Source organism: Lathamus discolor, chromosome 6 (assembly GCF_037157495.1).
Source record: "Lathamus discolor isolate bLatDis1 chromosome 6, bLatDis1.hap1, whole genome shotgun sequence".
NCBI classification, from domain to species: Eukaryota; Metazoa; Chordata; class Aves; order Psittaciformes; family Psittacidae; genus Lathamus; species Lathamus discolor.
In genome coordinates this window covers 51,128,930-52,281,940 of record NC_088889.1, presented here as the reverse complement: position 1 = coordinate 52,281,940, position 1,153,011 = coordinate 51,128,930, and the positions used below count along the sequence as shown (strand labels likewise).

General features: G+C 41.4%; 11 protein-coding genes across 33 annotated transcripts; 3 read left to right on the top strand and 8 right to left on the bottom strand.

Annotated features, from left to right (window-relative positions):
- Positions 1–9,756: 9,756 nt before the first annotated feature.
- On the bottom strand, positions 9,757–61,000 carry LOC136017482 (mucin-5AC-like). Its single transcript, XM_065685796.1, has 50 exons — positions 60,918–61,000; positions 59,053–59,124; positions 57,364–57,435; positions 56,158–56,419; positions 55,027–55,141; positions 54,341–54,431; positions 53,838–53,950; positions 53,128–53,344; positions 52,625–52,750; positions 51,456–51,573; positions 50,279–50,417; positions 48,544–48,654; positions 48,057–48,126; positions 47,197–47,334; positions 46,948–47,112; positions 46,105–46,199; positions 45,034–45,160; positions 44,222–44,477; positions 43,559–43,608; positions 42,832–42,932; positions 42,553–42,704; positions 41,885–42,023; positions 41,668–41,781; positions 41,160–41,339; positions 40,427–40,666; positions 39,747–39,903; positions 39,026–39,154; positions 38,537–38,678; positions 37,294–37,337; positions 36,988–37,194; positions 28,618–35,783; positions 23,643–28,092; positions 23,204–23,427; positions 22,166–22,340; positions 21,743–21,993; positions 19,808–19,991; positions 19,261–19,459; positions 18,121–18,299; positions 17,828–17,897; positions 17,425–17,525; positions 17,040–17,071; positions 15,466–15,643; positions 14,668–14,772; positions 14,443–14,477; positions 13,958–14,080; positions 13,751–13,846; positions 12,971–13,099; positions 12,154–12,211; positions 11,488–11,593; positions 9,757–10,968 (listed from the first exon to the last, which is right to left on the bottom strand). Exons 1-50 carry the CDS (start codon positions 60,988–60,990, stop codon positions 10,743–10,745), a joined length of 18,102 nt encoding a protein of 6,033 aa, XP_065541868.1. The 5' UTR covers positions 60,991–61,000; the 3' UTR covers positions 9,757–10,742.
- A 77,893-nt stretch (positions 61,001–138,893) lies between these two features.
- On the bottom strand, positions 138,894–188,023 carry LOC136016070 (mucin-5B). Of its 2 annotated transcripts, XM_065682698.1 has the most exons (48): positions 187,782–188,023; positions 184,912–185,174; positions 182,965–183,220; positions 181,402–181,516; positions 179,972–180,059; positions 177,847–177,980; positions 177,225–177,450; positions 176,299–176,424; positions 175,449–175,566; positions 173,828–173,966; positions 172,859–172,960; positions 171,795–171,864; positions 171,407–171,544; positions 170,558–170,722; positions 169,623–169,717; positions 168,002–168,128; positions 164,707–164,959; positions 163,652–163,704; positions 163,180–163,280; positions 162,728–162,879; positions 160,854–160,992; positions 160,034–160,144; positions 159,133–159,312; positions 158,495–158,731; positions 157,425–157,581; positions 157,107–157,235; positions 156,598–156,682; positions 156,354–156,391; positions 155,102–155,257; positions 153,861–153,953; positions 152,980–153,221; positions 152,307–152,484; positions 151,756–152,003; positions 150,711–150,894; positions 148,373–148,565; positions 147,518–147,696; positions 146,919–146,988; positions 146,644–146,765; positions 146,186–146,217; positions 145,645–145,822; positions 144,544–144,648; positions 143,884–143,924; positions 143,206–143,328; positions 142,206–142,301; positions 141,167–141,295; positions 140,314–140,353; positions 139,822–139,945; positions 138,894–139,267 (listed from the first exon to the last, which is right to left on the bottom strand). In XM_065682698.1, exons 2-48 carry the CDS (start codon positions 185,129–185,131, stop codon positions 139,093–139,095), a joined length of 6,462 nt encoding a protein of 2,153 aa, XP_065538770.1. In that variant the 5' UTR covers positions 185,132–185,174; positions 187,782–188,023; the 3' UTR covers positions 138,894–139,092. The 2 variants fall into 2 exon arrangements, with proteins under 2 accessions (XP_065538770.1, XP_065538771.1); XM_065682699.1 differs by lacking the exons at positions 177,225–177,450; positions 177,847–177,980; positions 179,972–180,059; ... (2 more) ...; positions 184,912–185,174; positions 187,782–188,023 and adding an exon at positions 175,043–175,101 and having other exon boundaries at positions 176,299–176,386.
- Positions 188,024–194,840: 6,817 nt separating this feature from the next.
- Positions 194,841–248,939, bottom strand: MUC2 (mucin 2, oligomeric mucus/gel-forming). The gene is made up of 54 exons (XM_065685795.1): positions 248,870–248,939; positions 245,647–245,911; positions 243,105–243,219; positions 242,323–242,413; positions 241,826–241,935; positions 241,376–241,592; positions 240,764–240,889; positions 238,747–238,864; positions 238,286–238,424; positions 237,580–237,690; positions 236,513–236,582; positions 234,975–235,112; positions 234,236–234,400; positions 233,578–233,672; positions 232,770–232,900; positions 231,832–232,083; positions 230,874–230,926; positions 230,490–230,599; positions 229,975–230,126; positions 229,374–229,512; positions 228,688–228,798; positions 228,195–228,374; positions 226,835–227,074; positions 225,540–225,696; positions 225,166–225,294; positions 223,046–223,193; positions 222,135–222,178; positions 221,371–221,568; positions 220,970–220,999; positions 220,100–220,582; positions 219,005–219,220; positions 217,314–217,904; positions 215,668–216,219; positions 215,172–215,547; positions 214,389–215,123; positions 208,908–214,220; positions 207,878–208,859; positions 206,573–206,747; positions 205,420–205,667; positions 204,274–204,457; positions 203,938–204,142; positions 202,507–202,685; positions 201,731–201,800; positions 201,309–201,409; positions 201,113–201,144; positions 200,761–200,938; positions 200,074–200,178; positions 199,416–199,456; positions 198,631–198,753; positions 198,069–198,167; positions 197,254–197,382; positions 196,668–196,707; positions 196,256–196,385; positions 194,841–195,324 (listed from the first exon to the last, which is right to left on the bottom strand). Exons 1-54 carry the CDS (start codon positions 248,937–248,939, stop codon positions 195,069–195,071), a joined length of 15,447 nt encoding a protein of 5,148 aa, XP_065541867.1. The 3' UTR covers positions 194,841–195,068.
- Positions 248,940–288,219: 39,280 nt separating this feature from the next.
- MUC6 (mucin 6, oligomeric mucus/gel-forming) lies at positions 288,220–352,415 on the top strand. Its single transcript, XM_065682675.1, has 43 exons — positions 288,220–288,287; positions 306,005–306,067; positions 308,171–308,224; positions 309,138–309,378; positions 311,021–311,147; positions 312,316–312,403; positions 313,552–313,661; positions 315,450–315,657; positions 316,817–316,939; positions 317,908–318,028; positions 318,903–319,041; positions 319,205–319,309; positions 319,655–319,727; positions 319,995–320,132; positions 320,907–321,068; positions 322,012–322,106; positions 322,717–322,849; positions 323,746–323,995; positions 325,100–325,152; positions 325,258–325,367; positions 326,118–326,269; positions 327,004–327,145; positions 327,594–327,704; positions 328,706–328,891; positions 329,348–329,587; positions 330,520–330,676; positions 331,398–331,541; positions 332,048–332,110; positions 333,106–333,153; positions 335,274–335,456; positions 336,629–336,898; positions 337,967–338,209; positions 338,937–338,984; positions 339,442–339,876; positions 340,885–341,337; positions 342,008–342,448; positions 343,001–343,441; positions 343,987–344,415; positions 345,315–345,755; positions 346,297–346,734; positions 347,199–347,780; positions 348,967–349,069; positions 350,396–352,415. Exons 3-43 carry the CDS (start codon positions 308,197–308,199, stop codon positions 350,571–350,573), a joined length of 8,232 nt encoding a protein of 2,743 aa, XP_065538747.1. The 5' UTR covers positions 288,220–288,287; positions 306,005–306,067; positions 308,171–308,196; the 3' UTR covers positions 350,574–352,415.
- Positions 352,416–354,447: 2,032 nt separating this feature from the next.
- Positions 354,448–399,828, bottom strand: AP2A2 (adaptor related protein complex 2 subunit alpha 2). Of its 2 annotated transcripts, none has more exons than XM_065682677.1 (22): positions 399,632–399,828; positions 385,726–385,794; positions 376,247–376,389; positions 375,542–375,735; positions 372,957–373,086; positions 371,983–372,084; positions 371,115–371,223; positions 370,477–370,627; positions 369,864–370,032; positions 368,587–368,724; positions 367,239–367,421; positions 366,005–366,102; positions 365,598–365,829; positions 364,655–364,828; positions 362,539–362,702; positions 359,764–359,846; positions 358,898–358,987; positions 357,994–358,117; positions 357,091–357,207; positions 356,822–356,891; positions 355,421–355,555; positions 354,448–354,600 (listed from the first exon to the last, which is right to left on the bottom strand). In XM_065682677.1, the coding sequence occupies exons 1-22, from the start codon at positions 399,696–399,698 to the stop codon at positions 354,523–354,525; spliced, it is 2,820 nt and encodes a 939-aa protein (XP_065538749.1). In that variant the 5' UTR covers positions 399,699–399,828; the 3' UTR covers positions 354,448–354,522. The 2 variants fall into 2 exon arrangements, with proteins under 2 accessions (XP_065538749.1, XP_065538750.1); XM_065682678.1 differs by having other exon boundaries at positions 370,477–370,624.
- Positions 399,829–404,759: 4,931 nt separating this feature from the next.
- Positions 404,760–551,719, top strand: CHID1 (chitinase domain containing 1). Of its 3 annotated transcripts, none has more exons than XM_065682681.1 (17): positions 404,760–404,837; positions 408,906–409,048; positions 411,391–411,540; positions 412,391–412,523; positions 413,501–413,545; positions 414,860–414,966; positions 416,336–416,397; positions 427,791–427,883; positions 451,167–451,268; positions 453,642–453,797; positions 518,429–518,509; positions 524,060–524,102; positions 526,720–527,208; positions 542,047–542,328; positions 542,640–542,719; positions 546,147–548,243; positions 550,340–551,719. In XM_065682681.1, the coding sequence occupies exons 2-13, from the start codon at positions 408,923–408,925 to the stop codon at positions 526,816–526,818; spliced, it is 1,197 nt and encodes a 398-aa protein (XP_065538753.1). In that variant the 5' UTR covers positions 404,760–404,837; positions 408,906–408,922; the 3' UTR covers positions 526,819–527,208; positions 542,047–542,328; positions 542,640–542,719; positions 546,147–548,243; positions 550,340–551,719. The 3 variants fall into 3 exon arrangements, with proteins under 3 accessions (XP_065538753.1, XP_065538751.1, XP_065538752.1); XM_065682679.1 differs by lacking the exon at positions 404,760–404,837 and adding an exon at positions 405,430–405,565; XM_065682680.1 differs by lacking the exon at positions 404,760–404,837 and adding an exon at positions 405,623–405,731.
- On the bottom strand, positions 542,253–1,013,166 carry TSPAN4 (tetraspanin 4). Of its 11 annotated transcripts, none has more exons than XM_065682684.1 (11): positions 1,012,562–1,012,794; positions 938,141–938,232; positions 846,730–846,811; positions 841,580–841,655; positions 759,225–759,304; positions 628,387–628,578; positions 608,184–608,258; positions 563,901–564,002; positions 555,487–555,618; positions 553,640–553,723; positions 542,253–550,788 (listed from the first exon to the last, which is right to left on the bottom strand). In XM_065682684.1, the coding sequence occupies exons 5-11, from the start codon at positions 759,285–759,287 to the stop codon at positions 550,720–550,722; spliced, it is 717 nt and encodes a 238-aa protein (XP_065538756.1). In that variant the 5' UTR covers positions 759,288–759,304; positions 841,580–841,655; positions 846,730–846,811; positions 938,141–938,232; positions 1,012,562–1,012,794; the 3' UTR covers positions 542,253–550,719. The 11 variants fall into 11 exon arrangements, 10 of the variants coding, with proteins under 10 accessions (XP_065538756.1, XP_065538758.1, XP_065538759.1 ...); XM_065682686.1 differs by lacking the exon at positions 841,580–841,655 and adding an exon at positions 994,002–994,120 and having other exon boundaries at positions 1,012,562–1,012,793; XM_065682687.1 differs by lacking the exon at positions 841,580–841,655 and adding an exon at positions 865,258–865,335 and having other exon boundaries at positions 1,012,562–1,012,793.
- On the top strand, positions 1,012,900–1,017,985 carry POLR2L (RNA polymerase II, I and III subunit L). 4 transcript variants are annotated; one of them, XM_065682696.1, is made up of 3 exons: positions 1,012,900–1,012,984; positions 1,013,414–1,013,521; positions 1,017,491–1,017,985. In XM_065682696.1, exons 2-3 carry the CDS (start codon positions 1,013,427–1,013,429, stop codon positions 1,017,597–1,017,599), a joined length of 204 nt encoding a protein of 67 aa, XP_065538768.1. In that variant the 5' UTR covers positions 1,012,900–1,012,984; positions 1,013,414–1,013,426; the 3' UTR covers positions 1,017,600–1,017,985. The 4 variants fall into 4 exon arrangements, with proteins under 4 accessions (XP_065538768.1, XP_065538767.1, XP_065538766.1 ...); XM_065682695.1 differs by lacking the exon at positions 1,012,900–1,012,984 and adding an exon at positions 1,012,991–1,013,148; XM_065682694.1 differs by lacking the exon at positions 1,012,900–1,012,984 and adding an exon at positions 1,013,155–1,013,256.
- A 17,530-nt stretch (positions 1,017,986–1,035,515) lies between these two features.
- CD151 (CD151 molecule (Raph blood group)) lies at positions 1,035,516–1,066,526 on the bottom strand. The gene is made up of 9 exons (XM_065682674.1): positions 1,066,395–1,066,526; positions 1,052,919–1,053,038; positions 1,047,818–1,047,921; positions 1,047,243–1,047,434; positions 1,042,535–1,042,609; positions 1,039,996–1,040,100; positions 1,038,947–1,039,102; positions 1,036,656–1,036,742; positions 1,035,516–1,035,873 (listed from the first exon to the last, which is right to left on the bottom strand). The coding sequence occupies exons 3-9, from the start codon at positions 1,047,899–1,047,901 to the stop codon at positions 1,035,814–1,035,816; spliced, it is 759 nt and encodes a 252-aa protein (XP_065538746.1). The 5' UTR covers positions 1,047,902–1,047,921; positions 1,052,919–1,053,038; positions 1,066,395–1,066,526; the 3' UTR covers positions 1,035,516–1,035,813.
- A 2,977-nt stretch (positions 1,066,527–1,069,503) lies between these two features.
- On the bottom strand, positions 1,069,504–1,116,860 carry CRACR2B (calcium release activated channel regulator 2B). Of its 6 annotated transcripts, XM_065686855.1 has the most exons (19): positions 1,116,771–1,116,816; positions 1,105,168–1,105,250; positions 1,097,369–1,097,624; positions 1,095,798–1,095,909; positions 1,093,482–1,093,653; positions 1,091,200–1,091,346; positions 1,090,806–1,090,896; positions 1,090,582–1,090,674; positions 1,087,523–1,087,710; positions 1,086,789–1,086,860; positions 1,086,328–1,086,382; positions 1,082,299–1,082,378; positions 1,079,318–1,079,612; positions 1,078,997–1,079,138; positions 1,078,687–1,078,768; positions 1,076,074–1,076,188; positions 1,073,738–1,073,845; positions 1,072,931–1,073,007; positions 1,069,504–1,071,955 (listed from the first exon to the last, which is right to left on the bottom strand). In XM_065686855.1, exons 3-19 carry the CDS (start codon positions 1,097,579–1,097,581, stop codon positions 1,071,871–1,071,873), a joined length of 2,127 nt encoding a protein of 708 aa, XP_065542927.1. In that variant the 5' UTR covers positions 1,097,582–1,097,624; positions 1,105,168–1,105,250; positions 1,116,771–1,116,816; the 3' UTR covers positions 1,069,504–1,071,870. The 6 variants fall into 6 exon arrangements, with proteins under 6 accessions (XP_065542927.1, XP_065542926.1, XP_065542928.1 ...); XM_065686854.1 differs by lacking the exon at positions 1,105,168–1,105,250 and having other exon boundaries at positions 1,116,771–1,116,854; XM_065686856.1 differs by lacking the exons at positions 1,105,168–1,105,250; positions 1,116,771–1,116,816 and adding an exon at positions 1,109,529–1,109,587.
- A 967-nt stretch (positions 1,116,861–1,117,827) lies between these two features.
- Positions 1,117,828–1,147,714, bottom strand: PNPLA2 (patatin like phospholipase domain containing 2). Its single transcript, XM_065686861.1, has 9 exons — positions 1,147,330–1,147,714; positions 1,131,271–1,131,503; positions 1,131,006–1,131,071; positions 1,127,692–1,127,901; positions 1,126,720–1,126,780; positions 1,125,653–1,125,820; positions 1,125,071–1,125,203; positions 1,124,114–1,124,236; positions 1,117,828–1,123,284 (listed from the first exon to the last, which is right to left on the bottom strand). The coding sequence occupies exons 1-9, from the start codon at positions 1,147,514–1,147,516 to the stop codon at positions 1,123,020–1,123,022; spliced, it is 1,446 nt and encodes a 481-aa protein (XP_065542933.1). The 5' UTR covers positions 1,147,517–1,147,714; the 3' UTR covers positions 1,117,828–1,123,019.
- Between the last annotated feature and the right edge of the window lie 5,297 nt (positions 1,147,715–1,153,011).

Sequence of the window (1,153,011 nt, the reverse complement as noted above, 5' to 3'; positions counted from 1 at the left end):
ACTGGAAGACTTCTCTGCCAAAAAGCTTGCCTAATTTTTCTAATTATGCCAGCTGAGCCAATAAAACATCTCTGCCTATAAACCTTATATTACCTATGATCTTCATTTGAGAGAAAGGATGGACAGACTTCAGAGAAGTAATGGTTCAAGTAGCTCCAGATTGATTAAACTGGAAATAAGAGGAAAAAAATGGTTGAAATAGCAAACAACAATAGATCATAAATCTGCACTTTCCCTGTAGATCCCTTCCGCTTTGGGATCCTTGTGCACTAACCACAGAAAGTAACTCTTAGCGTGACAGTTCATGCATATATCAACACAGATTATCTAACACAGCTGGAATATCTGAGTCACATCTTATATGACACACAGCTTTTTGGGAGAAAGGACCAAAATAGTCTGTTGCTTCAAGTGAAACATTCTGTTTGCTATTGTACTGTATAAAAGTTTAAGTTTGACAAGGTAGACCGATGATCTTTTATGCAACTGCTGATAGGTGAATAAATCAAATGCATAACTGTGAAACTTGCGTGATTCTGAAAGCAGCCAGCTATATTTCCTGAAGACTAATTATGTAGTTTCTTCAGAAAACTGAAAAGGTTTCATTTAAAATATAAGCACACATTATTTTATTTTTTTTAAGTAATAAGCAAAAAATACGTATTTTAAAACTTTAACAAAACACACACATCAGTAAACAGAATGAAACAGTAGCCTATATCATGTAACAGAAGAAATGCAGTATAATCATCAGTACAAATAACATTAAGCTGCATGATACAATGGATATTAAGAATTGAACAAAGAATAAATAACAAGACAGACATAGCCTCAAGAAATATAAGCAAGGATAGAATTACTCTTTTAGCAAGGTGGCAAACAGGCTGTCCTTGCGTACATTCTGCTGTTTCCTTGTAAACAGCCTGTTTGATCTTGATAATCATTACTTTTGCAGTCAGGATATGCGAGTTCATTGGTATGACACATCAGATTCTCAGTAGTGCCAGAACACAGTTTGGCACACCTTATGGAGGGAGATATGTGAAGCTTTGAGCCTTTCCTATATTGTCCTGATTTAGCCCATTGTCTAAAGTTAACAGAATCCTCAGCCTTGCCTGTGAACAGAGAAGAAATGTGCACCAGGCAGAGACAGGAGAGCATCTGCTAAGGCATACAGGTAGCTGTAAAATGCAGTTACCTATGCAATTATACTGGGCCAGGCAACCATGATCAACCAGCAAAACTTGCTAATAAGAACAAAGCGGTTGGATAAAGGACAAATTTAAAAAAAAGAGCTGGAGACATTTTTCTTTCTCTTCTCTTTTAACCTTTAAAGAAGTTAAATCCACACCAAATCCCAGTGACGTTAGAAACTGGACTTTACAGAGAATGGTGGAGTACCTTGCTTTGTTCTGTATATAATTACTGTGTATTTATATCACCTGTATAAATACTGTGTGGTGTGTGCTTTACCACAGTGGATATAGGAGAGGCCAAGGGAGGCTGGCTCTGTCCAGAAGGGACAGGGCATCCCTACTAGGGCCTGTGGAGTGTTGGGGGACAGTTTGCCACCAGTATTTTTCCACCCTTTATATGTAATCTTAAGTATGACTTAACAGGTTACCTTCCTGAGGTGGCTTATCTTGTACCTTACTAAGTTGTTTCAGGGTGGAAAGCCTGTGATTTTGTTTGTGGTGCCTGCTTGAATGAGGGGACTGGGCTGCTGCATCCCAGATTCCTGTCAGGGGGAAATAAAAAAAGGAACAATTAAAAGAAACAGGAGAAAAGTCTCCCAGGCCTTTCAGACACAGTTGTCTGCTCCCTGGAGCAGAAATGCAGCAAACTTGCCATGTCCTATCAGCATAGGTTTCCCAAAGAAGTAGGAGTACTGTGCTGCGGGTACGTACCTCATTGCCTTTCTCCTGAAGAAGTGGTGATGGTGATGAATTGCCATACCTGGAGCTGCAGGTGCCTTGTGTGCGTGTCGTTCAGGGTGCTGCCTGGGTGGTGCCAGTCACCCCTCCGTGCCCCATGTCCTGCAATGGCCCTGTAGGTTTAAGATGGTATATCTGAAGGTCGTCTAGGGAAGGGGGTCCTCTCTCTGTTGTATTTCTCAATATTTTTTGGGAGGATGCTCCTGGAGCTCAGTGAATTTTGGTTCAGGCCCTGGGAAGGACACAACCTCTGCATTCCTGGCCCCTCACAGTTTCTGTGCTGCCGCCTTTTTGTAGCATTATCTTCTATTATCTGTGACAACTGTGGTGGTGTTTTGAGTGGGATAAGGTAGTGGGCAGTGGTTCTCATTCCTCACTCCCCAAATGCCCTTTCATCATGGATGAACAGGTTGTGGCTCATTCAGATAAATTTGTTTCATCCCATACTGTTTTCTCTGAGCTCTTGTAAAAGGAGTTTTCAAAGAGCCATGTGGGGCATAATGTGGCTCATTTCTTTAGTATTTAATGGCATTTGTGACTAAATTATGTGTAAGAAATTATTTTTAATTCATTTCATTAATTCTACCTTTGATATAAGCTTTTAAAAAACACAGTCGCCAGGACTGAAACAATTTGCTACTTGACAGCTTTATTATGGGCAGTTTCCGAATGCTTAGCTTGGCCATGTCACCAGATCAAATTAATCTCAAATCGCTTGAAGTGAATTGACAACTTGAATAAAATAAACCCACCTTTGGAAAAATGGCTCCTTCTTTCTTGTTGCATAAGTGCAAAAAAAAGATCATAATCCTAATCCTCTGCTTTTTGTTTTTCATTCCCAGCATATGAAGCCCTCATGATCCTGTCATGTGTGCTAGAAAAATAATGGAATAACACCAGTGAGACCAGACAAGAATGAGTGAACCAAGACAGGAGAAAAATCTGTCTCTCTGGTAACTTTTGTCTAGTTATTTCTAATCCTTGTATGTTGCTCAAATGTGCTCCTCAGTTGAGTAAGTGAGCCCCCATCAGGGGTGGATGAACTGTAAAAAAAAGCCTCCAAACCATTTTCCTTGTTCCTGAAAGTCTCAGAGATTAGTCATAACGTATATTTATATTTTCCTGTGAGGTAAATTGAGATCCCACTAATATCATGTCCACTGTAGTTAAATCAGTGCAATGCTGACAGATTTTTCTGTGTCTCTTGGAGCACAGGCTAGCTTTCATGGCCTTGTGGCTTAGGATTGATGTTTTGTGTGAATTTCCGCTTCGGGGGTGCAAAAATGTGTTTTTTGATGCTGAGGCAGAAAAGCTCATGAGCTTTGTGAGGTTCACAGAAGTAGAGCATACTTGAACTGGTATTTTGGCCTGTCCCTCTGGTATACTCTGAGCCTGGAGAGCTGAGAAGCGTTAGTGTAGAATAGATCATGTGGTCTTTTAATCAGGTTAAGCCTTCCTTGTGCCAATAAGTGACTGATGATTTAAATCAACTTTATAACACAGTTGTGTCACATGAGAACTTGTAGGAGTTTAAGTATAAACAAAAGTTTGCCCAGATTTTTGCACAAATAAATCTCTGTATTTAATATATAAAGACAATCTGTAAGATCAAACATTCCCATGAGGTACACTTTTTTACTGTGTTCCCCCTGCTGCCTGGCTTTTTTTGTGATCTCACAGAAGGCTCTTTTCCATGCTGTGATTCAGCAGTGACTGCTGGCCTTATGTAGATACAACTGAGGCCTTGGTCACCCACCCACTGCTATTGGAAGGGCTTCCTTTCATGGGTGAGTTCTTGCACTGGTGGAAAGGCACATGTGAATCCATGTGGTCTGATGACTAAGTGAAGTTCATATGCTTTTTGGTGGGATTCCTCCTTTTCCCTGGAGCAGAGTTTTTCTCTTGCAAGTGACATAGAGGAATTCTTTCAGGATAGAATTTAAGAGAATTTAAGATTTATTAAATTAAATAAATCAATGATAAGCTAACAGGGTAAGGGGCTATTCTTTGTTTATGTTAAAATCCAGATTTTGTGAATTTTCTGCTAGATGTATTCTACTGGAAAGCTTGCTTCAGAGGTGCCTTTTCTTCAGGACCTTCTGCTTGCTAGGTTGAAACAAAATGTCAGGCTACTTTGTTATTTCTGGTTAGTAATTGCTCTGAGTGAAGGGAGCTGTGTGTGTGAAACCTCTGGGGCTAACCATTTCAGACTGAGGATAAAAAATAAATGGGTGGTAAAATTGTTGATGAGTTTGTCCTATATATACCCTTGCTGGTCTTTACACACACACACATAATTAAATATAGAATCTGTACCAACATAATATACATTTACAGTAACTAACAAACTTTTATTTTTCTAATGGCCCAGAATATATTGGAAATCTGAGGATGGTTTAGATAGAAAAATTACTTCTGAGAAATCTCAACTGAGCTTAGAAGATTTTGTTGAAATACTGGTTAATAAAATCCTGTCTAGGATTACTGAGGGATGAATTATATTGATCTCTGTTAAAGGTAAAGGCTTTTTACATGTCTGTTGGGTCAAATGTACTGTGACAATTTCTCTATTATGAATTCTATGCAACTGCACTTTGACATGAGACGTGATTCAATACTGTTTTGAATTATCTTCAGTCAACACAAATTCAGTGCAATTATAATGCTCATTTCCTGTAAAATAGCAGATATCTGAATAATGGACCAAGATTTCCATTAGAAGGAGGTCATAAAGCACAAAAGCATTAGTAGCAGAGCAAGTGATAGAGCTGTATCAGGTAGAATAATCTCATTCTCTGAAATACAGAGCAACTACCAAGTAATATGAATCATAGAATCATAGAATAGTTGGGGTTGGAAAGGACCTCAAGATCATCTAGTTTCAACCCCCCTGCCATGGACAGGGGCACCTCACACTAAACCATCCCACACAAGGCTTCATCCAACCTGGCCTTGAACACCGCCAGGGATGGAGCACACACAACCTCCCTGGGCAACCCATTCCAGTGTCTCACCACCCTAACAGGAAAGAATTTCCTCCTTATATCCAATTTAAACTTCCCTTGTTTAAGTTTGAACCCGTTACCCCTTCTCCTGTCACTACAGTCCCTGTCAAAGAGTCCCTCCCCAGCATACCTATAGGCCCCCTTCAGATACTGGAAGGCTGCTATTAGGTCCCCACGCAGCCTTCTCTTCTCCAGGCTGAACAGCCCCAACTTTCTCAGCCTGTCTTCATACGGGAGGTGCTCCAGTCCCCTGATCATCCTCGTGGCCCTCCTCTGGACTTGTTCCAGCAGTTCCATGTCCTTTTTATGTTGAGGACACCAGATATGAATAAGAAAGTTCTGCTGTGGCAGGAGGTCATTCCATGATGGTGTTTATTGCCTTTTCTGCAGATTCTCTATCAACTACTGTCATATTTTAGCTGCCAGTTCTCATATCGTGCCTGTGTTGCAGTTCACAGGCATGTGCCTCAGTAAGTGTGACATTAAGCAATGTGATAAAAACCTCCCTAGAGATCAGCTAAAGTGGAGTTTTGACTGTCTCATTGCTGAGTGAGAGAATAGAGTTCACATCTGGTGTTTTCCAAAACTTAAGCTAGTTTCAAATTTGCCTTAGAATCAGGCTCCCCTGGCGGGGTTGTTTTGTAGTCGGTGAAAGCCAGTAACAGCCACAGGAATATCCTTGCAGTTAAGACCGGGGCAAGTGCAGAAGGAATGATTGATTTCAGGATTGGCTTCTAGACTCATGCAGCTGTCTGCAGCATTTTATGTGACTTAGTGTATGAGATATCTATCATTGGTCACATTTAGTGGCTCCATTTTTGGCTGCCTGGACAGCCTTTGCTTTTTTAAAATGGAAGCAAAAGTGGGATTTTATTTGCATGCACAGCTGCAACAGCATAACAGCAGGAGAGGAGGAGTTAGCAGACAGAATAATTTCTGCCTATTTAAAAGATTTTAACTATGTGATTAGTAACAACAATTACTGCAAAGTACAAACATTCACTGGTTCCTTACAACCACATTGTAGTTATAAGTAAGAGTTATAATGAATGCTGAGAAGACTGAAGAGGAAGATACTTTTTGAAACAGGAAGGAGCAAAAGAAAATTCACAATCATGAGCACTACATCATTTGCAAAAATGTATTTTCTGTACATTTTTAATTGGTTTATTATAACATTAATAATGGTAAAATAGAACTAGTCTCCTGTTCTGTTCTAAAACCCTGTTTTAATTTGTTTGGTTACAACAGAGCTGCCCTTTTTTGCAATGGTAGAACAAAACCAACTGAAGAGGAAGAAAGCTTCCTCCTTTTGAGTTGGGATTTGTTATTATCAAGAGGAGTTTCCATTCTGGAATGGTCGTTTGTCAGCCCTGCTGCTCCATTGTCCCAGGTCTTTCTATAGCTGTTTTAGAATGTGATGGGACTTAAAAACTGTCTGTCATACTTTAACAGTCAAATGAATTACTTCAAGTGGACTCCTAGGCTGTAAATCTGAAATAATTTCAGCTTATACATTATACATTACTGATGATTACAAAACAGAGTTGAAGAGTGATTATTAGTGATTTCTTATTTACACCGTAGAATTTTGAAGTGCTGTATGAAAAAGGGAAAAACATAAGCTGCTCATGCAGTAGTTAGGCTACGTAACAGGAATCCTGAGTGGGGAGCAAGTGTAGAAATGCCCAAGGAAGGACTGCTGACAGCCAATATTGAAATAAGACCAAAAACCTATGAATAATTTTTGTACAGCTGGAATAAATTCTGTCCGAATGAATGATTTCTCTACTACAATTTATCTGTGTTCCAAAGATGAGATAAAGAAAAAATAAAGTGACATATAAACAAGTCTTGGTATGTTATGTGGTATGGATGCCTGTAGAATCAAGAATAAATTAAGAGCAAAGTTTATCTAAATTATTTGGAAGTTATTATGTGGTTCATCGAATTTCCTTGAAAGAAACCCTTTTGGCAGAAACCCCTTTCACACAGGCTTAAGTGGGAGCCTAGCGTCCTCTAGTGTTAGCGTTAGTGTACTAGACATTGGTTATCTGCGCTGGTCAGGTCAGCTTGACCTGCGCAGTGTTCCGACCAGTGTCGATAAAGAGCTACCAAGGCAATTACTTTCTTCCAGCTAATTGTTTATTGACTTTATTATTTATCTACAGTTTAAAAAATTGGTGATTTATTTTAGGAGATATAGCTGATACCATTCAGCCCAGTTTTCAGAAAGCTTTACTTTGGGGCCGTTACCCAGTCTGCATCAGCAGTAAGATGGGTCCTATGTAAAGGAAAATTTAGGAAGCCTGTAAGGCTTGTCTACTACATCCACTGCAGTTGTCTGTTTTTCCATTTACTCTGTGCCTTGTTTCAGGGAGTCCCTGCAAGTCCTTCCACTAGCTCTTTCATGCCCAAAGCATGTTGTCCCTTTATCTTTTGAATTGTGGATTTCTATTTGCTCTTTCCCAGCACTGGGGCTGTATCTGTGGTACAGATCCTTCCTTCCCCAGGGCAGCATCTCCAGTGCAGCATCAGCTACAGGTTCTGTGTACCTCCATGGTTTGCCTTGGCTTATATTTCCCTTCCTTGTTTCTCTGTCTCCCCATGCCAGGACCAAAGTCTGCCTATTCATTTGCTTCTCCTCCTTCTTATGCCGCCAAACTCTAGGCTGGTTTTGGCCTCTGCTGTCGCTGTCATTATCACCTCTCAGTCTTCCCATGTGCCACATATTACGTGTCTGTTATTCCCTGCTTCCCCATCATATTATTTTTTCTTCTTTCAGAGAGTTATATGAAGTGACTGCTGCCACAAACTTAATATGTGTGGAGTTTTCCAAGGAAGAGGGTTGCTGCTGGGATACAGAGATACAGGCTTTACATAGAAAAACAGCTAATGATCTCAAAGCAACAGGGAGGGAATCTGTTATTTCAGTGGGATTTGTCAGAAAATAAACCCCTTGTGTTCCAGCCAGTCCTCAGAGATCAGAGGGGCTGGGTGCAGCTGGGCTTAATTTCTGATTGTAACCAATTCGATATTATACATCCAGTCATGTTCAGTAAGAACTTTCATGATTATGGATTCATGAATAGTGCTGTTCATTGAAGCAACAAGAATACAGATTCAGAATTGTCATTGGCAAATTCACTTACTGCGTTGTCACTAAAATCCAAAGCTAGCAAGCGTTTACTTGAGCTCATATAGAAAAAACAGTTGATAATTCATAAAGCTTAGTCCCACCTGAGTATCATCCGAGGTAGTCAGAGGCAGAAACCTTGCCAAAGGGGAATCCCTGCTTTGGGGAGGAGAGAGGAGCAGGCACATCAACTTGCCTGTAAAGTGGAGTCATACTCTCATCCTCTACTAGAGAGGGGTTCAAATGCCAAATTCATCCTTTTGAGAGAAGTGGAGATGAGACTGTAGTCAAATTACCTGCTGCTGCTGTCACAGGTGATGGGGGGGCAGACACTTTTTCACTGTGATGCATTTTTTGTATGTAAATGAGGGATAGTTTCAATTGCCTGTGGTCAGGCTGCGCAAGGGCCCTGGGTCTTGGGCAAGGGCAGAACAGAATGGTGAATCACATCTCTCCCTCTTCCACCCGGCTGAGGTGGGAGCATTAGGAGCCCTCAGGCCTCCACCTGATTGCCTAATCACCCGCATCAGGATGTTGAAATGACCAAGTTTTGTTAATTCCTTCACCATGGTATCTCACAACCTCAGGCTTCATTCCTACGCTAGCATGCCTGGGAAGGCCAGAGAATCTGTCACTCACGAACCAGTCGTGAATTCAGTAGTAGTGCTGCACTGGGAAGCCTAGAGGAACAGAGCAGTATGCTTTCTACCTGGGACCTCATTTGGAAGCAGAAGAGCCTACCAACAGGAAAAAGCAGACAGTGAAGTATTAACTCCTTAGGGAGAACACTGCTCACCTCTGAGTGGGGAGGTATAGGGGTTGTTTTTGTTCTGTGAAAGAAAAGCAGGTGAGAAAGCAGCCTAAACTGCTGCTGGGCACTTGCAGAAAGCCTGTGTTGTTACCCTGTTATTTGTTGTACTGAGCTGTCCATCCTGTTATTCCCTATACTGAGCTGTCCAAACTGTAGACTAGGAGAAGGGTCATCACCTTTAACTTTCTATTCTTCTCCCTACTGATTTGTAAATTTGTCAGAATTTGTCATTTGTAAATGTTATTTGTAAATTATGCAGAGCATGTTGCTTGGTGTTATACAATCTACAGTCAGATCTGTGGTGGCTAGTTCAAAGTATAGTGTAAATAAAGCTGGTTAGTAACCTGTCAAAACTTGTAGATGTATGACTGTGCAATTTCAGATTTGAGATTTGATGAATTTGAGATTTATGTATGTTGCAATGGGCTCTAAAATATGAGACTAACTGGTCTGGGATACTTTGGATAGTTTCTGTGTGTCAGGTAAAGAACTTTCAGAGCTACAATATATGTACAGACTCAGTGATGTGCTTGCTTACTGAAATCTCACTAATTGATAGCATCTGAAGTGATGTGCTTGGAACACTTTTCAGTATTTGCTTTTAAGTGCCTCTCATTACAAGCAGTATCAAAGCTCTGTAGAGGGTGAGGTACTACAGTCTAGATTGACTTTTAACCTGGAGATGTTGAGAAATGGCTGTAGTAGGATGGAAAGCAAATGTTTGATGGGGCCAGCAACTCTCATGGGAGGGATTCAGCGAAAAGTCAAAGAAGGCATTTTGTAAAATGCTTAAAATTTATTAATCATCATTACTTTTTCATAAGGAAAAAAATATTTCAAAAAAAAAAAAAACAAGACAAAAATATGCCACACCCAGATAACATGACTAAGACTAAGAAATGGGATATTATTAATTCTGAAAGTAATGACCCAATAAATCAATTTTCCAAAAACAAAATAAATAGCAATGGTTCAACTTTTAAAAGCTTCTTAGGAAAGAATTTACAATTATTATTATTATTATTATTATTATTATTATTATTATTTGTTTACAAAAATCCTTCATATGCCCTCTTGGCAAAAATATATATATATATGTATACTTCTGTAAACAGTTAATCACAAACAAAAAAATTCCATATTTTCATACAGTTACCATGATGATGGTGTTATGTAAACAAAGTGTAGTGTGCAGCAGCTTCTCATGATAAGAGTTCTTTTTCTTATGAGAATATATAAGGAAATATGCCCTTATAAATTTTTCAAAATGTTAAAGTTTATAGTTTTGGGAAGATATAGCTTTCTGCAGTCTAAGTTTTCCTTAATGCAAAAAAAATACTACAGAAACAGAGAGGTACAGTTTTCCCTGGTTTTGTTTGTTTTCTGGACTTTAGCTTTTGATTTGTGTCAATGAACTGGAATGAAAGTGTTATTAAAAAGGTCAGCCTACAGTAACGGACATATTAGATATTGTCAAGTGTCCGTGTTATGCCATCACAGGCAAGCTTCAAGCCAAAAAAGAATGCTGTTCTCATAACAGACTCGTGCAAGTGTAAATCTAGCTTTCAGTCTTAACAGTACAGCACTTCTCAGAAGACAAACAAACTAGCAGGAAATGTCAAAATGACTTTATGCTGTACCTCTCAAGGCGTAAAAGAAAACACATGAAAAACAATAGGAGATAAATTAGCAACGAAAACTGAAATAATGTAGACAGTCATATTGAGTTTATATGCAGAAAATATCGTATGTTCATCCAAAATTTTAGCTGCTTTTGACACTTTTGTGTTTTTTCAGTTTTTCTTTTTTAGTCTTACATTCAACCCTTGTTTGATGACTTTTCTCTAGTTCTAATTTTAGACATTTGCTTGTTCCTGAGAGGTCTTCATCTGGTTTGTTGCCTGTTGGGTGCTGACTTGGGAAATGCACTCAGTGCTCACACAGCTGCATTTATCCACATAGGTGTATGAGTGATCAAGGTAGGTTCCGTCACTGCACATGAGAGTCACTTTTCTTTGGCTGGTCTTGATTTCTTGACAGCATGAGCATTTATGTTCCATCATATTTGCCTCTGGAGAATATCTGATTGCAAAACCAGCAAAAGAGAAAGAATCAGAAATTATGTTAGAAATACCACTGCCCCTCTCACCCATTATTAAATATAACCAGAAGTTGTGTGGAACTATTGCTCAATATTACCATTCTTACAGTATTGTGGTGAAATAAAAGTTGCTCCTCACTGTAAAAATGTATGGATTTAGCTCTTCCTTAAGGCCCAGAAAAAGTAAATTAATTAATCCAGATTACACAGTAAAATAGTACAAAATGAGAGAATAGTGAGAAACAAATAACCTCACTTTTACATGAGGAAAATCAAAACTCAGGTCTCTTCACTATGACACTGAAGAAGCTGTTCAAACATTGTAAGTCTTGAGGTAATTAAGCTAGTACAACGTCAAGTCTGTTAAAAATTCTTATTAGAACAATGGAAACAGCTGATGACTGGGTAGATGTTGAACCTAACTACCTGTGGTTTTCTTTATGTAACTAGTGTAAAGAGTAGAAAACAAGAGACCACAATTATCTTTTTATACCACTTACCGTGAGTAAGCATCACAGCTCCCTTCACAGTATGCCATCTCAACTGGTGCAGGAGATACACATCCATGATATTTGATTACCGTAGTAGTATTGTGCTTCATACAACCTGAGGTTGTCACAAACCAAGGTAAAATAGGTTAAAGTACATGTGCTTATAAATAGTTATTTGTGTATGACAGACAGCTTTTAGCAGAAAACTGAGGTGGATGGAGCTAAAATAGGAAATAAGATCACAGTGCAGTCCTTAATGACTTGCTGATTGTATTATCAATGAATGAAAAATTCCTTTTTTCTTATGCAGCTTTGATGCAAGATGCAGAAACAAAGAGCAGCACTATGGCAACTGCTCAATGCACACACACCTCCCAGGACTGGCTTTTCATTCTTCCTTAAAGAGAATGTACCTATGAAAGGTGGAGAATAGTTACAGTCCTCTTGTTCCAATGAAAAGGCTAACACTTGACAGTAGGGGATGGGATAGTTCACCACAACCATGTTTTTCAAGGCCCTAAAGTGAATGCTGGATTCCTTTTTTTTTTTTCTTTCTCCCCTCAGTGTGAGGCTGTGGTCCCAAACTAGGTCTGTTCACCTCTTCATGCAAGATGGACTAATATACCTAATAAGGCACATATTAACATTACTTTTAACAGAAGGGTCATTACTTACTCTTTAGTTTTACTTGGCATTCTTTACAGCAGCCATCATCAGATAGTTTAATGTCATCCTTGAGTAGGAAAACAGAAAAAGATGCTCAAGTTTCATATCTATATACTAAAGCAGAGACTTCTCTTGGTTCCTAAGTTTCTCTGGCACCAGAATTTTTTTTGTACTCACATGGAATCTAATTTCAACAAGGCTAAATATTAAGGGCACATAATTACTTCAATATTAATAAGAGTTCTTTGAAAGCTGACATTGAGGGGAGCCAGAACTGCTTTGCTGTTGTCAGAGTTGGGTTGTTGAGTAGTAGAATTTCAGAAATGCAAGTTGTAACACATGTGGGATATTTGAGTGATCCAAATCATACAGATGATTATGTCAGACAGGGTAATGCAATTAATGAAATAACTGATTCCCCAGATGTGTGGGGCTGGTTTTAATCTGTCAAATGATGTTGTGAACTGAAAGGGTTTATTTTCCTTCACCTTTGCTCTCAGTAAATGAATTCTAAGAAATAATTTATAATTGTAAATAATTTAGGAATAAAAATCTCATCATTTTTCAATAAGATTGTTGCTTCTAGGTCACCTGACACATTTAGGAATCCAAGACACTATGCTGTACCTAGTCCTTGGTAAGGATTGATATATATTACCCATTGTAATTTTAATTTGCTTTTCTGAAATGAAATTTAATGGGGACCAGATTCAGAGTGATTGAAATCATACTATGTGATGCATCTGCTAGGTATTTTCCTTGGACATCATGATGCTTCTATCACTACAACCTTTTCAAACATGAGAACTAGTAGAAGACAACTTACTGGATCACAGTCATCAGGGTTAAAGGGAGGACAGCTTTTCTGTAAGACAACTTGAATGAACTGGTCATCATTTTTTTCACATGTGTAAGTTGTACAGTTATCAGTAGGTGGGTTCCAGAGTTCTCCAACCTGAAAGTAGTTAAAAATTAGTGAATAATCAATTTCAGTTGACAGCTACTTGTCATATACTACTCTGAGTTTTTTTCATTAACCAGGTGAAAAGGACGTATTTTTATGTGTATATGGACATGCTTTTTGTGTGAATAGGATAAATATGTGGACTCATTTGGAAAGAACAACTTGTGTGTCAGTGGTTTTGTCATCAGAATTTATGGGTATGTTCATTCAGATACATGGCAGAATTTCTGCTGACTTCACTGACTCCTCCTGTCCTAAATCTCTAAGCTATTTTGAGATTGACTGTCTGGAGCAGAATACTGTCTGCCCACATAAAATTATCCTTTGAGCAAAATGGATGCTGTATTTTCAGAGATGAAGGCGAATAAAGGCCCACTGCTTTCACCCATATATTTTTCCGTGTTGATTTCTGAAAGCCATCGTTAAATATCACAGTTGCTTCCAGAAGTCTGAGTTAGAACTGGAGTTACATGGCTCAGGGTACTTGTTCAAGCTGTGTGAGGTAGTCTGTTCCTTGCCTGAATAAGCATTTGTCTAACATGAGGAAAGATTCAGTAAATAAATGTGACTAAAAGACAAGGAGAGGAAAGAGTGAAAGACTACCAGAGTTCACCAAAATTGAACTAAACTGGGGGTAGTTACCTGGAGCACGCGTGTAATGTCTCCTACAGTCAATATACAAGCCGCTGCCTTGCATGTGCCACAGCACTCTCCAGGTTTCTTTGTATACTTATAACCCTGTTTTGAAAGAAATAGAAAGGAAATGGCATAGGGTGAGGGCACTGACCTTAACTGGTGGATATTTGAGCTGAGTGGGGTAGGAATTGCTGACAGCAAAAGAGCACTCACCACTGGGCAGTATGTGTCACAGATAACTGGCTTGCACTTGACAATAGGCTGGTGGGGGCTTGAGTGAGAGGATTCAGAGCAGGTGCATTCTTCACAGGAGCCTGATGGAATGACAGCTCCAGGCTGGGGGAAGTTAGAAAAACAGTTATTTTTAGTCAGTAAAAACAAGTAACTTTGTGTATGTACATCACAGACAATACAAAGCTGAACTTATCGTTAAACACAATTTGTTTAATTTATTTAAGCAGAGTTTCTGTTGTTAGCAATACCAATTTTGGAATTAAATTCTGCTAATGTAGAAAGGAGAGCAAAAAAGGCTTTTGCTTATAGGGAGGGTGTTGATATCCTGACCTTGATTAAATTATTAATGATGTTTTATCTCAGGCCTTTCTGCAAAATATGGTTCATGGTAAGAGTCTTAAAAACATTGCATTGTGAACCTGTGTGAAAATGTATTCATGTACTGAGTTACTCTGTGTACTTACTGCGTAGTAGGTTTCATTGACTACACAGCCATGTCCTGTAAAGAAGGAAGAAAGATGGTGTCATAGAGGTGTAAGTTTTAGGAAAAGAAGTATGTGAAAAACCTGCTGCTTTGTTGGCCCAATATGAAAACACAGATAATTTGCATATTTTTCAATTTTCTTGTATTCATCAACTTAGAAAAATTTAGCTGTGAATAGCACATGAAGAAGGTGCATAGTACTTACTGCATTCAAAGGTAGGACAGCATTTTCCAGGCTGCATTGTTGTGACTACTTCCTGTCCTTCTAAGCACTGGTGTGTGACCTCAGGGCAGAGGCTAGTGTTGCAGTCTGTATAATGAAAGACAATACAGAAAATAATGAACTCAGAATTTTTAAACAAAAGTAATCTTGTTTTGCATGAACTTCAGAATTTGTCCTATGGAGCAAATACGGTGTGTTTACACAAGCTAGTTTAATGACTAAGTCAGTATATTTGCCCAGCTATTTTAAGTTGAATGGGCATTTGCATAACATTTGTAAAGCAAAGTGTTGTTTGACAATGATAAAGTGGTGATTCCTAGGAAGAGGTATTTCCAAAGAGAAATTTTTTTCAGTTGGGAAATCTGATGACTCTCAAATATTAAGGAACTTTCTTGAGCAATTTTTAAATGTTCAAGACTTTTTATTTATTTTTTTTTTTAACTGGTCTTTGCAGAAAATGCTTTAAATAGCTTTTGAATATTTTTTTTTAGGTGGTAGCAGCTTTAAAAGTTTCCAGTGTTGAATAATAGAAGATTTCCAGATACTTTTCTGTGTCTAACTATGGACAATCTTTTCATCTTTGAATTTGTCCTCTTCAAGCATCTAGTAAATGCTCTGCAAGAAGGTACTTAAGGTACTTACAAATGGGATGAGGGAGAAAAGCAGCATGAAATCAGTAGAGGGTATTAAAAAAATGAGAAATTATTGCTGTAGTTGCCCAAAATTATATTACCCATGCCTAAAAAATATATTCCCCACGATAAAGATCTAAGCACTTACAGCACTCAGTCCTCGTACAACATGGGTCTTCTGGTATCTGTGTTTGAACAGGCATATAACCTGGTTCATCACAAAATACTTGCTGTGTCAAGGAACACTTGTGTTTTTTGCAGTGCACTTTAAGAGTATATTTGTCACAGACACATTCCTGACAATCTTTCATCCATTTTTCTCCTGGCTATATAAAAAAGGAAAAAAAAAAAAAAAAAAAAAAGAAGAAAGAAAAAGTTATCTAAAAATTTAAACCAAAATTTTGCTTCTTGTTAACGTATTCATGGGTACAGTGATACCTGATTGCATCAACCTTTTCATCTTCCTAATATTTTTAGATTCTGTAGAAAACCTTCAAACTAAAGCTAAGGAGGGAATTACTGGAAGCCACTGAAGGTTTTGAGTATGTTTACATATCTGTCACTTTATATTTATTAGTAGTGTTAGTATGGGGGATATAAAAGGTCTAAAGGAGAAGTGATTGAGCTTTGTATGCATTTTTGAATAAGAAATTATCATATGACATACTCATTTACATATTAGGTTACAGAGGGAAATTTCTGTAACTTGTGTGCAGCTGAGGAATTTAGAATACAGACTATCAACGTTATCAATCAACAGGTAAACTTTGCTATATATCTGTCCATTCATACCTAGTAACTGTAGGGAGCCAAACTTGTAGAAACAAAAGCAGCGCATATGCCAAAGTTCCACTACTACCATCTAGTGGTTTGGGGGTTTTTTTCTCTTTGTCTTTTTTTAAATTATTTATTTTTTAATTATGTGAGGTGGATTATTGAAAGAATATCACCTAATTTACTGTTAGTTTTTCTAAGGGAATAATGTGGTTTCTGCTCTGGCACCCTGTCCTGGTTTTGGCTGGGATAGAGTTAATTTTCTTCCTACTAGCTGGTGCTGTGCTGTGTTTTGGCTTTAGTCTTGAGAACAATGCTGATAACACACCCATGTTTTAGTTGTTGCTAAGTAGCACCTACCCTGAGCAAGGACTTTTCTGTTTCTTGTGCTCTGCCAGTGAGGAGGGCCATGAAAAGCCGTGAGGGAGCAGAGACAGGACATCTGACCCAAACTAGCCACAGCAGTATTCTGTACCACAGTATGTCATGCCCAGTATATAAACTGGGAGAGATACCATGCTCTGGTCAGGCTGGGTATTGCTCGGCGGGTGGTGAGCAATTGTATTGTGCATCACTTGTGTTTATTCTTTTCCTTTCTCCTTTTGGTTTTATATTCTCTCCCCTTGTGATTTCCCTCATCATTATTTTTATTATTAGTAGTAGTATATTGTACTTGAGTTATTAAACTGTTCTTATCTCAGCCCGTGGGGTCTACATTCTTTTTATTCTCCTCCCCATCCCAACAGGGGTGTGAGCAAGTGGCTGTGTGGTACTTAGCTGCCAGCTGGGTTTAAACCACGACACACTCCCAGTTAAGACTAAATGGGAATGAACATTTGAACAAACCCTAAAAATTTTCCCCAGCATAAGCAAAACTTCATGAAATGCTAAATATACTTTTGCTTTATTTGTCTGTGCTTTATAAACCACACTGATTGTGACACTTACCCATCTGGATACTCCATTTGGTTCCCTGCAAGCTGGAGGAAAAAAAAAAAAAAAAAGGAATAAAGATTTACATCACTGAAAACTGACATAAAAGAGTAAATCTGTGCAGTTTCAAATAGAAATACTGTGAAGATAAAACTAACAAGAAAATGAATACGCAGACTTGTTCTTCTGAAATGTAGAACTCTACCATCTTGATAAGCCTCATGTAAAGAAGGAAGATAAAAAGAGTAATATTATCATTCAATTTTTAGATGAGGAGGATAAAGAAGCTTCAAGTAGTTGATTGACCCATGATCTGACCATGTAGAAGATGGCAGTAGAACACAGACCTCCTGGCTATCGATCTGGATGTCTATTCCCCAGACTAGCTACAGATACTTACAGCATTCAGAGACACAGATGTTGCTATCTTTACTCATGAGTGTCTTTCCTTCAGGACAGAAACATCCTTCAGTTACTCCATAGCCAGGAAGCTCAACAAAGCTAGAATGTGAGGAATGTGTATATTTGAGTACAACATTTTTGCACTGAAGCAGGATAGAGAGCAGCACATGTAAAAGGTTGACATGTCAGATAAAAGGGAGACAAAAACTTTATATTTTCTGCAGTTCAACAAGAAGTGCATATTCATAGAGCTAACATATTTTTAAATCTTGGAAAAATGTCAAAAAGTCACAAGACATTTCATTATGAAGTAACTAAATTTTCTAAGGAAAGTAGTTGTATAAAAATAGGGGAAAAAAATGCCCAGAACAACCTTAAACAATTTTTTTGTCTTTCCGTACCTTGGATCACAGGTAGCAGGATTAATGGGTCCACATGGCTTGTATACCAAGCTTGATGGACAGTTGTATGCTGTATGGAAAAGGAAGAAAAAAGATCAAAAATTGACAGTGCATGCATTTTTAAAGCAAAAATGATTACAGCTTTGCCTTCTTCATATGCAGCTTCTGTGAGTAAGGATGTTGCTGTATGTTTTTAGGCAGTAGTCAAGTGTTAGATGTAAGATGTGTTTACTGAAAACACTAAGTACTGCCATTTCTCACACACACATGTTTTTGAGTTCTGCAATACTTACAGCATGTATTGTTGGTCTTTCCTCTCCAGTCAATGCAGATACCTCTAGCAGCACACTCTGTAGCATATATCTCCAAACTAGAGCACTGCATGGATTCATCAGCTATACGACATCCATCAAAGACACATCCTTTGAAAAATGGTTCTGGTGGTATTACAGCATGGCATTCTGCAAAAATCCTGCAGACAGAAAAGAAACCAACCCCCTTATATAAAATATATATAAAATCTGCTGTCAGAAAGCACTTTCCAGATGTAATAGCACATGACTTTCTACTTCAAGGAGTGTATTGCAAGAAACAAGACCCTAAGAATGGCAGTAATCTGGGAGATAGATAGATTCAGGACATGAAAGGTTTGGAAATTTGAAGCTCCATTTTTTGGTTTTTTCCTAAAGAGGCTAATGGTCATAGTGTTTCTATGTGTGTATGGATCTTTTCATCAGTCTGACATCAGAAATTTTGTGAAAATGCAACTGCATCATATTGAGGAAAAATGGATGATAAAAGTAGCTGAGAGAAAAAACTGACAAAAATAACTTGAAACTTAGACACTACAGCAAGCATCTATAAAAGGGCCTACATAAGTGACCCAGCCGAAAAAAAAAAGCTTTCTTCAGAGCTCGCATAAGAAATAGGGTAGGGAGTAACCCTTTGTGCTTTTGGGGCTCCATGTTTTACATTAAATGTACAAATAATGATGGAAGTTTTTTGGCTGGGATATTTCTGTCTGCTCTGTTAACTTGAATGGTAACCAGATTCTTTACGGATTGTACTGAAGGCCCACTTCAAATTTACTTAATAGTATAACTAGAGTGAGTGAACATAACCTGGAGAGCAGGGGGGGAGGAAGGAAGGAAGGAAGATAGCATATATCTGTGTAATTGCAACTCAGGAAGTATGGATTTAGTGCTTGCTGCATCCCTGAATTTCTGACTTTACCTCTCCTTGCTCAGTTATCTTTGTCATGGAAGTCATCAAAGGAGAGGAGTTTCTTTGCAAAGGCCTTTTACTATACATATCCTGTAATTTAGCTGACATTTTCAGCTTTTTTTCACATACTAGGGCTATAGTTCTTACTCTTCCTGTAAGATACTGAATTTTATCTAGAAAGAGTGAATTCAGTCAGGTTTTTTTCTTACTTGCTCCAGATAAGCTTGCAAAGAGAAGGTGTTCCACAGTGAGGCTTTGGTGGAGGTGTAGTTACAACTGGTGGTATTGGTACTCCATGGCATGACTTGTTGTTATCAACAATCCAGTGATGAGCCATTTGGGGACAGGAAGAAATGATCTTACCATTTGGTAAGCGGCATTCATCTGCTTTATTGTTTGTACATGTTCCTGTAAGACATAAGATATGTAAGTCTCATAAACAACATCAAACATGCACAGTGCATTATTGCGCTGATACCACGTTTAGAAATATGTTCATGAAGTGTATAAGGTGCCTTGCTTTGTAGGGATTGCTTTCTTTACAGTTATATCAGTTATATGAGCTTTAATTTAGGTTAGGGAAAACCAAACAAACCTAAAACCCGAGCCCCAAAGAAAAAGAAAATAGGTTGCTGAAATATTGAACTTTTGATCCTACAGAAGTAGAAGACTTTTTATTTCCATTTTACTTCCATACTTCTGCCAATTATGAGGGTGGGGAAATAGTTCCACCTTAAGTTAGCGCATCTGTCTTACCACACTGTCCTTCGGTGTTGTTGCCAAATTTGCTGTAGGGGAGTTTCACAGAGAAAATCAGCCCACTAAAGGTGATGGTTGCACCAATCTCTGGTATTTCAACAATCATGTTGATGCCAAGTGTTGAGAAAGAAATACCATCTTTTTTGAAGCCTGGTTTGACAATCTTGTGGTTGAAGTACATCTGAATGCAGGGTTAAAAAAACAACACAACACAACTTCAGAGTAAGCACTGCTTCTGCCTGATTGTTTTAACTAATGTATTTTCTAACCTTCATCTTCATACATAACTCCATATTGTTGTGCATCCCATCCAATGCCCATTGCCATCACAATAATAGCATATATATGCATTGATATGTCAGCTTGTATTGTTGTATACCTAGAGTATGGTAATAATCTAAGTGGCCTCTGTGTACTGTGTTTGTGTAGATTGTGTGCTAATGCACACATTCTAAATCCAAGTACTTTGTATCTCTCATAGTTTTGTGTACTATAAACATTTTTCATTTGAAAATGAGTGGTAGTTTTCTTTAACTACATAAATATTTCTGCCATTATTTTAGAATAACTTTGCTGCAGAATCACACTGTCCCTATACTACCTGTTGTTAGGCACTGGAAAAGTTGTCTGAATTCAAAATTAAGTAGTATGTCTCTGGTGTCAGTTTTATGTAGTAGTTATATTTATTTGTTAATATAAGCTGTTTCATTTGCAGCCTGTATCTTATATGAGCTGATGGACATGGATATATTTGCCTGATAACTTTTTGTCAGGAGTTATTCTGCAATTTTTTCTCATTGAATTGGGATAAAGTAAGAGTTAAAATTGCTGGTTACTTTTTCTTTCACAAGGAATCACTGGACTAGTTGTTTCAGCATGCCTTTCTGACTGTAGGTAAGGAAAATGTGGCATGGCTTTGTAGAGGAAGAGTGCATACTGAGACAGACTTTCCCTCCCACCTCTTTGTGTTTCCTGATTGATTAGTAAATTCCCCAGTATAGGAGTGAGACTGACTTTTCATTTTCAATGACTTGCCAGAACTACTTTAGAATCATGAAGGTGAAGTGACACTCCTGGTCACCTCTTTACTTCAGCTACACTTCTCTTCCCAGCAGGGAATTGGAAGGGGAATCATATCATGGCTCTGATGTCTGAAGTTCCCTATAGAGAGGAAACAGTCCCTAGTCATCCCACTGATAAGGGATGCAAACCTGTCTTCAGCATGAGAGGAAAATCACACTTGTGACTTGTTTTGCATTCATGTTTCTTAATAATATGTTTGTTTATATAAGTCAATGCCACAATATGCTGGTTTTCATTAAACACAAATCAAGCACCTGTATAAGCATTCTTCCTGACTTCTCTGTCAGCTGTATTAGTCTGTTTCCTAGTGTTACTTATGTGTACATGTAAATGCACATAAAAAATTCATATCTGGGTAGTGCTAAGTTGTTTCTGATATTTTTTCCTTAGGAACTTCTTTTTCTTAATACCTACAAAAAAAAAAATCTAGAGAGGGACTTTTACAAGGGCATGTAGTGTCATGACAAATGGAAAAGGTATTAAGCTGACAGAGGGTAGATTTAGATTAGATATTAAGAAAACATTCTTCACTATGAGGGTGGAGAGACACTGGAACAGGTTGCCCAGAGAAGCTGTGGATGCCCCATACCTGGCAGTGTTCAAGGCCAGTTTGAATGGCACTTTGGGCAACCGGGTCTGGTGAAAGGTCTCCCTACCCATGGCAGGGGAGTTGGAACTAAATGATCTTTAAGGTCCCTAAAACCCAGACTATTCTATGATACCCTCTACCCTCATCACCTCCATGATGCAGTATTCTAACAGACCGTATTTCAAATTAGAATCAGCAAGGCCTGTGGACCTTATTTCTTTTTTGCAAAAGGTAGAGAAATTAAAAAGTGTATATTTTACCACATTGGTCATCACACCATTCATGAGTTTACGGGTCAGCAGCACTTCTGCAGATTTATAGAAAATAATAATGGATTTAGGACAGGAAAGTCCATCTTCTGAATCGCAGTAATAATTGTCAATGTAAACACGGAAGTTGTCGTATTTAGGCACAATCTGTTTCACCAGGACGTAAGTACAGTTTTCAAGGAAAGTATAGTAGGTTCCATCAAAAGTAATATAATGAGGATCACCCCATCCACTACACACACCTGGTAGAGAGAAAACATTTAGAAGATTAACATGAAAATTAATGTAGAAGAAAGAATTTAGAAACTGAACTGAATATACTACAATTTAAGAGGAACCCTAAGAAGACAAAATGCCCATATAATCTGTTTGTTTTTTTAAAAACATATTTTTCCTTTATCTACTGGTGCTTACATTGACATTCATAATGATAACAGCAGCCATTTTCATCAGGTACCAGTATCGCTGGATATTTGTTTGCACAGGTAATTTCCTTTACAGGTGGGCAGTGCGTTGGAATTACTTCTACCTTGTTGTCTCCCTTACAGATGAGTTCTGTACAGTTGGATAATTTGTATCTTTGTCCAGGCTGCAAAATGACCAAAAATTGCTGTTAGGAATTTGCAAACATATATGAACTCTACTCATATTTTTAATTTAGTGGTATATTGTTTCCAGTAACGGTGGTGTTGGAAAGGAAGACAATATGTGTTATTTTTCTTAAATTTGTGATGCTAATGATTTGTAATGTTTACCAGAGGTATTCTTAATTATGACCATGATACAGAGGATCAGAAGGTGTTCTGGTTTCAAAATCTGAAGGAAAGACTAAAATTAAAATATTCACTGATATTACGAGTTCGTCAATATTCTACACAATTTAATTATTTTAAAGCTAAAGGAGATAGGAAAACTAATTCCACATGGAGACCTCTTCTGAAGTCTAGGGAGATAGGTCATAAGTTAAGGGAATTGATGTCCCTGATGTTAACTGATATTAGCTATGTAATTGTACTTCAGTATCAGCACAGACCATCACTATAAAAAAAAATGTGTGTGAAGAAATAGAGGCGATAAGGCAGAAGAGAAATTCATACAAGCCTCCACAGTAGCTTACATTATCCTATTTAGTGAAGAAACAAAATGTACAAGAAAACTCCCTCTATTATTTCAGAAAGAAGACTTCTTATTTATGCAACACAGTGCATCAGAAAGTGTTTTACTACTACAAAAGTAATTATAAAAGATAAATGTAGCTTGATTTCTCAGTGTGAAAAAAAATAATAAAGAAGGCACATGGAATTTTATGTCATTTATATCGCTCACAATGAGAAATGCTTATACTGGTAACCTGCACATTTAAAACTTAAAAACTACAAAATGTTACTTTCTGGTATCAACTTATCATTGATTTTAATTCAGCAATCATAACATAACACAGAAAAGACATACTTGAAGGGGAGGGTAAGTAGCAGAAATGCAACCAGGAAAAGGAAGTCTTCCAGAAGTTGTAGGCACAGGAACTGTTGTTGTTATGGTAGACCATTCAGGAGAAGTAGTAGTTACAGGAGTAGGAACGTTACAATCCACAATGTGTCTTTTAACAGTACATGTTGCACTACAGATGGCATAAAATCTACATCCGTCACTATCCGTGCGGTTGTAAATCACTTCACCTGAATAAAAAATAAGCAAATGAAGTTAAGAAACAAAAAAAAACCCCACAGACATTTAAAGAAAGTTCCAAAACTGAGGAACAAAGCAAAAAAAAAAAAAAAAAAACACCTTCCAATTTCTGACTATACTAAAATAAAAAATTTCCTTGTAATTAAATAAAAAACCAAATAAATAAATAATATATATACTGAATGATAACAAATTATGAACTAACCAGGTGAAAAAATACCACTGCCAGTTTTGCAGAAACATGGTGTTGCTATAGGGGTAGAAGAAGATTCAGATGTGGCACTACTGGTAGTGAGACTGATGGTTGGCAAGGAGGTGCTGCTTGGGCAGTTGTAGTTCGGGGTGCAGCAGAGGACGCGGATCCTGTAGTTGAGGCACATCTTAGATTTGCCAGTCTGGTCTTCGTTCTTGCACACCAGTCCAAAGTGGACGTCGCACTGCACGACCTGTCCCACCTCCTGGATGGAGACCTCGGGGTAGTCCTCCGCCCGGCACTCGATATCCTTTGGATGTTGACAGACTTCCTTCCCGGCGGCATGGATGCGCTGGTAGGTTTCGAAGTCTCCCTGGTTGGGCCCCGAGGAGGGGAAGTCGACGTCGAACCATTCGCTCCACGAGCACACCTCGGGCTCACAGGCGGTGGTGGAGGAGGTCACGCTGGGGTAGTAAATGGTGGGTGTCGGTGTGGGGCTGCTGGTGCTGGTGTAGGTTTGTGATATGATTTCTGACGAGGTGGGCTGCGTGGTAAAGGAGTGGTACGTGGAGGTGGAGGTCGTGACACTGGAGGATGTTGGGACGGTGCGGGTGATGGTGCTGGTAGGGCTGGTGGTTGGCAAGGAGGTGCTGCTTGGGCAGTTGTAGTTCGGGGTGCAGCAGAGGACGCGGATCCTGTAGTTGAGGCACATCTTAGACTTGCCAGTCTGGTCTTCGTTCTTGCACACCAGTCCAAAGTGGACGTCGCACTGCACGACCTGTCCCACCTGCTGGATGGAGACCTCGGGGTAGTCCTCCGCCCGGCACTCGATATCCTTTGGATGTTGACAGACTTCCTTCCCGGCGGCGCGGATGCGCTGGTAGGTTTCGAAGTCTCCCTGGTTGGGCCCCGAGGAGGGGAAGTCGACGTCGAACCATTCGCTCCACGAGCACACCTCGGGCTCACAGGCGGTGGTGGAGGAGGTCACGCTGGGGTAGTAAATGGTGGGTGTCGGTGTGGGGCTGCTGGTGCTGGTGTAGGTTTGCGATATGATTTCTGACGAGGTGGGCTGCGTGGTAGAGGAGTGGTACGTGGAGGTGGAGGTCGTGACACTGGAGGATGTTGGGACGGTGCGGGTGATGGTGCTGGTAGGGCTGGTGGTTGGCAAGGAGGTGCTGCTTGGGCAGTTGTAGTTCGGGGTGCAGCAGAGGACGCGGATCCTGTAGTTGAGGCACATCTTAGATTTGCCAGTCTGGTCTTCGTTCTTGCACACCAGTCCAAAGTGGACGTCGCACTGCACGACCTGTCCCACCTCCTGGATGGAGACCTCGGGGTAGTCCTCCGCCCGGCACTCGATATCCTTTGGATGTTGACAGACTTCCTTCCCGGCGGCATGGATGCGCTGGTAGGTTTCGAAGTCTCCCTGGTTGGGCCCCGAGGAGGGGAAGTCGACGTCGAACCATTCGCTCCACGAGCACACCTCGGGCTCACAGGCGGTGGTGGAGGAGGTCACGCTGGGGTAGTAAATGGTGGGTGTCGGTGTGGGGCTGCTGGTGCTGGTGTAGGTTTGTGATATGATTTCTGACGAGGTGGGCTGCGTGGTAAAGGAGTGGTACGTGGAGGTGGAGGTCGTGACACTGGAGGATGTTGGGACGGTGCGGGTGATGGTGCTGGTAGGGCTGGTGGTTGGCAAGGAGGTGCTGCTTGGGCAGTTGTAGTTCGGGGTGCAGCAGAGGACGCGGATCCTGTAGTTGAGGCACATCTTAGACTTGCCAGTCTGGTCTTCGTTCTTGCACACCAGTCCAAAGTGGACGTCGCACTGCACGACCTGTCCCACCTGCTGGATGGAGACCTCGGGGTAGTCCTCCGCCCGGCACTCGATATCCTTTGGATGTTGACAGACTTCCTTCCCGGCGGCGCGGATGCGCTGGTAGGTTTCGAAGTCTCCCTGGTTGGGCCCCGAGGAGGGGAAGTCGACGTCGAACCATTCGCTCCACGAGCACACCTCGGGCTCACAGGCGGTGGTGGAGGAGGTCACGCTGGGGTAGTAAATGGTGGGTGTCGGTGTGGGGCTGCTGGTGCTGGTGTAGGTTTGCGATATGATTTCTGACGAGGTGGGCTGCGTGGTAGAGGAGTGGTACGTGGAGGTGGAGGTCGTGACACTGGAGGATGTTGGGACGGTGCGGGTGATGGTGCTGGTAGGGGTGGTGGTTGGCAAGGAGGTGCTGCTTGGGCAGTTGTAGTTCGGGGTGCAGCAGAGGACGCGGATCCTGTAGTTGAGGCACATCTTAGACTTGCCAGTCTGGTCTTCGTTCTTGCACACCAGTCCAAAGTGGACGTCGCACTGCACGACCTGTCCCACCTGCTGGATGGAGACCTCGGGGTAGTCCTCCGCCCGGCACTCGATATCCTTTGGATGTTGACAGACTTCCTTCCCGGCGGCGCGGATGCGCTGGTAGGTTTCGAAGTCTCCCTGGTTGGGCCCCGAGGAGGGGAAGTCGACGTCGAACCATTCGCTCCACGAGCACACCTCGGGCTCACAGGCGGTGGTGGAGGAGGTCACGCTGGGGTAGTAAATGGTGGGTGTCGGTGTGGGGCTGCTGGTGCTGGTGTAGGTTTGCGATATGATTTCTGACGAGGTGGGCTGCGTGGTAGAGGAGTGGTACGTGGAGGTGGAGGTCGTGACACTGGAGGATGTTGGGACGGTGCGGGTGATGGTGCTGGTAGGGCTGGTGGTTGGCAAGGAGGTGCTGCTTGGGCAGTTGTAGTTCGGGGTGCAGCAGAGGACGCGGATCCTGTAGTTGAGGCACATCTTAGACTTGCCAGTCTGGTCTTCGTTCTTGCACACCAGTCCAAAGTGGACGTCGCACTGCACGACCTGTCCCACCTGCTGGATGGAGACCTCGGGGTAGTCCTCCGCCCGGCACTCGATATCCTTTGGATGTTGACAGACTTCCTTCCCGGCGGCGCGGATGCGCTGGTAGGTTTCGAAGTCTCCCTGGTTGGGCCCCGAGGAGGGGAAGTCGACGTCGAACCATTCGCTCCACGAGCACACCTCGGGCTCACAGGCGGTGGTGGAGGAGGTCACGCTGGGGTAGTAAATGGTGGGTGTCGGTGTGGGGCTGCTGGTGCTGGTGTAGGTTTGCGATATGATTTCTGACGAGGTGGGCTGCGTGGTAGAGGAGTGGTACGTGGAGGTGGAGGTCGTGACACTGGAGGATGTTGGGACGGTGCGGGTGATGGTGCTGGTAGGGCTGGTGGTTGGCAAGGAGGTGCTGCTTGGGCAGTTGTAGTTCGGGGTGCAGCAGAGGACGCGGATCCTGTAGTTGAGGCACATCTTAGACTTGCCAGTCTGGTCTTCGTTCTTGCACACCAGTCCAAAGTGGACGTCGCACTGCACGACCTGTCCCACCTGCTGGATGGAGACCTCGGGGTAGTCCTCCGCCCGGCACTCGATATCCTTTGGATGTTGACAGACTTCCTTCCCGGCGGCGCGGATGCGCTGGTAGGTTTCGAAGTCTCCCTGGTTGGGCCCCGAGGAGGGGAAGTCGACGTCGAACCATTCGCTCCACGAGCACACCTCGGGCTCACAGGCGGTGGTGGAGGAGGTCACGCTGGGGTAGTAAATGGTGGGTGTCGGTGTGGGGCTGCTGGTGCTGGTGTAGGTTTGCGATATGATTTCTGACGAGGTGGGCTGCGTGGTAGAGGAGTGGTACGTGGAGGTGGAGGTCGTGACACTGGAGGATGTTGGGACGGTGCGGGTGATGGTGCTGGTAGGGCTGGTGGTTGGCAAGGAGGTGCTGCTTGGGCAGTTGTAGTTCGGGGTGCAGCAGAGGACGCGGATCCTGTAGTTGAGGCACATCTTAGACTTGCCAGTCTGGTCTTCGTTCTTGCACACCAGTCCAAAGTGGACGTCGCACTGCACGACCTGTCCCACCTGCTGGATGGAGACCTCGGGGTAGTCCTCCGCCCGGCACTCGATATCCTTTGGATGTTGACAGACTTCCTTCCCGGCGGCGCGGATGCGCTGGTAGGTTTCGAAGTCTCCCTGGTTGGGCCCCGAGGAGGGGAAGTCAACGTCGAACCATTCGCTCCACGAGCACACCTCGGGCTCACAGGCGGTGGTGGAGGAGGTCACGCTGGGGTAGTAAATGGTGGGTGTCAGTGTGGGGCTGCTGGTGCTGGTGTAGGTTTGCGATATGATTTCTGACGAGGTGGGCTGTGTGGTAGAGGAGTGGTACGTGGAGGTGGAGGTCGTGACACTGGAGGATGTTGGGACGGTGCGGGTGATGGTGCTGGTAGGGCTGGTGGTTGGCAAGGAGGTGCTGCTTGGGCAGTTGTAGTTCGGGGTGCAGCAGAGGACGCGGATCCTGTAGTTGAGGCACATCTTAGACTTGCCAGTCTGGTCTTCGTTCTTGCACACCAGTCCAAAGTGGACGTCGCACTGCACGACCTGTCCCACCTCCTGGATGGAGACCTCGGGGTAGTCCTCCGCCCGGCACTCGATATCCTTTGGATGTTGACAGACTTCCTTCCCGGCAGCGCGGATGCGCTGGTAGGTTTCGAAGTCTCCCTGGTTGGGCCCCGAGGAGGGGAAGTCGACGTCGAACCATTCGCTCCACGAGCACACCTCGGGCTCACAGGCGGTGGTGGAGGAGGTCACGCTGGGGTAGTAAATGGTGGGTGTCGGTGTTGGGCTGCTGGTGCTGGTGTAGGTTTGTGATATGATTTCTGACGAGGTGGGCTGCGTGGTAAAGGAGTGGTATGTGGAGGTGGAGGTCGTGACACTGGAGGATGTTGGGACGGTGCGGGTGATGGTGCTGGCAGGGCTGGTGGTTGGCAAGGAGGTGCTGCTTGGGCAGTTGTAGTTCGGGGTGCAGCAGAGGACGCGGATCCTGTAGTTGAGGCACATCTTAGACTTGCCTGTCTGGTCTTCGTTCTTGCACACCAGTCCAAAGTGGACGTCGCACTGCACGACCTGTCCCACCTGCTGGATGGAGACCTCGGGGTAGTCCTCCGCCCGGCACTCGATATCCTTTGGATGTTGACAGACTTCCTTCCCGGCGGCACGGATGCGCTGGTAGGTTTCGAAGTCTCCCTGGTTGGGCCCCGAGGAGGGGATGTCGACGTCGAACCATTCGCTCCACGAGCACACCTCGGGCTCACAGGCGGTGGTGGAGGAGGTCACGCTGGGGTAGTAAATGGTGGGTGTCAGTGTGGGGCTGCTGGTGCTGGTGTAGGTTTGCGATATGATTTCTGACGAGGTGGGCTGCGTGGTAGAGGAGTGGTACGTGGAGGTGGAGGTCGTGACACTGGAGGATGTTGGGACGGTGCGGGTGATGGTGCTGGTAGGGGTGGTGGTTGGCAAGGAGGTGCTGCTTGGGCAGTTGTAGTTCGGGGTGCAGCAGAGGACGCGGATCCTGTAGTTGAGGCACATCTTAGACTTGCCAGTCTGGTCTTCGTTCTTGCACACCAGTCCAAAGTGGACGTCGCACTGCACGACCTGTCCCACCTGCTGGATGGAGACCTCGGGGTAGTCCTCCGCCCGGCACTCGATATCCTTTGGATGTTGACAGACTTCCTTCCCGGCGGCGCGGATGCGCTGGTAGGTTTCGAAGTCTCCCTGGTTGGGCCCCGAGGAGGGGAAGTCGACGTCGAACCATTCGCTCCACGAGCACACCTCGGGCTCACAGGCGGTGGTGGAGGAGGTCACGCTGGGGTAGTAAATGGTGGGTGTCGGTGTGGGGCTGCTGGTGCTGGTGTAGGTTTGCGATATGATTTCTGACGAGGTGGGCTGCGTGGTAGAGGAGTGGTACGTGGAGGTGGAGGTCGTGACACTGGAGGATGTTGGGACGGTGCGGGTGATGGTGCTGGTAGGGCTGGTGGTTGGCAAGGAGGTGCTGCTTGGGCAGTTGTAGTTCGGGGTGCAGCAGAGGACGCGGATCCTGTAGTTGAGGCACATCTTAGACTTGCCAGTCTGGTCTTCGTTCTTGCACACCAGTCCAAAGTGGACGTCGCACTGCACGACCTGTCCCACCTGCTGGATGGAGACCTCGGGGTAGTCCTCCGCCCGGCACTCGATATCCTTTGGATGTTGACAGACTTCCTTCCCGGCGGCGCGGATGCGCTGGTAGGTTTCGAAGTCTCCCTGGTTGGGCCCCGAGGAGGGGAAGTCGACGTCGAACCATTCGCTCCACGAGCACACCTCGGGCTCACAGGCGGTGGTGGAGGAGGTCACGCTGGGGTAGTAAATGGTGGGTGTCAGTGTGGGGCTGCTGGTGCTGGTGTAGGTTTGCGATATGATTTCTGACGAGGTGGGCTGCGTGGTAGAGGAGTGGTACGTGGAGGTGGAGGTCGTGACACTGGAGGATGTTGGGACGGTGCGGGTGATGGTGCTGGTAGGGGTGGTGGTTGGCAAGGAGGTGCTGCTTGGGCAGTTGTAGTTCGGGGTGCAGCAGAGGACGCGGATCCTGTAGTTGAGGCACATCTTAGACTTGCCAGTCTGGTCTTCGTTCTTGCACACCAGTCCAAAGTGGACGTCGCACTGCACGACCTGTCCCACCTGCTGGATGGAGACCTCGGGGTAGTCCTCCGCCCGGCACTCGATATCCTTTGGATGTTGACAGACTTCCTTCCCGGCGGCGCGGATGCGCTGGTAGGTTTCGAAGTCTCCCTGGTTGGGCCCCGAGGAGGGGAAGTCGACGTCGAACCATTCGCTCCACGAGCACACCTCGGGCTCACAGGCGGTGGTGGAGGAGGTCACGCTGGGGTAGTAAATGGTGGGTGTCGGTGTGGGGCTGCTGGTGCTGGTGTAGGTTTGCGATATGATTTCTGACGAGGTGGGCTGCGTGGTAGAGGAGTGGTACGTGGAGGTGGAGGTCGTGACACTGGAGGATGTTGGGACGGTGCGGGTGATGGTGCTGGTAGGGCTGGTGGTTGGCAAGGAGGTGCTGCTTGGGCAGTTGTAGTTCGGGGTGCAGCAGAGGACGCGGATCCTGTAGTTGAGGCACATCTTAGACTTGCCAGTCTGATCTTCGTTCTTGCACACCAGTCCAAAGTGGACGTCGCACTGCACGACCTGTCCCACCTCCTGGATGGAGACCTCGGGGTAGTCCTCCGCCCGGCACTCGATATCCTTTGGATGTTGACAGACTTCCTTCCCGGCGGCGCGGATGCGCTGGTAGGTTTCGAAGTCTCCCTGGTTGGGCCCCGAGGAGGGGAAGTCGACGTCGAACCATTCGCTCCACGAGCACACCTCGGGCTCACAGGCGGTGGTGGAGGAGGTCACGCTGGGGTAGTAAATGGTGGGTGTCGGTGTGGGGCTGCTGGTGCTGGTGTAGGTTTGCGATATGATTTCTGACGAGGTGGGCTGCGTGGTAGAGGAGTGGTACGTGGAGGTGGAGGTCGTGACACTGGAGGATGTTGGGACGGTGCGGGTGATGGTGCTGGTAGGGCTGGTGGTTGGCAAGGAGGTGCTGCTTGGGCAGTTGTAGTTCGGGGTGCAGCAGAGGACGCGGATCCTGTAGTTGAGGCACATCTTAGACTTGCCAGTCTGGTCTTCGTTCTTGCACACCAGTCCAAAGTGGACGTCGCACTGCACGACCTGTCCGACCTGCTGTATGGAGACCTCGGGGTAGTCCTCCGCCCGGCACTCGATATCCTTTGGATGTTGACAGACTTCCTTCCCGGCGGCACGGATGCGCTGGTAGGTTTCGAAGTCTCCCTGGTTGGGCCCCGAGGAGGGGATGTCGACGTCGAACCATTCGCTCCACGAGCACACCTCGGGCTCACAGGCGGTGGTGGAGGAGGTCACGCTGGGGTAGTAAATGGTGGGTGTCAGTGTGGGGCTGCTGGTGCTGCTGTAGGTTTGCGATATGATTTCTGACGAGGTGGGCTGCGTGGTAGAGGAGTGGTACGTGGAGGTGGAGGTCGTGACACTGGAGGATGTTGGGACGGTGCGGGTGATGGTGCTGGTAGGGCTGGTGGTTGGCAAGGAGGTGCTGCTTGGGCAGTTGTAGTTCGGGGTGCAGCAGAGGACGCGGATCCTGTAGTTGAGGCACATCTTAGACTTGCCAGTCTGGTCTTCGTTCTTGCACACCAGTCCAAAGTGGACGTCGCACTGCACGACCTGTCCCACCTGCTGGATGGAGACCTCGGGGTAGTCCTCCGCCCGGCACTCGATATCCTTTGGATGTTGACAGACTTCCTTCCCGGCGGCACGGATGCGCTGGTAGGTTTCGAAGTCTCCCTGGTTGGGCCCCGAGGAGGGGAAGTCGACGTCGAACCATTCGCTCCACGAGCACACCTCGGGCTCACAGGCGGTGGTGGAGGAGGTCACGCTGGGGTAGTAAATGGTGGGTGTCGGTGTGGGGCTGCTGGTGCTGGTGTAGGTTTGCGATATGATTTCTGACGAGGTGGGCTGCGTGGTAGAGGAGTGGTACGTGGAGGTGGAGGTCGTGACACTGGAGGATGTTGGGACGGTGCGGGTGATGGTGCTGGTAGGGCTGGTGGTTGGCAAGGAGGTGCTGCTTGGGCAGTTGTAGTTCGGGGTGCAGCAGAGGACGCGGATCCTGTAGTTGAGGCACATCTTAGACTTGCCAGTCTGGTCTTCGTTCTTGCACACCAGTCCAAAGTGGACGTCGCACTGCACGACCTGTCCCACCTCCTGGATGGAGACCTCGGGGTAGTCCTCCGCCCGGCACTCGATATCCTTTGGATGTTGACAGACTTCCTTCCCGGCGGCACGGATGCGCTGGTAGGTTTCGAAGTCTCCCTGGTTGGGCCCCGAGGAGGGGAAGTCGACGTCGAACCATTCGCTCCACGAGCACACCTCGGGCTCACAGGCTGTGGTGGAGGAGGTCACGCTGGGGTAGTAAATGGTGGGTGTCGGTGTGGGGCTGCTGGTGCTGGTGTAGGTTTGCGATATGATTTCTGACGAGGTGGGCTGCGTGGTAGAGGAGTGGTACGTGGAGGTGGAGGTCGTGACACTGGAGGATGTTGGGACGGTGCGGGTGATGGTGCTGGTAGGGCTGGTGGTTGGCAAGGAGGTGCTGCTTGGGCAGTTGTAGTTCGGGGTGCAGCAGAGGACGCGGATCCTGTAGTTGAGGCACATCTTAGACTTGCCAGTCTGGTCTTCGTTCTTGCACACCAGTCCAAAGTGGACGTCGCACTGCACGACCTGTCCCACCTGCTGGATGGAGACCTCGGGGTAGTCCTCCGCCCGGCACTCGATATCCTTTGGATGTTGACAGACTTCCTTCCCGGCGGCACGGATGCGCTGGTAGGTTTCGAAGTCTCCCTGGTTGGGCCCCGAGGAGGGGATGTCGACGTCGAACCATTCGCTCCACGAGCACACCTCGGGCTCACAGGCGGTGGTGGAGGAGGTCACGCTGGGGTAGTAAATGGTGGGTGTCAGTGTGGGGCTGCTGGTGCTGGTGTAGGTTTGCGATATGATTTCTGACGAGGTGGGCTGCGTGGTAGAGGAGTGGTACGTGGAGGTGGAGGTCGTGACACTGGAGGATGTTGGGACGGTGCGGGTGATGGTGCTGGTAGGGCTGGTGGTTGGCAAGGAGGTGCTGCTTGGGCAGTTGTAGTTCGGGGTGCAGCAGAGGACGCGGATCCTGTAGTTGAGGCACATCTTAGACTTGCCAGTCTGGTCTTCGTTCTTGCACACCAGTCCAAAGTGGACGTCGCACTGCACGACCTGTCCCACCTGCTGGATGGAGACCTCGGGGTAGTCCTCCGCCCGGCACTCGATATCCTTTGGATGTTGACAGACTTCCTTCCCGGCGGCACGGATGCGCTGGTAGGTTTCGAAGTCTCCCTGGTTGGGCCCCGAGGAGGGGATGTCGACGTCGAACCATTCGCTCCACGAGCACACCTCGGGCTCACAGGCGGTGGTGGAGGAGGTCACGCTGGGGTAGTAAATGGTGGGTGTCGGTGTGGGGCTGCTGGTGCTGGTGTAGGTTTGCGATATGATTTCTGACGAGGTGGGCTGCGTGGTAGAGGAGTGGTACGTGGAGGTGGAGGTCGTGACACTGGAGGATGTTGGGACGGTGCGGGTGATGGTGCTGGTAGGGCTGGTGGTTGGCAAGGAGGTGCTGCTTGGGCAGTTGTAGTTCGGGGTGCAGCAGAGGACGCGGATCCTGTAGTTGAGGCACATCTTAGACTTGCCAGTCTGGTCTTCGTTCTTGCACACCAGTCCAAAGTGGACGTCGCACTGCACGACCTGTCCCACCTCCTGGATGGAGACCTCGGGGTAGTCCTCCGCCCGGCACTCGATATCCTTTGGATGTTGACAGACTTCCTTCCCGGCGGCACGGATGCGCTGGTAGGTTTCGAAGTCTCCCTGGTTGGGCCCCGAGGAGGGGAAGTCGACGTCGAACCATTCGCTCCACGAGCACACCTCGGGCTCACAGGCTGTGGTGGAGGAGGTCACGCTGGGGTAGTAAATGGTGGGTGTCGGTGTGGGGCTGCTGGTGCTGGTGTAGGTTTGCGATATGATTTCTGACGAGGTGGGCTGCGTGGTAGAGGAGTGGTACGTGGAGGTGGAGGTCGTGACACTGGAGGATGTTGGGACGGTGCGGGTGATGGTGCTGGTAGGGGTGGTGGTTGGCAAGGAGGTGCTGCTTGGGCAGTTGTAGTTCGGGGTGCAGCAGAGGACGCGGATCCTGTAGTTGAGGCACATCTTAGACTTGCCAGTCTGGTCTTCGTTCTTGCACACCAGTCCAAAGTGGACGTCGCACTGCACGACCTGTCCCACCTGCTGGATGGAGACCTCGGGGTAGTCCTCCGCCCGGCACTCGATATCCTTTGGATGTTGACAGACTTCCTTCCCGGCGGCGCGGATGCGCTGGTAGGTTTCGAAGTCTCCCTGGTTGGGCCCCGAGGAGGGGAAGTCGACGTCGAACCATTCGCTCCACGAGCACACCTCGGGCTCACAGGCGGTGGTGGAGGAGGTCACGCTGGGGTAGTAAATGGTGGGTGTCGGTGTGGGGCTGCTGGTGCTGGTGTAGGTTTGCGATGTGATTTCTGAGGACGTTGTCTGCTTTGTTGAGTAGTAGGTTGTGGGGATTGATGCCTTTGTGGCCTGTGTTTGTCTTTGGTATTGTGTTGTTGGTTGTGATGTAATTCTTGTATGAATATATCCTGTTTCTGGTGGAGCTGTTGATATTGGCGTTTCCTTATGTTTTGTTTGCATATATGGTGTTGTTGATACTTCTGTGGATGATGTAATTAGAGTTGTTGAAAAAATTGGAGTAGTTTCAGATGTCTGTGTAGTTCTTTGGGGTGCTCTAGTTGTCTGACATGATACTGTCTTATTTTTGCAGCATTTAAATCTTAGTTTATAATTATAGCAGATTGGTGGTAGTTGGTCTTTATTGTAGCATTTCAACCCTTCTTCTGTGCTACATGTTATGTGTTGCTCCAGGAGTGGATATGGTGTATTAGGGAACCTTACTGCTCTGCATTCAACTTCCTTTCTGTTATCACAGACTTTGTAACCCTTCTTTTCTATGTTCTGAATTGTGTCAAAATCTCCATCTTCATATCCAGACCCTGGATAACTGACATCATACCACATTGACCAGTAGCATTCTTCTTTGATACAAATTGTGGCTGAAGGAGAAGTGGTGACAAGTGTTGTCATTTCACCTGTGAGTGTGGTTGTTTCTCTAGTAGCTGAAGGTGCAAACGTCGTGCTTTCAGAAGTTAGAGTAACTGGTGATAAAGTGGTTGAAAATGGTGTTGTTTCTTCAGTTGGACTTGATGTTTCTGTGCTCTTAGCTGGTGGTGTGTTTGGTGTTGACATGCTGAAATGTGTTGTGGAAGAGCATGGTACAAATTGACAGCATAAGATTCTGATTTCATAATTGTCACACATTGTTGAAATTTGATCTTTGTTGTAACATATAAGCCCAACTGTTGTACTACATTCTACTTTTTGGCCAAGGTCTTTCAGTGGTATATTGGGGAATTTCTCTGCTCTGCATTGAACAGCCCGTGGAGTCTTACAGACTTCATAACCTTTAGCTCTCAAATCATCAAATGTTTCAAAATCTCCACCATCATAGCCAGGGGTTTGCAGACTCCCATCATACCATTCTGACCAATCACAGACTTCATGAACACATACTGATGTAGTTGGAGACACTGTGAAAGAGATAAAGAAGAGACTTCAAAACTTAAATTCCTGCATATATTCTCTTTTTCATTATGTGAAATAGGCTGAAAATTTTCTTCAGGTGATTTGTTTGCATTGCGAACCTGTAGTGTATCAAGTTAGTGTACTTATAATTTTATATGAAGTAGAATAGAAAATCCATCACCCAGTGATTTAATGTGCTAATGTGCTTGGAACTGTCACTTCCTAAGAGATTGTTAATTATGTTTTACAAAACATGTTGAAGTAACTCCCATGAAGAATTTATTTACATTGGGGAAAAAAATAAAAATCTAACTTTTCTTTTCCATTTGATTCAGCATAATTGCTTCGTTTGCTCTCTAGAATGTTGAAGCCCCATTCAAGTCCAGCAGAAACAATAACATTTACTCTATGCATCAAGATTAATAGGCACTTTTTTCTTCCAACTAAGGTGACTCCTCATGCAATATACTGCATTGTCTTTGCTCCTCCATTTGAAGGAACAGGTTTCTAAGCATTATTATCTTAAGTAAACATTTATTGGTTTAGAGAGCAGTCCATAAGCTTTTGCAGGTGAATTCTCATTGTGAAATGGCTGTAAAATGGCTAATGAATTCCAGCAGTGCTGATAGTTTCTGAGTGCTTTCAAAACTTCTAAGTTGTATACTGAATACTTATTTAATTAAACAACATATGCCCATAGTAATTAGAGATTGCCAACTTGAAAAATGCTCAACAGGAATTCTAAATACAAAAATTTCAGTATCTCAATGCCAATATCTGAGCAATCCACTTAGTACTGTAATTATAAATACCATTAACCCTACCATGAATTTTAGGGAAAGTAATAATTCCATAATTTAATAGAAAAATAATGAATTACTCATTCAGTAACAATTATTCCAGGTATAGAAATAGTTACAATTACAAGTAATGTCTTTTTATTGTTCATGATGAAGATAAGGAAAATTATAGTATGAAGCCAGTGTGCAGTGCTGTTTCAGGAGTGGTTTTATTTTCTAAGTTTATTTCCATCTATTAACTTTGTTACAAAATACTGACTGAAACTAAATGTGAATAACAAATAAGACTTAATGTTATTTATTTTGAAGTTGTACTAATCAATTTATGCTGTGAGTGTGAGCATGGTTTTGTAACTTGATTTTACTCACTATTAATAGAATGTATTCTTATGGGCTATAAAGGATGTACCTGTGGAAGTAATGGCAGGTGGCGTAGTGCTGAAATGAAATATTGTTGCCATTGTGGGTGATGTTGAGGTTGGACATTCATAGACAGTCCTTTGAAGTGTTCCATTGGGACCACAGGTTGCGACAATACACCCTCCTGTGCCATCTGTAGTATTGTAAATCACATCTTTATAGTTGTACTTCTGTCCCTCATAAACACAGACACATTCTGTAAATCAAAAGACAATGTTATTCCTTGGTATCTGAAAAACAAAGCAGATTACCTCAAATGCATCCTATATAGATAAAATCAACTTTGTCAACATACCATCTTCATCATACTTGCATTTTTTGCCACGATCTGTGCATTCACTGGAAAAGAGAAAAGGGAGGTGATAAATGTAAATATATTGGTTCATGACATAATTTTATTGTTTCAAATTTTTCCTTTGATATTCATTGTATTTATATGTAGAAAGACTGTATCTTCTCTGAGTTAGATTTTGAGTTCTGATGTACAAATTCAGGTTAGGTAGGATTACTCAGTTTTCTGGCAAGAAAGGCAGCTCTTTCATGCAGCATACTAAAAATCCAGTATTCTTACTGGTGCTTCGAGGGGTGGGTGAAGATGTGGGGAGGGGTGATTTGAAATGTTCTTATCTCCCTGATAGGTATACTTATTTTTTGGAAAGGAAAGTGCAGTAAATGTATCATCTGAGAGAGGATCATCATGGATGTTGAGGTTATATATGCAGTGACTTCCAGAAGATGCAAGAATGTATTCTGTTTTTCAGGGGAATTTATCTATTAAGAACTAAATCTTGATATGTCTATTTATAGTGACTATGGGCATATGTACACTGGATAAACTTAAGTAAATATGGGTATGTATTTATCAGGTTAGGTTCAGTGCTGTTAATGATACTGACAGTGCAGACAAAGCTGTCTATGAACTACAAAACGTGCCACGAAATTTGGGTTAGCTCAGATGGGCTTCATGCTAAGCTCTGTTATTCTGACTGGACTGCTTACAGTGTTACGGTGTAGCTATTTTAAAGCTGTCTTTAGACCAGGTGTTAACTGATTCTGCTAACTTTGTGTTATTTGATAGAAGGCTTAGCAGCATTTGTCCCAGCATGTCAACAATTCTGACAGAATGTGTGGGAATACTTGCTGACTGTTACTAACATGTAAGTACCAGTGAAATAACAGAAACAAGCTCAAAATAATGAAGATTAGTTGCCTTCTAAATAATTTCACATAATGATTTTACAGATATTTTAATAGAAATGTCCAGACTATTGCCATAACTATTGTTACTTGAATTTGGTTGAAGTTAATTTAATAATTATAATACTAATTTAAAAGTACTTTAATAAGAATACAGAATAATTAGTAAACTAACTTTTCTATAGTAAAATATTTCAGCATGTCATCAATTAAAAAAAAGAAAATTAGACATTATTCAGCAGCCTATGACTGTCCTACTTCCTGTTGGTAAACAAAAAAGTGCATGATATATTATGTTGTGAAACTTTCAACTAAATGTTTAAAATCTTCACTAATCCTACCATAAATGACAATTCTGCTTTGAAGGCATCTGTATTCCTGGTTTGTAATTTTTTCCATTTTCGTAACAACCACAATTAGAAACACAGGTCATGGTTTCTTCATCAAAATATGGCTTATTATTTGGACAGTGTGGATAGCAGCCTGCAATAAAAAAAAAAAAAGATATTTACGTTGACACTAGACCTTTCACAAGTAGAAGTAACTCTATATTTCGCTTATATCTGTTTTTCCCAAATTATTCCATATGGTAATGGAATTTCAGACTTTGTTACTGCTATTCCTTTCATTGAACATTAAGCTTTGGAGTATTTTGTCCTCTTTTTCACTCCAAACAAGTTCATGATCCATTAGGCAGTAAGATACTAATTATAATATCTCTTCATATAATTTCTAATATAAACGTCATATATTGAGTAACATGAATTTTATTAATCTGATTGCCTTTTAGCCTCTTATAAGTAGGATGGTATATGCATAATTATGTTTACCTTCCAGGCCTCTCAACTCATGAAGGCAATTCCCGCTTGGGTTATTGCAGGTTTTCATACAAGGGGCTCCACATGGCTTGTAGTGCCACTCACATTCCCCTTGCGGATTGTAGTAATCGCAGAACAGAGCTGGAGGAAGGAGAAATGACAGAAGAACTTTGAACCTTTTGTTCTACAATCTGTCTGTTTTGCTGGGTAAAAATCCCGTGTGATCCGCATAATCACATAGGTGGTGAACAGTATAGCACCTTACTTCTAATTTAATACAATTGTTACACTTCAACCACCTTTTGACACCAGTAGTTACAAAGCATAGAACAGAGTTACACATTAATCCTGAAAAATCAACTGTTTGAATCATTGATATTAGCTAGTATGCAATAATAGTGATTTACACTAAGCCTTATGTAGACAGGTGGAACTGTAGTAGAATATTATAGTTCACCAGTTGTGTATCATGATTGACAAGTAAATCAGACACTAGTGACACCGCTGGTAAAGCTACTATCAGTGGTTTCATTTTAAGAAAATAGATAAGCTTCCAGTGATTTACCAAATGTCCTTTGTAGGGTTTTTTTTGGTGCTTTTTTAGAATACAACAGTGCTTCTTACAAATACAATTTTATCCTTCTTTCTTTATTTATTCTACTTGTATTTCTTTTTTACTTCTCTGTTTTCTTTCCCTCTAGACCCCTCCAAAAAGTAGTAGGGTGAAACTCACGACAAATGGATGGGGTTCTCCATGAAATGCAGATGTCCAGCTCATTGCACGCTTGAGCATAGGCAGCTACTGCTGTACAGAAACATTCACAGTCTCCTCCAGTATCACAGGCACAAGCATCATCTACGCATGCTTCGTAATATTCATTTGGTTCAACCTGTTGGAGAAAACATTTGAGTTTTCATGAGTTTCCACTTGTCCTCTTTGGAAAGGCATTCACCGATCTAAAAAAGGTGAATAAAATATCTGAAACTAATGACTCTGTATGTGTGAGAAAGATAGGAAAGGAAGAAACCATGAGAATGTTTTGGAAAAGTAAGAGGAAAATAGAATAAAACTATTACTAATACGTCATAATGAAAAGAGCTATTTGATGCTGAAGATACATTTGCAGAAATAATACTGTTACGTTACTACAAACTAGGACACAGTCATATATATCAGGTGGCTGGTATTTACGGTACTAGAAAACGATGCCATTTGAAAGTAAACATATCCTGAGATTCATCTGTGGTTGTCCCTTCTATTAAAAAAACAAGTATCAATTTCTTTAGTGTACTAATTCAAGACAAGTTGTCAAGCATGACAGAGTGTATTTTAATGTATTTCTCAGCTATACCACACAAAAATTACTGTAAACTCTTGCTCAGGAGTATTTAAGACTCAAGTTTTAGTCATACCTGTGAGTGACACTTTGCAAACACTTCACTGGTAATGATACTGCATTGCTTCTGTGCCCAGGCTTTCCTGTATGGGTTTGCAGTGCATGGGTCCTTGGTACGATTGGCATTTGGGCAACTAGAAGATACTTTCCAGCTGTTGGCAAACTCCAGCACATTTCCTACCACAGACTGACTGCGAGTAGTGAAGTCATTATTTCCATTGCCATCATAGTTTCCACAAAGTCCACAGACATGTCCCTGCATGGGGATAAACAAAAATTATAAAGATCAGTAAGGTACAGTACCCGCAAGTAACAGACCTCAGGATGAATCTTACCTAAGTTTATCTAGGCCTTTTCAGTAGCACTGTTGGACATTTTATTGAAATATCTTTCATGAACAGATGTTTCTAACTTCTTGTTAGGATAAGAACAGGAAGCAGACTTACAGTTTTTGTTCTTAACACTGAGGTAGCTAGTTTAATCCTGAATATGCCTCTTCAGTGAAGGCTTTACATGAAGAAAGCTACTTTTGCAGTTGCTGTTATGCCATTGCTGAATAATGTAATTTAAGGAAAATGTGTAGTCAATCTAAGTCAATCTAAGTCAACACTACAGGGTCAGTAATATGCTGTTTCTGCTCTTTCAGTCTTCCAGTTACAGCCTAAATTTACATTTTTTTTTTTCTTCAAGAGATAACATGAATATGTTCTAGAAATAATTTTATCCAGGTTTTGGATTTTAAAATGTACCTCAAAGCTGGGACTAAGTTTGATGAATATACTGGTTTTTCTGTCCCACATGAGTATCAGACCGACAGTAGTGTCAACCACCAGGTAGATGCCCATGGAACGGATTTGGAATGGCATTTTTCCTCCAGGTGTCCTCTGGATAACATCAGAGTGTCCATCACTGAGTATCAGCTCATAGTTCTATAACAGGAAAAAATAGAGGCCAATTAAAGAAGTGACCTATTAGGTTATATATGTTTATATATTGCCAGTAACTGTTCTTGAAATAATAACTCTATTATCATCAAAATTCTTCTATTCAACAACCTCACATTAAGCAATCCTTCTATAGAATTCCCTCCTTTGCTGTCTCTAGCAGAAAGCAGAACTGTTAGCAGTGAGCAAGGAAGTGTAGTAACATTTTCACTGTCTTGTAGGACACTTCTATGGTGCAGTTTGTCTGGGACAGCTTGTTCTATCCTTCTGGCTCATTGGGCCTGTTGTACAACTTATTAAAGAAAATGCTTACCCCCAGGAAAACTTTAATAGACTTGGAGCAGGTGGTTCCAGTAGTACCACATGGAATGTTCTCAGTGATGACTCTGAAGGTTCCCTGATTCATACCTTGTTGACCACAATAGTTCTGAAAACAGGGGAATTATATTCAGTGTGTAACAATGCTACATGGTCATACGTAAAACACAAGGTACTTTGATAGTGCAAAAATCTGGGAAGGACTCTGTTACCTGGACCAGAACATATTCACAGTCTCCTTCAAAATCAAAGCGTTTGCCATCAAAGGTGGTGTAATGCCCATCTCCATAAACAGAACAGGTTTCCAGGCAAGGTTCCTCAGAGCAGTGCCATTTTCTGTTTCTACATGTGCTACATAAGACAGAAGGCACTCCAAATGTAAAAATCAAACATAGATAAAATATTGCTTTTATGTACATTCCTGCAAGTACATCAATCTCATCTTAAAATGTGTTAAGCCCATAATGAAAAAACAAGGTTTGCTCATTCTCAGAAATGCAGCACAGCTCAAGAGCCTTTGGAATTTATCCAAAGGCTGTGTTACTTCATAATGTCATGAATATTTTGGGTTAAAAAATACTTTAAATATTGTTGCATGTATTGAAATGTAAAGATTGCCTGTGAGGAATAGGGCTTTATTGACTTGAATCAATATGACAACATCCAAACCGTACTGTTCTTCTGACCACTTGGAACTTACGTACTGTGTGCCATTGTGAAAAACAGAGCTTGCTTTTTAGGTACTAAGTGGATCATCTTATGCAGGATTCCTTCGTGATATCAAGCAGATTTTGATACTGCTAGAGTAAAATGTTGTAATTCACCTACACTTTAAACTATTCTCAGATGCTTAAAAAATTATTTTTCAGTATGCTCTTACCAGTTGTTACAGCCAACTCTGATTGATTCGCCTGGAGTGTAGGAATTCCCATTGTGAACACATGGACAGTCCTCTGGAGCTATACAGCCACCTTTGCCATCTAACACTTGATTATGAGGACATACACAGCCAGAGACACAGTGTGTTTTGTACTGTAAGGATCATATAGAAAACACGACTTGAAACATTTCCTGTTGGAAGAGTCTCATTGTAGCTGGTAATCGTAGAAGAAATCTAGTTTAATATGCTTTCAACCACGTACAAATAGTCTATACTTACACATTCCATATCTAGAGTCTGACAGCTCTTCTGGCATCCTGCTCCTGCCACATCTGCAGTGGCATTGCCACAGTCAATATAGACCATGGGAGGTATGCAGACTGAAAAAGACAAAAACCATGAGAAATGTGAGATCAAGCATGTACTTATATCTTCATAGTGCTTTAATGTGGACTGAAGAAAAAAATAAAAAGGACTCCTTTGAGATGCATGTATCTTAAAATAATGCATTTGACCAGAAAGAGAAACTGAATATTGTTTTGAAGTCACGCCCATCTGGTTTTGTGCTTATGCTTGGACTACTCACAGAAGTCAATGCTTAGTTTGTGAAACACTTGTTTTCAGAAAAGTAAATAAATACCAACCAAAAGCAACCCCAAAACAAAACAAAAACCACAAGAAAACAAAGATGTTGGTTTACTTTTTGTTTGGGGGGGAAGCTTTATATTTTTATTTTATTTTATCTTATCTTATTTAAAATATGGATGGGTTTCACATTCAGTAAGGCGACTGAGTATTCTTTTCCACTGGGTACCCAAGGGGTTAAACTTGTTTCAGGCATCTAAAAGGTATTTTGGGAATATCCTCTACATTATAGAAGTGAACAGTTCATTTCCTTGATTGATTTCAGACTTGTACAGTTTGCATCATTATGACAAAAAAGAGAGAAATGGAAATGGTGAAGGTGGAAAGGGAGAATTAAAAGAAGTCTTAAGTGATATGTTACCTGGTTCAGGTTTCTCACCAATACAGCTCAGCTTTCCATAGGTGCAAGTGCTATTAAAAAAAAAAAATAAAATGCATATATTTTTGCTTTTCCTTGTTAAGTTTCCACTTGTTTCCTAATGAATCTGAAATGAAAAATTACTGTGTGATAAAGAGGAGAAAATTTGTCCTTTATCAGAATAGTTTCTACTATTCAAAGATATTTTATATTAGAGAGGGCCAAAATACAAGTACATTCTATAGAAAGACAGGCCTGCTCTTTCCATTTGCTTTGTTAAGAGCTGTCCAGAATAGTTCAGATTCCATTCATAATGAGAGTAATCTGTAAGGAGATTCTCAAGCATCTTTCACCATGGAACAAGTCGTTTAAAGTCATGGATAAGAAATGTGTGGTGGGGAGTGAGTATGTGAGTGACTGACTGGGTAGGAGTTTGGCTGTTAGACAGGAACAACCCACCACAGCATGGTTTGTTGATTTCCTGTAGCAGTCTTAAGTATAGTCTTCCAAACATGAATAGCCCTAGCAGTTTTTAAGGATCTGTGATTTTATTTTTTTAATTGAAACTTTTAGGGTCAGAAATGCATTTGATTTGGATAGATAGCGTAATGTATAGTTTCATGACTGCCTATATCCAATCTCATTCTTTTGTTTAAAATCTCTTACCAGACAACACCATTGTCATGAATAACTTCTCCAGTTGACAGAGGCATTCCTTTGTAGTAACAAGGACAGCTAGAAGTAGGCACACATTTGCCACTTTCATCCATGTAGGTTCCATTTACACAGGTGCAGCCATCAACTGGGATAAACTTGATGTTGCATGTCACATCAGGCTCACTCAGAGACCGGCAGGTGGGTTGACAGGAATCGACTTTGTAAGTGTACTCCAAGGATTTCGGACACAAGGTGGTGTATTTTGCTTGAGAGTAAAAAAGTGAGTTACATTTGTTGTTCATTTAAGAATCAGTGTAGGTATAAATGCAATATTTGAGGTAAAGTATATATGATAAACATGGCAATGTATCTACATGTGCTTTACTGATATCCTCAGAAGTGTAATTTTGGTTTTTTCTGCTAAAGCAGAATTTCCCCCTATAAATGTGTCACAAATACAAATATTTTGTCCAGGTCAAAAAACCAAAAATCTCAATTATATTAATGCATATAGCATTTTTATTTCTTTGTTATTTTTATCTTTTTGTCAAAGTAAATTAAAAACACCCTACCTATGCCTATTGCAAGGGTATTGAGGTCCATGTTGCTTTCGCTTGTTCTGAGCAAGTAATGTAACAAAGCCTCTTTTTAATCTTGCTTACTGCTTGTCTTTTATTGCATTCCCTTCTTCCTTAAATTCTTGAAAGTAAATGCTATACTGAAAACACAGTTTAACACAATTTACTGTGGGAATCCCTGAGAGCTCCTGTGTGGGACTTTCTGGACAACCATTTTCAAGAAGAAAGGAAAGCAGAACTTACTGCAGGCTTTGCTCCTCCATCCAGTGAGGAGAACTCCTTTAGCAGCACAGGCCCTCACATAGCTGGAAAGGGCAGCACACATGCAGTCCTCACTCTTCTCACAGTTACATGTGTCAAACATGCAGTTCTAGGGACAGAGGATGATGTATGATCATCAGATTGTCGTATCAAAACCATGGTCCTCTATACTTACTATACTGCCCTGTTTGTTAGAGCTAAAAGTGAGTGTAAGTCGTATGCATAAGTAAACATATGCCTATTTTTCATTTGGAGATTTCATTGAGAACTTTAAAAAGAGATTCTTTGCAAGGAGAAAGTAACTAGAGGTCCACAAATTTAAACTGTTTTTTCTTTTTCTTGTTTTTTTAGAAATTTTTCAGTTGATAGATTTCCCAGCTTTGGGACTTAGGCTTAGGTGCTTGGGCTCTCTGCCTCAGAGGAATGAAGAAAACAGTAAGTCATATAATGTGTTGCTGTGCGGGCAAGGTCACTAAAATATTGCCATTCCAGAGGATGTTTCTTACATATAATCTTGCAGATTACTAATAACAGGGAGATTTTGTAAAGTTCCCAGACCGTTCCAGAGCTTCATCACCTTGAATTCCTTGAACATTTTTGTTCACATCTAAATCTTTTTTCTGCTTCTTGCATGTATTTCTTGCCTTGTCTTGGATATATGCAAAAACTTTCTTAGAGCAGTTTGGAGCAACTAAGCAATGTGCTAGTTAAGATTCTGACTAAAGCTTTCCTTATATCTCAGTAGGGACAGCTTTTAACCTTTGACCTGGTAAGAAGTCCACGAAGTTCAAGGTCATAGATTAGGCATTTAGATTAGCACCTAAAAAAAGGGCAGCAGGAATACGCTTGTTAAGTTTATCCTCCTGGGAATGGAAGGAAAGATACCTTTACAAAGGAGGAATCATTATGATGTTCAGATAAAAACAAACCCTTGGCTTGAAAAGAGTTATCATGAATGCATCTCCTCCAAATTGGCAAGTCATTCTCTCAGGGGTTAATATCAGGAATCTGAGTCTTTTTCTTTTAAATGTGGAAAAGTTAAAGGCCAAGTACCTTCTGGTAAACTTCTGGATTCACTGTTGAGTGACATTCAGCAAAAGGTCCCGTGGTATCAGAGAGCAGTCCACACCAGTGCTGAGCATACTGGTCTGTGAATTGAAAACATGATAAGAATTTCTGTTGCACTTCATTGTCCAAACACTTGTTTCAGTGTAACTATACTTCCTGCAGGCGAATTGCAGAAGCTTAACTTTACAATAGAATTCAGCTCTGCATTTGCTGAGACACAAATAGACTTTCACTCCCTCTATACAGAAATATGAACTCTTTGTAAACTGAATGCTCTTAGTTCGTGGTAGTTGCCATGGAATAAACTAAGACATGGTTAGCTAGAATTTTGCAAAAGAGGTGCACATTGTGAATTAAAAATATGCTAGTTCATCTCAGTAAACAGAAGAGTGGCTTGCAAATTCTCAAAAATTATGTATTTCGTTAGCTGAAATAGGGTCTGAGAGGTACAAAGCTCTGAACTGTAAGTCTGACTCTCAGTTTAACAGTGGAAGAATCATGCTGAGTGCAAACTTCACTGGGGATATGTACAGCTTTATTTCCTATATGACAATCAGTCCTTTCCAGGAATGGATCACGGATACACTGTATGGTTCTGGTTTCTCTTAAGCTGTCAAAACCACCTGCTTTCTTTATCCAAAGGAATATTTTTGAAGATCCAAAATATTATCCTATTTATTAATTGAAAACTTCTAGTGTCAGTTTAGGAAAATAGTGGTCATGTTAATGGTCCACTGTTATTTTGGCTAAGTGCTTGGTGGTTGATCAGCTTGTTCCTTCTTTCCATCTTAGAAGAGAATAGAAAAAGTTTCTTTATAGTGAGCTTACCATTTTGTATGCTGACAGTACATGGGTCCTCAAAGGTATTTTCGACATCAGGACAATTGGCCCGTGTTTTCCAGGTATTGCCAAAGACAGCTGAAGTACCCTCTATCACACCACTGGTGATTTTGAAATCATCTGTCTGCATGTCATTGAAGTTACCACAGAGACCTAAAAGGAAGCAGATGGGTTGTGAAAGTCTCCTACGGAATTAAGCATACTGATGAAGGCAGTTGTTGCGATAAGATCACTTACCACAGGTCTGCCCTTTATGTGATGGGTCTAAGTCTATGAAAAGTTGCATGAGAGGCACGAGCTGAACCTGTAGCTGAAGACCAAAGGTCGTTTGCAGAATGATGAAGAAAGATGTTGGTCTAAAGATGGTGACATTTGCTAGGGTCATAAGAACATAAAAGTTGAAATTTCGTATGTGATGAACAGTTCAAATAACTATTCATTATGTTGAGAGATTCTATAGGTGTTTGCTAGGATCCTAATATCTGAAGAAATGGGGGGAAATTATCTATACAGAATTTCAAATCCAGCACAAAACCAGGCTGTCTTTACCCTAAACAACAAAGGTATTAAAACCCTCCGCTTTCTGCTAAGTGTTTTAGAATAAGGGGAAGAACACACACTTCTGTTACTACTTAAAAGACTCCAACCATGGTTTGTTTTCTGTTCAGGTGCAGTAGTATCCAAGAAGAACTGACATGGAAGGAACTCTCCAATGATGAATATGCACCAAATAAAGGGACAGAGGGAACACAGGGAACTAAACAACTTCAAATATTAGAGTTATTTTGCATATCAACAGTTTTCCTTCCTCTCTAATGGCAGTACTTGGATCTGGAAGTGTGCAGTGATACTATTTACTTGAATTGAATCTCCATTTAATTAGATACTGCTAAAATTAGTCCAAAATTTTGCTGAAATTGTAAGAGTTGAGTAAAGAAACCCTATTACTGTAAAAAATGAGAGACTGCGCACTATTGGAGTACCTTGAGTTTGCTGCAGTGTAACCAAAGATGAAAATTTGCTTTAGTTTAACTGATGTAATAACATTTTAAAATCAAAACCAAGAAACACTACAGAAGTCTTCCAAAGGAACTTACCTGCAGAGAATGGCAGCTGTGTGTAGATCATGTTTACAAACACACTGCCAGAAGGCTGGATCACAATGTTCTGTCCACAAGAAAAGGCAATGGTTATCAAATATATTTAGGAAAGATAAATGTTTTCTATCTAGCATTGTTCAGGATAAAGTTAAAAGAAACCCCAAACCAGTGGGGGAGACTGTGATGATGTTCTGATTCCTATACTGTTTCTCTGATCTTTATTATTGTGGTCCATTGACTGTCAAAATAAATAATCAAAAGCCCAAAGATAACTAAATGACAGAAAACTACTAGGATCTTGGGTTCCAGTGTACCTACTTTGTTCTTAAATTTTCTTTGAATAATGTACAAATAAGATTTAAAAAAAAAAAAAAATCTGTGCAGATTTCCTGTCTGTGCTCTTCTGTATAATTTTCAAACTACTTGTCTATTAAGCTTTGAAAACATCTCAGCAGAATGTTAGGTGTCTACATTCGCTACTTACAGTTTGTCCTCCACTTAGGCTGACAGTTACACCCTTTAGGCATGTCTCAGTGTCAGTCAGGCCACACTTGTAGATATCTCCCAGAACAGTGAATTCATTGCCATTACAGAGCTAGAAGAAGATAACAAAACATATTGTTTAAATTATTTGCCAAATTAAAATACTGTTATATTAATGAGGTTCACACTTAAATAGTATTCTTAGTAAAGTGAGTCTTCACTTTATGGTTTATATTCCATTTCTTCCTGCTCATGTGTTCTTACATATATGTATACAGTCTCCACATCACTATCCATTACTTCTGACATTCAAAGGCAAGTTAGACATATTAAGCTGAACATTAAACTTTGCTAATGTTTAGGTAATACTAGTTTAATATGCTAGAGAAGAAGGAAGTGTAACTTTCTTGCCCCTTGGTTATGGTGTTTACCTGGGGGAGGAAAGAACTTGTTTCCAGTCCCTTCTGCACTGAATAAATTATCAAAGAACCTGGTAATTTGGACATTATTTTAACAGGTAGGAAATATGAATTTAAATATCCTCTCATAGGAAAAAATTACGCTAAAATCACCATTCACTAAGCTACCGAATAAGGGCAAAAATTCAATTTTTTTCTCTCAGGTCTGATTTTCATGGGACTATGACCTGCAAGCTACATTCAAAGTGTGCCTAACGGCCAAGACATTACAGGGAATCATGCAGAAGGCTGTGATTCTGAACGTCTTACCCCTTTTGTGGTGTAACGAAGATTAAATTGAGAAGAGCCGAGATGCAGAATTACAGCCATCTGGAAATGTAGTGTTAAAATTATGGACTTCTTGACCTTTTGTGTCCAAATTTAGGATTTTTCTGTACCTCTACAGCCTCCGAGAATCTAATTTTACATGTTGGTGCCAAAAGGGGACTTTAATGTGTAAGCCTGATCTATGCTTCTGTTGTGGATTGAGCCCAGAGCTTGTGAATCTCATCAAAAACTTTCATTGCTTTTGTCTAATCTATTTCTAAATTACCTCATTCTAGATAATTTTTTTTAAATTCTTTTTCGTGGTAGCATTTGGTTTGATCTTTCTGAGAACAGATTTTATTTAATATGAAGTCTTTACGAAAATTGTTGACATCACTCATCCAATAAAAACCTAGGGTTCTGAAATATGCAAACCTGTAGTCAGTATTTTAGATATATCTATTCAGAATTCAGTCCCTACTAAACTAAAACCTCCAGTAAATCTTTGGTATTTTTGTAAGTCATCAATTCCTAATTCAGGTTTTAGAATACATGTATGACTTCCTAGCATTTTTGCTTTTAAAAGCTAGGATCTCCTATGTTTGCTGGTAAAGACTGTTCGGAAGGTTGATCATCTTAATAAAATAGCTCTTCTCACATGAATTCTGTATAATAATTCCATTACAAATACCTTTAATGAAATAAGCCTTTGAACTATATTGACTGTGACAAAAAGGACAGTAGCAATGGACATAATAAATGCATTACTCAGAAGTAGTTATAAAACACCAGACAGGGAATATTTAATTAAAAAATTGGTGGGAAGCATGGAGATTGTTTCATGGAACCTAAAAACTCTGAAGTTCTTAAATGATGATTAAAGCATACAAAACTACTACAATATGTTTATTTAGTGATGTGATTGCCAGTTTTAATAAAAAAAAAATTATATATAATAAAAACATTTTCCTTTAGCATATTTCTTTAGCAAGGATTGTGACTCAGTTTTACCTTGGTTAGGACATAACTACAGTCTCCGAAGAAAGAATAATGTTTTTCATCAAATGTTGAGATGTGGGAGCCTCCTTCAATACTGCAAGTTCCATGGCATGACTGGGTGACACAAGACCATTCACCTCCAGCACAGGTACTGAAACGAAGAAGCAATTCAGTAACCTTGCTTAATGCAAGTGTAAGTGAAATAAGAGACTACAACGACAACTGATGCTTTAATAGTCCTCTTGAAGAATTGATCATATTGTGCAATAAACAACATTACTTTGAAATCTCAGAATAAGTATGGGGCAGGCACTATTATATTAGTGATGAGTTTTTTATATATTGCTGTTCATTTCCAGTCTTTGTGCAGAATTCAGTCCTGATGAACCTGGCATCCATTCTGCTGTGTATGAAAGATTGCCCGTCATCACCATTAGCGTGGCTCAAGATTAGACATGTTAAGTATTTCTTGAAATATAATATTCACGTTTGTGGTGCTTGTATTTGTAGATAGGTAAGTAAATGTACCTACACTTGAGCAATAATACTTCAGTAATTATAGTGATATTGAAAAAACGTATCTGTCAAACATGCCTCTCAAATATGATCTCCCACTCTGCCTAATGCAATATATCACTAAATGTCACAGCTTCCATAGTATTTCCATGACCACCCTAGCATTACACTTCAGTGATACAAAGGATATAACACAGTAATTCACATTTTTAAACACCTCTAATATTTGAATTTGATTGTTTCTTTTAATTGATTGGTCTTGAAATTGGAGTGCTTGTATCTAAACTCAAATATTGGCTTCCAAGTGTTGGAGAAAAGAGAGTTGTAAATATCCTCTACAAATGTGTAATCATAGAATCTTAGAACAGCTAGGGTTGGAAAGGACCTGAAGATCATCTAGTTCTAAGCCCCCTGCCACGGGGAGAGATGCCTCACAGTAGACCATGTCGCCTAAGACTCTGTCCAGCCTGGCCTTGGACACTGCCAGGGATGGAGCATTCACAGCTTCCTTGGACAGCTTGTTCCAGTGCCTCACCACCCTCACAGTAAAGAACTTCTTCAGCTGGTAAGTCATTCCTCATTTATTTTTAAAGGGAAATTAGTAATTTTTCCCTGTCTTCAAAAAGTTCAGGTAATGCATCTATAAAAAAGTATAAGAAAGGGCGTATGTTACCATGATCTGCATTTAGACGAGAAGGAGGCACCAGGAGCGTAAGATTCACCTTCATAGGTACAATGACATTCTTTACGGGGAATGCAGCCAGCACCATTTATATCATCAAATACCATTCCTAGGGAAAGAAATGGTCTGTTATGCATTCTGTGCACTTCAGAGCCTGTATCTGTCTGTATGCCTGAAAGCATACATTAAATTTCTTCTGTATTGCACAGAAAAACAAATAGAAAATACTTTAAAATAATAGGATGCAAACTATGTGGGGACTGAAGGGCTATATTCCACTGAAGCTTATCTACAATCTTAGAGTGATCAAAAGAGATCTGGAGGGAAATACCTTTCTGTTATGGGCTTCATTCAAATAGAACTAGGATTAAAATTGCTAGATAATGAGGTGGAATATATAAACCATTCGTAAGATTGCCCATCGACATATGTAACAGTACATGTACTATTTGTACAGTAAGCAGTTCTATATGCAAAGGCAGAGGGTTATCTAAGAGAAGTCGATACAATTATACAAAAAAAGTGATGGTGGATTCTGCAAGACATTATGAAAGATGGGCAGAAGAGCTGCAAGGGGTGAAGATCCTACCATGGAGTCAATCACAACAGCAACAGTTCTCGGTCCCTGAAGTAAATGTCACAAAGAGAGCACATTTGCATTGTTTGTCTCGTACTTATACTCAGTTCTCTTGCGTAACTCTTTGAGGTGCCAGATTTTACACACAGCCCAGTGCTCTCTCAGGTCCTTGTTTAGACATGCAGCACTGGACAGAAAGGGTATGGCAATTTGGGAAACCAGACACAGCTTTTTTAACACCAGGAGTTATTAATGTAGGTAAAATGTGATTACATATTATGTACTTTCTCTGAACTGAATGGGGATGATGAGAATAGAAGACATACCCTTATTGTTAGAGGTGAAGTATCTTATTCTCAGTTCAGTCATTATGTACATGTCTCAGGCATGTTTATCATTTAAAAGGGTAGTTTGAATAATCTGAACAGAAATGGTGCTTGTGTATCAAGGAAGAAAAATAGTTATTAGTTTGATGATAATAACAATGGTGATGTGATGTGAATGACAAAGTAGGAAAGTTGTTAAATGTGTACAGGTGTTATGGTGGTTCTGGTTATGAGAAAAGGGCAGGAAATATGCTTGCCTGGAGGACAGACGCAGCCGTCTGTACAGTGATCTTCACAAAGTGCAGATCGTTCCGGGTTGCTACATGTGTCAGAGCAGGGGGACCCGCACTCCTGATATTGCATGTTGAAAGGACATGATTTGGCTGAAAGTAGAAAGAGTATTATAATGCCAACTTTTCCTTTGAAATGCTGAGAAAACAGTATTTGTAATTCGGGTTGTTTTCTGTCGTGTTATAAAGGGGAATCCTGATCCAAGTGGAGGCTGCAACATTTCAGACTTTCTGATATATATTGAAAAACATTAATAATGCAAAATCCTCTAAACTTCCCTATTTCCAAAGCCTTCAGATTAAAGGTGATTTAACGAAAATTGCATGCATTTCTAAATGGTGGGCTTTTTGTGGGAAAAAAAAACAACAACCCAACCCAAGAAACAAACCCAACATATCTTTGAAAGTTACTAGATATGTGTAGTAAGCACAGGTGAAAGTAGGTGAAAGTCCCTTTCCAAGATACTTACGACATAGTTCTGAGGTTCTCCAGTTCATAGGCTGTCCACCTGCATGAGCACACTGCCGGGAGTATTCAGCAAAGGTGTTGCACATGCAGAAGTCAGCGATAGAGCTATCACAGTGGCATAAGTCTTGTATGCAAGTTTCAATGTAGTCCTGAATGTTCACAAGTGCATTACAGCTTGTAAATGCTGTACTGGTTAATACTGTCTCACAGATAGAAGCCTAGGAGGGAAAATAAAGTAAAACAAGTGTTTAGAAAATAGGGAACTAATTGTTAAGGCATGTAGCAGAACAAACCAAAGGTTCATCTGGTCCAAAACCTGTCCAACAGTAGCTGTAGGCAGATGTTTGAGGAAAAGTCTAATAATAGGGCAAGTACATGTAGAACTCCTTTGATTAACTCCCATATCTTCCCATATCTTGAGTTACTCTCAGCTCAGGTGGTTTCCCAAGCATTTTACAGATTCTTTATATTAAGAGATCCTCAATGAATTTCTCTTTCATGAAAACATCGAGTCTTCTCGAAAGGGTAATGAAACTTCTAAGAATTCATTTTAGCAAAGAATAAAAAATTAAATTCAGAAAACATTTCCGTCTGGACCTGCTGTTGTGTCATTTTCATGTTATATTTTTTCCATTTCCAACAAATTTTCTCCAAAGACAAAGAGAATGTATTTTATACTGAGAAAACAAATTTTGAGAGAGGGGTTCTTACAAATTCAGCTGAGCAGTTTGTTAGAACAGCAGAAGGAACAGGATCAGCACACTGCTCTATGGGTCCATCAATCTTCTGTCTATTCCCAAACTGTATGGGAGTCAGCTTTGTCTCTGTAAAAAGGAGTCCAAATATTAGAATAATATTTACTTTTTTTACTAGCTTTTGCATGGAGATATTTTCATTTGTGACACTACCAGCTATGACATAAACAATGATTACCAAGTAATATCACTATAATATGAAACACAAAAGGGGGTGAATAAGTTATACAAGGAACTGGATCCTAACTACTGAAAACACATAGAAAGTTGCATGTGGCAGGTCTTACAAGATTTAAGTGATGGAAGTGATCTAATACACCTTAAAGTCCTGACATCGTAGAAATACGTAAAGAAGTAGCACTAATTTTGCCATCAATATGATCCAAAACTGTTACAGTATACTGTTGAAAAGAAAGAAAACCAGAACACCAATACTTAATAATGCTTTTTATTACTTACTCTCTGAAATAAATTCATTGATGACTGGAATTCCATTGAAGTCCCCACAAAGTCCACAAGTTTGATTAGCATATTTCTTATCTAGTTCCACCTGAAAGAAATGAGGAAAGAGCTTAAGCTCATGGCAGTGTCAGCCTTGATTTTTAGGAACACAGCTTACATCAATATTGCTTATGTACTCAAAAGTTGGCATATGTATTCTGTGCAGACTATGTTGTGTGGTTGTTGTGTGGTAACAAGGTAGGCACCACTGGCGAGGTCAGTGGCTGCCAAGAAAAGCTCGATCTTATCTTAGCCCTGCGGCTGTAAACATCAGCAAGTTGCCAGCTCTGCGATAGAGGAGTACTTCACTGTGATGTGGAAATGTTACCATCAGAGGTCTATTCACAGAATCAGCTAGGTTGGAAAAGACATTTAAGGTCAAGTCCAACCATTACCCCAGGACTGCCAAGTCTACCACTAAGCCATGCCACTAGGGACCTTGTTTTGATCCTGAGCTGAGCTTGGTGGCACCAAAAAAAAAAAAAAGAAAGAGTAACTGGGAGAAGACTGGAAGACAGAACAATACACTAAAAATGGACACAAATCCCAAAGTAACTGCCTGCCTGGCTGATTAAGACTGCGAAGATGTAAATAGCCTATTTTCAAAATACAGGCTTTCTGCCAAATTTTGGATGTTCTCTTACCAGAAGTGCATCCTCTTCATTCCAAAGAAAGGTCAGTCCTATCTTGGCAGAAACTTTCAGATAGCTGTTACTTCTCTCTATCAAGACTCCCATATGGCTGTATGGCATCTGAACCCTGGGGAAAGATCACTGTAATTCAGCTGAGGTAGGGCCAGAATATCCATTGAATATCCACACTGATATCCTTTGTCATTCTCTTTGAGAAGCTTTGACATGCATAGGTGAGGAAATTAGAGCAGTAACTAGATACAGACAACACAAGTAGTGTTTTGTTTGTTTCCTATACAATTGCTTCACATTGTGCAAATGGATCAGTCTTGCTTTCCTTGCTCCTTTTGGTTATATCTGTTAATGGTGTTTGGCTAGGTAAAATGTTGGCACATCTTTAGTTTTATTGTTCAGAAAACTGCAGGGAGGTTCTGTTTTGCAGGCAGTATGCTTCACAGTATTGCTATTTACTCCTTAAAGCCGGTGATAATAAGGGGATAGACTCTTTAGGCATTCTGTGACATGAGTGCCATTCAAAGGTTTACCGAGATAACCTTTAGACTAGCTCACTGTACGTAGCTGCTATCATACACAACTCACTGTGGGATATCTGCCCAAATATTGACCCAGCCTCTTGGGCAAGTTTCACACCTTGTGCCAAAGTCAGTGTTACCATTGTTATATAGATAGCAAATTTCCAGAGAGGCTCATTTTAAATGAGTGCAGGTACAAGCTGCAGTCACTATTTAACTGCATATTGTTCAGTGCAAGGATGAAAGCCATCAAAAATTCCTCTCAAGGAACCTGTTCTGGTAGAAATAATGTAAAGTAGAAACTAAAGAGTGTAAAAACCTAACACTTTGACTGAATCCAACTTAGAGACTCAATTGTAAACATACATTATTGTAGGAGTGGGACAGCATCTAGGAAATAGCTCATCTGAACAAACTGGACACAGAGATAATCTTCAGAAGTAGCTATTAGCTTAGTCAGGCACTCTCTTTTTTTGTTGATAATTCAGGAAAGACCTGAGCCCTCCAGCCACTTGGGAAAAATGTGAGATAAGAGAAGGGAAAGCAGTGCTCGCTCAAAGAGCCCCCTGGGAGCAAGAACAGTGATGGCAGTTTCAAGTTATGAACATACGGTTTGCCATCAAGAAGGACAGAGCCGCGGGTCAGTTCAATCACTGCTCCTTCCAGCTTCATGAGGACACGAGTGATCATGGTAGCATTTTCCACTGTTGCACGTCTAATCTGGATGTTGAAGTCCTCATAGGGAGATTTGCAGTTGGATGCAAAGATGTAATTGCAGACCCCAGGGAAGTAAAATATGTCCCCGTCAAAGGTCTTGAAGTGGAAGTTACCCCATGTGCTGCACACACGGCCATTGTGAGAGGGGTTGCCAGCTGTGGATTCAAAATAAGCAGTAAGAATTTTCTGTGATTCGCTGCAGAAACCCTCCCTTTAGTTGGTTTTCCCCTCCTATTTCTTCCACTAGCCTCTGTCCAAAAGCCCATCTTTTGTTTTCCTTCTTGTTGAACTCTGTTTATCAATCTGTTATTTATTTAGTTCAGTATAGGGCCTAAGATCAGAAGAGACCTTCTGGCTCACTGTGCCCAGTGCTCTGGTTCTGCTGACAACAATATTCTATAAATCCTTTCCTAAATATATGAAGTTCTAACGTTTCACCATAAAACCAGTTTAAATTTACTTTAAAACTAGATGGTACTCCTACTAGGGAAGGCCACTCATAGCCACACCCTTTAAATGGCTGGAAGACTTTTGCCAGCATCTTCTAAAACATATTCCTGTCTCATGTATACCTGGTTGTTCTTCTGCCAGTATTACCCTTAACCTTGAAGGGGTTCCACCTCACTGCTCCTCCCCCCACTCATTATAGGAGTCACTTATCTCTTTTCAGTCCTTATTTCCTTACAAGCAGGCTCTCCTGTCTTCCTGATTATCCTCACAGTTCTTCTCTGCATCCTCCCAGATTTAGACTCACTCTGCTTCAACATGGCTAGTCAGAATTGTACACTATACCCTAAATTAGGTGTCTCACCAGTCTTTTGAACACTTTAATAGTTCCCTCTCTTTAATAGAAGTACGGTGTGTGATTTATCCAAGTACTATATTTAGATAGATGTAATTTTTAACAGCTGCATCATATTAACAAAATGTAGGCCTGGGTAATGGAATCACATTTAGATTATCCTTGTTACCTGATAAAATGACTAATCTGCATGTTCATTTTTTATTCTATTATGCTGAAGGATCTTACATGATTTATTAATCTCCTAATTCACCCCCCATGATCACCTGTGTGAATATCTGAACCATGACAACTTACCCTTTAATCTCAGTGTGTTTTGAAATGGTGGAATGATTGTCACTTCTTGGGATTTTGAAGCTGGTGGAAAATCTAAGGGAGAAAAAACTGTTAAGTTTAATCTTAATAGAAATACTAAAAAATTAATAGATATTACCAAGTCTCTTTAGTGACTAACATTTCCAAGTACTAGCTACACTACAGGGGCAAGTTTCCACAAAGCTTTAATGATGGTTTTTACATAGTGCTTTGTGTTCTGGCTTTCTGTATATTTCTCTAATAACCAAATGCCAAAGACAATGCTCTTTGGCTGTAGTACTTTCTTCCATCATTTGTCCAAGACTCACATCTGATGTTCTGGCCCTAAAGTTCTGAACTGAAAAGCAGCAATCTGATCCTTAAAGCACAGTGTTCAGCAATGCAGAAGAAGTGGAACTAATGTCTATGTCTGAAACTTTGCTTCTCAGTACACCTAGGAGCAGAAAGTTACTGAAGAATATTAGAAGCTGAGGATGAGAAATAGGAGCTGGTATTTTATGAAGCTTTTATCTTTCTTTGTGCTGAGACATGTATGTTTGCATAACCAGCTCTAAGCAGTTTTTTTTTTTTTAAAGCAGTTTAAATTCTCAGAAACTTTGATGATGTGTTTTTCATGCAAAGACTTCTATTGGTAGGATCCAGCCCTAAATTTTCTGTGTCCAAATCCAATGTTATCTCTCTGGATCCAGAAATGAAAGGGATAAAATACTTAGAAAACCTGCAATGTGATTTTCTTAACATGTGAGTCTGAGGAATTGATGCAGATTCTCCCTTGAAAATATCAAAATCATAGAATTTGATGAGTTCCAAACTGTAGATTATGCAACATCAGTCATTGGCTTCTGTATTTAGAACAAAAAGTAACACTAAGACAAATCTGTACTTTAGAAAGACAATTTAATCTTGGTGTAAGGATTTTAAGGGGCAGTGCAAATATTACCTTCCTTGACAATCTGTTCCAATAATTAAATATACACTCTATTAAATAATTTTTGGTACACTTCCGATTTGGGTTTATCACTATTTTAATTGCCAGCTAGTGACCTCACAAATTACAGATTGCAGAGCAGTCTTAATCATTAATTGTTTCAGTCTGCCACCATTAATACATCAGTTAGCATTGTATACTTCCACCCTTATTTTGCTGTGTATGGTTATGGTGTTTGCTCTGTACAGTTATGTGTCATGCATGACTTTGTAGTGCTGAATTATTCTAATGCTTAAGGTAGTTGCAGATTTCTCATTCTCTCATGAGTAATGCAGTCATTTTGACACAGCATAAAAAAAATGTATCTTTTTTACCTACTATCCAAGTACATTGGTGATATGTATGTATACACACACCTTTTCTGAAAATACACTTTTATATAGAAGGTATGTACTTTTCATTAAGTTAAAGATTAGATAACTGTATCATATCAGTAGCCTAGATCCACTGGGCCATATCTCAGAGGAGGTTCTCCAGTTTAGAGCAGTCAGATTGGGTGGGAATTGGGTATGCTGTGCAGAGAATTCCTCTCCCCCCCTCCTTTTTTTATTGAAGGGAGTTAAGGCAGGGGGAAGAAGGGAAAGTATGTTCTAGCTAGGAATAAGAAGATTCTAGTAATCTTACTATTTCTCAATTGGTTTTGGGACAAAATCTTAGAAGCAGATCAGCATGAAAGTACTTACTTTTTTGTCGCTGCAGGATCAATGGAGAAGCGTAGTTTGATTTTGTTTGTTGCTCATCATCCTGGGCTTGAACTACACCAAGACGAGTGTAAGAGGAAAATGTTAGTGTATCATTTTCTTGAGTTCCCTCATCATTTCTCATTTATATCTGTTTAACCATGTAACAGTCAGTATATCAAAAATTGGCAAAACTATCTTAATGTATGGGAAGTCAGATTTGCATCATGACCTGTCACAATGCCCTGGATGCCCTTATAAGCTTTTCAGAAAAAGGTCTTCATTTTCTTATATTTTATGATCACTGTGTGCTTTAAGAATCAGTAAACCCCTTAGTCTAGCCAGGGGGGCTTTAAAAATAAGTCCCTTTTGTACAGAAAGCATTTATTTTAGAGTTGCAGGACTGATCTCTGTCCTCTCTTACTGAAAGCCAAAGTTACTCTGTATTTTACACTTTCAGGCACTTTCTGTAATAAGCAGCAGTAGAAAAATTAATATAAAAACCACACAGAAAAAGATAGATCTTTCCAATAGGTACATTTGTGACTTTTGGTTTTCATTCTACTGGAATAGAATGAAAAATATTCATTAATATTCATATAATAAATTCCTATCAGAATAGGAATACATACAAAATCTGTAGGGGCCAGAGGGACTTTTAATGCACTGCTTAGTTCATCAGAGGGTGATGCAGGGGAGGCAGTGCTGGCTGGAGAAAATCAACAAGGCAGGCTCACTCTCTGCTGCATCCTACAAGGGCAGTCCGTGGGGAGAACCGCTAGAGGAGCTAATGCTGAAATCAGACCTGCAGAGAGCTCCTTAAGTCCCTTCCTTTTTGCACCACCTGTGGGTCTGCAGCTGGCGTTGGAAGGACGCATTGTGCCGGTTCTTAAACTATGAACTATTCAGTGCTGGGTTTCTCTTGTCCACTGCCTAGCCTCAGAGAACTTTTTGCTTCTCTCTCCACTCACTGTATGGTACCAACACTGCCTCATGCCAATATTCTTTTCAGATACCCATTTCCATTGCACGGTGTGGTAATGCTACAGCTAGTCTTTTGATGGTCTATTTTTCACGCTACCACTTTATGACATAAGTTCATGTGGAACTACCTGAAAGTAGGAAAAACATAAAATAATACAATAGGATCTGTGTCTGATATCAAAATGCACTAAAACCTAATGCTCTTGCCTTAAACTTTAAGGTAAATTAACAGGTGAAATACATGTAAAAAGGTATCCACTCATCTGTGAGTGTTAATGACCTCTTAGAATATTTAAGGCAACCCCATTTGTTTTCACCCAATCAAAAACCAACCCTGTGCTCTGAGCTTTTATGCAACTTCATGTGCACAAATAAATGAACTTTTAAAATCTGTTGTCCAGTGCTTTTCAAGCAAAATCACTCTTTTTTCAATACTGTATCATCAGCTAATAAATAAACAAAATTTATAATAATGCATGCAGACAGACTCCATGGATTTCTTGCCTCCTAAAACTACTTTTGCACCTTTTGGTTTGTGCATTTAGAAATGCTGTACCACCTTGAAGTGGACATCAAAACTAAATGCAAATCTTGATGAATTTTGGTAGGAGTTTAAGTTCTGAGTGAGTTACACTGAACTGAGTGGAGCTATTCATGATTTCAACTGGAGAAAATAGGATGAGAACATGGACTACAATATAAGCTTTCTAGACAGTTATTTTCCTCTTTTTAGGATGGAAAGTATTTGTAATAGAAAAGAAAGCCTTGCATAAAGCTAACAGGTTCATTAGCTTCACAAAGCCCAGAAAAAAAAGTTTCAAACTCCAAAACAGGTTATAAATTCCTTAAAAGAGTAAAAATGCCAAGCAAGTGAATCTTCCTACCTTTGATCTGTATGAAGGCCAGTGCTATTATTGATATCCATAGCGGTATTCGCGTCCCACCACCTGTACTCATCTTCTGGAAGTCCGGTAGAAACTACCGAACAACCTGCCTCTGAGGAAATACCTGTCTGTTCCCGAGTCTTATATAGCGAGAGTAGGTTTTGGCTCAGTTCCCAGATTGTTTCACAAGGTTCTTAAAAGGTGGGGCTTCAGACATTTTAGTTTTCCTTTGCAGGTGCAGAGGTAAATAGAGGATGCTCTGACATTCCCTCAGTATTTGCACTCTAGGAGGAGTCTTCTTTCTGCAGGTCTTTTTGATGAAGTGTCAAGAAGAGAGCAGGAAGAATTTTTGCTCAGACTTAGTCTTCCCAAACTCTTATATATTATGGGATAAATAAAATTTAAGGGATTTTTAAGCAACTTTGTGCATGAACTTATGGTAAATTATGACAATTAACTTCTCAAAAAAACCAAAGAATTTCCATCTGACTAATTGTTTTTAATGAGTTTTGCACCTGTCTATGTAGCTACTATGCCTGTGAAAATGGAGAAATCAAACACCGTCTAAGGTCAGCATTGGTCCACAGGCCAGGCACTACACAGAGCTATGCAGTGAAAACCCTTCAGCATTGATATGGACCTCTCCTTGAGGTATTTGTCTTCTCACATGGGCGGTTTTAATGCTGCTTCAGCTGTTTCCTGGTGTTATTTCACCATAAAAAAATAGATACATTCCATCTATAATGAAAAAAAAAATATTTTCTTGGTCATTGATGTCTCTTGAGACACAAGAAGACTGATTTGCAGGAATGTCCTTTGGAATGTTCCTTATCTTAGGAACAGTTAGTGAACAAATGTTTTATGAATATGGTAATACATTTATTTACAGCTATATTACCTTGGTGAATTAACCTTTTATAGTATGCTACCCTGGCTGCAGAGAAACACAGTCTTTCAGTGGGAGGACAAATCCCATAATTCTCCATGGGATCAAACAGTTCCTGTAAGGATGGCCTCCATATTCTCTGCAAGAGGATGAGACAAAATTAGGTTTAAAATTGGAATGAACTGTAGGTTAGCCATTTGGGAGAAAATTTCTTTTTGCAAATATGGTGAATTATTCATATAGGTTGCCCAAGAAGATTGTCCATCTTAAGAAGAGGTTACAAAAACTACCCGAGAATTGTGTAAGTGCTGTTGATAGTACCCTGGGGCAGGGGAACAGACAGACTAAATGGTCATTTGGGATTCCTTCTCTGAAAAATACTATGTATTCTCCCCATTGTAGTAGTTCTATTTGAGGAAGTAACTTCAACATTGAGAGAAATAAAAGGCATATTTTTCCCCTAAGCAGTAAAGAGAAACCAAAAAAGATGCTGTATTTCCTGAACATTTTTAAAGTAGAATTGGTTATTAAAATTTAAATTAAATTGATGTAACTAAATAAAATTGGAAGGATTGAGGAAGAGAACTGGTCAATTTCAGTCATGAGTTGTACTTCTGGCAACTTTATTGACATATAAGTCTGTAGAATTTCACTTACTATTATTTAATGTTGAAAAAATGACTACAAGATACTTGTATATACAGAAATGCATGCAGTGAAAATTTAAGGGAAAAGTTACCAGCTCTAACAGTTATTATTAAAGTTCCAGGATGAAGACCTGCAAAAGAAAAATTTTAACAGATATAACTCGTGCATAAAGTAATTATAAAATAGTGTATAATAAACTCAGCTGGGTAACACACATAAGCTTATTAAGTGATTCTGTGGTAAGAAGAAAAATATGCTTTATGAATCATTACATTGCTTACCACTGAAAAATCAATTCATATCAACAGTTGCTATGCTGTGGTTTTATATACGCAGGTTAACATTTCCTGCATGTTCAGAGAAGTACTGTGACCTCTCAAAGATCCCATTTTGGTCACTAGTGATGATTCCCTTTGTATGGCCATCACAAATCAGACTGAAACTGGTTTACAGTTGAATGTAACCCCTTTGACTGAGCTTTAAGGCACCATCAGAAGTGATTCCCTGTATCTGCATTTTTGGTTGAAAATCTCAAATCTCTTGTATGCTGTGGATCTCATTATCCTTACGCTCAACCAGGAGTTTGATTACTTCATTGATTAATCCTCTTGATATGTTAACTTCCATTATTGTGTGCTGATTCTTTTCAGAAATTATTGCAAAATGTGTCAAAATGTGAGACTTGCAAAACTGATTTCCATGTATTTATGATAAATCATTTTGGTAGTATTGCTAATTATTCAAAGAAGTAATTCCTCTTCAAATTGTGTTTCACCCTGGTTCACTCAATAGACCTACATGAGTGACTTGGGAGAGTATTTTTTGAAGACTGAAGTAACATGTCCGTATTTGTGTAATTGCTTATGATTAAAACAGTGTACAGTTACCTGCATCATCGTAGCTGTCAATATATTTGAACAATTTATTGATGTATGCATTTTATTTATATTAATTGAAAATATAAATTATTCTGACATTGTATTTTATTTAAAAACCCTGACCCTTCTTTCTACAGCTTCTCTTCCTTTTTTTATGGGATGGTATTCCTTCTATCTGGGTCTGCAATATTGAATTGATGCAAACATTTTAGTAGAAAGTTGTTACCATTTTCAGATCCATTCTTTTCAATCTTACATGGTGTCTCCATGGTGATTATATTATTTATGCAACTTACAGTTTCTGAATCTGGATCTTTATAATAAAAAATGAGACCATCATATCTTCATACATTCGCTGCGTAGAATGCAAATAAAATATCATGGCAAATCTGGTTAACTTTCGGGTGCAGTAATTATTGAAATCAATGTCTCCATTTATATTGCTGAGAGACAGAACGATGGACTCATAGAGACACGCAGAAGGTGTCTAGTCCACCTAGTGCTGTACTGGAGTAGCTTCGTTTTGAGGGAAGGGCAAAAACTTTTGTAATTGATAGAAACTATGTCACTTACTCTTTCCCAGTGCTAAAATGCAAGTTAACAGGTATCTGTTTGCTGGGCTTTTCTTTGGCTGGTCATTTGCCCAATTCTGAAGCCAAGTTTAAGCTCCAGAACTGGTGCTGGGACATTAGGCTTTGCATTTATCTGCTGTACCATTCTAATAGGCCTTAATTTTTGATCTGTGCACATTCAAACCCATGGTCCTTATCTGGAAGTTTCTAGTGAGGAGAATTCTGGTGAAAAATGAGGCAACTGATCATTGTTTACTCAGAAGTCGTTGATTAGCATTATAGGTGTTCTCTTAATTATGTGAAGATGAACTGCTTTTCAAACAGTTGCAGTAGGTATTTATAGTATGATACAATATAGTCTTTGTAAAGCAAAGCTATATTTAAAGACTAAAATAAGAATAAAACTCCTTTATGTCCTTTATTAGGTCTTAGTCAAACGTGGTACTATTGTTCCATTCCTTTACTTCAAAATGCTTAGATAAAACTAATTGAAAATCAAATCACATTAGTACCCAAGATTTGAAACCCTCTTTTATTACCACGAGTAGTTCTCTTGCTGTCTTTTACATTATACATCGTAGAGGACTGAGCTTTGATGGCTATTGCAGCCTCTGTGATTTATTGTAAAGCAGGTAATGTGTAATATGATTAGAATTCGTTTATGGTTTTATTTCCATTATCTGTTAATTTCAAAGGTTGCAGTGTCATTTGGAAGAACCCATCAAAGCATAACTAGTTAAATCAGGCATTAGAATCTGTCTAGCTAAATCATAAGAGGCTAGTTTATGCCAATATGATCAGAAAGTAAAATATATTGAGCATAATATCTCTGATTTTATTCAAATGTTTTACTTTGGGAAGAAATTAAGTCACAGAACATCTTTGAGTCCTGTACTGAGACCTCTTTTTATAAGTATTGCATGTCAAATATACCCATGCCCTTACATTAACCAAGTTCCTTTTCCTGAGAAAGATCTGAAATGTCATGACTGGTGTAGACTGGGTCAAGTGGGCAATAGAATTAGTATTATCACAATAATGTAAGATTACCACAAGTTCTCAGAGTAACCCTGCACTGTTATGAGGGGTTTTCCCTGTAATAAAACATTCAGACATTGAACAGTGTTGTTTTATCCCATACCTTCCTTCATACCTTTTCTTCCACTCCAGTGCCAAATTTCAGAATGTTTTGCATATGGAATCCCAGGATTTTTGCATATGAAATAACCCTTCTCATGACTGGCTGCTTCTGCCATCTGTATCATTACTGCTTATTTGCTTCAGATTTACCTGCAGTCAGTGTTGCTTTGTATTCTTCTCTTCCTCTCCTTCCTTCAGTGTCATTTATCTTCTTCCTGACATACCCAGTTGAGGACAGCTTGGGATCTGTTGGTTTGGGGTTTTCTTCAGAGTATTTGCCATTACATGCAATGCTATATATTCAGAGTATGACTCTCATTGGTTTTGGCAGTAACTGAATGCTCAGCATTTCTGCAGATTCAGTCTCAGTGTTTCAAGCTGATTGTCCAGAAAATGAAGAACGCACAGTTAAAAATCGTTATTATAATTTGATAGAAATCTTTTAACTGGCATCACAAATTAACTTTGTGGCACTCAAGCAGCTTGATGATACTGTCCTTGCTATTTTCAACATCTCCCTCATTAAGTCACTTCAAATTTAAGTTCTGCAACAAACAAATACACAAACCAGGAAATCTTCAAGATAATTTTACCAGAAAGAGCTGTGCAATACTCAGAGTAAGAAACAGTTCTGCAGAAAAAATAATGTGCATCCTTTACCATAAAGAGGATGAACATGGGATCCAGAGAAAGGTTTCTGTTTTGTCTGAACATGTCCGGGATATCTTTGTGTATAAAGGGGATAAACACTTAAGCCTCTTTCTTTATAGCTTGTAAACACAGACACCACAACTGTGCATACTAATATTTGCAAATGGTATTATAGACTAAAAAACCTGATGTGCACACACATAGTCGAGGACATATTTACATTGTGCAGTGGTGTATGTTACAGAGATCCCTCTGCTAGCAACAGCCAAGGTAAATTTATAATAGGAAATAGTGTTACTACATTGATATGAAGTCGCACCTGAGAGAATTTGCCTTTCTCTGAAGCACTGACACTGCAACATTGTGTTTGGGATCAGAGCTGACAATCCTTGCCCAGGGCTATATTGTGCCATATGGTCATAGCAACATTGCCTAAAGCAAGCTGAAAGCTGGACTCTCTTTTGTAGTTCTATAGTGCCCCAAAATCAAAAGCTATTAAGAAGAAACTGTTTTTTGCAGGCTCAGAGAAATAAATAATACAACTAGTAGGAAAATGGGTGAAATGGAGTGCTGAAGTGAGTAGTATATATAAACTCTCTAAGTTAATTAGTGACACACAATCTCAAAAACGTCTATGTTAGAATGCTCTGGTGGACATAACTCTGTTGAATGACACTCATGAACATTTGTAATAGCATAAACAACAGACTGCGTAAGACATGGACATACTACTACCACTAGAGAGTTTTGTCAGAAGTCCTGTTACTAGTGGAAGCTCTACTGTTCTTCCTCCACTGGATCCTTGCAAATATACTCTCAGTTTAAATCTGTAGCTGACTTTCTTTATGCAAAAAGTGCATGGAAGATATAATCAAATGCATGTAAATTAGAGAAACATAGAGGAGGAAACAAAATTCTTTAGTCCACGTATGATTCAAGACTGAGAAATTAAATATATTTATAGCTGTGGTATAAAAGTTAGCAGAGACCTCTTTAGTATTTCAATTCAGATATTGCCATTCATTATAATAATTAAAGTTTCTGTTATATCATGTTCAATTATTTTTAACTATATGTCCTAGCACTTTGTTACCAAGTGTTATTCAAACCTTACTCTGAATATAGACTCAATTCATCACTTTTTTGCAGTGCCCATCACTGAAGTACCTGAGAAGTTCATCCATAGCAACCTATTGCCATTGAAAATATGTTTTGAAATACTTGGGATTTATTATCTTTGTTTTACATGTTGCTAAATGAGGCTTAGAAAAGTTATGGGTATCCAGGAATTTGGGGTGAACAGACTTAACACTCTTAGGATTGATTTTTCAAAGTACTGAGTTTTATTTTGGTAGTATATATGTTTAGAGAGTAGACTGCAGGTAGAACTGTGAACGTCCCACAGCAACCGAGATGTTGAAGTATCCAGCACGGCATCTAAAAGAAAACAAATAAAGGACTGTGTGAATTGCAGTTTAAAAGGATATGCACAACATCAAAAAAGAACTATTCAAATTGAAGGAGAAACTGAATCCATTTCAACGTGGTGATATTTAAGTTCCACATTCATTCCTCAACAGCCAAATTCTTACACTCACAACATGTTCTATTTCAACCTCAAATCCGGGTTCACCTTCCTTACAGCAGGTGCTTGATGTGCACCCAGTGAAATAGAAACCCAGTGGAGAGCAGCAGGACCCAATCATATACTTAGAGATTGTGCAATACTGCATACGCACAAAGATGGCACATTACAACTTCAGTTAGCTCATACTCATTACGTAAATAATGTTTCCTTGTTGAGTCTGAACAGGTAGAGGAGAACTTCTCATGAGAAATTCTCATTTCTCTGAGCTCTGTTGTAAGTTATCATAAAGTGTGGGCTTTAGATATATGTAAGTATATAAGTATGCATCCTGGAGGTTACTAATTGGCCTGCATGGTTTGCTAAGCTGAGCTGTCAGCCTTCTTATCATTTTGGAATGCCAAAGTGTGATATAAAACAAGAATGCTGTCAAACTTGAACAGCTAGATTTGTACTGTATTGAACATTCAATATGTCAGTGGACGAATTGTCTGTTGACCTCTTTTATAGTCAGTTTCGAACTTTATTGATCTGAAAACTATGAAAATCCTTATCTGTTTTCATCAGTTGCTGCAAATAACCGAAAACTGGCGTTGTATGTCCACGTTTAATGCATAAGAACTCTATTACTGAAATTTCTTCCCTTCATCTGAAATGATTGCCAGAGTTATGGATGAGTAGAATATGATTCTGCTCCTTTTTATTGTCATAATCAGGCAAATTATATCAATGGCAGTTCAACTGTCAGTCTTCGGTAGAGAGTATGATGTTCGAAGCTGGTAGTGACTGCTGTAGCCATTCTCTAATTTTGATAGAGTACATTTAACTCTGCAGCTCCTTCCAGTGCTAACAATATTTATGACTGAATGAAGGCAGAGTCTGCAGTATTAATAATAAAGTGAAGAGAGAAAATCCCATATAGACATCAGTTCTGAAGCAGATTTTGGTGAGCTGCTGATTTGGAAAGTAAAACTAAATTATAAACTGTTTATGGTCTCCCTAGAAATCAAAATAATTACATTTATAGATTCCCTGAACAGTGCAAATTCACCTAGGTTTCAAATAAAAATCGTACTTGCTTTCTAGAGGTTAGATTTGACTTTCCATTTGCTTGTATAATTTTTCAAACACTTGATCTCTTTTTTGTATCTCATCTGTCTCTCGATACAGACATCATTGTGGTAAGGTAGAATACATGGAATTTTTTGGTCAAATTTTATCTTCCTGATACGTTTGTCCTACATTATGTTATCTTAAGACTTATTTACTTATCTTGTATGGGGTTAGTTCTGATGCTTGTGGGCTGAAGCCCACATGCTTGTGGGCTGAAGCCTTTATACAGGTACAGAGTAGAAGAGCCATGATTCCTTCTGTACAACACAACAAAGCATATTTATCTGTTGCTTATATTGCCCCACAACTAGCTTTAGGGAAACACTTATCTGTCAGTTCTTTATGTCTTCTTTTTTCCTCCTTTCGACAATTTGGTATCTGATGGAACTTGAGTAATTTGTGCTAGAATGTCTTTTGACTGTTTACTCAAACTAAGACAAACACTTATCCATTCCCCTCAATAAAATAAGAACATTGTTACTGTTTCTGAAAAGTGTTTTGAACACTACAGATAGAAAACACTACATTAGAGCAAGTAAGATATACGGTAATGAATGCATCAAATGCAGATCTGAATTGACAATCTTACAACCTATGCGGTGGACGCTGAAAAGATCTGAAGAAAGTTTGTCCATTGTAGAATTAATAACATGATCATGGAAATGGCTGCAAAACACATTTCTGCAAAAAGCAGACTTTTTTTGAAACTGAAAGTGAAGTGGAGTTTCTTATTGAAGTTTATCTCAGGTTAATATTGACACAAAGGGTTGTCTTCTGTTATTAGCCTTATCAATGCAATAACATTTTTCATAGAGAAAATGTTGCCATTAAACGAGAAGACATTTTTTCTGTCTTTGCAAGAATGAACTATTACTTAGTCTACTGCAATTTTTTGAAAAAAATATAAATATTTGACATGTGTTTCATAGCAGTGTACTCCTAAGCTTTCTGAAACAGCGACAATCCAGAAGGCTGTCCATCTCCATTTTCTGTTTCTGTCCAATAAGAAGAGAAACAGGAAAAGTAAGTTTGCTTTTGTGGTGTGGATCCTGCAGTTTTGGAACTCCTTTGTATGCTCATTTGTTCTCTCTGAATCATTCTTGCAAACAGGTGGGGAGCGCTTTCTTTTCTAACAGGTTTTGGATTGAATTCAAGACTCCGGGAAACTCAAGTCTCTTATGCTGGCGTACTTTCCAAGCAGTTCAGCATAATTCAGTTGAGCTATGTGGAAGTGAGCCTTCATGCAAGTTCAATACTCTTTCAATGATACTCTATGCAACTTTTAGTACCTTCAAGACTCAGAGATTTAAAGCCATCAGAGATCATTGTGATCATTTTTGTTGAGCCAAACCTCCTCTGTAACCCAGATTACACTCCCTTACACTTTTTATCCTGTACTTTTTTCATGTAATTTACTAATTTACATTTGGTTTAAGGTAAACAATGTGGGCAAACATCCCTTCTTGACTCAGAAATTCCAGGTGACAGAGAATTGTCAGTATCTGTTGATAAGCTGTTCTGATTGTTATATAGTCAACATTGCTAAATGACAGTCTTATTTTTCTAAGGGAAGAGTCAAGCGAAGGAAGCATGCATACTTCTGCAGCTGAAACATTGCCCAGCTGAGCACTAAGTCAGTTTGCCAAAAGATTGATATTAAAATAAAAGAGGTCTGACTGCCTTGTTTTTCATGGAGGGTTTCCGATACCAAGAAGTCAGTCCAGTTTTGTCCCACAGCAAGTGAGGATGGATCAGATTGAGACAAAATACTGTCTATAGATGAAGAAAGTGAGAAAAGCCATTCAGTGTGTTAGCAATTGCCTGGGTTGCATGTAACCAGGGATGTTGTGAACATGTTGGAGCTGTACAATGGTCACTTTAGCATACTGAAGTATAGGCTTTGTGGTGTATTTCAACTTTGCTGTAACTGCTGTGTATCAAAAGGCTTAAATGATTTTGTATTTTATCTTACAATATATGTAACACTTGGTAATTACTCAATTATTTATGTGTGTTATGGGTCAAAGCTCCATCAATCTAGATCCCCATTTGAACCAGCTTTACATGGCTCACATGAATTCATTGTATTTACGCTGACCGAGCTAGCTGAGGAAATGCAAGTTATTTTCTTACTGCAATCACTTTCCCCTCTAGTGGTTCCAAGCTGAACTTAGAAGCATTACTAAGAGTTCATAATGCAATTTTTTTACGTATTCTCTCATGCGACACTATAATAGCTTAGATTCTTAGGTAGTAGAAAGAGGTTTCAGTGTATCTAACTGATAAAATCTCCTGATATCCAGTAAAACTTTGCTCACTGAAGGATTTCTTTGAAGTTATCCACAAAATTTACTATGCTGTTCCCAAAGACGAAAGCAAAACCTTTGCTCAGCTTGCCTTCAAGTCTGCAGGAAGTAATGATTATCTGTGTGCTGTGCAATTCACTGAATTCGGTGGTCCTGGGGGATGATCCAGCTTGATAAGCAATCTGTTTTGACAATCTACTTTTCCACTAGAGAAGCTAGGGGAAGATTCCATGGACTTGGAATATAGAATCATAGAATCACAGAACAGCTAGTGTTGGAAAGGACCTTAAAATCATCTAGTTCCAACCCCCCCCCACCCCACCCCCCGCCATGTGCAGGGACATGTCACAATAAACCATGTCACTCAAGGCTCTGTCCAACCTGGCTTTGAACACCGCCAGGGATGGAGCATTCACAACTTCCCTGGGCAACCCATTCCAGTGCCTCACCAAGTTACAGTAAAGAACTTCTTCCTTATATCCAATCTAAACTTCCCCTGTTTAAGTTTTAACCCGTTACCCCCTGGCCTATCACTACAGTCCCTCACAAATAGTCCCTCCCCCGCATCCTTATAGCCCCCCTTCAGATACTGGAAGGCTGCTATGAGGTCTCCATGCAGCCTTCTCTTCTCCAGGCTGAACAGCCCCAACTTCCTCAGTCTGTTTTCATACGGGAGGCGCTCCAGTCCCCTGATCATCCTCGTGGCCCTCCTCTGGACTTGTTCCAACAGTTCCATGTCCTTTTTATGTTGAGGACACCAGAACTGCACACAATACTCCAAACGAGATCTCAATATGAGTCTTTCAAATTTCTAAACTGCAAAACGTGGGCTTTGGGTTTGGGTTTTTTTTTCATGTGTGTGTGTGTGTGTGGTAAGTTAAAATAGATATGCAGTTGTCCTATAGCTTAGAAGTTTAAAAATCAGAGGCATGGAAGGGATGGATTTGCACTGGTTCCCACCTTGTAAATAAAGGGATAGGGTAGAAACTCTGAGAAACCTAGTCAGAGTCAGAATAGTAAATGAATAGGTAAATAAATGTGTCTAAGGACACTTTCCCTGTATAAAGAACAATGACACTTTTACACTGTACAGTTCCAACATATAAGATTAGCCAAGACAAATCCCATTAAAATCTTAAATACACAACAAGCTCAGCCACTGTCTAGGGCAGTGTATAACAAAGCTTAGTATTTAATAACAGGATGGCAGGGTAAGTGCTAAGAAAGGGTGAGGGGCAGAGCTATGGCATTCATGATGATTTTAAGTGCCCACTGTGGCTGCAGAAGTTCAATTGCTATTCCCTTTGCCATCCCCTGAAAACAAGGCGCTTAAAAGTCAGAGCCATATTTCCTAGTATGAAAACAGCATTTGTTGAAATACTGAAAGCCTGAAACAATGCTGTTGTTGGCAGCCTTCTTGACATACACCTATTCAAACCAGGAAGAAATGGTGTGATACACAGAATTGGAGGAACAGCTCCAGATAAATATCTCCTCTACATTGATTTTTCTCTTCATTCCAATAACCACAAAGAATTAAAACTCTGCTTGATGGAAGTGCTGCCACAGGTTGTGCCCTGGCAGGGGTGCAGAGAATTTTCTTATGTCCCTCTCATGGGAATTTTGGGACATAAAGAAAGAGAAGTGGAAGGAATTATAGTTGCTAGTAGTATCCTGCAAAATGGTGATGTTGCATCTTACAGTGGCCACAGCCACTTACAGCACACTTTTTCTCAAAGGCATTGCAACACTGCTTAAGGTGAGCTAGAAGAGCACCTTCTGGAAATGCAATTGAGAGGGCCTGAGCTGAACTGGAGGTGTTGTGACAGACTTCTTCCTTTATGTGTCACTACCACAATCTGCAGTTAACATCTCTGAGCTTCAAGAAGTTTACCCTTACAATGAATGCAGTTATTCAGCTTACTGGCAATTACTCCTCATGTAACACTTTAGGCCTCATTAGTATATCCTTGACTGCTTTATTTGAGGATAACCATAAACCTAATGCTGGTTCCCAACCCTCTACTACTGCTAGCAGGAAATGTAATCATTCTAAGAACCACTGGTAGTTACAGATTGAAGTCTGATTTGAGATTTTTTTCTAATAAGCCTGGCAGTTTCAACCTTATTAGAAATCATCCAGAGCATCCTTGTGCAGCAGTCCTCTGCAAGCATTACAGTTTCAGACTTACTCAATGGTAAACTAAGAATAACTGAATGGAAGTAATATGATGCTATTTTACTAATATGCTAACTGGATATTACAGCAAACTGTATGCCACTTTTCTGGCTGGCTTTGGGCATTGAATTTATGCTGCAATTCCTAAATTACTTTTGCCAACCCAAAATCAACATCTCAAATAGTTGTTTTTTTAAATTTGGGTTATTTTTCCAGTTTATCTGGACAATTTTTATGTCGATCCAAGGTCAGTATCATCAAGAAATCCAATTATCCAAATCATGAAAGAAACTGAATGGAATTATGTCCAGAACAGATACAAATTTACATGTTCATGCAAAGAACTAGAATGATTTGTGGCATTAGTGTAATATATAATAATAATTTGATATGTTAGTTTAATGGATTATTAATTTGTAGAATTCCTGTCTTGGTAATTTCCCATTCTCTTAGTGCAAAATCTGTGATGTTTGAGTATGGCAGTATTTTCTATTAATGAACAGATTCTTACCAAGACAGTATTTTTAACAAAGTATTTAGCAAGTACACAGTCATAGACAATGCACAGCACTACCAGTTACTCCATCTGATGCCAAAATACCAAATGAATAACTTTGAGCCAGGCGTCTGTGAAAAAAAAGACTAGCCTGTTCAAACCATTGTCTAGGAGAACAAGAATAACAGTAGAAAATACCATTTGTTGGTTGGTTTCCATGCAGAAATGTACATTTAATACCAAACTATGCTATGCAGACAGGTATCTGAAAAGAAATTTCTCCTGTTAAGAAAGAACAAAGTACAGAACTTCTATGTAATTTTTATTCCAGATAAATGCCAGGCTGTCTTTTGATAACAATCTGCAGCCCATAACCATACAGCTTACATATTTGAAGTTCTTTTTCAGCCAAAATTTCACATGGCAAGCACTACAAGGTTAAATCTTTTTTCTTCTGCAATGACTGCAAAAACCAAAATTGCAGTTTTACCTGAAGACATCTCCTGATCAATCTAATGTTAATAGACACATCATTTATTCCTTGTGGGTGAGGAGAGTCATGCTTATGCTGTTTGAGAGGGAAGATTCATCAGTAAGATCTAACTTGAAAGAAGCAGAAGACCCCAGCAGAGATTTCCAAAGCAAAATGTGAATTTTCTGGAAGTGCTGCGTCTCTCCACTCAATTAAGGACACAGATGCTGGAGTACTTAATGTTTATTACAAGGCACCTAAGTCTTTTGTTGCATGTGGCAACCAGTAGTGCAAAAGATAGGAAGGAGAGCTCTACTCTCCCAAAACGTGAGACAACAAAAAAGGCAGCTTGAAGGCACATAAGTCATGGAGGTCTCTTGCTGGATGTGAAGAAAATCATCTTGGTCTCAAGATAAGGGGAACACACAGAACCTTGGAGAAGCGCTGCTTTCATATGAAAGCATGGAAATGCATTGCATGGAAATGCAATTTTTCATATGAACTGTGGGATGGAAGTAGAACTTTTTGCAGAACTAAAGGTTTCTAGTTTCATTTGCTGTTTGATTATTGACCCTCAACTAACTGAAGCAAGGAAGGCAGAGTCATGGACCAGCTAACACTGGCTCTCTCAGACCCTTTGTCTTCTCTGTGAAATGGTTTCCTATGACATATGCTGATCTCATTTAATATCGCCTTTGATACCAGCCTTCCGGAGCTATCTGACCACTGCAATAACTCTGCAGCCAGTAAGGCAAGAGACAATAGCCTTGAAAAGCTGCCCTACCTGTGATCATTGCTGAATTTTTACAGAGACTGGAAGCGTTTGACACTGTCCCACACAACATCCTTCTCTCTAAATTGAGAGATATCAATTCGATGGATGAACCACTCGGTGGATAAAGAGATGGCTGCATGGCCGCACACAAAGAGTTGTGGTCAATGGCTCGATGTCCGGCTGGAGACCGGTAACGAGTGGTGTCCCTCAGGGATTGGTGTTGGGACCGGTCTTGTTTAACATCTTTGTTGCTGACATGGACAGCAGGATTGAGTGCACCCTCAGCAAGTTTGCCGATGACACCAAGCTGTGTGGTCCGGTTGATATGCTGGAGGGAAGGGATGCCATCCAGAGGGACCTTGACATGCTTGTAAGGTGGGCTGATACCAACGTTATGAAGTTCAACCATGACAAGTGCAAGGTCCTACACATGGGTCAGAGCAATCGCAGGCACAGCTACAGGTTGGGCAGAGAAAAGATTCAGAGCACCCCTGCGGAGAAGGACTTGGGGGTGTTGCTTGATGAGAAAATGAGCATGAGACAGCAGTGTGCGCTCGCACCCCAGAAAGCCAACCGTATCCTGAGCTGCATCAAAAGGAGTGTGACCAGCAGGTCGAAAGAGGTGTTCCTGCCCCTCTACTCTGCTCTTGTGAGACCTCACCTGGAGTATTGTGTGCAGTTCTGGTGTCCTCAACATAAAAAGGACATGGAACTGTTGGAACAAGTCCAGAGGAGGGCCACGAGGATGATCAGGGGACTGGAGCACCTCCCGTATGAAGACAGGCTGAGAAAGTTGGGGCTGTTCAGCCTGGAGAAGAGAAGGCTGCGTGGAGACCTCATAGCAGCCTTCCAGTACCTGAAGGGGGCCTATGGAGATGCTGGGGAGGGACTCTTCGTCAGGGACTGTAGTGACAGGACAAGGGGTAATGGGTTCAAACTTCAACAGGGGAAGTTTAGATTGGATATAAGGAGGAAATTCTTTCCTGTTAGGGTGGTGAGGCACTGGAATGGGTTGCCCAGGGAAGTTGTGAGTGCTCCATCCCTGGCAGTGTTCAAGGCCAGGTTGGATGAAGCCTTGGGTGGGATGGTTTAGTGTGAGGTGTCCCTGCCTATGGCAGGGGGGTTGGAACTAGATAATCTTGAGGTCCTTTCCAACCCTAACTATTCTATGATTCTATGTTGCAATATTTAACATGTATTTTTAATTGTGTAATAATGTAATACTTAAAAATAAGAGAATTATAACTTAGATGTGTACTCTGGAAAGATTGGGAAAGTCTCTTGTAAAGGAAAAAGTATGAAGTAAGTCAAACTAGGACTTGAGGTAAGCAGTTAAACTTGCAAGATAGACCTGGTGGAGTAACTATTGGCCAGCTCTAATTTTTTGTAAATGGGCATAAATAAATCCACTCACTTGATTTACAAGCACATAAAACTAGGTTTTCATTTGCCTTCTCTATAGAGTGGAATGATTGTTATAGCAGTGTATAGACAATTTTTAACTCAGATGGATAGGGATTCTTTCCTTTATGCCAAATTCAGTGGATGTGAACTTCTATCTATATAAATACCTGTATTTCTAGTCTGTGGTCTCCCTAAACAGGAGATCATATTGATCCTTTAAATGAGGTTTCAGAACAAAGGTTGTGCTACACTTCAGTCTCACACTTGAGCCCCGTAAATATTTAAGTTAAAACAGGATTGTAGTAGGGTGTATATTCTTTGCTGTCTACCCATGAAAATTAAATTTAAGCCAGTGAAAACAGCATGTGATATTCCTATACCTGTGTCAGTCCTGCAGTCTTGTAAATACTGTCCTGGAGCAAATTGTCCCAAAACACCTGAAAAATTTACATTAATTTGAATAAATACACCAAATTTCATAGAAAGCCATTGCTTGAAAGCACCTGACTGGAAAATATCTACTGTATTACCAAAAATTAAGGGAGGTAAATTCCTGGGTACTGTAAACCAGCCCTCTTCTACTTAAATCTAGTTCTCTTCATTTAATTATGAGTCTGGTCCTCTAGCCACTAGAGCTAAACTTTGAGAGATATGCTAAACTAAGTATTGTCTGTTCTCCACTGTGGCAATTCAGATGTATACCCTCACATTAACACTGAGACCATAACTTAACCACTTCTAAAAGGCCAAGAAAGTTTGATTCTGGACCACACTTTTCTCTTACCTCTGGTTACAGACTAGGCTTTGCATATTCCATATTCATGTCAGAAAAATGTTATTTTATATTACATGGTTCAGACCATTATTGAGTAAAAATGAAGTGTTGAGAACTGAGGGAAGATGGCCCAGTACAGGAATAATGCTGAGAAAAATGGAGGAGCTGGGAGTCCTACAGCCAGTCTTGAGTAAGTTGCTAGGGAAGATGGTATGATGTCGTGATGTGTAGTTGCAGAACAAAATATTTCTCTCTGCCACAAAGCTCTTGCAACCAATGAACAAAACAACAGACAGAAGAACAGGCTGTGATGGCATGTAATAGTGTATGGGTAAGTGGTCTTAGTTAAAAACAAGTATAAATGCTAGAAAGTGTGGAAGCAGAGTACAGTGCAGCTGTTCAGTGAAACATGTACAGAGAACAACTTTTTGAGTAAATATCAGCAAGGAATTACTGCAGATGCTTATCCAGGTCCAATGAAAGTGGATGTGTGTGTGAAATCAGCTGATCTGTTCAGGCACTACATACCTGTTCTCTCGGAGGCATTCCTTCAATTGGCAGAAGCAAGTGCAAGACTGAAATGCCAAAGCACCCTGCCAGAGCCCATTCTGCCAGACCCACGGCATTGCATAAGATACTCATAAAAGGAGAAACTCATAAAACTGTATGCAAAATCTAAATACCCTGCAGAAAAAAATGACTGCCCCTCTGAACATTTATCTCCAAGATGTTACAGTTAAGGGTGGGACTAGGTCAAGGAGGGAAATGAGATGCATTTTAAACTTCTTTACCCTCCAGTTATTTGTGTTCAGTCAGTCACCCGCAGCTAATGTTTTGCCTTTTTTTTCCTCTGTCATGACAGACCTGACCTAGACAAGACACGTACCATTTGCAGAAAGAGCTCCTCAGTGAATGAAGGAGATCCACGAGGACTTCCTTCAAGATGGTGCACTGTATCACGGTGCTAATGGCAGAGGCTTCCAATCAATGCTTACACCAATAGCCACTGTTTATTGCTGCTTCAGCACCCAGGTCAAGCAGATTTGACAGTGCTACACAGATCAACAGTTCCCAACAAGTTTGCTGTGCCAATAGGAAAGATGAGATTTAGAGCAGAAAACCACCTCATCATAAACACTTTTGGTCTTCTTAGTGCAGCCTGGGAGGTTTATTCCAGGCTTCCAGGCATTTCCACAGTGGTGAGTTTGCAGAGGTCAGCGGAGCAGAGTGAGTGTTGGGCTGAGGTGAAGATAGCCAGGAGATGAAAAGGAGGGAGGAAGGAGTGACTGGGTTGGAAGGAATAAGAACTAGCTGCTTTTATACTGGGGTGGGAAAAGTGGTGTGATTTGAGGTAACAGAAAAGATGCTAAGGGTTTTTTAAGAGTAGTGGGATTCACTGGTAAGTCTTTAAACATATAGTTAGGAATAGTTAAAAAAGTGATTCAAAAGCTACAATGAAAATGCAAGGTTGTTTAAAGAGTTGTGAACATGTGTTTTACTAGCATGATGCTTTGCATTTGTGGCAAACAAGTGAAAATCTTTTGGAGATGCTCTGAATAAATTGCTGAAAAGCTCTTGGATCTTGCTGGGTGGTAATCTGAAACAGCAACAGAAAGAGGGCAGAGTTCAATTCAGGTAAAAAAGGATAACAGCATGTGGGTTTTTAAAATTATCATTGTAATTTTAAAGACTTGCAGGCTAAAACTCTGTAATGCTGAGTACACACATGTAGAATGAAATTTAGTCCCTCCCTAGTCCAGCTCGCTCTCTGAATAGATATGAATGCTGCAGAAGAGCAATCAAGGTAGCTTGTTCTTTGTCCTCACATAAGTGAGGTGGAATTCTGGACAGACTGCAGATTTCCTTGTGTGGCTACAGCCACTAGTTTGCATAATTTCCCAAAATTCCTGTCCTTATTGATATCCTACTCCATCTTTTCCACACTATAAAGGAGGAGAAGTTCTATTGTTAGGGAGGATTTATGATTAATTTCTAAAGTTTGGTGGATTACTAATACTTAAACAATTACATATCATTAAGTATTTCAAAGTCACATATCTTTGGCTAACAACAAACAATAACGATAAACATTTCTTACGTATTGAGACTAATATTCAGCTAGTCATTCCTGGGCATAAGCCTTTCATTTTATGTCCTTTTTTGGAACCCAGTTGCGCAGCATATTTCTCATTTTTGGAAAAAAAAATAAAAATTGGATATTTGAATATTTCAGAACATAGCCCACAGGAAATTATTTAGAGTTCTCCATATGTGATATATGTCACAATTGTATACATCACGTATTTTTCCTCTCTTCTCCTGGCTTCCTCAATCTCAAGATATCTCCAAACAGGGATTCTCATTTTTCTTCTTTATCCAAAAGTTTTGTGACAGTAACGTCTTACACTAACAGAGTATTAGCACAGGTCACTTTAGTTAAGGCAGTGGTGTATACCATGCTTGCACCAGGATATGAATGCAAATGCCTATTTCCTTTGAAGTCAGGAAAACCCACTATTTACTGTCTGAAAATGGAAGTGAATGCTGAATCACAACCTCAAAGGAACCTAAGCTCTCTCATTGACTAGAAGATTCTTATTTAACGACTCAGTACTAGCTAAGCTCTCTCATTGACTAGAAGATTCTTATTTAACGACTCAATACTAGCTTGGCTTCCATGATGGCTTAGTAAGGTAAAGTGCTACAGGCTGTTTTCCAGGCATGACAGAAAAATGTGTAATCCTCTGTTCACCTCTGTGATACTTTCCCCTTAAAGCTATACTCACTTTATGGTAGGAACCACTGCTGTAAGAAAATTCATACAGTGAATAGAAAGCATGGTGGAACTAGAAGTAGAATTTTTTCCTGATCTGTCTTATTTTATGTTTTTTGATCTTGTGTCTGTCCTAGAGGTGATATTACTGTGAAAAGTTTGTGGTATATCACCAGGGTGAGAAAGGAGCTTAGTTCTTTGAAATGAATGTAGTCAAATTCATGTTACACCCTTTGTGATCTGATAAAAACAAATTTAACATGCAAACCATTGCAGAGACATATACATGCAGTTAATCCACTTACTTGCAGACTTGAACAAATATTGACAGAAGAAGTACCATACCTGTGAGTAATGACCTACCACACTGATGACAGATCATAGCCCTGACTAGAGCTTGTACATGAAAATACTGTATGTACAGGGCTTAGCTCCATTTTCTCTAAACTATAATGTGTTTTTCTTCTTTTGCATTAAAATTTATCAAGTCAAAGGATCCTGGGTCAGGTGTCAGAAGCTGCTTCTGAATGCTGCTTTAGTGGTGTTTGGTATAGAGTGGTCACTTCTGGTGTAGCTATACTATATGTTCCAGTCAGATTTTTCATGGCCTGAATGACCTCATGAGGATGTTTCTCTCCAATGTTAATAGAGAAGTACCAAGAAACTAAGTGCTGATTTTAAGAGACACACTTTAGTGCATTTCACACTCTTCTTCTTCAGCTCTTCTGTGTAATTCCTGAATCCATTTTGGGCAGGATACTATGGACTAAGTGTGAGAAGTTTTGTTAAATCAATGTAAATCAGAATATATGTGGAATCCCTTCTGTAAACTGCTTTTTGTAAAATAACCAATCCGGTTTTATAGATGATAAAGGATTTGATATGCTGTGTATAGTAGAAATAGCCGACATCTTGAAATTACGATTTCCACATTTTTGCTATATAGAGAAGTTTCAAAATGCAGCAGTATTGTTTTTGTAAGAGCAATGGTTTGAAGATATTTGTAAAGGTAAGTTTTGTGGGGAAAGATGAAAAAAGCAGGTGTAAAGATGAAAATTCTTAGGTGGGACAGCACTCTCTTTAGTTAGGAGTAGTTTGGATACTTGCAGGTTCCTAAATTGCTTATACTATCCTCTTGTTTTCTTTCACTTTGGCTTTTCATCCTGGAGCTCCAGACCCCCCACAAAGGATGTTGGGTCTGAGATGGGCTAGTATCATCATAGATGAACAGAGGAAAAGATAAACTTTTAATTTTAGAAGAGAAACTGCCATCCCACATGTTCACCAAATACTCCTTCCTCAGTACATCTTGTATTCCTGCTTGATGGGGAACCACAGGCTTCAGTGTATCTATCTGGCTCTTTTAAAAGTATGCTTTATAGGTGTGATGCCAGTGTACAGCATACCACCTCTCAAAGCACGGGTGTCTCTGAGTCTCCTGCTGAGCATCTCAGTTGGAGTTGCTGGATTCCCATCAATACAAGGGCTGCCACTAGAGGAACTAGTTAGGAGCATTATGTTAGATTTCAGGATAATTTTGTTAGAAAGATCTTTCTATCAACCAGTCTACTCCAGAAATGAAATAACTCTCCTCCTCTTTCACTTTCCCACCCCAAGGCAAAAGAAGCAGCTTCCCATACGCTTTCTTGGAAGGCTTACGTTTGCCTGCAAAGAACCTTAATGTCAAAACCAACAAGAAAAGACATTGCAGGTTGATTCTCTTCCCCATATATTTTTACCTTTTTTTTTTTCCATTCAGATTTGGAGTGATTATTTCCTCCAAGCATGTTATACCTTTTTCTTTTCTTTTTGTAAAATATGGACGATATGTCTGATTTTAATACATCTCTAATTATGTTCCATAGCTTGCTGAAGTGAAGCTAAAATTATGCCTCTTGTGATGATAGTGAATCAACTTTTCTACCTATGTAGGTGAATATGAAGGCTTGTGTCCTCCTGATGCTGTTGACTGAGGACTGCTGAAGGAAGTCTGTAAAGGAAAGTCTTCTCTTATCACCTGGCATTTCTGACTTGCTAATCTGATTTCAAAGAAAAATTGTTTATAGGAGTTCCTGGTTCAGATCCTCTTCCTTGCTAAAGCTGATGTAAAAGCACGTGCAACAGTAACTGGATGAGCAAGTCAAGCTTGCTAAGTTCCAGATATGCTAACAATTTACTGATTTAACAGCTCTCAGATGCCAGTTAATAACCAGAGAAATAGCAATCTATTCAAAGTTACTGAGTCAGACAATCTGACTTCTTCCTGTACTGCTGCCAAAACCCAAGTCTGGGTAATGTTCCAACTCAACAAGTCTCTGTGTCAGTGATTGTATTTATCTGATGCCGCTGGTTAGATGGACTGATAACTGATGCCTGTACTTTCTTCCCTCTACCCCACCTCTCCTTCACTTCTCATAGCTACTTACATGGTTTTATTACCCACAATGTCTGTCTCTTGCAGCATAGTCTGAGACAGTGAAAGAGGAATGCAAGTCAGGCTACATTTTTTGCGTCCATTCAGCCTCTTCCTGGTAGCAAGGGGGGAGTATCAGCAGTAACAGTCTGAACTCAGACACATTGGAGAAAATACCTGCTTAGAGAAATTATTACCTTTCACAGGATCAGATTGTATAGTTAAAGAAGGTGATGAGCCCACCAGACTTCAGACAGAATAGTTAATGTTTTCCAGATGTTTTTCTTGTACTTCAAACCAAGCTTCCAAATTTAAGAATTTGTGTTCCTGACAACATATAAAATGTAATACAGGAAATAGACATCTGTGGCCACAAAAGAATACCCAAACATCTTTGGGATTTTTTTAACCACTATATAAAATGGTCTCCTTAAAGTATTGACTTCAGTTTAAGAGACAGAGGCCTTGGGAAAGTCAATAATAAGACTCTTTCTTATTTATGCTAAAGTAGCAAAGGCTTCACCTTCATGATGCCTTTAGGAACTCTGTCCAAGCAGTCAGTAAGAATCTTGATGTCAATACCCTTGGGCATACCCACCAACAAAAAGTCCCCCTCAGTCAGGGTTAACAGGGAGGTGGAAATCTTTCGGGAGACTACAAAATTCAAGTCTGCATGGCTGGTGTCATCACTCAGAGCCTATGGGGTCAGTCAGTCAGCTTGTCTGCATTCATAGCCAGTGGCAAGCCATATTATGGTAACACTGACTATATATCAGATCCCTGCAAAATAAACAAACAAAAAGACATCACCAGAGGTGGGCCACTTGTATCCTGTTGGCACAGTCTATGTTCATAGTTGTTGTTATTTGGCTCCACTACTTTGAAGAGATGAGGAGCAGCTGTGCAGGAACTAAGTGCTGCCCACACCACCTAATTCTTCCTCCTGTACAAACAAATGGTGAGCTATACAGACTGGTTAAAGGCATGCATGGTAGTGCTGGAATCTGTTCTCATCATGTGTATGGATAGCCACATGACACCAAATGTGAGCTGCCACAACTGGTGGGCAGACTGAAGATGTCCTGTAGCTGGGATCTGACCTCCAGAGCTGCCAATATTGCAGAGCTGAATGACAAACACATACGTTTCTTAAGCAGCAGTCCCACAGAGGGGAAAAAAAAAAGTAGTATAGGCTGCTCTTCTTGACTGAAAACAGAGTTAGCTCCAGTATAAAAAAAAAAAAAAAAAAAAAAGCGGTCATTTTAATTCCATTATAAAAAGTTTGTAAACCGTTTTCCATTAATTATTCTAGAATTACTTACATTTAGGGTTGTTCCTTTATTGATTTTTCTATTTGCCACTTATCAGAATTTTCAAAAAGAAAGTGAAACTCCTTCTGTGCCATGTGAAACTCCTTCTGTGCCACATGAAACTCCACTATGCCAACACAGAGCAAAAATGTAACAGGGTATAAACCCAAAAGTACAAGAGAAAATATGAAAGTAAAAGAACCTCTGTCATTTTATTATTGTATTTGCCCTAAAGAGAAGGGCTTGAAGATGTGGAAAGGAAGGGAAGGAAATCAAAGGAGGAAACAAAAATCTGACCATTTAAAACATTCAGAAGAATATTTTCTAAGTATTCTTCAAGGAATGAAAGTGTGTTGCGCTTCAGTGTAAACCAAATTCAGACATCTAATTTTTTATAAGCTAGTATGTGCATGTGTGTATGTGTGCGTGTTTAAAACTGTAGAGATTAATATATAAAAAAGTCAAGTATTTGGCTTAGAAAATGAAAAGCTAGTATGAGATGCCAGGTTTTAGCTGTTTGATTATTACAGAGGAGAGTGAAATTAGTTTGTAGACATAAACACCATACTATGCCTTCAAAACTAAAGATATCATCCAGACAATCTCTGACTGCCAAGCCTAGTTTCCTCTGGAGCAGACTGGCCACACTCATGTTGCAAAGCTCCTGACATGGATTTCCTCTGGGTGCTATGTAGTGCTTCTGTATCACTAAAATATAGGTATTTTATGTTTGGTTTTGGCCTTTTTCAGTCTAAAGTGCACAAATCAACAAGAAGGAAGGGGAGCATCTTATAGCATGATGTCAAACCTTGGGTCTAGGGGACCCTTGGGTCTTGGGACTAGGACATTTAATGATTTAAGAGCCAGTTGGGTCAGGACTAAATGCTAAATGACCTTGTAGGTCAGAGGGAGCTGGACCTAACATGGGCTTCTCCATTCTGCCTTGGGAAGGAAGTTCCCAAATGCAGGTATCCCTCAAATCCAGGTTTCTGCCTAGGTGGAATTAGTGTGTTTCCAAAAAGAGCCTGGAATTAAACTGGCATAAGCACAAAGTGAGCAAGGAATTGAAACCAGAATGAGTATGAGGATGTAGAAACTCGGATTTCTTGTAAGGGAAGAACTAACATCTGATTTCCCAGGATCATGGCACCAGAGATGGGGAATAATTAGACTTGCCAATATATATTTTGAATTTTTTTTTTCTGTGCTGCGTTGAATTATTTGGCAGACTGCCCACCTGCCAACCTTTGTTGGCTTGCAGAGACAGTCTTTAGGCTGAACTGCAAGTAAGGGCTTTTCAAATCCATGGGTGGATTTCAGCCAGGTGACAAACACACTGAACTGCAGTATCTCTCTAGCTGGAAATGCTCACTTCTTTTTGGTCGAAGTACGAGCAAATATTTGAAGTGACGTGAAAATGGAGTCCTATAGATTCTTACAACAGCTTGTTGCTCTGAATCATTGTTACTAACATACAATGCTTTGATCAAAAGAGGTTGGGTAGTTTTCATTATGAAGTGAATGAGATGTGAGGTAACAAATGGGGAGATACTTTGTAAGATCCGATTTGCTTTACAATGCACATACTTGAATTATTTTTCCAGTGGCTGCAAATGTGGTAAAACATGCCAACTCAATAACACAGCAGTTTTCAAATAAGCAGTTCTCATTCCCATTTACTGTTACTTCTTTAGTGCCTTAGCTTCAGTTTAACTCACATACAAGCTGACCAGACAACAAGAGAAAATTATTTCTTAAATGACAATGTTAATTTTACTACTTCATGTTAATTTCAAGCTTGAGGTATTTGAAAAGTTCATGCCTGGCAGTGAATATCAGGATTTATTTTAGTGATGAAAAGAGTTCGTAGTCAGATCCAGCACCTAATTTATTGAAGATGATATATGCAAATATAGGATAAAAGACCTCACTGAAATGCAGATAGGTTTCTGAAAGCTGGAGCTGCCTATTTTGGTAGAAAATTGCTTGGATTGATCTTGAAACCATTAGATTTCACATAAAGATGGGAATCTTGTCTTTGTTTTGTGTGACAGGCTTTTCTGATGATACAGTAGGTTCTTACTGTTCTAAGAGCAAGTACATTGCTTTGTTATCACATCAGAAGGTGTTGTCACAGAGTGGCTATGCAGACTTTAGGAGTTCTTTTTCCATAAGGAAGAGAATAAGCATGGATAAGGGAAAAATAACAAGCTGGTGAAAAATAAAGTTATAGATCTATAAAAAGTAGTGCTTGTTTCATTCTTCAGGAATGCTGCCTTTTAATCTTTGAAAAACTAGCTAAAGGAAATTATCTCTTGATGTATCTGTTTGATTACTCTGTACCTGTGACTATCGGTAACTTTGGCTTGAAAATTTAGGCTTGAAAACAGGAGCTGGGATTTTCCATGGGCTCTGTTGACAGTGAGTCAGATGAGATTGATCTTGAATAGGTTATGCACCATTTTTATGGTTATGGACAATTCATCACATCATGTTTTTCTTTTACATTTTTGTACATGCTTGTGCCCTCTCTCTTTTCCGAATAGGGCTGAAAGTGGAACCTTGTATCGCTCAAGACAAATACTTTATACATTAGTAAGGAGCTGTTACTTAAGAATGAGAACAAATCTTAGGCCACATAAGTAGGATTCATTTGCCTGAATATAGTGCCAATGGAAAAGTCTTGTGGTGCTTTAAATGGCTCAGAAATACCTGAGAATTCAAGCCTGTGGAATGAGCAGGTGAAAGGGAGATTGGGTTGTTTGCCCCTGTCTTTTTATCCAGAATTCTCTGATAATACAATTACAGATCACCTATGTTAATTGTGAATGCTTTCTTTGCAGCCTGTTGGCTTTAGTAGTGTGGGGGATGGTCGTTTGCAGTTTTTCACATTACTTGAAGCTGAAGCTTCAGGTCATTTTGTAGGGTACACTGGGAGGTTTGTTGTTTTTCTTTCTTGCAAGTTTATAATGAACATAATTGGTTTAAACTTTAAGGTTTACTAATTTCCTGTGTCAGCTGATACTTTCACTTCTTCTGGTCCTTATTGTTGCATTGTTGCCTGCAAGTGTTTCCCTGCTGCCGTTGCTCCTTTTTAAAAACACAAAGTTATTTATCCATTGGACATAATGTTTAATACCATTTCTGGCGTAAGACAAAACATTACACTTGAAAGAAAGAGGCTAAGAAAATTCTAAGGCACTTGTTGTCATGCAGGAGTACAACACCAAAGAGTTAGGTACCTAAGAGTTGTAGAAAACCAAAGCTTGCCAGAAGTCATACGAGCATTCAGGTATGAAACTAGAAGTCATCACAGACAGATCTGGAAGACAGGAAGTCCAATGCTGACTGGCATCAATTCTGAAGATAAAATTTTGGTCAAACAGTGAAGAACTTTGTTCATAATGTTCATTTTTCTTTACCTAATACGAGAGAGTTGGTAGCCAGTTTAACTACACAAAACTCAGTGTTCAGAGAATGCATTCAGCTTAACTAAATCAAAATCACAGGTATGTGGCAATTGAAAATCAGTGGAACTACAGTGGTTTATCAGAAATTAGACCCTGAGTTCAAAATGTCACACAGCATTGGCAGGGCAACAATAGCAAATCATGTTTCACAGAATTACTCTGAACAGTAGCCGTAGCTTAAAATGAGGTTAAAACAGCATTTTTTTGAAGGTTAAAGAGGTACTCACCTCCAAGAACTCACTCACTTGCTTTTAAGTAAACAGCACTTACAATACCTATATCTTTAGACTCTATAATGCATTGCATTGCCTTTGTGATAGATATCCTATTGACTCTGTGTGAGTCATATTTTATGACCTCACCAATGAGGTAACACCCTCATTCGATAAAAGGCTGTATCAATTAAAAAAAGCCCTGCTCTGTGATAACCTGATTAAGAGCTGAGTACTCAGGGTGGTGTTGTCAGACCTTTCATTTCTAATCACTTCTGGTTTGTTGAGCAACTTTATGGAATTATCCAGCCTTTGGCAAACTTTTGTATGATGCTTACTGCACCTAAAGATAAATTATTCTCTATTTGTTCAATTTGCTGCAAGGTGGGGCCCATCTGCTGGTAGGGATCTGTTTTCTAAAGACTTAGTATCAGAAGTTTCATTTTTCATTTGAGTGTTCTTTTAGGGCTTTTGTCATTTTGCCATCTTTAGAAGTCAAAAAAAGGGAAAGAAAAAAAGAAAGAAGTAATGCAGAAAACTGAGTTTTAACATCACACATATACATGCTGGCTTATAAATTCTCTGGCCAGAAATGTCAGCCATTTATATAAAATTTGAGAAGAAAATCTCAAATCCAGAACTGGAAGCAAGGTTTTCCTTGTTTACATAACCAGCGAGTGTAGATCATAAAATACATTCGTTATTCCCGCATCATGGCCAAACCCTTCCCTCTGTGAACATGTTTCGTACGTCACTATCATGAAGTAATGGAAAATGTGATACATATTGTAAGACATACTATTACAGCTTAAGTTCCCTTTTCCAAGGGTGGAAACATGTAGGGGGAAAATGCCATGTACTTTCCTTCATAGTTTGGTTCTCCTTTTGTTGCTCCCCTTTGGATGTCTAATCTTAGGATCAGTGTTGAACTTTTATTAACATGGCCTTTTTTTCTGTTTCAGTTTAAACAAGAAAAACTTCTGATAATACTGATGTAGATTGCAGAAAGGTTTTGCTCCTTGGTAACCAGCACTTAGCAACCAGCAGTGTAATCTGGAGCTGCAGGTGGTTCTGGAAGCCATTGGTGGACCACAGGGGCTTGGGGTAACAATATACCTAACAATGTGGAGGCAAAACAGAAAGCATTGTGCTCCTTTTCTTTTGTTGTTGTTGTTGTTATTAGGGTTTGGTTTTTTGTCTAAGATTCAAGCCCATTTGTTGAGAACCTTTCTGTTAGTGAGCTGGCTTTTGTTGTTAGGTTGATGAGTTTTACTTCATGAGCCTAGACCCAGTTCAGAGAGTGTTTGATAGCAACCTTTCACAGTTATTTTAGAAGCTACTAAACAACATCCTCTCTCTTAGGCAAAGGCTGTTGGATCAAAATTCAGTCCTCCCAGAACCTCCTTATTTCAATCAAAATCCTGTGTCCATTCTCAGATTGAGTATGGATTAGGTCATGTCCTTTTTCTAAAACAGAGACACCTTTTTTACCTCTGGTCCCTTTCATATTTTCAGGTCTCCTAAAGCATACGTCACACTGCCCAAGTAATGTTTAGGTGGAATAGGTACCTGCAGACATCTGACACTAGAATCATCATTTCTTGCACAAAACCTCCCTTAGCTGACTTAGCTGATCAGAAAAGCAGTTGCTAGCAGACAAGCAGCAGTTATAAAAATATATACAATAATATACACAACTATAATCTGTAAATATTCTATGTTCATATATCAGTCATGCTTCAGTGAAACGTTTGGACAGTACGCAATTTTACATCAGTCTGCAGAGTAATTTATGTGAGAGCCTGAAGGTGGAAAAACTGATAGTGCCAGCAGGCTTTGAAAAGAGAGCGCCTAGAAAAGCTCTTGAAGTGTTGAGAGAGCATGATGTCAGATAGAAACTGCAATCTAGGTAGATCAGACAGGGGTTGGATCAAAAGAGCTACTTGCCAGTGTGGATATTATGGTCTAACAAATAGTCTACTTAAAATGTGTGAATAACTGCAAATCACAAGAGATACTTACAGAATATTGTGAAAACAGGGAATGTGTAAGATATATGTGTTCCTCTGAGATATCTTGGCCATACTTTACAATAAGCAGTTTAGAAACTTCCTGGAACATGAAAAACAGCAAAAAAAAAGAATCCATCAGATATTTATACACAGGCTAAGGGGGCTCATTAGCCTTCTTTTCTCCAGGCTAACCAATCCCAGCTGTCTCAGCCTCTCCTCACATGATAGATGCTTCAGTCGCTTAATCATGTCTGTGGCTGTTCGCTGGGCTTGCACCAACAACTCTGTAACTCTCTTATAGGGAGCCCAAAATTGCACACAGCACTCTGGATGTGCCTCACCAGTCCTGAGTAGAGGGGAAAGATCCCTCTCCCTCTCAACCAGCTGGCAACACTCTGCCCAGTGCAGCCCAGGAGGTTGCTAAAACAAATTGTACTGGCAGTACATGGATAGGTGGGGCAATGTAAAGCATTCTGGGACAGTGGGCTAAAGCAGTCGAAAGCTAATGAGGTAGCTCACATTGCCCCTTTGGATGAGAGTACCACCCACTACTAGGCAGCAACACAACAGAAGCTGTATTCAAACTCAGGACATCCATTTAAGACCTAAGGCACAAGTATCATAATGATAGTCCCTGCCCAGAATTGTACCAGGATGCAAGGACATATGGCAAGGGGACAGTCTGGTGAAGTTAGGACCAGGCACCTCTGAGATTATACTAATCGTATCACATCATACCGTATCATATCTAATAGATACAAGTAAATATATACACATATATATACAAGCAAAGGCACGAAGGAATGCACTGAAAAATCTGTAAAGAAGAGGAAGACTTTCGGGATTAGCATGATCACACTGGTAAATTTATGGTCTGGTGGTGGTGAGAAATCCTTCAGGTATACCACCAGTCTGCATGGATCCCAAACTGATTAATAGTGTATTGAAAAGCCATTAGCCCTTGTTGGTAGATATACTATCTGATTTATCCTGGGCAAAATTTCCAGATGGGGTGGTGGCATGGTAAGTTAAACGATCCATTCCTTGCATACCTTTCACTTGGTGTCAGTTGTAGGTGACAAACTGATCCCAGAGTTCAGTGTAAACTGAACCTGGAATATTGTAAAGACAAAGAGCTTCTCTTTTGCAAGAAGTAAATACTGAGGAGGAGTCAGGGTAAGATTTTGTTACCAAGCAAATAAGGGATGACATACATTTATAGTGAGAGCAGCAAATGGAAACCGTAACAAACTGAAATAATAGTTATCGGCTCTGGAATTAAGCAGTAAGGAGATGCTTAATCAAAACCAGAGTGGGATCCAGAACTTCTAGAGATCTTTATACATTATATACACCCCATTCTTGTCCTGTAGTTTTGCTTATGCTGAAAATGCTTTTAGTTGGGGTTTTTTGCCCCCTCTGGAGTAATATGTCAGCTATGCAAATGTTTGACCCTGCAAGCATCCAAAAATTGATTGTGTTTTCTGGCTTTGCCAGACACAAGCCAGTCACTGACTGCAGAAACAGTATTTTCCAGAAGCAGTAGTGAGTACTCACAGACACGTGATCTGCATTACTAGGGGCGCTTTCCAAAGTCAGAAAAAAGAAATATTCCTGGTCAGTCAAATCACTCCAACCTTAACCATCAGGAGATAGTAGAAAAGATCCCCTTTTTAAGTAGCAACCTCTTTTGCAATATGTTTTATACAATAATAATGTGTTCCCTGGTGTAAACATCTGTCTGTTCTCAAGAACATTTCCTGGACCTTTGGCCAGTTGCAATCACATTTTGCAGATAGCTAGATATCTTGAGTTTCTGTAAAGCTAGAGAAATTAGTTATCCAAGTAAAAGAAAGAAACTTCAAGACCTTTCACTGCAGAAGCAGCTTCGGTATTAATTTGCCCCTTATCGCACAGGGAATCAACATAAGAGCTTCAATTCAAAATACTTATATGTTGGAAACAAGGCTTAATTGCCCGACACCTCAAATCTCTGACCTGATAGGTGGATTTTGATGTAAATACTGTCTGTTGATGTAAATACTGACTGAAAGCTGGCACATTCCTAACATTCTTAGCTTGGAAGAATGATGTTAGTGTAGTTCAATTAAAATTCTATTTAGTGTAACTCAGAGTTTCAGTGGACCAAGAAGACAGAACCCTCTAGGAAACCAGACTTTATTAGGTCTGATGCTTGTGGAATTCATGAGGTTTTCCCCTGGAAATAAATTCATCCACTATGGTTGTCCCTCATTGTGTACTGCTGATCTGGGAAAAATGAATGACCTTTAGCTGTAAAAAAAGATGTACTTTTCTATGCAATAGTGTACTTTCCAGTCATGAGTCAAGAAGACATTTTCAGATCTCCTGCCCTTTCTTCCCCACTCTTCCTTCTCTCTGAGACTGAGAGTGTCTTGCTTGTCTGAAGCCCTTGTGCTTTGTTGTTCTATCTGTGCACACCAGGATAATGTTCTTGCTTGTCTGTGACTCATCTTAACTGCTTTCAGGTCTTTGTTTCTGGTATTTTTATTGAACTGCTATTCCTCCTTTATAAATTCAGACTGAACTAGAGTTTTTTCTTTTGTTTGGTAAACCATTGTTCATTCTGAACTCTTAATTTCAAAACTCTTTCTAGAGTATTCGATCAGTTCTTCTGTAGTCTTCTCTTTGGGTCACAATGTTAAAACCAGTGTACGCAAGAGGTTGTTTTGAGAGCTATGAAACTTGAGGAATCTCATGGAAAAACAACAGCAACAACAACAACAAAACACCAAAACAGTTTCAGAACCAGCTTCCTCCACCTGCATTCATGAGCATGGTTACAACCCACACAGTGCATTAGAAATTGCCACTATCAGAAATAAGTCTGCTCTCTTATTGTCTTATTTTCCACTGTCACCCATCACTATAGCTATGTAAAGAAATGCTCCTGAAATCTTTTCTTTCATCCTTATATAGTGCCTTACCACTCCATTTCCCCAATGGAGTAATTTTCTTTTGTTTCCATTCGTTTTTCATTATGCACCTTATTCAGAAAACAGTTTACACCCAAATACCGTCAAATTCAGAGTGTTCTTGAGAGCTGAATAGCGGCATCTGCCCTTCTCAGCTTTTTTGTTTCTTAAGCCATGTGTTGAAAGGTGAATCTCAGAAAATCTCTCAGAAATACCATAGCAGATTCTCGGTACAGCAAGTAAGCAATCATTTGCACAAAATCAGAAGCATGACCTTCCAAGTGTAAAATTGATGAGCCAAAACCAGTTCACTACCATGAGGCTGCAAACTGCAGACCAGTATAGACCCAATTCAGATGTGAGTATGCTCCCTCAGGCCTGTCTGTGAGAGAGCGAGTACCACTTCCTCTCACAGATGTGTGTTGAGACAGGCTGCTCTTCCTCCCAGAAAAGTGCATTGAAAACCTGGTCTAAAGTGTCTTCTCATGGACTTGGAACCTTTGGAGGTAAACTTTGTCTTTGACAACTTTTGATACTTCTGGTAGAGGGGGAAGTGTGGGAACAGCATACAGGTTCTGCAGCCTCTTCTGATCTCCCAGGCGGCTTTTCCCAGGTGAAGTCACTAACATATCTGTGATGACATTCACGCAGACAAAAACCTGCACAACACAGTGCTGTACACAAAGGTTCCTGTCTCCCTGCAAAATGAAGTCTCCCTTCATTGCTGATGTTAGCCATAGACACCTTCTGGACAGTATTTTGGCTTTGTCACATGCTCAAAGCCCAGTCCCATAGATGACTTTCTGCTAGTCCCTAGCTTTGTACAAAAATATTCCCCCTTTTCACATTCTGCTGCCTGAAAGATAAGTCATATTGACCAACATTTCAGGAAACAGGGACTGCTCTGTCACCCCCATAGTGGACAGGAAATGACTTTACACCTCGGAAATTATGTTTGAAAGCTTGTAGTTACAGAGGTACTATTTCTTTAGTCAAATGTTTGATGGAGAGTGGGCAGGCACTTCTCTGTCAGTGTATCAGGTGGAAAAACAGACACACCTTCTCAAATGCACGTATAGCTCCTGGGAAAGCAGGCTGGGGGAATTTTAGGTATCCATGCAACAGTATTTTCATTTGTGTTGTTCCTGGTATGACATCCACATTTTTTCCTTTCCTCTTCTTAATGCACATACAAAGGTGAAATAAAATCTGTTCATAAATGATTTATCAAAGTGCTAAATTGATAGTGAGCTTCAGTGACGTGAGCTTCAGTCCTTCTAGTGGATTTGTCAAGTAATGTGACATACTGTATTACACCACAAGAGTTACTGGTCTTTGTCATGCTTCTGGGGCAGGCGGGCAAGGTGGTGGTGTATGTTGGGTTGTGTTACCAGCAGTGTAGGTTTTACTGTAGATTTTGTGTGACATGGGTATTCAGATTCATTTCCTGGTACACGCATTTGTAAGGGCCTCCTCAGTAAGTCCTTAGCTGCTGAGAAGGAAGTCTTTAGTTGTGTTTCAGTTACAACAAAGTCTTCTGAAAAATACAATGCATTAAATAATACAACTTCTTTGTTTTCATTTGCCTGGGGAGGGATATTTTAACTGCACAACTTCAGTGTGTTCAGCTCCAACTTCCTTCAGTTTGCTTCTCAGCCTCCAGTTAACTTATTAAAGATGTAAAAATTCAGGAGACATTTCCAGATCTAGTGTCCTGATCTTCTTTTTAAAGCAGAGTGCTAGCACTGTCGTGGAGAGTATGGTCTGACAGCCTGTGGCATTAGAAGGTGGGAAGGGGCAAACTGGGAATGAAGAAGAGTTGGTGTTTCTGCCTTAGGAGAAGTAAGGAGCAAAGCATGCTGGAGACCAGGTAACTAAACACAGATGGGACAAATTCAGAGGCAACTTAAAAAATTAAGAAAGCTCTTTCAAAACTGATCTGAGTTGGAAGAAGAGACCAGAACCTGTAGCAAATGGTTTCTCTTGCTAGAGCAGCTTCAAAATCCTGAAGTTTGTCATTTCATAGTGAGGCCCTCTGCATGCACACTTGGCATGGCTTTCGCTGGAAGAGCAGTGTGCAAGAGCTGGACTTAGAATTGACTGTTGTTCCTTCCCTCTTCCTCATATCGTGGCCTGGGTTCGTTGTTGTTTTTTTTTTTTGTGTGACCTATGGCCTTTGCGAGCAAGATTTTTTTCCAGAAAAGGGGCTTGAGAAGGGTAAACAAATGAATTAGAAGTCTGATTTTCCAAAAAAGGACCTTCTGCTTATCAAAAGTAATAGAAACTGCAATAGTGAAATGGGTTTCATTTTGATATAAAATAATGTCTGTCTGTTGCTGATAGGAGGGAAATGATTAATATACTACTTTTCTTCTTAGTGTAATGAAGCCTAAGATTGTATTTACCTTACTGACTTAAATATAGCTGATGCCTCCATGCCCCTGTATTTCATGCAATTCTGACTCATTTACTAAATAATAACCTTACTTATATTATTCCTCTCAAGTTTTTATTTTACCTATGTGTAACTAAGGAGGCAACACATCTTACAAGTTACCAAACAGAAAACAAGTTCAACGGACAAAGACTGCAAAAATTACAAGAAAGAAATAAATGCAAGAAACATAAAGATATGTAAAACAGGAGTCAATCTCCAGCATGCCTAGGTGAACGTAACTCTACAACTCCTATCCAGTTTGTCCTTTGACCGTTTTTTCTGACATAATGAAATAAAATTATATGGCACATGAGAATCCTGGAGATCCTTCCTGGCTTATGTGTCTTCTCTACCTCATTTCTGTCAAAAAAAGTAAGAAAATATGGGAATGGTCTGAACGAGGCAACTAAGCAGGCTCTATCTGCAATTGTTGTCAGCAACCGCAGCTACAGTTTCCCTAGGCTTACCTTGAGTTTATCTAGTGGAGGATCTGGTCTATTAAGTCTCCAGATTTTAATGTTTCATGGTGATATGCTTCATGTCAAAGTTTATCTCCCCACTAAGAAATTTTGTGAGGGTTTACTGCTGATGGAGAAACTATGTAACAGGGAAGTGTAACTTCTTTCCTGGTTCTAGTTTTGTTTGTGTGATTGTTAAGGTAAGTTCCAGCCATGGCTGTAAGATGAAGATATGCATAGTCTCTATTACATATTATATGCATCTTAGAAATTGTATTGACTAAAGAGAAGGTCTGCCATTTACCACTGCGATCAGATGTGCTCACAAGGCACTGCTGACAGACTGAAAAGCATGTTAAAATTCTGCTTTACTATGTCTAGATGGGCAGAAAAAGCATTCCCCAAGAAACAGTAGGGAGGTGGGGTTTAAGGTAAATATAGGGGAAAAAAGGAGAAATATAAATTAGGTTTTCTACTGAAAAAAATACCCCACAACCCAAAACCAAAAAAATTGCAAACAAAAATCATAAAGATTTGAAAAGACTGGGCTTTCTTGTTAGATTAGTTTTTCAAGGTGGGTTTTCATTTTCTTATTAATATTTTTTAAATCTCTGTCTTGATAGATTTGGATCTGTGTAATAAACTGTGCACACAGGCTAAACTTCCAGGGGATATCAGTTTGCATACTACTTTAATTTCAGTCTATGTGCTTTGATTTGCATATTTTTAAGGCAATAAATTGTGGAAAGGAATATTTTTATCTTTTAGCAATCTAAATTAGATATTGCTCAGATTTAAGGAGAACTGCTAGTATTTCAAGGAGAAAGGAACCATAATCTGAATCCAAAGTAATTTTCAGTGCTCACAGAAGGAGATGTCCTCCTTCATAAGCATTCAGTCTTCCACAGGCTGGAACTCCTCTCTCCTACCTATGCCCTGTTCTCCCAGGACCTTTTTCCCTCCCTGCACTGTTCATTTCCTCAGGGTATAAAATAGTCCTTCCTCTCTGAATGAGAGGAATTGGTTCTAGCAGACTACATGTACAGTGCTCTCAAGCGCTGGCAGTCCAAGAAGCCCTTCTGTGATTTCTTGGGAATTGTTTCAAAGCAGTTAAAATAGGAAAACACCAAGCACACTTTTACAGAGCTGCATCAAAGTAATTCCAGCAGCCCAGACTGCAAATCCTGTAAGTTGCCTTTGGAAATGATTGACTAAGTATCGCCTTCCAAAGAAAATACAAGAAACAGGCACTGAAAAGGAATAGCTCACTAGTATAAAGTAAGAGGAATTTACTCCTACTTCTTCTTGGGCAATGGAGCCTGCAGGTTTGTATAGCAGTATCTGCATTACCTGTCTACCACCCAAAGAGACCTGACCACCTCGTGCATGGGGTTAGGGGCTGTGGGGTGAACTAGCAGCTTTGTTTACTGCTGTTGATGTGGATGTAGCAGCCACATAGCTGAGCTATGAAAAAAAATCCTCAGTAATATTGCAAAGAGAGGAAGATAACACTGGTTTGGAGGATATCCAAATGGGCACTAGAGACACAGAAGGTGATGAGCTTGCAGCAAGGGTTGGTAATTCTGGTGGAGCTTGGGGTGACGGATGAGGGAGGATAGATACCCATCATGCTGTGTATAAATCTCTGTATGTAATTCTAATGAACCTGATATTTTACCCTACGGCTTGACTAAGCTAGCTTTGTCTATCTCAGAAATAATTCTGCTATTGTAGGGTAACGAAATCTGGATTGAGACTAATACTCCAGCTGTAAGTAAATATGTTGGGTCAAAAGCACAGATGTGCTACTGTTCACGTAAATGGTGTTTTATCAGTTTGCTTAAGTGCTGACTCTAAGCTTATAAAACACTTGAATTCACCATATAGCTTCAAGAAACTGCTTGTAAATAAACGTTTCTGATGAAGACTGATAAGCCACAGAGCCACAAAACCATTTTTGTTTGCCAGTTAAGATTCAGTGGCCCGAAGAAAAAGTTGATAAGGAAACATATTTGTTCTCTACAAATAGCTTCTTTTTATTTTTGGTAGTTCACCCATGTTTGAGATACACACCAGATAAACAGGGATAGTTTCTAACTCTTTCTGCATAATGCCCAAAGAAGGGAAACTGTGCCTTCAAGATTTTGTGCTGCCTTTTTAACTGTAGCACTTATTTAAGAAAATCTTGCTGATGTTTAGAAACCAGATGATTTTTTTTTTTTAATGAGAGATCTGAGAATTTCAGAAATAACCAAGAAGGTGATAATTTTCATTACACAGTGTCTAGTTTGTTTCATGGCTTTATTTTCACTTGTTCAGATTACTTCAAAGGAGCATTATACATTACTAAACAACTATTGTATAGTATACAGTGCATTCAGGTAATACTTGACAGTGTATACCCAGTGGTACCCAGCCTACGCTCAGCACATTCACTGTCAAGGTTTCAGGGCTCTCAGTCCCTTGCATCAATCACCAAACGAGCTGACATCTGGTTTCCTAAAAGCATGTTTACTCTGCTGTCACTCCAACAGCAGCAAAGTGCAGACTTACCACAAAACCTAGGTAAAATGAACCTAAATTAGCCTGTACTGTTGCAGTTGATTTATAAAAGCATCTCTATTTTTTATGAAAGCTAAAATCTCTAAGGATATATGCTGTCACATTAAGCAGGACTACTTTAATTTAATCTGAGCCATCTGAAGAGATAGGTACCTCTAGAAGATGATTCTTGTCTTTTGGGATGACTAGGATAGGAGAAGTAAGGTGTTTATGTGGTCTTACGTGACCAAACTTCAAATCCTTGAAGTTAAGTGAGAAGGGCCTTCTGCAATGTGGTCACCCTGTTACTGTGCACTCACACATCCCTCCAAATCAGAGCTAAACCAGTTTTTCATGTGACAGAAGAGCCCAATGAGGCTCCTTTTGGTTCCCATTGACAATTCTAACACAGTGGACAATAAAATCTGATGTATTGTTGAGGACTTGCACAAAAAAAATGAGAGCTGAAATTAGCAGCATGTGTCAGGCTTTTTAATACATCAGTATGTGAATGTAGAAGGCAATCAAATGGCCGTTTAGAGGTATTTATTCACTACATTAAAGCTTCTAACTCTAATGGCCATAGAGCTGTGCAAACAGAAACCAGTGAGAGGCCTTGCTAAAAGCTGCACAATTGTTCAGACAGACAAAAGAAGGTATGAGCATTGAACATGAGAGTAAAATAAGAATATTATGGTTTACCTTAGTACAAGAACAGTCACATGGCTCCCTTTCAAGGAATAATAGATGCAATTAATCTTGTAGTGCATTCATGTGGTAAGATTGAAATCTTTATGAATTAAGCAGTAAAGATATTTTAGGATCTAATATACTTTTAAGTCCAGCAGTATTTTTGAGAGATTTACAAAGTTAATATTTGACATTATGTTTCTAATGATATTAATAAAATTAAAGTGATGTAATTTGAATGTTAACCAATAAAATAAGGGGTATAAAATACAAACCAAATGCAAGCCCCATGAGAACAACTAATCAAATAACTCTTCCTATCCAAAATCTGCTATTCTTGGTTCTCTTAAGCAAAAAACTTTGTGAGTATTAGAAGAAAAATGGTTGTGATATGATGTTATTACTAAAAGTTTCTAGAGTATTAGTACTACTTAAAATAGTTCACATTATACTGTAATAAATATTGTTATTGCATTGAAACATTATACTGATTTTAAAATACCCTAACCAGTCATTATTTCACAATGTATACATGTATTTCTATATCACTGACTTTAAATAATTTGATTAGTTTGAAAATGTTATTTAAATGTGTAGCTTTTACTCTACGTTTTCATATGGGTAATCTCTGAGTTTTTTGAAGATGAGTATTCCTGATACTTGCAATATTCACTATGTATTGACACTGAGACCTCTAATATGCACCTTAACAGATGCTTTTGTGGGCTTTCATGACCGCTGTTATTGTGTGTGTGCAGGTAAAATGTTCAACTTGCAAAGTTTGACAAGTACCTCTTCAGTCTGTTTTTTTACAAGCTCGTGATCAAGAATTACAATCCAAAAATAAACTCTGAACCATTTGGGGGTTCGTAGTATAGTGTATTGTTTTCATGTAAACCTGAAAGCCTTTGGAAAGATCCATCAGCGCCAGAGAACTGGCTTGGGAGGCCCTGCTTCTAACAGAGCCCCACTTTTAGAAGCCCGTAAGACACTCAGTGAAAATGGCATTCCTGAATGTCATTTTTACTGAGTAACTGTGTCATTCTGGGAACAGGCTAGTATTTTTGAAATATCGTGTGATAGCTTAAGAGCTTCCATTGCATTTCCTTTTTTTTTTTTTTTTTTCTGTCTGTGTTTTGGGGTTTTTTTTATTTTGATCAGTCTAGTAAAAAATTTTGCCTTCTTCTTTATCAGCATTAATAATTATGTTGCAGTCACCAGACTGATGATGAATTGGGTTTTTTTGCAATATTTAGAGGTATTAAATCTGTAACTAGATATATACAGTAGATAGATGCCAACTTGAAGTATTTATGTTCTGGTGATGGCTGAAGGCCAATTTAATTCAATTTTAAATTATATTTGCTGAAAAGTAGACACAGCGAAGTAGTAAAGCTGTGAACAATAGTATCGTATGTTATTCTATAGAGTACTTGGTACATTCACGTTCAATTAGTCTATACTCTAATCCTTTCCCTGCAGACCTCCTTTTTTGATGTCATTTTTAGACTTGGATCATCAAGAAATAGGCCCATGTTGTTCATGTGGTCATTTTTTGTTTTATTTATTGCTGGATGGAAGTCCAAGCAAAACTTTGTTGTTTCAGCAGTGACCACCAGTTTTCAGTGAGATGCATTCTTAACGTCAGCCAAGTGGCCACTTGTAATGTTCAAAATGTTTTCACAGATACAGAAAAAACAATAAAAGTCACTTGGCCATTGCACAATGATTTATTTATGCCTTAGCAGAAAGGCTGTTATACATTAAGTAGAAAAACTTGTTCCTTTCTTTCTATTAACTGTAATTTAACACCCCAACAATAAATATGTCCTTAGTCAATAGGTGCAGTGCCTGTGCAGATCTTCATCCTTGCGAATTCTTACAATTCTTCTAACTCAAAATCCCAAATCAAGATAACGATAATAGACTTTAAAAACAATTTTCCCACCCCTTCTCTCCTAAAGCTGGCCATTAACAGTCCTTAACAGTTGCATCCCCTTCCTCAGGCAGTTCTAGTATACTGAGGAAATTGCTCATGGAAGGAATGTAAAACCTAATCAAGGTCTTATGGGTTTATATCCCATTTGGATTTAAAAGGGCTCATTCAGCAAGAGCAACTTCAGCATCTTGAAAGCTGCTTCACGTTTTTGCTGTAAAACTGGTATGGGATACATAGGGTTACTTTCTGCCTATTTATTCTATTCTAAATGTACTCTAAAGAAATACGAACCATTGGCAGGATACGCTTGTAACATTGTGGGGGTTTAAACAACCTAAATAGTTCTAATTGATTTGCTATTGAAACAGTCCCAGATGGCAGAGTATGAAGCAGTATCATCTTACAGCTCCACGTGGAAGGTGCTGTCCCTTCTACATTATGGAAGAGAATGAGGAACTGAAGATGTTGAGGATGCTGTGAAGGAAGTGGTGGGCCTGTTTTGTTTCTGTGTCACACAAGACTGAAGGGGCTGCTGGAAGGGAAATGCGGCGTTGAAGAAGATGTATTTTGCTCCATCATATGCCAATTGATCATTCTCAGTGTGAGTCAAGATACTGTATGGAAACAAGGAGAATTTGGAAGAGAGACACTCACATAGTGTGCAAAGCATGCATCACAGAGCTGAATCTGTGGTCATCCCTTGCTGAGGAGCCTCACTCGAAGCTTTCCTTCTCTCTCCAGCAGCATTTTTTTAACCGTTCCTTTGTACTACAAGGCAATTGATCATGGGGAGAAGCTCGGTGTGTGATTTTCAGGTAAAGCAACTCATTGCGTAGCTGAGTGAAATTCATTGCCATGGGGTGTATGTAGAGCTGATGTGGGAGGAAAGCTTGGGCTCCCTTCTTGCACAGACAAAACAACAAACCTTTCATTGCTTTCTTGCTTCACTGCTCCTTAGCCACCTCTAGGCTCCTCTCCCCTGCTGCTCTACATGATGGTCTTAGGCTTGATGAGAAAGCTGTGCATCAGCACTACTCCTCACTGTTCAGCAATGGTTACCCCTTTCTTGGCTCTGCTGTAGGACCTGTCAGAAAACACAGACTGCTGAAAGCCACAGAGCCTTTCTGGAGACTGAGCTGAGCAAAGGACATTAGTGCATCTGTACCTTTAAGGTCTTTTTCTACCCCAGGTTGTGATGCACCATTTCTCTGATGTACTGGACTTGGGAACTGAAGAAGAAACAGAAAACAAGAATATTGGACAAATGTACATCTAAGTGAGTATAAAACCTTGCTGCTTTCATCTGTCTACTGTATTGAATAAAACCTTTCTTTTTGCTTCTTGCTTCAGGTTTCTGTGTGGGAGTTAAGGTTATTCAGTGATGCAGTGTGGGTCTGTCTATTTGTCTGCTGTTCCCAGTCAACACCTCGAGTCAGTGGCTGACTTCAGTGAAATCTGACAGAGATATGTGATCCAAGAGGCCCTAGAGTCTTGCAAGCTCCATGAGTATAGGGGTCAAGCAAAAATGTCCTTATCAAAAGAAAGGCTATTGCTATCTAACAGGGAAGCCATGAATTAATCACCAGTAATGCAGATCTGCATGAAACAAGGACATTTTGTTTCACATTTCTTGCAGCATGTTGGTTTTTTCTTCATAGCTTTGCTTATTTTGCTAAATTTTACACATATCTCTTCAAGCTGACAGTATTTTTTGATTGGTTGCTTTTGCTTCAGATTTTCTTTTTCTATACAGAGAAGTCATACACCTGTACCAGAACAGAAATTGCAGCATGGTTATAATTTTGGTGGTATATATGTAGTGTGTACATAGCGTCAATTTCTGCATTAACCACTTGCAACAGATTGTAATACCTCTGTCCTGTTATAATCATGGTCACACTATAGGCTGTACTGGTGCAGGAATGACAAATCATCCCACAGGAGAATATGGCCCATTAGTTTTCTTAATTGAAGTGTTGGGTATTTAAATGAACTTGCTCACGAGTCAGATGAACTGATGTTTCATGAAAAAGGTGTATGATTTATGAATAATGAATTTTGCAGAGATTGTAGTGCAGTTCACTCAGGCAGTCACTCCTCACTGTCGAACCCTTTAGCTGATACTGGATTTTTATCTTTATTGTGTCTATAATATTTACTTTTTATTGGGGTAACATATTTCTTATTTTCCAAGAAAATCCCAAACATTTGTTCTGCACCCCATCATCAGTGTAATCCATGATTCAGCTTCTATGTGATGAAGTCATATGTGCATTACAGACTTCTGGATATTTGTCAAAAACTCTTCCCGAGTGATTTAATTCTGGGGCTTTACAAATTATTGCGTGCTGTTGCAAAACAGATCAGCCATATTCAGACCTGTTGATCCATTGAACTGGGAGTGTAGATGGGAAATAAACATTTTCCCTTCCTTCTCTGACTGTGCATGATACTTAAATATAGTCACATATAGTGATAATTTTCCCTTTGGTGTAGTATTTACCCCATTGACTCACTAGTATCAACAGATACTGTACCCATGTGTGGAGGAACAAAACCACCAGGCTAAAGTCACATCAAAAAAAGGCAGGTGAATGTGTAGATCTTTATCTTTAGTAACCATAACAAACCTCACTACACTGGATTGCATATTTTTACGTTAGCAGTATTGAATGAAGGTTAATGACGTAAAGGAGCACCTCCCAGCAGATCTGTAACAACTATAATAGACGTATCAGTAAACTACTATTTCTAGAATGTAATTAATTAGACAAAAGGAAAAAGGCATACTTCATCTTATACCCTGATGGATATCTGCAGTGTTTGTATCGGATGCCTATGCCTCCCTTTGCAATGTCTGGGCAAAACCAGGTTCTGTTCTAGTGCTATTCACACAATATAGTTCATAACATATACTGATGAAAGCTGGATGAACTTTATCATAAAAGCTGCAGTCTCAGGGCTCCTGGAAGAGGTTGTGTGAGGCACTACAGTACTGGTAGACCTTATTAAAGACAGTACAGTCTCATTACATTTTTGCCCTGCTTCTGTATAATACAAGAAACTGGAATTAGCTGACAGAGCAGTTAAAGAAACAAACTGGAGATAATTTGTATGCAATTATGTAGTTTGTTCTGATGATAATTTAGTTCTCTTTTTTGACGATTAACAGTCTACAGAAAAAATGTTTTCACAAGAGGCAGACCCAAGCTTCCTCAGTGTTTGTGAACATACTTATATCTGCTTATATCTTTGACTAGTATTAAATCTTTATCATACTTTTGAGATTATCTCCAAAGGAGCTTAAACTTCCATTTCCTCAAACAAATCTGTCAGTAATTTCTCTGGGGCATCAGCCTTCCCTAAACTTGTTTCAGCCTCCTGAATTTCACTTAGGTCTTGAGAAACATTAATTGAAATTGACTAACGTAACTGTCACTGCAGGACTCATTAAATTCAACAAAAAATTGGCTGCTTGAATCCCTTTTCATCTCTCTGATGCACAGCTAGCATGTCAATCTGTGTATGGATGTAGACAAAACACCTGTTAATTCCTTTTGGTTCAGTAACAAGTTAAACACATTTATTAATAAGTAGACGAGTGGCTGTCGTGGTTTAAACCCTGTCAGCCATAAATCAGCCATGCAGTCTCTCTCTCACACCCCAACTCTTTTCTTCCCCCCGCTCCCAGAGGGATGGGAAGGAGAATCGAAAGAATTTAACTCCCACAGGTTGAGATAAGAACAGTTTAATAAATAAGGTATAACACAGATCACTACTGCTACCATCAATAATAATAATGGAAATAACAAGGGAAGACAATATAATACCACCCACCAATTGATAATACCCAGCCCAACCGAGCACCAACCGATACCTAGTCCAACCCCGCAGTGAACTAGCCCTTCCGGGAAACTTCCAGTTTACATCCTGGGCATGACGTGCTGTGGTATGGAATACCTCTTTGGCTAGTTTGGGTCAGGTGTCCTGCCTCGGCTTCCTCCTGGCTTCTGCTCCTCCCTCACAAAGCATGAAACTCAGAAAATACTTGGTCAGAATAAACATTTGAGCAGCAACTAAAAACATCGGTGTTACCAGCACTGTTCCCAGGCTGAAAATCAAAAACACAGCACTGCACCAGCTACTAAGGAGCAGAAAAAAAAATGACTGCTACTGCTGAACCCAGGACAGTGGCTAACAAATGAGCAATGTTCAATAAGTTCACTGAAATCAGATGTAACTGCTTTTGGAGCATGTCCCACATGAGAAAGTAAAGCTGTTTCTCACCCTTGGGCCAACAACAGGCAGGCACCTGGAAGTTTATAGAGAATACAGTTCAATACAGTTAAAAAGGAGGTTTTATCCAGTTAAGGTACTGACAGGTTACTCTGATTTGAGAAAAACAAAGAGTCACACACAAAAAAAAAAAAAAACCAAAATTCAAACAAAACAAAACCCACAAACAGTAAAGGATTTTCCAAATTGTTCAAAACAGTAGTTACTGCATCTGACCATAAAGAAATAAGTAAAACAATTACAGGAGGAATTTGCTGTGGCAAAATAGGAACCGGTTGCTGTAAAAAGTTTCCAAACCAATATTAGATTGCCCTTCTAGATGGAAATCTGATGGGATGTCACTGTAAATCAGAAGCATTCAGAAGTGGACCAAAACCATGGACCAAAACCTGTTAAGCTACTCTTGTACAGTCACGTAACACTTGTTTGCAGTATCTCATCTGTGATTAGATTATGATACATGAATGTTTCTGTGAATCTCGTCTAGGTAAAAACAGTGAACCGACAGCAAAGTCTAAGTAAATACCAATAGAGATTATATGGCACTGTGTCTTGGTCAAAATGAATGCCAGTAGCAGAGATTAAGGAAAGGTCTTCAAAACAAAGTTGTGACCATATTGCTCTTTTTTTCTTCAGGGGGTCTCAAAGGTCTAATAACTAAAGATAGTATAGTAGTATCTGATATCTTGAAGATGATCTCTACATTCCTATGTATACTTTACCAGTAATACTTAAACAATTTGGAACAGTACTCTGAACTTTAGAGTAAGTTGCCATATAGCTGTTTGCTGTGGGTGTTTTTTGTGTGTCTGTTTGTTTGGGTTTTGTTGCGGGTTTTTTTCTACTAAAGGAATAGTTAAAAATACCAGGAGTCCTGACTTTCAAACTATCTGAAATTGCTCAAGGAAGGCAGAAGTGGCCATTGGCTCATATCCCTTGAAAAGTCAGTAATGTACATACAAAATCACATGCTTTCTGATGAGGAAGTGACTAGGTGGAGGGATGATGGTAGAGCGGTAGATGTAGTTTTTCTTGATTTCAGTAAGGCATTTGATACTGTCTCCCACAGCATCCTCATAGATAAGCTAAGGAAGTGTGGGCTTGACGATCAAGTAGTGAGGTGGATCGAGAACTGGTTGAAAGGAAGAAGGCAGAGAGTTGTGGTCAATGGCGCAGAATCTAGCTGGAGGTCTGTGACTAGTGGAGTTCCTCAGGGGTCGGTGCTGGGACCGGTGCTGTTTAATATTTTCATCAATGACCTGGATGAGGGAACTGAGTGCACCCTCAGCAACTTTGCTGATGACACAAAACTGGGAGGAGTGGCTGACACACCAGAGGACTGTGCTGCCATTCAGCGAGACCTGGACAGGCTGGAGAGTTGGGCGGGGAGAAACTTGATGAAATTTAACAAGGGCAAGTGTAGAGTCTTGCATCTGGGGAAGAACAACCCCATGTACCAGTACAGGTTGGGGGTTGACCTGCTGGAAAGTAGCGAAGGGGAAAGGGACCTGGGGGTCCTGGTGGATAGGAGGATGACCATGAGCCAGCAATGTGCTCTTGTGGCCAAGAAGGCAAATGGCATCTTAGGGTGCATTAGAAAGGGAGTGGTTAGTAGGTCAAGAGAGGTTCTCCTCCCCCTCTACTCAGCCTTGGTGAGGCCGCATCTGGAATATTGCGTCCAGTTCTGGGCCCCTCTGTTCAAGAAGGACAGGGAATTGCTTGAAGGAGTCCAGCGCAGAGCCACAAAGATGATTAGGGGAGTGGAACATCTCCCTTATGAGGAGAGGCTGAGGGAGCTGGGTCTCTTTAGCTTGGAGAAGAGGAGACTGAGGGGTGACCTCATCAATGTTTACAAATATGTAAAGGGTAGGTGTCAGGATGATGGAGCTAGGCTTTTTTCAGTGATATCCAGTGATAGGACAAGGGGCAATGGGTGTAAACTGGAACATAGGAGGTTCCACGTTAACATCAGGAAGAACTTCTTTACTGTAAGAGTGACAGAGCACTGGAACAGGTTGCCCAGGGGGGTTGTGGAGTCTCCTACACTGGAGATATTCAAGGCCCGCCTGGACAAGTTCCTGTGTGATGTACTGTAGGTTACCCTGCTCTTGCAGGGGGGTTGGACTAGATGATCTTTTTAGGTCCCTTCCAACCCTTGGGATTCTGTGATTCTGTGATTTGTTTCAATGGAAAATACAGCAAAAGATGTGGTGATCTTAATAAAAATGCCAATAAAATCAATGGAAAGGCTCCAATTGACCTGACTGTGTTTTAGAGCAGAACCACTATGATAATAACTGTTAAAAACACGAGGTTTTTAAAGAAGCTACAAGAACAAACACTTGAGAGATGTTCAGATGTTGATTGTTATGATCAGCCAATAAAAGCTTTGTTTTGGGTATCTTTTTGTTTGTGAGTGTATTTATGAGTTTCCCAGTGTCATGAAGGACATGAAGTTTTAATAAACACATAACTAAAGGAGAAGTAATTACACTTTCAGGAAAGTAAACTCAGAGACCAATTGCATATCTGAATTTAGCAGATTTTTCTGATACATTGTTTCTTTGGTTTTCATTGCCAGTAAGTATGCATGATATCTGCGATCCCTTTTTCTTCCCTGTGTTTACTTTTGCTGGTTACAGTCTTATAACCTCAGCCATTTAGTAGTTGAATAGCACCTCTCAGAGACACTTAATGGGTGGCATAAACAATTCAGTAGGTGACCCATTCATCTTTTATCCCAGCATTAGACCATAGTTTCCCATCCATTGTGCATATAAATATAAGATGATGTTTTGCTGAAAGAACAATTACACAGATAAAAATTGATGATCAAAGGTAAATTCAGGAAAGCGGAAGATACTAATCCCATGGTGGCTTGATTCCAGTTTGGAGGATTTTTTATGGGTAGAAAACTTGCCTTATATTTTCAAACAAACAGTACTATTGTCCTCTATTCTGCGGTATTTCTCTGTGCTCTGCATGGTCTATAAATGGAAATCTCCTATCCACACAATATTCTTAAAACAGCTTGTGAAGCCATAGAAGATGAAAAGCCTTGAATTCATATAAGATAGTGTTATTACTGGGAGTGTGTACATGTATGTTTACTCCAGTGCTTTTCATTCTCATTCTAGTTCTCTTTTGTCATAACTGTCTAGCATTACAAACTAGCAGGGTTAAAGGAAGTGAAAGACCAGAAATTTTTTTTGTCAGCTATGTCAACAGTAGAGATTACCACTTGGGCAAATGTTATTGGAGGAAGCCAACAGCTTGCTGCTCTGCCTAAAGCTTATCTACTGCAGATAGTGGGGTAAGCTAAAAAGTGCATTCAGTGAAGAATCTGTGTACATGTGTTCTCACATGATTTTGCGTAATTCTTCTATGTCTGTAAAGCTGTAGCTGTGAGCAAAATTACATTGTCCTTAATGTTGGCCTTGGGCCTATCTGCCTTTCATCTCAACCCAAAGTTTTTTCCTTGACCCCAAGCAGCAGTGCAGACTGACCGTGGTGGAAGACCTGGTCACCTCCACGTAGCAGACTGACCCAGCTGCTGTTGACTTTCCAGTCAGTATCTGCAGGGTTGGAGTCTACCCATGTGCAGATCTTAATAGAAGAAGATGGACAGGAATTGCACAATTCCTCAATCCTGGCTTCTGACCTGTCAGCATACCATCTCTCACATTCTGCGTGTGCTAGAGTGATGCATGGAGGAAGAAGCAAGCGTCTGCAAAGCTGTACCTCACAGGAACGGAGAGCTCATGGCAAGGTGATGCCCCCTTGGCATCATTTGGCCTTCAGCAGGAATATTGATGATGACTTAAGAAATATACGTAGTTTGTATGGGTTCAGTAAAGGACACAGGACCTGGTGTAAATGGGGCAGGGTGGATGGTAGTTGGTAGAAGGAACAATGCAACTATGAACATCAGCACAGACAGCTTGTTTGGCACCTGCAGTAGGGTATGCTTTGAAGCCAGGTTCTCATCTACTTCCAAAATAAAACTGACCAGTTCTGACACACAGGTTATTTTGAGTCCTGTGTTTATAAATCAATGTACACATCCTTAACATAGTAAAAATTACTCAACTGTTTGGGACAAGTCAGGTATTCTCAAACATGTAGTAGATGCAGCAGCATCCTGTTCTCAGTGGTGCAAAATGAGCAGCAGCTACTAGGGTTGATGGAGATGGGCACTGCTGGAAAATGTGTTTTATTGAGAAAGCAGTGGAAGTATATGGGAAATTTAGAGCTGTAAAAGAAGCCGATGAAGGCAGTGGCAACTCCCTGGTAACGTGATAGGCTTTGAATGAAGATAACCACCAGTTTCTTTCAAGATGTTTCTCTTTTCTTAAAAAGTTAAGGTAGGGTGTGGGGACCCTTACAGCCCGGGCCTGTCTTTTCCAGTATTCCTTTTTTTAACTCCTGGGCTCCCTGAATTCCTATTATTTTAGACTCAAACCTGGCAAGTGACAGCACTAGCTTATGCCCTGCATTTCAAAGGGAATTAGCCAGACTTTTCAAATACTTATTCATATAATTCCTAATACAAAGTTAGAAGTGGTATTTCTAACAAGTAAACATTTACATTGAGACAATAACTTTCATCCAAAATGATTCCCAAGAAGATTTACCCATACATGTATGCCAGAAGCATTATCATTAAAACAGCAAAATGAGGCCGGAGAAATGCATCAGGTAATTTCTCATTCCTTGGGTAGAAATCTGCAAAGATTTAAACTGCACGCCACAGACCTCCCAGGAATTTGCATCTATCTAGAATTTCATATCGGGGAAGATATCGTAAAAGGAAATTACCAAAATCATACGTAGAGGGAAGTAAAAGCTTAAAGGGCATATTGACAGCTCATATCCTCATCAAGCTTAACCATCAGTATTTAACCAGTGTTACTGCTGCAACTTAGTTTGTGCCTTATCAGCTTGACCACAAAGGTTAATTAAACTTCTTTCTGGATCTGATATCTTTCCAAGAACATGTAGCAAACAATTTGTAGAGACTGCAAGTTTGCTACAGGTAATGCTGTTATACACAAGAAAAGACAAATAGGTCAGGTCACAGTGAACCTATTAGAAGTCTGCCAAGAAAACTGGGAGTAGGTTCCACTTGCATAAAATTTCCCCATGTTAGAGAAGCTACATGTTTAAAGTCAGGCTTGGCATCACTCACTACTTTACAACAAGCCTCAGGGTCCTCTCGTGCCTGTCTTAAAGGAAATGTAGCTGATGTTGAGAGGCTGCCTGAAAATCTCAACTTTCGTTTCAGTGCAGTGATAGCTGGATAAAGCTCTAAAGAGCATGGAGCTGCCAATAAAATAAACAGTGCTGAGTAGGCAGAAGACCTCAGATGTCTGCTTGTTGCTATTGCCGCATAAGGGAGATAGCATAAATTTCAAATGTGCCTTACTGTATTTTATTTCCTAAAAACATTTGCCTTGCCTCCTGAATGGATCACATCAAAGCACAATTCCAAAAAACTGCTTTCCTAGAGAAAACTCACCTGGAGGTCATAAATCAGAAAAGCATACACAGAACAGACTAGCCAGAGCTTATAGCTTTAAAGACATCCTATAATGAGGAACAGAGCAAAGGATACAGAAGAAAATGGGATGTTTAGCTGTGTGCATCAACTTTGATGAAGAGAAAAGGAAAAGAAATCCTCCAAACCCAACAACCTCTTCCAATGTACTTCTGTGAGAAAAAACATTCATCTCTGCTCAAGACCCAGTTTAACTGTCTGTGTGCAAATAGGTTATGGAAGCTGAGTGCCCATGGGAGGGGAGTATCACAAGAGCACTGCTGCACCCTCTTAGCTCTACACAATCTTTAGAATCTGAAACACACCAGGAAGCCAAATCATGCATGAAAGAACATGGGGGAAATTATTACTTCCTCCTCTGTCCTTCAACACCCTCTTTTTCCCTGGAGCTACTGTGGAGGAGGATGGGGGCAGGTAATCACAACTGTGAAGTCTATTTCCAGGATTTCTCCTCCAAACTTATCTCATCCCTTCTGTTGCAAGAGTGAAGAGTTTAATCTTTGTCATTTGTTTTCTTAATAGTCTTTTGGAAAACCAAATCTGGTACTTTCAATGGCATGACCAATTTAATCACTGTCTATTTTGCTTACTTTAATTTCCAGTTTGCATTATTCTCTTTACATTGTTTCCCCACTTCAGATTCAAAGCTTTTATGTGTATAGAAAGAAATGTCTTAAAACACCTTTACATGTTTGGTTAAATACTCTACGCTCTTTTAACTTATTTTAATAATCTACTTCATAATCCTTACTGCTTTTGAGCAACAGAGACTCAAAAAAAGAAAGAGATCACATGCTGTAATACATGTGTTCTATAGAAAAAGAGAAAGATTGAGCAGGTTAGAGAAGTGAAGGTTTGAGTGAAAGACATGGGGAAAAAAATGAAGCCATCCAGTTTATATTCACATATGTATATGTGTGAGTGCATTTATGCACAAATTTGTTTTTCTCTTCATATAAACAGAGGTTTTACACAATGAACTGTCTCAATCTCTTCTTATATAGTAAAGCTATGAACATGATGTTTTGATATGACAAGGAATGATCTACATTTATAGTATAGGAAGATACTCAAAAATAACTGCCTATGACTTCATTATGCTTCAGTAGTTTCTGTCCATGCAGGATCAGCTAGTCAAGAAATTTCTCATTTCATGTGTAGTGAGAAAATACCTACATGAGGTAAAACATTTCTTTTTCTTTCTGTACAATGATTTAAAATCAGGAACTTCCCTTATGTCTCCACAGGAATGACATCTGCATCAGCTGACAGCAGTTGGGGATTTGGCTTGTTTTGTTTTGGGGTTTTTTTTAATCCTCTCTTAACCCATGTTGTGACCAGGAGTGTTTGAATCTGGCTTTTGACTCTGCATAGCTTTTGTCTGTTCAAGTGTTTTTGTTCATGGACCCTGTCAGTGAAATAAGCTAAATGAAGCTAAACTCTTCCACTTCCAAATTATTTGAAATCCAGATCTGACTTATTTTATGGCTTGAGCCCTTTCTTATCTTCTTGCAACCAATGTCTGGAGAGTTGGCTCTCTGATGAGACACTGCAGCAGACATTCATAGTGCTTGCTATAGATCTTCTGATTTATCCTCTGGTTTCCATATAATCTGTATAATCCCTATAATCTGTATAATCCCTATAGTGCTTGTTTAGTGATTATACAGTGATCTACATAAACTCCTAATTCTAATTCTCTTCATTGTGTATAGAATAAACCTGAACCAAGATGCCTATTCAACTGTATGCATATAAGAGGATTTAAACAAATTAACACACAATACCAATGTTAACTTTAAAGGTTTGTACTTTCTGGAAAATACATTCAAAGATGATGTCCACACATCAGGAAGCTTCCTTCTAGTCAAGGGAAAGTTACAGAAGGCATTAAGCTTTATTGCTCGCTCTGGTGGACCCTGTACTAGATTCAGGCACATCTGACCATTTCAGAGGACTATCAGAGAACTACTTAGCCATGAATAATGTTGGATAAATGATGATATTATCATGTTAAGTTAAATGAATGCATTTTTAAGGTATAAAGCATCTATTTCTGTACAGAGTCTTGGGTGACATGGTCCAGTGTGAGACATCCCTGCTCACGGCAGGGGGGTGGAACTGGATGATCTTAAGGTCATTTCCAACTCTAGCCACTCTATGATTCTATTTTTCCACAGGGAATCATAATGCACTTCTATTTTTTACCATTTACCATTTCAAAAGATCTAGTGTATTTCTGGAGCAAATATAGTATACGGTATTAGTACGCTATCATTTTAACCCAAACTGCTGGGTAAATACAAAATACTCAAGGCAAAATCACTCAAAGGTCATGAACTGAGCTAAACTGAAAAATGTTACTAAAAATACCATTGAAGCATTTTTGGCCTGGAAAGGAAAATATGGGAAATGTTTTACAAGACCATGTTGAAGAAAATTACTCTTTTAATCAAGAAAAATTGTTTCAACAAGGAAAATTTACCACTTTTGAGCCACTTTTTGTGACTCTAACTTGCTTTAATTTTTGATTTTGCTTTATGCTATGGGGAAATATCAATACAAAATACATAGACTACATGTATTTTTGTATGCTTAAATGTGAGGGCATTTAAAGAAATTGAGACTATAAGATTGTAACAAACTGAAAACTGAGAAAAAATAATTACTTTTTTCCCCTTTTACCACATCCAAGAACTCATTTTAAACCAGCCTTGATGTTGGGTCTCTTGGTTTAGTTGTCCTGTTGAAATCCTAGTAGCTAAGCTTGTCAGCAGTGTTGCTTATAGACTTTCACGATTCAGAAGCTGTTGACAAAAGACAAATTGCTAAAAGAGGGGCTGAAATGAAAATGAAAACTGAGAGATGAAAATACAAGTTTTGTTTATTTAAAACTGTGCCTGCATAGACAGCTGTGTTAGTGATCTGATTTTATGACAAGCAAACAGTGCTTACTAAAAAGGGATTTATTTAGATATGTGGCAGCCTACCTTCTGCTTCCCTGCAATTGTCAACATTGCTAAAGCCTAATATTGTATAGACTTTATTACACTCTTAACTGGCACTTGTCTGATCTTTGTTATTCACGTAATCTGATAAGGTACCATTGAGGCATGTAACATTATAAATGCTCTATCTTTTTATGCTTGTAATCTTGTGCCATGATCAAATAGACTCTAAAACTTACTTATTAGTTCCAAATGAATTTCCTATGTTTGCTGTAATAAAACAGTCTGTGTTTTCCCATTGGAAACAAAACAAAAAGCTTCTTACACAGTTTTCAGGGTTCTAAGAGCCCTGGTGCAAATGCTGTTTTTCCTACATTATTAAGGTCTTCATAATTTTTTGCTAACTCTTTAACGTCTATTTATTGCTTAGATTTTGTCTGTCCTGTTCTCCACTCCAAACACACCCCCTCATCCCCCCCCCCCCCCTCCCCCCAGAGTGGTCTAACCTTTCAGGTAAGCTACACTATCATAAATTCAGTCAAATCAACATCCCCTTCATGTTTTTGACTGAAATCTGCAAAGTACCTCTGATCATATTGAAATTTAACCTGTTAAGATTTGTTCAATTCCGTGCATCTGTAAGACTAGGACGTTCACACGTGGAATTAATCTATTCATTTCACACAGCCTTAGTGTAGCAGCAGTTACTGCAGATTTTGGGGTTATTTTCTTTTAGTCCAAAAGAAAATAATTACTTGCTATTGAGTTCAATAGAAAACTAGATCTGGCCTCTAAAAAAAAAAAAAAAAAAAAAAAAAGAGAGATCCTTTAGATAAAATTTTTGACTCCTCTGAGGTCAGGGGTTTGCTGTTTTACCTTCCCCATGTCTTCGTGGTCCTGCTCTGTAGTGGTGCTATGACAGCTCCAGCACAAATTGAGGCTGGTTTGAGGTAAGAGGAAATTTACACTTTGTGTTAATGATTTCATATAAGTATTTGGAAAAATAATTTGGAATTAAATGGGTAATATTGTCATGAGGAATAAGCACCTCAGTTCTCTTTAACTAACTAATCTGTCACTGCTAAGCCATTGATATCACTGGCTTTCAAAGTTTGAAATGGCTCCCATGACAACTTGCATTTAGCTGAAAACTGGATTGTTTTGAATATGAGGAAGAAAAGCTGTAAACATATAAAATCAATGACTCCTGGCCATTCCAGTGGTGTAACATTTTTGCCAGGAGCCTGTTTGAATCAGATTTTTAAGCACCCTGACAAAAAAAAATGTATGATTTATAGTACCTTAAGCATGAGAGCTGTCACGTAAGAAGTCACTATGAAGCAAATAATATGCTGTGCATTTTAACTACCTAGGCTATGAAGAAGAGTTCCCTGGGGGGGAAAAATTCAACCTGTCAAACCTACAGTGGATCACATTTCCTTCACTTCTGTTTTTTCTGGGACATGTCTGATGGATTTTGGTATAACAGATGACCATTGTCCCTACGCTTATTCATCTCCAGCCCTGGTTACTCTGAAGTCATCCCTGCAGTAGAAGTCAAGGATTTCTTCCTGGCAGAACTGTCCCACAATGAAATCCATATTCCTCTTTGCTGATGCTACTCAAGTCTTTTGAATTCCTTTTGTATCAGTTGGTGGCCTTCTATGATGGGGCTACAGAATTCATGGATAAGGGTAAAGCAGCTGATGTCATCTACCTGGACTTGTGCAAAGCATTTGACACTGTCCCACACGACATCCTTCTCTCTAAATTGGAGAGATATCAATTTGATGGATGGACCACTCGGTGGATAAAGAACTGGCTGGATGGCCGCACACAAAGAGTTGTGGTCAATGGCTCGATGTCCGGCTGGAGACCGGTAACGAGTGGTGTCCCTCAGGGATCGGTGTTGGGACCGGTCTTCTTTAACATCTTCGTCGCTGACATGGACAGTGGGATTGAGTGCGCCCTCAGCAAGTTTGCCGATGACACGAAGCTCTGTGGTCCGGTTGATATGCTGGAGGGAAGGGATGCCATCCAGAGGGACCTTGACACACTTGTGAGGTGGGCTGATGCCAACCTTATGCAGTTCACCCACGACGAGTGCAAGGTCCTACACCTGGGTCAGAGCAATCGCAGGCACAGCTACAGGTTGGGCAGAGAAAAGATTCAGAGCACCCCTGCGGAGAAGGACTTGGGGGTGTTGCTTGATGAGAAAATGAGCATGAGACAGCAGTGTGCGCTCACAGCCCAGAAAGCCAACCGTATCCTGGGCTGCATCAAAAGGAGCGTGACCAGCAGGTCGAAGGAGGTGATCCTGCCCCTCTACTCTGCTCTTGTGAGACCTCACCTGGAGTATTGTGTGCAGTTCTGGTGTCCTCAACATAAAAAGGACATGGAACTGTTGGAACAAGTCCACAGTAGGGCCACAAGGATGATCAGGGGACTGGAGTGCCTCCCGTATGGAGACAGGCTGAGAAAGTTGGGGCTGTTCAGCCTGGAGAACAGAAGGCTACATGGAGACCTCATAGCAGCCTTCCAGTACCTGAAGGGGGCCAACAGGGATGCTGGGGAGGGACTCTTTGTCAGGGACTGTAGTGACAGGACAAGGGGTAATGGGTTCAAACTTAAACAGGGGAAGTTTAAATTGGATATAAGGAAGAAATTCTTTCCTGTTAGGGTGGTGAGACACTGGAATCGGTTGCCCAGGGAGGTTGTGAGTGCTCCATCCCTGGCGGTGTTCAAGGCCAGGTTGGATGAAGCCTTGTGTGGGATGGTTTAGTGTGAGGTGTCCCTGTCCATGGCAGGGGGGTTGGAACTAGATGATCTTGAGGTCCTTTCCAACCCTAACTATTCTATGATTCTATGATTAAAGTTAGTGGGTTAATAATACTGTTTTAGAAGTCAAACAGTGTAACAGTACCCTATACTGTTATTTCCCAGAGTTAATAGTCAAACAATACATGAAGAATGTTTTGGGGTTTTTTTCTGGGTCTTGTAATATTGAATGTCCCTGCTATTTTACGTAAAGTCTGGTTTTGGAAGGTTGCTAAACAGAGGCCAGAAACAGGATAAAAATCCAGCACCTGAATTTAATGGGTGGGTCCTGTATTTTAGAAAAATTTTGGACTTCATTGAATGACACTTCATAGAGTAGGATGAAATATAGCATGACGATCCTCAGGGTCCTGATACACTAGCAAAGTAACCTGGTAAGTGTAAGCTTGCTGTGGTGAGTGGATGAAAAGAGAGAGCTGGGAGGGAAATTCACAATGGAAAGTTCTTCATGGGATACAAAGAAGGTGGATGAACTGATGCCAGTAAAGGGGGACACCCCTGACATTTTGCAAAAATAAATACTCTTGGTAATTCATTTTACCTATGTTGTAGGAAGTTCCTACATTTTTACAGCTTTTACCACTGTTAACCAGCAGTGGATATTAAGTACAGATGTAGAGGCATAAGACCTTTTTCATACTAACGGGTGACTCTGTTGCTGAATTATTCCTGCTGAAGGAGGTCCTTTGATTTCCTCTACCCCCTGCACAGGGCTTCCCTCCTGGCACCCTGTATTATGTGTAGCTATAACCCTGTTTTGGAGTGCTTTTCTTTTGTGTCAGCTCATCACCAGAGGCAGTGAAATGAAGATGACAGATGGGATCCAAACCCACCTGTAATCAGTGAGGATCTTTTGTTTGACTTCTCTGCCCTTGAGATCTGATGATTCATTCAGGATGCTGAAACTATCCCCACATGCTTAAATAAGGGCTAAGAGATGGAATCAGTGACTGCCTTCAGAAATCTCTGTAATTCATAAACTTCAGAAAGTAATATTTAATTTGAAATTTGCTCACAGCATAACTGAACTCTTCTTTTTCTCCAAAGTTATGGAAAATTTCCTTGATCATGGAGCTGTTACCATTTTTATGCTGTCTTTCCAATCTTCATCTCAGGATTTCTTGTGTCTATTACTGTATGATTGAATGTAAATGCAGCTCAGACTGTGAGCTTTGTGGACAACAGGGTTTAGAAGGCATTTAGGTCCTCCAAGGAACACATAGAAGGAGTTGTAAAGCATCTGGACAATAAATCGCAGGATAAAGAATGGAAGGTCAAACCTGGTGCCTGTTGCTGATGGGATCTCTCTCCATATCAAACCACAGCCACTTGATGCATTACAGGTAGAGAGACTAAGAAACATTTCATGCTCATTAAATCAAGGCTGAAATCCTGCTAAGTATCTATAATGATTACTCACAGTAAATTCTAGTTTTAATGGACGCCAAAAGCTTACCCGCCAATAAAATATGAGGGCCCTAAATACACTCAGTCTGATGTGGACATTTAACTGAGGTACTTCACTTAAATTAGGAACTGAGTCAGTGGAGAGTTGTATCTCTGGTTGGCTGAACTGCCTTGGTGGAGTATTGACTTGGTGGGTTTTAACTCACTAATGCATTTAAACAGATGAAATTTGGTCATATAGCCCAAGGAGATATTTAGGGTATTCAGGGACTGACCTATTCTATATATATTAAAATTCAAAGAGAATTATAGGAACCAAAATCTGATTAACCTGACAGTTGGATAATGATGTGAAGTCCCATTGAACTAGGGAAGCAGCCCTAAGGTCTGTAACTGTCCTGACAGCTCAGCTGCTATGAGTTTCTTTCATGCCTAGTGTGAGGTGTCTCACCATGGCAGGGGAGTTGGAACTAGATGATTTTAAGATTCTTTCCAACCCAAACCATTCTATGATTCTGTGATGGCTCTTGTTTCACAGGGCTATGATACAGCACGTGTTTCCATCATCTGCAGTATAGTATGCAGCCATGGTTAGCTGAGCAGGAAATCTCAGGCTTACATGTATGCATTCAGCACACTTCTCCCTTCCCATTGCTACAACTCCCTTCTCAGATGCGATAAATACTACAACTCTGAACGCAAGTGTTAAATCTTCAACAAATGATATATCAGGAGGAAGACTAAACAACTTGGAAAGTTTCAGCTTACCTGGAATTGTTTGGAGTAAATTGCTAAGACGTTTTTTTTCTAAAGGTGTGACCAGACTCTACTAATCCCAACTGCCTATAACAGGAAAAGTTTTGATTTTCCTCTCTGTGTACAAACCATTAATCCAGAAAACAATACCTCAATTCTTAATATCTTTCCCTCCTCTCAAGTTGCCTGTTACCATTTACTCTTCATTAACTCTTCCAGCTCTACAAATAGAGTAATCTTGGGGCTATAACACTGCTGCTGTGAGCATGGGCTATGAGGCCATGTGGTGTTATTACAATTGCATCACAAGTACATGTTATAGGAAAGAATGAGTAGATGAATGAAGATAAGCAGTAGGAAAGGCAACTCAAAAGGAGTTTAGCCTCTGCAAAGCAAAGCCACATCCTTCTATTTTCTTTTTTAGAAGAGCTATGAAACAGGGAAAGGTCCCATATGGAAAATCAAAATGCAGAATTTGACCACCTTGAAGTTTCACCAGTTTTGGTTCTAGGATCTGGTTTGAAAAATACCTGAAGCCTTTCTGGTTTGCTTGAGGGAGAGAACAGGTTTTAGCCTTAGGCATAAGAAACTGTGTGTGTACACATAGGGCCTCTGTTTATTTAGTAACTGAAGATGGTGTTTAGTGAAAGTTATTCTAATTACTCTCACTTAGAACTGCATGAGTTTTAAATCTTCTCCTTCACTTTCCTAGAGAAAAATCCCAGCTGATACAAAGGAAGATTATCTATCTATCTCATTTTGGCCTCCTTATGCTACTGCAAAAATTGAAGTGACCAAAACAACAGCAGGAATGGCCACTGGAGAGCAACAATTGGATGGGCTGGGGCTATGGTGGGTCCTACATCATATACTGGTAACAATTCATGAAATGCATTGGAAAACGCACTGCATCCTGATGAGCCTTTCACTTACGGCGTAGTTTTGAACATCCTTGAACTGGCCTATATACACCAAAGATGAGCAGGTACTAACCAGGGCAGGGCAAATTCAAGAAGCAAATTTTAACATCTGTTTCAATTCAGGCCTAAGTTCCACTGACTTCACATGAAGTTTTGTTCAACTGCAGACCAAAATGCTGATGTTTAAAGCTTTTTTTCCACTCCATTTATATTTCAGTGACTATGCTCTTTTTGCTCTGGTTTTAATTTGAGAAGAATGCTACAGACCAATAGCAACTCTGTTGATTAGCTTTGCTGATGCTGATCTTGGCAATGAATGCAGGGAGACTGGAAAATGATCTTACTGGAATTTCCTCAATACCTTTGGCATTAGACACAATGGAGTGAACACGACTTTGACGTAATAAATTCATTGGAATATTTGTTCAAGACCAACCCTCCCTGACTCGAACATACTTCAATCAAGACGGAAGGGGCTAGAAGCTCAGTAATTAACTTTTTAAAGGAAAAACGTCCTTTTTTTACAGAAATATATGCAGCTTTAGGACCTATCAAGGCAATCGGATGATAAACTAAGGGTTTTTCATTGTTAGGACAGACATGGTCCATGAAACACTCGATACTTCTGATATGGTATCAGCAAAAATGTAATCAACTTCCTGCTACTGTGTGTGTTCTGAAGTCACAGAACCGAATGCTGTGACCCTTTAAGAACCAAATGACTCTGTAAATGTAATATGATTGATTTTTTTATTCTTGGGGTTTTTTATGTCATAAAACTACCTCCTCCTACTACCTCCTGCTTCTTGCACTAAGCAACAAAGAAGTAGGAGCTACAACTCTAGTTTCAAGAGACCTGCGTAAAGAATATGCAATTAGCGACTGGTCCAAGAACAGACTAAACAATGACTAAAATTTAACGGTAACCAGTTTTTGCTTTCTTTCCTGAAAATAGTTAGGAGCAGTAGAATTTTCCCATATCAGAACAAAAACCATGCGATGTGTGTGAGGTCTTGTAATACTGGATGTCTGAGCATAGCAAATGGGGCAAGAGGAAGTAAATTTTGGCCATGCAGAAGCCTGTTTCTGACTACAAACTCAACTAATGTCAAATAAAATCTGTTTGGAGGGCAGTGAATCAGTGATTCAGAGATGAGCTGCAGGCAGAAAAACCTGTACGTGCTGCAGTGGAGAGGCACACCCTCTAGCTCCCCAGGAAGCCAGACTTTGATGACCCATGCAGACCAGGGCCACACAAAGCCCACAGCCTCCCACCACACATAGGCCTTCTCAACTGGAGTAGGGACTTTCTCCCTTTCCACTCCTCCTACCCCTGCCTTTTCATGTTGCCTGACCCTACATCCCCCTAGGGAAGAGGACACCAGTTTATAAAGGGGCAGTCTCTCCAGTTTCCCAGTGGCCAGGAGTCCGACAAGATGTGAGCCAATGTTACAGACAGCAGGTCCATACCTGTGGCTTCTGCTGTTCAGCAGCAATTTCTAAACTCATCACCTAGGCTGGGGGGCATACATACAGAGTACAAAAAAACCTGACAAGGGTGTGTATGGCTCCATGCAGCAGGTGCCTACTGTGAAGCTGGCATCCAGAAGTAATTTGGTGAGGAGTAGAGATGGCCTACGGGACTGCCAGAAGGTCAAAGCTACAGGTAATGGCTTGTATTGCTTGCAGCTGGAGCTGCCAGAAATCAATCCATGGCCTGAAAGAAGGTCCTTGGATAATCTTGAACAGTTTGCAGCTGCCACTTCCTTCTCTCCCACACCACCAGACACTCCTACCACATGCAAACAAGGCAGCTGGAATGTAGGAATTGTTCTCAGAGGGTGCTCCCAGCTGGTGAGGGAAAGTGGATCAGGCAGTCCATAAAGGCTTTTGCAGTATCATTCAGGATGTGCTCCTCACCCACCCCCCGCCACATAGCTTTTTGAGCTATTTAAAGTGCCAACGTGTTAACAAGTTTTAAGTCTGACTGGAGTTGCTGTAAATCCAGAGCATCTATTGGGCTGGAGATCCTGCAGAACAGATGGCAACGCCCGGGGCGGTGATAAAAAAAGCAGCACCAGAGCTCTTTCATTCCTTCTGGGAGAGAGACTGTGCCAAAAACATGTAACTGAGGGACAAAGGGAAAAGCCAGCAGTAAAATTCCCATTTACCTGGGGAAGCGTAGAGCCAAATGGGCTGTGTAGGGCCCACACAGATCAATAAATGCACTTGTTCAAAACACAGGTCTGCTTTTTTTTTTTTTTTTTTTTTTACATGCAGCAAGTTAAAAACAATTAACCTCATGCAGCAATTAGGAAAAAAAAAATTGCCAATACTGGCTTTAAAATACCATAGAACGTGAAATAGAGGGGTTTTCCCCTTGGCTCACATGTGCTATGAGCGTTATGTAACCTTGTTTTGTAAGAAAGAAGTACACTGATCTCCTGGCACTGAAAAAAAATAGATGTTGACTGCAGAAATGGGAAAGCCAGGAATGTATTATACAGGAATGGGTCTTGCCAAAGTAAGCAAAGTCCAAACACCCCACACTTCCCAAATTATCTTTCTTTCCTGCTTAATGTACTGTAAATGAAATTCAGTTGACATTATTGTGGACTGGATTCAATCCCATTTACATGTACATAGATAGGAACTGATAATAAAATGATATTGTTTGAACAAACACCTCACTTCCTTTGAAGTAATTCTTACAATTGTTAACATATTAATAGTTATAATAATGTGTTGCATTTATAATAGCACCTTTCTTCACCAAGAATCTTAATGCTCTTATGAAACGAAGTGATTGTACTGTGTGTGTGCTCTCTTAACGGAAAACATATCTGACATCACAGCTTTGCCTGGAAATCATGTTTTAAAACATGAGGAGATTCACTTTCATACCAATCCATTGCATTTTCAGTGCCTCTTTTATCGCTGAATATGCCGTTGCTCATTCTTCTGCAGAGCTCATAAAATACTCTTCACCAAAATAAATATGTAAATCTGCAGCATTAGACAATCTTGCTAGTGGAACTGTTCATTTGTTTTCAGTGCTGCAGCAATTCCAATTAAGTTTGATTTCCCTTAGTTTTTGAAAACACAAGACAAAATGAGTGGTGGAAAAAAGACTCCTTAATGTACAATATTAGTATTTCAATGGTGCCATTCAGCCATTACTGCTGACGTTCTGGGTGTGCAGGAAACAAGAAGACAAGTCTTGAGTGAAGAGGGAAGGTGCGTGCTGATTTTACCCAAGAAAAGTATGTGAGTTCAACCATGGGGAAAACACTCTTAAAATTATCTCTTGCTGCTCTATGTCATTAGACTATACATCCTGGCGATTTCAGCTAGGTATCTCAATTAAAAATAAACAATTCGTACATCTTTATGTAGATGAACTAACAAAAGTTCCCTTAGTTCTTGACTGAGTAAACACAGACAGGCTTGCAAGGCTCATTATAGTCTTGTTTAGGTCCACAGGGACAGTCACATCAGAAAAAAAACACATGAAGAAGTGTTTAAGTAAGCTGGGTATTTCTTTCTCTCTGAGAGTGCTGAGAAATGATTAATTATTTTTTTTCTCTCTTAGCATCTGTAAGTATATTATTATCATCATTAGCCAATGTGGATAGTAGAAATAGCCAGTACTGGCACTTCTCACAAGGCCAATGTCAAGATTTAATCAATCTCTATTCTTCTTGATGTAGATTTTTATTTGTGATCTTAGAATTAGTATGCTAATTGTACCTAGTGTCTCTTTAAATCATATCTAAAGATCAGAAAATGGGGAAAAGAGAAAGAATAGCCATCACTTATGATGAAAAAAAACGTCGGAGGAAGAAGGCAAACTGCATTTCTGAAAAAGTCTGGGAATTATTTTTCCAGTAAACAAAACAAAACAAAAGCCAAATCTGTTGGTGGTCAAGCGTGGAAAATGCCTGTTCTTAGGTAAATGTTTGAATAGTTAAACAATGAGGGAAAGATGGTGTTAGCAAAAACATTTTGTGATGAGGGATATAACAGGCATTCTTTACCAGACAGATGTAACAACAGTGCAAGCCATAGGAATGCCCTGCCCTGTGAGTCAACAGACTGACAACATGGCTATTATTTATCAGTTTAAAATTAGGAGAAGCAAATGCTTTGTCTACAGAAGCTGAAACTACAGGACTAACACGAATAAGCAAAATAGAAGTATGCATGGGTGTTAACACTTCTACCTCTTTGAAAAATACTATGAATACTGTATTGCCCACCAATATGGAAGAATTGTAAACGTTGTCCAAGATTCCACATAATTCACAGAAGGCATATTGAGACTTAGCAGCAGCAAATACATGCCTTTTGTCTCAACTGTTATCAGCTCTTGTGGGTTATGGAAAAAGTGGCAGGCTCATGCTCTGTATGGCCAATAGCACAGCCATTGTCTTCCAACCCTTCCTGCCTCTGTTGAGCATCTCATGCTAAGACTTACACTAACTCCCTGTGTAACGCTGTTAACCCAGTACTTTGTAGATTAAGATAATTCAGGAAGAAAAAGATTTCTGAAGCTGAAAAGAGTGTCTTACTCTGAATTGGCTGAATTGTGCACAGACTACTCACAATTCACAGATAAGGGCAATCACCCAGGAAACCAATCAGTGACAAGCAGCACAGTTTAAATTCATACACACCCTGAATCCAAATTCACTTCCGTAAGGAGATAAGCTTTCAGTAAGTTCACTAATCAACCAGTATAAGAGGAGAAAGCAGAATGGGAGGTGTGGTTTCACTACTTAGTTTATTTTCCAGGATTTACATTTAATTTAAGCCAAAGGTAAAATGAGAGAAGTGCTCCCACACTAGTTTCCATCAGAAACATTTCTTTTTTAACAAGCCAGCATTTGCTGGTAAATTCAGTTGCAAAAAATAAACTGAGAACTCAGACATGAAAAGGTTACAAGATTATGAACAACCATTGAAAGGGAAGGGGGGAATATAAAGGAAAGAAAAAAAAACAAAAAAAAGAGGAGCCTCAGTAGGCAGCAGCTTTTCCAAAGCCAGTGGTGTCACTGGGAATAGTTTTACTGTATATTCGAACCATTCAGAACGTTTTGTGATGTGCAATATATCTGACAAGCTTAGAAACAAACCTTCCATTAACTATGTTACCATTTGGCTCAGTAGACACTCAGTGTTGGTGGGTCATCAAAAGAAATGGAATTCTTCTAAAAAAAAATAGGAATCTTTGGTAACATCACCAGGAGAAAACATGAATGCAGCTGGTTTTAGCCCATTTCGTTTTGGCAAATAAGTTGCTTCTTTAAGTCTGGATTATTTTTACAGAAGCAGTCCTTCTGTAACAGACATGAGTTTGTCTCATTACTGCTTTATTAGTGTCTCTAACACATTGCAAGCTTTTCGCATCAATATGCAGTGTTGACCCGTGTTATCTTTCACTGTACATGTTCTGAGCAACAGGTCGCAGCATTTGTCTAGACCCTATGTAGATCATCTGCTGCACCCCAGGTAGCTCCTGGCACTTACACTGACAATGCAGGTTTCCTAATTCCTAAATTTGTTCACCTTCAACATGGAGCCCACTGGAACGTGGTGAAAAAGCCTCAAGGCTGGTCATTGATCAGAAGAAAGAAGTCCGTAGCACATCAAAAGCCATTCAAAAGCGCTTGCTGTAATACAGAACATAAAAGTTTTGTCTAGTAGCACTTTGTCCTGTTTTCAGATATGCAATGACTTTAAATTGTAGCTGCTTCCTTGTAATTATCTAAGCACAAAAGCTGAACCCATGGAAATTGTACAGTAAACACTACCACTTACTGGTATATGGGAAAGAACAATGAGAACACAGACTCCCATGCTAAAACCTAAGAACAACATAATATACTGTATTTTGGGGTGATTCCATTGTGCTGGCACTTGATTTAGGGACGAATAGTTGCTTTTGCCAGCAAAGAAACAAATTTCCTCCTGCCATTATGTTTGGGTCCTTTTTCACCTCTCCTGTGTACAGTGTTTGCTGAAGTCTGCCTGGCCAGGTAGGCAGGAGGTTAGCTGTGCTACAGCAGACATGTGGAAAGCAATTAAATGATTTATTACCTCTATTGAACATGGGTTTTGAAAAGCAAACATTGTCCAGTGCAACAACACCACTAGTGACACATAGCAGTTTGCTTCCCCAATGTTTCCCTTTGGAACCTTCCAAAGCATGGCAAAGTACTGGAGTAACACTTGGTCCCACAGGATATGCTATCCTCAAGAGGAAACACGCCTGTGCTGGGACAAAGGAGATACAGTCACCTTTTCTGCAGTATGAACACCCAAGTCTGAATTTGTGGCAGTGAATTTCAAACAACATGTGAACCATGAAGTAGAGTCTTACAAGTCTCCAGACCTCCCTGACAGGGACAGCACAAAAAAGCCAGGTCACTTGATTTTTGAAGTTTTGATTTGGGCATATTCATGGTGAAGAAAGGCCCTCAGATAAGACAAGGTGACATTCAGTGACATTACCACGATTACAACAGAAATTAGAAAGCTAGTTCTAAAAACCCAGTGTGGAAGCTAGCTAAGGAACAGTAGCTCAGGACATAAGCTATGTTAAATGCTCAGTCTGGCAAAGGTCCTGGACATGCCATTGCAGCCATGATTGATGTCAAGTCATGTAATGAAAGCAAGAATATGAAGTTTAACTTGGCTCTCTGGACAGAAATACACCAACGGTCAGGAACATGTTGTTCGAACAGGCAGTATGGACTTTAGTGTGCACTAAAAGCATCAACATGGCCTTCCTGATTTGTGCCCACTAAAACACATGTCTCTGGTCTGCCCATTACATTTACTAAGAACCTCAAAGTGGAAGAGAGTTCTCAGGTCACCAGATTCCCTTCTTGTGTGAAGAAGGAATCCTATCAGGTAATCTCTCATAAATGTATTTGTCTCTACCTTAAACCCAGTGGGATTTTTGCCTCTGCCACTTCCTAAGAAAATGATTATAGGGCCTTTCATGTTTGATGGATCACAAACTATGTCTGATTTCAGATTAAGGAAGAAAAGGTAAATACCTCTGTAAAACCTGTTGATTATTCCACCCTTCTTGTATTGACTTTCTGGGTGCAGATGCTGTGTGCACTAAAATATGCAAATTGGCTCTTTATCCTTCACCTGAAAAAGCTCTGTCAGCATAAGATCTTTCTGGTTCTCAACAAACACTCATATTTACAAGCAGGACTATGGTTTTAAGTAGGAGCTAGGAGAAGTGGAATACGGGATACATGAAATAACAGGATTGGGATACAAATGGATATAGTACTAATAAATAGAATGTTTTACTAAAAAGAATATCTCTCCTCACACCATTTTTTAATTCTCACTGAAATTCTGTTGACTTCAATGAATTTTGTTCTGTACCTAAGTAAAAGCAGTAACATCTGCAATAGCAACATAGAATTATTTCAAATGGGTTTAAAGAGTAACACAATAAGCAGTACTTAATATTTTTTGTATATATGTGTATGTTATGCTAAAACTGATGTAAAGTAATCCATGGCAAGATGTTCCATAACTGATGACATAAACGTATTGAGAGAATGCACTAGACCCTGGTCCAAGCAGAATAAAAGAAAAAAACAGGCTCTCAAAACACATATTAGAAAATCATAAATTATATCTACAAAGATGGAAGACCATTTAAGAATAGTTAAGTATAATCATAAGAATTATTACATAAAATTCTCATAATGCTAAATATTCTGACATTTAATGAAATAGAAAGCCAACAAATAATTTATCTACAGAACTGGTTTAAAAAGAATTTTTCTCTATGTTTTCCTTAAATCCAAAAATAATTTCCAGTAAATCAAGAAAATATTTACCTAGGATTGACACATGGTCAAACTGTGGCTTTTTTCTTCTTAAAATTTCGCCTTTGTGGATGCAGTTTAGTCTAATCCTCTATCAAAACATGAGAAAGGATCTCAGGACTATTAGGTGTAACATGGACTTTTGTTTTTTAATTTGTTCTGTTAATAGTTCATTGTATTGTTCTCTCTAAATATTGCAAAGGAAAGATGAAGGCCTGCCAGAGTGGCACTTTATAAAGTTTAATTTCTGGAATGTCTACAGTACCTCTGGTATAATTTAAAAACCAGAGCATGGATAATATTATGAATATAGTATTATAGTAATCTAACCTAAGTCAAAGAGTTTTTTACAAATTCACTTGTGGATTTTTTTTCAAGTGGGAAGTTTGTCACCTTTTAAAACACTGCAAAAGGTTCAGACCAAGCTTATTTTTTGACACAGATTTGCAAATCGGTGCTCAAAGAAAAACAGGATTTATGTATAAATAGATGCCCTGCTGAGTGTTTGTAGTGAGTCCCAAAGTAACAATGTCACTGAAAGGGGAAGTCAGATTTCCAAGAGATTTCTGTTCCAGTAATGCAACTATGCATGAAATTTTTTAACAGCAGAAATTGCTACAACTTGCAGTTACTTTGCTAAGATTTTTGTGGGACAAAAGCCTGGTGTATGACTCTGCAAAAAGGCTGACACCAGCTGCAAGTTAAACCAGTAGAAAGCCAGACAGTGTGCCCTGGTAGGTTAGAGGCAGAGACACAGAGAAAAAGCAAAGAGGGACTGGAGTGGTTTCCTCTGCCTAAGAGAGATGCAGAGCAGTGGCATGCTTTTCACTGGTCTTTGTGCTTGTTAGAAATAAAAACCCCTGTCCTGGGTTTGGCAGTAGCAGTCGGTTTTCTCCTTCTTAGTAGCTGGTGCAGTGCTGTGTTTGACTTTCTGCACGGGAACAGCGCTTGGTAGCACCAATGTTTTTAGTTGTTGCTCAGAAATGTTTAGTCTGGCCAAGCATTTTCTGAGTCTCATGCTCTGCCAGGGAGGAGGGGAAGCTGGGAGGAAGCAGAGACAGGACACCTGACCCAAACTAATCAAAGAGGTATTCCATACCACAGCACGTCATGCCCAGGATGTAGAACTGGGGGCAGTTACCTGGAAGGGCTACATCAATGCTCAGCTGGCCTGGGTATTGGTCAGCGGGTGGTGAGCAGTTGTATTCTCTTCCCTTGTTATTTCCTTTATCTTTATTATCACTGGTGGTAGCAGCAGTGATTTGTGTTATACCTTAGTTACTGGACTGTTCTTATCTCAGCCCATGGGAGTTACATTCTTTTGATTCTCCTTCCCATCACTCTGGGAGCGGAGGGAGGAAAGGGGGGGGCCGGGGGGGGGGGGGGGGGCGGGGCAGGGTGGGACTGTGTGGCTGACTGGGTTTAAACCATGACAGCTCCAAAAAAAAACATTACTGGTTTTCAGTTTGGTGGAAATAGCTTCTGTCTGTTGCACGTTCTGTTACAGAGTGTGTCTTTGTAGAGAAGAATTAGAATCATAGGTTCACCAAGTGGTTTGGGTTGGAAGGGACCTTCAAAGACCATCTAGTCCAACCTCCCTGCAGGGGCATCTTTCACTACATCTGGTTGCTCAAAGTGCCATCAACCTGACTTCGAACACTGCCAGTGATGGGGCATCTACAACTTCCCTGAGAATCCTGTTCCAGGGTCCTACCACTGTTACTATATAAAAATTCTTCCTTGTATCCAATTTAAAGATACCTTCTTTCAGTTTCAAACTGTTGTCCCTTGTCAATTCACTGTAGGCCCTGTAAAAAGTCTTTACATATCTTTCTTATAAGCCCTCTTTTTTATATTGAAAGGCCCTGTAAGGTCTTCACAGAGCTTCCGATTCTTCCTGATGAACAATGCCAACTCTCAGCCTGTCTTCATAGGAGAGGTGTTTCAGCCCTCTGATCATTTTCTTGTCCCTCCTCTGGATGTAATAGATCCATGTCTTTCTTGTGCTGGGGGGTCCAGAGCTGAACACAATACTCCAGATGGAATCTCACAAGAGTCAAATAGAGGGGCAGAATCACCTCCCTCAACCTGGGCTTGTTTCTTTTAGCACAGCCTGGACTGTGATTGGCTTTGTGGACTACAAGCACACATTGCTAGTTCGTGTCCAGTTTTACACCCATCAGTATTCTCAAGTCCTTCTCTTCAGGGCTGCTCTCAATCAGTCCATCACCCAGCCTGCACTGACACTGGAGATTGCCCAATACTTGTTGCAGCCTGAAGCAGACCCTCTCTAGGAATGGGTGATGACTCCTTTCCTGAGGGTAACTGCACAGACTTAGCTGGGTGAATATTTGGGAGGACAAACACATCAAAATATGGTGTAAAACATACGGAGTGAGCCTGCAACAGGAGTGCAGGCAGGGAGAGAAGGAGCAGGGGCTTTCTCCAACCAAGCGAAGACTCAAAGCCAAACTTGAGAAGTGAGGGAGGGAAAGAGGCTTTCCAGGGACCCTGAAGAGACTGACAACCCAAGTGGTTCTGGCAGGGGCTGGACTGGGGAAAGGACCCACTCTTCATAAACACAGCTGACAGGGGACCTACTTAATAAAACATTTTAAAATCAGATTCACCCAGCAGCTCTGCAGTTTGTCTGCTGAGAGACATCCTGTTGCAGATTATTATTTTGTCATCTAGTAAAATCCAGCTGTAGGAACTGGAAGTACTGGGGTTTGGGTTTTTTGGCAAGAGAGAGACCTTTTACTTTAAAAACATTCCACTTCAGTGAACTGGCTGGCTAGAGATCTTGTCACACCACATTTCTGACACATCATAACACCACTTTCAATGTCAGCTCAGATCAAGTGACAGGTTGAGATTTTCACAGGAAACAATGTATTTTCTCACTTTTAGATTCTGCTGGTATAAGTATATATTTCTTCTAACAGACAGTACTGACCCATCTCATGTCTCCAGCTGTAGCGCAGACTGAACATGCAACTAATTTGTATTTCCTTCAAAGAAAACTGTGCAGGTGAAGCAGGACCTCCTAGCGCAGTCAGAATCCATTAGCAACAAAGATTACATATTTCAATGTTTGTTTCACTGTTGTGACTACAGGAACAAGGAGAAACAGTTCTTAATTACTAATAATCCCTTGCATGCATTATTAACAGTCTATTTTGTTCAAATAGTTGGAGCAGTGTTTTAGGAGCTCCATTACATTACAAAGTATTTATCTTTGCTGATGATAATGGAAAACTTTGTTACTTATTTTTTGTTAGGAGACTCTTTCTCATTCTCAGGCAAGACAGCCCAAGTTATGAGGGAAATAAAAATGTAGGTCAGTTTTAAAGCTATACTGAAAAGCTGTGATTAAAAAAAAAAATATGATTCCTGAATTACTCCAGATTTAGAAACTAGAAACTAGAAGATAATCAGGCCCAAAGCTATCAAACTGGAGAATTCAAAGTGATTCAGTACTAGTGAAACGTAACTAACTTAGGGAATGCCTCAGTATCTACAAGCAAGGATGGTATTAAACAGTGATGTAGAACTGTTTATCAAATAAAATAATAGCTCATTCCTTTAATACTTGTATAGAAAAGACAATTTTTTAACTAGAAGTGCTACACTAACCCAGGACAAATATCAGTCAGGTAGACCTAAGATACAGTGGTAACACTCGTGTCCAGAATTCAAAGAAACTCCTTTTACTGAGTCTAACTCTGCAATGAAAAATTTACAACAAAAGCAAGCACCTTAATTCATTAATAAAAGTTATTAATAAAAACACATCAGTGAAGTTGAGCACACTCTCAAGCATTGCTCTGAAGGCAAAATATGAGATCCCTGGGAAAATTTTGGTTTGGTTTTTTTTAAACTTGGGTTGGGATTTCTTCATAGAATCATAGACTGATTTGGATTGAATGGGTCCTTAAAGATCATCTACTTCCAAACTCCCCTGCTATGGGCAGGGATCTGGGGGTTTGGGTTTATGGCAAGTTGCATATGAATCAACAGTTTGCACAGATAGATACGATGTTTTTCAAGTCATTGAGCTTGAGAGAAAGGTGAATTATTAGGCATAGTTTCTGTTTCTGACAGAAATCTTTGCATGACCAGTAACTGAATACATAATTATCCAATTATGGAAGTGTGGATGCAGGGTGAGAATGTGCTTGAGACTGCTTTTCCTTTTACAAAGGCTATGAAGGTCAGTATTATAATCTCCTCTGAGCAGTACAACATGGGATACAAAATGCCACACAATCAACTACTTGCTGCTGGAAAGGAACAGATTCTTTAAGTCCAGATCAATGTACTTGGTGATGGAGAAGAACAAGCATTCACACTGGTGCCACAGGGGCAATTCTGCTCTCAGTAAACAGCCTCCAGACAGAGACTTCATCATACAGAGCAAGCGTTGCAGGCTATAAAAATTCTTTGAAGGATTTCCCAAACTAGTTATTTAAAAAGGGGTGTGACAAATTGTACCAGTTCCCAAATTTATTTCCTGGGGTAACAGTAAGGAAAGATGGATATATAGCATATATTACATACCCAGGAAATCTCTTCCATTCCTAACCTGAAGTGGCTGTATCTGAAAAAGCCAGAGAACATCAAGAACAGACAGAAAGTGTGAGTGGGTAAGCTAGAAGTGCTAGGGATGTAAAGGTATCTGCTGTGGTCTTTGAAAGAAATGGCCCTGGGGAAAAGCTAATTCCAGGCCATAAAGTGGCAGCTGGTATGGCTACATTGCACTTTGGTAGCCTTCTGTTTATAGATCAATGCTCACTGAGGATCAGATTAAACTCTGGTTCTAAGCCAGGTTTTTATGGCATTACGGGAAATGGATCAGTCAATATAGAAAAATGCCTGGATATGTAAAGTGAAGGAAAGATGCTGTAAAGGAGTGGCAATGGACTTGCCTCATGCTTATCTTTGAGTAGCAGTGTAGTGTGAGGTGGTGACATAGAAAAAACATTTTAGAGTTAGAACGCAAAAGGGTTTATGAATTTCTTAAGTGGCCTTTCAGGAATTCAAGCTGAATTTAACTTACATATAAAACACATAGGAATGGCAGCGAACTCCCTGCCTGCTAAGTTAGCCCAATTTTAAGCTCCTTTTGATTTTCTGGAGTCATGCAAAGAGACTTTGGTATAGGTCAAAATATTACTCTGTGTCAGGGTTGGGAATGAGACCAGTTCCTAAGGACTACATTAAAAAAAGAACAAACACAAAAACCACAAAAACCCAAAAGGGAGTATTGGGAAGACTCATAAGGCCACTACAAAAGCCAGTAAGATGAAGCCTTTGCCAACGAACCTACAAAAATAATGAAACAGTTCTCAGCATCATTCTTATTAGATAATCAGGGTGAAAGAAACTTTCAGTGAAAGTCCTGAGGATGGTTGAGATGTTCAAGGCAGGACATAGGGTTGGCAGAATTTGCGGTAAATATCTGGTGCTCCCAGTGATGCTCAAAACAAAGACTTCTCTGGGCAATGAGTCAGAATTGACAATGAGGAATATCAGGTCCCAGCCCTTGGATGACTACCCAGAAGAAAATGGGCAGTAAAAGGTAATTCTGGCTGGGAGCATCACAACCAGCAACTCAAGCAACCCACTGACTCAAAAGAAGCTTGATTAACATGAGAGGCAAGATGGACTCTTAACCAATAAAGGGTGGAGTACTAATTAATGAACAAATTGTGTAACTCTCAACCAACGGACATTGATTTCTTTGTTTGTCAAAATGTATAAATAGCTTAAACTTACAATCATTGCAGCTCTTGATTTGTGGAGACTTCCATGGAGCACCCTGCACAGAATAAATAATGTCTCTTTTCTAAACTAGATTGTGTGTCTTTGTTTAGAAAGTCCCAAATTGGTAACACCATTACAAATATATAAAATTAGCATTTGGGATCAACTTCTTACACTGCTTTAAAGGATTTAGGTGAGACAGGGCTGTACTTAATTTAGACGGCCTATGAAGCAAAAAGGGGTGAGATGGGGGCATTTCCAGAAGGCAGTTGAGCACTCACAGAAGATGCATAACAATTTCAGTAACTATACAAAAAGATTACAGTGCCTCAGGTCCTACTTTATACACTATTTTGGTAAGTGGGATGAACTAGACCTTACCCATCCAGTCCCCCTGGATTTCTTCACTCAGAACAAGTAGGAGATCTCATTGGAGTGGATCCACTGGAGGATCAGTAGTTAATTGCCTTCTCAACAAGCATGCTATTTCAAAACCAGGCCTTCACAGAGAGCAAGCTTGAGTGAAACAGGGATATCTATAAACAGGTGTCAACCTACAGTTACAGGAAGCCACTGGAGAGATTCTCTTTGAATTAGAGAGATCATTACACTGAAGCCAGCAAGTATCAAATAAACTGTCTCAGAAACTACTGATGAAAAATGGGTCTTCACACCTAGGGAAAAGTGCATAAGAAATGAAAACCTCTCTGCAGCTTCATGATCAAAGCCTGGCCTACTGTTGACACTTGGGCACACCATCGAAGGGGTTGCTTTCCTGAGAGAGGGATTGTGGTTCTCAAAGAATTAAATGGATGTGAGAATGGCCTTGTACAAGGTAAACCGAGACTCCATTGTTGCCCTAAAGATACTGAATAATCAGATCATTTGAAGTGTAAAAACCAGAAAGATTTTCACAACAGATAGCTTTGTCTTGATGTCTTTGGAAAATTGTCACAGTTCTTTCTCCTAAAGGATGTTTAGGATGCCTGACAAAAGCAAGTTCAGGTTTGTGCATTACATACTACTACAAAAAGGCTTTCTGTATTTTAGTGTTACAGTCACATAAGAGAAATAAATGCCTATCTTCATCCTTATCTTAGGTCAGAAAGGAAACATAAAGAAGGCCAAGAACATGTATTTGAGCACATGAATCTGTAGAAGACTCAGTCACTGCTCTCAGACCACCCAATGCTTGGTCTCCCCCATACCTGAAAGATAGTCCATCGAATTTGCCAGATGATTATCTTTTCTGGTTCATTACTAAACATATAATTTTCCTAAGTGATATTTAGACAAATTTTTTCATGTTTACATTGCAACTTTCCAATTGTTAAGACTGTAAGCTGAAACAAAATAGGCGCAGCATTCTGTTAAACAATCCTTTCTGTACTAGAGGGCATTTACAGTTCACAGTCTTTGTTTTCAGCTTGAGATTCTAGATACCAGAATAGATTGATATCAATGCAACACACTGTAGATAACACTAGAGGTCTAATTCCACAGTCAGGGGATCTGCTCAGTGGAAAAATATGTAAGAGAACAGTGCCTCTCCCCAAATAAAAATCCAGCACACACCTTGACTTTTCTTTTCCTCCTTGCAAGCACCAATAATTGGTAACAAAAGCCGAAGAAAAATTTTGCTAAACTACGTCAAAGTAGCGTTGGGAACTGACCTTTCTGAGCCACAAACCAATAGGCACGTCAGAGTTCATCTCATAATGGCAACCCAGACTCAGAGTACAGCAATGGCATGAAAAAGTGGTTTTGGACTTGTTCACCTGACATGAGGCAGTATCTCCAGCAAATATTTATTTTAGCAATATGGGACAGTACTTCCTGGTGTGTTGCCTCAGAACTGTTCAGTGAGTGGGATTACCATCCTTGCATGATAAGAAAAGAATGGCTACAGGCTGAAACCAGCTGAGCCCTGACCCAACTGGCTGAGCTGAGCGCCGGTTCTCCTGGGGTTACCCTATTGAAGTGGATGCTGGTGTAAAGAATTCACGCAAAAGGAAGAAATAGTACTTGGAGAAATGCCACTGATTTTCTTGAGTCATGCCAGGGAAATGTTTGACTTGCAGAGACTAGTCACTAACTGGAAGAGATGCCCTAAGGCTACAGATGAGGGCTTGACTATCCACACACATCAGAAGCAGCTACACAGCAGTGGCAGCAGGATCACAGTCAAGTGCTTACAGGGAAGCTTTTCCTGGAAAAGCTGTCTGTGTTTAACTTTGCCAGTTCTACTGGGGTGATTGTGACAACAGCCTAAAGAAGGAAACACAGACTCTAGCCGCAGCCCAGCTTTCTCAGTGAAAGTGGCAATGCTGCTGCATGCAGAGGCAGAGCCACTTAGCAAGAAGAGTAAGCTTGCAAGTGGGTCATTATATCTATTTGCTTCCAGCCTAATGCATTCCCAAGCAGCCTGAAAGCTACTTGGGATTTTTGTTTCTATGCATTTAAGGGGAGGGGGAGGTAGAGAGAAGATGTTTGACCTGCTGACTGTCTCTGAGCTCAGAAAGCTGAAAGCTCTCATTGAAGAGGCCTTGCCTTGCTGTCTGCATCTCAGCTAAATAGGACACTGTACCTGCAAACATATAACCAATGAATTCATTTTAACATCCGGCCATTGGAGCTGTAAAATAGTATTTCATAGGCCAGTTAGGTCTTGGAATGACTGAATAAATGAAGTGCCAGGTGTAACTGGGAACACAGAAGGAGCATGGGAGGTTTCACATGATTCTCAGTTCAAAAGCACTCTGGAGATCATAGGATCATAGAATAGTTAGGGTTGGAAAGGACCTTAAGATCATAGTTCCAACTATGATAGTTCCAACACCCCTGCCATGGCACTTCACAATACACCATGTCACCCAAGACTCTGTCCAACCTTCCAGCCTGGCCTTGAACACTGCCAGGGATGAAGCATTTATCACTTCTTTGGGCAAGCTGTTTCAATGCACAAGTCCATAGGACCCAATGAAATCCATCCACGGATCCTGAAGGAGCTGGCAAATGAAGTTGCTGAGGCACTGGCCATCATATTTGAAAAATCATGGCAGTCAGGTGAAGTTCGTGACGACAGGAAAAAGGGAAATATAACCCCCATTTTCAAGAAGGGGAAAATGGATGACCCAGGGAATTACAGACCAGTCAGTCTCACCTCTGTGCCTGGTAAAATCTTGGAGCACATTCTCCTGGCCAGCATGCTAAGGCACATGAAAAACAACAAGGTGCTTGGTGACAGCCAGCATGGCTTCACTAAGGGGAAATCCTGCCTGACCAATTTGGTGGCCTTCTATGATGGGGCTACAGAACTGATGGACAGGGCTAGAGCAGTTGATGTCGTCAACCTGGACTTGCGCAAAGCGTTCGACACTGTCCCACACGACATCCTTGTCTCTAAATTGGAGAGATATCAGTTTGATGGATGGACCACTCGGTGGATAAAGAACTGGCTGGATGGCCGCACACAAAGAGTTGTGGTCAATGGCTCGATGTCCAGCTGGAGACCGGTAACGAGTGGTGTCCTTCAGGGATCGGTGTTGGGACCGGTCTTGTTTAACACCTTTGTCAGTGACATGGACAGTGCGATTGAGAGCGTCCTCAGCAAGTTTGCCAACGACACCAAGCTGTGTGGTTCGGTTGATATGCTGGAGGGAATGGATGCCATCCAGAGGGACCTTGACACACTTGTGAGGTGGGCTGATGCCAACCTAATGAATTTCAACCATGTCAAGTGCAAGGTCCTACACCTGGGTCGGAGCAATCCCAGGCACAGCTACAGGTTGGCAGAGAAGAGATTCAGAGCGGCCCTGCAGAGAAGGATTTGGGGGTGCTGGTCGATGAGAAAATGAACATGAGCCGGCTTCAGGGTGCGCTTGCAGCCCAGAAAGCCAACCGTATCCTGGGCTGCATCAAAAGGAGCGTGACCAGCAGGTCGAAAGAGGTGATCCTGCCCCTCTACTCTGCTCTTGTGAGACCTCACCTGGAGTATTGTGTGCAGTTCTGGTGTCCTCAACATAAAAAGGACATGGAACTGCTGGAACAAGTCCAGAGGAGGGCCACGAGGATGATCAGGGGACTGGAGCACCTCCCGTATGAAGACAGGCTGAGGAAGTTGGGGCTGTTCAGCCTGGAGAAGAGAAGGCTGCGTGGAGACCTCATAGCAGCCTTCCAGTACTTGAAGGGGGCCTATAGGGATGCTGGGGAGGGACTCTTCTTCAGGGACTGTAGTGACAGGACAAGGGGTAACGGGTTAAAACTTCAACAGGGGAAGTTTAGATTGGTTATAAGGAGGAAATTCTTTCCTGTTAGGGTGGTGAGGCACTGGAATGGGTTGCCCAAGGAGGTTGTGAATGCTCCGTCCCTGGCAGTGTTCAAGACCAGGTTGGACAGAGCCTTGGGTGAGATGGTTTAGTGTGAGGTGTCCCTGCCCATGGCAGGGGGGTTGGAACTAGATGATCTTAAGGTCGTTTCCAACCCTAACTATTCTATGATTCTTTCTTATATCTATCATATATATATTGGAGATGGGAATATGCTTTTGGTTCCAGAATTTCACTTGCTTGAAAAGCAGAATACATGCCAAAATGAACAGGACGGTACACTTTTAAATCAATGCCATTCCCAGTTTCTGTATACAGTCTCGTCAGCACTAAAACTTGCAGAACAGAAATCTAAGTATACCTGGAAGATTAGATTGTGGTTTATGTCTTTCTCCCACCTGAAGATAATGCAGAAGTGGAAAAGGTTTCTAATTGAGCTCTTGCTAAGCCATCCTGCTGAGAATGACTAATTTGCAGGGTTTACATGAGCGTGTATCTGACTACTTAGAGTCTGTTTACTCTTCAGATGGCAAAAGCATTCAAGAATGACTTCTTCCTCCTCTGGGAAAAGCAAAGGGAAAAGAATGTCCTTTTTTTGCAGTTGTTCTTTGAATTGTAAAAGCATGCATGCACTTGATTTGTATCAGTAAGCACTTTTTCTGGGCTAATATGAAATTTATACATGAACCTCACTATCAAACAATTGCAACACATGCCTTCTAAGTGAGTTGTATTGCTCCAACAGTTAACAAAATTATTCAGAGATTCCTATCATTTATAATCAAGCAAACCAGTCCACTGACTATTGTAAGGATGGGAATGAGAGTTAAATTCAATTCGATGATCCTTTTCGGTCCCTTCCAACGTAAGATATTTTATGATTCTAAGATTCATTACTTCAGCACAAACGTCTTGTTGGATTTCGTTGTTTATGTTACACACCAATACCTGCAGTACAACACTGTGATCATCAGGTACACCCAGCATCTCTTGTATCGTTTAGAAGGAAATAGAATAAAAGCAAGGGATGAAATTTACCTCCTCTGAATTCAGCTAAGCTGGCCACCCTGACTCTCAAAACATCCAGGTCTCAGAAACTGGCGACTTTTCAATAGCTCTTACAGCAGTATTAGGCTGAGACAAATCATGCCAGGAATGAGCTGCAGGACAGGTTAGTTAAAACAATCTGAGCCTGCAGAGCATAATACAGATTGCCCTATTGCATCACAATGATGACCCAATAAGCATGGGACTCTCAGGTAAGAATTGAGAAAAGAATGTACCATTCAACTCCAGTGCCTATTGAAAGTCAAAGATTCCCACAATTTTAAGATCAGTAACATCATAATGGAACAATACATATGAAAGGAACCTGATATCAGCCAAAATTATTATTATGAAAAAGAATTACATTAAAGATTACTTAAGGCTCAATAGCTGCAGCATTCCCCTCAGAACAATTCCCGAAAGCCCCCACAGAGGGCTACACTCAAGAAAGGACTCACAGTCCTCATTTCTCTTTCAAGTCACAAAAGACCAAGCTACTCAAGTAGCAGAAATATCTGCCTTCCCTGTGTATTCTGAAGGCATTGTTGGACAATTTTGATCCCTGTCCACATAAGATGTTGTCACCAGTACCATTGGACATGCTAGCTGGTAGTCAATCATTTATAACACAAATCATAGTCATGTAAACAGTAGTGAGACTGAACATCAGTCTTTCACCTCACACATGCAGCTCAGAGTTTGATGTTGGCAAATAATAAAAACCACTGCTGAGATAAGGACTCACAGTACGGGTGCAAATACAGTAATTTTGTAGTGTATATGTTAACTATGTTTTCATGCTCCTGATGCAGTGCTCACTGTGCAGAAGGAAAACAGCACCTTGCTTTCCTCCAGTGACCCAGAGTCACAGCCAAAGTAGGTTCAGGACCGCTGGGTAGAAGAACACAAATGCGCCTCTGAGCTGAGTCCTGCCTTTCTGACTGAACTGCAGTTGTGTAAATGACTGCTGGTTCCCTTCTAAGGAAAATGAAGTGATGCATGTGTTTATGGGTTTATAATGTGCAGTTTCTTCAGACAGGACTTTTCAAGGGCATCAGCTGTCTCTAGAGTGTCTTGTAATAACCTTGGTTTATACAACATTAGGGGATTAAAGATTAGCCACCTTGCCCCATTAACAGCATCACTGAAACAGGAGAAGATGTTCTCTTTGAAATGCAATTTATTCAAAAAGCATTTAGAGCAAAATCTTTAGCTAATTTCCATAACTGCATATAATACTAAAAGGAAAAAGAACAAGAGAGAATTATGGTCATTTGAAGGTTACTCACAGCTGTTTTATAGGGAAAGCATTTGCTAGGGAAGCATTAAATGGGAGCTGAAATGTTACTTTCAGTTTATGCTCATGTTCTCCTCTTTGGGCATTTTGTTTCCACACATCCACATTCATCTACGTGCATATATGTGAATTGGACTGTCTTATGCTCAGAGCAAACCAGTTCCACCTTCACTTCATGACTCCTTTTTTCATGGCAGCAAATGCATTTGTGTTCCATTTCACTGGCCTCAAAGGAATACCTGTAGAAATAAGATTTGCACATCAGTCTGCTGCCTGCTGTTTTCCCAAACTGATCCATATTTGCTGCTCCAAATGGAAGTACTTCTAAGGAGCAGAGGAACAAAATTACCTATCTATTTTTCTGATTATTCATGGCATATTTTATCAGAATATTAGCCACGCAGGGCCAGATCCTTTGATATCAATGGGGAAAATCCCAGTAACATCAGTGGATTTTGGATCAGGTCCATTCTGTCAAGACAGAAAGGAGCAATTCACGCAGAAATCAAAGAGCAGGAAAAAAATCCAGTAAGCACCAGACCTGTTAAAAACTGTATAAGAATATGTGAAGCAAGTTGAATTTTGTTGATGTTTTTTCAAAGGGATCTATTTTCCTAACTAAGATATGGCATTCAGGTCACACTGAAGACATTGCTAGTGACTGACAGCACACCCAGTTTCTCTATCAGGCCCTTCTAAACAGTAGGAATGGGACAAACAGTGGCAGCCCATTGGCAACAAGAACACAGGAAGATCAGGCATGAGGGCAGGCAGAGAAAGCTTTCCTGCTTACACAGAATAGGTACTGCAGGTCCCTTCACAAAAGGGCACTGGGACTGGAGCAGCTGATTTACAGTTGTTGTGGACGATATACTGCTCTTTCACATTGCGTTTGCATTTATGCGGCAGATCGATACCTGTGCGAGAAAATACTTCTGTTAGACTTCTTCAGACGGGGAAGTATATGTTTTGAAATATATTTGCTAGGAAATCAAGGGCAGATCAACCTGCTAAAACTTTTTTTGCAGTTCGAATGCATAACCAAAGAAGCAAATGAGGGTGCAAAGAGGCATTAACACAGAAAAGGAGATCAAAGAATTTTAGTGTCCCCATTGGAAGAATGAGGCAGATTTTTAGCCTCAGCTGTGAGGTACAAAACCACACTTCTGCTGTAACAGTTGAGTTTGTGGAAACTGCAGACTCTCAGTGCATGCAGAAACATAACTACAAGTGGGGGAGAACCTAATAGTGTTGGAATAGGGAATCGGTGATTTAATGCACTCACATGTCTTACAACAGCCATCTGAAGTCACATCAACTGTCCCCTGTATTGAAAGCAAACATGACCAGAATAGTTCAGAGGCACAAATTTCTAAGCAGCTAGTAGCAACCGTGAGAGTTCAGGCACATTCCCTCATCTCTAACCTACACAGATCCCACATCAGACCTGGTTGTGTATCAATTATATACAAAACCGCTTAAAAAAAAAAAAAATTAGCAAGGAAGGGAGTGAATTTTACAGATGTCCTGTAACACGTGCCTGACCTCATGCAGCTACTACTGAAGCCTGAACAAAACCCCAAGCCCCAGGGAATGACAGCTGATCCTGGAATTGAACAGCCTGACCAAAACCTACCCCAAAGCTAGTTCAGGTCAATGGCTGTCTTTGTCCCAGATTTCGTTTTCAGATCAGCTGTGAAGCCCTATAACAGTTACTTTGTGGGCGTGAATTGCCCACTCATGTACCACTTACTTGCTTAGTGATGCACCAGGTACCAGCAGACATCGGTTTCCTCAGGGGCCCATTGTGAGTTACCTTTTGCTCAACTGCATTTCTTAACACTGGTGTTTCTTAAGTGATGAAAAATCCCACCTTGCTATTGCCCCAGTAATCTTTTCTTTCAAGTTCTAGTGCTTATCCCACAACAGTAAAGTATGTAGGTTGTTTGAAAACAGTTTTTCTTACTTCCATGGGACACTCCATTGAGGGATGAAAAAGGACATTTCCTTCAAACAAGGACAATCAGCTCAGAAAGATCAAGAAATACTGATGTGACTCATACAAAACAGTAAAGAAAACTCCCAGGCCAGCAGGGCTCATGGCAGAAGTCTTCTTTTTCTGGCTGTAAAATACTTACTGGGACACAGTTTGATTCTTCAAATGGTAGGCAGACCTTTACTGTGCTAGTCAAGGAAAACTGGCCCGCTGATTCAGTGCACGTGTACTGAGTACAGTTATCATACGGTGCTTTATAACTCTTTCCAACCTAAACAAAAACAGGAAAAAACAAAACAAAACAAACCCAACCCAATATCGTATAGCAATAAAAATAGAATAATGCAAAAACACTACAGTCAATGAACTGGCAGAAGCACAGGGTTTTTCATATCACTCTGAAAGTGCAGAGATATCTGGAATTATATCTGCAAATCAAGTACTAGATTCACCTACTACTAGCCCATGCAGAATCCCTTCTGTGGCCATGTAGGTGGAAAGAATTATCAGGGAATAAAAGATGAAATGGAAATGGAAAAGATGCAGAATGATATAGCAACCAGAGAAGGGATAGCATGAAAGACAACAGTGACTGGTTGACATAGTGTCATCAACCCTTCACAGGAGGAGCAGGCTGTAACAAAATCAAAGAGCTAGCCTTGAGTCTCAGTCCATGTCTACAAAACACTGTGCTCACAAGACACAATGTATTATTAGCTGGGTGTATTACCAAGTCACTCTACACTATAGCAGCTATGCCACTTCTGATTTCTGCCTCAGCAAATTCAGAACTAGTGGTAGAACAATTATATCAGCTCATTCACACTATTTAACCCTGTGCCTCCAAGACAAGATAATGACACAGTTTCACAACAAAGCAGTATGATGTGAAGCCAGCTTGTGCATCTCTGCAGTGTTACACGGTGCCACCATCCTCTCCAAACTCTTTCTGTTGCATGACAGAAGGAGGTAGGGTAACATGAATTCCATTCCTTCCAGAGACACATAATTTTCAGCGCAGCAGAGAGCAGCTGTATAAACATCTACATTTACTTTGGAAATACAGACATTTTTAAATCTCCCAGAGTTCTTCCTAGCCTCAAAATGTCTGACAGTTGTTCAAAAAATGCTGAGGTCTTTTTGACAATCTAGCCTTGTGTGCAGAGCAGGGAAGTGCTTACCTCAATGGTCACATTGCCAAATGGAAAATTTGCCACACATGCCACTTGCTGGCACTGGCTGCAGCACTGACCGTCCTCTTCCACACTGCGGAAACCCTGGGGGAATAAAGTCTGCATTTAGCCATGTTATCTGACGTCTTGTTCATGAAACACCTTTGGGTCAAAGCCACAATGGAGATGACAGAGGAAATAAATCTACTTTCTGGTTTCATTTCTGTTGTCTTTAGAAACCTGTTGAAACCACTGTAAGTCTGACAATCAAAGCTGATAATTCTTTCTCGTATTGAATGGTGACTTCTGGGTACCTCTGTTATAATCAAGACCTTGTCTTTGGCGTTCTTCTGGCTAAAATAAAAGTCAGGCCAAATAAATTCATTCAGTGTATGATTACTGGCACAACCTACTACCAGTGCTTGGTCTGATATGATTATCCACAAGAACTGCTGCTGTCAGACATGTGAAGATCATGCAACAATTATTCACTCCCCTGTGTTTGAGGTCTCTTGGTGGGTGTGGCTGGCTTCAGGATAAAGGATAATGGTTTTATCCATTTTTAGGATTGACAGTGGTCTGGCCTTATTTGGACAAGAATGGAAGAGAAACCACTCTGCCTATATTCAGTAATAGACTGAACAGATTGTGTGCAAACTCCTAGCTCACGAGTACTGAGAAGTATCTGAAAATTTATAAACTATTGTGCAGCTTCTTTACAATCTTAATTTTTGAGATGACTGTGGGCAACACCAACAGAACTGCATAAATGTTGCCTTTCAGCAGTCAGTTTACCCTTGCTCTCCCTCAGGGCATGTCTCCAAGGATGATCTCTTAAACATGCTAGACCAAAAATAACCAGCATCTTAAAAAGGACTTTACAAAAACATCTAATAGATTATAGCCTTCTGTCTTTCAGTGGGGAAGCAGTTATTCTATGCCAGTTTTAGAGTACAACACCTCAACAACCATTGGTCACGGTTGAGCAGGCTGAGTGTGCAGCACTGACCTGCTGGCAGGTGGTTTGGCATTTCACTGGAACACACCGGATATGATTGGTCTGTGTCACAACATCCTGTTCATCTGTGCACACACAGTCCTCACAAGAGCTTTTAGGGACCGTTGCCCCAGGCTGGAAATATAGACGAGAGAGGAGACAGGCCATGGCAAGAATTCAGTGGGCTCTAGAATAAACATAGCATCCCCAAGACTATCAAAACAGAATGTCACGCTTTTGATTTATTTTTGGAAGAACTTCCTGAAATTAATACCTCCAGACCTCTAAAACCTCACACTGCCAGTATCACAAAATGAACTGAAGGCTGACACTCCCAAGTGCATCAGTGGCGTTAAATAAGTTATTACAGTATCTCATAAATGCCATGCATCAATTTTTATTCATTTTGACCTAGTAGTTAATCTTACAGTATCTAATGAAGTTTAAAATTTGTATTCGATCACAATTCTGACTTACTGACTTTAAATACAGGTAAAATCCCATTTAGTGAGCAAGACACTGGTCTCTAGCATTACCTGCTTAGGAACAGTTACAACAGTACATACTGTCAGGGAAAAATTACAGGCATTCTAATCCTACTTTTTATGTGCCTGTGGACAAGAAAATTTCAGAAAATTCTGACTTAGGCAGCATTAACCTGTGGAAAGAAAAGTCTGGAAGAAAACCTACCTTAAATTCAACTCCTTCGGAAACACATACACCTTTTGGTACTGTAAGAAAAAGGAAAATTAAAACAATGTGCTAGGAATGATGTAAACAGTTACTCTTCTTATCTGGTGAGTGATTTAGAGGAGACATAGAACTGAACTTATTCAGTAGCCTTAATATTCCGCACAAAAGGGGGAAAAAGATAACTAGCACATAGTGCTAATTGTTATTTGGAACCCCATATGTAACATCTGTTCAGATGTTATGCATGAAGTGGGGGATAATTCTATATCCTGGTATCTTCCATATGGGAAAAATCTACTTACCTCATGGGTTTTTACAAATACTTGAAATTAGTTCAGCTTTTCTTTATTGTTAACCACCTTACTGGTAGCAAAGCCAGGAAGCTGTGTCAGGCATGTGAATCTGGAATTATAATTTGTCAGCAGAGCTTCTGGATGGGTTCAATGTAGCTGACATTCAGTATCTGACCAATAACTTGCACTCACCAAACACTAGCTAAAGAGAACCTGCACTAGTTACTCCACCTCCCTCCCCAAAAAAGCACCAGATGTAAAAGCTGGAAGGGGACAAGCTACTGCTTATGATTTTGACTTATTTAGAAAAAAATCCAGTAGTTCAATGAATAAATAAAACCCTTTAAGGAAACACGATACTTACTACAGGAGAAAATAGGACAGCAACCATCCTCAGATATAGCAACCACTGGCTGGAAGCCCAAGTCACATCCTGTTTTGTTGATAATGCAGGTTTTTATATCACATTCTGCAATTGACAACAGAGATAAAGTAAACCAAAGCATTCCATCCAGCAGTATTACTTGCACACAAAGCTTGAACATCTAAGGAATTGGGTAGAAATAGATGATTCTTGAACCACACGTTTTTTGAGTTTGGGACATGTCCAGATGAAGTATCTCTAAGCATGCTTTACTGTAAAGCTCTTCCCTGGACATATACTTCTGGCCTTTGTTCCTGCTTCTCTTCCCCCACCTGGATTCTGGATTTCTGAAAAAATGAAAACCCTCACATCAAAGAAGTTACAGAGAAACAAATTGGGGTAAAGATAAATGAGTCAGAGAGTGATAAAAATGAAGAGGCTGTGGATGAGAACAAAAGATGTAAAGGTTGGGACATGCAAGGCAATGCACACTGACAATGTCCTCTGTTCCCTTCAAGGCAACCAAGAAACCTAATGGACCCCTGCCTGGAAGCATGAAGGGATGAGGAACAGAAAACCATCCCACCACCATTATCAGGATAGCTTGTCCTGCACTCATAGGTGCTGAGAATGGCCAGGGTTAGGGAGAGGTTGATGAGGAGGTCCTGTGCTGTGGTGGGCATTTGGGAGGATGCCAATGGAACGGTGAGGGCAGAGATATACCAAAAACCACCACAGAAAGCCTTGGGGGAGTCTGAAAGATGAGAACGTACACCCTTACTGGATGAATCTGTGCAAGAATCACCCTCTTATCTCATAAGTGAGAAGAGCCAGAGGATACTTTGAAGCACCTGGTCATCCCAATGATCTGTGGGGGATTTTCCAACTTAAGTGTCTGATGGTTCATGGCACTAGTTTAGAATACAAACCAGACCAGAAGCAGTTTCTTCTGATAGCAAGAACTCCTGACATGTAGATGGAAGAAATGACCTCTCCAGCATGTTTATCTGAATTTGGTACCTGTGATTTACCAGATCTCACTTGAGGGTTGCTGATAAAGGCAAATGAGACCACATTATGACATCTGAATTATCTACTCACCGCAGACTGTATCTGTGCAGCATGGATCATCCAGACGTGTTTTAATTTTGTGTACAAAGCCCTCTTTAGTGCAGTTGATAGGTGGCGATTTAGCACAAGGACGGGGGAAGCAAGAGATGTTCAAGGTCTCTTCATCGCAAGTACAGTATTGACAGTCATGCTCCCAAGCCTCTCTAGGCTGTGTAAACAATAGGGATAGCAGTTCAGAGAGAAAAACTAGAAGCGTTATACTAATGAATGTCTGCTTCAAGACAATGTAGGGCTGAATTACCCTAGTTTATATTGTAGGAAAAATGACAGCTCAGATTCCAGAGGGAGAAGAAGGGAACAGTATGAAAAGATGCTATTATCTGACACCTTCTTTTGCAGGTATATATGTTTCCAGAAGGGAAGTCTGGTAGTTCTACCAGGAAACAGTGATTCCCACAAACTGCTATTGCAGTTCGTTGCTTAGGATTAAAAGAAGAAACTTGTGCAGTCATTTTTACAGGTCACATCACCCAGATACAGTATAAAGACAGTATTTTTTCTTTTTTCTTACCTGTTTCACTGACCCGTCTTGTGCAGTGCAACCTATAAAATTGATTACAGATTACTTTTACGGTAACTGAACTGCGGAAAACAACAGAAGCAAGAGGACAGGAATAGAAGGAAGGTCTTGAAATCTGAGAAACAGCCACAGAGAGATCCAGAGTGCAAAGTCATAGAAGGAAGGTCTTGAAATCTGAGAAACAGCCACAAAGAGAGATCCAGAGTTCAAAGTCACAGGTTCTGTGCTCAAAACCATCCAAAGATCCTCCTCTTTCTTCTTCTGAAAGTTGCACTTCCTGCAGAAGAGCAGGAAGCAAATGGTAATCTGAAACAATTTCAGCCTAGATGAGGTCAGTATCATGGTCTTCTCCTATTTCCTCTGTACCCAGAACATCCCCAATAAGGGGGGCAGAACTTCCAGTCAGGCTCTTACCCCTTTCCCATTGCACCATTTACATTATTTCTTACCACAAACAGAAACACAAATGCCATCATGATCATTCAGCAGAATTTTTCCATCAGGACAGTAGCATCCCTCAACAAACACTGGTGTGCTATTTTGGGAGGGAAGGGTTTTTCTAATGACTCCTCTGTAAAATCAGAATATAAACAGGAATGAATGAGAGGTAGAAATGTGTCCCAGGGCAATCAGACACCTAATTCCCAGGGGAATGTGAACTTCCAACCTTCCCCTTCAATTTTCAAGATACAGACTTGGAAAATTGCCTTAGGAAATGACCCACCTGCTGAAGCAAGTGTCTCTTTTTGCTTCTCCACATGGCTTGTATACCTGATCCTGAACGCAGCTGGCCTCTGTGGAGCATTACAACAAATAGGTTAGAAAGCCCAGACCTATGTGTATTCTTCATTGCACAAGGGACGAACTGCACACAGTAACGCAGCCTTCCCCATGGGTCCCCGCAGCCCAGGCTCCTGCCCAGCGAGGGAGTCCCCTTCAGCTTCAGCAAGGGGGGATCGATGTATTCCGCAAGCTACTTGCGACAGTACTAATAGGGCTCACTCCGGCACCGCTGGGTGCCCCTGAGCACGGTAAAGCGCTGAGGGAAAAGCTGTGTGCTGCCATCTAGTGACGGAGGTATAGGTAGCACACAGGGCTCCTCAGCTGAGCTGCTCGGGAGAGAGGCCGTGAGCCTATTTCCCACTTGTTTTGTGCCAATTCTGGACTGGAACAACCGCTTTGACTTGTTCCTGCTTTTTCTCAGGTCCAGAGCAGCTCAGGAAGGATTGAAGCCTGATGATGTGGAGGAACACAAACAGGTGTGTAGGTGAGGAAAGAACAGACCCGGGCTGTTTCACCACCAGCAGCTCTTTCCAGGCTTACCACACTGTCCATTCGCCTGCCTCCTCCAGTCCACACAGACCCCGTGGAGCCCACACAATGCTGCATACGTCTGCATGCTCTGGCACTCGGAGCTGGGGTACTGTTCTGAGCACCCACTGGCCACACACGCCTCGTAGTAGGGCTGTGGGTGGACCACGCTGTGGCACTCGGTCAAGTTCCTTTGCAAAGCAAGGAGACAGACGCGGCATTTCACTTTCTTGGGCTACTTCCAAAGAAGAATTCAACTCAGAACCAAACTTGTCCCACCCCAGAGGCCTCAGGGTAAAGATACAAAACCAAATTTCTCTGATAGGCAGTACATCCACAAAGCTTAATTAAGAGTGAGCTTTGTCTCCCATTTTTTACAACGCTTTGAAAGGAAGCAATTTTATGTTGAACTAGTACTTGCAAAGGGAAGTCTTCTGCACAGCTCACAGCCATTATTCTATATGCTGACATTTTTATGCCAGCATGTTTGACAATCCTGGTTTAAACCACAGATTTATTTAAAGAACAGACACACATTTACTTACTATATTATGACTGAGTTCCTTTTTATCCAAAGCTTTCAGATACGGAATTATAACTAGTTCCTGGTTGGCTTCTCCAGAAATGACAGGCAGGGGGAGTGCCAAGCAGCAGACACTATTGAGAGAGGACTGATTTTGATGATAGAGCTGAAAGTGTCTGCCAAACTCAGGAACATTCACACATAATTTTACTGCTCAGTTTTCCAAGGTATGCTAGACTTCATATTTTCATAATTTTTTATAAGCAGTTCACCTAAGTCAATGTAGTGAAGCACAAAATTATCTTGCGGGCTAATTTTTCTGGCACTTTTGCAAGATGTCTTACCAGATGATTTTACACAGATTGGAAGGCTCACAGTGCTGATGATCTTCAATCTCAGCTGGTTCTGAAACACCTGGATTACAATATCTGTTGGTAGGACCTGGGAATTTCCAATCTAATGCCATCTCTTTGAAGGACTCGATAACTTCACCATTCCTCTTCATAGCATCATCAAATTTCTGGTTGGTACAGGTACCTGGTAGCAATGTAAAAGCAAAGTGAAAGTTCAAGGACAGTTGATGCTGATGAATCTGCTTTTAGAGAAAACCTGGAGGCACAGTTAGAATTAAACTTGGCCAGGGATGTTAAGGATAGCAGAAAGGGATTCTACAGGTATGCAGCAAATGAAAAACAGACTAGGGACAACGTAGGCCCCCTGAAGAAGCTCTCGGGAGAACTGGCTACACAGGATTTGGAGAAGGCTGCGGTCCTGAATGGCTTCTTTGCCTCGGTCTTCACTGGCAAAGGCTCTGACTGCACCACCCAGGTCTTGGAAGGTAGATGCAGGGACTGTGAGAATGAAGACCTTGGGCCCACTATAGGAGAGGATCTGGTTCAACACCATCTTAAAAATCTGATCTTGTACAAGTCCATGGGACCTGATGAAATCCATCTGCGGGTCCTGAAGGAGCTGGCAAATTGAAGGTACTAAGGCACTGGCCATCATATTTGAAAAATCATGGCAGTCAGGTGAAGTTCCCAAAGACTAGTATGTCAACTGCCTGGACTTGTGCAAAGTGTTCTACACTGTTCCACATGACATCCTTGTCTCTAAACTGGAGAGATATCAGTTTGATGGATGGACCACTCGGTGGATAAAGAACTGGCTGGATGGCCTCACACAAAGAGTTGTGGTCAATGGCTCAATGCCCAGCTGGAGACCAGTAACAAGTGGTGTCCTTCAGGGATCGGTGTTGGGACCGGTCTTGTTTAACACCTTTGTCAGTGACATGGACAGTGCGATTGAGAGCGTCCTCAGCAAGTTTGCCAACGACACCAAGCTGTGTGGTTTGGTAGATATGCTGGAGGGAAGGGATGCCATCCAGAGGGACCTCAAGACACTTGTGAGGTGGGCTGATGCCAACCTAATGAAGTTCAGCCATGACAAGTGCAAGGTCCTACACCAGCAATCCCAGGCACAGCTACAGGCTGGGCAGAGAAGAGATTCAGAGCAGCCCTGCTGAGAAGGACTTGGGGGTGTTGGTCGATGAGAAAATGAACATGAGCAGGCTTCAGTGCGCGCTTGCAGCCCAGAAAGCCAACCATATCCTGGGCTGCATCAAAAGGAGCGTGACCAGCAGGTCGAAAGAGGTGATCCTGCCCCTCTACTCTGCTCTTGTGAGACCTCACCTGGAGTATTGTGTGCAGTTCTGGTGTCCTCAACATAAAAAGGACATGGAACTGTTGGAACAAGTCCAGAGGAGGGCCACGAGGATGATCAGGGGACTGGAGCGCCTCCCATATGAAAACAGACTGAGGAAGTTGGGGCTGTTCAGCCTGGAGAAGAGAAGGCTGTGTGGAGACCTCATAGCAGCCTTCCAGTACTTGAAGGGGGCCTATAGGGATGCTGGGGAGGGACTCTTCCTCAGGGACTGTAGTGACAGGACAAGGGGTAACGGGTTAAAACTTCAACAGGGGAAGTTTAGATTGGTTATAAGGAGGAAATTCTTTCCTGTTAGGGTGGTGAGGCACTGGAATAGGTTAACCAGGGAGGTTGTGAATGCTCCATCCCTGGCAGTGCTCAAGGCCAGGTTGGACAGAGCCTTAGGTGAGATGGTTTAGCGTGAGGTGCCCCTGCCCATGTCAGGGGGGTTGGAACTAGATGATCTTGAGGTCGTTTCCAACCCTAACTATTCCATGATTCTATGATTCCAAGTTCTCCTTCTTGTGGGAAGCTAGCAGCATGTGGGGTGCTATCTGAGTTCACAAGAACTGTTTGTGGGAAAGAAGGCTGAAGGAAATAGTTTGCTAGTTACTCATGAAAACCAGAGTTGATGTCTTGGTTGATGCCTTCCTCCTGATGCTACAGCGACTGAGATGTTTTTATCTAGGACAGAACTCTCCAGATTTTGTACATTCCTGTATTAAATAGATATGATCATGAAGAAAGACTTAGAAAGAGCCTATCTCCATCCACCAACAGGCTGTGAACAGAATGAAAGTGACTTAAAACTCTGTCTTTTGACAGTGTCTTTCCACCAAATAGAAATGCATCTATTAAAATTTGGGAGAAATAGAAACCAGTGGATTTGCAAGCATTTAGAGATGTTTACAAGGGCACGAGAGAAAGAAGTAGAAAAACTTATTGCATTCGTTACTGGCAGTTGATGAAGACACTCACCACACAGTCCCATGGTACTGTTATAAAACTTTCTGAAAGGCAGTTTTATGTAAAATGCAAGTCGACTGTAGGAGACATAAACTTCCAATTCAGGAATTTCTACTATGACGTAGAGGCCAGAACTGGTTATCCTGATACCATTCTTGGAAATGTCCGGAACAATTTTCGTATCATTAAACAAAATCTAAAAAGAAGAGAAACAAAAATCTGTATGGACACCCTTCTGTTGAGTAAGGTATGAGGTTTGTGCAGCTGGAAAGTAGAGCAGCACAGGTTCATACTGCAGTTTTTCTCCTCAGTAGCTGGTGCAGTGCTGTGTTTTGACTTTCAGCCTGGGAACAGTGCTGATAACACCGATGTTTTTAGTTGTTGCTCAGAAATATTTACTCTGACCAAGGACTTTCTGATTCTCATGCTTTGCCAGGGAGGAGGGGAAGCCGGGAGGAAGCAGAGACAGGACACCTGACCCAAACTAGCCAAAGAGGTATTCCATACCACAGCATGTCATGCCCAGTATATAAACTGGGGGCAGTTACCCGGAAGGGCTACATCACTGCTTGGGTTGGGCTAGGTATAGGTTGGCGGGTAGTGAGCGGTTGTATTCTCTTCCCTTGTTATTTCCCTTATCATTATTATTATTGGTGGTAGCAGTAGTGATTTTGTGTTAGACCTTAGCTACTGGACTGTTCTTATCTCAACCCATGGGAGTCACATTCTTTCGATTCTCCTCCCCATCACTCCAGGAGCAGTGGGGGAAGAGGGGGCAGTGAGAGAGCGGCTGCATGATTCTGGGTTGCTGGCTGGGCTTAAACCACCACAGTCAGGAAGAAAAACACAACTTTCAGTTATGTGATATTTTCCTAAGTTTCTAGCATATACGAATTTTTCTTGACACCAAGGAAAATATAGAGAAAGCAATGTAATTACATTTCCTACTCATTGCATTTTTACAAGTTCCATCCTTTGCCATGACAGGACATTTGGCAGTACAGTAATATAACTACAGCAAAATAACACTGAGAATTAATTTTTCACAATACTTTACCAAGTTTGTTTCTTTTCCATGTTCCATTGCTTGTGTTAGGACAACAACAGAGTTAGAGTGAAAAATGAGAAGAGACATTGAACAAATTGCTTCATCAATGGCACTGCAGTAATAGTTGTCTATGCGAATCCAGAAGTGAGTGTCAGGATGAGTTGACTGCACAAGCACATAGGTGCAGTTTTCTTTAAAGTTATAATATGTTCCATCAAAAGTCACATAATGCTCATTTCCCCATCCACTGCAAATACCTGAAAGACAGAGTGACAGACTTTAAGCTAGGTTTCTGTTCTTCCTGTAAGTACAAGCTGGTTTTTAACCCTTTTACTTACTTTCAGTGAGAGCTGAAATAACAAGTTTGGTAAAGAAAAATTAGCTTAGCAAGGACACTGTTATCTGTTCTTAAAAGCAAACACATTAAATAGGACTGCTTTTCAATTATATCCTGATGAATTAATATGAACATAATACAGGTACTGACCACACAGACTTCTTTCTTGAGACCAAACTGAACATAACATAAATTTCCAGATTTCTCCTGCTGCAGTACTTACACTGACACTCAAAGACTTCACAGCAACCAGTTTCATCATAGCGTTTTGTGAATGGGAACCCATTGACACAGAGTTTCAGTTGCTGAGGTGGGCAAGTCACGCTGGACAGTTTAATATTGTTTCCTTCTCCCAGGCAAGTCGCAATCTGGCAGTTTCCGAAGTTCCATGTTTCATTAAACTATTGATGGATTGAAAAAGGACGAGGCACATAACAAAGCAATGTAACAAAGTCTTTAAAATCAACACGGTTGATTGTCTGGCATGGCATTATTTGCGGTCATCTACTCTTTCTCTGGAAACCAGGCAATATGAAACATATAGCAATCAACAGAGCTTTGATATCTACTTCTGTTCTACAACATTTTGTATAAGACTGTATTAAGGGCCTGACCTCATTTCTGATGATGGGACACTGACAGATGTGCTTTCCTAGTCTTTGTTCATCTTAGGTAACACTATCTGCTTACGATCACTTAGATGTTTCAGGTGAACAGAATAATCTTCAATTTATTCCCTCAATAATTTGGGGGCTTCCGGTACACTTCTAAATCATATAATTCAGCCACACCTGCAGACCAGCTGTAATGGTGTTACTGTCATCAGAGGAGAACACTAAATTCTGGCTGCAGGCAATATGGTAGCTAAAGAAACACATGTTCTTTCATTCTCTCACCTTTCTGGGGGGAATGAGCCCAAGACAATCGCTCACAGGAGTCCCTATTGCAGCAGGAACTTGGCTTGGTGCACTGGGAGCAGGTGCTAGTGGACAGGCTTCAGAGTTTGGATCACAAGTCTTGAGGGCCTCAGTATGACCAATTTTACACTCTGCCCAAATTAATTCAATCTGACATGATGCATTGCAAATGGAGTAAGCACAGTGACCTGATACATTCACTGGCAGAGAAACATTTTCTCCTGCAAGACCAAAACAAACGTTAGTGTCGGACTGTGCATGAAACTGGTACCTCTCAAGGCCTATGCATCACAGATTAGCCATATATTCAGCTCTACATTTAGCTATCTGGTCTGCCTGTACTCAGTGGCCATGTTCAGATGTGACTGTCTGCAACTCCTTGAATTCAGTGACTGAATCAGAACTCAATTCATCCAAACGGCAAAGGCTGAGGGAGTGCCACAGACAGCTAATCTAAAATTCTGCTCTTAAGTACATCAGTGGGAACTGAAAATGACTACAAGAAGAGAGAATATCAAGTATATCACTGAGTGCATCTGGTCTTCACAAAGACCAGGAGATAGGTGGTTCAGGAGCTACAAAGAGATGAAGAAGAGTCTTCCCTCCTCTGTTTTTGGAATATGACTGTGGATTACGAGCAGTTTGGGATTTAGGGTTTGTGTAAGCTTCCTCATATCAGGGAGATCCAAACCAGGACAAAGTCATAAGATTCCAGGAGAGTTGTTAGTTACAGCTCAAAGACGTAACAAGATATGGTAATGTGTAATTGCAGGAGGTTGAATGAGCACTTGCCGAAGCACTTTTATCTAACAGTACATCTTCCCACATCAGTGGTGCAGAAAAAAATATTGGTTTCTCACCCATTTGTATCAATTGTCCATTGTCATTGCAGAAACAGGGAGTGGCTACCATTGACGATGGAGGTTTAGATGTTACAGGTTGCATTTGTGCTTCTGCAGGAAATGAACACAATATTAAAATCCTTTGCTACTCTACTTTCAAGCCCTATGGCATTTATTACATTCTCTACAAACACAAAAAGGGGAACAAAAAATCATTTTTATACCGCCACCACATTCTCTACATGTACACACTAAGGACATCCTCTCTATATTTATATAGTCTATTTATTACACTGTGTGCTACTAGAATAGTACACACACACATTTCCCCTTGTAGTTAATTTTTTATCTATATAGAATACAACAAACCGCCCTCCTACCATTGCTTATTAATTCCAATTTAGGATTTCTTTGAACTTTCTTGACCTGCAGTACATCACCTGACTTTGGAGAAGTGATTTTGCTTTTTAATGCTTTGTTGCAAAGAATCTTTTTGTTTAAATACAGATAGATCATTTTGACATTCTACTATGCCACCTACACTGCTTTCAATAGCCCTTCCTTTCCTATATTTCCTATACTGCATTATACTTCTTATTCCAGCTGTTAACCCATTTAGTAAATACCAAACACACGTGTGTATGTCTCTAGCTCTTTCGCTTGAGTGGAAAATCTAACTTTCAATTTTCCTTGTTCCCTTTGTATAATTTGCTACCAGGATCATACGTATTTTTTATGCTATAATCATGCAGCAAAATTCTGCCTTTTCTTTATTTCTTTTTACTTCCTATTTTCTGTTCATTCATGTCCCCTTCACCCTGCAACTTCTCTTTTGAGAGGGGAGTAAAACACCAGGCAGCTTTATTTTCTTGCTTCAGAGAGCATTTGAGACTGACTTATTTCAATGCAGAAAACAGTACAATAAGAAATAGTGTGATAAAGAAGGAGTAAAACAAGGTTTAGAAGTAAGAAATATTGAGACTAACAACACCAAAGTGTCAACTGTGGTATGCCACAGGTTATTGTAAAAGCTGTACTGAAAACTGGCTAAATCTCCTTATTCTCTGTTTACCCCATTGACAGTAAGAATCTATAAAAACTACACTTTTGGTCTCCACAAGTTTTGACCCCTCATTCCTTAACTTTCAACTGCCTTGATTCTTTGACATGCAGTAGGAGTGTTTTTCCAAGATGAAGGAATCTTATTACCATTACAGACTTCCATAAAATCACCACCAAACATCTTACAGATCTAGTACCTTGTGCTGGTGTGGATGGTGTTCTGCAAGGGATGAATGTTTTAATGATCTCCCCATCAGGGCCACAGACAGCATCACCACACTTGGACCCGTATGCTTGGCTGTATACAGTTTCATTTAAGGCGTAGGTCTTTCCATTATAGCAGCAAAGGCATTCTGAGGCATCAAAAAGAGCAAATGCTGTGGTAACAGGGGTCACTTGTAATATAAGCACAACTGAAGAGAAAACCAAACTCTGAATTTACTCTTCTGTAGCTAATACCATCAAGCATGAATTAGCTGGCTGAAACAAAAATCTCAATTTTTGCTTGAGAATTTGCACTGGGAGTCTACCTCATTTACTTAAAATAGGTCAGATTTTCATGGTTGCTGGTGTTTCTTGAAGTCAGCCTGCATAGAGGAACTACTGGCTAGTAAAAGCATCAGAACTGACACTATTCTTACCCAGCATGGAACTCAGGTGCATTCCCCCTTGGAAGGGAATGTGATTGGGACTACTGCCCTGCTGAGTGATAAAATACTGGCTCAGAAGATGCTGCACAGCCATATCTATCCACTAATGAGGAATATGTGGTGATAAACAATTTAAATAAATGAGAAACTCCTCAGGTTTTGGAGAATATGCATTCAGGAACCAAAGGGAATATATCTATTAGTGTAACAAAATCAGTAAAACTGAAGATGTGTTGTCTGCTGGCTCACCCTGCATTTTGAGGTGTGATATGGTTTCCCCCAGATATGGGAATGAACTGATAACATACTTTAAGCAAGTGTGTCCTTTAAGCACACAAACATGTCTCTTATGAGGTAGTTGTCTAGGCTTATGAAATTAGTGGACAGGAAATAGCTACAAAGACTTCTACAAGATTTGACCCACCTAAAAATGCTCATTAAAACAGTGACCATAAATGGCCTGCTTCAGACTACTTTCTGTTTGTCTTCACTGCTTACCAAAGAAGTATAAACATGGAGAAGTCGTATTTACCTGGGTGAGATGAATCCCACATTTCACGCCCCTCTCCTTCCTCTCTATTATTATCCTTCAGATAGTTCTTCAAATTAAAGGCTGCATTTTGCTTATTAAAGTGTATCTGTACTACTGTGCATCCACCTACTGAACTAGCTAGCTAGAGTCCTCTTACCAGTACGCCTGCAGTAACATGTGGTGTTGGGTTTTTCCAGTCTTATACTATTCTATACTATTCTTTCCTATACCTACACTCAGTGAATAGTGAGGGTGGTGAAAAGTTACCTTTGGAGTCTTCAGTACACAGTTTCTGTTCAGGATCACTGAAGATAAAGAGGAAAGAAGACTTAGTTTATTGAATTGAATCAATATGTGGAATAACAATGTCTGCAACAGTATCTGGTTTTACATAAAAGCCTGCTCCTGAGGGATTTAATGATAATTGCCACTGCCTATGAACATAAACTAAACATTGCCTAGCTTGTTCTTTTCAGGGCTATTTTTCCTCTCTCACCATCAACTGACCTACCATGAAGTGCAGTTGGGGAGGGAGACACACTCCCTGCTCTCCTCATCAAAATATGGCTTATCAGGACTGCACTCCGGGTAACAGCCTGAAAGGTTAAAGTAAACAAAGTATTCTTAGTCTGCTTTGCATAGATCCAGGGAAAACACATAAATAGCTCTATCAGATGCAGATTTGATCCCCAAATTAATGTAATCCCAGTACAGATGTTCTTTATACTACAATTATTTTTCCACATCTTCTTTTTCCCTTTCTCCCAAAAGTTTTAACTGTTTGTCAACAGATAATTATTCTTTGCAAAATTAGATTGAATGACCTTTTATCTGTCACCAGATTTAAAGGCAACAGACAAATTATGCTACAAATTGCACCATCACATGGGGAATTACCCAGGTAAATGAGTTTCCGGGGCAAATGGGATAGTCTTTCAGCAACCTTGATGCTTAAGGCATTTAAAACCAGACTAATAGCTTCAACTTCCATAAACTTCATGAAAGTAAAATAAGAATTACCTTCCAAACTGTACAGCAAGTTCCCACATTTCCCTTGTGGGTTCCTGCAAGTCTTTAGACAAGGGGCTCCACAGGGTTTATAGAACCATTCATGTTTGTCAGGTGGATTGTAATAATCACAGAACACAGCTGGAATAGACGAATAAAAAATCTGTGAGTCTCAGACACCGGACAGGGGTTATTTTCTTAATCTTGTAAACAAGAGCTTGTTAAGTCATGTGTGGACAGTGATGTCAAACTTCTGCTCTTCTGTATCTCCCATGCGCATGAGTGCACAGAGCACTGCTTTTCTGTGAGCATATTCAGGGCAACACTTACGGCAAATGGCAGGAGTTCTCCAGTTGATACAGACACCAGCTCTGCTACAGCTTCTTGAATAAGCAGCAACTGAGGTACAAAAGCACTCACAGTCTCCCACACTGTCACAGCCACAGAAGTCAGAAATACAAGATTCATAATACGGTATTGGGTTCACCTATCAAAACACCAACACATCTATTACAACAGAGTACCTGCTCCACTGCATTTTAATAAGAGAATTTTCACCATCCACTGGGAGTTTCTTCGGCAGAACCACGCTGTTTGTGACAACCTGAGACCATCATGGAGACATGACATCTTGTACAGATAGTTTTCTATTCTATTCTTCCAATTCAGGTAGAATTGGACCCTAAATCTTCTAATTCTCATGTGTGTAATGCAGGCATTTATGCTTATAATGTCTTTCCAGTGTGATTTCTGGAGGACTGACCTACCTTGCCTTGGCTTAGCACAACTATATAGTGTGTATGCTCTCTAGCTGAGTGATAGTAATTAATTGAATATTAAATATTTCTACTGAACTTCATGTCTCTTGTGTTTTAACCTGTACCAGCATTAACTAACCAAGGAAATAAGTAACCAAGGAAATAAGCCATGTTTGCTTTTAAAATGGCTTATTAAACTGCACTGAAGCTTTGTACAGACATTGTCATTAAGAATTTGTAGCCTTGTTTCTGTTTAGATTGATTCAAGTTGTGTCTAAAATAAACCAAATAATCTCTCTAAGTAATTTGAATAAACTTTCCCAAGGATCCCCATATAAACAGTCCTGTGCTAACATATCTCTAGATTTTACAAACTGATACCTAAGCTTTTACTTCTGATGGCCAACTATTCTTCTCATTGTCTTCAGTTGCTCAAAACAGGCACTGTTGTTTCCTCAATATTGTGCAACAGGATTCAACTGGCATAGCAGTAAAGTAAGGTTTTTAAAGAGATAATCCTTATACACAAGGATGCTGTGTAATAGCCTTTAATAGTAAAAGTTTGTGTGCAAATGTGTTTTATAATAGCAACAAACACCTAGTATTCGTGAACAAATACTAAGGGTGATAGAACAGGATTACCTTACTGTGACAGGCTTCAAAGATGTTACTCTTAATGATGCTGCAGTGCTTTTGTCCCAGAGAAGCCTTGAAAGGCTGATCAGCACACAGGTCCGTCATGTTTACATTTGAGCAGGTGCTTGTTATTTTCCAGCTGTTTCCAAACTCCTGGATACTCATCTCCATGGACTGCCCTCTGGTTGTGAAGTCATTCCTTGAGCGGCCATCAAAGTCCCCACAAAGGCCACAGACTTTTCCCTGGGTAATTTGTGTAGGCACAGTAAATAGTTTGGTTATTTTGTGTTCAGCCCACTGTTTGACAGAAATAAACAACAGAGCAGGCTAAGACAAAATAGCTGCAAATCTCTAAACAGCCATCACAATGAGGCTTAGAAAAAGCTGGACTTCAAATGACAAAATCACTGTGTTAGCCCTCCAATACGGCAAAAAGTCTGTCTCCTAGCTCCAAATATTCTGGAGCTTTTCATACTGACTGAACAACGAAATAAAACAACACACAAGACATAGCCTGATTGATTCTTTTTGACCACAGAACCAAACACTTTTCCAAGCCCTGCTTTTGAAACTGGAGCTTCAGTGCTTTGAGTTCTCCATTCTTTGAGTTTGAAAACATAACTGTCTGTCCATCCCATACCTACCTGGAAAGATGGTGCCACGTGAACAATAACAGTAGTCTTCTGGTCCCACATGAAGTTCATCCCTTGATTTGTTTCAATCACAATATAACCTCCTCTGAGATCCACTTGGTAATTCTTCTCAGCTCCTGGATCAGTGGCTATCTCTTGAATTCTTCCTTCCAAGAGCCTTATTTCGCTGCTCTATAAGGAACAGAGAAATTGCATGGAAGGAAGTCCAATAGAAATCTTTGTGTAACAGCACGGGTATTCTGCCTCCTGTCCTTCATTTTACTTTTCTTTAGCCTTTACATTATATCTTGGTCTATTGCCAGACATGTGAGCCATAAACAAGACCCACTGAGTTCAGTCTTACCTCAATAGGTAAGACTTACCTCACAGCCACAGAAATTGTCCTCATTCTAGATGAAATCTGTTCTGCTGGAACAGCGGCTCCTGAGTGCATGGGTAATGGGGCATGTTAGCACACCCCTTGTCATGCTTCTTTGTTTCACTATTGTCTCACCCCTACTATGGGAGAAATCTCTTTTGTGTACACTTTGGGGAAACACTAAGCCTGAGCTGGATGGAAGAAGAAATTCTTTCCTCTGTAGTTACATCTGCCATGTGCTCAAACCACGGTACAGAAACATGCTTCTCTAAAACCTTTACTATTTCTCCTATACTGATAATGCCACAGATGCAAATACACACACACACACATGCACATACATAGAGCGCAGTTGACTTCCTCCATCTGTCCCCTCACCTGCAGAAGTGTCCAGCCCTGTTAACAGCAAATACCCAAACATTTCCCAGCTTTCCTGCCTCTGCTTTTTGGCTGTTTGACTTCCATAGGGATACTACACTAACTACTACAAAATAAAGACTACAGCTCCTCACTTATAATCAGTTCTAGACAAACCTCAAAAATCAGTGTGATCTTTAGAGAGCAGATGGAGAGTGACTTCCCACAGGCATTGTTCTGAATTACAATTCGGAAGGTGCCAGCATCCTTGTTATTGGGGCAAAAATCCTTAGAAAAATAGATAACTTGTATTAGATCTTTTCACGCAACCAGGCCACTCCTAAGCATTTTCAGGAACTCTAAATGGATGACATTTGAATCTGATTACTGCTATTTTGCCACTTTTTTATTCACAAAAACTCTGGGCATTTTAGAAGAATCTGGTGGCAGCTGAACTGGTGTCGGGTTCATACTTGACCAGGAATTTCAAGAGAAAAACCAAGAAAAAATTGAGCTTTTCATAGCACAAATCCTGCACAATCCAAAAGGTGTTTTATTTTTTCCTTAAAATTAGCAAACTAACTGTAATTTGGGAATGACATAATGTCTCACAGGGTACTGTTTCATTATGTGCGATTGTTATACATGAGGTTCACATATTAACCTCTATGTGTTTCTGTCACAACAAAAGCACTGTCAGTCTTGAATGGCTGAGAGAAGCACTTAGCTTTTCAACTCCACACCAATTTCTTTTCATTACAAGTGCTGGAATTACAACAGGAAAAGGCTGTCCAGTCGAGGAATTAATCGTTTAGGATACCACAGTGCCCTCTTGTGTCACTTCTGAGGGTTAATTGCTTTGCTCTAGGTACAAGAGGACGGGAGTGGGCTCTGCTCATCAGTATTATTTTGCATGGGATAGCCCTTTAATTAATCAGACTGAACCCTACAGTGTAAGCTTTGAAAAGCATGATAGGAAAGTGAAAAAAATTGATACCTGAGCTAGGATATAGTCACAGTCTCCCAAGAAATCAAACTTCTCCCCATCAAAGCTCATGTAATGTCCATTTCCATAGACAGTGCAGGTTCCTTTGCAGGGATTGTCTGTGCAGTTCCACTCCCTTTTGTTGCAGGTGCTGGGAGGTTAAATGCAAAGAATCACCATCTTTGTTTTTTCCTCAACACCCAAAGAGGGGCAGAGTAATTCATAGGTTTGTCAAACAAATAAGTCATCTCTCATTATTCCAGGTTTACCCTCACAGCTGTTTTGAGAGCATGCCATAAGATGGTTTACTAATCAGAAAGTTCATGTTTAGTACCAAGACATGTATGAGCTTTGTTAATTTTTATCTATTTTTTTCCTTCAAGTATCATTAAATAATTAAGTCCTGGCAGCAGACAGTGGGGATTTATGATGTAAGTTCAAGGTGAAGAACTGAATAATCCAGCTATTTCTGAATATTAATCTGTGAGGTTTTATCTGGTCAGTTGTGTTCCTGACTACAGTGGTGTGAACCAGTATTATCCCTGTCTTCCTTTGTGTGTTGTGTCTGTCTGAGATGGAGTTAATTTTCCCCACAGCCACCCTCACAGTGCTGTGCTTTGTACTGGTAGCTAGAAAGGTGCTGATAACACACCACTGTTTTGCCTCCTGCTGAGCAGTGTGCACACAGCATCAAGGCTGTCCCTCCAACATTCCCCCTCACCAGTAGGCTGTGGGGTGGGCAAGATTTGGGAGGGGACATAGCCAGAACAGCTGACCCAAACTGACCAAAGGGATGTTCTGTACCATATGGCATCTTAGCATAAAAGCTAAGAGAAAGGAGGAGCGGGGACATTTATTATTACATTGGTATTCTAGAGCAACCACTTTGTGTACTGAAGCCCTTCCCTGATAAGAAGAAGGGAATAAATCTGAGGGGTTTTTGCTTCCACACAGCCTTTGCTTTTTCTTTATTAAACCACCTTTATTTTGACCCATGATTTTTTTCTATCTTATTTTCTTTCCCCCATCCTGCTGAGGAGGGGAGTGATAGAGCAGCTTGGTAGGCACCTGGCATCCAGCCATCAGACCTTGACAAACTTCCCCTCCAGTTCATGGTGACCACAGACAGAAAATCTTAATTGCTATACCCTTGACACAGAGACTGTGAATTTTTCCCATGTGTGTCCTGTTCTCATAAGAAAACAAAGCCCTAACTGCAAAAAAAACCCTCTTAATAGCCTCTGTGATATCAATAACTGCTTATCAGGGTTTGGCTTCACATGCTAAACTTGATTGCTTGTACCATGGTGATCAGACCAAAATGTTTCTGACACTTATTTTCCATACAGCTTCTTGGCAGGACTATACAGTGTCATCCTCACCAAGTAATGGGTAAGGATTCAAATCATTTTACCCACCATGATCAGTAATAGCAGTGAAGTCTGTGGTAGAGTTATACGAGCAATTGCAGCAACTAGAGCATTCATTTATCTTCTTTGAGAACTCCACACCTGGAAGCACTGCAAGTCATGAGAAGATCATTGCAAGTCCTCCCTCCTCCAAATTCAACTCTTTTTTGGTGTTCAGCTGTGCTCAACAGACACAGACCCCTTACAGAATGACCAGCCACAGACCAACTGGATGAGGCTGGTATTTCTAAAGCTTGTGTGGAAGCAGTTTGCAAAAGGATGGAAATTATTTGACAGGATATTTTAGTACTTGTTCTCCCTAAGTGCAGGCTCATGAAGTGTGTTGCAGAGGGGAAATGGTTCCCCTTTGATTTTAATTAGAAGCCTGACAGCTCTAATGATGAAGATGCAGACTTCAAAATGCACTGATAATTTTAGCAGCTTTGTTATAAAGCATGGTTCCCTGGAGTAACATACCATGTGTTGCAGTCCACTTTGATGGTTTCCCCAGGTTTATAAAACTGTCCTCCATGAACACATGGGCATTGATCTTTGGGAATACATCCTCCACTGCCATCCAATACCAGCCCATCAGGACACATGCAGCCAGAAGCACATTCTGTGACATACTGTGTACATGAAGACATAACACAAGGCAACTTGCTAATGCACAGAAACTACAGGGAACCAGCAGAAGTGCTAGCTCTGGATGCCAATATTTTGTGTATTCTTTTTTAAGCATGTAACTGTAAATTAGTGACAATCAAATTACAAGTATTACAGCTACGTGGGTAGCTATAGCTGCTGTGTTATCGTTAAAGTAGCTGGTCTGTGAACAGCATAACATATTACCAACAGCATTTTTTGAGGACAATCATACGTGCACAGTCATGTTGTCCCTTGTTCCTGCTAGGAAGTGAAGTCCTTACACAATGCATGTCCTGTGTCTTACAACTTTTCTGACACTCTGATCCAGTTGCACCAGGACCTGCAGAGCTGCAGTTGAAGTAATACATAGGAGCAGGGCAATCTATAGGAGGAAGAAACATTTTAGGAAAGCAATTTAGTGAAAACAATAAGGATGCTGTCAGCAATTGTAAAGCGTTTCAGAGGGCAGCATATGTATAGCATTTACAGTTTCTATTAGCTTTTGCTCCTGCCTACCAGCAGTGTGGAGAGAAGAAAGCAGAGAACTAAGCTTTGAGAAATATACCCATCTTTTAAAGATTTCATCAAGTCGGTGACATTTTTACAAAGACAACTACTATCAATAACCAGTACATTTCTGGGAGAAGGCAAAAATGTGTAAAAAGCTAAAATGTTACAGAAAGTGAGATAAACACAGAAAAGCATTATAGGTACCAGCTAATACCATAATGCCATTATTTAACAAAATCTCACCTTTCACCAGGACAGTCTCTCCAATGCAGTCTAATCTTCCTTGAATGCATTTGCTAAAAAGATTCCATAAAATGAAACACATCAGCTCTTTGCATATTTTTCTCTCATTAAAGAGAAAGGCATTACAAAGCTTCACTAGTCACACAAATAACAAATTCCTATCAAAATGAGTATTTGGTACAGCTATCAAGTTCACAGACATAAACTACCATCCCTAGAAGGAAGATTAAGACATACAGCTCTTAAATACATTTCCTTTATCTGCCACTGGTTTACTGTGTGATTTCCCTAAATCAAAATTTTCCTAAGAATGCATTATCCACTCCATGGGATGAGATTAGTACTTTCTTAAAGGAGACCTATTAAATTACAAAATGAACCTGTGTTTACAAAGAAGTATTGAATCCTCAGGGAAAAAAATGTGGGATTTGAGAGAGAAAATGTGTAGCTATCTGAAGATGCAAGTAAATCGTTTGAGTAAAAACAGCCTTCCCCTGCTATTTGCATTGCTGTCCTGAACTGCTTGAAAATGAGAAAAATAATAATTGTTTTTCACTATGGTGCAAATTATTATGTTATTTTTAGTATTTCTCCCCCAGTTTTCTCTTTCTCTTTCTCTCTTCTTAAAAATCTTCATTTAAAAACAGATTTTTCTTTTTCTGGACTATTTTTTTTTTAATAGTCTGCAGGATGTTGTATCGGAGGGTGTTTCTTACATCATGTCTTCATTTCAAAGCCAGAAACTCTACCAAGTCCCCTTACTTCTAGAAAACTTGCTCCCACTGTGTATGGAAGTTTTTTACCCAGCAATGAACTTTGCATAGACATAGGCTGCAGACATTATTCTGCTTAACGTGTTTTCAGGTTCTTGTTTGGTAACAGGGATATAGGTTCTTAACCTTTGCTGTAGCTGCACTTCCTGCCAGAGAAATACTTGCTTTGGTAGAATCTAGGAGAAGTCTGACATTATTCCTTACAGTAAAGAGACACCATTCAGGGATTAGAGCCCTGGCATCCACCAGGTATGCAGCCTTTGCATCATTAGAGCATCTTACCACATCAGTTTGTCCTCTTGGAAAGAGTTGCCAGGCTGAACAATCTTGCCTTTGTAGTAGCAGGGACAGTCATCTGGAGTTACACATTCCTCCTCGTCGTTGAGGTAGGTCCCTTCAGGGCAACCACAGCCCTCCATAGGAGCAATCTGAACTTCACACAGTGGATCAGGTTCATCCAGCGAGCGGCAAGACTGGTTACAGTATTTCACACTATAGTTGTAAACCATAGTCTCAGGACACTCCTCAGAGGGATCTTTGCAAAAGAAATAAAATGGATGTATGGTCCTTTCTGTGCAATCATCACTCATGCTGTTGAAGCAGCATACTGCATATTGGTAGCCACAAATGAGCTTTTTTCAAATTGTAAGTCCTTGCCTCCCAGTGGTCTGAAGGAAGTCTGCCCACTACATAATATTGAATACTGAAATACTCGGCATGGTATATCTTGACTGAATAAAGGAATCATTACAATTTTACAATTGGTACAGTTTACGTTTCTATTTTATACCAAGAACTAAACTAAATAACTTCTGAATTGTAACTGTAGTTAAAAACTAATTTTTTGCAATTTACTACTAATTTCTTTGGCTGGGAATAGCTTAACAAATGAACATATTTTGCAAGGGTAAATTTTGACATTAAATGGACAGTGCCAAGGAACTCTGCTACCAAAGAAAGCGTGTTTGGATTTTCATAGATGTCTTGAAGAAAACTGTCGTCCTCCAGGGAAATCAGAAAGAACAGTGCTTAAGACCTCTGGTGGAACAAACAGTTAAATACCAATATCTAAAGAGGTCAGCTGATCCTGTAAGACAGGGAAAAGCTGGTTAATTTTCCCAGGCTACCAAGAAGCAACATCTTCAGAAATCTACCATAAAATCTGCAGTAGTGATCCATATGGATGACAGCAAATTTTGTCAGGAAATATCACCCACATTAAGGTTGTGGTTTTCAAGAAAGTCTGGCATCCAGATTCCTTTGCAATTCAATAATAAACGGGGATCTACTCATTTTTGGAACTCTTTCTAGATCAAATCCATAGGTTTAACTGCAAAATTGTTTTTCAAATACACACAGATGTACTAGAAGATACAAGGGAGCTGCTCATAGGCAAATGTGCTAATCAGCTTTGCAGCAATGTTATCACCATATCAGAATTGGTTCCATGCCTCAGCAAAGCTCTGTATGGTTTTCCAGTCCATGACCATAGCACACTTTCTTAGATTAGTTAGCACGTTAAGTTTGTGTACACATTCAAAACCACCGCCTTCAAGAACAAAAACCAGTTAGTTTCCTGGTCTTACCTGAGGCAGACACAATATCCTGTGTATAAACCATGCAAGCCATACTCTCCTACTTTATAGGCATACTATAAAGATGCATCAACTGGTATTTGTAAATCAAAATAGGCCAAATAAGAAAGATATTAATAAAGATGTTGAACACAAGTTTAGATCAGATTTACCCGAATAGGTGTCTCAGTTGTTAGCTCTTAAAGCAATAAAATATTGTGCTTCTCACTTTAACTTTTCCATAAAGGAAAAAGATCACTTTTGGTAAAGTGAGATCTGGTAAGAGAAAGGTAATTTGACCTTCGTACTCATTGTCACAGATTTGTAATCTTAGATTGCATGCATCACAGCTGAAGGCATGAGTTCAGAGAACATGATCATATCAAAACCAGCTTCAAGCAAGCTTGCAAAAGAGGCACCAGAAAAGCAGTGCCATGACTGAGCAGAGGCTACTAGCTGTGATGGTCTTCTGGGAAACCAGTAACTCAGGTAATGGTTCCTGCTTCCACTAAAGATTGTGTCACACACATGCATTGTCAGCTGTTAGCTAGTAGGGTTTACTTATTTCATATATACTACTGACTTCAATGTAGACATCCCCTTAAAGTACAACCTGTCTTGGATGCTGCCCACAGCCCAGCACAGCTGGACACAGCTGCAGGAGCCAGAAAGGCCTTTCCATCCCATGCAATGGGACAGATCACTGAGGGTGACTGTTCTGGACCATTTATTCTTTCACTTATGAATAGCACAACCTTCAATCTTATCATAAGCATATTCCTGAAAGATTATTTCTCTTGTAAAGGCCTAAAATGATTGTGCTGATTAAGCCATTAGCATTTTTTTCCCAAGGTTACTGCACTGTTTGAGTCAGTATTATCTACTGTGCCATGAGTCCACAGATTTCAGTCTAACCCATGCTGCAAATCAGTCTTGCTTTGGCATAAAAAAAATGTTAGTAATTCTGTGTTGATAACAAAGCTTTCAGTAAACAGCAACCGTGTCTAGTACATCAAACTGCATGATTCTAGGACAATTTGCTATGGATTACGCTGTGTTCCCTCTGAATTCTTTCAGCACAGGTTTATTAAATTGTTCTTACTGTAATCTTAAATGCCTTCAACAAAGCACCATACATTGTTACATTGTTTGTTTCTACTAAATATCTCAGCTAGCCTCTAAGTCAAGGCAATTAAATAGATGATAGCTGCATGAAAGCTGCATAAAAATAATTGTTGTGGTGTTTTCTATTCAGATATGTCATTAGTCAAGAAACCCACACATCTATTTTCATGTTAATATAGGAAAATGTCACTTGAACTAGCTGGCTGCCAGTGAAAAAATAGAAATGTTGAAGTAAAGCTCAGAAATTGGGACTTGTGAGTTTTATTCTCAGCTCTGATACCATCTCAATAAATCCTGGCAGTGCCATAGGAAAAAAAAAAAAAAAAAGTGGACTCTGAACCATGGATTTAGTGACAATGTATATGTCCACAAAACTTTAATTCAGTTGTTAGACAGTCCTAAGCTGAAAAAGCCCTTAAACACTTCCACAATCTCAGATATCACCAGTATGTATGTATTAAAAACCATTACTATTTTACATGGAAAAATGCAGCTAATGAGAGTGATGCCATTTGTACAGGCGATGTCTGACACACTGAGATGAAGTTCAAAAAAGGTATCAGAATTAAAATACATGGGAAAGCCCATGTGTTCAAAACTAACCTAATTACAACTTCTTGTTATTATGTATACCTTATAGTCTTCCGTTTCTCTGAGTACTGAATTCACCTAATATTTACACAAGGAACATGCACCATAAGAAGATGAAGAGGACATGAACTGATTTTGACAGGCAGTTTTTTACAGAATGTATGCATATTCTTTTTCAAAGACCCCCTAGCTTGATGACTGAGTACAAAAGATGTTAACTGCCACAGGCTGGGATCTCCTGAAGCTCTTCCCCTATATCCCTACCATAGGTATTTTAGGATGCATACCACAGATGCCCTGCCTCCAGCCCTTCAGGGATACGCCTGCTGCAGCACAGTCTCTGGAGTAGGTAGACAGCACACTACACAAAGCAACTTCACTCTTCTCAGAATTACAGGTGTCATACATACATTTCTAGGGGACAGAAAAGGACATGGGTATTATTAAGCCCAGCTCACAGAAGAAACAGGGAAACACAGAACCATGAAGTAATTAGAAAAGTAATGAACCAATATTTTTTTTAAAAAGTACTATTACCAATGAAACTTAATTTGTAATATCTCTAAAAGAAAACATATGCTAATGAAATACTATCCAAACCTGAGAAACAGGAAATCAATTGCAGTTGTTTAACACTATATCTAACACTCACAAATAGATGAATAATAAGAATGATAAGGATATTTACAGTTAATTAAAGCACTAAGAAATGTCTGTACCAGCCTCCTATGAGGCTATACAATCTGTGACATGTCATAATATGTCATCTGAAAATACACAGGACTAAAAATACTGCACAACAATGGCTGCCATTTGTGTATCTACCTAGTATGCAGGTAAGATACATGCAATTAAATGACAGGTACATAACAGAAGATGGTTTAATAGAGAAACATTTGTAATGACATCAAAAGAAACAGCTAGGAAAGTAGAAAGTTGATTTAAAGTTCAAGTTCTTTCAACTGGGTGGCTGGACAGAACAACCCTGATACAGCCAGTCACTCAAGAGCAGTAAGGTCATACTGCATAGATGGTGATATATCCTGCCATTATGGATCTCATGGAAAATGTTTTCACAAATCATGGTTTGAGCAGAAGTAACAGACATATCCATAGGAAATTGGTTATTACTTTTCCTTAATTGAAAATTGCAAATTCCTTAGTTAACATGAATTCTCAAGCAGATACATTTTCTGAGGGAAACCTGGGAGAGGTAAGGCATAAGCCATGTGTTTAAAAGTACCTGAAGACATTAATTTTTAGGGAAAATTTCATGTTCAGGTATTTTCTCAGTAAATTCTATCACACACACACCCTACATGGATCTTCTGCGTTTTACAGAAACCTCTTTACTATTCACATAAATATGGTAACTCTCTAGCTCAGCCAACTTCCCCAACAGCTGTAACGCCAAGAAGACTTATGGGCAGCTTCTCGCATTCTAAATATTAGGAGACTAACACTATACCAAAGTAATAAATGGGATATAAATTGTGCAAATATGAGATATAGCCTCCCCTTAGAGGTGAATTTTAAACAACGCCAGAAGGAACCCATGGGGCTGAAAACCTCTCAGTTCAGTTCCACACAGAAACACTGATTTGGCTTTTCAATGAGTGAACAGTTTTCAAGAACAATAAACCCATTTTTTCCTATTTTCCTTCTGAATCACACAACAGAACTGTCAGCGATGGCAGTCACTTAATATTTTCAAGGCTTCTTTCAAGGTCATAAAGGCCCATTGTGTCTTACGTAAACTCTTATTTTGTAATTTTTCTCATCAGCATAAGTGAACTTTTTTGCAAACAGGCATTAACGTAATCTATTTCACTCCCCTAGGCCAGACTGCCTTCATGGCAGATCAGTCTCTGGGCTAGATTAAACCACCCATTTAGACCAATGCCTTACCTTGATGTATACTGAAGGCTCTACAACAGAATGGCAGGCAGCAAATACACTGCTTGTATTAGACAGAAGAGAACACCACTGTTGGGCAAATTTTTCTGAAGTGGGAAAAAAACACCATTATCTATAGTCACTTAAACCACATTACTATTTGATTCAATGTTCTTATCAGGTTTCACACAGAACTAGAATGTCCTGAAATGTTCAGACAATGCTGTAAAGAAATATGGGGAATTAAAATATCAAGGCAACAAGCACAGTTGGATGGTGACCAGCCATCTCCCTAAAAAAAAGGTTTCACCTTCCGAGTATTAACATTATTACCATTGCTGGGTTAGCAGAACATCTGCAAAACCTCCCCATTTTCATCATTTTCCATCAAACTTTGCTAATTCTTTACATTCAGGCAATTTTTTATAGTCAAGCAACAACACCAAGTATGTAATGACCAGTGAGCTGTATGCCTATGAGCTGCAGCTTTAATCACATGTGGCAATAGTAGGACAGTACAAACCGAATACTGTATGTAGCCAAACCCAGTCAAAGTGAGAAACCAGACGTCACCTAGTAAAGTACAATGCTTGCTGAAGTCAATACTGCTGATAACTCATTCATTTTGACTTCAGCACAGCTGTAACAACCTAGATTGGATTAAGATCTTGCCCTAATATTGATAACCAAGTATGCTCTGCCTTAAACCTGTATTGTTCTTATTGATGCTGTGTGTGCTTTTCGAGTCATCAGTGCTGGCCCTTTCTCCAGCAGCGCAGTCGTTTTGTTTCAAAAGCAAAGCTGTCACCTCAAAGACCAATGTGTTCTCTATTAATATACTCAAAGGCAGTGGCTTTTGGTGTTTATGGGATTTCTAAAGCTTTTCTGGTTATCTGCCATAAGAAAATTATTTAGCACTGATAATCCAGGCATGAAAAACCTGCTACCTTTATCCACGCTGTTTGAACAAGGATCTTCAAAGCTGTCCTCAACATCAAAACAGCTGGCTCTAGTTTTCCATGAGTTACCAAAAGCAGAAGCTGAATCTTCCACAGCTCCAGTGACTGTTCTGAAGTCGTCAGTCTGGATGTTATTGAAATTGCCACAAAGACCTCGTGTGGGTGATGGTGGGAAAGAAAAAAAAAAGGCAAAGGGAAAAAAATCACTAGTGGAAAAAGGAATGGCACCTGTCAGAACGCTCTTAGCCCTTCTCCTGAGAGAAGTTGATTTTCCTTCACAGGTTTCCTGATGGTCCCACAAATCAGACAGCACCCTGTCTTTAGAGTGTAATTATTATTTTTCTGCATTACATTTGCACTTAGTGTTAACACAAAGATTGGAAGCTGCTTAAATGTGCTTCCGTAAACTGACAAAGTACCTTCATCAAAGGGTTACAAGATGAGGAAATCACAAAAGTAAAACAAAACAGGTAAGAGAGATAGGATGCAATCCCATTACAGAGATAGGAAACAGAAGCACAGAAAGCTTAAATGATGTAAACAGGAGACTAGTGGCAAAACCAAGTACACAGTCTGCATCTCAAGTTTCTGAGACAGGTCTTGTTTACATATTGGGTCTAAAACACCTGCACACAATAAACATCACAGAGTTATCTAATTTTCTTCAGTAAATTGAAGGGGTTAGCCAACACTTTTTTGCAGGAAGGCTAAAGGTTTACCTGGGGGTTCTAACATATCAAAATCAATATAAAATCAAATCATTTGTCCACCTCAAGTGATAGACAAGCAGCTATATCTCAGTTTAAGAGCTAACTGGAAGAGCATGATCTTTCCTACCAGATGTGCGATTCTGATAAGAATGATTGACTGTTATGGAGAGCTGCATTACAGGTTTCATTTGCACTTGAATCTGTACTCCAGTTGAGCTCAAGATTTTGATGAAAAATGTAGAAGGTCTGAAGATGATGATGCCATCTATAGAGGAGAAAAAAGAAAGAGAAATACGTGCAATTGCAAATCTTTATGAAGCTGAGTCAACAGGAACTGCTATTTACCAGTGCATCCAGTGTAACACAGGAATTCCCAGGGAGTCCCAGACCTAGTAGCCACCCAGGTTAAATGACCTAACAATGAGCAGGATCATATTATTTTCAGAAAAAGGAGGAGGAATCCCTCTGTAAATAAATGTAGGCTATCCTGGGGGAGGTGTGAGAAGGACATTTACCTTTGCTTACTGGCAGCTTCACAATGAAATTGTTCATGTAGATATTTCCACAGGAACATATTTTTATTGTCTTCAGGGAAAAAGAAAAAAGAAAAAGCCCACAATAGTGAATGAATGAATATGACATGAGAAGACAACAGCAACCTGACAAGCTTCATTAAGCATTAAGAAGTAGCGTTTTTAAAACATGGTCCTCTCTGGGGTAAATGTAACACAGTGTCCGGATGACCTACTATAACATAGAGCAAATCTGGTGATAACAAAAAATGAAAAACTCTCTCCATAAGCAATAGTTTTGACTGAGTTCTCTCACATATCATGTTACATCTAGGGTTGGATCTACCTCATTGAAAATGCAACATACCTAAAATGAGAGCTATCTGATTCAAACTTCCTCAGTAGTCAATAGAGGAAAACAGGCTCCTCTGGAACATCTCATATCTTAGGTGAGATGACTTGTCCTTTGGAGATCCCCATCTTTCTTTATTGACTATAGAAGGACGCTAGAATGTTTGATCTCCCAACATGGTTGGGACTGCATCAATTAAATACCAGGTGGACAGGATGAATCTGTATAACTTTAGAATGTATAGATACCATCTCTAATTTGGCTTCCACTGAATTAATTGTGAATCATGGCGTAATCTTCAGTAGGAGAAGCCTTTGGCCTTAGTTTTGAAAATTCTGCTACTTCACTCATTTCATCAGGAAAAACCTCTGGATTCAGAAAAGAAGGGAATCTTTTCTTGTAGAAATTTCAATCTTTCTTTCAAAAAGAAACAAGTGAAAATCTTTGAAGTCATGAAAGGAGAGGGAAAACTGACAAGGATTTTTAGCCATTTACCTCTAAAGAAATGGAAAAGCCAGAATACAAAAGAACTTGAAAAGAAATAACTCTCCTAGAACAAAACCAATAAACACATACACTGCATCACCCGCTGGTATTAATCTTACAGTTTCAGTATTGCAACAGACCAAAATGAGTCCACAGAGTTAGAGAAATCCCATCTTTGAATCTAAATAGGAGTGACATTATGTGCCACTAACTGAAGGAAGTTACTTACAGTTCTTCCTAGAGTGACTAATACATTCTTTAAGCAAGTCATTGTCCTTGATGTTCCACACTGGACAATCTCTCCAATCACCACAAATGTATCATCAGTATTCTGAAAAGAGGTGAGAAAATGGACGTGTAGACATTGTTAGCATGTTACAGAAAAGGAGCCAGAAGAGAAAAAAGGTATCTCTGAAAGGCTAAAATGCAGTAATGAAAGAACTGGGGCACTCAATTGCTAACTGCAAACTGCTTTATTTCATTGCCAAATTCAGTAATGTTCACTGCCTTTCCTTTGCATCGTTTCCTTGCTATCATAGAATCATAGAATAGTTAGGGTTGGAAACGACCTCAAGATCATCTAGTTCCAACCCCCCTGCCATGGACAGGGACACCTCCCACTAAACCATCCCACACAAGGCTTCATCCAACCTGGCCTTGAACACCACAAGGGATGGAGCACTCACAACCTCCCTGGGCAACCCATTCCAGTGTTTCACCACCCTAACAGGAAAGAATTTCCTCCTTATATCCAATTTAAACTTCCCCTGTTTAAGTTTTAACCCATTACCCCTTGTCCTGTCACTACAGTCCCTGACGAAGAGTCCCTCCCCAGCATCCCTATAGGCCCCTTTCAGATACTGGAAGGCTGCTATGAGGTCTCCACGCAGCCTTCTCTTCTCCAGGCTGAACAGCCCCAACTTCCATGTATCTTTTGTCCAAGGTTTTATGTGGATCACATATTTGCAGATGGTTCTGTGGAATTCAGTCCTTCTTCAGGAATTTTTGCTCATCCGCTTCCTTTCACTTGCAATCCGTCGCAAATGGGAAAATTTATGCAGTTTAAGACTGAGCATGTGTTGAAGAGCTTTGCTGGATTTGTGCAACTTAATTAAATGAAGTTATATAAAGCTTCATCACAACTTGATGCCTAATGCTACTCATGAGATTCAGGAGTCAAATGGGAGTTTGTTCGTACCTTAGCTAAGACATAATGGCAGTTGCCATGAAAATTGAATCTCTTATTATCGAACGTTGTTATGTGGAATCCTCCATCTATATTGCAAATTCCAGAACAGGGCAGAGAGATACAGCTCCAGTGGCCTCCTTGGCAGGTACTGTACAAAACCCAAAAAGGCGTAGTTAGAATAAACATAACTTTAAAGGAGCAAACATACATCTGTATCTGAATCCTCAGAGATGAAACCTCATTGTTTTTCTGCCTTGTTATTTGGCTGCTTATTAAACCCATGTGGGAAGAAGACTTTATATTTGGCCCTTAACGTGTGAAAGTTGAGTGCCTCTTAATGAGAGTTAACTGCACTGGGCTTCAAGCTAGCTACTTTAGAGAAACACTGAGTTGAGTAAGCAACAAATGCTTTTTAGGGCCTAAATTGTTTACTTGGCTTTTTAAAGGTAGAATTAACCTCTTCAAGCAGGATCTTGCAACATTTTATGGTACCTCTGCAACTGTTCAGCAAGTTGCTGATGCAACATTTCAGCAACTAATTTTGGAGGACCTGAGATAATGAGCAGTTACAATTCTTAGAGCTGTGCACACAAGAGGAGAACAGCCTGGCCATAGCCTAGCTCAAGTTTTGTGAGGATTAAGTGAGGATGTGGCTAGATGGGAACCACTGAGAGCCCATCAAATTCAGTTCCTCAAAATTGCAGCTTTTGAGGAGTATTTCCTCAAATTGCAGGAAATATTCGACCCAAGGGGGCTTGCAGAACATCTGGCTTATCCTGCCATGCACCACAGCATATTTCAATCCTCACTACAGTAAAAGTTAGGCCTATGGTCAAGAAATGATGTGGTGTCACAGGAGCTCAGATAACACAAATGACTGTTCATTTATTAGATGGGTATCTGGTAAGAAATAAAACTGTTTTGAGAATAATATACCTGAGGCCTGATCACCTTTCACTAGTGTAGAGTGGATAAGGGTTCAAGCCACAGATTTTTTTCTAAATGAAGAAATTCTTAAGGATTGGGACTTTTTAGATTGGATATTAGGAAAAAATTCTTTATGGAGAGGGTGATGGGGTATTGGAACAGGAAAGTGGTGGAATCACCGTCCCTAGAAGTGTTTGAAAACCATGTAGATGAGGCCCTCAGTGATGTGGTTTAGTGGTGGCCTTGATAGTCCTGGGAAAATGGTTGGACTTGGTAATCTTAAAGGCCTTTTCCTACCTAGCTGATTCTATGATTCTGTGATTGAGATCCAGGCCTTCAAACGTCCTGTTGTAGACCTAGAGGAGGTTGGAAAAGTAACTCATTAACATGATATGACACCTTGCCACATTTTAGTGGCCAGTGCCTCTGAAATAACCAGAGAAGTGTCTCAGTTTTCCACATTTTGAAATCTTGAGCTCAGGTTTTGCTAGCAGTTCCAGGTGAGGGTGGTAACTATGTGTGGTTGAGGTCTACCTGTAAGTTTTCCTGTACTGTTGAAATTTAGACCCAGAGTTTGCACTATTATTCAAGAGATATGGTAGAAGGGGGGGGAGAGAAAAGGAGAAAAGAACATAATGCAACCTATCAAAGCTCTGAAATAAATGCCTCTGCTCCGTTAGTACAAAAAAGTTCACAACAGTACCAGTTTTGGCAGGGAGTGGAGTAGGTCCCTCTGGATGAGTAGACTTTGCCTTGAAACATACAGGGACAGCTGTCTCTGGGGATGCATTTTTTGCCGCCAAGGTCATCAAGGATAGTTCCTGTTCAGACACATTGGCTAGTTAGTATTCCTTTGGTGAGTCTGGGAAACACCATCAAGGAAGATTAGACCAAGGAAAAACTCTGGAAGCATTTCTGTAAATGAATGGGGTATGTTTTAAGAAAAACTGGGCCCTTTCAGGTGCTGGTGGGTGGGAAACTTTTTTTAATTAAAAGAAAGCAAGGCAAAACCCAAAGAATATCTTTGCATGTTACTAGAATTCGCCACTGTGAGTAGGATTATCAAGTGACAGACTGCAAGGATGTGAGCCAGTTTCCATCCTTTTCTAATAGTGAATGTAACAGAAATCAGACCCTCGTCTTAGCTTCTACTTCATGTGCAAATTTACACATGCGCACTGCTAGCTATGCAGTTATATCGCATGACTTAAGCTACAGCAACATCTAGCCTTTTAACAGGGAGGCACCTCACCTGACTTCACCTGCATTCTTACTGTCTAGAGACCACCTCTCCTCTTTCCACATCTGTACCATTTTTTTAAGTCTAGTCCTTAGAAATCTTTCCCTCCACTTCTCCAGTGTCAGGATCTTGAATCTTTAGAGACCTGGTTCTTTCAAGAAGAAAGTTGTTGAATTATGCTAGAAAACACAGTTTATTCATCGGTTTTAGTATAAAATGTTAATGAAAAAAAATGCCACTAGCTGAGAAGGAACAGCCTCCCTCTTTTTTTCCTTGATATGTGTGAAGTATTGGAAGAGGTAAATTGCCTTACCAGGAGGACAGAAACAGCCATCTGTACATGGGGCTTTACAAATCTTGCTCCTTTCTGGGTCTGCACATGTGTCAGCGCAGGAGTTTCCACATTCCATGTACACCATGTTGTTTGGACATTCTTGATCTGCAAGACAAAATGGAAAATGGCATATGTTAATGGTGTATTTATTAGAGCTCTCATATCAATATCTTACTCCCAAACCCCTTCTTCCTCCTTTACCCCATAGCTTGTTTTTAAAAATTTCCAGATGTGTCATGTTTGTTTAACACCTAAAGGATTTTTTTTATGGTTACTTTACCTCATCTTTGGACAAAACAGTACTGCTGGGAAATACTAGTTATTTAACATTATTTTACTTGCTCAAGGTTGGCGGGGCTGAAGTCATGATGCAAGCAAAGGGAACTGGAATAATTTATGGAGTCATAATAGCTTATTTTTGCCTGAAGCGTAAGTCATTCTGGCATTAATTTTCTACCCCAATCCACACCAGCAGTTTGGAAGAACTACCTGTAGACTTCCCTCTGGATTTACAGTGATTTTCTGCTCAGTAGCTGGACTACTAAATATGAAAGCAAAGGATAAGCTAAGGACAAACATGTTAGACTTCTCAGCAACTTTGGGATAGATGTCAACATTTAAAAAAATGCTATTCATGAGTTAAATGTGCATGGAAAACTTCAAAAAATAACTGGAGAAAATGTAGTCGTAAGGAGGATGGGGACAATATTAAGATATAGTTCTAATTTTAGGAGCAAGATCAAGTCAAATTTGCAGAAGCTTTTCCATTAACAACGTCTCTGTGAAAGTACTTCTACAGATTGATTCACAGTAGATAAAATAGCTCTTAGCTTTGCTCTGCTAGGATCAGAATATATGTGTATATATCTAACCTGAAAGAAATCTCCAGAGCAGCAGTTACTTACAGCAAAGTTCTTTGTTTCTCCATTCCCCAGGGTCTCCTTTCCTGAGGACACAATCTCGAGAGTACTGGTTTAAAGTGCTGCATATGCAGCTGGAAACCAAGTCAAAGTGAGAAGAATTAACTGCACAGTGGCACATATCCTCAGTGCAGGTCTCTACATAGTCATCAAAAGCAACAACTTTGGGGCAGTTTCCAAAATGAGACATAAGCTTCTTGCATCTTTTTCTCTGTAAAATGAAAAGAAGGAAAAGAAAAGAAATACTTGACATTTACCAACTTTCAGGTTCATGGATGTGCATCCCAGTTTTTGATGACGTAATTCCAGGGTCACAGGATAATTCACACTGGATGGGACCTCAGGAAACTATACAGACTAACTTTGTTATGACTTCCTTTTTCTTGGATTGGAATCTGTCATTCAACTGTGCATTTTCCCATTATCTATTTCCTTATATATATATCCTATATATTTCCTTATATCCTATTATAATAGGATATTCTTTCTGCTATAAGACCAACATTTTTCTCAGGTCAGTGCATACTCTGTAACTAACGGTTGTTTGAACAGTCTCTCCAGTGCTGTAGTTCAGGAGCATTTATACTTCTTGGCCACACATACTTACATATTTACTGCATCTATTGTCTTCCCTCCTAGGATGTCTTCCAGTGCGGTCATCTGGACTCACATCAGCACACTTTCCTGATGGATCCTCTACTTTGTGGAAGTTTCCGAACTGCCTTGGATGCATTTTATACCCTGCAAAATCCCCAAATATATCTGAGTATCTGCCTGCAATTCTTTGGATCACTTAATGTGCTGTAAAAATGCTCTTAATCTCTGGGGTCTAAGGCAATATGCTCTTCATCAAATGCCCAAGTTTAACTACAGCATCCATATTACAGATGATGACAAGCTGGTATGACTTCTGTTGAGCTACATCCAGGAGCCTGGCACACTTGTATCAAGGCCTGCCATCAGCCTGGGCATTTATAACCAATCACATGAGATTCTTGACCTTTCTGTTGTACATCATCACTTCCAAATATTTGTATTCATTATGGGTATATTTGATCTTACAGAGTTTTGCATTTTCATGTGCAATAATCATATGTTTTAGTTTGCCTTCTACTATCACAATCTAGTACAGCTGTAGGTGTAAATGTTTGTAATCATTTGGAAACCTATATTTATAGGCTAGAAAAGATGGGAAGTGGAAGCAGGAGGAAGACAGGCACACAATACATGTATGTGACCATTATACTAGCTTGAGGGGTGCATTTTCCCAAAGCATTACCAGACACATAATCCTGGACTTAAGAAGTATTTCCAACAAAGTTTTAAATGTATCTATTTTTATGGAGAGTATGCATAAATAGCTATTCTTTGATTTTTATTTCTTTTTAAGGTTTAATAGACAGATTTTTGACCAAGTCTATGCCCTTTTACTGAGTCAGTCCCTTAGCTAAGTGCAGGCCTAAGAGAATGACTTCCACAAAAGTGTTATTTTCAGGTGCTTTGCCACTAACTCTTCTGGAAACAGAAATCCTTGGAGTTCTGTAGTTTGCCAAGGATCTCAACTCACATTAAAGAATATAAAGAATAAAGTTCCAAGAAGAGATGCTCTATGGAGAAACTGGATTTTTCTTCCTGACATTTATTTTTCCCTGAAGAGAAAGAAGTCTGAAAGTGAGACTAAGTTTTGGAACTTTATGTGCAGTTGATCTTAGTCTGGGCAGGAAGAATGACTGCAGCCTGCTTAACGCAGGCAGAAGGATGTATTCAGAGTATAAAGGAGGGACATGGGAGGCCACCTGCTCCCCAGGCATGGGAACCTCTTATTTGTGTAACCAGAAACATAAAAGAATAGCCTGCTTTTCTCCGAGCAATGCTCCTCAGTAGCAAACTGTTCAGAAAAAATTAAGTCAGCTTTAGTTTGTGTCTACTGAGCTTATTAAGTAAGGAGCAGAAATATGACTAAGATACATCCAGAAAGCTTAATATGAAATATGACAATGAACTCCAAATTTATCGCTACAAGTGTTTTTTTTAACAAATCTCAGGATTCTTTCTGAATTGGTGAGGTAGATGAAAATACTTTCCTGGTGATCTAAAAAGCCCGAGTATTATATGAAGGTTACAAGGTTATAACTTTGGCTTCAGTCCTGTAGCTAATATCCCAGGATGCTGCTTTCTTTCCACTCAGGAATGAGTAGGATCAGCTGCAGGATTGTAGCCTCTGCTGTTTGCTGTGCTGGCCTCTTTCCAGTCCAGTGCAATATCTGAAGGTGTCAGTGGATGGCACCACCGCTTCTGCAAAGATGCTCAGTGAAATCTCTGGCTCAGTGGTGAAGCTTTCATTTCATTACAAAGGCAAAAATAATCATACTTGATACCCAGATGTAAAATTATCAAAACAGAAAGACAGAAAATGCACCTGTGCCTCATTTGAGAATACAAGTTCCTTAAAGTTTGCTACTGTAATTGGGAAACCTGGCAATGTTACTGCATGATAGCAGGCAGTTAATTTGGATCAAAAAGGTTTGAGACTCTTGGAAGTTTGTGAACAGCAGAGGAACTCAGATCGTCCCAAAACATCCCTAAAATACATCTCCTGTATATGGAAATGTTCGTGTATTTCAGTCTCTGTCAGCAAATCTGAAACCCTGCTTAGAGGAAACAGATACCAAGTTTCATGTCAAGTATTAACAGTTCTATCCTATGTGGAATATGCTGTATTCATGACCTACCATCCAAAACCAAATCATTCTTCTCACTGCCGTCATAGTTCCCGCATAGACCACATATTTTCTCTTTATATGTTTCTTCTAGGTCCAGCTACAAAACAAAAGGAAAGAAGAAACCCAGAGTTTAAAGGCTTTTTACCACATCTGCAGCACATGTTACAAAGTGGTCTGCAACTGGAAAGCACAGTAGCAGAAATGCTCATTACCAGTTTGTAGCAGTCTCCCATTCTGTTACAAACCTGCCATGGAACTTACATGCAGACAGGTTTAATTTAACTGGGAAGATAATCCCCTAACAACTGTCATTCTAACTGAAGCATGCTGAATACTGCACTAATCCTTGGACCAGTGCCTCCCAATATAGAGACACTAGTATATAGACATGTGGTCCCTCTTGCAAGGTACCACAGCTCCACTCTGGGGAGGTTAGATAACTAACCTGCTGGATGCTGAAAACAGCAGTTTCTGGTCAGCTTTTAACCATACCTAAGGCTTTTCCTAGTCCATAGGCTAAACAGAAAACAGTTTTTCTGGGGGTGGGTCTGTCCAGCATAACTTGTTCTGCCCATATTCAGGGGCAACAAAGAGCTAGGTTAGCACATTATTGTCTTGCTGCATGAAACTGTTGCACCTAATCATTCCTACGTGCCTGGAGGGTTGTACTTGTGCCACTCAGGACCACCAAAAAAAGGTGGTGCTTTTCCTACAAGTGTGTCACCCTAAAATTGTGTCCACTGTACAGGTGATGCCTGTAATACTTCAGTTGTTAATTTTACAGGGGAAGGGGGGAAGCAAATATTTCATTAAATCAGAATTTGAATACCACTTGATTGCTTCCTGATTTTTTTTCTTCTCTGTATTCACCTTCTACTCTCTCTGTCTCCAAACTGCAAAACATGACATACAACTTTCATTTATTTACTCAGTCCTGATCATGGAAGATAAGCATTCACACGCAGAAGTGTAAACATACTGTTGCAGAAAACGGTATTTTAGGGTGGATATATAGAGGGAAAATTCCACATAACAAGGCTTTGGAATGAGAGAGGTCACCACACAGAGAGGCTGAACTGGCCACACGGAGTAGTTTCCCACACAAGATGTGCATCGAGACAGAGGATAACTAACAAGTCAGAGCTGGAGGGACTAGCTGTGCTGCTGCCAGAGCCCCATGGAGGAAGCAGGTAACTACAGATGTGCTATCTCCAGGGTTAACAGTGGCACTTTTTGCCAAATAAAATGAGTTGGGAACACCTAGGGGTTGTGACTACATGTCCTTTCCCCATGACAATATAACCTAGTTTGGTAAGTCCCTATCAGCTTATTGATAAAATGATATAATTTCTTATATTAACATGGTGCCTGCATCCAACTCTGCTTTTCATCATTGATGAGGTTCACCATGGGAAAAACAACTAACTGGCTGTTCATACTAGGAGAGTGTCAGCCCAGTTCCACTTGAGTGTCAGGCCCAGCTTGGAAGTGACTTGGAAGTAAGTACAGGTGTCCTCAATCAGGATGCTCTTCAAGCTGAAGGGCATGTGGATCCTGGAAATTGGAAAGAACAAAACAGATTGCATTGAAAAAAAGTCTGATTAAGTCCTCTCAGACATATAAGAAGAAAAAGTAGAGACAAAAGGATGTAAATAAGCCATAGGGACATTCTTTTCAATGTCAACTTTCATCCACACACTGCATTAAATGTAGGTGTGATCACCCTGTCCACTGTGACCTTTCATCACCCTTAATCCATAACACAGTGTATTTTGGTCATGAGTGTGTCAATACTACATTAGCCACTCAACTGGTATCAGTGCTGCTCTGCTTGTTTCCATGTCCTGAGGACCTAACCCAGAAGGAGCAAGATCACAACAAAAGGATACTGCAGGTTGTCATCATCCCTCCAGGTTTTCACTGACATTCAGGATTCACAGAGGTGTGAAAAGAGCTCTGTTCTGTTACTCATGTGCTAACATGACTCAGACTTACATTACTTTTTCATCTCACAAAGACAATAACCATCTATTTTCCCAGAACCTGAAAAACTTGGAAAATCAGAAAATGGCTGAAAGAAAAGAGATTTATTTCTACTTTGATTTAGAAGATACATCTGGGCTTTGGTACTATAATTACAACTGAGTGATGCTATTCTGTGTTGGGTCATTTCTAGAGGACTGTCAAGAGAAGACAGACTATAATCTTGTAATTTTCTCTCCAACAAGATTATGAGGGTTTTTCCCAGAGTCAAAGTTTACCTTGGCCCTTCATATCTATATGCTTCATCAGATAACTGCCCTTCTCATGCTGGCTACCCTTAAAATTGTGCTCAACTTTCAGCTACTTTTGCATATGACTCTTCACTTGCGGCGTATTTTTAACTTTCTGTGTGCAGCTTGCTTTCTGGTTCATTTCAGATTGGAACTAGAGGTGTGGATTTTTACTTCTGAAACTTCTGTTTTTTGCGTAAGAAGATCCCAAGGCAAGCTGCGATTTGCAAAGCAGTGCTATTTTCTAGACTAATCTATGGAGAAACAGAAAACTTTTAAGAGGACAGTCTGTTCCTGAACAGCAACATACAACAGTAGGGTTAGTACCAGAGAAACAATGTTTTAAGAAAAAAAAAAAAAAACCAAATACAAAGTTACTACAAAATCAGAATCTTCAGTAAAGTGTTGATTTTATCTCCATTCCATCCCTCCCTCCCAAATCAAAGCAACATTAAGGAAATCTATGCATTCTGTTTTTATAACGTACATATTGCCTTTTGCTTAACATGTTCATGTTGATCCCTGGGAGATGTAGTTTATGTGCTTCTGGCCTCCTCCTCCACTACAGGGTAGACTATTTGAAATACCTTATTCAAAGTGCTACGAATATCATACCCAGCCATTTGCACATCTGCAGAATAGGACCCCTTTCTAGACATACAATCTTTAATGCTAATACATAACATTAAAATTGCTGCACAAGAAAACAACAGTATGGCCTTTACTCACTTGTTCCCATTCACTGTGATGCCTGTTTCCTTCACCTCCAAGATCACTCCATCAATAGTGACAGTGAAGTAGATCAGGAAACTGTTCTTGTTACTGCGCCTGATTTGGATGTTAAAGTCCTGGTAGCTGTCATTGCAGTGTGAAGCGAAGACATATGTGCAGGTTCCAGGAAAAGTGAATTTAACATGGTCAAATGTATGAAAGTGGAAATTGCCCCAGGTGGCACATTCACTCCTACTGACAGTAGAGACCTGGACTAAAGAAAAAGTCATAGGAAGGAAGCTTAGAAATTCAACCCACATGAGGTGCTTTACCTTTTTTTGTTGAAAAACATTAAAGGAGAGATTTTCAAAGGCAAAAATGTTAACTCCTGGAAGATACTAGCACGTGGGAAGGAGTTCCATCTCAATGAACTTTTGAAGTCCATGCCAGAGATACTTCCAATGTAAGCAGATGAGCCCAGCCTCCTCTGAAGTTAATAGTGAGAAGCAGAAGAAGTTCAGCTTCCTGACCTTACATATCCACCTAGGAAGAAAATGCTCCAAGATGGCATGTTTCTCTCCATTGTCTATCAAGGTTGCTGAGGCATGCCAGTGCAAATGGCACCCCTCAGCATTTACACTGTAGATACATTCACACTGTAAGTATCTAAAGTGAAGTGAGGTAAATCCCGTCCTGGCTGCCTAAATCTCATTTTTACTTTTGAAATACTGCTACTTAATACAGGCAAGATTTTGGTCCACAGTCTTGAACTGAGTCCCTTCCAGGGCATACCATGGGTGGCATGACCCTTCAGCAAAATGACAGCTGCTGACCTTAGCAGTTGAGGCTGCCACCAGCTTCAGCAGTTGGCTTAGAGCTACTTCTTTTTCCTATCAACCAAAACTCCAATCTTGGACCTCTGAGTTGTACCTCTGTCAAAGGTATTGATATATACTTGAAGTGCATATAAGACATCACTTCAGAAAGTAGTTTTTATACTGCACAAAGCTAGTATGAGTCGCCTTGAATTAAATAAGGTGTGCTTGCTACGAAATGCCTTTAGCATATCTTCTAGGCCAATCTCAAAGAACGACAAATGAAAATGGGCAAATTCTTTTGTATTGCTTATGTAGCATGTTTGGGAAATTCAATGTAGCAACATCCATCACAGATCAAATGAGAAACAGTCATTAATATACTCAGTGAACTCTTAAGATTTTGTTAAATATTCCTACCTAAGAACCATCAAGTGAACAACTCATATCTTGATGTTAGAAATGTACAACACAAACTCCAGGGCCAAGAAGTCCTTACAGAAACAGCTTTTTAAAAGGGCTGGAATTTGCCATGCGTGTTTGCAGCTCTGAAGTGAAGTAGGGAAATTTAGCCCTTTTCTACACACTAATGAGAAGAAATAAGAAAGTTTGGCTATTCTTGAAAGTGGAGTTGCTAGAATTACTGAGACAGTAATAACTGTTATGTAAATTGTTTGTGTATTAAACAACTGGGTAAAATACAAGACATTCAAAACCAAACCAGGAGGTAACAGTGCAGCAGACCACAAAAAATGTGATTAATCCTAATGCAGTATTTCATACTGGTCAATCAAGCCTAGCAGGCATTATGGTAATATACTTCTTCAACAAAGAATATAGGTCAAATGTGCTGAAAAGAGTGTCACCATTTTAATATGATGCAAACCTCATCCAGCAAGTCTCCTCTTTAAGATTAGTTGCTTAGGACATAAACCAGTTGATAATCTAACTCGTACTGAAAAAAAAAAAAAAAAAGTAAACTACTTCAGTGGTTGACATTAAGGATGAAAATGTAAAATGTTAAACAGTATCTGGCATGCCTACAGCTCTTTCATGAACATGTTACACATTTTAATTTGGCAATTCTATTTGTCACCTATGGGGAGCAATATGTGAGCAAATAATCTGAGAATTAGATTTTTTTTCTTACCTATCTGAACTGGTTCTTTGCTGCTGCAACAATTCCAAATTAGGCAAAAGATCCAAAACGACCTCCCCTTTTTTATATCCATCTTGCCATGCAGTTGTGACTTGAAAATCCTTCCAGAGAAGTGTTTTTTTTCATGGCTTATAGGCACATATTTATACTCCAGTAATTTGGCATGAGAACAAAACATTGATGGCAGGGTCCCTGAAAGGTGGAGCTTCATTCAATTTTCCTTCAGTGGTTCGTGTTTAGCACCCAGCAACCTCCTGTATTTCAGACAAGACAAGTATCCAGTTCACTCTTGCTTTATGTGGAGACAGAGAGCTATACTTCTGTTACTTCTTTTCTTTTGTATAGGTCCCCCACTGCTACATAGTTATTTTTTCTTTGTCAACAACAGCTTTTATTTTTCACAACATTTGATTAGTAACAAGCAATTACAGACCTCTTTCAGAGCTTTTCTCTGGCTTGCACATCAGCACAGTCCCCCAGCTCAAGAAACAGTGTTGCCTCTGTTAGTTTGATGGCAACTTATAAGCCTTAGAGCAAAAAAATTTAAGGTCAGGCATAATGTATGGTTTATTTAGAGCAAAAACTTTTGGAAGGAGGGCAAAGTTCTTTAAGAAGTACATACAAAATATCTAACAAAAATAGCCAGAGATTTACTGCTTCAACAGACCAGGAATGATATTGGTTCACAAAGTACAAACTTCTCACCTCTAAACAAATGGGATTTAATAGCACTACTCAGACATACAAGTTAATGCATTCTTTATGCACAGACAGGTAGTGGTTTCTCCAAACATCATGAGGCAGCAGTGCCCAGCTCCCACCAAACTGTATATATCTCCTAAATTATGCTGCTGCAAAAGGGTCCTTTGGTACTATCAGAGTGTTTCAATACTCTGTGACATGCTCCTAGAAAATCCAGCGGGCTGTCACGAGCTGATCTACATTCCACTGTAGGACATTTCTTACATATCCTGTCACAGATGTTTGATGTCAGTAATTTTAGGGTCTCTTTCAGAGATTTACTTTCTCTGTTGGTACAAGCTGACCTAGGATTTCTTCACTTTATCAGTACTATGGGGGAACTCCTGAGACAGAAGAAGCCTTTCACCTAGTCTCAACAAATCAAACACAGGTAACAGACATTCCCACACTTTGAACTGTTCCATGCCCCTTTGGGTATACACTATGCCAGAATGATTGCCCGTATTAAGTGGGCACAAATACAATTTAATGTGGACTTAGATTTCACCCTTGTTGCAAGTCCTCAGGTCAGGTCTGTCCGCGCACTCACTGGGGGATATGCATGCACTTTTATCTGGGTGGCAGACAATAAGCTGGTCTTTGAGAACTGTGTCGTTCTCACTGCTTTACTAAGCTTTCCAGCATTTATGAAGTTAAGTGTCCTAAAGCTGTCCCACTGCTTCTTTAAGCTGTTCCCCCTACATAGTTAAGAGCCACTTACTAAGTGGCTTGCAGAATAGCAGGTGTGAATGTCTGCCAGATGATTTGCTGCTGCTACTGCTTTTAAGAAAATCCTGCTGATGAGAGCATTGTGCAGTACATGAAACATGAGTTCATGTTACCCCTTTCCCACTGTCCGTGTCCCATTAATTCCATTGTCAGTCACACTTCAGGCAGGGCACTACTGGAAGGTAAAGTCTGTTCCTGAAGCCCTGCCATTTTGGCTGGAATACAGAACCAACAGAATACAGATTTACGGCACTGCTGATGGAAGTAATGTGCTTCTTGCTGTTTTTCCTTTTTATGACAATGCATCTTTCCTCCTGATTCCCACCCAAATGATTACAAAGTAAACCAGAAAAACATCTGGTAGATAAACTGAACCACAAGAATATGGCATTATAGGTATAAGGATAATCTGAAACTGTACACATTGCATTAGTAACACTCCAATTCAGCAGGTACTCCAGAAGACGGTAACTTTCAAACTGAGCTCTTGTTCAGGCTACAGAACAGTGTTAATGTCAGGTGTGGGGAAGGGCTGTGAAGCCCAGGAGAAAAAGCACATAGGTCAGTAGACCACAAACACTGGCAAAAGAGCTTAGCTGAGGATAAAGATGGAAAGCCGAAACCTATTAATTTTCATAAATCAGTATTTCCCAAATCACCCAAATATGGTGATCTGTAACAGGCAGCAGAAAAGCAGGGAATGGATCTCTGTCATTAATTGTGGATTAAAACACATGAAGAATGCCTTTAGTATTCTAGAGCTTAACTGAGGATAAAGATGGAAAGCTGAAACATACTAATTTTCCTAAATCAATGCTAATGTCAAAATGCAAATGCAGAACTCTGCTGAGACAGAGTTAATTTTTTAGTCATGATCCTCTTCCTTTCCTATTCCCACCTGGGCAATCAAGGCACTTCTTTCATTCATTAAAAAAAACCCCTTCATTCCCAATGGGCAGAACAAAAGCAGCAGAAACCACGTATGAACTACTTGTGAAATACAGCCTTCAGGTTGGAGTAGTCCTTAGCTGAAAAAGACATGATGAGGCTGACCACTGCACCCCCCAGCACTTTGTCTTCTATGTGTTGTGTGGTTCGAGGGCATGTCAGGGTGGTCAGGAGTGATGGGCTGAGGCATGATTTTCCCCTGCAAGCCCTGCTTAGCACTTAGGGGCCTGGGAAGAACATGAACAGCATATGTTCAAACTGTGTCCAAGGAACAGACAAAATAAAACAATTCACTATACCACCATCCACTTATAATTCACTTCACAGAGAAATTAATACCAGTTATCTGGGATCCTCCCAAGAGAAAAGAAAGAGCACATCTCTTGTTACTCAGAGGAACAGGAAACCCAGTCCTCATGCTCTGTTCCTAGCCATTTTCTTACCTCTGCTTGTCTGCTCTGCCATTTTTGCCATTCCTTTGCCATTTCTTGGAGAGCAGGATTCCTGTCAGTGACTAACCAGAGCTGCTGCTTCTGGCTTCTCCACAGAAAGTGCTGCCTATATTCCTTAGAAATCATGGGATGCTTCAATCTCCTGTAATGATTTCAGGGCTACTGACAGTATATTTGCATTCAAGTACAGTTTTTGTATTAAAGTGCGGCAACACTCAGGTTTTCAGAAGAAGTACATGGTAGCTTTTCAGAAAGAAATTCAGACTGACAGGGAGTTTGTGGGTATGTTGATCACTTACCACTGAATCGTTGCTATTACAGGCATGCTACTTATAACTATTGCTCCTGCAGTGACATACCAGGATTAATAACTCTTGCTTTTATTGGGCCCTGCGGCATAAGAGACCTTCACACTGCTGCAGCTGTACTAGCAATAGGAACAATTATTCTTAACCTCCTTGCAGCCCATTTCATGGATCATTTGCCATTAAAGGGTATGTGATTTTAGTAAATACAATAGGTAAATATTAACTCAGCTTCTTTATCGCCACTGACTTACTGGAGATAAACCATCATGAAGCTAATGTAATAAACCAGTGACTCACAACTTGTTTTTTCATACAAACCTGGTAAAGAGGCACTGAAATTAGGGGCATCTGGTGGATTAATGCCATTCATAGCCAGCTACTGTACTGAAGCCTGGAAGTTGCATTTTTATCACACCTCTCTGTCAAAAGGGGATCCCATACTATGAAGTGTTAAAGCCAACAAGACTTTTGTCTGGTAGCCTTAAGACCACACTATGTCAGTCCAAGCAATGGTGGGATTCAGTCTGGAAATCCTCTGATATTCCAGTTCAATTCAGGCAAAGCTGGTATTGCTTCTTAAAATACGAAGCCATTATAAAGCGATGTTTCACAAGCACTGCCTAGACAATAAAGAAATGCTGTATACTTCATCAACAAGGCAATGTTAGCTAGAAAAGCAATTAATATGGATTTGGTGTCAAACCCTTCTGTGCCAAAAATCCACATTCTAAATTGCCAGAAGAACAGCATGGATTATATTTTTATCCTTGGTATAATCCCATAAAATTTAGGTAATTCATATTACAGATTTATTTGACACATCAGATTTGCATCCATCACACAGTTAATTAAAATACATCAAGAATGCATTCAGTATTTTAATTTTGATAGGAGATGGTTGGGTGTTTCAGTTTTCCTTAGAATGAACACAAAACTCCTTAAACTCTCATCTTGACAAAGGGTTCCTTGACTTTTCCTGAACTAATCAAGCACATTAGTTGCTCATGTTTGTAAGGAATCAGCTCAGTTGCTCTTTTCTGATTTGGTTTTGTGGCTAGCTTTTTTGTTTGGTTTTTTTTTTTTTTTTTAAGAAGATGTAAGTCTTTCAAAATCCATACACAAGGAGTAATGACACGGCTGACTGGTGTTTGTGAACACAGGTCTCATTGACCACATGGCACTTCCTCAAGTTAGAAAGACTCCCTGCATAGAAAGCCATCTCATCAGGAGGTTGGGCCCTGGAGCTTTTTCTGCTTGAAAGATTTTTCTTTAAACCTTCCTGGTGAAAAATGTGGAGTAGTAGAACAAAGGGAACACAGGGTCCCAGTTGGGAGAGGATATAAACATTCTGCATTAAGAATTAGAGTTTTATGGGTTTCAGGCTAGAACAGATTCCATCCATTTTTTGAAAGCAGTTTCTTTTTCCATGGATGCCAAGACAATTCAGAATAGGCCACTGCATACTTAATACTGAAGTCTGTATAACCCTGAAATTACATAAAATTACCTACCCAGTAACTATGTCCACCATGACTTAAAGTTACTGTAAGCCAAAAGAAAAGCAGAGAGATGGGGCAGAAAACAGGTTGAGATGAGAAGGTAAGCAACCTTGGCCTCTTTGGTCAAGAAAAGTGAGCACGCAGCTCCCACAGATGCTGCAAAGTGCAAGAAGTGCTCACTACCCTAATCCAAGGGGACAGGCTATTCAAATTTCACTGCTGTGCCAGGTCACACGCACTGTGTAAAGCTATGTTCATACCTTGCTCACAGTTCCTGTTGCCTTTTGTAACTGCTTAAAAGAGAGCTGCATGAGGCAAAGGTGTTTCTTCTTAGCCCCAGCTCTGTCATATTTTCTATTTGATTTCTGCCAAATAAGCTAGTTTTATGTATGTTGCTTCAGTTAGTATCAAAGATTTCTTCTCCACCTTACTCCCCTCATATACACGAATCTTTGCATGATTTGAAAATCTGTCATGCTTCTCTTATCATTAGGTCAGACTGAGATTAAGAGACTTAGTACGTTTTTCATTGTTCTAAAGACAAGTTTGTGAAAGGAATTCCAGCATTTTACATGCGAATGCTGAAAAACTGAAACATTTAAGGAAGTTCAGTTTGAACATAAGAGATATTAAAAAGGTAATGCTGAAAAAACCTCACAGGATTTTCTACATTAGTAATGGAAATATGGCTTAAGTAGCCTGGTTGGAAGTTAGTCTGGAAGGTTGCCAGTTAAGAACACAGTTGTTCGTGGCAGCCTGAAAAGACTGAGTTAATTTAGGAAATTTGGCTTAGGAAGAGGACTGCTTAACTTGAAGAACTTATTCTGATTACTTCTCAAAGCTTCTGCTAGGACATGAAATCTCAGGAATTGTATGTCAGTGTTACAGTTCTTTAGATATATTTCAGTTTTTGTTGGACCAAAAGTTCACAAGAATTTTCTTCCTATGATCTCAGAGTTTGAAAGTCTATTTCCTCCTCTTTTCTCAGTATCTGAGTTTGCCTTGCCATCCAAGTTCAAACAGTGTATAACACGCACAGTAACTACATGCTTATTTACTTAGGGCTTTGCCTTTGCTGAAGTCCTCCCACTGGGGCTTATGTACAGAGTTGCATGTGCTTAGGTCAGTGATGTGTGGTTTAGCAAAGTACCATACAACAGTCAACATACTCAAAATTTTATCTTACCCTTCCTCTCCTACAGCACAAAATGATACTAATATTATAGCCGCAACACTAGTCAAGGTAGTTATTAGATCATAAATTCCCACCTTGTATTATTTTGGGCAGGGCTCTTCTTTCTTTGCATGCGACTTTTTAGAATCATAGAATCATAAAACAGTTAGGGTTGGAAAGGATCTCAAGATCATCTAGTTCCAACCCCCCCACCATGGGCAGGGACACCTCACACTAAACCATCCCACCCAAGGCTTCGTCCAACCTGGCCTTGAACACTGCCAGGGATGGAGCACTCACAACCTCCCTGAGCAACCAATTCCACTGCCTCACCACCAGGAAAGAACTTCCTCCTTATATCCAATCTAAACTTCCCCTGCTTAAGTTTTAACCTGTTACCCCTTGTCCTATCACTACAGTCCCTAATGAAGAGTCACTCGTCAGCATCCCTATAGCCCCGCTTCAGATACTGGAAGGCTGCTATGCTTTTTCCCTACTCTCTGAATTCCATCTCCTCACCTGAAATAGTAGCAGTGATTTTACTGTATTGCTAGTAAGCATTTGCCTTTCTGACAGTGTTCTTAAAACACTTGTCCGGTAATGGTTCATAAAATAACTGTGCTCACTTAATCAGCAAACCTTCTCTTTTTTAACTCCAGCTGAAGGTTCTCACTATGTCACTGTAGCATCACATGAACAACACTGAGTTTCCAGTACATCTCCAAGTAATTAGAAATAAATTGTCTGAGTTTCAAACTACCTTGGAGAAGGCTGCAGTGCTCTTCTGTGGCAACAGCACCCTCCATGAGCTGCAGCCAACTCACTCAGGTTTGCTTCAGCATTTGGCAGTGGTCTCCTACATCTAGCTCTGTACTGTCAGGGGCTTCCTGTAAGCCTGCAGCTGCCTAGGAAGCATTTTCTTGAGCTTCCAGCTGCCTTGGAGGAGACTGCACCTGAGTCAAGGACTCAAAATCACAACTGCTGGCAATCAAGGCAATAATCATGCTACAGGCGAATACCAGCTCAGCCTGTACTTGGGAATTTCAGCCTGTTGGCATCTGCCCTTCGTTACCTTAGGGAGAACAGCAATAAGGCAGTGATTTGTTTTGTTTTGCTTTGTTCACCAGGATGTCCGAACAGGTTCAAGTACTTCTTTGAGGGCCTCAGGAACATGTTCACACCCCATGCTTAGAGGAACTCTGCTCATCTCTTCCTTATGGACAATGCAGCAAAGTGAGGCCAAATCAAGCAGCTCTTGGAGAGCAAGAGCTATTACCTTGGCTTTTAGTGCCTTCAAAGGCTGTGCGGCTGGAAGTCCCACTTGCCTCCCAAGAAGACTTCTTTGCTTCTCTGCTAAGTAACCGGGGATGAAGAGAAAGAAACAAACCCCAAAGAAACCCTTTGCCACCAATGAAAGTGAAAGGCTAGACAGAAAGTCTTAGAGGAGATGAACATATGATTCGAGTATGGAGACATGACAGTGTATTAGCCACTCTGCCACTCATCTGAGCTCTGCTACGGCTCTTGCTACTGCTTCCTTCTTGCAAGTCTCCAGAAGACAAGAAAATTCCTGGGGAATGGAGTAATTCTTGAAGGACAGAGGGAGTCAAGCCCATTCCCTTCCAGAACCAATGCATTTTATGAAGCTGCCAGCACCCTTTGCAGTAGGTCCTGCCTAGGAGATAATAGGATAAGAAGGTTCTACCACCTCCTCTGAAGCCCTAAAGGGCTAACATAGCCTTGTGAGAGATTTCTTCAGTTCATCTCTTTGGTTTTCCAGATGAATCTCTGCTTGTGACCTACAGACACAACAGCTTTTGCTTAAGAAACAAAACGCTCCATGGGATCAGGTAGGTCAAGTCTCCGTGTACTTCCACGAGGGCTGTGGAAGGAGCAAAAGTATTGCTCACTGCCACTATTACTGTCTTTGTAGGGACACACAATTAAAGCTTCTTTTCTTCCTTTCTCTCCCAAAGACTATTTGTGGATTTCTCTGATGGAAAAAGATTAATTTGTTCAACTTAGTCATCCAGTTCCAATAGAAATACAGGTACAATCTGAACTGTAAGTGACTAAGAGTACAGAGAGGGGTGGAGGTTTGACATGTACAGCTTGACCTGGAACTACCAAGCATTTGTAGGTAAGAATTCTGTGACAAAACCTGCTTAGGAGCCTGTTTATGGGTAGCACTGGCATAGCACCAAAACCGAAGGCACTGATATAATCCAGAGCACTGGAAGTAATACCATCCTGTGCATGCATATAAATTCCTATTAGAACAATTTTTTTTCAGTGCTTACTAAAAGCATACAAGTGTCCGGGTGGGGAATACCAGCATACATTCTTCTCAGAGGCAAACCCCTCTAGTTGAAGTACAAACTCCCTTCTGGAGACAGCTTGCTTTTTTTGTGTCTGAAATAATTTTACATTCTTGGCCACAGACTGCCCTGCAGTGGTGAAGCCAAAATCTGCAGCCTTACTGACTTTTGTGCAGTACCTTTTAACTTCCATATTTAGAAGTAGTATGCCCATCACTAGAAGGCACAGAAAGAGACCAGAACATTTGCAGAACAAATGAAAAAATTGAAGGGAGATTTTAGTCTTCAGCATAAATACAGTGTGCAATAAAATGCCCCTACTGATTTGGAATGTTTTATCTCATTTTCATAGGAAACAAGGCAGATTTGATCACACTTTGTATCTGTCTCCAGAAGCTATTTGCTGACCTCAGATTTGCTGACCTCAGCTAAATTTAACTGCTAAAATGAAGATCTCAGAGTTGGTTAATGTCAACAGATTTTGAGAAAAGTATTTTTTGCAAACCACTCCAGAAAACTAATGGTTATAGTGTCAGCACAGAAATTGTTATATGACAAAGAATCCAGAAAGGAGAATAACCTGGTAAATGCCCCAGGAGAAAAGTCTTAGTCACATCTCATGATGAACCTAGAGACAGAAATCCTTAGAATCTTGTACTGAAGCAGAAACCAGGCTTCATTAGTACTGGAGCTTGCTTTGTAAACTGATGTAACTTCTTAATCTACCTCTAAAATTTTAAGATTCACAGAAATTAGCTCTCTAATCTTAATATTCTAAAGATGCAAAACCTTCAGTAGTTTCATTTTCTGTGCATTCCTACTGGTGTCTGCATTCTAAGTTGCATCACATTTGGCAGGACTAATAGTAGCACAAAATGGTGATAGGTAGCAAAGTTGCTTGTATTCAGATTGGCTGTGGCTCAACATTACTTAACGTTGAAGTGTAATGTTACTTTCAGTTCTTAGAAGGGTAAAGCACTATTTGTGTTCATTAAAAGAGACAAAATAATACCAAAAGCATTTTCATACTCAGCAGAAGGTGCGGATTACCCTCATTGTACTTCAGATAAATCAAGAGATGCCCGTATCTCAGCTGATCTCCTTCAGCTCCCTTACAGTAAGATCAGATAAACAGGCACTTCGGAATGTAATTCAACTGACCTCTTTTGGATATGTCCTTTGTTGTGAATGCCAGAAATTACTATTTCTCTCAGTTTCCTGTAAAGGAAGCTTATGATAACTAGCTCAGATATGGGCATTCCAATGTTTTATAAACACTTGGAATTTGGAGAGCTCTTACTACAGTACTATATATACATCCATAAAGCACTGTGAATGAACTTCATATTCTGAAGCTGAGGGACCACTTTCTTAGTAAAAATACATAACTGTGATGAACTGAGACAGTTCTAACATACACAGCCCTGCTAAAGTAAGATCTGGTGCTAAACTTTTTTCAAAGTTTTCCGAGTTTCTCCGAGTCATTTGAATCACTTCATGATCATTCTTCATATTTGGTTTTGTTCTGGCAACATCAACTTCTGCCCTTGCTTACACATTGGGTCCTCCAGACAGTACCTTCTGATACTCCAGTTTTTAAAGAGCAAGAAATAGATACCCCAAAAGTGTAAAAAAATATGTCAGTTGACTTCCTACAACTGAAAAAGAACTTTTCTTCCCTTTTAAAACTCAGGCTCATCAAGACAGCCTGTGAGTAAGTACAAAATCCGTGTTTTTTTAAATGTGCTTTTAATCATTCAAAGGAAATCAGCTGATTATATAAGGAACCAACAGGCTGTGCACTTGGAAGAATACAAATCTGTGTTCTTATTTTGTGCACAAATAAATACAGCACTGTTAAAAATAATCAGAGAACAAACGGGATACAGTAACTGGGAAAAGTAAAGTTCAAAAGTTGTCAAGGAAGATGAGAATGGTGCATAACCCTTTTAGTTGAATGCTGATAGTTTTTTTCCTGTTCATTTTGATGTTAAGCTGATGGCCCTCTTGATACGGTCTAGAGTGCTTGCCTCATCATTTTCTTCTGTGGTCTGCAGCTCACTGGACCGTGAGTTGCTGCATTCAGTGTCTTGACAGCTGCAGCTTTCCACATATATATACTTATGTGAAATTGAACTCCCAGTGGGACATTTCAGTTTCACCTCCTTTATGGTAGTCCTTGATTCCCTGCAGCAGGAACAGCTGTGGTCCAGAGAATTGGCCTCAGCAGAATATCTGTTAACATGAAAATGGCAACATTACTCTGTGTCAGAAGCAGCATACAGAGAAGAGGGTTAGAGAGAATACGGAACTACTGTGAGAAGTTTGGAATGATATGTAGAAGAGCCACAGTTGTGGCTAATGAAAGTGCTAAGCTCATCTGACAGAGCAATGTTTATAACAGTATGCTTCTAAAATTCATTGCATTTGCTGAGATTCTTTTATTTCTTCTGGAAAAACAATTGGCATTGAAGTCCTAATAAAGAACCCAGTAAGTTCTAGGAGCTCAGCTTCCTTAGATTCCTCTCATCATTCCAGCCCTGATGGATATTAAATACACCAGATGAACAATTAAGGGCAGATAAAGCCCTGACCTGAGTAAAAATACTGCATAGACAACTGGCTACAATGCCACCTACAATGGCATCACATCGATCAATTGGCTACAAGGGCTACAATTGCATTGTGTGAATCAAAGTGCATATCCCATACCCAGCAGTGTTAACAAGAAGAGGAAGCAGCAGCTCTTTCTGTTCCTGTCTTACAGCAAAATATTTTTTTGAAGACTTGTGTTCATCAGCTTCCCAAGCACCTTTCCTAAGTGGCAGACTCTTTCAATATCAGTCTATAAACTGTGTCAAAAGTCATCTTTTTCTTGTATTGCTGCAGAGGCAACCAGAGCAAGACTCTAAGATGATAAGGTATTTCAAAATACTGGTAAACCACCTATCTAATAGGGGTTTAATCTGAGACTAAAGATCAGTTTTCTCCCCTGTAAGGTGCCCTGTGGCATATTCAGTGATAGGCAGCAAATGACAGTTTCTCTGGGGAGCCGATAGTTTCAAGCCCTCTACCACTCTGCAGTCTACCTATTTATTGTCCTTTTTATATAAACAAGCTCAGCGCCAGTAGAATTCAAATCCCATTGTCTGATCAGTTTACTCACAGCGAGAAGGTTCCACATGTTCCTTCACATTCAGTCATGACAACTCTGTCCACAGAACGACAGCCCTTATAGAGGATAAAGTCTTTTCTTTGACGGACAGAACACGGTGTAGGACTATCCAGAGGTATACCTACAGGGGAAGATTAGAAAATACTTTCAGTGAAACAGCTCCAGAAGTTCCTTGCAGTTCAACAATTGCTGGACTTCACTAGTACACTCAAATTGACTTTAGTGGTCTTTCTGCTTCAGTTTCTACTTTCCCAGAGACATGGACAGGGGATGCTTGGAATAACAAGCACAAATATAATCTATTTGAATACAAACATATCAGCCTTTATGGCTGGGAAATGGATTGATACAAGAAGAAAATTCATTCTCTGTATTGTTGATTCAGGTACACTGGAATACTTACAGGTTTTGCAACAACCATTAGGTAAGAATGCAGTAGTTCCCTAAAAGACAAAGAAACAGGAAAAATAAGATTATTTTCTTTCCCTTTATTAAAGCAGCTTTTAGGCCAATACTGAATAGAGGGATTTCTCAATGACTGGAAATAACCAGCAAAAACTGAAGAATTGTTCTGATAAAAAAGATAATGATCTGTTCCAGACTTGAAATATATCCATGTACAAAGGATTGTGAAAATTGAGATAATGCTTTGAAGGAAGTCTACAGTTAACATCATGCAATTTCTCCTCATAAACAATTCCAAAAAAATGTTTTGCAGAGCCCCAAAGCAGTCAGCAAGGAGTTTGTATCTAAGTGCTGAACAGTATTTTGGCTGCTGAGAGACTGCTGCCAGCTACAAGCCAGATATCTTACTTTATACACTGTATAGGTCTGTGCATGGATGAAGCAAAACTTTTGCCTTTGGGATGGACAGACTTTGGTGAAAGGTCATCAGAGCTTTATTTGACTTTTGTTAATAATTAAGTAGCTGAAGTAAACTGAAGTAATCTATACATTGACTAGAGAGTAAGTTTTCCATATTTACTTACAGGTTTGCAGCTGTCTTCATTGAATGCTGGGCAGGTTATCTCAGATTTGGAAGAGAGAAGATGGTTCTGGATATTTACACAGCTATAAATGGTGCAGTTGTTGTTAGGATCATTTTCAAATTCTCCAGGCTGCAAGTGAAATACAAAATGTAATAAGGAAAGCTTAAGGGAGCTCAGTCAGAAATTTTCCTGCCCTCTGACAATGACTCTCCTCATTGTTTCCCAGTCAATTATTTTAGCTTAACGGCCACTTAACAGCCATTTTAGTTATTTTAGGTTAACAGCTTATTACATGCATTGCAGTATGCCATATATGGAAAGAATAGTCAGTTTTATATGTGATTTCCCTTGGAAAAGAAAAATCCCTCTGAAGTATGTAGAGTACATCAGAGTTATTAACAAAATTATCCATGCCAATGGATTTTGCCTTGGGAAAGCTAAACTAAATATGGTAATTAAGAACAATCCTAAACTTTCACCCTACAGGGCAATAAAACGGTTTCATATTCAGGCTTTACTAGTGTTTTTCAACACACAGAAATTACATAATACAGAAAAGCCCAAGCTTCCAGACATTGCAAGAAAAATCTTCCAATGGTATTAGATTTGTTATTCCAGGAAGAGCCTTCCAGAAAATTTGATTATAAAAGTCCTTTTTTCAGGAAAAAAAAAAATGCAGATAGGCTTTGCTTTAGGTGAGCCTATGACCTTTTAGGTGCAAACTTATACTAAGCCTTATCTTTGAAAAGGAGATGCTCCCTCTCTGAAAGGGGGAACTTTACAAATTTGGTAAAGAAGATGTAGAGCATACTTACACTCAAGATGAGGTCAGAATTGTTTGCTGTTTGTATAATACACTTAGTCTGCACACATCTTCCACAACATTCACCTTCCACTGGTTGACGTTCATATCCCTAGATAATAAAATAAATTAAAAATGAAAGTACTATGATAGATACATTTCAGAGAAATAAATGAAAACATACTAACACATTAATTGATTATGCTTTGAAGTGCACTATAGATTTGTGCCTTTGTGTGCCTTTCAGTGTTCCAACCCAATGGAAGACAAGTAATAAAAGCATGCTATAGGTGGAATAAATTAAAGCACTAAAATAAATATGCCTAATAATTAAATATAACTCTACTAAGTGCTGTACAGAAATTTCCCAGCTAATTCAATATGAACTGAATACTATAAGTTACACAGTCAAGCTTCATGCAATAGACTGCTCAAGAACAGTTGGTATCCATGCTGGAGTTGGACTCTGGATTTCTGCTCCTTGTCCTTTGCTTATACCTTTCATGGATCAAACTCCTTTTCACATACATGTGTATTTTGGCTTTTTGTTTGTTTGGTTGAAGTTTGTCACTTACTGGTTCGCAGTATGTGTTGCATGGAATAGGTTCACATGAGATGATATTCATTTGAGTGCTGACGTTAACTTCATTAGTGCAGAAACAATTCTGACACTTATCAACAAAGACTGAGGAATTAGGCTATAAATTTTAAGACAAAAAGGTTCATATATTAATCAGACATGACATGTGTGACAGACATTTCTTAATTTCTAAAAAAATCAGTAAACCAATCAATAGAAAACAAAACAATCATAGCAACTATTGGATAGCTATTTGGTTGGACATTTATGAAGACAACATTTTAAATACTGGATTTAATTTAGCGTGTGTCTTTACTGAAGTCCTATATAGCAATTATAAACTCAGATATTTAAAGGATAGGTGTCATAAAAATATCTGCAATAAATAAATTACTAGACCAAACATACTTTATTAGGAATCTAAGTCTGTTTAGAATAATATTTATTTACAAATATTTTCATTTTTGAAAGCAGAGTCTTAAAATTGCAATAATGTGCTGACCTCATAAGATGTCAGCTGACTTTTTAAAATGCATGCACACTTGACTGTAAACGCAAATCTCTCTGCTACTGACATACAAACAGCTTTTCAGTCTCTTTTATACACAGCAACCTTTACAGAAAAGGTTTAGGCTCTGTAAAATTGATGGACTCCTGATAGACATTTGAAAATTGCTAAAATATTGGTTGTACTAGAAAAACCTCCTCATAATACTTCTGATAAAGTATACTAACTGGTATTTAAACCATTTTCAGAAGACTGTTGAAACAGGAACTTACCAAGAATTCAGCATTCTGATGTACACAAACCCTCTTGGGAACTGTTAACAAGCAAGGAGATAGGTGGTTACACAGAGGGAAAAAAACCCCAAACCGCTTCACCTCGCTCTAGTCAAACTCATTCCTTCCACAATGAATCACAATGCATATGGTCAAATACATTGTTTGTCCATTTCTGGTAGCAGATATGACTTATATAAATACAAGAACTAATACTGCATGTTTGAAAGGAAGATTTAGCCCAATATACTCAGTCCAGTTAATAGCCAAGAATGCACATTTAACAGGTACAAGTAAATCCTTGTTTCAATTACCAAGAGCAAAGCAGATTTTGTAAAGCTGTCTTCTACTGGGGATGCCCGGCAGAACATTTTCTTAGATTAAGCTGAGACCACAATACCAGTTAATTCTGTGGTTGTTCTGATATGTACTTACAACAAGGAAACTTGAATTTGAGCCACATGAGCTGTATCTGACTTTGTAGGTTTTCAGCATAACCATAGCGGTAGTAACCAATGTTAATAGCAACCAATTTCTAGAATCTGACTGTGTTTCTTACCTCTTTCAACAGGCTACTGTATACAGTCTTACTAAGTGTGATACTAAATTATTCAATATATACTGCTAATCATTGTTAACATATTTCCAAGACACTTACCACACTGGTACACAGGACAGCACTGACCCCTGGGAATGTGAGAATGAACTTCAAATCCCAGTGTACACCTGGGGGCATTAGTTGTGCAGAAGCTTGTATTGCATTCTGGGAAAAAAAAAAAGGAATAAGCCAGAAAGTACACTAAGTCACGGCTACAAGAAATAGGCATCTAATAAAGCATTTAGGATAGACTTCCTATTGCTAAGCAACAATCCAGATCTTCTCCAAAGAAACAAATTTCAGAAAGAGAACACATTTTTCTTAGTGAATCCAGGCACTAGTTTATGAAAATTTTTCTACTATGTAATTACCAAGCACTAACAATTCTTTGCAGAGAAGTAGCGGACAACTGTTACTATCTCCAATATTGTAGGTAATTGCTGCAAAATGAAAACCCACATAGAATTCAGTAATCTATCTGCATTTCGCTTGAATAAAATGTGGTCCTGAACTTGAGAACTATAGATTTAGTTGAGTCCCATAATTTTAAATTCAGTTATCCCGAGTCATTGCAATATTAAAAATGTATTTTCCCTAACACTGGGCAAGCTGATTTTAGAAAGCATGAAGAAAGATAATATTTTGTGACTCCCTGCTGCAAGTCTCTGGTGCTAAGCTAGTCCAGTTCTTTTTATCTTTCTTAACCTAAAAGGTACAGGAAGAATGAAAACAAAAGTGTAAACTCACTGCATGTGATAATGGGGCAGCAGGAGTCATCAGGATTGACTTCACTGACTTCACGGAGGCCTTCTCCATCACAAGTGGTCTTATTTTGTTTGGCACATTCATGAGGCTTACATACAATGCCATTTCCACCTTCCAGGCAAATACAGTCCTGACAGTCTACTGTAAACTTTTCCCCAAACTGTCATTAAAGAAAATAAAGTGAGTGATTGCATGACTACCAATTAAAAAGAACAGAAGTAAAAACAGGAATGAAAATTTGGGAGACCACAAAACAAGACTGCACGAGTGGAGACCACTTTCCTCTCCCCAAGCTCAGCCTCTATTTGAAATACAAAAGCATATGGCAGCATACCTCTCTTGGTATCTTGTCCACTCCAACACAGCCTGTGAAAATATCAAAATAAATTTCAATTACCACTGATATAACAGTAGATATCTCTACTGTATGTTGGATGAGTACTGCATACAGTCAGATCTATGCTGTGTACATCAAAAGCAAAGAACAAAGAGGAAACAAACATGCATCCAAGTGAAGCAGTAAAACTCACCACATGTTTTTACACAGACATCCACGCCAGAGTCATACAGCATTGTTCCATTAGGACAGAAACAGCCTTCTACTTGTTTAGTTGAAGTTTCGTTTTGCTGGCTATATGAGACAAAATGTTCAGAGGAACACCATTACTATCATAGACATGCAGAGGAGGATTATGCCAAATAATCTTTTACTGAAGATACAGTGGCAAAGAATATGCATATTTGCGATTTAGGTACTGTCGGTGTTCATGTTTGGTATAAACGAACAATATAACCAGTACAGGCACTCTGATTTAGGATCAAGAGAACAGTGGTACCAGATTTGACAGTCAATTTAAGACATAACAGGAGGTTGATTTCTCTTACCCACTTACGCGTTAAATATGACTGAACAGCTACTTGCATGAACTATAACATTAAAGGAATTATTTACCTTGATTTGCAGGTTATCTGTTTAATAGGACCACATGCTCTGTATTCTTTGTCTGAGGGGCATGTATAAGCTGGAATGGGAGAATAAAAGGGAGGAAGAACTCAGTGACAATTTTCATATAAAAGTCCCATGACTTCATGCCAAGAACTTCAACACTGAATATTCATTTTCATATGTATCTTTGATAATCTTGAGAAACAAAAACTACCAGCACCAGGTATCAGACTCATGTCTCTGAAAGGAATTTTATGCAATGTAGCCATATAGATAAAGAATCATAGAATGGTTAGGGCTGGAAAAGAAAAGTTCTAGTCCTCCCTGGGCAGGGATGCCTCACACTGTAATTTACATTAAAGAGATAAAGTTATTTGTTTTCCTTTTTTTTCATAATTTTAGTCTCTTTTGCACAAGTTCTCAAAGGGGAGTGTATTCATACCGTGTGTCCTCATCTTACTACAGCTGAAAATGAATGCATATGTAACTAAATACAGAGTGATCTGCTGATGCCTGCAAAACACAAAACTGCCCATGCACAAAGAAGTATCTACTGATACAGGTGTTTCTGGCACAGCCAATTGATGTGTACTTTTGCAGGCTCATTTATCATGTCCACTGATAAAAATGTAGTCTGTAAAATTACTTAAGAAAAGCAGCTGTTGTGATTTACTGGTGTCTTCATTGTTCGGAATACAGTATAACATACTGTTAGGACATTATTGCCAAAACAGTTCCATATAAGCTTCTGTAATAGTCTTGACAAATGGCCAAATACTTACAGCAAACACCATTTGTATGACTTCTCCAGTCAATGCATACACTTTGATCAGCACAGGTGGCAGCATAGATCTGCAGACTTGAGCATTCCAGGTCTAAGTTGGGAAGTACACAACTATCAAAAACACAGGCTGAATAGTACTTTTCAGGCCGGACATGGCCATGGCACGGCTCGAACACACTAGAAACATATACATTTATCATTATTAGTTACTGAATAGTTACTGAATTCTTCAAGGTGCTTAACATGTTATGATGTGGCATATGTAGTACTTCAGGAGATATGAACAAGGACTATATTAAGGAGAGATTTTTACTAGGAACTCTTGCCTAGATTTTAAGCTTGCAACGTATCTTAATGTATCCTCCCCTCACCTACAAAACAACCAGGCACCAATATTTTCTGCCCATGAATATTATCAAACATAACTATTGTCCTCGGTTCAGCTGTAACAGTTACCTTTCTCCTTGTTAGCTGGTGCAGTGCTGTGTTTTCAACTTCAGTCTGAGAACAATGCTGATAACACACCCATGTTTTTAGTTGTTGCTAAGTAATGCTTACCCTGATCAAGGACTGTTCAGTCTCATGCTCTGCCAGAGAGGAGGGGCACAAGAAGCCAGGAGAAAGCAGAGACAGGACACCTGACCCAAACTAGCCAAAGGGGTATTCCATACCACAGCACATCATGCCCAGTATATAAACTGAGGGGAGTTACCCAGGAGGCCCAGATCACTGCTTGGGTCAGGCTGGGTTTTGGTTGGAGGGTGGTGAGCAATTGCATTGTGCATCACTTGTATTAACTGTTTTTTTTCCTTTCCCCTTTTACTTTTATATTCTCTTCCCTTGTTATTTCTCTTATTATTATTGGTGGTAGTAGTAGCGGTTTTGTATAATACCTTAGTCACTGTACTGTTCTTATCTCAACCCATGGGATTTACATTCTTTGGGGGGAAGGAAAGGGGCAAGTGAGTGAGCAGCTGGATGGTTCTGAGTTACCAGCTGGGCTTAAACCACGACAACCATGAACCACTTTTCTAAAACTAGTTCTAAAATCTCTAAAGAGATTTTGTTTGTTTGGGTTTCTTTTCTTTTCTAATTCCTGACACAACATTCTAAAAACGAAGATCTCTCTTTTCAGTTGCACTCTGTTTTCTGCTAATTAAGCATGGGAAAAGACAAGAGTATAGAACAGTGCAAGTCAGAGATGTAGAAGAATGTGAGAACATCAAGAAACGTTCATGTAGAGGCCAGACAGTTGGAAGCAAACTATCAGCAAAGAATGACATCTAGGAACAGTAAAAGGAACAGAAGCAACCCACAAAGCTACAAGAAATGGAGTAATAGTTAGAAAGACTTCCTATTGATAAATGAATCTTAAAATTGCCTCTTAATTTGAAGATCACAGGCTTATAAATCCCAAAGGAATGTCTACCTTCCCAAAAGAAGCTCGCAGATGGAAGATTCTTTGCAAGGCTGCGCTGGAGTTGCGCTAGGTGCTTTTGTAGGAATTAGGCCTGGAGAGCATTGTGGTTTGGAGGGATCAATAACTTGCCAGTGATCTGCCATAACTTCACAATTTTCTGCAATGTTTCCGTTTGGCAACATGCAATCATCTGCCATGTTGTTATTGCAAGTACCTAAAATTGGAAAGGGGAGAAAGAATTTGTGCACAGATTAGTTATCAAATTCCATTCATCTTTGTGGCAAGGCTGTCATTTCCCTGTTTATGGTTTTGTGAGGGTACAAAAACTACAAGAGTAAGCCTTACCACACTGTCCGTGAGTGTTGTTGCTAAACAGGCTGTAGGGCATTCTGATAGAAAAGGACAAGCCATTGTAGGTCACATTCATTTTCAGTTCAGGAATTTCCACTACGCGATTTATGCCTGATTCATAGATACTCACACCAAATTTTTTATAAGGCAAAGCCACTGCCTGTTTGTTTACTGTCACCTAATAAATAAAACAGAAAAGAGACATATATTTATTTTTACTTCAGGAAGCAATTGACTATTCATTATTTTGCATTGGAGATAGAAAGTAAAAGCAAATAAGGTGCTTTTAGTTAGCAGCAACTGTCCCTGTGTTTCGTTTTATGTTACCGGAAAGCCAAACCTCTCCTCCCTCAGCCAAAAAAAAAGGCCTGTCAGCCACTGATAAACTAGGCTAAAATTCAGAGTTTGAACCAGTTGAACTCTAACACTCAGCAGATTTATTAGAGTGACTATGACATTAAGGACACCCTATGAAAGTGCATATAAAATCCTCCTAAATTCCTAGTGCACACAGTTTTAACTTTCCGGGCAAAAAGGCAACATGGTTGTAGGAAAATTAAATGAAAGAAATTAGCCAAAATCTTTATTATTTATTTAAATACAGTAGCCATATACCTATGGAACTAACACTACTACTTTTACTCAGCAATGGTAGTTTGCTTTGCTTTACAGGAAAAAAATGGTCTAAATGTTGAAAATTTTCCATAATATGCTGCAACCTAACTTATAATATTCCCACACAGTAATGTACAAAACTAAACAAACCAAACCCCACAAAACCACAAACACAAACACTTCTCACCCACTTTTGAAGGCTCAAAACTGGGACATCATGTTTATCAATTAAATAAACACATAATAGTCCCTATTCTGCAAAATGAAAACATTGACACCAAACAAAGCTAGTAATTTCACTTTAAAAAAATGCTTAAGGCCAATACTTTAAATTTTATGTCTAATTTATGTTATAACCTCCCATTCAACATTTTTTATTTTCCTTTGTGGAAAAGTTCAAGCTAGTATTAATTCTAAAACATAGATTTAATTTTAATTTTTTTCCCTGACATTGTGCACATAATTATCAAGTTGATGTTACACTATTATTTTAACCAAGAAATCAAATGTAGCATTTTCCAATACCTCTACTTGCAGAGTATTTTGTTTGACTGTTGCTATGCGCACTTCCTGAGTCTCATGTCTCACAATGAGTGTTCGAGGACAGGAGACTACATCCGGTACATCACAATTGTAGTTATCAATGTAGACACCAAAGTTGTCAACTTTCTTATCAATCTCTTCCACAAGGACGTATGTACAATTCCCTTGATAGCTGTAGTACAGTCCATCAAAAGTCATATAATGTGGGTCTCCCCAGCCAATGCAGTAGCCTACAGAAACATACAGCTAGGTTAGCTCCTTATGGAATTAGTCCAGACTACAAACAAAATCTGTAGGGATTCATTTCATGTAACTTTAAGCATTTTTAAAGTGTGTATGTCAATGCATGAGCTCACTATGTAGAACACATAAATAATAGAGGAAAACAGGCACTTTTAGGACACGGTTCATCTGACATTTCTGACAATGGAGAATAGGATTAACTTCATCCTAGACATACCTTTACAGATAGCCTGACCAAGTTCCTCTAGTTCCAACCGTCCTGCCACAGGCAGAGACACCTTCCACTATAACAGATTGCTCAAAGACCTATCCTACCTGGCCTTGAACACTTCCAGGGATGGGGCAGCCACAGCTTCTCTGGGCAACCCGTTCCAGTGCCTCACCATCCTCACAGTGAAGAATTTCTTCCTAATATCTAATCTGAATCTACCCTCTTTCAGTTTAAAGCCATTCCCCTTTTTCTTATCACTACCTGCTTTTATAAAAAATCCCTCTCCTGCCTTCTTGTAGGCATCTTTTGATGCAGGCCAGGATATGTTTGGCTTTCTGGGCTGCAAGTGCGCATTGTGCTTCGCCTCTCATCAAACAACACTCCCAAGTATATGTAGGCTTCTAGCCTTTAGATAGATGTCTCCATCTGGATATTTACATCCTGCCTTGGGAGACCAATTACTTCTCCTAACACAATAATTACATAGAAAATATGGCATATAAGTAAAAGCCCCCAGTAGCTAAAAAGAATCACTGAAGCACTGCAAATAGTCCAACACTAGAAGTCTGAGGGACACAGCCTTGTGTGATACTTATACCCTAATAAAAAAATACTGTTGCTCTTGACTCTAGCATTGTTCCCACAGACAATGACAAAATATTCAACAACATATATACTTACAGTCACATTCCCAGTGCCAACAGCATCCATCCTCATCAATTACTTGCACAGGAGAAAGCCCATTGGCACATGTAGGTTTAGGAGGTGGATTACAGATTATGGGAACCACCTGGATTATATCATCTTCTATGCATATTGCCTTAGTGCAGTTGCAGAGCCACCATGACTCACCTGGCTGTGTTTGGAAAGAGAGCATTTGATGGAAGAGAGAGAGAAACCTTATGGTCAGATTACCAACAGTTATGCCTGAAGACTTTTGCAGTGTTTTAAAATGTCATATTTTTACTGACAATTTTTTTCCCACCAGAAATCTGAAAATGGGAAGCGCAGCAGGCAGCACAAAGGCCTGCAGGATGAACTAGCACTACTGAGAGCTGCTAATTGAAAAGCATTACTTATAAAAGTCAAACCAGTAACCTGAAGTGGGAATTGCCTTTTATAGTTTTGGGTATCTAAAAGTTAAACGTCTATATAATTTCATCATCTAGACTTCCTTTCTAAGCCAGTACCAGTGAAAGATACTGATCCAGATCCATGATGAATATTTAAGCAATCCCCTTTCATGAATGCCTAGAACAGATTAACAGCTAAAGCCACAGTGAACACCAGCTCTTTGGGAGGTAATGCCTAAGGTCATTACATGCATGCATTGTGATTGTATGCATTTTGTCTATCTTCTACCAGTTTTTCAGCCATGTATAATATTGTATACTAAGCAAATTGATAAACATCAAAGCTGTGAGGAGGCTTTAAAAATGTACAGGACAATTAGCTTGCCTCTGCCAGAAGTGGAGGGTTCGAAAAACCTCAGAACTCAGTCAAATTTCATTTGCATTTGAATGTGCTGATCTGTTTCATGGCACTCTCCTAAAACCAGACTATGACCCAGTATGACTCATTCTAAATACAACTACTTCAGCCCTGTGGTTCCTTGTTGGGCTCCACTGTAAACACATAAACAACTTTTACCCACTCTAGACTTATTCAAAAGCTGAAATAAAAAAGAGTTTAGCACCACTTTGCTCTTGTTTAGCTCTTTATCAAATCTATCCTATAATAAACAGGAACACAGAACTGTGATCTACCTCCCTTAAAAATCCTTTTTAAAACTATACTTGAAGAACTAATAGCAGTATGTAAGCTATCAAACTGAATATCACAGGAAATCACGCTGATACACAAAAACCCCTATAAATATTAGAATGGATTAAAACTTGTTTTTCTGTCCAGATTAATACATCCTCTATATGTTATTAACATAGAAATTATGTGGTTAGTCTCCATCCACAGCAGAAATCTACTCACCGCGTAAGATTCATTAGGTGAAATAGAACAATTTTTTCCAGGAGTGGTTGGTGGTAGACTTAGAGTTGAACTTGAAGTACTGAATTTAGTAACTGTACTGTATGTAGAGCTTCCTGGAATAGTGACTGCACTTGAGGTAGCAATTGGAACAGACATACTAGTTGAGCCAGAGGAAAGAATTCCAGAGGTGGTAGTGATTGCAGTGATTGTGGTAAAATTACTAGAGGTAGTTCCTGAAGTTGTGGTAAAAGATTCTGTTGGAGTTGTACCAGAGGTGGTGACCGACATGGGACTTGATACGGATGACTGAGGTACAGTAGTGCTGGCTGTAGGCTCTGCAGAAGATAATCCCACAGTTGTTGCTGTGTTGATAGCAGTAGAACTTACTAAAGTAGCATAAGCTGCAGTGCTTGACAAGGGGCTACCAGTTTCTGTAACACTCGGGGTCCTGAAGGGAAGAAGTTCTGAAGTTGTGGGGCCCAAAGTGGAGGTTCTGGTGGTCAATCCTGTTTCAGTGACTCCAGAAATGGTGGCTGTCACTGGGGTGGTTGATACCGGTGGAGGTGAGACAGTAGTGCTGTCTGTAGATTCTGACGTTGATATTCCTGAAGTTGTAGTGGTGGTAACAGTTGATCCAGTTGCAGTAGTACTAGTTGCAGATGTTGTCATAGGACTAGATGTCTCTGTTACCACCGTGGTAATGAGGGAAGGAGGTCCTGAGGGTGTTGCGATTGATATGGTAGTCTTGGTGGACGATCCTGGTTCAGTGACACCAGATGTGGTGGCTGTCACTGGGGTTGTTGATACAGGGGGGGTTGATACAGTAGTGCTAGTTGTAGGCTCTGGCGTGGGTGATACTGAACTTGTGGTGGTGCTAACAGCTGATGTTGTAGACGTACTGATAGTCGCACTTGTTGTAAAAGGACTAGATGTCTCTGTTACCACTGCGGTAGTGGGGGGAGGACGTGCTGAGGGTGTTGGGCTTGATGTGGTGCTTTTGGTGGTAGATCCTGTTTCGGTGACTCCAGACGTGGTGGCTGTCACTGGGGTTGTTGATACCGGGGGTGGTGATACAGTAGTGCTGGTTGTAGGCTCTGGCGTGGGTGATCCTGCAGTTGTTGTGCTTATGGTGGTTGTAGGTGATGTGCTTGTGGGGCTCCCTGTCCCAGTGGAGGTGGTCTCGTGGCTCGATGTTTCCGTTACAATTGTGGTGCTGTGGTGAGGGGTTCCTGAGGGTGTGGGGCTTGATGTGGTGCTTTTGGTGGTAGATCCTGTTTCGGTGACTCCAGACGTGGTGGCTGTCACTGGGGTTGTTGATACCGGGGGTGGTGATACAGTAGTGCTGGTTGTAGGCTCCGGCGTGGGTGATCTTGGAGTTGTGGTGCTTATGGTGGTTGTAGGTGACGTGCTTGTGGGGCTCCCTGTCCCAGTGGAGGTGGTCTCGTGGCTCGATGTTTCCGTTACAATTGTGGTGCTGTGGTGAGGGGTTCCTGAGGGTGTGGGGCTTGATGTGGTGCTTTTGGTGGTAGATCCTGTTTCGGTGACTCCAGACGTGGTGGCTGTCACTGGGGTTGTTGATACCGGGGGTGGTGATACAGTAGTGCTGGTTGTAGGCTCCGGCGTGGGTGATCTTGGAGTTGTGGTGCTTATGGTGGTTGTAGGTGATGTGCTTGTGGGGCTCCCTGTCCCAGTGGAGGTGGTCTCCTGGCTCGATGTTTCTGTTACAATTGTGGTGCTGTGGTGAGGGGTTCCTGAGGGTGTGGGGCTTGATGTGGTGCTTTTGGTGGTAGATCCTGTTTCGGTGACTCCAGACGTGGTGGCTGTCACTGGGGTTGTTGATACCGGGGGTGGTGATACAGTAGTGCTGGTTGTAGGCTCCGGCGTGGGTGATCTTGGAGTTGTGGTGCTTATGGTGGTTGTAGGTGATGTGCTTGTGGGGCTCCCTGTCCCAGTGGAGGTGGTCTCGTGGCTCGATGTTTCCGTTACAATTGTGGTGCTGTGGTGAGGGGTTCCTGAGGGTGTGGGGCTTGATGTGGTGCTTTTGGTGGTAGATCCTGTTTCGGTGACTCTAGACGTGGTGGCTGTCACTGGGGTTGTTGATACCGGGGGTGGTGATACAGTAGTGCTGGTTGTAGGCTCTGGCGTGGGTGATCCTGCAGTTGTTGTGCTTATGGTGGTTGTAGGTGATGTGCTTGTGGGGCTCCCTGTCTCAGTGGAGGTGGTCTCGTGGCTCGATGTTTCTGTTACAATTGTGGTGCTGTGGTGAGGGGTTCCTGAGGGTGTGGGGCTTGATGTGGTGCTTTTGGTGGTAGATCCTGTTTCGGTGACTCCAGACGTGGTGGCTGTCACTGGGGTTGTTGATACCGGGGGTGGTGATACAGTAGTGCTGGTTGTAGGCTCCGGCGTGGGTGATCTTGGAGTTGTGGTGCTTATGGTGGTTGTAGGTGATGTGCTTGTGGGGCTCCTTGTCCCAGTAGAGGTGGTCTCATGGCTCGATGTTTCCGTTACAATTGTGGTGCTGTGGTGAGGGGTTCCTGAGGGTGTGGGGCTTGATGTGGTGCTTTTGGTGGTAGATCCTGTTTCGGTGACTCCAGAGGTGGTGGCTGTCACTGGGGTTGTTGATACCGGGGGTGGTGATACAGTAGTGCTGGTTGTAGGCTCCGGCGTGGGTGATCTTGGAGTTGTGGTGCTTATGGTGGTTTTAGGTGATGTGCTTGTGGGGCTCCCTGTCCCAGTGGAGGTGGTCTCGTGGCTCGATGTTTCCGTTACAATTGTGGTGCTGTGGTGAGGGGTTCCTGAGGGTGTGGGGCTTGATGTGGTGCTTTTGGTGGTAGATCCTGTTTCGGTGACTCCAGACGTGGTGGCTGTCACTGGGGTTGTTGATACCGGGGGTGGTGATACAGTAGTGCTGGTTGTAGGCTCCGGCGTGGGTGATCTTGGAGTTGTGGTGCTTATGGTGGTTGTAGGTGATGTGCTTGTGGGGCTCCCTGTCCCAGTGGAGGTGGTCTCGTGGCTCGATGTTTCCGTTACAATTGTGGTGCTGTGGTGAGGGGTTCCTGAGGGTGTGGGGCTTGATGTGGTGCTTTTGGTGGTAGATCCTGTTTCGGTGACTCCAGACGTGGTGGCTGTCACTGGGGTTGTTGATACCGGGGGTGGTGATACAGTAGTGCTGGTTGTAGGCTCCGGCGTGGGTGATCTTGGAGTTGTGGTGCTTATGGTGGTTGTAGGTGATGTGCTTGTGGGGCTCCCTGTCCCAGTGGAGGTGGTCTCGTGGCTCGATGTTTCCGTTACAATTGTGGTGCTGTGGTGAGGGGTTCCTGAGGGTGTGGGGCTTGATGTGGTGCTTTTGGTGGTAGATCCTGTTTCGGTGACTCCAGACGTGGTGGCTGTCACTGGGGTTGTTGATACCGGGGGTGGTGATACAGTAGTGCTGGTTGTAGGCTCCGGCGTGGGTGATCTTGGAGTTGTGGTGCTTATGGTGGTTTTAGGTGATGTGCTTGTGGGGCTCCCTGTCCCAGTGGAGGTGGTCTCGTGGCTCGATGTTTCCGTTACAATTGTGGTGCTGTGGTGAGGGGTTCCTGAGGGTGTGGGGCTTGATGTGGTGCTTTTGGTGGTAGATCCTGTTTCGGTGACTCCAGACGTGGTGGCTGTCACTGGGGTTGTTGATACCGGGGGTGGTGATACAGTAGTGCTGGTTGTAGGCTCCGGCGTGGGTGATCTTGGAGTTGTGGTGCTTATGGTGGTTGTAGGTGATGTGCTTGTGGGGCTCCCTGTCCCAGTGGAGGTGGTCTCGTGGCTCGATGTTTCCGTTACAATTGTGGTGCTGTGGTGAGGGGTTCCTGAGGGTGTGGGGCTTGATGTGGTGCTTTTGGTGGTAGATCCTGTTTCGGTGACTCCAGACGTGGTGGCTGTCACTGGGGTTGTTGATACCAGGGGTGGTGATACAGTAGTGCTGGTTGTAGGCTCCGGCGTGGGTGATCTTGGAGTTGTGGTGCTTATGGTGGTTGTAGGTGATGTGCTTGTGGGGCTCCCTGTCCCAGTGGAGGTGGTCTCGTGGCTCGATGTTTCCGTTACAATTGTGGTGCTGTGGTGAGGGGTTCCTGAGGGTGTGGGGCTTGATGTGGTGCTTTTGGTGGTAGATCCTGTTTCGGTGACTCCAGACGTGGTGGCTGTCACTGGGGTTGTTGATACCGGGGGTGGTGATACAGTAGTGCTGGTTGTAGGCTCCGGCGTGGGTGATCTTGGAGTTGTGGTGCTTATGGTGGTTTTAGGTGATGTGCTTGTGGGGCTCCCTGTCCCAGTGGAGGTGGTCTCGTGGCTCGATGTTTCCGTTACAATTGTGGTGCTGTGGTGAGGGGTTCCTGAGGGTGTGGGGCTTGATGTGGTGCTTTTGGTGGTAGATCCTGTTTCGGTGACTCCAGACGTGGTGGCTGTCACTGGGGTTGTTGATACCGGGGGTGGTGATACAGTAGTGCTGGTTGTAGGCTCCGGCGTGGGTGATCTTGGAGTTGTGGTGCTTATGGTGGTTGTAGGTGATGTGCTTGTGGGGCTCCCTGTCCCAGTGGAGGTGGTCTCGTGGCTCGATGTTTCCGTTACAATTGTGGTGCTGTGGTGAGGGGTTCCTGAGGGTGTGGGGCTTGATGTGGTGCTTTTGGTGGTAGATCCTGTTTCGGTGACTCCAGACGTGGTGGCTGTCACTGGGGTTGTTGATACCGGGGGTGGTGATACAGTAGTGCTGGTTGTAGGCTCCGGCGTGGGTGATCCTGCAGTTGTTGTGCTTATGGTGGTTGTAGGTGATGTGCTTGTGGGGCTCCCTGTCCCAGTGGAGGTGGTCTCGTGGCTCGATGTTTCTGTTACAATTGTGGTGCTGTGGTGAGGGGTTCCTGAGGGTGTGGGGCTTGATGTGGTGCTTTTGGTGGTAGATCCTGTTTCGGTGACTCCAGACGTGGTGGCTGTCACTGGGGTTGTTGATACCGGGGGTGGTGATACAGTAGTGCTGGTTGTAGGCTCCGGCGTGGGTGATCTTGGAGTTGTGGTGCTTATGGTGGTTGTAGGTGATGTGCTTGTGGGGCTCCCTGTCCCAGTGGAGGTGGTCTCATGGCTCGATGTTTCCGTTACAATTGTGGTGCTGTGGTGAGGGGTTCCTGAGGGTGTGGGGCTTGATGTGGTGCTTTTGGTGGTAGATCCTGTTTCGGTGACTCCAGACGTGGTGGCTGTCACTGGGGTTGTTGATACCGGGGGTGGTGATACAGTAGTGCTGGTTGTAGGCTCTGGCGTGGGTGATCCTGCAGTTGTTGTGCTTATGGTGGTTGTAGGTGATGTGCTTGTGGGGCTCCCTGTCCCAGTGGAGGTGGTCTCGTGGCTCGATGTTTCCGTTACAATTGTGGTGCTGTGGTGAGGGGTTCCTGAGGGTGTGGGGCTTGATGTGGTGCTTTTGGTGGTAGATCCTGTTTCGGTGACTCCAGACGTGGTGGCTGTCACTGGGGTTGTTGATACCGGGGGTGGTGATACAGTAGTGCTGGTTGTAGGCTCCGGCGTGGGTGATCTTGGAGTTGTGGTGCTTATGGTGGTTGTAGGTGATGTGCTTGTCGGGCTCCCTGTCCCAGTGGAGGTGGTCTCATGGCTCGATGTTTCCGTTACAATTGTGGTGCTGTGGTGAGGGGTTCCTGAGGGTGTGGGGCTTGATGTGGTGCTTTTGGTGGTAGATCCTGTTTCGGTGACTCCAGACGTGGTGGCTGTCACTGGGGTTGTTGATACTGGGGGTGGTGATACAGTAGTGCTGGTTGTAGGCTCTGGCGTGGGTGATCCTGCAGTTGTTGTGCTTATGGTGGTTGTAGGTGATGTGCTTGTGGGGCTCCCTGTCCCAGTGGAGGTGGTCTCGTGGCTCGATGTTTCCGTTACAATTGTGGTGCTGTGGTGAGGGGTTCCTGAGGGTGTGGGGCTTGATGTGGTGCTTTTGGTGGTAGATCCTGTTTCGGTGACTGCAGACGTGGTGGCTGTCACTGGGGTTGTTGATACCGGGGGTGGTGATACAGTAGTGCTGGTTGTAGGCTCCGGCGTGGGTGATCTTGGAGTTGTGGTGCTTATGGTGGTTGTAGGTGATGTGCTTGTGGGGCTCCCTGTCCCAGTGGAGGTGGTCTCATGGCTCGATGTTTCCGTTACAATTGTGGTGCTGTGGTGAGGGGTTCCTGAGGGTGTGGGGCTTGATGTGGTGCTTTTGGTGGTAGATCCTGTTTCGGTGACTCCAGACGTGGTGGCTGTCACTGGGGTTGTTGATACCGGGGGTGGTGATACAGTAGTGCTGGTTGTAGGCTCTGGCGTGGGTGATCCTGCAGTTGTTGTGCTTATGGTGGTTGTAGGTGATGTGCTTGTGGGGCTCCCTGTCCCAGTGGAGGTGGTCTCGTGGCTCGATGTTTCTGTTACAATTGTGGTGCTGTGGTGAGGGGTTCCTGAGGGTGTGGGGCTTGATGTGGTGCTTTTGGTGGTAGATCCTGTTTCGGTGACTCCAGACGTGGTGGCTGTCACTGGGGTTGTTGATACCGGGGGTGGTGATACAGTAGTGCTGGTTGTAGGCTCCGGCGTGGGTGATCTTGGAGTTGTGGTGCTTATGGTGGTTGTAGGTGATGTGCTTGTGGGGCTCCCTGTCCCAGTGGAGGTGGTCTCATGGCTCGATGTTTCCGTTACAATTGTGGTGCTGTGGTGAGGGGTTCCTGAGGGTGTGGGGCTTGATGTGGTGCTTTTGGTGGTAGATCCTGTTTCGGTGACTCCAGACGTGGTGGCTGTCACTGGGGTTGTTGATACCGGGGGTGGTGATACAGTAGTGCTGGTTGTAGGCTCCGGCGTGGGTGATCCTGCAGTTGTTGTGCTTATGGTGGTTGTAGGTGATGTGCTTGTGGGGCTCCCTGTCCCAGTGGAGGTGGTCTCGTGGCTCGATGTTTCCGTTACAATTGTGGTGCTGTGGTGAGGGGTTCCTGAGGGTGTGGGGCTTGATGTGGTGCTTTTGGTGGTAGATCCTGTTTCGGTGACTCCAGACGTGGTGGCTGTCACTGGGGTTGTTGATACCGGGGGTGGTGATACAGTAGTGCTGGTTGTGGGCTCCGGCGTGGGTGATCTTGGAGTTGTGGTGCTTATGGTGGTTGTAGGTGATGTGCTTGTGGGGCTCCCTGTCCCAGTGGAGGTGGTCTCCTGGCTCGATGTTTCCGTTACAATAGTGGTGCTGTGGTGAGGGGTTCCTGAGGGTGTGGGGCTTGATGTGGTGCTTTTGGTGGTAGATCCTGTTTCGGTGACTCCAGACGTGGTGGCTGTCACTGGGGTTGTTGATACCGGGGGTGGTGATACAGTAGTGCTGGTTGTAGGCTCCGGCGTGGGTGATCTTGGAGTTGTGGTGCTTATGGTGGTTGTAGGTGATGTGCTTGTGGGGCTCCCTGTCCCAGTGGAGGTGGTCTCGTGGCTTGATGTTTCCGTTACAATTGTGGTGCTGTGGTGAGGGGTTCCTGAGGGTGTGGGGCTTGATGTGGTGCTTTTGGTGGTAGATCCTGTTTTGGTGACTCCAGACGTGGTGGCTGTCACTGGGGTTGTTGATACCGGGGGTGGTGATACAGTAGTGCTGGTTGTAGGCTCTGGCGTTGGTGATCCTGCGCTTGTGGTGCTTATGGTGCTTGTAGTTAATTCTATGAATTTTTTGAAATATAAATCAATGTTATTTCTTTAGAGTAAGTATTAAGACATCTATTAAGCTGGCAATAATGCCATTTTTATCTCAAGTCAACCGATATAACTAATGGACCTACCTTGTCTTTTTGTAGGAGGAGCCGTTGGTGTTCTGGTTATTATTTTGGGTGTTGTTGAGCTGATAGGAATGTTTGCTGATGTCTCTGGGGTGCTCATGGTGTTGATGGTGGGAAGCTCTGATGGTGTTGGCATGGGAGCGGTTGTCGACAGGGGTGGATAGGACACCGTGCTTATTGTGGACGAAGGAAGGCCTGTCGTGGTGCTCGTGGTGGCACTTGTGGGAATGCACTCTGGTACGTTGGGGATGCAGCAGACACTGATCTCGTAATTGAGGCAGACTGGCATCGGTATTATGCCTCCTATGACCTGATCGCTGTTGTTACAGGTCAGCCCCGTGTTAACGCTGCATTCCACCTTCTGCCCTAAATCTGCAATGGGAACGTTAGGGAACTGCTTTGCTCTGCATGAAATATTCTCCGCTTTCACACAGACCCAGGATGGGTCGTTCTTCAGAATATTCTCAAAGGTTTCGTAGTCACCGCTGTTTCTGTCAGAACTATCTGGGTAACTCACATCAATCCAGTCCGTCCAGACGCAGTCACATTCTGGGGGGTGACACAAGAGGAACAATTAGAGAACAGATACAGAAAGCCAGGGCACCAGCACACTCATGGGTTGTGCCCTGGGAGTCCAATGCACATAAAGGTGCCCTTTGGGCACTGCTACACCAGTATCTAACCCTGGTGCAACAGAGTCCCTTGTGTGGACTGGCCTCCCTTTAATGGCCCTACAAAGCACATGCAGGCACTTCCGAGTCACGTGTGTTTCACTCACAGCTAGAGCTTGTTGCTCTATTGGGCTTCTCGAGTGCAAAGACTGCGCGCATAAAGGGCAATGGATGAGGTGGGGCCGGTCAAAGCGGGGACTCCCACCTCTCTAACCTTCTGTTGCCACTCACACCACCTCATTATCCCAGGGAGAAACCAACCACTTGGTAGGGTTGTGAGCACATAGGAAGCAGGCACAGGACACCTGCTGCTGCTGAAACATCGGTGTGCTTCCCGGCAGCACACAGACAGATGGAAAACAGCAGTCGTGGGAATGCTGTGAGAGTCCAGCTGCCCGGAGCACTGGTTCAAGGCAAGGGGCAATATGTGTTCTGAAACCTTTCCTCAGCGCCTCCTGGAGAAAACCTTCAAAGCTTCCCACAGACAGAACCGCACGTGAGTGGCAGCAATGGCCACAGAGGCAACACAAGAGAAGAAAGTGAAGAAACTCTCCACAGCTCTGCCCAAACAGCGCCTGGAATGACAATGCCAAAAAACCAAGCCCCACTCCCACTGCACAGCATGGTGCCTGCTGAGTACATTCTCTCTTGCCGAAGGATGAGCTCAAGCAGCAGCAAAAGCAAGATTTCCCAACAGCTCAGTACCTACCTAAGCTGTGGGCAGAGGCACCAGCACAGAAAATACCCTCGGGGCCCTCTTCAGCCAAGGAACACAAGACTTTCTAGCCAGGACACTGCACCCTCCTCACAACTGAGCCAGCCACACCGAGGGCTAGCTTTGGGCACTTGCCATTTCAGGGAACACACAACAACTACTCCCATCCCTGATCCCACACAGAAGACACAAGCTGAGGTGCTCACGAACCTTCATTTCTCCCACAGCAAGGCAACACACGAGAGCACAGACCGGATAAGTACCTGGAGGTGGTGTGGTGGTGGTGTACGTTGGTGTGGGCGTGGATGTGCTCGCAGTAGTTGGGGTGAGCGTTGATGTGGCAGGAACGGTCGTTGATGTCCCTGCGGTGTTGCTGGTGGTGGTGCTGGGGGGCGTCAAGGTGCTGGCGGTGCTGCTGGGAGGCTCTGAATGTGTTGGCGTGGAGGCGGTTGTCGACAGGGGTGGATAGGACACCGTGCTTATTGTGGACGAAGGAAGGCCTGTCGTGGTGCTCGTGGTGGCACTTGTGGGAATGCACTCTGGTACGTTGGGGATGCAGCAGACACTGATCTCGTAATTGAGGCAGACTGGCATCGGTATTATGCCTCCTATGACCTGATCGCTGTTGTTACAGGTCAGCCCCGTGTTAACGCTGCATTCCACCTTCTGCCCTAAATCTGCAATGGGAACGTTAGGGAACTGCTTTGCTCTGCATGAAATATTCTCCGCTTTCACACAGACCCAGGATGGGTCGTTCTTCAGAATATTCTCAAAGGTTTCGTAGTCACCGCTGTTTCTGTCAGAACTATCTGGGTAACTCACATCAATCCAGTCCGTCCAGACGCAGTCACATTCTGGGGGGTGACACAAGAGGAACAATTAGAGAACAGATACAGAAAGCCAGGGCACCAGCACACTCATGGGTTGTGCCCTGGGAGTCCAATGCACATAAAGGTGCCCTTTGGGCACTGCTACACCAGTATCTAACCCTGGTGCAACAGAGTCCCTTGTGTGGACTGGCCTCCCTTTAATGGCCCTACAAAGCACATGCAGGCACTTCCGAGTCACGTGTGTTTCACTCACAGCTAGAGCTTGTTGCTCTATTGGGCTTCTCGAGTGCAAAGACTGCGCGCATAAAGGGCAATGGATGAGGTGGGGCCGGTCAAAGCGGGGACTCCCACCTCTCTAACCTTCTGTTGCCACTCACACCACCTCATTATCCCAGGGAGAAACCAACCACTTGGTAGGGTTGTGAGCACATAGGAAGCAGGCACAGGACACCTGCTGCTGCTGAAACATCGGTGTGCTTCCCGGCAGCACACAGACAGATGGAAAACAGCAGTCGTGGGAATGCTGTGAGAGTCCAGTTGCCCGGAGCACTGGTTCAAGGCAAGGGGCAATATGTGTTCTGAAACCTTTCCTCAGCGCCTCCTGGAGAAAACCTTCAAAGCTTCCCACAGACAGAACCGCACGTGAGTGGCAGCAATGGCCACAGAGGCAACACAAGAGAAGAAAGTGAAGAAACTCTCCACAGCTCTGCCCAAACAGCGCCTGGAATGACAATGCCAAAAAACCAAGCCCCACTCCCACTGCACAGCATGGTGCCTGCTGAGTACATTCTCTCTTGCCGAAGGATGAGCTCAAGCAGCAGCAAAAGCAAGATTTCCCAACAGCTCAGTACCTACCTAAGCTGTGGGCAGAGGCACCAGCACAGAAAATACCCTCGGGGCCCTCTTCAGCCAAGGAACACAAGACTTTCTAGCCAGGACACTGCACCCTCCTCACAACTGAGCCAGCCACACCGAGGGCTAGCTTTGGGCACTTGCCATTTCAGGGAACACACAACAACTACTCCCATCCCTGATCCCACACAGAAGACACAAGCTGAGGTGCTCACGAACCTTCATTTCTCCCACAGCAAGGCAACACACGAGAGCACAGACCGGATAAGTACCTGGAGGTGGTGTGGTGGTGGTGTACGTTGGCGTGGGCGTGGATGTGCTCGCAGTAGTTAGGGTGTGCGTTGATGTGGCAGGAACAGTCGCTGATGTCCCTGCGGTGTTGCTGGTGGTGGTGCTGGGGGGCGTCGTGGTGCTGGGGGGTGTCAAGGTGCTGGCGGTGCTGCTGGGAGGCTCTGAATGTGTTGGCGTGGGGGCGGTTGTCGACAGGGGTGGATAGGACACCGTGCTTATTGTGGATGAGGGTCTTCCTATTATAAATAGTGGTGATAGAGAAAACACTTAAGTTACAAAAGACCTGAGTGGGACATAATGTGCACTGAAAAGAAATTATATGTTAGGGAGGTGCCACAAACCTATGTGCATCACCCCACTCTTATCACAGTAAAATCCTATTTCTCTAGTGCTTCTAGTCTGGCCCTAGAAACAGACTAATTCAAAACTACTGCACAGACAAGGTCATGACAATGTTTTTCTCACATTTTTGAGTTACTAAGTTGCACATTACAGCATCAGCCCTGTTTTTTCTAGAGATGTTTCTGTAATGTTCTTCTCAGTAAGCAAAATTACCTAATAATAGGTAAGGCTATGAGGAGGAGTTAGGCTGTGCGAAGCTTTCTATCCGTGGCTTATTACTTGGAACATCTTACTATGTTATGAAGTAATAATTAAGAGGGGAAGCTGTGGTCTGGGAAGGAAGTATGCATAAGAATATGTTCCAGTCTAATTGTCATGTCATTTCCCTGTTGTGCAATGCCAGCCTAACGAAGGGTATTTACAGAGTACTAGCAAACTTTAGCATTGCTAGAGGGAAAACAGAGAAATAGAAGGAATTCTGCCCAGCTCCTCCCAGATAATGCCTAGAATGATGGTACGCTAAATCAAGGCCTAGCCTAGTCTCACACAATGGGACCTTCTGGTATTCTCTCCAGCAGGAGGACAGACATGCAGATCAGTATAAATAAGACTTCCTGCCACCTCAGTATGCGCTATGAAGATGACATGCCTTTGGTAACTGACAGCCCTGTATTTCTACTATACAAAGCAAGAGTGGAGAATATTGGAGTGCTAAATACCTGGAGAGGTTGGAGTTACTGGGGTGGTAATCAATGGTGTGAATTCGCTTGTGATTGTTGAGGTGGGTATGGATGTGGTGGTAATTGTCGTTGGCTGCCTGGCTGTACTGGTGATGGGTACTGTTGTGCTAGTGGTGGTTGCAGTTGCAGTTTGTGTTGGACTCCGTGTACTTGTAGTCTCACAAGAAATTTCATGCCACTCACAACAATTTACCCTAATTTCATAATTATAACAAAGTTGCCAAATAGTTGCATCTTGCTCCTCATTTTTACAGATTAGTCCATATGTAACATTACACTCTACTTTCTGGCCAAGTTCCTCTAAACTAACATCTGGATTATCTTTAGCCCTGCATTCAATATTTTCAGGAGCTTCACATATTTTGTTTCCATGTTGATTTCTTATTGCATCGTAGGTTTCATAGTCACCACCATCCTCTTCAGGTTTACTAACATCAAACCACTCAGTCCAATTACAGATTAAACCAAAGCATGGAGCTGCAAGAAAAGAGAGATTCAACATTGAGCTTACAGAGAACATTCTGTGAAGTTTAATTTTGTATTCTATTCCATAAAAGACTGGAGCAACCCACTGCAACTAGCAATTTTTCAAAAAGAGAAAATATTTCTTTCTGTAGAGAAAAAGAGTTCTACAGTTGGTTCTATATTACCAGGTTTCTCAATAGGAAGCTTCATATCAAAATAAAATCACCAAGCAGAGGCCTTCGAAAGTCATCTCTCTACATTCACTGTATTTTTGTTATTAAAAAAACCTTTTTTTTTGGTTTATACATATTTTTCCTATAGTGGCCATCTTCAATTTATTTCTAATTTAAGTGTTCTTTTGACATTTTTTAACAACGTAGTTTTCTATTTAAAACTTACTTGTAGTTATTGGAGGGCTTGTAGCAGTAACTGAAACAGAAAAAAAAAATAGAGTACATCATCTGCAAGGTTAGAAAAATTATAATAGCAGTTTTAAATATCCTAATTATATTTTTTTTTGCATGCACTACTGATACAACTTCTTCCATCCCAGAAGGGTTTTGAAATGTTAAAGTGTTTTTCATAATTAGGAAGGCACAATCTACATTTATAGTTACAATTTCTTCCATTAAAAGTAAATTAGCTCAAAGTTTTAAAAATCTTAGTGTGCAGTGATAAAACTATTTGTAAGTATTGCTCCATTTGTGTCAACTATAAGGCCATATACTTGTACTTCAATCTTTAAAGAATTTTACTTAAGGAGAATAATTTTTAGATGTACATCTCTGTTGAAGCTTTACCTGTGGTGGTTAGAGTACTGGTAGGAAAGGAGGTTGAAATGGTTGTAGGTGAAGTAGATGTCGGACAAGGATAAGTACTTCCAACAACTATAGAACCATTTTCTGCACAAATGTATGTTATGCATATGTTACCATCCTGTATTTGTGCCACAATTTCACCCACTTCATAACTTGTTCCATTGATGACACAAGGACATCCTGCAAGAAACAGCTTTACTGTGCAATTTGTCTACTACTCGGTAAGAGATGAAGGCCCTTATTACTTACAGACAAGTAAGCACTTACATGATTCAGGCATGTTCTTTTCAGATCTATATGTGGAGCTTAGATCTAATACATGGCACTAATTTATTTTGACATTTAGAGGAACATTAAAACATATTAAATAAAGCCCTGCATAAAACACTTGGAAAAACAGTTACAAACCAGGTCTTAAAATGCTCTTAAAGAAATAACAACTGAAATTTACCATCTCACATTTTTCTATAATAATACATGTTCTGGGAGCGCAAACTCTTGTAGTGAAATCCATTAGTTTGGCTATGGGACACTGGGAGAAAGAATAAAGGGAAGCGAGAAGAAGTTTGAACAAGAAATACTAACAGCAAGGTTTAACAAAAGTGCTGCCCAATTTTCTTTGGCCACAACTTTCTTGCACTGAAAAGAATTATTCCAAATCTGTACTAAGTCTTTTGTAGAGACAAATGTAGCAGCTCCACCCGTTTTTTTTCCATTAACTTGTAGAAAAATTAAATGTTATTTACCTGGGATTGGTGTACACTGTATAGATCCTGAGGGGCCACAGACACTAAAAGCAAAATTTTCAAATATTAAAATATTGCAGAAGTCTTATGGCACCTGTTAGCAGAGCCAAGAACATAGAATTGTAGAAATCTGTCATTTAATCTTTATTCATCCTACTGGATATTTTTCTGGGTGTAGTATTTTCCAATATTACCTATCATTTCATTTAAACTAAGTCATCGCTTTCATTCAAGTACCTCTTAAAATTATTATGAATCGCTATGTGTTGCAAGTTGCAATACTGAGATATTAGCAAATGCTTTTCAGGGCAGTGAACTTATAGCTAGATAAGGGGTGTTTTGTGTGTCTATGGTCACCATGTAGAGTCTTAGATGTCATTGCTATCATTAGTAAGGTTCTAGGAATAAGCAGTTAAGACTCAGCTATCCCTTTCAGGACTAAAAAATTTCATGTTACAGTGACTTTGAAATCACAGTTTTAAGTGAGAATGCAAGGCAGAGTAGGCTCTCTCTACTAAGAGACAGCAATGAGAATCAAAACATTATAGAGACACATCCAGGTTTCAAGTCATTAATTTTTTTAAGACACTTAAATATACTTACTGCAATCATTAACATACCTATTATAATGACACTATCAATTTGAAATATAGATTATTATGGGTTTGGAAAATTATGAATGAAAAGTTCATAATCTATACGTACTGCAATTGCCCCATTTTTTGAATCTAAGTCTCAACTGGAATAGATGGCATCGATGCTATTACTTGTACAGATAAATACTAGAATACTCCAGCTCTTCAGTTAACTTGCATCTCTATTTGTTTGAAGCCCAGTTAAGTAAATGAGGGCCTCAGTATACATAAATTCTTTCCTAAAATACTGCAAAAATTCTGCAATTTCTTATTTACCATTTTGTACAGTTCTCTTCTGTGGTTATTTCATGCCCAGGAGGAACATGAGTTCCATTGATGTAACACCAACATTGATCTTCAGTCACACATTCCTTTGTCTCTTCATTATAAACAGGCTTGTCATTAGGGCATCTGGGATAGCAACCTGTTGATGACAAGTAGAACAGTATGCAGGATGAAGAAAAAGTATAAAGAATTAACTCAATGATAGGATATCTTCTGAAGGTAAATGATTCTCACTGAATAAAGCATAGTGAATAAACCAGAAAATTTCCAATTCAAATTAACCTTGGACAATAAGTTTTCCAAAAGACTTACATCAGACAATTCTTATTGATAATACTGGGGTGAGGAGGAGTAAATCAGAGTTTAGTCAAGAAAACTAGAGAAGTTGTTTTTTCCTAGTTTGAGATGTTGGAGAAAGCCCTAATTTATATTAATTTCTATGGGCAGCTAGCAATTTTAAGACAAAGAAACACCCCCATTTTTCCACAGATATTGAAATGTCATCACTGTATCAATAATAATTCAGCAAAGAATATGGAAGTGGATTTATTAACAAACAGGTTTTTCACCACATTTATTGGAACACTAGACCTTGTTTATGCACCTTCAATAGATCAGGTATCTCCAGCCCAAACAGATAATTTATCTGCATTTTTGTGCACCCTTGCCCAGTGACCCAAACCCCAGCTGAAAGGAATTAATTGTATGTCAATTCTCATTGCATTTTTCATGTAAATACATTTTAAAAAAATATTCTGTCCTGCTTCCAAATAAACTTTTGTAAAATCCAATGCTTAATTGCATGAATTCTCTTTATCATAGAATTATAGAAAGGTTAGGGTTGGAAGGGACCTTGAAGCTCATCTAGTTCCAACCCCCTGCCACAGGCAGGCATACTTTCCACTAGCCCAGGTTTCTCAAAGCCCCATCCAACCTGGCCTTGAACACCACCAGGGACGAATTCAGGGAAGACCCACAACTTCTCTGGTCAACCTGTTCCAGTGTCTCAAATAGCCTATAAATTTAATGACCAACTAATTAACTGATATTTAAAAGTTGCGTCACACTCTTAGACAGTATTAAAGAAGCTGTAACAAAAGTAAATGTGCTCTATATTTCCACTGGGGAAAAAAAAAAAAAAGATAATTTGATATATAATGATCTGCCTTCTGACACTTTCTAAATGCTTCTAATAATCTAAAATAATCTATTTCAAAACATGGAATTACCTTTAAAAAAAGGAAAAGAAAAAAAAAGTTTTGGTTAGGGTTTTTCAGGGTTTTTTGTTTGTTTGTTTGTTACCAGCCAATCAAGGATTAAAGTAACATGTAAAGTAACTATGGGCATTTCTTTATGATCTCTAAACTGCAGATAACGGCTTCCAGTCCAGACCAAAAAGAATGTGAGGCCAAAAATGTCGCTGTTTTCTCAAACTTTATCATATGGTAAAACAGATTATATTTGTAAAGCCATTCACATTATTGGATCATTGCAGTCCCCTAACATGAGATTCTTCTTCAGTTACCAAACAAAAGGACTTTCACATACTAATATATCTAAATATGGAGGTAGCCACCAGTAGCCCTCAGAAATCAACTAAATATGGAGGTAGCCACCAGTAGCCCTCTGACAACATATAACAGCATCAGTGTGTCTGATACCAAAGATAGTTCCCTTTGTAAAGATAAATGGATGCTGCACATTAATAAAGTCAAGATGGATCTGATTCGTAGAGAATGATGAGGTTAAAACCTCCTAGATAGCAGTAACTTGCTTCTTTACCATGTAAAAGGTTTCTTTCTCTTGAAACGCCCTTATGATGGGATGTAAAATAACAATGGTGTAATAATCTTACATATTTAAGGATATTATCCAAGCAGAGACCTGTTTTATGGCTACCAGGAATGTAACAATCATCCACTGATGCTAATAAATAACAAATTACATTATATGAAACATTTATACAAGACTGGAGATAAATTCTACATAACAGATATAGAAATATTTTATCAAGCTGACTTGTCAAGATGATGAACTATTCCATCATTATCACATCGTACCTAAACAAATTCATATGAAATAAAATACAAAAATGGCAAGGAATTTATTACCTTCCAGGTATGGTACTGAAAAGTTGGTGCTGACATTATTAATTATCCTGCAAGTCATGATATTACTGCCACAAGGCTCATAGTGCCAGTCACACTCATTACGAGGGTTGTAGTAGTCACAAAATATCGCTGAAGAGAAAAAAAAGAGAGGCTGAATAAAAGCGTAGTTGCCAGAATGCAGCTCTGATCAGATCTTTAAAGATACAACCTAAATGAATCTACATGTTAAGCCAGCAAAATTTCTCTTGAGGTATAGGACCTGGACTTTCTGCTATTAAACTTAGGATACATAAAATTTGATATTATTAATGATTTATTTGATAGGTTTCCTGACGGCAGCCAGAAAGATAAAGTTGTGTTTAACTGTTACTCACGGCATATATCAGGAGTTCTCCAGAAAACACAGGCCTGGTGCTTGGTACATTCTTGAGCATATGCAGCAACTGCAGAACAGAAGCACTCACAATCTCCACCACTGTCACAAGAGCAAGCATCATGAACACAAGCTTCATAGAAAGGAATTGGGTCGACCTGATGGGGAAAGAAATGATGCCCCAGTTCATCCCCAAATTAGTTTTCAAACTAGTAAGCTTGAAAGATCTCTTGAGATATGGGAATAGAGCTGGGCAGGAATGAGACTGTTTTTAGGAATCACCAAATCACAAACAAATATTATAGGCTTCCAGCTGCTTAATATATTTTGGATAATAATTTGGATAACATAGTACCTTCATAATTTGCTATGACTGAAAAAATTAGAGTCCTTGTCTGTGCTTACATTTTTTAACAGAGTTACATTTTACTGCTCTCAAAACCAAGTTCGTTTAATGTCAAGGAAGCCTAACTTTCCAATAAGCTTTGCCAGCCAAGTGGTGAGCAATAGCAGAAAGACATATTAGCAAAATATTTTTTGTTTGGGACTGCAAGAAGAGAAACTTAGTCTGGATTTTAGCTGCTAAAGGAATCAACATAGAAACACATATTAAGTTAATTAAATTAGTAATTCTTTGTGACTTTTCCACTGTAAGTTAAGAAGAAACTGTTTTTAATATGACCATACTTAGGAAGGAGACAAGAAGTAGAGGGCAGTGCTCCCTGTGCACTGTAGTCTGGAAGCTGTTGGCCTGACATGGCATAAGAGAATTTGAGGGACATTACCAGCGGAAAAGCTAGTAAAAGACTAAACTGTACAATGTCGGTGGTTTCCATCCTGGATTCCTTCTGTGGGTTGAATTTAACAAGCAGCAGTGGTCTCTTCAACAGCCACCTTTCAAGCATAGTGTGTTGCTTCTGTTAGAAGAGGGGTCTGATGATTACAAGACCTTTCAGAAATTACAGTACGCTAGTCTCTCAGGAAGAGAGAGTGTAACTGCAGGACACACAGACCCATTCAGGCTAGATTTATGAAGCTAACTTGCACAGCAGAAGCTGTGAAACGGTGGGGACAAATATGGGCTTGTACAGCCGGGGGTGGTGCCACTACTGATACAGTCACATTGCCACAGATACTCAAACTACTTTGACTAAGGCTAGGTAAAATGTGTTGACACCTGTCGCTGTACTGAAGACTTAATTTAACTATTTAGCCACATCATTTTTGACAGTATCTCTGCTTCTACAGTAACGGAAATGCACCATGCTGTCCCATTACTTACTGCCCTCTACAAACCTTGGAGTGACAAATTTTAAAGACTTCACTCTGGATGATGCTGCATTCTTTCTCTGCCCAGGACTTCCGATGCGGTTTTACATCACAGGGCTTTATCTCTCCTGTAACATCTGGGCACATGGAAGACTGTTTCCAGGAATTCCCAAACGTTAGAGCACTAGTGTCCTGCAGCCCACTCCTTGTTGTAAAGTCATTGTTAGACTTGTCATCAAAGTTGCCACACAGACCACACACTTTGCCCTGGAAAAACAAATTAACATATCCGCAGCTTTTAAATATACTACAGAAGTGAGAAACAGACTCTAGTAAAGTAAAACATTGACATTAAAAAGGACAACTGACTCTCTGTGTAACCAGCATTTTCCTCTTTATTTCCAAATAATTTTAACAGAAAATTATAAATAAATATAAAATTTGTATTTGTTTATATAGTAAACATATCTCTCTGTATCAATAATTATATTTACATAATAAAATTATAAACAAATATAAAATAAATAAACCTTGCTCTGTACTCAGCAAACTATTCAGTTGCCATGTCTTCCTTACTTGAAACCAATTATATCTAGCGTATTTCCATGTCGCTGTGACATACTTTCATCCAACTTATAACACTGAAGAGTGTGTAAACCTCTTTCAGCTGAGATGAATTAATTTTCATTTTTCTCAATTTATCATCATTCAGCTATATTAATATAAGCCTGAGTGAGTTTTATTCTGCTCAAAACTGTTTTTATTTAAAACTTCTAACATAATGAGCACCACTTAATCTATGGGGGGAAAAAAAATGACAAGGACTCATTTTTCTTGAAAGAAAGAATTTAGCAACTTACTCACAACAACGAGTTTTTGGTAGTGCTATTTAAGGTACATCAGCCCCCTTAAGGAACATCTTGTTTATACAACCCCTCTCCTCCTTATTCACCACAATGAATCTAGTAGTCGATAACTCAGCATGCTGATTTTCAGAAATCAGAACCATCTCCAGACACTGCATGGGGAGTTTGGTTTTAACTCAGGGCTGAGATTCTATGCAGGTTTCCAAGTGCATGTATTGTCAATTTGCGTGTCCTAAATTACTTTGGATGTTTAGTTCTTAACATTTACAAACTCAGAATGCCCTAGAAGTTTAGCTTTATTGCAATCACATGCTATGCATCCTCTGCAGTGCATCGTGATGGACAGTAAGGAACTCCAGTAGCACTTCTGCAAGCTGTGACAGTAATATTGCAAGCTAATAATCAATGTGCACAGGATATAGGAATCAAACATGGAGTCAGAATAGAACAACATACATGTTTCCTTATCTCACTGATCTATTCATACTACTACTTCAGAAAAAAGACAGACAGGTCCTAACTTTGTAATCAGGGGTCAGCTTGATGAAAACAGTAGTCTTCTTATCCCAGATAAGCATCACACCATTGCTAGCCTCAATAACGAGGTAGAGGCCTACTGTCTTGTTCCAATAATGTACATCATCACCCGTATCTCGCTGAATTTCTTTATAATCTTTGTTCTCCAATTTCAATTCAGTTTTCTGTAAGATAAGAAAAAGAACTATTGTAACACTAAATTTTATGATGAAAAAAATATTTATATGCTCATAACAATATAAGTAATCTGAAACAAATAGCTCAAAGTCTAGAATGACTTTCTGAGATGACAGGAAGTAGTGTAGCAATTTTGTTTGACAGAGGTTCTAGTACCTGAGAATCTACACTTTTACAGATAAATTTGATAGGGCCTCTAACCTTTGCTTGCTATAGCTGCTCTTAGGGATGTGGCTTTGGAGCAGTACTTTCATTTTTTTAATATTTGAATAGTGATATTCACTGAGCATCATTACTCACCCCTAGAAACATTTTAATAGCCTTTGAGCAGGTAACTCCTGTAGTTCCACAAGGGACATTCTCTGTGATGATACTGAATGAGCCGCTGGAATTTCTGTCACCACAAAAGTCCTATTGAAAAAGTTAAAAATGAGCATAAGAAGATTAGGTAGAATATTTAATTTTTAGTTCAATCTCATATTAATTAGAATCATTTACATCTCCACAATGAATAAATTGTTACTGCTGCTTCATATGTGAAATCCTATATACATCTATTTTTATAGATGCACAAACATATACACATACATCTCTGCATACATATAAATATTCCAGAGTCTAATGTGTGGCAAAACCTGGGAAAGAAGGGGGACAATAAAACAAAATGAGAATTATAACTTTAAATATAAATATCTTTTTTCATAAACTTAAAATTTTGGTTTATTTGACAACTGATAATGAGTTGTTAGAGCTCACTAAAGAAAGAGTCCTCTTACATAATACAATTTGTGACTGCTGTACCAAAAAAAGCCCACACTCACACAGCTTGATGGCACTGAAAATACAGAATTTCAGAATTTATCTTAGCAGAATGTGCAAACACCTCAGGAAGAGTAACGGCAGGCAATAAGGAATGACAAAACCAAGAAGAAAAGTGTATCTTCAAGGCAATCAGATGCCATTTCAGCCCCACTGATGAGCACTACCTGAGTAGCCACATATTCACAGCTTCCATCAAAGTCATAGAATTTTCCATCAAAGGTGATATAATGGCCGCTTCCATATATCATACAAGTCCCATAGCACACATCTTCAGTGCAGCTCCAAACCCCTTTTTGGCAGGTACTAGAAGAGAACAGAAGAGTTGAATTTTCAGATCTCACCAAGAGTGTGTTGTTTGGTAAACTACAGAATAAACCAAATCTGCAGCTACCTGATAAAACATGACAATGTGCACAATACCAATTTCAGCATTACAGAGGGTCTTAAGTTTCAACTTCAATAGTTTATGCTGGGTTTAAGCCTATAACATGATTTTTAACTCCGGCTAGCTACATTTTTCAGATCTGATAATGTTCATATTGAAAAAAAGAGTGTACTTTCCTAATAGGAGATGCCAACTGGAAACAGAGGTAACTATTACCACAACATTTTCAGCACAATTTGTATTTCCTCAGATAGCAAACAGCTGAAAATAAAGATTTATACTTGCAGCTATTGCAGCCACTGTAGTACATAAGCCTACACATGGCTATTAATTTACTGCATCGAATATATTCTATAAGACAGTACAAAATTATAACTTACCAGGTGTTGCAGTCCACTGTTACCTGCTGTCCAGGAGAATACCACTGGTTGTTATGAATGCATGGGCAGTCCTTCTCCTCCACACAGCCCCCTTTCCCATCATCAAATAGACCCTCAGGACACACACAGCCTGAGACACACTCTGCCTGGAACTAAAAAATCAGAGCAAAAATTGTTAATTTATGAAAAAGCACTGCATTTTCATTCCAGTTATTCATAAGCACTCTGGTAAAAACAGCATTTGTAACAAAACAGCCTAATATTGATTGGTTTTATAAAGGTTTTTCTTTCTAGGTTTCTAATCTTTTCTTTTTTGATGAAGACACAGTAAGAAGAAAAAGGGGAGGGAAATTATGAAATTACCAAGTGAGTAATATTATTTGGGATAAAAGAAAGGAAGATTAAACCAAAGAGAAATCAACTGTTAGTTACAACTGCATTTTCTGTGTTGCACCATGTCATTTAAAGAATACAGAATAAAGGAAACATGACATGGAGAAAAACTGAATACATACATGATCAGTTCGAGGAGTGTGACAGCTAAGCTGTACAGGCGTTTGTGAATTCCAGCTTGGGGATGCATTGCAGTCAAAGTACGTCTTGTTAGAAGAACATTCTGTTACACCTAAAAGGTATGTTGCTGGTTTAGATGAACTCAGAAAAGGCAAAATAAATGTGTGAAAGGTGGTAGTTGCTGAGACAGAAATCTCAGGGTATGGCTATCCTTATAAAAAAAAAAAAAAAAAAAGCTCAGTTTGAAAATGTCTAACTGCTTCACACAAAGATAAAAAGCAAACAAACAAAACAATTAAGTGAAGAATTCAATCAAAAGTGTAGGTTTGGGTTTGGAGGTTGAGTCATGGCTTTTATTTTAGTTTACTTTATAGAATGTCACTTACTTTGCATTCTTATTGTCACTGAAGTACACTGGATCTTTGCATTTCGGCAAATACTAGAAAAGCGAAGTAAGTAGAAATTAAAAAAAAAAAGTAAGCTCAGTGTCTTCAATTTAAATCTAAGAATTTATTAATACAAATTTGAGAGTATTTATTAGTATTTATCGTGCATAATTTCTATGGATATTTCAAGGTGAACTCTATTGGTGTACTCATGAATTTCCACTAGGAGAAAAAACACAGCAAGATTTTAGGCATAATGAGCTGGAAGGTTATCTTTTAAGGAATGACAGCTATTCTACTAATCCTTAATACTGAGCTTTTTGATGGCTCAGGAAACAGACAATAATGAAATGGATAATAATGATAATTTAAATCAAAGCCTTCATTTGGATAAACAATACATTTTCATGCCTTTTTAACTCATACGTTGCAAATTTGTTGGCCTGTATGCTTCATCTGCTGGATAAGAGAAGTATTTCACAGTTTGCACTGATGATTCATGCAGCAAACAGTTGTCAGTTAATGATAAAAAATACCGGCATTGTGAAAGTTCCTTCCAAAAGCCTATGCTACAGTAAATACGTATCAAGGGGACCTTCCTTCAATGGAAAACACAAGCAACCTGTCCCTGACAGAAAAGAAAATAGCAACATAAAATTATAGCCAGACTTTCATCTTCCTCTTACACCTTTGCTCAACAAAGGCTTATTAACAGTGTAGGTTCAGAGTAATGTTTATCTGTGAAGGCCAGTACTTTGACCTCCAAACAATGCTGCATTTCTTAATTATTAATAAATTGCATTGCAACAGGATGACGCTTTGCCTAGCATGAAGATGTTGTGAAATGCATTACAAGTGCTCATTAAAGCTCAACAAAAATTTAAGGAGGTTATACCTAATAAGTAAATTTTAAAAGGGCTTTTATCACCCACAAAAAAGAAGCCACAGTAAAGCATACCAGCGCTCCCCATCTTTTGTGACATATTCCCCTGGTTCCAGGTATGATCCCTTGTAATAACACGGGCACTTGGCGATGGGCACACAGTTATCCTGGTTATCCAAGTATGTATTATACGGGCAGCCACAGCCATCCACAGGAGCAAAGTCTTGCAAGCAATGCTTTTCACCATCAGCAAGGGAACGACAGGTTTGCTGGCACATTGTGAGGTTGTAAAGGAAGATTTGATTTCCTGGGCAGGCAAACACTTCACTAGCTGGAGGGAAAATAAACAAACTGATAATTAGGGGATGCAGGGTGGACAATATAACCATGACATTTCCATTTGGTTTCTTTGGCTGTGCAGCATGTAAACGTAAAAATACTTCCTGAGGTTTTATTTAAGTAGCAGTCAAAAGGAAGTCTTCAACAGGTATCCTAAGTCACAAGTAACATTAGCCTAACTTTGTTTACCTGTTGAAGACTTCCTTTTGACTGTTACTAATAGTTTCTACTTTCATACTCATATTTGTTCCGCATACTGATAATCAGAGAGAGAGCACAATGTAATAAACTCCTAGTCTCAACAATACTGTACTTTTGATGAAAAGGAAGCACAATGATAAACAAAGACACTGATAAGCAAGGACAATGTAAAAGCCATAATCGATGTGATTTCATTAGTCAAAGATAGATAATAAAAATTATCATTCAAATGGGGAAAAGAAAGTGAAAGTGAAAAACATTACTTGCTAATTTTAAATATGTCATGAACAAATGACAACTAAAAAATATAATATGAATTAGTAAATTTTATAAGCATTATCTCTTTTAAGTCCATTAGGCATTTCTAAGATACTCCAAACCCCTTAACGTTGCGATCGTTGACAACGAAATTCAGAGAGAACCCACTTACTTCTCCTGGCTAAATAATTCCACATGGATTACAGTTCCACTACTTACTGCAGACACTTTGCCTCCAGCCTCCCAGTATGATCCCTTTGAAAGCACAGGCTCTTGAGTAGGAGGACAGGGCAGCACACAAGCATTCTTCACTGTCTTCACAGAGGCAGGTGTCATATTTACATTTCTGGAAAAAGAGAAAAAGGGTCAGTAAGCCTACAGGAAACCAATGCGCAATTGCAACTCAGTTGCTATGAAATATTCTGTGTCCTTTTTTTGATGTTGTTTTTATTAATTCCTGTGCTCAGAGAAGTATGGAAGGACAGGACAAAGACCAGGGACTAAAAGTGCTGCAAAGAAACAGGAATTATTTTTTGCTCAGGTAGGCCTCATTTACTGCTCAACAGTGATGAGCATGGGGGGAACAAAACCGCATAATTTTGGCACAAAAGAAAATTCGCTGTTACACTGTAACCAACATAGGAAATGTAATAAATATTTTTTTTTCCCTGACTTACTAGCAACTAATGTGTAAGGGTAGACTTAAACTTTCTGTGCATCCCTGCACCTCTGAATCTTCTTTCCAGCTCAAATATCCAGTCTAATAAAAATGTACATTAAATACAAAACATAAGACAACAGAAGAATGAATTTATCTTTTTGTTCAGCAGCACTAGTCAAGAAACTTATCATATGAAATAGTTCTAATGCATGCTGTGCTGCCTCAGTTAATCACTGCAAAAGCCTCGCCAGCTGTTATGGGCAATCTACTCAGTAATGTCTCAAATGTTTGAACAATAATAAATGTCTACTGTCACCCATTTGAAATAAGGCAGTACTAAAAAGAGTGCAAGATTACAATACCTTATAGTATTCTGATGGATCAATGATTAAGTGACATCTTGCAAAAGGACCCTCTGAGTTTTTCAGCAAAGAACACCAATGCTCAGCATAATTTGCTGCAAAAAAAGAGAAAAATTAAATTGTATCATTACTTTCATTACATTCACTTATCTTCCTTGTGCCATGTCTAGTTATGTTGTCATATAAATGTAATACAATGATACAAATGAGAGAACTGCATGCATTTTAGGGAGAGGAGAAACTACATGCAATCACTGTACAAGTATTTCTGTTCTCATATTCAATTATCTAGCGGTAGACACACAGTCATAAAATCAAACATCGCATTTTTCTGCTGCAAGTTGTCTACATGGAATTGTGACAGCCCTTATTCAGAGATCACAAAGCTAAATTAAACATAGGGCGAAATAATACTAGGAAATACAAGCTGCCTTTGCAGAGAATATAAATTAATGACCTTGTTTCCCTGCCTTCCAGCTCAAGATTCCTCTGCAATCACCACCTAAATCTTCACTTCAGGGATCCTATGTATACGTACCTGCACAAATTAATTATTAATTTGACAGTCCTCTAAAAAAAGCCATCAGTGCCACACTACAACGTTTACATGCCTGTTGCAGTAATACACAGCAACTATTTGACTTATTAATGTGCTTACCACTTTCAATGCTGAGACTGCAGGGGTCTTCCAGCTTTTCTACCTGGTCTGTACAGGTGGATTGAGCTTTCCATGTGTTAGCAAAGGCAGATCCTGTAGCTTCTACCAGCCCACTGGTTGTTTTAAAGTCATCACCTTCCATTCCATTAAAGTTTCCACAAAGACCTGTTAAAAAAGATGGTAAAAAAATTACATAATCATTACTCATTTTCATTCAAAGGGCAAAGGGAAAGCAACTATTCATCACAAACATTAGAATCGAAATTCATACAGCTGATTATTCCACGTTATATTAATGCATACTATAAGTAGTGAAGATTAAGGAGCCCTACTTTAAATCTTTACCTCTTGAGAAGAATAGTTTCCATGAAGATATCACTGCCTCAGAACACCACCACCCTGTCCTGTATGTTTTATGCTTTCTGATGACATTAAAACCACAAATTACATCAAAAGCCTGATTTTGTGACTTGTTAAAAAAGAAACTGAATACAAAAGTAAGAAATATTCTAGGAAACATTCACGTACTGGCACTGGAGTGATAGGTGACTTCAATGCGAAATAAAAAAAAACGCATCTCTAGTTTGCTTGAGTCAATTCTCTTTCAATGTTTTGGTTTCTGTTTTCATTTTCCTCCTCTTGAATCGGTAAGTAGCATGAATTATCACTCATGTAAGAATACATGACTCTTCAGCTGTGGAACAGCATGGCTTTGCTTCCCATTTGACTAGATACTTACCTTGAAGTTTTCCTTGAACTGATTGATCCACAGTTGCAAACAGTTGCATGACTGGAAACAATTGGATTTGCAGCTGAAGCCCAAAAGAAGTTTGTACAACAAGGTAGTAGGAAGATGGCTTGAATACCGAGAAGCTGGCTGAAAACACAAAATATGAACAGTGCAGTAAACACAGGATTCCAAAAGAAACACTTACTAGATTCTAAATTATAACCTGCCATGAAATCTCTGAGATGAGGCTCAAAGTAATCATTTCTTTCCTCTAAAAATTGCTGGCTATCTACATACAGTGCTCGTCCCCACAACTTCACACTGACATACTCACTAAATGTGAATTTGACTTCTGCAACCAGATCGTTTATAAAAACATTAGAGAGCACTAGCCCTAAAATTGAGCCTCACTGGGGAGCCTCACTGGTGACTGCCAGCCTGTTGTAACCATATTTACTGTAACTCTGAGAACAACCTGTCAGCCAGTTGTTCACCCAACCTATTATGGACTTGTCTATCTGTCTGCTGGACATTTTGTACAGAAGGATAGTCTGAGAGACAGTATCAAAAACTTTTCTGAAGTAAAAGATCCCAGTGTCTACTGGCTAACCAATTTCTTACAGCAACTCACTACTGTATGTTCTATTTATCCATTTAATCTTCTTATTAGATGGTCTATTTTCTTGCCCAAAGCACTTTAATTTCTCTAAACTTTCAGCTACACACTGTAATTGTTTTTGCACAAGTACTCATGAATGTATCACCCCATGAATACTTCTCCTTTCACATGAAGAATTACTTTTTTCATCTGCAGATAGGCCAGTAAATAAGAAGCAACACATGCCGTATCAGTGTGCTGCCTGCACATATCTAAAAAGGAGTGCTAAGAGAAGCTCTGCATTCCTTTCAACAGTTACTCCAAGAGGCCACAGCTGCTGTCTGACAATGATCTTCCACAGAAGTTATGCTCCTACATTAGGTGATCTGAGTCAGCCTCTGAAAGTGTCTGCCTAAATTCACTGCTTATATTAAAAGACATTGATGTGTCAACTGAGCTGAGAAGATGAGAGGGTGCTACACAGTACATCCTTCTTTCCTGCCCTAATTGACCAGAAAATACAACAGTTACCTTCTTCCAGGCTTTCTTCTCACAGGGAATAAAAAACAAAAAAGCATGGGGAAGAAGCAGGATGGTGCAGACATGCCTAAGCCTCTCCATGAATGAGAGCCACAACATGCTCACACCATGTAGCCAGGCTTGGCTTTAAATTTAAGCCATGGCAATTCCTCTTTCCCAAGCTACATGCCAAAGTATATTCAAGAGGTATGAACAAAAGTGAAACGACATTTTTTCAATCATCTGCCATATACAGTCAGTCTGCCCATAAAATTCTCAGTAATGACTATTAAACCACATTCATCCCCAAGTTGTTCCAAAATCTGAGCAATTTCATATGACTGTTTTCCACTTTTGCCTCTGAAAAAAATACACCTCCACATGAGAAGGCAGGTGTACGACATATGACACACAAGACTATGTCCCTTACCTGACACATGAGGAACGTTCACGGTCATCTCATTTAGTAACACACTGCCATCTGATCCGAAAACCACCACCTGCATAATAGCAAATAGAATCAATGAAGTTCCAGGTACGGAGAGGAAAAGGAACTCAAAAAAAAAAAAAAAAAAATAAGAGGGGAGACATTCTGCACATTTAGACTGTGGCTAGAAGTTAAAATCTTTGGAATGAAGAATCTGTCTGAAAATCAAATGTGCAGCAGACCTGTAGGATGCAAGTAAGGTTTTGTCTTGCTGTTCAGTGTTTCACTTAAACCTGCCTACAACAATTTATAGCAGTAATGAAATGCAAATCTCATTTATATTGGCCACTTTGTTTCCAGCAAGAAAATGCTAGGCCTTCAAGATCTATATCAAGTTCCAAATCTCTATAAAAGCATATGCCACAGCTCCAGTGTAATGATTTAGTATGATTCTGGCATGGTAAGAAAGCAGTTTGTTAAACTTCCTCATAAATGAGAGTCTGTACATACAGAAACATACAATTATGGGTTTCTGATTTGGTTTGGTTTGTGTTTGTTCTAGTTATGCAGGAAAGGACATGGGACACTGGAAACATGGAAGGTAAATTACGTGTACATATATGTAAAATTAGGTATAAATATCATCTAGATATTTCCATAACAAAACAGAATACTAAAATGAATGAAAATATAAACATTTAAGAAGGTTGGATTGTATCAGTATTCAAAGATGGTATCTCTTCTGAAAAAGACACAATTAGGTCTATAAAATTGTATCCTGATAAAGTAAAATGCTGTGAGGAGATGAAGAATGGCACTCTTACCTCTAGTCAACCCTGAATACAGTAAGAAGAATCATATAGCAGAGGAGAAAAGAGGGAAATGTCACCTTATTTGAATCTCATCTTTTGTACTGTTTAGGTCTATTTTGAGTTGTCAAGGCTAAAGCCTGAGTTGTTTTTCAGCCTGAGGTGCCTTATCTGTCCACAACAGTAACTCCAAAAGAATTAGTTATTGCTGTACAATAATGGAAATATGCTAAATTTCAACATATCTAGCAGAATACTTACATTTTTTTTGTCATCTACTAGCAGCACAACAGTCCTCAAACAGGTCTGCCTGTCTGTGGAGCCACAGGGAGCCAGCTCTGCCAGGAGAGCATGACTGTCATTTACAAAACCCTACAATCACAGGGAAATAAATATCCATTAGTCAAATCAAATATTTCACAAGATTATTTCCAAAACAAAGACTAAAGTCATCAATTACAATAACAATTACTCTAGAACTTAGCTATTAAGACCACCATTTCAGCACTGGTTCTGGAATCCGAACTGCCTACAGTTTCAAGATCTTCGTTGTTCTCTAGAAGAACAGGCCCAGCTCCTTTCCCTAGCTGACTTTGACACTCAGGCACACGAACAGCTATTACCAATCTGGTTGAAAGCATCTAAACCTAAGAACTGCCAATTTTTGTAGCCTACCTATTCATGCAGCCAGAGTGATCCTTTGATTTCTTATACATGACGGACTCCACTGGATAATAACAGCATACATAGTCTACTCTCTGACTTTGTTAACAACCCATTGTAGTAAGTGCCCAACTCCCCAGAAGGGCTATTACAGCCCCTCCTAAATGTTCCAGTACAGTTTTCAGCATTTCTACTTCCCTCATCCCATAAAAATGGAATAAAACAACAATTCACAGCTGTTACATATCAGTGCACAGACATCTGTATTTACTCAAAAAGAGAAAAGCTCTACAGTGCACAATACCTTGGACAACACATAATAACAGTCTCCATGGAAGGTGTATTTCTTCCCATCAAAGGTGGTAATATGGGAGCCTCCTTCCACTGAACATGTGCCTGGACAGGGTAAATCTTTGCATGTCCATCTGCCTGAATCACAGGTGCTATAAACACACAAATAATTAAAAAACGCTTGTAGGTATTACAGGAGCTAAGGACACTGAAAGCATCTGCATACCTAGCAAACAGCAAGAAAACCACAAGTGTTTTAAAAATGTATATTTGACCATTTCCTTAAGATTTCCCCTGTGCCATATGCCACAGATACATGAAAACTTTTAAAAGATTTGGTTGTATAAATATGCAACATAAACGCTAATTTCAGAATGTTTTCAGGAAGTCTTCTACGAGTAAGTGAAAGACTGAAAAACACAGACCCGTTTACAATCAAGTAAAGAAAGGTGTATAAACAACTGTGGTCCTTACCATTCTTCACATTCATTAGTAATGCTTTCTCCAGGTGAATACTCATTTCCATGGAGTTTGCAGTGGCACTGACTAACAGGTATGCATCCTTTCTCAGTAATATCATCATACACAGTTCCTGTAAAGCACAACAGTAAACTATTCCAGCTCTTTCTGAAAGAAGTGATTTCCAGAGAGGAGAAACTCTCAGAGGAGGCATGCTCTCAATACGGCACAGAAAGCAAAGGCTGAAATTATCAAAACTGAAGAATACTGTTTCTGCTTTTTCTAAGACACATGGAAAGCACTTTAATCCAGTTTTGAAAACCTAAGTCTACCTGTTTATGTACCGACACACAGACAAATGTTAATGCAAGTATAAAAGAACAATCTCAGACTTCCATATGTTTAGATTTTCAGTTGTTCTGGCATACTCTGTAGACTATCATTGTAATATTTTTTTCCTGAGGTTGACAGTAGAATCATAGAATAGTTAGGGTTGCAAAGGACCTCAAGATCATCTAGTTCCAACCCCCCTGCCATGGGCAGGGACATCTCACTCTAAACCATGTCACCCAAGGCTCTGTCCAACCTGGACTTGAACACTGCCAGGGATGGAGCATTTACAACCTCCCTGGGCAACCCATTCTAGTGCCTCACCACCCTTACAGGAAAGAACTTCTTCCTTATACCCAATTTAAACTTACCCTTTTTAAGTTTTAACCTGTTACCCCTTGTCCTATCACTATAGTCCCTAATGAAGAGTCCCTCCCCAGCATCCCTATAGCCCCCCTTCAGATAGTGGAAGGCTGATATGAGGTCTCCACACAGCCTTCTCTTCTCCAGGCTGAACAGCCCCAACTTCCTCAGCCTATATTCATATGGGAGGTGCTCCAGTTCCCTGATCATCCTCGTGGCCCTCCTCTGGAATTGTTCCAACAGTTCCATGTCCTTTTTATGTTGAGGACACCAGAACTGCACACAATACTCCAGGTGGGATCTCACAAGAGCGGAGTAGAGGGGCAGGATCACCTCTTTCGACCTGCTGGTCACGCTCCTTTTGATGCAGCCCAGGATACGGTTGGCTTTCTGGGCTGCGAGCGCACACTGCTGGCTCATGCTCATTTTCTCATTGACCAGCACCTCCAAGTCCTTCTCAGCAGGGCTGCTCTGAATCTTTTCTCTGCCCAACCTGTAGCTGTGCCTGCGATTGCTCTGACCCACGTGTAGGACCTTGCACTTGTGGCAAGCCATCCAGCCACTTCTTTGTCCACTGAGTGGTCCACCTATCAAATTGATGTCTCTCCAATTTAGAGACAAAGATGTTGTGTGGGACAGTGTCGAACACTTTGCACAAGTCCAGGTAGATGACATCAACTGATTTACCCCTGTCCATCAGTTCGTAGCCCCATCATAGAAGGCCACCAAATTGGTCAGGCAGGATTTCCCCTTAGTGAAGCCATGCTGGCTGTCACCAAGCACCTCAACGTTTTTCATGTGCCTTAACATGCCTTCCAGGATAATCTGCTGCCAGATTTTGCCAGGCATGGAGGTGAGACTGACTGGTCTGTAGTTCCCTGGGTCATCCATTTTCCCCTTCTTGAAAATGGGGGTTATATTTCCCTTTTTCCAGTCTTCGGGAACTTCACCTGACTGCCATGATTTTTCAAATATGATGGGCAGTGAGTCTGAGAATTTCACTCAGTGACCCTCATTATCACTCTCTGCGCAAATGACATCCATTGTATCACAATTATTGAACCTAAAAAGCATGATTTTCTATATATTAGCAGAAATTAATTCATTAAGAAGTAAAAAAGCAGATTTATTACCTGTATATTATTTAACAATAAAATCATTGATTAATCAATTACGATCTTGTTTAAAAACCTTCTAATAATGTTCACCTAGGGGGGAAATAATGAACAGTAGTACTAATTTTTAAGATATAAATTGACTACATTTAATATTTTAGCTATCACCTACTTCGCCAGAGCTCCTGGTTTTGTCCATATGCAATAGCTAGAATAACACTTGCCTTCAGGACAGAAACAACCATCCATGTAGTGTTCCTCACAAAGGCTGCTGATCTCCAAGTGTGAGCAAGTATCCATGCAGGGTGAGCTGCTTTCTCTGTAGATCATGGTATCAGGACAGGTTTTAGCTGAAAGAATGAGAAAGTCACCACCAGTTGTTTGTGTATAAAGTTCATCATTCCTCAGAAACCACAGATCATATACCCTACCCCCTTCAAGTCAGTGATGTCCCAAGCCAGACATCATCTGGCAAAGCATGTTTCTGAACTGCTTCCCCTGCTTTTTATATTTTCTTCTTTTTTTTTCTTTTTTTTCTTCTTTTCTTCTTTTTCTAATTTTCTTCAAATTATCCCAATCACCTGCAGCATCAGACCTCACAAGTTTCCAATGGGAACAGAATTTCTACTTGCTGAAAATGATTTCTTAGTAACAAGGGTAATAGAAGAAGAAAAGAACAAGAATACAGTATGCAGTTTATTGCACTACTGGCATGAAATTTGTAAGATATGGCTTAATTGCACATAATTTATGTAGAGAAAGAATGAATTTAAATGTGTATGCTAAAGTGCTATACCCACGATATATTTCTTTGCAAAATTCATATAGCTGCTTACGGCAAAAATTGTGTGTCCTCCATTCACCCGGCCGGCCACCCGCATGTGAACACTGGCGAGAATACTCAGAGATGGTGCTGCAGAGGCAGAAGGAGTCCTCGCTTCCATTACATGCACACTTGTCCTGCATGCAGGCTTGGATGTACATTTCCAAATTAAGACGTAAACGACAATCAGCAAATGCAGAGGAAGTCAGCAGCCTCTCACACTCATCATGCTAAGAAAGAATAATAATATTTCAGAGATATGTAAGCACCTGAGCTTCTAGACACTGCCTGCTTTGTCATAAAAATTTGTCTTCTGAACAGTAATAGTTATTCAAGAAGGAAGAAGAAACCATTTGCCCTAGAAGGTACTAAGTTTTCCCAGCTCCACACACACTACCTCCCTGTAGCACAAGGATGTCTTCAGGTGCCCATGCAAGTGAAGTTCACCACTAGGAATACTCACATGCCCATTGCAGCTTGGAAGAGCCTGAGTTTCATCAGGATCTTCACATCTGGCATTGGGTTTGTTGATCTTCTGTAAATTCCCATATGTAATTGAATTGTAGCTTTCATCTACGGAAAAAAAATTACAAAGAGGACTTCCTGAGCCCCAGAAATTGACAACAAGGAGTATCTGATTCCTGGGACCCTACTGATCAAAGAAAACTGTTACTATGCTATCAAATGTGCCTGTCAGACACAGGCCTTACTCTCAATTTTGTCTATTATGTCTAAGTGTGCTTAAAAATTTAAAGTTGTAGAGAAGGCCAGTAGGGAAAAGGGCAAGATGATTTACTGGGAATAAAATAACCTTAGACCAGGAATGCAGCACTAGAACATAATATTTATTCTGGGGCACAGAAATCTCTCTGGTGAAATTTGCTCTCCTGTTACGCTCTTATGCACAATGCTTATCTGACTATCTTCTGTGATAACTGTCACTGTGGTAGGATGACTCACCTCCATTGATAAACTCATTGTAGATCGGAACTCCATTGTAATCCCCACAGAGACCACAAGTATGGTTATTAAATTTGCTGTCCAGCTCTACCTAGATAATGGAAAGAAAAAGGAAAAACAGAAAAGAATTATCTGGTGCATGAAGACATTCCAAAACAAATACTTTTACTTGAAAGAGAAGTTACTAAATGACAGAAGTGATGGTGAACCCTAAATTCTCAGAGAAATAGCAAATAAATTTGTAACATAGTTAATAAACACACAAATGCAAAAAGTAACACAGTAAACAGAAAGAAGTGACTGAAGTTTCTGTATTTCAATAATGGAAGTAGAGATAAAGATGAAAAGGAAAGTATTATTAAAATCACAAGACTACTGCTTTGGCTTAATTTTTCTCCTTTTTTTAAATTGCATACTGGGATAAAATTTAAGTCTTGCTGTAAATTAGGAAAGTAGATGGTGGCAGTCCTTCAAAAGGCAAATGAAGGAAAACACAGATTGGATTATGGGGGTGCTATATCAAAAACATTAGCTACTTCTCAGAACACTACTTCTCTCTTTCTTGAGACCAGTAAGAATATCTTCATGCCATACTGCTACCTCTATCACATTGTAGAGAAGGGAACTTCTATGTTTTTAAAATAAGGTACTATGAGTGTCAGTTGGGTGAGTCAGCCCAACACTCTAGCTCTGTTCAGTTTGTGAGAGTCAACTTCTGTTCAGTATACAGTAGTCTGTTAAACCCAGGAAATGTCAATAAAAAAGATATGGGTCACACATACCATCAGTGAATCTTCTTGATTCCATATCAGAATCAGGCCTAATTTGGCATAAACCTTGGTGTAAATGTCATTGCTCTCAATGACCACACCAGAGCTGTAGTAAGGTGTCTTCACACTAGGAGGAAAATCAGAGACTTTGCATTAGTACAGAAACATAAGAGACGACATGATTGTCTGCAATAAGCAAAATACCCTAATGAATACAGAAACCGGTCCCTGCCCACCTGAATTTAGCTGCACAGGGTGCCTTGTTTTAATAAGGCACAAAACCCTCTCTCTCTGGCACTTGACATGATAACTTACCGCCTTTAAAAGGCAAAACAATTTCAGAGGCAAAGACTCCCTAAGGGTACAGATTCTTTACGAAAAAAGCCAAAATGTCAGCTGTCTTCGATTTAATCAAAAGAAAATCCATTCTCATTGTGCTGTTAACAGAGGATATCCAAACACTCACTAATAATTTACTTCAAAGAAAGAGTAAAAACAAAATTGGAAGCTTTTCTTTACCAAAAGATTTGACAACCACTTCAGGGAGAATGAATGATCCTTTGCAAGGATCTTCCTTCTCAAAATAGTGTTTAAAAAGCACAGGCAGATACAGGGACTGCCAACAGAAGTTTGAAAAGAAAGGAGCCTGTAAAGAGGAATTCAGTGGTTTGTTGCAGTAGTTAGTTAACTATTTTTCAATTGACAAGACCAAGCTTGTTAATGGTGACAGCAAGACACATTGATGTGACAGAAAACATTCTGAAGAAGGGTGAGCACAGGCAGTTTTGTATGACAAAGAATCAGTTCACCAGATCTCTCTCCTGCTCTTGCACATCTGTCTTACAGTGCACTGCAGCAATAAAGGGATTGTGGCAAGCAGCCTCATCCTATAAAAGCTAGAGAACTAGATTCTGTTCAAACAGAAGTAAACCAGAATCCAGTAAAAATAACCAGTTAAATGTCTATAGACTTGCCAATATAATTGTTACAGGATTCATGTCTATGCACATTGCCTCTTCACTAATCTCTTGACTGGAAGAATTTTTATCTCCTAATTTCCAGTCACTGGGATTTTTCCAGCTATTTACCTCAGGCATTTTTAACATGCCCAAATGACTTAGAAATCTAAATGTTAGGCAGAAATTCAGAAGACATTATTTCTACCTTTAGCTGCACTGCTCATCCTCTGGGCAGTGAGGCTTTAAGAGATCATGTTTTTGGAGAGGGATTATAAAACATTGGGCAGCTTTTGACCTTTCTGCTATTACACCATGGAATATTTTTTTTTTCTAATATTAGGATGTTCAATCAATCAGTGGATCATGTATCAAAAGGCAAATTAATACATTTTTCTATTTTACAGTTTTCCTTTCAGTAGCATGAAATGGTATTTTGCATGACACTGCATCACATGTCATTTAAAAAAGCAACACGGAAAATTAAGTTCTATAAAAAATTAATCCTGTTCAACCTGCTCAGAAGAGATGCATTGTTTTATGGAAACTATGTAAGACAAAAAGATGCTTGGTTTAAGAAAAGCAAATTTTAAAGGATTTCTAAACTTGTTTTTCACAGAAGTTCTTTTTAAAACTTCAGTACACAATAAAGGGCTTCTTCAACTTGGGACAAGAATGCATTTTTTATAGCTTCATGTCATTTTTTTTTTTTACGTATCTGGCATGATCCTTGGAAAACTGAATGTTACTTCCTATCTTTAAACAGATTTTCATTGCAGTGGCTTTCAAACTTGGGAACAAAAGCTGAATTTTGAGCAAACCCCAGTCCTACAATGACAATAGAATGGATTTTTTTTTTAATTACACTAAGTCATACCAACCCAGTTTCTTCCGTCTTCAGAACTATGTCTTAATCTATGAGTTGCTTCACTTGTTTCAGTATGTATATATACAGAGAACGAAATGATAGGCTAAGAATAGGAAAAGCTAGGTTAAGACATTACCTGGCAGCAGGTAATGGTGTCAGACTAGTTCTTTGTGCAACCATGTCACAGGAGAAGAAAAATACTACAGCTCACTGTGAAGAAGTACATATTGCTATGTATAAATCAGTGTAAATTTTGACCTGCATAATATCTGTTATAATCCCTTAAGGAATGACCATCAGACATTAAAAAATTATTTATGAAGATCAGAAAAAATGATCTGCCACAAAATAAGAGAAAAAGGCCCTACAGAAATGCATCTTCGTTTCTGAGGATCTGCTAGACCATCTGCTAAAGGTAAACTCAAGGTGACATCATAAAAAAAATGAAACTATGTCATTTTATGCCTGGATCACATGCTGGATTGTTTCCTGCACAACCAGAAGAACAATTCACTCAAACCTCTTCCTTACTTGCAAGAAACAATGACTAATGCTAAAGTCCCTCTCCAAAGTAATTCTTATGCTGGATTTCAAGGGGTTTTTTTCTGCACAAGGAAATGTTTGTATTCCTTAATGGTATACAAACAGCTGTGATTGATTCTTTAGAATCAATCTTGCTTTAACTTCCCAGCACATTTATTGGAAATACTATTATACTAAATGAACTTACATTTGCCCATCCACAACAACCAGTTTTGGTCTGAGGTACACTGTAAAGTCCTTGACTGTTAGCAGAATATACTGGATCTCAGGGTGGTTATTGCTGTTCAGAGCACGCTGAATGTGGACAGAGAACTCCTTGTAAGGCTCTCGGCAGTCAGAAGCAAAATTATACTCGCAAATGCCAGGGAACTGGTAAATGTCTCCATCAAAAGTTTTGAAATGGTTGTTTCCCCAAGTGCTGCAGACATAGTGGCCATGGTTTCTTGTCCTGCCTGTTAAGTGATGAAAAAGAAACAGGCATGAGAAAAGAGAAATGAGAGCTAGCATCAAAAAAGGTTGTGTTGCATTTTACAGCAGAAAGCACTTGCAATTTCATGCACAGTGATTCCACAGATCTCAAACCTCATCAAGTATCTACCCATAAAGCAGAAGAGATGGAAATCTTAAATTATTTAAAATTAAAGACATTAAGAAATTAAGGCATTAACAAATACTTCTGATAGCCAGGTACAGAATCATAGAATCATAGAATAGTTAAGGTTGCAAAGGACCTCAAGATCATCTAGTTCCAACCCCCCTGCCATGGGCAGGGACACCTCACACTAAACCATGTCACCCAAGGCTTTGTCCAACCTGGCCTTGAACACTGCCAGGGATGGAGCACTCACAGCTTTCTTGGGCAGCCCATTCCGCTGCCTCACCACCCTAACAGGAAAGAACTTCCTCCTTATATCCAATTTAAACTTACCCTTTTTAAGTTTTAACCTGTTACCCCGTGTCCTATCACTACAGTCCCTGATGAAGAGTCCCTCCCCAGCATCCCTATAGGCCCTCTTCAGGTACTGGAAGGCTGCTATGAGGTCTCCACGCAGCCTTCTCTTCTCCAGGCTGAACAGCCCCAACTTCCTCAGCCTGTCTTCATGCGGGAGGTGCTCCAGTCCCCTGATCATCCTCGTGGCCCTCCTCTGGACTTGTTCCAGCAGTTCCATGTCCTTTTTATGTTGAGGACACCAGAACTGCACACAATACTCCAACTGGGGTCTCACAAGAGCAGAGTAGAGGGGCAGGATCACCTCCTTTGACCTGCTGGTCACGCTCCTTTTGATGCAGCCCAGGATACGGTTGGCTTTCTGGGCTGTGAGCGCACACTGCTGGCTCATGTTCATTTTCTCATCGACCAGCACCCCCAAGTCCTTCTGTGCAGGGCTGCTCTGAATCTCTTCTTTGCCCAAACTGTAGCTGTGCCTGGGATTTCTCCGACCCACGTGTAGGACCTTGCACTTGTCATGGTTAAACATCATGAGGTTGGCATCAGCCCACCTTACAAGCGTGTCAAGGTCGCTCTGGATGGCATCCCTTCCCTCCAGCATATCAATTGAACCACACAGCTTGGTGTCATCAGCAAACTTGCTGAGGGCGCACTCAATCCCACTGTCCATGTCACTGACAAAGATGCTGAACAAGACTGGTCCCAACACTGATCTCTGAGGGACACCACTCGTTACTGGTCTCCAGCCAGGCATTGAGCCATTGACCACAACTCTTTGTGTGTGGCCATCCAGCCACTGCTTTATCCACCGAGCGGTCCATCTATCAAATTGATGTCTCTCCAATTTAGAGAGAAGGATGTTGTGTGGGACAGTGTCGAACACAAGTCCAGGTAGATGACATCAACTGATTTACCCTTGTCCATCAGTTCTGTAGCCCCATCATAGAAGGCCACCAAATTGGTCAGGCAGGATTTCCCCTTAGTGAAGCCATGCTGGCTGTCACCAAGCACCTTGTTGTTTTTCATGCATATCCCATAATTCTCACTGAGGTGAAGGAACTTGTCTGCATGAGGTGCAGAAACTTAACCCTGTGACCACTAACAAGATGGTGCATCAGTGCAAAGGAGCTGCTTTACCAAACACATGAATTTATTCTGAGTCACAGTATTTTTTTAACGGTATTAAATATTTCTAAGAGCTATTTTCTTCCCTGATGCAACATGCACTAATATGAAAACAAAGATAGGAAACCAAGGAACTACCACTCCTACTCTGGAAGACAAATAGCTTATATGTACTGAAAGGATTTGTACACTGCAGAAATTTTTAAAGAATTCTTTCTTTAACTAACAGAGTAGTGATTTCTATTATTACTGAATGGAAATTCTTCATAAGATACATCAGAAAATAACCATGGTAGGAGACAAAAAAATTAATATACTGCAGCAGCAAAAGATGAAGCTGATTATTATATTTGTTCCTTTCCCAGCCATTTGTACCAACAAATAATACAAATGAACACAGTATCTGATAAATCTCAAGATGCTGTAGATTAGGGGTGAACATAAAAGCTGAGCATACCTGAGAAGCTTGCCAAGGTACCAAAAGCACACATGCCACTCACGTTCACAAAATTTTCTTGCAGTGTTTAATTTGAGAAAGCGAAACTATCAAGGGGACCTCTAAGTTATTGTACTTTGATGGCACCAGTCATACCAGATATATCCAGAAGCTGATATGCTTCTCTCTCCAGAATGAAGGCTACACAGAGACTCTCCCAGAACTCACAGCTGGGACAAAAAAAAGGTAAGATAATGCTTTCCTCCCATTGCTGAATTCAAGATGCAGCAAGCAAGACCAGTACCCCAAACAAGATCATGGCTCAAAATTCATCACCTATTCCTCCAAAAATAGCTTTCAGTATGACAGCTCCATTTCAACACTTCAAACAAAGTTGATAACAGAGTAAGTTAGAGCATTTACAGGATTATTAATGTCCTGAATGACAAAATTATCTTTGTCCAATGTTAGTACATTCACTTTTAAAGAAAGCACTTATGTCATTCCAAACTAACGGAAGGCACAATCATCCAGTTTCTTCATTGATGTAACAATGAACCTCCCAAACTCCCATAGTTGCTTTCTGCCAAGTAAGCCCAGTCATACCTAGGGAAGTCTCAACACATTGAAAGAAAAGTAACACTGAAAAATTTTCCAAGCACATCAAAATAGAGATGAATGCAGTAGATATTGGTACTAATCTCTCCAAAGAGAGTAGTATCTACTTATGCTTGCTGAGCCATGTAGCCTCAGTATTTGAAAGTTTAAGAAATTTGAGGCACCTTAAAACTCCAGTGCATTATTTAAATGCACTGCCTCTTTCTACCTCTGCAGTGGTATTTTAATTCTCTCCCTCTTTTCCAGGAGGTAGTCTGCTGCCATTTGATTTCTAGAGCTTACCTTTTCTTATTTCATTTGCATTGGAAAGAGCCAGCCAGAGCATAAAAAGGCTGGCAACTCTTGGCCCCATGGTGGCTAAGGTGGGTGAACTGGGAACTCCACTGAAATCTTTTCTTTATATAATATCCACTGATGCAATTGATTCTATCACAGGGGAGGAGATACAATGGGAGGAGGAAAGAGGAGTAGTAAAAAAATAGGCATGATATTTACAGAAGATAAGAGGTAAACAGACACGTATTTTTCATCATAAATGAAGGAATTCAGTATACAGGAAATGGTATAATATTGATTCAGTAATCATGCAAATTTTTATTGCTTTGTTTTACCTACAGGATGCTATGCTTTTAAGTCTTTCAAATGCGCACGCCGAGTTTAACCTCAGTAACTCCTATAACAAACAGTAAATTTTGAAGTGGCTTAACAAAGAAATTCCTTGAAGGAAGTTTAGGATGACATACCCTCAAAGAAAGGCTTCAGACCCAAAGGATTTTTCACTTTTCCCTATCACAAAGAATGATTTCTGTAAAAATTAACTGATGCTTGTGAAGCTCCTTGTAGACCATAGTAACGGCTACAAATAAAAATGATGTCTTATAAAATTACTTTGCACGCAATGGTCAGATTCCCTTCATTTGTAAAGCTCCGGTGAGCATCTAAAACAAGGTATATAGCACATACTGCATATTGTGCCCTAAAACATAATTGAGATGGGGTGACAATGTAAATTCAAGGAATTCACAGCAAAAGAAATGCTCTACTGAACATTGCCACGGCACAACAGAAAGTCCATCAAAAAGGTTGCAAGAGATGACACCATATTAAACTTGGAGGGGAGGAAGGAAAAACTAAAGGTAAAAACCTTACTGTCCAGACTGAATAACAAATGTTTTCAGACAGAATCCCCCTAAACAGCTCGTTCATTCTTACCTTCTACATGAATGATAAATTTACATTCTATTGCCTCTCATCAGAAGCTACTAAAGCTATAGGGTTAGCTTTGCTTTGTGCAGAGGGTCCTTGGAAAAAGAAGAAAGCAGAAAACAGAACCAGAAACCAGATCAGAATGCAGCTTCAGAAATAGGTCTCCACATATACTATATTTTACTCTGAAAAATTCTTTCGAGGTGTTTCTGCAATCCTCTTCAGAAGACAAAACACAGGCTCCTTGAAGTAAACTACACCTATTTCAACAGATCTTTTAACATGGCTGCTTCCTAGCACTAACATGGTTTACATTTTAAAGCACCCAGGCCAGGCTCTATATCTTCTCATTGAAAGTTTCTTAGTGCAGTGTCCAGAAATCTCCAATACTCTTAACTGTTCAGAATGTTCCTTACTTCAATTGCTCAAATTAAAAGTAGAACTTTAATACTTTGTAAAACACCAAGAAAAATCTTCACTTTGGCCCCTTTGGCTGCTCTAGTAAATTAGAAACACCCTTTTATCATAAAGGCATGGTCTTCAGCAGTTGTTTTCTTTTATTTGCTATTTTTATCTCTACTACAGCCTTGTCTTAACCTGAGCATCTTCCTCTTTTCCCTCAATACATCTCAAAAGGTTTTAGACCTTCTGTTTTTCCTGTTAAGGATACAGGAAAACCTGGCCTTGAACACCGCCAGGGACGATGAAGCATTTACCACTTCTCTGGGCAACCTGTTCCAGTGCCTCACCACCCTTACAGTAAAGAACTTCTTCCTTATATCTAACCTCAACTTCCCCTGTTTAAGTTTAAACCCATTACCCTTTGTCCTATCACTACAGTTCCTGATGAAGAGTCACTCTCTGGCATCTTTGTAGGCCCCCTTCAGATATGGGAAGGCTGCTATGAGGTCTACACGCAGCCTTCTCCAGACTGAAAAACACAAACTTTCTCACCTATTTTCATATCCTGGTGGTTTTTCTCTTATGCAGGTGAGCGATGCACCTTTCTTTGGGCAATATGCATCAGTCTAACCCTTTGAAAGCTACTTTGAGCCAAGCACCACTAAATTTTACTGACTGATTTTCTCTGCTCCAGCTCTGGCCTGCCTGTACATGAAGCACAATTCCTTCTCGGGCTATAAGGTTAAAACAGGACTATTTAACTTCTCAGAGTGATCAGAAACTTCTTACTGTCCCTTCATCTGAAATATAGGAAACTGACTTACTGCGATATCCTGTTGTGGTTTAAGCTCAGCTGACAATTAAGTATCTTGCAGCTTTTGCTCACTCTTCCTCACCCAGGTAGGATGGGGAGAAAAACTGGAAAAAAGGTAAAAACCCATGAGATAAGAACAGTTTAATAACTGAAATAGAAGTAAAATATAACACAACAACTCCCCCCACCCCGAGAACATAAACAGTGAAAACCAAAACCACGTGGTAGACAGTAAAATTGCTCACCACCATCTGACCATCCCTGAGCAGTGATCAGCCCCTTTCAGCCAGCTCCCCCCAGTTTATATTTATTTATGAATTTATGACATTCTGTGGTATGGAACATCCCTTTGGCTACTTTGGGTCAGCTGTCCTGGCTGTGCTCCCTCCTGGCTTCTTATGTCCCTCCTCAGTGGCAGAGCATGAGACTGAAAAGTCCTTGATTTAGGGCGAATACTGCTCTGCAACAACTAAAACATTAGTGTGTTATCAGCATTATTCTTACATTAAAGCCAAAACACAGCACTGCACCAGCTACTAGAAAAAAAATCTTAAATTTAGTCTGGCTGAAACCAGGATGCATCCCAATAGGGGAAAGCAATATGCCTTTGAACACTGAGACTGCTCTTACAGAATTTGCACTCAAGCTTACATGGCTGTATTGATCTGAAGAGAAGTGAGTACAGATCCTTATCTTCATAATTCATAAGTATTTGTACTTTTGCTAGCATTAGAAACTGTCCTAAGCTATACCACCTCTGTTTCCTTATTGCCAGAAGGCTAATGATCCTGCCTACCAGCTGCTTTATATTCCTTTCTGAAATAATCAGTCTTTTAGGTAGACATTATAGCCTGTTTTATTTCATGCTCAGCTACCTCACAGTTTAATGGATTACACATTTTAATCCAGAAGAATCTTAACTGCTAATGCACAGATAACTCTGCATACATTTGTATGCACTAATTTATTTACTATAAATTGTTTGATAATCTGAAGTAATCAACCCATTTTGGAAAAAAAGATAATTCTTTATCATTAGCATCTTTGCTTTAAGCTTACATCAATTCTCTACATATTAGTTGACCTGTCTGTGGAACTTCATGCCATTCATTGTTTCTGGTCATCTTGATTAGAAGTCATCCTCCAGTTTCCAATACCAGGTGTTAACTTGCCATTAATACGAATGATACTTATGATTTTTGCATGCATTTCAGTCCTTTCCCAATAGGGACACTAGAGCTGAAAACGTGGAATCCTAACTGGGTAAAAGCTACCACTGTGCAAGTGGCATCACCAGAGCAAGTGGCATCACCAGAACGAGTGATGAGAAGGACTGTTTTCTGAGTCTTAACAGTGATAGTTTCTTAAAAGTTCCAGAAGTCCATGAGTAGAAATACAATTCCCATAATCTTTCCCTGTATGTCTGAGCTAGGAACCCAGACACTATTCCTATGACAGCCTATGCTAAAACTCGAAGTCTAAAAAAAAAGTTAATTGCATGGCAAGTGTGTTTGTTACAGCAGCAGATGTAGAAGGAGAGATAAAAAATGTGGCTTGAGTCATAGCTGTGTCAATGCCTTGAATGTTTCCCCACACTTAAACTTTTATGAGACTATTTAATCTTTCCATCAGCATAGCTAACTTTTAATGTTCATATTAACTGCAGTGTAAGTTTATCTTACAGTATATTTTCTGTTAAAAAGACAACCTACACAGAAGGTTATATTCATTCTGACTCCTATTGCAGAAGAAAATTACCTATATGGAAAATTTGTATTACTTTAAGATATAATTAAGCAGAGACCTGGCTAGGCTTATTCTTTTAGGAAGAATAAATAATTTTAAAAACAATTTGGGTCTGTTTCTATCTGCAATGTATTCAGCAGACAAGCTTTTATTTAAGGAAATTTTACAAAAACTCACATAGTTTTGATAGATCCTAGGACCCTTCTGAAAATGGGCTAATATATAAATAATTATACTATCATTTTACTTTAAGGTATTCGATTTCTGCTTGAAATCTGCTACTAATTTCATTGCTTGAGCAACTCTTTGGGTAATTGGCATTCTTTTTTATTCAAACAAATCCATGGTATAAGGTATCTGATGATGCTACCTGGTTATAACATTCTCACATGCCCTTCCTTAAATGGTTTGGCATAGAAATTTTACAATCAGCATCCATTTTCCACTCATAATACTTCCTTCTCTTTGTCAGTAGCTCATACTCTGAGACTAAGGTTGCAAAACATTTCTTCCAGTTAAGTACAAATACAGATAAACATGTGACAGAATTACTGGAAATTAGGAATGGATGTAGTACACAATAATTTCAACTAGTAAACTTTCCCACTAACGCTTACCTTACAGAAAAGGTATTTCTGTGAAAAGCCTTGGCATGACAGCTTTTATATCAATATGTATGGAAAAACATTTGAGAATTTAAAAAAATATTAGAACAGTTGTCTTTTGCTCAAGCATCTGTGGGATTTACTACAGGGAAATGGACAGGGCCAAGAAGAGAAGGCATAGAGAAGACATCAAGGGAGTTAACACTTCACATTTGTTTCTGGCAGTTTTACCCCAGTGGAGTGGGATTTTCCAAATATTTTATTTTCTTTCTGGGGAACACTGAGAAGAAAAATACTGGTAAGCAAGGTGAGCATACTTGCTTTAATTGCAATTTTCCTCTACTACTACTATTCTCTACCACCTCCTTGTCTCAAAATTCCTATTGCCGCTGACAGTGGAACAATTTTCAGGTTCCAGATGGGAAATCAGACTCACCTTACTGTCACAAACAAAACTAGAGAGCAAACCACCCTTTGCTCTTCCCTTCCTTTTTCTGCAGCTGTGTATGGATACTTGCTATGAGTTATTTTTTAGCTTTCCAAATCAGGATTTTTAACAACCCTCCAAATATTACACTGAAAGCCTGCTTAACACAGCATATTCTCCTATTTTACAAAATAGTTTACAAAAAAACAGTCTAGTCATTTGGCTGATAGATTAAACTTTTTCCATTTTGCTGAACTCTTGATGGAATGGCTTAATTAATGACGTGTAGTCAACACTTCTACTGACCTGACAATTTCATATATTTAAGATTTCATATTCTCACGGGGGATTTCAACCACCCTGACATCCGTTGGAACGATGGCACTGCACAGCACAAGCAATCCAGGAGGTTCCTCGATTGTGTGGAAGACAACTTCCTTCTGCAAGTAATAGAGGAGCCGACAAGGAGAGGTGCCATGCTTGATCTTGTGCTCACCAACAGGGAAGGCCTTGTTGAGAATGTGGTACTCCAGGGCAGCCTCGGATGCAGCGATCACGAGATGGTCGAATTCGAGATCCTGAGGACAGTGAGAAGAGCATGCAGCCAGCTCACTGCCCTGGACTTCAAAAGAGCAGACTTTGGCCTCTTCAGGAGCCTGCTTAGTAAGGTTCCATGGGATATAGCCCTCGAGGGCAGGGGGGCCCAAGACTCTTGGTTGATATTCAAGGATCACCTGCTACAAGCTCAGGAGTGCTGCGTCCCAACTAGAAGGAATTGCGGCAGAAGGGCCAGGAGACCTCCTTGGATGGATAAGGAGCTGCTGAGGAAAATTCAAAGGAAAAAAGAGGCTTATAAAAAAGGGAAGCAAGGACAGGCGGCGTGGGTAGAGTACAGAGATGTTGTCCGGGAAGCTAGGAACCAGGTTAGGAAGGCCCAGTTAGAATTAAACCTAGCCAGGGATGTTAAGGATAACAGGAAGGGATTCTACAGGTACGTAGCAAACAAAAACCAGACTAGGGACAACGTAGGCCCCCTGAAGAAGCTCTCGGGAGAGCTAGCTACACAGGATTTGGAGAAGGCTGAGGTTCTGAATGACTTCTTTGCCTCAGTCTTCCCTGGCAAAGGCTCTGACTGCACCACCCAAGTCTCAGAAAGTAGACGCAGGGACTGTGAGAATGAAGACCTTGGGCCCACTGTAGGAGAGGATCTGGTTCGAGACCATCTTAAAAATCTGAACGTGCACAAGTCCATGGGACCCGATGAAATCCATCCGCGGGTCCTGAAGGAGCTGGTGAATGAAGTTGCTAAGCCACTGGCCATCATATTTGAAAAATCATGGCAGTCAGGTGAAGTTCCCGACGACTGGAAAAAGGGAAATATAACCCCCATTTTCAAGAAGGGGAAAATGGAAGACCTGGGGAATTACAGACCAGTCAGTCTCACCTCTGTGTCTGGTAAAATCTTGGAGCACATTCTCCTGGCCAGCATGCTAAGGCACATGAATAACAACAAGGTGCTTGGTGACAGCCAGCATGGCTTCACTAAGGGGAAATCCTGCCTGACCAATTTGGTGGCCTTCTATGATGGGGTTACAGAACTGATGGACAAGGACAAAGCAGTTGATGTCATCGACCTGGACTTGTGCAAAGTGTTCGACACTGTCCCACACAACATCCTTCTCTCTAAATTGGAGAGATATCAATTTGATGGATGGACCACTTGTTGGATAAAGAACTGGCTGGATGGCCTCACACAAAGAGTTGTGGTCAATGGCTCGATGTCCAGCTGGAGACAGGTAACGAGTGGTGTCCCTCAGGGATCGGTCTTGGGACCAGTCCTGTTTAACATCTTCATCGCTGATATGGACAGTGGGATTGAGTGCGCCCTCAGCAAGTTTGCTGATGACACCAAGCAGTGTGGTTCGGTTGAAACACTGGAGGGAAGGGATGCCATCCAGAGCGACCTTGACACGCTTGTAAGGTGGGCTGATGCCAACCTTATGAAGTTCAACCATGACAAGGGCAAGGTCCTACACATGGGTTGGAGAAATCCCAGGCACAGCTACAGTTTGGGCAAAGAAGAGATTCAGAGCAGCCCTGCACAGAAGGACTTGGGGGTGCTGGTCGATGAGAAAATGAACATGAGCCAGCAGTGTGCGCTCACAGCCCAGAAAGCCAACCATATCCTCGGCTGCATCAAAAGGAGCGTGACCAGCAGGTCAAAGGAGGTGATCCTGCCCCTCTACTCTGCTCTTGTGAGACCCCAGTTGGAGTACTGTGTGCAAGTTCTGGTGTCCTCAACATAAAAAGGACATGGAACTGCTGGAACAAGTCCAGAGAAGGGCCACGAGGATGATCAGGGGACTGGAGCACCTCCCGTATGAAGATAGGCTGAGAAAGTTGGGGCTGTTCAGCCTGGAGAAGAGAAGGCTGCGTGGAGACCTCATAGCAGCCTTCCAGTATCTGAAGAGGGCCTATAGGGATGCTGGGGAGGGTCTCTTCGTCAGGGACTGTAGTGACAGGACAAGCGGTAAGGGGTTAAATCTTCAACAGGGGAAGTTTAGATTGGATATAAGGAGGAAGTTCTTTCCTGTTAGGGTGGTGAGGCACTGGAATGGGTTGCCCAGGGGGGTTGTGAGTGCTCCACCCCTGGCAGTGTTCAAGGCCAGGTTGGACAAAGCCTTGGGTGACATGGTTTAGTGTGAGGTGTCCCTGCCTATGGCAGGGGGGTTGGAACTAGATGATCTTGAGGTCCTTTCCAACCCTAACTATTCTATTACTCTATATCAAATATCTGAGCTAAACAATTTTCTGAGCCATGGCATAACTATGGGGATAGTTCCACAGAACACTATGGAAATTTGAGTTCACTTACATGAACATTTAGCTAAGAATCTTTAGTATTCCTGCTCCTACCATCAAATATTACAGTCCTACTGGTACAATTTTCTACTTGCCATAGTTATGGTAAACTTCAGCTTTTTTCTGTTATGTAAACAAGCATTTATAGAATTAATAGTGCCTTCTGTTGTGTGTGAGAGGTAAAAACTACGTCAAATGCTAGAATATAACTGACTCATATCCATGTCTTCCAGCTGCCACGAACATTTTCTAACATTACTTTGTAATTAACTTCTGAATCACCAAAAAGACAACATTGTCAATACAAAGCTCTGTATCACAGCAACAGTGTGAACTTTGAGAGCTGCTACCTCCGACACAGGAAAGGAGAGAGAAAGATGAATCAGATAACCTGAGAAATATTTTCCTTCACACACTTTCATGTTTTGCACAGTTTGTGTTTATTTTCCATGCTTTCTCAAAATTTTAATCTGATCAGGTGCCTTTTGAAAGGCAAAAAATATTGAACAAAATGAGGAGGCAAACTAGATAATACTTTTGAGCACTCTTTAATGCATTCCCTTTTCAGTTACTGCTTTTTAAAATTACAGTTCTCAGAAGCAGATCATTTGCACTATAAAACACCAGCAGTAAGATTTACAGTCCATGCCACGTGGTGATGTATTGCATCTAATAGGACTACCTATATTCAAATTTTGGAAGGGCTGGATAAAAACAATTCAGAAAAAAAACCCAACCTGATTGTAATTTCAAATTACACGTACTTGATGTCCAGAAAAACTGTTTTCCAGACTATCAGGATACCTCACATTTTTGATGTATGTGCCTCCACAAAACTTCTGTCCCGGTATTTAAAACTACAGAAGTAAACACACAGCCAGAGATACAGAACCACTAAAGTACTTAGGCAATATATGGCAAGGACTCAAAATGAGATACACATATCATGAACAAGGAGCAGCCTGGACCAGGAAAGAGGAAAATCTTGAAAAACCCACAACAGTATTTCTGAATTTTAACTTTTCTGTGCATCATGAATATGGGTGCTTCACAGCTTTCAAAAATAGATCCTTTTCTCAAAATGATGCCAGAGGAGGACTCTTCATTCTACAGTTCACTGAACAGAGGGCTGACATACCTGTCTTGGGGGCTCACATCCACACCTCCTGTGAGAATGTGAGAACACAGCTGGATGACTGCTGTAGGTCCCTTCCATCTGAACAGTTCAGTTCTAATACCTGAATCCCTGGGCAATAAGGCACTCTTCTTTTGAACTCTGCAGCTTTGCAGAGAATACTTAAGAGTTTCATTGTTCCAAAGACAAGAAAAGCAGGACCAAGCACAACTTTACCAAGCAGAGATTAGAGAGACTTGATGATAAGAAGAGGGAGGAGATGCATTTTGATATAAAATATAGGTCAATACTTGGGAATAAAAACTTTGGTATGGATACAAGCCCATTTTTTTTAAGGTAATTTTAAAAGATGTTTCTTACTTTCTGCAAAGAGACCTCCACAGAAAAATTTAGTTGAACATACTACAGCAGAATGTTGCTGATGTGTAAAAGCATACAGAATACAGATAACAGTAAAATAATCTTTCTCTGCCCGGTCTGAAGAGTAGTTATTTTTCCAGCAATACTTCCATATGTTGGAAACATGATCGAGAAAAAGGATTTCATAGCAACTCTGTAAGATATGTTTGCTGTAAACAAATAGCTTAATAAAAAGGATAAATGGAAAGCAGGTCCAAGAGATAAGTGACAGTATCTTCTCTAGTTTCCCAAGACAGACCAGAGTAAAGTCTCCAGCTTAGAACTGTGCTCAAAGTAACTTAGGATATATATAAATGGAAAGACCAAGATAGGCATGTGAGCTCTTGAAGACTTACAATATGCCAAAATATAAATCTTACTTCCAGCCATCACCTGAAAAATTCTTGTTTTCTGTTAATGTTAAATGCATTTGGGAGGAAACTTTTGCCTTTCTTTGTAAGAAATTTATGGGAATACAGATATGTCAAAGAACAAACAATTTTGCAACTCTTTCATCTCTTGTCCTACTGTCCTACAAAAACTCTTTGTTTTTGCTTTGCCATCACAGGAATCTTTTCATATTGGCTCATTCAAACCCAAGCAAAACCTCCCTCTGAACGGACTGAGGATATAGGAGATTTTTTATTTGCTACCAACTATGTAAAGAATGGTATTTCAAAAATAGGAAATGCCCATGAAGAAGTGAAACAGTCAAAATAAGGAATGACCTGGTCATTGATTGAAGACACCATACGAGAAATCCAGAATAGACGAGTACCACCAGTCAAAACAGACCTAAAAGGACTAGCAATGAGAACAAAAGCCACCTTTTGCACTTGCAAGTCAGGGTCAGTAAGAGAAGCACAATTGTGCACATCTTTCATATTTTTTACTCATTCCCTGAAACTAAGATACACCCTCAGATACAGTTTTGAGTTTCTCATGCTTACTGTGTTTTTCTGATGTTTGGAATTTGTTTCCTAAAACACACATTTTAACTCCTGACTTGTGGTGCTAAGGAAGAACCCAAATAAGACACCACTGAGGATGGTATGACTGCAGTTCCCTTGGGCCTGATGTAAAATCTGAAAAAAATCAATCAGTACTTTCACTTCAGATTAAGAGATTAAAAATAATGCTGCAATGTAACTTACCTGCTGGCAGCTCTGATTTACAGGAGAAGCAAACATACTGTTAATGATGACTATCAGGAGCAGGAGGTAATCAAGCAGTTTCTTGCCTGGCAAATCCAAGTGACCATATGCTACTGATCATCCACTGAAAGGGCAGCCAGCAATTTATCCATGGTAAAATTATTTTCAATTACAAATGATTTATACATTCTTGTAATCACTGTTCTGTATTCCCTACCCTATGCCCTGGCCATGGTGCTGAAAATAAAACACAGCACAGGCAAATGTTTTTGTTACTTCCTTTTACTGCAAGAGGAGAGTGTAACTTTCTCACTTGTGGAGGTGTAGGGCCAAAATACCTACTGAAGTGAAATGGTAAAGTTTTTTTGACTTAAACAATTCCACAACGTGGTACATTCAAAGGTTTTAAGACCTATATTAAGCACATACTGCTAGTGCCTCGTCAGTATTCTCCTGAAGGAAGACTCCAGAATGAGGTACAGTCACTGGCACATAAAGAATAATACACCGCAAGAATAGAGGTAATTTAACACACTCTAAGTACCCTATCCGACAGGTATTTATTTATGCAGCCTCCACAGCCTCTCAATAAAGGTGGTGATGAATATGGACACCCTAACAGGGTAACAAAATATTCGGGACAGTTCTATCTCATGTAGCAATGGGATGTTTAATCAGTATTCCTTTCATCAAGTCTTTTCCTCAGCAAGACAGAATACAGCATTGCAGTGTTTGTACTACACTCCCACAGGTAGTCTGACTGGCTTGAGAAACCACAGAGTAGATGAAAACCCTCCAGAAAGCATTTTCAGTCAGTAACTAATTTTATTTCACACTAATTTAAAAGGCTTTTGTTTTTTGAGGGGTTCTGGTGAGTTTTTTTCCCCAGGTGTATGTTTTAAGAGTCCATTTCACCACCTTATTAAAAAAAATAAAAAAGTGTGAGGAAAAACAATGCCAGTTCTTTTAAACATAAAACTGCAGTATATTACTAAGCAGACACACACTCTGCTCTGTCAGTCTAACTTGCTTTATTTCCCTATTCTGATTCTTTCCTACACTTCTGCCTCTTCCTATGTTGCATATATAATCAAAAGTGTGTTAACATAGTCCTAACATGTAACCAGCATCTTCCCTGAAGTAGGATAGGATTCTGTGTCTGCAGCTAGTACTGTGATTTCTGCTCAGTTTTAGATGCCATTCAGTGCAGGAAAAGTTCTGAATTCTTCTTTGGGATTAGCCAAAAAAAAAAAATGTAATATGTAGGCAGGAAAAAGTACAGCAATATTAAGCACTTTCTGTCAAAATTGGACTTGTGAAATAAAAGCCCCATCTGGCCCACAAGTAGAATCACTAACTAATCCTCTCACTCCGAGGGCTTGACTGCTTATTACTGTCTCTTCCTATTAGTATTGCAGTAAGAAGTTACGTAATATGTGGGTACTTGCAGACTTCTTTTACAGGGTTCATTTCTTAGACAAGACTTTCCTTTTCACCTCTATTTACCTACTTTATTTAAATATATCCTTTTTACAACCTCAACCGCTTATGTACACAGTAGTTTTATAGATGCTAGTGCTAGTTCCTTCTTGCGTCATAAAAGTTATTTCAAGCTATTGCAAAAAAAAGGCTGACAAACAAATGCCACATTAAGAAAAAGTGAATATAAAACTATATTTGATCAATCATGCACGCATTGTTTTTTCCTGGCAAAGAATGCAGGCAAATGCGATTGAAAAATATTGCCTAATTTATTTGAATGCAGAGACACAGACTTCTTTTTATTATCTTTGCAGACATGCTTGCTTTCTGGCATGTACTTCTTATTTTCTTAAATCTATCCTAAATTACTCAAATTATGACATTTCCAGGACCTTCCACTGTATAGTTCCCTTCTTTTATTTTTGAATTCCAGAAATAATTTATATGCCACTTCCTGGCATGTTCAGGCTTTGAGTAAGTGTGAGCAAGTGTTAAATTTCCCTTGATAGCTATCTACACTGCTAATTTTTCTTTATTTGTGAGTTAATCATGGTGGTACACTGAAGTTATGCCCTTCTTAAATGTATGGCCACCTTTAGTGTGTAATGAACATACATACTTTGACAGCAGCAAAAACTAATGTATGTTGTTAATACCTGCATTGTAATAGATTGTCGGGGGCCATCTAATATTCTTCATCAAAAAGAAAAGGAAATTCTTTGAGGACTGAACTACAACAGGGTAGTCATTATCAGAAAAAAGCCCTGCGATGACTGTATATGCATTTATATGCATATATGACATTCAGATTGACCAGTCTCTTCATATTTGGTACCATTAGTACCACATGCCTTTTAGTGCATTGTACTGACCTCAGTTTTTTAAAGCAACAGTTCAGTGGTAAGCAGAGTTTAAGGGATAATAAATAAGATCATGTCATCAGAGCTAAGCCTTTTCTTTTTATATGTCATCTTAAAATCACAGTAAAGTCACTGCACATCTAATCTGAAAAGAAACCTCCACAGGTATGGCAAATTTTCTAGTGATCACACATACAAGAAAGCGTGATTGGAAAAAAAGTTGAAAGATAAATACTGCGAAAAATTGCACATAAGAAACAAAAGCATGAAGCCTGAAACAGGTATCATCATTTGCATTAGTACTGTACACTGTAGATCATTAATCTTCTTAATAACTGTTAAAGGGATTTAGAGCTTTTTTATGTTTTGGCGAGAAATTGGAAACAACTTAGATGGTAGTGAGGTTAAATCACTACAGCTCTAGTAGTACACAAACTGGTACCAACTGTGTTATATCAAGTCTGCAGTTATATTAAATGCTTTATGCCCTCTGGTATAGACATTTATTCTATTCCTTAAGTACTTAAGTATTTTTTTCAATTTAAAAACACACACCTCACAACATGTTTTAATGTACATATTAATCTCCAGAACAGTGAAAATTAGAAAATAATTACCAGCTCTGTGCACTGCTTGTCCTTCCAACATACAAATACAGCCCACTGCTTGTACAAGTATCTTATTAAATGCCGTAACTTTATCCTCAACACAGGATTTTTGCCTTCCAGCACTGTATTGTAAGAAGCTGCACTAATATGCAGCTCAACAGGCGAATGATATTTCATTTATCAGAATACAGACATGTACTTTCAATTTATTCGACATAACACACGGATTCTCAATAAAAAGATTAGGCTATTAGTAATCAGTGATTGCCTTTTGTGGAGGAAAGCATCTCTGAAATTGGATCACTTTGGTACAGAGAAAACTCAAGCCGGCTCTGGGGAATAACTGAGGAGAAGCTGATGGTTCTGAAGAAGAAGTTTTAAATTCTTGAAATACTGCACTAATACTGAGATACTGAAAATGAAAACTCTTCTTACAATAGAGAAAGAACAGTACTCTCATTAAAGTAGCTGCCTGGCCCAAGATAAACACTCAGTAAGGATAGTCATTATTTAATCTCTGTGCAGTTTCTGAAGAGAACAAATAATAAATGCTCTGGGAGGAGCTGAAGAATTAACAACAGCTGCTTGCCACAGCTGATAAAAAAGAATGATTATGAGATTGCATATATGTGGAATTTGCACCCATTTTCATGTTTGTGTCTTGGCTTGTGGCAAGTTCCTGGTGCAAGGAAAGGGAGTTCCTGTTTTGTAGACAAATGCCCTTCTTACAACGGTATGAACATAGGACTCTACTAACCATTTCCTAAGAAAATTATCCTCTTCCTGTAATATAAAAATAGACAGTTCTCATACATGATAATATAGTGATATCATGTCACATGTTAGTTTTGACTGTGATCATAGGCTAGAACGCCACATACTCTGTTGCACAGTGTATTTTGTTATAATTATCATTCTGAAATCCAGTGACTGTTAAAGCATCTGGATTGAAAACAGGGCTATAAATAGAACTTCAAAATGTGAAAAAAAAAAAAAAACCCCACAACAAAACCAAACAATATTGTTTATGTTTCTACATTTAGGTTCAATAGTACAATATACTGTCCACTTAAATACATTTTACTTAATACACTTAAGTGCAAAAGTATACTTTGTTTTCCAACATTTTAATCTATCTGGCTTATTGCTATTAATTTAAAACAATTTATATTCTTAACTTTATGGGAGATTTGCATTATTTTTTGATGAATGTTTTGTTATTACATCTGGTGGAGCCAAACTTAGACCAAGACAAAGAACTTTTAAAGATCTAGCTCTCCCATCTTGTTGCAGTACCATAGATCTATATACCCAGACACGAACCTGTTGTGCTAAACACTACATAACCTCCCATTCATGTAACATTCCTCAGCTAAAAGATCTTTTAATTCAGTTAATGGCATTCACACAGAGGTAACATTTTAGATGTGAATTCATTAATCTTAGAGCAACTATCACCACTGAGAAAAAAGTGGCTTTTGTACACTCCAAATAATCCAGCAAAAATCTTATCTTTTTAGAACAAACTATTTTTCTATGTAGGAATGAGTGCTGTGTTTTGGTTAGGTCTATCTTAGGCAGTTTAGCTGTGGTCGCCAAGACTGACAGCTAAGAAACTTCATAAAAGATTCAGGATGCATACAGCAAAAGAAAACTAGAAATCTAAGGCCATGTAAGGAGCTGTGGTAGAACTCTCCCTAACAAAAATATAGCATAGAATCATAGAATGGTTGGATGGACCTGAAAATCACCTACTTCCAACCCCATTGTCATGGACTGGGATACCTCACAGCGGACCATGTCGCCAAAGGCTCTGTCCAATCTGGCATATTTTGGACCTTCTCACATCTTACATAAAAAGAGCATTTGTCATTGAAGGAGTAACAATATTGGCAGCAAAAAGTTCTCTTGACAAGCCGTACAGTGATTCTACCTCTTTGTTTCACCATTTTATAAACAAAGCTGTTAGCGCCAATTTCAAACAGCTCTTCTATAGAATTTGGCTTGAGATATCATAATAGAGAATTAAAATTCTGAAGTTTTGCATGCAATATAATTAAATACTCATGAAAAAGGGCCAGAGTAAAGTAAATCTTATTGTTTCAGCTATACTTCCACCAAAGCTCCACTCAGGTGGAACACAATTGTTTTTAACCATCTAAGAATTGTAATGGCAAACGCTGAGTTTTAATATGATTAAGAAATGCATTCCAGTTGATAGAGAAACTAAGAAAGCTGCTCAGATTATTTTTCATAAATCACAAGGTTGACATGTTCACAGAATAACCTAGACACTTGCAGTTATTACACATTACATTACAATCACCAGGAGGCATTAGATCCACTGTAAGCTTTGTGTTCAGAGTCTCTGCACTTCCCAGCTAACTGGGCTTCCTCTTTCCTACCAGGGCTCCCTCTGATTTACTAGCTGACATTCTCAGTTATCTTGCCTCAACAGGAATGGAGGGATATCCACCACTACATTCCCACAATTTTGGTGAAGACACTCTCAAAATTCATGTTTAAACCTTCTCATGTTGCAGCAACATTTTTGGAGTCAGTGTTGGACTAAGTCTGACTCAGCACTATCAGATGGAATTACGTATATTCAGAACATGTCAAACATACCAGTTTCTTCAGGGAGTTTAAATGCAAGGTCACTTCATTCCTGAATTTATAGTGCCAAGGAAGGAGACAGGACATATAGACAGTTAGCTTAAAGCAAATTCATTGATTAAAAAGCATGTACATTAACATACCTTTAGGCACCTCAGGAATTTTCTGCTGGAAACCTCAGGCACACACAACACAGCATTTCAGGCAGCACTTTTTGGGCCGATCTCATTTAGAGGCCTTGGTGCTATTTTAGAGTTTGTCTTCTGCTTTCTAATACCACTTTTTTATATCACAACAAGCCTCAATAGAGTGTAACTGGGTGTTGCTGCTCACAATGCAAGCTCTGAAGGCACTATACGCCAACTGGTACAGTAATTCCAATGAAGAAAATAAGCCTATTTGTTAGCCTGCTAAGAAAGAACCATTTAAAATGTTTTACTTGAGGGATAACCAGTTTCCACAATGTTTTAGCAAAGTGGATGACGTCTGCTGTTGTCAGTTGTGAATTTTCTCTGAGTCAGTCTCTTCTCCCAAGTAACAAGTGACAGGATAAGATGAAATGGCCTCAAGTTGCAGAAGGGAAAAACTGGATATTAAGAAAAATTTCTTCATTCAGTGAAGGGTTGTCAAGCACTGGAACAGGCTGCCCAGGGAAGTGGTTGAGTCACCATCTCTGGAAGTATTTAAAAGACATGCAGATGTGGTGCTTAGGGATTTGGTTTAGTGGTGGACTTGGCAGTATTATGTTAATGGTTGGACTCAATGATCTTAAGGGTCTTTTCCAATCTAAATGATTCTATGATTCTGAAAGACAAAGACAAAACACAAAGTTCAACCAAAATCTTAAGCATTGCTTATCCCAAGCTTTGCTACCATTGGGATGAGTTTAAGCTAAAATACAGGAAAATACGTAGTATGATTAAACTGTCATTCATTCATATTAAGACATTTTGGTTGTTTCTCACAAGAGTTTGTCCTTCTTAAAAGATTAATATGGGAAAACTGCTCACTGAGCTTGTAGTTCTCAACCTCACTCGTGCTGTTGCTACTGTAATAGATGTTACCACTGCTAACTGTTGGAAATATCCTATCTACACACACACAAGAGTAATTCCATTAGACTTAACTCTTAAGTCACACATCCCTCAGTAAATTAATAGTGCCTCTAAAAGTCCAATTTAGCTTGAAAGGGAAACAAAACTGAACAAACCTGAGTGAAAGCAATAATCCTTTTAGACGAGACAGTGAGAAAATCATCAGAAAATAACCACAAAGAACACCAGAAAATGAGAGTAATGGATATGCAAGGATTTTAGTTGCGGTATCAGTTCACAGAGGTAGATGGCATTGTCAGTCTAACCAATGGAAAACACAAACCACAGGAAGTTCATGGGTAGGGTTTTACTCACTCTTTTGGTCTATTTTTCCCACATCCCAGTACTCTAACATAATGGCTGCAGAACAACCACCTCTTCAAAACATGGAGAAATAAGGTGATTAAGATTTTAATACAAGAACTTTTAATTTAAAATTAAGTTACAGAAAGTAATATTCAATAGGATATTCCATAACACAGAATGTCATGCCCACAATATAAACTGAGGAACTCGGTCATAGAATCATAGAACAGTTAGGGTTGGAAAGGACCTTAAGATCATCTAGTTCCAACCCCCCTGCCATGGACAGGGACACCTCACACTAAACCATCTCACCCAAGGCTTCGTCAAACCTGGCCTTGAACACCGCCAGGGATGGAGCACTCACAACCTCCCTGGGCAACCCATTCCAGTGCCTCACCACCCTAACAGGAAAGAACTTCCTCCTTATATCCAATCTAAAGATCCCCTGTTTAACTTTTAAGCTGTTACCCCTTGTCCTGTCACTACAGTCCCTGATGAAGAGTCACTCTGGCATCTTTGTAGGCCCCCTTCAGATCCCGGAAGGCTGCTATGAGGTCTCCACACAGCCTTCTCTTCAGCAGGCTGAACAGCCACAACTTTCTCAGCTGTTTTCATACAGAAGGTGCTCCAATCCCCTGATCATCCTCGTGGCCCTTCTCCGGACTTGTTCCAACAGTTCCATGTCCTTTTTATGTTGAGGACACCAGAACTGTACACAATACTCCAGGTGAGGTCTCACGAGAGCAGAGCAGAGGGGCAGGATCACCTCCTTCAACCTGCTGGTCACGCTCCTTTTGATGCAGCCCAGGATACAGTTGGCTTTCTGGGCTGTGAGCACACACTGCTGGACATTGGGCCATTGACCACAACTCTTTGTGTGAGGCCATCCAGCCAGTTCTTTGTCCACTGAGTGGTCCATCTACCAAATTGATATCTCTCCAATTTAGAGACAAAGATGTGGTGTGGGACAGTGTCGAACACTTTGCACAAGTCCAGGTAGATGACATCAACTGCTCTAATCCTGTCCATCAGTTCTGTAGCCCCATCATAGAAGGCCACTAAATTGGTCAGGCAGGATTTACCCTTATTGAAGCCATGCTGGCTGTCACCAAGCACCTTGTAGTTTTTCATGTGCCTCAGCATGCCTTCCAGGAGAGTCTGCTCCAAGATTTTGCCAGGCACGGAGGTGAGACTGGTCTGTAATTGTCCGGGTCTTCCATTTTCCCCTTCTTGAAAATGGGGGTTATATTTCCCTTTTTCCGGTCATCAGGAACTTCACCTGACTGCCATGATTTTTCAAATATGATGGCCAGTGGCTTAGCAACTTCATTTGCCAGCTCCTTCAGGACCTGTGGATGGATTTCATCAGGTCCCATGGACTGGTCAGGGGCAACCAACCACAGCTCAGGGACATGCTGGGTATTGGTCAGCAGGTAGGGAGCAATTGTATTGTGCATCACTTGTTTTTCCTGAATTTTATTCCACCTTCTTGTTTATTGGGGTTTTTTTTTTTTCCCTGTTAATACTATTAGTGGTGGTGGTTTTGTTGGGTTTGTTAATTTCAATTATTAAACTGTTTTTATCTCAACCCATGGGTTTTACCTTGTGCCAATCCTCCTGCCCATACCACCTGGTATTTAGTTGCTGGCTGGGGTTAAGCCATGACAGATATACTCTGTTCTCTGCAGCAACCCTAACCAGTTGGAGGAAAGCTTTCAATTCAAACAATGCTTCGAAGTCACATAAAGGCAGAGAACTGAGATCTCTCAAGATTATAGGCCTGACTAAAGAGGGCACTTCGCAAATTCTTATCATGTTTCCTTCCTCCTCCTTCCTTGAACTTGAGCAGAGTTTACTACAACTTGACCTTTAATTGCCAAAACCCCAGGAAGTCAGAATCTTTTCTCGCTAGATACCTGTGCTATTCTCATTCAGCATCCTGTAAGACAATCTTATCATACAAAAGAGACTTCTATTTTATGGAAAGCAACTGCTTCCTCTAGTCCACAGCATTTGACATCCAGCAACAAATAAAGCACTTCATAATAGCCTCAGCATGAGACATAGCATTTGTTTACACAGAGGAGAAATTTATAACATTCTTTTTCCAATTAAAATGCATCTTGCTTCATCCTGCAGTTGGTGAAAATTATAAACATTACAAATACTGTTCTTTTGCAGAGAGAATGGTATCACATTCAGACCCCTTTGTGGTTACTCAAGAAAAAGCATTCCCATAGTCTTCAAAAGACCTGGGCTTTCAACCACCAGCATCCTGTGACCGACATAAAATCTGTAAAATTAAGCACTGTCAAAACAGGAAACATCCTCCATCTGTCTCCTCAGGATCAGCAGTTTTCTGAAAAGAGGAAGAACACTGTAATTTACTTTGTGTTCAGCAAGGAGAAAGCAAAGAAGCCAAATGGGACTGTAATAAAGTAAAATATATTTCAGAGAAGGAGAAATCTAGACAACTGCCACTGACAGCTGTCTTGTTCTGGCATCCCCATCCTTGCAAACCAGCAACATAATCACACCTTCCTAGAGAGTACGTTATTACATCCATTCATGAGCTAGGCATTAAAATAAAGAACACCCGGGTTGGAGGCACCTGTTGTCTTTTCCTGTTGACCCTACTGGTGAGACATCTGGTTGAGTAACTTCTGTCTTCTAATGAAGAGTCTGGAAATTCAGTTTGCTATCTAGATGGTAACAAAAAAGATATCCTAGTTTTACAGCAAATTTCTTCAGTTTTTCATAGGTAAAATTAAGATAAGGCCAACGAGTACTTGTTGAAAAATTTTCTGTGTATATATACTGATTCAACTCTTCACAACTCACGGACCTCACACAGAAATAATTGCCTCGGTGTGCTATATATGTGGTATATATAACTGATAAATGAATTAAACATGGAGGGCTGGAGGGGGAGGATTAGTAGCTCATCGGAAGAAGACACAAGCTTTATTAAGAACTAGTTCCCAGAAGCAGTCTGTCCTCTGCCAATAGATGGCATCGTTTCTCTTTATGAAAAGGGTTCAAAGGAAAAAGTGCTAAAAGCAAAAGCTGTGGCCACTATGTAGATGTTTTTGCTCTTCAGTTTTCACATAAAACAGAATCCTTCGCCTTAGGGGCTGGTTTTGTATTCCAGTGGCCAGTAACAGACAAAAGAAAGCCCATACACAACCTGACCACACGAGGGGGCTGAGAGACAGAGACACACAAAATACTGAATCTCACGGTAATGGTGCAGTAAAGATCTGGTTTCTTGTGCCTGTGAAAAAGGGGAGTGGAGAGAATTTACAGAAAGTCCTGCACCAATTCAAAACAAGTGAAAATTTCTAGATACTGAATAATCAGGTATGACGTTTTCATATAAAAAAAAACAATTTTGTTCACTTTTTTCTTTTAATCATTCTGTGCAGATGGACGCAGGCCCTGAATCACAATTATTTTTAAACCACTCTTCTATATCTACAAATAGGTAGTATGTGATGCAATAATTAATGAATAATCCTATTAAACAGAACTACAGCCCCTACATAATACATAACGGCATGAAGCTGTGTCAGGGGAAGTTCAGATTGGACATTAGGAAAAGGTTCTTCACTGTGTGGGTGGTCAGTCACTGGAACAGGCCTCTCCAGGGAAGTGGTCATGGCATCAAGCCTGTTTGAGTTCAAGGATCATCTGGATTATACCATTAAGCCATATGGCTCAGTTTTAGGTAGTTCTGCAAGGAACACAGAATTGCTCTCAATGATTCTTACTGGTCTCTTGCAACTCAAGGTATTCTATGATTCTATGATATGTATTAATAGCTACTTAATATGTAATACTACATATTAAATAACTACAGCTCTTTATAGCTAAAGAACATTGCAATGATCTTCTGGTATAGGTTAATTTTAATTGGAAATGTCTAGGTTTGGCACTGTATAAAACAATATTTTGTAAAGAAATGCACACTAGAAAACTATTTTTGGAAATAGATATAACACTTCAATAGAAATAGTTTATACATACATATCAATGAAATAAAAAAGGACCTTAGAAACAGCTGGATAAAAAAATGGCTGTAGTGTATAAAGTACTTCATTGTCTCATTGGTTTGTAATTTTTGGCTTAAAATATTCTTTCTCTGCTACTTTACGGAAAATACAGTATCTTAGCATAAAGGTATTTTCCACTCTATCTGAAACTCAAGGGTTTCTTATACCTGATATTGATTCTTTAATATGTTGTAGTTCTTGTCTTGTACATTACAACATTATAGCAGGCTGTTTAAAGATGCCATACTGTACACAAAACCGTATTTTTTGCACTATTGCTGATTCAATGTGATGCTGGGTGGAGTTAACAAATTAAGCTAACAAATTAAGCTAATAAGAGGAATCATAGTCTTTTTTAGATTATCTCCTTGATTACTTTTTTGCTTTACAAGCATGGATGTACATGTGTATACATACACATAGTCCTGTGATGTTCAGCGAAATCCATTTATACACTGTCTTTTATCCAGACATCTGGAAATCTTCCAGGAGTATCACAGCCACTACTTTTGCTTAGAAATCTTAGGATAACTATCAAGAAGGAAGACAGAAAACATTAAAAAGTATACTTCATGCTAGGAGTAATTCCAGTTCTAAAATGATTATTGGTATGATTGGTATGATGTGTACAAGCTATTTAAGCCTAAGGAGCAATAATACAAACCAGTTCTGGCAGTAATATGAAAACATAGCATCGCCTAGTTCAACAGAAGAATATAATTCCCAGAAAACAGAACTCTATCAGGCCTATTTTTCACTACACTTGGACACTAATTCACTAGTCAGAGACAAAACATGTTATTTGGGATGTTTAAGATCATTCCATGCCAAAGGTGCTTGAGCAATCAGTTCCATCTGTCTCCGCATACCAGAAAGGGAGTATCTGCAGCTCGTTCACAGACTTCCTGGCTCCAGCACTGATCCACTTAAAGGAACTGTTCTCAAAACCCACACAGACTCCTGACTCACAAATGGAACTCTCCTGCACCCACTCTTGTTTCTCTCTGCAGAGGACTCACTGCGCAGGTGGAGGCAAGATCTGCAGCTACCGGTTCTGCTTAAGTAAGAAGTCCCTTAATAATGGTGGCAGAGTTAAGGGATCTTCAGGTGTAGTCCATAAACACAGTCATTCACTGTGATTAGCTGTGCTCACTGCACTGATGCACTGCAGCACTGTTTGCTGCAGCAGCTGCTTCCAGCTTCTCACTGAGACAGTATTCATAGGAAGTTTTTCAGTCAACACTTCTCCACTATGCTCTTTCATCTCTCCCACACACAGCACCAGCAGGGTACAGACAGATGCTAGGTGACATGATAAATTAAATTAGTTAAGCCACAGTAACTGGCCGATGGAAACGGCAGGTAAACCACAGTATTATAATTTATACAGTAAATTCTACAATTTATGCAGTAGTTTAAGCTAATCTGGTTTATTTGTATTGCCTCAAACTAGAAACATAATTTTCAAAGATCAGCTGATCTTTGAAATACACTGAAATGCTGAAACTATAACTTCATTTTTAAACTCTAAATTTAAGAAGGAAGTTCTTCCGAACTTGGCAAGAACCAAGAACCCAGGTGAAGCAGCAATGTCACCTGATATACTCCAGCACTTACATCCAGCAATTACCTACTCTGCAGTGCACGTCTCATCTTAATATATATGAAGAAAGTGAGCACATGGAGCAAGTGAAGATGAATAAAAAGGTTGCCAGAAGAAGAGGAATACCAAAAGCATCACTGTACCCAGAAGCTTCAGTTTCAGCAGAGGACTAGCTGTGTCAGCTCTCTGGGGATGGAGCTGATCAGTAGGGAAAGGAGGAGCTTGAAAGGGTTATGCTAAGTGACTCTGATCATAACACTACTACTTTCCTAATAAAAAGGTAAATTTCTTTCATATGAGTACCATTTTCAAAGACAGTTTTGTACAGAGCTCTCTCTCTAGCAATAACGCCAAAAAGCTTTGCAGTCTTCAGATGAGTCACTTCACCATTGCTTACAGCAAAAGTAACACCATGCGCCTCCCAGTCCTGTGAGAAAGTACAAGCAGCAGACAGCCTTTATACTCTGTTCCAAAGATGAAACTATTTGAATAAACATTAAGTAGTAGTACCTTGTCAGAATTCACTGGCATCATATGTTGGGGCTGAAAAAACAGACACATTGCACAGGAAATGGAAAATAATAGGAAAAACCTACCCCTGGTGGGAATTCGTGGACCAAAGAAAGGCAGAAAGGGCAGGAAGTCTGTAAACAGTAATAGCAGTCTTTATTGTCATGTTTACTCCCTTTATTCCCAGGCAAGCCCAAAGAATACAGTCCCAAGCTTGCTCCCATAAGAGGGTGACAGTTGCCAGTCTCATGCCCTCTAACTTGACCTCTAATTAGCTCCTCTGTCAGCCAATTGTGCTGTCCAAATTCCAGAATACTGAAAAAAACCAATAAAACAGTCTGTGACCTCTGAAAGTTTGCTATTTACTTTTCTGCAGTAATGTACACGAGCTGCTGGTTTCCTATTGACTTTTCACTGCATATATTCCAACATACTTCAAAGTGGGCCCTCAAAACAAGACACCGTGAACTACTGCATTGTAAAGCATGCACCATGATCCAGGTCACTCACAATAAACTAAGGAGAGAACACTGTAATTTATTAACCAACTTTCTCTCCTAGCATTGTTCATAGTTCTACAGCCACAGAACTGCTGGGAGCCTGCTGCAATCACCGGCAACCAGTCTGTCTCAGGAAGTTCCTCTAGGGTACTACCAGTAGGAAAAGCTGGTTTACACAGATTTCTTTAAAATAATAGTAGCAGGATGGCTTAAATATTGCCTATTAAGGATCCAGAACTAAGCTTTGCAGACACTTTCCCTTTTAGATTAAATGATTTACTTTTTACATTCCATGCCATAAGACACCTAATGAATGTTCATTAAGAATCTGTGATCTAGTTTGGAGTGTTTTCTTTAAATAATAATATTTAGGTTAATCCGGGTACATGGAAGAAGAATGATGACTGGAAGGCTTTAAATTTCTCTTTTTACCTGACATAGGAGGCAGAAATAAAGGATAGCTGTTACCCAGGAGGGGTGAACAGGTGTCTCAGGGGAATAAAAGGAGCCATCAAACTGCGAAAGCAAATAATCCTAGTTGTGAAAATCATGCAATGCTACCGTATGTGATGCTACTGTACTGGCTAAAGGTGAGACTGACTTTGTTCCAACAGGAAAGAACTGCTACTCCCAGAGGGAAGAGAGCATGGTGTTTACTTGCTAGAATTATGACATGCCTCTAGAAGCAACACAGTGACACTGTGGCAGGAACTCTACTGCTATCCAATGAAGTTATAATTAAAACCCATGAGAAAAAATTAGAATCAATGTGGACATGCAGAACTAGCTCAGAGAATGAACTATACAATGCAGCAACACAGCTGACCTTGAATGAAGATGGAATGAAAATTACATGAAGACAACTTTCAATCACACTTTTGCACGTACTGCTTACCCTGACATGTTACAGGTGGAAGTCATAGACATTACAGTGGGACTATTTAAGTAACACAGAACAAGATGATGCATTATACAAAACTATCAGGATAGGTTTCCTTTTCTTTTTGTCAGTCAATAAAATCTGCCATGACAGAAAAAAAACACCAAGATAATCACTCTGATTTAATGACATAAGTTGTTTCTTACAGCGTAGTCCTCAGAAATCTGAAGTTTCAGTTTCCTGACATAAGGACCTGTAGAAAAGAGATATGCACATAGAAGAAAACACTGACTTCATTCAGAGTTTTCCACAATGAAAAAAATGCCTGTAAACACATCTTTCAAGTTACTGGTTTCAGGTTTTATGCATTGTGATCTGTAAGCATTTAGTACTTCTGATTTTGCAGAGGACTGCAAGAAACATGGGAGCATGGCCATGAACCTCCCATGAACTCTGATGATGAATCTCCCTCGTCTGGTGTTATGTGAAGTCCACTAGGACATACAACTTAATCAGTTTTAAAATGCATCCAAGCATGTATGAAATTATAATGATGGTGGTGACAATGTAATACAGGCATAAATTCCAGAATCATTCGTGGGTTTAAATGACAGCTTAATACAAAGTTACCGAACTAGAATTTTGCAGGCTGAATATGTAGTTCTTTCTACCTCCCAGATGACTGCCCTATCCCAGGAACCTACAGGACTGTGCTCCTTTTTATTTGCTTTATTCCTGTTCCCTTGAATCTTGCTGCACAGTTGCACAGCATCAATAAGATAGGAAAAAGGAGTACTGCTGCACCCTGGTGAAATGTAAGATACAGGGATTTGTGTTCCCACAGAGGGGAAAACAGAACTCTTTTTCTGAGCAAATTCTTAGAGAAGACATTAGTTACTCAGATTTGCTTTTGGCCGCAAATCATTCCGTAGGCAGAAAATATTCAAGATGCATACTGAGAATTTATCTAATCGCAACATATGTACAGTCTGGCAATTGAAAATGACAAACGTTCTCAACAGTAAAAAACAACAAAGAGTTATTCCATGTCCCAGAACAGATTGCCTGGCATTGCTTGACGCTACGAACAGTCATTCTGCTCATCTATTAGAGGCAATTATAGTAATTCTATAAAATCATCTTTTCTGTCTTTTCCTTCATTCATTTCATTATTCCCAAACTGCCATCACATGGAAAATCAGATACTAGTGTGCAATAGTAGACCACAAATGGGAATAGTAGAATATTGTTACTTTTATTATCTAGAAATACTATGTACAATTAAAATTCTGTTCAGCTGAGCTGAAGTGTCCTGGTTTTGGCTCGGCTAGAGTTAATTTTCTTCCTAGTAGCTGGTGCAGTGCTGTTTTAGTCTGAGAACAATGCTGATAAACACACTGATGTTTTAGTTGTTGCTGAGTAGTGCTTACTCTAAATCAAGGACTTTTCAGTCACTCATGCTCTGCCAGTGAGATAGTGCACAAGAAGCCAGGAAGGAGCAGAGGCAAGACAGCTGGCCCGAACCAGCCAAAGAGATATTCCATACCACAGCACGTCATGCTGAGTATCTAAACTGGCAGAAGTTAGCCAGAAGGGGCTGATCACTGCCCAGGGACTAGCTGGGCATCAGTCAGCAGGTGGTGAGCAGTGGCACTGTGCATCACTTGTCAGTTTTTTTTTCTTGAGGGTGGGGTTTATTCCTTCCTGTCTCTCTCTATTTCCTAGTAGTAGGAGAAGTAGTATTGTATTTTACTCTAATTTCCATTATTAAACTGTTCTTACCTCAACCCACGGTTTTTTACATATTTCATATTTTCCAATTCTCCTCCCCATCCCACTGCAGACTGTCAGGGGGGTGAGCAAGCAACTGCATGGTGCTTAGTCGCCAGCTGGGGTTAAGCCACAACGAAGTTAACATGAAAATGGTTTCTAGTCAATAGGTAGTAGCACGATTCTTACTAGTTAACAGAAATCTTCAGTCTACATTTTTCAGAAGGTGTAAACTGCTAAGTAACAACGCAGAGCATCTTCTTTGATTCATACTAAGCTTTCCCCATTTATTCTACACACATGGTACTGAGAAAAGTGTTAGCACATATCTGTGACTATCTGTTCTAGGTGCTCATTGGCCTGTGTTTGGGAGTTTCTTGCTGTAAATTCCTTCACATGCATTTCCAGCTCTAATACATGAGCACAGTATTTGTTGGTCTGCTCTATTGCTTGGCATGGGATAGCCCATTCCCTTTTTCTGCAGAATTGGGTCACATAGGGTGTGCTCACTCAAAATCTACACACAGCAAGAGTTTATCCATAAAACTTTATCAGTATGAAAACAAGAACAGTTCTTGTATTTTCCTTTTTCATTTTTTCCATACATTAAACCAGACCTTTCAGGGTAGATGGCCAGGCTGGTATGGGAAAATCATCTTATCATGTTGGACTCCAAGATTACAGAACCGTTGCTATCTTTTAAGCAACAGAAATAAACACATGGGGAAGAGCTTAAAACTCTCACCCAGTATCAGCTCCAGATACCTCGTGTTGTTTATAAACTCTTGAGATGACACAAAGAAATGAGTCACCCATGAAACTGCCAGACTATTTTTTTTAAAAACCAAGCCTTATTTCTAGATTACAGTCTTAATGCAGTCTACATCTTGTAACAAAAGCCTTAATTTATGAAAAATTACAAAGCTACCTAAGATCAGATACTAAAAAAATTTAAGAGCAGCTGTTTGGAATCTAGATAGGTATCATGAAAGATGTGTTCAAACTGTGAAAAATCCCAACACAGAAACTTCTTATCTCCTGCACGATGGTATGCGTGCCATATTATAAACATACAGGTCTTCATTACACAGTACTATCCAACTGCCCAACATACTTCATTCTGTCTAGATAGAATTACACTAATGTTCTCTTTGATTTTTTTAGCCAAGAAACTAACAAATAAATTGTGATAGCTCTATAGTCCAGTTTGTGAAAAGTAAGAAAGAAAGGTAAAGGTAAAAGTCATTTGGGATTTCTTTTTAAAGTATGTGTGGGCTTCAACAACTATTATGGTGGTTCAAAAGCAGGTTTTAGTTGAGTTCAGTAAAAATCATTTTGGTGCCCTCTAACAGAAACTTTTCCGGTACTGAAAAAACAGACATGAAACTCAGTTCGTCAATATGATTTCCTTGCATAGCATCATTGCATCTGCAATTCAATTAGTACTTTTTCTATCTTACAGAGAGAGTCTAGAAGTACGTATCAGCTTCTCATTGCACTTTCTGACCCCATACTAAATGGGGGGGTATATACATACTAAATATGTGTTCTACAACTAGTCATACACACATCCTTAATGAAATAGGATGCTTCCTCTGAAACACAAATTGCAAAGGAATTTCAAAAATATAGCTGCCATTCTATTTGGATGACTGTGATCTCCCATCTCAACCCAAACAGGATTAAGTGTCATCGTATAAACCCCATGCTATTTTAATTCACTAGTAGACAAAGTCAATAAATTGTATGTTGCCTCCCTCTCCTTTGGCCTGACTGACTATTCTAGAGGAAAAATACCAAGATACTCTGCCAGTAAACAAGTAATTCCTTAAATATTTTTCTCATTTTTGTTGATCATGAAAAAAAGGATTTATATACCTTCTGTTACTAGTTTCGCAAAAGCATATTGTGAACTGAACTTTTGCATTCAGGTATTTAAGCATACCATATTACTAAGATTTGTTTCAGGTCTCATGGTTATAAGTATGGGGGTTCTTTTTGAAGCAATACTTTAAATTAAATACTAATTTTATTTTTCATATGTATTTAGCCCAGGAAGGCAATGGAGAAAGTACAATTTTTTAAGAAAGAAAAGCTAGCATCTTGCCATCAATGCACATCAAAGAAAATAACAAATCAGCAATTTATGATGATCCATTTAGAGCACTCAGTGACAAGGCAGTTCCACAGATAATACTACACTATTAAAGCACTACTATTGTATATGATTGTTCATACCCTCAGCAAGTTTGCCAATGACACGAAGCTGTGTGGTTCAGTTGATATGCTGGAGGGAAGGAATGCCATCCAGAGGGACCTTGACATGCCTGTGAAGTGGGGCAATGCCAACCTTATGATGTTTAACAGTGGTAAGTGCAAGCTCCTACACCTGGGTCAGAGCAATCGCAGGCGCAGCTACAGGTTGGGCAGAGAAGAGATTCAGAGCAGCCCTGTGGAGAAGGACTTGTGTGTGGGACAGTGTCGAACACTTTGCACAAGTCCAGGTAGATGACATCAGCTGCTGTACCCTTGTCCATCAGTTCTACAGCCCCATCATAGAAGGCCACCAAATTGGTCAGGCAGGACTTCCCCTTAGTGAAGCCATGCTGGCTGTCACCAACCACCTTGTTGTTTTTCATGCGCCTCAGCATGCCTTCCAGGAGAATCTGCTACAAGATTTTGCCAGGCACAGAGGTGAGACTGACTGGTCTGTAATTCCCCGGGTCTTCCATTTTCCCCTTCTGAGACTTGGGTGGTGCAGTCAGAGCCTTTGCCAGGGAAGACCGAGGCAAAGAAGTCATTCAGAACCTCAGCCTTCTCCAAATCCTGTGTAGCCAGTTCTCCCGAGAGCTTCCTCAGGGGGCCTACGTTGTCCCTAGTCTGTTTTTCATTTGCTACTGTCATGGTTTAAACCCAACCACAAAAGCACGTTCACTCACTCCCCCCACCCCCTTTTCTTTTTCTCCCTCTTTCTTTCCTTCCCCCCTGGCCCCGACCCTCCCCGCTCCTGGAGGGATGGGGAGGAGAATCGAGAGAATGTAACTCCCATGGCTTGAGATAAGAACAGCCCAGTAACTAAGGTATAACACAAATCACTACTGCTTCCACCAACGATAATATTGATAAGAGAAAATAACAAGAGAAGAGAATACGATACCACAGCCGAACGAGTTCGACCCCTCCCCGAAGAGAGACCATGCCCTTCCAGGTAACTCCCAGTTACCTCCCTGGGCATGACATACTGTGGTATGGAATACCTCTTTGGCTAGCTTAGGTCAGGTGTCCTGTCTCTGCTTTCTCCCGGCCTCCCCTCGTCCCCGGCAGAGCATGAGATTCACAAAGTCCTTGGCCAGAATAAACATTACTTAGCAACAATTAAAAACAATTGGTGTTATCAGCTCCCTTCCCAGGTTGGAAGTCAAAACACAGAGCTTGCACCAGCTACTAAGAAGGAGAAAAATGGCTACTGGTAAACCCAGGACAGCTACGTACCTGTAGAATCCCTTCCTGTTATCCTTAACATCCCTAGCCAAGTTTAATTCTAATTGGGCCTTAACCTTCCTAACCTGGTCCCTAGCTTCTGGGACAACATCCCTGTACTCTTCCCAGGCCACCTGTCCTTGCTTTCACTTTTTATAAGCCTCTTTTTTCATTTGAATTTTCCTCAGCAGCTACTTATCCATCCAAGGAGGTCTCCTGGCCCTCCTGCTGCACTTCCTTCTAGTTGGGATGCAACACTCCTGAACTTGTAGAAGGTGATCCTTGAATACCAACCAAGAGTGTTGGGCCCCCCTGCCCTCGAGGGCTATATCCCATGGAACCTTACTAAGCAGGTTCCTGAAGAGGCCAAAGTCAGCTCAGGCAGCTTGCTGCACGCTCTTCTCACTGTCCTGAGGATCTCAAATTCGACCATCTTGTGATTGCTGCATCCAAGGCTGCCCTGGAGCATCACATTCTTAATGAGCCCTTCCCTGTTGGTGAGCACGAGGTCAAGCATGGCACCTCTCCTTGTCGGCTCCTCTATTACTTGCAGAAGGAAGTTGTCTTCCACACAATCGAGGAACCTCCTGGATTGCTTGTGCCGGGCCGTACCGTCATTTCAACAGATGTCAGGGTGCTTGAAGTCACCCATGAGAACAAGGGCCTGTGAGCATGAGGCTTTTCCTTTCTGTCTATAGAGCGCTTCATCCGTAGGTTCTCCTTGATCAGGTGGTCTGTAACAGATCCCCACAGTAATGTCTCCCATAGCTGTTTTCCCTTCAACCCTGACCCACAAACTTTCTGTTAACTGCTCACCTGTCTCCAGACAGAGTTCCATACTCTCCAGCCTATCCCTAACAACTCCCCCTCCCCGCCTGCCGGGCCTGTCTTTTCTAAAGAAAAGCTGCATCAAAAGGAGCATGACCAGCAGGTCAAAGGAGGTGATCCTGCCCCTCTACTCCACTCTTGTGAGACCTCACCTGGAGTACTGTGTACAGTTCTGGTGTCCTCAACATAAAAAGGACATGGAACTGTTGGAACAAGTCCAGAGGAGGGTCACGAGGATGATCAGGGGACTGGACCACCTCCCATATGAGGATAGGCTGAGAAAGATGGGGCTGTTCAACCTGGAGAAGAGAAGGCTGTGTGGAGACCTCATAGCAGCCTTCCAGTGTCTGAAGGGGGCCTATAAGGATGCTGGAGAGGGAGTATTCATTAGAGACTGTAGTGATAGGAGTACGTGTAACAGGTTCAGACTTTAACAGGGGAAGTTTAGGTTAGATATAAGGAAGAAGTTCTTGACTGTGAGGCTGGTGAGGCACTGGAATGGGTTGCCCAGGGAAGTTGTGAATGCTCCATCCCTGGCAGTTTTCAAGGCCAGGTTGGACGAAGCCTTGGGTGAGATGGTTTAGTGTGGGGTGTCCCTGCCCATGGCAGGGGGGGTGGAACTAGATGATTTTAAGGTCCTTTGTAACCCTAACTATTCTACGATTCTGTACTTATATTAAGATGTTTATTGAAATTCAATCAGGTGCTGGTAAAGAAGTAAGCATCCCTCTCCTGTTTTTGTTAAGTAAGGTCATTCGCTTAATACTACCTTTGGCAAATTCTCATCCTTTATTTCTTAAATTTGCCACTTCCTCCTTTTTCATCACCATTTGTCTCATCTTTGCTATAAGTTTATATCGTGCTTTTACAGCAGTGGGAAATAACACTGGATGATATTCATTTTGATAAGGTATTTATGAGAGCAAATTATGTGCATCAGCAGCTGGATTTTGCCTTGATGGATTACTCCACCAATGCTTCCCAGCCATGTGAGCTACCTTAACCTGTCTTCATTATCCCAGTGATATGACAGCCCTGTAACTGCACTCTGATGAGTGCTGAGTTCAGAAGCTGCATCGTCCTTTGGAAGCTCTGTCTGGGTCTAAGAATCCAATAGTGAAGGGACAATGACCCAGAAACTCTAATATGGATGTTAAACAGGACTTTATTCATTGATCTTAAGTTTTTGTTTAAAAATGCCAAATAAAGAAGAAATGTTTCCTTATTTGAAATATTAATATGGAATATTAAGAAACACCTTGGTAAAATAATAACAAATCATACTAAAATGCAAAATCTTAAGAAGCAGGAAAAGATAACTCTCACTGAAATTGTGTATTTGTTTTTTCTTAAAAATTTTTAAAGCAATATGCACAAATATACAGGTAGATAATGTTGCAGTGCTGCACCTGTGTAAATCCAGGGAATGACTGCTATGAAGCAGTACAGCTTGTCTATGCCAGGTCAAATTTTTTCCTGTTAAATGTAAAGTCAAAAGTGAAAACTCATGAACCTTCTTTTTCTAAATAATTAATTTTAATGTAGATTGAAGAAGAAATTCTTAGCTTTCAAGTTCAGAAATGCTCAAATCACTTTGCACAATTGCATATAAAATATGGGTAGTGCTGTTACTGTGCTGTTAAATGTGACAGCCATTCTATACTCAGCAATATTTCAAACACCATCCAAATGCAACCATACAAGTGTCACCTCTGCCTGCAGAACTTTATAAATAAAGCAATATTAATCAATTAAGGGACAGTGGAGTGCATGCAGAAGCAGCCAAGTCTACCTGACGTTTACAATAGGGATTTCTGGACGAGCAGTCAAGTTTAAACTGCAGAACTGCCAAGGCACACGGATTCTCTGTCAGATAAAACGGATTTCCTGATCCACACTGAGGGAAACCAAGAAAATTTTGCCTATAGCCAGACAACAGAAAATTTTGCTATTACACCACTTATCCATTATATGCTATCGTACCATTTACCAAACCTGTTTACTTCTGCTCATTGAAATATGTGGTGAGAATTAGGTATGTGGAAGTCATCTACCTATTTCCACTCCAAATTTCTGAAGATATGATTTTCATGTTAATTACCATGACACAGAGTGATACTCCTAGGCTACTTGGTAAGGGAGAGTCCTGTCCAATTCTTTCGAGTAGAAATTAAGATCCCCAAACACATGAGCTAATGTGAATGTGAAGGGTCACTAAGTACCATATTAATTATCTATTTATCCTCTACCCAATAGACCATAAGAGTAAAAACGTATCTTGCCCCTTTACATTGTATGCACTTGCTATGCTTAATGAAAGGATTTGTTTTCCAAATTACCTACTTGTTTGGCTTATCAGACCTCCTGCTCCTGCAGTACTAAGGGTTTCCTTTCACAGAAACGAAGCAGCTCTGCAGTATTACATACTTTTCAGAAGAGATGCTTTTCAGAGGGGACAGTGCCCACCAAATTAGTTTCTTTCCATCCTAGCCTTCACATTCTGTGCAGGTTTATAAAATGTACAGTGCTCTAATGCTGCTAATTAACCTAAAAAAACAGGATAATAGCCCACCATTTATGAATGTTGCTATTCAGAATGGCTGCCATCCTTCTACTCTTTAAAGGGGACAAACCTGAAAATGATCAACATCTCAAAGTTGCTACCACAACAAGGTGTGGGAATTATTTTCTAGCAACATCAAGTTGTCCTTGGGAGAAATGGCTGCAGCTGTATGGTGCCTACTTGGTCTACACAAAGGCCTACACAGCAGAGAAAGTGCAAAGCTACATGGAGTAGGTGACAGAAGCAGAGCACTGGAAGAAGATGGCTGCTTGACCAGAGTTTGCTTTTGGCATTGATAAAGCAAAGTTTTCTACAGCACAGGCTGGTGCAGAGGAAATAGTAATTTTGTGCTGATCCATGGTTGTTGGGGTACCTTGTTGGGGTACACAGCTCCTGCCATAAACTCTTGTCAGTTGAACAACTGGCAAAACTCTTGTCAGTTGAACAACTGGCAAAACCAGATCCAGTTCCAGACTGCTATCTCTTCCTCTCCTTGTATCCTCATCTTTGGATAGACACAAATCAGTTTCTTCCTGCCTGGCAGAAGAGTGTTAAACCGTGTGCTGCTTAGGACATACAAAGGAACACTGTCAGTGGTAGTGGGAGTTAATAAAGGAAGTGGTGAATAGAAGAGATTGAGCTAGAGCTCCCTATGTTAAATAGCTGCCTTGTTGTGTAACTTAGAGGAAGGCAGAGAAACAAGATCTTACAAATGAGTCATGGTATTTTAGGCCTTGCAGGAAAAGCTCACCTTAAACCTTAAACCAGCTCACCTTAAACCAGAAACAGCATCTGCATGCCATGATTTCAGGGCTAGGAATCCAATTTAAGCTTTGTTAAGAACTCTTTAAGTCAGAACCTTCTAAAGAATGCTGTTTACCAGCTCTGACTGCCCTGAAAGTTTCTCTGCCTTGGACTAGAGACATCAACTTTTCTCCTAATCGCTAGCTTCCCAGTGATTCCAGTCCTGCCTAGCATTTTGAGTAAAGCACTTGCACAGTAGGCGGTAGCACTGAGCAGAGTGTGTAATGTTTTTTGCATGGTCCAGAACCAAGGGAAGCCCTGGCACATGAAAAGGGATGGGAAAAGGAGAGTAGAGGAGAGAGCTGAGGCAGGATTGCTGCGATCTTGGACAGAAGTCATGGCCTCAGACAGGAGGAAGGAAAGATCACTATAATAAAATCAACTGGTTTTAGCTATTTAAATAACTAATGGTTACTAACAAATAGCAATGATTCTTTTTTAGAAAATACTTTTGTTATACTTACTGAAGAATACAGAGACCATTGATGGGAGGCATGCAAAAGAATCAGAGCAACTTCATATAACTGCTGAAGTTTTTTGAGTGTTTGAGATACCATTTATTTTAATGTTTGAGATACGAATATTTTAAGCAATACTTAAGGAATCAAAATACTCTACGAAGCCATAGAAAGAGATTTTTAGCACTTAGGCTTTTCTACCAGCAAATTGAAGGTTAGTAATATTTGTTTGAAAGTAACTGTTTAAAACTAATGGAAACACTTCATATACAAGGTGAGATCTCAGTACTTCCTCTAAGGGAACCTCCCAGGAAACTAGAGGCTGGTTAGCCTCACCTCAGTACCTGGGAAGCTGATGGAGCAACTAATCCTGGAAGCCACTTCCAGGCACATGAAGGACAAGGAAGTCATTGGGAGTACTCAGCATAGATTCACCACCAGAAAATCACACTTGACCAACTTGATAGCTATGTATGACTGAAATACTGGCCTAAGGTGAGAGCAGTGGATACTGCCTACCTAGACTCCACTATGGCTTTTGGTGCTATCTCCCCACAGGATCCTCATAGACAAGCTGCAAAGCTGGCACAAATGTAGTTCGAGACCAGAAACTAGCAGTGTAATCCATGGGTCAGTACTGGGTGCAGTCCTGTTTAACATCTTCATTAATAATCTGGATGATAGGGTAGATGACACAAAACTGCAAGGAATGGCTGGTGTGCCACAGGGTTGTGTTGCCATCCAGAAGGACCTGAACAGGCTGTAGAAGTAGGCTGACAGGAACCTCATGCAGTTCAACAAAGTGCAAAGTCCTGCACCTGGGGAGGAACAACCCCAGGCACCAGTATGTGTTGGGGGCCATCCACCTGGAAAGTTTTGTAAAAGATGTGGAAATCATGGTGGACACCAAGCTGAACATGAGCCAGCAATGCACTGTTACAGCAAAGAAGGCTAATTATATCCTGGGATGCATTAGGAGTATTGATAGCAGCTCAAGGAAGGTGACTGTTGTCCTCTATTCAGCACCGGTGAGGGCACGCCTGGAATGCTGTGTCCAGTTCTGGGCTCCACAGTACAAAAGAGGCACTGACATGTCTAACAATGAGCCACAAAGGTAATGAAGAGGCTGGAACATCTCACATTTGAAGAAAGGCTGAGAAAGCTGGGATTGTTCAGCCTAGAGAAGAGAAGGCTGAAGGAAGATCCTATCAATGTATATAAATAGCTGACTGGAGGGTGTTATGATTTGAGACAGGCTCCTTTCAGTGGTGCCTGAGGACAAGAGGCAATATGCACAAACAGAAGTACAGGAGGATCCATTTAAACATAAGGAAACACTTTTCTTGCCATGACAGTGAGGAAGCACTGGAACAGGTTGCCCAGAAAAGTGATAGACTCTCCATTTTTAGACATATTCAGAAGCCATCTGGACATGGTCCTGGGCAACCAGCTCTAAAAGGCCTTGCCTGAGCACGGGATTTGGGCCCCTTATAAACATAAGGATTAATAGGAAGGAAATAAGAGTGAAAAATATGAAAACGGGAAAGAATAAGAGACATGCTGAATTGAAATTCAGAAAAAAATCTGACACACTAAGACTATTCAGTAAGACCTGTTTAAGTAGCACTTTATAAAGAAAATAAAAGATCATTGTCAGAGCAAAAATAAAGTGTTAGGTGTTTTTTTATTTGTTTGTTTTTTTCTTGTTTGTTTTCTTTTTTTTTAGTCCCATTCATAGAGAATGTGCTCAGAATATAAACTTTCTGTTGTGCTGCAGAAGTAAACAAAGTTTCCATCCTTACAGATCTCACGTCAATTACTAAATAATGCCTGATAATTAATGATATACAGTAACGTAATGGCATTTTTTTCCCCCCACTTATTCTTAAATGGAAGCAGAGGACTTGCTTAGATCCAAAGAGCCTATATTAACTAGCAAGACCTATCAAAAGTACCAAAACCACAATTCCTTTTAACTAGTTCTGTATTGTATTTATGTGGCAAGATTTTGCTAGCAGTGGGCCTACAGAGGTGGCTTCCCCTGTGTCAAACAGAGCCAATGCCAGCCAGCTCCAAGACGGATGCTGGCCAAGCATAGGGTAGATAAAATCAGGAGTGAAGTTGTGCCTGGGAAGAAGGTAGGGGTCAGGGAAAGGTGTTTTAAGGTTTGGGTTTATTTCTCGTTATCCTGCTTGGATTTGATTTTGCCCGTGACAGTAATTGCTGAGCGGTCTCCCTGTCCTTATCTCAACCCATGAGCCTTGCACCGTATTTTTTCTCCCCTGTCCAGTCGAGGAGGGGGAGTAACAGACTGGCTTTGGTGGGCACCCAGCATCCAGCCAGGGTCAACCCACCACAAGTTCTTATTTCAGGTAGGCAACACTTTACTCTGAAAGCTATCCTGTAAGTTCAGCAATTGCTCCAAAGAAATACTGCCAAAAGATGTCAAGCAGCCATTTCTCCACATTTGCTCTGCTTCAGAGGATTCCATTTGGTTCTGTGAACAAAATCTATACAAATACCCTGAAAATTTCTTTAGATAGCATAGGTACAAGATGAGATAAACTTGGCTGCTAGACCGAGAGTGTAAAAAAACCTGTATGGAACTTGCAGAGATATCACAATCTGTTATTAACAACATCATCACTGAATGCAAATAGTAAATACCAACTCACTGATTGCCAGAAGTATGTAAACATACTTTATCTATTGATTGCATAGTTAAAGCTCTGGAAACTCAGCTAAGAGTAAACACTTCAAATTTTATTGGATTCTTTGATATAAAAGTGATGCTGGAGATTATTAACCTACGCAGAATCCTGCATTCCAGAGATAGCAAAGTGCATATTGACCCTTTAAGATTTAAAACAGTAATACTTACAGCCAACAAAAATTAAAAACCAAACATCCACCCTCCGAGCACCACAAAATTATTACTGATCTACAAAATGGAAAACATAAAAAAATCTTTTTATTTCCTGCTCTTGGCTTAGAATATATTTACTTAGCATGCTAGATCTAAATTACATCCAAAAGATTATGCTCTTTGTCACCTCACTGGTAACTGGACTTTAAAGCAGAGCATATATACTTTTGAATATATTACAGAAAAGAATTTAAGGAAAATGAAGGCTAAATGTTGAGTAATCAAAACAGACTACATCAACCCCACAGCTGAATTTAGTTCGATACACTATATCTACGTAAATTACCTTTGTGGTTTACTATTTTTTTCAATTATTGTGAAGCACTTCAACAGAACATCTCAAAAGTGTATGCTACAAATAAAGAAAATTTTCAAATTAAACTATGGAAACAGGGCTGGGGGAGGTTTTCACTCACATGCAAGGATGCTATTTCCTTAAAAAAATGGACAGTTGTAAAGATGATATAATCTTTGACAGTGGTATAATTTGTTTTCTACCAGCACGTATGCAATGTTTACCTTTTTTTTTTTTTTGAGACACCTTAATATTCTCATTATTCACAACAGAGTTTAAAACCACAGTAAAATTTGGTGTTAAAAAAATCATGCTCATAGAGGAGAACAAATAAGATTGCTGCAGGCTGTGGCAACATACATAACACTGAGACAGAAAAGAAACCCAGGCCCGAAACAAACTCCATTGGGTTCACACGGGCCAGCATCAGTGACAGACACTATACCTTAGGATAGAAAACATTCAGGAATATGCCATTCCCACTTTGCCACACATGACAACCAGCCAGCCAGGGAACACCCAGTCCTACCACAGGCTCCTTGAACCACTTACAGCAAGTTCCCCCTCCAAGTGATGGCTTCGGGGGGCTCTGACAGACTGACCACAGACATTTCAGACCACAGAGTGACCCCTGTCTCCAAAAGGCATCTGAGGAATACACCAGAGGGCTGTGGTTGCAGAAGTTTCACAGCATGGCTTCCTCAGCCCTGTTGACAGGGGAGAGCTCCATTTGCCCTTCGGCAGTCAGGAACTTCCTCCAGTGACTGGTAAAGAAAATTCGTATCAGGCAGTTTCCTATCTTCTGATAAAACATAAATACTCCCCATGTACAGGAACACGAGATAGACTTTAACACCAACAAAAATTCTGCTCATTCCCCCACTAAGCTCGCCACCCAAGCTCTTGTATTTGCACAAGTGACAGGAACACACAGTTCAATACCTGACAAGCCATGTCAGGCTGCTCCCCACCCGTTTCTTCAAATAGTATACAAAGGACAGTACACATTTTGCCCACTTGCCTCGAACTTAGTGCGTACTGTGTAGCATTTTGCTTTAAAAGAGGACAAGTGAGCCGTACAGGAAAAAACTACCTCTTTTCTCGTGGTGAGCTCCTCCTGTGTCAGGCACAGCTCTAAGGAGAGGGCGCACTTTTCCTGAGGGCGCCTGTGCATGCGCGGGAAGGAAAGGGTCGGGAACGGCGGAGGGAGGGAGGGAAGAAGGGCTGTAGCCGGCGTGAGAGGAAAGTGATGTGAGGAGGGGTCTGCAGCGTGGTACTGTGGAGAAAGGTCAGGAGCAGGTATGCCTCCTCAGAGGTGAGTCCTGATGAACGCGCAGGAGAACGTGCACAGAGTGCCTGAGGCTGTGGGGGTTTGCTGAGGGGAAAACGTGCCACAGGTTAGAAGACTGGGTTGTGAGGATGCTATAGGTGGGGAGTGGTGTTTACAGTCTTCTCCCAGTTTTTTCTCTTCCCCCCCCCCCCCCCCATTGAAGCCTCATCATTTGAATTGTTAACTGTTCTAGTCTGTTTTTAAAGAAAACTCAGTTTTATTGAGAAGACCAATGTAATGCTTCCACATAGTTTGACTACAGTTTACCATGGTGTACTGTTGGAGGCTCACATGCAGATGGTTTTGGTCAAATTCTGAGTCCAAGAGGTGAAAGCACTGTAGTTGCCAAATACACCACCCTGTGAGTCTGAAGGATGTGGAATGTTACAGCAGATGTTTGCAGTGGCAATAAATTCATAAGTCATTTCAAGTAAGACAACACTAGCAGGAAGTTGGGGGTGCGTCTTCCCGCCCCCCCCCCCCGCTCTGGAGTGTATAAGTAGTATGAAATCTATAGAGATCTTGAATCACAGGGCTTGGATAATCTTCCAGAGAAATACTGAAAAATACAGCAACTCTATTTGTACAAGTAATTTGGTTGTTTATAATTTTCTGTGTGTTTGCAGTAGTTCTCAGTAGCTGTAACTTTTGGCTAGTGTTTTCAATTTGCATAATAGTTTGATGGGCTGCTTTTAATGTGGCTGAAGTAATCAGCTAACCTCTTTCAGGATAACCTGCCATAAAGGCATTTCGTTATGAGTTTATGGGTTAAAATGGTTTAAGCTCACCAGATGATTTTCTTAATCAGGCATCCTGCACACCTGTATGACCCTACATTGCCATTAGAACTTCGAGAGTCCTTTTCAAGACTTGAGTCTGTCAGAATATGCCCTAGCAGCCAGCACAGCACATTCATGATTTTCTTGGCTTGGAAATCAGTATTTGGTGTAATATTTGATAGCATGGGGGGTAGTACAAATGGAAGAGTTAACTAGTCTTTGGAGAGTGAGAGATACTCTTTACCACTGCATTTCACTCCACACAAACCACAAACAAGCTACTATAGCCATAATTACAGGGTTGGGTTTGTTGGGATTTTTTTTAAAGTTACTTTTTTTTTATTCCATTGATGAATGTTTCCATGTCTGCTTCTGTATATTTTTGTTCAGTTAGCATCAGTGTTGTTGGATAGTAGGCTTTCAGTGCTTCAGGCCCATCTAAGTTTGTCTAGACTAACAACAGCCCCAAACTCACACATCAGAATGTCACAGATAATCACCAAAAGTCTTGGTTGTTACGTGAGGAAGGATAGAATCATGTCTTAGCAACTTCTTCCTATTTCTGAATGCTTCTGCCTATTTTTGCATTGATGTCCATGGAACTTCAGTGTCAGAGAACTGGGGAGAACTTCAGCATTTTTTTTTTAATGTGAAGTAGAAACCTGATAAATGAGGAATCAAAAAATGTATAAGCTGAATGTTTGGATTTTGATTCCAGGACATTATGAGTTGAGTTTATCTGATCTACTCTCAGGTGAATGCTCCAAACTTTTTAAAGCTACTCAGAAGTTTCCTTGATCCCAAAGTAAGGATATCAACAAAGCATGGTACCATATGGAATTTTGGAAACCAAAATCCCAACTAAAATGGGAATTTTGATTTGGAAGTGTCTGTCACAGATACATGTTTGCATGAGTATCTGCAGTGTCTTTACTGATGGCAAGTTGTAGGCACGTTTGCACAATTTATCCTGGCAAAAGCAACAAGATGATTTATTAGATCACAAGTCACAGATGCTTTGTAACAGCCTTGTTAATAGAGCATTTCCACAAATTCTCATGCTGTTCTGCTTTTGTATTTCTACATTGGGTACAGCAAGCACAGTACTATTTTGTATGGGTAATCAGACAAAAGTTCCCTGGTTCAAAGAGGTATTCCACTCAGTAGCAGTCTTTAGCCACAAGTGTCAAGATACGTTACTGGTCTCTTTGTGAATCGTATGTGATCTTATCATTATTGTCAGATCCAGCAAGTGTTATCTTGATGATCCTAATTCATAAAGTCTTGCAAGTCTGCAGAAGGCAGCCGGGGAAACCAGTATGTCTTTTTTTAATCCTACTTTAATAATGTGGGCATTTTAGATGATAATACTTAACAGTACATACTTCAGTAAAGATGGAAGTTTCTCCTACTTCCCTCCTTGCCAGCTGTGAGTGAACATTTCCTTTGGCAGAACTAGTAGTGTGACTGCATTAAACCCATATGTCTCAAAATGTGCTGAATATTTGGAAAGGCCACATGAAAAGAACAGATGGGTTGCATCTTAAGTGACAATAAGCAATCAAAAACCCAGAGTCAACTTCTATTTGTATATTCTTGTATCCATTAGAGAACACTGCAGTAAATATTTCAAAGCCTCAAATGCTTGAGGGTATCCTGACATGGTGAATCATGTTTATGTCACTGTTGAGATACCTGTTGAGTGTGATGCTTGCTTGCAAGATTTTTAATTGTGGTCATTTAACTGCCTTCTGCTGGTCTCTTTAAGATTTGGTTCAGCAAACAGACAGCATTAACGTGCTGAATCTTGGACATCGCACACAATATGATTTTTCACACATTGCTAAGAAAATAATCTTCAGAATTACAATATCAGTGATACAGTTCAGTGTAGCAGTACAGACAGCAGTGTCCTAAGTGCTGTGCAGCTTTTATCTGTGAAATCAGGAAGGACTTTCATGCAGGGACAGGCTTTATAGGCAATAAATGTGCCTTCAGCAATCCAGTGGTTTCTTTATCTGACTTAGTGTTACGAAAGCAATTGTGTATGAATGATCAAGATAAATGGCAAATGTCCTCAGCACAGATTGTCAAGAGAATTGTCAAGACTGTTTATTTTGTTTGCTTCAAGAAAAAGTGCTTTCCAAGTAAGAATCCTGTGATACAGGCTGCCTTAATGTATTCTGGCATTACCACATAGTGTTGTGGAAAACAGTAGAGTCTCCATCTCCCAGCAGCAGGTACTTCATTGTTCTTACTGCTTACTCTCAGTGCTCACATACCAAGTGGGATGTGAGGAGAAGGGCCCTTAGGGGAAAAACTGTAAAAACTGCTGGAAAATACCTTTTTCTCTCTCACCATCATCATCATCATTGCAAGCATAACAAAATAGCAGAAGATGCAGTTAGTACTAGCAAAACCAGCAGAAGTGTTTCAACAGTTACTAACGTACTTTAGCTTACTGCGATTTTAATATAACAGTTTGTAGGTTGCAGCCCTTGTGATGTTTTCCTTTCTGCAGAAAAACTATCTCCGTTTGTCAGTATTGGCTATAATATGTAAGTATTAGACAGCAACTACCGGCTACAGAGAACTCTTCCTATTGTTTTGTATTGGATATAAAGATAAAAGGTTACTAAATATATTTCCAAACAATGACATGTCCTTTTCATTGCTTGACTGGAAGAAACAGGGTATATCTGGACATATAGTTTTCACTGTGTGGGAAATGGCAGTCAATGAAAAATGCTGCAGAGCACATTCTTAGTAGTCCATTGCAAGTCCTTTGTTATCTATGCTGCCTTCCCATACAATTACATATCCAGCCACAGTCCTTATCTTTAGCAGACTCCCTTGTCTGAATTCAGGATTCTTGAAAGTTTGGAAAAAGGCTCTAGTCATCAGCAATGCTGTTATAGCAAATTGGTAGTCTTTTCAGTAAGCTAACCTATAAGAACAAGCTTACCTGAGAGCCAGGGAGGACTGCCATAATGCTCACTACTTGTCATGCATCATGTGCACGGCATTGACCTCAACATTTCTATTACATTTAATGGTATGTAGTCTTGTTTCTCAATGCATTACTGGAAGAAACTCAAGCAAGATCATAACTGTGATAGATATAGGTAGAAGATAGGTATATCAGTAATAATGAGTAGGAATGAGTATGCTGCTTGAAACTGAATTTCACTCTGTTCTCAAAATCAAGCTTCATGGGATATCCACCTTTCTATATGAAGCCTTGCAGAACAAAGTAATGATCCCTCACACTTGTACTTGCTGTTCTTGCAGGAGAAGAAAGGATAATACAAAGGTTGTCCTAAATACAAAGAAGGTCCTCCTATTTTTTTCTGACTCAGTATGAAACATCAAACATTACCATGTCTGCTTCTTGTTGAAAATCCAGAGGCTGCCAAACCCGAGAGTAACAAGAAACATATACTTCCTCGGTGACGGCAAGGGATGCATGACATTTCCTTGAATCTGCGCATTTACATAGGCACCACTCCACCAAGTAAGAGATTGTAACAATTGATGAGAGTGTATGTAAACATCATAAGCTCTAGCTTTTTGGGTAAGATCAGTGAAAAAAATAAATTTAGTTCTGCCTGGTAACGTGTGGAAGATAGATAAAGATGATGAATCATAGAATCATAGAGCAGTTAGGTTTGGAAAGGGCCTTAAGATCATCTTGATCTTAAGATCATTAAGTTCCAACCCCCTGACATGGGCAAGGACACCAAACTAGACCATGTCACCCAAGACTCTGTCCAAAAAGAAAGAAAAACTGAAGTTCCAACTTTTTGTTTGTTTGTTTGTTTGTTTTTTGTGGTTTTGTTTGGGTATTTTGGTTTGGTTTTTTTTAATTGTTTTACATTCTGGTACTTCTCAGATATCAATTTTTCTCTGCTTTTGAGACTTGAGGAATATTACCTTTTAAGTACATGAGACTTCAGCAACTGCCAGCATTCATGGGTGTATTAGTTTTGTTTGTTTAAAATACTTAAACATAGGAGCAGTTCAATTTGCCAGATTTCCCACAGGCGATTTCAAGGTCTCATATACCTCATATTTTCAACAAGCAAGTACTTTGCTCATACTCTGCAGAGAAACTAAGATAAGTATACTATAGACAGCTTGACACTCACAGCCCTTGGAATAACTGTGATGTTAACTCAAACAGAATTACCTACCTCATGCCAGAATTACATCAGTGAAACAAAACCTGGCCCTGCATTTTTTTCACTGCTTTGAGCCACATTAAGCACCTTGATTGGTCAGAGGTTTTATTTCTGTATAGAGCTGTCACCCTGACAGCAGCACAGTTCTCTCAACTCACAAGAATGGTATAAATATATGTACAATATGCATATTCATACGCATATATGTACACAAATGTATATACATATTTATGTATACATGTACATACAGAAATATATATGTGTATTTGTATGCACATATTTATGTATATTGATACAGCATGTATATACATTCATATATACAGTGTTAGCAGATGGAACATATGTTGAGTCCTGTTATAATAGTTAAATCATCTAGCTTATTTGGATAAGATATTTTCTTAGGAAAATGCATTTGGTTATTATCTTATATTTATAGATACCTAACATAGATGCATGTTTTTGTTATTCCTCCCACTGCTTGTTCTTAAATTGAACACTGAGAATCTAGATATTTCAAGTCAATAATTAAACTAGTAGAACATGTACCTGAAAGGAAAGAAGGTCTAGAATAAAAAAGATTAAGCTCATTGACAGTACCTACTACTAATTTAGCAATTACTTTAACAAAGAGGACAAGGAAGTAGTCATGCTCACAAGTGTAAGGACTAAAAAAAAGTCTGGATCCTACCTAAGTTCTGTGAAATAGTCTTTATATTTGTCCTGTACATTTGCATGTGAGATACTTACCACCTGACCCAAGGGGAGAAAATCCAAGCTTGAGATGTTAAACTACATAATAGAGTGGAGCAATTCAGTGCTATATTGTACTCAGTTTAGAAACTGAAAAGTGAAGCTTCAAATAGAAACTGCCAAATAGAGGCAATTTAATATTTGGTTTTAATTTTCTAACTTATTCTTCATACTTCATTACGTTTAATCTTTCTTAGGAATCTCAGAGTATTCAAAGTGCCTGTGCACTTATTTAAACAGTATTTTCCTGTGGAAAAAACTATTCTTATTGTGGCAGTGTGACTGATAGTAGCATATAGATTCAGTTATATTTAGTCACACACAAAAGCAAAAAGCCTTCAGGTCTGAATCTGTAGCGTGTATTAGGGTGAAAAATGAGGAAAAAGATGTCAAATCTTTGTGAGAAAACATAGCACTGACATCTTTATTCTACATGAAAATAAACAGAAAGTGGTCTCCAAACAGTGAGGTCTTAATATGTTAAATGATGAGCTGACAGACACAACAGAAATATAGCTGTCTAGGCTAAGAGGTCAAGCAGCTGTAAGTAGGAGTTGCAGGTTGCAGCTGCAGTTCCACCATCTATCTGTACTAGTCAAAAGAAGAGATACACAGAAGTGATGTAAATTGTTCATTCTTGCTGCAGGAGGATGAATGACTTCTCTGAATGCATTCTTCTTTACGATTCTCCATGTATAGTGCTCTCTAGCGATAGGAAAAATAGCTATGCTTTCCTTTGTTCTTGAAACTTTATGCATGGAAATCACCCTCATTAATCCCTTAATGTTTTTTTACACCCTTAACTTTGTTTAATTCACCCAATAACTTCATTTCTTTAGAACTGAAAAGAGGATTCCAAATTCCAGAATAAAGTACAAGTCATGTTTCACAAATCTGTTCTATCATGATTCAGAGCTGATAAATACAGGTTTCTTTTTTTTTTTTTTTTAAATCCAAGTCAACCAAAATGCATTAAAAAAAAAGAATCAGAATGTATCACATAAAGGGGTAAACACAAGTCTATGCTTGACCGTATTTTCTTAGCAGATACATTGTATTAGCATCAACTGCAGACTATTTGTTCTAAAATGCACACACATTAAGTGGCAAGTTTTAAACATGTGATTGCCACTGACTTCCTGTTCCCAGCTCTTAATATTTGTGTAAATAGAGGTTTTATTTTACTTCCTAACCAGCAGAGGTCAAAGCTTGTATTTAATGGATTCTTAGTTCGCACAACATATTTGCTTTTCTTTCCATATCTGTTAATAAAATCTGTCTGATTATTAGATTAATAGAACTGTGATGTAACAAGTGGCAAATTATTTTTGCTAAGTCTAGTTTGAACATTAATTACGAACTACAGGTTTAGGTCAGCTGCATGGCAGTTATGAGTATTGCAATCAGGAGAACTTAAGCTGTTTCCTGTTCATGTGATTTAGCAAACTGGGTTCTAACTAAGCTAGAAACATTTGAACCAAGTTGCTTTCATGTGTAATGCTTTCCATTCCTTTGCTCTATTATATGGCATAAAAATGCATGCTGCACAGGAGAACTACTAACATATAATTCAGGTTCACTCCTGAATTTCCCTTTGAAAAGGAGTACCACTGAATTGGTAAAACCTAAAAGCTGTGAAGAAAAAAAAAAAAAAAAAGGACCTGTGCTTTCCCAGATTTTTGCTGATAGGATACAAGTTCTCCATGTTAATACAACTTGGAGAACAAAAATATGTTAGAAAATTAAAAAAGAAAATAAATAAAATTGGTATCAATATTTTCTGTTTGGGCAAAAAAGGAGGACATCAAGTTTGGAGATAATTCAGCATGAAGTCTATTCTGTCTCTAGACTTTGCTATGAGGTCATTCTGAATAGACGTGAAGTAGCAAGGAGGAATACCTTTAATCTCACTTCTAGAAGCAAATGACAACCTATCAGTGTCTTCTACTTAAACACTAGAAGATAAATTTGGCCTGAAGAGATACTGCACAAATTGTGTTCACAAATACAGTGTTTGAGGGATGTTTAAATTAAAAAGCCATACACAAGTATCAAGAGATAGAAGACAAACATGAATAAGGAGGTATTCCCTCTGTGGTTTCTCTCTCTGTATTGTTCTGTTCTTTCCTGTCAGCACTGTACCTAAAATGAATTTAGGAATAAGTGTTAGAGAACAAACTGTGCAGCCCAGACTGCTCAAGAGATCAGAATGCAAACCAGTTGAGTCCAGCATCAACACCACAGAATCCAGGAGGAGGAGAAGAGAGTGTGGGAGATGAGATCAAACAGCTTGCCTTCCCTATGTCCCTGTCCACGGGAAGGATTACACGGTATCATGTAAGAGCATACTCTCACAGTGACACACACCACATATGCACACTCTCTCTGCTTTACTCCAGAAACCCTTCCAATATTTTGTCTAAGTTTGCCTTCAGGGCAGTGGATATGCTTCAGAGAACTGTGGGAGTGGCAGCCTTTCTCAGCCTCTAGTGCTGGCAGGGTACAAAGACTGACACCAGCTGAGATCCCAGCAGCTTTAGTATCTGACGTATTCATCAAAGCGAATGCCAGAGGCATAAAGCCAACACGGGGAGGTCTCAGGCCATTGTCCCAAACAAATTATAATTGAAAGATAAGTACCAGTTGATGAAGTCTTTGCCACTTTGAGAGGCATGTGTTTTACATTATTTTCTACAGTTTTTTTCCTAACAAGTGTATGGGAAAGACTTGACTTTACAGTCATGTAAGTACAAAAGTAATTTTGAAAAATGTAAAGGTGATACTTTTGGAACAGTGAAAGAGTGCTGTTAGTTGTTTCTTAGTTTGTATTTACTTTTCATCTATATGAACTGTAAAACAAGAAATTAAATCCTCCATAACATCTGTAGCTACTGTGTCTCTGTACATTGCAGCAAAAACATAATCTACAATGTTTAATGAATTTTTAAATATCTATGAAATTTTAAATATCTATAGTCAGATCCCCAAGGACAGCAGAGCTGACTCCAAGTGAGTGGCAGCCCTAACAGTCTACTAATAGCATTCTTTTTCCTGTTTGTGTGTGACTGTGTCTGATAAACTCCAGAATTATGGGCCATTTTCTAGGTATCATGAAGGAGATTTGATGGTGAGCAAAAAGAAAGCAGGAAGTATGGATTTCTACTAAAAGCATAAGGTGGATTATTTAGTGTGTGATAGCATGATCACACTGGACTGCTTCTAGCCACCATTTGAGGAAGGAGTTTTAAGTGTACAAAAAACATGAAGAGAGGCATGTAGAAACGCACACATGAACCTAAGTATAAGGGGTCCTAAAAGTGAGACATAGGCTGCAGGTAAGTGCATAGCTGGTTATGATTTTTTCCTTTTTTTTTTTTTTTTTTTGGTGAATAGCTCTCAGTCTAAAATCTCTTATTTACCACAATTGGAACATTTTCAGAATATGTATCTATTTTACTGCCAGGGTTTTTTTTTGGAAAGCATCTCTGCAGCAGAGGCAACCAGCTGGCTATGAGGTTCCTGCCTGCCTGATTGCCTGCCAGCTATTCAGATAACTGGACAGGGGCCCCTGATCTGTGCAATAAGCTTAGCCTAGAGAAACAGCCATGTATGCAATCCTTTTGCTCCCAAGCTAAATTACCTGAAAGAGAACAAAGAGAAACAGGCAGACAAAATGGGAGTTTGTTTTGTTATGTCTGGAATAGTAATGTCAGTTACTCTGATCTTTTGATTTATTTTGAAATAGAGGAATACTCATGAAATTACCTTGTGTAAGGTGAAGCACTAATACTTCTACCTTTCATTTTGACTTGACTAATCATTGTACTCCTCTTTTTCTTCCTTCCATATGTTCACAATACTGAATTTTCTCACATGTATTTCAAGACTTTTATGTGAAACACCTAATATTGAAACTTAACCTTTCTTCCTTCGATTTTTCACTTAAGCTATTTTTTTAATGAGAACAGAAGACCAAGACATAAAATATACAGTATGTGTTACAGCATAGGACTATTTACATTCCTAAGACAAATTTGCAGTGCTCTTTTGAACAGGATAAAATTGGTGTGAAATCTCCTTCATGTAGCAATTTTATTTTCCAGTTTCATGTTAGGATTTCGGACTTCTTTCCAAGCCTGTATTCATACCAGATATGTTCAAATATGCCAAAAAAGGTATGCTAATAGAAAATAAGTAATGTTAGCTTGAGACAGTCTTTTTAAGTTTTGAGGACTTAATATTTTTGCATTTTGATCAAGATTTTCAGAAGTGACAAGTTGTACAGGGTATTTATGTGATGCCTTTTGAAAAAGGTCCTGTTCAGTAAGAAAGTCCTGGGCAGTTATGCACTTCTAAAGTATATGAACTCCTGCATCCCAAAAGGCAGCTATGTAGAAGTCACATATGAGATGTAAATATTGGAGTCAAAAGACAGTTCTCACATTATTACATTTAATTTTAGAAGTTCAGTTATTTTAACTACATTAAGATGAATTCTGTGAAAAGGATCTGTGAACAAAAAAAAAGATGCATCAAATGCTACAGAGTCAAAGGTAATGAGATTGTTCTTGTCTCATCTTGTGGAGGACTTTAATAGTAAATGTTCACAATCCCATTGAAACCATGGGATATGATAATGATCAGTTTGTAGATGTGGTCAAATACTTGGTGTAGAATTCTTTTTTAAGTGTCTATGATTTAACTAAACAGATGATTTTTTTTTTCTTGCTTTAGTTCATTTACTTTCTTTTCTTATTAAGAAGATGCAGAAAATTTTCAACAGAAATTTTGGAATTTAGGGTCACAATTATGTTACCAATAACCATATACTTTGTCCTTCAGTTGCTGGAGGGTAAAATAAAAATAAAAAATAAAATAAAATAAAAAATAAAAAAAAGCAGACCTTCATTTCAATTAAAATTTAATGGGTTTTTTTTCAATTACAACCAGGTTGAGCCATGCCTTTAATTACATTAAAGAGTGGTCACTCTACATTTTCCCACCACTCAGAAGCGATAGCTCTGAAAACATGGTGAGGAACCAGTTTTTAAGCAAAGAAATGATATCAGAGAAAGGCAAAACAATCAGAATCCAGGAAAGTAATGAATTGCATAAAATAAGAATTACATAGGTGAAACAGGAAATGCTGAGGAGATTCTTATGGAGATGTAATCCATACCTTGTATATTTTAAGGGAAAAGTTGTCATCCAATTAGACTGTTTTTCCTGAAGCAAGTTCTTACATTGTGTCAGTTGAGTGATGGCAGTGACACAGTGAACATATCCAGTGTATTTAGTGTTTCACCTGTGATGTGGAGAGACCTGAGTGTTGTAAAAGAACTGGAAATGATCTTTTGGGATGTTGGTAGGAAGGTGGAAATTAACTTCTCAGAGCTGCCAAAGTACCACAGTGCAATAACCATTTCCATTTTGTAACACAGATTGCCCTCTGCCCTTGGTAGTGGTAAGTGGTAGGCAAGAGCTCCCTTTGCAAACTCAGGAAAGAAGCTGTACCGTTGAAAGCCCTTTTTACTAAGACAAAATTTATCATTTTTGCCTAAAATGTTACACAAGGGAAAGATGAACATAATCACTCAGGAGAACAAATTAAAGTTAATGAGAGTTAACAAAAAAACTGAGATCTGTATCTCTGTTCTTAAGTGCCTTACCATCTTCTATACACACATTCTTTCCAGCAGTTCCAGAACTCCTGCACCTCTTGCATACTGGTCCAATATTATTCCTCTCCTTATCAGATAATGATCATAATTTGTGTATTGTCTCTTCGTATCTTGCTTTTGGGTGTAATACTTAATTTGTTCAGTAAATGAAGTTTAAAGTGTTTGAGCTGCTATGAATAGAAACCATTATAGAAACCTTGTAAGAATGATAATGTACTGGAGGAGGTTTGTGTTTTCTTTTTTCTTTTCTTTCTAAATGGCATTTAGGTGTGTTGAACTTGATAAAGAGGAGATCCTGTTTGGCGGGTACTCTGCTGTTGCAATTTCTGCAAGCCATGGGAATAAGGGAGGGCATTGCAATTCTATATATAAAGCATCCAAGCTTGAAGAGGTAAGCCTAGCAAGTGGCAGCAGTGGTACTGCCCATTTGGAACGCAAGGTAGTGCTGAGAAAACCTCTGCAGTTAGGGCATGCATGATGTTTCCAACAGTAGTACTGCTCATCTTCTGCAGTTTTCTGCAATCTGCTGGTAAGTCTGAGATGCTTGGCTTTGTCTTGGTATACGATTTGAAGGAAAATACCCATGTATTGAAGCAAAGTGGGTGACTCCATTGTAATATTATAAAATGTGAGGTTCAGGTCTTGCTCTCCTTTCCCACAATTATCAGAATTAAGTTTACACATTTTCTTCTCTCTTACCGCATCTTAAAACACAGCTGCACATTTAGTAGTACATGACTGAAATAGAACTATTTGTTCTTAACTTTTTTTAGAAGTGTGGTTACTGATTTGTTGGATCATTCCCTAAAACTGGTTTCCTAGATACAAGGAATATATTTTTAATGTACTTACATTGTGTTTCCTAGCATCCAAGTGCCTTCATTTTTCAGATTTTCAAAGTGCTCTAGTAATGTCATTGTGTGTATCTTCTATGTATAGTGATGGTCAAAGCCTTTTTCCTTTATTATGCAAACTGCAAAAAGTAGTAAGCATGAGCTATGTGATTGCACTACAGTTTTGAAAAATTATGTGATAGAAAGAATCCTCTGCTGGAAAACAGGCCAATTATTCCAGTCTAAAAATTTTACATTACTCTTAAGGTATTCCTCCATATATATTCTATATTATTCAATTAATATATATTCAATTCATATATTTTGTTCAATGTAATTCTTGAGTATTTTAAAGAGCTCTGTCTTTTTTTGGTCCAACCAAAATACCAGATGACTGAGTAATTTTTTAAAAAGACTTGACAGGTAAATTAACTGACTCTGTAGTTACTCTGCCTTCTTACTCATTCCTTTTGCAATAGTGTTTTCAATGAATTCTTTGAGAGTGAACCTGATTTGCCATGGTTTGGCAATGATTTAATTTCATCTCTTCTATATAGTCTTTGTAATTATAAATTGTTACAGTTCTGATTTCAAGAACAGGTTGTGAGCTGCTAAATAGCCTAATTCACTTGCTTTAGTTTGAACAAAGTTAAATTTATTTCTTATTCATTCTGTTTACTACGTTTAATGAACCATATAGTTCGAATTGCATGAGGACATGTATTACTCTTAAATCACTGACTTACTTGAACTGTAGCACTGAAAAAATTAAAATATAAATAACTCAACCCTTTAGTAGACTCTCAGAACAGGTATAACTGTATTAGCACCGTTGCAACCAAGATCAAGTAAAGTGCCTGACCATGGGTCCTAATCCCAAATGCAGATGCCTGTAAATTCTTAAACTACATGACTTCATATGATAGATAAGTAGATGCAATCAAACAGAAAATTACTGTCAACTCCTACTCAGCCACAGGCTTTCTTGGCAACTACAAATAGAGCTTCATCTATAAAGGACTCTGTTGTCTAGGACAGAGATTCAGCTGAATTTAAACACAAAAGCCTAAAAGATCTAGAAAATTCAGTACAGTCTTCTTGCTTTGGGATGTATCAGCATTCTGGAGCCTTGAAATGCTGGGTGAGGTTGGACACTATGAAAACAAATAGAAGTTTCATTCTGTCAAGTAAGATTTTGCAATCAGACAATTTTTGGAGGCATACCTGAACCATAAGAGGTTGATGTGGATGTCAACATGCAAGATGCTAGTTGTTTCAAACTCTAGATCCAAATCTTGTCTCTTTAGAATGAGTTAAATCAAAGCAAGGACTCCCGTTTTCCTCTTCATGGATTTGCATCCAAATTCCGTACATTGAGTCTGTCTCTAACTAGAAATGTATATGTTCTTTGTAAGGACATACATTTGATGTGAAATCTGATAGATACTGGAGGATAGAAATCTAATAGAAACACTTCCTCTTTTCCTTAATAACTAAAGAAAAGCAGTAAACATGAATTAGCCTGATTTAAAAACCTGCAGAAATTTAAAACCATTTTAAAACTATTAGTTGTAGATTTTACTTAATAAGAGATGCTGGTACATTGATTAGAGGCTTCAGCACTTTAGCTATTTCAATAATCAAAACTTCATGAATCCTTACGAAATATTTAGGTAGTCATGATAGTTCTTCTTACTAAGTATGAAAATGGGAAGTTACCTTGATATATGCTGTTCAGACATCTTTTTTTTGCTAACGACAAAGGAATTTAATAATTTTACACAGTAGAGAAATCATCATGAATATGTGCAACTGATTGAATATTCCAGTCATGACTCTAGCACTACCCTTGCTGTTAAATTTTGTTTTAGGCTTATGTAGTTTATTTTAAAGCTCTTGTCTTTTCCAGGACTTCTTATTTCAACATTTTTTTTTTGACCCACATAAGAAGAAAAACTGAACCCTTTACAGAACAGAAATCCATAACTGTTTCTGTTTGGAAGTATAAAAGGTTTTCATTTCAATGTTTTACATCAAATATTTTGTTTTCATTCATTTAGCTGATGTGAAATACATTGATTGAAGTCATTACAACATAAAATTGTATTTTCCCATAGGGATATCTCATAGTAACTGTGGCATAGAAAGGAAATTATTTCTTCACAGTAAATCAAGTTCCCTGTTTGGATTGTATTGCTGTCAGACTGACCACACAGAATCTGCACCTTGACAGGTATAATTCTCAAGGAAATCAGGCCAGCTAGAGCAGAGCAGGAATTGAAAGTTAAACTTCCTTTACATAAGAAAAGTAAAAGTCTGTTTAAAATTCTATTGAGCAATTCAAAGTCAAATATTCCATGTCAATTCAAAGTCATCCCATTTCTCAAAAGAATACAGAATACTTGCAGTAATAGAAAAATGTCAGTCTGAAAGAATTCAGTAGTTCAGAAATCATTTACCATTAGGACAGCATTTTCAGTAGAGAATTCCTAAATGGTTGCTAGATACAAGTTCTGCATGGGGCAATAGCACTTTCTGCATCTATGCAATCTGTCATTTCATGTGGTTGTGAATGGTTAATAACATTGCCATGAAAATTTAATCATCTCTTCAGAATTAAGTGTCAGAAAAAGAATGTAAATGCTGAGAATAATTACCATACTGTAATTAGTTTAATAGTTTGATCTGACAGGATACAGACTGATTGGCAGATATTCAGTGAATGGCCCTGTATTTGTTTTACCAGCTATTGTTTGAGCAAAACTTTGTAATGGATTTCATATCCTGAATTATTTTCAATATAAACCTTGCATGCCTCCAGTATAATTCAGGATGATTATTGCATTCAATGTTTTAATCTAAATAGCAAACCTGAAGTATTTGTAACATTTTGTAACTGTTTGGCAAGCTTAGACTTATTGTAAACCAAACTCTTCTGGTCTAAAATATTTGTTCATGAAGTATTGGGCTTTTGTTTTACATGAAGTTCTCTGGATAGATCTCACTTGAAATAATGTTTTACACATACCTTCAATTCCTGCAAGTCAGATATTCTCTGGAGGCAGCTGTTACATGCTCTCAAGTTCCATTAATATTGTGTTTGTAGTTTGGGATTAAACTGTAGCTATTGCAAAACTGTTAAACCAACAGTAATAGATTATTGAAGAAATGGACATACCAAAATAAAGGGGTTCAAACAAGGCAGCAGCAACTCTAGGTGTGAAGAGTGTTAGCTCGATACCCACACAAACTGACTATTACTTTTTGTGGTGTACTTCTTGTGATGCATGGTTCACTGGGAACTTGGAAGGACAGAGGAAGAAGCATGCTGTGTTCTGGAGATGCCTGCCGAGTGCAGGCTGATCAAAGAGGTTGTACTGAAACACTGGCAAAATTTCAAACAGTTATTTGCCAGTGCTAACTCATTATAGAGGACAAGCCAGAGTGAGTAGGATCTACAATGATTTTGAGGAGCGTGTCAGGCAATTGTGGAAGTTGAAGTGCTGACCATGCAGTTAGTCTATATTACAACTCAACAGCTAAAGAGATTGTTTTGTGCTTTTCTTTCTTGTAGGAATGTTCTTGTTTAATTTATCAATAAGTTATTATGCTGGTAACTTACTTCAACTTAGAAAAATTATGTTATGTTGTACTCTTGAGTTTCATTTTTTGTTTATAAAGCACTGTCCCACTTAAATGGACACAGTATCTAGGAAGAAGGATAGAGGGAATACATCTCACTGAACTTCTGCCTTGGCATTTACATTGCAGTTACCTAAGGTTTTCTTTACACCAATGGAGAAAAATACAATTTTTGTCCATTTATTCTGTGTTAAGAAACATATTTTGCAAGTCAGATTGTACTCGGCAAATCTGTATTTACTTTCACAGCCTGTGAAGAGAATATAGAAAACTGGCTGAGATAAATGTCATTTAAAGCTATTGGAACAATTAGGGTGGGAACACTTCTGTCCCTGAACCTACTTGATTTATTTCCCTTCTGTCTAGATATTCATTGTATACAATTCCACCAGTATAGTATTTTAGCTCTTAAAAGCTTAGAGTAGTTTATGCAGATAACATACTTTAAAATAAGTGTTCTTTCAGAGAAGAACAGAGGCATAGACTGACAGAGAAGTTGGAGATGTCTGGACCTCAGATCCATAGAAAAGGCATGTGCTGGAACTCAAAATTGCCCTCTTGTTCCTTAACTTAGCCTCACATGCAGGACAGAACTTCATCTATTTTCCTACAGTCCTTGAGGTACTACATGATAAATATTGCATCACATCAGCAGCACAGTGTAAAACTGGCTAGAGAGTCCCCTTACAGTTAGTGAGCTCCCTAAAGGCTTTTAGTGTCTTTAGTGTATAAGGAACCAACAGAAGCCCGCAGAGCTTGGCCTGCATATGTATGCAGACTTGGCCTGGTTTATGTGATTAAAGAGACCTTCTGACATAACATTTTCTTTGTTGAAAAAGATCCAAAATATATAACAGAGAATTATATGGTTTCTACAGGATATTTGCACCTGTTACCTAAGAAATACTGGACCTGACAAACTTTAAAAAGGAGTAGCCCATTTCTGAAGCCCATTGAATACTTTTTTCTTACAGCTTGCTTTGGTTGTTGCTATCCAGTTACTCTGTGGGAGCTCATTCTATGCATGCACTACCTATGTTCCTGCAGAGGGCTCACTGCTTCTAGACTGGCTGTGGCAGCCCATTTTGCCACCTAGTTTAGTCTTTTTGCGCTTTGGACAGGAAGCAAGCTGCTAGGTGAAAGAATCTTTGGGTATGTATGAGGACACTGTGCAGTTACACACATGCAGTAGGTCTGGGTTTGTGGTGGAAGAGGGACTATACTGTACTCCATATTTGCTAAGCAGTCCTTGGCTTCTCATAATCAGAACAAGCTTTGTGAATAAGAGGTGTGTGGAAGGAAGCAGATAACAGTTTTCATCATTCTGCCTTAAAATGAGCAGCAAAAGTGAAAACTAGGCCTGGGGATTTCCCACTGTTCAGCTACAGATCCCGTGATTCTTGTGAAGAGCACATGGGACATTACTTCTCCCATGTTTTCCCCGTTTTGGCTGTTCCTTCCACTACTTCTATCCGTATGGTGGAATAAGAATTCCAAAACACGAGGAAAGTTTTATTCCACAGATTTCTAATAAGGAACAGAGAATTCAAGGATAAAATGCAGGAAACCCCATATTGTACAGGATTTCTGGCAGCTTTTGGTTGTAAAAGCTTTTGTTTGGTAGTTTTACCAGTTGTAATTTTTTTATTACAAGATGAATTATGTGGTTTTCCACTATAATTTCTGCTCAGTTTTGTGTGGCAGGACACAATTTATATCTGCTCACACTGCTTTGACTTTTGCCATATTGAATATTTGTGTATTTGTTTATTTTTTTTTTTTTACTTCTTTGTGCTCAGAGGAGAAATTCTTCCTGTTTTGTTTTTCCTTTCACAGCTTTTGAAGGAAATTATTGGCCTCACTTTTTTCTCCAAAACCAGAAAGAATCTCTGCAAAGAAGTAAGTGCCTGACCTGGTGTTTAACGTTCATGTTGCAACTCAATTCAGCATCAGTTCTGTATTGCAGAAGATGCGCATAATAAAAATAAGTCCTTGCCTCAAGGAGCATATGTTTTATAGCATTAGTTTGAGAAATCCCAAATGAAGAGTTTGCTTATAAAGGACAGTAAAATAAGTTGTCTTGCTCTGGTAAGTTTTATGATGAATGGAAAGTGCTTTAGTGTGCCATGCTGAGGTTTTGGTGCCTCAGGATAGAAACTGTGAAGCAGTTTAGTAGCCTTCCACATTTAGAAATTTGCTACTGAGGTATTTGGTGTGATCTGCTTGGTTTTCATTCCTGCACTTAGGTTAACATTCTCTAAAAATTTAAGAAATGGATTCTTTTGTTGCTGCAAAATCCAGGAAATGAAATAAAGCTGATTAGAGGCTAGGTCTATGAGATTATTTTAAAGATTGCAGGTTAAAACAAATTTATGTATAAGTGAAATAGCTCTTCCTCACCTTTATAGCCAGTGGCCAGTGTGGAGTCAGGGTTTGGACAGATCTCTGCTTCAACATCCAGCTGTGCCAGCTGAAGCTATTTTTGCTGCAGTTCTGGTAGTTTCCCAGTTTTCCTTTAACTCCTAAGAATTGCCTGTGTGCATAGACCTATATCTGTAAGGAAAATTTACTCCAGCTGCCTACTTACTGCAGATTTGTGCTAGTCCTTCTGAGTCTTAAGAAATACAAAATATAGTAAGATATCACTATCATATAAAAATGTGTGCCATGCCAAGGCGTAATTAATGTATTATAGCTTTAAAGTAGTAAAAATTATAGCTATCAGAAATACTGTTAGGAAGGTAGGTATCACTAAAATGTTAACTCACAATTAAAATGGTAACATTTGACAACAGTGATTGTGGTATTTTCTGTTACAAAGAAATTTCACTTTGATTCAAAAGGAGGCTGAACAAGTACTTGGAAGTCAGAGCACAAGGGGGATAGGCAGACAAATCCCAGTAGCCTCACAAAATACCCTGAATTGAAAATAATTGTAGATTGAAGAGTATCTGCAGAAGCATACATGCTTGACCGGATGGTACTCTTCCCTTCAGCAGTCTCCTAATGATCACTGCTGGAAATAAAATAAGCAAGCTACATCAACACTTGGTCAGAACTAATACAACTTTTCACATGTTCTTTTCTGAAGAAAAGTAAGGCACTGACTTTTCAATTTAAATTTAGTTAATTAAACATTTAGTTTTCCACATCCATGACAAGAATGAACAAATGTCATCATGATAACATATGTACAGGGTGTGCTGTTCCTCTACTAGATCTTTTCTAAAATAAATGTGTATATCAGCCCTAGTATTCTGCACAATATCATATTCTATTTACAGACATTCTTCCTAGTATTTCATAATCTTAATATTTTATGTTAAAATACTGTGCTTTACTGTTGTCTACTGTTAAAAAGCAACTCTGTACTGCGAAAGTTGCTGCATTTCAGTGACTGATAGTGAAACTGTTAATCTAGTTTAGGAAAATGCAGAGATCTAGAACAAAAGAATTCTATAAAATGCAAATTTATTATAATGAGAAGCAGAGAGTGGCTTGAATTAAGTGAATTCTCATTCAGCATATGCATGGAAAAGCTACATGAAGTTCATCCTAGAGGCAAAAATAACTGAACTTGTGACCAGACGAAAAAAAAATAAAATTCAGCAAGTCATCTCCTGTCTTCTTTATTTTTACAGCAAGAGGAATAGTAGGACATGGATATACACAAAGTAAAGTAAAATCTAGATAACACTTAATAAAACTGAACTCAAAAGACAAGTATAGAATCTAGTATTAAATATCTTGAGTTATTGACATTCCTGTCATATTTTTCTATGATAATATTTAAATAAAAACAAATACACTGAAAGCACACCTGCATTTATTGAAGGGGGCTCCTGTTGCACTCTGGCCATTGTGCAGCCCCAGCTAATCATTTCTTGGCACACTCTGAAAAAGCTGGGATTTGCTGGTTAGTATCACTTCAGCACAGTATATTACACTAGCTAGAGTTGGGCATGAAGGATCAATAACAATTAGCCAATTCCTATTTTCCAGTCAGACGTTCTGGACAGCACAGAAGTATGGAAGAGGAGTACTTTTTGCAAACAGGTAACAGCTCACTGGGAAACAGTATTTTCTACTTGACCTGAATAAAACCAGTACCATTCTGTAGTCATTTGATGACTCTTTAAGAGAGCAGAGAATAAAAATTGCAGGTAAACTTTGCAAAACTTACCTGATACTTTATGCTTCTAAAATATATTCTAAGATAACTGAACTTCATATAACTCTAAAAGCAAAAATAATTAAAAAATGAAAAGTAACTAACTGAGTCTGGAAATACATAACCAAGGACATGATTTTACTGACTTCAGTAATTCTGTCATTTTCAGAGGGACAGTTCAAATGCTTTAAGTAGGTATAGAAATATGTAACATTAAGTGCTGGAGTTATTTTTTTGATTCATTTCAACCTCCTAAAATCTGTCCATTTAGATGAAAAGTGATTACTTTGTAAAAGTGAAAACTGATCAAAACATTCCATATATTTACAAAGCTGGCTGGAACTTTTTCACAGAAACAGACCCGAAATAGTGGAGACTTAGAAGTTGGGCTTTGAAGGCTGTTTTCTGACATCTAATGATCTGACTGTACAACAAATACAGTAATGCCATATATAGCTTCACAAATGTGCCTGAAATGTTAAAGGGTTTTCCAGTAGCAAGCTGTCACCTCTGCAAACAGATTGTGCAGGCTGAAGCAAGAAGATAAACATTTATATGTTCCATGAAGGAGATGGAAGTGTGTTTCCCAAGCTAGGAGGTCTTCTCCATTTACAGTAAATAAGAATAAATAAAAAAAAAATAAATAAATAAAAAAAAGGAGTCTAGGATTTTGCTCAGATGATTAATCTGAGTAGAAACTTACTAGCTTTTCTTGCTATTTATAACTGAAATAGCAATCAGAATGAGCAAATATGCTGTTAGGAGACCTAAATCCACTTTTCTCTTTCACTTTTATAGTTCTGAGCAAGGATTCCTGTTCTACCTGGGGCGGAGGGCATTTTTCCACCTTTGATAAATACCAGTATGACTTCACTGGCACCTGCAACTATATCTTTGCAACTGTATGTGATGAAGCCAGCCCTGACTTCAATATACAGTTCCGCCGTGGGCTGGACAAAAAAATTGCGAGGATCATAATCGAGCTGGGACCTTCTGTTGTCATTGTTGAGAAAGGCAGCATTTCTGTCAGGAATGTTGGGTAAGATTCTGCAATTAATGGGAAAAAAATATGTTTAAAGACAGCAGAGAGTTATACATATAGCAGTCACACTAAAGAAGACTACTTTGTATCAAAAATGTATCAACAAATTACAGAAGTTAATACACCTGATGACTCTACTCCCATTTCTTCCTTTCAAGCATTCACACTCTATAGATGAGTGTTACATTTGCAGTTATTTGAATCAAGCTTAGTTTCTGTAGTTAAAGGGATAAACTAATACCCTTCCCAAACCAAAACAGTTCTCACATTGAAACTAGTCTCCTATGTACTGCCAGTTTGCATATTCATATGCCTCTACTACAGGAACAGCTTATAACCTTTAGTAGATACTTGTTGAAATTATCTGACATTTACAGAATCACAGAATCCCAAGGGTTGGAAGGGGTTTTGCTTAGAGTTCGTTTGTTTTGAGACTTAAATAACTCTGAACCCTCTGTGCTAAAGATGACACAAATATAGGTTATAAGAGAATCTTTGAACTGTACAACCAATAGAGAAATATCAGAAGGGCTCACAAAAAGGTCCTTGTGGATGAGACCACTGTCTGTATACATTATTCCAAGGATTACTATGTCCAGAAAATAGCTGTTTTACTGAGGAATTACACTGATGGGAAACTTTGGGTTCTGCATCATTCATTCTTCTAGACAAAATGCTCCCATAGAAGGAAATCTTTCCATGGAAGTTTTCAGCATTTTTATCAGATAGACAGGCTTGAATTTTTGTCTGTGAATATATGTGGGTACAGGAAATACTTGAGTGTGGATTGTCTCTATCTTCTTATACTTACCTATGTATGATAACCATTGTGACAAAAAGAGAACTTGAAGCTATACCTTATTTTAGCAAATTGTATTTATTAAAGGAACTTTCTTTACCAGTTAATGTCCCAGGAAAGCTATATAAAACTGTGGACCTAACCAAATGATCTGCATTTAAATTTTTATCCTACATTCACAAGAACCAAAGGCTTTGGCTAACATGGTCTAGTGTTGCACATAGCCCTTCTTTAGGTAGAAGTCTGGCCTCGGCCACTTCAGAAGGTCCCTTCCAAGCAACTTTTCTATGATTATATCACATGCTTACTGACTACTTGGCAAAATATACTTTGTCTTTAATGTTGTTAGTTTGTAGCACTAGAATTCAGCTGCAAGGATGAAAACCTAATTTTGCTACAGCATTCCCATAAGGGGTTTCTCTAACCTTGTCGGGTTTCAGTTATAGCAATAATTCCTATATTAACAGCCTGTAAGCTTTTCAGGGTAATCAAAATAATACTACCACGCAAACTGTATTGTTACAAGTTCTTGAAACATACCTTACCTATACCGTAGAAAAACCAAACCAAGTGAAGATGCCAAGTGCTGTGCAAACATTTTCACTAGTATACTGACTATACAGCTGTCTCCTTGTGATTCTTCTATGAAACTGCTGATGCTGATATTTCAGTCAAGAGAAATTTTGATGTATCTTGAAATGCTACAATTAGAAAGGAAAAAATTCTATTTTATGTTGCTGCAAGTACTCAGATTATATATGTATTAGATCCAGAAAAGATAACTAATACCTGCTTAATAATGGTATGAGATGGTCAGTTTCTCTTCTTGCCTTATTACAGTGTCATTAAGTTGCCTTACACCAGCAATGGAATTCAAATAGCACCTTATGGACGAAACATTCGTCTGGTGGCCAAACTGATGGAGATGGAGCTAGTTGTCATGTGGAACAATGATGACTATCTCATGGTTAGTAAAATGCTCTCATAAAGCAGAAGAGAAAATGCTCACTGATTTACTGGAATGAGAAGTTGTCTTTAAACTTAATGGGTGCTTTTTGCATATGTTTACTATTTTGGTATTTATTCTTTTCCTGCTTCATCTATTCACCTTGAAAAAAACATCTTGGCTTTTTATATCTGCATATTCCTTTAACTTCCAGCTTTGGTATGTAACTAAAGCCACCAGTGTTGAGATCTGTGGATGCTTTCACAAATTTTAAACTTTCCTCAAGCTATTCCAGCAGCTACAATGTTTTGCTAAAGGGCTGTTGAAGTTACTTAAAGTTGTTTAGAATTTACGCGTAGCGTATGCCTTAGCCTTGTCATTTCTACTATGCTTCCCCCCATCTTTTTATTTTTTTTTCCAAATATATGGTGCTTTTACCAGCTCTTTTTTTTTTCTTTTTCTGAATCTTGTCATGTTTTCCCTCCAAAATGACTGATATATTTTAGAGAAGAGGATACATTTCCTCAGTGTGAGAAATCACATAGTCTCCCTGCCACAAAAGACACCAAATTCTATGCTAAAACAGAGAGATTGTTATGTGAGAGGTTGTATGGGAGATTTATCAACATTGCTATCACACATACAACAGGAAATGCTACTGTAATTGGTATGCACTATATCCTACCTACAATCAAATTATTTCCTCTGATCTAAGGGTTTTATAAAAATGCATTGATTGTAGCTGGTAGGAGTAGTATAACTACTTTATTCTCCAGAGCAATAAATAATTGAATAACCTTCTGAAAACAGATATTCTTTCTGTAACTTTCAACTTCTTAAGACAATGAACCTGAAATTCATGCTCTACCAACAAAGATATGAGCAAGGAAACAGCATCATTTCCTTTTCTATTTTTTTCTGGTTCCTTAGAGTATCTTTCCCTTCAATTCTCTGCAAATGTCTTTTATTCTTTTCCTAAATTAAAAAAAATCACAACAATCACTACTTGCCTATTTGGTAAAAGAAGTTACTGCTTCCAAAACATTTCTTCTAGCCAAGTCACTGAAATTAATGAGCAGGATCACCTTTACCTGGATCCTTGAACTGAATGTGTTTGAGAAAAGTAATGCTTTATAGATAATTTTACTTAGGGTGATCCTTTTAAATATATTGGTTTGTTCTGTTTTAGGTTTTGACTGAAAAAAAATATATGGGGAAAACCTGTGGAATGTGTGGAAATTATGATGGCTATGAATTGAATGAATTTGTGAGTGAAGGTAAGCTCTGAGGACATATTGCGTGGAAGGAGAGCTAGTTAAACTGAGTCAAGGTGGAAACTGAATACTGTACTAACGTTGCTCTAACTGCTCAGTCAAGTTTTTCGGAATTGAGTAAAGCACACCTATATGTCACCAACATACTTGTCATATGATTGTGCTACACAGTATAATTTGATATGATGATATTATTGGGGGTTCCTCAGACAAGTGGTAAGGAATCTTGTATTTCAGAAAACTGTGATAAGGACTACTCTCTCACCTAACTTTCAGAGCAGTCTCGTTGTATAGCAAGGCACAGTAAGTGAAATAATTACATTAGGCAGAAGTAAGAATGAGGCTACAATAAAAATAACATAGTGGACAAGAACATTTAACAAGTAGTGTTTCCCAGTAAGGATGGATCTTTAGAACAAAATAGTTGGTGCAAGGACTTGTCATCAGCACTCTATGTAGTTTGGGGGGTTCACTTCAGAGGCACTCTAATCTGTTGAACTAAAGCCCATTATCACTGGGAGATCATTACACATGCTCTTGGAGCACATCTTCTGCTTTATTTTTCATCTTAAAGGAACTCCGCAATGGAAATAAAATTACACGGAGTGGGGTTGTTCAGAAGATTAGCTTTAAAAGCACACTGCTACTCTGAACTCCAGTGCTAGTGTGGGGGCATTAAATTGCACAGTAGACTAATCTCAGATCAACACTGCCAGATGCAGTTTTCTAGACACATCACAGAAAAGAGTTCTAAAACGTATACAATATTTTTGGGGTTGTGATGAGTTTAGCCCTACATGTAAGGGAAAATATTAGAATGGGGATATGGAGAAGAGGCATTAATTAACAGCTGGTGAAAGATAACAGCTGGTGAAAGATAACAGCTGTCAGAAAAACAGTAGCAGCTGGCATCGTGTAAGGTAGTAGATATATTAGGAAATGGCTCAGTGAAACCATCAAGGTGATAAAAGTATGCTTTACTGAATAGGCTTCAGGTAAAGGGTGAAACAGGTAGTTATTTATCAGGTAGACTAATTAGTAGGATATTTCACAGTCAAAGAGTAGAATCTGAGTTTTGCTACATCATAGCAATAAAAAAACAATGTCCATGTGGGCTTTTGCCTGACAAAATACAAATGTTCAATTTACAGGTAAATTGCTGGATACATATAAATTTGCTGCATTACAGAAAATGGATGATCCATCGGAGATCTGCCTGTCTGAGGAGATATCAATTTCCCCCGTTCCTCACAAAAAATATGTAAGAAAGATCTTCTTTGCTTTTCTACAGCAAGATTCTTAACAGAGGTAGAAAGATAGATAGAAACCAATAATGGAGAAGCAGTGATTTCATAAAACTGACTTCCATGAAAATGGATAATATCAAAATTTGTATAGAATGATATAAGAAAGAGAAGAAGTTCTTTGCATTAAAATACATTTTGAAAAAAGCCGTTGGGCGTTTTTGAGGCTGCATTTGTGTCATTCATCTAAACCTAAGAGTGCTTAGCCCACAGCTTTCTGAAATGTCATGCAAGTCATCACAGGAAAATTTTGGAACCAGTCAAAGAACTTTTAATTAAATAACAAGAGACCTGACATTATAAGCTGTACAGACTTGAGACATTCAAGAATACCTATAACATATTGCTAATCCTAATTAGGATGATCCTGTTGTTTTACCAGACATTCCCACACAGATTTTGCATTCCCACACAGATTTTAGAGAATCACCGAGTGGTTTAACATTGAAGTGATCTCTTCAGATCATCTAGTCAGACCCCTCTGCTCAAGTAGGGTCAGCTAGAGCAGGTTGTCCAGGCCAATGTCCTGTCGGTTTGGAGTATCTCCTCCGTAGATCTACCAGGCTGCGGAAATGGAAACTGCACAATTTCTCTCACCTATTATTTTTTCTACCTAGGAGGTCATAAAGTCACCATATATCTAATGGCAAGTACTCATTGCTATCCTCTGTAAAGCATTTAATTTTACATAGAGTGATCATGTTCTTTGGTTCTGTTTGTATTTCTTCACAAGAATATGATCTTACTTTGCAATTCTCATGTACTTGTATATAGTATACAGGTTACTAGTAATTACAGAATTCTTAAAATTTTTTCTCTTAAAATAGGAGACTTTTCTTCTTTTTGCCTCAACAGTTTCATCTTACTTTTCTAGCAACCCAAGAATCTCTTAGTTAGAACATAGAAACCATTCCTCTTGCTAAAAAGTTATGGTTTCATACTTCAGAGGAAGAGCCAACTGGAATTCATAGATTCATAGAATGGTTTGTGTTGGAGGGGACCTTAAAGATCATTTAGTTCCAACCCCCTGCTGTGAGCAGGGACACCCTCCACTGGATGAGGTTGCTCAAAGCCCTGCCCAGCCTGAGATTCTCCTTTTCCCAGAACAGAAAGACAGAGAAACATTAGTTTTGTGACATCCCTTCTGGAAGAAGATCAAGAATAAAGGACAGGAATTTCTGTGGGTCATGTGAGGAAGATACTCTACTGAAGAAGCAGGTTGTAAATATTGTATTCATATTGAAAAATTACTTTGATCTGGTGAAGAACTTCCATTGCCTGGGAGGTTTAATCCTTTTACATTTTTTCTCTTTGAGGCCTTATACTGCAGTGGGCAGTGTGATAGGCAACACAAAAATATCAAAAGTTTGCTCACAGAGTAACAAACCTTGTTGTCACATCAGGGATGTTTGTCCTGGATCTGAATCTCTATGAGATGACATACTCCCTGCCTGTAGTGTTCTCCGCCACTTTTAGGGGAATTGATAGTACAGAAGGAATTAATTTATTTTCAACTTAATGAGAAGTGGAACTAATTCAACACATCAAGTCCTTCTGTTATACAACGGATTTATATTCCCTTCTATTAATGAATTTCTCATGCATTTTAAGTCAGATACATACTACTAAACTGTAGGGGAAAACAGCAAAGAAAAACCAATAAGAAAATCATAACAAGCAATGATGTTATATTGTGGTTTTTACATTGTGAAAACACTACTAAGAACAATTTTCTTTTTATTTAGGCCATGATCTGCTCTCAGCTACTGAACTTGGTATCGCCGACCTGCAGTGTGCCAAAGGATGGGTTTGTCATTCGTTGCCAGCTTGATATGCAGGACTGCAGTGAGCCAGGACAAAAGAACTGCACTTGCGCTACACTGTCAGAGTATTCAAGGCAGTGTGCTATGTCCCATCAAATGGTATTCAGCTGGAGAACTGAAAACTTCTGCTGTAAGTTCAATCATTTTATTCATAGGAGATTTTACTTAACCTTGCTGTATCTTACTCTGTATAAGAATGATAATTAAGTGATAATGAAATAAACTGTCTCTACTGTCTTGAATCATATCATTTTCTTAAGAGTAACACTGGTTTTTTTGTAAAGACTTAAGAAGGAGAGCATGGAAATTTCAAAGGAAAAAGCTTTTAAAGGGCCTCTGAAGTCTTTGAACCTATTTTGCTAACAATTGCCATAGCCACTTTTATTCACAGGAGATTTTTCAGTAGTCCATTTTCAGATGCTTGACCTTTTTAGTTACAGCTAATGATTGGAACAAAATAAGAAGCAAATCTTCTATTGCTGTCCAAGCTGTACATGATTAGACACACTTTCTTTCAAGTGCCTATTTATTATCAAAAGTTCTGATTAATTTTCTTGCAGTCCTAAATCAACGTGAAACTTCAAGCTATAGTCAGTGCTATGTAGCAGGATTCATTGTTTTAGAAGAAAATATGCTTATCGCAAAAAGAAAGTCAAAAGTGACTGAAGTTTAGGTTACTTCTAAACCAACTCCCACATTAAATTACCAGAGATGCAGCTCATATCAAAATTTAAGAATTTAAGAATTTGTAAATCAATGCCAAGTAAGCAAAGGTAATGAATTTTTTAGTCCTTATTGTTTCTTTGTCAGCCTCATCTCTACCTGTCTCTGTGTCCCTACCTCACTTATTTTTACTCTTTCAGATAAGATTGAATTTATCACATTTATATATGTTCTATGTTCCACATATTAAGATTTCTAGGTAGCTGCATTCTGAAAAGCAGATAATGTCTGATAAGCAGGAGCTATGCAGAAGATGAAGAGTTGTATTCTTTAAATTCTTCGAGTACTACGGAAAGTCTGGTTTGTGGTAGTTTATTAGGCTGCAGTACAGCCTGTTTGCCATTCTTCAAGCTTCTGAAAAGAGTTTCTAATAAATAGGGTATGAAGAATGAATAAAAGCTAGAGTGACTATGGTGGTAATGACAAATATTCAAATGTTGAACTGAGTATTAAAGCGGGATAAGAGAACATTAGTGCCAGAAATCACAACATCTTCTCCATCCTAGGTGGCAGATGAGATCTGCATTTACACTTTAAAATCTTAACACTTTCACTGTTTGTTGCAGCTGTGGGAAAATGTTCTGCTAACCAAATCTATGAGGAATGTGGTTCTCCATGTATTAAAACCTGTTCCAACCCAGAGTACAGCTGTTCCAGTCACTGTACCTATGGTTGCTTTTGTCCAGAAGGTATCATTTCTGTATTCATAATATCTTAAATGGCACATACAAATGTTTCTGGCATATATCCAGTCAAGTGTAATAGACTTCTTAATAATGAACTAACAGTGCATTTCAGGGCATTGCATTGCTAGAACTGCCATTTTTCATGTAACATAATATAACTGAAGTCTTGAGTAGTCATGGTCCTTAAAGGTCCTTGATCACTATTTACAAGAACAGAGTGGGAAAGCATTTTCTTTACAAGACTTCAGTACGTGATGGGATTATTATATGCTGCCTTTTTGAAATTCTGTGCTGTAATATACATTGAGTAAGCTTAATTAATTTCTTACCCTAAAGAGGTATTCAGCATTTCAGGGCACCAGCAAGAGGTAACATACCTCAGAGAATTTTTGCAATAGTTTGGGGATTTTGTGAAATCCCTTTAAAGTAGTTTAAGATTAATTTCCTGCAAAAAACATACCGACTATCTTTTGCAATGTTTCTTGAAATTTCAGAACTATCTTCCAAGGTTACTGTGCTGTGGGTATTTACATCAATATCATAACCATTTTAGAGTAGTCAAAAGTAACTTGTTCTGAGCTACGTATTTAAAACTATACGTAGTACTCCAGGAAAAAGAAGGTGTCCATTCTTCAAAATTCCCTTTTTAATTAGTCTTATAGCAAAGTATAAAATTTGAAAAAATTACATTCAAGCTCATTCTTATTTCAAGTTAAATTAAAATTTCAAATAAAGACAATTGTCTGCACTTTCATATAACAAAGTAGCCAAATGCTGTTATCATTTGTAAAGAGTAAGTTTTATTTTAATTAAGAGAAAATGCCCTGTACATTACATCTCTAAGTATGGGCACTGACTGTGCAAGAACAGCATTTTCAAGCTAAGTTAGGAAGGCATTAAAGCTATATTATATTTAGTGCTAAGTGAGGATATGGAAAAGTATTTGTTATTTCGTTTACTGTCTTTGGCAGGAACAGTTCTTGATGACATCTCAAAGAATCGAACATGTGTTCACATTAAGCAGTGTCCATGTACACTGAATGGGAAAACATATGCTCCTGGTGAGACAATGAAAGCAGCATGTAGGACCTGGTGAGTAGCAACAGGTACTTTCATGAGAGGATAAAGAGCATCCTCACCAAGCAATTGAAAGATTTAGCTTAACTTTTCAGAGCTGCAAAGATTTCATACTATCTCCAAGGCTACCTTCTTGGAATGCCACAAATCATATATTTGTAATTGAAGATGTACATGTCTCATTGCAGATTAATCTGTACAAATATAAATGCTCCTTTAGGCCACACAAAACAGTAGCATTTTTATCTCCTTTATGAAAGTGGAAGTAAAATTAGTACAAAACAAATACCCAGTGTTTTCAGTTTCTTCCTTGCAATCTCAGTGTTTTTGATACCAAATCAAAAAACAAAATTTCTGTTTTGCAGTGGTAAATAATTATCACAATTTTTTTTTTAATTTGGAATTATTTTTTTAATTGGAATATTTTTTTGTGTGTTACATCTCTTGCTACCATAATTCTAATAAGTAGAAGAATAAATAATGGAATTTGATCATCAGAATTGTAACAATGAACACTTCTCATGATTAATCTATTCAGGAAATTTTACTGACAATACATACGAGAGTTCAGCAACTTTCAATTAAGATGAACAACTTCAGCTGATAGTCATACAGAAAGAAAAGCACTGAAAGCGTAAAGGGAAAAGTGAAACAAATGACATCTCCTATTACTAGGAAGTAGCTTGAGTTTTTGGAGGCTGAAAAAAGAAATTTCAAAAAGGTGGAAATAAAATTTCAGAATGTACATGTATGTTACACTGTGTTCACTAACCCGTTTTGCATCTTGATCAGCTACAGCAAAAATTCCAGACTTAAGGATCAAATCCTCTGCTGCTATTAGTGCCTTAGTATGAGAATAAGCTCACACAGAATTTCTTGTTTTCCTTAGTAAATGTACAATGGGTCAATGGAACTGCAAAGACTTGCCCTGCCCTGGAAGATGTTCACTGGAAGGAGGCTCCTTCGTTACCACGTTTGATTCTAGATCATACAGGTTCCATGGGGTTTGCACTTACGTTCTTATGAAGGTAATTTCCTGCAGTCTAGAAATACACAATGTCAAATGGACATATTTGAATCTGTCTTTGGTTTCCTATTGGAACACAAACTGAGGTCATCCTATGACATAGATTTATTCTACAAATCATTGTTATTCTGACACAGACTTCCCTTTTCACTATTTTCCTCCAGAGTCCCAGCCTGCCACACAATGGAACTCTAATGGCTGTATATGAAAAGTCTGGTTATTCTCATTCTGAGACATCACTTAGTGCTATCATTTACCTTTCTACAAAGGTAAGTATTCCCTCCACAGGTTCTATCCAACATTTCAGTAACCAGATTAGCAAAACAAATACTTAAAATCATTGCTGGTAGCCAGAACTTAAAAATTGTAGGGGACACGTACTAAAGATATGTTCCAGTTTATACATACACAATAAAGATCTCAGTTGACACATCAGCTCAGGAAGTTAGAGTATTTTCAAAGTGAAAACTGAGAGCAATATATGGCATAACATGAGAAAAAGCTTGAGTCAGTGTTTTCCTATTATATAAGTAATTGACAATACAGTTGCTTAAGAACATATGAATAGCATCAGCACAGATAATTACTTCTGATTCCATGTCCTTTTCTTACAGGACAAAATTGTGATTTCTCAGAATGAACTACTTACTGACGATGATGAACTTAAGCGGCTGCCCTACAGATCAGGTAAAGGAATGGGAATATATGTCAAATCCAAATTACATTAAATGTCTGTTTTACACAGCCCAGCATCTCTTCTCTCACAATTGCCAGTAGCAGAGTTTTTAGAGGAAGCTTAAAATCTTTCCCATTGCATCTGTCCCTCTGTGGAGAGTTGTGTGTGGAAGAAGGTGACTCATAGAATGCTAGAATACTTATGTATGCATTGAAATAATTATTTTGCAATATTCTATGCATCAAAATTTCTGTTTCTAAATTTCCTTGTTCTTTTAGGAGACATCACTATTTTCAGACAGTCCTCAATGTACATTCAAATGTATACAACCTTCGGGCTGGAACTTGTAGTTCAGACGTCACCTGTGTTCCAGGCCTATGTTAAAGTTGGACCACAGTTCAAAGACAGAACCCTAGGTAAGAAATCTGGTCCCCATGTGAAGGAGAAAAATGTAGGGAGTGCAATTTTGAAATCAATTTTAAGAAATTAATATTTTTCTTTTGCTAGTAACTTTGAAATCAAAAAATTAGATGGGTGATATTTTTCGTGTAGTATAATACTTCACATGTTTTATGTGTGCCTTCTTCAATATGTGCTTTACTTCACAAGAACAGGCAACAAACTGGTCTGTGTGGTCTCTACATCTTGGAGCATGTGGTTCTTTGAACACAGTACACGATCACTATAAAGACAATGAGCCTAAGAATTTAAAAGCTTCTCAGCACCTGATGGAGGTGTTTATATTTATTCCACAGCAATATTAGCCACAAAGGCATATCCTACATTCTAATTGTCTGTGGGGAATTACAGAGAGGCTTTGGCATTTGAAACAGTCTAAATGTATATTCTTTGTCTTTACAGATATTATATACATAAGAAAACGTGTAACTGCAAAAATATTTCATGGCCTTTCATGTGATTAAAAAACACGAAAAAAGCCCTTTTTTCTAAAAACAAGACAAAAACTTCTCTATGAATTTGTCATTGAAGTGGGCAGTCTTGAAGAGGCAGAGGCTCAGTGACTGAATATGTAGGATAATCAAGATTCTCTGGCTGCTTGACCCGATAGTATTCATTGACACTCCATATAGAACTTTTGAATGCATTTTCTCACTATTATAGAATGAAGCATAGACCATTGTGTACATCATTTAATTTCCCCCCATCCCTTGCATTTCTAATGTTATTAGGTTTGTGTGGCAATTACAATGGAGACACTACAGATGACTTCATGACTAGCATGGATATCACTGAAGGGACAGCCTCCTTGTTTGTAGATTCCTGGAGGGCAGGAAATTGCCATCCTGCTTTAGAGAGAGATACTGACCCTTGTGCTTTGAGTCAACTGAACAGTAAGTAGATGACCCTGTTGTAACTGATCTCTCCAGCCAGCCTTGTCTGACTCTTCCATAAGGCCGTACCAAGGGAATGAGAGAGTTTGAGAGAAGCAGAGACTGAGATAATTGAACATCACAAATTCTGTCACTAGCAAGACATTTCTGATGTCTAGGATACATAGAATCATAGAATAGTTAGGGTTGGAAAGGACCTCAAGATCATCCAGTTCCAACCCCCCGTGTCATGGCCAGGGACACCTCACACTAAACCATGTCCCTGAAGGCTCCCTCCAACCTGGCCTTGAACACCGTCAGGGATGGAGCATTCACAGCTTTCTTGGGCAACCGATTCCAGTGCCTCATCACCCTTACAGTGAAGAACTTCTTCCTTATATCTAATCTGAACTTCCCATGTTTAAGTTTTAACCCGTTACCCCTTATCCTGTCACTACAGTCCCTAATGAAGAGTCCCTCCCCAGCATCCTTGTAGCCCCCCTTCAGATACTGGAAGGCTGCTATGAGGTCTCCATGCAGCCTTCTCTTCTGCAGGCTGAACAGCCCCAACTTTCTCAGTGTATCTAGTATATATGCTTATATAGCATAGATCTAGAGATCTGGGTTTGAGATTATGAAAGAGAGGCATTTGGTGATATTCCAGTGAAATTGCAGTGTCCATGGATGTCTTAGTCTTGCTCAGAAGTGCTGTGAATGAAATTTTTGCCTTCTCAAGTCTCTATTGCTATTGGTTTAACAAAACAAAAATCTCTAATGAGCTGTTTGAGCAAAAGTATAGTCTAAAGTATAGTCTGCAAGCTAAGAAGCTGCCTTTTGTTCATCATTGCCAAAAGCTCAGCTAGAGTGGTGTGTCCAGACTTTTTTTTTTTTTTTTCAAATTCTTTTTATTTTTTTCCTTTTTCCTAATTTTTTCTGTTTAATGTCCACATTTTACTTTCATTAGAAATATCTGCTGAGACTCATTGCTCCATTCTTACCAAGAAGGGTACAGTGTTCGAGAAATGCCATGCTGTGGTGAACCCTATTCCTTTCTACAAGGTAGGAAATTATGATAGATGTTGTACAGAGGGAGTCCAAATATGGACCAAAACATCCTAATGTAAAGTATCCCACTCATTTGGATTGGCAATGCATAGAAGCTAAGGAACTGTGTTTTTGAAAGTCACACCTCCACCACACTAAAAGTCTGCAATAGGCACCAGTGCCATCCGTATGAATCAGAAGGTATTTTTGCTCATGCTTCATTTCTCCACGTCAACAACTTTAAATATGCAAAGTATTGATTTTCCCATGTGCGTAATTGAGCTCATTCTACTTGCCAATCTCCACATAACATTTTGAAAAAAGCAGTGGATAAACAAAGGCATTTTTTAGGTAGTAAGTATGTTTTATTCATGTCAATCTTTTTCATCAGTTATTATGCAGTAATATGCATTTTGCCTGACTTACCTTTGCAAGTCAGCGTAGAATCATTTAGGTTGGAAAAGACCTTTAAGATCATAGAGTCCAACTGTAAACCTGACACTGCCTACTCCTAAACCGTGTCCCTAAACAAGAGATCTACGCAGCTTTTAAATACCTCCAGGGTTTAGCACTTCAAAATGTCTGCTCCCTAGTAACAGAGTTTTCTCCATGTACTTGGTTTCAGAGATGTGTCTACCAAGCCTGTAATTATGAAGAGACCTTTCCTTACATTTGTTCTGCTCTGGGATCGTATGCACGAACATGCAGTTCAATGGGTTTAATCCTCGAGAACTGGAGAAACAGTATGGACAACTGTAGTAAGTCACTGAACCAATTCTTTATAGTCTGCCATCAGATGAATGCATGCATACAGGTCTATCTGTTTCCATTTAAAATATTCCCATGTTTGATTCACCTAGATGAAACTGAATAAGAGCAAGAACGTATTTTAAAACTACTTGCCAGTCATTAGAAAAATAACTACTTATTGCTCAAGTTGGCCAACCAGCAGGTATAAAAGCCATATTCCCAGGAGCTGCTGGTTTCACCAATGTGTCATAACACAGCAAAAACCATAAATGGTAAAGCAGTATTCTAAACAGTGTCCAAATCATCTTAATAGTAGTGGGGAAAGTAGTGAACAGAAAAAACGGAGAGAAAAAGCAGAAATGGGATTACAGATGTCCGATTACTGAATACCCATTAGTCTATTTCAAAAAAGGATTATATGAGATAACTCATATGCTCTAAGGTGAGCATGTGGATGGTCCCACCACCTGAAAATTAAGTGATGGAATAGAGAGATTAACAAAGCTATACTGTACCTTAATATAAGAAAGAACTAGGAAAAATTCTGCAGATGAGATTTGCTATTATGCAACTTAGACATAGGCAAAAGTTTCACAGTTACTCAAAAATACATTGGTTATTTCTGCAAAGCTTCTCTTTGCATTATTTTATTCTAAGACGGACAAAGGAGCAATAAAGTATTTAACCTTCATAAAACTTCAAAACAGCTACATGGTTGGGGTTAAGACCTGGTCTGAAATATTTTTTGCTAGAGCTCCATATCCACTGGAAGAGAATCAGTAGGAAGCATTAAGGATTGAAGCTGTTGACACAATATAAGCAACATATTATGAGCATAGTTATCTTTCACAAGGAAGAGGATAAGTAAATGAAGTTTAACATACACTCTTGTCTTGTTTAACAGCTATTACTTGTACTGGCAATCAAACATTCAGCTACCACACTCAGGCATGTGACAGGACATGCTTGTCACTCTCAAACCGAGCCCTAGAGTGTCATCCAACTGACATCCCTATTGAAGGCTGCCACTGTCCTCAAGGACTGTACTTGAACCACAAGAATGAGTGTGTTCGTAAATCTTATTGTCCTTGCTATTTAGAAGACAGAAAGTACATCTTGCCTGACCAGTCAATAATAACTGGTGGGATTACCTGGTAAGTGTGTCAAGTTTGAAGATTAACACACTGAAAATTGAGACAAGGGGTCTTCATGTGTCTCTGCTGAGGGTTAATGTCAGTAAGTAGCTAAGTACCACCTAGCTGCTTGCTCACTCCACTTCAGCCAGATGCAGAAGAGAATTAAAAGGGCAAAAGCAAGAAAAATTGTGGGTTGAGATAGACAGTTTAATAACTTTATTATTAATAAGCAAAAATAAGCTTATTTAATAAGCAAAGCAGCATGCACAATTAAAGCTATGTAAAGAATTAATTCATTATTTTCCCTCAGCAGGCAGGTGTTTAGACATTTGCAGGAGACTTGAATTTGTCATGCATAATGGTTACTTGGGAAGACAAGCACCATAACTCTAAACATCCCTTCTTTCTCCTTCTTTACCTGTGCTTTAATTGCTGAGCATGATGCTATATAGTATGGAATCTCTCTTTGGCCAGTCAGCTCTCCTGACTGTGTCCCCTCCCAGCTTACTCACTGTTGGGGCAGTGTGAGAAGCAGAGAAGGCCATGACCCTGTTCAGCAATAACTAAAACAACATCATGTTATCAACAGTGTTTTGGTCACAAATCCAAAACATAGCACCATCAAGCTTCTACAGAGAAAATTAACTCATTTCCAGTACATTCTCCCTTACTTTTAATACTAAAGGTCTGTTTTTTAAGAAATCATTTTTGCCCTTTCCTAAAATACAAAGATTCTTAAGTGAACAAAAAGCATTTAACTTACCTTAAGCTTGGAAATGTTAAGGAAAAAAGTAGAAAATAATATGTAAGATCTGATTATTCCTGGTGGGAGATTTTGTCAACAGCAAACAGCAGCATCTGGACAGCTATATACAAGCCTCAAGAATTATTTGATAGGCCATCATAATAGTACATGGCTTACTATTCACTTTCAAAACTGACATTACTGTATACTACAAAATGTAAAAAGACAAGCTGACTCATTCCATTTTGAAGGACGCAGAGGAGCTAGTAACATAAATGAAACACTTCCAATGGTAAGAAACATGAAGCCACTTCACAAAAAATTAAAATGTCTTAGGAGTGAATCGCATTGAAATGCCTTTTTTTCCCCCTCCCCAGCTACTGCGTTAATGGAAGGTTAAGTTGCACAGGCAGACCTCAAAATCCTGCAGGTATGGGTCTGATATGGTTTACTTAGAAACATATTCTTTTTCCCCATGTTGTAAAATTGCTACTTCACAGTCTCTGCCATGTTTGTTTTTCTTCCTTTTTCCTAGAAAGCTGCAAAGCTCCTAAGAAATATATATCGTGTTCTGATAGTTTAGAAAACAAGTATGGAGCTGCATGTGCCCCTACCTGTCAGATGCTTGCTACTGGAATTGAATGTGTGAGTTTCACAGCTCTGCGATATTTATCCTCTTGAGAGAGAAAGAATGTTCTAGTTGTTATTTAGAACTCGAGTATGTTCCTTCTAGTGAAATGAAAGGAGATACTTCTTCTAACATGGTACAGTTAAACACCAGACTTCTTTCCACAGACTAGACACTAAAAATTTACATATAGTCAGGAAGTGGTTAAAGGAATTAAATTACATAAATTAACAAATTAAATTTGATTAATTTAATAGAATAAAAATCCATTAAGGGTTCTCAGCTACACGGCTATCATCTCTGGCTCAGGTACTACATAAGCTGCATGTTACTGGAAACTGAGAGAACATGAAGTTTATGCTTTCTGTTCTATTCTTTCCCAACTATGTGTTGCTGATGGTCACAGGATGCAGGAGATTTAGGCTAGGTGGACTTCTGATAGGATTTTCATTAAGGAAACAGAGTAATCGGAAGAACTGTAGTAAGCTTCCTTGGTATAAAAGAACTTCTGTTGTACTCTATCTGATAAAGATTGGTAAAAATGAAGGAGTTTCTTCAAGTATGTTTAATACCTTACACAACAGGTATAATACAACTTCAGTGAAACTAGTTCAATTGACTAGTATATTAGTATGAAGAAAATCACAAAACTGAAATCAAGTCAAAACTAGAACTTAGCACAGGTTCACTCTTGACACCATTCACATAGATATCACAAGATAAAATGCATCTCACATTTCATGTTGCAATCTGTTGATCTTTACCAGATACCCACTAAATGTGAATCCGGCTGTGTCTGTGCTGATGGGCTATATGAAAATCTTGATGGCAGGTGTGTTCCAGCTGAGGAGTGTCCATGTGAATATGGTGGTCTTGCTTATGGAAAAGGTGAACAGATCCAAACTGAATGCGACATCTGGTAAGAAACACAGTTTTCCGTTGCGGAATCTCTGCTTTGTTAAACTGTACAACTACAGTGTCTAGTTGACAGGAGAGCAGGAAATGGCAACAGCTGAATGGAAGGAATACAGTAACAAAGCACAAAGGTGATAAAGAGAATGTTAGTATCTTACAATCTATATGCATAGATAAAAGAGTCATGGTACGTGCTTCAGGGATAATTTCTGCCGTATGCATATCCAGGAATAAGGGCATCCTGTAGGGCCTATAACTGTAAACTACGTAAAGTCAAAGATTAACAGCTCCACCTAAATAAAGATGAGAGCACAGTCATCCTTCTTTTCTATAGATGAAAAGAACCCCCCCCCTAAAGTTTGTTTCCATCTCTTTAGCAGCATTTTCAATGTATTTTATTCTCCTTTCCAGTTACTAATCTAGTATTAAAAAACCACTACTATACAAACTACACAGGACAGGGACATCTGTTCTCAGTAAGAGCAAAAATAAATTAGTTTTATATTCTTTCTTTTGTGAAAACAGAAAGCAAAAATGACTGAAGATTTCTTCTTTATCGTGAATTTATTTTCTAGAAAATCCATAACTTACAGTTTTTATATTAGTTGTAACTTGGTCACAGTGTACACAAGTTAATTAAATGATCACCTTATCTGTAAAAGTGCATGTATATAAAAAGTAGCAGGTTAAGGTGGCATTTCTTTGAAATATGAGTATGGTTTCTCTTCTTACTCCCAGCACTTGCAAAAAAGGCAAATGGAAATGTGTTCAGAAATCAGTGTGTTCCTCAACATGTAATCTGTACGGAGAAGGCCACATCACCACTTTTGATGGACAGCGGTTTGTGTTTGATGGCAACTGTGAATACATATTAGCTATGGTAATCTGCCTCTTACTGCTTATTTTGGCAGTATCTCAGCATCAAGAAATAGCTTGATCTAAATGGCTAATGAAGATATCCTAGGATGCATCTATATTCAATAGAGAACCTTGAATCTTTATAAACAGTTTTTATATTTTCTGTTTATTTGAATACTTTAGAGGAAGAGACTTCTCAAAACACAGTTTTTTCTCATACAATTACAACCAATTTTAGATTTAATAACATGTTTAAAAAGTCATTGATATATACGTATTCTGTACCAGCTAATTATATCTTTTAGGGAAGTGATGTCAGTTTGCATAAAAAAAATCAGAGGTCATCACCTCCCAAAACAGGCAGAATCAGTCACGATACTTTAAGCTTTCTTTACTTTTATTTCTGTTTTAAGTTGGAAGACTTTTTAGGTTTTCAGCTTTTTGTCATTTGTTTTGTTGGGTTTTTTTAGGATGGCTGCAGTGTTAATAGACCCGTTTCCTCTTTCAAAATTGTTACTGAGAACGTCATCTGTGGGAAATCAGGGGTTACGTGCTCCAGATCCATCAGCATTTACCTTGGGGTAAGATCTTCGTTCTGCTGTTTATCCAGCTGAATAGTTATTTTAAGCCCATGTTTGCTGCCCCTTTGGAAGCTTTAGCTGTATCTTTGAAGTGATGTCTTGGAAGTAAAATGATGTTCTATGCCTAGAACTTCAGATTTAGTAGGAATTGCCATCACTTTTTTTTCTTCCAATTCTCATGTCAGTGTTTCAGTCCCCAGACTTCCTGCGTATGTGGAGCCATTCAAAAACCCAGTACAAAGATACTGATTCCCCCTGCCAAGCCTGTACTGATACTGGGGGTTGCCCTGACCCAGGTATAGGACCTTACACTTGGCCTTGCTGAATCTTATATGGGCCCCTTTCTTGAGCTTGTCAAGGTCCCTCTGAATGGCATCCTATCCCTCAGGTGTGTCAACTGCACCATCAAGCTTGGTGTCATCAGCAAACCTGCTGAGGATGCACTCAATTCCACTAAGTATGGACTTTGAGCTGTTGACCACTACTCTCTGGATGTGACCACCCAGCCAATTCCATATCTCTCCAGTTTAGAGAGAAGAATGTAGTGGGGGACTTTATCAAAGACCGTACAGAAGTCCAGATCAATGACATCCGTAGTACTTCCCTTGTCCTCTTGATGTAGTCTCTCCATCATAGAAAGCAGGACTTGCCCTTGGTGAAGCCGTGCTGGCTGTCTCAAATCACCTCCCTGTCCTCCATGTGTCTTAGCATAGACTTCTAGGAGGATCTGTTCCATGATCCTCCCAGGCACAGAGGTGAGGCTGACAGGTTGGTTGTTCCCAGCGTCCTGCTTTCTACCCTTTTTAAAAATGGGTACAATGTTTCCCTTTTCCCAGGCATTTGGGGACTTCACCTGGCTGCCATGACTTTTTGACAGTGGGAATGTCAAGACAGTTCATAGTACCATAGCATCTGATCTTTGGCAGTATGACACAGAATAATGGTAATACTGAAACCGAATAAGTTATAACGTCCAGATAAACAGATAAATTTTATTTCAGAATTTGACATTCATACTGCGAGATGAAACCTTCACTATATCTGGAGAAAATCCTGGAGTACAATATAATGTCAAAAAGAATGCTCTTCATCTGATGTTTGATGTCATTATCCCAGGAAAATACAACATGACTCTTATCTGGAATAAGCACATGAACTTCTTCATCAAAATCTCCAGAGAAACACAGGTATTGCAGAATAACGGCCAGTAGACCGTCCTTCAATTCAGATTGAGCTGCACATTTGGTGAAGGTTGCCTTGACTCCATGATGGCAAAAGTTTTTCAGAGATGCTACTAGCAGTTCATTTTCATCCTTATTTCCAAAACAGCAGAGATTTCTCACCAAAGATTGATTTTTTAAGTGATTAACCTACTACATTCAGGAAATTCGTGAGCTAAGTGCTTGTGTTTTATACAACTGCATGGTTGAATTTCATCTCTAAATGAGGACAGTTTACAGTTTAGTGGAGAAACACATTCATCCAATGATGAACAAAACCTCATGCACAAGATGCTAAGAAAGTATGAGAGAGTATTTATAGATCACATTCACTACTAAAGCATAGGAAATTGTTAGTAATCAAAAGGGAAAGCAAATAATTATAATTTGCTGAACTGACATTGCTGCTTTCATTTAATCTAGGAAACTATATGTGGTTTGTGTGGGAACTACAATGGCAATATGAAGGATGATTTTGAAACTCGAAGCAAGTATGTAGCATCAAATGAATTGGAATTTGTCAATTCTTGGAAAGAGAATCCTCTCTGTGGGGATGTATACTTTGTAGTGGACCCCTGTAGCAAGAACCCTTATCGTAAAGCATGGGCAGAAAAGACATGTTCCATCATCAACAGCCAAGTCTTTTCTGCCTGTCACAATAAGGTAAGAATTGATTTGGCCTTCTTTTTATTTATAGGCATAAGCTGTATTCTTCCAAAAAGCTCACACTCCAACACTTTATTTTCTCTTCCCCAAAATATTTTAATACAATATATATATAAAATGTATTATGGCCCTCGTTTATATTAATCCTTTCATCCTTTTGTTTGCAGTTCACCAGCCCTTTTGTAAGCACAAAAGCTAAGTATGGCATTAACTCAGAAGTCAAAAATATGAGAGTGAAAAAAGAATGAAGACTTAAGTATGAGAAATTAGTCAGTCTGTTGATGATGCCTGATACTGATTAATGCACTGTTTACTCTTTTGAAACAATTTAGCCTCTGTTAGAAAATAGAATTTAAGAAAGGCCTGAAAACCTTCGTTATCACTAAATCAGCAGCATCACTTAAAAGATGCAGATCAACCCAAGAGCAAGATACCATCATCCCTCCTATTTGTTTAAAGTTACCCACTTCGTGGAAATAAAAGTATTGCATAGTTCATTATAAACAGGCCTTCTGAAGGAAAAGCTCCATTTTCAGAAGGTGAAAACAAGTGAGAAATGTCGATAATGCTGCATTGCTCATGCATATCCACAAAGGGTATACAGCTGACAGACACTTATGTCTGAGTGGATGTGAGGGTTCTGGGTGTTTTTTTAAGCTAATTATGCATAATATGTTCAAGACTAGAATTTAGAAATACATATCTGGAAAAGCATGATCAGTTTTTATTGTTAATATGGAGACACCTATGTTCTTGCCAAAATTATTTGTATGAAGTGGGATTGTAATTGCTTTGACAAGTGTTCAGAGGAAGTACTAGTTACTCTCATTTAATGGAACATGCATTGTTTAGCTCAGGGAAAAACACTTTCTTAACAAATAGGCACAAAAGAATCCTAAGAAATTTGTTACTTCGTTGTTCCAATGCAGGTGAATCGTATGCCCTATTATGAGGCCTGTGTTCGAGACTCCTGTGGTTGTGATATCGGAGGTGACTGTGAATGCATGTGTGATGCCATTGCAGTATATGCCATGGCATGCTTAGATAAAGGTATCTGCATTGACTGGAGGACCCCTGAGTTCTGTCGTAAGTTTCATCAAGCTCTCTTTAAAAAAGTTGAAGAGATTATTATTCTAACTGTGAGTATATTAATATGGCAACATAGGTAATTGCTTAATAAGCACCTCCAAATTTGCATTTTCTCTATGGGCAAATAGCTGACTTCAGTCAACTAAGTTTTGAAACCTGTAGTTTAAACTTATGCTAAATTAACCAAAATATTGTATTTCTTTTTACCATGGATGAAAGAGAAAATAATGTGGTTATGGAAGGCAGACTGTTTCCTTTGCTACCACTGCATAGGGAACTGTCAGTTTGTCAGCAGAAGGAGTATGAAATTGAAAAAGATTATGTTGCATTTTAGCTATGATAAAATTACCGTCTGTGTGGACAGAAAGGAAATAAAGACAGCTGTGTTGGCTGGAACACTGTAAAATAGGAAAAAGGTATCAAGGCATTCCAGAACACCATATATGGAGGGGAAAAAGAGGATGAGTGCTATAAATCAGTGCTGGAGTTATCTTTGGTTATTTCTTTTCAACATTCCACTATATTATGCATTAAAAATAGTGGAAATATTTTCATAGTGCATTTAAAAAGACAAAACTTACTTTACTTCAGCGCAAATTTCAGTTTACATCTGAAGCTAATAATTTAAATGACAGAATTTTGTCCTCCCTTTATTTCTTTGAAAATAACAAGTTAATTAGAAAAATTCTCATTTCTCTTTTGCTTTTACCTTTTTCAGCTGTTTATTGTGAGTATTACAACTCTCATAAAAAAAAAAGAAATGGTGATGCTTATTCCTATGGCTACAACAGTGACAACTGCACCTGGCATTACAGACCTTGTAATTGTCCAAATCAAAACTACAAATATGTCAACATTGAAGGTAATAAGCTATCCTAGTGTAAACAAGGGAGCAATAACATAGTAATTGTTTTCAATGCTGTTTTTTAAAACAGACATACCACAGTTAAATAGTGATACTCTGATGTTACCTTTAAAACAGTTTTGCTGACCTTTACCTTACAACTTCTGCTTTGAGTACATAATCAATTCAGTACCTGTACTACATCTAGATTTACATTGAGCTCAGCCTATTATGAAGAGAAATTCTCTGGCTTGCACCAAATCAAAAGAATATGCTGTACTTAGGTAAGAAAACATGGAGAGAGCAGTTAATATTTTTATTAGACAAATGGATATATTTGGAGAAAGCAAAAGAATTACTATGTGAACAGATCCTTCTTCTGAGGATGACAGTGGAAATGCTTATCTCATTCAATCAATACCATTTTTTAGTAACAGAAATCTAAGATACTAGATAATAAGTAGTATAAATTAAATGGTGGTCTCTGAGAATTGTAAACCAAACTTCTCTTCCCCTTTCTTCAGGCTGTTACAACTGCTCTCATGATGAATACTTTGACTATGAGAAGAAAAGATGTATGCCATGTGGTAAGCAGCAACCCATACATACTCATTCTCTTCCTGTACAGTAACTGGAAAAAAATACTAACACATTCTATATTCTCAAAGAAGGTATTTTTCCTAGTACCTCTCAATTAATCCATGTTCATCCAAACATAAGTTTCCTTCAAAATAACCCCATTACTGTATTGCCAGTACGTAAAACTTCATGTCGTAAGTAAAGGAATGAAAAGAACTAATTAGAAGAAGATTTAGGGTGGGGAATGCTATAATACAGAGTTGGATAATCCTGGCTGATTTTCGTTAACAAGATGAAAAGTTACATTCATTGTAAATGTGAGTACTTTTAAAAATGGAGGTCTTCCTGAAAGTGAATCAGTGTTCTGATCTGCATGAGGGTCTGCCCCAGTAGAGCTGTTACTCTCAGATATATTCAAATGCTTTCATTAAAAAAGGGAACATACAGAAAAGGATCAGACCTAGCTAATGGGATTTACTTAGCAAATGTCTTTTTAAAGATTTTTTTAAAATATATAATTTTAACTTATGGTGTATTCCCATGAGGTTTACTTCTATGGAAACCTATCATATTAAATAATGTTTCAGATAGTTTCTAGCTGCACAGTTTGTTTATTCATACAGTTATAAATCACACCCAAGAACGATTTTCCTCACATTACAGAATTCTAACTTGTGTAACCAGAATCTTAGCCAGTGATTAATCTTATTTCTAAACAAAAAGCATATTTCTATTATCCCTGAAAAGTGAGACTCCCTTAAGCATAAAAATCCTAAGAAAGGCAGCAAGAACTTAATAATTTTTATTATAAGATATAGTGACTTCTTTGTCATTTAAGTCCTTTGATGTGAAGTTTACCACTGAAGCATATAATATTAAGCATTTTCAGGAATATCTCACTAATTAACACAATCCTTTCAATCCAATCTAAAATTTACCTTTTTTGGAATTTTTTAATACGCTTTCATTCACATACTTAACCTGTTTTACCTTTACACAACAGGACATGCAATCAGTAGTACCACACCTGAAACATCTCCACCTTCAACAGGTTAGTTTACATAGTTGACCAAACTAGTACGTATACATTGATATATATGTCCTCATATGTGTATATAAGGTAAGCAATGTCCCTTTTTTGCGTGACATAGTAGCATCACCAGTTTCACATTCAGGAGATGCAATAATGAAAAATAATTTGGTCTCATAAGTATCATAAAAATTTACCCAGAAATACTTGCTAGATGCCTGAAGAAAAAAATTATGAGACAACGATGTTTCCTGAGTCTACTTGGGCACTTCCAAATACTCAGTAATAAAATATCTCTGTTGGTGAATAAGGACTTCTGTCTTGTCTCTGATGGACAGAGGCATTGAGTTCAGTCTCACCAAGTTTGTAGATGACACCAAGCTGAGTGGTGTGGATGACACACCTGATTGGTAGGATGCATTCAGAGGAACCTGAACAAGCTCAAGAAGTGGGCCCTTGTGAACCTCATGAGGTTCAACAAGGCCAAGTGTAAGGTCCTGCACCTGAGTTAGGGCAACCCCCAGTATCAGTATAGGCTGGGGGATGAAAGGATTGAGAGCAGCCCTGAAGAGCACTTGGGGTTACTGGTGGAAGAAAAACTGTATGTGAGCCAACAGTGTATGCTCACAGCCCAGAAAATTAGCGATATACCCGGGATGCATCAAAATAAGTGTGGGCCAGTAAGTCAAGGGAGGTGATTCTGCCCCTCTTCTCTGGTGAGACACCACCTGGGGTACTGCATCCAGCTGTAGAGCCCTTAGTATGGGAAGAACATGGACCTGGTGGAGCAGGTGCAGAGGAGGGTCGCAAAAATGATCAGGGGGAGGGAACACTGCTGCTATGAGGAATGGCTGAGAGAGTTGGGGTTGTGTTCAGCTTGGAGAAGAGAGGGTTCCACAGAGATCTTATTGTGGCCTTTCAGTACTTGAAAGGGGCTTATAAGAAAGATTAAGCAGATATTTTATCAGGGCCTGTAGCAATAATACAAGAGGTAATGCTTTTACCCTTAAAAGTGGGTAGATTCAGACTAGATAGACATTTTCTATGATGAAACACTGGAAGAGGATGTCAGAGAGCTTATGGATGGCCCATTCCATGTTGGGCTGTATGGGACTTCAAGCAACCTGGTCTAGTTGAAGATGTCCCTGCTGGTTGCAAGGGTGGTTGCACTAAGTGGCTTCTGAAGGTCCATTCCAACCCAAACCATTCTATGATTCTACAAAAAATTCATCACCATTCTTAGTGATGACTGTCCGTATAACAATTTTAGGAAGGTCTTAGTGGAAATGCGTGACTGACCATACCAAATCCATATAGCCTCATCCAGGAAAGGAGTCTATATATACTGATCTTAAATTTGCTAGAAATTGGAATCATAGAATAGTTAGGGTTGGAAAGGACCTTAAGATCATCTAGTTCCAACCCCCCTGCCATGGGCAGGGACACCTAACACTAAACCATGTCACCCAAGGCTTCATCCAACCTGGCTTTGAACACTGCCAGGGATGGAGGATTCACAACTTCCTTGGGCAACTCATTCCAGTGCCTCACCACCCTTACAGTAAAGAACTTCTTCCTTATATCTAATCTGAACTTCCCATGTTTAAGTTTTAACAAGTTACCCCTTGTCCTGTCACTACAGTCCCTAATGAAGAGTCTCTCTCCAGCATCCTTATAGGCCCCCTTCAGATATTGGAAGGCTGCTATGAGGTCACCACGCAGCCTTCTCTTCTGCAGGCTGAACAGCCCCAACTTTCTCAGCCTGTCTTCATAAATTCTGTTAATTTCTCCAAAGTCAGATGGTATTAGAAAATGTACACTATTGCTGAGTGAATAATAAAATACAATTCCATCTCTGCTGCTATGCACAAATACTTATGGCAAATTCACTTGAATTCGTGCAGAAGCTTTATGCATTTTTCTTCATTTTACTGTTTAATGTATTCACTGCACATAGTAGCAAAGGAATAGATGGATAACTTCTCTAAAATGTTTCATGTAAAAGGTAATGGTTTTTAATAGTAGTTACTACTAATAGTTATTAAGAGTGTTTTTATTTCAGAAAACAATTTTCAATTTGTATAGTTGTATTATAAACAGATTATCAAGAACTATTTATCCTTTTTTTCTTTGTCTCTTAGTAACAACAGTGCAGCCTAAAGTATCAAGAGGCTCTACCGCAAGTAGCCTACCAATGGTACCTAGTATTTCTTCTTCTGCAGCTTCTGTATCAATTGAGACTACAAATCCCACAGCAACCTCAAAAATCACGGTTCCAGTAACTTCACCAACATCACCTCTTGGCACAATAATGTCAACTACTGGTAGGTTTTTAGTGCTACTGTCTAAAATAAATGATAGTAAATAGTGTCAACAACTAGTAGGGTTTTAGTGTTACTGTCTAAACTAAAGTAGAATAAGCTCACTCTATACATAGTTGAGATACCACCCTACTAAGAAAGCATTGCAAGCTGTCTGAATATCCAAATGTAAGACTACAAATAATGAAGCAGGCAAAGGCTACTAGGGCTCCAGCAAGAAGTTTATAAACCAGAAATGTTCAGAAATGTAGATCAAAAGTGCATGGAAATAGGAAGGTTATAGACATTAGGTTAAAAACACAACCAAAATCATTTGTGTGCCTCATCCCAGAAGCACATTAGAAGCTCTACAAGCAAAGCACCAGTTCAACTCCAGCTGGATTTATTAGCTCAACTTCAGCCTCTTATCCACAACTGGTTCAGTTATGCAGTCATATTCAAGGAGCACCCAACCTATTAACTCTGAACAATGTGAGCAGGCTCCAAAGCAGAATCACATGGGTATCAGTGCAGCAGCTTTGTTTGGGACTCTAGAGTCCTGCTCCCAGGAGGATGATTCCTCCACCATAAATTACTTTTTGATTCTGTGACCGTGGAGACTCGTAATAATGTGTAGCTTCACACTAACATGCACTTCAACTAATAAGCCATCCTGGACCCAGGCTAACAGAGAAAGCAGGGTTAAAAAAAGGTCCCATAGCAGTCAAAACACAATTTCAAACACTGCCATTGTGACAGATGATTTGTACACTGGGACAAGGAAGGTCCTATAGTATGATGGTATGTAGCTTTGTAATTTGTATGTACAAATTATGGAAAGCTGAATCTGTGGCTGATTTGGATAATAAGAATATCCAATAAATAATCATTTGTGCAAAGCCCATACAGACTTTAGCCAAAAAAAAGCTGACTTCTTAGAAAAAAATATATAAAACCTAGGAAAAATACAGCAAATTAGAACAAAGAAAGTTATGAGACAATAGAAAACAAATACAAGTAGAGAGAGGTTTGGCAAGCTTGTGAGAACATGAATATAAAGAATTACACAGAAAATATTCACAAAATCGAGGGTGAAGACTGGGTTTCTGGAATATGGGTAGCTTCATAAATTGTCTATTTATGAAAATTCAATTAATTGATTACTCATGTTACATTATTTAACTTTCCTCCAAAAGAACATACTACATCAATTTTTACCACACCAAACATGACTACATCCATCAGTACCCCTTCCATAACTACCTCAACAAAAAGAGCTATGACCCCTAAACCAAAGCCTACACCTGTTGCCTCATCAACCGCTGCTTCAACAGAGACAGAACAAGTAAGGTTCACCTCACCACCCTTCCAGACCACTATCAAAAAGGAAACTACAACCACCTCAATACCTACTCAAACCACATCTCGGATCACAACTTCCAGCAAACCCGAACTAACAACAGAAGGTAAATATGACTTTTTTGGTATCTGCCAAGTGAAGCCACCATTTACAAGATGCACAACAATGGATTTAAAAAAACCAAAACTCAAGAATTCTTACTAGTTGTCTTAAAATTGCAAATAAATGGGAAAGTACATGGGTAACCGAAGAAGGGTGATAAAAATGAAAATTTCTGTGTCTTGCCAGTGGAGCAAACATCTGACATCCAAATATCATTTTAAAGCTAACATTTCTTTTTGGGGCCATACACTACGCTTCCTCCAAATTTAGGCAAAAATAAATATATAAAGAAAGAAATTTTACTTTGGAATGTCAGGTACTCCATATCCCAAAAAGGACAGTCTCCTCTGTGGCTGTGTGACAACGTGAATTGCTAAACTAGTCATTTACAAATTTAGCAACTGACACAAGAAGCTGGGACAGTGTGCAGTGGAGAAGTCTACTCTAGTGCCAGGGCACATGTACACTCTCTCCCAAACCTGGCGTTTCCCACAAAGCACTGTTGGGGTTCACACATCTGGATCTTCTTGTGCCAGCAATTACAGCTTCCTCTGAGGAAGTATCACAAGCCACTTTAGGAGCCTTACGAGTTCCCACCCATTACTTATATCCATTCTTTCTTACTTTACAGAGAGTGAGAGAACCCAAGCAACCACCCTGCACTACCATGTCCCAGTAGCTAAGAGGCAGCTGAGAGATGCCCTTGACCTAAGACTCTGCTTCACTTACCCCAGCTTTTCCAGATGATGTTCTTGCTCGGTCTGGAACTCCTTGGAGGGGAGACATGCACATCCAGAGAGGCTTTTATTTCCCCAGGACCTCCAGAAAGAGGCAGGGGGTGTTGAATTGTGTAAAGGTACCCTTCAGGCCCAGTTCTTGCCATATATTTTTTTGAATGGAAGCCAGCCATTGGTCCATTTATCCCGCTTGCCCAATAATACTCAGTGTGGTCTGGTCTTGCCTTTCTTACCCGCACTCATACTCTGGAGCTTCTACTCGGGGATTGCCCACCTCCTTTGCCTTCCCTTCTTGCCGTGCCACCCTCAATAAACCTGTGCTTTTCTCTCTGTAGCTGTCACCCACAGAAGCCCAACAAAGCCACACCTTGTGCAGCATCACATCACACAGAAGACCACCCCTGCCACATCCACCAGCAGCACCTCTGTCCCAAGAATGACCGTCCATGCCAGCAGCCCAGAAGCCCCACTGACAAAGATGTCTCCAAGTCCCAGCTCTTTAACTGCCACCTCAGCTTCATCTGCTTCTTCCCCCTCCTCTACTGTGCCCTCAACACGGTTGAGACCATCATATCCCGGTAAGGCTCCTTTCTGTCCTTTATGCTGCCTAGCTGCTCCTTCCAGCTCCCACCCGTTCATTCTCTCCTAAGCAGCATATCCCACACAGGCTTCACTTCTGGTATTCATTCTTAATTCCCACTGCTTTTGCCACGGGACTCCTGGGTTCCAGGCAGGTGTTGGGACTGGCCCACACATGACCCCAACTGCATCTTCTTCCCTTACCACTTCAGGGATTTGTTTCTGGGGCACAGAGGTATCAGGGTACAGTCATGCGTGAGTTCCTACCCTACAACTAGCAATCAGAGACAAGCTAACATACACTCTCTCCAGTTACAGTGGTGCCCTGATAATGCACAATGGGGGAAGTAGAAGGCAGTGAAACTGGAAACATACATCCAGTTTACACCTCAGGACAGTTTTGAGTGAGAAACAGAACACAAGGCAAGTTCTCCATCCAAAGGATGTCCAAGCCCTGACACAGCCATGAAAATGTGGGTCAACAAATGCCATCCCCTTGGCCAGTGCTGTCCCTGTGTGCAAAAGATTCAACAGTGGAGGGTGGGCAAAAAGGTGTACACTCAATTCCAGACTAAAGTTATCCCACTTAGACTGATAGGGCTCCACATGCCTGGGTTGCCTTGGTGTTGACTAGAACAGTCTCCTTTGAAGAGATGCCACAAAATGCTTTGCCTAGACTCTTTCCCAAGACTCAACCATTCTTTTCTCTCGTCCCTTTCTTTGTAGCAAGGGAGCCAACAAGAGCTAGGACTCCAACTAGTAAAGTAGTAACAGGTGAGTGCTCTGGTCAGGAGAGAGCTAAGAGACATCCATGGCCAATGCCTGTACCTTCACTAGCCTTGGCTCTCCCATGCATCCTTTTCAACACAGTCTGAAGCAGGCATATTGTAAACTACCTGTAAACCAGTGGCTCGCATGTGAAAGTAGAGATACCTCTTCCTATATCAAGACCTCTATGAAGAATCAGACAGAGGCAAATTGCTACATGGCAAATTTAAAAATCATCACCAGCCTGCAAATCTCAGAAGCAGCAGGATTGGATGAGGTATATTGGGAGTCATGGCCACATTCATTCATCCAAGGAAGGAAAAAAAAAAAGAAAATGCAGAACTTGCTTCTGACCTACTTGCCCATAATCTAGCATGAAGATTCTACCACAAAAGTGCCTGTATCATTGTCCTTCCCCTCTTACCTTGCCACTTTAAACTGATCTGTGCTTTCCTCCCAGCAGCCATGACACACACAAAGACAACCTTGCCACATATCGTGCCACCTCTGACCACGCAGAAGACCACTGGTACCACCTCTGCCAGCAGCACCTCCAAGACCTCTGTCTCCAGAGAGGCTGTCACCACAAGCAGCACAGAAGTCCCACACACAAGGATGTCTCCAAGTTTGTCTCCTGTCCCCAGCAGCTCCCTCAGCACCCAGCTGCCACCTACTGCTACTTCCCCAGTCTCCTCCACATTGGCCCCAACCACCAGCCCCAAGCCAACACCTACAACTCTATGGCCCAAGCTGTCTTCCCCAACAACGAGAGGTCCAAGAGAGTCACCTGCAACAGAGTCCTCTGCACCCTCCACAGCTAAAACCAGCCCAATGTCTTCTCCTGAATCTTCCCCCTCCTCAACTGTGTCCTCAACACGGTGGATCTCCTCTCAGCCTGGTATGGCTCCTTCCTACTCTTCCCACTACCCTGACTTCTGTTCCCAACTTTCACGTTTACTTTCTTGCTTGCATTCTTTTTCCCTTGCTTCCATCCATGCATGCGTGCATGCATGCTTCCATCCATACATGCATGCATGCATGCTTCCATCCATGCATGCATGCATGCATACTTTCATCCATCCATCTATCTCTCCATCCTTCCTTCCTTCCCCTTATGAGCTATAAGGCACTCACACATTTGTTTTGGCTATTAGCCATGTATTCCCGCTGCCTTTGGTCAGCTTAGGGCCTGGTGGACTGACTTTGGGATGGAACTAATATTTTTTACAGCAAGTTGTCTGGTGCTGTGTTAAAGATGTGTGTCCACATCAGCATTGATAGCTCACAAGTGATTTAGATGTGGCTGAGTGCTTGCACAGCATCCAGGTTTTCCCCGTTTCTTCTCCTGTCTGATACAATGTGGTTAAAGGGTGGACAAAATGTTGGTCGTTGACACAGCCAGGACCCAGAGGCAAAGTGAAGGACCAAGCTGATTCTCCATACCAAGAATGCCATACCCATCACAGGGAGACTGACTGGCCTTTGGTCTCTTGTGGCAAACCCTTTTGCATCTTGTGGGGGTTTTAGTTTGTTTTTCTTTGGTATCTTCAGTTCTGAAATCTGAGTGTATCTGGATGCATGTGGGCGTTTTTGCTTCTGCGCTTCCAATTCTCTTCCCTTTCCTGCTGATGGGGAAGTGAAAGAGCAGATGTTGAGCACTTACCATGCAGCTAGGACCAACCCACTGCTGACTGGCACACACATTGGTCCTGAATGGGTCTAAGCAGAATGGGGGGGCTTAGGGAAGAAACAGAAGCTCAACCTTCCTTTTGCCCTGCAAGACACAATGTATAATGAGGCTGACTTTCTTGTACGTTCTTACCCTGGGACATTTGCCCACCACCTTTGCCTTGCATTCCACTCATACCCGCTCACCTTCAGTTGACCTCTGCTTTCCTCCCAACAGCCTTCACTCACACAGAGACAACCATGCCACACATCGTGCCACCTCTGACCATGCACAAGGCCACCACCACCACCTCTACCAGCAGCACCTCCAAGACCTCTGTCTCCAGAGAGGCTGTCACCACAAGCAGCACAGAAGTCCCACACACAAGGATTTCAAGTCCAAGGACTCCAAGTCCAAGCTCCGCACCTCTCCCCAGCAGCTCGCTCAGCACCTGGCTGCCTCCTACTGTTACTTCCACAGTCTCCTCCACACCAGCCCCAACCACCAGTCCCAAGCCAACACCTACAACCCTATGGCCCAAAACATCTTCCCAGACAACAAGTGCTCCAAGAGAGTCACCTTCAACAGAGTCCTCTGCACCCTCCACAGCTAAAACCAGCCCAATGTCTTCACCTGCATCTTCCCCCTCCTCAGCTGTGTCCTCAACATGGCGGACCTCCTCACAGCCTGGTAAAGCTCACTCCTGCCCTTAGCACTTCTCTGATTTATCTTCCAATCTGTTATGTTTCCATCTTTCCTACTATCTTTTATTCCATCTCTCTCTCCATCCTTCCCTGTTTTTCCTTTCTCCCACCCAACCTTCAGTTCCCCTAGCCCCGCTTCCTTCCTCCCACCCACACTTCCATTCTTCCTACCTGCCATCCATCATAGCAGCACAGGCTACTGCATTTTTATTTTTTTTTGTGATTGCCCTCCATTCCTGCTTCCATTGCCATCAGTACTTTGCTATGGCCAGCTTCAGTATCAGCCACTGGGCAACGGTTTCTCCCACACAGTCTGGCCTCTGGTCTGGAGGGGGCAGTAGTTACACTGTGCCTGTTCCTTCAAGGGAAATATACACATTTGGAGATGCTTCTCTCCCTGGAGGGGCAAGGGATGTTTGCTTTATGGAGGGCACCCTTCAGGTGCTGTCTTTGTCCCCCTCTTTAGGGGCACATGCTGGGTTGGAGGAGGAGGGCAGAAGGCAGACACCCACTCCTCCCCTCTTGCCTGGCAAGACTCCGTACAGCAAGACTCTGCTTTTCTTGCACTTGCCCAGAGCCCTGGACTTCCGCCCACTGCCTTTGCCTTCCCCTCTTACCCCATCACCCTCAGTTGACCTCTGCTTTCCTCCCTGTAGCCTTCACTCACACAAAGACAACCGTGCCACACATCGTGCCACCTCTGACCACGCACAAGACCACTGCCACCACCTCTGCCAGCAGCACCTCCAGGACCTCTGTCTCCAGAGAGGCTGTCACCACAAGCAGCACAGAAGTCCCCCACACAAGGACATCTCCAAGTCCCAGCATTGTGCCTGTCCCCAGCAGCTCTCCCAGCACCTGGCTGCCACCTACTGCTACTTCCACAGTCTCCTCCACATCAGCCCCAACCACCAGTCCCAAGCCAACGCCTACAACCCTATGGCCCAAACCATCTTCCCAGACAACAAGTGCTCCAAGAGAGTCACCTTCAACGGAGTCCTCTGCACCCTCCACAGCCAAAACCAGCCCAATGTCTTCAGCTGTATATTCCTCCTTACCAACTGTGTCCTCAACATGGTGGATCTCCTCTCAACCTGGTAAAGCTGCCTCCAGCCTTTCCCACTCTCCTACCTTTTCTTTGCAGCTACCACAATTCCTTCCTTCTGCATTTCTTCTTTCTTCCCTTCTTCCTTCTTTCCTAGCAACACAGGCTGCTAGGCATTTGTTTTGGTAGTTGCTCTCTGTTCCTGCCTGCTTTGGCATCAGTACTATGGCATGGCCTGCCTTGGAAAAGGCCGTGTGGCACAGGTCTCTCCCACAGAGCCTTTCCTCTTTTCTGTGAGGAGACAGTTGTTGCACTGTGCTTGTTCCTTTGTGGGAGAAACATTCGGAGAGGCTTCTCTCCCTGGAGAGGCAGAGGGTTCTTGCATGTTGGAAGGAACCCTTCAAGTGGTGTCCTTTTTCCCCTATTTTGGGGGACATTCTTGGTTAGCAGGTTAGATCTAGGAGGCGGAGACCCACGCCTCATTCTTTCCTGGTAGAACTCAAGACACTGCCTTTGTGCCACGTGGCCCCAGCTAAAGACCACCGCATTTGCCTTCCCCTCTTACTTGATCAGATTCATTTAACCTGTGCTTTGCTCCCAACAGCCCTCACCCACACAGAGACAACCTTGCCACACATCGTGCCACATCTCACCACGCAGAAGACCACCGCCACTACCTCTGCCAGCAGCACCTCCAAGACCTCTGTCTCCAGAGAGGCTGTCACCACAAGCAGCACAGAAGTCCCCCATACAAGAACATCTCCAAGTCCCAGCTCTGTGCCTATCCCCAGCAGCTCACTCAGCACCTGGCTGCCACCTACTATTACTTCCACAGTCTCCTCCACACCAGCCCCAACCACCAGTCCCAAGCCAACACCTACAACCCTATGGCCCAAACCATCTTCCCAGACAACAAGTGCTCCAAGAGAGTCACCTTCAACAGAGTCCTCTGCACCCTCCACAGCCAAAACCAGCCCAATGTCTTCACCTGCATCTTCCCCCTCCTCAGCTGTGTCCTCAACATGGCAGATCTCCTCTCAGCCTGGTAAGGGTCCCTCTTCCCTTCTCACTGTTCTGCCTTCTGTTCCCAGAGATCATGCTTCTGTCATTCCTGCCTTATTTCTTCCAAGTATCACAGGCTGTTTGGGCATTTGTTTTGGTAGTTGCTCCCCGTTCCCTCTTCCTTTGGCATCAGTACCATGGCATGGCCTGCCTTGGAAAAGGCCGCGAGGCACAGGTTTCTCCCACAGAGCCTGGACTACTGTGTGGAAGGGGCAGTGGTTACAGTGTGCCTGTTCCTTTATGGAAAACACACATGTTTTGAGAAGCTTCTATTTTTGGAGAGGCAGAGGGTGCTTGCATATTAGAAGGGACCTTCTGGTGCTGTCTTTGTCCCCATCTTTTGGGGCACATGCTGGGATGGAGCAGGGGGAGAAGGCAGCAACCCACTCCTTTCTTTTGCCTGGCAAGACTGTACAGCAAGACTCTGCCTTTCTTGCACATGCACACAGTCTGGGAGTTTTGCCTACTGCCTTTGCCTTCCTCTCTTACCCAGTCATCCTCAACTGACCCATGCTTTCCTCCCAACAGCCTTCACTCACACAGAGACAACCGTGCCACATATCGTGCCACCTCTGACAACGCACAAGACCTCCGCCACCACCTCTGCCAGCAGCACCTCCAAGACCTCTGTCTCCAGAGAGGCCATCACCACAAGCAGCACAGAAGTACCACACACAAGGACATCTCCAAGTCCCAGCTCTGTGCGTGTACCCAGCAGCTCACTCAGCACCTGGCTGCCACCTACTGCTACTTCCACATCAGCCCCAACCACCAGTCCCAAGCCAACACCTACAATTCTGTGGCCCAAGCCGTCTTCCCAGACAATGAGTGCTCCGAGAGAGTCACCTTCAACAGAGTCCTCTGCACCCTCCACAGCCAAAACCAGCCCAATGTCTTCACCTGCATCTTCTCCCTCCTCAACCATGTCCTCAACACAGTTGATCTCCTCTCAGCCTGGTAAGGCCCCCTTCTGCCTGTTCCACTGCTCTGCCTTCTGTTCCCTGCTGTCATGCTTGCTTCCTTTTTTCCTTTGTTCAATCCATCCATCCATCCTTGCCCTCCTATACCATATGGGAGTTGCACATTTGTTTTGTCTGTTGGCCATCTGTTCCCTCTGCCTTTGGTTACCTTGGAACCTGCTATACTGACTGGGGTTGGGGTGGATGTGATTTTCATTTCCAGCAGGTTGTCTGGTCCTGTTGTAGATGCATGTCCTTGTCAGTGTTTATAGCAGCTATGCTTTAGGTGTCGCTGTGGAGGGTATGCACAGCATCCAGGTTATCTCCATTTCTTCTGCCTGTTACAATGTGGGTAAAGATGGGCAAAGTGTTGGTCATTGACATAGCCAGGATCCTGAGGGAAAATGAGGGACCAAGTTGATTCTCCATACCAAGAATGCCATACCCATTGCTGGGAGACTGACTGGGCTTTGGTCTCTTGGGGAATGTGGTGATTCTTTTTGCACCTTGTGGGGGTTTCAGTTTATTTTTCTTTGTTATCTTCTGAAAACTGAGTGTATCTGGATGCATGTGGGTTTCTTTTCCTTCTGCACTTCTGATTCTCTTCCCTTTCCTGCTGATGGGGAAGTGAAAGAGCAGATGTTGAGCACTTAGCATGCAGCTAGGACCAAGCCACTGCTGACTGGCACACATATTGGTCCTGAATGGGTCTAAGCAGGATGGGGGGAGGCTTAGGGAAGAAACAGAAGCCCAACCTTCCTTTTGCCCTGCAAGACACCATATGTAATGAGGCCGATTTTCTTGCACAGGAGCTCCACCCTGGGACATTTGCCCACCACCTTTGCCTTCCCCTTTTACCTCGTCACTCTAAGCTGACTTCTCCTTTCCTCCCAACAGCCTTCACCCACACAGAGAAAACCATGCCACACATCGTGCCACCTCTGACCACACAGAAGACCACCGCCACCACCTCTGCCAGCAGCACCTCCAAGACCTCTGTCTCCAGAGAGGCTGTCACCACAAGCAGCACAGAAGTCCCCCATACAAGAACATCTCCAAGTCCCAGCTCTGTGCCTATCCCCAGCAGCTCACTCAGCACGTGGCTGCCACCCACTATTACTTCCACAGTCTCCTCCACACCAGCCCCAACCACCAGTCCCAAGCCAACACCTACAACCCTATGGCCCAAACCATCTTCCCAGACAACAAGTGCTCCAAGAGAGTCACCTTCAACAGAGTCCTCTGCACCCTCCACAGCCAAAACCAGCCCAATGTCTTCACCTGCATCTTCCCCCTCCTCAGCTGTGTCCTCAACATGGCAGATCTCCTCTCAGCCTGGTAAGGGTCCCTCTTCCCTTCTCACTGTTCTGCCTTCTGTTCCCAGAGATCATGCTTCTGTCATTCCTGCCTTGTTTCTTCCAAGTATCACAGGCTGTTTGGGCATTTGTTTTGGTAGTTGCTCCCTGTTCCCTCTTCATTTGGCATCAGTACCATGGCATGGCCTGCCTTGGAAAAGGTCTCTCCAACAGAGCCTGGACTACTGTGTGGAAGGGGCAGTGGTTACAGTGTGTCTGCTCCTTCGAGGAAAACACACACATTTGGAGAGGCTTCTATATTTGCAGGGGCAGAGGGTGCTTACTTGTTGGAAGGAATCCTTCAGCTGGGGTCTTTGTCCCCCAGTTTTGAGGGACAAGCTGGGTTGGGTTGGAGGATGAAAGCAGAAGGCAGTGACCCACTCCTCCCTTTGGCCTGGCACGACTCCGTACAGCAAGTGTCTGCCTTTCTTGCATATGCCCATAGCCTGGGAGTTTTGCCTACTGCCTTTGCCTTCGCCTCTTACCCAGTTACCCTCGCTAGACCTGCGCTTTCCTCCCTGCAGCCTTCACTCACACAGAGACAACCATGCCACACATCGCGCCACCTCTGACCACGCAGAAGACCTCCGCCACCACCTCTGCCAGCAGCACCTCCAAGACCTCTGTCTCCAGTGAGGCCGTCACCACAAGCAGCACAGAAATCCCACACACAAGGACGTCTCCAAGTCTCAGCTCTGTGCCTGCTCCCAGCAGCCCACTCAGCACCTGGCTGCCACCTACTATTACTTCCACAGTCTCCTCCACACCAGCCCCAACCACCAGTCCCAAGCCAACACCTACAACTCTATGGCCCCAGCCTTCTTCCCGGACAAGTGCTCCGAGAGAGTCACCTTCAACGGAGTCCTCTGCACCCTCCACAGCCAAAACCAGCCCAATGTCTTCAGCTGTATATTCCTCCTTACCAACTGTGTCCTCAACATGGCGGATCTCCTCTCAGCCTGGTAAGGCTCGCTCCTGGCCTTCTGCCTGCTCTGCTCGTCTTCCCAGCCCTCACGTTTGTATCTTCCCTCCTTCCAGCCTTCCTTCCTCTCACCCTTTCTTCATAGCAGCACAGACTGCTTGGGCACTTGTTTTCGTAGTTGCTCTCACTTTAGTTGCACTTCTGATTCTAACCCCATTCCTGCTGATCTGGAAGTGAGGGTGCAGATGTTGAGCACTTAGCATGAAGCCAGGACCAGGACCAACCCACTGCTGAATGAACACACATTGTGTGCTGAATGGGTCTAAGCAGGATGGGGGCACTTAGGGAAGGAAACAGAAACTCAACTCTTCCTCTTGCCACACACAACTCCACACTTTACAGGGTTGCTTTTCTTGTACATGCTCCCAGCCCAGTGCTTTTGCCTATTTCCTCTCCCTTCTTGCTCTACCACTGTGTGTCAGTGCGTGCTTTCTTCCCACACAGAGACAACTGTGCCACACATCGTGCCACATCTGACCACGCAGAAGACCACTGCCACCACCTCTGCCAGCAGCACCTCCAAGACCTCTGTCTCCAGAGAGGCCATCACCACAAGGAGTACAGAAGTCCCCCCTACAAGGACATCTCCAAGTCCAAGCCCCACGCCTGTCCCCAGCAGCCCTATCAGTACCCAGCTGCCGTCTGCCACTACTCCCACAGTCTCCTCCACATCAGCCCCAACCACCAGCCCTAAGCCTACACCCCTCAGTACTTCCACCTTTAGGTCTGCTAAGAGCACTACATATTTTTCCTCCACAAACACCACATTTATTCCACATGGCAGAACATCTTCATTAATAGTTCCTACCAGGGTCTTTCCCACATCCACTCCTGTTTTGATCCCAACTGTTTTGTCTACAACAGTTTCTTTTGCACCCAGTGTTGTTACTACTGCTTCTACAGAGTCAGTAGAAAGGACTTCTCTGCAAACAACAACACTAACCACTACCCGCACTACATCAGCTCCTTTCACCACTAGGCTGTCAACGTCCTTGTCATCTGCTGTACCATTAACAGTGCCACAAGGTAAAGTATAGCCGTATCATCTCCTATGTCATATTTTTGGTTTTAGCACGCTTTCTTTCATGAATGTATGAATTCTTACATTCCTTATTCTTTGGTATGATCCTGTATGTAGGGATTGGTTCCATCTGTCATTTCTCCAGTTATTTTAATTTCATAACAACAGGTTTCCCTACTATATACTGATGTAAACATGAAAAAGAGGCCAAAAGGATGCTCAGGAGAATTACAGAATCATTTAGGTTTTAATCTTAAAATCCCAGTTAAGCACTGTAAGAAAAATACCTTTTATTAGGCCAGGTTATCTCCCAACTTACCTGTCAGTCTTCCCTTTAGCTGTCATAAACTCTTTCTGCCCACTTCAGCTTTTTTGGTCTCTCTTTTGCAGGATACTTTTTTCTCAGTTTTCAAGGTACAGTGATGTACCTTGAGGGTGAAGCAAGGATGGGCAACTTGGGAGGAACACAGAGCACTGTATAGGAGCAGGGCAAGAGGTGCATAGGTTGCCTTCGTAGTACACAATATCCTTGTTTCTCTTAATCTAAACGTGAAATACTACCTTTAAACTCTTTGGAAAACCTTTGTTTTCATCAGCTGTTTGCTTCATCAAGGGCTTAGTGTTTTGCTTCAAGTCAGGAGAAAATGCCAGATCAATACATCTAGTCATTACCTGCTATGTTGTATTACACATTCTATCTAGTAACGACAGACTTCAGGCAGGCATCTGAGGTGTGTACTTCTGGCTGCCTATAAATAAATCAATCATTGAAATGTTTACATTCAGCATCTTTCAGAAAATAACATCTCTTATACAGACTGTGAACCAGAAATAATTCCACCACAATTAGCCACCTGGTTGGTTTATTTGCATCTTTCTTTTCTCATCAGTGAATTAGATTGGTTTTTCCTGCTGGTCTGAATGTGCACTCTACTCTTAATAGGGTGTTGGGTTTTTTTGCTCATTTGCAATTCTAGTGACTTGCATTTTCTAGCTTGTTCTCCAGGGCAATCCTCTCATCCATCTTCAGTGCCTAGCATAAAGGCTTCCCTTGCTATGTTAACTCACTTGCAACTTGTTAATTGGCTCATGCAGTAGGAATGGTTTTCCATGAAACTGGGTACACAGGCAAATGTCATTCACGACAACTAAGATAACATTCTGCTATAATTTTTCTCTTACATTTGACAGAGCGCTGTAGAGAAATCAAGTATGAAGAAAAAATAACTTACAAAGGCTGTTCTACAAATGTCACTTTAAGCCGCTGTGAAGGATCGTGTCCATCCTCAACAAAGTAAGTTGAGAGATTATGAGGTACTTAAGTTGTTCCCTTGTGTTATTTGGCCATCTGTAAATCGTGGCATTTGTTAACTACCACTCCTTTATAATTCAGGGAGGAAAATATGGTTGGCATCTACCTAGTAATTAAATTTTGCAGTATAAGTCAGCTAACTACAAACAATGCTAATAAGGTCATTTAGTACATAGGGATTTACAGTTTAAGCAAGGAATGTCGTCTCACTTCCTTAACAATTTCTATAAACCACAGATATAAGTGCTGCAGGGTTTGAGGGCTGCTTTGTTGGTGGTTGTTGTTTTAAGAAGATAGAAAGGGTCAGTTAGGCTGCAACTACCTGTTTTCAAGCAGCCAAGGCAGCAAAATACGGAATTTCTCACCTTAACGTGTAGTGGCACTTGTGTTGTCTCATAATGTGGTCCTAATAGTGTGATTCAGGGATATTTTATGGTTAAAGTGTATTGTCACAGTCTCTGCAGTTCTGCTTGTTCATTAGGACGCTCATCAGGTAGAGAATTGAGGCTGTTCAATGAAACTAAAGCTACTGCAGCAGTATTAGGGTTCAGTTGTGTGGGAAATAAACAGCTAGTAGTCCCAACACTCCAAGCAAACACTATGTTCAATAATAGGGAAGCAATGAAGGGTTTTGCTTTTGCAGCAACTACTCTAAATCTATGCTGAAGCTATGAGCTACCCCCTTCAAAGGGAGTTCAGGTGTTCCCCAGCATTTTGAAAACCAAATGACTGATTTTGGATCTTGAGAGTTTAAGAGGGCTGGGGAGCCTGGAGGAAGTGTTTTTAGAGTTAAAGGTTCATCACAATCACTAAGAAAGCTATGGTTAAAAAACTGTTTTAATTGAAAGCAAGGAGGCTTCTCTCCTTTAGAGATATTTTAACAAAAATATTTTGCCATTTAACATCTTTGTTAACAAATCATATGCCAGAGGCCTTTCATAAGCTCCAAGTGCACAGCTCTTAAAAGAATGCCAATATACTAGTGCAAAAGAGTGGGGAAATCAAACGCTATGAGTTTTCCAGTGAGGTCTGAGGCCTAATAGCTGTAAACCCTTTGAAAGTTAATTCTCAAAAAGGCAGGCAGGAAGGCAGAAGCTCAGCACACCTGAACTCTTACAGCATTCATTGTGAGAACCAAGACCAGTCAGTTGCTGCAGTGTTTTAGCTTTGTAGTTGACAGAACCTTAGACTCTTAAGGTTGTGCTCTTTCCTCTAAACATTCCACCATGAGAAAAATGACACTCAAATACTTGAAAAGCTGTAAGCCTACAATGCTGCATACAAATCCCACTGTTCTCTTCCAAACAGGTTGAATGTTGAGGAGATGGTGGTCAACACGGCATGTGGCTGCTGTAGGCCACTTCAGCTTCTTAAGAAGGAACTTCAACTGCCATGCCAAGACCCAGATAACCCTGGAAAAAAGCTCATGAGAGAAGTAATTGTATTTAGTGGCTGTGTTTGTGACTTTGACAGTTGCATACACTAGCCAGAGCTCCAATTGGCCTCAGACACCTTTATTGGTTGGGTTTTTTTTTTTTTAAACACTGATCACGATTTACTACTTCTACAGCGAGTGCTCACTGCTGGAGTTCCCTTGTATTGATTATACAGGACAGCCTTGCAGTGAGGCATCCTGAGCAGGCACCTGGAGCACCAATGGACTTAACTGATAAACCATTCCTTATCAGGAAGGGATTCAGGGGGTGTGAAGGGGAGGGAAAAAAGCATGGGCAGGGTGGGTATTGGGAGAGAATACCATGGCAGGGACAGTTTGGCCTTGCTGAGGACAATATTTAACCAGAGGCTAAAAACTGGCCTATGCATAGTGCAGTAACAGAAATTTGACTTTCAAATAAAGTAGAAGGAATTGAATTTGCAAACTTACCTCATTATTTGACCACTTATTTTAACAGAAAATAATCTACTAGGTTCCATTACAGTGGAATGAGGGCCTGTGTGATGGCCCATTACTTCACTGGGAGACCACTGAGGTAGTATGTTCCATGTCCTCTGAGTGGACACAGCACTTGTGCTTGTAATCCATACCCAGCTGCTGTCAGAAAGCAAGGTGCTACTTGAACGAAAAGGTAACTCTGAGGTTTCTAAATGCACCCTTAGTGGGGTGGGACATTTTTAGAAACATCGTTAACAGACATACTGGATTTTGGACAAAGCAGAGATCTCCAGGGCATTTCCCTCCAAGGAATCCAAGACCATGTGCTTTAACAGGACACAGGTAGTTCACTCAGAAGCAATTTCTGCTTGCTGCTAGTAGAGTATTCTTTACTACTTTGTTTGCAATTCAGTTAAGATGAAGTTATATGAGTGCACAAAAGCTCGTAGTACCCAGGTAGTTTTTCTTCTTTTAGCAAGTTTTGGAGAACTACTAGGAATCTGCAGCATACATTTAAAGCTTGAGTGTGGTTATTTAGCACCTCAGATTACCTTTTACAGCATCAACTTTTTTTTTTTACAAGTCCTGCCTGTAATACAGGTGTGCACTTCTTAGCCTCAACCATACCCCACTGCTACACCAGTTGATTGCAGCTTCTATTCTTCATATACTTACTGTTGTTAAACACTATAAATCATTTCACATCAAGGTTACTTTGTTGTTTAGTTTTGCTGTGGATTCTTCCCACCCTACACACACAAAAAGCCATAAACAACCTCCCTGGGGGAGCAGAGATCCGCAGGCTGGGTAAGACTTAACTGAACACAATGCACCAGTAGTCTGCAGAAAATAATTTACCATTACATATCAATTGTTGTTCCCCAACAACCATTCAGTGCAAGTATTGCTTACACTTCCATGTCCCCAGACAAAAAAAAAAGGCCAGTTTGATTACTGTTCTAATCATTTATTTAATCTTAATACGTTCTTCTGATGAATATAGTCTAATATATAGTCTTCTATATGAAAATTCTCCACTTAATTTGACAGAACTTTGTTTTATACAAATAAGACAATCACCATTAATGTTACATACTGGAGTGTAGTCAAGAATGAACATATGCTACCTGTTTTGCTATTCAGTTATTTTCATATGTCAATGCCTGAAAATACTGTACTTAAAAACAATAACACTGTTTACTGCAGAAATTACTTTGTCTGCTTGACAGGATACATCACTTTGGTAAGTTAACCATCATTCACAAAAAAAAAAAATTAGAAAAAAAAATCAAGTATTTGTCTTTAATTTGTTCACTTTTCTGCTCATGGCTTCATTGAGCTGACATTTAATACAATGTGTGAACAACTGTAAGCTTAACACAGTCACCACTGAAAAAGACACTTTCCCTTACCCCCCTCCTTCCCACATTTTAAATGCACATTTTAGCACAGCTTGAACCAAAGCACAGTGAACTGAAGTAGCGCAGTGTCTCAAGATGTCCTTTAATGAGGGCATACACTGTTTTCAGGGGGACAGATACACAACAGGATGTGGGGAAAAATGAAATAGAAGCTGCTCCCCTGTCTTTGCTAAGACTCCCTTTAGTTCAGCACATCAGATGTTTAATGCAGCAGTCAACAGCATGGTTAAGGTAACAGGATTAATGAAGAGACATATGGTAGCAACAAAACACAACATAAGATAGTCCATTAATATTTTGCCAACTGCCCAACCTTACTGCAGGAACTGCTCATGAAGATTTTCAAGGAATGTTTGCGATCCAAGAGTCTTGATTAGCCACTGAGAGGCCACAAAAGTGCCTCAAGAGAACTTTTGCAGAGACCAGGTCTCTATCCAAATTTCTAGTCACAACAGCCACAGCTACCTGTAATTTCTAGAAAAAAAAAACCACACCAAAAATATCTCCCAAAATCCACACTCCACATCCAAACCCTTGTTCCTCTTTTTTCACTTGCACCCAAGTACCACCACTAGCCTTCACCCAAGCCAAAGTGCAATCACCCACTTCCATCATTCAGCTGAAACCACTGAATTAAAAAGCAAGGCACACCCAAACAAGTAGAATCCTGTCCCCTGCTGTGCACTGAGCAGCATGACAGGAGCCTCACTGCTACCGCTCTAACTCTTAATTTCATGGACATTCTTGGCTGCATGTGCTGAGACACCAGTCCCAAACATCTCTGAAATTACCATAAGGAAATCTTGATCTGAGGTTCAAGTCTCCTGTAGTCAGCAACAGCTGACTTTATTCATTGCGACTTGAAACACTCACTGGCAAATCACCCCCAGTTTCTAATTGTGCTACCTTGCCTGCTTAGTTTGAGCAGCCTTTGGGGCACCTTAACACTTGAACAGCGTGAGTCAAAGCTGTGCCCAATTAGTTCTGCAGAGAGGCTGCACAGTTTGCTGATGTGGAACACACTACACAAAGGCTTTGCTTGTAAAAAACACTATACAAGCTGACCATTTTGGGCCTTCAGCACACTCAGTCTTCTACACCATGCTGGGTATTTTTACCACCATTGACAGACAGGAAACTCTCCAAACACCAGTTATGCAACGTCTTGAGTTTTAGCATTACTGTATATTGAAGAAAAACATTGTTTAAAATTACATTTTCATCTAAAAGAGTGCATGCCTCACAGCCTTTCAGGGGCCCACTTCTTCCCGCTTCTCCTTTTATACAATACCAGACCCTGTAGAGTTAGTTATATCATAGCATTAGGACTACTACATGCTAAGTCTGTTGGGAAACAAAAAACACAGAAGAGAATATTTAACCCTACTTTGACTAACCATAAATAAGCATGTACCTGTTCACCACCTACCAGAGCAGTTCACCTCAATGAGATAAGCAGAAGGATTAAGAATAGCTTTTGTGTTCAATCCACTTTCCAGAGATCACAAAACATTTAGATGTGAAGGATTACAAGATTAAGACTCTGGTCCTGTGGCTTTTTTCAAATACAAAGACTGGTGACACTCAACATAAATGTTCACTTGAATCAGATTCAGATTCAAACATACATGCCCTTTCAACCAGTACAAGACTTGTGGCAATGTTCCACTTTATAAAGTTTGACTCTACATTAACATCCGAATTAACTTTACTGAGCAGCATTACATTGGTTTCTTTCAGTTCAGAGCTGAGTCCTTCAGCAGGTGCTCCTTAAGGCAGAACATTACTAGCCCTTTCCAGTTGAAATCCTTGGTTACTACACCTAAATAAATTTCCCTTTACTGAGTTTAAAAACTGGACCTCTGCAAAGAAAAAAGGAGCACAAGAGAGCCCACACACCCTTTGTGTAACACACTAAAAGCCATTTTTAATGTGGAAAGTCGCTTCCCTGTACTGTACATTTTATACTCTTTAATTTCAAACAAGGGTCAAGTCCTAATAAGGCAGGGAGCTGATAATGGTTAACAGTGCAGTACTCAAGACAGTGATGTACAAGACATTTATTTGCAGTATGATGACAGTGATATAAATGGAAGAAAACCAAACTGACATGGTTAATATTAAAACTGTTCTGACAGCAATTCACATAATCTCTGAGATACAGCTTCTTTACTTGTTCGTAGTGTGAGCCTATACATCTGAAAAAAACATACAATATTATTTAGTTTTTAAACACAGTTTGGCATTAAATGAATGCACAGTCAACTAGCAAAAGCTACCAGTTATATCTTCTGTGCTTTTTTTAGATTTGGTAGGGAAAAGACCTCCAGTTAAAACATTCTAAAGCAGCCAGCCACTGAGTAGTACTGCTTTCTCAAATCATAGGATGGAATACATCTCCAAGCCCTTGTTGAGAGGGTTTGCACCATTGTTCTAGCATTTTTAGGCTTTAACAGCAAGGTGTTATCCAAAATTGTTCTTTAAGAGGAATAAATGTCATAGGGAAAGCCTGGAGAATCTACCACCACTTCTGAAGAAAACAGGAGACTCATCACCCAAGACTTACAACCCAAAACTTTTCAGTCCTCAGTTAACTTCAATAAAACCTCTACCAAAATGCTTGATGAAAAATATTCTTAATATTGCATTCATTTGTTATGTTTAATCTTTTAACAATCATTCCCCTATTAATTTAAGATGGCAAAGGGAATTATACTTAACTGTCCAAGGTGCACAATACAGAAACATAAAATGTTTCCAGCCTTCAAGAGAAAATGAGACTCCCCAGATAGTCTGGAATAACACAGTGATCTCTTCCAATAGGGAAGAGAACTGCTATGAATAAACAGCTTACCAAACTGGGCCAGGACCAGCTGCTATAATTTCATTTCTTGTTGGAGTCTGCAGTCCCCATTAGCTATTGCAATGGCGATTTAAGTAAACACTAGAGTTCTAGATAATGTAGATATTTAGTTCAAACAAGATCTTGTGTTTAACTGTATATACTTAAACAGATACCTGTGCCTGGAGGTTGGGTTCAAGGCGCAGCAAGCATCCAATCTGAGTAGTTTTTGTGTGTATGATACCAGCACCCACAAAGTTTGCAGGATTTGGATCTACCTCCTCAAGTAGGGCTGATCCAAAGCCAATAATCTATGAAAGAAACACAGAAGATTTAGAGGATGGAACAGTGGGACACCAATTTCAAATCTACCCAAGCACAGCCACCACCAACTAGCAAAACAAGTAGGTGCCTAATCTACTTGAAGTGTTTGAGACACTAAATAATTACCCAGTAACATTTCTTTCACAAGTTTTTGAAGTGACAAAGTGGCCCTGACAATGAACTGCTCCCAAAACAGGGTTCTTGGAAAAACTGAGAAATAATTTAACATAAGCCTTTCTTTTTTTGATAAAGCCATTCCAGTCCTACACTAATCACTTCCATTTTGACTAAAGCAGCCAATTCTATAAGTTGTGACTTGTTTTCTTTTCTAACTACTAATTGTAGTATAAATTAAAGCTTGAAGTATTTTCCAATTGGGTTTTTATGAATTGGTGTTTTCCTAAATAGCTTCAAGTTTCCAGCTGCTACTGAAAACTACATATCTAATTTCAGTGTGCGCTCACAGCCCAGAAAGCCAACCGTATCCTGGGCTGCATCAAAAGGAGCGTGACCAGCAGGTCAAAGGAGGTGATCCTGCCCCTCTACTCTGCTCTTGTGAGACCTCACCTGGAGTATTGTGTGCAGTTCTGGTGTCCTCAACATAAAAAGGACATGGAACTGCTGGAACAAGTGCAGAGGAGGGCCACGAGGATGATCAGGGGACTGGAGCACCTCCCACATGAAGACAGGCTGAGAAAGTTGGGGCTGTTCAGCCTGGAGAAGAGAAGGCTGCGTGGGGACCTCATAGCAGCCTTCCAGTATCTGAAGGGGGCCTATAGGGATGCTGGGGAGGGACTCTTCATCAGGGACTGTGGTGACAGGACAAGGGGTAACAGGTTAAAACTTAAACAGGGGAAGTTTAGATTGGATATAAGGAGGAAATTCTTTCCTGTTAGGGTGGTGAGGCACTGGAATGGGTTGCCCAGGGAGGTTGTGAGTGCTCCATCCCTGGCAGTGTTCAAGGCCACGCTGGATGAAGTGTGGGATGGTTTAGTGTGAGGTGTCCCTGCCCATGGCAGGGGGGTTGGAACTAGATGATCTTGAGGTCCTTTCCAACCCTAACTATTCTGTGATTCTAATTCAAGCCACACCAAGAAGCAGTCCATTCAACCTAGCGCTGCGAAACATGTGTAACACAACATGGACCTAAACTTGAACAGGATAATCCAGCTGCTGTACAAACCAAGATGAACAAAGTTTGCTTATACCACTACTCTTACACTACAAATTGAAAATACCACACTGCCACCCACCTTAGCTTTTGTGATCTCTGCATCCATCGGGTGTTTTGCTTTAAAGATATTCTGTACTTCTTGTTTTGGACTGCAAGCCAAGTCAAAACAAATACAAGATATATGTATTACACAGAGCATTGTTTAATAGCAACTAATTATACTGGGAGAGTTTATAACTCACAGGATTATATATGGGATGGGGCAGTGTACGAGCTGCAGTTCCAGTATACCCTTTTTTCCCCTTGGCTCCACAGGAGTCCCAAGCCCAAGTACAGACAATATCTTACTTGCTCAGTTGCTTCCAGCGCTGAAAAAAGTCTTGAGATGACATCTCTGTCGGCTGGAAAAATTTATTCAGGGTGATGGGTAATTTTACCGAAAGATTCTGAAATGTTCCACCATACCTGGATTGGGAATAGAAAGAACATGATGTATGCAGCACAGTGCCAGCAGTCTCTCAGCCTAAATGAACCAAACAATTGAGGATGAACGCTAAGGTGAAGGTGCAACTGTTTATCATTAAAATCCATCAGCTACAGATAATGTTATTTCTAAGATACAGTTTCAATCCACTGCTGAATAAATATGCTCTGCTTAGATGGCATGTGAAAGTGAATTGACAGAACTTCTAAGAAGGATCTCTGTCTCAGCATAGGTTGTTATCCTTCTAGATAGCATCTAAAGGACTGAAAATATATCCCTGTGAAAACATACCAGTAAGAACCAGTTTAGAGTAGAATAACAAAACACAGCCCAAAAAAAAAAAATCAGGATTTACAAAAGACTGATGTTTAGTGGACATAAGATTCTACTTTTGGCTGCATGCATTTCCAGCCCAAGTTGTTCGCAGAAACATTCCTGATTTCCAGAAGGGAGAAGTTAGTGCATATATTCCTGTCAAGACTTCTTAAGCAAACAGGAAGACTGCTGTTTTATACAGATAGCAGAAGGAGAAGTCAGAGACATGTTATCAGTTGCTACGTCCTGATTTTTTTTTCCTAAACCACATTGTTCCAAGTGGACTCCCTAATTTCCCTTGTAGCTTAAAGCTTAGTTAAATCAATTTTTCAAGTACATCATCTACCCAAGACAACTTTATGTGGCCATATTCTACACTTCAGCCAGAGGACCAGGACCAATTTAACCTTTCATCTAATTAAGTTCACTAGCATTAGAATCCTATGTTTTACCTGAATTGAATGTTCAGGATTGGAGCTTCCATGAAGTCTGACACACACTCGATGTTCACAACCTGTTGAACCTGTGCACCTCCATCCACTGTGGGGTCAACAGGTTTTGTCTGAAGATTCAGGCATAAGAAGTGGTTAAGGAAACTCAGCAATGAGTTGATAACTTAAGAAAACCCCAAGAAATCCTCAATAAGCTATATGAGGAATTAGCTTCTCTGTATGTTACTGAATATTCAAAACTCAATTTTTGTACAGCAAAAAAGTTCTGGTGTGTGTTTGCCTGTTTTTCATACTGACACACCTAGAAGCAGTAACCCCCAGAATTCTCAGTTATCTGGATATTCTCAAAGAAAGATGACTTCAAAGAGGTATGAAGGCACAGACAGACTTCACAAGAAAAACCACTGGACTATCTCATTTTGATGTGAACAAGCTTGTTTCTAACAAGCTTGATTACACAGTCTCCAAGAAAACCTAAATCTGCAATACCAAGCATTAAGGATGAACTGTAGACTGAGAGCTTATTTTTAAGTATGATCATCATCTTTGTGTACATATATTCTGTCTCAAGTCTGAAGTTATCTGCTAATGCAGGACTTTAAAGAACTCCACATCTATACTCCTGCCACTTAATGACAGTGGAGAAAGCTACTGGGTTACATTACATACTTCCTAAGCCTAATTTCTCCTTATTTCAACAGTTAAATTTGTGTTTGTAACCAGAGCTTTAAAGAGAAAATCTTCCATCTCTGCTCAAAAATTTTAGAAAGTTATCAGCAAGTTTCTCATTTCTCCATGTTCAAGGACACCATGCCTTCATCCAGCAGCTTTTATTACAACTTTGTGCAGCACAAAACACAAAACCCAAATAAGAACAAACACATACTACTGTATTTAAGGATATTAGACTGTAGGTCATCTGAGCAGATTACTGTTGGAGTAAAATTCAAGAACTGTGTTGATGTCTTATTACCATAGAATATGAACATACGTCCTAGAAAGAATGAAAGACACCAAAGTTTTTAGGTATGTCACATGTAATCATGTTGAACTACCTGTGCTTTAAACATCTAATACATTATCTTTTCAACGTTTTTTCAAAACAACTTTTAAAGACAAAGCATAGTTTACATGGTTTAACCTTAACACAACATTCAGTTAAAAATGCAGTAACAGATTAAAAGAAGCCATGAAACCTCTCCCACAGCAGCTGTTACACAGGCAGGTAAATAATCAGTGGAATTCTTTGAGTTGCCAGAGAAAGTAACTTTTTATATGAAGAAGTTTTTATGGCACCAAAAGGAAAGCAAAAGGGGAGAAGCAAGCAATCCTAATGCTGACCTGTGTTTGATTCCCAGCTCTTTCCTAAGTATTTTTAATACTTTGTGGATTATTATGATAGACATGTATGAGATGTATTGTGTATCAAACTATTACAACAAACTATACTGTAAGATATAAAAATTGAGGAGAATAGTTCTTTAACCCTGGCTGTACGACAACCTTACAACAAGGCAACAAGAGCTGGGGCTTGCAGCACCACTTATCACTCCCACTTCACCTCAGCTACCAAAACAACCAAAAAGTTTAACAAGACAAAACCCCACAAAGGAGCCAGGCACATGTGAACAGTGAAGATCCTACAACAGGCTAGGCCTGAGATCATATTTCCCTCTCCAGTAGCTGAAAAGTAAGTCCTATTTGCAATTTCATGCTGGCACTGGGGTTGATAACGTAAGACAGCTAACCAGTTGGCCTGAAAGATCTCACCCAGGTTCTGTCGAAATTCAGATTTCAGTCCAATCTGTAGCAACTGATTTTCAAATAAGACTCCATTATTTTTACACACAAACCTAGGGGAAGAGAGGGAAAACTCATTTTAAATTGAGCCATATTAAGTAGTATTTAGAACCACAAAATTCAGGGTTTACAGAGGATGGAGATTGTGGTTAACCTAGAATACACCAGTCTGTGAGAGAGGCCTTTGCAGAAAACTGCAGAGTTAGAAAAGACAATTTTACAACCAAAACCACCACTTGCAAGACACTAAAAGAACTGAAATTCTTATTTGATAAGATGTCTAAGAAACTACGAAGGAAGCCACAGTATGCTCTATTCACACACACACAGAGTCTAAAGGACCAGGCAACAGACTAGGGTTTTTCTTATTCATATTCTTGACAACTTCCGAAACTCATTAGGTCGGTGCTGAATGGAAAAGTTTGAAGCTTTGACTGTTTAAACCTGAAAGAAAAAAGAATCTCTTGTTCCACCAGTTCTGTATCATGTAAGTCAACTGACAGCTGTATTTTTTCCATTCTGAGAGATGAAGCCCATTTTGCAGTGATTTCTGTCCTTTCTGTCACCCTTCACTTGGAAGTAGAAGAGGTGATCAGCAAACATCAGCCCTTTGCATACAAGGCACTTAAAACATACTCACAAATATCAGTACTTTTGACAATTTACTCTATGTTTTTCTTTGTGAAGAGTTGCAAAACTTAATACACAACTGGCACTGCCTTATTTTAGAGCAGTATGTGACAGCACTGAATCATAAAGGCAGTGTATTCATGAGCTTGTCACAAAATCCACAGCACCTACAGAGGTGTTCCAGTTACAAGTCTGACAGTACATGTTTCTCTAGTTTTGCTGGTATTACGTTAATGCACAATATAGTTTTGCTTTATAACTATATTCTTGAAGTTGCCCAGCCTTGCAAGGTTTTAGTATTGCTTACTTGTGAAAAAGCTCATCAGCATCATGCACAGTATCAGCTGGTTCCTCAGAAACTACCTCAGATGAAGCCAGGTCAGGGCTAGTTCAGGCAGCACAAAGGAAGAAAGGCAGTAGCGACAGAGACAGCAGGAGTTAGTAAAGACAGCTTAGTGCTTAGTTATTTCTTTTACCTCCTTCCTCAAAAATGGCACTGCTGAGTTTAATGCATGAAAAATTTATTAGCTGCCCTAGCTCAGTTCACCTAGAAAGGTTTTAGGCATTAGGTAATGTTTTCCCCCACTTCTTTCCCCCACCCCACCCCTCCCTGACTGCGCTAGGAACCAGCAATTCTTCCCAAAGACAAGAAACAGCTGAAGATGTTCAACAGCTTAATTTATACCTCTTAAAGAACCAAATCCTTTTAGGAATTTAACTGCGACAGCAAAAAAAAATTAGTTCAAATCCATAAATGTAGATGTATACTAGCTACCATAAAATGTGTGCTTTGAAGCAGAGGCCTCATCAACCTTACTGGCACTTTAACTACAGCTGCGCAATCAGTTCTCAAAACCACACAAGAGTAGGCAAGAATATACAGGCACACAGAGAATGACTTACCCAAGGAACAGATTAGAAACAAAAGTGACAACAGCACTAAAAAGAGGCAGGAAACTGTAAAAGGCAACTTCTCAGTATCATTAGAGAAGCATTTCATCATCTACAGACAGACCAAGGGGTTGGGCAATGCTATACTTTCTTCTGCAGAAAGAGAAAACTCTTTTTAGGTAACTTTGGACTTTTGCGTATGAAGCTACTAGTACCGGGTTTAGTTTTTGGCGATTTTTTGTTTTTAGCTCTTTAAATTAAAAAAAAAAAAAAAAAAAAAAAAAGCTTTAACAAGCTTCTGTAGCTTCTTAAAGTCTTGGTCTTACATACCATGATTATTTCAAGAGAAACTCAGGATCAAGTCTTTATCACTGCAAACTTGCAACAATACATTGCCTATTATAAATTTTTCATGAAAATCTCAATGATCCAGGCAGTAATTATGCCTTTACTATTAAGATTCATTGCAATTTTATCACGCCGTCATTCAAAATCTGGTCATGGACAACAGAAATTCTTTGGCCTCTAAGATTTTTAAAGGTTTTAAAAGATTTTTAAAGACATACTTCAATCTTGTATTGTCTCCAAAATTTTAGCCAAATAACATTTGAGTGTAGCCATGGTGGCTTTTAATATTAACACACTGAACCTACATTATACTTAGTAATGTAATCAAATACTTGTATCAAAACCCCTTTAAAAAAGGGCTTGTGTTTTTTTCCCATTTTCACACTGTCTGTGTGTCAGACAGTAGCAAACCAATTTAAATAGATCTTGAAATTCTGAGAACCAGTTATCTCTGGATATAATCCATTTTATTGTTCCACAAGACACACAAAACACAAGAATACTTTATGGAAATAAGATAAGAATAAACATATTCTTATCAAGCCAGATAACCACCCATCCAAGACATCCTGAAATGCACAAGCAACTTGGTTTTACAAATAAATAAATAAATAAATAAATAAATCAGCATGAAAACTAGGCAATACTGTGCGCCCAGTATCTTCAGATTACTACAGACTCAGTTTTCCACGAGCAAAGGTATTCAATAAAGACAGCACAACCACCACAGAATTCAAGAACACCTCTCTTACTGCACAACTACCACCCTAGAATGCATTCAATAAGCTGAAACAAAACCAAAAGTTATTGCATGTATTTTGTCTCTAATCCTGTTTTAGATTCTTCTTCAGGTTCCTTACAGGGTGACTTAATTACCTCGCAAAGTTGTCATCAGAACCAGGAGCAAGAGGTGCAACTGCAGAAGCTGAATCTGAAAATACATCCACCAGCAGGCTACCACTAGAGGACGGTGGGGGAGCTGAATTGGCGAGAGGGGCAGCACCCAGACCCAGCAGATCCGCAGATGGAGAAGGAGTAGACTAGGGAAGACAATACACTTTGGTGTTAACACTAGAGGAAAAACTAAAACAAAGCTCTCTTGCACAGACAACTAAGCTATGGCAAAGTGCCTCCCCCCATCCCAAATCAAGCTTTCAATGGTTGTAGGAGGCTTCAATGAACATTTACCACCTTGCATTTCAATTTAAGGTCAATTTCAATTTAAGGTAATTTACAGATGGGGTTTTCTTTTTTTCTCACTTTTAAGAGTGATGTCCACCTAACCACTGAATAACAACATTGAATAATAATAATAAAACCACTGTATAATAAAAAATATTCATCTGCAGAATCAGGTTCTGCAGAAGAAACACGACAATTTTTCTCACCCCCTCTTTTCTCCCCTCTGAATTTCAAGGGAGATTAATGACTGTAGAGAATAAAATTCAGAAAGTGTTGCTTTTCTTTCATGAAGAATCCAGCAAGAAAGGCAGTGGCTTTCACATAAACCTGAATGAAAACATCACAGCACCTGTGAAACTGAGTTTAGACCTGGGTTTTTGAAGCTTGGCAAACCTTAGAAACAACATAAAACCTAACCAGCAAAAAGAGCCAAGCCTGTAACTAGTTCAAGCTGCAAACACTAGAGGTAGAGAGTTCAACACCTTCAGATTTTTTTATCCCCTCGGAGAGGAAAAAAAAAGGAGTAGTGAGGATATGGACTCATGCAACGGAGGCCACACATACATACCAATTCATGTGCAAGAACAAAGCACAGACTGTTAAAAAACATGCTCATGTATTAGACATCTGGAGCCTACAAGATAAGCTGAAGTTGAGACATGAGATGCACTTGGATTGAGTCTGAAATTTTGGTTTTGTCAGTCAACACAAAAGTTCTTATATACTCGAAAGACTGAATTTAATATGCAGTATGACAAAAAATTCCCCAGAAAAAAAAAAATAAAAATTCAGAAGCCAATTGGTAAGAACTACTGAGAACAAACAGATGGAGCTACAATTCGGAAGATATTTTTGGCACTTAAGATGGGTCACACCAAAGCCACTGGTGAAGGCAACAACACAGTCTCTTACATGGCTGCAACCCATGAAATGAAGCTCAAAGCATAACACAATTTTAACTGCCAGGCACCTCAGTCAATTTGGCATGTGAAGAAAGTTTGGCATCTTTTCTGCTGGAAAAGTATTTCTGTCTATTCAAAGATGTTGCACTTGGAACATCTACTCTCACATACTGCAGTGACTAAGAGTTAAAGGATTATGCTTTAACAAACTGGGCAGGGAGTGTGCTACAATATTTCCTCCTCTTAGGTTATCTACTACTACATCTCAAATGTAATTACAAGTTATGCTAGTCATTAAAACCAAGTATTGCATTATGGGAACAACTCACTCAACCAGCTTTCATTGACAATAAAATTAAAAACTTTAACTAAGAAGAAACAACTGGCCTTACCTACCACAACTGAACTCAAACAGTACTGTCAAATAAACAGTAACAACATTACATTAGGTTTATGACATCCGCATTGTCAAGCGTTGTCTGCTTCTAGCAAAAACAGCCCAGAACAGGATGCAAGATATCTCCCATGTTTGACAAAGCTGATAGTTTGAAATTCAGCTTACTCCTTTTAAATACGTTAATTTTATCATCTCACCCTAGCTGCAATTTTATGAGCAAAGAAATTCCCATTTCTAAGCTTACAGCAATATTTTTTTCAAAGTAACAACATAAAAGGTATTTTTTTTTTTGGCTGCAGTTTGTCCCCATTTAGAGAAGACTCTCAAAGGAAAACTGTATCCAAGCAAGCAGTGGGGAGAAAGGCAGTTGCATGTTCCCCTGCTACTTTACAGAAAACATCCATAGTCTTAAATTTGAGGTGAGTTTTAAACCCCCACAAAAGCCACTTTAAGGAAACTATTCTTATTTGCACAGTGTCTAAATTCATGAAAGAACAGCTTTTAAACTCACAACAGCACTGGCATTGACAGAAGCAGGTTCAGCACTTCCATTCATATCAGAGCTCCTCTCCTTTTTGATCTCTTCCAGGTCAGTAACTGTTCCCGGCCCTTTCTTCTTCTTAAGTTTAGCCAAAATAGAAGATTCCCTCTCTGGAAAAGGAGGCATTTCTTCCAGCACTGTAGCCTTATCACAGAAAAAAGCACATTAGTTGAACTTACAGAAAAAGCCAAACCAGATTCTTCATCTTTGAACAGATACACCCTTACAGGCTGCATGAGGCAAAAACAGCAGTAACTATCCACACAGAAAATGCCTATGCAGTTTATTTACAGGGACAGATTAGACTTGCTTTTAATATATAAATAAATATTAAAGCTTTCTGAAGTCCTCCCAGAACAGTTGCTTATGAGAGCAGGAGTTTATCACTTCCCTGTTACAGTGCTATTAAACAAAAAATACAAAATAAAAAAATCAGATCATAGCAGACCTAATGGTTCTTAAGTCAAGCAGACCTGGACTGAAACCACAGATAATCAAAGGATCTAGTCAGACCTACGTTTTTACTAGCTATCAAGACTAAGCATGCCATGCTCTGGCCAGACCCAAGAGCATTGGGTTAAACTACTGAACTTCTAGAGACAAGTTTCCTGTCCACCATCAAGTCCTCAAACCAAAGCACGAACCTGTCTGCTATCTGAAAACTGCAGGCCCCTGCACCATGCTGGCTTTCACTGGCTTCCATGCTTGAGACTGGCATGCTTTAACAGTCATTTGTCCTGCTAAAGCACTAACAACTTTGATTTTAGCTTTAAATTAGCAGACGATTGCAACTGAATTGGTAGACTAAAAGCATCCTGTGTTAAGATTTCTGAGCAATCAGGTGAGCTCTACTGAAGTTTACTTGTTAACAGAGGTCTGCATAGAAAAAGAAAATAATAATCTTTATACCTACCAATATGTCAGTACTGGCAATAGTACTGAGCCTCAAATACTCAACAGCTCTCTGCTGCAGCTCAACATCAGCATTCTTCAGCTGACTGTCACTGCGCAATACATCTTGAATCGTAGTTTTGATTTCTGGAAACAGGTTCACAAACTTGATGTATGTAGACAGAAGCAGAGCTCGGGTAGGAACACTACACAGATGAAACTTGGAATGTAGCAGGTTGAACTGGATAAGGGGACTTAAAAGATGGGAAGAAAAATAATTTGTTCAGTTTATGTAGACATGATAGTTCTTAATACATTACTAGCAAGAGCTGAATAATTTATTAAGTGGCCTTTGTGAATATTAAATAGACAAAGATTCTTTCCCAAAAGTGTTACTACTTCAAGTCGGTATTTTAGAAGGTGTTTTACCTTGATCTTGGATCACCTGCTATTAGATTTCCAAATTCTCCCAATATGTAGCCACCTACTTTTACAAGGTTCTCATGGCACGCTGGAGCTTGGAGAGCCTGTAAGAACATATTACTAGTCATTGACCTGTAACGTATCAAAAAAGATCTTTTCTGTCACTTGCATGTCCAGTTGCCTACTCACCTGTAAGAACAGACCATAGGTCTAGGCACTACAGAGCACTTATGAGAAAAGTACAATAGGTGGCACAACTTTCCAAAGACTCTCTAATGTAAGTATAACTTGCTCAAGTAATGGGCTCTTAGGCCCATCTAGCAACACTGTGGACTTCTGAGGATAAATACAGCTGCTTGTTTCCTTCACATCTTTAGGGGTGTCAGAAGGATGTTAGCTTACTTCATATAAACCTTGCAAGAATGTGCTGAAGTTGTCCAAGATAAAAAATACTGTCTTTAATGAATATTGAGAAACACATAGCAAGTATGAGTTCTGAAAGTCAGCTTAAACATTCAGAAGGGAAATAGAAATGGAAAGCTCATATAAAGACTCCAAATGAAGTCAGAGCAACAAGGCCAGACATTTGAAAGCGTTCTCCTTTAACAGTTAAAATTCCTGTTTTATCAGATCCTGAACAGAAGGAATGGGTGTATGCTTCCAGAAAGACCAAGCTAGTTATTTTGAATGTTTTGAACTCCTACATGCAGAAAATATAAAGAAAAAAAACCAAACAAACCAAACAAGCAAACAAAAACAAAAAAACCCCCACAACCAGAAAATAAACCTCACAAACCAAAAACCAAGCAAAATAAAAAACCCACAAAAATAAAAATAAAATAAAAAAAAGCTGCCCTATAAAATGCTTCCATTTTTACTACATTTCAGTAATTTTCTAGGTATAGTAATTTCCTTACTAAGCCTTTCATTAAGTGCCATTCACCAACATAGCAAAAATCCAGCATAACCCACCCTGCCCTTCTTCACCAAGACCAGAACAGTATTAGGTGTATTGATATCACTTAAGCTAGAGAAGCTTCTCATCAACTTAATGTTGTCTCTCGCTCTGAAAAAAATCAATTATGCTAGTTTTATGGGACGCTTCAGCAGTATTTTGTTGCAATATTCAGGGTCATATTTTTACTCCTCCCTAACACGGGGAAGCACACATACCTGCTAGATCACACTCTATTTAATTCCTACCTCATTTTGAAAGTAAATTGAAAACAGTTATTCTCACCTCAAAAACAGTCTTTGCTGCATACCCTTGAACATCATCCCTGTTGATGACAATCTGAATAACTCGATACCACACTTCTTCACTGACATAGTCACCAGCAATGCGAATCAGATTCAAGATTGTATCCACATACCAGGTATAATCCACTGCATACTTCTCAGCTAGAATTGCAACTTTCAGAACCTGGGCACATGTAAGAAAATAAAGAAGGTGGACTAGCTTCTACTATAAGCTGTGTATCAAAACGAACTTTCATATACACCATAATACACCTCAATTGCTCCCTTGGCGAAGGTGAAAGAAAACATTGAAATTCTGTGCTAGAACATACCAGTTGCCAGATACATAATGCTTTCCCTATAATGCAGTTGAGCGTGTTGCATCTAAACAATTTATTGAACATCTTTTGTTTTCTAGAAAAGCACCAACCCTTCTGCCTCCCTTCCCCACACCCCCCCCCCCCAAAATGGAAACACTATCTAGCAGATACAAACCAGATTCACCAAAAATACAGATGGCTTTCAGGTCATACTGAGAATTCCTGTACCCTAAAGCAAACAATCACCATAGGAAGAAACCTCTACATAATTTATCATGTGTGTTTATAGAGACCTATTTCCTTAAGAGCAGTAAATGAACAGAACAAAATTCACATTATCTGCTAAAGTCAGGGTAGATTGCCAACATCAACAAGACAGTAAATCAACAGATAAATCAACTAACACTGCATTCTATGTTAACTTCTCCAATAAAAAAAAAAAACACATTAGCACCTAAGCTAATTATTGCTGTAAGTACAGGTTTTGGCTACCATTCTAGGAAGGTTGTTAAGTATTTCAAGTTTTGCATTTTTTTTTTCCCTACTGGAAGGAAGGAGATCTAATCAGCTGAGAGAGGCATGATAGCTTATTGTGTTAGGGAATCCTTAGACTGAGAGGATGCTCTCACAGCATATACAGTATGAAGTTCTACCTAAAAGAAAGTATTTATCATACTAATATTTGAATATTAAGCAGTTGAGTAGAGTAGCACATAACCTTCAGATCTAGAGATATTTACTCAAGCATTGATATAATTAGTTTTATATACAATGCTCTGAGACAAAGATCAGGTTTTAAAATTCCTAATTCCCAAGGGTTCCTCCACAACATTAGTTTGACCTGTATGAAGAATATACTTTGCTGTTGACTACAAACTTATGGGGTTGGAGTTTTGTTTGGTTTTGGTTATTTTTTTAAACCACTATGAAAAAGAACCTCTATCACAGGCTATCCAGCATCCCAATCAATAATGATACTTATGATACCAAAGACAGATATGAAAAAATAAGGAAACAGAAATCTCTCACAATTTCTTCTCTAATGGAATAGTCAGCAGTCTCCAAGTAATTCAGCATTTCAGCCACAATCTGTTGGGCATTGCTTCGGTCACACATTGCGTACAGTAGATCTACAGCTCTTTGTCGTACACTTACATCTCTTTCAGTCTGAAAAAGACACACAGCAAGTCAAAATTATTTCATCTTATTTGGAAAGTTCATGCATCTTACTGAAGAAATGAAACTTACTATAATCCACAGTGAAATTTAAGACAAATGCATTTTCATAATCTTTCAGACAGAATGAACTTGGGATATACCCTTCATGTAAGTTGTGAGTTTCTTACAGTATTCTCACTTTCAGTCACCTAGAAAGAGGTCACTGAAAACTCAGACAGCTTCCCACTTTTAGATAATATTACAAAACTTAAATCATCAGGTTTTGTTTCTGTAGTACACATATTCAAATCTGCGCAAGTGCTGGAAGGATGAGGGAGTTTGTACAGATGACTCCGCTATAATACTAACTAGGGTGAATGAGTTTTTGGTTCACTGTGCACCAAGTAACTGGGACCACTGGCCACAAATGCACTAATAAAAGGGCAAAAACTGTCAAGCTGCCAACAAGCCAATTAGCAACCAGCTACCTGAATGTTCAGTGCTGTGCTTGCCTTGTATCGACAGAAGCTCAGGTAGATTTGACTTTTGAAGTCAGACAAATATAATATGCTACAGAATGTGCTTGAAAGAAAATACATGTGAACACTGAAGTGTGCAAATAAGTTTACATACAAATCAGTTTTCCTCTTTTGGCTTTTGCTTATTCATAGAAACATGGCCTGAGAATGTGTCTTTGTTTTCTTGACTTTCTGATCCTGCAGTGGAAGTTGATATGCTCTGCCTCTTTCCATAAGCTATTGCAGCGAAGGAACAGTTTTTAATACCAGGAAGACAGTAATATAACAGTCTTCCCACCAGCATTCTCCACTCTGAAATTCCACATTTTGAAAAACTTATTCCTCTTCAGTCTACAGCTTCAGGACATAAAGTGTTACAACAGCCACAAGTATCAGATTTACCAGCAAGTTGCAGAAATAAACTGAAACTGACCTCTATCATTACCAGCACAGCAAGATTTTGCAGGATTAAAGAAAAAAAACCCTAGAGCAAACTTCTGCGAATAACTCATTTGGCCCACAGGTATTATTGTACTAACTGGGGATGAGGGACTTGGGGAAGTAGGAGAGAGGGCATTGAGGCAGGGGAGAAGACAACACTCAAAACAGACTGCACACTTAAATATTTACCTTCAATGCATTGATAACTGTTTCTATGTGTGTTTTCACAGCCTCATGTGAGAATTCAGAGCTGGCAAGCGTGCACATGCTTTCCAGTGCTAGGTAACGCAAATTAGTTTCTCGGTGCTGCAAGAATTGACCTAGCTGGTTACAGGCACGGACTAGTAGATTTGGCTCACTGCACAGAACAGGAGAGAAAGTGAAAGGGTTAAAAGCAATAGGTTTGAGAACATCCAAATATAGAATATGATTTCTGCAGTGGAAATTTCTTAAAATGCCTCAAAGTGTCTGCTAGAATGCCCTGCTGGTGAAAGGAAAAAAAAAAAAATCAGACACTGTGAGCAAATAATCTCTGTTGGATTAGAGTGGTGGGGTCAATACAAAACCAAAACAAGAAAAAAAAAGCAGCAAGAAACAAAGTGATAAAAAAAATATGCTGACAGCAACACAGTTCATTAATACTGCTCAACTCCCATTGCTGTGGTTGTGTTCCAATCTAGCAAGCAAACTCCACTTTCTGCTCTCCCTCCCTTCTCCCCCAGTAAAATTCCATTTAGTGTTCAAGACAAAGCCACAGCTTTTCACTTAAAAAAATTATCTCAGAAGTGTTCTCATAGCTCACCTGTCATGATGTATAATTAAGCTTATTGCCTCAAACAGCACAGCATTCTTCGCATTTGAGTGTTGTACTTTTTTTGACTTTGGTGGCTCCTGCGCTTTGTTAAGAATAGTTTCCAGGCATTCTGTTAGACGACCACGTACCGCAGGGTCTTCTGGAGAAGAACGAGCCGTTGGACAACTTCATTTTGCTCAGCGCCCTAATTGCTACCTTAGGCTTTCCACCTTCCTAAAACTGAGTAAACTGAAGTGTTCCGATACATTAAAACCAGTTCACCCTCCCCCAATACACAGTTGGCAAAAGAATTCTAAGCCACAGTTGAAAATAAAAGCCAAACATGATCTGCACTGTAATGTATTTCAATGCTTTAATATAGTTGATAATATTAAAGAATACTTAAAATGGCGGTTGCAACTGGTTTGTAAGATGCATGCTGGTTTGACACTCTGCTCTAAGTTATGCGGCCTTTTGAATTCTGTTGTTGAATTTAAATAATCTGAAACACCCAAGAGCACAGACTTCAGTACCCTTGTCCTAACACAATCTGCTTGCACTCCAAGTTACGGTAACTCTAGAACAGCAGCTCTTTGGAGATAATGTACTGCATAAACAGATGACCACTGCTATGACCAATCCATTACCTGGAGGTGGGTAGCACTGTAACAGCCTCAGAAGTTTCACAGATAACCAAGGAGCAGGAACAAAGTAGTATGTATAGTCCTGAAGATCTGTAGATGCCGAAGTTACAATCTGTAAAATAAGCAGTCAAGACATCAGCTACTGAAGCGATGCTCAATCATGAAAAGAACCTAAAGAACACTGTAGGTTACCTTCGACAGAAGCTTACAGATCTATCCCAATAGCAATGCTTAATTAATTTAATTAGGTGCAAGTTGTCATACTATGACTGAACCATCAGGTTCCCTAGCAACAGAAGTTCAGTTTTACAGATACAGTCTAAGAAGTGTCTTCCTGAAAGCATACTTGCTTTTCTTAAGAATGGGGATGACCATCTTGTAACACCAGAACATTTAATTGGAAGCTTGATTTTCTTTGGTCCAGGAATTCACAGATGCAGCCAACAGAAACCCTAAATAAAGGGTTATAGTTGACTACTGTTGATGAACTTAGAATTCTAGCACAAAACCATGACAAACTGAAGCAGAAGGGCCAACACCTTTAGGAATATTTATACTGCAGAACAAAGAACAAAGTTTTCACAGAATCACTTTATATGTGTACTGACGCGTGATAAGATTGGACTAGGTTTCAGTTGGGGTACCCCCCTTCATGGATTTTTTTTCCTCCTTTTCTATCAACAAAGTTTGAGCAAGCTAATACAGTTTTCTGCCCTGGTAAGCAAAAAGTGTTAATAAGGTTAGCTGAACCAGCTGTATGAACTGAAACTGAATCATCTTCACTTTTAACGGTACACTAAACTAACCTGACCTAGAAAGTCAAGCAAATTAAGCAACCATGAAGTATTATCAGGGTTATCATTGGACTCACTCTGCTTAATCTAGATACTGCCAAGGAGACTGAAGTTTTAAACTCTTCTGGGTTCTTCTGTGCCAAAGTGGTGATCAGGCTTGTAGCTGCAGTAACCACACCCTAGAAAAAAAAAAAACACAACAATGTAATACCTTCAATTTTGTAACAGTTTAAGATACTGCCCGTTAACACCTTTCACTTCCCGTATTTTTTAAATATACAACAAAACAAAAGTTTGTCCCCATAGTAAAGCCCCACATTAAAAAGCCCTTTATTTGGCTAGCAATTAAACTAATTACACATCTTCAAAATCCAACAGGATTTTCAACAACATAACTGCCATACTTGCAGAACATTTAATGTTATGTTTCTATTAGCTTTGTCTCATGTTTGGATAGTACATCTAAAATAACAGAGCTGCATTAAAATAAAGCCTGGATGCAAACTTTTATTACACAAGCAAAAGATGATTAGCAGAAATAGGATACAGCAGATAATCAAGGAAAATTCTGACAATCCAACATGGAGATGGCTTCTCATAACACAAACATCGTATATTACTGCAGGCTAAGGCACACTTATTACTGCTGAAGCACAGGTCTTAACAGCCTTACTTCATAAAGTAACTTAACAGTGGGGGAAAAAAAAAAACCAACCCTCTAATCTAGAACAATAGGTTAGTATTACACCTACGCAATATGACTTAGGATTGCAAGGCACAAGATAAATTTGTTTACAGTCACTGTAAAATGACTTGTGCATATCATTCTTACACTTCCAAGAAAAAGCAAGTTAAAAGACTTTACTAAAAATTAATATACACAGCAACTAAAAAAGGACAATGGCTCCCATTTCCTTCCCTAAGCCTGAAGAAAACAGCAACCCACTTGCTTGAAAGATTCAAGAAGAAATAAATTAACAGTGTACTTCACAGCAGAAGTAACATCATTCTCTATATAGTAGGCCCAAGCAGCACAAGGAAGCTGATTTACCAGGTGCTGGTCATTGAGGAGATGTACCACTCTAGACGTCCAGTCTCCCATGGGGACAAGGTCAGGAGAAGTTCTATACAAACGCAGCAAGCATAAGGCAGCACTCTGCTTTACACTGTCCATAGTATCTCTGCACAACATGAAAGTGGATTTAAAAGACAGTGATGAAATCACAGCAATACTTGTAGGCTAGTATTACGCTAGTCTTTGCACTGACTACGTTCTAGCCAGGATGTGAATCTTTCCACCAGAAGCTGAAAAAGAAGATCACTAAATTCTTACTATGATGTTCTTAATTTTGTCCGGTAAATTTAACTAGCCAAGTTTTCAACCATTACTTGTCTAGTAGTCCCTATAATGATTCTTTGCAACTTAGAGTTATGTTTCACATCTTTTTATCAGATTTGAAAGTCATTTATGAATCTACTATTTATGCAATGTATTACACGTACACAAGCTCATCTAACCACAAGATCAAGCTTCTTCCAAATGGACTCAAACAGTTAAGGTACACTCTATCTATCATGCACACAACAAAAACTGGATCCCCTAACAGGTCTTGCATATCAGATACAAATCATTAACTACTCAACAGCTTCGGTATCCACAACTAGCAAGCAAATCAGCCAGCTACCACCAAAAATGCAACCCACAAATCTATTCACCTTGCCATCCATGCTGCTGGCACAAAAATGGACTCCTGTAAGAGCTACTATTCTAGTTCAATGAACTCTCTTTCACAAAAGGAGTCAATTAAGCATTTTGTAAGTTGTACAAGCAATGGCTAAAATTTTACAGAGCACTAGCATTGAGAGTTTATACTGTACAATCTTGGTTAAATGTTCAGAAACCTCTAGATCCACGGTAGGGGTTCAGTCCACTTACTCTTTATGAATTTACCAATATTCCATGAAATCAAATTGTACCTTATTTAAAAAAAAAAAAACCCACACAAACAACCAAAACCCAACCAACAAAAACCATACAACAAAAACCCTCACACACACAAAAAAAACCCCAAAACAAAACCCAAACCAACAACCAAACCAAAATACAAATCTATTCCTCCTCTCCCTGCCTACTCCCTCCCTCCAAGTTACAAGCAAGCTAAGGGAGCAACACTAAAGTTACAAATGTAATGGCAGTGCTCATTATGCACAGGTCACTTAGACATGACATGTACACATATAAATTTTACTTACATTCTCTTAGAAATGCAGAAGAAATGAGGCCCTGCAAACTCATCTCAGAACATAAACACATCTCAAAGTTCAAACAAGTCTGAACTGAAGGTGCTGTGCTCTTTCTGCAACTGATGACCCTAAGTGAAATTTTCATAACCTTTTATAGGTAATCTGATCAAAACCCATGACTCATCATCACAGTGTCTTTTTCCCTATGCTACATAGAGAACAACACCTGCCAAGGGCAGGACAGGACAGCAACAATCCTGACAGGGCCTCAGAACATACCACCTCTGAACATGCACCCTTACATACAGAATTACATATCTGCAAAGGGGGAGAATCTATCCTGTAATTCCACCTATTTCTTTGATCAGACCAGACTCACTGAGCATCAGGTGCTAACTCCTTAATCTTTTCTTTCTGACCCATACTACATTTCAGCTCTGCAAAACAGTAACAGTGTCGAAGTGTGGCATTATAAAGATACTACTTCAAGAGTTCCAACAGATTTCTTAAGACTTTTGCCACAACTACATATGAAGTTATATCCTTCTTGTCACCAACTCAGACAGTGCACATCACACAGTCAGAAATGGTGTGGCACAAGCAATCACATTTCCAACACCTGTAAGCTCCAGTACTTGACATTTGGAGTAGAGTTCTTATATTAATATAAAAACATAACATGCTGCATAAGTCATTAGCTATAAAACAAGATCCACACATATTCCAGAACATTTCATACCCATACGTGAGTTTAAATGCAATGTTTGCACTTGGACATTTTACACTTCAAAATAAATTAGCCCTGCAATCAATCACAAGTTTCACTTTAGATTTACTTAATTACAGTTCCAAATATTTGCCAGATCTCTAACAGACTTCTAGATATATGAAGGTAAAGTTAAAAAACTGGTTGTGACTATCTGCCTTTTACAGGAATTGCTGTTTACATGGCCAGTAGAGGAAGCAAGAAAGCTCACACTAGGGAATATTCTCAAGTTCCTTATGAAGTCAGGACCATTTAAATAAGAGATTCAGTTTATAACAATCTGTAGTGTAAACATGTATTTAGGTTCATTTGTGGGGTTTTTTTCCCAACAGGAGAGATAAGGAAATTAAAACATACACATTTCAGGGTGTTCACCACACACATTTATACAGAACAAAAACCGGATCACAACAAAGCTGGTAAAACCCTATTCAAGATACCAACATAGTCTTAATTTCCCTGTTGTACATTTATACAAGTAACTCCATGCTCAAATATATCAAAGTATCTGAGTTACTGGGAATTGTATTTGCACTGCAAACCCAGGGCTGTATAGGTCTAAGCATAGATTAAGCTGCTGCAATGCTACTGCTAAGGTTTACTGCTGTTGTATTAGTCATACCTACCCAGCTACAAGTATTTTTGGAATTTCTCCAGCAAAAGCTTCCGCCATCTCCCGGCTACCCACATTAGCAATACAATGCAGAGCAAGCCCCATGAAGGTGGGGTTGCGGCTGGCCAGATCGTTCTTGATCGCGTTGTTTATTAAGCGAATCAGCTCACTGTTAGAGTTCACCAGCACAGAGATGAAGAGATAGCCCTGTGATTTCAGAAGAAAGTGAAAATACTTTAGCTGACAAATTATGTTTTCCATGAAGGCCACAAGTTATTTTTTGAGACATACAGTTCTGCTTCAATACTAACCACATGGGCTGAAATAGATAGCAGACAAAAAGCTAAAAAGATTAAATGAGGTAAACAAAAATAAAGTTTAGTGCTACCCTAATTTATTAGTTTTTAAGTGTTTCATCAATATACTTCAGCATTTCAACCTTACCTAGTAAGATTTAGAGTAGGTTGCTTACCTTTTAATGCAAAGCTCAAGGCAGTTTCTTAGAGTAATAATTTTAAGCAGAGTACACATTTTAGCTGTTACAATTACTACAAGATTCCCTGTGCACACAATGGTGTTTACATTCCAGAATCACTGCTGGATCCAAATGAAGGCTTTAAGGAAGGGTGGGAGGGAATGAAGCCAAATAATTTGCTGACTACACAGCTGAGGCAGGATATTAGAACAGCTTATCTTTTATGGAGACCAAGTTACTCACAATTTGTTTCTCTGTGTATCTATTAGAACTGAGCAGGTTTACAGCCTCCATGTGACCAAAGTCAATGTCATGCCCCAGGAGAAAGATGAAAAGTAGTTTGCAGACATATTTTTTCTTACTGTAACCATCTAGAGCCTTGTCACCTGGAAAGCAAAGAAACAAAGAACAATTGAACCTATGTTGTTCCTATATTCACCCCTCTAGTTCCACTGAGGTACCTCATCATATCTTACAGTGACAAGATTTACAGTTGTACCTAATAATTAAGATTGACATTTGATTCACCTTTTATTACCATTCAGAAGAGGGACAAACTGAGGGGCTATTGCAGTACTTGAATTCCACAAATTTTAAATATATTATTTCAATTATTATTCACTCAACAGTGAGCAAAATGCTAAATATATCCACTCATTCCTGACTTAAGGGACAATAAGCCTCTACATCATTTTGTACTAAACACAAAAAAAGTTATCATAAACCAACAGATGTTAGACAATCAAACAACTGGGTTTTAAAAAAATTATTCCCAGTCATAGAAGTCAGGCAGCTTGTGGCTCTTCCTAGTGGTCCAGGACAGGAACATGCACGCATAACTCAACACTGAGCTGTCACTGAATAAACAAGACATTCACATGATACTACTTTAAATATTTATCTAAATGTGAAATTCATTTAGAGGGAAAAAACAAAATCTGAAGATTTTCATGTCAATTGCATTTACTATTATTGATACTCTAAAGGACAGTCAAGAAATAATATTATGAAGTCCCCGAATTATCCTGCTATGCCCTTAAAGTATTTTCTTGCTGAGTCAGTACATACGTATTTGATTACCCTGTTTCTGTAGATCAGCTATAGGTCTTCCATATGTGATCTCTTGTTAAACCAGTTATCAAATCCTTATCATATTAAAAGGTCTTAACTCACTTCCTGAAGTACATCACAGTAGAGAATTCACTAACACCACAAAATAAAAACAGTCTTTTTAGAAGGACAGAATAATAGAGGCAAATTCCAAACCCTTGAAAAAAATACACGAAATGAGATTACCATGAGATTACAATGAGATTGCTCAGTGATGGGCAAGTTCTGCCAGACTAGCCCTGTATAAAGTAAAGCATAAATAAGATATCCCTCACTGCTTTTACAAGAAAAGCTCCAAGCTGCACTTTACTTCAGATTTAAACAATAGGCAGATAAATATGTAATAAAGAATCTTAATAGTATACAAGTTTCTTCCTTCTCATCCTCTGGTATAGAAGTTATATTTCCCATGCCTCATGCACCTGTCTACAGCTCCCATGAACTTTTTAGGGCATTCACTGATTGTATTAAAAACAAACAAAAAAACAACAAAAAAAAAATCAAAAAAATCAAAACACACACACAAAAAAAACCCAACCAAACAAACAGAAAAAAATAACTTACAGTTTGTGAAAGAATGAACACTACCATCAACATGTGAAGCCATGTAATGTTAGTGAACAAAAAAAAAAGCATACTGGCACACTGAAGTAGACAATGATAAAAGGTTATGCCTACAGGCTGCAACTATGTCTTTTTTTTTTTTTGGTTTTTTTTTTTGGGGGGGGGAGGTTGCTTTATTATTTTGACTCTAGAAATTTCTTTTATTTAGCTTTATTCCAACTGAGAAAACTAATTTAAGCACACAACTACCATTTTAATATGGACAGCAATACCTTTGAAATCTCTGAGTCTTTAGATTCATGTTGTGGGTTTTCATTTGATGTGGTTTCTTTTTAACTAGCACACATAAGACATCAGTTGGCAACAAAAAGAAACTTTATCTTAAAGCTATATTTATGCCAGGGGGAGGGGAGTCACAGGACAGGGACTTACCAAACCAAAAAAAAAAAAACACACACACAAAGAAAAGCTGCCTTCAGGTCTTCCAGTATCACGTGAGCTAATACATGTCATATTTTACTTAGATACATGAAGCAGTGATACAGAAGCTACTCATGACAGCAAAATCCTGCTATATTAGGTCCTGTCAAGATCCTCTGACAACAGCCAGCTCTGCAGAAAGCTGCCCAAAGACATGTTCTTTCCTAGTCATATTTACGTTTTGCTGCCATAAGGTATTTTCCTGCTGAGTCAGCAAACAAATCAGGGGCCATTTGCTTTACTAGGCATCTGAATTGCCTGTTAGGGTACAATCCATCGGCAATACACAAGTCACAAGTATAAACCCTATTTTCTCATCTTTTCAAACGACTCTGGCGTTGATTTTGTGATACCAGAAGGGAAGAGGGGAATATAGAATACTGCAACACAATACCTTAATGAAGAATACAAGTACATATACTCTGAACCACTTTAACTTTCACAACTAAGTGTTTGTCATGGTTTGGCAATTCCTTTTTTCAGGTTTATGACCCAGCTATTTAAAGGATCACATCCTTCCAAGACACTAGTATTTTAAGAGCTCAGATCAGCAAGGGCCTTGGATCTTGGGGCATTTGAAGCATTTCTGATCTTGAACTTCTTTCTTCACCATGTGCTATCAGAGAACAATACCGTAAAATCAGGACCTGAAACACTTGCTATTAAGATGGGTAAGTTCACCGACTGCTTCCAGAAGTTTCTGTCACTTGTATGCAGAATTGAAGGCAACGTGAAGGTTCTCAGTAACAGGCAAACTTACAAACTAAGCAAAGTAACAGTTACTAGAACAATAAAAAAAATAATAAAATTTACAAACCCACAATGTTGTGTTATTTAATCAGCTGAGCAATTTGAGGGGAAAAAAAAAAAAAAAAAAGCACTGCAGTCAAAGGTCTCCGTATACTTGTCTAATTCCAGCTGTGTTTTGAAGGATTCTTTGATTCAGATTCTTAATGAAATCTCAAATTTAACTATTCAATTCCTCTCCCTCCCTTGTAGCATTTACAAAGAGCTATAAAGGTTCTATTTTTAACATTAGTAACAAGTCTCATTGCTTAAGTGTTAAAACAGTACAGCTTCCCTGAGCCTCAAGCAAACATCCAAACAGGAGCAGAAGGAAAATTCAAATGTCCTGTTATCTTTACTTTCAACACACAATTTCTTTTAATTCAGCTCATTTTTAAATGCTCTCGGGAACATATGCAAGTACTGCAAATCAAGTCAGCAGAAACAGGAAGGGTTCAGAACATATGTCAGCAGGTTTTGAGCCCAGTGGGCATTTCAAAGGTTACCTGTTTTCCCTGGAAAGTTTATTAGCCTTTTTTTCTAAGAAAGAAATTAGTAACAGCCAATCACCAAATAGTAATAAGAATTACTACTTCTGTATTTCTGTGCATCACTTCTTTACTATTTCAACAGGGAAGTTTTATTTTTCCTTGCTCATGGATCTATTTTATGCACCTTTCCAAAAAGGAAGAAATAAGGCACAAATGCATTACAAGACCCTGTGATTCCCAGGCAGCACTTTCTATCTTTAATTTTAACCACTGGTTAAAAAAATAGCACCTGCTTTGAATCTAATTCAGTATATCTAAAAACTATCCTGCTGCAGTTACAGAGCCTGCCACCAGCCAGACAGGGAAAGAAGATGGTATAGTCCTGGAAGAAGTTCACCAGGCAGCGGGGCATACAGGGTAAGGAAGCCTGACAAGTCTCACCTCACTAGCATTCAGGTGGTTGATTACTTAGAGACAAGACAATCTTAGCTTTTAAAGCCGCAGTAATGGCTTATGCAACACAGAGTGGACAACACCCTTAAGTGTTTCTTTGCATTCAGTGTCCTTGCTTCCTTCCTAGGCTGACACTGGCTTACACTCAGGCAGTTGACAGCAATCCAGTGCTATAGTGTATCAGAAGGTCTACTATTGGCTTAGAGGATTAGAAAAACGAGGTTGCTTTTTATTAATGTATCTACACTTTGAGACAAGACTTGTCTTTCCATAAGAATGACAGTCCAAGCTCTCTAAATAAAGAGCTGAATGTTTGTGGCAGACAACCCATACAAATACATAAGCTAGTGTTTAATTAGCATACTACTACCACCAGAACAGAATATTACTAGAGCAGACCTACAGCTCAGGTGATACCTGAAGCCTGGTTTTTACCTCCAACAATTCACTTTGTTAGTGAAGACACTTTATTATTTTACTCTCCAACTGCCTTCATGTCTCTTAAATGATCAGAAGACAGTGTGACTAACCAGACCCAAAGCTACACTTTCACAGCCTGCCAGGAAACCTAGGTACTGTAGCACAGCTTCTGCTTAAAAATTCAGAGGCTCATCTTGAATTTCCTGCAAAGGGTTACTATGCAGTCTGGGACAACAGAGAAGACTTGCTTAAATTTGGGAGAACAAGTGAGCTGAACTACAAACCCAAAAAAGCCAAACCAAAAAACAAAACAACCCCCTACCGTCCCCCCCCCACCAAAAAGAAAAAAAAACAAAACAAAAGCACCCCCACACCAACAATAAACAAAAACACCCCACCCCCCAACAAAACAACCCAAACCCCACAAACAAAAAAAAAAAAGAGGGGGAAGCAGAAATAATCAACTGATATTGGAGCACTTCTGCACAAGCCAAAGCTAAGATACACCAGCATGTCTGAAATCTAGCAGCCACTCTTGCAACAGAAACCTTATTAAGCAATCAGAACAAAACTAAAACCTAATGCCAGATGGAAAAAACAAACAAGCCTCAATCAAGCAGAGAACAGTTCCTTTGTCTGCAAAAACAGCTTGTAGATTTGTGCTCAGTTTCTTTAGAGCTGAATTTGTGACTCAGAGATCAAAATGATGGGACAACTACACAAACCAGGTATTTTTTCCACTCATTCACAAAGCAATTACTACTCTGGCAGCCAGACTTTTAGTTTAGCTCAAGCATGGGAGCACAATCAGCTTACAGTATGAACATGTAAAACAAAAGCAGCAGTATTTCTCCACACAATTCCTACAACTTCTGCTTTATCACACTGATGTAGTTTCTCTCTACTACATGCATCTTATCTCAGTTAATGCAGAAGCATTTAAAGCAACCGTCAAGGACACACTGACCTCAGCAACAGTGCTTCCTCATGCTGAAACAAGAGACAAAGTCACCTTAAGTACAGAGATTCTAGATTCCTTCTGAGCTTGGAGCACAGAAGCCAGATCAGAACCCAAAGCCATGGTGTACATTCCATTAGTTCAGGAGAAGTATGACTTTTCCAAAGATGTGCAGCCTCATCAAAGCCTGTTAAGTACAAGGGTATTTTAAACAGCAGGTTACCCACACATAAATTGGGTAACATGCTTGCCAGCTACTTGCATGATAGAACAAAAGTAGAAATATACTTAGCGTCTCTCTGTAACAGTGCAAGAATACATCCTGTAAGCCACATGGGGTCGGGGTCTGGATACTGCAACAGGAGTATGCTGAAGACTGTAAAGAATACCTGTGGTATACCAGTCTCTTATGCTAGTCTTAAACAAGAACGTATCTGTGCCAAGAGGCACTACTGTCAGCATTGCTTCTTACAGTCAGACTTTTCTTTGGTTATGGCAATGCAGCCAGTCCAACAGCCACATCTCTGGTCAGGTGATTAACCCAGGGCAACAGTTCTCCCCATAATTATTTAGCAAGGGACTCCATCTTAAGTTCACAGACATACATTTGTCTTAATCCAAACTATTTTAAACCTATTTTAATCCAAAATATTTTTAGAAGTCAGAGCTACATAAAAAGAAACTGGATTCAACCAAATGATGTCCACTTAAACCAAGAATAAAATGCATTATGAAGGTGTGTTTGTTTTTACAAGGCATTTCTGCAAGGGGGAAGCACGCAGGACAAAGCCCATGCAGAACTCCTGCAGCAGAAAGATATACAGCTATCTTCTCCTCGCACTCTCAACGCTTCAACCAGATACATAGCAAGTTTTCCAAACTCAGCTTCTTCTAAATTGTAACACTTATGTCCAGTTTTCATTTAGGCTACAGCAAGTTAATGTCTTCAGTTAAGCAACATTTTTCACTTAAACATACAAATGCAGTAAAGCCATAGTGAAAATCAGCTTACAGGAAGCTTTAGTCATCTTTCAATAAAGCCACTGTTATGAGCAGATAATGGTATTTATTCAATGCTATTTAAACTCTGCTTAAAGGATGCTACACAAGGTATGCAGACTAAAGTGACTGCACTAATTTGCTGAAAGCACCTCTCTGATCATTGCCAATTCATGATTCTACTCAGCCAACTCTCCTACAATCAGCTGTTTCCCACATCACAACTGTGATGTACACAGGATTTACTGTGTATGTACTTTTAACTATCTTTGTACTAGAGTCACAAAATACCTTACAAAACCAAAAAACAGAACTGAATAAGTTTACGAACTGTACTATCAGCAGTTCTTGTACCACACAAGATTAAACACAGGTTAAATTAAACACAGGCAAACTACCTCTGTTAACCAGAGGATGCTTTTCTGACAGAATTCAGTTTGCTTAGAACTTAATTACTGACAAGTTTTCTAGAAGTTTATTAATACAGTGGCTTATACTGAGGCTTTTACAGAGACATTCACAGAAAAGCACAGTGAGGACTAGCTCTATTGTGTTAGTCAGCCTTTCACTATAGGTGATAATTCGCAACCTTCTGAACTCACCTTCATAGACTCTTCATAGCGCAAGACTCATGATAGCAGATGTTGACAAAACATTGAATTGTGTCAGTATTCAGTCATCTCCCCACATAGGATTTACTGCACTTTACCAGAAAGTGCACTCAGAAGTCATTATTATTATTAGCATTAATTTTAAAGTTCGATTGCTGTGGTACCCAAACAATTCAGATTCACTTCTTTCACACTCACAGGTTTACAGAAGTACCCAGGTCAGTGCATGTGGATGGAACCAAACAGAATTTGTGCTACTCAAAACATGTAAGCTTTGATTTTTAGTAGAATGCTTAGATTTCAAATGAAAGAGAAGTTTGAATCAAGCTTCCCTGTTTGAGCTTGCAGATTATAGCTTCTCTTGTCAGATGCAGACATAAGGGGAGTCCAGCTAGTATCTAAAGATGATTACTCAGTCAGATTTGATCACAGCCAAACAGTTAAGAACTGGACTATACCCCTACAAGTCAGTACTGAAACAGCATTAACCATTATGAACTTTCTGCAATTCCTTATTGCGTTCCTTTACAATATGTTTAGCAGTGAGGTGAACGAGTCTGACAGAACCTCCTTCATGCTTCAAGCACACTGGAAGTAGGTAGCGAGGTAGGTAGTGAGGCTCTGCAGAAGCCTCAATAACTTTCATTTGGCAGGCCTTTAGAAGTTTTCAGACCTTCACTGCAATTTGAAGACTTAGCCTGATGAAAGCTTCCAGTTTCATTAGTGAAAAATTGATTAGGCTTTGCAAACAAACTAAAGCTTGCCCGTCAACTCAATCAAGATTGAAAAAAAGAAACACAACCAAAACCAACAAACAAAATAAAAAAACACCCACAAACAAAAAAAAAAACCACAACAAAAAAACCCAACACCACAACACAAAACAATGGTGTAGCCTGAAGTTAAGGTGCTGAAAGAACTAGATTTCTGTGTTAGTATGACTGCAGCAAGGTTTCCAGATAGTTCCAGTTTTTGATGACAAAAGGGCATAGGTGGAATACTTAATATATTTAAAGGGAAAGCAATATGCTGCTTTCTAGAAAATGCAGTCTTAACTAAATAATTGAGAATTTTGGTGCAGAGATGAATTTCAGCAGCATCTGATAACTAATAATGCTGCTGACAGCAAGCAGTTTTACTAACACCAAGAGAAAACAAGCGGCCTTTGTGGCTGTATCTTTCAGATTAAATCAACTTAACGAAATTAGTTAAAGGCAGAGTAACATAAAACTTTTAATAACTTTGAGTGTACAAAATCTTATTAAACATTTTCCATATAAACTCAGTCTCTTTATCTGAAGGATATGGTTCAGTTGCCTGGCATAGCTTTTGCTTGGAGATTAAACTGCTTTATTTAAAAGGTATAATTTTATGCTTAAATTTACTAGGCAATATAATGATCCACTTTGAACATACAGAAAAATGGTTGTCACTCTTGCATGCAGGTTTCTAGTGCCTTGAACTATGTGCTAGTTGCTCACACTTAGTAAATGAAGGCAGTATCTGCAGGTCACTGTCTGGAAAAGGGACTCGAGTTTCAGACTTGGATTGGGTGATGGAGAAGAGTCTGTAGAACAACTATGCAACACCTACTTTTGGCAAAAATTATATCAACATCAGTATTAGATGGAAGCTTTAGAATTAAAAGGAACTGGAAAACAATGTGACAGCACAGGGAGGTGACTAAATGAAAGTTCCTTTTCCTATTTACTGTAGAAAAATAGCCATTAAAGTTTCCTCAGTTACCCTGCAACTTAAGTGCGCTGGATAAAGCACACTGAAATTTTTAAGAGAAAAAACATTAGCAGAGGCATGCAATAGCTTCCAATTTATAAGAAATTTTTATACTTGTGAGTGTCTTGCACCATGGTCACGTTTTCTCTTTCAAGCTGCTCTTGACACTCAAGTTCCTGCAGGTCTTCATATGCCTTTAAGAGATATACCGCTTGCTTTGTAACACATTGAGTATTCCAAATAGATATGCTTGTCTAAGTCAGGATAGATAACTAAGGTAAACAGGTTTAATCCAAATACAGCAATTCTGAAGTCATATATACAGCCTTCACACTGTAATACCTTATCTAGCTACACATACAGCCCCGTATCTATTTAAACACCATGTTTGCCACAGCCACTACTGGCAGAACTCCATTCAAAAGCATCTCAAGTGCCCCTCAGAATCCTTAAAATTTGAGGCCACATACATAAAACTCATGCTGTAGCTGTATTCAAATTATCAAGTGTTGTTTAAAAGTCAATTGCTGTCTCTTAGAATGCATGAGGACGGAATTAGACACTGGACATCCCTTGTTTCGTTTGAGTAATTTGTATTACTGTTGCTTTTGGGAGTGGTCAAGATGTATGGCTTCAGCAACCACATGTTTTTATCTTAATTCTGCTAGAAGACAGCCTAACCCATTACTTCCCTAAAGGCACACAGATGGGGGATGGGGAGAAGTTTAAAAGAGATTATAATTTACTGGAAATAATGACATCCACCCATGTTTCTTCAAACTAGTTCGGCCTTCTGGAAGAAAACAGGCTGAATATTCACATGGTTAGGAAGCAACGCATTAGAAAGTTTATGAACAGTAGTTCAATTCTTTGATACATGAGGAAGTTTTCTGTTATGGCCAAGAATCACAAGACTATCAGGAAGTTCTGTAGTTAAGAGAATATTTCAATAGTTATTCTAACAGCCTGCTCTAGCATTTTGCTTGCATCAGCAGTTGACGAAAAAAAAAAACCAAAAACCAAAAAAACCAAATGTCTAAACATGTAAGAAGAAAAAAAACCAGAAGAATGTCATGCAAAGAAACATGTATGGGTTAGTATCATCAAGTTACTTACCTTTAAATTTTGACCGAATGTTTGCTAGTTCTTTATTTATTCTCTTTATCTCTGCTTCTTTACTTTTGCCTGAAATCAAAACAACACATGTCAAAATACAATGCTCTGGACAACCCTCGGACACCTTAAGCTTCTTTACACCCAACCATGCTGTGTAAACATACAAACTATTAGGAGGAATTACTACTCCCCCTTTCCAGTAGTAGGACTGGATGGAGGCAAACATCACAGAGGTAACTTCACCACTTCACAGGGGAATTTGAGAAGCTAAAAGGACCTCCCCGTTTCAAGAAGCTTTGCACACTTTAGACAGTACAAGCTGCATACAGTTAAACCAAGATGCCTTTATTACTAGCTTTCACAAAAACCAGTTTTTCTATAACGGCTTGCTCTATTGCTCACCTTAATGACAAGCTGATGCACTGTTTCTCTATTGAATGCTCACTCAGTTCAACGGCTTTAAAAGAATCCTTAGCAGACACAGAACATGAAAAGCAGTAAACTTACAAGTAGCTCAAAGACTTGAAAAACCTCAGACAGGATATATACAAAAGTTCAGACTTTCAATATGGCATATGAAAGTCACTTGAAAAAAAACAAATATTTTAAATTCACATTTTATTAGGCAACATTACCACCATAGACTTCCCAGCACAGTCTATATTTCATATCAACTTTTGATTCCAAGAACAGGTATTAGGATTTCTAGTGCCAATTCAAATTAGGTATTTGAAGAAATACGCTGCAGTTTAAATTTTGATAGTGCAAGCTTATTTAAGTAATATTTGCATTGTTCGAAACCAAAGCATCTTATTATTCTTCATCACTTTAGTTTATGGTGATAGAGACTCCAGAGATCTGGGTCCGTTATCTTCTACATAAATGAGCATGGTGAGGTAAAATAACCGGTTCAGGCAGTGTACTCAATTGCTTGAAGCAAACAAAGTCCACTTCAGCAGTGCAGAACTGGCCATCTAGTCATGTTGCAAATTCAGTCCTGTACCTTCTCAAAACTGTCAAGCAGTTTCCAAAACATCAACTACCACAGAAAAAGACAGTTTCCTTTACTCTTCATTGCATATATTTGGCTATAAGAAAAGCCAAAGGCATATCAGGACCAGCATTCCAAAGCACGTCTAATCTCACCCTTTGCACATAAGCAAAGCAACAACTCTTAGCATTTGAACCTCCTCCCTACTACATTTGCAAAACTCCTGTATCACTCAGTGACTGTTGATTACTCCTTTACCACACTCCAAAGATAATCTGACAGCAGGCCAGATGAAAGATGAAGTCATTCAAGGAAACAAGTGCCTCAGGGTAGATTAATACCAAAGTATTAAAAGTATAAGGGAACCCATGCTTTAGCCAAATTAAACCAGATGGAATTTTGCGATTTAGACCCAAAAAGAAACTGAAGTTATGCACTTCCAAAACAAATTCTTACATACAATGCAGAAAAATTGTTTATATTAATATGCCTGTAACAATGGCCTCAAGAGTACAGACATGCAGCAAGACTAGCACACTGTGCAAATGGAAACAAGTTAGCCCAAATGAGAAGCAACTACTTTTGTTTGCCTTGTCATTTTAACAAAATACCTACAGATTCGCTTAAAATGGAGTTTTTCCCATTCTACAACATTGTTTCATAAGGAGCACTGCTCAACCCATATCCAACCCTGAAAAACTACTTACATGTACCAACTCATCCACTTACTGCTTTTAAGTTAAGCGTTTTCAGACCTCAGTAATACACAAACCTGTTCCGAAACATAAATTGTAGTTGCTATCTGTACACATCTTTGTTTTTAGATAAAGCAGGAGATGTGTCCAGAGTTTTTATGTGACCTAGAAATTCCAGTTAATGCCGACAATGACAAGGCCAGAGATCATAGTATATACACCTCCCTCAGCTTATAAGATGCATCTGATGGGATCACAAAAGTTTAACCAGTTTTTACTAATGTATCATTGCAGGACATTATTGGGTTTCTTCTAATCTAACTTCCCAGTATAAAGTAAGCTGGTTTTAAAGCAGTAACACTACCGTATAAATAAGCAGAAGCTTGTACAATCCAAGGCTTGAAGTGTCTTCTACTACAGATTTTAGATTTGTCTTAATTGCATTAGATTATTTATCCTGTGGACATGGCAGACATACTCAACTGTTCATGTCTAAGATACTTCCCAGCATTAGGAATTCACTACTGGACTTAAGCGTCTTTTGCTCCTGGGTCTATACTCTGTGAACAGAGGGTCACAGTAACATAACGCCTGAAGGGTGAAAGCAGTTACATAAACAGACAACGCTCCGATTTTGTAAGCTCTCATATTAGCTCTCTTTTTAAAGGCTTAAACCACTTTCCTTACCTGCAACAATTCACCTGCTCTAGGAAAAAATAAAAAATTAAATTTCTTTCCCCTTTTACCAAGTGAAGAGCATATCTCATTAAAACATTACCACTGAGTCTGGAGATTTTGTACTTAATTCAGATAAACAGGGCAGCGAACTAACTTCAGTCAGGTAAACTGCTAACCTGAGTAAGATACTTAGTTACCTAAATTTGGAAGCTAGGTTCTTGCTCTGTATCTTTGGGTCCTATTTGTAAAGAAAACAGACTGCAGAATTTACTCTGAATTATTAGCAATTGTTTCCTTAACCTCAACAAGCATGGCAATAATCACAGATACTAAAAATGGGGACAGGAAAGAGAAACAAGTACATGTCAGCCAGTTTTTCTCAACCAAAGATATTTAAAAAAAAATATATATTTTTTTTTTCTCCTTCGACTCCATTCAGCCTGGTCTTGAACACTGCCAGGGATGGAGCATTTATCACTCCTTTGGATGGCCTGTTCCAGTGCCTCACCACTCTCACAGTAAAGAACTTATGCTCACAGATGATCAGTTATTGCTAGAAACTGGGTTCTTTGTGTCCTAAGCAAGCAACAGAGCATTAAGGATAGCCTGACTAAAACACTTCAGGAATTTGTGAAGTCAGCGCCTTTGGTAGAAATGGACTGCAGACTCAGCAACATGAAACTTAAAAACTCAGAAACTCCCCCTCCCCCCCATGCACACAGCTGTAGCAATGAGTTGACAGGAACACCCATATTAAACAGTAAATTTGCATCAGTAGGTTTATTCTCTCAAAGTTAAAAACTTGCACAGCATGTGAATAAAAGCCTGTTTTGCATAATTCCTTCAGGCTGGTTTATTTGGAATGCATTATACAATCTCATCTAGACCCTGACCAAACTTAAATGGCATAGCAAGTAGCTGGATAAGTTTAAATCCATACACCGGAAATCAAGTCAAATGATTATATCTTGTCTCCTTATTAGTGATTACAGCCTATATGTGCCTGAAATTTCAGTTTTAGAGAGCAGCACTAGCACATTGGGTGTTAAATGTCACCAAGGACAGTCACATAAGAATGCTTAGGGTAACTCATGGGTTAAAATGAGGCTGAAGCACCTAAAAAAAAGTTTCCTGAACTCTAGAAGCTATACTGCATGGTAACCTTATTCAAATTAATTTATTCTTACATTAGAGGATGGCAAAGCAAAACCAGTGGCAAGTAGCTTCAGTTTGTTCCATGTACAGGAAAAGAGAATTAAGTATCAAAAACCAAGGACCAATTTCCAGCTGGATCTTCTGTCGTACTAAGGGTGCAGGGGGAAACAGGGACTATTGAAGAAAATCTGTTCAATGAACTGAGAAGTTAACCACATTACTCAGCCATGGTACACTCGCTTTAGAATTTCTACACGCATATATGATTTTCACCATCACTATAAACATTTATGTAACCTTAAAAATTGTTCAAAAGATAAGATTGATGACAGTTGAAAGAGCACTGTGCTTCAGAACACTGTGCTTGCAAAGGCAACTGCTCTGCCTCACTTCCAAGCTATCACACAGCTCCCAGTTTCAAGCTGTAATACAAAAACATGGGCTGTATGTAGCCAAGCCATTCAAGTTGGATATGCTTAATAAAGGTCATGCCATGTATATGAACTGATAGGCAGGACAGTATTTAAGCCAATGCACAAGAAGATTATGTTCCACATCAGTTCAGGCCACATCCTTCTCACTTTCACCTACTCAGGCTTTTTCCAGTTTAGGAAATAAGAGTAAATATTCATAAAAAGTTATTAAAAGAGTTGACTGCAAGTCAGTAAGTTTTGGCTAGCTATTCTGCACAAAAGACACATACTGATTGTAGCCTTACAGCCCTTGTATACAATTGCTCTTAGCCTCCAAGATGAGTACCTGAGCAAACAGATCTTCAGCCACATTATCCAAGGTGCTTATGAACGATTACTTCATATTTGGCAGTTTGCCAGGCTTCAGACTCCACTATGCTGCCTACTGCCTTCATTAGGCAAGGTAAATTTAGTCTGCAGTGCACTATCATCATTAATTACCATCTTGTTTAACAAAGAGTGGGAAAAACCAAGAGTCATACAGCTTTTCAGAGAACCAATTACTATTCTTAAATCTCCTAGTAATCCAGACTATAGTCAGAGCTTCAGTACTGCAAGAATAACACCTCCATATGTCAGTTTGGAGTTCTGCATTACAATCTACAGAAAAATGCGAAAACAGAAGTTACAGAAAGGAATCTGATTCCACCCGTTTGAAGAACACATTTGACATATCTTAATACTAACTTGGCAGCAGGGTTGCAAGAGACGAAGCAAGTCCTTCAAAGTTAGAATTAATGGGCTGCCTGTGGCTCAGTGACCTGCTCCATCAGGATTAACTTGTTGCTATACTAACTATAGACTGTCTAAGCCAAGTTTGAGGCACAAAGCACTTCCATGCTGATTAACTAGAACTGCTAAGAGTTCTTAGCCTTCATACAAACCATTCAGAGTCTGGTGTATTTCTGACCAAGGCTATACATTTATTTCCCAAAGGAACAAAGTAGTATTTTTCTACACCAGCATTTGCACAAATACTGAGCATCATAGATTTCTGCAGGCAAGTTCTTGAGACAGGTATACACACAACATTTAAAGCACAAAAAACCCCCGCTTCACAAAAGTCTTGCCATTACTCATATGACTCAAATCTGCTTATAGAGCCCACTCAATTCATTTGTTTAGAATTTATGCACAGGTTATTACTGTTACTTTTGTCACCTCTTAGCCTTACTTGAATTGTAGCCATCTGACCACCCTATGATTACAGATGTGCCATGAGTAATGTGAACAACTGCAAAGCATGTTGGGTAGAAGGCTCTATTAGCATAAGGAAAAGCTTGCCATTCTGTCATGCTTCTTGAAGGCAAGTAGTAGTGTCAGTTCCTTTTTGTGGCACTACCATTAGTTTAACAGAACATGCCTCTGTTCACATTCAGTAATCAAATAGGCCTTGAAGACAGGACAATTCTAGTTTTCTGTTTAGGACAGCAGTAATACAAACACTGCTTAGGTTAAGAGCAGCAGTTTCTCCTCTGAACTCTGTAGTGGCTAGGAACATCTACTTAAGAACACAGTTATTACACAAAAGATAAATTTTCAAAGATGTTGCCAGATGTTTTCCTGCAGAGTTGTAAACCACTGTTTTCCAAACAGAAGATTTTTTTCCACTGTTATGTTTTCATTAGCCTCTAGGAGCATCCAAGCTGATTGGCTAAGTTGGGTGGGAGAGACATCACAGTCAAACTGCTACTAGCTTCTTTTAAGCAAAATTCATTTAGAAGTCTTATAATTAGTTTGATTCAAGGCTATACGTCTTAGAAGACAACTCCAGACTGCTCCTTAGCACTGCTCTCCCCTGGCATACGTATTCCTACTACTACTTTGTACTACTGCAGATCAGTTAGAGAGCCAAACAGCCAAAAACAAGACTGGTTTATTTAATATCCGAAGAGTAAATCATATCAGCTTCACTACAGTGATAATGCCAGAAGAATACATGACCAGGTAAAGAGCAAGCTCACCACTTTCACCATCCAAACACATTCTTAGTGGCAGAAAGCAATCAAATTACCCATTCCCCTTTCCTATTGCTAAAACAGCTTATTAGCATGATGGTAAAAGTGTGCTGCATTCTTAAACCTGTTGTCAGGGAACAGAGAAAGAAACTGGTTGAGAGACTGACCAAATCAAAATGGACAGTAGTATCTCTACACTAAGAGTGGTGCAAACACTTATGGGAAAATACTCATATAAAAGTAATCAGCACATCCTTTCCTGCCTTTGGAAAGAGCTTTTACAATACTTAAAACTCATATCAGTAAATTAAACCACTACTCTTACCTGCCAGCAGGATGCATACTCATGCTACAGCTCTAGAGTACAGATTAGCCTTTTGCTATGCAGATCATTAGCTTCATAAAGTAAACCACCAAATCCACCCTCCACTTCTCCATCTCTCAGCTGGTTATTTAGCACAGCAGGGAAGGGTCACAAGGTAGGCAGGTTACATAGCAATACATCAGAGTTGTCTGTTTGCTGTATGCCTGCCCTTACATTATATAAGTTTTTAGCCTTCACTTGGCTAAACTATCTAGAGCACTACAACACAGATGCAAGTTCCATGTCCACCTGCCTACATCCAAAGGAGAATGATGGTGCTATTGTTCACAAACTCACTCTGCAGCTAATCCAAAGAGACTACTATAAAATACTGTACCTTCATAAGATGTTAGTATGGCTTCCAGTTCTGTTCAGAAATTCACCAGCTCAAGGCTACACAAGAAGCTTTTTGCTCAGTGATGTGTTAACATCCTGTTATGAACAACATGGGTGCATACTGTCCTTTCACAAGATATGTTTGATCAGAGGAAAGAAATGCCTGTCCATTATGTTAGAGATCATGACTGGCAAAAAAACAGTTGAAGATTCTTGTGCCTTGGGACATCATGTTGTGATTAGATATCCATTTATACAAAGAGATCAGTGACCTACTAATCCTATTTAAGAACTTGCTAATATCCTGCACAACACATAGTTCTATCCACAGAACTCACTTCTTCCTCTAGTACACTGCTAAAGATTTGCCCCTATAACAACACTTCCCATGAAACAGCAGGCAGTCATAGGCTTTACTGTAATACAGTAATGCACTAACTTCTTGGTCACATAAGAGAAGGGAAATAAATGCAAAAGAGCATACTGCAGCTTCTGAATCATATCACAATTCAGATAGTTTAATCGCAGCAATTTAACAGAAGCTTAATAATATTAGGCACCTACTATGGGTGGTTTTTCTAACTAGGCACTACAAGTTAAGAAAAACACTACAACTCAAACTTTGAAAGACTCTGAAGAGTAACTATGTCAGAGGGTCTAGCTTAAGACCAGATCTTTCCCTGTATCAGCTGAAAGCTTACTGGAAGCTCAGACCCAAGTGACTTTATGACATATAAAACATGTACTTGACAGTTTAGTTAACAGAATGGCATTGACTCCCATCAAAAGACAAGCTTTAAGCTAAGAAGATATGCAAAATCAGAACTGCAAGGTTAGGCTACTACATAATGCAGCTCTTCCTCCTTCCTTGACCGAGTAGCCATTTCCTGGAACAGTATTTTCACACTGAACAGTTACACTCCCTTCAACAGGGTAAGGCAGTATTCACACTGATTTAGAAGTCACTGTGGCCTCTATTCTACCTTAGGTCACATCCAAATAATAGAAGAACAGGTTGAGGCTTATCCAAAATCTAGTTTTACTATCACTTCTAAACTACTATTTCAGGGGCCTTAAGAAATCCTGTATGAGCTCACTAATTGATGCAGATATGTAACAGTCTCTACAACTGTCCTAAATTTCCTCTTGCCAGACTGATGGGCAGACTTTATCAAAAGGATTTCAAATTCAGCAGATGTTAAGATTTTCCAATGTCTTCAATGGAGAATGTGGCTGTCACATGAGAAATTCTAGCTTTATACTTCTACCTTTTTAACTTCTCATTTACTAACCATCATACTTGTCTACTCTCCTCTTTTCTCGGCCAAACATGAAGAAATTAAAAAATCAAAACCAAACAAAAAACAAACAACAAAAAAAAACATAACAAAAACAAACAAAAAAACCACAACCCAAACACACCACAAAAAAACCCCCCTCAAAGTTCTATGAAATGACCAGAAGAAAGCTAAGACTAAGGAACAATCAGAGGAACACTAGTTATGTTTTCTACATCCTCCTCAGATTAATCTCACACTACGCGTTTTCCTTAAATTGCTCTCCTGCAAATAGGAGCAAGTGATGCGAGACTTCGTGCTTATCATAGCTCTAAGCAGCATGCTCTTAGGGTTTTTCAGGCCAGAAACTGTCCATATTAGATGAGTGGCCATAACCTTGAAAGAGAAATAGGACAGCAAATCAAGACACCTTGCCTTGAAATTCCTTCAAAGAGATAAGTAATCCAAGAACACAAATGCAAAAAGTCATTGACTGTATACGGAAGTAACTCAAGTCATACTTTAAAACCACATCCAATGCAAGTAAGAACCTGCATCTCAAAGAATCAACACAATGGCTGCCTCCTTACACACTAAAGCAGTATTACCAACATAAAGCACTAAAACAAGCTCTATAAGCCCAGCTGCTATACGCGAAATTTTTTTTCCACTGTGGGGGTGTTCTCACAAAGAACAAATAACTATACATACTCACAGGGTCATTTAATTCATGTGCATGTCCCTCCCTTATACACAGGTAATGCACTCTTATCTACAATCCCTTCACAGGACTAATTGTGTGAACCACCCTTTTTTAATTCCCACTTGTTTATTTGTAACCTGATGTATCAGTCCCAATCCAGTTAAACAAAGCTACTGGAGTCAGGCTTCACGAGCTTTCAGCCTCTGGACATCCTCCCTGTTCAGTGCAAAGACGAATTAATGCATTAAGTTCTAAGAGGAGAGATAGACCTTTGTTTAGTATATCTGCTGGGTTTTCTTTAAAGAAAAATAAATTGCCTGAGGAGAACAGTATTTTAGAACATACACAGAAACATTTGGAGAATGAAGGAATCATTCCTCCTCCTGTCCAATTTCTAAGATGACACTGAAAAGATAAGGCAGTTACCTAAAGTAGCAAGGGAAATTAACAACTGCCTTGTCCTCTAAGCCTGTGGCAAAATCAGCTTTTGCCTCTGTGCAGATCCATTTTATCAACCCAAGAGTAGATAGCTTCCCGATTTTACAGTGGAGGAAGGGGTTACCAGTAGTACACTTAATATATTGTAATAGAAACTATTTCTACACTACCACCTCCAAAAGAAAGGAAAAAAAGTAAGCTTTTTTAGTTTTCAGGGTGAATAGCAGATAATAATGCTGTTGCAACAAAACAGGTTGAGTGACAAATGACTTTAAAGTACTTTATCACCAGATAAGAAGAAAGCTATTCTCAAAAAAAAAAAAAAAAAAGACTCCTGATGATGTATCTGTCAGCTAAGACAGCTGGAGAGTTTATAAAGTACCATCTTGCACAAGCCAAATTACTTCAAGAGCTCTGCAGTACATATACACACAAAAAAGACTTAGCATACTCAATACAGAGTAAGTGTTCCCTGCAGGATTCCATATGCTTGTAACACAGGCAAATCTTGCTGGATCTTAGTTCATGAGGTACTTAACCCAAGCAGTGACAAAGACTCTTCCTGACCTGAACACCCAAGTCTGGATGGCACTTCACCAAGCCACAGGATTCAGAGCTTTTCGACTTCACTGTCACCACAATCTGTTTTACAGCATAGCCACACCTTGCTGTTTTCTCAGTGGGCCTCATTAACCGAAGTGCTAATTAACTGGGCTATTTTAGCCAAGGACTTCAGCTTCCAATCTACAGTTTTCTTGTCTCTTCTCTGATGTCTATGAAAGTACTATTTCATATATGGTATAAAACAATCCTACTACATAAGTTTCTAGAAGAGCCCATACATCTACTGGCAGGTTGTCAGGCATTTAAACGAGTTGTGGGGGTTTTTTAAACTCTTCTTCTGCCTTCTGCGCCAGGATCTCTATGTACAAAATACAGAGCCTGCAACAAGAAGCTGCCCTGAAACATAAATGTGGAGCGATACCCGGAACTGCAGGATGATTAACCTTCTTATAATATCTGAGCTTGAAAATTTGGTTGGTATTCTGGTGGATAAAGAACATTTTCCTTTGAAAAAGACACTCAATGCTACAGTTTCACAGATGCCAGAGAAAAGTCAAAGCATTAAGAAGCACTTTTGCCCTTTAAAATAGTTTACATTGCTGCTACAAGTAGTAGGCCAACTTTTCTTAATAGCTTTACAGACTTTCAAGAAATCAGTATATTTTAAGCATTTTTTAAAGTCACATAGAAAGCAATTCTTACATTCAACACCATACGTGACAAAGAAGCATTTAACACTCAGATCAAGAGCTTTATAGTAATAGACAACCCAAGTGCCAAAACCATGGCTCACCAACACAGAAGTCAAAATCAACCTTTTAGCTATTAAAGACAGACTGGTAGTGCAAGCTGTTCGTTCACCCACAGTCAACTAGAGTTTTAAGAATTGAAAATTGCTAGCACTTTATCAGACTTTTCTGAAGCCTGTAAAAGACTAGTAAAAACAGGCAAGACAAGCATCACTTCCAAATCAGCAATATAATAAAACTCAATAGAGAAGAATGCATTATTTAGTGCTGCAGACCCTGTAGGTACAAATGCCCAAGAAAGAAGACTCTATGTAAGATTAAGCATTTCCAAAGGTAGACAGTCTAAACTTACATATTTATATCCTTTATCTTATTACTGCATTCACCTAGGCACAGCTGGCACACAACTGTGTTTCATTTTTTCAGCAACCCCCTAAGTATAGTTGGGAGGTGTGTGTTAGGGGGAAACTGATCCTCAGGTCTTTCAGAAACCACACACACCCCTGCGTTTCAACATTACTCAATCTGGAAGAATTGTAGGCAAACTAAAAATGTCAGGTCCTTATAACAGTATTATAAGGAGATAAATAAGTCCAACAAAGTCAAAATTAAGACTGAAATTCAGAATGCCAGAAGGCATTTTGCACATCAGTGCAACTGTCAAGATACATCGTCCCTGCCCATGGCAGGGGGGTTGGAACTAGATGATCTTGAGGTCCTTTCCAACCCTAACTATTCTATGATTCTATGATATTCAGTCCAGCTTTAAGGCCAGAAACAGAGGTTAAGCACTGCACTTGGTGTCTAGGCTCCCCCCCCTGCCCCATCTCAGAACAGGAAGAACAGCATCTTAGATTTACAATTCAAAAGATTTTATTTGTCTAAATAGCTATTACTTTTTGTTCTTGACAAGCATCTAGCTCCCCATTCTGGAGAGAGAAAGATGAAAATTAAGCCAATACCAGTGCCTGCAAAGCACAGTCTCTTGAGAGTGCTCTCAAGTATTTTTGGGAATCTTAGTCAGCATACACCAGCCCACGGTTAGCTGGCAAAACTAGGAACTCCCTTAAAGGAAAAAGGCTCAAATGCCACTAGACAGCCATTTGGAAACTGCATAAATCATCTATTAGTGGGAACTATTAACTCCTTTGCAGCTATTTGCAAGATACAGTTATATTCTTCATTATGAAGATACACACAGCTCTCAAATAGCTGTCTGGACAGGGACAAAACATTTCAGAAGTATCAGTATTTGCTTAAACAGTGAAAACATTAATATTTTATTTAGTTCACATGCAAGTTACATGTCTGTCACTTGAAGACACTGAGAGGATGAGAGGTTTGTTGTCCAACCTGGACAGAGAGATGGTTGTTCCATAGAGTTCCCACACTGCCTACGCACTGACAAGCTTGTGGGGAAATCAGTAGTTAATTTGTTCAATCCTTCTACCTCAAATTTTGTTATTCCACATCACTAAACACAGGTTAAGAACCTATGAGCTTTAATGTTTTCTCTTGTTTCTCTACTGAAACTTCTCTACTTAAGTTTCTCTACTGAATTTCAGTGAAAGTAAGGGTGGACAAATGTGTTGACCAACTGCAAGAGGCAAAAGACATTGAAGAACAAATCATACTACTTCTATCAAAATGAATGAAAACAATCATTAAAGAAAAATAGTGGGTAGATACAACAGCAAATCTTAGATGCTATGACACCAAGTATTTGGATGCCAGAGAAGGCCTCTTCATCAGGGACTGTAGCGACAGGACAAGGGCCAATGGGTTTAAACAACGGAAGTTCAGGTTAGATATAAGGAAGTTCTTTTCTGCGAGGGTGGTGAGGCACTGGAATGGGTTGCAAAAAGAAGTGATAAATGCTCCACCCCTGGCAGTATGCAAGGCCAGGTTGGACAGAGACTTGGGTGACATGGTCTAGTGTGAGGCGTCCCGGCCCATCACACAGGGTTGGAACTAGATGGTATTAAGGTACTTTCTAACCCAAACTATTCTGTGATTCTGCGCTATGTTACACATGCATAGAACACCATGGCACTGCAAAATTTCCAGTAAAATAGTCAGGCCAACCAGACAGAACACAAAAGCATTCATGTAACCTTGAACTAACATACAACACATTTTATAAGCCTTCTTATACATACACAAGAATAAAGTCAGAAAAAAACCTAAGGATCTGCAGCTCTATTTTGAAAACAAAACAAGACAGCTTATACTGTAAGGAAGATCAACAACCTTGAATTTTATACACAAAGCCCTTGTTTACATGGCTGGAAGTCGAAATCACCTGAATTTAGTTAAAGTAAACTCTGTGTTTTAACAGTAATTTTATCAGCATGATTTTCTCCCTAGGCTTTTATATTAGAAGTCATCAACATGAAGATTTTCCTAAGCAGGTGAGGTTATTTCAATAAAAGCCATCATCATTAGACCACCACAATTTGCGTTTAAAAATTCTCCAAATCCACATTCGTCTGTTAGTGAGGAAACCTTAATGCTGCTGCTTTTAAAGTAGCCTCAAGTAATCTACAGAGACAAAAAGGTGGACAAAATAGAACTGTTTCACCACACCAACCACACTGACCTTAGCCCTTCCCCAGGCAATTCCTGCCACATCATACACTTAGATCACTAACTCAGATTAATATTAAGCTGCTATCACATGCAATTCTCAGTCAAAAAGGTAAGTTGAGCACTGAATGTACCCCCAGACATACACCTTCTTCACCTACTCTCCCCCTCCCAACCCAAGTAACAGCAGTTGTACTCCTCTCTGCATTGCGCACTCACAGGCATGCTCCCCCCTCCTCCATCAGGGGGACAACTAACTCGCAGCCCTCCCCATCCCATTTTTAATCACATGGATCCTAAAAGCTGATTTGTGCTAAAGCAGAATTTTAAAGCCAATTTAAGCCAAGCCTAGCCATACCCACAGAAGGCCCTGCTCGCAGGCACCCTTACAGAGGCCTGCTTTCCATCAGTGACGTTTCGAATTGAGAGGCGTTCACGGATTTGGAAGGAGACCAGAGCCGCCTCTCTCTCTCGTCCGCCACAAACACTCCCGCACCCCAAATACACGCCAGCTTAGCTTCAGCTCCTTATAAAACAACAACGACGACGGACAACAGCCTCTTGGCATCCCCTTCCGCCAGGACAGCGACTGCAATACCCAGCGCCCCTCCGCAGACGCGTGGGACAGAAGCTAACAGGGGAAGATGGGAGAAAAATACCCCAACCAAGCCACCCAAACGCACAAATCAACACAAACCCGCAGCCCAAAGCCTCAGGCTGCTCCCCCTCCCGCAGCGCCGCCTCCCCCCCCTCCCAGAGCGCGTCGCCATTTCGTGAGGCAAGAGCGCTCCGAGCTGCCCGCTACAGGGGATAAGGGGAAGAGAAGAGCACTGGTGAGGAGATTCAGGGAAAGAAGCCCCAGCCCAACAGGGCAACGACCCACACCAACGCCCGGCCCGGCCCAGGCCCCAGCCCCACCGCGCCTCGGCTGCCACTTACAGTTACGGATATCAGAGATGAAGACCGCCAGGCCCCGCATCCCATCGCCCTTCGACACCGCAGGCATCGTGGCGCGCGATCACGGCCGCCCAGCGACACGCCAAACCACCACAACCACCGCCGCCGCCCGCTCTCCCCGCGGGATTCTTCAGGCCGCCGCACCGCCACCGCCTCAGCAGCGCGCAGGCGCCGGGACGGCTCCCGCGCCCCCGCGGGCGACGGGCGCGCGGGGCGCGGGCGCCACCTGCTGCGCCGAGGCGGAGGTGTTGCTGGCCGCGGCGGGCGGGGTCGCCGTCCCGTCCCCCGGCTCCCTGCGCCGCGTCCCGGCTATCTCGGCAGGAGCGCGGGCCGTCCTGCGGCGCGGGAGGGGCGGCTGCTTAGAGGTCGGGGCCTGAAGGTTGGCGGTGCTGTTACGGGGACGCCATTACCGATCACCGCCATCAGGGCAAACAGGCACAGGCCAGCGTGAGGGGTGCTAGGCAGGCGGGCGGCCCTTCCCGGTGAGGGGTCGGAAGAGCGGCTTCAGCCGCTGGATCCGCGCGTAAGTCCATTGCGCGTTCCCTGCTTAGGAGCGGCCTAATCCCTTCCTCTCCCCGTGCTCCTACTGCTCTAGAAGCTTTATGATTTGTGAAGGAGAAATACCAGCATTCGCAGGTGCCTTCAGAGGATGTAATTTCTGAGGGAGGAAAGGGACAGCAGATCAGGAGACAAGAAAATTACTCTTCAGAGGTAAGCTTTGGGCAGCCTGATAGTCTAGGATCTTATTTCTGAAAGTGGAGTGAAGCGTACAGGCTCGTTATGATCTTGCTTTCCACAGGGTGAACTGATGGAAGCCATACCTCAGTCCTGCAGCTCAAAAGGGGCTCCAAAACAGTGCACGGGATCTACTTCAGGTACCTCATGCAGTTACTCGGAACATTTGCAATCCCAGGAGCAGAGCCATCTTTTGTCACATCCTTGTGAGTCTGCCCTCAGCTGCGTAAGAGATGCAGTTGCTCTGCTTTCGTGTGGCCATTCGCAATCTTGACTCTCTGTGGGCATGCAGGCATGCAAACCCAGGGCTGCATCTTTCTCATGAAGGCTGTGAACATGCAGAGCAACACATTCCCATGCCACATCTACTCCTAAGATTAGAAACTTTCAAGTTTAAACCTTCCTGAGCATGCCAAAGAGGTAGGACTGTGCAGAACATTTAATCTCATCAGCTGAAAATAGATTCAAATGGTGTCAAAACTACTAGTCTGTCTAAACAAAAGTATACTGAGAGTTTCAGTCATAATGCAAATGTATACTTAGTGGATTATAGCGACCAGGAGAATTGTGGGGTTTAAGGCTACTGCTGATCAATCAGTCATTTCATCTCTTTTCCAGTGTACTTAAAGTCATTTCATTTCCCCTGTTTTCCCCTGTCCCTCCTCAAATTAAGCCCAGTATCTAGTGTTTAGCTACAACCTATCTTCCAAGAAAGGCACTCAGTCTTCACCAGACACCGTCAAATTCACTGTTTCCCTGGGTAGTTTGTTCCTGTGGTTAATCCTTCTCAGAGAGAGCTTGCATCTTATTTAAATTTATCAAGCTCCAATGCCTTTAAGTTGATATATTTTTCTCTCATAGGTAAAGAACCACATAAATGTTGATACTATCTCTCTGGTAGTGTGCGTACATCTCAGCTCACCTCTCAAGGGTCTGTTGTGCGTGTTTTCAGGATACATTATTACAGAAGTACTTTTTATTTATGTAAGTATCTATTAGAAAGACAAGATGACAGAATGTGATAGTCACACATATATCAATTTCTCCCTGGATCCATTCTTTAAATCAAGTACAACTACAGGCTGTCATATACAACTAGTCTAACATTCAGCTCAGATTCTCTGCATTTGTAGGCTTCCATAAAGAAAACTCTTTTCATAGCTTTACAAACTTTGATGCTTAACAATAATTTTCATTTACTTTTGAAGCTGAAAACTTAAGATGTCACTACATAAGAGTTTCTGTTTCAGAAAAAAAAAAAAAAATGTTGAGCTAAACAAAAAGTTGAACTGATTTCTACTCTTAAGAGCACAGTGACACCTAAAGGCTAAGTGTCCTGTCTGGCTGTATTGTAGACAATACTGCAAGTACTTCCAACTGCAAGTTGTGCAGGTACACTTAAACTACCTTTTAAGTGGTGGCTTAAGTACTGCTACCAGAATAGCTGTGACAGTACCGAGCTAAGTTTGGGCTGCAAATTCTGCTTGAGAACTGGGGTAAATTTTAGTTAACCAATGTGAAGTTCTCTAGTTTTGTAACTATACTGCTAAGTATTTCATTTGAAGTAGCTCAGTACACAGTACACATATCGTGGTTATTTTATGTCAAACTTCTTTGACTTCTGAGACCATACTATACTCATCCTTCCTCTCTGTCTTCTTTTTTGCCTCAAGAACTGCTTATGCAATTATGGCAAATGCGTAGGTATGTGTCTGCACTTACTGCCTCATAGTTTAGAGCTTATTAGCCCGTTTCAGACAGTTTTGCTAAGGGGAAGATGCAAAGAAAGGAAGGAGAAACTATAATGGTCTTTATGCATCCTTACTGAAAGAACCATTGTAATGTGAACTCAGCTGTTATACAGCACAGAGTTCACACTAGGCACAGCCCTTTACAAAACCACTGAGTTAGTAAATCTGGGAAACATTTTGGTTTGAGCTTAACATCTATAAAACATTAGTCTGAAAAAAATAGATTTCATTAGTTCCATCCCAAGATGTGATTTTTAAAGATATTTAATTACTGTAAAGTAAGCATTAAAGTCTCAAGAAATGCTTTACTATTACAGATGTTTTGCAGCACATTTGTTTGCAAATAAATCCACAGTTTATCCCATCTTTCCCATGTCATATATGAGTTGCTTTAATAATTTTCAGAATTTCATTACACTTTGGTACAGAGACTTGAATAATTACACTGACCTTCATAAACCTATTACCATTAAACTGAATGGATTCAGCTGGTGAGTATCCGTTTGTGGGAATTACAAAAAGGGAACTGTTCCTTTCCCTTTGTTACTTCTGTCAGATTTGTGCCTCATCCCATCAGTTATTGCTTTCTTCTGCTCCTCATGGTCATTCTAACCATTACTAGAAGAAAAGAGAGCTTGAGAGAAAACAGCATCAGTGGCTCCTCAGAGGTACACACAAACATGTTTCTCTATCTGACATCTAACATTCATTATCTATTAACAGAGAGCACAGATTGGTCAGCAGTGCCTTCTGCAATGTCAGAGTACCAGATGTGCTGCTTTCAAGATTAAGAAAAACAAAGTTAGGATAATATCACTATCATGAAACCCTAAATTTCCAGAAATTTGGGATGGATCTGCCTAGATCTTTTCTTTCCAGTGAGCTCAATGACCAGAAGGGTTTTGCACTCAAAACAACATGCTTATATTAAAACATATAATAGAAAGCTTTAAAATAAATTTCAAAAGATAAGATGAGATAAAATATGGGTAAATAAAGGCTTTACAAACAAAGGCTTTGCTACCTGTATGCTGGCAGAGTAGTGTCAGCCAGCTGGGTGTCTTTGAGTTGCAATAAACTCTATATAGTTCCTTCTAGTTCATAGGAGTTTTATCCATTTAACCTGTGAGGTCCTTCTGCTGTTTCTCCTAGCTTGCTTTCTTCCTAACTACAGGCTTCCACTCATTTCTTGCTGCCACACCATTCTTATTTTCTGAGTATGCACAGTTACTCGCCAGGAAAGCAACACACAAACCCTCCCCCAGGTGTCCTATCTTACAGCTTTTTTAAAGGAATACTAGTGTACAGACTGAAGACACAGAAATAAAACTGATATGGTCTATCACAGGCAACCATAACCCATTTTTAGACTTATTTATGCCTCTTTGAGCTGACCACAAATGCGTATAATTAAACTAAAAGACTTATTGTCAGTAATAATAATCAAAATCAGTAAGTGCTGGAGTATGAGGAATAAACAGAAAACTGATCAGTATTTTATGTAAAATACCTTCAAAGCTTCAAAGGACTTTACATGTTTAGGTGAAAAAAAAAGAAGCATGAGATAATTCCAGGAAAAGTAAAGCGGCATTTAATGAGTTACAATTAGTTGCACATAGGGAACTTTGGTGCTGACATGTTCAGCACTGTTGCACCCAGCCTTTGAGTACCTGGCTGAAGACAAGGAATTCATAGTGCCAAGTTCAGTTACTGAATTTGGTATGCAGTGCATGGGGTAGACAGTGGGAGTTAAACAAGGTACATTCATGATTCCCAGAACAGATAGAGATTCCAGTATCTTTGGAGAACATTGAAAATGTGGAAGCATAAAGATTCCATTATCTTTTAGTCTTGCATACTGGAATGTCAGCCTCTGGTAGGGACTGCCCCTACTACCAACCTGCTGTAGACATGTTAGAAATTCGGATGTGTGCTTACATATAAGGTCTGTGATTCCCTTATAGGTAGCTACAGGTCTCCTCAATGACAGCATGCACTCTGTCAGCTAGTAGCATTCCCACTAAGACTGCAAGTAAGAGTGTCAATAGGACAATATAATGGAAATGCAACACAGGAAATCATAGATTTCATTACAGAGAGACTGGAAACAAACCTGGTTTTTCATGCCCTTGTGCCTTATCTCTGTTGTTCCTCCTATTTAGAAGTGTAACATGGAAACATTTAAAGTTTGTGGGAGATGAACAGCATATTATGAAACAACAGAAAATCTGGTACCACATTAATTCTAAATTACTTTTGGTACTGAAGTTATGCACCTTTTAAACTTGGGTAATTAATATATGAAAATGTAGTGCGTGTCAAAGATGCCGATCAAACAGTCCTATGAGATTAAAAAAAAAAAAAAAAATCACTTCTGAGTGAAAGCTGAAAGATTCAGACGTGTTTGGGTAACACTAAAGAAGTGGGATGAGACATTCCTTTTTCCTGCTCTTTAGTCTGTAAGTGGATCTAAATGTTCTAGTGAGTACCAGTTTCCTTTCTGAAGTCCTTGCTAGAATTTAAATCTGGGTGATTTAGTTCACATTCATAGCACTTGCCAGAGAGACCATTTAATGCAGTTCGCTGTCAAGACTCATTCAGAGGAAAAACATTGCTGTTTTTCTTTTCAGTTCCAAAGAACATTCATGAAGATCTTTTCTTACACAAGAGTGAACAAAAGAGAACAGACAGGAGAAAATAAGGTAACCTTCCAGTTAAGCTTCTGGGAGGAAGGGCTTCTGTTGGGAAGTGTGCTGCCAGATATGCTAGGCTTGCCACTACATCATGACATAACACATCTGTTTCTATGAAGTCTTTTGGTATGGTATTATTCCCTGCAAGCAGCCCATGAAATTAACAGGGTTACATAAAAAGTTCAGCTGCAGTAGTCACATTGTATGTGAAAACACAAACTGAAGATAATAAAAATCTCAGTTAAAACCATAAACATTTATTTTAAATCCTGTTAACGGCCATCTAACACTTGACTCCTCCTTTGTGCATACCTGGAGTTAGCGGTATTTTTTGCTGACTCTTAGCAGCCTTAGCTGTCTCCTGGTTTGTGCATGTATTTTAGCCCAAACTCCCAAGTTCCCTACGCTATTTGCTACCGCTTATAATAAACCAAGAGGCTGCTCTGTGCAATTTACGGTTAGCCCGTGACTAACACTTGCTTTCTCCGGGTACCGATGAGCGCCCATGCCACCCGCCCCCAAAGACAGCCCCATTAGCGCCCGCCACTGCCCCGCCCCGCCGTCGCCAAGCAACAGCCACGCCCTCGAGCTCTCAACCGCCGGCCTTGCCTCTCCGCCATGTTGGCGCAGCCAGCGCTTAGCCGCTACCCGGCAGTCTCCCTTTCGCCGCCTCGGTACTGCCCCGTCAGCCGGCGGGGCGGTGCCGGCCGCCTCTACTTCTGAAGCGGCGGCGGGCGGTAGGTGGTGGCAGCGGGCGGCTGGGGGCTGCCTGTGGGGAGGGAACGGAACGGAACGGGGCGGGCAGTAAGGCTGTGCGGCGGCGGTCTGGTGTCCCTCGGCTTGCGCCACGAGTGGAGTGCCTGGTGACACGGCAGTTGAGGGTGCCCTCGGTGGCTGCACGGGGTACGAGCTCGGAATTAGGCCGCAGCGGGGACTGGCTGTGAGGGAGCCTGGGCTTGGCCCGCTTGCAGGCTGCTGGGGGTCACAGGACTGGGTGGAAAGCTTTGGTGTCCCGAGAGTCAGACTAGTATAGCAGGCAGCTCTTACTGTCAAAATAGAGCACCTGACAAGAGGGTAAGAAGTGGTACTTTCACAAGCTATAAGCGGGTTTCACTCTTTTCACACCTGAATCTAGTTTTTGTTGATTTAACATGAAAGCACACTGACGGTATGCTTCTTGCACTTCTTCTGCTAAGTGATGCAGACTCTTGCAGCAGTAGTTAGAATCGTGTTTCTTTAGAAATATAGGCATTTAACACTGATTTCCAAATAGCTACTATATCAGCCTCCAAGAGTATTTAGTTTCTTTGATTGCCTCTTTTGGGCAGCCTAAATCTCTGCCAGCTTCTCTCTCTAAGACTCATTTAAAACCACTGACCAAAAGTGTGTTCCCTCATATGGAGACTTAAACAGTATTTTTAACCTGGATTAGAGACAAATGTGGGCTGCAGATCAGTTTGTCAAAAAATGCATTAAACTTTAAATTGTAGTGTCAGTTGAGCAGAGTCAGTCTTCCATTTTGCTTACATTTTACAGTGATATAGGAAATGAGTGCCAAGTTCATGCAGTTCTACTCAGTTTAATTAGTTTGAGGAGAATTAAAAAGATATGAAGGAAAATTAGCAGAACTAAAACTTGATAGGGGTCTAGTTTTGTAAAATTTGCAAAATTCATGCTTATAGTTACCATAAAGAGCATTTAAAGTTTGCCTAGATAATCTCTATGAAGTAGAGCAATGCTGTCTACTCAGTTTTCACTAAACTTACAGTGTTAAAGGACAAATTATTAATGTTCTAGCCAAGAGTCGATACTGGACTGGCAGTGGCAGAAACTATTTTCCCACAGGCTCAGTGCTTCCTATAGATCTAGGGTGGGTGTTGACTTAACATTAGTGGGAAGATGAATATGATCGTGTCAAGGAAATGAGCACATTTTGATGTCTAATTAGAGTTCAGTGATGGCTTTTTTAAACTTGTGTTCTTCAGCTGTTAAATGTTCACATCTCTTCTGGGAACTGGATGCTGTTGCTAATTGTTTCTGAAAGTGAAATCAAACACCTCCCAATCAATATATACGAGCTGCTGGAAGAATTGGTATTCTGTCCAAATAATTAAGACTTATACTGACTGTTCAGGATCTGAACTCTTCATCTCTGCAGTTGTTTATATATTGTCAAGCTAGATGGAACAGAGTAGATGCTATCAAGAGCAGCCTGCTTGGTCTGATGTTTTAGGATGTGGAAAAAAAAAGGGTTACGAGTGACCTAGAAGTCAAAGAAGAAGCATATCACCTTAACTATGAATAATATTGTATTTCAGATGGTATAGCAATTTAGCTTTTATCCCACTCTCTGGATCCAAGAAAGCTTTCTGCTTTTATTTTGCAGTGTTTATAAGACTTGACTAAAGCCTTGAAATAATTCTGTACATGAGGGTTTTGCTGCTCTGTGTTCTTGGGTGCTAGTAGCTTTCTTCTTTTCAAGCACTTCTATTACCATCATTCTTCTTCTTTGCTACGTAATCATGTGCTCCTCTCTGTTTTACTACAGAATCCCTAATTCCTGCAGTAAATATTTCTGCTTTTTAAACCGTAACTGCAAAGCCAACCACATCCAAAAATGCTTCAGTTTAATGGGTTGTTGATCTCATCTCTACATTACAACTCTTCGTCTCAAATAGCTACTCTTCCATTGACTACATTTCCATTTAACCTTTAGAGTTCATTCTGCCTCAGTATTCCTCTAGAGTGCTCAGTCTGCTTTTGTGGTATGCATCACCTTGTTTTGTACGGGAACAAAATATTCAGTCTTTGAGCAGCACTTGTTATCAGTGCCAACAGAACAAGTGTTGTAAATATGACTTGGAGAAATGAGATTGTAAGTCTTCAAAATGAGTGGTAGAAATGTTAATTCTTCAGAGTAATACAGGCAGCAGGAGACTTTTTTAAGTTTAACAAAAACCTCAGAAGATTCTGGGAAAGGTAAACTTTTTTTCTTTCTCCATTAGGACCTCATAATGATGAGAAACAGCCTAATACGTATTGAAAGCTACTAGTTTATTATACACAAAAGCTAGTCCCAGTTTGATACTTAAGACTTCCAGAATTAGTCACAGGTTGCTTTTGTTCATTCTGGTGTTTTACATCCTTTTGTCCTGGTTTTCCTAGTGCTAAATATTTTTACTCTGTGTTCTGTGGTTTGTTTTGGTTTTTTTTTTTTTTTTTTTTTAGTCTTTCATCTGACAGAACTAAATAAATAGTGCTGAACAGAAATGTTCTCTATTAATTCTTAATTCAAGAAAATCACATAGTTAAACTGAGCACTTATTTTAAATGATGCAGAGCACTTTGATTTAAAACTGAAACAGGAAGTGCTCAGAAATCTGAAATAGGGTCAAACGGTCAGTCATTCTTTTAGACCAGAGCGAAAGGATCCCTCTTTTGTGTGTGTGTGTGTGTGTGTGTGTTTTTGGTTTTGTGGTTTGTTCCTTTTTTTTTTTTTCTTTTTTTATGTGTGTGTGTTGCGTTTTGTTTGTTGTTGTTGTTTTTTTATTTATTCTGTTTGTGTCACCAATTTGGCAAGGAACTGAAAACAGTGCTCTCACCTGTTAAAGGCATATAACTATCAGTGTATAGCTATAATTCATTCTGTCTCTTAATTAATTTGTGACTTGCTGACTGGGTTGTGCAGGAGCAGAAACAAATGGTATCTCGTATTTGCTATAGAGAAGGTAAAGTGATAGTATAATTGTTCTGGGCAGCAGACATTTATCTCAGTTTCAGCTGTAAACTGTTACGCTATAGAGACTCTTTAAAAGGGAAGCTGTAAGTGTCCAACCCACTCTGTCCGTGATCAATCTACTAAAGCAAGGGACAAAAACAGATGTTCAAGCCTAGGAATCTTGTAAAATACTCTGCTATTTTGCTGTCAGAGGAAAAGCTCTATTAAAATGGTATTGCCTTAATAAGTCTGATTCTAGAGGACAGAAGTCAATAGTCTGATTTTTTTCTTAGGCAAGAAAACTGAATTAAAGTGTTACATTCGTCTTTTCATAGAGATTTGAACCTTTATGTTTTCAGGGCAGGAGAAACTTGACATGGGGAAAAATATAATGAGGCTCCTCTGTGCTTCAGTTTCTCTTACTGTGATTTGCTGGTTAGCTGAAGGTACTCTGTCAAAAACAGACGCGAAGAAAGGTGCTACAAAAAAACTAGAAGAAAAGGTAAGACAAATAACTGAAATGCTGATTTTATTTGGCATGTGCAATGAACTAATCGAACTTTGGTAAATGGATTCTCATTCTGTCAAATTGGTGCTAAAAGCAATCATGCATTTCCATTGAAGCTTATGATCACAAATAAGACTTATTGAAACTGTCCTTCAGCTTTTATGAGTGTCTCAGATGGTTCACTCCTTGAACCAACTCCTTGGTGCAGACCTCTGGAACTTTAGCCACCATGCAAGTTGCAGAAGCAGGAAGTTTTTGTCCCCTCTCGCATAGCTAAAGGAAACATATTTCCATCCCTTTAGAAAGTGGAGGAGGGAGCAGTAGTTTGGGCCAGGAGCACTAGATCATTTACTGGTGGAAGAGAAGGTGATCTCAGCCTTGCTAATGGGAAGGCTGTATTCTGACAGGAAATTTTGAAGAGCCTCCTAACCAGCAGTTCCTTTGCAGGCAGAAATAATTCAGAGTCTCACGGCAATCTAAGCAAGTGGAGCCAACGTGCTGAAGTTTCTCTCAACTTACTGAGCGTATTCTTATTTCCTGCTTCCTTGCTTTCAAAACTGCAAGATAGCACAGCAGTGCAAGAGAATGGATGTGTATGGAGAGGAAGTACATTTACCAGTGCATATACCAACTATGTGTACTTACTGTTGCCAAACATGTTCGGGGAAAAAAAGTAGACATGTTAAAAATTCTCTCTCTTAAATTATAAATATAGTTAATCCTTTGATATACAGATGCAACTCTCATTGCTTGTATTACTTGCTTGCTCAGTGTCTACCAGGAAGAATCATTGAATAGTTAGGGTTGGAAAGGACCTTGAGATCATCAAGTTTCAACTCCCCTGCCATGAGCAGAGACACCTCACACTAAACCATGTCACCCAAGGCTCTGTCCAACCTGGCCTTGAACACTGCCAGGGACAGAGCACTCACAGCTTCCCTGGGCAACCCATTGCAGTGCCTCACCACCCTAACAGGAAAGAATTTCCTCCTTATATCCAATCTAAACTTCCCCTGTTTAACTTTTAACTCATTACCCCTTGTCCTATCACTACAGTCCGTAATGAAGAGTCCCTCCCCAGCATCCTTATAGCCCCCCTTCAGGTACTGGAAGGCTGCTATGAGGTCTCCACGCAGCCTTCTGTTCTGCAGGCTGAACAGCCCCAACTTTCTCAGCCTGTCTTCATGTGGGAGGTGCTCCAGTCCCCTGATCATCCTCGTGGCCCTCCTCTGGACTTGTTCCAGCAGTTCCATGTCCTTTTTATGTTGAGGATGCCAGAACTGTACACAATACTCCAAGTGAGGTCTCATGAGAGCAGAGTAGAGGGGCAGGATCACCTCCTTCAACCTGCTGGTCACGCTTCTTTTGATGCAGCCCAGGACACGGTTGGCTTTCTGGGCTGCGAGCGCACACTGAAGCCAGCTCACGTTAAGTTTCTCATCGTCCAGCACCCCCAAGTCCTTCTGTGCAGGGCTGCTCTGAATCTCTTCTTTGCCCAACCTGCAGGTGTGCCTGGGATTGCTGTGACCCAGGTGTAGGACCTTGCACTTGGCATGGTTCAACTTCCTGAGGCTGGCATCAGCCCCCTTACAAGTGTGTCAAGGTCCCTCTGAATGGCATTCCTTCCCTCCAGCGTATCAATCGAACCACACAGCTTGGTGTCATCAGCAAACTTGCTGAGGGTGCACTCAATCCCACTGTCTGTGTCACTGACAAATATGCCGAACAAAAATTCTGGTCTGCAGGTAGTGAGGGTAATGCAAAGTGTTAAGACAGGTCTTATGCTAAAGCCCCTATGCTAAATCAATAGATGGTTTCTATGTACTCACCACGCACACTTAATTAGGCCTTCTCTGTCTACTAAAACTGTTTGTGCTGTTTCATTTAAAGCAAATTTTCCTTAAAGAAAGGTGTTAAGAACCTTGGCCTTCAGGGACCACAGTACAGCATAATCAGTCCAAATATATCCAGTTTTAGTATTCAAATTATTGGTTAAGAACGCCTGACCTCTTTTTATTACTTTGGGGGTAATATGTCAGCATTGGCTAGGGAGCAGAATGCCATCAGCTGTGGAGAATGATGTTCTTTAATCTTATAAATTCTTCATTATTATTTTTTAATTTGTGTGCTTTTTGACTTGCAGACAAAGTTTACTGATGATGACAAATCATGTCTGAGCACTGTTTCAGTTTTAAATCAAACTGCTCTACACTGTTTGAAAGGAGTGTTTAGGGTTCAATGATGTGATTTTCTTATTTTATTTTTTCTTTAAGCCTGTTGCTATTGAAAGTTGCTCTTATGTGTAGCTGGTTGTAAACACTGTCTTCTCCCCCCAGACACGGCATTCTGATAAAAATGTGCAGGACCGGGGACTGGTAGTTGTGGATCTAAAGGCAAAGGATATTATACTGGAACACAGAAGCTATTGCTCCAAGAAGATGAGAGAAAGACATTTTTCAGGAGATGTTCTGGGTTATATTACTCCTGTAAGTTAGTAAAATGAATAAAATTATGCTTTGAATGAATATGCAGGACACTGTGCTAATCTGCAGTCTTGCATCTCTGCTTTAAAAGCATTTTTACAATAATGGAAACTTCTGGTCAAATGCAGTCAAATAGAGCATTATCGATAGCTGGCCTGGGATTCAGGTGGTCTCATATGCTTGTTCTCCTATCCATCTCTTGGAGGATGTCTAAGTCATACTGGGTTTTTTTAATTTGCTGGTACAACAGAGATGATAGTATTCTTATGTCCTCAATGAGGCATGTGAAGTTGCAGTAAAGTCAGAACAAGAGGACTGCTGAGTGTCCTCATAACACACAGCTAACAACTTGAACCTTCTAAATAAGCAGTAAAAAATTTATGCTGCTGTCAGACAGATCTCTTTTCCTGTCCAGTCTTGCTGTTATTCAGAGGAGCTTTTCTTGAATAATAAATGCTGCTTTCTCTTGTTTAGAGGATGCATTTCATTGTATCAGTCTTAAACAGCTCAAAAGAGAAGTAGGTGCCCTATAAATTTTCACCTTTCTCAAGTTCTTTTGAACATAAATGTAGAATCTGTAAATTTGACACTGTGTTGGAATTTACATTCAATTTTCTGTAGTTCAGGTGAATTTTCACAATTTGAAGATCACCTTTCATGTAGCTATCAGTTTCCAGAGTATTTTCTTATTTAAGTAAAAAGAATATCCCAGAAGGTTTATTCAAACTAACAAATGGGGACCTAGCAAATGATTACATTTGTATGAAAGAATTTCTATTGGTCAGTAGTAAAGTGAACTGTCTGTCTTGCTTTTGAGCCTCTCACTTGTTTTTTTCCTCTTTTCTTTTGCAAGTGGAACAGTCATGGCTATGACATTGCTAAAATATTTGGAAACAAATTTACGCTAATCTCACCAGTCTGGTTACAAGTGAAAAGGAGAGGGAAGGAAAGGTTCCAGTTCACTGGACTCCATGATGCTGATAAAGGTGTTACTTTATTTTTCTTTGATTATGCATTGCAAGTAAGGTAGGTAGCTTTGGCAATATGTGAATGTGGGTTTTTCTGGTTCTACCTCATAGTGAAGTACTTCCATCCATTCAATTATTTGAGGGAGTTTTCTTCAGAGTGAACTTCTTTCAGTCCCCATCGTCTTCCACATGCATACGTAGCTTATCAGTTCAAAGAATGAACAGAAAGATTGGCTTTTCCACCAGGCTGTCTACAGAGCCCCTCTTGAAAAAAAAAAAAAGAAAGGAAGGGACAAAGAATCTGTAGAGGCAGAAATAGTCTTTGGTATTTGCACTGTGCAGTTGTTTACCTGTTGTGTGGTTGCCCTCCACCTTTGCAAAAATCTTTGGGTGAATTTGTTTTGGGAATGGAAGATAATTTTAATCTGAAGATTTTTTTTTTTTTTCCTTTCGAGAAACTGGTGGCAAGTTCACATTTCAGCTAGTATGTTTTTAAAATAATAACTAAGTCATTTATGGTTTTGAACTCAATTGAATAGGGAATCTTACTTGAAACAGCTACTGTGTTGGTGTCTACTAACAAATTCATTGTAGTGCAGTGACTGCCAAGAGGAGTGGATGGGACACTTAAAAGTACAATCTTAAAAAAAAAAAAAAGAATCCTCCTAGGTGATGCTCTGTGACTATGTAAATGTTGTTCTAACTAAGTAGGCAGTAAGATAGTTTCCATCATGAGGCAGAACTATGAGCATCAGAGAGGGCTTGGGTAGTGACTATTGTAAAATTGCCCTGAATGCTAGTTATGCTGTGGTGGAGGTGAATACCTTAAAATTCTGTGTGTCAGAGGCTGTTTCGTCTGTGTTGGTTATGAGCTAGTAGTCTGGCAGACAGATATAATGAAGTAGGCTACATTATTTGAAGAATGCTTGAAAATATGTTGTCATTGTCAACATCATTCATATTTTAACAGTTGTTCTCTTGATCCTGTTTGACAGGTTGGATGAAAGATGTCAGAAAAAACTCTAAAAACATCAAAATTGGTGAGCCTCTGTATTTTTTGAGTTTTTTATCATCTTTTATCATCTTTGTCACCAACTGCTAGCTGAGCAAAAGAAGGCTTTGCTCCAGATGTGTGTGGGAGAAAGGGAGGTTACCTTAGCATAGCTGTATGAAGGAAAATGTATGAGAATAAAAATAAAAGCAGTTAAAAATAGATAGTTAAGTAACTGAAGTGTTAATCCTGTTGGTGCCCTAATGTTTTGCCTTAACTTCTTGTTTCTGGATAAACCCTGGGTCACAGGGCCTCCTTGTAGGGGCAATTTGTATTTAACACTACATGTATACAATAGTACTGGGAGGGCAGTCTACAAACTTGTTGCTTAGTTGAAAAAAAAATCAAACTCTGAGTCAGTTAGACTTCCTTGCATGATAGTTGAAAAGTCCTCCTTTGCGTTTTCTCCCCGTGAAGCTGGGAACTCGAGGCATGTGCCACAGTGCGTGTCTTTAGGGAAAATACCAAATATTTCTGTGGAGACAATACTGTGCTAGGCTTATATTTTTCTATAGCAAGAATTCTGTGGAATTGCAAACTCCTTCTTAATTCATAATGGAGTATGAAACTGAAATGCATTAGGAAAATTGAATGCTCAGTCAGATATTTTAAATCAGCTGCCAGATGATAAACCTTTAAATCTCTTCTAAAATACATGCTTGGTAGTTACAAAGGGCTTAAACATAACTCTGTGTAAGTTGTTGGCATTTCTAGTGTGCATGATCGTCATATGTTTCAACAGCAGTTTTCCTGACTCTTGTCTGACTGTTTTGAATGTTTTGGTTTGCTAGAAAAAGAAATTACATGAGATCAAGTCCCTGTGTTTTCCAAAATAAAAATCTGTCACAGGATCTTTAGTAGAAGAGTTTAGTAGAAGAGTGTACAAGGTTACATACAAAAGAATAAGTTAGAATTTGAGGAGAACTTTTCTTGTTCGCGTGGTAGAATAGACGCACAACTTGCAGAAAGACTGCTGCTTCATGTTGGTGGCATTTTAAGACTTTACATGGGGCTCAATTAAGATCATAAACTAAAGTAGTAGAATCAAATAGTTCAATCAAGTGAAGTTATCTTTTCTTAAAACTTGCATCAGTGCTGACCTTTAACTAAACATGAAGGATGTCCTACAGTGTCAATTTATCTGTGCTGCTGAAGTTGGTCAAAGAGCAATGGTTTTACATATGGGATATGTTGTTTAGTGGCATCTCTGCTTGTATCTGCTGTATTCAGTTTCTGCAGAAATATTCTAGTGTAGATAATAAATTCTTCATTTTCACTACTGATTGACAACTTTACTTGATAGTGCCTCGAATTTTGTTTGATGGCTGGACTTACCAGGACTTCGAAAGTGTTTTTGGCAGTGAGGATGAGATAGAGGAGCTTTCCAAGAGTATGGTTCTGCTAGCCAAGGTAAAAAGACTTTTTGAAAATGCTTATAAAACAGTGTGAGATTATTTGATGCCTTTTGAGTGGGTGTTTTCTCATTTCTAGAAAATCTGCTCAAAACAATAATGCGGGAGGATTCTAAATAGCGTGTCCTAGTATGTGCCCCATTCCTATAAATATGAAGTATTTATACACTTCAGTGCCATAAACTACAAGTCTAAAGTGAGACTGTGCAAGTCTGATCAAGATAACCTTGTTATCGTTGGCAGCTGCACAGGTGACTTTTGCCTGCTGTAAATGATGATTGATAAAACTTGTTCCAAACAGCTGTCAGACTAAGCGTTACTGGGGTAGTAGTGGATACCTGATAAACATCTCGTGGAGGCTGCCTAGTGATCAGACTGCTTTCTTTTAAGTTTCTATTAAAAATAAATCATATTAAGCTGGGGTTAAAACTGGTTAGTAGCATTTTTTGATAGGCAGAAAGAGGGTCATGAGCGTAATGAGTGCTGTTTTCTGTGTGACAGGAGTACATTTGGGCTCAGTGTGATAGAGCTGATGATCCACTTTTACTAGCAACAATAACTCACTGGATGTCTGTTTCTGTACAGTTTTGCTAAGGTCTGATAAACGAGTTTGCTTAAAATATTAAGAGGTTGGAGAGAGGAGAAGAGGATTTCCTTTGAGGAATGGTTACTAAGATTTTCTGTGCAGCCCCTTAGCTCATAGCTTTAGAGCTATGCATGTGTGGAACAAAAGAAGTTGCAGTAAAAGACATTCACCATTATTGGTTTATTCATGACAGTCTGCTTCGTTACTGTCAGAATAAGTTTTCTCACTTGCTACATGATATAAAGAAATCTTACTGTACTCTAGAGGAAGATGGATGTAGAGGTAAACGGAATAGTTTTGGCTATATCCTTGATCATGTTAAACATAAATAATAACAAGTGAGATTAATTATGGGAGATGTTTGGAATCATACCTATGCCAAGTTAGCATTTAAATTTTTAGACATGAGCTCATGGGTTTTTTATCAATATACATGTAAATGTGTGTTAAGTGATTTGCTTAACAGCCATCACTCATTAATGACTGAATTTTCCCAATCTGATATTGGTTTATCCTTCAAGAGTGGAAGTCATGGATTAAATTATAGAGGTCTTCAACTTTTGCATGTTCGTTAAATAATTTGTGCCTCTTTTTGACTTCTTCATGAAATGCTGCGTTAAAGACAGAGCTGGTGTAGGAATACAAAGCATGGTCAATCTGTAACAGTATGAGAACAACTACAGTAATTTTGTGCTTTGATACTGTATTATAATCTGATAACAGTATAATGAATAAGCATGGTGATTAATTTATGTTGTTGTTGTTGATTCCCTTTACTTAGAATGAAAATTTTGATGGTTTTGTAGTTGAAGTCTGGAGTCAGCTGGGAAATCAAAAACAGACGTGAGTATAAGTCTCTAGGATGCAATTCCTAAAAATTGGCTCTTTTAAAGTATCTTTTTAATTTGTGCATATTGATTTTTTTTGTCCATATTGTCCATATTGATTTTTCATTATAAATAAATACACTTCATTCTAGGACAAGTAAAGTTTGTTCCATTTTTCTTAGAATGAAGTAGAAGATTCTACTTCACTCTACATGAGTGCGAAGATCACACAATCTTCATAGCGGACCTAGCAGACCACATTAGCCTTTCATGGCTGAGTTAAGGTGTTACTGTTGTGCAAGGGTGAAGAGGGTACCTCACTGCATGCTTACTCAGATGTATTACACCAGCCTGTATTATGACATTGACTAGTTTGGATTACTCCATGAAGCTTGCAAATGGGGGATGCTTTCAAGACCACCAAATTTGAGCTGATTAGGAAGCCTTCCAAGCCTTTTTATAGAGATCTTTTAGACATACTGAGACTAAAACCAAAATCCCCAACGAGAAGTAAATCTAGGGAGAAACTGGCTTTGGGTTTTTGCAGGCACAGTATATGTAAGGTCTGTATTTTAGAATAGTTAATCTACCTTTTAGTAACTCTGCTAAGAAGTTTCAGTGAGTCTGCATTTATCGTAGCTGCTAAAACTGAAGGGCTTATCCATACTAAGCTGTTGCCTGACATACTGGTTTCCTTGAGCAAAAGCCCCTTGGCTGTCATAACACCTTGGACAAGATTCAAGGTAAGGCAATCTCCAAACTGCTGCTTCAGGAGAAAAAGGCAGACTGTGCGTTGAAATGAATGATTCAGTGCAGTAATCTGGCAGTTCTGTGTTATTTCCCTCAGGAAATTCAGGCATCCATTTCCTAAAGCACGTGTTCCTACCAGCTCTCTGTTGCCTAAAATGTCTGGGGAAAAACAGATTAGAAGAAAGCTTCACAGAATGAAGACTTTATTATTGAAGACTTTAATCCTTTAAAACTGGTTACTTCAGGTTATTCTGTTCAAGGCAAATGTTACTGACTGGCACATAATAGTTACTACTGGAACTGAGTGTACTATTAACAGAGTCCTGCCATTTCCCTAGAAAATCAACACTTGGGACCAAGGAACTGAAACTGCAGCATCTTTGTAGCTTTGTCAGGGGATCCACCATTTGTACTGGAACAGATAATTCTTAAACTAAATGCTCTTGCTCACAATTAGGTAGTTTGCCAGGTTGTTCTTAAGAGTTGATCTTTATACTAAGCTCTGAATCTATTGCAATAAGACAACCAACAAGGTGATGTAAGCAATTAGTAGCTGCCAGTCAGAAGTTGGGTGTAGTGGTCAGATTATGTATTGAGTTTTCTGTATTTCAGTAAAATAGATGCTTTTCTTATTAGTTAACTTACATGAATGTAAGACAATGTTACTGTAATTTTAAGATTCACTGAAGACCAGCTTAAGCATAATAGCATCAAAGTTCTGTATTATGAATGACACACATGAACAAAGCATACTTTTTTTATTAGCTCCTTGGGTAAGTTTACTTGTGACATGGTAAAAATGCTACTCTTTGCCAGAAGTAATGCTGATTCAAAACAGCATTGCTTGTCCTATTTAGTGTCCTAATAACTGTTTGTCTTAGGGGAGGTAGTGCTTTGTAGTTGCTCTAGCCTTTAGTAGCCAAGTGTTATTTAGGTGAGGTATAGAAGCACTGCTTACGTGCTCACTGTCTGTCTGTTATTGATAAACGGTAGTGGGAAGTATTTTTCTTCAGAGAAGGGTCATACTTGTAGAGTAGAATGCTAACTGCCTTCTTTGCTCCAAGTCAGCAGTGTTTGATCCTGTGTCCACCTGTGAATAATGATTTAGGGTTACCCCAACTAAAAAAGTGAAAGATGGTATTTGGTATAAAAACATGAATAGAAACAAAAGATATGAACTGCGTATTTTCTTCCTCTTCAAGACCAGATTGGATTTAAGTGCTTCATTGTAAACTCATCTGTGTTTTTTTTCCTCCCTCTATTCCCACTTTCCTAGAAATAGTTAAGGTGCTTAAGTTGAAAAATACTTTGTGTTGGGCTCACCTCCTCAGAGACAAGGATTCCGACTAAGGCTCATTTAGGAAGCAAGCTGAAGCTAGGCTTGTGTGTGGAACAACAGTTCTGTTAACATAGAAGCGCATCATTATTTTAAAATTTTGCTTTGTGATGCTTGTAAGTAATGGGACCTGTTTCTTCATATTGAGATTAAGTCATTTTGATTATCACTTGCTCAAAAACTAGATGGCTTGGATATCCAATGCCAATATCCTCGAGTGCACTGATGATAATTTCTTAATGCAAATGGTGGACGTACCAACTAGGAGAGCAGCGCTGCTAGATTTAGTACTCGCCAACAAGGAGGGTTTGGTTGAAGTGGTGACGGTCAATGGCAGCCTTGGCTGCAGTGACCATGAGATGGTGGAGTTTAGGATCCTGTGTGGGAGGAATAGAGTACCTAGCAAAGCCACAGTTCTGGATTTCCGAAGGGCCAACTTTGGCCTCTTCAGTCAACTGCTAAGGGAAGTCTCATGGGAAAGGGTACTAGGCGGTAAAGGGGCTCAAGATAGTTGGTTAGCATTCAAGGACCGCTTCTTCCAAGCTCAGGATCGGAGCGTCCCAATGAGTAGGAAATCAAGTCAGGGATCTAGCAGACCGGCGTGGTTAAACAAGGAGCTGCTGGGCAAACTCAAGTGGAAAAGGAGAATCTATGGATTATGTAAGGAGGGGCTGGCCGCTTGGGAGGAATATAGGACAGTTGTTAGAGGATGTAGGGAGGCAATTAGGACAGCTAAGGCCTCCTTGGAACTCAATCTTGCTAGTCGGGTTAAAGACAATAGAAAGGGCTTCTTCAAATACATAGCAAATAAAAATAACACAAGAGGCAATATAGGCCCACTGCTGAACGAAGTGGGTACCCTGGAGACAGAGGATGTAAAGAAGGCAGAGGTGCTGAATGCCTTCTTTGCCTCTGTCTTTACTCCTGCAGACTCTCCCCGAGGGCCCCGGATTTCTATAGCCCCAGAAGGAGTCAGGACAAAGGAGGAGTTTGCTTTGGTAGATGAGGATTGGGTTAGGGATCAGCTATGCAATCTGGACATCTGTAAATCGATGGGTCCGGATGGAATGCACCCACGGGTGCTGAGGGAGCTGGCGGAGGTCATTGCTAGGCCACTTTCCATCATCTTTGGTAAGTCGTGGGAAACGGGCGAGGTGCCTGAGGATTGGCGGATGCCAAAGGTCACACCAATCTATAAGAAGGGCAAGAAGGAGGACCCGGGTAATTATAGACCGGTCAGCCTTACCTCCATCCCTGGAAAGATGATGGAACAACTTACTCTTGACTCCATCACTAGGCATATCAAGGATGAGGGGGTCATTAAGAACAGCCAACATGGTTTTATGAGGGGGAAGTCATGTATGACCAACCTTATAGCCTTCTATGAGGAAGTGACTAGGTGGAGGGATAATGGTAGAGCGGTAGATGTAGTTTTTCTTGATTTCAGTAAGGCATTTGATACTGTCTCCCACAGCATCCTCATAGATAAGCTAAGGAAGTGTGGGCTTGACGATCAAGTAGTGAGGTGGATCGAGAACTGGTTGAAAGGAAGAAGGCAGAGAGTTGTGGTCAATGGCGCAGAATCTAGCTGGAGGTCTGTGACTAGTGGAGTTCCTCAGGGGTCGGTGCTGGGACCGGTGCTGTTTAATATTTTCATCAATGACCTGGATGAGGGAACTGAGTGCACCCTCAGCAAGTTCGCTGATGACACAAAACTGGGAGGAGTGGCTGACACACCAGAGGACTGTGCTGCCATTCAGCGAGACCTGGACAGGCTGGAGAGTTGGGCGGGGAGAAACTTGATGAAATTTAACAAGGGCAAGTGTAGAGTCTTGCATCTGGGGAAGAACAACCCCATGTACCAGTACAGGTTGGGGGTTGACCTGCTGGAAAGTAGCGAAGGGGAAAGGGACCTGGGGGTCCTGGTGGATAGGAGGATGACCATGAGCCAGCAATGTGCTCTTGTGGCCAAGAAGGCAAATGGCATCTTAGGGTGCATTAGAAAGGGTGTGGTTAGTAGGTCAAGAGAGGTTCTCCTCCCCCTCTACTCAGCCTTGGTGAGGCCGCATCTGGAATATTGCGTCCAGTTCTGGGCCCCTCTGTTCAAGAAGGACATGGAATTGCTTGAAGGAGTCCAGCGCAGAGCCACAAAGATGATTAAGGGAGTGGAACATCTCTCTTATGAGGAGAGGCTGAGGGAGCTGGGTCTCTAGCTTGGAGAAGAGGAGACTGAGGGGTGACCTCATCAATGTTTACAAATATGTAAAGGGTGGGTGTCAGGATGATGGAGCTAGGCTTTTTTCAGTGATATCCAGTGACAGGACAAGGGGCAATGGGTGTAAACTGGAGCATAGGAAGTTCCACGTTAACATCAGGAAGAACTTCTTTACTGTAAGAGTGACAGAGCACTGGAACAGGTTGCCCAGGGGGGTTGTGGGGTCTCCTACACTGGAGATATTCAAGGCCCGCCTGGACAAGTTCCTGTGTGATGTACTGTAGGTTACCCTGCTCTTGCAGGGGGGTTGGACTAGATGATCTTTTGAGGTCCCTTCCAACCCTTGGGATTCTGTGATTCTGTAATGCCCCAGAGGTTTTCCCTATCAATATTGTTTTGAGTTAACATGTGCTTCGAACAGATCTTAACAGATAGAATAAACTGAATTTGGCACGTTGGCAGGCCTGCATTTTTATCGCCCACCGAGTGGTGTTACTTTGGGATCTGCTAATTTCCTTTTGAATAGCAGAGCAGAGTTAACTCCTGTTAAATGGGTAAGCATAGATGGTCTTTTGCTTCCCTTGCTCCTCCCAGAAAAGTGGAGCAGCCCATGACCTCTTCAGCCCACAGAGTGGCAGTATTGTAACATGCCTCATCTTCCTTGTCAGATTCTTTCGAAGGTGACAAATACCGGTAGTAAAGCATGTTTTTAACTTTGGAAGGGTGGGGATCGGTTGACGGGTAGGTGTCAAGACAGAGATGACCCCTGATTCTTTTTAGATGTGAAGTGTTTGTAGAAGAGCCATCGTGTATGCTCCATCTAAAGCATCTGTATAAACTATTGGGCACAAAGTATAGGCTTTCCTGACTTGGATCCTTCAAGGTCAAACAGCTGAAAGTAGCTTAACCTACTCCTAGATAAAGGAACAGAAGATAATAATGATGCTCCTAGGAACACATGCAAATTACTTTCAGAGCTGTCTGACAATACAAGGAGGCCAGCCTAGCTAACACGAATGATTCCTGTCTTTTAGTAGGAATGTGTCTTAATTTAAAAAGAAAATTAAAAATCAGGGATTTTTTTATTATTTTCTGAAATACAAGTAGTCATCTCACATAGCAGTTAGCAGCATTTAATGACGCTCAACACGGGTGCATAAAAACATCTGGGGCTATGCTGCAGCTGGCAGCTTGCCTTAGGAAATTATAGAGCTGTGGTATGGGTCTTAAGTAAAAAAATATTTTACTTAATATCATTAAGACTTTCTAAAATGTAAGTGGATGCCTAGCTGTTAAATCAATAAATGATAAAATGGTACTCTATTATTTGAATTATTCTTTGTATCTGTGTTGAGGGGACAGCTGTGGAGATGATTCCTGTTAAGTTTTTAATCATGTTATGGAAAAGATCCATGATCCCATCCAGTGCATTACCTTAGTGGTGCAGCAACACTTAATACAGCACAGTTTTCTTTATCAGACTTACAATGGCTAGAGAGAGGGATTTGTGTAAAGAACGTATATGTTTGATATAACATTTCAACTACGAAATCAGCATCCACTCTCTAAAGACAATGTGTAGTGATACTTCTTAGCAGAGTGCATCAGTATTTCTTGAGTCAGGTGAGTCTGCAAAAGAGTTTGAAAAGCTGCAAATTAGTGTCTGAACTCACTAAGAAAGTGGGTTATGATTTAAATACCACTTCATATATCGGAAAGGTGGATTAATTGCAGCTGAAGCTCCCGTCTCAGTAGATCTCAGCTGAGCAAGTGGCCCCATGAATACCTTTCTGAATAGCTTACCATAGATTTTGATTGGATTGAGGAGGCATGATGACATCTTTGTAACACATGCTCTCCCCATAGTCCTGATGTTGGGGCTTGAAACACTGCATAGCCTAAAGACATAACAAATTTTATAAGAATATCCGCATAACAGGATAACAGTGTTAGCTCTGTGCAAGGCTTCTGTAAACCCACAAATCCTGTAACTACCTGCTTTAAGAACCTGTCATAACTGAACATTTTTAAGATGGGGCAAATTTAAGTACTTCTGTTAGCCATTTATGTATTTCTGGAAAAATCTTGATTTTTGGGGGCTACTCCAACATTAGAAATTAATGAAAAGTCTTCATGCAAGGTCTAAGGAGTTATCTAAAGAGCCTTCAGTTTCCTGTTTATCCTAGCTGGCATTACAGGTGAGGTGAAATGTTGCTAAGAAGTTACGTTACTGGCATCCACCAAGACATTCAGTTCTGTGGTTTCAGGCTCACTATGTATCTACTGGTTTACATCTTCTTAAGCAGAACTAACTTGATCTATGTGTGGAAAATAAACTTTATTTGTTTTCCGGAACAAAAAAATTCTAATCATTCTGGTTTGGGATTAGATTTGCTCTGTAGTGCATTGTAAAGTCTTAGATTATATCAATCGTTTATACTGGGGTTGTTTGGGTTTTTTTCATATTCTTTTAAATTATGTTTTTACTAACAGCGTAAGTTTCATATAAGAAAACTACATGCGTAAGTATAGCTATCAGGTCTCCAGAGACCAGTGTGGTCTCTAGCTGTTAGTGTGGGTTCCTAGATGCCTCGGGTCTTACACATTAATCCTGTATGCATGGTTTGTATAACTTTGGATGTATAAAATGGCATTAGGCTCTTATATTTAGAGGCTGAAATACCACCTGTTCCATCTGAAGAACCTGAATTGTTGTGAAAGTTGTGTGTGGACCTAATTTTTAGGGGGGTTATACTGACCAGTTCAGGCTCCTGTACATGTCTAGTAGATGTAAGATACATAGTACCCTCTATAATACTGCTACCTACCTCCTTCCTGTGGTACTGGGAATAGAATTATTGATATACAAATTACAGTGAAGTCAGATATAATGTGAAATGAAAAATGAATGTATTCAGCTTCCTAACTTTTATTCTAACACATAGGAAATCAGTCTTCTAACAAAGATCTATATCAGTCAAGATATCTTATGCGGATGATAACTTCAACTCTGATGTGTTTTGCTGCTTCTTATACTTTAAACCTGCTCCTTTTAGTTAAAACTTCCTTGATTTTTGTAATAAAATATCCCAAGTTATTAATCCTGTGGCATTTAAGTTTAGAAATGTACATGGCAGAAATACTGAGAAAACTCAGCCGGCTTTATTATCCTGATTATTTAGTTAACAACTAGACAGGATGGTGTTTCTTGCTGATCCTGCTTGTGAGTTTATTTGGTGTGAGTTTTTCCCTCTGTGACCTGAGTCACGTGAAAAAGGCATGAATGCACCCATCAGAATCTCACAGCGTGCATAAAAGTGCACACATTGTTCTCACCAGTCTAGCATCAGCTGACAGATGGCACTGCCATCACACAGGACCAGTATGAAAACCTGTTGGTTTTTGTTTGGGTTTGTTGTTTTTTTTTTTGTTGATGTTGTTGTTTTTGTTTGGTTTATGGTGGTTTTTTTTTTTTGTCATCATGTGCTGTAGGCACTTGGTATCATGTAGAAGGTGACCTTGAGGCATCTTATCATTGGTAGGAGTATAGGTGCAAAATGCTCTTCTGGCAGTTCTATCCTTCATTTTAGTCTTGAAAAATTAATCTATTAATCAAAGTTTTGCCATAATTCACTCTAGTTTCTTGGTATTAACTAGGCAGTGAAATTGTGCCAGAGGGCAATTTCTTCTTGAAGCAGACAGCTTTATTCTGTCCAATTTTCTTGATAAGACATAAATTTTAGGGAGTACTGACTACCAACTTGTGCAGAAAATGTGGCGGAAGGTGGAAAATTGCAGAATTCTGAAGGGTCAGACAGCTGAAGGGAAGGTTATAGGAATCCTACGTATCTTCTGCAAGGCTTTTCAAATACAGTACAGTCCACTCTTATGCACTGAAGTAAACTGTACTACAAAGTGTCCCCAACTCAATAGAGCAGCAATGCCAGAAAAGGGGAGTTCTGAAAAAAAAGCTTCCTGCAACCTTTGGGTGATGAAAATTTGGAGGTCTGCATACTTCACAGGAGACAGGATACTTTGAAATCATGAAGACTTGGAAAACTGACCTACCAAATGGTAGTGATGATAGAAGGCCTAAAATAGTAAGAATGAAATAGACCTTAATTAGCTCCAGATAGAGTCTTAAAGGTGCCAGTGGTTTAGTAGCTATTCTGAAGTTAAATTTGACAATAGTGAAGTCTCTGGTAAATATTTAATGAAGCCTTTTCAGGAAGATTGATTCAATTCCCACTTTCCTGCACCTCATTATAATGTTTAAAATGTCAGTAACTTTTCTTTCAAAATTACTAGTGGTAATATAGCAGAATATTGTGTTTAAAATACTGGAAAGCACTGTTGGGACATAGTAAAGTTTTAATTTATAGCACAATAAATGAGCATGCTGCTATTGCCATTTGGGGGAGAGGCGAAGGGTGCACATTTGATTTATATAAGCTGTCTTGGCTGACAAATGGAAAAGAGCCAAAATTAAGTGATTTAGGTGATTCTCCTCTTCTATTCTGCTCTTATGAGATTCCAGCTTGAGTACTGCATCCAGCTCTGGGGTCGCCATTGTAGGAAGGACATGGACCTGTTGGAGCAAGTCCAGAGGAACGCCACAAAATTGATCAGATGGCTGGAGCACCTCTCCTATAAATACAGGCTGAGGAAAGTCAGGGTTGTTCAGCCTAGAGAAGAGAAGGCTCCAGGGAGACCTTATAGCAGCCTTCCAGTACCTGAAAGGGGCCTACAAAAAAGCTGGAGAGGGACTTTCTACAAGGACATGTAATGATAGCAAAAGCAGTACTGGCTTTAAACGAAAGAGGGTAGATTTAGATTAGATGTAAGGAAGAAGTTCTTTACACTGGAAGCAGGTGGCCCAGAGAAGCTGTGGGTGCCCCATCCCTGGAAGTGTTTCAGATCCAGGCCGGACAGGGCTTTGATCTACCTGGTCTGTTGGAAGGTGTTCCTGTCTGTGGCAGGATGGTTGGAAGCAGATGATCTTTAAAGGCCTTTCCAACATAATTTCTAAATGAAAAATTACCTTCTTCTGCACCTATGTTAGGGTCTTTTCTTCAATTTTATCCCTTCTTCTGTCTACTCACCTTTTAAATAATTAAATTTAAAGTAATCAAATGTTTTGCATAGTGTAGAGGTCTTGAAGTTCCTACAGCTAAAAAAGGTAGCAAAGGCAGAGAAGAGAGATCCCTGCTGATGAACAGTGTAGAATAATCTCAGTGCCAGAGGAATTGATTCTTTGGTCAAATTTATCTACATGTAGCATCTCTGATATCTAATAAAGAGTGTGTTCATACTGTAGTTTGGACATAACTAATTGAAAAGGTCACTTAGCCAGGCTTAGCTAGTTTTAATACTGATTATAGCTTTTGATAAGATTGTCATGTAGGAACTGTGATGTTTAGTTGGAGTCAATAAATACCTGTTTAGTTCAGTCTTGTAATTTTTTAATGTGTTCCTATGGAAAAGGATTCTTTTTTGCTATAATTCAGAGTGTCACTATTCAGGCGAATCAATGTGGGATGCATATAGGGAAATGGGAGAGAAAGCTGTTACTTTCCCAGAGCAAGAATGGTAGAAGTACATGCTGCAGACAGGCCAAAAGCTGATTCTTGTAATCTCATCTTCCCACTGAAGAGAAATACAGGTGGCAGTGTGGCAGTTCGTTGTCAAAAGCTGTTCAGTACAGCCACCTGTCAAATTGTAAGCAACAAATACTGATGGTATTGGGAAAATGGTAAAACTTTCTTGCTTTGTTTGCCAGGATTTTGAGAAGAATGACTTTTGTAGTGTCCTTAAGAAGCTTTCATCAGGCATCAGACCATTTCAGGGAAAATCAAAATAGTTGGTTTTCTTTGGATAGTGTCTGTGTTGTGCAAACGAAGTATAATTACTGTGATGGATAATTATATTGGAAGATGATTTCAGAAGAATAAGATAGTAGTACTTTGAAAGGCATGACAGTACCAGAAGTTTTTTTTGAGAGTTCAGGTCTGTATCCTGCCTTTCCTGCTTTAACATTTTTAGACTACTGGAATGGGTCGTGAAGTTACTTTCTACTCAGTTCAGGTTTAAGTATAGTCCTGAACACATCTAGAATTCTGTCCTAATATCATCTGTCTAACTGCCTTCATGAACCTACCCTGCCAGTGGGTAAATATGAAAGTTGACTTTGTTCTGAAGAATCAAGTGACTTAAGGCAGGCATACGGCAGGGCCATATTTGTAGTGCAAATTTAAGGTGATGTTGGACTCCTCTTAAGATAACAATAGTTATTAAACCTTTTTTTTTTTTCTGCAGTCTGTCTCTGGAGGATTTTCTGTTAACATCACCCTCCAAATAAGGAAGATTGAAAACAGTTTATGTGAGAATTTTGGAGGTTATTGCCCTATTGAAGTGTTTAGAATTTGGATATGAAAATCAGCTTTTGTGAAAATCTTAAAATTAGGCATATGGAAGGTGAGACTTCCAGACAGGACGTTGTCAAACATCTGTTTTGTAGCTATCCAGTAATGTATCTAGAAACAAAGGATTATTTATACAGGCAAAAGCCAGCAGCAGAAATGTTTCTATACACAGTGCTTGGTAATACCCCTTGAAGATAGTGTATATTGCTGTGAAAGCATCTTTACAGATTCTCAGACCTCATGTGCAGTAACATGTTGGCAACTTGAATCTATTCAAGAGCTGCTTGTTTCAGACCGGTGTTTCATTCTTCTGTTGATCTAATTCTTTTTACTGAATATGACCTCAAGAGGTGACCTGCTCTGATAAGGTATGCTAATTTTACTTGCTAACACTGTGTACTTAGATTAGAACAAAACTAGAAAACCTTTTAGTCCCAAGGTGATCACAAGTTGCAGTAAAACTTAGACTGTGTCCAGCAGTTCAGTGTTCTTAGTCCTTAAAGAGAGTAAGCCTCTGATCAGTATTCCTAAATTTTTTTCTGCTATGATCATTCATTACAAATTGTTTTGCTTTCTTGCCAGCTGCACCTTTTCAGTTATTTCTACTGTTACTTGTTACCTTGCCCTTGCCAATATATAGCACAAGTTAGACTGCCTTTCCTTCTTACCAGTATATTCTATTTCAGGGAGTTGATACACTTGCTCATTCACCTTTCCGAGGCTCTGCATGAAGCACATCTTAAACTCATACTGGTCATCCCTCCTGCAGTTGCAGCAGGGTGAGTATTTCTATTAAGATGTCAGGTTCCAGGTGAGGAATACTTTCTTGTCTTGTATACAATAAACTCAAAGCTTCGTTTATAGTTGTGCAGCTTAAATGAATAAGAAATTACTTTAGTTTGATCTTCATGTTTGGATGCCCTTCCAGGTCAAAAGATGCATGGTATTCTTGCACTGTAATCATAACTACCTGTTGTGTTGCCTTATGGAGAAGTGTTTGTGGTATACAACAGTGCTACAAAGATATACAAGGAATACATCATGTCTTTCAGAAAATTGTGGTAATAAGGGGTTATCTTATTCCCAAAACTACTAGTTTTTGAATCTCTGTATTCCACTCTCCCCTTTACTCGCTTCTCAAAGCTAATGAGTGTCCCTGTTAGACTGTGGATAGGCCAAATGTTAGTTATGCATATGTCACAGAGGGTTGCCTTTTACTTTCCGTGTGAAGCTCCAAATCCCTGTCACTTTTTTTGAGATTTGGTGGGGGCTCATGTCATATGGGGCTGCAGAATAACCTGTTGTAGAGGATTACATAGACAAAACAGTCTTCACGTGGGGGCAGAGCAGTTGACGTCATCTACCTGGACTTACGCAAAGCATTCAACGCTGTTCCATGCAACATCCTTGTCTCTAAATTGGAAAGACATCAATTTGATAGATGGACCACACGGTGGGTAAAGAACTGGCTGGATGGCCACACACAAAGAGTTCTGGTCAACGGCTCAGTGTCCAGCTGGAGACCAGTAACGAGTGGTGTCCCTCAGGGATTGGTATTTGGACCAGTCTTGTTCAACATCTTTGTCGGTGACATAGATAGTGGGATTGAGTTGCGCCCTCAGCAAGTTTGCTGATGACACCAAGCTGTGTGGTTCAGTTGATACGCTGGAGGGAAGGAATGCCATTCAGAGGGACCTTGACACACTTATGAGGTGGGCTGATGCCAACCTGATGAAGTTCAACCATGACAAGTGCGAGGTCCTACACCTGGGTCACAGCAATCCCAGGCACACCTACAGGCTGGGCAGAGAAGAGATTCAGAGCAGCCCTGCACAGAAGGACTTGGGGGTGTTGGTCGATGAGAAACTTAACGTGAGCTTGCTTCAGTGTGCGTTCGCAGCCCAGAAAGCCAGCTGTGTCCCGGGCTGCATCAAAAGGAGCATGACCAGCAGGTCGAAGGAGGTGATCCTACCCCTCTGCTCTGCTCTCATGAGACCTCACTTGGAGTATTGTGTGCAGTTCTGGCATCCTCAACATAAAAAGGACATGGAATTGCTGGAACAAGTCCAGAGGAGGGCCACGAGGATGATCAGGGGACTGGAGCACCTCCCACATGAAGGCAGGTTGAGAAAGTTGGGGCTGTTCAGCCTGCAGAACAGAAGGCTGCGTGGAGACCTCATAGCAGCCTTCCAGTACCTGAAGGGGGGCTATAAGGATGCTGGGGAGGGACTCTTCATTACGGACTGTAGTGACAGGACAAGGGGTAATGGGTTAAATATTAAAAAGGGGAAGTTTAGATTGGATATAAGGAAGAAGTTCTTTAAGGGTGGTGAGGCACAGGAATGCATTGCCCAGGGAAGTTGTGAATGCTCCACCCCTGGCAGTGTTCAAGGCCAGGTTGGACAGAGCCTTGGGTGACATGGTTTAGTGTGAGGTGTCTCTGCTCATGGCAGGGGAGTTGAAACTTGATCTCAAGGTCCTTTCCAACCCTAACTATTCAATGATTCTATGAATATCACAGTGGGTTCTGGTAACTGCAGAATAGGTTGCAGATGAGACACATGTACTAATCATATGTCACACTTACTCCTTATCCCTGAATTTTACCTAATGGGATAGGTACCTGCTCCTGGAAATGAAGGTATTTTTGGCTTATTTTGACTTACGTTTAGGATTGACTTGCTAATAATGATAACCGTTGAAGACCTGTTATATTTGCATAGCCGGCAATGCACTATTATTTCTAAGTTTCCTTTTTCCTTCAAGCTGTTCAGTAACCTTATGCCTGCACATGAAAATTTAGTTATGTAAGTCGGTCTTAAGCAGAGAGCCATATTAGGTATTTTTCGGATGTGAGTATATAGCTAAACAAAGATATGACAGTGTCTTATTTTTCTCACCTTGGGCTGTATAACAGTGTGGACAGGCTCAAAGCCACTACAGTTTATGACAGTTTAACAGCACAGTTTCAGGATGGTGTCGTACAACCTCCTAAATTTCTTGTAGGCTGTCACAATCTTTCAGTGTACATTCATTTTCATGTTACCAAAAAGGCTGAAAAAATGGAATGCCTGAGTAGGCTTGTAAAAGTGTAGCCACAGAAAAGACATTTCTCTGCAATGGTGTCAAGTTTTATAGAGAAAACAAAGCATTTCCACTTACAGATATATGTGCAGAGCTTAAATGCTGCCTGTTAAAAAGTTTCAGGGACCATGTAGCAAGTGACTAAAAAGTTCCCCATTTGCTGAGATGAGTTTTAGTGTCTGTAACTATGAGTTAGCACTGTAACTGTGATGTCACCTCTTCTGTAAGTTAGTGATGTAACCCTGTCCAAACCAGTTTCTGAATATAGGTTCTGTACTTTTTACCATCTTAAGACTGTAAGCTCAGAACAACATCTCCCAGTAATGTGGTTCTTCAATAGCTGCATAAAATCCGATTGAAGTTCATTTTCTGTAAAATTCTGTACTTCAGGATGGGTTTTGTTGCTTTATATTTTTCTCTGTTGCACAGTATAACTGTTTTATGTCCTTAAAATGAAATAGCTAGTTTAATGCAATAATTTCTTTGCTTCCATATATGGCTGGCCACCACCTGATAGGCAGAGGGAGAAGCAATGTGTTGAAGAGTATAGCAAAAGCAAACAAAATAAATTCCATGTAAATTGATAGACAGTCCTGTAAAATATCTGAGTAGAGCCCTTTTCTGTAGGGACTGACAGTGTCTGACAACCAAGCTGCATTTTGAGAAGATTCCTTCTTATCGCTCCAACCCCTTTGTTTCTACCTCAGTTCTGGTGGGTTTTGCATCATGTTTTGTGAAACACTTTATTTGTAGAGCAGTACTAGTTTCTAGTGCATTATGGCAGTAAGAGTGTAGATCCAAGTCTTAGGGCAACACTAGACTTTCGCTGTTGTTTCTTTTTCTGTAGGCAGGGTGTGTCTTGTTCCTTTTTCCTCCCTATGTTCTATATTTTCCATGTTTTTTCCGTTTCAGAAGGCACACCGTATAATCCTGAGACAGCTTAGTGTTCTGCTACGCTCCAAATCTTAAAATGTGCAAAAAGGAATGCAATGTGTAAATGGGGTCAAGAATTTATTCTTATTTGTGGCTGGTAATAGTTGAGTCTTAAGAAGCCAGCTTTCTCCATCAAGAGAAGATCAAGAGTCGTTAAGATTTGCTTCAGAATATAAATGCTGAGGAGCTGGTTCTGATGCATGGATGGCTTTGCTGGTATAACTTTCTACTTACAGGGAAGGTCCCAGAAACTAAACCATGCTATTGGCTATTGCTCTCTGAAATGCTAATGTGGCCCCCAGTAAGCCGAAGTGTTACATGCTTTGTTGTATTAATTCATTGCACCACAGAGCAATAACTGCAATACTTCTTTAAAAATAAAGACATGGAAACTAAGTCCTTAAAAATCTATTCTTGTCTAATGGAATAACCTTCACAACATTAACAGGACGTTAATACTCTCATTTCTTGCAGATTTCTCTGGAAAGTTGTGGGTTGGTATGCCTTTGCTGGTATGGTGATAACGGATACTTTGAGATTCTTGTGCTTTGGTTAAGTCAAAAATAATGAGAAATTACTATGCCTTCTCTCCTGTCTGTCATTTATTTCAATCTTTCATGCCCTTTTATGATTTACATTTCATCCCAATTGATAATTCCTTTTTAAAGCAATTTTCTGTTGCTATTAATTGTAGTCTATTACAGTTAAAGTAAAGGAGAACACTTTAAAACATTTTTCTAAAATGCTTTATCACTTCATCACACAGATGCTTTTTAAAATGCTAATGCATGCTCTGGCAGAATTTAAGTAATTGCTGTAAACAGTGTTCACATTAAAGTGCATTTACTCCTTTTGCTTGTAGGGAGAAAGTGGAGGATAGTACAAACCTTAAGATTCTTTCTCATCGTGATGCCTATTGACATTACTAGGTTCAGTCTCATAGCCAGATGGACCTACCTTTGTTTTGTTTATGTACAGTCACATGGGGCTTTACAAACTAATTTTTCTAAATCCCAAATTAAGAGTTAAAGTCTCTATAAGCCCTCTGGATTCATAAACATATTTTGCCTTGAACATCTAAAGTGCAATTTTTAATCTGAAATGTGTTATATGCCTCTCCCTAAATGGCCTTATTTCTAGAGTAGTAGTGAAGTATTCCTGTTTTCTAGCTGTGGGAAATAACACCTATAGTTTATATGAAAGAATCCCAATATCTCATTCCTCTAAACCAATTACTTTGTTTCTTTATGCATTCCTAAAGTTTCTGGGATTTATTCATAAACCTTTATTGCCTAGGAGAATGCATTAGTCACATTCTTTTCAATTAATTCTATTATATATGCCATGTGTCTGTCTTGCATTTATGTCTTCCTATTGCATTAAGTAGAAAAAACATTTTCACTTCCTGAGTAAGTAGGTAGCTGAAAGTACATTTATAAGCTACAGAAACATCCTGAAACGTTCATAATGTCCATGTATGCTTTAGAGCTTAGAAGTATATTGGATTTAATGGCATCAGTAAGCAAAATCCTGACATTTTTTGCCTTCCTTGACTTTTTAGATAGTAAGAATATTCTTGATTTATAGGATAACAAGGCTTCAACTGAAAAGTGCTTGCTATTGTGCATTACATATCTCATGTCTTGAAACTCACTTTGGGTTTCACCACTTAGACATGGTTGAAAGTGTGCTTTAATGAGTCTTATATTCTTTATTTTTTGGAATCACTATATACTGTTAATCAAAAATACAGCAAAAGGCATGGAAATAAGAATAGAAATATCAAGAATCGAATAATATTTTACAGTTCAGCAGCTGGTAAAAGACTGATAAAGGAGACATGAGCTGTATGTGTAGTACCCTAACCAGCTGGGATGCTGCGAGCTGTAACATTGCTCCTTTTGTGTTCTACCCTGATTAAAACTTAGAGCATAGTTAAATATAGGCAGTTTATTTAGGAATTTGCAATTTAGACTCCTTTGATATGCATTAAGATCAAAGCAATCTAGCAGCAAATCCTGTCTGAAAGGAGATGCTTTTAAGAGCTAAAAATACTGGTTTGCTTAGCAAAAAACAGACTGAAAATGCAGCATTGTGCATGAGATCAAGTGCAAGATTGAGATGGTTAGTATTTCCAAATACCTGGTGTCCAGGAATTGTGTGATTTCCCTGCAAACATAAGTGATCTGCAAGACAGAGGCGCAACAGGAGCCAAAGCTATGATCTAGAAAGTGTGTATATTCTACTGTGACTGTATTTTGGGATGGGAGACTTGTGGTTGCATGTGTTGAAGAGGGGTGCTAGAACTGCTGGGTTATGTAAATGCTTGCTAGAGCAGATGGTTCCTTCAGGTTTCCTAAAGACTTCCACCCTGTCTTTGAGCAGATTGTCTGAAAATGTTAGATCATTTCTGCTTTTAACATGCATGGATATGGATGTATGTATAAACTACATAAGTACTGTTTCTAAAATGGCAGTGCGTACCTGGGCATATTCTGCCCATTGGCAATGGTGGGTAGCTCCATTTATGCTGACTAATTCTGGGTTTGACTAAATTCCTGGCTTAATATGTGCCCTTCAGTGATTACTGCAGAAATTATGCTGGTGTGGGTGTATTTATATATTTATATTTTATTCTTTCTGAATAGAATATCTGTGCTGCAGTGAAATACCTTTAGACTAAATATTCTGTTGAGAGAAAGTGTGAAAAAAAAAAAACAAAACAAAAAAAGGCAAATGGGGCTTGAAATTTGTTGTACTTGTTCTCTTAAGTCTCTGAATCACAAGGATTGACTATTTTATTTGTATCTCTATATATACGTGCTTTAGAGTATGTTAGGGATGCTTTCTCAAAGACAAAGTGAGGCTTTGAATTTGAAGAGTAACTCATTCCTATCTGCAAGTAAATTGAATTTAACCTGATGATCATTACATATTTTGTCCATGGTGCTTCCCAGTTACTGTGAAGAAAACAATGAGTAAAGAAAACTCTTTATTTAGATGAGCTATCATCAGAAAGAGCGTCTGTAATCCTGTTTCTGTTCAGGAAACCCTGCTGTTCACCAAGCTAGAGTGCCCTGCTATGGATTATGCCAGGACCAGAGCAGCTCGGCTCAGCAACCATGTTTACTTGGCAAAGAATGAGGAAAAGACTGAACTACTTAATGCCTTCTTTGCCTCAGTCTTTAATAATAAGACCAGTTTTTCTCGGGATACCCAGCCTTCTGAGCTTAGACAGGGACAGGGAGCAGAATGAGGCCCCCATCCGAGAGGAAATAGTGACCTGCTATACCACTTAGACATACACAAGCCTATGGAACCATATGGGACCCGCCCAAGAATACTGAAGGATCTGGCAGAAGCACTCACAAAGCCACTTTCCTCACAAAGCCACTTTCAGTCATTTTCAGCACTCCTGACTAATCAGTTGACTGGAAGTTAGCAAATGTAACTCCCATCTACAAAAAGGGCTGGAAGGAGGATCTGGGGAACTACAGGCTGGAACTGTGAGAGTCTGACCTCCCCTGTGGTGGAAAATTATGGAGTGCCATTGAGAGTGCCATCATTGGCAGGACAGCCAGGTAATGAGGCCCCCAGTCAGCATGGATTTATGAAAGGCAGGTCCTGCTTGATGAACCAGATCTCTGTGACAAGGTGAACCACTTAGTGGCTGAAGGAAAGGCTCTGGATATTGTTTACTTGGACTTCAGTAAAGCCTTTCACACCATTTCCTTGGCATTCTCCTGGAGAAACTGGCATGGCTTTGACAGGTGTACTCTTTGCTGGGTAAAAAACTGGCTGGATTGCCGAACCCAAAATGTGGTGCTAAATGGAGTTAAATCCAGTTGGCAGCCAGTCACAAGGCTCAGTGTTGGGGTCAGTTCTGTTTAATAATGATCTGGATGAGGGAACCAAGGTCACCCTCAGTCAGTTTGCAGATGACACCAAGCTGGGTGGGAGTGTTGATCTGCTGGAGGGTAGAAGGGCTTTACAGAGGGATCTGGACATGCTGGATCGATGGGCTGAGGTCAATTGTACAAGACTCAACAAGGCTCAGCGCTGAGCCCTGCACTTCTTTCACAACCACCCTGCGCAACACTGCAGGCCTGGTGAAGACTGGCTGGAAAGCTGCCATGCTGAAAAGGACATGGGGGTGTTGGTCGACAGTCACTTGAACATGAGCCAGCAGCTTGCCCAGGTGGCCAATGAGGTGAATAGCATCCTGGCCTGTACGAGAAATAGCATGGCCAGCAGGGCCAGGGAAGTGATCATCACACTGGACTGGGCACTGATGAAGCCACACCTTGAATACTGTGTTAAGTTTTGGGCCCCTCACTACAAGAAAGACATTGAGGTGCTGGATCATGTCCAAACAAGAGCAATGAAGCTGGTGAAGGGTCTGGAGAGCAAGTGTTAGGAGGAGCAGCTGAGGGAACTAGGATTGTTTAGTCTGGAGAAGAAGAGGCTTGAGGGAGATTTTATCATTCTCTGCAGCTACCTGAAAGATGATTCTAGCGAGATGGCTGTTGGTCTCTTCTGCCAGGTAACAAGCAATAGGACAAGTGGAAATGACCTGAAGTTGTGCCACGAGAGATTTAGATTGGATATTAGGAAAAATTTCTTCACTGAAAGCATTGTCAAGCATTGGAACAGGCTGCCCAGGTAAGTGGTTGAGTCACCTCTGGAGGTATTTTGTGGTGGGCTTGGCAGTGTTATGTTTATGGTTGGACTCACTGATCTTAAAGTCCCTTTTTCCAAACTGCATGATTCTGTGAAGTATCTTGACTCATTTGACATGCTATTGAGAACTTTTTGGGGTCGTCTCTAAGTAAGATCACATTTAAGATGCTAAGAGCTTCTTTTATCATACCCTGAATATATGATGAAATTACAAAAAGTACTGGTTGTTTTATTAGTTGCCAGTTTTAAAATTACAGATGAAAAACCTTTGAAGTAGTGGTTGCTGCATTTGTAGGGGAAAAAAAAAATCTGGTTAAACCCAACAAAATGTTAGAGTTTTGTATGTATAAATCACAATTAATATGCATAGAAGTTTTAAAACAGATTGTTTCAACTGTTAAACGTTTAACAATCCCCAGGTAATGCAAGGCAGCTTTGTACTCAGTAATGTTACTCAAGTCTAGCATGATAGAACTAGGTGTGTATCAGGCCTTGATCCTTGGTTTAGGTAACAGTACGCAAAAGAGTTGCTGGTCTTCATATGTCTTAGTAACATGCTTACCAATACAAAAGAGAGGTCATTGAGCAGTATGTTTTCATTTCACCTTACAGGACACGGTGTTTGGGATTATTAGCAAGAGTAAAGCACATTTTAAGTAAATCATTGGCAGTATCACTGTCCTCATGAAGTTCTTGAAAATAATACTGGTACATATTGTTTAGCTAGAGTAATTTTCTATCTCGTGCCCATTTTTTGATAGTATATATCAAAGCAGTATTTAAGTGAAAAGCATGGTGGGTTTTTTTTCCTTCTTGATAAAAGGTGCACTTAACCTCAGTGTTTCACATCTGCTAGAAGGACTGTGAAGCGTTAGTGGAAATATGAAGTGTGGTTCCTCATCTCTAAAACAAAAGCTCTCAGTATGAATTTGATGTAAGTGCCAGCTTTCATAAAACAGTCCATGCTGCAGATGTGCAACTGTTGGACTAGAATGATATTTCAGGTGGGACACATAAATAAATAAATAAATAAATAAACCCAAGTCTGTTACTGTTTTAGTATGGGCCATGTTTTTTAGACCTTGAATTGTTTTTCTGTGGACTCTCTTTAAATTTTTCACATTGTCTTTATTAGATGGTTCCCCGAACCACATATTTTAAGCCATGGCCCTTAGATTTTCCAGGAAGAAGTATGTGTTCATATGGTATAGAGCAGAATGTATAGATCACAAATCACCTGTGTGGCACATACCTAGCAAGTTTAGTATATTTTGGATACATTGGACTTGTTGTATATGCAGTATAAAAATCAAATTTTTGCTGGTCTTCTGTAAGGTCAGCACCAAAGAACTGGTAAGAACTGGGAATAGATTTCATATGGAAGTGACCTAAAGCATTTTCCTAAAACAGTAAGGCTGGTGGATTATTTCTAAGCCTGTAGAAGATGTCAGATTGGTAGATAAAATTTAACAGGAGGTGGTCAGATCTTGGAAGTTATTCCAGAAACATTAAAAATAAAAAAGGAAGGAGAAGTAAAATATGGAAATGCATGGAAACTTTCTGGACATACCTGTGTTGGAAGGGGGTCAGGCAATTTCAAAATACCAGAGCAAGAGTCTTTTGAGATGTGGGAAAAGGGACACTTTTCATTTTGAGACGATTGGCAGAGAGCTTTCAATGTGACAAAAGGTAATTACTCTGTTCTCAGTGTTAGGCAGGACTCGTAGAAAATTGAGTCTGAGGACTATATTTATAAGAGGATGTAGAAAAATTAGAGTGTTCAGAAGAAAACAGAAAAATGACAAGAAGTATACATAATGTCTCCTTTGATGAAAGTTTGAAGAACTGTATTTAGTATATTAAAGAGAGGAAACAGTTGTCAGGAGACATAATAAGTCTTCAAATGCATCCACAGGGGCTGTTTAAGTGACAGTGATACACTGGTCTTTACATCAGCTCAGAAGGAAAGGAGAAAAGTACTCAGTTCATGATAAAGAGTTCTTAGGTTGAGCACTAGAAAAAGAAGAATGTCAGAAGGCAAAATGCTGTAGAAACACAGAAGAAAATTGTGGCATCTTCGTATCAAGCATTTTGAACTTGATGGTACAAGGTGATGCACAGCTCTGCAAGGAGAAAGGAGCATCACCTTTATTAATTTCTTTGGGTGGCAGAATTAATGCACTATAAATGCTGTTTCAGCAGAAAAGTGGAAGGAAGCAGAGCTGAGCTAGTGAGAAAAAGAGTACACTCTGTTGTGAAACTTTTCTTCTGTTGTCCCAGGAACAACTCAAACATTTGCAAGTACACCTCCTGCCTGTTTCTTTTGAGCTGTGGACAGCTCCTTGTACGGGGCATACACCTTATCCGTTCTCAGCTAAGTGAAGTTATATGCCAGCTATTATTTTGAACTGCTTCTTCTTGCTCTGGCTGATCTCTTGTTTGATTGGAGAGAGAAAGAAATTGAGAATCACAAATGTAAGCACTTCTTGTATTTCAAACAGTCTGCATTCTTAAGATGCAGTAAATTATTTGGGTTATGTTGAAGTTAAGTGTTCTTGACACTACATATTTTTAAAAGCAATGAGAAGTTTCTGGCAGAGGATATTTTTGGTGTACATATGCATTATGAGAAAAGGGACTTTGAGAGAAACTGAAAATATCTCAAGCCATTACTGTATTGCTGGTTTTAGAGTAGGCAGACTGTAAAGCCTTGACAATGTTTGATTCAGCAACTTTCTGCTTTTCAGCCTCAAAGTGGTTTTGATTTAAGCCATTAAAGATAATGCATTTTATATTCAAATGGCACTTAGTACTATTTTGAAAATCGCCATTATATTATTCTCATTGTTCTAGGATCTGGACCTGTTGACATTTCTGAACAAGGTCAGGAGCAATGTTCTGTACTGGTTTTGCTTTAGTTTTGTAGTAGTGGGGGTAGAGGGTAGACAAGACTAATTCTGAATTCCTGCATTTTTGTCATGAAAAGACTAGCTATCTTATTTGATAGCTTGAAACTGCATTCTTCATTCATTGAACAGTAAGGATTGCTGTGGTGAGATGTGAATAAATGGAGTTAACCTAGCTTCTCTTAGGAAATTACTGGGGGGGAAGAGGCAGTTAAAACATATTCCTATTACATATTCATGTTGTGTTGTTTAGGCAGAATTATTCCAATACTGTGAACAATCTGGACAAATATTTAGTCTTTTCCTAAAAACATTTAGCTGAAGTCCTTCCAGGACTTTATGAGGGCTATAAAGGTTAAAATGTACTAATACTTTATTTGGGAAGTAAGATATCATGTTTCCAAGAAAACAAGATGCTGTCTTGTTGAAAAGAGTTCTTTTCATAGAATCACAAAATGGTTTGGGTTGGAAGAGACCTTAAAGACCGTCTTGCCCTGGGAAGGGACACCTTCCACTAGACCAGGTTGCTCAAAGCCCCATTCAAGCTGGCCTGGAACACTTCCAGGGATGGGGCATCCACAGCTTCTCTGGGCTCCCTGTACCAGTACCTCACCAAGCTTTTAGTGGAGTAGAAAGTGACAAGAAAACTTTTCTGGAGAAACTGGGAAGCTTTTCCTAGTGTCTCTGCTATTTATGAAGATATGTTTATGCAACAGGGTTTTCCTCCTTTAGACCACTAGTTGATTGTTCAGAATAAGTGGATGTTTCTTTGTGGTTTTCATCTGTTCTGAGAATCAGCTGCCTTTTAGACCTTACAATAACTTATTGAGCAAGACCCAGCTTTGTATTAGGGGGAGTCCTAGAATTGTTCTGTGTGCGGTCAGCAAGGTATGTAACAATGGATTTGGAGGACAGAAACACCCAGCATTTTGAAGTGATCTATCGTCTTAAAACGTTCTTGCTAAAGTTTTAAAGTTATTACCACCTTTGTTACGCTAAACTTAGTATAAACTCTGACGATAAATACAAGAAGGAAATGCTCAAAACAACATATATTTGCTTTCAGCAATTTAGAAGAAAGCCAGACAACTGAATTAAGTCAGTTGTTAAGCAGCTGGAACCAAAAATGGCTGAAAAACAGGATTTTCAGTTTGTGCAAAAACATCCCGCAAACCAGAAGTTTTGATTCTCAGGTTCTTCAGCTTACTCCACTGTAATGCTGTTTTAATACCTGTTTGTTGTTCAGGAAGTTTGCAAAATACTTCTCTGGTGTGCAGCACTCTTGCTCACAAGTTGTTCCTGGCTTGTGAAATGTCCAGTTAAATCTGCAGTTGAGCATGGCTTTTGTTTTTCACTTTTGCAGATTCTGAGCTTGGAAAAGAGCATAGTAAAGCTACTAGAGTCTTGGCAGATAATCCATATCAAATTTGTCTGGGTCTTTGTTGGATTCTTGAAATGCACAGCAGTAGAGTGCAGCTGCTTTCACGTGAAAGCTGCAGGAATCCAGACCATTCTTCTCTCTTCAAATATTTGAACATAATCCATGCTCCTCATTCAAAATACAGCAAGCATCTCCAACTCCAGATGTTCGTATCTGTACATGTAAAAGTAAAAAAGTAAATCTACAGCCTCTCCTCCTGTTAAAGCTTCTGTAGGTATGTGCTGTCGGTATTTTCTACCTCTAAACTTGACTTCTTCGAAATTAAGATTTTAGCTACTTAGTTTATTCTTGCTGCAAAAACATTCAGGTTGTGAAGGGCTGTCTTAAAGTAGCTTCACCTCCTTCTTTCCAGAGCTCTCAAGTGAGATGTCTAGGCTAGCTGGTTGGCATAATAGTTTTTATTGCATATTAGAGAGCCTGTAAGATTTGCGTAACTTGGATCACAACGTACAGCTTGAGATATGAGTTTATATTGAGAGGAGCAGAAAACTGGGTAGGAAATGACTACTGACTCCTCCTGAGTAACATTTATTAGAGAAAGTTCAATAACTTCTTCAAATTATAATAATCTTATTGAATAATAGTCATGCTGTCAGGCTCATGGGTTTTGTTTCTTTCCTGTATAAATGCCTGAAGTATAGGTTTGTCAGTCACATCTCTCTTTAAACTAAATTCTGTTAGCTGCAGTAAATGTGACTTTAAATTACGTCTGTTCCTTTTCCGAATGACTTCCCTGTTTTTGCTGCTGCTTGGTGGGCTGCCAGCTCGGTACAGCAAGACTCTGAGTGCAGCCATGAGAAAGGTTCAGTGTACTTTTTGTAGATTCGGAAAGGACTTGTGAAGAACAAATTTATGCCTTGCTATATAAAATTAATGCAGCCAAGGTCTGGCTGCACGTATATGTGCTGAATCAGGTGTGCACATCAGTTTTTGAATTCTCATTAAGGAAAGTCATTAGAATAATCTATTGGGTCAACTAATGACATCCAAAGAGAAGAAGAAGTGGTATGTATTCCTCACTGTGGCATTTGTAGCTCCACCAATTCTGAGCCAGCTGCTGTAGAGCAATTACTGTGTAAGTTTCAGGGCGGGGGGAGTGGGGGAAGTCCATTTTAATCTTTGCAAGGAGGAATTAAGCCTACATTTGGTAGGTTATGGAGTTTTTAAATTAGGCTCATATGCTCCAGGGTACAAGCTTGTTTTGCATGATGTTCTGCTATTGGAGCGTGATTTGCCTGGGCATTAAGCCCTGGCATGAAAGATGCTAGAATAGCTTGGAAATTAGGGTAACAAAATGGTGACACAGTGGATGCTCATCTATGTAGAGTCTTGCGTAAATGATTCCCCTAAAGAAGATGAAGCAACGTAAAGGAACCAGGCATTAAAGAGAGAGTTAACCTCTGAAAAACGGAGACTTCAAATACAATGACAAGTTATTGAAAGAAACTTTTCCTTCCTTGGTATTCAGATTGTCTGTTTTTGTCAGACAGGTGAATTTCTGATGTTTGCTTAACAGTTTCAGATAAGAATTCTTAAGTTACTTGAAAAATACGGTGTAAGTGTCCTCATCTCTGAGGACAGCAGTTTTCAGGCTCGTCTGTCCCTAGGTGTCTGCTGGGATTTCATACTCTCTTTTCAGGACAAATAATTTTTGGCAGGTTTCTTCTTCTTGACTTCTGTTACTGGTTTAAACCAGATGGACCACAGGTAATTAGTTTGGCTTCTTGAAAACTGTGTAGGCTATTCCATGACAAGAACAGATCACATGTTTCTCCCTGTTTGGAGAGCAAGTACTGCAAAGGCAACAGCTGGGATGGAATATGTATATTAAGGAAGAGTGCCAACCCTCAATGTTTTGCAAAAATTTCATTTGGTACATAAATACCATTTTGTTTCCTGATGAAAATACAGCAACTTTTTACTTGTCAGTCTGTTATCATTTGCAGCCCCCTAGTGATATGAAGCACATTGTGTGAAGTAACCACTCCCAGCTCTTTGTATTGTGAATCTGTAGCAGTCAGTTCCAGTTTCCTTGCTTGTCAGGCTGGCTGGGTTTTGTCACTGTTTCTAAATGCCTATCATAATCTGGTAATTTTGTAAAGAGATTCTTGCCATTAAGAAAAGTTGAACATGTTCAGTAATGCTAATAAAATCAGCCAGGTTTGTGTTTTTAGGGTGCATTTGGTAGAGATACTAGTTTTTTAATTTTAAATCGTGATCTTTTTTGTGGACAACTAACAGATTGCCCTTGTGCTCTTTGAAGGCATCTAAATTTTACCATTCCTATCATGAAATTGGTGCAGCAGCAAAAGACAAGTGAAAAAGTAGGGTTGCAGGTTTTTATTTCTGAATTTAAATTAATATTCTGAATAATAGATAGTGCTTCCAATAATATTGGAAGGTGCATTATCCTAATGCAAAATAAACTATAACAGTGTGTCTCTTGATAGCAGTTTGTCTAACAAACTCTTAAAATCTACCAATGAATGAATGAATGTTATTGTAGTGTTCCCAGACTACCTGCACCATTCTCCCTAATGTGTATAGTCCAGGCTTGCTACAGAAATTGTCTTGGGACATTCAGGCTGTTCCAACTCACTAGAAATGAACTGCTAAATTGTCATGTTTTCATTAATGTTCCCCTTTTTTCATTCGCTCATTCCTTCATAATTTTTATCTCTCAGGATGATGTTTCTCTGACTTACTAACAATAAGGTAGTCTTTCATATTATATGAGCAAAATGTAATTTGGAGATGCTAAGCAGATAAGGGTTAGTTGAAAGGGGAAGGATCCTCCTGCTTTTGTCTCTATCTTAATTTGTTTAGTGTGTGAAAGTGGAAGAGTGTTCTAAGAGTAGAACCAGATGAAAAGCCACAACAGAAAGTGTATGTGAGAAGTAATGATTGTTTTTCTGTTTGATTTCCAGTTGCCTTTCAGTTTGATTTTTATTTCTGTTTTAAGAGGCATGCAGTTTGCATAGAGATGATTTAATAAAAGTAAAATTACACTAACTTGGAATTTTTGGTTTTGGTTTTGCAATGTACAGTCCCTGATTTATTGATCTGGGTTTGTAGGCCACAAAATCAGGTACTGTGTGTCCTGGGTTCAGCAGTAGTGGTACTTTTTCTCTTTCTTAGTAGCTGGTGCAGTGCTGTGTTTCCAACTTTCAGCCTGGGAATAGCTCTGCTAACACCGATGTATGTAGTTGCTGCTCAGTAATGTTTACTCTGACCAAGGACTTTTTGAGTCTCATGCTCTGCCAGGGAGGAGGGGAAGCCGGGAGGAGGCAGAGACAGGACCCCTGACCTAAACTAACCAAAGAGGTATTCCATACCACAGCACGTCATGCCCAGTATATAAACTGGGGGCAGTTACCCGGAAGGGCTAGATCACTGCTTGGGTCGGGCTGGGTATCGGTTGATGGGTGGTGAGCGGTTGTATTCTCTTCCCTTGTTATTTCCCTTATCATTATTAGTATTGGTGGTAGCAGTAGTGGTTTGTGTTATACCGTAGTTACTGGACTGTTCTTATCTCAACCCATGGGAGTTACATTCTTTGGATTCTTCTCCCCATCCCTCCGGAAGCGGTGGGGGAGGAAGGGGTGGGGAGTGAGTGAGCAGCTGTGTGGCTGTGTTGCCGACTGGGCTTAAACCACAACACTGTGTTTAAACTCTGATTTAACTGAGATTTGGATAACATAATTGCATCCAGTTCTTCAGCTCTTGCAACTTGTTCCTTATAAAAGAAGTGGAAGAAAGAATGCTGTATTAGAAATGCTTGTGTATGTATTTGAACACTAAGCATCCATATTTTCTGAAATGCTTAATGAGTAATATGCATCTCTGCAAAAGCCTTGATATGTTGCTGTCTGCAAGGATGTGCTCATTGAGGGAGAGCAGTCAGAGATGGAGATCATGCTGTGCTTTGTAAAATCTCCAGTCAGCTGCATGGAATTCAGCTCCTCACTATGTATGATATTTATTTTCATCTCTCTGAGAATCTTTTTTTTTTTTTTTTTTGTTAATCATTTGATATGGTCACATTCTTTTTTTAACAGCAGGGATTAAATCTGTAATTATTGTTCATGGCTTTGAACAGCAGTCTTGTGTCAAGGTCCTGTTGTTGACTTGCCTGCTTCTTCCAATACTGTTGCAGACAGGTCTTACTACTTTATTTTTATTCCTGAGGTAGCAAGCTGTCTGTAAGCTTCATCTCTTCTGTTCTTCGTCTCTCTGCAAAAGCTTTTTTAGCACTTCACCAGTTTCAAACAAATTGACATAGGCATAGAGTTTTAATAGTCAGGTCCTTGCTATTTTATGAAAATAGGCAGCTGGACAGATGAAGATGACCCATCTCTTTTTCCCAAGATCCAGCAGCGAGCAGGACTTATAAATGGAACATATGTAAGACACCAGAGAATCTAGTTGCAAAACATCGATTGGAACCAGGATCCACATAGAGCTGTTTTCTGAGTCCTGATAGTGGAGCATTACTTCAGTGAGCTGTCATCCTTACAGAGTTTTTGAGAACATAAAAAGAGATAGTATAGCTACAAAACTGTCAAGAGGATTTTTCCTGAAAAGAAAATGGTTTCAGATCTAGTTTGTTTATGCATTTGGCTACTTCATTATCAATTCCTACAACTGTGTGATGCACAGGGTAGAGTTCTTTCTCCTGTTTGCTGTAAAACAGACTGCATACAGGAAGAAACACTGAATTCTTATTCAATGATTGTGCTTTAACTGAATTCACTGGTCTGTTCAAAAAATGCGATAGCATTATACTTGAATGCTCCTTACTGGAAGGAGTTATGAAAACCAATAATATATGATGGTGAAGAAAAGATGGGAGAAGGGAAGATTTACAAACAGTTGCTTTACAGCAAAAATGGAGAATTATACACCACAAGAAAATTAGGTCATTACCAAGAAGATGACTTCTGAAATAGATATATACAGGAAACAGAAATTCAGTCAGCTTTCCATTATTGAGGCCTGTTGAACAACGTGAGGATACAGAAAATTCCTCTTTTATGAGGGAAGGAGAGTGTGAGATAACTGAACAAGAATGCAGTTCAAACTTACAGGGAATAGAAGTCAGTTTTTTGTTTTTTTTTTTTTTTTACTTCATTTTGAGTGCAATCATAGTGAAACAAGAAGTAATTGAGAATGTAGATTCATTTGAAAGTAAATGAATGCAGCTTGTATGCTTGAAGTGTTTTTTCCAGTCTTTCAATGTGAAAGACTACAAAGTCAAAACCTTACAGAAATACTTACCAGTAAATCACTAATGGGAATTCTGATACATATGACCACATACTATTTGGAAGTCTCAGGTAATAGATATTCTAGTCTATGAAGCAAACTCCTCTGCAGTTATTTTAGATGTGAAAGAATAGAATGGTAGAAAGGAACTGTAAAACTAAGCTCTGTATACGGAAATACCAAGGTAAGCAGATGACTCCTTCAAGTCTGTGATGTTGTCCCTATAATAGTTTCTGTATATAAGTGTAGAAGCATGCCATAGGAAAATACTGACAAATTGTCAGGAATATGTGTATATAAGACTTATGCTTTCAAGGGAATATTTGTTCCTTTCTTCCTGTGTTGTCTAGCAGAAATCTGGGTCAGGAGCCTACAAATGGAAATGGAAAATCTCTCAACTAAGTACAAAAACTTCTTGGTCAAGTCAAAAGTGGCATAGCTAAGAATGGGAAGATACTAATACTGGGCTAGATAAACCAGGCTTCAGCAGGAAAGTCTGTATTTTATGTGGTGGAAGCTTCATCCAGGAAATGGGCTGGTCTAAAACAAAAGCGCTGATGGGTCTCAGGGACAGATGTGCTCCACAAAAAAAAAAAAAAAAAAAAAAAGTAGACTGAGTTTTTTCGTTGTTTTTTTGTTGGTTTTTTTTTTTTTTCACTCAGTAACTCAGTGGTTCCCTACAAAGAGACAGGAAAGATAAAATCTTAGAACAGTTAGGGTTGGAAAGGAACTTAAGATCATCAAGTTCCAACCTCCTTGCCCATTCCAGTGCCTCACCACCCTAACAGGAAAGAATTTCCTCCTTATATCCGATCTAAACTTCCCCCGTTTAACTTTTAACTCATTACCCCTTCTCCTGTCACTACAGTCCCTAATGAAGAGTCCCTCCCCATCATCCTTATAAGCCCCTTTCAGATACTGGAAGGCTGCTATGAGCCCTCCATGCAGCCTTCTCTTCTCCAGGCTGAACAATCCCAACTTTCTCAGCCTGTCTTCATGTGGGAGGTGCTCCAGTCCCCTGATCATCCTCGTTGCCCTCCTCTGCACTTGTTCCAACAGTTCCATGTCCTTTTTATGTTGTGGACACCAGAGCTGCACACAGTACTCCAGGTGAGGTCTCACAAGAGCAGAGTAGAGGGGCAGGATCACCTCCTTTGACCTGCTGGTCACACTCCTTTTGATGCAGCCCAGGATACGGTTGGCTTTCTGGGCTGCGAGTGCATGCTGCCGGCTCGTGTTCATTTTTTCATCGACCAACACCCCCAAGTCCTTCTGTGCAGGGCTGCTCTGAATCTCTTCTCCACCCAGCCTGTAGGTGTGCCTGGGATTGCTGTGACCCAGGTGTAGGACCTTGCACTTGTCATGGTTAAACATCACGAGGTTGGCATCAGCCAGGCTCACAAGCGTGTCAGGGTTCCTCTGGATGGCATCCCTTCCCTCCAGCGTATCAACCAAACCACACAGCTTGGTGTCATCAGCAAACTTGCTGTGGGTGCACTCAATCCCACTGTCCATGTCACTGACAAAGATGTTGAACAAGACAGGTCCCAAGACCGATCCCTGAGGGACACCACTCGTTACTGGTCTCCAGCCGGACATCGAGCCATTAACCACAACTCTTCGTGTGTGGCCATCCAGCCAGTTCTTTATCCACCGAGTGGTCCATCCATCAAATTGATGTCTCCAATTTAGAGACCAGGATGTCATGTGGGACAGTGTCGAGCTCTTTGCACAAGTCCAGGTAGATGATGTCAGCTGCTTTACCCCTGTCCATCAGTTCCACAGCCCCATCACAGAAGGCCACCAAATTGGTCAGGCAGGATTTCCCCTTAGTGAAGCCATGCTGGCTGTCACCAAGCACCTTGTTGTTTTTCATGTGCCTTAGCATGCCTTCCAGGAGAACCTGCTCCAAGATTTTACCAGGCACAGAGGTGAGACTGACTGGTCTGTAATTCCCCGGGTCATCCATTTTCCCCTTCTTGAAAATGGGGGTTATATTTCCCTTTTTCCAGTCGTCAGGAACTTCACCTGACTGCCATGATTTTTCAAATATGATGGACAGTGGGCTTTGGGACCCCTGGTGGCTATTTCTTCATCACTTTGTTTTAGGATCGTTGTCATACCAGTAACCACCAGGTGGTTCTGGCAAAGCTTATCTTAGTTGTTAACAAAGCCTAACATCCTTGAAGTTACTTATTTACAACCCTGTTCTTCAGCCAGCCCCATTCTTCAGTGTTTATAGTACATGTTGCATAATTTCAGTGTATTTTTAGACCAGTAGGAGTGGGTTTCTTTAAACAGCAGATTCTGTTGTATTCAGTGTTCAATTTAGCTCTTTTAATGAGTACATTTGTTAGACTCCAAATGAGATGTAATTTTTGAACTGTGTCTTATGGTGAACTGAAAGCAAATGAAGCAGTTCAGAGGTCAGGATTAATTCTGTGCAAAGAGACTTTTCAGGTATATTAAATGATTTGCTTTTCCTATTATACATGTTCATACACCTGACTTCTGCTCCTTCTTACTTGTAATGTTTATAATGAGCAGATAAAATTACCAAGGGTTTAGTCATATGATAATTTAATAACAAGCTGTCTTTAGTATGTATATTGTGCAGTGCTTATAAATGATGATGAAGTTTCTGCCGCTTCACTGAGTATTTTGGAAATAGTACTTAGGGCTCAGAAGAATGACAGGCTATTGGCTTAGACTTGGAAACTTCTATTCTCAATGTCCATCAAATACGATGGACAGTGGCTTATCGACTTCATTCGCCAGCTCCTTCAGGGCCTGTGGATGGGTTCCATCAGGTCCCATGGACTTGTGCACATTCAGGTTCTTAAGATGGTCTCAAACCAGATCCTCTCCTACAGTGGGCCTAATGTGTTTATTCTCACAGTCCCTGTGTCAGCCTTCCAAGACTTGGGTGGTGCGGTAAGAGCATTTTCCAGTGAAGACTGAGTCAAAGAAGTCATTAAGAATCTCAGCCTTCTCAAAATCCAGGGTAGCCAGTTCTCCCAATAGCATACCTGCCTTTGAGTTAAGGTTGTGCTTAAATATCAAAATGATTGGAAAACTTCAGATAAGAAGCATAACAGCTGTTGAAAAATATTTAGGTTTTTATCCTTGAGTGCCAGTTTTCTTGACTCAGTGATTCTTAGGGCATGAATCAAAGACTTACAGTTTTGCTCCAGTGAACAGTTTCCCAAGGTGCTTGACTAGAGGAGAGTTGACTGGTGGTGCTCCTTGAGCTGGTGAGTGGTACTTGCCTTCTGTGAAGCATGGTGGTGTTTTAACACTATCCATGACTGGATGAAGCATATTCATTGCTGCTGGATTTGTTCCAAGTTGAAAACTTATGACCTTGCTCCTCAGATGGCATTCCTGTGTAGTGGAAGTGGTTCAGTTACATGTTTGCTTTGGAGAAAATGGAGAAAATTATAGCAATAATCAATTTCAACCTGGTTTTGTTTTTGCTTTAGTTTCATTCTTTCCCCCTCTCGTAGTCCTTGACACTGTATATGAAAAACGGATGTAGAAGGCAAGTTACACATACAGATTTCATTAAAGTACTACCCAGCTTAATCTCTAAAGCAATCCAACTTGCCTTAATATCTAATACACAGAATAATTACTTTTTATACTCTTCCCTTCATGAGTAATCACAATCAATTTACTGAAAATGTGGTTTGCTAGTTTGCATTGGGGAGTTGTTTTGCCTACAGTTGCCATGACATTGTTTCAAAGATGTCTTTCATCTTCCTTATTCTTATAGAACAACTGTAGTTTGCAGTTGCAGTAAATGACAAGCAGATAACTATAAAAAAAAAAAGAGGCCCACCAGTAGGTTCCAGAGTGAAGGTCTGTTTTAATTTGTTAAAACCACAGAAGGAAAAGGATGGGATTTCTCTGTAACATGACAAGTAGACCAGTGGTTCTGAAAATTTGAGACTTCCAGAACTCCACTATGTTTCACTATTACAGCTATATAATCCAGTGTATGCTTCATCAGTTTTATTGACCTGACTTGCAAATATCATTCATGCTTTGCTCCCGTATAACATGACAGGCACGTTAAATAATTTAATCTGCTCCACTGTGTAACCTATGTTCTGTTATCCTCTCTCCTAATGTGATGGAATGGTAGAACAGAAAGTAAACTGATAAATGAACACTGCTATGCACTGATGACCTATTCAGCACATATTGTTGGATGAAGAATTTACACATCCAAAAAGTGATAAGGTCAAAAAAAAAAAAGTGATTTTTTTTTTTTCCCCCCAGTTTATTACTTGCATCTGTCACTGAGCATCTTGTTTGGTTTTAACATTTAAGATGGAACATGAGTGGTTCGAATGTGTACCTTGTCTAGACAGAGGTTGCGTACTAACTTCTGTATCAAGTAGCAGCTTATTATACTACTGGGAAGGTCTGGGTTCTTCAGTCTCTGCTCTGCTCTCTAGAGGAATCTTGTGTAATCCTCTAAGTTTGCCCTTAAATGGCAGAGTGGCACCACAGAGTTTGTAGCTGTTAAACCATGGGGTTTTTTTAATCTCTTCTCTCTCTTCCTCTATCCCTTCCCTCTCCTTTCCTTATGTTCCCTTAGGAACCCTGCTGTCCCAGGCTGTTTAGGATAATATGTGACTTCCCTTTCTCGTCTTAATATGCTTAATGTGCTTTAGAGCACTCAGCCTGACAACAGCTTCTCCTTTTTTGTTCAGTCCCATCTTTGCAATGCGATTAAGGCTGCCTTATGTTCCCTGCTGTGCTATGTGTGCTGCTAGTTCAAAGTTAATGAATTCTCTTCGAAACAGATTCAGCGTTTTCAGGCAACTTGCATGCATTGTTTCTGAGTTGAATGGTTGAAGGAAGTCAGTAGCCTCTGTGAGTCCAAAACTGTCAAAAATACAACCCCTCAACCATGAAGCTAAAGCAGATGTTGACCCAGTGCTAGATTTTGTAAATCAAGAATAAGCAAAAAAAGGGGGAAGTAAAAAAATCATGTTTCATATTTCATGCAAAGACATGCAGAAGGCATAACTAGACTTCCATCTAGAGAAGGTCATCGAATAGATTTCTTGTCTTCCCCTTCCCTCTTTCCCCCCTCCTTTCTTCCCTCCCCCCCGGTGAAAGAAATGGATGCGGTTTTGTCTAAAGAAAGGTTTTTGGTAGTTTTTTGCTAAAATCAGGCAGTTGTATTGGCCTTCTGCTTTAGTGACTTTACTGGGGAGGGAATGGAAAGAAACCGAAATGTTTTTTACCAGTGAGAGAATGTCTTAAGTAGAGTACAACCTTAAGTTACTGTTCTATTTGAGATGAAAAAAAAAATTACCTTTGGTTTGTATTAACAGTTGCACCCATCCATTTTTTTAAGTATGGCTTAGATAACTTAATCATACAAGTATCAAAACCAGCATGACAAGCCAAGCAAGTACAGGTTTTGTAAAAGCTTTTAGAGTTCAGTTCATTGATACCACATCTCTTATCAGTATTGTAGCCACGCTGGAAATGCTTATTTGGTAAGTATGGTGTGGAAGTCTGATTCTTCCCACTGGCAACATAAGTAGTATTGATTTTATTTCTCTACTTAAACATTTATTATAAGAATGGCATTGCAGTAGCTTTGTTTTGCCACCTTTGGAATGAAAGATTTTTCTTACCTGAGCAAATGGTATGAAACCTGAAGGAGAGAATAAGCCAGGTTACTGTAGTAATTAATCTCTTCCTGTTTTTGTTTTGGTTTGTTTTAAAAGGACTAACCAGCCAGGAATGTTCACAAAGAAAGAATTTGATCAGTTGGCCTCAGCAATAGACAGCTTCAGTCTCATGACATACGACTATTCAACACTGCAGCGGTAAGACTCCATCTAACATTACAAAAAAGATTGCTGAAGGAGCTGACTCCCAGTTAAGTCACTATTAAATCTACAGTATGAGGTAATTTTTTTAGTAAAGTGGATAGTGTGTTGCAACTGTATCATATACATTGATAATATGAGGTTTTGGATTAGTAATTAGGATAGGTGAATTTTGAACAAGCCAAGAGCTCAGGACATTGTTTAAGGGGAGAATATATTTGGCACCCAGATATTGTGAAAGGCTTTGTACTCAAGGTAAAAAAAATATTATTTTACTATTTCCACAATATTTACTCTTTTCCAGGGCAGGTTCTTTTGTTATTACTTTTTAGCACAGTTCTGCAGGATAGGTACATGAATAATCTAATACATGTCAGTTGTGCTTCAAAGCTAATTTTTTCAACAGTGACAACTCATTTGCCTCATCCTAAGCAGCAGAGTGCCTTTTGGCAACACTGCTAATGTGGATATGTTTTGCCATTCTTCCACTAGTGCCTCCCATGTACTGATACAGCTGCTTATGCAGCAGTTCATCAAACCACATCAGGGAACTGATCTGACTGGAAAATAATACAGAACCTCACTCTTGTACATGAATACTAATTTTCGGGAATATTAGTTAATACTTTTAACCGAGTGAAAGTGGAACAGCAGTGGAGCTGAGGTCCTTAAACTCTGCAGGGACTCATTATGTTACTGTTCTCCAAAAGCATGGTTCACTTCACCTCAAATTGTAGGTAAAAGACATGCTTTTGGAATTCCTGTTAGATTCTATGTGTCTTGCTTCAAGGTGACTGTCCAGAGTTAATATTTGTGGTAAACTGGCAGATTTAGAAATGCCATAATTTTTGGTTTTTATTAAATCACTAAAATCTTTGTTACCTGTAGTATGTTAGCATTTTGATAATGTCTAGACTAGGATAATTTTCTAGCAGAAAGGAACTTTTGTCTCTTCTGAAAAGAATTTGTATACCTGCTTCCCCAGGCCTGTCTCTGCATCTTCAAGCCGAGCAACCTAGCGGAGAATAAACATAGACAGTAATATGTACTGAAGTTAAAACAATTTTTTGTTACTCTCCTGCTGGAATATGCAGCATAGATGTATCCAGTTTAGGTTTCCTCTAGGTAAATCTGAGATATATGAAGATGAAGTAATAAGGGCTTTTGTACATGCTATACAAACCCATCTGGAAACCTTAATGCATTTCAAAATTCTGTGCTGTATGCTACGTCTTTGCTGTGTGGCAAAGCTGCACCATGCTTTGTGCCATGTTAAAATCACAGCTTGTAGTACAGTCACATCTTTATACTTTCACTGGTGCTTTAAATTACTTAGACCTGACTTGGAGTTCCTAATCTTTTTACTCGAAAGGAGGAGGGAAGCATTCTTCAGTTCATACCCACTGTATTTGAAATAAATATAGTTTACGACATGTAATGCTCTTAGTCTGAGAAAGGATTTGATAGAAAGAAATAAAATCCTTTTTTTGCCTTAATTTGCTTTGATTGGTCTGAGTATGTGAAATGCAGGATAATACATATTGTTTTCTCACTATTCTTTTGCCTTTAAATATGCACACAATTTCCAGCAACATTCCTGTACAGTATTAGCAGATTGAGTTTTAATGGCATAGATATCCGGAAGGCTCTGAGGCAGGTACTTAGAAGGCAGTAGGTGTTGTTGATATTTGTAAAACTAGAATATGCTTTTCCTTTTACCATGTTAGTGAGTGTTTGCGATAAAGTCTGCTCTCCTCTCTGATGAGAGAAGAGTGGAAAAAGCATCATGTCCTGATGCTGTATGTGTGACAGTTCATTTACTCTGTGAATTAAGGCTCTACCCTTGTTCTTAATTTAGGTTTTTGTTGAGTAGTTGCCTGTTTAGGGTTTTGTCCATAAATAAGCCTCAAAACAATTATTGAAACCAATCACTGATTTTTCTAGTTCTTTTTGTAAATAAATGGTGGATTTTGTCCCAGTATGTCATGCCAATTTACAGTAAAAACATTGAGGATGTTATTGGAAAAAAGCTGAAGTCATACAGAGTTGTGAATTACTGTAGAGGCATTGTGCCAGGCCCATTGACAAAATGTCCTAGGTGGAAACCTTTTCTTACCCACTCTAAGATGTTTTGTGTCCCTTCACCTTGGAAGGGAATCACAAAGTCAAGAGTGGGGCAAGCATGTTTTGTACTTCAGCACTTCAAGCCACTAGAGAATGTACATTTAACCTTTATAGACTGTAGGCTAACCTTCAATGATTTTTGTGTGCCATAGTTTGCTCTTTACAAATATGCTAGGCAAAAAGAGAAGGCCAAGAATGAATGTGCACTTTTTCTGACAACCTGTTTGTTTCTTGCTAACTTGACAGACCTGGTCCAAATTCCCCTCTGCCCTGGGTACGAGCCTGTGTTCAAGTACTGGATCCTGATTCAAAATGGAGGAGTAAAATACTTTTAGGGCTGAATTTCTATGGCATGGACTATTCTGCTTTGGGAGCCTCTGGGGAGCCAATCCTTGGTAGCAGGTAAGACTTCTCTGAATAGTAAGTGCTTATGTATGATATATGATCACAAAACTCAGAAATTTACACGTATTCTTGTTTAGAAATACGGATGTATAACAAAGAAGTGTCAAAAGTGATAAATCTGCACTTGAAAATAGTAGCTCAGTAGTTAAGAGTAAGATCTGTAGCTTCTCTTCCCTGTAGAAAAGTCCAGATAGATAGCACAGTTATCCTGTCAGAAGTTCTATGGGAAAATGATTTGTGTTCTCTCTTTTCTCTGTGGTTGTATATGCAGTTTGCTATCTGTGTGTTAAAATGTTCTGCAGTGTTCTCTTACTGTGTGTATCATTTCGGAGATTCAGGCAGTTGACCCAAAGATTGTTTCTCTTGGTTCCTGAAGTTGTTACCTGTTACTCTGAAACGTGATACTGGTTTCAACCAGCAATATGCCACCAAGTTTTTTTGAGTAGAAAAAGCCGCAATAAGCTCAATTGGAGACAAAAATCTGTAACAAGATCAAGGGAAGTGTTCCAAAGCAAGTCTGAAATTTCATATTGATTCTCAGCGGAAAATGGTTTCTTTAATTTTGGGTAACAACCACCTATAATGACAGTGAGCTTTGTACAAATACAAAGTCAGGGTATAGTACATCAAGCCAGAATTAAAGTGAGAAAACCAGTTTGAATTTGGCAGGAAAATCAACTTTATTCAGAAGCTTGTCATTAATTTATCAAGTAGAACGAAGCCAAATGGAAATAAACCTAAAGCATAAGAGGTGAGTGTTCTCACTTTCACAGGTTACTAAATTCATTACACCAGAATATTTCAGTATAGTAACAGATTGCATGTTAGGCACTGAAATATTATCTGAGGTGGACTGTATAGGGTAAAGGCTTATAATCTTTTATGCCCATTCCTTCAGTTAAGCAAACACGTTGTCATCATTGCACTTGCCTCTGCTGTCTTCCAGCTTCACCTTGGCTATTTGCAGGGGTGTAATACTGTAGACACAGTTTTATCCCAATGCTGAACTGTGTTTGAATCTGCCTGAAAAATAGAAAATGAGTGGGGAAAAATAAAGCCATTGTGTTCAGTGAAAGGTATATAGTGAGTATATCAGATGGCTTCTGTAAAGTTAGTTGTAGTGGTTAGGCAGGAAAAATAATGAAGTATTGTTGATTTACAAGCCTAATTATACAAGCTCAACACAATTAATGTAGCTTCACTGTAATATTTACAGTTCCTTTTGCAGGTAGGATTATAGCACTATCTAGCAGAATAAACTGATCTTGCTTTTTTCTAAACTGCAACTTTCGGAATGAAGTTTCTACTTTAAAACATAGTGCACACTGGGATAGCATCTACTTTTATGTTTCATAGATTCTTCTGACTATAGTATAGTGTTAATTCATGATCCTTTTTAATTAATGACAAATAGTTAAGACTCATCTATGATTAACTTCTAATGAAAGAGGCTATGTTTACTTGGATGTTGACCACTGGTGCAGAGTACAAGACAATGTTTTATACAGAGAATGGTCCTGTTAACATATTCTTCATTGATAGACCATGATATTGTAATCTTTCACGTATTTGCCAGAAGCAGGGTTCTGGACAGAATCTTTAAGAGACTTGGAGTTTATACATAAAACACATTAATTTTCACTTTGATGCCTTACCTTTTAAACATTGGTCAATGGTTTAAGTCGATTTTTCCAGAAGTACTTTTTTGAGCGTGTACTGTTATGTATTAGTCTTCACTATATGTGTTATGTAGTAATGTAAAACAGGTTCAAAATAGGTACAACAGCTTCGAAATAGGCCAAGCTTCTGACTTAAAGAAAACAGTGGGTACAGCTTGTTCAGAGATGCTTTTCTCCCCTTCCTTCAAAAAAGCTTCCCTCATATTCCACTATTAATACTCTGGCTGTGTCAGGGTTGTTTTTTTTTTTTTTTTTTTTTTGTTCTAGAATAACACAAATGGCTGAGGGTGATCTATTCCTTCTCATTTATTTTTATAACTGCTTCATACTACTTAAGAGGCTGCTCAGAAGCTATGTACAGTGTAGAAGTGGATGGCTTGATTATTTATTTTTCTCACCTTGAATCCTTGGTGAGTTTGAGCTTCCAGTTCCTTGGTGATTGTAATGCAGTGTTAGGTAGGACCTGTAAAAAGTGTTCAAGAATTGAGTCATGGCTCCCTTAAGGCACCCTCCATATGTTGTTGTGATACTGATGTTAAAAGAAAGTACTGGTATTAACTAAATAGATCTTGAATGAATTTTAAGTGCAGTATGGTGTGACAATTTTTTGTAGTAGATTTACGTTCAGGTTACTCCATCTGAAATATATTCCATGTGCAACATGCCAGTGCTCCTTGGCACACTGTAAGGTGCACGCTGTCTTGCTGAAATATATTCAGAATCTGATCATCTTTAATAAGAGAGTTGGAGAATTGTAAGCTTTAGTGACAAACTATATTCTCAAGTTCTTTGATGTGAAGGTAGCATGCACTTAAGTTGATTATTAGTATAGTTTATGCATAGGATTACAAGATGAGTGCAGAAACTTTTGCTGGGCTCATGTTTGTTTTTTCTTTTATGATAGAAATTAAGTGATGGAAAGAGGCTTGAAACCTAGATTTTATTCACTGAATATTTTTGCTGTCAGGAAGTGCATAAAATAACTTTCAATAGTATTCCTCTTTGCATGAAATATTATCTGGCAGTGTTTTTTTTTAATTCAGAATGTAATCTAAAGGTAGAAGTGCTTGGTTACCATTTTGCTGAAAAGATATACAGCCTTTACGTGTAATATCCTTTTTCCTTCATACATGCCATATAAAGTTGCATATGTATGTGTATGATTCTAAGTGATTGTGTACCGATGTATATATGTAAATATCAGGATTAAATGAAATGAAAACAATTTTTCTTTTATGACAAAATGTAGTTTGTCGTTGGGTGTTGTTACAGTAAGAACTACAGCTTGTATTTGCAGTAACAATGTGTTTGTCTTGCAGTTTAGTTACAAGTATTACTTGTCACTCTCAGAGATTATAGTACATCCTGGTGCTTTAATGAACCAGGTACTATTGTTTAGCTGCAGGGAAGGTACTGTCTGTATTTTGTTCTGACATAATCTGTATGAAAACCTAAGCAGGAAATAAAGGTGATATGCTTGTGATTCCCCAAATTGCCGCTGGTGCTTCTGGCAATGTTTTCTGTCCTCTGGCTGTCAAGAATCAGGTGTCTGTACTGCTAAGATGTAGTCATTAAATTTTACCACTGTATTAAAAGCCTGTTAGAACACAACCATCTGGTGTTGCTGACTTTTTTGCTCTAATGATCAGTTTGTTCCAGCATGTCCTCTATTGGTACTGCAATCTGACAGTATTTCTTCTTCACCTCAAAAGTGTATGTCTTGGGTAAATAATTCCTCAGTATACACTGAAGTTTAAGAAATCATTCAGCCTTTCTGCAGAATCTTCAGCTTTGAGTTCTTTTTCAGCAAGCTCCTCAATCTCAGGAGCTGCTTCTGATATACTTTCTTTGCTTTTAGCTATCTGCTCTTCAAAATCTGTCTTAATCATTGGGACTTTATAAAGTTTTACCCATTGCTTTCTTTTGCCTCCTCATGGGAGGTTAGACAACAGTGCAATGGCATTTTCCATTACATGCCATCTAAAGTCTGGAGCCATTATGACCTGGACCAAAAGGGAACTGATAATAAATTGTTAGCTGTGAATTAAAAGCTGTGTAAATCAAAAGCTATCATGTGGCAATGGTGCCATTTATGTTTAATAAATCAGCCTTATTTATATTGAGCATATCCCTTCTAAGTTTAATGTGTTAAAAGACTTTTTTTTTTTACGCATAGTGCTGAAAGAGGGAAGATACATCTCTGCTGTTCTACTTGGTTGTATCTAACTTCTGAATATTTTCTGCATCCAGGCTGCTTTTGTTCCAAACATAGCTGTTGAAAATAGATATATGAATAACTCCATTGTTGTGATTCAGTGCTGTGTGTGCTTACCTTTTACTTAAAGGAATCTGAATAGGGATTTTAATGTTAATTTTTAAACACTCAAGAAGACTGATACATTTCCAGTTGAAGGAAGGGAGAAACTAATTTGGCAATGCATTGTGCTATTCAGGGATTGAAAATAAGATGACTTGAAAGCCATGTGAGAATGTAGAGTTCTACTGAGAATTTTATTGGCTGACTGCCATTCTGTAAATAGCTGATAATAAAAAGTGGTACACTGAAGTAGTTAGAGGTGAGCTTTATCCCTGAATTACCATGACTGTCTTTATTAGCAGCAATTTAAGAAACTTTGGGCCAACTGTGACTGTGATTTTTGTCTTATAGAAGGTAGCAAAAACCTTATGCAAGGGATGCTTTTACTCTTCAAATTTCAAGGCTTTTACAGCATTTTGCTTCATGCTGTAATTCTCTCAGGATTTTGATTACTTCAGTGCATACCAGAATTATGTTTCCTGATTTAATCCATTTTGTTCATGGAGATACTAATATTTCAAATATTGACAAGATGCTAATATTTCAAATAAGCTGATGGGCCAATTGGTTCTGCAGGATTGAACATCCTCTTGATCTGTTGTCCACCTCTCTGCTTAATCGGAGAAACTGTTTAGCTCTTTCTTCTGAAACTGTGCTGCTGGTTGAGATGGTAAAATCATGGCAGTCATAGGAGGAAGTTATAATTGGGCCTGGAACTGGGAAGGAGTTACTTCTGTATTACAAATGTCTAAATAATTCAGGGGTGATTCAAGTGGTTTATTCCATTAAATTCCACTTTCTCCCAGGATATTGTGTGGCTTACATTGTATATCTGTCCCTCCCTTCCTGTAGGTAAGGAAGGTGAGTGTGAGCTGTTGGCTGAAAGCAAAAGACCAGTTAATTCATATAAAGTAGATAGAATATTTTATGAAATAAAATTGTTTCAGCCTGTTCAAGTTGTAAATATGATGTTAAATACAAAAGCTGCTATATTTGGGTTTTACATAAAACACATTCCTTATATCTTTAGAACTGAGGAAAAGGTTTATAAGGCATATGACTGATTCTGAAGTTCAGTTGTACAATGGTGTATTGACTGTGGGTGAGTATGTATATCTCAGTGCATCTGTTTATTAAAAAAATGTAGTCAGTTATGATGTACATTTTAAATGGTGAGCATGTTGCTGTGAAATGTGCTCTTTGTCTCAGGATCTTTTTTTAATGACAAATTTAGTACAGGCAATATTTAGGCAGTCAAATGTTGACAAAATAATAATTACTTAGTCCTTCATTGCCTTGTTGTATTTTAAACATTAGAAGATAGCATGATGGAATTGGAAAAGACTACTTCTTTAACTTAAACAAAGGGAAGAGCCAGAAACCTTTATTGTAAGTTAAGTTTACTTACCTTCATAAATCTGCATGTGGGTGTATGCAGCCAGTATAAAGTGAAATAAACTCATTGCTTTGGAAGCCTTATTTGGGCTGGTGAGATCACTCGCCAGTGGCAGACCTAAACCCACTACTAGCCCTGACTGATTCTCTTCAAAGAACATCTAACAGATACCACTATGTGTGTATCCAGATTTATCCACTATCAGTTCCTTAGTGCCTGTTGCCCCATCCTTTCTCCTGCTCAGTGCTGAGAGCAGTGATTATGTTTGCCTTGTTGACCATCACCTGTGAGATACTCACTGTGTTCACTTCTACTGGAAACCAACTGGGGAGCAGTGTGAAAATGGCCTCCTGTAAATGTTCAGTCCCTTTATGAATTAGCCTAGAGCTGGCTAAGTGCACTGTGCTGACTTGTTGGATCGTATGCAGTATAGATTCCTCTGGGAAGCTTCTGATTCTGAAGGCATGAATTCCTCGTCTTTTTGAGCCAAAAGACGGCAGCCTGGGTGAAGTCCATGCCTTCAGCACCGGAGCGAGGGGGAACACCGCATCCAGGGCCTCAGTTCTGAGTGGCGAGAGCCCCCGAGGCAGCCCCAAGCCCTCGCCAGGCCTTGCCCAGGACCCGCAGGTCTCCTGAGGCGAGCAGGGACTCACAGGGGGCGCGGCGCGGCAGTTGGCGCTGGCGGTTGGCAGTGGTGAGCAGCCGCCTGAGGGCGGGGACCAGCGCTAGGGCCCGGTCCGGGAGCTCTGCTTTGGCTGCCCCGGCGGCGGGTATCAGAGCAGAGCGTCCCCAAGAGTCCATAGTAGTCATCAGAGGTAGGTGTCCTCGTGGAGGTGTCTGGAGTTGTCTCCTTGAAGGTACCCTGTGGAGTGTGTCTCGTGGAGTTGTCCTTATGGTGATGTCTCATGGAGGGTGTTCCTCAGGGTCTATAGTAGTCACTGGTGGAGAGTGTCCTCATGGAGGTTTCCTTCTGGAGTCATGGCAATGGCTCCTCTTCATGATTACCTTTTTCCCCTTTTATGACAGGGGAGGAGGGGGAGGGAAAGTATCTCTGTTGTTCATGTTATGTGTTATGTGTTCCTGGTGGACCAGCTTCCCTGGTCTTGCAGCCAGCCAACTGCACGTGTCTGCAGCGATTCTTGGGACGATCGACAGAAGCGTCTTACCTCAGCTCTTTCCCACTCATCTCTCAGGCAATGGTTGGTGGAGTCCCAGTTCAGCTCCTCACACCCTTTTCCCAAGCAGTGGACATTGGAGTCTTATCTCAACCCCCCCCAACCATCTCTGAGATAAAAGATAGGTGAATTCCATCTCAGCTTGTCATACCAATCTTTGAGACAATGGACTGTGGAATCCCATCTCAACTTCTCATACCAATCTTTGGGACAGTGGACAGTGGAGACTGATTTCAGATCAGTCTCTCCCAGGCACCCAGATAGAGCTGACGAGAGAGGAGGCTGCACCCAGAACTCGAAGTGTAAAAAGTGCCTTGACTTATTTCTTGAGGCAAGGGTGCACAGTGGACAGGGCTGCACTCTGTGCACCCTGATGGAGGCCCTCCTGCAGCAAGTGGGGGAGCTGCGGGGAGACTGTCAGTAGGCTAAAGGTATACCAGGGAAGCTGACAGGGAGCTGGACTGCTTGCTCCAGGCCCAAACTGTTCAGGGCCCACAAGTCCCCACCATAGCACATGCAGAAAATGATGGCATTAACCTAGGAAGCTGGGAGCTAATAAAAAAAAAAAAAAAAAGAGGGAGAAGAGGACAATTAAAAGCAAGGAGCTTCCTCCAAAATCCAGCATCCCCACCCAGAACCGCTTTGCAGTTCTGCAGGGGGCTAATGAGGAAATGCACACCTCACCAAATGAACATCCTGCTGATGCACCAGTAAAGAGGATCACTACTAGTGCCTCCAGGAGAAGCGGTGTGTCATAGTAGTAGACTCTAGTAATAGTAGGCAGGTCAAAGTAAACTCTACTTTGAAAGGCCCTGACCCAGTCTCAAGGGTGGTGTGTTGCCTACTAGGGGCTTGGATCAGGGATGTTGTGGAGAGGCTGCCTGGTCTAGTAAGTCCCACTGACTACTACCCACTTCTTGTGGTCCATGTGCGTGCTAGTGATATTGACGGCAGTAGCCTGTGAATCGTTAAGGAGGACTACAGAGTCCTGGGAGAGGTGCTTGGGGGCTCTGGGGCTCAGATAGCTTTTTCATCGATCCTCCAGGTCAAAAAGGAGGACCTTGGAAAGACCAGGCAGATTTGGCAGGTTAATAAATGGTTAGAATAGTGGTGCCATAGTCAGGGGTTTGGTTATTTAGAGCATAGGACTCAATTTGGACCAGGTCTGCTGGAGCCTGGTGAAGCTGGTCTGATGAAGGGGAAGAGCTGCTTTGGTAAGAGACTTGCCAGGCTGGTCAAGGCAGCTTTAAACTAGATGTACTGGGGGAGAGGGATACCTATCCATCCCAACATTCCCAGTCAGTTGCCAGCAACTTTGTTAAATGCATAGAGCGATGCAGAGATATTTCAGTCGCTCCAGCCAATGGGTCAGCTTTATTTGGAGCTCAGCTCAGATGCCTCTAAACAAATGCCCATAGTATGGGCAGTAAATGAGAGGAATTAGAGATGTGTCCATTGCAATGGGGATATGACATTATTGGTATCATAGAAGCATGGTGGGATGGCTCTTATGACTGAAGTGTTGGAACGGAAGGTTGTAGGCTCTTCAAGAAACACAGGCCAGGCAGATGGGGAGGGGGAGTTGCTATTTATGTCGGTGATAGGCTGGAAAGTATGGAACTCTGTCTGGGGACAGGTGATGAGTCAACAGAGAGCTTGTGGGTCAGGGTAAACAGGAGAATAGCGATGGGAGACATTACTGTGGGGATCTGTTACAGGCCACCCAATTAAGAGGACTTTGTGGATGAAGCTCTCTATAGACAGATAGGAGTAGCCTCACACTTGCAGGCTGTTATCCTCATGGAGGACTTTAACCATCCTGATATCTGTTGGAGGGACGGTGCAGCCCGGCACAAGCAATCCAGGATGTTCCTTGATTGTGTGGAAGACAACTTGCTCTTGCAAGTAATTGAGGAACCAACAAGGAGAGGTGCCATGCCTGACCTCGTGCTCACCAAAAGGGAAGGGGCTGGTTGGGAATGTGACACTTCAAGGTAGCTTTGGCTGTAGTGATCATGAAATGGTCAAATTTGAGATCCTCAGGACAGTGAGAAGCGCATGCAGCAAGCTCACTGCCCTGGACTTCAAGAGAGCAGACTTTAGCCTCTTCAGGAACCTGCTTAGTAAGGTTCCATGCGATATAGCCATAGAGGGTAGGGGGACCAGAGACTGTTGGTTGATGTTCAAGGATCAGCTGCTACAAGCTCAGGAGTGTTGTGTCCTGACTAGAAGGAAATGCGGCAGGAGGGCCAGGAGACCTCCGTGGATAGATAACATGCTGCTGAGAGAACTTAAATGGAAAAAAAGAAGCTTATAAAAGGTGAAAGCAAGGACTGGTGACCTGGGAAGAATTGATGGTGTTGTCCAGGAAGCTATGGAACAAGTCAGGAAAGCTAAGGCCCAGTTAGAATTGAGTCTGGCAAGAGGAAGGGCTTCTGTAGGTATGTAGCAAACAAAAGACAGACAAGGGATAATGTGGGCCCTCTCTGGATGCTAGCAGAACTGGCTACCCTGGATTTGGTCTCCAAATCCAATGACTTTTTTTGCTTCAGTCTTCACCGGCAAGTGGTCTGACCGTGCCACCTGTGTCTTGGAAGGAAGATGCAGGGAGTGTGAGAATGAAGACCTTAAGGCCATTGTAGGAGAGGATCAGGTTCAAGATCATCTTAGGAACCTGAATGTGCACAAGTAAATGGGATCTGATGAAATCCATTTGCAGGGTCTGAAGAAGCTGGCAGATCAAGTTGCTAACCACTGTCCATCATATATGAAAAATCATGGCAGTCAGGTAAAGTTCCTGACAGCTGGAAAAAAGGGTAATGTAACCCCCATTTTCAGTAAGGGGAAAATGGAAGACCCAGGGAACTACAGACTAATCAGTCTCACCTCTGTGCCTGGCAAAATCTTGGAGCAGATTCTCCTAGAAGGCATGCTAAGGCACATGAAAAACAATAAGGTGGTTGGTGACAGACAGCATGGCTTCACTAAGGGGAAATGCTGCCTGACCAATTTGGTGGCCTTCTATGATGGGACTGCAGACCTGATAGATACAGGCAAAGCAGTTGACATCATCTGCCTAGACTTGTGCAAAGTGTTCGACACTGTCCCACATGGCATCCTTATCTCTAAACTGGTGGGACATAAATTTGATGGATGGACCACTCAGTGGATAAAGAATTGGCTGGATGGATGCATGCAGAGTGTTGTGGTCAATGGCTCAGTGTCCAATTGGAGACAGGTAATGAGGAGTGTCCCTCAGGGGTTGGGGTTGGGTCCAGTCTTGTTCAACATCTTTGTCGGTGACGTGGACAGTGGGATTGAGTGCGCCCTCAGCAAGTTGTGTGGTTCGGTTGATATGCTGGAGGGAAAGAATGCCATCCAGAGGGACCTTAATGTAGTTGAGAGGTGGGCCAATGCCAACCTCATGAAGTTTAACCATGCCAAGTGCAAGGTCCTACACTTGGGTCAGGGCAGTCCCAGGCACAGCAACAGGTTGGGCAGAGAAGAGATTCAGAGCAGCCTGGGGAAGGACTTGGGAGTGTTTGGGGTTTTGTTTTTTTTCTTTTTTGGCCTAGTGAAGCTAGTCTGAATATCATCAGTATAGAAGTTGAATTAACTTTCTTGGTAACTCAGTATCATTTCAGTTGGTTGAATTTATAGGAAGACAATTACAGTTTGCTGTTGCTAAAGAGCACCACTTTCAAAGCTTTATTTAGCAAGCTCTGAAACTTTGGGTAAAAATCTTGATAAAGCACATTTCCTTGCCTTCCCTTCCTTCCCCCCAAGTCTGCTAAAGTCATGTCTTCATTACTTGGCTATGTGAATGCTATCAAGCAGACTGGCAGAGAAGTGCTGTGCACCCAGTACTTTGGGGCTTTTTTCTTTGGCATGACTATAACCTGGTCGTGTGGACTGAAACTCGTCAGCTGTTAGTGTGCCTTTTCTGCTGTCTTATCCAAAAAGCCCCAAAACCCGATCCATTTCATGCACTCTGAAACTGCTCCATGATGCAGACCAAAGTATGGTGTTAGCTTTTCTTGTAAAGTCTCTGTCCTGATGTGACCAAGAAGTCTGTAGGCACAGTGGTACAGTCTAAATGCCTCCTTTCTTTTTGGCACAATGCCTTTGAGCAGTACACTGGAAAAAGGGGGGAAAAAAGTAAAGTTGCAAAGCATAAGATAAGGGAACAGGAAAGAATTCTGTACAATTATTTCAACATTTCTCAAGGCTGTTTTTTGTGCACGGTTGTTTAAGGTTCACAGGAAGTGTACATATTTATTACAATTCTCAAGAAAAGTAGTAGTCGCAGTGTGAAAGTATGCAATGATCTCATTTCTGATGAAAGAACTTGCTAACCAAGTCATGAACCAGCATGGAAATATGTAACTCGGGAGTAGGGTTGAAGCTTGAAGCCTTGAAGTAATACTTACAGAAGACAGTAATGGAGCTTATAGGTACGCAGTTTTTGAAGTGATGGAAGTGCAAGTGTGTTCCAGAACATAAACAGCTTATGATTTGTGCAAACAGCTTGTTTGCACTTGGTGTTATGCAGCAGGTGATTGAATGAGATTTCTGGTGATAACATGCAGCAGCAGCGTAAGGTCCAATAATTTTTTTTTTACATTTTGATGGGTATCTCAGTTTATTATTAACACCAGGAAGCAGAGGGAGGAGGGGGCTTCCCTCCCTAAATTATTTCATGCCTGTTTTAGGAAAATGGATCAAGAAATGTTAGTAATAAATTTTAGCTGAAGTAGTTCTTGGATTTTGTGCTCTAAAAATAGGAGAGCTGCATTTCAGAATGTTTCTGGAACATACTGTTGTTCTTGTCTAAGATAGAAATCATGGCATACTGAGATACTTAATCTACATTTAGGAATTACAGTGTTATGAAAATTATTTCAGATAAATCATTTGTAAACTCAATGAAATTTACAAGATTATGCCCAAAATATAGATATATATCCTAAATAGTTATTTATTTCTGACAGTTTTATGTATGTCATTTCCATGTGTAAATCAAACGTTTGTTTTGTTACCCTGGTCTAGAAAGAAACTGTCTTTGAGAAAAGTGAGAATATCTTCATAAACCACATCTTTGTAAACCTTTTGCAAATAGCTTCTGCCTTTTGTCATTTACTTGCCCTTAAGGTTGGGGAGGGGAAAAAAAAATTCCACCAGAATGGTATTGCATGTAAAGTTCAAGGTCACTGCATTGCCATGCTTAGAGCAGGTACATGCACTTACCTGTTTGTGAGTGAGGACACTGATCAGGCAAGAGGGTTGAAATGGAGTCTGTACGTTCTGTGACCTAGTTTCTGTAAGACTGGGGATAGTCATACTGCCAACCTCACATACAGGTTAGAGGGGTATAGATGGCAGGTAGCGCTTGCAGTCTTGAATGTAAGATTATCTACTGCAGTTGTTAAAGGCCAGAAGAGGTGTACTTATCGTTAGTGTTTCCTTGTATTTGGCAAAATTTAGAGACATCAGTGTTTTACAAGATTTTTTTTTTTTTTCCCCTGTTTGAGTGAAAGCTAAGTGACTCCCAGTAACTTCTTTCTTATGTTGTTTCCAGCTGAGGAGAAGTTGTGGGTTAAAGGTCTGTGCTTAATATGCTGAACATTTTGAGCCACAAACCTGGGAAAACACTGCAGCTTTAAAGTCAGTGAAGCTGTCTCTTTCTATATTCTTGCACTGCTTTGAACTATTTTTAATGGATTTAGATATAGCTACATTTCATTTGATTCTACATTTTATAGTAATTTTCACTATTTTTTGTAGTACATTTTCACATTACAGTGTGAAAAAATTCAACATAGAAGTCTAATATATTTTTGTATTGACAGCATGAGTGAAGTTCTGATTGCTCTAGGGAATAATAATCTGTAGAATTGGTCCTAGATTTTAGCATTTGTGGATTATAAGCCTACAGAGAGAAATCAAAGAGAGATGCATCCTTAGGAGCACCTTTATGTACCAAATCTGGGAAACTAAATTGTTTGTTGGAAATTGGCATTGCAGAGCCCTCATTACCCGGTGAATACACAATGTTAACTGTGGGGATAATAGTGTCTCTACTGTTAACACTGAAACTTTGAGTTATAAATATGATGTGGTGTATCATATCGTCTTGTCTGCCTCTTACTTAAAAATCTAAAATCTGTTTTCTCTGTATTGGGTTTTCACTGGGGTGCATATTTTCTTGTTGTTTTGTTTGTGTTGTTTTGGGGTTGTGGGTTTGAGATTTGGGTTTTTTTTATTTTTTGACACTGTCTTACCTGGGCCCAGGCATTCTGAAGTGTTTCGTTTATCCTGGTTTTAATTCTGTCCTTGAGTTTGCATATTGAAGGCCAGCTGAACAATTCTCTTTTTCCTGATGTATGTATCCTTGGGAAAGTGAATTTGAAGACAGAGGAATGGGTAGAACAGTTAAAGATGAATGGTAAATTGTATGTAATTTTTAATTGTCAAGTATGGTAGTATGTGTGATTCTTTTTTCTGATTTAGAAACAAATATACTCAAGAATATTTCTTTTTATTCTTCCACGCAAATCTAAACACAAAAGAAAACTAGTCAGTCTGGTGATGGAAATGTCAGTGAAAGCCAGCTTTTTATTAAGAAATTAAAATTTAACTAAGGTGCTTGATAAGTGTAATGCCAGCATTTACTTGGCAACTGTGTTAAGAATAATTGAAAATCTGCGTGTTTTTAAAGCAAAAATTTATAATGGAACCATGAGCTTACCTGAAGTAACATACAGATAATTTGCAAAGAAACCATTTGCCATTAGTCTTTTGCGAAATGGTCATTACCAAACAGCATAATAAAGGAGTGATGACATGTATTGCTATGTACACTAAGATCTTCCTATATATTTAAGTAATATTTTGTTAGAATCTGTTTATAGTACCATGAGAAAGAGATGTATGAAAAGGTGTGTATTGGGAACATAAATTTAAAATCTTCAAGTGCAGTAGTTGATAGATTTAAGCAATTGGGACTCTGTGGCAACAGGTGAAACAATTTGTTGTAAAGGACTCCTCAATAATTTTGTACTTGAATATGAAAACAAGTGATCTTTTAGGTGCAGTAAGGAAAAGTAAATGTCTTCAAATATAACAGTAGGTTTTGAGCATGGAAAAAGAATATTATGGAGCTGACATGGAGCTGTTGGTTTCAAATGACATTAATGTGCCTACTTTCACATGTGCTGTTCAGAACTGCAGTCCAAATAATTTCTTTTCCATTCAGTTTCTCAAAGTTCACTGCAGTTACTTACTAGAATTTCCTTCTAAGCAGTGGACACAATTTAAGATCATCCTCTCTGCTCTGCTACATGTTGACAGCTTCTCATTTGAAATTGGAGTGTTTCTGTTCACATGGATCTGATGGGAAGTTATCTTTGGAGTTCCAGAGCTTTTATTCCTGTACATTCTATGAAGAAAAAGCATTGAAGCAGTCTAATGTGATTCACTGTGGTACTTATAGAGGGTTTAAAATTTTAGGAACGGGTTATTTAAAAAATAGGTATTTTTGCACGTTCGTAGAATCCGAATAACAAAATGTGCTCACAGGCTACTAGAGTAGCATTAGCTAATCTAGATCATGTTTTCTACTTGGCTGTTTATATTTTGTCCACTCTGCTGAATCTTCCTTGGATTCTGACATTTATTTATCTGCTTTTTAAATGTCTTTGTTCCTCCTTGAGGGAGTTTAGAAATCTCTGTAATTAAAATGTTTTGGCAGCTTTAATTTCTTTGGTATCTGAATTCTAGTAATAGGATGTTTCTTGAGCTGTAAAACTTTAAAGAGCTGCTGATTTATACAATAAAACCTTTTTGTTCATGGGATAATACATTTATTTTCAGAGCTTATTTTCACATTAAATTTTTCTGCTTGAAAATCTTTGTTTTGATTGTTATTAGCAATGAGAAATACATTTTAACATTTATCTGGTTTAGCATATTTTACACATGAAGCCTGCAGCTCAGAATATCCATGTCCACTGAAAAACTACTGATTCGTGAAAGTGAGTCTTCAGCCGGCACATAATCAGACATAAAGGCAAGGAGAGTAATGGAAAAGAGGCTTTTGACGCTAACTTTCCTTCATTTATGTAAATGCATAATGTGAACAATGCTTGTATATGTATTTATTCAGTACTATTATATCAGTTTTAAAGCTGATTTTACTTTCCCCAGTCCATTCTCTGGTAGCGAGTAGAAGGTAAGTTGAACTAGCAATATTTATAGAAATATGGGGGGGTGGGGGGGTGGAAATCCTTGCAGGAGTAAGTCTGAGTCATATTTAAAAAAAAAGCCATAGGTTGACTGTTTCAACGCAGGTGTTGGACCTTGAAGAAAGAAATAAAAATCATAAAATTGTGGCATTAGTGATAGAAATCTATACTTATTTACTGCAAAATGCTCAAATTCTGAATTTAACTTATTCGTAAAGCTGCTAATTTCAGTATGTGGAGCAATGATTTTCTGTATTCAGTTTTCATAACTGTTAAAGGTTGGAGCATTTTATGGACATTTAGTATGATTGTGTTTTTAAGGATGCGTAAAACCCAAGTAGTTTTATTATTAGGATATTAAGTGTAACGTACACTATTGATGACCATGATGTAATGCTCTAGCGCAGTGGTGCAAAATGTCTTTAGTTTCCCTTTTTCCTTTAGTGTTTTGCCATTTTAATCATTGTAGTGTACTGACTACGTTTCTGTAGCTATATTTCCAAGTTTAGTAGAATAATAAGGCAGTCATTCGTCAATGGAATCTTGTTCCAATATTTTAACAAAAATTAACATCTTAATTAGGTAACCTGCCTTGCCTTTTGCATCTTCATTGAACAGTTTCTATTTATGTTTAAATACAGCTTTTATTGTTCTACTTGAAGCCATCCTTTAAATAATCTGACCCGGTAACACAGGACTTTTTACCTTCAGAATGTCTGGGGTTTTTTTGTGGTGTGATTTTTGGTTATTTTTGTGTTTGGGTTTTTTTTTCCCTCTGGGATTGTGAGACTGAGGCCCCTGTATTTCATTACTGGCTGCTGCTAATGTAGTATCTGAGGATAAGTGTCGTGTAAATTTTTTTTTTCCTTTGCCTGTATTTTGTTAAATAAGTCAATATGCCTGATAACTAAGAGTGCTATGCTGGGGGGAACAAAGCTCCCCATCCGCTTCAAAGCAAACTGTAATATAGCACTAGAACTGTTATGTGGCTTGGAGAGCAAATGATAGGAAAATGTATTCAAAAAGTCAGGCATCTGTGAAGAGAGACCCTTGTTCTTTAGCCTAGCAAGATAAAGATACAAGGTTATGCTTATGAAGGGAAAGGAAACAATATGAAGATGAAAAGGCAGAATTTTTAGTCGAGCTAAAACTGTTCTTTTTCATTTCCTTTCTCCGTTCTGCTGTTGACTTTGCTGTGAAACCTTAGCAGTTTTTTAACCATTTCCCCTTTATTTGAACTATCAGAAAAGTAAACATGTTTGTATTTGAGTTCTAGGAGTATTGCAAATAAGAGATCTGCATTTGAACTTTGGCAGATGTTGAAATTTTTAGTACAGATGAAACATCTTGGAATTAATTTCAATATGCAGTTTGTGCTTTTATAGTGATTCTGTATCTAAAATTGGGAAGATACAGTTTTGCATAAAAAGACTGGTATGTTTTTCAAAGCAGTGGTGAATATAGGTAATACAACAATCAAGGGCACTGGGCAGTAATAGCATAATAAATATATGAGTTTCAGCTAGAGACTTTAACTAGTCTTGTGTTTGTTTTGGGGTTTGTTTGGGTGTTAGGAGGAACATCTGATCTTTTCACTGAAGAGAAAGATCTGTTTTGCCTTACTGTATAATAGCTTTTCATAATTTTCCAGTTTCTTGAATTACGTTATTCATATACATTTAATAAGTTATTTAATGAGTCCATGGCATTATCTCTTTTTCTTGATTTGTCCGATTTCTCTTAAAGGCTCTTCGTATTACCCTCACTTACTGCCTTGTATGCTTCACCTTCATACTCTGGGTGGTTATTAGTCTTTGTTTATTGCCAAATATAGTATTCATGAATGGGGTTGATTTGCCTTCTCATAGAATCATAGAATAGTTAAGGTTGGAAAGGACTTTAAGATCATCTAGTTCCAACCCCCCTGCCATGGGCAGGGACACCTCACACTAAACCATCCCACCTAAGGTCCTCTCCGACCTGGCCTTGAACACTGCCAGGGATGGAGCATTCACAGCTTCCCCGGGCAACCCATTCCAGTGCCTCACCACCCTCACAGTAAAGAACTTCTTCCTTATATCCAATCTAAACTTCCCCTGTTTAAATTTTAACCCATTGCCCCTTGTCCTGTCACTAAAGACCCTAACGAATACTCCCTCGCCAGCATCCCTTCAGACACTGGAAGGCTGCTCTGAGGCCTCCACGCAGCCTTCTCTTCTCCAGGCTGAACAGCCGCAACTTTCTCATCCTGTCTTCATATGGGAGGTGCTCCAGTACCCTATCATCCTTGTCATCCTCCTCTGGACCTGTTCCAACAGCTCTATGTCCTTTCTATTTTGAGGACACCAGAACTGTACACAATATTCCAAGTGAGGTCTCACAGAAGCAGAGTAGAGGGGCAGGATCACCACCTTCAACCTGCTGGTCACGCTCCTTTTGATGCAACCCAGGACACGGTTGGCTTTCTGGGCTGGGAGCGCATACTGCTGTCTTATATTAAGTTTCTCATCGACCAACACCCCCGAGTCTTTCTGTGCAGTACTGCTCTGAATCTATTCTCTGCCCAGCCCGTAGGTGTGTCCTGGGTTCAGCAATAGCAGTAATTTTTTCTCCTTCTTAGTAGCTGGCGCAGTGCTGTGTTTTTGACTTTCAGCCTGGGAACAGTGCTGATAACACTGATGTTTTTAGTTACTGCTCAAATGTTTACTCTGACCAAGGACTTTGTGAGTCTCATGCTCTGCCAGGGAGGAGGGGAAGCCAGGAGGAAGCAGAGACAGGACACCTGACTCAAACTGACCAAAGCAGTATTCCATACCACAGCACGTCATGCCCAGGATGTAACTGAGACAGGCTAGTCAGACTGTTACCCAGACAGGCTAGTTGACTGCGGGGTTGGACTAGGTATCGGTCGGTACTCGGTTGGGAAGGGTGGGGCGAGTTATCAGTCGACTGGTGGTGTGGTATTGTATTCTCTTCCCTTGTTATTTCCTTTATCATTATTATTATTGGTGGTAGCAGTAGTGGTTTGTATTATACCTTAGTTACTGGGCTGTTCTTATCTCAGCCCGTGGGAGTTGCATTCTTTTGATTCTCCTCCCCATCCCTCCAGGAGCAGGGGAGGGGAAGAATGGGGGGGTGGGGGGGTGCAGAGAGAAACTGTGTAGCTGGCTTGCTGACAGGACTTAAACCACAACAAGGTGTGCCTGGGATTGCTCTTACCCAGGTATAGGACCTTGCACTTGGCATGGTTCAACTTCATGAGGCTGGCATCAGCCAGGCTCACAAGTGTGTCAGGGTTCCTCTGGATGGCATCCCTTCCCTCCAGCATACCAACCGAACCACGCAGCTTGGTGCCATCAGCAAACTTGCTGAGAGCGCACTCAATCCCACTGTCTGTGTCAGCGATGAAGATGTTGAACAAGACAGGTCCTGACACCGATCCCTGAGGGACACCACTTGTTACTGGTCTCCAGCTGGACATTGAGCCATTGACCACAACATTTTGTGTGCGGCCATCCAGCCAGTTCTTTATCCACCAAGTGGTCCATCCATCAAATTGATATCTCTCCGATTTAGAGACAAGGATGTTGTGTGGGACAGTGTCAAACGCTTTGGACAAGTCCAGGTAGATGACATCAACTGCTTTACCCTTGTCCATCTGTTCTGTAGCCCCATCATAGAAAGCCGCCAAATTGGTCAGGCAGGATTTCCCCTTAGTGAAGCCATGCTGGCTGTCACCAAGCACCTTGTTGTTTTTCATGTGCCTTAGCATGCCTTCCAGGAGAATGTGCTCCAAGATTTTACTAGGCACAGAGGTGAGACTGACTGGTCTGTAATTCCCTGGGTCTTCCATTTTCCCCTTCTTGAAAATGGGGGTTATATTTCCCTTTTTCCAGTCGCTGGGAACTTCACCTGACTGCCATGATTTTTCAAATATGATGGACAGTGGCTTAGCAACTTCATTCGCCAGCTCCTTCAGGACCCACGGATGGATTCCATCAGGTCCCATGGACTTGTGCACATTCAGATTTTTAAGATGGTCTCAAACCACATCCTCTCCTACAGTGGGCCTAATGTCTTCATTCTCACAGTCCCACACAGTTTGTCTGGAGAATAGATTTTTGACAGGGTAATGTGGAATCTAATAAACAAGCAAAACATCAGCCAAGATTGTTATAAAGTCAAAGAAAAAATATAGTTAATGGCAAATAAACCAAACTTTTTGTTCCTAAACATGTGGTTCAGGTTAATCATTTTTATCATGCAAGTGGCAGTACAAGGATCATCTTGCAAAATGAGCCAGAGAAGTCAGCCTTTCTCCAGCCCTCCAGTGTGTAACACTTCTGCCCTCTGTTCTCTTCTCTTCGTGGTCACCAGAATACTGGGACAGAATAAAGGGATGTCACAGAATATTCAGGCGTCCCGCTGAAGGGGAGCCTTTATCTTAAAAAAAAAAAAACCCAAAAACCAAACCAACCCAAAATCCAGCATTTTTTTCATGAATGAAATTGTTTGTTTTGTTGCAGGGGGGGGTTGGCCTTTATTAAAAATAGTCATCGAATACTGTGCAACAAGGGATCTTGGTTTGGATTCTGAAAATGTGTTTTTGAAAATGTTGACATTTTATGCTTCACAATATTAAATGACAACATTTTCCTCCATAATAGCCAAACAAGGAAGGCCATTTTATAGTGTCCTCTTTGTAGCAGAAGGTTTTCTCAAAACTGTATGTTCAAGGATGGTCTGGGGATGTTACAATATTTTTACCTAATTTGAAATTACTTTGGGGGGATTACAAGTTATTTGTCTCTTCCTCCCTTCCCTCCCCCTCCCCCACCCATTAGTGTATTCTGAGTGTTGTCCATTTAGGAAAGAATTATCTTTCTCAAAGAAGGATACATGATACTGTCTTGTATCAGTACCTGATGTCCATTGTAATAGGTTTCTTCTGTCCCAGAAACAGCAGTCCAATAACACTGCCAGGACTGTAAATCTTATTAAAATTGCCATGTAGTTCTATTTAGGCTTTTATTTGATGTCAAATTTTTCAGCTATTTATTCAAAATCTTTACTGCTTCTACTACATATGTTTAATTTGTATGTTCACCTCATGGAAAGTTCATCATACACCCATGCATGATCTCTTATAGGTTACCCTGCTCTTGCAGGGGGGTTGGACTAGATGATCTTTTGAGGTCCCTTCCAACCCTTGGGATTCTGTGATTCTGTGATTCTTATCCTACACTGTGCTAAAGCATATTTAAAAAAAATGATTCTGTTCATAATTCTAAATTCTGTGTGTTTTACAAACTTTGACATATTGTAATAAAAAAGTTCTCGGGAATATCCGAGCTGGTATTACATGTTGCTTTCAGAGCAGGTTAAACTTTCTCTCAGTATTGCAGCACCAAAAAGGGACATTCCTGTTGCCAGAGCTGGAATTTTTGTAACCTAAATAAGGAACCAGAGTTTCTAGAGAAAGTGAATTACAGGAACATCTGAAATTCAGCTGAAAATGTGGTGATGGAAGCAGAAAAAGCATGTTAATCTTAAATTAAACTGGAAATATAAATTAAATACTTGAAGTATTATAGATCACTTTGACCTGCTTGTATGGGAAAGAAGCTTTATTTTAGGCAAGAACAAGCTTAAAAGGAAGGTGGGCAGAGAGGGAGGGATTCTGATCATTCAAGTTGCATAGTAAAAATATAATGACATTTGAAAAGCAGTAAGCCTGGCTGAATAACTGGTATAAAATATATTGATTTATTTACCCATGTTATTGCACTACTAAATTGCAGAATTGTGCTTCCAATTACTGGGAAATGTAAAATGTTTAAAAACAAATTCCAAGTATTCATTAGAGTAGTCCTCAAAAAAATGGCTGTTTTGAGTACAGAGGTAAACTAAATTACGTATAGAGATGTGAAGGAGTGATTTTTGAACTAGCAATGAAAATTAGTATCTCTTTATGAACTGCTTGATGTTGCATTGTGTTCTATTTACTTTTGAGGTGCTTATTCATGTTTCATATCTATTAGCATCAAATACAGTGTTTGGGTTTACTTTGATAAATTAATTGTCTTGAATATTGTACATTTCCTCATCCAGATTATTACTATTTTTCTTAATTTCTTAAGAAGTTTTATTGCTCACATTGTCTCTGCTGGTCAGCTTTTCCATGCAGTTTTTCTTTGCAGTGCATTTCGGATATATCAACTACTTTAAACCAAATTTGACCAAGACCGAAGTAGTGAAAGATATGAAAACTTTTCTGAATATAGGTGCCTTAGCAGAGCTGCAAATTAGAAGTTATGGTTGTGAAGAGAGTAAGCCTTGCTACCATAGTTGCTTGCCAGAGAATCCATATAAAGCTCAACTGGGAAAAGCTTGCGTTTGATTAGGTACGGGGAAATTCAGCTAGTGATAGGAAATCAAATTTCAGTAGTTGTGCTGTGCATAGCATTGCTTGCTGTAACTGTAGACCTTGGTGTTTTGTGGGGAGAAGAACTGTAGGAAACTTCACTGTTTTCAGTACTTAACGGTCTCCTTCTGTCTGTTGTGATCTGTGTCCTTAGTTGGGCTAGAGTAGATTATGTCTGTGCATTTCTCACTGTTTCTTTGGATGTGAGTTGCATGGAATATTGCAACAGATTTTTGATGGGTAGACTTGGTTGATGTGATGCTTTCTGCTCGACTGTACATAAATTTGGAGAAAGGAGCATTGTTTGCTTTACACTGATTTGATACTCAAAAAGATCATCACTTTTTATCAAAAAGATGATAAAAGTATATTTGCTGTCAATTTGCATAGCAAGCAATGTTCTGCTGGAAACAAGGTACGTAAGCTTTTTTTTTTTTTTTTAATACTATTTAAACTGACGGGAGTGATACCCAAATCTGCAAGCCTGTCTAAGTGGTAACCAGTGTCAGTAACCGCAATTAAGATGACCGGTCCTGTGTTCAGCTATAACAGTTATTTTTCTCCTTCTTAGTGGCTGGTGTAGTGTAGCTAAGCACAACATGACCTCAGAAGCCTCCTTTATTAGCTGCTTTATCAGATATGGACTTCATGTTTCATTGGCCGAGGAAGAGAGTCAAACAAAAAACCAACCAACCAAAAAAACCACCCCCCCCCAAAAAAAAAAAAAAAAACCAACAACCCAAAAACAAAAAAACAGAACAAAAACAAAACAGGGGAAAAAAAAAAAAAAAGAAAGACTGGAAAAGCTATTCTCCTCACATTCAAATGCCAGGTGCATGAAGCAAGTTGTCATTGGAGAATGGTACTTAGGTTGCATAATTTCTATTTATCAAAGATATATTGTTCTTGGAAAACTAAGGCTATTGATACACTAGGTAGTATTCCAAGAAACAGTTAAAACGTGGTAATTCTGTTTGTCTTAGACTACTGTATTTACCTTTTTTTTTTTTTTCCTCTTCCTTTCTGTCAAAACTGTTTGACAGATGCTAAGGTTAATGAATATTAATTTTAATTTGGCCTTTTCTTTGGGTTGCTGACAGTTCCTTCTACACCACAGGGACTTTTCTTTTCCAACTCACTTCATGTTTTAGTAAGAAGTGGAGCATCTGATGGGAACTTCTTCATGAATACGTGAATTCAACTGGAACACAGCCAAACACTATCAGAACTGGCTCCCTGAATCCCATTCTTGTGTTTTATCATTGTATGAGAGATTAGATTCATTAACCTCTCAGCAGAAACATGTCAATGCTAAAATCCCACAGTATCCTAGATTCAGCCTATTAGAAATCCCAAAAGGCCAGTTAACATAAAAGACTTAGCATTTTTTATTCCAGAAGTTAATAGCAGATTACTCATTTGGCTCCATTCCATTTAATTGATATTGTAACTTGTTAGGTGGTTTTTTTCTTTAGCATTAGCAGAAATTTTATGAATCCAGGTAGAATTTTTTGATAAAAAAGATTTTATCATAGTGGAAATACAAGCACTTTCAGTAAAAAAATGTTTATTTCATTATTAAATTTTCTACATGTGTATAGAAAGCATTGTGTGTATTGAGTATGGTATATATTTTACCTATAAAAATAGTAACACTTGCAAGAGTTCTCTGTACCAGTGATATCTTACCTTAGATAGAACCTACTATTTATATAAGGATATTAAATCCTATTTGAGCAGATCTAAATGCATCCAGATATTAAAGCACTGTGTTTAATTCTAGGTAGAGTTCCGAGTATGAGGTGGAATTAAACATCTTTTCCATTGCCTTTTGAGCTATGGAGCTTTTTCTTTTAATGAGAATACGCATGACAAAATAATTTGAGTAAGATGGAATTCATTTTGCATCAGTCACATTACATAGGTTATGCTCAAGCTTGGTGCAAATGCCAGTTAAAACCCATAACACAAGTAGCAAATGTCCCTTTACTAGCAATGCATTTTTGTGTCTATTCATCTGCTACTGAGAGCAAAATAAGAAATTTCCATTATGTGTGGTTATTAATAAGAACCATGAAATAATGCTTTTGAATCAGTTAATGTCATTGCTTGAAATGGAAAACAGTATTTTCAAAGACACTGCAATTTGTTATGCAGGGCTACACTTATCAGCCACCATTATTAGGACAGCTGGCTGCTATTTCAAAGTATGAGTTGAACACAGGGTCATTAGTAGGGAAATGAGAAAGAGTTATACTGGTGGAACCATGCCCTGCTCTCCCTGAGGCAGAAACAAGAACAGACACCAGAAAAAACACAGTTATCAAGGGGATCCTGTATTCTTCTCCCACCACGCAGAAGGCAGTAGCTTAAAGGAGAAGAGTGAGTGGAGGCAAGTTCACACTAGAGGCAGCAGGTGAACCTGTTCCTTGCCCACCTTACCCCACTGGGTGCTTCTGTACAACAGGTACAAGGTTCTATATGTGGAAGGGCAGTGAGTAAGTGATGTGGATGATGGTCTATCTACTCAAGAGGTGTTGCCAAGGTCAGAAAGGACTACCCTCTGTATCATGACTATCTCCATGAGGAAGAAAAGGCAGGTTATATTGGTAGGTAGCTCACTTCTTGAGAGGAGCAAAGGGTCTGATATGCTGGACAGACCCTCCTTTTAGGGAAATGCATTTCCTCCCTGGGGTCTGAACTAAGGACCCCACTAGGGTCTTTAACTAGGAAACTTCCTAGCCCAGTACAGTGGATGCATGGTACTTAGTTGCCAGCTGGTGTTAAACCATGACACTAAAAAAAATGACATGGTCAACAGCCCAGCTGAAGTGCCTCTGCACCAAAGCAGATAGTGTGGGCAGCAAACAGGAAGAGCTGGTAGCCACCATGTTGCTACATGGTAGCTACAGACTACTTGCTGTTACTTGGTAGAACAAATCTATGATAGGACTGTGGCTGACAATGGCTTACAAGAAAAATGGGGGCAGACTTCTTAGTAGGGCCTGTAGTGATAGGACAAAGGCAATGGTTTTATCCTTAAAAGGGTAGATTCAGACTAGATATGGGGAAGAAATTTTTTATGGTAAGGGTGGTGAAACACTGAAGGAGGTTGCCCAGAAGCATGGTCAGTGCCCCATCCCTGGAAACATTTAAGATCAGATAGGACGGGGTCAACCCGATCTAGTTGCAGATGTCCCTGATCATTGTAGTGGGGTTGGACTAGGCGACCTTTAAAAGTCCTTCCAGCCCAAACCATTCTGTGGTTCTATGAAATGCCTTAAATATATTTAAAAGTCAGTAGGAGCTGATAGGGTTTTACTGGACCAAAGTATTAGCATGCAAATGTCATTCATTTGTACATACATGCCTTTGTCTATACAAACTCAGGGTTTTTTTTGTGAAGTATGCTGCTATGCATAATCCATATACATCATTAAATGAACATTTTATTTCCATAGCTCAGGAATTGAGTCCCTAAATGTACTTAGTATTGCTACTTTTAAGAGAACAATTACTTCTGTTCTTATCACCTGTATTTAAAAAAAAAAGGGGGAATCCTAAGTATGTAAGTTGATTCCAGAAGACATAGGGCAAATCAATTCTGCAAATTCACATTATTTTCCATTGTTTCTGGAATTAATCCTCCAGCACTTTAGATAATTTCAGCCATTCCCCTTAGGGCAGGTAAGGTTATATTTGACTAGTTACGTAGCCTTTTCACGCCCACTGCGAAACAGAGGCAAACGAAAGTGGCATCCCAGGATGTTTTGTTTCCCCTGAAGTTGCTAAACAACCTTAAATACCATTTTATGTTTTCTGTTAAGAAACTTACATTACTGCAGAGGAGCAGAGAGCAAAAGAGACAGCATATCAAATTTGAAATATATTGTTGTTTTTCTAGTCCAAACCTTAAAAATCCATATATGAAACTTGGTTGGTAAATCATTTATAACATTGTTGGGGAAGCTTGAATTTGCATTTATTGGCTTATGTTACTTTTGAAGCCTATTTTATAAAATAAGCAGACAGATTTCTGAGGTGCTAAGTTTAGGTATGAAGACCGATTATTGTATTTGTGATTCATGGGATTTTTCAGGATTGTTAAGAGATAAAATAAGAAACACCAAGCCCCTGATAAGAATCAAAACCAGACAATTTTTTAATCAATGAGGGCCTCTTAGCTTGTGAAGTGCAGTGAAATTTTTAGTTCCAAAGACATGCTCAGATTGTTGGGGTTCTTGGCTGAGTTTTGACTGAGGTGATTAAACACTGATTTGTAATTATTTTCATTCCTACCTTTTGATAAACAGACGTATTTTGACTTGTCTGCGAGCACTGTGTTCTTCCCTGTTTTTCTAGGGAAATGTGTTATCTTCAGCATAACTTTATGTCTCAAGACGGCCTTTTCTTTTTGTGTTCAGATTTGTATAAAGATCTCTTCGTGACTTTGAGTGCCTTGTGTTCATCAGATCTCTGAATACTGTTAGGAGAACCAGGTGATACTGGAATTTGCATGTCTTGTATGCTGGCAATGCTTAACTTCCTTGTAACAGTTCTGAGACAATTGAGAGTCTTGACATGTCTTCTTGATGTATTGGCATAGATAGGAGCAAATCAACAGACATTGGCTGTAGAAGAGGATGAAGTAAGGACAACGAAAGGGAACAATATGAGATTATGTCAGTACTTTGGTATCCATTAATAGTTTATGGAATGCAGTTTACCAAGTATTGATACAACTGATGACACATTTGGCACTCTCTAATGTATTGCCTTATTGTATTTCAATAAGTCTTTTGGCCCCTGGTGCCTGGTCACAGAGGTTATGTTGGTCTCCTTCAGGATGTCAGTTTTGCAATAGTGTATGTTAGTCATGTCTGAACAAGACAACTGCAGTCAGCTCTGAAGAAGTTTTATCTTCAGTCACTGGAATGATGTGGAATGTATATTTTGGTGATATTACTGAGTAGGGTTTGTTTGGAAGAGCAAGATTGAATGCACTACCTGAATAGCAAATGTAAAAGTAGTGGGTTTATTGAAGTGTTTTCCACAGGAGTTAAATGTAGCAGCATCATGAAAAAATAGATTTCTTAAATACAAAAGGATAGCCACAGTGGATTCTGTAAGAGTGAACTGTGACCTTTCTCTTTCTGGACTTGTTTGAAAGAGGCATCAAAAAAATAGTGGTAGGGAAGCCAAACTGTTCTTGTTAAGTGGAATGGCAATCATTGAGGTAATAGGAACAAACCAGTCATGTATAGAATAAAACACTATCAGCAGTATTTTATTTCTTTAAAATACTTTTTCAAAAAATGCTTGAATGATTCCAGAATCACACTTAGTAGGGAAGAAATGTTTTAAATATGTCTTCCAGTTGCATACTGTTGTCAGTATAATTTTAAGTTTTTGTTGTTAACTTTAACATTTTACTTTGAAGAGGTAGATGTTAGACTATTAGAAATTTGGGCTATGTTTAGAATTAAGATTAGAGAAGCTTTCTGCAAAGAAAATGCAGGGCAGGAATTCAGGGCTTTTTTACAGATCAAGCAACACAGTGTCAGTTTCTGCAACAGAAAGTTGCACGTCTTAATAAAGCAAAGGTTGAAAATACCTTTCAATTGCCATGATTGTTGAGAGATGCTTGTGTTCTATTGTGCACAACCAAGAGAATCCTTTGTTCAGTAGTTTGGGGTTTGTAGTGGTTTTTTTTGGGGGATGGGTTTTTTTTTATTGGGGGGGGGTTGTTTGTTTGGTGGTTTTGTTCTGTTTTGTTTTAAGGGTAACTTTAGTAGTATTCTTTACAAAAAGCTAAGAAAATTTTTCCTAGCATATTGAACTGAAGAGCAGCTCTTCAGTAGAATAGCTATAAATGATAAGCTCTCCTCTGTCTGCTGGTGGTTATTGAGTGTGTGCTTTTTAGTATGTGGGATTCCTTATCTGCATGATTTGAAAGTCATCTGTGAGATGTACCTTTGTATGCCTAAGTGGAACTGCCATAACGTTTTGATTAGTTTTAGTTCAAGAGGTTAATTCCAGAGGTAATGAAGCATATTGCTTAAAAATACTCACATATGAAAGTCATACTTACCCACACTATGATAATACTTGTCTATTTTTATGTACAAATAGAAAATTTGTTTCACTTTGTAATTTTCTAGAAAATGCAGTTTACCAGGAGGTGTCATCAGACCTGAAAAGCAAAGCTGCTTTCCACTTACACAGAGTATCCTGTGGCATTTATGTGGGCAGTGGCTTTTTCCACCAGGGTTAACATGATTCTGTATATTATTTTGAATGTTTTCGTTTGCAGATATGTGCTGTATTTCAGAATAAAAATGAAAAAGCTCGTTGAGATTTGATGTTGAATGATGTTATCATTAATACAGCGTTTTTTTTACACTTTTTTGAGACCTTAAATCTCAAAAGTCTTTAACTGTAAACACCTGCTGGTGCTCTACTTCTTTATTTTTGGCACTGAAGAGACACTTTTGAGGTTGATGGGGTTCTCTCTTGAGTTTTAGAGGTTTAGGGTTTTTTCCATTTTCATACAAAACAAATCAATGTACCACTGATGAACACATTTTTAAAATGCACGGAGTATTCTCACAAGGCGTGGTGCCTTCTAGTGATACACTTAAAATGCAGAAAATATCTGGATTCCTTAATGCATTCCGTAAAAAAAATTTGCCCAGTTTCCTACTGCATCATCTCCCATGGATAAGGTCTCCATTACACGCAGTGTATTTCCTGACCTCTCTGCAGAGTCACAGTTCAGCTTTAATTTTATATTCTTTCACCTCCAGATGCCTTGAACTCCTGAATACAGCACTAATAGTGACACATGCTGATTAAGTTTGCCATAACCTCTGAATATGACAGGGCCATGTAATTTTATTTCTCCTTTTAGTACGTTGTTGCAGCTGGGAAGGTTCTTTAAATGACAGTAGTGAAACAATGAACAGTGTAATTTGGTGAAAGTATAGGTTGCAGATCAGACATTGTATCTGCTGTTATTAATTTCCATGAGAGCGATATCTGCTTTACATAGAATGCCGATGGGCATCATGACCCCTTATGTAACAATTATTTTAAGAGGCTTGAGAAAGAAGAGTTGTCATCTCAAAATATCTTTTTAGTTTAAGCAATTGTCAGATCAATGTTTTCGTTACATACATACTCTCTTAAGTATTAGGCAAGCCGAGAACATACTGATATTAATAGGCATGTTGTTTAATTAGTTGCAGAGAACACTTTAAGTCCTGTATGATTAATCCATGCTAGTGAATCCATATATATTATTGAACATTTGAAAGGCTTAATGCTAGGGAAAACAGGTTTCCTAAGGAAAACTTTAGGATACTTGACATTCGGAAATAGCAGTAAGCACTTTCTCATATCTTTGTCAGGACTTGTGTGTTAAATGCTTTTCTGTTTCCATTTCTGGTCTTACTGGGTGATTCTGCTAAACTTAAGCTTGCTTCCTTCATCTGCAGGAGAACTTGCTTTTAAAGCAAATCTTAGCTGTGTACAAACTGTGATTGTTTAGCAGGTCCTTGCAATGTTTTTACCTAGCTGAAAGTTGAAAACTCCTACCTGTTTACTATCCTTTACGTCTTTTCTTTCCAACTTTGGCAAAACAATTCTTGCCATTTTAGAGCTTTAAGATGTCCAGTATTTCAGTCAGTGATGTTTAGTGGGTCACTGATGCATAACTTGGCAATTATTGCTAATCCAGTGGTTCTGTACAGTTTCTGAACATCTCTTAAGCTGAGCCAAATTCATATATGCATAAAGTAACTACCTTAGTAATCAGGTCATATGCAGTGTTTATAAATTTATAAATGTATGTGGATCAGCTGTATGTCCTTTACAACCGCTAACCAGCAAATACGTTATTGTGTATTTTTAGAGCTAAGGCAAGGCGGCCTATGATCTCATTTTCAATTACTTTTGAATTCAGTACTCAGTCTTCATAATAGAAGCTTACGTAAGCTTTCTATTTTTGTCTCACTCTAGCTGTGGCGTATGAATAACTTTTAATGCTCTCTAATAGCAGTGGAATTTCAAATACACGTTTCAGGGCGTTTTCTTACTGAGATTTGCTAATGTCTGCAATTTGCAAAGACCTCAGTTGTCAAATTGACTGTTCAGCTCTGCATGGTGATTTGACATTCAGAAGCTTGTAGCTAATTACACTGGGTAGTACATCAACAGTGGCTATTAGCAGAGAGTATACTTGGCATTTTTTGTATTCTTTCAAGATTATGCCATTTTGGAAGTGTTATCCAGGGAAAAGTGGCTCAACATTTCTTGAGTGGAGTTAAGCAGATGATCCTTGAGTGGTGTCAAAGAGTCAGTACTAGACAGAAGGGCATAAATCCTAGTGGTGTACCAACAGAAGCATAACTATCTCACATCAAGAGAGTATTTTAACATCCAAGAGATAGTATGAGAGCATAATGTTTTGACTTTTGTAAAATGAGAATTAGCTTGCTTTCAGGTAATAAGTGGTTTTCAAGAGACAGCAGGTTCTTGCATCTGAATCACCGTTTTGAATAATGCTGGCCACAAAATTTTATCTAAAGTTCCTATGTGGTAGGATATTTCGGCTTGCATCATTCAGGTGTCTGAGATACTGGTTAGGTATTCAGAGTGTTTTACATGATCACACAGTGGTTTTTGTAAGTCAGCCTTTGAAACTTAGTGAGTTCATAAAAAGATTCAGGTGACAATTACCCACTGCTTTATGATCTAAGCGTGATGCTTATTACCTAAGAAGAATTCACGTGGACTAAATCCCTGTAGTTGCTGTGGTCCATCAGTATTCTCAGTGCCCTCTTGGCTGCCTTGGCAACAACTGCGCAATGCACTGACGCTTGACTGCTTTTTAGCAGCATCCCCATCTCTTCTACTCATGAGTGATTTCTTTTTAAATCACGCTTTTTCCTTTTTTTTTTTTTCTTTTTTTTTTCAATTTCATAGATACAGTGAAAGGTGTAGCAGCCATCTTGGAGCTGAGGACAAGTGGCAGAACATGTATGCCTAAGATTTTAAATAGAGTCCTAAGCAGCCTTCCTCTGAAGAAATATAAGCTGGGTACAAGGATGCTGGTTGATGGAATGATAGGCACTCTTTAACTATGCATGAGTGTGCCCTGTGATGATACCGAAGCATAATGTTGAATGGCTGAGGAAAGGGACAGAGGTACTCATCATCATTTACAGCCATTCTTAAAAGTGGACCTCTCTACACTTAATTTGCACTGTTTCAGTGTTCAGTTGCAATATCAGTGCAGGGTAGTGCATGCAACATTTTTTTTTTGTTTGTTTTCAGTGCTTGTGTTGGAGTGCTATGACACTGCTGTATTTCAGCTATGTGCAGAACTTCTTGGAATCTCAGGTCAAGTTAGCGTTCCACTGACTCTAGATCTGTGAGCCAACAACAGACAGTCCCTCTTACTAGGCAGAAGACTGTATTTAAATTCTTGGATGATGTTTCTTCAGTAAATTTGACTTTTTCCATCATACAAGTTTCCTGTACTTTCTTGTCCATCTTCCTTTGTACCAAATAATGGCATAATCAGTGAGTGTCAACAAGCAAAGAATATAGAGAAGGAGACCTCACATCTGGTAATACAAGAAATACAAGCTCAGGGATGAAACGTTTCAGGAGTGACAACCTACTGTTACAATATTAACCCAAGCTGGCTTGTGGTTTTTTGTGTGTATGTGGGTTTTGTTTTGTTTTGTTTCTTTTTAAAAAGATGTTTCTTAATGGCCTTATGTATTACATTACTCTATAATGGAGTGTTTTTCCAGCACACATTGCTGGTGGCAAAGTTTAGTTGTATTTTATTAATGGAAAATAATTTCATAAAATGACTAATTTTCTTGGCAAATGGAATTGAATTGTTTATTATGTATGGATGAGATGAGAACTTTGTTTATATTCGTACCTGAAATACTGCATACTAGAATTTGTAACCAGAATTTGTAAAAGAGGTAAGTTGAATGTTGTAATAACAAATGTCTATTTCAGGTGTGACTGGGACATTTCGGGTGCTGAGTGCATTTCAATGATAATATGTATAATTTTTGCCAGGTAGTACAGTAGGTTTTTTCCAACTGTTTTATCATATTTCAGTGTGCTTGTTTTAGAATTCATGTAAGTGTCCCATTCTTGTGTCGCTTAAAAATATTTAGTGACATGTCCCACTTACCAATTAGATTGGAATGTATGGAAAATACGCTTGTATAGCATCTGCTAGATTATGAAAATGTAAGCCTTTAACTTGGAAATTTATTGAAGGAAGTATCTTATAGACTTAAATATATAACACATCAACTTTTTAACCAGGGAAGTAACAGTTCACTGTCACATTCTCCATGTAGAGCCAAAAGATAAGGGGATGGGTAGGAATAACTTCCATTGCTTTTCTCCATAGTTGTCATTGAAAATGAAGTTATAGGTAAAATTTTATTAATTATTTAGGATGAATTCAGCTTTTAGTTTAAAGATATCCATTATTTTGAGCTGGTTTAATGAAACTGATCTGGGTGGACCTTTCAGTACGTTCGGCTTCAAATCTGAGAGTCTGTCTTGCTGTTTTACATTAATTGGCTGCACTCATCCTTGTATGCCAAAAAGGTTGTATTCTTAGGAAGATGTATCTTTTTCACTGGGATCATGTGCACTGAGCTGGGACAGTCAGGTGGCCTAGTACAGTCAGTACCAACCTTTCTGCTGTTCTGTGACAGCTGTAAAATTTTCCCCAAAGTATGCATCCACCTGGAGAATTTTTGTTAATTTGTGTGCAAATGAATGCTCACAAAAAGGGTTGGCAGGCAAGTAAAATTATTCCAAGGTAGTAATACTAAAGGGACAAGGGAAAAAGGATGTTTATTAAGAATATATGCACCAAGCTTGTCTACTTTGGGGATTTAGAAGATAAATCCCATGGAACAATGCATAAAGGAGTGAACTTGAGCACTTTAAATGGAACAGGCAACTGTGCAGTATTGTTGAGTAGAAAATAAGATAAAGATGAGTCTATACATTTTGATGTCTGCTTTTTCAAGAGGCTGAAGGGGCTGCAGTAATGTCACTCTGAGTGTCTATATGTATTTATATATAATCTGTCAACACCACTACTTTGCTTATATCAGAAAGATGTGTTGCTTACCCTGACTTTAAGGATTTTACTGATTAGCAGTTTAATGAATTCAGCAAGGAACTGGACTCTGCTCATAATTCTCTTATTGACTTGTGTAGCCTTTGGCAAATTGCTTAATATTTGCATTTCTAGTATTTGAAAAATGTCAGTACTTATTCTTGTGTAATGCTTCTGGGGGAAGCTAGCTTTGGAGTGAAAAATTGCTAGATAAATTAATGTTTATTTCTATATATTAAGCCCATCAGTCTAGGTTTTCTTCCATATGTAGTTGCTCAGGCAGATGCTCTATTCAGTAATATCTTCTTTCTGGTACAGTTCCCAGAATTCTTTTCAGGGGACTGATTGTGGTATTGAAAGTAGGAGGTAGAAGGCAGGAATTTATTTATTTAATTTTTTTTTTCACTTACACTTTGTCCCCCAGTAGAGCAGACCTTGTCTCCAAATGCAGTGGTACTTCCATTTTATAGCCAAATGTCCGAACAGGCGTATGGCAATGGAAGGAAAAGGTGATGTCTTATGACTCCAGAAACACACTAGGAAGTATACTGGCTTGAAAGTAAGAGGATACAATTTTTCAAGGGGGATTTTAAAGCACATATTAAAGTAGTGGCCTTTGATTTTTAGTTGCAGTAAAATTTGATCCTTATGCCTAGTCAGCATTCCTGGAAAGCAGCTGACTCCTTTGTTAAAGAAGATGCTAATAATTTTATCTACAAGAGAGAAACAATAGATGAAGTGTCTCTGAAGCTCTTTTTTCTGTGCTTCCTGAATACTATGTATCTGGATAAAGGCATGTGGTGTTTTTACATCACAAAAGTTAGTGGAGCTGTAGCAGCAGTAAAGCAAGTATTTCAGTATTTTCACCACAGTGTTTTGAGTTTAGTTTCACTGAAGATATGCAAAACAGTTAAAAATAGTCTTACTTGAGAATATTTTCCATGGCTATTTTAGTAAAAAATTACCAATCCAAAAATGTATAATGTACATAAATTAAACCGAGAATGTAAATGAGAGATCAGAGAAGTTCCCAATGCAGTACCATGCCAGTTAATGCTTTACTGTTATGGACTACTGATGGATGCATATGCATGAGATATCTGTATATACATAAAATCTATTAAACTTCACATTTCCTTGAGGGCCTCTCTTTCCAAATTTCCTGATGCTTGTCTGTTTAAAATCTGTTTGAAATCTCACCCCTTTTGCAAACTATGACACCCGTTCAATTTCCTTTTTGCAAATAAACACACTATTCTTTTTGTGTGTGTGATCTTGTAAAAGAAAAGCAACAAAATTCTATCCTGTGTGTAATGAAAGGAGTGGACAGGTTTAAGAGTGCTTAATCAGAATTACTGAATGTATTGGGTACAGAAAATTATTTATGATCAAATAAGATAAAGGTAAAGGAATGTGGTGTTTTTACATCATGAAGGTTAATAGGGCTGTAGTAGTAGTAGTTGAAGTTAAACTGTTGAAGAAAGATTTAAATGTGTACAGTGAAAGCAGTGTCCTACAAATTTGAGTATTAAAAAAAAAAAAGTGGAATGACAGTGCTTTTCGACAAATTCCGTGTGTGTTACGGGCAGCTATTTGCAGGATTGCCAGGCTCTGCCTTATGAGATGCTTGTAAAGACAGGTTCATATGTAGCTAAGTATTTACAGAAATACAAACACACAAGGCATGGTGCAGTTCAGGATTCAGACTTCTATGTGTGTGCATGTAAGTGCCCACATGTGATATGTCTGCCTAAAATATCATTTTAGTAAGTGAAGCCTAGAGGTACACAGCCATTGGAGGGCTGGTAGTGAGATTAGTAGTCCTCTGCCTGAGGGGCAGCCTCCTTCTCCTGCAAGCTGTCACAGGGCAGTCATAGTGCCAGCATGCAAGGATATGTGGCTCTCCATCTCTTTAAAGGCTCCTTCTGCCCATGAACCAGGTTCCTTCACAATGCGCTATGACAACTGGTAAGTACCATATATTAGCAAAAATTAATAAACTAGTAGTAAGTAAAACTAGTCATACTTTGCTTCACTATTTCTGATTAATCACTTAATTCTGATTATTCACTAATTCTGATTAATCACTTAATGAGTCATTAAGCATTTATTTAAACAGTGAGAAAAATCAGATAGTAGGAGACACTCAGACCTTATTCACACAGTTATGTGCTGCATATAGCCCATGCCATGGCTACACCAGAGAAGTTGTGCTTCCATGCACATTCCATGAGAACTGACTGTGAGAGGGCACCCATGTTGGCTGAGATAATGACATAACTGATGTGAGTGCAGTCATGCTGACCACTCAGTGTATAAAATTACTTCAGCCTTGGTCCAGCAGCAACGTGAGACTCGAGTGCTTCTTCTCATGCAGGTTTGATGCTGTCTCCCTTGAGGTTGTGTTTCTGCACATAAGTTGTGCTTACTGGTGGCTGTTCCTCCAGGGGTTTTTTTGAAGGATCTTTGCCCAAATAATAGAAAAATTTTACCTAGATTAAACGATTCATCTATCAGTTTTTCAGTCAGGTTTTTGTTACTGCACATTTTGATTCCCTTTGTTAAGCAGGCGTTTTTTATCTGTCTTTTTGCAAAAAATAGAACTGTAGAAATACAGACTGTGCCACATAACTGTGGCAGATGCAGACAGGAGGGGTCATCTCAACTAGCAGCAAAATAAATTGTCAAATTTCTTTCAATCAGCTGTTCCCATCAAACCCAGCAACTCTTTCAAAGAAAAGATTGCATTCTCTAGGTTTTGGAGTTTCGGTGTTTGTTTGGGGTTTTTGATCCTGTTTTTTGATTCTAATTTTTTTTGGGGGGGTTGCTGTTTTGTTTTTTTTTTTTTTTTTTAAGTGTATGCATCTCATTGCCTTCAGATAATTAAAATGCTGTAACAGTTTTCACATTTCATAGCCTAATTATCAGCAATAAAGGCCACACTAAATCAGGATGAATCTGTAATTTCGGCACTAATCACACAAGTCTGAGAGTCAGCATCATAATGAGATGCACAAATCTGGAGGTAATGAGGCCGTGGCTGTCTGGGAAATTAGAGCAAGTGCTGGCACAAATTGTACAGCAAGGTTTATTCCCATTTTATTAATTATATGCTTGCACAGGGAATTGTAACCAACTCAGATTACTTTAATTTGTGAAATTCATGCTCCAGCTATGAACTTGACATCTGAGCATGAAGTTAGGTTCCCCATTCCTCCCTCAGTGCAAACAAAAAGACAGTAAAACCCCACAAGGCCCTGAAATGTTTGTTTGTATATGAATACTTCGACGTTCTAGCATGCGAGGGTATTACAAAGCTGATGGCAGCACTGTTGCACAATGGTCATTTACTGGTGATGGTACTGTCCAACTGTGTAGAACATCAAGGCTTTCTAAGATGGCAAGGGGTTTCAGTAATGCTGAAGTTAGAGTATGCCAAATAAAAACATTTGGGGCACAGATAATGGTTGGTATAATGTAATTTCATCTCTTACCCAGTATACTAAGCCTCTGATTAATGAACTGAGAAATACCAGCTTGACTGGTTTTGGTTAAGTGAAAATTTAATTTTGCATTCTAACAAAACTGTTGCAGTGCTGCAGACTAAAAACCAAATACTGATTCAAACTTGTTGATTCATATGAGGTTGGTTGGTTTTATGAACAGATCATGCACATTCATCTGTAGTTTAGGTCAAGATGATTAAATGATTTGTGCTGATTTTTGTCCTGAGGCTGCATAACAAACTTCTGGGTAATTTGGATATTTAAATGATGCCCGAATTAACTTTTTGAAGCATGTACATATTTTATGCTGATAACTAAGGATGGCAGTGATCTTTCTCACACTGTAATCTTTTAAGATAATATACCCAAATAGCATACCTTAGACTTTCATTCTATATTTTGCTAGATTGGTACCTGGAGAATTTTCTGTAACATGCTCACTATTAATTGTATCTATATTCAGTTTTCATACTGCATTTGTGTTCTGTCCTGGGTTCAGCAGTAGCAGTTGTTTTTCTCCTTCTTTGTAGCTGGTGCTATACTGTGTTTTGACTTTTGGCCTGGGAGCAGCACTGATAACACCGATGTTTTTAGTTACTGCTCAAATGTTTTAGTCTGACCAAGGACTTTGTGAGTCTCATGCTCTGCCAGGGAGGAGGGGAGGCCGGGAGGAAGCAGAGACAGGACACCTGGCCCAAACTGACCAAAGAGGTATTCCATACCACAGCACGTCATGCCCAGGATGTAACGGAGAGTTACCCGGAAGGGCTATGGACTGCAGGGTTGGACGAGGTATCGGTTGGTGCTCGGCTGGGGGGAGTGGGGTGAGTTATTGGTCAGCTGGTGTTGAGGTGTTGTATTCTTTCCTCTTGTTATTTCCTTTATTATTATTATTATTGGTGGTAGCAGTAATGATTTGTGTTATACCTTAGTTACTGGGCTGTTCTTATCTCAGCCCATGGGAGTTGCATTCTTTTCGATTCTCCTCTCCATCCCTCTGGGAGCAGGGGGAGGGCAAGAAGGGGGGGAAGTGAGTGAACAAGCTTTGTGGTTGGGTTTAAACCACGACATGTTCCTAATGAAATAGTCGATATTGAATCTACTATCATTGTCAAAAGGATTATTTATGAGGGGTTGAATGAATTATATTATCTCAGCTCTGTTTGTCATGATGTTGAGAAATTGTAAAGGTGCCAGTGAGATTAATGTTTATCTTCAGTAGCAAAATAAGTATATTAAGGGAAGAACACTAACAATCTCACAGTGGGTAACAATTTATTCTATTCCACTAGACCAAGGTTGGTATTAGTAGATAAGTTCTTGTATCAGGAGTTAATAGCTAAAAATGTTATTCCGCAACTTGGATTCTTACTCTTCTCTGGTCCTATTGAATGTAATGTTACTTTTAGTACCAATTGACAGTACTATTCTCATTAAATTCGAGAAAAAGATCAAATAGTTTCAAATAGTGATCAGGAAGAGCTGCTGTTTACCTTACGATGGGTCAGGTTCTTCGTAAAAGACTGCGTGAACTGCCAACCTGTGCATTAAACAGCTATATATTGTTCTAGTTGAGAACTATCAATCACAACAAAGCCTTGATGCATTTGATTGCATCTTTGTTCCATACTGGTTTGTGGTTTTGCTCACATTTCCAATTTTCATAGAATCATAGAATAGTTAGGGTTGGAAAGGACCTTAAGATCATCTAGTTCCAACCCCCCTGCCATTGGCAGGGACACCTCCCACTAAGCCATGTCACTAATCATCCTTATACCCCCCCTTCAGATACTGGAAGGCTGCTATGAGGTCTCCACGCAGCCTTCTCTTCTCTTAGCCTGTCTTCATACGGTCCCCTGATTATCCTCGTGGCCCTCCTCTGGACTTCTTCCAACAGTTCCATGTCCTTTTTATGTTGAGGACACCAGAACTGCACGGAGTTCTCCAGGTGAGGTCTCACAAGAGCAGAGTAGAGGGGCAGGATCACTTCCTTTGACCTGCTGGTCACGCTGCTTTTGATGCAGCCCAGGATACAATTGGCTTTGTGGACTGTGAGCGCACACTGCTGGCACTTTCTCATCGACCAACACCCCAAGTCCTTCTTCCCAGGCTGCTCTGAATTTCTTCTCTGCCCAACCTGTAGCTGTGCCTGGGATTGCTCCAGTGAATTTTGTTAGGTCTTTTAGTTCTTTGCATTTAAAGTAAACAGTAGCCTTTTAAAATGTATGGTAGTATGAAAGTTGCTTCTCCATCTGGGTTTTGTTATTCAGCCCAGCTGGTACTACTCAGTATTTCAAATAGTCTGTGTCATTAACCAACATGTAGGGTTTATCAAGGTACAACTGAAAACATACTAATGATTGCCAGCGTAAACCCAGTACTCACATCTTCATCTGGTATTAACAGATGGTGGTAGAAAAGGCTCAGTATGGTCTTTCATAAGACTTGCTGACTGCTACTTTAGAAAATTTTCTCTGCTTAGTTTCCTATTTGGCAAAACTTGCTCTGAAGAAATTTGACTTAAAAGTTAAAGTTTGACAAAACCATGGTTCTGACACATACCATAAGGCTGGCTGTTCTATCTCAAGATACCATCTGCCAGCATCCTTGTTTTCAGGTTTCAATTCCCTGGTAGAAGATTTTCAAAATCACAAAGTTCTGGGAGTTTTTGCCCTAAAAGTGCAGGTGACAGACTGCATGCTCTGCTCTGAGCTTATCTGTAGCGTTTGATACATAGCAGACATGTCCTCTTGACTCTGTCTTAGAAGAAAATCTTTCACTGGAAGTTGTGTCTTTTTCTCAATTTTTGTTCTCCTTAAAATTTCCCCACCAAGAAATCAGATATTTTATGAATTCAGCCTTGTTCTATATCTTTTTTTGAAAGCTCTGTTGACCATCATATTGCTTCAGAATTTATTATTACCATTCCAGTATTGATGTGCTATAATCAGGAGCTAACACTCTTTTTCTCTTCTTTTTTTTTTTTTTTTCCATGTTTTGCATCTCTGAATATTCAGAAGACTTACTAGGCTTGGAAACAAAGCACAAGGGGAAAGGAAACTTCAGGATATGTTTTATTTTAGTTGGATGGAAGAGAGGATGTTGATTGGCTGGAATATCCCAAAAGCTGTTAAAAAGTGCCTCATGACTTTGGTACCATGCATGGGATTAATTAAATCAAGCCACCATCACAGCTCCTAAGAGCTTCAAGAGTTTTTGTTTATCTCACACAGGGAACTGAGGTCCAGGAATGTGAATTCTGTCTCAGAGAAGGAGAACTGTAGGCCATATTCTCTTCTGAGGTGATGATACATTCTGCCTATGCAGAATTAGTACCATAAGGATCTTTGGAAATTTGTGCGCTGCACTGATGGAATTCTAGGAAATCATCAGAAAACAAGTGAGAGTATAAGAGGGTTGAAGTAGAAGCAGCAGCTTCGCACCAAGAAATGAATCTGGTTTTTTTATCTGCAGCTTATAGGCAGTAGTGCTAATCCTGTATCTAATTATTGCATCTTTTTCTTCCCTTGCCCTTCTATGTAAGTAGGCTTGAATGATGCCTTTTTGAAGGCTAAGAAATACTGGAACACCATTAAAAATTTAATACATTTTTTGATAAAGATGATCTAACGTAATACATGTAAGACTCTAAAGCAATAATGTGAATTGCAGTTAACCTAGTTTTTATGACTTGATAAGCTCACACTGGCTTTGAAAGCACTCAAGGCTTTCATACAATAAAGTATTATTCTGAAATGTGATTATGCTGTTGAACTGTGGTTAAAATTCTTGGTTACTTCATTATTCAGAAGACTGTAGCCTTAATAGTAGCTTAAGATACATGTCATATATTTGTAATGCATTAATTCACTTTCAGCATTTATCAGCGCTTAATGTATAATTAGCAAGCAGATTTAACAGTCTGCTAGGATGAGACATAACTATTCTCATATCTCACAAAATCCAGGGCAGAGAGAGGCCACAAGAGAAAGATTGTCTCAAGTGCACTGCTGTTGTTCAACAAGCAAAGATAATGTGTTTCTGGATTTCAAAGTGTAGTATTTATTCATTGTATTAATACCAAGTTAGTATTGGAAGGCAAAGTAAAATGCAATATCCTATGTATAACACTGTCTTTAGAATTTGAATGTCAGGAATGGACAGTTTTGCTGCATAAAAGACATACAGTTTTAAAATTAAACTTAGATGATCTATACGAGTAACTGAAATTAGATCCTTCGTGTGTGTGTGTGTATATTTCACTGTCTTACAATACCATTTGCAGCAGGAAAATTAGAAGGTCTAGAGGTACTTATTGCTAGAAATACACACACACACACACACACACTCTATTCATCTGGCATACTTATAATGACAGAAATTTGCAGCTGTTGTACTACTGCTCTTCACTCAGAACCTTTAAGGAGGAGTACTGTAGAAATACCTGGTTTAGAGCAGTACTTGAGGGCTTCATCTGTTCAAGCATATAGGGTTTGAATATCTGTTGAAGGAATAGATGAATGAATGAATGAATGAATGAATGAATGAATGAATGAATGAATGAATGAATGAATAAACACTATATGCATTTACTTCTTAGGAGCTTCTCCAGGTATAACCCTGTTTCAGAAGACTACTTGGTCTGTGCTCTTTACTAGTGAAAGCCTGGCCACTGCTACCGGAATGCATATTGATAAAATAGCTGTACTCGATTAGTGTATATCTGAAACCCTGAAATATATACAACAGATTCTAACAGGGAAAATCTTTATGATATTCCTTATGTCATACTGTCTTTCAGAGTTGCTCTGAGAACTTCAGAGGAGTTGATATTCTCATATGGACATCTGCAGTAGAGCATGGCAGTCAGCTGTTCATAATCAATAGTTAAGAGATGGTTTAGTGAAAAAAAAGCCCACTCTTGGATTATTTAAACAGAATTTTCATATTACAAGCAATTAGAATAAGTTATGGAGAAAATTAAAAGTCCTGCACATCAAACATGATAATTTTATCTCTTGAACCAGATTCAAATAAAACAATATTGTATTTGTTAATAATTGTTAAATATCATCATTCTTACAATTCCAGCTGGCCAAATGTTTTGGTTGCCTGATGTTTTTCAATGCAAATACCTACCTAGCCATGTGAGGTTGAGAAACAGCTGTAGTAATTACTTGAACAAAGATGCTGTAGTAATCCCTAGTCAGCCCAGCAGGGCGCTCACTTTCTGAGGTCATTGTGAGGAGTGAAGGCGATAAGATTTGCATGAAAAATAGTTTGGGAATGAGCTCAGAGGCCTTGGTGCTTGACAAGCCCTAGAGTGCTAAGTTGGACTATTGGACAGGAAAGGTGGAAAAACAAGCCTTGGAGGGGATGGGCCAGGATGTAGTTGTGGCGGGAGTCTCAGTTGACGATGTGGGAGTTGTGAGAGGGTCGCAGCATTGTGATTGGACTACTTACCTGGAGAGTTTTACTGGGGCAAATGAGAGTGAACGTTGTATGTATGTGCAGGTTGGGAAAGTACTGAACAAGGGGATAAAAAAGGCTTGGCTGTAATAAAGTTGGATTTGAGTCTCGATTGGGATTTGAGTCTCCTTATCAACTTAAGTCCGTGTCGTGAAACGACACAGATCACTGCTTATCAAACCAAGCACATGAAAGGCTTTTAATTTTCCACACGTTTTAAAAAGATTTTTCTGGCTGCAGCTGTAACCTAATCTCACCATTTCTCATAGGAACTGTTAAGAGGTAAAATCTGTTGCGTTATTACAGAGTACAAAACTGCAATAAGAGTCCCCTGTAAAAGCATTATCAGCCAGGTGATGTACAGGAATAGATCCTGCTGTATACATGGGTAGAATCTCAGGCATCACTGACAGTATCAGCTGTAGCAATTAGCCAATTAAACAGTTTTTATTGATGATCTGTGATAGCTAATAAAATTTTAACAAGCTATAAAGCACCCCATGGATCAATCTTGCTATTAACAGGTTGGATCATAACCAATACTTATTAATTTTAACTAACATTATTGTTTGAAAACAGAAGTGGACTGTATGCCAAATGTGAGAATGGAGACAACATTGCAAATAAATTCTGGTAGTTAAGGGAATATTTATAACTAACTTAAGCAGATTAAAGCAATCTCTTTCAAAAGTGGGTGGGTTGGGGGATGGGGGCGGGGGGGGGGAAGGTGGAAGGGGGCATTTTTTTCTGCTTTCCATGTCATTAAGCCAAGTATGAGACTTCCAGTCATAGAGTTACAGCACAATTACAGAAAAGCTGATAAAACCAGACAGGTTTGGTAGGAATAGGGAGGTATTTTCTATAGTTCTGTGTGACTCAAAACCATCTTTAGGGTAAACGCTGTTCACAGGGCTTATGTAACTTTAGGTAACTACTTGCCTGGTACTATATATTTATCTGACTCACTGACTGTTATTTTTCTCAGACAAAATGGTTATTTAGTGTTACACACTGGCATTTTAGTATTTTTAAGGATAAATAAATAGAACGACAATAGGGAGATATTTAAGGATCGAGAAGTTGTAGAAAGTAAAATGTTGGAAGGTGAGGCATTGCTTAAATTTAAAAATACCATATGTAGTAAAGTATTTAATCCATCTTGCTGTTCTAGGCTAAATTCGCTGGGATTCCTAGTATATCAAGTGGGAGACTATTATAAGGTGTAACTTGTGAGTTCTTGGGAGGTTCTAGCCAAATTTCCAGACCATGTCAATCTTAATACTTTGCATTTTTTAATTTCTGATGTCACATTTTCTTGTAGTTAAGTCTAGCACTATTGCCTCAGTGATACCATTACTGAAATGTCAGTTCAGCTGAAAATTCAGATTGTTTTTCAGGAAAATTGCCCCAGTCCATACGTGTGCATGTATGTACATACGGTTATGCACTTGAAGACCAAAAATAATTTTGCATAGTTTATGTCCTCTTTGTGGCTCTACACGTAAAGAATGTTTACCTCACTGTAACATAAAACCAATACATTAAGAGTAATGTACGATGTCTCTAATACAGACTTGTTTCATGTCCTGGAGGGTTTCTCATCTTCCTCATTGGTACAGCATTCTAATGGAAATTTTCTGCACCTAAAGTAACTGATGATCTCAGAGTATTTTTTGTAACTATTTGCTTTAGTGCTTTATAAATATTTGTTACAGTCTACAAATGTTTAGAATTGGCACTGAAAATGCATAAAGGTATAGTTACCAGAGAAAACATTCCCAGTGTAAAGTATGTGAAAGACTCTGTTAACACAAAAAAAACTCCTCACCAGATGAGAAATACTGCAAAAAGAGTTGTGCCTATTACCATCACACCTGTTCCAGCAAAATATAATTTAAAAAAAAAGGTAGCAAACATTTAGAAAATGTAGCTTATCTCTATCTGCAGTTGACTTGCTGAAATACCATAACAGTGATTAAAAATAACGGCCCTTTAATCAGTGATCTTAAATTCCAAAGGTTAACGTTTTTGTAATAATTTGGGAAAAAAAAAACATAAATATTTTTGTATTTAAATATTTAAAATATTTAAATATTTTTATCCATATTTAAGATATTTAATATTAACACTAGTTAGTGTTACAGAGCCTGTATATAAATGAGCTTAATCTTTTTGTAGGTGTTTCTCAGCGTATTTCCATGGTGTATGTTTCTAAAAGGCAAATGTTCTACCAAATTTCAAAACCCTTGATCCTTTATTGTGCAATCAAGTTGGCAAATTATATCATCAAGATGCCAGGTTTGCTGCAATTAAAATTAGTTCCATTTCTAACGCTTTTCTAAATACTGTAAAATTAACATGCTTACTTAAACTTACCTTGGAGATTAGCATGTCTCCTAGCAAGGTTTATGCACTATATCAGTACTTGTTGGGACATGATTCAGTATCTCATTTGCTTTTTTCTAATTCCTCCCCAGCCCACACACCTTTGTGGTGATTGACAGGTTCTATTAGTGCTTGTTCACATATGGAGATAAAACCATAATTAAGGGAATTGTGCCCCAGACTTTTTGGTTTCCTAGATGTCTCCCTCATCTACTGCAATGGCACCTACTGGCCCTGTGGGAAAACAAGATTTAAATAGGTGCTCAAGATAATTTTTACATTCACCTGATTGCAGTATTTATGGGCAAAGTAACACAAATGATTTCTGGTTGGTTATTTATTTCTTGATTCAAGGGATGTTTATCACACAGAGGCATTGGCTGGAGTTGGTCAGAGTGGTTAAATGTGACTCTTAGCTAAATGTTGCTGTATGATTTGTTAAAATGCCCTTGATACATACCATAGGCTTCCAAGCACCAGAAATGGGCACTGCATTTAGAACACTTCATAAAGGAAGGGAAACAGTTTATTACTTGTAGTTCATGTTTCTGCAGTCCTTTCTTACTGACTTCTAATATTGTGTTTGGTTTCTTGACAACTTTTGAATGCTAGACTGATGCTAACAGAGAACAACTTACAGAAACACCAAGGTCTTTTTCTGGATGAGAACGGCTTATTCAGAACCAGTACTGTACTTGTAATTACTATTTTGTGTTTACTGACATCAGATTTTGGTTGCTATTTTATTGCCACATAAGTCATCACTATGAATGTCTGCAACTCATTTCAGTCAAGTTTGGTTTTAATTGGCTCTGAATGTTTTCATCAGCAGATTTTGCACCCTTGCCAATTGCTCCCTTTTCAGATTTTTATGCATATAGATTGAACAGCAAAGGTTACAACACAGATATTTGTGAAATGCTGTAGCTTATTTCTTTCTGCTGTAGAACAACCTACTTACTATTGCCAGATAAAAAGCCCGTATGTCTACTAATTTGATGAAAAAAGCCTTATTCAGTGCAGAGCTCTGGATTCCTGCTGGTGTCTTCTTTCCATCTTTAGAGGGTTTGAAGTCAGAAAAAGCCAGGCTTCTGAGAACTCAGAAATATCAAATTATGGCAAAAGTTCATACAACAGATTGTATCACGCGTTATAGTTCTTTATAAGTGACATTGCATACCCACTTGAGTGCTGAACCTGGGAATGCTCAGATCTTGCACAACGCTTATGCAGCTCTTTCCTGTGTTTGTGTATGGGCTGGGCTGAGAACCTTGTAGAAACACTGCCCACCAGTTGTAGCTCTGCCGTATTCTTCCTTTTGCTCCCTCTGTGGACTGCAGATCAACCTTTTAATGGAAGTGACTGGATGGTGTGCAGGCATTTCCCAGTGTTCCACTGCCAGCTAAAGCATGTGACCCACAAGTTTCCAGTTTGAAACACCTTCACTCCTCCTCAGGCTTAGTATTGCAAAAGGCATGAACACCATCAGGCAAGCTTTGAATTAATGATTTTTTTTCATGAATAAATAATGCATAAACCCAGCTCTTACTGCCACCAACAATCTGTGTTGTTCTGTAATGAAATATGCATTTCTTTTATATTTGAAAAATGTAAAGTACATTCATTTTGTAGGTAGTGCATAATTTATGATCATCTTAATTATTCAATGCTTTTTTAAGATTGTAGGTGTATTTAAATGACATGATAGATGACCACCCAGTCCCTTACCCACCCTTGAAATAAAATATGATAGATTTGGACCAATTAAGGCCTGAGCCTTCTCTTTTCCCAGTCACTCTAGAGTCTGCAAGCCAAGTTGCCCAAAGCATTTAGGCACTTAGTGCTTACTTGAAGTCTTTTGTAATGAAGGATCTTAATAAAAGTGAAAGCTGTGAATATGTTTGATCCATGCCTAACCACCTGGAAGGCAGTGCTAGTGTGTTAGAGGATTAGACCTAGCATGCAAGTTTTGTGTTACTGTGCCATGTGCAAATTGGAGATAAAGCATTCATTTTGTGTTTCTCAGCCTCATATATATATATATATATGTGTGTATATATATATACCTGTATAGTCAGTATTTTATGTATTTTGATTTTTTTAAAAGGACGTTTATCTTGGTAACTGACATGAAGGAGTAGAAATTTAGATTTAAGAAAAAACAGTAAGAAGTCATAATTTATCAATCTGGATTGTTGTATCCAAATGATAAAGAAGCAGCACTGCTTCTTTCTTTCAGATCTTTATGAGCACAGCTCTAGGTCCTATAACTATGTTTTGTGCGATTCATGTGCTTTACAAGTTGCATGTTTTATAGTTACATTCTAAACAGGACACTTGGAGAAAATTGAACTGACTACCATTTTGAGTAATCAAAAAGTGAGATGAAGGGATGTGTGTTCGATATGTATAGGGCTTCAGGTTTTTCTCTGAGAAAAATCCTCAAGCATGTCTTTCAGACACTGTTTTCTAGATGTTTAAATTTAGAAGACTTGATGGTTTTTGATAGTTCTTTGGAGGCTGTGCGCACTGAAACAGTCAATTTTTTTAAACAGTCAATTGCAAAACACAGGATAAGGTTTTTTCAGCTTGCTGATCTGTCGTTAGCAGCCTGCCGTTGATCTCCTTTTCCCAAAGTTGACCATGTGCGCACTTCAGCAACCACACGTTTAAGACTTATCCATGATGATTAGAGCTGTTTTGCCTGAAATAACTTAGCAAGATATTTTGCTGGATATACGGGTGTAATAATTTTTAACTTTGTACTCACTGGTTTTACGTTTCTGAGACAAAGTTGTGAACTGTGCACTCCTTCAATCAGCAAGATTCTTCCAGTGGCCTTGTGTTCTTCTCTCACCTACGCTGGACTGATTTCTGGGCTTTGATAACCTATATAGTTGTAGATTTCTTTGTTCACTTATTCCTGTACATATAAGTTTATGACACAAGTTTTGGGTTTTTTCTTAAAAATTTTGGTCATGCTCCTTTCACTGAATGCACTGGCACTGAAGGGGGGGAGTTACCTAGTATTTTTGTGTATAGATTATTCAAATGCAGCAACTAACGCTGTCACAGAACGAGTGTTTAAAACAGTATAAACACTAGATTACAGTGTGCCCTCTCAAGTAATTTTTTTATTCCCCGAAATCATATTTAAATTCAACCATTGTCCTGTTTGACACATCAGGCTTAGCAGACCACATACTTACTTTTACAAGGTCCTCTTCTGCATTTGACCTGGTTCAGCTAGGGAGGCATTCCACAAATTACTTAATTCTCTTTGCTCACATGCCTCACTGGGATGGCCAATGCCAAAGTGTCACTCATCACCATTTTCTTTAATGTATTTAGTGTTCTGTTAGTGAATTAAAGCTGAATTTGACATTCAGTGCATAATGAATGTCTTAGGGGCCACTTTGAGGTACTGTAACAAGGCTTTTGCTGTCTAATTCTGTTTTACATCATCTGGAAGACTTGCTGAGAATCAGACATCTTTCCCTCTGCTGTGAAAGTGCACTTAACCAGACCCCTTTACTGTTTGACTCCAGCTGTGAAAAGCTTCATCAGCAATTGGTAGCTTTTTCTTGGAACGCTCATCTGAAAAAATTGTCTATTTGGCTGTTTGTGGCCAAAAAAAAACCTGGAAAGGTTTATAACAAACAAGTATCTCACCATCAAGCATTACATGAAGTGCCTCACAATTTTTGCCTTTTTGGGGGGTATTTAATCTATTCTTAATAACTTTGAAATTAAGATAGAAAGTAGCACAATGCAAGTGGATAAATTGCTAGATTTTATCTTTATTTTCTGTTAAACCTTCTATACTGAGATTCTGTTTCAGAATTTTAACCAAAACTATTTCTCATGTCTCAGTTATTGGCTCAACTGGACTTTAGAGTCACATGGTAGTGGGCTCATAAAAGAGAAGACTGAACTTAGTACTGTTGTGTCTAGTGTTGTTCTTGATCTTTGTCTTCCAAATGTTTGTTTGCTGAGTCCTTTCTAACGGGAGATGGAAGTGCTGGTGGTCATTAGGCAGCATGACTTTCCTGACTCTTGATTTTTCCAATGTCTTATTTTACCTTTGGAATTTTTCCCAAGTTTCAAGGAGCTAGTTGGTATTTCAAGATACTAAGTCATAGATTTATGGAAGTGTCAATATCAACATATGTCTGCAATAAGGTAATTAAAGTTTCAACATGTCTAGCAAAGGCAGGTAAAACCTTGCTTTATGATGGAGGTATTCCATGTTCATGAATGAGTTGCCTGTACCCTTCAAAGAAAGGTAGGAGTGGCAAACCAAAAAGACAGTGTTCAACTTGGATAGCTGTCTTATGTGCTAATTCCTAGGTCCTGCTCCCTCAAGGTTTACTGAACTGACTCAAGCTAAACTCAGACATTTAATTCAGTTTTGTAAAAATGAACTTCAAGTTTCAGTGTGCAGACTAGGTATTAATGTTTCTTATGAGTAGTATAGGGAAAAAGATATTTTATCTTCACATCGGCTATGAAACAGAATTTGAATAATGATGAGTTGGTTTTCTATTCCATTTCTAATACATGTGAGTATGTATATTGACTTAGTTCTACTATTTTAATCACCATGCTTATTGGTATTTTAATTATTTTTCAGTCCTAATGTGTCCGTGTTGGTCCTTAAGTCTTATATACAGTTCATCTTTCCATAATCTATTCTGAATTCTGAAGATTCTTGCAATTTTCAGTTTCTCAGTTCTGTCCTTTCCTGATATATAGGATGATGCCATATAGTGTCTCCATGAGTTTCCTCTCTCCTTGATTACAGGCTAATAATACCTGCTAGATTGCTACAAATGTAATGACCTTGTTTTCATACTATGCTTTTCTCTGTGTTTCTTTTTAGGAGAAATTTTTTTTTTTTTTTTTTTCCAAAATTAACTACATGCAAAATTTAACTCAGAATAATGCAGGCACATTATCTGTTTTCTAATACATGCTTTCCTAGTGATCTCGATTCTTAAGTTCTTCTAGAGTTCTCCCAAGACATGCTTAGTGATTTGTGAATTATAGCATTAAAAAATAGAATAATTTTAAACTTAAGGTTCAGTGTCATGCATACATTCTTAGAACTAGAAAATGTGTTTTCTTTAAACCTAGAAAAGCACTATGAGAAAAATCGATAAGAGAATTAGCAAAATTCTCATGAGAAAAGAAGCTGAAATTTTACAGGATACTTTGGAATGTATCTGGAGTTGTGAGAATCGAAGTTGGTTTTGTTTAAAAACAGGCTGAAGGAACAGGAGAGATAAAGGAGTGTACTTTATCAGCAGTGGATAAACAGTGAGTGGATAAACTTAAATTTGAAGTCAGTGGGATATGCGCTCATTTATTTTACAATAGAGCATATCTAAAATATATACTGCCACCATTGCCCTGGATGTTTTTAGTTTCATAGAAATTAGGTTGGCTTCTTGTAAGTACAAAACTGCTTTTTGAAATTACTCTTTGACCCTTTCTGTGAAGCTTTTTTTCTGAATTAGAAAGTTTGTATCTTTATGAATTAAACAAAACAAGCAAATGTGCTTAGGGCATACTTATTTTATGTGAAAAAAAGTGAAATATGTATTTTTCCTTATATGTCAGCCTATATGTTTTCTGTACAATTTCTGAACTTTGTCAATTATGTGTTATGAGCTACTGAAAATGTCACAGTTATTTATGAACTACAATCTACTGGATTGCCAAACCCAAGTATTTCAGATGTACTATTGCATCACCATTGTTATGTGTATCATATTTCCAAACTTGAGAATTTTTTTCCCTTTCCTGTAAAGCAGATAAATCTGACTTTTCAGCATTGTTTTGGAGGTACTGTAAAAAAAAAAAAAAATCAGTTAACAAAAAAACACCCACTGATCATTCTTTTAGTGAGAAACATTTTAATATAGTGTGGTGTATTTCAGTTTGGTTCTGGAATGCACTTTTATAATCAGTCGTCCACATGAGCTCTCATTTCTGTTACTTTAATTCACATTGCAGAGCAGTCTTGGAATATACAAAATGAATTCCTTTTGGGCAAGAGTGAAATGGAAGCCGAGATGCACGAGTACATTTAGTTCATTGCCATGAACCTTGAGTCCACAAAACCTGATTAGGGTTAGTCCAGAGTAACAGCTCCTGAAACACACAGTGTGAACATACTCAACACCAATTGTTTCACTGTGCAGAGGAAGGAAGGGCCTATTTTTTCATTGAAGCAACTGTGCAGGATGTTGATGTGTTAGTGACAAGCCTAATAAATCTTTTTCTGGAAGTGTGTGTGGAGACCCAAGAAAGGCAAGAGCTTTTTGCCTCTGAACTCATGAAAAGAGCAAGGTCATAAGGCACTTGGCATGTCTCACATCTGTGCTCTGGAACATGGCGGATAAAATTGTAAATTGCTTTGCAGTCATCTTCTACATGTATCAAAGCAAGTTAGTCCTTTGAGGTTCAAAGATTCAAAGTAAATTAAAGATATGTATGTCCTTCCCCCCACCTCCCTTGATGCAGATTCCAAATAAAAGTCAAGTATGGCTCAAATAACTGACTTCAGCCCTTTTTACTTATGAAGCAAAACCTTAAAATACTTTCTGACTTTATGTTCTGCAGCAAATTTGATTTATTTATTATGTCTGTTTATTTTTACCAACTGTATTTAAAAGTTATCATCAGAGCTCTCAAACTTGTCCAAAGACTAAGCAACTTTGTTGTTTAAATTGAAATCCACCTATAACTTTATCTATAGAACATGCCAACCTCATTACAGACTCTTGAAATTTCCATACCACCTTATTCAGTTTCAACAGAAAGAAATAAGCTTGTTCTGTAAGCTGGAATCTAGTTACAGCCTTGGCTTCTGATGTGATACTCAAACTGGGGATTAATCAAGTTGCGCTTCTTGTAAATATTGAGGAAGAAAAATGCTGATCAAGTGGGTAGTTACTTTATTTTTTAATAATTGTATTAAAATCTGCTTCAGGAAACTGATAGTAATCAGTCATTTACCAGTACAGCCCCAGCATTTTTTACAATGACAGACTTCTGTTCCTGTGATGATTTTGAATACATGGCTCTTGTGACAGAAGTTAACATCTCTGATTTTTCCTCCACGTTAAAGATGAGATGCTCAGGAGGTTAATTGGATAATGCCAATGGGGCATTTAGAAGATGCCAGAGCATTATGAAAAGAAGGGGTTTTACACCTGTCCTTGAAAAAATCTGAGGAGACCTTTGCCAAATAATTTTTCACAATTCTGAATTTTTTGTCATTTTGTAGAAAATTTTAGAATGGGTAGTCTTTATCTACCTGTAAGATTTGTTTTATAGTATTTTCTCTATTAGCAAGAACGTCTGTTTTATGTTATGAGAAAACAGCTTCTTAATGACTAACTGTCTAACCAGGTTATTTTTCATGATAAATCAAAACAGCAAGGTTCATTAGCCTTTGTAATGCTTTGGAATACATACATTACGGAAGTTATTGCTATGTTTTGCATGCAGTAATTGCATAGTTCTATTAAAATACACTTTCAGTGCAGTCGAAGTTAGGCATTCAATTAGTCAAGTATTAGAGGTACTGAAGTTAAATTATTCTGTGTTTGCTTGTGTTAATGAAAGTCATCATCTCAGCTATTTTCAAAAAAAAGATGTAACACTCCAGTTTTCAATTTTTCAGTACTGGCCCATGCAGAAAGGTTCTTTCCCAGCATAAAGACTATATTCTTCAGTGTATGTGGGTGTGAAGTACAATCACTAATAGTATCCTACAGTCTAACAGATCTTACCTCTGCCATATGACTTTCATTCTTGACTAATGACTGTATTGTTTTCTTAGTAGCTGTGAAAATCAAACTAAACAGCAGAACATGTAGTCCTCTATCCCCCTTTGAAAACACTTCAACAGGCAAGTCAAATAATAGTTGATGCTTGTTTAAATAGTTGTGGAACACCAAATCCAGTAGACTCAACTACTGCATGGAAAAATGGAAGATGTTTGTATTATACATAGCTGTCTTACTGTTTTGTTAGAGTAGCAGTAACATTGGAGGTAAAAGGTAATGTCCCATATGCATCTCATTCTGGCGACATCTATTTTGTGTCTATGAATTGCTTTTAAACCTGATGTATTTCTGTCCTTTAAAAACACTTCTTTGATCCTTTTCATTTATTTTCCTTTATTTAAATATGATGTATGTATATGAATCCTGTGATTAATTCTATTAATCCTCTAATTAAATCTGTGACACACTTGTTCTGTCAGCTGTTCTTCCATATTAATGCTGGGGTGGTAAAGATGGTAGTATTGCCCTAAATTTTGCCCGCAGAAGTTCATACAATATGTCCTTCTAAGAGCTTTCATATGAAAATATTCAAGTATATTATACTGAAATATTTCATAGATTTTAAGATACAAATCTTTAAAGCTCTGTGCACATTTTAAGACTAAACTAAGCTTGAGTTTATGTAAAATTTAAAATCTTTTGAAAACAAAGCAAAGCCTTGATATTTTTTGTTATAGAATCAGAATGCTATGCTTAATAGTAGACACTCAATTTTACTTGTAAATTCTCTGAGATGCATCTGAAAATCAAACAGAAAAAAAACCTGTTGTTGTTTAGGCAAAGAAAGACAAGTAATTTTGACTAATAAACATAATGGTTTATTTCCATATTTCTTGATTTCCTGAAATGTTACTAAGATATCTTAATGTTTTTATTACTTTCTTATTTATGATATAGAATTCTCTTTTGGAAATATTTGTTGAACTAAATGCAAGGATTTGTGTTCTGTTAAGATTGACTAGCAGAAGAGCAGAAATAGGATTTGCCTATTTGTTGAAGGAAGGAGAGATTAATTTGATACTGGCAAAATGGTAGGTGCATTTGGCTTTCTAAAGCGCTTGTGAGTCTTGGTAACTAGTTAGTAACAGATAATACAATTATGCAAATCTAGTGATTCCATTAATTTTTATTATCAGAGCTGAACCTTTTCAAGAAATTATTTGCCGTCTGGGTAAAACCAAACATGAATACCTTGTGTTAGCTTTAAATGTAATTTTGAGTAACCAGTAACTCAAATGAAAAGTTAAGAAAACTTGGACAGATTAACTGTGGTTTTTATAAACAACGTAGGTCTATTAGCTGGAATGAAACAGTATCTCTGGTTCTGGAAGGCTTGTACATTGTCTTTCTTCACTCAAAGTATAGAACCAATTCTTTATGGGATGGTGTTTATCTGTCTGTAAAAACCTTTTAGAATTCTTGTGTAATTTTATGCATACTTTCATTGTGTTAAAATTTGAATCTGAGAGACCGGCCAAATTCAAATGGCAAACAGTATAATTTGCATTGGCTATAACCTAGATCAAAGTGCTCCTAAATTACACAGTCTTCTCTTATAATAATATACTTCCATAAAACTGCTCTCCTGTTAAACTTGGTAACTTCTTATCTTCTGTTTTCCCCAGACATGCTTTTGGGGGTCACAGTGAAGATCATCTAGAATCATGTAAAGATAGTTAAAGGGTTTTTATAATTTTCTGATATCTGTCTTAAATTATTTTTTTCTAGACATCCTAATGCTGTTGCAGTATTTCTGAAGAAATATTTACATGCTGTGGCATACTTAGTTGCTGCCCTTGTAGGGAGAAATCACTGTTATACAAAATGCCCACAGTTACTGACTGCACTGGTATTGCTTTTGTCTAGTTTGATTTATAACATTATTTCAGACTTCTGTCTTTCACAGGAAGAACTTGTTTTCTAATAGATTGTCTTCCACATCTGTCTTAATTGCTTAATGTTTATGCATCATCCTGAAGTGTGAAGTGCTGTGGCAATTTGATGGGTTTATGAATTGTTTCAGCACTCTTCTATTCACTATGTTCTTACTGTAGATAGAAAATGTAACAAAGATGGTAAGTTTGAAAGTGGGGGTGTAGTTCAAAACTCCTCTGCTATGGGAAGAGAATCTGTAATAGCTGCCAGTCAAGTTTATTAGATTATGTTGTTATAGCAACTGGTTAGTCTCTTCCATACTTATATTGTGTCAAATAATTAGTAGTGCTTAATTGTATTTTATCGCAAAAGAGACAAGTAATTAAAGAGGCTCTTGCAATGGCTGTGGGGCCAGAGAGGGTCAGAAACTACGTGTAATTGGAATATATTTTGTGAATATAAATTAACAGATCTATTAATCTGTCTTGTCTTTTCCCCGGATCCAAAAAAATATGCATCATAGTTGAATTGCTGTTGCTTGCTCAGAAATATTAATGGATAAAAAATTAGAAATTAGTTCTTAGCCCCATTCTTTTTTTTTTTTTTTCCTTTGTCTCTTCTTGTCAGCTTCAGAAACCTAGAACATGTATGATGTATTTAGACCATCTCTGATGTGATACCCACATAGACCAGTGACCCAATAAAATATGTTTCGGCCTTTTCAGTGTGTTTCTCTGTATTTTGGCTGTCAGTCGTATGTTGCTGCAGGTTCTTTTGTTTTTTCCTCCTAGCTTGGTACTTTGTGTAGAAGCTTTCTGAGCGTTTGATCAAAGGCAGCAGTCATCACAATCCACAAATGTAGAGCACTGTGGGCAGAAGATTATACACAACATAGTATTTAGGATTTCAAGTCAGCAAGTGCCAATATCTGTCAGAAAAACTAGTTGAACTGATCCCAGTTATGGAGTCAGAGCTTATTGAAAAGCCAAGAACTTCCCCTTTTTTTTTTTTTTTTTTATGGCCTGAGGAAGTAATTTATATTTCTCTTCAGGACTTCTGGATTTGATTCATCAGCTATTTTTTGATGCTGAGTACAGAATCCATCACCTGGCAGTAATAGATCTTTGCTTAAAGAGAAAACAATGCCATCCTGAGCACATCCTGACCTGTTATTTCAATCCTGGGATTGAAATAAAAGAGCTCCTGAAGTGGTGCAATAGCTACATTGTATGATACAATGTGTGTAAAACAGTACAGAGGTTTATTGCTGTAGCTAGAATGGCAAATTAAAGAGGAACAGATTATAGCCCTCCACCTTATGTAAAAGTAAGCACAATTAAAATAATACCGAGCCAAAGCCTTATCAATCCCAAACATTGGCCATTAAGTCTTTCAGTAACTGCAGTTAGAACTTTTTTCTCTATTCCAGATACTGTTCTCTATGTTATTCCTGCTCTTGCATTGTAAAGTTTTGCAGTTGACAGTTCCATCTGTTTCTCTTCATCTTCTAGTTTTGCTGTCATCCTCTTTTTACCTTTTCTTTACTTAGCAAGGTGATTATAGCTCATTTCTGTGAATACAACTGTAGCAGGAGTTTGTGATAATTAGATAGGTGGGGCACAGGAAGTTATTCCCTTGTGACACCTCTGCCATATGGTTTTGAAATGGATCTTTGCAATGAAAAGTAAAGCTTTACTTCTCCTCTCAGGCCTGCCTTAAGGTAGAAAAGTTGACTTATTTCTGGCAATGAACCTATTCAGTATCTTGCCAGACTTAATTCAGTGGAATCCATTTTTAAAATTAAAACAAACAAATGCCTTTCATGAACCTTTGAAACAAGCAGTGTCCATTGATGAAATCGAAAGGAAAAAAGGAAAATTATAACTTTTTTTCCCCAAAAGTTGTTTCTAAATTGTGCTTTTTTATATATATATTAAAAAACCCCTAAGATGTTTCTGAATTCCATGTTGTATCAGTCTCTTTTCTTCTGTGCTTTTAGTGATTGGTGCCTTGCTGGGTTTTTTGCTCTGTAATTTTGCTTTGGGCTTTCTGGGTTCATTTTCTGTTACATGCATATCATAGTGTTCATTAACTTGTTTGGGTTTACAGTTAGTAAGTGTTCAAAGGACACCTCTGTCCCTTAAACCTGTCATTTAAACACAGCAAAATGGTTTATTTTCTAACTTACCAGTTTTTAACAAAATTTTAGAATGTCCACAGATTCCACATATGCTGTGAGTATAATTCCCCTTTACTAAAGCAATTTCTTCAGCAAACCAAAGATTCTTTGTGCACAAAGTGCTGTACACCTGGCAGAGAGCTGTAGTTGTGGTTAATGTGAAAAGTAGTGCTGTTTAAATTAAAGACTTTTAAAATATAATTATATACATACCTGTTAGAGGTGAAATAGTATTCCATTTTGAAATTTCTGGTTAATTCAAAGGGAAAAAAATGTGGGGACCATCAATTTGTCCTTTGATTTGCATTCCAAGTGTTGCAATTTGATTTAAGTAACAGCTCTTCTGGAAGTCATTTCAAATAAATATATGCATACTGGTTTTTGCTTTAAAATTTAGTCTTCACCTTATCAAATTTTAGCAGCTGGCACAGATATGTTTTTTTCAGTGGAAACTAAACAGATAAAAATATACAAATATTTGTTGGAGTTACAGCAAAGATGTGGAAGACTTTCAGCTGTTCTTTCATGATGAAAAGTACCAAGCTTTTCTTTAAAACTGAAGACTGCCACATGAATATGTATTAGTTTAACTATCAAGAGATTTAAAATCCGTGTCCTCACATATTCACTGCCCAATTGAAGACAAGTTTCTTAAAAGGGCATAAATCTCCACTCTCATTGGATAGGATATAGTTTATTACTGCATAGTCCATCTTCAATTCAAGTCATACCAAAAATGGAGAAATTATATGCCATCCAGGTTATTCTAAGGCGTGTTAAAAATGTACTAACCCTTTGAGATCTGCATTTTTAATGAGAGATTAGTAGTCTTATGCATGAATTTGTCATCATTCTATCTTAAAAAAAAAAGGCTGAAAGTCTTATATTAGTTCTATTGGTGTAAATCCCGAATAAATGTATATAACTGTGACTAAAGCGTAATCATTTGAGAGGAGAAAAATGCCTTTGCTAAGTATGAAAAATGAACTTAAAATTATCATCAGAAATGTTCTTTGTTCTTCACTTGATTCCAAAAGAGTATGTATTTCATAGCTTCATAGGACACTGGAGGTTTTGTAGTTTACTGCTCTGCCATAGATTTTCCTTTAATGTAGTTGTTTTCTTTAGTTACAGTCCTCTGTTAGGGATTGAATTTATGATTTTGCTCATATGAAGGTGAAACTATCTGCTGTATTGTGCTTGATCATTTAAATTTATTATGTGTGTCTATGACTACTTCATGCTAAAAAATTATCCCTGAACTGTGTTTCTTTTATCTCATAGGAAGTGTTTGGTGTTCAGAGGTTGAACACCAGGTCTTCAGAGGTTTAACTTCAGACAGGACAGGTGGTAAAGACTCGGAAACATAGCTTTGATACATTTTTTTTCTGCTTTGTGAGTGCTAGGTTGAAATAACAAAGTTTAATTGACAGCTAATTTCAAAAATTATGTGTGTGATAACTCGGAAGTCGTCTGATTTATCAGCAATGGGAATTTGGCAGACTAAGCTCAGATCTAAGACCAGGTCTTCCTGGATTTTGGTCTTTGCTGCCTCTAAAAGTCATGACTTATAATTTCTCTTGTTCCATTTTTATTCTGAATTCTGTGGCTTTTAGTTTGGAATTATTGTAGGGAGAGGCTGTGTGTTTTTCTTCGTAGGAATAATACAATGTGCTTCCACTTAGGAATCTAACCTGAAATAGGTTTTGAGTGCATTAGTTTTAAGAGACCATTTATTAGCAAACTAGAGCACTACAGTAAGATACGTAAAGCTTGAGCAACTCTGTAATTTCATAGCTTCTTTTAGATAGCTTATCACAATTGCTCTTACAAAATCAAATATTTTTTGTAAGGAATTACTTAAATACCATTATTTTAGTAAGTATTCTTGCATTTTGAAAGCATTTAATATATACTTTTCAAGTGAACAGAAATAGGTACAAGTAATTAGTGAGTATTTTGTCCGTGTTTGTCATAGCAGCATTGAAAATTATAGTCTTAGCACTTTAATAGCTGGGAGTATAGGAGTGTTATTGATGGAAGAAATAATAGCATGAATTTGTTTGTTGGGCTGACATTAAGACCATTGTCAAAGGCATTTGATTTATTGTATTCAACAGGATGCTTGGGTCTCAAGGATCTGCAGCAGAGCTGCACAAGGCAGTAGTGAATACTGCTTTCTTGCTTCTTGGACTGTTCCTCCAATAGTTTGAAAATGCAGCATGTTTTACATGTTGAAGTGTAGGGCAATGGTAGCAGAGGCTGCTTTCAAGAGAGTTAGAATCATAGAATAGAATCATAGAATAGTTAGGGTTGGAAAGGACCTTGAGATCATCTAGTTCCAACCCCCCTGCCATGGACAGGGACACCTCACACTAAACCATGTCACCCAAGGCTTCATCCAACCTGTCCTTGACATTGAGCCATTGATCACAACTATTTGGCCATCCAGCCACTGCTTTATTCACCGAGTGGTCTATCCATCAAATTGATGTCTCTCCAATTTAGAGACAAGGATGTTGTGTGGGACAGTGTCAAACGCTTTGCACAAGTCCAGGTAGATGACATCAACTGCTTTACCCTTGTCCATCAGTTCCGTAGCCCCATCATAGAAGGCCACCAAATTGGTCAGGCAGGATTTCCCCTTAGTAAAGCCATGTTTTTCATGTGCCTTAGCATGCCTTCCAGGAGAATGTGCTCCAAGATTTTGCCAGGCACAGAGGTGAGAGTGACTGGTCTGTAATTCCCTGGGTCTTCCATTTTCCCCTTCTTGAAAATGGGGGTTATATTTCCCATTTTCCAGTCGTCGGGAACTTCACCTGACTGCCATGATTTTTCAAATGTGATGCCCAGTGCCTTAGCAACTTCATTCGCCAGCTCCTTCAGGACCTGAGGATGGATTTCATCAGGTCACATGGACTTGTGCATGTTCAGATTTTTAAGATGGTCTCGATCCAGATCCTCTCCTACAGTGGGCCCAAGGTCTTAATACCTTCAGAGTTCAAGAATACGGATATTCCCACTGCTTTGAAGGGAGAGGGCTGTTCAACAACTGGATCACTTTTATAGTTTAGTGCTTTTTATCAACTTTGCTTTCACGGGTCAAGTTTTACTGAAAACCCACTAGTCATGAGGCAAAGGAGGAGTAGACAGAGATAATTTTAGTGGAAATTGTAGGCCTTATGTGATTGTCATCTGAGTAATATGAACACTCTGGTGGGGCTACTTGGAAGTGGAGATGTATTAGTGTATCTGAACTTTGTTCAGCCTCACATCCAGAGATACACAGCCTCACTTTTTCATATGCATAGCCTATTATGTCAATTCTCAGAATAATGGAGCACAGTATTGTACTTAATGTATTTGAAAATGCTTCAACCTCAGCTGAAGATTAATTAAGCATTTCAGAAAATGTACCCTTAAAAACTAGCAGTTTTATTTTCAAAGATTTTTTTGTTGGTTGTTTTGTTTCATTTTGTTTTTGTTTGGTTAGTTTTGTTTTTGTTTTAGGAGGATGAACCTGCTGATTCTTATAACAAGCCCTAGGGATAAACAAGCATTACTTTTCATTATCTTGAGAAGTACTTTTAAACAGAGAGACTGTGTCTTGTCTCTGATTCTCTAGGAGGCCAGATTATTGAGTGAGCTGGAACAGAATTTAAGCCTTTATGCTGTATGGTCAAGGAAGGACTAATATCACTGCCGTTACATAATGATACATTGCCTTATAAGAATTTACTAGGACCTGTGTTTTTTCTGTGAAAGATATACATTAAGCTGCAGTAATGTCAGTGTGGTGGTTTGAACCTGACTGCAGAAAGAATCACCTATTGGCTTCTCAACAATGCAGATATTGACTTCTCCTTCAGACACAGTCATTCTTGTAGAAGCCTGGCTGCACTTTCAAGTATTTCAGAATTCTGTAAGGATAACTTTTCTGTGACTAAGCTTCTTCTCTTCCATTTAGTGTGTGCTTATTACATAACTTACACATTACGTATTTTTAATTTTGACAGGACAGTTGTTTCTTTATTATCTAATACAATTTGTCAAGCTTTCATTTACTACTCCTAGCCTTTAGTGGGAATTCATATGCCAAAATCTTTAGTGCCAAGATGATTCTTATCCTGCGTTATGGTGAAAACTACCTTAATATGGTAAGAGTAAGCAATCATTTCCCTGCTCAAAGTAAATTCTGGCATTGCACTATAGTATCTTCTGATATAATCATTTTGAAACAGCATTGGTAGTCTGCAACTTGTCCTGAGAAGAGGGTTATTTTTCCAATACGTTTATGCGTGACTACATGGAGATGTCTAGAAAGATTTCAGTTTGATACATACCTCCATATCCTGTCTTTTTTTTTCTTTTTTCCCATATGCTACGGAAGATCCAAATTACAAATCCTATCCAGAGAGAGAAAAGTAAAGAAACCCAGGTTTATATCTATACAGAGACCTAATGAGGCCAGTGGGGTTTAAAAAGAAAAAAAAAAAAAAAGAAACAGGAAAGCTGTGATCTTCCCTTTTTGTCAGAATGAGGAAGTTCTGCTTAAATTCTACATCCTGCCAGAAACCTAGGTACTTTATTAACAAAGTATTTTTTTGCTGAGTATTCTTCTCATACTTTTTTACCCTAATACTTTTGTGACTAGAGTTAGTAAAATTGAGATCTTCTTTTACTTTTTCCTAGTATCATAATGAATAGTTGAAAAGTTACATTGATTTTAAAGCATAAAATTAGTACAGTATTTTAATAAAGTGCAGATTATATGGTTTGACATGCAGTGGTATAGTAAGTACTGCTGTTGACACATCTATATATTTTGTTGAAATTGTCTTTTCATTAATATCATAACAATATGTTTTCAACTCTGTTTAGGACAATTTGCATGCGTGCAGATGTGAAATACCTCACAAAATAGCACCTGGCTTTTGATCAGCCTTGCTAGGAATAGCTGTGTTGAGCTGATACAATCAAACACTTGAACTGTCCCTTTCCTACGTAGTATAATCAAGCTATATTGTAGGGTTTAGACAATATAGAACATGTGAATCAACTTGGTTATCAGCAGAGACAGCATGCAGTGCTCTTGGTGGTTTTATGAAGCCATGTGGGCCAGTGAACTTCTGTGCTGCAATATTTTGAAATAATTGAGGAAAAGGGTTTGTGTTTTTTTTTCTTTATAGGAATGGCAAATAGGCAAAGAAGAAATGTGTCTTAAAAAAGGAACAGAAACACCAGCCATAAATCCTGAGAACCTTTCCTGTGGAACCTTTATTTATTAGTTGAATGTGCAACAAAGTGCAATAGAGTGTAGGTGTAGGCATATTAGTGTTGTACATAGATACACATCATTGGCAGGACTGACTTTACAGATACTCCATAATATGTACTCTTTGGTTTCTTATTTACTCTGTGTTAGTGAATGCTTATTTTAGTCCAACCCTGCCCAAGGGGTTTGTAACCAGGAGTAGCAGTCGTAAGGATAATAGTTGGTGTCTGTAGACACCAACTCTTTGTCCTTTTTTGACAGAGGTATGACAGAAAAGTGTGGATTTGGTCATGAATTTCAAAGCCCAGTTGTGACAACTGAATTGATACTTCAGCTTCTTACTTATTGTCAAGAAGAAATATTCTGGGAGAGAAAGATGTTACTTTGGTTAAGTTAAGCCAAGGCCTGTTTAAATGAGCCAGAATGGCAGTTCTCTGTTTAAGAACAAGTATCTGCAAGGTGGACATGCAGGTGACATCTGCCTTTAGTTGCTATTCCTGATAGTCCATGCGTATTTATCATTTCTACATGATGCATTGTGTTTCATTAGAGACTAGCATCAGCACTCCAGATACTTGAATTGTCCTGGCCTCATTTCAGGCTAGGACCACAAAACCAGCATCACTTTCTTTGCAAATGGTTACAAGCTTTCCAGAAAATCTATAGTGCAAGGCAATAAAGGTATTTTCAGTGTTTATCATACTCTTAACTGCTGAGGCAGTTTGGTAAATGAAGAAAGCTAGTAAGTTAGGAGCTGATGGATGAGGAAGCAAATAATTTAGTCTTGATAGGAGTACAAAAGTAGATGTGAACTGGGACAGTGGCAGTAGAAAGAAGAGAGAAGTTAGTAAGAAAGGAGAGAAAAATAGCAATAAATATGAGTTGAAATGTGAAGAGTGAGGTGAGATGCAGAAAGAAGAAGGAAGGCTGGCTGAGATTAGCACCCTGGCCATTCTTTTTCCCCTCTCTGAGAGCCTGGAAATGAATCTAGATCTCTTGTTCCCTAGCCATACTGATACTCCATGCTTGTCTGCTTCAGTGTGATGGAAAATAGATGTGATTTGAAGACAAACTAAGTTGTTCATATTGGGCTTACATACCGTTGTGATAAATGCCTAGAGGAGAAAAGAGAAAGGGAAATAAATTCTCTATGCCCGGTCAGGATGGGTTTTCGTTAAGCGCAGCACAAGCCTGAACAGCTTTTTTAAAACAATAATATACCTTGTATGTAATAGGCTATAATTGCTTCAGGTTGCATTTCTAATTTTAAAGCTTGCTCATATGTATGTTGAAGACTTTAATTGTATTGGGATTTTTAGCACATGATTTCCCATCTAAAGTCATACATCTCTTCTTGCAAGTAACAAGTAATAGGACAAGAGGTAACAGCTTCAAGCTGCACTAAGGGAGATTTAGATTGGATATTAGGAAAAATTTCTTCACAGACAGGGTGATCAGATATTGGAACAGGCTTCCTCCCAGGGAAGTGGTGGAATCACCATCCCTTTGAAGTGTCCAAAAATCATGTAGATGAGGACATGGTGATAGTGACATGGTTTATTGGTGGACTTGTCAGTCCTGGCGGAACAGTTGACTTGATGATCTTAAAGGTCATTTCCAACCCAGCTGATTCAGTGTTTCTATGAAAACTGCATGCCAGGATGTCTTGGCTGGTAATTTTTATAACATCTTGGTCCTGTGTTCTATTTGAGTGTTGTCTCCTATCATTACTGAAGTCACCATTCTGGAATGAGACAAAGGTGTTAAAAGCTATCCTTAAATTTTAAATATACAAAACTAGGTCTCTTTGCATATTTCACTAGTGGGGCAACTGAAAATTTTTTATACCTTAAAAAGGGATGGGCAGGTCCCAAGGTTTTAACTGCATTATTTGAAAAGGTGCATTTTCCCAGGGCATGTGTATATTGAGGGAAGGTGCAATAGCTGCTACCATGTAGATACTTAAATAGCATGCCTGGCTCGGGTTCATTTTACTTAAATGCAAAATGAAAATCTTTTCTGAAACTGCTGGCAGTAGGCAGCAATTTAACAATGTATGAATGAGCAAGCCACAGCAGAAGAGAGAAGATATTCCCTGCAATGCTGAATATTAGAATTATGTTTAGATTAATACCAAAGGAGAGAATAAATCTTTTCAAACTGAGAAATACAAGCTTTTTTTCTGTTTTTTTAAGCAGATAGTGAGGTGGAATTTCAGCACTGATGGAGTCAGGGTAGCGGCTGGTGGAAATCAGTTATAACATTTTACATAGGAGATGGAAATTTCTTAATTAAAAATAAGATGATTTGAAGGCAAATTTTTCCATGCAAATCCTGTCCTGAGGAAAGAAATTACTGCAAGAATGAGACATATTCATGTACAGCATTGTGTTTGAAAGATACGACAGTATCTTTCCATTTATGGCCTTGGCAATGCTGGAGAATGTTTGAACTTGATGATCTTAAAGGTCTTTTCCAACCTAGCTTATTCTATGATTCTATATTGTGGAAGTGATGGGTTTGATAGATTTTGCAAAAATAAAAAAAAATTAGTAGTAATTTATGATCACTGTGTTTGCCTGTGATGGCTTTATATAATCATGATAAAGTATTGATAATGGGACTTGGAGTTCAAGTTCCTGATACAATCCCCAAGTTAAAAAGAAACTGATTGTGCTTGGCCTGTGACCAGATAAACCCTCTAATGTTTAGTCAGGAAAGTTGTCAGCAGATTTAAGTTGAGCCTTCTTGGTGGCCAAAGATGCAGGTTAAAAAGATGCAGAGGAGACAGAGGAATATGTGATAGAGACTTCCTGTGACATCTGTGTGACCTCAACCACTGTCAGTAGCTTGCTGTTTTCTGGTCTTACATGAGGCAGGTAGCAGCTGGTTTCCATTGTGCTGTCATAAATGCAAGCACAAGGATGCACTGTCTCTACACTGTGACAATACTGTGAGCTAACCAGGAACATGAATTTACAGCATACTATTTCACAGCAGTTTCCTGTACAGTTTTTTTGGTACAAATATTATTCTGTCCTCAGTTTGTGTCAAGTAGGTATGAAGTAGTTAATTCCACATTCAGAATGTCGTTGCAAGAGAATAATGTGAATAAACTAATGGTGGAGAAAATTCATAAGCAGTCCTTAGTAGTAACCTAGTTACTGCTTAGTTACTGCTAAGTAAAAGTTAGCAGTAACTTTTGCTTGAAAATGAGCTTTTTTATTTCATTTTAGAAGAGTAACTGAGCCCTTTTTATAGAACTTTTCTGATCCCATTATAGTTATTTATGATCAAGAATTGCATTGATTAGCCCCGGGGGGACATAGTTACAGCTTAGGGATGACTACAATTCCTGTGCTTTAGCATATAGGAATCAGACTGTAGAAATACTGAAGCACTGCTTTCGTGTGCCTTTATAGATTTGTCAGTTGATGGACATTAAGTAATTCATTCCTTTTAAAAAAGCCCACAACAACCTAAGAATATGAAAATGGCAAATTGTATAAAATGACTGAGGAAATTGTCAGCAAGAAGATACTTTCAATGCAGTAGCCAACATCTGAACATAGTAAAACTGGGTTTTTTGTTTGTTTCCCAGAAATTCCTGCAGTGTAATTTCATAACTGCTTTTCAGAAAAGTTAATGTAATATCTGTGTTTTTAATTTGTAGGTACATTGAAACCTTGAAGGAGCACAAACCAAAAATTGTCTGGGATGAACAAATTGCTGAACACTACTTTGAATACAAAAAGTAAGTTACATTTATTAGCTTACTATTCTGCAAATATTTTTGGGCATGGCCCAGTACACAATGAAGTAATTATAGTGTGCAACTAAATTCAGCAAATGGAAATTCTGATGTTTAAAATCTGTACATTAACACTGAACTACAGCAGAAAAGAGTGCTTCAGGCGAGAGAAGTACATCAGAAAAGGATTAATGAAATAACATAAGCTAAAACAATCTTTAGAAGAGAAGTCTGAGTCATATCTTTAGAAATTATCCATCAAAGTTATCTGCTGAGTGCCAGTTAATCAGAGGCTCTGAAATTGCTGTTGTGAGCTGTTGGGTGATTACCAAAACTAGACCAAAAATAGTTTTGAGAAAAATCTGTGATACAAGAACCTGGTTTTACAGGTGCTAGTGGTAAGATTGGTCAAGCCACAGACTTCAACTAAATGGAATGGACTGTAGAGAAGTATAATGCAAATGCTATCAAGTGACTTGCAGATAAAGTTTTAAAAGTACTGAGATCACAAAGGAAAATTACCTTTTGTCCTCTCTTTTTCATCATGAAATGACAAGAGGATTCCTGATGCTAGGAGGATTCCATTTAAAAAATATTTTAAAAAAACCCAAGCAACCTCTTAGCCTCTGGTAATTTGCAATTTTCATATGCAAATATACAAAAATAAGGTAATCCTACTACTTCTACAAAACTGTCTTTCATATTACTCAATGCATGGGTAATGTGAAGACACACCACTCAAAACAGCAGTAAAAGACATTTTAGGGTGCTTTAAGAAAAAAATTATTTTCAGTATACCTTTTGGTTTAAATATTTTTAAATATGAAAAAATAAACATACACCAAAATACCCCAAACCTAAGATGTCCTACTTCTATATTCTTAGTTTAGTTTTCAAGGTTTCTCTGTCTGTAATCTTCTCCTGACTTCTGAGCAACACTCGTTTCATCATTTCTCAGGGAAAAAAAAGTAAATTACCTGATTGTCAGTGGTGTTTTAATTTCTTTTCTGTGTTTGTATGAAAGGACTGGGATCTGTATTCCTTCATATTTCATTCTTTGTTATCCTCTTGCAAAATCACTTTGTGCCAAGCAATTCCAAAGTTTTTTGAGTTAAGAGAACTAAATTACAAGGTTTATTTTATTGGTCTTCAATGCACTGTCCAGTTGGAGACACAGTGACCACCAAATGAAAACTTGCTCTCAAAATAGTAAATGTGAGGGCTCTGTATGACTGGCATACTTCTGGGATTCATTTCTGAAACACATTTCCTAAACATCTCCTTACAACTGAACATGTAGGAAATGGATAGCTTATCAGTAGTACTACATCATTTGCCTTTGAAAGCTAGTCTTTAGAGATTCTTGGGTTTGGACATCCTGGAGGAATTTTTGATGTGTAAAGTGCACTGGATCTGAAAATCACTCTCAACTTCAGTTGCTGTGCTGTGCTAGGCAGACAGCCATGTGGTTCAGGATGTCTGCAGTGGTTCAGTTGGCCGCACGGGAGGGTTATTTAAGGGAACTCTTCAGTTGCCACTTTAGTTTGCAAAGGTTCAGTTACATTAGATGGGGATGGCAGCCAGGCCTGAAATACGTTTCACTGGACAGGTATCTCACATGAAAATTGTTACAAATAAATCAAATCATGAATCTTTAAGCAAAGCACAGCTGATAATTTTTATATAGAGTGACCATTACCAATTACCAGAATTCTCTTGTCTCTGAAGCTTGTCTCAGTGTACATTACAGGTAAGTATGCATTTAAGTAAGTAAGTTGAGAGATTTCAGAATCATAGAATCATAGAATAGTTAGGGTTGGAAAGGACCTTGAGATCATCTAGTTCCAACCCCCCTGCCATGGGCAAGGACACCTCACACTAAACCATGTCACCCAAGGCTCTGTCCAACCTGGCCTTGAACAAAGCCAGGGATGGAGCATTTACAGCCTCCCTGGGCAACCCATTCCAGTGCCTCACCACCCTCACAGTAAAGAACTTCTTCCTTATATCCAATCTAAACTTCCCCTGTTTAACATTTAACCCATTACCCCTTCCTTGTCCTATCACTACAGCCCCTAATGAAGAGTCCCTCCCCAGCATCCCTATAGGCCCCCTTCAGATACTGGAAGGCTGCTATGAGGTTTCCACACAGCCTTCTGTTCTCCAGGCTGAACAGCCCCAACTTTCTCAGCCTGTCATCATACGGGAGGTGCTCCAATCCCCTCATCATCCTCGTGGCCCTCCTCTGGACTTGTTCCAACAGTTCCATGTCCTTTTTATGTTGAGGACACCAGAACTGCACACAATACTCCAGGTGAGGTCTCACAAGAGCAGAGTAGAGGGGCAGGATCACCTCCTTCGACCTGCTGGTCACACTCCTTTTGATGCAGCCCAGGATACGGTTGGCTTTCTGGGCTGCGAGCGCACACTGAAGCCAGCTCATGTTCATTTTCTCATCGACCAGCACCCCCAGGTCCTTCTGTGCAGGGCTGCTCTGAATCTCTTCTTTGCCCAACCTGTAGCTGTGCCTGGGATTGCTCCGACCTAGGTGTAGGACCTTGCACTTGTCATGGTTGAACTTCATGAGGCTGGCATCAGCCCACCTCACAAGCGTGTCAAGGTCCCTCCCTCTGGATGGCATTCCTTCCCTCCAGCGTATCAACCGAACCACACAGCTTGGTGTCGTCGGCAAACTTGCTGAGGGCGCACTCAATCCCACTGTCCATGTCACCGACAAAGATGTTAAACAAGACCGGTCCCAACACCGATCCCTGAGGGACACAACGCATTACTGGTCTCCACCCAGACATTGAGCCATTGACCACAACATTTTGTGTGCGGCCATTCAGACAGTTCTTTATCCAACAAGTGGTCCATCCATCAAACTGATACCTCTCCAATTTAGAGACAAGGATGTTGTGTGGGACAGTGTCAAACGCTTTGCACAAGTCCAGGTAGATGACGTCAGCTGCTCTACCCCTGTCCATCAGTTCTGTAGCCCCGTCATAGAAGGCCACCAAATTGATCAGGCAGGATTTCCCCTTAGTGAAGCCATGCTGGCTGTCACCAAGCACCTTGTTGTTTTTCATGTGCCTTAGCATGCCTTCCAGGAGAATCTGCTCCAAGATTTTGCCAGGCACAGAGGTGAGAGTGACTGGTCTGTAATTCCCTGGGTCTTCCATTTTCCCCTTCTTGAAAATGGGGGTTCTATTTCCCTTTTTCCAGTTGTCGGGAACTTCACCTGACTGCCATGATTTTTCAAATATGATGGCCAGTGGCTTAGCAACTTCATTCGCCAGCTCCTTTAGGAGCCTTGGATGGATTTCATCAGGTCCCATGGACTTGTGCACGTTCAGGTTCTTAAGATGGTCTCGAACCAGATCCTCTCCTACAGTGGGCCTAACGTCTTTATTCTCACAGTCCTTGCGTCTGTCTTCCAAGACTTGGGTGTTGTGGTCAGAGCATTTGCCAGTGAAGAGAGAGGCAAAGAAGTCATTCAGAATCTCAGCCTTCTCCAAATCCTGTGTAGCCAGTTCTCCTGATAGCTTCCTCAGGGGGCCTTCTTTGTCCCTAGTCTGTCTTTTATTCACTACATACCTATAGAATCCCTTCCTGTTATCCTTAACATCCCTAGCCAAGTTTAATTCTAACTGGGCCTTAGCTTTCCTAACCTGGTCCCTAGCTTCCCAGACAACATCCCCGTATTCTTCCCAGGCTGCCTGTGTTTGCTTCCACCTTTTATAAGCCTCTTTTTTCCTTCGAAGTTTCCTCAGCAGCTCCTTATCCAACCATGGAGGTCTCCTGGCCCTCCTGCCGCACTTCCTTCTAGTTGGGATGCAGCACTCCTGAACTTGTAGCAGGTGATCCTTGAATATCCACCAAGAGTCTTGGGCTCCCCTGCCCTCTAGGGCTATATCCCATGGAACCTTGCTAAGCAGATTCCTGAAGAGGCCAGAGTCGCTAAATGGCTCAAATTTTGGAGCAATTTCTACTTGGTCTGTTTAGGTACTCTTCATTTCCTCTGATCCTAAGTGGTTAAGTGGTGCTGTAAGATCACTTGTAACTCATCCTTCTCATTATTAGGGATTTAAAATGCAGTCTTGGTATTTGTGCCCAGTGTAGCTTCCTGTGTCTGTATATTTTATACCGCTAGCATTTAATTTAACCTGAAGATAGTAATTTGGGAACTGGGGAAAATCTTCCACAGTTCTGACAACCAAATGTCTTAATCTTTTTTAGGTGCACATTTATTAGATGCAACTGTCTTTCACTGTCTGACAGTTTTATAATCACACAATGACAGAATAGTTTGGGTTGGAAGGGATCTTTAAAGGTCCAACCACACCCTGCAACAAGCAGGGACATCTTCAACTACAGCAGGTTATTCAGAGCCCCATCCAACCTGACCTGTAATGTTTCTAGGAGTGTATTGCAGTGTGTTTACTTATATCTAGTATCAAACCATCTCTGTTGTGAGATCTCTTCTTGCATCCTCTATTTTCAGTGTCAGCCTTTTCACCTCTTTTAAAAGTTGTCCTCCTTAAAGGCCAATAGTATGGGGTAGATAATTAACTTGTCTGACTCTGCCTACGTTGTATGTTGTTGTGACCAGTTCTTGCATAAAGTGTTATGCCCAAAGAAGTTTGGGACTTTCATCTTAATCTTACCTGATCTCTTCCTAAACTTTGTGTTAGTTATTAGGAAACTGTGTTCTGTTCTTTTGATGTTTTGAAAGGCCTTAAGCCTTTTAAGGACTTCTTTAGATAACCAGAGATTTTTCTCGTTTTAGGTGTGGCATGATGCAGTTGCTATCCAAAGACTCCTCTAGCAGGTCTTTGACTCAATACAGTCATGTTTTGAACTTCTAACTTTCCAGCGCCTAGTATTGGCAAAGCCCATTTAAATAGGATGATTTTATCAGGATGACCTTTCTGACAAATACTCCTGTAACTGATACTTGCAGGACAGTAGCAGAGTTGCATACTTGACCTTTAAATGCGTTGTGTACATTCTCACATCTGACAACCAAATGTCTTCATTTTTTTCAGATGCACATTTTATAGGCATAACTGCCTTACTAACTGTCCGTCACTTTGGCTTTATGTGCTGTGATATGTTTGTATCTAGATTAGAAAAATGGCAGGAGTAGAAGTTCGTGTCTACAGTAGAAAAGGAAGGGAAGTAAAGATTTTGGCCCTACGCTGCCCTCAGTAGATAGAGGTTAATGGCAACAATGATTTCAGAGACAGAGTGCCTCAGCTTCCAGAGTGAAATGAGCACTGGGTAAGAAATCTCAAAGACATGAGCTACTAAATGGCAAGTAGTCTCTATCTTTGCTACAGGTGTATTCATGCTCATATGCTGAGCATACTAGCATATCTTATTTTTAGTAGCAATAACTTCTGCAAAATAAAATTAGTAGATTTCTTCAGCTCTGCCTGTATTTCCTCTTAGAGGGAAGGAATAAAGCTGGTTTTGAATTCTAACCTCAGCTGAAAATCCTGCAGGAATCTGTCAAAGCTATTGTGACTATTTGGTTTTCCTGTTTTGCAGGAATAAAGGAGGAAAACATGCTGTCTTCTATCCAACACTGAAAGTAAGTGCCACTTTTTCGTGTTAGAGGGCTCTAAGAGGAAATAAATGTTTACTTGACTTGTTGCATTATTGAGAAATTTCAGAAAATGTTGAACTTCTGTGAAAGAAGTTTACCCTCATGTAGTTGTTGTGATTCAAAGATTCAGCTGCCTGAACGTCTCATGCATAGTGGGGGTTTGGGGTCTTTAAAGATAAGCCATGTCTGGAGAGAAGACACAGCAGGACAAACCAGTGCTGTTCAAGTGCATCTGTTCAAGAGTATCTGTTCAAGTGCACAGTTCAAGTGCTAGCAGACATACTCATTGTCAGACAAGAGACTGAAGAAATTCTTCTTCGGATCATGTTGGATGGAAGCTTAGGGAACTTTTGCCTTCCTCTGTAATGGAGTCCTGTTGTGGTTTAAGCCCAGCTGGCAACCCAGAACCATGCAGCTGCTCGCTCACTCCCTGCCGCCTTCCTCCCCCCACTGCCAGAGGGATGAGGAGGAGAATCGAAAGAATGTAACTCCCATGGGTTGAGATAAGAGCAGTCCAGTAACTACGGTATAACACAAATCACTGCTGCTACCACCAATAATAATAATGATAAGGGAAATAACAAGGGAGAGAATACAACTGCTCACCACCCACTGACTGATACCCAGCCTGACCCAAGCAGTGATCTAGCCCTTTCAGGTAACTGCCCTCAGTTTATACACTGGGCATGATGTGCTGTGGTATGGAATACCTCTTTGGCTAGTTTTCATCAGGTGTCCTGTCTCTGCTTCCTTCCGGCTTCCCCTCCTCCCTGGCAGAGCATGAGACTCACAAAGTCCTTGGTCAGAGTAAACATTATTGAGCAGCAACTAAAAGCATCGGTGTTATTAACATTGTTCCTAGAATGAAAGTCAAAAACACAGCACTGCACCAGCTACTAAGAGAAAAATGACTGCTACTGCTGAATCCAGGACAAGTCCTAATTCTTCCTGTCCTGCATCACCCTGGTTCTGCAGAATTTATTTTAGTGTTTTGAAAACGTAAGCATTTGGCCTTACCAAAGTCCTTTGGCGGGACATATAATTTCTGTCTATACAATATCTACAATATATCACTATACAGGATAAATTGGTTACTTGAAGTCTTAGTTCCTAGAAGCTATCTTTAAATTCTCTCAAATAAGCTAAAGGCAGTATGTTAAGTCTCTGCTGGCTTTTAATACTGGAAGGGAATTGCTTCTGTAGTGAAAGCATATCATATTTACAGAGAACAGATACATTTTGTATGGCTAAACTAGTGTGAAATGACCCAAAACTCTTTTTTTTCTGAACAGGATTGTTATCTTAAGCTCCATTAGTACAAGGATATTTCTCTTCATTAATCTAATATTGGTGGAAGTACTAGCACATATGGAATATTAATTACCATATTTAACTATGTTATTGCTAATAGGAGCTGTCTTGCAGTGTTAGAAAATTTTATTGTGAACCTGTCAGAGGAGAGAAATAGTGCTATGCATGTAGTGTTATGCTACATGCTTTTTGGCCTTGTGGAAGGATTTCAGCCTGCTATTGTCAGTGCAAACCAGGTTAAGAGCCACTCATTCCTGTACATTTCTTTCACTGCTTCTTCTCTAACAGATACTCAACTGTGGAGGTTGGTGAATTTACGGAAACTGGTTTTCTTTCTGATTTCAGCAAGCTTGTAATGAAATATTTTGAGATTTGTATGCTGGGACAAATCAAAGAATTTTTTATATAATAATGAGCAAGATGATCAGGGAACACTTAGTTTTATTGCCCCAGGACAAGCATGTTTCTTCCCCTTTTTAATGTTATAATCACTGGCAGGTTGCTCAGAATTGCTTTGTTCAGGATTAGTTAAAAGCAGTCATGAACACCAGGCCCAATGGCTCTGTTGATGATGCCTTGATACTTTGTTCTGTTTTCTGCGGAAATGAGTTTTAAACACATCCCTGGCATGACCAGTTTAAACACTGAAGTGTTGCACTTCAAAGTAAGGAAATGTGAAAGTAAAAGACGGAAAAATATTTTTGTTGTCTGAACTGGCGGAAGTGCAGAACATGAGTTGTGGCATTGCTTCCCTTGGAAGCCAATGGCTAAACTAAATCAATGGCTGGAGCTCAAATAGGGATACTTTTAGATATTATTTCCAAGAATCATTTTAAAATAGAATTGTGTTAGTGAAAACCGTGACCAGGTCATGGGTGAAGGCAAGGGTAGGTAAGAGATCTTGATGGTATTTGACAAGTTGTTCTAATTGTTTTCAGTGATAAAGTTTTATTTTACCCCTGAGACCTTTCTGGGAAGAGTTAGAATTTCTGTACCTTGTGAAATGATAGCCTAAATTAGAATAGTGCATTGCATAGTTCATAAATCTGATTTATTTCTGTGGCATTTTGTCTGTTTAGCTGGTTATCTTTTATTAGGTCATTGAATTAACTGGTGCAGTTAACTGCCTCTTACCGAATGATTGCTTGCTAACCAGAGAGTATTTGAAATACCTACTAGGTTTTTCAGTATCTCATTCAAGGATAGATGTTTTTAATGGCATGAAGAGATGGCAGCACAGTGTCTAATGTTTCTGACTAAAAGGTAATTGCTTTATGTGTCTTTGTCTTAGTCCATCCAGTTGCGCTTAGAACTTGCAAAGGAATTGGGCACTGGCATATCCATCTGGGAACTGGGACAAGGCCTGGACTATTTTTATGACCTGCTTTAAAATAAGAAATGATCTGGGGAAGACTATTTGCTTTACTGAGACTCCACTTCAATTAATTTGGATATCCTGGAGAGGTGATTTTTAGAACATTTTTTATAATTTATATTACATCTGTATTAAACTTGCATTTTTCCCAATAAAGAACCTTTTCTGATTTTCCACACAGACGTGATTATTGGTATCTTATAAAATGAAAGGAAAACCAAAACAAAACAGACATTTTTGTCAAAGGTCCTGAACTCAGTCATTAAAACCAACAGAACTGGGATGGCATCAGAGTTGAAAGTATTTTCCAAAATGTTTTCTACAAGAAATAAAATGGACTAGTTGTTGCCATCTGATTGTGGTTTAAAACACAGACCTGTCAAGCAATTGTGGGTAATAACCAAAGTAAGTGAACAAATAAGTCCATCAGATTATGTCCAGCAAATTTAATATCTGCTGGACCCTCTGCTGTCTTCTGATAAGGTAAGTCAGTGTTAAATGTTGAGGAGGAAACTAGTTAGATATCTCTTCCTTAAGCTGGTAGAAAATCAAGTGCTGACAAATGAAGCTGTTAGCTCTTTTTGGTTTTTTCATGTTAGTAAATTCCTTAAGTACGTCAAAGTCACAGTAATTTTTATTTATTACTTGTTTCTAAATCAGTTTTGTTTACAAGAGATGCTCTGTGATTTCTTTCTTCTGCTTAACCTGCTTAGTGTCTCCATTTACACTGTTTAGTGCTAGTGCGTGATGCATTAGTGGGTAATGTGGGAATTGTAATATTTAGCACCAAAGGCTATGATGGTAATGATGGATTACATGGATGGCCACAGTAGGCAGCACCCTAGAGCTGCTTTGACAGTCCTTGGCTTAAGTAGGTGCTGTGAATGTGATCAGCATCTGTGTGCATGAAGCTGTCATTCTTCAGCTGTACACATTGATGCCTTTGTCTCCATAATACAGCATTTTTAGTAACCCAAAGGCTGTAACAACACATCAGTTTAAAAACAAAGCAAAAAATGCGTTCCTGGTTTTTAGTTTACAACATGTATGTTTGTAGAAATACACAGGCTTCAAGGCAGTTTCTTCTAAGGATCTAAGGGGTGCTGGGAATTTGATGAGGGTGTCATTGGTCACCAGCAGAGACTTAGGCAGTAGCTCTGTACTCCCACTGATGTTCTTCTTGCCACTTTACAGTTGTCACAAAGATAACTGCACTCCTCTGTTTGCATCCATCCTTCCTAGTAATTAATCTCAGTGGGCAGTTTATCTGCCCCTGCTGTTTTCAGCAGAATAAATCCCACTGTAATCCACTATTGATTAAAGAGCTATTGATCTTCACCTCTCTGATTTAGATCTGGCATCTCTCAACCTCTCACATTGCAAGTATCCAGCCGGGCTGACTAATCAGGCTTCTTTCTTCCATACCATTAATAGGAAGATAATTTGCTACATGAATCCTTGTGTTCAATTAACTTGCATTTTTTAGTTTGTTCAAAAGCATTTTAAAGTCTCCCTGGCCATGGTATCTAGAATAGCACAAGAATTAAATTCTATTACACTGTTTTTTGTACTTTCAGTGGCACTACTGAACCAGAATGCCTGGGAAAAGTCTGTAAAGAATGGAATGGGTTGTGATCTGAAATGGCATCCATTTTTATATTAGCTAGCAGGTAGCTTTCAAACAGGATGTGGAGGAAGAAAAGAATATTTCATTTTAACTTCTTGTTTCCTCTCTAGAAATGATACATGTAATTTATCACAGTTTTCATGACTTTTATATATTCTGTGATGATTCTCTTTGATGTTCAAGATTCTTGTTTGTTTGTGAGTAGAGCTATGTTAGAAAGAAGTGTTGTTTCCATCTTTAGAGATTGAATGAAAACCTGTATGTCAAAAAGATCACACTCATCCTTGCTGTATCATGAAAAATCAGATGAGAAGTACGTTGTGATTTTGAGCCAGCCATAATACGTATGTGCTTGAGGTCAATGATATTGACCTCACCAGCAAGCCATCATGAAAAAATGTTTCTTTTGAAATTTGCACCTCACTTGCATGTAAGAAAAAATGACATGGGAGAGAGATGCTGGTGTGAAAGTAGGTTCTGCAGAGCATCTGTTTTCATGACTTTTCCTCAGACAAGTGAGGAAGACTGAGCAAAGGGCAGAAGATGGGTGGGAGAGCAGGAGTGGGACTTCTGTAAGGACCATGGCAGGTGGCTTTCATTCCCTCAGTTCAAAAAGAGTAGAAAGCACTGGTTTACAATGCAAAGAAACATTTTTCTGTAAAACAAAAAAAGTATGTGTGTTCTCCCATAGAAGCAAGTACTTTTTAAATGTACTGCCAGGTACGTGACAGGGCAAGAACAAAGATATTGCACTTAAAAAATGGAGTGTATGGGTGGGGAGAATTATCTAGTGTTCATATTAAAACAGTTTACATCTAGCATAGCAAGCAGTGAAAACGAAGTGTGTTTATTTCAACAGAATATTTCATCATTCAGTTTTCTAAGATATTTAAGAAAACAAAGCAAAAAAAAAAAAAAAAAAGCTGTGCTCTATAATCTTTTTCAGTTGCAATAAAAGTTTCTGTGTATTAGGGTAAGATTTCAGTGCTGTGAGTGTAAAGGTATCTTTTAGCTACCTGATGCCAAGCAGAGCCTTCTTCCAACTGACCTTTGCTCTTGTGTTTCCCCATGTTTTACTGTTTTGGGTTAGACTCATGCAGCATTAAGATAAATGCATTTTTCTACAGAAATTTTATTGCATTCACTGAGAGAAAGAAATAGGTGATTTTGTTGCAGCTGACTTCAATATGAAGCTAGTGTTTTTATCATCAATTATCACACACATGATTTTAATGGTTAGCAAAGTGTTTCTTGTATCTGTATACAACTAAGTATCTTACTGAGACAGAAAAAGAGACTACTTGCATGGACCATCTCCGGGACAAGTAGTATTGCATCTTATCTCAGGAATTATGTATCTTGTGGTAAGTGTATCTGGCTTGGAAACTGGAGCTGCCATAGAGTCTTTGTAATCAGAAACAGTTTTGAAAGAGAATTGTGGAAAATAAATTGTTTAGCTTGTCTCATTGTGAGATGCTACTTTAACGAAAATTGCTTCGGTACCTTGTTTTATAATTCTTTTTTGCTACCATAGGTAGGTGCCAAACTCCAGAATCAACTGTAGCTTCCAGGTAAGAAGGTTGGGAGTAAAGAGCAGAGGTAGGGTAGAGTGAAGGATGACAATAGGAAAACAGCTTCTTTAACAACTTCTTAGTTATAAAGTATTGCTGAACAAGTTGTAAAAATTTAGTGTTGTTTATATGCTTGGGTGAAAATATCTTTTCTGTTTCTACTAAGAGCTACTAGTGGTAATTATTTTTATGAGTGAGGATGGTGGGATGGTATTTTGTGCATACTTCACTGTGGAGACTGCAAAGTTAATGGATGTTCATAGGAACTGTAATTACAGACTCTCCTAAATTTGCGACATGTCTTTTGACATTAACTGTTTTGATTAATACAGATTGCAGCTGTTTACTTCAGTTAAACAAATGGCAGCAAAAAGCAGATGGATTCTACCTCTGCAGCTTGACGAGGTCGTATGTTGCTATTTTCTGAAAATACTACTGCCTCAGTGATCTCTTTTTTATGTAGTAAATGAAAATTAACTAAGCCTGAATTGGTGTTTTGCAGTCTACCAGAAAAAACCTTTGATACTCTGTGTGTGGAAATTGTATCTTCTCTACAGAAAAAAGAAATCTTTTATATGAAAAATAATTGAAATAGAATTTGATGAACGCTGCTTATTCAAAAAGTTGCAAAATATAAAATCACTTTCTTGTTAGCATTTGAGCTTACAGGCTGAAATGTGCCTCTAGATGGAACAAGAACATTGTAATAAAATGTTATTTTGCAAAAAGGTGGAGGAATGGAATCTAAGACTCAAAATTGAAAACAATTAGAAAACAATTAGAAATGTTACATTCCTACTTATATCAGTTACCTTTTCTGAATGCATTTTAATGTTTATTTGGTTACAATGTGACTTAAAAATGTTTTTTAAAAATACTGTAGAAAACCTGTACAGCATTTTTGTAGAAACAAAATCAATGTTTATTACAAGCTCTTAATGAAATAGGCTCTTACTCTGACTTTCAACACATTAGAACCAATTCTTCACTCAACTGCTGAGAGCAAAGCAGAGCGGCACTTTTGAGTTGCCTTCACGTGGCACATAGTTACCATATTTCATGTTCAGTGTATATAAACAGTATATTGACTTTCTAGAGAACTCCTAACTCTCCTAATTTCATTTACTAGTCACAGCAGACGTCCGCTTAGTGGCAGAAGGGCACAGACCCTCCAGTTTCTAGATTACATGCCATGTGGGGTTTGTGTGATTTGCTGTAAGGCTTGCTGGATTGTTGCATTTTTCTGCAAATCCAGTCACAGGTTCTGGAGCAGGGCTATCTGATGTTCCAGCTCTGACATCTTTTTCTGTGAAGTTCGTGTTGTGTGTAAGGCTGCAGCAGAGCTTACCTGAGTGATATACTCACCTTCCTCAAAGGTCACTACGTATGGAATAGAATTCAGAAGATTATGGTGTTTCACTATTTTCCTCCAGTATGTAATGTCAGTAGGTTATGGTTACCTCTGCTGCTCGTCCTACTCAAAAAGGTAAGATTGAATTTTGTTTTTCTGTGTTTACTGCATGCATTTTCAAGCTTTGAAGTAACTCAAAAAAAAAAACCCACTTGCAGACATTGCCAGTTTTCACTAAATAGTACTAATAGCCCTAATTTGCATTCAGGAATGGCATACGTACACCATTTGTTATTTTCAGTGAGTTTTCTTCCAGTGCACCAGCAGAGAGCATATACTCTGCTCTATGCTGTCTTTGCTTGCAGTTGTGGAGGACAGGACTGTGACTAAACATAGCAGCCCAATGTAGGAAGTTATTTAGGACTGTGTATATCCATTTTCACCCAATCTTTAATGTTTCTTCTCTGATTTTTCAGATGAACTCATGTGGGGCAGAAAAGTTAAGCTTCCATAGATAATTTGACTATTTAATATTATATAACCATGCTTGCAACCCTTTTGTGTTTTCCTTTGCTTCTTTTGGGGGCTGAACAAAACAAATGGTGTTGAGCAGACACATTTGTATATCATGAGTAGATAAAAGCCCAGCAGCAGCAGCGTCAGCATTCTTGTGCTGTGGAAGTTAGGGAAGAAATGCCTGGGGGTGTTGTGTGACCACACTGTGAGAGTGAAGGAGAGAGTAATTTATGTCATTTGTAAAGCTGGTTCCCTAGTCCCTAGAGTTACTACAGTGATATTGTGGTAGGGTCACAAAGCTCAGCTCTGTTCATACAGCTGCCTCTGGGCTGATTTACCCCTTGTATATAGGTGCTGTTTCAGTTCCTGAGCTTTTGTGTAAAACAAGCAGTCTTGTTATTTCTGCTTTGCTATTTCATGTCCTAATGCGAAAAACCTCTGTGCCTTTTTAAGAATATTTTTTTTTACTTTTTTTTTCTCTCATTAAAACTGCCTGATAAATGTGGCAAAGTGAAAGCCAAAGTACCTTTGTTTTGCACTAGAGTTGGCCTTAGTGGTGAACCAGGGAGAGGTGTTTGGAATAACTAATGGGAACTGGTTCCACATAAATGCAAGCACCCCTCTTTGCAAATACATTGTCTTCTGTGTTGCAACTGTAAATACAACTTAAAATCAATTTGTCTTTTTTGAGTCTGCTAGCTTGCTGGTATCATTAGCTGGAATGAACATTGGAAAGTGTTTTATTCAATGATGCCTTTAGAAATGTTTTATTCAATGATGTCTTTAGCACTAAATGGCTGGTTGTTATGTCAGGCCTTATGTACCACTTCTGCTTTTTAACTTAGAACTATTAAAATTCAAGTGCTTTTGTTGTTAGCTTGGAATAGTTTTAGATGGACTTTAGGTGTCAAACAGTGAGCCAGGATTTTAAATTCCATCTGGTTTGAGACCATCTTAAAAATCTGAACACGCACAAGTCCATGGGACCTGATGAAATCCATCTGTGGGTCCTGAAGGAGCTGGCAAATGAAGTTGCTAAGGCACTGGCCATCATATTTGAAAAATCATGGCAGTCAGGTGAAGTTCCTGACGACTGGAAAAAGGGAAATATAACCCCCATTTTCAAGAAGGGGAAAATGGATGACCCAGGGAATTACAGACCAGTCAGTCTCACCTCTGTGCCTGGCAAAATCTTGGAGCAGATTCTCCTGGAAGGCATGCTAAGGCACATGAAAAACAACAAGGTGCTTGGTGACAGCCAGCATGGCTTCACTAAGGGGAAATCCTGCCTGATCAATTTGGTGGCCTTCTATGACGGGGCTACAGAACTGATGGACAGGGGTAGAGCAGCTGACGTCATCTACCTGGACTTGTGCAAAGCGTTTGACACTGTCCCACACAACATCCTTGTCTCTAAATTGGAGAGGTATCAGTTTGATGGATGGACCACTTGTTGGATAAAGAACTGTCTGAATGGCCGCGCACAAAATGTTGTGGTCAATGGCTCAATGTCTGGGTGGAGACCAGTAATGCATTGTGTACCTCAGGGATCGGTGTTGGGACCGGTCTTGTTTAACATCTTTGTCGGTGACATGGACAGTGGGATTGAGTGCGCCCTCAGCAAGTTTGCCAACGACACCAAGCTGTGTGGTTCAGTTGATACGCTGGAGGGAAGGAATGCCATCCAGAGGGAGGGACCTTGACACGCTTGTGAGGTGGGCTGATGCCAGCCTCATGAAGTTCAACCATGACAAGTGCAAGGTCCTACACCTAGGTCGGAGCAATCCCAGGCACAGCTACAGGTTGGGCAAAGAAGAGATTCAGAGCAGCCCTGCACAGAAGGACCTGGGGGTGCTGGTCAATGAGAAAATGAACATGAGCCGGCTTCAGTGTGCGCTCGCAGCCCAGAAAGCCAACCGTATCCTGGGCTGCATCAAAAGGAGCATGACCAGCAGGTCGAAAGAGGTGATCCTGCCCCTCTACTCTGCTCTTGTGAGACCTCACCTGGAGTATTGTGTGCAATTCTAGTGTCCTCAACATAAAAAGGACATGGAACTGTTGGAACAAGTCCAGAGGAGGGCCACGAGGATGATGAGGGGATTGGAGCACCTCCTGTATGATGACAGGCTGAGAAAGTTGGTTCCTGCAAGGATGCAGTTGCATGCAGGAGACTGGCTGAACTCATGCCTTGAAAGCCTGGTTTAGAAGCTTACTGATTACTTTGAAGCACTGAGGGTTAAATTATACCTTTAGTATTCATTTTAGGATTTGTGATTACTGCCTTTGCTACAAGAGGAAACAGGCAGTAAGCTTTTAAGTGAACCAGATTTTTTTCAGTTGTTTTAATAAGAGAGTTAAAAAAATACATAAATGAAGTTTCAGGGAGAAAAATCATCATCTCTGGAATGAAGACTTTCCTATTCTCTGTAATGTAGAGTGCTGTAGTGGTTTAAGCCCAGTCAGTCATGCAGCTCACTCACCCCCCCACTCCCTCCTCCCCCTGCTCCCGGAGGGATGGGGAAGAGAATCGAAAGAATGTAACTCCCATGGGATGAGATAAGAACAATCCAGTAACTAAGGTATAACACAAACCACTACTGCTTCCACCAATAATAGTAATGATAAGGGAAATAACAAGGGAAGAGAATACAGCTGCTCACCACCCGCCAACCGATACCCAGCCCAACCCAAGCAGTGATCTAGCCCTTCCAGGTAACTGCCCCCAGTTCTACATCCTGGGCATGACGTGCTGTGGTATGGAATACCTCTTTGGCTAGCTTGGGTCAGGTGTCCTGGCTCTGCTTCCTCCTGGCTTCCCCTCCTCCCTGGCAGAGCATGAGACTCACAAAGTCCTTGGTCAGAGTAAACATTTCTGAGCAGCAACTAAAAACATCGGTGTTATCAGCACTGTTCCCAGGGTGAAAGTCAAAACCACAGCACTGCACCAGCTACTGAGAAGGAGAAAAACTGGCTGCTACTGCTGAACCCAGACAAGTGCTTAAACCTTTGATGCGAGTAAGGTCCCAGGTTTGTGTTCAGATTTCATGTTCTCACCTTGGCAGTAGCTGTTAAGCTTATCTGCCTCTCTTTATGGTGGTGCGCATGGCAGGAAACAGTGCTTGTGGCTCCCTGAGGGAGATGGGAGGGAGGGAACAGGACAAAGCAATTGTTTTCAGGAAAAAAAGCACTTTCTCCTTTTCTCCCTCCTGTGGAAGTAGCAGACAGCTAAGCTTAGCAGAACAAAACCCTAACCCCTCTGTTCCTAAGATCATACCTGTGCAGTTGGCTGGCTTAGTGCCAAGGAGTATGAAATACTTCGACAAAGTCAATGCTGTATCCTTGGCATACATATTTGTAAAACTAAGGTTACTGTTCTGATGGCTTCTGCTGGTGCTTTTAGCAGAGAATTAAGTTATTGAGTGATTTTTGCAAATGAATATTATAAATACACATTTACAATATTTACCTGCCTTCCCAGGTACACATACTGGTGTGTAATTTGAATTTCAAGTGTGAGCAGTATTAAACTAATTTATCAGGTATATGAGAAACCTTTTCCTTCTCAGGAGTTAGCGATAACAACTGCATTGAAAAAACAGGTAGGATTCCTAGAGTTAAAAGAGGACAGTGTTCCAAAGAGCACACGGACCTGGCAAAGGATGAAGGGGAAACAAAAGAGAAAATTACTTTTTCAGTGTTTGGCAGTAAGTCTCTCAGAAAGTCAAATGGGAGCCAACGTGTATGACTCTCTCCCATCACAGGCTGGCTAGACCCTGCTACTGGGTCATCAGAAACCAGAACAGGTCAGAGCAAAGTGGGTTCTCTTCCTCACTGACATGGTGTGGGTCTCAAAATCATTTGGTGCAGAACAGTCTGTTGATAGCAAATTGGGTTTGTGTGCATGCTGAAGTGAATGGAGCATTCTGCCATTCTCAGTGACACTGTGGGAAGTGATGAGTCCCTCCCCTCTCCACCACAGATTAAGGGAAATGGATTTGCTTGTCCATATGAAGACAAGTAACTTTACAAAGGATAAATGGAACTAGTAATTAGCACAGTGTGCAGTCAGGTGGAGGAATTAACTACGGCAGTAAGTCAGCAAGGTACAGAAAGTAGCTGGATCCCTAAAAGGCCTGAATATTTTCCTAGTCATGAAATCACTGATTATGCATTTTAAAGGGAAAATAATGGTGCTCTAGTTCTCTTGCCATTGGCTAACTAACTTGTGTATTCCTGTGGGGCATCTTCCCTCCACCCATGTGATCTGTAGTGGATCATGTTTCCATAGCTAACCTTGTGGTTTTTAATCTTGCTTGCATGCACACTGCAGGGGATATAGGATATACTTCTCTCCTTTTATAGTGACTGTGTAGTCTCTGTGTCTGTGTGATGTCTGAGTCAAGCTGCTGCTCAGCTTTCATTTCCAAGTAATTTTCTTTGTAAGTGAAAGATTATGTTTTTTTCCCAGTTTCTCCTCTCCCCCCCTCCCTCCCCCCCCCCCCCCAAATTCAAGAGCTGTTGGTGTTCAGGCATCATCGTGCCTTAAAGATTCCACAGGCCCTATTTTGTCACTGATTTGCATGTCTGGGAGCCCATTTGTTTTCTAGGATTTTTGTTGTTTATAATTAAAACAGAATTTAGCAGTGCAGCTGCAGCCTGATTGCAGCTCTTTTAATGATCTCAAATGAAAACATAATCCTGCCTCATCTCCTGTAGTTGTGTTGACTCAGTGAGAATGGGAGGAATCAAAAGAAGTTATAGTGCCTTTCCCCTGTTCTGCCTATAAACCCGTTGTTTGGAAGGGCAGAGTAGATGGTGGTTCTGAACAATGAAAAGGAGAACAATTCTGAGGACAGAACGATGTTGTGAAGCTGTATAGCTCAGCCAGTTTTTATTGATAATGCTACTTTTGTAATACTACCCTTTTGCTTTTTAAGGTATTTCCACTGGCGGAGTCAAATAACTTACTTGGGGCTTGTGTGGAAGTAAGTGGTTGCATCTGAAAGAATTTACTTCTAATTTCAGAGCAAATTCCAGATAATGAAAGCTTTGCTTAGCGAGAAACATTCTACAGTGCAGGTGTTAGGCACTTAAATTTCGGCATTTTCTTCATGCTTATGATGGGGAGATGTCACCCGGACTGACTGCAGCTGGTAACAAAGCAAGAAGATAATGGCACATGAAATGTTTTTGAATTTCTGATTGTATTGGAGTGGCCTGGCAACACAGCGCTGAAAGTGAGCAGCACCTGGTAAGCCCTCTGTGTTCTCTAATGGCATCTCCCTGTGCAGTGCTTTTCTTTCACTGTAAAGCTTTGCTTTCTGTCAGACAGTAATACTTGTGATGCTCAGCTGAAAGGCAGGATTTTGTAAGTAGCCCCTCAAATGTGCATCACCCTGAGGAAGGATATTTGGTTTAGTTTCAAAATTACCTGTGTCCTGAGAAGTCTAATCCTTTTGCCATTACTATTGGAATAGAATTTATGGCAAGAAAAACTTGTCTTACCTGTCAAGAGAGGTGATTATAAAAGAGTTTATTTCGAAAGAAGCTGAACCACTTATTTAACATCTTGTGAATAGTTCTGCACATTATTGGAATAATTACTTCCTGTGCTTGCCACAATAACACATTTGGCTTTTGTTAAACTATTTTGCACCTTAGTTTTGTCCCTTAAAATTATTATGTGTTTTGGTTTTTGTTAATTCTGCATAAAGAAGCATTTGTAAGCATGGATAGCAAGCATTTCTAGAGACTGTTCTTACAAAACAGGTGTTCAGTATGGAACAAAGCATGAACTAAGCTAGTGCACATACAAAAAGAACTGATAAGTGGAAGATCATTTTATTACCAAATCTGCATTAGTTTCAGGGTCTGGCCTCTAGTTCTTACAACAGAATTTGAGTATGGTTGGCTTGTTTTAGACTACTGACTTTGCAGACCTCACCATTTTCCCGAGGTGGTCATAAGGGCCACTAGTGGAAGAAGGGTTTCATAGAAGAAAGGGGATTCATAGGGTTCTGGGTAAATGCAGAAACTGCGTTCCTCTGGGCTCTTGTGCAGGGCCATGCTCTGCAGGAATTCAGGACAGGTTTGGAAATTTAAGTCTGAGGTACATTCTTACAGGTAAAAAGCTTGGTCATGGTGGGAAAAGTACACTGCAGAATATCAGTGCATTGAATTTTGCACATGTAGGAGTTAATACATGGGTTGTGTGTGTGCAAATGATACCAAATGCTGTGATTGTTGTAATCTCCTGTTAATAAAGGGATTGACTTGCAGTTCAAAATGACTTGCATAATTCTTCATGCTATATTGTTAATCCTTCCAAGGGGTTTAAAGCCTTCAGTGTTCTCTAGCCCTCAGTGCTCCTTACTTGACTGCAGTACCTGCAGTACTTGTTTTTATGAAATGTGAATTGTGGTACTCAAACATGAATAATGAATTATGTTGTCCTGTACTGATGGGCCTGCAGATGACATGCATCGGGGAAACGTGAGGCTCAGCCTCATCTAAACCTCTAGCCAAATACATCCAAATGGTAACTTTGTGTTTTGAGATCTGACAAAATCATGCAAAATTTTTTATGAGTATATTAGTTTTGCAACTACTCTCTTGGGTCCACATACACATATTGTAATGGAAAATTGAATGCCCATGTGCTACCTGTGTCAAAGTTGTCTCTTTCCTGGCACCGACCAGGGGAGTGTCTCCACCAGCCTGTGCCAGGTTTCCTGGTGTTGGCATGCTGGAAGAACCTCAGGCCCCTGCTTGGTGTTTTGCTTTATCATGTTTTACCTCAGCACTAAATCCAGTATTACAGTTTTTATTCATCTCTAGGTTTGCATGTGTGCACACAAACTCTAAGCTCTCTTTCATTTTTTTGGCAACATCCAAGTTTTGCTCCTGTGAGTGCATGCTTGTCATATACCATCATTTGCTATCTGAGCCTGTCAAGAAATGTTAATTCAAGTTTATATTTCTGTTTGTTTGTAGAGAAGCTGCTGTGCCTCTGATTCCTGGCAGAGGGGTTTCAGTGTGCCAGCCCACAGAGGAATGGTGATGCTGTGCAGAGCAGAGTGGGTCTGGCTGTAGCAGCAAATTTGGGTTGGATAGAGAGAGGCACAGATAAAGAAGACAGATAAAAGAATTATCTAATCTATCTGGGAAGGTCTTGGTTCCTCAGGTGGCATAGCAAGCCACACACCTCATGAGCTTACAGGACTGCTTTAAGGGGCAGGAGGGCTGCTTGCATTACAGATCTTCGAAGAGGCAAGTGGTGTTTCATCATCCTGGCCCCTTTCCACAGGAGAGATTCCAAAGAGGCCTTTCGCTTGCTGCTCACAGTGTTCCTTGCCTTCCTGTAGGGTCCAGTGGAACACCTTAAGAGTTTGAAAAGCTTAAAAATCTTAGCTAAAAGCTTTCCTGTTTTCTACCACTCCACTTTGAGTTGTGCTACGTCTGAAGTGAACCAGCTGAAAGACAAGAGGAGGTAATCCAGCTGACTAGATGCCTCCCCCTTTCCTGTTAGGTGAAAAATGATTTTTCAGAAAATCTTGTCTTGGATATATATCCATCGTATGCATTTTTGCATTTTAGTTAGCCTAATTTTTAATCAAAAACTATGTTGGTGGCATTTTTTTTAAATGATGTAATGGAAGTAGCAGAGATGAAATATCAGACATGCTACTGGTCCTGTTGCCTTTAAACAACGGTCTCTACCTGTAGTGTGTCCCATCAGCATTATCAGAATAGCGTGAATCCTGCCGTGAGCATCTTTCTGATTGCTAAGCTGACATTTCAAAGCAGGAGAAAAGTGAGCTTTTATCCTTCAGAGGTAAGCCTGTGAACCCTGGGTCTAGACAAGTTGGGAAGAATGTGGCTGTGAGGACACATGGACTGCTTTAAAATGAATGGATTTATTACACAATTTGCTGGTGTGGGGACATTTGCCTTTATCTAATACCGCTGTGTATGTATATATTTTTAGTGCAAAATGTTCATCTTCTGTGGGCTGTTTAGGATTTCTCAGTCAAACAGAAGTACTTAAGTAAATCCTTAATATTTAATAAGCTTTCTATTGTTAGAGAGCAAGTGAGCCTGCCAGTGTGAGATTGGCTGGCAGCTCAGTGGATTAATGGAAACATAAGAGCTGGACTTAAAAGCCTGAATGACAATCTTTAAATATGCTAGGCATTGTGGTTGTGCAATTTCCCTGGGGAATCATACTGTCTGCTTCGAAAATTGCACTGAAGACATAACTGAAACTATAGTGCATTCTTGCCTACTGCAAATCTGCTTTCATTCCTGGGGCTAAAATTCCTTTTGTGTATATCTGTACACTCGTTCCTGGTGGGTTTTCATTTCTTATTATATTGTTGCCACAGGAACAATTTTACATAGACCTGAAAAACAAGAGTTGCAGAGCTGAGCAACTTTCCTGCCTGAACAGAGCTCTTGGTCAGGCTTTCAAGCAAGCAAATGTGTTGATTTGAAAATACTGAAGTGAAAATTAAGTCGAGGCTTCTGATGTGTGCTCTCCACAAGGCAGCCAGAGAAAATTTGAAAAGGACTGGCTTTTTTCAGACTCCTTTCTGAAATTCTGTGGTGCTTCTGGTTCAGGATGATAGAGATCTGAGTAGTCCTACTACAATGATAGTGTAGACATCATGTGATACATTCTGGGGTGTCTTCAGGCAAATGGAAAGGCTTGAAAATGTTTTCATTATTGGAGATTGCTTTTTCTTATTTATATTAGAACTTAGAAGTATGAAAGGTGTCTGGACTTCAAGTTGTTTTACTTGAATGTGTGTACACATTTCTGGGGAATTATCTCAATTTCAGTTTAATTTGCTACTTCAGTTTATGCTAGGAAGCTCCCAGGGAATCTTTAATTTTCAGTGAGAACCCACTAAATTAAAATGAAAATGAAATAAGCTTGCATTGTCAGCACTGAGAATGGCAGTGTTTTCACGAATTTCTGTTTATACTTCACCAGAGCTGCTTGTGCAAATAAGGCACCAGTTGTTGGGTACTAGATCTGATAGTGTAGCTGAACACCCTTATGTTCTGTGTAATTGCACTGATGTTCTGCACCTCAGTGAAAAACTGATGAGGTTTTTCACTTGCAGGAGGTGCTCCATATGACCAGTGACACATTAGCTGCGACTTGCTGAGTTCTCTCAAATGTCACAGAACTTTCAGTAACATTTAAATTACACATAAATTCACCCCCACTGCTCTCTGTCTCCTGTGAGGGTGAAAGTACTGAAGGTTGGAGGATGTAAGAGAAATTGTTGTTTGTATATCCCTTGTAACTGTTTTCTGAGTATTCCAGTGTCCTTCAGTAGCTCTGTGAACCTGAAGCTCTTAGAAGGGGAGTAGATGGGATTGCGGTCTGAAGAGGACAGGGGGAAAGCAGGGTCAAGGAAAAAGAGGTAAACAGATTGCACTGAACATGTATATGCGTATCTTTAACCTTGTATACACTAGATGGGATTGGTGACATCCCCTCACCCCCTTCTCCTGGTGACAGTATCTGCTACAGTTCTGGTAGGAAGTTACCTGTATGGCTGCTGGGGGTAGTAAGATGAAGACTGTTTTGAAGGGGTGGACTGACTGCCCTGACTGTGGGCGTCACAGCTTTTATCATACGGATCTGAATCACAGCATACTACAGAGAAGGGCTGCTGTAGTGCCAGAAGTGAGGAAACCACCATCTACGCAGCACTCACCCCCCACACCTCTCCCATTCTGCTAGATCACAGGGACAAGGAGGAACAGTTTATAGAGAGAATTTATATATACTGAAGCCTTGATTCATTTCAGGGATTGTCTTCCTAAAAGAACACTGCGTCTGTTGTGAATGAGCTGACAGTATTTCATGGTATGCTACTGTTGTATTTTTGTACCTTACAGTGGGGAAGAAACAGTCTGCTCAGGTGCTGTTTGCCCAGGTCTCCTGTCCATTTCCAACCTTCTCCCGTATTTTATCTTGTGTTTTTTTTATACCTGTCTTTTTTAGATTTGCTTTTCTTAACCACTTTCCTGCTGCAGAATTCTGGATAAACTGGAGTCTTTTGTCATCCGTAGCAAAGATTGCTTGCATTGGAATATCCTAGTTCTGAGAAGAACATATGTACATAGATTTTTGAATGTACATCAATTCTTGATTCTGTCAGGAAGAAGAGAGTGTGATTTGCAGCAAGCTTTTAATTGTGCCGGTTTCTCAAGTGATAATTCTTCTTTTAAACCTGTGAACACTTATTTCAAAGGACCTTTTGAAAATTAAGACTTTACTGTGTCAGGGCAACCAGCTGTGGTGCAGAGCTGGATACAAGAAGGTGTTTAATAGGGAAGAACTTTCACGCACGGACTTCACAGGAAGGAGATTTAAAACTTCAGTTTTTATTAGCACCACATATAAAGCAAGTTCCATGACAACAAGCTGTACTTCCAAGCTGGTGAGTTATTTTGTTTAGGGAAAGTGAATTGGTAATTATATGACACATCAATTCATTCCATGTATTCTCTTGTGTTAGCATTTGCAAATCCATAATTCCTTCAGTTGTGCACAGGTCTGAGTTCACAATTTCTGTTCTTCCCTCTAAAGTAGGAGTATTTTCAACCATGAGGTTTTGAGACATCTCTGTTGTTAAGAGAATAAGTAGCATAGCTTAGCTGCTGACCAGGGGAATAGTCTAAGCACCTCTGGCTTCTAGGGGAAATATTCCTGTTTCTCTTTCCAACATATTTGTGTGTCTGGTTCCTGCAGCTGAGCTCGCAGTGTGAAGAATTTTCTCAAGTACCTGCGCTTGTAGCTCCATGCAGCCTCCCTATTCAACTAATACCAAGGTGACTTTCAAATTAAATTAATACAGGTGCAAAGAGAGTGGCTGTTGGTGGGGAGGGAGGAGGGCTGTGTGGTGCTCTGAGGATCAGAAAGAAGCTTTTAGTGACTGTGACTGTCATAAGCGATCTGGTAAAGTCTCACAGAGTGAGAGGAGGGGTTCTAAGAAAGCACTAGAAGCAGCACCATGGTGAAGTGCTCTTTTCCTGGAGTACTTGCAAATGCTTCATCATAATTGAGTTTGTAAACAGCTGTAACTCCCTTGGGGGGAGGGTCTAATTCCTTGAGCAATAAGAGCCTGAGAATGAGAAAAGTAAGAACTGACAACCCTTCCTGCCCTCCCCCCAGGCGGGTTTTTTGGGGTGGTTTTGTGTTTTGTTTGTTTGGTTTTTTTTTTTGGAAGTTTTCTCAGGCAGTCAGGCCATCACAGGACAAAATTTCTAGGCTGAGGCATTTTTAGCTCAATATTCTGTGTGCTTATTATCCAAGCTGAGATATCAGAATCAGTTAATTGCATCTACGGGTGACACAATAACACTGAACAAGTTTCAAAGGTAAATTGGGTTAAAGGAAAAAAAAAAATTCATCCCTGCAGCATTAGTTGCTGGAGAATGCTGAACAACTGGTGACAGTCCTGCTTGACAGCAGAGCTCATCTAGCCATCCACACGCTTGCCTCTGGGGACTGAGAAGAGCAGTTCAGATATAGGTACTATTTAGGTCCATAACTAGGCTGACATGAATTACTTGGTCATATCACTTACCTCTGCTATGTAGGGACAGTGGTCTCCTTAACTCAAAATCAAACTTGAACTTTATAAAGACATGTGAGGTATCTATCTTTGGGCACTTGAAGTTAGAAAATACAAATAATGTAATCCCCTCTGCATTTGGCAGATGGGACCTTGATTAACCACATACCCCTGAATGCAGAACAGATTTAAATGGTACAGTAGAGGTGGAAGGGATGGAGCAGCGATGAGATTAAGCTTTATATCCATGGAAAGGAATTTACAGAGAAGGGAAATGATGAGGTGCACCTGAATAGACTTTCACAAACCAGTTCCTGAAATACCTTTATTTCTATAGTAAGTAAGAATGCCTCACACCTGAAAGTCGTTACTGTGTTCATATGGAAAAATAAACACATAAACAATACACACTAACAGGCTGGGTTTTGGTTTTGTTTTTTGATGCTGTACTTTGTTTTATATAGATTTATATACAGTTATATTTTATTTTGTTGGCTGTGATTTGAATCATATTCTGTAACAGCAGTGCCAGGGGAGTGTTAGGGGAGGCTTATAGTGGGTAAGGACCCTATCGTTTTAAGTTATTCCCAGAAGTACAGGGAAGTCTCTGTGAAGCAACTCTGTAGCAACAAAACGTTCTGCCTAAACAATTTCTTCCTAAAAGATACTAGGGAGTTGTTTGAGAAACCAGTTTAACCCCTCAGCCATTTCTTCATTAAAAATCCATGCACTACAAGATGACTTCCAGGCCCTTTGTGTAGCTGTCTGACATGCACTGGTGGAGATCTGGTAGTGAATGCTTTCTGTCTGGCTGATGGAGGGAAGAGTGTAAACTAACCTGTTCTTCCAGGTCAACAAACCCCATTACTTCTGGTGAATAGAATAACATACAGTATGTCTATGGGGAAATGTTTTTACTGGGAGGAGGGAGAGAGAAGCACGGCCTAGGGTAAAATGACCTACATAGGCAGCTGCTGGGATTTCAGAAAAATAGCCTTTTCAAATTGCACTCACTGGGTGAGTTAATCATGAGTCATTATTTGTTTGTGATTTTTAACACATGGGAAGGTAAGAAACACAGGGTTCTGCATTTTGCATTTCTGATCCATTAAGACAGAAGTTTGGGTGAAGTTTCTTAGGTTACCCTTGAGTCTCTTCAAAAATTATCACCATGCAGACAGAAAGGGCTTTGTATTACTCAGCCAGTATAATCAGCTAAGCCTGATATACCCAGGTTGTGTTAAGCACGTCTGAGGAAAAATAGCAGGATGTCAGATGAAATGCTAGCCTAGTTGTTAATTAAAATAGAAACACCTCTCTCTGTGCCAACATGTAGACCAAAAAGCAAAGACAACTGAACTAGGATAGCTGTTGGGGGAAGGTACGCTGGGCTCGGGGCTTGGAAACAATGGGATCTTTAAAATCAATAGCGTACTCCACTGCCCAGGCTTAAGCTTTAGTGGAAAGACAAAATTAGGCTGTAGAGGTAATACAGCTGCTCTATGCCCGTTTATTTCTGTAAGAATCATTAAGCTAGCATTCCTGAAGTATAAGAACCAATGGTGAATACATCAAATTGAAAAGCAACATGTTAAAATCCGTATTAGAAATGGTTCTTTTAAATGTATACAGCATGATGAAATTGTGAAATCCACTGCTACAGTGTAAGACTGAAAGTTTCACACAGCCAGAAAGGGATTAAAGATAATGGTTAATGAGAGCATCCAATGGTACACTTAATGGGATGAACGAAAATCAAGTAATATGAATGTGCCTAGTGAATTGAGGGAGGTGTAAGAAACTTCCACCAAAGGTTGGGGTTATCCTTTATTAGGTTTCCTGCAACAACTTCTAAAATTTCTGGGTCTCCACTTTCAGGCTGCTTCTACCCTCACACTTTCAGTAATATGCCTGTGGTGGTGGTCAGAATGTGCCCAGTTTACAGGCAAATTAACTTGCAAAGCTGTTTGAACCCAGAGGGTGCAATAAATTGTATTGAAAAAGGCAGTGTTAGACATGACATCACACAAAAGATACCTGGCAAATCAGACCTGATCTGACATAGTAGGAACCTAGAGGTTCCATTTGAACACAGTCTGGTGTTAAATTTTCTCAGCTTTTTCTATGCACTTTCTGATTCTAAGCAGCTACCTCAGGAAGAGAGAAGTCTGAAGTTCAGAGCTTAAACCACGACACAAAATTATCAACAAGTTCTAAACTAAAGATAATTGCTTTCAGTCTAAGTATTTTCTTACACTGTAAACCTGATCTCCCAGTATTTTCTAAAACTGTTATCAACTACCACATCATTTCGGGTTGCCCTAAAGAGGAAACAGAAAGGAGTATAAATTTACCTGGGAATGGGTAAGCCACTTAAATACTTATTTTTTATTACTATTATTTAAGGACGGGTTGGCCAAATCAAAGGGAGGTAATGAGAAATTAGAAAAAAGCAATATGCTGTGTTTGTTTTTGTTTAATTGTGTTCACTGTGTGTGTGTGCACTTGCACACACATCTTTGGGTATGTATATACTCTATAGCTTGTAGTATAGTTGATTATAAAGAATACAAAAGACATTCTGTTGTAAACTTTAAATAACATTTAATAACTTTTAAAAAATAAAATGTATATTTTAAATTTTGTTCTTAATATGAATGCACAAAAATGTATCATTGTAGTTGCAGCGACCAAATGCAAAGAACTGAGGAGCCCTGCCCGCTGTGGTAAGAAACCGGTGACAATCTAGGAGAATTCACAACGGAATCCAAACAAAATTTCCCATGGCAAGTCCTGACTTGTTTCCTTCTGTGAATTGTCTAACTCAGTATGTATGAAGACATTCATGCTTCGCAAGAATCCTTGCAGACAAAGTTAATAAAGTTAATAAATGCCACAATCAACTGCTGGTTTCTGTTGCTTACCTTTGGTGCCACATTTATAGCACAAGAATGAAGCTAAGGGGTAAGTAAAAGGCTTCAGCTTTCTCCATGCCAACCACCTCCTGCCCTATCTGTGAATGGGGAAAGCGGCAGCCAGGAGCCACATATACCAAAAGATGTAAAAGATGTGAAAGGTTCATAAGTAGCTTGCGAGAAGTGCGGGCTTTGCATGGATTCAAGATAAAATATTTTTTGCAGCTTCTGTGCAGTTTCTTCCTCTCCACATTATAAATCATACAATGCTGCATTTAAGTGGTAATTATTAAATGGTAGAATAAACCTTCATGAGTTTAGATTATTTGAGGGAGAGGAACAAAGAAGTATTCATAGAACAGAAAATGGAGTGAATTTCAGTGATTGTGCACTCTTAAGATCTGGAGCTAAATAATTCATTTGTACAAGTGATAAGATTTGGCTGCTACCAACAGTTACCATAAAGGCAAATAAACCATATTCTACAAAATGTATATATGTATATGTATTACCATAATTGTGAAGGCAATGAGCCAGAAATATATTGGACTGAATCTAAAAGCTAAATTCTGATGTTGCTCAGTTCAGTAGGTCCAGCCATGCACACTGTGCCTTCGCATCTTGTCATTAAGCAGAAAGAGCAAGGAGTATTACTTAGGAGTGCTCTCCTTCAATGTCTTTGTTGCCTTTGGTTCTTTCATTTAAATGTATTGAGTCCTCCTTCACGTTTAAAGATAAGAAGTGAAAATAACATAAAACACTTTACTAAAAGTGGCAAGACACTAATGGAAGCAATTGGAATTACTTCGGTGTTGCTGTGCGTTACATACAGTATAAGCAGCCTTTTGAATGGGTATTTTGTATTAGAGGGTATTTAGTTATAATCAATCAGTTCAACATGAAGTTTTATGCATAATATGGAACTATCTTGTTTGGCTTTAAAAAAAGATTGTTGCTGTTACATATTCAAAAATGTTCTGACCTCATCAGCAAAGCAAAGCTACAATGCTTTTAAAAAGAAAAATACGGTAAATCTGAAGCTTGTTACGTGCAGTATGTTCCGAGGTTTGAAGTCGGATTGTGCTGTAAGCACCATAACATTTGTTTGGCCTGTGTGAAGACAGCTAATAACATCAAATATAGAAAATAGGCCAGTTCAAATTATAAACAAGTTGCAGTAGCATCTCAGTTGGCAGTGTCAGTTGGTAGTGTTTAAAAAACGAATTATTAGCAGCAGTGTGTGATCTGGGGTGTTTTTCTTTCTTTTCAGCAGTTAGTGCCGTATGTTTCTGCTGCAGCGACTGCAATTTACAAAGAGAGTGTTGCTTTTACTGCCTATAGATACGTGTTTTTGAAAACCAAGGTAGTATATTTTGTAAAGACGCCTGAACTGTGGAAAATGATCAGAGGGAACCACAAAGCGTGACTTGTCTTCAGTCTCTGGTTCTCATTTTGTTTCTTCTGTAGGTTTACCTGAAGCCTGGCAGTCTAAGAGCTCAGCACACATTATTGGGAGACTCACAGGATGAGGCGTTATGATCTCTCTCTTCCCTACACCACCATCAGGCAAATTGACGAGAGTTACCCTCTGTGGGAGCTCTGCTGAACAATGGTTTGCTCTTACCAACTGAGCCATCATCAACCTCCTGTCTCTGTTAATTTTTAATGGCAGGGATCACTACAAATAGACTTGTCTACCTGTTATCTTTCTTAAAAATCAATGTTTTATTAACACATTCATCACTCTGTTATGCTGTTTTGCAGTGGTGAAAACTGAGCTGTCAGCAGGAGCACCTGCGTGTACGAACTTTAAACTATGGCAAGAACTAATGCTGCATCTAACCTGGAATCGTGTCCATGCAGGTAAGAAAGGAACAGAGTGGGAGAGAGGGAAAGATCGAATTTACAGCATCTTTCAAAGAGCAGGCCTGTTGACAGGTCAGCCTGGGCTCAGAAAGCAGAGAGCATTGAGACTATGGTGGCTGTAACACCAAGAGTAGGTCTCCTGTGTTGGCGTACAGGGTGCCTGTGTGTGGCCTACTCAGTTTAACCTTTGTCTTGGACTGAGGTGCATTAATATTTCTCAAGGCTTGTGAACACGGCAGTAAAATCCTTTAGTGGTGGTGAGGTAGGTAGCTGTGATAGTGAGTGATTGTTAAGCCACATGTAACACACACAAGTAATGCATTACTTTCAGGATAGCCTGCACAGCTAAATGCCTGATGCTGCAGATAGGCACCATGCATAAAGGTGGAGGGTCACAATTTTGGAAGATACTTGCTGTTTCACAAACCAGACTCTCCAAAGCACTTTCCCACAAAACATGGAGTAGTTCATGCCTGAGGGTGAAAACACTGCAGGAAATCAGCAAAGAGGAAAAAAATACCCCAAAACCTAAGCAGTGAGAGTAGTATTTGTCAATGTTGAAGGTCCAGGAAAGATTTAGTTGCAGGTGTCATGGAGAATAGTCTGGGCCTTGGCAAGTTCAGCTTTACTGCTGGAAATTGCCTTTAAATCAAAGGAAGCAAAATGTCACTCACAGCTGAGGCCTGCAGTTGTAAGCACTAAAGACACAGGGTAACTTTGTTTTTCCTAAATTTGATGGGTGCTTCTAGTCTGTCACAGTACGAATGGCTGCACTGAGCTTCCTGGGAAAACAGGGCACCATGGTTGTCTCTCTGGTCTGTTGTCAGTGGCCAAGAGGTCCTCAAAGGCTGGCTGTGAGTGGGCCAGTTGCATTCCTCTGTTTGCCTGTTCCCTGCTGTGTTCTTTCCCTGGGTGCTTAGCATCTCCCTGTCAAATGTGCATTATCTGGGGTTGCCTGCTGATGGGGAGTTATGTGTTTGAACAACAGGAAACATCTGATTCTTAACCTCATCACTACAAGGTGTGCACATAAGGGTACTACATAAATTACTTCAGTTACCAATGGGTGGGGAAATTGGACAATTGGTGGCTGTTTCCTGGCTAAGGAAAGTTATGATTTCAATTTCTGCAAGTTCCGGAAAGTATGGGGTAAATTCTAGCCAACAGTCAGGCAGAGGGAGATGGGTCTGAAAAACAGAACTGAGAGGTGACCCCAGTTCCAACAGAGACTGATGTGTCTTGGCCATTGCAAGCATGCAGCCGAGGGGGGGAAAAAATCCTAAGCATAAAAACATCTGGAGTTTTAATAACTCTCAAAAATGAGCAATGTCCAAAAAGATTTTTCTTCAGCAAGGCAAACTCCATCATACCTGCAGATGATGATATCCCAAAGTAAATTAAAGAAATGGTGACATTCAGGGAAAGAACAGCTGACAGCTTTGTATGGATCTTCAGGTGTGGAAATGAGTGATATTTTTTGGCAGACTAACTTGCAACAGGGATGATAAAAAATAAAACCATAGTAGAATGACAGAGCCCACTCACAAGTTGTTTACTGAAATGAAGATACAGCTGAAAGTAATTACTTGTTTCCCAGAGGTATAAGTGATAGTGCCTCCTACAAGAAATAATAGTCGGTTATTTCAGTTGGAATGTAAAATTGGATAGAAAGGTTTCCTCTTTCTGAGGTTAGATGCTGGGTATTTTTACCTCCTTTCAGAACATATATATATATATATATGAATGTAATATATATTACATATACAGTCAACCATCTATATGCCACTGGCAATTAAGAAGTGAGACAATGTCCAATATTGTTTTCCCTTAACAGCCAGATCTCACTGTACAGATTCTGATTAAAAGCCCAACTCTGCAGCACAAAAGATTAAAAATACTCCTTTAAAATAACACATTTCTGAAGATGATCTTCTCCTGGCTACAAAATCATCTTGAGACACTTGGAGGCAGGGCTGCTTGATCTTGACATTTTAGCTGTATGCAAACTGTAGTAAAATTACAATTGCATTCTGTACTAGCTACTCTGTACCTTCTTGCTGAAGAACACTCATTTTCTATGCCCTTTCTTCCAGACCATGCGATGTGGGAAAGCAACCTGGCACGTTTCACAGGGGTTGCCTTACTGCGATCTTCCTACCATGGGTTTGCAGATCAGACCCTCATAAGCAGCCTCCTTTGCCTTGCCATAGGCCATGGAAAAGAAACCATTGCTCATGGGAGTTTTCTTCTGTTTAAAGACAAGGCTCCTTCTTACCTGCACCAGTTCAAGTACTGACTTTTTCTTTTCTTCCTCCTTCAGTGAAGTGGGATGATTCACAAAATCTTCAGAAAGATAGCATTATACACAGTTTATAGTACAAAGAGGGGGAAAAAAAAAAGGTCAGATGGATGAGCATAAAGGAGATTTCTCCTGTGTCCTTTGGAGGAGGAGCAGAAAGAGTGGAAACGGTATCTATGCACAGTAGGTGTCTGCCTTGACTACCTGACAATACATGGTCATTGCAAAGGTGAGTCCGAGAATCTAAGAGAAAAAAAAAAACCACAATTGTTTTTCAGTAAGCAAAAACCCCACCACTATTTATTGAAATGAAAAAAAAAAAAGGACAGACAAATGTGCCTACACTGGCTTTGTTCACACACAGGCAGACACACCACATAATGCTTTTCCTACTGGTTCATGTCCTTTGTTCTATTCCTAGTTTCTGTCTGCCTTTTGTCGTTACCTGTATTGCTGGTTTACAGAACGAACAATGAAAGCATGGAGAGCTGATTTCTCCATGAAAAGCAACCTCCAGTTACTGGGAAGAGAGGTATATTGAAAAGAACTGTTTGGATGACTTCCCCTCAAAATTATTTTATAATAGCAACCCACAGCTGTGGGGCTGTGTGGTTATCTCTGTAGGTATTGCTTTGAAAGACAATGACATTCATCCCTGACCCAAAGGATGCTGTGGTTTACTGTACTGTACTTTTCCACATGTATGTGTGCATAGGTCTCTATGGGGAAATCACTGGAGACTCCATGCATTAATCATAACCATCAATGCCTCATCAACAATGTATGTGTCTTTTTCTACTAAGCCTATTTGAGAGAAGCAGCAGGGAAGTAGTAGTTCTTCTCCCAGCCCAAATGCTGACCTGCTGTGCCACCTCTGGTAGATTACTTCATCAGAAAGGGATGTGGAAGAGTGTCATATATTCCTTCCAGTTGAAGTATTTATGTGAATGTACTAAGTAGTTTTTACTATTCTTTTGCAACCCCACTATAAAAAATTGTCATTGAAATAAAGGTTTGACAGGGAGACATTTTTTCTATTAATTGTATTTTAAGCATTTAATTTGACCACTTCAGATTTAGTCTTTGTATAAATTGTAGTACCTCTTAATGAGTATTTTGAAAGAGTACATGAATAACACACATACTACTTTATAAATAAAGAAATGGTAATAAAGCTGTTACCACCTTCACTTCCCTTTCTTCCACAGTGAAATGAGACTGCTAGGCTTTAGAGTGCTGTTTTATAGTAACCACGTGCCTTTTGAGGGTATTCCCTGAATATTGCCTTCTGCTTCCTAGCAAAGGAACAGCTTCAATGACAGCTGCATAATAAAACCTTGGTGGCTGAATTTGTTTTATGAGTTCGAGCATTCATGACTGAAGAAGATTCTTCCGTCATGTGTGCTGTATGTCCTCCAGGTTGTCACTGGGTATAATTCTAACTGTTAACATGAAAAACAAAAGCTGTCACATGCTTGGGGCCAGAACATCAGTGTAACAGCAACAATAGAGGGAGCCCAATTCATTTTAGATGACAGTGCATCAAAACTTTTGTCATCAATTAGATTTGATCACATAGTGAAAAGACAGGCTAAAAATCTTTAGTGTTCTAAGGTGTTTTCTCTGTACTTCCCAGCATTTAGTAGGAATATTAATTAGCATTTTAAAATTATTTGAAGTGTTTTCTCCCATGCAAACTAGCAATGGCTTTCTGTCAGAATTCTGCATTCTCTTAAATTAACCTAAATATAATCAAGGTCAATGCGAAGGCTGACATAGGCTGCTGGGCTTTTAATGTATCTTTTAAAGACTCCTTAAATGCTGGATAGATGCTCAATAGCTGTTTCTTAAAGTATGGTAATAACAACAGTCTTACATTGTCTCTCTGCCATATGATCTTGTTGTGCTTATCTATTTTCCTAGGCATATCTGCTTACTATACTGGAAAACAAAACTCAAAACTACTGAATTTGAGCCTATGAGGAGTCAGGCATTTGCATTAATAAGTTCTAGCCAATATATGACACATGAAAGAGTAAAATATATGCCATTTTGCTCATCTGACATTATTGGGAAGAAGTGGCATTTGATCCCAGGCTCTCCCTTGTTGCTGCTAGTGATATACCACACAAAATTATACACACACAAGCCCCCCATGTTCATCTGGAATTACAGGATGTTAATTAGCTTAGCAATGCCATCCTTCCTTTCTGCTTACGCATTGAGTGTGAGGGAGGCAGAGCTGGAAACTAAAGCTCCGTCTTCACCGCATTCAGGAATGGGACCTTGGGCACATAAATGTAAGGCTGATATACAGCCTGAGCTCCAGCCCAGCTTTCACCTGTGTACCCTCAGGCTAAGGTTTGTGCCACTGGGGCTGCACTATGTCCGCAACCATGGCAAGCTGGTGTAAAGAAGCAGGTATGTAAGAGTAAGAGACAAGGTACTACACTGACTCGTAACTGATTCTTCTCTGAGCAAAGTTATGCTGGAAATAACTGCAGGTCAAAAATCTGATGGGCAAGGCTATGCCCATCTTGCCTACCCCATTTCCCTGCAATTAATAGAAATGGAAGATGTTTCTATTGGCAAGATTGAGTAATAGTACCAACATCCCAGCTTGTAACTCACCCTAGGACTGAGAATGGGGTTGAAGACTTAAGTCTATTTTCAGGCTCTCTTAAAGGTAGATATTTAGCCTAAGTGGGATGGTCCCCTGTGGAGAATTACTGGACAAATACAGATACCCTAAAAGGCAATTCACCCTACTCTGACTACACTTCTGTCTTTGGAGGGCAGGGACTATCTCTCCACTGAATCTAGCCTAAGCCTTAGATAAACCACTTGGTAAAGTGTCTGCTTTTTGTAAGTTCCTTATAAACCAGAAAATGTGTGCAGTATTCCTAGTTCTGTACTTTGTGCACAGTATTTTAACTACATTAAAACATAAAAGACCTAAATCTTGCAGAGTTTTACAGTAGTATCATGCAAAATTTGGAATTACTAAATCAGGCTTGGGCAGAGTATATCTGGATCTATAGTTAGTTAGTTACAGTTAACTAGGATTTGAAATCTGACTGATATTAAACTGTACCTGCACCATAGCTGTGCACAATCCAAAGATTCCCACTGCTAGTAAGTTTTCCTGGAGCCATATTTTCACTGTTTCGTAGCATGGCTGGAAAAAAACAAAACACAAAAGAATATTGTATTAGCCATAAATGCACAGTTCTACTCCCCTGGGAATACAGCCAGGAAAGAGCCAGATCAGACTAAGCTGCTAGGTAGGTCCGGGTTATCATTTTGGTGTTGGAGCAACTACCATGTATTTCTGGGTTGAAGCTTGGATATGGAGTACTCATTCTAATGACATAAAAAAGTGCACCTCTAAAATGCCGCATGAGCACTGCTCTGTATAAATTAGGCCAGTAATTAAAAAAAAAACCCAACCAAACAACCAAGCAGTGGATTTGAGCCCACTTTGCCATCTAAAAACCAACCATAAGCAGCAGAACTTCAGAGTGAGCCTTTCAGTTCCTTCATGCTTCAGAAAAACAGAATTTTCTTACACTATACAGATATGTGTGTATAATCAAGTGAGAGCTGCTCAGCAGCTACTCCTGCTGCACACAGGCCCATTTTGTACAATTTCCTATAATTTCAAATTGCAGTATGGGCTCTCATCGAATATTTTCTTCCTGCTTTAAATTCTGCAGTAACTGTAACCTCATGTTCCTGGCCCAGTTTTGGGGAGGGTTGACTTGATCCAAGTGAAACCTTTCCTTAAATAATGTGTAAAGAACAAATAATATCTGTAAGACAACCTTGTATAAAAATTGTGCCCTCTGTCTTGTAAATGTACATGGCCAAGAATCATTCAGCCTTAAGTTAGTGGCTTTACCATATGTACATGCTAAAGGAAAACTTATTAGTGCTCCCCAGAACACATGGTGCTGACCTGCACCTATCATCTTCATACCTTCATACCCCAAATAAAATAGAAGAATTTTTAAGTTCTTAAATTCAAAATTTAACCTAGAGCTATTTAAGAGGTAGAAGGGAGCCCTGTTTGGTTGGAAGTCATCCTGTGCAAGTGAAAATCCATGTATATGAAATCTCTAGAAACTGGCCAAGAAAGTTTTACTCATTGTCTTCACAAACCTTTAGAACCAGCAGAACTTCCTTATAATTCCACTTCATCAGATGGCCTTACTCCACACCCCTCCCAGGTAATTGCACTACATGTAATTAGCACAAAGAATTGCTGAGCTAATTTCAGAGAATTTAGGCTCTGACTATCATCTGCTATAGAAGAATTTTGCTGAAGATTGTACAGAAATTATCCCATGGAGTATTGAATTTGATTACAGGCAAGTGCAGAAACTCCCTGTAAAAAAGAGTGCTGCTGGCAATTCAGCGGCACAATTCCCACCTGCCTGCTGTGCAGTGGAAGCCCCTGAACTGGGGCTCCTGGCAGGAGGAGAGCACTGCGATGTCACAGAGTCCTCTTGCCTCTCTACTGCCTGGGCCATGGTAAGCTGTGGCTGCAGCTCCAGGGCTTGTGCTCTGCATGCGTGGATGAGCCATTTGCCTTTATCTCTGCCTGATTCCAGTAGATGGGACATTAAAAAGGACAATCCTGTAATTTAGTAGCTAGATCTACTAGACTGTGCTTGTGATCAGTGTTGGAAGGTACAAGTCTGTGATGTGAAACAACAGCTTAGAGCCTACTGAAAGGAAAGCCTGTGAAAATAATTAAATTAGTAGTTTCATTGGAGGTCAAAAGCCGCAGCTCAACATAAGCCTTCTGAAAGTACCTGATTAAAGATGAGGAAGGGTACATCATACCTTACCCTCTGTTTAGCCCTGCAAATGCCCAGGGGCCTGCCCTTTACCTGGGTTGCAAGGCAGCTGCTGAGCTGCTGCTGGAGAGTTACTCACCGCTTTCCACCAGGTCCCTGGGGAGTGGAGCCCACAGTTCTCACTGAATTCTAAGCAGCAGGAGTCCGGCACCCGGGTTGTGTTGTACACTTCAAACCAGTCAGTGTAGTTGGAGACTCCACAGCATCTGAACTGGAAAAAAGAACCAAGACAATACTGTAAATGTGATCTGGAGTTGGATGTTCAGTGTGTTTTGATTGCACCAGCAGAGGCTTGAAATTTCATAGAAATATTTATTTCCTCGGCTTTACCTAAATAGACCCTTTTCCCCCACTCTTTTATTATGTTCAGATACAGTCTTGCATGTAGCTAACATTGATACAAGAAGCAAAGGTGCCTATTTGCAATGGCAGGACACTGCGAGCTGGAACGGGACAACCCCAGCCAAGTACTGAGGTTAAGAGTTGATGTGGCTGAGCAGGATTCTAATGATCGTTTGCAGCTTGTTGTCAGCAAAAAAATTATTTAAGGTACAGATACAGCACTCAGGAGATTAAGATACTGGGATCTCTGTGGCACACACTTCTGAAATCTTGATTGAACTTAACAAGACAAATTCTCTAAACTGTTAATTACTGATCACCTTGGAAAGGCTCAATCAGTAGAAGATGTAGTTCCTCCTCTTTTTGGTGAAGTTCCTTAATGCCACCATCTGATGCTGCTAAATAGTGGTGCTTTAAGTGTCTGCTTTAAGTGTCTGCATATGATGATGGTGTGCAATGACTATGTTACTGCTAAATCAGAAGGTTGGTTTGACTTTGGTAGCAGGATGCAAGATCTGGGGAATGGCTTTGCAACCATCTTCCCCCTCAGGGAGCTGGTATATTCCTGTGATACAAAATAAGCTAAGACTCGTTACCATATAGATGTATACACCATCTGTCACTGCTGTGCTAACTCCAAAGTATGAATTTGTGGGTATTCAGACACTTTACCACAAATGAGTAAAAGAAGACAACACTGGGGTGCAGAACTGCTCTCTATTGGCAGTACTTCACACTTTTTCAAGGCTATACGAGCCACCTACTTAGCCTCACAATAACTTGCCAAGTCATTTTAAATGTGATTTTACATAAGCCTGTACAGTGTTTTTTGCATTCCTATAGAGACTGTTCCTCTTGTTTCTGATAGACTTGTAATCATGCAGATGTCTGCATCGCCAGGACCAGGGACCTAACTCAGATCCTGATGTCTACACTGTCCCGAGGGAGATTTTTTCCTACATATATGTATATAAATATGTATAAAATAGTTGCAGAGTCTCGGCACAGAGGGATAGGTGTTTTGAGCGTTCAGACCAACAGAGGGCAGAGGTGTCACACGTTGCCACACGCATCATACGATGCTTCAAGCACTTGCAGAAGTCCGCGATAGAGACGTTGCAGTGCTCACAGCACTCACTGGTTTTCTTCTGCCAAGCAAAAGTCAGAAATCTTTCCCGGGCTAACATCTGTCCCCCAAGATTCTGCTGAGAATTCTGATTTGCTCCATGGCAGGAATCAATCCTTAGCTTGCAACCGTTTGATTTGTGAGTTCACAGCCTTCATTTTCTGCAAACTAACTTAAAAGTAAAAATAGTTCGTGCCTTTCTTTCCCCCTCTATGTTACTGCACAAAAGACAGGAGCTTCGTGCATAACGGGTCCCAAAAGTGGATAGGAACAGCATGGAACACATGGCATGTATTTGAGGAAGGCTGGTTTATCTGGAAATCTAACATGAAGGTCTTGCAGGCTGTCATCATTAGAGTCAGGAGGCAGCTCTTTGCTAGACAGTGAGAAGTGACAACTTGTAAATAGCAAGCCTTGGAAATGTGGCTCATCTGTGATGCAAAGAGTGCAGCAGTAAGGACTGAGACATTTGAGTGATGTTCTGGCCAAAAACAAGTGACACAAGTTTGCATAAATCAGGACCAGATCCCTTCTCCCCATAATATTGCTTGGCTGAGGGTGTCAAAGTCTGACAGACTAAGGAGATGAAGTACAGGTTTTGTAGTTAAGGGCTCACTGACAGGATGAGGACAGCTGTTCCTCTGAAGCCTGTGAAGCAGAAGGTGGCTAGGCCATGATCTAGGGTTGGGACTCCAAAGAGGAAAACTTGCTGGTAAGCCAGAAGGTGGAAATAGGAGGGGATACAGCTGCAAAGGCAAGCTGCAGTTGGACACACATTGTCTGCCCTGTGTATTGTACAAGAGCAGAGGATTAAATATTGATACTTGTCTGCTACTGCTGGCAGACAAGGCAGTCCCAGCATTGGGAAAAAGGGCTAAGAAAAAATCAAGGGTGAAAACCAGTGAAGTAGCACGAGGATCAGTAGTCTTGAGACTAGAAGAAATAATGCCTAGAACTGTAACTGGGGGAGATGTCATGTATTTGGAAGACAAAGAAAGGACGAGTGATGGAATTAAGCAGCAGATCCTAAAAGAAAGGAGGTGACAAATATAGAAGAGTGTGTTATAACACCACAGAGACCAGAGAGGGCACATGTGAGGGAGCAGTTCAATGAAGACCAAGTCCACTGGGGAGCAAGGCACTGACCCATGGCAGTCGGTCAAAGAGGCAAGAATAAGGAAACAAAGAGCAGTCGGTCTGAATGGGTCAGCAGCAGAGATTCAGCAAAGGGGTCCACCTAGAAGCCAAAACCACAGATAAGCTCAGTAAATTCAGAGACTTCATTATGGAGGCCCAAGCAGAGAAGAGAGGGTGGGAGTGACTTTGGATCATGTGACAAGTGACTGATCTATCCCTTGTGCATGAAGGTGAACAGTACGTAGCCAAATTGTTGAGGGAGATGAGGGGCTATTAGAAGAAAAGGAAAATATTGAGGACAAAGCAAAACAAAAGGATTTTTGAGAGTCCTCTTAGATTCGAGAGCAATGTTCTGTTTGAGAACAAGGTTTCTGAGTAAGGATAGTTGGAGACAGTCCTGCACTTGGAGGATGGAGAAAGCTCAGCTCACATGAAGGGTAATTTCTCTCACCAGCACTTTGTTGTAGCCAGTTACTTCACATCCTTCCCCAAAGGCTGATGTTCTGCCAATGCCAGAAAGTTAAACTGCCTGACTGTCACGAAGCAACTGCAGGCTTGATGCTTGCTACAGCCACATTCATTTTTGGTCACATTTACAGTCCTGTCTTGTTCCATTTGCTAGTTAAGTGATAAAATTAGATGAGGTTGCCTAGCTGTTCCTGTTCCTAGTTTCAACAGGGCACAATACACTTACAGTCTTCCAGAAACAATTACAAACTAACAGTGCTTATTCTGGGGGACCCTGACCAATTTAAAAAGGAGCAATCTGTTGGAAAATGTCAGCTACTGCCTTGAATAGCTGTGACTTCAAGACACCTTGACTTGAACACCCGAGGTCTCTTGATTCTACGCTTGCTGCTATGAAAGAGCATGTGTGATTAGGTGCAGTTGTGCCTGCCCATATGATGTATGGCATAAGGTGACAATCAGGCAGTAATTCTGGGGACACCTGTACAGTATTTGGTGGAGTTGCTCAGACAAGCAAAAGCTTGGCAAATGCCTCCAAGTATCTAAGCTCCTGCTGCTGAACATTTCCAGGAATACTGACAATATGCTGCTGTTTGTTTCACATGTTTCATATGGGAGGCTCTATCTCCCAAGATGGCAAACACATTTTTTCCCTCCTTTGTTAGAGAGACATACGTGGCTTCCCTATTGATTTCGTGTGCTGTTCTGAAGCCACTTGTTGGTTCCCAAGAGCTCAGGACACGCAGGGGCTGCTCCCGTCAACAATGCAGTCAAAGGTTGTGCTGCTGAGGAGAGCTTTTCCCAGCCAAGCAGCACCAAACAGCACTGACGTCTCTGTGCTGTTTTTATGGAACGCAACGCTGCTTGTAAATAGCTTGATTTTTGTGTTAACAAGTATTCGCTGCTCTAGCACGGGGTATTCTAGGGCTGGTAATTAATGTTCAACTTGAAGTTTCTATCTTGCTGCAATGGAAATGTTAAGGAGTGGGATTTTCTCTGTATTTTACAGGCAATCCCAGTACTGAAGGCTAAGTAGGCCTTACTTTCATTGTCAAATTCCTTCAAAATCAGCCAGGCTGGAATAAGGTTCATGAAAATAAACAGACACCCAGTCCTTGTTGCAGACAGGTTTTAGCAAGTCCTGGTTTGCCAGTTTTGTGAATGTGACAGGGAACTAGGGACAGGGGGAGGGTGCCTTTTATATTCCTTTTTCCTCCGTCCCTGTAAAAAGTGGTGAATAAAACAGTTTTATTCTAAAAGCGTGTTTTTACTTGGTGGTTTGGATTACTTCAGTAGTAATCCTGAAGTATGGTTTCATCTAACAGAATCAATGACTGGGGTAGAGGACATGGGTCAAACTTTCTTCTCAGTTACCGTAGTCTAAATAGACATGAAAGGCATTACACAACAGTAAAAGTGAGCTGAATTTGCTCACTTTAGCTAAGCTAACGCATTTTCTGCATGCCTCTTGAATTACTGCCTGGTTAGTTAAAATGAGAAGTGTTCAAATATTGATCACAAAGAGATGGGGCTGAAGCAACATTTTAAATATTAATGCCTGTTTCTCATTTCCGAACGATCTTCACCTGTACCTTCCACCAGTCCTGGCTGGTAGGGAGTGTGATACAGTCCAGGGTAACCTACATCCTAATCTATTGGAATTTTAGTCATGTTTAAAATCACTTTGCAAGCTTTTGTAGTCTTCAGTCATGATGCACAGTCACCTGTTTGTGTTTCTGATCCTTTTAAGGTTTGAAATGCTGTTGAGGAGAAAGGCTGTCAGTTTGGTTAGCTGAAGGTATTAAAAGAAATCAATAAAATGTTCTAATGTGAAGCAGCTCCCTAACCTAGAGACTTAATCCGACTGCAAAATGAGCCTAGTGCTTGCCTCTAACATACATTGCATGTATGCGGCTCAAACCAACTCCTTTAGTAGTTACATGAACAGATCAGTCCTGGCCCAAACCTGTGACTTCCTCCTTAAGGACAGGCCTGATGGACCCTGTTTTTCCCTTGTACGAACTGTATGCTTCTATTAAAAAGAGGAAAACCATTTCTCAGAGAAGAAAGCCCCCCAAAAGAGGTGCTCAGGCCTTTCGCCCTTGAAGAAATACGGTAATCACCACTCAAAAGTCACTGTGTGCACATTGGGCATCCATACTCCCAGTCAAAGCTCCCCTCTGCTTTGTGATCAACCAGTGCTACAGAAATCAAATGCCATCTAAATGTGGTTGTGTTTCTGGAAAAACTTCCCCCTCCTCCTCCCCTCAAGAAAAAGTTGTCATACACAGTCACACAGGGTGAGTATGGTCTGTATCTAAGCTAATAGTAGGAGAAATTAAGAACTATGCCAGATCCCTTTTTAACCATGGTGCCATCCTTCTGCTCAAACTCTTGAGAAATACTTTTGCAAAGAGAGGAATGTGAATGTGGAGAGGTCAAGGGAAAAGGACTCATGATTTCTGTTACTGTCATGTTTATTACATGTCATACTTTTTTCCAAGGCTGTTGTTTTCCACCCATATATAGACATGGCCCATAGCTCAACCAGTGACTGATGTCTACTGGTCCATTAGAAAAGTCAGTGCTGAAACATTGTCCTATATGACAACGTGGTCACCTCTAATGTGGGGGTTTTGAGAGCTGTCTCTTAGAAGCCAGAATGCAATCAGCAAGCCTGGGCTGTGACTTGTCTTTCGGAAAGTCCTCTGCATTACTCTAATCCTCCTATCAGTGATTGCACTCTACTGATTAGGAATGTAAGGGATAATGATCATTACTGAACACAGCAAATAATACTTGTCATTTACATAGTGCTATTCAACTGCAAAGTGTTTTACATAATTAAGCATGCTGGGATTGCCTTCACTGCACCACTGCAAGAGTCTGTTCCTAAACAGTTTTGAAAGATTCACGTGAAAACCAGTTATGCAGAGCAGTAAAAATGGATCTGTGGGAGCTCTTTGCTTTTCTCCTCAGTGCCCAACACAGGGAGCACAGAGACTTTAACATTCTGGTACTGTCAAGACAGTGCTTGGTAATTTTCATGGTTGCCATGTTAGAAAAGAGAGTGGTGTAACATGACTGTACATGGCTTGCAAGGTGGCACTTTCCTATTATCTTTTAAGGTTCTAAGACCTAGCTAACATTACTTTCATCTGAAACTTACAAGACACTCTCTAAACTGTCGTAAGTTTCAAGGACAAAGGAATCATTAAGACAATCGAGCCTGATCTGTGGCACTACAGAGAGAACAGACCATAGAGGGCTGTCTCTAACCCAGCTTGTCACTGAACAAGACCATTTCTTTTAGACAAAAAAACCCCAGCACAACCCTGTTTTAACTTCGGAGAAAAAGAATCCACCATCCTGCTGTACAATGGCATCCTACCAGCAGATGCCTGTATCCTGAGGTTTAGGCTGTTGGATCAGTTACAGAGCTTTTTTCTTTCTAAACTCTTTCCCCTTCCTGCTCCCTTTTTAAGGACTGCATTCACATCGCTACTCTTCATGGCTATAGAAAGCTTTTAAGATTTCTCACCACAATGACAATTTCCAAAATTCTCATTATCCTTCTACATTTTTTTGGAATCCAGTCCAACTTGTAAACATCTTGAAAACATGTGCCTAGGTGAACTACATGTACTACATATTGTTACCCCTATTTTACAGAAAGGGGAGCAGAAATATGGGGGTTATATCCCATAAGTCCTCCAAACAGTGTTTTTCCCCCCACCTTTGCTATATGCTTTTAACAGTTCTTGCAGTATAAGTGAAACCAGATTAATATTTACTGCAAACATTTTAATATTAGTAATTTTTACTACATTTTTACTAAGCAGAGTTAAGTTAGTGTAACAGAGTAAAACTTCTAACACTGTTTGATATAAGCAATGTTATTAAAAATTTATCTGTATTTCACATGGCTTACTCTTGGGCTAGCACCACAAAATGCACTTCTCTTATCAGTAACTGATAACTTTGCATATTTGATCATAGTATTGGAAGAGAAATATTAACAATATTGCAAGATGCGTAGGGCTTTTAAAGGTACTGAAAAGGACCTTCCACATGCAGTTCTTAGGATTTAGGACTGGAAAACTTACTATCTGGTTTGCTGGACCTGAGCAGTTTGCCTTTCGCACACCGTACTGTTGCTGTCAACCTACTACACTCAATTCAGACAGCTCCTGTGGCCTCAAAGATGCGCAGAGGGAGTTTAGCCAACAAGTTCTTTTGTTCTGTTAGTGACCCCCAATTGTTAATTTCTCAGACCCGTTCTTAGCAGCCTACTGCTCCTGTTACCTTGTATCGTATGGAAGAGTATATGTGAATCTTGACACTACCAGACTGAAAGATGTTCAGGATTTCAGCCCAAATGGCAATAGAGAAAGTAAAGGGTGAATTAGCAGGTTTATCATAATGCGGTAGGTAGCCCATCCATCTTCTTGAATAGTCTGCATAGCCTTGGATGCACTTGGAGCACTCATTTTCGGCTGATTTAAGACATCAGAGGTAAGTCTAAAGCCCTTCCTGTCTGTACCACACTAGTACCTCTGGAGGAGCATCTGAAAAAGCTATGCAAGATATTTTGAGTGATGCCAAGGCAGTATGAGTACTTCTTCCTAAAGCAGAACTCAAAGTTGAAGTACTTTTCTTCATTCAAGAAGCAGAGGAAATCAAACCAGAAAGATCACCCCCAAGAGAACTGATTGAACTCAATATGAAAAGGACAGAGCTAATAAACCTGAACTGTCAGTGATGGTGTTTCCTCAGCAAGACAGACAAGGACAAGAGCAGGAAGCCAGCAACAGTGTTCACCAGCCCTTATGAGACAAACACTGGCAGAGTACTGTCAGAGGATCAGAAGGATGCATTAGTGATTGTAACATAACAAAAAGCATTCCCTCCCATCTGTGATGGAAAATGATTGAATTCTGCTGGGAGAATATTTTAAATGCCATGGCTGGTTTCCATTTTGACTACATAGTAGAAACCAACAATGGCAATGAAAGGAGGCAGGACAGAAATGAAAACTTGTTGAAGTGGTTCTTTGTTACTACACTCTTCATTCCAACATAAGTTGTCGCTTTGACTTTAAAGAGAAGGTACTGCTTGTTTCCTGTCTGGCCATCTCCTCCACCATCCATACAGCACAGAACCATATGATATTTAGGCTTCAACACCACCAAATTTTTTAAAATAATCTACCATGGCCAAAGGAAAAATAAATAAAAATTACCATTTGTTACAAAAAGCAGAGTTTAGTTGCTAATGTGCTGCCTGGTCAGGAGGAACAGACCGGCTTGGGGTCTGGAGGTTTGATCAGGTCCACATCCAGAATATGCCGTTAACAGAACACGGGGTAAAGAAGAAGAGAAAGAAAAAAAAAAAAAAAAAGAAACAAAAAGCTCACTTACATCTGTTTGAATGATGCTCCATGCATTAGTTAGGCCAATATTTCCATCTGTCCCATACAAATGAAGTCCTTTCTTCAGGTCCCGCTGAGCATACTTGTCAATCTACAACCAACAACAAAAGACACAAAACTCAAAATTTGCCAAGTACCACATTTCAGAATCAAAGTGTGCAGAGTGGGGAGACATTCCTACACTGAAGTGAATCAAAAGTTAACTGACATTTCCTAAAGCTTTTCTCCAGTAGAGCTGGTATCCATTGCAGTTATGTGCATTTTGCAAAGAACAGGAAGAGTTCCTGTTCTGAGTTAATGTTCATGTTTTCCATTACAGACCTCCAGAACATCTTTTCCCTTCTCATTTGACCACCAAAGTACTACAGAGAGACTGGATTGTGTTTAATCACAATTTTTTTTTTTTTTTTTTTGCAAATAAGGCCTATGAAGATATTCACCTACCCACAGCATTTCCTTTTAGCTTAATATCTTTAATTTTGCCCAGGTACATCTCGGCATCTTCCATATGCTTCCTGGGAGATCAGCATTAACATTGTACTGATGCTCAGAATTATGTTCATTATATCAGCCAGGGTACCCCAGTTTTTACAGAGGGATGGACAGAGTTATATTACAGCATCAGGCAATGAGATAGCCAACATTCAGGACAAACAGCATTGTTTATATCTCTCTTAATTGCACTGCTCTTAAATAAATACATTTTTGTTGATTTAATGAAAGTACAAAGTTCTCTTTAGAGGCTTCTGCAACTGGAGATGGTTGAAGATGGCTTTCTTGTTGAGTCTCTGCTAGTAAAGCGGGCTATTGTTGGATCCACTGGTCACCACCAGGTAGTATGATTGCAAGTGTCCGTCTTTCAGTCTAACCATACATACACATTTCTGCAGAATCAAGCCAATACAAAAAAGGAAGTAAATAATAAATGGATATTCATGGTTTAACGTGATTTTTCTGTTGCAAATGAAAAGCACTGAATAGTGCTGCTCAAATACACCGCTACGCTTCCCCCTCAAGGTGCTTAGTTGTCCGTTTGACAACAAAGGTATGTCAAGAAGGGTGAGCAGACCTGTCCCATTTTCTTCTCCATCGATCTGCTAGAAATCTGACTCCAAAATACAGTGCCACTCTGAGATCTTTCTGCTGTAACAGTCAAAAAACCACCCAAATTAAATTCACAACTTGCTTCGTGGGGACAGGCTAAGTTAATACATATTGTCTTTCATATTGAAAAACAGACAGACGTGGCAAATTCTTTAGTGATTGCCCCTCTGACACCAGTTGTGCCAGCTAAGGGGGAGATCTAAAATGAAGTAACCAATGCTAATTCTGAGTTAACAGAAGTATTCTGCTTCTACCCCACACTTGGATTTTCCTGTTACTTTGTTGAGTCAGAATTGGTTTTTATTTGCTCCTGGAAAAAAAAGTGGATGCAAAGCATCTTCCACAGTATGAAAGTGGAATTTTCAACCCACTACATCATAGTCATTATGGCGTAGATGTAACATTACTCAACAATATGACTCCAGAAAAAACTACGACCTCAAAAGTTCATCATGTCCAAGAAATCTCTGCTGTACATGCAGAAGGCTGTGCTTGGTCTTTCCAGTGTGTTTCCTTCACAGAAGTTAACCACCATCAAGCTGATCCACTAATGACTTTGGGACAGTACCAGAAAGATGTACAACTTAATCTCAGCACCTTAACTATCATGCAAGCACTTTATTGTGGATGACTATCTTGAACAGTAGGCACTGTGCTCCCACTGTAATTAACATGTAAGTGACTTTTGACTTTACATAAAGATTATACATAGTCACTAGTACATTAATTAGAAGAGAAAACCAAAGCTGAAAGCTATCATTAACTGTTAAATTAGTTGTAAAAATTACAGGCAATAATGCTAAACTTATATGTGTGTGGGATTCTTGGCATTCATTTAAGAATTAGAATGAACTGGATTTTGGTTTGTCATTTTCCTTCAGCTCCCTGTGTCTCAGCTAGACCTACTGTGGTCTGGAGCAGAGCCATCAATTAGGATGGAAGGGCACAGTTGTGTTGCTAGTCTGAGAGAGGCTTTGAAATTTAGTTAGTGTCCTACAGAGATAGTGAGGTAAATTAATGGTTGAAAAACTAATTCTTACTTGGAAAGGGACAGCGAAGAGAAACAGCCTAGCTGAGGGCAGGTGGGGACAGAAATCTATCAGGTAGATTTGTTGCCTTGAAGACAAAAGAGAAAAGTCTATTTGGAATAATTTATCACACCTGAGAAGATCTGCCAAGTGAGAGAATTATGCACCAGCCTACAGTTCATACCACCACTAATCTGGAGCAAGGGAGAAGGTCAAATGAAACAGTGATGCTTATCTGAGGGGCAAATGCCATGCTACCAAAAGAATGCAAAAAGCAAAGTTCGCATTTCCTCACTCAAATGTTGCTTTGCAAACCACTGCAGTGGCTCAGCATGATAATCCCTTTTACCAAGGCTCACAGGCTGCCCTTATAAATGAAATTTTCATGTCCTGTTTGAGAGTAACAACAACAATAATACATTCAATAACTTGCAATCAACATTTATAAAGTACTTCAAGATCTGGAACAGTTTTGTTAGTCCATGTGTGCTTTAACATGGTCCCAAGAGACTGCCTCACCAAGCATTCCTGCTCTTCTTTTTACGCAGACACACTACCAAGCAACTTGCTGAGGCAAAACTGAAAGTCCTCTCTTCCTCATGAGATGAATCACTCTTCCCTGCACAAAGAGTGCGAGACCTTTATACTGGGAACACAACTGGCAACAGATTTCCATATTTCAGAAGCTCAAGAAAACAGGCAATATGTGACCAGTTCTTTCACTGCTGTTTCAAAAAGCTTCAACATCAAGCCCCTCAACATCAAGCCATGAACACTGTATGAACCATTTTAATTTGTTGTTTTAAAAAGTAAAGTGCGTGTTTGAATCATGCTCGGAAGAGCATATAAGCTTCTTAGAATCCCACACCATGTGTGTGTCTCACTTCCTTCTCTCTGTCATCTCAACACAGGCTGCAACCTTGAAAGAGGCATATACTTGCTGTGAAACTCTGTCTCCAGATTTCTTTTTTGTTTCATGTCCACTGACATGGGAAGGTATCTGGAAATCTCACACAGTTTTATTCATACACACACACAGAGCTTTATATTTATTTGAGTGATTGTAAATGTAGGATTTTACATAATTCTCCTTTACTAAAGTTTCTAACTGATCTTCTAACCAGGTGTGCTGTAAATGCACCAAAGAATGCTATTCTCTGAAGAGAAGCTGATTTAAAACCTCTTTTTCACAGAGCTACTCCTTAAAGCATTCACACTCCTGTTTGCTTACACTAGAACAGGAAGATCTTCATCACCACCTAGAAATAACCTTGTACAGCACAGCTGAGTCTGCAGCCCTTTGTCACTAGGAGAAAGGGGAAGCAGCATCAGTCTTCAGCCTCCTGTCACTTGTGTCTGCAGTTGTGGTACCAGCATGAAGTCCCCTTCTGTCTGTCTGCTCTGTTTTTAGTCAATTACATAAGGCCTTTTTTAATGATGTGTTATCTTGCATGAATTAATCAGTCTTGTTACAGAAGTAGCCTTAGACTTCTAAGAGCACAGATGATAATAAGCAAGACCACTTCTCTCATTCATGCTGCGAGGAGTTGTCTACCAACAATCCCATTAAAGGCACATTGACCTGCACTGCAAATAACCTCTGTACAAGGTTACAAGACTGATATTTTCTCCCTAATTGAAGCACTGTTGAAAGCTCTAGACATATGCTCCCTACTGGCTTTGACCAGAGAAGTGTAAGTAAGGTGCATATGTTTGTGGAGCATAGCTAACAAATGCTCCTCCAGGCCATTCTGTTGCCTCCTAAATTTAATTTTGTTTCTTCCTCAAAATATTTTTATAAACTTTTCAATATGCCTTTATTCTAAATGTGTATTTGATTTAAATGAAAACGCACAAAACACCCCCAGCTGGCTCTTCTGCCTCTGAGTTTTTCAGAAAATGATCTTTCTGAAAATGAAATGCTGCACCACAGTGATTCATCACAGCGCTTGACAAATGATCCCACCCAGCATTCACCCATCTGTCAGCTCCTCTTGTTTGTCCCTGTGCTACCAGTCCTTAGCCAGGCAAAGTGTCTATCGCAAAACAGAGATTTTAAGTACCACTATCCTGGTTTTGGCTGGGATGGAGTTAATTTTCTTCCTAGTAGCTGGCACAGTGCTGTGATTTGGCTTTAGTCCAAGAACAATGCTGATAACACACCAATGTTTTAGTTGTTGCTAAGTAGTGCCTACCCTGATCGAGGACTTTTCAGTCTCTCATGCTGTGACAATGAGGAGGGGTATAAAAAGCCCTGAGGGAGCAGAGACAGGACAGCTGACCCAAACTAGCCAAAGGGGTATTCTATACCACAGCATGTCATGCCCAGTATATAAACTGAGGAGTTAGCCATAAGCCACAGATCACTGCTCGGGTAAGGCTGGGCACTGGTCAGCAGGTGGTAAGAAATTGTACTGTGCATAATCTGTGTTTTTTTTCCTTGGGTTTTATTCACAGAATCACACAGAATCACAGAATCCCAAGGGTTGGAAGGGACCTAAAAAGATCATCTAGTCCAACCCCCCTGCAAGAGGAGGGTAACCTACAGTACATCACACAGGAACTTGTCCAGGCGGGCCTTGAATATCTCCAGTGTAGGAGACTCCACAACCCCCCTGGGCAACCCGTTCCAGTGCTCTGTCACTCTTACAGTAAAGAAGTTCTTCCTGATGTTAACGTGGAACTTCCTATGTTCCAGTTTACACCCATTGCCCCTTGTCCCATCACTGGATATCACTGAAAAAAGCCTAGCTCCATCATCCTGACACCTACCCTTCACATATTTGTAAACATTGATGAGGTCACCCCTCAGTCTCCTCTTCTCCAAGCTAAAGAGACCCAGCTCCCTCAGCCTCTCCTCATAAGGGAGATGTTCCACTCCCTTAATCATCTTTGTGGCTCTGCGCTGGACTCCTTCAAGCAATTCCCTGTCCTTCTTGAACAGAGGGGCCCAGAACTGGACGCAATATTCCAGATGCGGCCTCACCAAGGCTGAGTAGAGGGGGAGGAGAACCTCTCTTGACCTACTAACCACTCCCTTTCTAATGCACCCTAAGATGCCATTTGCCTTCTTGGCCACAAGAGCACATTGCTGGCTCATGGTCATCCTCCTATCCACCAGGACCCCCAGGTCCCTTTCCCCTTCACTACTTTCCAGCAGGTCAACCCCCAACCTGTACTGGTACATGGGGTTGTTCTTCCCCAGATGCAAGACTCTACACTTGCCCTTGTTAAATTTCATCAAGTTTCTCCCCGCCCAACTCTCCAGCCTGTCCAGGTCTCGCTGAATGGCAGCACAGTCCTCTGGTGTGTCAGCCACTCCTCCCAGTTTTGTGTCATCAGCGAACTTGCTGAGGGTGCACTCAGTTCCCTCATCCAGGTCATTGATGAAAATATTAAACAGCACCGGTCCCAGCACCGACCCCTGAGGAACTCCACTAGTCACAGACCTCCAGCTAGATTCTGCGCCATTGACCACAACTCTCTGCCTTCTTCCTTTCAACCAGTTCTCGATCCACCTCACTACTTGATCGTCAAGCCCACACTTCCATAGCTTATCTATGAGGATGCTGTGGGAGACAGTATCAAATGCCTTACTGAAATCAAGAAAAACTACATCTACCGCTCTACCATCATCCCTCCACCTAGTCACTTCCTCATAGAAGGCTATAAGGTTGGTCATACATGACTTCCCCCTCATAAAACCATGTTGGCTGTTCTTAATGACCCCCTCATCCTTGATATGCCTAGAGATGGAGTCAAGAATAAGTTGTTCCATCATCTTTCCAGGGATGGAGGTAAGGCTGACCGGTCTATAATTACCCGGGTCCTCCTTCTTGCCCTTCTTATAGATTGGTGTGACCTTTGCCATCCGCCAATCCTCAGGCACCTCGCCCGTTTCCCACGACTTACCAAAGATGATGGAAAGTGGCCTAGCAATGACCTCCGCCAGCTCCCTCAGCACCCGTGGGTGCATTCCATCCGGACCCATCGATTTACAGATGTCCAGTTTGCATAGCTGATCCCTAACCCAATCCTCATCTACCAAAGCAAACTCCTCCTTTGTCCTGACTCCTTCTGGGGCTATAGAAATCCGGGGCCCTCGGGGAGAGTCTGCAGGAGTAAAGACAGAGGCAAAGAAGGCATTCAGCACCTCTGCCTTCTTTATATCCTCTGCCTCCAGGGTACCCACTTCGTTCAGCAGTGGGCCTCTTGTTTTAGCTTTATTTGCTACGTATTTGAAGAAGCCCTTTCTATTGTCTTTAACCCGACTAGCAAGATTGAGTTCCAAGGAGGCCTTAGCTGTCCTAATTGCCTCCCTACATCCTCTGACAACTGTCCTATATTCCTCCCAAGCGGCCAGCCCCTCCTTACATAATCCATAGATTCTCCTTTTCCACTTGAGTTTGCCCAGCAGCTCCTTGTTTAACCACGCCGGTCTCCTAGATCCCTTACTTGACTTCCTACTCATTGGGACGCTCCGATCCTGAGCTTGGAAGAAGCGGTCCTTGAATGCTAACCAACTATCTTGAGCCCCTTTACCGCCTAGTACACTTTCCCATGAGACTTCCCTTAGCAGTTGACTGAAGAGACCAAAGTTGGCCCTTCGGAAATCCAGAACTGTGGCTTTGCTAGGTATTCTATTCCTCCCACACAGGATCCTAAACTCCACCATCTCATGGTCACTGCAGCCAAGGCTGCCATTGACCGTCACCACTTCGACCAAACCCTCCTTGTTGGCGAGTACTAAATCTAGCAGCGCTGCTCCCCTAGTTGGTACGTCCACCATTTGCATTAAGAAATTATCATCAATGCACTCGAGGAACCTCTCTCTCTCTCTTCATTATAATTAATAATTACTAATAATACTAACAACTACTGTTATTTTGATTATTAAACTGTTTTTATCTCAGTCCATGAGTTTTACCTATTTTTCTGATTCTCCTCCCTATCCCACCACGGGTGCAGGCAGTGAGCAAGCAGCTCTGTAGTACTTATTAACCAGCTGGGGTTAAACCAACAGCAACTATATTAAATATTCTGTAATTTGAATTTTCTGTGTTCGCCCATACATAAGCCAGGCCTTTCACAAAGCACAACTCTATCTAGTGAAGGAGCACAATGAAGCATAATAAAAACTCTCAGCAGGCAAACCATTATTCTAAATGAGATGCCTATCTTAAGTCATGTCGAATACCAGAGATTTCCTTAGAAGAAAGAGTTTCTGAAAGGTTAGGCAGTTAAGAACCTTTTATCAACCTGAAAGTGAAGCAGAGGAAAATTCCTTTCCTCCTTGGGATTCATTAGTCAACAGATGAGAGAGGTGTAAGCTTCAAGCTGGCACCTCATCCATGTCCATTCCTATGACTTCTGACTTCAGACACATTGGAGGCTTGCTCATGCTTATTAGCACCATCAGATTTCAGTGGTGTTTCTGTTAACATAAGTTAAATGTGTCCTGTTGTTTAGTGTGGTAATCTGTGTACAATTCGTAACTGGAAAAGAACCACTTCTTAAGATTGGGGCATGCATATCACTAACACTTTATCTAAGATGAGATCCTGTTCCCACTGCAATGAGCACACTTTCTCACTGACTTCTAGAAGGCACTAATTTGGCTCTTAAACCTCTTGTTATATTAAAAAGTCTTTCTAAAATCATATACTACTCTAAGACAGAAAAGTCATGTAGAGAGAGCTTCAGGCAATGAAGAAAACTCAGTATTTGAACTACTGAACAAAAAGCTACAAGAGATGCACCAGGACTGGAGGGAAACTACCACAGGGGGTCAGGAAAAGTGGTGGGAAGGCTGGAAGCAGCTGATGCAGTGAGAATGGGCAGAGATCTGAGCCTCGTCTAAACTACAGCTGTGACAAAACACTCCTTAAAAAAAAAAAGAAATAAGAAAAAATCTTACTGAAGTGTGCAAATAAATCTAGGCCACATTAAAAACTGGTTCCTTCTTAATCTATATTCCCTCAAGACAGCTATTTATGCTGTAGCAATTTACATATAAAATTTGTTTTTTTGTCAGCTTTGTCCCCTCATTGTTTAGGAAGTCCAGAGCCTCCAAGCAGAATGGTGTCTGGCTGGCTGTCAAGCCCAGCTACAGAAGCCACCATCTTTCAAGAGGACCATGAGCTGTCAGACTCCACCTTGCCTCCTTGAATAAGACAATTTAGGCATAATTGAGGCTGAGATAAAAACTGTAACAGCAGCAACAACAAACCCTCTGCTTAGCACAGACACAGATATGCTGAAAGCACTACATAAACATTCTGCACTGCAAAAACCTAGTGAGGCTCAGAATTATTTTCATGTCTGTATTACAGATGGGAGATTGTAGTAGCCTTCTCATTTCCTGGGGTTGATTTGACAGATTGCACTCGCTGTCTAAATGACAGGCTTTGGAGTTTATCTTCTTATTGTTAAGGCATGAAACAGAAGACAAGCACTGTTCCCTGAGAAGCAAAATTCTGTAATTCTGCTGCTGAGGAGGATGAGGAAGTGCTTTGGAGCAAAAGTTCTTTGGCAAACAAGAAAGTCGTATCTGTGCAGAATGTGCATTATAAGTATTTACAGCTAATATGATGCAAGACTTTGGTCGAATTGAAGCGATACCAATAGTGAAGAGACAAGTCCTTCCACTGTCCCAGAACACTGAGAGGGAAGCCAGCACTGCTGCAATCTTCTCTGGAAGAAAGGCCAAAAGAAGACACTTCAGGAAATCCTCAATAACTCCTTTACAGCTTGCTGACAGTTTGAGATGTCACTTAGATTGTCACATAAAGCGTTCGACACTGTCCCACATGACATCCTTGTCTCTAAATTGGAGACACATCAAATTTAGTGGATAAAGAACTGGCTCGATGGCCGCACGCAAAAAGTTGTGTTCAATGGCTCAATATCCAGCTGGAGACCAGTAAGGAGTGATGTCCCTCAGGGATCGGTGTTGGGACCAGTCTTGTTCAGCACCTTTGTTGGTGACATGGACAGTGGGATTGAGTGCGCCCTCAGCAAGTTTGCTGATGACACCAAGCTGTGTGGTTTGGTTGATGCGCTGGGGGGAAGGGATGCCATCCAGAGGGACCTTGACACGCTTGTGAGGTGGGCTGATGCCAGCCTCATGAAGTTTAACCATGACAAGTGCAAGGTCCTACACCTGGGTCACAGCCATCCCAGGCACAGCTACAGGTTGGGCAGAGAAGAGATTCAGAGCGGCCCTGCGGAGAAGGACTTGGGGGTGCTGGTTGATGAGAAAATGAACATGAGCTGGCTTCAGTGTGCGCTCGCAGCCCAGAAAGCCAACCATATCCTGGGCTGCATCAAAAAGAGCGTGACCAGCAGGTTGAAGGAGGTGATCCTGCCCCTCTGCTCTGCTCTTGTGAGACCTCACCTGGAGTATTGTGTGCAGTTCTGGTGTCCTCAACATAAAAAGGACATGGAACTGTTGGAACAAGTCCAGAGGAGGGCCACGAGGATGATCAGGGGACTGGAGCACCTCCCATATGAAGACAGGCTGAGGAAGTTGGGGCTGTTCAGCCTGGAGAAGAAAAGGCTGCGTGGAGACCTCATAGCAGCCTTCGAGTATCTGAAGGGGGCCTATAGGGATGCTGGGGAGGGGCTCTTCATCAAGGACTGTAGTGACAGGACAAGGGGTAATGGTTAAAACTTAAACAGAGGAAGTTTAGATTGGATATAAGGAGGAAGTTCTTTACTGTGAGGGTGGTGAGGCACTGGAATGGGTTGCCCAGGGAAGCTGTGAGTGCTCCATCCCTGGCGGTGTTCAAGGCCAGGCTGGACAGAGCCTTGGGTGACATGGTTTAGTGTGAGGTGTCCCTGCCCATGGCAGGGGGGTTGGAACTAGATGATCTTAAGGTCCCTTCCAACCCTAACTATTCTATGATTCTATAATCTTTAGGCAAAGGGCAGAGGATGCCAGCAGCGTCCCCAGCTTTCTTACCTGCAAGTAAACAGAGACTTTTAATTTCAAGCCTCAATGCTTTCCTACCATACCATGAACAAAAATCCCACCCCACCAGCACCCTACACTGGACAAAGCCTCTCAGCAGAGTTTCAGTATAGGCAAGTAAATATTCCTGACCTTTCTGGTGATTGTTTCCCCTGCCTCTCTGCTTCTCCACCAGAACAGGAGAGGTTTTAATGAAATGACAAAATATCCAAGAGTTTCCCACCGGGCAAAACTTGTAATTTAATGCCTTGATAATCATTCTGTACAAATAGCAGGGAGTAGGAAATCGAATGTAAACAGAAAGTGCCTAATCTATAAGGTCATTTGTGGAAGCCCTCTTGCCTGCTAAGAGATGAGACTGATTGTACCAACAGGTAAGGCTTGTTTTAAATGAGATGTCCCCAAGCCTGTCTATAAGAAGCTGAGAGCATTACATGCTCTCTTCACGGCAGAAATCCTCCTTATGCCATCTGCCTACAGGTAGAAATCTTAAAAGATTTTAGTAAGAGAAATCGTATAAGTTTTGCTGATGTTTGCCACTTAAGAGACAATATGGTCATTTCTTCTCAGTGTCATCAGTGTTAAACAGCATTGCCAGGACACTTTACTCAGCTCTGTGGCATTCCCTCTTCCTCACTTCCTCCCCAAATGTGAAACAACTCCAGGACTTCACATTTTTTTTATGATTGATTCCTTAACCACAGGGAAACAGTTGCTTAGTGAGTTCTTTTTTCCTAGTTTGACTGCAAAAGCCTATGTCAGGAGTCAAACATTTTACAGATCTTCCAAACTTCAGTAAGTTAGTTGAAATGCTTATCGGCTCTAGCAGTGTTTGATACCAAGAGAGGTGCACTGGCTGCGTAACTTCAGAGGAAAAAGGTCCTGGAGACTCCAGGAACAGAATATTGTAGGAAATCGTCTGAGAGCTGGAAGAATGAACATTTCTGGAACATGATGGGTTGACTTAGCTGACTGTGCCACAGGCTTCCTACATAGTTCGTCTTGTGTTTCAGTTCTCTATTTGTAAAACAGGAATGATTTTACTCCACTCATGCCATAAAATTAATAATGTAATTAGGGTTAAGGTATCTGAATACCAAAAACAATCTGGGACATGAAGGCCTGTACAGAATCTGAGACAAGAAATGAAGTTACTAACATGAAAGGGTCAGTAACATTCCTGGCAATGAGGGGGTAAAACTAAGACTTATCAAGGACAAGTACATCTTGCGTTGGCCTGGAGCAGGCAACTAGTGAAGCAGTAAGAAGAAGTGTTTCCCACCATACTCTCTGAGAAGAACATAGAAAAAGCTAACAAGAAAGTCAAAGAACTTCCAAATCAGTTTTTCCTGGGTCCATGTATACAACTTATTGCACTTTCAGTCAGTCCTCAGTCTACAAGCACCTGTTTCTGCTCAAAAGGAGGTGTCAAGGCACCTGATATGGCAGACAGCTGAGGATGCAAGGAAGGAGGCACTGAAACATTCCAGTACTATTCATACTCTTAAAATGCTAATGAATCCCAACAGCAGCTTTAATGCTGCTTTGTTTTAAACAAGAGATCACAAGCATGACAACTCACTAAGCTCTGCAACTACAAAATTTTTATGCAAGAGCAAACTGCACCTCATTTTGTCCAAATGATTCTCTTAAAGTCCAAGGGAGAAACAGGCATTTTATCATTGTTACGTATAAAGTGAATGTTTAGCCTCTGATCATTGCTGAAATAAGGGGAAAGTGCTCTTTCCTGTAGCCAGAGAAGCCAATGCCATCTGATCTGTTCTTATGCACAGCAACAACTGAATAACTTGTGCATCAAGTCCCCAAGCTTGTTTAAATAAAGTACATCATAACCAGTTCAGAGATATGGGCTAAAAATGTTAAGATGCAGCTACACAGATTCTTTGCTTGCATACAGAATGAAGTCAATAGCACAGCTGACTGCTTATTCAAGAGCATGTGTACATCCAGCTCTCTGTCTTGTATGGCACCCTATGCATGGGCACTTCCCAATGAGATAGTCCTAGACCTCCTTAAAAACAAGTCTTGTTTTCTTAGTGAACCTAGGAATAAAAACTTTAAACATGAATTTTTGGCTTGCTGCTGCTTATTTCAAAGGTATGCTGCAGCAAACATGGGGAAAGGGCTGAGTAAAACTAGGTAGGCAAATTAAATCAATTATATACACAAAAGGCTGACACTGCAAATGAATTACCTGGATGTTTAGTCAAAACCCTTACCAGCATTTTGGAGGAATTTCAGGTAAGTGAACACTAAAGTGCGTCTGTTTTATGACAGACCTAATTATTTATATAGCATTCAGGATACTTCTTATGCTGATTCCACAGAAGAAACCTTGTATTTACATATAAACAAACCCCTCTTCAGATTATTAAGCTGGTTGGGAAAAAAATTATACTAACATCCTCAATAGCAGTGACACCAGCAAAGATGGATGCCATCATGACCTAACATCACTATTTTCTTTCCAGTACAAAACTCCCTTTGTAGAAGGTTTTCTTCATATTCTTACCCCAAAGATGAGTGACACAAGAAAGCTTCTACCCTGTCTCCAGGTATGTATCCCACCAACTGCTGCTCTCAGCAATGCTCCTCTGTCTTCACACATTAGTCTTGTGTCCCGCAGATCTCACAAACTATCCCTCAGAGCCATCATCTCCTTCCTGTGCCACCCCTCCAATTTATTCAAATAAACCTTCCCCAGACAGGGTCCTGTAATAGCTATTTGTTCCTTGCATGTCCCAGTAAACAGTAATTTTGCCTTGATCTCTAGTGGCTACAGGACCACACTTCTACCAGGGTGTAAAGACTCGTCTGAGCTATGCTTATGTATTGAAATCTCATGTACACTGACTCCAGGCCAGCAGAAAAGGGAAATGCTTGTTCTTCCAAAACCCATGCTTAGGTTTAGGATATTCCCAGGGTATCTGCATTGAGCATCTCTGCCTTCTTCCCCATTATTTAAAAAAAAAAAAAAAAAAGGATAATCACTTTCATTTGTCCTCAAGCACCATCAGTATAACCTCAGATAAGCAAATTGGGAAGGATGCTAATTAATATGATACTTGCTGTTGAGCCTTTCTTTGCCAATAGACGTGAAATGTGGGTTGCATTTGTGTTTCAAATGCTAACAACCTGTTATCTCCATCTATTCAGGCCAAAAAAAAGCACAACCCCCCCTCCCAACCACCTAGGGACGCACATGTCAATAGAGCCTGAGATCCAATTAGCTGTCACAAAGACTTGAGGACGTGCAGAGGTAAATCAAGGCAATGAGACAAGCTGTTTCCCGTGTAGGAACTAATGACCATTGTGTGATTATTTATTAGGCGAAACAGTGACATTGGACACAGACTCCTCTACAGATGCTGTGATCTGGGAAATGGGAAGCCAGCAGTTTACTCACAGAGATGAAGGACTTGGCAATCTGCCCCCTAATCTATTTGCTGCAGCCATCCCATGGGATCAACCTTTGCTTCAATTATTTACAATACTCATTTAGTTAGTTTAAAGGTGAATGAGAGAGCTTTCAAATAGGAGGGAGCACCACTGAAATATCAGGGGCAGAAGGGATAGCTAAGGCAAAACATACCCTATGCTCCCACTGTCGTATGAAGATGAATGAGTCCCACAAACCACGTAAGTGTGGGCTATCTGAAAATCCATCCAAGTAACTTCAGTTAATTTCCTCTTAAATTCATGACTTTGGTAGGAAAATATAAGCCAAAATACAGAATTTGTCCACTGCTGTAAGAATACATCTCTGCAAAAATCAAAAGAATTAAAGCCCAACTAGATCAGGCCTCTGATGGCACCTGAACCTTGCCGGGGGCTATGGGAAAGGCACACAAACTTCCCATGGCCGATCACAGGCATTGGCATTGCCACCTCTTGGTGGCAGAGCTGCTCTGCTGAACACGGCGTTGTCATTGTCAGGTCCACTGGCAACTACTAACGAGGGTAAGCAGCAAAGCAAGCAGAGGAGAAGGCTGGTTAAATCATGTCCTCAGGGGAAGAAATTTTCCTGATTTCTTAGAACAAGGGGAACAAAAGTCTACTGATAAGCCACATTTTTGTAACTAAAAGACCCATTAAAACCCAAACCAAAACAGTCCACTGAAAGGTTAAAATCTCTTACTGCTTGGAGAAACTTGCCTGGAAAGAGTAACTCTGTGGAAACAAACTGAAGAAGCTGTGTCTTCCTAGATGCAGGGAATGTTAGGGGAAAGTGAGATGTCACACACTGCTTGCTTTCTTTTTCTTAAGATATACTTTATCTGAAACTAACTCGTTTTAAATAAATAATGTTGTGAGGATAACTACCATTGTCCTTGGAGGAAGCAGACCAGAAGATGAAGTCAGGCTCACTACAACAAGCTTTATGCCTACTGTGGGGTGGTCTCTCCTCAGCGTGAAAGTGGGAGAAGTGCAGAACACACCCCCCAGAGAGAGGACAGCACAAGTTGTAGATCCAGGGATGAAACCAAGGGCCTTGGAGGAACTTCAGCTACTTCACAGAAGCTCAGTGAGACCATTGCAAAAGTTGCCTGGCTTTACTTTGAATAAAATGGAACAGAATCTCAATATCCTCCTGGCTGAACACCAGACAAGGGATCATCTCCTTACCTATATTTTCTACCTTGAAAATATGTTCACTTTTTCCAATCACATAGACGTGTACTTACAAGAATCGCACATTATGCTAAATGCCATCTCCTCATCTAGTAGAAATCTGCCTGACTCCACTAACATCAATGTAGTTGCTCACATTTCTAGCAACTTGGATTTGTCACATGGTGTCTCCAGTGGCTTGAAACCATGTTTTTATTAGGGTACATTCATTCAAGCTCATAAACGATTCCCTCTGCAAAAGAACATCTCTGACACCCTGGGAGTTCTGACCTTCAGCAACTGGAATTACTGATTTTAACCCTCAGGTAAGCATTCCAGTGGAGATATTAGTAAACTGGATGTCTTGGAATAAAATGTCTTGGAAAGCTAGTAGACAACAAAAGCAACTTAGGTGAATTACCACTATTAAATGCCTCCCTTGTTTTAATGAAACAAACAATTGCAGCTCTTCACTGCACTTCACTGAAAACAGATTTTACTGTGAATGGAATGATTTGGGACTCAAGTCACTGCAAATGAATAAACTACATGGAGATTGCTTTCCATAATAACAGAAAACAAGCAAGTAAACAAACTGCCAGTCACATTTACACAGCACAAAATGCAAGTTTCCAACACCCTCTCTACTTCTAATGAAGACAGAAAAAAAAAAGCCACATTTCTCATTGGAAGTCACACTCATTGAATGGAAAAGGAAACATGGTTGTTTCCCCAGGTGTTAAATAGAGATAAGTGACAGTACCTTCAACTGAGTAAGGTGCTGGAGGACTATGATATTTCCAAATAGAGCAGAATTATCTATGCTCGGATGCTAAGTTTTTTACATGAAAAGTGGCATTTACCAAATGAACAGCAGACATCCTGCTAAATGGCAGCCAAGTTGCATAAAAGGAGAAAATAAAAATCTCAAAGAAAGGTTCAACTCAAACTGCTGCTACTTGAAGAGTCATCCTATATCCCAGAAAATGATACATGCACATGCGAGGTGCCAAACCCAGCTGCAAATTGGCAAGAAGTTTGTCTTTCCTTCCAGACCCCATGGGGTGAGCAGTGGAAGACAGCATCAGCACCACCACTCTGATGATGCTGGCAGATGCAGTGTTTCAAACCACCCAGGGCACATGGCAACTTCTTTTGTAACTGCATCATCACGTAAATGGTGACACATAGCCTGTATATCTGGGTATCAGTGGCCATCCACTCCTGATAGTGGAGTCAGCAGACACCAAGGAGTCTCAGCTCCTCAACTACCTGGTGACCCTGAATGAAGGGAAAGGATACTCAGAGCTGCAACTGGAAAGGCCAAGAAAAGCTAGCATAAAAAATGCACATACTGCTCATGTGAGCAGCAAGGGACACAACAGAGAGTATGATTTGAGCCATCCTCACCTAACCCCACAAAACCCAGCATGCTAGTAAGTATTTGAAGATCACATACCACATGTAGCTGGACTAGAACAGACTCCCCAGTGAAACGGGACACCCATGTCATGTCAGAGATCCATGGCAAATCCAAAGGAGCCACCATTTGGAAAAAAGGAAGAAAATCTGCAGCAAAATTGGTTTCTCTCAGCCTGCCTCCATCTCAAGAACATCTAAGAGCATATAGAGAACTGTCTACAATAATTTAGACTCAATCGAATAACTGCTGGTCAAACCACCCTCTTCTTCAGATGGCAATCACTTCTAACCAGTTTTAACCTCCAAACACCTCTGTTCTGCCTCTGGGATTAAACTACAGTAGTTCGGCTCAAACACACTACATACTACCATAGCTAGTGTCTGGAATTGCCTTTAAAAATGTGCAAATCATCTGAAGCTTATTGTCAATCAACTATAGCTCAACCTGCCCCTTGTAGTCAGTGCAAGCATAAAGTATGAGCTGGATCCTGTTACCAACCTTCTATGCTAAAACATCCCCTTTCTCTCTGTTCCATAAAATCTCAAGTCTTAAAAGCCTTCTGTCAGTAACAAAATCACTGGGATTTCTTCTTATTTATTTTGATTTATTTATTAGTTTACAACTACTCTGCTTTCATGCAGCTGACTTCACTTGGTGCAGAAGCCTTCTAGAAGTTGTTTCTGCCATATGGAAGTGCCCCTTCTAGAAATGGCACCAAGGTTCTGGAAGTAATCCAGTCAGACTAAGCAATCACCAATGATGAATCAGAAACAATCTCTATGAGAAGGGTGAGTTATCCCTTGGAGAGGAGCAGAAGACAAAATGAAAAGTTAAATCTGCCTCATAGGACAATGGTCTCAAGAACACCTCTGAGGATGCTGTTCAGCTGCCTCTGACTTGCTTTGTATTTATTGCTTACACTTCTATCTATTCAAAATGAGCCCCTCTTTCCTAATTGAGAGATCGGCTTTTTGCCAAAGAGAAGCATTGATCCCAAGTCTCTTCTTAAAGCGGAAACTATCTTCTCTCTCTCATTCTCCTTGGATTCTCCGGCATGTAATAATACCAGTGGTCTGAAACTCTTTTCTGCATGTGGCATTCATCTAGGTCTCTCCACCTATGTAAACCTACTGCTTTTGACATCTCTAAAGAGCTCAAATTAGCCATCAGGTTCTAGGTTTATGTGGCACAAGAGAAAGAAATGTCAGGGCAGCCACAGTGAATGTATTTGAAAAAGTAAAATTTACGAATATGGAACATTATTAAAAACAGAGGATTCATTCAGTGGGGTTTTTAGTGAGTTCTCAACCCACAGTTATTTGGTATTTTTCTACTCGCTAGCAAAGGAAGTATAAAAATCACTGCTAATGAAATTTTATAGATAACACACAAAACTTGCTGCACATTAAATAATCTGCTAATCTCATTTGGCCTGCTTGGTTACAGAGCCTTGGGGCTTATATAGCCAAATATCAGAACAGACATTTAAGAACAAAGACAAGAGGTCACACTACAAGACTGGAAATCATATTATGGAAAGCAGGAGATCTGTGTAAGGACTGAAGAAATGGAGATAGAAAGTCTCTGAGGGCAACTCTTCCAACTTACAGGGAAAAGAGTCATGGGTATATTCAGCATAATCTGTATAAAGGCTGAGTTGTATCATTATGATGAGAACTGATATCCATGTTTTCAGAAATCTCCTGAAAATACGAAAAGATTTTAGAGAAGGCCTACAAGAAAACGCCAGCCACTGAGAATCATGCTTTACTTCACATGACTAACACTCCTGGATAAACTAAATAAAATGACAAGGTTAAAAAGCAGCCTAATTGCAGTCTTCAGGTACCTGCATGGAAGAGGAATTTCCAACAGCAGACAGCGCTTTAATCTACCAGAAAACAACATAATGAGAGTTAATGGATAGAATCACAGACTACCAGCTTGGAAGGGACCTTAAGAATCATCTGGTCCAGCCTTTCCTGGCAAAAGCACGGTCTAGGCCAGATGACCCAGCACTCTCTTCAGGCAAATCTTAAAAGTGTCCAATGTTGGGGAAACCACCACTTCCCTAGGGAGATTGTTCCAATGGCTGGTTCTCACTGGGAAGAAGTTTCTTCTAGTGTCCAACTGGAATCTCCCTGGAGAGTAATTTGCACCTATTATTCTCATCTTTTCCATGTGAGTCATTGTAAAAAGGGAGTCTCCATCTTCTTTGCAGTCACCCTTTAAATACTGGAACATGGTGATAAGGTCTCCCCATAAGATTCTGTATTTTTATTCCTAACGCCTAGGGTTCAACAGTGCTGGTAAAGACAAAGGTAAAGAAAGTGTTGAGGATCTCTTTTCAGTGTTGTGGATGACTAACTCGCCTCTCTTGCTTAACAGCAGGCCCATATTTTCTTTCTGTTTCTGCTTTTCCTTTACGTACCTGAAAAACCCTTTCTTGTGGTTTTTGATGTCTCTGGACAATTTTGATTCGAGCTGAGGTTTTGTTTTTCTAACTGCATCTCTGTGCACCATGGCAATGCCCCTGCGGTTCTCAAAGGGTATCTGTCTGCTTTTCCATCATTTTTGTATGCTTCTGATTTGGTTTTGAGCAGACTGAGAAGCTCACAGTTAAGCCATGGGATCTCTTGTTCCCCTATTTCCCTTACCTTTAAAGGGGAGGAACTGTTTTTGTGCTTCTGGAGAGCATTCTTTAAAAACTCCCACACTCACTAGCTCCTTTATCCTCCATGGAAGCCTCCATGGAATCCCTCCCAGTTGAGCTCTGAGAAGCTGAAGTTTCCTCTTCTAAAATCTAAAACCTTAGTCTTAATACTAACATTCAGCATACTCGTTTGGATCCCAAACTCCACAATAGTGTGATCACTGCAGCAAGAGAGGTGAATTAGTCACCCACAACACTGAGAAGACAGATCCTCAACACTCTGGGTGAAAGTGTCAAATATCTCAGGAGCTTTCTCTGTGGTTTTAACTGAGGTGAGTGCCCATCACGATTATGGCAGAGATCTAGAGCACTTCCCTGGATGCACAGGATGCATCCTGGATGACCTCCAGGATGCACAGCCCTTCTCAAGCGCCCTCCTGTGCAAGCTGCTGCTGCTACCTCTTGACCCTTAATGCTCCTAGTCCATTACACCTCTAGGACCATTTGAACGCTCCTTAGGGCTGTTCAAAGTTTAAGCTAGACAAATACAAGATTGAAACAAGGCATAATTTGAACTGTGAAGGAAAAACAATCGTTGGAACAAATAATGAGGAATGATGTGTGGTCAATAATGTATTTAAACCAAGGTTCAAGAATTTTCAGAAGTTATAACTCAGACGTCATTAGCCTGATGACAATGCTGACTGAAATGCTATGGACCAAAGATGACCTTAGCCATTTCATCTGGTCTTAAAATCTATAAATCTTTCCAGAAGACTACAAGGTTTTCCAAGCATAGAGACTTTGTTATTCATGACACCTATCATGAACTATTCATCACCTATGCCCTGCACCTTGAACTTTACTTCAAATCCATCCTGAAAGAAAAGCTGACATAAAACATACCACTCTGCTTAGCACATCCAATCTTGGAGACACAGGCATTGCTCCTTTTAAACTGGCACTGGTGATTTTGGAGCACAAATTCTCCTAGATCACAGCCCAAGTTCTCTGAATGAGCTCCCTATCTGCCAAATCCACATCTCTCAGCCCATGTCACCATACAGAAGTGCTGGTTCAAGTACTGAATGTGCTGCTGCTGACTGTGTGATAGAGCAGGTGTTTCTCTGGGAAACGTGTCCCCCAAGTTACTGAGGCTAGCTGCTCGACAGTCACCATCCACACACAGGCTCATTTGCCCTGCAGCACATTCACGGCTTTCATCTCAGAAACTGCTTTTACCTGGCTTCTCATGGTGCAGTGTGAGAGCCTGCACGCAGCCATCACCCAGTACTGTGGCTGTACAGGAAAGGCTGAGCCTAAGTAGTCACAGGTGAGCAGCTCTAAGCTGTGCTGACTTCACTCCCTTGGTACAGGCAAGTCAGGACTCCTAGATAAACAGCAAAAAATGCCTTCAATATAACTTTCAGTAGTCAATGGCACATAATTTTGTTAGTCCAAACAGTTGAGTCCTTTTGGTTCCTTTGATTTCGTTAGTATTAACATTGCCCCTGTCCCTTTTCTGTCCTCACAAATACTTCCCTGAGATATCACAGCACTGGCTTGGTAGGTTGAGGTATCACCAGTCTATACCCAATTAATACTCATAAAGTCAGAGCATCCCTGAATCTCAACCTACGTAGACAGTAGGGATTCACAGGCTGTGTTGAACACAGTGCAGCAGCAAAGGCCAATTCCAGCCACAGATTCTGTGCTGTTTGCTGCAGTCACTCACTACCAGTGCTACAGTTTTGCAGCACCTTTCTTATAAAGAAGGACCCTGTGTGCAGACCTGCTATTCAGAATCCCATTAACTTTTATCTGAAAAACTTCCATCATCTAAACTGTAACCATTTCAGAAACATTGCACCGTGATTAGCTGCAGTGACATGACCTGCCGTTCACGACCCAAAACACAGTAAAAGCTCACATTCACTCAGCTGTGACTGTGACATGCTTTCATACTTATTTCAAAACTTAATATAGATAGACCTGGATCAATAGCAATAAATCTCCTATGGGATTCAAAGATGTTTGGAGCTGGAATCACAATTTACCTTACATGATCCTATCGGCCTAAAGCAAACAGTACAGGCCTCCAGGTGTTGCTGTAGTGAAAATGAAACACACACAGAAGTGCAAAGTGCAGGGGGTTTGTGCCTTGTGAAGATTTTTTGGAACTACTGAAAGGCTGGGAGGAGTTTGTGAATGCTGGAAAAGGTATTTTTAATGAGAAGGAAAATCTGAGACTTGCTCTGCTGTTTATTCTTTATTCACCATTGATCATTTTCCTGTAATACTTTGTCTTCATTTTGCCAGGGGAATTCAAAATACCCGATTTGGCCATGAGGACAAACTGCAGAACCTAAGTATTAAATAGCAGAGAGTCAAGAAAATGCTTTTTGAAAAACCTGTAGGCAGAAAAAAAAACCAACCAAAACCCCCCCCCAAAAAACACAACAAAAAAACCCACCCCAAACCCCAAACCTAAAACCCCAAACTAAACCAGCAGCATTAAAGAAATTGCAGGCTGGCATTAGTCTGCACATGACTTCCTAATCCAAAGGAACAACTTTGTACTTCTACTGACATTGCCAGCTTTTGGGATACTTGAGAAGTCACACAGTAGTTGCATGGGGGTTTGCATAATATTCCAGCTACTAAATCCAGCAGCCATAGTTGAGAATTTTGACTTTTATTAAAAAAGGGTTATAAAATGTTGAGGACTCATCGTTAATGCTACAAGTCTGAAAGTACTGAAAATCAAAAGGCAACTTCCCTCCCTCCCAACTTTGTAAGAAGAAAGAGTTGTGTTGTCTTTCTGCCTCATCACCAATGTCCTCTTGCATGATTTCATACGCTGAATGCTGGCAGCCACTCAACTCTGGTAAAGCTTTGGCATAGCTCCATAGGCTGATGATACGACTATTTGAGAGCTTCTATAGCTACTTAGACTACTTATATTAGTTCAGACTCTAACAAAATAAGCAGTACTGGACATACAGTGCCTCCACCCAAGCATAAGAAGGCACTTCTAATAATTCCTAAAGACCGTTTCCTTTATATGATACAACTGTGATATTTTTTTCCCCAATCAGATCCTATTTAAATCTCACTTTTCTACAAAGCTTGACCATATCCTCTCACCTGTGTACCTCTGCAACCAGCAGAAGCCAGCTCTCCAGTGGTCACATGAGAACTGCATGACTACATGTCATGGTTTAACTCCAGCTGGCAATTAAATACCACCATAGCCACTCACCCCTCTCCTCCCCCCCTGATAGGACTGGGAGGAGAATCAGAAGAATGATAAGAACTGAGATAAGAACAGTTGAATAATTGAAATAAAGTAAAATATAACAATAATTCAACCAATAATAACAATAACAACAACAGCAATAATTATAATGATGAAGAGGAATAAGACTCAGGAAACACAACTGATGCCCTATACAATTACTCACTTCCCATCAACCGATACCCTATACAATTGCTCACTTCCCATCAACCGATGCCCAGCCAGGCCCTGAGCAGTGGTCTGTGGCTCATGGCCAGCTTCCCCGGTTTATACACTGGGCATGATGTGCTGCGATATGGAATACTCCTTTGGCTAGTTTGGGTCAGGGGTCCTGTCTCTGCTCCCTCCCAGCTTCTTGTGCCCCTCCTCACTGGCAGAGCATGGCAAACTAAGTCCTTGACTTAGGGAAGGCAGTAGTTAGCAACAACTAACACATAGGTATGTTATCAACATCATTCTCAGACAAAATTCAAGCACAGCACTGTAGCAGCTCCCAGAAAAAAAATTAACTTCATCCCAGCTGAAACCAGGACACTATGCAAAACAGCCTGACAACAACAGCTGGGTAAGTCTTTACTATGCCAACTTTCACCTTTCTCGGGTTTGACTGCTGGAAAAATGCAATACTAAAAAATTATCAGAATCTCTTTATCTATGGTATCTTTTCCAAGAAAAGCTGGTGGCTCCACTTACCTTTCTAATTAACATAGAAAATGTGTTGTCTGTCATTTCAGAAGATACCATCCAACCTAGTGTTGCTTTGGGACATAAACAAATTAAATACTTTTCTGAATGCTACTCAGGTCAGTAGTCAGAGTCCGCATCTCCAGATTTTGGAAGATTTGGAAGTCTTCAAGATAACTAACAAGAGTGAAACACAGTCAGTGTCACTGGAAGTGCTGCAGCATATTAACAACAAAAAACTTTCAAACTGCGTCAAAAGAGCAAGGTGACAACAACTCTGACAGTAGGAAAACCTCAGAAATCAGTGGGACAGAATCTGGGGCTTAAACACCATAGGAGTCAGAGTGTACTTGAAGGATGAAAGGCTTTGAGAAACTGGCTATGTGAACACTACATGCAAAAATACAAGTGCAAAATGCTTCAGCTGAAGCAGAAATGTGACAGTGCTCTCTGTTGTCAACACAGACAAGGCCCATCAGCACCACTAAGAGATCTGCATGATTAAAATAACTAGGACCATAACAGCATTACAGAAAGTCTTGAACCCAGGACTGGATTCCAGTTGTTTTGAAACTGTAAAGGTCACATCCCTGTGAACAGATTTCCCCAAGTAATGCAAAGAAATGATGATTTCTTTGCAAACCTTCCATTAGTGGTAACAACTGAACTTACAGACAAATCCACACAGAAGGTTGTAAGAGACACATTCAGTCAAGAATCACAAGTGCTGTAAGCTGGGGGCTGAGCTATGAAGACCAGTACCCAGCTTACAAAAGGGAATGTCTCATCATGTAAACAAGCAATTTGTTTATAGGTAAATGTGCTACAGACAATCTAATCTTGGAAACAGAGCTGAAACCATGCAAATCAAAAGCAACGGATATTTAGGTTTTGCACAAAGAGGTTTTTCATAAAACAGCTTTGCAGAGGAAAAATTACACCCAGCATACATGCAGTAAATGAGTCCTGGCATCCTTGACTGACAGGACTGAAACAAGTTTCAATCACTAATCTCATTGCACTCACCTCTTTCTACAACATGAACAGGATAACAGAAATACTAAGACTAATCAGCCAGGGCTGAATTTCCTCCCACCAAGAAAACTTATGCAGACACAAGGGAAAAATTAAAAATAACAAAAATAGTGGGAAACTGCAAAAGCTGGGTATTCAGTGGATGACTGCTTCATCAAAACTATGTGAGGACTTAAACACCACACAGTTTCTGAAACCACCAATGTAAATGATAATAATGAAAAAGTTGCACCAGAAGTCTGATGAAAAAAGGGTTCGTTTGCAGGGTCAGTTCAAACAAAATTAACAGAGAGGAGAAAAATTTCTATTATCTATTTATGCCACATCTAAGCAATGCATTTCATTCCTGTTCGTTTCTTAGAAAGCTTTTTAGTGAATATCTGAAAAATTGTTGCTCCCATCACCAAATGGGAGACTGAGAGCATTCAAAAAACATGCTGACTACCACTTGGTTACCATGCAGCTCAGAGAAAATCACCAAATCTCAATAAAGTCTATAGGCACAATTATTAAAGCATTAGAACTCTCTGCTCCCCTCCCTCCCTTTTTTCCTTGGTGCGATGAAATAGTTTTGACTAGTCTTATCTCCTTGTATCTCGGGGAAAAGAAAGACAGGAGAGAATCAATAGGACACCTATGGTTCTTCTGATTATTTTAAACGAACTTACAAACATTTCCAAATTACATTAAATATTCTGAATTTAGGACAGGAACCTTCTCATTATCTTTCACAAATCTAATTAACAAAACGAATAAGCTCCAAGCAACAGCAAATTCCCCATGTGCACTTTTGAGTAAAGGGATTCTCTTCCTTGTGAAACTGCAAACCAGCAGCAGGCATCTGCTCCTACACAGGCAAAGTGGTTGCCAAATGGGACAGTTTAAACCTGCAAAGAACATTTTGGGTTATAAAAATATAACCCTGTTTAGAAAAACAAAGGCTGAGAGAGCCTCAGGGTATCATTTTTTGTCTATAGTAGACAAGCGGTCTGGTAACAAGGGCAGAAGATTGGGAAGCGGGATTAGAAACCGTCATTCAGACCAATGGAAAATATAATCAGGAGCAGACTGGTGCTCACAACAGCTCGTTGCAGCAGAGACAATTTTTATTTTGCAGGAGCATGTTACTCACCCTCTTACACACCAATAAGAGAAGGCTGCTGCAGCAAGAGACAAATTGTGATTTGCCTTAAAAGGTAATTCCTACAGAACCACCTCTGTTCTGACCTGATGCATAATTTACAGAGGGTAAAAAGTTCCACCCTCAAAATTACCTTGGCCCTGTAGTTTTTAACTGTCAGAGATAATTTCTTTGAAATCTAATTCATGATTTGCAGGCTTCATTACATTTTCACAAGTAATTTTAAACTTAAATCACCATTGGCAAATTCATCACTTATTGATACAAACATTAGTACTCTAATAGAATGTGACTTGTGATGACACAAGATAGGAAGGGATGAGGGTAGAAAAATCTGATCCCTTCTGCCAGAAGAGACCATTCTGTCAGGGGAAAAAACCCAACAAAACAAACGTGCTGAGAGCGCACTCAATCCCACTGTCCATGTCACCAACGAAGATGTTGAACAAGACTGGTCCCAACACCGATCCCTGAGGGACATTACTCATTACTGGTCCCAAGCTGGACGCTGAGCGATTGACCACAACTCTTTGTGTGCGGCCATCCAGCCAGTTCTTTATCCACTGAGTGGTCCATCTAGCAAATTGATGTCTCTCCAGTTTAGAGACAAAGATGTCATGTGGGACAGTGTCAAACGCTTTGCACAAGTCCAGGTAGATGACATCAACTGCTTTACCCTTATCCATCAATTCTGTAGCCCCATCATAGAAGGCCACCAAATTGGTCAGGCAGGATTTCCCCTTAGTGAAGCCATGCTGGCTGTCACCAAGCACCTTGTTGTTTTTCATGTGCCTTAGCATGCCTTCCAGGAGAATGTGCTCCAAGATTTTACCAGGCACAGAGGTGAGACTGACTGGTCTGTAATTCCCTGGGTCATCCATTATCCCCTTGAAAATGAGGGCTATATTTCCTTCTTTCCAGTTGTCATGAATTTCACCTGACTGCCGTGATTTTTCAGATACGATGGCCAGTGGCTTAGCAGCTTCATTTGCCAGCTCCTTCAGGACCCGTGGATGGATTTCATCAGGTCCCACGGACTTGTGCACATTCAGATTTTTAAGATGGTCTCGAACCAGATCCTCTCCTACAGGGCCCAAGGTCTTCATTCTCACAGTCCCTGCGTCTACCTTCTAAGACTTGGGTGGCGCAGTCAGAGCCTTTGCCAGTGAAGACCAAGGCAAAGAAGTCATTCAGAACCTCAGCCTTCTCCAAGTCCAGGGTAAGCAGTTCTCCTGATAGCTTCTGGAGAGGGCCCATTGTCCCTAGTCTGTCTTTTATTTGCAATGTACCTATAAGAATCCCTTCTTGCTATCTTTCACATTCCTAGCCAAATTTAATTCTAACTGGGCCTTAGCTTTCCTAACCTGGTCCCTAGCTTTCCGGACAACACCCCTGTATTCTTCTCAGGCCGCCTGTCCTTGCTTCCACCTTTTATAAGCTTCTTTTTTGCCATCTAAGTTTTCTCAGCAGCATGTTGTCTACCCATGGAGGTCTCCTGGCCCCCCTGCTGCGCTTCCTTCTAGCTGGGGTACAACACTCCTGAGCTTGTAGCAGGTGATCCTTGAATATCAACCAACAGTCTTGGGCCCCCCTGCCCTCCAGGGCTATATCCCATGGAACCTTACTAAGCAGGCTCCTGAAGAGGCCAAAGTCTGCTCTCTTGAAGTCCAGGGCAGTGAGCTTGCTGCACGCTCTTCTCGCTGTCCTGAGGATCTCGAATTCGACCATCTCATGATCGCTGCAACCAAGGCTGCCCTGGAGCGTCACATTCCCAACGAGCCATTTCCTGTTGGTGAGCACAAGATCAAGCATGGCACCTCTCCTTGTTGGCTCCTCTATTACTTGCAGAAGGAAGTTGTCTTCCACACAATCGAGGAACCTCCTGGATTGCTTGTGCTGTGCAGTGCCATAGTTCCAACAGATGTCAGTATGGTTGAAGTCCCCCATGAGAACAAGGGCCTGCGAGCATGAGGCTTTTCCTTTCTGTCTGTAGAGTGCTTCATCCACAGAGTCCTCTTGATCAGGCGGCCTGTAACAGATCCCCACAGTAATGTCTCCCATCGCTGTTCTCCCTTTAACCCTGACCCACAAACTCTCTGTTAACTGCTCACCTGTCCCCAGACAGAGTTCCATACTCTCCAGCCTATCCCTAACATAAAGGGCAAGTCCCCATCCCCGTCTGCCAGGCCTGTCTTTTCTAAAGAGCCTGTAACCTTCCATTCCAACACTCCAGTTGTAGGAGCCATCCCACCATGTTTCTGTGATGCCTATTATATCATACCCCCATAGATGTGCACACACCTCTAATTCCTCTTGTTTATTCCCCATGCTACGGGCGTTCGTATAGAGGCATCTGAGCCGAGCTCCAAATGAAGACGGCTCATTGGCTGGCATGGCTGGAATACCTCTACATTGCTCCAAGCATTTATAGGTGCTGGCAACTGACTGGGTGTGTTGGGATGGAATGATACCCCCCTCCCCCAACACATCTAGTTTAAAGCATCCTTGACCAGTCTGGCAAGCCTCCTACCAAAACAGCTCTTCCCCTTTGTTAGACCAGCTCCACCAGCCTCCAGACCTGGCCTCCCAAATGGAGTCCCATGTTCTAAGTACTCAAATCTCTGACTATGGCACCACCATTCTAACCATTTATTAACCTGGCCAATAGTCCTAGCCTTTTTAAGGTCCTCCTCTTTATCCTGGAGAATTGACGAAAAGAGTATCTGAGCTCCAGAGCCCCTAACCACCTCTCCCAGGGCTCTGTAGTCCTTGATGTTCTCTGGGCTACTGCTATCTGTACCACTAGCACCCACATGGATCACTAGAAGTGGGTAATAGTCAGTGGGACTTACTAGACCAAGCAGCCTCTCTGCAACATCCCTGATTCGTGCTCCTGGTAAGCAGCACACCTCCCTTGAGGCTGGGTCAGGCCGACAGATGGGCGCATCCGTGCCTTTCAAAGTAGAGTCCCTTACCTATGACCCAACGCTTTTTCCTGGCAGCATCAGTAGTGATCTTCTTTAGCAGTGCATCAGCCAGTTGTTCATGGTGCGAGGGTGTTTGCTCATTAGCTCCCTGCAGGACAGCAAAGCGGTTCTGGGTGGGGACAACAGATTTAGGAGGAAGTCCCTTGCTTTTAATTGTCCTCTTCCTCCTGTTTTTGTTGGGTTTTTTTTCTTTTTTTTTTTTTTTTCTTTTTTGTGTTGCTGTTTCCCAGGTTCCCGGGATAACGGCCTTCTTCTTTCCTCCATGAGCTACAGTGGACGCTTGAGGCCCTTGCACAGTTCAGTCCTGGAGCAAGCATTCCTGCTTGCTCTCAGCTTCCCTGACATCTTGCAGCCTATTGACAGCGTCCCTCAGCTCAGCCCCTGCTGCAGGAGGACCTCCACCAGGGAGCACCGAGCGCAGCCCTTCCGTTGTGCACCCTCTCTCACCAGACCAGTGCAGGAACACCCCGAGCACTGCGCTGCAGCCTCCTCTCTCATCGGCTCTGCCCGGGTGCCTACGCTGGCCACCGCCGGGGCAGCCAGAGCAGAGCTCCCAGACCGGGCTCTGGTCATAAGGCGAGTGATCACCATCTCACTCCTGGTCACTCGCGCTCCCCGGGGCAGGTTTTTAAGCACTCAGGGCTGGTGCCGCCCCTCCTGGTTCCGCTCCATGTGAGTCCCTGCTTGCGTCAGCCGAGCTGCCGGCTCCTTGGCAGGTCCTGTCGAGGACTTGAGGCTCCTTCGGTAGCTCTGGCCGCTCTGAGTTGAGGCTCCTGGACGCTGAGCTTCCCCCGCCCCGGTGTTGAAGGCGTCCTCCCTCGAGCTACTCACCTCAGCAACTGACATGTTCCAGATAACAGTTTTATTTGCTGTACTTTATTTATCATACCATCACTTTCCTTGCCCAGCAATTACGATTTCTGGCCAGCCATTTTGAACAAATGTGATAAAAAAAATACATCTCACATATTAAATGTTTTTAGTGCAACTCCCTAACAAAACACAACTCCCCATGCAGTGCAAAACACTGCTGTCAGGGAAAGGTAGGTGATGCACAAACAGAAGTCCCACATTTTCTTACCTAAAGGCAAAGTGAGGCTGTGCCACAGCAAGAGTTAACACTATAAAGCCTATAAAGCCTGTAAGTAAAGAAACCTCCACTGCAATCATATGTGAGCATGCTGTAATTTTCAAGTTGATTGACGCTGCCCATGAGAAAGAATGAGAAAAAAGATAAAAAAGAACCGCAACTCCCTACAGTGCTAGCACTATGCAGCAGCATGAAAAAAGAGGAAAATTCGGTGCAACTTAAAGAGAGAAGATAAAGGGATTGCTCTGTCTGGGAGAAGCTCTGACTTCAGTGAGGTTATTTCTAAGTTCACTCCAACAGAGTTCATGAAATGACTGGCTGGTGGCTAAGCCAGATTGTATCTATTTTAGGACAACTACCCTCATCATTTTGAGCTGTGTGGGTATTGCTGTAACTTTTTCATTTATTTTTTCTATATACATAATGAATAAGAATATATGAGAATAAGAATATTAAATAAACGGAATGTAATGAATTTTAAAGCAAGCTGCTATGTATTTTTTTTTTTTTTAGATCTAAATTAAATGCAAAGTAAGCATCTCTTGAATGCTTGTGGCTAAATTTACCACTTGGAACTTAATGGGTATGCTGATGAAACATTTACTTGCACCTGTATTGGCTATAAGGAGAGAAAATTTCCACATCTAATACATCCAGCTTTACATGCAGCTTCTTTGCAATATGATTACCCCCTTAATATGTGCAAAAGCAAGATTAAATGGGAAAAACTGGCAAAGTTCAAAGTCCAGACTTTTGAAAACAAAACCACAACAAAACCAAAAAAACAACAAAAACCCCACTAACATTTTCAGACACCGTTTAAGCCACCACATACGAGCTGAGATTTATAAAGTTCTGCCATTCACATCTCAGTTCCATTGCAATAAATGCCATTATAAAGTTTTTAGACTAACAATAAAAAAACTATTAATGTGTTTTCTCCATGTTAATGAATTCAATGCGGGGATTGTGATGTTAACATTATAGTACTGCCTTCATCGTTTCTCATTCTTACAATATATAAAACAAACAAAGGATTTTTGGATTCCTTATAGATTCATTATTATCTTAAACTGAAAGCTGTGCAAGATTTGTGGCTTCAGACTCATAGCTAGTGATAAGCTTTTCCTTCCTTCCTCTTCCGAAACTAAATATATAAAGAGGCTTTAACAAAATTAATTGCAGTATTCAGCGTTCATGAATTTCTATGCTTGTGCAATTCATTTCCTTGCAGATAGCAAAGCAAAAGGAGGTTCTCTTGCTGCCAAGGTTACAGGATTCATGAGCAAGCCTGCTCATGACTAATGAGGAATAAGTAAAGAATATTCCTCATCACTCCTTTCACTGGGGCTAGCTTTTAAGTGCATTAAATTACTTGTACTGTCAGACTGCATTCCTAACAATAGAGGGACAGTGGAGAACAAATGCTGCCAAGAGAATCCTGAACAGCCATTTCTGCCACAATTGGCAAAATGTTTACTAATAAACATTACTCACAGCTTGGGGACCAATCAGTTTCCTATTAATCTCTGGCAAACAGTATAGTCCCTCAATCCATTCCTTTATCTTCAAGCCAATCTTCAATCCAGGCATGATGCAGGAAGGTGAAAGCAGCCTGTGCTCCCTCCAGAAAAAAGCATCAGCCTAAAACCTTTGCTTTCTCCCTACCTCATCCTGCTGCCCAGAGTTGCTGACTAGAGATTCGAAACAGGAACTCATCCCTGATAAGAACCGCAAGGGAAGGCCCCGTTGGTGAGGTGAAGCAGCAGAACACTGCAGGATCAGTCTAGGTGTTTTTTCGCTTGTTGAAAATCAACCGATTCACTTTCAGGTGCCATACATACTTCTTACAAGAAGTAGCTTTATATGCAGGAAAAGACACACCCAGCCACAATTCTCTAATCCTAAAGCCTTTCCTGAACGTTCTGAGACAGCCCAAACATGGGGAAGGATCTTGGTACATTCAGAAAGCATGGAAAATTTCCTGACTTTTTCTGGATTTTTGAGATAGAGGGTGGAAGAACAATTTCATTTCCTACTTTATAAAATGCAACTCATCTTTTATTCCCTCTCATAAAAACCTGCTCACACAAAAGACTTGTTTAATTTATTCTTCTATTTTAGCCTGAAATGGAGGACCAGGTGAGCTGCTAGATCCTGATAAACCAAAAGGAAGTGATCCAAACCTATATTCTTATTAATACAAATGCATCTTTACCATCCATGCACCACCATATTCCAAAAAGAATAAGAAAGGCTCAGCACTGTGGTTACAGGACACAGAAAAGGGAATGTTCAGATTCATTCTTACCCAAGGAATTCTTCCCTTGTAAATGGAGTTGCTGAGGTAGGCACTGAACCATGTGTCACCACTTGTACAGTGTCACTTTATCTCAGAGATGACTCACAGACTTGAAAGGGGAATCAGGGCACCCCACTTCAGATCCTGGCAGATCTAATTCTCATCAAGTGTCAAAATTCAAGCCTCTCTAAATTATCTCGAAGTGGGTCAAAAAGAGAGAGACATCCAAATCCCACTCTTAAAACCTCATTTTTGTTATGCAGGATGTAGTTAACTGTCTGTTAAATCTCATTTTCCTTTAGCATTAATTTTTTTTCTTCATCAGATTCCACCACCACCACTTAAAAGAGCACTTAGAAGTTGCATAAGAACAACCTCTGTAACAAGTGTCGCATTCTTCCCAGCTTCATTTAACTGTGTTCAATCAGAACACAAGTTGTCTGCGTGCAACCTAAAATTCCCACTGGATAATTATTTCAAGGATAGAAGGTGAAGTGATTGGCAAGCCAGAATTGATACGGGGACATCTCAATGTCCTCTTCTCTTGGAAGGTTAGACTAATCAGGGTATTACAAGCTTTCAGAGACCAGAAACTTGATCCTCTTAATTCACACTATTTAAATTGTGGAGTCATGATGTTAAGCTGAATGAGGCAAAGAGTCTTTGAGGAGAAAGAGAATAATTCTGTGACTGAGGAAACATGCTTCCAGTAGTGCATTTTACACCCTCATCAGCTTTGGTTTAGTCCCCAAACATGCCTGTTTTCCCAGAAATCTCTATAGAACAGACTCCTTAACCCTTCTCGAATAAACTCACCTCTATAAAGGTTTACATGGATTGAGAGAAAGAATGATATTGGAATCCTCAAATTTAATATGCTATTAAAAGGGGGGGAGGGGAGATTAATGAGATGTACAACCTCTGAGTATAAAAGCTGTGGAATAAATAAGGACTTACTGAGTGACCCTTATGGGCTGTAACTCTGCATGGCATCCTACTGAGACTAGAAATAAACACAGTCAGTGAAACAGTGATTTAAAATATCAAGTTGCTCATTTGCAACAAAAATGTTTCATAAAGACATGTGGAAAGGTGGAAAGGGTTCATTTGTCCATCTCTAAACCCGTTTAGCAGTTTTTTGCTAAACAGGACATAGAGGCACCACAAACAGGAAAATTCACACCAAGATGTGCCACAGACCTCTCTACAGTGTCACCTCAGCCTCACAGGAAAGACTATGGCTCTTCCAGGCACACAGCACACATGTTTATTCCAAATGGTCAGCTACTCGAGTGGAATGTTGCTCAAAAAGTATCTGGAATGGACTAAAAGTGCCTTTGTATTCCTAGATTAAGCAGGAGAGTAGTTTTTCATCTCAGAGCTGGATCTCCTCAAATTGCTATACAGTACTGTTGACAGTTCCATGGTGTATAAGGAGCATGCTAGCAGGTCCCCCTGGATCCAGAGCGAGAAGCCCAAGGAAACCAGAACCTGGTTCCTGTGGACTCTGCATGGCCTCACCAAAGATGTGAAAGAAAACCTTACATTCTCCATTTTACCTTAAATAGCATTAGCTGATCCTATGAGATGAATACAAAAGCCCAACCATACCCAGTCACAAAGTCTAATAAATGAGCATGTGGAAAAAGAACATTAAGTCTTGAAGAAGTCCAGCTCAATGTGTAATGAATTCTCTCCCTGCTGCCCCCTTAGCAGTTTGATATCAAACACATTCCAGGAATTCAGAGTAAGTATTAAAAAAAAAGTAATTTCAAATAAATGACAGTGAAAGGCTACTTCAAAAAGCACTCATTCCAGTAATTATCACTGACAGAAAGCTTTAACTCGTATATTTGCCTGTAACTCAAATATTCTCCTCTTGTTAAATCACTGCAAACCTATGGGATGCACCAGTGAGAGCATTTTGTCATTGGAAAGTTTTTGCCAATATATGTTTTTAAATAATTAAAAAGCAAAAAAATGAAGTGGTTGGTAGACCATTCAGATACACTCCATTTCCATAATTTTTGTGAAAACTGGTGACTAGCTGCAGCAGATACCCAAAATTAGTACCCAGAAGGAGGAAAAAAAAGTTGAAATGGGAGTGTAAATACACATTTTGTCTGCTCTGGAATATATAGAGTCAGCACTTGGTCTGGTTTTCAGCTAGCAAAGTAGCTGGAAGTAGTGGACGAAAAATGGCAATACCATACAAGCCAAGAGAGAAACCCTCTGTCCCACCGGAGGATGGTGAGAAGATCTCAAAACCTGGAAAAGAACAAATACCACTCCTGTCTTCAACATGGGCAATAAGGAAGATCCAGGAACTACAGGCCTGTCATTCTCACCTCAATCCCTGGGAAGGTGATGGAGCAACTAATCCTGGAAACCATTTCCAAACACGTACAGGACAAAATCATTGGGACTAGTCAGAATGGATTTACAAAGGATGGATTTACTTGCCATACAGTGGAATCTCCTATAGCACTGGAATATACCACCTCATGCACTCCAGCAAACATTATTTGAATCATCATGCAGGTAAGTGGGAAGGAGATTTCAAATATCCTGAAACTGAGGATAATAGCTTGGCTCCATGGAAGGCAACACACAGCCTTCACTGGGGACAGGATTTTATCATACAGAAAGTGGTAACTTATGTATTCATTATGTACTGACACCTGATACGGTGTTATGCAATCGAACCCCTAAAAGGCTTAAAACAGATATGGCAAAACTGTGATATCCAGCCATTCCAGTACCCTAGTCTTACCTAACTGTCTCTCAGTGACTCTCTTACATGAAAACTGACACTTAGAATGAATAGAGTTGAAAGAGAAATTACAATAGACAATTGGAAAAGCAATCCCCATTGCTCATTGCTCTCCTGTGCTAACAACAGGCATTATGAAAGAGTTGCCCCTGCCATTTGTACATGAATCAGCGTCAAAGTCAGCACGAACCAGGTGCTGATTGAGAAAATCCAGCTATGGGAAGCCACACTTGGCCACTGAATGGCCACCACTGGTGGTAGTAGCAGCAAGGGCATTCCACTGACATTTACTTCAATACTAGTCCAGTCTCAACACACTTCAAGGTATGTAACACATTCCCCTCCTGCTTTCTTCATAGTCCCCAAAATAATTTGTGGGTTTTTTTCCCCAAGCTACCTGACTTTGAAAAAACCCACATTGCATCTCTTTCTTTGAATGCTTTCAGCTACTTTTCTGCCAACTACAATGCATTCCCTATTCATTGAAAAAAAAAGAGGTGGACCTGAAAGAAATCTGCAGGATGTTTTCTTGTGCGTGTGTTGTATAGAGAGTAATGTTGATTCTCTTCATAGCTTTTAAACATATGTTCTCTAATTTTGATTGATTCAAATCTTATTTGAACTTCTTTGGTCCTGGATTTTCATAAGAATAACTGAATGTCTTGTGTGATAAATCTAACATACATCTGATTTAGAATCAAAGTCTTTTTCTCTTACATGCTTTGTGATTTTCCACTTCCATTATTCCCTAGAGAAAGACTTTTTAATTGTTTTAAATATCTTCAAATTATCCTTTGAATCTTTTCAATTTTGCTTCATTTACATAATTTACCAATTTTTAGCATTCAGCTCAGTTTGCACTTCAATATCCCCTTCAAGGTGACTTCTGAAAAGGTTTCTTAAATGGTGAGGTTAGGACTTTGTCAACAGAGGCAACATCAGCACAGCTGAAGATGATGACATGTATTTTTCTATTTTCCTGTGGTTCAGAGTGGTATGGGGCAGATGGCAAAAATGTCTGGCAGAGGAACGGCATTGTTGGCTTACAGCAGTGAAGTGCAAACTGGAGCAAACAAGGAAATCAAAGCATATATTGTCATATAATAATTATCAATAATTATCACAGAAAAAACTAATTAAGAAATTGTATCAAAGACAATTAGTAGCAGGAAGGGGAGTGCAAGTCGATGAATGGGTTTCAACAAGAAAGACCTATACAAGAATTCTCTGTTCTTAAGGATGCCTCCCCTGCAGTTTAATGGCATAGAGAGGGTACAGAAAATAACTGCAGCACAACAAAGCAAATTAAGATTGTGCCATGCTTAAAACAAATTTTGTACATGCTTCATTCACTGCTAATGCCAGGACACCGCAGCAAAATTGTGTTACACCACCACCATCCAAATTATCAGAGGCACTGAAAGCATCAAGCAGGAAATGTGTGCACTCAGAAATTGTAACATAAAGTTCTCTCTCTGCTTCCTATTAAGATATATCCATTTACAACAAATCTACTTCTCTCTTCCAGGTCAGTCATTTCCTACTGTCAAGTCAATCACTGATTTTGGTGCTCATTTGTAAAAAGATTCAGAGTTCAAGATCCCAAATAACGAAGATAATTAGTCTATATTAGAGATTATTATTTATACCTGGTTGCTGGTTACTGGCACAGACAGCAAAATAGGAAGCAGATATAGTTTACCATTGACTGGTATTCACCATTGATTATGTTGGGTTTTTAAGTTTGGGACTATATTTCAAAATATATTTGTATCTAGAACACTTGCACTTCCTTCCTACACCTGAATTTCAGAGCAAGGATTCAACCCACAATTACCAGCTGCAAAGACAATACCGTTTTGCAGTGCAGCAATATTTCCAATGAGAAGCTATGCTATAAAGTGGGTGCCTTACACATACTATGGAGTTTGGGTAACATAAAGCACCTCAACATTTGTGGCCTTAAAGTCAACACACCCGACCCTAAGAGAACCTAGCACTAATAATGGTTTAGAGCTGCTCATCAACAGAGCTGTCTTTCCTCATTTCAGCTGAGTCATTCTGTGTAAACTCTTGCTGAGTTAAATAAAAGGAAGGAGTTGAAAGAACTCCAGATGCAAATTATACTTAATAAAGTGGTGTACCCACCACATTATTCTTCAACTGCATCCAACAAATCCAAGACAAGGACTGTATGCTAGTGGCCTGCTTGCAGTCTGGTAATGCAAAAAGTAATCTTCCCTTCTCTTTTTGTATATGTAAAAATCGTTAAACATTTAGTTTGCTGCCATTTTCTAATGTTGTCTGAAATACATTGCGACACATCAAAAATGTTTGTAGCATGAATAAAAAATGTGCTGTCTGTTTCAATATATTACCTCAGTCATTCCTCTGCATTTGATGTTGCTTGTATTTGAATGTCGAAAGTTGCCTGATTTATCTTATCAACTTTCTAGAACATTCTTTTCTCTTTCTGTTATTCTTCCCTTTTTCAAACAAAATTGTATAAAAAGTGTATCAGCAGTTAGTTAAAACAGATACAAAACTGGGGGTCAGTCACCAGCCAAAACTAGTGTTGATCAGACGTATGTAAAGCAGTGCCAGTCACTTGAGTTCTAGCAGCAATGAACACAAACATTCATTCAGTTCCTGATCCACCCAGATGTTGAAATAACTTCTCATTTGATCACAGGAGAGTCATGTAAAAACTTGTAATCTGGAATAGTAAGGTCCTTACATTCATCCAGATGTGAGAGCACTGGTATTTCCCAGGAGACACTGCACCTTCAGGATTTAGCCTTCAACATCACTTCTCCCACTCAGCAAAAGCAGAGCTGAACTACTTACTCAACACTTGTAACAATGCTCTACGACACCTGGACAAAAAGCATGTTGCGCATGTATTTAATAACCACCGTTAGTGTATTCTAGAGTGTTCCTTCAGAGAAGCTGACTGAAGACCTGCACTACACATATTTCATCTACTACAAAACCAGAAATTTAAGATAGGAGCATGGGAAACAAATAATCTCATTGTAAAAATGCTCCCAGAACAAAGGTATGGTCTAACATGCTCCTGAGATTGTGAGTTAATCTCTAATTAGGGATTACAACCAGCAAGAAGGAAGCCCAGATACATCTGTTTTGTAGGCTGATACATTGCCTATTATTTATCAGGAGACACTTCGATGAATTTAATCATCTCAAGTAATAAGAGACACATCTGGCTGGCTTTAAGATAGGCGTAATGGCAGCAGCAGCTGTGTTTAATTCCCAGATCTGCATAGATGAATTGATCTCCCAGACAGCCAGGTTAGAGGTCAGAACTGTATTTCTCCTGAGAAAAGGCACTATTCCAAACTGTGCAGCAGCACAATATAAAAAATAAAAATAAAAAATCCATACTGACTAGGGTTCGACACTTAATTCATCTTCATTTCTGAACTCAGCCAAAATAGGAAGATGCACAGCATGAGGATACGAGAGGCTACTGCATCATCGGATCTTCAGTAAAAGTATTTGTGTTAGGCATGCAGCTTAATTTAGCAAACTTTGATTTTACTTTCCCCACACCCATTCCCCTGCTAACACTTTATTTGAGGAATCAATTAGGCCTTGATCAACCATTGATCAAGAGTTCTCAATGGGGAGCCCTAATGCATTTTATCTGCAGTTACCATTCCTAAAAACCACCTATTTCTGAGCATGCACTTAACTCTTTTCATCAATACTGTGCTATCCTTTAACAAGCCTTTTAATAGCATTTTGGAGTTACACTTTCAATGAAATCCTCTTTTGACGAATTAATGAATCTGTTGGGATTTCCTTTGGTGTGTGTGCTTTTTTCAGCCACACTGGCAAATAAATTCCATCTCCCTCACCTCCTCCTGCCTAAAAAAAGGTCAAAATGATGGGTTCAGGATACTAAACAGAAAGCTGTTCAAAACAAATATGAAAAGATAACCAATAATGCTGTAAAGCAAACACTCGGTTTTTTTCACTGAATTCCCTATGGAGTGAAAGATGTGATGGATCTTTACCATCCCCAGGATTTTTCACTGTCATTAGCATTTCCCTTTCCTTTAAGGGAAAGACACAAAAGGTGCATATCAACTTTGATGAGACTTCAGTGTATTATTAAGTCAGTCACATAGATTTAAGCATGCACTTAAGTTAGCTGCTGAACAGAGACAAATTTAAGCCTATGCCTGAATGCTTTGCTGAAAAGAAGCCACAACGAATTGGTTATAATTAAATTCTTTTGATGAAATTTCTGCAACTCCCTATTGTGTGACACCAGTACTGAAATGCTAATAAACTAGTTAAAATTAAGCTTATTACCAAGTAAAATAAACCACAGAGACACGTCTGTCTTTTATAATTCTGTATCACTATTTATATAACATTATTTTGCATTAGAAAAATAAAATACTTGACCAGGGTGAACACATCAGATTCACAAAGCAATAATGGCAGTGCACTGCACTCTAGGAGACAATCTAGATACCTTCACATTCCCATGCAATGCTACTCCTGTCTATCTGAGAAATAGCTTTTAGCAATGTCAGCACTTATGCAAAACCCAACTCAAGAACACTGCCAGAGAGATACTACATGCCAGGAACATCTCAATGTGTGGAGAGCTCTTTTAAAAACAAAACAAATGGAACTCTAACTGAAAAATAAAGCATTTACACACAGGCTGCTCAGAAACTATTGCATACACATACCAGGACTTGCACACTCTGAGGCATGTTAATGCAGCACATCCCCACAGTAATACCACAGAGTTAAAAATAGCCTTGTCCTCTTGAGAGCCTCCTGCACGCCAGCAAACACAGACACTACCCACACAGATAATGTCCTGAAATTCTCCCAGCCTTGCACAGCAGCAGGAACAGCTGTGTTCACTGTGGCAAAGAAGGATACAGGGAGCCAGTATTTCTACCACTACCCAAAACCTTCAACAGTAATAAGTTTTAAAATGTGTGACAACGGGACAGTCAAATGCTGATGAAGAAACACTGTTAGAAAAGGCAGGCTATCTGACTGAAGAGTGGTGCAGAGTGACCACCCTGCCAGTTTTGCAGGACTTTCCAAAAGCTGCTGTTTTCCTTCTTCTTTGTGTGCCCCTTGGACAGCCCTGTGTGCTAGGCTGACTAGGAACACGAAGCATTTTGTTATCTGAGAAGATACCCTGCTCTGCCGAAGCTCTGTCAAAGACAAACACTGAAAGCTTTAAAGCTCTCTGGACAGAAGCTCAATGAGAGCAACAGTTTCTGCAGTAGGTTTGAACTAAACTTTCTGCAGGAATAATTTGTCCTCAGTTTGATTGTGAACCTCGTACTCATATTGTCAAGTGGCTCAGCAGCATCAGATCATTTCTGTGAACAGCTGCTCATGAATGCAGAAGGTGGATTCAGTTTTTCCACTTTGTCGTTAAAGCCAAACATGAAAGAGGTTGTGAGGACTGAGCTATACTTGAAACCATACACACTACATTCCACTTTATGGTGCCTTATCTGTATGGAACCAGGCAAAATATCAATCAGGAATTAAAACAATTTGCAAAATGTTTTGAGAAACAAAGCGAGAAATGTATCAATCTACAGACCATATTTTTTATCAGCTAGCAGTAAAAGCTATAGCAGAACTCATTATAATTTACTGTGACATGGAAAGCAAGAGCATTTTCACACATCTCATGAAAAACAGAAGTACCCATTATTTTTCAATCCTCTACTATTCTGTGGGCCATTTTCAAAACAGCTAAGCAGGCATGGAATTCAGGCTGTAATTGTCACAGGGACCCCAAGTGAGTTAATGGCCTAATCTTTATTGAAAATTCTGGTCTTAACTTTGAGTTGCAAATAGCAGTAACTGCTCCCATAATCAAATATCATAGTCAGTGATCCTTCAGTGCTTTTATTCCTTAAACTGGCTTATGCTACTCAGTTTGATGTTTCAAAAAGAAAAGGAAAAAAAAGCAGCACATTATGGTGTTTATGTTCTTCCATTTGTGGGCATTAAATAGTGACTCCATAGCTCTGCCATAAATCAGAAAAAATGCAGACATCTGAACAAACAAGCCTACTGAAAAAATAAAGTATTACAGCTGCAAAAAAGTAAATATGGTCTTTTTTTTTTTTTCTCTGCCTCTAGAAGAATCATTACAGTATAAATAAATACAGATGCTAATGCCAGAAGGATTATGCAAGTTAGAACTGGTACAAGACTATGCATTTTATTACCATAATTTACATTCTAACAGGGTCCAATCTGGTATTGAGAAATATAAGGAGTATCCAGCCTCTGACAGCACAGGACCCTGATGCTTTCTCTTTATCACAATTATAATTAAGGTTAACTCCATGGAACTCTCATAAATGCATATAGAGCCTCACATAGAAATGACCAACTTAAGAAAATGTCAAATGTTGCTCTGTATTAATGGAATCAAAATAAAACACATTAAATAGAATATTCAAGCTATAGGTGGGTGGCCATTCACATAACCAACCAGTCATTCATATGACTCTAGCAATGTCACTGGAGTTTACACTGCTTCAAATAGGGACATCAGTTCAGCCTGAATAAATAGTGCTCTCAGTGTAATAACAACCTGCCTTAGTTCTCATAATCACACAAACTCTGTTCAATGCCCACATCTCTTAGGCTGATATTCCTGCCCTCAAAAAGATATAAAGCCATGCTTTAGGACTTTGCATCTGAACATGCACAAACAAAAATAGAAGCTCCCAAGCACCTCGGGTGCCATTTTGAGCTGAAGACAGCCTATGAATCAGTCACTCTGCTGCCTTGAGAACAGCCAGGACAAAATAGAAGTGCTATATATTTTTTCCGACAACCACCCTATGGGAATGTGTTTCCTCATCCTATTCCCACACAGGCCACATTTCACTTCTGCAGAATTCCAGAGATTCATATTTTGCAATGTAAGGACAGCCAGGACAGTTGGAGGAAATATGAACAAGGTATGAGCTCAGGCCCTGCCAAAGAGATGCACAGTGCAGCCCCAAGCAGCAGCGTGTTACCCCTATTGCCAGCTCAGGAGCCAGCCCATGAGTCGTGTCCACGTGCACCTGGATGCACACCCACCCTGTGGCTGATACCTGCACTCTGTGGTGTAGGCAGCAGCTTGCTACTGTGACCATTCCACAGCAGAAGGCACAAAATGGACATCATTCACCACAAAAGTACTATTAAGTCAGCTGCATTACCCAGCCCCGCTACCAGCACAGCTCAATCTCTCAGATCCCCTGCCATCAGACAAAGCACCAAGAGCTCTAAAATTGGAATCAGCCCCAGCTGCCTGCAGAGTCTTAGGGAACTCTCTTGGCTCCTGCCTCTCCACCTAAGTAGGGCAATAACACTGTCCTGCCTCATGGAAAGAGGAGAGTATTAATTCAACTTTGTGACAAAGGGATGAAGTATCCACTCTGAAGTCCTTCCACTTGACAAAGCAGGAGTAAATGAAAACTGCAAGGGGATCCCCATTGTTGACCTCTTCTCAAGCCAGGAACAGAAAATAACAATTGGCCCCCATTTTATCCTGATAATAATTTTATACGTATATACGCTCCTAATTAACAGAAGGCTACAAGGTACTTGAAAAAAACTGCTGATTATATATACATATACGTACATATTATATGTACGTATATGTACATATATGAATGATACAGGAGTCCTCCAAGTCTTAATCTTCAGAGTCCTTTTCTGCTTTTGCACACAAAACTAATGTTAGTTTCTTCTGATGTGCAAGAGTTAGTGTAGACTGCTCCTTTGCTTATTTTTCAGGGAACTGCATTAACTGAATTAATGTGGTGGACTTGTCTGGGTTAGCTACTTCCCCATACCAGCACACATGGCAATACCGTTCTTCACATCAGAAAAGCCAGTACACAAATTCGAAGCATGCTGTATGAAAATACTTGGTGTAGGTTGCTGCTGTTTTATTTATTCTGTTGGCAGGACTGTAAATGCAATATGGAGACAAACTATTGATTTCCTCAGTATAAAAGCCTGCATATACAGCCATACAGAAACATTAAGAGCCTCAAATTTGATCATCCGCAAATACACAGACTACAGCTCTTTCTTAACTCAGTAAAACTGCACTTGAACTGGAACCTGTATTTTAGACTATGTTTAGATCTTACAGACAACTATACTGTATCTCCTGCATCAACCTATAGTGCATGACTCAGAGGAAAGTTAAAATCCCTGATCTCTTTATTAAGAACAAATAAAAACCACTGCAAACCAACAGGCTGAAGGAGGGAGGGAATCCTCCCTGACACTTTTTCACGTCTGAAAAGTGAGAACCAACATTCTCAGAGAGATACTTACCAATTTAATAATTTCTTTCTTCCGTACCCACACGTTTATCAAACTATCAGACTCAACAGCAGCCAGCAACAAAATGATGATGATGCAGAACATAAGAAACATTTACCTTTTAAATCCACTCTTTAATATTTTCAAGTATTCTGTGTTTGGGACAAGTTTTTAGTACGCCATTATTTTAGAAACTGCTATCATTTATCTTCTTAAGATAACTTAAGCAGAGGATGTCTTTCCTTTCCCATACTGAGTCAGGGTAGCCTGCATAATACCTCTTCATACTGCTCTCTTCCACCTTTCTAGCACTTCTGTTTGCTTAAACAAAACTCAATATTTAATTTACAGTGAGGCAATTTATACAATGACGTGGTAATTTTTCTAACTGATTCCATTTCTAAATATAGCCAAGTGTATTAGGGTTTTGGAGGCCCATTGCATATTAAGTAGATGCCTTTATTAAGCTGTCATGTATGACGTGTAGATCTTTCTCCCAAGAGGTTACTGGTAATTCAGAGCCCAATAATGCATACAAGTAATTTTAAATTGTCCCTTCTACTTTAATTACTTTGCAAGTTAATTTCATGTTCTAGCTACAACATGCTGTGTGGCAGCCTAGCTCTTTTCAGTCCTTCAGAAGTGCTCCTGACAATCACTCACAGTGTTCATTCATTAATTCAGAGCCTTTCTAGAAAGTAGTGCTGACATCTTATCCGCACTTCATCTAGGTTATTGCTAAACGTACTGAATATGACTAGGTCTACTGCTAATACTCATTTTACTCTGATATCTTGTGTAGTTATTTTTAACTTTTATTTGGCTTTTGGTATTTTGTCTTTCCATTCCAGAAGCAGCTGTTAATTGGTCACATACCTGATGACTTAATTCATGGCAAAATTTTGCCACCTTCCCTGTGATTTTCAAGCTCCCTTAGTCTTCAGTTGTAATATATTTTGACAATTTCAATTGAATTGGCAGGTTATGCCCTTGTTTTGGGCTTATTCGTGTAGGTTTTGGTTATGTCAGGGATTTTTTTTAGAAAAATTGTTTTAAAATAAAGATAAATTAAAAATAAAGATAATTCAGAGAGGCAATCTTGCCCTTACAACAGAATACAAAGCACAGGAACAAAGGTCAAACTTAAGTAAAATTTGAAACCACAAACAAAACCTTTGTTCATCAAACTTTAATGCATTTACCTTGGCTTTCCACTAGAATCTAAATACACATGTGCTGAAAGAAGCAACCTGGAAAGATAATGAATTGTGTGCCTTTGCCTGTGCTAAGGACACCTCCTTTGCTACAACATTAATGTGGCTCTTACATTATAAACATACTTCTAAAAAAAATCCTATTCAGTCTGGTGGGTCTCTCTTCCTACATGCTCCTAGTCAGGCTCGTTGACTGCTTTGCTTTTCTGTGATTTATTTTTTCTTATTTGGTTAGGGTTTTTTTGTTGGGTTTTGTTCTGCTTTTCTGTTTGGTTTTGGTGTTTCCTTTTTTTTGGGGGGGGGGTTGTTTTTGGTTTTGGTGTTTGGCTTTGATTTTTTAATGGCAGATGCACTTGGCAATATCTGCGACCTTGAGCTGTACACATGAGCAAGCAAGAGATCCCAGTCCTGCAAAGCTGTTTATGTATTCTGAGAGAGCTCCTTCTGAGAGGGGAGTCTCAAGGAAGACAGAAGCATGATGTGCATACCAAGTCATGTGCTTCATGATTTATTTATAGGGAAAAGGGGCATAAAATTTTGCTGAAGGGGAAAGAAAAATTAAGAATCTGACTTACCTTGTCAGTGTAGACGAAGAACAGAATCACAACAGTGAGCTCCAACAGAAATATAATTAACAGCATGATAAAAAACTGTCAAGAGAAAAAGGGACAGGGGATAAAACAAAAAGCAAAACCCATCAACAACTATTTCAGCTTTTTCTGGATGCACAGTAAGTACATTCAGCAGACCATGCAGAATGGGGAGTGGGAGTCATACAGGCAGCAAGATGCAAAGCTGTGGTGTTTAGCAGAACAGAAGGCACGCAACATGCAGCAACTGAAAAAGCAGGTAAAGGACTAGTCAGGAAACACAACAGTATGTGAGCATACATATGGGTCATTTTTATAACTGGTTTCAGTAGAACAGCATAAAACACCACAAAGATCTGTCCCCCCAGCAGGCCAGTGCTCTATTAGATAGGAACCCTTGAGGACTCTTCCCAGGCTAGGTTTTCTCTATCTTTTCCCCATCAGATCATTCCAGTTATCAATAGCAGCAAAATCCACAGCTTAGACTTCCCATTTTAAGAGAAGGTAGCCTGATCCATAAACCGTAGTCATAGCTCCTTTCAAGGGGAATTGTGGAAGAAGTGAAAGGCATACCAAGGTAGTACACCAGGTAGTACACCAGGTAGCTTTTGGGTAGCTACACAAATCATCATGGGTTTCAATTGAAAGAGGCTGATTTGTAGTGAAGACATCAAAACCAGTCCATCTCTTTCTCCTCATAAGCTATGGAACCAGCTAAACCTCAGTAATCAAAAGCTCAAAGGAGTGCATGTAAAGTTTTAACAAAGTAATTTCACATAAATTCTCTAAAGTTCTCAGCTCTAATAAACTTCAGCAAGAGAACTCCTGGCAATACCAAACATGTCTGAAAAACCTGCTTTTTGTTAAGATGCTAGATGGATCTGTGGCACAGCTCTGCAGCAGCATCAGCACAGCAGTTGCACAGACTTTAAAACAAGCACTATCAGAGCATTAAATGAAACTAAGTTTTGCAAAGATGAGTGAAGGAGAGAACTTTTTAGGCTCAGGCAAAGGTCCTGCTCCCTATAACACAAACTCCATACACTTAACCTGTAAGGCTGGAATTCTAATACTGAGCAACACTGATTTAATTGAAATCCTATCCCCAAGAGAAAAAAGCAGTTAAAATCTTGTTAACTTCAACCACAAAGCTGCAAACCTCTGAACGTTTAATAGCTACAAAGCCTTATCAAAGCTTCTTCAGTGCCTGGTAGGTCAAATCCAAACCTTTGAACCTATGGATTTCTGCAATTGGATGGAAAGCAAAAGGTCAAGAAGGGGAAAATACCTTTTTCCACTAGTACAATTACACTGTCTACAGAACTCATTGCATTTTGCCCTGCACATCTTAAATTAAAGTTTATTTTCAAATCTTCAGCACTAGTATCTTCACACCTGCCTGACCCTAATACTGGATCCTATTACAGCCAGTTTTGAGTCACAGAACTCATTCATGCTACTGATCCAAGCTTATTTCCATATCATTACCATCAAACACTGACCTTCTGTATGGGTTTGCAAACCATACTTGATGCAACTTGCTTATTTTTTACATTTACAATTTTAGCCTGCTGCATAGCATTAAACAGGACAAAGCATATCACTCTTTGCAAAGATGCTCAAACACCTTGCTATATTTTATTTGGCTGTGAGGTACTTTTTTGTTCATCCATAAAGCATGGCTATTCCAAAATCCACATACAAACTCCTCTGTCTCCCTGTGAAATTCACTGGCATAGTCTGGATTATATTAGGCAATTCCTAGAACAAAGGAAGGACTCATACGCCTTATAAACTGTGATCAGCATTATTTCCCACCACAAGACCCCAATTTTGTCAGCTTATAATATTGCCAAACTTTAATTATCTCTGCTTATATATTCTGAGCTTGTTTCAGTCTAAAGGATAAAAGAACTTCAAAAATAGCACTCAATTACTTCTAAGAATGAAGCAGAGCAAAGTATGTTATTCTGCTCAGGTTAAAAATCTGGTGGCTTAATTTGAAATCCTCTCACAATCTGGTGTTCAGAGCAGGGACCTGAAACAAAGTATGGCTCTATTCCAGGCACGTGCCTTTTGTCTTACCCAACTACGAGTGAACTTTTGTGCGAAAGTTATTAGCCTTCAAAAGACTGCATTTCACACATCCAGTACAGATGAGAGGGCTCAACAGCTAAAACCTTCAAAGTCTACAACCACAAAAAGCCTACTCATATCCTTCCTGCAGCTTACACATGACAAGACAGCTCACAAACCATCCCACAGAGCATCTTCCCTGCTCCTGTGGTGCCCACACACCCCTGTAACGCCTTACTGCCACCCCTCAGAGCTAATGTCCTCCTGTCCGGCTTCACAGGACATGACCTGGAACAGAGGGTATGGCCAGGAACCGGTGTAAAATTCAGAGACCTGGTTTTCCTGTGCTCTCAAGAAAGCTTTTCCTCCATTTTCTGCACTCAACAGAATGAAAACATTACAGATGAAGACAGGGAATGACTTTGCAGGAGAAAGGGGAGTCTAAGGAATCATAGAATAGTTAGGGTTGGAAAGGACCTTAAGATTATCTAGTTCCAACCCCCTTTCCACAGGCAGGGACACCTCACACTAAACCATGTCACCCAAGGCTCCGTCCAACCTGGCCTTGAACACTGCCAGGGATGGAGCACTCACAACCTCCCTGGGCAACCCATTCCAGTGCCTCACCACCCTTACAGTAAAGAACTTCTTCCTTATATCCAATCTAAACTTCCCCTGTTTAAGTTTTAACCCTTTACCCCTTGTCCTGTCACTACAGTCCCTGACGAAGTGTCCCTCCCCAGCATCCCTATAGGCCCCCTTCAGATACTGGAAGGCTGTTATGAGGTCTCCATGAAGCTTTCTCTTCTCCAGGCTGAACAGCCCCAACTTTCTCAGCCTATCTTCAAACAGGAGGTGCTCCAGTCCCCTGATCATCCTCGTGGCCCTCCTCTGCACTTGTTCCAACAGTTCCATGTCCTTTTTATGTTGAGGACACCAGAACTGCACTCAATACTCCAAGTGAGGTCTCATGAGAGCAGAGGGGCAGGATCACCTCCTTCGACCTGCTGGTCACGCTCCTTTTGATGCAGCCCAGGATACGGTTGGCTTTCTGGGCTGCGAGCGCACACTGAAGCCAGCTCATGTTCATTTTCTCATTGACCAGCACCACCAAGGCCTTCTCCACAGGGCTGCTCTGGATCTCTTCTCTGCCCAACCTGTAACTCTGCCTGGGATTGCTCCAACACAGGTGTAGGACCTTGCACTTGGCATGGGCAAACTTCATAAGGTTGGCATCTGCCCACCTCACAAGCATGTCAAGGTCCCTCAGGATGGCAATCCTTCCCCCCAGCGTATCAACCAAAACACACAGCTTGGTGACATCGGCAAACTTGCTGAGGGCGCACTCAATCCCACTGTCCATGTCACCAACAAAGATGTTAAACAAGACCTGTCCCAACACTGATCCCTGAGGGACACCACTCGTTACCGGTCTCCAGCCGGACATCGAGCCATTGACCACAACTCTTTGTGTGCGGCCATCCAGCCAGTTCTTTATCCACTGAGTGGTACACCTATCAAATTGATGTCTCTCCAATTTAGAGAGAAGGATGTTGTGTGGGACAGTGTCGAATGCTTTGCACAAGTCCAGGTAGATGACATCAACTGCTCTACCCCTGTCCATCAGTTCCGTAGCCCCATCATAGAAGGCCACCAAATTGGTCAGGCAGGATTTCCCCTTAGTGAAGCCATGCTGGCTGTCACCAAGCACCTTGTTGTTATTCATGTGCCTTAGCGTGCCTTCCAGGAGAATCTGCTCCAAGACTTTGCCAGGCACAGAGGTGAGACTGACTGGTCTGTAATTCCCTGGGTCATCCATTTTCCCCTTCTTGAAAATGGGGGGTTTATTACCCTTTTTTCCAGTCATCGGGAACTTCACCTGACTGCCATGATTTTTCAAATATGAGGAACATAAGGAAGAACATAAGGAAGAACATAAGGAAGAACATTTTTAACAACATATGGGCAATAGTTTGGTTTAGGATACAATCTGGCTACCAGTTTTAGACAAACTGGACCTCCTGGCAGCCAACTGGGGCAGGAGACACCAGAGAGTAAGGCAAGGTCTGCACAGCAGCAGAGGATGCCTGTGCATACAGACACGAAGGAGGAGCTACGCCTTTGAGAGGAAGGTAGCTTGTGGAGGATCCTATGCTGGAGCTGCAGAAAAAAAAAAGAGCAAGAAACAAAGAGTGGCTGCAAAAGGAAAGCACCCTGCACCGACCCCCATGACTGAGTCTAATGTGCAGGGAGTGGACTGGAGACTGGCAAGGAGGAAAGAAAGGTGGTTTTTCAAGTGTGTGCTATTATTTCTCACCACCAGAATCAGTAATTAAGAGTTTATGGAGGTGGATCTTCCAGCCAGACCATAACGGTGCTCCTACCTTCCTCCAGTTCATACTAGAGAAGTAAGTATGACATTGCCATTGTAAAAGATGCTAAAACTGTGAAGACAAGCAACCAAAATTTAGTTAGTCTCAGAACAGAATCCTCTCAGTGATTGTTACATACCATGTCTAAGTCTTTCCCTACACAGGCTCCGAGGTCCCTCGAAGCTATTACTAGTGGGAATTTGGTTTCATGCACTGTAGATTTTGGAAGTCATACAGTGAACCAAAATTAATGTAAGCTGTTTAGAAACTCAAAACCTAGATAAGCAGGATTATGCTTTTTCTTCATAGATAAATATTTTTGGTTTTAAATAAAACCTCTAGTTTTCTTTTTCTTACTATTTGCATTCATTGACAAAATGTACACTATTATATCCCAGGTAACTAACACGTATTAGTAATCCCACTGTGTGCAGACAGTAGAGACACAGACTGTATCTTTTATTGCAAAGGTAAATTAGGTGAGGTCAACCTCAAGGTGGAGAGTTCAAATTCACCACCTAGTAAAAGCTACAAGCACTTACAGGTCAGTACATTTATCATCCCCCTCTAAAGAAGAACCCTACCTGAACCCAAACAAGCAAGTGGGAAAGTAAAAATTGAGGCTTCAGACTGAGCTGGCTGAGCCTGCATGCTGCAGCACGCCTACTGATCCACCAGACTAAAGCACATGCATGAACGCATGCACAACCTGCTCCTCTATTCCCATAGCAACTTCCAACAAAAAAATCACTTTCAGTTCCATCCTCAGTATCATCCCAAAGGAAATGATGCCTGGTCTGGGGCCAGAACCAGCTTGGCATATCCCATTCAAATATAAAAGGGAGAAGCATCAGGCCACTGAAGGCTCACAGCACACACGGTGTGTCCCCACCTGCTGGAAACTCTCACAGCTCCTTTTTAAATTAGTTTTCTCACTGTGGTGATAAATACAGAAAAAAATAAAAACGAGTTTTGCTTTGGTTCACTGCGGCTGCAGGCTGTTGGTATAATCAAGATTTATGCATGGAGAAAAAAACAATCCCAAAGCAAAGCATTCATGTAAAACCCCATAAAAAATATTAATCTGACCTTGTGCAGAGAGATTTTTACCATACTACTTGTCAAATAATGGGATGCAATCTAGTAGAGGTTCACTGAGAGGTACCTACTGCACAACTTTTCATAAATTGTACCCGAAATAACCCCAGAGAAGTTTTGATGAGAAGGGAGGTAAGGTGACACCTTTCTGTCTAGCTACCACCGCTTATTTCCACCCGTTTAGAAGCTCAGTTTCTCAGCAGTTACCTTTATATTCTACAAAGCCAATGACTTTCCCACAGGTTCCCATTAAAGGAGCAGAGAAAATGAAGTATGCAACTGCTGTCAAGCCTACCCTATAGCTAACAAATCTCCCTCTTGATGTCAGAGAGAGAAATATCTATTAAGAAGAAGGGGCCCTAACTTGCATTTCCATTTCCACTGGAGCTGTATTAGGCTTTTGACCCTCTAGTTCCAGTAGCCTTCATCCAGCCTCTTGATATCAGTGGGAGAATCAAGAACTTTTACCTATGTACATCATCATGTCTCCATCATGCTCGCAAAGGCACAGAGCAACAAGTTAATTTTATTTTCTTCCCAAACAAACAGATTTTCTGTTTTCTCAGATGTTACAGACACTTGCCTCTCTTCCTGATGACTGAGCATCACACACTAATACATAGGGTTGGGTCTTTTGCTTCCCCACTGCCTCTCCTTTCCACATCTTCTCAAAAGTTCTACCATGTTGCTCAAATTGCCTATCTCTCCATGTCAGGAGTAGCTGATCTTCTCACAGCCTCCTAAAGACAAAAATGACCAATTACAGTGAAACCCAAGCTGTAATTGTCATGTCAATCTCCTAACATTTTGCTATGAGAGTAAACATGATATAAGTAATGGCAAAATTGAGAATGCTGTGTTTAGACTATTCACTGCAGTAATTCTTTTATTTTGATGGGAGTCTGTCTCAGGAGTCAGTAAGATCTCAGTGTGCCAAACCTTCTTCTCAACTTAGCTAATGATAAGCAACAGAAGTTTCTTGCAAAGTATTATTCAAATCCTCTTCAACAAGCAACAAGAAAGTAGTATGAAGACCAAAAAGCAAGCAGTCTCTTTGAAATAGTGACACATTCCAAAGGAGTTTTAAAGTTCAAGGCTTGACAAATAATTTGTAACAGATAAATAGATTAGCATAAGCTACCAAAGAAACTGGACAATAACTTCAACAGCCACCCTGTGCTGCATCACGTGTATTCTGTGTTATGACTACACTGTTAATCTGTGCACAGGGGGGACAGTTAGCTTCTTTTCTGACAGAAAAAATCACAGAATCACAGAATCCCAAGGGTTGGGAGGGACCTCAAAAGATCATCTAGTCCAACCCCCCTGCAAGAGCAGGGTAACCTACAGTACATCACACAGGAACTTGTCCAGGCGGGCCTTGAATATCTCCAGTGTAGGAGACTCCACAACCCCCCTGGGCAACCTGTTCCAGTGCTCTGTCACTCTTACAGTAAAGAAGTTCTTCCTGATGTTAACGTGGAACTTCCTATGCTCCAGTTTACACCCATTGCCCCTTGTCCTATCACTGGATATCACTGAAAAAAGCCTAGCTCCATCATCCTGACACCTACCCTTCACATATTTGTAAACATTGATGAGGTCACCCCTCAGTCTCCTCTTCTCCAAGCTAAAGAGACCCAGCTCCCTCAGCCTCTCCTCATAAGGGAGATGTTCCACTCCCCTAATCATCTTTGTGGCTCTGCGCTGGACTCCTTCCAGCAATTCCCTGTCCTTCTTGAACAGAGGGGCCCAGAACTGGACACAATATTCCAGATGCGGCCTCACCAAGGCTGAGTAGAGGGGGAGGAGAACCTCTCTTGACCTACTAACCACTCCCTTTCTAATGCACCCTAAGATGCCATTTGCCTTCTTGGCCACAAGAGCACATTGCTGGCTCATGGTCATCCTCCTATCCACCAGGACCCCCAGGTCCCTTTCCCCTTCGCTACTTTCCAGCAGGTCAACCCCCAACCTGTACTGGTACATGGGGTTGTTCTTCCCCAGATGCAAGACTCTACACTTGCCCTTGTTAAATTTCATCAAGTTTCTCCCCGCCCAACTCTCCAGCCTGTCCAGGTCTCGCTGAATGGCAGCACAGTCCTCTGGTGTGTCAGCCACTCCTCCCAGTTTTGTGTCATCAGCAAACTTGCTGAGGGTGCACTCAGTTCCCTCATCCAGGTCATTGATGAAAATATTAAACAGCACCGGTCCCAGCACCGACCCCTGAGGAACTCCACTAGTCACAGACCTCCAGCTAGATTCTGCGCCATTGACCACAACTCTCTGCCTTCTTCCTTTCAACCAGTTCTCGATCCACCTCACTACTTGATCGTCAAGCCCACACTTCCATAGCTTATCTATGAGGATGCTGTGGGAGACAGTATCAAATGCCTTACTGAAATCAAGAAAAACTACATCTACCGCTCTACCATCATCCCTCCACCTAGTCACTTCCTCATAGAAGGCTATAAGGATGGTCATACATGACTTCCCCCTCATAAAACCATGTTGGCTGTTCTTAATGACCCCCTCATCCTTGATATGCCTAGTGATGGAGTCAAGAATAAGTTGTTCCATCATCTTTCCAGGGATGGAGGTAAGGCTGACCGGTCTATAATTACCCGGGTCCTCCTTCTTGCCCTTCTTATAGACTGGTGTGACCTTTGCCATCCGCCAATCCTCAGGCACCTCGCCCGTTTCCCACGATTTACCAAAGATGATGGAGAGTGGCCTAGCAATGACCTCCGCCAGCTCCCTCAGCACCCGTGGGTGCATTCCATCTGGACCCATCAATTTACAGATGTCCAGTTTGCATAGCTGATCCCTAACCCAATCCTCATCTACTAAAGCAAACTCCTCCTTTGTCCTGACTCCTTCTGGGGCTATAGAAATCCGGGGCCCTCGGGGAGAGTCTGCAGGAGTAAAGACAGAGGCAAAGAAGGCAAAATATGAATAAATAAGCAGGTACATTGCCCCTGTGAAAGTGTTCCAGCAAGCTAACTGCTCTTAGTCTGCAGTAGCTCCCAGAATGAAGAGAAAAAAAACCCACAGAAGAGTTACAGGCAATCTTTCCTCTGTCACATAAACTGCAAGTTTGATAGAGTCACGCATTTTGCCTTTTAGTTAGGCTGGAATACCAAATTCTCACTGGTCAGTTTTAATTTCAGTACTACATTTCACTTCCTAATTAATAAGCACATCAAGTAGAAGAAGTCATAGTGAACTTGTTGGGACAAAATTGTTGGTCTTCCAAGAGAACTCCAACTTCAGCCTGGGAGAGATTTTAATTTGCCTGCCTGGTTGTAATGGGTACATATATAACTTTGGTCTTCAAGAACAGTCCAGTTCTGGCTGCTAGAGGACAGAGTCCCCTAGAGTCACAGAGATTGTGACTCTAGAGGTTGGGAATAATTTCTGGGGATCACCTGATTCAACCACTTGGGTGAAAGCATAGTCAGCTACATGAAGCAGTGCAGAGCTGTGCCTAGTCACCTTCTGAGCATCTCCAAGGATAAAGATGGATAGCCATCCACAGCCTCACCAGACACCTTTTCCCAATACTTGACCATTTTCATGATGACAAAAATATTCAGTATCTCTAATTGGAATTTCCTCTGTAATTTCTCTTACCTCTTGTCTGATTCAATCCTTCCAAAAGTTGTATTTTCTTTAGACTCTACTGTAAGGTAGTTGAAGACAGAAATAAGATCTCCTCCTTGCTTTAATTTCTTATGACAGAAAAATTCCAGCTTGCTCACTCTGGCCTTACACACTATGTGCCCCATAATCATAATGGTGCCCCTCCATTGGATTACTTCACTTCTAATATGTAAATATCTCTTCTACTGTGGAGCCCCAAATTAAGCTAAACACTCCAGATGTAGCCTTATCTTACTCTGGAAGAAGGTGATATTATTCTATGTCAAGACATACACAGGAATATGCAGCTTGGTATGGCCCACAACTACCCAATTATTAAATTCATCATTTTTATTCTGATTCGAGACAAAGGCACATATTAAAAAGGGAAATATAACCCCCATTTTCAAGAAGGGGAAAATGGATGACCCAGGGAATTACAGACCAGTCAGTCTCACCTCTGTGCTTGGTAAAATCTTGGAGCACATTCTCCTGGAAGGCATGCTAAGGCACATGAAAAACAACAAGGTGCTTGGTGACAGCCAGCATGGCTTCACTAAGGGGAAATCCTGCCTGACCAATTTGGTGGCCTTCTATGATGGGGCTACAGAACTGATGGACAGGGGTAAAGCAGTTGATATCATCTACCTGGACTAGTGCAAAGCGTTTGACAATGCCCCACACGACATCCTTCTGTCTAAATTGGAGAGATATCAATTTGATGGATGGACCACTCAGTGGATAAAGAACTGTTTGAATGGCCGCACACAAAGAGTTGTGGTCAATGGCTCAATGTCCAGCTTGAGAGCGGTAACGAATGGTGTCCCTCAGGGATCAGTGTTGGGACCGGTCTTGTTTAACATCTTCATCGCAGACATGGACAGTGGGATTGAGTGTGCCCTCAGCAAGTTTGCCGATGACACCAAGCTGTGTGGTCCGGTTGATACGCTGGAGGGAAGGGATGCCATCCAGAGGGACCTTGACACGCTTGTGAGGTGGGCTGATGCCAACCTTATGAAGTTTACCCATGCCAAGTGCAAGGTCCTACACCTGGGTCGGAGCAATCCCAGGCAGAGCTACAGACTGGGCAAAGAAGAGATTCAGAGCGGCCCTGCAGAGAAAGACTTGGGGGTGCTGGTCGATGAGAAAATGAACATGAGCCAGCTTCAGTGTGCGCTTGCAGCCCAGAAAGCCAACTGTATCCTGGGCTGCATCAAAAGGAGCATGACCAACAGGTCAAAGGAAGTGATCTCTACTCTGATCTCATGAGACCTCACCTGGAGTATTGTGTGCAGTTCTGGTGTCCTCAACATAAAAAGGACATGGAACTGTTGGAACAAGTTTTAGTGTGAGGTGTCCCTGTCCATGGCAGGGGTGTTGGAACTAGATGATCTTGAGGCCCTTTCCAACCCTAACTGTTCTATGATTCTATGATTAAGATGCAGGCTCTTCACACATTTTAAAGATCCCTGTTCTAATCAAACGGAGAAGGTCCTTCATTTTTGTGTTAAAATGAGGATTATCCAATTGTGTTACTATGCTTTAGGCCTAAACTATCTGTCCACAATAATTAATTGATTTTTAGATTTGTTGATATAAACAGGAATACTATCAAAATTCACATCACATTCTGCTCATACCCTCTACAGGGGTAGCATCTTAGCTTTAATACTAACAGTGCAAACACATTTAATAAATGAAGTTAAACCTTTACCTACAAATGCACAGAACTCCATTAAAGTCAAGAACTTAATGGATTTTATAGCAGCCACACCAAGCTGCTGGAAAATGAAGAATTCCCCTTTAATTTAATATGCTTTTTTAATTTTCCTGTTCTTTCATCATAGATTATATCATTTATATTGAAATAATATCTACTAGAGTGAGTGGAGATGCCTCATTACTATGGTTGGCATTGTCAAAACCTTATTTCTACCCTGCCAAAACATAGCATCCACACGCATAACCAAATTAAAATAGACGCAACAACAAACTTAGACAGATGAAGTTGAGTGCCAAAAGAGGTAAGTAACAGTGTCACAGATCCTGAGTGCTATAAACTATTGTAAAATTTACTGCATATTGTACGCTTAGGAAAAAATCAAGCCGCTTAGGAAAAAATCAAGCCACTTATGAAAAGTCAAAATCAATACAAGAATTCGCACTGAGGTACTGGAGAAACACCTTTTCTTTATAGGGATCCTGTACTTGCTTTCAGGCATCAATGCCTGCCAGTGCTGGCTCTGGCTTTTTAAGCACAGCAATACAAAGATCATTCCCAAGCAGCTGAAAAGGTTTCCCAGAATAGCTTTTTTATTACATACTGGTACATTACTTCCACAGACTAAAAACTGATACAGTACAGATTTTACCAGCATTCACAAAAAGAAAAAAAACCCCACTTTTGAAAGCAAAAGTGTTTAATGTACCACTAGTTCTCACAAGCAGTTTGATTTAACATAATTCCCCAAAGGCATTTTGATCTGATCTATTAATAGGGAGTAGGAATATTATGAAAGGCTCACTTAGGTTTGTTTAAATATTTTTAAATTTTCTTTTCCAAGGAACTGAGCAAGGAGAGGAGAACAGAAGAAAAAGTGCAATGGGAATTGTACTTGGATCTTAGAAATTACTTCTTCAGTAGTCTGCAAGACTTACACAGGAAGAGACAGAGCAACAAATGAGAAATGACAAGACAGTACCCAGACACACAACTGAATTTCAGTCAATAAAATCCTAGCTTATTGATCTACCACATGAACTTCACAACAAAAGGGAAAGGGCAGCTTTCTTCCATCATAGTGGATTCTGATTCTACATCTCAGAAAAGTTTTTGCTGATACTTGGTTTGAATTCTTCTCTTGTTAGTTCCATACAAACCACCCTTTGTAGCGCCATGCATGCTTCCTTTCTGCCTATAGTATTTAGATTCCTTGAATACCTGTAGACTTATGTCCCATCTGAGCCCTCTTTCTGCCATGCTGTGCATATTTAGCTCTTTTACTACTTCCTTGGAAGTAAATCTCTTTAGCCTCCCCATCTTTTTTTTTTTTTTTAATTTTCAGCAGAACATATGTAAGTTTGCCCGTAAACTGTAAAAAGGAAGTAATGTGTGCAAGCAAACTATGAACAGAAAACTTGGTTCATCAGCTATTATTTTCTAAAAGCCTTAAAAGTTAGTTCATTGGGATTGTGACAGTTGCACATGTTTTATTCCTGCTGGATATATAGTACAGCTTTGTTTATGTTTGGACTATATTTTTTATGAATGTGCGAAAACTCATGCTGATCAGTAAGGCTCAAAGAAATCTGCAGTAATTATTTCTGGGAATATATACAACATATGCAATTTTAACACATAACTGTTTTTTAGTCTTATTACTCCTTTCAGTTGGAATCGTTCAGTCTTACTGTGTTAGTAAGTGAGAGCTGAGGGACTTGACATTCCTGTACTACGTCATAGGATTTTTGCTGGCATTGTGTAGCTTTTCTAGTTATCTTCTTCATAAACTGACTCAAAATCAATGAAGTGTCATGAAATATTAGCTAGGTATCACTCTCGCATCACAACAGTAGGTGGCTATAGGCCTATTTAACAGATCTTAGATTATTATATCTTAGCACAAGAGAGTGGCCTTTGACTCTCTTTAAGGGTTGCTTTATCTCTTCTGCAAACAGAATGCAAAGGTGTGACATGATCTGGTGTCAGTCTTTATCCTAGTCAAGACAGAAACTCATCCTACTTGTGAAGTAAGATACTGAAAAAGAGCTAAAATATTAGACTAGTTCTTACATGTCTAAAAGGCTCTGGCTTCAGGTTAAAGTATTTTCCATCTATGTCAAAGAAATGCAAAGTTCATTAATGGCTGAACTTAAACCTTTTATTCAGACATTAACATCACCTGTGTACTTAGTAAATGAAGCTTCTTCCTGAATCTACTATCCCCAGGATATTTCTTGTCATGTGGAGCTCCAGCATGAAATGCGATCAGACAGTTTAGTGCCTGTGGAGGAGGAGGAGAGAATAGCAAGTGGTCCCCACACAGTCTGCTTGGGGAGCAAGTGAGTTGGCAGGGCTGGCTTCACACTCATATTCACACTGAACATCTGGCTGACCCCAAGTTCTGAGCAAACTGACAGAAGCTCCCCCAAGATAACGGCAAATGACATGACTGTGCTGTCCAGCTGACCTACAATGAGCTGAAGGGGAAAAAGATTACTCTGAAATTCTGCAGCCCTCGCTTTACATTTATTTGTAAACTCTGAGCTAAGCTTGCAGTGAGAACTCACCTGCTAATTATAATCATAGAAATATTTCTAGGAGTCTCAAAACAGCCTCTAGAAATATGCTGTATGTGTAAGTGAAGGAAATGGTGAGAAGCAGATGGTCAAGAAGAGAAAAAAGGACAAGGTAGAGTGATCACGAGATTAACCTTTCAACTGATATTAATTAGTATAGTTCCACTGACTCCTGCACATGGCACTGTAACACTGACTGCCATAAAGCAGCATCTTGGCAATACAAGTTATGGGGACATTAAGAAAAGGTTCTTCACTGAGAGGGTGGTCAGTCATTGGAACAGGCTCCTCAGGGAAGTGGTCCAAGCACCAAGCCTGACAGAGTTCCAAGTTGCATCTGGATGATGCTCTTAGTCATACAGTTTAGTTTAGGTGGTCATGCAAGGAGCAGGGAGTTGGACTCGATGGCCCTTATGGGTTCCTTCCAACTTGATGATTGACAGCATATCACTAGTGGTATTGCATCAGTTTATATTAGAAAAATAAACGCTACACTATAAGGTAAGCCCTTCCTACAAATTGATCCTGGGCTCAAGTCTAAAACCAAGATGGAATGAAAACAGCTTTATTCTTTCTGTCCTCTGTTCTCTCCTCTGGTAGCCCTTTGATTAACTGCTACCACAGCTGAAGAAAAGAAAGGAGGAAGGGGAAGACTTGGGTGCCGTCTATGCCTGAGTTTCACTGTCAGCCAAGCAGAAGGAGCTAAATACTGAAAGGCAATGAGAAGCAGATTCTTAATAATAAAGGACAGGCAACAAAACCAGGGGAGTTTGGTGCTCAGTACTTACAGTCTAACCAGGTAGCAAGTTAGGGCTCCCATATGCAACACAGCATTACACAGAGAATTGCTACACATAACGTATAATGCTCTCAAGGCTGTGTGTATGGTACCTTCCTGGTCTTCACACCACTTGCTTGCTGCTGTGGCTGCAGCCATCATTTCCCTGATTTTGCTACTTGGATTGCTAAAAGACCACAAACTCATGTGCTAAACAGGAATGAGAATCTACTGTTTGGTGTGTAGCATTAAATTACTGAGATGAAGTCATTCACAGGCTATTTCTTTCCCATTTAGTTGCTTTGAAATAAATTCCTTCTCACCAATGGAGTTTCAGATGTCAGCTCTCTGATTGGATCCAGTGACACTATAGAAAAAAGCAGGGTTTTTTATTCTCCTTTTCTTCCCACTCATTAACTTTTTGCTCATTTTCTTTATTGCTATTTCACTTACAGATGAGTTGGCTGAAGTTCAGAAAACTCCAAACAGCACAGTACAAAACATCACGGGCACTCGCTTTCCCCTTGGACTATTTCATAAATGAGAGCCTTTTGATGTAAGGATAGTAATTCATATACATATATAGTAACAGCTCTTTCCACAGCTGGTCTTGACCTAGTATCAAGGTTTGATTCTGATCTTATTAATTCTAGCAACTGTGATGAACTCCTTGCTTATTAACATGAGGTTCTCATTTAAATTAAGCTGAACATACAGATCTGTTGATGATTGTTTTCTTTCCCCTTCTCATTAATCATTTCAGCTTTGCTACAAAAAAACCACCAAAAACCCAACAAAAAAGAAACAAAAGAAACACAACAAAACCCAAACCAACCAAAAAAACAGAAAACAAAAAACCAAACCAAACCATACCAAAACCCACCAAAACTCAGGCTTATCTACAAATCAGGAAGTGGGGGAAAAAGAATGTATCTAAGCCATCTTTTTATCTAATCCTTGATCTGATGGAACACACCCAACCTTGGTGCTTTATAAGAAGGCAGCTGCCTTTGCATAGTCACAGAGGAATCAGCATTTTGTAAACTTCAAGCCCCTTCCCCTTTCTAATATATTCCTGTATGGGCCATATGTGGCAAAGAACCCCCTATGTCAACTTTAGGCCTTTTTAGGAAAGACATCCTCTGCCTCTTTTGACTGGATTATTGGCTATGTTGCACATTCCAACCAGGAAAACATGCTCTTCATACTGACCCATTGAAGAAAAAAAGTGTCACAAAATGAGGGGGTGAAATAAATAACTGCCTATGGATCTTATTTGCTTCTAGGAAACGGGTTATTAAGTTGCAGCTGTTTGGAAGCATGTTATCTATACATACATGCTATAACAACCAAATAGATATAAAAATCCTTCCTTCACAAAGAGTCCAAATACTGGTTTTTATCAGTGACTATGATTTCCTGGATCAGAAGTAAGTTCATATTTGCAAAACATCTGCATTCAACCATATTCTCATGCCCTTTCTGGCAGCTTGTCTGAATGTCCGGTTTCCCACTTAACTGAAGGTAATGTTGCAGTTAGGCTGATCTACTCAGCTGGGACAGGCTGCAGTGGAGCTCATGGAAACCAACTAATTGTGCCAATTAGGAACTTTTGACAAAATAAAAACTTGAGAACTAGCTTTGCTTTGGGATATTTACTTATCATTTGGACATAATACATATGATTAAAGAAATAAAAATTATCATTCCTATTATAGAAACATAAATACTTCTTAAAGGACAGGAGAGCTAGGCATGTCCTGCTGCAATGAGAGAAAGATGATAAGCACACTGAGTAGAGATTTAGACAATTTGGGCTTGCTTCATAGCTCTCCCACAATCTCCCAGGCAACCTATGCAAGGCACTTAGTTTCACATTGCTGCAGCTCCCCATCTGCCTAATGAGGATAATAATACTTTCCATTTGTCTTATCTATTTAGATGACAAGCTCTACTGGTCAGGGACCTCCTCTTACCAGGAATTCTACACAGAACAAGCATCCTGATCTCATGGGCTGCCTGCAAGGGATACTGTAATACAGATAATAAATAACATAGTCCCTTGTGATCTAACATCTAGAACCAAGATCTTTAACCTGCACTATCCATGGAATAACAACCTTTTTCAGTGCAAGCAGACAAATACAGATCTCTGCTAAATATGCACGAAAGGCAGGTAATTCAGACAATTTAGCTCCTCAAACACGGATGTTAAGCAACTAACCTAAAAGACAATGTTTACACAGACACTTAAGATCAGATTATGGTCAACATTTGAGCATGAAAGAGAAAAAAGTACCTAATCAGGCATAAATTTCTTTAGCATAGAGCAATGGCACGTGCACATGTACATACTGCACCTGCCTAAAGTCAGTACTATGATCAAGTTGGCGTAACTGGTTGTGCTTGAGTGGTAAAGCAAGCTGGTGCCTCATCTTCTGCAAGGAGCTGCCCTCAGCTGAAAAGCACATGCATTACAATGGGGTTAAGAGCACTCAAGCTATATGTTTTGCTAAAATTCACGAAGATGATTGATACAGCTAACGGCTTTGATGGACATTAGAACTATAACATATGTACAATGGGGAATAGAACAAAAATGGATTAATAATTTTCTTTCAAGACAGCCTATAGAGATACACATTACAGCTAGATAATCCTGCAATGCAGGATCAAATACCTATGAAAAAAAAAAAATCAATGGAAGTCCATAAACTAACTTTCTCAAGTCAGACTCTTAGATTATGACCTCTGTCACCTGTTCAGGACAGTGACCCAATCCACCAGCACAAAGCTGCCATTTTCTAATTACAGTTGAGCTTGTAGCAGAGGGACCTCTGATAAACAATCTTGATCAACAAGCATAGCAGAAATGTCAAAGGAATCTTACTGAAGCAAGAAAGAATTGTTTGCCCACTTCACTCATCGATTTGCATCCACATTCAGATGCAAGATTATATACTCCAGGTTGTACACTTACTTCAAGAAATCCTGGTTGCTCTGATTTACCTAGAGAAATCTAATGATGGAAAAGTTTATCTACTTTCATGCTGTAACAAATGAGAATAATCGCAAACATCTATTCTCTGCTCACCAAGATCTTAGAATGACAGCTGCACAACACACCCCATCTGCATATTTTTGGAGAATGCACAGGATAGTTGGGTTTCCTTTTACATTTTTTCCCACTATATTTTAGATTTTCATATTATTCTATTCCTCTGAATAAAGAGAAATAGGAATGGGCCTGTTTCTTGAGAGATTAATGAGGCATTGTCCCCTGACTATACATTGCCATTGAGTAAAGAATATCTACCAGCTCCTTAGCCCATGGACACATAAGTTCTTTCAAGTAAGTAAAACTGTGAAGCTTTAAGCTAAGCTCTCTATTCAGAGAGTTAACCTGGATCACTCCTGTCAACTGCACACAGCTGTGCAAACACCTCATTTACAAATTAAACTTTACTTCTGCTTTCGACCTCCTTTCTCCATCTGTCCTCTGCTACCTAAAAATACTTCGTCCATCCTCTTTTCTTGCAAAAGTTTTTGGCAAATGCCTGAAATAAGCAATTATTATCATTGACACCTAACATCACAGCAGCCTAATGCACAGCTTACAAAACACAATACTAATATCATATGTGAAAACCACAAAGTTACAGGATCAGAGTCTTATCTGCTCTGCAACTGAGTGTATGAAATATAAATAGATTAAAATGTCTCTGATACTGCTCATTTCTCATTCACTCAAGCAGACCCCTTAGGACATCTCATCCCTTACCACATCATTGAACAGTAGCACTATTCATAAGGCAAGACCATCGAAAACATCCTCTAATGCAGGTGGATTGAGCTAGGAGTACTTCCTGCGCTGATCCCTCCCAGTCCATTTTAGGATTCCTGTGATACTGCATGCCTCCTGCAATATCTCCATTGTCTTCCTCCAAACCATCTATCCCAGTAACAGCAGCACATCCTTTCAACTACATCCTTCCCCAACACATAACTGCCACATCCTTTCCTCTTTCTTCTGCTTTTAGGAAGCAGAACAAGAGATGCTCCTAAGGCACGGGAAATTTGTTTTTCCAGGTCTTCCAGACCTAAAGACTACTGCCAATCCATCATTGCAATGGCATGCATTACAGGAAATAACAGCAAGTCGAGGTCCAAATTGTCCTTAGTTAAACCAGGCATGTCCATGTGGTCCGTATGCTTATAATGCCGTGCCTTCAAGGAGACCTTAAGGGCATTATAAGCAGAGCATGAATTTGGATTCCTTTGCATCATTTAACTTGAACCATCAATCACAGTCTTTAAATCATGCACTGAAGGGCATGAGATTAGTCCTTACACTGTGCATTGAAGGCCATTAGATTCTAGTATTGTGCAGTATGTGTTACGTGGAGCAATAAACACAAACATTTGCATTGCCTAAAGGATGCCCTGGGTACCCTGAGGTTGGCTGAGTACATTCACCCTAGCTGCAGCAATGACAGCTGATCAAGGGAGACTCTGACCTTTCCCAAATGAGTGATGAGGGCCAACAAACCATACGAGATAAAAGGCTGAAACTCTTGCAGTACCAAGGACTGACTGCCAGATCCTGACCTGACCCTGACATATAAGAAGATGCCATTCATTGCTGGCCACACCTGAGCTAGGACTTCAATCAGAAAAGCACAAAACAAGTGATTAATTTTGCATGTGTAAGCTATACCACTAGACTCAGCACCCTGTGGACTCTTGCTATATTGGCATTGAAGCTGTAATGCAGTAATTACATCTGGTCAACCAGACACTTCCTACACAAAGTGGGTATTTATAAGACTGTTAAAATTGTCAAAGGCTTTTAGCTTCAGCCTTCCCAGTGTAAATTTCTACTTACAAAATTGCTTTTATTTCAAATTATGTTGTTTGTTTTAGTTTCAAATCACCTACCTGGCACATAAATAGCCCCTATTAGCCTACGCAGACTAGTCCTGACTTTGACTGGTTAAAAATCAGCAGAAACAACTGCAGAGGTCTGCAGAGAGTCCTCTTTTTTACAGGGTGAATTTTTCCTGGGGGCTGTGTGCCTTAACTCATTCTGTAGTTCCCAGGGGAGCAAAAGGAATATGTGAAGCACAATGAGGAACAGCCTTTTACAAAGCAATCACCAGCCCACCAAACTAAACCACAGCTTCACTTCACCCTGAGGTTTGCTGAATCTCAAGGTGACATCCTGGACTTGAGCAGCAAGATCACCTCCCTTCCTGGTCTTCAGCTGAATAGGACCCAAAATATACAAACACCAACTACAGAAGGCAACCACTACTCAAAGTCAGCTCCGAGTGGCATCAAATGACATTTTGATAAAGTACACCAGGGATATGGGTCAAGCTTCTGTTAAATCTTGAACAGCAGGAACCTTATTAACCTTTGGTTTCACAGCAGTCTCCTTCTGCTGGCACCTTTACTTCCTGACAGTCTTCTGAGAGTTAATGATTGGCAAAACAAGCATTGCCAAATCTGAAGGACTTTATTTCAAATTTAAGCCCAAATCAACTCAAGACTTCAGATCATCAGTACCTCCAGTGCAGACATTTGGAGTACCAAAGCTGAGTAAAAAATAATTCAAGGGTACACTGCAAAAGATGTCTACACAGACCCCTCCCTCTTCTCTGAAGAGTTCATGGAAACCCACACCACCACTAACCATTCCATTCTTGCAGGTCTCATCCTCCAAGGGCAAGTTGAAAGCATGGTTAGGAATGATCTAGCAGCGCCTTAAAGCTATTAAAGACCTATGCAAACATAATTGACATCTCATCCATGTCAAGTGGGCAACTTCTATTGAAATACAGGACACTGTGACATGCACTGTGAATAGCACCAGAACCTTAAGACAGCAAACACTGCAATGGCACAGTGGCTTGATACTCACACTCAGCAGGAGGCACTTGTTTTCTTTGATGGCGCCTATGCAACCCACGAAGCCAATGATCATGACAAATGTCCCTGTGACAATCAGTAGGTTGGCAGCTGACAGGGACGGGAAAGAAGAAGAGAGGGTGGCAAAATTCCCTTGGGTAACAGCCAGCCAGATGCCTACTCCAAGGATTCCACAGCCTCCTAACTGGGAAAATAAAAAGAAACAAAGAAATTCAGTTATTGTATCCCAGCAACCCCAGATATTCATCCTTATCAACATGGCAGCAGTCACACTTCATAGAAAATACTCTCTCCCTATGGCACATTCAGTAGGGAAAACACACAAAGGAGAAAGAAAAAAGTCATAGAGGGGAAACTCACCAGTAACACTCAAGAAAAAGACCCAAATTTCCCAAATCAAAGACACACCTTCTAATATCAGGTCTTTCTTTCTAGTGAAAAGGCAGAAATTCCCAAAAAGGAGAAATTCCCAAAGAGTCAGATCCCAATGGGATTGAAAAATATCCATATTCTATATTAGTACCTTAGAGAGATGCTCAGTGAAGCTCTTGTGATGCCCTGCTCTTCCCATCTAATACATTTTCTCCCACCCCAGCACAAGCCATAAACAAATCTTGTCAGAGCATCCCCTGGTAGGACACCTCACACTTCTTAGTTCCTGTCCAAGGTCTAGCCTCCCTCAGAAGCAAAAGAGCATGTACATGTAAAGGGGTAGAGAAGGAAGGAGTATCCTCCTGTACCAAAAAAACCCAAAGATGATGTTTACTCCTAATGTGGCCCCTAGTTTGGCAATTCAATCCTCAGAAGAAGACTTGACTGGTTTAGGAAGGGTTTGAGAGCAGTCATACAGGCTCCCCAGGCACGGAGCAAGGAGAAGGGAGGATGCCAGTGCAGGCAGCAGCCACCAGTAACCCATAAAATTTGCAATTATTATATACACAAAGAACTTTTAAAAAACACAAACATTTATGAGCATGCTGCTTATAATTGCGAGAAAGCCTGCAGAATTGTAACAATCTGAGTAAAGCTGAGCAATTAAATAGAATTAAACCAAAGGGGATTTTGCATTATTATACAGTCACAGCAGAGCATCACTTAGGTTTCTTTCTTTCTTGCTCTCCCTTTAAAATAACCAATTTTTATTGAGTTTTATAATTGGACTTTATTATCCAAATCAATTAAAGGCTAGGAAAGAAATTGTGTTCATAGAGTAGTAAGCTAGACATAGGAGCATATCAATTAAAAGTCTGCATAAAGTGGATGAACATAAGGCAGCTCATGAACCAGGGAATGAAAAAGATAGAGCTAATCCTGGGGCAGAGCTAAGCCTCAGAAATGAAACAGAAGAGAAACACAAAAGCCAAAGCAATTTCTTGTACTAATTGCTAAGGTTGCCTCTGCATGCCACTGAATTCCTCCTCAATAAGGACAATAAAGGAAGCTGTGTCTCAAGGCAGGACTCCTCACCCCAGCTGCAAACCAGTCTATTAGTTCAGAACTAAAGAATGCAACAATACCACACTGAAATGTACCTCAGCTGCAACAATCTATGTGTCTCCACTGAGAGAAGGCAGATTCCAGCACACAGGGACTCAAATCATCTCATTCAGCAGCCTTTTTATATACAGGCATCCCATATCACCATATTCACCCTTTAGCATAGTACCCTCTATAAACACTACAGAGGGCCAGTCTATGCCCTGGCCATATACACTGGAAATAGCTCCCCTCTATGCCCACTTATGGACCATGATCTGAAACATGACTGAAGAATAACCAGGGGAGAGAAGGAGGAAGAATATTTAGAGCAGATAATCCACAGAAAATCATTTAGGGTAACTGAGGGGGTATAAACAAAAGCTATCAAGATGGCCCAAGGGAAATTTTTTTTTTTTTTTAAAAAAAAAAAAGGAACAAATTCCTTAAAATGGAATACAACTTTCAAGGTCCATTGGACTACAGAACAGCATCAAAGGAGAGGTACAAGATACTCAAGTTAAAACCAACTGGTCAAAGTGCTGACATACAGTCAGCACTAAATTGCACATTTAGACATACAATTGCACAATAGACATACATAGCACTAAACTGGCAGAATGGGATTGGACAGCACAACTGCACTTCTGCCACTGCAGCCTGGTGGATTTTCTGCCTCAAAGCCACAGGCAGTGAGGCTGCACAAATGGGCCAGTTAAGCCTAATGAGGGCACGTGCCCAGTGGCAGCAGAAATATCACCTTGCAATATGTTTAGCTATTATCTTTAGTTCTTTGTTCTGAAGCAATTCAACAGCACCAGTAAAAGACAGCTTATTTCATCACCTTTTGTGCTGCCCGTGTTGCTACACTGCTTTGAGTTATAGTGACACCTACAACTATCATTCCCATTATGGACGGCGGGTGTCGCCAAGGACACTGCTGTGTTCAATAAAGGCAAAACCTGCTTGGCCTGCTCCTCCATTGCCCATTAAATTCTTTATGATGTACAATGCATAATGCTTGAGACATCATTGCACTTAGGACATTTGATTCCAGTGTCTTCTCCCTCAAAATTCTTGTCTGCTGAAACTGGGAATTCACGAGTGGCACAAAACATCACAAAAACAGGAGATGGTTCATTCAAAATGCTGTGACTGTGGCCGTACCCATTTGATCAGGGTTGAATATTTCAGGTCAGCTGGTCAGCAGGAGTATCTCACTACACTGCCCTTAATTCAGAGATAATCTAATGTACATCAGGCTCTCCAGCAGCTCATTATCTTCCTATTTTTGAAGAGCTAGTGCACAGCTCTTCCTTAGGTTGATTAACCAAATCCTGAAATGCACAAAGGGATTCTCTGAGCATTAAATCATCCAACTGAAACTGGATTTCACGAAGTGCTGCTAAGGAAACGTCAGCACACACTACTGAGGGCTGTTCCACCTTAGTACATCCCTGTTTCTTTTCCCACATCAGAACGTCCCTTCATGGTTCTTGGTTAAAGTCACTGAACAGTCACACCAGGCCCTGGGAAACAGAGGCTACCCTTAATTCTAGTCTAAACTGCTCCTTACGGCCCCCTTTCTGCCAATGGGTGAAGCACATCTGTAAGTCTCTGTCCAGTGACCATTATAATACTCAAGCACCTGGCTAAGGAAAAGTTTAAAGGAACCAAGACCCACCAAGAGAGCCATACGAGCATTTCCAACTATAGCAGAATATTTTCTCTCCCCAGACATTAAAATAATCTCGGTCCTCCTCCCACTCCTGCAGAACTGAACAGCAGAGTAATTCCCAGCCTAATGTGCAGGGATCAGAGGGATCACATGTATTTATTTTGGATCAGAGCAAAAGAAAACTGTCGCAGTTGGTTCTATGCTGCCTATCTGTTCTGATTTCTTCATCTGGCTATGTAAGGAGCTGTTAAGTTACAGATAATTTTACGTAGTTATTTATGATGTTGCCTTTCCCCCACTTTTTCTCTCTCTACCCCATCCCCAACCCCGAAGTCTCTGTTTGTGCCAAACAGTCAGAAGCAGAGCGATGAGATGACAAGTCTTGACAGCTTTCAGGGCTTGCTGAGATGTGAAATTAAACAAAACCAAAACCATTAACAGGGCTACTCTTGACAATTTGGGGGCTCACGTACAAACAGTGAGGCTGTCATGGTTAAAAGAGAAAACATGAAACCAAAAACATGAGCAAGAAGTCTGCAGCTTGAACCTCATCTATTGGCAGTAAAAATGAGTCTGTATTGACTCCATGTGGTGAGTGCAGGGTTGACTTTTTAAAAGTAAAAAATAAATCCTTCTCAACAATGTCAGGCTACTGACAACAGCATTTTTTTTAATTCCCTTGGGAATTGTTTAACACATTATTTGCCTAACTGCTCTTAATAATCCCCTCTCCTGCAGGCAAGGCAGCTCTTGTCACAATCTGAAACAAAATGTGGCTTCTAACATTTATTATTTCTTTTTTATAATAAATGTTGCATTTTTGGTAAAATCTTTCATTCTAAGGTCAAAATAGGGGGACATCAGAAAGGATAGTATCATAGCTCTAAGACTTAAGAGATTTAAGTGTCTGTTCCAGGACAGACCTCAGTGTAAATCTCAAATATGCCAGAGTTGTGAAACAGTGAGTACAGACACACAAGTAGTGGGTTCTTTTCAAATCCTGGACTTCACAATTGGTTATTGGTGTATTTTATTCTGCTTGAGACAAATTTCTCGTAGGTACTTACAGAGCAGAGTCAAGCAGTAAAGCAGGTGGTTTACCCTAAAAGCATAGATTCAGTCTGTATCTCCTTCCCCAAGGGATACACAGACATGTGTGCACTCGCTCTCTTGGCACAAAAGCTGCCTATGGAATTAGATCCTCCAAATTGTTCTAATGGGCTAGAAAATAAATTATTCAAACTTCAGTGCATACATTTAGAACTGATCTTACAGTATGGTAAACAAAGTAACCCCAAACAGCCCTAGATATATGCATGTTGTTGGAGAAAATTATTCTGAAGTTACAGCTATGCACTTAAAATACTGCAGGAGAAATTGCCTCATTGTTCATGATAATGGTATTGGTGTCTTTAAGTGGGTTTTTATTGGTTTTATTACACAGAAAATGCATCTAATTGAGGCTTCTCAGATTGTATCTGATTAGGATCTACCCATCATACTTCCTCTTTTAGATAAAAAAATACACTGATAAAAGAATCCAAGTGGAAAGTATGACCAGTTGTTTTGTAGTTAAACTCACTTGAGCGTTTTTCTCCTCAGCCTCCACATATTTAAACTAGGAGGGCTTTCTCAACCCCACTTGCTATGCAGTTACTCCTGTATGAATATGCTTCCTCCTCTAACTATGGGGTAAGAATATACAATGGAAAATCAACATCCAAGCATTAATAACAGCAATGTGAACATCATCCAGCACATGTAATGTAAGACATACTTAAATTCCTTTCAGCTAGACATACAGAAGAGGTGAAAATGGAATGCATACATGCATTGACAGGATCAAACGAATCAGGGAACTTACATGGAAAAAGCAGAGACGTGTGCTAATGCAGAGACTGCAGCACTCTATGCAAGCATATACAAACATGCAAATAACCTGTTGGTGTAGCTGTTGCCTATCTTGGAGGAAGGAGCAGTCACTTCTGGAAAACACCTTCAAAGACACTGGCTACTTCTGGAACACACCTTCAAGCCAGCAGTTCATGGCCATTAGACTACTGAAGACCCTGTAGACATCCAGTTGTACCACACAACCACTAGCAACTACCAACACACAGGATGACTGAATATGCAGATGGTGTCCCACCACATGGATGGACAATTTAGCAGAGCTCATGTGACATATACTGGTGGTATCACCTCAGGGTAGCACAAGTTGCATTTCTCCTGCTAGTCAGAGGTCTGAAATTTAACAAATATGGGATGGTATATGGAAATCTAGCAAATATAGGATGATATAAAATTTAATCCCTGTGTGCCTCTGATTTTGCAAGTTAAATGGAGTAGTAAATGGGTAACTGAAGCATATTTCTACCCTTAGTGTATGGAGGCTCTAGAGCTCTGCAGTGCAGAGCTAAAGAATATGCACAATCTCATACATCTCATTTAAAGTGGCCATGATCTAAGCTGTGTCCTTCTAGCAACAATTTAAAAAGAAATAAGAAAAAATACTTGAAAACAACAATTAGTAGGGACTACATTCCTAACAGTGAAGAAACTGGAACAGTAACAGTCCAGAAATGCCAGAGTGAGATGGAAAAGGTGAATAAAGGATTATTACTCATTTTTCTTAAGATAAAAAAAGCTAGGGGTTATTTGGTGTGCAGGCTGAAAACCAATAAAAGCAAGTACTTTTTCACAAAGCATTTAATTAAGTTCTGGAATTCATCGCAACAGAGTTTTGTGGATGTCAAAATATAAGCAGGTTAAAAAAGAAATAAAATAAATTACAGAAATCAAAGGTATCCAGCATTTATGAAAAATGACATTTTGCATGCAGACCTTGCAGGGGAAGACCTTAAACCATTAACTGGAGCACCTGGCAAAAATCTCTCCTTTTTTCTTTTATTGTCTCTAAGCACCCCCGGGCAAACATGACCAAAACCAGGATACTAAGCCAGATAAAACTTTTTCAATATTATGAACATTTCTATGTTCTCCTTTGTCGTGGTTTAAACCGATCCACACAGCTCGTCCACTCACTCGCCCCCTTTCTTGCCCTCCTCCTGCTCCTGGAGGGACGGAGAGGAGAATCAAAAAGAATGCAACTCCCATGGGTTGAGATAAGAACAGTTTAGTAACTAAGGTATAACACAGATCACTGCTGCTACCACCAATAATAATAATGATAAAGGAAATAACAAGAGGAAAGAATACAACACCTCAACACCAGCCGACCAATAACTCGCCCCACTCCCCCCAGCCGAGCACCAACCTATACCTCGTCCAACCCTGCAGTCCCTAACCCTTCCGTTTAACTCTCAGTTACATCCTGGGCATGAAGTGCTGTGGTATGGAATACCTCTTTGGCTAGCTTAGGTCAGGTGTCCTGGCTCTGCTTCCTCCTGGCCTTCCCTCATCCCTGGCAGAGCATGAGACTCACAAAGTCCCTGGCCAGAATAAACATTACTTAGCAACAATTAAAAACAATCGGTGTTATCAGCTCTCTGCCCAGGCTGGAAGCCAAAACACAGAGCTTGCACCAGTTACTAAGAAGGAGCAGAACAGCTACTGGTAAACCCAGGACATCCTTACATCATCCTCTTCCCCTCCCTACTTTTACTGTTCACTTAAAGTTTGAATTTTTTTTTTTTTTATTTATTTTTTGCTTGCTTGCTTTGCTTGGCATCAGCCTATTTTCAGAAGACAGGGTTATAGATACAGAAAATAGTCAGGGTTAAGTTCCTGGTTTCTCCTTACCTACATATCATAGTCTTGGTTTTGTATCAATGAATGCATAACTTATTTCAACCCTAAATTTAGAAATCTGTTCATTCATCAAATTTAGAAACAAATTCAAAATGTTTTTCTCTCCCTCAGATCCACCGGACCTATAAAAGCTGTACTTCTTTTCCAATAGGCATACAAACCTACCCAGACTCCCCCCTCAGCCTTAGTAAATCTTGAGTAAGACTTGCTAACCTTTACACACTCAGTCCAGTAGATCTTCTGCATTTTGATATAGGCTAGTTGCGGGAAAATCCTAAAACTTATGCTCACATGTAACAGACTCTTGTGTTACCTATGAGGATATCTTCACTACAGGTCTTTGCATACATGCATTTCCTTTTTCTTTGTAGTGCTGCCTTCTGTTCTTGCAGCTATGGCCCAGGGTGTCAGTACTGTTTATGAAAATTCGGCAGCTGCCAGCAAATTGTCAGCTGCCATCACTCCAGAGCACTTGAGCTGTCTCATAATTTGCATAGAAAAATCAATGAGAATTGGGTTTACCTTATCTTCAGATTATTGTAAAGTCTCCCTGATTTCCCACTCTAGAGACTAAGCAGCCTTTAAATACTGGCTGACTGCAAGTACGTCCTTTCCACCCCATAGTCCATCTACACATTTTTAGTACTCTGACGGTCAGCCTGGCTGACTCATCACAGTCCTGTGAAGAAGTCTTTTCAGAGAAGTACAAATAAGGGCAGAAATGTCTCCAATCTATCCCATCTTGGGATAGACCCCAAAAGTCTATTGAGTCTCGGGATTTCAACGGTAAGGCGCATCAAGAAGTATGCACAAATGGAGGCGGGGGGTGGGGAGAGGCGGAAGGGTGGAGAAAAGAAACCCAAACAAGCTTGCAGTCTGCAAAGCCTCTCTGTAAAAGGGAGCAACTCAGGAAATCCCTTTCTTATCTAATTCAGATTGGCTCAGTAGCATTGTTTCTCAAGCAGACACGTTTGGTCTCAACTCCTAGTAAATGCTAGCTCCACACAGTAGACAGACATTAGCCCACGTATCAGATGCTGCTCTACTCCCAGACTCAATGCTTTTCTTTAGAACAACATTAACTCACTCTGCTATGTTCTCTCAAGATAAAATTTTATTTTGTTCTGAAGTCATTTAATTCCACTTTTGAACTCTTTCACTACTCTCACTTTTCTTCAGGACTTACAGGAAACTGCTTTAAAAGAGTGCAACTGACTAAAGCACAAAGCATTTCAAATGCCAATATCCTCAGCTTTGCGTATAAGCAGTTAAAAATTAAAAGCTCTATGAAACCAGTTGTTTGGCATTGCTAGTCCATATTCTTTTCATTTTGCTTAAAAATTAGTTTCAAAGACAAAAATCTCATCTTGCAATATGTGCTGTTATGTACACGAGCAGGAAACACCTCCAAGAGTTGCAGGCCTACATTCCCCTCCATATCAAGCCAGCATGACTGATCAGTCACCATCCTCATCAACAACAGCCAAGAATCTAGCCTGAGTGTCATACTGCCGCTGAATTTGCAGCAGTAAGGTCAAAATTTACCCCAGAAAAACTATGTAAATATCTGTCAGGGTTTAGAAGAGCTATTGTCTTGTATTTGGTGACTGAATTAAGGCTAAAGGACCCCAGAGGAGGAGGATAATACCCTCTGACCAAAGACACATATCTAATTAGTGAGAAGCTGGCAAAATAAAGGAAGACTCTGTTGTCCTCAGATGATGCATGGCTATGAAAGGACAAAAACAGTAGAGGTATTCTTCCCCAAATGACCCCTGGAGACCCTCTGAGATCCCCGCATCCATGCGGAAGACTTTTGGTTGCTCATCACAATGTTCTGCACAGGCACAGAGAATTTTGATTGTTCAGCACAGTGAATATGTACTATGTAGGTAGAATAATTGCATTAGTTAAGTGGAGCTTTGTAACTTGTGTACAAGTACCAGAAGAAGGATCCTGGTAGGCGTGCCTGTTTTATGGAAATGCACCACTGAACACCCTGCACAGAATAAACAATGTCTCCTTTCTAAAGGGAGTGTGTTTTGAGAGTTTACTTTCAAGCAGGCAACAATATTAAACTTACGACTTGATTAACATGCTGTCTCTCCTTTACAAGCACTGTTCTGTCAGAGTTTCAACGCAGTGTACAGTACTCAACATGATTTCAAAGTAGACACGGCGTGCCATCTTCCACAAGCCTGAACTTGATATCCTGCATGACAGGCAAGCAACTGTTACACACACACAGGTAGCTGCGAGTTACAGCCCTAACCCATGTTCTGCCTGCCAGCACGACATCTTAGGATTCATACCCTCCCTGCCCTCTAACTGCACTGTAGTCTTGTCAGAGGTTGACAGAAAAACACTTCAATAGCTCATGTTGTTGCTTTCCTTCCTTTTAGACGCTTCTCTCTTATACATACGCTGGTTTAGGATATTTCACCCAGTGCATGAGCCTGACAAATACCAAGAGCATTTTTATCAAGCCAGGAAAGTCTACAAACAGGACTGCGGAGCTGTATGTAGGCAAAGAAATATCACAAGAAGGGCATTATTTTCCATAGTGTCAATAAGAGAAACATAAAATGCTGCTATTTCAGTTACCCTGGTGAGGATTGAGCCTCAAGAGCTTAAGCCTTAAGAAATACATTATTCTTTGCCAGTTGAGCTCCACCACTACACTGCAGTCTTATATAACTCAAGTAAATTTGGGGACAATTGAAGATGTCAAAAAAACAGAGTGCCATGCTGACACCCTGCTAGCAGAAAAGAGAATAAAAAGTCATTTGGTTAATTCCTGCTGTTTTATGAGTAGCATTCTCCTATGCACTTGCTCCTCTAAATCATAGTTATCTATCAACTACAGTTACAAAAGAACAGAACTACTTTATGAGTTAATACACCTAATCTAAAAGTGATGTTTTCCTTTCACGGGCCAGAAATTCATTGAAACACTCAAACCAGTGCTCAATTGCATCCTTATCTAGCAAAGCATTTAAAGCACATGCTTAACTGCTGGCAACTTTAATTAGCCACTTCTGTAGTGCACTTAATTGTCCCATACTGCAAAGTCATATCGCTGAGGATGCAAAAACTTGCAGAAATAGAACAGGTGAGATGACCTATTATGGTAGCATTGCTGATAAAAGATTAAACATGATCACAGAATGCTAAAAAATTGTTATTATCAGTTTCACAAGCATCTAATTTGGACACTTGCCTAAACTCTAATTCAAATTAAGGATTATGAGTAAAGTGCTGAGTTAATGACAACTCACTGAAATACAGAGCAAATGCATGAGCTGAGTTAGAAGAGGGCAAGGGATGAATACATGACAACGAAAAGAGTATGTCTCTTTTTAGGTTCTAGTTTGAACTGCTGCCAAATTGAAAGTGTTAAAGCTTTTTCATCTGCTCCTCCAATGTAATTTCTAAAACCACCTGGGATGAATGTAATGAAATTGATAGAGATGCAAAGAGGAATACGCACATGAGGTCCAGAATCAGAATCCATCAAATGAAGTTACATCTTTTAGCAAAGAAGCAGAAATGAAAGCAAGCTGGATGTGCTCTGGAGTCCCTGTTCTGTCCCACCCGTAAAATAATGCACAACTTTTTTAATGACTTTGTAGCATAAACTGGGAAGAGACCAGGTCTGGAGCTCTAGATGCAATTTTAGTCACTTGTTAGATATATAGTACTAAATACTGAAAACAACAGGAGCAAATACAATGGTAAAGTTTGGTCTTTTACACAACACAAAACCTGTGATTTCCGTAAAGGAGTTTGTTGATGAAGAATTTTACCTAAACCATTTGGTGAGATGCTTAGAGAAGCCGAGGATAATGAGCATCAAATAATGACTCCAGATGCCATGGCTCAGTTCCCTGGTTTACCCCGGATATCTTCCATTGGATAAAATCCAGATTATTTGGAGTCTTTACCGTTTTTCTCTCCGCTAGAGACACTGGTGGGTTTAGAGTAAGAAGTAGTGAAATAATAAGATGACAGGGGTCATATAAGAAACAAAGAAAAATAATCAGGGTTTTTAAGGATGCACAAAGATGACAGAAGATGTTTTTTCTATTTCGTACTACTCATAAAGTTTTTGAAATGTGCTAACAGGCACAGTCTGCAGGAAAAATATAACAAAACATTTCTATATTGCATATTTAATCCATCCATAGAGCTATGTAGATAGCACAAAGCTGGTTGCTATAGAAACATCCATAGTGAACATAGATACTATAGTTGAAATGCAAAATTAGTTGGGTATCTAAAAGAGAAAATTGCTGATACTGTGAAAAAAAAAAATGGCAACAGCTAAAACTGTTATCTTCCCTCACAAAAGCTTTCAAAAAATAAGCCTTGACTATATAAACAAATATTTGATTCAATACTCTGAACAAAGAATCTCCTGCAACGTACCCTGGCAGAAGCTGAACTTAATTCTGGAAGTTGAGTCAGATCACAAAGAGTCTCTGATTACATTCCTGGAATTGGGGTCAGGTGGCTTTTACCAATGTGTTTGGCTTTTTACATCCTGAGGTTGATTTTAAGTGTATCCTTCCCACATGTCCCAGATTGTGCTGATGTATTCCACTGTGATTACAGTTAATTTTCCTTATGGAGACCTTTTCAAAGAGAAATTGGTTTTCTTTGCAAATGCATGGTCTACATGATATAATAAGGCTTCTCCAATTCCTCCAGTAGCAATGCCACTATGGCACATTCTGCCCTTCCATTCACGTTTATGAAGTTTACTCAGCAGCCAGTAATGATTGACAAGAACATCTACGGTCACCATCAAATACTGCTCTTACACCTATCAGCTGACAGCAGAAGCCTGGAGGTGGGTGTCCGTGGGAACATCAGTAGTAATACAGCGGCACTCCCTTCCCTCAGTCCCATATAGAATCTGTGCCTGCAACCTGCTCTTTCTGACCAGGCGCTGGCAATACCTAAGGACAGACATATCACAGGAATTGCCTTCCCACTGCTCTCCAAGTCCCACTTGAAAAAGCACAGGATTCTCAGGCTTATTCCTGGCATGCCCAACTCTGCTTTAGGAGCCCAAGCCCTGCTCAGGAGTTAAGCCCATCCCCACCAGGCACAGGAAGGTTTTGGGAAACAGCAAGACTGTTACACAATGCCTCAGCTCCTAGAAAGCTGTGGGGCATGACTCCAACACAAGCCACCTATCTGAATGAGTCACAGATATGAAAACCTTCTAATTGCTATTAAGAGGCTTCTTCATATTCATGCTTCCGGTAAAGCTAAAGACACATTCCAGTTCATATCATAACAACACTACAGCATCAATCAATGGAAGTAATATAAGGTATGAGGTTAGTGTTGGGAATAAAACAGACTGGGAAACAACTGGAGTACAAGGTGGGAGTGCTGAGGCCTCACAGATGAAAGAAAATTGTGCAATGGTAGACTGGTTCAGATCGCTCCACACAATTTCCCACCTTGTCTATTTTCCCTCACCACCACCAGCCTCTCTGGCACATTACACCTGTTACCCTTCAGGATGCAACTTAACCCCTTGAATTCCAGAAGAGCTCACATGCAAAATGAACACTCACTGTCTTAGTGTTCTTTCCTGAATTAAACCAACAAACACCAAAACCAACTAGGGTATTTGAGATGCAAATGCAAACATAGCTCCATGCGGTACAGCTAAGCATACCAGCAATAGCTATACTAATGACAAAATGTGATTAAAATGCAGAGAGACCTTCCTTTTCTGAGGTTTAGGTTCCCACAGAGATGGGGAGAATGACTGAACTTGTACACCACAACTGGTTTTTAATGAAAAGTCTTTTTTATACAGTCCCATCAATAAGTGGCTCACATGGTTGTAGGAAGGGTTTCTACCACATTCAGTATCGATCCCCTGGTCAATAACAGACTTGTGAGCAATAATTGCACCCTAATAACAAGCAGCCTCCTATCACAAAGCTCATCTTCTTTCACTGAACAGCATCAGAAACCTGAGGAAAATGCATCCTGAATCTTTTATGGATTCTTTTAATGGATTGTTAACAATATTTGTACAGGCAAGCAAAGTATTTACTACCATCTCAATTGCCTAAAATACCATGCAAGCCGTCCCATAACACAGTGTTATGACTGGAATAGCATCTCTCACTTCAGTAGTTCAAATGCCTTGTCAAAAACCCTGTACTAATTGGGTGGGAAAAGAAAGCAAAGATTATTCCCTTGTTTTATGTTAGCAATTTTTAATGATTGTTTATTTATATTAGGCTTTGCTATGCAATAGCACATCTGAGGCTTTTCGGCACTCTTACTCTATTTCTATATGATTGCCTGTATCCCAAGCTACTTCCAAGCATGGGCAGTGTGCCATCAGTAATGAATGCCACCTCAAATAATCTTTTTTTTCTGTGCTAGTTATTCCCAAAGGAAACACTACAGTCTTTTCTTATCACCAACCAAATATCTGCTTTGGAAGCATTTCAGATGCTTTGGAATAAACACATTTAGTTAAACAGACCTGTGATCAGCAGCTTCATTGCAAAGTACAGATAGGAGAGCCCACAGAATCCCTTGGTTTCACATTTTACTTTGCTTTTTCTGTTTCCTAGATCTATCGAAATGAGCACAAAGACTATGAAGTAAAAATGAGTAGAAATATTCCCATTGTGACTTTACAAACAACATGCTTACCCTAAGGACTACCTATAAGTACGGCTCTGGTCATGTAAGTAATGTTGAAACTTCTAAACTGCAGAAGATTTTGGGACTAAACTCCATGTGCTTTTGTCAAATGCTGCAGGATACAACACAGAAGGATTGCAAATATTCTGATTTCAGGTCTATATGACTAGCTTTTAGATCTAAGATGGGGTCCCGGTCACCTAACTATAGATGTCAATGCTATTAGTGATGTCTAGAAATCAGTGTATCTCATCATAGTCCAAGCCTGCATTTGGTTAGCTGAATAACTCCCTAGACATCATGAATGGCATTGACCAGAATCTCCCTGACCACAACAGTAGCCCAGATGCCTAGAGTTTGGGCAACCCAGATCAAATTCATCTGCCCAAGCTCTACTTCCTTTGTCATTGGAGAGAAACAGGCGTCTTCAAAAGTCACTTCCAGCACATGCATACAGGACAGATCACCCTTTGGAAAACCTACTCTATGCAGCAACTGTAGCTTAGCCAGAGCAAAGAGCATAGACTTAAAAATTAAATCCCTCCCTCACCCTGTTACCTAAAAGACAGAAAAGATGATTCTTTCTCCAAATGTCAGGTCATGAAACTTTCTAATCCTTCCTGAGGTAATTTGGAAATTAACTCATCTCCCCGTACTAATTAAAATTACATACTGTTTTTTTTCCTTCCTCATGATAAAAACATGCTGTTGCATACATATTAAACCCCCTGTGAGTACAAATACACACAGAAAGCATGAAGAATCAAATTATCTCAGTTTAGTCAGTCCCTTCCAGTCAATGCTCACGGAAAGCATTCAGCTACACTGACATTTCCTGCACTGCCCAGTGCATGTATTGCTTAGTACCTCTTAATAAAGGAGTATGACTGACACAAATTTATAGTTTTTTTATTACTTTGCCCCTTATGTTATAAATTCATGAAACGGTTGTATTTTATTGCATTTTTGTGTTTGTCAGTTTTATTTACACACTCTCTCGCTATAAGAGGGGAAAAAGCTTTTGGGTTTCTGGAGATCCTCAATCATTCTGTGCTGAGGCCTGAAATGAGATGGAAACAAAGACTTCTGGCACATCTAAAAATAAACTGTCATCTCAAACGCTTTCTCAGCACAACCTTCCATCATAAAGCACTGCTACATAAATATGGCTTTATAAATTATATATCTTAAGTCTTTGCATGCTCACAGCAGTTTACCAATAAATGTTCTGCAATACCTGCTAAAAAAATCCCAGACATAAAATCATTGCCAATGATGGTAAATTATTACAGCTTAATAACAGTCAAGCTGACAAAGCTAAAATGTCCACAGGGTGTATTGCAATTCAAATGCCACAGGTGGAAAAATAAAAAGCTTTCAAATATAGATGTTACAGCCTTCAGCAAAGAAAGGAAGTCTAAAGAATAGCCTTGTGACATCAAGCTGCCTACTAATTCTAGGATGTCCCCCAAAACAAAATGGTGGAATTTAATGCAAATTTAACAGGCAAGAGAATAAATAAGCTTCAGGGCAGACTGTTGCAATGTGTCTGTGCTGGGTGGGACAGGTCTGACTAGAGAATAGAATCAGAGAGAGACATGGGAGTGGGATAGAAAAGGAAGTAAAACTTTGAGAAGCATAACTTTATCCAAACATGAAAAAGAGGATATTTTGGATACTGAACCATAGTCTTGGGTTAACTAGAGAATTAGCTTCTATATATAGCAAAGTGGAAGGTTGCAACAGGACTCTCAGTAAGAAATCTCCCAGGTTCAGGTCAGGCCAAAAATCATATTTGTGAATCAAGGGAAAACTTTTATTTAATAACTCATCATAAGGCCTCTTACCGTCTGCAGCTGTACAGTAGAGAACCTGCTTATAATTAATGACCTGAGCCACTTAAAGCTAAATTACTGATTTCAAATTATAAATGAATAGCTCAGTAACAAAAAAGTGTCTCAAGATGATTTCAGCTGTCTCCATTCCCCTTCCATTAACAATTTAACAGGCAAAACACCAAAGGGCAGAAAGGTCTCATTTTTGGAGCCTGCCTTTAACAGCTCATCTTCAGACGATGAAGTGAATCCCCAGGAGGCATTCACTTCAGCAGTTTTTCTGGCATTTCAGTCCCAGCATGGTGTCTTGCTCTCCCAAGGGCAAGTGAGCTTTGCCCATCCAGTAACAGCAATGCTTAGTGGTTAGCCTAGAATGATGAGATCTGACTTGGCATGTGGCACTCCCCAGGAACTATTTTAATACAGTGGTTTTTTGCCAGGACAAAAACAACAACAACAAAAGAAGCATCCAATTTTCAGTCCACCTCCTCTTTTTCCCATGGCTCTGTAAGGGTGTGACCGGTCATTAGTAGATGCTCTCTCACAAGAGGGAAAGACAGGTATCAAAACTATACGACTGAAATATCGCAAGGGAAGAAAGCATAGCAGGATGAATGAGATTCCTCAAATAAAAGTGGAAAGATAAAGCAGAGAAAGATGAAGGAAAATCCTTTGTGTAACTAGCCTATTCTCCTTAACTAGTTCCCTCCAGACTCAGCAATTTGGATGAATGTTCGCTTTCCATCCTTGACGTTCATTCTGAGATATGCTATCTCCGCAATTTTTTGTTATCCAATAGGAGCTCTGCATTCATTCCTAATTTGAAGACCTTCTATGTTTACTGGACCAAAACTCCTTTCTGCTCAATGACTGCTGTCTACCAATTTGCTTACGGAGGATGAACGAAAGAATTGATGGGGGAAGGGGATACCAATGGGATTGCATTAAGTAAGGCAAGGGTTGGCACGGCATCTCCAGAGGGTGGAAAACTTGGTGGGAACATTTGCACTGTTCCTGAGAGCACAGAGGGCTCAGGAACATATATGAAATGTTTGTACCCAAGCACACAAACTCTAAGAAACAAACAAGAGGAACTGGAAGCGTTGGTCAGCTCCCAGAGCTACAATATCATTGGTATTAGTGAGACTCGCTAGAATGAGTCCCATGGTTAGAGGGCAGGGATGAAGGACTACAGGCTGTTCAGGAAGGATAGGCACAGCAGGTGAGGGTGATGTGTCCCACTCCAAGAAAGGGAGAGATTTGATTATATAGCCCTTACAGTTAGTGATGATGTGGTTGAAAGCCTCTGGGTAAGGACTAGGTGGGTGGAAAACAAAGGATATGCTATAATGGGTTATTCTATAGGCAATTAGAAGAAATTTCTGGATTGGTAGCCCTAGTCCTTATGGGAGATTTCAACTTCCCAGACATCAACTAGGAACATCATACTGCTGTGACAAGCAGGTCTTAGAAATTCTTGAAGTTCATAGGAGTTAAGTTCTTGTCACAGGTATTCAGTGAACCAACTAGGAAAGATGCAGTCCTAGACCTGATGTTTGTGAATAGAGGACTCCTGGGGGACATGGTGGTAGGTGGCTTTCTTGGCCACAGTGGTCATGAAATGGTTGAGTTTAAATTTTTCAGTCTAATGAGAAAAAAGAATAGCTATCCTGGACTTCAGGAAAGCAAACTTTAAGCTCTTTAGGGGGGTATTTAGCAGAGTACCCTGGGAATCTACTTTTGAGGGCTTAATAACTCACAACTGCTGGTTAGTCTTTAAGGACCACTTTTTAGAAGCTCAGGAGCAGGCAATTCCACTATGTTGTAAAACAAGCAAGTGAGGCAGAAGAATAGCTTGGCTGAACAAGGAACTCCTTGTGGAGCTCAAGAGGAAAAAGAAATTGTATGATGCGTGGAAGGCAATGTCAAGCTTTGCAGGAAGAGTACAGAGCTGAAGTTCATGTATGCAGGGAGAAGGCATAAAAGGCCTTCTTAGAGTTGAAACTGGCCAGTTTTGATTCAGATAACAAGAAGGCCTTTTTCAAATATGTTAATAGCAAGAGGAGGTTTAAAGAAAAGATTTGACCAATACTTGTTGAAGATGATCATCTGACTAATAGGGATGAAGAAAAAATGGAAGCATTCAATTAATTTTTTGCCTCAATCTTTATTAACACTGATTAGTCTTGGCCGGTCTGGTCCTCTGAATCAGAAACCATAAGCATAGAACACTGACTTTCCATTTGTAGACACTGAAATGGTAAGGGACCAGCTGTATCAGCTTCATGTTCACAAGTCCATGGGGTATGATAGGATTCATCCCAGAGTTCTGAAGGAGCTAGCAGATGTTATAGCAGAACACCTCTTGACCACCTGTGAAAGGTTTGGGGAGTTTGGGGAGGTCCCTTCTGACTGGAAGCTACAGGAAGGGAAGCTACAGGGAGGGAAGCTACAGGGAACTACAGATCTGGGAAGCTACAGGGAGGGAAGATACAGGGAACTACAGATCTGTTAGTCTAACCTCAGTCCCTTCCAACTGAAATAGTCTGTTCTAAACTGAGAAAAACTATTTGCATGCTTGGTAGAGAAAAACAACAGAAAAACAGGAAAAAAAAGGCCACAGAAAAAACCAGAAAAAAAACAATCTCCCTGCCCCCAAACCAGAAAGCTTCAACATTCAACATTTCCAGACTAGGTAAATGAATATGAGACTAGAAGGCATTCCCCACTTACACACTGTGGGCTTTTGCCACCCAAGCTATTGGATACTACACATCCAATTATATGCTATGAATAGATCTGGAATTCATCTTTCCACTTTACTTGCACAGTCTCCAAGACAAACACACCTGCTAACAGCCTTCTTATCTATCTTGTCCACATCACAACTGTTGGTGAAATATATTCTCTACACAGCTGTTTACATGCTGCTCTCCCTCTTCCAGTTCAGGTACGTTAACTCTGAGTGACCATTTGGGATGCATGGCCTCATTTTTCAGTAGCTACCTCTCCTCCCATCAGAAAACACTTCCCTCAAATGCCATTTGCATCATGTATAGCGTTTGAGCTGTTCTATGCTGGATCTCAACAGATGATGGAAAAGGAAACAAAGTCTATGTGCCAGTGTAGATCAATTTGCCAAAAACATGAAATTTAAGTGAATGTCTGTCTTTCTGTTTTTCTGGTGTACGGGAATAAAATGTGCTTAAGGTAGAAGGACATACAGTAACAAAGAAAGCAGGGGTTTAGAAGGAGAAGAGTCAGAAGAAAGCTCTTTAGGAAGAAGCAGCTTTCTCTGCCTTCCCTTCACTGCAGCAGCACAGCAAGAGCTGCTGAAAAGATGATGTCACTGTGCCCCTTTATTTTAAGAGAAAAGTTGCTATTGGCAAGCTGCTGTCTGGGTAATTGCTTCCTTCTTGGTCTGATGAATCTGAGATTTGTTGTCAGCCTTCCAGCAGCAGTGAAAATCTCATCCATTTTATCCATTTTATCTGGATGAAATGGCCATGGGATTTGCTCAGTTGGGTAGCATTAGTATGAATGATTATGGGGAAGTGCTAAAGCACCACCACGACATACATGGCGCTACCAGGGCTGTATATTAGTCCCCTCTAACAAAAACTACTTTTTATAAGGAATAATTATCTCTAGTTGTAATGTTTAATAGCTATGGCTGGCACAAGCAACTAGAGCTAGTTTCTGAAATAAATAAATATTCCCATCAGTACCTCCCAGGAGCTGTGATCAGAGTATAACACCATTTTCAGCAAGCTTAATCCTGCATCAGCCAACTCTCTTCAGACTTTCTAATATAAAATATCATCCTGCTCTCCCAAGCCCCAGAAGAGCAGAATCAAGCTTACCCGACAGCTTTGTAAGTACAATTATGCATGTTTGACATGCTTGCACAAACTCACACATTAGAACAGGCAGAGTAGAAGAGATTTTTGAGAGAAAGCAGAAACAGCTTGCTCTGAGTGAGACCCTTTTCAGAAGTGACCTCCCAGTCATTGCTCCCATTGAAAGAAGTGCTTGTTTGGTAGAGGTCTGGTTTTGCCATGCTTGCTTTCACTCAGTACAGAAGTCCAAGCAAAGGCTTGCAGGCAATATAACATTTTTCAGACTGAAGAGGAAACACCCTGGCTCAGGCAGGAATCCTGCTGTCTTTTTTACTCTAAATAGATTCAATGTCAGGTCCTTCCTTTTTAAACCAATACAATCCAAGGCAAAAAACACAGTGAGCCTGCAACATCCCCAAACTCCAGTGATGCTTGGCACTTAGCATCCTGAACACACTTCAGGGCTTTTCCCTAAAAGGGCTTTTGACAAGTAATACTTTCAGCTTCCTCCTAAATTGACAAAACAAGCATATCATTACCTTAAAGCCAGCTAGAAATAGGAAATTAACTCTGACAAAGGGGACAAGAGGCTTACAGCAAGATTTCAACGTCTCCTACCCAAGAGTGGCTCTCAGAAAGCCAGGCTTGTTACAGACACAATCGACTCAATAAAACTTTGCTATAGGGCAAGAAAACCAACGGCAGAGAAATAATTCCTCTCTGCAAAGCATCTGCTTGCTGACTTTATTGCTGTTGCCAACTCAAACTGCAGGATTAAATAGTGCAATATTTGTATGAAAAGGAGAAATGTTCAGCATTGCCAATGAGAAATAGTTTTTCTCTCTTTACATCACTCCCTTATTGCTCTCCTTTGTAAAATGAACCCTCTGAGGCTCCAGCAGGAAAAGAGTCCAACATTTCTCCAGGTGCCTCTCGAAGTACTGACATATATAACAGCTCTGCACAGAAGTTAAGGCAGAAGCATTTCAATCTGGGGTTAAACAGTTGCCAAACCCTTTTGTAAACCCCAGGCATCACCTTTTGCAAAGCATGGCCACAGGGAACCAGGAAGCAGTCCCAGCTCTGCAGCTGGAGTGCTGATCTGAGAGTGCTTGTTGCCTGTCCCCAGGCCTTAAGGTTATTATCCCTGAGCTGCTTTACAATACTGTTCTGCTGCATCCTGTGCAATATCCAGCCCAACCATTAAATTGTATCTCCACAAATGCTCACTACAGTCTGTTCCTGATGGCATTGGCTAGAGGAAAGCTCATGCTTGGGGGCCACAGTGGCTTACCACCACCTGTCCCACATCAAACAGATTGATGCAAGGGCAGCCAAAGTCCTTCTGGCATAGACTGGGAGAAAAATATCAGCCAGGCAGCACACAGAGGGAGTCTGTAGTAATTTCAGTCTCATCTGGCCCATCTGAGACACTTCAACAGGTTCATCTCTGAGGAGGTGATTTCTGTGCTTTGCCGGATGGGCACAGCGAGAGAGAAGAAACATTTACACATAAAGCTCTACACCAAGACATGCCATCTATCTTTGTGAAGGCAGAGCTTTTTTTACAAGTGTTCTATTCACAGCTAAATTCCACACGTGTTGCTCATGCCTTCTGCTCACATGGTGTCTTCTCTGGACCAACTGCAGATGAGGAATTTGTGAAAGACTTTTTGCACCTACACACTCTGTTCCCTGCTCAGGTTTAGTGAAAAGCTGCTGTCCACCGTTCAGTTGTAACGGTTATTTTTCTCCTTAGTAGCTGGTGCAGTGCTTCATTTTTGACTTTAGTCTGAGAGCAATGCTGGAAACACACCGATAGTTTCAGCTGTTGCTAAGTAAGACTTACCCTGATCAAGGACTTTTCAGTCTCATGCTCTGCCAGTGAGGAGGGGCACAAGAAACTGGGAGGAAGCAGAGACAGGACACCTGACCCAAACTAGCCAAAGGGGTATTCCATACCACAGCACACCATGCCCAGTATATAAAGTGGGGGTAGTTACCTGGAAGGGCCAGATGACTGCTCATGTCAGGCTGGGTATCGGTCAGTGAGTGGTGAGCTATTGTACTGTGCACCACTTGTATCTATCTGTTGGGTTTTTTTTCCTTCTCCTTTTAGTTTTATATTCTCTCCCCTTATTATTCCCCTTATCATTATTATTATTGGTGGTAGCAGTAGCGGTTTGTCTTATACCTTAGTTACTGGGCTGTTCTTATCTGAACCTGTGGGAGTTACATTCTTTCAATTCTCCTCCCCATCCTGCTGGGAGTGGAGAAAAGAGAGGGAGGAGTGAAGGAGCGGCTGTGTGCTTCTGAGTTACTGGCTGGGAATAACCACGACAGCTGCCAGTGGGGTGGTATTAATATATATACAGACCACAAGGTTTAGAGCTCAGTAGGTAGGCCTTTGAGCAATGAAATGCCTCTTTCCTGGGTCTGCAGCTGCTTTACAATGGGTGACAGGATTTGAACATGCCCAGGAAAGTTTATCTAATCCTAATCTGCTACCAGTGGTCTCTGTTGTCTGTGTTATAATGGAGTATACTTGCAGTTGGGTAGAGCAGATGAGAGAGAAAGAAACTAGTTTAAGTCTGTCTGGGCTGCAAAATGTGTCACATAAAACCACAGTGATATAACAGGGGTTAAGGGAAAGGAAAAAGAATTGCTACAGTAGAAAAAAATAGAACAAGCTGCCTACCCTCATACATGCCTACTCACACGCACATGATACATAACGCATACTTCTAATGGGCTACTCACAGCCAAATCTCTGATATAAAGTATTTTCATTGTCTAAAAGCATGAGTCACATGACAGCCACATCCAGCTTCTCCAAAACAGCACAGACCCACAGACTTCAAAGAAGCTATGCAAACAAGCAGATCTTTTCCCATATGCTGTATCTCCCCCTTCCACCCAATGTGTAAGAAACAGTGGCCAGTAATGTAGAAAAGCAAAATACAGATACCTTAACTGTCTCCAATTAAAAGAAGTATTGACAATTCTATACAATTCACTAACTTTCTGCGCATAAGCCAGAAACAAGTCAGCAGAGCATTTGCATTGAGATCACTGGTTTAGAAAATTTGGTCAACTCGTACAATCGCATTCTGTAAATGAGAAGAGACTGGAACAGCAAGAGAGTCTCTTCAATGCTCTCCAGGGGGAGGAGCAGCAGCAGCATGAAGTGTAATGAAGCTAAAATAATTGAATCCCTTTTTTTGTTTTCAAATTCCACTTTCAGAGTTTGTTCATGAATGATATCAATGCAAAACAGGGGCCCAATTTATAATGCTGGGTGTAAAAGCAACAGCGAGGCCGGCTCTTGATAAAGTTTTGTAAGAATATGAAGCATACTGCTGTTCTCCGTCTTTCCTCACATTATCCTCCCTTGCTGTTTCAAAGCAGGCGCGAAAAACTGACACACATACGAATAGTATATCTCAGCTGACCAGAGAGAGGAAGTATGAAAACCCCTTTCTGGTGCTTTCCACCAATTATGTCTCTAACTGAATGACCAAATTACAAGGGAAGGAAGGGAAGAAAAGGCAACTTTGCCACTTTCAGGACCCTTTTGTATCACGCTGCAAAACCTTGTAGCAGAGGCCTTAGCTTTGACTGGCATGACAATAGTGACAAATGTACAGAAACTCTGACTGTAAAATTTTATTACTGAGATTAAACACATGATTTTTAATGAGGGATGATAACAGCTCACTTTTTTGTGCATGTGTGTGTTTCCTTCTTACCCAATGAAATATTCCCTGCCCTCTTTATGGTCACAAGTCATTCCCAAACTTCTGATTTCTAAAAGTTCTGGTTCAGGTTCCCAGTCATTTAAAATTAGGGACCCTTTATGGTCCTAACACCACTATGTAGTATTTTCAAAGCAACCTGTTAATAAAAGGGTGACAATGATGACAAATTCTTTAATTCTGAAGAAATTCCTTAGTGCTGAAGAAATCTTCTTGAACACGTGCCTTCCTTCCCCCTGCCTCTGCAGACATTTTCAGCTGGTAGGGCTGTTTTTCACATATAAAAATGTCTCCAGATAACTAAACAGTCAGGCTCCTCTGAAGTTTTTTACATCATACAAATTCTTGTCATTTTTGAATACATAATCTACTTACAGATAAATATGCCATGTTCAAGTGTTTTATGACTATTTAGTGCTTGCTATAAAAGCTGATGGGCCCAGAAGGCTGCCATGCCTCCCCACAGCAGCGCAGAGTCTGTTCAGCCTTGGCTCACCTTCTCTTTTTGTCAAGGGAGAGAAAGAAGTAAACAACCATTTGTGGTTTTATTCCTAACTCATATTTTTGCTATTGTTGATTCTGCTTTTAATATTTACTCTACTTCCCTTCTGCAAAAAGCGCAGGTCAGTAAGGAAGGACAGAAGGGCTCTTCATTTTGTTGCCACAACAATGGCATTTAAAAAATAAAAAACCCTGACAAAACTGTCAGCTCAGAGAATGTTACATGAAAATAAAACAGAATTGGCCAAATTTAGAGCCGAGGTTCAGCTTTTTTTCTGCACACCCAAGTTTTGCAACCTTGTGTTTCTAGACAGACACCAGTGTCACCGAGCTGTGAGCTCCAAAGTATGTGGCTTTACATGAACAAAGGTGTAACAGCTGAGTGTGTCAAAGGTCCTTTAACAGCCTTAGAAATGCTCTCAGCCATTCACTAAATGCCATGCTCTCAAAAAACTCTGATGGTATACTATGAAAACCAGCAAGCCTGAAATAACTGCGCTATCCTTCAACACTTAACATACAAATATAGGGAAACAAATCAACTTAAGGGGAACAACAAGCGAGAGAAAATCTGTATGACATCAAAACCACAAACCCGAACTGGACAAAGAAAAAAGATATATAAAGATATACATATAACAGGTGAGATCTTCCACAGGTATAAATCATGCAGCTCCATGGACTTCATCAAATTTAGGTCTGGCACTGCTGTTCATCAGCTTCCCTTCACTAAAGGTTTCTATTCCAGGCCCATACTTTTTCCTTTGTCCATCTAGGTGAACAGTTCTCATCTGTACAGATGAGCTTTCCCTGCCATCACTTGACTGTTTCCCTACCCTCTGCAAGTACAACCATAACCTCTCAGTCGTTCTGTATCCTGTCAGATTATTTCATCCTACATGCATCTTCTTTACAGAGCTGCTCATCTCTCCCTCCGTTAGGAAAGGAGAAAAAAAGGTGGGGGGGAAAAAAAAAGCACCAAAAAGTATCATATTTAAGTACCTTACTCACTTAAAATCATATTTACCCTTCCTCATTCTGGAAATCAGCAATTCTTAAAACTCTGATTATACCCTTCATATGAATTGTCTTCTCAAAGGATTTTAACAACAGTCCACCAAAGATGGATGTTTACTTGTTGTTATTCTTAAAATCCCTTTGTCCTGGTACATGACAGAGTCTTCATAGAGTAATCATCTGTGTCATGCATTCAGGGAACATTGTCTGTCAAAATTACAAAGGAAGCCAATCGAAGCTGACAGCATATGTTCTCATAAAAAACTCTAGCATTTGTTAACAACCAAAATGGAAAGCTGAAAGGTTGTCAAGCAAATGCAAAAGGTGAAACTGCTGCTTTTCACAGGGATCACATATGATGTAAGGGAATGGTATCCCTGAAACAGTCATTTCTGGGAATTCAGAGCAATCAGCCGCTGTAGCTGGCCAATGCTATATTGTGATAAAGCACTTCTCTACAGACTCCCTTGCTCTGCCCAAAAGGCCATAGCTGCATAACTTGACAGATCACAGCACAGATGTTCTACTGACACTCTGGTCATGCTACATAACTTGCTGTTTTGGCATTTGATGGGTGAGTGTGCTCATGATGAAAATCCTCAGATCCCTCTTTTCTTGCTCTGCAAGTTCCTCTATTTCTAACAGTTTCATCTGTCTGAATTTATCTGCAAGAAAACTTCACCAGAAAGGTCAGGACAGCAAAGAGGTATATCAATTTAAGCCTAAAGGATCAACACATCCATACCTTTCTGCATGCTGTGCCCCTTCTTGATCTGGAAGCTGTAACTCCAGCTTTTGTGACAGAAAAAAATATGACCTTGCTTCTATTAAAGCGCATTTTCTATTAATCCTTCACTTGTCAAATTAGAAGATACCTTGCTCATAAAGAAATCACCTCCCTGCTAAACTAATGACTCACTGACAGAGTGGACATTGCCACTTGGCTGTAGGATACTTGATTGCTTGGGATAAGCCCAAGAGGTTAAAAAATGCTGGCTACAGGTGCTTGTCTATTCCGAGGCTTGTATCTCAGGCCTTGTAATAATTTCCACTAGCTGACATCATTTCAGTGGGATGCAAAGCTTAACCCCATGCCTGCCTAAAGACCTCAGTAAAGACATTACATCTCCAGGAAATGACAATTGTGGTGGTTATTCTAGTGAAATCTGAAGTAATTGCAGTGCATGATGGGACAAGGGAACAATGAGCACATGTCATCAAGGCTGTTGGCACAACACAGTGATAACTAGAGAAATAAAAGGAGAGAGAATGCTACAGAATTAGAAGCAATTTCCCTTATCAGCTTTTTCTAGTAGGATACCCTCAGGGACTTGCAGAAATTAAAAACTGTGATGGTGTTTTCTGAAAAACAGAGGTGAGCACACAGATATCTGCGGGCTGACATTTTCAACATCCAACCTATTGCCTTTTGGAAGGATTCAACCCTGGATCCTTTTCTCAAGCAAGCAACTAACAGCACAAGCTGTCTCAGTAAGAGTTTCAGAACGTAAACAAGAAACACAGGTTTGTGAACAACAGTATTACAGCAGAGAAAGAAGCCCAAATGTATTTTGATGCTAAATGGAAAGATAGCAAGGGAGGGAAAGTCTCAGGTCCACTGCTCCAACAATATTTCTATTGCAGTCCACAAAGAGCTCTCCAAGTCATTTTGTGAAAATGAAATACCACTGGTGTCTTGTGGGTTGTTGTTTTTTTTAAAAAACAAAACCAAAAGAAACCCAGAATGTTTATGAAAGGTGTTTGAATTGTTACTGCTCATTGTGGAATGATTGCATATTCCTGCACAGCAGTATGAGATGTGTTTATTCTGTAGAGGCCCACAGTACATGCATCGATATGCAGCGAGATACAGCAATTACCCACCCTAACTCCTTGTCTCTACCCCATAGACACCTGCAGTAACTTTAGCTGAGGGCCACGAAGCCCAAAGTAGGGCAACCAATGAATGTGTACGGGTACCACAGTATAGAAATACACCTCACTCCTGAATCTTTCAACAGGTAAGGAACAGAAAGTAATTTTAATGTTGTGAGCCTTTTTAGAGTTAGTAACTTTCATGAAGGCAATGCTGCTTTTGCAATCACACTCAGCACTGCACCAAAACAACTGCAATAGCAGGATACCTTCTACCGTACATGAAAACTAAAGAAAGAAATCTATTTTCCACGGAATTTACAACCTTAACCAGAAGAAGCCATGTTCAGCTTTGAAGTATCAAAGGCATTTGCTAAATAATTAGATGAAGTTTTGTGTGACGACAGATTTATTCAGGAGACCAACTTCATCACTGAAACAGCAGCCCCTGGTTTTCATCAGAGCATGCCAATACAAGCAAGCATGATGGCAGCATATTACTAACATTCCAGCACCACTCCAAACATCCAGTGACTACAATTATCAGTGTATTTCTATTACCTTTGTAATCACCAACTCTTAAAAGCTTCCCAAGAATAAATGAATGAAAGTAAGCTCCATACCTCATGCGCAAGATTATAATATTGCAGCCATTTGAGGAGAGAAAAGACAGAAAAACATGGTAAGAAAAGAAAGAAGAAATCTCCATCACTCCCTTAGCTGGGTAAAGATCTGCACAATACAAACTTCAGGAAGTAAGTTCAACCTCTAAAATCCTTTTGCCAATGAAGATTGTGTAAACCTAAAATAACATTATGTTGCATGGTTTTTTTGCCAGCTATTAGCTGCCTGGGAGCTGAATGGGAAGAAAGCTAGTTAAACTGACAGAGATGATGCCTAACATTGATTTTTCAATTGATTTCACTAAATTGTTGTCCACACAAACCCCGGTGTGGACATTCCTGAATTGGTTTGAAATTGACTTATAATGATTTAGCTTATGTTGACTCTCTATTGACTCAAGTTGTGACCATAGTAAGGAAAAAAAAAACACAAAGAAAAAGTGTTCTTTGTGTCAGAATGCAGCAATGTGTCCTGTGAAACATCCTAATGAGAAGAACGAGGTTGTCCAATATGTTTATGGGTTTGTCAAAGACAAGACATAAAGCTGAGGCGATGCTCACATAAGTGCAAACGATTCATAGTCTCTATTTTAAAGAAAATAACCCATTTAATCTGGAAGTTACTTGTCAGCTGAAGCCAGTTGAACCAAATGTGTGCACTCTCAGCCCTGTTTGCTTCAGTTTGTCCATTTTATTCTGTATTTACTGGATAATCAGCATTCGTGCAGATAGCTGTCACACTCAAATGAAGGACAGGCACTTATTGAAGTACCCCACTCTGACTACTCAGTGTATTTGGTTGATACACTGGAGGGAAGGAATGCCATCCAGAGGGACCTTGACACGCTTGTGAGCCTGGCTGATACTAACCTGATGAAGTTTAACCATGCCAAGTGTAACATCCTACACCTGCAATCCCAGGCACAGCTACAGGTTGGGCAGAGAAGAGATTCAGAGCAGCCCTGCGGAGAAGGACTTGGGGGTGCTGGCCAATCAGAAACTGAACATGAGCCAGCTTCAGTGTGCGCTCACAGCCCAGAAAGCCAACCGTATCCTGGGCTGCATCAAAAGGAGCAAGACCAACAGGTCGAAGGAGGTGATCCTGCCCCTCTACTCTGCTCTCGTGAGACCTCACTTGGAGTACTGTGTGCAGTTCTGGTGTCCTCAACATAAAAAGGACATGGAACTGTTGGAACAAGTCCAGAGGAGGGCCATGAGGATGATCAGGGGACTGGAGCACCTCCCACATGAAGACAGGCTGAGAAAGTTGGGGCTGTTCAGCCTGGAGAACAGAAGGCTGTGTGGAGACCTCATAGCAGCCTTCCAGTATCTGAAGCAGGGCTATAAGGATGCTGGGGAGGGACTCTTCATTAGGGACTGTAGTGACAGGACAAGGGGTAATGAATTAAAACATAAACAGGGGAAGTTTAGATTTGATATAAGAAAGAAGTTCTTTACTGTAAGGGTGATGAGGCACTGGAATGGGTTGCCCAGCAAAGCTGTGAATGCTCCATCCCTGGCAGTGTTCAAGGCCAGGTTGGACAGAGCCTTGGGTGACATGGTATGGTGTGAGCTGTCCCTGTCCATGCCAGGGGGGTTGGAAGTAGATGATCTTAAGGTCCTTTCCAACCCTAACTATTCTATGATCCTATGATTCTATTCTATGATCCTATGATTCTATTCTATGACTATGTCTAAGTGCTACCACCAGTAGATGCTTATACTGACTTAATGTGCTTTGAACAGCAGTCATCCTGTAACACATGGAAGCCCACTTGTATCATAACATAGCACCAAGCCCAACTTTACAACTCACTTTACTTGCTCACACAGTAAGGACAATGGCCAGGAAAGGCCTGCAGCCTCACATCAGGCTACAGAACGTCGAAGCTAGCTCCTTGGACTCCAAACAACAAACAGCCCAGCATGGGAATGGCACCTTGACTGCTCACTAATGGAAGGGTGCTCGAAAGCCACAGGTCTACCATTGAGTCCTACAGCAACATAAGCCATTTTTATAATGGTTATGGAGCATCAGAAGAGTGCTGCTCATCAATGTAAACTGGCTTAAGCAGTTCCTTCTAAGCAGTTCAGAAGCTTAACCACCTTCACTGGAATCAGGACATATCTGGAGCTGAAACTTCGGCACTCCTGTGGGAAGGTTTAAAGGCAGGTGGTTGTGGATCAATTTGAGTTTAAGTGAGGGACATGCCCTATGACAACAATTATAATGAAAGAAAAAGAAGGACACTTACCTTTTGACTGGTAAAACCATTATAAACCTAGCTTTTGACATAGGCCCCAGCATTTGAGTTTCCTTATTTCTTTTTGACTTTGAAATACCCTCTCTACAGATGTATTTGCTTTTGTAATTGCAGATGCGAAATTAAAATCTTCTTCCCCTTCCCTGGACAATCATTTTTTTCCTCTTCGCTCAGTTTATAGGAGCTCAGTCTTTGATTATTTTTTTTTAATAACTTGTGCTGTGTCTGGCGCTTTGGGGAGTGCCTATGACAGAAAGCACTTTATTACTTCTCTGTTTGAGTTCACTGCAGAGTACTCACCAAGCCCTATCACTGAAAGGATGAAACTAGGCAGCAATTTAATCAAGCAGTGATTGAGAAATTAAAGGTGGCGGTGATTAATATGGATTTAAGACTTCTTTTGTTTGAATGGGTTTTAGCTATAGAACACGGCAGTTGGTTTGTTGGTTTTTTCCTTCTCCTCTGAAGGAGAGAGGAGGGTGAGAGGGGGAACACGAAGGAAACCTCTTTAGGCACATCATTTCTCTCCTCTTAGTATTTAAACAAAAGCCAAAGGAAGAGGCTGTACACAGTGCATGTTATTATCCTTCGGTAAGTACCAATGTGCAATTTCAGCAATCACAAGCACACCTCTGTGTATAAGAAAAGATCCAGCAACAGAAACTCAGCTTGGACCAGCACCAGGAGGGAAAAATTCTGTCCAAGACATGAACAAATCTTGAGATTGAATCATTAGTCTGTCTTATAAAGAAATAGAAACATTTTAGTAACCGGGAGCATACTCTGAATATACATGGACTAAGGGCATTTTATATTTAAAACAGAGGAGTTAAGATCTTTTAAAGTTGGTAAGAAACAATGAAGGAGTAAATGGCTAAACAGTTACACAGAGTCATAGAATGGTTTGGGTTGGAAAGGACCTTAACAGCATCTAATTCCAACCTCCCTGCCATGGGCAAGGACACCTTCCACTAGACCAGGTTGCTCAAGGCCTGAAGGTCCAGTACAGAAGCAGTACCAACACCCTCCAGTTAGAGGACAAGGGATTCCTACAGATACAGATATATGTGTGTGTGCAATATATATATATTCTACCTTGTAGAAATTTGGGTATGTATTCACTGTTCCCTGACACATTCTGTAGCCATTTTCAACAGTAAAGGAGGTCGAACATACCACCATGGTTTGGATCACATTTCAGATCAAGTCTGCATGGTAAAATGTCTGCATCAGTCAACTTAGCTGAGGTTATAGAGATGTCAGAACCTTTATAAAATCTTTTTGTATTGCTCTCATTTACAAGTTACTGCTATTTTTGATAACATAGTGTAATTTATGTAGTAAATCCATACTGAAGCTAGCTCAAAGTTATTTTCTTTAACTTAGTGTAAACACCTTTGTGCATGCACTTGAAATAAAGCAAGGATAAGAAAGGCCATGAAAAATTTGCTTCTGCTTAATTATGAATACTTTTTTTAGGAAAAAAAAAAAGCCCAACCAAAAAAAAAAAACCCCTTGTCTGACTCAGGATTACCAGATTTGCACTTCAGCTCCTGGACTTATTTTTCCCAAAAGACTTGTTTTTCCTTTTTCCTTTTTTCATGCTTGGCTAGAGTAGGTGATTTACAATTTCCCCAGATGTCTCTTGTCCTAGTACACAGAACAACATCTTCATAAGAAGTTGTTTGAGCGGAAACCTAAAGCTCAAACTAAAAGCACTTAGATTAATAAAAATAAAAGTTGCCTACAAACTGGCTCTGGAGATCTGTTCATATGCAACTTCAGATGATTTTTCCTAACTAACATTTATATAATTACCTGGTTCCCAAAGGATTTGCATAATTCAAATATAGGGTGTCTGAAAGATAGGGAGTGCTGGAAGGCAGATACCCGGTAATTCAATCCCATATGCCCCTGGGCACAAACGTAATTGTATTATGAAGTTGCTCTGCCAAAAATGAAAACAATTCAAGCACAATACGTATTTTACTACTTACAGTTAAGAAGGGTGGTTTCATGACTTGTGCATACCCACACGAGTAAACACAGAACAACTCAATGAAACCCTGCCTGGAAATACAGTAATGAGATACTGCAATGTCATGTGTGTACCATAAACGTTACATAGTCAGAACCAAAGGTTTGCCAATTCATTGGCAAGAAAGCTCTCATTTGATCAGTGTTCTTTAACCATTTTGTAAAATGGTTAAACCAACATTTTTAACCTTGAGGACAGCCGTGAATTACAATTCTTTAGGAACCTGAGCAAGGGCAACAGCTCTCTCAGAGTGCTGGGGTTTCTCCTCTCTTCTGCATCTGAGTGGCCTATGAGAGGCTGAAGTAAACCAAAATCTGTTAGTGCTGCTCATGGTTGAGTAAGTCAGAACAACTCCAAAATGAGACTCAAATACACAACTTCATCACAGAAAGGACTCTGACAGAGACTGGAAAGACAGTGCCAAGACAAACACAGTCACCATCTAAGGAATAAAAAGTATAAAGAACAATCTATGCTAAAACAGCACAGAAGTAGGAATCACAGCAATGTCCAGGATTCCTATTGAGCCCTTTAGCCCAGGAAAGTCTGTTAGGCCAATGTTTTTCAGAGTAGCCTCAGATTTTGCCCAGTATGAAATGTTTTCAGTTGAGGCCCCACATGATCCCTTGGGAAATGTCTGCCTCCTAATACAAGACACTTTTGAAAATGCTGGGCTGTACTGCCCTGTATGTCAGTCTCTCCATCTGCAAGCTGAGCATGAAAATACTCTCCCCATCAGGAAGGAGTAGCATACAGCTTCCTTGCTGTTTGCAAAGCTCTTTTGAAAGGCGGAAATAACCAACACCATCAAAAAAGAAAAATCAATATTACTATCCAGATGCCTCATATCAGTACCACCCACTTTCATCACTCTAGGGAGTGCCTCTTCCTAAAAAAGGGCTCAAACTCATGAATGCTCCCCCCCCCAAAAAAAAAATATTAAAAAATAAACACACTAGAGAGAGCAATGGAACATGCAGATCTGGTTGAGAGAGAACAACAAACAATTACGAGGAAATCCAAGTTCCTGCTACTGCTAATACCAAGGAAGTAGCTGCCTCATAAATATGTGGTGGCAAGCATATTGCTGCTTAATCAAAAAGGCTTGGAGAAGTTCTTTTGTACTACATTTCCTGGCAGATCAACTGAACCAGTTACCTACAGAGCATTACCTCTGTCTCTTCTGACACACAATAACTCTACAAGTCTGCTGTCATGCATAGCAACAGACTTCACATTAAAGCACTCCTTTATTTTTCTGCAGTCAACCTTTACCATTAACAAGATTTTTTTTAACCACTGCTTCCTCTTTCTACCTTTGCTTCACAGGACAGCAAGCCCAGGCAGCATAGATCATCTGATACGATGCTTTCAGTGTCAGTCTTACTGTCCCATTACATGGCAGAGTGTAATGTGCACACGCTGGGCCTGTCAACCTGACAGCGACGCCACTACAGAGCTGATGTGTCCTTCCTGCCTTGCCTTCCCTTTCTCCATGCTTTGCTCAAAACAGGTCTTCTGCTCCTGCTGCCAAATAACCTTTCTCAGCCCCCAGGGGCTCAAAGGAGTTCATTCTCAGCTCAGCAGCCCACATTACTACTTCAGTATGAAAAACTACAGCTTGTGTATGGCGTAAATTGTTACTATCACTCCCTCCCTCTCATAAAGCAGGCACTGCCAATACCAGACTGCTGTACTTCATGCATAATTCATCAGGTTCCTTAATGTACAAAGCTCTACTCTGCAGCTCTTTTCTCTGTATTTAAGTTATCTGGGGGGGGAAAAGTGTCTGTCTAGCCCCTGCCTGAAATACTAAGAGGACACCTGAATTTTGAAGTGTCACAGAAGGTCACAGGGATACAAGACTGAGCTCTGCTATAGGAAATACAGCTGTGGCTGTACTGCCAGGCACTTAACTGTGTTGAAAAATAATCCTTCATAGAAATCTTAAGCCTGAAAGCCTTTGCTGTCAAGATACACAGGGCAAAGGAGACAGCAAAGCACTCCCAGCAGCATTCTCTGTGTTTTCCCAAAGGCTCCAATGGAACAACATTTTCTGCTCACATAAAGACCGCCGTGAACTTTTAACTGCTTTTTAGCCTCTGGTATAGCCTCAGATTGCTTTAGGACACTTGCTAACCACCTGTGCACCCAACTGACAATTTCTGACTGCTTCGTTCTAGTTTCCTGCTCCACCCATCCAAACAGCACATAATCCTCACATCTACCCTCACATGCACAGTCTTCCCATTCCCTTGAACTGCAAGAGTCTGGAGCTTCCTCACGTTCTTCATCCAACATCTCTTTCACATCTATCTTCTAAATGCATTCCCTCCAAAAGCCCTAAATATTCTGTCTCTCAGTTGCTTCAGACAATTTTCGAGGCTGTGAGGGATGAGGGACAGTTTTGGTAAGTCCTCTCTAACCCCTATCCCACACATTTAAATTTCCATAACTCCAGTATCAGCATATAATATATTAAATTATTTAGTATTCTATTATTCACCATAAAGAATACTGCATGTGTCTTAGCAGCAGGGCAGCTGCGGCTGCTGGCAGAAAGCCAATCCTGGCTGGGATCTACGGCCTCTGGTACACAGCCAGAGTTGCTGCTAATACCAGCATCTTTCAGTCCCTAAAACCTAGAAATGCCAGCACCACTCTGAGCAACATTAGACTCACATTCACCCATTGACACTGCCTCCTCATGCCACCCTGCTGCAGGGGCAGGGCCAGCACTCAGCCAAAGAGGAGCTAGAGATCCACTAGCAATTGAGAGAGTAAAGGTCTAAATAGCATAAAGGACCCTATAAAAAAACACGGGGCTTCCATTCTTCCCTGATTCAACCAGTAATAACTAGAAACTGATGCACTTTCAGCTGCACAAACCTCCAAACTACTCTTCTGCTGTATCTTGACCTGCCATGGTTCAACCTCCCAATCGCCCTTCCTTTGTAATTGTAAAGCTGGGTCATTTTGGCTCACACCTAATATTGATGGGTTTGTTGGTGCTAGCTGAGGGCAAGAAGCAAGGTTCTTACAAAGTTAAGGCAATTTCTCAGTTTCTACCTACTGTTATACAGCCCTTTTCACATTTTCCCTGCAGCAAATAACTGTAGGAAATGTTCACACAACAGAGTGGAAAAAAACCCAACACAAACATGAAAAAGTAACATGACATCTATTTCTACAGTAATGAAATACTTACTAACTCATAAGGACAAAACAAACCAAGCAAGACATCAACACAAGGAACCATTTTCTAGTAAAGCTTCAAGCTTGCTGAAATGGCAGAGATGAGTGGCCATTTACCTTTAAAAGGGTAAAAATGATGCTTACAGCAGCAGGTTGTAAAATAGTTCACTGGTCTGTGAAGTTTTGCTCTTGTCCTGATACTTCTAGTCCAGGCCATGGTTACAGTTTAATGTCCAGAAGTGTGTTGAATGCAAGAACTTACTGTCTTCTCCACCACCAACCCAACAAATTCAAGAAGACAGACATGAACCTAACAAAGAGCCAAGCTCTCTTCCCCTTAAAGGATCAAGAGAGGAGCTCCAGATGCTCTAACAGCCAGTGATGGGACACAGCTGACCCAAGGCAGAAAAGAGCTGTGGGATTGTGCTACTTCTGAGAGAAAAGGTTTTTGCTACTTATGTTTGCTTAAACCATAAACCATACTGGTACCAAGATGGAACCTCAACTGAAAACTCCATTCAACAACAGATTTAAAACACATTAATGTGGTGTAAGTCACAACAAGACAGGTGATACAGAGTGCTCATTCTGCCCACTAATACAACATACCCCCCTCAACACCCTGTATGCAGTTACATGGTGCAATTCAGCAAAGCTAATATTCAGTAAGCAAATAAGGGCACAGAAAGCCTGCTAAACACTGCTACAGCATCTCAATCAGGTTAACATAAACAGTTTATTAGGAAAGTAAAGTTACTCACAGGAAGTATTTTACTACCACAACCATACTACTCAATGTTTTCCAGTCCTGGAGAATTTTAAGCATTAGACTCAGTAGACATGAACCTTTCTCCCTGGCTACAGCAGAGTCTCTTTGTTTTCCGAACAACAAAATCCCGTACCATCTAAACAAGCACTGGACATTCCCCTTTTCTGTGGCTTATTTGCCTCCAGGGCTGCTTCTTGCCCTTCTGCAGGGAATAGGAAGCCCAGCCCCTCCTCTGCCCTTCTGCCCAGCAACCATGCATTAACCATCAATAGTCCTACCCATCCATCTTGGATCTTTCTACTTGGTTTTACTCTTCCCCTTCTTACATTTTTCCTTGCACAGTTCCTCTCAGTTTGTAGCTCCAAAGCCTGTACCTCCAGCTTTCTCCTGGCACTCACCTCTTCTTCCTCTGCAGTTTGCAGCCCCTAGTTCTCAACAGGTAACTGGTTCCACATAGGCCCCTCCTTGACCTTTTTTGGTACACCACACTATCCATTCAATAAGCCAGCAGAGAAAACAACATGGATTTGATTTATCTTACTACAAATATAGGAAAGGGAACCTTCAGAGACTTGGACCATACTTTCACAGTCATGACCCCTCACCATCCTAAAGCCCACATGAAATAGTGAGGCATTCTGTTTTAGCTGACAAGAGGGGGTCTAGAGCATAAGTCTTATGGGGAGTAGCTGAAAAAAAAAAAACAGCTGAGAAAAGGAGGTTCAGGGGAGACCTTATTCTCGACAACTATGTGAAAGGAGGCTGTAGCGAGGTGGGTGTCTGTCTCTTTTCCCCCCTCAAAAAAAAAAAAATTGATGGGACATGAGGAAGTGGCCTCAAGTAGCACCAGGAGAGGTTTAGATTGGATGTTAGAAAAATTTCATCACCAAAAGGTTTGTCAAGCACTGGAACAGGCTGCCCAGGGAAGTGGTGGAGTCACCATCCACAGGGGCATTTGAAAGATGTGTAGATGTGCACTTAGGGACACGGGTTAGTGGTAGACTTGGTAGTGTTGGGTTTACGGTTGGACTCGATGATCTAAAAGGTTTTTTCCAACCTTTCTATTATTCTATGAAAGTCGTATACCCTTGCATGAAATGCAGGAATATTGAAGAGGCTGGCCTTACCACAAAGAGCCGCGCCAGGCTCGGGAATGAGCAAATAGGAAGAATTTGACTCTTTGGACCCATGGAGCTTTGCTCAGTTAGTGACCGTGCAGAAAAGCTGATTTCTTTTGCTGCCAGCCATTCTGCACCTGAAAGATGGGATGCCACCTAGAAAGGTCTGCAAGAGAGAATATATATATAGCTATACAGGCAGACTAAGCCTGCGACTAAGTACAGGCTGAGCATATGGTCCCTCCAACATATGTAAGAACCAGCTACTGCCTAGAGGGAGGAAGGTGACTTAAACTGGAATAAGAAACCTGCAATGCCACTGACAGATTTTGTACCCCGTGGAGGCAGGGTTCATTTTAGGCAATTATCTCATATGCTCCCTACCAAATGCTCTCCCCAATGATGATGGGCTGCAGTCCATACTAATAAAGACAAAGAAAGCGATCTGGACACTGGAATGATTCCAGGAATAAATTCCCACCTCCCTAAAGGCTGGAACAATCTAGCAAAGAAGGGCATCATGCAGCACATATGGCACACCAGGAGAGGAGAGCTGGAGCCAATCTATTTCATCACTTACGGAGGAAAAACGAAAAGGAGAAAGAAAAAGGAACAAACAGCTTGTTAGAAAGACGCAAGACATTTCACATTGTTTTGGATGACCTATTGGGTAGCGCGGGCATAGCACAAGCAGCGTCTTTGCATCCCCTCTTTCCCCTAAAAACCAGTCCATTTTGGACAGTACGAAAAGTTACCTGTTCTACAAGCCTCAGCAGCTGCTTCAAGCATAGGCTGAAATAGAGACATGTTGGATTATTAAAAGGGGTTATGTTTCTATTACTAATGGATATTAAGTTTTACTCATTGCCTCTGTTTAAATCAGAATTCATAAGATCAGACAAAATTGTAGATCTCTATAGTTCTTTTTTGCTTTAAGAATCAGGCTTTAAGTTACACCAACATGAACCACATGAGCATTTAGCTCTGCCTGAGCATATACACGCAACTGAAAAATAAAAGGAGATGATACATTAGAAACTAGTAGATGTGTGACAGAAGACGTATTAACATGCTTTGCAGCAAATTGGCTAATCTCCTTTTCCATCATGTCTGGTCTCCATAATGCCAAGAGAGCAGCAAAAGTGCACAGACATCATACCAGGCTTAGACACAGGAGGAAATCAATATCCATGCTCTGCCCTGGCCAGCCACAGGGAGCCATGAGGGGTGATGTGGCAGTCAGCAGGTGAGCGTTCGCAGGGCTCCGGAATCAGTGCTCATCTTGGCCCAAACCTTACTTTCACCAGCAGCAATCATGGGACATCTTGCTCAGAGTCTCTTTCCTCAGCCATTCTTGCCCTTACGTGGCAAGTCTTCAGACTTCAGAGATCACTCCTAGTTCTGTGAGGTTGGTAGTAAGTCCTAAGGGAGAATAGTTTGTTCTTTTTTTTTTTTCCCCCCAAGTGTAAATGACATTAAATACGCTGGACCCGTGCAGGTTTCTGCTAAGATGCCTCTGTAAAACTGAAATTCATTTGTCTCTTAAATGGCTGGAAATGTTCACGATGCATTAAATCATTCTCCTTCCTCACTCACCCCCCAAACTTCATCTATTATGTAAACATACAGATATTAAAATTATCTGTAACTTTTAAAGTTGTATCTGCCTTTGAGACATTGGCCAGGTAAATTACAGCCTGAGGCTAAGGAAAAGATTTGGGAACCATTAGATATATGGTGCTTTGAACATCAAAAGCAGAATAAATTAAAGCTGAGGTAATTTTGAAAGTTGGATACTCTCCAATTCCTCTTCAAGAAAGTCAAACGGAACAAGGGCACTGGAACTGATATCCCAGTGGGAAATGAAAGCAGAAGAGGCTTGGACACAGAATCTGCATTTAGTTTATTATTTTTTCAGTACTTAAACTGACAATATAACTTGGCTTTTTGCCTCCTCAAATTAAAACAGCACAACTTTACAACCTCAGTGCTTTGCCTCTGTGCTCCCTCTGCCAGGGAGGAGGGGAAGCCAGGAGGAAGCAGAGACAGGAAACCTGACCCAAACTAGCCAAAGGGGTATTCCATACCACAGCACATCATGCCCAGTATACAAACTGGGTGCAGCTGCCCGGAAGGGCTAGATCGCTGCTCGGGTCGGGCTGGGTATTGGTTGGTGGGTGGTGAGCGGTTGTATTCTCTTCCCTTGTTATTTCCCTTATCGTTATTATTATTGGTGGTAGCAGTTGTGGTTTGTGTTATACCTTAGTTACTGGGCTGTTCTTATCTCAACCTGTGGGAGTTACATTCTTTTGATTCTCCTCCCCATCCCTCCGGGAGCAGGGGAAGGAAGCTGGGGGAGTGAGCAAGCAGCTGCGTGGTTCTGGGTTGACGGCTGGGCTTTAACCACAACACCCTGTCTCTAGGAATCTCTTGAAAACATTTACACCTTTCCAGGATCTAACAGAACAGAGAAACTTGAGGCCTGCCATTTTTTAAGGTGACAAGGATAAGAGAAAAGGAAAACATAATGCTTTGGTAATTCTGATCTCACCTTTTCTTAAACTCTCAACACTTCCAAAGAACTGCAGAAATTAATTGAAAGGATTTAACAGGTAATGTATTTGCAGTTATAGATACATCCATATGCAAACTTGTGTATACCTGGTGCTGTGTGTAGGGTGCTGAGTTGCCATGGAGCAAACGAGATGCTAGTTAAATCTCATGCCAGCAGTAGCCCTCCTGCAATGCCGACTGCAGGTGATGGTTGAGCAGCATCACTTGCAGTGGCACAGGCATGGCTTAACTGGTCCTTGAGCACTGAACACCATTTTGAGTTTCTCTATATCCTCAGATGATCTCCTTGATACTTAACACTGCAAACTCCTAGTAGCCTTGCTGAGTTTTGTGGTTTGAGTTGCAGTCCACATGCTCAGGGGAACTACTAAGCATAAGGTCAAAGCTGTTTCACATTTGCAGCATAAGGACCTTTATCCCTCTCCACCTTGCCCTTTAGTACTTCCATGTGGCAGAAAGCAGGGATGGAGAGAAGGATTAACTTCTACTTAACATGCAAAAAGATTCAAGCCTTTTCTCTGTAGACAGTTCTGCAAAAAAAACCAAAGGGTTTTTAAACAAAAAAAGCCGGGCTTTGCTAAAGTAGAAAACAGAATTGTTAGCATTTAATTTCAAGAGGAAAAAAAAAAAAAAAAAGAAGGTCTAATGCAGAAAGGAAAGAAGAGAAATAAAAATAATCCCTTCACCCATGGTCTCCTTGCAAGAAGGTTCTTGTTCCCAAGCTTTATTCCAAGCATCAGTCTCAGCAGCAAAATGCCCAGTTGTAAAAATGTCCTTAAAGGATATGGCCCTTAAAAAAGTTTCCTCTGTCTCCCAAGTGGCTGCTCTCAGCTCCATGCACTGACTCTCCCACCTCCCATACTCAACACCTCTGAAAGTCCATTCCCTTGCTCCTTCTCAGCTTGTGCCCAGGGAAGGTGTGATTTCCCTCCCACAGCCAAGTGGTTCCCCTGACTCAACCATCCCATTTACAGGAACACGAGTAAAACAGCTGAGACTGCACAGGTCAAACTCCCATCCTGCCACAAAGTATAATCTCCAGGCTGTTATACTGGGAAATTAATGGAATTAATTAATTGACTGCTTCTTTCAAACAACTGTCAAAAGTCTGCTGTGCAGCAGACAGCATTTTGGGTGGCGTTTTGTTTTTTGCGAGAAGGAATACAGTGAAAATCCAAAGAAATGTGGCCCATGGTATCTGAATATATTATCATCTGATTTCTTCATTTTTAATGATGTGGTATAGCCTATGACAACTTTATTCCCCAGTGAGCACTAGTTGGGACTCATCATCATGACCTTCTCCACTGGTCTGGTAGCTCTGCAATTTACGTCAGTAACATTGTACTGCAGGCAACCAACATGGAAACTTGTAACTAATATCTGCAGAGCATTATGAATACAACAAAATTGCAGTCACAGTACCAAAAGACCAACACAATGACAGACTGCAATTTTGAGGCCCCCAGCTGTAATACCAGGCCTGTTTAGTATGAGCATCTTTCTTCCAGGCTTGAAAGGTCTCACAACTTCTGCGGTTCTGATACCCGGTGCCTAGAAAATTGGAGCCCTGCTGTGCCCTACTACCAAATATCCTGCACCAGTGTTGCTGATGGGGTCTGCTGACTAGCTATATCTAGTACACGCATGCCACCGCACAGAGTGTGACAGTCACAGCCAGCAGCCAGATGCAGTTTCATGAGACTTCACATTGAAAGCTTCCTCTTCTCATGAGGCTGAGAAGGGGACGAGTAAACTGCCTTTGTTGCGTGTCTCAGCATGCCAGAAGCCTTATGTGGGGCAATGAAAAAGCTGAGAAGCCTTTTCTGTGAAAATTATGACATTGCTGTAATTGGATTGGTTTTGAAAGGTACAAGGCATTTAAGCAGGGGCAAGGGTCTGAAGTGATAAGAGAAACAGATGAGAATGCTTAAATCACAGTAGTATCTTAATTCTGACTTAGCAGGGAAGGAAAAGGATGACTGTCAAGCACAGTGCTAGGTTCAGTAGTACAAGGAAGCCCTATTTCCTGACCAGGTGAGAAAATCTGTTGACTTTAGGTATGACATTTTCTCAGTGGTAGACCAGTATGTAATACCCTTGAGTAGGTTAGCATATATAATCCAAAGCCACTTTTCTCCCCATCTGCAAATTCAGTGGAGCTTGTAAAGGATTCCGTGTAAGTAATTTTAAATATTCATGCAGTGTTCACCAACCATGTGTCCCAGTAAACCTACAAGGACAACCTTAGGCTTTCTAGGCAATTCCTCTTTAAAAATAGTACTCTTGCATGCAAACGTTTGCCTGTGCACCTCACTGACAGCATATGCTGCTGCTGCTTGCAACATTAAACGTTATTCAAAGGAATTATGTTCATGCTATTAACACAACAGCAAACATACTGTGAAACGCCTTATCCCCTCTCCTAGAGCCAAGTGGAATACAGAGCTCTGTTATAACTTTCCCTAAAGTATCTTGCCAAACAGCATCATTCTAACAACATGCACCCCTTTTGCTCCTCCCATCCAAAGAATACCCTGCAAAGACTTTCCCTGACTCCTAACAAGACTTATTTTTCAAGCCTTCATAATTTGCTGAGAGCTGGAGATGCCAACATTGTCCTGCAACTCAACTGCCTTGCTGCAGAGGGAAAAGTATAAACAGAATTACACATTCTCAGCCTGACAGTGACAGATATCAGTGTACTGCATGAGGTAAATTATAGCAACTTGAACTAGACAAGGGCTATCTATATCTCAAAATATGAAGAAAGGCAGCCACATCTTTAGGTTGTTTTGTTGGTTTTGATTGGGTTTTTTTTCAAAAACTATTTTCCTTACATCACAGTGTGAACATACCAAAAAGAAACAGAAAATTACTTTAAATGAGAGAAAGCAAAAGAGAGAGCAACAACAGAGCATCAACTGGAATTTGGACCTTCTGCTTCGCATGGGAGCTGCTACTAAATAGTAGCTATCAAAAAACTATTTCAGCCCAAACAGTTTGCAGGCTTATATGTTTGGTGGTTTTAATTTTCATTTTATTTTGACATGTCTTTACTATTTTGTTGCTCATTTCTTTTCCATCAGGTCTGGTCACTCTCTGTGGCCCGATACGAAGCCCACTTAAGTCTGTCTGACGATACGAGAAGACTGTTACTCAATGATATGCAGGGGGAGAAAACAGCCCATGTAATGTAATACATGGAAACATATTACTGAACTGTCTTTCCACAAAATGAAAAACAAAAAATCTAGCAGCCTGTTTCATATACTTCACCCTCTTCGACAATACAATAATTAATTCTTCTCAATCTCTATTTTTAGTATCAGGTAACTATTATATTATTTATAAAGATTACCTAATAAAACCACTAACTTATCAGAAAAATAAGCATTCAGAAAAAGAAACATTTAAAATTGAGAGAAACGGCTACCAGCATGAAGACTTCAGAGAGGGCCAACTACCTTTTTTCGCTCTCAGCCTCTATTTTTCTGTCTTTCTCAGTCTTACGTAATAAGATTTAAAAGTGCATTTGGTATTAACTGCTCTTTGATGTACCATCTGCAGAGGAAAATCTGCTCTTGAGACAGATATTACTCGTGTTTAATTCCTTGTTGAGGAAAACTATGATACACATGTTTTCTGAATCTTTGAAAGTATGTGGATAATGCCTCCTATTTCCAACACCCTAAGTAAGTTAAAAACAGTAACAGTGCAGTTTTCTCTGCACCTATGAAAAAAATTCTCCTGTAGAAGCACAGAAAATAATACCCTTCCTCTTCTCACTAGTCCCATACAGGGAGAAGAATAGAGAAAATGACTAATAATAGCCGTTTCAAAAAACTGAATTTTTATGCATTCAATCAAAATTAATAAGTAGGTTCCATATAAACTGGAACAATAATGACAAGGGCCGTTCTGTCTAAATATTCTGCTTCTAATAGGAACACACTTGACTTAATAAGTGCTGCTTCAAAACAAGGGCCTGCCAAAAGTCAGCCAAGCACACTCCTGAGCAAACTATAAATGGTCTGGATAAATGAGATTAGTTTACTCTTAGAGCAAGCAAAAGAAACAAGGTATCAGCACGGTCCAACTTGATTCAATCTTCCATCAAGTGCAAAGAACTTCATCCCATGCACAGGACATTTTTGAGCACTTCAAGATGGTTTTCAATTCTTTAAAAAGATATTAATTCAGAGTTTTCAGTTTGGTTATAATAACAGTTGTTACAATGAGCAGAAACTTCACTTAATTTCATTTGCTAACAACCTTATCCCTTTCAGTGTGACATACCGGGCCTAGTAGTTATCTCTAGTACGTTACTGAACTTCAGATGGCAAAAAAGCAAAGAGAGTAATTAAAGTTTATGCAAAACACTGTCACGGAGGAAGGAAAAAACCACATGCTTCACTTTTATATTCCTTCCATAAAACAGAATTTGAAATTTGCTTGGCTGCTTTGTTTTACACTCTCATTGCTGATGACTCTGGACTTGCACAGATCTAGCAATAATGCTAATGAATTAGCAGATTATGTCCATACCAAAGTGGAGCTGAGAGGTGGGGTGTAGAGACATAAAATATAGTTGTTCTGGGGTATTTTCAGTAATACAGTATTGCAGAGCTAGGGAAAGTTCTGTAAAATGTAACTGACCATCACTGCTGGCTTACCAAGGGAAGATTTTCAGAGACAAATCGCAATACTGCTTTTGCAAACTCCAGCCACTGCCAATCCAAGTCTCTAGGATCTGTGACGAGTTGTTTGTGCTTATGGCTACATTAAAGGCTCCCAGGCTATGGCACACAAACAGGAATCGGGATGACCATCTTTTTCTCTTGAGAAAATTGGGTATTGCCTGAACAACCAGCCATCTGCCTCTGCATATAGCCTGATATGGACTCAAAAGCTATTTGCAGCTACTGCTGCCACTGCCACATGGTATCCCATAATCTCTGTTTTGGTATCTCAGCAAGCTCAGTATGCAAAAACCCCAGGCTATACTGTTAGTACAGTGGTATGCAATAAGAGGACATCAAAGATTATGAAAGAATATTTCAGCAGCAGCTCCTGACTCCTGAAAGGCAGAATTAGGTATGAGGAGAAGTTTGGTTATGTTGACCAGTAACACACTAGAATTGAGGCAGCTACTGCATGCTGAAGTAGATGCCCAGGCAAAAAACAGCCTAGTGATACAGAAAAATGGGTGTACTGTGATGGGGTACAAACATGCTCTGAATAGCAAAAGTCTCAGAATTTTTAGATAAAGCAGCTAATTCTCCGGGTGCTCTGTAAGGAGTCTTTGTTCCTTCTCCAGCATCAGAAGTCCATAGCTGTATAAAACAGGTAGTGTCCTCTGGAAGCTGACCTACGCAGGCTCTTACTCATCTATAACTAAACAGTTTAGCAGTAGCAAGCCAATGCCTATACTTTGCAGTGATTGATCTACAAGACAACTGATAGTGAGTTTTGATCTAACAGTACTAAGCAGAGCTAACCCAAAGCAGCAACTTATTTAAGAGAGCAGTGGAATTATATTCTCCTAGTTTGCCAACAAGAACATTGCACCAAGATCAATAGCAAAGACTGCACTCTTCACAACACAAACCAAATCTTTTGTCATCCTCGGCCCCAGAATCTGCAATTCCCATTTCATAACAGAATCAAAATCAAGAATGTATATTCTTGGTATCTGATAAACTACTCTATCCTATAATGGACATTCCACAGCTACAAGAAAAACAAAGCAATAATAATAAACCTCCACCCCATCCCTATGCTCTTTTCCATCAGGACTGCTATGAAAAGGTCTCCAAGAGCATATACGTATCATACAACTGAAGTATAATGTCAGGTAATGACCTCTCCAGTTTTTTGTTATTTATATGTAAAGTTGCCACTGTAAAACAACACATTAGTTCTGCTCTTTTTCATCATTCAATAGCTAATGCCAAGATGACAGCATCAGAACAAATACCTGAAAATAACAGGACTGAAGGAAACCAAGTTCACTTCAAGACTTGGTGTCTCAGCCAAAGCAGTGAACCAGGACTGAATTATGACACTGGGTTCAAATTCTTTCAAATTAAATGGCTCTGCCACAAGTATTTAGTCAGATGATTTCAGACTTTGAGATGGTGCTGGTACATAAGAACACAACAGTCAGTTGATTTTGGGAAAAGGGGAGGTATTATAGGACAAACCAGCAAGAAAAATAATACACACCCCAGGGGCTGAAAGTAGTTTTCAGGGAACACCTGCTTATAACTAAGTCATATTCATGTCTTTTGGAAACATATCATTCAACTTGGAAACTTTTTCTTTAAGCAATGCCTGTTACCACTGATAAAGGGGAATGTATTCACTATCCTTTAAATAAAAAAGGCATTTTGTTTTACCCTTCTTGATTGCTTTTCATCTGCTGTCATTACAACAAGAAAGCACAACAGCTTGCCTATTGTAAAGCCACTCACTGTCTGCATCTTTTCAAGGGAAGAGAGAACTGATACAAAAAATACAGTGAATACACAGTAAAATTTATCTCAGGCTCATCTAGAGCTACTAGGCACATACTGGTATGTGCTAACCCTAAACAGAAGCACTTAAAAAAATGTCATACTATAGTAGCACACTAAATAGAAGAACTGCTTATTAAGAAATTTCCCCCCCCCCCCGGTAAAGAAATACTGCGCTGTGTCAAAACACAGCTCTTCTAAACTGAACCTGCCACCACAGAGTGCCCCGTTTAAAAAGATTTTCCCCAACAAGCTTTTCTGATGGGTGTCCTTGAATTTTGCAGAGGCAAACTACTGCAGCACTAAAATGATCACTTGGCAGCTAGTTGTTGTTTGCCAATATCCGAGCCAGCTCCTGTTTTATTTTCTTCTCCCTCTTATGATCTCATACAGTGTGACTATCTCAGAGACTGTAGTATGGAACTGCAGTTCCAAGGGTATTTTTCCCCCAGGGTAAAGAGAGGTCTCTGCTTGAGATGAATACTCTATCTAACTTAACTCCACTGCAGTTCAGGTGTGAAAGCAAGTGCACCTCCGTATCAGAGGGTTGAAAATACCTTTGTTTCAGACTAGAGCAAATTCCAGGATTCAAATGCTCCAGAATCTGATGCTGTCATGTCTCTAACTTGCGCTGCATGAGCTCTGAGGCTTTAAAGTGAGAAGGGCAAATCATTTGTATTCTTAAAATGAAACAACCACGAAAGCTTTTGCTTCATTTTCTTTACAGTAGGTGTGGTTGTTTCCACAATTACTGCTTACAGGTATTTATCAGGAAACATTCTTTCCCCTTTAAAGATATTTATTTGCTCCTGCTATTTATCTGTTCACTGATTTTACACTGAGCTTTCAAAAATTATCTCTCCTTGACTCCCTGCAATTCAACTTTAAGCAATAACCAACTAAGCCAAAACATTGCTGAAAAATCAGTCTATAAAATATCATAATTTGTGTCTTTTCTACCTGCCTAGTTCTATCTCCCTACTGGGTAACAGAAAACACAACCTCACTTTTCAGAAACCAGAGAGCCACATCTTCAGCATTCAACCTCACCCTTAGCTGGAATATACTAATCCTTACCATTTACTTCTGAGACCTTCAAGGATCTTAGGTGCCAAAGAGAACAGGGCAAAGAGAACCCACACCAGTGCTTGTTTCTGGTTTTCACCAGCGGAAGTGTGTCAGCTCTGTAGGAGAGCCCACAGGGGAAGCTTTTAGGACCATCAGACCCATTTCTTATGTCGAAGAGGCAATGCAGATATTAAAACAGAAATGGTAGTTCTGAATAAGTGATAGCATATGTGGCACAACAGAAAAGTTTTACTGGCACTTGTTAAGGATGACATACATAACTTGCTGTGGATATAAAACTTCAGCCAATAAAACTTGTGGCCATAAACTTTTGCTAATAAAAACCTTCTATACTATGTAATCAAATATTTTCTCTTCCTCTAATTATCTAGAAATACAGTAATATGATGAACAGGTAGATACAGACATTAGGTCAGTATGAGATGCTTCTACTTCAGTAAATCACAAGATATAAACCCGTCCAAACCTGACTGGCAGTAAGGAAGGAAGGTTTAAAAATTATCATGGCCAACAGATCTATGATTATCATTCAGGAGTTGATGCCTGCTATGTAATTAGTTAGCCAATGGCTCACAGGCTTTTTGAAATGTCATAAAAAACCCTAGAGAGGTATGACAACTGCTGATGGAAAAGCACTCTCCATTGCAACATGAAGGCCAGGAGAGCTCTGCTAAGCCCTGAGTCTAATGCCTTCAGAGCTGAAGAACCTGGTTTACATCCTGCTGCCTCCTCTTGGTGCTTTATGGGCACAGCTGGCTAATGACCATGTTGTATTATGTATAAAGCCATTTACTGTGATATGCTCATGTTAATATGCTGTAGAGTATTTTTGCTCCATTTAAGGCGCAACTTTGGGAAACATTAATGCCGGATGGTATGAAAACAAGGGCAATTCCAGTCCAGACGGCAAGAAGAAATCCATGAAGTGGCCAAACATTTCCATCTGCTCAGTGAACAAAGAGACTTTCATGCCTCAATTTCTGCCTTCTGCTGTGAGCTGCCGTCACAGTGAGCAAGGAATCCTCCCTGTATTCCTAGGACCCATGTTACTGAATGCTGCTAGCAACGCTTCCCTTGGGTGGCCTCCATGCTCCTTGTCTCTCAGTTTGTGCATGAAGTTTTTAGACTGTTTTGACTAGTCCTAGCCCATTTGCAAGTTCCCCAGAAAAGACATCAAACACAAGCAGCCTTCTGCTAAACCAAAAGAAAACAACAGTCTGAAGAAATGAACTAGGTTTTAGGAGCTCGGTGATGATAATTGAACTCTTCTCAAACATCAACATGTCATACACTTGTTAAAAGTGTAAAATGGTAAAGAAACCTTTGCTTCAGTCTGTCCCGCACATCTAAGTCATCTCTGGATTCTCCCTGTCCTGAGAGGCCCTTCTCTGGTCAATATGAAAGAAATGATGTTCAGAAAGCCATGTAAGCCTGTTACCTTCTCACTACAACTTGTAGTTAGCAATTTTTCCCCCCCTTTTTTACAGTTTTTCTACTTTCACTGATGCATCTCTAGACTATTTGGCTTAAATAGCCCCTTAGAGACTGCAAAATATTGAAAAGCACTGTAAAGCACCTTAGAAAAGCCCCTAGTGACCCTATTACTTAATATTAAAGAAAAATTATGGTTGGTAGTGAAGCTGTGTGTGGATCCACACACATCTCCACCAGCATATAGCTGCTGTTGTTGCTTACAACTAGCATCTGAGTGGGAGTTTCAGGTTACTACCCTGTTAACAACAAGCAACAGATTGAACTGCACTTGGTAAAATTTTCCAGCTATTTCCTCACCTTCCCTTTTCCATCTTGTTCTTGACCAGGACTGTTTTCCAAAATGAGCATAACAACAGTGAGGGAGGAGCTCTGGCTCCCTGGGGTGGTCACTGATGCTACAAAGATGACTCAGCTCACCTCACTGTTTTCTACCTCAACAGAGAATGCCCACAGTGTCTCTAGACTCCTCTGATGCTTTCCCTCTCTGCTGGTGCTGAGGGATCACAGAATCATAGAATGGATTGGGCTGGTAGGGACTTTAAAGACCATCTAGTTCCCCAGCAGCCCTGTCACCCCTTGCTGTACCCCATGCTTGACACAGCTTGCAGCACTGACAAGGTCACTGATTGACTGCAATAATTATTGTAATGTGCTGCATACGAAGGCCATTCAACAACTTGAGCCTTTTCAGAGGGAAGGCACATGTCAATGTTTCTGCAGAGTCTCTGCTACACCTTCAGATCCCAAGATGTGCACTGCCTTCCAGATAACTGTGCTCTGCTTAGATTAATTTGCTCAATAATTCTTCTGTTGGCTTGGGCTACTGATACATCCACCTTGTCCATGAGAACTTTAAAGATGATTCTCCCCTGCTGTAGTTCTGTAGAAGCAGGAATGGGTTTATGGGCTAGGCTTCCACATAATGCAATGGGAGGTACAGCACATTCTAGCCTGAATCACTGTTTTACAGGTTTGCTACAAAGACCATTTTCTCAGGCAGCTGAAAGAATGTCTGGCATGTGTTAATGCTTTTCAGGGGAAGACAGACTTAAATGTGTTTGTTTATAACAGTGCTAAAGTTTGCTAATGTATTTTAAAAAGTAGGTAAAAAGAAAAGGCTCTCAAAAAAATCTAGGTTTTCCTTTGATGGAAAGAGGAGGACAGAATTAAATTAGATCTGTTTCAATGCAGAGAAAATAACACAGCGTGAAGAGTTGTGATATTTTTCTTTCCATAGAAGCAGGCTATGATTTATGTTACTCTTGCTCTGAGGGTAGGGGAAGCTTGTTATCATTTTGTGTGATTGTGTGAGCAGTTTCTCTGTAGAGTTTTTTCAGTCACTGATCCTAACCTATGTAGGAAACACTATGAGGCTGCACTCGTAATCAGGACATAGAGAGCATTAACTGGCAAAAGAAGTTAATACACAATAGGTAAAACTTGAAAGGTGTACACAGCATTTGGTTTTGACATACGTTTTGCATCTACTCATTATACACGCTCCTGACAATAATGGCATTTATGCTTACGTATACTTTTAAGCTGTGACAATTCATGCCTAAAGAAATGAAGATCAATGCTTCAGTTAAAAGTAAACTCTATTACCAGTTAAAAGTAAAGTCTATTACAAGATTTGTTAGGAGAGTCTAAAGCTGTTCTTTGCAACATTTTATTTATGAAAGTGTTCTGGTGATGTAGATTGATTTTCTTGGCTCCATATATTAGTATCTCACCTGTCTGGAAGTAGAGATTGCTAGTACATTGATGAATGGATTGAAAGTGTCCCTCGTTACACTGCTTTTTCACTAAGCACTTCTCTTTATTCCCTACTGATAATCCCCAAAGGTCCTCTCAGTGAATCACAAAGTGCTGACACTGCCCTCACAGGACTCTTTTCTCTCCCTTCCAGCAGTTAGTAAGAAATGCCAATTATAAAGTCCATATGCAAGCCAGAATTCAGGCTAGGTCCAACTTCTGCAGTATACCAGACTGAAGCAAAAGCTTGTCGAGAAACAATATTGAGGACCTAACACATGCTAAAACAAGTAACTGATAAAATACAAATCTGTTGATTCCAGTATTTTGAGCTTTTGCCTTTATGTCAAATTGCAACCATAAAGATGATCACCATAAAATTTATTGGGGCAGTTACCAGCCATTTAGTTTTTTATCTACATATTGTAGATTCAGAATGGTTTTGACAGCAATGGCTGTTTCTGCCTGAGGGACACCACAAGTACCAGGATTATGGCACACTGCAATGCCCAATGATGATTATTGCACAAGTGAGACAGCTTTTTTACCATGCATGAAATGTTTTATACAGCCACGGCTGGAAAAATTACTTTATATTCTGCTATAAATATGAAGAAAATATCACTTGGAGAATCTTCTAAGATGAAGTTGCATGAGCTGAAGCAGCCATTTTGAAAGAGCCATCTGTAAGTGGAGTTTGTGACTTATCTGGCTGGTACATGATCATTTGATCTTCCAACAGGCTATCACAAGAGCAGACTGGAAATAAAGGAAGAACAGGCAGCGTATAAAATACATCAATATTATGGCAGACATTGTTCTACGAGTTCCCTGAAGACAATATCATCTCATATGAGCTGTCATATTATCCTACTGTACTCAACAGGATACTGCCACTGAAGAGTTTTCCAAAGTAAAAGATATTTGTAATTTAGGATGCCCCATAAGTGTAACTTTGTGCAAATAACAAACTAGGTCAGCTCATCAGAATCAGACTAAATGACATGCTTAATGCAGTGTTTGTCCCATTCTTTTTAAATATTCAACTGAAGGATGACAGAGATTTGCTTTGCTTTGATCTTATTTGGAACATAGCGAATGCATACAGTGAAGACGCAATGAAGGGATGCCAGAGTAAATTAGTACACCTTGAAACATTAAAATATGTGCCCTTAAAATCTGATTTTCACAAGGCAAATAGATCTTGCTCTCTCCCTCTGTACGTTTTATTTACATAAGATTTATGTTTGTCGAAACACTGTGCTAACATAAAGTTAGGCAGAGTACAGTGTGAGAGTAGATATATATGTGTGTAGCATAGCTCACTCTAGAATAATTCAGTTGTGTTGAGATCAACTGCAGTAGGCACCCAACCTAATAAGAAGCTTGTTCAGCCACCTACTAGCTATACTACATTGTTTCTATATTGTAAAAACAGCTTCAGCAAAACAGGCATATGTTCAATGTTAAGTCTTGAATTAGAGTCCTGAGAATGGGATAAGCTAATTTTGTGGGGTTTTTTCAGTACACCATTTCACCGTGCTCAGTGTGTTTGTGGACACAGATGAACCAAAATAGCTGAAAGCCATTTAATATTTAACTTTGCTATACTGAGAACCAACAGTGAACCAGCAGCTACGGAGTTCAATTTACATCAGTTTCAGCAGCAACTGAAACAAAAGGTTTGAGAAAGGAAGTTCAGTTATCTCACACTTACAAGAATTCTGATATGGTCTCTACTCCTTTGACCCATACTCTACTTCAGTACTGCAGACAGTTCCTCTTTTCCACCAGTGACCCATAAAATCAGACAAACAGGTCATGCATATGGCAATGCTGGAAGAACTAATAGCTTTGAAAAGAGATGGATGACTCACAGGGAATGCTATCACCATCTATAAATACCCTCAAGGCAATAACTTAAATGTATAAATAAAAGATGGGAATTACTCAGTCTCAGTAGTTGGTAGGTAAGTTGGCCATGTAAGTTAAGGAAAAGAATAACTGGTAAGTGAACAGCATCTCCACAGAAGTTGGCTAGGAACTATTACTGTAAATACTCAAGAATAGGTAAAATCAGATACTAGTGGGAAAGATGCCTTCAGCAGACCTACAGAATTCCTGGAGATAGACTAGATGTTTCTAAGGTGTCTTTTCTGGTGCTACTTTTGCTGTCCATCACATTAGGGTAAGCCCTAGGCAGAGAAAAGACTATATCACTAAACTAAATGTGGCTGCTTAAATTACAGTTATCTGTAAACAGGTGCTTCATTGGCTCAGCACCTGCCTCCTACTTCCTAACAGTGATATCTTTTATGATGTGCTAATGTAAAAGGTACTACACATCGACTCAAATTCATAGTTGCTAATTATACTATTAATAACATTGAACCTATCTGCTGCTGATTTTGTTGATATAAATAGCATTATTAATTCCACCAGGCATCAGTGGTGATGCTGAATGACACTGTGTACAGTGATCTCCCTGAATGACTCTTTAGGCTCACAGAGAAATATGACCTTATAGCCACACCTAGCCTGCCTGAGGCATTAATGGCTCAGATGTCTTCATTGCTGTCAAACAAGTAGCCAGTGAAGTGCAGTAACATATTTTTATTAAATTCAAACAAACCAGAAACCCCTCCATGAAATCTAGGATTGCAAAGCCAGACAATAATAGCTTGGACTTCAGGTCTCTCTCCAGTGCACATGCATTGGCAGGCACTGCCAAACCCCATGTTTCTATAGGATTATGGCTCATTAATAGCTATTTCCTCTCAATCTCCACATTCAGTACACTGCACCACAACTTTTTTGTGGATGCTTATAAACCCTGATTGCATCACACTTCAGGCCTTTCCTTGTTACACTAACTAGCACCAGAAAATATCTCATTCTGCCTCAATATTCTTATAATATTTGGCATTATTACGATCTCTTTTTTTTTTGGCAGACATGAAACTAAAGCTACCCACAGGCAAAGCTGAAGCAGCTAAAACTTCACATTTAAGGAAAAAACTTGAGATCCTCAGAATACATTTTTTCCAAAGTACTTATCATTTTTATGGCACCCATACATGCAGAGCATAGATCCAACTGGTCATGCTTGCAGCTGGGAATGCTCAGCATTTATGCAAATCTGGCTTAACATACATCATACCAAGTACCTGCATAATTAAGAATGTGCAGACTGCAGCATGGAGTTGTTTTGACATTGCACAGGCTCATCCATTGCTTGTCAGCAATCCCTGGCCATATCCACTTCCCAAACCTTCCCAAACCTTCCAAGGTAAGTGCTATACAAAGATCAAACTCATTCCCTGTACAAGCTTGCAACTTTTCCATGTGTCTTGTATGAGGAAGGCATTCTGTGGAACAAAAGAGTATGTGAGCTCCTGATTAAAGACAGTATCATAGCTCATGAGCACAAAGAGAGTGAGTTTAAGACTGCAATCATACGGCATGGTAAACACATGAGAATGTGTGGTTTTAGCAATAACCATATAGTGCCTCCTGTTCTTACTTAAAAATTCAGAGATGAGTATGAAATAGCTCAGCCGGCACTTTGTTCCAGACCTGTGACCATTCTCTCCCACTATCATATGATGAAGAGATCAAAAAATTCTCAGCACAGAAATTTGATGTTCAACGTTTGTATTAAATTTGGCAAACTACATCTCTGTTTCATAGTGGATTCCAACCATGTGTTATCATTGCATAAATGATTCTTACAGGTTTGGGTAAGACAATTTGAGCAGTGATTAGTTTTCCTATCTCCTGAACCTTTAAATATTTGATTTGCAACTGGGTATGTCTTCTCATCCTAACTCTCCTCCCCATTATATCACTTGTTTTTTAATATATGATACATATATTCTGGAAGACAGCCAAGCACCATGCAAGTGCAGTTATCCTTTATGTTTATGGGCTTGTGATGTGTTGCTTTGTATTTCTATCCTTACTATACTTTATTCCCTACAACTGACCTGGAAGAAACGCAGATTAAACAGTTAAAGCCTCACATAAGACAGCTGCCAGCAAGCACTGTTCCAGGCATAGAGAAACACAGACAGCTCTTCCAGCCTCACTTTTAAGTTCAGCACAGGCCTTCTTCTTGGGGCACCGATTTGTCCAGACTGCAGAAAGCCTTGAGCTGGCCCTTAGCTAAATAAATGGGTCACTGTTCAACATGTCTAAAGTGAACCCTCCGAGAAGACTGTGCATATGGGAGCAACAAATACAACTATTCCCGTATCATGAGAGACTGCAGAAATAGTAATTAAGCAAAGAAGTTGGTGGTTTTAAAAGACAATTATTAGACAACAACCTGTGAGAACAACAAACTTAGAGAAAGGGCAACTTCAGCCCTAAAGAAGGTAAGACCCGTGGAAGCAATTCCTTGGTCTGCGTGTGCAGCACTGGAAAAATCATTATTAGACTGGTGTGTGCAGTTCTGGTCTATACATACTAAGGTGGCCGTGAGCATCTTAAAGCAAGTGCAAAAGAAGACCACAGAAGCGTCCCAGGAACTGACAAATTCACCCTGACAATGTAAGGACTAAGAAACTTTAGATGTATTTAGGATATTGAAGAGTAAACTCAGAGGTGATGTGAACAATGTGAAACACTGTTTTCATACAAAACAGATCAGGTTAGCTTTCCTGATCCTGCTGATAATGGCATAGCAAGATCCATTGACTGGAAACTAAAGTGAGGCAATTTAACCTTGAAATAAGGCAAACTTTCTAGGGAAATTATAATTAAGTATTAAAACTGGCTACCAGGAGAGGCGATAGACTTGCCCAGATATGGAGACTTGAAATATATATATTTTAATGCTGCTTCTGGGAGAAATTTTATGCCCTAAAGAGCTGGGAAAGAAGAGAAGGAAGTTGGCTTGAAGGCTCCAGGAGAACTCTCCTGACCCTGACCTCTATGAATCCTCTCCCAGAAGTGGACTAAGTTTACTTCCACTGTCCTCATCTTGCAGCTCTGCATTGAAGCATGGGTAAAATCAGATCTCACTGCACAGCCTTAGGTGCTCTGTGGCTGGAATCAGAAAGGATTTTTCCACTAATGCATGCTTGATCAGGCACACTGTCTTGTCTGAATACTTCTCCCTTCTCCAAGGCATCAGAGCAGCTGCAGCTATAGTTGCAGGCACTGGACGGAGAGCTACTGCTGTGCTATACAAGAGAGTCCTTTTTCTTGAGGGCAAGCTGGTGAGTGTTGGATAAAGAGCATGCAGACCACTGAATATGATTTAAGAAGGAATTTTCCAAGTGCCTTGGAGGATTTTTTTGTTTGCCTCTCCCTTGCACAGTGACCAGCTTGCCTCCTAGAATCAAATACTTTAATTTAAATAAATTTCTCATCTCTGCTGCTATCTGCTGGGAGCATAGTTTAATGTCCCGAGAAAAGCAGCTCCCTGGACTACATGGTCTTTTGCCTTACTATAGGGTGAGAACCCTGATTGAGCATCTGAGTACAAAATTATTTACCATGATTTTTATTGTATCTTTTTTCCTTCGGTGCTCTTGAGCACAGAAATAAAACTCAATTTACTATACAAACAGCATGAAAAACAGAAAACAGACAACAGACTGGGCTGGGTAGAATCACTGCTTCACAATTCAATTTATCCACCTCCTTTTGGACACTTTATTTGTTCTCTGTATTAACAAAGCATGCAGGACAAGCAAGAAGCAGATCTGATGTACCAACCACACAAGCCTGGAAGGTGTGTGTGTTTCTGTGGGCTGGCAGTCGCTTTCTCATAAGTCATACTCACGGCCTACAGACTGAAACACAGTGATCTCTCCGGTCTACCTGCAGGGTTCACAGTGCCTGGCTTTATGCGCATAAGCGCTGAAGTTTAGTCTTGTAATCATGTATATATGCCACAATTAACTCCAGTCTGCCTGGAGTTAAAATCATCTCACATTAATTAGTGTGTGTGTGCACATGTGTATATTAGTACCTGTGCCTACAAGTATTTACATGAGCTTCAGACTCCTGGCAACAGCATTACAGTTCACACCAAGCCAAATGATAAGCTCAGAGCTATCACACACAGGTTAAGTGCAGCCAAAACCACACTGTACAAACTCAAGAGTTCAGTTTTTATTTTTCATTCAAGATCTCAGTGGCTCTTTTGTACACACTTTCTAGAGCTGCCAAACATTCCTGATATGAGTTCTTATCATGCGATTGTTCTGTATCATCGTTTGCCCTGTGACTGACTAGCAATGTTTCCCTTAAGAAGTATGGTAGCATCAGGAACACTCTTGCCTGCAAAGACCTCAGAGAGCTGCCTTTGCAAAGCTGACATTTCCACAGTGTGGAAGAGCAGGCTGTGCTCGTCACTGGCACGATATAGGGACCCAAAAGAAAAGACAAACAGCTTTCCAGGGAACCCTGGCTCAAAACCTGCTTCAGTAAAAATGCATCTGGGAGGAAAAAACACGAGGTATGGGTGATGGCAAAGATAAACTAGAATGCCAAAGTGCTTAAGTATTCAGGGTCACCTCCAGCTGCGAAAGACATCGTATTTTTTTCATTCTTAAAGTACAACAGTAGATATGAAAGGCAAAAGTCAGGGGAAACAAGTAAGGTTTGATTCTGATTTCTGTATTTGGAGGGCTTCACTCAGAATTTTCACCTGGGACAGCCTCTTTCCTGCAAGTACAGCACCGTAAGTATTTTTTCTTTTTCAAGTCTCTGAGCACTTCCAATGGATTCTTGCTATCTGAGATGCGCAAAGGTTCTCTCCAGTCCCACTGCTACACACGCTTTAAAGCATCCCTTTTCATGTCTGGCCATGATCTGCTAAACTTCAGTCCTTCATTCCCGTTATTGATATTCATGACATTTATACCTCCACCTCTTTGCTCATAGTAGAAACTGAGCTTAGTTCTTCCATACACATCAGAAGAGGTTTGATTATGCAGTTCACGTAGAATGAGAACAAGGATATACCAGGAAATCATTTCAATGGACAGAAGGATACTCTAAACCCCCAATACTGACGAACACAAGACGTGAGGGAAAAAACAAATAAAAACAAACAAACAAACCCCAACCAAACAAAAACAGCCCCCCCCCCAAAAAAAAACCAAAAAACCACCCCAAAAGCTGAACAAACAAACCCAAAACAAAAAACCCAAACCCAACCAAATAGAAAAAAGGGCATTTTTAAAATCCAGTGCTAAGAGATAGCAGCAGTAAGCACACAATGGTTTTGTTAGTCAAACTGCAGAACAAGCTGTGTCTTGCACAGGCAGGCACACCACCAATAGCTCAGTTCACCCGCACCTCTGGTTTCAGAAAAGAGTTTTATCTCCCTTTTACCAAAACATTAACATTAAATTAGGGAGAAAACTTGTCCTAGCCCACTTGTGTCTCCCCTTCCCAGGTAAAGGAGCATCATCACATATGACTATCAGCACTTCCCCAAAGACCAACCATGCCCCTGGGGTTCAGTGGTCTGAGACCCAACACCTGGCACGCTGCAGGACATGAGAATCTGGCTCAGCTTTATTGCAAAAAATGATTATTGAGTTGTGAGACTCAATAAGCTAAATCCAAGCAATACAGAAATGAAACTGTTGAGATTGTACCAGCCAGTGGCTCAAAACACTGACATGGGAAGCTATAAAGCCCTAAGAAGAAAAATGGAAATTCAGAGACAGCAATTCAACACAAATGGTCAAGGATCAGCTTGACTGAAGGAGCAGTAAAGGCCAGGCCTTTCCCACCTGTCTGATGACTACCCAGCAATTAACCTACCACCCATTAGGTCTCTGCCTCTGCAATGGAGAACGCATTAATATTCTGCTAGTCCAGTAGCACTTTTGTCCTAGCTGACTACTACATGTATTAGTTGATAAATTATAACTGTGTACTCTTAAATTGCGTATATTCTCCTTGCATAGTCTCTGCACACAGTGAGAGATGCCCAAACAGAAGTGACCCACTAGAGGGAGGGTTGCAGAAACTCTTTAAAGTCTACAGAAGTAATTTGCTAGCACATTAAAATGACAAGCATCACAACCAGACACTGCAAAGAACCAGAGAATGCTCCTTATTTGTTCACGGCTTGACAACACAGAGGCAGGCAACATGCTGATACAGACACATGAAGGCAAGTGCATTGGTTCATTCTACCTTTTTGAACAGCATGCCAACAGCAGTATAATCTTTCCCTGAATCTACAGTATGTATCTGAAAATGATATCCCAAATGCACAGTAAAGGGGGGGCTCAAGAGAAAGAAAAGGTTGAGTGACTATTGCTGCTGCCACCTCTGACTGGTGATACGCAAAGAGAAAGCACACACAGATGACAGCTGCTTTAGAGACAAGACCATCAGATCAACTCATTATTTACAACAAAGAAGCAATACATCTAAATTTCAGTGCCCCAGAATGGGCACCTGGGAAACCACTTTCTAAAACTTCTATTAGTAACTCACCAATTCTTAGGTACCTCTTTAATTCTTGACCCAAAAAGTTCATTTGTTTCTAGTAGGATCAGACTTCAAGTGAAATTAGCAGTACTAATGCAACCACTTCAAGATGCAGCCTATATGACAGCCTATATGTATGCCTTCTGTACATAGTCTACACATTTTCATTTCCCCCTGTCACAAACTTGGAAGTTTAAAAAGAACAAAAATCTTGTGCACCGTTTTATAGCATCAGAATGTGGACAAAGTACAAGTCAACATACTCTGTGGGTTTTTTGCCTGGGTGTCTTGAAAGGAAGGATGGAAATAACATAATTGGCAGTTATTAAGGAAGAGTTGGTAAAGCAACCACAGCAAACACTGTGAGCACATTTAAACTAAAATTCATACTGAATTTTACTACTGAATTTTCACTACTGGGACTTTAAAACAAGCTGAATCAGGGTGTAGGTGAAATTGCACTGCAGTTCTGAAGAAATCACAGAATACAGCAATGTTACCTTTAGAGCTGACTGAAAAAGGGGGAGGAAATAAAATTATTTCCTCTGTTTTTCTCCTGTGTTGAAAATCTGTACTGAAGTTGCAAGTGCATCCTCTCATTTGGGAAGGCAAAGAGTAAAGGATCTTTAGCACTCACCCTCAGTGGACTTTATTCTTTTGCACAACACATTCTGCCAATGTGATGCTCACTGAGACTCAATATGTCAAAGCCATTAGCAAAAGCAGAACAAAACACTGCACTTCTTAAAAACCTGTAAACAACTTTAAGATATGAATAAAAAATCCTCGTTAATGGGACCTTCATGTCCATACCTGGGGACAGAATTCAGTGCTATGCATCCCTGAATCCCCTACAGTGCACTGCATCTCTTCCATCAGAAAACACAAATGACCTGAGTTTCTTTTGGTCTGAAATACACATTCCTGTATGACCACATTTTTTTGTAAGAGCTAAAAGAAAAAAAATTTAAAAAGAGTATAACTTTATTACTGGATGCAAACAATCACATCATATGTGTGAATTAAAACCAGATTCTTTTTGGATAGGAATCATCTCTGCCTCCTCCCCTATAATCTGTTTAATGAGATTTTGCCCCTTTCTGCATCTTCTCTTTAACTGTAGACAAATAAGACTCAAGACCCAGTTCACTCTGCCCCTCAGTTTCAGACCTTAACAATTACTTGTCTCTCTTACTTCAGCTATCTACTTCCACACACTTTAGCTGTGGTGCTCCTTTATCACTTTTCTTCCCTTGTTCAAGACCAAAGCCCAAATCCCCCTAGTCTCCATTCATGATGCTTATCCCTCTTCTGCCTCCAATGTAGTTACAATCCAAAGGGAACAATGAACAGGGAGATACGGAAAACCCATCAGGTCAGGAGGAGCCAAGACATAAGAAAGCAGGCAACTAGGAAAAAAGGACTGAGATGCTTCAAGTGTTTTAGGATAGACAACAAGAACAGCCAAAAAGTGGAGGCAGGGACAAGACATAGAAGGCAAAAGATTACATCAGGTCTATACTGCTGTTTCAATATAATGGAAACATTTCTTCTTGAATTTTTGGTTCTGCTTCCCCTTGACAGCGTGCCATATACAGTCATTAAAAGCTGAGTGAATTTTTATAGCTGCTATTAGAACTGAATTTTACCTTCCTCCAAAATGATTCCCTATTCAATAAAGTAAATTTCAAAGGCAAAAATAATTACTGCCATGTATATTCTGTTATTTTCACTATAAAATAAATGAAACAAAAAAGAAGTTTTCATCTGATAATCAATATCCATCAAATTCTGAACTTCAACTTCAAGCCAAAGGCTAATAATAATATTTGGATTAGTGACACACAGCAACACATCACTGTTCTCCCTGGGTCCCAGGGCCTAAGCATTTGCATGAATCACTAATGCACTGAACTGCTGATCCAGATCAACAAAGCTTTCAAATGCACTGTCTTGTTGATAACCTTCATAAAACACAACCATAGCTCAGAAATGCTGATCCACACTAATGCACTTACTCCTCAGTACTTCACAATACGGTCCAATAAAAATATTAATGTAGCAGAAGTGCTGATGCAGTCCCATTAGAGTAAGATTTCCTCACTATAGAAGCATCCTGGTTTTCTTCCCTGTGAGCTATGCTTTCAGAAAATGTTAGGCTGGAACATCCCAAGGAGGAAAAAATATTAAGTGGTTTTGTCCTCATCAGTCAAACAAGGTTACAGTGATTCAGAAATTATGATGCACTTACTGCCAAAGAGGCAGGGTGAGAGAAACAGTAAAAAAATTACCCTGGCAGATGAAGGAGAGAAAGGACAAATGTTGAGGTAACTATGTTACAGGATAGAAAAAAATTCTTCTGCTTTAATTTGTCACGTCATAGGTCCTACAGATCTAGAAATAAGCAAATGCCCAGGTCTGCCAGGAAGTACTTGGTGTTTTAGGGAAGATGGTGAAGTAATACCATTAACTCAGACTGGTGTGACATAAACTGGCCTACTCGTTGCTCTTCTTTGTCTCAAAAGTTGCATAGATTTGGGAACAGAAGTTCCTTATACAGTGTAGAGCAACTGTTTTAACCACCAGTGGGGATCCAGAGCCAGGCACAAGATGCTGAACTACAAACATAGCTCTTACAAGATGGCCTTTATATAGCTTCCCAGATATCAGGAATTACACATTAGGAAAAGTGTGCAATATAATGTCCCAGAAGGACATTGTATGTCCTGTTGTGATGACATGATGTGGGGGAAGAATGGCTGGTTGTAAACCTGATCAGCTTTTCTAAAGACTAAGACTCTCCATTTGAATATTGAATGATGAAATAGGCAATTCCACTGTTTCCATTTCCAAAGACCTTGAAAGGTGATGTCAAAGCCAAATGCAACTGTCAACATCCTAGTTCTGTTTAATGGTATACTTGTGAACTCTGGATGTATATATTTGCAAACAAAAGCTATTTTATGAATCAAATAAACATAAGGGTTAATCTAAATAAATCGCCTCTAGAAAGTGTCATTAAGTAAACTGGACACACGGAGGTGGCCACCTCTAAAGACTTCATAATTCTAACCAAGATCTGTACTAAAAAAAAAAAAAAAAAAAAAAGCAAAGGATATCTGGGGAAAACAAACAAACCAAAAAAACAAAACAACCAAAAAAGCTCAAGAAGTTAAATCAGCTCTTTGTGGTTTAAAATATACCGGTAGAAACAGGGTTGTAAGATTTTCTATAGGAAAGCAAAAATGAATGTAAAATCCTGTTTTGGTATAAACAGGTTACATACCTGAAAGGAGGCTTGACACAACAGCATAGTGCAATCTATGGCTAGAATAAAGTACAAGTTATGTACACTCAGAAGATGTCTAAACTGCCAGGTGAAACTCCTTCATGTCAGGAGATGAAAGGCATTTTTTACAAAACAGTTTGTAATTACATTACCACAGTTTAGTCAGCTTGGTTTCCTAAGAAGATGAGGCTTATGTGGTGACCACACTGTCTACTTGTCCATCCATGTATTTGCTCCTCATCCCCAGCAATTATTAAATCCATTCACCTTCTGAGCTTTCCGCCTGTCAAATTCAGACACTAAGTGTAGAAGTTTCCATAACATAAAAAGTTCCTATAAGTTTTGTAAATATCCACAGCTCTAAAGAGGAGAGAAAGTCATACCTGTGGTGGCACTGATGGAAAGGAAGGGAAAACAGCCATTAGTCAATCTTTTTGGCAGCAGCTAAATCAGTATGTGCATATAATGTGCACGCTGGGTAGCCAAAACACATGCATTTAGCTCTGAACTTTATCAGATGTGGGCTCTTGAGACAGGGAAGAGACTTCTGCTACCCTCCAACCTGGTTCTCACAGCCTGGGCACAACCCACCCACTTGACAGGCAGGCAGGTGCTACATGAAGATTTACTTGGCATACATAAAAAATCACTCCAAAATTTTATTTGCTAAAGCACTAACGCTCAGAAATCATATAAATGCGGATGGTATAAAACATGAACTATTGGTTGTAAGAATAAATGTCTCGGGTCCTGAATATTTTAAGCATTTAGATCCATTTTTACAAAGACACCTGCATGTGTCCTGCATGTGCCCGGCAGCCACTGTGATGGGAGGCTGGCGCTGCTCTGTGCTGGAGACAGCTGGTTCCAGCAGGCTCCACACTGGGCTCACTGAAGGGCACAGCTGAGCCCATCAGCCAACGTGGTGGCATCTCTGGGAACATACATTTGAAAAAGGGCAGAAAAAGGCACATGGGCACAGGAGTGGGGAACACAAGGAGAGGGGAAACAGCAGTGGGAGCACCAAAGCAGGAGAAGGAGCTCCACGGCGGTGCAGACATTCCCAGCAGCTTGCGGAGGACCTGTGCTGGAGATTTTCCTGTCAGGATCTGCAGCCTGTGGAATGCCCAAACTGGAGCAGAGGAAAAGTGTGAGAAGGAAGAAGTGGCAGAGAGAAACCACTGACCATCCTCTACCCATTGCCCCCCTGTGCTGCTTGGCAGGGAGGGGTTGGAGTCTGGAGGGAAGTTAAGCCTGGGAGAGGGGGCAGGAAAGGTGTTTTAAGGTCTTTCTGTTTCTCAGGACCCAAATCTATTATAGTTGGCAATAATTTAATTTTCCACAAGTCGAGCCTGTTTCGCCCACACCAGTAACTGATAAGCAATATCCCTGACTTTACCTCAACCCACAAGCTTTCTTGTTTGTACTCTTCCTGCATTCTTTCCCACTGAGGAGGAGGTGTGGCTGTGTGGGAGCCTGGCTCTTAGGCAAAGCTAAGCCACCATACTCTCTCTCACCCCCAGTCCATTAATTTGTATGAAAATATTCTCATCATGTTGATTCTAGAACGGCCAAGCCCCAACTGTGAGTACATAGGTGACTTATGTAACATACAGGAACACAGCCTTCATAGGAGTTTGTAACATAAAACTGTCTCTATTGCAACAAACCAGTCTTAATGCCATTATTCAGCAAATAATTAAGGGACATTTTTCCAGCTGTCTGGATGCAATGTGGCACACTGAGAATCCAGCTCACTACCTTGTATTATCTTGAATTTTCAGGTTGTAAAGTTAAACAAGGAAGTAACAAAACAACAAAGTAATCCTTACAGTAAAATGATGTTGCTAAAATTAATCTTGAGTATGGAATAAATTGATAATGGAGATTTAGGGGTTTCCTGATGGTAGGTGGAACATGCCTGAAGACCAGTAGGTTGTCATTTACAACAGTATATTAATGTTTCTTACAATATCAATTCCCAGAAGCAGGAATGAGTGGTAACAGGTAGAATAAACTCTGAATACAAAATACTTAAACATGTGATTAACACACTCTTTCTGTTCCTCTACAACACTAACAATTCACTTTTAAATTAATTCAGAAGAATCACCACAAAATTTACAAGCCACCAAAGGCCCAAATTATACTTTTTTTTTCAGCATGCAAGGCGAACAGCAACCTTGATTTGGCCTTCCTCCTAATGGCAACAATTAACCTCACCAGATTGGATTCATAAAAACTATGAAGGCAACTTTCAATTTTAGACACTTTTGGAGGAAGCAAAAGTTCTTTAATGCTTTTACAAGAACTACAACATAGCCACACCGGCAGTAGAGACCGCTGGATCAAAAATTATCTAATAACTGCCAACATAGTCCAATAACCAAACATCTAAATTGGGCTTGACAAAATTTAGTAAATTATTCCCAATTTATTAATCTACTTACTTTTTAATGCACAGAGATTTTTGTTGCTATCCCTATACACATTTGCACACCACTTTTCAGCATGTCTGTACCTGCTGACCAAGGACAGAACCCTCTCCTGAAAAGAATAAAAACTAGTCCTGCACAGAATTGATGCCTGACCTTTAAAGAAAGCTCAGAGAGGCAGAGCTGAGAAAAACATGTAGCAGAGTAAACACTCAGGCCACCACAGCAGGCACAGCTTCTGAGCAATCTGTCCTATACATTCATTCGTGTCTCTGGAACACAATCAAGTTTGATTTTCCTTGACAGTGACTCATTGAAACTTTAGAGAATCCATTTCAAAATGCATTCATGGAACACATTAAGTATCTTTATATCTATTCATGCACATTCTTTCCCTATGCAGGTTATCATTGAACAGATAAAGTTTGGGACAAATCTGTAACTACTATGAACATGTATATTTCACTCAGCTGGATTTAAAGGAGTTTCTATTGAAAATGATTTATTGACATTACAATTTGTTTCCTTGAGTGGATTAAGACTGTAGGGATGACACCCATATTGTTATTTACCTTTTTGATGCATTCCACAACATCTTTAAAATACAACTATATAATGAGAGATGGGCAGAAGAAAACTTGAATGTCATTACTCTTGAGTAATGATGCCACACAGAGAGATACACAAGATTCTGTTGGGAACGCAGAAATGAAAATGGTCTGCATCCTTAGAGTATACTCATTACTAAAACTTTCTTCTTCTGAATGCTCCTACAAGCACAAGTCCTCACTTAAAGTCCAGTAGTTCCTTTTAAGGAAAAACCTTAGAGTATTTTCTATCTATCTCACATATGAGAATCAGTACTTACATGATAAAAAAAACCCAACCCTAACAACCCTAAGCTAAAAATAAGCATTGTCACTTGTAAACTGGAAGAATTTTCAGACTACAAGTAAATGGTAAAGCTGGAGAATTGAAGTAGAAAAGACAGAGGAGAACATCTACAAAATAAAGAATGCAATGCAGAAAAAAGAAAGTAAAATAAACACAGAGGAGGATGATGGAAGCAAGAAATTATTTCTGAATATTTATGACTGTCCTTTTCTAACTTAGATCTTTCTTTACCTAATAACTTCTGTTGATTTCTCTGCATACTCTGGCCAGGAAGTTACTTTTTAATTCCAGACTGACTGTTGACACCCTCTGCAAGACCTCTGGTCTGTAAGGCAAACAATAAATGTCTTGCTCAACAGAGCACTGATAAAGGCCAAAATGATAGTTTTCTGTAAAAGGCCAACGTGATATTTAGCTGTAAATATTTAGAAAGGTACACAGAAGCATGAGTAACAACTTTAAATGAAATTTGCTTTATTAATCTATGTCTGCCCTACCAAGCGCACTTCTGACAGACAATGTCAGCAGCAGCAAGCTCAGAGGAACTGATGCTGAAAGGTTTTAAAAGTCTAGCATGAGCAGAACACAACTGTTTCTAGCACCAAACCTAACAACATTCAGATCCTAGAGACTTTAACATACTAGGAGCATGCCTCTAGCTATGCTGTTTTGGAAAACTTCTGTCCCAGCAGTTGAGACATTTCCCAGAAGGAGGTCAGAGAAAAATACGTTGTTTTGCTCATGTTTAACGACAAAAGTAATAAAAAAATAAAATAAATATTTTCTTTAAGCAGCTCTAGATTTGCAGTGTGGAAGTGCAACTTGGCAAGGAAACAGCTTTCCAAGAATAACAACTCACAAGCCATTAGAAAAACTGAAGCTAACTCTTCCTTAGCAAAGATACTGAAGTTCGTTGCAGCTGACTTTGCTGAAGTCGCCATTCACCCTGAGCAGGGTTGCAGGAGGCAGCTAAGTTTTTCTACAAATGCAGATTCCTCACTCAGTCTCAGCATCCAAAAGCACATAAACAGTTTCTTGTTTCTCCCCAGGCTCTGGCAGGGTGAAGAAAAAACTGTAAGGTGTAAAGGTATAAACAGTGGGCTAAGAAGGTGGTTAGTGTGGAAAGCAGAGAAGTCATAAATATTCAGAAATAATTTTAATTATGAGGATGAGATAAGGACACATTTTTACATGCTAAAAAGAGTGCTAGACCTCCAAAGCCTGGAATGGAATGTAAAATTTGAGTTTCAGCATTTCAGAAACACCCTTCCTGATAGTAAATAGCTATGTAAGATGTATGAGAACGTATGTCTTATTCTCATTTCCACTAAAATCCCAACCTACAATTATTTCAGTTACTTCATTAACAGAATTAGTAGAAAACTGATGGGTGAATATGAAGCATATTCCTCACTAACATATGACAGGATTATAAGATGTGAGTACCAAATCTTCACCATGAGTCATTTAACACAGAAATGCCAAACTCATGACACATAGGTTACTCCAATTCTGGTGTTTCCTAATCTTAAAGCACTTTCCAGTTCTAGTAAAAGTCTTTTGGGTTTCTTTCTTTGGCACATAAATGCACATGGACATTGTTGGTATTTATGCATAATCTTATGACTATAATGAAAGCATCCTGTTTGCCTTTATTCTGAGACAGAGAATATTCACCAAAAAAAAAAAAACCCAAAATAAAAATTTGTGCCATTCCAACTAAAAGGGCAAGAAATGTACCAACTAAAGGACTGAAGCATAACCCAGAAGTCAGACCAAAACTATGGGACCCAGGAGATCTTACTGGTTTTCCTCAAGTATTTATGAGATGGGAAAATTGGCTACCTCTGCGCTATCTGCAGCTTGTCTGCTGGTGTCTGGCACCCAATTCCTCAAGCGTGCCAGCCACATGTACCCAAGCATTTACAGTTTTTACACCTAGAGCTAATGTGAAAGATGCAGCTGCTGAAAGCTTTCAAGAGCAGGAGGTGTGAAACAATAACAATGTCACATTCTGAAATTGCCGTTTATGCATTAGTTTTTCTTTTAAAAAAGATATATATATATATATATACACATATATAAAATAAATTCACTAACTTTTAGAGAAACTTGAAGTGCAAGTCCCCTCTAACATGCTTCCAATCTTAAGGAAACTCTTAGCAGTTCTAAGTACTTTTATGGTTCCATGTGTCTATATGAACACATGCAAGTACACTGACAGTTCAGTCCTTGAATGTCACTATGCAGCTACTGACTAATATTTTATAATGTAGAGACTGCTTATTCTGAAACAGAGAGGGTAAATTCAATGTTGTTCCTATCTTATGTATTCCATCAAGCAATATGCAAAGGAACATAAATTATTAAAGTGGTTCAGTTTTTGAAAACAGTTTATGCCCTTTTAGTCTCTGCATTGGTATATAAATACAGCTGGCTCGGTTTTCAAATGAAATCAATATCCAAAAGCTCCTATTCAAATCTCTGGGTTTACAACAGTTCATTTACTATGGAGGGACACCTACAGTTGACTAACGGCCAAGTTTCTGAGAAGAAATATTACTTACTGTTGAAGGACAAGAGAGATTCCCCTGGTTTTGGGGTTGTACATCTGTCCCTCCCCATGAACAACGTTAAGAAGGGCAAATTTGGAAACTGAGCCAATTACGGTTTGATCCGGAGAATCTGAAATTACCACTGGAACTTCAGACACACTAGGGAGGAAGGCAGTAAAGCAGCGTATCCACTGCCAATCCAGTTAGGTAGTTGGTTGAAAATGTATGAACAAACCCCACCTTCCCTGTAAACAGTCCTCTATGCTGAAATATGGATATCTATAAGCATGGAAAAAGCCTTGTGACTCTTTCTCCCCCAGTATATCTATAGAGAGAGAAAGAGTTTAAAGAGAAGACAGGCAACAGTCCTTTGCCAAGAATAGCTGTCATCTAAAGGACAAGGGTCTTCACTGTACCATCAAGAAGGCTTTAACTGCTAATCTGCATACACAGCAATTTCAGTAAAAGCAAAACTATATTCTAGATGTCAAATCAGATTGTACTTTGGTGAGTTTTATTCTATGATAACAAGCTTGTTCAGACAAGAAGGATTCTTGAAATTACTAATGAGGAAAGCTAGAGCTATAAGACAAGTCCAGACCAAACTCACCGGTCCTCTCCTCTTCCCTCCCTCTCTTCAAACAGCAGATTTATTAAGGCACAGCCCAGAAGTCCAGGTCAATTACTCAGAAAAGGCCAGGGCACAATATATCAATCGAATGACTTTCTACCTCATTAATGGTGAAAATAAAGGGATTTGAGCAACAGCAGCCTCTTGTGTGCTTGCTGATGGGATTTGAGATTTGCTATTGATTGTCCAAGTGGAGGCACTTAGTCCTCCTTACTTTACTGAAACGACATTTTGTCATTAAAACAAATGACACAAAAAAATCCACTCCCACAAGTCTCAGCCACAGCTGAAGTTTCAAGGGATACGTAGCTATCTGATATTAAAACTCCTCCCTTATTGACGACTGCTTTTAAAAGGCATTCCTTAGCAATTCTGGTTTTATTGATATAGAAAAATTTGGCAGAGAACAAGGCCTGTGATTTCTAATCTGGAAGGTACCCTAGCACTTCAAAGACAACTAAACAAAATAAAGTCCTAAACCTGTTGTAATGGCATCTTAATTCCTGACCTGCCCCAATTGGTTATGGATAGTGAATATGAAATGTAAGCCCATGTATTGAATTACTGAAGTTAGAGCCCATATTTTGAAATAAACAAATATATATGGAGAAACATGTATGTTAGAAACAATCAGAGGTAGCTCTGGGGCAGATATCAGCAAGTCAGTCAGAATTGGAGGAAGAAAGAGCAAAAAAATCCAGAAATTCTCATTTCCCTGACCAGAAGCACTGACATTAGATATCTTCCTCTCTGGCTCAGACACACAATTGACTAACAAAGTTCCCTCTGAAAAACAGAGGTAGCATTTTTGTCTTCATGATGTCAGTTTCCATAAAATTAATCTAGTTTCTTTTACAATAGCCTCCTTCAATTCAGGGCCTGCATGTTCCTTAGCTGAAGAAAACAACAGAAGGACACAGCATGATACCTTCAGTCCTGTACTGCGTATCAGCCCACCAGCCAAACTGCTGGTCCAAACTGTTAATCAGGAGTCCTGAAAAACCTCTACAGAGCAAAACCCCACTTTGCTGGAACATCCTGGAATATTTTTCATTCTTATTTATTTTTAGTCTCCTGTAAATTCATTTTAAAAAATACTTTTGCTCTATTTCTATTAAATTGATTATATTATAAAGTTTCTGCCGCAAAACAGCATGCTCAGACATGAGCTTAGTAACAGATAAAATAGCACTCTTTCAGGCACTACTTTGTCGCAGACGTAATTAATGAAGACAAATCCAAGCAACAGCTAAACTTTGGTTTTTAAATGGCTAAGACAATAATGATCTTAGGAGAAAACATAATACAAAAGGCAACCGCTAAGCAGAAATATGCCCAGCTCAATAGGACCCGTCAGCTATACTTGGCAGAAACAGGAAGCTTCCCTGGAGCCCTGGGCACTCTCAGGAACACCACAAACGTTTTTCTGGCTTGGCTTCCTATGTCACTACAGAGCTAATTGTAAAAAGAGGTCAAATGACTTTTATGGTATTTCAAATTCAGAGCAAATGCTAGTATATATCGTTAATCAAGTAAATTGCTAATACCTCATTCTGCAAAGTAAATTGCAAAGTTATAGCTGGTTTTCTGTAGGTCTGATTAAGGACACGGATGTGTCTTTAGCATTAAAAAAGTGAAACCCCTCCTTTTTCATAATTCATGCACAGCACTAGGAAGGCAGGTTAGATGCTTGGTTGCTTTTTAAAAGGTCATACAGAGAAGGGCATGCACCTAATCTATCTTATAAGCTATCTTAATTCTGAAGTTCAGTTTAAAGCTGTTCAGTTTACAGCAGATATGGCTCACACAGTGCAGTTACCTGAACCCCTAGGAATAAAATCACCAGCTAAAATCCACAAAGAGGATTAACTGTTAGAACATCCTGCAAAGCATAGCATTGAGGGCTTGGCACAATGTCTTTGCATTCGGCTGAGATTTCCGAAGTGGATGAAAAGAACCAAGTGTCCAAATGTTATTGACATTCTGTAGGAGCTGCACACTTCCCATTCTCTTGAGATCAGTCAACAGTGCTGAATTTAAAACAATAGCATAGGAGACAGCCATGTTTTTTCATATGCAAGATAGTTAAGATAATAAGAAAACTGAAGGGTGGAAATTTTCTCACCTATCCTTACACTGCACCATGATTCTTGACCATGGACATGCTTTACTCTTTCCCAGACATACAACAGAGCAGACAATAGCAAATTCCAAACCTCCAATCATACTTTTATTTACTATTCTAAATTGGCTGCTGGAGGGTCCTCACCTTGAGCAATCCAGAGTATTGAAGGAATCCAGTCACTCTTATCCTACATTAAACAGCATTTACACATTTTCAGATCTACCACATCACAGAACCCCTTCAACCTTTTCCCAATACTAAATCAAGAGGATACTTGCATGTAGCAACTTATTCAAAGATTTAACACAGAGCCAACACTTTGTATACAGAAAATTACACCTCATCATTTGCAACTTAAAAGTTAAATGCACATCTATCTGCTTGCTAAAACAGTTCAACAAAATGTTCAACAGTTCAACAAACAACCCAGTTTGCATTTGAAGAGGATCTGAAAGGGATTTGAAGAGTTTACTGTACTTTCATATGAAAAGAAGCTGGAGCAAGAAAGACCTCCTTTCCCCTCATGTCAGAATCCGGTAGACGTCTGAAAGCACAACATTCCTTTTCACCAGAGGCTGGGCCTGCAGCAGCCTTTCTTGTCCCCTCAGAGTAATGGAATAGTGTACTTTCTCCAAAACAGCTGAGGTTTCTGCAGAATTAGCCAAGAGCACATCCTGAGCAGTGTACGAGCTGTCTGTCACTACCCTGAATACTAGTGAAGTCAACAGGCTAATGTTACAAGTAAAAGCCTAGACATCATTTTCTTCTGTAATTTAATCTCTATGGCACCCTCCTTGTTTCCTTCTCTCTGTTCCTTTGCTCCTTGCTCTCTATTCCTGCCTCCTTTCTCACACATAGTAAGTACACCATTAAAATAATCCATGATCCTTCCTACCTCTTTGCTTTCAACCCTGTCCCATCTCCAAATCATCCATACTTTTGGTCTCGGCAGAAAATTAATTCTATTGGTAGCACATGACACAAGAGGATGAAGAAACTGATGGAAATTTTAGTTGCCATCAAACATTAGTAATGTGATGGAAGGACAAAATTAGGTTACTGTAAATATAAGATCCTTATTGCTCCTGATGTCTCTTAGAGTGAACAGAAGGAAGCTCATCTTAAGTACAGTGCAGCTTCATGGGCTAAGATACTACAAGTCTTAAGATGCATCAGTTTACAAGCCTTTTTGGGTAGAAACCAACTCCACAAACCCTCATCTGCCTAACATTCATCGTCTGATGTGACACTATCTGCAGATCTCTAGCCACCGACATCATAAAAATAAGTAATTACAGTAATAATACAGAGGGGTTTGGAACAGCAGGGAGGGAATAAGCTGAGATAGATGTGCAGGAAAAGCATTATAAAGTTCTGCAGAAAAGACTCAGTCACCTGCTGACTGCATAACAAAGAAACCTCTTAAGAGGCAAATACAATCAGAAAGCCAGTAAGTGGAAGTTCAGATACAGTGAAGTTTTCCTGCCTTCTACAGACCTGTAAATATTGCTTTCATTACTATCCTAACCACTACTTACACACAACAGGCAGGAATCCTTTAATTCACAAGCATTGGCAAGAGACAGTGCATAAAATCTAATAGGAACATATGTTCAGACCTTGAAATAGCCTGAGCAGTTCCTCTTCATGACAGCAGTGATAGTAGCATCCAACTAACAGCTTCCCTACTGCTAAGGACAACAGTCCCCATCACTGTCACCGCAAATCAAATCCAAGCAGATTAGAGAAGAGCTACTTTGCTTCTGCAAATGTACAGAGGCCCAGCTCAGTTTGCATCTTAGGCTCTATTAACAAGGAAAAAAAAAACCCAAACATCAGCAACAAGAGAAAGGGAAGGACCGAATGATGCAACAAATGGAGAAGGCAGGGAGAGATGGATATCACATTCACAGGTTTTGTATTGAGTTAATGCTGCCCTTAGCTGGCTTACAGAGGCAGCCGCACCTGAGCCTTGCTTCCTGCCTCAGAAGATAGTGCTTCAAGGTGTCCAGAAATATTTCTCAGATACCAGAGATGAGATGGATTTTATGGAGCTTTGAAGGGAGGTTGAGAGGGCAGAAGAAATGAGGTGCTAATGCTGATCATAACAAAAACCGCTGGAGCCAGCCATAATGGGACAGTGGGAGCATGTCTGAAGTGAAAATGAAGGCGTTAAACATTGTACCATGCTACATCAATGTCAGAGACTGCCTGATGCCTCTGAGCAAGTCAGAAATAGAAATGTGGCACAACTGCCCATGCATGGCTCTTTGAGGTTATGGCAGCTATCTGCACCCTCTCAAAACTTATAAAGCACAAACTTTCAAATTAGCGAGACAATTGTGTGGCAAGGTCGTGGAAAGTACAGTCAGAAGACTGCACTTTATGACAAAAGCATTCTCTTAGCAAATTTTTTCCCATTTTCATTTAATATATTCTAACCGGAGGAAATTGAGCTAATGAGAAGGTCTGGACAAAATACTGGTTAGCACAGCATTTCCCTGGCCTCAAATGACTTGGCCCTCTTCAGCAGTACAGAACCAAGATGTATACTCTCCTCTCTCCCATCATGTGTTTTCAAATGCCCTGTCACCCCTATCTACACACAGGTCCACAGCCACTCCCCTTCGTACCAGGGCGGGGGTGAAGAGAGATTAAAGAGGCACAATAACATTCTTAAAACATTCCAAGTTAAGTAAAATGACTGTTTCAGAAAAGCTCGGGCAGTGATTATTCTTCACTGGGTAGCTTTTATTTCTGTTTAGACTAGACTATAATTTTCATTATACTGAACTGATTAAGGGGGCAAAACCTTACTTGTGTCCTGTCTGCCAGGCAGTAGAGGATCTGACCTGACAGATCTGCACTAGACTGAGCTCCTCCATGCTTTTGGAGAACTTTGACCAATACCGTGTAACAGTTGTGCTTCAGATTGAACACAAAATCTCTGAATCTACGCAGTTTTACTTTGTCCTCTTCAGTGAGTGCATATGACTCTTTACAAGATTATACACTAATGCCAGGAGCCCAGTCTTTCTTTACTCAGATAATAGAGCACACTTAGATGGTAGCCATAACTTCTTCTAAGGGACTATGCGTTGTATCAACATGAGGCTATTTTGTCTCATTACCAGGTTTTTGTACTTGGTGGGATACAGTAGATAAACATACAGGATTACTACTTTACACTGTGAGTAATACATTTCCTCAAGTGTGTTTATGTGGCATTATCCCCGATTACCTAACACACAGTCATAAGGGACACTAGTTCTTAGGCATGTGCTCTCTTGCAGAGTTCCCATGCCAGTTTTTGCTCACCTGCTTACCACGATATTTAACCACCTCACAATGGTACTAGATGCCAAGCAGAAAGGACACAACATGATCAATGAGAACTGTTAATTACAGCTGAAACATGACTCCTCATTAGGAATATGAAGCTTTAAGTTACAGTGAGGTAATCAGCACACTAGCCCCTTATAGATGAGTTTCTAACAACCCTTTCTTATAAAACACAGCACGCCATCACTCGATATGTGCTGTCTGTGGCACATACAAAGCCCTTGAGGTTCGGAAGAAAAGTGAACTTTGGCACCCTGGACAGCAGCTCCGGCCACTGAGCTCCTGGGTGAAAGGGCTGTAGAGGCACTACCAGCAGCAGGCTGTGGTGGAAGTCTCTGATGGCTGTGTTCCTGGAACGCTTGCCTGATGTGATTTGAGATATACCCAGACTATAGATTTTGATAAATATAGGCTATGAAGTAGGCTGTGAAGTATAAAATACTTCATGAGGTATAAAATATTGTGTCCATCTCAGTATTTCTAGTATACATTTCATCATTACACTAACCTTTTATTACCTTTGTGAACTGCCTTTAATTTAATAAATGGAGCCTTGAAAATTTGTCCAGCTAGATACACTAGCTTACTGATGAATGAGACTGGTACAACTGATGGCTTGTGGGATCTTAACGTAGTCTGGAAAATTATTATTTTACTAATTCTAAGGTGAAGAATTAGTTGAATAAGTCTTTTTTTGGGGGGACTACATATTTCCAGGCATTAAGATGACTTTAATGCAACTGTCAGGCCCAGCCTTTGTAGTCGCTATGAGTTACACTTGTTTATTGTGTCTGAATTAATTTGACACAAGAGTGCTCCCAGGCAGTGCCAGAAGGTTTATGTATGCTTGGGTGGTACAATCTGCATTTCTGTATTTTGAAATATTTAGGTTCATCAATAAAGCTAAAGGGCAGTGAATTAAAAATCAATACAAGGCAGACTTCTTACAAAAACAGAGAGGGAGTTCATGGAATACATAATTGCTAGAATTCATTACAGATAGGTGCAGGTAATGAATTTTAAGAAGGATCCAGTGTTATCATTATGCAACCTCACATAAAATGGGTAGTAAAAAAATCACACTGGTGTATGAACTGACAGATACAAAGGTCATGAAGTAACTCCTCTGCCTTTTCAACCTTAAGTAAATTACTGCACAGTTGATTAGATAAATTACTGAAAAGAGCTGGAGGTCACCTTGATGTGGCTCCATTGCTGTTACAGGCAGTGTGCTGATATGCCACAGGAGGTAATGAGCTAATTCAATATGGCAAAGTCTGCATTAACAGAGTATTGTTTCCTGTTATGTTCCTAACATAAGGAAGCTTGTAAAGCATCCCTCATCCTTTCCACAACATACAGAGGGAAAGTCAGTTTTTGCTTGCCTTGTGAGAGCAACGACCTTGGACAACCTTCAGAAAAAGTAACTGTGTACAAGTACAAGCATACCTGAGACATGGAGAGAAATTCCTCAGACTTCTGCTTTGAGAAGACAGAAAAAAATTGAACATGAAGGAAATCCTCTGCCAACACAGGCAGTGAAAAACACATTTCATTTCAAATTAAAGCCCTTTTTAATCTCATCCAAAAACTGGTGTCAGCACAGCACTCAAAGACAACTTTAAAAAGAAAACATCGGACTGCAGCTAGCTAAGGGAAATCTCATCCCAATTTCTTACGGCACCCTGAAAAGCTGTTAGGATTTTTTTATCTACAATCGCCTGTGTGTTGGCCAGTGCCTTGTTTAAAGAGAGAATTAAAAAGCAGCATCTACAAAAGAAGTACAAAAATTTTTAAAGCAATCATAGAATGGTCTGGGTTGGAAGGGACTTTCAAAGGTCATCCAGTCCAACTCCTTTGCAATGAGCAGGGACATCTTCAACTAGACCAGGTTGCTCACAACCACATCCAGCCTGCCCTTGAATGTCTCCAGGGATGGTGTATCAGCCACTTCTCTGGGCAACCTCTTCCCGCGGCAACCACCCTCATTGTAAAGAATTTGTTCCTCACATCCAGACTGAATCTCTCCTCTTTTAGTTTAAAATCCCTGCTCCTTGTCCTGTCGCAACAAGCACTGCGAAACAGTCTCTTCCCATCTTTCTTCCAGGCACCCTTTAAGAACTGAAAGGCCACAATAAGGTCTCCCCAGAGTCTTCTCTTCCCCAGGCTGAACAACCCCGGTTCCTCATGGGAGAGGTGTTCCATCCCTCTGATCAATTTTGTTGCTCTTGTCTGGACCTGCTCCAACAGGTCCAAGTCTCTTCTATATTGATATTTTCATAGGATTGACCATACTAATACCTAAGATAAGCTGCTTAACAAGGCTAACATGAACTAGATAATGCCAGACACCTAACCAGGTGGCAGTTGTTTCCTCCAGCCTTCTCCCTAACCCATATGACTCTGAGCTCTTACTACTTTAAAACCCAATCTGGTGCAGGGATGGAAGGTTAGGACTACCCTCACTATCCCAGCACCCTGTTCAGCAGGATTTTTAGATTTATTCATTCTTGATTTGACAGCTGTAAAACCAAACCATTATTGAATCTTAGTGAGTAAATCTCAGCAGGCAATAGGAAACCAGATAACACAGAAGCAATATAGCAAAATTTCGTGGGGTCTTCCTGGCATATTTTAGAGCTGTCAGTAGAGGAAAGACCTCAGTCACTGAATAAAACCTGTAGAAATAGGAATTTTAGGAATACTAAAGCTTGTTAATCAAATATGCAACCTCACAAAACAAGTATTTCCCACTGGAAAACTGAAAAATACTAAATACTATTACTATCATTATCCAAGGAAAAATTACCTGAAATACCTCATTACAGAGATCCTTGCTTAAAAGGCGTTTATAAGGTGGAGTTTTTTAGTGTGAATTAACCCACAATGTCTCCTTGAACTTGGATTAACAAATCACTAAACTACATTTCCCCTACAGCATGATGATATTTGTAAATTGAAGTATAAGCCCACATTTTCTAACATAAACTGAATGGCCCAGAAGATTAAATTTCCTGTAATGCAATGCAGATCTTCCTCTGAGGTATTTATATGATATATTATTGAAACTGTAATATTCTGAATAATCCCTGGAGATGTAGTCCAGAAAAGCAGGCCAACCCAAAAGGGAGAATGGAAAACACATCATATGTCTTAACTGCAATCCCTATCTTGTACATAGCTTAAATACTGAACAGGCTCAAAATTAAATGCTGCAAAGCCAATCAATAACAAAAATAAGCTATTTTAAACCTAAAAAGTGTTCAAATATTTCATTGTAATTAAAGAAAAGTCAAATGAAGTGTTAAAGTGCCCTATTTCACATTTTAGTACCAACCTGGAAAAAAATCAAATATTCAAATGCAGGCATTCCTACCATGATGGAAACTTCAAAATTTTTCCCAGCTATAATCACAGTTAATTCACTTCCTTAATTTCAAAGACAACGCTGAAGCCATGTGTAAGGAAAGTGATTTGCCCTTTTCCTATGTTTTTTTTTTTCTTTTCTTTAAAAAAAGTCTCAATTTTCTGAAATAGGAATGCCTCCACTGAAGTTTGGAGAACCACTGTTTAGTTGCTAACCAAATATATATGAACACATCAAGACACTTAAGCTCAGACAGACGACAGCAAGTCACCTGTAAGAAGATCAAGCCACATTAATGAGTGACATCAACACTGATCCATGTAACCAAATACTAACACTAACATGGAAAAAATATGATTATATAGCTCCCCTGGACTGCAGAAGACCACGGAGACAAATCTCAGTGAAACTGTGACACTCAGATCCTCCTCTTCTGACTTGTCAATGCATTACCATTCATTGTGACATGCTTTTCTGTGTGCATTAGGTAGATCCTTTCCTTTTTGTCCCATGCACATACATGAATTTCTCTCAGGTATCAAGTGACTTGGGACATACAGACTTGCAATAGTGACATGCAGTGAAGTTTGCACAGCTAGGGAGCCAGCAACGGGTGTAGGCAGCTACCACATGTCTGACAATTTGGGGTGTTCCTAACATTCAAGTGCTGATTTCAGGGAGGAAAATAACACCAATTTGTTTCTGATGGGCAAGCAGAGAGAGAAGCCAGCTCCTTAAGCTAGCAACGTCTCTTCCATTCCCCACACTGTGATAGCACAGTATCTGTCAGCATTAAATAGAAGTTCCTAAGAGCTGACCAGACCCTACTATGTCCAGAGGCAGTCCCTATAAAGACCAGAGAGCTTTTGCTAGTCTCTATCTTTCACAGTGCTGCTGCTGAACATTCTGGTAAACCCTCTTTCTTCACACAATTTAGTTCTAACACATGTTTAAAGGCGATAAGCTTGATGCTGCATAGGCTAAAACACAAAGTTGTAATTTCCGTATCACAGAGAAAAAACATAAATGTTTCAATTGTGTGGTATTTAGTCCCATGTTCTTCAAAGCTTCCTATCCTCAGAAAGTCATGGCTTATATGAAATTGCTACCCAGGGTGGACTTAGATGTGATTATGCATTTTAACCCCCTCTTGGTAGGTATAGAAAAGGGATATAAAAAGGATGAAAGATGATGGTTGGCATCATGGCCCATTCCACAGATATCACCACAGGGGCAACCTAGGCCTTTTCAGTTCTGCATGGTTATGCTTCCTGTATCATGTATAGGTAAATTTGGCATGTTGAACAGAATTTGACCTTTTTTTTTTTTCCTCTGTATTTGGCAGAGCACTAGGCAAGATCATGCTAATGAATCATGCCCTGCATCTGTTCCCCATCCGCCAAGAGTTCCCTTGCTAAACATCTGTAATAACTGCCAGAGCAAAAAGCCAAAAAGGTCACCCCATGATCACCACAACCACCAACCTTTCTTTGTCTATTAGGTGTATGAGCTCTAGATATCCTTATTCCTTCATCCTTCTCTCTGCCCACATTAGCATCAGCATTCAGAGTTAACCACTATTGTAATACTTTATGTCAAATATCCTGTGTAATACAAACCTGTGTGGGAAAGCTCAGCTTGATCCTAGCTGTTAATCAGATTATGCCCTGAAGTATTTATTGTGCTAAGGTTTGCACTTTCCTGCACTTTCGCATCATCAGAAGACAATGCCACTAATAGCCTGTCACACACTCAGCAGCTTAGGGAAAATTTTTCTTCTGGCTGAAGGAAGTTTCCCTTCTGGCATTTTAATGGCTGTGTGGCAAATTCCTCGTTGCACATTTCTGCTGACAGGCTGTGCTCAGAAAGCACCACAAGAAAGAGTACTGCTCCCCTATCTCCATTTACCCATATATTATAACCTAGCTGTGCTGCACTCACCACATTTATCTTTTGCAAAAATCTTCCAACACTAAATGGTATTGCATGAGCCACAAGAGGACCAGAGAAGCAGCAAACTGAAACTGCAGGCAGGCGATTAGCGAGAGCCAATAGCAGCTCTTACTCTTTCCCTACCTTTTTGGAAAGCCGGGGGGAAAGGCATGAACCAGGCTGATAAAAACAGGACCCATACTTACCTTTGGGTTACGAGTTCAAACTAAATTCTGAGTCCAAAACAAAAGAGAGTCTGTTATCCCCTGAAGGTTATTTAATAGTGTATAAGAAACTTGCTGGAAATAAGTCACACTGTATGGAGCATTTATTTCTGGCCAACTAAATGCCCATCCAAAATCAGCACTAATGAAAGGATAAATCACATGAGACCACCACATCATCATGGTCAAGCTATACCAAAGCAATCTCACCAGCAGAACATGGAAAAGAACCCAAACTCCTTCTGAAGGAGGTGGCATTACTGTAAGAAACTTGAAGGGCTGCTAGAAATTCCCTTTTTTTTTCTCTTTACAAGCCTGACTTACAGCAGCTCCTGTTAGGCTACTTTCTCACTGAAATACATTTTTATAACACCCTTTTTCCTGTATAGCTTTACCCTGAGGTATTTGGAGCCTCCACTCCTCCCCAGTACATGGCCACTGGACTTCTCTGGCAAATGGGTAGAACAACATGACAGCCACAATGGGATGCTTTCAGCAATAAGCACTTTTGATGATGTAAGAGCAACACTAATTACTGACAGGCACTTTGGGCAACACCTAAACACAAAAGCTATCTCCCATACTTGAAGATCATTGAGAGGTCAGAGCCTCAGGGGCACAAATATACATATACACTCATAGAGAGGAACCACTGCCAGACTTAATTCTCACCTGTTTCTTGAGTATGACATTTACTGAGCACAACAGAGGTGGTTTGTGCTATGCTCACTGCAGCAGGGTGCTGCGCAAAATGAGCTGGCACTGGCCAGGGAACCTGGGCAATTGGTTGGAGCCACACACTGCCCTTGCTGCCATCCCACCACATCCCAGTGGGGTGGGCAGAGCAGGGTGGGGACACCAAGTGGGTGCCATTGGCTATTCCCAATGATGTCAGTCGATGAAAGAAGCTTGGAGTCAGCTTAGGGAGTCCAGTCAGGATCTACAGGTGGTGGGCTGAAGAGAGGGACACCCCACTGGGCTACACTGAAGCTAGGATTTGTGAACCATTACCAACATCACCCATATAGGAAAACTGGTTCCAGATATGAAAATCAGTCTGTCAGGCTGGGCACTAGCCTGGGACCAGAGTGGTGGCTCCAGCCAAAATGGGGCTGGGTGGCTGGACAGGGCCAGCAGAACCTCCTGGTGCCCTTTTGCACCCACACATATAAACCTTGTGCACAAGTGTAGCAGCTTTGGTCTCAAAATATGATGCAGAGTTATTTTAGAGTGCCTCCCTCCAAGTTCTGCACACACACTGAGAGGTGTGTTATGATTTGGAGCTTTCTGTTTGGAGCAGGCAACAAGTGCAGCAGCGAGACCAGAATTGAAGTTACTGGATTAGTGGCTCAATAACTCTCCTTCTTGCCTTCAGCTATGTCAGAATAAACTTGTCTGCTTTTCTGAAAATTGTATTACATTTGCAGGGCACCAGGCTTTGGCCACTGTTTGCTGTGCCATCCTGCAAGGAACCTGCACTGCACCTCAGCTTCTAGCTAGGCAATCCCCAAGGGATGCTCCACAAGCCTTCATTGGGCATCAGACTCAGGAAGCGTGCTTGTGACAAACATTGCAATTTTCACCTTGCCTTCATTTGAAACAGACCCATTTCAAGCATCTTTTCCTCCCCAAAATACTTACTAAGAAGAAATCTGCAATAATCAATTGCTGGTGATGCAGATTCATTTGCATTAGTACTTCTAATCGGGTTTCCAGTCAGACTGCTAACCCCTGCCGGCAACAGTACACCCCCTCAAAATCCATTCACCGATCAGGATTACACACAATATTTATCACCATAATTAGTCTCTCTCTTAAGAGATTAGCTGTCTGTGAAAACCATAGAACACTGATTCTATATTTCACATTAATAAGTCTCATAAATAAACCTGACTTAATTTACAGTAATTGCTTTCTCAGAAATACAAAACTTCCAGTCCAGTTTATGATTCCTTGCTGGCCGTTTAAAACATTGAGGGGTTTTTTTCATACTAGTGCCCATATTTAATAGCTACTGCTATAAAAAAGTAGAGAAAAGGTTTGAGTTCTCTCCCCCCCTCCCCCCCCCTTCAATTCAATAGTAATAAGAGTTGAAAAATATGCAAAGTAACAGCAGTGAATTTACACTTGGTTGGAAAATTATTCTTGCTCCGATTATGCTTTGAAAGGCATATTAAAAAAAGTCTTATTTAGAGGCTTCACTCTTACTCTTGGTATCATCTGCTACACAAGAATAATTTCTAATATTGTCTATCTGGTATAAAACTAGTTGTGGTGACATTTACAATATTTTCTTTTTAGAGAACTGGCCTGAGCATTCAGAAAATTGAAGCTAGGGCTCAGTATTTGACTGTTATGGATTTCCTGTGCTTTGCTGGATATAGAATTTCACTGATCACTCTAATTAATTATCTTCTACCTAATTCATCTTTCATTGTCACTGAGCAGCCATATAGTATGCATATATATATGAATGCTAACCAAATTATCCCTTAGATTACACTCTCTCCCAACCTCTACAAAATACCTCACCTACAGAGTCAAAATGCAAGGAAGTATGTTCACGCGTCCCCATGTTTCTGCCAAATGGATGCTCCCAGTGTTGCCTCACTTGGGTCAAACAGCGTATCATGGCCTCTTGGCCTTCCTGAAAATCCACATGGTACATGGCCACTGTCTGGTAACCTGTTTGGCACAAGAGTTCACAGCTCTTAACCCTTCTGAATTCACCTCTTCAATGCTGCTTTCACCAAGGGGTTAGTATAAATGTTAAGTAACAGGGATCGCTTCAAAAAGCAAGGATTTTCTAACATTAGCTACAGTTGAGAAGACACTGATAAAAGACACTGTTTACAAAATGTCCATATTTCTAGCTGCATGTTGGGTGTGACTGCAATATGCATTTGCATGCAAAGCTCTCGTGGTTTTCCACTGAAGGAGGCATTTGCAGAAGATTCTCTAAAGAGTAACCGGTACACAGCGCAGAATCACCATGCATGATGCAAATAGTAAATTTGTTCTACACCAATACATGAATCTATTGATTAGTATTTAAAATAGATTTATTTGCACTCTATTCAGAGCATTACCTGCCAAGAACCTCTAGGAGAAAACATTCTGGCAATATATTATTACATTTCAGTCTTTCATATTTCCTCCTATTTGAAATAACTCTGCAGTACAGCATTTTATCTCATTTATACTGGTTTGTTTATGCCGGTGAGATTTTTATTATTTTTATTTTTTAAGAGGACAGTTAAACAGCCACCTCTGCTATACAGTCACAGCTCTGCAAATCTTTCTTACACTTAACAGCACCGGAGCATGGAAAGGCAGGGGACTGACTGCATGCCTTATTCACATTTTCCTAACCCTAATTAAGTTACTGAATTCAAAACAACAATAATTTCAATTAGGTCTAGAAATATAAATTCAGATTCTCTCTTACGTTCAAATGACAGCGCTTGCAGAAAAGAGTATAACGGCAACAGAGGCAGTTATAATAAAGTCACCCCAATGTAAAGGGATCCACAGACAAGATAGGCTATGTGTGAAAATACAGATTCCCCCTGCTTCCACTAACTTATAAAACAAGTACTTGCAGCTTACCAGCATTATTAGTATCTGCTACCTGTTTAGTGTTTCCTTACAGTTCTAGCTCCTGGAACCCTGGATAACAGCAGATTCTCAGCTAACATCAAAAGTTACTTACAGTCACGGTTTCAAAGAATGTCTAGAAAATACAAGACTTTTAAGACTTAACAAAATAAGATGGGAACAAAAGCATTCAGATGTCTGTTTAAAGTCTCATAATTTTCTAGGTAGAGACTAGAATGTTTGACTCCACAAACAAGTTGAGCCTTTTCACATTGTCATCAGTTAATGAAACCACAATAAATCTTGTGACCAGCTTTGTTGAAATGTAAGTTCCAACAACCAGAAAAGTATGAAAGGACTTAAAGTTCCACTTGCTGTGTATCTCCAGGTCTTAACACACATTGCAAGTTTTAAGCTGCAGATTGAATTTAAGAGAAATACCATTAAAGTTCATATGACCAGAAACATTAACTTCTTTCCTCCAGACAAGAAGTGTTTCTTCAAAATACATAGTTTTCCTATTTCCAAAACTCCAAATAAATTGCATTGTGACAATCTAGTGAGATACAAAAACTGTAACTGACCCACTAGGCTTTATTACCTTAGACTAAGAAAATTGAAGACATTTCTTAGACTAAGAAGTTTTAGTCTAGAAGACTAAGCAATTTCTAAGAAATTGCAATTTCTTAGAATAAGAAAAGTGCAGAAAACAAAGCAGCAGAGCATTTTTTCCTAAAAGTCTGGTTTTTTCAAACATCTTAATGACTGCTAGTAATGCACACAGTCATTCTAAGACCTAAATAAATTTTAATATAATAACCAGAATAAATAGGTTTTAATATAAGAACTTCTATTTAAATTACAAAAGTTACACCTAAAATGTAAAGAAACAAAAATGAGAGCATAATGATGTGCAACTGTTCGTTTTCTCACTTGCTTCCTTCCCTGGGACCATCTGCACTTTCCACAGAGATGCTGAAGTAGCAAGTGGAACAGTTCAGTACGTAACTATGTGCTTTACCAGTTGCAGTAAACACTGGATTATTACGAGAAGACACAAAATAATCTGGTAGATGCAAAAACCAGGCACTGAATATAGCCCCATTCTGTAAAGACAATATCATCTTCAAAAACATTTTTGCATGTTAAATTTAATGGTGAACAGTCCCACTGACTTCCTTGATGCTTCCTAAAAGTCTGCTTCACTCCCAGTGCCTTGCTGAATGCAAGACTGAGTGCTCAAATGGAGGCACAGCACCACAAAGATCTGATCCTCACAGCAAACTTTGTAACAGAAGACATTTCTCTGAAGTTAGCAGGTACAAATCTGAACCCCTGTGAGTTACATACAAATATTCCCATTCAGTTTAGATAGATCAAATGCCATTCAACTGAAGTAAAAATGTAGAGGAGAATAGAAGCAGACTTGAAAAATATAACCTGTTGGTGAATGAGGTAGCACACAAAATGGAAATGAGCTTTTCAGGTTTCTCCCTTATTAGCTAAAACACAAATGGGAAAGGTAAATCAGTCATGATTGTAAGGTCAAAATTCAAAGAGAAAAGTGAACGCAAGAAGGTGAGGCCTCCCTAAAAGTGATTTAGTATTTTCTTCTGGTGAGTTGGAAGGTAAGTATTTCTGAACAAATTACCTTTTCAAAGTCTCAGTTCACGCTTCAGTACTGTTTTTTAACATGTGCTTAAGTCCTGTTGATAGGGAAATCTATTTATTCACCAGCTAAAGTACTTTTCAAAATTGAGACGTAAATCAGTGTCTATAAAAGCTTCGTTAAATCAATGGGAATCTTTTTTGTAGGCCTTACTAAAAGCTTTAGCAGTCACTAAGTCAAAGGAGACTGAACCAAGAAGTGGAAAAATTCAAGCTACTTCTCCTGGAAGAATAATTTCCAAAACCTCTGTACTTGGTAATAACTTCCTTTCATCCTCTAATATTAAAAGACAGCACTAATAATATGCAATATCAAGCTATTAAGCATCTAGTCCCGAACTATCCAATTAGTCTGCTGCAATGTAATTAAAACAAAACCAACATTAACCCAAAAGCAAAATTCACTGTGGTTGAGATGAGCAAAGCCAAAGAATAAAAGTTCATTAGAACTAGATGAAATTCATATCCAGATTGGTCTAAACTCTGGTTAATTAGCTCGAAACAGCTTGGCATTATCCAAGGAGGATATGGATAATTGGGTTCAACATCCCTAAAGATCCGCTATGTTTCTTGTGACAATAAACCATTTGTGCTTTGAAGCTGCTTCCCATTTTCTCAATCAGCCTCATCTGACAAGGGCTATTGACCTGATAATTTACTTGTCAAAACTTGTTAGTCACGGCAGGACAAAAGCAACAAGGCATGTGGGTAATCCAAGAGATTAATTTTTGCAATGACTTTCAGGGATCTTAACCGTTGTCGTGGAGATAAAACACATCTCTGAACACAGTTTAGCCTAAGCTAGGGATCACATGGTGGAAGAAAAGAAGCAGGCCAAGAATTACTGTATTATGTGAGGTGGCTAGAGAGAGATAAAACCAGGTGTAAAGTACATACCCAGCAGAACACCTGATCAGTTGACCTCAGACCCAGGTGCAATACAGTCTTTTATTTAAAATACTAATGTATGCTTAAGTTCAGTGTCAATTAAGTGCTTCCTTGAATTCTTGTCTCCTGACTCCAACGTCCACCATGTCTGCAAAAGGTCAGAGCTGAAGAAGGAACTGATCACCAAACTGACTATGTGGATTTCTGAGCCAGCTAGTGTCATGAATTATGATGCTGCAAACCCGACACATTGTCCCCCATCTTTGTTTCAACTTCTCTTGAGAGAACAGTTTGCAATTTATCCCAAAAGGTGTGACATTTGCTCCTCGAAGGCTTAAGAAGGAATAGCATCTTCAATGATTCTTCACATTATTAGTCGTGTAGGTGACCCAAAGCAATAACAACAGAGACCTGACAACTTCCCACGATGCCCAAAATGATGTTTGGGCAACCTCATTATCTCCGGCAGTTTCTTCTGATTTACAGGTGACTGAAGTTGAGTCAGCTCACTGTATTTCTTAAAAGTATTGTAGATATAAAAGGAATAAAGTCCAGTTCAGTTTAATTCTGCTAATCTTATGCATACAGAAATCAGGAATCAACCTCCTAAATCCGGATTAAAATGCAGGATACATTTCTTTTATTAAATGTTGGGAGTCTAAATCTCCCAGAACATCTGAGTGGCTCTGGAAAGTATGACATTTGAGTGACCCCTTTTCCTCTGGAAAAATGAAGTTACAAATGTGCTCAGAGAAAAATGAAAGCTAATATTCTGAAGTATTAACATGAATATAAAGGTTTGGATTTTAGGAAAAATAGCGAATATTGTAAATACCACAGGAAAATTCCATGCTGTCATTTTGCTACATTGATCTTGTAAAAACAACAAGGGTAAAAAGAAAAGAATGTCTCTTTATATCAGCACCTCATATTCTGACGTCATGAGCAATACAGTCCAAAAAGTACAGCCATGCATCTTTTGCACAGCTATTTTCCAGAACAGAAACACAATTTCAAAACCTTGTATGAGTTGGAGAACACATTTGGTTTTCTCAGCTTTGCATCTCCTCCAAGTGCTAACCTTCTCAGTAGAGAAGGGAAGGGATTCCAGAACTGGAAATCACCTGGGGTTTCAGTTTGTGGGGTTGCAGGATAGTTGCTTTTTAGCATGCAGAATTCAGTCTTATTCCATGTCACAATTCGCTCTAGCAGCCTCTCTTCCACCAGCCTGATCTACTGCTGAAAGTCAGAAAAAAGTCATTCACAGAAAAAAGGCACCAGGGGAAACAAAAAAGAGCAAGCCAAATATGCGGGGCCTTTCACATCTGACTGATGAGCAGATATCACCAGCTAGAGCAATAAAACTGCTTTCTCTCCTGCATCCACATGGGAGAAGGAAGCAAAATTTAATTCTAAATGCAAATATCAGGAAGGAAAAATCTTGTAGAAGAGTAAAGGCAGCAGGGAAATCCTAGAAACCAAATAAAGAGAAATCATATGTAAAATCAGAAAAAATAGCTCAAGGATTTTTTCTTGGTTTTGTTATAGGCTTTAATTAAAGAGTCTTAGTTTTTTATATGCCTGTGGCTCATTTTTCCTCTTCCATCAGCCAGAAAGACACCTGGCCCCTAAATGTTATTTTTCAGTATTGATATGGTTCATAGTCTCCATAGCTTTCCATCTTTCTATTCTGGTAGTGGGTTTCTAGCCTCCATCTTACTGGGTACATTGACTATAATGTGTAGGATCACTCATAAAAGCAAAACTGGATCCTTCTCCTTGATAACACAGGCTTTTAGTCAGTTCAGACACAAAGTTGCGTGCTAATAGTCACTGTACATGAGCCCAAAAAACTGATAATTGCACAAGCTAAAGAAACTGTTAGTCAGGCTTAACAGCTAATATAATTAAACAGGTTTGCAAGCAGATAGATTTTAAGCTGTGTGAAAAAGGAAAGTTATTTTATGTGAAGTGGAGATGGAAGGGAGAGCCAGAAACTTTGGGATTTGCTCAACATTTTGCAAAGGAAGAGGAAAGCAACTTGTTGAAATAGCTGAACAAGAACAATTAAAAAATATATATAGTGAATGAGAATACTAGATCAGGCATTCCCTGTTCCTGTGGACCATTGAGGAACTGAAAATGCAAGGCTTCCACCTTTCCTTCCTAGGCAGCTTACCACCAAGTTGCCTAAGGCACTTCACAGCTTCTTTACAGAAACACAAGCTCAAAGCCAGACTCCCTCGGTGAAAGTCTTCAAGGTGGGATATACAGGAGATCAGATAGGCAATCAACAATTACTTCAAAGAACTGCAAGCAGCATAAAAAAGATAAGACATCAAAATTTAAGTGATTTCCCATAGTCATGGGGAAGGTTCTCTTACTGTGAAGAGAATATTCTGCTTCTGCTGATTCTGTCTTATTGGTATAAGCTGTAAGAGCTTTCTCCCCTCTTTTAGCCACATACATGATTCTGTAGGATGGATGGAAATGTAATAAATTGACTGTAAAACTCATCCAAGCCCTTTCTCAACTCTTCCATCCAATGAAATGGTGATGGAAGAAAAAGACCATTTCATAGAAATGAATTAGTGAAGATATTGTGAATATTGTGACATTTCCCACTGCCTCATAGCCAGCTTCTTACTACTTGTTTACATAACTGAGAGGAAGAAAAATCATTCTGTTCTCATTAGGTTTTCAGATGTCTCAGACCAAGCTTTTCTGTTGCATCATTCTTTTTGTTGTTGTGTATTTTCTGAATAGAAACAGAAATTAATGTGTTGGAAACTGGTCAGCCACTGGAAGAAGTCCACAGAGACCTTAAGGAGTCTCCATCCTTGAAGATACTAAAAAATCATGCCAAGAACATGAACAACCTGATCTAGTGAGAACTACTTTCAGCTGGTCTACATAATCACCAAAGATTCTTAGGAATCCAAATTATTCTGATTCTGCAATTGATTATCTTACATTGCTCTTCTACAGTCCAAGACAGCTGAAAGTGCTTCTTCCTCAAACAATCAGCTTCAGAGTGGTAACGCAACTACTGCGGCAGGGGAACACGGCTGTCATTTGTGTTCCCCTGATAGAGGGGGAGACTATGAAGTTTCCCCCATTATTTAAGTCAGATTTTACTCCCATTCAGTGCCTCACATCAAATTCAGTTGGACCCAGTTCCAATTCCCTGAATAGGAGACTACGAAATCTGCTGGTACTGAACATGACAAAACCATTTCCAAAAATTGGCTGGACATATAAAAGATACTAATACAAAAATATGAAGATCTCAGAGGCATAAGACATAAGAAAGTCCAACATGTGAAATGAAATAACTTATACATAGTGCCTGAATTACAACTCCGAACTTCAAACTTCTTACATGTACTTGTCTAACAAAGCAAAAAACGTAGGATTCTGAACCTATGCGTACAAAAAAACCCTTATACTGAATATTGTAAACAGAAAATGTGAATGCAGAAACCATAAGTAATAGGTTCTCTTAGCTCCTTTCATATTCATTCTGAACAGCACTAACTAAAGAATGTGGAGCGAGTGTTTATCTGAAGCAAAGCTGTAACACATCTTCTGGTTTTATTAAAAAGTATTTATACTTTTAGTGAAGTGACACCTCCTAGACGTTTTTCAGAGCATGAAGATTCATTAGAATTCAGGATAAATGCAAGCGCTAACATCATGTTTTTTATGTAGCAGCATGTACCTCTTTGGATTTGTGGAGACTGAGAAGCATTCTCAGACTGTGACAGTACTAAAATGCATGTAGCAAGTTGAGAGTTATTTTAAGTCAGCAGATCTATAGTAGGTAGGTCACAGTGTTCCAGAGTGGAAAATGATCTGTAATTATTTTTGCACCCTCATGGAGAGGCAAGAGCAAGACCCAGTGCCCTCAAGCCAAAGTCAGAAACAAAGACTCAATTCAGAACTAATTCTTATATGTGAATAGCAAGGTACACATCTTGGATTTGTTTATTCTTCTCTGAGGCTTGAGTACTGCTTTCATTTTCAACTTTACTGTTCAATTCACTTTGTGCAAGCTATTTAATTCACTCTGAGTGACTTCTTTTCTTATGCTCCCACTCCTCTCCTGTAGCTTCACATACACTATCTGAATGCCCAATGGTATCTGAGGTTTCAGAATCAGATTTGCTACATACTCTTTGAAAGGCAGATAAAGAAGAAGTTGTCACCTCTTTGTTACGGGACATAACCAGCATGCACTCCTTGTGCTTTCTATTGCCACACAATGCTGCAGACACATACAGTCTGATACAGCCTGTTCACCACTTCTGAAATTACTTGTTTCCTTCAAGTATCAGTGCAAATTATCAGACATATGTGCTTGACCTCTACCACGAGGAATTTCATTCTCATTCCTACCTCATTCAGCCTTCCAAGTTTCTCAGAAACATTTCTTTATCTTCCTTACTATTCAGGGGACCTCACAACTTCTATCTTCCTTATCACTTCTTCCAGATAGTTAGTGAAACTTCCGAATAATACCATCTCAGCTATTAAATCACACAAATTATGTATTAATAGAAAAACTTCACGGAAGACAAGAGATCTAAGTCGTACCGAGCTTCTGCTTATTAGCACTTACCTATGCCATCCCTGGAGACATTCAAGGACAGGCTGGATGTGGTATTGGGCAACCTGATAAGAGTTGAAGATGTCCCTGCTCAATGCCTGGGGGTTTGGACTAGATGACCTTTGAAAGTCTTTTCCACCCCGAACTATTCTATTATTCTATGAGTCTACATTTCTCTTTAAACAATTTTTAATCCAACTAATAACAGTGTAGCAAGTTGTCTTGTCTGAAGTCTCTTACCAACAGTTCCACTATAATAAAGATACATTTATCTGTCCTTTTTTTCTCCCTCAGTGCCAGTCAACATGCAATACAGTGTTAAAGAGATCTAAAAGGAAGATACAATTTACCATTTCTACCATTATAACCTCACTGAAATCAACCAAGCTATGACAGTTTACCCAAGCTGAGAATATGTTCCTATTTATTTTTGTTAAAGATACACTTTTTCTTACAGTACATTAGGAGTCTAACCAACTGGCATTACATATCTTGCTTCAGATGAAATTGCTGGTCACAAGCATCATTAAATACTTGAGTATGACCAGACTAAAGCAAGGCAAGGCATTTTGTTAACTTTATCCTTGAATCATACAGTCTCCTGGAAGTTTCAAGCAGCACTAAAAATACAGGAAACTTTAGAGACTGAATCACAGAAACCACAGTTTATCATGGCCAGTTGAAAATGCTACCTATCAGTTAATAACTCCATACTTTTAAAAGCCCAGAAGACACACAGCCCTGTGGTATGGGACAACACACCAGATTTAACGAAAAAAAATAGGCAGCAGATGGCAAGAGGTGGAAGCAGGGCACGCTATCAGATGAAGCAAGGGAGTCTGGTTCAGTACTGTGTAGTTTTAAATGAGTGGTTTTTAATAATGTTTCATCCATTACCTTGAACAATTCAGTGCTCCAAGACCAAGTTGAGCATGACTGCAGTGATGTTACACCCCACTTCACTTGAGTTCTCTAGATTAGGGAACTGACCAAGATTCAGGGTTTACCTAGACCTGCAGAACTCCTGGTGGGCACTTTGCAGGTCTCTAGCCCAATGTTGTTCTCCAAGACAGAGCCCAATGTTGTTCTCCAAGAGAGACTACTGCCAACACTAGATCAGCTCAGCCATGGTTTAATCTATCCTAGTCTTGAAAATGTCCAAGGATGGAGACACATCATCTCCAGGTACCTTATTACAGAGTTGCAATACCAAACAAATAACAAAGCTCTTCTGGCCACAGCACCCTTGGCCCACCACCTGCAGTTACTGGGAAGGGTTTGCCTCTTTCACTTTTGTTACTCTCTTTAAGTAGCTGTAAGTTGTTAGCTGATAACCCCTTTGCTTCCCCTCACCAGTGTACACAAACCCATTTCTCTCAAACTCTGCCCATAACACATGTGCTCAGCCCCTCGACATCCCAGCAGTTCTTTGCGGGTCCTGCTTCAGTTTCTTGATGTTCTTCATGAAGTGGGAAACCCAAAACTAGACTCAGCATATCAGGCAAATCCTCGTCGGTCTCAAACAGGTAGGGATAATAATTTCCTTCAACCTGCTAGCCACACTCCTTTGACCGCAGCCCAGCATGTAGTTCACCTTATTCACATACAGAGTGCGCTGTTGGTCCATATTCAGCATGACATCTAATTTGCAAGGCCCTCACAGCAGGATTGCGACTCAGCCACTTGGTTCCCAACCCGGGCAGATGCACAGGGTTACTCAGCTGCAAGAGCAGAATTTTGCACTTCTCTTTGAGGGCCCTCTTTTCGACCATCTTCAGGCTTCTCAAGATGCCTCTGGGCTGAAGCTCTTCCCTCTGGCATACCATCAACAGAAGCACATAGTCTTTGTCACTCAGCATTTGCAACCAGAATTGGTCACAGCTGTAACTTTTCCTTTTTATTTTCCTTCTCAAATGGTTCCACGCTCTAAAAAAATATTACAGAGCTCCAGAAGTATAACTGACATTCCCAAATATGAAGTGTTAAATGCCTAAAGCCTCTTTCTCAGGAGCAAATGTTTGAAGGGAAGTTATTTTCCCCAGGGGTAACAGTATTGCTGCTGTGTAAAAGGCAGAAAAACGTTCCCATACACCTAGTTGAAGATTCAGCATCAAATTCAAATGACACATGCTATAAACCAGAGACACACACAGCAGCTGGTGTCTAAAATGTGGTTTGGGATGCCTCTGAAGCATTAAAGAACCTGTCCCAAAATATACTGTATTACTGCTGATAAGCTCTAGCTTTCCTACCCAAAAACCCCAGAGATCTGGCCTATCAGATTCTGTACCACTACAGCTTTCCACTAGTGGAGGGGGTCTTGCACTTTGCAAAACTAAGTAGCACCTCCTTCTGAAACCACTCAAACTGTGTTCTGTGAAAAGAAAAAAAAATAACATAATCTTATGTTTTAGAAATGTAGAAAGTACGTTATTATCCAACCCTTTGCATTTTTGAAAACCCAGTAATATCCAAAGAACTTTTATTACCTTACTAACTAGGTAAAGTAAAAGGTACTTCCTTTGGGGTTTTCTTCTGAGGTAACCAACAACACAAAAAAGTACTGATCCCACTTTGGTTCATAGACATACTTTGCCCATTATGGTCTGTAAAGACACAGAGATTGCAATGGTTCACCATTTAAAAGCACTAACTGATAATAAAAGCACTGGACCAGAAAACCAAAATGATTTCAAGATCCTGAGGAATTAGGAATGGTGCAAGTATAGCTCTTATTCAACAATAACAGACAATTTCATTTTAGATTTCAGACATTTCATTTTTAATTGTAGCTATGGAAAGTGAAGGGGTTTTAGCTCTTTATTCCTAATGAAGAGCTAACATAGACTTGGAATGGAGATTCTTACAGCTAATGAAACCTAACCTGTGACAGTACCTGTAACATGACTTGCACTGACAAACATTATTTATTGTCAGGTTAGAGCTAACATAAGGTAGACCTCATTGCACAGCTACTTTAACAAGAAACATCAGTAGATCACAAGAAAACATGTTTCATTCATGATTCATAATGGATCCCTCCCAGTTTCCTTCTCCATCTCTGTATTAGCTGTCTGCAGATGCTCGTCTTTGGGTTCCCTCTCCCCTTGAATTCTTGGCAGATGGAGTGTTATTCTCTGCTTTTGGCTACCACCACCAGGCTCAGATAGTTAGCTTACTTACTGCTGTGCAGTACCTATTGTGTGAAATGGACTTGGTTCAGGTCACATTGCTAGCTGACAAGTCTCTACATTTTAAAAGAATAAATAAATAAATATTGGTTTGTTTTGGTAACCCTGAGGACAAATTCAGCAAAGGCACTGAAGAGCAGAGGCTCACAGGCAATGGGCTACTACTTTTCCCTAAGCTCCTCTATTTGCCCATTGCCCCTTAAATCCTACTCCAAAAAAAAAAAACACTGAAGGCAAATAAGACTTGCTGGGGAGCCCCGGAAGATTAACTTTAAGAATGAAGAGTAGTGAATATAGTCCAGCCACGGGCTTGTAGGCTGCACAGGCAAGGAAGTTGCTGCTGACTCTTTTGAGGTCGTCCATCAGACTGCAGTTTGCTTCCCTTCATCTGGGCCATGTAAAACCTGTGCAGACAGCTCCTGAGCAATGCAGAACAAAATGCAAGTCCGCATTTTAGTCTTGGAAAATGGCAATATGTCTCCAGGCTGCAGAAACAGTGTGGTATCGTCCCTGCCTCCTCGTGCCCCTTTAAGATTCTTTGAGAAAATCATGTGAAAGCAGCTACTCTCTGAAAGGAAGTCATGCAATTTATGGCCAATTAATCTCTGCCACACACCACTTACCTGGAGTGCCTGTTTTCCCTTTCCTGAGAGATTGAACAGGGTGAGGATATTGAATGGCTCTAAAAGAAATTCAAACTGAAGACATCAGCCTTTAGAGCCAGCCAAAATAGTCATCAGCATCTAAAGCAGCATGAAACTACTGAAGATCCCCAATCAGGCAGCACACATGCAGTTCCATTTAGCCTACCAACTTCTCCTGGAGCAAACCACAGAAAAGCTGCTTTGGCTGCTAGCAACAAGCCCCAAGTACTTCCTGCATTTGAGAGACAGATGAATGGAAACGGAGGACCAAGTTAAACTCTTGCTGCAGCAGCAAGAGAAGGCACTCCAAAGCTGCTCTCAAACACCAACTGGCTGGACAAGAGCTCTGTCAGTCTGCTATCTCAAATACATCAAGAAAAGAGATTGGAAGGTGGTTTGTTTTGACTTTTTTTTCCTATGAAAGAAGCAGCAAATTCTGTTAATTTCCAGTTGACCAGATGCAAGGTCCATCTGAGCCAGCAGAGCTATTCCAATTCCCTCATGTAGCCAGCCCATACTCAATGGAAAAGAATGATCCCCTCACCAGTCTGACAGTAGCATCTGCCTCACACCTACACTACTGTGGAGTTTGTACCAACTACAAAGGCCCCACAATTTCCTTTGAACCTTTCATCTTCACCTGATAATGATGCAAAGAGGGTGTAAATCTCAGATTTTCTAACACAAAATGCTGCATGTTCAAGGCCAAGGTGTAAAGCTCCTGGGCTCCCCTAGGGCATCCCCCCACATCCTCTGCTCAAGAGCCTCACTCTAACCTCAGCCACAAGCTACAGTCCCTGCCTCCACTCTTGCCTGTCTCCAGCCCCAGCCATGCCTCAGCTTGACCTCAGACCTGCCTCACTCACCACTGTAAGCCTACCTGGTGTCACAGGATATGGTCCTGACCCTGACATGCTCTCTCAGCTTGCCCTTGGACCAGACTCATTACAATGGACATGTCTAATGATCTGGACTCTCAGCTGACCCTGACTGCTGTCCCCAGCCTGGTCCTGCTTGCTTCAGCTGGGGTAAAGTGGAGGTGCACCCTGGCTAGTCAGACCCCTGCCCACTGTGTTATTGTACTCATCTCTTCATTGCACCCCAACATTTACGCCAGAGTTGACATATCGTGAATTTATCTATTACATGAACAAGACAAGCCCAAGCTGTGTGCTAAGAAAGAACTGGATGAAATAAGACATTCACATGCCAGAAGGTGAGAAACAAAACCTCTGGTATGCTTCAGATATTATTTTTGCACTAGAGGGAAATTCTCAAAAGACTTGTCCTATGAAGTTTCTGTGCTGTGCCTCTTCTGTAATACTCCCTCCTCTTTGGCTTGCAGGGAGCTGGTAGGGAGGCAGTCAGCTACCTGAAGCCTAGAGAGTCTGCTGCCACAGAAAACTCTTCATGCCTTGGAGACAATGGAACTTCCTTAGAGAACTCCTGTTGTCTCTAAGAATTTGCTGAACTTCAGAAAATGTTTCTTTTTGTGAAAAGCAGTAGCTTAACAGCTGACAGAGGTTCCAACTCTGCAGGTCTCTGTTATAACAAGTGCGCAAGCTGGGCCTCATTAGCCAGCTGTACAAAAATACAACCAAAAACAGAGAGGACAACAGCCTTCCCTCTTTCAAAAAATGCTCTCCCAAAACACAGCTATAAGCTGCATATTTTGCATAGCCAAGGAAACTGAGGAGCAGAGACTCTAAGAGTGCAGGTCAACCTTACTTCAAAGGAACTAAGGTCAACTTAAAACATGCATGCAGGAAACGGGATTTTGGGGGTCAGGCTTTGCTGGACCCACAGCAGAGCATTTAGACAACAGGCAACTCATCCCACAGCCATACCTATCAAAGGGACTATCAATGTACTTCCATCTTATTCCGAAAAACCTGCCCTCTTATTTTGTCACTACTATGTATTTTATACTCTGAGAGGAAATTATGACAGACCTTCAACTTGTCAGTACTGGGAGAACCTGATCTAATTATTTAAGTAGTCAAATGGGGGCTTTCCAAGTTATGGTTAATTGACACGTTTAACATGCTTCTCTCCACCAGAGCCTATTACCTGATTTCATAAACTTCAGTGCCATCTGTCCTGATGTCTGTGGAGTAAAAAGCACATTTTGATTGCAGTCACTCACATGCCTGGCCTCATTTACTGGACAGACTTCCTTTCTTGGACCTGCTGCCTTCTGAGCAGAACATCACTCTGGCATATCACACCACCAAATGTGACCATGAAAGGAGGGCTGCATTTTGAATAGATAGCATTTATCTCTGGATCACTCTAGGCATTTCATTCCTCTCCCAATGGCAACAGATTCTTCATATGTTCACTAACACTGACTTGTAAGTAGGCAAAATATGCAGAGATTGAAACATAAGCCTCAAAAGAATGTCTGAAATCATCTTCGGAACTGCTTTTCACAAGCTGAGAGCACCCACGGTTCTGGGTAGAACTTCCATCAAGCCAGGTATCTGGCAGCCGAAGGAAACATGCATTGAAGTTCCCACACCTAAAAAGTAGGAAGGGTATTTGAAAATACCCACACTCCTGCACACAGACAGCAAAGAACAGCAGAAAACAACTCAGTCACTTTCAAGCAGAAAATAAGAAATTCACCACCCATCAGTTTCTTACTTGGGTGTAATTACTGAGCATTACAATAACCTCACTGTGATGCTTATTATGCTAATCTTACTTGGCTTGCTGTTTCTTTGCACACCCTCCCATCTGTTTGTCATTTTTGTTGTCTCTCTGACACTTCATCTGCAAACACTTTTGAGTTAAGGACTGATTTTCTATTAAAGATGTAGAAAGCCTGGCCTGAGGAGGTCTTGGTCTCTGACTGGGGTTTTCAAAAACTGTCAAAACATTCACAAATCAGTTGGCATCAAACCTAAGTTATTTTTGTTTTGCCATTAAATCAACTTTTACCTTAAAACAAGTGGTGTTAAACCGGAAAGGACTTTACAACTACCTGTAAAAATACACCAGCTAATAGTGACAGAATCACATCTGTAACATCATTTCCCTTTCTTGTAACTCTTTCTCTCCCTGTGCTTTTTAATACTTATTGAGCAACATGAGTGAAACTGTCTTCTGTTTGATTTCTCTGAAAATCCAACACTTCTTAACCAAAGAACCTGTGAGCAGCAGATGTATAGGCAGTTAATTTTGCCACGATCATTAACACCCCAGATCAGAGGCTTCTTGGGAAAACACTGGCTTCTGTTCTGGTCTTTCCTCTTTCAGAATTTTGTTCCTTGAATACAGTTTAAATCGGTAAGGTCATCTCCCTGAGGTAGCACTAATGACTACAGCGGAGTAAGTGTCATCCAAATGCTTAGACCTGGAAACCTTCTCCAGAAAAAAAGACTTCCAAATCCCTGCATCATGATGCAGTCAGAGTCCCTAAAGGACTAGATATCTGTTAAATAATGAGTGTGCATCTCAGCTTGATGCAACTTCTGTTTCTGTAATTGTTTGAAGTGGATTTACATTCACAAACATGTAGATGCAGGAGTATCAGGACAGTAGTGTCCATCTATATGAGGAAGACAGCAGGACTGTAGAGATTTCAGTATTAGACTGTATCTTAACACAGCAAAGCACTAAGCCATAGTCTAAACAAAACCTAAAAAATTCCTTTTTAAAGAGAAAAAACCAGAAAACCAAAACCCTTTACCCTCACTTTTCCAACAGAAAAGCACAGGAAAATAAACGCAAATGAAAACCTGTTTGATCTATATTGAGACTGCTCATGAGACCAAAAACCCCTTCCTGACCATCTCTAACAAATGCTTCTTAGGAAGGAGTTCAGATAGTGCAAGAGGCATGGATCCTCTCCATATTATCTCCAAATGCTGATGAACAAAGCTGCCAATCAGCTTCAGAGTTCAGAATCTAGGGATAACACAGAAGGTAAAATTAAAATAAACAGCTCCTCTACATATCCACTTCACAGCATCTTGCCCTAGTTTGCACTTTAAGTTACAGTGTTTAGTTGGCTTGATCCACACTAGAATTGACAGCTCTGCCTTTCCCCAGCCCTGAAAAAACTTCAGAAGCAGCTTGCTAAATCAGTAGAGGAAAAAAAATCCCAGACTTCTGTTACCAGAGACACATTACATGAGCATTTGTTATTAGTTTTGGGAAGTTTTGGATTCAAGTTTGCTGCCAACAGAAGACAACTGCCTCACTGCTTACACACAGGTAGAAGGGTCATGCCAAGACTCAAACCCAAAAGCCATTTGGACATTACAGCTGTAACACATCTGCACAAGGATCTGAAACAAAAGCCTTCATCAAGAAAGTCTCCAACTCCTGGGGCTTGAAAATCCAGGATGAAATTGAGATTTTACATTTCAGCTCCATCCCAAATCAGCAGTGCAGCCTCTAAGCCTCAGCGTGCTGCACACTTTGTGGTAGGAGTGAAAAAAACCCACAGTATAGTCTCTCCGGCTCTGCTTACTGTCAATATAACCATGAACACGGATGCTCATTCTCCAGAAGCACAAGACTTTGAAAGGCGCAGAAATACCAGCCTCTGTGACAGGAGCAAGAAGATAGTATAGAGGAAGCAGCAAATTCTTCACCACAGATATATTTTTTATGCACTGCTTTGCTCTGATAAAACACACCTTTTACCCTTATCTTCTGATGTGGGCCCATGCTCAACTCTGTGAACACCAACAGGCCCACCACTGGAGCAAACAGTTTATAAAGAAGTGACAGCAGAAAGCCTGAATTCATTCTGTTGTTGCTCAGTTTACAACTCAGTGATGGGCTGTTTCTCCCCTGACAGTTCAGAAATCTCATTTTGAGATTGCAAAAATCATGCTACATTTCTCCTGTCTCCAACAGCAGCACAGGTAATAAAGACTCTGAATTGCATATTCAGGACTGTGCCTATGAGTTAAGCAGCAGATGCTTTAGGCAGAAAAGACTGCAGGCCACTCTTCCTTAGTTTTGTAAGGTCTGCAGGGAGAAGTAGCATAAACACTTGCATTTGTCAAAATAATGAAATGTTTCGAAAATACACTAGGGAACCATTCTGGGATAAGGATGGAGTTATTTTTACTTAGTCACTTCCCTGATCAAAACCACACTTTAAAATATATATTCTTTGATTTTAAAAATCTTTGAAATATAGCATGTAATTCATCAGAGAGAGCAGCAGTGAAAGGAGACTGTACCAATACCTCTAAATATCTGGGCAGAAAGTCCATAAACACAAATATCAACATCCCCTGCAAAAACAGGAAACAGTGGCAGGTGGGAAAACTGGCAGAAGCCAGTTTGGACCCAGCATGTGTTGTAACTTTAAGGCAGCTTTTCAGCCACGCTGCCCAGGCAGTGACACAACAGACTGCTGTCACTGCCACCCCACAGTGCAGCCCCATGCCTTTGAATCCACTCTGATCCAGGCTGGAGACTGAGGTTGCCTCTGCCAGCATCACAGCAACTTTTAAGCTAAATTGCTACTAATAATGATCCCCATTGTTTATGAATACGTAGATACCTACTTTTTTCTCATTTGCATATTTTTCTCTATGGGAATAAATTTACGTGCTTTTGCAAACTCTGAGGCCAAACAGAGTGGCTGTACCCATGGAGAAGCATTTGTGCAGCGCTGCAAATATAACCCCGATGAAAACCCTTAGTGCAGATTCACAACTCTTGCGACCACTTCAGGTTCTTCTGAGCAGAGACTGAGAGTCGTATCAACCTGCCAAATGACCGAACAGAAGTGCAAAAAAATGATGCAAGGGAAGGTACTAGGCCAAGCACTCCTTGGCACACCACTTGGCACAACACTGTAAGCACACCAATGCTGGTGCTTAGATCTCTACTGCAAGCGGTTCAGCTGTAGCAAGGTTACTTTGCCTACACCCAATAGCAAACCTGAAACAAGCACTTGCGTTTTCATCTCATTAAAATCCTGCATTGAAGCTTTCTTTGGAACATGCTCCCTATTTAATACTTACGCAAGGTATTTAACCTCACAAGGGTCTGTTCCCTCATGACGGAACTCCCTTTTCTAATTTTTGTTGCCTTTTACATTTTTCTGGGCAGGAATTCTCTTCCTAAGTGTTTGTGCTGTAAGTTTCACAACACTGCCTGTTTTTGCATGAGACACCAGTGATGCTGCAATGCACAAAAAAAAAACCAACTCTAAAATAATCTGCTCCATGCATGGAGTCTACTTCTAACACAAACAGGTACTGTACTGCACAGGCATAACCCTCCTGCAGAGTGAAAGGCCAATAACCGAACCCCAAGACAAAATGCCCAGGAACACGTGGAACATCTTCTGCTACCCTGCCCTTCTTGAAAAGTGAAATCTGAAAGAACCAGAGACCTTGAGCAAGACATCAGTCCAAGGGTCCAGCTCCTGAGGAGGTGCTGCTGGCATTTTGGCTGCTGGGTGCTATGTAGGGAAAGCTCTATTAGCCCATGAGCAAGCCAGGCTGAAAGCTGAAAACTCTCCCAAGAATAAGAGTAACCCTCCCTATCCTCCTCCCATCTCTCCTTTTATACATTTGCCTAAAGGTATGAAGACAAAACACGGTTGTTCTTTGCATGTTTTAAAGGAATTGTTTTTCTATTTCAAAAGACATTCCTGTCACCAGAGAGCACATACATATCACAGCTAGCATTAGCTCCTTTGCATTTAAGTCTTCAATCTGAATGTATAAATATGTATACTGTGAAACAAAACACTCTGACAGGTACATAGGAAGCCTGACAGGATAACCACTCCTCTGTCTACATACACTAAGCCATTGGGTAAATAACTATTCAAGCTGGTGGGGCTTTTTCTGTCTAAATACATTCTATTTACTTGATTGTCAAGTAAACACACAGAACCATTTTTAGATGGGATTACACTTACATCAAGAAATAAGATGGCATCACTGACCTAACACTGTCACTTGGCATAAAGTATTCTCTTTAGCTCAAATAATGGCTAAATTCCAGTCCTTATGCCTGCAGCAAATAATACCTTAATCTACAAGCTATCCAATATTCGTGGGGTTAGGCACAGAGCAAGGTGATTCTTCACATTCTTTACAATTAATGCTCTGAAATCTAGCATTTTTTTGGCCAAGAGCGCAAAGACGGATGTGAACCCATCCATTCTTTTGTGCCTAAATGGAGATAGTTTTACACAGCCTCTTTCTCAGGTGAGAGCCCTATATTTTACTCAGGAATGGCCACATCTAGTTGGAACAAGCTTCCATTCACCAGAACAGCGGTGAATCTCTAACCACATCCTACACTGGAGGGAAGAAAAGGTGCAAGGGCGAAGGCGACATACAGGAACACTTCCCCACCTGCCTCAGGCTCCAGCTCTTGGGCAGTTCCAGAGTCTGAAGTGTCTTCATATTTCATAGTCTTTAAAAGGCTTTATTCCCAATTTTCTGATCTTTTAACTCATGCTGCCGACAGTATACCCTGTGGCAACAACATCCACAAGCTTAACCACATGTTCTTCACGAAACCATTCCTTATTCATCATTTTCTATGCAACCCCTAATTTTATCCTTACAAAATCTGTTAAGTCCTTCTTCAGCCACCTGTTTCCTAGACTATTTAACTACCTCTCAAATAGAAGACATTCCCTATCTCTGATCTTCCCATCTCCCTTCTCTGTATGTTTTACAGTTGTCTGAGGCTTTCTGAGATGAGAGGCACCAGAACTTTACACAACATTCAAGATACAAGCGTCTTATTTTTGAGACATCAATGCCCTTCAAAGGAGGCTCACATGTTAAGCACAACAGAAGCATCTAAATATGTTTTGAAAAGTTTTGCCCTTTAATTCGCTTATATTTTTAGAAAGACACTTTTTTTTCACACTGCTAGCTTTACTATCTTTTTAGGTAGAGAAATTTCAAATTAGAACTGCAATTCACCTTTTCTTATAACTTATCTCCAACAGAGACAAATGCTTCAGAGAAGGCAAAGTAAATTCTAGAGTACATAGTGAAATAATACCTTTCACAAAGAAACCATATTCTAAGCCCCATAGGTGTTTTAATTCTTTGCACATTAAGATTTAAATTTCTATTATGTGCAGGAAACTCAAAAAATTAAAGAGACTCAAGAAACTTAAGTATCCTCAATGCAAAGTCTTTGGATAAAAGAGAAATACAGGATCCCACATTTCACACTTAGACACTGCTTTTCTATCTGCACTGAGATAACAAGTGAAAGTAGGTTAATTTCCAAGTATTCTCCATCACTGAAAAAGTTACCTTCCACCCTTGCTGGTCACCATCTGTTCTTATTTTATGGGAAATGGAAAATATGAGCACATGAGATTGCATTCATCATTCTGTCCTACACTTACCATGCCTTCATTGATCAAACTATGTTGAGCTCTTTGCATACAAAATGTCTTCTGACCTTAACCTGCATTATTCATCAATAAAACCCTTTTGGAGCTGCATGGAAATGCCAGTTGACCAGTTCTAGAGATTCAACCCCTGCCTCCTTACAGGCCAGCGATAGCTTTCAAGAGAGAGAAACTTCAGGCTTACTCTCACCAGTATTTTCAGCAGCTTAATTACAAAGGCTGGTAATAGATATGAAATTTGGAGTGCCTTTCAGGAATATCAGCAACTTCAATGCAATAGTGAATTTCACAGACTAGCTTGCCACTAAAGTAGGTTTCTGACTTTGACTGTATTTTTTCTGAGTTTTCATTGCCTAAGAATGTCTTTTGTTGTTCTGTCCTGGAAGCTGGTAACAGAGAAAGCCTAATCACCACATTTTTGCTGGGAGGACTGAAGGTATGCAAATACAAACATTATGCAGAATTCACAAGGAACAGAAAGGCAGCAACAAAAATGAGAGTTATTTAAAATTAATAACAAGGAGAGGGACATATTGGGAGACTTGCAATTTAAAAAGCAATAGCTTGTTAAGCTTGCTTTAATACCAGCTTAGTTCATTACTCATTACAGAGTGACAGAGAAAATAAAGCTGGAGGAATTGCTAATGATGCCAGAAGTCTGTATTATGCATTTTGTAGTTCCTAGTCTTTAAAAACTAAAAAACAAAACTCCACAAAAAAACCCCAAAAACAGAATAGAAAAAAGAAAGAGCTCATCATCTGTTCCTAGTCCCCTGATTTCATATCAAATTGCCAGCAAACAAATCCACTTAAGGGCACTTTTTTTACTTCCTTTTCTGGAGTAGTTTAATTAGATTCCACCAGTAAGTCTCTGAAAGCAACATAATTTCTAATCTCAGAGCAGTCAGATGAGGCTTGCTCTCTTTATGTTAAAATGGTCATCGCCATCCTACCTCCTGTGGAAGTACTAGACAGTGGTTCACATTGCCCTGGCACAGCCGCCTTCTTGTTCAGTACTTTCCAGGGTGGCAAATCACTGTTACCTCCTACAAGTCAATGCTTTTGAGCCTGCTAGTCCAAACACTTAAAAGCCTTTTTTTTTCCCATTTCTGTTAGGGATGCTTCTTCTGCAGTCACTAAGGCGTAGCACATATTGGGTGACCTAATCAATGCATTTCTAGAAAGTTCTGGTTTCATTCAGTTGTTTCCAAGTCATCAAAACCAATGTATTATCCAGCCTGATTAATTTTGAGTGTTGGAAATGTTGAGAGCTGTGAGTACAAGGCTCTTCTTACATGATTATAGCATGATGGCTACTTTCATGCAGCCAAAGGCATCACAAGAGACAACACTATAGGACTGTGAAGTACACTCTCTCTTACTGACATCAACCAACCACACTCTCTCATATGCTTTTTTCTCAGGATCCAGCCAGCCACAACAATTCAAACACCCTACAGAGACTGCATATAAATTCACTACAAGTCAGCACATGAAATACTGGAAGTATGTTTTTCCTCTGATAAAGGCAGAATATTGATGAGCAGAGTCAATTTGCTATGAACAATAAAAACCCGTAAGTCTCGTTGTGTGGAGGATGTTCACATGGAATCCTGGTTTTCCACTCTCTCTAGAAAGACCAAAGCATGCCTTGGGAGGATCAAAAAATCTTCTTTACACTGACAGGTAATTTATTGCATGAGCCTCATTGAAAATAACAGGACTTAACTCTTGACAAGCAATTTCATATGCTTGCTCCATGAACATCTTCGAAGCATCTCTGCTTACTTCACAGATGCAAACAAGTCTTCATTCATTACATGCATTAATGCACAGCTAAATATAGCACTCTCAGAGCAACTGGATCTTCTTTCTGCCTTTCAGATTTCTGACATCTCCTTAGCTGAATTCTGATGACGAAGACATTAGGAATACAATTTTGTAAGCAAAATTGTCACAGCAGACAAAAATGTCATCCCACTGGAATCATCAAAATGTATACCTCCACCAAATGAGCCTACTCCTGTAATAATTCTTTTTTAAAAATGCCTGGTATTAAAATGTAATCTGCCTCATTTATCATAAAGTCTTCAAGAGTTGGTAAAGATCCCCAGATGCCCACTTATGCCCCTTTTCAGTATTTAGAACTGTACTGTCGTAATGGGAGGCACTAAAAGACTTAAGTGATTTCTGAAGTGCAAGAAAACAGAATCTAAAGACTATGTGTAATTGTGCATCCACTGAAGCATTTGAAAAAAGATCCTTGAAACCAGTGTTACAACACCAGGTCTGCAAATAACTTTTTTGAGACTTCGGTGCCAGAAACAGAACCCTTCCTTCTGCTGGCAGAGAAGATGCTCTCCCACCCACCCTGCTCTGTCTGGGTTCTATAGAAGTGTGCAAGCACATAACTAGTTTTATTGACTTGCAGGATCAAACTTTTAATGTACTTGTTCCAGAAGTTCTAGAATATATGAAAAATCCATTAAATTAAGTAAACCAATTGCCTTTAAAATATTCACTGTGCACTTGGGAAGAGCCATGTAAAGGAAGAAGAATATAGTGGTTTACAATGCCTTTAACCGGCAGGGTTCCAGCAGGGGCAAAAAAGTAAAGCAAAACATCTCCAAGTTTGTGTGTGGCAAGAGGTGGCAATGAGAGCACAGACAGTTGGGACAGGTAAGCACTTGCAAATGGTGGCCAAAACAAAAGAGAGAAAAGAACAAAATAATCTGTAAGTGCTTTTCTCTACCATTTCTTATTTAATAGATAGGAGACTTGAAGAAGGGCCTACAGTAAAGCTAATTAAGTCAGCATTTCTCCAATTGCTTTAACTGGCTTTTGATGAGGCTTCACTTCTAGATGTTAGTATTCCTAATAGTCAGGATCATTACAGTAGTGCTTGAAGATTAACCAAGAATGGAACTCCACTGCTTTAGGCACAACACAAACAAAACCAACAATATTCTTGTCGAAGCCTTGTATGTAATTAAACAAGGAAAAAGACTGGAAGATAATTTACAGTGATCTGCACCATATCTGTTGTTTTGCAACCTGAAAGCCAGGCATGGCAAAAGGAAGGGAAAACATATTTTTGCTATAGCTGCCTTATGCTATCAAAAAGCTACCGAGAAAAGCTCTACACTGAATGGTGTAGGGCATAAAGCAAACCAGAGTCACCATGACCTTCCCCATTCCCTGAAACTGCACAGGCACGTAAAGGATAAGACCCTGTGCACTTACACTATACAGTACAGTCTTTAGAATAGCCTGTGTAATCTGACATAGCTGTCCCAACTGCTTCGCATTACTGCAAGGTAATATGAAGTACATTCTTTGGTAATATCACAGAGGAAAAGTGCTTTCAAGGGACTTCAAAATATTTACACGCCAATCTCTCTATCCAACACATCAAAACAAAGAAATGAGCAAACCAAAATCTGAGATAAAGCTGATGAAACTTTAGTGAAATTCTTGATATGCCATGAGACCTTGTGTTGGTTAAAATATGCATAAATATGCATTAAAGAAGCCCCAGGGCATTCTTATTTCCAGCTGAATTATTGGTTCACAGCATGGCAGCCACATGTAAAGACCTCAGAGGAAATCATGCTGTATCTTGGGAGGGGAAAAAATAGGAAAAAAGGAGTATGAAATTACAGCATGTCACTGTAGAACAAACAATGCCCCAGTCAGATCTAATCAGAGAACTGGAGAAAACCTGACCAGAGTCGCTGAAAAGCTAGAGAAGATTAGACTGGTCCCTAAGTCAAGGAAAAAATCTAGGAGACAAGAACAAATTCAATCTGCACTGCACGAAACAAAGAAATAGTTTGCTGGGGTCCTCTGGAAAGCCCACAAGATCTTATCTGGAGTGGATGATATGCACTCAGTATTTATTTTTGTACAACAGAATAGGTTAGAAGGTGAAGGAAGAACTGCAAGTTGGAAGTAAACCAAAACAAAGCACCCAACCCAGATTGTAGAGCAGAATACAATTAATTTTTATATAACATGCTCATTGCACAGTGTTGTAAATCACCTTGCTGCAAAGGAGTCAATCACAACCTAAGGGAACGATAAAGTTTTACAGCATGATAAGTAGAGAGGAAATGGCTTAGAGAGGAGGACAGAGAGAAAAAGCATTGGTAAAAGAAAATCCAACAATGTCAAACATGACAGGGTCAGTTTGGAGGAATAAGGGAATTATTCCTTGTGTGAGCTAAAAAAACAGCAGGCTTGAATGCAACTTTGTGTGGAGATTGAAAGTTTTTTTCCTTCACAACAATAACAAGCATTGGAAATAATCCAATGGCATCAAAATATCAACAGAAACAATTCTACAAGAGGGGAACACTGCTTTCTAGCTCCTCTCCCTTTCTACACTAGCTGATCAGTATCATAAACAGTTATTTCAGTGAGCACACAGATTTACTTTTAAAGGTTGGGAGGGATCATTAGAACTACACAGAACCTGAACTCATGTGTAATGCCAAGAACAAGTAACGTGGCACTCTCCAAGGTTCACATCCACAGACACCATGCCAGCTGTGCTAACAAAGAAAGTGACTCTAGAATTTTTTCCAGTGCTTGTCCCAGAATCCTTAACCTCTCACATACACCCATAACCAAGAAGGCTGATGCCAAGTCTTCTGCAACAGTTTCTTAAATAAAACCTGAGTCTCACCTGCTAGGTAGGTACATATTCAAACCTACATTGCCTTATTTGTTTAGCCCTTACACCTAGTGACACTGAAATGCACAATCTCACCTATTCACCTCAAATAGCACCCTTTCCTAAACCCTTTCCTTTCTAGCCACATGAATGTAGTCTGTAAATCCAATTCATATCAAGTGACTTGCTCTTCTCATCTGTATTCACTGCTGCCTTAACCTGAAGAGGGCTGCCACACATCAGCTATCGATTTCTGTAGGCAGTTCCCTCTCATCAGCACTAAGTGATTGCTTATTAGATGGACAGGAGAAAACTCAAGCATGTGGGCAGCATTATTCATCACAGAAACTAAGAGCTTTGCAATGAGAGGTAAGGCTGGAGAGGAGGAGGTGGAGGATTACCAGGACTGAAGAATGCCCATGCCCAGGCAAATAGCAGGGTTCTGGAAGGGCAGGTGAAATCAATTCTTTACAATGGCTGGATTCCCAGAGAAACTGTCTGTAAGCTCAATCTTTAACCTGAGAGTGAACTTGGCCTTCATGATTAGTGGGGAGAAACAAAGACAAAGAAGCTGTTGGATTAAGTATCTCTTACCCTTTTTGGATTAGGTCAGTAGTACCATAGAGTGCATTAGAGCTCAGAAAACGACTCTTGCAGAGGAAACGCAGAGCAGTATTGATTCCCTAGCATTGCTGCAGACACTTAAGGGCTGTAATGAAGTTTAATGAATGTAATGAAGCAGAGAACAGTGCCTTTCCTCTGGAGAGCTGAGCAGCCCCACGCCTTCCAAGTCCATGCAAAACTGCAGTGCAAGCAATTTTCTTTCTCCCATCCATGAACAGTTTCCAACTGGCAGAAAGCACTAGGGTGTCTGCAGGTGTTCACTGGTTAATTAATTGAAAAACATCATACTCCTACATAAACACCTTGAAGAGTCATTTAAGAGTTTGTCACCTTCATGGCAGATTTCCTCTCCTGGAAGTTAGATCAGCTTCCCAGGAACAGCAGTCTGTAAAGAATGGTGTCACAGAAAAACTGCTTACGGGCTACAGTCATAACCACATCCTTGTAGCTTACAATACTTTTGATCCTAACAGTATTGACATCAGTAGAAATATTTAATAGCACAGCTTTAACAAAATGAGGGAAGGGAAACAGAAACACTGCTACAAACAGTTAAATACATTTAGGATATCAGAGGAAACATCCTTAGTAAGATGCTTCACAACCCGCCCTGGGCTGCCTCTCCTCTGCTTTCTTATACGCTACCCGATCAAGGAGAATAAATTGGTTCTGATTACCTGCTAAAAATAGAAGACATCAATAAGTCACTTCCAACTTCTTTAACCACTTCATACAGCAGAAAATGTGCGGTTACTTGAAGAAGGTTTAAGCATGCAAGTCCACTTCCATCTCTGTTATCTGCACTGTCACAGATAAACACAGAAAACACAGGGGAGGTACTCCTGCAAGATACCATTTTAAATGGGCCTCAACATTTGCCTTGCATAGTGCACAAGAACCTTCACAACTAATTCAGAGCAAAGCATCACTGCTTTTAAGACCACTACAGCTGCGCATATTGTGCTCCTTATTCTCTTTGTCCAGACCTAAGGGTTTTTTGCCTACAATAACATGGGTTTTTCTTTTTCATGCTGATTCCTCACCATAAAAAAGGACCAGATTTCTTTGAAGTCAGAAGTATTACTTACCTCTGTAATCACTATAGGATAATAGCATCTTTCAAGAGTAAAAAGCGGCTGCAATCTGAAAATAATTATGGACATAAAAGATACAGGCAGATACAAAGATACCTACTTTATATTTTGGTTCCTCAAGACCTTTAAAAAATTGGCTTTCTCTCCTTTGGGTATCCAGCAGAAAACTGGCCTCAATCTCCTCTTTTTTTTTTAATCTCTTTTGCAGCAGCACTCTGACATCCTGGTGCCCGGCAGTGATATTAATCATTGAAACACTCTTCTGTTCCCCCAGCTTCTCTTAACCTGAGAATGTGTTATGTAAAAAGTGAAGCTCAGAGAGCAATTGACAAAGCACAGTTCTTATAGCTGCATGAATGTCAGACTGAAGTGCTGCTACAACATTTTCCCCTTGCTGCCCCTTTCCCCCCTACCCCACCAAAAAAAGGAAAGAAAAAAAGAGGATAAAAAGCAAAGGGCTGCTGGGGGAAGTATATCTGCCTGGCAGTGGCAGTCTAATTTGTGAACACAATAATACAACTGGGACATTTCTACTGAAGTTTTGTAAGGGATGGGATCATGGAGTATGTCACCTAGCTTCCAAGCCATGTCTGCTTACCATTATGAGTTTCTTGATCCTTTCTGTCCAAGGCTAAGTGTGTTTAGAGGCAGATTTTCCAAAAAGAGTGTGTATTAAGTAAGTGATTTAGGGCTTTAAGGTCACAAGACCCAGCAGTCTGCGTGAGGAGTCTCCGGAAGAACTGAAATTTTAAACACAGCAAATACTTTACTTTCAGAGGAAAGTGGCATCAGTCTTGAACTCAAGAGCAGGGGGGCGGGGGAGCCTCTACTGCTGTCTTCTGTTTGTCAGAACGGATTCTGATGCCTTTTCACACAGATTGCTAAATCCCACTAGGAAATAAAAGATCGCAGATATCAACAGGGCCACCAACTGAACACAGCAGTATTCAATGCAGATTTTTAAAAAAATAGTATCTGCCCACTGAAATTCAGCCACTGAAAGCCTGGCCCTGATCAGTTCAGAATACATAACCCAGTACCTTTGAACTAAGGTCTCAATCCACCTTGGTTCAAGCGGTTACCACTTGTCAATTCATTTGCTGTGACACTGCGTCCGTGCTTTCAGCAACAGTAACTCCAGGAAATACAGGTTTTTCATTATGAGTGAAGCTAAACAGGGTTACCTCAAACATATAATGGATTATAAGTGTATACATAGACTATCATCAGCACTCAGCTGACATGATAATTTGATCATGCATCAAAGGCCTAAATTTTAACTAGAGACATACAAAATACACTGTGATATAAAGGCTGATGTATAGCATTAAACTAACATTGTTGTTAATCCAAGATGCCACTTTGGTACAAAACAAATTCCAGATTTGGGGGTTTTGTCTTTTCACAAGACCATTATACAGTGACATGAAAATGTGGGTATTTCCACATAAGATGATTATGATTAGTAAAGCTGGTGGTGGACACTGCAGATTGAAGAATGCTTTTCAGTGAACAGAATGATACAGATTGCCGCCATGTCCAACTCGCTGCTCAAAGCAGGACCAGCTTAGATTCAAAATGGAAAACTGGATGCAAAAGAAAAGACTGGCAGAAGGAAAGAAGAAAAGGAATGAGAATTAATGAAGGGGGTGAGGGGGAAGGAGTACAGAATAGCATTGTGTCATTCTGAATTCTCATCATGATACCATAAAGACTTCACAGATCACAACTGCTGTTAAAAAGATACAGAGCGTAGGCAGGAGAATAGATGGATGGTGGTGAAACAGCCAGATTAATGTTAGGACAGAAAAGAAAAAGGAAAAAAATAGAAGAATTCAAAGAAGCAGAGAAAGGAGAGCTTTGAACCAGCCTTTATTTTATCCCACAGGTAAACTCTGAATGCAGGAGCATCTCTGGTAATAATTCCTACTTGCCAGCTAGTGCCCACACCTGTCTAAACCTACAGCCGACATCAGATAAACTCTCTTCTAAATGGGTGATAAGGGAAAGGAATCTCAGAAAGTCAGCATCAAGGAACTCTACATCACACATTTTCCATTGCCTTCTCCCACTTCATTGCTTCTGCTTACTCTGAAAGGGAATGTGCCTACATCTCTGGAATGACTGTCCATCCATCATCTCTTCTAAAAAACCAAAAGCAAGGTACTGCATCATCTGATACTCTACCAGCTCTGTTATACTTTCTCTGTAGAAACAAAAGCAAATATAGTAAAAGCAAATATTTTATTAATAGAAGTTTCCTAATAATTTGCTGAAGCAGGGAAAATTGAAAACTTACCTACAGCTGAAATGGAGTCCTGCCTGCACCTCATCCATGGAACAAACCAAAACAGCAACACAAAAGGAATGAAAACCTCCATATGTCATTGAAAGATACAAAGACACTAAAGTGGTCAAGCTGTATCGCATACTGAAATTCATCAAGGACCAAGATCATTCTTTTACTAAGGCTGTCACTTAAGAATCGTAGAAGTGTTCCAAGCTGGACTTATATTTTGGCCAAAGCCTTCACTTCTAATGACATATTTATGCCCAGGCTGCTGAAATGGACACTTTCTAGTGTTTGTCTCATAAGGATGCTTCTGCTCATGATATCTGACATTTCCTGATGTCCTCCTTATGATATTTGATGTTTCCTGACGTTAGCTACTCTAAACCAGATTTAGTTCGCTGGCCTGAGTAGCAGCAGAATGGTGCTGCTATTAAGTGAGATTTGCTGAATGTTTCTGCTAACACCATTTCCATATAAAGCTCTGGGAGTGAGGATGAGAAAAGTGAGCACAACTTTTCTCTTAATTCTGGTTAGCAAGACACAAGGCACCAGGCACTGTGGGTTACTTGGTACACTTCAGCTTAAACAGAGGGTTTGCCATCTGTTCTGCCCTCTAATTCCAAAATGCAAACCAAATATAACTGACTACTGAATCATAAAAAGTAAGCTATAGGAGATTTCAATTCACATGGAAAGCTCGCTGTTTAATGCAGTAAGCATCTGTGAGGTTTTTCTTCTATCATCTTTCAGGCAGTAATCTAGGGAAAAAGAAGGGAGTCCTTGTCCAGGACTCTGCCAAACATGTTTCTGGCAAACCTCAGTAAGTCCCCAGGGAGGGGGGACTTCAGCTTAGAAAACATATGTTGCAAGACAACTTCTGCACCAGTTTACCTACGTATGCAGAAGTAGAAGGTATTACTATAATAAAGTAGGTAACACAGCCATAATAGTCTAAGCGTGTAAGAAAAAAAAACTCAGCCTTTATTAGAGCAATTGATAAAGTTGGCTGAAAAAAATAATCAAAACCTCCACCGATTACTTTTTGACTACACAATTTCTTCATTAGGGACTTACACGAAAAAAAAAGGCTTGTTCATTTTTTCTCCACCTATATCAGATTCAACTTGTCTGTTGTGTGACACAGTGTCTCACTGTAATGGGAACACAGATAAAAGGAACGGCTGAAGACAACACCAGAACACCAGTTTCTTTTTTGGAATCACATTTGTGGAAGAGCAAAGAAGGAGTCTGGGACTTCTCTTATTCAGCCTGTTGCAGCTACAGGCAGCTTTGCCACCTGTGGGTGTCTGTACTGCAAAATTTTGGAGACCCTCTGCAACATTCCTGTGCATTCTGACATGCAGTTTCATTACAGACTGAGATGCGATAAGGACTGGCAGCTGCCACAGGAAAATGACCCTCGCATCCCCCCTGTGCAACCAGGCAGCAAACAGTACCACAGTAGCATCATGACAACACGGGCTGCTGCACAGGACTCACCGTCCTTGCATGACCTGGAATTTCACAGACATGCAGCGCTTTGCTTGATCAGGGCTCCTTGCTTTACCAAATAAATGTGCCTAATTGCTATTTCCTGAATAGGTGCATAACAGTGATATTTAATGAAGGTGGAGATGTGGGAAAGGAAGAGGCAAACATGAGGAACTGTTTTTAGATTTTGCAGAGTCAAACAAAACTACTGCTTAAATGCATTTTAACGCATCTTTCACTGTAATTGAGCACATTTAGGGAAACCATATCTGATGATAGCAGCGGAAGTCTGAAAATAAAAGCCTTCACAGACAAGTGCCTGCATAGACAAGCTCTCTTACACACAAGGAACAGTGTATCAATCTCAACCTCCACTACAAGTCCAGGGCACTGAGCAAGCTAAACCGCATGTGCTAACCAGACCCACTGTGGACAACCTTTCCTGACCTGATTCTCATGTGCACCCTGGATTTAGACTCCAGATACATGGGGTTTACATCAAATCAGGTCCGATTAGTTTGAAGCTGAGGAATGCTGCAATTGATTATACCAACTGAAGGTATCTGCCAGATAACTCCATCATGAGTTCCTGTGTATTCCAGCAAAACAGGCTGTCATTGAAGGGTTGATAGAACTCTTCCTAACATAGGCAAGCGCTCACTTTTAAGGGCTGAGTTGGTAAGATATTTGAATGGGTTTATGGGTAGAGTGTCCTGTTTACCAACACATTCCCTACTGCACAATGTTAAAGAAAAGATTATTTCTAAAATTCTGAGCCACTAACCAAGAGATAACTGAATACCCCGGAGTGAACTACAGGGAAAACAGACCAAAATGGAAGAGGTAAATTTTAGTTACTCTTGGGTATTTAGAGGTCTTGAATTAAAAAAAAAACCAAACAAAAAAAAAAACCAAAAAAACCCAAACAAACAAAAAAAAACCCCACAAAACAAATAAAGGGGGGAGAGTATGGAGAGTGAATGGGGGGAAAAGAGGTTAAGAGGCACAAGCCCAGAAATAGCAGCAATAAGGGCCTATATACCAATAAGAGAACCTCAAGTTCTAAAAGAGATGAGTTGGAATACCAGCCAGTAAAAGAAGGCTTTGATAAAAGCAGCATTTCCTGAGCACGGCAGAGCCACAGAAATCAATGGGATGACATTCAGGAAGGACAGATTAGGTCATAACCACTGGGAAGGTCACACTACTGAAAGATCCCTGTAACCTATCAAGATAACATTATTGACTGAACAGAGGGAACTGTGTCTTCTAAACTACAGAGCTACAAAGTCTCCAAGCTATAGGAATACATGTCTTCCAGAAAAATTACTATCTTAACCTCCAGAGTTGGCACAAATTGCCAACAAAATACTGATCTTACTGGGGTCTGCAGAGCTTCCCACACTGATTTAAACAGAACTGAAACACCACTCCTGGCTTTATGTATATGGACTTAATATCCCCAGATAAGACAACCGTAAATGATTTGGAGTAATTGCCCAGTTTAAGTTTTCTGCACCTTTTCCTGAAGTGTCTGACACAGGTTTAGGATTAAATAATGCTTGTGTGATCAAGTGCAGTAATGCTTGTGTGATGAAAAATGAATGCCAAATAAATAAAACGTAAAAGGCTGAGGGTATAGCTTATTTGGATTCATCATCCTAAATTGTTGCAATAAACCCATCCAAAGGAAATATTTAAATTTACTCCTGCAAAGAAAGAGAAAGGAGACATTCAGGTGGGCGACCTCTTACTGCAAAGGCAAAGTCAGTAGCAAAACTTCCTTAGGATCTTTTCCCTAAAGAAGATAAGGAGAAGCTGAAGTCAATAGGGAAAATGCTGGGTAAAAGACACAGAGTCAAGGCAATTCGGAGCAGTGAGCAGGCATCCAAGCAGACTGTAGAAGTAGCATTTGCTCTGCTCAAAGATCTGCTGAAAGGAAATCACTGTGCAGGCACAAGCTGTGATAAGTACTGTCGATGAAAGGTTTGGAAATGATAAATAAGAATGATGTTTTGTAAGACATATAAATGAAAGTCACACTTTCTGATTGTGAATGATACATGCAAATCCCCAGACGCATCCTCAGTGTTCTTGTCCTCCCTCACTGACTTAACACATATGTTTGTCCAGGCATGAGTTTCTTCAGGCAGTGAGTGATGGCAAAAGGGTCTGGCTCCAGCAGCCCTAACTAGTGACATAATTTCTCTGTAATCAACAGTTGCACCATATGTGCAACTAGAAGAGTGTGGTTTGGTATCACAGGCCTTTCCACGGCACTTCCACCCAGACATGACATCACTAAAAGCAGCAGGAATAACGCTCTACAGGAACTGGCATGTTTAACCCTTTGAAGACAAGACAGATGCCTTTCACAGTTGAGTCACCCCTACCTTCTAGAGATTATATAGACCACATAGGAGGAGGGATGGAAGCAGCCCCAGGCACATCACCAACCATTTGACTTGCAGGAAAGAAAAAAAAAGAACCTTGAAGTCAAAACTAAGTAAATATAACAGTGCTGCTGCCCCTCTCACTCTGTCTCTGGTATGCTGGTATGCTATTTAACAGGCATGTGCTCCTTTAAAACACTCAGTTTGAAGTGGGGGCAACAAGAGCAGAGGTTTCCAAACTTATGCTACGTTTTCACATGGTTTCTGTAAAGCTGCTTTCACATTTTATGACTTTGGTCAAACAACTCATAAGTGAACGTCTTTAATAGCTTATTCAGCTCTGCCTGAGAGCAAATTTACATTTTCCCAGTTGTATGATCCTTCTGTCAGGCTTACAGGTAGCAGATAAGAAAGAACTGTTGAAAACTTAGGATCAAAGGTAATTAAAAAAGACTGCCATGTATAAACAATACCTAGATCACTGCACAAACCCTCTGGAGTGTCAAGGGCACCTACAGATTCAAGCCAGTAATCCAACTTCCTGCTTAATTAATAACATTTTCAGAAAAAGCAGACAGCAAGCTTAGGGCTCCCTGGAAGAGTACACCTAGCAATTACAGAGAAAAACAACCAGGACAGAATGGAAGACTTAAGAGACAGCTTGTTAATAACATTTCCTTAGTGATAAAATTCGCTTGGGGATATACAGGTCCCCTGGTTCAATGGCCCCAGGCACCTCTTCTGAAGACAGTAACATCTATACAAATGAAGTAAGAAAAAAAGAAAACCAGAAAATCTCTGTCAACACTATCTACACATTGCAACATTCATCTAAGGAATGAGCCCACCAGTGTGTGTGGGGGGGGGGGGGGTAGCTTCAGAGACAGAGTAAATTGCCAACAGAGGCAGAAGAGCAAAAACTGAAGCTGAAAATGGGAAAGTCCCACAGCAGGCATTTGTGGAAGGGTATATGGATGCCTGCCAGCCCAGCAACACCGGCAGGTGCAGTCCAAAAGTGGCATTTCTCCATTTTAGGTCATTTTGTAAAACTGCAGACCTATTCTCTCAGATTATAAAAGTTACTCAGATTATTTGACACAAAGGAAGCCCAGACCATCTGAAACGGAATTGTCTGGGGGGGGATGGGGGGGGGGGTTAAGCAGAGGCTATTTTCCAGTTTTTGAAAACCAATCCAAATATGTGGTGCAGCACCAGGCACAGAGATAGGGGCAGAAAACTAAATGCAACCTGCTAAAAGGTTTTCCCAGTATTGCAAGAAAACTCAGCCCTCAGCCTTGCTATGCCATTCTCAGGGCTTTGCTCACTTGGAAAAATGGGACTTGATTGGACAGCTAGAAGCAGAGCATCCAAGACTACTGAAATTACTTCAGCCTTCTGCCTTTCACATAAATCCTGGATTATATGACACAAAACACGACACAGTTAACGCTTCTACTCAGTCTTGACATTTGCTAAGAGAATCACATGAGTCTGGTGTGAGAGGTGAGGACCTGCTTTCTTGGATCCATGTCACAAATGCTTTTGTTCAAGAGCAAAGTGCCTGCTGTCTTCCACAGGCAGAAGCAGCAGGCACAGATTGGAAGCAATTGTAACTGACTGAAGTGTCTGATGTGAGAGAATTGGAATAAAACTTCAAAGGACCTAAAATATGTTCAGCTGTAACAGAGATTCAACAGGACATGGATATTTAAGTCATATTAGTCCTTTTGAACACAGCAGACTTGAAATTGTCACTATCATAAAATCTCCTTGGTACACATAACTCAGTCATTCCCAATCACAGAAATTACATAGTAATTAATGACCAAGTAGTGGAAACTTCTTGAAGAAAGTAAGACAAACACAGGCTCTTCAAACATCCTCTTTTTTCCTTCCCCCTACCACAGGTATATAACTATAAACTTTAAATGCATAGACTCAAAGCACAACTCTTGTGGAAGCTGGAATCCCTTCACTTCCAGCTATAACATCTGACAATGTTTTTTCTCTTCTGGCACACCTATTAACCACCTAATAGCCTGGAACAGCTGCTATTAGATAATGGGGATTGTAAGGAGATGTTGTTTTCCAAAAGACTAAAACTTCTGCTCTGCTGAATATTTCACATTTTATACATGAGAAAATGTTAAGAATCATGTCTTTGATTTTAAGTAAATTAAGGAAATCTTACTAGTAAAATCATTCTCAAATTTTACCATATTTCCTTTCTATTTAATCCCCCTTCAACTTTTTTAAAAGCAATGACTGTACTAAACAACACAATGTTAGTTTCATACATAGTAACATGCAGTTAAGCTATCTGCCACAAGCTAAATGCCTCTTCAGCAAGGGAGATGAGCATCAGGTCCTGCAGCACAAGCAAATGTGGTGGTGGTGGCTGTGCAAAGCCCTCAATTGAGCTCACTATATTGATTTTAAAGCAGCTATAATAGAAACAAGGATTTTTGATGAAATTGCTCAAGTGGTTTTCTGAGAACAAAAGTATTTTATTTCCATGTCTTGGGTATTGTTTTTAATTGGCTAGCAGAGTGGCATTTCATCTTTTCAGGCTTCCCCAGTAATGTTAGAGATAATCTTTTGTTTTATCAAAAAGAGTATTGAATATAGTTCCACAGTAAGTAAATAGCCTGGTTTGTAAATTCCTATCCGGTCTACTGCTAAAAATGTCTGCTGTGACTTTCTATTCCATGATCTTGGTAAAGTAATTATTTTGTACTGTGTCCCTCTTATATGCACAGTGCCTCTTCCAACTCCCATCTCTTATCTTCTACTATTTATTTCAAGGAAATTGATACTATTTGCCTCTAATATCCCTAAATATTCATATAACTTGATGTATATTCCCCCCTTCCCCCCCCCCAAAATACACCTGACCAATATATACACCCTGCTCTGGTGTAATCATTATAACATTCAAACCTGAGAGATCATTAAGTCCTGCAGGTGTCAGCTGTGACTCCAAATTCTAAGTGAAATGGGATCATGTTAGCCAAAACTGAACACCCACTCACAAAACCTCAGTTATCTTACTCTCTGATACACATGCATACACACAACGACGAAACCATTCAGATAAAACATTTCTACATTCCACACAAAACAAGAGTATGGCTGGGGTGAATATCCAACTATTGTTTCTTATAGCTGTTTGATTTTTTTAAGCATCTGCTTTTCCAGCTGAGGACAAAGCAGCAGCACTAAATTGTCACAATGAAGTTTTTGTAAACTCTTTGGAAGGCTCTGGAGATCTTGGAACATGCATCTAAGACTTTGGCAACCTTGTAAAAGCTTCTTACAGTGTCTTTTATAAAGTCCAGCTTTACTATGAATCCTACTTCCTAGTATACTAGAAAACAGCATCATTCCATGATACAGACAGATACTAGCCCATGCTGCTTTATTCCCATGAAAACCTCTCAGTGCAAATGCCAACAGTAATATTAATGCCACGATAGGTGAGGTTGTACTTGGTCCTGCACTTAATACCACAGGGAGGCTGTTTTGTTTCCTTCCTGTCATTGCCTGTACGGACATACCAGCATCAATTAGCACCAGCCCGAAAGCCACAACACATACATCACCTTCCACAGCAATGGCACAGGTTTCCACCTGGTCTTGCTGCTTTCCTGGAGGGTGGGGCAGAGCTGAGGCTATATAGGTGTCCCAGAGACACTTTAGCAATGCTTGCATCCCTGCTGCCCCATGACAATTCCTGCAGTAGAAACTATAAGGCATCTGTGCCTGTGGCTCAGGAGCTACAGGCTAGACAGCCCAGTGCAGCAGTAACTGGCTTTTAAGCACCATCTGAGCCCTCTGGCACTGTCTGCCCTGTCTTCTGCAGCAGAAGCCACATAACTTTGCAGCAGAGTCCATGGGTAACTGAGGCTTAAAGGTTTGCATCTAATTAACACACCACAGCTATTGGGAAACCAACTGTGCCCTTGCAGCTTGCCCACTTTATGAGTGCTCTTTAGAAAGAACGGACAAAGCATCTGGCAGTCGAGGCAAAAGCCTAATTTGGGAACAGAACAAAGCAGGATGTAGCTACAGAGACAAAACCAAAATCAAACTGAAACTACTGTGTGCAGCACTGGATCTGTGAGCAACCTCCCATGTCAGAAAAAGGGTTAAATTGGACTGATGTTCGAGGAAAATGGACCTGTGTGGTAATTCAGTGGAAGATTTGATACCTCCATTGAGTGACTGAAACAGTACATAATAGCTAATGATATCTGTGATGAGAAAAAGATGGCTGTTTTACTGACCATAATGGGGACTAAAGCCTATAACTTGCTGTGCAACCTAACAGCTCCTATTATACCCGCAGACAGTGAACCATGTGCCAAGACTATGTGAATCCTACAGAGTCTTCAGACCACAGACACTGTGTGACCACAGAGCATTTTCACTTTCACAGATATGATTAAAGGGGTCCAAGGGGGAACCCAAACCTCAACATCTGGCTGGAATGAAAAAACCCAAAACAACAGAATATTGCCAGTTAGGACAAAATGAGATGATGCACAAAGAGGATTAACCCACAAGCAGTAAGCAAAGGGAAGCAACCCAAAACCAGGTATTGATGGGATCAAATGTGACTCTAAAGCATCAGTGTCTGGCTTAGCTCTCACCAGCAGGATGGAGCATTTGTGCAGCAACTTGGCCATGTGATGAAGGGCAAATGCATATGCTGCACCAAGAGGTATACAGTACCTTACTATATACCCCTTACTGCTTTCAACTTTCATTTTCTTTCTTCTCCTTAGTAACTTTTCATCCCACATACATGCCAGGGAGTTGTGGTGTCATTGCTGAAATATGCCCTCCCTCACATGCATGCTTACTGAACAAAAGCATGCCAGGGAGAAAATGATATGAGGGTGTGCTTGTGGCGTCACAAACAATTTAATAAACGAGCTCTAGGTCAAAGGCAACTCTTGTAGGGATTGTGAAAAATGGTGGTTTATAGATATCACAAAACCCTCATGAAACAAAAAGAAAACCATGTTCTTTCAGCAACAGAGAGTGACATGAAAAAGTAAAATCAATTTGAAGAAGAACACACCCCAGTACTTCCAACTTCTTAGTTGGACAGTTTCACTTGAAGTCCATGGAAAGTAGGGCAGACTCTATTATTACCTCCAAGTGCTCAGCACAGGGGACAACAAAGTATTATACGTACACAGTGTTCCAGCTAGTAGGGGCAAGATTTAAAATGAAGGGCATTCTACTGCTTTCATAATTTCACATCAGAATTATCAAGTTACTAAAATGGATTAGGTTGCAAAAGGGAGTGCTCCTAACAAACGCAGAGGAAAATCCACACTGCTGTTGGAGAAAGTTACTATTACATGCAACTATGAGCAGCTTGTACTAAAAAGACTAAGCTGGGGATTGAATGGGTTGGCTATTATTCTGGGGAGAGAAATTTCAACTGCAGTGACAAAAGCATGAAGTATTTCCAAACTCCAGCCTGAAAACAATAACTGGATGCAACTTCAGGGCACAGCAAGTAGTATCTTCAACAAGACACCAGCAGATAAGAAAGCAAAGGTAAACAAAACCTGTGCTTGAAGGAGGACCAGTTCCTTCATTTTGAAAAGCCTATGGAGTATTTCCTGAGAAATGAAGGTAGAGAGAAATTCGGTACTGAGAAAATGCCAGAATTTTATCTAAGGTTTTACTAGGGTAATGAAACATCCCTTTAGTATCAGAGTGGAAAAAACCAGGACTGTCCAGTCTGTTTTTTCAGGATTACAATCTAACCAGTATAACAAGTGGAGACATGCAGTCTCCTCAGGAACAGGACATTTTTCTCAGCGACTGTTAGTAGATTTTTCTTCAAGAATTATCTACATAAAACCTATTTACAAGTGGAAATTGGAGAATGAGAAGGGGTAAATGTTGCAACTAACACACAACAGCATATTCAAGATCATAGACTGATAGGAGTATGGCAACAATATTTCAGGTCCTAAGTGAATTTACCTGAAGAATACCTGGAAGTTGTCATAAATTACACAAAGGATTTCAACAATGCTTATTTCGCATAAATAGATCCTAACTTGCTATACTACTTCTTTGCCTTCAAGGACTTCTGTTTTCAAATTTGTATCTTTCTTTTGTGCTAGACTGTTCTTGCTACACAGTTTGGGGCTTGCAAATATCAGAAAAGTTCTAGTTCACTACAAAAGTGGAAGAGTCTTGTGGCTGGTGCTCATGGAGAGACCCATGACAAAACAGCGTCTGCTTTTTTATGCCAAAAGATGCCTCAGTGTATCCTTTAGTAATGGCAGCATGTGTATATGGGCTGCATTAGACCATTTTTGGGTTCTTTAGCTTGCAAAGTCATTCTAAAACAACCAAGTATTCTGCATGGATAAAGCAAGTACAGAGCAGATGGTGGATGTGTTAAAAACTCTGGCCTTCAAGGATGGGAGCTCGTAACAGATTGCAAGTAGCTGTGCAACAAAATTCACATCTAGAGTTCCAGTTGTTTTGTTGAAGAAGATGGTACCAAATGTGTCACCTCAGCTCCTTCTTATGCTGCCACAAACAGATTAGTGAAAAGATTTATTCATACATGAGTAAACAATTTGTTCTACAACCCTGGGTAAATGTCACTTACAAAACAAGAGTACAAATGTTCAACCGGCCAATATGAAGGCAGTTCATTTACAAACATTTACAAACTTGACAGGAGCAATGTGGCATATAGGATATAACTTAAGGTCAGTTTGTAGAGGGACTTTAGAAGGAAGTAATATAAAAAGATATCCATGAATAACCACACCTGACAGAGTGTGTGTGTGTGTGTGTACTAAAAATTGTTACTGAAATACAACCAAGATGTTTTTTTGAAATCCTTAAATGAGGTTCAGGACAAACTGGAGCTCTGTTTTATGTTTTACAGAAGAGCCATAAGTCCATCTCACCCAGTATATACCTTTGTACTGAGTGAATAATGAACATCAGCAATGTCATAGAAATGCTCTATAGTGAAATGACCTAGAGAAAAATCCAGATGCTCAACAGAACCAAACATGCTCTTGTTTGATGCTTCCCAAGGAGACTTGTACTTTTTCTGCTACTAAAGGTGACACCCAGGTTGTCACAGAAACTGTGATAAGACCAGAAATGTCAGGAACCACTAGTGGGAGGCTACAGCATGGGAGGGGAAAAAGGTTTAAAGCCCAAGAGATTGTTTCTTACAGAGGAAGCCAGCAGATGAACCTTTCCAAGCATAGCAGCACAGAGGTACCCGGTCTTGATGATCATGGAAAAGTGAATGAACATATTTACTGAGAATCTAGCTCCTTCTCTCTGCTCTCCCTTCTAACTAATGTGTAGAGAGCAAAGGCAAAACAACTGTCAATTAAAGAATTAAGTAGGAGGTATAAAACAAGCTGGAACTACTATCTAATTTTGCCCAGCGGCTGATGGCTGCTGTCTTTCCTTAGATTAAGCTTTCACCCCTCCATTCTGCTCCTAGAGGATGCACCTTGCTCATAGCTCAGATTGCAGCGCCTACTCACGCTGTTGCATAGCTTAAGCCTACAGCCACTGAGCAAAAATAAAATTTAATTTCCTACAGACAATATTTGCCTTCTCGCTTTACCCAGCTCCATTCTGCCACTTTGCGTCCAATGCCGTCTGCCAGCAGCACAGAGAGAGCATCACTGTTCCTAAGTCTTGTAGGCTAATAAAAAAAAGCTGTCAGCATGTTATACCAGCAAAGCCCTTACTGGAGCAACAACTAATAGTAGCAAAAAAGCATGTTTAGCCATTACAGTCTACATCAGTCCTCTCAACAAAACAAGGTTTCTTGGCAAGAGCACAGTTTTGCTGGTGTAACTGCAATTTACATGACAGCTTTGTAATCCCACCATAGGCCTGCCACACAGGCATTTTTTTAAGTCTATGAGATTTTTGCTCCTAAGTGCTAACCTTGTTTTAAATAAGAGACTGAAGTTGTTTAATTCCAAGTATTGTAACCCAGGCTGGCTGTTTGATCATTAAAGCTGGTCATTGTGCTGTGACAAAGACAAGTAACAGATGGAAAAAGGAAGTGAACTTCAAACAGGCATATAAAGCACCAACAGACATTTGCACAAAAACCAGGTGGTTGATTGGGTTTCCCTTCCTCACAATAGCTTTCCTTGTTCCCAAAGCCTGAAACTAAATCCTGTTAGGTACAGGGAGAAGACATCTGTCTATTTGAAGGGAGTAGGAGAAGACACTTGATAGTTTTACCTACAAAGCACCCAGTAATGGCTACAAGTGGAAGTCAAGAAAGCTCACTGTAGGTTATATCCAGAGGCCTCTATATTATCAAAGTCCCCACCAGTAGAACCAGAAGTGATATGCAGAAAAAAGTTCCTCCCTGAACACATCATATAAAGAAATGTGTTAGCATGGTGCGCTGGAGGAGGAAAAGCAGTAAATAAGAGCCAGCACAGATTAATCACTATAGGCAATGAACATGTGTACTAAACAAAACCAGCACTAATAAATCACTATCATTTCATGGTCATCATACGCAGTGTTTACAGGCATCACAGCAGATGATTTCTCAAGAAGGAGTTTACAAAATACAGCTGCAGGAGAAAGGGAAGCTTCAGTAACCAGGATTTTCCTGTAGAGGATGGACTGGGATGAGAACATGAAGATGTTTGCAGGAAGAGCAGATAATCAAGTCTGGCATAACGTGCAGAGCAGAAAAAAAGAGTAGACAAAACAGTAATATAATAAGCCAGTATGGATCAAGCAGATCTGGATTCAGAGCCACCCCTAAAGCATACAGCTCAGAGGGACTCCAAGAATAAGAAGACAGACCGATAGCTGCTGCCGCACTGTTTTGAAAGTACTTGAGAACAGACAAGGGTATCCTAGCCAAGGAAAGAATAAAAAGGGCTATATGAGCAATCCAGAAAAGCAGAAAAAACAAACAAAAAAAAAAACCCAACAAAACATCCAAAAGTCTTGAAAGCCTGTATATAAAACCTTACCAGACCTAGTCATTCTGCTCCTTTGCCCTTGTACATCAACCTTCCATCTCATCCAAACTACCATTTCAAATGCATGGCCTCTTTAGAACAAACCTCAGTTGAATCATGTTAAATTATAAGGCTCAGCATGCATTCACACTTGAGGCAGGTTGAGAGGGTTTTCTGGAGGGTGTTAGTTTTTCTGCTGAAGACAGATTTAAGATGCGTTCCAGTATGACAGTCTAATTACAGACCGCAATTTCAATTTCATTTACTCCTGTTGCATCTTGTGATGGTTTAAGATTTCCTGGAGAAACAATTACAGGAGGGTACTAAGAAATACAATTTACTGTCTCCAATCTGCATGAGTATGCAGAAATCATTCCATCAGACTGTACATTTCATTTTTGACCTGGCAGTGCTCATTTTACACTATAAATACCAGAGAGCAGTGTCTTTCTATATTTTATATAGATACTGTATATTAGTCATATAGTAACTTGTACAGATTTGTTACCTTAGCTAGAAGTTATGTTCTAAATAAATAAATCACATAGCAGTATTACTAGCTATCATATTTGAAGCAGTAGTATCTGGAGGCAAACTGAGACTGTGGTTTTATTCTTCTAGATACTCCATAGGTACAGACTTGCAAATGATCCCCTGGCCAAAAGGTTCATGCTCTACAACAAAGGTACCAAGGGGGTGAAACAGGCAGAGTGAACAGCACATTTTGTGGCAGTTACTCTGACTTTGATCATAGTCCCCTTGATGAGAAACCATGTATAAGAAAGAAGCACTGGCTAGTCTTCAAAAATCTTCAAGCCAAGAAATAGAGGAGGAAGAATAACGATGGAAATCATCTCATCTGCCTTTTGCCTTCCTCTGTATAGTTCAAAGTATTGGCTGCAACAGATTTAGTATCTGTCACTGTCCAGAAGAGCAAAAAATGTTTGCAGCAATTTCACTCATTGTTTTAAAAAGGCCAGTTTCCTAGAATCAAGAATGGTTTGCATTGGAAGGGACCTTAAGATCATCTAGTTCCAACCCCCTGCCACAGACAGGGACACCTACCCTAGATCAGTTTGCTCAAGGCCCATCCAAACTGATCTTGAACACTGCCAGGGATGGGGCAGCCACAGCTTCTCTGGGCAACCTGTGCCAGTGCCTCACCACCCTCACAGAAAAGAACCTCCTAATATCTAATCTAAATCTACCCTCTGACAGTTTAAAGCCATTTCCCCCTCTCCTATCCCTGCATGCCCTTGCAAAAACTCCTTCTCCAGATTTCTTATAGGCCCCCTTTAAGTACTGGACACTTTCTCCAATACTGCAACATGCCACACCCTGTGGATTTATCTACTGATGGGTTTCCTCAGATGTTCTCTTCTACCAGTTAAGTCTGAATTGGGTACAGTGGATATACTTGACAGCAAACCTTATAAGGCAAGGTGCTTAGTCCTTGCCAATACTCATAGCCTAAAAGCACATCAATGTTAGCAAATCTACCTAAAGCAATGTAGCTACTATGTCATGAGAAATGGAAGCAGAAACTGGCCCACAGCAAACAATTTGAAGATGTTATCTATTATACAGTCAACTTTAAAACAATATTTTCTCTCCTGTATTAAGAGCCTTCTAAGCCTGGTTTTCTAAGGAAAAGAAGATCATGAAATTGTGTTGATTGAGTATCACACAAATAACTCCTGAGTCCATTTGTCACTGTTAGCCTGATTTGACAGATACACACCCTTTCAAAGTCATTAACTTCCTAAAGGTTTTCAAAAGGAATGCATTTAGGTAGCAAATGCCTTCACAGGGAGATAAGACTCCAGCATGATCCCCAACCCCTGTTAGACATCAGAATTCACACAGGAAAGAGACTGTATGAATGGTTCTGCTATGGGAAAAGCTCTAATTGGTGCCCATATAAATCAGACATCAGGTAATACAATCATATCTCTCACACTTGCTATCAGCTCAATAGTTCTGCTTCTCACAGAAATGCCATTTTTTGAAGTCTGTAATTCCCATATCAAATACTCTCCTTTCTTTAAAAGCAATACTGCTTAAAAATACATCCTCGAAGAGCCCTCACAAACTCAGAAGCAGAGATAAGATGTCAATCAGACTGATCAGCTTCTTGAGGAGGTAAGTAACAAAGGAGAATCACAGACATGGAGGCAGTTACTAAAAAATACATTCTGGGCTAAATTTCCTATGTTTTAATTACACAGAAGCAAAATCCATATTGCTGTTCAATCAAATGTTTGTTTGTCATAATTATCCACCTGTTAGACATATGAAAACACACAGCGCACACTGCTGGCTCATGTTCATTTTCTCATTGACCAGCACCCTCAAGGGCTGCTCTGAATCTCTTCTTTGCCCAATCTGTAGCTGTGCCTGGGATTGCTCCAACCCAGGTGTAGGACCTTGCACTTGTTGTGGTTAAACCCATCAAAATCAAACCCAACAAAATCAGCTACTCCTTTCACAAAATTCCCCAGCTTTGGGAGTAAGCTCAGTTACAGCTCTCCTCAAGCTAATAATGTCAGCTGATTGACATAGAAAGAAATGAAGAGGCACCCCTCTGCCTCCACTCTCTGACCAAATTTGGCCAGGGTCACTCAAAGACCATCCAGTGCCCCACAGTGCATTTGAGATCAAGCTGTCCCTTTTTCTAGCTGCCCTGCACACTCGGTCTTCCAGATATTTTGAACATTTGCATAGTTCTTACAAGACATACCTGTGCCACTGAATTTGAAGTGCCAGGAAGGGAAATTATGCAGTAATGAGGCATTTATCATTTTCATTATTTCCCCTCCTTCTTTCTAATTACATCCAAATAATGAAGATTGACTGCTGGCAGTATTACCAATGTGCCAGACCAGCAGTACTCATTCAAGGAGAGATTCCCAAACTGTGGCCCACAAACTACCAACAGCAGCAAAACAGAGCAAGCAATGCACAGGTGGTCCTGGAATTGGATTAAATAGGTTCTTGTTTTTTTCCATGCAGATCTTAGTGCATTTGGTAGTACTACTTGCCACTTCTTTGGCTCTGTGTTTCCATACATTTAGATTTGCAGTTCGTGTCTCAGAGCCAAGATACATCATTCTCAGGGCTGCATCGGTCGGGAATTTCACAGGAACAAATTGGCAAAACAAAGCAAAGTGCCTTGCCTTTGTCTTTGGGCAGGAAGGTAGAAAGCAGAGCTCCAGCTGCTCATCCCAGCTCTAGTGTGTCTGGTAGGTGGCAACTTCCAGGTTTTCAAGCTCTAAGAGGATATTCCCCCTGGGTCTTTGGGAGCCCATCCACTGGAATTAGAGTCTTCACATAAAATTTTGAAGACTCAGAATTCTTCATAAAGCATACAAATTTAGTATCTTTTAACAAGGGAAAGGAGACACATGCATAGACATTATTAATGATAAGTTTGACAAATAATAAACCCCTTTGTTTCTTTTCTTTGGTTTTTTTTTTTGTTGCTCTCTCCTCTCTATAACTAGCCTTCTAACAATAGCATTTTGCAAATGCTGTGCTTTACTGAATTTATTTACTGGTGAAAGCACTACCCAAAGAGTCAGATATAGGTATCCGGTTCTTTGATGAGCAAATCACTACCAATCTAGAATCTCTGAAGGAAAGCAAGAAACACTGGAAACACAAGTACAGTTCTGCGCATTTCCTCTTTTGAGTCTTGGAGGTTTGGGAATTAGAAGTCAGAGAAAGTGGGAATGCTGGCATAAACCAAGGGGAATTAAGGAAATGCCTCTTTTCTTTCTATGGCATTCTCTCAGCAAGGCAAGCAGAGCCTTGGATTACAAGATCACAAGCACAGAAAGAGAATAGTTCACTTTACTGACTGACAGAAATAAACTCTGGATGTTTGGAGGGCAGAATGTGGAAAACAAATGTTCTTCCCTGGGTATTTCACAGTGAAATACAGATATTTCATTATGAAACAAAAATATTCTGCTTTTCAATCACCTGAGGTGATCTTTAGTCTCAAGGGTTCAGCAATTCAACAAAAGAAAATCGAAGTCCATAAAAATGAATGAAGTCAGGCAAGTAGTATATATCAGGTGACAAAAGTTATTTTGGGAGCTTACAAACCAGTGCAATGATACGGCGATGGCTCCTCTGCATCTGGCAGTATTCCAGGAAATGTCCTCTGAATGGCAATACCCATTAGAATGGCAGCACTACTGTCTGATAATGTTTTGCTCACATTTCAGTACGTTAATATGCCAGAGGAGTTGCAAATGCACCAAGAGCAATTTGTACAGGACTCTTCATGGAGAAAAGAGTTATTCTAGGACTATCAGATGTTTTTTTCTACATTAATAGCTGCTGGTCTACTATATCAATGGACTGATTCAGCATCAACTCTGACAAGGCACGTCAGCCTCTGTCACTAGTGAAGGAGCTTTCTGTCCCCTTCAAACATCAGAAAGGGGGGGAGAAATTTGTTCTGTTTTCACAGTTATATGACAGCTTTTAAAGATTTTACAGCATGAGTGCAGCATCCAATCCAATAAAGCTTGCCAGGAACATTTAAAACCAAAACCTCTGAGATTTTGTTTCTTACAAATTCACTAGACTTATAAGAAAAGGATCTTTTCCTCAGAAATGCAGCACCAATCCCACCAGAACTGCACAAAGCTGAGGACTTTTTCTGCCACTCTGTGGGAAAGATAGCTGAAAGTATTGGGAAACAGGCTGTAAGGATACTCATATGGACTGAAGTTAATGAATAGAAACAGGAAGAAGAAAATGAAAATATGATATTTGAAGGAAATCAAAGCATTTGCTCAAAATAGAGTGAAAACAGGAACAACTTATAATAGGCATTTAATTCATTTAATGCAATGACTGCTCTCAATACATGAAAATAACTGCAGTTATTACGTAGAGGTCAAAGCATGAAAGAAAATTCTTTTTCCAAGGCTATTGTCTGTCACTAATCAACTAGGTAGAGAAGGGGTGGAGGGCAAGGTGGAGACAGCAAAACTTCAAACATGTACACAAAGAGAAATCCCGTCTTCTTACAGATATACCTCTCCTTTAATTTCACAAAGTAAAACATGACAGATAACTGACAACTTGAAAAAATAAAAAATACCAGCAGCACCATCAACCTGTAATCATCCTCAGACTTTTTAATCATTAGAAATGGATTATTTTTTTCTGCCTTTATTAAAGATGGTCAGCTTAAACCAGTACTTTTAAAAAATCATCTCTTTTTAGTTACTTTCTCCACTCTGGGACAGTGAAGAGCTGCATCTATTGTAACTACATGCTGTGCAAACCTCATTTGGACATGATCATCATCAATCACTCCTGCTGTGCAGGTAGCATGTGAAAGGGAAACAAAACAGAAATTGTGCTGCAGGATTTGACAACACCCACTCCCCTGCTTGGATGCTTTAGTTCACGAAGAGTCCAGTTAGCATATGGTTATTTTCTCTTTTGGGGACCCCTTCTTTTCTCTCCCTCCAAGCATTTGAGAATAGCTTTGATGGATTCAGGGGAAAGATAAAGACCTTCTTTCTCAAAGGATTAAGACTTTCCGACTGAAAAGCATGCCAAAGATTATTACTATGTGGCATCTTGCCTTTGTAAATACACACATTACTTGAAGCAGTACTTCTTCTTATCATATGCATACACTTCAGTGGAAGATTAATATTGTAAAAGGAATCAGAATGCAATGAGTACCCTTTGTGACAGTGTCACACATAGCCTTGAAAAGAGCTATTAACACCAGCATCCTATTGCATTTCTCTAGCACACACTTCAACTAGCTGTCAGTGTTATAATCTCAACTAGGGACAGCCAGCAGAGGCACAAGGCTTAAGTGAGCAAGAAAGATAGTGTTTGTCTTTTTCAGAAAGGTCTGGAGCAAGCTGTATCAAATATCAGATAATATTCAGGAATGCAGAAGCAACCAGAGTGAGAGTTGAAAGACAGAACTGCAGCCTTACCAGCACTCTTTCTGCCAGCTAAGGGTATAAAGACAACACCTTCCTTGTGCTTCATAGCTCTTGTTAGTACCATGCCAGTTTACACACTAGTTTATCACATCCTGACTCCTCGGTATGCCTCAGGTCAGCAGAAGTTGCCTCCACTTTGTGATTTCTGGTGCGCCAGCACTGCAGCATGCCTGGTTTTAAACAGCTGTACAGCAGCGCACACTAGAGAACAGCTCTTTCCATCTCACCCAGCCCTCCACATACCTCAAACAATTCATGACAGCATGATCAGTAATACAGAAATGGCAACGTTCAACTGCAAACACCCCTCCCCTCCTTAAGCACCAGGCCAGAAACCGTGTCACTTCCCAATACTCCTTGTTTCCCTCAGCATGCTATTAAACCATTTCATTTAAAGCCACCTCCCGAGGACCTCGCAATAGACCCCTCACATACAAATCTGGATGGGAGACTTTAAATTAGAAAACACTTCCTCTGCACACGCACACACACCCCACATCCCCCCACACCCCCCCCCCACAATCATACTACTCCCTTCTTTACAGGACAAGCAGCATTTATACATAAAACACCCACTGAGCTTCTTTAGTCTCTGTCTACAGCCAATGCTCTGTTTCACAGCAGTAAAATGTCCAAACACCCTGCTGTCAACAGCCACCTCATTTATTAAAAAGATGATGCGGAGACGCACACCTATATGTCCCATCATGGTGTCCTGCTGACATACACACAAGCCTCGTAGTGATGAGCAACATGTGCTCAACTTTGAAACCATAAATGGTTTCAGTGATTTCTCTAAAACTATGCATGACTTTTGAGGCAAGCACATGCAAAAATGAAAGATCAGCACAACAAAAGGAGTGTAAGGCTCTCATTGGAGCAAAGTGATAAAGATATTAATACAACTGGTCTCTAAAACACATTCTTTTGCCTTGTATCAGTTTTAAAATATATCTGAAGGCCAGGAAAACGTGAACTAAACACTCAGTACGTTGTCCACACAATTTACAAGGCCACAGAAAGTGCAGCCTAGGCACCACTTTCTTTGACTTCCAAGTTCGAACATCTGAGTTCAAAAGCAGCAACAAGTTTACCTTCCGTCTTAGTAAGCAGACACAAATGCAATCAGCTCACAGCTTCAAACATGTACTTACCCAAAAGAGAAGGTTGAAGACAAACATTAGGTACTTGATACACTGCAGGCAGTTGTGAGCCATGCTGCACCTCTTCAGTTCTAGGAGAAAAATAAATGAGAGATCCAGGTAAAAGACAACGTACTTGTTTCCCTTGGGGGTCGTGTACTTAGCCTTGGTGGCCTTAGGGCCTGGGTTGGTGTGGAATCCAAAGAAAGAGTTGCTGGCAGCCCCAAACTGGCCACCATACATGCTGCTGTAGCGACGAAAGGTGCCATTTGGGAAACTGTAATCCTTGCTGTCCAGGGACGGGCTCCTATGATAGGTCGACTCATCGGTGCTAGACCTGCGCATGGTGGCTTCAGCTTGTCCCGTCTCAGCGGCTGCTCTGACAATCGCTGGATGTCAACGGTGTGGGTGAAAGGTTTGTGATTTTCTTTCCTCCTCCTTGCTATGAATCCCCTATTGCTTTGCACCAGCTGTTCTTTTGTCTGCCATCCTGTCAAGGAGTTACACGTGCTGTGCGGCAGCAAAGTTGGTGAACCGAAGTCTGCTTAGCCAGGAGTTAGGGAGCAGCGTGCCTCCACATGAGAAAGACTTCCGCACAAGTAAACATTCCCTCTGGTGTCACAGTCGTCCCTCCCGGCCCACCCCACTACCAGAGAAGAAAAAAAAGAGAGAGATATACTGTACCCAAAGCAAAGAATTTTAAAAAAAGGAAGTGTGACCTCGCTTGGGTTGCAAATGCCATACAAAACCCCAGCTCCATATGCCACACGCAGACAAGAGAGTGCCGCTGCACAAGACTCGCGGGCAAAGGCAGCAATTATCCGAAAGGCCAGCAGCCCCCGTGGCCCTTTCCTCTTCGCCACATCGCTCTGCCCCGAGCCGCCCGGCTCACTTTGAGGATGCTCGTAGCCCCTTCCCGCGGAGGAAGCCTGTGGCCACCCAGCCGCGGAGCTCCATTCACAGCGCGGCCGCCACTCCCCCCTAGCCCCGCGCCAATCGCGCTCCCCGCCCGCCGCAGCGCCGCGCCCCGGCCCGGCCCCGCGCACCCTCCCCTGCCCGCCGCAGCCCCTCCGGCTCCCCCCGTTTCCACCTTTGCGATAAGAAACCGCCCCTCGGCTCCGGGATGCGGCGGGCGCTGCCTCGGCGCAGGCGGGGACGGCGGAGGGAGTCCCCGGGCGCGTCCCTCCCCCGCTCCGAAACTCTTAGCACGGAGCAACCGCTCGGAGATGGAGCCTGGCTTGGCTTTGAAAGGGCTGCCGCGTATACGGGCAGTGCTGCCGAAAGAAACGGGAATAAGTAAGTGCTGTAAAAATGTCTTACGCATAAGCGCTCGGGATGCTCTGGGGGTGTGGGGTTCAGGAGAGGCCATGTTTTCCCTGCCGGAAGGCTTCCTTGTCCTGCTGAAGATCTATCACCAGGATATTCGTAACACATTCCCACGGAATCGTCACTTAGCAAAATGTACGGCCAGCTCATTTTCTTCTCTAGCAGCCTATGTCCCCCTCTCAGATAACCCACTGATTTACTCCGTAAATTGGGGAGCACTTCCCTAAAATCCAGCTACTCCCATAGGCAGCAAAGAGTTGAAAATCCGCCACACGCAACTTTTTCGGAAAGGAAAAAATCTGAATGAACCTGCAGTAATGACAGTATTAACACTCAGGAAAACAAGATCCATCTACCATCTTTGCCCTAAATTCCCTGTGCACTTGATCTCTGTGTGTGCCACTTCCTTATCTGTGCAACAGGCCAGCCTTGTCTCTGCTTTCCTTCTCTCATCCTCTGCCAGCCTTATGATTTTGACTGTAAGCTCACAGACCTAAGCAAGAAGATGGCTGGCTAATATTTCTTAAAATGCTTGCCCCAGCAGAGAATTAATCAAGATGAAAACAGTTTTCTTGCATAAAGCATCTTGCCAGTCTCAGCACAAATCAAGAGATGTAGGCACCAATTACTTAAAGAACAATTTAGTAAAATAGGCTGGTTTTGCATGTAGGCTGAGCAGGTCATCCTCGCAAACCACCCTTTAATTCTGTTAATTTACAAACTGCAAAGCTAGAGTCTAATTATTTCCCTTCATTTCCTCCACAAACTATAAATATACTGGATATACCTGGTGCAAGCTTTAGAGAGAAATAACTTGAGCACAAAACACAAGAGTAATAACTCCTGCACCATCTGTTTCAACAACTTTGGATGACTTAAAGCTTTTCGACTTTTTAATCTCCCCACTTCTAAGAACAGAGATACTTCATAGCCACAATGGAGCTCATTCTCCTGCTCCTCCTCCCTGCTTTCCTGCATGGTATAAACTCTGTCCCCAGAAAGGAGTCCTCCTTTCCTAGGACATAAAAGATGGTCCGAGGCCACTCAGCCTGCATTTCCAAGACATCGCTTATTTCTCCTATTGCATTAAATAGTTCTTTCTTCAGTCATCCTGATCTTTATAGCAACTAGACCAGTCTGGCAATAGAAACCCAAAGGCGATTCAAATATTTTCTATGTCCCCTGTCTATATACAGAAATACCCATGTTCAAAGCTCCATATTAAATGGTAAAAAGAAAACCTGGGTACAGCTCTGTAAACTCATTATGTTGAAATACAGTCAAGTCAGATAATTGATAGTTAATAGGGGTGCCCACAGTATTGCAAGCATGTAACAGAGGCCAAGTTGGCATATTTACTGTAAACTAGACACCTGAAGGCTCAAAAGCAGCTCACTTACTGCTATCTGGATAAGAAAAGGGGTAGAAATCACTTGATTTCACCTTTCCTTAAGGCAAGAAATCATAAATTCCCGAGAGAATGCAGTCCTAAACATGGGTGGAATAATTTATAAACCCAAGGTCTGAGGTGGGAGGCAGAGTTTCTGAGTGCTGCTTTTAAATAAAAAATAATAAACATCACAGTGGGTATATTTCAGGCAGATGCAGAAAAAACACACGGGGATGGCTGAGGTCCCACACAACCCTTACAGTAAAGGGTACTTCTGCCCCAGCCTCCTTTCACCACCATCCCTTAGCACCCCTCATTGAAATGAAAACTTTTCAAATGCATGTTAGTGTAAAATTTAGCTCTCAAGTGATTGCTGCTGTTCTTTGTCACACCAGTATCACCAGCTAATTAGAAACAGTGTCATTTGGGATACAGACATTACACATCTTCAGAATCATTATTTTATGAAATCTTCCACACTAAGAAACCCAGTCAGTCACTCCCCTAAATGGGAAATCTGTGAGATAGCAACAGTACACCGGCAGGCTTGGATGACATTTGATGGATAAAACCCTGCAGGGAATCTGGGGAAAAGCAGTAATAAAAAGAGAAGAGCTGATGTAGTCTACTTTTGTTCATCCCTGATTGGAAGTGGATGAAAGGGGCAGGGACATGCTGGGACCCCTATCAACATTTAAGCCATTACGATAAAGTAATACTTACATGAACTAAGAAGAACAAACATCAGAAGCATTGTGGCACTGGGCCATTATGTGCACAATGGTGACTCAAAGGGGCAGGTGAATTACAGCTTTCACAAAACTGTTTGTTAATGACTGAACCCAAAAACACAGCCTGGACCTAGTGACCTTTGTTCACCTTAGCTTTCCATCTACTTTATCTCTCCCCAACTACATCTATATTCCCATGCTGTGTGGCCAATTCATATTGATCACTGCACACAAGAAAGAAAGCACTGTGCAGTGTTGCTAGCAGTGGTTCAATTTGTAATGATTCTGGTGGCATGTACCATTTACATTGCAACAACTCTGTCCCTGCTGCTCCGATTTGAGGCCTCATAACACTTCGAAACCTCCGAACAGAACCCTATCCCTGAAAGAGGAGAGACAGCACTACAACCGTGTCAGAAGAACTCCAGGCAGTAAACTGTAAAAGGGCCAGGGATCAGCAGAAGAACTGTTAAACTGCTTTACCCCTCATACACTCTCTTAGAACAGCCTCATCAAAGCTTTAACTACCACCTGAAGACACATACCTACACCACACCTACACTTCCCACATCACCTGCATGTGCAGTCACCACGGGTCCTGCACCTTGCTCCTACCTTTCATAGGAAAATCTACTCCCAGTTCCCTTGTCTTCTCACTGCAGTGACCAGTGCTACACAAACACACACATACCACCTTGCAGGGCAGGCAAGGCTGGAGTGAGCTTTGTCTGTGTACTCTGAGCTCAAGTGGTGATAACATGTCAAAACATATTATCCATATTATCCATATACTGAGGATCCCTACAGTGTGTGCCTGTCCCCATGGTTTCACTGAGAGCTGCTTTACAGGGCTCTTCAGCCATCTGCTCGCCTCTGGCTCCTTATTTTTCCAGACCCAGCTGCTGCTTTCCTTGTTCCATGCCCAGGGCTTCCCCTCCTCATGCCCTGCTTTGTGTGACACCTCTAGACCCAAAGGAACCATCAACTGAAAGCAATGGGTATCAGGCCTTCCTTTTATCCATTTTGAATACCGCTTTCTCTTCCTGCTCCATGATTTAACTCTCATGATCACAAAACACCAGCCCCTTCAGATCACACAAAATGCAGCTGCTAACCTCATTAATTAGTCTCATTAGTCCTTTACTGGTTGCACTGGCTTTTCCTCTACTAATGCCTCTTGTCACTGCCTTCAAAACTCTGCATACTTCCATCCTCCTAATGAAATAACCCACTTTGCATTAACTTCAGTAGCCTGCGAGCATCTCATAAAAACTGTTAAGTGATCCATGAAATAAAATAAACTCTAAAAAAACATGTTATTACTGAAATATACTATATAAAAACAGGGCATGTATGTGACAACTGTGCAACAGGAGTGTGTGCAAAGGCATGCGGCATGCCCATGAGAGGTGATAAGTCATTCCCAGCAGTTTCAGGCAACAAAATGTCTAAGATCAAATATTACTACAAGAGTGGGAATTTTTTGTGGTTATTAACTTTGCTCCACACCACAGCTAATGGTGATCAATTGATAAATACACTCTAAATGGTTAACTTTTTAATTTCATGTACAGCGATCACCACATAATAGCATTAATCAAAACTGTTTGGTACTGCCTGTCCCCTTCTTCTGCAACATGCCTACTGAGCAATTTATTCTCTCCTCCCTAGCGCACTCTGCAGCTACTGTTTGGTTTACATTTGATTCAGTGATGCAGGCTTTATAAAAAATGTACCTCTTCCATAGACTAAGAGAAACATTGCCTCTTTTGACTGGAGAGTGAACTGAAGTCCAGGGCCAGGCTGGTTGTTCTGACTCGGAGGAAAAAAAAAAAAGGCAAACTCATGATGGAGTCTTTGATTTGTTTGCTTTTGTATATTCATTGCATGAATATAAACAACTAAAAGTGCAAGGCAAAAGAAAGTGAGAACATGATATTTTTAACCTGACAGCCTTGCTCTGCTGTAGGTCTGCAGTCTCTGCTCAGTCCTGGCCAGTTCTGCTTAGTATCTTCATTGAGGGCAGAGACAGTGCACTGTCAGCAGCTTTGCAGATGACACTAAGCTGAGTAGTGGGGTTGAAATGCCTGAGGGGTAGGATGTATTCAGGGGGATGTGGACAAGCTCAAGAAGTGGGCCCATGTGAACCTCATGAGGTTAATCAATGCCAAGTGCAAGGTCCTGCACCTGGGTCAGGGCACTCCCCAGTATTAATAAAGGCTGCAGGGGTGAAGGGATTGAGAACAGCTCTAGGGGTCAGATTTTAGAGTGTTGCTGGATGCAAAACTACTGTATGTGAGCTGACAGGGTTAGCTTGCAGACCAAAAAGCCAATCATATCCTGGGATGCATTAAAGCAAGTGTGGCCAGCCGGTCAAGGGAGGTGATCCTCCTCCCAGGAGACCCCACCTGGAGTACTGCATCCAGCTCTGGAGTTCTCAGTGTAAGAAAGACATGGACCTGTTGGAGCAGAGGGCCACAAAAATGATCAGAGAGAGGGAACACCTCTCCTATGAGGAAAGGCTGAGAAAGTTGGGATTGTTCAGCCTGGAAAAGAGAAGGCTCCATGGACACCTTACTGTGGGCTTTCAGCACCTGAACAGATGGGGACAAACTTCTTAACAGGGCATGTAGCGATAGGACAAGGGGTAATGGTTTTAAACTAAAAGAGGGGAGATTCAGACTAGATATAGGGAAGAAATCTTTTATGATGAAGTTGGTGAAACACTGGCACAGGTTGCCCAGAGAGGTGGTGGATGCCCCCTCCCTGGAAACATTCAAGGTTGGACTAGATGACTTTTAAAGGTCCATTCCAACCCAAACCACTCTGTGATTCTATGAACATTACTGAAGGATCTAAGGGTTGAGCCAGGGCTGTACAATCATCCTCTATATTTCCATCTACAGGCTAAGCAATGCACAAATCTAGTAACAGCGTCCCTGCATGTCAACCCGCTTTCTGACAGCCCACACAGAACAAGGGAGCAGCAACCAAAGGACTTCCTAAATCCTGCTCTGTGCTAAAAAATTTTGTAGTGTAAAGAGCCTGTGCTGTCACGTGTGGCCAAAGGCTTTCAGAGAGTCAGTGGGTCAAGACTTGAAGTCACAAAGCCAGTTCCTGAACCAAAAGCAAGACATGTCAAAGAAACAAGTAAATCAAATAACCACCAGCCCTAGTCAGGTAGCAGGTCCTCCAGCTCAAGGAGTATTACACCATGGAGTTCTAAGCTACGGATCTCTCAAGAACCTCTTATTGTATGTAAATTTGTATTTAATAATATTAATATTGTAATATTATAATAATATTTAATAATGAAAATTACTTAAATAATTATGAATATTTTTAACAGGTCAAACAGAAAGGAGCATGTGTAACTGAAACCTCAAACTTACCACATACATAAGAAGATCATGACTTCCCCTGCAACTCCTTTAAAGATTTACTGATGTCTCCAACACAACTTCGAAAACATATCCCAGGCAGAAGCAATTTCACTCATACAACAGACTTCAAGGTTAGGGTTTGGTTTATTTGTTCCTTTTCTTTTTTTTTTCTTTTTTTTTTTTCCTTTATAAATAAGGAAATTTGCATGGAAAAAAAAGGACCTTCAATACTTAATAGCTCATCTCCTTCTGCTCACATGCCACCTGAAGTCATGATCTTTGGTTTATGGCATAATTAGTTGCTATGGAAAGAACGTAATCAGAGATGCAGAGAAAATACTTTGGGTATGATTTGCAATGCTCTTTATTTAAGCCTGTGCACAAGTTGCTTGTGCAGAAAACCTCACTGCTTTTTATGTGCTCTCATATGCATAATGGTTCTCATCAGCTCTGCCCATGCATTCAAACATGCTGGTATTGGCACATGCGCTACTTGCACTGGAGGCATTTCCTTCACCCATATTTAAGCACCTACATGTTCAAACAGTGACAAGAGTGTAAATGCACGCAGAACAGCTAGCACCAAGTCAGGGTTAAAAAACCTCAACAAACTCTTCAAAAAATTACTTGGGATGGGCCCCAAACCCCTGTGCACCAGAGAGCTCCCTTGGCACTTGTGCTTCCTGGGCTTTTGTCATCCTGTTCTTTACTAAGGTTTTCTTTTTTCCGATAATAAAAATTTTAGGTAAAGATATTCCCTGTTTCCCCTGCCTATTTAAGTCCTGGATAGAGAGGATTAGTGCTGCAGATGGAAGACAAGCAGTGTCAGTCACTGAACTCCTGCAGAAGCACAAGCCCTGTTCCTGCCAATGCCCTCAGTAATAGAGTGAAAGAACAGAAATAAAGAATCCATCTGACACCCCATATAAGATGACTTGTAGCCCAAAGAAAATCTTTGTCAAGACCCATCTTTGCCGTGTCAGCAGGTCTTAGCAGCACGAATGCAATTTATGTGCTAGTTTTCTTAAAATCAGGTTACTTTCTTTAACCTGAGAAAAGCTGACGTTCAAAGAAATACCACTTCAAACACACACATGATACTCAAGATCTCTGTCAAGTACAAAGCAATCAATCAGACACAAAAATCTTTAAACTACACAAGCATTTTAAAGCAGAAGCAAACAAAACAAAACAATGACTTAGAAAAATTCAAAGTTTCATTAATGTTCCCTAACTAGTGTCTGCCTTTTAACACAGAATCAGAATCATAGAATAGTTAGGGTTGGAAAGGACCTTAAGATCACCTAGTTCCAACACCCCTGCCATGGGCAGGGACATCTCACACTAAACCATGTCACCCAAGGCTTTGTCCAACCTGGCCTTGAACACTGCCAGGGATGGAGCATTCACAACTTCCTTAGGCATCTTCAAGCATTTTGAATATTCAAAATGGATTTTCTTCTTTTCTTGCGTCCTTAGAAGCAGGGCTCAGGTTTTAGAACCATATGAGCATGAAACCAAGTTCATATAACTGTATTTCATTCCTATTTCCAAAGCAGTGAAGGCCCAGCAGCATTCCCTGACCTCACAGGGATCCACGTGCTCAGTACTTTTGAGAATCAGGTCACGGAGAGCCCATTTCGGCAAAGTACTCAACCGTAGTTTTCCCTGCATTGAGATACTCATGTAAGCACACCCTTAAATGCTCTCGTGAGTGGGATTGTACATAAACATGAGAAATGCAGTGTTTAAAAGGCTGCAGATTGAGCTGGACTCTGTATACTGCTACTGTAGTGGAAGGAATTACTCCCTGAACACACATCTTTGAGGCTACTGCTTTGCAGAGCTACCTGCAGAGCTGGCTGGGAGGTGCCTCCAGCCAAAACAAGCAAAGTTAGTTCAGGTGGTTTGAAATGGGGCAAGGAGCTCTCCTTCCAGCAACTCGGTCAACAGATGTGAGCAAGCCCACAAAGACCCCAGGGCAGGATGGAGAAGTGTTCTCCCCTGTAGCACTGCTGGGTCTGTATCTTTCTCTTCATAGCTGAAAGACCTCAATTTGCTCGTAGCTCCCTTAGGCTCCTTCCAAAGTCCTAGCTTAAAGACAAATATGCTTCTTTTTCCAGAAAAGGACTGAAAATAACCTTCCTCAGGGAGCAGTAGATGGCCTTTTCATCTCAAAAGTAACAACTTTTTGGTATAAGCAAACAGACATTATTTTTTACGACACAATGCATTTCTTACAATGCAAGAGAGCTTAAAATTAAAGAACATGCAACAAATTAAAAGAGTATTTGAAAGGAATAACAAACAAAACCACTAGGTAATGATTAAATATTGATATTAAAATGCAATGGACCTGTACAAAGAAAATGCAACTGCCCACATATATTTTTATATATTATGTTATCAGCTATTACCCCTTTTCTTGACATTGCAAAGAATCACAGGGCTAATATCATTTCACATAATAAAAGTAGGTAGCAGCAGATCTCTTATTCCTGACATCTCTGTAACCATTCAGGCAAAAAGAGAGGAGCTTCTGCTATCAAAAAATAAAGAAAGAAGTTCTGGGCAGGAGCACAAGCTTTGCCTTGCTGTTTTGCCATTCTGAGCATTCATAACAATGAACAGTCAAAAATAACTTCAGGAGTGCTACCAGCAGACATGATTTCAACTATATTTTTTTGAACAGATAACACATACAGGTAAACAATTTAAAACAACAGCCTAGGATTTACACCCCTAAAAAACATATTAGTGAGTATAATAGTCATAATGCTTGAAATAAAAATGCTCTTTTAGAAGAAAAAGTATCACCTGCTCTGGAAACCATATATCTGTATTTGCTTGTTCACATCACTACAATCTGGCTCTTTTTATATTTTATTGTCAAAATCTGTAAATAAGCTCATTTCCCTAAGGAAGGGTACATCTACACAGAAAGAAGAGGTATCAGTATTTTAAGACAGCACAGGTATGACTCCGTTTTTGCAAAACGTACCTAAACTCTGTTACCAAGCATAATACAGAGGCCCTAATGAGAGTCATCTAATCATGGGGCTTTGTTTGGACAGAAATAAGGACATAACTTAGAGCTTTAATGACATAAAATGGAAGAGGAGCTGAAATTTAGACGTCCTCATTGAAAAAGTACTTCCAAAGCATCTGTTGAGTCTTTAAAGTCATCATGCATTTTGCACCATTTTGCACACTGGGTAAGAATCTGGATTTAATGAAACCAAATTCATGGCTAAATTTCACCTGAGCAGTGTTTCCTACTGATTTACACTTGGCTTTCAGATATTTCTACTCTCTAAGAAATACTTGGCACAGGACCTTTGCAAAATTTAATCCTGCTAAATCTAAGCCCTATCGTGCATTAAACTGCTAAAAATACAAGGTCAACCTCTTCCGCAGTCCAGCCTCCAAGCAATTGGTTTACTGTGTTATATTTATGGGTATTTTTATGAAGGCAGATTTATATACTAAAAATGATTTCTGCATCAAATCACCAAGAAGCCAACTGAAAAGTGATTAGGATATCTATTGCATTACGGTTTTCAGAACAGCAGGGAAAGTAGAAAGAAGAGCCAGCCCTCCTGATTTCTGTGTTCTGCATTTCTGCCTTCAGACAGGATTTCTTAGTTGATGGGGAAAGACCACCTCCTTAGGAACATATTTTACACATATTTCCACCTATCTGATGACCATATTAAGTTTCTGCATAGCTCTGATATTGCTAATGATATTTCTCTCAAATAATGCATAATTATGAGCCTATAAAACTTTAATTAAGATGCTTTATAGCCTTTTATAATTGTCACCAAAGCCTATGCTGTAGGGTAAAGTGTACTTTTAATTTCTACTTGTTATGTTTACGCTGCGCAAACAGATTCATTACAGTAACAGATAGTTATTATTTCTTAGAAGACTATACAAATCTCCTGTTAGAAGTCTGCATAAAGCAAACAAGTAATTATTTATGTTTGCTTCCATTTTGTTTGGAAGCAGAAAAGCTAAACAAACTGTAACACAACCATAAAAATTCCTACAGGGGTCAAACACTACAAGGCTAAAACCATACCTGTGCTGCTTTCCACATGTCAAGATGCTGAATGTATTTGCAAGAGCAAAAAGTTAAAATACCCAGAAGACAATCATACTCATTGCCTAGCTCAAACAGCATAATGTGTTTGGAGCCTGATCCAAAACACAGTGAAATCATTGCAAGGTGCTCTTCCAGTCTCAACGCCTCAAAAGTCTAGCTGCTCTTAGTCCAGGCAAATCTTGGAGCAAGCTTCTCTCCTCACTGATGCATGGACATCATTGTGAACAGGACTGCTGTAAATTGGTCATACTCAGATGAAATGGCATTCCATTTTTTTTTTTTTATGCAAGACAGAAAGGCAGGAGGGTTGAATCCAGGATTCCCTTCACTACTGTGGAATGGGATTTCTTCATTGCATTTAAGACAGGATAGATATGGCAGGACAGATGTAGCAGGGTATTAAAGCTCCAAGAACTGTGAGGGAAGAAGGGCTGACATCCTCACCAGATCCTGTGAGGGCTCTCTGCTGGCCTGCCAGCTCTGTGGGTCAGACAAGTGATCCCAAAGGCATTCTTCCACACTTACACTTTCAGTCTTAGAACCTGTCCTATAGTGAAATGTGCAGCACCTTTCTTGCCTCACAAAATAACCATGGGAAGAATTTCAACAGACACATACCACTTTCAGAGAAATTTTTAAAATGCAACCCAAAAGAAACGAAGATCACCTTATCAAGCAACTGGAAAAACGTTAAGTGCCAGCAGTGTGAAAGTCCCCTGGCGTGGCCCAGAGAGGGCGCACATTCTCTGCTCCTCTGCCCCGTGTGAAACGAGCAGGACCCACACTGCTGCAGGGCACGGCATCTGCCAGTCTGACAGCAGGTAGTAGCTCCACTACCAGCCGTGACATAGTCCTGGCCTGGCCTTAGCTGCTCCTCCAGCAGCAAACTCTCCTAGAAAGGAAACCAAGCCAAAGTTGGCTTTGGCAAGACAGAGGTGCAAATCTGATTTTCCTTCATGGAGTAAATTACAGATCCTGAAAACTCATGCAGCTGGAAGCTGACAGCTTCAGATGAGAGGAATTTATCATTACTATTTTAGTATGAGAGCAGCTTACTGATTGCAGCTTGACAACTTGAGTTAATTAGTTGATGAAGGGTCTGATGCACACTGGCTGGCTTCACATCTGTTGGACGATGACACAATCGGCAGAATAAAATCCGTACTTAAAAGGTCTTTGGTCTTTTTAATCCTAAACTACAAATCACAAAATCCATATAGCAAAACCTGCAGATCAGAGTAATTACACAAGAGGTTCCCCTTTCCTGGCCCTAGGGACAGCCTGGTCTCTGCTGCTTATTGAAGCTCATAAACAGACAGACATGACTTCAAAAGATCCTCTTTTCTTCCTACAGTCCCAGTGGTACTCAATAATAAGATAACTGGTTTGAACTCAACCTGGCAATGTTCCCCTATGGCTGCTTTGCCCAGCAGGGAAATACCAACTTGCAGGTTTTCTTCTGCTCCTGCCAAACAGCAGGATTTACCCACATTGTCAAAAAGATTATGTCAAGATCATCTGATCCCCCCATCAGACCAATGTGCAGAGCCTCTTGCATCCAAGTTTGCAAAATGGTAAGTTTCTCACTAGTCAGCTTAAATAGCATGTGAAACCATAATGTCCCGTGTTCCTGAGAAGTGGTGGTGGAGAAACACAAATCATAGGAAAGCTGTCTGGGAAGTGATCTACATGAGACTGGAGCCACTGGAAGCCACTAAGCATTGAGGGACAGGGGAAGAACATTGCCTCCTAGGAACAAGAACAGGCCATTGCTGGTAGACCGGGAGCCTTGCATCAGTAGGGGCAGCCAGACATCCACCTGGCTCCACTTGTAATCAGTGGCATAGCTATCAATCTTTCTGTGGCCCTATTTCTTAGCACACAGAAAAGCATTTTTTTCCTCTACCTTTCATATCCACATTTTGCACTTTTCAGGGCACAGCCTTCTTCCAAGTCCTTTTTTACTTATCACCTAGGAAGATGAACTGCACTTCTAGGAGCTCTCTTAAATCAAAAGCAAAAAAGGAAACTCCAAGGGTCACCAAGATGTCTGAAATGTTGTAAACCAAAGGCTGCTTGAGAGCAATCAAGAGAAAGGGGGTCACTTCCTTTAGATGAAGACAATGAAATTTCAAGACAAGCAGCTCTTGTCACTTGAAGCGATGAGCAGAGTGTATAACTCAGCACTCATCTCACCTGGGCATCCTGAGCTATGAAAGGGGCTGCAGAGAAAGGCACACAGCTATGGGCACAGCAGCCAATGTTTATTAAGAGATGTGCATGACAAACAGAAACGGCTGAGTAGAAGACACTACAAGGCTTTACTAGTTTAATTCTGGCATGTTTTAATCTTGTTTTGTTCATCCACACGACTCTGTTGATAGAGTCTGCATTCCTGTATCAGAAACATTTTGGTCCTGAATCCCTGCTTATCTACACTTCTAGAAATACCATAAAAGCAGATGAATATTTTTTTTGTGTATAGGACTATTTCCTCTCAGTTTGAGAGCAGTTTAAAGAATTGGCTTCAACGACTTTGCTGTGATTTAAGTTTATTTTTTGACCATGCTGAGCTCTGACAGAAGAGAGGCTCCAGTGAGAGCCATACTTTTTCCTGCCTCCATTAGGATGCTATTGAAAATCTTGGGATGAATCAGGACAGCATAGGTGCTGCACACTGAGTTTAAAAGCAAAACGTTCTACTGCAATAATGTTTGAGCAGTTAGGGCACCTCAAAGATGATTTTTTGTTATTATGCTCTAAACAAAAAACCACTTTCCATGTTGACATTAATTTCGATAACACAGCTTTCAAAACAAAACTACCCCAAAATTCAATAGACTACACCCAGGATGGCAATGGCTCAAAATTAGAAGCAGCATGTTGGCATTTTTCCCAGAAAAAGAAATATATATTTGTATGTATATGTACAGGCACCTTTTATTTTTCACAAGATCAATGCAGCTCTGGGGGTTATTCCCACCTCACTCAGCAAGAGGCAGGGACAGGCTAGTAGTTGCAGTGTATGAAACCTTAGGCATGAGAAGAAGCTTGTTTACCTGACCAACTGTGTGTGTGCATCAGAAGTAGTTAGCAGCATGGCACTCTTAAATCTATGATGCTGAAGCCTTATCCTTCCTATCCAAGACAGACACCTTAGCTTGAGGGCTGCATGTCTCATCTCAGTGCTTCCAAGACAGAATTATTAGGCTACAATAAGCAAGCTCCTAATAGCAAGTTGATGAGACTAAAGGAATCCCCTTGGTCATCCCCAGCCAGTTGTGAACAAATTCCTGTACTAGCAGCAAGGTTAGCTAGATTTTTCTGTAGGAGCAGGTTACAGAAGCTTCTTATTTTAAATCCTCCACCAAGTCTACTGTGATGATGTCTGCAGCTCTCTTTGAACAAGCAAGAAGTGCAGAAGAATATTCTTGCAGTAACAGGGCAGAAGAAATGCAGTTCCACACATACCCTTACAGACTCCTGCATCTGAACACTGTCCAAAAATTAATTACATGGCATGACAAGCTCTGACAATTAGCTAACTAGACTGCTTGATGGCTAGGATTTTAAATAAGGATCTTTCAAGGGAGAAACTCTGCAACTGTCACAACAGCCTGAGCTGTCATGAAAGCATAGCACCAATGAGACAGCCCTACAGGCTTCACAACTGCAACTGCAAAGGGAAGAAAAGATCCCGGGGGATCTTTTCCCCCGGGAAAGTAGTAGGGGGACCTACTTAACTACACCTGTACCTCACATTCATCATCAGGCCATCCCCCTTGCAAGGGGGTGGAACAGAGGAAGACTTGGGTCTTCTCCAGGCTACAGTTGGCCCTCATGAAGCAGCAGGGGAAGCCAGCATCACCATCTGCTCTCACTGGGGCTGGAAGAGGCACTCTGTCACACCACGTTAGGCAGGGGTCACAGGCAACGCATGCAAACACAATCAGTCCTGTCCAGTGTGACAGCAGGTCCAGCAGCCTTGACGCCAGCTAGACCCAAAAATGCACTGCCTCCAGAATCTCCTGCATATTTACTCTGAAGGCTGCTGCTCCTCCACCTCATCACTGAAGGGGAATTTTGGCGAAGGGCTTTTGCTGCCATACACCACTTGTGCAGACTTCTCTGATGGCTGCTCTTGAAAATCAGTGTTTCATTCACACAGCTCTTGCCTCTTTTGGGTAAAAAAACAACGCTCCCACTTTTGCAGTTTTCTCCCTTTGCATGCAAAGGGAAGGGATGAAGCAGCAAGGATTTCAGGAGAGTAAATAATCACAGTGACTTGACAGCAAGTAAATCAGCACTTTGTAGTGTTCATGGCAACAGTTTCTGGCATCACAGGAGAAGAAACAATTCATTACACAACAAATAAACCATGATCTTGCATTTACAAGGCAGATTTTCAATGCAGCCAATTACTGTATATGTAATGGTGACTAAAAGTCTTATGTTACCATTTACAGATCACCTATGAGATGACTGGGTTTTATCAGTGTATCTTTTTTTATGATAAAGGATCAAGGAATGTATTAAATAGGGAAGATGGGTTTCAGTAGAAGATGGAAGCCTGTTTCCCTCCTATACATGTGAAAATCTTTTGTCTCTTCATGCTCCTTCAAAAGGAGAGTGACCATCAAGTTGAGGGAGGTGAGTCCCCTCCTCTACTCTGCTTTCATGAGACCACACCTGCAGTTCTGCATTCAGCTCCAGGGCCCACAACACAAGAGGGGTGTGGACCTGTTGGAGTGAGTCCAGAGAAGGCCATGAAGATGCTCCAAGGGCTGGAGCACCTCCTGTATGGAGACTGGCTGAGAGAGTTGGGTTGTTCAGCCTCGAGAAAACTTCAGGGAAGACCTTATAGCCTTCCAGTACCTAAAGGTGCTTACAAGAAAACTAGAGAGGGACTTTTTACAAGGGCATGTAGTGAAAGGACAAAGGCAAATAGCTTTAAACTGAAAGAGAGTAGATTAGTTACAAGGACGTTCTTTTTTTTGAGGGTGGTGAGACACTGGAACAGGTTGTCCAGAAGAGTTGTCTGCCCCATCCCTGGCAGTGCTCAAGGCCAAGCTGGATGGGGCTTGGAGCAACCTGGTCTAGTGGAAGGTGTCTATGCCAGTGGCAGGGTGGTTGGAACTAGGCGAATTTTATGGTCAATTCCAACCCAAAGCATTTTATGATAGACAAGGGGTAATGGGTTCAAATTTAAACAGGGGAAGTTTAGATTACATATAAGGAAGAATTTCTTTACTGTGAGGGTGGTGAGGCACTGGAGTGGGTTGCCCAAAGAAGTTGTGAATGCTCCATCCCTGGTGGTGTTCAAGGCCAGGTTGGACAGAGCCTTGGGTGACATGGTCTGGTGTGAGGCATCCCTGCCCATGGACAGGTCGCAAGCCGTGGTCACAGCCCAAGCTGTGACCTGCCAGCTCAAATTTCTTCTTTAGAATCAAGGATCAAATCTCTACCTAGATCTGCTTTCAACATTCCATGCTAATTAACCATTGGTTTTTGATACAAATCCCTCAGAGGCTCATGCTCCTCAGTCATGAATCAGATATATAAGCAACATTCTCAGCCTGCAAAATAACTACAAGGAAATCAAAAGCACTGGATGGGTTTACATCAATTGAGAACCCAGACAACAATCTTCAAACTGCAGAGGCTTCTGCTCAGGCAAAGTGCCACCACTGGAGTGTTTCTCCCCATCTATGTGCTGCCTTTTTCATTTCTGCTAGAAAATATCTGCAGCAGCATTTCTGAACTGTGCCCTAGGATTTGTTTACTTTTCCCCCTTCCTTTGAGTAGGGGCTCTGTTTTCCTGATTCAGTTGAGCTATGTATGCCAAGGCTCGACTATATAATTTATCCTGCTATGGCACAGGTGAGGTGCCCTTCCCTTAAGCTGTCACCAGCCTTGCTGGAGAATCAGCTGCCAGCTGGGCCTCAGCGTCTATGGAGGAACCTCACATGCCACAGTGTTAGACTCCCTCTGGCTCCTCCATCTGGGAGCACGGCTGGCTCCTTTCTCTTTCAAGGCAAGCAGCCAGTAAGGGCCAGAAGTCACTTCACACTGTTATTTGCTACCTGCCAATCCACATACACAAGCCAGCTTAATTTAAGAATCTGGCTTTTAGATTTATTTTTCCTTCCAGGCAAAGGAGTACCAGGACACTGCTGCTGAATACATGTTTTGTTATAGCCTCCCATTGCTCCTGAATGCCATAGTTTATTCTGTATCAGGTTGTTCATCATAGCCCTGGTTTTGTTTTTCAATGTGTTTTTGGAAGATGCATGGTCTGAATGCACCGTGCAGTACTGCATGGAAATTTCCCTAAAGCAGATTAGAAGATACGCAGAGGCAGAGTGGCTCCCTGGGGTAGGGACCCACGCAGCCATGGCAATGAGAAAGCTCTTGGGATTTATCAGCTTAGCTAGTATTTATTACAGAATTCTAATGTTCTCTTCCTTCTTCCTGTGTGGGCCGACCCAGCACCCACAGAAGTCAGTGGGAGATCTACCTACGGGTCTGAAGAGCACAGAGGCAAACTTCTGAGAAACTTTTTAATTTAGAGAACAGCTTAAAGCCATCACCCTGTAGATGTGAAATAGCTAAATGAGACATCTGCAGCTACTTTACTGACAGCTGCCCTTCTACACTGAGCCTGTACAGTTCAAAAAACTTGATAAGCCTCCTGATGTGCTGAATGAGAGGATTAGATCCATCCTTTTCCTAGAAGAAGGGAGGGAAAGATGGGAGTCAGCCTACTTCACAGATAAAATGACAAGAAGGACTAAGACTTTGTCCCTGAAAATTAAGCAGGCTTTCAGACAGAGTTTCTGGTCCACCTCTGACACAGACCTCCATATTGAGTCATTGATTCAATCCCTGTGCTTCAATTTTGCTCTCCAGCCATTTTTTTTATACCATCTCTCACCAGCTTAGCGAGGTTTTTAGGTGTCTGTGCAACACTTCTGGTGACAGACATGCTCTTTGGCAGTCATAATAACAGCATAATGATAAGGAAAAGGTACCCAACACAAACCTGAAATCTGACTGTTCGCACAAGGAACATGAACATGAACTCATCAATGCATAACATATGCTATGATACTTTTTTTTCCTGGTACCTAGTGGATACCAAGAAAGAGCTTTTCTCAGCAAAAGGTTAACTTTACTGTTAATTATCAGTATAACAACAACTAGCCTTTACTAAAATGTTTTTTGCATTTAGTAGAAGAGCATTTACATGTGGCCAGTGATTACAATGTTATCCACTCTGTGCTGAATCATTACACTGGCTGGGTGAAAACTCACTTCAACCAGAACACATATTACAACCTATGTATTGACTTGATTCCTTCAAGACATGTCTGCAAATGGAAATGGAGGTCTGCCACATTTCCAGTAACCTTGACGTTGCTCTGAAGTGCTTCACTAACAGCTACCACTCAGTATAAGCAAGGGAAGACAACACAGAAATGGGGAAATACAATATGGACAGGTGGTGGTAGTGAAAAGGAGTGAGACACACTGTCATCACATAGGGAGTATTAAAGCTTTGCTTACAGAAATCATTTCTCACATAACAAAAGAAGCTGCTAGCCACTCAGTCAGAGCCAAGAATTTTGTCAGATTTGGGCATGCAGTACTGAGCAGTTTTGCATTTCCAAAACATACTGCTTTTCTATAGTGGTAGCCACTGCATTCCCAACATGCTCATGCAAAACTACAGCACTGGACCCACTTGTCCAAGGTCTAAGTAAATTGCTCCCTTCTTCTGTGCTCCTTTCACAGCAAAGGGCCCATGTCCTGCTCTGCCTTCCCTCTTCCCACAGCCCCTCTCTCAAATTATTCAAGCGTGTTTGCAAGAAGGGAACAAGTTACTTTTCAGCCATAATGACAAGCCTCCACAAGGGAAGAGTACACTTTTCACAGCTAATACATATCTATACTGAAAAGATGCAACCAAACACCTTTAAAACCAACCATCCAACATTAATACTCAACTTTAGGGGTTCTGCAAGGTATTTCAGGTGAAGTCAATAAGTTCTTTTATAACATGTGCATGTGGAAGCACAAAGCAATGTAGGAAGGTGCTGCAGTACAAACTAACATTCACTAACAAGCTAGTGTTTTCAAAAGGTAAAGGAAAGCTCTGACATATGGATACAACAAAATAGAAGGACATGTCAGGTACATTTTGTTAGTAGATGTTATAAGAAGTGAAGAATATATGAAATATATATCAATAAATGTACCCTTCAGCTCCTCTTTTTTTACTCTCTCTTTGCTACTGACACTTATATTATAAATCAATATCTTTCTGGCTCCCAGAAAGATCTTGTTCCAGCCACTTTATCAAGCCATACTAAATAAATCATATTTGACAGCATAACTCATATCTTACCACAAATGAGATTTAGAGGAACTAATCTCCAAATGTAACTTCTTAGTATACGCAATAAAGCCACCCCTTATACTAAAATTCACATCTGTACTATTTCAGTATGCATGGTAGCAAACAAAGAAACCACAATCAGGTCCACTTAATGCATCTTTACATTGCTTTAAAAAAAGTTTCCTTAATTTTTGTTAAGGTTTTTCCAAAGAGCTAAAAAAGCTGAAAGCATTAATAGCCTCACAGTGCTGAAGCCGAATATCATACTGCAAGGGTGTGAAATGCACTTCAGTTGGTTTCACAAGCACACCCCATGTTTAGCAGTATATTCTGCCTTTAAAAAAAAAAAAACTAACAAAGGCTGATTTCTGCATGTGGGACGAAGCACAGCATGTAGAGTTCAGAGGTCTAAGTCCTACAGCCACTTCTGCTACATGCTTTACTAAAGGCTTTATGCAAAATACATTGAAATTTTCCTGTGTCTATATGGGTTTAAGACCTAAGCTAGATCTGTTTCCATCTCTTCAGACCTCAGTCTGTAGATCTGAAACAGAAAAGGCCAAGCCAGTCTCAAGGTTCAATCCTATCCTCATTTATTAGATGCCTTGAGACTCTCTTTTAATTAAAAAAGTCTGGTGAAAGTCTCTTCAAGAAAGTCTCTGCTGCCAGAGCCTGAATCAAAGCTGATGGATAGGAATCACTTGATCCAAAGCCCCAGAAAAGAAAAGCATTATTATTAAATGCTCTTATGCTTTAATACCTTTGCACATTTACTCAATGATTTAATAACAGCTCTCTCCAAATATATTGCTGGTTAGAGACCTGTTCTGTACTGCGCTGTGTTACATATCCCATGCAAATAACAAAAACACTGATCAACAGAAAATGCAACTGGATTTTTGGTCATGAATACAAAGAGTCAGTAGCTGTTCTTTTTTTACTGTTCCTACTTGTGCAATTTTCTCAGTACTCAAGACAGAGCACTGAGGTAAAATGGTCACTGCTGAGAGCCTTGTGCCAACGATATTAGGATACAGGAGGTGTAATTAATACCTAAACAGGGTAATTCTTATGCAGTAATCAGGCTTTACTTTAGATTGCTGATTTATACATAATAAATACTGGAAAGAAAACAGAGAATACACCGTTTCTTCACTTCTTCTCTTCTGGCCTTTTATCCACTCACACCCAAATACTGCACCCTGATAGAAGCCAGAGCTTTCTGGCTCAGTACTTATCCTAATCTGGAAATAACTCAGATACATATTTTATTGATGATATTCCATATGTCAACTAAAAAAAAAACAAAACACCCCAAAACAAACCCAAGCAAAAACGACAAAAAAGAAAAAACAAAAAAAGCACCACCAAAACAAGCAAACAAAAAAAACCCACAACCAAATATCAAACCCAGAAAATTTGCCTTCACCATAAGCCTGTAGCAACACAGAAGCCACCGGCACTGCAGAGCATCAGCCTCACAGAGAAATTCCGCAGGGGCTATGATCTGTTGGAAGATAAATGAGCAGAAAGGCCAAGTTTCCGAATGCCCTCTGCTGGCACCTGTCAGTATTACTGAGAGTTTCACCCTGCTCCTAACGAGCCTTTCAGAAAACTAATTTTAATGATACCCTGGGTTTACATTCACCCTAATAATTTTACCTTCTTCCAGCCTTGCTTTAATGGCAAAGTTTGCTTAGTTTCAACCAACAACAGAAACTGAAGTGCTGCAGTTCTCCTTGTAAACAACATGGGTAGGTTTGCCATTTAGATGGAAAATATGTCAGAAAAAATTATCAAATCCACTTCTAGGGTTCATGACCTTCATTATTTTGACCAGCTCCTTTTCAGGAAGCTGCTGTGAAGTTTTTCTTACCTTCCCACTGCGTACAAGGGCTGCAGGAACCCAGCCATCCTCCTGCTGCAAGACCAAGAACTGCTCGGCTGGGTTTTTTTTATCCCCAGCTTGCTCACAACACACAGCACAGCCATCACAGTTGATAGCTGTCACCATGAGTGCCACAGCACAGTCACGATCACACAGCCACAGCAACCCAGGCTGCCCCTCCCCAGGTGCACCAAACCTCCAACACTGGATGCAGCACAGGGATACAGCTGTAACAGTTGCGCAAAGTGCTAGCCATGTTTGAATTGTTTTCTCCATTTTGCCCAAAATAACCTGGATCTAGTAGATTTCCAAGCATGATGGAATGACCACCTTATTTACAACATTGCCCTTAACCATCCACTAGGAAAAGTCATTAGGGAAGAAAGCCATGTTACAGTTCCTTGATATTCTGTGAATTACTATTCCCTTACTATAACCTTTCAGTTACATGAGGACATTGTGTCTGATGATACTTTAAAGTTATGTTTCAATTCCATGTTAACAACTACACAGTTGTATCAGAAGAGACCAACAATAATACAGGTTGGGAATACATGTCCTGAAGCGATCACTGACTCCTTGAAAGAGATGATTATGTTTTTGCATGGCAGATCTTTCTCACAGGTATAGATAGCTGTTGAAGACACAGGCCTGACAAAGCAACCTATTTTCCATGAAGCACTCTAAGGGAGGAAAGCATTTCAAGCATGGCTGATAACAAGGGCTGCTGGGAGAAGAGAAGGAACACTCCTGCTTCTCACAGTGTTCACAAAAAAGGACCACGTAATAAAACACCACTGATTGAAAATGTCAAAACCTCCTTCATGAAGAAATGGTCATTGCACTCATGAACTGAAGAGGACAGACATGGCACTGCTGTGGTTTAGGACAAAGAATAAGCAACTACACCCTGTGGTTCAGGGTCCTTTTGTTGGCAGCGTGCTCCTCTGAGCTCCCTTCATTGACACACCGAAAGACTTCAGGACAATGCTTTACTAGGGATACATTTTTGCTTTCAGGCAGGAATAAATTTTAATCAGTCTCTGTCCATTAGCTTCACCTTGCTTCCTCTACTCCTTGCAGGCAAACAGGGGCAAACCTCCAGCTCTCTCCTATCCAACAGTGAACTTCAGTAATGACATTTCTGCCATCTACTAGACAGGAAAACAGGCACTTCCTTGGTGTTGTACATCTGAAGTTCAATACTACAGCATTTGTTATGTTTAAGAAATCTTTGATGAACCTATAAAAAAACCCAGCTTAAGTTAACCCAGAAAAGAGGATTCTAAAGTAAAGGCTGGTCCCATGCTTAGCAACTTGGATACAACCTTAAAATCGCTGCTTGCATGACGTATCATGACAGGAGGGATTCTCCTGATGACAGATCACCTCAACCTGCTACTGCTTCAGGACCAGGAACTGACTGTATCTTTACAGACTCTGATTCCTATTATTGCAGTTGGTGGCCCCATGGATCGCCTTTGTTTAAACAGGGAATGCTGTTTAAACTAAAAAAAAACCAAAAACAAACACACCACAAAAACCCACACCAAAACCAAACAGAAAAACACCTCAGGCCATCCATGAAAAGCTGTTTCAGCCTAGTGTTTATTGTTACTGGTGTGGAATAGATACAGTGACTACTGGGCTACTTTTTTGATTTTCACTGGTTTGGCATCTGTATGGATGACATTTTAATTTTATCATCCTTTGCCATATTTACATATAAGTGCTTTTTGGATTGGATAGGGAAATCTGATCTAGAAACCTGCAGGGTACCTGCTTCCACAGGGGAAATCAACTTGACCGTCACATTCTGGTCAAAAGGGACCCATAATCATTAGCACAACACCAGAAAGATGTTTGTCTTTTTTGGCATAGAAAGTGCCAGGATGCAAGGGATGGTAGGAGAAGAGCTGGCACTTAAACATAACAGCAGCAACATGCCTTCATTTTGACACAAAATACATTCCAGTTCAGTAAATATGGCAGTGGTAAAGCAGAATAACAATATCCTCTAAAAAAGCCTGCAAAATAGTGTTTTCTACTCAAAGACAAGGTTGCTGCATTGTCAGGTCTTCCTCCCACTATGGTAATACCTGGAGCTTTCCAGGCTTTACATCTCTGAAAGCAACACAGGCAGAGGCCCTAGAAAAAAAGACTGAACCAAGAACTGGGGCATTAAAAACTAATTTCAAAAGAAGATTTCAAACCAAATACTTCAGAAAACATTTGCGTAAAGACATCTCATTCAAAAGCTGCTTCTAAAGCAGAACCATGGTATTCTCTTGCTTATGCTTTTCATGGAATTTCAAATCAAATAACCTGAATTTGCAAAAAAAGAATATCTTATTCCCCAAATCCTGTAAATTCACTGTGGTGTCATTATTATTGGTATCAATGATAATGCTGTCATATGTGGGAGTCCCAAAACTCCAGCTGGCTTCTTCCCTTCTTGGTGAGAGATTTCAAGGGACTTGCACAGAAATAGTAGATCAGAATGTAAGAATTAAATACAAGTTCTACCAACATACAGCTCACTCCTCTAGTTCCATTTCTTCTGCAGTGAAAACAAAAGGTGGAGGGGAGGGGGAGGAAGGAACTCCAATAAAACCTGACACTAAGGTTCAAAGATGTATCTTCAGGCCATTTTTACATACTCTGAAAAACAGGCCCTGGTCAGTTGTCTCACACTGGGGTCAAAATATTGAGAGGCACTTGTCAGGTATTTCCTGATACTGACCTTCACAGAATGATTAGTAGTGCCTGGAAAATAAAGATGCTAAAATACTTTATAAGAGGATAACAATTATTCTGGATATTGCAAGTATTTACTAAGTTAAAAATAAAGAGATACAGAAAATTCTGAGAAAAGGAGCATCAGAGAATAATACTAATCTCTGGAAAACAAAGTTCAAAGACCAAAACTATGGTAAAGACAATTTAAACATATAACACCATCTTCTTATATCCTCTATAATTTACCACAGTAATTTATGTTTCAGACAATTGGCTGGAAAATGGCTTTGTGGAGAAGGACCTGGGGTTCCAGTGGCCAACAAATTAAATATAACGCAGCAGTTGCCCTCAAGGATGAAGATTAGCTGTGTACTAGGCTGTCTTAAAAGAAAGGAAGCCAGAAGATCAATGGAAGTGATTAGCTTGCTCCACTCAACACTTGCAAACCGTGCCTGCAGTAGTGGGGCCAGTTCAGAGGTCCCCGGTACAAAATGGACACTGATACACTGGAGCAAGAGTAATGGAGGGTCACCAGGATGATTATGAAGCTGAAGCAAGTGCTAAATGAAAGGCTGGGAACTGGGCTTGAGCAGTCTGAACAGAGGGTCAAGGGATGGTATTGCGAGCTTCAACTGCATAAAGGGGAAGTATACAGAAAATGAAACCAAAGTCTCTCCAGAGCTGCATAGTATTAGGAGGAGAGCAAATGGATATTGGATGGAGGAGGAAAGGAGAAATTGGAACAGGGGCTCTGAGGCGTAGGGAATCTCCATCTTTGGTGCTGAAGACAAATCTTAAGATTTAGAAAGGCTGTGAGTTATCAGCCCAACATAACTTCAAAGCTAGTACTGCTTGGCACAAGGGATCAGTCCAGATGACCTCGAGATGTCATTTCCAACATGAATTATTCCCTGATTCCATGATGTACAGGAAAGTCAGGGTTGTGTAACAGAGTGATAGAACTCAAACAGGCTATATATTGAGAACAAGGCAGGATGTGAAACACTACAAGAATCACAGTGTTTTGAAAGAAGAATGTAGAAGACAACAGTCTCCCTAAGAGAGAGAAGATTGACCTACTGTGTCTCCTGTGTCTCAGACTGCATTCCAAACATGAAGTAAGGAATGTATTTTTACAGAGAGAAGTCACCTGACAGACAACAAGAGATACTCTGGCAGACCTAAGCAGAAGGGGAAAAGTATACAGAGGCATTTTAAAAAAATTCATGGAAATGTGGTTACAAATTATAGGTGGCTTGTCACAGAAGGGACATAGAGAGTTTAAGTATGGCCACACAGGCACAGGCTATTTACACAGTTATGTTAAAAGGAAGATAAATGGTGGAAAAGCTGAAGTCCCAGAATGCAGGATGAGGGGTCAGGCCCAAAGGACTATCAATCACATTACAAATGGATGTACTTTAGTTGACCTGAGATGTATATGAAGTACAAACTGTCAAAGTTAGAAACATTGTGAGCTGATAACTCTGCAAAAGCATGACCTATAAATAGCAGAGAAGTAATACCACCATAGATCAGAGAGAGCTGTAGAGGAGTGTACAAGTATCACGGGATTTTTCAGTCATTTCCACTCCTGAAGCATCTCTAAAAGACCAGACACAGTGACCATAAGAAATGGAAAGGAGAGAATGTTTCATCACAAACTCTTTTCTTTCACTTGATGAGAATGAAGTGAATCAAAACGTAAGGGAAGGCTATTAGATGCAACTGACTGGGGGCCTAAAATACACAATGACAATTGCTTACAAAGCACTGAAATCTTCTGGGGAAATATCACAGTAGCAGCATACAAATTGGTGTATTATTTGTCCTCAAGTCCTCAAAAAAGCACTACGGACCAGGCAGCCTCTAAAATACTTTAGAAGGCATTTAAGGTCCCTGATGCTCATCCTTCAAGTAGCAACTATGTCTTCCTTTGTCTCACTCCTAGACTCTGGAAGTTAAAATAAAAAACACTTGTGTCCAGATCCCATGTATGTTCTTCACTGGTATAACCCAATAAGCTTTAAAATAGAGATGATTATCATTATTGTTATCTGACAGATAAAGGAACTGAAGCACAAATAAGGAAAGATTAGTCATCAGAGCAGTGAGAAAGATAGGAATGTATCTCAGCAGCTTTTCTCATGAATAAGGTCAACAGACATTTGATTGCTCATCACTTTGTCGTGAGTCTAGAGCCACGATGAACACAGACTGAACACAGTTCAACAACAGCTTATCTTTTCGGCTTGCATTTATATTTCATCCAGTGCATACTGATACATCCCACATGACTAGGCTCTTCCCCCTACTGCTGCCCTAATACTGAAAAGCTTCATAGCAGATAAACTCCTTGTTTTTAGTATTTTTCCTGTAACACAGGAACTGCTTTCCACCAACAGAATGCTCAACTCTCATTAATCCATAGACAGAACTTGAATATTTCTCTTGATTTGGCTTAGACTCCCATCAGTGGAAGGAAGAGGAGGAAAATGTATATAGTTAAGTTACTGGTGACTAGCAGGAATTAGCAGCAGGAAATGCTTTGATGGCAGCAGAGAATAACAGAAAATAGCTTAAGCAAACACTATCATTGTAACAAGCAGGAGACAGTTTTACATACCTGTGAGCTTATCTTTTAATTGTCGTGAAAGCTGAGGCTTGCAGTCAGAAAAGTGATTGCAATAAAGATTGTCTTGTTCATAGTATATGCATCCACTGCATCCTCACTGATTAAACTATGTAAATCAAGGGAAATGTATGCTTTTCGGAAACAGATGCTGAGCTAAGTTATCAGTTTACAGAGTCCAGAGAATTCAAGCCCAAAAAGGCAAAAGGAAAGGAATCTGGTACTGTTTCTGACCTCTGACATTAAGTAAGGAAGCGAATTTGCCAGGCACAGGCTAAATACTGTTCATTTGCTGCCTGTTAATACTTGGTGCTCCTTCCATTTGAGAAGCCAGACTCCTAGTATCTCCACAAAAGCATGTTCCAAAGTATAATGATACTGGCTACAATTTAGAGCCACTACTGATCTAAATAACCAAGTAACATAAGCAACATGCCTTGTTCCAATCTCACCCTTGCAGCAGACATTTCTGATGGGAGGGTTTGCATCCATTTACCCCCCACCAGTACTCCCACAAGAGACAAAGTTTTCTGGGAGGGTGCTTCAGCTAGACAACATGCTCCCATTCCTGAGCAAGGACAAATCAAGTGTTTTCAAAATCATCAGATATAGTTTGCTTTCTCCTAGATAACTTTCTATCTCCTTTTCTATGAAGCTACTTTGAGTCTATTACTATAGAGGCACCAGACTGACAGCCCAGACTTGGGTATTTCACAGTGCTAGCATTGTATCAAGGCAGTTCCCTCACCCCAGCAGCACTAAGAGACACCAGCTAAGAGGAAGCTATTGGTCCTACCACCTAACTCAGCTCTGTAGTGACTTCCATTCAAAGTCCTACTATCCTTTGTGTTTACAACCCATACAAGTACAGGCAATCATGTACTACCATGGCTCCTACTCAATGATCTATCTGTTAAATTGCCTTCAACTTGGTTTATCAAAATCCTTGTCAGTACAGTAAGCTACATCCAGTCTGATACAGCCGCTGGCATACCTGTTAAGCCCGCCACCCACGAAGCTTGATTATATTGGAGCATTTCATGAGGTGAACACCTGATTCACTACAACCAGCTAGAAGCCACTAGGTTCATTTCACATCCCCGAAGACACACCAAATCCAACATCTGATTTGCCGTGGCTTCAAAGCAGCTGAAGTAAAAGACTCTATTTCATTATAAGCTGCCTAAACCCATGCATTTCCATCTCTAGCTACACAGCCTTTACTTTGAACTCCACAAATAGATTAAGGTTATTGTCAAAACAATAGGACAGTGTCACCCTGGATAAGCTCAACAGTGACACCAAGTAAGCAGTAGCTGTGTGGGAGAGCAGACAGCAGCAAGTTACTAAAGGAGAAAGCAAACTATTTTTCACAAGGGTGAAAATGTTTCATTTCTTTATGCTAAGAACCCAAGTGGTCTGGGATGTTATTTGACAAATATTTGGATATTTGGTTAGACAATAACCAAACAGATAGCATTAAAACTACCTCAGTGTCTGCTTCAGTGAACCACAATAGCACACTGCAAAAGCCAGCCAGCACAGCTCAGAGCGGTCACCATTACTGCTGTATATTAAAGCATGCCAAATAGAGCCAGTGCCTTATAAAAGGATCTACCTGATTTTCTGTATTTGTTTTTGTGCCAAAATAGAAAGTTACTGGCCAGAACAGATTATAAGAAGGAAGATTGTGACTGCCTTTGACCTCTGCTCTGTGCTTGGGTTACTGTCTCCTATGTGACATTTTTGTGTGAATGATATGGCCCTTGTGCATCTGCTGTTGTTGCACAGGATTCTGCTGTGACAGACATATGGAAATTATCATTCAGCAACAAATGGCTACAGAAAAACACAGTAGTAACAAAACAAAACCCAATATTAGGTTGCCAAAGCATGAAAAGGTACAGAAGCAAGATCAGCTTTGACACAGCACACTCAATTAGCAATTTCATCCCATCTATATGCCTGGTATGTGCATATAAATAAAGCATTTATGAACACGATGTCTTCCTGAAGTTCGGCACCAGCAATACTTCAGAGTGCACAGAGAGATTTCTACCCAGGTTTGGGCATCGGAAAGATGCAGCCAGCAGCCGTGGTGCCATGAACCTCTCTCCTTGTTGAACCCTGCTGCTATCATGCCTCATGCAGCCATCATAACCGCCTCACATTTCTCTGCATCCAGTTTTATCCCTTCACTTGCTGCTTGATACCTACACCAGATGGTGAGGGAAGAGTGGCTTCTTCATAACATCAGACCAGCTAACTCATATGTTAAATTGAAACACTGGGGAAAACATTGCTTTCCCAAGCTCACTTAAGATGACCAATAAACAATAAGTTGTTTTCTGCTGCACTTACTGTGTAAAATATCCCAAACACATTAATATTATGGTAAATTCTTCTTATGACCCTTGCACCAAATAATGAATCCAGTGACTTCACAGATAGATACTCTGGCCAGAGAGAGTAGATGCTTTAGGTTTATATACCCACATATGTGTGCATCACCTGTTATATTTGCTACAGAAGAGAGACAAGAAAGTAATTCAAGAAGTAACAGAGACATTAGGTCTGCTCTGTCATATTAAAATAAATGATTTGGTGGTATGCAATGCTTGCAAGTGTGTGCAAAGCTTGCAAGAGTATCCCTGTGTGGTAAAGTGCATCAAGATATCCTTTGCAGTTGTATTACTGAACAAAATCCACAGGCACCTTGGTTCCCAGATATAATGAAGTCTTAATACATGTTCAGGGCACAGTAATACACTTTCTTCCTTACTAAGCAATACAGCAAGAATCTGCACTGAAAGTTATTTAGACAAAATCCTGTAAACACGAGCATTATTTGTGACCTGGATCTCAACCAATTATGCCCTCTGGGATTAGGAGTCACACTCAGACACAGTCAAAGCCATTAGCAGCAGCTAGGAAGGTGAGAAAAATTCCAAGACAAACATCAAAATAGGAAAGATCTATCGTGTCTTTCAACAGAGAAAGCAGCCAAATTTCACAAAGAAACATAATTCTAAAGCAACAGTGTTTATATTTCTTTTGGGGTGGGGGTTCAGGGGTTGGGAATGATGGGACTGGACTGGCAGAACTACCTGAAGTGGCAGGGAAACTCAGCAAACCATGAAGAATAGAGCACAAACAAATCTCCCAGCCTGCAGAGCTGGTGATGGGAGAGCTGGGGAAAAGGGAACAAACCCACTGCTGCTGGGAAGCCTGTTGGAGAGAGGTGAGAGGCAGCAGCTTAGTTTGGAGGTACAGAGCGAGGAGGAAGACCACAAAAGTTGTTAACAGGCCTGTAAGAGACCTGTTCACAGGTCTATGTCTCTGTAAGAGACAGAGGGAGATTGTGATGGAAGACTTCAGTCCTCTCTGCAGAAAGACAAACAAAAACACACTTGTACCAAAGAACCACACACATAAGCCTGATACCAAATTAGTTTAGCACATGGCTCTGTTAATTCTGCCCAAGTATTTTCTGTTTGATGACAGACTGAACCGCTGCTCACTGAACCAGGGTTATCTCCCCCATGCACTACCAGCCTGGCAATCAGAAGGGAACCTGGCAAACAGAGCTAAGAACAAGGACAAAGTAATCTTCTCACTGAGGCCTGCTGCCAAGTGACAGCACTTCCTGCCTGCCAGCAGCAATGCTTCCACTGGGGACTTGGTACAAGAGCTCCTCTTCCCTACAGGTAAGCATGTGTCACCTCAGGGGCAGCCCATCTGCTATCTTCACCACAGGATGAACACAGAGGGGGACGCAGGAGGGGAACAGCAGGAGTTAAGTAAATAGCCTTTTGGCTTGTCCCTGCCATCAGCACTCACTGACACTCCCACACTTCAAGATCCAAGGCACAGGCTGGTCTGATAACATGCTCTCCCTACCTTGCTGCTCCAAGCATCCCTTCCACATTGTATATAAGACTTAGTGCTAAATTCCCAAGGAAACTGGAGCTCCTTGGTACTGCTGAGAGAGATTTTCCAGTTCATGCAAAGAGGGAAGACCAAGTCAGACTCTGTAAGAGATGTGATGAAGCACAACCAACTACCAGAATTGCTCCCAGGATCCTTGAAGGGCTGACATCGCAGTGGCTTGGCCAGTATGCTCCAGGCTCACTAACAACTGTGTCGTAAGATTACACGGCTGTCCACCCATGCCCCAGACGTGGTTTATTCAGATACAGCTGTGTGATAACCTAGTGGTGTTTTCCTTTGGTGCTGCACTGTGAATCACAGGAAAACATCTGCAGATAGTGCAGTAGTATGAAAAAGCCAAACAGCTGAAAGCACATAATAAACCATGTGTGAAATTTCACATAGGCGCTCACTGATACCTGCCCTGTGGGATTTGGGATTTTCCATGCTGATGTTAGGAGGACTCACTAGAGCTTGCCGGAGTTCTCACACCCATCCTGCCACAGGCTAAGGCCAAAACTATTCCTCAGTACTTAGGAAACTTGCTGCTTTCCAGACAGTTGACGCCTGAGTACCAACTAAATTTGTTTCCAGACTGGGTTACATTTTCAAGATACTGCACTAAGGAGCAGTATGTTTCTAACACTCATAACCTTTTTAGTTCCTTTCCCACTTTTTTTCCATAGCCTCTGGCTTCTTCTTCAGCTTGTGGAGAAAAGGGAATCATGCATGGGTTCTCCCAAATCAGGTAGCCTAGGGCAGCATCCCACCTCAAAGTTGGTGTCACAAATACCTATTTAATCCTCTCTACAGTAGCTGTGTTACAGAGACCTCATCAACATTTGGTTTGCATGCAAAACCAAATTGCTTTCTATATCATCCCCTCTGCCAAACTCCACTGCCAACTCTTCAAAAGGCAGTATTCTTCATAGCCACCCACAACATGTAGCGTAAGTCGAGAATTTTGCAAAAGATTGTTTTTAACCTGGAAATGATACTGCATTTAAATTGTAGTTCTAGTGGGTGCAGAACATTTTAGCAGCTGCTTTCTGCCCCTACCCTCATTCTGCACTTCTCCCTTCCCATACCCCCTGAACACCCCACTGGAGTGTTTTAGACTGTTTACTGGATATTCAGCACAGACAGAGGAATCAAAGTTTTACTCAAGCATTCAAATCACTGCAGGTGATCGAATCATTAGACAGCTTCAATAACCAAGCACTCTAGTGACAAAACTCACATATGCTATGGAAAAGCTGAAGTACTACTGCAACACAGTCACCAGGGACTCTCCACAGAAGACCACCAACTATACCGTGCACCACAGGAGACACTAAATGGGGGAGAAAAAGGGAGGGTGGTACAGAAAGTTTCACAAAAGCCCAGGGTCAATCCCTCTTTTCCATATGCAGGAGTGAATCTCACTGAACTGGTTCTTGGAATTACATTCTTCTCGAGCTGTGTGAGTAGCACTTCTCAGCATTGATGTCCTGCATCAAAGCAGTCTCTCTTCCAGCTATTCTCTGGATCTTCATCTCCTTCTGCTAGCCAAAGGATTCAAAAGCTAAAGGTGAGCAAAAGGTTGCAACCATGCAGAACAATTTGGGTGAATAAGCAATCTGGTGCTGAGCCCTGACAGCACAGTAACACCAGAGCAAAATTCACTTTTTTTCCTTTCTGCTAAGCATGTAGAAACAAAGTTGTTCTCATGTGACAAATACATGGGTGTTACATGGAAACACTGTCATACAAAAAGAAGCATTTTCAGTTTCAGGCAAAAGCTGAACTGCTTCTCTGTGCTCATGTAACTACTCTGTGCTCATGCAACACTGTTTCTAGAACTACAGCAGGGTCATAACATTATTTTATCTAGTCTCAACTTCCTGCTGGGGATGCCTCCCCCCATTTGGGGAGAGTTGGTATACAACTGGATTTTAAGAAGTTAGTTTTCCAAAGTAAAAGTACTGAGCAGTGACACAACTCTTCCTCTTTAATGTCCACAAGAATTTTACTGCTAACTTCAGTTCAAAAGACTTTGGACAACAAAGGGTGCACTTAAAAATTCCACCTGGAGAGATCTGTTACAGAAATACGAAGACTGCATGAATGCAGTCTGAACAGAAATGCACAGGTGCAAGCACCAGAACAAAGAGTTAAAAGAAGGGTTTGTATTGCTACCAAAGATCACACAAAGGTTGTGGAATTGCCACATCCACCACTCCCATCCTGCTTAGCCTATGAGGAAAACAGGCAATGGGTGGCAACCTGACCTACGATTTAAGAAAGATGGAATAAGCAAGGCTCTGCAGCACGGCACCACCCTGCAACCACTGCTGAATCATAAAAGGCACAAAAGATCTGTCCAAAACAATGCTTGTCACATCAGGAAGAACCCCAAAGACTTAACATCTGGCATTCTTTGTCCTCGACATCATACACAAGTGATCCTTGCCGGACCACTTGGACATACGCTTGGTGCGTGTTGGCACATGGGTAAAAGTATGCAGATGAATGAAATCTATAACAAAATGAGCATCATCAACCTTATTTAAAGGTTGGGGCTTTTTTTAATAAATACTCATTTTCTCTTTCATAAGATCTCCCACTAAATTTTGTTGATTTCCTCATATACCCAGAAGAAGATAAGCCCATTTAAGTTTCCTTCACAAATTAAAATTCTGCTTGTCTACCCTGTATTCACAGCACCTCAGCATTCTCTGCATCACTCAGGCCTCTTTGTAGGTTATCCTAAGTGGGATATCCTAAGTGTGACATTTCTCCATCAAAAGCTACTACAATACTTCACGTGAATTCCTGGTTTTTACAGCTCGGGCAGTAAGAATTGAACATTTTGTCCAAGAAGGTTAACAGGATAGACCATTGTATAATGATTAACAAACTATTTATACCAACACTCACCATATTACTACCCTGGTTGAAACTTTAATGAAAGATTTTCTCCATTTAGGGGAAAAGGGAAATGCTTCTAAATCTAATGGTACTTTTAGGCATCTTAAAGTAAATTTTTCATTTTATAAGAAGATTCTAGTGCCAACATGTCTTTCCCATTCTTCAGTTATGAGAAAACAGAAATTACTGGACACTTCATGAGCCACTTATATATACTACACAAAGGAGAGATGCTACAGTGCCAAACATTTTAGTGTCTGAGTCTGGTGCAGAAAATAGCTTTATAATTCATACACGTTTAAAAAAACAACAACAAACAGATCTCCATTAATAGTAAGAGCGGACATTGAGATTGTATCTGCAATAGGCTGTCGGGAAGATATAACACATCCCCCAGTGCAGCATCCACTAACAAACGCTGAGCACAGGGACTGTATCCAGCTTCTGTTGGAATGATACATTTCCTCCTCCCACTTTATTTTCTTGACAAAATTAGTTTCCCTGGGATGAAGGGAAGAAAGAAGCATGTGGCAGTGATGCATGCATTACTGGTTCTGTGATAAGCAAAGGCTGCAATCCCACCATGCTGAATCCTGCCAAACATCTGCTCATGTGAACTAGATTATGGGGCTTTCTGTTGGTTGAGTTGTTTATCTAAATTATACCAGGGAACTGAATATACATCTCCAAACCCTACTTTGCTTCGTGCATTTCAAATTGTTTACGCTACTTTACTTGGCCTTAAGATTCCATTTAGAAAGAAAAGAAAGCTCCCCAAACTGTCAGTATTCACATGCAATCTAACGTAGGGAAAAAATGAAACCCAATTGAGAATCTCAAGAAGAATTTGTAACACATACAACACTTGAAGAGATGAACTTCTATGAAGGTCAGATTTTACTAGTAGATGGATAAAAATCCTGTCCTACCTTGTGGATGAATTTACCATTAAGAATGTTGCTACTTGCCTTAATAAGACAGCCCTAGTAATTGACACTAGGTGAAAAAACATGAGGATGAGTTTAATCTAGTCATTAATAGAACCTGGGGAAAGAATGGTATATACAAGCACAAACAAATACAACTCAACACAAGACCAACATGCTGGAAGCTTTAATCAGCTTTCATAAATAATGCTCCACTTTCAGCAAAATGTGATAGCCACTTCTTGCTCCTCTGACAAAAGAAGGCACTCTCTCACATATGTTCTTACAGGAAACATTCTGAGACTGGACTCCTGGGTCCAAAATCCCAGCTACAGGCCACTTCAGGAAAGAAAACTTGCTCCTGAAAAAACAACAAAGACTATTGTCACCTAGGTAAGCATCAGACCACCTCAAACTGCTTAAAAGCACAAAGAAATTAGGAAGTTAAAGTTTATTCTATGGGTGCTCCTGTGCTTCAAACACAGACAGAACTTGACCACAAAGGTGAAAATACAACTCTTCTAAAATATTGAACAAATTAGAAATAAAATCTTTGTTTCATAAATCCAAGTTTTCCTGCTGATAGCCCTTTCACTTTAGGCCATAAAAAAAAACAAACCAAAAAACCAATCAGTAAACCAAACTATTTCCATAGGTATTACCCAGACTTCCCAATTTCAAATAGGACAAGGAAAGTTTATACAAAGGACAAGGAAAAGAACATTGCACTGGCATTACCGTAGAATTCAGAAAAAATCTGGCTATGAACAGCAACTAAACTGAGTTATAGTATTTAAATCCAGTGCTCTGCGACTAAGCTGATTCATAATACAGCTACAGCCTTGCACACAGAGTGAGGCAGAATCGTAAGATGATACTGTTTACAAATTTTCTGTGAAGGATAATCTGATCATCCTGTGGCTTACTAATATCATCATACTGCAGGTCCTGAGCTCTTAACTGTATTACTGTATACATGCCTGAGCTTTCTGTCCCATGAAACACCTGAGAAGTCACCTTCTCATGGCTACTTTTGTCCTGGCTTCAACATTCCTGCTTGACATTCTCCAAACTACCTAGCATCACTGTTCTGCCACTATGCTTAGCTCATGCTCAACTTTTCAGACGTTTCAGTGCTGCTGTTTTCTGTGCCTGAAATTGCTGATGTAAGAAAAAGGCACCTCATCTGTCCTTTCCATAACACAGATGCTTCTGCAGTATGTAGCTCATCTCCTAAACTTTCATCCATTCTTAGCATTAGGATCTGTCCTGGTTTTGAGCACTGTATACTTCTAACCAAAGGGACTGTCTATGTATGTGCAAGCCTCCATTCATACTTACACAATCCTTTCTCATTTCCATGCCTGCTGATAGTAATATCTATTACTAGCAATTTGTTGTTAATTCTATCATTATCTCTTCACCAGTGACCCTAGTGATAGGACAAGAGGTAATGGGTTAAAACTTACACAGGGGAAGTTCAGGCTAGGTACAAGAAAGTTCTTTACTGTGAGGGTGGTGAGGCACTGGAACAGGTTGCCCAAAGAAGTGGTAAATGCTCCATCCCCAGCAGTGCTCAAAGCCAGGCTGGACAGAGCCTTGGGTGACATGGTCTAGTGTGAGGCATTCCTGCCTATGGCGGGGTGGGGAGTGTTGAAACTACATGATCTAAGGTACTTTCCAACCCTAACTATTCTATGATTCTATCTGCTTTGTGCTGTTTTCTTTTCCTGTAGGTCAGCTCTCTTCTAATGTTTCCACTTTCTTATGCCACAGAGCATCCTTTATTAGCTGTTTGTCACTTTATGCTCCTGGCATTTGTTTACTACGGCTACAGGCTCCTCCTCCCAAACCAGGCTACTTCCTATACAGATACACATATGCAAACTTATTATTCCCACTGGTCTGCAGACCAGCCTGGTCAAAGCAGGGCACAAGTTCAGAGAGACATTAAATCTTGCCGCTCACCCATTAGTAGACATCAGCAGCCACAGGTAGTAAAGCCAAAACCTTGGTAGGGTAGGCTGGTACAGTTGCCCCATACAATCTGCGAAGCAGCATGTGCTGCTTTTAAAGCTGCTTGCCAAGAGAAGAATGTACATGTCCAGCCTCTGCTCACAGCATGGCTAAGTTGGCAGCATTTCCCGATTCACTCTCATCCCTGTCCTTCCTGCAAGTGTATTCCACCCTGCTATGAGATGGCTGCCTTTGCTCTGAACTTGTGCTCCCACCTCCTGCTGAGACAAGGTGTTCCACATTCACTCCCCACCACAAGCCTCACAGAGGACACTCTTGGTTATTTTACACTTAATATTTAACAAAGTAGAATTAAAAAGTCCACCTTTCTGACTTGTCAGCTTAGTCTCTTTCCTCTCCCACAGAAAGCACAGTTCTTTACACCACCTCCCACAGCAATAAAAAAGAAAGGCCCTAGCATTTCCCAGCAATCACATTAACTTTGATGAATTGTCTGGCAGTGGCACCTGCTGCTAAGGATACACATGTACAAGATGAACTAAAAGGCATTTCTCCATAAAGAAGATTACATCACTGCAAATATGTCACTGTACAAATACGCATTTTTCTTCTTACCTGCCCAGTGAGTTTTGGTTTGGCATAGGTATCAATAAAACAGCACTAGGGGACAAAAAAATCCAAATAAACTTTGCAGAAAATCTAGTAATGAAACAGAGAATATAAGGAACAATTTCCTTGTGTTTCACTGAGAGAAGCTGTTGTTCATTTTGAGTGGAAATTTGCTGTATTTAAAACATCATTAAATACAGCTTCAGGAAAAAAGAAACAAACAATCTGACATGTACTTCACAATAATAACTTGAGTATTATTACAACCGAATTGTGCTCTGTGGCTACCAACCCTTTCAAATGGAAACACATACACATTCATATTATTAGTTCAATATCAGGAAGGCAAATTATTCTGCAGGGAAATTCTATTTCAGCAAAGCGGATCAAAAGTTCAGAAGGAATTAGTGTGCACCAAGTATGACATCCTTCAGAAAAATCCCACATTTCAGTTGGGACTTCAGAAATAACTACAGTAGAATAGCCACTAGAATGTTTATTATAAGGTATATGCAACACCAAACATATACTGCAAACCCTGAGGGCATATCTATCACTTCCACAAGGATTACCAAGGGAGTTAAAAGTGCTGCACAAAAATGCCTTTTCTATTATTTCTTCTTAAATTTATTTCATTTTATCAATCTTCAGGGTGATTTTTTTTGTTTAGGTGGGCACATGACAGTAATGTGAAAGGTCAGTTACTCAGTTCCTCACCTGAGTGCTTTGGCTGTTCAGAATACACAAAGCAACTGCAAAGCTGCTATCAAAAAAACACATCTGTGTGCTGTCCTAGACAGCATTCTGGTATAGATAGTCCGAAATGGATATAGAGGCTGCTAAGGGCAGGGATAGGCAAGGAGAACCAGGGTGGTCATAGGAGGGTGTGCTGTTAAGGTGTGTTGAGCCAAGTAGTCTACTATGAGGTCCCATTACAGGTACTAATTAAGAAAGCAGTGATTTAAATTAGCTCACAGGCTGCTCAAAGGTCTGCAAAGGATGAAAATCCCTCCTGTGCAACATCAGTTCTGGCCGTAGTTACTCCACCTGACCACAACCACAGGCCCTCCTTTCCAAGACCTCTGCAGGATGTGCACTGGGTTTGGATTTCTGTACTGTTCGTGTGCTTACATTAAACAGGATTTAAAATTAATTTCTAAAAGATGAGAGAAGCCAACCACTAAATGAGGGGCTTCTAAACCATGCAACATCGGCCAACGTCCATATTAGTTGGGTCAGTGCTTTGGCATGGTGTGATAATTTTCTGTCACACCTAGAAAGTACAGCCTCTTTTGAAAGTGTTGCTGCTTTTTAATTCAGGAGACTTGTAAAATGATTTGGGAATCATCTGCAGTAAAATCTGCTGAAGAAATGTTAAAGTGATGTTTTCTTTTTTTTTTTTTCAGTTTTAATTTGAGGAATCTGTTTTCAAGGCCTGTAGATTACGGGATGCTTTTTCCTTTGTCTTAAAAGGCTAGATGATGTTAGAAAAAATAGAACAGAGGATCTTGAGACAACTCCTAGAAACATATTAACAACGTTTTGAGGAGGATTTCACAAGTATGCAATTTTCAACTTGAAATGATGTCCAAGCATTACTCTAGGTCAAGTAATTCTGCCCCTACAATGCAGCCAACCCTCAAGGGACTCTTGCCTCCTATAGCTTTGTTCCAGGCTTGTAAAATTATTTTTAGCTTCCTAATAAGAACTAGATACCACAATACCTTTCCAAATATAAACATGAGTCTTTTTGCTCACTGCTCGAGGCATTGTGCTCTAGAACTAGAAGATATTCTTCCATATCAGTGTATGCCTTATTGGGTACAAAATGGCTTGCATTTTGTTGGTCTAAGGACTTCTCATGTAGACATTATTCTGCCTGATTTTCATTTTGTTATCAGTCTGTACAGCGGCTGCAAGGAATATTCCGACAGTAGTGGGAGTGACACTGCTCCAGCAGGCTGACCCATCAGACCCTATTCTGTAACAAGCTGAACATGACCAGAAGTGCTTAGCTCTCATGGCCTTTCCTGGCCTCGTGTTCTTTTAGCAGGCAGCCTCTGCCATTGTACTCAATCCTCTTCTGTCAACACTTTGAATTGTTTGCCCCACAGGTAAAATTCATAGCTTACTCTTGTCAACACAGTGGTTTTAGTGTTGGCAGAGGAAAGCTTACAGGCAAAAAAGCACCAAGAGTCTGCTGTTTGCATGGCACCTCCTAGCATATCAATCCCACACAGTCACGTCCTCACAACACATAATCCTAACAGAATGGCAGCATGTCAGATACAGAAATTATTTTAGGATCATTCATAGTATCATCCTGCTAAAGAAATGGCAATTTTGTGAAAGAAAAAATTGACACATAGCATTTATGCAGTTTTTATCTGACCTTGCCCACATACCTCTTGGCTATTTGTGATTCTTCCTATAACCCATGCCAAGCTTTGTACCCAGAAATGTCTCTCATGCTGGCACTTCCTAAATTATCCTTAAGAGCAAAGACTTGATACTTAACAGCAAGTTCTGGCCAGAAATAATCTAAGAAGTACATGCCTTGAAATTCCCAGCAAAGACATGGGAATGCCCAATGCCCAGGACTGAATCTTTGCTGCCTCTTCCCACTCCACCTCAGCTGTTCCACTGCACTTCTCAGATTGAAGTGAGAGTGCTGACAGAATACTTCTCAGATGGGAACAGATTTTGTCCCAGTCATGGCTCTTCTCAGGCAAAAGGCTATTTTAAATGTGCTGATTATCAGGCATGTAGATTCCTCTACAGGCTATGCACTGCAGCCTGGAGAAAGAAAAAACTCTCCTTCAATAAATTTTGGACCCATCTCTCCCTTCAGACTCTGACAGACACCACTTGGAAACGCCAAGAGTATAAGAGCAGGGCACAAACATAGCAGTAGCCTCCATGATATATAATCCCAGCCTCCAGCAACATGCATCTCAGGAAATTATCAAACTAGAACTGGTATATTTATGTTTAAATACTTTTGAAAGATCTGCTGGCATAATACTGCCCTGTTGGTTTCAGCACCCAACACATCTAACAGCAATAAATTCCTCAGGTTAACTAAACATGGTGTGCAAAAAGTCCTTCCCTGTTTTGCATTTGCCACCTGACAATTCAAGCGCCTGTCCTACAGTTTTTGTACTATGAGAAACTGGGAATAAGCAATCAGTCCTGACTCATGTCTCCATGTTGTTTACAACTGCTAAAAGGTTACTTATAAACCCAATCCCTTCCCTCTGCCCAGCTCCTATTATCTATAATAGCATCAGCCCCGGCTGCAGGAACAGGTTCTCTGGGAGACAGAGCACATTGCTGCAGAGGATTAAGGACATTAGTTTTCAACTCAAAGCACATAATCATGCAGGACTGTAGAATCATAGAATTGGAAGAGACTTGAAAAGGCTCTGGATGACATGGATGACAGCAGAACAGCTCATGGATGACAGCAGAACAGGTCATATCTGTGTCACCTGAGACAAACATACACTTCATCTATTAACAAGCCTGAATCTTCTAATCTGTGGTTGAACCCTATTACTTCTTACCCCATTCCTACAAAGAAGAGCTCTTCCCTTCCTCTTTCCAGCAGCCATTTACATGCTTGCAAAATGTTAAATACCCTTAGCAACCTCTTCTTTACCAAAAAAACTTGAATGCATGCAATCTTCAATTTAAATTTTCTTTTAATCTTGTTCATTCTCACTGCACGTGCATCAAATTATCCGGTTGATCCATATCTTCCAACTGCAGCTCCCAAAATCTGAACTACATCCCAGCTGAGACTGTACTAAGTGCCAAAGAGATGGATCATTTCACAGGTCTCATGGGTGATATATTCTGGTTTTGCATTGCGAGATGGCTTTGCTTTTTTAAACAACACAGTATTCTTGACTTAAATTCACCTTGTGAACCACAATAACTCCAGATCTTCTCTTACAGGCCTATTTGTACTTATGTAGTTGAATAGTCCTCGAGTGAAATATATTGCATTTATCCTTTTTTTTTTTCAGGCTTTCCAATTTGTTAATATAATTTTAGCTATGAAATGCAACTTCTCTATTTCCTGCCCCCTCAGAAAATCAGATCAGCTCTGAGCACTGCTTGTAACAAAGCACATAGGGATGCAAGAACTTTCAGATTCTAAAAGAGCATTTTTAAAATTGAGCTATGAATTGGGATCTGAACTACCTTCAAAATAATTCCCTTTTATTATCACAGGTGCAGCTCATCTCTAATGAGGTTTCACAGGGTAATTAAATGCGGACAGCTTGGGCAAACAGCCAGATCTTCAGCTATTCACCTTAGCTGACAACTCTGGCACATAGTTTGAAGTGTTGTAATTCCTAACACAAAGGGCACATAATATCTGGGACCACTGACCGAATATTTGAGATACCTCTCATTGCTTTATCCACAATAAATGAAAATGGCATTAGATAAACTGCTGCTGTTAGAAAGGACTTTCTCATGTTCCTGTTATTTTAGGCAGCTCTACTATTGGTACAATTATACCAACAGTTTTGCCATGTCACTTCTTTAAAATACCCATACAACTATTTTTGTGCAGTGCTGATGACTAACCTAGTGTCCTGCAGTATATTTGTAACTCTTACTGAACCTCCCAAAAGGGGAACATACAGTGAGGCCAGCACACAGGACACGGATAGGCAGGATTACAGCATCTGTTCATGTCCTCGGACTTCACACAACTCTTGGAATATCCTGAGCTATCTGCAGTCCATGTTCACCCTCTGCAAAATGGCACTAGTGAGAACACAAAATTCCTGTTTCAGAAGTGGGACGGACAGGTCTCCCAGAAGTGGTGCACTGGCAGTTATTTTGGCAGCTCTGAAAGGGTAAAGATGGCATTAGCACTTATATTTGTAATAAAGAGACTTAACATCCCATAACATCTCTGTTGTAAAATCACCCTCATTATACAGTCCGGGAACTGAAAAGCAAGAAAATTAGCTGAGTGAATTCTATCCGCAAGGCTGAAATAGAATTCAGGTCCTGCACAACAGCCCAGTGCCTTACACACTAAGAAGTCTCAAGTAAAATAAAACAATATAGATTTAAAAATTCCTGGTGTTTGCTAATCATTCTGTAACTGTACCTAACACCCCACTGACTTAGCTTACTGCATGTAACTATTTTGACTCCCACAGTTTTACTCCTGGTGTTAGAGCAATATGCTTCTCGCTTTACAAAGTTGTTATTCCATGTGAGATTTCCCAAATTCACTTCAGTTATCTGTCACAGATAAACCTCAAAATGTGGGAGCTGCATGAGAAAACAGTATCCTCTACTCTGAATATCAGCAATGTTCAGGGAAGTAAGTTGTGCCAGCACACTATAAGAGAAAGAAACGAGGTGCAAATGCCTTTGGCAACCGGTTTGCTAAAGCAAGATCACTGATCCACAGCACCATGCTGAGCTATCAAGCTCTTCTAACACAAGCCCACTCAGCAGTACCTGGGGACAGCACAGCTGTAGGTGCCTGTGTTATGTGTAAAGTGGCAGGAAAGCAAAAGACGTGCCTGCAGCTGCGCCAGGCACACGGGGTAGCACAGAGCAGATCAGCACAAGCAGATACACTGAGAGTGTCCAACAAGGGTGTGCGGCTGCATCCCAGGGCCTGGAAAGAAAACAGATGAATGCACTTGAATGCTGTGCCTGGCTGTGAGGTTACTGCGTGTGGTTTTGCACAGTTTTGTCATCAGCACTAATGGAACAGACAATCTGCACAGGCAGCTGGCATGGGTACTTCTAGCAACACGAAATCTAGCAGCTCATTCTGGAAGGAGGATCATTCAACTCACTGGGCACACCCAGGAACATCAAGGTGCTACTAGTAGTGGCCTGGAGGATACATATTTGAAATGTCTCAGAGACAAATAAGTAAAAAAACCCGAACAGCCCACAACCCAACCAGAAAGTTTTTTGTTTACTGCATCCAAAGGTAAAGTTAATCACAAAAACTTCGGCAGCATCCTAGGAACACTTTCAACAAAATGTTGTAAGCCAAAAGACTGTAAGTACAACTCTTTCATTAAACTGTGCCACATTTTAAACTACTGAGGATAACAATGTGAACTCTGCCAAAATGGGATTTAAATCTTCACAGACCTCATGCCACAACACTGACAGAGTTTAAAGCTTTAAAGAGATCTTTGAGTTAAGCAACCATGTTTCGGGTACCATTTTTGAAAAGCACTATTGCAGGAAGGCTTTGAAAGACCACTAACTACTCATGGATCTGAATTCCCAGGAATTTCCAGGCTAGAAAATTTCTGGGGAAAACCTGCCAAGCAAAAAACAAGGACAAACACACAAAAAAGTGTTCAGGTGGCAACAAGCAGCATGCCCTTCCAATCACAATGTATCATCCCAGGTTTCTGGAAGCTTGTAAGGTATGAAGCTGCTAGCCTCTGTGAAGTTGAATTTGCACAGAACAGACACTTTCAAAAAGTCATCTTTGGTTTAATGGGAAATTTTGCATGGTTCAGTGGATTTTTAATTATTCACACTCAAGTAACTACACTCCCACTGCAAATCAAAATATTAATGTACAATACCTTGCTGAGAGTGTACAAGCAACACAGGTCCCTCCCAGAGTATCAGTGGTGCTGGGCTCAGACTCATCTCAGCTAGCTGCTCCCCTCCTGCGTCTGCTTGCAGAGCTCTCACAGTTGGTCTCGCACAGACAGAGAGCTGAGCCCTGATTCATGATTTCAGGCTCCAGCCATGGAATGCGGTCACTGACAACCCAGAACTATTTTTACCCCTGAGCAGCCACAGCATTTCTGCCCCGTAGAGACTTCTAAAGCTAATGCCTTACCCTGAACACACACATGCACGCACACACACACACACACACACACCCTGAACCTAACCAGCTAAGATGCATGGTTCCCTGGCATTTACTGTGGTTTTTAAGCTCAGCAGTTGCTATCAACAGGACAAAGCAGCTTAGCCTCTGGTGTTATTGTCAGCCCTCAGAAGTCAGACATTTGATCCCAGTTGTCAAAATTAGAAATTCCTCAGAAATGCTTTGCTCCAGGAGAGAAGATTAGCTCTAAGCAATATCTGTCTATATGGTTTGTCTTGTACACCACCAACCCCAGCCTGCATTTAACAAATACATAATATCTTCAGCTAACTGACAGACTACAGACACGAATAAAAATCACTACATATTGAACAAAATCACTGGAAAACACAAAGCCAAGGCAAACCCCCCAAAAAATTCACAGTACAGATAACAATGACTTTTTATAGAGAACACCTGAAATACAGAACTGCCTTCAATCAATATTTTTGCAACAAATCAGAGCTAGACACCTGAACTAAATTTGCAAGACTATACAGAGAATACCGACCACTTGAAACTTTCATAACTGTGCTGTTTTGAACCTATGGGATACAACAAGTGTACTCTAGAAGTAAAAAATATAATCTAGCCTTCTGTGGAGGAATGAATAATAATAAGAAAGAACTAATTGTTCTTTTTTTGCATAATCTATATATAAGCACTTTGGCAGAGAAAGGTCCACAAGCAAGTGTGTAACTGGACATACATAAGGGGTTCAAATACCTAAGCTGGTAGGTCTGCAGGTTCTTAACTTGCTCATATGTTGCTTTAGGCAATGAAAATTAACTGCAGGCATTTCTCAGAAATATGTGGTTAAAACACAGGATGCACAATACAAATCTGACAGAACTACCACCAGCAGTTAACTACTAGTTCTTAACCTGTGGATGCTTAGGTAAGAATTAACATCTCAACAGTATCTCATCTTATATTTAAAAATGGTCCCTGCCATCTAGAGTTTTCAGGAGAAGGGAAGAAATAGCATGCAAAGAGTGAGACTGCCAAGTTCATAGGAAGACAGTTATGATAACCACTAAGCAGCAGATGTCAAAACCTAAGTTTCCTAGTGAGTTTTAGGGGCAGCAATGCCTATAAAGTCCCATCAAAGAGCAGCTGCAATGGAATCTATAGTACCCACATATACCTGGAGTAATCTTACTGCTACATGTAACTTAAAGACAAATTCTTGACCAGATATACCTAAAGCTGTGGCAATTGGCATTCTGGAGAGACTGCATTTATGGAAAAGTAATGGAATAATTACAGGAATATTTCTCACATTGCTCACAGCTGAGAACCTCTGTCATCACGCAAACTGATTCTGCAGCTCTGAAGGGTCTGGTCCGTTCAAGCAAGACCTTGTAGTGGGATTCTATCCTTTGTTGTTTCATACTCACCAAGAGTCTAATAAGAAAGTCTAAGGGCAGTATGAGGATAACAGCAATGAAGGATACCCTCTGGGGACTGAGAAAGCTACAATTAGAGTGGGTAGAAGAATATGAAACATACCTTGAGTGGGACAGATCTGCTATCAAGGATGTAAAGCTCAGAAAAGGTGTTAAACAAATAAAGGAGCAATACATGTTTTTAATGTCCAGAAGGCTGAGCCACTTTAGCCTAGCGCTGTTAGAAATAAAGCAGAAGAAATGCTGTTGCTGTGAATTTCTGTCTCTATGAGAGATTATTCTCAGTGAACAGCCTGCTATTTCTGCAATGAGCTGACTCTCCAGAAGTCCCTTTTATTTGCAGTGAGACACCAGATACCCCATCAACTACAAAAGCCAAGTGAGAGTAAGCCTGGCTAACAAAAACCCTATGTAAGTAGCTTCACAATTTCTATCACTTTTCACTGAAGAATTAGGAAGTACGTGTTTCCCACCTGCTAAATTATTATCAACTCAAGAACAGACAATGCCCCAAATTATTGGCTCTTACGAATAAGAGAAAGTGTACAAGACTGGTATAAAACACATTCCTTTCCAGCAGAATATTTAAAGTTCTCCTTGTATACTGCCAAATAGAATTCAAAAGGGACAAAAAACCCCAAAACCTACAGTAATACAAGCCTGAGGCTCTCTGATAATACCTTCTGCTTTTAATACCTTATTCAGCTAGCTGTTTGAAAACCAGAGGGTGAAGAGCCAAGATAACCTCCCTGAACTTTTAACCACGCTCCCCTGGAGACCGCCAATACCAGACAAGAAATCTTCACCATTCTCCCAGCTAAACTCATTGGTTTATATAGTGATTTGAGGCATGGGCAGAGAAGTGTCTAGGAGTAGCAATACCAGGCCATCTGTGAGGACCTCGATATTTGCTGATTCTCGTCTAAATTAACAGCTTAAAATATTTATTTTAAACCAGTCCCCTCTGACCTTGATTTTATGCAGCAGCAGCTTGGGATCAATAGTAAAAAAAAAAACCCAACGACAACAAGAAAACACTAGAAAAAACCCACAAACCCTACACAAGGTGCACAAATGGCGTTTTGGTGTCAAAAGAAGAAATCACCAAAAGTAATGCAGCAGTCACCACGACAATTACTGAAGAGGAAGGAGGGGAAACAAATGAAAACAGTAGCAATTTAGGGTGTCAAATGTTAACATTTTTGTTGTCTCAGAAAATCCACACTATTCATCTGACTTTTGAGAATTAGCACCATGCAAGGCATCTTTTAAGACATTTTTAGGCATAATGAAGAAATCCCAAATCAATTTTTCATAAAGATTCTATGTGCTTATAGAAGAAGAGTTATAATGAAACTATCAATCATTGGTGTTAAACAGTCCATGCAACTGAAGACCAACAGAAAAATGAATGTGAAACCAATTAATCAATTTTATAGCTTCAATTTTCAGAGAGAATATCAAATTATTCTGAATAGCAGTTATAATACAGAAACTCAGAAGCATCTCCAAGTCCTTTTGTTACTCTCCGAGAAACACAGCCAGGCTGTGGATCCTGCTTAAACAGAAAGCGAGGCACCTGATCTGACACCTGATGTATTTGCTGCCACTTCCTATCACCACCCTGGGGATATTGCACAGGCAGGAGCGGAAAGGAAGGAAGAGCTTCTTAAAAAGGAGGTGTATTTCTAGCTTAGGTCCCAAGCTAACTGCCTGATAAACCTTATGCATTTGCATGCAGACAGAAGACAAACAGGAAAAGGCACCCACAAACATGTATGTCTTTTTCTCTTCTTCCACACCATCAAGTGCTAGTAATCACAAACCGTATCAAGACTCTCCATCCAATATGCACATGCAAGAGAGACAAAGACCTGTACTAAGAGCCAGGTTTGCATTCACAGTGCAGGACAGTTGCTAACTGCAGACTTAACCTGTGTTCATACCATTGCAACATTATGTCCAATGCCTTAAGAAGTCTTACTCACTTCACCAGGATAAGATGTAAATCCAGACTACAAACAAGGAAAAACTCAAGTCGTAACATTTGCACTTTCTCCTGTTTTAAAGAGCAAAACTGGAAATAGTATCTCTCGGCCTCTGCTTAGGGCTTGCACTGATGCAGCTATATTGCTCAATGACTTCTAAGTACACTCAGGACATACAAGAATTATCACTACATGTCCTAAGCATTTGCTCTGACCTACAGTTTAAAAATGATACTGTACGGGTGTTGCTCTGACTCAGAACTGCCTTCCTTCATGAACTCAAGACCTTGCAACATAGCTATTTAATACACAAATTATCTGACCGTGTTGCCAAAAAGAGGTGCAACTACTGAAACTGAATGTGACTGTAATATTAAGGGCACTCATTTTGTGCACAAAACATTGTTCATCAATGAAATCTGAGAGTGTGCATGTGGTAGCGTCGCATATGTTAGCAGGAAAGCTTAACTCTACTTGCAACAGAAACACGAAATTCCCTGCAACAATAAAACATCCAATCAGCAACAGAAAATGTTACATTTTAAATTCAGTGCCAAAGCCCACCTCCCATGTATTTAGCTTGAATTTTGGCTTATTTTATTGTTACATGTTACTTGTTTGACAATGCAAAATGCATCAAATCAGGGTGGTGGGTTTTGGTTTTTTTCCAGAAATTCTTTTAGACACTCTCTCTTAATTCTTTCTTAGATCACAGACTAGGTTTTCCTTCTTCATTTCTTCCCTTGCCCCCCTTTCTTTATTGCACTCTCCTATATCAAGTGCTAAAATGTCAGCAACCTCTTTAAAAATATATACAAATAAAGAATGTCATAGCACCCTCTGAAAAGAATAATCTCCTGTGTTACTACATTCATGCAACTGCTTCTAGTCTGGCTCCTCAGAATGCAAATTGGGAGGAAATGGACTACCAAATATAATCATAACAAGACAGTAACATAAATATTCAGCATTTTAACTTTTCTAAGTCGAATCACACATGCACATTCTACAGAAAACAGACCCAAAAAAAATACTCTTCTTCCTCAGGCACTTGAATTCTGAAGTGCATGTAAAAAAATGCTATTTTGCTTGAATGACTTGTAGCAAGTGCCTTCCTTACCATAAAGTCTTTTTTTATGTGTAGCAGTGCCTATGAGAAAACATTTTTCAGCACCTCCAGGCTTTCTAGAGAGGAAGACTAAGAAAGCAATAAACTTTCCTATATTTGTGAGACTCGGCCATTGATTCAGTGTAGCATTTCCATACTTCAACTGTTCCCCAGGTAAATTCGGTAGAATATTTAATATTTACCTAGGCTGCCACACATCTGGGAGTCCTAACCATATCCAGCATACACAGTAAGTTCAGTAGCATGTGATTAGCACAGTGTTTTTCAGAGTACAAGGTAGAAAGGTGTTACAGTACTAGCTCAAAACTGCCACTTTTTTGTGGGTTATCAGTTCCGGTTCTAAAACAAGACAGCTAATGGCTGTCTGAAGGGTACAAGAATAGTAGCTGGTCAAGATGCTCTTATCTGGGAAAGATAAATGGTTTATGCACAGTGTAGACGTAGGGACCAATAACTGAATCTGCAACCAAAGGAGACAGCTGAACCCTGATTAATCACAGTGAGACATCTTTTTTCTGACAGATAAATCTGGAAAGGGTATCTATCCAACATGATAGGTTAGATCCCACCAGTTTCTCAGCAGCACACAATGTAACACTGACTACCCAAGACAGAAGTCTGAGACACATACTCAACATTCAGCAAAACTGCAAAAGTCTGATCACCTGGAGGTGGGATTCAAGACAGATCCAATGCAGTTTAGGTGATCAGACAGGGGACTGTCACCTAAAAACATCAGCTCCCTGGAGAAGAGCAGAGCTAGTGGGAGACACAGATACTGGAATGAGTACCTAAAGGTTAATGTCACCACGCACCACACGGTTACAGGGCATGCCAGCTTTACCTAGTCATACACTGTACCTACCAGCAAAACATCAGCTTACAGACTTTATTCTGGCACATATGTATGTACATGCTCTTGTCTTCTAAGTGTTTGCCATCTGCATCAAGGTGTTCTTAGGAGACAATTTCTGGAAGTGCTCATATCACTCTACACCAACTTACTGGTTTTTTCCTGAAGTTTACTGGTTTACTGCCTGTTCTCTCTACGTGTATCAGCTGATTTAATAAAACATAACACTCCATCCTGTGAGTCTTCCCTCACATATGTCTTTAGACTACCAAAGGCACCAACACACAATAATTGAGGTGTCAGTAGTAAACACTACTACTAACATAGGGATTCCAAAGCCTTTATTTATGTAGATTATTCATAAGCTTTGGAAAAGCCATTGAAGGCAATAAAATACACATCCAATTTCTTTAGCTTGTGCAGTCATACACCTTATCTGCAAAAAACACATAATTTTCACAGCAGTGCAGAAAATACTTTATTATGACTATTACTATGATTTCTTTATTAATCTACACAGAAGGCTATGGATTCAGAAAGACACTTCAGTGTATACTTAACTGAATAGCCCCACCTCATACACAGCCCAGCAAAACAGGAGATGAGAATCAGGGGTCTCTCTTTGCTCTCTGACGAGGCTAGCCAAGGCTATGCTGCATTTTTGACTCAACTGAGATACCCAAAGAAAAAAAGCAGGATATTTCCAGGTACACTAACTGTAAATGGGAATGCTTTTCTAGACCATATTTCTCTCTTTAGCATGAGATAAACAAGCAACCCAGTTTATGGGGTGTCCTGCATACTCAACAACATGCTCTCTGCAGTTACAAAGATCATGATGCCACCTTAGGTTCTGTGCAGGGTTTGGTCTCAGAAAAAATTAATTGGTCTTCTCCTTTTAGTCCAGAATACACAAAAATGAAAAGAAAGTAATATATATGTCTGCAAGCCAACAGAACTTCCAAACATGCATGTTTCTCCCTCCACTTACAAAGCCCATTAGGGATCAGTGAAAACATGCTAAGGAGGGTTCAGCTGCTGTTCTGAAGAAATAAGAAACAACCAATAAATAACGAAAGCTGGAGCCATCCAAGGTTTCTTCTACCGGGCCAAGTTTCTGCTAGAAACTGAAATCAGAGCTACACAGGGGCAAACACTTTCCCACTGTGTGGATCATAAATGAACAACATTAGTAATTTTGCTACCTGGAATAAAATACTTCTGTGCATTTTCTCAGCTACTATTGTTCTATCACTATCACAGAGGCTGGTATTTAAATTTTCCCTGAGTTCCTTGGCATCTAACAGAGATATGTCAAATGTAACTTCTGGCCCTGACTCATGGTCCAGCATTAACCCATGCATGTTTCTTTTCCTGCAAACACTAGCTTTTCTAAGAAACAGTTATCTGAATCAAAGATGCATCATTGTGCTCAGTCTTCAGGCACTGTAGCTTGGCACACCTCCAGCCACTTCTGTGGAACACCGTGGATTTTCTCTCTCCTGGAGAGTCGCCTGTGTTTTTAAAGGCTATGAGGATAGTTGAGCTCATGTAGTTTGCATCACAACAGCAACCAAACTTAGCAATCCACAGCCATACACTGGGTCAAGTGTTTTTTAAGAGAGTTAGACATATATAAAGATGATAACAAGTAAGCATGGGAGCAACATCATGCTGGTGAGTAAAGAATGTGAGTGGATTTCATAAACACTGCCTATCTTTTCCTCTGGCACAGATAAAGTCTCACTGTCAAGATTTTCTATTAAACCTTTATAACGCTAAGATCTGAATGTGCTGGAAATAACCCAATGCAGTGCACTGGAAAATTGTTAAGGCATAATCATTTTAGCTAAGAACATCGTATTTATGACAGCTCCACCATTTTCATTACAACTTTGGCAAACATGGAAAGCTTTTTATTCCCCATTTAACAGCTATTTTTGTCAAGGCCAACATCACTATTAATACTACAGTATTAGAGGCTCTGGCTGCATTTTAATCAGAACTAGTCTCTTCTCCTTCATTTCAGGAAGAAGAGAAGTGCTGTGACCTACCAGTTTGTCTGGCTGCTGCTGCTACAGGTGTACACAGAGCACCCATTTACATCCAGAAGGACAGCACACACAAAAAAAGGCAATTCTATCTGTGGCATCTAATTCACAGTTTTTCTCTCAAGGCAACAGGGTATCTAACCAGGTAAATAAATCTGGAGAAACCAAAAGGCAAAAAATACAACAATCCCTGACTAATGTGATACATCTGCTGCAAAGCAGACCAGGCATTTAGGTGGAACTCAGTGTGATCCTGGAGCCTCTGTTGCTGTCTGTCCATAATTTCCTACCGGAAACTGCCATTTGAGGAATGTGTCTCAACCCAGGGATCCAGCTGACACACAGGCCACAGGTTTTAAGGTTTCCAGAGTCTGAGCTTTGTTAACCGCAGTAAAAATCTTGGTGCCAAAAGTTGGTACCTCCAGTATCCCTGACAGGGACCCATAAATGACAACATATGATTTTAAATCTATGCAGCACACAAAAAGATATAGTAAACAAAACTCAAAATCAAATAATTTTAGAGGAAGGCAGAAAGCTAACTGCAACAGCAGTTCCTGATTTCTGCATAGCTAGAAATTATTGGTGACATCCATGCTTAAGGCATCGGATGACTCATTTTTGTTTCCGTTTGCATCTATTTATTCCCTTCTTCCCATTCTCACATTCTTCAGAGGCTCTTAGTAGCAGCTTCATAGTAATGTAATGCTGATGTGAATTCATCTCTCTAGCCTGCCGAACACACATGAAATGCAATACTACAAAGCCTAATAATACAATCAGTTTAAATATTCCTAACTTGCAAAGATCCTCCACAAAACTGTATTAAGCCTCAGAATATTCTCTTCATTCTATAGTGAGAGACATAGAGCCTTATGACTATCATTATCCCACTACACTCTCAGAATTGGAACATCTGATTAAACTACAGTACATGAAAATCCAATCTTTCCCCATAAATTAATCTGAAATATTTACAAACTCCTAGTTAACACAGGCATGCTTTGGTAAGACAAGATTTCATGTAATCTGCAGCTTTTACTATGTGCAACACATCAATTTTCAGATGCTTTTCATCAATTTTCAGATGCCTTTGTAAATGTTTTCAAGGAGATGCCTTTCCGTCATCCTGGCATGGCATAGTAGAGAGAGGTCTGATAACTATGCATTATTCCAAACATGCAACAATGAGGAAAAGGAAATATCAAGATCAAGACAGAGCTAGAAAGGAATACATTGTCAAAGGGAAAATATTCACCTCTGTTTCTGCTGCTTGGTTATGTCTTTCAACACATTCTGTGCAAACCTCTGTAGAAGGACAGGGAGGGAAATAAGAATACCAAAACAAACAATATGTCACATTAGAAAATTTCAGACAGGTCTGAATACAGGCTTAAGTTTTGTTCACCTGAATATCTACACTAATGTGAAAAGTACTTAAAAGTTATGGCCATTTGGACTCAGTCCACAGATTGAACTTGTGTATCAAACACTGTACTTACATCTCAGTTTGAGAATAACTGCAATGACATCCTTTGCCATGTCCTGTAGCTGTAAACAGCTACAGCTTACACCTCAGTGTAAAGTGGAGGAGTCAATACTTTCTTGCCTAGTGCAAGGGTGAGAGATACCAAAGGCCAACACCTTTTATGAAGTGTCTTTATTTTGGAAACCTTTATTTTGGAGACCAAACACTTGACCTGAAAGCTTTTTTGGTAAAAACCCTTCTTGCTCCATGAGCTGAATCATAGAACCATTTTTATTGGTTAAAAAAGTGACATTTTTAAATTAACTGTGTCATCTGACCCACTTAGTGGATGAGAGAAAGGCTGTGGATTTTGTTTACCTGGACTTTAGTAAAGCCTTTCACATCATTTCCTTGGCATTCTCCTGGAGAAACTGACCGCTCATGGCTTGGACAGGTGTACACTTTGCTGGGTAAAAAACTGACAGGATGGCCAGGCCCGAAGATTGTGGCGAATGGAGTTAAATCCAGTTGGCAGCCAGTCACAAGGCTCATGTTGGGTTCAGTTCTGTTTAATAATGATCTGGATGAGGAGATCAAGTGCACCCTCAGTCAATTTGCAGACAACACCAAGTTGGGTGGGAGTGTTGATCTGCTGGAGAGTAGGAAGGCTCTGCAGAGGGCTTCGGACAGGCTGAGGCCAATTGTATGAGATTCAACAAGGCAAAGTGCTGGGTCCTGCACTTTGGTCACAACAACCCCATGCAATGCCACAGGCATGGGGAAGAGTGGCTGGAACACTGCCATGTGGAAAATCACCTGAGAGCAGCCTCCAGGAGAAGCCAGTTTGCCTTCAACTTCCGCTAAGCTAGTCCAGGTTGTCCAGGTTTATCAAAATTTAGCTAATAGATTCCCAGCTTCAGCCCACTGCTCTTTCACATCCACCTCTGAACAAGGACCATAAACCTTCTCTAATTCATAAGGGTGCACAGGCTTCTTTCTCCACAAACATCCCAGCAGCAGGGGCCACCCAGCAGGAAAACATGAAGAACCAGGTTTTGCAGGAGATGAGCTACCAGCTTCTTTCTTCCCACAAACAATATAAGTCACTGATACAGCAGAAGTAAATGGTCAGAGTTCTGCAGGAAATACAGCCTGGTTTGTAATTAGCAAAACGAGAGAAAGCATTCAAAACCAAATACATCCAAATCAGCTCAGCCATCTCCAGCAATGTTCCAGCAAAAGATATGCAGAGCAAGTCCTGGCCTTCTTTTCAGCCTAGATGATTCAAGGTTTCTAGTGTTTCTAGAAGAAAAGATTTCTCTTGACAGCCATAAATTTATTTAAAAAGTGATGACAATTAAAGAAATGTAATCTGTCACACTGCAGGGTTTTATTTTACTTGATAATGCGTTGATATATATATACACACATACAAGAATGAAAAGCATATTTTGACATTTAGAGCCACACCAGCTTCTCTGTGCCACACAACCCAAGCTGTCAGGGGAAATGTGGGAGGGCTGTAAAGTTTTTAGATAGCAACAACTTCTAATTAAGAGATGATGTTGAGTTTTTACCGAATTAGAGCATGCACGGTTTATCTCACACAAACACAAAAATGAAAAACATTTGGCTAACACTCATTTTTCTGGCCAGTCACTTCCCCAGAGCTGCAACTGTGACTGAATGAAGGCTTTTCTTTTCTAGAACAACAGTCTACTTTGGAGGCTAATCATAATTCAGATGATTATGATTCAAACCCTGGCTCTGACACCAACTTCTCTAACTTCAGGTAAATCATTTAATTGACACTTACCCTACTCCTAATCTAATCTGTAGAATCAGGATAATCCTATTGCCTTTTCTTACACTAAGGGAATAGTGTAAAATGGCTTGGGTACAAGACATTATCTTATAGAATCATAGAATAGTTAGGGTTGGAAAGGACCTCAAGATCATCTAGTTCCAACGCCCCTGCCATGGGCAGGGACACCTCACACTAAACCATCCCACACAAGGCTCTGTCCAACCTGGTCTTTAACACTGCCAGGGACAGAGCATTCACAGCTTCCCTGGGCAACCCATTCCAGTGCCTCACGACCCCTACAGTAAAGAACTTCTTCCTTATATCCAATCTAAACTTCCTGTTTACGTTTTAACCCATTACCCCTTGTCCCATCACTACAGTCCCACCCCAGCACCCCTATAGGCCTGCTTCAGATACTGGAAGGTTGCTATGAGGTCTCCACGCAGCCTTCTCTTCTCCAGGCTGAACAGCCCCAACTTTCTCAGCCTGTCTTCATACGGGAGGTGCTCCAGTCCCCTGATCATCCTCGTGGCCTCCTCTGGACTTGTTACAACAGTTCCGTTTCCTTTTTATGTTGAGGACACCAGAACTGCACACAATACTCCAGGTGAGGTCTCACAAGAGCAGAGTAGAGGGGCAGGATCACCTCCTTTGACCTGCTGGTCATGCTCCTTTTGATGCAGCCCAGGATACGGTTGGCTTTCTAGGCTGCGAGCGCACACTGAAGCCAGCTCATGCTCATTTTCTCATTGACCAACACCCCCAAGTCCTCTGCAGGGCTGCCCTGAATCTCTTCTCTGCCCAAGCTGTAGCCGTGCCTGGGATTGTTCCAACCCAGGTGTAGGACCTTGCACTTGTCATGGTTGAACTTCATAAGGTTGGCATCAGCCCACCTCACAAGCGTGTCAAGGTCCCTCTGGGTGGCATCCCTTCCCTCCAGCGTATCAATCGAACCACACAGCTTGGTGTCAAAGGCAAACTTGCTGAGGGCACACTCAATCCCACTGTCCATGTCACCAACAAAGATGTTGAACAAGACCGGTCACAACATAGATCCCTGAGGGACATTACTCATTACTGGTCCCAAGCTGGATGTTGAGCTGTACACCACAACTCTTTGTGTGCAGCCAGCCAGCCAGTTCTTTATCCACCGAGTGGTCCATCTATCAAACTGATGTCTCTCCAATTTAGAGAGAAGGATGTCGTGCGGGACAGTGTCGAATGCTTTGCACAAGTCCAGGTAGATGACATCAACTGCTCTACCCCTGTCCATCAGTTCCATAGCCCCAAATTTCCTAAGGCCACCAAATTGGTCAGGCAGGATTTCCCCTTAGTGAAGCCACGCTGGCTGTCACCAAGCACCTTGTTGTTTTTCCTGTGCCTTAGCATGCCTTCCAGGAGAATGTGCTCCAAGATTTCACCAGGCACAGAGGTGAGATCTTGGGCAGCACATAGCTCTCTGGAGGCTAATTACACCATCCACAGAGTAACTGACAGTTTTTGAAGCTTCCTGCTCTTTTGTGGACTTCTAGTGATGCCCATTTCTTCTTACTTACTAAGATGACTATTATGAATGGATGGCTCTAATGTTGGGAATTATCAGTGTAAATATTTTAAAGTTGCAGGAAACTTCTGTAGGAGGAAACTGAACCTTTCTGCCATGGTAGATTCTCCAAGAGTACAAGATGAAGGGAGGAACGTGGTTCTATAATATGGATTAAAGACCATGCACTACAAGCATATTTCTTAAACTTGGAAGCATGACATATGTGTCTGATGAGAGTATGATATGAGGAACATTTGAAAAGCATTGAGATAATCTGTACAGCTGCAAGGATATAATGGCTGGCAAGGGTAGTTATCACTTGCCTGCCCTCAGCTGAGACAGCACCCTCAGGACCCTGACAGCTATGGACCATTCCACTCCTTGCAATGTGAAGGAGAGAAATATTGTTAGCAGTCATGACTGACTATTCCTGTCAACTGTCAACATTGCCAGTAGCAGCTTAGTTAGTGGGGGAAGTACAAACAATGCTTCAGGTTATTTGCTGCACAACGGAGTAATGGGAGGGGAAAGCAACTACAGCCATGTCCTCCTTGTCTCCAGTTTTTTTCTCTCCTTCTTTCACAGTGGTGGAAGAGACAGAAAAGTAGTTGCTGCTCAATTTGCTCTTTTTCTCCTTTCCTTACCTCTTTTGTACCACTTACCTGGAGAACAGCTGGTTATACATATAAATAAGAATAAAGTCAAAGTTATTACAAAAAAAGACTGATTCTACCTAGAAATGCTTTGAGAAGTACGGTACAACTAAGATGCCTGTGGAAAGTACCAGAAGACCAAAGACATTTGTAATGGCTCTTTCCCATAGGGATACCTACAAGGAAAACATTTACTTTGCCCAGCCATCTCTTCCTTCATTCTGAAAGCCAGCAGTGTGATGCACATCTTGATACTAAAAGGGTGAACAAGTTGAATGTTTCAGTCCCAAGAGATTGTCAGCGTACAGAATAAAGAGGAGGAGTCACAGCTATACCCAGTATGTAATTACTAGGGGACTGAATGTCCTATGTAAAAGAAATGAGACTTTCTCCAAAGCAACTCTCTCAAAGAACTTATACACACACCGGCAACTTCTGCAGCCTCAACCACAAAGTACAGAATTTTTGTTGCAGGGGATTTCGTGGGGTGGTTTGGATTTTTTAAACAGACGACATTTACTGACACACCTTACAGTGTTGCAAACATAGTTCAGGTTTCAAGCCACAATATGAGAGGTGCAGGGATGAGGGTTTTAAACAGTACTCGGAATAAACTTCAGTACTCGGAATAAACTGACTCCTGAATTTGGTAGTTCACAAGGCTTAGGATGCTGGCAGGAATTCCCTTAAAGGAATGAAATAGTATTATAGGAAATTCATCTGTCAGTTGTTCTGTTATTTGACTATGGACATTATGAGGCTGTTCTAAGTCCCTGCTCCTTCATTAATTTTCCTGTGCTTAGCACCATAATTATGCACATACAAATCTCTGTCTCGCCACGTGACACACCGGGTCATTTGAAGATCAAAAGAGCCCGCTCCCTTTCTGCCATGTTTCTGACTCACCATCATTTTGATGTTCCAGTTTCATGATGCAGCCACATTTACAGTCACATTGATACAACTGTGAGACAGCAAACAGCAGTGTAGGGCAAGTGCGTGCTCAGGTTGGCTTCTTTGCCGATTCTGCTTTTAGACTTCAGAGTTGTCTGAAGCCACCTGGATACAGCAACACTCGTTTAAATCCACAGTTTAACCCGCACAGCATTTTCAGTAGAGGTGATTTTCAGCTTACAAACTCTGCAGCTGGAGAAGATAAAGCTTAGAAAAGCTCTGGACAATGACAGCAGTGCATCAAGAAGAGTCCCCTTGTCTCTCTGTAAGCTAGCAGAAAGTAACAAATTTCTCTTTTGTAGGCCTTGGGTTGTCTCACTGGAAAGTAGCTCTCATGAAGAGAGAAGCAAGACAAAATATTCATGGAGGAATGGGGTGGATTCATTTTGACAATAGCTTTTGTTCCATGAAGCAATATGGAAATGCAAGATAAAGGTTCCTATTACCCAGAGGCTATGGGGTCCCATTCATGCTAGCAGGCATTGAGCATGCTCAGCAAGAGCAGAACAGTCACTGCATTTTCACAGCAGTGTTCCTAACAGGAAACATTTGCTATCTGCTTATCTCCAACAACTTCAGGGACAGTCCATTGCTGCCATTTATGTAAAGAAAATAAAATGGAACAGAAACACAGGTGTTAATTAGCTGAAACCACTCACACTATACCATCATTCAACAAGTCCCCATCTGTACTAGTACCGATGCAATGTCTCAGTTGGCCCATCTGAACACAGCAAGCTGACTATATTAAGAGGTGATAAAAAATTTGGTTAAATCTCTGAAACACATACTTTAAAAGGACAACAGCAGCAAAATAAGTGGTCTAACTTGTACCAGTGACACTGCAAAGGGAGTGCAAAACTGATTGAAAAGAACCAGGAGCAAGTGTCTCCTGCAGCACAGGACAAGCATTCTCAGCTGAGGCATGAATGCATGCCGAGTATACCAGAAAGGCATGGAATAATTCCTGGGTGGTTAAGAGCTTCATGTGGCATTTGAGGCAGCTCAGCCTGTCCCATGCAATATTTGATGCATGACATCAGGAAGGCACTGCTCTCACCCTGCTTTAGCCCTCAGGATCTCACGTACATGTCCATCATGCCTTCCAAATGCCAGAATAAAGGTCTTTTAAATGCACTCAGAATTAAGACATACAATCACCCAAACAGATCATAAGAAGTAGTCAAACTTATAGAGCCAAGTTCTCATTAATATTAATAACTAAATAATATTAAATATACATTGTAGACCATAGAGTTACATGAGTAGTCCAATGTAACTGTCTCATTTACAGCCCAAGCCATTAATTTTCTTGTTCAAGGTATCATTCATTGATGACTGCACAGAAAGAGTCTCCTCCTCTAACCAACTGTTTATGAGGGTGATCTCTTCTTGTTCTCAGACCTCCACTGCAAACAACCTGCTCTCTTTATAGCTCTTCCCTTCATAATACAAATAAACTCCAAATATACTTTAGTCACCCCATCTTGAAAAATCCATGTCAGAGCACATAACCCATTCTGAGATCACTACAATAACTATCTGGCATTCCTTCCAAACAAATATAGTCTAGAAACACCTTGGTTATGCTCTTACAGTCAATGGGAACAACTTCTAGCAATACCTTTACAACATCTTAATCAGGCCCTTCAGTAGCTTTGGCCATGCTCCTGACGTTGCACTGTTTCTTTTCACAGCTTTGTAGATAGATACCATTCCCTGAATCCTCTTGGTTCTCCAAGAGCTCCCTTAGTGTGGCCTTTTCCGAACTCTCCTCATGCTCCACACCTTTCGGTTTTCTTCTTTAGTCACACTGGCCTCTGTCCTTTCTCTTCCCTTTCGCTTCCACCCTTCCTCTCATTTGCAAACACAGATTCAGCTATCCTGATGAATTACAACATGACACACCTTCTATTCAAATGGGAATCTCAGCTTGTTTCTTGTATGTTTACGTGTGTGTTTAGCAATTACCACAAACTCATCATGGCTAAAGAGGATATCTTCATTTTCTTCCCAAGAATCTCCTGCTCATTATCATCTTTTCTTATGACTTGTGGCAGATGGCTTCCACATAGTGTCACTAATAGGCCATCCATAACATTCCTCTCACCTGCAAAGATAAAACTCTCTTGACAAATGCAATCTTATTCCACAGCTATTTATGCTGCTTTAAAGACCATGTTCTTACACGATCCCTTTGACAATGTTATTACTTTCTATGCAAGCCTCTGCTCATTCCCTTCTCTCTTTCATGTCAATAATAAGTTACATATCACTGTTAAGTTATCCACGGTTTACCCACAAGTCTCACTTCTTCAGTATCAAAAGATCAATTTCTACCTCTGTTGTAGCCCCTGGGATTCTATCAGCTCTAGTCCAGAGTCTGAAAATGCTTTATACCCCACAGGTGGCTTCTAGCTCCACTGGAATCTGTGGAATGTGGGGGCCATGATTCTGTCTTATAAATAATTTCGGAAATCAGTGAAATTACTTGCAGTATGCAAAGTTAAGCATGTGCCTCAGGCAAGGTCTACTTCAGAAATGGATTGCTGGTATCATTGTGCAAGTACAAGCCATCTTGGCACAACCTGAGCAGCTAATGGTCTCACAGGCACAGCCTATAGCAATGACATTATCTTTTGTCAATATAATTTATATTAATGTGTAGAATTAAAAAAAAAGTCTAACAATTCTTTCAGCAAAGGCATTTCTAGCAGTAGAAATGCAGCTGTGCTAAAGCTGCTATTAGTACAAAAACGTTCTAATAAACAAGCAAATGAACAAATCACAATAAAACTCACTCAATCCAATAACCTTTCTGACATGATCTCATCTAAGCTTTTTCTGACATGGGTATGAAAAAACCAGCCTAATTATAAAAGCTAAACCAATAGGCAGATACAATCTTAAAAAGACGTAGTTTTACTTGAAAATACTTATTTGTACTGCTGAAGTTGAGAAATTGGCAGCCTCCAAAAAAACCCCATATAGTCTCATCATAGACTGTGATTCTTCTCACTATAGCAAAACCATATGTAAATCAGGATACTAAAAGATACATCTAGGATTAAAGGGCTGCTTAGACATGACATCATCCTCTGGCTTCTCTTGAGACTATCTGGAAGAGTGATGATATCACTTAATCCTTATTGCCAGAATTACTCTTACAGATAGAGCACCAGTAATGGTATATATTTAACAATGCTGTAGAAGTGTCTAATTCATCACTTAGATACCAGTATCAGATCTCTACAATGCCAAGGATACAAAAAGACGTTACAGTGGGTTTATAGCACTCTAAAGTTAGAAATTTTAAATAAATGATATTGTCACTGATGGACCTGAAATAACAAACTTCATGCTTACACTAAAAGTTTAGCTCTGAGTTAATAAGTAAGACCACTATGCACATTTCCATTATGTTATATTTACTTTAGAGCACTGCATTGTTACTGTTTTCATTAGAATTATGTTAGTATAAAACTTCTATAATGTACTAAAAGGATGAGAATATCTTTTTTTTTCCTGGATAAACTAAGACACCATTGGGAGAAAATAAATATGGATAATAAATATAACCTTGCTGTCACTTTTGCAGCTACTTTTAAAAATCAGAGCTCCTCTTTAGAGGCACTTCCTCTGCCTACTAAAATCTTCAGTCTGCACATAAACCACCGTAGTCATGAACTTGCAGAAAACATCCTGCATCATCGGTACATGGCAGTTGGAGGGGCAGAGAAACTACAGAATGATGAAATAGTGTTCTGAAACCAAAAGCATTGCTGGTACACTCTTCAAAGGAGCAGAAGCTTGAGGTTTCTGGAAGTGAGACAATAATATAGCTAAATGTAGATCAGCATCTCCTAATAAATAAGAACTCAGGAAACAGTTGTTGCTAATTCACAGCATTTGATGCTTTTTAATGAATGTGGGACACGAGAAGCAAAGTGTGTGTGTATTTCTATAGCACTGCTTTTCTGAGGGGCTTTGCAGTTAGTTATTTCCTGATATTTATCTTATTCCTACAGAGAAGCTCTACTGAATGTTAGTTAGTTTCTTTGTTCTACTTTAATAGTATTTTTGAACATTCTTGAAAGACTAGCAAATACACATTTATGTTCACTAAATGCATATCTGTTTCTTTACTTACGTTAATGGAAAGTTTATCTATTCTTCCATTCTTCTACCACAATTTAACTGTAAATATTCAATGCCTCAACAATTACTATTCAGCCCTTAAGTCAAATACACACAAAGGGAAGATGCTCTACCCCACAGGAGTCTAGAAATAACACCATATACTTTAGAGAGGACAATCTTTCATTGCAGCAATTCACAAAGCTCTACAAACACCCATGAAGTTCCACAGCTCTGTTTATTAACATTTTAAGACAGAAGAAAGGAGTTATCACTGACTCAAGGGAACAAGTCCTAGCTCTCAGCTTCTCGAGCAATGAATCAGACAAACTCCTAGAAATGATTAGCTCCATCTATTCTGTGAAGCCCAATGCTGCCGCACATTAGAAAATAAAGAGAGATTTGTACAGCCTTGTGGGCCATACTCATTTTTAAGCCTCATGAAATTAAAGAACCTCCTTTATTTCACTGCAATTGCTTTATGTCTGTATAAAAACCATATCACTGAATTTTACATGCCTGTTCCTGGATTTGTAAGTACCCTACAGCTCTAGACTGACACTCTTCCTCTAAAATGTACTAAAGGCAGAAACCTCCAGAGACCAATAACCCAACAGGGGCTAACTTGCCCCTGTATAAATATATATACCCCATTCAGCACAATGAGCTTATTCTTTTCCTTTCACCCACACTCCCCCATGCATATCTTTTTGTGACTGCTGAAAGTCACACTTTGAGACTGCCTCCTTTGCTCAGATTTCTCCTGTTATGGTGGATAACATCGCTGTTCTTTACTCTCAAATCCAGCACCCTCCACGCACAAACCAGGAGGAAATGTTTGAAACATGTCCCAAGGGGCATCACCACTGAGTACAGCATGACTAATTATAGTGATTAGACAAACAGCACAAGATTATCTCATTGAAACAACAGGACATTTGTCACATCCTACCCACAGGGAAAGCCCACTTCCTATCCCCTGGGCTGCTGTTTACCTGCCCTAAACAGCTTGTGCCGTGGCACTTCTGCCTGCAAGTGCTGCTGTAGCTGCTTCCTTGGCAGAGAAGACAGAACCACCGCTGCAAGGCCAGGGTCCTGCGAGATGATCTGTTAAACTGGTAGCAATTGCCAGATGTGCCATCCATGGTAAGGTGTAGAACCAGCATCCACTCTGAAACTCCACAGAAGAGCCACTGAAGTCCCAACAGGATACAGTACAATGCTGGCAAAATGAATCAAGCATATTTGATTCTTCTGACACACACTTCCATGTACATTCCCTATATATAGCTATTTTCCTGGCTCCTCTTGGGTGACCATGCTGCTTTCAGATGTTTCTCCTGCTCCAGGCAGTTCAGCATCTATTTCTGCCTGAGCTCAGCCTTGCAAAAAACATTTTATAAAGCCTTCTCAAAACATCCACACCCCCTCCACTTTCTTTCCTTCTTTTTCACCATCTTGATCCCACCCTGATTTCTTCATTTGCTCATCTGGATCTCTCTGAAACTCTCTGACTGATCCCAGTTGTTCAACACGTCATGGGCTGGCTCATGCTCACCTACTCAGAGAATGGCTAAACTAACAATCTGTGTCTGACATCTCCTAATGCTCTCTGTCAGTTAAAATTAGTAGGAGAAATGCATGTTTAGTATCAGCCAGCTCCCAAATTGTGGCAAAGAAATTACGCTCAAATCAAAACTATTGCAGCTGATGAAGCTTCATCTGCTCATTCAGCTACCTTTTTTCTTACTGATACACTGTGCCCACACACACGTCCCTCTGAGCTTTTGCTTCTTTTCATGATGAATCTCAGCTTTCTGATGGTTTACCATTTTTTTACTGATAAAAATGACTGTCTCAGTGTGACCATATGGGTAGTTTCCCACTCCGGTGCATGACACTGCTCACAGATTCCATGACTCCCAGTCCTTCAATATGAATCCGAGTCCTACTTTCAGTACATCACTGCACTTGGTCTCATTCTTCCCATTTCTTTAATAAATGCAAGTGCAACAGCTACAAAAGGGGTTTATGACTTTGCTTTGTAGTCTCACTTTAGTGGTATGCTAACTTTGCATGTTTTCACTATTTATTTTCTTCCAAGCCAGCACGAAGAATGAAATTATACTTTGTTTTGCTTATTACTTCCCTCTTTTAATGCATTTATTAGAACTTCTGAATTAACAGTGGCAGATGCAGGCAAAGAAAGAAAATTTTAATTTTGCAGATAATAATGGATTACAATACATTAACATTACTGTAAAACCCAAAAAGTGAATGCACTCAAGGGATATAAGAGCAATTAATGCAGGTAGTTTATTTACCTAATGCTGACACACTACTAGGGCATTCAGAAGCAACTGGAACTGTATTTACACAGGCAGAGCTATAAGGCTTCTTCAATATCACAAATATCCTGTTCAAAATTCAGGGGGACATCAGCTGCTTCAGGAAAAAGAAAATACAAAAATGTGTACTTAAATAGAAACTCTAATCATCATTAAAACTTTAAAAACATATATTTTCCATTAAAAGAGTGGGCAGGGGTAAAATATTAATAAAGTCAGTACCTGAAAGGGGCCTAGAGGGATGCTGGGGAGCGACTCTTCGTCAGGGACTGTAGTGACAGGACAAGGGGTAATGGGTTAAAACTTAAACAGGGGGAGTTTAGATTGGATATAAGGAGGAAATTCTTTCCTGTTAGGGTGGTGAGGCACTGGAATGGGTTGCCCAGGGAGGTTGTGAGTGCTCCATCCCTGGCAGTGTTCAAGGCCAGGTTGGATGAAGCCTTGGGTGGGATGGTTTAGTGTGAGGTGTCCCTGACCATGGCAGGGGGGTTGGAACTAGATGATCTTGAGGTCCTTTCCAACCCTAACTATTCTATGATTCTATAAAGACAGTTCTCAGTTCTAAATAGCTCAGTATTTCTGGTATTCTGAGATATTTTCTGTACCAGTTATGAATAATCTGTTTATTTTATGCTTTTATCATTCTACAACAAGAATTTTCACGAAGAAATAAGCTAAAGATAGGCACATACATTCACTCAAGTTAAATATATATATATACATATATATATACCCAGAAGTATATCATTACAGGGAAAAAAAAAAAACCAAACACTTAATACCAAAGCTACCATTAGAGTCAGGGTTTTTCAGCAGTAATGGAAAAAATATCAAATGCCTCATTTAAATGCAACATCAATGTGCAGCTCACAGAGCTGCCTCCTGTGGATTTCCAATCCTGATCAAAAGTCTGAACTCCTGCACTTTGAATACAGCCACATCCTACACACTGGAAACAAAAGTACTCAACCACACTGAGCACACAGTTCTGTTTTATCTTAAGTGGCAACCACCATTGAAAAGAGAGGGCATCTTTATAACTCCCAGACTTAAGCTATTCCAAAACACAAGATTCACATGCATGTGAATTTCAGCATGTCCAAATTAAGGCAACAACAGTGCTTAGGATTTAGAGTCCTTTGCTGCAATCAAAACAGGTTAAACTAACTGTGAGTGCAGCCAGACTGCCTCTTGAGGGCCAAAGAGATGAACACGCTATCCCATACTAGCAGTGTACACACTGGGAACTAATTTCTAACAAGACTCCAAAACTTCGTCTGGTACAAATAAATAGGCAACAAAAATCAAGCCTCTCCAGCAGTAAAAAAGACAAAGCACCTCCCCTTCAGTTGTGACCAGAGGTACATTTCTTGATAGACTTATTACAGAACTCACTTGATCTGAGAAAATGGGGAAACTGAAGTCTAACAAAATGGCCAAGTGAAACCCTGGGATGTCTTGAGAATGACAGGGTACAGCAGAACTCTCCAGTAGCTGCAGTCATAGCAGCACCTTCTTCTGACCAGCACGAACGGCCAGGACTAGACACAGTAACTCCAGCAGCAACTAGACACTGAAGTAAAACCAGACAAAAGTAGGCCTGAATGGCAATATTCTCACTGAGTGTTGGGCAAAAAGTCAGGAGGGACACAGCCACAACAGGTGACCCCAAATGACCAAAGGGATATCATTCCATACCCCATGATGCTCAGCAATAAAAGCTCAAGGAAAGGAGGCTAAAGGAGGATCATTTACTGTTATGGCATTCATCTTCCCAAGTAAGCATTATACTTGCTGAGGCCTCCAGGAAGTGGCTAACACCTTCTTGCCAGTGGGAAGTAGTGAATAAATTCCTTATTTTGCTTTGCTTGCACACAGAGCATTGCTGCACTGATTAAACTGATTTTTTTCTCATTTTTGCTTTTCCAGTTTTCTCCTCCAGCCTGCTAGGGGGGAGGAGGGCAGACAGTGGGCAGCGAGCAATTGGCTAGCAGGTGTTTAGTTGGTGGCTGGGGTCAATCCATCACACATTCCCACTGTGTAGTACATGTAATTGGACTTCAGTGAACAGCGTAAGTTTAATCGACTGAATTTTCACTTGTAATAAGACATCATGGACACACACACAAAATTGTATTTAAAATAGCCCCATTAATCTACTCACTCTTTCCATCTACTTTCTTTACTGTGAATGTTGCACCTCTTGTTTTACTTCCTACTACGAGTCAATGGTTTGTTTTAATACTAAGAACCTGGCTCAAACTGATTGATTATCATGGCTTGGATGCTATAGTGAAGGCATGAAATCTCCTTTATTTCTGTTTTTAGTGCTTATATAGACCTAGCTGGAAATTACTTTTATTTTCAGCCCTCTTTCATTTGTATTATTCTTTCTATTCAGAGGTTGTGCTACATAGTTTGAATTGGAATGCAAAAAGAGATAAGTTTCCATTTCTTCAGCTCAACCAATAAGAAGAAATCCAAACATTTGTTTTTGGCAAAGGAATAAGGAAATCTCATCCCAATGTCACAGGTCATATAACTACTCCTCGTTACATCAAAGGGAGTTTTCCCAATGGTCTTAAACTTACTGCTACTATTCTAACCAGATACAATTTTCCCCTTTCCTTTTTCAGAAGTGCCTTAAATGTAGGATTTTCAGAAACAAGTACAGCAGTGATATGTCTCTCTGTTCTTCATGTACAGTTTCAAACAGTTTGCAGACTTCAGCTTTTGAAAGTGCTACCCCCTTTCCCATAGAAAATCAGGTCTCATTAAAAAAAATAAGGCCAAGTGCCAAATAGCTCGATTTAAAAAGAAAAAAAAAAAAAATCTCTTATCTTCGAGGTCCTCAATGATATTTAAGTTTGTTAATGCCACAAAATGCCTACCTGCAACTTTACATACCGCAGTATCTTCATAAAACTGATCCTAAGTGACTTCGGAAACCCAGCATTACCACTTACAATTCACACAGCTCATTCAAAAGTTTAATCCAGTGGGAATGTTTTCATTATTTTTAAACTGCCTTTATAATGACTGGCCCATGGCAGCAGCCTGAGACTGAAATTTTATTTCCCACTCACATTGTTCCTCCCATAAAAGATACCTGCAAATGTCTTGGCCAAGTTGCTCATTACAGCCTAGCTCCTGTTTCATATCAGGGTTTAACGAACAAGCAGAATTGAACCAGTGTTTCAGTGGTTTAATAACAAAATAAAAAACAAGAATAAAACCAGATTTAATGTAACTCTGTGCGCTAAGTTATACGAAAGTATTAAACCACTGGACCAGACTCCTACTGTAGTTATATAGCCATGTAAGACACTGGAGAAAGCTAAAAATTAAAGCAGCAAGGCCAGTTAGGAGAGCAGAGTCAGCTGGATGTAACTTGCTGTCCACTACATGCATTTAACCTCCATGAAGTCAGCAGGTGACAGTCAGAAGTGACTCCAAAAAGTCACCAGTATTATTTACAGGTGTTATTTTTGTCACTGGCCTGTTCCTATGTAAGCACGGTCTCTTGCTTATGATGAAATTCTGGCACATCCATTTGCATTTGCAGCTTCCCCTGTTCTTGACAATGCTCTACCACCTCTGAGTGAGTAAGACTGAGATGATCTTGTCCTGCTGTTGAATGTTCAGCTGTGCAATTTCAGTAATAAAACTGTTGAAGTGTTAAGCCACTTTCACAATCTCCTATTAACCTAATGTGAGGTCATATAATGACTTGATCTGCACCAGCCACCTCAATCCTTGCTAAAGAACAAGGAGATGTCTTCCCAGGGAAAACAAATGTGGGTTTGTTCATCATTCATCGATGTATGAGTGAATAAAAACAACAATATTCAGCAGCATCTGAGCCATAATTTAAGAAAGGGCTGAGAAGTGAAAACATGTAATGCAAAAAAGTAAATCACGCAATGCACCTATGGGTGTCATGGTCATTCTTTCTCAGTGTAAAGCGTTCTTGCTGTTGCCCTGTGTTGAAAGCTTACTTCCTTGATATATTCAAAACGTAAGTTTGGGAGAGTGGGGTTGTTTGTTTTGTTGGGTTTGGGTTTGGTTTTTGTATTTTTGTTTTTTTTAAGAGTAGAAGGACAAAATATTTGTGCAGGACATAAACAGATTTTGGATGAAAATGAAAGACAATCCTCATAATCAGGAAGAGAGGAGCTTTCTAGCAGATATCTCAGTAACTCAGATGATGCAAATAAAATAAGTTTTCTCTGAAAATTCCCTCTTTACACATATTTTAAGGTTTTCTCTTTCTCCCATAGGAGACGAGTAAATCCTGATGACTTCTGTGTAGGAAGGCTGAAGTTTGCCTACGATAGCTGCACTTTGTTCCCTAGCAATATGAAACTGTCACTCTCTAGAAAAGCTGCATATAAAATGAGTAATCAGACAGCAGAAGTCCGGTTATTTTCCCGTAACATTAAATAGAGTGAAATCACAGCACAGTCATGTATTAAACAGTACAGAGCTTGACATTTTCATTGCTAATGTCACCTACAGCTTAAGGCTTTTTTCTCAATAAATCAAGCAGGATGCTTTTTTTCCTCCCTTCAAAAAGAAGCTGAAGAGCTATATTTCACAAAACAATGCCATAGCTGTCACATACTAACCACATTCATTTAACAAAAAAAAGGGAAGATTCTTTGGTCCATAAGCAAAAAGCTGATCGTGAGCCACATGCATCTTCTCCCTCAATAACAGATCTGTGCTTATTCGCCTCTTTTTCTGTGCTGGGATTACTTTGTACTTCTAGAATATCCAAACCAACAAACACCCAAACAAGCAAATACCCAAACCAATAAACATCTGAATAATCCTGAAAACCCTTGTTTTCTCTTTGTTTCTGGTTTCTTTGTTTTGGTTTTCTTTTCTTTAAAACAAATTGTTAAACAAAACGGATGACCAGTTGAGGAACTGTTTCTTTCCCTGGAAGCAGGCAAACAGTGATTAAGGTGTAATGACTCTTCAGTTCCCAGCTGACACCATCTCTGTTAGAATCCTCCATGTATCAGCAAGCTCAGGTTTACAAGGCATGGAGGTGTTCTCATATTTCTGCCCAATTCTGCCACAGATCTTCCTTTACTTTTGCCATTGCACTAAAGTCACTGGATTTTTAGACAATGCCAAGGCATACAGCATCTCCCTCTAGAAAACGGATATTGAAATAAACATTGATGGAGGAGGAAAGGGGAGAGGACAGTTTTCTCAGAAATATTTGCTGAACATACAGGATTAAAATGGCTGAAAAGATACCTTCTTTCAAGAAACCTTGAGCTCTCATGACAGTATTATGCTCAGTCAGGACACAGGTCTGGACAACTCGTTTCAGTTTCCCCTGGCATAGCCTTCATGTGTACTTATGGTTTGAAGAAGATTGCCCAGCTGCTGTAAGCAATTTGGTTAACTCCAGGAAAACAGCATGTTTCAAGGAGTAAAGTACTAGGCTCTATTCTCTCAAACTTTTGCTCATTTGGTGACTATGCACATTGCCTCATTGCTTTTGTTTTCCCATTTTTGACCATCTTAAGTGTTTCAAAAAACAGACAGGGTGTCTCCTGTCATCTAACTTCCTGTGTCCAGCCTAAGCTTTACCCAGCCCATTCCCCTTCCTCTTGCTAGTACTGAGAAATGAATACCTTTCAGATAATTCATCTGATCTGATCTTGATACTGCTCGTAAGAGGAGAGAGGTAACGTCCAAGTGGTATAGAATACAACAGACTATTTCAGTTGGAAGTGATCTACAGTGATCATCTAGTCTAACTGCCTGGCCAGTTCAGGGCTGACTAAAAGTTAAAGCATATTGTTAAGGGCAGTGTCCAAATGCCTCTTAAACACTAACAGGCCAAGGGCACTGACCACCTCTCTAGGAAGCCTGTTCCAGTGTTTGACTACCCTCTCCGGAAAGAAATGCTTCCTAATGTCAAGCGTAAACTCCTCCTGATGCAGCTTTGAACCATTCCCATGCATCCTACCATGGAAACCTCCCTCTCCACTGTCTCCTCTCCAAGGAAGATGCAGAGAGCTATGAGGTTGCCCCTCAGCCTCATTTTCTCTAAACTAGATGAACCCAAAGTCTTTCGCTGCTCCTCACAAGACATTCCTTCCAGGCCTTCCACCAGCTTTGTTGCCCTCTGAGAACACTCAAGGGCCTTCACATCCTTCTTAAATAGTGGGACCCAGAACTGCAGTCAAGGTGAGGCTGCATCAACGTTGAATACAGTGGGATAATCACCTCTTTTGACTAGCTGGTTAAACTGTGTTAGCAGGAGAAACATCTACTTACTCAGCCACCTCCCTCACTTCCACTCTACCTACCAACACAGGTCATACCCTGCAGCTGCATCCCAGATTTTAATCCCTACACAACAGGAAAGGTTCTTCAACATGGCACAGTAAAAGCCACCAGTGAGAATCCCTAACACCATGAGCCAAATACAGCCTTTTATCAGAAACTTTCTACCCAAATTCAAACTCAGAGAAATGGGTAGAAGCACCAAATATTTTAATCTCTTTAATATATTGCTGATTTGCAGTAACTATTCCATACCTTGTAAACATTTACCAGTCCTCACAGGAAAATAGCAGAGGAACACATAACCACTTTTTAAATCACATCACACAATCTTTGTAGTAGTGATACTCCCATGTATCACTAACTAATAGCTCTTTCCCTCTTTCACTCATCCTGTACTGCTAACCTATTAACAACAAGCCCAGTTTGTACCTCCTATATCCACACTGAAACTGAAACAAGATGCTAAGCTCAACAAGATGCACAACATGCTAAGCAACAAAGTAAATTAAGCCCCATAGATTGCAATCTGATCCTTATGTTAATTTGCTAAAATTGCTTCCTTCTGTCAGAAAGATCAAAGTGGCAGCGTAGAGGATTGGAGTCTTACTTTTTACATAACTCTACTTCAAGAAGAGTCTCTTATATCTATATTTTAAGTCCTGTTTTACTTTTTCAGTGTCAGTGTCACCTGCACCCACAATGATGCTGCATTTAAATTTCCATCTTGCAAGACAGGGCTTGAAAAACACCTTCCCCCATAGTGAGTAGGAGGTTTTTCCTGCTGAAAACAGAGGAATGTATCAAAATCAAAACATACTCTTAACTTCCACTGAACATCACTTTTTTTCTCCCCATTTCTCTCCCTTTGTATTTGTCTACTTTGGTTTGAACCATTAATTAAAATCTAATCTTGTAAAATGTCATTTTTAAAGCATTATTGCAATTCGAAATGGAAACACCTGCATTGCAAGTAATTGTTCCTTATTTATAGATGGGGATATCGCTGGGGACAAGACCCCGAGGAAGCACACGATGGTGCAAAGTCATTGTCCTCAGTGCAGCTATGTAGTGGTCAATCTGGCTTTTTATTGGTAGACCTCTCATTTCATCATATAAGTCAATACTTCAAAGAATGCAATTGGCAGAATTAGCATGTTTGCATGATTTTTTGAGGCAGATTGTGGCTGTTTACTCAGCTCCTACTCAGGTTTTTGCTTAACACACAGCTCGCGCCAAGGCCTGGCACACACTGGGAGCAGCACCATGGTGTGAAAGCAAGAGCAATATGTCCACCAGACACAGAGGGCAGGAAGAGATAAGGACTATTCGGCATCTGTTGTTACCTGCAGTGTGCTATCCCCTACAGCCATCATCTCCTGTACCTCAGCAAAGTACCTGCCTGACAGTTTCTTCAAAATCCCCTAACTGATGGTAACAGTACAGACCCAGCTTCCAAGCTGGGAGGTATAAATGTGTCAGCTTACCCGAACTGCTTTTAATGCATATCCAACACAGCAGCCAGACTGCTGAGGCTTTAAAAAAAAAAAAAAAAGAAAGAAAAAGGCAAAACCAAAAAAAATTACAAACAAACAAGAAAATAAAACCCTCACCCCCCAAAAACAAGCAAGAAAAAATGCAAAACTGATATCGTGCTCACAAGCTTTGACCACTGTTTCTACTTGTTCTGGCTCAACAATTTAATGAACCTTTCGAAACTTGTGGGGTCTTAATTCTAATACTCAAAGCACTACAGGAAGGCTACAAGAGAGAATATTGTATCTCAACACTTTTTATTTCCTCAAACTAAATTGGAAACACTCAAACAGGATCAGCATTTGCACTGAAACATGCTATGAAATGTAGGAGGTTTTCACAGGGAAAAGAGGAATGTTATCAGTTCAAATTCATTACTTTCCGCATACTTGTTTCAACATCTAGGTTGTAAGCCCTCTCTGCAGCAAAGTCACCTTTATGGATGCCATTATTTTACTTTAGGAGATAAAAACAACCTTGCCACACAAAGGCTGCTCCTCTGTATCATTCAAATATGTCCACCTGACTTTTGGGCTCCGCTGAAGCCTCAAGCCTCAGAGAATCTGCTGTTCATTTTGCTCAAAGTTAATGCCACGTGTCTGACAGTTGGTAAATTGAGTCTCTCTTGTTTCCTGGGCAGGATTTCTCACTTGTTATCTTTCAGTGCCCTGAAAAAGATTGCTTTCAAAATTGAACTTGTCAAGTCAACCCGTTCACTTCTGAACAATCTCTAGACTGTGCACCTTCTGAGTCAATGCATTTTCATTCATACATTTAGGGCACCTTGAAAATCCATGCAATGGAGGAAAACACTGGTAGCTCACTCCTACAGATGATGGTAACTCACAATGCAATAAAATTGGTAAGCATTTAGTATGTATACATACATGCATTTAAACATACATATATATACAGCTACATGCCTATAAACACCTGTGGCTGCCTTTGCCACTTGCAGACCAGGTGTTAGAAAATCTGAAATGAAATCAGAAAACTAGATGAAGCGCAGTAAAGACCAGTCAGTGAGATAACAGTGCATTTCTGTTGCCAAGCTAAGGGTTCAGAACACTGAGCACAAGGGGACATGAGGCAAATGCAATAACTGGGACCTGCTGGTACTTCATTACACCTGATGGATTCTGTCATTATAGTCTGAAGCCTGTAGTGGAAGATGTAAGTTGAAAAGCAAAATTAAAAGCAACCACCCCCACACTTTCCCCTCCTTACCCCCATCATGAGTCTCTCAGAAATATAAACTCTTAGAAAACTATAACCTTTCCTTAAGTCTCATCTTATATTTTCAAGATACTGATTTTTTTGAGGGGAAAAAAGTAAGTAAAAATCTGTCCTTCAATTCTTCCCAAAACTGACCCTGCGTTCACTCTGATTTGACAGACACTCAGGCCTACAACCATGTTCATAAAGTTAAGTGCCTGTTTTTGTGCTTTGTTAGGGAAGTGCAAGTTTAAACAACAGTTCAAGGTTAAGAAACTGCACATACAGCTTCACTGAAACCTATATCTAAAGCCATAGAGATTTCAAAATTGTCTATAGACTGACTAACAGTAAGTCAAGTGAGCAGTTATCTTGCTGAGCATACATGAGGGACAGACAAAACCTGTAGGAAGCTTTACTTACTCCTTCAGTGGGCCTAACTATGCCCAAATGCCTCATCACAGTAACAACTGTAGGTGGACAGAGATGAACAGGAGGTGCACCCTGGGAGGGATCTAAACCCCACTCGAAGGAAGAGATAGGAACTAATACTATACATAGAGAGCACAGTTATGCATCCATGCCCAAGGGAAAGAACTCACCAGCCACAATGCACTGTGTAGAACTGCATTTCCCCTCATACTGCGGGCTTTCCCAAGAGGAAGCCAATATTGGATAGGAGACCAGTATTTGCAAGGAAACATAATGCAACAAGACGTTAGCCATTACCAAATACAGTTCTCTTGTTTGCAAATTAGATATAACAGTAGATTACATGGTCTTTGTAGTCCCACATTGAGAGACATTTCCTATGGAAGGTCTCAACTTGCTTAGCCATGTTCAAATTCAGGATTCACCAGGTCTCCTGGAGATAGATACTGCAAAGCATCTTTGTACTTGCTGCATTCTTCACAGCACTAGAAGATGCTGAAGCTCTTCCCACTTGGAAAGCAATTCTTCTAAATTGGAAAGAAGGAAAAACACCTTCCCATCATGCTGTCATATTGGAAGCTGAACTCTTCTTGACACCAGATTGTGTCAAAAAGAAGAAAAGAAATGCAAATTGACAGTTTCTGCAAAGCTTGGCAACTTTCTTTAAACTCAGTTAATGTGGTTTAGAAACTATCCCATAACACCATCTCACATGCAGAAAAGAGCAGAGGTTCTCAAAAGGAAGGTGGTTGCTGCCAAAGTTGACTTCTGCTCCTCTTCGTTAGAGGCACAAAAGAGTAGAGGAAAATAAAAGAAATAATACATCTGGAAACCATAAGGGGCATGAGGGACCACTGTAGTCAAAGTTTCCGAGAGATGAACACAGTTTGATTTTCTATAGAATAAAGATACATATCCACACACATGCATAAATACAAATATATTAAGAAGAAAGTATGCCATCCTGTACAAGCTTTTGCACCAATGCTTGCTTGACTACAAATAAAGCTATAAAGCCTTTTTTTCCTGGATGTGATATTGAATTGGTTAAAAACTTGGTTTTGTCACAATTAGCTTTATCACAGACTTGCCATAGAAACAAGGAGACAGAGAGAACACTTAGAATCATAGAATCAGGTAGGTTATAAAAGGCCTTTCAAGTCCAACCTCTATCCAAGGACTGCTAAGTCCATCAATAAACCATGTCACTGAGAGCCTCATCTACATGACTTTTGAACACCTGCAGGGACAGTGATTCCACCGCTTCCCTGGGAGGAAGCTTGTTCCAATGCCTGATCACCCTCTCTGTGAAGAAATTTTTCCTAAAAAAACCTCCCCTGGTACAGCTTAAAGCCATTGCCTCTTGTCCTATCACTTATCACTTGGGAAAAGAGACCTCAGCCTTTTCCTCACCCTCAGTCACTAGGTTTTCCATAGTACCCAGCAGAGGATGGAGGTTCTCCTTGGCCCTCCTTTTATTGCTAACATATTTATAAATGCACTTTTAATAATCTTTTATGGCAGTGGCCAGATTTAGTTCCATCTGTGCCTTTGCCTTTCTAACTTTCTCTCTACATAACCTAACAACATCCTTGTACTTTTCATGGGGTGACAGTCCCTTCCTCCACAGGTGATAAATTCTCTTTTTTCTCTGAGTTAAAGCAATATTTCCCTGTTCAGTCAGGCTGGTCTCTTCCCCGCTGGTTTGATTTTCAGCAGACAGGGACTGCCTGCTCCTGTACCTTAAAGATTTCATTCTTGAAGAGTGTCCAGCCTTCCTGGACTCCTCTGTCCTTCAGTAATGTTTCCAAAGGAATTCTGCCAACCAGCATCCTAAACAGGCCAAAGTCAGCCCTCCGGAAGTCTAAGGTGGAGGTTTTGCTGACTTTCTTCTTGACTGCTCCAAAGATTGAAAATTCAATCATTTTGTGATCACTTTGCCCAAGATGGCCTCCAACCATCACATCACCCACCAGTCCTCTGTATACGAATCTAGCCAGTCATCTCGTCTTGTTGGCTCACTTACCAGTTGGGTTAGGATCACACCCTCCAAGAACCTCCTGGATTGTTTCTTCTCTGCTGTGCTGTAATTCCAGCAGACACCTTGTAGGTTGAAGTCCCCCCATAGAACAAGGGCAAGAAATCATGAAACTTCTCACAATTGTTTGAAGAACACTTCATCTGTAGCTTGACCCTGGGTAGAAGGTCTGTAAGAGACTCCTACCAAAATATCTGCTTGATTGGCTTTCTCCCCGTTCTTCGCCCACAAACATTCAGCCCTCTCACGCACAACATTGAGTTCAAGGCAGTTGACACACTCCCTGACACACAACACAACCCCACCACCTCTTTTTCCTTACCTATCCCTTCTGAAAAGCCTGTAGCCATCCGTTGCAGCACTCCAATCATGCCAATCGTTCCACCATGTTTCTGTGATGGTCATGATTTTCCTGCTGCACAATGGCTTTAAGCTCCTCCTGTTTGTTGGCCATGCTGTGGACACTGGTATAGATGCATTTAACTTGCCCTGTGGGTCTGGCCTCCAAAAGCAGCAAGCTACCCCATGGCTTATTTCTAGCAAGCCTGGTGTTGTCTCCTCCTCCCTTCAAATCTAGTTTAAAGGCATATCTATGAGCTCTGCTAGCTCCTGGACTAGAATCTTTTTCCCTGTTTGGGACATCTGCCACCAGCAGGCCTGGTGCCGTGTAGACTGACCCATGGTCAAAAACCCCGAAGTTCTGATGCTGACACCAATCACAGAGGCAGGAATTAATTAATGAGATTTTTCTAATGTAGCTATTGTCATTGATTGTGACTTGTGAACTTGGACTTGTTCACAATGACCTTGATGAGAACAGTCAAAGCTTTTTCTTTGTCCTTGTACTAATTAATTTATTTCTGCCAATGTGCATCTAACAATGTGCCCCCAAAAGATTTTAAAGGAGGTGGTGCAGCTGGGAGTAACAGCTCCATGGGCTGCTCTCCCTAGATTACATGTTACTTTTGCTGATATCATTGTTCATACACACTAGATGAGACAATCTGTACTTTCCTATACATGCTGTACCCTCTGCAACCCAGACAGTACAAGAGAGCTCTCCTATGGCTGGAAAGACTTTCTAGCAGTGAAAGTCTTCCCTATCATGACCTTTTCTGTGTCATAGAATGAAGGCATGGTATGAAGACAGCCAACATTAAACACTCTTCGCTAAATAAACTGGCCGTACTTTTCTCTCTTTTCAAAGAAGAGCTATTCCCCTGCTTCAGCTTTGATGGCAGGCCGCTTCATTTTGACCACAATAAATACTTCTAAAATTATAGCGATGATCTATTGCGGTCAGGAGATAAACATTATTATTTATGTATTTGTCAAGAGAGGGGTCAAAGAATCACTGACCAACCAACATGTGTGAAAGTCCAGGGACTTTCCAGATATACATTAAGGGACATGGCTAAAATCTGTCATAAGAATCTCCATTTTTCTACCCTTTCACATTTGTGACAGTACTATACAATGGCAAAACTGCCTGTACTTAGCAAGACCTTGTTACTCAAAGTCCTTTGGAGAACACTCTTTATACATGTAGAAAGCTTCATAACATGCTTGCAGTCTATTTTCTGTATTTAGGTTTGTGTTGAAGCATCTGCAGGAATACTACTGATAATAAAAAGTAAAATAAAATAAGTAAGAGGTCAGCAACTGTTAAGCAGAATTTCATTTGCTGTCATTTATCATATCAGGCTGCTTTTCAAAAAGCAATATGAACTCAAGCTTGTTGAAATTCATCCATATGACAAATGCCTATTTCCTGTCTCTGCTTCAATTTTATAGCAACATGCCTGGCCTTATTAGATGTCATACATGCTGAAGTCAAACGAAACTTAAAGAAATTCAAAATGGCAAAGAAGACCTAAAAATCTTTGACACACAAATGTCCAGAAATCCTAACTGAGGGCTGACTAAACACCTTAAGCCAGGACAACCCTTCATCTCAGGTCAAGTATCTTTCACCAGCACACTATGATTATTTCCTTTTTTTAAAATACTGTTACCTGAAGTTCTCTTCACTCCTTCAGGAAGTTTGTACTAAACTATAAAGCAATATGAAAAAATTGGCAAAATTTACCAAAAATACCCAAGCTCAGACACGCTACAAATATTATTCAGTTGATATGAAGGAATTGCATTGTTTTAACCTCAATTTAAATATGAACAACATAACAACAGAAAGACATGTTGAGATCAAGCCCATAAACAGACCTTCCATAAACAGCATCTGTGCGCTTTCAGAAAAGTTAGGCTTTAATTATTAAAGGTTAGCCTTACAAGTTAGGCTTAAATAATTAAATTAATAGAAAGGCAATATGCACTTGCACCATGGAAAGGACTTCCAGAATGCTAACTTCATTTCCTAATTCCACTGACAGGAGATAACTAGCTTGCGAAAGGAAGATAAGGAGTATATGACTTTGGCCTACCTTTGGTGCCCTCATACTGATAACTCTTACACCATTTTAGGTGCGAGGAGCTTTCATGATTATGATACTCAACATGAAGAGCAGGGGGTGGTGGGTAAATTTAAGTTTAGCTACAATTTACCAGTCACGTCAGGAGCTGGTATAAAATTACATCAATCTATTAAGGCTGTAGCTCCACATGATTATTTTTACTGACAGCGCATCTGATTTAAGAGGGCTACCTCTCCCACTACCAGTGCAACTCTGTTCTCCTCACAGCAGAGTCCACTGTCACCTTATTTAAGCTGATTCAGTTACATGCATTGCTACACTCTAAATTAGAGCTGTAAAGTTAGGCAGCTAAAATAATGCAAACACATATAAATGAAACTTTAATGAAGCTCTGCTGACTTCCACCAGTTTTCAATCTGACTGCGTTGTTCATGAACTGTAATTACTTCTTGATTTCAGCAATTTGTGTTTCTGTCATTTGGGTCTAAACAGTGACAGCAGGGAGACAGTGACATCTAACCAGACCACCACATTCATCAGCTGCTCACTGGGTGCAAAGTGTTGAAGTTATTTTGGTCAGTGCTATAGTCAAATATATGTATCATATTTCCCCCTTAGCATAAATAAAAGGTGAAGGTGAACACACATGTTTGCAGGCAGTTAATTTTAACCATCTCCTGTCCAGCCAAACAGTCCTGGACTAGGGAGACATTTTGAAGCAATCAGAAGCGCATAAGAATTAACTAATTTCTGCTGACCGCAGAAAAAGGAGCAATATCAAGCTCCTGGGGCTGACCTGAAGACAAGACCTTCAGTGAGAGAATAAGTCCCCCATTTTCCACCTGGAGCCAAAACAGATCCTCTGAGAAATGACCACAGGCATTTGCACACAGCCAAGTCTGGACAGTTCCTGGCCAAGTAGAAGATGTTGCTATACCAGAACTGCAGGCAATGAACTGAAAGTAACCAGAATGCCAAGAACATGCGGTGGTACAACACCTCGAAGAACACTAGGCTGTTCATGAGCTCCACGAATGGAGGAAAGACTTTTCTGATGGCAAAAAAACTGTGTACACTGCCCTGAGGATGGGGCAGGGGCCATCTGCTCAGGCAAGCTGAAGGTTATCCCCAGCTCTTAGTTATTCAGTAGATACTTGCCTTTGGTATCTTTTCTCATTCCTACTGGAAATGCCTGAGCTATCTCACCAAATTTCTGTGAAGCTTCATCCAGACAACCAACAATAAAACTGTAAGGTCCTTCAATGAATGATACCACAGAGGTGACCAGAATTTAACTTTTTCACTTTTAAAGATTCCTACTCTGCCCACACACACATCTGCTTTTGGGCTTTTTGCAGGCCTGAGACTCTGCCATTTGCCCCCAGTTGAGCTACAGCATCAATCCTGGAGCAACAGCAGAGCTCACACATTCAGCAGTTAGTGCCTTTAGACAAGCACAAATAATTCACAGACCAGTGGATGTGACTGTGACAGATGGCAGCCTCTGAGTGATGAAGACAAGTTCTCTGCAGAAGCAACCCAGGACAACGTGACAGGCAAGCCAGTGGAGCTCCAGCTCTGCAGAGCAGGGAGCCCAGCCTATCCGAAGTCACTGAGCAATTCCTGTGTTTTAACAACTACTCACTTGAACTGCATGAGGATCTTGCAGCCCCTCCCTGCATTTTCTACTCCGTTTCCACTCTATTTCTATTTTCCTCTCCCTCAGTACTCTTTCTTTGCCTTTTTCTAGTTTTTTCCATTAGACATGTCTCATCCCCCCACATCATGCTTCATGCACTGACCTCCTCATCTTCGGAACCAAATATCCATGACTGACTTAAGAGATGCTTCCACATTTAAACTCTACTGTTATGAAAGAGATGGAAGCAAAAGATAGGAGTTTTGTGGAGCCAGCACATGGATACACAGTGCAGTGTTTCAATCTGTGGTACACATTTTTAGATGAAGAGTTGGGAAGACTGTTTGCTTCTGTCTAGTTTAAATAAAATGAAAGGGCATAATTTTGAACCTGATCCATTACTGGGGGCATGCTGAACTACTTTAAGTAGGCAGTGAGGTACAGAAGCAATGTCAACTGCAATCAGCATAGGTCACAGTATGCTTAGAAATTAATCAAAGTAACTACTGCAGAATAAATACTTTCAAGTGGTTTCAAGAGTTCAATTTCTACACAGACACTCTTACTCTAGAACAAATCTGCTCATTTGATAATTATATCTATATAATTAACCTAAAATAGTTTATCCTAGGAAAAGTCCAGGAGTAGACAGATATCAGGATTTGCCTGATCACACAAAGAAGACTCCAATCAAATTCACCTTCTCCGCAGCTTTGCTCATTTGGTTTTAACTTTATCCCTATTACCCTGAACCCCGTTGAGAAGTTCAAGCTGCCAGTAACTGCCATTTTCTTCTAAAGAGGGGTGCAGGCTGGGCTTCATAGTGAAGAGAGGAAGAAATAGTTAAACTGCTAACCAACCCACATGGCTTATTTCCACTTGACTTGTTTCCACCAGAGTGTTCTTTATGCAAACTCCTCTGCTCACAGAAGAGATCTCTTTTTCTTCCCCTATCTCTTCCTGAACACCCCACCATCATAACCTCCCCAGGTTACACCAGCAGAGCTCCAGCTAGCAAACACACGACGGTCTAAAGCAGTCTCTCAGCCCCTTTGTTTAAAGGAAAAAGTTTTCATGACCTATTCATTAACTGCAGAGTTAAACGGAAACAAAATATGTAACAGTGACAATACTGGTCAGGTTGCACAATTCACCCTGGCGACTTCCCAAAAGCTCACTAAGTATGGAAGGCACAGCAGATGTGTAGAAAGCAGAAGCTAGAGATTTTTTTCTGAAATAGATGTTTTGTGTACTGTATTCCCACTTAACTGCCTTTGGGAACATAGGTCATGCCTGAAACCCCATCACATCAGAGATGCTAGTATTTTCCAGATGTGTTACACCCATTAGCATAATCTTCGTAGCCATATTTCCTGGGGGAGGGGGGTGGGGGTGGGATCTAGGATGGTTAAAGACCAGCTTTCATAAGCACTAGTGAAGTAGGGGCTAAGCCAGTTCAGACACAAGCACTCCTTTCAGTACTTTCCACACTGTACCTCTGAAGCCAAATATTTCCAAAAGTGCCCTTTACTCAAAATTTTCAGAGGAGCTCTGGTCTACCCACTAGGTAGCTGAAGAAGGGAAGAGCAGTTTATAAATATGCTTGGAGCTCTGCTTCTCCTGAGATGACACTAAAGCTCTGACTTTTTCAGTACTGAAGGGACATGTAGCATCCTAAGCACCTGCAAGACAGGACCACCCATTTAAGGAATTAGGAGCTAACTTAGCTGGTAATTTTTGCCTCATTCTCCTAGAGCCATAAGACACCCTAAATCAGAAAGTAAACATTCAGTACCATCTCTGACCATATGAAGTTGTTCCTGTTTTCAGTCTCTGTATCTGCTTTGAGCCAATCTTGTCACCATTGCTTTCAGAAGCCTGATTTTATCTTTTTATCACTGCTGCTACAAGACAGGTTGACTGCAATGAACATGTTTGTAATTAAATCCGTTGACCCAGAAAATAAGTGGGAACACCGGTCTGGATTGAAAAACAAATCCCAGTAATGCTCTCTCTGACTGTAGGCAGTCCATGCTAAAATGCTGGAGCAATACTGGGACAGATCTGTAAAATGAGATTGGAACGAAGGTCCCTTGGTTTTGTGCTTATGCCAGGTTCCTAAGCTTTCCTAAATTGTCAGTTTTAAGCAGGTGAGTGACCTACTTAAGACAATGTAATTAAAATAAGCCAGTGTGTAATTATCTTTGCTCCAAGAACGTCTAAAGTTTCCTATTTATTTTTTTCCTCAAAAAGCAGAGGCTTTCTTGGATGCTGCATATTAAGATAAAGCAATTTATCTTTGCAGAGCTCAGTTTTACGCTTTTAGAAGTGCAGATATTCATTTACTCACACAAAACATGCTTAATAATATATGCCTGCTCTACTTGCTTGTTTCATTTACCTTACAGTTTTCTCTAATATGAAGATAAAAAGGGACTAGTTGTTTGGCTGCCAAGCCCAAGATCTACAGGACTCCAAAACCACTATAACAGCATCTCTATTCATCCAGGCTTCTATTAATCAGATGCTTTTCATCATCTTTGACTCAGAATGGCAATGCAAAGTAAAACATAGTGCTCACATATAGAAAGTTGAAAATCCGGTCTCAATTGGTTTTCTTTGCTTCTGATCCAACTCTCTGAGCTTTCTCTTGGCCCCTCAAAAAAAAAAAAAACCACCTTCTCATTATAATGCCTCCCAAAGATCATAATGAAACCAAATATTTAACTTCTGTTCCCAAATGGAGTGTGTGTGTGCGCGCGTGCATGCATCAAGGTGAAATCAGGAAATCATGAAGCACAGCTGAGAGGACTGGACGCCAGAATATGATTACAAAACTACCCCAAAACTAATATATTTAAAAGATTTCAGCTGATGTCAAGCATGTCTGGACTGGCTGACGAAACAAGTTCAGTTTAACAGATGATCATATAAAAACGGCTCTTACTCCTCCAGATAAATGAATTCTTTGTTAATGTGTTACAGTTACCATTATAGTTCACATTACCAACAATACACATCCAGCAGCAACACCAGCGGCTACTTCAAGTTACATCTGTCCTGCTGTTTACAGTTAAGTCTGCTCTACGAGCAGCAACATGACTTCATTCCAGTGCACTCCTTCCCTACAGTGCCCATTTACACTGACTGCAGACATTGGGATGTTGACAGTGCCAGAGGAAAACAAAGCTCAAACTGAATTTCATATTTGAGAGGTACGGTGTGCAGGGCTTAAAACTACTTTGTAGGACTGAGGTATAAGCAGCTTACCACAGAGGTCTGGGATACTGTTTGTAATAAACTCTAAGTCTCCTGAGCACCATTTTGTCCCAACCACAAGCCCAGATTTATCTTATACTGCAGACCTGACACTCCAGTCTGAAAGTACTTTTTTACTATGAATATGAAATGAAAGGAACTCCCATATTTCCTGTTTAACATTTCAGCCTTCTCAAGGGTAATAAAACAAAATCTCCCTACAACAACAGGTAAGTCAGACAAATAAAATGTCAAACTACTTTAGAAATAAGCTAGTCAAGATAATAGAATAAATCTCTTGGGTAGCCATTAATTGTATTTCTTAATGCATTTGGCAAAGATGCTTCCAGAGGACATACGATAGCTAATACAAAAGGAAGTGATATTTTTGTATCTCTTCCTTAAAATGAATCTAGTGCTGACAAAAAGATACTGATTAATATCTGGGGAACATAAAACCTTTCCCACATCCTTAGGAGATTCTACCAATAAACCAAAGAGGAATTCTGCACAGAGAGAGGGAGCTCTGTGTTGAGACTCCAGGGCAGGGATCCTCACCCCAGTCCTCTTACCAGCCAAGTGACCATGGGCAAACTTGATTCTCGGTTATGTATCTGCAATGTGTGATTAATCATACTTCACAGAACACTGAGAACTATCAGCACAAAGCTTGTGGTAAAGAGTTCTGTATTTTTATTACTACTGAATTCCCCAGGTGCACCCATAACATAAAGGGAATAAAAACTCCATATCAACCAAATGAGCAGCTAAGTTGTAAAACAGCAATATGGGACACAGGCATACTTATTTGCTTCCATCGCTTACTGCAAAACAAAGATGACAGTAAGAGCCCATACTAATAGTTACTCAACATCACAAAACAAGAACATATCAGTTAGACTTAACTTTTCCTATTATGCTTTCTGAATAACTTGCCATTGCCACGGTAACATGGCATGAAAAACACTGCACTCCTCAGCTTCTATCTGTGATTAACCAGGTGCTCTGGGAATTTCTGTCTCCCCCTAATCATAATTAAAAGTTGTTATTCCCACTTTCAATGTGGCTTGCTGGCAATTAAATCTATTTGGAAATAAACAACTTTTCTTCTTCCACAGAAATCATCTACTTTTTTTTAAAAAAAATGAACTAGACCTGTTAGGTTAAAAAGCTCATCTGATCCCTCCTCCTGACTAGATGCTATTAATGAAGTTTCCTCATCTCCCAGTGACTCTCATGAGAGCTTGAGAAATTCAGTATTTCTCAGAAGGTGAGTGGGACCTTCAGAGAAGATTGCAATCTGATAATGAAAGCTCCCACAGCAGCAAGCTCTGTGTCTGCCCTGAATGCACAGCGATGTGCTAAGCAAAGCTGCAGCTTATGAGCTGCCTGAGGAAGGTATTTGTGAGGACTGACTGGAACAGTGTGGTTCTTTCCTTGACTTGGGTGCACACCGAGTAGCAGAGAGAAACTCTTGGCTTGCAAACCTTTTCCTTAGGCTCAGATTCCTGGTCCTCTGCTTTCACAGTCTGGTCTAAAATCAGGGTTTCACCTTCATGACTCTTGCTGTCATTTACAGTTGGAAAAGGGCTTCTCAAAGTGAGATTTTTCATTTCTTATTGATTACAGCTGTCAAAGGAGCCTGTAGGTTTTCTCTATCCTGTCAGCCCCAAGGTGTTTAGCATGGCAAAATAGGCTCCCTGTCAGTAGTGAGGCAAGAAGCGGGAAGAACTAAAGAAAAACAAAAACTTGTGGGGAAAGCAAAGCATTATTTGCTTCCACAATGACTCCACTCCTACCATCAGGCACATAGGCAAAGAGTTTTTTCATGGCACGAAGGTCATTTTAAATCCCCCAAAGTCTACAACCTGACAGCTTCTGGTCTAGACTCCTTGTCTGTGTGTAAATACTGCACAGACACAGGCAGTTATTTCCCCCCCCTCTTTTTGCAAGTGAAAGAAACATGATAGTGTGCCATTTTTCTACCACTCCATCTCCTCATCTCTATAGTAGAAGTGACCGTTTTGGCTAAATCTCACCTTCCAGTGACACTGCACTTGAGCTGACAATTCATACCGCCTGGTTTCAATGGTGAACTACTACTTAGGAAACTCACACTTCTTTTTCATAATTAAAAGTACAAGCAGTCCATCTATAATCGAACATATTCACTATCAGCCCAAACAGATGCCCCAGCACTCACTCTCCGTGTTTCACCAGAAATCCTTATACCACAGGAAAAAAATGGGTTGTCCTTAGTCTGTAAAGACAATCTTAAAGATTCAATATAAAAATTTACTGCAGAGAAATGGATTTTGTTTGGTTTGGTTTTTTTTTCCCCCTGCAGAGTTTATACAGCAGTGCTGTGCACAAGGCTGTAAGGGTGAGGGAGTAAACATGCCCCTAAGAGCTGTAGCCTCTAAATTATACAGCAATGCTGTGTGATTATTTACAGTTACAAAGCAAACAAAGAAGCCTTCTACTCTTCTCTGATCTTTGCCTATTGGAAGCTCTGCTTGAATTAAATATAAAATCACACAAAACCAACAAGACTGTCACTAGCAATGCAGAAAATTGGATCAGTCCAGCTGCTGAAAGCATGTGTTTGCTGCAACTCCTTGTCCTAAACCTATAATTCAGTTTGAGAATTAAAAGCAAAGTTGCTCAAGTTTTGACACAGCAATTCAAAAAAAAAACAAACCCCTTGCCCAATTACAGACTATTAGGTGGTAAGTTATGGCCTCTTTACCAAATTAACCTGCTCCATCTAACTCTAAAACCAACATAGATGGAATTGCCCTTCTGAGGGGCCTGAAAGAACAACAGATATTTTAGTCTTCACAGACAACACAAAGGTGAGAAAAGTGACAAAAAGAGTAATTTTCTAGCAAAAATGACCAAACTTTGACTGATTCAATTCAACTGACCCAAGGTAATGTTAACTATTTAGCACAGATCTTCCACTTGTAACTAATGTGGAAGTCACAGATACATACAAAAAGCAAAGAAAATACCTTTTCCTGCAAAGCAGAGAGCTAGGAACTGGAGGAGAAGTGTCACTGAAAATGAAGCAACATAAAAATTCCTGATTCACCAGCTTTTAAAGGGTATGAGAAAAGCAGTCAAAAATTAGTTCCCATCAATATCAGACTTCAATCCTGCTTCATATCACAGCCCTTGGTAGAATCCTCAGTTTGCAAAAGCCACAGAAGTCCACAGACCGACATAGATTCAAATATTAACCTGCAACTCCCAGTTAAGGGCACGCCATGCAGTAGTGATTGTGTTTCTGAGTGTCTCCAATAGCTTGTCCATGATGAGTGCTTGCTATTTGCTATGACACAGACTTCTGTTTCAGAAATTATTTTTCTTTCCAGATTTCTGACAAAATCTGACTTTCAACTCAGGTTGAGGCTGGCCACTGTGCCCACTGCAACTGTTTAAAAGAGACCAAACTAGGAAATATTTAAGATAAATAAAAGAAAGGGGGAAGACTAACCCTCCATTTCAACACTTCAACACTTCAGATCCATCTGCTTCAAAGTTATTACAGTGTTTTATACTTGCAGCTTTATTCTTGCAGAAGATTCAGAAAAAGGCTTTACAGGGGACCAGAAGAGAAGGGGTGAGAGGTGTGAAGGGTGAGAGGGTGAGGGGTGAGACTGGTGTCTCACCTTCTTCCTTTCTCCCTTTTTCAGGAGCTGCACTCTGTGAGATTATCCTAAATACGTCTCAGTGTCTTAGTCATTTGTTGCGGAGTGTTCAACTACATGCTTGCAGCAACTGTGCCAGATGCTGCAGCACCTCTTTTTCACTCTGTTTATCTGTCCTTCCCTTACCAGCAGCATGTTCTTCAACACCTCTACCATTTTTATAACATGATTAGGAGGACTGGGCTGGGTTTTTTTTCCCCTATTCAAAATACATAGACTGTGCACAAAACCAAAACAAAACAAAAAAAGCAGGTTCAAGGGGAAAAGAATAAATGGATAGATTTCACACATGACTTCATTAGACAGGATTTATTTTCTTTCTTAAACAGTGAAGACTCATAATATACCAGCCTTCTTCATAAATAGAAATAATTGAGCTGGCTTGGAAAGAACAGAGTTGCTCTCAATATTCACATAAACAGTACAGAAATTACTCAGATTAGTTTGCCAGTAATCCTAAGGAAAAAAAGAGGATCCTGGGATAATAATTTAATACCACTTCAAGTTTCCTCACCCAAAGGGCTCAACACAATGTCTTTCCAGGCCATAACACTCTGAGGGAAACAAGGTAACATAGTCCACACCATCAGTAAGCAACACTTTTGTTAGCAGCCTGACCCATTTTATTAATTATAATAGCTTCTGCAGATTGTATTTTTTACCCTTTAAAAAGCCATTCACTGAGGCTTTAAGTTCAAATGCAATTACTCATTCAGAACTTTATTTTAGATCAAGAAATTGATCACAGCAATTCATGTACCTGGTGCAGGAACAGGAGCTCAGTGCACTTGATGTGATCCCAGTTGACAAGGTGGCCTCTCCACAACCAGTAAACTGTGGACCTGCAAAACAGGAACCTGTGTGTCAGAAGTCATGTGTCCTTTGCATAATACAGAGAAAACAGCTTTCTCTAACCGTGTCTTTCAGGAAGTACGAAAGAGACCCTCCCATTAACTGGACTAAAATCACTGGATTGAAACATAATAAAGAAAAACTCAGCGAGATATAAGAGTTTTCATTAGTGTGACTGTAAAGGGATGGTGCACAAAGCCCACAGGTTGGCTCATAAAGTCATAGGAATGACAATACCTGCTGATGGCAGCAGAAGCAGAGCATAGGGGAAACATCATGTTCTCAAGCTGGTGGGATCAAGCTCTTCACTCTCAATGGGACTTAAGCTCCTTTCTCCCACGGGCACTTCCAAACAACCCACACAGCATGCTTCCACTTAGGCCCATGTTCAAGCACTTAGTTAGAACAGGGTAGCATTATCAGCTCCTTTGCATAATTTGAACCACATAAAACACTGGATCAGATAGGAGTACTTCATGGACTTGAGACTCAAAAAAGATGCAGATGTAAATTCCACACATTCAGAACATGTAATGTACAAATCCATTATTTTGGGGGGGAAAAAGTTTGTTGGAAGAACAGAAAATAAAAGAAACTAATACTGCCAAGTTAATCTAAAGAAAAATAAAAAATCAGCTTCCTAACATTGTGTTTTCATAAAACACTGAGCATTAGAATCTCATTACCTAATATATTGGCTTTCCAGAATGTTATGCTTTTGATCTTTTTCTTTATAACCACAAAGACTAGTTTTCTATTTATATTTGTAAATGAAAACCGAGATCTCTCCAAAATCTCATGCATACAGAAATTTGAAGGGTTTTAATAAACTAAAAAATTAAAAATAATTTTTAAAAAAATCAATAGAACATCAAAAGGTGTCATTAGTGAGACCATACTGCACAAATAATGAGATGACTGCACACAGCAGTCCATCTATTTCTTCTAATGTTGCTGCACACAGCTGGAAAGAAAGAATATAACCTGTGCCTCAGATGCCCTTAGCAGCTATCCCAAGGCCCTCAAGTGTCTTTTGAGTTCCCTTGGACTTTTGGTTGCAGTTTCATCACTACCCTCATGGAAGACCAGTAATGGGTCGTAGTCCAAGGACAGTACCAGGCTAGGGATTCTCCCAGCAATGTCCTTAACCTAGGCCCCAAAGAGACAGCAGACTGCCCTGGGAGAGGGGCTTGGCATATTGGACCCTCTGGTCCCCTCAGGAGAGAGTTGCCTACAACTATAACCCTTCTTCTCTTCTTCATGGAGGTGGTTGTAATATGGGGCATATGCCTTCCTTACCTTGTCACCACCTCTGGTGTGGATGGACCTTCAACCTTCTCATCCATTGACTGGCCATCCACATCCAGAGCCTCATACGTGTTTTGCAGAGACACCTGGGGAGGGTGAGGTGGGCAAGAAGGGGTTTCACTTGCCACCCCTAGAGTGGACTTGCATCCATTCGCTCCTGTCCCTTGAGATACTGCCTTCAGTCTGGCAGGGGGAGGATTCAGGAGCCCCTGGACCTTTTCTTTCTGCTGGCTGTCACAGGGAGACCAGAGCCTCACCCCACCAGCCTATCTCCTTCTCTAACTCCCTGACACTTCTTAATATTTCTTCTTCCTCTTTCATCTCTGCCACCAAGTTGAGCAGACTGTCCACCTGGTTGCATCTGACACAGCTGCTGTCCCTAACACCATCGGATACCACCGGGAAGCCCTGGCACTCCTTGCTGCCCAAGATCTTGGTGGCTGCACATTTTCATGGCAGCTCCATCTGGGTTGCTACATCCTTCCTGGCGCGAACAGAGGAGGTAACTTTGAGCTGGGTAGGTACCACCGCCCAGCTCCTCCTGTGAGGATGATAACCAAGATAGAGCAGACCCCCTGAGTTGCCCTCCCCACATGCGCCTGAGGCCGCCTCACGGCCAGACCTGCTTCCTGCACTCGGCCTCGCTCTCCCCAGGTGGTGCTTTACCACCCGCTGTCGGTCACTGCGCCTCTGGGCAAGGCCCGGGGGCAGGCTCGGGGCTGCTTCTTGGGGCCAGTCCTTCAGGAGCGGGGCTCCTGGACAAGACCTCCAAGGTGTCACGGTCAGACTCAGACACAAATGCACGGTGCTTCTAAACTGCACAAGAAGTCTTTTCAAAGCCCACAGGGCACTTGGCAGGTGCATATGTTAGATCCCATTCTAAAGCAAACCAGCTGGAAATCGACACTCTGCCAGCTTGCTACCAGCAGGTTATAGTGAAAAGCTGGCTTGTGACGCTTCTTTTCCTCCAAGAGCCCAGAGAACCAAGTGCTACAGCTCTGCTTAGCTTTGTCCAGTGGACTCACCCCCATCACCCCAACTCCGAACTGGCTGAAAGGCTTTGAAGGGAAAGCTTTTAAAGCGGAGAATGTTACAAGCAGAGTAACAAGAGGTTTTATGCCACTGCAATGACTGCTGTAGTTACTAAGGCAGAATTAGTGAACCTGGAGCAATAGAAACCATCAGGAATGGACAATTAAGAGTTCAGACTAATCTTCAAAGACAAGATGCTTAAAGACCTTATAGCCTCATTGAAATCACTGAGATCAGAGAGTGATTTAACTCTTCCAACAGGCCTACACAGCTTTTGACACTTATTTTCCCAGTAGGCTTTCCTTGCCGTCAGTTCGAAGTCATCCAAAATGGTGAATATCAAACACCTGCTTCAAGTGAAGAGGATGGCACCGGGGGATGTGCTTTATTCAACCAGACAGACTCTACAAGAACAACCACGGATGTTTAGCATTCCCATCTTCTACTTCGTGAGTGGAAAAAAAAACAAATCTGTATGTTCCAATTACTGAATAAATTAAACAGATTAATTAGGTTAGATATGCAGAAGAAATAGGGCCATTCCTTCCCATTTAAGCACACTCAGTTCAGGAGAAGTATGGAGAAGGAAAAAAAATAAAATCTATTTCATAAATGAAACAATTCAAGTACAGCATTAGCAGACTTCTCAAGTAAGATGTAATCCTATAAGAGAATGGAGACTGTGAAACACTGATTGCACTGATGGGTCTTTACCCACTTCTGAAAACTTCTGCTGCTTAGAACAATATTACAGCACCAGGCATGAACTCAAAGTGTCATGCAAGATACAAAATCTGCTTTCCCCTCCAGTGTCTTCAATGCAAAGTGCATCCACAGAACAAGAACAGGTTATTCACAATGGGAAGAATATCATAGAATCATAGAATCATAGAATAGTTAGGGTTGGAAAGGACCTCAAGATCATCTAGTTCCAACCCCCCTGCCCATGGGCAGGGACACCTCACACTAAACCATCCCACACAAGGCTTCATCCAACCTGGCCTTGAACACCGCCAGGGATGGAGCACTCACAACCTCCCTGGGCAACCCATTCCAGTGCCTCACCACCCTAACAGAAAAGAACTTCCTCCTTATATCCAATCTAAACCTCCCCTGTTAAAGTTTTAACCCGTTACCCCTTGTCCTGTCACTACAGTCCTTAATGAATAGTCCATCCCCAGCATCTATATAGCCCTGCTTCAGATACTGGAAGGCTGCTATGAGGTCTCCACGCAGCCTTCTCTTCTCCAGGCTGAACGGCCCCAACTTCCTCAGCCTATCTTCACACGGGAAGTGCTCCAGTCCCCTGATCATCCTCATGGCCCTTCTCTGGACTTGTTCCAACAGTTCCATGTCCTTTTTATGTTGAGGACACCAGAACTGCACACAATACTCCAGGTGAGGTCTCACAAGAGCAGAGTAGAGGGGCAGGATCACCTCCTTTGACCTGCTGGTCACACTCCTTTTGATGCAGCCCAGCTTTCTGGGCTGCAAGCGCACACTGAAGCTGGCTCATGTTCATTTTCTCATCGACCAGCACCACCAAGGCCTTCTCCACAGAGCTGCTCTGAATCTCTTCTCTGCCCAAGCTGTAGCCGTGCCTGGGATTGCTCCTACCCAGGTGTAGGACCTTGCACTTGGCATGGTTGAACTTCATAAGGTTGGCATCTGCCCACCTCACAAGCATGTCAAGGTCCCTCTGGATGGCATTCCTTCCTTCCACCATATCAACCGGACCACACAGCTTGGCGTCATCAGCAAACTTGCTGAGGGCGCACTCAATCCCACTGTCCATGTCACCAACAAAGACTGGTCCCAACACCGATGCCTGAGGGACACCACTCGTTACCTGTCTCCAGCCGGACATTGAGCCATTGACCACAACTCTTTGTGTGCGGCCATCCAGCCAGTTCTTTATCCACCGAGTGGTCCATCCATCAAATTGATGTCTCTCCAATTTAGAGAGAAGGATGTTGTGTGGGACAGTGTCAAACGCTTCGGACAAGTCCAGGTAGATGACATCAACTGCTTTACCCTTGTCCATCAGTTCTGTAGCCCCATCACAGAAGGCCACCAAATTGGTCAGGCAGGATTTCCCCTTAGTGAAGCCATGCTGGCTGTCACCAAGCACCTTGTTGTTTTTCATGTGCCTTAGCATGCCTTCCAGGAGAATCTGCTCCAAGATTTTACCAGGCACAGAGGTGAGACTGACTGGTCTGTAATTCCCCGGGTCTTCCATTTTCCCCTTCTTGAAAATGGGGGTTATATTTCCCTTTTTCCAGTCGTCAGGAACTTCACCTGACTGCCATGATTTTTCAGATATCATGGCCAGTGGCTTAGCAACCTCATTCGCCAGCTCCTTCAGGTCCCCCGGACTTGTGCGCGTTCAGGTTTTTAAGGTTGTCTCGAACCAGATCCTCTCCTACAGTGGGCCCAAGGTCTTCATTCTCACAGTCCCTGCGTCTACCTTCTAAGAACTGGGTGGTGCAGTCAGAGCCTTTGCCAGTGAAGACCGAGGCAAAGAAGTCATTCAGAACCTCAGCCTTCTCCAAATCCTGTGTAGCCAGCTCTCCCGAGAGCTTCCTCAGGGGGTCTATGTTGTCCCTAGTCTGTTTTTTGTTTGCTACGTACCTGTAGAATCCCTTCCTGTTATCCTTAACATCCCTGGCCAAGTTTAATTCTAACTGGGCCTTAGCCTTCCTAACCTGGTCCCTAGCTTCCCGGACAACATCCCTGTACTCTACCCAGGCCGCCTGTCCTTGCTTCCACTTTTTATAAGCCTCTTTTTTCCCTTGAAGTTTCCTCAGCAGCTCCTTATCCATCTAAGGAGGTCTCCTGGCCCTCCTGCTGCACTTCCTTCTAGTTGGGATGCAGCACTCCTGAGCTTGTAGCAGGTGATCCTTGAATATCAACCAACAGTCTTGGGCCCCCCTGCCCTCCAGGGCTATATCCCACGGAACCTTACTAAGCAGGCTCCTGAAGAGGCCAAAGTCTGCTCTTTTGAAGTCCAGGGCAGTGAGCTTGCTGCACGCTCTTCTCACTGTCCTGGGGATCTCAAATTCAACCATCTTGTGATCGCTGCAACCAAGGCTGCCCTGGAGTACCACATTCTCAACAAGCCCTTCCCTGTTGGTGAGCACAAGGTCAAGCATGGCACCTCTCCTTGTTGGCTCCTCTATTACTTGCAGAAGGAAGTTGTCTTCCACACAATCGAGGAACCTCCTGGATTGCTTGTGCTGTGCAGTGCCATTGTTCCAACAGATGTCAGGGTGGTCGAAGTCCCCCATGAGAACAAGGGCCTGCGAGTGTGAGGCTTTTCCTATCTGTCTGTAGAGTGCTTCATCCACAGGTTCTCCTTGATCAGGCGGCCTGTAACAGACTCCCACAGTAACGTCTCCCATGGCTGTTTTCCCTTTAACCCTGACCCACAAGCTCTCTGCTGACTCATCACATGTCCCCAGACAGAGTTCCATACTCTCCAGCCTATCCCTAACATAAGCGGCAACTCACCCTCCCTGTCTGCCAGGCCTGTCTTTTCTAAAGAGCCTGTAACCTTCCATTCCAACACTCCAGTCATAGGAGCCATCCCACCATGTTTCTGTGATGCCTATTATATCACACCCCCATAGATGTGCACACATCTCTAATTCCTCTTGTTTGTTCCCCATGCTACGGGTGTTTGTATATGTCCAAACTCATTTCCCAGCAGCTCTCAACAGAGCTTTTTATAGAAGTGAGGAATGAACATGAGGACATCTTGAGAGAACTCTATATACTATAAAGGACCTCGGTGGGACAAATGTGTATTTTAATTTTCAACTTATTAGAACAAACAGAATTCCGTGCTTGTTCCAGTTTCAAATGCCAAAGAAGCAAAACCAACAAAAATTGGAGTAAAATCATACTTTAAGCAATTGTTTCTACAATGTACCTACCCAAAATTTCAGCCTTGTTTCCAGTCCAAGAGAGTCCTATATATCGCTTGATGTAGCTTGACTTACATTCTTAAGAGACAGAATTTGCTTGACTTATATTCTTAAAGATCACCACAACTTTAATTCCTCTGCTGTAAATCCTGTTGCATTTTAGCACAGAGGTAGAAATACAAAGATACAGCTGACCAGGCATGTAGCCCAGAAATAAACTCCAGACTCTTGCCTGAAGCAGAGGAGCAGCTCTACTGCCTGCCTAATGGAACATGTCTACAGGCAACATTAATGAAATGGCTTCTTCCCTTTTCACAGTTTTTAATCTTTTTGGTTTATGAACTTTTTTTTTTTTGTATCTGCCAGAAAACTGGACTAGTAAGGAGTGTCAGCATACATTCTGTTGAAAAATTTTTAAACCCTACTGGCCCCACCACAATGTTAAGCACAGAGGTGGTCAGTAAACCTCCCATTTACCTTCAAAGGGTAAAAAAAACCCAAATAAATCAATATCTCTGTTATCATCATCTACATTTTTTTAAAATCTGGATGCTCTGTTAGCCTATTACTATGGCTGTTCATTGTTAACTGAAGTTAACTCACATTATTGCAGATAACAAGCTCAAAAGCCTATGCAACTTCAGGCTTACTGACATCAACCACACTGCGACTTTCCAAACTCTGCTACAGAACCACCCTTCAGCAAAAATTAAGCTTGTGAGTTTAGGATTATGTATTCTGCCTAACTAGTCCCAGTTAAAACAAAAGAGATGCAAGTTGTAAGGTCCAAAACATGTTTCTGTTCCTTTGCTTGGTGTTTTCATTAAATTCTGCTTATCCTGGAAGGAAGAAAGTGCCGAAAAGGTTTTGATAAATTAATTGAAAGGTTTTATTTAATAGCAGAGACCTCAATACTTTCTTTAATACTATAAATTAACATCCTAGGAACGCACTTAGCTGGTATGTTACACGGGAGTCTCAATAGCATTCTTAAAAATGCATACCCAGTGCTGACACTGAAACATATCCAATCATCTTAGAATCATAAATAATTTCTTTAAAAGCCTGGTACAAAGGCAGAATTCATTGCTCTTCAGCAGCCACTCCAACTGATGAAGCAAGCTCAGTTTCCAGGCGGAAGAAAAAGTGTCACAAATGTAAACCAAAAAACTGAAGGGCAGTGGCAGTATGGCCAAGGTTAAATAGATCAGATTAAACAAATCATTTTCATTATGCCCTAAAGGCAACTAACAGGACACTGTCTCTCCCGTGAGGGAAGACATCTCTAGCTCAAGACTTCCCTGATCTGGTACCCAAGGTTCATCCTCGGCTGAAATTCAGGATTAAGAGCAGGTCTGAGCAAGCTGAGGTTCAGCCAGGCAACTGAAATGAGTAGGGAACACTGCAAACCTGGGTTATGAAATATCTGAACACCAGCAATGTACGCCACAGTCATTGCACTTTCAGCTGGACAGAAGCTCTAACTAGCAGCCTTTTGAAGGTAGCTCCCACCTGAGAGTGTTTTTAAACAAGGATTACGTACCACTACCACCAGTCTCTCACATACACAGGCATATCTCACACAATCTCACAGAGCCAGACAGTCATTGCCTCCTCATCTCCCCTGATGTGTGAGTCATTACCAATAGAAGGCTTGTCAAAAGTCAATTTAAAGAAACAGCATACTGGCACACTGAAGGGTCTATCTGTCCACCAGGATTCAAAATGGGTACATTTTCCAGTCCTTTGTGAAACATTTCCTTTCAGCATTATTAATTGGATTTTTTTCATTTCAAGGGGGGAGGGGGAGGAGATTCACAAAATGCTTCTACCATCAATAAAGAATCAACAATTCTGACATTTATATGGAAAAAGAGAATATAAAAATAGTAATTTTGGCATAAGAACTTGACTGATCATTGACAACACACCACACCCACAAGTTATTGTGGTGCTGTCTGCTGCCTGAAGAGAGCATCATCTACAATGCCTACTACCAAAAGACAGTTTAAAGCCTGAGGTATCAAAAGTCAATTGAATCCGGAATTCCTCAAGGTATGGCATCCTGTAGCTGATTTTCGCCTTCTCGATATATTCTTTTCTCTCTCTCTGCAGAGATCCTCAGGGATCACATTTCTCCTCTCTGCATCTCCTGGAGCACCAGAGCAGAAAGAGAAAGGAACTGAATTTTCTTTCTTTCCCTTGACAGAAATACATCTACTCCTGACGGGCTGCATGGTACCAGAATACTGCAGCCTCCTATTTGATAAGAAAAGGCAGGGATGATGAGCTTCACAGGCTCCAAAATCCAACACAACCATCTAAATATATTTTCCCTTGCACTGCATATTAGTTTGGCACAGAAATGATTTGTGTCAATGCTGTATACAGTCCACAAGTAAATAAGATTAGAGCTAAGGCTGAGAAACTCATTACACAAGCAATAAATTCCAGCAGCTCAGAGATGCAGTACCATGGGAAAATAGGACAGTATTGACTGAGAAGTCACCCAACTCCACTCTCAAGTAACTCTCGTAGCTGAGATATTCCAGAGAATAAAGCCAAGACATATTTGATCTTTTCATATTTTCTCATTGGATATTATTTAGTAACAGGTATCGCTAAACTGTCCAGAAGCCAGCATGGTCCTGAGGAAAACAAAGCTCTATATGAGGCTTCTGAAGGTTGCAGGACCGGATACAGAAATGGGACTGCAAGGCAGTGAGGATATTATTCCTGTCCACTGAGACCCATCAGACTTCAGAGAAATGACAGGGGCCTTTTGCAATACATTTAAGCTTCAACATGTGAAAACACAAAGATTATAAAATGCCAAGACAATTTAATCTTTTGCTTACAAACCGCAAGCCATTTATTTAAAAAACACTTGAGGGATTTTGATCTTAGCTGATACCTAGAAGACATTCAAAATAACAAGGCAAGGCAGGTAAATCCTTCACTCCAGCTGAGTTGTCTCAGAGGTTTCCAAACCTCTGAGAGGGGAACAGATACACAGGTGAGAACAAGAAGGAAATTAACATAGGACCACACCTGTCCTCCTCTCCAGCTTCCACTGACAACCAAACTATTGTGATTCAGCCCCAACAGCAGCAATGGCAAGGACAGAATTACAAGGAATTCACTGAGCATCAGTCCCAAAATGCCCAGCACTGCTGCCAGCAACAGGAGTTTCTAGGGAATCTCTCAAGAACAAGGCACTGTGAAATGAAGGACTTTCGATGCTTTCTGTTTGTGCCTGAGGGACACCCTTTTGTTTGTCCTCATTAGTGATAAAGATTTCATCCTGCCCCAGCCACTCCAGCTATACGTGCTTCAGTTGGGCTTTTTTCACTAGATACAAGCATTTAAAACACAGATTTCAACCTAAGGTTGAATGCACACTTTTCACTGTCATTACAGTACCACACAGGAGATGAACACATTCTTTCCCATGATGATACACAACACTCACAAACATTGATCTAAATTCAAGAGAGTTTTGCCATTTGCCTGGCATTCATAAAGCTTTTCCAGCTCCAGGCTGGAATTTCAGGTATAATAAAAAGGAATAGGAAAAAATCCAACCTCAGCCAAGAACCACCAAAGCCCTCATACGCAAGATATTGATCTCAGGAATAGCAAGATATTAGTTTTGGGAGTAGATGACAGGTTCAAGCTGAGATCTTTGAGTCTGACAAGCAGAATACTGAATGTGGTTATTCCAGTCCTAGAGAATGCCCTGGCCAGCCCAGCACAGGTAACATTAGGTGAAAAGGCTGCAGCTCTCTTTTTCTGTGTGGGAAGATCTTAGAAAGTTGTTTGGTTGTTTGGTTTTTTAACTGGGTGCAGAAGAAGCTCTGCAACCTCTCTCCCCTCTCCTGAGGGTCTGGCTGGCCATGCTCAAGCCCAGCCCTAGAACAACATAAACACGAGCTGAGACTAGACTGCTGTGAAACAGCTATGTGTGAGAAAGCTCTGCGGATACCTCCAGCAGGGCCTTCCCCCCTTTGCTATAGACCTTGCTTGAGCTCACACAAGCTTGTGCCTGGCCTTCCACCTTGCTGACCCTGACTACAACACCCTAGCCTTATCTTGGACCTGCCTCATCTCTATGCATCCGATCACTGCACTCTTGGCCAGCCCTGGCTACCATCACTGGACTTGCCTGCTCCTGTTACTCAGGTGCAGAGGGACTTGCCAAATCTGCGATGAGGGCAGCGCCCTGCCTGCCTTGCTGTGACCTTTGGCTCCTGGCTCCCTTTCTACTGCAAAGCAATTTACACTCAAGCTTGGAGCTAAGCACCTGGCCCTGAACCTGCCCTGAATCAGAACTGGCCTTGGCCCCAAGCAGTTAAAACTCTTAGAGAGAGCAGGTGAGAGTCTTTGGACTACTGGGACACTTTGGGCAATGACACAACCTTGTAAGTACATTCAAATTTTCTAAGTCTTAAAAGCTTCTTGAGACAATAAATAAATAAATAATCAAACAAACATAATAATGAGAAAAACAAAACAACCCCTCCCAATAAACATACTCCCTCCCAGCTCCAACTATAATCTGCCATACAACCTTGTGGAAGTATAAAAAGCTTTCAGTACCAGTTTAATACGCAGCCATGCATACTGCAAGGTGATCCCTTTTCAGTTCAGTTGTTTTGTAGCAGTATTTCCTGATGCTTTCTTCTTGGCCACAAAGTAAATCACTGAAAATTCTACCCCAAACCCACCACGGTTAAATTACCAACATACCTTCCTCTATTATCTAAGTTGCATTAATTATGTTCAGCTTAACAGAAGCAATTATTTAATTAGTACTAACTGCTTTTCACCCACATGCTCCTGTAGAAACATTTTAGGTTACACACCAGCCAATTACGTGCTGTCTTGAACAGCACTTCATCACAGAGTTATTAAAAGTTCAGCAGAAAAGTCCCTAGACTGCACAAGGCTTTTGTTTTTAGAAAGCTGTGATGCCAGTGGAGTGAAACTGAGAGCGGTGACACATACAGCTTTTAAGCAGCTGCCCTTATATTAAAACAGTTTAACTGTTTCAGAAATCAATAAAATAGTTCCTGCCTCCCCCTTTAACGTGACTACTACTAATATGGGCATAGTGCTGGACAGGATGACATTCCCACTTTAGTGAGGGCTGACTACCCTCACACATGCACATACATTCAGAGGCAGCACTTTCACTGACAAGTACACAACTAGATGGCATACACAAGACAGGAGGGAGAAGGCTAGCCTAGGCATCTCTCAACCTAAGCACTGAATTGAAGACAATGCAGATACCCACTGTCCTGGGTTTACCAGTAACCGTTTTGCTCCTTCTTAGTAGCTGGTGCAAGCTCTGTGTTTTGACTTCCAGCCTGGGCAGAGAGCTGATAACACTGATTGTTTTTAATTGTTGCTAAGTAATGTTTATTCTGGCCAGGGACTTTGTGAGTCTCATGCTCTGCCAGGGATGAGGGGAGGCCGGGAGAAAGCAGAGACAGGACACCTGACCCAAACTAGCCAAAGAGGTATTCCATGCCACAGCACGTCATGCCCAGGGAGGTAACTGGGAGTTACCCAGAAGGGCACGGTCTCTCTTCGGGAGGCGTCGAACTCATTCGGCAGTGATATCGTATTCTCTTCTCTTGTTATTTTCTCTTATCAATATTATCATTGGTGGTAGCAGTAGTGATTTGTGTTATACCTTAGTTACTGGGCTGTTCATATCTCAACCCATGGGAGTTACATTCTCCTGATTCTCCTCCTCATCCCTCTGGGAGCGGGGAGGGTCGGGGGAGGGGAAGGAAAGAAAGAGGGAGAAAAAGAAAAGGGGGGGAGTGAGTGAACGAGCTTTTGTGGTTGGGTTTAAAGCACGACACCCACCAAAACCTCCATAGCATTAGTGTGGACCTAAGTAACTCATTCAAGCTTGTGCTGCAGTGCAACTCTGGTCATCGACTCCTAGCTTTCTGCCTTCTCCACAGAATCATCTGGCCAATTGCAAGCAGCTCTTCCTGGAGAAGCAGCTCAGCAGCTCCCATGAGAGCACGTTCTCTCACCTTTAAGCACAACACCCCACCGAAGTTCTCCTGTCCAGCCAAAGACAATCAGATGGCCTGGGTCAATCATCAGACACCACTGAGAGAGAGTTGGACTGTTTCCGTAATAAACAGAGAGAGCTCAACTTGAGATGCTGTTATCCGTAATTAGACAGAGTGGAGATGCTGCACTGCCAGCCAGGGAAGAAGCCGGAGTTCCACACATGGAGGTTTGGGAAGACTCCAGAGTACGGTCCCTGAAAGCTACAGTCAGGGTTGCACTGTTTTCCTTGAAAAGGGGCTACAAAAATCCTGAATTTCTGGGGGCAATGAGGAACACAGAGGTACACCAAGGCCCGTACAGGATCAAGGGCTAGAGCAAGGCTGGCAGAGTTCACTGCCTCAGGGCAAGTGGAAATAGATAGCACCTGGGGAATGAAAAAGGTCTCCAGTGGGCACGGAAGAAACAGGAGCATTGGTAATCCATACATAGCCAATCCAGCAGGTCACTAAAATGGGAATGTTAATGTTGGTCTGAGAATCATTTACTGAGTGGTCCTGAGGGTAATGAAGTCTTACCTATACAAACATTGAGGACAGTTTACTTAAGTTAATGAATTTCATTAATGCTTTTAAAAAGATATTTCTCCTACCTTGTGTAGATAACTATGCCTGGGAGGTTTGTGTAGGTTGACTACACTGTTTAAAAACACCATCTTGAAAAACAGCAACTTCATACTAGGTACAGAGACGACAGTGAAAAGCTGAGACCTTATCTGGCTGGAATTCAGATTGTCAGAAAAAAGAATGGACATTCTTCGAATTGGTCAAAACCATATACTACAAATGAGCTATTGGCCATGTAGAAATCCCCATGGAAAGGCCAAGATGTTTGTCAAACTCCTCCACTAAGCTCCAGAGAATTTATAACCAGATCACAAGACACAACCTTCAGCTATTTATAAGCAAAGAAAATCCATACATGATGCTGGTGCTCCTGCTACCCTCCTACAAGGATGGATCAAAACATACAATATACAGAGCTGCAACAGACCTCTTGGGTGACTTGAGAAATCAATGATAAATGAACCCAGGCCTCAGTTTTTAGAGGGCTGCATATCACCTTGAAGATGAAGTGGAAAAGGACTGCCCAAGTTTAAAAACCAATTCATACTACTTGCTTTGCAAAGCAACTCCTTAGGCACCACGGGTAACTTCTCTTTAGCACTTCATGTTTGCTGTCTGGGAGCACATGGTTGTTTTGCATTATATATGTGCTGAGCACAAAGCTATAAAGGTCTCAGCCCTCAGTGGTCTGCAGCCTGATGAGATGACAACACTGGTGGAAGTCCCCAGACTGAGGAAGCATTTGATAATGTGGGAGAGGATGAGGATGCTGACAAGGAACATCACAAGTACCTGTCACTGGCCCTCCAGACTTAAGCCACAGTAGGAACACCAAAAGGCTGCCTCTCCTTCCTTTTCTCCTCGTCCCCTTATTTAAAATGATTTCTAGAAATTAACTCATCTCCAAGTGCTTGTTTTAAACAGCAACTTACATTCCTACCAAAATACAGAAATGTAAAAAGCATAAATGTCATTCTGCACAGAGGGCACTGAAAAATTAAACCCTTTCCTTCATCACTGCGAACCTGAAATATTGTCACTCCAAGTGTGGTTCGAAAGATGCAGACAAGATAAGTTGAATAATATACTCTCCTGGAGTGTAACACTTTAAAAGCCTACCGATATATCTGACCTCCAGTTAATTGACTAACAGATCATTGAAGATCTGGGAAATGAAGGCCAGAATGAGGAAATTTCTTCTCTCATTCCCCATCACTTTCACCAGCTCATCTTCTAAAAATCCCAGGGTTGCATTTTACAGGTTACTAAAAAAGGCAAGGCAGACACTTTGAAATTTATGAAGAGCCAAGGGAAACTACTGAGTGCCACCTTTCTCGTTTCATTCCTCATGCCACTGGCATAAATTGGGTTCACAGTCTGCTCCCTCACTTAACAGCCCTATGTATCTTGCATTCGTGTATCTTTCCCTGTCTGCTAGTTTTTAATACTAGTTACCAACATTCATTTCTTCTCAGCTGCCCTTCTCCCTTCAGGGTTCTCTCTACAGCACTGAGGGAACCCAGGAAAATACATATTCAACAATTTCTGTTTACATTGCCAGGTCCTTAGAATAGGGCACTGCACTCATCCTTCCTCAGAATGAGGCTAAAAAGACTACTATTTAAACTTAGATGCTTACAGTAATAGAAGTGACTAGCTAGAACCACTAAAGGCTCAGAAGCTCAAAATGAAGGGTTAGTCAAAGCCAAGTTTTTTTCCTACACAGGAGTGCTGTGCACAAGAATCAGGCCTGAAGGGTTGTTTTTTTAGAGATAATGACAGTATAAAGATGCAAAAGGTTTTTTCCTGGCAGGCTACTGTTCCTCGTTTCCTGGGGTTTCTGTATTTGTTCTACAGCATTTAAATCTAGCTGTTGGAGCCTCAAAAGCACAAAGGTACCTAATACAATATTCCAACTAAATTCCTGTAAGAAACGCCTCAAAGTCATTTCACCGAATGAAGAAGCAGAAACATTTACCATCAGGTGGCCTTCTCAGCTACAGAAATTTGCACCACAAGCAGCTACACTCCAGTGCTGTTTGCAAAAGGTAAGTCTTCTAGGGCTCAAAATAATATTCAGGAGGAATAAAAACTACTGACTGGGGCTCACAGTGAAGGCAAACTTTTTGGAGGACAATCTCGAGCCATGGTTGAAGTGCCGATTCCTGTATGGAGCCAGTCAATATTCAGTGGTTGTTGACAGCCAGGAGACCCCATCTTTTACAGAGGTTTCAATCTTGCTGTCCTTCAAAGGAGAAAAAACTATCAAAACTGAACATTAAGGTGCTAAACCATTAGAAAACTGAAGCTCAAGAGAGATGACCATGTCCTAACACAACCAGGTCTTGGGAATCTCTGCTAGCTGTCATACGCATAAAGATGTGGCAGATAAAGCAGCATATAAGTCTAATAAGTTGAGCACTATGCAAAATTTGTTTCAAGACACTTTCTAACCCGGAGGCTAACCTAGACTGGGGTTATACGACTTGTTTCTATTAAGAAGATGAAATAATGACAGATACGGCATTTCCTGGATAATACAAAATAACACTTAGAAAATTTTGTTTCCTCAAATAAAAAAACTGAACAGCAAGAGACACTTGTTTGGATTTTTTTTTTTTTTTGCAGTTTCAATGCTCTTGTCAACCTGCCCTGTATACAAAAGTTTCTTGTTAGGTTTTTCTGGACCCTTGCTATGAGGAATTCCAGGCTGCCCATGGGCCGCCTTGCCAGCACCAGCTTCAGAGATGTTCCTCATATTATTCCTCCCTCTGACACTCTTTCAAGTACTCATATCAGCAACAGATCTCAGACTCCAACTGACCTTGCAGGGTGCTGCACAAGGCCAGTTCTGCAGTGTTCAGCACACCACTACAATGCCATACAAAATGCACTTAAAACTACTGCAGTAAAGCACATCAAGTTTAGTTTTAATAGAAAGGGGGAAAACTGCCAAGTCCCCAAGTTGGTCTCTAATAATAGCAAGATGTAAAATTGAACCTCAGGAAAGATGCAGATTATGATCCTGGCCTTTAATTTACAAACAGTGATAAAATATTGTGTATCTTCATAGTACGAAGTCACTTGAGTATTTAACAGCACTTGATGGGCAGTAAGCCCTGTTTTGTTAGAAAATAATAACATCTTAAATGGAGCTTTTAAAAAGTGACCAGGATTTTACAAGGGTAGGTTTCTAGCACTACTTGAAATGAAGACCTTTTAAGTAATTTCACGCTATACACCTGTAAGCCGAAGCATTCAAAACCAAGGTGCAGAACAAAGCCTTGAGAGATAAAGTGATCTGCCCAAGGTCCCCTGAATATTTTTCTGAGAGGCAAAAAGAGAAAATAATTTTTGACAAAACTCTATGCCCTGACCAGAAAGACAGTCTTTCCTCCAACACTGTATCTTGGGCTGATTAAGAACATATGCAGGTACAAATATGCATTAATGTTAAACCTACATTCCTCCCTGAAAAATGCAAGCAGGTATTTCCTGACTTACCTAAGCAAACTATATACTATAGCAAAATCAGACGTGCGTAAATCAGAACTGAGTCAGTTTAGTGCTAAGGCTGTGCTCTGTCCCTAAAATAGCAAGCTATCTTGGGTGGAATAAATGCCCCCATTATATTTATAATGAAGCTAATCAATTTTGGGATTGTAAAAATAACCCTGTCCAGAATTTTGATGAATCATACGACACGTCTTCCAAGGGCTCTATTGTTACAGATCACTTTTTTACTGGAACTTCAATAATTAATCATGTTTTGGGGTACTTTTATTTCTGTGTGGCTTATCCTTTGATGATCTAATTTACATTTATAATGATCTATTCCCTTGCAGATTAATTGCTCATGTTATTTTCTCTATTAATCAGACATCAACATTTGCATTACAGATGAATGACTTATTTTCATACTACTAAATCTGGCAGCATAGTACTAAACGATACATACTTTCCTCAGTTCTAGGGGTGATTTAGTGTTGAGGTCCTTTTAAACAAAGGCATTATTAGGATCTTACCACTCTTTTGAAGTAGGCTGGTGGTTCTGTGGTGTTATCCACATATATTCATTATGTCTAAGAATTTACTATTTTTCTGCAAACTGTAAATGCACAAATATTTAGTTCTCCCATTGCCATCAAACAAGCCCTGAGCAGAGAGCAGGGAGTTCTGAATCTGAGGCCATCACAGACTTCTTTCCCAGATATTTTTTTTTCCCTGAAAAGCTGTTTTTGTCAAAGTTGCTTACTTACATTTAGGAAAAACATATTATCAGTGATAGTATAAAACAGCACAAATTGTTGACCTGACCTAGGCAACCTGATCATGCCTGGAGCAGATAAGGGAGTACTCATACACACAGACCAATAACGCAGTAAATTCTGGCAGGTGGCTGTGGACAGTCACCTCCTTCTTGTCGTGGCTATGTCCAAAGGAACACCTTTGGGCCCTGGGCCCTGTAGGAATCACAGACAGTATCCCTATTACCTGATGGGTGGCATTACATCTAGCCCAGATGGGTTGGTTGCTCAGTATCCTTTCCCCGGATGCGACTTAGGCATGCAGGCCAACAGAGGAGGAAGAGCCTGCTTACCCCACTCTCCACACTTTGATGCTTCATCTTCACCTACTTGTAGGGAATAGGAAGCAATAGATGACACTCTCCCTAGGCTGCTACTCTGACATGGAGGCTTGGGCATGGTACTAGTATATCTGTTCTTTGCACAGGAGCAATGGAGCCCTTCACATGTCCTCAACACTCTCTCATGTAGAAGCACAGTCAAAGTCATACTAGATCAAATTATTAAAAGACAGGCTCCTTCTGCCTAGAAGCATCCCTAGCCCCTCCGGGTCAGCAGCTTTAACAACAGACTCGGTATCCTCCGAGTAATGACTCGGTAAGCCCTGCCAGTTTCCACTTTCACTATGACAGAAAAAAAATGGACATGTAAAATACCCTAGCATCAGAAACATTAAAAATGGTGCATCACAAGCAAACGTAGTGGAAGCCATAGTTCTTATAGCATGAGGAAAAATTCTCAACAGATCTGTCAAATGCATCTGCAACTCCCCAGCTGTGGGCTCTCTCTCTCTTCTCCTCAGTGTCCTTTAACCAGCACTATAACTGCTGCCTTGAAATCTATAAAGGAGAAAGCATTTCTGTGCTTGCCACAGAGGTTTCCAAGCCATTTCTTTCAGTCTGACACAGCTAATGTTTTCTCCATGTGACTTCAGTCAGACAGGGGGGATAAATACCTCCCCTCTGCCACTCCCACAAAGGAAAAAAAAAAAATCCATTCTATCTTATGACAGTCCACACTGCACTGTCTGCACAGGCTGCTTTATAAGCAAAGACAAATTGAAGGTCGACTATATCTTAAAGTGATGAAGCCCTTTCTAACACCTGTTTGGTTCCTTAGGGTCAAACTACAATCTTTTCAATTCTCAAACAGCAATATTTTCATCTGCAGACATAGGGAGGCTGCTCGTAGTGTAGCATACCTTTTAGGCAGGTAAATGTCTCAAAGTGGTCTTCAGTGAGAACACCTTCAAATCAACCAGCTCAGCACAAGGTGTCTGCTGCAAGACATGAAGTATTAAAGCACTAGCTGATAGAGGCTCAACTTGGCAATAACTGGGAAAGTTACTTCAATAACTGCTTCATGCAATGTCCTTGTTTTCTAGTCCATTAACATGGTCCCTCCCTTGACTTCATGGTCTGGTTAGTAAAGCTCAGCAACTCTATTCATTTTGGACACAAATAATACTTTCCCATCCACTGGCAGATGTTGTGCAGAAGGCTGCTCATTTCACAATATAAAGTTTTTTATACATATTTCATTCCTTGTATCATATTGCTGGATTCCGCCATTCTCATATTGTATCAGTTCTTCCCCATCTCCTCATACACTTTAAATTACACTGTTAGTCTTGCATTATATTCCTGGGGTCATTAAGTACCTGAGCTGTAAACATCCTTATTCTCTGCCACAAGAGATCTAGGAGAAAATGGTGCAAGGCAGGTCAGAGTAGCACACTCTAACAAGAAATGAAAACCTGGACTTGTGCGCAGCTCCGAAACTTGCATTATTGAGCTGCCATAATGACATACTACATCCCATTAATCTGCAATTACACACTGACAGGGACTGTCAATCTAATACCATATCCATTCAGCAGAACTAAATGTACCATTTCTGTCCCCAACACTGTTCCTATGACTAAAACTCTTCAAAATAAAGTTAAATGTGGGATTTAATGGAGCACGGAGGAGCCCAAATTCTGAATTAAGAAGGAGAGAGATTAGAGTGTTTATAGCTTCACTACATCTGCGACTGTAAAGCCCAAGAAATCAAAATGACTCTGCAGGAATATGTACAAGCACAGAAATCATCTGCTAACATCCACAGTAAATTTGTAGCTTGTTCTCACAAATCCCCCTGGTAAAACCAGCTTTGTTATCTGTATGTGCTCACTACATCTGAGAGAGGTAGTCCTCCTCAGTGCTTTCCTGTCTGAAGTCCCCCTTGGTATGCATTACACATCTTGCTCAGCTTGGCAGAGCAAGAGAGGTCAACACTCTAGCATGCATCCACAGCTGATGGGCAACAGTGTTCTAACAGCACTGAAGGCTTCAGGTGAGACATGAGCTATAGAACAGCACAGTTCAGTGGACCAGGCTGAGACTCCTCATCTCCTTTGCTCAGACTGCAGAAACACATTCCTTTTACATGCTGTTGTGCCACTGAAGTTATTGTCCAGTGGCTGCTGCTTTCTCTCTGCTGGTAGAAGCTTTCGTGCAAGTGCTGCTGGATCCGCTTTGGGTAAAATCCATCAGGACGGATTAAACTAAAAGCTGCAAACTGTTTACATTAAATCGATCAATCCAGCTTACCACAGACTGCCCTACTGTCAGATCCCTGTGGGAACATCACTGGCCCTGAGAAGCAATGACAGGTACTGACATCCTAGCTGACACAGCTGGAGCCAGAGGGGACATCTGGTAAGAGCTGAAGGCCTTATTCCAGTAACACATGCCTGTTTGGGTAGAAGGAGGTGCCCAAGCACCGTTCTGAGCGGAAATTTTATCAACCAGCAACACATCAATGCTGTCTTAAATGACACCATGAGGGTGCAAGCTCTCTTGGACTGTGGGGCTGCCCCAAGGCTAAACTCATGCAAAGCATCCAAACTAGTTCCCTATGTACCCTGCAGCCAGTGGAGACAGACATCATCAGAGCATGACTTACCAAACCTAAAATAGGCACCCGAAATAGCTGGACTGAAGCAGTTTCTGGCCTAAATGCTTTCAGTTTAGACAGCTAGAGACTGATCAGATGAATTCCACTTTGATGAACTGAGCCCTGCTATGATGGGATTCAGCACTGAGGGCTGCAACAAAGTACCTATATCCACTGAGTGACTTTAGGTTTCCTTTCCAAAACTGCTTCAAAATATATCATGACACTAAATTTCAACGCAACTGAACAACTTGCACATCTCTTTATATTTTGAAAGTATTAAAGAATTTTAAAATTCCAAGCAAAATAAAGAACCACAAACGCACAAATGACCACAACGTTAATCACGTGCCACTTCTGCAGCACTGCAAAGCACAGCAGCCACTCATGAAGAGTATGGGAACACCTAACCATCGCAAATTCTGTTTTCAAACACTATCTCCTGTCCTTCCTGCTCTCATACAGCTCCTGTGGCCAGGTGAGAACTGAGTAAAACCTCTTTTCTGTAATAGGACTGTCACTTTGCCAATAGCACAAATATGGCTATAGGCAAAATTAACTCTAGTAAATGGGTTTGCTGAATACACTTAGTTATCTAAACAACTATATACCTTCTCTCTTTTAATCAGCTCCAAATCTTAGGATATTTTTTTTTCTGTATTCACAGAAAGAATAGAAATGCAAGATATTTGGGGCTTACAAAAGCACTTGCAACACTTGGCAAGCAGATTTTCACATGCTTGAGATGCCTGCAACTGTCTGCTCACTTCAAGCGCATTACTCAGAGTTTAGCATCTACTAAACCCCTAACAACTAAGGAGCAACCAGACACATGATGCTGCCAGACATGGGCATCCAAGCCTGTGGCACGCAAATTTAGCAGCAAGTCAAGAGTCTGAATCAGGGAGTTGCTGTTTTGGGGCGAGTCATAACAACTGGGTCTGGGAAGAACTGTATACCTTGCATGAGGCAACGCTGCTTGCAGCACCAGACATCTACCTGCAAGGAGGAACTTGTTAAAGAATAAGAGATGGTGCTGCCAAGTGTGTAACAACCACAGCAGCACTGTAGTCAGCCCTGCAGTTGCTCCACCTTACACCAGAACTAGCCAAGACTTGGTGTCTAATTGAAAGTCTTCTCACTTGTAAGCTCCCCTGTCCAGCTGCATGGTGTGGAGGGACTCAATTTCCCCTCAAATGTGCCTCCAGCTGTACTGACTTTACAGCACAGAGTGGCTGGCTGCCAGCAGTCTCACCACAGCAGGTTTTGTGTCCCAGGTACACAATAATATGGCACCCACATCCTTGACTCTTTTGGAGTAGTTTGACAAAATACACACACATCTCCATTTGTTTGGGGTTTGTTATAAAAGGAAAGGTGTTAAACCAAAAGTCCTTGATACTCCCACTGCAACAGACTACTAACTCTCTATGAGATATACAGCATTAGCCACTAATAGAGAACATCAAGAAAACTAACACCATTTACTTGGTCTACAGCAAAGGCAATGCTTACAAAGTGTTTCAAGGCAAATTATTTTATTTTCATACATACACATATGTTAAGGCTACATTACGTAACAAGCTGCCTGACTTTTATGTCCTTAAAGAACAAAGGTAGCTACAGAATAGAAAATGAGGATGTGAGCCCAAAGAGATTTACTTTATTCCCTTATCAAACCAACTGTTTTCAAATAAAAAAAAAAAAAATAATAATTTGAAAATTAAGTTTCATTTAATTTTAATTTTTGTCTCACAAACAACCCTAAACCAGATCTGTAGTGTTTGGCTGCCAAGGAGGTTTTAAGCCATTCAAGTCTTCTTAGGTCTTGCAGTCATGATCAACCAGCCCAAGAGTTGCAATGTCTTAGAAGGAAATTCAAAAGTCACATTCTCCAATGTCAAAGATATTTTAAAATATCTTTAAAAAAAAATCATAAAAAAGAAATAAATCTGATGACCATTAGTCCTATTGGAAGCCTATGGAACATGTTCTCCTGCATACAAACCTTAATACTGCAAACTTTAAACAGCCTAATTTACCAGATATAATCACTGTATATAGGAACATGCTTTCCATTAATGTAAAGGAACTGTTAAAATAGCAGAAAGGGCACATTGAGGCTAAAGAGGGGGAAAAATGCAAACTGAAGAAAAGCTGCATAATTTATTACAAAGACTAATTCATCGCTGCCACAAATCAATAAACCATGTGGTACTTTGTCACTTCAGACCCTCAACAAAAGCATTATAATTTCTGAACGCGTACTCCAGCAGAAGTCAAAAATTAAGGGCTAGGCCCAGGAACTGCTGAATAAGGGTCTTCAGACCAAGTTAACCAGTAAGCCTAGGTGAATGTACACTTCCTCCTGGAAATCTATTAAGCCTGCTTGTATTTATGAGATGATAGAGACAGTCCACTTTACTAAGAGAAGCAATTATTGCAGAATAAATCAGTATGTTATTATGAGGACAACACAGCTGTCTTAATACGTAGGAAAATAAGGAACCAGCCTACAATGGCCCTGATTTATAGTCTACAAAGAAAATCAAAGGTCAGCCAACTCCTAGCACTATGCCATACCGTATGCATTAGCAACAAGGGCACAGACAGCTAAATAAACACATTTTTAGAATTAGTAGACTGTGCTAATTGAGTGCATATTTGCAAAATCAATATAATTCACAAGGAAAAATCCCTGCTGTATTTGGACGTGGATCATGTACGTGGTTACTTTCTCCTGACAGGAGGGTCACAGCTGGAAGGCATGGCAGGAAGTACAGAGACCATGACTGATATAATCGCATAACAGCATTGCCAGCTCTCAGAAATAAATCACGGATCACAGCATTTAGCACTTGCAGGACACTGCAAGAGTCCTTGAAGTGAAGTGAGTAGCTTCTCCAGCTCTATTATTTTTAGGCCTGCTAATTCAAGTAGAGTTTTGTGTAGAACCCGGAAGCAAAATACACCTTAATTATCTGATTTGGGCATCTTCTTTCTCCATGAGGGACCGACAAAGATCTTTTCTTCTATCTTAAGACACACCTGTGTCCAACACATTCAAGCTCTGTCATTTTTGTCCTGCACCTTCTGTACTGTTCTCAGGTTTTTTATTCCACAAACCAAAGGGCTACATAGGAGAAAAAGTGCCAAGTCAGGAGAGTCAAAACTTAAGATCATAAGGAAGGTGGGTGGCACTTACTTTAGTGGTGAAGAAAGAATAATGGAGGAGTCTCAGCATGCAGGGAAGTCTATGAAAGTGAATAAATTTCTATGTGCACTCACTGTCAGCACTGTCAACATCCCTCTTCTGCAAATACAGCAGAAGAGGTGAAAAAAAAAGGGGGAGGGAATTATATTTCAGATAAATTTGCTTGGTATTTTAAGATTTTTTTTTTTTTAAGAGTATCTCATGATTTCATTTGATTTGATCTCCTGAGATCAGCAATGCTGTATGGAGCCCAACTTCCATCTCTAAGTAGCCAAGGACAGCTTCTACCCTCCTTCATAACAAAGAGAGCATCTTACCAAATTATTTGGCTGAGAGATGCACCCCTCTGCAGCTAAGCCAGCAAGCTCCTCTCACCTATTTGCAAGTGTAAAAGACTGCAAGTCTCCCATTTGCATCCAATATAAGACCTTTGCAAGAAATACAATGTTAGCACATACATGGTAGAATACCATAAGTAAAGCTCAGTAGATACAGACATTGTTGGAAATACCTTGAGTTAGCTCTGAGGAGCGCAAAAAAGGGTGAAGGGGCAGGCTGCTTTCATTGCAAACCCTCTTAGGACACTGGACAACCAACCAGGTGAAGTCATGGAGGCAGCACTGAGCATCATGTTGCTACAGAGGCTCATTTAAATGAGCCAGCACAGCTGCAGTGGAGAACAAGGCTCAAGTGTGAGACCACTGTAGTTTGATAATAAGCCTCTTGCCCACTGCGATGGGTTAGCCGTGGCTAAGAGCCAAACAACCCACTCAGGCAAGCACTCACTCAGAAGGACATGGACAAGAGTAAGAACGAGAAAGCTTGTGGATCGAGATAAAGACAGGGAGATTGCTTTTCAATTCCTGCTGCAGGCAGTAACAAATGTGACTTGAAAAAAATTACTTAACTTATTGCCAAGTAAAATAAGATTCAGGTAGTAAGCAACAAAAAGACATTCATTAAAACACCACCTTTCCTCTCCTGTCTCCCACAGTCAACTTCACTCTTTTTCTCCAGACTCTATGCCCCACCGCAAGCAGCACAGGGGGATGGGGACTATGGTCATAGAACCATAGAATGGTTTGGGTTGGAATGGACCTTTAAAGGTCATCTAGTACAACCCTCCTTGCAACTAGATCAGGTTGCTCAGATTCTCGTCCAACCTGACCAGGATTGTTTCCAGGGATGAGGCATCCATTACCTCTTTCAGTGTTTCACCACCCTTGTCATAAAAAACCTTCTTCCTTATGTCTAGTTTCAATCTATGTTCTTTCAGTTTAAATCCATTACCCCTCGTTCTATCACTACAAGCCCTACTAAAAAGTCTGTCCCCATCTGTGTTATAAGGCTCCTTCAGGTACTGAAAGGCAACAATAAGGTCACTCCGGAGTCTTCTCTTCTCCAGGCAGAACAACCCCAACTTTCTCAGCCTTTCCTCATAGGAGAGGTGTTCCCTCTCTCTGATCATTTTTGTTGTCCTCATCTGGACCTGCTCCAACAAGTCCCCGTTTTTCCTGTACTAAAGATTCCACAGCTGGATACAGTACTCCAGGTGGGTTCTCAACAGAGCAGAGGGGCAGAATCACCTCTCTTGACCTGCTGGTCTCATTTGCTTTGATGCATCCCAGGATATGGTTGGCTTTATGGGCTGCAAGCACACATTGTCAGCTCATGTCCTTCTCTTCATCCACCAGTAACTCCTAGTCCTTTTCCTCAGGGCTGTTCTCATTCCTCCACCCCCCAGACTCTACTGATAATGGGGGTTGTCACAATCCAGGTGCAGGACCCTGCACTTGGCTTTGTTGAATCTTATGAGGCTCACATGGGCCCACTTCTTGAGCTTGTTCAGGTCCCTCTGAATGCATCCTATCCCTCAGGTGTGTCAACCACAACACTCACCTTGGTGTCATCCACAAAGCTGCCGACAGTGCACTCGATCCCACTGTCTCTGCCATTGATGAAAATATATGGTCAGTACACAACAGCTCCTCTCTACTGTTCCTTCCTTTTATACTTCTCCTCTGCTTCAGCATGGGTACTCCACAGCCAGCAGTTCCTTTGACAATATTCATTTGCTGCTATGTGGATCTTCCACAGGCTGCAAGTAATACGTGCTCCACCATGGAGCACCTTCTCCTCTTCTTCTACCCTGACCTTGGTGCCCCCTCTGCTGTTTCGCACTGTCTCACCACCACCTCCTCTGCCCATGTGGTGGTTTTTGCCCTTTCCTAAATATATTTTACAGAGGCACTACCAATATGGCCAAGGGGCTCAGCTTTGGCATGCAAGTGCTCCTCTGAACAGCACTGGGGAATAAACTCAAGAATCTCAAATACAGCAACATACAATAGACAATCAAAAAGCATTCTAAAATATTTCAAAACAGTAAGAATATTTTCCTGTGCAAAAAAAAGCCATACTGCAGGTTATTTAAACTTCAAGCAAATTCGTTTTGCCACTATCGATAATCAGACTGTAATAAGTATAAACCGGTGACTGCCAAACAGGATTTAAAATAAACAAAAATAAATTAGAACCATATTTTTCATTTCAGAAACATGTCCTGCCAGAGGACTACAGCTGTTCAATTGGCCCAGACCAGATAACTGAAACACACGGTCCCTGGGACACACACCATTGTGAAGCCAACACAAAACATCTTCGCTAACCAAGGACCCATCAGCACAAAGAGAAAGAAACAGCAGCAGCAGCAGCAACCAAAACCTCAAAAAAAAAAAACAAAACCCCAAAACAAAACACACCAAGGTAAAAAGCGTACAAAAGGCAAAATACTGAACACTGATTCTATTGTGAAAAACTGCCAGGAAATAATTAACTCTGGATTATTTTTTTTCTAAATATTTTTAATGAAGTTCTTATTTGAAAAACTGTTCCTGTGCTCCACCCAGTCCTTCTCCCCATGTGAAGACTGTTCACAGCACAAGCTGCAGAAAGACAATCTTTTACAGAAAGCAAACACAAGGCATAAAACCTAAGCTAATGCTGAGGCTTTCCCTCTGCCCCAAAATGAAGTTCTCCTCAGAAACCCCACCGCTCTCCTAAGAGCAAGGCTACAGCTCTTCCAAACAATTACAAGCCATCCCTGCATCCCAGAGCAGCAGCATCTCAAGAAAATTCGAAGCAAAAATCTTTTCAAACTCACTCCATCTTTGCTTGATTAAATTCATTATAATCCCCATCCACACTCAAAGATCCCAGGTTATATAGGTGAGCCCTTCAGGGCTGGTCTAAACCTCACCCAACATGATCTTATTATGACAGAGCCACCATTAATGGAAGGACTGTCTAGAGAAAAAGCTTAACACCAGTGAGTTTGTACATTGTATGCTTTTCCACTGTCAGAGCAGAGAGGTATCATCATGAGTGAAACTACAAATGATATATGCAGAATACTGCTCTTAAATGCCTCTTCCTCTGCCTGTTCCTTATCTTCCTTTTTTCAACACACAGAATAATTCATCAGACTGCAATCCTGAGAGGTTTTGATGCCAACATTTTAGCTCATAGCAAAACCTTAGCAATTTTGGCAAGTACCTGTATGTGGGGAAAAATAGACCACATAAGGAAAAGCCCAATGCCCTGACTCAGCAAAGCATGTCACAGAACACTTAGAACCTCCCCGTAAAGAAGCCAAGCAATCTCCTGCTCTGGGATGTAGTGTTGGACCTGGGTATCTATGCTTCAAAACCCACCATGCATAGCCAGGGGCAAATCACTCTGACTCCCTCATGTCTTAACAGCCCACCTGTAAGATGCAGACACTGATCTCTTCTGTACTAGCCTGTTGTGATAACATATTGGAGGCTGGACCGTACTTCAAAACTATAGTTAATTGGGCCATGCTAGTACTTAGGAGAGACAGATTCAGCAAACCCTTGGGGGAGAGAAAGAAATCATGTGTTTTAAGCACCTGAAAAGATTAAAGACCACAAAGTCTGACTAGAAGCCAAAAGGAACCGCAGTACTAAATCATTTAAGCACTTCAGAACACCGTTCCTTGATTCGAAGGTTTAAGCGCTCTTTGTCTAGCACTTTAAAGAGGAAACACTATCAAAGAGCAATGGACCTGCTACAATTTAGCACTGCCTAGACATCTGCTGGAAACAAACTTCTTGTGCAAGAATGACAACAATTTGGTGAACAAGAAAACGCTGTCAGTGCAGAAGCATGATGAGGATGCACAGAGAAGTATTTTAAAACTCCTACTTTTCCTCTTTTTCTCAGCATGATGTTAAGAATTTACTATCAATGTTAAAACCCCTGAGCCCCAAGACATGCAGTCAATAAACATGACCAAGTGTCAGACTTTAATTCTGTGAAATAAATACAAACTATTACCCTGTTTGCATTTGGCAGACCAGGCCAAACTCTCTGATGTTTAATTAACCAACAGCTTTGAATAGGCATTAGCACCTTAAATAATCCACTGCACACAGAACACCCCTATTTCATTTGCTGTACTGCTGTGCAAGCTTCCAAAAAAACACCAAAACAAACCCAACCAACAAAACCAAAACAAAGCAAAATAAACAACAACAAAAAAAACCAACTCCACAAACAGCACCACACCGTAAAGCTGGTTTTATGGTCAGTAATTTTTTGGTGAAAGACAACAGCATAAAAGTGGCGCTCCACAGCATGGCACCAGGAGAAGAATCCCAATATCTCACCTGCATTCAGCAAACAAAAGGGATGGGGTTGCAAATTGGCTCCAAATTGTTTAACCAGCACAAGCTGTGGCAATGATTCTGGAGTAACATCTGCTCTTTAGACTGTGCTGTAGGTCCCCCTGTATTCACAGGAGACACAAGGTCATTACAACTCTTTTAGTTTGTGGATGTTTGGGGTTTGGGTTTTTTACCCCAGCAAAAATTATCTGCAAAACAGAGTCTTTTCAGCTCAAACCAGAGGCTCTCACTATGCACCAGTGTTCCAGCTCTGGCGTTAGCCAAGCAGACAGTCATCCCCCCAGCAATGAGAAGAATGAACAGTTGCAGCTCCCCAGAGCATCTTGCTAACCCTGAAACCCACAGATTTTTGTTTAAACTCAGGCGTGGAGAACACAAGTGCTGACACAGCCTTCAAGAGAAAGAAGAGTCAGACAGAACAAAGTTTGTTTACATTCTGAGGATCTGAAATACCAGGAGTGGTTCCTCCCTGTATTGTCTCAAGCTGGGGGTGGAGGTAGGGATGAAATAAACATGGCACTAATATCCTCCTTCCACAGTTTTTGTGTGACCTTTGCCAGATCCCAGCAGACATCTCTTCCATCAGCACTGGTTTCAGTGTGCCTTTTCTGTCTCCAAGACAGCCAGGCAGGGAAAAAAGCAGAATTCAGAACATCTGTCAGCCTGTGCTACCTACAGGAAAGAGTGGCTTTTTGCTTGAGAGACCACAGCACCACAAAAGCATTGGCAGGAGGCCTAGATCTGCCAAGCTATGTAGCTGGCTGAATGAGAAGGACAGATCTGACAAGGGCAAACATTTCCAGGACACTAACTGCAAGCACACAAATGGGCTTAGGGACAAAAACCAGTCACCCAGGAATTCCACTGAGCAATACAGGGACAACTCTGAAAGGGAACGATGAAGCTGCGGCAAGACGAAAGGGAGCAGAATGGCTGATGTTATGTAGCACAAGACTGGCAGTGTATCTGGGATTTAAAATTAGTCTTATGTTGATCTAACCAGCCTTGACTGCATTTCAGTTCTCACACAAACACCCTAGATGCACTTGGCCAAGGACAACCCCTGCTGTGGGCATGTAAATCAGACAGCAGCACAGCCCTCACCTCTCCTCCTGCCTGTCACCATGCAGCCATCAGTCCCTGTGCAGAGCCAAACACACAGCAGCTCCTGCTGGAGGAGATACCCAGAAGCAAGAGTAACCAGAGGCAAGGCTGGGGGGGAGAAGAGGGAGAAGAGGGTTGGCCAAGTATTTGCCTTGTACTCCTTTCCCCAGGGTACATCCTCACTCCTGACCAACAGGAAAATCCCCTACATGCCCTTCACCCTTCCTCTGCCAGCCATGATCACAAATGAACCTTGTTTGAGTGGCATGAGCAGCCATCCAGGCCACAGTGCATTTGTCTGGGTCCACATCAGATCTTGTACACAAAAAGCACTGCTAGTAAACAGTAAGAATAAAAAAAAAAAAAAATGCTGTCCTCCTTATACAAGGAATAAAACATTGAGACAGCGATTTCCAGACAGCAACGTGTTCCCTTTCCTCCCCTCTTCTTTCTTCTGGCCCTGTTCCTGATGTACTTTCATGTGCCTATCACCGCAAAACAAAAAATATATGCCAAGCTAATGAAATGTGTGAGCTATGGCATGTGGGTGTATAAATGAGCCAGCAAGGCCCCGTGTGCATGGAGTAACTGCAGGAAACACATTTCCAGACCTGTCAAGACTCATTTCTTCTAGAAGGAATAAAAGATAGCTGACTTATTTTTTCCCTTGAAGCAAGAAGAGGGAGTGGATGTATTAATAACTAAAAGGTAAGGAGAAATTTCTGATGGGTGCTCTCTTTCCTATTTTTATTAGCGTGATGGATGTGCTAGGAGACCCCAGCTGCTCATACAGCCTGGTGCTGTACAAACAGAAGGCACAATGCATTTCCCCCGGCAATAAGACATGAACAAACAAGAGAGAAAAGAAACATCCAGAGGGATAAAGAGATCTGCCCAAGGGGGCAATGACAGATCTGCAGCAGAGCCAGAGATTCTAGCCACAAGAAATCCAAATTTCCTATATATGCCTTGATGTTGTAGCTGTGAGATGCTTCTGCTTTTCTGCAGTACCTCCATCAGCTGCCTGATCTTCTCCTCATAAAGGCTGCCCAAGCTCCTGATAACAGTACAGGGAAAGCAAACATCCAACTCACAGTGAGGGACTGGGATACAGTCAATGTCATTATGAGGTCCGGGTATGTTCCCCAGTTCACCTATAAAACAAAATGGCTGGGCAGGCTCAACTATCATCTACAAGAGCCATGAGCCCTCTTCCTCAGTGCTCACTGGCCACCAAGCATTTTCAGGGGGAAATACTTCCATAGAATCATGTGGGTTGGAGAAGACACTTAAGTGCAATCATAAACCAAACAGTGCCAAGTCCACCACTAAACCCTGTCCCTAAATGTCACATCTACACATCTTTTGAATACCTCCAGGGATGGCAACACTTCCCCAGCTCTGTTGCTCTTTAGACATGCTTCAGTACCTCAATGCCTTTCTTGTAGTGAGAAGCCCAGAACTAAACAAATTATTCAACGTGTGAGGTCACCAGTGCTAAGTACAAAGGAACCATCACTGCCCTAATCCTCCTGGCTACGCTATTTCTGATACAGGCCAGGATGCTGTTGGCCTTCTTGGCCACTCATATACCCTGCCAGGTCATATTCATACAGCTGCCAATCAGCACCCCCAGATCCTTTCCTGCCACGCAGCTTTCCAGACACCCTTCTCCAAGCCTGTAGCGTTGCTTGGGGTTGTTGTGGCCCAAATGCAAGACCCAGTACTTTCCCTTGTTGAAACTCATACCACCAGCCACAGCCCATTGATCAGGCCTGTCCAGATTCCTCAACAGAACCTTTCTACCTTCCAGCAGATGAACACTCCCACCCAGCTTGGTGCTGTCTGCAAAGTTACTTAGGGTGCATTTGATCCCGTCATCCAGATCATTGATAAAGATATGAGCCATGGGGAGCACCACTTATTGTGGGTTACTCAGGCAGTGCTGCACACGCATTTCACTGTGCATTTACTAACATCACCTACAATTACATTCTTATGTATTTGGAATACTGAGGGATTCACCCTCAGAACTGATCCACAGATAAGTGCCCAGCCTTTTGAAGCCTCTGATCTTCAACCTCAATGACCAGTAGATCTGTCTGCTCTCTTGTAAGCCATCCTTGATGCTGGCAATTGTTTTCCAAGATGCAGGACTAACCAGAATAGTAAACTGCATGTCTGCCACATGCGAAGAGCCAAGAAAATAAATCTGATGCAGGAAATCCCCTTGGATTTCTTTTCGTCACCAGGACTGAATGCTGGGGAGCCAGACAGCAGCTTTCCATTCCCTTGCTGGGGTTTTCCACAGGTTGCAAGGGACTGGTTTACAAAAGCCTCCATGCCCAACTTAAATAAGGAATACAACATAAACATCGTGGGAGTGGGCAGACATACTAACTGGCTCAGATAAAAGCTTTTATATTTGGATACCTCATCCGTTTCAATACCTTTATCATCCTCTCCCCACCATGCCAAGTAGTACCACTTTCCTCATCTCATTCCTGGCATCCTGAGACAGAGAGAGTCCATTTGACATATTCAAGGCCATATGGGAAAACCCAAGAAAACACAAAAATATTAGACTAGGGTTCTTGCATCACCAACACTGCAATTTTTCTCCTGAGGCTGTTTTGTCTATTAAGTAACTCCTACAAAGGGACTGCCAGGTAGTAAAGCTCTACTGTGAGAAAGAGAGTCTATTTGAAGTGTGGCAGAAACACAAGACTTCCATCCAAGTGAAAAATTACCAGTGACAGCATGATGCTGAGCATTCTCCAATAGGAAGTCCTCAAAGGAGGTTTCTTCAGGGTTTCCATCACAGCCCAGGAGTTTAACCCTGATACAGCAGCAGGAACATATAATACAGGTTTCAGTTTCCCCTCCACCTGACACATGCACTCACCCAGTCTGTCTCTCTCTCACAGACATACATTTCATTGTTTTCAACAAATACAAAACCAAAACCCAACAGCCAGAGTTTTCCAACAGTCTTCACAGAGGATAGCAATGTATCTCTTCCCAGGTCATGGCAAAATATAGTCTGAAACCAGCTAACACCTGATTTGCCTTGTATAATGTGAAGAACTACGATTCCGTCTTCTTTAAACATCTGCTACACATTAGTGTTGAGGGGGGAAAGGGAAAGAATGGGGAACAAGATGTTTTTGACTTATGTCAGCTGACAAGGATCCATTCCTGGAACACTTTCAGGGTAAAATTTTGGTTATAAGAACAAAGAACACAACCAAAGCTACACAGCTCTCACCAGCCTCTTAATCTTTCTCCTCCTTTTTCAACCCACTGACTGCTGCTTGAGGGAAATGACTAATCTTACTTTATTAGAGCAGTACCTGGAGGACTCAGCCAAGGCCACAGCACCATCTCACAGCGTACAGGCAGGGTAAAATGTTAGTAAATGACTGTGAGAAGAGGCAATACAAGCTCCTGTGCCCATCAGCAGCCTTCCTATCTTCAGGGCTGTGCTGCCTCACCAAAACTCTCCTTTGTTCTCCTATGTAATTCATGCACCTCCTTAAAGACAGGAGTTTGGCCTTTTTTTCCAGGTTATCAGGCACGTACTTTCCCACTATCTTCCGCACTGAGAACAAACTTGACCTCTTGTGCCACCATTCTCCACTATTTCTCATTTGCCTTTCTCGCCTTCTCCCCAGTCATTTCCCTATTTTCTATTTCTTCTGCTCAATATTGATTCTATTCTGCTCCATGCACTCCAAATGGCCTCAGAAAACTTGCCAATACTCCACCCTTTTGAGGCTGCTTCTCCTGTGTAATATTGTGCATAATGCAACATTTATTTAAAGAAAAATCAATAGGTCTAACAGAACCAATTGTACAACGTCTTTTGCTTTTCAAAAGTCTGATTTGCAGAACAGATACCACAACTCCAGCAGGTTTCCACAGGAACTAGCATGTGCTCAATGCTTCAGGAAAAATACAGTTTCATTTATTCAACTATGTAAGCTTAATAGCTCCATTGTGGCCCATTTCTGAGCACTTCACTGGAAGTCTGAGCTCTCGTTCAGTTCCTACCTTTGTCACTGACTTACTGATTCTGGTTAGGCACCTGAACTTTACTTCCTCAGTTTCATCTATAGAACAGAGGTGACGGCATCTCTGCCACAGAATTTCCGCAGATTTAACTCATCTTAGTTCACAGTGCTGGAAAGCACACAGTGCTACAGGAGACATGCTCCTGAATGACCATGTGCTGAAAAGCGATCAATCACTGAAGGCAGTGTTGCTTCCCTGACACTGCTGTCCTTTAACTTTTTCCACTTTTAATACAGTCTTGTTCACATTTCATTTCTATCCTCTGCTTTCCCTCGCTTAATGTTGTAACCAAGCACCTAGGTACAGCCTTTTCTGATGAGACCATAAGGAGTCTGCATTTCACAGGGACCTACACTATCCCATAGAGCCATTGCCAGCAAGCCAATCATCCAAGACACAGGAAAGCACTGCTTGTGGGAATTAAGCACCGGTCTCCAACAGCCACAGGATGGATAGCCACACTAATAAATTAAACTGCAGTTTCCACTGCACACTTTAAATAGAAGAACATTCCTGCAAATCTTTATGTCTGAGCCAAACTTTATGCCTGTGGGAAGATTCTAGAAGGTAATGAGACTACCCAGAAACTTAAAGTTACCACATATGTAATTTCCCGCATTCCAGTATTTCAGGCTGGTTCCTTCACATACGTGCAGAGAAAACAAGATACAAACCAGGCTTCCCCACCAGTCTCCATATCTCGCCCTCTACAAACTCAAGAATGGCTTCCACCAACATGTAGAAATCCCAAATTGGGCCTGAAAAGTACTTTCTACCATGATTATACTAAACAACTCCAGTCAAGTTCAACATCTTGTTCTACTCGGCACAATCTAGGCACATGCAGTAAGAAACAATTTCTGTAGCTGGAAACTTGTGAGAATCCTCCTAGTTTCTGTGAGGTTAAGGTCTCAGCATGATCTGGAGAGAAAAGTAAGTTTTTCTTTTCTTGCCTGTGAATAAAGGGTAGCCTGCAGTGCCTACTGCTGACTGACTTACTACTAACCTGGGTAAAAACCCACTTCTCTGTCTGTAAGCAGAATTAGGCCCTAAACACATCAGGACAAAGACAAGGTAAAGACAGAAGCTGAGACATTGAAAAGGGATGCTAAGAAACCATAAAAAGCACAAAACCCAAACAGGCACAGAGCAAAGACTATACTTGGGAAAGCGTACTTGAAGGAAGAGTAGCTGAAAAACCCCACCTGACTCGCATGACATCTTTAATGCCTGTTGCCATTCTGGTTGTTGGATTTAATTAAAGAAAAAAATAAAAATAAAAATAAAAATGGACAGGCTTCTTCCTAACTGCCTTCTTTTGGTGAACTTTGCCTGGGCTAGTTTCTGTGCCTCTCTCCTTTTCTATTATTTATAGCAGCAGACAATGATGAGCTGAACCCCTCTTCCATGCAGATAAGGCTTCATTTCTGTGTCAGTTAAGGTCACTTGCATCTGCTCAGTCTTGTATCTCAAGGGCTTCAATTCATCACTGCCAGCTCAGCCAGAGACTGGGATCATCCATTCGCACTGGCTTTGAGTCTGGTTCAGAATCTCAATGCAGGCAAACACTTGCCAAGCTTTGCTCTGGTGCACATGCAGAAAGGAGTAGAGAAATACCCGGGCTCAGGCACATTTGTGATCACTGCCCATGCACCTCCAGAAAGGCCAGTGCTTTTCTTCCAGATCTTCACTGAGAAGCTAACTCCCCTCTGCTACATATTAAACTGTACTGTTCATGAAGCAAGTAGGGTGTTGCAGGGTTGGTTATACTGATTTGCAACAGTAAAACACTGTCATGCCCTATGCTGAGAGTATATGATGGATCTTGTGCTGCATGATTTGCTTCAAAGGCTGGATTTTACGGCCACACAGAAACTGGCTAGAGCCTTCTGCAGGCTAATTCAGAAACTTCACCATGGAAATTCAGGTGCCTAAAACACCAACATTTGGGCATGGAAATCTCTCTCTATGAGTTGTTTTTTTTTTTTTAAAGAAGTGTCATGGATCCATTCCTCCTTTAGAGGTAAATTCTTAAAGACTTAATCAGCCAAGATGGAAAATGTTGCTCAAAGTCATCAGGTTACAACCTGTGCTCATCCGTAGCAGATTAATGCCACTCCGTTCAGCCAGGTTGCTCCATCAACTCCAAGTGCTCAAGATTCCGCAACCTGGTTAGCTGGTGTAATGCACTGTCCAGGCACACAAAGCAGCGTAAGACAAACCCACAGATTTCAACGCTTCCTATTTAAGAATTGATATTAACTTAGTTGATTAGTATGCTTAGAAGGGAAAGAGAATGAGAAAGGGAAGAGGAAAAAAAAAGCATGGAGAAAGTATGGCAAGTCCGACATGGCTCAGCTGATAAATGTTCCTGTTCCAGAGAAAGCATTCAGAAAAAATGTGCCTCAAAAGCAAAGAAACTGATGGAGGGGAAGGGGGAAGAAATGACTAGGCCTCTCACCTGGCTGTCTTCCTTTCTTAGACACCCCCTATAACCAGCACTGAAAAAGGAGCTGCAGGAGTTTGAATACCTCACACTCTGAATAGAAGAACCCTTTTCACTCAACAGTAAAGGAAGACAAGGCAGATGTGATGACTGACTTATCTGGCTAATCTGAGAGACCCAAGCTGGATATTCCTCAAATGAACAACAAAGAGAAATGAAACAAAAAGCAACACTCAAACCTAGTCACAAGCTGGTAGTCACAGCTATAGTATTTCCAAGGTATTGTGGTAACTCCCAGGCTCAGATGTGTGAAATAATTTAGGTTGGAAGGGAGCCCTGGAAGTTACCTAGCTCTACCCCTTGCTCAAAGCAGAACCAGCTAGATCAGGTCACCTTACTGTTGTTTTTTCTTTACCAAGCTTCTTTCCTCCTTGACTTTCTTGCTTGACTTACCTCCACTTAAGGGAGAACTCATTTTCCTCAATTGTGTCTAAGGCAGTGGTGAAAGAAGAGATAGGTCCCAGGCTTTTTCATCCTTACACACTGCCTGCTTACAAGTGATCCTGGGAAGTCCTCTTCCCACTCTGCCTCCACCAGCAGCTACCACAAGCGGATCCCAGAGCTCTTCGATGAGAGCATAACCTGCTCCCAGGGAGGGTCCTCTGAAGCCACAGCAGCAAGGCTTTAACTCAGCTTCTGAAAACTAGGAGACTGTATCCCTTCCAACAGGCCTAGTGAACTATAGTATTCCCCACTGTATCCTGATATGCATGTTATCCAGCATGGTTTAGTGACTTTCTGACCCTCAGCTATTTGGCCTCCTTGTCTGGTGGTGGCCAGCTGCTTCACAAAGTAATGAATTTCTTGACATTATTTTCCAGTTTCTTTTTGTCACTGACCATCCCTTATGTCAGGTGATCAGGTGCCTGCATTGATCCTATTTACCTTCTTTATACCATTAATTACTCTCTTCTCTTTTGGACAGATCCCATTTTATTTGTCCTCTTAGAACAGTCCATGAAATTTCCAAACCTACCACAGAAGGTTTTCTCTCCTTGGTTGTTTTTTTAGTATAAGAATGAGCTTTGTGAGCAGTATAAGCAAGTTATATGGCAAGGTAAACAGTGCTTCTTCACTGGGGCCTCCTGGAAATCAGTTGTCAAATCCTGACCTTACATATTATAAAAGGGCATTATTTTGGAAAACTTTTCTGCTGCGTGGGCTCTTTAAGTGTCTGTGCACATTGAGAACCTAAGTGAGCAAAAAATAATTCTCTCCAGGAAGAAGTCTGGGGAAGCATGACATTGTGTTTGTGTACCAGATTAAAGATTGCCAGCGCACTACATTCACCCAAGGAGCAAGCAAGAAGAGAAAATTGTATCTAAGCAGTAATTTATTAAACACCAATGCAGTAGAATCTACTCATCATTTGCCTCACTTTCATGGCAATAAAAGCTATGCTTGTGGAAGGTGATAGTTCAAGTGAACAAAACAGACGAAAAACACCCAAACAATAAAACACCACCACAAACCCCAAGGCTGACAGACAGTGAATAATCTTTCTCTCTGAGGCACAGTAATCTCTTTGAAAAGCAGAGCCATAATCTGAAACATCTGCAGCGACTTTCTGAAAGAGAGGAGAAAAGATATTTGAATAATATTTCATACTACATCATCGTGACAGGCTACTGCTGGAAATGACACTTGACAACAGTTGGTGCTGCCTCAATTCTCACCTGGGCAGCAGATCTGGGGTGAGCCCCTGAACTTCACACTCCCTTGACGGTGCTGGCCCACACCCTTCCTCTGCCCTGCTGCTGTGCTACGCACCCAGCTGCTTGTGATGATTTTTGTCCCCTCAAGAAGTCTCAAGGAGGAAAAAACAAAGGACTATTATAAAAGCTGTCAACAAAGGATCCTGACCACTCTACATCCTTGGTGCTGAAGTACTACCAACACTTATACAGGTTACTAAATCAGACTTCAGTTTCCCAGTTCTTTTTGGAAATGCTTTTCTTTTTGGAAAACCATTCCACCTCTTCTCCCACCCCAGAGGTGTGCCTGTCCTCAGCCCAGCCCACTCCTCTCAGAGAGTGCCAACCCAGGTAGCGATCAGCACCGGGGAACTGAGGCAGCTTTAGAAAAACTACCCTTCCACCACCTCCCTTCCTAAAACATGTTTTCTGATGTTTTTTTCTCTAAGAAGGTGAGCCAGATTGGCACCCTGAGCAGTGTGGCAGCATGTGTAGCTGCAGAGCAATGGATGGAGATGCTGCTATGCCTTACGGATGCAAGGTAGCAGTGGCAGTAGCTAAAACAGGTATTTCTGTCAAAAAAAACTGTATCACAGAACCACAGCCTTACTAAAGTAGTGTTTTACACTCATTTTGCAAAGGGTTTGATAACTAAACAAGTAGCAATACCAGGTACAAAGACTACTTGTCCTCCTTTGTCACGATGATTGATAATAATGTTAAAGTTAATGGTACTTTATTCACCCATCAAAATATTATCCCCCCCAAGGGGCTACAATGCGGCAAAGATAAATGAGGAAATGAGAAGTCTAGCACTGTATGTTTGCTCCTGAAGTCTGAAGATTTATGCTGCACAGGAGGGATGCCTTGCACTGAGCTGATGTGTGGCAGAGTCACGCATCTGTTCAGTTATTTCAAATAGTTCCAAGACAGCTGCCTGCTTCATCAAAAGCACCCGCGTGTGCACTAAGGGTGTGAAAGGCCATGTATGTACAGAAGAGAAATGCATGCAAAATCGTTGTTAAGGGTACCGCATCAGGTTTTGTACCAAGTTATTTTGTGCACACAGGAGACTGGGGAAAGCACAATTTCAGGATTTTAAATTACTAGTCACAGTTTTCACTAGTTATTAGCAACTGGAAACTTCAGAGTTTTTACAAAACCATAAAGAACCACTCATGTTAAAGTCCAAACACCTTTCCCCCATAATACTGGCATGAAACAAGATTAAAGGGGAGAAAGAGAGTAAGTGCTCACTAAGTTCTCCACTGCTTGGAAAGCAGCGATTAACTGACTCCTCCCAACATTTTCTTTCTCCACCTTCCCATCCCAGCGGATCTGAGGAGCTACATGAACTTGGGCAGTCAGCCTACTAGCATTAATCATCCCCAACTCTCAGGATAAGGAGTGGTACACTTGCAACACCTATCTTTATATTGCTGGTATCTCCTATGCTGAGGAGCTAGCTTGGACTAACTGGAGTCAACTGCAAAACCAGCTACTAAAACACGTATGTAGGTACACAATAACCCTGGTCAAAGCAGGTAGAGAAACTCAACAAATCCTTGTTTCCAGTAGTTTCTGCACCTTAGATAAGCATTGGTTAACTTTTGGGGGCTATAATAATCATGATAAGGAGCAACATTAAAAAAAAAAAAAAAAAAAGAAAGATCTGTAAGAGGTGCCTAAAGACAATGAAAAATGCAGTCTGTGTGAACTATGCAAATAGATCCAACCCTCATGGCTCAGCAGCCAGGAGGGCCCATTTATCTTGCATTAGGTTTTTTATTGCATGTTTTTGCCTTGAGCAGAACTTTTGAGCTGTGACTATTTGAACGGGGAAGATTTACATTTAAAGAAGTGATTGTAAGTGTGTCGTTTAAGTACTTTACACACATTATTGCAATAGGTAATGCAATTCAGAGGCTGCCCCTTTTCAATTAGTACAGAAGGTAAAAGAACCCACTGCAGTGTTTTAAAGCTTTTGTATAGCAAGCAGGGGAGCATTCCTGCATAAAGCACAGTATGGAACACACAGTCCCTCGCTTGCCCATCCACAAGTTCACCCATTGCTGTTCTTACTGGAGTGGTCCAGGGACATCTCAAACAAGTCAAGTGTAAGGTGTGCTCTAGTGGATGTAAGATTAGATTGAATTTCACAAGAGGAAAAAAATATAAATAAGGTTTGTGTTGATTTTCAGTGCCTAAGAGACCTTTCAGGCACTTCACCCATCTGCTACACCCCAAAGCTGAGGTTATCAGCTCTTCTGGGTCACCTCAGAGTTAGCCTTTCAAAACTCCAAGCTCACACCCATGTTTTCTCCATGCAGCACACACATGGCACTTGCTGGACTGACCCCTCATTAGCAGTTATTAACATAAGAAATTATTCCCCAGGAAATAAGTTCTCCATGAAAGAGTATATTTAGTCAGTCCACATTTGGACATATAACAACAGGTGGATATGTCTTCACTATTTTTATAACAAAAAGCCACATGTCAAAGCTGTGATACAAGCCCTAAGCCTTCAAAATGGTTGCAAATCAAGAATTAAAAACAACACTCACTCTCCCTAATTTCAGTTGCACTGCTGATGATTGAACTATGCATCAGCACCAGAAACCATCAATGTCCTGTTTCATGACAGAGGAACAGCATGTTTTCTCTACCTCAACACAGGAGACAGCAAGCTAGTAAATGGTGCTGTGTATAAAGACAAACAATCAGAAGGCATCACAGGAAAAACAAATGGAGAGGGTCCAGATGAGGTGGTCTCACATGTGTGATAAAGCTCTGGCTGCTGCAGCAGACAGTGCTGAGTGCCTGTCACAACAGAAAGATATTGGTCCCATGGCCTGATTTGTTCTCCAAGTACCAGTCCCTGCCTTTTGTTTGCTATTGAATAAAAGTATTTCAGTGGTTACACATACAGAGTGAGAGACAAGGTGAGTTAATATGTCAGTCCTGCTGCTTAACCACACCATCAAAGCATTAGCATCTAGAGAGTTGCAAAGTCTGTGACTAGTGGAGTCCCTCAGGGGTCGGTGCTGGGACCGGCGCTGTTTAATATTTTCATCAATGACCTGGATGAGGGAACTGAGTGCACCCTCAGCAAGTTTGCTGATGACACAAAACTGGGAGGAGTGGCTGACACATCAGAAGGCTGTGCTGCCATTCAGCGAGACCTGGACAGGCTGGAGAGTTGGGCAGGGAGAAACTTGATGAAATTTAACAAGGGCAAGTGTAGAGTCTTGCATCTGGGGAAGAACAACCCCATGTACCAGTACAGGTTGGGGGTTGACCTGCTGGAAAGTAGTGAACGGGAAAGGGACCTGGGGGTCCTGGTGGATAGGAGGATGACCATGAGCCAGCAATGTGCTCTTGCGGCCAAGAAGGCAAATGGCATCTTAGGGTGCATTAGAAAGGGAGTGGTTAGTAGGTCAAGAGAGGTTCTCCTCCCCCTCTACTCAGCCTTGGTGAGGCCGCATCTGGAATATTGCGTCCAGTTCTGGGCCCCTCTGTTCAAGAAGGACAGGGAATTGCTTGAAGGAGTCCAGCGCAGAGCCACAAAGATGATTAAGGGAGTGGAACATCTCCCTTATGAGGAGAGGCTGAGGGAGCTGGGTCTCTTTAGCTTGGAGAAGAGGAGACTGAGGGGTGACCTCATCAATGTTTACAAATATGTAAAGGGTGGGTGTCAGGATGATGGAGCTAGGCTTTTTTCAGTGATATCCAGTGATAGGACAAGGGGCAATGGGTGTAAACTGGAGCATAGGAAGTTCCACGTTAACATCAGGAAGAACTTCTTTACTGTAAGAGTGACAGAGCACTGGAACAGGTTGCCCAGGGGGGTTGTGGAGTCTCCTACACTGGAGATATTCAAGGCCCGCCTGGACAAGTTCCTGTGTGATGTACTGTAGGTTACCCTGCTCTTGCAGGGGGGTTGGACTAGATGATATTTTGAGGTCCCTTCCAACCCTTGGGATTCTGTGGGATTCTGTGGGATTCTGTGAAAGTCTTTACATGTGTTACCCTGTTTAATGTCTCTGTTAAAGATAGTCCAAGAAGAAATATCTGATGGGCAGCTCTCAAGAAACTGCAGAATCAGCTCAGAGGGACCTTGCTATGATCATTGACTGAAAACAGGTATCGAAGGCAACCCAAAAATAAGCCAATATGTCAACTGTAATGTTCCCTATCATTTGAGATCATTCCCTTTTAACAAATGCACCCCTTTTTCCTTTCAATAAAGGTTGTTATTCTATTTTCTCTTCTGCCACTCCCAAATAAAAGACTAGATTGTTACTGACTGCCACAACAGCTGGTAGCAGTGAAGCTAAGCTGTTTTATCCCACTAAGCATAGAGGAAATAAGCCCTACATTTTTTGTAGAACTTCTAGAGTGACTCCCAGCGTATGGTTTTTCTGTGATTTCCACCATCTATATCTTAAAATTTTCCCAGCCTTCTCTTCCACCTCAGGTTATGTGGACAGACACACAGGTGAGCCAAAAAATATCAAATTCTCTCAGACTTCAGAAAAATCAGGTTAAATAGATTTTTACCAAGAAAACCGGGTATGGGAACTGAAACCAACCACAGCACTCAGCTGGAGATGTGAATTCATATCTTCCATTCTTGGTATGATACAATATCACAGATATGTCCCCATTTATAATTCAGCAACAGCGTAAAAATGCAAAGCTAGGCAACAGACTATACGTTTGGGGTTGACAGGCTTCTAGAAGAAAGTAGCACTCTCCTACTCTTTCCCACCCCAAAACCCTTGCTCTTCAACTGCCATGTTGCCCATGTACCAGTATGTGGCGTATTCAGACAAGGACTCACGCCAGTGAGAATACTGAGACTGAGACCCAACTTCATTACAATCAAGCCCTTTTATCCCTTTGTTTGGTACTTTTCCAACCTGCACAAGCATGCCACGTTCAATCTTATTGACCCCTGTAAAAATCCCCAGGTAAATAGTCCAATCATAATGCTGATCACGCGTTGTTCACAGGGCGACGGTTTCACCTTCTTGCTTCAGTTCTTCTCACAACTCCCACATCCTCTGGCCTCTAACTGAGATTCCTTGCTACAACAACATCCTGCCTTATCCCCCCAAGGCTTGCTTTTTTACATTTCCCCGTCTTTCAACATTCCAACTTATCGCCCCAAGGCTTGTTCAGTATCAAGGCCTCACAGCTTGTTCCCAGAGTGTTTCTCATGCAAATCCTATCACCTTCACTCCCCACACTAGTACAGAAACCAAGGATGTGGAAAATGGCTCTGTCCTTCTCCCCGAAGAGGAACTCTTTGCCCCAGAATGTTCCACAAAGCCAACACTTCAGAGTGCACACACTAGCCTCAAATAGATGACAAGCCTTCTCACAACCCTTTATCAAACAAGTCCCTCCAGTCCAGATGTAATCTGTGTCCATGAGCTGGCATGTTTCCCATACAATGTACTAGACATCGGAGCTACTTAATTTTCTTATGGCAAGGTGTGTGTGTGTGTGTGTGTGTGTGTGTGTGTGTTTAATTTTCCACCTCCTCTGCTTTCTGGCCAATGGTTAAGTGGCCACGTACGCCACATCACTGATGAGAATCTGTGTCATAGGAAAGACGGAACTACCATGGACTGGAAACATCACACTGGCTTACACCAATGGCCAAGCAACAAACAAAAGTAGGATCACCTAAAAAGTCGGAGAGTGAAAGAGGTGACCAGTCTCCTACTCTTATGTGCTTATACTTACTGTCATGGTATATCATCATACAAACACCATCCCCCATACGCACACTTAAAAACCACCTGTATGTTTAAAATGCTGCCAACTGTCAACAAGGAAAACTCATCTACTGGGCAGATACACACAGATTGCACTCACCACCAGGGCTCCTATGAATAATGTCATAATTTATTTTTTCATATTTATTAAAGCAGATAAATATATAAATCACAGCTCCCATTGTTTCTGTGATGGGCCGTAAATTCCTCTATCATCGATTTATTTATTGTCAGCTACCTTGTTCCAATTTACATTCTCCCAGCAATGACCCAGGAGCAGCAAATCTGTGCCATATAGGGAATTAACTTGTTTGGATGAGAAGCAGCTTGCCTCCATCTCCACCATAAACATCATGCACCTTTAAACTTTATAAGACCTCAGCAATCAACAGGGAACAACTACTAGTTAAAGGCAGATCCTTGGTAGGCTAATGAAAAAAGCCCCTTACAGTTTCAATAAACACAGCAAAGCAATATTGCAATGAAGCAGTGTTCATCATAATTTAAAACCTTTAATATCCTGATATGCAGCAATACCAAGGATACAACTAGAGCCTGCTGCAGCCTTTCATTTTTTTAAAGCGCACTTCTGCACCCTTGTCAGTACACACGTCAGTCCAGCACAAAGCCTGTTCTAAGGTTAGGAGACATTAAGCCAGTGCAGCTACCCACCACTGTAGGACTGCCTTTCATGCACAAGGTGCCCTGTCAGCATAGGGTAATTTGAGACAGCCTTCGGCACAGCTCTGAGGAAAAACAGGAGCTTCCTTTGCATGACACAAAAAAAGAGACCACGGCAGGATGTAACATGGGTGCAAGCAAGTCCATCTGACCTGGTTCAAATAACATGAAGGTGAACAGCCTCCCTTAATCGATTAAACTCTAACACATACAACAGTACTGACCGTCCCAGACATCCAGAGTAGACTTTCCCTACCCTCTCAGATAGCTTGTAGTAGAAATTATTTAGGCAGTAAATTCAGCTGTAGCCACCAGAAGCTTGATGGCTTATGTAAGACTAAGTCCTAGGAAAGCACCATGCAGATGTGCTTTACAAATCAACCTCTCTTGCTTTACTTCTCTCAGGGGACCATAGTAAAATTTCCTGCTGAAAAGAAGATTGTGTAAAAGGAGCCTCCTCCTGAATAGAGAGTTGTTAGCAGGGGGCAGGGCTACTGGTCAAAGCAGGAATCAATCACAAGGCATGGGAGAAGGAATTAATTTGGGGTGGGGTATTCTGAGACTATTATGCACTTTCAATCAAAAGGAAAGGATTCACTAGACCTAAGCAAAAGTAGCTTGTAATAAAAAGATGCAAAATGAAAGGACCATATTAAAGTGAGATGGGGAAAAAGACAGATGAATCAGAGACCAAAGTAGCTACGGAAATCAATCTGTGGTATGAAGGAAGAGGAGTGGGAAAGGAGCAGTCGAAGATCACAATAAGCAGAGCAGTGTGAAGGCTTGCAAGAGATACTCATCCTGCAGAGACAGAAAGCTGGTAAGTGAGCACTACCCACGGGAGAGAATGGGAGACTCTTTGCTTCTACAGTCTTGGATGATATGACAGCTTCTTTGCAGATGTCTAAAGCAAAAAAACATAGTAATTCCTCTACTGTCCAATCTTTGTGCTGAAAAACCAACATACACTTTAGAGCTACCTCTACTTTTTCTTGTTCTCTTTTTTTCCTTCTTTAGCACCTTGGACAAACAACAAATAGCCCAAAAGTGATGAGCTGGGAAAAGTATTTAACCAAAGAGTCATTAAACATTGGTACACTGAACAATGCTCCTTGAAACAAGGAGATGCAATTATTTTCCTCCTTTGAATAAGTCACGGCAGATAAAGATGAAAGGCCTACTACATTTTCAGGAAATTTATCACTACTTACTTAGTGCACAACTTAAGACATTGAAAATGGCTAGAGTCAGGAAGTTTTAAAGTCTGTGCTCTCAAAAGCAGAGACACTTAAAACTGCCTTTTTACATTTAGGACTAAAATTAAAGTGCACTCCATGGGCTATTGATTTATTCTGGTCAACTGCAACTTTATAGAACACATCTCATTATAAAATGCTCGTGGATGTTCTCCTGGTTTGTGGTTCATTTACAGATGATTATAGCACTGTTATTTCATACATCAGCACTTTGTAATAAACAAAACCATGGCCCTGGAGGGCCTTCAGTTTAATTGACATTTCTTCCAGTCGCTTTCTGTTTGAAGATGGTGAGAAACTGCAGGAACTCCCTTAAGGACAATAGACCTACACAGGCACCCTATCAATTTTATGAAGGCCCACACATCACTTTGTTCATGTGAGGCCAAATGATAAGTTCTTCCAGAAAGAGGACTTGCAAGGCTACATTGTGTCTTATCATTTACCTATTTCTTTGAAAGCTAAGATTCACGAGGTCATTTCAAGTGCACAAATGACTGAAAGTGAACCATCGCATTTGACAAATGTCACATCATCAGCCCATATCCGAGCTGAGCTCCTGAACTGACCAGGTTTATGGTTTACAAGTTCTTGAGATTATTCCTCTACAAAAAATTTAAGTTTTTTTCACTAATGCCCACACAGTGCAGGGCACTGCTGGAGATTAGGGAGCTCTAACGCCTTTTAGCTGGTAAGGATTGCCACTGAGAGCTACCACACAGGTGCAGTGTTCCAGCGCATTGAGGTGCCAGGAGCCAAGCTGGCATGTGTCATCTGTCCTTAGCACAGCTGGGAGATAAGGCCCAAGGTTAGAAATTGCCGTGGGGATGGACCATGTGTCCCCAGAGAAAAAGTCGCCCCTGTTGACACGCTCTGTAACCTAGAGCAAGATATCTCTCTGTAAAATTAGCGAAAAAGACTTGATCACCTTTTGTTGTGTTTTTATGGCCTTAGACAACAGGCATTACATAAATATGAAGGATTCATTCTGTAATTAACATACACACTGTCCTATAAAAGCACTTCACACCACTAAAAGCCTAAAGAGCACACCTGGACAATTATTTTTACATCACTGTAGGGTCTTAAAATTTTATCTTGTTTAATTTTCAGTGAAAGCACTCCTCACATACCCATCCTCTGTTTAATTTTAGTTGTGGTCAAGTGTTATTCTAAGACGTAGTAGATTGGAAAGTTAAGTGGCTCCCTACCATACAACAGCTTAATTCATGTAAAAAATAAACCCAGCAAAACTATAAATTCCAAATGGCACAGTTGGAAATCACTGTTCAAAACAGGATACAGGCCACCCTCACAGGTCTCTGTAGACCCCTGCATTGCAGCCACAGCAAGTACACATGCACATGATAGAACAACGTAAACAGCAGCATACAATACAAATCTCAGACAGGAAAGTCCCAAAAGTCCTCATTTTCTTCCATGATCCAACTGCTGTAGCCAGCTCCAGCAGAAAGAGTTTAGATTCAAGTGCAAAAAAAAACATAGCAAAAGAAATAATGAAAACCAGCATCAAATCTGAAAGTGGTAAGGCCCGTGTTGTTCAAGCCTCTTTGGAAGCTTTTCCTAATTACTCCCAAGGCTGCCGGGGATGGGGTGTGGAGGAATTAACCATTCACCTGCCTCAAAGCACTCTCTAAATGCAATTTAGTAAGAGTAGATTCATGCAGGACAGCTCCATGGCTACCGAAGTTGTATTACATCTAAAATTGTCTAGCAGTGGCTAAATAAGGTCAGGGAAACCCATGGATTTTTATTCAAACTTCTCCATAGTTTTTATATCAATATACAGTTGGCATACATGTGTTCACACCCACAGCACTACTCGGGTGAGAGTTGAAAAGGTCTCATGAATTTTTCTGTCCAGCTCACTGACAATGTAAATACCAGTACATATGGGAGATAAAATACAAAAACTGTATCCTCAAATAATAGCAGCAACAGCAAATGCTTATCCTGTAACACCATCAGGGAGCTTCAAGCCCCCTTTGTAGCTCCTTTTAAGTGTATGAAATTGGGCCCCAGAAATCACCATTATACGCATTCACTATGTCTGTGCCTTTTATCTATACATTTAGTATAATCTCTGCCAATATCTCTAGTATAATTGATGACCCAAGGAATTACAGACCAGTCAGTCTCATCTCTGTGCCTGGCAAAATCTTGGAGCACATTCTCCTGGAAGGCATGCTAAGGCACATGAAAAACAACAAGGTGCTTGGTGACAGCCAGCATGGCTTCACTAAGGGGAAATCCTGCCTAACCAGTTTGGTGGCCTTCTGTGATGGGGCTGTGGAACTGATGGACAGGGGTAGAGCAGTTGATGTCATCTACCTGGACTTGTGCAAAGTGTTCGACACTGTCCCACACGACATCCTTCTCTCTAAATCTGAGAGATATCAATTTGGTAGATGGACCACTCAGTGGATAAAGAACTGGCTGGATGGCCGCACACAAAGAGTTGTGGTCAATGGCTCAATGTCCGGCTGGATACCAGTAAGGAGTGGTGTCCCTCAGGGATCGGTGTTGGGACCGGTCTTGTTCAACAACTTTGTCAGTGACATGGACAGTGGGATTGAGTGCGCCCTCAGCAAGTTTGCCGATGACACCAAGCTGTGTGGTCCGGTTGATACGCTGGAGGGAAGGGATGCCATCCAGAGGGACCTTGACACGCTTGTGAGGTGGGCTGATGCCAGCCTTATGAAGTTCAACCATGCCAAGTGCAAGGTCCTACACCTGGGTCGGAGCAATCCCAGGCACAGCTACAGGTTGGGCAGAGAAGAGATTCAGAGCAGCCCTGCACAGAAGGACTTGGGGCTGCTGGTCAATGAGAAAACGAACATGAGCCGGCTTCAGTGTGTGCTTACAGCCCAGAAAGCCAACCGTATCCTGGGCTGCATCAAAAGGAGCGTGACCAGCAGGTCGAAGGAGGTGATCCTGCCCCTCTACTCTGCTCTCCTGAGACCTCACCTGGAGTATTGTGTGCAGTTCTGGTGTCCTCAACATAAAAAGGACATGGAACTGCTGGAACAAGTCCAGAGGAGGGCCACGAGGATGATCAGGGGACTGGAGCACTTCCCGTATGAAGACAGGCTGAGAAATTGGGGCTGTTCAGCCTGGAGAAGAGAAGGCTGCGTGGGGACCTCATAGCAGCCTTTCAGTATCTGAAGGGGGCCTATAGGGATGCTGGGGAGGGACTCTTCATTAAGGACTGTAGTGACAGGACAAGGGGTAACAGGTTCAAACTTAAACAGGGGAAGTTTAGATTGGATATAAGGAGGAAATTCTTTCCTGTTAGGGTGGTGAGGCACTGGAATCGGTTGCCCAGGGAGGTTGTGAACGCTCCATCCCTGGCAGTGTTCAAGGCCAGGCTGGACGAAACCTTGTGTGGGATGGTTTAGTGTGAGGTGTCCCTGCCCATGGCAGGGGGGGTGGAACTAGATGATCTTGAGGTCCTTTCCAACCCAAACTATTCTATGATTCTATGAACACACAGATGTATTGCATGCATTAATTAACAGCAACTTATTTTTGAGGAGCAGGAACAAGTTGAAAATGTCATAGAAATGCCTTCTCCCTACGCATCCAGTTTCTTCGTGAGCCCATATCTCTCTTCTCACTCTACTACAGTTGGATTCTCTACTACAGCTTCTAGTGATGACATGTCATGTGTTAAGTGTTACACTGAGCAGCCAGAAGCAAAGATGTAAAGAGGAGGAGGAGGAGATGCCACTTGGCTGGAAAACAAGCCAGGAATCAGATGCCAGCCAGAGAAACAAATTGAAAGGGGATTTTTATTATTACAAGATTAAAAAAGCAGATTGTCTGGCTGAAAAATGATCAGGTGGTGACTTCACTTAAATTCTGTTTTGAAGCACAGCCCAGGTTCAAGAACAAATAGAAATGATTGCTGAGCTGTAAAAACATAGCATCATCGTCATCACTTATACCCATCAGCATAACAGCTCACTGTGACTCTTTCACAGTAACCTAGTTACACCAAGACACAGTGATACAGGGGAGTCTGCTGCAGCAAAGAGATGTCTATAAAGAAAATCACAGACAGGTTGTGGCCTGATGCTAAATTTCACCAAGCTGGTTTCTCTGAATTCATATAAGCCCTGAAAGTATATGTCTTTCCAAAACTCTTTGTATGGAGTGAGGAATGGGGGATCAATGCCTGTGCTTTTCTTTGAACAGGACAATGCTATGTATCTATGGTCAGAGTAGCAGTGGAGGAATTTATACGTTGAAGTGATGACCTGAATGTCCAAGAGTACAATTGAAGTGTCCTGCCAAAACCCTCCTAAGGATTTAGACTAAGAATCCATGCAAACCGGACTGGCTTGAGGAGATTTTTGTCTTAAAACATCAGCTTGACCAGCTGTGAAATAAGATGCCCAACGCTTAAGCCAGTGCCGCCATTCAAGGTCTCAGGAGGCAGATACACGAGTAAGGCAAGGCTATGCATGACAGACCCGCAGGCACTAAGTCTTTCTAACCACCAAGGGTCACTGTTGATCCACTCCGATGAGGAAACAGTGGGGAAAGTACTTTTGATTATAACAACGACTTCCTGATTGAGAAGGCACTCTAATCCCCAAGAAGCCTGTCAAGGCTTGATGATGCTCTCCTAGGATATTTCCCATGGCAATAGCACTCCTGACTGCAGAGCACAGCCACTAAAGGCAGGATGCAGGTTGGCTGCAGCTGCCCTTCAATTACGAATTTCTCCGCAATTATTTATGTCTCACTGGAGAAACAAAGTGTGCAAGCAAGATCCTTAACTTATACTATCCTTAACTATGGGCACCACCAACTGGGGTATCTGACCTGTCATCCCTGAGACATACATTAGCCATTAGCAAATCTCTGCCTGGAATCTCTAAACTCTCATCTTTCTTTGAATAGGATAAAGAGGGGTCACAGGGTCCTCCTCTCTGTTGCCATAAATAAGAAATAAGGACAATTCCACAGAAATAGCCTTCTTGTTGGTTTCTGACTTCTTTCTTCTTTTAGGACAGTTTTCAAAGTTCTATCCACTGGGCTAAAGCCAGCTGATTTCACACTGATCAACCTTACATTATCCTCCTTCTTGTTCAAAGAATTGCTATCATGTCATCATCTTATTTAACAAAGGAGGAAAAGATAACTTTAAGCACCAATTTACTGTACCTCAGGCCCTCGTTTCTCCCTGGCATTTGAAGACAGAACTTCAATGTTAAGGAGACAGTGTACTAAAGCACAAACCAGAGTGCTGCATTACCTCAGAAGGCAGCAGCACATGAAATACATGCAGCATTTCAGGTTTTTTTTAGCTTTTCTTCTTTCTTTCTTTTCAAAAAGGAACAGTGTGCAGCCAGAAACCACCCAAATATGACTAATTTACACACTTTGGAATAATCCAGCTGCTATACTACACCTTCACACCTGCAACTGTATGATGCAGTCTGCATAGCTTCTGCAAGCATTCATTAGGCCTTAGGTTATCTCACGTCTATCATAGAATGGTTTGTGTTGGAAGGAACCTTAAAGATCATCCAGTTCCAACCCCCCTGCCACGGGCAGGGACACCTCACACTAAACCAGGTTGCTCAAAGCCCTGTCCAAGCTGGCCTTGAACACTGCCAGGGATGGGGCAGCCACAGCTTTTCTGGGCAACCTGTGCCAGTGTCTCACCACCCTCACAGTAAAGAACTTCTTCCTAGTGTCTAATCTAAATTTACCCTCTTTCAGTTTAAAACCATTCCCTCTTGTCTTATCCTTACATGCCCGTGTAAAAAAAACCTCTACAGCTTCCATGTAGGCCCCTTTTAGGTATTGGAAGGCATCTATAAGGTCTCCTCAGAACTTTCTCTTCTCCAGGCTGAACAAGCCCAGCCCATCCAGTCTTCATAGGAGAGGTGCTCCAGATCTTTACCGCCAGACAGGTTCTCTATGAAGAGTCCAGCTGCAGTGAGCTTGCTGGGGCCCTGGGCAGCATGCTCTGCAACAGCAGCTCCAGGTTGAGCAATACCTGGGTCTCAAAGCTGGGAAGTTGAGAAACATATGGAAGTAATATGAGCAATCCCTGCTGTTATTACGGTAAAGAAAGCAGCACACGAACCAGAGAAAAGAGTCAAGCACCAGACATGGAGAGGGACCGGCAGATGAATGCAGAGACAAGCATTATTAAAAGCTTCTACAGGGCAGCAAAGATTGAGTGAAAAGCAAACCAAGACTTAAGAATAAAGAGGGGCCCATAAAATTGCAACTGGCTGGGCAAAGGCAGGGAAACTGATAAGAATATACTGTATTTGATGGGGTCAGAAGAGAAACTGTAGGTTGAAGATACTCAAAAGTTGCTAAGTGATCAAGGCCACAGGGACTGAAGAGAGCTAGAGGGAAGGGGCCTGATTGCAGGGCCACCCTGCAAAGACAGGCTTGGAACAAGAATAATCTAGAAAAAGAGGCAAAAGAGATCACTCTTGGGAAAACAGGCACTCACACAAGTCCTGTGCTCCAGTGAATATCCACTTCCTGACCAGAGTGAATGCTTCCTGAGTCTTACTGCTTCTTTTCTGTCAAGAAACTCACATGCAACCTGCTAGCAAAGCATCTCAAAAAGAGCACTCAGTTACATAAAGATGAAGAAATTACAGAATTTATGTCTTATATTTTTGCCAATGTGAAATCACTCATATGGGCCTCCACCTTCACTAGAGGACAAGTGGCTACTCAGCTGCAGATAAAGGCAGGCAGCATCAGCCTTTAGGAAACCTACTCCAGCAACTGGTGTTAGTGTATATGCAGCCACCTGGGATTGTCAGTCAATCAGGAAGATTGGCTGGATGAATATTCAAAGCCCAATACTCAGAGGACAGCAGGTAACAAAGCCTCTTTTGCTGTAAGTCTACAGAAGGAATAAGAAGGCAGCAAACTATGTTTAACTCTTCAAATTACATTACACATTTATGACATCAGATATTCCCCGCACATTTTAGCTATAGTTTACATCACTTATTTGCATCTCTGATGAACTAGGTGACAACTCACTTATGGGTCAAGCACAAAAGTCCCATTTACCCAGTATGGGTATGACAGCACCATCATTCTAGATCATTGCTTATTAGAAGGTGTGGCACACTAACACTGGGCTTCAGCACACAGCAAGCCCCTGCTCTCCACACATTCCTACGCTTGCTTAATGCCAAGGCCCTCTATGGAATCTAACAGGACTGCTCATGACAGGAAACCAGACCCATGGGCATGGATCATATTGAAGATTACCTGAGGGGAAAAAAGGATGGGTCCTGGGGAGCTGGCGCCAAGCAATTGCATGATAAAACAAATTCAGCAGTATAACCTTGAAGATCAGTCTCATACAGACTCACACCTGCAGTGCGAATATTGAAACGTCCCTCTCCAGAAAGGGACAGCTGGCTACGACCTCATGTCCAGAAACGGAGCAAGGAGATGTGGGTCAGCAGGCCTTCACTCTGAACTCCTGCTGCGATTTATGGCCTGCATTGCACCCCAGCAGAAGTTCATGTCCAGGATTCAGAATTGCTCAATAACAAAACAGTACTTGAAAAGGAGCTCTGTGCCTGGTTATTCAGCATATAGACATTAAACCTTCCTTTAGGAAATGACAAAATGAGCAAAAAAGGAGCAAAGGCTTAATTAATTTGTACCCATTTACAAATGGCAGACTATTAGCGCTATGCCGGAAGCCCCCCTCCCATTTGACATCACAAGAAAGGCAGAGTGTTTCTGATCTGCTGACAAGGCTGTAACTGACCTCAAGCATGACAGACCTAAGTAAAGGAAACGAAAATATTACTGTGGCTCTTACCACAGAGACTTGAAAGGTCTGAAATGCGTGCTGCTGAGGGATTGTCACCATAAAAGTTTCGGCTGTAAATATTGTGTCTGCAGCAGCAGAAACTGAAGATGTTTTGTGTTCATTGTCCAAATGAAATTTAAAAACAAATAAAAAGCCAACAAACAAGTATCAACCGGTCAGACTATATACATACACACACACACATAAATCTTTCATCAATCCGGAACGTTTCCAGCCTTTAATGCTGGGTCCTTCGTAATTAAACATTAAAACAAATCAACATTGCAGTTTCTCTCTCGGAGTTACTCCAAAGCTCTAACAGATTGTGCGGCACTTGTATTAGCACGCAGCTGGAATGAGCAGAAGGGGAAGGTGGTAAGAGAAAAACGGCAAGAAGCATGGAAAGCTTACAATGCTTTAGGTAATAAAATAGAAAGCAACTGAGGCCATTTGACTCTGACCCATTGCTGCCACTCAGCTTTAACATAAGACTGAACTAAATCCTGCCTTCACAGTCATATGTACACAACTCAATCTTCACTGCAAATGGTTCACATGCATATGAGGACAAAATTGAGCCCAAAATGATACAAAATGGCTGCACCAGCCACTGCAAGAAAATGCCTGGTTACACAGAGCTGAAAGCTACATTTGAAAATCGTATCAGCCATCCAGACCCAGTTGCCATCAGCCATCCAGTTCCTTACTGTCATGATCAGCTGGTATGTAACCGGCTGCTGCCTGCTACAAGTTGGGTCTCAAAATGCACATGAAAAACAGATCAGTGAAGACACAGAGTGAGCAGCTTCTTCCTCTGCACCAACATTTATCAGATGAAAGAAGAAAATGCACACCAATCATTCGGTATAATAGAAAGAGTCACCTTAACAAAGCCTGGTCACGGCATCCATGTCTCTCATTGTCAAAGTAAACACTGACACTCTGAATGCCCTTTATATAGCTACAGAGCCTCTGACAGTATTTGATTCTGCTAATGTTAGCTCTTAAGCTTATTTTGGATTTCACAACTCATCTATACTAGAAATGGAAATAACTAGCACCAGTACCAGCTGTTCTGGTGGACACAGCCTTGGTGCTTTCTATGGCAATGGAGGAAGGGAAGAGGTCTGAGACTTCACACATTTGCTTTAAGGCTCTGCAGCATCGAGACTATGCCAGCACAATATGCATCTTCTTGGAGGAATGCTCAAGTGCAGACTACTTATAAAATTATGCCACAACATTTATTTATTTGTAGTAACATGGGATTGCTGGAACAGAAATGAATGGAAGAGTTCTGCCTATCTCTGAAGGCAAAAAAGAACATCCTCTAATGTTCCAAGAGAAAAAAAATGAAACACACACCAGACTCCAGCCACGCACCCTTCCTGCTTCTGTGGGATTTTGCATAAACAATTCAATGTTGTTTAGAGGCAGTTGCTCACCAACTTGAATACTTGAATACACCAACTTGAAGAAAACTTCTGTTTCCCCAGCAGCAGAGTGTTTAGTGCTACTTGAGGCAATGCCTATGCACACCAACATGGGCAAATGTCTGCTTTCTCAATGCTTGTCAGAAAAACCCATTGCTGGTTTCCTCCTGGGCCAAACTCTGATTCAGAGAACTATAAACCAAAGTGAGTAGTCAATACCCCAGAAGATCAGTGAATGAGAGAGATGATTATAAGTCCAGATACGCCCGGGGGAGCCATGTAAATGTATTACAAGCACTGAGATTTATATTAATGCTGGGAGCTGACAAGGTCTCTCCTCTTATTTAATTGCCCACTCATGACTAAGTTAAGTGGGGCCACGTGGGACCGTGAGGTAAAGATGAGTGGCTCTGCCTAGCCTTGACACCGAATGCAATACAACACTAATATAAAGAGCAAATCTCCCAAGCACAGACCACTATATTATCAAGCATTTGCTGACAGCTAAAATAATTCAGTTTAGGGCAGAAATACACCTTGCAGTGCACAGACAGACTGGTGTCTGCACACTAATCTGGCAACAATCTTGCTAGGAAATGTGCTACTGAAACCTCTTCCTCTCCAATCTCAATAATGTAATTTTGTGCTACTTAGGTTTGTTTAAAATAACTGGTGGAGAAATCTCTCCCCAAGATAAAGCTACAGTAACTCTTACGATACTCTCCACCTGCTCTCCATTGCTTGTTTTAACACTGATAGTCTTTCTTGGCTTCTCACTAACTCATCTTTTATCACACACTGACTCCTGGTTCCACTATATCAAAATGAGTCTATGTCGTTCATCTCCAAAGCTTTTTAGCAACCAGTTTTGTCCTGTCCTCTCCCCTGGAATTGCCTGTACATATGAATACCTGTTAAAAATACTCATGGCCTCCTCCTAGTATCAAATCTCATCAAATAGAAAAGCCAAAAAGTAAGCACAAATAGCAACCTGCGAGTGACTGGGCAGACACACACACACACATGTATATATAGTGTAATCCACTGCCATGTTTTCTCTTGTGTTCTTCATATCCATTTATTGCCTCTGACTTGACTGTAAGTTCTTTAGGGCAAGAGCACCTCAATAATAAGACTCTGTGTTATACATTATTGATGTCCATGTGAGCTTCTACGCAAAACTGTGATACAAATCCTAAATGACAATGGTAACACAACTACTGGCATGAGCTTAAAAGCCAAGATGTGCCCTTTAGAAAAGCCTGGCCTCAGTGATAAATTTAGGGTTTTAAATAAACCACAGCCCCAGAGCATTCAAGTGACTCATCTACACCAATTAATTTATTCTTACAACACCTAGGCTAGACAGGGAAATTTAAGCTCCTGAACTTAACGACTTTGGGATACTGAAGGATGCACAAAGAAAGGGACTGAATGCAAGATCTTCAGCCTTTGATCTTAACCACAAGATTATGTTTTCTCTCTTTGAGAACTAGAGCCTAGTCACCCAATGTCAAGATTAATACACTCTCCTAATAATTAAGATGTAGTATGAACAACCTGCTTCCAAAGAGCAACATCCCTTCTTACACTTACAAAACAAGGTCAAAGCAAGTTGAATAAGCAGGTGTCACCCTGTGAAATCCAAATGGGATAATGCCTTTAAAACGTGTGTTACTTGAATTATAAATGGGCAGGTGTAAGCAAAAGCTTCAGATACAGAGTACACATGTAATGCCAGGAGAGAGGGAGGAAGGAAAGACCGGATCCGAAATATTTATTTTCATCTTTAAGCCATATTAACTCTCTTCCTGACACAGCAAAAAAAGAAACGAACCTCTTAATTTATCCTCACAGCACAGTATTAAATATGAAAGTTTTAGCTCTGCTTTACAGATGAAAAATTGACATATATTGACTTAACTAAACATAAAAGAGTGAAACATCCAGAAAATCAAACACCCCATCTGGATGAGTATTTTCTGAAACTATGTAGCAAGCTGAAAAAGCAAATAACCACTGAAACAACATATCGGGGAAATGCCTAACTCAGAACAGGAGCGATCTGCAAAGGATAGGCAGCCTTGAGCCTCAGCCCTTTATCCAAGACTTACAGCTGAGTCAAGCTGAACTTTCCCGTAGACCTGACCCAAGCCTACCATCTTTAGCATCCTGTTTCTGAAAGGACTATGATGGTATTTCCTTTCTGTGTTGTCCATTCTAGATGCTAAATTCTTCAACATCACTTACAGTGTGTTGTAGGGAGCACAATGCAATGACATCCTGACCAGGAATGAGGCCACCAAGCCATGCCAAGGCAAGCATTAGAATGCCTTCAGGTCAAAGTGACAGCAGAATCGTTCAGTTCTTGCAGCTACACAGGTGCATAATTACAGTGTATTTGTACAGCCCAGGTGTTTGTCCAAACATCTTAGGATTACTTATAAGCACTGCATTAAGACAGCCTCACCTGCACTCCCATTAAGACCATGTATGAGTGCTATGAAATTCTAGGGTGCTTTTCAAGAAGACACTAGCATTTGCAGAAAACAAGCACGGATAATATGCAAGATGTTGTTATAATCAGGCATCTTGTAACTGCTCCTAGGTAACTATGCCTCTGGTAATAAAAGCCAGCAACCGCATTTAACTTACTGAATGCTGTTTAGCAATAGGCTTCTAACAGAAGTTTTCTAACTAAATCTCAAGAAATGCAACCAAGTCACTAATTACAATCAGGCTCCTCATAGAGCAGAGTTAAAAATTAGGAATCATAAATATTTATGCAAACATTTATAATTCTGCATGACAAGCAACCCCAACTGCCCGCTATATATGTAAGATATACTGTAACCCCATTGCTAGCACAGGATACATACACCTACGAAAGAAACAGCTGCAAAAATGACAAAGGTCCTGAATCCTCTCCAGAGTATAACACTCGCCAGAGAAATTTCCACAGGTTACCCGAGAGATGCCTGTGCCACACAGCAGCAGAGTGCAGGCAAGCGCACATAATAGCCACCAGCTTTCTGCAGGGCATGTTAAGCAATGTCAGTAAAGGCACAGCTACACTGATATCATGATGTGACCTCCAAATCCTGCACTACCTTCAGCCAGTTTTATGGCAGTTTTGGATGCAGAACTCACATTTTGGCTTTAATGAAACTGTGTGTAATTCTGTCCTTTCTTTGAACACAATGAACATCCTGGAAAAGGAAAAGGAACTCAAGCATAAAACAGAGCTCCCCTTCATCGCAAAATCCATGTGTAAAATGAACTCTGGGATAGAAAAGAGCGTCCTCTCTTCCAGACAGCCTCAGTTGGTACTACAAGGTTAAAATGACTGAAGTCCAGAAGCAACACAAGCTATAAGAAAAGATAGATTTATTTATTTCCTTTAGGGACTAAAGGCATTGAAATGGTTAACTTTGTGTGAAAGGGATGCTCCAGAGTGTTTGACTATACAGAATGTCAGATTTTACTATTTTATTTATTTTAAGTATAGTCTAGTTGGGTCAAAACCTGCCACTGTAAAGGAGAGCCTCTTTGAAGAGGCTTCAGCGTCACAACTCTGCCATGGTAATAAGGAAGTGAATGAAACTGGTGGATTGAGGAGTGCAGGGGGTGGTGGTATTAATTTTCATTTACTTCCAAAACAGGTGTCATTCCTGCCTCCTCCCAACTCACACACATTGCATCTGGGCTCCATGGTGAAGGAACAAAGCCCAGCAAAACTGGAAAGAGAAAAAAAAGATATGTAACACACATGAGAAACTGGCATTTAAATCAAAGCCTAAACAAACCCATATATAACTGCTTCACGAAGTGTCTCAAAAACAAAGGGCTCCAGCTTAGCAGAGAAAGCAAAACCTTGAATCATTCAGATGAAACCCTCAACTGGGCAAAGTTCACTGTGGTTTCACCAATGACATCAACGGGGTCAGGATTAGCTTCTCTACATGTTGAAATACACTAACGTTATTGGGATGCTGTTCATTGTGAGGATTCCAGCAGAGCACTATGAAAACCTAATCTAAATTCTGCCTCTGTGCATCAGAATAATTCAGTGGTAGCAACAGCAATAACGAAAAACCACAGCATTTCAAAAGATCCACAATTCATCTGAAAAAGCATTTCTGCTGAAATGTTAGTGTTTAACAAAACCAAAACAACGTTGACAGTATTAAAAACTAAAACTACAGGATACAAGTCATTCCACCCTGCAACCTTTCCTGAAGAAAGAGGTTTTTGCTCACTTTTCATTTTTTAATTACTTGCCCTTATTTTAAATTCCACACTTTTTTTCCCCACATATTACATCTGCGCTTCAGATATCAGAATCCAAACGAAATATTTCGGGTTTGAAATTTGAAACAAAAAGTACAAACTGCAAGTCAAATATCTCCCTACACACACATGTGAGGCTACAAAGCATTGCTTTGTGGAGTCTTTCAACATTTTTAGATTTTGTTCCAAGCCAGTAGGAAAGAGAATCCTTAACAGATTTCCAAATGCCAGAGGAAACCAGCCTTCCACCCTCCACACAGCTATTTCCTCATGCTTTTGCATCAACTTGTTTTATATGAGGATCAGGGAAAAGAAAGGTGGGCTGGTTTCTGAAGGTAATTAAGAAGAAATTTCAGACACTCAAAATATAAAGGTGGGTTGTGGTTTTTTTTTAACTAATGGTATAACTGAACTCACACAGACGACACTACAAAGACACTTTATACTCAAGAGTAGCACCCAAGGCTCAGAAGGCAGTGTGCAGTTTCTTTGAGTTGAGCAGCCTGTGAAGGCTCCAAAGGGAAATGCCACATTTAACAAAATAAACAGAGCTGGCAACTGTGAAATGAGAATGATTCACACTAAGGAAGAAAAATTTACATAAAAAAAGAGTAAAATTAATCAACTAAATGTAAAGTTTTGTGTTACACTGCAATTGGTCAGTCTCACAGATGACTTTGTATGTCAGCTGTTGAGTAATTCAGCCTGCAGCTAGGAACGAGCATCTGAGCAGCTGCCACTTTGTCCAGATACATGTTGCATAAATGTCCATAGAGAAAGACGGCAGTGTTATCACAAGCTGCCTGTCTGCAAACACCACACCTCCACAGTTACTGCTCCCATTCACACATGGATTATAGCCATACAGACTGACAAGTAGTCTCAGTAGATAGTGCAAGGTGGCACACCACATTGGCAGTCAGCAGAGCTACAGCTAGAGCCAGCATGAAGTAAACATCCTTGAAACATGTACAAACCTAGGTGCCGAGTACTTTAGCACTGTTTTGTTCTACAAACCCACATCTATGAAGCTGCTCTATTTTATTTTTTATATAGATGTATATATATTCTTCGGGAAATACTTAAAAGTGTACAGGAAAGGCATCATGGGGAATCATTTAACCTGAGACCTTGAAAGCTGGAATTCACTGTGCTTATCACTGTGTAATTCATAAACAGCGCTGTGATAAATCATTAATTGCTTTTTCAACAACTTTTCCTCGCTAAACCTTAGCACACAGAACTAATCACTTTTTCTTCAGTATATGAGCTTTAGTCACAGAAAATGCATATTTATACAAATTATTAATTAAGCCCTTCTTGACATCTACTGTACCTGAAACATCTGGCATTTTTCTTTCTTAATCAACTCAGTTCCCATAGGCTTGGCATTTTAAACACAGTTATTTTAAATAACCCAAACTGTCAACACCAAGTTGTGTTTTGTGGCTTCAGATGGTTACAAATATAATTACTAGAGACAACCCATCCATTGTTCACTCCTGAACATTAAGACACAGAGGCTCAGAGAGGACGTGCATTTCTTTGTTCCTTGACATTTTCTGCATACTCACACTGGTCAGCAGGACTGGTACAAAAGAGCAAAGACTGCTTGAAAGCCATGGTGAGATATGAAGTCATCTGCTTCATACAGCTCTCAGTGGGCAGCATGCATACAGAGTAAGCAAGAAGAATCTTCTTATCCTTGTCAAGAAATAAACTCCTAATAAAGGGATCACATGCTATAACAATGTCTGGTTTATTTTATTCTCTATTACCATACGGCTAAGGGAAAAAGGCTGAACTTTCCCCACCCTCCATAAGACAAGATTCCATATTGGTCTGTAACTGCTGCCATGGTTCACAACAGAATCTAGTGTCTATCTTTCTATACATTTCCAATCCAGTGTTTCAAGCAGACCTCAACCCCTCAGTTGGGCTAATCCACCATTTTTTTCCAGTTCAAGGTGCTAAGCAAGAAAGGCAACTGGACTTGAGAAATGCTGAGGAACAGTCTGGTATCCAAAGGGCTACGAAAAGAGAGCTCCACATTTCAAATTGGACTGAGATTTTCAGGGCTACCATGGGGACTTCAACCCAAAGATACTCGGTCATAACAGTGGCTCACCAAGCAACCAGAAAGCAGGTATGGCAACAGGAGGACAATGATAGAGAAAGCAGGGCTGGGAGCTGCCAGGTGCAAAAGCATGTTAGAATAAACAGTAGACAGCATCCCAGAGAGGTTAGGAGGTATATAACATTGGCACTGTGCCCATGGGTGATGTGGAACCGTCAGACTCCTGCATTTGCATTGAAGGTAGCAAGGTGGTAGGCAGCTGCAATATCCAGCGTCTGTAGAAGAAACAGGAGTGCTCTCTACCCCTTGCTTTCACAAATGAAAAGTTCTCCCACGTAGTATGAAGCTGCAGCACTTTCTAAAGCTCCCTCTGCAAAGACTCTGATATTGGCCTTTCCATTACATGCAACAAAAAGTGTTTTCTCACCTCTGACACTGAAACGAGTCCTGTTTCTAAAACAGCTGTCTTGCACCATTTGTCACTTAAGAGAAAGCCTGAATAAATGGAGAGTACATTGACCTGTGTCTAAGAAAAATGTTGCTAAGGCACACAACTTAATTGCATCTGTCAAAAATGTGTTCGTGCTCACTACACCTGATGAATCATCACCACACACTTTTCGACTGCCAGACTGAACTCTTTAAGGATAACAGAAGTCTTGGAATTCAGCCACCTAGACATCTAAATAAAAGTCTATAAATTGCAACAAATGGGTCTTCATACAGGTATCTGACAAATTCTTTGTCATGGCACTAAAACCACTGTGTTTACAGTTTTCCTGAAGTTTCACAGGACTGTCTTATCACTTCCTCTTCCCACCCTCCAGGCTCATATTGTATCATCCAAAATGTTATCACAGTCCCCCTTCTCAGCTATATTTCAACTGGAAGATAAATGAATCCTATTGGTTTATATTTATTTTGTTTCAGATTCAGTTAAGACTTGCAGTATGCGAACAGTGATTTCATCTGCAGGATTAGGAACATAAAACATACCATCTTAGAAATAAACTGTATTTCAGTGGCTTCATGATGAATTTCCTTGTGAAGTCAACTCAGAGTTTAAAATAAGGCAATTCTAAGATTCTTGCAATGGTGGTACAATGGAGTTTTCATAGAATCACAGAATGGTTTTGCAAACCTAGAGGTCAGAATAAGGAAAACCATACATGTACCTGTCAGCCACTTTGGTTGTATGTTTTAGTCAGAATTAGAGATACACTTATAACAGTCTTGGTTTTCTAGGCACAGCTTTGTAAGCAAGTTGTGACAAAAAAGCATACCAAAATACACTGAAGTAGCAGGGGCTTCTGTTAACATTAAATTTAAATTTCTTTCAGTTCTTTCATAATTTTTGCTTTCTCTCCTACCTACAGCCTTTCAGAGCCTATACCAATATACGACCTGAAAATCTCTTTCTAATGCCTCTCCACCAGTACCCAGCCTAAGCTTAAAGGCAAGTTCTGGCTACAAGTTTCCAGGTGAAATGCAATTACATTTCCATGAAGGTGAAGGACCCTTATGTTCCACTTGAAATACTTTACAATGTGCAGCAATTATTCAATTCTTTTCAACCACTTCTTGGTCAAGCTATACTTTATTACTGATCTGACTGCAATAAGCCATTGCATACAGCATGTTGATACGGTTTATACAGTAAGTAAAGCCTCTAACCTGTATTTTTAAAGTGTCCTTACACTATTTATTAAGGAAAAATCTTTTTCCTTAAGAATCAACAATCAGTTCTACTCTTCCCCTGATGAAAAAAAAACGTGTGCGAGCAAGAAGTGCATTTACAGCCATAGCTCCTTCTCTTTCACAACAGCGTAACTCTTCAGTTCTTCCAAAGAAAGCTACATGATCTCTCCACAATTGACAAGTTCCTAAAACTCATATATTTGCTCTACTAGCTATAATAACTATGATTACATATATGGAAAGACCTCCGACACTAATGGTAAAATCCTAATCAAAGAACTCTGCTTTGGTTCACTGCATATGACATGGGAAGTCATTTGACTCTTCTGAAAACCAGTCTCTGTAAAATGGGAGACATTGATGTTTACCTCCTCATAAGAAAGTGGAAAGCTTGTTAAGTATTTAAAAATCGCTGGATGGCAGATGCTAAGTATTTTCAGTAGGATTTCACACCAGCAAGGTTTTAATTACTGCAGTTCCTCATTTGCTAGATTCCCTGATGAACTGATAGGCAGACTCATTTATTCACAGCTGAATACCCAAAATGTCAGCCAGGGTTGAGACAGTGTCGTACACAACTTCAACCCTACTCTATTTGGTTGTAATTTTTTTTGCAGACATGTATACAAAGACTGAAGATCATCTCTGCTTCTCTGTGCAAAATAGAGGAGTGACCCCACAGGAGATTGATCACCATGAGGTACTCAACCAAATTATAGCATGCTCGTAGCAATGCCTTGAGCTAAGCTATTTGCATTGGTAGGTCTTATGGCTAATGCTACCCTTTGTGAAAGCAGAATGCTCTAAGTGTGTCAAACAAGAATACAGAGGCCCATTCTACTGAGAGTTTAATTACAGTATATGAAGATGCACATTCATTTGACCAATCCTGCAATAGTGCTCTATCAAACTAAACAAACATTCAGCACACTGGACAAGCTGGGAAAATTTCCCTCAATACTACTACATCTTCCCAGGCTACCAAGTAATCTAGATACTGTCTCTGCATAGACCTTGCTTGGAAAACTTAATTGCTCCTCCAAACTCTCTCAAAACTTATCCTTAAGCTTTAAGTTCTGTTAAGCAGCTTCACTTCAGACTTCTCATCTGTAGTTGTTCAGTTTAGCCCACACTTCATTCTTCATGTTACAGTGACACAGATTTTTCACTTGAGTTCAAGGTATGGTTGTGGCAGAATCAAATTTTGTGCAACTGTTAAAATGAAGAACCAGTGACTGAGCTGAAGGACCCCCACCAGGTCAAATTACACCTGTGTCACACAGAGTACCAACTTAGCTCCTGAAGTTCTGGTCATGGCAGCAACACCCTCCTCTCATATGCATGTATGCGGGCTGCTGTAAACTGTCTCATGCATTATAATGCATTGACCCCTGCTCTGACTTTTTACCACCACAGGAGACATGATGTAAGTACCCAAGAAGTCACTGTCTGGCACCTCTGATTTTATTACAGTATACCTCGGACCAAGAAAGCCATCAAATTGGTTAATAACGTTTCTGAGCTGTGCAGCACAAACCAGGAAAATGGTATCTTCATGAGTGCAATGACTATATCCAGGCAAGGCTGCTCTTGCCTCAGGAACTTGTTTCCTAGGTGTTGTATTAATTAGGGTTCTATCTTTTGCCCCACAACTTCCCCAAAGCTGGCCCAGTGCAGCAGCAAACCCCATCATGTGCTATTTGCTTACATTAGTGAAGATCTTCCTTGCCAAGAAAACAGCTACCAAAAGCTTCCACAGATGCTGCTTGTGCAGGATTACTAAAATGCTTTCCAAACAATACCCTTAACAAAGAATAGTGAGATTTAATTAAAGTGTAAAATAATTAAAAGTCAATCAAGAGCAATAAGATGTTTCTGATCATTTTCCTCTACAATTAAATGTAAGAAATGGGGGAAGGGATTGCTCAATCTCCACAGTTTTCAAACTGCTTTCAGAAAACGAAAAAGAAAATATTAGACCAAGATGTGTAATAAAGGTTTCAACAAAGCAATCAAATGATAACAGAGATTAAATCACACGTTTCTTATGTAAATAAAAATCTCCATCTCATTTATCTTCGTATATAAATGAACCATAGTAAGTCCTGGGATACAAATGCGTAAACACCTTGCCCATTGGTTTCAAACAATCCGTTGTTCCCTTGACACTTATTTGGATGGCCTGGGCTCATGGCATTTCCAAAACATAATTATTTCAAAGCAAATGGGTAGCTGGAGCAGGAAACATTCTCTGACCTTGAAGAAACACCTTCAGAGCAATTCTGTTCGTGCTGATTTTCCTTCCTCTTTTACAGAAGAAGAGAGAAAGGACTAAACAATACCTCCTATTACATTTTATGGCAATAACTCAGCACAACAGTTTTACTGTTACAGTGAACAAACAAGTCATTGAAAAACAAATCCTTTCCATTTCATTACATTAAAATGAATTTTGATGAAACTAAATTCCTTTAAATCTTGAGAAATGGGAGGGTGTTGATTTTGTTTTATGGATGGGTTTTGGTTGGGTTTTGGTTGGGTTTTGTATGTGTGTGAGTTTCAAGTTTTGCTTTGGGTTTCTTTGGGTTTTTTGGTTGTTTTGGTTTTTTTGTTGTGGTGTGTTGGGTTTTTTTCTTTTTCTTTTTTCCTTTTAAACGCGGCTTTGCACACTGCTTAAGCACTGAGAGACTGGAAATAGTAATTGATTTGTAGGAACAAGTATATGCCAGCCACACAGCACAGGCTGGTTTGCCCTGTATTCCATCCTTGCTCCTGGAGTGCACATGGTAGTGTGTAACAGTACTTACAAAGTGAGAATGCAAGAGTAGGGTAGAGGACATCCTAATTGCTCTTGCTCTCTGACTCCATCATTGACTACTACCTCAAATAATGTATGTTCACTGAAGACAAAGCATGTAGAGACAGTAATGCTTTTTTCTTTATAAGCCTGCCAAGAGTTCAACTCTTTGTCAATCTCCTCCTTCCACAGAGCAAAGGGTGCCAATTCTGTCTGCACTGATATTAAAGCTCTCCTCACAGTGACGATCTGCACCATCCCCAAGTATTTTCAGCCAGCTTTACTCTTTGTGGAGTGGAGCAGACCAAGCACAAGTCTGGTAGAAGAGACAAATCACAAGACAGGATTGCCAGCCATCAAAACAAAGGACAAAAGAATTTTGATAAAGTAAGGATAAATTAAACACCTCAATCATGAAATGTTTGCATTTTCCTGTGATTTAGGCAGACTATAAACTCTTCAAGACAGTCAGCATCTCTGCCTTCCTTACTTCACAGTGTCAAGCACCAACTGGCACAGAACATGATTTGTTCAACACAGCACTACCTGTAACACAAACAATAAAACCCATGTGCTCTAAATATGAATCTGTGACAGGCAGACCTAAAGAGGGAAAAAGAGATAGGATGCTTATCAAGTTTATGAAATTCTACTAGCATTTTCTCAAACTCACACTGGCTCTGAATACAAGTACCAAAGAAATAAGAGCAGGCAAAACATGCACCTGTAAAACAGTTCACAATGAACAAGCACCTGGACTTCTAACTGAAAGAAAAGAGAAAAAGGAGACCACCCTGGGAATAAGCAACATAACCCTTCTACAGAACCGCTTCCTGCTCATCACTGCCAGCACCCTTTCAACGCACTCCTTTTCAGTCCTGCTAACTTCCATCTGAAAAATATTGATCAAAGCCAAACCCAAGCTGACTGAGGTGCTGCTATAGCCTTTTCAATCCTCTGTAACTTCTCCTCCTAGAGGGAACACGTCCTCACCTCTCCAGAGCGGGGAGTTATCATGCAGTGTGCACACAGCAGCTGATAAACCAGGCTCCAGAACAGTTTGGACCTTGGACAACATGCTGATGAGAGTAGGCATTCAGAAAGCCCAAACCAGAAGAACACTTGCAGAGACTGCCACCTCTTGGATTTAAACTGATTCTTATCACTATGTTTCAAAACGACTCCATGGCAAAATTTGTCACATATATTTGTTATTTGGGGTCCAGGACATCATTTTCACAGAAGCTAAAAAGAACTCGAATTGGTCTTGAAGTCAGCTTTAAAATAGGGATCGAGTGACAACTAGTGGAGGTTTTCATAAGTGCATCTCTGGACTTCCGTACAATGCGAACTGCGTCAAAATCCTGCTTCACTGAAATCCAGTTATGTAGAAAAGCTTTCCAGAAAGAGTGTGTACACATGTGAAGACATGGGGAATGTGAACGTGCTCACTTGACTCAAAGCTGTTTCTTACCAATCTGGTAAAGCTGCTCAGATACAGCGACTTACACAAACCAAGTGGCTAGAAACAGAACCCAGGCCACAAGAAAACACAAGTGTAACCAGCTCACCACCCACTCCCAAATAATGACATGGTGGGAGTGAAGACAGGAGTCAGAAGCTAGGAGAAGGCAGCATGACCTTCCTTCTGGTGCATCACTTTCCTTAGAGCATTCCAGCTGGCTATTAGAAGCTTATGGCTCCTCAGTCAGAGGCGGAGATTGAACTATTCTGTTTGTGGGCTATTAAACCTCTCCTCCATGAATTTCTCTAGTCTGTATATGCTTTTAGCCTCAACAACACTATGTAACAATGAGTTCCACAGCTCTGTTCATGCAAGAAAACATATTTTCGTTTATTTAAAAACTACTACTTACTTCATTGGATGGTTTCTAATGCCCGATTTATGTAAAGGTGAACAATCATTCATTAATTTATCTTCTCTCCCTTCTTCATGACTTCATTAGCCTTCTCCAAGACCTCTCACCTCTTTTCTAGGCCGATGAGTCCAGAAATTGATGAAATCATGCACAGTAGAAAAAAAATCTTTCATTTTATTTGCTTCTTTAATCATCTCTGAACACAGCTAATGCTTCCAAAGACTTATTAGGAGCAACCTTCCCAAAGTAGCATTAGTTGAGGTTTGATTCATTGTCACTATCCTCAAATACTTCGTGGGGTCTTTGGTAGGGAAGTTATTGTCTTTTTACATGCAATAGTCTGCATCTACTAATGATGCATTTTAACTGTCACTTCATCACCTGGTCTCTGAGTATTGAGAGAACCTCTGCAACACTGCAAACATTTTTAAATCTGGCTACCCTGATTATTTTTATAACATCATCATGTTTTATTAGTATCAGACCTTAGTCCAATACCATAGCTCTAATAAAGCTATCAAAATATTGGGAAAACAATTCTGCAACACAAATGGCTAGAATAAAACACAGACAAGAAATGTCAACAGGGCCTTTGAGGAAGTTTTTGGAATTTACCCTGCTCAGGTTTCCTGTCCAAAGCACTATAGTGCTTTCCTGGTACTTTCCTACTTACCTGCTAGATGGACACTGAGAAAGCAGTGACTGATGCTATTACAACTTCTGAATTTGGCAAAAGGGAAAAAGTGAAAGATAGGAGAAAAAGTGCCAACTATACTATACACCTGCTTCAAGAATCCTCAATTACCATTAGTCATTGTTTGTCACAGGGAGCTGTTTCTTTATTTTAAATCACAACTGAAAGGATACAGTAGAAGCTGTAGATTTGTCAACTTTAACTATTAGGTTCAAGAGGAGACTTGTAATGGGTGCCCTCTCCTTAAAAACCAAACACTACTAACCTTTCTGCTCCTCCTAATTGCAGAAGGTAGAAGAAAGCCTAACGATACCAGCCCTATATGTTCATAAAGTAGAATTAGAGTGGTTTAGGTTGGAAGGGACTTTAAAGCTCATCCAGTTCCAACCCCCTGCCATGGGCAGGAACACCTTCCACTAGACCAGGTTGCTCAAAGCCCCATCCAGCCTGGACTTGAACACTGCCAGTGATGGGGCAGCCACAGCTTCCCTGGGCAACCTGTGCCAGTGCTTCACCACCCTCAAGGTGAAGAATTTCTTCCTAATGTCTAATCTAAATCTCCCCTCTGTCAGTTTTATGCCATTCCCTCTTGTCCTACCACTACATGCATTTGTCAGAAGTCCCTCTCCAGGTTTCTTGTAGACCCCTTTTAGGTACTGGAAGGCTGCTCCAAGGTCTCCCTGAAATCTTCTGCTCTCCAGACTGAACAACCCCAGCTCTCTCAGCCTGTCCTCATAGGACCCTAATTAAAAACAAATCCCAACACTGTGAAATAACCTTATGACTTAAAAAATATCTCCTGCTTTTGGATGTATGACTCATCCTTTGACTGCTTGTGTCATTACAATGCTGTCTCATTACAGTGAGACTAACAAATTTATTAATATCTGCAGTTTCAATTTTCATGGCAGGCAGAGATACACAAAATTCTGAACAAGAAAACAGTTTAATCTCTCTCCAGAACACTTCATGTTTTTAAATCATCTCTCCATTCAATCGACATACTGAATGCAGCCTGCTCAATGCATAAATGCCATAAATTAATGTGGGCTACACACAAGATTCAGATTCTGCAGAAGCTCAACTTTCTCAAGAAATAATAGAGACTTCTGAGCTGCTGCTCCCCAAAATGCCCACAAATATTTGCTGGCTTTGACTCCAAGCAGCAAACAATGCAGCACTGCTCCCCTAAACAAAACCACAGAAGATGGGCACCCAGGCAAGTGTTCAGCCCTTTCAGAAGGTAATGGTGTCACAACAAAGTCTCAGTGGAGATACTAAGGTTCAGGTACCACCAAGGCTAGGTTTGCCATTTGGGGCAGTCACTCACACGCTGATGGGCAGATTTTCCAGCACAGGAGAATCACAAAGGCAGATTTTGACGATACAAAGACCACAGCCACTACTCTTCCACCATGAGCAGCACACTAGGGTATCTGAAGATGGTTGGTTTGTTCAAGTAGAGGCATTTGTTCAGGGATAAGGACAGAAAGTTTGCAGAGCTCCAGCAAGAGTCACGCAGCCCAGGTCAGCACACAGGTAGCTGTTTTCAACACTTAACATTTTGTAACCTAAGCCGTTTATTAGAAGTAGAGAGTTATGTGAGTGAGTGCCTGGTGTTCCGAGACAGGAGCAAGAACCTTGCAACAAGGCCACAAAGCACATGTCACTGGATCTTGGTTCTGCATTGCTGCTTTTGGTGTAGCTACTTGGCTCCTCAGGCTTCTCAGGCTGTAATCTATTCCTGTGAACTCTTACCTAAGCAAGTGCCTCAATTGTGACTACATCAGTAAATCACTCTGTGATACAAATCCTACTCCTGCAATTTTCTTCTGGCTGTCAGGGAAGACTGAGCTGATGATCTTTGTCTAGTTGGATGCATACCCAAAACATCCACTCAGTGCCACAGAGGAGGGCCAGCTGCCTGTCCAGTGCTACATGAGATAAAAAGCCATAATGGGGACAGAAAGGACAAACACACACAAAAAGAAATTGCGAGAATATCAATGAAACATAGAATCATAGAATAGTTAGGGTTGGAAAGGACCTCAAGATCATCTAGTTCCAACCCCCCTGCCATGGGCAGGGACACCTCACACTAAACCATCCCACACAAGGCTTCATCCAGCCTGGCCTTGAACACCGCCAGGGATGGAGCACTCACAACCTCCCTGGGCAACCCATTCCAGTGCCTCACCACCCTAACAGTAAAAAATTTCCTCCTTATATCCAACCTAAACTTCCCCTATTTAAGTTTTAACCCGTTACCCCTTGTCCTGTCACTACAGTCCCTGACGAAGAGTCCCTCCCCAGCATCCCTATAGGGACAGAGGAGCACAGAGAAAACTCACAGTACTAGCTAGCAATTGACAAGGATGGACTATAAAAGACAGATAGGCAAGATAAGCAAAAGGTAGAGTGACAGGTCATCCCTTCACAAAAGTAATACTGTGAGAGCTTTGATGTAGATTGAGGGCAGCCACAGTTACCCATTTACACCCTGCCCAAGAGGAACACTCAATACCTATGGGCACAAAGGTCCTGCACTACAACAGCTTTGTCTCCAAGGCTCAACTAATGATGCAGCACTTCCTAGCATCAGGTTGCTAAAATCTAAAGTGATCATTGTACAGGTGAAAAACAAAGGAAGACTCCTGGGAATACATCTCACCAAGAAACAGAATGATCTTTATCTCATCAAGCAAAGTAAACACAGCAGCACAGATTAACTGAGAACGATAGGCAATTAGAGGTACAGCCAAAACCCATTGAAAAATTGATTGAAAGATTCACAGTCCCATGTGGATTCTCAATCAGACCCTTAGTTCTGATGCACATATATCAATAACAGAGATAATATATAATTTTGCCAGACTAAAAGGAAATAATTCCCAGGTTAAAACAGAATGGCAGTCAGCTAAACAAAAAGCATGAGAAGCAGATTCTGACTCTTCTGGGGGAGTGCAGGCACTGGGAAGGGGTATAATACACTGTGTCCTGTAAACAAAGATTAAAAATACAAAATCCATGTGAAGCCAGCCATGAGAAACACATGGGTCCAACATTAGGGTGTTTATTCAATAATTCTACTTTAGAGGCTTTATAAAGTATACAAACAACTGAGGCATAGAAAACATAATGAGATAAAAATAAGTCCATAAAATTGTCTGCCAAGGGAGAGGAAGGGAGAAAAATTCTCTTTTAGGGAGGCTTTGTTTGCTATTAGTACTGAAACCACAGCTGGCACGGTTTCTCTCATTGATAAGGAAACATGCACTCCCTCTTATGCTAAATTTAAATTTCACCATGATTTTGGGGGGCAAGAGAAGAGGACGAAGAGCTGAATCAAACATATAGTGACTAGCAGTAGAAGTACTGAAGGAATTGTTGAGCACTTAAACCACAGCAGTGCTTCAGAGTTCCTGCATATCTTGCTATGCACCTTACCAAACAGTGGACACACAGTTATGCAGATGACGTCCCTGACCCAAAAGGGCTTGTCATCTAAGTCCCCAGGAGTGGAAGAGATGCAGATGGTTGTGAGGAAGGCTCATGAAGGAGACTGTCATGACAGCATCACTTGCCAGCTCAAAGCGTCTTAGCGGGGCAGCCCTTACTGAACACTGAGGAGAGCAGAGCAGAGGCAGCCTTGTTGCTGCTGGAGGAACAGGAGCAGCATGGCTCAGCAGGGACCAGTCCAGGCAAGCAGTGCTCTCGTACCCCCCCACACCCTCCTCCTTGGGCAGCAACAGAGTACTGCCATAAGCAAAGAAAGGGGGATACAGATGGCTTCTGACTCTGTGCAGCAGCTGTCTCATGATCCCCTAGCTTGTTGCTGGCACAGACTGAAAATAAGAAAAGTTGCTGGCTTTGTTGACCTTTAACCAGCACTCCTCTTTGATGCCTGTTGTGACATGGAAGAAAACATGAAGAAGGCTTTGTGGAAGTGCGTGACAAATGAGCATTCAAGACTGACAGAGCAAATGGGGGTGATGGCTCAGTGCTGCACTGGACAAGATACGCAGAGCAGGGGTAGGATATGACAATGAAGATGAGTCCCTTGCACTTGGGTGGTGGAAAGGGAAGCCCTGTGAGGCAGCAGTAAAAATGTTCAAAGCGAGAAGCCAGAAATACAGTATTTGTAACCATATTCTTGGAACAGAGAAAAAACATGCAGCTCTGACAGACAATGAACCGTCTCAGGAGCCACACAGACTAGAATGAACTGCATGGCTAGAAATCTTGTGGATCACTATTACAAAACTGTGCCCTGGAGCCTGAAATTTGGGAAACCTAGGATGACTGCATTTTAAGTTATGTCTGAACTTGCAGCCAGCCAGCCAGCCACAACGGAGCGGAAGGGCACAGTTGCCTTCCAGGCAGCCAGTGACAACAGCATTTAAGTTCTTGGTTGTCCCTCCCAGACACAGAAAAGAAACCAATCTACTTTCATCTAATTTGCAACAATAGAGCTTGGTCCTCAAAGCTCTTGTTCTGGCCACCATTCTCCCATTTGTTTCCCAGACCACCCAGAGTTGCACAGAGTTGCACAGTCCATCTGACTCTAAACTCAAGAATCCTTGTTCAGAATGAGACACAACTCAAGCAGCATAAGAACAACAGGAAAAAAGTATAGTCTTTCCTGCTGTTCATTAGCAATAAGATCACCGTATCTTGGCAGCTCTTCAAGAGATCAGCAGAGCACAGGTTGCATGGCAATGCTGCTACCAATCCTATTCCAGAACCCCAGCACAGAGGCCTCCAGCTTATACACTGATCCCAATACCAAGCTCAGAAGTCCTCTCCTTGCTGGCTACAAGTGCATTGTACTGTTTCACAACAAATCTGCAGGCAGCTGAAAATACTCAAACCAGAGCATGACTGTGTTTTAATAGGAAAGTAATTCTGCCCACTGGAACTTGTTGCTTATTCTGTACCTAAGCAAAACACACTTCTTTTTTATTTCATGCAAAACCACTGCAGAACTGCTAGTTTCCACAGTAGTCCCAGAGCTTCCATCACAATGCAGATGTGACTGCCCAAAGGATGTATGTCAGGGTGTCAGGTCCATCAGCAAATTATACCAAACCAAGCAGGTTAGACTGTGCTAGCCGAGTCATGGTATGTGATGGCAGTATTTCACGTGTCCTCTTAACCTGCTGCAACCACAGGAAATTTAAGCTATGTAGCTGTAGACTCTTTCAGCTGAGCAGACCAAGAACTTTGTTACCACAGCTCTGCCCATAGCATGCCCAAGGTCATAGTCAGAGACTGCCTTTCAGTCCTCAAAAGATTGTATCTGAATACCATGCACCAACACCACAGCAGGAATTATGTGGACCACAAATTCAACAAAAGACTTGAGTGTAGGTTATTAATTCACTATTGATATTCAAGATTATTGATGACAAAACATTTATGCTAATAACCACAAGGTACACCCATTAACTCCACAATGAATCATGAAAAACCCTCAAATATTTCAAATACATACATGGGGTGGAAAAAAAAAGCAATAAGCATGGGGGTGGAGTGGAAAATATGCAAACCATCCTACTCTGCACCTCAGAAAGTGTAAATGCTTGGGTGGACATTTTACTTCAAGACAAAAATTGGCCATCATATCAGGCCATGTGGTTCTTAAGTTTAATTTACATTCATAATGTTAGGACAAGACCTTATCAGTCACTGTGTACATAACAAGATGTACAGAACAAAAAATACAACAACAACTGGGATTAAAATCAGTCTCAGCAATTGAAATAGATGAGTTCTGTGTGCAGTGAGGTGATGGCAGGTTTCTTCCCTCTATGTATTTGGAGAAATTTTAAATTTAACCCTAAGCTCTCCACTTCCTACCTCTTTAGCAGCCAGCTTCAGTAACTGGCAATGCCAACAGCAAGTCTCCTCCACGAGTATCACAGGAATAGACATTGCAGGCTCCTGCACATTACCTGGAAAGGACAGTGAAACTCAAACAAATAAAGGCTTTTTCCAGGATGTTTAATTGAAATGGACATGAAAGAAAAAGAACTTGACTCAGAAGCAAATTTTACAAGTCTCAGGACTGCATTGATCTGATGTTTGGAAATGATGGGGAAGAATTACTATTTTAGTAGCCCTTCAGCCATCACTGACTCTTTCAATGAGTATCTGCTCTTTGTGCTGTCTTTACACATCACATGATGAAAATAGTCACGAGCCAAATAAATATTTGTTTTCTGTTACAGGTCACCTTTAAGATCACAATCCAACCTGACACCAGGACAAGGAGTTCATTTCCAAGTTTAAAGTAATTCATCACTGAGATATTTGAGCTGGACCAAGAATAAACGTGTTTCAAAAATATGCATTTGCCAAGTCTTTACACAGCCATTTGAAATGTCTAATGCAATCACACAGTCCTGCGGTTTGCTCCCACTAGAAAGGCTTTTACATTTACATTAATCTCTGGGAATTGTCCTACACTACAGGAAACCACAGAGTGTTCAGATTATTGATTTGACCACACAGTACTTTGAGCTGCAGACTTTGTCTTTCGACTATGTGCTTCAGCAGAAACCTTTGAGTGACAGCTCTGCATTCTGACATAATGCAATCATTACCCAACAGAGAGCATGTCCCCACTGTTTTAAAAACAAATCCTCAGGATAAATACGTGGCATCTTTACACAGACAGACTGGGAGGTGAAAAGAGGAAATAGTGGTTTATCGATTTTGCAAAAGGATAACTGAAGCAAATAGAGCTTTGCTATAAAAAGCCATGTAGACACCCAGTCCTCTTGAGATCGGTGAGAGTTAGAGATCTAAATGATTTCTGCAGATCTGGCCACAATAGACATGTCTACAGTCACACCAACGAGATTTGTGTTTTTCTGGGCAGTTGGGGATCACCTTCAAGCCTGAGCCCTGTATCCCTAATTCTCACCTCTAAGAAATGAGGTGGCTCTGAAGGCTGGGAAGCTCCACCAGTACAGCAGGACTGGCTCATGCTGCAGCTCTGCCCCTCTCTGAAGTATGGCCAACTAACCAGTCCATGGCTTTCAGGTGATATATGTGCATAGTTGACAAAATCTGTGTCAGAGCCCCTGAACCCTTACCTAGGATCTTACACACTCTCTTCTCCTACACATTTTAGAAAGCTGCAGGGCACTATCCACTTGTTAAACAGCCCACAGAAACCTAGCCATGTCCTTGCTCTGAAGGGGGAGGTAGAATAGTTCTTGGTCAGGATTAGGCATATAGGCAGACTAATGTGGGGAAAAACTGCCATGTTATCATCCATCTGCTACATCAGTTTTGCCAGCTCTCCCCATGTGATCTACACTTAACTAAGCACCTAAGCTTCTCAAGATAGATCATTACAATCGCTCTTTCATTGAAGGTTATGTTTTACATTAAGTTTTTGACCTTCACATTTGTAAAGAAAAACTAAGTGACCTTGAGCAGGGTTTAACACATGATGATCCAGAAAAACCAGCACACTGTGATCTTGCAAGGCATATAATGTCAGATTTGGGGATGCTCAGGGACCAAAAAAGTGGGACAGAGGTCTTCAGCCTTAGATGTATCTACAAAGTCATGCACATAAGAGAAGGCAAGAGGCAGAGTCCAAATCATTTGCCCATTTTAGTAGAGCTTCTTCTAGTCCTAGGCACTTTGTGTGCATGCTGATGTCTTGCTGGTTTACTACACCTCGCGCACAATGAGAGCAGGCTCAGTGCATCCAAACCAGACTGTAACAGATACCATGGCATTTGAAGTAGCACTTCTGAAAAAGGGCTGTAGAACACAGGCTTAGGTCTGCTGGTGACACATCCAGAAGAGACAAGAGGTAAATACAAATACTCAAATACCAGTGCTCCTGCTTGTGTACCTGCAGCCTTCTCAGCCATCATGTTCTTGTGACATCACAGAAGATCACATCAAAAAAATCAGATCAGAATTTAAATAGTCATGATAGCACTATGACAGCATTTTGATAGTAAACGCAAACGCCATTCAAAAATTTCAGGAAAAGAAAAAATCCTCATGGCAACGTTAAAAATAACATATGCACCATGTGGCTATGTTAATGTGCTGTCTTTCAGCCTCGCAGGCTGGGCTGGGGGATGGCAGAGGTATTCCTTGCGTGTATGTTTCAAGAATAGTTATGACCTTAATAGTAATTCTTGCTCACTCGCTCTCCAGAGTTCACACTTAGGATTTCCATCTCTAACGGAGAAGAAAACTTTTTTTGTCCTCAGACTCTTAGCAATAGCATTTCAAATAATACAGTTTGTAATGCTCCCTGTGAAAGGTGCTCTCTCCACAGCCCCATAAACTGAAATCCTCCCTACTGCACATTCACTCCAGCCACCATGATTTACTGCCCTTCAGCCACTCTTTGGCCTGATATAGCATTGCAGGTAATTTGGCTTCTCCTAAGGACCATTAAACTGTTGACCTTTCCCTCCAGATGACCCAGTGTGGTTGTGCCAGCTGTAACACAATGTGCCAACCAGCTGGCCCTGGCACCACAGCATTTCATTAAAGCCACTGAAGAGCTAGGACATGGCAGGATTAGACAGCAATGCCATGCTAACGAGAAGGAATAGTGTCTTTCAGGGCTGGAAATCAGGATAAATTGGAAGTATGTTGTCGCTAAACAATAAAACATGGCATAGAAATGCGGTGATTTCAATGCTGCAGCATTTAACTCTGCAACTACCAGCCTGGCACAGCATAGCACAAAGCCTCAAGAATTTCCATGCTGATAAGGGTGCCTGAGTGGCAAGTTTATACTCTGGACACTCCACTACACTATGACCTTGCTGAGGAGCTGTGAAACCTCCCCTCAATCTCCTCACCTGCATGCCCTGGCAGTGCTACAGAAAGGATCTCTGCACAGCATTCAGCCCTTGTTTGAATGACAAAGGCACAGTTCTGACCAGAAGTGCTAGTGTACCATGAAGTGGATTTTGCAGCAGTCCTCCGAAGGACAACAGGGAGGAGTCATGTCAGGAAAGTACCACTCTAGTCCTCATCCTGGCCAGGTACCAAATATTTAAAAGACTATGTAGCTGGGCTTTGATTGCTCTTATTTATCACAGCTCTGAAGAATGAGTACTGCATTGCTTAACTTCACTTGAAACTGGCTCCCCAAGTCCGCAGTACTGTAGGCGCAACAGTTTCATTTAAGTCTCCTCCCCCAATTCATCATCTCCAGTGAAAGGAAAGGACAGTATATTTGTTCTGTGCTGAAGCCCCTGGGTCTCAGAAGACAAGATAAAATGGAAATTTTCTTTTTTTAACCAGGTTTATACTACCAGTATGGACCAGCTGAGACAAGATCGGTTCTTAAGAGAGGAGGTCCCCTGGTACAGAGCACAGACTCCTATCAAGATGGTACATGCCAGTCATTAGGATGCTAATTGGCCCTGACAGGGCTCTGGTGACTGAAGTGAATATCCGAACTGTCACTACCTGAAAGTGTTGCTGCAGGGAACAGCTCCAAGGAGCCTAAAGGAAAGAAGTGGGTGTGAGGAGGTAGATGGGGATGTTTATAGCTCTCTACAGCTATCTGCATCACATATTTAAATAAGCGGAAAAGTACTTCTGTCTGTCTACATTGTGCTGCTAAAAATTCCACACACACACAAAAAAAAAATCACTTTGGGTAATTTACATTTAAATAGACCTTTCACGTGAAGTAGATTATTTTGCTGGTCATGTTTACAATTGCTTTCCCTCCCCCTCTCCCAGGACTCCACGACTCTTTTGGACTTCTTGTCTCCAGCACCATCTTTTTTTTCCCTGTCTCCCAACCTATCCAATTAAAACATCAAAAATAAATTAACTTGTCAGATTTTACCACCACCAACTCTCTCCTTCTGCTGCCTTCCCGTCAGAGCTTTACTTCATCTTGAAAAATCTGCTCTGTTGAGTGGTTTTGTTTGCTTAAGTGGCTGGATTTGCTACCTATGTACTAGATTTCTATCACTTTCAAAGCAGAGAATCAAAACTTGCTGAACTGATCACAAAGAGTGATCATTCCCAGTTCTGGTTGGACAGAGTTCTTGTAAGGCCAGGAGAGCACCAACAGGGAGATGCAAAACTAAGACTAGATTAAATAGAAGGCTGGGAGTTATCAAAATGTGGACTGCTGTGAAATAGATGTTATTTTAAAGGTGTGCTTTGCACTGCACTGCAAATAACCAACAGCACTGAGTGAAGCTCTTGAATCAGTGACCCACTGGCCCAGATGTGACAAGTTAGATGTATCCTTTAAGAGAACATCTGTGAACAAGACAACTCTGCTAATGAGATGCCACGACACACTCACAACACCAGTCCTGAATCACAGGTCAACATCTTACCCAGGCCCTGTGCATGTGAGATGAAACCCAGACAGACTACATTTCAATCTATGTCAAAATCACAGAACTATGTCAAGTCACATTTAATCTATGACAAAAGCAAGGGGGCTCCCGAACAATATTCCCAGGCAAACAAAAATGAACATTCTTCTGACAGCCACAGTGAGCTGTCCACTTTTCTTAATCCCTCCCTACCATAATACCTAGGCAACCCAGCATATTTTCTCCCTAGAACTTCAAGGGGTACGGACCAGAATCAAAGCAGCAGCTCAGATCCCCTCTTTGCTCCACAAACCACCCTCATGCTCGGTGTATTATGCCCCACAAATGTCAGCTCCACAGTCAAAATCTGCTGTGGATAAGATCCTGGCAGAAACAGAGCAAGAGCTTCCACATGTGAAAACACTGATAAATACTTGAAATGCAGGTAAAACATCCTTTCTCCCTTGCACGCCACGTGAATTCCTAGCCTTCTAAAACACACAGACAATAAGACCATGTCAAAACTATGACTAAGGTGATGAGGGAAGGGAAGGAAAGTAACACGAAAACTAAATCCAGTCACTGAAACTCCACCTATGTCTCTTAAAATGACTGTAGAATGCAGAGAGAAGCTTCTCCCAAAAAACAGGGGTTGGGGAGAATCATTTGTACTGTCATTGCAGGAATAAAATTTCTTCTTGAAATAGTCTGCAGTGAAAGCAGACAAAGAATGGTGGAGGGAAAAAGACACACAAATGTGACAAAGCTGCAGGGATTTCCAGTCCTCTAGCACCAGAAGGGAGAACAGGACCACAGTTCATTGCCACCCTTTCCTCCCCAGCCCCGCTCAGCTAAACCCTTTCCAGCTATCCTCAGCACAACTCTTCCCAGACACATTGTAGAAGAGAATATCTAAGCACAACCAGAAGGATCCTGAAAAGCCACAGAATTTGTGGCTCTCTGCTCCGTGCTAGACCTCATCTATACAACAAACATGACTTGAGAGCGTGTGCTTCCTACTGTTGCTTCCATCAAGCCCCTGTAACCAGCTTCACTTTCCTTTGTAAATAGGCTTTACTGCTTCATAAAATGGATGTACAAGTAATGAGTAAAACCCCCCAAATTACTGGGGAGGGAAGCAACACTCAATGTATCACAGGCCATAAAAGACATTCGAAAAGAACAATATTAGCCGAAGAGTTCAAAGAAGATTTGTGTGACAAAGAAACAAAATATTGGCTCTGACACAAGAAAAAGCTCTTCTGAATACCAATGTGTTCCATAAAGTGACAAAGAAGCTCAACTTACCTCAAAGGAGATTAAGTAATATACCATAGCACCTGAGGAAATGGAAGAAGGTAGAAAAGAGAGGCAAGCAAGCATAAGCACAAAGAGAATGAGGCCCCTGAAGTCTGTTTCACATAGCTGCTTTGCCTTCACAAAGGAGATTTATATCTTTTCCTTGGAAATTCAGCATTCAGGAAAGTGGACTTAGTATAACTCCATAATAATACCCTCTTTTCCAGTCCCCAGGAAACTATAATACTGATTTACTGGTCAAAGAAATAAATGTGCCTCAGAGTTCCATACAAGGCCTTTCTGAAGTCAATCCAGCTCTGTGATGGATAATCAAAAGTGGAAAAACACCACAGAAAGTATCTGTGTAGATAAAAGAAGCTTTCTAAAGGCCAGTGCTCCTCTCACAATGGAATAATTTTCATTCTCTAGATAAAGAGATGGAGATTAAAAGTAGAAAAAGTTAAATCATACACCCAGCTCCCTGGGTCCCGGGATGTATTTGCTTGTTGGGGACTACACTTTACTGAAATGCTTAATCATTTAAATTGAAAACTGGAAATACTTTGTATGTGATTCACTTGAGCAAATGTTAAAACCAACATCTGTGCTAGCTGCCCAGACTGCTGCTATAGTCAATGGAGAGAAATAGGCACCTGCAGGGCAAGGTTCATCTGTTTTTAAAGCAGTGGTCTAAACCAGGGTCAGATGAACTGTGTCCTAAAATATCTATTTCTCTTTCCTGACTGGAAGGAGAGTCCATATAACTCAGATGCAGACAGCTAGTTTGTAGGCATCTGAACCTAGTGGTGGATTTACTTTTTGAAGCATCAAAATCATTGCAGCACCTCACTTGAGACTCAAGTACAGACACAAGGTTTGCAAAAATGAATCCACTTCTCACTATGACAGCTGGAAATCTTACTCTGGAGAATGCAAATACATGTCTCAAGCTTCTATACAATCTATGACACCAATTAGAATGAATTAAGATGCAGCCCTTACAGTTGCAGATAGCCTTTAAAGGGCAAGCAAAATGCAAGGCAGAGCAACACTATTCCTGAGCCTGCAGGTTGATACAAACAGGACTTCAGTGATGATTAAGAGCATGAACTGTCACTGGAGGAAAATTCACAAAACAGTTTTGCTGTTACAAAATAATTCTCCATTAGATTAATGACAACAGAGCTGTCTCTCAGCTCCTAATCCTAGGTTTAAATGCAGCTTAAAGAGGAGAGGAAGATTACAAGCCCCAGATTTCTGTTAGAACATACTTTCTTATTGGTAAACAAGGCAGATGAGTCCTAAAATAGTACTAATGATGAAGACTGCAGGTGTCCAAATCCATGGCCTGGCAGAAGAGCTCATATAGCCCTAACTTACCAGCCTCTGACAGAAAGGGAACCCTGGAGTTGTTCCCTTACCCTTCTCCTGTCAACTTTTGCCCCATGATACAGGAGGTCGTGAACAGGTTGAAGATCAGACCACACAAACCACAGCTCCTCTCCCTGTTCATTTTCAAAGGGTTCTCTGGGAAAAGCACAGGAGGATTGGGCCACCTTCACCAGGATGCCAGCAGCCCACAGGTGGTCAACATCTTTCCCCATGTCCTACTCAGGAAAAGAAGCATCCTATGTGCATTGTCCACAACCAGGAAACGTTAGACAACTACTATAGACAGACCCACTGTACTGTGTACACAAATAATCCAGCTCTCACCAGCCTGTAATAGAAACTGTGTCTTCCCTCCATCTGGAAGGGTTGGGCACAACTAGAATAAAGTCTCTATTCAGGCAAGAGCATTTACTAATGTAGTGGTCATTTATTCCACACGGGCTGAAGCCTGTCTGATTAGAGATGATTTTCTTGTCCTGAAGTACAAGTGTTTATATAGCATGAGTTGCCAGTTGGGGCTCTTGAACACTGCTGTGGTACAAACAAATAAAATAAGCCTTATTCAGACCAAATGCCAAAGAAGAGGCTGTTTGCTTGCCCACATTCAAGATTAAATACAGAGGGCTGGGCTAACTTCTCAACTCAAAATAAACCAGACACTGACCTCCTTTGGAAAGAATAAATAACTATGGCGAAGCTGCTTCAGGACTCAGAAGCAGTCATTTATTAAAACTGAGAGATTACTCCTATAAATGAAAGGCAAGGGGACTTCAGTACACATGAGAAAGTGTCCAATCTCAACCTCCATTTCAAATGCTAATTACTTTCCAGTACACTAACCTGATTTTTTCCTATCTTCCATGGAGGATAACAAAAATAGACTGGTACAGAGATCTTCATCTTTCTTTTTCCGAATGTATATAAATGATGCAATTGCACTTTAAAAGGTTTATAGCAAGTGACTAGGAGAGAACTGCACAGTGGACTAATGTGACATGTGACAGAGCACAAAAACAATACTTTCAAAAGCAGAGAGCATTTTCTCCTCAAAAACATATTGGAAAGAGAAGGTATAAGGCACTATAATTGCACATGTGAAAAATCATTCATGGTCAATGGATGCATGGCAAGTTATTTTAGATGCTAAGTTTCTGATATACTTCAAATGATGTAAAGGATGCCTGGAGCACAAAGGTGGCTTCCACCTTAGTGAAGATGAATGCACTTAAAGATACGTGATTTCTTAACATACATATCTGATAAATCACATACATATACTGGCAGTGTAATCTGGCAGGAGGGGCTTACAGGCATTTTCTAAAGGCAAAAGCTTGCCATTGTAAAAAGATTTCTTAATTATTATAAATAAAATTATGATAATGGAAATTAAACACCTGGAAGTATTTTGTCAAAATCATCTAGCTCTGAACTAAAACACCAAGAGAAGAGTAAGGAAAGAGCAATTAATTTTCTCATAGGATTTCAGTTAAAACCCAGAAAGCAGCTTGTCTCCATTGGCATTTAAGTTTTTAAGAAGTATGGGACATTCACTCAATTGATTTTAGGACAAATGTATTTGTATTACTATACCTTTAATCAAGACTTTAGTGTAAGGCACCGTGAAGCGGAAAAAAACCAGACCTTCTAAAGTCAATCTTAGCTATGCTAAGAGTAACACATTGGTTCACATATAAATGGCCATAATAAATGTTTGTAGCCCCTGCAATAAACAAAATTAAGTCATCCTGAATAGGAGAACAGTAATGTATGGTAAGTGAGGAGCTCAGTCTGCCAGAAACTTCATGTTTGGCTGCAGTCCATTATTCCAAAAAGTGTTAGATGTCACTGAGTTTGAGCATATTACAAGAGACAGTATGGAACAAAAAAAACAAGACTTGGAGAACACAAGGAATGGAAAAGAAAACCACAGCCAGCCTGACCAGCACCCTAAGGTGAGCACTCCTAACTGTGAGACTTGTTAATGTCAGCCAGATCATCACTTCAGGTGGGTTTTAGGGACCACGAGCTGAACTTCACTAGCAGCCCTGTGCTACCATCACCGTAAGCCCAATGGCTAAGCAGTCAGAGTGTATCATCAGAAGTGTATCATACAAAAGCACAAGAGCTCCACTGGGCCAAGCAAAGTGTCATTGCCCCCAGTTTAAAGGCAGATAGAGGGAACAATTGCGCAGTTCATTTACAGACAGAGCGCTTGCAGCACAGCCTAGTGACAAACCCTGACTTTGTGCATGGCAGGCTAAGCCTTGCTCAAAACCACATTCTGCTATACTTCAGTGCTAACAGAAGAAAAACAGCACTACAGCGAACAGGGGGAGAAATCCCTCAAATCTTCATGATATACAAAGCCTGAAGGAATGCACATTATAGAAGGATTTAGTTTGCTGGCAAGAAATCAAACATATAAACCAAAGATTATTCATAAAGATCAAGACAACCTTCAAAGAAGCCAGAAATCCAGAGGGAGGCAAAGTATTTCCAAGTAGTTCCACTCTCCTTGCACAAGCCAGGGAAGCTCAGAGAGAGGGTCATAAATAATGGACTTTATTTTCATTCTTTGCATATATGGTTGCTGGTGCAGTGCCCAGTGTCATCCGGAGATGGAAGCTGATAGTGAGCCATTTTTGGATACTCAAAGATACCTTAAAAGGGACCTTTTCTTGGAATAGGAATGCTCAGTTTCTGGAATTCAGACTCCTAGTAAATTTCTAATTGCTTTACACAGTCTTCAAGTATAAGAGCACTTTTAAGAAAAACCAGACTTCTAGTAACGAAAGCCTCTGTAAGCTAAAAAAGTCAGGCATTTCAAGATGCAGTGGTTAAAGGCAGCCTATTCAAATTACGGTACTGATATGAGGAAAGCTAGTGCCTGGAAAACATAGGATTGAAGTACTTTTAGCTTAACTTAGGTCTAAGATAGAGAACAATGTCTGTGTTGTAAGTCTGTGGTAAGATAACAGAGTTTAGTAACGCTACTAACATAAGTGAATTATTTCTTCCCGTTCTTCTACTTATCAGTTGGTTTGGATACAGTGCATCCTGAACATCTGCTAGCTTTGGATACTCTTTGTCTACACATCCCGTTTTGTTTGCAATAAATTTTATATGAAGGTCATAAGGTTCTAAAACTATGTCAGCTATCACTAGTTTAGTCCTAGATGATTATTGGGAAATAATTACAGGAGCTGCTCTTCAGAAAGTTACAGATGTCTTCAGAAATCCCTGATATGGCTGGTTTCAGCTAGTTTTGTGGTTACTGAGGCACCCAACTGCACCAAAGGTGAAAAGCACATCATGAGGAAGACTGCTTACTTCATCCTCAAGACCCCTGCCCATGACCACCGGAGAGCAGCGCACAAGAACCAAGAGGACGAGACTTATGATAATGAGTTCCTGCAACTAGCTGTAATATTCCTCGCCTATTCCCAGAAATCTAATGAATATGTATGTTTGTGTATAATAAATGTCTGTTCGCTTTACCCCTCAGTGTGCAAGTTAGGAGGAGTGATCCCCCCCTTGCACCCGGCGCCATAATAAACATACCTGCTTTATAACTCTCCTCGAGTTGTAGAGTCTGATTCCATGCGTCAGCACCTCTTTAAACATCAAAGTAAACAACCAGTGACAGAATTCCCCTTGAGCAGAGAGTTACCATTCATTTGAAGACATTTGATGTCTTCAAAGCAAGACCAGAAGATCCTTCTCAAATACATGATCTAGTTTAAGCCATAGTTAATGGTTAAATGTAAACTAGTGCTAATGAAAGCAGCCCTTCCCAAACACTCATACTGTGAGCAGTTCTGGTCACACCAAAATTCAAAGACGATTAACTGAATAAAGAATAGGCACATTAAAATGTTGGTAAGAGATCTACCACAAGAAAGCGCAGGTTGTTTAAGCTGGCAAACCACAGCCTTGTAAGGGGCAGGTTCACCGCCTGCAAATACACATGAGGAACGGAGCAGCAAGAAAAGAGCTATTTAAACCATAGAATTCTCTTGGTGGAGAAATGAGATATACCAACCATGAATGCTCCTAGAAAAATCTGAGTATGGAGCACTCGTGATCTGGGGCAGCCTTCCAGTGCAAGGAGGAGAAGAAAGCAGATAAAGAAAGAATCTAAGAGTGCACAGAAAGGGCTCCTGCTCCATGCAGCGCATCTGCCCCTCAGCAGCAGGCAGTCTTCCCTAGGACTCAGGCTTGGAAAGTCAGGTTGTCCCTTCCACCTCTGAGCTCATACACAGAGTTCAATAACTTGGTAACCAGTTAGTACTGGAAAACTAGGATTTATATGGGTTTTATTTTCCTTGCTGCTTATTTCTAAAACAGAAATGTGGGGTTTTTCTTTACAAATGGAACCTCTATTTTTCATCAGTTCTCCAACAGCTCAGAACATGCAATAAGAGGAACACATGGTAAGAAGAGCTACTTTAGGATCCAACCTTGAGTAGCCTGTGCAGTCAGACAGGACAGCACAAGCAGCTCTCTACTTTACCACCACCAGAGGTGGACTTCACAGTTCACAGAATCATAGAATGGTTTGGGTTGGCAGGGACCTTAAAGATCACCTAGTTCCAACCCCCCTGCCATGGGCAGGGACACCTTCCACTGGACCATGCTGCTCAAAGCCCCTGTTCAACCTGGCCTTGAACGCTGCCAGGGATGGGGCAGCCACAACTTCTTGGGACAACCTGGTTTAGTGCCTCACTACCCCCATAGTAAAGAACTTCTTCGTAATATCACAAATTTAAATCTCTCCTAGCTCAGTTTAAAGCCATTCTGCCTTGTCCTAACAAGATATGCCCTCCTAAAAAGTCTCTCCCCAGATTTTTTCTAGGCTCCCTTTAGGTATTGGAAGGCTGATCTAAGGTCTCCCCTGAGTCTGCTCCAGGCTGAACAAGCCCAACTCTCTCTGTCTTCATAGGAAAGATGCTCCAGCCCTCTTGACTTCATGGCCTCCTCTTGACTGTGAAGATCCTTCAGCTCTTAAAAACAGAGGGACAGGAAACCAACAGGTGCCAAAGAACCAACATTAAGGTCGAAGAGATTCAGATAAATAATAAAGCAGCTGCGCTCTGCAGTGGCCAGTCTCAAAGCATGTCTCTTTTCTAGAGACTAGATCCACAGGCCCTGGATTCAGCAACCCTTTCTGCAGCACACTGAAGTCAGTAATCATATGACAGTTACAGTCAAAGTCACATCAACCTAGTAAGGAAGCTGTTGGAGTTGCTCTTGCTCTCTCTACTTCAGAAGCAGCCTACAATAAAATTATCAAAACACACATACTAGGACTCAAGAGAGCTTGGTTACCTTTCTGACAGTTCACCTGCTAGCCTTAGTCTCATCTCTTTAGGTCAGGTTCCATCTCTTACCACACATACATGGGGATCTCAGGGAGAACATTTTTTCATTAGTAGCTTAGCAACATCTGAATGACCTTCCAAGCTTATAGCAGAATCTTTCTCTTTGTCTTGCAATACAAGGCATTTGCTGGGAGTTGGAAAACACAAGAACAAAATATCACCAAGCTACACCATTCCTCGGAAGCAAGACTAACCCTGACAGAAGTAACTAGAAAAAAAGTACTCAGGAAGCAAAAGTCATAAGCCTTCCATAACCACTTCATTGTCGCAGATGACCTCGCTCTCCCCCTCTATACACAAAGCTTTCCCTCTTTGGAAAGCATAAAGAGACCCTTGTGTGCTCAGAACTGTAATGTGAAAACAAAATTGTGTGTTTGATGATCTTGAAACCATTTAATGAAGCAGTTTCAATTCCACCCTTCCTTCCTTCCAACTCCACCCTCTCCTCCAAGAGGAGAGGTTGTTTAGGTTAATATGGAGGGAAAAAAAGCAAGCTAAAAATAGCCTCCTTTTTGCCTTATAAAAGTTAAAGCTATGAATAAACAGCCTGAAACAGGAATGCAATTAATCTGCTCACTAAATTCCTACATCACTTTCTTGTTCAGTTCTTCAAAATATTTTCATAAGGATCAAACATGCAGACTTGCTCCTGCAGAGCCAGTGGTTTCCCAGAAATGCCTGCTTCCTTGCAGGTAAGGTAACTGGCTTTGGCATAAGGAGGAACAGGTTATGAAACTGTTAAACAAAGATAGAGTACAAGATTGTTAAATAGTGGCATATTTGAGCAATGTCCTTGCATCCTAGGAACAAATATGAAAAAAAGAATTAAGAAAAATGCACCAAGAGAACACAAACATATTTCTGTTGTTTTCCTTTACTGTGGAACAGATTATCTCCTAAGATCTACCTTCTCACTAAAAAGCACTCACACTGTTATCCCAGTCTTAGACCCAAGTCACATCTGCGCCTGACAGCCATAGCTGTCAACACTGAAAGAGCATGGTGATCAGCCATCCTTTTCACCCTGGGCTGGGAGCCAAAGCAAGGTTGGCTCATATATTTGCAGCGCAGAGCCAAACTTCTTTAATCTACTCTGTTCCCCACACTACACCAACATAGCAAACAAGTACATCAAACCTCAGGGAGTGTCCTTGCAATCTGAATATTTTAACCCTAACTTGATTTTACCCTATTTCTTTTCCACTGCACCACCAGTGAGATTCAGGTAATGCCATAAGAGTCACATGTACTACCCTATTGATGCAGACAGAAGTCTCTTGGCAGAGTTGCCTTTCATTCCCATATTCCCAGTTTCCCATAGCATGAGGCATCACAGCATGCTGCTGTGGGGTGCTATAGACACTGCTATGATACCTGGTATGAGTTACATTTTAAAACAGAAAACCACCTCCCTCCTCTTACAGAAGATAAGCCCTCTGGAAAGAGAAAGGAGATGCCTCACTTTCATCTCAGAGTTCAGAGGGAATGTTTTATAGCTGTCAATCCTATCAAGATCCTACTCATTGACACAGCTGGGACAGCAACTATTTTGAGGTAGGCTGTGCAGCCATGAAATGGCCAGGGTCAGAAAAGGGCATCGCCTGGTGACATCTGGAAAACAAGGTAATCCTAAAGTAAATGCTGAAAGCCAACACACCACAGGCAGGTCAGCTGAGTTAAGCAGATTTGACTATACAAGGCAAAGCCACATGAAGAACAAAGCAGTACCTGCTACTGGAACCCCAGGTAAGGAACATGAAACCAAGTTGTTTGCAACTTCTGGTGTCCCAGGTCCAAGCAAGCATTTTCACTCAGAAATGAGACACACTTGGTGACCACTGGGACAGGGGATGCTAGGATCTCATGCTCACACCTCTGTATCTCTGGCATGGCTGCATTTCCCACCTATACACAGTGCTCATCATCTCATTTTGACTGCTAGAAAGACTTCAGGGATACTATTTGGGCTGTAGAGAAATATTAAAGAAAGACATCCTGGTTAATACTTACATTACTTCTCCAACCATTTTACTAGAGCATTCACTGGCTCCATGTTTACCCTCAATTCCTTTCCAAGGTGGAAAGTGTCCTTTAACAGAAAGGACACTGGCACAAAGACTAAGCTATGCTACTGAATTCTCAGAGGGAATCTGAAAGAGAATCTCAGAGGGAATCTGCAAGCAGACCAGGGAGCTGAAACTGGACTTGCAGAGTTCTAAATTAGTTGCCAGACCTTTCAACACGCCTACCAGCCAACATGCACTTGTGCAGCTGACTGAAAGTCTGGTGGCTAAACAAAAGAAAAAGCAAGTCAGAGATAAAAGTCAAGGATAGTGTGGGTCAAGGTTAGAAGCAACTGCACCAGCAGGACTGTCAGTGCAGTACTTACTATGCACCCAGCATCATATCAGGGCTGCTCCACAGCAAACTTTGCTCAAGCAGGTACAATTGCAGACTCCTGCCTTCTCAAGGGTGCAGGAGCAAAATGTTACAGCATAGGAAAAGCCTTTGACATAATTTTTCTGCAACCTCACCCTTTGCTGCCATCTAATTTTAACAGATGCAAGTAGAGGTGGCTTCTGTGGGTTGAACAGGGATTCAACTTTCTCAGGGGACTGAAAAGAATCACAAGGGAATGGACACTGACTCAAGAGAAAGCAGGGTTAAGTGTGTGGAAGCAACCCTGCATTTGATCTGAAAGGCAAAATCTTCAAAGAGCAGCCTAGGCTGCTTCTTTGCAGAAACACAATGTCTAGAGCTCCTTTACAGCACTTAATGTATCTGAGATTGTGTGTACAGTCACTGATCCCAGTGACACCCCTTACAATGACTCTCTTAAGACAACCACAATCATTTGAAATGATTTGTCAGGAATGCTAGTTGATATAAACCAGCATGTCTTTGTCATAGCTAGTAGATTCAGCTAAGTATCTGTCCATGCACCAAGAAGCTTCTCCTTTGAGCAGTGTTCTCTGTCAGCTGACACAAGACACATCTCACTTAAACCCTTTATCCTTCCTGCACTTCACCCAACCAAAATTCATGGTCCACAGTAAGATCCATCCATCAGAGAAAGTGTCTGCAGACAGTATCAAGAAACTAAGTGATGAACAGGGGAAACAAGAGGGAGTGGAATTCACAGGCAACCTCTGTTACAAAATCATGGTCTTTAGCAGCAAAGCTCACTTGCAGGTTTACTTTCTCTCAGAGGAGAGTACAGAGACTGAGCTCCCCACAGCTTTTTAGCTTTTTTTGCTATTATAAGAGTCACTTCTGCACAATGCCAAACCAGAATGAAAGAAGGGACAAGCTAACCACTTCATACGCTGTGGCGTTCCCCATCACACCAGCACCAAGCGCTTTGTACCTGGGCCACAGAGAATGGAGTGGAATTCTAAGAGTTAAGAAGTTTTGATTACAGTGACCAGGAAGAAGAGTTGTAATGCACGGTAAACCCATGGCCTTGATCTATATTCCTAATACATAAAACATGTCTCAGGCCATGTCTATAGCACTGGAAGTAGTCTTCCAGCTAAGTAGTTGTTTTTTCCTTCAACTCGGTCTCACTTTTAACTACTTTTGATTACAATTATTACTTTCATTCAATATTCAATTTCTGAAAGGTATTATTCTCTATGTATGCTGCAACCCCACTTTACCCTTCCAGGCAAAACATACCAGCACACTAGAAGCAACCTCTCCTATTTTACAAGTCATATATAATTTGTGCATCTGCAATATTGACAAGGGCTAGAAAAATACACATTGTGTCCAATTCTTTTTCTATAACCTTTTGACAGTGATTCTGGGATCTTTTCCTTTTAAAGCATTGCTTCCTCCTGCTAGTGTTACTAGTTCTTAGCAGAATCATTTACCTTAGCACAATTACTTCTCCTATGCCCAGCCCCATAACCCAAAATGTATACAACATCAACATTTGATGCCATTTAATTGTACAAGTGTCCTATGCTCCCTCAAGCACTTACCAATATTTTTTGTTTATTGAGTCTTCAAGTTTTTCTCCAAGCAAACACTTGCACATGCATAGCTTTGTTCCTGCCATTCTAGACTTAGAGGGATTCCTCACAGGAGACATATGACTGACATATTCAGTTCTCCCAACCAAGACAAGACAGGTAAATAACTGTCTGAAAACCAGAGACAGCTTTGCAAGAAATTCTTATGCCATCATTTTAAAGGGTGAGAAGTATTAAAATCACTTGAGTGTATTTTACTGAGTTATTGCCAGGAGAGAATCATTGACAGAAGAATCACAGGCAAGTTATGTGGACATTCACAGACAGCTGGTAGGGGTAGGGAAGCATTTTCTTCACTGTATTTCTTTAAAGTAGAAAATAAAAGAGTTTGTGGGAATGAAGATTTTCCAGAGTTTCTGTTTGGTATCCAAATAGCTCTGAATTAGCTAGCTCTGGCACACTGCTGAGAGAATTCCCACCTCTTGTTTTAAGAGGATACCTAGGAACAGACTTGTGAACACTCCAGCAGCAAGACACGCGCCCCCCCCTCCCTGCTTTCATACGCACTGCCTGTGACTAGATGCCACACACATATGATGTGTTTGCTTTTGGCACTCGGAGCGGTAGGGAAGTTTGATCTTCTGCACACAAGCAATAATTTTCTTTCCTCCCTTTATTTATATATTTTTTTTTCTGAAGCTGTTCTCACAAATTCTCATCTTGGCCATTGGATGAATAACCAGAACACAATCAAAGCACGCAGCCTTAAGTCATCATTCCTCCACAAGGTGTACAGGTGGCCAAGAAAGAGGAGTTTGCAATGTTGAACGTCCTGCATGAGCTTTTGGGGTGGGAGGGGAAAGTTATGTATGTATTTAGCTTGGGACTGAAAAATCAAATCTTTCTGCAGTAGTACATGAACTGACAAAATGTAAATAGAGAAAAAGATTCTTATCACAGACAACAGCTAACAAATCCTCACTGGCAAAAACAGAGTGCATGTAGGAGAAACTCACTCTGACTGGTGGTTTTGCAGTTGACACACAAGGTGCAGTTGGAAGTAGCTTTTGATCCCCCACAGCAGTAACAGCCAGCTTCAGCAATACCACTGCAAGACAGAAACCAACAGATTCATGAGTAAAACAGGCAGTCAGTGATCAGAAGTCACTTCAGGTACAGATTTTTCAATGCAAGATTACAGCTCCCTACTTCACAATCCTCTCCTCTCTGTACTACCCCACACACTTTTCAACCTCAATGAAATTTGTTACTAAAATGAAACTCAGGTCAACAAATGAAGATTGGAAAAATAACATTTAAAAGAGGTGACTTCTTCTCACTGAATCCACACACAAACTAATGAAGTGAGAATGAACATAAAATGGAAAGAGACTAAGGCATGCTCAGCATGCAGAGAAAAGCCCAGGTAAAGAGTGCCTACAGAACAGTACCCTGTAATTTATGCTCCACCAGCATCCCAAGGAACAAGCTCTGCTGCCCCAGGGAACAATACACAGAAAGCATTCAGAAGAGAGAACAAGCTTGTTTCCTGTACAGGGAGAAGGTCTTGGAAAAGGAGAGTAAAATTAATAAATACTTCTAATCATTCAAGTTTCTATGCCTGACAAATGCCAAAGCAGCAAGCTTCGCTGGTGGGAGCAGTTTATGCAACAAATACATGCAAATGAAAAGCACCTTCTGCTGGGAATGGCAAAATTGCATGGAGTGATGCTGTACAGGGAAAAGTAAGGTTAGAACTATACTCACATGCATAATCAGCCAACAGTTTAGTTCTGCCTACAGAAGCAAGAGTAAAGCCTGCACTGTAGACAAGCCCTTTTGAAAAAACAACCCTTTTTCCATGTGCAGACCACTGTGCATGGCTTGTCAAAGGGTAACTCATAGCTTTTGCTTAGGTGCTTAATGACACTACTTTCCAGATGCTCTAGAAATCTAGCACAACAGAAAGCAGGCTACATCCCTCTTACGCGCAGGAGTGTTGCTGTCTGAGATTGCACTGCCACACAAATCAAGCAGGCCCCAAAGGAGAATTAGCAATGAATTCCCTAAACATAGGTTTATTTTGGTTTTTCTAAAACAAAGAACTAAGGAGGTAGATATCAAGTGTTTGTTGAGAAGAGAGCTGCCTGATCATTTTTAGATTTTTTTTCCTCCTAACTTGACAAATACCAGAAGCAACATCACCTTTTAAGGCAAAAGGCAGCTGAAAGTGAAATCCTTCTTTTAAGCCAGAGTGACTCATAACAGCAAAGATTCTTCCTAGAAAAACAAATTCAATCATAAAGCAAGAACAAGCTAGAAGCCTTAGTAATAACAATGCAAATGAATCCTTCTTTTCCCTTGACTTTTGTGGATTGGTGTTGGCTGGTTCAGCAGGTGTTCTTGGCTATTGCAAAAAAGAAAACAAGCTAGACAGACTACTGGACTGACCCAGTCTTACCACTCATTTGCATCCCTAGAGAGTACAGTACCATAAACAGGAGCACAGATGCACAGGAACGCATTTCATCTCTTAATTATGTAGGAATGCAGGAGGAAGCGTGTATCTGAAGTCGTATCTACGCTGCAGTCAAACATGTTTTCAGCACAGATGACAAGCAGCACAAAAGACAAAACAGAGTAGATGCAGAAGCATACACACAACACTGCCTCCAGTGAGCCTGCGCAGTGGTGTACAACCCAATACCACCAAATCTTCATCAGGCCCGTTGAACAACATCAACGATACTTAAGTCATATATTGGTATTCAGACTGTACTCTTGCCCCCTGAAACAAAGGTTGTCACTGCCATCAGAAGTGGCAGCATTACACTGGTGAGAGGATGTGATCTCAGTAGGCTACATCTAAATCTACTCTTCAAGCTCAGAAGACACAAAAAAACCTTCTCTTTGAGTATTGTGGCCATTGCACAGATTTCTTTCTCTTGACTTGTCTAACATGGGAGCCCAGGAAAGTACAGTTTAAGCAAAGAAGGCACCAGCACCACCAGCAGAGACCAAAGCTCCATCTCCCTCTCCACAAATGAACTGCAAATGAAACCTCAGGCAAAAGATTTTGTCTGCTTGTGCCCCACTTTCCTTGTCAGGTTGATTTTTTTTTTTTTTTTTGCCTCTTCTTTTGACCAGGGACCATCTTTTACAAGATGTTGATGTTTATTTTTCATGTGTTGCTGAGCACAACAGGACCTCTAAGCATTAACTTGAATAACAACAGGACTGTCAGCTGCAGTGTAACTCCAATTAGTGCTACAAGGCTCCCCTCAAACCCAGCTACAGAAGACATCATGCTCCAGAGACCAGAGACATGTGTTTAATCTTTCTGTCCTGGCTTGCATCAAATACTTCCTGGCTCTCTGGCATGCAATGACCTGGAGCCCATCTCAAGAGAAGTCTCTGACACATCCCAACTGTTTAGATATTTTTTCAGGCTAACGTCAAAGGTTCTTAAGGGGGCAAATTACAACTTAGCAAGAGAGGGTGAACTGGAATCATAGAATCAACTAGATTCAAAAAGACCTTTAAGATCAGGTCCAACCTTTACCTCAGGACTGCCAAGACCACCACTAAGCCATATCACCAAGGGTCTCATCTACACGTTTATCGAATACTGTGGTGATTCCACCACTTCCCTGGGCAGCCTATTGCAATGCCTGATCACCCTCGCAGTGAAGAAATTCTTCCTAATATCCAATCTAAACCTCCCCATGCACAGCTTGAGGCCATTTCCTCTTGTCCTGTCACTTGCTACTTGGGAAAAGAGACCAGCCACCTCCCTTCTCCATCCTCCTTCATCTGTAGCTTCATCCTGGGTAGGTGGTCTTTAACAGACTCCTATCTGCTTAGTTGGCTTTCCCCCTGTTCTTCACCCACAAACATTCAGCCCTCTCACTCACAACATTGAGGTCAAGGCAGTCAATGCACTCCCTGACATAAAACATAACCTCAATACCTCTTTTTCCTTACCTATCCCTTCTGAAAAGCCTGTAGCCATCCGTTGCAGCACTCCAATCATGCCAATCGTTCCACCATGCTCCTGTGATGGTGACTATGTCATGATTTTCCTGCTGCACAATGGCTTCGAGCTCCTCCTGTTTGTTGCTCATACTGTGGGCATTGGCATAGATGCATTTAACTTGCTCTGTGGATCTGGCCTTCAACAGCTGCATGCTATCCCCTGGCTAATTTCTAGTGAGCCTGATTTTATCCCCTTCCCTTTTTGAATGTAGTTTTAAAGCCCTGCCTATGAGCTCTGCTAGCTCCTGGGCTAGAATTCTTTTCCCTCTTTGGGACAAGCATACCCTGTGGGTCACCAGCAGGCCTGGTGCCATGCAGACTGACCCATGGTCAAAAACCCCAAGGTTCTGATGCTGACAGCAGTCCCAAAGCCAGAAATTAATCTGCAAGATTTTTCTGACACCATCACTGCAATTGTTTGTGACTGGCAGGAGGGACGAGAAATCTACTTGGGCTCCCGAACCCTGGACCAGTCATTCTAAAGCCCTGAAGTCCTTGAGTCTCCTCAGGCTTCCTGTTGAAGAGATTTCCTCATTGCCTACCTGGAGGACTAATAAAAGATAGCAGTCGCAGGGCTGTACCAGAGAAGTGAGTTTTCTGGTAACATCCCTCACCCTGGCCCCAGGGAGGCAGCAGAGTCCCCTGTGAGTCAGGTCGAGTAGATATATGGGGCCCTCTGTTCCCCTGAGGATGGAGTCACTAACCACAGCCACTCTTTTCCTAGTAGAGTTGGCAGCAATACAAGGCAATTCTCTGACTCTTCCATGGCAACTCTTCTAACTTGGATGATCCCTTGTCCACTTCATCATTTTCCTCATTTTCCTGATCCTCAAATACCAGGGCCTCCAATCTGCTGTATGTACTTGGGAAGGTGACATAAACTGGGGGCTAATACGCCACCTACTCCAAGGAGTAGCCTGCTTCCAACCTCCCGTCTCCCAGGTCCTCTCCATCTGCCTGGTGGCAAAGAGGGTAGGGAATTCCTAAGTCCCTTTGTTTTGGGTGGGTGGCTGGCTTGCTTCTCACAGGGATGGTAGAGAACAGCTCCACCAGTCAACATCCTCCTCAGATTCCCTTGAGCTCTGAATTAGCCATTCCACCTCTTCCCATAGCTTTGCCACCACGCCAAGCGAATCATCACCCTGGGCCCATGTTACACAACCACCACCCAGCATCACCCACGGGCTCTGGCACTCACTGCAGGCAGATACCGCGTGCTTGGTTTCCCCTGCCACTCCTGCGCACCTCCTCGGGGACCGCGGCTGCCCCACGCCCAGGGCCGGCTTCACGGGCTCGGCCGCTCGAGCTCCCTGGGTGGGCTTTGAACACCCCCGTCGGTCACTGCGGGTCTGGGTGCGGCGCGGCGGGGCCCCGGGCTGCTTCGTGGCCCCAGTCCTTCAGGAGCGCGGCTCTGGGACGCTGCCACTTCCCCACACTCCGGTGCCCTCTGCGGAGCTCCTCACCTCGGCAAATGACCAATTGACCCTAATGCCCAAATTCAAAGTGTCTGATTAAAGACCTGTCACAGACAGCTCAGCTTGGACACCCTGAGCTATAGACAGGAGTCCGGCTCTCTGATTTTCTTGCTTTGAAACACCTATACTTGCTTCCCCCACTCTTGCGTTCTTCCCTGGGCACTGCTGCCAGAGACAGATCCAGGTGACTTTCTGCTGTGACCCAGGATGGCTGTTTCTTGGGGCTTACATTATTCTGCAAAATGGTGGAGGAATCTGGTTTCTAGATGCGGGACATCTCAGTGCCCTACCACTGCCCAGAGCTTACTGCTGCTTCATAGAATCACAGAACAGTTTAGGTTGGAAGAGACCTTAAAGATCATCTAGTTCCAACCCCTTCCACTAGACCAGGTTGCTCAAAGCTCCATCCTACTTGGATTTGAACACTTCCATGCATGGGGCAGCCACAACTTCTCAGGGCAACCTGTACCAGTGTCTCATGACCTTCACAGTATAGAATTTCTTCCTAATATCTAAATCTACCCTCTGACAGTTTAAAACCATTACCTATCTCACCATTCCCTGATAAAGAGTTCCTCCTTATGTCTCCTGTAAGCCCCCACACCAATCAGCTTGACTTCATCAGCAAACTTGCTGATGGTACACCCAATCCCACTGCCCTGTAAAAGGCCAACAGATTTGTCAGGCACAATTTGCCCTTAGTGAAGCCATTTGGGCTGTCACAAATCACCTCTTTTTTTTCAGAGAGGATCTGCTCCATGATCTTGATGGGCACTGAGGTGAGACTTGTGGAACTGTTTAAAGGCAAAGAGTGAACTTGGAAGTTAGGAGATAGGACCACAATGTGCTAATCTTGCCTGAGTTTTCATTCTTCTGAGCCCAGTCAACAGTTATTTTTTTCCTTCCCCTTAAGCCAGAAAATAGCTTCACCCCCTCCTAGTTTGAGGCAAGACCCGTAATGTGGTAAGGACACTGAGCTGCAAACATTTGGGCAGTAGCTCCATGAAACAAAACCGTTATCAACAGAGACATGATCAAAGGCATTTGATGGTAACCCTGAAAAGGAGGAAAGACTTTGCTGCATGAGTCTTCCCACGAGGCATTACAAAGTGACCTCTGTTTGCTAGTGCCCACATAGCTACCCAGGGCCAGATATTACCAGGGACAGCAGGAAGCAGAGAACTGCCCTGATAGATCACAGATAGATCATGCCTGATGTCACAAGGGCATGCAGGACATGCACATGTAGAACTACTCACAACTTCCCTATATTGAAGGGAACACACAAATTCCTGATGCACACAGATTAGGCACAGCCACCTCCACCAGTGGTAAGAGGCATCTTTGCTTTCAGCTGCTGACTCTACTCTTGCATTAGCAGACAGTGCCTGTAACAGATAAGAGTTATTCTGTGAAGTCCTACTGAACACAAGAAGCTGTTGAAAATATATTTTAAAGCAGATATGAACACTGCTTACTCTTGCTTTCAAGACAAAAAATACCAAAAAGAAATGTCAGCAAGTTTCATCTCTGTACCACCACCCACCCATATATTTTGGGGGTTTTAAATTAAGGTTATATTGTATTTCTTGTTCACATGCTCTCTCTTCAAACAAAACTCCACTTGACAACTTGCAATCATTCTATTTATTTGAAGTCTCAATTCCTATTGCTTGATACAAGATGTCTCCTTACTCACAGAAAAGGCTACAGCTCTGCCATGCCCTTATCCATCATCATGTACTCAAAACCTAGCAAATCTGCCAGATAAGCTGCCTCCAGCTAATATATGCACAAGCTTCAATACTCGAATTACCCTTGTGGATTCTATGTTTTTATACATAAATATATTTAAAAAACAAAACAACCATTGGACAGTATCAATAGTTACTCCCTTCCCACTCCTGTTTTAGGTGTTCCTGAACTCTACACTGATCTCATCTTCATTACACCAGCATTAACCCTGACAACCATATGCCTGCAACATTAGTTAACTTTTGCACAAGTCAGGCTAAGGAGCAATGCCGATACCCAGCACTGAACATGCAACTAGAGATAACAGCACCAGCTCAAACAGTCGCTTGTGGCACAGAGCCACCAAAACTTCAGACATCACAGAAACAAGCACAGGTTCTATGTGGGACATGCTAAACCTCACCAGAGGGCACAGGAGCAGCTCCCACAACACCCAGAGGCTGCCTGATTCTGATCATTCACTCATAATTCAGACACTATTACAAACTGCACAAATATTTTAATGGTTTCAACAGTTGTAATTGAATCAAAATGATTAGAAGTCTGAAATATGAAACCTTGATTAAGGTCAACAGCTTTAAACTTGATTTCTATTTTTAGCCGTCATGCCCGCAAAAGGACTGATTCTCCCTGCTTAGGAACTACGAAAAGCTACCGACGATACACTAAAGTTCAGCATGCAAAGTTGCCAAAGATACATCACCATCCATTCAACTAAGCACTTACATAATAAATTACACATTTATTCAATCTTCATTTTTTGTCATTTTTACATGAATGAATTATGGCTTTCCTTTTTACTGAAGTTAGGGTGGGGTTTGTTTGCTTGTTTCTTCTTTTGTTTTGTTGTGTTTTTTCTGTTTAACTTTTACTTTATGTCAAGCTGTCCTTGAAGGAAATCTGAAACCCAGTTACAATCTGCAGAATCTGCATCTATTTGCGACCTAAAGTGCCCCAAAGTTGATGGCTTACTGAGAGAAGAAAGTGGATTTAACAAACCTTACATTTAAAACTGTTTGTGAAATAGTATAGTCTGTACTGAAAGAAAGTAAGTTGACTGGTTCTACCAGAGTAAAGAGAACAACTCACCATCCTTCATTTAATCTTTCTTCAATCCCTCCGCAGCCCAAGCTACAGGGAATTCTCAGTTCTCAATCAGTCTAACAACTTCACAAGTTACCTGTCATGGAACTGATATTGTTGTAAAACTTAAATGACAAATATTCTCCCTACACCTGCAGAATAGGCTATTGCTCTCACTGGTTATCCTGGCACAGCACTGAACTCTTTTTTCCAGACAATTAAGCCATTGATTTCCTGTGGTTAGAGCACTTTCATTTTCCTTTAAAGCCCTAGCCAAATCTCCACTGGTAAATACTTTTTCATTTAAGTGCTATTAAATGGTCAGGGAAAGTTTAAATTTTAATCAGATTTGTCATTATTTCAAACTTACCATTGAAGAGGTTTCTTCTCAGAGAATATATTTAATTTCATATTTACAATTATACACACACAAATTTGATTTAGACGTAGCACTGGTTACATGCACTGATTCCAGTACTTCCCCAGTGATTCTGAACATGAAACCATTCCAGGGCTTTGGGAAACACAGAGTGTGTTTGAAATATGACAGGTACCTTGCTCCTGAAACATATTCTCAATGGACATAGCCAAGTGCCTCTCACTGTAAGCCTTGAAGCAGAGATCGTAGATGTTTTCTAAAGGAGTTATTCCAGCAGGTATTTTCCAGAGGAGTTATTCCAGTTCCCAAAGAGATGACACATCTCTTATACATCACAATATTGCATACATTTGTCTCTCTGCCATCTTTATGAGCACTATCCTTCCCATGCTCTGATGAGTATGGACCCAAGACACTATGATGAAGGCAACATCAGCATAATATTCCCTGCTCTCCAAGCTCTCACTGGCAAGGGTAATGCAGCACTGCCTGAGCCAACTGATGCTTTACTACCCAGGTCCAGAGTCACACCATACTCTTTCAGAGGCCCACCTAATTATCACGTCATGAATCACAGCAACACTTCAAGTTGCCCCAAGATCATCCAGAACACTTGACATCATGCAGGAAAACAGAAGTTACCTTCCCAAGGAGTCTGCTGCTGAGCTGGGAGATGAACCAAGTACCCCTGTGCTCCCAGTGAGCACCCAGCTCCACAGGGAGCAACAGCCAGGTAAATGAGCAAACACTCAGGAGCATCTGTGGATGAGCAAGGTAGACAGGAAAAACAGCCAGTGTAGGCAAAGGAAATTTTGGTAGTAACAACAGTTTACATGTCTTTTATTTCCAACTGAATTAGTCAGGTGAAGCACTGCAGGACACAGCACTGAGTTCTCTAGTGCTGTAATGCCTGAAAAATAGTCACTCCACACACCCCCTCCTCCTTTAAAGCTTTCCAGCTTTTCCTTTAAAGCTAGTGATTTAAAATTACTGTTATCTTCGTTTTGTTGCTGTCAATACACCAAGACATTTGTTTTGCTCACAGAAAATCTCTGAGGCAGTAAACTACATCATACAAGTTTCAGGTAATACACAGTATTTCCAGGGAGAAGACACACCTATCCAATCTTTGCCCTTTGTGGTAACTTCACAGAGTTAAAACAGCACATTCCAATTCTGAGGAAAGACTAGATTTTTTGCTCTCATAAATCAAGTAAGTTTTCCGTGTCAGGTTGTAGCAAATCACTCTGCTCTGATCTTCCATCTGGCCACAAGCCCCCGCACTGGCAGAGCAGTATAGCATTGGCTGTGAGCACTTCAGCCAGCTATTAGAAAATAACACTCTGTTGCTGGCCCAGAATCACTGCAGCCATGGCAGGCACTTTGTGGCAACTGAAGAGCTGCTGTGCAGTAATTTAAGAGCACTAATGTTTGGCAATATGGTGTGAGCACTAAGTGGGCGAAGTAAAGCACAACTCAGATGTATCTGGGCCAGGATAGCAGCATTCACATTGTCCAAGGAGTTCTTCACTTTGACAAGTGTTGCTCTAAGGAACTTTCTGACAGTCTTAACCACTGGATTTCTCCACAGACTCATAGGCCCAAGTCCCCTTCTATCTGGGGTGAGCACTCACATTCAATTTGCTTCCAGCCAAACCCTTTTAGACACACACCCCCGTTCTTGCCACAGAGCATCCCCAGGACTTCACCACCTGCTGCCCTAATCTTCTTAAGCTCTGCAAAAGTTTGGATGCCCTGGGTAACTCTCTCAAGCATACAGACCCAGCGATGAGGCGAGAGGCCCATTACAGAATAACTGCACCGAATACAATGAAAACGCGTTGTGGTCTAAGCAGGAGTCAAATTACCACCTTTCAGACAGAATCAATAACAGTTTCCAACTCACGCTTACTTGAAAAGTTTAGAAAGTATCTAAACCAGTACCTAGATACTAGATATGGATACCAAAGATACTAAACAAGCATACACATTGCTGGTACTTCAAACACCTTCCCTCCAGCGAAAGTTTTAAGAAACCTATTTAATGGGATCACCCAGCACCACGAGGCCTCAGGATACCCCAATGCATCTCATGAAGAATCGATACAGCCTTCTGCACTTGCTTGTGTAGAAATGAAGGCTGGCTTAAAGCACTGCAAGTATTTTTTGGTATTTTACAATCAGCTGAGAGACCCCAAATGGCTTCAGAATCAAACACCTTTAAATTATTTAGAAGTTTTCGGAAGTTTTATGCCAAGTCAGTTTCAGTAAAGCCACATCACACCATATTTGTTAAAGCAACTCAACAGCAGATGCAGTTTATTACCTCCTCTCCCGATTCCTCTTCTACAGGAAAATAAGTTATCAATAGGACTTGAGCCTTCACTTCTCTGCCCCTCAGTTCTTACACACAATACAGAGAACACGCCAACTAATTGATACGTCTTGAGACCAAAATCTGCCCTTTGGCAGCAGAAATCATCCCTCAATATCTATTTGCTATATCTACCTCAGGAAATTTCTGGTGTTGCTTGGGGCAAACTGAGCAGTACAGCATACAACTGATTACCTGCTTATACTTTAAAAAATGGGGGAAAACAGGAAAAAGATACATATATATATATATACATAAAATCATGAAAAAAAATTAAAAAATGCAAAGCTCCACAGAAGTCTATGACAAAAATAGAAAGTCCGTCTTTGAGCTTTAAAAATGTATAGAAGACAAAAATCATCCATCTCCAGGAAAACCCGAATTTAAACCATCTCACTTTGATTGTCCTTCTGTATTGTAGTTCTCTGCTATCACACAAGAGTTGGTCAAGTAGATGAAATGCTACACCTGGAGACTAAACTTTCAGGGACAATAGCCATTTACTGGCCACTAGTATTCTAACAGCATTATGGCTAAACCAGCATATTTCTCGTTAGAACCACACTAGGGACCCAAGTCAATAACAGCTGTAATGTCTATCTTTACATCTCCCCAGCAGTTTCTGCCATCTGCCTTTGCTCTGCTGTCTCATCTGCAGCCTGGCGCAGCCTAAAACCACTCTCTAGCTTATGCTTCATATGCATGCTGTTATTCACTTTGTACAGCTAGAGCTCTACTCTCTTGCAAACACAATGTTTGGCAGATGCCCATCTATTACAACTAGCATGCACTACTCTAATAAAGACAAAACACCCCCAATCCAGAACCCAAAAGCAAGCAGGCTGCTTACAATGCCTGCTCATGCAGCGCTGTAAGCATCACTGATGCACCAGGGTTGTCTGAAGTCTATGAGTTAGCTGGTCCCTGCTTTGACCAGGTGGCCAACCAAAGCACACATTTAATTTTCAACTATGAGAACTGCTGCTGTTGTTACCTACAGTAAGACTATACTTAAGAAATATGTTTCGGCTGTATCAAAACTTTGAAACACTTCAGGTATAAGTAAACTCCTGCTGTGAAGATAACACCCTCTTGCTTCTGGTCTGCTTTAACTTTAGGTAGTCCACGGGAGAATAAGGCAGAGGGATGATACCTCACAGCTGGATGGAAACAAGAGCTGAAAGTCAGCCAAGGAAGTCAAGCAAAGTCTGGAACTGGCTAGAAGAAAATGATTCCTCTTTATGGGCAGGTTGTGAAGTATAAGCCGATAAAATTTGTTCATGTTCTACAGAGCACGAGAGAGGCTTAAGAAACACCACTTAAACAGAGAAATAAAAGCTTCTTGTATGTGGTCTATGCTTCCTATAAGCCAATACCAGAATATTCCAAACAGTAAGCCAATTTCATCTCCTGTCAATGCAAATGCAGTCAGCAGTTCCACACTATCTCTTTTCTACACCTTAATCTCACACTGTAGATGACTTGTATCAACCATTACCTCTTCCACTTCACTTCCACTTTTCTGAAAATATTATTAAGAAACTTACAACTACATGACAGTTCCTAATACAAGGAACTGGTGATATTTCTTAACCACACAAGCATATACACAGCTGTGTCTGCCCTGCAGCCCTCCACCTGGAAGGAAATTCAGTCACTGAGGAGGAAGAGTGTGGAAAGAGAGGATGATGAGACTCAAACAATTTGGAAGCTTCTTCCCAGCAAAGAAAGCACGGGTTACCCTAAAGATGCATCTGTGCCAGTTCAATACGTTAACAAAGCTACCAGGGTCCTCAGGTTTCCCCTCAGCCCTTCACAGCCCTGCCATGCTTGCCTAGGACACAGGTTCTCAGGTGGGGTGAAATGCATGGCACTCTACCCAGATCCATGAAGCAAGGCCAGTTTATACTGACTGATGACCTGGCTCAACATACCCAAGGAACTGACACACTCATCAGTTATCCTAAACAGCAGGATATTACAGTAATTTGTGACAGCTGCTGTGCATAGCTTTTCAAAATTCTATCATATGTCTTCAAATACAGCTAGCATTGGACATCTCCTTTACTAGGAAAAAAACATCTATAGATCAGCACCCTGTACAGCCTAAGTGTTACTTGCCAGCATTTACAAAGCAGCAACACACAGCATAAAGGTTTTGCTAAGACAAATTCACATGTACTGCTTTCAGTGAAAGTAAACTCAAAACCACTTTCATCTCCTTCTCATTGACAAAGCCAAGCTTGACATCCTCCCTCCCTCCTCCATTAACCACCCAGTTCTCCTTTCTGACTTTATAGTGTTGCATTTCTCTCACTTTTAAAAGGCACACAAAGGCATAGCCTGAACTCACAAGGACAGAACAAATAACAATCTCCGTAAACCTTCAGAAATGTCTCAAACTCTGAATATTTAAAGGTACTCCCTTACGCCCCTCTAAACAAATACCTCTTTACAGTCCTCAAAACGTCACCCCATCTCTGCATCTAATGTACCTAATGCACCATGCCCTCGCTGCTGTACTTACTGCAGAACAGTTGGCACAAGAGAGCAGACAGGACAGGACAGCTTGGGCCCTTTCACCTCCGGTACATTTGCACAACATGGACTGTGTCTGCCTCTGGGTGGAGAGGTGAGGGGTAGATTTAAACAGAGGAGGCTGGGAGAAAAGAGAAACAATTTACCTGATTTAGGGGTTTTCAGACCAGTGTGTCCAGTCGCTTCTTACCATTAGAGGTCAGGAAGGACTTTTGGCTGCTGACAGGCATTTTTCCCTCATTCTCCCTCACCTGAGAAGTGATGGTATTTTCCTGGACTTCATGACTTGAATGCACAAGTAAATGTCACATACACAAACAATTACAGCTCTACCTACAACAAATGAGGTACGTCCTGTTCATACTGATGGTAACAGTTCTCTGGAGTAACCTAAGAAATTCTCTCACAAAAACACCCCAGTGGTGTCCCAGACTCGTTTACCTGACTCTGCCTTCTGAATTATTGGACTTGAATGTATATCAATATATGGAACCTTAGGCACATACAAGAAAGAGGACTAGTGAAAATAATTCCTGCAAACCCAATAATTCCTCTTGGAAATGCCTTAACTGTGTCTGCAAGATAAAATAAACTAACAGTCTACAGGCTGTGGGGAAGAAGAATTAAAAAAACAACCAACCATGGAAGGGAGATGCGTGAGTGGAAAAAGAATACAGCAAAACAAGCTGAAAAAGCCCTGCATTTATCCCCTCGTGGAAGCTATCTGGACAAACCCCAGGCCTGATGCCTTTTTGAGTAGAAGAATCAAACAAGCAAGAAAAAAACCAGGAGACTGAAGCCCACTGCCACTTTGTTATAACGCTGATGGAACACAGCGGGAGGACTCAGGACAGCTCTTCCCATTTTGTGCTCTGATAGCACTAAAACAACTTCACAAGACTAGCGCAATGCTCATTTCTCTGCTCCCTAATCCCCGCTGTGGTAGCAACAGATACTGTAAAGGCATAAATCCTGTGCTATAAAGCTACGGTTGCAAGACAGCAACACTACAAGGAAGAGGAATTGATTCTAATTACAGCTCTGATCCCTTTACTCCTGCACCTGCAAGAAAGTAAAGTTTAAGGAATCTGCTTCACCAGTCAAGCTTTTGCCATGGTATGCAAAAGCCACCCCACTTTGTACTCTGAACTAGCCAGGCAGTGTAGTATATTCTTCATCTCCCTACCCAGGAGTCTCTCAGCAGCTCTACCTGGCCATAATTCACATATAAACTTCTACAGAGACTATGACACACTTTGAAACTGGGAATGCAGTTACCAAATTACCAAATTTGAGGACAACTTCTATAACCTCCCAGTTGGCATTTACTGCATCATGTTAAAAAAACATAATGTGCTTCTTCAGAGTCCTTCCCTTGGTTAGAGGCTTTGTTAAGAGTACCAGTACACACATACACACCCTGAGTCACCAACTGGAGACACTTCACATGTCTCAGTTCTACCCTTATGTCAACAACTCCAGTTTAAAAGCCAGAGCAAAGGCAGAGAGAACATAACAACCAAATTCATAAAGTTCCTCTCATCTCTTACATGCTAAATGGAACAATATTTACACTGGTCAGCTGCATCTATCAGGGAATTAATACAAAAGTGAACATTGTTTTGGCCAATTTATTGAATAACAAGGATATTTTATGAGCAAACACTTCCCTTACCCTATTAGTCACATCCATCTAACCACTGTGCCAGTAAAGATGCACAAAAAAATTCTCCTCAATAAGGACAGTCAGAGAAATGAAACAAAGGGTTGCAATGGTGTCAAGAAATAGTCCTTTCAGAAGAGCATCAATATGTTTAAATAAAGATACTAGTTTAACAAGAGCAAATATATTGCAGTACTTCCCCTCAGATAAGAAATAAGCAGTGTTTAATCAGGTAGTCAGTCTGCCCTGGTGGAAGCATTTCAATTACTGAAAAATAACATTTCACATAAAAAGCTTTCCAGTTCATAGTCACCACAGTTATTATCCCAGAATAAGAATGCCTGATACTGGTAGAGTTTGTACTTCTACAAGAAGTTAGAGTAGTACATTCATACTACTCCAACAGGGATAGTAAATGTTATAATCAATTCAGCAAAGTATTTGCCCTCTCCCTTAATCACAGATGCAATCACCATCATATACTGTGGGATAGTCCCATCGCAAGGCAAGGGAATGCTAAACAGTGTGGATGTGAAGAGCTGGATTCCACAAAGGGAGTGGCCACTGGGGAAGAGAAGAAAGTGCGCTTTACCCTCTAGTTCTCATTTTCTTTTCAAGGAGCATGTAACTTTCGTGGATCTTGCTACTGGGCACATTTTGTAAGGCAGAAAGTAACTCCATTATAGATTTATCTCTCTCTTCTGCTAACACTTCCTTTGTAAGATCAGCAAGTAAAGTTTCCATAAGGTCAAAATTGGCTTTTCACCCTCTAGAGACCCAACTGGTCTTTTCAAGCAGTTTAATAGCCTTTATCTCCTGAAAACATTTCAGTTCTGTGGGTGGCTCCTCTGATTCCCCTTGCATTGTAAGTATATCTGCAAACCCTGCAGACAGCATCAGGCACACATTATAAAGCATAGCCACCAAGTGACATTTTTCTGTTGAATACCCATAGATTACAGGAGCATATGCCTAGGATAACATCTGCCCTCTGCACCTATCAAAGCTAAGGAGACTTCAGACCAGCTCACAAGGTGGCTTGGCCAATTCTGTGACAATATCCATGCAGCTTCAGCTTTGCTCCCCCTTTAGGTGCATTATAGCCTATTTTCCAAGCCGGTGACATTAGCTGTCAGCACCTTCTTCCAAGCAGAGCTAACCCTGCTCAGAAATACCAGAATGGTTTTCAACTGAACAAAACGTTCACCTCAGGAGAAGCTCTGGATATCCAGCAATTAAAGGCATTCGCTGGGTAACAGGGTATCTGTTCTGTACGTGTGTGCAACGTGACACCACCTTCTGACACAGACCAGTCCTAGGTCCACAGTGCTTCAGTTATTCCATGTGAAGCAGTGAAGCAAGCAGGCACCTCAGTGTGGAAATGTGAACTGCTACTGTGCGTGCTCATGTGTATACACACACATTATTAAAATCTCTTTTTTATTACAGGTACTACACAGAAGATCAGTATCAGGAAAAAACATGACGCCTTCACACAAGGCACCGTACCTGTTCACCTTTAATATGTGTGGGTTAGTTGATATCTTCCTCAGCCACAAGCTATGATATTTGTACATCCTAGTCTTTACTGCAGATTTTCTCACCTGCGAGGCATGGGTTCTCATCATTATGAAGACCAGATAATACAGATATATTGATACATTCATACTGGCTCAAGGTTCAGCCTCAGAGGAGACAACCACACTTACTACTTACTCTGCCTCCAGTGCTGGTTTGCCACACTAGTTCGCTGGTACAAACTCAATCATCTAACCAACCAACATACCACATGGCGTTTACTTGGAGTAAACAAGCTCAGTTCTTGGGTACAGCTAAGAGCACAGAGACACAACCAGAAGAGCTTGGGTCTGAGGTTGTTACATGGTCACTTTAACCAAATATATAGGTTGCTGCTGAAAGGCAACCTGGCTCACACTCCCCTCCACCTACCCGCTCTTCACCTGTCTCCTCTCTGTCACTGATACCATCATTCAGAATCAGCTGCAAAGTTTAAAACTCTGGGGGGAAAAAAAACCTAAATCTGGCATAAGGAAAACAGTGAGAAACAGCCACAGGCAAGAGCAAGTCAGGACAATTCCTTTCTGCAGTACCTTAGACATATATTGCAAAAGCATTTTAAGTTTATTACAGAAAGTAATCCCTGGAGCTACAATGCAAGCATGTTTTCAAGTGTTGCAAGCATGTTTTCAAGTGTTGCTCAATGAATCCTAGACAGAGCATATATGAAACTTCAAATAAGCTTTATGCCTGATTTAACACTCCTACACTTTAAATAATAAAGGAAAATAATCATAATCCCCAATACATAAAGGTCACAACCCGAACATGCAAACATAAGATTATTATACAAGTATGCAGTGAAGAGAACTGCTGTGGTTTAACCACCAGTCAGCTAAACACTACACAAGCTGCCCGCTCACTCTCCTGCAGTGGGATGGGGGAGAGAATCGGGGCAGGGAGGGGGGAAGATAAAACTCATAGGTTTAGATAAAGACAGTTTAACAGGACAGAAAAGGAAGGAAAAACAATAATAATAAAAGAGTACACAGAACAAGTGTTGTACAATGCAGTTGCTCACAGCCCACTTGCCGATGCCCAGCCAGTCCCCAGGCAGTGGGCCGCCACCCCAGCCTGACCAGTTCCGCCTCCCCAGTTGTTTTGTTCAGCATGCTGTTCTGTGGTATGGAATATCCCTTTGGTCAGTTGGGGTCAGCTGTCTCGGCTGTGCCCCCTCCCATCTGCTGCACTCCCAGCCTGTTCACTAGCAGAGCAGTGTGAGAAGATGAAAGTCCCTGACTTAGTGTAAGCACTGCTCATAATAATGTTATCGACATTACTCTCATCCTAAACCAAAACATGGCACTAAGCCAGCTACTAGGAAAGAAGTTAACTCTTACCACAGCCAAAACCATGAGAACAACTAACTTACTAACTGAACTGTAAGACAAAGCATTAGTTCAAAGTTGGTGTTAGACTGTGTTTTGGTTTTGTCATTGCCACTACCTGAGATCTCAAAAAAGAAAAAAACCATGTGTGCACTCAAACTCTGTCTTCAGGAATTTGTCAAACATCTGTGCACAGATTAACAAAAATTAGAGATCAAGCTTTTCACCTGCCAGCCCTAGCAGCAGCCCTTTCAATCAACAGCAATAAATGTGAAACACAGTAGCGCCAGCAAATTAATGGCCTAATCATGTTTAATTCCTGGCTTTTATGACAATAACATGATCTTGATGGACTCATTTAGCATTAATAGTGCCACTGGTCATTAATTCAGCTAAAAATTTCCCTTTGCAACTTCATATTAAACATACTAATTGACAATTAAAATCTTGAAATATTACTGACCTACACAAAGTCTTACAACTGAACGGTAAGAAAATGGACTTTCTGGTAAAGAAAGGGAACAGCATGAAAATTTTGTTTCACCTGAGCCTTAAAATACCACACAGAATAAGGAAAAAATAAAAATTAAAAAAACCCAGAAAAAAAAAGGAAAGAAAAACAAAAAAGCTGAAGCAAAATGAGAGAAAAGTGCGTGTCTTCAATTAATCCTGAAAATGAGGAAGCCCTTAGAAGGCTCCGAATAGGATATGCAACCTGGGCTCAACTCTTGCGGTCTTCACTTCCATTAATAATTCAATTATCGTATGCGGTGCACAGATGCGCTGTGTGGCTTCCAGGTTCCTACGCATGAGCTGCCAGAAGGAAGACTGAAATCTGTACCCGTACATGGAAATTATACTCTCTGTGATCTCTTTGCTGTCTAACTCCTTCTGGCACCACAAAGCCAAGAACCCCACCAACCCAGGCCCTTCACAAATCACACCACTAATTCCTTAGTTACTTTCTTTGCAGTGTACTCATACAGTGTGGATAAGTTATGCCTCCTTTTCCCCATCTTTTCTCTGCTTAAACTGTACATTGTCTTGGAGAAGGGACTGGACCTTCTACATGCGGCAGTTCAGACCTGCTAAGCACTCTTGCAGTTCAAAAGATGAGAACTTAAAAGGCAAGAAAAAAAGAACAAGAAGCCTAACAGTTTATGAGCTGTACATGGCTGATAGAGCTCATTGCTGGGCTCACAAGTGCTCCCAGAAGGGGCAATTCATCAATTAAATCCAAAATACTAATAACTCCAGAGCAAGCACAGCACAACCATGGTCCATCCAGTGCCCAAGCAATCCTTCTGGCAGGAGTTTGCTCCTCCAGCTGATGCCTGCATCTTGTGTCTTAGGTTAAAACATACCAGTGACTTACTCTTAAGGGCAGGTCACATACTATTAAACTTAACTCATCAAATCCATCCCATGCCAAGAGAAATTGCTTACTACAAGGTCAGCTGAGGCTACGTAGCACCTCGCAGGTAGATCTGGGTCTTGCTGTGTCTGACTGAGACAGACTGTGCTAGCTATGTCTGACTGAGACAGAAGATCGTCAGTCTTTCTGCAGCTGTGCCTACCACCTCTTCCGTAACACAGGAACATTTCTGAGAAGAGGGGTGAAGAGGTTAGATTTTGACACACCAGATCAAAGACTCTGATAACTGGAAGCAGCAAATTAAATTCATTTGGTACAATTTTATGCAGCTGGTGAATGAAATTTTCTTTCAAATGCAGGCTGGATAGTAAGTCCTGAAAATGAATTCTGCTGCTTTGTGTGCTGGTACAAGAGGAAGGGCCTGTTCTTTTTCCAAAGCTTCACTGTATCTTCCTTTTTATTGCTATAAATTGCTAATGCTGAAAGGCGGGTTCAGACTCTCCAGTTAACATATGCAGGAAAGAAAAAGAGAAATCGTTTTTACTAAGCTGACATCAGTTGTGCAAAAGAGCAAACGAGATACTTCTGATAGAGACTTTGTTTTTCTTTAACCAGGTCCAACATCTCAGCTCAAAATTACAGAAAACCCCAAACCACACCTCTGGCATGTTAAGGGCAAGAATATGTGATTCAAGCAAACAAGTTTTTAGGGGACGTAGAGAACTGGAACAGTACAAGATACTTTTTCAGATTACATCCTGCTACAGCCATTGTGTATGAAGTACTCCAAGTGTATTACAAGGAAATACTTGTCCCTGTTGATGACCTTTTACATGTGGCTTTGATTTTCTCCCCCACATCTCAATAGAGCCTGAAGAATACCAATCAGCTTCTCCCAAGCTTATTTGTGTGTTGAGTATTTCAAGCTCTAGATACACCACACTTTAAATACAGCAAAATGAGCTGAGTGCCGTCATCTCACTTGACTTTGCTGACTGTGGAAAAATATCCCAGACACCCGTTTCCTAACTCGGCTTAATTCATCTTCCCAGCGTGGCCATACAACAGCAGAACAGTGTGGCAGTGACAGGCACTGATGCACTGGCTTTCAATGTTGTTTCCATGTATCTTGTTGGAGTACAGCCATGACGGAGACATTTATTATTCCTTCTCCTCCAAGCTTGTACCAAACACAAACAAACAAGGTCTCCTCTGTAAGATCAGTAAAAAGCAGTTAGTTTATCACCTTAAACCAACATGAAGTATCTTTACTTAATTCTTATTTTTAGAATGCAAACCTGGTTTTAAATTTAAGAAGATTTTTTTTTTTTTTTTTTTTTTTTAAGAATTTATGTTACAGCCTAATTCTTCCATACTTTACTTAGGACATTCAAATAACCTTTCAAGCACTGCAGAGAACGATGCCTGCCCCAGATTTTAGTGTTAGAAGGTTCTTTTTAAAGTTGCACTCATAATAGAGCTTTGACTTTTGAGGTTAACTCAAGCTTTATAAATATAGCACAGTGTCAAATACTGCTTTCAGTAAGTACCAAAGAGTGAATGCTCCTATTTGCATTTTCCCCAAATGTCAATACTTCATATGAAAAATAGAGAGTTCAAAAATCAGGACAGTTTGTTTCTCTGTCCTGCTCTACAGCTACAAACAAGGTGGAAAAGTCAGAAATTTACTTGTTCTAGAAGCCTAAATGTCATAGGACCTGTTTTTTATTTAAATTAGTGCCTACCTGCATCTTTTCCTGTCAAAATATTTTTTGTAAGTCAAGCTCCCAGTGACCAGAAACAACCACCTTGCAATGGCTGTGTTTAAAAATTTAATGTTATATGCAGAAGACATTCAATCTTCCTCCCTAACCCCTTTCGTTAACCTGCGCTCAAAATCTGAAACAAGAAGGGCACAGGGAAATTAAAATTTAAAGTATTATATGGGTGTCATTTCAGTTTCTATTCACATATATTTAAATTCCCAGTAATCAATTTGGCTATAGCAATCAATGACAAAGCTAATAAAAAAAACCCCATACAACACAAGATTTAAAAGGGATGTTGAAGCTATTTGCCAACACAGATGACAGTGACCATCAGGGATCTGTCTCTCTAGTTCGAATCATTATCCCCAACTCCACACTACACCCATGTGTTTCACATTAAAACTAAGGACAACCAAGGGTCCTTGAAGGATCAGACACAGTTATCTTTTTCAAATCATGCACTCATACCGTGGTTGCATAACTAGCCACAAATGGACCTCTTGCTTGCCTGAAATATCCCTGCTGCTGCTAACATCTGACAGCGTTCCCAAGCTGGACACCAAGAGATGAGGAAACAAATGCAACATCTCAAAATGATAAGGATTAAGTGTAATCTGTAAATCTCCAAGACTGGAAATACAGAGGACTATGATAGGTGAGCTGGCTCCCACCCTGCAAGGAGTTTGGCTTTGTCAGACACCAGTGATTTGGCAACCTCTGTTTGTTAGCACAGACCTTCACTGGTTCGGGATTGTTGTTGACCTATTGAGAAATACTTAATGAGCACCACATGTTCCCCAAGTCTGCTGGGATGTAACCTAGCACAGCAGAAAAACAAGAGAGCTACAGAGGCAGCTTAATAAAATGGCAGTACGAGCATTTCGGCTTTTAGGTGTCTTGCAGTAAACTATGCAGTGACCCATGCTCTCTGCCAGCTTTGGAGATCCTCTGCCATGAATGTGACTGATAGCCTTGCCAACAGTAAATCTATCACCCCAGCTGGGATGAAACACTCCCATCTTTACAGCTGGAGCTCTGATCTGCAGCTGGATTAAGATATACAAATCTCTGGTGTCGCAGGCCATAGGATTTCGGAGCATACTGTGAACACATTATACAACTGTGCCTAAAAGCATCATTAACATGAAGACAGGTACCAGAAAAGGACTATTATAAGGGGGACATTTTCAGAATATATTTAGGGTCTGAAAAATGAACCCCAATTTTAGAGTTTTCAAATCAGATTTTAAAATAAATCTAACATTCAAGGAGAGCAAGCATCCTACACATTAGTTCACAGAGAAAGTTAACAGCAGAGCTCAAAGTCTCCTCAGCCCCACAAGCCACCATTCTCACTGCTACAGCTGCAGTTATGCAAAAGATATACACAGCCATATGTATTTACAGCATTACACAATAAACCAACATAAAAACCAACGCTAGGTTATATTGTGGGAAGTGTCATCCAGATGGCAGACAGATCTTGAGTTATTGCTGCAGGCAGCCAAGAAAAAGACCTTGGATGGAGGGATGCTGCACTGGCAGGCAGATGAACCAGAACAGCAGCTCTGATCAGCAAGACCAGTCTCTTCAGTAAGGTTCTGATGTGGTAGAGATGAGGTCCTAAAGACAGCCTGCAGTATCCCAGCAGCACACTCCTGGGTTGACCCTCAATATGGGGAAAATTTATTTAATTTATTACCAATCAGAGTAGGATAAGGAGAAATAAAACCAAATCTTAAAGACAACTTCCCACTCTCCCACACCCATTTTCTTAACCTCCCCCTGACCAGCAGCAGAGGGGCATGGGGAGAGGGGCTGCAGTCTATTCATCCCACATTGTTTCTGTCACTCCTTCCTCCTCAGGGCAAGGACTCTTCAAACTCTTCCGCTGCTCCAGTGCAGGGTCCCTCCAATGGGAGAGAGTCCTCCATGAACTTCTCCAATATTAATCCTTCCCACAGGGCTGCAGCTCTTCATGTATTGCTCACGTGTGGGTCCTTTCATGGGGTACAATCCTTCAGGGACAGACTACTCCAGCAGGGTCCCTTCAAGGGCTGCAGTTCTTCAGGAACAGACTTTTCCAGCATGGGTCCCTTCATGGGGTGCAGTTCTTCGGGAACAGACTGCTCCAGCATAGGTCACAACGTCACAAGTCCTGCAGCAAATCTGTTCCAGCATGGGCTCTTTCCATTGGTCTTGCCAGGAGCCTCCTCCAGCACAGGCTTTCCACAGGGTCACAGCCTCCTTTGGACATCCCCCTGCTCCAGCAGTCCTCCACAGGCTGCAGGCGGAGACCTGCTCCACCATGGACCTCCATGGGCTGCAGGACACAGCCTGCCTCACCATGGGCTGCAGGGGAATTGCTGCTCCAGCACCTGGAGCACCTCCTCACCTCCTCCCCTCTTCCTTCACTGACCTTGGTGTCTGCAGAGCTGTTTCTCTCAGGTATTCTCTCTCCTCTCTCCTCTCTTCAACGGCAGGTGCTGCTGCACAGCAACTCTTTCCCCTTCTTAAATATGTTATCCCAGAGGTGCTATGACCTTCACTGATGGGCTCAGCCTTGGCCAGCAGTGGCCCTTCTTGGAGCCGCTTGCCATTGGCTTTTACCAGACATAGGGGAAGCTTCTAGCAGCTTCTCATAGAAGCCACCCCCCCACCCCCCCCCACCAAAACCTTGCTACACAAACCCAGTATACCAGGATCTGAAATAAAGATCTCTCTGCAGAATAGTTCAAGACAGAAGGAAGTGGATTCAACCGGGGGGTGGGCGGGAGGCAGGGGAAAGAAAAAAACATTGGATTGACCTTTTTCAACCAGAAAGGCTACAGCAAACGTGGGAATCATTGGGCAGCAGGATCTGAACAGCAATCCTACGCAATGGTGAGCTATCAGAGAAAGCAGTATCTCTGCACATGCATCAAACCAACTTGCTGATCTAGGTCTCAGGAACAGCAATAGCTACAAATACCCTGACATTATGCAGAAATCGGGTGAGAACTTATCGGAATACCACATCACCCTTAAAATACAAATATCTACTCAAAATCAGCAGATTTACTGACCTCACTCAGCATTCCCATAACCTCTTTCCCTCCACTGACCCACATTTACAGCCCCCCTTGAAGCCCCAAACATTATTCCAGCCTCGCTCCTCACCATACCGTAGAATTGTTTGCCTTCATAATTGAGTAACAGGGCTCCCAAGACCTCGCTGATACAGTGCAAGTCTAAGTGGCACAGCATCCTTTCAGTACCAGAATTTAATCCCACCTTGTACAACAACTTGAGTACAAGTGCAGTGTAACACTACAGGCCCCTTCCAGGGCCTAATGCAAAGCTCAGCAGAGACACGGGTCAATGGAAAGTTCCAGCTGATTCAGGCACTTTTATATTTCTTTTTTTTCCTGTCAAAATAAACTATCACCAACTCTGAAAAAGTCCCAGTTTTGGATACTAGAGATAAGAACCGTTATGCAATAATGGCAGTGGGGAAATTAATACACTGCATTATCTCAAGAGAGAGACCAAGAACTTCAGAAATAGGCTACAACATCACTAAATTCAGCTTCCAAAGGTCCCTCCTTTAATCATCTGGTGCATACTTTAGACAAGGAATGCATTATTTTTTACTGCTGGCTGGCTGAGGGCAATTTAATTTTCTATGAGGAGCACCCATAAAACATGATGGAGCAAATGTCAGGAACAAAATAAGTGTATGGTACAAAATTCAGAGACAGTTCTTTTCCAGCAATCATTTCATCATTTGCAAGGTTTTACTGCATTGGGTCAATAGTAATTTTTATTATGCAAGCAGAGCCCTGAAAAATGCAAAAGAGAAGAAATAATCACTGGGAAAAAGTAACAACCTAACTGGTTCTCAAAACAAAATCCAACTGGTAGATTAGCTTTCTCAAGGAGACTTATCACACACACTGCTTCCATTTGACACTGAGGTCCTTAGCATTTCCACTCACGAATAAAAGTTCACACTGCAGGCTGCAAGTGGAGATCCTTCACCCTGTAACCTAAACCAGTAAGTTTGCTAAATTTCCTCCATGATGTTAAGTGACATCATCCTCATAACTCACCAAAGGATAAAAAAGCAATTTGGCAATAAGAAACACTGGAGACAGCCTCTAACAGGAGATGCAGCTTCCTCAGAGCAATGTTCCCAGCTATCACACCAAACCTCGCTACACTTACTGCTTGGCATGCAGGATTTTTTGCATATTTATTCCAGCAACTTCTTCCAAAGCTTACTGGAGCTAATGGGCTTCAAAAATCAGGCCCTAAAATGGAGTCAGGTCCTAAAATGAGCAGCCCATAAGCAAGTTATTCAAAGAGAACACATTGTGGGAAATAAATGCATCAACTTCTTATCTTGCCTGAAACTTAAGAGCTCTTTCCCTCTACCACTGAGCTATCATCACAACAGGACTAATTTCAGCTCTGAACCACGACAGAACATTTCTGAGTAATCCCAGTGTGCGTGCTAGATTTCAAGGATAAATTAGTGCACTTTTTTGCACTAGCTCTGCCCTCCATCTTCACTGTTATTCAGTTAGCAGCCAAGAAACAGAGATACAAACACTAAGGTGAATCCCTTCCCCCAAAATACACATCTATTCACAAGCATGTTTCTGTTGGCAGAAGAAAGTGAGGTTGTAATTGTGTGCAAGCTGTATGACACTATAGATGAGTGTAAGTATATTTTAACTTTTAAGTAACCTCTCTTTTATACAAGCTCTGTTTGAAGAAGGGATTTTCTCAAAGAATGGAGAGCAGAACCTCGTCTTTGCAACAGGATTACAAAATACTACAAGCCCTCTGTGTCCAAAACAATTATTCTGAGAATATCATACATCTACACAACTAAGGGTCAGATTTAAAACTGGGACCCATTTCCATTTACACAATTACAGTCAACATTCCATAGCTGTGATAAATATACCTACAGAAACATGGACAGAAGGCAGAGACTCCAGACCTTGTTCAAGTCCTGAATGCCGAACAACAGGCTCTAAGGATTTGCAAATTTACTGAGGAGATTAAAGACACACTGACACCTAAAGCGATTTTCAAAAGCACCTAAGCAAGTTAAAAGCCTTTGAAAATTTTACTACGCATCTGTTCACATCTTTAGAAACTTAAACACATTTGAAATCCAACCCCAAGAGCATATTAAAGGCAAATTCAATCTGGGGAACTTAACAAGCATACTAGACCTCATGTTCTCCAAAAATTGTGTTTATTCACACTTGTCTTAGTTGATGAAAGCTTTTTAGATGTCTCTTCTAGACTGCTTGGCATGAGAAAACAGGAAAAATTGTGCAAGTGAATGAGTGATGAACTGAAGAACAAGAAAGGACAGGTCGGTCTAGGGGACACCATGCTTAGCAGGGGTTTAGATGAAATGCAGTCATGCAACATGACTTGGCCATTTTCCCACTTCAAGCCACAGTCTTCCCAACATTTTTCAGCATAGCGAGTTCACATGGTTTTTGGGACAGAGAATCTCTCTTACTATATACCCATGCAGGGGCTAGTCCATAGCCATCATGACCTCTACCAGTGCCTCTAAGCACTGTTTTAATTCACATACGCACAACCCAGTTTCTAGACTATGGCTCTCAAACACCCAACAACCACCACCACCACCACCACCACCCCCCCCCACACACACACACACACTCAGCTCTAGACCCATTGTCTGTCAGGAATCTGGTTATCCACATAATATTTAGAACAACCCTGAGTCAACCACTGTCTATGGTTTTTCTGTTTATGTCTGTGTACAAACACCATTGTTCAAAGTAAAGAGTCCTTAAATACCCCACACAAGTTTAACCGTGTTTTTGCATCCCTTTATTTACATATACACAGGTAATTTTTTTTTTTATTTTTTTTTATATATATAGACTAGAAGAATGCAAGCAGCAGGCTTTTGGGTATGCAATTGGCATTTTATAAAGGTCACCTTTTCATGCAGAAAGACAGACTAGCAAAGGTTAATTAAATTAAATACTACTTTTATCCAAACTCTCCAAAGCAAGGACTTTAATAAAATCCTTAAACAACAGCCAGCATTTTCAAAATAACTTTGAGGACCTAATCTTGGAGCGAGACAGAGAAAATCAACTGCAGTATCTGAAGGGGGCCTGCAAGGATGCTGGAGAAGGACTCTTCATCAGGGACTGAGCCTTGGGCAACATGGTCTAGTATGAAGTGTCCGTGCCCATGGCACTTCTAGTTAGAACTAGATGATCCTAAGGTCCTTTCCAACCCAAACCATTCTATGATTGTGTCATTTCTCAATTCTCTTAGAAAAGTTTGTCATGAGTTTTGTTTGATTTAGTTGTTTGGGGTTTTTTTTAATAATAATGAAAAAGAAAAATGTCGTGAGTACTTTACTGCTTCTGAGCTTCTGCTTTTACTATTCCAAGTCTTGCGTGTGACAATAACTGTTCACAGTTTAGCCTATACAGGCCTTCAGATGGCAATGACAACCTTTCAGTCAGGACCTTTGTGCTGATGCATGTTAGCACAAACCCAGCAGAAGAAATCCTGTAGTAATAAGCCAGCCAAAATCCTGTCAAAGGCCAAAGTAATTTCAACCATTACATTTCTGAGTGCTTGCTGTGAGCATGCAACAAAATAGACACAGGGTGAAGCATGTGAGAGCTTATCGCTCTCCTTCATTCAGGACAATGCCTAACACAAGCATCCCAGCTGCATGAGGATACTCTATCCTGTACATATCTATTTAGGTCCCGGGGTTGTCACGCACTCTGCAGAGACCGTTCTTATTCCTGTGAACTCGCATGAAGAAGAGAGGGAAGAAAAACTGGGAAAGAAGCGCTGCAGTGGGATTTGCTTCCACCAGGCAGCCCAGGCAGGAGGATTAGCCGTCCTGGTAGTAAGGACAAATGGTTACACAGTTCGCAGCTGAAAAGGTTACAAAACACTACCACTTCCCCCATGTCCCATAAATCACATGCTACAGGCAGCTATAATGTTTAGTCAAGCTTTGTTACACCGGGCTAATTCTGGTGCATTTTCTATCATGAGATCTGCAAAACCACACAAGGAGACAGTGCCCTGCGCTGACATCAGGACAAGAAGAGAATCTACAAACGTGGCTTTTCAACCTTGCAATTTAAACATGTTGTTCACAGAAACAGAATGAAAGAAAGGAGACAGCAAAACAGAGAAATCATTCTGCAGGAAATAATGCTTCAAAGTTTCCTGCTCTGGACAAACCTGACAGATAACCTACAAGTAAAAGAATGAGCAATAAGCAGCCTCCTGCTTCAGGGTAGCTTCTCCATCTCACAGTGCCGGGTCAATCTGTAGAGAAGCAATGGCCGAGATGGCTGGTGAGCCAGGGAAACAATGTTCCCCTCTTCAGATTTGCTTATGAATAGCACACACCAGGGTCTGGGTTAATAACAAACATTGGAAGAGTCAGGGGGAAGAGCCACTGCCTTTAACCACATAGAGAAACTCTGGTAACAAATCATGTTCACAGATACACAGCTTTTCCCACCTAATAAACAGGCAAAAAAGCCCATCAGAGTCTATGCTCTTTACATAGGGCTCAGATAATTTAAATTGTTACAGCAGCACTGTTAAAAATAGACTACTTATAAGTAACAATTCCCTACCAGATTTCATTAGCAGCAGACATACCAGCAGAATTGGGTATCTACCCCCCAGACCAATTAAAGCAATTAAAAACTTTGTTCCTGCAAAGGAACTACATCACCTCTTGGAGTCATACCACCCTCTGCACACAGATCCAGTGTAGGTCAGATCCTATTGTATGATTACTGGGAGGTTACTGATTTCTTTGGGAAACTGCCGATTTACACAAAAATGACAGCCAGAGAAGCCTTGCATTTTCCATGTTGCTGTGAACATTTCTGTCCTCCCAGTAGCTGTACATATTTAATTAGATCCCTCAGTGTGGTGAATGAATTCACTGCAACTATATGCAGCCAAGACACCAACGTCTGCTCCTGTTCTCAACAAGGGACAACCGTCACTTCAAAAATGTGTTCCCTAGGACCTGCCCTTCCTCAGACGCTGCAATGCTCTTTTCAACCTGGTGGGCTCTACCAGAGAGCTTTCTGGCACATGACAGATTCCTTGCAAATGAGAGGCAGGGTAGGGGGAGGATCAGAAATTATCTGTGTATCTCCCAACATACCACATGCACACATATAAATCTTCATAAATACCTTGTGATTTGCAATGAGTGGAAGACGATTCATTATGCTAGTTGGTCAGATCAGGTAGAGAGAGGAACAGGACATGGAGAGATAGCATCTTTGAGCTCTGCCCAGCTCAGTGCCTTCAGCTATGGGTCAGTATGGCTGATGAAACTCTATAGCTTCATTATCAGGCACTGATTCCTTAAAGTATATTTCCCACAGTTTATAAAAGGTGAAAATATAGTCACCTTTAGCAAGAAGCTGGATTACTTCATTAGATCAGGCTGCGTATACGCTTTTATAAAGGTTTAGTTTCATATGATAAAAATCAAGATTATTTAGAAGTAGAAATCCTCCCCTAGTATTTTCAGATACATATATATCAGTAATAAAATACAATACGTACATTCGTAAGTTCACATTTGTATTACCTTTCACATCCCTGTGCACATTTGTCGGTCTCTTCACCTGCCTGGAAAAGTTAACTTCAAACTTTTGGCTCCTGAAGAAAAAAAGTTATTTCGAAGGCTCCTTGTCAGAAGCTAAGGATGAGAATCCTTGTTATTCCTACTAATTCCCCTGGTGCTTGTCTTCATGGAAGTTCTCTCCAGAAAAGTACAGAGACGGCAAAATCTCTGAAGTTTTAAGCAAACGATGTTTCCTCCAAAATAAGGTGGTGAAAAGAACACCTGACTAACCCAAAATCATTGTTGACTTTAAGTAAAATTTGTCAGGCTTTTTTGGCTTAGAAAAACAATTAATCAATCAATCAATCAATCTCTGGGCAGCAAAGCCTCCCTTTCTGTCCCTGTTGCGTCTTGTTCAATTCTCGAGCATCTCAAAGTTCAAGCTAATGCTTTTCCAACAGCCAGGACAGTTGTTGACCTAAATGTTAACATCATATGAACACAGAATAGGGACTTGAACCAGTCTCCCACAATTTAGGAGAGTACAATAACAACTGACCAGTTTGGACCAAGCCCCACAATTGCTCCCAGAGAAATTGTGCTATTTGGCATAAACAACTGTACACTTGGTGGGTAGAAGAAACATGAGAGAAAGAAGAACATGAGAGCATGGCCGGCCATCAGGATGCTCTCTTGCAAGGTAAGAATCCATGCTGCACTCTTTGCCAGAGATGATCACTCTGATGTGGAGGCAGATGGCATTTATGCAGCTGTAGTCATGCTCCCATTAGAATTAAAATTTATTTGCAGTACCAGATCCTCACATGCCAAAACCAAAAGCACACTCATTTAAGCCAATAGGGCAATAAAAACACTTAACACAGAATTTGTAGTTATCCTCTTGGCTAAACCAAGAACACTCCTGCCCTCTCTGGAGCTCTGGGTGTTTACACCACTTAAGCACCTGACCCTCATTTTCTTCTTGGGTCAAAAATATTTCTTCAATATGTCATCTGGAATAAAGCCACATTAGCTTTAGACACAGAAGATAACACAATATCATCTCTGATGTTTGCTATTTATCTACATGACCTAAGATGTTTATAAGATACACTCCAATACTTCTGCTCCTTGTTGTGAATCCTAATATTACTCACGAGAGCCCTGCTTTGCTAGTAGCGAATGCTTACTAATGAGTTGTAAGATGACAACTTGATTTTAGAGAGATTTTCAACTGCTGGCATTTGGCATAAGATCAATTTGCTTGTTTGTTGTTAACTAAAACACACACACACAAAGGAAAAAGGGAACAAGCTGCACCAAGCTATATGTTAACTCATGTCATTTAACATGTTCGTGGCTGCTCAGGTACTATACTAACAAGGAAGAAATACCAAACAATAACATGATTACTTTTAAATGTACAGTTATACAGGAAATCCCCTCCAAAAAAAACCCCAAAAACTTCAGCAGCGCTGCATTTCATGCAGTACCTTTTCTTCAAATACATCTGCCTTAATATGAAAGGCAACCTTTTCTTTATCACATACTGAAGACATCTGTAAAACTCAACAGCTTACAGAGCTCCAAATCAGTAAAAGACACTTAGCTCTCCCTTTAAACACACACTAAATCACTTTACACAGATGAAATGAATTCTTGCAGTGTTTTATATAAGTTGGTGGGGTTCCGAGCAGGGTTTTTGTTTCTTTTTAAATGCAGTTATAAGAGTTACACCATTATAGGAAAAGTAAACATCTTCGTAAAGCGCAGAAAAGCTACGAAATAACAACAGGGGGTAGAAGAGAGGGACACAGGGAGAACAGAGGGAACGTAGGGAACATGGAACTCTTCCTGTCTGAAGAGGAAAAAAAACAAAGGTAAATAACAGAACAGTTCTAAAAGGAGAGCCTTTAAGCACTAAATGAGTTTAAATACTTCAAAAGATGAGTCACTGGGGGCAGACTCTCAATACACTGCCTTTAATTTTGACAGTAACTTGTTAAACTCCATAGCCTGACATCTTGCCTGCTATAGTATGGTTTCAAAGCTTTTAACTTCCACTGCAAACTTAACTATGAAACAGCACCTGGCATTTAGCAATGTTAGTTAAGAATTTATTTTTCTTTTAATATAACTACAACAACTTCACTATGGTTTCATCAATATTCTCATTTGGTTAATATCAGAGCTGGTTAATATCTTGATCTGAACATGGAAGTAAACTAACAAAACATGTATCTTGTTCTCAAATTAAGGATAGTCCAGAAAATACACCACCACATTTACATAGTTCATCTTCTCAACGCCATTGATTTCAAACAGCAGTTTACAATAATAATCTTGATACACATCACAGTGTTTAATGCTGATGTTTCATTGGCAAGGAAAAAGATGTATGTGGTGAATGGCTGGAGAGGAAGGAAAGAAATTTTCTAACATTGTGTATTTTAATGTATGTCTAGACTGTAAGCATAATACTGTTCTTAAAAAGAAGCATATGGTCAATAATGTTTGGGTAAAGGATAGGAAAATAACCCCCCAAAAAATATCCCACCTAGTGCAACTATATGTACTCCTCCCATCTATCATTCTCATACTAAAAAAATCCACTTGCTTTGTCCCGCAATCCACAGGTGAAAGTCTTCTCAACATATCCAAAATACCAAGCGATCCACTCCCTGAAAAAGCAATCTATCAAAGCAACTCCCACATGCCAATTCTTATTGGCGAAATAACACAAGTCCATTAGAAAGGGTTTCAGGTCTTCTATGCTGCCATCTCCCGTGTCTCCAGATGTCAGTTTCTCACTACTTCTGTTGACTAGGTAAAAAGATATCAAAAGCATGAAGGGTCAGAGGCATCTTGCCACCTAAACACAAATGGATTTAATAAATAAACCCAGAGAGATGTAAAACCTGGGAGGTCATCATTAATTACACAGTTACTAAAAGTGCAAGTCCCAGAAAAACACAGATGCATCTCTGCTGTTTCAAAAAGCCTCTCCTCGCAACAACATTTTTCCACCACCCACACAGCACTTCTGGACCAAATACATAGTAAAGTATACACAGTTGCGCAAGCTTACAGCAGGCACTCTAAGAGCTTTGTGGTGAAAGTAGGGATGTTATGGATGGATGCTTTCAATCAGACACCCAGAACATACTCTGAAGAAAAACTAGCTACCAGACAGCACAGTGCTCCTATGACCAGCTCAGGTCAGGTCACTGGCACTGTAAATACCTTGCAATCCCACCAGCACTTACCTGGATCAAGATATAAATTAACTCATGCCTCTCATATACACTTTGTCCTTGTGTCCTCTCCCTACAACAGCCTTGTCCTTCCAAGAAAGCACAACCATAAACTTAAGATCTACTTTAATAAGCAGAGAGCCTCTTAAACATAATACTTTGTACTTCTAGATCCACGTTCACAGGCAGTGCTTGGTGGGCTATGCTACCAGGAACAGGCATGGAGCAGCCTCACCACCTTCAAAAGAAGTCACCTCTAGAACACCACAGAGATGGGTATAGGCAGCTGAGCTTAATCTCTCACGCAAGAGGGCAGAAGACACCCCATGCAAGTGACTGGGTGCCCCACAGATCTGCAGTACTCTATCTGCAGAAAGCTACCAGGAGCTCAGTTACGCAGTGGCTGGCTGGCAAACCCCATCTGCCTTGCTTCCTACAGGCTAAACAAGCAGCAAGTTATTTTGCCTGGACAGTACATCCTACTTTTCACACTCACCACAACAACTCAAGGCTACCACAGGACAAAAAGCATCACTGGACACAAACAGAACTGAGCACTACCAAAGGACCTCTGCCACTGTTTTTGTACTGCGGGGCTGGAGGGGAGCAAAAGCCAGCAGGAATCATGTATGAGGGAAGCAGGGAATCCCAAAAGTGAGATGAACCTACTCTCCAATACCTTCACTGTAAAAAGTCACAAGGCTGGAAGCAAAGTGATCTTCAGCAGCACTCTCCACACTGCCAGGTACTTCTAACAACTTCCTGCAGGTGTGGGCAGCTCAGGCAGAAGGAGCAGCCGCGGGCCCCTCTCTTTGAAGGCTTTCAGCACTGCATGGCATGGAAAAGCAAGCCTTCCTGCAGGTCACATGCAGCCACATGCATCCTCAGAGCATGTGGAACCTATGAGTAGACTGGGAATCACCCAGACCTCTTCTCTGTCCTCCCCTCCCCATTCCCCAGTTCAAAACCACAACTGTATTTATAGCCACCTCCCACCTCACTCAATTGCAGCTTGAGCTCTCAGTGTAGACAGAGCAAATCAACATCCAGGTTTGCTGCCCTTTACACTCACAAGAAAATGTATACTGTTTTGACAACAGCACTCATACAGTTCTGTGCAGAGTCATCCCTCATGCACATGACCATCACACAACTATCTCTGCTTCTGCCGGCTGCTGTGGCCTTTAGCATGTTAACCCATTGCACACATCCTCAAGTATACGTACAAAATCTCTGTTCCCATAGGTGCCCTCTACTTCTCCAAGTCAGGGTCTTCTACACAGCGGAAATAACATGGACCCAGCCTTCTCCCCCTCCCTTTTCTCTGTTCTTCAGTTATACAATCTTTTTGCTGTCTTCAGCAGGGAGGAGGTAGGGTGCATACAGTCTCTACACAAAAATGCATGACTCTAAAATGACAAGCAAAAGTGTGCCAAAAGTTCAGAGCTGCCGTGCTTATCTCATTTTCAGCAGCTGTGCATGAAGTTTATTGCACAAGCAGGCCTTGGTAGACCACTTGCTTCACTCCTCTCCTCCAGGCTGTCCTCTAGTCTGAGTTACTGCACCTGTAAACCGGGAACAAGCCGTAAGACAAAGTTATCAGGTGCACAGCACCTCACTGAAATCCAGCAGAACAGAACTGAAAAACTCAGGTGTGACGTTTTGAAATTTGCCCCTCGGTAAGTCTGCTCGCAACAGAAAAGGCACTTTGCATCGCGGTTTCACCCGAACACAACTCTGTGAGTACAAGCCTGAACAGGCAGTCTTCAACCAGTGCTTCAGGTTGAGCTAAACTGAGGTACAGAGTAACAACAGCCTCTTCAAAAAGGCAGACGGCCTTGGAGAAACCTGCTGGCTACATTGTCCTTTGATGCCACTGCACCTGGTGCCTGATGACAACAAGAGCCCAGGCGCATTTACTGGGTGTTAACAGCAGCAGGCAAGACAGTCAAGGACAAAGCACTAGTTCTGTCCTGAGTTTTAAAGCTATTAGTGTAAATTATTATCACTAAACTGAATGATGCATCTGAGAGGGCGACCAGCAGCTTTTTAAGCAAAGGCAATAGATGAATTTCACAATAGCTATTATATAGAACCAACTTCCATTTAGCATTCACGGGGTATATGAACTCTTTTCCCTCCATTTGTACAGTTCCATTGTTACTAGTACACACTGCAGATAAACAATACCTCATGATCCTTCTCTCACATAAAAAACCCACATCTTCCTTCTATGTGCTTGACAGAAAAGAGTAAGCCCAAAGAAGCGATACTCTATTTCGCTGGTTTTTTTAAGTTATACTACATTTCGAATGTACAGATTAAATCTGTCTTTACAAAGACCTTAGAAATAGCTGCATTGCTTCAAAGACAGATGCATGGATAAATTTCTCCTCTCCCCATTTCTATGAATGGCACCTTGTGGTGACACAATACATTTATTCTTAACTTTAATGGACAGCCACACCAACTTGTTCCAGCTGAAAATGCATTACCTAACATCATACAGTGAAGAAGCCTGAAAAATGACATCTGCAAGAACAAAGCATAGAAAAAGCCTGCTTCTGTATAGAACAAGCTCCTGGGGGTTGAAGAGGTAAAAGTGATGCACTATTCACACACTTTTCTATCAGGGGAAATTGATGGCATTTTGTTGACCTAGAGTACCAGTCAATCAAAAGCCAGTAGAGAAAAAGCAGAGGGAGAGAGGGATAAATGAAGTGTGAGCTGCAGCAGTCATATGCAGAAAGAATTATGTCTGAGAAGACGGTCCCATCTTTTGGGGATGCCTTCCACAAGCTGGGCATTGCAGTGGACCATTCTCTGTTCCATGCCATAGAAATCTTTCCTTCTTAAAAGAAAAGGCAGCAGCTTGTAGGCAAAGCATCAACAAGCATGCAAGGAAAAAGGAACAGGACTGGCCCGCAGGTCAGATGTGGCCCAATTGCTGACACAGGTGAACCTCTGAATTACATCACTAGTTCATGTCTATGCCTGTTATGCCCTTTCTATCGTTATCTGATTCCCTGGTCTTCACATCACGATAATAATTTTTTAAAATATATGTATTAATGCATGCTAAATTACAACTTATCTCAAAGATATTGATCTTTTCACTCTGAAAGCTTGCTGCTAAAGCTCTGCTGTATTACCTATCATCGTGTGCTTCATTATGAACTGTTATCACATGCCCCATGACCACACATTCAAGGTTGAAATGTGCAGAAAGATGAGACAAGAGGATCACAAGAATAAAATCATCAGTTGATAAATATCTGGTCAGCATGCTCCACTTGCCCTCCCTCACCATAATAGTTTGCTGCTTTTGAGCAATCGATGAAGACCCACAAAACCCATGCTATACAGACAGCTGAACACCATGGCAGTAAATCAGACACCAGAGCCTGAAATCCACTGAAACCTAATGACTGATCACCACCAACTCCAGTACGACTTGGATCAAACCCAACTTCCAAGTCTCACTAAACTCATTTTACATAAAAATCAATAGCCCTTTGTCTCCTCCCTCAGGCAGGAGGGCAACAGCAGAAGCACTTCTAGAATCGGACTTACATCTTAAATAGGCTAAAAGAGTAAAGAGCTCTACAATAAGATTAATCAAAGTGAAGGAGTTATAATAGGCTTAAAAATGAGAGCACATTAATAACTGCACCCTTGTGGTAAACAGAGACTGTAATCAAGCACAGATTTAGCAGAACTCCTTATCCATCGCTGAAGCAGAATTAGCTCTGTAGCAACATGAATGAGCAAGTGATTGGCCCGGACAGTCTTAGGCCAGGGTGGAAAGGCTCTGTAGAAATGCAATTCATCCATCAAAAACTTAGGAGAAGAGAAAGATATTCCTCTCTTAGAAAAGAGCTCACATTTCCTTCAGTGCAAAGATCAGGTTTCTTTATCTGCCACCAAGACACTGCATTGCCAGCACCCAGCATGGGAAAGATGATACAACAGTCCCTGAAAGCAATCCTTTCTCCACTATTACTCCAGGCCTAGCACACGATCCCAGGCTCCAGCTGGAATCAGCCATGTTTCTTCAGAGCAACTCACTTGTGAAGACCAACTGATAGGTGTCCAGTTTTCTTCTGTTCCTACGACAAAAATGTAACCTGACAGTACTCTGCCTTTGTCTTGGGTCAGGAAATTTGCCTGGAGAAACTCACTCTCCTACTGATTTTCCTCTTGTCAGTTTAGCAGCCTACAATGCTGTGATGCTCTTTGAAATTTAACAGAAAAAGCAAAATAAATGAAGTCTCTTATAACTTTCTATTCAAAGTTATAATTTGTCAGTGAAATGTTTTCAGAACTTTCAAGCTAAAACACTGAAGTGGGAGAGGAGAAAAAAAGCAAGACCAGCTGTGTACAACTTTTCACTAGATGTCCTGGTTGCACAGGAACATGCAACACCTTCCCTTTCTCCATCCTACAGACACTCAATATATGAACTCCAAATCCTAACTGTACTTATTACCTTCAGAAGCCTCTTGTCTGTATTTCATAGACAGGTAAGAGGTCTAACAGATCAATTGGTTCAATCAAACACTGAGTCTGAAGCTCAGCATTAAGCTGCACGAGTCTGAGGCTTGCTTTTATTTATCTACCAGTTTTAGCTTTTTTTAATTCGAGGAAAAAAAAATGGCTGAGAAGAAAGGAAAACCACCCCATTACGGAAGAAAAAGCCCACATATGAGAGGCTAAAATAAACCTGAACTTGCAAAGCAGACGCAGGGGCTGTGAGAATGAAGACTTTGGGCCCACTGTAGGAGAGGATCTGGTTTGAGACCATCTTAAAAATCTGAACGTGCACAAGTCTATGGGACCTGAGGGAATCCATCCGCGGGTCCTGAAGGAGCTGGCGAATGAAGTTGCTAAGCCACTGGCCATCGTATTTGAAAAATCATGGCAGTCAGGTGAAGTTCCTGACGACTGGAAAAAGGGAAATATAACCCCCATTTTCAAGAAGGGGAAAATGGAAGACCCGGGGAATTACAGAGCAGTCAGTCTCACCTCTGTGCCTGGCAAAATCTTGGAGCACATTCTCCTGGAAGGCATGCTAAGGCACATGAAAAACAACAAGGTGCTTGGTGACAGCCAGCACGGCTTCACTAAGGGGAAATCCTGCCTGACCAATTTGGTGGCCTTCTGTGATGGGGCTGCGGAACTGATGGACAGGGGTAGGGCAGTTGATGTCATCTACCTGGACTTGTGCAAAGCATTCGACACTGTCCCACACGACATCCTTGTCTCTAAATTGGAGAGATATCAATTTGATGGATGGACCACTTGGTGGATAAAGAACTGGCTGGATGGATGCACACAAAGAGTTGTGGTCAATGGCTCAGTGTCTGGCTGGAGACCACTAACGAGTGGTGTCCCTCAGGGATCGGTGTTGGGACCGCTCTTGTTTAACATCTTTGTTGGTGACATGGACAGTGGGATTGAGTGCGCCCTCAGCAAGTTTGCGATGACACCAAGCCGTGTGGTCCGGTTGATATGCTGGAGGGAAGGAATGCCATCCAGAGGGACCTTGACAAGCTTGTGGGGTGGGCAGAGAAAAGATTCAGAGCAGCCCTGTGGAGAAGGACTTGGGGGTGTTGGTCGATGAGAAAATGAACATGAGCTGGCTTCAGTGTGCACTCACAGCCCAGAAAGCCAACCGCATCCTGGGCTGCATCAAAAGGAGCGTGACCAGCAGGTCGAAGGAGGTGATCCTGCCCCTCTACTCTGCTCTCGTGAGACCTCACCTGGAGTATTGTGTGCAGTTCTGGTGTCTCCAGCATAAGAAAGACATGGAACTGTTGAAGCAAGTCCAGAGGAGGGCCACGAGGATGATCAGGGGACTGGAGCACCTCCCGTATGAAGACAGGCTGAGGAAGTTGGGATTGTTCAGCCTGGAGAAGGCCTTCCAGTATCTGAAGGGGGCCTACAAGGATGCTGGGGAGGGACTCTTCTTCAGGGACTGTAGTGACAGGACAAGGGGTAATGGGTTAAAACTTAAACAGGGGAAGTTTAGATTGGATATAAGGAGGAAGTTCTTTTCTGTAAGGGTGCCGAGGCACTGGAATGGGTTGACCGGAGAAGTTGCGCATGCTCCATCCCTGGCAGTGTTCAACGCCAAGTGACATGGTTTAATGGGAGGTGTCCCTGCCCATGGCAGGGGGTTTGGAACTAGATAATCTTAAGGTCCTTTCCAACCCTAACTATTCTATGATTCTATAACTTGCTGAAACCTTTACAGCAGGGCTCCTCATGCATTCTTCTTTTAACCAGCTCCAGTATATGAGAATATACCCACATTGGCAAGAACTGGTAGAACAGCTAGGTAACCACTCACTCCTATAGCTGATCTTCCAAACGAATAACAAGCTACAAGGAGGAATGCTAGCTGGACATTGAAAGCTCTGTAAAACTTGTACAACAGGGGAATTACTCAGTGAATTCAAGTGAGGGAAATACACCACAAAACCCAAATAATTGACCCCCAGCTCCCAACTTTTTATTTTACATAACATGAGCTCGTATTTCAAGAAGTCCTTTTTTCTTCTAAGATTTTATGAAAGTTTTGTTGTAACATGCTGACAAAATCCACCCTTCATCATTACTATAGTAAGCACTTAACTGTCCAAGCAAACAGACGGAGCTTCTTCCAAGCACATTGTGAAGTCTTAGCAAATAGAATCTGTCTGACCAGCAGAAGGTCCTGAAGCCGATTTTCCTTCAGACAACTATCACCACACTCAGTTAAATACATGTAAGTTACCAGCATGAGAACCCTACAAACTCAGCATCAGCCTCCAAAATAAAATGTCTCTGGTTGCAAATGCTGCATCATCTCCAGGTACACCCTGTGTAACAAAGACAACTGTTGCTCTAAGGACTATGCTTGGGATTCAAGTTGCACACACAAATACCTGCATACAACCATTTAACTGCCAGATGCACTCTCCAAGGCAAGTCTTAGGTCCTTGTATAACCAAAGGAAAGAAACAGCAAATCCAACACAGCCCATCTTGAGGAAAGCCCTATTTGAGGTGGGATGAATCTTCCTCTCCAAGTTCCCTTTCTCCTTCTTTTCCTCCTGTCATCTGCAGAAGGAAGCCCTAAATGACTGGTTAGATGCTTAATTCTTAGGCAGCTTTAGTTGCACAGAATTAACATAAGTTGAAGGTTTCACTTTTAACCATAAAAAAATTGCTCCACAGCTGAGGCAGGCCCTGTAGCAGCGAAGCATTTCCTTGGCAGGAAAAGCAACTTGTTCATTTGGGGGGGGATGTTGGTGTATGGGGGAGGTGGTAGAGAGGTAATAGGGAAAATACCTTTTAGGCTCTAAGCAGAAAGAGATTTTACTCTTAATAACCAGACTAGTCCCCTCCTCCCCCAATGTAGTTTTCAGACTGAGATTCAGAACGTAAAAATAAAGGTCTGGGCCAATTATAAAGGCAAAGTAAAGCACAGAGATTCCTTCATCTTCACAGATTTTACTTATTACCTGAATTGCCTCATTTGCCTGATTCACATAATGAAGGTTTTCAAAACACCACTTTGTTCTTAAGTGATAAAAAAGCAATCACTATAAACAACATCCTCAAGTGTTGCTTCACCTACTAAGATTAGATGCCAATTTAGATCACAGGAAGCTGTAACACTTCAATTTCTGTGTCCTATGATATTTTTACTAGGTTGCAAAGATTACCTACATAATTCTGTCTTCATTTTTTAAACCATAAAACTATCTTCTGTCATATTTATGTGATGCCTTGAACAAAGCTTTTCAAAACTAAGCTACTGGAGCTGGTTCACACTGCACTTTGTCTCGTTGCTGCTGTCATTTTTATGTTGCCCTTCCAGCACAGCAGAGATGATCGTATGGTGTCACAATTCAAATGCATGACTGTGACCCTTGAAGAAGTGCTTCCATAGAACAGGGTCAAACAAAACAGAAAGTAGATGAGAATTATAATGCTGCCTTGTTTCTGCACACAGGACAGGAAAATAAAGGCAAAGGGATTTATCCAAGAAAAAAATATCTCCAGGTAGTTGTCATTTTGAAGACATTATCATATTTTATGACAGTACTGGCTTCAGGCCTCAGAAAGAAGTAAAAGTCTCTTTGAACGAGACATAGCCTATCTTTGACAAGAAATCAGCACAGGAATGCGCCCAAAGTACTAACATACAGTGCCCATGCAGACATAGCATTTCTAAAGATCAAGTTTCTTAAATTAAAACAGTGCTTTTACAGCTCAGTCTTTCACTGCTAGGAATATAAAATTCTCCATAAATAATCCTTTTAGAAATTAATTCAAAAATCAAAACAATAGATTGAACAGGGCAGCTTTGTTATGGCAAAATCAAAAGAGATGGGAAAGCCATAGACTCATAACATCTTTCCTGCTGTCCAGAAAAATACCCACCAAAAAACAAACAAAAAAACCCAACAAAAACACACCAAAAAAACCACCAAAAAACCCCCCCAAACAAAAAAATCACTCTACATTTGATTTCAGAGTAAGCAGGGGAATTTTAGATAAAAATAGTCACCAAGAACCTGGTATATAAGGCATATACACCAGCACTGTATGCAGTAGCAACATACTTTCTTCATTTGGCAGCAGTTTTCATTGCAAGTCCCTAACCCTTGTTACGGTCTACCCTGCAGGCATTGTGCAGGCAGCCTTTTTCCTCCCAAGAGATACACAGTTGATAAGTAAACCATTTCTCTCCCTTGATTGTGAGGCCTCATGAACTGCTGACACTGCACTGCCAGCATCTTCAGAAGGATGATGCAACAGCATCCAGATGCTTTCCAGATAGCCTCAGAGAATGAACGCTTATGCCCCCAGGAAAGTCAGTGACAAGTAGATTCCTAAATCCCAAAGAGAGTTTTGGAAAAATCCTGTCCATAAAAATCAATTGAGAAATTGTATTTTATTAATTCATGGATTCATGCTTTGTTCAGCAAATAGCACAATGATGGCAGGAGCTTACCCGCTATGCTGAGGTCAGTTTTCCTGGCAGAGATGGCTTGCCTCAATCTTAAAAGAGAGCTAACTCCTTTCTTTCTTGCTTTTTCTGAAACCACAAGGTGTTGTATTTGAAGAGTAGTTGGGAGGTGTGGAGCAAAAATGCTTTTGGCTTATACATTTAAACATAGCTGTGCTCTAGAAAAATACTGTAGTGAACATTGAACATGATTTGCTGGCACAGACACTTCTGCACTGCTTCTGACACTGCCTGTATCACTGTCATATCCAAGTGCCTCCCAGCAGTGCACTAAGTGCTGCAGCTAATATCTGATGTTCAGTTTATTCTCTCTCTTCCCTGAGGGAGAATCATATGCACCGCAGTATGAATTGTTTTGAGAGAGTATAGGTTTTAAACAGGTACAAACAGCTTCTTTTTGAAGCTGAAAGCATATGCCCTGAATGAAAGGTGCACTCAGGCACATCATGCGCAATACAAGTTCATTTCACAGACTAGTGCCAATATCCTCCTCTGCCATTAAAAGTCTCTTCTGAAAAGAATGGCTCTGTCCTTTTGGAGCAATGTTCTACTGAACCAAAAGCCAAATCATTACCCAATGTCCTACCATAAATACCTATGGAAGATTTTATTAAACATACTAGTGCTGAACAACACCATAACTGTACAACTAGATCATTCACTGTTGCTCATGAAATATTTTGGAATCCCTGAGTAAGAGAAATATCAGTTTATTATCTGATACAGAATATCAGCCTTTGTTTCCCCTCCGTTTTGCAGACTCATCTTCAGGTCACCTCACTAAATGCTTATACCCTTCTTGAACTAGAGCATCTCTTTTTGAGTTCCTTGGCAATATTCTACTTCTCGCCCCAGTTTAACTTCATCAGTTGTGCATATCTTTATCCTTACATCTGGTTCCTGAAACAGGCCTTCCTAGAATATTTCATAAAATCTGAATGAAATTACCTTAATAGTGATGTTATTTTAAAAATGCCATATGTCTACAGAATTATACAGTTAAGTTTTCTTAATAGCTTGTGAACTCAATAGACAGAAAGCACTTCCTCCTTAGAAATGAGCAAAACAGATTAAACAGTTCCAATAATACTGGAACAAATAATTAATTATTCATTGCAGACCTTTTGCATAGAACAAGATTATTTTTCAGAGTTGTTGAGGGTTTTGTTATTGTTTTTTGACAAGTCATCAAAATCTACAGGCTTTAATACTAAAAAATTCTCATCCACAGACCAGAATCTTTTCTGTAATAAGGGAAAAAAAAAAAAAAAAACCACCAACCAAAAATGAGCTATTTAAACAATATTCCTACAGATAGGACATAAGAAAAACTAATCTGTTCTGCACAAAATATATTTCCTATAATCCCCTAGCAGACCTACAAACAGCAACCAATAAAGCAGTTCCTAACTTTCCACTTGTTGATGTAGTTTTCTTCTGCATGAAGAGTTCAAGTCCACACTACCAGCAGAAAAGACAAAAAAGTCACAAGAGACAACAGCATCCCTGCAGTCTTAACACTATTTCAGGTTTTCAACAATGAAAAGTCTTCTGAGAGTTAGAAAGTCACATTTGAGTCCCATATGTAGGTCAGAGACAAACAGTTCTTTCTAACAGAAATTAGCAATTAAAATTTAGAGATTTGATTTAACTTCACACAAAGAAATTTTCCAAAGAAGCACATCTGCCATCTCTGCTGTGCTGGTGGACTGAGATACTGCGAGTGCTAGAAGTACTGTTAGCACAAGAACCTAGAGATCCTGAAGGTCTAGGGCTCAGTCCCCAAGCTGTTAAGTCCAAAGTCACTGAACAGGTTCTGGTGACAAGCAGATGTTTTAAATCATAGGGGTCCTGCATGAATAACCATCCCATTTTCATGGATGAAAAAACGGGTCCAAGAGCATATTGCTCTTATCACAGTGCTCTTCTCTTGGATGAGCAGCTCCAAGTCTCAGCTGAGGACTTTTCTTGAGCGCTGCAGCAGGTAACGGTGTCAGCTAACTGACACTGAAATGAAAGCAATGGAAAGGATAGAGATATAAATATGAAAAGGAAAAAGATTCTCCTTGGATTCTGATGAGTGCTTTACATGAATGAGATCAAGGTAACTCAAAAACACTACAACCAAACAGAACAATTCCCAGGGGAAACTTGTACGCAGAGTTAAAATTCTTGTACCTGTACCCACTTCAAGCTGAGTTGTTTTGCCAGGCTATCCTCTCTGCCACAGAGCCAATCTGATTTCAGAAATGCTTAACACAAAAGAAATTATACCCACATATAAATAATAGAAATAATTTTTTTGCAAGAAATATTCAAAATCCCAAACTCTGCAAAATGTAACAACAGAGTTTGCACATATCTTCTGGTTATGATGGCATGACAATCCACCTTGAATTGGCTCCCACAGTAACCGTGACATTAAGGTCCCCAGAGAGCCATCTCACACACAAAGATGGGAAGGGATGCGTCCATAGCTTTGCAGTTGAAAAGACAGAACACAAACTTGATTCAATGCAGGGAGACTCTCCACAATAGTACCCTCCTTTCGGCTAACAGGATTTAGAAATACACCATTTCTTTCCTTTAGGAATGGAATTCAGCTCCCATGTCATCTCCAAGACTAGAACATGCACTTCTTTTTAGGAACTAACCCTTGCTACACTCTTACACTACTACTACTCTAATACAGCCTGTTACACATGTACTCACATCATTTCAGTAGCAGCTTTTTGTTCCTCGGCAAGACCCTGCTTTGTAATTTTTATAGTTGGGTTGGTGGAAGCCCAGGGAAGCCAAGGAACAAAGATCTGCACATTTTTCAGTCAACTGGAGATCTAGCTGCTCTAGAGAAACACTACGCTGTGTGTCCTGCAGCCCAGGAAAAGTCCTCTCCCCTCCTTTCTTCGCCATACAGATGGCTCCAACACTCCTGAAAGCACTCACTTATTAAACTCCCTTTTCCAATGACATGCCTCATCTCGGTTTCAGCTCCCTCACTAATGGTCTTTTCCTAAGTGGCCAGTCTAAGCTGCTGCAGGATGACACAACATCATGCTCCCACAGCACACACTGATTCAGGAGCAAGGGAATGAAATACATCTCTCCTACTTCATCAGCTTGAGAAGATGGAGTGGTAATGACTAGACTGCAAGCAATGAGGCAACACTTGCTGTTCCACCACATCACTGCGCTGCTCACTGCCACACACACTGTGTCTTTCTCATTTCCACCTGCTAGCAGCTGCATTTCATGCAGGACTTGATCTAAAAAGAACTCAAGAGATCCCTAAGAAAGGGAGTGGATTTTAGAACACCTTACTTACATTACGAGTATCTTTCTGACCTCTAGCTTGCTGTGGGGTACACACTGAGACAGGCATCACAGATTTTTAATGCAAAAAGATCTCTTTGCATAAGGAATATTTATCATCCTTTTCATGAAAAATCCCTTCAAATTCAGATAAACAGCTGTAGAAGAGGCACTTTCACAGCATCCCACTGACAGATGCAATTCCATTAGTGTCCCTACTTTCCAGCCCACTGTAATTTATTACGGTCTCACAATTTGCAAATTCGGACTTTAGCAAGACAGAAAGAGGCAGGAAAGTAGTTTGAGTGAGACCTACAACAACGAGAAGGAAGTGTTTCTCATGAGAAAGACCAGGAAGCAATGATTCACTCTTTGCCCCAAAAGAGGTTATATATCTTAGCGAATCAAACTCTTTTGTTCATATTCCAAACATATTTTGGCTGAGCTCACAAATTCTAGAAAAGAGGCAGGAAACAGCAAATTAATTATAGTATAATTAAAATGAGAGTAGCCTAGAAATTCCTACAGCTTTTATATAACGATTCTGTTGAATATAATGGCTGTTCGCCTATTAATTTCTAAAGTTGTTCTGTTTAACTTTTATAGAATTACTTGTAGATAAAAACAATGCATTATCTAAAAAATCACATTATCATAGAATGGTTCGGGTTGGAAAGGACCTTAAGATCATCCAGTTCCAACCCCCCTGCCATGGGCAGGGACGCCTCACACTAAACCATCTCACCCAAGGCTCTGTCCAACCTGAACACCACCAGCCGCTGAACACCGCCAGGGATGGAGCATTCACAGCTTCCTTGGGCAACCCATTCCAGTGCCTCATCACTGTAACAGGAAAGAATTTCCTCCTTATATCCAATCTAAACTTCCCCTGTTTAAGTTTGAACCCGTTACCCCTTGTCCTGTCACTACAGTCCCTGATGAAGAGTCCCTCCCCAGCATCCCTATAGCCCCCCCTTCAGATACTGGAAGGCTGCTATGAGGTCTCCACGCAGCCTTCTCTTCTCCAGGCTGAACAGCCCCAACTTCCTCAGCCTGTCTTCATATGGGAAGTGCTCCACTCCCCTGATCATCCTCGTGGCCCTCCTCTGGACTTGCTCCAACAGCTCCCAGATTGCTACAAACACTACCCTTCCTTTGGGAAAGTATTTTCAAGTAGATGAGCCAGATAAATTTACACAAGCAACAGGTATTTCTGATTCAGGTTCTCAGAAGTGAGAAACAGAAGAGAAATTAAAATTCCTGCCCATTTGGCAGACTACAGGGCTCTTTCTGTCTCTCTCTGAACCATGACTTGGTAATTCACACAAAGTGAATTCAAGTCCTAAATGTATCAGCTCTTTTACATTTGGTTCCTGTTATTTTAACCTCAGAAGCAAACTTGAAAGAAAAAAAACAAAACCAAAACCACTACCAAAACTATTTCTGCTGATTGCTTATGCTTTCCTATAGTTCTCTTTCTTTGTTCTATCAGCCAGGTTCTATCAGCCAGATGTAGAGGATATTACCCCAATACAACAAAGAATATAAGAATAGGAGTATTTCCACTGAAGGAAAAGCTGTAATAGATCAAAAGGCTTTATTTGAGTTCATCAGCTCCTGCTTTATACCATAATTTCTCTGCAGAAATACTCTTGCAGTTTCATTATTAAGTCTGTTGTAATAGTAATAAGTCAGGCACAGAGCACACACCCCAACTTGGGAGTCCAGTTCTATCTTCCTAGGGGCAGCTTCTCATTCATCAACTATCAGATTCTTCTTCCTCTAAACTTTTGCCACAGCTGTTAACAATTGACACTGGGCCAGTTGCCTCTGAAGAGCGAGCTGTCACAGTGCACAAGCAACATCCTGTCTGCCTCGGGGATAACCAGAAAACTAGCACTACAATACTTGTATAAAAACAGCCAGTCTGCGGCTGCTCTCTGTCCTCAGTAAAATCATGATTGCCCAAAGCAGACCTACCATCAGGTAAGACAGGAGCAGGCTCCCCTCAGTTAGATGGCAGCAGTCCTACTCACTTCACTGGGATGTGAACTTCTAAATTAGAACAGCATGCCTCTCTACTCTGCTCTTGTGAGACCTCACCTGGAGTATTGCGTGCAGTTCTGGTGTCCTCAACATAAAAAGGACATGGAACTGTTGGAACAAGTCCAGAGGAGGGCCACGAGGATGATCAGGGGACTGGAGCACCTCCCGTATGAAGACAGGCTGAGGAAGTTGGGGCTGTTCAGCCCGGAGAAAAGAAGGCTGCGTGGGGACCTCATAGCAGCCTTCCAGTATCTGAAGGGGCCTATAGGGATGCTGGGGAGGGACTCTTCGTTAGGGACTGTAGTGACAGGACAAGGGGTGATGGGTTCAAACTTAAACAGGGGAAGTTTAGATTGGATATAAGGAGGAAATTCTTTCCTGTTAGGGTGGTGAGGCACTGGAATCAGTTGCCCAGGGAGGTTGTGAGTGCTCCATCCCTGGCGGTGTTCAAGGCCAGGTTGGATGAAGCCTTGTGTGGGATGCTTTAGTGTGAGGTGTCCCTGCCCATGGCAGGGGGGTTGGAACTAGATGATCTTGAGGTCCTTTCCAACCCTAACTATTCTATGATTCTATGATTCATATGACCACAGACTTATCCAATGCAGCTAGAGAGCAAGATCTGCAAGCAAGGTAATGGGTTTACAAGAACATGTTAGTCACTAAAATAAACACTGCTCAAGGAAATCCCTACTGCTTCATTTGTTATGTCTTGTATTGCCTGACGGAAGATCACACGAATTAGGAAGAAATTACATTAGCAATGCAACATCCAAGAACTCAAGAGAAATGCACAGTAAGACAGAAAGGCTGCTCCTGTTTCTTTGCTGTGTTTGATACTGGCTGTCAGTACTTCCACAGACTGCTGTATTGTACTCTTGATCCATCCCACACTAGTTCACCAGCAGGCAGGCCAGGAAACATCACCTCTGAAACAGAAAGGAGAGAAGTAGGGGCAGGGAGGAAATCCTGCAAACTCCCCTGACACCTTCTTTCTCAAAGTCATATTGCAATACCTCCACACCAGCTCCTGCTTCTTGCTCTCCTTCTTCAAAGTGCAAAACCAAAAAACAAGCATTACCTCTGCCTGGGGGTGTCAAGGAAATAAACAATCTCACAGCTCAAGAGAAGCAAGACACAGCCTCACTTTGAGTCTCCTGTAGTCAATCCTATAGAAAAGGGACCACAGCTAACACTAGATAGTTGCTACTACTGCTAGAGCCCAGCTCCCTTTTACCAGATCTTCACAAGAGACACATCTCACTCAGACATGAGAGTGATAGGTTCTAGGTACCAGTGCAAGCCACCTCAAAGCTCTGCTTTTGGCTCTCCAAAGCAGAGACCCTTCTTTCCTTCACTGCACCTCACTCCCGCTCCCAGAAACTCTCTTTTACATGGCTGTTTGCATACCTGTTTTATTAAAATTAACATCTTCCCCAGAACAAAACACCACAAAAAAGGGCCTTAGTAAAGAAATAGTCAGCTATCAGCATGGGACAAACTGATGGGCATCTCACCCATGGAGAATCTTCTAAAGCCAAACTGCAAGCTCACCAGTCAAGCAGCAACACAGATATCTCAAAGCTAACAAATATCTGCCTCTTCTCATCGTTCTCAAGGTTCCTCTATATTTTCGTGTTACAAAATTGTACAGTGTTTTCCCAGAAGGGAAAGGAAGAAGAATCCAGAAATTGAAGGAACATATTAGTGAATAAATAAATAAATGCAGTGGGTTTTGTTGAACAACTGACGCAGAATTCATGTACTGGTGATGGAATAACAAGGAACAAAAATATATCGGTGCTCTTCAGAAAGCAGGAAGACAGCACTTACCCTCTTTATTCCAGCTTGTTCATTTAATCTTTGGCAAACAGGAACTTCAGATATGTTTCAAGCATTTCATAAAGTAATAACATATCTAGGTAAGGAAGCTGTTTCACATTAAATGAAAAACAACAAACAGCCCAGACTTCCTAGCAAAAAGACTGAAGTATGAAAGTAAGGGGGCAAGGGCAGAACAAGAAATGGGATGTCCGATACTGCAAATTAACTCTATTGCATATTTAATACAGCATGAGACTTTTATATGTAAACCCATATGATTCTGAAAGCCTAACCATCCTCCTGCTTTCCTCCTTTCCTAATCATTCCCTGCTGTGACGCAAAGGGGAAGACGGCACCCTACAACACCCCACCATCTCCTAGAAAGGCTGTATTTCCTTTCCCAGAGGGATACTATCCCAATTCCAAAATAATATGCCCTGCAGTTTATTAGGCTCTTCTATCCCAAAACCAAACCAAAATCCCACACTTTACCAAAGCAAAGAATAACAAAGATTCCTATATCTTAGAGTCTGTACCCCTGCGTGTCCCATAAAGCTTGCAAGGGAGCAGACCTGTCTACGTTAGGAAACATGTGGATCCTGCAGTTCCTAAACTGTTTCACTGGGCTGGTGTGCTGTACACACATTGCCTGTTGTTCTGTGGCCATGCCAGCCAAGAATCTAGAAGAAAGGAAAGTGGTGGTTGATATCCATGAAAATCAGAAAACATTCTTTATCTCAAGAAAAGAGGGAGAACTTTACTTAAGGCAGTGCAAGAGAATTGTCAGTCACCAAAATAGCTTGAAACTCCATTGATTAAAGCACACGGTCTGATCCTGGTGAGAGTTTTGAATGAGAAAATGTTTCCCCTCCTTCTGTGCAAAACCACAGTCTAAAATTACTCATCATTACCAAAGCAGAAACAAAACAAAGTTAAAATGCTGACAAAGATGTTGCTTGAGAGCTTCAAGGAACTGCAGCCTCAGACCTATTCCTTACAGCCAGGACTGCATTTTCAAAAGGGGAAGAAGGGGAGGGGGGAAATTAAAACCACACATTCACAGAACATGGTCTGAAGAAGAGGCCAAACTTTGAGTCACCTTTGTCTAAACCAGACAATGATACACCTATTAGGCTTCCTGTGCTAGCACCAGTACACTGAAGTCAGTTCTTTCACAAAGCTAAAGGATGCAAGAAGAGTATTTGGGTGGGAAGGTAGGACCTCCACCTTCTGACAAAATTGATGACAATTGGCTGACAGAGTCAAACATCTTCAGCATGGGGTAACTGTCTACAGGTGCCTGACAAGCTCACACACAGCATAATCATGAAAGCTCTTTTTTTCAAGTGTATTTTCCTAAGGAAACATGGGAGAGAAAGACATTTTCACTGGCACTCCAAGAAAAAACAGTTTAATCTGGCACCTTCCACAAGTACTCAATTGGTTTCCAATTCAAGAACAGAAGAGAACAAATTAATCGACCATCGAAGTCTTAGAACATGTCTGGTACTGTGCCATCAAACAGAAATGAGGGGAATCACGCTACAAACAGCCCTGCTACACACATCCAAAGTCCTCCTCTGCCAACACTTGTCCCACAGGACGCTGTTGGTTCTTATCAAAACAGCCAACATAGTAATTGCAAGACAGACAGTGGATTTGAATGCATGTACCAAGAGAATTTCCTGCAGTCAAAATCCACACACAAAACCAGTGAGCTGACATACAGATATAGGAACACATACCAGACTACCGAGTGGTCTAGCTTACGCAAACATAAACCAAAGCACAAATTCAGTTCTGCAACATGCTAAACAGAAGTGGATGGACAAAAGCCACCAAAAGACTGCATTCTGAAATCCAGCTTTACACAGAAGGTTAATCAGAATGAGTAAATGAAGGAACATTTTCACTTCTGTGCGTGCAATATTCCCCAATGGTTTAGTCATTACAGCAAGAAGCCTTTAAAGACAGATCTGCCTTGGAAGCTGAACACTTCAGAGAGCAAAATTAACTCAGTGGTTAGCTTCCCTACCCAAAGAATTACATTAGACAATTATCTACAGACGTCAAAAATCAGGCCAACATTTCAGGGCCACAAGGGGGAATAATGCAGTGATTGCCAAGGAAAAAACCAAACAATGGCTAGGTGTTCATATTTGTTTGAGTCATATACACAGTGGCTTTCATAATGAATACTAATTTTGAGTTCTGCTTTACAAGGCATATTCCTAAAAGGAACTTATTTTCTAATTATGAGCTCCAGTGACCATGCACATTAAACAATGAAAACAAACGGCAGTAGATATTAACGTTGTGACAGGCCCATTATCTCTCAAGCAATGCATGAGGATAAAACTGTTAGCCATCCTCATAGGCAAAATTTACTTGAAATATCACTTCTATCCACATTCCTACAGCTGTCAGTTTATTCTCCCTCTATCCATACCAAAAGGAGGCAAGTAGAGAAAATTGAATTAAAGATTAAAAATCTTACTTACCAAGAATACCTATAGTTTAGAGATCACATACTTGAAGTGTTCTCGCTAGCTTTTTAAAAGCAAAAGCCTGAAACAATCATCCTTAAGAGAGATTGGGAAGCAACTGGAATTTTTTCTTTCATGATGTTGAACTTCCATGGGATTTTCTGCTCACTACCCTCCTTTAAAACGCAGGGGCAGCAAAGACTTGCTGTTCTAGATTATGTGCTCTTCCAGCACATGAGGCATTGCTATTTTGCCACAAAGCATTTAAGGCATCTAACAGTCCTTCATCACCTCCCTAAAAGCTTTCATTGGCAAACACAGCAGTACTGTATTTCTCAGTTGAACAGCTTTAAGTATCTTCCAGATGTCACCTCAAGGCCCAGCTGAGTCCAACAAGCAAAAGCAGAAGTTTGATGCTCAAGAGCCCCAGCAGGGGGCTAGAAGTAAACCCTTCCTAGAGAGGGTTTTCTTTTCTATTTTACTAGATGCACTGAGGAGGAATGAGAAGAGGCATGATAGTTCCCAAAGAGATTCACTTACAGCTTCAGGCTTACAGGTGAATTTCAAAGCCAAATTATATTACCCAGAGCAAGAAAACATCACCTGATTCAGAACTGGCAGGGAAGTAAAAGGTGCAGCCTCTGGTAAAGTTAAAACACCCCCTTGTAAAACAAAACCATGCTACTTAATGGTGTTGTGCCTGCCGCGCTACTGTTCTACCAGCACCACAAGTGATTCCAGACAGACATAAGCCCATGAATGGAACAAAAGCCCAGAAGTCTCAGAAGAAGTAAAACCTACTGTTTTATCAGTAGCTTAACCTACAGGTATTTCCTAATGCAGCTTTCAGCTTGAACATGCAATAACTTGCACAACGCCACTGTCACAGAACTGAAACCAAAACGTAAAAATAATAGCTACAGGACTGCGCAGAGAAATCACAGGCTTTTCCCAGGACATCACCTGGACGACACACATAGACAATATAGGAGTTATGTTTGGAAGATATTCAAGTTATCCCCATACAGTGCAAGTAAGAGACTTACACAAACTGGTCATTTCAGTTTGTGGAACAGGACTGCTCAGTTGCTTCTCAATATCCTCAGTGTTGAAGACGAATATCCAGCAAGTCTTCCAGTGATTACACAGAACAGATTTTCAAGGGCAATAGCATGCGATGAAAAAACATTCAGAGACAAGACTGTGTAAGGTTTTTTGCATTCTATGCACTGTTGCACCTTCTTGCTGGGCTAAAGGATGCAAGCTGGCCCTCACCATAGTCAGAATTCCTGATTAAAGACACAATACAGGCAAGACATTTAAACACAGGATTCCTGTGCTGATTCATATTAAAGCCAGGACAAAGAGTGACACATGTCCTACATAGCACATTTCAAAAATTTCAAACAAGACATCCAATTCACATTTATTTCAATTAAAAAAAAATAAATTTAATTGAAATACATTTTATATGGGTTTTTTTGTTATTCCTATTGTAGTTCATAAGAAATGCAAATTCCCATAAGAAAAATGCTTTATACACTTCCAGTGTGTGAATCAAGAAAGATTTGCATATGTTAGACTGACTCAGAGGTGAGTTTAACTAACGCCAGTCGCATGAAAACTTAACCATAGGATCTACTCATTACACAATAGCAGTGGCTGACATCATGCAGCAAGAGAAACATTTTGACCTATCATATGACACGCCCAAGATATGCAGATTTCTTTTTCTGTGTAAGGACATAAGCATAACCTAGCAACAGCTGGAGTCCATATCCTTCCACATGCATCTGACCCCAACAAAGCATATATTTTGTCCCAAACTCTAACAGGATTTTCCTGAAGAAAGTTGTAAAAGAGCAGTGCTCCCAAGAAAATTACAAATGACACAAATATGAAGATACTAAAATGGAGGAATATATTCCAGTAAATGAAAGAGTTCACCAATTTAGTTTCTAATCTAATGTTCTCTTGGTGCTCAATATATCCAAAACCCCACTTAGTTCCTGGCACTTCATTTAGAGTCCAGGGTTGCAATCCTGCTTTTTGTCTTGTTTCTTCCACTCAGGATCCTGAGGTCCGTCTCATAATCACTGCAGCCAAGGCTGTAACCAGCCAACATATCCCCAGCCTGTCCTCTTTTTAAGTATGGAAGCAGAATGTCTTCCCCTTTCACTCTGCACACTGCTGGTTCAGCCCACTTCCTTTCCCCTCACCTAGCCCCTCGCATGCACATCTCAGACTGAGCACCACTAGCCTTACCCAAGTTACTCCAAAGCTGTCTAAATGCTGCCCGATAAGAACAAATCTGTAAAGCAAGTAAGTTGTTCCCAAGGGTCCCCATCATCAGCAGCATTTTGGGATGAGGTATGTTGGACTAGACTATGAGCACCGTGTGTGCTCCTGGAACACAGCTTACAGTTTAGTTTTATCCAAAAAGGAATAAAATACACACTCTTAAGCTACTCCATTGTTCAAATTTAAGTGCAGTAAGGTGGAACAATCAGGAGAATTAGCTTCAAAAAATGCACTCCTAATGCAAGTTAACTGTCCAGCATTGGTAAGCAAACAGAAGCCCATGGTTTAATTCACACCGTATTTGCTGCAAAGGGCCAGTACTACGCTTTTGGAAGCTGCAAGGTGCTCTGCAGTAAGCAATGTGGGCCCAACCTGAACCCAAGGAAATCTTCTCCTAATTCCCAGAAGTATTTTTTCAAAGCCCTGAAAACACAGAAGGCTTGGCATCTCTTCCAAAATGCTTGCTTAAAAGTGACTGAAAGAAATTATACCAAGTAGTATATTTTAATTGTTCCACCTCACAGCATCTGAATTATTTTCACAGAAGTACTTGGTTTTGAAACACATTAAAGGGATGCAATCAAATTACAAATAAGCAGGTGCATTAAGTGGAAGTCAGGCTGAATAAAGATAAACCTTTGGTCACTAGTCCAGCGTTTTACTTGCAGCATTAGGCAACACTTCAGCAAGCATAAATATGTTTATACTAATATACAGTGTCCTGTTCTCTAACCAGATATACTGCTTAGGATCTTTACAGGAAACTCTGCCAAAGGGCTTTAAGGTAAATGCTGTGTTTTCTGTGTGCATTCTGACTAGACAAAAATTAACATTAATGTACACTTTCCTAACTGTGCAAAGCTTAAGGTTAGTAGGAAAAGTATTTTCATATTCGTATCTGGGGCACAGTTTGTGTTCATATACACAGTGTTACACAGTTAACTGAAAATCAGGTACCTATTTCCATGCTCAAAGCTCAGGTCTTCAACAGTTCCAGCTACTGACTTAGTACAACAGCTAGATTCAGCATACAGAGTGCTTCTTAAGTTACACACTTGAATAAGAAGATCCACCTTTGAAAACTTACATGGCTCAATCTGGTGGGTTGACCTCGGCACATAATAACAAACACCCCCGCTCCTCCTTTCTCTTAGCTTTTATTGCTGAGCAGATGCCATATGGTACAGAACATCCCTTTGGTCAGTTTGGGTCAGCTGTCCTGGCTATGTCCCCTTCCAAATCTTGCCCACCCCACAGACCCCACAGGGGAGGGGGAATGTTGGACAGACAGCCTTGATGCTGTGTGCGCACTGCTCAGCAGTAGCTAAAACAGTGATGTGTTATTCAGCACCTTTCTAGCTACCAGTACAAAGCACAGCACTGCGAGGGTGGCTGTGGGGAAAATTAACTCAACTCCATCTCAGACAGACACAATATAATCCCCACACCTAAGAGGTCCCCTTGTGGTCACGATGGTCCCTTGTGGCTGAGCTGGCTGACGCTCACCAAAGCCACTCTATCACTCCTGCTCCACAACTGGACTGGAGAGAGAAAATGTAACAAAAGGCTCATGGATGGAGATAAGGACAGGGAGATCACTCAGCAATTACCATCACGGTCAAAACAGTCTTGACCTGTAAAAACCTAATTTATTACAAATCAAATCAGAGTAGGATAGTAGGAAATAAAACCAAATATTCAAAACACCTTCCCACCTTCCCTCACCCACTTTCTCTACCTCCTGCGACCAGCAGCACAGGGGGATGGGAAAGGGAGTTGCAGTCCATTCATCACACATTGTTTCTGCCTCTCCTTCTTTCTCAGGGTAAGCACTCTTCATACTCTTCCTCTGCTCCAGTGTGGGATCCCTTCCATGGGAGACAGTTCTCCACAAACCTCTCCAACACAAATACTTCCACAGGCTCCATGAACTGCTCCAGCTTGGGTCCCTTCCACTGGGTCACAAGTCCTGCCAGTGAACCTGCTCCAGCATGGCTTCTCTCTCCATGGGGCCACAGGTCCTGCCAGACACCTCCTCTAGTGCTTGCTGCCCGCAGGGAAGGTCACAGCCTCCTTTGGGCATTCACCAGCTCCAGCATGGGGTCCTCCACAGGCTGCAGGTGGAGATCTGCTCCACCATGGACCTCCATGGGCTGCAGTGGGACAGCCTGCCTCACTCACCATAGTCTGCACCACTGTTGGGCTGCAGGGGAATCTGCTCCAGCACCCAGAGCATTTCCTCCCCTCCTTCACTGATGTTTTGTATCTGCAGAGTTGGTTCTGCCACTTACTCTCTCTTCTCTGGCTGCAGCGGTGCTGGTTTTTCACCACTTCTTAAACATGTCATCCCAGAGGAACTACCACCATCACTGACATGCTTGGCCTTAGCCAGCAGCAGATCCATTTTAGAGCTGGCTGGCACTGGCTCTATCAGACACAGGGGAAGCTTCCATATAGCTTCTCACAGAAGCCACCCCTGTAGCCCCCCTGCTACCAAAACCTTGCCACACAAACACAATACACTCAAATAAGCACGTGTTTGGGTTTATGGATGTATTTTTAAATGAGGAAAATAAGAATGACTGAAAAGCCTCAACTAATAAGTATAGCTCTGCTTATGCAGAAGTCAAGCTTTTCTCTTATCTGTGAATACATACATACCTGTGAGAGGCAGTGGGAAATCCCAACTGTAAGCATAATGAAGTAGGATCTATTCTTGATGACTTGGGCTAGCTGTTTCAAATGCCTTGACCCAATGCCTTGAGAAGTGTCCAGAAAATCTTTATAGATAAAGAAACAAGAAAGGTACTTTTCAGAAGTGGTTGTAAGCCAAAAGGGCAAGAAAAATCCTCACCCTACTCTTTTCTGATTTTCCCTATTATATGGCTTAGGAAAATAGATGTCAGCTGCATTAGTGGCCCCTCTGCATGAGAATTCAATACTGAAATATGTTATTCAAAACCAGTCAAATCTGCAGCCTGGAGCAATTTTGGAAATCAAAGCAAGGCATTTGTAACCCTTCCTCCTCCAGACTTCCTGTCAACCCACAGGAATCCTCAAACAGCAAGAAGAGAATCCCAGCTTCTACTGGGAAGCTGGGGTCTCACTTATTTTCATTCCATTTATTTGCACACCCAAGTTCAGAAATTCCTCAGCTGAATTTCAGAGAGCGGCAGCTAAAACACACACACACAAAAGATGAAAAATCAATATGGCAGGGTGCCATGCAAGCCTCTGTACCAATCAGTAGCTGCGAGGTTGGACGAAGTGTATAGGAGACCTGGGCTCTGCTCCCAGTTCCAGGTATGCTAGATACTCCCTTTCCTATGTTCAGAGGACATGTTCCTGAGGACAGAAGCCCTCTTCCTTGTGCAGTGCCTTAATGCCACATAACCATAACAAATAACCAGCAGAGCAAAGGCTAATTCCCTCCTCTTCATGCCTGCAACAGGAAGAGGCTGATACAAAACTGCAAGCCACCAGTAACAGTAAATAAGAGAGAAAGATATGCGATTGCTGCAAATTACATTTGGAAGAAAACATTGAAGCGAAAGGAATAAAACAGCACTCTTCATCAGCCAAGACATCACTTAGTCATGATCTGGAGTGTTCACACCTGCTCCGCTCTGTCACAAACTCCCACTGCTCTGAAATGCACTGCAGCAGCACCCCAACACCTCTCCTTCTGCCAAGCCTAAGCAGCATAACAGGATCATTTTGTCATTCAAGTTCCCATTTAGTTAATCACTGTAACACCTTCAAATCTCTACAGTGTATTTCATGCAGAATGTCTGCAGAAAGTAAAGCAGCCTCATGGGTCTGCCTCCACCAGCCCACTCCAAACTCCTGAGCTGCTGAAGACATGGGCAATCCTGCCCCTAGACAGCAGCAGGCTTAGGCATCCTTATTTATCTGCGTGCTTACACAGGCATCTGGGCCTAAAAAAAAACCTGTTCTGGTCACCATTTCCCATCATTCTTTTTTTTATCTGTTATATTGTAAAGGCCTCAGCTCAGATAAATATTTTGACAAACGCTGCTTTGCCTTGGCTAAGATAGGTCTCACAGCCAAGGTGTTCAAGGAAAGCGACTAGCAAAGACTAGGAAGAAATCCTCCACAGACTCACAAGTACAAGGCATCTAGAACACAGATTTTGAAATCCCTTTGAAGTGCCACTCTCTGTGTCTTTGTAGACTTGAAACCCTTTGGAAACTCACCTCTGAAGACTTAGCTGAAAAGGGATTTGTCAGTACTTTGTTGAATAGGGACCCAGGTTACAGGAGAGTAAACGATACAGGATCTATATTTTCTGTGCCTTGAAAATTCCTTCCCAGTTCCCTTTTCTTTCACGCCCTCAGCAGTGGCTATTCATCCGTGTTAAATCCATGCAGCCCTGTTTAGCTCAGCTCCTACTCAGTTACCCTCACTTTGGCAGATGATACAAGGAATATTCTGTTGTTACAATAAACATCCTTCATCATGATGTGATATTTTCAACTACCTAAACTAAAAAAGTTTATATTGCATCTTCCAGCAGCCAAATCAGTCCTTTAGTTGAGATGCAGTGGTGGCAAGAAAATGCGGCAGCGTAACGCTTCCTTCCCAATTACAGCTGCAGACAGCCACATGGGCTGGTGCCAGTAAAACGCAAGCTTCTGCCTCCATGGAAGGGAAATAACCTTTATAGACTGAATATGGAGGAGGAATAAACAGAAACCAGTGTCAGGTCTTGTAACTTATATTAGTGCCTGCATGTGGTTGAGTGTTCAAAGTTTCCAAGGCAAGACAGGGACAGACTTAAAAACCTCTTTTTGAAACCACAATTGCCAAATTCATGGCTTTCAACCCTAAGTCTTGGGTTCCGCGTCTTACTTGGTCAGACATCCTCTTCTAACTCTGCAGTATGGAAATGATAGCATTGTGTGATTCCCAGCTTCTGGTCTTCTGCCACAGACTGTGAACCTCCAAGAAGTTTGCCCAACCACAAACCACTTCTCCCACATATCCAGAACTCGGATATTTATGAGAGCCAAGCACTATGGCTGTCTCTCTGTATCAACTTGCAACCGAGTCTGTAATGAATCTTTGGCAGGGCCAGCTATAAGCACACCACTTTTCCACACATCACAGCTAAGTGCTTAATTTATGAAGGCAGCTCCAGTCCACACAAGCCTAAGCCCTGTACACAAGACACCAAGCAGCTGACCAGAATTATGTACGTTTGCACAGCGAGACAGCTCTCAGTTCCCATACAATTGTAAAGGTGCTCTGGGTGGTATAGCAAGTCATTACCCAGCAGCTGATCTGCAGTGTGCTTTTTCTATCCATTGCAGTAGCTGAGTGCTGCCATCAAACCAATTCAGGAACAAAAAAAATAACTACTATTATACAGTCTTGACCCCTGCCTTTGCTCAGCTTACTACAATTGCTGCTGGAAATCTATAAAATCAGTTAATCCCAGGAGCAGGGCTTATTCTACCAGATATCCCTTAGCAAAACACTAAGTAATACTGTGACCACCCCCCCAAACTTACCACCTCAGGGAGGCTCAAAACTCAGCTTGAGTTCACGTATGCACCTCAAAGGTGCGCTGAAGTCTGTGAGAGATAATGGGCTGAACAGTAGCACTGAAGTCTGTGACAATCACACATGCAAGAGAAGGGGCAAAACAACATGTCCAGCTTGCTAGCAAGTTCACCTATTTGAGGACAAAACACTATTCAGCGTAACCAGGCACCCACTCAAAGCCAAGTCGGCATGAAAAAGCTCCTGGTAGAAATCGGCTGTTTCACCAGCTATTACACTGCAAGTCTTCTATCAGGTAAGCTAATAACAGCAAAAAGAACTGCAATGTGGATACAATCACCTGTCAACCACTGAGAAGCCAACACTCCTAAAGGGTTGTAAGATGGAAAGAAGGGGAGAACTACCCTACAGCAACAGATACTCTCTTTGTTTTTTATTTTTCCTGGCCTAAAACTATTAAGGAATTAATGCAATCATTTTTTCTATACTACTGATTAACCATCCAAAAACAAAACACTGGCTATTAGAGCTGTGTTATTTCCTTCTCTTTCAAAAAAATATTAGACACAGCTCAGACATTTAAGCATATAAATTCACCCAGGCATGTTTAATGAAAGCTTTATGTTCTATCATGGCATTTTTAAAGTAGAGAATAAGCTGCCTTTTACTCTTCCAGCATCATAATGAAAAAGTAACTCTTTCCATGGAATTGAATAATACTATGGCTAGAGCAGAGCCTGTTGAGAGACAGATTAATTATCCACTTGAGTGTATATGCAAGAGTAAGCTTGTCACAGCTAAGAGAAAAATAAAAAATCCAAATAGTTAGGGAAAGATACCAAAGCTGCAGTCTGAGACAGTGGGCAAGCACTATGACCACTGAAGGTTAAATGGCAGCTAAACGCTCCTTGTTGAGCTGCTACAGTACCTTGAGTTGCCAGCAGCTGCTACACCTCCTGGCTTAAAGGAAACTAACTACTAACCACTACTAGTCCAGATGCATGTGCAGATCAAAAGGCATCACCCTTCCCTTTACTAGCAGCATAGGACGAGACTCTACTAAAAAGAGAAAATAGAACCAACTTGAAACAAGCTTTTAGCAGCTCTACAAAAGTATAAGCAGAATTTCCTTTAACCCAAGTATCAGCAAAGCTGCAAAAGGTGACACATGCAAAGGGTCTCCCATGCGTTGCATGTTCTCCAACACTAGGCTTGACTACCTGACCCACCTTAGGCACTCACGAAATACCCAAGTTAAGCTGATCATCATACTCAGCCTCCTCTAAGGTCAATGGAGAGAGATGGACACCTCTTCCCACCAAGACAGAAGTCATCATCTACACATAAGCACCTCTCCACTTCTTATTTTAGACGCATCAAGTGGCATGAATCCAAGACAGTGTGTTAGGAACAGCTGGATTACATACCACCAACTAAACAGGATTAATATTATGCTCCTTTACTTGGTCTACACTATTGTTAAATCTGAATAGCAGTGCTCAATTCAGATGAAAGTAAATGGTGAAAGCACAGTAATCTCCAGGGAGACACAGAAATGCATATTTTAAGCTTCTTTGTAGCTCATTCTGAAAAACAGCAGGGCAAACTTTGTTTACAACCCATACCACATGCAAAGGCAAATGCAACCTTCAGCTAAATTCCAGCAAAGACAGCTCTGGGGTTTTAGAATTGAATTTTCATTTTTCTAAAGAAACAGTGCTTTTTGGAAATAGCAACTAAATCATAGCATGGCCCAAACATCAGGGAAAAGTAATAGGTCAAGTGCATGCAGGGGTGACCTTACTGTTATCATTCTACCATAAGGAACTTCAGAATAGTTTCATTCCCTGACAGAAAGCTCAGAACTGCAGCAGCACCAGGAACCCAGAAACACTTCAGTGACTTACTTATGCTCAACCAAGTATCAACTCAGATGCTCAGGGATGCAACGTGGCAGCACAAGCTGGACTTAAGCCATAGCTCCTTTCACTGACTTGATGGGCACCTCACTTGCTGCCTCACTTCTCACACCCCATAAATAAGCCCTCTTTTAGGGGAGGTTTGTGTACACATGAACATTACCAGTAACCAGTAGCTGTTCCCTATATAAGCTGATCATGACACACTGATGACAGTCTGAGATTGCATGTTCTGACACCCCTGAGCTTAGTACTCATAATGAACACAGAGAGGAAGTGAGGGAAACATCCTGAGTGTTGCAGGAAAAAACACACACAGAGCAGCTGTGTAAACCAGACAGAACAGAGAGCAGGCAAGGCTGATCACAAGAGCATCCCATGACTAATGTGAATGAGAGAGCACAAGCAAGCTAGAAGGGCTTGAGGTCTTCTCACAAGCAGAGGATCCTGCTAGCCCCCCTAAATCACACTCTCTATCTGCTCTTGTGCGTGATCAGAATCGGCAAAAAAGAACAGGTAAGGGACTCAGACCTCCAGCTTCCAGTATTTACCACTCTACTTGAGCCCTGCCCGTGAAATCCTCTTTCAGCTATTCCCCACGAGTTAAATTTGAGGCACTTGCTCCACATCACTGTGCATACAGACACACTGACACTCACACCATATTCTACTTCATCAGTGACACACATAAGTAGCAAAAAAATTAAGAGAGAAGGTTCCTTCTCCCTCCCTCCTCCTTCGTCATTAGAGCCTCGTCTTTTCTCTGCAAAGCTTTTAAAAAGAGAAAACAGATCTGAAATGAAATGAGAAGGGTGTAAAGAGTGTCTGGGACAAAATGTCATGTGCAATGCCTCCTCCTGTTCTGTGAGCCCCAAAAGAAAACAGCACCTTCTCTGACAGAGCGAAAGGACTGTCGTAGTAATTGAGGGATGGGAGGGGAAAGGAGCAAGAACACATTGTCCAGAGTTCAGAGAAGAGCCCTTTTCAACAGCTATGAGTGGGAAAGTTGCAGAAGTGACAGCTTTGCTGCCTCCCTGCCCAGCTGGCTTTCCAACCTGCTTAGAAGCAGCATCCAACACCACAGGAAGGGCTGGCTTTGTTTTAAACACCATTGGCCAGTGGCCTTGTACACAGGATTACAGAACACTGTTTTCCTCAAGTTATGACGGGGCGATTTATTTTCATTGGCACAAGCAGAGAAAGAGAACCAGTCAGATTCACTCTGCAGCAGCAGGTACACTGAAAGGCAATTTTACACGTGTACGTCACACAGCCATAACACATTATGCACATTCTGTCTTAGAAGAAAACCTTTCAAGAGAGACCTTTAACTTCTGAAGATAAACTGAAGCATTGACAGTCAGAGCCTTCAGCTTTCATTTCCCATCATCCGTGTGCTGCTACAACAAAGTAACACCCTGTTTTGACTTCCTTCATGACTATCAACTCCACATTCCCTCGTATTTCGACAGCAGTCTGCCCTATGAAAATCACAAGAGGATTTTCCCACCCTGCTGACATCACCTTCTCCTTGCTACACCCAGTCCAGCCCGTGCCACTCAGCACAAGCTGCAGCCTGAGTCCTGGGCAAACAGTACCAGATCCATAGCACTCCAGGGACCCATGCTGACATTAAGGCTCATAGGCAGCTATTGCAAGTCAAGGCCAAACTAGTGAGCAGCAACTTTCTGTGCATCAGTGGAGATAACAAACTGTTCCGCAGTAAATCTAGAAACTACTAAATCACACTCTGCACTCATCCGCACACACATGCACTTATGCTCACAGGTGCTAAATACCAGGCTGGCTTTTTGCATCCTCTGCGACTTCTTCCCCCTCCCAGTCCCTCTGTTGTGCCCCCTCTGACTCTTCAGACTTAATAAACACGAAGGCAGCTTGGCATATCACATTTCAGAAAAGCTTCTTGTTCCCCAGTCAGTCCCTTACACCCCAGCTCTTCCAAGCTGGCTCTGAAACACATCCCCTGACTTGTTTGCCAATATCCATGCAGCTGACCAAATGCTTAGGTATTATAGTGCTATCATAGCTAAGTTTTCCAGTTACTTCAAATTGAAATGTCCAAATTAAATAACACAAACAAACAACAATAAACACCACCACACAAAAAATATATTGATGATTTTAGCAGTCATCTACATCAGCTGCAATAGCAACATTTTGGAGAGGATTTTTCTGGGGTTTTTTATTATTACTATTATTATATCTACAGAAAGCAAGCCAAGAAAAGGGAGAAATAGATGGAACCAAGCCCTGCATCTGAGCAAGCTCTCTGCAAGCAAATGCAGACACGTTTCAGGGCTGGCAGCACATTGTGCTGAAATTAAGTGGTGTGGCTTCTTGCAGAAACACTATTTTTCAGATCTGGTATGAAATCCATAATGCATGCCACTGAATAAAAGCTTCCATAGGCTGTACAGCAGCCCCTAAATATTTGTCCTACTGCTGTTCATCCATAGCTGGCACACACTCAAAGAGACTGCAAAGACAAAGCCAAACCAAAGCTCAGTCTGACTTTCCTACCTCCAATTTGCATTGCACTTTTCCCTCCAGGGATCTCGCATGGTTTGGTTTGGATTCTATCCCAGCTCAGTCCCAAACAGAGAGATGTATCAAACAATTTCAACACACCAACACATTTCATTTTAAATTTGAGTATTTGAAATGACTTTGCACATTCTTGACATTTCAATACTATTCTGGATGGCTTTTTAACCCACCCATTTTTTGCTCAGAGGTTAGAGTGTAGGGCAATTGGACTAAAGTAAAAACAGAATATTGCTTCAAGACAGACATGCAGAGGATGAAAGCTGCTTGGGTGGAGTACCACCTTCCCTTGGGAAATGAAAACTTCATCACTAGCTACTCAAAATTCAGTTGTAGCAAACACTGTCCACCACAAAGCAGGACAAAGCCATGAGCCAGCAGCAAAAGGTGATCTCCTTGAGGCAAATAAGCTAGTTTAACCTCTTTCACTGCAGAGGCAGATAAAAGGAACAAACTGATAAATGCCTTGAAGATGTGGGGCAAATATGCAGGGGCAGAGCAGCCCTGCAACTTATACAAAAGCCTGTCCCACAGAACAAGCCAGCAACAGGCGAAGGCAGGGTGAATGCATACATGCTGTACGCACACATATAGTTATACATACACTGAGGAGATACCATGAGGGGTCATCAAAACAATTTTCCTCACTGTAACAAATATCTTGGGCAGCAGTAAAGGACAGTTGGCTCATCTACAGCAGCACTTGCCTCAGCATCAGTACTGTTGATGGTAAATGGAGCTTCCAGTTGCTAAAAGCCACAGGGTGGAAAAGCAGTCTGACTTTGGATGAATCATTGCTAGGACTGAAACTGGAACAGGTAAACTGGGTGCATGGAGAAAGAATCCTGGGAAGAAAAAGAGGGAAAAAAAAAAAGGCAGAAAACAATTAAGTTGTAAATGCTTTGATACAGAGTATCTTGTGTGTTCTTATGTCTGCCAAAACAACAGCCCAGAACTGGTTCTCCTTTCAAAGTACAGCACAAAGGAACCTGAAACCCTTATTGTCTAGCAATGGCTCATCATGGGTCCCACAAACAAAGGACTTTGCAATACCCCAGCAGCCACAAGGCTTATGACAGCTTTCTCAGGAACTTATGAGAATTTGACTTGTTTCCAATAACTCCCTTAGGCTCCCAGAGGAATCCCCAAACAGCTTCTCAAGCCCTAGGAGCTGGGCCAGTTGACAGTAAAGAAAATGCCCAAAAGGCACTGCAATGACAATCCCACACCAGAGCAGGAATGAAGGCAAGCAATAAAACTGATGCTAAACAGGTCCACAATTAACTAGCCCTAACCATAATTTAAACAATAGGGCACTGCCAAAATGAAATGACAGAGAGAGCCAATAAACTTAAATCCAAAATAGAACAGTAAGACATAACAGACAACTTCCAGAAAACAAATGCTTCTCAAGCCTATCACTGCATAAAGATGAAGAAATCTCTTCTGAGCATAGCTCTCTCTGTCCTCACCTCTAGGAGAGGAGCAGGATCTCCTGGGCAGTTCTTGCTCTCTGGTATGAAGGCATTCTATTATCCAACCTCCAAACAAGAAATTTTCTTGTGTGTGTGACAAAACTCACAGACACCCCACCTTCCCTGCAGATGCCCTGATTCACTCTGACAAAAGCAGAATGCCTAAGCAGCAATAGAGTGCAGGCAGAGCTATTGCAGCACAGCTGTAGCCCACTAGCACTGTGGCTGAAGCTAGGAATGCTTGAAAGAGGGCATCGAGCTAGCACTTCCCTACAGCAGCAATAAGCTCCTCTGTGCTCCACAAACGGTTCTTTGATTCATAAAGTGGCTGCACAGGTGCTGGGGGAAAAGCCATTCTTTCACCCACAAACCATTTTGTTCTCAGGATAGAAGGAAGAGTGTATTTGTTCAGCATGCATTTCAAGATAGAACATCTCTGCCTTAAACTACCGTACATACTGGGGATGTAGCTTAACAGAGAAGCAGGAAAACGCATCTCCTTTGCAGAAATGTAAATACATCCAAATGCACCTCCAGCCCAGATGCAGACAGGTGGCATCCTTTGTGTAACACTACACATGCTAACATTCATCCGCACTACAGATAAACCACTGCACAACTCACTAGGAGCAGAAAGAGCCAATTGAAGGCATCAAAATATTTTGGGGTCCTCAAAATACTCAGCATATCCTAAAGGAGATGGGAAAAGTGCTCTCCAAATAGCCTTGGGGAGAGCAGAGGCATATACAGTTAAGTACCATTTTAGATCACGCAGGGATTTGAAGACAAGCTGCAAACAAAACTGCAACCTTGGTCTCACTGTTACTTAGGCCAAAAATGAATGCATGACACCAACCAAACCCATCGGTCCCTGGGCACAGCTCAAGCAGCCTATTGTTCTGAGAGGACATATCAATCACTACAGACGACCCGCGTTGATCAGGTCATACGATTGAAGGCTTTACTTTATTATTCCCTCACACCACCAAGCAAAGCAGCAGCAGCGTTATCAGATCAGACAAAGAAACTGCTGCCCTTCAGAACAGGCTCCTGAATAACTGCTCCCTTACGCGCACATGTGCGATTCAGCTGTGTGCAGCAGGAATGCAAGAGTAACATGCTACATGTGCCATTACTTACTGATTTTAAAAAGCCAACATAGTCAAAAACAACCAGGACATTCAGAAGTCAAGTTGGTCTTGTATCTTGTTAAAACTTAACAACTTCACCTGTATGTTGCAGCATTCCCAAGTATTATATGCATACTGAAGAGTACTAGAGTACTCCTGGGCAAGAGATGATGGAAAACTCAGTGAAAGCTAGCTCTCCACAGCTTGGTCCCAACTCCAAAATACTGTGCTTCACCAGCATGCAGGCCTCAGGGCTTCTCTGCAGCAGCCTAGAGACCCTCCCCAGCTTTCTAGTCCTGGGATTACACACCCCACAGTTTCCCAGCCCTCTGTTACTCCAGCACCCGTGTGTTGTGATTAAAACGCTGGAACTGGCTCTTGAATGAAAAAGAAACTCACTTGCAAGCAAAACAGCTTCAAAATCCATATTCATAAAGAATGTTTGAGGACTGTGGAGGCTTCTCCCCCTTTACCCACTGAAACATAACAGTTCTTGGTCTTTCATACAAGAGCTGCTGTAATTTCTTTCTTTCCTGCAGAGCAGTCACTGTGCATCTGTCTACCACTGTATTACCTCAATATTATTTTTTTTCCAAGAAACGCTTCTCTAACAAAAAAGAATTCACTTGTACAAAGCAAACTGTATTGCTTCTGCAAAATTTCATTTGAGAATCCACAGTTAAAGTGCAGGACCCCTACAGTCACCAGTTCTGCAGCGTGATAGCTTCAGCATCCCTTGTGAGATGAAGCATGTCATCTTAATGCATCCTTAAGGTGAGAGAACGACAAAGCTGATTGGCTTCATCACCCAAAGGACACAAAAAGTGACACACTTAATCTGATGAGAGACACTAAAGCAGTACCTCTTAATATTTTATGAAACATTTGGCTGTTTTTAATTTTAAAAACAGCAGCTCAATAAACAAAGCAATGGAACGTTCCCTGTGGATGGCACGATGATAGGTGCACAGCAGCCCACTCATCTGAGTGATAACATGATATCCTGTGCATCAACTCTGCCCTCCTCCCCACATCCACACTGGAAGAAGCCCTGTACACTAGGAAGTCTCAAGCTCCGCACACCAACAGGGGCTTTTCCAGAAACAGCCATCTTTCATCATGATGCAGCACATAGCAGGGGCAGCTTTGGAGCTGGTTTAGGACATCCAGGTTCCATACAGCAGCTCAACCTGGACACAACCAGCAGACATGCCCGAGCTGAGTAAGAAGTTTCAATGAAAAAAGCTTCATTTTCTTCCCTATCTGGTCAGTTCTGGGAAAAAAAAAAACCCTACAGTTACAGACTTCCATGAAACCTAAAATGAAAGCATCGCACTGAACAGCTCTCACACACTTGCTTCAAGCTTACCTGATTCCATAAGTAGCCACTACTAGCCACTGTCAGAGACAAAGTACTCAGCAGGAGGGATCTTTGCCCCTACTTATAACAACAGTCTCTTATTCCCACCCCAATGGAGGCTTGCAAGACACAAGACTGACCAGAAGACAGATAGCAGGAAAAGCCAAAGCATCAAGTCTAAATACAGATATGAGCATCCCTAAAGGACCAAAGCCTTTAGCAGAGCCTGATTTTTAATTCTTTGCTCCAAATACATCCATCATTGCTTACAAGAGCCTCAAAGATAAGACTTCAAAAAAAAAAAGTTAGAAAATTCCCCCATTCCTTTTTATTGGAGCTCAGAGACTCATAGATGCCAGGACAAACTAGTACATGAGGACTGGTTTGCCATAGTCTCTTTAAATAGAGATGAATCTTGATGGGAGAGGACTTGCTCATACATCCAAGAAAAAAGTTCCCAGTCAAAGAACAAAAGTAACTCCATGAGCAAAATGGGAATGCACGTAGTGTTTTCACCACGGAAGAACACCACCTTGGGGCTTCTCCCTTCAAGCATTAATAATTGATGTGTCCTGGTCTCACCTCAACTTCACAATCCATCCTTTACTATGGAAGGAAAGATTCTGCAGAAATGAAAAGCATTATCCCAAGAAAGGGGATTATTTTGTCATCTGAGGACACTTGTATGGAAGAGCAGAGCTGATGGGCAGCTCCTGCGATCTTCCTGATTAAAATGCTGCCTCAGGATATTGCTCTCCCCCCACCCCCCAACATGAAACAGACAATTAGGCTGTGATACATTCATGTAATAAAGGCTTTTTCTTATGAAATGTCAATCCAAGACTGGCAAACATTTTACTTTTGCCTTGAAGTGACCTTACTGAGAACAAACACGACAGATAAAACCAATCCTAAACTAGTTAAACACTGCATCTGAGGAAGCAGAGAATGAGGGAGTAGATGGGTGTTTTTTTCAAATCCCGTATCAGTGCTTTAGAAAAGAAAAAAGTGGGGCAATAGGGCGAGTTAAGCATGATAAACCTTCTCCATGAAGGGCTTTCTTGCCTTTTCAGTATTAATTTTATATCCATGTACATATATGTGCACATATACATTCACAAAACTACACTCACCTGCCACCTACAGCAGCCTCTACAGGTACAACGTATTAGACCCGACAGCACACGGTATCAGACGCAATGGTATCTCACGATCATTACGACGACCATCAACAGACAGTCCTTAGACTCTTACACTAAGGAGCCTTACACCACATTATAAAAAAGGTCATTATTAAAACAAGGACTGCCTTTGTGGAACATCCATCTCTAGCCAGAAGAATACCTCACCTCTCACTTCTAAGCACAATTGGGATGACCCTGAAAGTATAAATGGAATAGCTATGCTTCTCCACAACAGTGCCCTGCCTCCATGGGCCCAGCGCAAATGGGAGGACACTTGAAATAGCATTAACGTACACAAGAAGCAGGGAAGGCTCCATAAATCTCAGAAAGCTACTAAACCACCACAAACACCACCACTGCTCAGCATCTCCTTCTAGTTCATTAGCAGAAGCAATCACTAGATATGCTAGACTAAGGGCAGCCCTGAGGAGAGAGGTTTGAAGGTGTTGGTGGACAATAAACGCAATATGAGCCGGCAGCATGCACCTGCAGCCCAGAAAGCCAGCTGTGTTCTGGGCTGCATCAAAAGGAGTGTGACCAGCAGGTTGAGGGAGGGGATTCGCCCCTTCCACTCTACTGTTGTGAGACACCACTTGAAGTACTGCGTTCAGCTCCAGGGCCTCCAACATAAGAAGGAAGTGGACGTGTTAGACTGAATCCAGAAGAGGGACCACAAAGATGCTCCAAGGGCTGGACCACCTCTCCTATGAGGAAAGGCTGAGAGAGCTGGGATTCTTCAGCCTGGAGAAGGGAAGGCTCTGGGGAGACCTCGTGGATGCCTTCCAGTACCTAAAGGGGGCCTACAAGAAAGCTGGTGAGGGGCTTTTTACAAAGGCATGCAGGGATAGGACAAGGGGGAATGGCTTTAAACTGAAAGAGGGTAGATGTAGATTAGACATTAGGAAGAAGTTCTTCACTGTGATGGTGGTGAGACACTGGCACAGGTTGCCCAGAGAAGCTGTGGCTGCCCCATCTCTGGCAGCATTTAAGGCCAGGTTGGACAGAGCTGTGAGCAACCTGGCCTAGTGGAAGGTGTCCCTGCCCATGGCAGGGAATTGGAACTCAGTAATCTTTAACATCCCTTCCAACCAAAAACATTCTAGGATTCTATGCCACAGAGGTCATCGAAGATATCTTTATGAATATATTTACACTGTCAGAGTCCCAGGTACAGAGCACCATGCCAGTATCCTAATTCCTCTCTAGTGAGGCAGAAAGAAGTCTCTGCCCTGCAAAAGTAGCAAGATAAAGTCTCTTTGCCTTTCCCAAGTAATAGGAAGTTATCTTTACATCTGACACAAGGACACCTTATGAATCGTTTTATGGAAAAACATTTGCATTTTTGGATGCATCTGTGGGATTTCTTCATACACTCTATTTAGCAGAGACATCTGTTACTCCAATATATATATTTCATATAAATCTCACCCTCTGAATCCTTTCCATCAGTTGTCACTAATGAAGCTTTGTGTGCAAAACCAAGTGCATTCTGCCCCCATTAGGAAGCCAATTACAGCAGGAAAAACAAGCAATTAACAAGGTGTAAAATAAACATCCTGCCACCTGCCTTTTAATAGCAACCCCACTTCAAACAAGTCACAGTTTCAGCACAGCTCTCAGAATTGGCAACTGATATTATATATGTATTTATGCAGCAGCTGCTCTTCATTGCAACAAATATTACAGGCTTACCAGATAAGGTCAGCGTATTTTTAAAAAAAATATATAGCAAGTATTAAAACCTGCTTTGAGGCTCCAAATGTTGCTTTTAATGAAATCAGCAGCATCAGGCTTGTCTGGTATTACAGTGAAGCTGCAGCCACATCCCCAGCTTAGAGAGGTTTCTCTTCATTTCTACTTGCTTAGCAGCTTCTGTATTCATTTCACTAAATCCAGGGGCCTAGGCAGCTATTAAACAACCTGCAGGACAACGAAACAACACACAGCTCTACAGAGTAGACACGTCTTTCCTCCTTTCATCATCCCTGCCTTTCCCTTTTGGTTTTCTCCACCTTCCCCCCACCAGCTATAAACAACCGGGGGGGCACTTAACAGGAGCAGAGAGCAATCCACTCAAAAATATCAAGGGGGAAACAAAACAAGCTTAGCCTTTGTTCCTTGAGCCTGCAAGTTTAGGGAAAGGAGGGAAGCTCTTCCTAAGTCATGTGTGCTGCCTAGCATGCTAGGTAGCTCCAGAAGGAGCCAGCTTTCTTTTTGTTTTGTGGAATGCAATGAATGACACTTCTGAGTAGTTAACTGGGACTAGAGAAGGCCCAACAGTAAATCTGCAGGATTTGGTAGACTTGGAGTCTAGAATGTGCCTGAGAAAAGAGCAGCCAAGCTTTGTCTTGCCTTTTTTTATCTTCCCCTCTCACTGTCTCTCTGCTGATACATATTTATTTGTTAGTTTTTCCATGTCACATTTCAGTTCTTGACTAATGTCCTATTTAATCACTTATTTCAAGATTCATGCACGTCCTCCTCTTCGGGTTCTTCTCCCTGGGTTTGTTGAGATGTGAGGAGTACCACACTGAACATGGCGCCAAGGAACTTGCCATCGTGTACAGGATTCTGAGGTGTTAGTCAGAGCCAGCAGAGATATCAACAGGCTTATAGAAGGTTGCAAGACACGATCAATAGTACCAAAACAATCCTTCACTGAAAAGCTCTAGTAAAAAGTCCTGAATTTAAATCATTTCACTACCTCTGAACACAACTGCTACCTAACTGGCAAATCAGATCTCAAAAGCCTCAAGTCTCAAGTTCTGATAATCTACATGTATGCAGAAACAAGCAAAGTCAGTAGAAGGGGAACGACCACAGAAGGTGAAAAGCAATGAAAGGTGAAGAGCCTCCAGACTCGTGAGGATGTACACCAAAATCTGACCTCTGGGAACCCATTAAGTAAGTAAGTAAGTAAGTAGATAAATAAATAAATACATTTTCTCAGCCACTGGTTTCCCACGCTACCAGTACAAGTGCAGAGATCCCACGACCGATCCTTCCTACAGCCCTAATTACAGAGACAAGGTTACAAAAGACACTATCTGCCAACATGAGCTGCAGGAGGTCATATGGCCACTCAAGCTATAAAAGTATTTTAAGAGTAGTTCAGTCAGTCAGGTCATTTAACTGACTTTTTGTTCAGTTTTTAAACAAGCAGCAATATTTTCCCTTACATTTTATGGATGGGAGAGGAAGCAGAACCTACTCCTTAGTCACCAATGTAGGACTTCAGTACTCATCACTAACAATGCCATAAGCGGTCATGTCTAGCTGACTTTTGTAGATCTAAATCCACCAAGAAATGCCAAGCCTCAAGCCAACAGTGACGGCAGGACAAAACATTATCAACCTTCAAAAGTTGTTCAGATCACAGTAAGTCCTTCACTGCATTAACCAACAAGTGGGATATATTATCTGCAATGCCCCACCACAAAGCCTCACATGACAGAAGCTGTTCCAGAAGCGTTTTAGAAAAGCAGTCCATTGTTCTCAAACACACTTCTACTTGGTTAGTTCTAAGGAAGCCTTTTCTGCTCAATGCTGAGGAGAGCTCTGATGGGTTTACTGAGCAGCAGGCTGTCTGAAGGCAGAAAGAATCAGCAGTTCAGGGACTGTTGCTTGTTGAAGGTGGCAAGAGACCAGAAATGGAACTAAAACTTCCTGTGAGAAAGACCTATGCAGTTGTACGAGCAGTTCTAGGAGACAGGATTCCAATTCCTGCAGTTCTTCAAAGAATGTTTAAAGAGACCTAACTCTCCAATTGTTCCAGTCCTCATCCCTCTTCAGAAGGATGGTTGAAGAGTCTAAATACTTTTGTATTTTGTATATTTAGCATTTGACTAAATACTAAACTGCAACAGCTGAGTGTCAGCAGTACCCAGCTCGCCTGAGCTCACTCTGCAGAGTCGCCCTAATCACTGTGAGCTACGGCCCATAAGACTCCGACTGTGATTCCTAACAGTCACATGCACGCACATCCTCTCCCAGCAAGTATTTTAAACAGACTTCTGCGGTTTGGCAAAAGGTCAGATTAAGCAGAGGGTACACGAAGTTGAGCAGAGAATATTCTCAGTATGTAGCAGTCTCTCCAGGTCATACATCATAAAAATCCTTACATTTTCCAGGATCAAAGAAGCTACAGCCATAAAAGACCTATTAGTTCATTAAGCCCATCACCCAGCCAAAGCAGGCTATCCAGGAAAGAAGTAACAAAGTCATAGTATTACTGTGAGAACAAGCTGAGTAAATTTTTCTTTGAAAAAGATGCAAAGCAAAGACAGATACAGAATTGGGTCTGAAAGTTAAAATCCAGTTGTTTTCAAGAAATAAGCAACCACATTTCTACAAGGCGGCCAATAAGACGCTATTCTGCATCTCACGATGTAGCTCTGCCCCAAAGCCTCCATGACAGCCCCTCTTTCTCACTCCCACTTGCAAATTCCCATCTCCAAACACAAATGTCTTTCACTGCAGAGTTCAGTAAGAAAATTACTTCGGAGCCCTGGTGCTGAAAATGCATCAAAGAACAATCTCCAAAATCCACTCTCCCCCCAAATAAATAAATATATAAATAAATCAAAGGAGAAAAAGAAAAGACAGTTTGGCTCCCTCTGGCCTACAATAACAATAATTATAATAATCTAGAGATCGCAGGAGGTTTCATCTACCCTCCATGCCAAGTCAATTCTCTCCATTCTCAACTGCGTATAATTGTTCCTGGGACTGCAAAAATTACTGTCTTTTCAGTAGCAATCACAATTGTAAAAATGCTTTCAAACAACCTCGAACCCTTATTTGTTAGAATCAAACTATGTGCTCTTTTACAGTTCAAGTTAGGTCTGGCATTTCTGTGCAGAGGGTCAATAATCCAGTCATTCAGAAAATAGTCACGAAAGACGTATTAACATAAGCTGTGCATTAAGACACAATTATTTATCTGGCTGGCAGTAATGGCTCTGCGCTGTGCACTGTATCAACTCACAGGCACTTTAGCAGGAAAATAAAACACTTTTGGAGAATTTCTGCTCTGCCCAAGGGCAATCAACATAACGCTAACGCTGTAACGAGAGAGCAATAAGGACTGATGGCGTTCAGGCTAATGCTTTATCCCAGAGCTTCCAGAACAGCAGCGTCTGTCCCTGAAGTTTGTAGCCACCGCAGCATGCTTCCCTATGTGTGCTAAGCACACACAGCCTCCTAACGCCTAATGCTTCCCCAATCCTCAGATTAACGAAATACAACTAAACAGTTGCAAGATGCATTATCCTCTGCTACCAAACCTCTCCTGCTTGGGGTGCCAAATAAAACCGGTTGCTTTGCCTGCAACCAGCCGTTGCCCCCCGAGCAAGGGGAACTTCCTTGTCCCTCAGGTAGGGGGGAAACTCTCCTCTTCGCGCAGGCTGCGCCTGTGGCACTGCCCTGAGCAGCAGCGGTGCCCCGAGGGCAGAGTTACCTCTGCTGAACAGTTCGTTTCCATTTTAGCCGTGCACAGGGCAGGGCGAGACGGAGCCACACTCAAACAGGACAGCGTCAAGCTCAGTCTGACCCCAGAGTTAAGAACTCCCAGCAAACCCGCAGCCACGGCAGCGCCCACAGCTCGACCGGGACTCGAGGGCGAGTTTGCCTTCAAAGAAACGAACGGTGTCCGGCCTGTGCGGGACACACACCAGCCCCCGGGACGGGCGGCGGGAGAGCGGAGAGGGTCGCCTCCTGCCGCCCGAGAAGAAACAGCCCCAAAGGAGCACTGCGCTCCCCCAGGCGCGACGCGGCGACAAGGCAGCCGCCAGCCGAACCCTGGGGGCATCCCGACCGGACCCCACCTCGGCACCCACCCCGTCCCGGCGGGCTCTGCCTGCGGGAGGACAGGCTCTCCAGCCGCAGAGCCATGGCGGGCATCGCCGCCCCTGCCCGTGGGAGAGCGGAGCCCGGCGCGGTGCCCCGTCCCGCAGCCCTGCCCGCCGGGGTTCCCCTCATGCTCTCCGCCTTCGCCACACAGCGCCGGCGGGCGCCGGGCTACAGCCACCAGTTGCGCTTCCCGCCCCGGACGGCTCCGGTACCTCAGCCAGGATGGGATGCGAAGTCTCGCCGCCGCGAAAGCCCCTTCGCAATGCAACAAGTGCGCACCCGGCTGAGGACGGGGAAGAGGAGGAGCCGGGCCGGGCGCCGCGCTCCCTCACTCGGTAGCTCTCGCCGCCGGTGCCGCCACTCCGCGCTCCCGGCGCCCCAGCTGCCGCTCAGCGCGCCACACGCGAAACGCGAAAACCAGCCCGCCCCGCGCGCCAACTCTCTTGAGCTGCCCGGGACGCCGTACCTCGGCCGCTACCATCTGCCCGCCCTGCGCAGAAAGAGGGGTGCGCCGGGCCGCCTCCCGCTCGGGCGCTATGTCTGCGCGCCCGGAAGCGGAGCGCCTCCCCCCTCCTCACCGCGCTGGTAGAGCCCGGGCAGGCGTTCCGGGAGCGCGGAGGAGTTGCTGGGTTGCGGTAAGAGCCGCCTCGTAGGGCTGTGCTCCCGTTGGTGCCTCAGGACGGGGGCTTCCTCGCCGCCATGGGGTGCTGATCGCGGCGAACCGTTACCGGCCTCCCCGGCTCTGTTTCCGCCGCCGCGGGGCAGGCTGGGGCCCGGCCGGTTCTCTCTCGGCCGCAGGGTGCGTGGTGTCTACCGCCCGCCGCCTAGCCGGCTCTGCCTGCCGCAGGAGCGGTGCTGGCCTGGCCGCGGGGGTGAAGCGCGGCCTGATGGCGTTGCACCGTTGTAGGTCGGCACGTCCCTACTGCGGGTGTCCTCTCGCTGTCACGTAGTGCCTTGAGCTGCTGCTGGAGGCGTCGACAAGTCCTGTGTTTCCGTTCCTATGTTTGAATGTTAACTGGTAGTCATTTTGCAGAGGTGTGATACTGTATTTTTTAATGTTACAGCTACAGTGCAAGAATGATCATCCCAGTCAGATGTTTCACATGCGGGAAAATAGTTGGAAACAAGTGGGAAGCCTATCTTGGCCTTCTGCAAGCAGAATATACAGAAGGGTGGGTATTATTTCTCTATGTTCTTTGAGTCGGGTGCTAGATGAGATCGCACAGCACATCTGTTCAGCCTGGAGAAGAGAAGGCTGTGTGGGGACCTAATAGCAGCCTTCCAGTATCTGAAGGGGGCCTATAGGGATGCTGGGGAGGGACTCTTCATCAGGGACTGTAGTGATAGGACAAGGGGTGACGGGTTCAAACTTAAACAGGGGGAGTTTAAATTGGATATAAGGAGGAAATTCTTTCCTGTTAGGGTGGTGAGGCACTGGAATGGGTTGCCCAGGGAGGTTGTGAGTGCTCCATCCCTGGCAGTGTTCAAGGCCAGGTTGGATGAAGCCTTGTGTGGGATGGTTTAGTGTGAGGTGTCCCTGTCCATGGCAGGGGGGTTGGAACTAGATGATCTTGAGGTCCTTTCCAACCCTAACTATTCTATGATTCCATAAGATACTGAAGTGCAGGGTCATGGCATTATGAAGTAGCTGCGAAGCTAAAAACTACAGATATGTTCTGAAGCTAACTATTTAACCAGTGGTTAGACATTATAATCGGTGAGAAAGTACTTGTTTCCCTACTGAATCTTTCTGTGTAGTAGGATGGAAGTTGCCAAGTCATAACTTTTACACTCAAACCAGTCTCAAATACTTAACTCTGTATGGAACAGGAAGGAAAGTAACAAGCAGTATAGCCAACTATGACACCAGTATGTTTTGGGTTTTTTTTAAAGGTGAGAGAAAGAAGTCACAAGTGTAAGAAGTAGCATTGTTAAAAATGTATACCCCTTTTAGGTTTTTTTTGAAGCATTTTGTGTTTGCTATGCAGAACTGCAGACCTTACTTGAAAGCACTGGTTTGCAGACGGGGGAAGGAGAAGTTCAGCTGCTCCAGATGCCTGACTGATACTCTCAGCAACTGTGTTTTCAGTAGTCTGGGCTTTGCATAGCCAGACTTTTTAATCTGTGCTGGCCAGAGCTCATGCTAGTGGCAGAGTCTACCATGTCTTTAAGTCATAATAGTTCAAAGGAGGGTCTGGCTGTGGTGGGACTACTTCAGAAAGGTTTCACAAGGTAACTCTTGAGAAATCTTTACACTGTCATTGAGTTTAAGCATGAAAGAAAACGCAGATATTTGCAATTCAAAGGAATGGAAAAAGAAAGTGTTAGAAATTTGAGTAAACCTCCTGAAGTGATGTTGAAACTGTTAAATAGAAGGGAGTATTTGCTTTGCATTCAAATGGTTAGGGTTAGTAATAGGTAAGTAATAGGTTTTTAAACAGACTGATATCTATGAACTTCCAGAAGAGTGTAAGCTAGCAGAGATTTCACTGCCTTTTTTCCAAAGTAAACCTGAAAACATTCTTGTGGTTTAGGATACTGTTTTGTCAAACACTGGAGTACAGAACAAAGCTTAATTCTTTGAGCTTAATCTAAACTTGTAGGAAGGTGTGATTATTCTCCTTGCTTCTTACTGCTTGATGTGGAGTTCGCAGCGGAAAGATGTCCTGTTCCCCCACCAGTTTCATTGAAAACTGTCCAGTGAAAAATCATTCAGTAGTTCTCCTAAATTTCATTACTTCTGTGAGTGGCTTTTTAGAGTGCATTTACATCCCAGAACCTGTCAAACCTAGCTGAGTAGAAGATTGCAGTGGCTAAACTAAAGGTATTTGGAAAGTCCTACTAAAAAATTTTATTTTTCTTTTCAGTCATGGAGTTAAAAGCGTTAAAATAGTGTGGGTAGCGAATCATTTCTCACTAATACTGAAACTGATCAGAACTATTTTGGCAGCACTTTTGACTTATTTTCCAAGATTACATTTTAATATTTTTCCTGTCTTCATTAGTCCTCTGCTTTTGTGTAGGACAGGAAGATGTATATTGTTATTGATATGTGCTCACTTGAGAACTGTTGTTATAGTCACTGGTGTGATTCTGGGATGCCTGTTCAAACCAATGCATTTATGAGATTGTAAGATCAGAAGCACAGTTTACAGATATTGAACAGTTAAAAACTTGCAGTGCAGTGTCAGCATCCCTATTAATGGTGGCTAGGAAATGGACAGACAAAATGGAAAAAATAACCATGTCTAAGTAATTTGTAGTTTAAAAAGACCCACACCTTTCCACTGCTCTTCTTCCAAAAAGCTCTAGAAAAAAAAGGAAAAGCTAAAAGGGAAGCTAGAAGAAAAAGGGAAACACAACTGAAGTTGTTTTATCCGAAATGTGTGTATCATATGAATTCTAAAGATGTGATTCATGTCAGTATTTTGCATCTCTAATAACTGCATTTGAAAGTTCAGAATTTACCAGATACCTCTTAAAAACTTACATCTCAACAGACATCAGATGCTTTTGTTCTAGAGCGGTTTGGAACATTTAGATATCATTTATAAAAAATCTTTTCTAAAAATATACTTCTTCATATACTTCTTAGGTAACTTTTGCACGTGCTAGTCCTAAAACAAATAGCCCTGCTATTTAAGCCCTTGCAGAACTGTTGAAAGGTACAAGAACTAATTGACGTCATCAGAGAAGCTGCTTGAAGCCAAACAACCTTTTCCATGGCCCAGTTTATGCAGAGCCTTCTTTTCAGTCATTTGTAGTTAGAACTCTCAGCTTCTTCCTATAGCAGAATTGCAGGCTTCAGGAAATAATACTGGTTTTAAGCAAATTCTGGATTGTTGCACTGCATCATGCAGGTCTAAAGACTTGAGTCATATTTCATGAATGTCAGATTCTGAAGGAGCATCAGGTTGGCTTTATGGTTAATAGGTTGGAGCTAAAGAGCATGGAAAATGTCACTTATCTTTAAGAGGTCTGACAGCAATGGCCATTGAAGACACATATAGTCGTTCAGGCTAGGATGACTCATACTTTCTCTACCCAACCATAAGAGTCTCGAGCAGTCACTCAGAAGGAATTAAGTGGAAAGACTGTATTGAGCAGTCTGCACATCCTTATTTGTGTATTTGTGGGGAACAGGTTGTATCACAGAATGCCTTCTTATATGGGGACTGGAAAGTATTTTTGCCTTCTACAGAGTTAACAACCCATCCATATGTGGGCTGGTTTGCATTTTGAGTTATTTTAGTTTCTCTATCTCTCACCCTTTTAACATGGCTTAGATCACAAATTTATCTATCTCATGAGGTAGTCAAGTGTCATCCTCACTTTACAGAAAAGTGTTATAACAGTGCTTAGAGATGCTAACAACAGCATGGATAATGATGCTCAGAGATGCTATTTCTTATTCCTGTGTCAGGAGAGTGTCTAGTGCCTTTGTGCTGTGTTCTACCACGCAACTAGCAGGAGCTGTAACCAGTGAAGGTAAAATCCTAGACAGACCATAGTTAAGTGGAAATGACTTCCCATGTTTCAGAACTGTGTTTTGAAACCTTCACACCTCTTGATCAATCCTGTTTTTAACCAGATCAGCTCCTCTCTTCTCTACAGACTGGTGTTTGTAGAAGGAAGACTAAGTTACTGTAACTAAATAATTGAGTTTACAAATGTACCATATTTCAAGTCTCTTTCCAGCTCTGAAGACTAAAATTTTATTTCCAAAAACCAAAATATTTGTGTCTTACTTAACCTTGCTGTTTCATGACCAGATATGCCCTCGTGTGTGGAATGGCTCAGAAGAAGAAATCTGTAGGAGTAAAGTCCGTTCTGGTTCTGTTCCTATGGGGGAGTTCTGCAGACTTACCTCTGAAAGTTTGGTAGCTGTGTCAGCTAGATGCTGGCTTCAACAGAAATCATGTGCTCTTGCAGGCCAGAGAACAGGCAAACACCCTGTCAACAGCAGTAAACTGAAAAGAACATTAACAGCACATGCTAAATTTCTGTTTCTTAGTTTGAACTGCAGACAAGTTTCCCTTTATGATTAAGCTCAAAGTAATCAGTATGTTGCTTAGGAACATTTACAAGTGGTTCTGACACACTTCATCCATTATGGTTTTTTTGTTGCTGTTCATTAATAGAGATGCCCTGGATGCCCTTGGTTTGAAGAGATACTGCTGCCGCAGAATGCTCCTGGCCCATGTGGATCTGATTGAGAAGCTTTTGAATTATGCACCCCTGGAGAAATGAGATAGATGAACAAAGTACCACACTGCAAACTACATGGAATGGATCTCTAATGCTAAACTTGAAAGTGGACTTCAGGTAGTAAAAGATGAAAGCCACCTGTCATGTAGCCATTGAGAGATGTTTACCTTCTGGAGAAAATACTGCCCCGACACACTAACCTCTTTCAAGGAAACAAAGGAAAGATGAAGTCCATTTAACCAAGATTTGGAGATGAAGTTAAATGTTTGGATGCTTCTTTTTTTAAATCTGTTTGGAGTTGTTTTGTGAACTTTTAGATGCAGCTGCCAGCAAAAATAAGTGTTTGTTCATATAGAGAAATTACTATATCTCATTAAAATGTTGAAATAAAGGAGGTCTTCCCCTGTAGACTTCCTACAGTTTATGGATAGAGTGTGTGCTTGGATCTTGCCATTTGCTTGTGCTGGTTTCTTTGAGGTTAGGAGTACTATTAAGTTTGGTGCTTTGCACTAGGCAGGCGGAGGGATTAGAAACATGGGACTGAAACTCTGTTCCAGCAACAGGGAAGTGGTGGGTAAGTTTGGTAAGAATGAGGCATTACTCCTAAAAGCTGCTGGAGCTACCAGAGCGTACTTCCCACTGCAGTTAAAGTCAACGTGTGGTCTCTATCCCAATTCTTATGAAACACTGCAGCTGCTGTATTATAAAAAACAGGGCATCAGATGGTGTAGTGCCCTTCAGTTAGGTAAAACATGCTTGAGTGTTCCTATGGAAAGCACTTCATGTGAGAATTTACGCATGCTGGTGTGAACAGGATCAAAGTCTTGATCTTGCCAAACACCTGTACCTCCCTGTAGCTAGTACACATGCAAGCTTTCCACTTGCTTGTCATTTCACTGGCTTCATGTTGTGCTGTGCAGGTGATGTAGTACTGGCTGGCCAAATGGAGGCTGTCCTGGTAGAACCAAACACAGAGAGGTCAGCTGTAAATACAGGGCTTGTGAAGGTTGCCTACATGGGGAGACAGGCACTGACCCTTCCAAAAGGTCTCACCTTCCTGTTGTGCTGCTGACTTGAAAGCTGAGCATGTTTCACGCTGTTCTCCAACATCCAGAACACATACCATTCGGGGCAGTGTGCACAGCAGATATACCCACCTTACCTGAAAATGAAGGAGGCCAATTCCTACATCTGCGAACGCTCAGGATTCTGTTCAAATGCAGCGTTAGCCCATATGCAAATGTAGGACAAATCATCGTTACAGCAGCCTTGTAGAAAACAGGCTAGAACAGATGATGATCCCTCAGCTTGCAGCCTGTTATTCCTTGGTACAGTAAAACTTTTGGCATTCACGTGTTGGCTGCTGGGTAAGAAGTATGTTGATTTTTTTCCATAGTTGAAGAACCACAGAGAAGTTGAACAAAACCTGGGTTTCCAGAGATACTAATTGTCCTGGGTTCAGCTACTGCTACTCAAGGGAAGAGAATACGATACCACCCACTGAAACGAGCCCAACCCCAGAAGAGAGCCTCTGCCCTTCTGGGTAACTCCCAGTTACCTCCCTGGGCATGACGTGCTGTGGTATGGAATACCTCTTTGGCTAGCTTGGGTCAGGTGTCCTGGCTCTGCTTCCTCCCGGCTTCCCCTCCTCCTTGGCACAGCATGAGACTCAGAAAGTCCTTGGCCAGACCAAACATTTGAGCAGTAACTAAGAACGTCGGTGCTATCAGCTCTGTTCCCGGGCCGAAAGTCAAAAACACAGCACTGCACCAGCTACTAAGAAGGAGAAAAACTGACTGCTACTGCTGAACCCAGGACAGTAATTATTTAATGTGCTTACTAGGTCAAACATGTACACACAAACCTTAAACTAGATTGTCTCACAAAATAAGTTGCAGGTCAGCTTGCCTTTGGCTATCACCCCACCAATCTTTACACTTGAACTTGCTTTTCAATTTAGTACAGGGCAATAGTAGATGTTTCCCAAATTCAGCAGTTGTTCACTGAAGACGTTTTAAAACCATATGCTTTATCCTAATGCAAAGAGAATTAAGCAATTAAATCTAGTATTCATTTCATAGCTGATTGGATAGCTTATGTTCAGCATGCCTGCTCTATTAGCTAGTTAAATGCACTTAAACAAAATTTCTCTTTCAGGCTATTTTATAAAAGGGACACTGTAAAATATAGGATGACCTTTCCAAACTGAACTCCTGTAGGACATTTGTCCATGTTCCAGTGAAGCGTTACATGGAGATACGTGCCAGGTTGCTCACAGAAAGATCAGAATGCCAGGCCCAGCACTCATTCGTGAGCTGTACTGAGAAAGCGCAGCAGCCCAGGCTGGTACGTCTGGCAGAGGCAGCCGTGCGTTATGCTGTGTGGAAAGCTGTCCTGCATCAGTGCCAAAGAACTGGATTAGACGAGCTGACAGGACTGTGCTTCTATCTCAAAAGCAATTTTCTAATCTAGTTTTCTGCTTTAGAATAACATGTTTCTTTTCAAAGCTGATGCTGTTGTCCAATATGAAAAGCTATGGCTCTTAAACACTTACAATGAAGATGCAGTTTGCAAAAAAGACAGCAGGCCTCATTCAAAAAATTGAAGGAAAAATAAAAACTGCCTTGGTTGCTCTCATTACTATATCTCAGACAGAAAACATGGTGCAGTAGAAGACAGTGGCAGTCTGGTATTGCTCTGGCAGACAGACATTACACAAAGAGCAGGAAAAAAACCTGAGCAGCAAGACTAAGCCACAGCAGGCAGTAATATTAGCTCCTGCAGCACATGGCAACCTCTCTGCATCACAGCCTTTCCTTGGGAGTTTGCACATGCAGCATTGACCAAAAAAAGCCATTTCTGTAATGTGGAGAAGCACATTGTTTATCATGTTCATGTGAAAGGTTGTCTCAAAGAGTTCTGTCCTTGGGAGGGTTAGGGGCAGCAGCAGAGCTTAAATTCTGTTCTGTAAAGGGACAGTGAATTTTTCAGTGCATTTCTATAAATCCCAGCTTTCACCCCTGCTCACTGGTAACTAAGAAAGTAATTCCCTTTCCACTGTCATTTCTCCTGGGCTTGCTTCTGTAGCTGTTAACGTAAGTGTACTGGATCTGCTTTCTAACCTGCCAGATCTCTTAGAGAAGAGCCATTAAATATGCTCACAACAACCATATTGTTTAAAGCCAATGTGAAAGACACGTGTATACACACACAGAGAAAAAGCCTTGGTTTTCACTGAGTCCTAATAAAAAGGAACCCTTAGCAGAATCAACAGACAGGCAGAAGTGGCAGAGAGAAATTGCACTGAATATGCAGCCTTTAATTACATGTGGAAACCTGTCAATTGGAAGCTCGCTGACAGAAAAACCCAACAAAATCCCACCAGTGCTCTGCAGTCCTTCAGTCACTTCGTATATAAAGCATTTAGTGAATTTTTCAAGTCTGTTTTGAAAGACTGTTGCAGGGCTCACACCTGCTATTGGAGAAGCAAGCAAGCACCATGAGAAGTGTAACGGGAGAACCCCCAGTGGCCAGGCCGCAGCCTCCCAGGCCAGGGCAGCATCAGGCAGGACTTTCACACCTCACTATCATATAAAAATAATGAAGTAGTGCCTGAGAAGCTTGTGATGGGAGTTGAGGTCATGAAAGTAGAGAGGAATCCGCTCATGAAGTCCAGAGGCGGGCTTCTACCCAGAGCATCAGCACCCAGCATCCATGTGTGTGTCTGGAAAGCTTTACCTTTCTTGACAGTTTTACCCAAAACAAGAAGCAAACCTCTTGCTCACAATTCTGAGTCCATCTGCAGGAAGGAAGGGATGTGCTTTCATGCCTATCTGTAATGAGCCTCAAGCCTTGTATTTCAAAAGTTTAGCTCCAAAAAATCACCCCTTGTGAGCGTCGCACCCCAGGGTGAATTACTGAGAGATCTGTGCTGGGTTTTTGTCTTTCTGTATTCTCTACTTAAATGCAGCCTGCAACTGGATACTGAATTCTGACTTCCTGTATATGTTTCTTGTCTATATGAAGTAAAACAGAACTCTGAAAATCCTGATTGCAACCAGTGCACAAACCTATAGCTGTATAGAGATGTTTGAAAACCAAGGACAGGAAGCTTGTGGCCGAGACTTTGGCTTTGCTGAGCTGCACAGTTTGATGTATTTCCCACTGAAGTCTGTGGGAGTCTTCATTAACTTCAATGTGACTTAAAATGGCCTGGTAGCATAAGGTGCGTGCGCCTCATGCACATAAGGCCATAAAAACAGCCAAGAAGTTATCTTTGGCTTCAGTAACTCCAGCTGAGGGGAACTGCGAGGCAACTGATTTCGCTTTGGGCTAGTGCTTGGAAGCAATACAGTATTTACATGGGACTTAGTCTCATTTAAGCACCCGTCTCTCTCCTCGACACTCCGTTACGGAAATATGTAGGTGATGTAGAACCAAGACTCACAGAGAGCATTAGTTTTTGCCTAACCCCTGATCTTACTTCTCCTTCACAAAAGCATGTCTTTCAGACATTGTCAATCACCCGTTCTGGTGACCTACGTCTTGTCTTGTGCTTGTAAGGTAACACATAGCTCCCAAGCATCACATGGGTTTCCCCATAAGTTCTTTCCTGATGCATCTGCTCCCATAGCAAACATTGTGTCTTGTAACAGCCAAGCTAGAAAATTAATGCAGGAAAGTCCTGCACTTTTCCCTCCCACATACAAAGGAAGTGTGGTAATAAAAGTGGTTCATGATTTCCTGCTTTCAGAAGCTGAACAAATAGTGATCAAAGACAGGCATGGAACAGCAGATAAAAAGCTAAAAGCCTGTATGCTTTGGGGAGCGCAGGAAACTGACAGTTAAAGCAAACTTCATAGCAAGCAGCAAAGGCTGTGGTCAAAACCTTCCGTAGGCATTGATGATGTTGAATTAACCCACATCCCACAGGCTGGATTTGCAGCTAGGAAGAATGAATACTGAATACCCGTTCTTTGGGAATCAGACCTCCTTCTTTTAAAAGCAGGCCTACTTGCAGCAATCCAAGGGATGAACTGCTTTAAAAAAAGTAAGAAAGAAATCAGTGCCAGGAGTAGGACAGCTGTGCTCAGCACCTACCTTCAGCTGCTAACCTTTTCTTAGGCTGCTGCTTTGCACATTTTCTAGTGGATCACCACAGCGGTATCTACAAGCTTTGAATTACTTCAGAGATAAACATAAATGTCACTGTCCTTACCAACATCTCTCCAGACACCTGATCCAAGGGCATGAAGAAGCTCAATGGGAATCTTTCCTTCCACTCTGGTGTACTTTGGGTCCATTCCATTCCACCCTCTCTTTGCTTTCTCCAGGCTAGCCACATGAGCTCATCTCCATGTAACATTATTCCTTATGTCTCTCAAAGACAGAAAAATGCTCCACCGTAAGGTGTATATTTAGGGACAGGCCTTGACAGAGCAAATAGACTTGCTACACAAGTCTTGGGCAAGCCACCAGTGTGGTGCCTCAGTTTCCCTGCCTGTACTTCTGAGATGGCACTCATTCCACTCTTCAGAAATCATTGAGGCAACAAGCCTAGTCTCACCCAACCCCTGGTGTTTTCTTACCTCTGTCTTATCAAGGACCTCCATCGTACACTGCCCTCAAATCCTAATGGAATATCTTTAAATAGAGTTTTTTAAAGTACTTTCTCACTGTGGATCATAGAATACCAGGTTGGAACTGACCTCAAGGATCACCTGGTTCAACCTTCCTGGCAAAAGCACAGTCTAGATGAGATGACCCAGCACCCTCTCCAGCCAAATCTTAAAAGTGTCCAATGTTGGGAAATCCACCACTTTCCTGGGGAGATTGTTCCAATGGCTGGTTCTTCTCATTGGCAAAAAGTCTCCTCTAGTGTCCAACCAGAATCTCCCCAGGGAGTAACTGGTACTCATTACCCCTCATCTTTTCCATGTGACTCCTTCTGAAGAGAGTCTCTTCTTTGCAATCATCCTTTACATACTGGAACATGGTGATAAGGTCTCCCCATAAGATTCTTTTCTCAAAGCTAAACAAATGCAGTTCTCTCAGCCTTTTCTCACAAAGCTTCCCAATCCTCGGATCATCTTTGCTGCCCTTCCCTGGACCCTCTCCAGCCTGTCCACGTTTTTTTTGTGTAGTGGGGACCAAAACTGAACATGCTACTCCACATGTAGCCATACAAGCACTGAGTGGGAAAATGAAAAGCCAGCATCCTGTTAGCTTGCTTTGTTGCGACTGCACACTGTTCACTCATATTAAGCTGCTTGTCTACTAGGACCCCCAGGTCCATTTCCACACAGCTTCTCCCAGCCAGGGAGCAGAGCCCAGTGCAAGAACTGCTGGTGGAAAGCTGCTGCCCTGAGCTTGTGCAGCAATTCAGAGATCAGCAGCATCATTGTTCTTGGCAATCTGTAAGGTATGAGAACACAGCTAAAGCCCAATTATCTCCAGCTACTCAAAGCTGCCTTGAAGTGCTTCCTCTCCCCTCCTTTTTTCTTTTTAACTAAGTCTTCCCTATGGTAGCATCTATGAAAGTGTGCTCCTTCCCAGACAGAGCTAGGAGAGGGAAGGGACAATGTCCACTTAATGGAATAAGGAGTAAGTGGCAATCAGAGCCGTGTCAACTACTCAGTGTTACAGGCTGCACTGATGTGCTCCTGCCTACACTGATCAGCCACTACCCACCAGCAGATAGATAGGCTCTGCGCAGCTCTTCATCAGTGCAGTGATGGTTTGTGATAAAGCCAAGCCCTCGAGCCTTCCATTTCTGTAGAAATGTAGAACTTTCATAATTGAGTTAATAAATTCATACACAGCAATGGAATAGCGAAAGGTTGGGCTGGAGGTATAGCAAGACATTTTGCTATGTTCCCCCCCAAAAATGTAAATGCAAAAATGAGTGCTGCTCCCAGCTGTAGGCCTTTCCTCTTAATGAGATGTGCAGCCGAAGCAACTACTAACTCCGGTTTTTTAAAGCAGCAATAGCAGTTTGACTGGGAGGTCTTCCTCCAGGAGCAGACTAGTAAATGAAAGCATAAAGTTAATAAGGGCTTGAGTGCTTCGCATCATTACAGAGACAGCTCCACACGTCACCAACTTGATTGTTTTTTTAATTATAATTGTCAAAACAGCATGAAGAAAACCCCCTTTGGATCCACTCAGCACTAAATGCAGCCCTGACAAATGGCTGCTTCCCTCCATTAAGCAGTATTTCAAAAAGGCAAAAAAGTAATAATTAAATTCCACTGATGAATAATTACTTCTACTAAATAAAGAGAAACAAACACTACTGGCCTTAGTGGCTTTCATGTCAGGTACCCGAGCTGCTACTGAACCAAATGAACATCTGAAACTCACTCTAAACTCTGAATGAGATCAGCTAAATGTAACTAGAGAGAGCTTCAGGCTTTTGCTCGCTTCTGCACGTCTGCTTCCAGGGGGCTCCTCCGGCAGAAGCGGGGTAGTCACACTGCATGTGAGGTTACTGCAATATCACAAACCTAAGCTGATTATTTCTTTCTTCTTTATTTTAAAAGCTACAATATTCAGGTAGCTCAAGGAAAAAACAACCCCTGGATTTTGTCTGTTCATAAATCCGTCACAACAGCTTGGGGGAAAACAGTAAATAAGATATTGGAAGAAGAGCACAAGAGGCCAAAAGAAGAGTACCTGCCTCTGGATGTGCTATTTGCAACCGAAGCAAGGTACCAGGCTGTGATATTAGTACGTGGTATTGATTTGTTCTTAATCCAGAGAAATGCCCCTGTAATGAACTCTGCTGTGCCTTTAATGATTTCATATTGAAGGATGTTAGGTGCCTTGCTCATAACAGAGTAACAGCAATTCCAAAAATAGCAAGCCTCATAATAAAATGTTATTGAGGAGCCTGAATTTCAATATAAAAGGGACTCTGCAGTACTCAAGGGCTTACTAGATACAAATGCATACTTTAAAAAGTTGTATTAAAGTCATGTTGGTGCCTGAGTTACAGAGGCAATGTGAGATGCTACTCCAGGGAGCAGCTGAGCCCCAGGTCCCCAGGAAACTTTTAGGCAGATGTGATACAGGCTGGATTTACTCCCACCAGATGAATGGGGCTGGATGCCTAGAAAGCAACAAGATGCTTTTGCAAGCTGCCTGCGAGGAACACAGTGCGCCTTGGTGACAAACAGGGACAGCACACCAACAGGGTGCTGGACCAGATGCCATGTGCCTGATGTTGGCTCTGCCACTCACCCCGCAGCCTCAGGCAGGAGCCTCCCAGAAGGCCACCAACAAGCCGCCACTGCAACTGGTGCAAGCAGGTTTGGAAGAAAGGGAAGCTACTACCAGCTCACCAGCTGGAAGCCAGCATTCCCACAAGCTCAGGGCCACCACAGATTGCTCAGAGTTGGGAGCACCAGGGCTAGGGTTGACCTCAGAGGTGAATCCAATGCAGCAAAGAGCAGCCCAAGTTGAGCCTGACAGCTTTGTCATGTTGAGAGTATAGAGATTTGGCAGAAAATAAACCCCTTGTGTTCCAGCCAGTCCTCAGAGATCAGAGGGCAAGGTGCAGCTGGGCTTAGTTTCTGATTACAACCAACCTGTCACTACACACCCAGTCACATTCAGTAAGAACTTTCACAATTACAGATTCGCAAATAGCACGGTTCATTGAAGCAACAGAAACACACATTCAGAGTGTGTATCGCCGCTGCTATACAACACTGCCATTGATAAATTCACTTACTGCAGCAGCACTAAAATCCAAAGCTAGCCAATGATTGGTAATTCATTAAGCTTAGTTCCGCCCAAGTGTCTTCTAAGGTAGTCAGAGATGCAAATCTTAAAGGGGAATCCCTGCTCTGGGGAGGAGAGAGGAGCAAGCCCATCAACTTGTCTGCAAAGTGGAGTCCTACTCTCATCCTCTGCCCATCTGGAGGGGTTCAAATGCCAAATTTATCCTTTTGAGAGAAGTGGAGATGAGACTGTAGTCAAATTACCTGCTGCTGCTGCTGTCACAGGTGATGGGGGGGCAGACACTTTTTCACTGTTATGGATTTTTTTATATGTAAGTGAGGGATAGTTTCAATTGCCTTCGGTCAGGCTGCTCAAGGGCCCTGGGCCTTGGGCAAGGGCAGAACAGAATGGTGAATCACATCTCTCCCTCTTCCACCCGGCTGAGGTGGGAGCAGTAAGGGTGCTCAGGCCTCCACCTGATAGCCTAGTAAACCCCCATCAGGATGTTGCAACGACCACACCTTGTTAATCCCTTCACCACATATCTCAAGGCTTCATTCCTACACCAGCCAGGCTACCTGCAGTGTTGCAGCCCCCAAAACCTAAATCCACCCCAAAAAGGGCTGTGGCAGTTGCTGCTTTTCCCCCATGTAGGGACAGGGATACTGCAATGGTTGGGATGTGCCAGGCTGGGCCAGACATGCATCTCACCAGAGCAGGGCACCAGGGAGGAGGCTACTCCTGCCCTCAGCCAAATAAGCCAGCTGATGGTGGTGGCATGTCAAGGACATCTCCGGCTTTCTAAGAGCACTGCTGCAGTGCAGGACGGGCTACAATGAGAACAAAACAGCTTTGTTTCTCCCATCCTGCAGCCTTTCTTTCAGCACACAGCCCTGTTCTCGGTCTGGACTGCTCCTGTCCCAAAGCACTTCCCTGCCTGCAGCCCAGCCACCGTGCTGAGGACAGTGTCACTGGGCTCCACCACAACCCGTTCTGTTTTGGCCGGTGCCAGAGCCCCTCTCCTGGGCTAGAGGTGCAGAGGGAAGATCCAACCCTGCAAAGAGCCACCTGGGAGCTGCTTCTGGCCTTCAAATAACTCCCCTCATGGCACTGAGTGGTTTCATTAAGAGCAAACTGGGGCATCTCCTGCCACCTCCAGTGGACTGGGGACAGGATTTAATTAGCTGGAGGAGACAAGGAGTGAACATTTGCTTCCTACAAGCCCTGACAGAGAGCTCAGAGCTTGTCTTACAGGTTGTCCAGGAGAGGAGATGCAGACTGAAAAAACAATAATCCATTAGCTCATTTATGTAAATAAAGGCAAAACTTACATATAAAGGCGTAATTGCCATCATTATAGCCTGGTTTTCTGCCCAGGAGATGGTGTCAGTGAGGCTGCCCCTGCCTGCAAGCTCCATGCATGGGGTAGGTGGAAGTGCCTGAAGGTGCTGTGGCTCCTGCCTCCTCCCTCCAGGACCCTTTCCTGGGTAAAAGTGGCATTAAAAACCAGGCGAGAGAAGTGAACTTGTTCCCCTGGGCTGGCTCTAAGCAGGTGATTCAGGAATTGCCTCCCTCTCTCCAAACCCTCTCTCTACTTTAGGCTAGTCCCTGCTTCTATTTAACCCACAGGCTGGCAGCACTTTCCCCCCCTGGGAGATGACAGGCAGCCTTGGTTCCTGTCTCCTGGAAGGACTCTGAATCTTAAAGCAGTGAAACAAGAGCATCTCTCCAGTGGTGCATGGAGAGCAGAAGTTATTTGCATTCACGTTCCAGAAACCTCTGCTGCAAGAGCAGAATCAAGTTTACCCAAAGCTCCAGGCTAGAAAAACAATTGCTGATGCTAAATCAGAGGCTGCAGTTTGGCACCGATTTGTGTTTCCTATGGTTGGTTTCAGGAGAGGAGTGCACTGGAGTTCAGCAATTTTGTAAGGTCATAACTCCTTTGAAGCAGTATTTTTATTGTTATTTAGATTACAGGCAGAATTTAAGTGGTGCCATCAGGACCGCATGGAGCTTGGCACAGCTTGTACGGACAGCAAAAGGAAGTTTTCAATCTAAGGGGACAAGGAAAAGGAAGTATGATTGGAGGGAAAAAAGAAACACTGGTAGGAATTAATCTGTCAGCCGTGCTTAGCAGCCTCGAGCAGCAGCTCACAGGTGCAGGGGAGCTCCGCTCTCACTCAAGCACAGGATGGACTTCTGCAGTGCTGCATGCTCATCCACTGACATCCAGCACCAGCACCAGGAACCTCTGAGTATCCCATCACTCCATTAAATGGGCCACTGAGCTCTGCCAAAATCCCCGATGCAAGAACTGTCCTCAAACCTCCTGGCAAACTGGGGACACCGCGCCAGGCTCCTGTATTCCCAGTCAGCACCTTAACCGCATCCCAGGGAACCACAGCTCTGCCTGGGAAATGCTGGTGCTTCTCAGCCATGTTTGTTTAAATTCAATTTACTTCCAGTTGAAGGTAGCGTTGTTTTTTGATGAAAAGGACACCCAGAGCCCACATTTGCTGAGACGGTGGTTTTAACAGCCCCATCCAGTGCCATTCACTATGGTAAGTGAACTATATGTTTTACATTTGGGGTTGAGGGTTTTTTTTTGGTTGAAAAAATACTATGCAGCCGCCTTTGCAGTTGTTCTATGAGTTAGGGCTCCACTTCCTGTTTGGGGCTCAGGACTGTTCCATTTGGAAGTATGGACAAACCTCAGGAATGTTTCCTTTGAGTAACTGTGACACAGGCTGCCCAGCTAGAGCCCAAAGAACTGAATCATTCATGAGCCCATCCGCAGAGCACAAGGCACTCAGGGAATGAAAGAACAGGTCAGCCTTCAACTGACTGCTATTAAAACCTTTCATTAAAGTCCTGGAAGAGAGCAGCAGGAGAGGGAGGAAGAAGGAAAAGGAAATAAATTATAACCTCGATCACGTCTGTGGATCGATGAAGGAGGGATGGAAAACGCAAGAAGGACAAAATGTGAATTAGCCTGGGATATCTCAGACAGTTGGTCACATTTAAACAGGACAAGATTTAATTTAGATAAATATAAAATGGTGCCTGACAATGCTCAGCATGTAGGAGAGAAATAACATGCAAGAGGAGCTGTAAGAGCTGGGTGTGGAGGGACATGCTTTCAGGTATCATTTTGCAGTGATATTAGCTGTTATTCTGGCTGGGGGAACTGAGCTGGTATCCTCTAGCAGTGGAGATAGCAGTTGCAGTCCTAATCCCAAAACCACAGCCTGGTGCCTCACATCTCAGGCCATCACTGCTTAACACTGCATCCCAGAATGGGCAGCAAGAAATCAAACAACCTGTTCTACACCAGTGTGTAAAACAGCCTGGGAAAACAACTTGTCAGTAAGGACTGCTTGGGAGGCTTAAAAGGTGATTAAACAGGCAGCTGTCCCAGGAACGTCCCTGTTCTCCAGGAAAGGGGAGGCTTTGACTGTAATTAAAATATATTCTATGAGCACATGAGCAGCACAGGCAGATCTCTGCATGGACACCCCACACCGGGAGTCCCCCAGCACTCATCACATACTTGCCATGTAAGTGTGGATGAAACATTTGCCTCAGTTTCTCCTGTAAACCAAAGCAAGAGGCTTAAGCTTAAGCTTTTTTGTACTGCCCTGCATTCCCCAGAGGGAGATGGCTGCGCACTGATGCAGGCACCTGCTTCCTGCCTGCATCAGTGAGGTGCCATTAGACATAAGTCTATTTATTTACAGCCAGTGGCAGGTAGGACACACAGCTGAATGTTAAGGGGGCACTGCTACATTAAAGAGAAAGCCATTTGCTGTGTGGTACAACAATTCCCCTTGGTTCCTCATTAATCCAGGGCTGAGAAGCCCATTAGAAGAGGGGAGGCTGAGGTTGTGACTTCTGGCAGGTTGGGAGCACCCCTGGCTCCCTACGAGGGGAGAAGATGACCTTTACTGGGAAGAGAGAGGGGACTGTGACTCTGGAAAGAAGAGCACATTTCTGTGGTGGCAGGTTTCTGGGCTAAAGGGGTTCCAGCATTTCTCAGCAAAGTAAGAAATACAAACTTCACCTGTAAAAGTTCCTGCAGGCAGTGGAAACCCTCCAGCATGGCAGGAGGAGACACACAGGTACAGTTAAATGCACACACACATATGGCCAAAGTCATGAAGAGTCACTCCACACTCTCTGCACCCCAGGGTCAATGCCTGGTTTGGGCTGGCCTCTAACCACAGAGGGGTGCAGGGGGCTCAGTGTGACCCTCATGCTCCCAGGCAGCTGCTGTAAACGTGCTACAGCCATCAGAGCCACCTCCAGGACTGCAAGGGGGAGGGCTGGGTTTTGCTGTCCAACAGGGGGACACAGCAGCCACTGGCAGGATCAGGCCCTGCTGGGACACTGGGCTTTCTCTACACTCTGTGTAGGCAGAAACTGCTTCCCCCTTGTCAGTTTGCTACTTAAAAAAAAGAAGCCTGGAAATGCCTGACGCTCACCAGCTCTTTTTCTGCAGGCAGGAACAGTAATCAGAAGGCAGAAAGCTGCTGATCCTGATGGCCTTAAGAGTGTGCAGTATCCTTTTGCTAGTGCAGGCAGCCAAGAAAGCAATAGGAACAGCTTCCTGTGCAGGGAGTAAGAGGACTTCAAAACCCCAGCGTGCCTGATGATCTGCTGTGATGGAATGAGTCACTGCATGAATTTGGTGAGCACGAGCATCTCTGCTGTTCATGTGATTATAGCTCATTTGAGAGCATCATGCCCTCTCCCACCAAGGAATTTGCCATTTCTAGATGCACCACATGAATCCGCTCCCTGTTGCCTCCTTGGCCGGCTGAGCAGTGCCCCTGGCGCGATCACCACCTCTCCTCCTGACCAGGCTTTAGCACAGAGCAGCAGCACGCAGACACACACCTCTGGCAGTAGCAGCTCACGAGGCCAGCAGCCCAAAGAGCAGCTCTTTAATGGCACAGGAGCCAGCCCAGGACCCCACAGCAAAACCTGTCACACCAGGAGCAGCTGTTGGTCTCTGCTCACATGCGCCCATGCCCCACTTCAGCACCAGCACTGCCCAAGGCATCTCATGTCACTGCTCGGTGCAGAGTGGCAACAAGCAGCACAGGGCACCTGGCATCTTCTCCCAGGGGTGCACACACACACACACGTACACATGGAAACCTGCAGAGGTTTCATGGCAGGAAAGGAGAGCACGTTCGCCTTTGCCATTTCCTAAGCACAGTGCATTAGTCGTATCTTGCCAGGGAGGAGAGTATCACTGTCTGCTCCTTGTCTTTCTCTCCATTGCTGCAGCCCTGCTCAGTCCCAGCACAGCAGGAAAACCAGGACATTACAACCACCACTGAAGGGAGATTTTATAAATGGTGAAAGAAAGAGGCACTAAGGCCTCCCTGACGGGAAAATTCCTCCCAATTAAACGTCAGGAGGAGCAGAAAGGGCATGTCTGTGAACTGGTTTGGGTTAGAAGTCACCGGTGCAGGGGAGCACAAAATACTTGCGTCTTGTTTGAAACTGCAGCAACAAGATGACCACCCCAAAGCTGTACCCTTGCAGATACTATTTCCTGCCACATCAGTTTTCCCTTTTATTCCTGGTCAAATTGCACTGACCACCCAAGCACCCCAAGAGAGCAGACCACCAGCTGAGCTAATTGCTGCAAAGGGCAATTAGCATACCCCACATCTCCAGGTACAGAGTGGAAGAAATCTGCACTCTTGCCTGAGAAAAGCGGCAGCACCCAGAGGCTGTGTGGCCCATGGGGATGCTGTAAGGCAGTAATTGCACCCTAATCACAGACACTGCAGAAGCAGCAGATTAAAACAAGAGAAATAGCTTTTAAGCAATTGCTTCATGCTAAAAGACACTGTGCTACAGACTTCACAGACACCACTCCATGACAGTCTCACATAAGGGGAACTAATTTCCTTTTAGGAGTGGGAAAGGGTGACTGGAGCCACTCAGCACCCCTAATGACACAAAGTGGAATAGGACGAGGCACGAGGAGAGGAGTTGTGGGCATTTCTCTTTATGATGTGGCAAAACAACTGTGGTGGCACAACAGCTGTTTGGAACACCCTGTTAACAGAGCCACCCATGCCACTTTCTGTGCTGCTGCTGCAAGCACAGGACCCCAGCCCACCCCACGCCTCCGGTCCTACCTTGGTGAACACCCCTCCAGGATAAGCCCTCCTGGCTTAATTCATGTTCCACCTTCAACTCACATCTCCTGAAATAGAGCAGCCAGAGCCACACATAGGTCTGAGGATCAGGCCTCTTAAATGGGCACCACCCCATCCCTGTCTTACCCAGTGTATCCCAGCAATGCACCTGCCCTCCCCACTGGAGCAGTGGCACTGGCTCATCAAACTGCTACTGAGCCACCCTGGTCTGTCCCCTTCGTATATGTCCATATTTGTGGGTTTTTTAGCAGAAGTCCCTGCTCTGAGCCAAGATCAAGCCCTCAGCCTCAGTCTTGCACGACCAGTGCCTTGCTGCAGCATGAAAATCAGGCATGTTGCTGGGGCTGGAAGGAGAGACCTTCCTTTCTAGGCAAGGGAACACCAGAGCGTCTTGTACTGCATTTCCCTAGGGCTTGGTGACTCCATGGCCCCGCTGCCGACAGAGCCAACCAAGCAGCTTGGACTCACTTAAATTACAAGAGTTGAAGTCACAGCGCACTGTGCTGAGCCCCGAGAGCCACCGAGTGGCCATGCCCATTAGCTGCAAGCAGACGTTTTCATAAGGCCAGATACAGGCGGGTCTGAAACTGGTAATGTGTAACTTTCAACCCTAAATCCTACAGGGTAAGAAAAAGGGCACACACCTGCTTTCTTTTTGACATGTCTGTGATGCAAGACAGACAAGCTACTCTAGAGCACATAGAACAAATACCGCACACACCCCATTATCCCACAGTAACAAGAGGCAACACCACTGCAGTAGCCCACCTCTGTCTTTAAAGGCAAGGCAGAAAGGGGAAAGATTTCCACTACCTTCAGGGTAAGTGGAAGCAGGTATGGGAGAGCACAGTAAAGCTCTGAGCCAATTTATACCCCCAGCTGATCTTAAGCAGGCTTGACTGCTAATCAGGCAGCAGCTGGGTCAGCAAGGAGAATGGAAGTTACCTGGTGACAAAGGCCTTGCTCTGTTTGCTTCAGCACTTTGCACGTGATAAGAAAGTGCAGCCTGTGTGGCAAAGCTAAGAGAGGTCACTAATCATCCCAGTGGACGCAGTGAGGTGTACCACAGACCCTGAAGCAGTGCTGGGAGCACACACCTCCACGCACAGACCACAGCTGACGTGCAGTACCTGGTAACCTGAAGTTGTGCAACTTCAGCTCTCAGCGTGCCACAGGCAGGAGCAGTCTGCAGCACCCTGCTGCAGCACACCGCAACCAGGCTGGCAAGATCAGTGACACAGAACAAGATTCTTCCCCAGCTTTCTTCTCAGCCTGGTCCTTCAGACCAGGATCTGAGGAATCCATATAACCCACCCAGCTCATGGTACCCCTTTGCTTTTGGTACACAGAGTAAGTACAGAATCTTAAGCTTTATTTTTCTATTGGCCAGCAACATAAACTGGTTAAAAAAAAAAAAACCAACCAGCAATGAATATTATTACACAGAGAAAAAGTATAAAACAACTCAATGGACAACTTAACTGCTCATATCTCATACTTCCTGGCCTCTCCCAACCCTGTACAATGTATGTGAAGGGAATGGGCGAAGGCAGCTGTGAAGATATGCTTAAGAAACTAGAAATATTGCCTCAAGCAACATGCTCAATGTTTTCCTCTTAGTTAGTAGTCAATACTTATCAGGAACTTGATTATAAAACAAGAAATAATTTAGAGTTTTCTCCTTTAGATCATTATACAATAATTTAGATTTCTTTCTCCTCTTTCCTTCTGCTGTGGAACCAAGGATACGCATCAGTTCTTCCACCTCTCTTTCTGCATTTGTTGAGGATTCTTTCATGGGGCTGATGATGGGGGAGTTTCAGATTGACCTGCTCTGAATTTTAACTTGTCACCCTTTAGTGTTAGTTCAATATCTCTGCTCTGTGAACTAAAAACCCCACGATGCTGCAAGACCCTTTAGGCATCTGGATGATTTTGCTCATGTTAGCTGCCTGCTGCCAAGAGTCAGGGCTCAGCCAGTACCACTAAAAGGCCAGGCCATTTATAAAAGGGCTTGTCTTCACTGCTTAGAAACTCCAAAGCCCCACAGCTCTTTCTGCTTCGTGGGTTAAAATGAAGGTGAGGGCAAGACAAGAGGCACACAAGATCCTGTGACATGCTAAGACCCTGTTGGCATCATGATGGCACCAAGTCCATGGCAGTGGTGATGACTATGTCCTGTAGGTACCCAGAATCCCAGTGCAGAGAGAATAATTAGTTAAAATCTATTAACAGACAGATAACCCAGCACTGCAAATTTACCAAGTACACTGGGGCAAGTGGCTGATGTCAACTCTCCTGACCTTGTCAGCAGTGACCGGTCAAGTTGGCTTCCAGATCCCATTAAAGCCAGAAGACCCTCAACTGATTAGTGAGCTTTTTGGAGGCTGATAAAACATATGCATACATTAATTTCCTGCACAAGAGAGACAAGCCTGGAAGCTTTAATCAGAAAAATCAAGCCAAGGGCATCTCTCCACATTTAAGAGATGTGAGAATGTGTTTCCACTAACTGAACAGGCCGAAGGTAGCAATATATGCCAGCTCCAGAAACAGACTAGTTCTTCACCAAACCTCAGCAGGGGATAGGTAGGAGGAAAGAGAAGTTCTCTCACTCACACTGGAAGCCACTCAATAAAACAGACTAGACCCAAAAGAATTCGACAGCAGTCCATCATCTTAGCTTCAGAATCGGTAGGAGGCAAAAGGCCTCTCGTGACTCTTAATGGCACTGTGCTGGGGGAAGCTTCAAGGAAGAGGAGGAAGGATTGCTGAGAAATCCTAAGGCACCCACATCTTGGCAACACCAGTCATGACAAGATTTCAACTGCACCAAGTTGTGCTCCCAGTCAGGAGGAAGAGTAGCTCCTGCCCCAAGCAACCAGGCAGGCATCTTCTCAGGTGGAGAACAGCTGAGGAAGCTTAGGAGGAGGGAGAGAAATCTTCCATGTATGGACACTCAGCTCTGGCTCCAGCTCAGCACAGAAACATCATCTGTCCTCACAGTCAATGGCTGGTGCTGCTGAGCCACTTCTCAGAGAGCAAACCATTCTTGCTTCATAGCTGTTATCAAGGCACTGTTTTGCTAAAGCTTCTAGCAGAAGATCCACAGCTCTTTTGTTTCTTGATAGTGAAGAGGACCAGCTGAACTCCTAGCTGCCTTCTACATGACAAGGAGGGTAACTTTCCCCCAAAGGGGCAGGTAAGGCGCTGCGTGGTTTGAAAGGCATTTAATTACAGAGCCAGTCCTCAGGTTACAGACACTTCTGTAGTGGTGGTGGTGGAGGAGAGTGATCAGGTTGGCAGGCACTAAGGGAAGAGGCAGAGGGGGAGCAACAGAGTTCCCGCAGCTACTAATATGGTTCTGACTTTAAACTCTTGTACAAGCAGCAGGTGAAAATCATCCCAAAGATCTACGGGGTGTAAAGAGAAGAGAGAAATGCATGAAAAAACAGCATGGATGCACTGAAGCTTGCAAGCTAACAGTCTGGACCCAGCAAATAGCTCCTGCATGGGGATACCGCATTCCAGTTTGCAATAAATAGCGGAGATAACACAATTTGTGCCAATCCTCAAAATTAATCACCAGCAGCTTCTCTGGGGTGTAATGTGGCTACTTGCCAGAACAAAGGGGAAGATGAGGAACTCCCAGAGAGACATCTGCATTTGGAAGAATATCCTGTGCCTTGCCTTCTAAAATGGGAGGGAGAGACATCCATATCCTACCTCTTTATTTGTCATCCTCTCCCAAATCCTTTGCAGGCACACAATGCCATTCTTCAGTAGGACACAGCCGAGGGAGAAATTCTGGATGGCTTAAAATAATCCTAATGAACCAGGGTAGGGAACTCCAGACCGGCCTTCCAGATGCATGGGCAATCACGGCACATCCCCGCAAGAGGTCTCCCTCAGGCTGCCAAACCACCTGCCATGGGCAGCACTGCCTTTCCCACAACCCTGGAGCAGAAGTCTCTTCCCCCTTGCCCAGCTGCACTCTGTCATCAGAAGCAAATTTTACAGACCAGCAGAAGAGGCTTTTGCTTTGAAGCCAGTGAGTCCTCGGGTACCGAAGTTCTTGGCAACTTTTTCTTGCCACTCAGGGAAGAGCCTAAAATCTCGTTTTTTTCCATCCCTGAGCTTGCGGGTTCCTTTAACTTCTGCCCGGCACCCCCAAAACTCCACTCAGCCTTTTTACCTGCACGCAAGCAATGCTGATCCCCACTGCCCCGATAATTTTCAGATGCTCTTGAATGAAGTTTTCCAGCTTGGTAATGCAACCGCTCTGCAGGGTGAAAGGAGGGACATGGAAAATCAGCCTCATTTTAACCTCTTGTTCACTTTAATCCAATGGTTGCAACCCTTGAAGCCAATGCTACAAAAAGCTGCCTGTGAGCAGGCGCTTACCCCGACATCACTGGAAAAGCTGCATCATGTTTTGTATTGCTTTGGACCTACTGGCTCAGGAGCTGTTGAACAAACCCAAGACAGCTGCTAGCTGAGCAGGAGAAATGCAGAACTGGTCACAACACACAGAGGGAGCGTGTCATTTTTTCCCTGCGAGATATGTGGAGAAAGGTTCCCTCATTCACTGCCCAGCACATGCCTGGAGAAGGTATTTACTCTCATCAGGCCAAAAGGCCACGGAAATGCAGCTAAGTGGGTCCAGTACCAAGAACTCTTAACGTGGCAGGAGCATTTGAAGAATAAATTCCTCCCACTGCTATTTATGACAGCAGTTCATTTCAGTGTGAATTTGGAAAGCCAGCCTCTGCCTGCCTCTGCCCTGCAAGCGCATCCTTGGCTGGCTGCATGACCTTTCCCTCCCTGTTCCAGGCCCATTTTTGTTGTCGTAAGGCACAAATAAATCAGTAAAAGCATTCTCTGTGTTTGCTGGGGGGTTTGTTTGGGTTTGGTTTTTAAAATTTTAATTTTGGAAGAGTGTCCTTTAAATAATTAAGCTGTTCACTCTATCGAGGGAGGTTTTCCATGGTAACTTCAAGGGGATTTACTGCACAGATTTACTACTGCTACCCTGCAAGGGTGCTGGTGTCCCTCATGCTCCAGGAGTTTACAGTGAACACAGACACCTAACATGCATGCAGGCAGAGGGAAAAAGTGAGCACATGACCATTCAGGTAGGGATGGCAAAAGCCTCACTGGATGGCCAGCCCCAGCTGCCTTGATATGAAGCAGTTACTCCTGTTCCTTCATCTGAACCTTTTATGGTTTTTCTTCCCCAAAGGCACTAAAATCCTATCTGAACTCTGACCGAGACCTCATATCATGATATGCAGCATCTCAGAACTGGGCAGCTGCCTCCAGCTTCATGCAGCACAGAAAGGGGATGGGAATTGCCAGCCCTGCCCCTCAAATGGCCCCACTCTCAGAAACACCTCATCATCCCTTGGACTCTTTTCTGCAATTCCTCACTGTGTCTTGTCTGGAAGGCACAAACATTACAGTTTCTTCCTGAAAAGCAAAACTCCAGCCAAGCAGCAGGGCATAAGAGCAGCTTTGGTAGATCAGAAAGACTGAGCTTCATTCCCTATTCATTCCACAAAGACAGATGATTAGTTTCCTTTTAGCTGTTCGTTACTTAGCTTAATGCAAATGGTATTCACACTTCTCTTCCAAGTCTTGCTCAAAGCACAGACTGTGAGAAGAAATACCTGGTCTGAAGGTGCCACCTCTTTATCCACAGCCTTCCTTAACTGTCGGGGAGATAGGAACAAGGAAAAAGCTCAAATTTCTGCTCCCCAGGCTCAGTACAACCAGCCAAGGTGATGGTTTCACTGAGACAAAAAAGGTCCATGCTACCCCATAGAGAGTACCACAGTAAGCAACTTATAGCTAGGTGACAGGACTGGAGGATGACAAAATAAACAAAAGAACTTTCACCAGCCTTATGTAAACTGGATAAATAAATGGCCCGAGAACTACATGTTTGCTTACTCAGCTAGGCTGGGATTCAATTTGCTTCTTCTACAATACAGACAAGCCACTCTGTCTGAACTCCAGACTTCTTTTCAAACTGCAGCCCACTGCAACTGGTCTAATTTGTCTGCTCTGGGGCCCTCTTTCTTTCCTGTACGCTGTTTCTTCATGCTGTAGGTCAAACCACATTATATCAAATCAAAGACCAGAAGTATCTCCATTTGCACCTCACAGTAATTTCAGTAACAGGCAGCTAACAAATGCAGGGCTCACATCCAAAGTCTCTTGTCAGAATCAAAACTTCTCCCATTTCCCCCTATCACCAGCATACTCTGGAGTAGCAAATACAACTTACTCTTTTTCTCTATATCAACATATAATAGCCCAGATGGCTGAATTCTCAACTAGAGAAATGAACTCTGCTTTCCAGGGGAATCCTACTGACTTTGAAACCTACTGACACTTTGCAGCAATAATCTAGCACCCTCACTCCCTGCCCACCTCCTTTACGTTCTTTGTGACAAGCAGCTCTGAAGCCCTTTTGCTCCTTACCTCCTTGTAGATGTTGGAAGGATGGTCTCTTCGGCCACATAGGTCGGTTATCGTCTTACAGCAGCTGTCTGGGACTTTCCGTCCACTGGCCTCTGGAGATTTGATCCACAGGCTGTCAGCCCAGTCTGTGTAGTTATTGCTTCCACAGCACTTGAACTGCAGGCACACAAAGCAAAGGCTGAGCCTGCAAGCACTGCAACCTCCTTCTCACTCCAGCCTCCCACACCAAGCCCTGGGATTCACCTTCATTCACAGAGAGAATCCAGCTATCCCATAGGCTTTTTTTTTAGGCTACTATAATTATTAGTGACTTTTAAAGAGTCCCTAAGTGGCCACTAAATACCAGCTTCATCCCATCTTCCAGCAGCTGTTGACTTTTGGTTACTGCTGGGATTAACTGTGATCAGAGCACACCTGCAGCTGCCTCAGTTTTTAACCACTGGACTGGAGAGTGTTAATGGTGGTAACAGGGCAATTTTAATTATCAGTATTACAACTAACTGAGTAGATGCAGTACAAATGCACCTGCTATGGCAGTATGTGTATAGTAGGCCCCATGCTTTGAAAGTGCCTGTGCACAAGGGTCCTTTCTGTGGGAAAGCCTGTCAGAACTGCAGCAGCCCTAACCTGAACCACCTCTGAGCCAGGCAAATTAGCAGCAGCAGCAGGAATGCTCTTCTTTCATTACATCTTGGTCTCTAGGGTACTGAGTAGCTTAATGAAAAATGTCAGCAATTTCTCTAAGGTTTGAAGTGGGAAGTAGAAACAGCTGTCAGAGTGACTTGGCAGCTCCAGTTCACTCTGGGAGCAATTCAGATGTTGTTTCCCCAGTGCTACCGGGCATCAAATTCAGAGATCACACCACGCAATTCTGTCAGTTGCACGGCCCAAGCCTTGTACCCACCCAACCTTGTCTTGAATCAGAAGCAGCAGAAGCAGTAGCATACAGAAGAAACACTTGTATGTTGGATGCCAAGAGCCCACAATGCCTTTTGCGTGTTTGATCTTAAGCCCTGCAATTAATTCTCCCTGCTTTTAAAGATACCTACTTCCTGCTGCAATTTGTCTACTGCACTGGTAACACTTTCTTCTCCCTCCTTCCGGTACTTCTGGGTCATGGTGTTCTTCAAATTTTGCTTCAGTTCCATGCTCAGCTGAATGGAAGAGATAAGTGGGATAAAATCACAAGGCAAACTCACCCCTCACAGCAACCCAGAGCCCTGCATACATTTTGTTGCCTTTGCTCCAACAGGAAAGCAAAGAGCCTAGTGGAAGCTATGGCTTCCTCCAAGATCATCCTCCAAGGTTGTACTGGACAGGCTTATTTCCAAGCAATTACAGATTATGCCTCCATTTAGTAACTGGAAGGAAGTGCCTCAGGACCAAATTTCACCCTGTATTACACATCACCATGTGGTTCTTAACCTTGAATATATAAGATTGCCAAACCATGCCTGCATCAAAAGAGAATACAAAACTGCCTGCTTAAATATGAATATGCCTATGAGACCATGTGCATTCTTTGCTCTCTGAAGCCTGTGACAGAATACTAAAAACCAAATCACTCTGTCCAGGAGCAGTAAGAAGTCCTGGGCATGCTGGACTGAAGCTCTATAGTCTGAATAGCTCTTGTATCAGCATCAAAAAGGATGCTACAGGAGGGAATCAAGTGTGCAATTGCAAAACTACTGCAAGGCCTTTCTTGATAAGAGAGACAAAGTCTGATTTTGCAAGTACAAAATTTCTGAAAGCATCATCATAAACCACTGGCATGTCCAGGTGACTGGATTCAGCCATTTACTCCTGTGTAGGCTCTTTTAACATAGCTGAATTCTTCTCACCCATCTTGGTGACAGCCAAAAAGTGCCAAAGAGCCACATCTGTTTTGTCATCCTGGTTCATACAGCAATACTGCTTTAGTCCAACACCTGTGAAATTCTAAGTTTCCTATACCAATAAATAACATCAGCATGCATTTTAGACAGTCAATGAATGAAACAGGTGTGTAGCCTCTCTATGTACCTTTTATTCTACAAAGTAGTAAATGAGAAGTCAAGCATCTGGTTATGTTGAACTGTGCAGAATACAGTCTGCAGTTTATTCTCCCTTTGAAACACTGCTTTTTCCAACCCCATGTGTCAAATGGGGACAACACCTACCTCACAGAGATGACATAAGGCTTCAGTTAGTAGTATTTGCAAAGTGCTTTGAGATTCTGGACTGGGAAGCTCTACAGAAGTGCAAATGACTTAGTGTAATAAAAAGAAAGGAAAAGGTTCAGCAGCTGGAAGGCACAGGCAAATAAAGAGGAGAGTCCATTAGCAGGATTGTTACTTGGGAGAAAAGCCGTTACCTGCGGGCTCACGGGGAAGAACTGCAGCATGGAACAGAGATAAAACATAAAAAATAGTTTAGATACACGTGCATAAGCCTTAGAGACCAAAGCAAGGGCTGAAATAAAAATGGAGGCAAACAGAGCAAGCAGCCTGCAACCAGGACAGAAGGGGGATTCATCAGCAAGAGAGCAGAGGGACGTGCAGTTACTGATCAGAGATGCCCCCAGGTGATCTAAAGCACTCAAGGGTACAGCTCTAAATATGTTGTCCCTTATTTCAACCTAAGGATCAGCTTATCTTCATCCACTGTCATACATGAACCTCTTGCCTTTGCACAGATGGATGGACAGACCCTGGTTTCTCACCATGCCTGCCAGGATTGGTCTTTCCCTGTTAAATATGCACATGCCTATCACTGATCTCTTTTGGCAGGAGTCAGCACAGTTCTTTGGCTCCTCACAAACTGCCAGTGCCCATCTTAGAGAGGCCAAGCACAGAAAGCCCAAGAGAAAAAGGAACAGCAAAGAATCCCGGCACTGAAGCCATCAAGTTGGGTTGTTCAGCTGCTTTTCGGAAAGTCATTACCATTCCCAGTCAATTCCCAGACATTGCAGGTTGTCTGTGCCTTGGTGGTTAAATTCCCTTTGAAAACAAAGCAATGACTTAAGTCTCTGCAACTGCAAAAAGTGCCAAGCTAGAACTGCAGCAGCTGGGAGCCTGTGCTGTTCTCCAGTCCCTCAGCTGGGCTACTAAGTAAAGACCTCGAAAACTTCTTGACCTGAAAGGACCTCTCAGCTGGACCATTCATTATCTCTGCCAGTTCAAAAGTACAGCAGCTTGTTTGCTGGATGCAGCAGGAACTGTTCCTATGTCCTGAATATACTAAGTGGCACTAACATAATTTCAGCTGCTTGCAGTATGCCTTAAAGGGCCTTAGGAGAGTTCCTAAATTGACACAGAGTCAAAAATTGTCTTGTATAAGGCTCTGCAGAAAAGCATCAGAAAAGCAGGCACAAAGGTGAACCACAGGAAAGAGCTGAGCAGCCTCTCTACAGCAACCACCACCACTTTGTCGAAACCAGTATATAATCCAAGGGCTTCTGTATGAGGAGGGGAGTGAGTACAGACAGGAGAAAAGCTGAACCACAACCAAACCCTTGGTCCCAAGCCTCCAAGCCCAATTCTGGCTCAAGAAATGGGATGATAATCAGCTGTCTTCTGTCCCTGATTTGAGTCTCTTAAGTCCACTCACCTGTTGGTAGTAGATATAGGCCAGAATTCCAGCAATGATCTCCAGGAGGAAGATGCACAGCAACAATATGAAGTACTGTAAAATAATGGGAAAAGCAGAACATTAAAACAGGATATAAGGAGATGCTGAGAATCAGCTTTTCCTTAACTGGCAAAATGCACGATTGTCCTCATTGATGCTTTTCTGCAGCAGTATACAAAGGCAGGGGCTGGCATTAAGACCTGAACAGCTAGGAAAGAAGCAATTCCACAGGTTAAAAAAACAACAAACTGACCACAGGATAACTGAAGACAAGCAGCAGCAAGCATAAGTTTAACTCACAGAGCCAGAGGGATGTAGAAAATGGAAAAGTGCAGGCAATCGAGATAAGATCACTGGACAAAAGAAAGTGGTTCTTGGATAACCTGACGACTATACTCAGTCTCATAGAAAACATCTGACTCTGACATCAATATGTTTTAAAAAAATTACACTTTCGCTTGTTTCGATATTTTTAGGGCATTTTACCTATTTAGTAAGAAGCAGTGTATATTATAATGATGATTTGAAGCAACAAAGGTCCAATTTCATCAAGGATATAGCTAAGCATAAACCATAGATTTATGTTCCCAGAGACTTCTGTGGGGCTCAGCCACAGGCTGAAGGGCACTATCGAAGTGGATGGACTTTAGCACACTCGGGACTGTGACTATATGTTCTGCTGAACTAGGATCTAGGGGAAAAAGCTCAGCATCTCAAAGCAATGTAAGAAGAGCTCTTAGAAAATTAAGATGAGAACATGACTATTTCTTAAAAGGGCTTAATGGCAGTGAAATGAAAAGCCATGTACCCTGCTTACTAGAAGGAAAATCAAAGGGACAGTACAGAAAACTGGGAGTATTGTTCCTACACACAAACAGGGAGGAAAGCCAAACCATGGGTGCTAGATTTCAACGACTGGGCAGGCCTGAAGACAGAGGGCGATGTGGCACTTCCCCCTTAGGGTAAAAGAGAGCTTTTTAAGGAGAACCGCTGTCCTGAAACACAGCCCCTGCCTTGCTCCTCATCAGGAATGGACAGTTTCTTTACAGATCCAGGCTGTTTTAAGACTGTTGTTAAACTGATCTCTCTGTAGATAAAGCTGAAGAGACACCAGTTCCAGCCATAACAAGAACCTCATGTTAAGTCCCTGTAAGAGGTGACCTCCCCAGGACAGAACAAACAGAATAGTTCCTATTTTCTGTTTTACCCCAACTTTAGGAAAGAGCTGTTCCCAAGGGATGAAGCAAACAGATCCCTGCAAATGTAAGTGGACATCAAACTGTCTCTCTTTGGCACAAAGAAGGACAGCAAAGGCCTGGATACAGCAAGCTGACCTACACAGCACAGATGCCCTCCGTTGCTCAACTGTAACGCTCCTACTATGCATCCTCCTTCACTAGGTGTTTCCAAGCCCCTTTGCAGAAGTAAAACGACACAAACACTCAGGCTTCCTCTTTCACCCTGCTGGGATTCAGCAGCTGCGAAGGATGGACAGCTGGGTTTTATCTGCAGACTGGGCTTTAATCTAAGCACACAATCTCAGGCATTCACTCCCAACCCCACACTCTCCCCCGCAGCCAAACACTGACCATCTCTGCAGATGCCTGTACAAGGTACCCATTCATACCAGGGGAATGAGTCACCCAGTGGAGTGTGGGATAGCTGAAGGCTGGTCTCAACACTCACACTCACAGGAGGTTGAAAGGGGGCATGATCAGCATGCCTTGACACAAAGGCTGGCTTTCTTTTGTTGGGACCTAGTTATACCCTAACTGCTCTGACATCATTCCTCTGCCAAGGAGGGGGCAGGAGGGTGGCAGGTTGCTGACAACAACCAATGAACTGGAAAGTTTATTTATTTTTCCCTGCTCTGTGTCATCATGTCAGGGGCATTCAGGTAGAGCTGAGCTGTGTCACCACAGCTCAGCTCACTGTGCTGGCTTACAGTGGATACAAACACGTACCCAACAGACCTTAACAAATTTGAGTCACAAGGCCCTTGTGAAACTTTCTAAGGGAGGTTAGTGCCTCGGCCACCCATGAATCCAGCCTGTCTCTGCTGATACACTGCATTATTAACCTTATCTCTGTCTCATCGTTCCCTCGGGGCTACTTCCAGGTATGGTGCTGACATAGGGAAGCAGAGGCTTTCACTCTGGACACACACAGAGCACAGGGCTGCTCCCCTTGCTCTTCATCAGGAGTTGCAGGGCTTTCTTAGAGGTCTGCTCTGGGAGGAGTAAGCCTGCTCTGGCATGGAGCTGCAGGGACATGCTCCACTCACTTCCCAAGAGGCTGCAGAAGAAGTCAGAAACGTGGGATCACCCAAAAGCCTGTAGTAGACACATGCTTGGGCGGGTTCTGAGCAACATTCACTCTTACTCTGGATCCCAGCCAGAGTCAGGGCAATCTGATGTCTCCTCAAGATCTACATAGCTCAGGTTTCTTCCATCCACCTTCAAGAATTTGAGTGAAGCACCAAGCTTTGGTCTGTTTTCTGTGATTAACACAAAGAATGCTTCAACCCACCTATTATCCAAATCACTCTCTGGAGTGCTCTTTCTACTACCTGAAGAAGAGACATGTAGCAGCTATACTCATAAGTCAGCAATCACACCCCAGTGAGAGGGCTCCAGGCTGAAATGCAGCCAGAACACAAACCATAACCAATGGATGTTCCCTTCTCCCTATCCAAGGTAGCAGCTAACTAGAAGTGGCAGCATGAGGGGCCAATCCTGAAGAAAGCCACCTTCTTTATGTGCAAGGTCTTTATTTGATGGGTCCTTTCCCAAAGACTCTTGCTTGCATATTTCTGTGTATGAAAACATGAACCTTGACTGAAGCACAATATAATAGTGGTTTGTGTGCTTGTAAAGAACTGGATTGCAGCATCACAGCCAGCCAGGCTGCAGAGACACTGCCATGCCTGCTCATGCAGCCAGAGAAACTCCACATTCACTGCCCAAACCTCAGCAGATGACCTGGCTAAGGAGGGACAGGGAAGGCAAATAAGCAATGACACAAAAAGTAGCACGGCTGTGAGTGATCAGCAATTAAAAACTATAAAAAACCTTGAAGTGGGCCTATAAAACTCAGATAGAAAGGCAGCAAAAAAATTCACAGCTTCCCAAGCCTTCAACAGAAAAACAAATTAAAAACCAGATATGCATTTTACAAACAGCACCCAAAGCTTTCAGTAACTAAGGCACCAAAAAGGCACAGGGGAGAGCAGAGAGTGCTGCTTACAGGGTTCCCTCCCATATTCATGTGGGCCTCTGGTACAGACTGAAACTGGGGAAGGCTGACACAGACCCTGAGGCACTGACTGTGAAACTGTCACATTACTGTCTGAGCTCAGAGCTGGCAAAGGCCCCCAGCCAGGCTCACCCAGCCCTGGCAAGCACAGTCCTAGCTCTTGTGCAGATTAGTCACCAGCAGCCAAAGCAGAGCACAAGCAAGAAGAGATAATAGGCCTGTCACAACCAGCCACTCTAAAAGGATGCATGGTGTAAGGAGACAGAGTGACCTTTTCTTCCCAAGAGACAATTATTAGTTTTCTGTGGCAGAATAACAAAGAAAACCCCACCAGATTTTCATCTGTAGCTTCTGGCTGAGGCAAGAAGACAAAGGGAGATCTCTTTGGCATGGAGAGTAAGTGAAACAAGGCCAAAACAGACCACTACAGACCAGGAGTCTAATGAACAAGCATCAGTAGTGCACTCACTGAATCCTCCTCTGTGTTTTATTTTCCCTTCTTGGCTCTACTCTTCCTTTCATACGGATTACCAGGCTTTCAAAGCAGTGGTACAAGCATCAAGCTTGCTCATGACTCCTGTTTCTGCTCCTCTATTCAAACCAAAGTGGGAAAATAGGACAGTCGGGTGAATGAACACTTGCAAAAGAAGGAGCTGATCAAGAGTTGTTGAGGTACCTTTTTCTCTATCTGTGAAAGTAAAGAGCCACTGATAGTTACTTCAGTCACTGCGCTCACTTTAGCCCCAAAACTAAAAATGTCTGCTGCTACACTGAGATTTAAAGGGAGATTTAGAGGGAGGAAGCAGAAAAGAAATCCTAGGGCTGGTCAAAATCTTCAGTGTAGGTGGGCAAGCAGTTTGCCCAGGAAGCAACACAGGGAATGGCATAAAAGCAGCAGCAGATTAGCAAAACAGTGTGGCTTTTTTGTGGAAGCAACACTAAGTTGTTTTGGGGTTTTTTCTGCAACTAAAGAAAATACTCATTGGAAATGCTCTGCTTTTTGACAGCCAAGTGCAAATGTGTGTTTGTTTGGCTTGAACGCACTTTCATTAACAGACAGTTTTGCTACAGCTTTTCCCAAAGAGAATGTGGGATGGGCAGGGAAGAAGGAAGAAAGAAAAGGCACAAGATATTGTTTTGAATAGTTTCAAACAGACATTCTTACACAAGATACCACTATTATGACTATACTTTGTACTTTTGAACCATGCAGTGGTAAGCACATTCTTTATGTGGATGAAAGGAAATACTCTGCCTGTCCCCCAGGACACAGACAGTACTGCTGTTAGGAGCTGGAGGCCTTAGCGGTATTTGCTCTAGGACAAATAAGGTTGGCGCAGAACACAACCAAGACATTTCCCTCCCTCTCAGCATGTTTCAAGAGCAAATGCGGTGAATTCTCCCCAAAACAAAACAACCAAGTGAAACTCACCACTCTTAGCAAATTCCGACGCTCTTTGAAGGTGGCACAGCAACCAAGGATGCCGGTAACCATCACAACCACCCCAGCCACCACCAGAATATAAGCACTTGCAGAGTATGTGCTGGAGGAAAGCAGGCTGATGTAGTCACTCTTCTCAGCTAGGGTCCAGGCACCCACTGCCATCACAGCCCCACCAGCCAGCTGGACAGAGAGAGAGAGAAGCAAGCAAATGAAGGTCATCTGATGCTTGAGTGTCCTAATCTCCTAGAGCAACTGGACTGGGATGCCAGGATGTGTTTCAGCTCCATAAGATGAGCCAGAGATTATCTACACTAAAGGAAGAACCCCCAGAGGTCTCACCACGATGGGGAGTGGGCCACAGTACACTGGGAGGGACTGGGCTTCAAGGCGGCCAGCTTAGCACCCCAGGCAGCCTTAGATGCAAGCCATCTGAAGCATCTATCTGTGTACAGCAATTCACACCTGAGCCTTCCCAAACGTAGTTACACTGTTAGATTTTTGTGCCCCAACACCAAAACTGAAGTGCCATTTCCATGCCTCTAAAACAGACTGAATTTTCTTACCCAGAAAAAGAAGTTGAAGATGAAGAGCAGGTACTTGAGACAGATGGTCCCACATGTTTCCTTCTTTTCCGTATATTCACGCATCTTCCTGGCTCAGCAAGTTCCTGGAAATAAAAAAAAAAGAGAATCAGAAAACTTGAATCAGTCATCACACCCCTTCTCCCAAAAGGTCAGCATTACTGCTCTCCTCCTGCGAGAACTCACACTTCTGACCTTTTCCTGAAGGAAGACAGTAAGCAAGCCATTCAACTAACTTCAGGGGTGCTAGACAGTGCTTGCTTAGATAAAAAGCTCTTGTATCCATGTGGGTGACCTACACAGTGCGAGACCTCACACATATGAAAGGAAGACAGATGGCACCAGCATGTGGCCTTCCTGTACTGCCTTCATCCTCCTTTTCTCTCCCTACCCTGCTGTCATTTCTGGAGACTCATTTCACTTCAGATCGATACTTGCAGTGAATGAATCAGACCTACTGTCATTTGAGTGATCAAGTCAAAACCAAGAATTATGATCAATGTTATGGTAAGGAAACTTCAGCATAGTTCATGCTGACCTCTCCCTCTTTGAACTGAAACAAATGAAATGCCAGACCTGTCAGCCAGAAAATCCAAGTATCTGGCTCCTAACTGCAGCCTGTAACTGCCGTTTCTGAAGGCAGCAACAGAAACCTCTGTCCTTAACATTTATGGAATAATCTGTCTCCAAAGAATACACTATCCTCACTGACATTAGTTACAACTGCCTTAAATAGATCCCTCTCTACGTTTTGGGTATTTTTAATCTTTACAACCGTAACGGGGAATGTTTTTGTTATCCGCTCAAATGCCCTCTCCTTTCTGAATCCCCACAATGTGTTGGAGTCATTAATTTTTTTTCACTTTGTTTATTTCTCCCACATATACATAACAAATGGGAATTCATTGTGGGTCAGTCCCCATGCAGCGTACCAGACCTGCTACACTCTTGAACAGGTTTCTCAGCACTAGGGCTACAACAAGTGCAGCCCATGTCACAGGCTGCACATCTAGTGGCTACCAGGTTGGGTCAGGCAGTATTATCTTTGCTGCTACATTGCTAAAATCTGGCTTTAGAGCCAGGTGAATAAGGCTGGGAACAGCAGTTGCCCACTCTGCAGCATAAATGTATTTTATTCGCAGGGAACTGTTTCCTTCTGCTTCATGCCAGACCACTCAAAAACCTCAGCCATGCCTGTGCTTCAGAAATTAATAAATCAAGCTAACAGGGAAAACAAGGGTGAGAACAGGCTTCAGTCCCACCCATGCCCGTCCCCGGTCCCCACTTTGCAAGAAAACATTTTTCTCTAGAAGAACATCTGGCAACAGCAGTTGGCAGCAGAAGGCTATTTCACTGCCAAAGGGGGCAGCTCTGAGATGGTGGCATATATCAAGGAGAATAACCCTTCAGAGTTATCTTCAGAAGAGATCAGAACCTCCAGCAATGCTCAAATGAATTACCATGCTGCAGCACAAAAAGGCCCAGGGCAGTGGGGAGGGCTGGATGCTGGTGGTACTATGTGCACTGAAGAGACTTGTAAATTCTCAATGAGAAGACGCCCTGTGAATGCAGTGCTCATGGGAGGTGACAGATTTACAGCTCCCAGAGGCTTCATTTAGCCACAGGACAGGCACGGCAGCAGCGAGGCAGGCTCCTGCAGCCACACACGCCTGCACAACCTAGAACAGGTACATCTGCCCAGAGCAGAGATGCCTTCCAGTAACACCCTCTAAGGATTGTGCTTGGCTTTTTGCCCACCCCTTCTAACATCAGGGCTGCATTTAGAGGGAAATGCACCACAGGTCTGCTGAAACTGACCCTGGTTCAGATCACTGACAGCCAAGAGGATGGTAACAATGCTCACTGTGCTGGCTACCCTCTTGCTGAAGAAGATTTCAGGAACCTTTCCTCCTTTCCCTCAAATTACATCCTCTACCACAAAACAAAACAAAAACACCAAAAAACCCCCACCAAAAAACACACCGAAAAAACAAAACAAAAATAAAGAAGAAGCCACTACAGTTATTTCCACGTATAAGCACAGAGCAGCTGCCAGGCCATAGCGAGGGATGCTAACTTGTCCCTCCTTCTGATCTGAAAGCTCAGAAATCCCAGGTCGAGACCGAGCTGCATGTTATGCTGGGTGAGGACTGGGCAGACACATAGCTGAGACTGTACTTGCATTCAGATAGCAAACAGTCTGAGATTTTCCTCAAGACTGCAGGTCCTGCTCCACTGAGCACCACATACAGGTCTTTCAGGCCAGCTTGGCTTCACTGCCAGGATGAGAGGATCTGTCTGTTTCCAGAAAGCTGGCAGGCAACAGCTGCAGGTTTATAAACCACGGTGATTCACACAGGGATGGCAGGCCATGAATCAGAAAGCAATCAAGGCTGTCTCCTGTCTGATCTATCCTTCCTAGCCACGAGCAGAGCTGGTGGCACTGGCTGCCTCTGCATGCTTAATGACTCACCCAGTGAGCTATTCAGGGAAAGGCAGCCCTCCCTAGACCCTTTTTGGAAGTCAAGTGTTTGTGCTCATGGCCTCCCACAGGGTGGGGCTGCCTCCCCTCACCTGCAAAGACAGGGTCTGGCTTTAGGGAGCTACATTGGACTTCAGGGAATGCAAGTGAGAGCAGGACAGCCCGGTGAAACGTCTCTCCCTGAGAGCCCAGGCAGTGGAGGAGGGAGCCACAACGGGCTAAGGGTGACCCGGGGCTCTGAGCCTCATGGTCCCAAAGAACACAGAGGTGTTGATCTGTGCCACAGCACCAAGATGAATATGTGGGGCCTCATCCTGAATTCAGTGACATAACCAGGTTCTCTTGGCTTCAGTCATCTTTATAACAGACTTCCAGAAATGAGACAAGCCACTCGTGAAACCAGACAAGAAGCAGCAACATTAAGTAACACACATGCTTATGCTCTATTTTAAAACACTGAGGCAAAGGTCTATTCTGAATCACATTGATAATTATAAATTATCTCTCCAGAAGACAGAAAATGGCAAGCTGTGCCACAGGGGTGTATTTACAAATGCATAACAACATATTAATTATACATGAGCTTCATAATGGGAAGTGCTTTGCTAACTGAAAAAGTGGTTAGAAGACCAAAAGTACTTCTGTAATGAAGTTCACTTGGTCCAATCCAATAGACAGTAGCTTCATGGGCAAGTCATATTTGAGCAAGCATTCATTGGATACAGGCTGTGAACTTTTGCTACAGAATGGGGAGAAGTATTCCTATGTAATTCACCACTAATTAACAACAGGTTACTAGTATTACCCACCAATTGCAGTGTAAGTAACAAGGAGAAATAGTACTCTAAAACTAAATGCACAAAGAGGAAAAAAAACCAAGGACAAACTCAGTGTGACAGAACCTGCACATGAATCCAAATGTTCACTCTGACACAGATTTTCTGCATGAACTCAGGCAAGTCCCTTAGTGTGTCCCTTGCCTCTGCTCTTCCTCCCCAGTGCAGGACCCCCACCTTTCCCTAAACCCAGTGATGTTGCAAGGATCTGCACAGAGAACCCCTGCCAACAGAGTAATGCCAGCTGCAAGGCATGACAAACTCCAGGTTATTGGTGTATTGGCAAAAGCCCTACAGCAACACAATTTCACTGCCTCAAAAGTGCTTTTGTCAGTATAGGCTACTTTAGCCAGTCAACTGGAACATCTTCTGGGGTTAGTAAAATCCATACTCATTCTGCCCTGTCTGACTGCAAGCCACAACCTTGCAGGTGCATAAGAACACACAGTGCATGACTGCCAGGCAAGGCAGGGGTCAATTCAAAAGTTAAACCATTCCATGGCCTGATTTTCTTGGGCTCTCATCCTACTGGACTGAACCCTTATGTCGAACCAGACAACATGAATGCACCAGAAGCTGAGCAATTCAATTTCAGTTTTGGATGCTGAGCACCTGGGAACACAAGCACTGTGCTAACAGCTGTTTTGTTGTGCTGAACCACCTAAAATCTCAATGGCAAGGCTCGCTCTGGTTATCCCACATCGGACCACTGTCCCAAATCAGACCACAGTCTTGCACTGACCAAAACTGTATTTTTATTTGCAGTCCCAAAGGCGCATACGGGCCCATACCCACATCCCAGTTCAGAATGCACGTGGCCTGCACACATGCACGCTCCTGCTGGATAGACATTCATTTAGTCATCACAGGCACTGCTTGGTACATTTGTCTCAACTTGCACAGTAACAGTACTTAATTAAACAGCAAAGTAAGTCAGGCCTGCAGGCTTTTTCTGTACAACCTGCCCTAAGGCAGCATCTGACAGATGGGGAAGAAACAATGCCAAAACAAATGAAATAGCTCCCAGGCCATTAAAAGCATCATTACTTTTAAGCATTGATTTTTGAATGATAGCAAGAAAACTGGTATCCAATGCATCAGTGATGTCTACCTCACAGATAACTTGTATGCCAGAAGTTAGGTAACTTCTAACATCTTTGCCAACACACACAAAAAAGACTTGCTGCAGGAAATCCTGCTGCACCTACACAAATATGAAAGCACAGTTTCAAAGGGCTGTAAATCCAACATTGTCAGTCCCCTGCTAATAAAGTCACCTCACACACCCAGTGCGCATGCTGATGGCCTAGAGGGCACAGCTCAGCTATGCTGGATAATCCTGGCCCTAAGGTAGGTCTTTGCAAACAAGGCAGACAACCCTTCCTTGGGTATATGCAATGTAGGTGTGGGCCAATAACCTATTATCTTCAGCAAACTGAGTGACGACCTCATTCTCCAATAAGGCAACTCCAACCTTTCCAGCCTTTGAAAACATGATCTAAGCTCCCTTTCTGTAAGAGCAAAATATTACCATGACCACCACTAACCTACCCCACTGAACCTTCTCAGAAAAGGCCTCCAGCTGCTTATCATCTTGCCAGCTCATCTCACACAGCTCAGAATGCAGCCAGAAGTGATTCAGTAAAGCCTTCCCAGGAAAGGAATTCTAAATTTTACTGTTTGAAAGCTCCAATTTACACAACTACTGAGTGCAAGTATCCATCCCAAACCAACAGCAGACATAGGTCAACGGTCTTGCACTGACCTCTCACCACTAAAGCAGCTCACAGCACCAGTGCAAACGTTCTATCTTCTGTAAGTGCCTTCTTCCACCCCTCTCTTCTTGCTGGCCTTGATCCTCTGCTGGAATCAGGAAAGCAGAAAGCTGAAAAAGAGATATGCAGAAAAACATTAACTATGTAAAAAAATATTTTGGGTATCAATATTTGATAACACACTTTGCCATAAATTTCTCCTTTTAATAAAGTACATGACTACAAAATACACCTTATGAAAGCATTTGATTAAACTGCAGTGTGTGCACTGGATAAGTAGGGAGAAGAGCCAAACTGTGGCACTGGGAGCACGAAGACATTCTGATGGTAGGAAGCTATCAGAACAGGTTTATATTCACTGCTGCATTCTGTAAACAGAGCGCCTGCAAAGAAAAAGCACACTAGGAAGTCATCATTTTCTTCAGGCTCTATCCCTGCTCAAGTATAATCAAGACACAGGTGTTAAGCACCATGGCAGGCACTGCTGGAAAACAGCTTCCCTGAATTCACCTGCCACTGCCAGCCCCACTAGAGCAAGCTTCAACTTCCCAGTGTAAACGCACTGTACCTCCCTCAGATAAGCAAAAAGCCACAGTGAGTTGGAACTGGAGTTATTTCTCTATAGCCTTACTACATTTATCATAAGAGTCTTAGAATGGTTTGGGTTGGAGGGGGCCTCTGAAAATTAGCCAGTCTGACCCTCTGCAATGAGCACAGACATCTTCATCAGGATGCTCAGAGTCCTGTCTAGCCTGACCTTGAATGTTTCCAGGGATGTGGCATCTACCACCTCCCTGGGCAACCTGTTCATGTTTCATCACCCTCATTATAAAAACTTTTTTCCTTAAATCTAGTATGAATCTGCCCTCTTTTAGTTTAAATCCATTACCTTTTTTCCTATCACTACAGGCCCTGCTAAAATGTCTGTCCCCACCTTTCTCAGAAGTCCCTTCCAATTATTGAAAGGCCACAATAAGATCTCTCTGGAGCCTTCTCTTCTCCAGGCTGGACAACCCCAACTCTCTCAGCCATTACTCCTGAGAGAGGTGCTTCCTCTCTCTGATCATTTTCATGGCCCTCCTCTGGACCTGCTCAAATAGGTCCATGTCTTTCTTGCACTGAGGACTTCATAGTTGGATGCAGTGCTTCAGGTGTGGTCCCACCAGAGCGGAACAGACATGTCAGCCACACCACTTCGCTTGGTGTCATCTGCAAACTTCCTGAGGGTGTACTTGATCCCCCTGTCCATGTCACTGATGGACAAGTATGGATCATTGAGACACCATTCATCACTGACCTTAATCCAGGCATTTCTGTGGAGGCAACTATGCTGCATAAGGCTGCTGTATGGGAAAATGGCCTCTAGCATCCCCTCTGTCCCCTGCTTTTCTACAATAGAAGGTCCCTAATTTTTTGCAATCATTTGTACCACCACATCCTCAGCCATCCCATCCTCGTCCCACAGCAGGCAGGTTCAATTTTTCCCTGCAATGCTTCCATGGGCATTGTGGGCAGCAGGATGCAAAGGGTAAGAGAAAAGCATTCTTCCTCCCTAACCTGTTTGGATACAGAATTTAATGATGCTTTGAGCTACAGCCTGACACTAACTTACTTTCTTATCTATTGCCCATAGCAGGGTATGGAAGCAGTAATACTTCCTGACTTGCCTGCGAGGGATAATGAGGTATTTGCAAGCCACTAGGAAGAGAAAGTTACTTTTAATTAGCAGATCAAATTTAACATAATTCATGAACTCATTAACTTCCTATTACTTTCAAAGGGAGGCTCCTGCAGGCCTTTATGGAGCGTAGTATGGGAGATATACCTTCATTTATAATCAGCTTGGATTACCCCTGCTTCCATTCTCTGTGAAAAGATAAGAGCTAGAAACCTGTTGATTCACATACTATGTAGCCTCCAGTCCACAAAAACATTGCTTGAGAGAAGCAGTGGAAATCCCAGCACCTGAGCCACTGAGAAACAGGCTAAACACAATCCTGGAATCATTAATTAAAGATCAGACAACGGAGTTTTCTGAGAAACTGGGAAAGGCACAGGCAGTGTGGTCACCTGCAAAGCACGCAATAGGTCTGAAGCACCTTCAGCCCCAAGGCTGGCAGGAAACTCTTCTTGAGCAGCCCCTGTGCCCTCCCATTTCTCCATCTGCTTCATGCTGCTCCCACACTCCTTCCAGAAGAGAAAACCCACCCAGGATGCAAAGCTGAACGCCTTCTACCTCAGCATGCTGGAATGTGCTGGAAACTCTGAAGTACTTGTGCCTCTAGGGCTGGGGAGAAGGCAAAATACAAGCCACGCATCCAGTGAGGCAAAGAAGCTCCTTCTCAGGAACTGTCATTTATAGTTGTGTGTGTGGCAGGCACACAGAACAGATTTTTGTCCAAAACCCTTCTCCCTGACCTCCACATGGAAGCTGAACTCATTTGGCACTGCTGAATGAGATTCCCCAGACCACAGTTTGGAAACTGCCTTTATCTCCTGCCTGTTGTCTAAACTGATTACATGCTCCTGAGGGCATGGAGTCATCTTCCTTGACTGTACAGTGCCTAGCACAAAAGGATCTCACCCTGAGCCTTTTAGGGGCTGCTGAGAAGTGAGAAATACAAAGCAACACTTTAGAGCCACATCACCTGCTCCTCCTAGCAATGTGCACAGTGGTTCTGGGAGAGGTGGAGACAACCTGGAAAGCCAGCTATATTCAAGAAGTAGTAAGATCTCTTGGAGATCTTTGGCAGGCCCCACTTGGCTCTATGTCTCAACTGGGATAGCACCTCCCTGAAGAACTTAAGAGTAAGCAAGATCCCAGCCTGGGAGTTTGGGAGGATCTTGCCTCAACATTCTCTTGGTCTAGGCATCACCTCCACAGGAACGTCACAGTCCTGCTGTCACCCCTCAGCACACTTGCCAAATTCCTCCTTTCTTCTACCCTGGTTTGAGCTGCTGTGTTTTGAATAGACCCCTCAAGAGACATGAAGACCCTTAACTCCTGCTAATTTTGATGAGTCAGGTATCCAGCACTGTGTGCCTAGCACACCTCAGGAGCCACCTGCTCTTCAAGACAAAACCTGTCTCTCAGGGAAAGAGCACTTGGCACTTCCACTCATGCTTTTCAAGACTATTTACTCCCCAGGGGAGGGACTTACTGAAGCATAAATAACAGCGAATGTACATTTCAAACTCAGCAAGGATTTACTGGACATTTACCTGTGAACTAGGCGTGTTATGAGGAGGTTAGTCAAACCTGGGCAAGGTGATGGCTGGCCTCAGGATCCTTGGGGATAAAAGGGACCTTTGTGTAAAACAAATTACACAACCATTCAGAAAAAGAAAGCATGAGACAGAAAGAGTGATCAAACATGCCTGGGACTGTGTGTGTCTGTGCTCCAGCACTATTCCACTACAAAGCAAACAAAAACCCTTCATAGGGCTTTCTGGTCCACACAAAACATACACACCCAGCCACATCCAGAGAGCAGAAAGCCCCTGCCTGCTGCTCCCAGAAGCTGATAAACAGGGAAGTAAGCAGCCTCTCCAAGCACCCAGTCTTCATCTGAAGTGGAAAGCAGGCCAGAGATGGGCATGCACTGTGCAACCAACAGGAACTCTTGCTGTGTCAAACAACATCCTCTTGTATCTCATAAGGCCTCCTTTATCCTGAAGGATCCCAAAGCACTTTACACTATTTATACACAGGAGGCACTTCACTAGTCATTGAACCAAGGAGAGGAACAATAACTCTCTTTTTCTCTCACTCAAAGCACAAGAAATCAGTGCCTGGTGTGTGTTTGCAGAGAGCTCATAGCAATGAGGGTTTGCCATGGCGAGGAACAATTGCTCAGATAGGTCAGGGTTAGCCCACAGACAAGACAAACTCTCCACTGCAGCCTTCCACTGGTAGTTTAAATTCTATTTTCTCATCTCTGTTCATAGGCCCTGTGGGGTCTGTGAGCATTTTTGTTTCATTTGTGTTTTTGTGGGGGGTTGGTTTGTTGGGTTTTTTTTTTTTTTTACACAGGGCTTTGTCTGCCCTGGAGAACTTACCAGTAGCATTCATCCACTCTTCTAAACAAAAAACTTTGGGCAGAATCAGCTTTCTGCCTGATCCCTTCCTAATCATTACATTCATTTCCAGCAAAGCTGCTGGGCCCTCAGTGTTTTCAGGGGGTGCTCACAAAACCTCCCTGCCCCACAGCCACGCCAGTACTACGACCAAGCCAACAAGCACTAAAAATCCTCCCAGCCCCATCAAAACCTATTCAGGCAATTCTGTTACATGAATTTAAAGCACGCTCCAAATAACGCAGCAATGATAACCATTTGTTCACTCTCTACAAACAGCTGGGTTTTTACTCAGGGCAAACACTAACCTAAGAACACAAGCTGTGCTGTAGTTAGTGCACAGTCACTCAAAATTTGGCTGCAGTCTCACTGCAGAGGTACTTTCCGTTTCATTCCCTACAAGTCTCTGCAGTGAAAAAGTGACAAGCTGAAAGTGGGCAGATTTCCTACCTATCCACAGCATCAGGTGCACATCGCATGGCAGGCCATCACCTTCACCTCACCAAGCTCTATAGGGATGCTAGGGAGGGACTCTTCATCAGGGACTGTAGTGACAGGACAAGGGGTAACGGGTTAAAACTTAAACAGGGGAAGTTTAGATTGGATATAAGGAGGAAATTCTTTCCTGTTAGGGTGGTGAGACACTGGAATGGGTTGCCCAGGGAAGTTGTGAATGCTCCATCCCTGGCAGCGTTCAAGGCCAGGTTGGACAGAGCCTTGGGTGAGATGGTTTAGTGTGAGGTGTCCCTGCCCATGGCAGGGGGGTTGGAACTAGATGATCTTAAGGTCCTTTCCAACCCTAACTATTCTATGATTGTATGACTCTATGATTCTAAGCTCACAAATGAATCATGGGACTTGAAATCCCACTGTCAAAAAAATACATGCAGCAGTAGTGGAAGAGAAGGCAGGCAGCTGGTTTGTCACCACAGGGTACATTTCTAGCCTCCCAACGACACAATGTTCTATAATCTCACTGCCTGAAAGACCCTTTGCCTCCACAAAGCATCCAAAGGAAGAAAACAAGGTGGCATGTTATAACAGGAGCAGAGAGAAACCAAATGACTCTTCCAGCAGAGAAAAGGGGTAGATTTGTTCTCCTCACATCTCAACATCCATCCTTCATCTGCCAAGCTGTTCTGTCCTCTGGAAGACATTGCAGAGCACAAAGCTGTAGAACGCAGTTTTCAAGCTACTTGTTAGCACTGCCCTGCTGTGCCTGAGACACTTGACTGCAGACAGCACAAAGCAGGAAATGCCCAATAAGCTGTCACCAGCTTTAGCTTTCATACAAAACTTGTTTTACTTTGAGTAGTCTGTTCATGTTCACACTTTCTGTGGTGTAAACAAGCAAAGCAAAAGACCCCAGGGCTAGCCCACAAATCTCTCTCAGGTAGCCTGCCTCTGTTTCAACTTCACAAAGATTATATTTTAAAGCAACTGAGAAGGGATTTAAGAGTGGAAACTAAGGGTAACAGTCTTACCACTTCAGCTATGTTGCTGATTAGCTCAGGACTGGTGCTAGCCGCGCCAGACAAAATCTGTGTCAGAGTCAGCACCTGCAGCCATAGGAACAGGGCAACATACTCTGCAGCACCCCAGTGCACTGAAGAAAAGAGAACATCATGCAGCCACAGGATGAGGTGACAGCAGCTCTCACCCCAGCATGGCAGCTAGAGAGATACTGGTATCATCCTCCAGAGCCTCCCTTCCTATCCAGGACAGCCACCTCACGCAGGAACACTCTCCCACCTGGAATTACCCACTTTGCTAACAGCAGAGCCAGGAATGGCCAAGAAGTCTCTTCTGACCATTGGTCCTCATATACCCCCCAACATCCATGTCTCCTAGGGTGTTTCGGAGCAATCATTGAATGCTTTGAGGAGCTATATTCCTCTCCAGAGCTAAAAACACTTTATTAGCCTCAGATCAAATATCAAGCAAAGTCAAGGGCAAATTAAATGACATTTCATTTCCCAGATCTGTAAGTCCAAGTTCATAGGAGCTGTCTCTCCTGTTGCTATAGGAGCAATGCTGCAGACAATGCTCAATCCATGCTGATTAAGGCTGCCTTGAAAAGGCCCATTCTTCCAGTAAAAATTAAACAACCCCCAGCCAAAAATAAAACATTCCTCCCCCTTCCGCCCCGCTCTTGTGTAGCAGGTTTTAATGACTTCACCAAAACCATTTACACAGCTGTTTTCAGACCAGGCTGCAAACTTGACAGGGAGGCACCAGCATGTGAATAAACAACAAGGAGGCCAGGGCTGTCCTCCAGGCAATTACTTGCTGGCCCTTCTCCAAGGCAGGGGGCAGGCAGACAAAAAGAAGCCCCTGACCCCAGAGCACACGCCAACAAGCTCTAAAGAAATCCCCCAGCCCCAAGCCATCAACCACTTCTCTGAGACACCTCGCTCTGCTGGTTTGTCCACAGACCTGCACCAGGAGTGGGGCTTGCTTGGCTCCTCCCCATGACTTCAAAGGAACACACAGGCAAAGGGCAGCTCTCCATGAAGGGTACAGGGCTATAATCAGAACAGAAACTTTGGCAAGGCTATCTCAGCATATCATCCACTTCATTTAGAGCTGGCAGGCACAAGTAACTGGAAAAGGGTTCCTCTAACAGATGCCAGCACAAACCAGCTGGACTTCAAACGAAGCCGGGAAATCCTGCAGGGGATTTCTTTACCAACCCACCCTCAGGTTACCATAGCCCTACATGAAGAAGCTTCATTAAAGGAAAGCTTAAAAGGAGTTTGAAACTTAATTCCCCCCTCCACCTGATTTACAGGTCAATTTGCCAGCCAAGACCATATCAATTCATCTGATGGCGTGTTATTTTAAAGGTTAAAATTTTCAAAGCTAAAAGTACTCCATTCTACAACTCTGGGACACCCTGGATTAACCTTCAAATACTAGGAATACTCAAGAAGACTTCAGGAGATGGGAGAAACTACATACTTTTTGCCCTTAGGAGCCTCTCCAAATGTTACTGGCACATACTCAGCATTCAGAGTACTTCTCTGAGCTCAGCAGAAAGCAGCAGAGTATTTTCCTCCCGACTGTAGAAGCAGGAACATGGCAAGCATCCGACATTGGGCAGACTTATTATCCATCTCTCAATGCAGCCCATGCCATTAGTAAGCAGGAGGAGAAAAGCAGTCCACAGCATGGCTCAGTTGTAGGTTTTTAAAGACACTTAAGTAAGTCCTTAAACATTAAAAGCAAAACACACTCAGAGAAAATCTAGGAGCAACACAGCAAAAATTCAGAAGAAACTGAGTAACTACCTTCACTCTGACCTGAGTTTCAGCCAGTACTGGATGCCCACTGTGAAAATTAGGCCCCTGTAGTATATCAAGGGATACAGGAACCCAGAAAATAGAAGTCACTTCATGCTTTGAAGAATTTAGATAAAACTCTAAAATTCATGCTGGAAGTAACCAGGGTAATTCTGCCACAGAAAATAATCTTCCTATTACTGACCTCAAATGAAGGTAGCCCTGACCACTCAGGGCTACCTTCCTGCCACTCAGAAAACTCATCACTGCAGTGGCATATGTGCACACATCAGAGGTAAGCCCCCAGAGAGCACACAATGGACAGAGCAGGCTTTTGTTAGGCTCTCCAGAGCCCATTCCCGAGGCTGAGCACAGCTTCATTCCCAACTTACAGCAGAGGAGCTTGATAGGATGCTTGTACTCTTTCCCTGCTTGGGAGGAGAGAAAAACCAGCAAACTGGGACTCCAAGGCACAGAAACCAGACTGACAGTTCCTCCTCCCCAAATACAGAAAGAGGTCCTCCCAGTAACTGGAAATTTGTTCTTCCAGAACCCCTCTGAGTAGGAAAGGTAAATCAGAGACCACATAAAATTTCTTACCTCACCTCCAGCAGACCTCTCATCTATGCAAAGTCTCCCAACAAAGATGGAAGAGTGCTAGTCTATATAGCAGATGGGGACCTGCAACTAATCAGAGCTTCCAGCCTGCTGGGAGCTTAACTCAGCAAGTTGTACTTCCACACAGGACTGGACTCATCCCTTCTATGCTACAATAGCCAAACCCACAACCTTGAAGACCAACACTTTCCCATACACATGTTCCTTGTGCACAGCACTTGACACATAAACACAAGATCCATTCCTGCTCCAGAGATGGCAGCTCCAGGGCAGTGCTTGCCACACACGTCTGTGTATCCAGCTTCTATGCTTGCCGTATGCTGCTGGACTGCACACACTGGTCCTCCTCACCTCCCTGCTCTGTGTGCAGCCATGGAGAAATACAGCAAGTCACATTTGTTTCCAGGGCAATGGCTGGGGGAGATATGGGATATGAATTCCTCCCTTCTGGATTCTACCAAAGCTAGGAAGAAATACTGACATTCACAAGCCATGACCCGAAACTACCTTGTCCAGCACTCCAGAAGTCCTGCTCACTGGTTGTCATGCCAGAAATGACAGCATGGCACTCCCACAGCGTCTCCTGAATGTGTTTCTTCCTCTCACCTGTCCCTCTCTTACAGTGGCAAAGACGTCTGGGAAACACGCTGCAGATTTCAGCCCAACTCCACAGCTTCTTACAAGCGTGCATCTTCCACTCTGCAGTTACAGGGACAAACTCCACTGAAGCACAGGCACTTAGAGCCACATAACTTTCCACTGCCAGAGTTCCCCATTGCTCTATATAAAAACAGCTCCCTGCTGCTCTGTTTTCTTTCCTATAAAAGGAAAGAGAACCTGCGCTGGAAAAGTGAACTTTGTTCCTTTTGCATTCAGATCTGGTGCCAGAAATAGATAAGAAACAACAGTAAGTGCTGAACATTTTATGTCACCCATTTCTGGTAGTTTTAGCTTATGAAACCTCATTACTGCTGCCACAAACAATCTGTGGGTCTGAGCAACATTCCCGCTTGCACTTCCCAAACACCTCGTTTCCACTTCTCTTAAGAGGCCCTCCCACATCCAACATCCTCCATGCTCCCTCACTCAGATGCACTCACCTGTTACACCCATGCTCAGCAGGCAGAAAAAGTGACTGGTCGGCAGCCTACATGGATTCAGGCAATACACACTGTGCAAGATTAAAACTGCATCTGCTTGGCTGTACCCTGTTGACAGTGGCTGTGGGTCAACACTCAAATGAATTTAAACAGCTGCCAAGTACCCTCACTTAACCTCCATAGAACAGAATTCCTGATGTCCTTTCTTATCCCACTAGACCAGTATCCTGCCTCCAACAGTGCTCAGCACTGCTGGCATCAAAACTATGCATAAACCACACACATAAATAATACATATATCTCAATAACTCCATGAAGACCTCAGCTGGCATGTCATGGCAGCTACTCATGATTGCATCCCTCTAAGGAGTTGGCTACACTTTGAGGCTCATGTTGAGCTTATTGCACTACTGCCTGAAATGCACTTACGGAGCTGTACAGCACTTCTCCAACCTCAGACTGGAGAGCCCTGGCCACCCAGCCAGCAAGAGAACTTAACTTAGAGGCACAGACCATGCTGATCATATCCAAATGTGGCCCAGACCCCAAACCAAAACTCTTGCTCTGCCATGCAAGGCCAGAGTGCAAAATAGTCATTATCCTCCTGATCATTCTGTCAAGAGTTTTATTACTGTGCAGCAGCCAGGATACAGGACTAATAGGACTCACTGAATTCATTCCCCAGGGTGCCAGGCTGCTGAGATCACAAGCAGAGGAGTCTGGCAGGCAGGACAGAGCAGAGCACTGGCAAGAGAGATGCCCATCAGCAGTGCTGCTATTACAGTGATGATCCTTGCCAAGAAGGCCTGGCAGTGAATGGGGTTTATGCCATGGGGAGGGCTATTACAAAGTGCTCTCTGCAGAACTGACAAAACCCCTCAACTCCATCCTGCAGCTCTGACATTCCTCACTTCTTCTTCCACACCCTGGCTTCAGGCATGGGGTGGCAAAGAAAAGCACCTATCTTACACATTGGGAAGATGGTCACTGTCCTAGGTGAACACTCTGCCAAAAGGCACATGCAAAAAAAATGGGGAAATGGGGCGACTTTACAGTGACACCATTCATTTCATTTTGGCTTTACTGTGGCAAAAGGAAAATCATGTCCAGTATCTGTAAGGCAGCATGAACAAGTGAGACAGGAGACCTGATCTTCACCTTCAGGATGTGGAAGGTTTTTGTCTGTCCCTCACTGCCAGGGAAACTGACACAAGCTTTAACTTCCAGGAGGCACCCTCCCTCAGGCTTTCTATGACTTCAACTGTCAGTTCACATACCCAAGGAGAGCTGGAGATAACCCAGCGTTGAGCCCAGAATCAGAGAGTAGAGATGGGGAGTAGGAGAGCATTTTCTCAGGATGGTTCAAGAGCAAGACTATTAATGCCTCGGAGGATAGCAGTAGTAGACTAGGAAATGAAAAAGCAAAGCTGCTCCTTTGTTTTTCAGAGTCAGTCCATCCACCTTTATCTTTCTAAACTTCTGCCTTAAACAGAAGGCACAAGAAAAGCAGACAGACAGCATGATTACTTGATAAGTGACCAAATCACCTGGAAACATCAGGCAGGATAGTTTGCCACATGCAGGTATACATGGTGACAAAGATGTTACATGTACAAACACTGTGAGGGTGGTGAGGCACAGAAACAGGTTGCCCAAAGTGGTGAATGCTCCACTCCTGGCAGTGTTCAAGGCCAGGCTGGACTGAGCCTTGGCAACATGGTCTAATGCGAGGGGTCCCTGCCCATGGCAGGGGGGTTGGAACCAGATGATCTTAAGGATCTTAAGGTCCCTTCCAACCCTAAGTATTCTATGATTCTATGTAAATAAGTATTTTCTCCTCTGCATAACAAGTAGCCCACCACATTCCTTAGAGTAGAAGCCAAACTTCGTAGAAGCAACAAGGGAATTTACCTGTGGGATGACCCAACTAGAGGAGACACAGCTCATCAGTCAACCCCTTCAGGGCTGTCTCAAGAGCAAAGGAGTCATTGCCTGGTCTCTGTATGCGCAATTGGAACAGCTAGCATTGCGTTACAACTTTTACTAGCTGGGAATAACACAATACACCTCCTGGAAACTTCCTAACAGGAATAAATAGCACTCCATCAGCCACTCCCACCGAGCAATTTTGCTTGACAAGGGAATACAAGCGGATTTCTTCCACCCCCTTGCTGAAGAATCTCTCCCACCCATCAACACAAACTTTCAGAGGCTGCACAGAAAAACATAGTTCGCAGAGCCAAGATTTCAGCTGCGTGTGCCTTATTGAGCTTGAAGAGAAGCCTCCAAGTCCTGCCAACTCCCAAACGGGCATAAGACTGCACAAGAGGCCTGGGAAGCTAAATCATTTGAGAAAAATTCTTCTTGGGCTGGTATCCTTGCTTATTCAGAAGATGACTTTCATACTGGATCCAAAAGGAAAGGCACAGCCCCATCTGGGCTGTTGAAGTTCCTCTTAGTGATCTGCTCTACACCTGCCTTGAGACAGCAGAAAGAAGACTTGAGTGGTAAGCTCCCACAAAATGTAACCACCTCAGCTCCCAAATAAAACGAGATGTCATAGATCGGACATCGTCTCAAGCACACAGAAAAGGCATGTTCTTATTCTTTACTGCAATCAAAATACAGCAAGGACTGCCAGGACTTTTACCAGGCAACTGGGGGAGTCATTCTCCTCCACTGCAGAAAGACTCCACAGAAAGGTAAGCCATTATTTAAATAAGCCACAGCCAACCAATATACGCGGCAGTTTGGAATAAAACTTTTTTTTTTTTTTTGCAGAAATACAGCAGATGGACAGAAATACATCCAGGTCAGGTACGCGGACATCATCCGCAAACTACAGAGCAAGGATGTGGTCTCATAACAGTGACATGGAGGAGCTTAAAAGCTGCCAACTCTTCCGACTCACAGCCCAAGCTTTCCGGCAAGGACATTTGAGTCAACATATTGGCACCTAAGAGCAGCTGTAGCAAAACAAAGCCTATACCCAAATATGCAAGCCAACGCTACACCTTTGACAGGGACCTGCCAGCAGATACTTCAGGTAAAGCGTAAGTGATGCTGCCCCAAACACTGCCCAGTTTCCAACAGTTTGCTGATTGGGAACTGCCTGTCCTACACAAACTCTGTTCAGAGGATCTAAATAAACTGAAATTTTTTGGATCAGCTTTTCCAGTTTCTGTTGAGCTCAGCAGCAGTTCTGAAGAGACAGATGTTCTGTTCTCTCCAACACAGGCAGTCATCTTTGGTAGCGGGAGGACTGGGTTGGACCTTTGTCTGACTGGCGACATGCCTAGAGGCTCTCCAGCCTCCACAATACCAGGTGGTAGATATGCCATCACACCAAAAGCTTCCCTAGGAATCTAGGAAACGAATGGCCTCGCAGATCGCAAATGAAACATTCTGGCAAAAGGGACTCATTTCAAAACTGTTTCAACAAAATGGCCACCACTGGACATTACCTCTGATGGGTGATGCCATTTTAATCAACCCTTGTTCTCGCAGACATCAGAACTCTCTGAATAAGCCAGAAAGTGTTGCAGGGAGACAAAGGAAGTGAAACAGCACAACTTAAGGGATGCTATAGAGTAGCCTGAAATAAAGATATGTCATTGCTAGAATTCAACAGGATACTGCAACAGGTTGATTACAAAAGCCCTCAGGAAGAGCCAGGCTGTTTCCGAATTAACAGTAGTTTACGTTCTTCACGAATGGGAAAGACCTCATGGCAAGCAACAATAACCCATCGCCACCAGCTTCCTATCTGACTCAGCTTCCACAAAATGAAAGCAATGGAACATCTCCTAGTCTGCGCGGTACACAAGGGCTCGTTCACCCCCTCCTCCGCCTCCAGCAGTCCTATGAGCCCAACATAAATGACAGCTCTTACAACAGCGAGACTCAACTAAACAAAAGGCAGCGGGAGGTAAATACCGTTTCACAAGACGAAGGCAACATTCAGAACAGCTTTCCTAATGCTTGGTCTGTGTAAAGCTCCTGACACCAGCACACACCTCCCCTCCCGCAACAGGTTAACAAACTTCTTAAAGAAAAAGAGAAACACGGAAGAAGCCAACGCCAAGCCCCTGCAAAGTTGTACAATGCCACCGGGCGCCGATGGGGAAGCAAAGCAGCGCTACATCAGAGCTGGGCTCTGGTGAGCGCGGCCAGGTACAGGCGGGCCGCGGCGGGCAGGAGAGCGCCAGACGCCGCTGCCATCCACGGGGCCCACGGGCAGCGCTTCGCCTCCCCAGTCCCTCCCAGGCCCGGAACGGCTGCCGCCACCCGGCCGCTTCTCCCACCCCGCTTCCCCACGGCGGGACCCGCTGCCTCACCAACGGCCCCCCGCCCTCCCCGGGAGGCCGCCATTTCGGGGCTCCCGCCTCACCCCTCGGCCGTGAGCCCCGCCGGACCGGAGCGCTCCGCGCCGCCTCACGCCCCGACCTGCCGCGCTGCGAGGGAGGCACGGAGGCAGGGAGGGACGGGACCGGCGGAGGGAAGGCGGAGCGGAGCGCCCAGCCCAGCCCAGCCCGGGACACGCAGCGGGCGCTCCGCCGGAGCTCGCGGGGCGGTGCCTCGCCCGGGGCCGCCTCCCTGTGGCCGCCGGGCCGCGCCCGTTGCGGTGCTTTTCGCCTCCCGCAAACCAGAGCGGCCCGGAGCGCGGCGGTTTCCGCGGGCTCGGCCGTGCTTGCGGGGCGCTTGGCGTTGCCGGTGCTGTGTAAGGCGGCCAGACGTGCCTCTGGCACGGAACGCCGCTAACCCAGCCCTCACACTGGCGTTTCCATTGCTGCAGGCAACACATTACCGCGAACTCGAGCTGCAGGTTCTTTCTCTCTCACGGTTTCTTTAGGCGTCAGACCTGCTTGTTAAAGAGTTTTCCAGTAAATCAAGATCAAGCCCCGACTGGCACATTGCCTCATCTTTCCATTACCTCATTTCAACTTCTGCCCAAATACATCCGTGCGCAGCAACAGCCCTGAGAAGGACTCGACGCTGCCCCCGTTGGCGAATGTTTTTTTAGGGATGGGTGGGAAGAGAGATGGGAGCAGGGAGGGAGGGAGAAGGCCCTCCTGGGTGTTCACCTCAGCTGGGACACTTAATCTCTCTTGCCCTTGTGCCCAGCTCAAAAATCACCCTTCCCACTGAGGAAACCAACACCTCCCTCAGCCCATGGGGGTCCCACCTCTGCTGTAGCTTAGACCTCCTGGAGAGCCAGATGATTAAATAGAGCCTTAGGGGACCAGCTCACACTCGGACACTGAGAGTTTTCCTGCAGGGAGTTTGTGGCAGAGCTAGGAGGCAAAAACATGGCAACCCCAGGCCTCAGGCCTCCTTGGCAGAGTCCTGGGTAGCCAGCCACACTGAGCTGCTGCCGCCTTGTGCCCAGAGGCTTCACGTACAAACAGGAAGGAGCGTAACCTGCGCGCTTTGTCAGATCTGGGTCAGCAGGCACACATGGTTAGGCACAACTGCTGCCTGTGTGGCAGCCGGGTGTGTGGGAGAGCCTGCAGGTAAAGGTGAGGTGCACCGCAGGGCCCCCCACCTCCCAGTCCTCAGCTGCAGTAACACCTATTTACTGGAGATACGTGTTTACCTTGGAAAAACTGATTTTACCTGGTCAGGCCTCCCATGGACTAGTCATTTCAGAAGAAGCGCACAGCTACGCTTGTGTCTGCAGGATGAGGGCCTTATTAAACCACATGGCTTGATATGCATATAAAACATGCCTTGCAGGCCTGAAGAGACTGGAGCCAGGTTACTGTAGCTGCGCCAACTGAACTTTCCGAGTGACTCATAAGCAGCCAGATAAGTAATGAGCAGACTGAAGAGGCTCAGAGAGCTAGTGAAGCTTTCAGCCGCAAAACTGTGGGTCTGTTGGTGCCAAGGAGATCTCCAAACAGAGCAATTAAAGGTGTATAGCATGAGCTATGAGATAGATACATTCTGTACTTGGAGTTAAAGTACTTGGTCAATATATATATATACACGCACTAAGCAATTAACAAATGAAAAGCATGAAAAGACACAAACAGAAGAAAGAAGGTGATGGGACAGAAAATGATGTGTGAGAGACTGCATGATCCCCATAGCAGGAACTGATTGAATGCAAATGTAAATGCAGATGGTCCCTTGGAGTTCAGGCTGCTGGAATAAAAAAGGTAGAAGACTACAATATCGAAAACCTTTGCAATTCCTGCATTTATTCTGTGGGAAAGCTTTAAATTTAACACTATGGCTTAATGATCTCTCTTCAGCCCTCTTTTGGCTTTTAAAAGAGGTGCTGTCAGGCTAATCCTGTTATGCTTATCCTTAGCACATTAACATGAAAGAGGTAAGTGAAACACAAGGCAGAGTGGGGTCCCTTTGCCTGCCTGCAGAGCTTTGTGGGACCATGGCTGCTTATCAGAGCAGCTGATTTCCTTGCCTTTGCCCCCAGATCTGATTGTATACGCAGCTGTACTGTTGCATGTGCCAGGATAAGGCTTCCCAGGCTATAGGAAGAGTACTTTCTTGTGATACCAAAATACCTTACGAATTGTGTGCAAAAAGTCACCTGTCCACTAAGAGACTGCAGCCAACAGGCACAGGAACAAGCCCCCAGACAGAGTCTATTTTGTGTCCTCTCTTATCTCAGACGACCTCAGGATATCCCCATTGTTTGCTTTATGTTTATGCTGCAATTTCCAGCAGCAAAGAGTGCTGCTCCCAGGGCTTCCATTCAGAGGCAGGAATGATTCTGGCAAAACATGGGAATGTATTATGGAAAGTTTGGTCTTGTTCGGGTCTGGTATCAGACAAGTTTAAAAACTAACAACATGCCCCTCTAGACTGTGCCCGGGTCTTCCAACAGGACATTTAAATACTGTGCAGAGAGACAACAACAGACCCTCTAGCAATGGAACCCACCCTGGTGCTTACTGTTGTCCCAAGTGCAACCTGCACAGTCTGTGTCACTTTCACATGTTTGAAACAAGAGTCCATCCTGTTCCTGCTAAAACAAAGAAAAAATAACTGTTCTGTACAAAAAAAAACCAGTTCGGTAATGCACTAACATCCAGCTGGAGCCATTCCAGAGTACAAGGGTTTAAAACAACCAGATTCCTAACTCTAGTGAAAAGGTTGCAGGGGGCATTATTAAAATAGATGTTTAGTTCAGTAAAAATAAGTACAAGGTAAGAGCATGCTCCGTCTGAAAACACTATAGACATCTCCTCTTTTTCTCCTCCCTGTTCTGTCTTCCATGCTGGCTTCTAGCAGCTTGAAAGAGGTAAGAAAAGATAAGACTGGAGAAGAATTATTCCTGTGCTGCCTCCAAGACATGGGTTCCTGATCAACTCTCTTCCTTCCTACTTACTCCCACTGGTACCACCATGAGGGACAGGCTCCTCAGCACTTCCTAAGCAGCAAGAAGGGGAGGTCATGCCATAACCAGCAACCGAAGAAAGGCTGAATCTCCTGCAGTGCCTGGGAAAAAAAAAAATCTCTCCACACAACCATTTGTAAGACAGCATTTCTTTATTGCCCATAGTCTGCTTGCACACTAAGAAAACATGCTTAAGGTTGTACATTAGAAAAAAACAAACGTGGTAGTTCTTGCCAATGCAATATGAAAGCGCTGATGACAAAGGTAATATACAGCCTGGCCCGTATTTGTGTGTCAGCTGTATTTCACACCTTTGTCTTTCATGTGCTCTCTATGTAGTGTGGGAGGTGTGTGTTCAGACCACGTTAACAGACTGGGTACTGCTCTCTTCCTTCTGCACCAACTTCACAAATCCTTCTGCTGCGGGTAGGTAAATGTTAGCATTACTGATGTGCCCTGACCAAAGATGCCATTTCTTAGTTAGCGCCAATACTTATTAACCTGAAACTGGAGCATGATGCAGAGGAATCATTGACAGCAGCTCCCCCAACTCGGGTAGTTGGTTTAACCTATTCAGCAGGTGATAAAGGCTGTGTTCCTTTACACCCACATTGGCTACAGTAGAGCCAAAAAGTCATGTCTATTTTCAGGTTACAGATGTTTTCCAAAAACAGAGGACTTCCCTTCCCAAACATCCTTTCTTGCAAATAGAAGCAATTCCGCCGGCAGCACAGTTGCCCTGGTTCCTTCTGGACCTCTTCTAGCTTTCTGATATTCAGTCTCTGAGAGGCATTACTGTAGTTAAACACAGCATGAAACACAGCCAGCCGGCAGTAAGGGCTGAGCAGGAGCTTACTACTTTTAGCTATTCCTTTTAGTCAGGAGTCCTGCTCTTCTGGAGAAGGACTTCCTCTTTCCTATCAGGAATAATGGGAGGAGGCACTGGGAGGAACCGTGGAAATTCTTTGTAGCACTGATGAGCTGTAGGTGACTCAGAGCACTTTTCCTGCATGGGATATTCCCAGAGAAATCTGTGCAATAAACATTCAAATATTATCCCAAGAGAGGAAAGACAGTGGATAAATATAGGCCTTCCTTATGCTGCAAGGTTGGGGGACTGCATGACAGCTGCAGTATCACATCTTGCACCTAAAATGTCAAAGTCACCATTAGAAACAGGCTCAAAGAAGGAAGGCAAGAGGGCATTACAAAAAAGCTCACTTAATCCCTCAAGGCTTTAAGAGCAACTGAACTACAGAACAGAAAGCAGCACACCCAGAGAACACCAGGGGCTTCATGCCCAGGCAATGTGGTAGCTGTGCTGAGAGGTGCACGCTTGGGGCCAGCTCCTAACTCAGCCTGCACCTCCCCTCACCCTGCTTTGCCCCACTCCTTAATGACTAGAATGCCCCTTCCCAACCGGAACAGGTTGTCCTGCTCTTTCTCAGGCACTTCACCAAGAAAGTGAGGTTATTGCACAAAGTCACTGCAAGAGAAAATGCTTCGCTAGGTACATTTCAGAGTCATCTAACTGCCCTGTGCTTCCAACCCCGATACATTCGAAAGCACTGTGGTCAAGGGTGGGATCTTGTAGTACCACGGATAAGGCAGTTCCTAATTACTAGAGGTTTCTGCAGGAAATTATAAGAGAATGGGAGGAAACTGGCAGCATTAAGCCTTAAAACAGGCTGTTTATGACCCCTCCCCAGTATGTACAGCACAGCTCCTGCAACAGGTTATGATTCAGCAGCACATGCCAGCGCCTGCGAGTCCCAGGGCAACTGCTCTGTGTTCTGTACAGTATGAGAGGGGCAGTAACATTCCATTAGGGTAACAAAGTGAAGAAAGCCTTTGGGATGACTCACTTATCAGTTCATACTATGTCCACATATGGAATCAGTTAACTACAATATTGGCCAGTCAAACCAAATTTTGCAGTAAATACAGTGGCTGATCCAGCTCTTACAGGAGCTGATGAAGGTTTTCCTGCTTACCACAGCAGCCTTTCAGCTGGGCTCTGCTGTTAGAGGACCAAGAGGAGATGCTGTTCTTTGAGACGATGGATCACTACCTAGAACTAGCCCAAATTTAATTTCTTTACTCTTACACTAAAATTCTGTTTAACACAGCACCCACTGCGTCCTCCACTCTTTGCTGCTAGGTCATTTCTTTGCCAGAAAGAAACCTCATCCTTTTACAGGAAAGTGGCCTCTCAAGACAGAAGGCCCAGTTTGTGCTATTAGCCACAACCAGCCAAATTCCCTCAAAGAAGCAGGGGCCTCCACAGACCAGGGCTGCATGCAGAGCTGGGAAGTGGAACACTGCAAATCATATGCACATTTTGGTCTCATTTAGTGCCTTGAAATTCCCAGATGGGAAAAAGCTTCAGCTTCCCCAAGTCTCTGCAGAGCTGATACCATTAGATTTAGCTTGCTTGAAAGGAACCCCAGCTTCACGAAACAGCGTTGGCACACGTGGCTTGCTGAAACACTGATGTGCCTTATGCGCAGCACCCTTTCTTCCTGCTGACATCTTCCAGCTGCAGGGCATTCTCCCTCTGCCTGTCTTCTTGTGCTGTCAGCAACCTGGAACAAGCAGCACAGGTCAAGACCACAACCTGGTTACTGAGCTCTTCCTGTGAAGGCAACTGCTCCCAAACAGCCAGGGACATTTAGGATTGTGAAAAGTGACTGACCCAAAGACTGGGCTTTCCTGGAGTTTGGCTAGATAAACCACACATAGAAAATGAGCATGAATTTCCAGGGAACAGGGAAAGAAACTGGACTCATACAAGAAGGGACAGCATGGCTTAGTAGTCAGAACACCAGACGGGTGAGTGGTCTGTGCCTTATTCCCAAACTGCCATGCTAATGACAGAATCCCGGGCTGTTCATTTCACCTCTCTGGGCCATCTCAGGCAGCGGTAGCATACTAAAGCATGTTGAAGGCACATGCTGTGGGAGACATGATTTACCTAGCTTGTAAGTAAATTATCATAGTTAATGAACAGCTGAGTCCTGTTGTGAACTTAGAGATGATGCAGCCGGTGAAAGGATAAAAGAAAGCAAAAGGATAATTTCTTGCAAGATTTCAAAGAGCTTTTTCAAAACTACTTGCCTTTTTTAAAAGAACTAAAAATCTTAGAGCAGACTTCTTTCAGCCTTACAAAGTGTCTTATCTCCCTTTAAAATACTGCTACCAAAATATCACATGCTTAATAAGATAAGGAAGGAAAACCCGTCAGAAACGCATGCAGACTTCAAGCTGAAAACGCCTACTTAAAATCTGGGCTACTACACATGGGTTTTGTGATAAAGTACTCAAATTTAATTCCCAATCTTTCAACAGTTAGCTCTGCCAGACAAAGCTTTGCATGTAATGGTGTCCAGCCTACACTTGGCACTCTCCAGGCACGGAAGTCAGGGGGAAGAGCACATTGCTCCAAGTAATTTTTATGACATGTCTGGCAACACCTTCTTCTTGCCCACTCCCCAGGAGAGCCCACACCACTCACCAACAGCTGGGGAAATTTCACAGGGTGACCGCTGCTGTTCACTGACCTGGCCATGTGCAACATGGGCTCCGTGATGTTATAGCCAGTCATCGCGCTGCACTCATAGAAGACAGCCTTGTATTCCTGCCAGAGAGCACAGCAAGCACCCATGTTGGTTACCAGCTCTCCCCCAGCTCTGGGAGCTGGTCCACCCTTGCCACCAGGAACTCTGCTGAGAGCAATTGAGGCCAGGAGGGTGGCTGTTATCACCCTCCTGGGGTACACATGCTGCTCATCAACCCAGGTAAAGGAAATGCTTTTTCAGCACTGGGGGCCCAGCCAGAGTATCCAAAAGGAAACACTGGGGGAAGAGAGTAACACTGGGTTATTTGGGGAGAGCAAACATCTGCCCAGGGTCCTGGATTCCTTTACCTTTCTGTGGCAGAGTCCAGAAGATGGGGAACAGCTCTGAAACCCTGCCTGCTCCCACCCAGGGGCAATGGGCTTGCAGACACAGGCAGTGAGGAAGGAGGCAGGATGATTTTGCAGAACACGCATTAGGAGAGTCCTCAAACAGGAAAACAGTCATGCATGCTCCCCTCAGAAAGACTGAGCATCACCGTAAGGAGGTGTCAAGCCTCAAGAGAGATACATGAGCATGCCCCAAGGGCTACATGGTGGGCACCAACTCATCCTCCCTGGTACCACAGGAACTTCAGTACATGTTTACATTGGAGAGATGGGGTGGAAGGGGAGAGGGAAGGTACCATACTGAGAAATGGCTCCAAGAAAGGTTTTCTGCCAGCCAGGCTGTCCTGCTCACAGCAGAAGGGAGGCTGCAGAGCAGATTGAGCAGCAGAGCACATCATCACACCTTTGCCAGCCTTTCCCCTTCCAGCTTGGGCACACTCCGAGTCTCTCTCTGTGCAGCATCCGTTTTATTTCCAAGCAGAAAGACCACAGCTCCATCTTCGATGCCTTCCTGTGAAAGAGACAGACTAAAGCACCCCAGAGACTCAGCTAAGGGAGGGAACTATCTTGGATCTGTGCCTGTTCCAGCTGATGCAGACAAGACCTGCAGTGGTGGCAGGATAAGGCCCTTTAGCTCATTAAAGGACCATTCCTCAAATAGCCCCAGGGATTTGTGGAAGGAAGCTTGAACTATGAGAATGTATTTCAAATATCTGCTATGTACTGCTGGGATGCTGAGAAAGCGGAGATAGGAAGTAAGTTCCTCTCTGGAAAATAACAAGCCTAAAGACAAGCAATTTTTCCCATAGGCTCTTGAGACTTTAAGTTCAGGCAGAGCTTCTTAGTAAGTCCAATAATTTTTGTAGGTACATGTGGTACTATTTGTCTGATGTGCTGTCCTAAATTCAAGGATCCCTTTCCGAAAATCCACTGGCCAAGTAAGCTGAATAACCTACAATTCTTGTATAGGGTCTCTGCAGGAACTGTTATTCCAAGGGGATTCCTGGAGCCCATTACCTTTGGTAAAACTCCCTAGTTCCACTGGCTCACTAGAACATCATCAGACTGCAGAACAGGGCTTGAAGTTATGTCCAGACTTGACTGCCCTGGATGACTTACAGTACCCGAACAGCTTTGAAGCAAGATAATTACTAAGATCAGGAAAGGAAAAGAGATTACAGATTTTGGGTGCTTTGATTTTCTGTGTGTTCCTGAAAGGAGCCTGATTTTCAGAGGCTGGGTAGTTTTGAAGCTCTGAACCTTTGATCTTTTAGAGTCCAAAGAAATTGCTGAGTCGTTATTGGGATTCCCTCCCACCTCCCAAGCAGGGCTGCAGGTGTTAGTAATATTAGAAACCTCCAATTTATGCTTATTCATTGTACTCAGATCTTAGGTTTTGAAATTCAGCACAGTCAAGACAAAATCAACCTTGACAATTTTCCTTCAGCTCTGAGCCACCTACACACAACTTACTGAAATTATACAGACAGGCATTTTTGTCTCCCCAAGCAGATACAAGCCCCAGATGAATGCTTTTATTAAGAGTTTGGAAATAAAAAGCAGGGGGAAGACTGCAGTATTAATACACAGTTGCAAAATTAAGAAAAAAAAAGGAAAAAGAAATCAACTATAAAAGTTGAAGCAAATGAAGGAGAAAAATAAGCTATCACTGATATTTCAGTCTCATGTAGAAATCCATCTCAAAGCAGAGATAGGATGTGATCATGCAAAGCACTGTGCATGCATACTTCAGGTCTGAGCCTAACGCATCAGGGCCTTCTCCCTTCCCGTGCATAAGTGTCCTGGGTTCAGCAGTAGCAGTCATTTTTCTCCTCCTTAGTAGCTGGTGCAGTGCTGTGTTTTCGACTTTCAGCCTGGGAACAACACTGCTAACACCGATGTTTTCAGTTGGTGCTCAGTAATGTTTACTCTGGCCAAGGACTTTCTGAGTCTCATGCTCAGCCAGGGAGGAGGGGAAGCCGGGAGGAAGCAGAGACAGGACACCTGACCCAAGCTAGCCAAAGAGGTATTCCATACCACAGCACGTCATGCCCAGTGTATAAACTGAGGGCAGTTACCTGGAAAGGCTAGATCACTTCTCAGGTTGGGCTGAGTATCGGTTGGTGGGTGGTGAGCGGTTGTATTCTCTCCTCTTGTTATTTCCCTTATCTTTCTTATCACTGGTGGTAGCAGCAGTGATTTGTGTTATACCTTAGTTACTGGACTGTTCTTATCTCAACCCATGGGAGTTACATTCTTTCGATTCCCCTCCCCACCCCTCTGGGAGCGGGGGCAGGAAAGGGAGGGAGTGAGCGAGCGGCTGCATGGTTCTAGGTTGCTGGCTGGGCTTAAACCACGACAATAAGCTGGACACCAGGAGATCTCCTTGCCTGAGTACAGGTCTGACATGACCACATTTAGGAGATGCTGCCAATGCACACGGGCTGCTTACAGACACACGCTACTGTTTTGGCCGGTCCCACCGCCTTCTGCCATAAAAACAGCCCTCCCTCATTTAATGGGCTGTCACTAGCTTTGATGTCTTCAACAAGACAATCCTGGTCCCAGGCTGACTACCACAGGCAGTACCCATCACATCTGCTTTGATAATTCTTCTCAAGGTTAATAGGACCTCTTGGGGCATCAGAGAACATCACTCCCAGACATATTGTTGGAGCTGATCTTGAGCAAGACAGCAGCAGCATCACCAACATCAGAGAGCCAAGGGCCTGCTCTCACCTGGACACTGCTCATCCAGTTCCGCACTGCCATGAAGGAGCACTCGGCTGTAATGTCGTACATCACCAGAATCCCATCCGCCTTCCGGAAATACTGCTTGGTAATGCTCCGAAACCTGAGCCCAAACAAAACCAAAGACACCCTCAAAACCAGGGCTGACAAGAAACAGGATAGGACTGTCTGTCATTTAGTGCAGGCTCTCTGCAAGGCCTGGCAGATCCTGTGTGTGAGATGTACACCCTGGGGCAGGTGTGTACAGACTAGTGACAGACAGGCCAGGTCCTTGCACGTTTGAGGCAGGCTGGGCAGCCATGGGTAAGGCAGGAATCTTTCCAAATGTATGGTGCTGAGAAAGCAGGAAGGAAGACCTTTGCAGGTCAGAAGGAAAGAAACAGAAGAATCTGTTTAGGTGGGACAGGAAGAGGTAATTGCCTATGAAAAGGGAAATGGATGGAGAAAAAAGACAAGACCTTTCTCTAGAGTCTGGAAGAATCTGCAGACTAAGCTGTACCGCAGTATAAACTAGATGTGCATAATGTCTGCCTCGGTGCTGCCAAAACAGCAATTAAGATCTCAGCATCGATACAGTCTGTTTCCAGTTTTGAATCTATAAAGCAATGCCATCATACTTAAAATCGGCAGTTAGACACAATTTCCAGGAGAAGTTCCCAGACATCTACTTTGTCCTGTGAGTACCAATGACAACCACAGACTTGTATTTTGGGAATAAACGTAAAATAACCCAGAAACAACCCACCAAAAAACACCCCCAAACCTTAAAATCTGTAAGCAGCTTGTGACAGGGCCACGATATAATCACACTGATTGCAAACTGGTGGGATTAAATGCAACACAAGTATTGAGATCCCACTGAAGAGCTCTGTTATTTCAGCCCTGCATGGGATAACAAGCTATCCTATTCCGTTAAGAGCCAAGAACACCTGCAGCAAGTAGTGACCCTCCTGAACTCTTCAGATGATTACCTGAAGCCTGTTCTTTCTCACTACAATAACGTTCTGGCCGCTACCCAACTGAGAAAGCACAGGCTCTATCTTTGGCAGGCAAGGTGCACCTCTGGAGATACAGGACAGGCTAGGTACTCCAGAGGAAACATCAAATGTAGCATGCAGTGATCCTAGGGAAGCCACCAAAGAGTTCTTGCACACTTCAAGGAGTTCCTCTATTTCTTCCATAGGATATTCACATTTGGACACTTCCAGCTGGAAGTAGTTGGTATTTCTCTAGAAATAAGAAAGCCTTTTGCTTCTTTCTCAGGTCTCCTACTCAGTATCAGCAGTGAGCCAAGTTCTCTCTTGCAAGTACATGTCTAAGACCTGCTAATGCTGCAGGGGCCTACACTAGAGGTCCTTCTGCAGGGGCAATATCTTTGAATTCAGCCTCTGATGCAGTCTGGCCTCAGTAAAATGTCACATTTCAAGTTCTAACACCTCCCCTCACTGCTCAGCTTCAGCACTGAAATAACCACGTTATTTCAAAAATAATTTCTTCAGCATGAAGCTTGATTTTGGAAGAAATGTTTGCTTTTCAACAGATACTCAGTACATTCCCACCAGGTCTGCATGGTCTAGCTGACTGAGCTAGACAGCATCATTACTCTGCTGGCACAGTTTAAGGTTATAATATTCCCATGACCTTAGCTGGCTCCTGAAGGCCTGCCCACATAACAGATTTAGCCCAAAATACCCAGTGCTTATTTTTGCCAGGCTCTTGAGGTTAATGGCCCCCTTGAAATAGCTTTTCATCTTCAGCCTAAATAAATTCTAATTTACATGAAGGTAGTGGTGGGCCTTCATCTCTGGTAGCAGATAAGGGTCAAGTGTGTCCTTTACTACTTTGTTCTTTACTATGGCCCTCACCAACAGTGCTGGTAACACCTAATGACGGCCTGTGCTTTTGAAACTAGAGGCCTTCAAATGGGGAACCTGCATTCACTGTCACAAAAAGCCAAGCTGCCCCTCCACCAAGGATTATCACTTCCATCAGTCTTTCAGCAGAAGGGGCAGGGGAAGGTGCCAATAACCTCAGTGGCAGAGTACAGCAGAGCAGTTCAAATCACCTTCCCCACAGGTCAAGCTGGCTTTGTCTGAATCAGACCTGGAAAGGTTCACACACTTCTTTCCACCCCCTGAATAGCAAGTGGTGGTAAGCAGCTGGGGACAGCAGGAGTACAACTGAATCTGAGAATAGGATGTCTATCCAGAGCCTTCTTTTCTGTCATCTGTAGCCCTTTCCTACAGCTTTTCCAGAACCAGGCTGATGCAGAAGAGCTTTGAGGGCTAGAGGGGCTTTGAACTCCACACCATACCGTGATTTACAATAGACTGCCCAAAGCCACAACATGCAGGTCAGGCTTATGGAAAACTACTTCCCCATCAGTCCTTAGAGCAATCTCCCCAGGCCCCAGAAGCTACAGCTTCTAGAAATCTGTGAAACAGACCTTTGCTGCAGGTTCAGCACTGGAATATCTGCTGCGACCTCTGTGGTCCTTCTCAAGCTAACAATTTTCCCAGAGACAGAAGAAGTGCACGCACTCCTTCCTCCTGTTTCCTACACTGAGCCTGGCAGTAGGGCAGCCTCACAGAAATTCCTTACCTTTCTTGTCCAGCTGTATCCCACAGCTGTAAGGCAACCTGAGTATTATCCACCACCAGACTCTTCACCTGGTAATCGATGCCTGTCAAGGAGATAGCAATGATCATAAGATAGGATGGGGAGAGAGCAGCTTGCCATTGCAGTGTCCAAGCTCAATGCTATTTAGTTCAGGGATATTGCAAGATTTATTTGAAATTGGGAAAGGGATCACTTTTACCTTTAGGTGGGCTAAATTACAGGCAAAACACATGTGTACAGGCTGACCTTCCCACCCTTCTTAGCCAGATGAGTCAGGAACACTATTACTTACCAATGGTTGCATTGAGCTCAGCCAAGAACCTGTCATAGCAGAAACGGTGGATGAAGGAACTCTTCCCAACACCTGAATTCCCTACAAACACCACTTTAAAGATGCGGTCTGGGGAACAGCTGGCTGGTTCTCGTGCCTGAAGCTACAATGGAAGAAAGGGATGCAGTTTTCAAAAGCCTGGATGCAGACTGTTCTTTGATTTAGGCATTGGACCCCTCTACTACAAACCTATGGAACTGAAGTTAGATGGGAAGAGAGTCAGAAACACCCAAAGTCCCTGATTGCAGGTATCTGAGGAACAACCCAAGTAATTAGACTCACCCTGGTTTCGGTGCCAACAGGCTGTTCTCTAGGAGGCAAGGGAGCATCATCTAATCCATCTGCATGTTTTCGACAGTCAGCATCACCCTTCAAAGTCATCTTCAACCACTCAACATCTGCTGCCAGTGACCATCTCTCCTTGTCTCTGCTGTTCTCTCCAAAGTTTGTACTGCCTCCTTCTCCTGTTTTCAACCATGTCCTGTTGCCTGGGAAGTATTTACAGTTCTTTCTGTTGGGTTCTTCCACTGCCACATCCACCGGGAAGGTGAAAGGAAGGTCCTCAGAGGCCAGTTGTCTGTATTAAAGCCCACAGGCACCACAATAGGGTGGGAGGGGAAGGGGTGAGGGGAAGAGGAGGAGGTTGCAAATTCCCAAAACAACCAGTGCAATCCAATTAGTGCATATTAGGCTGCAGGAACTCTACTTCATATGTACACTCCCCATACTCCCTGTGACTAAGGCACCAACAGCACCCCTAGGGAAAGAGAGGCAGCTCACCTGAGCTGTGCTGTATTCATATAGTTTATTAATTCGAATAAAAATTCCAACCTTCTGGATTTTTAAAGCTTCCTTTGCCTCCCACTCCTCCCAGTACTGAAAAAACAAGGCAAAGCACACAAAGGCGGCAAAGGGAAAGCACTTCTTTCTTTCCTAACGAAGCAACAACACCCCCTCTATTTTTTTATATCCAATACAACACAGAAAGAACTAACAAAGGTTTTGAGGTTAGTGAAAAGGGCTTTTCCTGCAGGCAGAAGGGCAAGGGCTGGCTGACCACCCTTGGGGGCTGCATGTTGTATGCGGATATGGTACTGCCCTCTGCTGAACGCACACAGCCATGCTTCAGGAAACCAGCCCTTCACTCCCAAGCACTGCTGCAGCAGAATCCTTCAGAGTTCAGGCAGCAAAAGCCAGCCACAGGTGTGCAAATTGCAGTGAACATGCTCACTCCAGGGTCACTTTGCCTGGCACCGGCTCCGCTCTGGCTTATATCCACACCTGGTGGAGGTAAGGGAGCCTGGGCATGAAAGATGTTTATCTTTTAATGCTTCCAACAACCAGCCCCACTGTGCTCTCAACAGCAAGAAATTCCCAGGACCCCTGCCCAAGCTGTGGCAGCAGGGAAGTAGGTGTTGCACTGACTGTGCAGCACAAGAGCAGGCTGATGCACTTTGTTCCTTCACTTAACCACATCAGCTCTACCCCCAGTGAACAATCTTCCAAAAAAGCACCTGGAATAACCAATTTCAACTACTGAATCATTGCTGAGGAGCAAGGCAGCATCTTAGCTCTGCCTTGGCTTTCCATCATTCAAGAACAAGACAAAGGGAGTGAGAAGGCTTAGGACTCAACTGAAGGGCTTTATCCACCCTCCATTGCCTTAATGGGCCAATAGATTGCATTTGGAAGCAAATTAGAGAGACCAGAGGCTACTGTAGTCAGTCTCTTCAGAGGCAGCACATCCTATCTCTCCACAACATTTTTCTCTTGCTACTAGTGCAAAAATCAAGGCAACGACTCTCTTCCCTCACTCCTACGAGTACACATCACCAGGACTGCAAAATTCACTTGCTGCCATGCCTACACTTTTTCCATGACAGGGAGCTCGCTCTCTGGGTTGTCCTCCCTATATCTGTCCCACGTGCCAGCCCAGAGCCAGGCCAGCTGGAACTGCTCTTGTTGCTATTAGACGCATCCTCCCAGGCTCAGGATATGGGGAACAGACCCATCTCCCAGGGCTGGAAGGAGTCACAACAATGAGGGGCTGAGACGCAAAAGCCTCTGCTTCAGGGAGGGACAAAAGTGACAAACACAAAACTTCTGAACAGTAACCCCAGATCTAACAGATTTTACCCGTGTTTCTCAAGCAATGTGTTGTGACACAGCACTTGGACAGAGACAGAACTAACAAATGCTTCTCCCCTTCTCACATCACCCTCACTGTTGGATTTCTCTACCTGTTAAGTCTTTCTGGTGGGTTAACGCCAGCAGCAGCTAGCAGCATTTTTGCAAGAAATATCTGGGGAAGAAGATGGGAGAACTTGATTATCTGATCCCATGGGCAGCGTATCTGCCAGTCACACAGCCACAGAAGAGCTCTGCCTCAGAGCTATCCAGCTTCCCAACTGTGCTCATGGGCAGCGTATCTGCCAGTCACACAGCCACAGAAGAGCTCTGCCTCAGAGCTATCCAGCTTCCCAACTGTGCTCAAAAATCAGCCGTGTTCCACAGTGCACCTGGTTTTCCATCAATTCATGAGCCCAGGAGCCTGAAACTTAATTCTTAAATGCCATTACCAGATTTGCAGGTATTAAGGGTGAGTCAAAGCTCGAAGAAACTCAGCCTAGACCTATGTCTCTGGTTTGTACCAAGAGAAACTGGGAAGCAGTGGAACCTTTTGCAGAGACCTGGTGTGCCAGGTGAGCATCTACATAGGTGTGGAGGGAGATGGGCAGGATGAACCCACCTGGAGCTGGGCCCTCTCCTCAGGGCTTTCAGCTGTAAGAGAGAACACAAGCCTTGTGCAACTCCTGCCCTCTGTCATGCCCCGGGGATATGGGCTCCAACATAAGGTGCCAGTGGACAGGGTTTCTGCCTGGGAAGGAACTGGCACACGTGGGAGACAATCCAGCCTGATTCAGTGAGAGGCAGCCTTCGTGACTTCCATCCCATGAACACTCACATAGCTTCTGATGGCACTTAGGTTTGCTCCCCCATTGCTGCATATAGAAGCAGCCCAGAGGGGGGGCACCCTCCCACCCCCCATAGAAATTAGCTAACAGCATCCTCAGCTTCATGCTGAGCCACCACCACCTGATGACAAGAGGGAGCTACTGCCACAGTCGAGCTGCACACCCCCATGCTCCCAAAACCAGCCAGCACCAAGGTGGGAGAACTTGACACAGGACACAGCTTGACTGACAGGGTACTCCAGCAGGCACAGACTGACACCACAAACACAACACAAATGCCCATCTAACCGTTTGACCGGCTTGTCATCCAGCAGGTAGCTGCCTATCACTGACCCTTTCTTCAACAGGGGCTTTTTGCTCTGAGGTGCCTGGAAGGTGAAAAGAAAAGGGATGAAGAATGCAATTAGGACCCAGGAACCTGATAAGCCCAGTTAACCACTTGCCACCTCTGCAGACCACTTCAGGGAGGCAGAGCTGTAGTCCTTGTAGCCCTACACCATGCAGAGGTAGTGCCCTGCCAGCCGGCTTGAACAGAGGTGAGCACAGGGCTTGCTTTTCTCAGTTCAGCTCATTTAACTCATGCAAGAAGGCGTTACTGTTGCTGCTTTCCCCATTGCAACAAAATCCATCAAAAACAGTGGTGCCTCAAACCGAACTCCAGCCAGAGCTTTTGTTTCTGTGGCTTGTTCTCTACTTGGTCTCACACCTGAACCTTTTATTTCCCCTCCTGCCTTTCTATTATGCTGGTATTTTGTGGGACCCACCAATCGCCCCTTCCTCAGAAGGCACTAGTACCCCTTCTCCACCAGTACTCACCCAGAGCTGCACATGCACCATAAGAAAGGAAGACTGCTCTGCAAAGGGCAATACACATACTCTGCCTTACACTAACTCTCCTCTCCATGCTTTCCTCATACTTACCTCAGACTACACGCTTCCTATGGCCAGTGTTTACCAGCTCCCCAGAGAAGGAGAAAGCAGGACAGCTCCTCTTGAAACCATCTTCCCCCTATACAGCAGATTTGTCATCCCCAGCAGAGTCAAAGATGAGCAACTTGCCTGAGATCACACCGAAAGCCTGTGGCAGAGACCTGCCAGCTCCTCCAAAGGCTATGCTAAAGCCTAACCTCCCGTTCAGCCCCAGACCAACGGGGTGACTGCTCTGGCTACACACACTGAACCCACGCTTGCTCCGTAAGTCTGGAGATTTCTGACAAGTCCTCACAAGTTATTTCTAGGGTAAAGATGGTGAAAGAAGTTTGCAGCCTGCCAGATCTGCCTCTGGTAGCAGTTTTGTACTGACCAAACACCTGCAGGCAGCTCTGGACAGGCAGGACTTTGTGCTGCCCACAGCCCAGGGAAGGACTACGAAGATTATTTCTTCAATAACCTCTGGCTTATTTTAAAAGGCAAAAGATTAAGAAGCTGCTCTGCTGGCCAAAACTCCCAGAACACCTTTACCACAATGTGGGCCAACAAAAGGAGACTGGATTGCACAGAGGGCCTCACCCAACTAGGAGCTTCGAGGGGAAAAGTTCCAAATGTTTTTTACATATAAAAGTGATGTTGAGGAGAAGTTCCAGCTACACAAACAACAAGCACGGAGAGTCTTACAAATGTGGAGCATGTATCTTCCAAGGCAAAGGACTCCCAAGTGCAGAGAGACCCTTTGGTCAACACTAGTATCAGGCTATGGTTCAGCCAGCCAGTGTGGATGGAGAAGGAACCCCTGAAAGAGTTTGAGCATGTTCACTCAGGGGCATCCTCTAGGCACACAGAAACAAGGAACTTGTGTTACAGCCACCTGGAGCCAAGCCACAACCTTCAAGTCACCTGTGGAGCAAAGGGGATCCCAGGCAATCTGCTATGGCATGACCCTACTTGAAGAGGAAACAGGCTGCAGAGTACATACCTGGTTAAGAAAGGAGAAACAACAGGGCATGTTTTGCCATTGGTTCTGCCATGCTTTATTGGCCTGCCAGGTTTGTGTAACACGTGGCTTTTTGCCAGAATGGTAAGGGGACAGACACAACATCACAGCTGTACAACACATGATGGCAAGGATTCCACAACAGCAGCAGGTGTACAAGCATTTGTATGGGAAAGATTTTGGTTTATCAGTGAAATACAAATATGTGTCCAATGTAGTCCCAAAACACTCTGTCACAGAGCATGCAAGCATAACTCCATAGCCAGATGGGTCACAGGTGTGAAAATGAACCCCACAGTGGTTTGTACACAGACCTAAATAGCTACACATTGCTACCTGTGACCTAGCCACTGGGCAAAACAGTGCCCCATAGTGCTGTGGGGCCAGGGTCTGCCTACCCTGGTGAGACCAGAAACTCTTATGAAGAGCAAGGTATTAAGCTGGGCACTGTGAAGTGCAAAGCAGCAGTGACTGGGTTACTGTCAGCCTTGTATAGCCCAACTCAGACATGCAACCACTTCAAAATCTTTCCTATAAAAGAAGCACTGTTCATCACACCTTCATTTCACAGAAATAACACAACTCTTCCCAGCACTAACAGAGGGAATTAAGGCCTTGGGTTTCTTTTTAGCCAGTAAAAACGTTGATAGGCTCTGGCAAAGAGTGTGCCACACACTCCATCAGAAAGCTGGACTCTCCTTTTTGCTGCTGTAGGAAACTACTGCTGTTTTCTTGCCCCCTTGCAGTGGGACAGCCTGGACAGCAGATCTTCTGCAGGTGTATGGTGATAGCAGCATCTCTGTAATCCCTTGGAGTCCTGCTTTCTTGCAGACTGAAATGAGAGTGGCCAACAAGATGTCCTGGCTGATGAAGAAAAAACTCTTACTCTAGTACAGACTTCATCTGCCCAGCACAACACAGCCTTGCCAGATGAGCAATGGTGGTAGGAGGAGTTCACCCTGCTGCCCATCCCTACTATCAGCACAGGGAGAAAGCAGCTCCTTTGTACCCAGACTCTCTCTGCTAGGCTCTCTCTTAGGTCTCCTTCCAACTGTTATGTTTCAGAGCAGCCCTGAGCAGGTCCTAGCAGATGGAAAAGAGAGGAGAATAGAGAAGGAGCAGACAAGCTTTGCATACACAGAGGTACATACCTCAGCTGTGATCTCCCCAGGCCACCCGCCCCACCCACAGGAACCTAGAACCTGAAGAAGCACTATGCATGGAAAGAGGAGAACAAACTATTTTCTTTGCCTGCTTACACTGGATTCTGCTACACAGTGACTGTGCTATTACTTCTCCAAGAGGAAGCAGGAAGCCCTGAGAAAAAATAATCTTTCAGATTTCAGAAACACACACACACATGCACATACAAACACAGGAATGCACATACACACCCCCCCCCCCATCCAAAACAGTTACTGAAATTATTCTACATAGCTGCTGCTCCACTTGGAGAAGAACTCCAGCATCTCCCCCAGCAGGACATCTTGTCCCCTACCTGGGCACAATCCCTGTGCTTCCTTAAATGTTTCTTTACACACCAACCAGAAAGTATCTCACAGCCTACCACTGCCTGTCCTCACTGCAAGACAGGTACTTCCAGATCTTCAAGTGGGGCATGGTGGCAGAGCAGGAAAAGACACATGGTGGCAGGGATGGGTCCAAAAAGAGCACAAGGCAGCCTTGGCAGTGACATTTGGGAACACAGAGACTTTTTCATTAAAAAAAATAAGAAGAATTAAAAATAGATGACATATTCGTACTTATCTTGGAGACTGGGAAAGACCAGAGATGGAGTTGACTGTTTCAGATGTCAGAGGCCCCCCACTTTCTCCTAGCCCTCTGACACAAGGCTTACTGCTGTACCTCCACCCCAGCAGAGTTCATAGGAATGGGGAGCTGCCCCAGGGGAACATCTGCAAACATCTGCTATTACATCAAAGGGGGTCACAGAAACTCTAAAACCTTCCTGTGCTCCTCTACCCCCAGTCAGCTGGCAGCACGTATGGGAATCCATCATCTTCAGCACCCAGGTCCAGGGATGCATCCAGCTTTACTCCCCTCCTTGCATATGCCCCATGCTGTTACAACACACGGACCCCACGTGTGCAGCAGGCAGCACCCACTGCAGCCCTGCACGGGGCTGTGTGACAGTCACAAGCTAATACACCTTGGGTTAAACCTGGGTGGTCTGCAAGGGCAACCTGCAGAGCTTGTCCCCAGCACCAGCAGAGAGGTGCTGCAAAGTCTGTATTAAGCACCACACCAGGCTTCCTGAGCTCAGGTCATTGTCCCCCGTGGAAGTGACAGGCCCCCGAGTGGTGAAAGCAACAGCAGCAGATGAAAGGAGGGTGGTTGGGAATTAGGGTTTTCTTTCTTAGACTAACCAGCTTCTTGGCTTCAAAAGCATCTCTCTCATCTCGAAGTTTCTTGTTCATCTCTCTGCTCCAAAGGAAGACACAGGAGAGACACAATGAAGCACTCATCAGCAATGGAGTAAAGACCAACATTTGAAAGCAAGAACAGAAAGGAAACTTGGGAAACAAACACAGATGTTATTTACTGCCTGACATACTGGATTTTCCATGTATCTCAGCTCAGGTAATAAGCTCCACATAGTCCCTTAGCCATCAGGAAAGACTAAGCTTCTCCAGTGGAGTGATTACACAGCCTGTATTATGCCAGAACTAGCCAGATTGTGCAACCCTGGACCTAGAAAAACAAGCAGTGTCTGAGCACTGCCTGAATACACTCCCATAGCTTTCTGTGGGAGAAACAAACACAGTGCTGAAAGTTCAGCCCCTTGCATGCACAAAGGCTCAGCTTTTCCCCCCAGCCCTGTTCTTACCTGAGGAGCTCCAGCTGCCGAAGGAGGCTTTGTTTCTCTTTCTGCATGTTCTTGGAGACTCTAAACACATCCCTAGGGCAAAGGATTATAAAAGGGGAAGTAAGATAATGGGAGAGGAAATACAAAGATCTCTTTCTCGGGGACATTCATGGTATTCTTAAAGATAAGGGTCTGCCCTAGGGTAGGAGGATTCAGAGGAAGCAGCACTGCTGTGGAAGCTGGGATGGCTGGATTGTATGCCAGCTCTCCTGCTCTCCTTTCACACTCCAGTTTCCTCAGCTGCTGGAGATGGGAAGGATACTTACTACCATCTGGATCTGAAACACCCCAGTGTTTTAGCTGCACATTATTAGATTAAGCCCAGAAACAGGAACACAAGTGATAAGAAGAGGATCTGTAGGAACTTTATGGAGGCAATAATGAACTAGAAAATACATGGAGGAGAAGCCTCCTTTAGGTTGATGATCATCTGTATTTTTTACACTGCTTTACTAGCCAAATAGCAATAAACATAATCATCCCCCACTATAGGCAGGTGGGAGGTAGCACTATCACTCCCTCTTGAGGCCTGTAAGACCACTGGGCTGTTGCTACTTTTCCTCAAGAAAAAAACAGGAAATCCTCTGATGAGGCCAAAGCCTCTAATTAGAGATCCTTTTTCATTAACTACTTGCCCACCCTTCCTTCTTTCCCTGAGTTCCTGTCCTGCCACCCCCTTCCCTGCCCATTCTCACCTATCCTTCTGCTCTTGCTCAAGCTGAGCCTCTTTCTGGAGCTTCTGTAATTGCCCCTTCACTGCCTCCAGCTCCCATTTGCTTCTCTCCAGCTCTTCCAGCAGGTTTTCATTCAGGTGCCTGAGCCTTTCATTCTGCACACGGGTCTCCAGCTGCTCCGAGTTCAGCGACTGTAGCTGATGTTCCAGCTGCAATGGGAGGAGGGTTGCTTAAACACAGGGTTTTGTGCTACCATCATGCCTGTAAAAACTGGCTGAAAAAGCAGATGTAAGGAATGAGGCAGAAGGGAGGTAAACACAACTTAGGTCTACAGGACCACTGGTGGCATTGAGAGGGTGAATTGGAAGCAATTATTTCTCATCATGCCAGCCCTGGGGATCAAGCAATGCAATTATTAGGCATAGCAGAGGAAGCGCTTCAGGCAGCATGAGAAGCTTCTGCTGTCAGGCACTGTAGAAATCAGAGTGCAAATAAGGGTCAAGGGAAGACTGGGGAATTTTGTGTGAAAGAAGGGCTGTATCCGTCAGGACTTATTAAGCATAGCTGCTGAACTGTTTGGGGCCTTCCTGAGCCCATGGCAGCTAAAAGGGGGATACATCGAGGTGCCAGGCATAGCTCACACTACACCTGGAAAGTCAAGTGATTGGGTGGCCTTTAACACTGCTGGAGACAGACCCTTGGCCTAGAGATATTCTTTAAATGCCACTGGGGCACAGCTACACTCTAGGCAGCACAAGACCCAGCACAACTAACAAGCCTGATTTGGGAAGTTCAAAGCCTGTTGTCATGTACTCAGCCGGTGATGTGACTCCTCACAAATGACTGGCATAGTCTGGGAAAGAGTCAAAGCCATGCAGCAGCCAAACCCATCCATCTCATATGATGAGTAGGGCATCACAAGAAGGATCATACTGGCAATTCAGCCATACCTGCTAACCAGGGCCATCTGCTGAAGCTGGCGCTACAGAGAAATGGTGGTACCCATCCAAGAATTTACAAATTCCCAAAATTAAATTATATAGCCCATGCTTGCGAACAGAGAGAAGCACCAGGCACCAGTTCTGATCAGTGTAGTAGGTGGCAGAGTCAGCCTCCACATTTATACCTCCAGCTCGCCTTTTCCCTCAGTGTACCTTCTCCCCCTCTCAAAGGGAAAGTAAAGCAGCACACTGTAGCACAAAATAAAGTGCTGTTTTCTTGCTCTCTGCTCTCTGCCAGCACACAGATACAATGCTTGTGAGCAGGAGTGAACTGAGCTGACATTTCCTAGGTTCCTTGAAACACAAGCTCCACATTTCTCCCCACTGAGGCTACAAGCATAAGTTGCACCCATCTTTGCCTGAAGACTTCCAGTCCTTTGGACATCAGCATGACCACATAACAACGGGCAGTGAAGTTGAGACTAGGAAACAGCAACCCTTACCCAAAGCCTTTGGATTTTTCAATAAGCCAGGGTACAGGTTTTAAGTGAAGTACACCTGCTCCTCCCCAAGAAACCTCTATCACACACAAGTCCCCTGTTTATGTTGCCTGTACTTGGAAGTGAGACTGTGGAGCAGCACGATCACAGTACTGGTCTTATGCCACAAGAGGGACCTGATTATCTGCATAGCTTAGTGCAGGTCTCTGAGTTACGAGAATCAGAAATGACCATTTGAGTAAGACTGAGTGTAGTCTAGTACTCTGCCTTGACCCATAGCAAGAAGAGGTGCTACCTAGGAAGAGCATGCCTATGACCCATTCCTCCTGATACAGCCCCAGCATCTGTGGTCCCTGGACTGGGGATGTTAGAGGCCACATCCATGACTATTCCTTCTTTTGATGAATACTTATGAGCATATTCTCCATATTTTTTGTCCAGTCTTTTTAAATGCTGACACTGCCTGCCTCCTGTGGAAAAAAAATCCAGCACCAATCTCTGTGTAAAGAAACATGTTCTTCTAAATCGAATTCATATTGGTCTCACTGAGTGCCCCTAACCTCCCCTATTGCAGGATTTAGGGAGTAACAGTTCTATATGAACCTTATCCACCACCTTCCCAAGTCTATAAAGTTCACTCATATCTTCCCCCAGTCTCCTCTTCAAAATCAAGTCTCAGCTTTCCTACTTTCTCTTCCTAATGCAGATGCCCATTTTCTTATTCATATTAGTTCTCTGTAACTTCACACTCAAGAAGGACACAATGGAGCCAGAGGAAACTAGAACTGCACATACCAAATGAGGTACATCAAGGGTGTAGGTAGCAGGAAAATTCTGGCCTCTTATTCTCACTGTCCTTCCTGATGGCAATTAAGTTTTGCTGGCTTTTCCACCTGCTACACAGTGAGTTGGTGATTTCAGAGAAGTGCTGTTTCATCGACATCACAGCTAGGTATCCAACTTGGATACCCCTAGTCACCAGCATCTTACAGGTACCTCCCATGACTTGTTTTTGTGGGGGTCATGTCTTAGTTCTTCAGACAAAAAGAAGAAAGACCTCCAGAATGGACCATCCCATACAAGTATCCATGCCAGGAATGGATAAATGGAAGTTTCTGCTTTGATCTTCTCCATGACTGATTAATCAGTAAGTCATTAGGTGCTGGAATGCAAACATATGGTATATGCAGCTCTAAGCATCATAGAACTGTTCACTCTGGGTTATTCTGGAGCAGACAGAAAACACAAACTAGAGAAATTTGGCTCTTGTATGTCCATACACAACTTTCTTACACACTACAAAAGGCTCCAAACTCATAACTTCCAAATGTATGTGTTAAAAACCCTGTCTTCCTTGCCAAATGGTTATTGTACAACTGATAGAAGGATTGTGTCAAGAGAAACCAAAGCAGATAAGAATATGTGTGATCAAAACATTCAAACTAAGACATTACAGTAGAGGACAAACCAATCACTTGACAAACCACTTCAACTCCTCCTTCAGAGACAGAGAGAACTAGACTAGCTAGCAGCAGTTTAGCTTGTACAAACCCTCAGCAGATGAAAACCATTCTCAGTCAGGAAAGACCTTAGCAGGAAGATAGTAGAAGTTCTTTAGAAAGGATTTAGGTCTTGTTACCTTCTTCTGGCGGTAAAGGATTTTCTCCAGCTCTTGCTCTTTGCTGCGCAGTTCCTTCTGGAGCAGGTTACTCCTGTCATGTCTCAGTGCTTCCTGCAGACGTAAAGATACAGCTGTGCATACAACAACCAGCACAGTAAGAGCTGTTCTTGGCCAGATAGATAGGCCATCACGTCTGCTTCAAAACAGAGAAAGTTTGACTTCAGCCAAGAGAGATGAGGTACCTGGCAGATCAGCCTCTCCCTTTCTGCTTTGATCTGTTGCTCCATTTCTTCATAAAGGCACCTGACTTCTCGGTCATGGTCTGTCTCCTTCCTACAAAAGATATGGTGCACACAGGTCAGGAGAGAGAAAAAGAATACAGAAAGGAAACAGGAGAGGATGGTGGAAACAGATTCCCACTAACAGCTCTGTAGCATTGAGTAGGATTTCAACCAGACCAAATGTTATGAGTGGACACGGATGCAAAATAAACCTGTGGGGATCAGATCAAGATAAAGAGTCATTTTATTAAAACAAGAAAAATCTCTGTGTCCTCTAATCCAGCCTCAACTTGCATTTTACACAGCATCCAAGCATCAGCTGGTTCCTGACAGCAAATGGTCATGATGTGCTTACCGCTTCAGTGCCTGTTCCATAGACTCCTTCTCGTGATTCACCTCCCTTATGTATGATGAAACACGCAACAGAAACTCTTCAAAATTGGATAAGAGCTCCGGACGCTCTTTTCGTAGCCGAGCCCAGAGCTCCCGAATCTCTCGTGGACTGGAGCAAGCATGTGCGAGAGAAGGAAAGCAAATGAGTTTGTGTCATCTTATAGACTGTTATTCCAACTCCAACATGCACTCAGGACAGACAAACTGCTCTTCTCCTGTGACAACCTCCATTACATCATCATAGCAAAGAGGGAAGTTGGACAGTGATGGAGCATGCATGTGAAGTGAGATCTACTGTAAGGTTAAAATAAAAGAAGTAATCTGAAAGAAGACTACGAAGAAAGAAATCTAGGAAGCAAACCTGGAATTATTATTTTTCTAAGTATTCAGCAATAACGCATTTGGTGTCTAACCCAAGACTTGGAGAAGAACATTCAGCAAATCAGCTGTGAGCTATGGTCAAGCAGCAAACTGTTACAGCTCAGGGCTTTTAGCACATATCACATAGGTGCTTTTTCTCAGGACTGTATTTATTTATTTTACAGGTATGGAAACTGGGGCACAAAAACAAAAGAAGCAAATTTCCCTAGGTGTCTCATCAGGATAAAAATGGAGGAAGCCCTGGAAACCCAAAGTCTTCTTTTCTGAACGTGAAGTAACAACACTGTCTTGGCAATTAATTCATTGTAACTTGAACACAGCACTTATAAACTTACTCTTTCCTAGAGAGCACACATCACTTCACACTTCTTTTCAGGGAAGAGCTTATTTAATTATTAATTTATTAAATCCATTGAGTACTTTGGAGGAACTGAAATATATCTTCAAATACACAGAATGATTACACCTATAGATATTTTTCTTTGTCTAGGTGTCTCTCTTAATACTCTCTACGAAAAAGCAAACAAAAATCCCAGCCAAAAAGCTGTTGACGCCCCCTGCCACCACTGCAAGATAGCCTTCTTTTTCTGTCCCAAATTGAAACAGCACTTCATAAAAACTTCATGGTATAGATAAAAGAACAGTTTTAATCCTGCTAATAAACAAAACAATTTATTTCTAGCAAAACCAGTGAAGATAGTTTAGATTCCCGCTCTGACCCCAATTAGCTTCTGTTTTATATTACGTCTTTACAACAGCTGGCTTGGCACAAAGGCATGACATGAAGTAGCTACTGAACTCATTTCATAAAATTGCAAGTAAGAGGTCCAAAAAAAACACAGGATAATTCCACTCTAAGACTTGATGCTTCTCAAAGCAGTTATAAACAGCAGAGACTGTTTCTCCAGAACACTAACATGGCCTTTCACAGTGTCATCTCATTATCTGAGGCATAGCAGCTTTACAGAATTCTTCAGGACAGAAGTTCTTTAGCATTAACAGACACATGCAGATGCTTTGCATCACACTGCAAATGAGACAAAAAATCTGTTTTGTGACAGCTGCAGCTCTGTAAGCAGCAAACTCCTCCACTCCCAGCTTCTGTCTCCACTCCCGTCTATCTCCTGCTCTACCTGGGCTGCTCCCTGCAAATTGACAACACTCCCAGACTGTGATATCCGAAACAAAGGGCTCTCACAGATGCAGTTGGGCACCCCAGCCCCAGCAGACATGCATCGGTAAGAACCACTTATACTTCACTTGGGAAAGCCCTAAAAAAACCGGTGGATGAAACTGGGGCCAGAAGACTTTACTGGGGCCACATGCAAGAGCATTAATACCAAGTTTCAGGGCTCAGGTGAGCATCCATTGCCCAGTTTAGCCTTCCACACTCTTCAAGATCAACTCAGTGACAAGCAGCACTTTGAGCACAGATCCTTCACAGAGACTTTCAGAACTAAGATTGTCTGAACATATGTGAACAGTCACACACCATTTTGGCACAGACAGCACACTTAATCCTCCTTACCTTGTCTAACCCTTACATGCTCCTTTTCATTTGCTGTGTGCAGATGGGCTTCCATGACATTGTTACATTTTACATCTCTGGTATGAACTCTAGTTTGGGAAACTCTGCAAAAAGCACTGCACTAAAAGTAACTGATAACTGATGAGAAAACACAGACTTCACTGCATTTATTACCAAGCATATGAAAACCCAAGGTAGCAGTACCGAAATCCCAAGCAGTGCTTCAGAGAGCAATCAACTCAGTTCACCTCTTTGGTCTTTGTTGGCACTTTGAAGTTTTAGCATTGCAAGATCAAAACATGTTAGAAGTCATGCCATGTGGCTCCTCTACTTACTCTTCAAACATTTGGACTGCTCCGAGCTGCTCCATCATGGAACAGAATCGTTTCTCTTCGTCATCATCTGCTGGGTCCAAGTCATCTGACCAGCCTGATTCAAAGGTCTCCTCGTGTCTGGAGCAATCCATTCTCCCAGCCCCTTGACACAATTCAATCCCTATTAACTTTCCTAATGGAAGAAGGAGGGAAGAAGGAGAAGAAAGAAAGTCAAACTGGACATCATTTAATAAGCTATTTATATGGCAGCTCGACAGAGCTCCATGAGAAGCTGCCTGCACGCTGCTGGTGTAGAATACAGCTCCTGGTCAGTAAGGAGCCTCTGTTCTGACATCCTGGGGGATGTCAGTGTCCAGTCTGCAATGCTGGTATTGAAACTGCCTCCCAGCCCAACAACAGGCTGTTAGGGCTCTGCTCACATCTGTGTGAAGATGATCTACCGCCCTTGCATGTGAAGCATGCAGCATTAGGTCACTTCATTCCCATGGAGCAGTGCTGAGGGTTCAGTTGTTAATGGTCCCACAAGCTGCTTCTTCGACTGCAAGCCCAGCACTTGAATAACACCATGCCTCATGTCCCCAGCGTAAAAAAGTGAGATCATTACCCCTCCCTTCTCATGTGCTACATCTGTTCTGATTCAAGTGCTACAGGACAAGGACCGCCTCTTGCTAGGATTGCGTATAGTGTCTGAACAAAATGAACTTCCTCCCTGAGCAGTCCCTCATGCCCCATCCCACATATGGATGGCTTCCAGCTATCTGGAATCTGTTTCATGCTGAGACGCTAATGCCATGAGAACTTCATGCTATGCAAGGCACGTGACAAATACTGGTGCTGGGAACAAATTCTCAAAGAAACAAATCAAGCGATCCTACTCAAAATGCAGGCCCCCTTCCTGCATACAGAGGTCAGACCTCCATCAGCAGCTACTTTTCCTTTCCAAAACATATCTGCTTGGTTTAAAAGGCATAAATGACATCCCGACTACAAGGCGAAGAGCCAAGGATGTTCAGAGCACAGATGAGAACAGGAAGCTGCTCTAAGGGGAAAAAAATATTCACTGTTTGTGTACCTCAAAGTGTAATTTACAGATATATTTTACTAAGGGTGATCTTGCACTCTTGTCCCTGCCCATGGCAGGGGGTTGGAACTAGATGATCTTTAAGGTCCCTTCCAACCCAAACTATTCTATGGCTCTATGGTTCTTAGTACTGTATGTCCAGGATTCAGCTGCTTCTCTCCCACTCTTGAAACGTGCTGTTAGAAAAAAAACTGCTATATGGAGATACAGGGCCCTACTCAGCTCAGAGCAGTCCTGAGGCTCAAATAGTTAATTAAGGAGATAGGCTTAGATTAGGCACTTTGGGTGTCTGCTTTAAAGAAAGAGTCATTATGTCTCATTATCTCTTTTACAGTTGGGAAAATTGAGGTAGAGAATGGCCTGAAGGTTATTTTGACATCTTAGAAGGATTTCAGATCGCTTTAAACTGAACAATTTAAATGCATGCTCTTTTATCAGAAGTGCAGATGTACCCTGTAACCTCTCAGAGTCCATGCAAGACGCCCTCTCAAGAAGAGACTTGATTGCAGCTTCCCTTGATTTCTGCACCCAGACACTCCAGAAGGAAGACAGCAATATGTAAGCCAAACTCTTGAGTTAGGGGCAAAGTCTGAAAAGGATTTCAATGAAGCCAGACACAGAAAAATTACCACAAATTAATGCAAAAATGAAGTGTTTTACCTAGACTGAAGCAAGTCCCATGGAGCCAGGCTGCCAACACAGGTGGTACCTGACAACTAGGGGCTGACACAAAGAGAAATCTTGCCTATCTCTACCAGCAGTGGCATTGAGGCACGTAGCCTCATGATGTCCATCTATGGCTATAGCTGGGACAAATGTGCCAATGAGATTTGGGAACACAGAGGGCCCACTAATAGGACTCATACTATCCTTGAACAGCACTGCTACCAGCTGGAGCAGCTACCAAAAGGCATATTTCTGTCCTCTCATCCAGCAAAGGTCCTTATTGAGATGAATGGCTGTGGATCATACAGCCAGATACAGGCTGAAGCATGTACTATCTCCAGTAGGAGGTGTTCAGAAGCTGGCTCTACCAGGTAGGCAGGTAATAGTTGTGGAAGAAGGCAACACAAAGCCTCAGGAAGGGGGATAACAGTATTGCACACACATCTTCTCCAATGATATTCACATAAGCATGGAACATTGCCCTGCATAGCTAGTACAGCTTCAGCAGAACATAAAACATCATGTCACAGGTGGACATTTTCCTTCCTCTGCCTCTGTGCAGTCCTTACCTAGCCCCAAGCTGAACTCCACGGGTGTCAGGTATCCCTTATTGTTCTGTTCCAAGCTGTCAAAAACAGTCTCCAGTTGCTCAAGGGTTAGGGGGAGTTCACTCTGGAGCCGCTGCAAAGACAAAAGAACGAACAAAAGACTCAAGTCTTCCCTGTGAATAGTTCCTGTCCCTGCCATCCTCAGCTCTGGCCCACAGTGATGTGCCCTTTCAGCACTGCATCCTGGGCAGGATGCGGTAGTCTGCCAGTACAACCAAGTGATGACGCAAGTACCCACTGATGTGGCGACACTTTCCATTACTGGTGATCCAAACAGGACTGCAGAGAGGGAGCTTTGGGTTATTTTCTTTGGAGGGAGCTCAATCCTCTTCCTCCTGCAATTCACAGCCACTGACTGTAGCCTGCCTCCCTCCGCCCCTACCCAAAGGTTGCTGCTCCCTGGGGCATTGCCAGCCTCCTGTGACCACTGCTGCTACCGAGAGAGCTCTCTTTGGACACGTCAGGTACCAGCTCCATCTCTTTGGCCAGAGAGGGAGGACAGACTTATGGGTGTCCGGATTTAGTTCCCAGCTCTTGCAGGAAATCTTGCAAATCACAATCAAAATGTTCAGTCCATAACAGAGAATTAGCTTTCTTTTGTCATCTTCTGTGTGTTAGGACTGTATTATTATTCCCACAACAGAGACAAGGAGCAGAGAGAGACTTCCCTTCATAATACATGTGCAGAACACGTAATGCGAAGTGGCACCTAAAAAAGCTTCCAAATAACAAGATGGATAGGTTAAAACCTCCTTACTGTCTGTTGAATATGCAGCTTTAGGTGAAAGCTTAGTAAATATTTATTAATGTAACCACACAAAATTAGGTATCACACAACCCAAACCAAAGTGAGTCAGTAATTAAACCAGCATGGGCCTGCCACATGTTTATTATAGATGGTGGGAAAGATGGGACAGGAGAAAAACAATCCACATGTAACCTTCCTGATAAACCATTAAAACAAACTAAGAAAGAACTACAGAGATTCTGTTAACAAATACTGTTCTTAACAGGAACCAGCAAAACATCATTCTACAGCAAAGTTACAGGTCAGGCCTAAAGCGAGTTTTTGAGCTCAGGCTTTAGCTGTGATTGAGACAAAGAAGATAAACAGCATTTTTTAAGAGGGTGGTGGGCTTTTTTCCCCTTGGTAATTGTGGGGGGATTTGGGAGGTTGTTGTTTCGGTTTTTCAAACTAAACCAAAGCTTTCCCCTCTCCAGATTTCCCATCCACTGCTTGCTTAATGCTCATAGGAACTGTTGCAATTTTTTTTAATTTTATGCATTCCTTAAAAATTTGGAATTGCTGTCCCACTTGTCCCAGGAATCCCCTGCAGGTCCAAGGCCCTCCTGGGATTTTTGGCTTCTAGCAGCTGGCTGTGGCAGAGTTTTGCTCCCAGAAACCTGAATGAGACACAGCCCACCTGCACATCCACCCTTGTCAAAAGTAAAGATACGCAACATTCTCCCCTCTTCTGCCACCACTGCCTTTACAGCTCCTCCCAGGACACAGGAAGGACTTTTTCCCTCACCTGCATGTCCACCTTGGTGATAAAACCCTTCTCATCCTTGTCACACAGCTGGAAGAGCTCCCTTGCCTTCTCGAGCATCTCCACCTGCACATCTTCCAGTTTGCTCATCTGACGGGAAGGAGAAGCACCAGGAGCCACCCCATTCTCCTCATCCCCTTCCTTTTCTCCTTCCCATCGGATGTGTCCCAAGAGCGCTCCACTCTGGTTCTCCATCTTCTCAATGTCTTTTTTCCCAGGGCAAGAGCAAATGGAATTGCTGCAGGGCAGGAAACAGAGAGACCCCAGTCAAACGTGACCCTCCACTTCCACCCCATGCATCATCTGGTTACATGCTTTGCGAGTTTGAAAGAACAATATTCAGTGTCTGTATCTGGACTAGATAATTTTTAAAGGTCCCTTCCAAACCAGACTGTTCTGTGATTCTATGATCTGCTGCTACGGGTGTGTGGAGCTTGTGTCAGAGGTACATACCACACATAGGTACACACTGTACACAACACGGACGTCACCGAGCCTACCACACAGCCGTTACCCTCCATACTGATGACCTTCAGACCATGCATGGAGCAAGGATGCTCTTTCACCATCTTTCCTCCTCTGGCTCAGACCTACAGGGCAGTCCAAGTTCTCTGGTGGTGAAAGCCAGGTGCCAAGGGAAGGCTTCAGCTGATACAAGAGGACAAGAGGGGAATATTGAAGCCTGCAGGTAAATCTGCATGGGAGAAGGGCCAAGGCAGGGGCCTAGAACACCATGAGCAGGGCGTGCTCCCAGCTACTGCACTACTCCCTGAATGCCCTGACCAGGATGGTTCTCTCTGGTCTTGGTTCCTCTGGCAATAACATGTGCTTTTCCTCCTCCTGTTGCTTTTCTGCACCACCTTTGAAAACCAAACCTTCCTCACAACTACGAGAACCCAGAGCAGGACAAAGGCAGATAGGAGAAAGCTCTGTGCAAGTGATGGAGGAAAGAAGGAATATCTCTCCCAGCCCTCTCCCACCCAGATCCCCTGGCTTGCCTTCTCCCTCTGACATTTTCTTGTTAACACTCCCCAAATAGAAACTTCATATCCTTTCATGTTTTTACAGCACAAAGAAAGGTCAGGCAATGCCTCCACTGGGAAAAGTTTAATAAGCTGGGCACTCCTGCCCCCCTTGCCTTCCAGCCTCTGTTTTGAGCGCTTGTAAGCTGCCAAATAGAATTTTAATCTGAAACGTTCACCTTTATAGGAAGGAAACCACAAAACTATGGAGAGAGATTTCAGAGGCCAAATAAAATAATTCCCATTCTTACAAGTACCTAAAACAAAAAGCCTAGGAACAAGAGCACCCCTTTAAGCACAGCACTGTCATTGAGAAGATGCACAGAACACTTCCCTGCCCCAACCCACCATCCAATTTACTGAGGCCACACAACACCCTCCAGACAGCTTTTCTTCAGCAACACCACCACATTCCTTAAACCTCAATGCACTGACTGCTTTAGACTTCTCCTTCTGCAGATCTGTGTTCTGCATTGCAGGGCAGAAGTGAGCTGTGCAAGCAGGCTGAGAGCAGATTTAAACAGTGCTAGCCAAAGAGGGCTTGAGGGTTATGGGCTTGGTTTTTTTTGATCTCTAAAAAATTAAAAGCCACGTACAGATGCTGTGATAACAAACGAGGTAATTCTGTTTGCACTCTTAGTACAATGGGAGGATAAAGAGCATGATGGCCAGGAAGAATGTCACATGCGAGAACTATATGAAGCTGACACAAAAGGCGAAGGCAATTATGTACTGCACTATTTGACTCCATTTATTACTGCTGGTCTGTGAGCCAGAGAGTGGTTTTGCTTCAAAGAACAAGCAGAACACCCTGCTCCCCCTTTCAAACTAGTGTTTTTTCAGGGTACCTCCATTTACTGTCACTTGAGAAGATATTTATGGGAAACTCTGCAGAAGACTACCAATAAATAGGTACTATTATGTGTTTCTAGTGAAGTAGACATCCCTGGCAAGCAATGGACACAGAGCTGGGACCAAGCCTTGGGGAATACTGTAGAGGAAAGGAGGGAAGAAAGCATAAACAGCAAGAAGGCAGCGGGTGTCTCTTTTGCTCTTTCTCAGACAAACCCTCCTACCAAGCTTTTTTTTATATGTTATGGAGCCACTGCAGCAAAAATTTGGAGACTAAAGCTTGATTCTATCCATTAGATGGACGATCAGCTTGGTTTGCATGGTAAGTCCAAAAGAATCCCAGCTTAGTTTTCACATTCAAGGAAAAGTTGCAAAACTGGCCTTGAAATTAAAAATAAAAACCCAAATACCTTCTGCTGCATAGATTTTACAGGTGATTACAGTGAGGAACCACAAGGCCACACTGATGAATGATAATTATTGGCTGCTACAGGCCACCTCGATTAAGCTTTTTGCTAGATCCATTCCTTCTGCAAAGCCACAGTCGCAGCACAAGCAGCTCCTGTACCAGATGGTGAGCGCAGGCAGCAGCAAAGGAGGAAATAAAACAGGAGTTCAAAGCAAGAGCCATGACAGCATTGCAGAAAACAGCCAGAATAAGAGAAAGCACAAGTAAGACATGTTTTCTGAAACATCCCTCTGGCTGCCCAAGAGACACTGAGGTCCCCAGAAGTAGAAATGATCTTACTTTCTTATTATTAGCTTCATCAGTTCTATTTCAAAAGCCAGAGCAGCCCACACAGTTGATGTCTCCCAGCTCTGCTGCAGCAAACGAGGTTGTACGAGGAGGATGTTCTGTTCTCTCCAAGACATATTTGCAAGCTGAAATCAGACCCATTACATCCCTACCTCTAGCATCCCCTCATTTTATCAAAAGCCCAGCTGTACTGTAGCTCCCAAATGCTGGCTAAGCTAAAAGCCTCTTAATTGGAAGAGCTAGGAGCCTGACAGGACAAGAGTCTGAAAAGATTTCACTCACATGGGAAAGATCAAGCCCATTAATTGCAGGGCTGGAGGACAGAGTCACTTGTTCAAGCTGCTTCAAGTGGCCTCAAGCCAGATGTGGCTCTTTCAATGGTGAGGCAGCATTAGAAGAGGAACAAAACATCAAATAAGAGAGATCCCCAGTAATGAAAACAGACTGCAGCTCTGATGGGCTTCTCTCCCAAAGGTCTTTTACTGAGAAGCTCTTCATCTCCATCCCTGTTTGTAAGGGCACTGCAGAGTATAAATGCAGGTAAGACACAAAGCAGATCCAAGTCTGATAATCACTGTCATACCTTCACCAGTCACAGATCATCACTGCAAACTACTGGGGAAGCAGCTTCATCAGCAATATTCAGAACATCACTGAAAGACAACTTTGAAAGAGGCTGAGGTCACTAGAGTGCTAAAACTGTAGACTGGTACCAAAAATGAGGCCAGCAGAAAGATAGCTTGAGAAGAGCCATTCTTGCTGGACAAGTGGAGAAAGCAAATATAGGTATGGGCAGCTAATGCTTTTGGTCAGGCAAGCCTGACAGGCTTCCCCAGTGAGATGTAGCCAAGCCTCCAGTGACAAAGCCAGGGGTTGTTGACAAAACTTCCTGACAGGATGCACTTTTCAAGGTCTCTTGTGGCAGGACAAGGTAGTCATTGAGTCAGCACAAGGGGAGAATTTCTACACCTAGCCTGGACTCAAAACTATCTCTGTATCTTGGGCTGTTGATTTCCATCATAAGAACATCCACAACGGGTCATGAACTCATGTAGCCCAGGGTTTTGCCCTCATCAGTGGCCATGAATGGCTGATGAGGAAAAAATTACAGCAGGGCAAGCACAGAGGCTCAGAGGCTTCCCTGAAGAGATCTGCCAGCTTCTAACCACTGTCAGCCTGGGGCAATTCCAGAGCCACAGGGTCCCTCTGTCATCCTCCAAGACACTTGCCCAGCCTCCCTTTGAATCTGTATGAAAACATCCACTGTTCACATGAACATGCTGATAGACATGGGGTGCCTGCTGCAATCAGTGGGTGCTGACAAAGCTTCATGGGACTATTCCAAATGTTTGGGTATACAGTTTGACCAGCACCCACTCCATGAGAGTCCTAGCTTCCACTCAAACAAACGTTTCCTGCCACCTTCACAGCTCAAAACCATGCCACAGACCCAAACCTCCTCTACCAGGGCCTCGAGATCTACCAGGAAGATGGAAGCGCCATGGGGGCACCAATGGGCTCCAATCACCCTGGTCAGCCTCAGAGCATAATGTTTTTCTGAAGTCCCCTTTACACACCCCCAGAGCTTTGGTTGCCTGTGCTCAAGGTCAGCTCTGACATTGGACAGTCAAGATCTGGGCAGTGTCCAACATCTGAACAACCTGATACAGAGCTTGAGAGAAAGCCAGTCTTCAGGACCTGTGGATTACACCAGGTATCTCCTGCTATGGTGTGTGCTGGGGCCAGCAACTGACCTGCTCCTGCAAGACAATTCTCCCAGAGCCTGGAAAGCAAACACAGATCTTCTCAGACACAGCACAGAACAGGAAATGCAACTGCCAGTAAAGACAGCTAACACCAGGTCTTGTATTTCTACACAGAGGTAACTAAGACCAGTCTTAAACGTGTGTTTTAACCACCCGAGGCATAAACTGCAGTACCCTGTGCAAAACTGTGCCAGAAAGTCAGCTGGATCCCATGGGCACGGTATTCTTTGGGGTAACATAAGACCTGAATTCTAATTCTGATTCAGCTTGACGTATGGCCCTGGGTAACTCACATCACCTGCCTATGCTTATAGATTGTCAGCTCCTCCAGTTTGGTTCTGATGCTTGTGACAGCTGGCACTTTATTTTAAGACTCAGTTCCTGGAGACTGATAATTACATATGAAACTCAAGCATCAAAATAGTTTTGAGGCCTCAAAACTGAAGAACTAAAAACTTGAACACAGAACTTGAAGAAACTGCAAATTTCAGCATATACAGAAACAGACCCAAGGTGCTTTTCCTGAAAAGTGGAGATTCTACTTTCAAAGTACCAATTTACTGTCTCAGAAAGCTGCTTCTTGTAGCAGTAAGCTGTGTCAAACGGGTACAGAAAAGTCATGGCTAAAATGCTATCAACAGCCAAGCCCTTATTTAGGTGACTGTCACCACCATGTGCACATGACAACTTCATTTGTCTGATGTTTTTTTCCACAACCCAATGACAAGGAGGAAAGGAAAGTGGGGAATGCCGCCAGATTTTCCACAGCTGGTCCTTAGGTGACCCCAGTCACCGCAGAGCACTGTAGACAAACTGAACACACAGCATTCCTAGCAGTCATGCCCCAGTGCAAGACAATGAAGCAACAGTTGACCAAGGCAGAAAAAAACAAGCACAACTGGCTAAGTGGCTTACCCAGGATTACAGAGCAATTCCAGCATTTGGATCCTGAACAGCTGTAAGGGAAAGCAGGTTTTTGCTTTCCTGTACCATTGAATTTATGGTGACATGTTGGTAGAAAGGAATATTAAGGAAGAATCATTATAGGTACGTGTCCAGGGTATACCACAAACTAAAGTGCTCAAATACTTGCCAGGAAGTTTCCCAGAAGACATCCTCCTATATCTCTGCCTAAGACAATATTATTAGAAACAACAAAACCACCCCCATACTAAAGCTAAATATTTAAGCCATTTATTTAAACAGATCAGAAGAACCTCCCCCTCCTCCCCCTTTCCTTTCTAGTCCTAGTGCAGAAAAAGTGTCTTATAACTTTAAAGGAAGGAACTCTCCAGATGATCATGTGTGCATTTACCAGCTCTTGATGCATAGGTGCACGAGACAGGTTTGATCCCATGCATGAGAAGGCATGACACAAAGAGAAGGAGATGAAGGGCTGGGGTAAGGGATCCCTGCAGCAGAAGCCTGTTGCTTCAGCAAATTACAAATGCACTGCAAAAGCATGCCAAGACGTGGTACTACAAAGCATCTGTTGCTTGATCATGGAATGGGAGTGTCACTCAGGAGCAGCTGAGTAACAAGTATGTTTTTAAGAGAAAAGGGCAATAAAAGCTTCACAGGCCCTTATACCATTTTATATCAAACATATGCCATTTGCTCTGCTTGTTCTACATTCCTTTCCCTCCCAATGTTTTGAAAGCAAATAATTAGTATAAAAAGTATTGGTTGTAGGCCACAGTCACATCTATACATCCTGGATTTTATAGTACTGTGAGATCCAGTGATCAAATACACGTATTTACAATTACTATCCTAGTAGTGTGCAAAAGCACATACTCTAAATGCATTGACAAAATCACAGCCATACAAACCTGACCAGCTGAGGAGCAGAAGTCTTGCCAAGGAATGGCACTGACCCCCATATCACACTGGCTTCCACACAGGCTGAATTTCCAAAAGCTGCTCAAAGAAAGAGGGCACCCATTAGGTGAAAGTTGTTTTAACAGGCTCAGCACAGTGCCTGACAAGGCTGGGAGCAGAGCAGAGTTATTCCACAGCGTACTTTGCTCAAAACTAATGTTTTTCTTTCCTTTCTCTAGGAAATTTGTTTCCATTGTTTGGAATTTGTTTGGGTGGTTGTTGGGTTCTCCCTTCCCAAAGGGAGCAGCAGGAAAAGAAATACACTGAAAAATTAGAAAAACATCAATTGTTTGATGAGGATTTTTTTTCCTTTTTTTTTTTTTTTAATAAGAAAACCATCCACACCCTGGGTAGAGAGCCTGAAATCAGGTGTAATATCTAGAGCTACACTTCACTCACTTTCTCTCTCTCTCTTTTAATTGCCTGCACTTCATTGTATCCCTTTAAGGAAACAGGAACGAATCCAGGAACCTTTGTGTTGTTTACTCATCAGGAGTTTAGCCCAGCTTGATAGCCCTGAGCTAACCCATGCTGCAATATCGATGGATGAGATATGCCAGTACAATACAGAAGTATATCCCAGAAACACAGGCAGCTACAAGGGGCTCAGTCATTCTGACTAGCATCTTAAAGAAAGGTGCTCTGCTGCAGTTCACCATTTCACCCACTGAAGTTCAGCAAAGAGGAACTTATCATACCAACTTCTTGATCTTTGCTAAAAACACGTGCCACAGAGACACCTGTGCAGACTCTATGCTCCTCTCTGCAAACACCTTGAGACTGGTAACAATTCTGTTCTTATTTCAAGAGGTGAACAAATAAACTTCTTAAAACTGCAGTCACTGATACTTCCCAATTCAACAGCACAACAGAAAGCACCAACACATGCCAAGGACCATCCATGTAAGAAGTCTTCAACACAGATAGGTAACTGCAACATACCAAACCAACACTCTTTCCCCCAGAACTTGACACAAGTCCTCCATCACACCCACATGCTCTTGCCCAGCTATGCCCACAGCAAGCCAGTGATGCTTTACAGCTCTCTCACACTGGCAGTGTCGCAGCACTTGCAAACCTTGAGGGCGTGTGTTTGCACTGGAACCGCTCCTACTAATTGGGGTTTTGGCTTTGTTGGATTATTTTGCTTGGGGAGTGGAGAGAGAAAGCATCAGTTTTTCCTCTAACAGTATTTGGGCCAAGAGTTAATTCTCAGCAATTAAAAGCAAAATCCAAGCCATATTTTTTCCATAAACAGCTAATGGTCTGGGATCTGTTGATACAACTAGCACACAGCTGATTTTTGAGAAAATAAAGAGCATGTCTGCAATCAGACATGACAAATAGCAACAGCTAGGTTAAAAACAACTAATATTTTCAAATTCCTTCACTTTATAACAGCTTACAGGTTTCTTAACGGACAGAAGAGAACATTGCAACATCTCATACAACACAACGTAAGGATTCATCTAATATACCAAAGCAGCAAAGGAATGGAAAAACCTTTGGTGTCAAGAAGAAGAATTCATTGTATTTTCATAGGCTGGAGATCATGCTGCACATCCACAAAGGACACGGTTAGCCCGCTGTAAGTAAACATCATTCACTTAGTCAAGTGGAAAAGGCTCTGAGCAGTACTGAGTTTCCCACTGATGCCGCTGCTGTTTATATTCTACCACAAATATGTGGTTGGTTGGTAGAGAACAGAGACAATCAGCTCTAGAACACAATTGAGAAAGACAGGATATTTTAGCTGTGAAGAGATAATACAGTCTTGATTCACATCAGCGGAACAGTGTTATGAAGTTGGAGTCAGATGCTGCAAGTAGGAAGATTGCACCTGTGTAACACCAAGCATGTTGACCGCAGAGTAAGTGCTCTGCTCTGCTGGTGATACCTACAGGCCAGGCAGGCAGGAGCCAAACAAACTTTCTTTGCCAGCCGAGATGTGGGAAAAGACAAAGGGCTTGGCTCTTGACATCAGACACACTGGATGATTTTTGAATCAAAGTGAAAACTGAGGATTGGGAACCCTCCTTTTCCAAGGGATGGTGTGGCAGGCAGGAAGGTCCCAGAAGGAAGACAAGCTCCAGACCTAAGCTGGCATTTCAAAGCTCTTCAAATAGTCTTTACAGGAAATTACATAAATCCGGGGCAGCTCCTCAGCCTGTTTAATTGAAAATTGCTGGCAACTTCCTCCTGCCTTATCTGCCCCTTTAGCAAAGGGAGCACTTGGGTGCAGAGCAAGTTGTACCAGAGACAACAGCCTGAAGTCTTCTGCTGGGCTTGTGCCACTGGTTATTGAACAGCTAAGATGTCATTCAGGAAAACCTGACCCATGACAAGCACCACCTTGGCTGCTACAGCTCAGCAAGGACACGTCAGCAGAATTGCTGCTGCGGAGACTCCTTTCACACCCTGAGAGCAGCAGAGGCACAGGTATATGAGGTTTTCCCCCAACACTCAGGAATGCAGCCACACTTGGTGTCCTGCAGAGGAAATTCAGGCTGACAGGAGCACACCTCAGTCCTGTGCTGCTGGTGAGTTAGACACACTCTGCCAGTATCCTTGAAACACTTCAAGGGCAAAATTATACTAGGGCAGAAACAGCCCTTTGTTGAACAAATAGATAAAGGTTCTAATGGACACACAAAGTTTCAAATGCAAAAAGTTGGTTTCTGTGAGTTGCCTGCGTATCCAGTTCCTGAATGGCAGAGATGATGAAGAATTGTCCTCAGTCACTATCATCTTTAAGAAAAGAACCTAGGAGCCTCAGATAAAATCGGTGGTGGCAGTTGCACATCAGGCAGGAGGAGGCACTTCTCTGCAAACCATTAAAACATGGGGCTCACTGACATGGGATGCTGAGGCTGTCACAGGAGTTCGTGGGCTGCAGAAGTGGCGGGGTTTCTTATTCCCCAAGTTTGTCCATAAAGGACTGCTACACAAAATATCTGTCTGGGAGAAAACTGTTTGGTCTGAGCCACAAATGGACAGAAAAGTGTACTGGGAAAGTATCATTACACATTCATGCTGGGAAGATGAGGGTATTTGCCATTGGCTGCTGTTGGAGACACAGTGCTAGTTCAGCCTGGCTGTTCCCCAGCATGAAGCTCCTTCCTCATCAGCAGGAACCACCGTCAAAGTCTTCCACTAAAAGGACCACAGCATTTGATACATTTTCACCAAGGACAGTCCTATGAACTGGATATGGTATTCCATCAGCCACAGGTCAGGCTTCTCCCCACAACTATCACTGCCATCAGGCCCATAACTTGGGTGCCAAACTTAACTCAGACTCCCCCTTTGGAGTTCTCAGATTCTACCTACGCAATACTAGAACAGAGATTTTCCTTTCCAGCAAGAAGCTGAATCTCTTTATGACAAGCCATGCACCTTGTCTAACCTCAACAGGAACCCTCCTGGGCTGCTGTTACCTGTGCACAAGTCAGGATCCTCTGTCTCAGGATATAAGTGGTGTTGGATTCACCCCAGCCTTGGGGTGCTGAACAAGAAAGGTTGACTGCCGCCCCTAGTTAGCTCCCGGTCTTGTCTGTCACTTCTTCATTAAATTTTCCAACAGCCACCCACTGTCCTGAGCTCAAGCCCCTCCTGGCCAGCTGCAAGTTTTCCTCAGCCACTTTAGTGTCCTCTTTGTGCAAAGGCTAAAAATGCTGTGACAATCCCATCTCAGCTGAAGTACCACAGAACTGGGCAAGAGCTTTATCTTTGTTGATCAAGATCCCTGGTCTTGAAATCAGCCTCATACAAACAAAATAATCATAGCCTTATGCTGTCCTCAAATAGCTCCCCCACCATACACATGCACAGATGAAATATCAAACCAGAACATCAGACCACCCAGTCCCTTTGCAAAGGAGAAACTTCTTTTTGGAGAAGCACCCACTCACACTGCTTACTGAATACAAGTGCGAGACAGTGATTTCTTCTCCAGTGGAGCCGGCAAGTTCTCTGCAGCACTTGAAACCTCCTTAACCAGAGGGCCACAACTGCAGGGGGATGCATAAAGTATGAAGTTCAGGCATCTTTTCTTCATCCCCGGAAATTCACCTCCAATATCTTGAGAACTGGACACAGTGATCTCACCCCCATAACCTTTTCTAGGCTGTATGTTAGCAATGGGACCAGGAGGACAAGCTTTACATCACTACTCTGAATCTACAAGATGCACTTAACGGACAAAAGTGGTTTGCAAAGATTAACGAGTAGGAATGAGTATGGAGAGGATTTCTAGGCACCTCAAATCCCTGGAGAAGCCTCTGCATGGCTGGTGCTGCATTGGTTTTGCCCAGGAGCGTTGTGTGAGACCCATAGACAGTTTGACCTTTCTGCAAATGCTATTAAAACAACAAACAGAGCAGAGGCAGCTGGGTGAAGCCAATTTCCAAGAAGATGCTTAACTAATTCTCTGGTGAACAGAGATGAAAATGGCCATAAGCATAGGTGTGTGACACTTGGTTACCTCTGAGCTAAGGATCTATCCTGACAACAGCGGGTATACAGGTAAAGATTTGCCCCTTCCTGTGAGCTGAGGAGATGTTGGCTGTGCTAGGCAAGACACCTTTCCTGAAACGCCAGTGTGATCTGTGCACTGGAAAAGGATGAAATCCATGCCGTGAATAGAAACACATCTTGGCTGTCAGACCTTCGAGGGGACCACAGGTGAACTCGACATTCCCACTCTTTCTCCCAAAAGAACAGGGGATTGGTCTTAATGTACAAGAATTCCAGGATGTCAGACAAGATACCAGAAACATCCTCTCTCATTCAGGGGGGACGATCACACCAAAATACTAAATCCTTAGATTTCTACGAGACAGAAAACTACAGAATGTTCTAAGCAGCCACAAGCCCTGAGCTGCTCTTCCACAAAGTGGGATAACAAGTGAAAGGCACGTTTCCTGCATACCAGGCACAGCTTAGGGAAAGGAGCAGTCAAAATTAAGGAATAGAATTTGAAGCAAACTCAGAAGCAGACACTGTCTGAGAAGTGCTTTTGTTCAACTTGTGCAACTCTTCTGAGAAAGGAGAAATTACCGGGGGGTGGGAGAAGGAGAGATGGTGAAAGGCAGAATATTCCCCTCTCTGACAAAAGCTTATACTGAGTCAGAAGCTCACAGCAGAAACACTGATGTAGGATTAAAAGGGCGGTGGGGTGGGGGTGGCACAGGTGTGCTTATGAGAGACAATGGAGAAATTCCTGACAAATACTTTAAAAGAAAATTTTCTGTCTTCACAAAGTATGCAGCAGAAAATCCTTTGTTTTCACTCTAAGCAGTTCAAGACATCCGTTTCATAAGAAAACATTACAACCCCACATATTATAAGCCCTTATTTTCCCCCTCTACTTTTGAGTAATCCTTACATGGCAATGTAGTCATTGCAGCTATTACTCTAAAACAGCAGTTCCCCAAATCAATGAGTCAATAGAATTAGTTAAGCAACCTGCAGAACCACATCAGAACTGAGAGCAAGTTCCTTCAGTTCCACTTTCGCAAAGACCTTGGGTGATCTGGGCTGAAGCATGAACCCTCTGTTAATTAAGCACCTCCAGCTCCTGAAAACCAATCCATAAATTTTCCTTCCTCTGTCGTGGGAGTAATGACCATTTTTTTCTGTGCAGTAGCATACAGTGACACTGCACTGAGGTTTACTCTGCTGCTTTAAAGCAAAAGCAGGAAGTCGGAACAGAAAGTTCCTAGGGAGAAACTGTGCTGAGACACAGCAACTTGCAAAGCCATACAGACCTCCTTCTCAAGTACTTCCTTGCCCAAATCAGAGAGGCTTTCTTCCCTCCCCTCCCCTCCACCCCATTTGCTCTCTCTGCAGGTGTCCCCAGATACCTGGAGCAGCAGGACAGTATCGCTTCCCTTCCCTGGAACCAGCAGTATATTCCGCAGCAGAAAACTGGTGGAGAACAAACACTGCCACTGTAAATAGAGTATCAGAGCAGGTCCAAGCTAGGAGGTGTGGTTTGCAATGCTCCCTACGCATCTCATCCCCCTTCCAATGTAGGCTAGCAGCCATGGGTTCAGAAAGCAGCGCAAGAAAACTTGCCACTAAGCTCCCAAGGTGAATTCCTTGTAATCCTGCCTTGAATGCAGCTGTAAAGGAAAAGGGTTGGTTTCTGAGCTGCCTTAGGCAAGAGGGAAAGAAGAGGTAAGAAAGCAGATGATCCCTCATCTCACACTGACCTTACCTTCCCTGAGAAACTCTGGCTGTAGCTGCAGCTACCCTCCCTTGTAAGTAGCTGGCTGCCTATCTCCCTGATGTCAACAGGGACAGAGTTGGAAACTACCCCTGTGAATCCTGTCTCAAGTTTGCTCCAACATCTACATAGCTGGCAACCTGTTTCACAAAGTGAAGCACAGAGAGCTTAGGAAAAAGAAAGGCAAAGTGCAAGATGACAGCACAAGGAGCGTCTTTCTAAAGCAAAGTAAAACATACCCCAGGGTGGAGTGCAGACCCCAGGACTTCCTCACTAAAGCAGCCAGAGATGTCACCCTCTATCCTGCCACTGACCAGAGCACCCCTCTATCCCACAGCACCATCAACAGGAAGCAAAGCCACCTCTGCCTGCTGACAGTTGCAGATGATGATGGGGATTTTACACCCAGTGGCAGCTCCAGGGCCTCCAGACAGCATGAAGCTGCCCCTGAGCTGTGTCAGCTCCTACTAGTTGAACCTGAGGACTTTCTGGATGGTGACAAAGAAGAAAGAGCATGTTGAGACCCTGGCAGGCTGGCTCTTCATCACCTGGTATGAAGAGCAGTATGGTTAGCAGGGGTAGAGTCCCCTCTGCTCACCCCTGCCCCAAATGCCTCTTTGTGTCAGCCCTCAAGGATAATATTTGCCCAGCAAACAAGCTTTGCCATACCATACAATTCATGAGCAGGCAAGCCCAGCCTTTACAGAGAGCAACCCACTTTTCCACTGATTCCCACTGAGATTCCTGGTGTCTGAACAGCAGAGACCTCATCAACCTGCAAACAGAGGAGCTCCAAATAGCCCCATCCTCCCAGCAGCAAGCGATGATGTGGCCTGCAGAATGCAAAGGTGAAGGTGGGTCCTTCCCAATTTTAAAGGTTTTTAAATTATTTCAAAACCCAGACTAAAATCATGCACATGAGGCCTACTACAAACTGTCGCATTTGTCTTTAATGCAGGTTTAACAGAGCTAGTGAGCTTCCCTAAGCCATCTGAGAGGGCTCTGTGCTGCTGGAGGACATCTCTGCTCCTCTCCAGTCCGCAAGGGCTCAGCCTTGCCTCCGCCCCGGGACCACACATCCTTTGGGGGAGGCTCTAGCAGTGTAGCTGAGACAACAAAAAAACCCAAACCAACCCATACCAGGTACCTGTCCCTGGGCAGAAAAGTTTACTCACCATTTTGTTTACTGTTGCTGCAGAGGCGATGATTACACTGAACCGTGGTCTCAGCTGGTATGCTGCTAGAATAGCACAAAACCCGGAGCAAACTGCTTTTCTGCACCTTTCAGCCTGCCCTGTCTCTAATCTGCTCCTCGGCTGCTTTATAAAGCTTCCCTCAGTACTGACCAGAACAAAATAAATATCATTTTGGAGCCATCTTAATGAAATGAAATAACGAAATTACATGGATAAAGGTCAGGAAATACAAAAAGTTACAGTTCCCACAGTAATGCTAATTCAACCATACTACACATCCTGTGCATTTAGCAGTACACAAAGAAAAAGGCTTCAAGCACTGATGCCAAAAAGGTTTTTGATTTAGTAAAGACACTTGAATACCACCCGTCATATGCAGTATTTACTGTTCAGAGAAACAGATTTTCAGACCGAATTGGATTAAGCCAACCTAAGTATCGTTATCCAGGGCAATAGCAAGAGCTCTTGAACATGATTACAGACTGAACATTATTTGCCCAACCTGAACAGAAGAAAAGGATCCAGGCATCAGAACAGGTTGAGTCACCAAGTATCAGTCACCATGGATTCTGCACTTCAGTGCAGCAGGGAGCTGGTAAGAAGAGTGGGGAGAGAACAACTGACCAGCCCCCACGCCCCCAGAACTAGTAAATGTTAATCCGTTTCTATTGAATGCTTATTTATTTGGTACTGACAGCTTGAAATATCCCCCTTCACGAGTCCGGAAACAGGTTGTGAAGGAACTACAGCCATGGTGACCTCTCTCCAGTGCAAATCTGCTTATTGCTCTGCTCTCCACACTCCTGAGGTCTTATCTTCATGCTTTACATACAGCCCACATTACTCTTCCCATAGAGAACAGCTACAAGTGGTACATTTGCATTTAGCAGCTTTGAGTGAGCAAACAGATTTGCATGGGAAGCAAAAGACTCTTCTTGTGCCATAGGAAATGCATTACATGGAAGGGGTTTCTGCGTTTGTACTGGAGCAGAGGATTACTCCTCTGGCTGTGTGTCTGGGAGGAAGGAGAGTAGAGATCTTGCAGACTCCTCTAAGAAGGTACAGCATCAAGTCCCCATGTTTTAAAGAGGCTTTGTAACCCTCCCCACAGGCACAGTGCCTGGCTATTCCTCAGAGCTGCACAAATCCCAGCCAGCATCCAGCCACTCCTGCCAAGGGTAACAAGGATTCTGTCACACTCTATCTTATCTCAGTGATGATGATGACGCCAGTCTTCCTCCTTGGGCAAAGCTCAGCAGCTCTGCACCTGCAGAGGAGGGGAGCTGGGCAGAGGCCAGGAGCTGCACCCTGCAGAGATTCACAGCAGCACGGGATGGCTCTGCTGGCCTGCCTCGCCCACCCCACAGACAACCGGTATTCGGGCCACAAGCAAGAGCTATGGCAAAAATAAGGCTCAACAATATTTACACATCTCGCCTTCACCTCAGCTGCCTGCACGGGCGTACAGCTCACCTTCGCTAGGCACTGCACAGCCGTGGTAGTCCTTGCCGAGAGATAAGCCAGTCAGTTTTATTTTACAGAGGGTCAGACCGTTTGTCCAGAGAGAAAACTTCAACACCGAGCATGCTTTCAACATACAGGTCACCTACAGCTTGAATTCCCAGCTGGAGATGAGCTTGCTTTCCTCCTCCTGATTTTACGGAGTGGAAACTGAGGCAGATAAAAGCACTACTCTTGCACAGAGATGATTTTGTGAATGAGATGGAGAGGTGTTTGGCTTCTACAGCAGTGAGGGCCACTGAGTTTTCCTGTATTACACATTATATCTGCCTCCCTGCACCTGCACCTGCACCTCTCCCAAGCTCCGTCTGCACCCATTCTACTGCTTGCAGCTAGCCGGCTGTCTGCTTCTAACCCTCCTTTTCCAGAAGCTGGACTCACCTCACTGTGCCCAGACACAGTTGGATGTTTCCCAAAAGGTTTGCTTTCCATAGCCTAAATAACATACCTAGATATTCCACAATCTTATTTTTAACACTACACAGCTGCCAGTCCTACTCCCTCAAAGGTCTGCAGATATCCTGCTTGTTATTCTTTTGAAGAGCTTGAGATAGGAAGCAATAAACAGCCAGACGCTGTTACCTTGATTGCACAGCTGCAATTGACATTTTTCAAGCCTTCAATGCATTGCTTTAGCCTTTATCCAGCGCACATGATAGAGGCTAATTCTTTCAACAAGCTGTAGAAGATGTCTTAGAGCTCTCTCCTTATTCATATTCCCATGTCCTCTTGAGAAATGCAGGCTGCCTCAGCCCATGATATACGGTCTGCTGTGAACAGCAACATCTTTGCATCTGCCAGGATCTCACCAGAACCACCAGTCAGCCCCACGCCCAGGCAGTGCTGGACCACCACAATAGATATCAGTACATTCATAGTCACGTTTTTAGAGGTCTCCTGCCATCCTTGTAACAAAACAGGCCTTTCCTGCAGGGCTTTCAGTATGTAATATGCTTTATGTATGTAATCCTCCAACACCTTTGCAAACCAGGTAGTCGCTTCCACATGGATGGGGTCATTAACTGGTGCAGAAAAGTGATAGGAAGTTTTCTGCTAGCACAAGGATCAGAACTACAGAAGCAGGAACAACAGCTCCTCCTTCAGACCTCATCTCTGCTAAATTCACTGCAATCACACATTTCATTAGATAGAAAGCAGGATGTTACAAGCCTCTTTGCTCTCAATCTTATTACTTCACAGATTTTCCTCCAGTTATGCCAACCAGATGACAGCACTGTACCCTTCCAGAGCATCATACCATACCCCATGTCTTCCCAAACAAACCTATGATTAAAGTCACAGTCTCTAAGGGCACAAGACAGTATTTGTTCCTGTTTCAGTGCTCTGCGACATATGGTTATGAGGAAAACACTCGGTTGAGAAGTCCTCAGGACTTCCCAGTCACAATACCGCAACCTGAACAAAGCACGGGCAAACCCACCATGGCTCCAGACTTCATTTGGAAGTTCACGGTGCCACAACCTCCACACAACCCACACCAGCTACTAACCTGAGGTTTTAGGTTAAAGCTCAGTGTTTGTTATTCCACTTGAGGCCCTAGTTCCTGCAGTCAAGTGAAATGCCGAGGTTCAAGCATTCCTGGCAGCTTATACAGACATGCAGAAACCTCCAAGACAATCAGAAATCAGCACGAGAAAGCAAATTAATAACATCAGTCCATTTTATTGTTTTTGTGGTTTTATTTGTTTTTAATGAAAAGACACTTACGCGCTGCAAACCTTTTGAGCATATGGCCTGAGAAGCGCACACTGTGCTCCCTGCCTCAGCAGGAGCACACAGGGAATACTTAGTGGATCCACCCCAGTGGTCCACGCACAGCAGCAGAGGTCAGGTTTGCTTAGTAAAATGTGCTATTAGGTCCATGCACAGGGAAATCCTCCTCGGCACCAGCCAAGAAATTAAAGCTTTAGGATGCAGGATGAGGAAAAGAGAACACTGCTAGAAAAATATTAAGAGGAGTGATCAGAACATTGATAGCATCTCACTTTCAAGCAGCTGGGCTATCCCTACCTCAAAGGATACCCAGTGACAAAGGACAGAAGCCCTACTAATTGTTGCAATTCTGCTCTTTCCACGTGACAAAAACACAGAGTGTTCAAGATCCAGTCCTTCAAAGTAAACCAAGTATTTCCACCTCAGACTTTATATGGACAGCAGGCAAAGGCGCCTGGCAGGAAGAGAGTGCTCTGCTTCATGGACGACAACACATTTGCTACAGCTGAAGTTTCTTGTCACTATCTTAAATCCAAGATGAGCTCCTGCAAGCAGGCGAGGAGAGGTGGGAGGATTCAGTCCCCGGAGCAGCCTTATCAAACCAAAAAAGATTCAGAGAGTGAATAGCATGTGGGCTATATTATGGAAACCAAACCTCGTGTATTGCACATAAGGATCAATATCTGCAAGCTCTCTGACCATGAAGAACATTGTGCATGGAGCTGTGCCCATACGATTTGTGTTATTGCCAACTGTCCTCATCCCATTAGTTTATTCTCTGATGCTGCCTGGCAAAGTCACGAGTTAACAGCAGTCCCTCAGCACTGCCTGTGTACTGCCAAAGTCAGCCCCACATGGAGCCCTCCTTTGCTATACAATCTTTAGATCAGTAGATGGTAGGGTCTTGATTCATTAGATGCATCAAATTGCCATGGGAGGACAAACGTTCCTGTTTGATGGTGACAAAATAGCTAAGCAGGCTTTCCAATCAGACAGTTCACACTATCCAGATTAGCTTGCCACAGCAGAGAGACCAAGAGAAGAGTGATGCTCTGGAGAATAAGAACAACATTGTCTGCCCAGCAAGGTAGCTTCAGAGAGATTTTATACTGTCTTACAAAGGATCCTAACATTTTACGCCTCAGGCCTTGTATCAGCCTCTGTGCAGCAGGAGGCCCTGGCAAAGAGAGGATTCTTCCACTCCAGCCTGTATCGGAATCTCCTCTGGACCACCTAAATTGGCCAGTGATAGTACAGACTAGACTCGTTATCAGTTTGATCTAGGCAAGCAATTTCAGTGTCCCTCAGATATGTATGTGTATATATATACACATCTGTATGTACCTGCTCATACAATCCTCAGAAATAAACACAGCTCTAGGACATGAAGAATAAGATGCCATTGCCCCTGAACCTGGGTAAGGCAATGTTACAAGCTGCCAGTTTTCCAAGGGCCCCCTGATGCACAACAGCCATCATCTCTGTCAGAATAAGCAGGGACTCAGCAGGTCAAGTCTTAACAACACGCTACGTCGGGATTATCCTGCCTCCTCCGGACACGGCCATCTCCCTGTGTCAGAGGCTGGCGATCGCTGGCCTCTTTTCCCCGTGGCTGTTTTCAGGAAGTCCTACAGGAAGGACCTGAGGTTCAACACACAAGTTCACCAAAGTGCATCCCATACGCATGGGATGTTAAAGAGAAAGACACTGCCGTCTTAGGAGAGGGAAATCTCTGCTCTTTTTTCCTTCCAAAGAGAAGGAGAACCAACACTAGTGCAGCTGCCACAGGGATGCATCTTTACTGTGCAGTGTCATCTGCACCTGCGTTGTGGCAAGAAAGAACATTCCTTGAGCAGAGGATGCTGAAAAATGAACAGGAAAATAAAAGATCTCCATTCAGGTCCAGCACATGAGACCTCATCTCGAAGGAGCCTGCAGCCCCTGGACCTCATCTCGAAGGAGCCTTCAGAGCCACAAAGGAGGGGAGAAGGGAAGAGACGGCAGCTTCCCAAGCCCAGACCCCACCATGGCAGCGCTCCCCATCCCATGGCCACGGTGACAGCTACACCTCAGGAGCAGCATGGCGGGACATACCGCTCCTTCCCCAGCCAGCGGCCACCTCAGCCGGTGCCGAGGCAGGTATGTCACCCCGGACAGGCAAGGACGCCCAGCCCTCCGCTCCGCTCACCCCACAGCCGCACGGAGGGACCGCGGAGGCTGCCGAGGCACAGCCGAAGGCACCGCCGGGCCCCTTCTCTGCGGCGGCCGCTCCCCAGCACCTCGCCCGCCGGCTCCTGAGGGGGTCCTGCCCGGCGGCGCGGGCGCCAGCGGACGCACAAAATGGCGAGGGGCCGGTGAGGGGACCCGTGCCCAGGGGCAGCGCGCCCTCAGCCCGCCCGCCCCGGGGAGCCCCTCGCACCGCTTACCTGCTCCGGCCAAGGGGGAGCGCAGCTGGCACCTGCGGCCGCCCTGCGCAGGGCAGCGGGCGAGCGGAGCCGCCGCTACAGCGGGCTGCGGCCCCGACCCGGAAATGAGCGGGGCCGCGGGCGGGCGAGAGGAGAGCCCGCCGCACAGCCGGGCTGCCCCGGGCCGGGGCGAGCAGCAGCACCGCGGCCCGGCCTCCAACTGCCCCAGAAGGCAGCGAGCCCGCAGGCTGCGGCGTGCGCGCCCAGCCCTGCCCGCCGCCGCTCCGCCGGCAGACGGGAGAAAGAGCAACTTCAGCGGCTGCCGGCACCGAGCGGCGATGGATGCTCGTCCTTTGCGGGCAGCAGAGGTGCGAAAGCTGCCTGCGGTACCAGCTGCGTGCTACAGGAATTACAGCGCTTGCACCTGTCCTGCGATGGCACGTAACAAAGTGGGCTTCTACAGTTCACGGCTGCCAACAGGCTGCAAAAGGAGCCCGGGTCCCGCGGCGCCTGCCGGGCACCTGCAGCAGCAGCAGACCCCAGCCGTGCGGGGTTACTGTCCCTGTCCTGGGTGGCCCTGCTCCGCAGCCCGGCCAGCAGCGCCAGGGACTCGCACCAAGGGAAGCCCCCAGCCTTCCCAGAGCCAAGGGCTGGTGGTTTCCATGTGTGCAGCTGGAAATTAACCGGGGCAACCTTGGCATATCCAGCTGAAATAGGCAGACAACAGCCAGTAACATCCATTTCACCGACTGATAAACAGGGGCATAAGTGGCAGGGTTCAGCTTCCCCCCAAAAGATGCCCCGGAATTGGGTAAGTTTCAACTTTGTGATTAACTTCTTACTAACAGGTGCCAAGCACCTGCAATTCACACATGATGGTGCTCAGTTCCTCTTGGAAACCAGGGTCTACACAGAAGCTTCAACAAAACCGAGGCGTTTTAGCTTGAGTAAGAACTGAGCCAAAATGCACCACTTTTCACCTCTAGATGATGCCCCATTCATCAGAGGTGGATGAATGGTTACCCTGAAAGGACTTAGAATGGGGTAGGACCCAGCAACACAAACCCACAGCATAAAGTGCATTCAAAAATATTTAATAAGCCTTTAAATAGCAAGACAAGCAACCTACCACAGCCAGGTAAATAAATTGAGGAAGTTTTTATTAGAAGTTATATTTCTGCCAAAATAAATAGGTACATTTTCTTCAGCAAAACATTAGGAAAAAAAAAAAAAAGGAAAAAATAAGGAGAAAAAAAAAGCATCAATTTAATACTGAACTTTTAAAGTGACTGTGAATACTACTTAATGATGGTGCTGAGTAAATACAAAACTAGTGTATGCTATTGCTGGTCTAGTTGCTGCTCTGACATCAGTAATCTCCACAGGATCTCTATGTGCATTGTGTGCTTAAGGGTCTTCTCACACTAGTGACAGCAGTGGAGCCTCAGGACACACTGAGCTCAAAGAGCTGCTTTAGATGCTGGTTTCAAGAGCAAGAGAAAACCACAGAAGGAAGAGGTATTTATTTCAAAGTTACTTTTCTGAGTCTTCTGTTTGGAACTAGAGGTTTCCCCTTCCTGTACAGAAGGGCTGATGTGGATCTACATTGTGAGATGGATGCAGTTAAGAGACTGTCCTGGTGGAGCTACCTGCAGACTGGAACCAGAGCAATGTCCCACCAGTACACATGCAAGGGGAAGGAGAGAGAGGAGAGGGGAGCAAGCACTGCTGCAGTCCAAGGGGCAGCTGCCACAGGGACACAGAGGGCAGGCAGGCCAGAGCCCACTGTGAAGGCACAGGGTGTGTTTGGCACAAGACACCCAGCTGATGTGGCAGCCAGGTGAGGTGGTCTGTTCCCTCATTGAGTTAAGGAGAAGATGGAAACAAAGCTTGAGAAAACTGTTGGCAAGGCCCTCTCTGACTTTGGCAACACTCAGCCCTGCTACCCACCACATTTAGCGTGTGTTTACCAGAAATGGACCCCTAAGTGAAACACACACACTGAGCTTCAGGTATTTCTCCCACCACCACTCTGGCAAAAGTGAAAGCTCTTCTCTCTGAGAAAGGAGTGAATTACTAGATTAATTTTTAAAAGTGGACAAAACCACTGGTGAATACACAGCAAGTTCTAGTGACACCCCAGTGCTGGCAGACAGCAGATTATCTTTCATGATCTGATCCGAGTGTTGCAGGTACACAAGCTTCCAGAAAGCCAGGAGAAAATGCCTCCTAGGTCACACAGAAAGTGGTCAGAAGTGAAGCATGTTCTCCTACTCCTTGAAAAATCAGCTTATAACAATATTAGCAGTAGGGCAGGCAGCAAACCAAACCCAATACACCACACACACCTATAGCTTACAGAGCATGCCATAGATATGGACCGTTGTATGCAACATAAAACAACTCTACAGTGTTGTTCAGGTTAGGGGTTGGTTAGATGCGCAAGTTCACCATTAGCCTTGTTAAAAGCAGCAAGTAGTACCACAGGAAGGAGAGGAGAAAAAAAAGTGGATTCCTGAATGCAAGACCCTTACAAGGGTTGGGACTCTTGCAGAGTTCAAGTGAATGCCGTAAGGACAACTGGACATTGACTGCAAGCTGAACTGTTGGTCCTGGAATCTGACCTCTCAACCACCATATTCTGGAGAGCAGACAGGCCCTGACAACTACACACTGGGCTGCCCAGCCACACATTTTGCTGAAGAAGGGGCCAACTGCTACAGATACCTCGTTCCTATGAACTTGACAACTGGAGGTTGATCAGCAGCTCCTGCCCAGAAGATAATACATGCCACGATGTACATGTGGAGCAAGGGCACAAAGAATTCCATTTATCACAATAAAGCCCTCCATATCCAATCCAGAGCCTATCACGAGGTTTCCAGGGATTTCAAAGAAGTGACACCTGATCTAGGGGAGGCAGAACTGCATAGCAAAAAGCTGTTCTCCAAAGCAGCCTCATCCTTTTTCTGTATCAGCAGGGAAGATCTTCCTACTTTGTTCATCCTTTGCAATCTGTGATAAATGAGCAGGAAGGATTTCAAGCAAATGCATGAAATTTTTCTTAACAGGAGGGTAGAGGTTTGAGGTATTTTTGACAGATCTGCAGTTTCTTTATCCGAGCTTGTATCTATAAAGCCAACAAATATCATACAATAGCCATTGCATGACTTGGGGAATAAACACAAAGAAAGGGTTAATAGTGTGGTGCTTTCCCAGTATCCGTTCACACCCTGCAAATCAGCATAGGGAAAACAGAAGTTTCCTCCCTGAAGAGTTAGATCTTTATATTTAAAGCCAGGCTTTGGTTTGTGGTCACAGTTGAAAGTGTGCAAAAGCTTCTCTTTGAGGTTAATACAATTAACTAAATAACAAATAAGGTGAAACAGAAAGAAACTCAGGCCTTTTACCAGGCACAGGGGTTCATCTCTTGAAATGCATGGACCAAAACCAGCAAGCCTTCTGAGTCAGAGCATGGGAAGACAGTGGCACCAGCCCAGTCAGTTCTGATGCCAAAGGAGAACAGAAAAGATCCCGGGGATAAGGGTGCCAAGCTGCAATTCCTTAGCATGCTCTGTTGCCAGGAGAATTTTGTTTCATAGTTTAGTGGTTTACATAATCACTCAGTGGTTTTACCAGTCCAGGAAGAAGGGATAAAAAAAATAGTTGCATCATTTTCTCCACCCATATATTAACACAAACAAGGCAGAGTCAAAAGGGCAGCAGCTTCTAAGTACAAGATTTCCTTTTCCAGCTCTGGCCCTCACAGATGTTTTGCTTCTGGATGAAATGCCTTCATTTCTTGCCACTAAGCATTTATAGGTTCTTTCCAGTTGCTCTGTGTGCGTAACGGACACGAGAAACGCGTTTGGCAAACAAAGCAGCTGTGCGTGTCCCATTCCCCCAGAGAAGGTAGCCCAGAGAGAAGTGGGAGAAAAGAAATCCCACACCAAACCACAAAATGAACACCTTTTCCAGTTTTCAAATTCATCCTGCTCCCCATAACTGACAGTAGCTTGTTGCTAGTTCACTTCAATTGGAGTTACATATATCTAGCAGTAAGCTTTTTCTGTGAGCTTTAAACAAACAATCACAGGATTGACTTGTTTTACAATCCAATATTCCTATTCTGGATTCAGAATCCTCCAATTTTTCTCTTTTCCTGTAATGACTTTTCTGTTCCCTAAATGCCTTAACTATGCGAAGCTTAAGACTAAATCTGACTGCCAAGTGCAGGCCTACTCCATAAGCGAGCAGGCCCTTGTGTTACATAGGTAGGTTACATCCAGGAAGGGCAGTGGGGTGATACTCCAGGTCACAAGTTCATCCATGCACCAGCATCTCCTGGACAGTCGGTTAGCACCACAGCTGCCCAGTCTATTGCCTCACAACTTGCAATGGCCACTGCAGAAAAGTCCTGATGCTTATCACAGTCTCCACCACAAACATCCTACTAGTACAATTGTGCTGGTAGGAAACAGCACCCCCCACGTCACCCACATTGCGCATGCAGACGTGATCGAGTGGATTCACTGCCTTCTCCAGCTGTTAGTAGAACTTCTGGGATTATTTTCCCTTTCTAAATCAAAAGGTGCAAAAGAGTCTATTATAAATCACTGCTCTATTGTATAGGCTACATAGTCAGCTTCAGATACCCTGTCCTGCTCCCCAGCAAGGACAGCATACGTTTGCTTTGGCCAATTGCATACTGTTTGTGCTAGGAGAGGTAGAAGACGCCTCATGCAGCTAGACATGCTGCAGAATAAAAGAGGGAAAAAAAGATACCAGGAGCTGATTTTGTGTCATAGTGCAAGGATTTAAGCTTAAGTACATAAAATCCCCACAGGAAGCCATGTCTCACCCTGTGAAGAACAGAGTTCATGTTTCTGCACAGCAAGCCACAACCAGACCACCACTGAAAAAAAAATACCTTCAGAAGGCACAGTCCTGCCCTGCTATAGACCCACTAGCTGTGGTCTTTTAAGGGACAACACAAGTAGGCCGCTCCAAGCAGACTGCACGTGCAACAACAGTCCTAACTTCCACTTCACATACTCCTGTTATTGCTACCTGCAGAGCTGTACCCGCGAGCCGAAACAGGAGACAGGCAAGCTGCGGGGCTGGTACAGCTATAAGCCTAAATGCTTCTCACTCTAAAGCCTCAACATTCAAACTCTTTGAGGAAAAAAAAAAATTAATAAAAATTCGATAAAGCCAAGCATCCAGTTTGGCAGGAGATCCCTTCTGTATCATCCGCTTGGAATTTCCTCCAGTTGTACAGTTCCTTAAGGAACAAAGCCCAGCCCCCTGTCAGAGGCAGCCATTCCCCAGCACTTGCTGTGACACTCCACCACAACCGCTCAAAAATAACATGCCCTGCACAATCTCACCTTCCTATAAGCACTTTGCATTACTTCAGCTGTTAAGCTGATCCTGAAATGGTCAGGCCAAGCTTTCCCAGAGCAACCCCACACCAATTTCATTCACGGTGACAGGAATGGGGCCTCTAATTCAACATGTTTCTCTGGAAAAAAGTTCTGTCTAAATTACTTCTTCAAATAAGCTCAATCACTTAGTAACACTCAGAGCTCAGTTCCATGAGGACAGAAAACAAAAAGGAGAGACCACAACATAAATCTGAGTAAATACATAACTTTTCTACCTTTCTGCAGTCCCAGTGCAGTCTGCAGCAGGGCCAGCTCTGGCTTCCAGTGGGGATGCAGTTCAGGGACAGAGGAAAAGATGTGACTTCAGCAAAGAAGTCAAAGGAAGATTTTAAAGCCATGAGAAAAATTGGTTTGGCAAGAGGCTACTTCATCTTTCAGTAGCACAAAGAGCTAAAGGATGTCAAATGATTTAAGCAAAAGCAAGGCTCATTCTCTAAAAAACAAAGGAGGCTAAAAATTGTAGGAATTTGAGAGCATCATCTACATCCTGATTATTTGGCAGTAAAAAGCCAAAGGCAATTCAAAGTGCACTATCTGGGAAAGCCCAGCTGGGTCAGCATCAGCCTGGCCATCAGCAATGGCCAGGCCTCAACACAAGCCTAGAGCAAGGTATCAGCCTGTGTGTGTCTTTGAACACAGAGATCCCTTGCCTGGCCCAGTGGGCAAAAAATGACTACAGTCAATTCTACCAGTCTCCATCCTGGGGAAACCCCCTTTGCAGCATATTGATGAGCACAGGGCAGCCTGCTGCTGAGGGATGAGACTGGTCCCACCCTCCATACGCTCTCCTTCCACCCACCCTCATCCCCTCAGGGCAGCAGGCTCAGAAGAGTGGCAGGCACTCTTTCGCACAGTCTAGGGGTGGAAGCTTTAGCTGAAGCCCTTCCCGAGGGAAGAGAGAAGCCTGCATGTCCATGTTGATGCAGAGTAAGCCCAGCATGAGCTGGCGCTGGTACTCCTCCCACTTCATCATGGCATCAGACAGAGAACGGTTGCTTCTCATCCACACAGGAAATGCTTCACCACAAGCTGATGCAGAAGAAATTGGCAGGCTCTGAGGCTGTCCAAGCTCGAGGTGATAGTAAAGCCTGAAAGACAAACACATGCGAAGAATCAGTACACGGGAAGACTTGAGCAGGTCACCAGACCAGAGCTCCAGAACCATAGAGCTATTTTGTTCTACCACTGACTGCACAATCTTATGCAGAGTTAGAAGTCTCCGTGTGCACCCATTTTCTCTCCTCACATCTCTTGATTATTCAAGACCATGAGCACTTGTGGGTAAGAATCACCCTTTTGTACTAGGATCCGAACCACAACTGGAACCCTCTGCCTATTAATACTCAGCTATCCTCATCCACACAACACAGTCTTGCCTCAGCCTCAAGCCATGGCCTACTGCAGGGAGTTCAGTTCAGAAGCTCAGGCAAAAACACACACCTGAGTGCTCTGTCTCATTTGGAAACCTTCTGGTGGTTTTTGGCCACCCTAGTGCCTCCCCACCCTAAACCAGGCCTAGATCTCAAGACAGAAAAGGTCATTTGGACACAAGTACCTCTTAGAAGGAATTTTTATGGGACTTTGGGCCAGAAAATGCCACAAAGACAGCACCTATATCTTCTACAGGGAACATGGAATAAGCTAGCATACTATTTTAATTAGACCTAAGTCTTCTGCCCTATCACTGTGTTAACAGCATCACTACAGGGTCTACCCTGTAATGAGAAAAAGGAAGGAGATCATGTGCTGAGTCTATCCAACAGTTAAGGAAGCCAAGAGACCATGGACCAGATCTATTTCTGGTCAATTTGTGATGTTCTTAATCAGCTCCATTGGAGCAGAGTCTGTAGAAGTCTAAGGTGAAAGGGGAAATGGAGGACTGCTCCAGAACCGTGCTGTGGAGGAAAGCAGCCATACCTGGCAGAAAGATGGCTGCCGAGTTTCTTCTTGGCTTTCTTCACAAGATAGTTGCAGATTTCAGTCATCTGCTCCCTCATCCATCTAATATCCTCAGGAATATCTGGGAGCCATTCCAGCAACCTAGGAGGAGACAGGAAACCATTAGTTGGGCCACACAAACGGCAGGATGAAAAGGACACCAGTTTTGCATCCTATCAATGGTCACTCATTATTTTTAATTACAAATGTATAAAGAGCCATTTACACTACCATTCACAGAATTAATAGGGAGAAGCTATGAAGGTTGAAAACAGCCCAGGAACTTATTCTTTATGTTTTGTGTCTGCACTTTCCATATTTTTCATCAATTTTCAGATTCTGAAAGTGTTTTTCTCTAAGCTTTTCTATCACAAACTATTTCCTTCCAGAAACTTTTCATAGAGTACTTTGTACAAAGAACAAGTCTGACAGACTTGTCTTCTTAGCCCATTAAGTGTAGAACTGGAAATGGCTGGGAATTCTCTGCTCCTCACTGCAGAGGGGAACTTCCCCTCATTTGGTTCCCACTTTCATCCCCATGCTCTTAGTTCACAAGTTTCTCCCCAGGCTCCAAAATTTCTCCCCAGGCTCCAAAATTTCTCACCATTTTCTAAGACAAGTTCCAGCCCACAGCCATCTTCCCTCAAGCTGTAAGTATTTGCTGTAGCTAAATGACATATGAAGGTTGGAAGAGATGTTTGTTGGGTTGTTTTCTTTTGCCTCTTTTTTTTTGGAGGGGGTGGGGGGGCTAGGGGGAGGACTTTAATTTTCAATTTTTTTAATATGGCTGGTAAGTGGCAGGAACTCTTTCTCCAAGTATTTGGTCACTGCAGAGTCAGAGAGGCCATGCAGAGTCTCTGGCCATTTATGTTTCACTACATCAAAACTTCATTGAACTAGGATGAACACCACTAAGGGAAACAGCCAATGGCTTACCTGACAGTGAAGGAAACTGCAGACTCCAGAGGCAGCATATAGGGCACCATCATTGCTGTGGCTACACGTATAGGCAGCATGTTGGCAATGCCAGTGAAGAAACTTCTTCTTTCAGCACAAGCCTCCAGAAGAGCTGGAGGCAGAAGAGAATGTGGTTGAATCCCCTCAGTGGGACTATCTCTTTCCTTGCCATACCCCAGAAGTTACCTAGCCTGAGGACTACCCTCTGACCTTCCACTTCTTAAGGAAGTCTTGCTCAGGCCAGTAACTGTCCCAGTGCAGCTGAGAACAGCAGGTTTTAGCTTTATCAGACTCCCAAAGAAGTGAGCAACAAGATCGCCTCCTCTCCTTACCATTCAGAGCAATGTCAAATGAGTCAACCTCTCCCAATAGCCTCTAAAGGGCAAGCCACAATTTTATCTAAGAGGCCACAACTCCATCTCATCATCAGCAGGTGTCAGTTAAATCCCTAGGTATGGCCAAGCCCACCCACAAGCAATACCCAACACATCCCCAGTAATCCTCTGAAGTGGACCAGGCAGCACATGGAGATTGCCTGGGATCTCTCCCTTTGGATCATACCTTGGTTCAGTCTGGGAGGCAAGTGTTCCATGATGTGCTCTTCAACTTCAGCAAGTTCAGTATTGTCCTCTAGCTGGTCCTCAGCTTCCGTTTCTTCCTCTTTCTTCTCTCCTGGGGGGGCTTCTATGGCAAGGAGAGGGCGGGCAGGACTTGGACGATTAAGGAGACCTGAGGAAAAGAAGTCATACCATAGGCTGATTTAAACTAGCTGCCCTGCCTCCCCTGACCTTTAGTGTTATTCTTCACCCTGACACGCCTAGACAGGCATCATACCCAGCCTCTTTAGCTTACATCTATTGTAATTCTTACCACAATGAGTTAGAAACCTTGCTGCTAGAAATTCTACCTTTTCCCCTTTAAGTACTGGAGAGTGCTGTTTGGCAGTGTTTTGTTGCTATAAGCTGCCAGTCACCCATCTTGCAGGCAAGGTTTCCCTCCTTCACCTTAATCCACAAACACAGTTGTATTGATGGCTCTTACCCCAATGAGGTATGCATCACAGAGCCAACAGATGTTCTCGATCTGCTGTAAATTGACACTAGGTGGCATCAAACACACGCTTAACCTGCTACAACACAGGCTAGGAAGTCAGGGGCTTGCACATGGAAGAGAGTGAAACAGCAGTGTCAAACTGCCAGGTGCGGGGGGGCTTCTGAAGGCATGCCTGTGCTCTGCACTGCTGTGCTACATTAGACATACCCTAGCTGCCCATAAAAAGGAGCAGAAGGATATCTGCAGAAGGTCCAAATGGCACCAGTGCCTAACAATGGTGTTGGTGCAGCACAGAGTACATGCTAAGTAATTTCAAAACTTAGATGTGCCAAAAACATCACTCTGGTATGAGAATGGTTAGAATCCTTCTGCATTGCACTAGAAAGGTGTTCACTCCATTTCTGCATCCTGAAGTGCTAAAACAGATTTAATATAAATCCCATATTCCAGTTCCTGAGGCACAGCTCAATTCTGCCCTTCCACTTTTCATATACACCACTGACTATTCTCAAAGCCAAGATACCAAGCCTGCCACAGAGAAAGCAAATCAGTGTATCCTGCAAACAGAGCCTTACCATTCTTCTTCAGGAAGTGCAGTGCATCCTGATAGCCCTGCTTGCACATATCCCGCAGCACCTGTGGGCAGAGGAAGGCAAGAGCAAGTCATTTGGAGACTGCCCGGCTGAGCAGAGCAAACACCAGCTCAATGCTGGCTTTAGAGGAATTTTCCTGACTCCTCAGCTAGCCCCAAAACAAGTCTAATCTTTGTCAGCTCTTCCCAGCCTTTGAGCAGATATGGCAGGTGTAACATAAATACAGTGAATACAGGGATCACATAATTCAAGATTGGAAGGGACACCTGGAATCCTACCTAAGAATGAGCCTAGACTTGCATCAACTTAATTTCCACATCTAGAGCTGATGCTGCTGTGTGCAGCCTTCCGCAAGTCACTCTGACAAGCGGACCAGAATACTTCTCAGCAGATGCCAGGAAGGTCCACTGCATTTGCAGATAAAGTCAGCAAGACTAGAGAGGGGGAGGAAAAAGCCTGTCCAAGTATTTCAGCACATGTGAGCACACTTATTATGCTGAAATACCAAGGCTATCTGAGGCTGCATTTGCTCAAAGTACACAAAGCTGGTCGAAGCAACACCTGCTCCACTGGCACTTTTTAGGAGACAGTCACTGGCTGCAGGCTACTAGGTCCAACCTGACAATAAAACAGTCAAGAAGTGCACATGGGTTCTGATGGCTGATACACCCTTGTTTACAAGTGAGCCTGACTTCCTGGCAAACTACTCCAGAGAGCAATGTGAAAATACTTTCCAACCTAAATTCCAGATCTCCCAGCAGCAAAAGAAAACCAAGCCACTTATACAACCTTGTGCAAATGGTCAAGGTTTGCCAAGTCACTGGGTCAATAACGTCAAGGTTAAAAAACAAACAAGAGATACAAAACTAACAGTGTCTGGAATCTTCTGCTAAAGTGCCCCGTATAGCCAGTGCCTATCTACTGTCCAAGTTCTGATACTGCCAGGAAACTCACATGCGCCTCCGGAGGAAACAGGGCCTTTGAGAGGCGGTAAAGGTTGCGAAGGTTGAACTGGATGCTTGTATTGGTGACTCTCAGCTCATGCATGTTTGTGGAACCATCTCGTGGACAGATGTCACTTTCTCCTGAGAATGGAGACACCGTGATGGTGTTCTTCAGCTCATACCGTGGCAAGTTGTCAGAAATCCCTCCATCAACATATCTCTAAAAAAATCAAGACAAATGAAGCACTCTCAATTCTTGTAACTGATCAAGCAGCTTTTTTACTGTATTCATATTTGTGCCAACAACTTGGGAAGAGATTGGAGTACACCCACCAGCACAGAAGGAGTCAAAACCAGTGATAGCACAGCTATGTTGTCTATAATCTCCGTTTGCTATGTGCCTCTCTTCCTATGGTTACGCGTATTGGTCACAAGCGTTCCACGAGAAAGGCGTATTTACTTGTGTGACTGCCGACTTAAATCTCCTATGGGTTTTGACAGCTTTCCAATTAAATAAAATGACACAACAACCACCACCTACTAGCACTGATCTACGCTGTCGCACTGTAATATTGTGCCATTTTTCCCTTGTGTTTAAAATGAGTAAGCTCAAACACGATTTCCCACTGGCAGGTTTGTTACCTAGGAGCTGATTTGTTGCTAGCAGGCTTATCAAGCAGTAATTCCAACACATGTGTACACATTTGGAATCTACTTTCTGTGGTGTGATAACAGAGCACAGGGGACCAGCGTTTTGCACTTAACAGGTACTCTCTTGTCAGAGAATGTTCTGTACTTACACGCCATAAACACATTTGCGTTACCCTTGCAGGAAGGCCAACCCCAGTAGCATGTACTCAATTCAGAGTATTTGTTAGTGTACCACAATTGCACAAGGAGCTGAGCAAGACAATTGCTATCACAGGCCTTTGGCAGTGTAAACAACATGCAGAAGATAAAGGGAGAGGGCCTTGGTCAAGCCAAAAGAGCAGGAAGTGTGAAACCTTTGCAGAGCAACAATTCAAGCTCTTAAGAATCTCGGTTACAGAAGAGTCCTGTTAATTTTGTATCAGGGTTGATCCTGCCAGACAGGAACCTGTCCCTTCAGACAGGTTCAAATGCAAACCATGTAGGAACTACACAGCCCCATAGTAGCAGCTGTGCCATCGTTCAGCTCTCTGCTGGGTGAGGAGCTGAGCTGGCAGAGGCTGAATCCAGGCAGAGCACAGAAATGCTGATCAAAAGAGGAGGTGCTCCATTCTGCATCAGGCTTTGCCTTGTCTCACAAGATGACACTATAGTTTTGCAGTAAGGATGCAGAAACATACGTTTCCCTCAGGGTGGCAGCATGAGTGCACGGATGACTTTAGAAAGAAGGCTTAACTAAATAAAGCTGACAGGCAAAACCTTCTCACTGCATGGAAATCCAGGAATACACATGCAGACCCTGCTCTCTGGTCCACCATTCCCCAACCAGTGCTAATTACCAATCTTGACTCAAGATCAGCTGCCACTTCTTTGTATTTGCCTGAACCTCCAGCAACCCAAGCCTAACCACTCTCCAAACCCCTGCAAAGCCTAACTGAACAGAGCCACAAACTGGAGTCACCAGCTGGCTTCAGGCGTGAGCAGCAGCAGTTTTTGGGGATGGCTCACAGACTGGGGTAATTTCTGGGCTGCCCAGTTCCATTCCCTTATCATGACCCCCTTTTATTTTACAGGGCCCCTCACTCACGTGAACTGACACTTAGCTTTCTGACCCTTGTGAGGGGCTCATCTCATCCACATGCTACATGAACTGTTGTTCATGGCTAAAGCATGTGCTGACAAGTCAGTTACTGAGCCTTCCATTTTCCAGTATTTGAGAATTCTTTTTTTTTTCCTTCCCCCCGCCTATCTTCATTATCCACTCCATGGGGCTACCAGAGCTCAGAGAGTGAACACTGGAAAAAGATTAAGAGGAAGGCAGAATACAGATTTTACACCTTTCACACAATTACATTGCCTTCAAAACTTGTCTTCATGCCAGGCCTGTCAGTCTGTCCTGTGGCAAATACAGTCACAGTCATCACAGGCATGCTAGGAACCATGCAGTCCCACGTCAAAAACTTTTCACAGGCTCATACCCAACCTAATTTAACCTCTGCCCTCACCACCCTCCCCCTTGAGAGACACAAAGAGCAATGATTTTTCTGGGGAAGAGGTAGGAATTAATTTCCTCATCTCATATATTCCCTCCCCACCTTTCCCCATGAGGAATGTCAACATGAGAAGTCACCCCTCAGTGTGCCAGGGCAGCTGCACATTCCAGAAACCCTGATGTTTTGGAATTTTGAGATTTTGCCTTATCCACATTGACCTCAATTAGCCCCAGAGAAGTGTCAGGCAAGAGCCACCAGCTGTGGGACAAAAAAACCTGCCTGCAGATTGGACATTTCTTCTAGGTGGTTTTCCTGCCCAAAATGCTTGCACAAGACAAAGACAGCCAAGCTATACTTTAGGCAGGAGCAAAACTGACCTCACATTTTAGACACAGGTAGCAGTGGGATCAGATTTGATGCTATGCTCTGACAGACTGAGGCATCTTGGTCAGGTCACTTACACGAAACCAGGGCATACATACATTAATAGCAATTCCCCCTCTCCCTTTCGACTACCTAGTTTTCAATCAAACTTTCCTTTTAATGTCTGCATTAACCTATGTAGCACAAGGGGAGTCCAAGCTCAAGTGAGGCCCTTACGCGTAAGTGCAATATTCAGAGATGCTCCAGCTCTGCAGAGCTTTCAAATGTTTTTATTTCTAACATACAAACCCAGAAGGTAGACAGTGTTCTGGACAGCCTTGGACAGGATGTTAAAGAAGCTCTATCAGGCAGCAGAACATTATTTTCAGAGAAAGGACACGAACTCCATGGAAAAAAGGCCTGGTATCAACACCACTAGTTAAAACCCAACAGAAAGTGACAGGCTTGTGGGAGAGGGACTGCACTCATGATTTCTACCCTAGACCCAGGTTCTTTCCACATGCAGAGGGTTGGAGCCTCAGTGATGGACAGCACTGTACCAAGCAGCCAAGTCTGTCAGTACCTGCCCAGATTGCTATATATTACTATCATGCTAAATCCTCTAGTTTTCAGGACATTATAGCCAGCAGGCAGCAGTGGCAAGAAGGCACACCCACTGTTGAAGCTGCTCATTTAGGAATTTCTTGTGCTTCTTCAGGCTAATTGCTGCCAGCAGACAGGCAAAATAGAGTATTAAAACTTCTGCCTTCTTACTCATTAGCACACGATTTAATGAGGGATCATCTAGGGTCTTACTTACCACTCCACGCAAGGTTGGAGGTATCAGCCCACAGTAGACAGGGATAAAGGCGCTGCAGACACAGGCCTGAGGGACAAAGAGATCCAGAATGTAAGCTGTAGATCAAAACCTACTTAAACTCATTGACTGAATGATTACTCTTCTCAGAACAACACACTGGCATGTGCTGACAATTAAACTCCAATACTGAGGACATTTGAAGACCACAGGAAAACAAACCAGCATGCAGTTCCTGACTAGCCCTCTGCAATAAGTTCCCATTTACCTGGATCAGTTCCTCCTTGGAATGGAAGTCTGACAGTATTACATTTTCTCCATCAGAGACCCGTGTCAGGGAAATACCCAAGCGTCCTGCTGCAACCTCATGCCCATTCTCTGGCACGGTCTTGGACAGGCAGATCCGAATGATCTTCACCAAGTTGAAAGATGGGTGAAGAGGTCCCAAGAACCTCTTCCGGGCTTCTTTTGACACTCGAATAATGCTGGCACCAGCCTCACCTGCAACAAGAGAAAGAAAAATGCACCATGAAACCCTAGAAAAAACAGCCTTTTCCTTTACAGAATAAGGCACCAAAAAAAGCCTCATTCGCAGTTTTACTCAGAGGTTTATCCCCGCTGACTGATATATAACAAGACAAGAGGCTATTACAGGCAGCATTACAGGAGTCATTGAAGTTTGTTCTCTTGGCCCTCACACTCCCCCATCGCAAAGAGCTACCCTCATCTGACATACGTTTTATAAAGTCAAGGAAGACCTTAGCATCTAGCTAAACCCTCATACTTTTTCTTAGATCCTGTTTCACTGGCCAGTGTAGGGCTAGCGAAAACAGACGAGCAAAGAAAACAAGCGAGATGCTTTAACAGCCTTGAGCTTATGACTAAATCCACTTCAAAACATCTTCCACTAACACTTCTCTAGTAAGCATCTTTTTTCTGACATGAAAAAGTCATCTGCCTGTAAGCAAAAGTGCAAGTAAACAAGAATGTCTGTACTTTAGAGCTAAATGATCCCAGCTCAACTGCGAATGTCAGCCACCACTCAGGTGAACAAGACCAGACACTATGCTCCATTAGGGAATGAGTGACTTAGTGCCTCCTGCAGTCTTTGGGTCCCATCCCATCCAGTTCCACAGCACAAAACAAGGCCTTTATGGCAAGTAGAACTCATGAAGCCATGCCTGCTTTACCCTTTCACACAGCGACCCAGCTGGGTTTGGAGGAGGAGATATCCCATCTGCACAAAAGGGAAAGCATCTGCTAAGCCCATTATCTCATGGTCACTAGGAGCCCGATCTGGCAACAGCATCAGAGCTCTCCAGTGGTAAAGGAGGGATGGAAGAAAAGAAAGCAAAAACAACAACCCAAGCCAAACCTCAGCTGCCAGCATGCTGCCCTTTGCACACACTGACTGTTACTGCCACATACATCTAGCCACGGCGAGATACAAGACAACAGCTCCTCTAAGAACCGGCCAATCACTGCACTCCCAGGGGCATCAGGAATACACATGAGAATATCATCGGGGGGAAATAAAAGAAACCAGGAGAAAAAAAGTACATGCTTTCACACATTAAGACTTCAATCACACTGAAGTTCAGTTTGTGAAGAAAGATGAAAGACTACCAGTTCAAGCCAGCTGGAAATCCCTCCATCTTGCTCTCCCACACAAGACTTGCAATTGCAGAAAGGAGGCAGCAGAATGAAAGAACCAAAGTTAGACCCAGGTTAATAAATAAAATGGAGATAAGAGCACTAACACCCTCAATACTATGTTGACACATCCCACTCTCTTGCAATGCATGTGTGCCAGCAACATATTTTCCAACAACACAGCCCGGCAATGCAATTCCGTGCTTTGGAAACCCATTAGCACCAGTAGGTCAAGCAAGCACAGACTGCACTCTTGAACATGACCAGAGACTCTGGGTGAGGATCTTAGGCACTGTGAGGAAGCAACTTAGCAGAAAATCCAAAGTTCCCCCCTCTGCAGCAGTTTTTAGCACTGTAATCCCAGTCTTTTGCTCTGTCCTAGAGCGATGTTTAGCAGTCTAATTCTGATCTTACTTACTCAATTAGCAGTAAGCCATTGAGCCCAACCTGTTCCAGATAGTAGCCACATGGTTCAACATCCTTTCCAATATGAAGTAAGCAAGCCTCACAGGAATTACATTTTATCAACACCATGACGTTAGCACTCATAACGCTCCCTACGACACCTTCATATCTGACAAGGGGAGGAAAAGCACATGAAGAAGCAGCAATAGATCAAAAGCCTGAGGGAATCCCAGCCCAGCTCCTTGGCCGTATGACCCCAAGAAACTCCATTGCACTGAGTGCATTGCAGGGAGCTGCTGGCTTCACTGAAAAACCCAACGGGAGGCTGGGTGTTGAGTACACAGCTGCAGGGAGACAGCCTGCATGCACAGAGAGCTCTGGTGGTGGGAGTGTGGAGGTGTGTGCATCACCCAGGAGATGACGCTTAGGGAATGATGCTTTCACACTTGGCATCTCACTGTACAGGAAGATTTGAAAGCAATACTGCAAACAATCATAATTACATGACTTATGACTGACTGCTTGAGCTAAAATGTGAGCTGGAAGGTTTTGTTTGTTTAAGAAAAACAAAATAGCAAAGTCCCAACTATGTGAGGAAACAGATTGTCTCACAGCATTTGAGTGGAGACTGGAGTTGCAGCTGCCTGCTCTATCACACTGCACAGCCAAGAGAACAAAGTAAGAATTATTACTTATTCTAGCAATTTCATTATTTGAATACTTTCTGGGTGTTCATTGGTTTAGGTTCTTTTTAGTACATGTCTGCATACATGCACACACACAGGAGCTTCTGAGGTATTTCAGTTCAAGGGCACCTGTGATTCTGTTGGACTTGCTGCTTCACTTACACCAAAGCAAGGTGGTGAGGGTAGTGAGGCACTGGCACAGGTTGCCCAGAGAAGCTGTGGATGCCTCACCCCTGGCAGCGTTCAAGGCCAGGTTGGACAGGGCTTCGACCAACCTGGTCTCCTGGAAGGTGCCCCTGCAAATGGCAGGGGGGTTGGATCTAGATGATCTTGAAAGTCCTTTCCAACCCAACCCATTCTATGAAAGCTGAGTGCAGAACTGCAGGAAGAGACAGGCACAGGGTGATCTGCAGCAGCACCACCAGCCTTCCTGGAAATAAAGCTAGCTGATGGTTCAGCCAAAGGAGTCGGGTTTATGTAGCTAGATCCATGACAGATGACAAGTCCTCCTGAAAATACATTTGAGGAGACAGAAGCGGTAAGAGTGTTTTAATCCCATTACTACCAGAAATGCTATTCTAGGAATACCAGCTCAAATTCTGCACACAGCCTGCCAGAGAGAACAGCTGAATGAGAGGTGGTCAACAGAAGAGTCCTACAGGGGTCATCCACAAGCTGTCAATTACTACTAGTCCAGTGCTAATTCCAGCCCACAGAAAAGTCCTCTATGATTTTTGAGGGATCTGGTGATTCAGGACATTGGGTCATGTGAAAAAGCTAAATTAAGTATATCTTCCTTTACTGAAGTATATACCAAGAGGCAGAGACAACCCATAAAAGCTGGTATTGCTTGCTGGGAAAACATTCCATTCTTCTCTCACCAACCAATTAATTCAACACTTTTTCTTATACAGATTTACTATGCCAACATTTCTCTAAAAATCATATTAATATGTGGAATATTCCATTTGCATTAGTCAAGCCATATCCCCCTTCTATCCTGCCCCAGTGGGTGGTGTTATATATAAATTTGAATACTGCCATTGTCCTTATCCAAATTTCAGTTGTGATGACACAAAGGAGCATCAGGCAGTTATGTCCTGAAATATCCCAGTGTGTCCCTTTCCAGACAAAGGAGCCCAGCTGCTCCACCTCTGCTGGTTCATCCTGTGATTTTTATGCAGCAGCTACAAGGGGTATGTTACCACTACCTGTGGGGAAAACACCTGAAAGCAGTGCTAACTGGCATTTCATTTTTAAGCTATGTGAAGCCAGCTTCATATTATTCTATGCTATGCTTACTGACAGAGCAAGGTCATTCCTTTAAAGGACTGGTTTTCACCACTATCAGTCATGCTCAGCTCCAAAATAACCCAGTATCTCAGTCTCTACTGCCTTGTGTCCTCCTTAAACTACCCTTCTCTAACCTGAAAAGCATTCAAGCAGCACATACTATTTATAACTGTATACAAACACCCCTAGCCTCAGCAGCATGTTGCTACTCTGCCTCTGGCAAAGAAGAACTGAAGATCAACCACCTAAAACTCATGTTAGCCAGGCTGCTGGGAAGACCTTTATTTGCAGCTGAGAGCTCCGAGATGAAACAGCTTCAAGCATGTGCAATGCATAAGGATGAGAACCATACCAAAGGTTAAATACCCCACAGCAGAAGGGGTGACAAGCGGGGAAAGAAGGGCCCCTCCAGACCCACATACTCAGCAGCAGGGCTTTCGCACCAAGGGCACTATGATGCTCTCCTGTTGACATTAGACCATGCTGATTGCCATTTGCCAGCCAGCAAAAGGACAGCTGACCCATGAAGTGAAAAAAAAAAAAGCATAAGGCACAACCAAAAATAGGAGCAGAACAGGCTAAAAAGAGAGAGGGGCATTGTGGACATTCCACCCAGCAGCTTCTGTGACTGCAACTCAGCCATGACACTGCAGCTCTTTCTAGGAGAGCCCCACATCAGCACAAAGATCACGCTCTGTGCCAGGGACATTCCTGTCCCCTGGCTAATGCAGCAGTAAACATGATGCATGCTTAAAGGAAAGGCTCCCAAAAGGGATGGAGAAGAGAACAGCACAGACAGCTGATTAATCACAGACAGCTGATTAATGCAGGAAAAGCATCTCCTGTCCCTGATGGTAGGAAGCACAGCCTGAGAGGTCACACCCCCAGCTGCAGTTGCCATACCTCACCTGGACTAGTGGGGCAGGAAGGAAACTATGCAGATCCTCACTAAACCTGTTTCTCATTCAACACCAGCAAGAATCCAAACGGACTCCTTCCTACACCTCAGCAAGGTGGCACCACTCCTCTCTCCTCAGTCCCATTACCCAGCTATTCCGGCTCCAGACTGGCCAGACACACCAATACCAAAAGCTCTGAAAAGCAGCCAGCTGGCAGAAGGAAGTGCAGGTGCTTCTGGCATTTCTTCTGCACCCTGAGCGCTCAATGCCTGTTCGCTTGGGATGCCATGAGCAAGCTATTTGGACTGCAAGATCTTCAGGACAAGAGACAGCTCCTCTGTAGCATAAGCAAGCCCCAGAATGAGGTCCCTGGTAAATTCTGCTTAGCTATTTGCTCAGGCTATGTTTCTGCCTTAATCAGCACAGATGCTCCCTGCAAAAGTCTACAGCTACAATCTTCACACTGCACTTTCAACTCAGATGGTTGCTGAGCATCACTGGAGCTCTCATGTTGCCCACTGGTAAAACTCAGTCCAGATCTAAATTTAGGAATAGGCTGAGTCAGAAGGAATTCACCAGCATCGTCTCCCCCAAGGTTAATTTAACTTGGCTGCCTGTCCCTCACTATTTCAGGTGTTCCTGTACCTCATCTCAAAGCTAGTTTCCAATGATGAGCACAAGTTTCGGGAGATCTGTTCTTCCTGGGCACAAATCCCCAAGCTGCTCCAGCTAAGCACACGCAGCTCCTGCACCTGCCTCTTCTGTAAGTACTGAGAGTCAGCAACACGCATGCTTTTCTGGCCTGGCCTCTCCTGGATGATACAGTCTTAATTATAACACAGTCCTGTCACCAGCGCAAAAACATAAAGCTGTAAACAAGAGGCACTGAAACAAAAGTTTGCAAGCTGACATCTAGACAATAATTAACAGAGAACTTTACTGGATGTTTCCTCACAGGGAGCTCAGAGCACCAGAAAGGGCCCATTCGTTCAGTCCTAGGAACAGTGCAAAGCAATGTGTCAGTGACCAAAGGACTGCCCCTATTCTTGTGGGCAGTGCCTTCAGTCTATGAAAGATCCCACTGCTTGGCTGGACTTTTGCTCCTCTTCCCCCACTCATGCTGAAGCAGCCGGGTTTCCACACATTGTCCCAGGAGAGCAAGAACGAGACAGACCTTCAGCTGAGCTAAGCTAGACAAAAGCTGACTCGTCCTGAAGGGAACCTGACCCAAGATGTTCTCCAACAGCCTCTAAGTGAGGCTGAATGGATGTCAAAGGAAGGTCCAAGGCAAAATCCATACCTGCAGGAAATAAAGTGAGAGTAATGCCTTATGATCTACCCTAGTAAGACATTTTCAGGTGACAGGTGTATCCCACAGCTTGTGACAGCTCTTTAATTTCTGCATGAAATCCTGGACAGATACCTAAAAGCATTGACATAGAAAAGATATTTACCCTTCACTTTCCAGAAGCAGTATAACTGCTACTATTTAACACAATAAAACTGCCCATTTTTAAACGTTTGAGGCAGGGGGATGGCAGCCAGCAGTGGAGCCTTTAAAGGCACCAATACTTTTTACATCTGCACATTTACATTCATGTAAGCCAGTAATATTGAGAAACTCCATGTACCAGAACAAGCTGTTCCTCTGTGACTTCCCCAATTTTTGTTGTTCTGAGGTATATTTGTTTCGAAGTTTTCACTCAGTCGCACTCTGACTGTTTTGCCATCACGTAAGAAACAGCTCAGCTGACTTGGCTCCAAATAAGAAAAGCTTCCTTCCTGTACCTCTTCTGGCAATACATAGCTAACAAACGCAACTCCCGCTATAACATACACCCACTGAGCCTACAGACAGCCCTACTGCTTGTTCCCTGCAGCAGGTAACTCTTCCCACCAGGGGCTCTGTGCAGGGATTTAACACCAGAACTCATCAAGCAAATGATTTTGCCAAGGGGATACCTCAGAAAGCCTGGCCACCAGGTGTAAATAATGTCCTTTGCCACCTTTTGTTCAAGGGTGAGGGGCACTGATATGTATTCTATTGGAATAACTCCTAGGGATGCCTATCAGACTGTGGTAAGCACCTTACAGGTGGGGCAGATAGACACACCAAGAGGAAGTGACAGCTTGTCAAGTAGGGCCAGCTCTCACAGCCAGATGCACATGCTGAAGGAAGGGCTCTGCCCACAACTCTTTCTGGTTCAGATTCTCAGGGCTCAGCACCGCATAGTCTAGACACAAACCATGCCACAATGCAACCTGCAGCAGTAGGGTTAAGTAAATGAAATCACCTGCAACTGCTTCAGAGCCAGAAGCCTCCCTCTTATTAAGATGTTTGTCCCCAAGATGTTTGTTTTTCTGTTTCAAGTAAAATTTGGGGAAAGCACTCCAAAACACTGTTGGTCACTCTCTGTTTAAATAAAGACAAACCAAAAGGAGGAGTTTTCCCCCTCAGAGACAAACAGAGTTATTTTGTGTGGTCTAGGTACCAGTTAATAGATGAAGCAGAACTACTGCCATTTCCTGGATATGGGGAGCTTAAAGAGAAGATCAGCTTTCAAGTTGCCCAAGTTTTTTCCTCTTGCAGAGTGCAGCTCACCAGAGAGCACACAGCAACAGTTGCCTGCCTGTCCACTCACTGGTACCTACAGGATAGGACCCTCACACAAGCCAAACACACAGAAGCACAGTTCATACCTCAACCTTAAGGCAGGTTGCTGTTTCGTACAGAAGCAGAAAGCCTTTGGGAAAACAGGCACGAGAGCTGCCATGCTTGATGATGTCTCTAAGCTGCACCAGTCTTAACGTAGTGTTGGCACACCAAAGCCTCACTTGGTGACTGGTGTTCTGCAAGCTGAGGCCTGCTTTGTTTCTGTGGTCAGGACAGGAGCATTTATTTTTGCAACACAAATCAGAACACAGTGCAGCTGCTATTACAAAACAATTAGTAGGAAGGCCAAGAGGCAGCTCAGTTCAGGCAGCCAGCCAGGATCATTCTCTGCCACAACCACAACAACAATCCCCACTAGCCTAATCTTTCTCCACTGTAATTCCTTAATACGAGGCTTAATGCTGCATTTCTGTTCACTGCATTAGAGAGAAATTAAATAGTATAACAGCGCATGAAAAGGAAAAGTTGTTCAGGACCCCAGGCAAACTATACTGAAAACCATGTCCTATCCTCATTCACTCATCAATCCTGTCAATGCTATAGTGCAACTCAAATGGCATGGGGTGGCAAGAAAAGGGGATTCACAGAGTGACAGAAGGTACAGCTCAGATCCCTGCTGTTCACTCTGAGCCACAGCAATGCTGGGTTTGGGGTAAGTTTTTCAAAAGCAAGTACTCAGTGAGAAAAGGCAAGTGGAGGAGAAACAGACCAAACCCCATACTGTAATAATGCAAAATTGCCCTTCTCCTCTGCATTGCACAGCAGCATAAGTGGAATCACATCCAACTCTTGCTTTATACATCCAAGTGAAAACCACCAACACAGAGCTTCCAGTGGCTGTTATTCTGCATAGGAACTGGTGCAGAAGGATCAAGTCTCGACCACGTGCACGATGTTGTACACACACTCCATACTCGCTTCTCAGGATCAGTTTGCAGGACAGGACCATGGACCCAGAGAAAGAGTGCACTGTTTCCACTTCACAGAAGTATCACTAGAGGTAGGATGTTTTGGATAAAAAGAGATCAGTGCTACAGGGCAGCAGATACATTTGCAGGCACCTGCACTACAGATCCACAAAGAGGAAAAAGTGGAGTGAGCAGTCATCATGTGTGTGTCTACAGCCCAATGAAATAGCTGCCACTCCAGCACCCCTTTGGCTTTATCACACACTAAACACTACCCTCACCAACACCAAAGCAAGGCCCACACACAGCTTTTACTGGCTTACAGTTTAACTCCTGCTGAACGCTCTCCTGCACACTTACAGGCAGTGTTTGTTTAGTGATCAGAGATGTTACCAGAAATACGGCTGACTCTCTCATGCAGAGCACCCTGTCTCCTTTCTCTCTGTCCTTTCCCAGTATACACTTGTGTGGCTGCTAAAGTCCTGGCACAGAATAAAAGGAATAGTCCTGAAGCCCTCCACTGGCCTTTAGCTTGCACCGTGCACAGCTAGCCAACTGCTTCAACCCATGCCATTCACCTCCCCGGGCACGTGCAAGCATGCTGCTTGCTGTGCCTGCTTTGCCCTTTTTCCACCTCACATGGGCATGTGAAGTGTCACCGTACACACCTGAACTCTTCCCCACTAGCCACAGCATGAGAGGAGCAGGCTTCAGTAAGGAAGTGAGAATGAGAAGCTTTGTTCCAGAGCAGTTCTCAGAAGAGGGGCATGGGTATTTTGCTCTACAAGGAATCTAGAAGAAGCTTAACTGGGAAACATCTTCTGGCAGACCACAAGGCAGACTGCATTGCTTCGGAGCCATGACACAAGAATATCTGGAGACTGACGTTACCTTTCTCCTATGGCTATCAGCAGTGGTCCCCCAGCCACAACTCACAGCCATCAATATGACTCAGATTCCATAAACAACCAAAAGCAGGACTCACAGAGGTTGCACAGACCCCTGTAAGGGAAGAGCCTCTGCGCAATCATTCCTGCAGTACACAAGCAAGGAGAGCAGCAAGACAGATGTAGCAGTGTCCTGCTGAAGTTCACACACAGAGAATTAATGCTTCTGTGTGAACAAGTATGGCTGGTAGCTAAATGGTTACTGTGTTCCTGTAAGAGAGTTTTTACCAATCTCGCTGAATAAGAACACTGGGCTAAATAAATCACTGCAATTTCCTCTTGTGCTGCCAGTCCACTCTGAAACAGGGCTCTAACTTTCTCCATGCATGGCATAACTACAGCATCCTGAATCCACACCCTTCCTCCATGATACACTGGAATAATAAGTTTGATAGGCCCAGCCCTGAATCAGCAGCATTCAGTGAAGCTGGCAAGAGCAGCTCTTGTAATTAACATATGTAAAGGGCTCCTGATCCATCTACACCCTCAGATGCCATCTACACCCTCAGATGCCATCTCCTGTACTTCAGGATGCTAAACTAGATAATCCACAGGAGTGGCAGCTCAGACACTGGCATAGCCTCCAGTGCTCAACTGGTACTTGGTCCACTAAATCCTACTAAATACTAACCCAAAGGCTTCCAAAACCAGTATCTATCCAAACAAACTGTAGTGTATGAAGATGAGAATGGCTCATTCTCAGAAGTTCTCCAGCGACAGCATAGCCAGAAGCCTGGGAAACAGCTGCATAAACACACTTCACAAAGCTTGCAGATTCCAGAGGATTTGTCAGGCAGAAACCATCAATGTAGACTTGGCCTTTATCTGTACGAGAAAGCACCACAGCTTCAGGCTTGGGCAGGTGCCAGAGGGCAGCACAAAGCCCTGGGTTCTACTGAAACTAGCAGCTTCCACGCCTGACATACCCCAAGCACCAAGAACAAAGCGCACATCACCTGCACAGACCCGTCACCTCTAGGATCGCATGGAGCTTGGCTTGTTCTGAGCCTTTCAGCTGAGAGTCCTGGACTCCAGGAACACTGAAGGCAGCTCTCCCAGATACACTGTACTAAGAGCAGCATAACCTCTGGGACAGGATCAGGCCTGTCACAAATAGCTATTGTATCAGAAATGCCAAACTCTCTCCTCCTTTTCTCCTGTCTTTGTAGCTACAATAGGTACAGCTACAACAACCTCTAGCATCTTTCCCACACTCCAAAGCTCATCAATTCCCTCCCTTCTATATGCTCCCTGAAAAGGATGTTTTACTGCCCCAGACCTTATCACTTCCAGGACACATTCTGCCTTTTCCCAAGGACACATTTATTTAGGACCTTCGACATGGAGTCATTTCCTCTAGCCCTGCTTTTCACCAGCTCTCACCCTTCTCTAGTGCCTTATGCTTGCTTGACAAGAAAAGACAGCCCAAGACAAATACATATATAGGGGTTCCCAGATTCTTGACAGCAGATGCTGACATTCACCTCAAGTCCCAAGAACACTTAGCAGAAAGAACAAGGCAGAGTATGGGCAACTGAAGTGTAGCCACTACAGTAGTGGGAGTTTGAAACTAAGAGTAAGGAACCTGAGGATGGTTTTTTGATTTGTCAGGACTAACCTTATCTTCAAAAGATAATCAATACTGGACATAGGACTCTGAAGTATACTCAAAAGTTTCTCATATTTTATAGGGAGAACTTGCAGGTACCTTGAAGAGTTTGGGAAATGAGGTAGAAAGAAGTGAAATAGACAGGCCACAGGTTCAAGAGAGATGCTGAAATGACGGGTCAGAAGAACGACCATGCAAAGATGGCTTGTGCTGTTTGCACAGCCGCTGCTGTGGCTGAGGGAGCAAGGCTGGGCACGAAGCTGCTCTGCACACCTCCTCTCTACGTGGGGTGACAAAAGAATAAACACATGCACTGCTATGAATATGCATTTCACTGAAAGCAGCTGCTTGGCTTCCCTTACACTCATCCAACAAGATACCTGCAAGAGCACCTTTCCTCATGGGAAAGAGCCAAGCAGACAGTGGGAACAAGCTCCTTCCCTCCCAGCAGAAGGTACTGCACAGTACGCTGGATGCCAGCTTACTCATCTGGACACCTGAGCCTGCAGCCCTGTGACCACTGATGGCATCCATCCAGGCACAGCAGCTTCTCCGCCAAGCCAGTGGACATTTCAAACTATGTCAGCAGAGAACATCCATGCACCTCTATTTTCCACCACAGGAAGAAGCAGCAGCTTTACCGCTTCCAGGGAGCACCAGAAGGTTCCCCATGAATCACATCCACATCTCTGTGTATGTACATAAAGGTGCTTCTACTTCATTGACAGCGCTGGAGCTGCTGAGCTCAACAACTTTTGCCCCAGCTAGGGCCTCTGGAAGAGATACAAGCAACAACCTCCTGTGCAGGGAAAGACTCGAGTTCTGAGAGGCCACAAATGCGATAAAGCTTTCCCTCACATACCTGGGGAGACCCATGGGTCTCCTCACGCAGCCATGTGAGACAGCACTACATATACTTCCCCGCAGACAAGCTTCATCAGTCACACTTTAAACAGCATAAACTGGCATTGCTCTGAGGACTCCATAGAGACTAAGATGATTTATTTCCCTCTATCAGTCTGGGATTTGGCGTTAGGAGTCCACACACATTGAGAAAATAATCTCCATGGCTAGTCCTTAAGCATTTGCATGCACATAACCAAACTTCAGGAGCACAACATTCAAGATACTGCTATCATTCATTGTCTCAATTTCAAAAGAGAAAAGAGGGTTTGGTGGTTGGGTTTTTTTGTTGTTTTTTTTTTCGTCTCCTCCTCCTGCTACTTAATGGAAAAAGTCTGGAGCTCAGCAGCGTATTTCCTGGTGGTCACATGGTGACAGCTGACAAGCAAACCTTAATGTCAAATAACTATTACTTCACCCCAGGTTGAGCCCGACACAAGTCCTGGCTAAGACACTAGTTTAAAAAATAAGAAATCCTGTCAACAACCCAGGAAGAGCTCTCCAAAAACACCCTACACAACACTGCTCAATCTAGCAGACTTACAGCCTCCTTTCTGTATTCTTAGCACTTGAAACATTTCCTCATCTTGTGTGATTGTTTTCTACTGACTCTGTCATGCTGAAGGAGGTGTGATTGTTTTCTACTGACTCTGTCATGCTGAAGGAGAACAGCTAGCTCCCACAGATGCAGGTTTCATAGCCAGCTTTGTCTCTGACAGCAGAACCTGCTTCTTCCCCTAAAAAAAAGCAGCATTTCAGCAGTTCCAACCCACCCTTGGATGAGGGCTGTATACGACAATATTTACATGCTACACAGACAATTCAGATGCTCTTGGTTAACTGCAAGTAGGAAGCACAGTCCAGGACCTTCACATCAACTCAAAAAATCAGATTTTCAGTGATTACACATTCACATTCCATCACACATCCAGGCTGCTGCACTTCAAAAACAGGCATACCAAATCCCATGCAGCTCAGTAGAGTGAAGTGATTCAAGATCCTTAAAAAAAAACATATCCCCTATTCTGTATTAAAGATTTAAGAGTCCAACAGTGACTGCATTTTAACTAACATTACTCGTGACTGAAAATGGACAGTCTTGTCATGTCAGATAAGCCGGTTTTACTCATCCAGGCCAGTGCCTTAAGGTTTTTTTTTTTCCAGATAGGTAAATATCCTCAGCGCTCCAAGCCTAGAGTTTGTGTTCTCTGACTTATGCGCACCTCAAATCCTGCAGCTTCTCACAAAGTAAGCACAAAAGGACTTTTTCACTTACTTAGCATACAGAGGTGCATTTCCTGGTTCCAACAGCCACAAGAGAAGGCACAGGCATAACAGAAGGCCATTTTCCAGAAAACCCTCAGGACAATAAGTGATTCATACTCCAACACTGCAGTATGCAGTATGCAAAATCAAGCAACTCCTATGCAAACACGCGAGACTTTGCCTGATGCACTTCAAAAGCCACAGAGATTATTCCAGTGGAAAAATAGCAACACTTTTTCATGCCAGTGAACAGAAGAATCTCAAGGCTGGGGAGAGCACTTCAGATGTGGGACAATACCACTGTTGCAACCCCAGAGAATAAATCCAAGATCACTACAGCTTAATGGTAAAGTGTTTAACAAGAGCTAGGTGTGGTCATATCAGACCATAAATACCTCCTGGCCTCTAATTTAGAAATAATATCCTCTGCCTAGCTAGCATGTATGCCCAAAAATGTTTTATTTGGTATTCCAAAATAAGCCTTTCAAGCCCATAGTGAGTTCTCAAGGCAGAAGATCATTTGGTCAGAGCTTTCAGTTCAGTGTTATCCCATAGCAAAGCCTTACTGCCATATACAAATAATGACAGTGTGGTCTTAATTTAGAGAGAAGGCTGAATCAGCTCAGAGGCCAGCTGAACCGATGCAAAAGCAAGAAGAAAAAAGCCAGAAATGAAACCACTAGGTGGGGTCTTGCACTCTGAAGTCCAGGAAAACTTCTGTTCATCCTAATCAGGGTCTCAAAGGATCAGAACCAAAGAAAAAACCCAAAGGAAGAGGTTTGTTGACACCTCCCCAGGAAGTATTTATCTTTGCACAGTATAGTCTCACTGAATTCAGAGCAAAGTACAGATGCACCCAAATAAGCAATGCTTCCACAAAACTCCCCTCTGCTTGTCATCCACCAAGAGATGCTATTCAGCATTCCAGTTTGATGGACAGGGCGACAGTGTGGGGTAGCAGTTGCCGTAAATTTCAAAGCCAACAGGCTATATAATGCCTACTCTCAGGCAGAACCAGCTGCACACCAAACACGTATACCCAGGATCCTACAACAGCCTGTACTAGGATGAACTGCTTTCCTAGCACAGGCTGCAGCTGTACCTTCTGCCTAATCATTCTCTTCTTCCCTATGATTTCACTCTAACCCCTGGACCTCAAGCTGGAATTTGCCCTGTCAGGAGGATTTACAACAGGGACAAGGTACAGGGATCCCATGCCCCAAACAAGCACCCCGTTTGCTTTTACTTTCAGAAGTGAGCTCTGTTGCTTAGAGCTGCTCTCTACCCAAGATATATGCCAACCACACAGGCAGAGTCAAAAGAAAACTATCACAGAGAAGCCAAACTTAAACCAGAAATTGAACACCCAAGATCCAAGATTTGGCTGGCTTTAAACCAGCATGGTTTGCTCTCTTTCAGGAAGGAGGCAAATGCTGCCTAGGTGACCCCTAACTCTGTCCTCTTTATCATACCTCTCCTTGTACCTCACAGGGAGTGGGAAAAACCTATTCTAACCTGAATTCACAGAACGCTCTCTACCAGGCTAACTCCCCAAGGGCAACGCTTAGCACACCATGGGTGCTCTGGATGTACAACAGCAAGAACAACCCAGACATAACAACATACTTGCTCAGCACAGTAATGGCTTCTGAGCAAGGTAAAGGATTTGGGCACTACTGCCAGCCTGTCTCATGTTCATGCCATACCCCTGAGTAGCATGGGGACCACCCAGTTAAGGAACTGATTGGGCAGCCACCTCTTTAACATAAGGAATAGCAAGTAAAGCAACTAAAGCCCCAGCAGCTACCAACAAATGGATCCCTGCATGAGAGGGGACTAGAGGAGGCCTTTTCCCTTGTCCATGACAAAAGCTAGCACCATGGCATGACTACAACCTTTGAGATCGCAGACTGGGGGTTGAACAGCTTCCCATCAAGCTCCAGCAGCAGCATCTGACATTTCTGTAAACAAAATGCTAAGAAGAGAGAAACTTCAAACCTAACTATACAGAAGATGCTTCTGCTGCACGAAGGCTACATCTCTAAACTCTACCTGTCCCCAGAGAACTGGGAGTGCTGCAGAAAGACACCTGTGATGAAGGCAAGAGGAGTTCAAGTAGTAAACAGCTCTAGTTTCACTCGGCTCTAGGAGAAGCTCTTAATTCTGAGACTAAACAGATACGCCTGATTCTCTCAGACCATATTCCCCTTTCAAGATACTTTTCTGAATTGGTTATTCTCAAAAGCTTCCAAGCACAGCCTCTAGCATGTTGGTTGACTTCTCCCCCAGCACGCAAACCAGCTGACCTTACAGAGGAACAGTAAAGAAGCAGGAGGCACCACACACCATTCTCTGCAGCTGCTCTCTAGACGTGCCCTAAGCAAGAACAGACGACACTGCGTGCCTGCTGCAGAGGTAACTTTTAAAAGGTTCTTCTGTAACTTGAAAACAGAAGTAACATCTAGCTAAACTGGAGATCTAGCTGTTGCAGAGGGCAAGAAAACTCCCTAATGCCCTACATCCTGAGGCATAACCCTCTTCTAGAAATAAAGATGCTAAGAAAGGCTAAAGATAGATTTCCTGGCTTCTTGGAGACGCTGTTCAACTCTAATCCACATGCACAAAACGCTGCTCAACATCTCCATCCTCAGCTGCCTCCCTCCTGCTCACAGCCGCTAAGAGCAGGTGGCCGCAGGGCAACAGGTCACCTCCTCACCAACAGCTCAAGCAAGCCAAACTCACGAACCAAGCCCCCACAAGTCCACTTGTTAGTACGGTGGGGGTCAAAACCACTGCTGACTTCCTGATGCCTGCTCTGAGGAGGGCAGCGGCTCCCCCCCCCCACCCCGCCCAGGGTGCCCAGTTTGGAGCCCTGCATCTCCACTTCACCTTCCTGCCTCACCCCCCGGGTCCTCAGCCGGAGGCACGCAGAGACACAGCGAACACTGAGGAGAAGGCCTTAAACCCAACGCGCCGCTCGCGTTTGGGAAGGGGGCGGAGGGAGGCGGAGCGCCGCTTCCAGCACCGCGCCTCCCCGCCGCTGTGGTAATTAGTGCAGGAGTAACAACAAGGTGCACCGCTTACCCAGGCAGGCGCCGCTGACGAGGGCGGTGGCGGTGAGCGCCCCGGCTGATGCGCCGTAGATCTTCCTGGCGTTGGCGACGAGGAAGGGGGCATGTTCCTGCAGGCAGCTGGCTACCCCGACGTGGTAGACCCCCAGGAAGCCGCAGCCGGCGAAGGAGATATTCCAGGTGGAGTCCGGGGGGAACATGGCCTCCGCGCCCCGCTGCAGGCGGGAGCGAAAGGGGAAGAAGCAGCCGCGACGGAAAGCAGCGGGGTTCTCCTCGACTCACAGGGCCCCTGGACGGGCGGGACGGAGGGCGAGAGCCGGGAGGCGCTGCTGCCAAAGGAGACGGTCACTAGCACGGCGAGGTTTGCCGCGGGGCTGCCGGCAGCGCCTGCCCAGCTTATATGAGGCGGAGCGGCGGGCGGGGCGGCTCGGCCTCTCCTCTCCGCAGGCGCCGGCCCTGGGCGGGAGGCAGCCGGCTCCTCCTTCCAACCCTTCCTCCGGTGAACCCCGCTCCCAGCCGCGGCCCCCGTGGGCATTGAGCCCGTTCGAGCGCCGCTGCTGTACCAGCGCCACCCTGCAGTGTCAGGGGTTCCTTGGAGGAGAAAGGGGAAAGGAGAGGATTAAGGGTCCTCGCAGCACCCCAAACCTCGCTGTGTACGGGGGCGGTCTTCCCGCTCCCAAAACATAGTTTCTTGGCGGTTTTTACTCCAAGTCGGAGTTTTTCAGCCCTTTGTTTTTCGGGAGATGGGCAGGAAACATGAGGGGAAGGTGAAAGCTTTCCCCTTTCATAAAAACCTGAGAAGCCAGAGGGAGGCACAGCTCTCCACAGCCACAGCACAAGAACAGAGGGGGAGGCAGCCCCTCTCTCTTCACAGCTTTCTCTGTCTCTAAACTCACCAAAACTTCTATTTGCTAACCTCTTATTTATCTTCACATGCTCTAAGCGCACCAAAACACTTGCCTTCGGTCAGGGCAACTGCAGTTTCCAGTGTGCTGCTGCACAAGCAAGGCCGCAGCATATCAGCTCACCATAGAGCAGCACTGGGTGAGAGGCCAGTGCTGTTAGGAGATCAAAATAGATCGCAGAAGCTGGAAAGATACGCTTGTCATAAACAATGCAGACTATAGTCAGACGATTAGAAGTGTGAAAATTTACAGGGACATCGAGAGGATGGGCACAGCAAGAGAAGCAGCTGTTCAACTCAAAGCAAGGAAGCAAGATCAGCAGGAAGAGGTTTGGAGGGGGACAAACAAAAAAGCAACGGGGTTTTGGTTTTTTTTGATAGACTCGACATCTGGTAAAAGCATTTTCCACCCGAGTTAACAAAAGACAACCAAAACCAAACAAACCTTAATTCATCTTGTCATAAATCTGTTTGCATTAGTTTTCTTATAACTGGTTAGAAGTTTCTCTTTTGGGACACTTGTTTTTAACAACTCTCAGACTAATCAAAGCTGGGCCTTCCTCCCCTCAGGAATTTCACCACTTACGTCAGCAGATGTCATCCAGGTAGCCCATCTCCTGTTCTTTCCATGCATCCTTTCAAAGGACCAGCACCCCAAAGGCTGGTACCAACCCCACAGAGGTTAAGAACAGCTCTCTACTGCCTTACAGTCAGCTGACCAAATCAACCCAATTTAGCAAGTAACCCTTGTATAAATCCAATATTTGAGTTCAGTTTAGGCCTTGTCCTCCAGCCTCTCCAGACAGAACACTTTTTCATTAAATGTTTGTTCTTTCCCTCCATCAGAGAGGAATCCAGCTTTATTTTCCCTCCAGGTCCTACCCTAGAGCCCACCACCTCACCTAGCTGCCATTAACTACCCTTGATACATACTCGCTCCATCTTGCAGCAACTAACCAATTAACCCCATTTATCTCAAGTCCTCTGTTTTTGCCCTATAGCCACCCTTCTTTCTCTTCCTGTCATACCTCTACTTTTGTAATTTCCTTCATTCCTTGTGTTCGATGTGATTGCATAACCCTTGTCAGCCCTCATCTCCTCCACCTGAAGAGGTGAGCATTGGCACACCTGAGCCTTAAAGACCTTTGACACCAAGATAATTGTAGTGCTTTCACCCCATGCTTCTGGTGACGCAGAAGGGTATTTCTATGTAGCCAAAACCAAATAAAACATTGTGTCTCTCATTTTCCAGAACAGGGATTGTGCCGCAGAAGGACTAATTGATGGGCTGTGACTTTAGCAGAAATCTGTGGCAAAACTGAATATTGAACCTTGTTTGCAGATACCTCCCTAACACTTGCAACCACAATAACAGATTCATTCTTGAGCCAGCGCTGTTTCCTCTTCTTTCAGCATTTCACAAACCTTAAGACTTCTACTGTGTCTGGAAAATAGAAACGACAATGCTGGGGTTAGTTTCACTTGATTTCTCAACAACGATCTTGTCCTGAGTTGTTTACATCACTCTCATTGCTCTGTCTTGGCCTTCAGTGTTCCTTATTTGAGGAGGTTAATGCTGCCCCATTGAAACAGGTTAATGAAATAAACCACATGAACTATAATCTCTTTCGGAGTGCTGCCTCGGTACTGGCACTAACAGGCTGGCACAAACAGGCTTTTCTCAAAAATCAGTTATCCCCCAGAACTAATCTCCTTATTGAGAAAGTGCTGCCACGATCCTGCAATGGCTTCTAATTCTGCAGTAACCCAGGTCAGCAAGATTTCCATGGCAGCTTTTCCCGTGTATCAAATTCCTGTCAGAACACTACAAGTTCACACATGCCCTTACATGTTGTGATGCCAGAGACAGTTTCTCAAGCAATCTCTGTTTGTTGCATTTGTCTTCCAGTCTAGTGAATGGTCAGCGGATAGTACATACAAAATAATACTATACAAGCAATCCCTTTTTCAGGTTGGTGGCCAACAGGAATTAAAGAGAAGCTGAGAGGCAGTCTGTTATACTATTGTCTTCAGTATGCTACTTTAGCACTGCTGCCTATAGTCAACAAGGCCAGGCACTGGCCATGAAGCCCAACTTGAGTGCTGTTAATGTCACTGGAAAGCCTGACTTTGACAGCTTTTTCTTATCTGTGATGTTTGCATATTCAAGCAATTCCATGGCAAATACTTGGAACTTGCTTCATAGGAGCATCTTCTGAGGCAATGCAGCAGTCCCTTTGTCCTGCTCACTTGGGACTGAATGTTACTTCTAGGAAAGCTACTACAGATACCTCTGCCCTATGTAAGTCAAACCTACTGAGTTCAACAGGGCTGCCTCCATGTAGCAGCTTGCAAAATTGGGCCTCAGTAGTTAAGAGTGAAACCAGTTAATTTAGCAGTGCCCCCAGGGAACTTTTTTTATTGCTTTCCAGTAGTGTCCAGGATGTTCTTACCGCTTTCCAAGTAGTGAAGATGTCATGTCACTCTCCCTGCCCCATGCTATTTGTAAGGAATGATTTTCAGTCATAGCTGATTCAAGATGGCACAGCATTTGTGCCCTAGCGAGGAAAGCTTACATGTTCCAACATCAAACTCATGACTAAATCACTCTCCCCTAACATCAGTTACCAGCATAACCTGCAGGCACGAGGCTATCATTTCCTTTGTCTTCAGTGGCTTTGAGCCTTTTTTTATAAAGTCAGGAAAAATCTATCCTAGCTAATACTGGTTCTGCAAGAGGATGGACTAGGCCACCACTCCCAAGTGTTTATAGGCCCTAGTTTTCTCTGAGAGCATCACTGAATACAACACATCCACCCCACCACTACCCTCGCCTTTGGAAATTACTGCTAAGTCTGAAAAGGCGTCAGTGACACTTAAAAATACAGAACACTGTCCACAGAGCAGGAATCCCAAATCTTTCATAGCTGAAGGTCACGAAGATCAGCAGAAAAGAGTGATGAACTCCATCCAGAGCACTGAACAAGTCTGCAGCAGACTTCCAGGCACATTGCTGCTCACATACAAAGCCATCAGGTGACAACTGTTATATAAATAGGTACATACAGGGAAAAAAGCTTAAAATACCCTAATTTTGCAAGCAGTGTTCATGCAGAAATTTTGGCAAATTCTGTAAAATGCATGTGCAATCTTGGAGTAGACCTGTCCCCGGACCACCTTCACAAGGAACACCTACAATGTGCTTATATAAAATATATCGGCTCCCCATGGCAGTGCAACAAGTGCTGTATTTTCAGCGCTTTCTCCAAGAGCTGCCCCAGAAAGTTTCTTCTCTAAACACTTTATCAAATGAGCCGTCTTTCTCAAAGCTGATTGAGGAACATTTTTATTAAAATTATGCACTTCAGAAAGGAATTTAAAGGTGCCAAGAGGACACCCAGCACAGGATCGGGTCCATAACTCGACTTAACAGGTCATAGGGAAAAAACGGGGGAAGTTTCTCTGGATGTAGTCCTCCCCTCATCACAGTAGCCAGCAGCTGGCACCACAGGTTTCAGTCTCATCCCACAGGCCTGGGCACAGCAAAGCTCATGAAATAGCTCAATGCTACTGAAATTCCTTTGTGCATGGAAAAATCCTGCTGAGTGGTGTGATAGGGCAGTTCTTTCCTGTGAAAATATTGACCCTGCTCTTGCAGCAGCTAAACAAGGCAGTATCAGAGTGGGTGGGAGGGCTACCTCTGGAAAATCACATCCAGGAACCACTCTTTTTTCAGGGATGTGAAATGGAGAAGTCAGCAAGGGAAGAAACGCAGGTATCTCTGCACCCCTTCCAGTGCCAAACCACAGCTGCTACAACTGTCAGAGAACTAGTGTGAACAAGGAGCAGTTTCCTTACTCCCACAAATATCACCATACTAGAACTTAGGAGACAAAGTAGATCAAAGGTACTGGCACTCTTACCTCCTGTAACTCTTTCTTGCAGCAGGCACCTAAGGGCAGCAAGGGTTAGTTGCTTTTTGAGGTCTGAGGATCTGTGCTTCAACTGCTCCCTTCCTTGGCTGCTGTGATGTAACAGGCATTTTCTCTCAGTACACCACAGGGAAATGAGTTATTTCTACTTGAATTTCGCCCATCTGCCCTCAGAAGCTCTTGTCATGCTTTGTCCAGTGATACTCAACCAACCCAGCTCTATCTGTGCTTTCTCCCTCTTCCCTTCAATAAAACCCCGTAACTACATTAGAAGAGGTCCACAATACAGACTGCTCCAGGATGCCTCTTCTTGACACTATGTGTGCAGTCTTGGTATGGGAATATCATGACGTACTAACTGTACTCTACCTACATATGGTGACAGCCAAAGACCGCTGTAGAAGTCACAGTAAGTCACCTCCTAGCAGAAGACACCTCATAAATAAAGCAAAATTTACTGTCCTCTTAAGCTGATGTGCTCCTCTGAGCACACATGCAGTTCTTGGAAAAAAAAACAAGACACCGTTCTCCTCAAAATAGGTTTTTTTCAGATCAAGGTGATTCATGTCCTGATAGTTCAGCTATCCCAGAAGAGCCATTCATTATAAGGAGCACTTCTGCATTCATTTCAGTGGCCCATGAAGAGCAGGATGCAGGTTTTCCTTTTTCTCGTTACAGATTCTATGGTAAGCATGCAGATGTAATATGAAATGCAAGCATAGCCAAGCATTTCATTAGTGGGGCCCCTGGATCTTGGAAATCTAACACAGCAATGGAATCAGTACTTTCAGATATTTACAAAAACTAATTACTATAACTAGCTCTGAAATTATAATAAGACTAATTCAGACCTGCTGTC

Excerpts from the sequence above, each read along its gene's own strand:
- LOC136017482 (XM_065685796.1), bottom strand. The coding sequence starts at position 60,990 with ATGAGTACAGGTGGTGGGACGCGAATACCGCTATGGATATCAATAATA. Across the intron at positions 57,436-59,052 it reads GATCCTGCAGCGACAAAAAA|ATTTTCCACCAGCTTCAAAA; the intron begins GTAAGTACTTTC and ends TTTCTCCCTTAG. Across the intron at positions 18,300-19,260 it reads TGCAAGCTTATCTGGAGCAA|GATTTTTGCAGAATGCCATG; the intron begins GTAAGAAAAAAA and ends TTCTGTCTGCAG.
- LOC136016070 (XM_065682698.1), bottom strand. The coding sequence starts at position 185,131 with ATGAAGCTCCACCTTTCAGGGACCCTGCCATCAATGTTTTGTTCTCAT. Across the intron at positions 171,545-171,794 it reads GAAGCTGCCAGTAAGCAAAG|ATGGCATCATCATCTTCAGA; the intron begins GTAAATGTCCTT and ends TCTCCTCTATAG. Across the intron at positions 157,582-158,494 it reads TTGAAGCCTGTCACAGTAAG|GTGAACCCAATACCGTATTA; the intron begins GTAATCCTGTTC and ends GTGTTTTGATAG.
- MUC2 (XM_065685795.1), bottom strand. The coding sequence starts at position 248,939 with ATGGGGCCAAGAGTTGCCAGCCTTTTTATGCTCTGGCTGGCTCTTTCC. Across the intron at positions 217,905-219,004 it reads CACCACCACACCACCTCCAG|AATGTGACTGCGTCTGGACG; the intron begins GTACTTATCCGG and ends GTCACCCCCCAG. Across the intron at positions 215,124-215,171 it reads ACCCCAGTGACAGCCACCAC|CCCCACACCCTCAGGAACCC; the intron begins GTCTGGAGTCAC and ends CACCACATCAAG.
- MUC6 (XM_065682675.1), top strand. The coding sequence starts at position 308,197 with ATGGAAGAGGAGTACTTTTTGCAAACAG. Across the intron at positions 335,457-336,628 it reads CACAATAATGTCAACTACTG|AACATACTACATCAATTTTT; the intron begins GTAGGTTTTTAG and ends TTCCTCCAAAAG. Across the intron at positions 346,735-347,198 it reads GCGGATCTCCTCTCAGCCTG|AGACAACTGTGCCACACATC; the intron begins GTAAGGCTCGCT and ends CTTCCCACACAG.
- AP2A2 (XM_065682677.1), bottom strand. The coding sequence starts at position 399,698 with ATGCCTGCGGTGTCGAAGGGCGATGGGATGCGGGGCCTGGCGGTCTTC. Across the intron at positions 370,033-370,476 it reads TTAATTATACATCATGACAG|TGAGCCAAATCTACTAGTCC; the intron begins GTGAGCTATGAG and ends TGTTCTGTGCAG. Across the intron at positions 358,118-358,897 it reads CTCAGATGACCTACAGTCTA|GCCTGAATCTTCAGACAAAA; the intron begins ATATCCTTAAAT and ends ACCACTTCTTAT.
- CHID1 (XM_065682681.1), top strand. The coding sequence starts at position 408,923 with ATGGGGAAAAATATAATGAGGCTCCTCTGTGCTTCAGTTTCTCTTACT. Across the intron at positions 412,524-413,500 it reads ACTCCATGATGCTGATAAAG|GTTGGATGAAAGATGTCAGA; the intron begins GTGTTACTTTAT and ends CCTGTTTGACAG. Across the intron at positions 518,510-524,059 it reads CACTACTTTGAATACAAAAA|GAATAAAGGAGGAAAACATG; the intron begins GTAAGTTACATT and ends CCTGTTTTGCAG.
- TSPAN4 (XM_065682682.1), bottom strand. The coding sequence starts at position 759,557 with ATGCGCAGGTCTAGCACCGATGAGTCGACCTATCATAGGAGCCCGTCC. Across the intron at positions 628,579-759,224 it reads TCTTCAACCTTCTCTTTTGG|TTAGGAGGCTGTGGAATCCT; the intron begins GTAAGTACATGT and ends TTATTTTCCCAG. Across the intron at positions 553,724-555,486 it reads CAGGGACCTGGTGGAAAGCG|CCATGCTACGAAACAGTGAA; the intron begins GTGAGTAACTCT and ends GTTTTTTTCCAG.
- POLR2L (XM_065682694.1), top strand. The coding sequence starts at position 1,013,237 with ATGGCGTTGCACCGTTGTAG. Across the intron at positions 1,013,257-1,013,413 it reads ATGGCGTTGCACCGTTGTAG|CTACAGTGCAAGAATGATCA; the intron begins GTCGGCACGTCC and ends TTAATGTTACAG. Across the intron at positions 1,013,522-1,017,490 it reads CAAGCAGAATATACAGAAGG|AGATGCCCTGGATGCCCTTG; the intron begins GTGGGTATTATT and ends GTTCATTAATAG.
- CD151 (XM_065682674.1), bottom strand. The coding sequence starts at position 1,047,901 with ATGCGTGAATATACGGAAAAGAAGGAAACATGTGGGACCATCTGTCTC. Across the intron at positions 1,047,435-1,047,817 it reads TCTTCAACTTCTTTTTCTGG|CTGGCTGGTGGGGCTGTGAT; the intron begins GTAAGAAAATTC and ends CTCTCTGTCCAG. Across the intron at positions 1,040,101-1,042,534 it reads CCTATATCTACTACCAACAG|CTGAGCATGGAACTGAAGCA; the intron begins GTGAGTGGACTT and ends TCTTCCATTCAG.
- CRACR2B (XM_065686854.1), bottom strand. The coding sequence starts at position 1,097,581 with ATGGAGAACCAGAGTGGAGCGCTCTTGGGACACATCCGATGGGAAGGA. Across the intron at positions 1,090,675-1,090,805 it reads GGGAGAGGCTGATCTGCCAG|GAAGCACTGAGACATGACAG; the intron begins GTACCTCATCTC and ends TTACGTCTGCAG. Across the intron at positions 1,073,008-1,073,737 it reads AAGGGGAAAGGCTGGCAAAG|GAATACAAGGCTGTCTTCTA; the intron begins GTGTGATGATGT and ends GCTCTCTGGCAG.
- PNPLA2 (XM_065686861.1), bottom strand. The coding sequence starts at position 1,147,516 with ATGTTCCCCCCGGACTCCACCTGGAATATCTCCTTCGCCGGCTGCGGC. Across the intron at positions 1,131,072-1,131,270 it reads CCAAGGAGGAACTGATCCAG|GCCTGTGTCTGCAGCGCCTT; the intron begins GTAAATGGGAAC and ends TTTGTCCCTCAG. Across the intron at positions 1,126,781-1,127,691 it reads TGTTTCCTCCGGAGGCGCAT|GTGCTGCGGGATATGTGCAA; the intron begins GTGAGTTTCCTG and ends CTCTGCCCACAG.